At 39.3% G+C, this 960,000-nt stretch overlaps 49 protein-coding genes, 7 long non-coding RNA genes and 2 other non-coding genes across 145 annotated transcripts in view; 27 read left to right on the top strand and 31 right to left on the bottom strand.

Annotated features, from left to right (window-relative positions):
- Nucleotides 1-16,344, bottom strand: part of LOC105836494 — a 25,027-nt gene extending 8,683 nt beyond the window's left edge. Inside the window, exons 1-2 of one of the 2 annotated variants that reach the window (XM_012680554.3) lie at nt 14,132-16,344; nt 13,271-13,846 (exon numbers count right to left, since the gene is read on the bottom strand). The gene's annotated coding sequence lies outside the window, so the exon portion shown is untranslated. Of the gene's footprint in view, nt 1-12,980; nt 13,234-13,270; nt 13,847-14,131 lie in introns of those variants that run through there. The other variant, XM_036289362.1, reaches the window with a different exon arrangement.
- Nucleotides 16,345-16,444: 100 nt separating this feature from the next.
- Nucleotides 16,445-20,193, bottom strand: LOC105836488 (iron-sulfur cluster assembly 1 homolog, mitochondrial). Of its 2 annotated transcripts, XM_012680539.3 has the most exons (5): nt 20,055-20,193; nt 19,786-19,982; nt 17,574-19,672; nt 17,171-17,224; nt 16,445-17,026 (listed from the first exon to the last, which is right to left on the bottom strand). In XM_012680539.3, exons 3-5 carry the CDS (start codon nt 17,817-17,819, stop codon nt 16,772-16,774), a joined length of 555 nt encoding a protein of 184 aa, XP_012535993.2. In that variant the 5' UTR covers nt 17,820-19,672; nt 19,786-19,982; nt 20,055-20,193; the 3' UTR covers nt 16,445-16,771. The 2 variants fall into 2 exon arrangements, with proteins under 2 accessions (XP_012535993.2, XP_012536001.1); XM_012680547.3 differs by lacking the exons at nt 16,445-17,026; nt 17,171-17,224 and having other exon boundaries at nt 18,038-19,672; nt 20,055-20,190.
- A 130-nt stretch (nt 20,194-20,323) lies between these two features.
- Nucleotides 20,324-23,155, top strand: LOC105836485 (geranylgeranyl transferase type-2 subunit alpha). 2 transcript variants are annotated; one of them, XM_012680543.3, is made up of 7 exons: nt 20,324-20,521; nt 20,721-20,831; nt 20,919-21,037; nt 21,301-21,488; nt 21,594-21,791; nt 21,870-22,472; nt 22,585-23,155. In XM_012680543.3, the coding sequence occupies exons 1-7, from the start codon at nt 20,519-20,521 to the stop codon at nt 23,025-23,027; spliced, it is 1,665 nt and encodes a 554-aa protein (XP_012535997.1). In that variant the 5' UTR covers nt 20,324-20,518; the 3' UTR covers nt 23,028-23,155. The 2 variants fall into 2 exon arrangements, with proteins under 2 accessions (XP_012535997.1, XP_012535998.1); XM_012680544.2 differs by lacking the exons at nt 20,324-20,521; nt 20,721-20,831 and having other exon boundaries at nt 20,916-21,037; nt 21,254-21,488.
- Nucleotides 23,056-26,288, bottom strand: LOC105836484 (rab5 GDP/GTP exchange factor). Its single transcript, XM_012680542.3, has 9 exons — nt 25,855-26,288; nt 25,564-25,682; nt 25,220-25,477; nt 25,017-25,146; nt 24,840-24,937; nt 24,506-24,762; nt 24,263-24,394; nt 23,933-24,178; nt 23,056-23,864 (listed from the first exon to the last, which is right to left on the bottom strand). Exons 1-9 carry the CDS (start codon nt 26,031-26,033, stop codon nt 23,424-23,426), a joined length of 1,860 nt encoding a protein of 619 aa, XP_012535996.1. The 5' UTR covers nt 26,034-26,288; the 3' UTR covers nt 23,056-23,423.
- Nucleotides 26,289-26,403: 115 nt separating this feature from the next.
- Nucleotides 26,404-27,806, top strand: LOC105836490 (RNA-binding motif protein, X-linked 2). Its single transcript, XM_012680548.3, has 5 exons — nt 26,404-26,421; nt 26,541-26,602; nt 26,827-26,979; nt 27,052-27,181; nt 27,327-27,806. Exons 2-5 carry the CDS (start codon nt 26,589-26,591, stop codon nt 27,447-27,449), a joined length of 420 nt encoding a protein of 139 aa, XP_012536002.1. The 5' UTR covers nt 26,404-26,421; nt 26,541-26,588; the 3' UTR covers nt 27,450-27,806.
- LOC105836486 (katanin p60 ATPase-containing subunit A-like 1) lies at nt 27,473-30,815 on the bottom strand. The gene is made up of 10 exons (XM_012680545.3): nt 30,081-30,815; nt 29,696-29,831; nt 29,375-29,519; nt 29,194-29,281; nt 28,998-29,119; nt 28,746-28,925; nt 28,513-28,655; nt 28,336-28,448; nt 28,105-28,231; nt 27,473-28,038 (listed from the first exon to the last, which is right to left on the bottom strand). Exons 1-10 carry the CDS (start codon nt 30,343-30,345, stop codon nt 27,840-27,842), a joined length of 1,518 nt encoding a protein of 505 aa, XP_012535999.1. The 5' UTR covers nt 30,346-30,815; the 3' UTR covers nt 27,473-27,839.
- A 300-nt stretch (nt 30,816-31,115) lies between these two features.
- On the top strand, nt 31,116-34,715 carry LOC105836483 (protein starmaker). The gene is made up of 4 exons (XM_012680541.3): nt 31,116-31,249; nt 31,944-33,792; nt 33,875-34,233; nt 34,318-34,715. The coding sequence occupies exons 2-4, from the start codon at nt 31,953-31,955 to the stop codon at nt 34,495-34,497; spliced, it is 2,379 nt and encodes a 792-aa protein (XP_012535995.1). The 5' UTR covers nt 31,116-31,249; nt 31,944-31,952; the 3' UTR covers nt 34,498-34,715.
- On the bottom strand, nt 34,669-35,413 carry LOC105836491 (cysteine-rich DPF motif domain-containing protein 1). Its single transcript, XM_012680549.3, has one exon. The coding sequence runs from the start codon at nt 35,159-35,161 to the stop codon at nt 34,772-34,774; it is 390 nt and encodes a 129-aa protein (XP_012536003.1). The 5' UTR covers nt 35,162-35,413; the 3' UTR covers nt 34,669-34,771.
- A 176-nt stretch (nt 35,414-35,589) lies between these two features.
- On the bottom strand, nt 35,590-37,136 carry LOC105836487 (putative transferase CAF17 homolog, mitochondrial). Its single transcript, XM_012680546.3, has 2 exons — nt 36,979-37,136; nt 35,590-36,842 (listed from the first exon to the last, which is right to left on the bottom strand). The coding sequence occupies exon 2, from the start codon at nt 36,816-36,818 to the stop codon at nt 35,682-35,684; it is 1,137 nt and encodes a 378-aa protein (XP_012536000.1). The 5' UTR covers nt 36,819-36,842; nt 36,979-37,136; the 3' UTR covers nt 35,590-35,681.
- Nucleotides 37,137-37,303: 167 nt separating this feature from the next.
- Nucleotides 37,304-137,305, bottom strand: LOC105836482 (prolyl 4-hydroxylase subunit alpha-1). The gene is made up of 11 exons (XM_012680540.3): nt 136,860-137,305; nt 105,142-105,184; nt 64,317-64,515; nt 44,032-44,354; nt 42,819-42,986; nt 42,527-42,699; nt 41,607-41,873; nt 41,047-41,271; nt 40,889-40,954; nt 40,641-40,806; nt 37,304-40,512 (listed from the first exon to the last, which is right to left on the bottom strand). Exons 3-11 carry the CDS (start codon nt 64,499-64,501, stop codon nt 40,418-40,420), a joined length of 1,668 nt encoding a protein of 555 aa, XP_012535994.1. The 5' UTR covers nt 64,502-64,515; nt 105,142-105,184; nt 136,860-137,305; the 3' UTR covers nt 37,304-40,417.
- On the top strand, nt 50,550-57,701 carry LOC105837272 (probable helicase with zinc finger domain). Its single transcript, XM_012681887.3, has 6 exons — nt 50,550-51,082; nt 51,690-52,354; nt 53,161-53,853; nt 53,944-54,459; nt 54,827-55,104; nt 55,179-57,701. The coding sequence occupies exons 1-6, from the start codon at nt 50,848-50,850 to the stop codon at nt 55,531-55,533; spliced, it is 2,742 nt and encodes a 913-aa protein (XP_012537341.1). The 5' UTR covers nt 50,550-50,847; the 3' UTR covers nt 55,534-57,701.
- A 26,521-nt stretch (nt 137,306-163,826) lies between the features above and the next one.
- On the bottom strand, nt 163,827-210,890 carry LOC105837273 (von Hippel-Lindau tumor suppressor homolog). Its single transcript, XM_036289365.1, has 3 exons — nt 210,626-210,890; nt 165,907-166,230; nt 163,827-165,513 (listed from the first exon to the last, which is right to left on the bottom strand). The coding sequence occupies exons 2-3, from the start codon at nt 166,131-166,133 to the stop codon at nt 165,243-165,245; spliced, it is 498 nt and encodes a 165-aa protein (XP_036145258.1). The 5' UTR covers nt 166,134-166,230; nt 210,626-210,890; the 3' UTR covers nt 163,827-165,242.
- On the bottom strand, nt 209,717-209,806 carry Trnay-gua. Its single transcript is given in 2 exon segments — nt 209,717-209,752; nt 209,770-209,806. It is a non-coding gene; the product is annotated as a tRNA-Tyr (tRNA).
- Nucleotides 210,891-212,123: 1,233 nt separating the features above from the next.
- Nucleotides 212,124-215,239, top strand: LOC118646442. 3 transcript variants are annotated; one of them, XR_004964020.1, is made up of 5 exons: nt 212,566-212,711; nt 212,781-212,883; nt 213,033-213,258; nt 213,339-213,458; nt 214,620-215,239. It is a non-coding gene; the product is annotated as an uncharacterized LOC118646442 (long non-coding RNA). The 3 variants fall into 3 exon arrangements; XR_004964021.1 differs by lacking the exons at nt 212,566-212,711; nt 212,781-212,883 and adding an exon at nt 212,124-212,256; XR_004964019.1 differs by lacking the exon at nt 212,566-212,711 and having other exon boundaries at nt 212,725-212,883.
- Nucleotides 215,240-218,200: 2,961 nt separating this feature from the next.
- On the top strand, nt 218,201-220,720 carry LOC105832448. Its single transcript, XM_012673400.3, has 4 exons — nt 218,201-218,653; nt 218,735-218,857; nt 219,004-219,222; nt 219,757-220,720. Exons 1-4 carry the CDS (start codon nt 218,506-218,508, stop codon nt 220,446-220,448), a joined length of 1,182 nt encoding a protein of 393 aa, XP_012528854.1. The 5' UTR covers nt 218,201-218,505; the 3' UTR covers nt 220,449-220,720.
- LOC105832449 (pyrroline-5-carboxylate reductase 2) lies at nt 220,544-230,456 on the bottom strand. 5 transcript variants are annotated; one of them, XM_012673401.3, is made up of 9 exons: nt 230,111-230,243; nt 225,532-225,715; nt 224,390-224,527; nt 223,954-224,024; nt 222,676-222,852; nt 222,042-222,254; nt 221,701-221,866; nt 221,520-221,623; nt 220,544-221,444 (listed from the first exon to the last, which is right to left on the bottom strand). In XM_012673401.3, exons 2-9 carry the CDS (start codon nt 225,608-225,610, stop codon nt 221,430-221,432), a joined length of 963 nt encoding a protein of 320 aa, XP_012528855.1. In that variant the 5' UTR covers nt 225,611-225,715; nt 230,111-230,243; the 3' UTR covers nt 220,544-221,429. The 5 variants fall into 5 exon arrangements, with proteins under 5 accessions (XP_012528855.1, XP_036145383.1, XP_028044596.1 ...); XM_036289490.1 differs by lacking the exon at nt 230,111-230,243 and adding an exon at nt 230,322-230,456 and having other exon boundaries at nt 220,544-221,623; XM_028188795.2 differs by having other exon boundaries at nt 220,544-221,623.
- On the top strand, nt 222,694-235,809 carry LOC105832447 (transmembrane protein 135). 3 transcript variants are annotated; one of them, XM_012673399.3, is made up of 9 exons: nt 222,694-222,818; nt 233,140-233,270; nt 233,453-233,579; nt 233,641-233,795; nt 233,864-234,116; nt 234,213-234,380; nt 234,482-234,622; nt 234,702-234,868; nt 235,112-235,807. In XM_012673399.3, exons 2-9 carry the CDS (start codon nt 233,152-233,154, stop codon nt 235,224-235,226), a joined length of 1,245 nt encoding a protein of 414 aa, XP_012528853.2. In that variant the 5' UTR covers nt 222,694-222,818; nt 233,140-233,151; the 3' UTR covers nt 235,227-235,807. The 3 variants fall into 3 exon arrangements, with proteins under 3 accessions (XP_012528853.2, XP_012528852.2, XP_036145381.1); XM_012673398.3 differs by lacking the exon at nt 222,694-222,818 and adding an exon at nt 230,360-230,957; XM_036289488.1 differs by lacking the exon at nt 222,694-222,818 and adding an exon at nt 231,563-231,784 and having other exon boundaries at nt 235,112-235,809.
- On the bottom strand, nt 235,598-239,180 carry LOC105832452. Its single transcript, XM_012673405.3, has 6 exons — nt 239,039-239,180; nt 238,871-238,963; nt 238,268-238,601; nt 237,975-238,150; nt 236,866-237,857; nt 235,598-236,360 (listed from the first exon to the last, which is right to left on the bottom strand). Exons 1-6 carry the CDS (start codon nt 239,089-239,091, stop codon nt 236,080-236,082), a joined length of 1,929 nt encoding a protein of 642 aa, XP_012528859.2. The 5' UTR covers nt 239,092-239,180; the 3' UTR covers nt 235,598-236,079.
- LOC105832453 (haloacid dehalogenase-like hydrolase domain-containing protein 2) lies at nt 238,910-241,405 on the top strand. 2 transcript variants are annotated; one of them, XM_012673408.3, is made up of 4 exons: nt 238,910-239,137; nt 240,146-240,442; nt 240,510-240,720; nt 241,040-241,405. In XM_012673408.3, the coding sequence occupies exons 1-4, from the start codon at nt 239,049-239,051 to the stop codon at nt 241,205-241,207; spliced, it is 765 nt and encodes a 254-aa protein (XP_012528862.1). In that variant the 5' UTR covers nt 238,910-239,048; the 3' UTR covers nt 241,208-241,405. The 2 variants fall into 2 exon arrangements, with proteins under 2 accessions (XP_012528862.1, XP_012528860.1); XM_012673406.3 differs by lacking the exon at nt 238,910-239,137 and adding an exon at nt 239,509-239,647.
- LOC105832450 (WD repeat-containing protein 48) lies at nt 241,257-248,272 on the bottom strand. 2 transcript variants are annotated; one of them, XM_012673404.3, is made up of 12 exons: nt 247,654-248,272; nt 247,052-247,268; nt 246,640-246,852; nt 246,264-246,559; nt 245,986-246,171; nt 245,571-245,876; nt 245,399-245,501; nt 245,156-245,324; nt 244,894-245,085; nt 244,583-244,829; nt 244,392-244,511; nt 241,257-244,303 (listed from the first exon to the last, which is right to left on the bottom strand). In XM_012673404.3, exons 1-11 carry the CDS (start codon nt 247,699-247,701, stop codon nt 244,449-244,451), a joined length of 2,040 nt encoding a protein of 679 aa, XP_012528858.1. In that variant the 5' UTR covers nt 247,702-248,272; the 3' UTR covers nt 241,257-244,303; nt 244,392-244,448. The 2 variants fall into 2 exon arrangements, with proteins under 2 accessions (XP_012528858.1, XP_012528857.1); XM_012673403.3 differs by having other exon boundaries at nt 241,257-244,308; nt 247,654-248,271.
- A 229-nt stretch (nt 248,273-248,501) lies between these two features.
- LOC105832455 (splicing factor 1) lies at nt 248,502-256,926 on the top strand. Of its 2 annotated transcripts, none has more exons than XM_028195010.2 (9): nt 248,502-249,141; nt 250,075-250,242; nt 250,798-250,873; nt 252,941-253,093; nt 253,184-253,290; nt 253,391-253,557; nt 253,761-253,919; nt 253,992-254,272; nt 254,357-256,926. In XM_028195010.2, exons 1-9 carry the CDS (start codon nt 248,913-248,915, stop codon nt 254,910-254,912), a joined length of 1,896 nt encoding a protein of 631 aa, XP_028050811.1. In that variant the 5' UTR covers nt 248,502-248,912; the 3' UTR covers nt 254,913-256,926. The 2 variants fall into 2 exon arrangements, with proteins under 2 accessions (XP_028050811.1, XP_012528863.1); XM_012673409.3 differs by having other exon boundaries at nt 248,913-249,141; nt 250,087-250,242; nt 254,357-254,912.
- Nucleotides 256,921-258,383, bottom strand: LOC105832459 (NADH dehydrogenase [ubiquinone] 1 beta subcomplex subunit 9). The gene is made up of 2 exons (XM_012673415.3): nt 258,159-258,383; nt 256,921-257,378 (listed from the first exon to the last, which is right to left on the bottom strand). Exons 1-2 carry the CDS (start codon nt 258,266-258,268, stop codon nt 257,054-257,056), a joined length of 435 nt encoding a protein of 144 aa, XP_012528869.1. The 5' UTR covers nt 258,269-258,383; the 3' UTR covers nt 256,921-257,053.
- Nucleotides 258,384-258,841: 458 nt separating this feature from the next.
- LOC105832458 lies at nt 258,842-261,444 on the top strand. Of its 2 annotated transcripts, XM_012673414.3 has the most exons (4): nt 258,842-258,985; nt 259,274-259,462; nt 259,876-260,008; nt 260,291-261,444. In XM_012673414.3, the coding sequence occupies exons 2-4, from the start codon at nt 259,300-259,302 to the stop codon at nt 261,063-261,065; spliced, it is 1,071 nt and encodes a 356-aa protein (XP_012528868.1). In that variant the 5' UTR covers nt 258,842-258,985; nt 259,274-259,299; the 3' UTR covers nt 261,066-261,444. The 2 variants fall into 2 exon arrangements, with proteins under 2 accessions (XP_012528868.1, XP_012528867.1); XM_012673413.3 differs by lacking the exon at nt 258,842-258,985 and having other exon boundaries at nt 259,007-259,462.
- An 803-nt stretch (nt 261,445-262,247) lies between these two features.
- On the top strand, nt 262,248-266,778 carry LOC105832444 (FAD-dependent oxidoreductase domain-containing protein 1). 2 transcript variants are annotated; one of them, XM_012673394.3, is made up of 7 exons: nt 262,248-262,866; nt 264,063-264,365; nt 264,467-264,967; nt 265,084-265,229; nt 265,323-265,409; nt 265,679-265,832; nt 266,022-266,778. In XM_012673394.3, exons 1-7 carry the CDS (start codon nt 262,780-262,782, stop codon nt 266,277-266,279), a joined length of 1,536 nt encoding a protein of 511 aa, XP_012528848.2. In that variant the 5' UTR covers nt 262,248-262,779; the 3' UTR covers nt 266,280-266,778. The 2 variants fall into 2 exon arrangements, with proteins under 2 accessions (XP_012528848.2, XP_012528847.2); XM_012673393.3 differs by lacking the exon at nt 262,248-262,866 and adding an exon at nt 262,877-263,158.
- Nucleotides 266,353-273,428, bottom strand: LOC105832445 (nuclear factor NF-kappa-B p100 subunit). 4 transcript variants are annotated; one of them, XM_012673395.3, is made up of 19 exons: nt 272,688-273,426; nt 272,405-272,606; nt 271,188-271,331; nt 270,877-271,031; nt 270,587-270,750; nt 270,367-270,505; nt 270,101-270,242; nt 269,863-269,967; nt 269,669-269,780; nt 269,463-269,590; nt 269,110-269,319; nt 268,952-269,028; nt 268,598-268,843; nt 268,405-268,528; nt 267,918-268,162; nt 267,684-267,839; nt 267,505-267,615; nt 266,703-266,939; nt 266,353-266,590 (listed from the first exon to the last, which is right to left on the bottom strand). In XM_012673395.3, the coding sequence occupies exons 2-19, from the start codon at nt 272,490-272,492 to the stop codon at nt 266,474-266,476; spliced, it is 2,700 nt and encodes an 899-aa protein (XP_012528849.1). In that variant the 5' UTR covers nt 272,493-272,606; nt 272,688-273,426; the 3' UTR covers nt 266,353-266,473. The 4 variants fall into 4 exon arrangements, with proteins under 4 accessions (XP_012528849.1, XP_012528850.1, XP_028050830.1 ...); XM_012673396.3 differs by lacking the exon at nt 272,405-272,606 and having other exon boundaries at nt 272,688-273,428; XM_028195029.2 differs by lacking the exon at nt 272,688-273,426 and having other exon boundaries at nt 272,405-272,681.
- Nucleotides 273,429-273,567: 139 nt separating this feature from the next.
- On the top strand, nt 273,568-276,639 carry LOC105832446 (lambda-crystallin homolog). Its single transcript, XM_012673397.3, has 6 exons — nt 273,568-273,888; nt 274,959-275,146; nt 275,365-275,573; nt 275,816-275,973; nt 276,084-276,226; nt 276,320-276,639. Exons 1-6 carry the CDS (start codon nt 273,626-273,628, stop codon nt 276,535-276,537), a joined length of 1,179 nt encoding a protein of 392 aa, XP_012528851.2. The 5' UTR covers nt 273,568-273,625; the 3' UTR covers nt 276,538-276,639.
- A 136-nt stretch (nt 276,640-276,775) lies between these two features.
- On the bottom strand, nt 276,776-278,499 carry LOC105832461 (60S ribosomal protein L24). The gene is made up of 5 exons (XM_012673416.3): nt 278,394-278,499; nt 278,187-278,262; nt 277,548-277,633; nt 277,311-277,472; nt 276,776-276,949 (listed from the first exon to the last, which is right to left on the bottom strand). Exons 1-5 carry the CDS (start codon nt 278,396-278,398, stop codon nt 276,814-276,816), a joined length of 465 nt encoding a protein of 154 aa, XP_012528870.1. The 5' UTR covers nt 278,399-278,499; the 3' UTR covers nt 276,776-276,813.
- LOC114253801 lies at nt 277,017-277,147 on the bottom strand. Its single transcript, XR_003625277.1, has one exon. It is a non-coding gene; the product is annotated as a small nucleolar RNA SNORA79 (small nucleolar RNA).
- Nucleotides 278,500-278,634: 135 nt separating the features above from the next.
- Nucleotides 278,635-280,959, top strand: LOC105832456 (leucine-rich repeat protein 1). The gene is made up of 4 exons (XM_012673410.3): nt 278,635-279,024; nt 279,204-279,758; nt 280,058-280,371; nt 280,440-280,959. The coding sequence occupies exons 1-4, from the start codon at nt 278,863-278,865 to the stop codon at nt 280,666-280,668; spliced, it is 1,260 nt and encodes a 419-aa protein (XP_012528864.2). The 5' UTR covers nt 278,635-278,862; the 3' UTR covers nt 280,669-280,959.
- A 997-nt stretch (nt 280,960-281,956) lies between these two features.
- LOC105832457 lies at nt 281,957-285,487 on the bottom strand. 2 transcript variants are annotated; one of them, XM_012673411.3, is made up of 6 exons: nt 285,313-285,487; nt 284,897-285,023; nt 284,257-284,413; nt 284,060-284,170; nt 283,505-283,792; nt 281,957-283,382 (listed from the first exon to the last, which is right to left on the bottom strand). In XM_012673411.3, exons 3-6 carry the CDS (start codon nt 284,401-284,403, stop codon nt 283,122-283,124), a joined length of 807 nt encoding a protein of 268 aa, XP_012528865.1. In that variant the 5' UTR covers nt 284,404-284,413; nt 284,897-285,023; nt 285,313-285,487; the 3' UTR covers nt 281,957-283,121. The 2 variants fall into 2 exon arrangements, with proteins under 2 accessions (XP_012528865.1, XP_012528866.1); XM_012673412.3 differs by lacking the exons at nt 284,897-285,023; nt 285,313-285,487 and having other exon boundaries at nt 284,257-284,700.
- Nucleotides 285,488-285,625: 138 nt separating this feature from the next.
- Nucleotides 285,626-287,996, top strand: LOC105832439 (thioredoxin domain-containing protein 5 homolog). The gene is made up of 5 exons (XM_012673363.3): nt 285,626-286,179; nt 286,266-286,412; nt 286,703-286,808; nt 286,881-287,171; nt 287,268-287,996. The coding sequence occupies exons 1-5, from the start codon at nt 285,995-285,997 to the stop codon at nt 287,727-287,729; spliced, it is 1,191 nt and encodes a 396-aa protein (XP_012528817.1). The 5' UTR covers nt 285,626-285,994; the 3' UTR covers nt 287,730-287,996.
- Nucleotides 287,997-288,194: 198 nt separating this feature from the next.
- LOC105832438 (flavin-containing monooxygenase FMO GS-OX4) lies at nt 288,195-300,876 on the bottom strand. 4 transcript variants are annotated; one of them, XM_036289489.1, is made up of 7 exons: nt 300,748-300,764; nt 292,796-293,051; nt 290,635-290,776; nt 290,060-290,371; nt 289,418-289,568; nt 289,058-289,332; nt 288,195-288,873 (listed from the first exon to the last, which is right to left on the bottom strand). In XM_036289489.1, exons 2-7 carry the CDS (start codon nt 293,002-293,004, stop codon nt 288,661-288,663), a joined length of 1,302 nt encoding a protein of 433 aa, XP_036145382.1. In that variant the 5' UTR covers nt 293,005-293,051; nt 300,748-300,764; the 3' UTR covers nt 288,195-288,660. The 4 variants fall into 4 exon arrangements, with proteins under 4 accessions (XP_036145382.1, XP_012528814.1, XP_012528815.1 ...); XM_012673360.3 differs by lacking the exon at nt 300,748-300,764 and adding an exon at nt 293,391-293,763; XM_012673361.3 differs by lacking the exon at nt 300,748-300,764 and adding an exon at nt 293,391-293,763 and having other exon boundaries at nt 292,796-293,022.
- On the top strand, nt 290,760-298,637 carry LOC118646486. The gene is made up of 2 exons (XR_004964057.1): nt 290,760-291,703; nt 295,571-298,637. It is a non-coding gene; the product is annotated as an uncharacterized LOC118646486 (long non-coding RNA).
- Nucleotides 299,788-303,773, top strand: LOC105832437 (putative inorganic phosphate cotransporter). The gene is made up of 8 exons (XM_028195046.2): nt 299,788-300,246; nt 300,762-301,018; nt 301,173-301,403; nt 301,478-301,562; nt 301,662-301,767; nt 301,866-302,130; nt 302,228-302,602; nt 302,705-303,773. Exons 1-8 carry the CDS (start codon nt 300,228-300,230, stop codon nt 302,936-302,938), a joined length of 1,572 nt encoding a protein of 523 aa, XP_028050847.1. The 5' UTR covers nt 299,788-300,227; the 3' UTR covers nt 302,939-303,773.
- A 1,598-nt stretch (nt 303,774-305,371) lies between these two features.
- LOC105832440 lies at nt 305,372-313,410 on the bottom strand. Of its 4 annotated transcripts, XM_012673364.3 has the most exons (13): nt 312,968-313,410; nt 312,444-312,605; nt 312,137-312,334; nt 311,723-311,842; nt 311,265-311,321; nt 309,660-309,771; nt 309,456-309,579; nt 309,246-309,375; nt 308,751-308,807; nt 307,825-307,950; nt 307,480-307,733; nt 307,076-307,263; nt 305,372-307,003 (listed from the first exon to the last, which is right to left on the bottom strand). In XM_012673364.3, exons 1-13 carry the CDS (start codon nt 312,981-312,983, stop codon nt 306,703-306,705), a joined length of 1,845 nt encoding a protein of 614 aa, XP_012528818.2. In that variant the 5' UTR covers nt 312,984-313,410; the 3' UTR covers nt 305,372-306,702. The 4 variants fall into 4 exon arrangements, with proteins under 4 accessions (XP_012528818.2, XP_012528820.2, XP_012528819.2 ...); XM_012673366.3 differs by lacking the exon at nt 308,751-308,807; XM_012673365.3 differs by lacking the exon at nt 311,265-311,321.
- Nucleotides 313,411-313,550: 140 nt separating this feature from the next.
- LOC105832442 (cytoplasmic dynein 1 intermediate chain) lies at nt 313,551-324,778 on the bottom strand. Of its 33 annotated transcripts, none has more exons than XM_012673368.2 (14): nt 324,623-324,778; nt 324,074-324,197; nt 323,886-323,982; nt 323,670-323,775; nt 323,465-323,595; nt 321,757-321,894; nt 320,252-320,272; nt 317,880-317,927; nt 316,160-316,339; nt 315,919-316,075; nt 315,432-315,804; nt 315,078-315,309; nt 314,555-314,982; nt 313,551-314,439 (listed from the first exon to the last, which is right to left on the bottom strand). In XM_012673368.2, exons 2-14 carry the CDS (start codon nt 324,173-324,175, stop codon nt 314,278-314,280), a joined length of 2,175 nt encoding a protein of 724 aa, XP_012528822.1. In that variant the 5' UTR covers nt 324,176-324,197; nt 324,623-324,778; the 3' UTR covers nt 313,551-314,277. The 33 variants fall into 33 exon arrangements, with proteins under 33 accessions (XP_012528822.1, XP_028050833.1, XP_012528824.1 ...); XM_028195032.1 differs by having other exon boundaries at nt 316,160-316,315; XM_012673370.2 differs by having other exon boundaries at nt 321,781-321,894.
- An 18,955-nt stretch (nt 324,779-343,733) lies between these two features.
- LOC105836401 lies at nt 343,734-352,263 on the top strand. 3 transcript variants are annotated; one of them, XM_012680405.3, is made up of 3 exons: nt 343,734-344,721; nt 344,935-345,069; nt 352,184-352,263. In XM_012680405.3, the coding sequence occupies exons 1-3, from the start codon at nt 344,691-344,693 to the stop codon at nt 352,207-352,209; spliced, it is 192 nt and encodes a 63-aa protein (XP_012535859.2). In that variant the 5' UTR covers nt 343,734-344,690; the 3' UTR covers nt 352,210-352,263. The 3 variants fall into 3 exon arrangements, with proteins under 3 accessions (XP_012535859.2, XP_012535858.1, XP_012535857.1); XM_012680404.3 differs by lacking the exon at nt 352,184-352,263 and adding an exon at nt 345,400-346,171 and having other exon boundaries at nt 343,738-344,721; XM_012680403.3 differs by lacking the exon at nt 352,184-352,263 and adding an exon at nt 345,400-346,171 and having other exon boundaries at nt 343,741-344,721; nt 344,935-345,225.
- A 31-nt stretch (nt 352,264-352,294) lies between these two features.
- LOC105836400 (neurotrimin) lies at nt 352,295-500,241 on the top strand. 2 transcript variants are annotated; one of them, XM_012680402.3, is made up of 10 exons: nt 352,295-352,384; nt 450,074-450,168; nt 463,427-463,634; nt 483,959-484,117; nt 487,775-487,903; nt 488,199-488,336; nt 493,590-493,739; nt 494,579-494,617; nt 499,075-499,143; nt 499,337-500,241. In XM_012680402.3, the coding sequence occupies exons 3-10, from the start codon at nt 463,577-463,579 to the stop codon at nt 499,495-499,497; spliced, it is 903 nt and encodes a 300-aa protein (XP_012535856.1). In that variant the 5' UTR covers nt 352,295-352,384; nt 450,074-450,168; nt 463,427-463,576; the 3' UTR covers nt 499,498-500,241. The 2 variants fall into 2 exon arrangements, with proteins under 2 accessions (XP_012535856.1, XP_012535855.1); XM_012680401.3 differs by lacking the exon at nt 352,295-352,384 and adding an exon at nt 356,708-356,894.
- A 4,456-nt stretch (nt 500,242-504,697) lies between these two features.
- Nucleotides 504,698-642,549, bottom strand: LOC105836397 (neurotrimin). 2 transcript variants are annotated; one of them, XM_028188728.2, is made up of 11 exons: nt 642,321-642,491; nt 570,549-570,676; nt 555,186-555,283; nt 525,960-526,167; nt 525,267-525,425; nt 520,252-520,380; nt 520,032-520,166; nt 513,242-513,391; nt 510,674-510,742; nt 510,409-510,510; nt 508,391-508,608 (listed from the first exon to the last, which is right to left on the bottom strand). In XM_028188728.2, the coding sequence occupies exons 1-11, from the start codon at nt 642,344-642,346 to the stop codon at nt 508,391-508,393; spliced, it is 1,422 nt and encodes a 473-aa protein (XP_028044529.1). In that variant the 5' UTR covers nt 642,347-642,491. The 2 variants fall into 2 exon arrangements, with proteins under 2 accessions (XP_028044528.1, XP_028044529.1); XM_028188727.2 differs by lacking the exon at nt 570,549-570,676 and having other exon boundaries at nt 504,698-508,608; nt 642,321-642,549.
- Nucleotides 527,400-539,333, top strand: LOC118646491. The gene is made up of 2 exons (XR_004964059.1): nt 527,400-530,698; nt 530,984-539,333. It is a non-coding gene; the product is annotated as an uncharacterized LOC118646491 (long non-coding RNA).
- Nucleotides 642,550-659,016: 16,467 nt separating the features above from the next.
- LOC105830601 lies at nt 659,017-661,225 on the bottom strand. The gene is made up of 2 exons (XR_001138580.3): nt 661,059-661,225; nt 659,017-660,858 (listed from the first exon to the last, which is right to left on the bottom strand). It is a non-coding gene; the product is annotated as an uncharacterized LOC105830601 (long non-coding RNA).
- A 13,881-nt stretch (nt 661,226-675,106) lies between these two features.
- Nucleotides 675,107-680,722, bottom strand: LOC114255737. The gene is made up of 2 exons (XR_003626925.2): nt 677,244-680,722; nt 675,107-676,809 (listed from the first exon to the last, which is right to left on the bottom strand). It is a non-coding gene; the product is annotated as an uncharacterized LOC114255737 (long non-coding RNA).
- Nucleotides 680,723-722,808: 42,086 nt separating this feature from the next.
- Nucleotides 722,809-728,501, top strand: LOC118646490. The gene is made up of 2 exons (XR_004964058.1): nt 722,809-728,064; nt 728,205-728,501. It is a non-coding gene; the product is annotated as an uncharacterized LOC118646490 (long non-coding RNA).
- A 52,642-nt stretch (nt 728,502-781,143) lies between these two features.
- On the bottom strand, nt 781,144-784,516 carry LOC105838089 (zinc finger protein Noc). Its single transcript, XM_012683377.3, has 2 exons — nt 784,136-784,516; nt 781,144-783,776 (listed from the first exon to the last, which is right to left on the bottom strand). The coding sequence occupies exons 1-2, from the start codon at nt 784,220-784,222 to the stop codon at nt 782,343-782,345; spliced, it is 1,521 nt and encodes a 506-aa protein (XP_012538831.1). The 5' UTR covers nt 784,223-784,516; the 3' UTR covers nt 781,144-782,342.
- Nucleotides 784,517-798,164: 13,648 nt separating this feature from the next.
- On the bottom strand, nt 798,165-800,333 carry LOC114253787. Its single transcript, XM_028188771.2, has one exon. It carries the CDS (start codon nt 799,017-799,019, stop codon nt 798,360-798,362), a length of 660 nt encoding a protein of 219 aa, XP_028044572.1. The 5' UTR covers nt 799,020-800,333; the 3' UTR covers nt 798,165-798,359.
- A 64,570-nt stretch (nt 800,334-864,903) lies between these two features.
- LOC105828560 (zinc finger protein Elbow) lies at nt 864,904-870,181 on the top strand. The gene is made up of 2 exons (XM_012666938.3): nt 864,904-865,789; nt 868,550-870,181. The coding sequence occupies exons 1-2, from the start codon at nt 865,724-865,726 to the stop codon at nt 870,038-870,040; spliced, it is 1,557 nt and encodes a 518-aa protein (XP_012522392.2). The 5' UTR covers nt 864,904-865,723; the 3' UTR covers nt 870,041-870,181.
- Nucleotides 870,182-871,818: 1,637 nt separating this feature from the next.
- LOC105832506 lies at nt 871,819-880,485 on the bottom strand. The gene is made up of 4 exons (XM_012673523.3): nt 880,086-880,485; nt 879,525-879,619; nt 879,334-879,453; nt 871,819-878,347 (listed from the first exon to the last, which is right to left on the bottom strand). The coding sequence occupies exons 1-4, from the start codon at nt 880,164-880,166 to the stop codon at nt 878,326-878,328; spliced, it is 318 nt and encodes a 105-aa protein (XP_012528977.2). The 5' UTR covers nt 880,167-880,485; the 3' UTR covers nt 871,819-878,325.
- A 3,691-nt stretch (nt 880,486-884,176) lies between these two features.
- Nucleotides 884,177-921,026, bottom strand: LOC105832503 (syntaxin-binding protein 5). Of its 12 annotated transcripts, none has more exons than XM_028190313.1 (24): nt 920,166-920,285; nt 913,132-913,229; nt 912,112-912,294; nt 911,742-911,876; nt 909,911-909,974; nt 907,792-907,996; nt 907,636-907,711; nt 907,383-907,537; nt 906,906-907,197; nt 906,443-906,686; nt 905,987-906,240; nt 905,643-905,829; nt 903,687-903,716; nt 900,468-900,767; nt 899,553-900,066; nt 892,281-892,406; nt 891,871-891,990; nt 891,633-891,758; nt 891,271-891,477; nt 891,018-891,126; nt 888,831-888,914; nt 888,387-888,482; nt 888,136-888,260; nt 884,177-887,900 (listed from the first exon to the last, which is right to left on the bottom strand). In XM_028190313.1, the coding sequence occupies exons 1-24, from the start codon at nt 920,283-920,285 to the stop codon at nt 887,647-887,649; spliced, it is 4,104 nt and encodes a 1,367-aa protein (XP_028046114.1). In that variant the 3' UTR covers nt 884,177-887,646. The 12 variants fall into 12 exon arrangements, with proteins under 12 accessions (XP_028046114.1, XP_028046116.1, XP_028046115.1 ...); XM_028190314.2 differs by having other exon boundaries at nt 887,647-887,900; nt 892,281-892,397; nt 920,166-921,026; XM_028190315.2 differs by lacking the exon at nt 888,831-888,914 and having other exon boundaries at nt 920,166-921,026.
- A 346-nt stretch (nt 921,027-921,372) lies between these two features.
- On the top strand, nt 921,373-922,878 carry LOC105840929 (guanine nucleotide-binding protein subunit gamma-1). The gene is made up of 2 exons (XM_012688019.3): nt 921,373-921,542; nt 921,666-922,878. The coding sequence occupies exon 2, from the start codon at nt 921,671-921,673 to the stop codon at nt 921,881-921,883; it is 213 nt and encodes a 70-aa protein (XP_012543473.1). The 5' UTR covers nt 921,373-921,542; nt 921,666-921,670; the 3' UTR covers nt 921,884-922,878.
- Nucleotides 922,451-926,017, bottom strand: LOC105840927 (ATP-dependent DNA helicase 2 subunit 1). 3 transcript variants are annotated; one of them, XM_012688018.3, is made up of 10 exons: nt 925,871-926,017; nt 925,290-925,330; nt 924,737-924,897; nt 924,496-924,667; nt 923,982-924,414; nt 923,800-923,899; nt 923,471-923,708; nt 923,208-923,369; nt 922,905-923,129; nt 922,451-922,789 (listed from the first exon to the last, which is right to left on the bottom strand). In XM_012688018.3, exons 3-10 carry the CDS (start codon nt 924,893-924,895, stop codon nt 922,668-922,670), a joined length of 1,611 nt encoding a protein of 536 aa, XP_012543472.2. In that variant the 5' UTR covers nt 924,896-924,897; nt 925,290-925,330; nt 925,871-926,017; the 3' UTR covers nt 922,451-922,667. The 3 variants fall into 3 exon arrangements, with proteins under 3 accessions (XP_012543472.2, XP_028047036.2, XP_012543471.2); XM_028191235.2 differs by having other exon boundaries at nt 925,290-925,378; nt 925,871-926,002; XM_012688017.3 differs by lacking the exon at nt 925,871-926,017 and having other exon boundaries at nt 925,290-925,575.
- A 2,271-nt stretch (nt 926,018-928,288) lies between these two features.
- LOC105831553 (solute carrier family 17 member 9) lies at nt 928,289-931,054 on the bottom strand. Of its 2 annotated transcripts, none has more exons than XM_012671755.3 (8): nt 930,913-931,054; nt 930,220-930,597; nt 929,976-930,149; nt 929,702-929,831; nt 929,148-929,244; nt 928,767-928,932; nt 928,526-928,684; nt 928,289-928,466 (listed from the first exon to the last, which is right to left on the bottom strand). In XM_012671755.3, the coding sequence occupies exons 2-8, from the start codon at nt 930,557-930,559 to the stop codon at nt 928,327-928,329; spliced, it is 1,206 nt and encodes a 401-aa protein (XP_012527209.1). In that variant the 5' UTR covers nt 930,560-930,597; nt 930,913-931,054; the 3' UTR covers nt 928,289-928,326. The 2 variants fall into 2 exon arrangements, with proteins under 2 accessions (XP_012527209.1, XP_012527208.1); XM_012671754.3 differs by having other exon boundaries at nt 930,220-930,566.
- LOC114255691 lies at nt 929,147-929,925 on the top strand. The gene is made up of 2 exons (XR_003626886.2): nt 929,147-929,281; nt 929,656-929,925. It is a non-coding gene; the product is annotated as an uncharacterized LOC114255691 (long non-coding RNA).
- Nucleotides 931,055-931,742: 688 nt separating the features above from the next.
- LOC105831555 lies at nt 931,743-932,665 on the top strand. Its single transcript, XM_012671760.3, has 4 exons — nt 931,743-931,885; nt 932,022-932,061; nt 932,172-932,384; nt 932,455-932,665. The coding sequence occupies exons 1-4, from the start codon at nt 931,877-931,879 to the stop codon at nt 932,607-932,609; spliced, it is 417 nt and encodes a 138-aa protein (XP_012527214.1). The 5' UTR covers nt 931,743-931,876; the 3' UTR covers nt 932,610-932,665.
- A 141-nt stretch (nt 932,666-932,806) lies between these two features.
- On the bottom strand, nt 932,807-934,405 carry LOC105831554. 2 transcript variants are annotated; one of them, XM_036290329.1, is made up of 5 exons: nt 933,730-934,405; nt 933,493-933,614; nt 933,297-933,418; nt 933,149-933,225; nt 932,807-933,005 (listed from the first exon to the last, which is right to left on the bottom strand). In XM_036290329.1, the coding sequence occupies exons 1-5, from the start codon at nt 933,779-933,781 to the stop codon at nt 932,830-932,832; spliced, it is 549 nt and encodes a 182-aa protein (XP_036146222.1). In that variant the 5' UTR covers nt 933,782-934,405; the 3' UTR covers nt 932,807-932,829. The 2 variants fall into 2 exon arrangements, with proteins under 2 accessions (XP_036146222.1, XP_012527212.2); XM_012671758.3 differs by having other exon boundaries at nt 933,746-934,353.
- Nucleotides 934,406-934,562: 157 nt separating this feature from the next.
- On the top strand, nt 934,563-940,240 carry LOC105831552 (coronin-1C-A). Of its 2 annotated transcripts, XM_012671753.3 has the most exons (6): nt 934,563-934,720; nt 936,071-936,281; nt 936,597-937,078; nt 938,806-939,184; nt 939,275-939,517; nt 939,593-939,781. In XM_012671753.3, exons 2-6 carry the CDS (start codon nt 936,084-936,086, stop codon nt 939,779-939,781), a joined length of 1,491 nt encoding a protein of 496 aa, XP_012527207.1. In that variant the 5' UTR covers nt 934,563-934,720; nt 936,071-936,083. The 2 variants fall into 2 exon arrangements, with proteins under 2 accessions (XP_012527207.1, XP_028050736.1); XM_028194935.1 differs by lacking the exon at nt 934,563-934,720 and having other exon boundaries at nt 936,084-936,281; nt 939,593-940,240.
- Nucleotides 940,241-940,389: 149 nt separating this feature from the next.
- On the top strand, nt 940,390-946,739 carry LOC105831551 (glycerol-3-phosphate dehydrogenase, mitochondrial). 3 transcript variants are annotated; one of them, XM_012671750.3, is made up of 12 exons: nt 940,390-940,932; nt 942,223-942,339; nt 942,507-942,663; nt 942,737-942,959; nt 943,043-943,206; nt 943,325-943,437; nt 943,519-943,712; nt 943,795-944,183; nt 944,266-944,516; nt 944,595-944,942; nt 945,214-945,315; nt 945,768-946,739. In XM_012671750.3, the coding sequence occupies exons 2-12, from the start codon at nt 942,253-942,255 to the stop codon at nt 945,900-945,902; spliced, it is 2,163 nt and encodes a 720-aa protein (XP_012527204.1). In that variant the 5' UTR covers nt 940,390-940,932; nt 942,223-942,252; the 3' UTR covers nt 945,903-946,739. The 3 variants fall into 3 exon arrangements, with proteins under 3 accessions (XP_012527204.1, XP_012527206.1, XP_012527205.1); XM_012671752.3 differs by lacking the exon at nt 945,214-945,315 and adding an exon at nt 945,069-945,167; XM_012671751.3 differs by lacking the exon at nt 940,390-940,932 and adding an exon at nt 940,939-941,635.
- Nucleotides 946,740-946,880: 141 nt separating this feature from the next.
- LOC105831550 (transcription factor Sp4) lies at nt 946,881-953,020 on the top strand. The gene is made up of 11 exons (XM_012671749.3): nt 946,881-948,197; nt 948,988-949,180; nt 949,355-949,648; nt 949,790-950,216; nt 950,336-950,523; nt 950,647-950,736; nt 950,864-951,160; nt 951,246-951,480; nt 951,623-952,115; nt 952,220-952,514; nt 952,575-953,020. The coding sequence occupies exons 2-11, from the start codon at nt 949,145-949,147 to the stop codon at nt 952,737-952,739; spliced, it is 2,520 nt and encodes an 839-aa protein (XP_012527203.1). The 5' UTR covers nt 946,881-948,197; nt 948,988-949,144; the 3' UTR covers nt 952,740-953,020.
- An 862-nt stretch (nt 953,021-953,882) lies between these two features.
- LOC105831556 (E3 ubiquitin-protein ligase Iruka) lies at nt 953,883-959,731 on the bottom strand. 8 transcript variants are annotated; one of them, XM_012671761.3, is made up of 8 exons: nt 959,279-959,731; nt 958,282-958,410; nt 958,006-958,196; nt 957,609-957,734; nt 957,013-957,185; nt 956,695-956,810; nt 956,480-956,607; nt 953,883-956,238 (listed from the first exon to the last, which is right to left on the bottom strand). In XM_012671761.3, the coding sequence occupies exons 1-8, from the start codon at nt 959,360-959,362 to the stop codon at nt 956,154-956,156; spliced, it is 1,032 nt and encodes a 343-aa protein (XP_012527215.1). In that variant the 5' UTR covers nt 959,363-959,731; the 3' UTR covers nt 953,883-956,153. The 8 variants fall into 8 exon arrangements, with proteins under 8 accessions (XP_012527215.1, XP_028050739.1, XP_012527217.1 ...); XM_028194938.2 differs by having other exon boundaries at nt 958,006-958,181; nt 959,279-959,453; XM_012671763.3 differs by having other exon boundaries at nt 957,609-957,731; nt 958,006-958,181; nt 959,279-959,453.
- Nucleotides 959,732-960,000: the final 269 nt, after the last annotated feature.

Below are 960,000 nucleotides of genomic sequence, written 5' to 3'. Positions count from 1 at the left end.
GCGACACGTCGCTAAGATATAAATTTACGCGGGGACAGATGAAGCACCGTCTCGAAAATGCAATTCTCTTTCTTCTTTCCCTTTTCCTTTCTGCGCGGCAAAGAGCATTTAATGTTCGATACCGGCGAAAAGAAGATCCCTGGGTCTGGGATTCTTACGTGAGAAGTAAATTAAGTCATTTAAATGTCATGGCGCTTCCTGTCGGCTTAATATTTCAGGTTTTTAATGAGAGCTCCGTTGTGGAGCTCCACAATTGTAAGTTAATGACCGAGCCACGAAAATTGCGAGCCGCGAATTTTGCGACGTGTAAATCTACAACCTACATAATGTAATCTAAATGTGATCTAAATGTCGCCGATGGTATCTCAGTATCTCGCAATACGTACAGATCGCCACGGGCGGATATGTAATCGTATAATCGTGTATGCAAACGCGTCTGGATAATTATTCACAAGTGTGATATTTGATTCGCTGCAAAATCCGCAGTCGAGAGCAGCGAGATACAATTTTCGATACACCTTGTATGTTATTTCTAATATTGCGAAAATAAGCGCGTGGGACGGACAGATATCAATGGCGAGGCGTATGAATAGGAACACTTTCGTATTCGTATCGCCTGGTATTTTCTAACGGATGAAATAATCGCGTTCAAGGATCCACGTTCTTTTTGTTGTTCGCTTATTTATATGAAAATTATGCGTTATGACCCGAACCGTGCATGGAGTATCGATCCTTATTTACATGTCCATCGAGTGTAGGTGCTAACACATCCTCCTATCAATGATGTCATCTCGTTGGATTAGGTCAGGTCAGGGTCACAGCGAGCGACAAACGAAATGCTATTGATGAACAAGTCCAACGTAACAATCCATTTTCTACTTCAATTAAGTGTCAAAGAATCCTGCATTCTAATTGTATGGAAAATTATATGAATAATTTTTAGTGAAACAACATGATTTTCACATGACGTAGTTTGTGATCTGATAAACAAAAATGTCATAGACATCAGATTTAATAATTCTAGAACTATATGTCTATCAGAGATGTAAAGCTTTGTAATCTATAGCATACAACTGTCAAAGCTTTGATGTATTCTAATAATTCTAATACGTGTTTCATTAAATTGACACAGTTCGACATTACGATAATTTAACAATGTAACTCTGGTAAAAAATTTTCTCAGAATTTTTATGTAAATTCCAGAATTTTTCAGCATTTTTGTATAACTTTCAAAAATTTGTTCAGATTATTTTGTATAAATTGGAACACATTTCAAAAGTATTGAGAAAGTCTGCATCTTTTCTAAAGTTCTTCATGTGCAATCACGTCATGAATTCTAAAATTTAAGCTTTCTAAAATTTTTAAGATTTTATTATTTATGATAAAATCTTATAAAATTTAAAAAATTTAAAATATTTTTTAAAAGAAGTTATAAGAGAAAAATGAGAAATTTTAGAAATTCCAGAATATTTCAGAAAACTCTACATATAAAATATTACATAAAAAATGTTGATTTTCTCAATATTCTTAAGATGTTCAATATTCCTAATTTGTATAAAAATTCTGCGAAATTTTTCACGAGAGAAGATTCTCAATTTCTACGTTAATTTTGAAGTTTTTAAGAAAATCTAAAATTTGAAATTGAACTGAGTAACTTTAATAGAAGATAATTATTGCTACTGTGAAGAGTCATACGTCAAACAAAAGTGAAATATTTAGCATCGACAAAGATTAATTGATATGAAACCGACACGTGTTACCAGACTACGCAAATATATAATGTACATATCTATCTTGCCGTAGTCAAATTTTATGAGTCACTCTCATCGCGTGTATCTCGTTGCAAAAAAGCAACACTGGAATTCAGAATCCATGAGAACGAGAGAGGGAGAGACGACGCGATGAACTCATTACGGATTTCCCCCAGTCCCGTATACATTTCCGATGATCTAAGGATTTGCTTTGCAATTCAGTGCGCGAACGGATTGTGCGTGAGAGTGACTCGCGCGCTAAATTACACGCTGATCGCGCCTAACATTATACCGTAAAAAATTCAATGCGATACGCTCGTAAAATATATGTTAAGTTTATGCAATGACGCTTTGTGTGTATTTTTTTCCGGAGATAATCTCCGGAGCGTTATAATCGTAAGATATATGCTGTTTAGGAAACGGACTTTGGGGGAGAATCACATGAAATTATTAAACAATTGAAATTAAAACAATTATACTTTTATCAATAAAACTCAAAGATAATAAAAGATGAGGTAAGTAATATAAAAAACAATAAAATTAATATATTTTTGAATAATTAACATATTCTAAAAAAATTCTGCTGAAATTCTCTTTAACATACAAATCAAATTTCATAAAAGTCAAAGTTAACTCACGGTAGGAAACATCTTACAAAAATTTTATACGTCTTATTTATCTCATACTTATTACATTTTGTGTTGTTTACTTTAAAAACTGAATGATCCGCGCGGGGCGTTCATAATTCTTTTTTTTTTTTTCGGGGGCTCTCGTGACGTCTCTCAACGGGAAGTCCTTGCTTTTCACTTTCGACCTAAGGTACCGGCTTCCCGGTTGTTAAGGCGGCGGTAAAAATAATAACGTCGAACGTGAAGGATTAACGGCGCCTCGTCCTGCGGCCGGGAGAAAGTGCATGATACGTATAAACGAAACGCCGAAAATTCACGACGCGAATTCGATTTCCACGATAAGGGCCACCGCTCCGGCTGCACACGCCGTGGACACGCCGATGTGGCAGGAACGGGTCGCGTGATCCCCGACCGATCAAATATTATTTTGTAAATGTATCCTCGGGCACGCACTTTCACGTATACATTAGTGCTACTACTTTCTCTTTCATTGAATTACGCAGATTACCCGAGTATCGCACAAATCAGACTTGTTGTCGAATTTCGCGGCATAATCCGGCGGCGGTCCTAATGACTCGGGTACGGAGCCGAATTGAAATTAAGATCCGGGTACGAGCTCTCTCGTTTAGCACAGAAACCGTTTGAAAATTCTTCCCGATTCTCCTCTCCTTCCTGTCCCTCTCTCATTCTCTTTCACTCTCTCGCTCCCTTTTCCTTTCTTTCTCCCCCTCTGTGTCTGTCACTCCCTTTCTCTCTTTCTGTTGCGACACTGAAAGCGCATAAATAATCCGCTGATTTTGACGCATTTCATCGAGCATTTTTGTAATGTGGGTGTAATATACATACAGCGTAAATACTTAAATATTCACGTCCTCATTAATAATGCCAATCGCCGGCCGAATAGCTGCCAAGTAGAAACTTACTTTCGATTTGTCAATCAATAAGTACTTTCACCGATACCTAACATCTCGCTATACATAATTAATACGGCCACGTAATTAACGGTCGGATATTGATTCGGTTATCGAAGTGTATATATGTATTTTTTTTTCTTGCAAATACTTACGGCATTATTTCAGAAAAACTAAAGCTTTTCTTATATAATAAAAAATTTAACAAAAAGCATATATATTCAAATAATTATGAATATGTGTAATAAAAGAAAATTGAATTAACTTATTTTTTGTAATTACTCTGCATATAAATGCATGGTTCCTTCCATTTAATTTTACTTATAACATGTTAAAGTAACACGTACATTTTATTCATTACGTTTTAAATCATTGTTTTTATGTTACTTGTTCCAGTTTCCACTGCATAATCTTATTCTTTGTCACAATTAATGTTGCATAAAAACATTTATTAATCTCTATATTTTTCCAGTTTCTACTCTATGACATTTACATTTTTTAAAAGTATATATACATATATATATATATAATATATATATGTATACACACTTTAAAAATATATACATATTTATATTCGAGAAGAAGACTGGCATTTATCGTTTCACGTTACTATTCAAACCTCACAGGTAGAAGCCCTCTCGACGATAAGGTAACTTCGAAAATACGACGGTTAAGAGCTTTCTTGTGTTGAGCCTTTCGATCTATCGAAATGTCAGCGCGATGCGTCTGATACTTTGAACGTTTAGCACCTCATCAATCAAGTTCGAAAAAAGGGACGCCTCTCCTTTTCTCAACTAATAAATGGGCGTCTAATGAAGTCTATAGTCGTCGCCCCTTTGTTGCGTCAGAGCGAATATTTCGGATACGCCGGGAAGAAAATGGATCATCCGTCTCATACTCGTCTATAGTACGCGCTCGTCTTTGCGCCCTGGACACGCGATGTTTCCAAGTCGTCCAGGCCATACGCGTGCAGAAAAAAAAAAGAAGCGATCCCTCAGCGACACTCATCGATCTAACTTTCCAAAACGCTTGTCCGATAGCGCGATAGCCGTCCGGTAACGGTATTATCCTTCGTTCGATCTCGTATTACGGCCTCTCCCGCAGATGAAATCCGGCGACAGAGCCAACGGATGAAACGCGCGATTGAAAATTATGCGAAGCGCATAAAAAGAAGATAAAACACCGTATTCTTACTCTTCCTTCAGTTTTTTCTTCTTTCTTTTCTTGTGGGAGTATCTAAATGCTCGATATGCAGTTCTTTATGTTCCCATTCAGACGATCGTATTATACGCCAGCGACGCATCGTAATTCTCTTTGTTTAAGATATTATAAAATCGGCATTTTTATGTCGAGATCGGTAAAAAAACACAAGGTTGAAAATACAACCAAATTTAGTTTTTTATCTTGAATTAATTTATTTTGATCGAATGTAGATTTATAATTTTTATTTGTTTCCATTATTCTAATCATATTATGTAAAATTACACAATTCCATGATTATCCTTTCTATGCGATCGGCTTTAATGTTAAAAAAAATGTTTTCGGGATTATCATAATGCATTTCCAGCGTTGAATGACGTCAAAGTATATAATAAAAAAATTTGATGTTATGTTTAACGTAATACATTGCATGTCCCAAACGACATACTCAAAAATTTCTATGCTAATTTAACACAAAATAATTATGTTAGAAAACAACACAAGTATTATGTAAAAAATTAATACAAAAAACGTAACACAATTTGGAAACAAATTGTAGAAGGATATTTCTTCAATAAAATTAACATTTATACTGTGTTGACCCACACACGTACATTTCATCTTACTTATTTTTCAAAATTGCATTATTTTTACATTATTTCTTCATTTAGTCATAAATCGTATTATTTTAAATTTAATGATATGTTGAATAATATCAATTTAAAACAAAATATTCAAATAACGCAATCCTATCACGTTAAATTAATATTCTCGAGTATTCTAGAAATTCGACATAAAAATTTCAACAAAAACCAGTTTTAACATAAATATTCTTTTACTTTATGTGTGCCTCGTCGCGTAATCTGCGATTCCTCCACCCGTGAGATCGAACGCAGGGATAACGATCCCTTTCGCGCGACGAGAGGCTACCCGCGGGAGAGAAATTAAAAGTCGAGCGGTCGTCACTTCCCGGAAACTTCTCGGACATTCTCCTCTCTCTCACGCCGCCGGTGAATTTGACCTCCTATTACTCTCGCCCGGTATGCATTTTACTTTTGAGAAAGTTCCTGCCGCGCGCGACCGAGCAGCGCGTTCGTTCGTGGGAGCACGGCTGTTTCGGGGCTCGCTGGAAAGGAGCAAGGTCGCTAAATAATGAGGCGTCTCTCTGATGTCATCCGCGCGTGAATTATGAAATCCGTCTTTGCCTGCCGTGTCGGCGATTATCAGGACTGAGATATTGTTCCCGCACGTCCCGTTGCGGCCGACCGTATAAAAGATGCTCCTCCTCTCTTGGCCGTAAATGCTGAAGGGGGTGGAGGAGGAGCAGGAGGAACAAATAAGAGCTGGGTTTCAACATCGAGATCTTAACGTCTATAGCATTATTCACTGTCGAAAATCACAAAGTCCAACACTGTTAAATTCGTAATGCCGAATTGTACCTAATATTTAAGTTATTTCTTAATCATTCACCTATGTTAGCAATACTACTCCATCATTAATTAAATGTAATTTTTTTTTTACCGCATGTCTTGCGTTAAAGTAATAAAAATTTCAACACACATATAAGTTAAAAAAATATAATTGTATTTAACACAAGAAATTAGTTTAAACTTTGTCTTAATATTAACAGTAGAAGAAGACAAATACAAGAAGAAATTATGTACTATAAATGTATAAATGAATTTAATTTTAACTGATACACGCATTAAATTATGTTATTAAATAAAATCAAAAATTTACATAAGACTGCCATATGAAAGTATTATGCAATAATCCCCCGGCTTCTCGCGATGGTTGAAGACTTCATCGAGAGCAATGAAGATATTTCAATAGCCACGTATAAATTTATTGATAAAATTCCGTCCTAAATTCGGTAAATTATGGCCGGGTCTTTTGCTTCACAGATAAAGCTTTCGATTCCTATGTATATCTTCCATAAGGAGACACGTGTCAACCCGTGATTTGAAAAAAAAAAAAAACGAAGGCAAGAGGGTGGGCGTGCCTTAATCGAATCGTCGTCTCCTCTAGCTTTTCACTCGATAAACCGATCGACCTCATAATTAAGTTAACTTTCGCCAGTTATTTGCATTCCACGATCCGACGACGGGCCAATCTCCCGTCAGACCCGGTCCACCCGCGAAACGTAAAACGAGAAAGCAATCAAGGATGGCCGTCTCTTCCCGCACGTCCGCGTCCACACACACACACACACACACTCTTTCTCTCTGGGTCCGGCTCAATTATATCTTCGAGTGGCATCGGCGCGATCCCCAGGAATATACACCGGACTTACGAAATATCGAACGCATCCGCGACACTGTCCGATGATGTCTCGGCGCCGGGGCCCTGCCGGGATTACATAAACAAGAGTCGAGGAGTTCAAAGGTCCGGGATTCTTCGGCGGTGCGACATCGCGTTGCTTTCGCGCGTCTCTTTTCGGACACCCTACGAAAGCCCGCCTCATCGCTTAATTCCACTTAGGATTCTCGAGCGAGTCTTCTGACAGATGCAACCGAGGCTACCTCGATAATCGTGTGCCGCGATAATTATATTTGGCTTGCTGAAGATCGAGCTTGTCCCCTGATCAACTGTTGCAGTAACAACGGTTTGATGTACCAACAATGTGCATCCTTTATGTCCATTTCCGGCAATGCAGATTAACTTATTTTTTATTTTCTTCAGGTTTAAAAATTAGAAAAAGAATTCTGAAATTATTTAAAAAACAACACGAGTTATTTTTTATCGTGACATTTAAATAAAATTGTAGATCCGTTTTATCTAGTTCTGAGTCTCTTCACATCTCTCAGTTTAATAAGATAAAGAGTATATTAAATCAAAATTAAAGTCAATCGATAAAGATGAACATTAGAACTACAGAAAAATTAAAAGCGCGAGTCAAACCGCGATTAAAGTTTAATCTGCATTGATAAAAATGGACATCAGCTGGAACAAGCGTTACGTCTTCTTTTTAACTAACCGAGAGCAAGAGAGTGAAGTCAGATCCATGTGTGTGTGTGTGTGTGTGTGTAAAGTCCGCCGATTTTAAATGACCGCCGCTACCGCTTCGTAAACGAGTACAATAAACCGGCCAGTCAAAGAAACCGGCCAGTCTCATTTTTACCCGACACTTTCACGTGTTACCAATGTCTCCTCATATGCTGAGAATGATGTAACGCGATTCCCGCTCTAGATTGCGATAATAGATCAATTTAGCTATTCAATTTCTCCGCGACCCTCTTCAGGCTCCTTTCCCCTCTTCCTTTCCCCTCAGGTAGAATCGGTAGATAATCGACGTATTTCCAGATGCGGGTCCTTTCCTTACGGTCGAATTTGCTCGAAACTGTAACCGATCCTTAGGTTCGTCATATCTGCGATATTTGAATATGAATATCTCGCCGTCGATTTTCGTCATATACCAACGCAACATATTTCCACGCATTTAACCTTCTGCGTGACATGGAATCTATTCAAAATCCCGAGACGCGCGCGATTGCGCCATGGCGAGCGAGATGGAGGTCCAGCGGCCAAAGGTAATGCGTAGATTCGAGAGCAGGGAACGACCAGCGTGTCGTAAAATGTCCGCGCGAATATTATACGAGGATGTTTTCGACTTGCAAGAGAAATCGGTAATTATATTTACTAACGAAATCAAGTCGCCATTGACCCCTTTCGGACGCGACGGATGCTGCTTGGCACGCGCGAGGCCCTCGCGCATTTAATATTTCGTTAATGACGCTGTCGGTTAGGTCGCACTGTACTTCCTTATCACTGCTATAAAAATTTGTAAAAAGACTCTTGTAAGATGCAATTTAAATTTACTTCTCATAAAGTAAAAAGATAAGCTTCTCGAAAAACATGTATCTAACAGTTCAGTTCAGAAAATTATAGATTTATTGAATAACGCTCCTAATTAATGAAATAATTGAAATCCCTTCTTCCGCGTTTGATAAACTCACTGTTTTATTAATAGACATATAACGGTTCACATGGCATTGTATGAGTAAAAAATAAGGATACCCGAGACTGAATCCTCGCGGATAAATAAAATAAAATACATTAAAATTGTATTTTAAAAAATTAATTATACTTAATTGCGGCTATTAAATCTTTTCCGAATACCTAGGTTAATCGCTAATAAAAATATGCTTGCAAGAGCCGAAGGAAAAGATTACGGTGTAGCTGACGTAAGAATGGCGCCTTGAAATTGACTAATTGCAAGATGCGTAATAACTGATTAATTGCGCGCATCGCGCGGAAAGGAGAGAGCAAAACGTGGGGTCAAAACCAAGTGGTTTGTTTTTCGCGTCGGTTTCCTACGAGAGCGCCTAGCGTATCATTAATTATCCTCGGGGCAGCTCGGAGAGGAAATTACGCCGGCCTTGAGGAGCCGTTGCCACCGGTTGTACGCGACGGCAACGGTGTCGAGCAACGACACCGGGATATTAATTCGTGTGAAGAGAGACGGGTAAGGTCGAGCCCCATCTCCCAGGCGTCCTCCGACTCAGCCTCGACTTTTCGGTTTTTTGTCCCCCCCCCCTTCCCCTTGGTTTCCGGAACGCCCGCTCGGATTGCAAAATACAGACTGAAGTGACAGCCCAAACACACCGCGGCCTTTCCCCGTACGCGGAAGAAGAGCAAGGCGTGTTACCACACAGCAGCCGCTGCGACACGTCCGCGCTGAGGAATGCGAGAGGAGTTTCATGATACACAATATAATACGCAATCGATTACTTCGCGATTGCCATAACGGGGCGCCTACGCGCGTATCTTCGAATCCTCGGAGAGGTCCGAGACGCGAAGAAGCTGTACGGATTTTTGGTAAAAAGAGAATGCGGTCCCGCCGATGTACCAGACGAGACGACTCGATCATTATGTCATGTCATATATCTGTTATGCATTCCCGACAGGACGAATTTACGAGGACGAGGAATATCAAATTAAACAAGCGTGGCGCGTTGCGTCACGTTAGAATTATTATTAATTCTCAATCCGCGAATTGGTGATGGATAATTCCCGGTACATAAGAGCATCTCGCGTGAAATCGACGTTCATGCGAAACGCATTGCCGATCCCGATGCCAATTGCCGTGAGTCTCACGCGATGAAAAAGCCATGTCAACGATTAAATTTTCATGACGCGAAAAATTATGCGTATAATTGCGATTTAAATTAGCTGCATTTCTAATCGAGAGGCAGAGGAGTATTGTTTCGATATGCCTCTTGAATTATATATATAATTATTATATAATTAATTATTACATAATTATATATATTTTATCTTATCCATCTGTTTAATATGTAAATAAAGCATGAATAAAGACGACTTGTAGATGTATTCGACACGGAGCGGTGCATTTTTGCATGAGAATTAATGCTAATTATCCGAAAAAGAATCAGTGATAGAGCGCGATACGACGTAGAGAATTATCACTTTCCGTTCGATGCCGTAAGAATTGCGAATTAATGTTGCGAAATCCTCGGCGAAGGAAACGCAGAGCCTCTTCTCCGTTTGCAGTCTGCGTTCGTTCCTAAAAATAACTTCGGAACGATTTTAAATCGCGCAATTACGTTCGCGCGACGCCGCGCGCTCTCGCGGGGTATTTAATTAGGTTCAAATTATGATTGCAACACAATTTCACAAAGGTTACTTCCACACGCTGTTGTGGCTTAACTACCCACGCGAGGCCGCGCCGCGTGGCTCCTTTTACAATCTTATCCCGAGAGATTACCCGACAGATTACTGGTATTAATTTTTTTTTACGCGTGTTATCCCTTTTTTTTATCACGCAAAATTGACGCGCGCCGGAAGAGGGGGACTTGATGTAATTTCATGAATTATTATTGCGGCCGTTTAACCGGTCGAAAGTTGACGGCTATCGTGACGCGACGTCACGTTTCCATCATCCGTACAGGATGGAATGTTTGGCAAAACGATTTTACGTCCACGAAGACGCGTGTTCCCCCCTCGTGGAATTCGAGGGAGCCGAAATTTCCTCTGGGCGAAAGTCTCGAGGCAATTCAAAATTACAAATACGACATTGGAAAGGTTGCGGCCGATTTCCAAATCGATCTCCGGGCCAAACTTGATTTTCGGTTCACTCTATGCAAAATCTGCCTAATCTAGCTTGCAATTTATGTCATCCGTCCTCGTGATCGATGAATCCACGAAAAATAATCGTGCCCCGTTGAAAAAAATTGGTAACCATATTTTTCTTAAACTTGATTAAATTAAATTAAATCAAATATATAAGTGTACTTAAATTAAATTTAATCTTGTTGAAAAACTTAGTCAAGTTAACAACTCCTTTTCCCAGTATGAATTCCAATGAAGTCTTCTGGTCCTCTTTTCTCAGATCTACGCTCGATAAACCCGAACGAATTCGGGAACCAAAGTATGATGCCTGTTTCGGTTAGACTTTATGTTATGGAAACGTTATAGATGCGTTTTTACAAATTTCTAAGGAGAGAAGGCGAGACCGTACGTGAAGCCAGATAAGTAGCTCTTCCCCAAGTATAAGTGATCCTCACGAATATTTCAGGTGTTTCCGAGCGATTTTTCGTTGCTCATCGGGACGAGAGCAACGACGTGCGAATTCCGCGCGTACTCGCGCTCACGAGGAGAACACTTCGTAATCGGTCCCATCAAGCGGGATTACCTAATCCCACTTATGCCCGAACGACCCAACCTACGGACGCGCGGCGAGAAAAAAAATGGTCAATTACGGCGAAGATGATGGCACGGGGCAAAGAAAAAAAAAACCCGGAGCGGATGATTCAAGTCTCTGGGGCGAAGTCCCGGGCGGATTCAAGGCTCCGGAGAAGAATCTCGGCCGCTATCCCACGTTTATAATCGACAATCTGTATTCTTCCCGAAAAAATACCTTTCGTAAATTACGAAACGGACCTACGGTAGGCGCAGTGGTCATCCACGTTAGGTTTCACACATTGGGATTTTTACACATTTGAAATTAGCATTTTAAAACAGCTCTGGCGAACGGAAGTCGGCGCAGAAGCCAGACCCTTGAAATGGATCTCGTATATGCCGCACGTGCGAGAGAAAGAGAGAGAGAGAGAGAGAGAGAGACTTCTTATACGTTCTCTCCCATAAATCAGGCGAGCACTTTTTTTTGCGTCCACGTTAAGTTATTCGTGCCGCGAAAAAGAGACGGACAAAAGGCAAGTGGACAATCTCCTCCACCGTAAACGGCGACCGGTAGATGAATCGTGACGCGAGTTGAAAAATGCGAAAATTCTTCGTGACTCATTCAATCACGCCTGCCGGATCGTCTACGTGGAAGGAGAACGGCCGAAGTATTTAAAAATTTATCTAAATGCAGATCAGAAAGTAATTTTAGGACCATTAATATGATTATGTAGGATGCCCAAGCCAGTTGCTAGAATGTCGTAACTTTTTGCAGCACTGCTCGTCATGCTCAAACGTGTGTCTCTCCCCCCCCCCCCCATAATTATTTTTTGATGACCCAACAAAATTAATTTCACATTTGTAGCTAGTTAAATTCTTAGATACTTCAGCTACCGTTTCTTCCCGTGTAATCGTCCTCAAACGGCCTTTAAATGTCAATGAAAAACCTTCCGGCGGTTCTCGGACGCGTCCGAGTTGAAGATCGTAAAACGGTTTTTATTAGTCTAATTAAAATGGTCGAAAGGGAGCTCGCGGTTCTTCCTCCAATCCCCGAATGAAGTTTCGTGTGCACGCGGAAGAAACGAAACCCGTTTTTCTGGGATATTTTTAGGCAGGCCGTTCCCTCACGACGGCCATTAATTTTTATTGATGAAACGCATTAATCTCGGCGCACGTTCTTTTCTTTCCCGCTGCCGAGAAAGCATTTATTGCACATTGCGGTCGAGAAAATGTTATTGATTAATTGGAGAGTCGCCGGCGATGTGGGTCGTATTTAATTGTAATTTATTTTCGGAAAAAAAGGGACTCTCTCGTCTTCTTTCGAAAACGTCGCGCGGGCGATCGGAGAAAGGAAAAGCAACGGATACGTAACGTTAAATCTCTAACGCCCTACATTTCCGACATTAATTTTCGAGCAGGCCCGATACTTACGGCGAACGGACAAGTTTTCGCTATATACGTAAGTACTTGAACTTGAAGAAACTTAATCGAGTTGAAGTAAATTTTGTCAAGTTAACAACTTTTTTTTTATCGGTGTGATTAACTTGGCGAAGTAAGATTAAGATAAGAGTAAGATTTTTGCTACGCTAAACTTGACTTAGAACTAAGTGAGGATTTCGATTACCCATGAACGTTGTGTTTTACTTGTAAATTGTTTTAATTAAGTTTCGTTTGTCTTGACTAATATCGGAAACAACCAAGCGATCCCACATTATTCCTTTTACTCCTTATTGCTATTAACACGCTTGAAAGTGGAAACGTCTGTTTGCAAATCGAGTAAACAAACGCCGCTACAGAGCAAAAAGTTAAAGAATCCAGAGTACAATGTGAGTACAATCTCGACAAACCTCGCCGCGCCGCGTATTATCTCCGCTTCACAAGCGCGGACAATTGAAACGCGCGACGCAGGTGCGCTGCACTCCGGATGAGTGTTTTCTCGACGTCCGCAGCATCCCGGAGGTGTTGTCGAGCTTGCACTCGTCGTAACGTTTACCGGTATACTTCGGTATAGTCGGGTGCTCCTCTTCGAGTACCCTCTCGCGCGACAGCCGCCGCGACGACGGCGGCGCGATTTACTCGCACTCTACCCTCGCTCGCGCTCAAAAACCGAAAATAAGACCGAGTGCATGGTACTTACTTAACGTGTATCCTCCCGCGGAGAGTGTACGTGTGTAACGCGCGTGTCGCTTAAAAGAAAGTCAATATAACTGGCGCTGGTTTCGTATCCCTTCTTCTCTTATACCATCCTCCGGATCTCCGGCCCGTGTACCCCCCTACCATTTTGGTAAGGCGCGGTATCGCCGCTGTCCTTCGATATCCTATGCCGGGCAGCACATCGATCGTCGTATCGATTCCTCCATCCGAGATGTGCCTTGCCGACTTCATTGCCGTGGATAAGACGGGCGCACGCCGACGACGTGCACTTCGTTACGGCGACTTCTACGGGGGAGAGAGAGAATTTTCTCCTTCAGAATTCTTATCCTCGCATTTTTTTTTTTCTCACGCGACAGAGACGAGATGGACTTTGGAGAGTTTTGCTACAATTTCGAGTAAAATTTAACCAAGCAATTTTACATTATAGAATAGTTTGGTAAAAGTTTACTGAAAGTTTACAGTAAAACTCTTCGAAGTCTACGTTGCCTCGCGACTGTCATGATTTTGAAGGTAAGTTCTGTAAGAGAACATTCTTTCTGTGCGAACGGAACTTCTCGTCCTGAAAAAGAAGAGAGAAATAAAAATTATGTAACAGCTGTTATTAAACTATAATCAAACGCGACGCGGATCTTCTAAATGTTTCAAGCGCTGCCAAAAGTCAGAAATCGTAATGATAATAATGTGTGAGGATAATATAATAATAATTTAAATAAGTCTCACACCTATACTGACACCGATGTGCGGAACCTTATTAACTATGCAAATTCCTGGAGCGCACTTTATCAAAAAGCGCTTTCTTTTTTCATCAATCAACACGAAGATTATTTCTATATGTCGACATTACCATTAAGATTAGGGAAAAGTCCGTTCGGTGACGAATATCGCGCCAAACGGCACACGCCTGTCACGTCTGATTACACGATTACTGTTCTATTCGTATAGTCGCGCGCATCTCCTATTTCCGGAAAGCGTTGCGCATCTCGACTGAGATCTCATCTCGGTATCGACGCAACGCGCGCTATTTTGCATTCCGCGAGTGTGCCGGGTAGCGATCCCGATGTGTAATAATCCGGAATAACAATCCCGATAATAACGCGAGAGGAAAAAAGACAAAAATAATTACGACATCGATCGACGCTTATACCGCGTGAAACACGGTGATCGGGTCAACTGATTCATGTAACTTCATCTATGACGAGTCCAGAAGTGACGAGTCAGTTTTACCGATTGCTGCATGGGTTTTACGTCACGCAATTGATACTAGGAAAATACCCGGAATTATATGTAAATTGCACAGTCTCTCACGCGATAATAACATATATCTTGACTCTATATAATTTGTCATCAGATCTCAGAATAGAATTCTGTTCATAATTTTATTTATTGTGTCTTTACATATATAAATATAATTTATATACGTATGTATATATATTTCGGATTCTTCCAAATTTTTTAGCGTTAACATACAGCACATACAATTAAAAACGAAAAAATTTAGTCTAAAGATTACATAATCTCTACGTATATAAAAAAAATAAGAATGATTGAAAAATAATTAGTAAAATTACACTATCACATTATTTTTCTTTGTATAAAGTAAAATTGCGATCACATTATACAGTTTAGCTTTTTCTTTGTATTTTCTCAAAAACTATTTTTTATTTAAAAAAATAATCCCTTTCATTATTTTTCAATCATTATTTTTTATATATACAAAAATATACATATTATATGCCTTTTTATATAATAACATACATGTGGTTATATTTAATTATAGTAGACTTTCTTTTTAGCGGAGAGACTTAACTTTTCGTTCAACTTCGGAATATATAGACGCCCTAAGCTGTCGAAAGAATGTAAGTATATAAAAGAAAGTGCGGAGATGGCTATCTAATTAATTCCACGGTGTGTATAGGATTACTTATCTATGCGAGAGAGGTGTCAGATAAATTTCAATAAATCCATCGAGAGATTTTCGAATCAACGAGGGCCGCGGTGAGGTACATATGCCGATCGCGATAATAACATTATCATCGTGAAAATCACGATTTCGCAAGTTGTATCGTCGTAAATGCTACGCATTAGGGACTTGACAAAGACGAGAGGAGAAGGGGAAAGAAAAGGACAACTGATCTCACGGTCACGGCAAGATGATCCGAATGTTCCCACACCCGGAATGAGCTGGCGTCATAAAAAAAAAAAATGAAAAAAGAAATAAAACCGAATTTAAATGTGTACGCGTAGGCGGGCGTCGGATCCGCCTCGCGTCTGGCATCGCCAGAATTTCCTTGCATGGAATTTGGTTAACGCGTCAATTAACAATTGGCCACGCATCATGCTCTCTCCACCCTGGCACGTCTCTTACCGAGAAATAGCATATCGCGCTTTTTGTAAATGTTAAAAATTGCTCGTATCCTTATAAGACACGACTCGTCTGTATTTCCGAAGTGATGAATCTTTTGGATTGTTGCACGCACACGCACTAACCGAAACGTCCCGAGCAGGTGTGTGAACTAAGCAGTTTATGAGATCAAATCGAATCAAATTGAATCGAATTGAATCGAATCTCTTTGATTCAAATACTCAAAGAGTTAAGAAAAATGTAAACTACATTGGTGACGCATGATGTGGTTTGCGCAAAAATCGACGAATCATGCTGAAAGAAATCAAAAAGCGGTCAGACAAATTGAGCAACTTTTAATATTCCAAAAAATACCACGAAGCCTCTGACGTATTTGTAATAATTTTATAACGCAGTATCACTAAAAAAAAGTCTTTATTTCATATCTTTGTTTTATAAGTATTCTTAAGAATTGGCTATAATTTTTAATAATCTTAAGAGATCGTGAAAATATTTGTAAAAATAGGAGCAGAAAATATGCTTTTTATCCTCCTTTATTATGTCGAAATCTATATTCCTTTTTTGTGTTCAAACATAAATGAATTTTCATTACATGCATTTAGTTGATTATAAGAAAAATAATTAAAAATTTATACAAACGCTAAATTTCTTGAAACCATATTCTCTCTCCCTCCCTCCCTCCCTTCCTCTCTCTTACTTTCTGTATATATATATATATATTCTATGTATACATTAATTGTACTTTTAAAATTATATTAACATGCTTTCAATATTACTTAATAAAGAAAAAAAATACAGAGGTTAAATAAAACTTTAATTACCATATAGCAAACACTTAATAAACAAAGTCTATGTATGTAATAAGTAATGTATGTAATAAGACATACATGTAACAGTAGATGATAAGGTATGTATAAAGCTCGCAGAAAAATAAGTTAAATCATGACCATTGTTACATTTATCCATATAGTAAACTCAGTCCTTTGATTGATCAGAAAAGACAGAAGTACGCTGTCATATATCACAAGGCATTTTAAAGATTCTAAATTTATCTATCTAGAGATTACATGTAATCACATATCACACATATACTATGGTGTAATATGTCACGTTAAATTTTAGCTACACTGAAAAACTTTCTCCACATCCACATGTCCCTTTAATATTTGGATTATTAAATATAAATTCGGAGCTTAATTTGTTTTCAGTGTAATCCATCTCTGTTCCAAGCAGAGACAGCTGCGCCTTCCGATCAATAAATATGCGAACACCATCCTGAACCACCTCCTCGTCCAGCTTGGATTTCTCTTTTGCATAGTCCAGGGTATAACTCAAACCATTGCATCCACGTTGCCGTACTCCAACTTTAAGACCAATCTGTAAATCAAATATAAGAATATAAGTCCAATACTCTTGCTTAAAAACATAAATACTTGTGTGCCCTAATTATTAAAAATAAGTTTCTCAATTCCTGTTATATAATTCAGATTAATTATGCAAATCGATTATACATATACTCACATATTCGCTCTTATCTTTCAAAATATCCTTAATCTTCTTGACAGCGTTGGGTGTCTAAAATGTAAAACGTCACATCAGTATTTACATGACACATGAAAATGTATCCTTGAAAATGAGGTTAAAATTCAGTATGTCGCAATGTTGCGAAATAGTGGAGCACAAACAATTACGTAATAAACAATAACTAAAATGCGTTGCAAAATCCAATTTCAATTAAATGTAATAATGATTGCCGAGCGAATTCGTTAGTAGGCATTGATTATTTCTCTCCAAATTCATTCATCTCAGTTTCATACACGCGGACGCGTTGTAACGCGAGTGTTAGAGCGAAATCAAACGAGCGGTTACATTCGCAATGAAGAAAAAGACGCGATAATGCAAGGGTAATTCATAATATGCTAACCAGAGTGAGTGCAGCGCGAGTCGGAATAATTTTCCTTCCTTTCACAGCTCGGATCGTGGCAGACGCCACTCTGTTAGACGCCATCTTTAAATGATGAACAAAGATGCACCGATGCAGGCCTGTCAGCTGATCGATGTCACGTGCGTATCGAAGGTCGCATCTTTGTACCAAAAATCGCGCGATTTTTATCACCTTCTGCATTTGTGTTTTTCTCTTTCTATCCTTTTTTTCCCATAAAGAATACATTCAAAAATTTCGATAGATCAATCTAATCCATGAATTTTTTGTTACAAATAAATCAATGAACATAAGACCAAAGTAATAAAGGTAATGCTTTCTGCTTCATGCTAATTTTGAACAACTAGAGAATAAGATGGGTTCTACGAAGCGATTGTTTATAAATTTAAGAAAACAAAGATAGAAATATGTTGTGCCAGAGTATGAGAGAATAGAGAGACCTGAGATTTTTTAAATTTAGATATTTATTACTAACAATGCACAATATTAACAACTCAACATTTATTTCTTACTATTAATCTTAATAAATTTTTATTTCTAACGTCAGTTGAAACAAAAAATAATTGCGTTTTAGAAGAATATATAAATTGTATTAAAAAAAAATCCTTGAAATTAAAATAATAAGTAAAATTGACATATATTTCATATATTTCTAATTTAACATCTCTTTTTATAACATCTAAACTCTATTTCAATTCTTTATTTTGTACTTAAAGCTTGCATTTGTCGTAAATGCAGCTTCCTGATATAAATTTTTTCAGATAATATACATTATATGTAAAATATGTCCTAGAATAACTGTCTCAATTACACTTTAAGCACACAGTAATAGTTGATATGCTTATTTAATAGCTTTCTAAAATATATATTTAAATATATGTATTCACCATTATTCATTTAAGAACTTTCATATACACAAAATGAAACCACAAGCTCAAAAACTATTATTTAATAAATATAATAAAAGAAATAAAAATATAAAGTATGAACCTATTACTATCAGTCCCGCTGATCAATGTCCTAAATACTGCCATGTTAATTATTGCCACATATTAAATTTTGCTTCCCTTTTACTTACAATCACATACTTATGTTTATATAATAGTTTTAGTTCAACATTAAAACATTTTTAATACATAATGCTCTCATATTTCTCATTATTCAATTTATTTTACTATTCTATTATTTTATTATTCTAATACTATAATTGACAAGTGTAATTGGGACATTAGCAGTAATCAAAACAGTTACCTTACATATCTTTACATTAAAAAATTTTTACCAGGTTTCTTACAAAGAAAATAGCGCACATCTTATTTTTCTTTCTTTTTCTGATATTCCATTTTTCTTTTGTGAGCCAAATACTTACGTTTAGTAGCAAAATACAATTTATAAACTTTCTCTGTACTTTTTTTGACCTTATTGCACTCTTCTTCCATAATTTTATTTATCCTCTGTAGCTCAGCTATTTCTTTCTTTAATGCTGTAATAACTGCTACAGACTTATCACTAGGAAGAGAAACATTATTACATATATCAATGGTTGTCTGAGTGCTGACATCTTCTGTTAGTCTAGACGGTATCTCACTTTCTTCAACATTTAACATAGAAACATTAAAAGACGAAGAACTATTAACTGGATTTAATAATAGTAATCGAGTAGCTTCTGTTGACGTAGACACATTTACAGAGTTAGAATGACTAGAAGAAATTTTCTTAATCGATCTGGACTGTGAACCCAAATCTGAAAACTTTAATTTTTTAGTAACTTTCCTATCTACCACAGAATTTGTAATTGGAGACACTTGAGACTGTAACATTTGTGATGAAACAGATGTCGAGCAATACGAGTGATCACGTAAAACAAATGGCTTCTTTGCTTCTGAAAAGTTTTTTGCCTTTGATGAGGAAACTCTCTTTACCCTACTTTGAGCAGTTTTAAATCTTCTTGGTAATGACCTTGAATGTCCTGTATTTTCAATATTTTTTACAAACTTTTCTTGCAAACTGGGTATAGCTGTTCTTTTCAATATCTTGCTGCCATCCTCTCGTGTCTCGTAGCAATTTGCGGCAAAATGCAACTGAAAATGAATTTTTTTAAACGATAAAAATGATAGAAATATGTTCATTATTCAAAAAATAAAAACATCACAACAAAAACCACATGGTGATATTAAGATGATCAAATGATTACTTCGCATATACGACTGTTCGTTTTGGGTGTCCAGCCAGGTCGATTAATTTTGATCCAGGATAGCCAAATTAAACGTTGCTCTTGATTTTTAGGAAAACAAAATAATCGTAATCCTTGACCATCTCGAACAGTGCAACCGAAAACCTCGCACACACGTACCATAGCTGCTTTTGTTATTTACATTAATATTTAAACAACTGTAACCAAAGAGATAAGAGACAACATAAATCAAATTATATAGCTGTCTATTTACAACAACGATATTGTACCGAGAGAGAAAAGTCCGAGAACGCGTCCATGACCGCGATTCAGCTGGATTCGCTGCGACTTTACTTATTTTGGAGCGCTTCTGTTGTCAATAAAATAGGATACTGAACTACGTAGCTAATGAATTCTATGGGTAATGTCTACAATTTCGTGGTTCTCTTCCATGCTATTTAATTAGAGGAACACTTTTCTCTTTAACAATGTTGTCAGGTATTACAAATGTTTTTAATATAAATAAAATAGAAAATTAATGTAAAAATACTGTGGATCTCTACGTTTTTCATCTCTAAAAATTCTCCTGAACTTCTCTCTCTCGCATAACAAACTCCAATTTTTGAGGAATATATTCTTCAACCTGGCAGCACTGCAGTCAAGACACAATCGTCTGCAACGTCTGCAATGATGATACGTCATTCCGGCAAATTCGCCGAGTGACTCACCGGGTGATAAGAGAGATATTCTCGCGATGGTAAATTTTTTCAAATTATATTATTTTCTCTTATTAATAGAGAAATATTCAATATTATATATTACCATAACATTATTTATTGAGCGTTAAATGAATTTGAGCAAGTGCTGCTTTATAATGCAAATATGCAATTAAATATACAAATATGACTGACACCTCATCAGTTTGATACACGTTTGAAAGATAAAAATGTTTTTAGCACGGCCGTGTGAAGGTACGCACGACAGCGGAGCAGGAGGAGATAAGAAAGCGAGAAAGGGCTGTCAAGGTTGCACAGTACAGAGCTGACATCGCCGTGGTGTTCCAAAAGGTTTTACCTCGCTTTGTCATGTGGATTGCTATGTAGTACTTGTTACATTTTTGTACACGGCCTTTGTATTTCGCTTATTTATTTCAGAGAAAAGACAGGTTATGGGACGACGAGCTGTTGCAAATCACCAGGCGTTTGCTGCTGAGCAACTCTGATGTTTATACACTGTGGAACATCCGGCGTGAGGTTTTCGAGAATAACAAATGGTAATGCACTGATAATGTGACCAGACGTTCCATCTTTGTTTCATTACCTGCCCTGCTGTTCCATCAAATACATGTTAAATGTCCTGATTTTTGTAAAAAGAGTCCCACTAAAAATGCTTCAAAAATTTCATCAAATTTTGATTGTAAACCACATGATTAACAAAGTCTTTCTGTTTTGGATTAAAAAAATATCTGGTCACATGACATATTAACAAGACCCAATTAATGTGACAAATGATATTAACTTAATGATGGAAGTGCAGGAGTGAGGAAGATTATATCCAGTTGCTTGAGAATGAAATGAACCTGACCGAGCAGTGCCTCAGAGAGAATCCCAAGTCGTACAGTGTGTGGCATCAGAGATGTTGGGTAATGGAACGGATGCCTGAACCAGATTGGAAGAGAGAATTGACCCTATGTGCAAGATGTTTAAATATAGATGAGAGAAATTGTTAGTATGCCATGGTTATTATGTATACATGTAATATTTCAATGTAGCAATATCACACTTCCAACAAATTGGCTTATTTGAAGATACATTTCTTTTTACTTGTAGTTCACTGTTGGGATTACAGAGAGTTTGTGGTACAAAAAGCTGGGATCTCTAGCGAGGAGGAATTCGAATTTTCGACCACAAAAATATTGAGTAACTTTTCAAATTACTCGTCTTGGCATTACAGAAGTCGAATATTGACCAAAATGTTTGGAACTATGTCCGAAGAGATACCAATTGTAGACGATAAATACAGAGAAGGTAAGATCCTTATAATATATTTCATAATGCACTCACATATTTTATATTTTGTGAAATAATGAATTAAATATTTTTCAGAGCTTGATCTAGTCATGAATGCAACATTTACCGACCCCAATGACACCAGCGCGTGGTTCTATCAAAGATGGCTTTTAGACAAGTGTATGACAACCTGTAGATTGTGGCGTGCTCAAATTAAGAAAGACATGGCTGTCGTCGTTATCGACAATAATATATTGATTAAACCAATTTCACTTTCGTTACTTGTAAATGATAAAACTGTCGACGCACAATGGCAATTACATCCGGACGAAAAGTTTGCCAAGCTACGAATCGCAGAGTTTAGCAGTTCACTAGAAGATCTGGATCGTGCCAAAGAGGTTTCTGTGAAATTGCAAGAGACATTGTATCAACTTTCGTATTCGGAGTTAGAACGTGTATGGATTTACAAAGATAATTCGAGTTTGCACAAAAAGAATAGCAACGACGAACAATTAAATGAACAGTTGAAAAGCTACAACCAACTTTCCGAAATGGAACCAAACAACAAGTGGGCCTTATTAACTGGTGTATTACTGATGAAGAAAATCAATTTCAAAAAGTTTTATACCGACATATTAAATAATCTGTCGGCGTTGTCGAAAATCGACAGTCTTCGCAAAAATTATTACAAAGATTTGCGTAAGTAATATCTTTTACATTATAGGATAATTTGTCTTTTGATTTTAATGTCAAAATGTTTTATTTGCTTATTATACATATGCTTCTATTCATGTTATCTCTGTGATTTTAGGAAGTAAACTCTTAGTGGAGTATAAACTACTAGAAATATGGAAGGAAGAAAGCGATCTAGAAATACAGTCAAGGATCGACTTATCAGGATTGGACTTAACAAAACTGCACAATAATCACTATTTCAGCTTTTTCGAAGAAGTGAATCTCGGTGCGAACCAATTGGAAAATTCTCTGTATCAGCTTTCCACGTTACAACAATGCGTAAAATTGTCGCTGTCCAGCAATGGTTTAACATCATTGAAACGTTTTCCTATTCTATGTAATCTCGAAGTTCTCTCCTTGCGAAATAACAAGTTAACAAGCACGAAAGAGATAATCAGCTTAATAAAACAGCATAAGAATTTGAAAAGACTAGATTTACGAGATAATTCAGTATGCGAGGAAATCGATATAGCTGAAATTCAGAACGCAAATCCTTATGTGGACGTATGTTTAAAATAACACTTGGGGAAATATACTTAATAGGCAATATATTAAAACATATTTAATAATTGTAATTTTCTATGCAATCTATTATCTGCTGTTGCTACTATTTTTATCACAAGAATATTAAATCAAGTTCAAATATATTAAGTGAATGATTTTATCACAGCAACTTAATTGTAATGTCATCTCGCGGATTTCATCAATCTAGTCAATAGAAGCTCCCTAACATTACTAGGACATTTTTTTCCTATTGTTTTACATGTCTACAATAAACTCTAAAAATAGAAAAACAAATTAATAAAATTGCAATAGAAGACTATCATATTGAAAGTTTCTCTTAACTGAATCGCGATCGAAGTTTATTAAATGCTTTCCGCATAAATAATCCTTGGATCATATTTCACGTTAATACTACATATTCTGATAGTAACCAGAATAATTATCCGAATCTAAGTCGGCCGGAGTTATGGATGAATCGCCTGTACTGCATGGGATTGTTGGTATATTCGATCCTTGAATCGTGAAGCCGTGATAATCTTCCGAACTAATCGGTTTCAAAACGGGTGGTAGATTCGTCTCGGGCGTAGGACACTCGTCTAACAAGCTGTCCGTCATGTGTTTCTTAAAGAGCTGGGTATCACCGGATGCGAGATCGGACTGAGTATCTAAGCTGATAAGACTAGTCTCATCCTCGCATTTGCTAATTTCTAGACTGTCATCGCCGATGAAAGATGGAAAGTCGAATGTTGGCGACGGCGTTACAGAATCCTCCACCAATGACGTTCTCATCAAATCACTCGACAAATCCGTCATCACACCGCCGTTCATGTTATCGATTGAATGCGGATATACCTATGGAGAATTTAAAACGTTTCGTGAAATGCAATTGAAATATAAAAATTATATCTAATTATTCTCACCTGTGGGATGATCGGCGGCGGAAGCTGATAGCTCTCAATATCTTCACTGTCTAAATTCGTAGGCACTCTCTGACTGTGAGATATTAGCAGCGGCGTCCTCTCAATCACTTTACTCACATCCTCTCTAATCTTTTCTTTAAAATCCATCATTTTGTTCTTCAACTCTTCCGCTTGTTTTATAATGTCAGTATTTTTGGCTTGCAAGTCATCCAATAAAGTTATATCTTCACACATAAAGTGTAAACTCTGCGACAATTAAACATTGTAAATTATATAAATTATATCCATGAATAATCAATTCGCAATACAAAGATATGTCACAAATATTACTTCGCATATCATGAGAGCTGATTCCCACGTATTAGCTGGAACGCATTCTCCTGACATGTATGCATTAAAGTCCTTCTCGGCCATGTTTAGGGATTCCGCGGTCAAGTTTTCAATAAATGACACCGCGCAACACTACAATATTACAAATTTCTTATTAAAAGTAATAGTAGCAATCTCTTGCCTCTCTAGAAACAGCTCAAAAGAAATTTGCTAAACACCCAATATACATTCAGCAAGCTGTACCAGATTTGTGAAGTAATATCCTCCTTCTCCAGTCATTAATCTGCTAGCGTTGCAAAACCTCGTGATAAAATTTATATTGCTCTTGAGACGTGCGGGATTAGCCTTTAGGACGATAAATATGAGCGCCGGGAGAAACTCGTCGGCCGATGCTGGTCCGTCAACGGACTGTTGTAACAACAAGAATATATTTCTACAACAGTGAATAACACATGCCAATTTCTCTTGGGGTGCTTTAGCGGAATCCATATTTAAAAGATCTAAAAAGAAATTCATACATCGAAATAGCAAAATTGTTAATAAGTCATTATATAATTTCATTGGTAGTATAACGAACCTGTGATAGATGTATAAACAAGTTCTCTAACTTCCGAGCTTGTCTCGTGAATCCTACATTCCAAATTCTTACCACTAACCCAATTTAGTTGCCGTATCCTGAAGAAAAGAGAAATTATTACTAATAATTGTTATTAAATACAGACAGTTGAAGCCGTTTCAAAGTTACGATACAAACCTTTTTTGTATGGCCAAATCTTTCTCTTCATCTGTTGTGAATGGAGGACAGAAGAGGATTCTGTACAATAAAGTCATCGCATATCTTTCAACATAGTCTAACAACTTCTCCTTAATGTCTGGTGGTATATCTGTAATAGCGCAATGGGTAAAATCTAAATCTTCAATATAAATGAAAATGTGAATATGTATGTAGATCAAAACCTGCATATTTAGTACTGTTTTCCAGACGCTTTCCAAATACATGATAAAAATTTTGCGTTATCTCTGACAGTTCCTCTATCCTTTTAACATCCTTATTCTGAAGTATATCTACCACAAATGAATGTATGCACTTTCTCACATCCTTTTCCACTGGTGTCTTAGCTATGTATAACAGTAGATCTCGATTTTCTGCCTTAACCTTGTCAAGATCTGGATTATCTTTTAACAGTTCATGATACAATTCCTGATATCCTTGAACTTAAAGACACATAAACACATATATATATTGTATATCTCTTCAATAGACAACTATTTATATGGTTAAAAAAAATAACATAATTTACTTTTAGTAGCAGGTTTTCTGAATGAAATATTTAACAATTTGTACTTCTTCTCCTGCTGTACCTTCTTCTCCTCGTAGCTCTTGTGGCTTCCAGCACTCGTGGACCGATTGACACTGTCTCTGTATTAAACAAAAAAGACATTTCTTAAGAAATACAATTGATCATAATTAGTAGATTATAATTTTTCTTAGAATTCTTCGTATGTTTAGCTATCTCGAATTTCTGTAATGTTATAACTTTGTAGAAATTATGAGAATTTGTTTCATCAAGAATGGGACAAAGAAAACTTACGCGTCCGAGATCTGTGCATGGGATACACGTTCAGCCTGGGCCCGTCGTTTCTGCAAGTATTCCCGGTGACATTTGCTGCAGTAACCCTCCCACTCTGCATTGCCATAAAACCCGCAACCGTTCTTGCACTTGAGATCGGCCTCGTCAATCCGCAGAGTCGGTGTTTTCGTCGAGTACATGGTGACCGATAGGTGAGAATAGCTGACGTTCCTCGACGTTGACGGCGAAGAGCCGCGCCTAACCTAACTTAAACTGTCCTTGTCCATCCAGTGTCCCGTTGGAAACTGACCGCCTTTTAATCCCCATCGATACTGAATATCATTTTCCCCGCTCTCGCAATCATGAAGACCTTACGAATGTCGATTTAATATTATTCTTATCAAGCAGAGGAAAATACGTGAAAAAAGCCAGAAAAGCAGAGCAGAACAGTAAACATCGGCATGGATCGAGTAACTCGGATTAGATTGGAAATTGGAATTGCGATTTGAATTGAGAGATTCAGTCCAGGCATCGATAGCCAATCAGCATCTCCAACAGACTCGTCGAGAAATTGAGATTTGGCTTAAAGTCAGTGTTTAAAAAAAAAAATAAAAAAAAATCAAACACACAAGTGTGATCTGTCACGATCTTTTGCTTTTATCTTTTGAATTTGTAATATTTTTATGTATTTTACAATATTTTTCCAGGTTGACATCGTGTATTTATTATATATCTGGTAATATTTTTTGATTACAATGAATCCTCTAACGTACGTATCTTTTAATTACAATTTTTATATTGGTTAAGAAAAATGTGAAATAGAAAGTAAATAAAATATATATGATTAGTCAAATTAATAATTTGATTAGTAATCTTGGTTAATAATATGATTGGTCAAACATATTTTCTGCATTGTTATATCGCAATTGTGTAACTTAACATATCGTCTTTCTGTTTTGTAACGTAAGAAATATAGACGATCTGTACTTTCAGTAACGTGAAAAATATAAATAAGCTGAATGAGCAAGAATTACGAGGTAGAAATAAAACATCTTGGCACGACCAGTACAAAGACAGTTCTTGGATATTTATTGGTGGCCTGCCATATAATTTAACAGAAGGCGATATCATTGCAGTTTTTTCTCAGTAAGTTAAATCCAGAGATAAATTATAATTATAATTGTCAATTGAATTTCCATGCTAAATATATCATTACAGATATGGAGAAGTAGTTAATATAAACTTGATCAGAGACAAAGATACTGGAAAACAAAAAGGTTATGGTTTCTTATGTTACGAAGATCAGAGGAGCACCATATTAGCAGTTGACAATTTCAATGGCATAAAGGTATACTTTAGTAGGATAACAATATAATTATTTTTAGCAATATTATTTGCTTTATTTTTACATTTTATGATAAAATTATTTTGTATTTTTATTTTGATAAAATAGCTGCTTTTAAAGTATCTATATTATTATTCTATTTTTTTAGCTCCTAGGTAGAGTAATACGAGTGGACCACGTTGCTAATTACAAAGTACCAAAAGATTCAAAAAATATAGACGAAGAAACAAGAAATTTACGAAAGGAAGGTTGCGCTCCAAGGAAAAGTTGAAGATGTAATATTAATAACGATAATTTTTTAACCATTGTTTCAATAATTATATTATTATGAACAGATTTACATTTAAACTTAATGGAATATGTTACTAAGAATTATTTATATATATATATATACGACTGCTTTGTTAAGTCTTCAATGTACAGTTGAAATTAGAAACATTACTCAACTTTTATCTTGTATTAGTCCTATCATACAGTCTTATTTTCCAATTTGATTTTCCTGAAGTCTCAAGTACAGAGAACTAGTCATTTACGAGCTGTGAAAGATTAAGAAGCTCTCTGGTCTTTTTGTGAATATGTTAACAGAATAATATATTAATTATAAACAGAATAGACAAACGTGTGCTGATGAACTATGTTATTGTTTCTTGAGGGAATGGTATCAAGAAGAACCGAATTCACTCATCCATTTCTCATATTTTTCCAAATCCTCCTGGGAAACACTCTTATTACATCTTTCGACGGCTTCGTCGAAATCTGCGGCAGACACAGGCAAGTCCAATTCTTCCTTTGGCAATTGCCTGATTTGATCGGGCCTTAGACCCGCGATTTTCTTTCGCATTAGCATCATGGATGCGTCTCTATAACAAAAACCGAGTAAAACAGTAAATGTTAAATGTTAAATTGTTGTAATAGATTCTACTCACCGACAAACGTTCGTAATGTCCGCACCAGAGTAACCCTCCAGTTTTCTTGCAATGTCTGTCAGGTTTACAGACGAATCTACTTTAACTTCACGAAGATTTATCCTCAATAATGCCTCTCTGCCTTCATCTACACAATGAACAAAAAATATTGAATATACATTTACATAAAATTCTTACTTTAAAGTAAAAAATATACACAGTTGTAAAGAAACTAAAATTTAAGAGACTTACGATTCGGCAGTGGAATGTAGATACGTTTTTCTAAGCGTCTTCGTAGAGCCTCATCAATATCCCATGGGAAATTCGTTGCTGCTAATACCATTACCACTTTACTTGGGTCTTCGCTACATAAAACAAAGGTATTCTGTATTTATTCATGTTATAAAGCAAAAATATATACAAATTTACCTGTTGGAACTTATTCCATCCATTTGAACAAGAAGCTCAGACTTTACGCGACGTGAAGCTTCGTGCTCGGATTCAGATCCTCTTCTAGAGCACAAAGAATCAATTTCGTCGATGAAAATTGTACTAGGCGCATAAAATCTGGCCTAAGTTAAAATAATAAAATAATTAATCTTGTGAATAAATGTTACATTTTTTCGATTAATGGAGATTATTTTAGATATGATAATAAATACCATCTCAAATAACAACCGAACGAGTTTTTCTGATTCGCCTCTATATTTCGACGTCAATGTAGAAGACGAGACATTGAAGAACGTTGTGCCACACTCTGTCGCAACAGCCTTTGCGAGCATAGTCTTGCCTGTGCCTGGTGGTCCGACCATTAATACTCCTTTCCAAGGCCGCCTAATTCCCTAAAAAAATATATGTCTAAGTTAAAACAACGAAATTTTATTTTAACACGATTTAAAAAAATAGATTTATACTTTGAAGAAATCTGGCATCCACATTGGAAGTACAACTGCTTCCTCCAGTAATCGCTTTGCCTCGTGTAAATCGGCAATATCATCCCAATGAATATTTGGATTCTTTTGAACAATATCTCTTTCTACAAACATAAACATTTGCTTTTATATTTTTCAAAAGTTTACGGATGATGCCAATTAATAATAATGGCATTACCTAATATTTCTACTAGATCTCTATCAGTAGAAGACGGTTCAAATTTACGTTCTTCCAGTTCAACATCTTTTTCCGTTTCTGATTTATCCTTTAATAAATTATTATGTAATGTTATATGCAATCTGTATTAATGTTCTCAATATATCGCAAAGTTGAAAATATAATTAATAAACTAAGTAACCTTGCTTGCATCATCTTTCTTTGTGGGTTTCTTGTCATCTTTTTTACCAGAAATCTTACTGTCTGGTTTTTTAGCTGTTGTAACAGACTTTCTAACATTTGTTCGGTTCTGTTGTTTCTGCTGAATCTTTTGCTGTCTTGAATTTCTAAAAAAAAATATTACTGTTTTAGATATTTTCCTGTAATTAATATATAACAATAACATAATTAAAGTTATTTTCAGTAACATAGTATTGAAAACAAATCAATATTTTTAAGAAAAGATTGAATACCAAGTCATGTAGCAAATAAAATTTAAAATATTGTAAGTTTTTATCAATACTTTTGTTCTGCTGGAGTTAAAGGAGGCCACACATCGGGATCCCTGGCTGATGTCTGGTTCCATGAGGAATCTGAATTATTATAAGACCAGAAGGCAGGATCTCGTGTTGGTTCTTCAAATGATAGGCAAGATGTTCCTGAAATTCATAGACTCTTGTTAGATCTTGACTTCATCTCAGCCAATAGATTGAACACCTAAAATTAGGAGATATTTCTAAGGCCATTCTAAAAACTATGTAATATCTTTATTTCTATCCATTTAGATTAATTTTAACTGAGATCAAGATTAATTTACATTGGTGAAAATGGACGTTAGATATAATGTCTCGCTTTAAAACACAGCACTGTCTATTGAACAGAGTTTCACAGAATGTGCATCATGTTACCAAGCAGCCTCTCGCCATGCGTGTCCACTTTAAAGAGTTGCAGCGTGTTGGACGTGGCCTTAACCTTTTCAAACTCCTCAACGATCTGATGCTGCACCACTTGCCACTTTGCTTTGCGAGTCGCATCCGCTATGGTCGCGAGTAGCCTGTGTATCTGCTGCACGACACCTTGGTAATAAACACCTGACGTATCGTAGTTACCCATCAGTGCCATTTCACGCGCCAGCTTCGTGTTCTCACAGATTTCGTTTATTGACACAGCCATGATTTCGTCCTGCTCGGCGAGAAGTTAAAACGTTTTTTTTTTCACGCTCTTGACGAAGATGTCTAGGTGATAAGCGCAATGTCGCGCTTTCCCTTGGACTCTACCGAGTTTTTTGTAATGGCGAAAATTTGTTTGACACCTCAGTGTACATTTTTTTCCGCTGCAGTCGACGTGTCAAACTGCATTTGCATAATTGAAGATTAGCTCATCGGACGATTACGTTAGCTATAAATTAATGTCTCGATGGCTAATAAATCTCTTAATCTCAGTTGAATAATAAAATGATAGTTAATAATAACAATAAGTTAAATATTTGTTTCTACAGAATTTACAAACTTCTAATTTCAATTTTTCGTCACACTTGTTTAGCATTTTCGTTGTATCACAGGAGTATTTATAATATCACAAGAAATCACATGAAATCATACGAGAAACTGTCATAAACTGACAAAATCTGATGTAAATGTAACCTCGAGAGATTGCGATCTTTCTATTTCTTAAGCCCGCAACATACGGTGCGTATCTTGGTCCTTCAACTTATCAAAAGCTATTGGCTATGCTTAGGACAAGAAGCAGCTTTCCAACTGCTGCTAAGATTTTTCAATACAAATGGTTCTTGCCTTTAAGTCTCTGTAGGATCTAAATGTATAAACCAATAGTGTAAAAGAATTTTATAACCGTTGGAAAACTGCCTCTTGCCTTCTTCTGAAACGCAGCTGCCGAATGGGGCTTCTACGCAAGCGCAAGTGCACATCTGCCTGTTGGCTCGTCCAACGTTTAATCCTGTTCACTCCTGTTTCCGTTTCGTCGATGCCGCAGTGATTCGAGTTGACTGAGGTGTTTCTACGATTGAAAATCGAAGTATTCTAACTGATAATTGATGGTACATCGTTTCTAGCGATTAGTAAGTATATTTTACGGCATAATCTTTATACGTTTAAATAAATAAAACTCATTCGAGACGCTCGCAGCGTCTTTTCTTGCGTTACACGTGGGCAAGTATAACCGTCAGATATTCGTATTTGACTCATGTGTTTTTCGGTTATTTGTAGTTTTTTTCTTAATGTAAATAATAAAATCCTATTTGCGATTATCTATTCGATTCTTAACTGTATTTCAGTTTAGAAGAGCTCAATATTAAATTAGTAATCGCGAAACACTCGCTGTTTATTACCAGAAAAAGGTATTCTTTGTGTCAGAGGTTTTTGTGTCTCGGATTTTTTCAATATTTCATTAATTTTTTTTCGCGAAAATATTTGATCCTCCGTACACATGATTTGTACAATTTTGTCTTGTAAATTTTTTCTTTGAAAAACCAAAAAGCACTATAAGTAATTCTAACACTTATATTCTTGTTTTTAAACAAACAGTAATATAAATACTTCTTATAGAGAAGTTTAAAATTACTGAAGAATTTTTGTATACTTGTAAAAGCAAGCAACTTGCAAGTGTCGTGATGTGAGTAGAGAAGATTTTAGAAAATATTGTGTATACAGGGGGTTAAGATTTAACTTCTGTCCTTCTAGCTTTCACTTTTTCTGTGTTGTTGCAAGTATACAAGTTTCCTTGTAATTATCTTGTGTTTTGTGTTGTTATAGGCTGAGAAAATGGGTAAGGCAAAAAAAGCATTGAAGAATAATAAGAATCAGGAAATACCCAAACAACAATTGCATGGAACAAAAAATGGTTCAGTAAAGAAAAATAAGAAACCCAAATTTAAAGTCACACCCAAGGGCAAGGTAACTTTACTTAATAATTCCAAGGTGCAGAACAAGCACACATCGCCTCAGAAAATTCCTAAGAAAGATTCTGCAAATCCAAAAGTTCACAGTTTATCAGAGCAAGTGTCAAAGAGTAATGCAAATCAATTGAAGAAAGATTCTTTGAATGGAGATCAATCCAGTTCTACGGGTAAAGTACAAAACGAGCTTGCTAAAGTACTAAGACCAAACTTGAAAAACATCAAGCCTGAAGTACAAAGCAATGAAGTAAGCGATGATTCAAGCAATAGATCAACCCTCATAAGTATGACTGCCTCTGACATCAGTGATTCAGATTCAGACTGTTCAGAAAGTACCACGATACATTCAGAAGATGCTCTAACTGATTCCGATAGTAATATACCAGATATCTTAGGATCTACCTTAGGAAACGATTCAGATGAAGATGATAAAGATTTTGAAAATGAGGAGGAAGAAGGAGAGGAAAAACGAATTGAGTATAAAGGTGTGAAAATGTTTAAAGGTCTAGAAAAAGAGAGTGATGAAGACGAGGAGGATGAGGAAGATGATGACGAAGATGATAATGATAATGATGATGACAAGGATAACTGCTCCTCCAGCAACAGCGAGGAGGAAGAAACAAAGAATAAAGCTGTAAAAAAGTTTATAACTCTAAGATCTAAAGCCAAAAAGAATGATGACAAAGAAAGTTCAGTAGATGGTGAAGACAATGAAGATGAGACCGATGCAGATGAAGATAAAGATGAGAAAGAGAATGAACAAGTAGAGAAAAAGATAATGGAGTCTGATGCAAGTTTTGATGACGAGGATGAGGATAACAGTGACAATATGTCTCTATCGGCTCTTTTATCAAATAGCATTGCAGACGACAGCGATGACGAAGATTTTAATGCAAAAGATGAAGATGACGATGAGGATGACGATATTGAGGATGAGGATGAGGTTGAAGTTGAGGATGAGTATGAATATGAGAACGAGGACGAAGACGAGGACGAGGACGAAGACGAGGACGAGGACGAGGATGAAAAGTATGAGTACAAAGGTATGAGCATATCTAAAGATTTGAATATGAGGGAATATTTAGCAAGAGCATTCGCAAACGTGGATACCGATGATGATGACGATGACGATGACGATGACGACAGTAGTTCGGATGGAGATTTAAGTCTAGCAGAACTTTTAATGAAGAGCGTTACAGAGACCGACGACGACGATGATGAAGATTTCAATGTGGAAGATGAGGATGATGAAGACGATGATATTAGTAGTGAAGATGAAGATGATGAGGAGAATAATGCACAAGTAAAAAAAAAGAAAAATTTAAAAATTAATTTAGAGAAATTAAATGAAATATATGAAAAGGATCTGTCAAAAAGACTTGTTGTGATAAGTAATGTCCCAAATAATGCATCAAAACAATCAGTAAAGGAAATATTCGAATCATTTGGGCCCATTAAGAAGTTTGAACTAGCACCCATACCCATAGTAATGGGGGAATACACTAAAGTTCCAGCAGAGATTTCTGAAAAGCTAACACCACTGTTGGGACACGTTTTATACAAGACTAAAAAATCCGCGCGAAAGGCGGCAAAGATTACACATGGCAAGAAGTTCGGTCCTAACTATTTGAACGTACAAACCGTTTACCAATCTAAGCAACCTCTCGACGCTGCAAAAACTGTATTGATAACAAATCTGGCTTCGAGTAAGTAATAAATCGTCGATTGATTGTCGCGATTATATAGCACGTGTATTTTTTTAACTAATGTATTTTTTTTTAATTTCAGAAATAGATGAGAACACGCTTTGGTCATTCTTTTTAAGTTACGGACGTATAAACAACTTGCAGCTGATTCGTGATAATAAAACAGGACTGAGCAAAGAGTATGGTTATATCACTTTTGATACTGAAAAATCTGCACATATTGCTCTCAAGTTCAACGGTTTCGTACTCTCTGGCAAACCAATGAGAATAGAACTGTTTGTGGATGAAATGAATGTAGAAGAATTACCTTTGTTAAAGAACATTGATAAGAAAAATGAGAAACAGAGAAAAAAACGAGCTCTTTCAAATGAAATAAACCAGTACGATAATAAACCAGTAAAGAAATTTAAGAACAGTTCAGAGAAATCTGTAACACGTGACGTAAGTGTACTGCCCCCCCCTTTTTTTTTTAAATAAAGATAAAGTTGATGTTGAAATAAATATATTCGTATTTTCTTTTCGCAGGTTGAACATGAAATCAACATTAAGAAGCAAAAGAAACAACAGGGAATAAACAAGGAAAAGCAATCTACTGCATTTCAGGGTCAAAAGGTCCAGTTAAAAAACAAAAAGAAGAAGAGTAAACTTGATAAGAAAAAGAAGAAGATGGCAGAAAAACTTCTAGCTAAACCGTTAAAATCTTAATTTTAATTTTATATCACGATGTTTTATACTTTTTTAAAAACAGTTTTATGCAAGACTTTTGATACTCAAAAATATTTTCCGCGCATTTAAATAGCGAAAAGTAGAGATAAATATTGTTTTAAATGATGTTACAGTGTGTTCAGAATAGAAATAAGTTACAAACAAAAGTACTTTTAATATGTATGTATATAAATATATTTCTTCTCGTTATAATGCAACGCTGTGTTATTATCTTTTTAATAAATAATATTTGATAAGAAATTTACATTTATTCTTAAGAATCGGTCTGTTTCGTTAAATTTCTGATTTTACCGTGTAGCTGGGGTGGTAAATACTGCATATTACTGGACGCGCACTTCGGACAGAATCGTTTGGTGTAAAATATACTGCATCCCAGACATACAGCGTGTCCGCACATGCTGCAATCAGCACCCAAGACTAAGACCTCGCCTCTGTTTGGCAAGCTGAACGGATCTTTCATAATGTAACATTCCTCCAAGTAAACCAACTGCCGAGCGAACGGCGGTTTTGCACCTTTGTAATCGTAGTGTTCCTTTAAAGGGCAAAAGGAACATGTGAAAGTGCCGCCCACATTTGTCGTTGATGTCTGTTGACTCGTGGAGGTACCTTGTGTTCGCTCGATATTAGATTCGCCTGCTGGCATACTAGCGAAATCCTCTGTCCTATAAAGCAACAAGGAATAGAAACCCACTGAATGTATTTTTGTTGTTTCATACAACAAATTTTAAACAATTTTTTATATTTTACATTTATTAAGATTCCTGAGAAATATGTTATAAAGATCAGATCTTGCAAGTTTTCTTCAAATCTTATCGAATATCATATGTATACATATAAAGAATTTTAGAAAAAATGGACAAATTCACATCTTCGAAAAATATTTTAACTCTTACAAAAAGAAATCCTAAGAAATTTTTTAAAATCAAACTTATACAAAAATTATAGTTTTGTAATATTAGTTTCTAGTTTTATAGTATTAAAATAATTACATGGAGAATTCTAAGAAAAATTTTTGCCTAGGGTTACTCAGTAAAATCCCTAATTGTCTAATAATTAATTTGTGTTACCACATTTGTTAAACATTTGTTGTAGAAATTTATTTTATATGTGCGCATGTATTCTCTAACAGATCGTTACATTTGCTTGTAAGAACATTTCCGATGCTATTTTGTATCTTTGGCGAAAATCATTTCATTCTGTGACTCTTGAGGCCACCACGTAGGCTTTATCACCCTTACATTTATACCGGATACATTGAGTTGTCGAGCGCTAAGGGACTCGTTGATACGCATCAAGCCTAATCCGTATCTATCGACGTATCCTCGGAACTTTCCTACCGTATTGCCGGATTCGTTGAGAATTTTTTCGTCGTATGCAAGCGGCTTGTCTACGACATTGTCAAATAACAGGGGCATCAGGCGCTTCCTGACCACACCTGTGTGATACGTGCGTGCGGTCAATTCTTGACCGATGTAGCAACCCTTGTGAAAACTGACGCCGTGCAGGTAATCGCAATTGATCTCCAACGGTAATGCTTTCCCAGGCGGTAGGTCATGCGTGCCCTCTCCTACTCCCAGCTTATACCGAAAGGCCCTGTAATCTCCAAGACTCTCCGACGGCGACACATCTGTGACATCCAGATGCTTGATTATCTCCTGCTCGCTGATTCGCGACTCGGCAAGAATTCGGAAACCTAGATCGGGTAATCGAGGGTCCTCGTATATCATAATGTTGTCGACAAACTTGCTGGCTTTGCTGTTCAACATGCCGCACGGAAATATCATTCCCTCCAGGTTCTTCCCTCGCGTCTCGCTCGCTGCGACTTCATTGACCGAATGTTTGGTGAAACCGAACATCGACCAGACGTTGAGCCTGTCTCCCGCGTGTTCTATATCTATCTTTCGCCTCACGCGATACATTTTCAGATGCCTCTGCAGGGAATCGATGATCTGTGAATCGCACTCCACATAGTACACGTTGCTCTCCTCGCCCTTGTACACGATGGCGTCGCACATCACTCGGCCCCGGATGTTCAAGAACAGAGTATAGATGTTAGGCGCCCCATCGTCGAGGTGCTTCATGTCGTTCGTGATCAGTCCCTGGAAGAAGACGGAGACATCGCTGCCGCTCACGCGCAGCACGCTCCTGTCGCTCAGGCGTTCCAGGGTCTTGTTGCCGACCTGACTGGAGCTGATGTGTCTGATTGTGCACCGGTGGTGGCCGCAGATCCTCCTACCTCGTTCGTACGTTCGTAGCACAAGGCGGCTAACACGGTCGATCATCGTGGCGAATATGGTCATGTGAGTCTGAACGATTTTTTATTTCTACGAAAAATAACACGCAGGTGGACTAACCTGAAACCGGCACCGCTTGAACGGTCCCGCCTAACCTCCGAAAATATCTAATTACGTCTATATGCGGCATTCCGCAGTATTATATGCAAGACAGACTTAGTCTTACATTTCTCTGATGACTTGATCACATTTGCTCCGATCGATTCCAATTATGCGATCCGGCAACTTGAATGGAGCCCAGTCGTCCGCGTCTCGGAATCATATGATTCAAGATCTGTTCTTTTTATCCGCACTTGCTACACTTTGCTGCACGTAGAATAAAACGAAACTAAAAAGAGAAAAAGTACGAAATTCACAGAATTATCATTCAATTTTATTAAATATGAGATTGAACTATGCTATTTATAAATATTGCTTCTCGTGTTATTTTGATAGTTAACAAACCAAATTACTTTGTCAAATATTTGCAGGAAAAAGGGTTTTCTGTACCGTTTCTGTGATGCATTTCATTTTATTTACTTTCTTCGTTTTTTAACAAAACGATGGTGATCACAATTAGATAGATATCAGTCGCTCACGCTTAACAAGACGACTGGAATTGTTTCGCACTCCTCGTCATTAATCTTAATTCATCCTTCGTTCATTCTTTATAATCGTTCAGTGTTAAAAGACGTAGGTGATACAATATTCCAGGTGATATATACAAGATTATTAATAAAAAATGTATTTTGCAGATTTTTCCTAAAAATAGCAAATAACTGTAGTATAATGGTCAATAAAAAAATTTTGTTCCAATACTACTTTTAGGTTGAGACTTACTTCCTAACTGAAGTTAAAACTCTAACTTTAACTTATTCCTTGTTTAACGTACACGTTTCTGTCTGACTAACGTGTTGTCCTTAAAACTGAGTTTTTACAGTAATAATTCAAGTCTAAAACTTGATATAAAGGAATTCAATTTATAAAACATGTAAAAAAGGCATTATGATGTTCACAATATGTGCAAAGATTACAATGTAATCTCTGTACCGTTTATAAATAATTGTTAGAGATGTGCGAATTAATCGAATACGAATCAAATAGAATCGAATTAGGTAAAATTTAATTCGATTCTCTATTATTTGAATTATATACATATAATAATCTGAACTATTACAACATTTCAAATTTATAAAATTTGAGAACAAATCATTTATACTGATAAACTTATAAAACCATATTAAAAATTTTATATTATATAGCATCGATAAAAATCACGGTCAATATTTAAATCAGGCTAAAAATATCCTAATTAATCCTAAGTTGATCCCAGCTAAGAAAGTATATTATTTTTAACATAAATTATAAAGCGCCATATTCTAGAGTTGAGTACATGCGATCCTAATATGAGTTAATAGGGCTATCGTGGAATTTTCAAAGACCTAAATAATAGATTTCTCTATCAAGATACGGCATTATTTTAAAATAATATATGTATACGCGGTTGTGCTAATTGATCGAGATAGCCAGTCTTCGCGCACGTTCGTCATTGGAATCCCGATTCAGGCTAATATTTCATATCTAAATTGGTGCTGGCTGATGCTATTAACAATCAATTCGGAATATTCGGAATCATCCATGATTATTCGATAGAGCAGCGGTTCTCTAATTTTTAACATGTAAACTGATGTAACTGCCAGTAACGTAGCCAGTAACAAATATTAATCATAGGAAATAAGTAATCCATGCTGTATTATTAATTTTTTAATAAAAAAATTATATATATATTGTAATAATTTGTAATAAATTATATTTTTAATAATATACTTAATTGTTAATAAAATAATTTTATATTGAAAGCAGAAGAAAACTTGAATTTTTTTCTCAAGGATTATTTCTCAATTAGACTCGTTTTTCATTCTATATATGAAAAACATGCTTTTTTTATCACAATAATAATGCGAATACTTTTTTTATCATCATAAATAAAATTAACTGCAATTTTAACTCTGCTGCAATAGGTTGATTTTGAATTGAAGAGATCGTGCGAGATTTATCTTCGTATATGCTACGTATCATCGTTAATAAGCGCAGCGTCGTCGGACAGTGTTGTCCATTTTATACAAACAATTCGTATACAACCTAATCGGAAGGACCGGATGATACGGGGATCAACATGCTATTCGCTATTTACAGCCGATAAAAAACTGTCCTGTCGTGAACAGAATTTTGGTTTTAGCGCAAAAAAAAGGTATTGAATCAACAATTATTATTTCATGTATCAACAAGTTGCGTCTATTTAAGATTATCAAACTCTTTGAAAAAGATTTTCCTAATTATACTTGAGACAATAATTGTTGAGATGATACTCTTTTTTTTGTAGAAACATCGTCGGCCTCGTTAACGCACGACAACGCCGTGATCGAGATGCGACAATCTCGTGGGTTGCATTAACAACGATCGCGCTCGTATTATAATTAATCTACGGGCTAACGGTTATATCGCGCTTTTCACTGCACTATGTCGTGCTACATACTACGATAAGGGGAGACTGGCCAGAACGTGCGCAATTTATTATTGCTTTGACTATGATACGTAGTGTAATATCTTATTAATGTCGGTTATTTCTTTCGTAGAAACAATTAACGTTACGCGTTGACGAACGGTGAACGGAGCGAGTCTCGCTCTCGCTACCCGGAAAGCCCGTTTAAACGACGATAACTCCGCGTATAACAAACTGACGCAATTATGAGGATTCTTCTTTTTCTTCTTTTCCTCCTGCGTTCTTTGTTGTTTCATTTGTTTAAGCAAAAGAATTTCCGAAATGTTCTTTTATTTTTTTTTCTGCTTTACATATTCATTATCGGTTCATTTCACGGTTATATCACGCATTTAATTCGAAACGATTACTTTGCGGTATGTTCGCCGTAGATGTAAACTGCAAAATGACGAACTGCGCGCGGACAACGCTGGATCGGACTACAAACAAAACGCATGCGGATCAGTTCGTAGTATAAAGAGCAATTTTGTTACATAGTAAATTGCTGCGATTCGCGCGGCGGTAATCTCTCCGCACGCCCCACAGGATTTCCGCTTCAAAGGGAGAAGCGCGCGGAAGAAACAATGCAGCCGATTAATTTCGCTCGGATGAGCTGCTTCACGCTGCCTCTTTCTGCGCGATTTTCGCCTGCGGCGTCGAGAAGATTAAGGAAACGTTAATCGCCGTCGTAAATGCGAGGGATCGCGTTCCACGATGAACAAGAAAGATCATCGCGCGGTGGTCCGCGGCACGAATGTCAAGCTACACGATTTGTGTGCGCGCGCGCCGGAGTGACGGGTTCTTTCTCGGCGAACGGCGGCGAGAGCGGCATTCTCTCGCACGGCTCGCTTACCTACATCTAAATTGCACTGTCGCTTTTTGCGACACGTGAAACGTTCTCGCTCGTTCTTAAACGACCGCGTATTCGTATCGCGCGCACTTCTTCACGGAGTCACCGGGGTTCCCGAGAATAAAATGTCTCTTTATTCAGAGCAGAAATCTCGAGGTGTTTCTTGGTACTTCTTCTATCTTATTTATCGTGGCTTCTTTTCTATTACTTCTGTCTCGCAGTTGAGCGACGCTCTCCTCAGTGCCTGACGTCCACCTCGTCCGTTGCTTGATTCTCCAACGTACACGGTCTGTGAAATTCCTGACCTCTTTCGTGTAGCCATTTGTTTGCCACTAAAAAAAGATAAAACTAATATTAAAAAACTAAAAAGTATAAGTTTTTAATAAATTTAAAGTATGAAAAATTCTCAACAATCTTACAAGATATTTCTTACAGTGAATAAACTTTAAGTTTTACGTACCCCACTTCGATCCTGTAAGTACTGGGCAGGCCGCATGTCTGGTTTTAAAGTCCCCTTCGCCATTAGGTTTCAGATTATGCCAAAACGCCGCGCTACCCTTCCTCGGCCAAAGTGATATGTTAATGGCAGTGAACACGGTGCCGCCTCCCTGTTCGACATCGCTCATCTGTAGACAATGCGACAACGTCAAATTATCGTTCCGTGATATCAACGCGTAGCAAGTTAAACCGCACAGAATTGGAACTTACGTAATACAGAACTGTTGCAATTCTGTTGCCAGTCCCGAGGCTCTTGAACGCATTCGTCTCCTCTTTCTGTAAATGTGAAATGGCATTAATTAATGTTGCGGCAAAGAGCTGGCAAGTGCGGAAGGACGCTCCTTGATTGCTCCTTATAGCGAATTTACCCTTGCAAAGTCGAAATGTGGCTCATAGTGGCCGCCGATGCCGTAATTAACAACCTGAAGTTCCTCGGCCGTCTCCACGGACATACTCGTCATGTGCTCCACGCGTTTGCTTACTGCCGCCACGTGCTTGTGTTCGTGCTCCTGAAGCCAGGCGCTCTTGCTGATTCTGTAATTTGCTATTTCTAAGGCACCGGTCTTGTAATTCTGCACCGTGGCGCGCTTAAACTGTAACATGTAATTGTCATTATCTTCTGGAATTCTCTGCAATTTCGCGTCGTGCGCGCGAAAACAAACACAATATACACACGGCGCACAGTGGTCGAAATTTTAAGAAAGCTGAACAAAATTCTACAAAACAATATAATCGCTTAAAATTTTATATTTTCTAGGTTTTTAAATTTCAATTTGTTAAGTATTTCGTATTTTTATATTAAACAGGATAAATACTTAAATCTGTGTTAATAATTTTCTAGCAAGAATTCGACCACTATTCGGCGTTGAATCGTAGGAGGAATTTGTTTCGCAACGAGCAATAATCTCCGATTACGCGGACTATTTACCCTAGGCTGAGCCATCCGCTTGATCGTTTCGATTTCCTCATCGTAGATCACGTTGTGATACACGACTATTCTCGGATCCAGATATGCCTCCTCTTCCTTGAACGGCGCGATCTTCAGAAAGGGAATTCCACGGTCGACGTAACGGCACTTGAGATTCTTCTCCACCTCCGGCGGGATAGACACTTCACCGCGACAAAGCATCTCATACCTCTCTCTCTCCGTCATTTCCTCCCACGTTTTCACCCTTTCCTCCGCGACAGTGAAGTTCTGCAAGCGCGATAACGAACTTTAGGGACGCTCGCGGAAAACTGGAGATCGCTTCTCGGGATTTTGCGGAAATAACGGCCGACGAAAATAGTGGAAAGTTCTCCAGAGTTGTTAGCGGTATCTTTCGCGCTAATCGCGAGATAAACAGACAAATTAATTTTTTTTTACAGAGAATTCAATAATTGTTTAAAACGCGCACTCCTGTTACTTTTAATAAAATTGCGTTTCCAACGTCCCGTGGTTTCTGCTCTAAAACTTTGTAATTTGGAAATACTTTTTCAAAAATCTAATCGGCAATAGATGTAGAAAGGGAGACAAAAAAGTTGAAAATGAAAGTAAAAAATTGAAATTTTCATTAAACAATATCGTCAACCTTTTTGAATAGATATAAATATTATTCGGATAATCTATAATAATTATATATTTCATATCGATTTGTCAATGAAAGGCAAGTCATTTATCTCTACTTTCAATCTTTACATTTCTTTTCCCACCCTATCGCCGACTAGATTTTCGAGAAGAACGATTTATTTTATCCCTAAATAGCGGACTACTTTGATTCGGACATTCGAGTTATTTAAAACAAAAAAAAACGCTTAAGGAACATTGGAATTTAGTGAAATAGTTGTTTCCGATCGCGGGTGGTCCTTCACCTGTTCAGGTATCGCTGTATCATCCTTCCCGTCCTCGCCTCGCTTCTTTTTCGACTGACTCGCCTTGCTTTGGATCTCTTTTTGGTAATACGCGCGGTTTCCCAACGCTCTCTCGTGCGTCGGCACCAATTCGAGCAGCTCGTTCGTCATGCTCAAAGCACGGGCGACATTACCTGCCCGGCGATAAAAACGGAATAACATATTTGAAACGTTGCTGCCAGAGGAGAGCGCGGGCTTTTTCCTTAGAAATAGTCCCGTGCCCTCGTGCATAATATAATTTACTGTTCAAAACCTTGCATGTACGTCGAAAACGCCAAATACTCCAGGATATCGGGCTTGGAAGTGCTCGTGGTGTTCTGTTCCTCCTGCAAGCGGTCCATGGCCTCCTGCATCCACAGCACTGTGTGATAGTAGTCGCGATTGTGATAAGACTGTCGGCCCAGTTCGAAGCAATCGCTCGCTAAAATGTACAATTGTCATACGTGAAAAGTAAAACGTATAAAACACAGAAAAAATTAGTATCAAAGTAAAATGCAATCATTATTTCACAAGCAACAATACATAATTTTAACCTTTAGAACAAAATTGAGAATCTTTATTCCCATGTATTAAACTTTCATTAAATTTTTCCAATAACGTATTTAACAATGCAATTAAATCGATTTTAATCGTTTCTCTACGTGAAAAATGTTTTTATTTACATAGAGAAATTAGAAAGAATAGATTAAATATTCTTATTTTAATAATATGAAAATATTTCTCTTTGAAAACGCAACAGTATATTTATTTAATGCCGTGTAACTTCTAATCTCGATGTTTACGTATTATGAATAAAAATGTTTTCAAAATAGCAATGTTCTTTTTTCCCGTGAAGATATTTATAGATTCGAAAACGCGCACATTCAGTCGGCGTTCCATTGAACCGCCCTTTCTCGCGAGGCAATCTGGATTGCGTTCTATTGAATTTCTTTTTATTCGGCTCGCAGCGGAAAGCACGCGAGCGCGGCATACTGATAGCGGAAAAGTTAGTTCGTTAATTAATTTTCCTTCCGCAAAACTCCTACCCCCTCCTATCGCAAAGCGCGCTTTTCGTCTTTCTTTGCAGCAAGCGAAACCTCTCGGCTCTCCTGCCTATTGTACGGTTTTTTTTTCATACCGTCAAAACCGAGCGACCATTGTAAAATTTATTCTTACGCGAGTGACTCTTTGTGGCGCAACGAACCCGCTCTTCTCAGTCAGAATTTGACGTTACGTCAGGAAAAACACGGTTCTCCCGCAAAAGCGTAGTTTTGCGAAACGTTCGCGGAGAATTTTAATTAAATTTTCAAGCAAAAGGGGAACCAGAGGCAGCGCGCATCTGCGCTACATTAAATAATTTCTTCGATACGGGGACTGACATTTACTTCCGATTGAAAGGATCGTTTGACGCATAAGGATTCCGGGATACCCGTAACATAAATTGAGTCATACAGCTTACACGAGAGGAGGGATGCTAAAGTACGTACCGGTCAATCCGGTGCTGTATTGCACCCCATTCAGGACGCCCCTCGCAACTTGCGCGGTCTCGAGCTTGTACGTGTCCTGCAGCCTCATCAAAGCGACTGCGGCTCCATTCAGGTCCTCGTCGGTTGGGAATTTTAGGTCGCTTCTGGAATTCGTGATGTTCGCGACGAAGGACTTGCCGACGTCCTCGGTTATCAGTTCCTCGACCTTTTTCCAGTCGGTGGTCAGCCGTTTCACCAGCAGATAAGCGTTTATAGGATTCGACAGGTACTGCTGGATGTTCCTGGACGCCTCCTCGTGCTCTTTCGCGTAGCCTTCCACGTTCCTGAAAGGAAAACCTTTTCCGATTAGCTGAAAAAAGTTGCGAGGAAAAAGGAAAAATTAATCTTAGCCGCTCGCCTCGCTTGAATTCAATTTAGAAAACAGCTTCCAAACGGAAACGCAACGAAGCATGTAAAAGATCCACATGCGTTAAACTTCCCTTGGATGCGATCGGATTTGTAATATATGTCTAATTCATAACATAAAAAAAGTAATAAAAGATAATAATCTATATAAATAAAAATGTAAATGTTTGTTCGTCATCTAAGATCTCCGTAAGTTTTTCACCGATTGCTTTGAAATTTTGACACAACGTTGCATTCCATAACCGGGAGTGTTCTTATGGGGTCTGATTTTGGAAATACCGTGTGTTTAAAAAATGATGGCCATAATTTAAGTGTAAAAAATAGTTTTTCATTAATATTATTGAAATTTTGACACATTGAGACGGGGAGAGACGGGGAGAGACCGGGAGAGACGGGGAGAGACCGTGAGAGACAGCGAGAGACCGGGAGAGACGGGGAGAGACCGGGAGAAACGAGGAGAGACGAGGAGAGACGGGGAGAGACAAGGAGAGACCGGGAGAGACGGGGAGAGACCGGGAGAGACGGAGAGAAACGGGGAAAGACCGGGAGAGACGGGGAGAGACGGGTAGAGATGGGGAGAGACTGGGAGAGACGAGGAGAGACCGGGAGAGACGAGTAGAGACGGGGAGAGCCCAGGAGTGACGAGGAGAGACGGGGAGAGACCGGGAGAGACGGGGAGAGACCGGGAGAGACGGGGAGAGACCGGCAGAGACGGGGAGAGATCACGAGAGACGGGGAGAGACCAGAAGAGGCGAAGAATGTTTCATTGTGTTTAAATTAAGGTAATAAGAAAAATAAAGATGGCTGTTATTTTATTGAAAAAAAGGAACTTGTTTAAAACAGTCTTTTAAATGGATTTCTAAATCCATGGCAGCTTTTAGAAAAAAAGTTAGAAGTACGTGAATAAATGAATATTAAATTTATTAAAGATAGATAAATGCTTATTTAAAAATAAAATAAAAAGAGCAACAGTAAAGCAAGGCTCTTGAAAGTTAAACAACGAAAGCAAAGAAAATTTGAAAAAAACGTAGCATAAGAATAGAGAGCCACAGCAACGCGTGGCAGGGCATAGCTAGTATAATAATATATGAAACAAATAAATTATTCGTCATATAATAGATGATGTTTTAACGTAATATAATAATATATGAAACAAATAAATCATTCATTCATATAATGGACGATGTTTTAATATAATATTATATAATAATATATGAAACAAATAAATTATTCATTCATATAATACGACGATGTTTTAAAGTTGCTCACCATGTGCAAACTAGTACCAAATAAGAAATATAATATCTCTTAGTAGTATAATTTTAAATCGTATAATAATAAGATATAAATAAGTAAAAAATAAAACCACGTGTTAATTTAATTATTATTATAAGTGTTAAATTTACTCAAGAAATTTACTTATTCCGAATTATATTAAAGTGTTACATTTCTTGTATTAATTTTTTACATATTTGTGTTATTTTTCAACATATTTATTTTGCGTCAAATTAATACAAATTTGGGACACTTGTTACATTTCACACTAACTCTTTTACTAAATGGAATGAAACGATGAAATTGATTTATTTCGAAACAAAAGCACAGAATTTATTCCATCGCTGAATCAAATAAAAAAAGTTATCATTCTGCTTAGAAGAATTCCGTTCTCCAATTAATACAGCGTGGTATCCGTACAGTCATCAAGTAATTCGGGGTCATGCAAATGAGAGGAGAGAGAGAGAGAGAGAGAGAGAGAGAGAGAGAGAGAGAAGAGAAGAGAAGAGAAGAGAAAGAGGCAACGATAACTTTTCTTATCATCACGAAAAGGGAAGGAACATCCCGTTCCGTCTTCTTCAATTGCAATCGGGGTGTGATTCTATCGCGATATCAAACCCGCGGCGAATGACGGAGACGTTTCCGACACCTGGCGACACCATTGTCCTCGGCAACGTCGCTCGACAACGCGGCGGGACGTCCTCTCGAGAGGAGGAGGAAGAGGAGAAGTAGAAAGAGACGACTTATCTCGCGTCGCAAATCTCCGGAATAGACGTCCCTGTCGATTCGTTCTCGCGTTTAATGTATAACCGAGACGCGAAGGGGTGGAAAGGGAGAACTTTCTCGCGCTAAAAACCCAATGAGAATCTCCGTCTGACCGAGACAGCACCTCCGAGCATCTCGCGCCGAGGAAGAAGTCGTGACAGAAGTGCATCACCGCGGGAGAAGACATAAGTCAGTCCTCTCACGAACGAAAGTCGGGGGAAACTAATGATTTTCTTTTCCCTCGCAGAGATATATCGAATCGGGAAAGATACATTTACCGCATTCTTTGTAATAATTCATTCTGTGAGCGTAGCTGTAAAATTTTGCGAGTGAGAATAAATATATCAGATATAGGTATGGAAATGAGGTAAAAGGGAACCAGCATTGAGGAGGGAAAGAAGACGAAGGTGCAGAATATGTAAAGGAGCAGGGAAGAGTATATTTCTTGTTTATATATCTGCGGTCTGTATTGCAACTGACATTATTTTTAGAAAACACTGAACGAAGTATGTAACACGTGCAAATAATAGAAAGAAAAGAAATACAACGGTTCTCTTACTCTTAATAATTGCTGAAGAAGAGAAAACGCGTGGAAATTGTCACGTACAGACAAATCTTTATCTTTCAAAGGGGATAAACAGAGGCGTATGTTACATTAATAAAACATAAGTTAACTTTCATATTAATCATAGTTTTCTTCGATCGATAAAATCTCCAATATGCAATCTCAACGAGTGGTCCGGCCAATCGCGAAACGAGGAATCGTCACGTGAATCAACGTGGATGGTCCGCGACAGGTCGATCGTTGGCGGAGGTATATGAACGATAGGAGTCATATAAATTACGGGAATAAACGCGGCAGGTGCGCGTGACTCTTCACTCTTTGTCTCGTCTCTCCGACGTACACACGGCCGCCTGACTGACATTTGCAGCTGCCGCGAGTATTGCGAATTCCGCTTTGAGCATCAAAATCATTGCGGTCCGAATAAATCCGTCGATAACCGAATTGCGTCATCGCCGCGCTGATGGATCTTAATCCGCCACATCCCCCGAGGAAAGCGGGGCGGAGTGTGCGCGCGCGCGCATTATTTATGATCGCTTAAGTGCATCGGCGCGGTGAATCGGCGCCGCAAATATAATTAATGAGTATGTACGAGTACACGGGATGCGTCGCGCCGGCACACGTATCGCCGAAAGTGCTCTTGCGTTCGCTCCCGAGGAACCGCAATGATTTTTCATTAGGAAACCGGCTTCCACTCGAGCCGACGGTAATTGAAACGAAAGGGTTCTCCGCGACGTGTCCTACGCTTCGGCACCGAGGCACCGATCTTTCGATTTAATTATTTAATTGCAAAGGCCCTATGGTGTACAGAGCGGTCCTCGTGGGTACTCTAAAGGATTTTAAAGGATATTTCGTCACATTCATTCGTCAAGGCGAAAACTTCATGACTGTGTTGTTCGGCTTATCGTTATTTTCAAAGATGAAGCAGAGTGTCGAAGTGGAAGGGAAAGAACTACCCTTGTGTGTCGGAAAAAATAAAAAAAAATACGTATCTTTTTTTTTAATATATAACGTCGACGTTCGCTACGCGCGCGATAGGATTGGTTCCACCTCGTGTGGAATTGAACAGGTTATCCTGGCGATTTATCTCGTATCACAGGCGTACGTCGTACAATCCGCTCTCCCGTAACGTCACGATCCGGGAGAGATGCCCGTTACAGGGAGAACGCTCACGGCTAAATGACACGTCTCGATACGGCTTTATTAAAAACGGAGCATCGTGCGAAAGACAGATCCGGTCTCACGCTCTTCCTTTTTTTCCTCTTTCTCTTTCTCTCTCCCTTTCGCGCCCGTTCTCTTCCCTTCCCCGATAACGATACAGTTCTTTGTAGCGCAGCGTCGAGCCAATAACGAAAGCCGTCTCGTTAGCGCGATTTTTCACCCCGTTCCTCCCCGGGCTGTCGTGTCAGCAGCGTTCCCTCGCAGCTATACAGCGGCGGTCGCACGCGTCTCGCCGACGACAGATTTTAATTAACGATACGCGAGGCGGCGGCGGCATGCGGCTCGAAAAGGGGATGGATGATCGGTCTCGGTTTTGCGCCCGTGTCGTGGTTTTCGCTCTCGTCCCTCATCCACCCCTTTTCGACGCGGCTGACACCGCCGTCGTCGCGCCCGTCGCACCCCGACGGCGATTCGTCGCGCAAACCTTCTTCCGCTTCTTTGATCTCGACAGGAGAGAAAGACAAGATTGTATTTTAGCGGGGGAGAGTTGCGCGCGAGGCCGGCGGCTACCACCCCCCTGCGCGAGACGCTAATCTCCTCGAGTTCACGTGCGGATGCAAACGTCGGGAGGACGACTCCAAAGACAAAGGATGAGGGCTGCTAAGTAAGAGCGACCCCGAGTATTATAAGGGAAATAGAAAAAAGTTGCGCTCCGCTCCGGAATTTACTTCCGGAGTACGAGCTCTTTTCACGCGGAAGACAACGAGGTCGGAGTGCGTCCGTCACAAAAAAATTGTAGCGTAATTATTAAGGTACGAGTTTTCCCAGCTTAAATTCCAGCGGTAAAAGGACGTGCTCGTGTACTCCGGAGGATCTCTCTCTCTCTCTCTCTCTCTCTCTCTCTCTCTCTCTCTCTCTTTCTTTCTCTCCGTGCAGGTACTTTAATCTCCTCTCTCTCATTTATTTTTTTATGAACCGCGGGCGCGCTTTACGCCGTATTTGCCGCCGCCTGCGGTCAACCTCCGTGACAATCCCGGGGAGTGTTTTTCTCCATTCGCGTTTATCTGCGCAAATGCGAACACGCGGCGCGCAGAATGCGCGATGCGTGAGGCAGAAGCGGAGGATCTCACGCGGCATGGTATTTCGGAGAGCTCCTGTTTTGCACACGTTGCACAGCGAGTTAAAACGGAAACGGCTCGTAAAGAAACGTTACGATTTTGTTACAATATACACAAATATAAAGCAATAATACAAATTATTTTATGTATTTAGTCTTTGTTTTATTATACACTGCGCTCGCAATTATTAATCTAGTCTCGCCGTTTTCCACGTGTATACATCCCCCTACGTTCGTCCAAATCCCACGTCATAATTCCATTAAATCGCCTTGATAATTAAAGCGTCCGATGCGCTCTTCTTTATTCGTCTGTCGTCTGCTAAATCCATCGTTGGCCGCAAAGTGGCCGCGCCAGTCGGGGAGGCTTTCAAGCTTTAAAACTCCCCCATCCACCGACGACGGCCGCGACGGTGGGACCTGTCGCTCTTTCGTTTCTCCCTTACTATTCCAACCCCTTTTGGAAGGGAGGGGACTCCCGCGAGAGATAATGGCGATCGTCATTTAGTGACTCGGTCGGCGACGCCGGAGGATTTGCATGAAAATTTACCGTTTCGCGGGCCACCCCCGGCGGATGCAACTTTGTGCCGCAATAAAAAGAAAAAAAAAAAGGAAAGGAAAATTCCTTCAGCGTCGGTTGCAACGTCCCGGCGAATTATTCATAAACTTCAATTTTAACGTTCTCGCGCGGGACCAAGTCGCCACATGCCGATTATTTTTTCAGACACCCGAGAGCGACTCCGAAATTGTTTTTTAACGCGGGATGAGCGATCGCCCAGAACCACCGAGGAATTTCTAGCTTACATTTAATATTTAATGATATAAGATCAATATTATAACATTTATAATATAAAGTACACATGACAAAGGATTATAAGGGTATTTCTTTTTAAAAAAATAATTCTATATTACAAAAAAAGATATTACTCTATTATATATATTTCGGCGTTTTGAGTTATTCTCACCGTAATTGTATAACAAAAAAAAAAAAGAAGACTGACTCACTGGAAACTCGGTGAATCTTCCTCTGGAACATTTTCAATTTCTTTTATTCGGATTTCGATTGACGTACCGTGTTTGATAATTTCGTTCGCAAAAATAAAGAAACCTGTAGCACCGACCGCGTTCCGAGATAAGAAAAGTTCTCTTCGTTCCCCGTAGTCGGTAAGGACGGTACCAATCCGCGAGACACGCATGCGCGCGAGTCGACGCGGCTCGGCTCGACCCGCGGCGCGGCGCCGACGGCGCCGTCAGTCGGGAGCGCCTCGTTGAACGAGTGATTAACGGTGATCGTGTGATGACGGAGGTTGACGTCGAGGCGCCGGTCGTCGTCTGCGTAGGTGCGAAATTCGAGAGGCTGCCGCGCGCGCGCGCGCACAAGAGGGAAGAGAGCAAGTAGGCGCGAGAGAGAGAGAGAGAGAGAGAGAAACAAAAAGAAGAAAAGAGCTGCGCGATACTCGGCCTGACAATGACGGTCCTGTGACTCTCGAGTTTCTCGAGGCGTTGATCGCGCGAGGAGAGTGTGGCCAACATCATGGCGGCCACGAAGCAAGAGTCGCGCGCGGGCGACGAAAACTCGCCTTACTTTACAGACTTTCCCGCGCGGACGCGATACGGCTGGTTTAAATCCAACGATCCGGACACGATCGTCACGTGCGAGCCGCTGCCCGACGTGAACGTTTATTTGTACGGCGGTACTAACTGCAGAATCGTCGGCGGCGGCGGCACGAGAGGCAGCTACGAGTGGCGTTTCAGGATCTTTACAACAGGTAAGTGACACGCGGGCACCTCGTGCTCGTGTACTCGGCGTGTACTCAATATTTTGCGGGAAGGAGCACGTTAAATGTGTGCTCCGTTAAGTAAATCACGATTGTTGTCGGCGAACCTAACCTCTCGTGGCCGAGTGTTTTGCCGGCGACGTCAGATTTGCAAGCGCGAAAATACTTCAAGTTGGAGTACCTAAATTTTCTGATATAATAATCATCAAAGAATCTTTAGACAACCTTTCTTAAGCTGATGTCAATTTCTGACAATGTAGATTATTTAACTTTAATTTCGGTTCAACATTTTATTACAGCTTTATCTCTTTCCAATGTTTGTGTTTATTTTATCTGTTATTTTTGAAAAAAGATAAATTAAACCGACATTAAAGTTAATCTACATTAATCAAAATAAACAAATATAATTAATAAGTTTTTTCTTCTCGTTTTTCTGTTCGAATTTTTTATTGCTTTGACACGTGTGACAATCAAACAAATGCGTCACAGTAGAAAATTTGTACTTTTAATGCCTCAATAAACGACACGTATGATTACTTAAGCCATTACAATTCATATGTTTTGAACATCCTTCTCCTATCAATCCCCGATCCCGAAGGCGACCAAGAGTTACAGAATGTGGCCTTGATATCCGATGATCATCGAGCTAACTTCTTCCTGAAGTCGGTGCGAGACAAGGACGGCACGGAAATCGGCGTGACAAACGGCCAGGAGTGGCGGCAGAATCCCTGTCCAGGTAACCCTGGAGAGGGCAAGAGGCGATACCTGGTAACGGTCGGTTTCATTGCCAAGAAACACGGCACGTATCGGCAGGACCTGGTCTTTGGCTTCTCGAACTGGCCGGTATACCTCCAAAGGATCTGTGCGGACTACCTGCACATCGAGAACTACGAGAGAATACAGAGGGCGACGAATTATCAGCAGTCGCAGATTCCGTCGAGATGGGAGAGGCCGTACAAGTTCTACTCGCCCTTCATGCCGCACGCGAATCCGTGGGAGATCAAGCTGTCGCGAATCTACCCCTATCCGGACCGACAGAACTTCGTCCTCACGCAGAACACCCTACTGGACAGCCGGCTGACACCGGACAATTACCGGGGTCGCATGCACGAGATGATCGCCCTCGAGGAGATCGCCCGGCATGAGCAGCTCTCGAGATACAATCAGATCTCATGGTTACGTCTTATGGAGCATTACGTGCTGTTTAACAGCGACGGCTCTACTATGGTCAAATACACGCCGCCGGGTGAGCTCTTCGCTCAGGTGCGATTTTTTTCTGACTTCTAGAAGACTTTTCTCGTTCGCCGTGTTCGCGTGCGGATTGCCTAGGTTGTTTACAGTAGCGACAAAAAACATTGGAATTTTCATTATACTTCATTTTTAGGCACACAAAAAAATTCTTGTTTCGAGAATATATCCTTATTTTCGAGATGTGTAAATATTAAATTGAGATTATACCATTAAATAAAATATAAATTGCTTACATGAAAAAATTTCCTATAGTTTCACCAAAAATATATGTACATATTTCCATTATTAAATAATAAATTTCACAAATTAAGAGGAAAAAGTATTACATGGAAAATAATACAATATCTTCGAAGAATTATTTTTTATATTTTTTGTTGCATATGAAACAATGATTGTTTATTTAAATAGAATATATTAATTTTAATTTAATAATGGTTTTTCTGTGTAATAAAAATGTCAATTATATTTTTTATGTATTCAGAACATACAACTTATGCATATTAAGAAGATTTAGTTGAGAAACACATTATTGAATTATGTAAATATAATATTATAATGTATCATAAATATAACATCTAATATACTATTAAACAATGTGGCTAATAATTATATGAACACAAAAGTCGTGCATTTTTTTGCTCGCTACTGCATCCGTTTGTTGGATGATTTATCTTGCGAACATATACATTAATACATTTTTTCACGACTCTTACGTGAATTTTTTCCCTGCTCAATTACATTCACTTTTCGTTAAGATTGAATAACGACGCGTTTCTCGTCCGCTTACATCCAACGTGTGAAATTTGTTGCCATCGCAGATCCCACTCAGCCGGGACATCTTGGAGGACACACAGAGCGGCAGACTCCTGCAGCGCAGCTGTAATAGCGTTCTACTTAAGTTATGGAAGAATAAAACAAACAATGTCATTTTCGAAGCACACATCGAAGACAAGAGCTCGCACTCCATATACGTCAGACTGAGCAAAGAATGCGTGACTGTTTGGGATTTGGAGGCGCACAACGAGCTCGAGGTCGAAGTACAATTCACGTTGAGCCGTTTGAGCTTTTGCGAATGGCACTTGGCGGTGGATAGTCTCGAGAATTTGGACCTAGTGTTTCTAATGGACGAACCTTCTAAGACCAACAACGAGATTATTCGCGACTTTCTGCAGGTTGACGCTGACAATCTTAGTGTCCTCTCTAGTCTACTCCTGAACTCGCCGCTCAATCATGAACAGAAGCAAGTGGTCACCGCGATAACGTTGTCAATCAAGGCTTCCTCACCACCGGTCCTTTTGCTGGGCCCATTCGGCACGGGGAAGACATTCACCATAGCGCACATGCTACGTATGCTCGTACAGAATACGAACAATCGGATACTTCTGTGTACGCACAGCAACAGCGCCGCTGATCTTTACATCAAGGATTTTTTCCACGTCTGGTATAATAAGGATAAACGTTCTCGACTCAAACCTGTTAGGATATATTACAAATTGCGTGCATTGAACACGGTAGGTGAACAACGTTGCCTAGTTTCTAGAACATTGCAGAGAGAACTATGTACGTCTCTCAATGGCGGCTTGATTATTCTCGCGATTTAGGTGCATCCAACGGTCCAACAATACTCCCTAATGGACGAACATGGTCATTTCCGGGATCCGGTTGCGGCAGATCTACAAGATTGTGGCCTAATAGTGACTACACTGGCAACATCCAGTTGTCTGAAGAGTCTCAAATTGTCGCTGACTCACATAGTCATTGACGAGGCGGCCCAGGCCATGGAGTGCGAGGCGCTGATAGCTTTGACTCTAGCGAACCAAGAAACTCGCCTGCTCCTGGCGGGCGATCAGATGCAACTCGCGCCGGAAATCTACAGCGTGCTGGCGAACGAGCGAGGATTAGGCGTTAGCCTCCTTGAGAGAATGTACGCGTACTATCCGCCGGAACATCCATGTCGGATACATCTGTGTCAAAACTATCGTGCACACGCGGATATAATCAAGTACACGTCCGAAACGTTCTATGACGGACTGGTTAAACCCGCCAACTTGCAACTGCTCAAGCATCCCGTCATGAAACCGTTGATATTTTATGCTGTTAACGGTGTGGAAGAACAGGTACAGATTACTTTAAAAAAATGTCGAGTAAAAGCTTAGTGCAATTTGTCTATAAAAAAAAATAAAGACCCATGTATCCTTCAAATTTCAAATTATTTTGCTGTTTTATATATATTTTGTACATATTTACAGATTTTACACACGCGCGCACGCGCGCACACGCGCGCACACATGCACACACACACATACGCGCGCGCGAACTACGTAGGAACAAACTATTATATTATATTATTTTTAGTCCGCTTTTTTAAATCAGATGGACAAAATTCTGTAAAGTTTGACAATATGGAATACCGTTTTCTTGTATTAAACTCTTCAATTGGATTTTAGAATAAAGAGAACATCCAGATCGATTTCTGATTGTTAGGCTGCATGTTCAACGGGATATCACCATGCCACGGAGGCGGAAGAGCTAGCGAATCGTGTCCTGGAATTGAGGAGTGCATGGCCGACACAACAATGGGGCCCCTACAACGAAGGCTCTATTGGAGTCTTGTCGTACTATCCTGAACAAGTACAACGATTGCGAATCGAATTGCGCAAGCGTCTGCTTTTCGACGTGTCTGTCGAGAGGGTGTTAAACGTCCAAGGCAAGCAATTCACTGCAGTTTTTATCAGCACAGTTCGAACAAGGATATCTGACAGGTATTGACTTTTATACATACTAGAGTATTTTAGACAACGCTGACACGGCGTATCAATTATTTCGATTGTTACAGATCATCCGCCGAGGTAAAAATAAAGGATTATGGTTTTTTAACGGATCCACGTTTATTCAATACCGCGCTAACGAGAGCAAAGTGTTTCGTGGCGGTCGTAGGCGATCCGGTCGCTCTCCTAACTATAGGTCGCTGCAAAGATCTTTGGAGAAAATATCTCGAAGTGGCCGATCTGTATGGGATGGACCGAAACGAATTACAGACACACCTGAATCAGGTCTCCAAGCTTCAAATATCGCCTTTGAATCCGCACGCGAAGGAATTTTTTCCCAGGACGCAGCCTCTATGCTTCGTCCAGTATATTCAAGTGCCGATTTGGTATCCGGTAATCTATCCTCAGCAACAGCCAATGTGATAAAATCTAATATTTTTATCGATTATTTTGGGACGCGGCCATCCACTTCAAGAATCTCAAAACTATTTCGCTGTGACTATTTATCAGTACTTTCTTCGATCGTATCGATCGCCGAAAAATGAGAAACTGTATTAAACTTCTTATATGTGTGCATTGATTCTACAATTTTTTATTTGTGTGACGGTATGAGTGTCTGTAATGTATAAATGTGCATACAAGAGAATTTCATTAAAAGTATAAAACGTTTTAATTTTTTATGTGAAAATGAATTATCTATTAAGAAACTGTTAAAAAATATACATGAATTACCTCAAATGTATTTCACTTTAACAGTTTGTTGAGTTTCTTCGTTTTATCTAGATGTTTAAGCAACGTGGACATATTTTATATATACGTGTAACATGTGTAATGTATACAGACAGAGCGAGAAATCCATCATCAATATAATGTATTTAGATTTTCTTTAGATTCAACATAATTATAAGATAATGTATTTCTAAATAAAAAATATATGAGAGATATACATATTTTATGTAATTTTTTTTCTTATTTGGAAAGAATATAATTTTGTAGGAAGGTGTGAAATGTCATTCTCCGATTATTCTCGAGAGCCAACGTTTCATTCCTACGCGAAAGTATACGCGCTATTATGTTAACGAACGGCATCTAAAATATCGCGTGTTAATTTTCTCGTATTAATAACGCGATGTTACCCGGAGGGGAGATAGTATAGTATACCAGGACATATACAACGGCGACAGGTACATCACTGATACGCGACCCGGGTATTGTCTAACGCCTAGAGGCAGAGCACGTAGATCGCGCGTACACACGCAGGCACGTGTGCTACGTGCATCTTCGACACCACCGCATCCACCACGAATATTCGATACGTAATTCTATGCCTCGCGACTTGTCTCTTGCGCGATCCGATCTGTCGCTGTTAGTAGTACCGTCTCACAGAATATCCGTATGTTGACGCTAATTGAACGCGGGGTGCAAGGAGGTTTCCGTCCAAGGAATATTGCGAGGTACCAAGTTTCCTTCTTGACACAAAATGATACGCGTTGGCGTTGAGTGTAAGATACCCGATTACGTGAATAATTTCAGGGCAGGAAAGGGGCAAAAAGGTTATATGGTTAAATTGAAGACGAAATTGCAAATTTATTTCAGGAAAAGGTAGTTCTCCATTTATGTATTATTTTTTACTGTACTTAAGATGTAGAAACTTATTACAAATATAGGAGTTTTCTATTAAACAAATTCTATCTATCAACACGGTAAAAATAAAACCTCAAAATTTTCCTGACTCGTTTTTAGTAACGGAAAATATCCATAACTTTAATAAATTTTTTGTTTATATATAAATTAATTTTTTCCATCTCAAATATACTAATAAATAATATTTAATCTCAGACTGTCGTTTTATTCTTTTCTCTGAAACCAATTCATAAATTTTGCTTTTAATTTGACCATGCAAAAACCTTCTGTTCCTCCTTTAAATAATTTGATGCAAACAGAATGTGTGGTACATAAAAACATTCGATAAACTATACATAACTCGAAGAAAAATATATGATTATCTCACGCGCTTATGCAGTATTAATTGAGATTTAATGGTATTAGAATGCGATACATGCTAAAATGTCCGAGCTCTGCTGTTCGGATAATTCAATCGAGGTTTTATCGGACGAAACGGATGAAGTTTTATTGAAAAATCTTAAGCTTGTTGAATATTCAGCCTTATCGCGAAAAATATTACAGCAATCCCGGGAGGGCCGAACTTCACGCGGCGCATACCGCACGCGATCGATTTTTCGTGTGCAACGAAAAGGAGAAATATTACCGAAATTCCGCCGATAATTCCAATCGTGTTTCCCGTAATTAGTGAAAATTTAAATATGGTACATACGCGCTAATATGCAAGTTTACGTACAAATACATGTCGCTCTTTTCATCTTCTAATCAATCAGACCGAATATTTCCACAAAATGGTTTTGGTACAATTCGCACAAGTAATTTTCCAACAAATATCAGTTTTTGCCCATGTTTTACGAAGTAGACAGCTGCTGCTCGAAGCTCGAAGGAATCAAGGTGATAGATGTATCCGATTTTTAATTGCGCTGTCGCTTGGAAAATTCGTTAACGTGAAAAGAATGGAAAAAAAATTCTCATATTTTTAATTGATAAAGATTTGAAAAAAAAATACCCTTAAACTTTTTCAGATTTCATAAGAATCCTTCGAAAATTATAGAATCTTTTGTTAGAATAAAGAATTGTAGAAAAGATGTAGAGTTCTTTTCTCAACATTTCTGACACGTATTCCAATTTGTATTTAAAAAAACTTGAAGAATATTTTAAAAGGTTACAAAATTATATATATATACAGAAATTCTAAAAAATTCTGTAAAATTTATATAGAAATTCTAAGGAGAATTTTCTCCAGGGATGGAGAAAATAGCGGCGTATTTTAGTGTGAAGAATGGCCACGTACAAAAACCTATGTCTGTCTATTATATTTTATGTTCGCTCGCAAACGTCTACAGGTAGGATCCAGGGTCGGCCGTGCCTTTGGGACGATAAAAGAGAGACAGAGGGAAAAAGAGAGGAAAAAAAGAAATGATAGAGGAAAGGACGAAAAAGAAGCGTCGCGCGGTATCAATTGCGGCAATTAATAAAAGGTAACGAGAGTATCGGGTAAATGAGGATCCTCGAGAAAGAGACTCGTTTCCGTCCATCCACGCGAGCCTCTCGAATCGACGAGATAAAAACAAATCGATCGCCGGGTCGGAACGTTTAATTAGAAGCAAATAGTTGCAGGGCGCGGACGCGGCTTGTGATAGAACTTTGTTATCTTATCGGAGCCAATTACAACGACGCTCTCGGCCTCCCGAGGGAGCGCTCGAACGGCCACCGGTACCACCGTAATCGCGATTATTAATACCAGTAATGGCGTTTCCGGTGAAGCTGTGCGCGTCTCGACCCACAGCTCGTTTGTCCCACGAATCCCTAGCTTGAAAATTCAGCTCACCCACGTAACCGTCGAGGACATTTCCCTCCGTTAAACCGCCATTGCCGACCGCGTATGCGTTTGCCTTCTCCCTGGCTTACCTTTCTGACATGCAAATGAGTTATTGGCGCGCGGGATGGTGAAACGAATCTCGGTTTTATTCGCGACGAAGCACGTGGTATTCCACCCCGATTAATGTTCTCTATTTTCCAGAAAAATAAAAAATCGAGGGAAAAATCACGTTTTTTATCCCCCCCCCCCCAAAAAAAAACACGGGAAAACGACTGTAATAATGGGGTGCAACCGTTTTTAAGCGGTTTTATCGCAAAAATAAAATTCAGGAAAACATCAGTTTTGTTTCCGAAAAATTTAATGTTATAATGAGAACGGATTTTAATGGTGAATTACTGTTTATTATGCCTCTTAAAGTTATAAAAGAAACCTTAAAATTGATTACATTAATTACATTAATATTAGGAAAGGATAATCAAGATAACATAGTTTAAAAAATCTCGAAAAAAAAAAATTGTTTTTTTTCCAAATTTCTAGACTAAGAATACTACCCCTGGTCGACGAAACGAGCAAAATTCTCGATGTTTGTCGACCGGTGCACCAATTTGCGTGCGCATAATTGCGAGGTCGGATAAGCGCGTTTCCGAAAATGCTATCTCTGCTCGGAGCAGCGCCCGTTTCGTGAGCGAGATAAGACGCTTTTAATATCCACGAACGACTTACGGAACTCGAGCAATTATTTCGATAAACAGGACGCCGATAGACATTTCGCCACGACCGCGTGGGACGAATGAGCGAAATGCCTGTGCCAAACGACTTCGCCACGTATGTATGTACATACATATTTGCCTGCAATATGATTTTCCAACCAAAAAAAGGGCAAAGAATTACGAACGATCGATATTGGAACCGCATGTTAAACGATTGAAATCCGTTATCGAAACTCGTGCGGACGCACGAATAATTAACTTGCAATTGTCCTCTCGCGCCATCGGCGCCCGTTTCCATCGAGTTGCGTTAAATAAAACGATAAATCTTGCGTATCGCGCACACGCGACGCCTTTCCCTTCGGTAAAATTACATCCGCCGTTCATTCCACCCGGTACTTCTCGGGTTGCAGATAAAAATATTCGAACGCTTAATCCGGGATTAATCGCTTAGTTTTCCTTGCGGATAAACGATTACTTGAGTTTTTTACAACTCAATTGGAAATCAATATTAATTATATACTGTACATAATTGATCGTTTTATTTATCGTTTTATTCGTCACGATTTATTAGTTTTAAGATTATTGTATACAGAGATTTACTCGATATTTTCTAAAATAGTAAGAAGATAAAAATAGTAAGAAGAAGTAAAAACAGATAAAAGTATTCTTGTTCTCAGTAAAGAAATTTAATCAAGTTGAAAGATTTCGTCAAATTAACTATTTTCTTCTTAGTTTAATATTTATAATCCTCCGCATAAATCTCCAAAAATCCCTTCAAATAATGTAAATCAAATGGTACAATTAAATTCACCGATTAAACTCGACGGTATGCATCTCGGATTATCATATATGCGAAAATATATCTTGTGGATTCACAGATAAAATACGGGCAACACTTGTAGTCTTCGCGCGCACAAGTGCATAAACGGAAGCATAGAATCGTACGTTATCTCCATCAGTTCGTATCGCGTACGTGTGTCCATTATACGCTTGCTTTCGCGGATCGTGTGTACGTACATATGTCTGAGGGCCTTCGCATTCCGTTCGTATGAAATGGCTATCCCGTGACTAGATTGCAATCGCCGAACTTTGAACATCCATGCGAAACGTAAAAAGGTACGCGGAAGGGCAGCGACGGCGGCGGAGAGAAAAAGAGGAAGAACCAGATGCACCGCGTCGGGAAACCCGTCGTTTTCAAAACGGCGATATATTCTTCGCGAATGATTTTCCCCTGATCGCTACGTATCTGATAGCTCGACTATGACGGACGTCTACGATGGTTGATTTATCGCCGGCACGGGGAATCCCTCCGTAAATTGCAAACTCCACTCGCATGAATAATTATTCGACAGATAATGGTCTGATTTCCACGCCGAGACTCGAGACAGCAACTTATCGTGTCATCGAGGCGAACGAGCGAAGAGAAGTGCCCCTAATTCGCGATCTCGCTGCGTAAGAAAAATGTATTGATTTATACCAATTAGAATGCATTAAGTGAGACAAAACAGAACTTCGGTTGTTCCAATTGGACTCGATACTTTTAGAAGTTTGATAATTAAAAAAATATTCTTAATATATTATTTAAAATAATTGAAAAAAATTAAATTGAATAGTCGCTTTTCTTAGTAGTAGAACTGACATTTTCCTATACATAAATTTAGTCATTATTATCAGAGCAAGAAATTCTGATATAACAGAGAGGAATTAATTACGTTTCATCTGGTAATTTCGAGATCAATTTTGATACGTCTATCTTCCAACAGACATTAATCGAATCTACTAGACGTCCAATTTTTATTTTTTTTTTCCAGCAGATTGTTTTCCAACGAATAATCCTGGTAAATCGTCGGAATTCCTTGGCGTTTCGTGCACATTTCACAGCGTCGAAGACACGTTAATACCATCAGATTTATAAACGCGTTAAAAAAGGGGATCCCACGCGAGTTCCCGATCGATCAGGAATTAACGAAATTCGCGGCGACGGTCTGTACGCGCACGGATTTCGGTGCGTGACCGCGGCGCGATCCGATTGCGATCCTATGGCTTCGTTTTTGAATGACCATAGAAATTGGGAGCGCGGGGGATGAGCGTAATACTCACCCCCCCCCCACCCTTCCCGTTCGCGACACGGCGCACAGCCGGTGCTCCTCATCGCGTGTCGCGTGTCCGTGACAGGATTTTCTCGAGAGCGAATCTCGCGCGCGCGCACGCGGTCGTCGACGGTGTGTTAAATTCCGCGCGGGATCGTCCTACATAAATGTTGCTGAAAACTTTTCCATTGTCCCGCGCGTATTACTCGTTTCACCGCTCCCGTTGCGCCGGACAGAAATGCCTAGACTATCCTCCGGATTAATGGCACCGCGGTTTGCGGAACAAGCGCACCGTTCCGCAGCCGGGTGGCAGAGGAACATACGTCCGAAAAGTTACTTTTTCTAACGAAAAAAATATATACGTGAAAGATGAAGGACAAAATAAGAGGAATTAAATATGGATAATTCGACGAGCTAAAAAATTACATATAAGATAACGTAGAGATATTTGAAGATCATTTATTTCTCTTTGTTTAGAGAAAATATAAGTTTCTGCAAAACGATATTTAAATGCAATTTTTACCTTGAGAAAAATATTTTTCAATGTTTGATTAAACTTCAATTCAAGTATATTTGATTTAAATACATACACGGATCTAATTCCGAAAGTACAGAATTTGAAAGATGATTGAACACACAATGCCAGCGACATGTTGTCTTCTATTGTCATTAATTTTTTTTATAAAAATTCGCGAGTCACAAGACAATATACATGAATGAGCCATATTTATGACTAATCGATTTTACATTATTAAGAAAAAATGATTAAAAAAACAATTTTTTCAGGAAAAAAAGAGATAATTTAAATTTAAAAGTAAAATTTCCTTCAAATTTCTCTGAGTATCAATAAAATTCCATGAAAATCCAATGATTTTCCAAGATGAAAAATAAATCACCTGAAAATTCCAGGTCTTCCGATTTTCCCCGATAATTAAACACCCTGGTCGAACAATTTATTTAAATTAACAACTTTTTTCTCAGTGTAACTAAAACATAATTATCGCGTCGCGTCGTTATTTTTTTCAACGACTACAGACAAGTTTAACGTTATTTTTACCTTATTTTTTGCCGCGTAAGTTACGAAGCTTGTTTTCCTGATTGCAACCGGTGGTAAAGGGATAATTTCTGTCCTGTGCTTTCTCGCACTTCCGACACGGAGAAATTACATTCCGGAGGAAACGTAAATGGACTCGATCACTTTGGGATTCAATTTTATGATTATCTCTCTAGCACAAGTGTTACCGATTTTAAGTCGGGATTTGATCTTAATGTATTCACTCTTTTCTTATTTCTTCTCGCCCCATTTCCCTTCTTATCCGCGAAAGGTGGTCGAAGAAGGCATCGGTATCGAATCAGGCAGCATGCCAAATCGCACACCCGCGGGAAGATAAAGAAAAAGAAAAGAACAATCGACCGAAGGGCGGGGAAGCCATTCGCGAAAGAGTCTCCCCACGAAATAGCCCTCCTTCCTTAATCACCCTTCGTTTTAACGGCCTCTTTTGAAGGAAGTGGAACGAGGAAATCGTCGCGCCGACGGTAAGTGCCTCGGTGATCCACTTTTCATGTTCGACGTCTCGTCGCCGATACGATTTCGGTATCGCGCGCATTACTTTTTATTCGACCGGCGTTTAATTAACCCCGGTGTCGCGCCGATCGATAACAATTTTTGCATGATATGTCATAATACAATAAAGTCAAACGGTGTTCGGGGTAACTGAAAGAGTTACAAATTCGATTATTTGCCGTTATGCATCGGCGGAAAAAAAAAGAGAGAAGAATTTAACGGGGCTCGATAGCACGAGCGAAAATTATTTCTGCAGAATGATTCGTTACATGTGGCTGATCAAATATCGGCACGCCAAACGAATATACTCGCCTGGTGAAATGTTAAAAAGGGAGAATAAATAAAAAAAAAGTCCAACGGCGGCACATACACGCGACGGATGGTATCCGTGCCGATAGCAACGGCACAAAGGGCTGCAATCTCCCGTATCCGTGGGAAAAATGGGAAACGACTTCTGGCGTGGGTTACGCAAGACACGGAAATATATTGAAAATTCTCGGGGGTTCGAAAAATATGCGTTTTGTGGTGACGCAAAGGAAATCCCGAGATCGACAAAGCGTTTTTCTTTGTCGCAGCACCTTTTGGCGTGACGCGATATGCTATAAGTCTTAATTAATTACTCATCAGGGGTGACTTTTACATTCCAGCAACGAGAAAGTAAAGTTCAGCATCACTAACTTTATTTATTTAGCGAGATTTATTTAGTTTTCTCTTCACTTTTCCTCAAAAAATATTGAACTGAATTAAACAAAAAATATTAGACTATTAATTAGCTAATTAAGAGAAGCGACTCAATTTACTATTCTTCTTTTATAAGTAAACAATTATCTTTAACAAAAATATTTTCTTGATAATCTTAAAATTCACTCATCAGAAATTTTAAACATACTCATTTTCATATAGTCAAAAAACAACTTATATATACCTTCTATTTCAAGAATATTATAAAATTTTACTAAAAAAAAAAAATAATAAGCAAATCAAATTTATTTTAATTTAACAGACTTTTAATACTCTTAATTGAAGTATTAATCTTATTTTCAGAATGTAGGTACTTTGGATAAATTTAATGTGATAAACTTGAAATAGATTTTTTGCGGATATATAAAAGTGATATTTATTTAATTTAAATTTATCTTATAGTACGTATTTGTGTGTACGTTTGTGTGTTTACATACATATTCAAAAACAAAAAAATTCTAGAATAATTAATAATATACAGTATTAATGACAAAAGATGTAATTTTTGAAATGTAAAAATCACGTAAGCGTTTATATAAGGAGAAAATATGACTATTTCGAATTAATGGGATTTGAAAGAAACTACGGTCGTAAAAAGAATCTTTCGCTATCCAAGAGCAAGGATAATAAGTCTGTAACGTGTCGGTGCTGCTTACCTTCTCAGAGTCGCCAATCGCTGTTCTTGCGCCGTGATGTATCCGTTCAACGTGTCGATCAGCACGGCTTCCGTCTCGAGCAGCTCTTCCATATCCGCCAGGGCGGTGTAGAGTTCTGCCGCGGCATCGCGTGTCGTCGCCGAAAGCAATATCGTTAGGATGGCCAACAAAGTTGCCTTCTTCATCTTCGCGATCGATCCTGTAAATTGAAAACAAATTTATGAATATATATTGCTCATAAGTATATCCATATAAATAATGATGCTCCAACGATCCTGATATTTATCAATTTTGTTCATGATAATGATGTTATTTTTCAACAAATTCTGATGGTAAATATTAAATTAGTACAACTTCTGTGAAGTATTTTATTTCTCAAGTTTAAATTTAACTGATAAAATCTTAATCTCGTAAAAAATTCCCAATGTATCTCAAAAATAATTTTGGCGACGTCTATTTTATTTACGTGCAAGAATTCTTAAAATGTTATTCAAAACTATTTAGAAAAGATCAAGAAAGATTTTTGCCGACAAAATTTCTATTCGAGAAAAATTGCTAAAATTCTCTTCAAAAAGTCTTCAGAAACTGTAAATCTATCAGAACTATTTTAGAAAGAATATTGTGCAAGTTACATCGAAGTTCTGAAAACAAAATGCTAACTCCATGGAGATGTTTACTGTTTTGCTGCTAAAATTGGAGCTGAACACGATATGAGAAGAGATACAAACATATATGATTACACAGTTACGTGAGATCAAAAGAAAATAAGTTTACATTGACAAATTGAGCATGTTAAGAAAAACAAACTTGTTGTTATATGTATCATTCGACTCTATCCATTTTCTGCATCGTCGTTTTCATTTCCGCTTCATTAAAAATTACAAAGAGATAATCCGAGCTGTTCTTTATAAATCATGCAAATAATAATTTACGTTACTCGTCCCGCTGAAGTTTCACCTCAACTTCGCGCACCAAGGTTGAGCTGCGGTTCGCAAACATACATTGACTCGATTCCATCCCCGTGGCGTCCCATTGTCCCCCTGTAAAAGAGCGACGCGGGAGCCCGGAGCGGCGTGCTTTAGCGCGGGTGTTGAAATTTTCCCACGAAAAGCGAAAACTCTCGTAGCCCCGCCGCCGTCGAAAGCCGCGGACGGGGGGATGACTATGTGTTACACCCCTTCCGTATGTACGTGTTTGTGTTGCGAAAAGTTGCGGCTAGCGGAGTTTGCGCTGATCATACAACTTACACCTGTCGGATCGACGATTTATTCCGTCACACCGGCGATGGCACGTAAACTTCTCTCCTCTACCATCCTCTTTTCCACGTACCATCCCTCCGTCCGTCAGTCCTCTTAAGCCACCGCGGCTCGATCCCGTGTCACCCCCTTGCGCGTTTAGCTTTTCTGCCTATCTCTCGGTCCCACTTTGCGGCCGCGCTCGAGAGCCGTCCTCGTGGCGAGTGGATTGAGAGAGTGAGGAGTGTCAATACGCGAATAACTCGGCATTACGATATTCGATGCTCGTGCGAAGCGCGAGGAGATTACGCGTCTAAAGGATCGCGGCCACTTCGGGGGAGCATTCGCAAACACTTCGTTGGAGTTGGATTTGTGGCTGATAGCTCCTTCATATCAGAAGAGCGATAAGTGTTCTCAGGGCGAGTTAAGGATCTCAAAGCATCATCAGAAATATAAAAATTTTTACTAAAATATACACAACATAAATATAGCTAAAACATTTTTAATCATCTCGAGCCTTTTCCCGATAAAATGTACAATGCTATAAAGTCACATAAATAAATCATTCGTCGGACTAATAATTTTCGACGCTAAATTATTGTATGTAATCATTCAAGAGATTCGCAAAAAAAAAATATTAATAACCAATGTGATATTTATCAAGTACTGTAATTATTTATAAATAAATAATTTAATAAATTAGTAACATACACAATTAATAAATTAATAAATTTCATTTACCGACGGTCCTAATTAACTAATTACCGAATAAAGTTCCGTAAACATCGAGAGGTAACACCGTGTCGAGAAAATGTACAGCTTCCGCGGCGCGTAATAATTCTTTCTGCCAGCAGGATGAGAGGCACGCGGCGGCAAAATGACAGCGAAACCTCGCTATTTTTCCACCGACGGCTATTTTTTCGCTCATTCTTCTCATCCCCGCTGCAACGGCCTTAATTACGCGTACCGTAAATTGGCTGAGCCCCCTCTCGACCCCTCTTTCATCGCCGTATTCCCTTTCCCTCCCCTCCCTCCCTTCCTCTCGGTAATCGAGCCTGAAACCATCTCTGAGGCGAATTAAACCATGTGGACCACGCGATTACGCGTACACGCGACAAAAGGGCACACATTAGAGAAGAAGGTGGGGTATTATGGTTGTTGTAAGTATAATGACCACTTCATGTAATATCTCCGTTATTAGGAGGAAAATTCTAGTGGTTACATAAGTGGAATCATTTGTTTAGTTGCCGGTCATTAAGCAGTGGCGCTAACATGCCGATATGCAATAGCCGACATTTGTTGCAAGGCATTTTTTTTTTCGAGCATTTCGAAACTTTTTCGACATATATGCATTTTAGCATTTATTAATTACATATGCTTGCTCATTCTTTTTGAACTTGAGTGTATTATCGCACAAATATATGTAAAAATTTAGCGTTTTATGTCATTTAATTCAGCTGTACATATTTCGAGTTATGCAAAGTTAAACAATAACATGGGATTTTGTTAATACAGTTTATGCGGAAAGGCTACGTGTACATACATGTGTTCTGCAATATTTTCTCTTTATTTTGAATAAATATAATTTTATAACAAAACACATCGTATTTTTTCATAATTAAAAAAATTTTCAACCATTTTTAAATATGTTTTGTGATGGGATCTTTGTTTTTCTTCGCGCAATACTGTCCTGTTTATATAAATATCATCTTAAGTAACAAATATTTTTTTAAATCTAGAACTTGAAATATTGATTATTAATAAAGTTACTGTACAAAATGTTTAACGAGGACCGGTAATACCATCTTCTCCTCTACTCGATGACAAGAAGTCTCCGCCATCACGTGGACTAATCGCTCGCGCGGATTTTTATTGCAATCCTTTTTACGTCCTATTAGCGCTCACTTCGCCGTCTTCATTCCGTTTCGGTTTCACTTTTTGTCAGATTCTCTTGGGACAGCACTTTTTGTGGCGGTGGATTAAAGCATACTTAGTATATACGGGCTCCATCTCCGAGGGCGCTCCCCTATCTTTTTCGCTATTAAAAATGTAAGAATCAAGGGAGAAGGTCGCAGAATGTTAAGTGTCATTACTTTCAAAAGTGAAAGAAAGAGAGAAAGAGAGAGAGAGAGAGAGAGAGAGAGTGGAGAGATTAATAAAATAACATTAAGAAATGGAGTTCGCAGCATTTGCAGGTAACGCCGCGGTTGGCGGGAAGATTAATCGACCAGATAATGGGAGTCCTGATTATTGTAGATCGAATAAAGTACTTTCTTGGATATTGCAATCTTCGCTTATATCGCTTCGCGAAGCAAAGTTAACTGCCCCCCTCTCTCCCCCTCGCCACGCTAATCTAACTCCATTTTACGGCATGCCGCAGATAAACCGCACGAGACACACGCTAGATGTGTGTCTTTACCGTGCGGCAGAGAGTGCGGGCTCATACCTGTCATAAAAGATTACAGCACTCTGCAAATTGCCATCCAAGTTATCCGATCGGATCGAAGTTTTCCAACCGCTGGACGCAAGCGGGGAGAAACAAATTTATAGAATTATCGAAGGGTTTCTCGAAAATGTCCACGTGCGTTATTGCGCAAAACCGCCGTCCTTTTCCTCCTCTCCTCCCTCCCCTCAGCCCCCTTCCACGCACGAAAGAACAAGCACGACGATGTAACGCAGGCGATGTCGCGTTTCTTTTTCCCATCTTGTTTTTTTTTTCACCGTGACTCTCTTTAGAACTTTAAGCTAGCGGCCTCGCGGTAATTCGCTCGACGAGAAAGTTTTTTCTCTTTCGGGAAAGCGCTTAATTAATGCCGGTCCTTCGGCGAGATTACGCGCGGGGAACTCCGATCCCGAATTTCCACAGAGGCAGGACCAGCCGGGGAGAATTTGAACAAAAATTACTTTCACCACCACTCTGTTAGCCGGCATACCGGTCCGCGAGAATTTCGTGCTAATTAGCAATTAACCGGCCCGAAGTCCCCAGCGCGCGCAATAGAATTCACCGGCGCGCCGCGCAAACCCCTTTGTTCGATTCCGGATCGCGTGTTATTCATCGACGACGGCAATATGTCTCAATATTAATCAGCGAACGTCGACGAAACGCGAGAGATTCGCCGGTAATCGAAAACGGGTTGGCGACCGCGTCGCGTCGGGAGGATGCGACAGCCGATCCTCGGATGCGGTTTCAATGACGGATTCTGCGATCCATCTAACCCCCGGACCTCTAAGCTCACGTTATCGGGATATCGCACGCTCGATGTCCCGGCGATATCGCGCGGTCGTCTCCTGTTACTCGGCAGAGAGAGAGAGAGAGAGAGAGAGAGAGAGAGAGAGAGAGAGAGAGAGAGAGAGAGACGATCCGTGAATGCTATTAATAAGACCGCGTCGTGCGACATCAGATCACGAGCAAAAGGAGATCAGCCCCGCCGATGGAGGGGTGATGGTGGCGGTTGCGGTGGCTTTCAAAGCGCATTGCAGCTTCAAAATGGTAATTTCACGGCCTCGTGAGCATCTCGCTCGCGGCCAATTTAATTCCGGACGGATGATCGCGCCGTCTCGTTCGTTTCGTATACTGCCCCTTTATTTTTCTCCGTCTGCCTTTGTCTATTTGGTCCGCGCGCGCGACGCGACGCTACACGATCTCGGGCTCAAACTCGTTATACACCCCGAGTGCGACCTTGTGACTTGCACCCGCTCGCTTCTTTCTTTCTCTCTCTCTCTCTCTCTCTCTCTCTCTCTCTCTCTCTCTTTCTCTCACTTCGCTGCTTTGTTCCACTCTTGTTCGCGTGTTGACGCCTCCGCACGAAGGGTCGACTCTCTCGTTTTTTTTTTGTATTTTTTTCCCCTCTCGCACCCTCCATAGTCGACTATTTCTCTCCCCTTAAATTATTTCGATGGAGATTGCTTCTCGTTAGTATCGATCCGCGTTTCATGGTACGCGAAACTTTCCGATCGCCATTAACGGAGGCGATCAAGCATCGTCTTCAGTCAATATTCAACCTCTGGTGCTACAATCCTACAGATTATTAAATCCTCAGAATACAAGCCGTTAACACGGCAAACGGAGAACGGCTGCTTAAGAATATACCAACCGAAAAATATTTCAATATCGCGCGTTAAAGGAAAATTAAAGTAACAGACTCAATTACTTGTATAAAATTAAAGTGATTTTAATTAAAATTTTATGTAAATTTAATGATTAAATATTTTAAAAAGTCAGTGTGTTCGCAAGCAGTAAATATTATATAAATTTTATAATTATAACTGATTCTGACACTTTGCAACCTATAAAAAAAAGTAGTAAAAATTTCTTAATCTCGTAGGTATTTTCATCTAAAGTTAGTATTAATGCAAGAAAAATATACCAAAATTAACGTACATTTCCGATACATTGTAGATTAATGTACTAAATACAGTTTACTAAGTGTATTATAAATTCCATGAAATATGAAAGAGGTATTCAAAGAAGTTATTAAAGGTAACGTTCCGCTTTTGTTTTCTTTTAAATATTAATAAAATAATGATTGAGAAAATTACTTCATATTACAATTATAGAAAAATAAAGAACGCAGAAAAAACGTTCCATAATTTTAGATTTGTAAAACATTTAATTTCGTAAATTGGTCTCATAATTAGAACTTGACTCATAATTGGGATCGTCACCTTACTTAAGTGACGTACGAATATTACAGTGACGGAAACCTTACCGCGAGATAAATTGTTTACGAGCGACGCGTCTCTCGAACGAAGTTACGTCTATTTAAATTTCTTCCGTCGCCTATAGCCATCATTTTATCCCAACTCAAATTAATTTAATACCGAAGGGCTCTTATTATTCCGATCCCGTCAAGATTCTCACGGTTCGGAATTCCGACGAGAAATTCACGTCGACTAAGTTCATCGATTCTACACCTCATTGAATCTAGTCGCCACAGTCGGATTGGGCAAATGAGTAGAAAACGCCCTGCCGGATCGTCTCCTTACGCTATTTAGAAGGAATTAAGGAGCGAAGAAAATTTCATCAAGTATTATCGCTGATAATCTGCCTGCAATCTAAGGGGCCTTCTTTGATGTCAACAATAAACACCTACAGCCTCATTTTAAGCGTCGCTGAGATTTATTATATTAAACGTTAATTAAAAATGAAACAAAACGCTCCTTAGTCTATATAAATAGAATTCGGAGTTCGTTGCAGTCCTTTTCCAATCGTTTGTTTGCCGTGCTCTCGTGAATGTGTGCAAGCCGTCGTTAAAATTAAGGGTCAGACTTCCTCGTGAGCTTCACCGTGAGTTCTCCGAAAACCAGTCTAATGTACCCCGTGAAATTTCGAAACTCACCGATGCCATCGCGCCTCAATGCGTCGCGCGGTCACTTACAAGAACCCGCCCTCGGGAGACGAGAGGCGAACTTGGCGCGTATCCCCCCTGGTAATTAAACTTAAACTTCTCGGGAAGCGATATTGTGTGTATGTAGGCTACCGACGTAACCTGGAGTATTTCGTTAGTGAGTTCGAGCCGAGGGGAAGGGAAAGAGAGGCTGATTTTCCTGATAAGTAGGCAAGCGCGGCAGGTATCACAAGAACCGTCGAATGACTTCCCGAAGAACTTATCGAAAGTTGCGAGCGTGTCAAGTTACTTCGTCATTTTACAAAATGTAAAGCGTAGAATGCGTCACGGTGTCTTTTCAAAGTAAGATACTTGGGTTGAATAAGACTCACCTAATTTATTTTCTTTATTAAAAACTCAATTATAAATAGAATTAAAATTATATAGATTAAAGATTAAATAGATTTAAAAAAAAAATTAAACACATACGCGCAAATACCTGAACTGAATAAGACTCGCTTGATTTATTTTATTAAAAATTCTATTAATCCTTATGCAATTTTACGTTATGCAATATTACAATTGTTACGAGCAACAGAGATCTCGTTTGTTTCCTTTCTTTCATAATTCGTTCGTTTCATACTGGCGCTGACACTGCAAAGATATATTTGTGAAAATAGCATAGCACGATTGCACGAGTGCCTTTTCCGCATATAGCGCATACAGGCTGTCGTTCGAATGTAAGCTGCATGTTTACACGAGCTGCGAACTAGCGGACGATGAATTATTCGCCCGCCATCCTCGTTTTCCCATCACGACTGGCTCGAACCTGCTGCTAGAGATTTTCCGCGGGGAAATTTTTTCCACCCTCATCACCGACGGCACAAAGTTCGGTCGTTTAATATCGGGAAAAGATTTGCGAATCCCATTCAATCTAATGAAGGCAATCAAAATATGTCGGAATATGCCGATGTAAATTAATGGGAGTATCGCTTGGCGGGTAACGAAATAATCGAATTATATATACACTGTAAAAAGAAATTAAATGACGTAACGAATTAACCATAATTAACGGATTCAATTTGAAATTAGAATCGCAAATAAAGTATTACATAATATTATAAATAAAGTATAACGCAATACTATAAATTAAAATGTAAAACTGGGAATAAATAATTCATATCTTAATTTGTATATACGGTAAAGTGTCCAATTTATAATAACCGACTACAATTATCCGCGTTTTAATTTATATCAATTATTTATTTTAAATTATTGATTGTAATTATTCGTAATAATTTTGTATTATATACCGAGAGGATATTTAATGTGCGCTTAAATTTAACTCCACTCTTGGAGAACGAAATGGAAAACGGACGGGAGAAGCCGGCTTGGCGGACGGGTGAAGGAGCGAGACAGAACGTGTACGATGGACTGCGGTTTCTGTATCGTGTGTGTTCAACCTTCGTCTACTTCACGGCGGGCTTTCAACGTCCGCTCCTCCGAGAGAGTGGACGTGTGTGCACAGTCCGGGGTCGGGAAAACGTTCTAGATCAGTTTCCACCAAGCCCTGGTCCCTTTTTTTCCCGCCGCCCGATTCCCCATCGACATTCGCGCGAGCCCATTCGACCCGCGGCGAAATGCGGAACGTCCACCGGGATGGGCTTATCGAACACGTTGCTGCGTCTACCCGACCGTTCCCCATTTTATTTCGCAGCCGGGCTCTCGTTTCTCCGGATTTTTATCGTCCACCGTGCGGTACGCGTGTCGCTCCTCCCGCGCGTTCCGCATCCCTATGACGACGGGCGCGAGCCGTCCCCCCGGGCGTACATGTTTCTCCATGTTCTCCCTTTCTCTTCCGCTCCTTTAACCCCCCTCGCGTATCACGAACGACAGAAGGCGTCCGATAAAGAAACGGATACGTCGTTATCGGCGCGCGCGACCATATTTCGACTACTGGGAAAATAGTACCTCGAAGCAATACACGAATGTCTTTCTTTTTTACAGTTTAAGGGCGTATGTGTCATATCTCAGGGATATAAAATTTTCGTATTTTATTCTGTTACTACGTACGTTTAAATAGAATAAATATTACTGACTGACATAAATGCTGGAAATTCGGTTTTACATATTCTTCTTTTTATTAGAAGATTAAAAGATTTAAGATTTAATTTTTTTTTTAATATTATAAGTAGATTCATTAAGAATTCAAATAAAATTAAATACAATTATATAATTTATGATATTTATAATCAAAAACACCGAATTTCCAGTATTTGGAACACTCATCAATTTGTCTTATTTGTGTAGAATTAGAATAGGAAATATATTTTGTTGTATACAACTAATTTTATCAAAATGCACCGAATAAAAATTATTTAGTTAATATAAACAAATGTTTTTTATTTACACGTATTGCGCAGAAGAAATTTTCTGTTATGTACAAATATTTGGTTATTGTTAAAAAATACTTCAACTATACACAGCTTTTGCTGAAGGCACTACATTTTTTTATTGTGTTTATATATTTCTTTTGCAAAATAAATAAATAAAAATTTATATAAACTAAATAGTATTGTTCGATATTTTAATCAAATTATTTATTACGTAAAATATTTTCTTAGTATAAACATTAAGAAAAAAAAGAAGCCTATAGTTTTACAGCTTCAATCATTTTTAAATACAATTATATAACTAAAATTAAACGAATCTTAATCCTTAATAATTATTCGATAATTTCGTTTGCTCAATAAAAAAAGTGACGAGTCCCGCGGACACTTCGTGATTGTTTCTTCGAGCGAGACTTGTAATCGGACAGCCTTTCCGTAACGGCTGAGACGTGAACTGAAGTTATCCCTTCAGAGTGATACGAATCGCCGCAGCGCGCGACAGGCTCTAATTTCCATTCTATTTAATTTCTGCAACTTGTTCGCGAGGGTGACACGAAGTTCGTAACTCGCTCGACAAGCCGAGTTCGCGACTCGATTTACTCTCTCTCCCATTAAGAATCCGTCGTGTGACTTTCGACTTTTATAAGATCACGTAACAATCGGTGATCTCGTGAAGGGAACATTAATTATCTCGTTTACGTGATCACACGTAGCGTCCGAGGATTCGATTTCGGCAGGAACGGAGGTTTGTGGCGATGCGTGATTCCCGGAGAGAAAGCGTAGGTAATAATGGACTTGTCGTTGCTCCTGTGATTGAGCTTCTTTATGTCGCGCCGTTGATTCTTTCGTACTTGAAATTAAAGAGAACGCCGGGCGCGCGAGAGGCAGCGTAAAAGCATACTTCAACGTGCTTCCATAAAAGTAATTGATTTCATCTGTTTTTGCGATGTTTTGTTGCGCGCTTTTGTTCACTGCGACTCTGTTGCCGCTCTTATGTCTACCTGCACTCTTTAAATTAAAGGGGATGTGTGCGCTGAATGCGTGTCACCTTTCTTGTACCAAGACTTCCCTCTTCTTTTCCCTTTTCAATTAAATCACGTAGAAAGGTCGGTGTCGCGTAGTGATAAAAGATTTAGGAACAAATTATTTCTCGACGTCACCGATTATGCGGTGGTAAATAAAAAAAAAAAAAAAACAATATCATTACATATGATGGACGGACATTTGCTCACGGTGAGATAAAAACGTACCTTGTAAAAAGGAAAAAGAGACATTCTATCTTTATAGTTATGAAACTAATAGAATATTGGAATTTTATTTTATGCTACAAATTTATCAAATATTACAATTCTTTAGGGTTTTAGTTTCAAAACTCCACTAGAAATGGATAGATGTCAACGATGTATTTCACTTAAAAATATGTTTTGATTTACAGTATAAAATAAACTTGCAATATCTTGTTAGCAATTAATTTCATTACTGTACATGTTACATAATGTATGTAATGGTAAAAATAATATCCTAGAGAAGCCGGTAAAATCGCTTTATCGTAATTTACGAGATCTCGAACGCATTAGTTTCCCTTATAATGTATCCGTTAATTATACAAAATTAAAGTAAATATTGCAAGTGTTCATTACAGTAATATATTTTTTGCATAATTATATATACATACGCGTATATATATATATATATATATATATATATATATATTTATATAAAATAAAATAAATAATAATATGCAGTTGGTACAGCTGCGCCAGATTGTAAAAGCGCGCCGCCGCCGTAATCCACGAGATTTGAAGCATCGCGTAAATCCCGCAAGGCGAACGGTACCGGATGCACTCGCAGGAGCGAACGCGCACACGGACGCACGCGTAACGTAAGCGTAACGTTACGAATAGCCACCGAAATTTCACGGCGCGAGTAACAGACTTCCGCCCGGCGGAAATGCTCGATGCATCGGCTTCATTCTGGATTCATTCGGAAAATGAATTTTAGATTACGGCGCGAGAGCTGCATATCCGCGGTTGCACCTGTGCTCTCGCACTCGCCGAGGCTCGCGGACGGAACCGCGCGCGCGCTCGTAATTCGCGACACAGCGCTGCTGCTCATACACGCTTTAAATAAATAAGCAAATAAATGAACAAACAAAGCGCGCGAGAATTGCAAGTTCCACACTGATCTGGCGAATGAAGGAGGGAGAAAGAGAGAGGGAGGAGGAGGAGGCGAACACGGTTTATTAATGCATTTAGTCTACTAATGCATCGCGCTGCCCTCGGGCTGCGTCCCGAAATACAGCGAAATACCATACTTTGTCAATAATAGCGAACATTTGAGACGTTTTCCTTTTTTTCGTAGCGATCGCCTCGTTAATAACAAGTACTTTAATAATTTTACGAATAAAACGCGATAAATAAACCTTATACGAGACGCTTCGCCGTCCCGTTAAGAGATCGCCGAGACGGAACTCTCTATTAGCCGTTTCCAAGTGACTAAAGTAAACAGTCGCAAAGTCATCGAACGGCACGGATAAATAATTAACGGACGATCCCGCGAGTGAGTTTACCCGTTGCACCTACGATGCAATTTGTATACCTACCACCCTTCCCTCCTCACCCTCACCTTCCCCTACGTCTCTCGCCCGCGCACAGCGATGGTTTATTACGTCCTTCCTTTGTACCATTATGCTCCGCCGCCGCCCATTTGTCTCTGCGCTCTCGTATTATGCGTAAATGTAGTGCATCACGCGGATAGACCAAGCTGTCTCTATATTACACGTTTTATCACGGGAATAAACCCCGCGACGCAGCGTTGATTTAACGCGCAAAACTTTTAATATAAATGTGAAACCGAGGGAGAGAGAGGGGGGGGGGAAGACGGGAGGTTAAAGATGAGAGGGAACAAAGGGAAGGTGGGACGGGAGTTGCTGCATCGGCCACCGCGCTTCTTCATCCTTTTATTTCCGGGCATCCCTCTCGACGTTAATTAACATCCACTTTTCGACGCTTCTTGCATTTTTACGATTGGAACAAACGTACGCGCGCCCGAGGATATGTATGCATGTACCTATGCGTGTGTGCGCGCGTTATGTAAATTCAATTCGCGGACTGCTTATATTTTACGACCCGCGACTGCCGGGAATACGAATGACGCTAATAGTGACGGCATTATGCGTTGTTCCCCGAGACGTTTTATTACGGCCGTCCGTGCCGTGACGCTTCGTGAGGAATTTTTCCTTCCTGATACCGTTATTAAACGCGCATTATCATTTCGGAACGGACGGAATTTCATTAGGTACGTAAAGTCACTGCTCCCCTCCCCCCCTCCCCAATGAGGAAGCGTGTCGAGTACGTGTAAGCTCCCGCGATATCAGAACGCTATTATTTGCGGCTTATTTTTACATCGGAGCCTTTCGGTGGAAACATTTCGAACGAGCCGGGTCTAATGCAAGCTTTCTAATTAGCGGCGTACATGACCTATGTGAACTTGGCATCCGACTTTCATAAAAAATATTTTTTTTAAGTTTTCGCTGTACCCGCGGAAGAGCTTGGCGGTGCCGGCCGCCCCGATAAGTGGTCCCCTGCGGGAAACCTATGCACTTGCAGAAAAGAATGCTTAACTCAAATAAATATTCATTCGAATAGTACCAATAACATTTTATAGAAAATGAATAATATTTATTTCAAATAAGAAATATTTTCTAAATTATAGAAAGTATTACTTGTTTTATCTTCAAAAGTAGCGAAGATAGCACCAACCCCTATTTTAAAAATTCGGTCCAATCACCCCTTTAGGGGTACAAACGAAACCGGCAGTGGTACAAACAGGTACAAACGATACTTAATCGAATGGCACTTGGTAGATTACTGTATTTCAAAGTGGGGTGCTGACGATTTTTTAAATCCCTGTAACTTTTACTCCTTTGTGGTACAAACGGATACAAACCGGGTACAATCGAATGCGTATTAAAAAAATTTTTTGGTGAAAGTCGAGTGCCAAATTCACATAGGTGCGTACATGTCGTTTCTTTCTTCTTCTTTTTCCCTTCTTCCGCGTGTCATATCACTCTGACATTGGGCGAGTGGCTTTAGAGGCTGTTTCGTGACTGTGTGACTTGCAACCCCAAGGGACCGCCTCGGCGCACCAGGGGCCTTTTTGTTCTTCAGGTTTGTCGCTGCAGCGACAGCCTGGGAAGCAATAACCAGAGTGGTGTTTCCCTTTACCTTCTCTGGTAAATCTTATCAATAAAATCGAGGCATTCGTGAGATAAGGGTCGGAATCGAAGAGACTCGAGACCCGTTGACTACAAGTCGATCTCTTTTGCAATGCGTATTAATTGCCATAAATTTCATTATATATACATTGAATACATATTAGTAAATTGACATAATATAATATCACAATATTAATTATACGTATAATATTAGTAAATTAATAAATTTAAATACATAATATTAATTAGTAAATTTAACTTTTAGATCAAATACTTACTCTACGCAAATTGTGTAATACGAAAATTTTTTTCACGAAATGTATATGAATGCGATTCCACAAATATAAGAAGAGATATAGAAACTTTTGATCATCCATGAAATATTTGATTAAGAATAATTATAACTTTTCGACGCTTAATAATCAAGGTAATAAGAAAAAAACATAATAAATAAAAATATTATATATTTATATTTTAATAATTTAAACATCCTTGCAATTAAAAATGAAATAAGCATTATATCTTTTTAAATATACATTATTAATTAAAATATGTTTACTTTGTATTTATTTATATTACTAGCTATGCCCTGTAACGCGTTGCTGTGGCTCTCTATTCTTATGCTACGTTTTTTTCAAATTTTCTTTGCTTTCGTTGTTTAACTTTCAAGAGCTTTGCTTTACTGTTGCTCTTTTTATTTTATTTTTGAATAAGCATTTATCTATCTTTAATAAATCTAATATTCATTTATTCACGTACTTTTAACTTTTTTTCTAAAAGCTGCCATGAATTTAGAAATCCATTCAAAAGACTGTTTTAAATAAGTTCCTTTTTTTTCAATAAAATAACAGCCATTTTTATTTTTCTTATTATCTTAATTTAAACATTCTTCGCCTCTCCCGGTCTCTCCCGGTCTCTACCCGTGTCTCCTCGTCACTCCCGGTCTCTCCCCGTCTCTCCCGGTCTCTCCCCGTCTCTCCCGGTCTCTCCCCGTCTCTTCCCGTCTCTCCCGGTCTCTCCCCGTCTCTCCCTATCTCTACCCGTCTCTCCCGATCTCTCCTCGTCTCTCCCGGTCTCTCCCCGTCTCTCCTGGTCTCTCCCCGTCTCTTCCCGTCTCTACTCGTCTAAATTCAAATAAATATTTCTTTAAATAATGCTAATAACATATTTTATAGAAAATCAATAATATTTATTTCAAACAAGTAACATTTTCTAAATTATAGAACACTATTATTTGTTTTAAATAAATATAATTGATTTTCTATAAAATATGTTATTAGCACTATTCAAAGAAATATTTATTTGAATCTAGCTTTTTTTTCTCAGTGCATAAATGATACCAAAACCAGGTCAATATTTTTAAAATTTATTTTTCTTACTGAGAAGAAAAGAGCAAAACTTTTTGAAACATTTTTCTTAATAAAATTCTTTTATTCTAATACGACACAAAATCGTTCTCTAAACTCCCCTTTAAATTGACCGTGTGATGCCGAACTTATTCGATAGCGTCATAATGTAATAGAGAACGGGCCGACGCGGTGCACCGCGGCGCGCGCGTTTTCGGTCCCCGTGCTGAAGCTGCAAAGCCCATCATCGTCATCGTCAGCGGCGACGGGATTGCCGACCGGGGCGCGGAAATCGGAAGCAGCGGCCACTCCCTCCGGAGAGGAAACGCTAATTCCGCGATTTGTAACGCGGTGAAATCGCCGATGCGCGACACGCGCCGCAATTATCGTTTCTGCGAAATGTGCCGACGGCGGAATGCGCGCCGGAAGGTCCGCGCGGTTGTATGTCACCGGCCGCGCCGTTTTCCCCGGCCAAAAACAAGCCAGCGTCGCGCGCCAGCTGCATAATGCAGGGGATTCTTGTAATATTAACTGTCCCGATGCCAAACGGCGTCAAGCCAAGCGACCTCGAATAAACTCTGAAATATGCTTACGACCTTGCCGTCGCCGCGGCCCAAACTTCTAACACGATCTGTGCAACGTTTTATTAAGTCACGTTTCTCATTATCGTTTGCGAAATTATATGGTGAACGCTGAGAGAACGACAAATAATATCGGAAGAAAAAATAGAACGGTCGATATCTTGCTGGTTCAATTTTACACATATATTTAGTTTTAAACGATGTTCAGATTTAAAACACAAAACCGTTTAAAACTAAAACATTTTAAAGCATTTATAAGGAAATGAAAAAAAAAAAAAAAAACTACTTTTTAATATCTTAAAATTAAACACTTCTGTTTTGCGCGCATAATTGCTAATTATAATTGTTATAACTGCTTTTAATTTCTTTGCTGTATCATCAGAACTTGCAGCAAGTTTTGTTGCCTTTTTCTTTCCGTGCGCAAATATTCTCTCTATTCGCCGGATTGAGGTACTTCAAATAACAACCACCATAAATTTTTATCGAAATACACAAAGTAAATATAAACAGAGGAATACACACAAAATATCGTAATAGAAATCAACGATCTTAAAAATAAGTGCGCAATGAAAAAGGTTCGAAGGTTTATAAGAGGTTCGTATAGACCACGGCTATTGCAGTTGGAGGAAAGTCTCTCCTCACCCGACAGTTTACCACAAGCTGAGTCTACACGGGTGGAGGATTATTTTCGGACACTCTATCGTGAGCACCCGTGACTCCGGGTTAAGTAAGTAGCAGCGGAACGCCAGGCTCCGATATTGAAGTTACTCTTTTTCTTACGATGTTCCGCTCGCGGGGCATTAACCCGAAGGAATTCCGACACACTTTGGAATGCGCTCGAGACGAGCGGCTTATTAAATTTTCGAACTACTTTTATAGGCGCGCGCGTCTCGCCCCCGGCCCCTATCATTCGCCGCTTTACCGCGCTATTTTCCTCCCTTTTTTTTTTGCTCCGAGGAACTATAGTCCTTGAAGTGCTTCGTATGGAGGAGAAAACCGCCGAGACCGCGATTAATCCGAAAGAACGGCGTGAGAAGGGAGGTGCGTGAGAATAATTCGTGAGAAGTAGATTTTTAGTGCCCCATCTGCGAGAAAAAGAAGAAAAATGGATTACGCCACGTTTTTCCGCCAATTCCACGTCCCGCGAGAGAGACGTCCCCCCGGTGCACCAGATTGCATATTGCATATTGAAAATCCCGTTCGTCCGACGCTTACTCTCTCGCAAAGGAGGAGCGTCGCGCTGCGTTAATGTCAAACGGGAAAGTCAAATAAAAATCAACGAGAGGGAAACGACAGAAGAAATGAGACGAGCACAAACAGCCAGAAGTGAAGGGAAAATATTGGAACGAAATGAGGGAAAATATAAAGCCGTTGGCGAAAAGCTTTAAAAAGCGGGTACACGCCGCGTCGCGTGTCGTCGCGCGCCGTACGCGTAATCGTCTCCTCCGTGTGGAAGCGTTCGTTTCCGGTTTACGAGCCCTCTTCGCCTTTCCTCTTATTTCCTCCGAGTTTTTCGCGCCTTTACCTGTCGCCCGACCGACACGGCAGATACGGGGGATGATAAAAGCGTTCGGCGACGTGGAAATGCAACGGGAAAATTCGCCCGCGCGAAAAAGCGCGAGAATTATTGCTATTCGCGCACCTTAACACCCCTCAAAGCGGCTTAAACAAACGGAGTTATCCGCGTGCCGCATACAAACGCGGCGCGATAACGATCTGCTGTGACGATCGTCACGGAATGACGACTAATAGGAGGAGATGAAATTTTTAATCGGCTAGACGGCCAATAATGTTGTACAACGTTCTTCTAGACAATACAAACTGAATACAGAATGGAGATCAATAATTTAAATAACAAATAATATTACGCGCGTTATAATATTCACACTAGCGATCGTTCACATAAAATTTTTTTGTTAAATTACTTCCTGAAGATATAAAGAAATTTCTGAATAAAAAGCGCGAAACATTGATTGCAATTTCAATTACACACTTTACGATAAATATAATCTTTGTGCAGTGTACGAAGAGGTTTAAAAAAAGGAGGTTTTAAAAAGACAAATGGAAACGGAAATTACTTTTCTTTATGGTGGCTAAGTCAATTTAAAATGGTGGAAAAATCAAAAAAATTTCGCCAACTTATTAAAATTCCGTGATTTTGCTAAGGAAATCAAGTTTTCCGTAGAAAACTCGATGAAATGCACATCAAAGAGAACACTTTAAAGTTATAAAACGATTTCGCGTATTAATAAATAAAATTAATTTTAATATTAAATTCAGAAATATGTGTGTTGAACTTTGCACGCAGAACGGAAATATTTGCGTGTCTACATTGTATTACGGGAACGTGTTTGCACCGCCGTAGAAAATCGGTAATAAAATTACAAGAGATGTTAAACGCGAACCCAAACAACGTATTTTATTTGTTGTACAGATATCGCGTGCCTATAATATTCGATGTTTCTCGTGCGGATTTGTCGTTCGAATGAGGAAACATCGTCAAGTAGAATTCTATTTCTTTCCAAAAGTCTCCTGATTTTCACATTTCGCAATCGCGCCACAATTTAATGAATAAAAATGATATTCCTCCTTGACTTTCAGTTGCCTGAAACGTAAACCCCAGGAAGACACGACTCGGGAGATGATTTCGACGGAATACGAATGTATTATTTGTCGACGGACGGTATTTTCCTCCCGCATCGAATCTCGTCGAGACTCATAACGACTCCGAATACTCCGGTTTACTGTACCGCCGACGTCGTTTTCCCGACGTGGTCGTCGCGCGGATCTTTTATTCGTCGCCGCATCATTCCTCTTCCACTTAATTCGCGCGCCATTTAAAACCCGGCACGATTTCCGCCGGTCTTTAAAGCGACATTACCATCGCGGCGCGGCGCGGCGCGGCACGGCGGCGGAGGAAGGCGAGAATTTGGCATAATGTATCGCCCGGCCACCGGAGAAATGTATTATTCATCGCTATGACTGCTTATGTCCTTTCTGACTATCCGCACCGCCCGTCTCCCGGCATTCAAATGCGCCGCTAACTTCGACGTCCGCATTCTGCCACCTCATTCCTCTCTCACGCCCGTCTTACATCTCCCTCTTCGTGTGTCATTTTCGAATTTTCATGTAAAGTATATTTTTGATAATGTAAAAGCAAATCTCCCGCCCGCGCAAAATTTCACGTTTAATATAATATTTTCCGAGAGAGAAAGGAAAAAGCGCAGATTTATGTAAATATGTCGAGATTTTGCTCGGTTCGCCGAATATTCGTGGGTATTGTTAACCGCAGCGGTAAGAAATATTTTTCTGGCAAAAACGATCGCTTTTATCAGTAATTCATACACAGAGAAAAGCATTTGTCGATTTAAAAATAATTTATGTTATTTAAATTAAATTCTTGCTTACATATAATTTAATTTTCTTTAAAGAACTTTGTCTCCTTAAATTTCAGCAAAACATATTTTTATTTCGATATTGCAGTAATCTTCTAGAGAGAACACGAGATATACAATTATTTTAATAATAGTATTTAATTTAAAGTAGTCTAATTTTTGGTTTTAAGATATTGCTATTTTTTTACCCGATTTTTTCCCTTTCAACACATAATAATTAATACTGGATAATAAAAATTTATTCCCCTTTAAAAAACTACATCTTATCTCGAAAATAAGTACAAAAGACTTTTAAAAGGAGAATGTTCTTTTTTTCTGTGATAAAGGAACGCGAGATTAACGAACGTTTGAACAGATGCACGTTGAGAAAGGACGAAGCGAAAAATCTCGGACGATACGTTCTCTCATAGATTTTATCGAGCGTGCTTTATGGACTCCGCATTACGTAACGGCGGGCACAATTTAAGAATATTACGACCGGAGCTCTCCGTTCAACGTCACTCGACGTCGCGACGATGTCTGCTCGATGACAGACAGCCGGATGGTCGTCTCCGTCTTCGCACGTCTCCATTCTACCTTTCTACCCCTTACCTCTACCCCTTCTGTCCCTCGCCGACATTGACGTGCGGCGCAAATGCATCCACAAAAGGCCGTTCGTCGACGCGACGTGTGACGAATCCGCGAGAAAAATGCGTCTTTCGATCCGGGACGAGTGAAGGGGCTGTGAGGGACGGGGGATGGGGGAGAAGAAAGAAAGGTGAAAACGCGCGAAGAAGGAAAATATCGCGCGGCTCGGCATCCCGAGCCCATTTCGCGCTCGCGCGATGATTCCTGTGCGGATACGTGGCGGGAATTCGCGCCGATTTTCCGCGAGGCTTCTTGCTCGCTCGACTCAGCAGGCGTTTTCCACCACGACGATAATATTTCGCGGATACGCAACGGGGACGGCGGCGTTCTCTTTTTTCCGTCGACGCGAAGCAATATCGCGGACGACGCAATACCGCGTTACGTGGAAGACGGTTTTTTTTTTTTTCGCAACGGCGGAGCTCCGATTCACAGTCGCCGCTTGCTGCGAACATTTTATTAGAGTCGGATACACCGAGAAAAAAATATTTGTGAATGTAATCGAGCGTTTAAAATAATTATAGTCAAGAGCTCTGTCATTATTATTAATATTATAACACTTATAAATAAAAAATAAAGCCGGTAACTATAATTATTTTGGTCACAAATACCAAATATTTTTTCCCATCATTATCATCAATGTATCAAAAGCATTTAAAGAGAAGCTTCATATATAACTTATATACAGTTGTAAACAGTGTCGCATGTTTAAGACTCGTTATCGGACATTCCAGCTATTCGGATATTGACACCGTTTGAAATACGAGGGAAATAGTTTTTCGAACGGCAAAATTCTTCAGGAATATCTCGAGTCGAGCGCGACAGCGTCAGAAGCGAGAAAGTTCTCGCGACTTACGATCTATACTATAGTAAACAACTTTTATGTTAACGGTAGAGCATGGACTTACAAAATTCACCATGCGTCCTGTTATCAGAGAACGACATATTACATGGAAACCGTAATCTAAGTTTTCCGCCGGATTTTGAAGCGGTTGGACAATCGTCATGACGTTTCAATATTTCAGAGTTACCAAGCAAACAGCAAGTCGCGGATTGAGAGTTAGCTTCCGGAAACATTTTGACTATCTCTGATTTTGTACGTTTAATTTTATTGTAAATCTCTTTCAGTTTCAAGAATTAAAATTATTTAATTATTACTATCAAAACAATTATATTGCTGCTCTTTAGATAATTATCGTAGTAAATTAAAATAGAGTATTTTGCTGGAAGCTTCAAGATCATATCAAATTTTCAAATAAAACATTTTAACGTTAATGCGCGCGCGCGTGTATGTGTGTGTGTGTGTATCGTAATCAACCAGCATATCTTCTTAAGTTATTTTGCAAATAAACTAATCGTAAAGTTTCTCCGGAAAAAGTTTTCCAAAGATGCAGCTATATACAGAAGATTGTGCAATACGTCGAACCATCCAAACTACCTCGTTTTATTCTTTCTCCGTTCCTCTCCAACCCTCGGTTTCCATCTTCGCGCTGTAACTTCGGCACGCAAAGGGAGTAGCCGTGCATTTCTCTCTCTATCTCTCTTCTCACTCACTCGCTCCTTTCTCGTCGAGATAAAAAGTTTCGGACCAGTCATTGTCAGGAAATAAAATTAACCCGCCCATCCCTCGCGGTTCACTTTGTTTGTGGATTTTAATGTCCGTTAACGTGGATATATTGCAACGGCATGGAGCCCGCTGCAATAATTCAAAGACAGGCGGGGGGAGGAGAAGAAAGAGAAGCAGGTGAGGGGAAAAAAGGGGCAGGGAAAACGAGAGCTCCTACCAAGATAATGAAAAATATACAGTCCGCGCTTTTATCTAGCGCATAAATGCAAGGACGGCCGACTCGCGCGAATCGCCGACGCGCCGTTCGTGCTTTATCCGGGGAATACCCCCTTAGCCTCCGACATCCCGCGTATTTGCGCCATAATTCGTGCAGCTCGTTCGTGAGTTCTAATTTACGGTATTTCCCGCATGTCGAATAAACGGGTAAAATGGACTGGCTGGCGTATTATTATCAGTGTCCGCGAGGCCGTAGTATCAATTTGGAAAAAGTCTTTCGGAAGGTATGCAATTTTGTGCAATATCATTTTTTACGAGAACAACTCCGCGTGATGAAAGTAATTTTTTTCTCTTTCGTTTGCGCGAATGTGCTTGCTATGAAAATTCACGTGAGGAAAGAAGATTAAAAACTCACAAAACGTAACAATACATATATATATATATGCAACGTATACATATTATAGGTAACTCTCGACAAAGACGTGATCTCAAATAGCGTTTTGTAGTAAAAAGAAGAACAGAGCAGCTTTGTGTTAGTGCTGCAAAAAATATTCCCGGAAAATTAGACGAGATAAATAGAGATTTGTAGCCGGAAAATTAATAAAAAACCAATAAAATTTATATGTACACGAATCTCCTAGTTTTTTTTTCTAGACATAGACCTTCTCCATCCGTCTCTGCGCACGAAGTTGAAAGGGACGCCGAGCGCAGTTGTATAAACGAAAAAATTTATAGTTTCGTGACATCGTAGACCGAAAGTCTCGTATGTCGACATGCTGGAACTGACACAAAACCGATATATATGGTACGATCTGCCGGCCGGCACTCCGTGTCCATTGCGCGCGGCAGACCAGCTTACACCGGCTATGGCCGGCACACGCGAAAAGTTTTATTCACAATAATTATTGCTAATTGAAATATACATGCGCGCATTCCTCGCGAATGACTCTAAACATATATCATAGCGATCCGCTCGATTTCCTGACACGCATAAAGTTCCGCTGCAGGCGTAACTATGGGCGTTTAATATCGAAACATACGCGCGAAAAATTCAAAGTGTAATTATAAAGTAAAATAATGTTTAAGAAAATTACAATTTTTTTTTACTTTTATAATGAATAATATAACCTATAAGACTTTAAATAAAAAATAAAAAATTTTATTTTCCACTAATTATTTTTCAAAATAATAAAAATAAAACTGCTACATGAATAATTTTTTAATTTACTTACAATTATTCAAGAAACTATCGTTTATATATAAATATAAATAAATATTCAAGATCTCAAGTACGAACCGTGAATGATAATAAACGTGAATAGTACGATGCCGCAATTCGCAGGAGAAAATTATGAGGATTTAAATTCTCATCGTTACACGTACTAATTGGCACGGATGAGTATTGTAGTACTTATTCGTGTAAACATGAAGTTTTTACTAAATGTATTTAATGAGATGAAAATATACATTTTCAACTATGCAATGCTGGTAAGCTTGCATTGCTCTCCGCAATCATATTTCCGCATTAATATCTCTCTGAACTCTGACATATTATTAGACTATGTTTCACGTTAGAATGTGTGATTCTCCTAAGTACCGTGGCGTTTACCGTGCGACTGACATGGCACGGCGTGAAATTTGTACACGCAATCAAAATAATGTACAGCTACGGATTAGAGATGCTTTGTGTATTTGAAGAAAAAATGATGTAATAAATATGTACAGAAGAAAGAAAAGAGTCCACAAAGCATTATAATAATTCCGGCTTGTCAAGAAAGGCTTAAGGGTAGTTTAGGAAAATAATATTAATTTGAAAGGTGACACTACTTTGCCTCGTCCCTTTATGCAGATTAAAGCTTTTGTGAAAATGACAGCAAACAGCATCCTGAAAGAGGTAAAGAGGATACGCGAAAAAAATGCCTCTTGCTTTAAAAAATACGTGACATGCTTCCATGATATTCAAAACATGTCTAGCATGTAATAATGATTCACGTACATTTAATTTTAGTTTAAATGATGCGCCTCGTGTTGTAATTAATATTATACTCGATGTATTAATAATTAGGAAAATTGCTTGCGCAGTTGGATTATTCCGGTCTAAGTGATTATTAGTTTACATAATTTTCTTTGACGAGATAATTCCAGGATTATGGCGCACGTTCGCAATTAACGCTAAATTAATTGCAAATGGTTGATTACATAATGAATGCATAATACAGATCTGTTTGAATTTTCTGCGGTGAGGCTTAATCCGAAAATCATTTCGAGAGTATAAAAAAATATAGATCTGAATTTTATCATATTTCCTTCTGGAAATATTAAAATATCACGCGTTTTGGAACCGCCTGTGAAACAACCGATTGTACGCATTCCGATTATGACAAGGGAGTTGGAGTATCGCGTTAGGCTCGGTCGAAAGGAGATCGATACCGTCTTAACGAGCAGCCGGAAACTCGCAATTTGCCCCGGAAAGGCACGGCAATATTTTCACGTGGACAAATAAACGATTTGTTTCAGGCGGCGGCGGCGGCGTCGTGGAAGTATATTTCCGTTGTTCGCTCACGGCAGAAATCTTTTTGTCCGTCCTACCCCCTCCTATCATCCGTCGCAGCTACAGGCAAGATTAAAGGTTGCTCTGTGGAAAAAAGGGATAAAGTAAAAGTATGATAACGGTAAGGCAAAAGTATGAAGAAAGAAGCCAGGTACATTGGCGAGAGAATGAATATTAAGAAAGAAATTTCAAGTGATTCATCCCCCTTTTAAGCAAATAAAGTGTTACTTATATAAGTTTCTTTCTCGAACCGGTGATTGATATTGAGATTTCTTAACGTTATTGGCTTTACACGAGAGGCTTTATATTGCTCGAGCACCGGAGCGGAGAACAATTAACGTAAAACTTGCCGGCCAACAATTAATTAGACCGGAGCGCAAGATTAACCAATGTTAGACGTGGAAATATTACTTCAGCGGTTGGCCACACGCTTTATTAAGAATACGATTGTCGATACGATCGCTAGTCAGAGACTGATTGATTGAATTCGTGCTTCGGCTAACACATACATTCCGTAGGAATATTTTCGAATGGTGAATAGATTCCGAAAAAAATACGTGCAACAATTGATACAGAATCTCGTAAGAGGCGAGCAAAGAATACCGGTCAACCTTTTTGATCATATATAATTTATAATTAACAAAAATAAGGTTAAGGTAGAAGCACTAGAGGAATGTTAATATACCGAGAGAATTTCCTCTTAGAATTTAACTTTAAAATCATGGGATAATCGTGGGACAATGTGGATTCCGAAGAATTTTACTATAATTTTAATAGGTTATTAAATTAATAAAAAAAATTCTACTAAATAATATTAAATTTTTTAATTATAATAAAATTCTTCGAAGTCCATGACTACCATGATTTTGAGAGCAAGTTTTTAAAAGAAAATTCTCTCTGTGTAGATGTAACAAAAATCTAATTACGTTTAGGAGAATCGACTAAAGCGATAGTCTACAAATAAGTCTGCAACCATCGGTTACTGCCTTATTATTTTACACGCTCGACATACAAGAGAGATCTCTCGGTCTGTCGATGGGAAAAAAATTGGCCGCTTATTATCGGGAAATGAATCGTGTTTCCTTACATCCCTGTCCGTAAATTGGATTTGCGTAAACAGGAAAGGACAGAAATGCAGAAGCCGCGCTGGGATTAAACCTCTGATAAACACAGGAAAATTTCGTTTAGTCGCCACCAAAGGCCGTGATCCACTTAACTTGTTGTTCGTGACGCGATAAATTGCGCAAAATGTTCTCGTAACCGTCGCGGTGACAACTTGCTTGCACGGTCGTCATTTAAAGCGATCCTTATTGCACGATCGACAAAGACATAAAAAAAAAGACATTTTGACATAACAGCCTGTCCGTTTGTCCGCCATCTCGTCTATTATTTTCGGCAATTCTATCATTCTCCGCAGAGTTACGGTTCGGCGATCTTCCGTTAAGGTCTCTCCAGCAGTCAGCGCATATTTATATGTAAATTAAGTTGTATTTGCAGTCATGCATGCCCGGGCTTAATTCATCCAATCCGAGTTGTCACGAAACACAGGCACGTGGGGAACGGCACGCCGCGCCGCGCCGCGCCGCACCGCGCGCGATAATCAAGCGGGATCATTCGCCTTGCTTCATGCACGCGCATTCCTGACGCGGGGAGGGTGAAAAAGTTACACGAGCGCCGAGATTAGTATCTCCCACTTGCCCGTGTATCGACCCGCGAAATTGCAAGTACCTTCCCTCCACCCACTCGCGATGTACGTACGCTTCGTTTCCCCGTAACTTCCCGCTGCTATTCTTCTTATCCCCTTTCTTCCTTGTTTCCCTCCTTCGTAATTCTTTTTCCCCGCTGGCCGGCCGAAGGAGAATGCATTGGTTTTGCCGGAGCATAAAGGTTCAAGGGAGCGCGAAAATTCGAGCGTGCGGTTTATTAACGGCCGGGATTTGGCGGTGTTCAAAGCTTATCTTCAATGGGGCACTGGATTAAGTAAGATTACATAAGAATAGTGTAAGAACGGAAATAGCTCAATGACTGTTGAATAAAGGATGGAAACGCGCTGACAATTTGTACTTGTTGAGGAACACTAATAAAAGATCGTAAAATTTTCAAACCTTGACTATAAAAAGTGTCATTATTATAAATTGCTATTTCAGTATCATTTTAAAATATTTAACGGACAATTTTCCAATAGCCAATATTTGACAAATTTAATTTAATCTAACGAATTATTTTTTTCTCAATAGCCAAACATTTGACGCGTTTGATTTTTAATGTTATACCTTTCATTATAATTTTTCAAATAACACGGTAAGAAGAAAAAGTCGCAATATTTAACAGCAAACACTTGTAATGTTTTCTTTGACATTTATCTCTTATTATAAAAGATTTAATTGTAATAATAAAATGTCCCTATGAAATATAGTCTGATTTTTCTCCTTATTGATTGATTTATTTATTAAGAATAAAATTTGATTTTTCCGCATTTATATAAACATTTATTTCAGTAAAATAAAATTGTGTATCTCGCAAAACCAATTTTTAAATATCTCTTTTCTCAATGCAGCAGCGTAAAATAGAATTCGTATCGATTCTTATTTGCGTCGCTCTCTGCAAAACGTGTCACATCGACACTCGTTGCATCTGACGGTAAACAATAAACGCCATTGCATCAAGACACTGTCACTGTCGGTGACAGTCGTGAGGCGAATGTTTCGCACATGTTGCTACACCCTTAATCCCTTTCTCTCCTCCCTCGCTCTCTCTCTCTCTGCATTCTAGTTACGTTTCTTGCGTGAAGCCCACCCGTCAGTCAGTCAGTCAGTCAGTCAGTCAGTCAGTCAGTCAGTCAGTCAGTCCCCGGGATTCCAATCTTGCAGAAACCAAAGGTAAAGCCCTGCCAGGTCGGCAGGCAGGCAGGCGTCGCGACGTCACACGTCACAGACAGAAAACCGAGAGGACGGAGAAATTTCGGCGCAAACTTCCGGATTACGTGAGCTCTCGACTCGATCTCTTGCGGTTATGTTAATGGAATTAAGAGCGAAAGGGAGAGAAGAGGATGAAGAGAGAGAGAGAGAGCATGGAAGACAGCGAGACCGAAATCTACCTCCGATGAGAACTCTCATCCGATTTGCGGCCACGTCGTCTTCCTGGCGGCGCAACTTCCTAATTATTACCGTCTCGCGAAGAAACTTTTATATCGTCGTTACACTGACGTATATTAGGACTTGCTCTCATAACGTTAATCCGTCAAGACGCTAATTTGACGCGCTCGCGCGCAAGCGCGATTCACCAGCGCGGCGTCGTTCAGAGTAATTAGCGAGCATGGTACAACGAGGTAACCCGGAAGTTAATTCATTCAAAATATTCATCGAACATCGAATATACATTATACATATGCATCACTGAAAAAATCTGTTTTAAAGTATTTTTCATCTATAAGGATATTTTTATTCATTAGCGGATATAAAATTGGCGCACCTTTGGCTGCCTTAAAAAAAAAAGTGGAATGAAATCAAAGCGCAGCTTCCAAAGTCGCAACGAATATTTTGCAAAACATTCCCACGTGAATTTCATCCTCGCTATAAAAAGCTTCGATTATACTGATGAGATAAGAGTCCATTTCGCGGCTAATAATACGGTCTATTAAAACTAATTTGAAACACACCACACGCCAGCTCATTAACTTTCCTTACAAAGGGAGAAAAAAAGTCTCCGAGTTTTTAAACTAAAGTTGCGCAATTCGTGCCCCCCCTCTCTCTCTCTCTCTCTCCTTCCCCTCGCTCGAAATCAGATCTGGTGTCGCTTAGGCGTGATTTTACAAGCCGGCTCTCGGCCGGAACAAGCCGATTGCGTGATTCGCGCCGTCGCGGGTCACCAAACCCGCACCCATTATGCAATCTGGACGGAGATTCGCAAGCGATAAACGCTTCGCGAAAATAACTAATTTCGCGTATCGCCCCGCAAATTCAGATTTACCCTCACCTCGCTTAGCCCGACGACAGGCCCGAAGGTCGGACGTCCCCCTGGAGACGATTCCGAGGGTGTGATACGAGTGTGCTCCACGAGCGAACCCCGGGCAACCTTACGACCTTACCCTTCGAGACGGATATATACGCGTACATATATGTAACGGCGGAGGCAGAGGGAGAGTGCAACCACGAGCGTAAGGGCGGTTAATCGCGCTTAACCCCGCCGACGCGACCTTACCTAAAGCATACACGAGGCGTCCGTGGAAAAGGAGCTTAGAACCGTTATTTCCGGCTTTTCCGCGGGCTTCCTGAAAACGCGAGATAACATAATTCGCCGCGGGTTTACAGAGCGATATCATAGACGGCGCGTTTCGCGTAGTTAATATTACACACGGAGTACACGGACGCGCGTAATTAGAGGTATATTGCGTAACAATAGACACACAGACGACGCGCGCGCCACACGTACGCGTTTATAATTGCACATGATATATGTATGCATTATAATCGAAAAGCTTACTTTCAACCGCTTAAATTAATGATTCTCTTCTGTGTTTTAATTTTAAAAATAGGCAAAGGGTCAACTTAAATGTGGGGATCTATTAAACAAAATAAAATTAATGGGATATAAAATTATTTTCCACTAGGAATTTTAACGATACTTAAACCGACGTTATTTTAGAGCGGTGGAGTGAATATTCGACGGAAAATGATAGTTTGGCAAGTAACGGCGGCAGATGTTGCAGCTAATGTTTGCGCTACGATGGACCGTCTTTAACAAATTCCCCTCGAAGAGAGGAAAATCGGATTGGCGCGGTCTCTCGGTCCGAAAGCGCGCGGCGAGGAATCTTGTCAGGGTCAGAGGTTATCAGCGAAGGGCCGCGTGATGCAGTTTGTATGCGCTCCTCGGAACGGCACCCGAGGGATACGTGACCCTCTGAGCCCCGGCATCTCCGTGGGCTTTGTCGTCCAATGGAAATTCTCGATAGCCGGTCACGCGCAAGAGAGGAGGGAAATAAAATAAAAGGACGGGACGGGCGGGAAATAACATAAAAGCGATGCGCTTACGGATGTAACGTAACAACGTATTCGTGATATGTAAAGCTATTCTTCTACGGGAACGAGATGCACGTAGTCCGCATATATTGCAAAATAAAGTACATTACATGTATATATGTACGCAGGGTGTACATATCACACCCCATTTATACGCATCGCGCACCGCAGATTGTATAAAACGGCTAACAATAGCGGTCGCGCGTTTGCTCTTCAAGTAAACTACGGGGGCTATTCTGTAACTTTCCGCGTTACAATCGCGCTAAGGAAGTTGGCGTCGCGCCGTAATGCCCATTATGGACAACGTCACAAAGACAATACGTTGCCGGCCATGCGATTCTCATGCAGTCGGAGAAATTCTTTACAATCGGTTCAATATATCGGGCAAATGCGATTACTTGAAAAATGAGAGAAGGAGGAACAGGGAGGAAACTGTCACGCGCGCGTTACACACATTACACGTATATTTGCGTTTCTATTTTTCGACTATTCACATATTTACTTTTTACGATGCGGTTATATTCAATCTGAAATTGCATTATGTCGCGCCGATACCTCTCAAGGTGAAATTGCGATACCGTGTAAGTGAGCTGTGTACGATCGCTCGTACCCCACTGCAAATGTATGAAAGTTTTCCTTTAGCCCCCGCGGCGTCTCGTCAAATATTGAAGACTACTGATTCGGAAACCGAAAAAGCTGCAGGGATGAGAAAACATCAACAGAGGGAAAAGCAACGCGGTTCTGAAAACGTTCAGATGCAATAAATCTCGCACACGGCATCTTCTTTAAAACACGCGCAAACAAACGCATGTCTGAAAAGCCTTGCAAGTGTTACTGGCTCGCGAATTATGTTCGTTCTTGGTCCACATGTTCGCATTCTTGTTTCCACTTCACAAATTGTAATATGTATCAAAATTTATGTAATTTATAAAATTAAAAATAAAAATTTAACCAAACTCTACAATATTTTATATATTACAATATTAAATATAATTCTTATATTTAAAGAACGATAAAAGTTAGTTTATATAAAAAATCAGTTTTGTATTTAATGGTATTTTTACAACATATCGATTAACTAAATATAATATAGTTACCCTTTAGCTAACAATCCCTCCGAGTTAAATAATTACATTACCTTCTTCTAACTTCATTCTAACTTTTAACGTTCACAAACCTAAATCCAGTTTTAACACTAACTTTCAATGTTCACAAATACAGATAAACTATTGATTTAAAGTACGTATCGGATATCTACTTAAATTCATGCTTTTAGAAAAGTTAATTCAGATATTGATTAAATCTACGAGGAACAGATAGAACGCGCGCTAAAAAAAGTTCGGGAGTTAAATATTTGAATTTTTTTTTTTTTGTATGAGCAAGACTGGTCGTGGAAAAAATATCTCAGGCAGCTTCGCCGCCCACAGGTTTGTTGGAGAGAGAATGTTAGTTTCCCCGATTTTCCTCGCGGCACGGGGTTATCCGGATCTGCTTTCAGTTCTTGCCACTTATCGTGCCAAAAGCTATCCTCGAGCCATTTTTCCCTCTATCCCTCGATTTCCCTTTCTCCTCACGCCCCTCGAAGGCCGTACTTTTCTTCATCCATCTATGTCTCTCGCACTCACCTCGCAATCTCGATAAAAATGCACGAAAAATGCACGCGATCGCAAACGCGATTGTCAAACGTAAGCATCGCTTTACCCCCGGTCTAGCCAGAGAATTCGAGCGCAAACTGTAAAAACTTTATACGATACCTATCATGACAAACGAAAATTGTGAATTGCCGTCGCGGATTGCGAACGGATAACGGGGAAAGATCACGAACGTGATGAGAAGGTAAACGGAGGTTAAACCCGATTTCCTTGTTGACGAGGGACGATGGTCGCCGATGATCGTGCGATATTGCGAGGTCGGCTATTTTTCCAAGTCGACGAGACTGCACTCGTTTCGTTACGCTTCGGTAACAACGGAATTTCTTTTAAGCGATTCGCCGCAACGTCACGCAACGCAACAACAATTCGTTTTCTCATTTCCCTGACCTTCGTCTCCGACCAAGACAAATTCGAAAGAATTTAAATCGTTTACTACAGATGTGCGACATGTTTGAATTCGATTCGGATTTGAAGTTCATATCCAAACTACTTAAAAAAAGAGTCGAATATAAATCACACATACTGACAATCTTATAAAATTATATTTAAAACGTCTTTATATATTAAATATATAATATAAATCTTTTTTTTTTTTACATAAAAATCTTTTTTTTATCAATTGTATATTAAAATTCAGCTCAACGAGAATTGTGTTGTTAATCAAACGTTACGTTTCAACGATTCGATTCGATTCGATTTAATTCAACTCGACTTGGTGTAAAAAAAATCCCGATCCGCACATCTCTATTATTTATCGTCGCTGGCCCAACGAAATAAGCGACGATTAGCACCATCGTGACATTTATCGCCATTGCGCGGCAATGTTGCAGCGTGCAACGATGCGATGTGCAATTAATTTGCGGGCGTTTGTGAGAAATTTACGGACGGATAGAGATGCAAATGAAAATTTCGCTCCCACGGCAAATGAAGCTGCCGCAAAACGCGCGACGAGAAAGGCCAGGCCGTCAAAGTCGTTTTATTAAACGGATCAGAGATGCGGCGCCGAACGACGGAACAATCGATACTTGGCCGTGTGCTATCACTTTTTACTATTGTAAAACGGAATCTACCTGTTCCGAGGCAATCGTTATCCGGCAATAAGTCCACTCGTTATCGGATACGCCGTGTCGTCGTCGTCGTCGTCGTCGATGAGGGTATTACCATAAGGCAGCGCGCGCGATTCATTGTCCTGAGCGTTTTTCTGTCCTATTAAGCGATTCCGTATCCGGCCCGGAGACCGTTCGTCGTCATTCGGCGGCTTCTTCATCGCGTACAAGGGAATTCCATTAGTCGCCATCCACTGACGCGCGCCACTTACGATTATGTAGAAAATGAGTCCCTCCCCCCCCTGCTCACTTCACAATCCGGCGTTCCTCGCCATCCTTCATTTTTCCCCTTCGCCCTCCCGCGGAAGAGAGGGTGTGTATCAATAATGCACGGTAGCTTATATTCCCATTACCTGAGGAAAAAGGGTCAGTTCCGCATTGGTCGGGCCTGTCGATAAAATCATCGACGTAACACGCGATATTTTCAAAAGTTTACGTAACATTTTCGACAAAGATAATCTCTCTTCCCGATTAAAAAAAAAAAAAAAAAATAAATAAAACTACGACAAAAACTCAAATCACTACAGAATCGCCGGTGCCAGTTTCGCTCTGCTAATAATTTCATTTTTCTCAACTTTGTTTTCGTATTACACAATACAAAATAGTTTAAAAACGAGTATAAGTAATTTTATAACATCAATAATACAAAAAAATTAAAATTATTAGTAAAGCTTATTTTTTAAACGCTACTTTTTTTATAAATATAGATTTTTAAAACTGTCTGCATTTCGTTTGCTATTCATTACTTCAAACTCTTCTTTCCACAAAACTCAATGCTACTTTGAACAATTATTGAAGAAAAGAAACCTATGTAATAAAAAAATTAAAAATAATTTAAGAATATCTATATTAGTCACAAACTTATTTGCAAAATTTGATAAAGTTCTTATATGTGAAAAGACTGGAAAATCTCTCTCTCTCTCAAGTACAAAGACACAGATGATCTAATCAGGAGGTACACGACCTGGGTGAGGGTGCACGTTGCTTCCCTCGCGATTAATTACGCCGCGCACCGTCAATCAAGCGCCCTCGGAAACGTCCAAAGTTTCGATTTCAGTTAGACGAGTCATACGCCGGTCGTCCGTCTCTCGAGATAAATGATATCGGACAGTTTTACGAAACTCGACTCCTCGACTCCCATCTCGGCCGATTTCTTTGACCTAGGAGGGAGAGAGAGAGAGAGTGAATCTTCCCCGAGAGTAAGTTAAATTGCCCGGCCAGTGCCCGTCGAAACTATAAACAACTATAAATAACTATAAACGGGAGGTGCGCATACGTGCTCCTGGCGCGGGAGCGTTTTACGATCCGGCGTGGAAAATCTTTTACCAGTTAAGACCGGCCAGACGGACGAACCCGTACCCACCTACCCTCTTCCACACTCGTCGTTGCGCTCTATTGTCCGATATTTCAGGTGCGCGACGGAAAGGTACGGATTATGGATTGTAAATGCTACGCGGATTTATTTGTCGTTCCGCCGTGAGATTCGACGCCGTGAAACGGAGGGTGTATCGTGAACCGGGAGCAGCAAACCCCGGCAAAAGGAGGAAGTTCCGTGGTACATTTGTCTTCCAGCCACTCGGATTTATACGAGCACTCCGTACATAATATAACGAAAACAAATTTCCTGTCCTCGCGAATACTTTCCCTCGATCGTTCCTGTCCTTTCCCCCGGGCAATTCGCCGAATATATATGTCCCCCGTATTATTTCCCGAGGTAATTTCATTAATTGCAAAAGAGTTACACTTGCGCGGAGGACCACGTAGGTTTATATGCAAACGTGATAGCGGGAGATTAGAACTAACGAGTTCGAGACGTGGAACGTACCTAATCGCAATCTTCCAAGAGATCAGCTCCGCGAGCGTAAACGTGGCCGATAAGGGGGAAAGTCTCACGAACGCGGTTTTTAATTCACGGCGACGAAGCGACGCCGACGGCGGCCAATTGGGCGAAATCGTACCGGCAATTTCTGGTTATCTGGCCGCCGCAGACTGCAAACCTCTAACCGGGATCGTATAATGGGAGCCCATGTTTTCTTACGTTGTAACGTATAAAATGCTGAATCGCTACTGGCAGATTGCTTATCGCGCTGATGAGGCGAACAAGGACCTGAGCGCCGGTAAGGAACCAGGAGAATCTCCCGCGAGTGCCCGGATTGGCGCTCGAAATAAATTTCCGATCTATCGAATCGGATCTGGAGTAGCGAATGCGCCGGCAAGTGGCTTCGCTTGATCATCGAGGCAGCCAAATAAATATCGCTGTGGCGCGTCATGGGACGCCATACATAAAACATCGGAATAAATGTGTAAAATAAATTCTAGAAAAATGGCAAGTTTCTCCCATGTAAAATGTTCGGTTCACGTAACATTACCGCGCGCCCTACGGTACGTCTGTCGCTTTTTATCACGGGCGTAATGTCGAAAAATGGGGCTCGCAGATTCCCTTTGTGTGCGCGGTCTCACGCGCAACACCTCTGATCGTAACGCAAACAACAATCAAGCTACGTTGATCGATCACTTTGGGAAAAAAAAACAATTTTGCAAACATTTGCACGGCGAGGCGCGGCTACCCCTGTTCTTCGTTAACGAGACACACCTATAAGCGCGATACGAATTTGGTCGCCCACGCACGATTTTCAACCTCTCTCTCTCTCTCTCTCTCTCTCTCTCTCTCTCTCTCTCTCTCTCTCTCTCTCTCTCTCTCTCTCTCTCCCTCTTCTTCTCTTTCTCTCGCTCGTAATATTTGCACGATGCACGAAAAAAGGGGAAAACGCCGCAGGGGAGAGAAAAAGGGAAACGCACGAAGGGCTGTACGTTTCTGCAAACTCGACACAATGGGACACGCACAATACGACGTTGGGCGGGCTCGGAGGGGTATGTGAAGGGTGGGCGAAAAAACGGGGAAGAAGGGTGCGCACCCTCGCAATCCGCGGCGACGACGACGACGTTCCGCAATCCGTGAATGTATTTTCGACGAGGCTTGACCCGCGCAACGCGCCTCTCTTTCTCTCTCGCTGCGCCAATAAATAATAACGGTAGTTAAGGGAGGCACTCTTTCCGAGTGTGTTCCCACACCAACGAGATACGAAGGGATTAGCAAGGGACGAGTGGTAAAGAGAGAAAGAGAGAGAGAGAGGCATTTCGTGCGCTCAACAGCGAAGTCTCGAAATACCTTAAATCAATATCGTGCTGAAATTATCGAACAAACATCGCATTAATTGAAGAGCGGAGCTCGAACTATAACGGAGTGTCGGAAACGATGTTCCAGGATTGGCGGAAAAAAAGGCACTTCGATATTCAGATCTGTGGAAACGATTCTCTCCCTTATCTCAACATTACCGGTATACACGTTATTATTGAAAGTGATCAGAAATACTTCGGAAAGCTTTAATAATATTTGTATATTCTTAGCTGCCCTTTCACAGGTACAATCTGATCGTCGGGTTTCGTTAGAAGAGATTCAAGGCTGTCAATCAAATCTGTGATTTAAGTAAAAAATGATATTTTAATTAAATGTGTATGATAAAAAGTATCAACTAATTTGCAATTTTAAAGTCTCATTATTTCAATATTTTTCTCAGTCACTTACTGCTAATTGTTCACTAATGGGGTAACTCTATGTGAAAAGGGAACTTAAAATACGTTATACTTGCACGCGCGGATAACGTTAGGATTCAACTTCTACTTTAAGCCATCCAAATCCGGGTACATCGGCCGTTATCCGTCGCGTTATTATGACAGCGACCTGTGTCCCCTCCTCCCTCCGTCTCTTGCCGCGTGCTGATAACGAGGTCTTTCGTGGTCTTAACACGACGTCGTCGGATCGATAGTACCCAACCCCTATCGGCCATTCCGCGGGCCTGTCGGTGCATTCCACCGGAAATGACTGCTCCTCGTGCGTGTTCCGGCATTCAGGCGGCCGCGGGAAGATTTATCGCGTATTCTCGTGCCGCGATCTCGTTGCCGAACCGGTTAGGCCACGAATCTATGGAGCGGCCGCGTTCACAAGCCTCGGCCACGCCGTAAAGTGCAACGCTGCACCCTCCGGTCACGCTTCATCGAAGCCCCAACAATGGAGGATTATATTGTTAATTAAAGGGAATCCATTGCTGGGATCAAATGACAGCCGTTGTTCCTTTCGCGCGTGGCACGCTACCGGATTATGAAATCAAGAGAGAAAGAGAGAAAGAAAGAGAGAGAGAGAGAGAGAGAGAGAGAGAGAAATCATAAATTCTCCCTCCCCGCATGTTCTCCGAGATACGTTCTCTAATTAGTTTACCGAGCTGGGATTTCCTTAAAATAAACATTGCAGTTTCAAATAACTTGCACAACATGCGCTGCATTAACGCGACGCACTCGATATTAAAATTTTAATTTCGCAATGATTTTGCGACGAAGCGAAGAATGGAATTATCCGTGTGTTCTACGATTATGTAAATGAACAATAATTATAGTGTAAATTAATGCATGACCAGCATAAATGCCGGTAACGATTTCCGATAGATGGCAACTTCCGAGCGTGGAGCATTTTAATAAAGATTCGACAGACAAGAAAGTAAATTAGATAAGTAGAGAGGCTGCTGGGCGAGAGAATGAAACAATTCCGAGTGATATCTGTTCGGCGCGGCGTCTGTTCTTCCGCTACTCGTCTTAAATTCGGCGCAGGAGATGAGCTTCTTTCAAACTTCTAGTTCTTACAACTGATTAACAGACCTACTGAAGCTGAGTCTGCAGAAAGACGAAAGTCGATAAATCAAATTATTCCGCCGTCTAAGAAAAATTCTTTATTCTTGTTAGTGTTCAAATTATTGTTCTTGTAAATTATACCATATTTCCCATATATATTTAACATACGTAATATATAATGCTGCTTTTTGTACTCATTGTACAGTTTTTTAATGAAATGCAATCAGCTGAATATTATTTGCTCACTACAACAAATTTGCGATTTATAATTTAATATTAAATAAATATATTATTAGTATTCTCTGATATTATAATAAAAAGATCGTGCCTACATTTATATAAAAATTTGCACGAAAAGAATTTTCTTGAAATTTAGAAAATTATGATAATCATAAGACAAAATAGACTTAAAAAATTTCTCATAATTGTAATAAAATGTATTAAATTTTACTAAAATAAAATTTTTCGTAATCCATGTTGTTCCACAACTATCATAATTTTCAGATAAATTATAAGAAAATTGTCTTTGTGAAATTAATATTAAAATCGAATTTTTTTTCTATTTTCTTCACCAATGGTCTTTATGTACGGCACTAGCAACCAAATGGTGAAATAAGCATGATCGTTCTCGCACACTCTCTGTAATGGGAGTTCTATGGGTTTCCCTTTCATCCGTCGTTGGCAACCGAACATAAAATGCTGAATTGGCACCATTCGCGCGTCCAATTTATTATCCGCCACTATCCAACGAATCTCAACCACAGGCGGGCTCCTTTCTCTATCAATCGTCGGTCAGATTTTCAAGCTCAAATCCTCCCACCCTCGCCTAAGCCCGCGGATTCGAACGGCACCAAATTCCCTCCGTATTCCATGGCGATATCGGCGCTGGGAATAGGGTATCTGGGGATCGTTTGTCAATGCGCCAGCATTATGCGATCGCGCGAAATCTATGGCCGGGAAAAAAGTGTGCTGAATTTTAAGCGTGCGTGAATTTATCAACGACCGCGGCACGCACGGTGCCCACTCGTTTCAAATAGAACGTCCTGCGTGATTCATAATTTTAGTGATCCTTCGATGATCATCTTGAATAAAAATATCCTTAAGAAAAAAATCGATAACCATTTTAAAAAAGATTATTGGCACTTTTTCATCTCGATGACTAAAAAAACTTCTATAAATTTATAATAAAAAAGCATTTTTATCTCTCTAATATTTCCGCAAATATAAATTTTTCGCGAACGCAACAAGCGAGAGGGGTACTTTATACATAAAAATTTCAATATATAAAATATTTGAATTCCACTTCATTAGCATTCCATTTAAGTATTTATATACTTAAATACATAAATGTTCAAATTGTGTGTGTATAAAGAAATTTAATCAAGTTAAAAATTTAATCAATTTAACAACTGTTTTCCTCAGTGCATTGTATAAATTCGTGAATGTTATGCAGCTCTCCTGTTTCTCTAGTCGCACGAAAGGGAGGATCGTCCAAATGTGTGAAGAATCCCGTTGCAAAAGCCGCGCGAAAGCCGCGCAACTAGGCGTTAGCCGCGGCATTCCACGTAGTAAAAACGGCGAGTTAATATCCGAAAACTCGGGTTTTCTTCCCTAGCAAATCTCTCTCGTAATGCGAGCTCGTATCCCGCCCCGAGGGCGGGCGGGCTTTCGCAAAGCTCCCAGAAACACTAAAAGGAACTCCGTTATTTTCAAAGTTTTAATGCCCAGTCCAGATCCTTCGCCTACGCGCTAGCTCCTCTTCCTCCTTCATCCTGTGCTCCTCTGTTCCCTTCTGGACTTTCTGTCTCGTCGGAGAAACGTCGCGAGAGAGCGCGCAAGATAAATAAGAAAAGCGATGAGAGAAAGAGAGGGAGAGAGGAGCGGAGAGAAAGACACACAGAAGAGAGGCGAGAGGCACATCCTCAGCGATAATACGTCACGCGCTATCCGTATTTCTTTCGACTTTCCCTCCCGAATGCGAGTCTAGTGCGCAGTGTCACTTCCGGTAGCGCGGAAACTCATTTTCCGCATCGGCGATCCTCGAGATTGTCGCGATGCGTAGAGAGGAGAACGAGACGGACAGCTAACTACCTACCTCACCCCCTCCCCCTCCCCCGCTTCCCCTCCCACGCATTGTCGCAACGTGACGACTCCGGCCGTTTTGCGTTACCAGTCGGGGCTGGTCATAAAAATTCATGAAACGAGTTTTTATGCATCGGTCCGAGGTCCATCGCGGAATTTCGCCGAACGTTCGTGGTGAACAAAAGGAAAAATGGAAAAAAAAAAATTAGTCGCCCTTAGCCGTGGGATTGCGGCAATAAAGCTTCATTTTTTCCCTTCGTTTATTTATCTAATTGTCTCTTTTTTTTTTTTTGCCGGTGAACAAGTTCATAATGCTGTTTGTAATTTGAATGTTTTAGTCGCGAGTGCTCCATTATGCGCATTTAATATGAGAGATAGTGCAGTGCCACATATCGAAAAATATTACGAAAATGTTGCGAGATATGCATTTACATTAAAATGGAGGAAAACACATGCAATATAGATTTTCAATGTTTATAAATTATAATATAATGTGAGATGATTAACTTCAAAATATTCATGTAAATAACGTGTTTGACAATAGTAAGAATGTTTTTGCAAAACTGCAGCCCGTGGAGAATGAGTTAGCTCGTCTGTAAAACTTTCCGTAAATAAAAATTTCAGTTATCTACCGAATCATTTATCTGCTTCCTAAAAAAGTTCTCCAAATTAAAAAAAAATCATAAATAATTATGTATTAATCATAAGCTTATTTTCCAAAGTTCGAGTTCTGATATTATGTAAAAAGACTGCAGAGCCTCTTTAATTCCCAGCAAGATCCGATAAGGGAACGAGAGTGAGGACCGAGCGTCATAAATCGGGACGATAGTCCGTCCCCGTGTGAGAGCACGTTTATATATCACGCGTGTTCTGCAAATTCCGGTAATGCCGCCGAGGAACCGTTAGTCAAATCGAATCTGATCGTGTTACTTTCGCGACCGCACGACCTCAGGGCGTTGTTACTCTTGTCGTGGATCGCGTCTTATCGATATCTCCGACCCCGATAAATCGAGAGCAAGGATCCCCACAGCCTCCTTTTCCATTCTCTGAAACTCGTATGTGGCGTACAGGCGGTAAATCAACGCGGAGAGCTATTTAAAAAGAAAAGGAGAAATATCTGAAACTTCGAAAACTTGTCGCTGGCATATACGTGTCCTTCTATTCTCGATTTAATAACAGAAAAAAATATTTTTCCACGTCGCCAATATATATGCATATTTGATCACGTTTTCGCGTGATCAAAATCGGAAACTTACATTTCTTTTGTGAATTTCCAATTTTTTTTTTTTTTAAACCCACTATTTCAATCGAACAAACAAGGTACACATTTAGTAAGCATTAATAAAAAGTATATTAAGGTGTAGACAAACGCAAAATTATAACTTCCGAGTGAGCCACTTTTTTCATGCGCTGATTCCGCATAAAATTCACATCCATTGCGGCGTGCTTGTGACAAAAAATTAAAATTAATTTTAACTCTCTACGCTCATTCATTAGTTTCTCAAGTTTTTAATATTTTGTTTAATATTTGGTTCGAATGTAGCGAATATTTTTTTCCGCTTGTTCGATACTTTTAATGCATTCGTCGGACAAAACTTCATCAAAACGGGGAAAAAAATATAGACATCTATATTGCCGGACATAATTATTATTTTTCATATCCCGGGCTTCTCATTGAAACGCGCTTTTCCACTGGCCAACGCGTAACATCAAAAAACGAACATCAAATTGTAACGAATTTACAATAAATGAGATTCCCTCATTACGCACGAATCATTTTGTTACGTTCGAATTATTTTCATTTCGCGTATACGATTTCATAAAACAGGTCATATATTAACCGACAATAACAGTAAGATATAAATTCATCGTTTGTCGCCAAATATAAAATATGATAATAATTCTCAAATTACGCAATGGTATGTAACATAACATTCTCTTCATTGCGTATGCAATATAACAGTAGTAAAATTCACCTTGCTTTGGTAAGTTATATGTCAATTACTGTCCAGAGTAAAACGACAATTACATGGACGAAAGAACAACGAAGAAAACCTGTTCTTTTTCTTCTTGAATTGGATGCTTTCAGCGTGCCATTTTGTACCGCGGCGTAACAAAATTTCTTGTAGTAAAGTACCTGTACGTTAAGGTTGGGTGGGCCTGACTTTATAGGTAGCTATACACAGGGCACTTACCCGGGGCAACGAGGGGGAAAAAAGAGCATATCTGAAGAGACAATTAACGAGTTTTTTTAATATTTTAATCGCCGCGCGCATACGTTGACATAATCGATTTAGTCTGGAAAAGAACTCGCGTCATTATACTTAAAACAGCAACCGCGAAAATATCATTACCAATTTTTTCGATGCAGATTAAAAACAGTAATTGATAAAAATTATTATACATGTGTTAGTAATAATATCATATAATCTGTCATTTGCACATTAATTTGCACGAAATCGATATTAATTGCTGATTCTATTTTAATTTATCACTTAAACTTTTACCTTTTTCAAATATAAATTTTTGCACCAGCGTAAAAACTTTCCTTCTGTTCTCGAATTAATTCCGAGAAATATTTTATATAAAGAATTATCGATTCCGTTATTACGTTATAAGATTACGTTGCAATATGATTTCTATTATATTTAAAATTTTATCATTGTGTATATTTCAGAAGTTTTTTTTTATCAAGTCAAAAATAAATATAGATAAATAATTAACTCGTTAAATTAATTTTGCGCTATCAACTTGGCACATTAAAAAAAATATCATATGCATTTAATAAAAATATCTATGAAACTGTGGTAAATTAAAATAATAATTTATTACTTACAAATGAAGCGTAGCAACGGAGTTGTGACGTCAACTGGGTGGAACTGCAAAATGAAAGTACGTCCAAATTATTATATTAATAGCGAACAAAATAATATTTTAAAATTTGTAATTACTGCATGTATCAAATAAACGGTTGATTTTATTCAAACAATATAAGGTAATATATAATAAAATATTGATCCCGTGCTTCACCGTTATCCTCTCGCACCGTTATCCTCCTCCTCTCAGATTGTCGCATTGCATTCACACAACAATCACTCGCGAAAACGCAGTTAATTACGATCGCGTGGCACTTTACGCGACACTTATCGCACGCGACAAGCACTCCACTGCACAGCAACTGAATAATAACGTGAGTTGTCGCGGAAGTTAGTGAATCGCGTGTTATGATCATCGCTAATTCTTCTAATAACTATACGAGATAATTACGCTCGCAAGTCTTATACCTCGCAATTCCGAAAAGTAATATGAAGATATTAAGCGACTTACATCGCTACCTGTTTCGTTCGCGTGTCACTGACCGAATGATAATGCGTCAACTTTGAGCGAGAACCGCGCGAGTGTCGAAACGAGAACAAGTATCAAGGCCAAGACCGAGGACGCGTGTCTTGTCTCTGTTATCGCGTCGAAATAATTAAAATTTTATTATACACTGCAAAATCACATCGAATATCGCTCCTTGTGTTTTAAACCGATTACGAGAAATGGGCAGCTCATTATACGAAACATGATTACACGTTAGCTCATTATACGATACGCGATTATACGTTGCGTAATGAATCTAACTGAAAAATAAACTGCGCCTTTGTGTCCGCCAAAAATCGACATAACATATTAATGCAATAATATTGCATTACTACCGTGTTTAATAAAATTTATTAATAATAATCGAATTGTCAATATTATTTTGATATTATGACAGTTTTATATTTTCATCATTTGTTTTTATTACTTGTTATTATATTATTATTATAATTTTAACGTTTCGACAGAAGCAAAAATATATAATTGTAATAAATAAAAAATATGTTTTGATTTATTACTATTTGATTCGTTATTTCAGTGTATCAACAAAAATAACTAACATCTTCAATTCAAAATATATAATATGAGAAAAAATATATATATATTGGAAATATAAAATTTAAACTGAAACCGTGAAACAAGAATTAAAAATAATTAAATAAATATAATTAATTATTAACTTAATCTTAAAAAAATCTACCACTTATTATAAAAACATCTGTTATAAAAAATATCTATTAACTGTACTATCTGAGTTTGGGCTTGGCGTTACATTGTCAGAGAAAATGTGTAATGTTCTGCGGATTTCTATCTATAGGACTTTACGTAATATCGCTACGATATGGGAGGCAGGGGGAAATCGGGGCAGGACGGAGGCGGAATAGTGGGAAACGATGTGGAAGTCACGTAGGCCGCTTTGGTCCGACGATGATGACGGAGGCCGTTGCCGCTGTTGTAGCAGTCGTCGAGACATCGAATTATCGCGAAGTTTCCGACAGCGTCAGAATACGAATGAATATACTGAGAATCGCGTACATCGACGGCAAATGGACATCCAGGTGGAAAATAAGCTCGCGAATCTGCGAACGACGGCTCTCATCATTTTATTCTACCTCGTAGAACCTCATGTCGCTAATCGATCAACGAGACTCTCTCACGAATATTAACCTTCGACTGCTTCAGCGACGAGAGTCAAACACGTGCTACACAGCGCCGTCCTAGACGCTGCTCAATTTGCAATTTCCGATATTATTTTAATTTTAGAACATCATATGGGAGCCTTTAGAAAGCGCGGTAAAAGATTCGCCACGTTTCCTCGTGGAAAATCAAAAAGAGTCGTGAACTCAGAAAGTATCTAAATAATAATTTCGCTGTTCTAAAATTTTAACACACACAAGTTCTATTTATATATGATAAAACCTCTAAGTGAAGAGTTATTGGAAATAAATTTTCTCAGAGAATTAATTGCCAATCGTAATAATGATTTAATTTCTCAATTTATAATTCATAATTCTTCGTTTAAGTCGAAGAAATCGCAAGATTTCGCGACAGTGAGTATTTCTAACTCGAACACAGGTTTTTGAGAAATATTATCATACCGGATTTTTTCAGGCGAGGAGATTGAATGGCAAAGACGTCGCGTGATGCACGTAAGCGTAACATAACACGCCGGGCGACGTGGCAACGAGTGTATCGAGCTCAAAGAGCAGAGGAAGCCGCGCGTGGGTGCAACGATTGGATTAATTTATCGCTCGGCAGCGTTATACAGCCTCCCAAGATTCGAAAAGGGAACGACGCAACGTTTCTACAACACGGACTATGAATATACAAAACGAAGAGAATAAAGCTTCGAAAGATGATCGACTCTCTACTTGTAAAAATTCATTTTGTATAATAAAATTGTTTAAAGTATCACCTTCTCTTAATTTTACTATTTACTGTTAATTATTGTTATTTAGTTGCACCTTCTCTTAATATTACGAATAAATATAATCAGAGTTTCGCTCTAGATAATTTGGGACAATAAACTTGCATGATTTCTCTTCGCACGTGAATGGAGAACAAAATTCAATATTTCAACACAAATAGATACGTACGTTGAACAGAATTCTTTTTGAGCTTCGGTATTCTCGAGCTTCCTCGAGGCGCGATAACTGTTCAAGTATTTACGACTCCACTTCGAAGTAACTAATCCGTATGAGCGACGGAGAAACGTGAGTTTATTTCGCGGGCGCGGGAATCACTCGGGATTTCTAGCGCGCGCGATGCAAGTTTGCACTCGTCGACAACGCGCTTGCAAATTCAACGTCGCGCCTCCTCGGTCACCCGCGTTCCCCGGCGACACTTTTTCTCCGTCATTCTCTTTCTTTCACTCACGATTTCTGCACGCCGCGCGTCCGTGCGGTGCGTGCGTGCGCGCGAACGAAAAACACGCGTTATCGTACTCTGTTTGCCAGGCGTATCGTCCTGTCCGTCCCGTGCGCTGGCATAACACAATCTTCATCTCGTCTTTCCGGTCACGTCGAAGTCGCGAGAGAGAGAAAGACAAAAAGGAGAGAATCCGAAAACAGCAGACGCGCCTCCGTTCACACCGCGTTGATGTTACTTGATGCTCCCGAGATTGAAAATTCCGTTTCGCCGGTCGTCTTTTTTGCATCGCGTCTTTTTTGCATTCCGTCGATTTCAAACTCGAAAGAAACTACATGCAAGTTTCAGGATCATTACCTATTATATAAAATTCCGATAATTATATAACTCTCAATTATTATTATTATCGCTCAATCATATCAGAGTAGCGACGTGGTCCAAAAGTAAAAAGCATTTTACTTTTGGATATTTGAATAATGAAACAAATATTTGCAAGTTCTTTTCCGATCCCGTACGAATTTTTTATAGATTTTTAGATTTATTGCAGGTATATTAAACTATCTTCAGTGAAAATATAATAGACATGAATATCGGATTTCATGAAATTCTAAAATTTAATTTTTTTTCCTCTGTTAAATCTATTTCTGTGCAAAAAAATTAACTTCAATATTCTGTTATTTTTTACTTTCTCTTTTTTTAAATTCATACCTTCAATACACTATTCATAAAAAACTTTTTCGTACTTTCGTTTTATCTAGAGCCAAAATATTATGTCATGTTTTGTAATCCCTCGTTTAAATATATTTGAAATTAATAAATATAATTATATCCAATTTTTACTAAAGATAGTTTAATATATAGTTTTTTTTATTAAATTTTCAAAAGCTCTTTGAGAAACGATTATTCGTGCTCGATCATTGCAAAGATTTCCTTCCATTTGATTCTCTTCCGATTCTCCGAACTCGCGTGCCACTAATCGTAATTAATTACGTGAACAAATTGTCGAGTTAATTACAGATTATTATTTCGACAAATCGAACGTCTCGGGGAGCGGGAAGTTGCATCGGCATGGCTATGCACTTACACGAGTATCTATTTAATTGAAAGCCCAGCCGGGTGACTTTCAACCGTTATATCATTCGATTACGCATATTAAAGTGACGGATCGACGGCGGTAAACAACGCAACGACCGCGTGCGCGCGCGCGTGCACCAGTCGCGACGCTGCAAGCTGCAAGCTGCTGCCGCTGGCCGATATTACATTTGATCCGATATCGCATTTCATCCAATTACGGGTGCACTCTAATTTACACCTCTCTGTATGTCCACTCTCGCCGGCAAGCCAACAAAAACCAACCGGCCTTGCGGCCGCCGCGAAATGAACTATCGATTTTGCATTAGTTATATAACGCGAAGCTCGCGACGACAGTTTCGCGCTCTGACACGTGTGCGTTTCGGTAAACACAGCAAGATAGATCGGCATCGACCATTTCCGGCGACGCCGAGCGCAGAGCGGCACACCACAGCATCGATCGACCGTTATACCGGGGGCTAACGTTACGCATCGGTGGATTGCACTTAAATAAATTTCAGATATTCTCAGATACACATTATACCCGCGGAAGGCGATAACAATACCATCGTGATCTAGTGTCAGCTAATTCATACTGCCGGATACTCGCTCGCGCCCGTACACCCCCGAGGGAGGGGGAAGGCGATGCGGCTGTTATACTCCCCTTTTCCAATTCATTACACCTTCTCCTTTTTCTTTTTATTTCGCATTGGTCGGCGCCCTCCCACGAGATATCGCCCGACGACGCGACGCGACGCGGCGCGAGCGGGATTGGCGAGTTTCCTGCGCGAATTAAAGCGCGACCGACGCCGTGCCAAGTTTAACCGGATGTGCGTGAACAAACATAGATAACTATATCGATACTTGCCAAAACGCAGGACAGCAAAAGGATATAACAGCAAGGGGGAGAGAGAGATGAAGAGCCTGTCAGTGAGATAATATTTATTATCCCGCGGCGTCGTTGCCGTCGACGATTATACGCCAGTTAAAATCCGAAATTACGAGCCGCGGCCCTCGATGGAGGAAAACAGGAACTGTATGCTCCCGGTAATGGAATGCGCCAAGTTAAATTGGTGGTGCGAGAGCAACGTGAACGTTTTTCCACGCTGCGGGACGGACGGATGGATGGACCGCGCGGCGAGAATAAAACCACCTCGCGCCACTCGCATGCGGAGCTTTCGGCGAAACGGCGTGTTTACCAGCCCGATAAATCGATATGTTGATTGGTGCGTTGATTAATATGCGGTGCGCCAGAAATCCGCGGCTTCAACTTCAACGTCGGGTTTCCCTCCCGATGAGTTTCCGCGTCGACTTCTCGCCAGGCGCGCGCTCTGTTTTAGTGCACCCTTAGCATTCAGCATTTAGATAGATATATCACGATAATAATTTGAGTTCCGCCGGATTTATGTCGTCTCGACTATCGATTAAAAGTTTACTTCTGCTGAAAATAAAAAGTCTCTCGGGTCAAGTGACAATAAAAGCTTACGGTTTTTGCTTTATCGAAGAAGAAAAATTAGAAGATAGTGCCGAGATGAATATGGAGGGTCGCTTAATTAATTTTCAATTTTTAAATATTTCTATTTAATATATTATATCCTTTTAAAGTTATATTAAATAGAGTTTAAAAGTAAAATAGCTCCACTTAATAAACTTATAAAATTATTAGCTAGTCTTGCTTTTCTTCTGCCATGTTTTAATATAAACAATTGTGCAATTGAGAAAGTCTTCAATTACTTTTTCATTAGTTTCAACGGAGGTCAATGGAAAGTAAATTGTTCCATTACACACATTTCCAGAGTGTGTAATGGAACCTCCCGAGTTCTTCTCCTGCCATTTACCCTTCGAGAAAAACGTACGGTTCTAATTACTTTTTCTTTCTCCGTGGAACAACCCATCGTCCTATCGTCGCGTTTCGTTTCCTCCCCTGCCCACCCTCATTCCCAACGAAGGACGCGATTTGTACGGGTGTTAGAATTCTCGCGCGATAAGATTGCCCGCGTATTCATCGTTGGGGATTCGCGCGGAAAGATGCGTCGCGAAAAAGCGAGGGATACGCGTCCAGGGCGCCGTATACGCGTATCCGGACGTTGAGGGAGAGAAGGGAAAAGAGGATGAAAAAAGGGGGGACAGAAGTGTAGAAACTGGTGGGCGGAACATTTGTCAATGTTGCACCCCTTACCTCGGCCGAGACGAGAAAAAAAAGGGGTGAGAAAGGAAGAGGAAAAGAAACGTACGACGTTATATACACGCGAACGGTGTGTACGCGCGCACTCCACGTACGGTACAGGGCTTTTCAACGAGGTCCCTTGAAATATGGGATCCGCTGGACAAAGCGGACCCTCTCTCCCTCCCTCCCTCTTTCCTCTCCTCTCTCTCTCTCTCTCTCTCCTTTTCTCTTGATCCCACGGGACCTCCTGATAACCCTCGAAAGTGAATGTAGTCTGGCGTTCAGGCACCAGGCCTGAGGGAGAGAAAGAGAGAGAGAGAGAGAGAGAGAGAGAGAGAGAGAGAGAGAGAGAGAGAAAGAGAGCAAAACATCGCGTGTGCGGCGCAGTCTTTGGGGAACAGTCAGCAACGGCGTCGACCGGATGTGATATATACCGCGTGTCTGGTTCGCCGGCTATTTTTCCGCGGCAATCGGCTACCTCCCTGGGAAATTAACCGCCATTCCTCGTTTTTCTTTTCGAACCAAAGTCACCGTTGTCGCCACCGCCACCGCCACCGCCGTGCCGGTGCGCACGACCCGATGCGACCGGACTCTGTGGGCTTCACAATGGCCGCTTTTGTTTCCGGCCATTGTGTCGATACCTTCCGGTTAAGCTAGCAATCCAGCGGCCGTGCAAATCGGATCCAGGCCTGCGCCAACAATGAACGCTATTTGCGGTCGCTAATTTAGTATGCGGGCATCCCCTGTCGCCAACACTGTGGGGAATTGTGTCTAAGTTTCAAGCCGCCTCGGGACAACGTGCAATCGACGTCTTACCGCGATCGACGGCAAATGTTTATTCACCAACTTCGAGTCGTTAAAGTCAGACCAAAGAAATCGAGTTCGATTACGCGAGCAAACCCTCGCGTTCGATATATCGGCGAATTAACATCGACGAAGCGTGTGTCTTACGCATACAACGTGTAGAGAGGAAGCAACCGTCATCGCGAAAGAAAGAAAGCTCTTTCGTGCTGATATACAAAAACGATCTGCCGTAAACGATAACGTCGGAAAGACGCCTGTCACCCGGCGTTCGCACAGCCCTTTGGCGCCCCGAGAGATCGGCGATTAAATTTTACAACAAGCATAAAAATACGACGACGACGACGACGACGACGACGACGCGCGTCGTCAAGCGAGAACATCTCGCGAGCTTTCTTCTCTCCCTCCGTTCCTCCGCTTCCTTTTTCTCCCCTGCCATTTTTTTTTCTCTCCCTTTCGTTCGCCCCGGGCGAGAAAACGGCGAGAGCGTCGAGAGCAGAGGGGGCACGAAAAAGGAGGCAGTTTCTCGTTGCAAGATTTACGACGCATCCAAGTATCGGCGAGAGAGGGCGAACAAGCGCGGAGCCTCGAGGAGTTTCCCTCCCCAGTTCGAATCGCTAGAAAATCGACGGTGACGCCGAGCGACGAGTGTCCCTCGTATCTATTTTCCCATCCGTCCGTTCGTCCGTCCGTCCATCCGTGCATTCGTTCGTTCGTTCGTTTCTTCCTTCCTTCGGCAATGGCGAAGGCTGCTCACGAGCGCGCACGAGGTTAATTTTTAAGGTCCAGACGAAAGAAACGACCGGGGACTCACGTTTCGACGAGCTCGTACTCGATTTCAGGAGAAAGGGGGATTATTGATTGTTCGCAATCGCTCGCCGGATTCAGGCTCGAGAAACTGCAGAGAGATCCGGTTGAGTTAGCGATTTCGCATCAAATCAGAACGCCCGCATCAGTAAGATTTATAAATTATTTTACAACACACATTAGAATCAAAAATGCCTATTAACTGTCTAGGGATACTCTGCATATATATTTACAATGTTTTCATATTCCATATGGTCCAAGTGTAAGAATGTTATTCAGAAGTATTATAAAAAAAGAAAAAGTAGCATTAAATAGAATAGAAATACTACTGTTTACCATCAAAAAAAGGCTATGGATCGAAAATTATTTTTAAATAAAACATATTGATAAATTTTTTATTTACGAGACATTTTTTGTAAAAACATTTCTTAACGATAAGACAACGCCGACTTTAAAAGGTTAATAATCAATTATGGAAAACTCTCATTAATGAGAGATCGATTCCGAACTCGAGGAGTCTAGTCTTGAAACTGCAAATTTATCTGATACGATGCAAATTTCCCTCAGCTTTCCTAAGAATATTCAGTGTACATTAAAATGTATTAAATTGAAAAGAATTCTAGGCAGTTTTTCAATAAATTAAATAATAAACGTAATATTAAATTGGATAATAAATAAATTAAATAATATCAAATAATATTAATTTTTATATGTATAAAAACTCTATTAATACTCATTTTTTATGCCACGTTCTTATTAAAGTGATAAATCGTGAAAAGTAAAAAATGTTAATCTTTTCAAAATTTTGTATTTACAAATTTTGTATTTATATTAGCAAACTTTCAAATATCGGAATATTACAGCAAACTCCCGTTCACACACGTACAAGGGGAGGAATATCAACGTTTAGTATAAACATGCAGAATTCTCTTTTTGGGATCTTACGCGTATGAGAAGCCCGATATCGCCAGCCGCGGATCCGTGCTTCGCCTATTCATGCAGTTAGGAGAGAAAATCCACGCGGTGTATATGCCACTAGTCAGCTCACATTTCCGCTTTTCTTCCTCAACGGCTATAACCCCAGGTTAATTTTAAAAAGCCCGAGACGAATCGTTCGCCATCCCTCTCCCGTTCCCCAACCCCCCGTCCGTTTCCTGCTCTTTCCCCGAGGCTTGATTTCACGTTAGAATTATCGATTGTATGCGATCGAGTTTCATCGGCTCCGGCAACTCCGACTTACAGTCCCGCGAAAAGGCGAAGGAAGGTGATGGGAGAATGACGGAAATAAAGAGAGGAGAGAGTGAGAGAGAAAGTCCCGAGAATAGAACGATCGAGAATTCGACCAATGATTCGCGTTTTATATAAAACGCGACACAAATTTCATTTACGTTAAGCTTGGATTTTTAATCTTGCTCCAGCCTCTGGATCAAATATAAATATTCATTACTGCGACAAATGTATTACGATTACATGATAGCGTCTTCGAGCAAGAAAGGATCAATCCCTTTACGAAAACGACGTCAGCAGAGATGCAACGTCGACTCACCGTCACTTTTCAATTCCGGTGTCGTTACACAACAGCTCACGCACGGCGTGTAACGTGAAAGAAATGCCGTGCAATGAGATTTTTATCGTCCGGATCGGATGATTCTTCGAACGAAGGGGAGGGGGGAGGAAGAAAAAAGACGCGTGCTTCGGAAGGATAATGCCGAGGACTTCGCTATCAGGATCAAGCGCGACGATGGATTTACGGTGCTCGAGTGGTCCTTTACGGTCGAGCTAGCACGCTCTGTCTAGGATGCTGAGCCCTAGGGGCGAGGATTGTTCAGCTAGTGTCACGAGAAGCGATTTAAGCTCGATCCTAGCCGTGGATTACCGCAAGATCCTTCGACCCGGACCGAAGCGAGTTAGGATTACAGACCCTCGTTTGATGCTAAACTCGATCCGCACGCTCGACTCCTACTACCGTGCCGGACAATTCCGATTATCCTCGCGCCATTTTGTCGCGGTTCTTCTCGGATCGTTTAGTTATACAGCATTAACCACAAATTTATTAACCACTAATTTATTAAGGAAAACTTAAAATTTCAACAAGGACAATTAAATATTCACGAAAAAATTAGTATCGAATTAATCATCATTGTCAAAGATTTTATGTTCTTGATTATATATAAAGCAATAATGGTTAAATAAAATATAATAATTTTAATTAAATACTAATTTTTTGTTGATATATTTAAATAATATAAATAGATAAAATAGAAAAATGTGATGCACGTGTACATTTTTTCTCATTTAAAAATATTAACTTTGATTTATTTACTTGTTATTGAGTTTATGATCTTAATACTCGAGATGTGCGTCATACTATATTCTTTACGTTAGTTTTAACTATTTCAGATTAAAAATCATTTTTTCATACGTCTTACGTAAATTATTTTCACGTTCAAAGTTTTCTCAATTTTCTCTAAACCTGCTATACGTAAAAACGTTTCTAGAAAAAAAAAGATCGTTGTGAATCGAGCCACTTTATATATATAAATGGAATGTCTACCTTTTCTTTTCCCTTTCTTTACCTCTTCGTGAGAGTACGCAGTAATATTTTATCCATCCACTTTACCTTTTCGAAAGCATGTAATATCGTGCGTCAAAAATAAATCGCGGACGTTACGCTGCGTACCCGGAATAAGAAAACCGACGAGGAAATTCAGCAATCAAACCTGCAAATCTCCCGGGCAAATATTTTCATTTGTTCGCGAGTGGTGGCCGGAAATTGGGGGGGTGGTTGAATAATGACTGCGAGGATCAAGCAAACGCGAGGAAAAATAAATATCCGAGGAAGGATGAAAGAGAGAGAAAAAAAGAAAGAGAGAGAGAGAGAGGAAAGAAAGGGAGAGGAATCACGGAAAGATTCGAAGCGAGGCAAAAGAGCGCAAAAAAGTTAGACTTCCATTCGTACGTATAAATGAGGTAGACATATGGAATAAGAGGAACGAAAAAGGTAAACTCGCCCGACCATAAATCGCGCACATTATATGGCGAAATCACGGCCCGAAAAAAAAACAAAAAGAAAAGAAAATTACGCCTCCCTCCTCCAAATACTTCATGGATTTTAATACTGTGTAATTACCGTCGAAATTTCCCTTTATTCCCCCATCGCTCGCCCTCTATTTGTTTCCACGCGGGGAAAAAAAGGGTGATTTCCACCGTATGATCGTAAAACGATTTATTCTGCCGTCGTGGCAATTAATTAAGTTGCCGCGTCTCCCCAGACGTAGCTGGTGTAATTTAACCGGGAAGGTCCCCGGTGACTGGAAGCCAACTCGCGAGAGCTAGCAACGAAATTATTGTCGCTCGCACGACGAATTTCATCGGCCGCGTCTAATTGGGAAAACGATGCGACGACGGGCGACGAATACGAGGCGAACCCCTGTAAATTCTATCTCAATCGGTTTCCCATATGCATAAACTGCGGAATTAAACTAAAATTAACGCGCAAACGAATATCCAATATGGACCAAAACTTCCCCCCCCCCCCGAAATCTAATAACGTTAAACGAGTAGACTGAATTAATAATGCCGAACTAATGATATGACATATTGTTACACGTACGAGAGCGTAACCGACAAGCGTGGATTTTAAACGTGTGATTTCGATCAATCACAACTCGGGAACAGATTTCCGCTTAAAATGTATCTACGTATAGATATAATTCATCCAGTTCGAGCTATACGGATAAAGTTATCGAGTACGTAGCACAAAAGTCGATTGCACGATTCACGCGCTAAGAATTTTTAACGCGGGGAAACTTAATAAAGTATTTTTATTGTCGATTTCCTTCTCTCCCGGATCCAGAAGGACGGAAAGATTTTATCGCGCCCTGGCGCAAAAGAAGAGAGCGCGAGCAGATAATTTAAAGCGGTACGTAAGCGCGGGGGAGAGAGCAAACGACTTTATCGGGATGGAAGACCCTCCCTTCCCTTTCTCTCCCTCATTTGCATTAGAATCGGCCTCGCTATAAATATCCGTAATTCTCGAGATCGCAGAGGGTGGGTGATTAATTCGGTACACGCGCATCCGCGCAAAGTGCATACGATGCGCCCTGACGTAGGGGTAAATAAGTGCCCCGTCGCGCGCGAGACGTACGTCACGGAGCGGAGAGAAAGGGGAGGGGGCGCGCGCGATGGATCGTGAATTAATTAAAATACTTGGCTCACTCGCGCCGCGGTATCTTGCGAATAGACGCGGAAAAGGTTAAAGTGTACCGTGTATAACGTTAATTAAGAAAAGGATATCTCAAAGTAACAACAACGTGGCAACGTTAGCAGAGAGAGAAAGAGAGATAGAGAGAGAGAGAGAGAGGGGGGGAAGCGCGTGTCTATGTTCCGTGGAAAATAGAATCGTTCTTAAAATCGATTATTATATTCCGCGCGTATAAGAAGAGATAAGATAATGAAATGCATAATAATGGTAAAGCGCGAAACACGCAACGGTACTTTTTTAACCGCTCCCGTAATTATTATGCGGCAAGGTCGGAAGCTACGTGTTTCGTTCCACCTCGCGGCTTAATTATCGCGCGAGAGAGAAAAGGGAGGTTTTCCCGCAAATGTGCCCGATGAATCTGTCGAAAAGCGCGGCAACATTGCGGTCGCCACTTTGGCGAAAAGAAAGGCGAAACAAAACCACACGCGCAGGCAGCAACAGCGGTGCGTTATAGAGCACTGCACAGCAGTCTCTGGACCGCAGATGGAGGCGCCCGTCCGACCGCCCAACCCCCGGAGCCCGCAGTCGCATATTTCATCCCCACGGTAAGGTCCACGTGGACACCGTTCTTATTATCGTCGGAAAACCGACGAAATATTGGAAAACTTCTGGTAGAAACTTATTCCATTGTTCTCGCGTGTTCGCCACGAGAGGAACGGTTCATCAGCAGGGCGTGCGAAATCGGCAATATCGTACGTCATCCTAAAACGCTACAGCGGAGCTACTCGATCTCACGTTTCCAAAGTTACGCTTTAGGAAAAATGAGATCGAGGGAAAAAGGCTTCGCGTCTGAGCTAAAAAAAAAGGGCTGAGAAAAAGCTGATCTGAAATCAAAATATTCTATCTTGAGTCGAGTCCTCTTATCTTTAAGGCATCTTGAAACGTCATTCGATCTCGCAACTTTAAATAACAATGCTGGTGCGAAGTCTCTTAACAAGCGCAGCCGTGGCGCCTACGTCTATTATACATGTGTTTTGAACGATGTAAAGCGTAAGCAAAAGATTGATCCTTTACAAGCTGCACCAAAATCGTTTATTCGGATTGTGCAAGGAGGTTCGTTTGGCCATTCATCCCTGTCGCCCGCAAAAACACCGATGGCACAGTCGCTGGAATTCGGAGGAAAAAAGAGACGCGTTATTGCAGCCGAGCACAAAGCCACCAGCGGCTTTGACTGGAGGTAACTCTGGTCGTAAAACAAAAGGTGAATAGGGCGATAGTGTTTGGCGGTGAACAGGAGAGAACAGTGTCTGGTCGATGACAACAAAGTTAGAATCGTCAACCTTTCTGCTGTATGGATGGTAAACGGAATTTCGTAGACAGAAGTCAGCGTATGCAAAGAGCGCGCAAATCAAATTGACAATACACTGAAAAAAAAGGTAATTTCGTGCATGTTGTACGAATGTTGTAAAAATAGAAGTAGAGTAATCAAATAATAACAATAAAAGAGAGAGAAAGAGTTAAAAAAAATCGTAGTACATATACATACATATATATATATATATATATATATATATATATATATATATATATAACATTTATTCTTTCAAATTTCTCAAATGCTAAAAATTAAATTAATTGCGTTGCATACATTGTTTAATTAAACTAACTTATTAACAAAGGTTTAATAAAGATGTAGAAACATATATACAAATTCTTTTACATCCGCAATTTGCGACTTTGATCAAATTTTCCACATAACGTGATTGCGCTGTTTAGTTTAGCTATCCCAAAGTTTAGCAAAAATCTTTATCGGTCGCTGGCTCGAAAAATGTAGACATCCGGATGTTGGAATCGTTGAGAAAAATTGAATGCAAGTCAAGCAAAAAGTTCGTAGTGAAAAAGAACATCCGGTGGGTGGTTTTTTTCTAGGTAGCCTGCTATTGCAGCAAAACCGCGTATAAGATTCTAACGCCACAGAGACCAAATGATAAATATCGTTTCGCCCGGGGACTCGTGAGCTTCTGCCGCGCGCGAACGCGCATAAAAAGCGCTCATGGCATGAAATCGCGTAGCTGCGATATCGCGAGACAAAACGCGAAACTATCGCCGCTGACCTAGATAGGTGGTCGAAAGAACCGTCCAACGGCATTTCGATATTTCAAGCTCGCGTTGCGCCCCTTCTCCCTCGCGAAACGGAACACAGCGTTCCGCCGCACAGGAACAATACGACCATTTGCATTTTGCTGCGGAACTGGAGATGAAAGAGAGCCACGAGCGAATATTTTGCGCCACCCTTGGCCCGCCCTTGTGGCCCTCCCCCGTTCTCTCCTCACACTCATCATCCCCTCGCCAAGGGCTCTAGGCCAGAAACGAATTGCGAGAATTATGGAAATTTCTACCACTACCAATCCTCTCTTTCTCTTTCTCTCTCTTTTGCTCTCTCGTTTTCTGTTAGTTTTAACTTGCGATTATCGCGCTTAATTCACGAATGACCGACTGAACGCACGTACGGATCTCATCGATTTAAAAAAAAAAAAGAATCCGTCACTAACAGTGCAGTAATTGCATCGCTTTGCACGCTTGAACGTTTTCCATCGCTCGTAAAAAAAAAAGGCTCGTGTTATATAAATCGCTCTCAGGGAAAAGGAGGGTGATTTTAATCGAGGAATAAAAATAATGCTGCTGTTACTAAAGTATATTCAGCCATGCGAGTGCACACATATGTGTATCCTAGTCGATTTTTACTTTTTTAAAATATTAGTCACATTTTTGGAATCAATAAAAATAGAGTTGTTGCATTTTATTTAAAAAATGTGTAATAAATCAAGAAGAGCAGCGACTATACTCGAGCGCTGAAGATCAATGCCGGTAATACGCCGTTCGAACCAGTATTTTAATATCGCGGCGGAGAGTATTTTAATATCGCGTCTGAGGTATTCCGGTATTTCGGTAATCAGTGCTTTGCTATACTTTTTTGGATCCCATCCAAAGTAATCCACGCGAAAAGTTCAACTATACGTAACTCACACACACGCGCGCGCGCAGGTGGTAGATTCTAATCTGCCGTCTTGCAATTTCTCTCGCATTATTCCGTATGCATATACCTCTTTGTACTCTTTCTTTTCGCTTCCTTTCTAATAACTGCCTATGCTCTCCTTCTTTTTCTTCTTACACTATATTCTACCATTTCCTTGTCCTATTATTTAATCCCGATCTTCTCCGTGCTCTTATCCCGCGAACGCACTCGTCGCGGTTTACCTCTCCTTTAACCCTTTCCCACCGTAAGTCTTAATTCTATTTTTTCCACGTGCTCTGTCTCTCTCCTAACTTCTTATCTTTATTATAGCTTTCTTCCCTAATTCTCTCGTTTTCTCCATAACTTTCCTACCTATCTCTTTTCCGTTTTTCCTTTTATATGAAGCATAAATGTATATCAGATAGATACTACGGCGAAAATTTACTTCTCCACGAGAGTTTAGAAGGGAGAGCGAATATATGCATGTATTACACAAATCTTATGAATATGAGTCGTAAAAGAGTATTGCAAGAAATAAAAATGTATCATCAGTGTGATATAATAATTTTCAATATTAGTATTAGTATCCAATATTTATATATTAGAATCGATCATTTGAGAAACCCTATAAGTAAAAAAATTTTTTTTTAACGGAAAACACTTTCTCGTTTTCAATTGTAGTATTAAAGGATAATTAAAAATGTGTAAAAAAAATTATTCCATACATTAAGTGACTAAGATCATATCAGTTTTGTAATTTTATTATATATAATAAATTTTATATAAAATTTTATTATTTTATTATTAAAATTTATTATTGTAATTCATATAAAAAGACTCGTAATATTAAATTCTGATAAAGTGATTCATCATTGAGTGCATTCTTATAAAGTAAATAAAAAATATACAATTACTGATTTATGGTTTTCTTATATGAATGACAGTTTTTGCAGACTTGATATCTAAGGAAAAAATGCTTAATTAATGCAATTATTTAAAAAATCGTGTACATATCTCTCCTGGTTCTGAATGTTTTAATATCTCAATTTTGACAAAAATTAACTTATGAGATTTCTCAAATGACCAATTCATTAAAATCTTTCTCTTAGAATTCAATATTTATATATAAAATAATACACAAAATAATAATAATAAATAATTATAATTATAATAAATCTATGTAATGTCTGCAATTACTTTTATATTTTATTTACAGCATAAATGCATGCGCGCTGAACATGCATCGATACATTTATATTCCGTTCGAATTTTTATATCAAATTCACGAAGCTAGGCGTGGGAGACAAAATACCACGACGAAATCGCCATTCGCCGAGAGAGTTTCCACCGAAAAATCCACGTGGATTCCGGAATAGCTGCGAGCATAGAAAGTCCGTCAAAATTAACAGAATCGTTTTGCTAGATCAATTCTGTCGAAATACACACGAATAAAATTCAATTAAATAAAATTTTATCAAATCAAACTGTTTTATTGTTCCCACTATATGCTGCCACTGTATATGCATAAAAGTGGGATATGAAACTGTGTATCAAATTTTTTTAGTCTATAAAAACGAAATAACAAATTATTTCATCGCCTATATGAATTATTTTGATAACAGAAATTTCAAATTTTTCCCTTCGTCAACGTGAAAAAAGGACACCCTAATGAAATAACTGGACTCTTTGCGTTCTTCATTTTCATCGGTTCCTCTGTTTCTCGAAATGCAGATATGCCATGTATGAAATTTATTACTCGGCCGCTTTGTACGCCACTAAACACATAAACGATCGCGATTACGCGGAGCGGGGAAACTACGGAAGTTTTGCTCGCCACTCGTTGCGGATTACCGCTATCGCTGCGATCTTAATATAATATCGAGCCCGCCCGAATCACGCGAGAGAACGCGCCCGCCGGTATATTCGCGCGGGTGTATCGTATCCGGTAGCATAGTTCTCCGAGCACTCTGGCATTCTATCGCGAAATACGGTCGAAATCAATCGCGGTCGAACGCGCAAGTATCGGAGGGAACGCTCACGACGCGATCGCCGGGATACGGATCTCTGTTCAATGCGCGCGGTAGCCGGCGGAGGAGCAATAGGATCCGACTGTATCAGCTATCAGCTGGCGAACATACTCGCGCGATTCATCGGGCAACACGCCGCGCCGAGAATCGCCAGCAAGTTTCAGCAGCATCGCGCATCGACGACCACGAAACGGCGGGAGTCTATTCGATATAACCGAGGAGGATTACCAAGTGGCGAAGCCGCAGCTTACACCCTCCGTCGTTCCTCCCTCCGCCCCCGATCGGATGTAAGTCGACGGGGTAAACTGTCGATCACAATTTACACGCTGATCGCGTGATACCGGGATATTAATAATCTCCAGACGGTAATATACGCGGTAATATATGAGACTGGGCGGTAGGTAATACGAGGAGTTGTACGACGATGAAAACTTTTATCGCCCCGACCGATCCTTTTCGTACTTCCGAAATTATCTGCGACTTATTTTCTTCAATTATCGAGATTCGCCAGTTCGTTACGTTAAACTTTTATTTTGCTAAAAATTTGGCAAGTGTAAACACACTGAAGAAAGAATGTGAAAAATTCTCGCCCTAATTCCATGATGGACGTGTACAAAAAACTGCTTTGTGTATTGGAAAACGCCGACTAAATTTCTCTTGATTAAAATTTTTTTTAGTTTAAGTATTTACATGTTAAATATATAAATATTTGAACTGAAAAAAAGTCTGAAAAATTTAGTTAACAAATGTTTTCTAATAATATCAGCTGACAACTGAAAGGGTTGTTATATTCGCGCGATTTTACAGGAGAATTTTTTTCTCTTAAAATCAAACGATTTGAGTCAGGAAACATTACTTAAGCAAAAGAATTAGTACAAGGTTAATTAAGTAATACCCCGTTCAAGTAATACTGGTTAATACCTCTTAATACCTCGATCTTCTTCGTTAAAATCCCCCCCTCCGATTTATTGGAAAGGCGCGAAGGTGAATAAGGTAAAAGTTGCAGAGCGATGACTCAGCGGCTGAACTCGTTCAGTGTCGATGAATTATGTTCTTTATGGAAATTTCCGAGCACTTTGCATACGATCGCAAAAGCGTCGCGACGGCGGCGGCGGCATCCGACCACCGCGGCTGCCGACGACCGCCTTTGAAAATTTTCTTCCTCCGGGAGAAAAGAGATCTTTGACGAATTTGGTTTCCTTTCGATCGTCAATGTGAAATTTTCAAATAGCTAAAATTCTGCATTGAAATAAAATCCGGATTATTATTTTCCGCTGTTAAATCCCACGATGAATTCGCTATAAATGAGAGTTGCATGTTAGCCGTCGGACTCCGCGTGGGTAATACCACTTACACTTGCGGCGGGGCGCATGCATGCAACCGCTACGTGTAATAACGCTGTTGCGCGGTCGAAATTATTCTAAATCTGCACCACTCCTCTCTGCCCCCCTCTCTCTCTCTCTTTCTCTTTCCCTTCGTCCAGAGGTATTCCTACCCGCGTGTAGCAGACACGGAACCCTATTGTTAATTAACTCGAGATTTGTTGCCCGAGCGGAGCCGGATGACAGTCTTGAATTTACCGGATGCAGCAACATCCGTTAAACGCGAACAATTTACGGAAGGCGAAGAGTAAAGCGAACCGCAGCCGGCCGTCGGCGACGTTTTCTGAAAAGTACCAGGAGCAAACCAGGAGCGGGAGGGGGAGGAGAGACTTTTCTCTCCCTGAAAGTTTTGCCCCGACTTCTTCGCGAGAAACAAAAGAAAGAACAGGGATCAGTGAATAAAGGTTGGGTAGGAAGGGGCGGGGTAGCTGACCACCGGAGCGAACTACGTGGATGTTTTAATTCCGAAGTGCGAGCCGCGGCGAAAACAAAGGTAATGGTAGCAACGAGTCACAATTAGTGAAATAACGAGTGAGCTGCCTGCCTGCCTTCGGAGTTTCGCATTTTACCCTTTTTCCTCCCTTTCACGATAATCCGAGTCCGGAGAAAAAGCCGTCGTGAGTCGATCCCTTTCGCCCACGTGCATTCCGGAATTATGTACGTCCAGTATTCTGACGGTTTTACCTCCGTCTCTTTTCAACCGCAACAAAATATCGCACGGGACGCCTAAAAGCGGCCGTCTCTTCTCTCAATTTTCAATGTAATTAATACAACCGGAGGGAAAGAGAAACGAGACGTCCGATAAAGACACGAGTATTCGACAAAAGGTATACTACGCCAAAGATACTGCACAACGTGAAAGCTTTATTATTACCGCGATACATCCGCGAGGTGAAATACGAATATTAAGAAAAAGAAATCCGGATAATGAAAGGGGGTGATCTCAAAGTATTGTATTTCAAATCGATGCTAATGGCTAATGGCCTTTCATTTTCCCTATTAATTACATTAATACAGACTTTAAATGTAACATGTAAATTATTTTTTCTAAAATGAGAAAAAATAGAAAAAATCCTTTTACGGTTATCACATGAAAGTATCAAAGACGTTTCGCCGTTTCCTTTCAAGTTTCGGGATACAAACGCTATAATCTACAGAAATTACATCTTTATTTGGAAAGTCCGTCGGACCTTTCGAACCATTCCAAAGGAAGAAGGTGGACGGAGACAGCGCGTGTGAAAAGAGACGAAAAGCTGTGGCTAGAAGGAGAAAAAAAGGGAAAAAGCACGGAATTTCCGAGCACATTCTCATTGCATATTCAATGGGATAGCGCACGTACACGTGTGTATCTGACGCTGGCAAATGTAGAAAAAAGGATACCGCCAACTCTGATGTACGACCTGAAAAAAAGGGTGGATGGGGAGGGAGGGCGAGTTCGTCCCCGCGTGCGCGACATTGCGAATGCAAAAGCGAGATTAAACGAGGACGCATGTGACCCGATAATTTGTCCGAGAAAAAGCAGGCGATATCGCACGCACTTCCCAGCGACTTTATGCGTACGCCGAGCGTGTTTTATAGCTGCTCGGTCGTCGGACGCGTTGCCTTCTCACGAGGGACATAAATAATAATTGTGTTTCGTTACGTGACGTCGTTGGAAAAACTTGGTGTACTTACAGGCACTTCAAACTCCGAACGTGATAATATGAATAGGATTGAAACAATACACTAAAACAATACATTTGTGATAATGAATTTAAAGAGGACGAGTCGTTTCAAATAATCGTTCAAGATATTTTTTCTCCTGTTTTAATCTGAGCTTATCGCAAAAGCGGCTTAACTGTCAAAGCCGGTTTTCTATTATCTAAAGTGTTAATAATTTCATAAATTACGAAAAGCGTTAATAATAATGTAACTATAATGTTATAATCACGACATAAATATGAATATGAATATAATAATTAATAATTTAATCGTGAATATGATGATTAATAATCTGTGAAATCATTAACTCTAAAATAGAAAATTGAATTTTGGCAAATAGATTTTCGATAAGTGTCTTATTTGATCGCACATTTGGCAATTTCTGAAATGTCAGTATGAAAGATTCATAGACAAAATTTGAGAATTGGAAAATTGATAATTGGAAATACAATAAATAATAAAATTTGAAGTTAAACGAATTAGATTTCATGAGATTGGAGCAGATCGTATCACTAATTCCGCGACTCGGAAATAAGTACGAGGATTTCGCATCTGCTCCGTAAAACACTCACACTTGTCTCCGCTCTCTCTTTTCCCAGTCTCTTTCCCGCGTAATGACATCGGTTGTTCTCCTTAGGCGCGTAAATTTATTCTCCTGCACTGCGCTCCCATACATTCGCCATGCAGATTTTACATCGCGCCCTCAGAAACCTACGTCGGTGTACAATTTCGCAGTGGCTTAGTAATTTCGATTTAGGTCCGATAAAGGATAGAAGCACTGGAGGCCGGGGTGAAACTCCAATGCGCGGCTTTCGATTCAGACCCGTTCCAAAGCGGGTTCCGCCACGTCAGTTCCGAACTCTGATCGCTGTTACCGTTCGTTAACCTTTAAGCGACGGAGAATTCGGAAACTTGAAATACCATTACCAAGTACATTCATTTTACATTCAAAAAACCAAGGAAGATTTTTAAGTTTTATATTCGTTCTATTCACACATACGCGATATTTGAAAAATTTTTAGGCTCGCACTTTTGATAAGTAACATTTTTTATAGAATGTAATACACGACTATTCCATTTCAATTTTTTTCAACGTACGTTAATCAATAAACAGAAATGTATGTCACTTCATTAAAAGATTACCAGTTTCTCTCTACTTTTTCCATTTTTCTCTCAATGCATGTTAAATGGACTGCATACGTATACGTGTGTATATCTGACGTTTGCAAGTGCAGAAAAAAGTGCTCTCAAGTTTTAATAAAGTCACTTCATTAAATTTTATACTCAAAGGGGAAAAAAACATGCTGATAGCAAGCGTAATAAAAAAATGACAACAAATTTTATACGTGGAATTATTGTATACAATTGAATAAACTATTTTACAGCTATTGCATACAAATAAAGCTTTAGACAAGCAATAAATCAAAATTAGCTTGTTCAGTTATGTACGTTAATTCTGCGTATATAATTCGTGTAATTGCCACTTTTGTAGTCATAACTATTTGTCTCTCAAAATGTACATATCATTTTTTTAATTATAATTGGTATACGCTATGAGCGCGTTCCATTTAACGCTCGCAACGCTCACATAATTCGTCGTTGTTTAATTCCCAACAACAAGACATGTGAAATGGTTTCTACAGCATTGCGAGCGTTATAAGTTAGCTGGCTTCTTCTCACGATTCTCAGAATTCAGAGCTTTAAAGCGATCGCGCGATGATGATAGTTCGAGATTAACCGACGGGAATTTTCGATACTCTCGACCACGAAATTTCGCGTATCATCGTTGATGAAGCGACCGTGTGTACTCGCGCGGTATGATGAATTACCTGTCGGACTCGCAAAACCGCAACAGTAGCGGGACGGTAACAAGACGAGGCGGCGGAGTGGCGAGCTCGGGGCCGAAAGCGTTGCGCGAAACGCACGCAGCCGGCGATAAATATCCAGTCGATATCGATATTCTCGATTCGCTCGCAATCGAGGCTACCGTTTGGTATACTCCGCGCGATGCTAACGCGTACGATATACACGCGCGGCGCGAGGAGAGGCTCCGGGGGAAAACCGCGAGATATAGCGTCGATAATCCGCCGGCACAGACAGCCGCTATGAGCGCGCATTTCGGCGCTTTCTACCCCTTGAGCGGCGCAATTTCGAGCGAGACCATAAACGTGTACGCGCATTTCAGAAATCGTCGTGTTAAACGACCCTAATTTCGCCCGAGTGCGGCCCCGTAATAGCCGCCCTGCCGCGGCGCGCGATTGGAAAGGCGGATGAATAGTAGCCCGGGTTACCGGATAGAGAGCACTTAAGGGAACGCACAGTGATGAACGCCGAAATTCCCGAGAGGTCGCGCGCGCGCGCGCGATAGCGAGATACGACGAACGATAGCCGCGTCTTTTTCCGCGCGTTTCAAGAATATGAATAAAATAATGAAAGATTGATGGAAGAGAATCCTTCACGGGACGATTTTCTCGCGACAGGAATCGGTCATTCACGTTTCTCATCCTTGGTCTCTCTCTTCTTCCCGTGTTATCGCGCGATTAAAATTAACGTCGAGGGCTTATGCGTCCGACGCGCGACGACCCACGTCCGTCGACGAACGCCCGAAACTTCCTCCTTCCCTCAACGCATCGAAACATCCTGCGAACCGCGCAAAAGTGTCCCCTCGGTACACGCTGACGCTTAAATATTAAAACCAGAAGGATGCACGAAGGGCTTTCCTGAAGCGGGAAGGAACACGGCGTAGGGCGCGCGGGCGGAAAGATTAAAGTTCCGAGGGAGCTAAGAGAGCTTGGCGCACTCTCGGCGCGCGTCGTGCATGTGTCGCGATTGCAAACGTTCGCCGGGATCAAATTCCACGTCGAGTAGTAACTTGACTGGAAACATTCTGCTTCAGTCCGTCCGATACGCGCGCGTGCGAGTCCCTCTCTTTGGAGGGCTCTTCTGAACGAGTCGCGGAACATCGAGGATGCTGGGAATTCCATCGGAAGGCGCGGAAGGCGAGTGCCGCGTTTCAAACCACGTCCGACGAGCGAGTTCGCCGCACGTCTCTGAGTCTCATCTCGTCTCGTCCTGCCTCGTCTCATCTCCCTGTCCCTGCGCGCGTGCTCGCATACGGAAGGAGCGCACACGGGACCCGAAAGGGGACCACTTAAATTACCGAAAGTGCAACTATCGCGAAATTCGCAGTTGTCGATCGTACAAATAAAGAAGTACTGTCAAAGTATGATAATTTTATTCACAAATCCCTCGCATGGCTCCTTGCCCTACCAGAAAATAAAAGATTAAGAAGGCAAAATGAGTATATTTATTTATGCGTACAATATATTTTTAAATTGTTTCATAAAAATTTTGTTCACTATTATCAAATAAATGAAATAAAAATAACGAAAAAAATGGGGCACAATTATCCTAATTGTTTTACGATTGCACACATATTTGCGATTTTTAAATATCAAAAAAATATGTATTTCTAATATGAAAACAGTTTTTTTTTTTTAAGTTAATTTTCTCCGTGTGAAAACACGCGACTTTCGAAAAAGAATATGCCATCTGTAAGTTTGGTCCATCGCGAATCACGATGAAAATTTGGACGAAAAGCAGAAAATCCGCCGGTTTGTTCGATAAAGGTGTGGCTTGTTGTAAACGCCATTATATCGGAATTTCTAAATTTTTATTTAAACCGAGTGTGCGTTGATGCATCGCATTTACTTGCGTATAAATGTTGCAGATCGCGGGATGACGGGTGTATCGATTTTTCGCGCCGCATACATCAAAACTGTACCGCGCAGCGTGCTTCATACGTCGATACGTGAAATTTGCAGTCGCACGTCTCCCTCTGTAGGTGTAGGGAGGTTTGCCGAGTGCATACACGACGGTCGCGTATGCGGCTGACAGTAGCGAACCATTTCCGTGACGGTGCGTTATTGCTTTCGCGGTCCGAATTCCCAAAGTCTCAAGTCACGCTACACGATCTCTCTCCCTATGAACGTAATGTGTAACGCGCACACATCGAGCCCCGGCCCCGAGCGCAACGTGATGCACCTCGCTGCATACGACCGCCGACGGTCTGTCGGAAGCCTTTATCATCACCGACCCGCATATTCCTTGTAAAATTCACCCCGCAAATACGTAGAATATAATATGAACTGAGATGAAAATATAGACAAGATGAAGGAGAGCCGAACCGGAACGGCGAAGTTTCAAAGCGAAGGACATATGAAAAATTGACGACCAAATAAATAAATTCCATAAATATACGTCGGCTCGTCTTTCTAATTCATCTGCTTTCTCAAAAAGTTCATTTGAGGGTAAGACATGCGATATTCGCGTCCCCTCGACCGCTTTCTTACATTATTCATACGATTCCCCCGCACATGTTACTCTTCCCGCTTCGCCGAACGCAAGTTCGATTTACCCCGCAAACCGATTAATATTCCACGATGCGCTTCCGCATTTTCGCGAAGATTTTCGCATTTTCCCTAGACGGAGTTAAATTGTGTTTTGTGCAATTGGAGGGGGAAGAAAGGGGAAAGGAGCGGCGAAAGAGGAAAGAGAACGCGATATGAAAGTAAGGGAAAAAGACAAGAATGGAGAAACAAGCGGCACACGCTCGTCGGTGAGTACCGCTTAATTTCCGTTTTAAATGCGGGATAGAGAAGTTGCAAGTCAAACTGCTTGGGAAATGAAAAACTGAAATCGAAGCGTCGAAGTGACGCGGCGCAGTCTTGCTCCACGTTTCGTTTATGACGAACGAGATACAGTCGTGACGCTGGTTGGTCCTTCGCCCTACGTAAGATATACCTTCCTGTGCTACACGTGACATTCGACTAAAAATTCACAATTTTGATGTTTTAAATTGTCTTATTAAGGAAAAAGGCTGCTCTTAAAAGAACTCTACAGGCAAGATGCTTTTACTAAAATTAGCAACTCTTGTTCGAGCGCCAACAGGAGCACAGAACAATTAACGTAAAGCTGGCTGGCCAACAGCTAATTTGACTTGGAACTCGTGAGCTTGGTCTCTTAGTGTTAGACGTATGATAAATAGGAAATAATACTAGAATATTGTAAAGCTTTCCAATACGCTTTGTTAAGAAGATTCTCTAGTCTTTGTATATGATTATTAATATATAAGCGTTTCTATATTTTTAATTTTTTGTAATAAATAAAAAAGTATAAATTAAAAAACTATATTCATAATAGAACAGAGTTTCAATAATATCATAGAGTTAAAATGAAGTTTCTTCGTATAATTTTGGCGTGAAAATATGAAATGTTCATGAATTATACAATTCTCATTAAGAGACTGTAACGTTATGTTAGTAAAAATATATGCAACCACTTTCATAATTTCATTAAAATCACCATTACAAACAATTCGCTTTCAATTCTTTCCATATCAATATTTTTTAGTATTGTAAATAATACATTTAAATCAAGTACCCTTCTTGACAATGTAATGCTGAAGCAAATAAAGATTATTATTATACAGAATACATTTGTTAATAACAAATTGGCTTTTACTTGCATTTTGTTTATTATTTATTATTTCCTTACTTTAAAGGCAATGTATCAAATACTTTTGTGGTAACAATACAAGAATGAAAAGTCGCTTTTCTCTACTTTTTCAAGCTGACAAATCGCTTTAATGCTAATATTAGCTAATACGAACGCTGGGCAGTAGTGACCTACTCTCTAAATTCGTATCTCGGATAAGAACATATCTGGAGGAATATTCTCGAATCATGCGAAGATGTTTATGTCATTCTTATCTGCGTTACTCGATCAGACTTCAGTTGAAACAGAATGATTCTGCATACGCTGCGACCACAGCATGTAACGTTTATACGCGATACTTTAGAAAAAATATTACGTTAAACGTTCCAAAGGAAACAGCCACGTTACGGGGAAAAATAATCGGTCAAATAGTTTGTCCGCGTCAAATAACATTTTGCGTTGACGTGGCGGAAAGATGAAATTGTAGAGAAATTAACACATATTGCCACTCGGCGGGTTAGTGCAACGAGACAAAAAAAGGAATATAACGTTTTTTCAACTAATTTCGCGCCCCAGTTGCGATTTGTTCCCCCGACTGCGTCGATACAATCTCGCGGTGGTTCGATCGTGCTCTCTTTTTTTTTCTATCATTCCGTGATCGGAGCGCGACAGAATAAAACAGAAGTTTTTTTTTTTTTGTCAACGCAACTCGGACAAACGCACCCGGCCTAGATCGCGTCCCCGGATCCAATGGGAGTCGTTATTTACGAGCGAGCGGCGACATGACGATGGCGTGCTTAAAATTTCTCGTCGTAAAAGCCCGGGCTGTGCAGCCCGGTGCTTTAAAGCCGGGAGGAGCACACGTACCCGGGGAATGTTTATGAGAACGGGACGCTATGCGACCCTTAACGAAACAGATTTTGACGTCGGACATCCGTGCCTTACAGGCGCGTTGTACTTGTACGTTTAATTAACTCCCCTGCATTTACAGAATAAGAATTTATTATTTAGAAAAAAAAATAGAACTGGTATTTCATTCTTTCTTCATTAAAAAATATTTAAAAAATAATATAATTTGATAATCTCATTGAGTTTGAATGCTTCAAATTATTAAAAATTTTAGATTGTTATTTTCTTTAATGTAATTTTAATCTAATAATTTAGTTGTAGAAATAAAAGTATTATTAGTTAATATATTCAATTTTTATAAGAACTATTTTTTGTAAGCAACTAGAAAATGACAATTTTTTATTTTAAAATATGCCATTGTTGCAAAAAGTGCGTGATATATCTTGATTCCACCAGTATAAAAAATTCTCGCTAGAATGATTATTTTGAATATTAAAAGTCTGTATTCAGATAAAAAAAAGTATTTTGATTCCCGTCTGATCAAAAGCTTATTACAAAGTTTCGTAATAGTAATTACTAAGCTCCCCGTACGTGTCACGCATGCGATTCTGCTTTCGGAGGAAGTGCGTGCAGGTTGTTCGTCGTCACAAAGAAAACGATTTTATGGGGTTAAATTGGCTCGTAACAGGAAATTCTATCGTTTATGTTTCTGATCGATATTTGCATGAATTACGTGACGCAACAAAAATTCCCGGTAAAATACACATGATTTAATCCTCGTAAAAAAAATTTCAAAGAACTGTATTATTACAAAATCTTTAATAAAAACTTAATGCTTCAAATAAAATCAACAATCAATTAAATTTCATTTCTCTTAATTACTTCAATTTTGTCATAACGTTATTTACATCACAAATAAGTATTTAGATAAAAATTGTTATATTCCGCGATTCATGAAATGCAAGGAGGGAACGTGTCGCCGCGAAAATCGTACGACCGTTTGCGGGAGGCAACGTGCTAAAGCTGCAACGAGGCGAGATGCAAACTGAACGCCGTTATCCGTATCGCTCAGCGGGTTCCTTCTTTCCCGCTCTAACATTTCGTTCGAAGCTCACGAGCGCGTACTCGACGACATGTAACGAACGCGAGAGAGAATGGAGGCAACGAGGAGCGACACGTACTGGAAAACGCAGGTTTCCCGACTCCGGCACGGAAGAAAAGCGACACGGAGGAAAGGTAGGATGGGCGAACAGCATCGGGGGGAGGGAAGAGGAAAAGAAAGAAATAAAACGGCAAGCGGGTAAGCAAGGTCCCGGCGAGGAATACGAGGGCGTAAGCGCGTGGAGCGCGGAAACGCGGCGGTTCGTATCGTCGAGTTAAGCATAAAAGAGAACGACCCTAACTGCAACGAACGACTTTTCGCGCATTACGAAATTTTAGAAGCAATTCCTGCCGAATTACTCGCGTATCGTCGAGATAACGTCGACTTACAGACCGTGCGCGCCGCGAGCGCGGAATCGTCCTCTTATTCCTTTTTTTTTACGCGCGAGTTTATGCGCTCAAAATTTGAATGTGCAAACAAATATATCAGCCATATGTCTCGCATGCGAAGTGGCATGGAGGAGAATGGACAGGAACAAATGTGGAATATAAGAAACGGAGCGAAAAACGCGGACAAAATGCGCTCCGTTTCGCGCAAAATGCATCGTTATTCCTCGCAAAGTTTACTTTTGATGTTATTCGCAATAACTCCAACGTTACGTCGGCTCTATAAGCGACTCCGAAATGAAAATTACGCGTAACGCGACAACTCCCGAGTGGCTGTCGCCATTCGCGATTCGTTCAGAGAATTTCGGTGAGTAAAAGATGCAGCGCGGCGCGGCGCGATATCACACCCGCTATGTGTGTTTCACACGCAATTTTTGATGGAGGAGAATTGCGCGCGATGAAGCAAAGTTCTTTATTCCTCGCACATCCATCTCGAAACGATACAACGATCGATGACAGGGCAGTCTACACTACACGTCAAAACTGCTTCCTACAAATTGATTGTTTCAGTTATTTTTACAAGCGGGATGTTTTACGAGACGAGTGACATTTTCTCGTCGCGCCAAAAACGACAGTTATAAACGCCAAAAGTTCTGACACTTTTTTACATTGTTTTATCCGGCTGTAAACGTTTCCTCTTTTTTTTTTTTTTTGGTGGTCGCGCGAGGTTCGGGAAAAAAAAACGTTACGGAGTGTCGGACGGGGGAAAAAGCGGAAGTTGATCCGCGGATAACAAAATTCAAAAAGTTGCACCAACTTAAGGCGCATCCCGCTTTTTCATTAAGTATATATTGCTAAACTTCGCGTCCCGGTAGCGTCAATTTGATGGTACCGTAAGTAATTTAGACGCAAATGTGAACTAATTCCCGGAAGAAAAAAAGAGGTGAGCGGCGACTTTCAAACTTCTAAATAAGATGAAGAACCAAGAGTCAATGTCCTTTTTGCGAGCTAAATATGTTCCAGCATATTAGACGTCGCGCATGCTTGCAATGTGCACTGATGAAGTAAGAAGACCTCGAGAGTTGCACTCTCGTACTCTCGAATTAAAGCGGATGCTTTCGGAGAAATATGATTTCGCAGTTAAACCGAGAGAGCACTGCTCTTGTGCTTTTTTAACAAAATAAAATAATTTTCTCTCTCGACTTAATTACATAAAAGTAACTTCTCCTGAAACATCCTCATTTTATCTGGGCGCGTTGAATGTGACGAGTATTTGAATTTGTTAGAAATATTTATGCTCATTTGTAACAATTTAGTGTAAAAAGAAATCTAATAACAAGCCATTGCAAGAATAGATTTTTCCCACCATTGAAAGAAAAGTATTTAGCACTTGCAACTACACTGAGAAAAAAATATTGTTGACTTGACAAAATTTTCCAACTAAATTAAAGTTTCGTCAAGAATTAATGTATTTAATTTAAATGCACAAACTTCAATTCAAATATTTATACAGTTAATTGAAATATAAATACTTAAATAGACAAAATTTAATTTAGTTGGAAACTTTAGTCAAATTAATAACATTTTTTCTCAGTGTATCTAAATAAAAAATAATTCCACTTACGTAAAATTAATAACATATAATATGTTACTCTCTGACAAAAATGGTTTTATCGTAATTTAAATGTTGACACTGCGATTTTATAATTTATAATTATTTTAGTACCAGTTATATTTAAATTACAATAATTGTAATTATTTTTCGTCAGTGTAGCATTTCAGGTTATTATTACTCCTAATTATAATTAGTTTTTCATTCAATTGTAGCGAGTACCAAGTACATTTCACTCACAATCAGTGTGAAGTTTCCCTTTCGCGACACGAGCTACCGTATACACAGTATAATTACATTCTCATTGTGAGTTCGACGGCCGAGATGTGGCAAGGATGGTTTATTTGCAGGAACGCGTGACATAATCTGCAACCGCGGAGCGATTTTCATTCAAGGTTGATTATCTACAGTCAGCTGCAGGATCATCCCACGATTCGTATCGCACGCGACGCGGAGCGTGTTATTGCAACGTAATAAGCGGGAAGAGAGACCACGTGGCCGTCAATTATTACGGCATTACCAAAGCGACAAGTGCCCCGGCGAACGATCGTCGTAATCGCGAACGGCGGTACGTGAACGATCGTGGAAATTGTCTCCGTAAAACGAGAAGCGGATAGTAAAGCGCGTCGGTATCTCTCGACAGAGACATTTGTTTCTGCAACGCGGGAGATAAAATTTTCGTGAAAGATCGCGGAAGCAGGTCGCGATCCGCAGAAGGACGGCCGAGGGTATTATTATCGCGTTTGAACCGCGACAGTACTGACAGTAGTCGACCACATCGTCGCCATTTCTTCGAGAAAACGATCGAAACGTGTTGCCTCGGCGACGAGGGGCTCGTTGTCGGTCGTGTGCGTGGAGGCGCTGAAAGATAAACGGTGCCACACACGAGGGCAAAGGGGAGAGACCCCCGCGCTGCGCTACTATTCTCCGAGAAAAAGAGAGAGAGACGCGGTTTCGGGGTCATCGGCACGATGGCTTACGATGCGAACGCGTTGATACGCGGCATTACGTCATTTCGACGTTACGCCGACGACTGGCCGATTCGTCATTTCAGCTCGTTAGCCGGTCTCGCATCCTAGATCTCGTCCCGCCGATCGATCTTCCCCTCCCTCGACAATCACGCGGGAATGCATCGATTCTTTCTCTCGCGAGAGAGAGAGAGAGAGAGAGGGACAGAAAGAGTCGTCAGATGCAAGTTTTTACGTGAGTTTTTTTTTGAGCGATCTACTTCATCATTCTTAACGTTCGTTGATTGCCAATGAGATCGAGAATAAAAATTGTTCGAACGTAAGGCGAGAACGTCACACACGGAAAAATACGTATTCCATTTACATAAATATTATCTGCTTTAAGTATTATTTTTTACTTTATATGCCGCTACTCTATCATTAAGTTCCCCGAGGCAAAAAATCTAAATCTAAATTTCTGCAAAACGTATTCTGAATTCTAGTAAATTTGATACTTCGATCGAGAATGTTAAGTTAAAATATTGATTTATTATTCTCACATTTCTTCAACAAAGTGTTATAATATTTATAACATTTTAGTACAGCATATTATAAAGAGTTTTATAAATTTGTGAGTATATTTTACAGTAAAAAAAAAATTATTTTTTGCTGCGATTCTTCGTAAAAATTCTTCGTAAATCGACTCGCTTTTCTTAGCAGCGGAATGATAATTTTTCCATATGCACGTCCGGTCGTTTAGGGTTCGGAGTAACCGCGAGAGGAATGTCTCCGCGACGATATTGCCCGGCGTAACGACTAATTTGCATGTTTACATCACTCGGGGGTCGTACGTGATTACGTTGTTGGCGAAATTGCCGGCGTTTAATAACAGAATTTGCAATATTAATTGCGACACCAGCAATATACGCGAGTGTCATAGCTACGCGACTGTTTTACGTTACTCGTAATCGACACCGCGCATACGGGTCGGGCGCGGGATTACTAATTAACGGAGGATACTGTTAACGACATTAAACGCCGCAAACGGCCATTCATCTCACGAGAATGGGTGAGCCGTTCAAACTTCGGCATTCTCTCCTCGTCCGCGTGAGTGCCACACGAGGTCGTTTCGAGAGAGACGACGACGGGAGAAGTGGACACGCCGGCCGGCCGGCCGGCTGGTCCAGCGCGATATCGCTCGCTCACGCGTTACATTAGGAATGCGTGCGTACAGTCTGTAGAAAAAATCACCTTACCTTTTCGATGCCCTTTGTGGAGGACCGGCGATCACTCGACGGCAGGACAGGTGTCCTCGAGGAAATCCGCGAGCTCCGGGACGACGACGACGACGTTGGATGGTCGAGGGCTGGACGATCTTCTTCTCTCTCTCTCTTGCTCGCACAACTGTTCACAACAGAATGAAGCAACACGTCAAACAGCAGTCACGCGACACGCCGCCGGCCTACGGCCGACAAACTCTGACAATCGGAGTAAGTTGTTCTCGCTCGCGCAATCTCGGAAATGTCAAAAATACTAAAGTAATTCGGAGCGCTATCGCTGCTCCGGAATGTCCGTCGTGACTCGCTCGCTCGCTCGCTCGCTCGTCCGTTCGTCTGGCGACCCGACCTCTCGCCTACCCGTCCGCGAAACGCCAGCCAAACGCCTCGGAACGCGGCAACCGACTGAGTGACGCGGGACGGATGCTGCGGCCGGTGTGCGTAGCCTTGCCGCGCACGCGAGATTCCCCACTTCGGTTCCGATCTCCCACCACTCGCCACCCTCGCGCGTCCACTACCCCCTTCATTCGCCGCTGCGCCTCAAGCGCCGCTTCGTCCTCGCATTCGCGCGACTCACGTTGCAACGTGCACTTCTGTTTCCATCTCCGTTAAACATGCTGTGCCACAGGGTCTCTTTGTCCCTCCCTCTCTCTCTCTCTCTCTCTCTCCCTCCCCTTTCTCTCTTTCTCAATTACTTCCGGCAATCCCGTTCGCTCTCTCACACCTCTACATATTATATAGGGACGCGATCTGACTCGTTCGCTTTCATTAACTACACTTCGACACTGACAGAATGGATGCGCCGATAATTGAGAGGGTTGGAATGGAAAGTATGGAGAGTATATTAATTATACCTTTTTTTTCGTCTCCTGTTTTTCACTTTCCACCGTATTGCCTGTTCGCTTTCGCGCACCCATTTTTTTTGCCGGATTATTACCGCGTATATTACGCTTTTTAACTCAACGACGTAACGTACGATCAAGAATTTTTTCAATAAGGAATTATTAAAAAAAGAAAAAGACTTCCGCGATGTAAAGATTAGTGTACTTCCGTATAAAGAGTACTAATGCACCTTTATCGTACATCTTAATTATTTGTATCATTAAATTTATATTACATTCGTATTCACTTAAATCGATCTATTTTTCTGAATGCACAATCTTTCATCTAAAACAGATTAGAACGCAAGATTAAGCAGCCTCCATAATGCTATATAAAAGTGAATTCTTTTTCCTTTCGAATATTGAGAATTCAAATGTTTAGATTAAAAACAAAGAATAAACCTAAGAAACCTATTATTTTTTAATTTCAATAACTTTTAGCTGGCATTGTAGAACCAAAACACCCTTAAAACACTTTGATTATTAATTGTGAGTATTAATACATTGCATTAGCTATTTCTCACTCCAACATTTTCACACCTTCCCCCTTTCTTCCTCCGAGATCTGTCTGCTGCGTCTCAAATAAAAAAAGTGGAAGCTAAATGCAACGAAAATAAACGCACGGGCCTACCGCCTTATACGGCGGCCGAAAGTCAGAGGTAAGTGACCGGCAAGAGGCGGCCGGGAAGCTGTGCATCATCTTGTATGCTTCCATCGTGCATGCATCTACTTTCTTACACCCGACGCCGCGACTTTCCACTCTCCGGATTACTCTTTCGTCACGGCGAATCCGTGTCTGTCGTCCTCTTTCATCCCTTCCTCCTCCCTTTCCCTCCCCCTCGTTCTCTCGATGCCCTCGGCGCAGGGATGAGAGTGCGTACGTGGCCGCGGGCACGTTCCTACGCACCACTCTCCGCAGTTGGCGCGTACGTGATGCATTCGCACCGCATCGAGTGCCGAAGCGTCCGCATTCAGATGCACTCGCCGGCGGAATTTCAATTCGGCCACCGCACGCGCGTCGATCGAATCGACGAACTCGGCAGGCATAAGCGCGGGGAATTACCGATTCCGCAAGACACAAAACCATCCAACGAATCATCCAACGAATATCAAAGAATTTCGATCGCGGTTTATTTCTTCAAATTTTTTATTTTTTTCTGCTTTTAACGGTTTTCAAATTATAACATTCTCAAATTAATTGGTTTTAAATCAACATTGTGTGTTACAGTAATATTGTTAAAACAATATTTAGACAAAAATATATTTCGAAATGAAATCACGTATTAAAAAGACATCTATTTGAACATGCTAACCGTGTGCAGAAAATGGAGTGACATTTTTCCTTTATAAACACCGTAAAAAATCCGATATATTTGCAACATTTTGTATATTATACTTTTATATTTAAAATAAAGTAATTTACGGTCCTTCTACTCTATCAATTTTTTTCCACTCATATATATCCCCAAGTTTCTTGTAAAACCGCCGTTTCACTATTTTATTCATGTTATGAATCCCATGATGGAAGCTGAAATTCACATATTATGAATATTGTGGACAATTTTTGTTAATTGATAAAATATTATGATTGAAACGTGTAAAATTAAATTTTATACTTGTTCAAAATTTGATATTACTTATTCCTGTATTTGTAAGAATGTAAAATATCTGTTTATTAAGACAGTTTATTACGTGACCAAAAATCGATGTTTTTCGGTCGCCTCAAGGGAGCGCAGATTAAAATTATCAGATCGTACAATTCACTCCACGGATTATTCGATTAAACTCCGTTCTTGACTACCGTAAAGTTTTCTTCGCGAAACTATTTGCGTTTGCCGGTGTGGCCGCGAATGCGCTCGGGAAACGAACGTTTCGCACGCGGATTAATTTGGACGCCAGGAAACCGAAATGCATTCTTGGAGTCGGTCCTTCCGTTGTAAAATCCGCGCGCGCGGTCGCCCATATCGCACGATTTATTTCCCTTGGCGACTGCAATATTCCTACCGCCATCCGCGGCCGGTGGACTTTAAAGGAACAGTCAGACGAGGGAGAGAGCGCTATAGATCTCCGTACCTAGTTCCTTCGCGAAACTTTAATTTCTCACGACCTCGCGAAAGTCTCGACGGCGCCGTCTCTTCATGGAATGTGTGCGGTTGTAACCGAAAACTTTTTACAACGATAATAGTGCGTAGTGTAAACCGTCTGTGTCTACGAGGAACCGTATTAAACTCTTAGAAAAGAATATACCTTTCAAACTTGTATTTTCTTTGTCATCATTAAAAAAAAAGTAACCTGGATAGGTAGAACAAAAGATAAATGATTAATAAACACCGAAAAAATCCATGTGTTTAAAATTCACTGGTCGTACACAAATTTAAGCGGATTACTTATCTATGTTATTGTGATATCGATCAATTCATTCGTTCATCAGTTTAATATTTCACTGAAACGTTTCATATGTGCGTAATGGCGGGGGAAGTACGAAAACGTTTTTCGTACTGAATTTTTTATGACTGTCGGATAAAAACTATCCGAGCAGACGAATAATAAACTAGATATACAACGCGGGAGAAAACTAATGGATTTTAAAGCGAGCATTTAAATCAAATCATTCATTTATACTTTTATTCGCGTTTATTTATTAAATAATGGCAATTAAAAACTGTACGCATTTACCGTGGCAAAAAAAATGCAACGCGCGCGGTATATATTCGTCAAAAAGTACAATCAGCTTGAACCGCCGAAATGTGGAGTGACTTCATCCGGCGTTTGACCGGCGTCGAGATTTATTCATTCTTTCGTCCGCGTCAGCTCGTCGAATTGATTTCGTCTGTTCTGACGATTACCGTGTTCGATAGTTTACCGCCGCGGATCCACCGTTTTATTATTTGCCGTCACAAGAATAATGATTCGGCTAGACAGTACCAACTAAAAGTTATCGAAGTTTAAAAACTGCAAGCTTCTTGCGCTTAATTATTTTCTTTTTAGCTGGTTAGCTAAAAAATTTCGACAAAAAAACTTCGGTCGTGAATACCCGAATTTTTAGTCCCAGAACCACCAGCTGCAGAGAACGAAACAACGAATAATTTGGCTTATGCATAAATGCTCGTATTTTGCTGCAGTTTTTCAGGTAAATTACTTTTAAACGAGTAAGTGGATTTTTTTCAAATGAATTTTTGCACGAATATTTATTAAAGTTTTATAGCATACACGTGAAAATTTTGGTTAAATTCGTAATGCTACTTCCTCGTCTGCAAATAAATACTGCAGAACGTAATTTTACATAAGAATCAAAAGCAAACAAGAAATTAAATAACTGTTAACTCTGACGCGTATATATCCTTGAGTACATTGATTTCCATCTCGGTGCTACTCGAATGTTTGCTCGAATTAGCATTATTGTTTCCCGACGCTCCTTTTTTCTGTCCCCGCCGTTGACAATTACGGATTACAAGCGATAAATTAAAGTTCGGCTTAATTACAAGCTTGCGTGTCATACCGACTCTCGCGCAAACGTTGCACACGGCATGCGTTAGGGAAAGGGCGCGGACTGCACAAAGGGAAAATGAGAAAGAGAAGGAGGAGAAGGAGGTGGAAGAGGAGAGGGATAAAGCAACGGCTGCCTGCGTTAAAAAGCGCTGTTTGCACAATTTTTTTTTCCTCTCATCTAGCTGGATTAATGTGTAAACCGAGCACCTACCTCATGAAGAAACGGCGGGCCGCGCCGCGTGACAAATAGTCGTCGGACGCGAGTTGATTCGAGTACCGTTCTTTTTTTTTCTGTCCCCTCCTCCCTCTTTTCTCGCTCTCTCGTTTCGCATCGCAATCCTCGCCGCTACCGCACGTCGCAGCCGAATACGCGAGAGAGAAAAAGAGAGTATGAGAGAGATGAGATTTCGCAACGGGGAAACGGGCGCTTATTAGCAACGACAGCGACCAGCCCGGATGCTTATCCGGCTGAAAAATCGCGTCTCTCTTTCGCGCGCGGACCACCGAGCTTCCCTCGGTTCGCGGTCTCCTGTTTTTCATAATTTTTCCGCGTTGTCACCAATTAAATCTTGGCACTTGCAAAATTGGATCTGCGCCTTTTTATACCGCACCCGCGCGGTTCTTTACCGCTTTTGTGCGCTTTTTGAAGCGAGAGGTACAAGTTAGGGGCTGTGGAATAAAAGAGAAATAAAAGTGTAACTGTTTCGGGCGTTTCTCACGAAAGGGAAAAGGGTAGGGAAATGTGGGCACGTGAAAACGAGAGACGAGAAACACGGCGAGAGCTAATTTCTGTCGGTTTTCCACGAGATTCCGCGCGTATATATATTCGTAATGAGACGACCGCAAATAGCGGGCGGAACTTTGACATTTACCGGAATGGAAGATTGATATCGCGAACGAGCGCTGCGTACCAGCGATACGCGTACGTCTTCACGAAAATCAACGAGGCCGCGTGAATCTTTCAGCAGGGGAGTCACATATATTCTTCGCGAGAGAGAGAGAGAGAGAGAGAGAGAGAATGATTTCGCGGAGTATCGGAATACATCGCTAAATATCATTGGCGGTTAGCGGCATGGATGCGCGCGCGCGATAGTGACACACGCCGCGGAGAGTGCATCGACCTCGGAGGATAAATCGAGAACGGCGGGATGAGTGGCTGAATAATTTCTGACTGTCTCGGAGACACACTGTTGGCAGCATGCGCTCGTGAAAAATGCACGGCGACATCAGACAATTGTCAGATGTTCGTGCGGTAAAACCATATCGCTTGTAAAATAAACGCAAAAGCAGGGAGGGCGGCGGGTCCGTCAATTCCGCGATTGCTTTATTCGGAAAATGGGTTATTCGTGTTATCGACTCCGAGCATCTCGGTTTGTGAAACTTAGTTTCGTCGTATTCATTATGCAAGAGAGAGGTTTTGTTTCGCGTTTCGTTAATAACTTACTTCGAGAAGTTTGAATTGTAATTGAATCAATGTGACGGTCAAAGTAAAAATATACGCTCTCCTAACACGGATATACTTAGATTATTTAGAACGAAAATTGATATCAACGTAACAATCATTGTCTCGTGTATAAATAAGATACAAAATCTTTTTAGACAGAATTTAATAATTTCTAACAGACATGGAGTTTTGCTTACATGAAAAAAATTCAAGATGATCTTTTCATAAAGATTTTACATTCTTATTTATATATGACAATAATCTTTGATTTTTTATTCATTTTTTTCAGTGCATAAGAGAATATTAAAACACATAGAATTAAAAAAAAAACATGTTTTAAAAATAAATATTTTTAAGTAAAATTTAATTCCACTGGCTGCAATGTTTATTTGAAACATAATCACGTTTGCAAACCTTTCCCACTCTCCCGACCCAGGAACTAGAACAGTCATCCTTTTCATCCTCAAATGGATTGCTTACCGGAGCTAATTGAATGTTCGTTGCTGCATCTGATTATGCGCGCAGACCCGTCCCGAAGTTGCCATTTGCAGGCCACTACGTGTATATACATCACTCGGCGGACGTATATGTACGTCAGTCGTATCCTGCCTGCCCTGCGGCAGGATCCGTTTAGCGTTCATTGTCCTGCGACGCTCGCGGAAATGAACATTCCACGATCGACTGTTTACCACGTGTCTCTGTTACGACGGATGTCATGCTAACACGCGATTACGGTGGACAAGACCGACATTAATTGACTAATGATCTGCGTGTCTGCAAAAATCATTGGGCATGATGTGTCATAGATTAATCGATGTTACGACCGACCGATTCGCTACGTTAGATCGCTACGTTGAGAACGGAATGAGAGTTTCGTACATTTTCTCCGTACTATGAGCATTAATAAATGATGATATATTAACGTCTGCACATACAACGTATCCAACATACGAGATATAAAAATGTGCACGAATTTTTAATTTGCACATTTCGCTTTGCATTTAAAAAAATTCCCAAATTTTATCACAGTGAAATTATGATATTAATTTCTCATTAAGAGAAATGTAAAACATGCAATCAAAAAATTTTTAATTATTAATCAAATACGTATATTATTTAGCCGGAAATATTATCTAAAATTGATTCTGGATTTTTATTATGATAATTTTTCTACATTCACACGAGAATAAATGAATTCATTAGGCAGAGAAACTTTAATAGATTAAAAAGGTGTTATGACATAGAGTAAACAATTGTAAAAAATCATTTATATCATGCATGATAACATGATCTTGACAACAGCGACTCATTTTCAATGCATATTAAATTTTCTATGCGCGAAGACTGAAAAATATATATATAATCTAAAAAACTGTTAACTTGTTAAAATTCTCAGATACCATAATAGACAAACGATTTTCTTCTCAAAAAAATAAATAAAACAGGAAACTCTGTATTTAGTGGCTCGGAAGAAAAAACAGGAGGAAAATTAAACTGAAACAGTTGAATATAATAGGTACGCTCGCAAGTTTTTATTCAAAGGGCTTGGCGAATTAAATCGGACAGATCATAAACGCACACTATCAACGTCTGTAATTCGCCGTTTCGCTCGTGGCAGGTAATGTTACGGCTACTTTACAGATTGCATATGGATGAAGCGGAGTGGCATACGCGGTAGAAAGCACGCTTTCCATGTGGCGGATGGACAGATGTCCCGGACGGGCATGTACGCGCTTGTACACGAGGCGAAAACGAAACACAGAAGCGACGACGGAGATAATAAAACCATTAGGATCAAACGTTACGCGCCGTTTTCGTTCGTAATAAATGATACTCGGCGAAGGAAAATATGGGAACACGCCACGTAATATTTTACCGGCATAAAATCCGCACACCCCGCGCTATCAATCATACTTTCGAAGACTTCCCCGGTTGAAACGTCGCGCTCTTTATCTTTTTTAATAAAGAACATAAATAATAAGAAACAGGAAAAAATGGTGGCAAATGAGTAAAAAAGAAGTTGGGCTCGAGAACGTCACGAAATCTTCTCCATTTCTGCAGTTTCAGATACTTTGCCGGAACTTTTTCGAATAAGTCTGAACTGTTTCTCCCAGAAGCGATATTTCTCTCTTCCTTCTCTCTCTCTCTCTCTCTCGTTCGCGTCTTAAAAATAAATATTTCTCTGTCAACCAAACTTTTTGTTATAGAGGTAAAACATTTTCTTTTGTTAAGTTCCGAGGATACGGACGTGTAAAAAATGTTGAGATTAATTCTTGACATTAGATTTAAATTTTGAAAGAAGATATAGATCCGCGTGTTTTCATCTCTTAAAAATTTATGCTTTTTCTCCGATAAACAATTTGTCATTTTAATGGAAACCATATTCATTCCGTCCGCGCCGGGAAACGTGCCGGAGGCGAGAGTAATAATAGAGAATGCACTGATGCTGTAATCTGACGCGCGCTGTTCTCCGCGCGATGAGATAATCGCGTCGTTGTCGTCGTCGTCGTCATCGTCCTCGTAGTCGTAGTCGTAGTCATCGTCACAAACGAGTGTTCCGACTTTTGTATGTCGCGGTACTCGTCTCGTGGGACGCGTCTAATCGTGTATCCAGCGAGACGGGGAAAACTCGAGAATTATGCGAGCAAACTGCGCGGGCAGCTTTGCTTTCGATGTACCTTGGCACTTAGCAGTCGCGGATAAACCACGAGCAACGAGAAACGGCTCGCACAGCTGCTAAAGCGACAAACGTGAATAACGGCCGGGATGCATCTCTCCCCTGCGCTCAGGAGAAATGTAGCTGTTATGCAGTACGAACGAGTAAAGCAGCCGGTAAAAATAAGAATCTCTTCTTTTTTTTTAGAAGAAAAGAACGAGTTGTTAAAAACATTCAACACTAAAAAGAAATCTCTAATTAAAAGTTTAATATTTATTTCAATAATGACAAATTGTTCTTTCAGATATATTTTGGGAGAAAATAATTCCTTATATTTTCCTTGCTTTTTGAATAATTAATATTGTAAAGTCTGATCCAAATAAGATCTATCAGGATAATTAGAAATTAGATACAAAATTATATTAGAATAGATTAATAAAAGTCGATAAAAGACAATAATCAGCGAATAATACAATTGCATGTTGTTCGAGAGAACGAGGAGAGTGACAGATTGTAATATAAAATGAAGGCATTCAGTCACAAAAATTTTAAGAGTTAAATTTTAATAAATTTTTGTTTTGCTTCTTTCCAACTACCGACTTGTTTCTTCAGTACTAACTTTAAGAAATCTACATAATAGCATTTTACACATTTGTGCGATCAAATACGTTATAATAATTATTATTTTAGAGATATGTTCTAGAAATATACGGAAACGAACCAGCTGTCATTCTCTGCCATTTAATAACAGAAAATTAAAAGTAATCTCATTACCAAATTAAAACCATAAGAATATATTATAAATATATCCTTAAATATATCCTTATACGTGTAATATTTTATAGATTTATTGCTCTAAAATAAAACTGTCCTTCCTAATTAGATTAAAGATATTAAATATTTACGTATTCAATCCTGGAACATGTTGATTAATTAATTTATTTCGATCATAAATAACTTGTACAACATGTATACACGGGATAAATAATTTAGCTAAAATATTTTACAATTCTAACTTAACTAGATATAGATCAAGAAATAATTATGTTAAATTATATAATAATTATGTCTCAATATATGAAGAAAGCGAGAAAAATTATATCTCGTAAATAAAGCCAGCTGAATAAAAAGGTCAATGATAATAGAATACCTGGTTTTCGCATAAGAGAAATTGTATTTAAAATTTAATAAAGATATCATTGTGCTTTTTTGCAAAGCTTTTTCTACACAAAGCAGATTTTCAGAAAATCCGTTAACACAAATATATGATATAATAATTTCAGCATTAAATAGATATATTATAATTAATTAAATTTTATTTCTTAAACTACGAAAAAATAAAAAAAATTAAAATAAATAAAATAAAAATATAAAAATGTAACAAATAAGAGTTTAAAGCTTTGAAACATAAGGTTCTCAATTTAAATAAATATTTATAGTGTTCTCAACTGGCTGGAAGATTGGAGAAGACATTTATTATATATTGTATATTTAATTATATATTGTAAATATAACATATTGTAAATTTAAAATACAAATTAAAATATTTATAAAATACAGTAGAAATTAAATCCTTATTTCTGCTTTCTGTTATTTATAATAAAATTTAAAGTTTATATTCAACATCCTTCCAGAATTGAATATTCTATAAATTGACGAAATAATATTCAGAGATTTTATAAATATACATGTCACAAATATAAATACAACCACTTTTGTATCGTTATATTTCATCATTAGATATTTCATTATTCAAATTGATTTATTTAATAATGACACGCTTATATTATTTTTACACAACGCGCCAATTTTAATTTCCTAATTTATCACGGTTCCTATCCATATTTAACGATTTATATCACTTTACATCACCGGAAATAAAATGAGATATGAGGTAAATGAATATTTCTTCGCGGATCGGTAGAATCATTTACATAGATTATTTCAATATTAATCACAGTTATACATCACTTTTATTAAAATGTAAAATTAAATTTTTGATTGCCTCTCTTTCTCTCTCTCTAATTCGAAATCTATTATAATAATTAAAGAGATAAAAAGGAGATATAGAACACATTTATGTCATTTATCATATGATATTATTACTTTTTCAATTATGACATCTTTCATCTTAAATCACAGTTAGTAAAAATAATTCATAAATGCTATTTGCATCTGATAATTTTCTTGATGCTGCTATTTGCAATTCAAAAATGTAATAAAGATAGACAGCAGGCTAGAGTATATAAATTTTATATAAAGTTTTAAAAGTTCCGATTACATTACCGCTGTGCTTTCTACTACCCTTCGTCGTTCATGTCAGCCCTGCGGCGTACGGCCAACCAAGTTGTACTTACGAGCTTGCCGTTACTAGTTGTGGTTCTCGAGTTCTAACCCTTTCATTCTCCCGAAGTACGGTGAATACTGCAAAACTATCTGTCCATAGTTAATGCTCAAGATTGAATCAAATGCGTCTTTGCAAACAGCGATATTATCAGATACTGGTAGAGATCTTATTTAAATTTTGAAAACTTTTTTTAATCACGCATTCAAATCCATTCACAAAAATTGTTTACACTTTAGTTGGATATTTGTGCATAATGTAAAATATAACAGACATTTAAACGATTTCGCACAAAACTATGAATATATGTATTGTGTTTTTTTTTACCAATGTTTTAATTAATCTGCAATAAAGAAAAATTAGTATAAAATTACTATTTTGCAGAAATTAAAAATTATGAAACCCTTTAAAGAAGATTTTATAGTTTTACATGTGTAAAACAGTAATTATTGATTTTATACTAATATTTTTCTGTATAAATCTATCTATTCTTTCACACTTGGTAGTTTTGACTTAAGAGTCTTAATACGGAAAGATGCGTACTTCTTGCACACGAGAATCCGTGTCAATTCTATTTACGGCGTATTCATTTCCGTAAAAGGCACGTGTTGCTTTGCAGTAACGCGTTTGCACAATCGTGAAAAGATTGGTGTTGCAGGTGCATACGCAGACGAACGATTTAAACGTGTAATAAATTTAGAATTTTTTTCAAATTGTTTGCGTAATAATCAATAAATGCGTAAACCTCAGTTTGCGTAATAATCAAGACGAATTAAAAAAACATATCCTTGTTAAAACCCTGTACGTTTTTAAATTTGATTAGAAATTAGATAAGGAATATCGATTATTCTCAGCATTTTCCTCTTAAGGAAAATCCCTTGCAAATTCGTCAAAGGATCTACCATTAAACATTAAATTCTGGATATTACTCCCTTGTAAAGGGAACCCTTCATAAAGACGGATCGTTGCAAAGAGAACGTCCATTAACTCCGAAACGATACAATAGAAGTGGTATATTGTTCCAAATTCTATTTGATGTTTCTCGATTGCATCGTTAAATACGTCGTTTTTCTTTCATCTCACAAGTTTTACTAAACTTTGCGGTACTATTGCGGACATCGTCAAAAAATTAGAGAAATCATATGAGTATCAACTCCAGCGTTATGCCGTTAAGTCCACCGAAACGTTGTTTTTCCTAAATTGCATTGCGGATTACCGTAAGATCGACCGACCGACCGACCGGCAGACGCTGGGTAACGGAAGATAGCGCGAGTTCTCGCCGCAACACCGAGAAACCAACAATAAACCTTGAATGCCTGAAGGAGACGTCTGGGCGCGACTGCCGCTGGAATACCTATATTCCCGTGTATACGTTGCACGACGATGTACGGCATACAATTCGGACGTATAGCGAATGTCGTAGACGACGACGTGCAACCGGTGATGGTCGACTTAAGCTTATCTCCCATTCACGGATCCGCGCGCTGTGTACGGTCTAGTCTGCTCATTAGACGGTCTTGTCGTTTCCCCGAACATTCGCGGCTCAACGTCAGAGATGGAAAAGCGGGATGTGGATCTGTGACACCCCGGAGAATCCCCTCGCCGGGGATTCCCCTCGCGGAAACGTTAAAATCCCTAATCCCGAAAATGAGGTGCGCGCAAAGTCGTGGGATTGAATCCGGCGCGAATTAATTTTGATTCGCCATTAAAAAAATCTCCAGGTGTAATTTCCACGGCAAAATGAAACCTCAATTGGTTTTAATGCGCTCATTATTTTTTTTTTATTAATTATACGCTTGTGTCTAAATTCTCGCGTAATTTTGAAATTTTATTATTGGAACTGAAACTTTATACCCTTGCATTTTATTACGTAATTTTTAAATAAAAAATTTTCAACGCGTGGTTTTGGACAACTGAGCGTGGTTTTATGCGCTTTTACCGTTTCGTCTGAAATATTGAAAATCTGGAATGGAATTCGATATTAATAGCGATAAAGGGCACAGAGTTATATTCTTTTCTGCGGCACATCATTTATCGATGTTGAACTGAACGCGATCGATCGTTTCTAAATCAAAGTGGAACAAAGCTAACATTGCAGCGCCAGTGCGGTGCAGGTATGAATAATCACATGCGTTGAACTAAATGCCTCTCTATAATCATCTGATTATGACTTACTGACTCATCTCCATTTTGAATAACGTTTCGTTCATTAAATTTAAATTTGTTATCAAATTCCAAATTCGAGAGTTTTGATCAACCGAATTTTAATCATATCGCTCAGTTACAAAAATAAATTTTCAATTTTATCGACCTTATCCTACTTTGAATCCATGAGAATAGAATATTGATAAAGTGAAAAATAGATAGATACGTAAATTCAGCAATATAATTTAATAATACATTTAACAAATAACTAATGATATTTCAAATGTATCGAAAAAGTCGAGAAAAAACTGTCAACCTGACTAAATATTTTTAACTTGATTAAATTTCTTCGACTTAAATATATTTATATATTTAAGTCAAACATATAAATAACTGAATCAAAGAAATTTAAGTTTCAAGTTAACCTATAATTAAGTTAACAACTTTCTTTCTCAGTATATTATCAGATAATTTAATAAGCTAAGTTATTTTTATATTAAAAAATATTGCAAAAATGGAATATTCATCTCGTTATACATTTTTACGTATTAATACGAATTTCGTCACCGCACAAAATGAATGAATTGCACACCGAGAAAGCTGTAGCCTGCGCGGATTAATAAAGTGCGGGTCGCTCGGGCACACAGGCGAAATTAGCTGGTGTGATAAAATTTTCACAACGGTCATTATCTTGTAAAAGTGTAGCCGACGATATCGCGAGAGGGGAGAAGGAGGAGGAAGGGCCCTTGGCGCACACGGGGAAATAATTACCGCAAGCATGGCAATTAGTTTTGAATTATTATGCCACGGCGCAGCTGCAATTTCGCGGAAATCACTCCCTTAATCCGGCAAGAGTTCGCTTCGGTTGCGCCGTTTGTTCGTTCGCGGAATTTCGTCCTTTGTAGTCAGGAAGCGCGGGGGGGAAGGCAGAGACAAATAAATACGTTCCGCGTAATGGAATTTCCATTAAAATTAGGAATATCCGTACCCCTGTGCGCGAACTATTCGCCGGCTAATGCCGCGCGGATCCGCGTCCTCTCGTTACATACTCTCTTTCCTTCTGCGGCGGAAAATAAATTGCGATTATCTCGCGCATACATCTAAACGGGTCCGGTGCGCGGCACCCGCGGAGCTTTTTCTCAGAGCGTCTCCGAAATTGTTGTTTTCAGGAGAGAAACTTCTTCCCTCCTGAAAGGGGGAGCGCAGCTAATTCTCACTAACAAAGTTGCCTCGTTCCGTTCTCTCCCGGAGCGGGGAAGATAAACGGTCGCGTTTTCCCACTGGTTCCTCTCGATTTTGCGGACGCCGCAAGAATGCGCCACTCGACGTGGAATAACCTCTGCGGCTTTCGAGTGCGTGCGCTCCCGCCGCCGCGCCGTGCCGGACGCGGCGTAAGAAGCGGGCGAGATACGTATTTCGGTTTCCGGACACGTCTCGCGCTCGCGTTATGACTCACGTCAGAAATAATCCGTCGAGGTGCGAGGATCCCCGGCTCGGCGAGTGGTCCCGAGATCGCGCGGCGATCCTCGTCGAACGGCGACGGCGACGACGATCGCGCGGAGCAACCGCGTAGCGATAAGAGCATTAATCGCGCAACTTGCGCAGTTAACACGGATAAGAGGCGGGGATTGCACACGGGGGAAGTGCAGTTGCAAGTACGGGCGAATTGATTAATTCCAGTCGTGTTAGAACGACCGCCCGCGACGGGAGTCGCAATTTGCATTTTCGGGACAAAAAGCAACACCCCGTTAGTCGCCGGCGGAGTTTCTCCACCGAGAGAGGCACCCGCGCGCCGCGCCGGTGCGCGCATTCGTATATATTGCCTCATTGTTGCCGGCGCAACAATGGCGCGGGGGCGAACAATGTACGTTTGTCATCGGGAAGAACTCTCCCGGGCGGTGGTGTGTACCACCACCACCACCACGGGATACCCCCGGCTTCAGTCGACGCAACACGGACAATAATCCAGCGAGCTCCTTAGATGCCGCCGCCTGTGTGATTTATATTTACCGGCATGTCAAACGCGAGCGCGAATAATAGGGCGGACGCCGGACGATCAATGCACTCAGCGCGGCGCATCGATGCTATTTAAGTCTCTCCAGAGCACATTTATCCGACGTCGCGCACTAATGATCGCGCGAGCTCGCGATTTTATTTGGCGTCTGATTTTTAATGGCATTTTATTGCGAGAAACAGAGCACCTCGTGAACAAAAATTAAATAAACGCGCGAAGTAAAAAGAATGACGGAAAGTATTGCATTTCTATAATTCATTGGCGGCTATTTATCGATTTTACTGTCACCTTTAGTTAGCGGTTTTAAGTAGTGAACTAAGATTTATAATTTATTTAGCTGCGAAGTAAATTTAATTTTAATAAAAATGAGCTCATTTAATAAGGAAGTAAAATAATCTGAAAATTCCACTTAACGCATTAAAAACACATTGCATCAATTTTCGCACGTCATCTTGCTGATTCTCCGCGAGGAACGCGCATCGCTGACGAATGTCAACGACGCTGATATCACCCCGGTCTATCTCTCGGAACATGATACGTTACGGCCCTCCGTATGCAAATGATGTACTTTGCCGTGAATACCGCTGTACTTTGCGAGATGCACGTGGCGGGAACGTGGCGAGGAAGAGGAAGACGAGAAGGAGGTAAAAACGTCGACGCGAACTTACGGCCCTCATCAAACTGTGCCGCCACAATGAGGGTTAAAACGGCTGCACGCAGTCGAGTTCAAATATTCCGTGGGGATTACTTTACCGCGGTTAAAAGTAACAGTCGGCAATAAACGTCGGGAGCAGAGTCACGGGGGAGCGCGACGTTTCAGCTAATAAACGCTTCTACGGCGGTTTGAAACCGCGCCATTATTTTATTTTCGATTCGCAGCTCCGGCTGCGAAATTTTATTCCGCGTTTTCTCCCGGTCGGATCGCGCGAGCGACCAAAAAAAAAAAAAAACCCGATCGACGCGTCGCACGCGGCGCGGTTTTTCACCGTCGAAGTGGAATTTAAATTTCTGCATGGGGGATTAAAGTAGAGCGCGGGACACGTCGGCACGACAATAATGTTATCGAATCGTTAATTACAGCATTGTAATCGATAATTCCCGCGCGATTGGTGCCATCTTCATATTTCATTAATCCGACGAGCAATAAGGTGAGAGGCGCGAACAAATATCGGTAACACACTCTCCACCATAAATTGCGGCAAAAATTTTGTCCGAGAGTATACTGATACCTAATTGTACTCAACCAGACGCGGTAAACATCGGGATCCATTAAAAGCTCAATCGTTTTGTGTTTCATTATAGCTGCATAATTAATACGTTTATTCTTTGCGCTCTCGCGCAGCTACATTTGCTAAATCGTCATTTTCGCAAGTACATATTTAGCAAGGCTGAGCTGTTAATTTCCGGCTGTTTAATTTAAATAATCTCTAAGAGAACCCTTTGAGAGAGGAGAAAGAAATTGTTGCGATAAATGATTATTAAAGCTGATTGCAATTAACGTGTTCCTTTTACCGCAGGAAACTCATTTCTAGATAATTATAATATTTAAAGTGTAATAATAATTAAAAATGTAATTATCCCGTAAGAGTTTGGTTCTATTCAATTACAATATTTATTTAGTTTAATGTAATCTTATTCACGTTATAAAAAAGTAAGAAAATACGCGAGGCCGTAACATCTTTTTCATGTAAATTCTGGCTGCAACGAACGTACGACTCTTTCAATATTGCAGTATTCAGCAAAGCCGGACGCAATTAGCGCGTCTCCGTGTCGCCGAATATCCATTTATAAATTACTGTAATTATAATAAGAGTGTCATTAGTATAATTATCACGAAATAATTAAAATGCATTTAATTTTACTCAATCGCAACAAAACCAAAACGGACGGGGGCATAAATTGCATTGCATTTCAACGCAACGTTCTTGATACGCTCTGTCTCTCGTCTGGAAGTACACCATCCCGTTATTTCGTGGAGCAGCAATCGTTTCGCGAATCACTGAACCAGCATCACGTGCCCGGCTTAACCCTTTGCGTGTCAAGTCGCAGTCGCGCCGTGAGTAAATGTCGCGCGCGCGTTCGCTCGTTTCTAAATCCTTTTCTTCTACTGAGCGTCCCCGCTAAAGTTCATCCGCGCCGCGAGAGACAAAGAGAAGCGTCGCGGCGCAGTCGTGTCGCGAGAGAAAGTTTCTCCGTCGCGTCGTAGCGTCGAACGGATCGGACAGATGGGTTCGAACGAACGAACGAACGCGCCTGTTACAACAATCGGATTCTATTACACGCGCGCGCGCCGCTTTCTATCTTAATGCGACGCGCGGTGGCGGGATGCGCAGCAAATTAAAGGTCTCCAACGCGCGTAATTATGCCGCTGTTGCTGAGATAAATCATCGCGTATTATAAGAAAGCAGAGAGGAGGAAGAGAAGGAAAAAAAAAAGACAGCTGACGCAATGCCGCGCGATTATGCGCGCTCTTAGGAAAGAGTTCTCCTCCCGTTCTCGAGATGGGGAAAGGGGTGGACGACGAGGAAATAAGTTTAACGAGAGGATAATGGAACCCTTCGTCGCCGCTCGAAACTTTTATTCGCAGTTTAGAGCGCCGCCGCTCGTGGAGGCGAGGGAGCGTTACGTAAATCGCTTCTTCTCCACCACCTCTGGAATATCCTACGATTTTCTATCAGTTGTCATTTGTGACGTAAGCGGGAATTGCATCCTCCTGCCACGTGATCTCTCACCTGCGGCCTCGACCTGCGCCGGCAGAACGCGGAAGCCATTGGAGTCCCGATACTTTTATCGAGAGAAAATTAATTCTATAGTGAAATCTATACGATTTACTCCTTTTCACGATGGAATAAATTACGTGTAATTTACGCTCGGATTCACATGCATTGAAGAAAAAAAAATGTTAATCTGATTAAATTTTTCAACTTGATTAAATTTTTTCAGTTCAAATATTTCATTTAACTCAAAAATACTTAAAAAAATTTAGTCATGTTAACAATTTTTTCTCAGCATCAATTTTATTAGCACATTCCATGTCGCATGGGTTATCAATGAGCCATATTAAATTTGAGACTGTTTGACATTTTGGGCTATGAAAGAAACGTAATTATGAAATAATTTCTAATATTATTCGTGGATACATAATTATGACGTATAACACAATATTGGTATATTATGTCCTTCCTTAATAATAAAAAAATATTTTGTAAATTTGATGATTGAAAACTACTTATACATCAAATACATTTTACTTAACAGATATTATAATAAACATAAACCAACGGCGTGGTAGACAAGTCACTTAAAATTCACGCGGCACGGAACGTGTCAACATAAAATAATTTTGAACTATGAAATTAAAGCAACTTATAAATATTTATCTATTTTCGTTCCTTTTTTGTGACCTGCTTTGAAAGTCGTAATTTCACGATACCTGCGTGTGCAGAACTTGGGGTTCTACGCTTTCTCATGCGCGTTCTTATACAACAGGATGTAAAAGAATGGTGGAAAAAAAATTAATGGTGAAATGAAAAATGGAGTAGCGACTGAAACGCCGCTAACGTTTCTCGTTGTAAATCGGATGTAATGAACGAGCGCTTATGCTCGATTGCCCCAAATCGATACTGCAATCTCACGCGGCATCGGCTAATACATTCTGTCACGTAACGCGACTGGCGTAGTGCACCGCACAATGCACCATTGCGTTATATTCGCTACTGGCGGGGTATATGCAGTATGGTCACAAATATTTACAAGTCGTCAGCATCCACGGTCGGTTTCCGTCGTTACATGAGAGGACTGTTTACTGGAAGCCAGCTAGTTACCTACAGGTTGGCATAGCAGCAGCAGCAGCATCAACCACGGAAGCGGTCACCGTGCGACATCGTCTCCTCAGAGAATACGCGTGTGCCTCTTTTAAAAAAGTCTTCATATTATAAAAACTTGATAAATAAAATCTTAAAAATAAGCTAATAATTAAGACATAAGCATTCCTGAATTTTTTCAAATTTTTCGATCGTAGGTTTTTCTTTAAATAACTTTCTTAAATAGCATTGATTCTTAGGGAAAGAGAAATTTTAAGCTAATCGCAACAAAACGTAACAATTTTGAATGTAAACATTTTTTAAATTAAATAACGACGTTTTATTAATTCTTCCTTAATTTTTTTCTCACATCAATATTTGTTCAAATTAAAAACGAATAATAACCAATTTTATAGCTTAAATTCTATTCATTATTTACTATTTTGAACATAATGAAGCCAAAAATTCTGGTGTCAGAAGATTTACATGAATGAAAAGTCACAAGAATCCCGTCTATCTTCTTAAATCGGAGAACCTCCTCAAATACTAGGCGGATGAGGCAAAGAAAATAAGGGAGAAAAAAAAACGCGAAGAGAGCGTTAATTAATCGCGTGCTGGACCGGGCTGAGAGTTGGACAGGTGAGTGGACGAGATGTACTTTCTCTCTACATTACACGTACACGACGCACACAAAACACACGTACATACAAATTTGGCAAGAGGCTGAGAGAGGGACGAGAGAGCACACGTCGAAAGCGTGTATCAATATTGGTCGAACCCGCCTAAATGTTGGTCTATGCTATCAGCACCGACTGAATACATTATTCATGCGCGATAAAGTATTCTCTGAGCCGAAGTGCACGTACGCGCGCACACACGCCGGCTCACCTAATAGCACTTGCAGCCAGGAATATTTTAGGAAGTTTCTTGTTTCTCGGGGGTTGCATGCACGTATACACAAAATTTCTGCAGGGCTCTCTCGTCATGTCACCATGCGCACTTACTTTCCCGTACGCGTATGTCCTTCTTTTCGCGCGGAGCCGTGCAAAATTTCGGAAGGGTAGGTGATATTTCGCAGGAGCGTAACACGGCGTGATCTATAGTTGAATCGAAAAATATTTCCCTCGAGGAGATAGAAAGTAGATCCAAAGAAAGTCCCGTCGAAATTCCCGCTCGTCTTGTACGTGTTCAAACATGAATATATGTCTGCATAATATATAGCCATCGATTCATCAAGCACATAATCTATTATTGAGAACTACGAATCACAGATAATAGCGTTACCGCAGGGACAGCTATCAATCACAGGTTTATTTAAAATATATTACCGAGGGACATATTGAATATTCTATATTGAACAAAACGGATTCACATACAAGGAAAAAAAACTAATTGTATAAATTGGATATGCGATATATTCACTTAGGAAGAAACAAATCAGATTACGGTTAAATCCATCAAATATTTTAAAACTATAAAATATTCAGATATCAATAATTTCGCTAACTCGATATTAGAAATATAAAATAAACATATTTTCAATAGTACTTTCAAAGTACTTTTAGATTTGTAATAAAAGTGTTTTATACTTAAAAAAGATTAATAAAAAAATTTCAAATATTTTTGTTCAATATTAACGAATCAAATTATAGTCAAATAAAATCTGAATGCGGGTTTAAAACAAGGAGAAGAGAAAAAAGTGTCACGTAAAATTGCGATTTCAGGAAAGAAGAAAGAAACACGGGAATTCTCGATGCGTTCCGAAAATCTGCGGAATTTCGGCGCGGAATCCAGCAGACAGTGAAAAGGAATTTCTCTAGGCAAAGAGGCAAAGAGCAGATATTCCATTTTACGCTGAACTGTTACGGCGGCTCCGCCTCACCCTCCCGGTTCTCCGTTAACCGCATCGAGCTAACGAGGATCAATTCCTATGAACTTGAAAAGGGGTCGCTGCACGATTAATTAATTATCGGTTAAAAGTCAGGTGTAGATAAGTGTACCGGTAACGAAGGGAGTTCCTGATAGGAGCAAAAAGAATGTCGGGGGATGATCGAGAAGAAAGAACCGAGGGAAGTTTCAGTGTCGTTTGACGTGCGAATGGACGTCACTTTTTAATTAAGTTCGCTCATAATTAACAAGTATTATATTAACGTGTGAATATTGAACTCTGTTCGATGCTATTAGGGAATAATTGAGGGCGATGCGTAAAGCTGTTTATCACGTTTAATTGAAAGATTAAAATTTACGCTATAGAATTTATCTATCATATTATATTATAGAGCTATTACGTTATTTCATTAACAAGGAGCCATATATTATTCTCAAAATACCAGCACGATCATAATATCAGTTACTAATAATCGTAATGCGAGTCTTCTGAAATTCGTGAGTAATACGAAGCTTTTCACATACGCCATTTACATGTACAATTGTAATCGGAGCCATCATGGCATTGAATAGCTAAAATTACCTCGTGCACGAGGAGAACGTTAGATTATGCAAAATTTGAACGTGATCAATGGAGAATCAGTCTGAAATCTGTAATTTCAAACGTACTAGAAGAACGCCTCCTAATTTATGATTTTGCGTTGCGCCGTGTAACGTCGAGAGATTAACAAACAGATTGGAAAAAGCAAACTGCGACGATAAACAAAACGCGCCGCGATAATTTTACCAACGTAATTAATTGTACGAGGGGATTTAATTAAGAGAAGCGACTCGACAAACGTCACAGTCTCGACAAGTCACTCTTTCGTGTTCACAACTATGTATAATCGCGCGAATTGTTTTTTACATTCGATCGAGAATTTGTGACAGCTACTTATTGGAGTATTAATCGCATTTTCGCTGCGAAAGCAAGAAATTACCGCGGTCTTGAGCGTCGTCCGATCGCGACGTTTAAATCGGTACAAAAATCTTCGGCTCCCCGGTGTTTTCTACGAATACATCGTAATTACCAATTACAAGTAGCGACTAATTACGAATAATTATGAGAAAACGCCGCGCCCGTGGCGCGATTGGGATGAGTTGTTCTTCTAATTAGATATCGGCGCAGGCGTCGCGCGCGAAGCTGTTGTCGCATTCCTGGCAACGACGACGCCAGTCGATTCGCGCTCACCCCCGTGCGATCCACCGATTGCTAATTAATTGGCGTACTAATTACGGCGACGTGACTTCGACACTCGCTTCGCCGTTCGCCATGGAAATGCCACGGCCTCCTAACCGGCGCATTATGCGCGTCGACGCATTGCGGTGATGGTGTGCTCCACGGCGTCCCGCAAATTTTATTTAATTCTGATAATGGGTCACGTAGAGAGTATACTTAAAGCTTTTAAGTGGTTGTCCGTCGTCGTTTATGGTAACAGGAAATTCTGTAATCATGATTCTAAGTAACAATTTCGTTAAAAAGTTTAGTTTTTAATTTACTTTAATTTTTGAAGAAAGGTTCTCTAGCTTAAAAAAGTGAAGAAAAGCCACGTGACTTTAAATTGTCACATTTTCACAAATGTTTTCATATTTAAAAAGAATTCTATAATTCAAGAATATTTCCTACTTTTATACATAAAAGTGATATAGTAAAAATATTTCATTATTTATTTCTAAAATATTGTTAAAATTCAATTCTTTCTTATAAATATAGATTTTTCACATTCTTATATTATGTTAACAATTAAATTGCTAACTCTCTCTCCTTTTTCCACAATTTTCAATGCTATCTTTGAAAGTTATTTAAAGAAAACTATTCAATCGAAAAAATTGCAGAAATTCAGGAACACTTATATATTAATTATAAATTAATTTTCAAAGTTTGTTCAAGTTCTTATGTTATACAAAAAAATTAGATAACCTCCTTAATAACTTTTCATAAAAATTATATATATCTCTTTCAAAATACTGCATAATAAAGTGGAACGTCATTTCTCACATCAGATAAATATATTTAATGAAGATAATGAGCTTTACTCAATCAGGGAGGATCATAAATAATACTTCGAAATTTCCGACTGTAATGCGCCCCTAAGTGGACGTACACGAACTAATTGCTCCGAGGATATCCCATATATATGGTTTAATTGCTCTAACTGCAGTAGCAGCGGCAACGGAACCGTTCTCAGAACTTGCTATCAAGTGAGAACCCGCTTAAAGAAGTTACTTCTCTCTGCCGTTCGTATCTGTGAGGGATGCGACGATATAGCGCTCGTCTTAAGCGCCGACGGTGCGATTTAATAAAATGGAGTTTCATATTACGACGCCTTAATAACTATTAATTTCCATCTCTTTAACCCTCTAAATTTATGAATATTTCACGAGAATTTATGATTCCGTGTGATCCCGTCTATCAATAAGGCTTGGAAAGCTGGAAAAATCTAGTCTTAGAAAAAATAACGTTCTCGCAACATACATATGATTAGACGATCAATTTTCCTCTTTGTTGATTGAATTGGAAACTGTTTTGTTGATTTATCTTATTACAAAAATAAATTCTAAGATAATTACAATAAACAAGAAACAGGTAGTATGGTGTAAATATCCTACTTCAATAGACAACCTGTGACTGAATAATTTAAAAATATTACTCAGAGAGAAAAGCCAGACAAAAATACGAATGACGAGTACACGTTTGAAGATGGAACTGATGTTATTCTATTTATTCTATATATATTTTTTCTCTACGATAACGACACTAATCGATAATCTGGATTTTCTGTTAACAAAAGAGTTTGAAAGCCTCTCACGGATGTATGCAATTGTAAATATTTGATTTGTAACAGTGCAATGTTTGAACAGCGGACGCGAAAAAATAGGAAAACGCGGAACGTGATGCGGCAACGTGGCGCTAATAATTCCCTTTGCAATTTTTTTTTTTACAAAAGTCAATAAATTATCCTATACATGTGTGCAGGAAAACAGCTGGCTGACACAACATAGTTTACACGATCGTAGCAAATGTCGTTACTTTCGTTATAGACGGAAAGAATTTCTTAAGAAACTCCCTTATGATCGAAAGTGTCCATGGTAAAGTATTTGTATAATTATTTTATTTTACCCTTCAATATTTTCAAATAACTACAATTAATTTTATATATAATTTTGTATGTAGGCAATGTCGTTATCAGCACAACAATTATTTTATCAAAGTTAATTTTCAAGACAGAATCCAAATACTATCCATCAATTTGATACTCTCTTTGATATTTTTTCTATTACGCAATTTTCGTAGATGGCGTTAATGCGCTAACAAACGCAAATTACATAATCGCATCTGTGTTAATTAATCCATCTAAATCAGCTTTGTGCTTAGAGATTTTCAACTAATGAACAAGCTCTCGAATTTCATGGTGTCCATATGTAGCGATACTTCGCGTAGCATTCCACGAGATAAAAATATTCTGACGTTATTATTCAACACTTTATAACTTTACAATTTAAAATTGTACAAATTAAACAATTAATGTATTTTCCAAAATGGAAAAGAAAAGAAAAATCTACTAATAAAAAATTAAGAAATTAAGAAAAAAAAACTTAAAAAAGAAATAAAATAAAAATTAAGCATTAGAGATCATAGTAAAAAATAAAAAGAGATTAATTATGATTTTGTAGTTTTAGCAACTGTTAGTTGATTTTAATTTTCGAAATTTTTCTAGTTTAGCTTAATATTTAATTATAAGATTACATATTAATATATAATAAAAACGTAAATTGTAAACTTCGAAGCCTTTCTAAGCTGCGAGAAAGAAATTAAGAACAAATTTGAAAGATAATTATATATATCCCAAAATAATATTCTCCTTTCAATAATCTGATATTCTACATAATTCAACTTAAATAGATAAGTAGATTATCTCTACAAATTGTGAATCGGCAGGTCGTTAGGTAAGAAAAACATGTCAACATTTAAGAAAAATATATATTCCATTCAAAAAAATCTGTTTTACTCGCGTATCGCATGTTTCGAGTGAAAACTTTTCGCGATGCAAATTGACGTCGATTCGTAACGCATCGGACGGCCGATCCTCAAAAATTGAAAGCCCCACCCCGCGCGCATAACATAACTATTTGCATGTCGGCGTTGTAACAGCACGCGCTACATCGCTCTGCAATCGCCATGACGGTTTGTGCGTCGTTACGCGGTGCAGTTTCACGGTTGTAATCGAAATGGTTGCACCTCGGGGAATCGTGCGGTTTCCGCCGCGCACGCTGTTTGTACGATCTTCCGCGGGGGCGTATTATGCGTCCAGCCAAAAACCACAGACGACGAACTTCGCGGACCCCCGGTCATGATTAAACCAGTATTAAACCCGAGCCCCGGAACGTACGGCGACGACGTCGAAGCGCTCGCGCAACAACAAACTTCGACTATGAACTCCACAAATCTGCCAAGTGCATTTGCGATCGTTTTCCCGAAGTGGTTCCATCCGAATTGATGATCCCACTGAAGATCAGCAATCGCTAATTAATACTTGGAATCAACAGCACTGAAAATCGCGATACACTTTGAGGTCTCTCCTTTGTTCAAGAATAAATATGACGCTCGTCAATTAATTTAATTAATTAAATCAGTTAAAGCCACGAGATGCTGAGAGCGTGAATTATTAATAAAAATTAGAAGCGACCCCGAACCGAGTTGGGGAAAGAAGTATTCTTATCGCTGACATTTATCGAAATGTCAAAGTTCGCGCGTCAAGAGATTCACATCGCGCTCCAAATGCGGATATTGTTCATCGTCGAGAGAATTAACCATCGCTAAATTTATGACCGAGCCGATTTTCCATGGGAATAAGCGGGTAACTATTCCTATTTACCATTGAACTCGGTCCGTTCGCGATCGATCGCGATCAACTGACGAGTTAACCACGCTAAATCCCACGGGAATGGCCAACGTGCAGGTCAACCTGTAAATCCGTACGCAATGAAGACCATGAAATTTACGGGGCATACGTGTAAGCACGTCCCGGTATAAAATCGTCTCGCCGGGACTTGCGAAACGACCGATTCCCCGCAATCGCGTGGAAATATTTAAAGTATCGATCCCCGACACACTCGGAAAAATAAATAGCAGCCAGTAGCTGGAGTTTCAATTAAAACAAAAGAAGAAGTTTTCATACGCGTGAAAAAAATATATACTATAGCTATTTTAAAATGCGTGAATTTCGACGTTTTAAACTCATGCGCTCATTCATTAATGTTTCTTAGAAAATTGAATGTTGATGTAAATTGAATACCCCGTTGAACGGCGAGTGACTTGAGAAATATTAGCACGTTAATGATACACAGCTTCTATGTTGTTCATATTTAATTAGTCCTTTGTTCAAGATTTACAAGTATCTCGATCTGATTGTACATGTTATACAAGGTGACAGGAATTTTTAGCTGCTCCCACGGCCTGCCTTAATTTCGCAACTTTTCTTTAACTCTCTCTCTCTCTCTCTCTCTCTCTCTCTCTCTGCTTTCGTATTTGTGCGTGATTGCGTAGATCACAATATTCATTTTCCCCCTTGTTTTATGCTCTACTCTTTGTTGCCCGCAAAGATCGTGAGCAAACGCGAGGATGCAGTCTCGAAAAATTCACGCTGCACTCGAGAGAATTAGACGCACATCTAAAAATGCCACTCTTCATTCCCTTCAATCGGCAGATCTATTATCGACGATGAGATTTTAATTAGAAGTCAATTTCAGGTATTCACGATCAAAGCACGGAATTTACGTTGTGTTTGGAATATTAATCCGTAACAGGCAATAAGTCCGACCGCAGGCGAATCGCGCGATGACATTCCGCGAAGGTTTAAAACCCATTAGGGTCAGGATAGATTAAGAGGAAGTGACCAGAGTCCATTTAGCGCGTGTTTAATCGATTGCTGACTACTCGAATAACCGCGGGTGGAAATTGACTTACCGACAGCCCCCTCTTCGCGCCGCCACTCCACAGTCCTCTCTCTTTCGCCTTCCTTTATTACACATGAGCGTATATAATAAAAAAATATCTACACGAAAGACGCAGTAAAATTGCATGCTTCGTGCACTCACATTTCGTGGAACAGTCGTTGAATCAAATTTCATCGAAATTTCATTTCAACGACTACTCCGGATACGAGAGACAACTTTCCTCTCGCGTAACATATGCGGATTCCTTAAAATAAAAGGTTTCAATGTAAATCATTTAAAAGTCATATATTATTTAAAAATATATTTTTTTGTACAATTTTTGTAACGTAACACATGTATTTTGTATTTTATATAAAATCACTACACCAGTCAATAAACAAATAAGAAATTGAATCACTCAATAATGCACAAGTAAAAACTACTTAATTACATTTTCAAGAAAAAAAAAGATATTTTAATTAGATCTGTATGAAAAATAGATCTTTAAATAAAATATTAATCAATTTATTACTTTAATATTTTTCTTAAACAGTTATTTACACCAAAGTGATCTATTGTTCAGTGACTGATGCAGTGATCTAAACTGTAAATACATATACATATATATATATATATTTATTTATTTATTTATTACTATATATATATATTTTTACCTATTTGACAAAAAGTACATTTTGACAACAAATGCGTCACTATACATTTCACTTCTGAACATATTCGAATATTTGACTAACTGTTAATTAGTGAAAAAAAGTTTTTGGAATATCTATTGAGCTCACGTGGAAAACAAGGAGAAACGTGAAAGGAGCGAAAAGGACGAGGCGCGGAAGAGGAGTCGGTTAATACCTTCGGAACTCTGCTAACAAATTGCGGAAACGAGCCCGGATTACTATCGACGATTTTCCTGAAACTTCCTGAGTGGCGTATCTAATCGAAATCGTTATAGAGAGTTAGGCCATCAATGGGATTCATTAAACAACGGTACGTATCTTATCGTGTACAGCTCTCTCACACAAGTAATATGAATTTGTAAGTATAAAATATATTGTAAATATAAAATATTACATATTAATTATTCGTCTATTATCTAAATATGCATGGCAAAAATAGAAATAATTTTTCTCAGATCTCAATTCTTTGAAATGCTTTTCGAGTTGAAAGAGAAGCATGTGTTGATTTAAGTTGATCCTGATTATAAAATTTTAAATTAAAAACTTACTGGAATAATCAGACGTCCAATTTTAGCAAACATACCTCGTCTCTTTTCAAATATTCTTACATACAATAAACCGTGATTAAAAATTTGAGTACAGCACAATGCAATGAGACAATTAATCTTAAAGCTGTAAAAAGTTTGTTCGATTTTGGTGCGTTGCATAAAAAAATTTCTTTTACTTTATAAGTAAATTATATTAATTTACATTTTTTTAAATTGCACTTTGTACGTAATGGCATTAAATAATATATGATATATGACTGTACAAGTACTTGTTAAAAAAAAGGTGCGAAAAGATTCATTCAACTCTTCTCCCTATAAAAAGGAAATGAAAAAACTCGTGAAACATTTTCTTCATTTTTGCACAAGTTTCTTTTGTACAAATGTCCTAGTTTCTCTGTCGCTATTATCTTAATCGCGGTATTATTATTCTAATCGCGCCATTATCTTAATCGCGTGAAAATAATGGCGTTAGGAGAGAACATGTCACGAGGGTCCAGGTTTCCTCGGTAGCATTGTAGAGAGCTCTAACTGGAGGCTTCGCGGAATGTCGAGGAGGAAAGCCTGCGAATCGTACGTGAGACAATTTTTGATGACCCTCAGTGACAATTGCTGCAGAGTGAACATCGGTAATACAATGTACACGTTGGTCCTCTCGATTCTTTGTGGCAGATTATTGAGCTCCGCGCGACTAACCCCACGGTATGCGCGGAACCACGGCGCAGGGAAGAAAACATCGCACTGGTTCACCAAGTACCTGTTTCGTTTCACCCCAGGCATTATTAATCCATCCATTCAAAGTCGATATTTCAAAAAAAATACTTTACGATTTTATGAATAATAAGAATGCCAAACACAATTCTTTAATGATCTCTGTTAGAAATGCGGAAGAAGCGCACAAATGTTAACCAACATTAATTTTATTAATATAACAATTTGTATAATTAGATGTGAAATAATTTAGGTAATCTGGAAATATAAACGGGCAGTTTCAGAACCACTTTTTGGCATTTTAAAAATCAAACTGTGGCAATATATTGAACTTTGCCCTCAAGGACTACATATTTGCAAACGATTACCCACAATTTGTGAGAAACAGTTTATTGAACTAAATTTCTGCCAGGGAAACGATTGCTGTTATTACACATACCTGACACCCGTCTCTCTATTGACGAAAATCCACGGATGCGTTTGAAACGTGTTTATTTCTCTGAAGTCGCCAGGTGACAGATCGCCATAATTAATCGCCTGCCCCTGATAATCCATCCAGTACAAAGTAATGGTGTGAGGTGTAGTGTTAATAAATTTGACGAAGGATTCGTATTGACTGTTGAGCGACTTGAATATCCGAAGTTCCCGCTGTCGATCCTCATCCATTTTGCGATTTGTATCTGTCCCGCCGCTTCCTCTTCTTATTTTTCGTAATGGAATTTCAAGTCTTTACTAATCTCTCTTTCTTCCTTCGCCACGAGAACTGGAATTAAAGATTACGAGAGAAAGTTAATTAAATGGCGGCATTGTACATTCGAGCTCGATAAATGTAAAAACCGTTTTATCCAAAATCTCGCTGTAAAGTAGCAATTTATTTATTTATATCCTTCTTTTCTTCTTTTTTTAAATAAAATCATAATCAAATTTGTCAGAAAAAAAATAATTTCTTTATCTAAATCGAAAACTGCAATTTTAGTTTCACAAACCAAATTTTTTTTTTATTTTAATTGATGCTTCTCGGACAAAAAAGTAGTATATCGGTGACAAATAATCTCCTTAAAGCTTCGATTTGCCTTTGAACATTTTCGGTAAACCAAATTCCGGGGGAGGAGAGAGCTATACGGAAATCTAATTTGTCATGGCTAAATGAACTTATATATATACCATATACCTATAAAAATCAATCAAGCGCGACTACATCACTTGAATTTGGAAAACGAGAACGAAAGAGAAGAAAAATCGATTGCATCGCAAAAATTTACGCAAATCATGTTCGATTTAAATAAGATATTCTATGATAATTCGTATATAATAATAAAAGCAACTAGCAAATTATTTAGTTGCAAAAATAAGAATTTTTTAAATTAGGAAACCTCTTTTAAATTCATAAACAGAATATAATATAATAATATAATAATAATATAATAATAATATAATAATAATCTCATATGCACATGTGAAATAAATGGGATTAAAAAACACAGTTATTAAAATCTATCAATTATCAAAATATATACATATATATATATATATATATCAAAAATAAATTTTTTTTAATTGTCGAATACTTATAATTCTTCGTTAATATTTTGCTGGTCATCAAAAATTTAGATACATAAGAAATTCATAATAATAACATTAAAGATCCGCTTACAACGTACGCGACATTAAATCCGCTTAGAGAATGTGCAAGAACTAATTAGTTGCGCGAATGATTAGCTGCGACAACGAACGCGAGAAGGAGGAGAATCGAGTAAAGCATTTACGATTTCAACGGAGTTCCGAAGAGTCTCAAAGAGCTGTTAAAGACGATTAGATAGAGAGAGAGAGAGAGAGAGAGAGAGAGAGAGAGAGAGAGAGAGAGAATTTTCTGGAATTGTAAACAGACGGACGTAGACGTTCCTATCTACTGTAACTTGCATTTTCGCCCCTCGGCGTTCCGTAAAATCAAGCAATCCGTTAGAGACGATACGCGCTCTCGATACACAGCTTACAAAATAGCGAAACAATGCCGACAAACGTCGAAACTCCATTACGGCTTTTTGCAGAGGCAAGCGGGAGCGGATGAGAGAGAGGTGTACATACATTCGAGCCGAATTTCCCTGATATATATTATGTACGAACTTTTGTACGCTATTGTGCATTCTCGTCGTGTTTCGACTTTCGGAATTAAGCTCGGTTGAGGGAACCTTAAAAGCGCAAATCGATTTCATGGCGATTACTAGTTCTTTCATATCATAAAGAGATGTCTCGCGGATGACATAATCAAGTCGCCTGATCTTGTATCGATCCCCATCATTAGATCATCCGATTTAACAGAATGTTCCTTGCGCAATTTATCCGCGCGATTTATCGGCGACGCTGTCGATGGTAAAAGTGGTAAACGCCTCGATGATCAAAGTTCAACAAAAGCACCAATAGCGCGAGGAAAAGTTCTTCAAGTTCTGACGGTCTTCGGAAATTGGTTCGCGATTCGAGATGTGACGCGCCGTAGTCAGAATTAGCGACGACAGGGAGAGCGAGATTTACGCCCGCAGAGTTCCGGCAATAAGAAGTTATTCCGTATATCTTGCGAGATTTATCGTGACGACTCTTTCTCGCGGGATACGAAGTTTCGGCGAAAGTTTCGTCCGTACCTGAATTCGAAAATTATGTCTGTATATCATAAAGGTAATCATGCCTCACCTATCTCACTTTACCGGATCAATTTCATTTGTATATTTGCGCAAGCAAACAACGCCATAAATCACTATTATAATCAGCTTTACAATTAACAAATTATGGCTTAAAATAGATAATGGATAATGAATCTTTCCTTAACTAAAATGCCAAGCTTCTCTAACTGATTTTTGCGCTGACATAATTATTATAATATAACATGATTATTATTAAGATAATAGCTATTACTATTATCCTCTCATCCGAATTGAAGTTTGGATCTGATTTCAAGATCTAAATTTCAACATCTCGACTAGAATATTTTTACTAATAGTTTAAAGACAAGATTTAAATATTCACGGAAAGAAAAATGTTTTAAATATTCAAAAATTTAACTGAATACAAATCTGATAATAATTTTGTTGGACTATCAAAATAACTATACAAATAGCTATTATAATCTTAAGCACGAGTAATACTGCACAAAATGAATATTGATATTCTAGCAATTAGTTTGAGAGTATTCTATATCATTATTTGATAATCCAACAAAATATTTTCAGATTTGTATCTAGCTAAATTTTTCGATATTTCAGCAAAATAAATTTTTTCCGTATAGAAATCCAAAGCAGTAGCCACCGTTACGGAAGTATTAACTTAACATTGACAATTATAATGTAATGTCAATATGTCCTTTATTACCCATGTTAATTTAACATCACAACTACTCTTACAATTCGCGAATAATATTGAGATATCATTGAGGCACAGAAATAAAACGACTGGAATTCTTCACAGAGACACGTTTACCCAGTTGAATTTATATTTTATCGCCGGCACACGAATCTGCCGCAAAAATTCTGTAACAACTGAATTACTCCGCCGGGAGAAATATTTCTACGAGCCGGAACCCCTCCCTTCTCCCCCATCGTGCGCAGCGTTGTAAAATTTTCCGGAAACTCTCAAAAGCGAAAATAGCATTCATGCAGGAATCCGAACACTGCGACGCCAAACATACTGTAAAAGCGTAAAAAGGGGGAAAGGGGAAAAACGAACCAAGCGAGGCGTTACATTAATTCGCATTTTTGGTGACGCGCCCCGCGGTTTTGCTGGTTCCAAGTGACACACGTGCTCTCTATTTTTTTTTCCTCTCATTTTTTCTGTACCCTTTGAAAATATTTCGCTGAAAAAAAAATTGGACAGATTCGCCGCTTTGACAGACGCCGATTACCTTAAAAATATAATAAACGGCAAACGCTTTACGCCTACATGATGAATTGATCAACTTGCGGGTCCGGGCGAAAAATTGGTTGTGAAAAACAATTTTTCTAATGGGTCTCTCCCGCGTGATACGCGATCTACGTGATAACTGCAATGATATTTCAAGCTGGCAATTAACAATGCATTAAAGCGGTAAGAGATTTGAGCGGTAATCCATCTCCCTTTTTCATATCTCACGGTAAGAAAGCGAGTGCATTATCGTCGATCACCCTCCCTTCCTCCCGGGTTTTTTGCCGTTTGACTCTTTCCCCAGTCATACTGATGGATTAGAGCCTCTTAGAAAGCTGATAGGGATCGAACTCAGTGACGATTACGCCACTCGTGCGATCTAATTCACATTTGCGATCACTGTGATTCGCGCGATAATTTATACTCGCGCGGAAATCGAGATAAAAACATTGCATGAATACTTCATGTTAAACGCCGGTGCGCATCCACAAAGTTTCGGCACGAGTTTTATTCAATTGTTTTATTCAATGACAATTAAGCTAAAAGAACAATGTGGTCAATATTCTCATGAAACAAATATTTTACAAATAGTGATCAAATCGCGTATCGCAAATCCCGCAAATACATAAAATATATGTTTCAATTTATTTTGCAAACACATAACATTTTAATAAATACACTATCAACTTACGTTCAAATTAATGAATACAGAAGTCATAGATAAAATTAGTTCGATTTTCGAGATAAAAATCGAGAAGAAGACGACGCATTAATGCAGCGTTGATTTTTTCACCCGAATGCCGTACCATCGATCGCAGGGAACAATTAGAAAGTACGAAAGCGAGAAATCAGGCTGCCTATTTTGTCTGCTCGTGCCGTAACCAGAGATTGCCAGAGACAGGCGGAAACCGTTATTGTAATTCGCCTGGTAATTCGTAACTAATTCCGCAAAATCACCACGAGCACAAAGAGCTGCGGCAACGTTTCGACGAGAGTTCTCTCTTGCCTAACGAAACCTCGTTTACCGCGGCAGAGACGATCGCTGCGCTAAATAAACGCGTTGAACCTGTGTATTTCGAAGCGAGCCGATAATTAGACCACCCTCAGACAGACATGGCAATTATTTGCAATGTTTACGTTATGTTATGCTCGTTGCAGTTAGAGGTATTCGCGTTGCACGCAAATTTTCTCCAATTATCGTAATCAAAGTTGAAAATTCGAAATCCATAAGGGAATTACGGCAATGTTTTTCGTAAGGTTCAATAACCGTGCAATTAAAACAATTATTTTTATGTTTCATTGAACAAAAAGGGTCTAACAGTCCATATATAAACTTTTGAAAATATGGCAAAATTGGACATCGATTGAACTCACGAATCTTTCTCGATCAGACAAAGAATGAAAGAGAAAGAGAGAGAGAGAGAGAGAGAGAGAGAGAGAGAGAGAGAGAGAGAGAGAAAACTATTGATATATCTATTTGTGCCAAAGCAAACCTGATAGATTTAGCCTGCCAAACAGAAGCGATATATGTTTGATAAACTAACATGGAAGATGGAGCGATATCCAATAAGCTTCAAGATCGTTCGGTAATTCGGCCGTCGTGTGGAGAACGATAAAATATATCTCGTTTCCTTTGTAAAATAGTCATGTGAAGGCGATCGTGATAAAATATTGGTAAAATAAATCTCTCTGGATGCGAGTCATAAACCCTGAAAATTGTACGGTTCCGTTGTAAAAATGTGCAAATGAAAATTGCAAGTTTAGGCGGCGGCCAAAAGACCGAGGGGTATCTTATACGTTACGTGTGCTTTAGAATTAATAAAGTCGAGAGGTGATTTCTATCGCGAAGAATAAGAACGCGCTCGCACGATTCCGAGCACGATTCAGGGTCCAACATGGCATTCCGTAATTCGCTCGGCTCGCTCGACAGATGTATGCACAGTCGCCTGCAGCGAGAAGACGGCGCAATATTGAGGTTTGCAGCCTCGTCAAGTATTTACTTAGGCCGAGCTAGAAGACGCGCAATGAGAGAGCGAGAAACAGAAACCGCGAGACGCAAACCGAGAACGAATACTTTATTATACCGCCGCGTGCCGTCAGTCCTGAAATTACAAAGAGACCGCGCGCGCCGTCGAGGAGCTTGACACACAGCACGCCGAGTGCCATGCACCACGAAAATAATCTTGTGACTTTCATCTCGAGCTCCGTTTAAGAAGTTTACAAGTAAGAATATTTTTCTCTCACAAAACTTTTATACGATTTTCATGAACATGGATATTTTCTCTTTGAATAAAAATTTTTACTTTGTTATTAGGTAACTTACAGAGCAAAATTTCTTACATCTTTCATTTTTTTTCTTGATAATTCATCGATAACAATCTTTAAATTGATAATAATTCGTTAAGGTTGATGTTAATAATAGAAGAGTAATTTTAATAAAATATAAATAAACAAATAAAATTCGATTATCAATTACAATCACGCGCGAACTATCGCGACAATCACAATTTTTCCAAAAGAGATATCACAATAAAAAATGTACTGAATAAAAATGTAAAGAGTCTAATTAGCTTTAATCGTAACGATAAAAGCACAGCGACTGCTTAAAAAAAAAAAGAGATAAGAGATATACATTTTTCTAGCGACAATTTTCCTATCGCGGAAGTGGTGATAATGTTGATCAGACGGATTTACGTGGCTCGAGTGCCACTGCACTCTGTTAACATTCGTTTACTACCGGAGACGTACCAATGATCTATGCTGTCGATTACACTGGTAATTTCAAGCACGTAGTCGCGTCCCGCTTTGTGGGTGTCCACAAAGGTTGGCAAACAAACGAGAACGCCCATTGTATATCGATTGTGTCGGTATCGATCGCGAGGACAATGGGGGTAATTGAGCATGCACATTACGACCACTGGATATTCAAATTCAACCGAAGTCATTTCGGAGTAAAAATGAAAGCGGGGTCTCTTCTTTATTTTTTTTCTCTCAGACTGTAAAAGTTTTTTACGTGTCCATATTCCGCTATGCTCCAAATGAAGTAATTTTATTATACGTTCACGTTGATAATGAAAAATAAGAGAAAAACGAATTTCGCTCCAAGAGTATAAAGGGAACGAACGTATCAATAAACAAACTGGCTTTTCGATGGGGAAGCTAAAACATTTGGAAAATCAAATGATATTTTTATGGAGTCACGACGGGAATGCACTCTCGGCGTCGGTGTGGGGAAGAACGGGACGAAATCAAATTTTCGCAATGGAAAAGGCAGATGGCCGCTTCCATTAACGGAGATCGGATCTGCTCACGAGTTTTCTAATGAGAATCCCATGTGAGAACGAGTCATTGGTATTCGAGCAGAATGAGAATGAACGATGTGCCTTTTTCTGTGTCAGCGCAACTTGATCGGTTTTTTCTATTTAAAAAGCAGCTTTTCGTTTTTCTCCTTTATAACCAAAGCAACCCAGCCTTTTTAATAGCAATTCAATTACAAGTCTACCTATTAAACAGCTTTAACTTGTTGGAAACTTTTAACAACTACGTTAACGTTTAGCTATTAAAATATTTAAAAGTACTGTTAAAATTGCATATATTACAAATAAAACTATGTATCTCTTAATACATAGTTGAGAGTGGGAGCTTTGTAATAATATGACAATTACCATAAATACCGTTCGTTGATTTTCTTTAAATATAATAATCACAGACTAAAATTTTATCTGGAATTGAAAATTATTTAGTCATTTTCTTAGTTCAAGTTTTCCTATATTCATTAACTCTTTCTAATTCGATCCGTTATATTGAATTTTAAATTATAAATTTTTGAGATCAAAATTAAATTCGACGATTTAAAAAAGAGAAATAACAAATATAAGAAAAATTCAGCGACTAAATAATTTTCAATTGCAAATAGAATCTTAATATCAGTAATTATTACATTCAAAGAAAAGCAACAAATATTTACGATAAAATATACCATCATATTATATTATTCAAATATATACCATCACTGATATAATATGAACTTGGCGTGCACACGACGATGCGTCACCCACGTTTAATTATCATACGTATAACGTACTAATGCAGTTATTAGCTGATGCGAGGGCTTTGATCATTATCCAGAATTACCCGGAAACCCGACCCGTATTCGCACAATGAAATCGTTTCATTCGCGAGAATAAAAGAAAGAAATGGTCGGTTAATGGCGCGCATATTGCGTAACATCGGTGATCTATATGCGACAACAAATGGCTGTGCTGGACTGCCGCGAGGAAAGCATTCCATTAATAAAATTTCACTTGTCACGGAGAATGATACGGAAATGTCGCCGACTCCCTTTAACGTTCGGACAAATGTATACTAAAAAAGATACGTAATTTTCGAAACCTGATATTTCTCTGACAGAAAGCGGTAAAAAGCGCATGCACGCGTTTTTCGTAAAGAATGGAATTCCATTAGTGCCACTAATCCTCTAATATATTTCCAGATTTCCCCCGTTTTGCCGTTCCATTGGATCGCGGTACGATGCAGCTTCAGCGGGTCGATGTTCAGCCTGGCGTCGCGCGTTTACGTCGCGAATGCGTTTGCTTCACGAAGTCGGCAAACCGCGGAATTTACGGTGGCTTCAATTCACGGCAAACAGCGTGTAATCCTTGCACTGTTTGCGCTCGAAGCCCCGAGGGCAAATAAGGGAAGGCGGTGGGAGGATTACGAGCAGGTACGAAGGAGAAGTCGGAGGGAAACCGGAGAGGGGGGGGAGGCAGGGAGATAGCGTGATCCTCAGCTTTACGCATGCAACGTGAGAGATTCTCCTGCGACATCGTTGTCGTTGTTACCGTCATTGTCGTCATCTCGCTACACTTCCGTAATCGCACTCACCGTCTCGCGACACGTAAATTTTGCCCTTTTAATGCTGTTCGCAATTAGTCACGTACTTACGCATACTATTAATTCTTACGCGGTTATGCAAACGTGCGGCCGACTTGGGACGGGGCTTAATGAAATGCATTGTACAAAAAGTGACGTTACACCGCGAGAGCAGGCAGAGCACGATTAAAGAAGTTCAGCCATTTAAGAGTGCAAAAAAATATCTTTTTCTGAAATTATTAAATTTACAATTTCAAAGTCACACTTTGCAGGTAAAAACATTTACAAGTCCGATAAAACAGCTTTCACATAAAATATCATATATAAGTATACATAATTATATATATGTATATATGAACATAAAATATGAGCGATTTTGTATATTTATATTTTTATATAAAAAGTTTTTATCGAGAAGAATACATAGAAACATAATTAATCCAAAAAGTGTTTAAGCGTGTCATAAAAAATAATAAAACTCAAGTATTATATTGATTTGTTATTATTATTAAGTATAATGCTTCCGATCTCTCATAAAGAATCGCGTTTTAATTAAAATTTTAATTAAAGCACAGTATTTAATATTTAAATATTTAATTATGCATTATTACTTTTAATATTTTAATATTAATTAGCCTTCAATATTTATATTAATTATAAATACTATTTAAAGTTTAAAAAATGTTAATGAAAAATAAAATTTTTAATAAAAAATTAACGATAATGTAAATATAAAAATCAGAATATTTTTTATAATTTTACAATTAATATACCTAATATTTTAATTTTGACTAATCTTGATTTTTCTTACGTTTCTTTCAATTTTTATACAATTTTCAAATAATATATTAATTACGTTTTGCCCTATTTCCATTATGATAATAGTTTATAATAACAACCAACTCTAATTTTATACCAAAATATATCTGATTTCCAAAACGACAAAACATGATACTTCTCATCATTCACGTGTCATTTGCCTGCAACATTTTATCGTATTTTCATCGCGATGTCATTGGTTCATAGAATGAGGATCACGTAGTTTCGAAAGGAAGCGTGGAATAAAGCGAGAATACTATCGCGTTGAATGGAGAGCGTCTGCTCAACGCAGGCGAGCTTTGAAGATCGTTCTCGAGCGGATGATAGAAATAATGGTCGATTTGTCCAAATTCCCGGAAGTCCTGTTTCCTTCTTTGGGAAGGAGGAGACGATACCGAGGCGCGGAATAGGATCCCTTTTACGCGAGACGGAAAATAGAGATTGTGGCGAGAACGAACTTGTCGCAAATTGCATCTTTTCTTCGTATTCGTTACGCGAATTTTCTCTCGCCTATGTACAAACCGATTCGCCGTCCCGGACGAGCCGCTTCAATCGATTGATCGAGGGATTAACGACGACACGAGATAAATTCGTGGTTGGTTGGCTCTTTCGTTACGCGCGCGGCGTACCCACGTCATATGTTTTGCAGCAGGAAGGGGAATTAATTGCGCTAAGGATGTTCGCAGTTCGCGAAGCGCTGCGAGCGGTATTGCAAAACGGGGCGCCCGTCCCGTACAAAGCTCCCGCGCGCCAAGTTTAACTATTTTGGGATAACGAAAGGCTCATTATATATTACGAGACTTCCTTCGTCTTGTTGCGGAGAGTTTGATAAGCATTGACTTAAAGTTCCACGCGCGCGAAGCAGCCCGACAAGGGGGTCCCCTAACTCGGGCAATAAATTGGATTTCGCAGTTTCCATTGAATAATCATAAGTGTAATACTTTGCTCGCCGCGTAATCCAGCATCTCACACACCTGAATATGTATGAATCCATCTCGCGAGTCGCGCAAGCAGGCTGCGCTACTTAAAACAATTTTCGCGAAACACTTTGCGCGCAAGAACGCAAAGTTTCCATCGTCCTTCCTTTTCTGATCGTGCCTCCGAAGCGACCGTAGAGTTTCATCCTACGATGCAGTTACGCCCGTTAACTCCACGTTCTTTTTCAGATTTTCCCCGTTGTAAGAATTCATTTTTAATGATATAACACGATAAAGAACTAATTTTTGTACACGTGTAACGGAGAAATGATATGACGCAACAACTAACTCGAAATCATTAAACTCACGTGCAGCATCATATCGTGCAGCATATTTCAGGAGATCAAATCAAAATTCATCTCGTAGCCACTGTAAAGCAAGGAAGAAAATAAAAAAGGAAAGATGGTAGACGAGGCAGTTTCGACGTTTAGGGTAACTTCTGAAAACTTTCTCGGGTCTTCTTGATAGTTTTCTTTTCTTTTTCTTTGATATGAAAACATTTTTCATCATTTATATGAAAATGATATATATAATACATTCTAATTCATATATTTAAATATAATAATTCATCGTTAAAGATTTTAATTTATGTTGATTAACATTTCTTTAACCTTAATTAAAATCTACATACGTAATATAATCGGTTTAAAGGTGTTCCGTGGAGGAGTAAGTTACGAGTCTACGATAAACCCTCCTGTCATCCCTCCTCAGGCTTTCGTAACGGATTAATAAGATCGATGCAATCCCCACGGACATCGCGACACAGCTAATTACGAGCGAGGTTATTATTCGCGAATAAAGTACTGAATAAGGACCTGAATTACTTTCATGTCCTTCGTAATCCTAGCTGTAATGTCGATGAAAATAAGGAAAAAAAAGGAGAAAACTGAAAGACAGAAGATTCTGCCTCTCGCGAAAGAAACGCACCAATACGAGGGCACAATCATCATCCCTAGTAAACCCAATAATCTTTTTCACTACGTTGGACTCAAGATACCTTTTTACATATATATATATATATGTATGTATATACAGCAATGTAAGAGACACCAGACGCGCGCTTGAGCCCTTCGCGAAATTTCTGGAATAGACGCACTGCAAAGTACTTGACTCGATTATGAAAATGTACTTTCCCTCTGCTCTCTGCTGCACTTCCACGCCGACGCCGAAGCGTCGACGTCGACGTCGACGTCGACGGCGAGGACGGCGCCCTCCTTTTCCTGTTGTTTCAATGTCTCTTTGATCGCGATATAAATGCCGGGGAGTCCACAATGGGGAATTCTGAGAGAAAGGCGCATTTCCCAAATTGAATTACGCCGGTTTATCTTACATTCAGTCGATTGGCTGCTCATTATCCTGTCGCATCGCGCACTGTTTCGACAAGTACGTAAGACGACTCGCTGCACGAGACGTCAATGTCAGAAGCAGGTGGAAACTTCTGAATACGAAGGCGGAACACAATGTTTTCATCGTTTTAACGAGAATAACGGGGTCTAAAAATGTTTCCAAACGTCCCGTGCAAAACGGCCGACTATGTCCCAACTCTCACCCCTGTACTCATTTACATTTAATGGGCCCATCGAACGTCACCCGCTACAAATCACGTGCAATTACGTGTTACGTTTTGACGCGGGGTGCCAGCTCTGCATGTTTAATTACGTCGTGTTATACCGATAGTCGTTATTTCTAGTCAGTCGGAATTCGCGAAGAAAACATCACACAGTCCGCAGAACGCGTCATGAAAATGTACATGTAAATTAATAGATTAATACACCGTACACATACACATAAATTAATGAACATATTATGCTACAGGAAATTATGGAATTATGGAAATACGGAATTATAGTTGGTAATAATGGCTCCTCTTAATATCTCACTGCTATTAGGCAGCGAATTCTAGTAATGGTTTATGAAATTATTTGTTTAGTTAATATATGTATATGAATACGCAATAGACGACATTTGTTATAAGATATTTTTCCCTGCTCCCTTCATTTTTTAATAAATAACTAAGTAATAAAATATCAAAAGCATATATACAACACGTAACTTTGAATTTAGAATAAATGGAACAACACTTTGGCAATGTAATGTAATGTAATATAAATTAAAATGTTAATTTTACGAATATTAATTGTCAGAAGTGAACGAAGTTTAAATACAAAATGAGGAGAGATATAATGTCACATTCTCCCGTAATATATATAAATGCGGGCGGGGTAATACGAGAGAAAAGGAGATCTTGTTGTCTACCTTTTGCCATGTTCTCAAAATCATTATGGGATTCTACTGCGGATGTTTTCCAGCATGCGCTTACGACGCGTGCATTCTCCCTTTCACCTCTCTCGTGCCAAAATCCTTTGGCGCGTTTAGGAGAGCGTATCCTTGATTAAGTAAAGCGACGTAACGGGATAAGGATATTAAGTGGAACGAATTAACAATGCGGCAACCGTCGACTCGCGCGTACGCTACAAAGCCCGAAAACTTCGTGCATTTCAGGTTCACGCCGGAAAGTTCGCGCGCGGAAAGCTCGCGCCGACGTGCCGTATTACGACACGTTAAGTCGCCATTGCCGTTTTCATTTACATTCCCGCGCGTACCCCGTTTTTCCCTTTTTCGACCGCAGCTGACAGACGAGGGAAAACAGAGGGTGAATCGCTCGACGAACTCAGACTCCCGCTAGAGGAGGAACCCGAGGAAGTTGCCAAAAGTCCTCGAACGTCTGCGAGCAAGAATGAAATTCGTTCTTCTCGTTATTACCAAAAAAAGTAAAAAATAGGTAAAGATTTAGAGAAAGGTAAAAGCGTCAATGGAAATCGACAATAATGCGAGAAATTAATTCCACCGACATCGTTACAAGCCAAATTATTCGTTGTTTTGCTCTTTGCTTCAAGACTATAGTTAGGATCGTATATATCTGCGATTAAAATTCTTGATTAGCCTGCAGGTTTTTTAATTTCAGCAACTTTAGCTTGGTATTTTGGTATACAGCCAAAACATCCTTAAAACTCCCTACGATATACAGTTTGAAGCGAATCCACTAAGCGCCAATAAACGTTCCGTTCGCATTATGTGTATAGTTGCGACGTGCGAATTTACGAAACTTTTCAACAGCGAAAACTCTCGCACATTCGCGATTCGCGTACAATCCCGTAATTTCCACCGGCCTCCAGTTGTTTTCACGACGCGGTCCTCGTCGGTTCCACAATCCCGGCTGTCTTTTTAGATAATTGCCTTTCAGACGAGTCTCGTGGCGTTTGCGAAAGGAGTTTACCCCGCGGCGTAGAAAAGCAAAAAAATGCGCCGGAAAAAGAGCCCGCTCGCTTCCTCATCTTATTTAAATTAGGACTTTACGCCGGCCTGCTTTGTAACAATGGTCGCAGTCTTTCGAAATGCCGATGCACCGACGGGAATTGCTTTAGTTAGCTAACGTTTAACAACTTTAATTCTTAAAATAACATTCGCCGTTTTATATTTATAAAAATAACTCTTGCAAAATTTAATTTCTCTTTTAAGAATGCACGTGCGCGCATAATATTCCGTCAGAGACGCGTATTCAAAAGAAAAAAATTTATTTTCCCCAGAACTCTCCAGTTTTCATTCTTTCGCTTTTCTATAAACCTTTTGCCTTGCCTAAGAAATATTCCGAGATGTATTTCGTCGGGCTTTACCCGCGGAATAAAATTTGCGGTGTCGTTGATCGTCGTTTGCTAGTTTTACATAAGCAAAAATTCTACGGTTAGACAGAAATGGCGGCTCCGTCCCGAATATACGCGTCTCTCGTTTGAAACGGGTGTGTTTCCTAAATCGCGACGACGTCCCTGTTATGGACGGATCAGCCGCGTGACATATCATCGGATTCTTCCCTACGCGCGCGGATTTGCGGGAAGGGACCTCTTCGCTCCCCGTCGAGCTCGGTTTATCTCACGGGGCGATTTCTCGCGGTGAGCCCGCATCTGATCCGACCGCAGCGACGAAAGATATTCATACGCCGTTTAAAGAGGGTAGCGGGGTCGCTGGGCTCGGGAGTACGGCCATTTTTTAAAACGTCTCTCGAAAAATCGCTCCCGGAGAGCGCGATTCCGCCTCGCAGACCGGGGGTGAAATTCGACCGAGACAAATTCGCCAACTTATTGTTATTACGCGGAAAGCGACGCCTGGATATTACTTGCTCGCCCTCGGGCCAGAAAAATGGTGCATGAATCACAGAAATGATACGGCACAGTGTGTAAAGGACTGCGTAACATATTTTGCCGCTGCAGGTTACGATACGATGTGTTCGATCATATCTGATAAACATTATTCTCCGCGTAATATACATATTTTTCGGCGTGCTTCCGACAGCGAGACCGATGGACGCCGATCAATTTTCCACGTGAAATCGGGGTGCAAATGCACGGCTTTAATTGAATTTAATTGAATTGAACATCAGCCGTACGTATGGTTATGGTAATAACGCGCGAGCGCGTAATATTGTTAATATTACGTCAATTTTATAAAACGACGAAAAGTTCTGCGGAAGGGAAGAGAAAAGAGAAAGAAACCCGCCGCGCGGGGGAATATTACGAAAAAAGAACCGGTATTTAATATTCTCCTCGTACGCTATATACACATGTCGACCTCTGATCTCTCGGGCCTTCTTAGAATAAAACTTGCCGAAGAGATTTTCTGGTGCTTCATTCCACCTATTATCTTCATTTCCGCAGTTTCTTTTTTATCCGTACTTTCTTATATGCACTCGTCTGTAGAAAAAGAGAGAGAGAGAGAGAGAAAGAACTGTTCTCACAAGAATGGAACCTTCTTTACAAGTCGAATTATTTGAACAAAAATTTTCGACTGTAAAATCGCGCGTTTACATGTACAAAAGTCATCAAAATAATACGCTCGCGCTATATTACGCTCGTATCGTTATGAACAAATATCGACATTTTATTCGCACCGTTAAATTGTTCGAGGAAGGCAATTATTGATAAATTCAATTAATTGCGAGTATCCGCGCGAAAACGAGAATATTTTCATCGCGATATCTTCCAACGTTAAAACCATATCTCTTAAATTAAAAATAAATGAAACATTCATAAATCTGTTCTACATCAATTTTAAATTAAACGCCATTAGTTAACCATATCGTGATAAATTTCCATCGGGACTTGTTGCGAAGGAAATACGAGGAAAAATTGCGCGGAATATGGTCTCGCTCGCACTCGCTGGAGATTAATTAGAGTTAGGGGAGGATCACTGTTTCTTTGATGCACAAAGGGCAAGACTGCACAAAATGCGAAAGCAAGATCGAAACGCTCGCGCAAATATGCGCGGTAAAAAATGCCGGCATTCAGTTTTACCGGAGCGTGCGCGCGGCGGCTCTAGTATGTTTACGGCATTAAATGAGGTCGTTTGCGAAAGTGTCGCGATATTTCCATTCCCGGGGTATAGAAATAAATCAGCGCGGGAGATGCGTACGCGTGGCTCGTTGCATTGAATGGCGGTCGCCGACGCGTTATAACTCACACTTTCGTTTAATCCCGTGAATAAACAGGGCGAATAATAATGACAGGATAATTATAATTGGTGCAATTGTTGCCGTTAGTTTATCTATCGTGTGCATAATTAATTTCTTACATAATAAGCGCGTTATGAATTATCACAATTTCCAATAAACAGGAGGTTGGAGCGTGTATTTACGCGGGCGTACATGGTCCATAAAAATCCATTAATGACGAGCGATGTATCAGGGTATAATTCAATGGTCTGACAACGATACATTGTTAAAAATACAGCAGAGAGACCACATCGGGACACGATGGAATACAAGAGCGTAAAGTAAATATAAGTATTCAATAGTCGATAATCACGGCAGTCGATAGAATATGCGATAAAGAATAAAACGATGAAAAGCATAGCGCTGTATTTTTTTAAACTATGCATATTTATCAGCCGGCGACAATGATAATGATGTCAAATATTATTTGCGAGTGTATAAATCATTTTTAATTTGTTTTAACATTTTTTGATGTTTTACATCTAGCATTCTGGACTTGAGAATCTAAGAAAATAGGTCACCGAACAATTTTAAATAATTGTTCTACATGATATCACTTCTCATGTCTATTTTAGAATAAACTACAATTTTCATCACAAGAACGAGAACATGCAGCTACATTACTTATCTTAATTCTGTTCATTTGGCACAAGATTCCATTGATTTCTTTTGTTACTATTATATTTATCTTGGAATCTATAACTATGATATATTGAATACGTATGTGTTTAGCCATAATTGTAACTTTTTCATTTTATTCTCGGCTATTCACGTCGGCTTTAAGTTTTCATAGAAGTTTTAAGAAAACGTTTTTGAATTTCATATACTGTATTTAATTATTAATTAATTATTGGCTGAAGAAAACTCTGCGAGTCAAAATTGTATGTTTTCGTAATAAAGTTACATTTATCTTTAATTTACATCCTTTCTGTGTTTATCTCCTTTTTTTGTTTTATATTAATTTAATTTATATTTATTAGATATATTTAGAAGAGAGAGAGAGAGAGAAAGAGAGAGAAAGAGAGAAAAAGGCCAGTAAAAAATTCTAATTACAGTAAGAAGGTCGATCGATAAAGAGACATTTGAAATGTAAGTCTCACATTTTGACAGTATCAAATATCCAATTTTCCAAATCGGGGTAAATTCTTGGGATCTTTTTCTTTTCCAAGCGTATTCCTGACGTAATAGGATTCAATCTCGGTTCAGTTTTCTATTTCTCTTCGGGAGATCGTAGAGAGCTGGTTTCGAATTGCGGTTTCCTAGAAAGACAGTTCGAACGCGAGTCGCCTTGCCCATTATCACGGCGTAAGATAATCACCAAAGAGAGAATATATCATCCCGCCTCTCCCTCTCTCTCTATCTCTCTCTCTTTCTCTGCCGATCGATCCGCACATATACACAACGCACACAATCATCCTGCCCCGGCAACGCACGCTCGGATGTTACCAACGGATCAATCCGGATTAATTGAGTTACGGTTCGCGGTTTTGCGGCCGGCCAATGACCGCAGGGATATATCCGCGGCTTCCGGTGTGTTTGCTCGCTAGCATGGTCATGTAAGCGGAGGAGGAGAGCGAGAACGAGATGGTGAGGAGAAGAGCGGTGCGCTATGTGACCTCCCGTCAAGCTGTGACACCCCGTGCACCGTTGCAGCAGGACGGTACGGTTTGTTTTTTTCCGAAAATTGAAAGTACAACCTCGTTGTATGAACGAGAGACGGCCACGACGACGGATACGCTATCCCCCCGAGATTTTCCGCCGACACGAGTCCCTTTTCCACGGCAACAACGACAACGAGACGGCGGTGGCATCGGTGGTAACGCATCGACTTGGAAAACCAACGATGCGAGATGTCTTCGAGAACAAAACGGATTGGAAACCGGGCTGCGGAAAATCATGCCCTTCGGAGTTGCCGATACGATATATATTTCTAGTGGACTTACATAACGGTTACTTTGCTGCGAATCCTGCGAGATTGGTACGTGCGGAGTATAACGCGAGAAAGACAGATAACGAATTGGAGAGCTCTCAACTGTTTTTCAGATTTTTTTCACAAAATACGTTTGTGCGTTTATTATTAACGTTTTTCTAATGACGACTTACCACGGTATAGATACGATAATGCGCGTTTCACTAAAGTAAATAATTTTATTATTAATGAAGACGTTAATTTTGATCAACATTCGCACGACAGAAATGTTTAATCTTTGTTAACATTTTTACTGTCCATTTTAAGGAAAATTTATCGCAAAAAATAATAATTTACGCTAGGATATGTATAATAGAAATATATAATGCGCGTAACGCATCAGCTGAAAATACATTCCGCGAGACCGCTGTAATACCATCGAGTCGATGTATGCTCTCATATTTCTGTTGCATTTATTTATTATATTCGCACTCGTGTGCCGGGGTAAAACGTGATTTATTATTTGCCAAATTCTATTGCACGAATACCACTCGCAAAATATATTAATGCCTTTATTCACAGCGCGGTAAAATCTAGACTGTCAAATGTATTTTGTGTGCTAGAATTAATTCTATCGCAGTCGCGTATAACGCGACAGACGCGTCGTATAACCGAGAATAATGTGTGCGTATCGTCTATACGCGAGAATGCAACTTTGTTATACGGCCGCGTTACATAGTGGCAGGAAAAACGATCCATGTAAATAGAGAGTAAATTCCCGTACAAAGAGCAAATAGAAAGACTATATCGATTCTACTCAACTCTCTAAAATTATCCTTGGAAAATTGAAAATTGAAAAACTGAAGGAAATAAGGAAACTTAACCTAACGATAAAATTATTATATTTTATTATTGCAAGACTCTGCTTTTGTCTTTCAAAATTATATATTCAACAATTCAATCTTCTCGTGCAATTTCTTTTATTTATTTCTACTGTAATTTTCAAAATAAATTTTGAAATTTAATTCTCCTAATTAATTAGAAGAGATAATAATCGTACTAGATTAATTAATAGATAAATAAGTTACGTTAAAGAGAAATAAATAATAAATCACTTTTGAGAAACTAATATTATCTACAGTATAAAATTATGTCATCTTCGCGAGTAGAGAATAATCATGGAAAATATATAACAGATTAAAATTTATTGTAACGTTTTAAATATAAAAATTCTGTTTTGTCAAGTAAGACAGAACTTATTCGTAAATCAATACAATAGAAATCAGAAAAAAATAATGTAATTATAGATAAATTAGATAAATTTAAAAAAAATTGATTTAAATTATGTAAATCTTCATAATGAAAAAAGGATGACGGAGTTTAACATATTGTACATCTGTAACGACATCGTTTACCGCATCGTTTAACATTAATTTATGACGCCAGTTACACTTGCGGTCTATTGCCTTCGTTTATGGACGTGCCACAGCAGTGAGAAGTACTCGCACTTCTGACGTATAAACTCGTGCTTTCGTGCGCGATCGCGCGAATGTATACGATACGCGAACAATCTGTCACCGTAATGCCGGGCGTTTGATAAAGGCACTTAAGTCGTATCCGCCCTTCGATCTAGGGAACTGCTCGCGGAGGCTCGCGTGCCCCGGGCAATAAATTAAAGTTTTTGATCTCGACGAGGCGCGCACGTGAGCGCGCGGACGAGCGCCGCTTTTTATTCTCTCGCCCGGAATTCCGCACGCGCTGAGCTGCTACACATTCCATGCATACGACGTGAAACATTTTCTCTCCGGGAACGGCCGCGAGAGATTCGGGATACTGTTGATTGGGTTGGACCATCGCTCGGTTACGTTATTTTAACGGAGGCTCGTCGAGCGCGAACGCGGTACCCTCAAAGGACACCCGTGCACTGATGCCGTGTTTTTCGAATGCCTTTCGTTACGTCGTATATATGGAATATTGTGCACGGGCAAACGTTTGAACGGAGTGTTCTCTTTTACGATACAATTTTTCTGTAACATTATGCGCGACGGAGCGTCGATGAAATACGTATAAAGCTTTCGATAAACTGCAACACGAGCGCTCGCAATACGCCGTTACATTCTCGCATTCTTACGTAAATTATGTATTGTGCGAGAGTTCAGAAACGTCATTACGCGACGTTGAAACGGACGTCGTCCTTTTTTTCCGCTTCCGTTTGCGAAAATTTTTGCGCGGGCGTTCGTCGTCGCCGGTAACCCCGACCACGTTATGGTAATCTGTATGGTAATATAGTGCAAATTGTACCGGTGGATATGATTTATAGCCGCAGCACGGGCGGTACGAAATGAAATAGTGGATGCTACTTTCATCTGGTCCGGCGACGAATTATAATAATTCAGTCGGATGAGTTTGCATAGCGAAATTCAAAATAATATGAACAAACATAATTAGACATGCCTCGCATTAATTTTCCACGTGAAATGCCTCGCAGTAATTAACGCTCGTAAAAGTATCATCATAGGATGGACCGATAAATTTAACGCGTTTTAACGTATTTGGCTCCTGACTCCAACGTTTCGAATTAACGCTCGAATTATCGTGAAGATTAAGAGTGGCAAAATTTTTTTTTTTTTTGTTTTCTGCGTCGAGTCTTTCAAAGTGAGATTATTGTTCGAGCGTTCACCCCCCGCAGTGCCGGTTGAATACATACCGGGGTGGCACTAATCGTGCGAGTGTAACTCGCGGTGCTAATCAAGGACCAACCGGATCTTTGACGTAACAAAGGCAGGTTCGCCCGCACGACTTTCGAGGGACATCGGAAGTGGGCCGTTTGTGCGAGCTTAACAGAAATTCTCAAAGAGAACATCGGATGTCGTATCTATCCCCGAGGGATACGTCGCCCTAAAGTTAAGAGTTAATCCGACGACAAAGCCACGGAATGACCCGCGTTAAGGTCGCCTGCATGTCCCATATCCCGTGCATTTAACGCTCGTATGCACTCAGCGCATTCGCCGTACAGTTACGCGTTTTACCGTTATCTGAGACCGTAGCGGTCGAACTCTTACCGTGCGTGCGGTCCGGCACACAGAACGTTCCATTCAACAATAAGATTGTCATACACATTACCGAAATGTTAATCTCTCTTGTTATATGTGAAAAGTTATGCTTTAATGTTGTATTTTCTTTATATATTTTTACTCGGTCGAAATGTATATAAGAAAATTTGGAAAACTGTATTTATAAAAAAAGAATAGAACTTGGAGAACATGTTAGAATTAAAAAATGAACAAAAATAAGTGAAATTAGGATCGATGTAAATGTATAAGAGTACAAAATATATTAATACAATTTTCTTTTAAATGTGAGAACGCTTATTACATCATTTAAATTGTTATTATAAGCAATTCCTTTTTAATTTTTTCCAACACATCAATATTTATCAGTATCAAAAGAAATTTTTAGATAACAATTATTCATGTAATTCTTCCTCATTTTTAAGCTTTTTTAAGCACTTTTTAAAGAAGAATCTCCTTAATTACGAACATACTTTGTATGCACAATGTCTTAGAATTTCCGAGTCTCTTTGTAAAACCGAATTCTTCAGCGAAGTTGAATTTTCCGAGTTTCTAGACACGAATCGAGATTGTAGTAGGCAATTATATGAAGAAAGCCCTCTTCTCATTCATTTAAATCCAAATGGGCTTTATCTTTTCAGGATTTTAATTCCAGTTTTAATTACGAGACCGTTTAGTGTGTCGAATGTCGTAAAGTTGCTATTACTATTATTACCATTACAATAACTATGATAACGCCGTTCGCGACAATTGTCCCGTTAATTTTTTTTTTCTCCCAGCGCGCTACTTTGAAAGTGAAGCGCGGAATAATGTCGCGCGATTGTAATCAACGCGTTAACGTAAATACGAAGCGGTGCACTATGGAATCGCGGTGGAATTCCCGGGAACGCGTACACGCCTCGTAATTCGCTGCGGCAACTGCTTTGTGGTTGTTGCTCGACATATACCATCGACGGTATACCGTAGTCGTGTGTCGTACCACGAAAGGACATCAGAGCTCCGTAAACGTCCCCCGTGGCACGTGAATTTCGTACAACCTCGTGCTCACGTGAAACACACGGCGACGCCCTCGCGCGCTTATAGACCGTTAATTAATTTCCCCAATTACACTCCTACACGCGCGCGCTGTCCTACGAAACGCGCCTGGGGGCTGAGACCCGTCCTTCCGGGACACTTGACCCGGTCTGCAAGCAAAATATTATCCTAGGCGTCCTTCAATTAAAAAAGCTTAACGTCGTAATGTAAAATTAAGAGAAGCGGGGCGGATCGTTAAGAACGCACTGTTAGTGCGCTATCGCACAAGCTAACAGTTACTTAAGGAGTCTCCGGAAATACGAGTGTATATTTTTACTTTACATAGACGCGAGAGAGAGAGACCCTTCTAAAAGGTTTCATAAAATAACGAGAAAAATTGTGCATTCGTAAGAACTTTCAACGCTATCTTCGATTCTCGCGAAAAGACATGCGATGTGTCTTGTATGCCGCTCATCTATATTTTTGCCGCATGTGACAAACGAAGATTGTGAGTGAAACACGCGATTATTATTTCGGCACTTCGCACGCGAACGAGATTTTGGGAGTCCCGCAGTAAAAATATTTTATTCGAATATACCGATGACACGCGCGCGCGAAAAACTAATACAATCACACGATAACTATTGTTTCATCGCGGAGAGATTATGATTGTGGAAACGGAATATTTCGCGTCAAATCGAGTGCTTCGTTAAAACGTTATTAAATTTATGGCTTTTATTTTACATGAGATTTAATTCCTTTAACACGTGCGTATGTGCGCGTGTGCGTGCGCGTGTATTTTTCGACGTTACAAGCGATACGATAATTACATTTGACTCTCCGCTGTTGCATTATTATTATTATTATTATTATTGGGGCTATTATTACCGCCGTTAGTTGATTATTACCCGATGCGTAACGAAAGTAATTATCTTCGAAGATTAATTTACGTTATAATAATTATCGCAACACGCAAAGAGTATCCATTGTGCAAAGTTAAGATCCTAATTAAATTTCTTGACGCACCCGTGGCGGCGTACTCATTATTCGACAAGATCCGCCCCGACGTAATAATAACAACTTTGATCCCAATGATTTTAATATAAAGTGCATGCACAGCGCGCGCGCGCCCGGGTGGCGTAAATGCGATATTCGACGCGTTCCAATTCGCGAGCGTCAACGAAATTCCGGATTTGCTTACGTCGCTACACCACGCAAGATTAGATATGTAAAATCAATTAATCCACAGTAATTGAGTTAGAGTTCCAGCGATTTGGCCGCTACCGCGGAAATCCATGCCGGAATAACGTGTTTTCGTGCAATAATCGTACGTTCGAACCGACGCGAATAAAACGAATCTCTTAAATTGCGAAACGAAGATTCTTCAGTTTAAAAAGACAAGAATTATGTGATTTTTTATTCATATATATCTTTCAACATAGAAATGTTGCCATCTTATTGCAAAATAATATATAATCAAATTTAAACAATAAGAACAATAATTTATTATATAATATGTTTAAATAAATATGTAATGTGGAAAAAAAATTGAAAAAAATTGTTTATCTATATAATAAAGATTTAAATGTAGTAACAAGCGACGTTACCACAATTTTCTAGAGTGATGTTATATCTAAAAGAGATTGTATAAACATTTTACTCTCTTGCACAAGAATAATATGGTAAAACCTCACTTTTAATTCTAAAATGTTTTTAGATTTTTTTATGACTATAGTGTTTTATGATTTTTATACTTTATTTGCAAGTTAAATTACTTAAAACTCTCTTTCCCATAAAATTTTGTTCAATGCTATTTTAGAAAGTTGTTTTAAAAAATTGTCAAAAATTTTTTAGAAGAATTTCAGGAATCCCTATACATGAATCATAAACTGATTCTCGAAAAATAAACGAAATATATGATTCTCGAAATTTGATCAAGAGCTTTTGAATTACGCAAAAAGACTGGAGAACCGCTTTAATTACGAAAATATAACGCAGAAATAACGTCCCGGCGCGCGTTTCTCTATTCTTTTCCCGTATGATCATTCCGTCACATTTCAATTATAATTCAAATTTTCTTTTAATATTCAATCATTCTCTGTCCTGAGGCGCTTCTGACGCGCGCTTCGCCGAATAGATGTCTATCGTAGTCGCGCTTGAAAACATGCAAATTGGCACTGCAGAAACGGGCGAGTGAAAAAAGAACGGGGAAATTCAATTCCCTTTTGTCGCGCTCTAAATGTCAGAATAATAAATTTCCGTGTTTTCCAATCTCGGGGGAGAGAGAGAGTGAGAAAGAGAGAGAAAGAAAGGGAGCACGCGCAAGCACGGCGATTTCTTCTTTTTTTTTTATCGTTCCCGATACCCATAAAGAAAGCGCGAGCGTACACGCAAGGGCAGCTTAATATCGCGCGCCCGGCGCCGTGCTTTTCCGTGCAGAAAAATGCAACTCCGTGCTGCACCCGCGGCCGGGCTAATCGATATACCTCCTCCGGAGGCGGAAGAAAACTTCCGTCGCGATATACGCGATGTATCCCGATATAATTCCCGGGAGAAGCGGGGGATCGACGAGAGAGATTTGTGGCGCGCGCGTCGCGTCGCGTCGCGTGCAGACCGTTTTTACGCAGGCAAATACGAGACGCAAGTGTGTTATCTCTTATCGCGAGCCGCAATTTCGATGATGCATCGCCCCGAGCGTTTGCCCTTCTACCGCGATAAACGCGAAATTATTCACTCTCCTCTCTTTCTTTCTCTCTCTTGTTTTCCTCCTCTCTCTTTCTCTTTGTCCCTTTCTATCACGAATCGCTCTTGAAGCCCCATCCTGGATGTACTCTTTACGAGAGAAAATCGCTCTTTATTAAGCGCCCTTCGACGTGATACGAGCTCGTCGCTTTGCCGCCGTCGCCGCCGCCGTCGCTTTGAAGTGCCTCCTTCGAGTATCTTAATGTACCTTTCCTTCGAGAACGTCTTTCGCGCGTCGCTAACAAGAAAAATGACACTCCGAAAAGGAACCAATTTCGCCGTGCAGATTACTAGTTGCGACATCAAAGTACGTAAGATTAATATAAATTCACATAATACTAATTCGTCTCTTTATTACCCGCGCCTGTCCTTTTCCGCTTGCGCAAACACGATTTTTAGTAACGTAAACTTTACGTAAACTTGCAAATAATTATCTACGTTTGTGTTTTCTCAAGTTTTGAATGTTTCATAAAAAATGAATTGCTATCTCGCGAAATGTTTAATGGGACACACACACACTCTCTCTCTCTCTCTCTCTCTTTCGTTGTGACTCGTATAATCCACGTGTTAACTCAGGCGTCGCTTTCTCCCTCTTTCATTCGAGCGGCATCGAAAGGAAAAGCTTTATCCAAGAGCTCAGGTACGGTATACAAAGACTTATTTCGTTTCTGAGACGGATATTTCCTCTCTCCTCGGAGCACGGCAGAGAGCTCGACAAATATTTCCCGAGAATTTATTCCGACGGAGTGGATATACTCATGCTCTCGCGAACCGATACGATTGGTCGGAATCGTCGAACTCCAAGATCTCTTCACTTGACCCTGCTTGTTATGCGCGTAATACATTTCTTCCTTCTTGGCTGCATGTCCAGGCCGGGTGTCGTTGACCGAACGGCACCCGACTCGGTCATACTTCACGAACGAATTTCGATTCAGACAGTTGACCGGATTAAAATAATTTCGTTTATTCATTTAGATATGTTCGTGATATAGTCAATTCACGAATAAATGAATTATGCAATTTTTTAGCAAACTAACATGACTAGTCTCTAAAAAAAATGTTAAATAAATCAGTCCTCCTCGCATATATTCAATTCTCTATGGAGCTTCGATCGTGATACTACTAATAGTCGGTAATAAATAATAAATAATAATTACTTGTATGAAACTTTTATTATGATATATTCTTTTTCAGAAAAACCAGGAAGGAGAGAGAAATATATAAAATTTATAATTTCAACATATATGAATAAAGCACAGTTATCCCTTCAGTTTCAAACGGATTTATGGCGTATCAATAATCTCATATTGAAAACAATTAACACGAAAGGGTACCAGTCTTACGGACAAAAATTAATATTTCATCAATTGTATGATTAAAATCAATTTCATGTGATTATTATGTCGGTATCGCCGGTAACCAGTATCAATTTATCGCTCACTACTGGTTTCCCATTCCTCACGCTTAAATCCTGTAGATAATAAATGCTATAATATTAGCGGTTTGATTTGTCTAGCCATCGAGAATCGTGAATCGCGCCATTGCGCCCTGTCGGAACATAGATGTTCCGATATTACGCAGACTGCAATGTCCGGATTTAACCCCACCGCATATGTAACGCCGAATAATTTAGTACAATTCGATGCAGTTGCATAATGCACTTTGTTCCGATTCGCGCGTCGTCCTTATCACACGCGGATATGAATCGCGATAATAAATATATCATGGAGAAATTAATCGGTGTTGTACACACCGCTGAAAATTAATGACAATTGCATTATTTCGTCATCAATTTTCACAAGTCCTATTATCATAATAGACGTGTGTAAATGCAGATTGTATGTTACATTTCATGCACCTTCCCGTATAGAATAGCAGCTGTCGATGTGTGAAATTTTGTTAAAAAAAGAAAATAAAGCAAGAAGAGGAAGACTTGTGTTCTTAACCGGAAGAAATTTTAAGAAGAAACGATTTTCTCCGATTTTTTTCCTTGCCATATTTTTTTTCTTTTAAGGTAATATCTCCTTTATTGTTCTCTACATCAATGATTTTAAGACTTCTTTCATGCTTAAAAGCTTTAATAAGTATTTGATCAATAAAGTTCGCTGTCGTTATCACAATCATATTGTTTCCGTATTTTTCAGAAAAAAAAGAGACCTGACATTTTAAATTTCATTTTTCTGAAAAAATTAAGAATACTAAGAAAAAACAGACATCTCACTATGTCGATACGGTTAAGCATTGATTAATAGGGCGAATTAAAAGTGGGATTTTCACAGTAATCCAATAAGTATCATGAAGATCCGTACGTCGCGATTAGATTCACGCTGCGACGAAACTTGCGTTGCCTTTCAAAGGCGGCTTAGACAGCCTTAGAAGTTCAAATGCGATTACAGAGGCATCGACTCAGCGAACGTTGCTCGTTAGCTTTCTGATCTTACACGGTGTAATCTTTCACTGCGCCCGCTCGTCAGCCATCTTTCGTTCTCTTCGAGAGTCGTGTAGATAAACGATTTAAACTCGGGCGAAATCGGGGAGAAAAGTAGGATTAAATCGTCCGCGATTGCAATTTTATTTGAAAACTGCAAGTACTGAAAGAGTTGAAAGAGGATACCATTTATCCAATAAAATATTAATTCCTTCCTTTCATAAATACCACAATCTAATACTAAATTCTTGTTGAGATGAGACCAAACTTATCGTCTTATCTGTATTACACTTGTCATACGACAAATGTAATAGCATAAATGTAACATTATCTTTCTCCAATTTCCAATCATAGATCTATGATAACAAAAATTTTTTTTTGTCATTCCGTTCATTACATGCGTCAATTCAAGCACGTCTAGATATATCTCTATGCTTCTCTCTCTCTCTCATTATATATTCATACGCTTCGCGCAACTTTTTTTTCCGTTCATCAGTTTTAAATCGACACGATAGATCACGGAAACACGTCGGCGAAATTTTTTCCAATTACGACGAGTCGAAATGCGCGAACGACGAGAAGTCCTGGGAAAATGAGCGGACGATAACAAACCTGTTCGCTCGGCTTATACGACATATTTCTCATTTTTCTTTCCCGCTGCGAATCGAGTCGCTTTTGAAGCTCATCATTGTAACACACCGGTAACTCGATGGTAACGAGTTTGTAAAACAGGAAGGTGACCACCGCACCGAACGGACTTTGAAATTGGATAACATTTTGTACAGCGAGAAGCTAGGATTGAACCAACTTCGAAAAGCAAGTAAAAAAACGAGTCATCTAATATTTGCGATGCAAAATAATAAAAATAGTTTTGTCACAAAAATATTAAGTTATACATAAAATACATGCGTTAAAAAATTTCAATTCATACATTTTTCTTAATAAAAGTATACAAAACTTCTTCATGTAAGCAAATTTTGTCTGTTTATTAAACTCTTAAAAAATTGTATTTTCTTGTCTAGACATAAGACAAATATAATTATTGATTTGATTCTAATTTAGTTCTCCATACGCTCGAATCGTGATCCTAAATTTTAAATAACAAATGCTTAAACAACAACGTAAAGCGTATAACAATTACTAACACATGTCCGTCATATATATAAAAGCAATATTTTTTGTAGTATGTAGTTTAACCGACCATAAATCCACCGTTTCCCTCGGTCGTGCCCCGGAGTAGCCTAACCCCTTGAAGGAAAATCTCTTTATATCGTAACAAATTTCCACAGTCAAAAGTTTAGTTCGACGCCACCGGCAGTCCCTTTCTCATTCCTCTACCGTTTCCACCTCCACGGGTTACCGTGCACTTCCGTCGAGTTCCCGAAGAAAAATCCACGCGAAGCAAAACAACCCCCGCTGCTTTCATATCGCGACACTCTGTACATTTATCCAGGAACAGGCTGCGTGGATGTGGTACCAAGAGGAAACGTGTCTGGCATATCCTGTCCTGTAGTTGTCGGCAACTCTCCACCGCGTCGGCATTCTCTCTTTCTCTCCCTCTCTTTTTATCTTCTCTCTCTCTCTCTCTCTCTCTCTCTCCCTGCTCGTTGACTCGACAACTACAGCATCCCCGATGGTCCTTCCTGTTGGCCTACCCTGCCATTCCTCCCTTCCCCACCTCTCTCGCAACCCTATCGCCAAACTCCCACGAGTCTCTGTTTTTGTTTACTTGGCATCGATATCATACGCTCGCGGCGGGGGTTGAGCACCGACTGTACTGAAAATCAACTACCATGCTCGTCCCTTCGTAGTCAGACCGTCTCACCATTCTCTCGTCCCGCTGATTCTTCCCGGTGCGGTGCCTCCATTTTCGCTTTTCCCGCCTTTGTCTTCCCTATCGTCACGGAGGAACATCGGCATCCTCTTCGCGTCTCGATTATTTGCTCGCGGCGCATACGTGTTCGTACGAACAGGCTGATTTTCGTCGCTCTTTTGTCATTCGGAACAAAACAGCTACCTACTCTTGTCCGCATCGAGCACCGAGAGAGAAACTTATCGGAATATTATTACTCCGCGAGGCAGTACACTTGCGCCTGATTATTTATTATACACGACGACGGTTTTGACAGACGCGTCGAAAGTTTAAAAGTTGATTACTGCTTATCATGCGCTGAATATTCATAACAAATAAAGCAAAGTTGATATTAGAGCGGAGCATGCAGAGAGAGGCAAAGGGTATATAGGTTTTCCTTCCGCGTCCATGCAATTTAACGGATCGAGTCGCGAACGCGCGGAAAACGCGCGGACGGAACAGGGTGACATGCATCGCGGAAACAAGAGTGCATTTGATCCTGCTGCATATGCATACGACATATTTCGAATATGCAAATCCACAGACGGCGGCGCCGGCAATTTTCTTCTCCTGATCGGATGTTTCACAAAGCATATACCATACAAATGGCGTCTCATCATTCATCGCGCCGCATCGAACGGTTGATCCTTCATGCGTAGTTTCGAGTGTAAAAATCTACATGCAAAATGACAATGCGCGATGGTTGAAACGTTGAAAATAGCTGTTGATACCATCTCGCAGCTTACAGCACCGTTTCCCGGTTTAATTTCGGCCGTTATCTCTATGCATAGCTGATACATCTCTACAGAGAGAAGGACGCACGCCGTGTAATTTGGCCTGTGATATGTAAAAATATCGTCGAAACTATTTTCGCAGTAATGATATCCGATAAAACATTCATCGCACCAAAAAAGCGAAATAAATCCAAATCCCGCGGTTTATTTTTACGTGAAACTTGAAGCCAATTGAAACGTCGAACTCAGATTGATATTTTGACTGGAGAAACTGTTGTTCCTGCAGTCACTGAGAGAAAATTATTTGATATTTGTGACATTACAATTAAATGTTAAAATAATTACATTTGTGTATTATACATATATTTAAATTATAAATACGGCAACCTTTTTGTCAGTGTATAAATTTTGTTATTATTAACATATTGTAATAACTATAACTATAAAAACAGGAGCTCTCATATCATCCTATTTATTTTAGCATTCTAGTGTTCATATATTTAAATAAAACAATACCGTCAGAGAGCTTTTATGTAATAACAAAATATGCTCTGCATCAAAATATTGCAGCGGCACAATATGGATGCATCAAAGTACTTAATTGCGAATCGCTGATGAAATTCGGAAAAGAGAAGCGCGCGACCCGGCCGGAAATCTAACGTGGACGAAGTATTTATGCATGAATCACGAACACGTACTTTCGCGCTGTCCCTTTTACTTGCCGGTCGCGGTATCCCCATTCCGAGAGAGGATCCGGCAAAGCAAACGGGACTCGTCTCCATGCAAATGCGCCGCGGAGGAGGACGCTCAGGCGGGAAACAGAAACGATAATAACGAGACGCGAGATAGAAACAACTACGGCGCAACTCTTCCGGTTGTCGGGTGGGAAGAGAAACCGTCGCGCCCCGAAGATGTTGTACCTACGCCTGCAACGAACGGCGAATAAATCGAGACGACCCGAAACGAGCGAAAGGAAAACTTCATGGTAGGATCGCTTAAGAGCGTATTTCACGGATTAACGAGTTTACGAATTCGTGTAAATGAATCTGTCCTTTTATACTTTGCCGTTTCCACATTTTGTTGCACCCCGCTGCATAGTTTAAAGTAACGCTATGGCAATATGTAACAATATTTGATACAAACAATAAACTTTTGCATTAAATGCAAATCGCATCGAAACCGGGTATACATTCATCTTGTTTAACTTCAATTAACAATAATTATTTGTATTTTGATAATGTATTAGTACCTTTAGCATAATTTGCTGCATATTATCAGTAAATAACTGATTATTTGTAATTAATTACTTCAATTACTTTAAATTGATGGTAATCCACCAAATCACTTGTTTTGATCGATAATCAATAAATAAATAAAATGCACGATGAAATATAAAATGTATACATTAACATAAAAGATATGTGTAAACAAAGAATGTTATTTAGCAACTTAATGAATTTAAATACAGAGATATACTTGGAAAATCGGTAAATAGGCCGCGGTTTAATTTAACTCGAAAATTATTCGCCCGTGGAAGCGAAACTCATGCGGGCAACGAAATTTTCAAGCACGAAATATCGATACGTGCGATTTTATTAGATTAAATTAAACGTAGTATCGCCATTACTCCAATCAATGTCGCGCTTAAAATTGCCGGTGAATGACATCGAGCGATCGGATGGAAAAGTTATTCTTGCAAATGGCAGGCTTCATTCGATTGTAACATCCATTATTTTTATTCTCGACGCAGAGAAATCTATATATCGCGCGCGCGTACGCGGGCAATCCCCGTCTACTGTGTATATATCTGCATGTGCCACCGAGTCGAAACGGTGGAAGATGCGAATCCAAGCTACTTCCGGATCAATTTTGATTCAATAGAGCAACATCCAGCAAGCGGAGCGGCAACCGGAGGCGAAGGGACTTCCCGGTGAAGGAGCGGGCGAGATAGTCGACCCGCGGCTGCATAAAACTGCAATGAAATGCAAACGAGTCGTTGCAAAACGACACGCAAAAAAAAAACGCGGCTTCCCTTTGGTTTTACGATGCGGCACGTAGATACGCCACGACGAAAGATATCCTCCACCTCCTCTTGAGTTTTCCTCCTCCCTCCCCCTCCCCGTCCGTTGCATTAAATTCGCTGCCGTCTTCGAGATCCGGTTGAAATCGTTAAGGATCTCTCTCCCGCCCTGAGTTCCGCCGCGGTAACTTTCGAGGAAAACCCAACAAGACAAGAGAGAGCAGTGGAGTTTACTCCGTTACTTCGGGTTAAATCGCCTCCGGAGATCGACGTTAAACAGAGTTGCCGGACAAAGCTCTATAACAGTCGTCTACGAGGAAAGAATGTTAGCCAGAGGACTCAATAAAACAAGACGGTCTGACAAAGCAATTACCATCATTTTTCCCACGGTAAAATTAGTCTACTTATCAAGAATTTATAGTGCAACATGTATATTCGCGTTAGATCTATGTCAACTTGGACATTTCTGTAAAAATTTTATTAAAGTTAGAAAAAAACTGACAAATATTTCTCGAAAACAATTTTTATCTTAACAGTTTTGACAGTTAAAACGATAAAACGATAAAAACAAATAAAAAAGCTATTGCAATTTTTTTCCTGTAAAAATTTCCTGGATTTTAATCAAATGAAACTTTTTTTCACGCAATTCTGGTATTTTTTAACACTTCGGGTATTTCACTGAAAAGCAATAGAATCTATTCTGATTAAAATGAAAAAAAAATTGTATTATCGATTTTCGAATATGGAAAAACGTGAGTAAAGAGTGATATCTCACATTTTTTATATTTAAAATTACAATTCTTTTGACATCATATTGCATACTTTATAAGACTTTATAAAATCTTTGGGAAATGAGCCAGAACCCTATTAGTTATGTCGAAATTCAGAAAATGGGTTGCTAGGGAGCCTCACAGGTCATTTCACGTGTCGGGATCTAATACCAAGGCCACGTAATGGCCTGTACGTTTTGTGCGACATGTGACAGGTGTGAAAGAACGCGTTCTCGCCATTCGATGCGACATTTGGTAACTTCTTTCATCGGCGCGCGAACCGTACCCTCTATCAAAAACATTTCTCAAACCAGGAACAATTCCATTCCGGAGCGCGAATCCGAGCGTACGTCATAGTCAAACAAGAAGCATAAACCAGCGGGTGAGCGGAATAGAAAAAGAAAGAAAAACGACGAGAAAATGGAGAGAGGGAAGAGGGATGTGACGGAGAAATTGCCGCCAACGGAAGTGCGCGTCGACGCGGGACGAGATTTCGATCCCGAAATACCGAAGGTATTTCCCCGGATGGTACCCTGGCTGCAGTAGGAAAATGAAGTAGGCCAGCCAATTGTCCGAGGACGAGTTGGATCCGTAGAAAACTCCAAAGCCCCTGCTACATGGAAATTTCGCGATTCAATATAACATAGACTAATACCGGCTTTGAAAAATAAATCGAAGTAACCAGGCACTGAGTATTAAAAAATAAAATCAGTTTAATGCAACTAATTTAAGTATTAATAAAAATAATATCAATTGCACACTTTTATATCAAATACTTTCATTGGAACGCGTTCTCACGTAAAATTTTTAACATTACCATCTTTTTGGTATAAGTAATTTAGTATTTGACTAAAAAAATTCTCAAGTATATAAATCTAAGAAAGGAAATCACTATTTTCAGTTTGGAGAATTCGCTCCTTGAATATCTGATACGACAAATGTACATATAGATTTTCAATCAAGTTTAAAATAACAGAGTATCACACCTGAAAAAGGAACATTGATGTAATATCTAAAACAGACTCTTGGAGTGATGCAAAATCAGATATCTGGATGCAAGAAGTGCAACGCGAATATTCTGTAGAAGATAAGCTGATTTACTAGATCTTTCGATCGCTAACGTGCCCGCAAATGGAACAAGAGCAAGGATTTTGAAACTTCGCCACAATGTTTCTCCGAAAGCAAGCAAAACGCATCGTACCGTAATGCCGCGAGATTTACAATCGACCGGATTACATTGTCATAGCAAATATAATGAAAATAATAAATATTTCGCGTCTGCAAATAATTCGTACTTTCGTATTTCGTATATTTAAAATTGTTTTAAATTGTTTATTTTAAATAGAAATTAAAACATTTTATATATTGAATAAATAAATTAATTTTAAAAAATTAATAATTATTAGATTTTAATTATAATCATTATTGTGCATTTTATCAGAAATAAATTCGTAAATTTGGTTTTTTTTATTACGTAATTAATATGATATATTTACATGCCGATGGCCACTCGGTGATCGTTCGAGAAATATTGTACTTTTGATGATCGAACCGACAGACAATTTCCCAGCAAATTCAGAAAACCACGAATGCGACGAAATTTAAATGACGCTCCAATCATTTTCGGTTAATTAACCGGTCAAGGAACTCGGATACATGATGTAGAATGCAGTTATCGAGAAGTTCAATATTAGCTTCCGACAGCGGAGGTGAATATTCAATGGAGACGAATGTCGGCGCGAACGAAGCTGCCGGGGGAAACTTCTAAAGTCGGTTTCACCGCCGCGCCCGTACGGTACAATGTTCGTCTGATTGTCAATTTGTATTCGAGAACTGTCACGCCGTCATCCCGATACTCGTTATCAGCAACCGACGTTCTTGCGCAATATTCTTACGTAATATCTGTCGTCGCGTATATATTAAAACCATGAAATTTTCATCGCAAGAGCATCTCCCGTATTTTTCTTATTTTCCAACATGTCGCTGCATCTGCCAACATGCATTATTCGATATCGTTACAACCGACAGTTAAGGTAAAAATATGTATTAAGGTAAAAATATCAATTTGTTTCTTGGCAATGTCAGAGACCAATACTCTGCGGAATTAAATTCTGTTGTCTATTATCAGACGACCACATCGAGATAATAACGATAAGTTTATTAAAAGTATGTTAAAATTTTGATGAATACTGTCCGCTAGAATGTCAAAATTTTTAGCAATATTTCTCATGATATTTTAATGTTCAACAAAATTATCAGATTTGTAGCCAACTAAATTTTTAGATTTAACAGCAAAACCGTTTTTTTTTTTTATTTTTTATTGCAGCGCGAAATAATTCTTTCTCGTGGAAATTAATATCCATTTGGAGTTCAGAGTTTAATCAAAAAAGTTATTGAAATTTTATCAGACTTTCAAAAGTCTTCTTGTTCAAAATTTTATCAAATTGTACAATATTTGACAATATTGGGCGCCACGTCGAGGCGCTCGTCTCATTGCGGAACCCGTGCCATGTAACGTAAAATGATAACGAAAGCGAATACAAGAGACAGCGCGCGGAAACAGCGACGGTTACGACTATCAGGAGAACGCTTCGATATTGGCTGCTAGCCCATTCCGATCCGAATATCCACTGGAGACGAGTGTCCGCGTAAACGCGAGGTAGGGCGAACGAAAGGGGTGAATATTAGAATAGGAGAACGGAGAAGAGAGAAACCGAGAGATAGAGAGAGAGGAGGATAGAATTTATAGGGAACTGGTTTATTAACTATTAGGGAAGGACCACCTCACGGGATATTGTCTCTCTGTACGTAGCGTCGCATATCGGCACGAGTGCCGATTGCAGACGCAAGCTGCAACCTGCTGCAGCCTGTGTCCGAAAGGCGGAAAATTGAAATTGAGCCTCCATTGCACATCGCCCTACAACGCGGTCGAATATATTTGCAGCATCAGCAGACTGTTCTCTTATGCTCGAGGAAATGTTTTATTTTACATAATTTCACGCGACAAAGTAATTTAATTGTTCCCCTTACCGATAATATCACGTGCTTCAAGAAAGCGTTCTGTAGAAACTTTTTTTATATCTGTATGTACGTTTTATATTTATATCTATACGTGCGTTTTACAGTCGTCTTGAATAAATCATCGAGGGAAATAAGGGAAAAAGTGCAGCGTTTATTATCGGCATATTTCTAATAAAGATTTAACTCTCGTATTTTTATTTTCTTTCGTGAAATTTAAAAATCGTAAGCATGTACTTTAATAGCACTATACTCTTACATTTTTCCAGTCTGGAGACAATAAACGTAGAGGCTGAAGAGCTATACAAATCTCCGAGAATAGGGTATTCCCCCTTCTACAATTCCTTCGAGCAACTGAAACCGCACGAGCACGTAGATATCCGCAGACGTGGATTAAGCCTTTAAAGCATTTTATTACGCGGACATAAATTCCCTCTCGGAACAGGGCCATTGTTGTAGGAAATGTGTGACGAGGAAGGAACGCCGAAAGCAGAAAAGCAGGAACGACAGAATCAATATTGGTCGCTCCTGATATTTGTTTGGGATGCGACTGGGAACCGGATTGCGCGCGTCGGAATCCGGCAACAGAATGAAAAGGACACAATCTCAATCGATTCGGGGACAGGAATCCCTCCCGTCTAATCGAAAACGTCGCCGTTCCACCGCCGTGAGGTACCAATATTGAGAAAGTGAGTGGCGAACAACTGCACAACGGAAAAGAAATATCTCAATCGTATTGCACATTATATGTACATTTATATGATGAAGTACCCACGGGCCACCCGTAGGTAGGTACCCTTTTTCACGAGCGAGATACGCTCTGGAATGCCTACATTTGTATCTATAGCGGCGATCATAAATTCTGTACAAGCAAATTGCCATATGACCACGCATATACATATACATACACGCGCAATGAGAAATAGCGAGTTAGATAGGACCGTACGATGAGATCGTATATCAGAAAAGTAAAGCCAAATATAATTTGAGAGAAGGTAGAAAAGAAAGCTCGTGGGGAATATCTATATTTTAAACGTCCATTAAGCTGTCACGCCATTCACTTTGGCGCAATCAAGATGAAATATATACGATAGAAATTTACTGCTTCTGGTTACTAATGAGTTGTTCTGTTCTCTCGGTGCGAATATATGGCTGCGAAAGCATTTCGCTTCAAAAACAGTGCCAAATTGGAGCGGGATATTCGTGTTCCTACGTGCTGAAAATGAAGGAGCTTTTACGTCATCGGTAATACAGCTCGATGTCCTTGCCGGGAGATACACGCAATCCGTAACACAAAGAAACTGCCAAAGTGGGTTAGTGAAACGAGCGGGGAAACAAGGAGCCACCAGCCGCGCTGAGAATGGGCGGAATTGATAGCGATCTTAATTAAAATTAGGGGGTTACCGGGCCCGGCGTCGCGTAACGCTTTCGTGAATCACCTCGCTCGACCACCGACATTCGCGTCGTTCCCGATTTGCATAACAGTAAAGATCCCGGGGATCACACTTTATACACCGAGAGATGCGTTATGCGCGGCCGTTACTTAGACAATTTCATTAACGCGATGTCCACCGTTCCGCGAATCCGATCAACTTCCAGCGCAACTCATTCCGGGATTATGCATGCCGCCATTATCGCATAATCCTTCGGAAGTTTCACTTCCTTCATCCGGGGCATCATAAATATCTCAATACGCTCATTAAATGCACTTTTAAAGATATATTTTTTGAAAGATTTTACATCGTCTTTAATTATTATATATTGTGATTATTTATAGTGTAGAAAAATGGCAAGACGCACTGAATAACTGATTTAGTGGTAGTTGAAATATAACACGTTTCAAATATAATAAAATATAATTAGAATGTGTTGCACAGTAAGTTTTTCTAATATTATTTCTAATGTTTTTCTCATGTTTAATAAATTTGAAAAAGATAAATTTCAATTTTTATTCGCAAATCAAACAAGATATCTGTGTATTAATGTATTTTATAAAAGTATTAAAATATTTCAATTTAAAAAGTAATTATCAGAAAAACCTCTATAACGATTTATTCAATAATCGAAACATATTTTATTTTTGCCAATTTACACTGATTTATATAATAATCAAAGAATATACAGAGATTCATATAAATTATACAATTTGTAACATAATATATTGTCTATTTTTTTAATTGTCTATTTTTAAAAAAGTTATATATATATTAATATTCTACACCAGTTAATTTAAAAAATATGTATTTAATAAAAAAATAAATATTTAATTATTTGATGTATGACGTTAAAGAATCAACTACTCCATTTTTTATGGCTTTGCTAAAAGTTGTCTAATAATGGTTAATTTTTTGTTAATTCGCATAATAATCGTGTTATCGCAGGGTTTATTTCGCTATTACGCGTCTCGGTTCAGCACCTCGGGCGCATCTTCATAAAAGGAGTAATATCGAGGACAAGTTTAGCGTAAGACGTCTGCGGGATGAAGCTGTGCCATCGGCACCTCTCCAGCTGCTTTTGATTCACCGTAATTAGTAAAGTGCCACGGTGCATGCATCTCGGTGAATCCCGAGAAACACGTGGCTCAAGGAGGTTTCTAGACTAACATCTTTTCCGTCTCTAGATGGTAACATCGATATGCAGTAACTTTCTTTACGCTTTCTACGTAGTTTAGCATATTTGTCTATTCTTCGAGAAGAGAATAGAGCTTGCCCCAGAGCACATCAGAAATTCAAGAGTGATGCAATTTATTTACTTGACTTTCCGTAGCTTTTTCTGTGTGATTTATATGAATAATTTTATTTATATAATGTCACGGAAAAGGGGGACGAGACAAATTACATCAAACTTAAGATTGTCGAATCAAAAAACTTCATCTTACTTCATGAAAAAATTTATGCGACACTCGATTGCTAATATCGAACCTTTTCTCGTGAATTAATCATTACGTAAAATTCTGCCGCTAATCACTCTCGTTCTGACTTCCCTCCCCCTCCTCTCTCTCTCTCTCTCTCTCTCGCTCGCTCTTTTTCTTGCATTTTTCAACTTTTCAAACTCGCAACAATTCTGCCTATGAAAAAAATGTATTCGGAACACACGGCAACCCGTTTACGTCAGAGTTTCTCTCATATTTAGATGTAATCGTGACAATGATGCCTCCCACGCGCGATTACCAAACCGCCATTCGGGCATATCTAAAGCGTGAAACTATGTCTACAGATCCGGCACGGTCGTGTAAACTACTCTTGGCACGCGAACCCTGGATGAAACGGAGCGTGACCGAGAAGATGCCTTCGCACGTTCGCCAATGGAGCCGATATTCCTCGTTCTTTGTCTCTCTCTCTCTCTCTCTCGCATGATAAAGATGATAATACCGTCAAAGCTCCACCGTGTCCCAGCTCTAATCTACATGTTATTGGCTGGCTAAGTTGTCAGGCGATAGTGAGATGAGTTTAATAACATAGCTATACAAGATGAAAAAGCTATTCCCTCTCTGATCACGAGTGTATATTTTTTTTGTTCGTATTTTGTAGAAATTGATTGTAAAAATATCCGTATACTTTTACGTACCGCGTAAAAACGTTTTTGATAGAAAATAAAGTTAGCACGGCACATGTGTTCATTTGTTAATTCACTCGAAATACCAATTTTATTTCTCCTTTGTATTTTATATTTGTATTTCATTCTCTCTTTTACAATGAGATTATTAAATATATTTTTTTGTTACATTTTATATATAAGAATGTGCAAAATTTTTCAGTTATTCAATATAATAAATTTGTTGTCACATGAGAAATGCACGATGCTTCACTATCAATTAGCAACTATTAACCACGCTCTGCTTACGATGTATACGCCATAGTATCCAGCGTTTGCTGACATTACGTTGCGGTATTACATTAAATTAAATTATACATTATGCATCAACTCCAAAGACGAAATTGCGGGGAAACAGGCGCGTAGCCCACAGCAAACCCCTCAAGCACAACAATCATTGTTATTGCAGATCCGCCTTACCTAATGACATGAAAAGCCCTTTGAGACGAGAGATAATATGTTAATCCGGATAGTAGGTTGTAAGTCGACGTCCGCATCCATCCGCGTTATCCCCCTGTGGCACTCTCAAAGGTACCTACAGGGCGATTCAACTTTTACGAATGCAAATTATGCACGCGATAACATACTGTAAAATTAAAAAAAAAAACGTACCCCTTTGTCATGATATCGTGCGACTTACACATTTTACGACAATCAGTTCTGTCTCCTACACACTTATTTCCTTTTAAACAAAACCGTTATTTTATGCTAAATACTAAAAATGGCATCTGACTGGTCTGAATGAACAAATATGAATTGTTAAAGTTTCCATTTATTCTTATAATTATAAATGTATCAGGAGAGTCATAATATTTCTGCAATATTCCGCAACGGTTAATGAAGCGGCAATTTAGATGAAGCGTCCCGTGCCCGACGTAGAAAAATTTAATTACATCGCGGAAAGAAATGGATTTTACGTTCATCCGCAATTTTGTGTGCTAATTAGAAAAGCGAAGATGAGACTACTCTGTCGGGTTCTCAGCGTCTGTCGAAAATGATATCGCTCTGTATAGCGTGCGGGATAATCGGACGGACGCGATATGAGAGAGGGACCCATGCCTTTCAATGGCGGGAACTAATAACACAACTCGCAGAGTTTCGGGCGACATACGCGTCTCTTGCCGCCCCGTGGGAATTTCCCGCTGCAAGCCCTGTCGTTAATAATTCATGTAGCCGACCCGCGATGTAGCGCGTCTAAACCTCACGCGGTGGATCCTCGCCACGTCTAAATGATGATACCTTTCGGCGGCGATCACGTAGCCGCGCGATGAGACAAAATCTATATGTAGGGAAACCGGCACGGACGTGACGCAAGGACCATCGGTCCGCGATACTTTGAAATCCGGGGCGGGAGAGCTTGTGTTTCACTCGTGTTGCTCTCGTCAAAATACCTGTAGACGAGTATACTCATCCTGACAAAGTTAATTTTGCATTCGCAGCTCCCGTAGGTAACCTTAGATTTCATATACTTCCGAACAACGAAGGATTCCCCTCCCCTTCTGTGCCTTCCCGCGGGAATGCTCGATATTGAGCTACGTCGATATCCCCAGCCACTACGAATAATCGTAGCGATAATTACATTTCCGAAAGTAACAAACTGCTCGTTGCGCGTATATTGAGGAAGTTCTCCAGTCTTTTCATATAAGAACTTGACCAAGTTTTGAGAATAAATTTATGATTGATATATAAATATTCCTAAATTAAAAAAAAAAGTTTTTGACAGTATAATTCCTTCCAATAATTTGCAAAAATAGCATTGAGTCTTATAGAAAAAAGTTTTAAATAATTTTATATTGCGCAAACGCAATATAAGAATTTTGAAAAAATTACATTCATAAGAAAAAAAATGGAGTTTAGAAAAAAAATTTTTTTAATTACAGAAATAAAGTTTTACGTTTTCATGCAAAAGTATAATATATTCATGAATTAAATAAACATTATGATAAAAATATGGCAATGTAGCTCGTTACTACATTCAATTATAAATCATTATAAACTTTTTTTTTCAATTTTTCCGTACCTTATTGCAAATAAAATATTTTTAAATGACAAATTATATCTGGTGCTTAAATTTCATACATTATTTGGTATTTAAAAAATGGCATGGCCAAAATTTTCCATTAAAGAATATATCATATACATAAACAAAGTCATGTGGCTTTCTTTCACTTTTAAGCTGGAAAACTTCTTTAACAGTCGGAATTTGAAATATATACATCCGGCTGTTCCTCTGCGAATCCTACCGTTGGATGCGCACCGCGACCGTCAAACATGCCACTGCAGGGCCAGAATTTCGGTCGCGTCGAATGAATTATTTCAAGCGCAGCTTCTCGTCATTTGAATAACAATAAACGACGCATCGCGCGCGCGACGGTTACCTTTGTGGGAGCACGAAATTGGAAGAGAAGCGACAGGACGGGAGTATCAATGTCGCACGCGGTGACGCGCCGGAAGCCGAACGCGCTAATTGAATCGTTTTGTGTGTCGTTCATGCCGACACACCGGGCGAATTTAACGGCCGATTACGCGCTATGCCACTGAACAGGAACGTAATATCTCGCACGTGCACGACCACGCGGACCGGTCGAGGTTGCCGCGCACTCGTAAATTCGATCCCACGTCTCGGCCGCATCAAAGAACCGTCACGCGTTTGCGGATTTTATCGTCCGCACGAATAAATTTAATTTATAGCGTTTCTTTTCACCTACGCATCCTTCTAATTATTCGTCAAACGCGTCAATGTCCGAGCTTAATCGCGCGTTTGCTCTCTCGCGGAGAAAATTAATTTAAAACACGACCTGAAAACGAGCCACCTCTGACATGAGTTGAATTCTTTTTTTAAATAATTTTTACTGCGATAACTGTTATTCGTTTTTCATTATGGTGACGCGCTCGAAAAGCACCGGTACCGGTAGTATTTTTCGTTAAAATCATATTGATAATTTTCGTAATAATTTATTCGAAGCTATGTGATTTTCTATATGCGCATTGTTTCAGTTCGCGATGAAAAAATTATTCCGGGTCGTTAATTCATTCGCTTCGTGTGGGAAATAAAACCGTGATAAAAAATAAAATTCACGCGAGAGTCATTTTTCCAGCTCGTTACACGTCAATATTCTAAAATATGTAAAAATTGCATTATCAATTACCAGTCGTCAATCAATGTCCGCCGCTTTATCAATATTTAAAAACAGTAACTTTCTCGGCGTAAAATGATGTCGTATCGCGCGCCCTCGTATTACTATCAATGCGAAAATATAACCCGTGTAATAATACGCGTGATATATTATCAATAATCACAGAAATCAGTAATACAAACTAAATGGTCCCGCTGCACGCGCTTATGCACGCAAATTATGCGTGTGGGACTTTGATGGTACGCATGAATTCCGCATTATTGCACAAATGTTTAATTTACGACGGACTGTCGATAAAGGAATCATCGGATGGAAAATCAAGCGAGCGAACCGAATATATCGCTAAAATTTTAGTCTAATAGGCATTCGTAATTTCGATAGCAGTTCGTCAATGATATTAATCGCGAGTATGACGTATTCGATTCTTCGTCACTCAAAATTTCATACGATACACATAAAGAAGTTCCATGTAAGTTATACATTGTAAAAAGGGTGTGTAAAATTATGTAAATATGTGTTAAACTTACACAATTGATAATAATATATATATAATTTTTTTAATTTATCTTTAATTGCGCAAATACATTTAATATTAAACGAAAAATTATATTTGCACAATTAGAAATAAAATTACTAAAAAACTTTCTATATTTCCACTATAAATTATGCAATTTTCCAATATTATATTTATGTAATTTTCCATGATTTCTTTTCACGAATTGTTGACTTCGCGAGAATCGTTCGCACTTTTCTTCCGCACATTAATTCGCGAATAACGGTCCGTTGCACGTATATCCTAAACGTATACATATCGAAAATTGTACCGGGCGTAAAATACCCCGCGCTGCTTAAATAAATCGTTTCTCCTCTCCACCGCAATCTATCAGCGCGCGTCAGCCGTCGCACCTTCACGCGCCGGATAATTTATTGCCGTGCGTGCGTGTGTGTGTGTGTGTGTGTCGCGCACGGGCCGCCAACAATATAACCAATCTGACGGTCGGCAGAGAATGCAGTGGCCGAAGCGCCAATAAATATGGATGGAGTAGTAATAAATTATAGCGCTGGAAAAGACGATTAGAACGCGCGGCTATAAATTACCCTCCGCGGATATATTGTATATCGCGAGCGGGCCGCGCGACTGCGCCTTACGGCCCCGCCTCGTCCCATATGTCCCCGATAATATGGATATTTTCGGCCTTTAATCCGTTTAACCGCGAATATTCATAGCCCGCCGTCCGTTCGCGCCGTTTTTCGAGCTCGTCCATTTAGATTACGGTTATGCCCTACGTGCGATCACTGCGATATCGCTGCTCTATCGGCAGGCGGCAAACGTAGCCGCGATAACAACGTGATTTCTCATCTCGCCTAAACCCAGATTACACCGGCGCCGGCGGCGGCTTGCATTAACAAATTTCTTCTTTCTTTTTCTTTTTTACAAAATATAAGGGGAATCCCAAATTTCACGCGCTCTCCTTTCTGTTGTATTCACAGATTCATCATTGTTTCAGAAAGTGAGAAGAAATTTTACGAAATATACACTATTCGGTAATGTCAATTGTGTGTTATATACCGAAGCAATTCTTATGTTAATATCCCATTGTATTATTTCTATATGGAATAATAACCGATGACCATCAGTTTTTTTTCACGTTTGCCTCTACATAAAATATATAAAATATGTATAATATATGAAACATATATAATAAAAAAATTTTGAAAGCAATTTTTTATCGAAACATGTTCTCTAATAAAATATTCCTTTTTAATAAAAAAAAATTGTGAATATTAGTAACGTCGTATATATTTCCTATTTACGTGAGAGAAAATGAGGAAGAAATTCGCGGACAGGGAAGAAAAAAAATTCCTTCGAGCCGGATTTGAACCAGCGACCTATGGATGTCTCCAAGTAAACCAACTACAGTCCACCGCTCTACCAACTGAGCTATCGAAGGCTACGTAAGTGACTCGTGATTCAGCCTTCAGGAAGAATCGTTAAGACCTCGACATAACGAGACGAAAAATAAGAAATTAAACACGTTGGAAGAAATAAATTAGTTACAAGACACAGAGAGATCACGCTTCTAGAAAGGAATGAGAAATTGAACTTGATTGCCCGACTTCTCCTTATTCGGAAGCCAATTCCTTATTTCCAATTCCTAATTTAGTGAATTGTGTCAATCTGAAACCCTCGATCTTTCCTACAACTTGTATCGCGTATAAGGGAGTTTGCCGTTATATACGTACTATGATCTAATGCGATAATGACACCATCGAGCGGTATACGACACGCACACATTTGTACGCGATGTATCGAACACGCCGAGTTTTCTAACGGAGTGATCGCATCTCGCAACCTTAATGAAACGCGCGTTTATTCTCTCACAGACACGCCGGTCATGCGTGCGCTGACGTAAGCGTTCCGCTTGGCCGCGATGCAATTAATCAATTCAGCGTGCCGCAAAAAAAAAATGTCACCGCGAGCGGAGAGAATTTCCATCGATCTTTCAAACGGCAGATCGCCCCGACTTCGTCGAGAATTACACGGATACACACACATACACGGACGCGCTATACAGCTGACGGCGGCGAGCAGGTAAGGTTAGGTAACAAATACACGACCGGAGCCGCACGTTCGGAGCGAGTCGGCAGCGAGAACGCGCCGCGGACACGTGACAACTTCTCGGTGCGAGTCGCTCCGAGGAGAAGCTGTGCGGGAGCGAGAAGAGATCGGCGTCGCGGCGGACGAACGTAAACAAAAACGAGCGACTCACCGGAGATGATGTCCTCGGGTCTCCTGGCGTGCGATCGTCCTCCTTGGCCCGGGGCCGCTCGTCGTCGCCGCACGCGCGAGACACCTTCGGCGCCGAGTCGTCACGTTGCGTCAGCTCTTCCGTCGAACGCCCTCCGCGAGATCCTCGCTGCACCCACGCTGCTGCCACTCACGCATATCACGTCGTTAACATCACGCGGACGCGCGACACAAAGTCCCGCGACGACACACACGCACAAGATGGTGGTGGAGGCGTTCCGTTGGTCACGTAGACCCCGTAGCTTGCGCGAGCGCGGTGAAAACGGTACTCTCCGCGACATCTGTCAGCACCCGCGCGATTCACACCGGGTTCCTTGTAGAGAAGCGAATTGTCTCCACGTCGCGTTACCGAACTATATACGTCCTTTTATTTGTTCAAGCAGAATATTAAAATACATGAAACTGTAATTAAGATATACAATTTTTCTGTATTTATATTATTATTGTATAAAGAATATACGCGACACTTTAAATGACATCTTTAATTCAATCTTTACGGCAAAGGAGTCTTAGTGTGGCGCCATCTTACATCAGCTTTACAGATTTAAATCTGATGGTAATCAAAATATCAAGATTACCGACTTTGAATAACTTCGCGATTATCAACGTTGCAGGTCCCAAATATTCAAAGGTATAATTGAAAAGTATTGATATACGTAAACATACAAGTAAAACAGTACTCAAAGCAATCGACATTTTACAAGATAATAATTATTGCGCGCATTCAATTTTTTATTTATCCATTAAGCATCCTTAATATCTGCAGATATTTAATAATTAAATATTTACATTTAATTTATATTTACAGAAATCTTTTAGATATTATAAACGCTCATAAAATTTAATAAGTACCATAAAATCGGTTTTTTTAATCTTCTAAATAATCTAAATCATTAATAAAATATTTACCCATAGTTGTGCCGCTTGATGCCCCCCGGGCCTTCTGCTCTCGAATTTCGCCTTATTGTCCTTCGTGGCTCCTTCGCGCCAAATTTGTCGCACATTACTTGCACACGAATAACGGCGAGAGCACAAGGTCTGGCGATACTTCGTACAATACTCCCGATCACGACGATCACGTCGCGTTTCACAATAGAACGACGCGGGGAACGTGCGATTACGCGAAATTACAAACTTTGTCCTGCCTAATTAATAAAAACTCACTCCCATTTGAAAATTTTATATCCTACATACAGTTAAATTAACAGTTTTCTCGGTAACTAGTTGTGTTTCACTGGACACTCGATGTTTTATTGCGCAAATAAAATCCGCGGGAAAAATCTCGCGCGAGTACCCGTCTCGATGTGCCGCGACGAGGCAAGCAACGTCCCGTTTCGCAAGCAAGAGTTGTATTTCGTATATATCTCTTTGCGACTCGACCACTGCGTGTCTAGGACGATCGTCCGTCATTGTATTCGGAATCCTCGATATCGTGTTCGCGCACAATTCGAACCCGCGACACACAACACGGACGAGAAGCATTTGCCCAGTGGGGAGCAGAATCCAAAATGGCGTCGGCAGACTGGCGCGATGGCGCGTTAAGTAGCATCGTGACGTCACGCACGCAACGTACAACGCGGGACATTCAAATGGGTACGGAGACAGACAACACGCTCTCATTAGAGAATTTGTACATAAGAAAAGCTAACTAACATCGCAAGACAACGACAAAAGTAAACGCGTAAAATCTAATTAGTAAACATTCGTGAAATAATAATTATACTCAATTGAAAGAAAATTTATTATTAATCCTTTCTTTATTCCAGAAAGGAACCTGAGAGCAGTCATCGCGTCGTTTTAGGTGTTTTCATTCATCAGCACCTCTATGTGCATAAAATGTGCACATTGAACTATGTAGGCTGCGTTCCGATATTTACTGTCAGTACTGAAAATCTATATAGAAAAAACCTAAAAAGTTATGCACATTACCTACGGGATTCGTGAATAATTGACTACATAGTTCAATGTGCACTTTTTGTTGATGGATGGAAACATCTAGGGCCACCTAGGACCGGTTGTTTTAACTTCTTGGTAAACTTACCTACCAAGTAAGCACGTGTCTATCTTCATTTCTTTTCTTAAATATAAATAAAGACAAACATATATTTATCTGATAGGTAAGTTTACCAAGAAGTTGGAACAACCGACCCCTAAAACGACGGGATGACCACTCTCAGGTTCCTCTCTGGTATTTCACAAATTTATACGACGAAACTTGACGTATGTAATCGGTATATTATATAAATTAAAAAATGTATATACCTATGCTGTGTGCGTGTAATAGCACACACATGCGCACACGCAATACACACACACGATGCGCCACGTAACACAACTAAATTATATGTAAATTGATTCTTCGATTTCAGAATCGAAGAAGAGATCGAATCATTAAGCGATGATGTCCCGAATTTACAACCAATGTGTAATAAGGGTAATTTCAAGATGAATCCTGTGACTGAGATGGTTCAATTCTCGCAGTTATTGTAATACAAAACTGACCTCGATATAACTGAATGGTTGATGATGACAACTGAAAAGCAGAACGATACTCTGCAAGGACTCTGTTCTAAAATCGCGTTTGTTTTGCAAAAGGTAATTCTTCATCGTATTTTAATAATTACATACTCGGTTTTACACGCATAATATAATCAATATATACTGCCTTAAATTAGCATTATGCCTCTTGGACCTTGGCAATAGCTGCATCATTTTATTGACGCATGGTGGGCAATACTCGCAAAGCACTAGATTGTTGTGGCAGAGTTTAGATAACACTCTGAAGGATATGCAAGGTATACTTCTTGTAAACGTCTTTACTTGGTTCACAAAATTATTTTCACGACTCTCTTGAGATCGCTCAGATAGCACTCTCAATAGCACTCTCCAGACTTCATAATCAACCATTACATTGTCGCTAATATTTATGCTGCTTTGGTAAATTAAATATTACTTTATTAGATACAAGTTATTATATAGCTGTAATCAAAATATTAGACATCTTAAATTTTTTTTAATATTTTTAACTGCAAAGGTACAAGGTTTTAACTACAAGGACAACTTGAAGTACAAACACAGAAATTAAAATGTGAATTATTCTTTGTTTCAAGAACCCTTAAACTTATGTTGTAATGCTAGCAACCAATAAAAAATAATCAGGGTTGGAATGCAATACATTATTCGTTATCGTTACTTTTTTGTTGTTAATATGATAATATTGTTACATTTTTATAGTAACAAATTCAGCTGTTACTTTTATTGTTGTTTTAATTCTAGTTGGTAGTTTTTTAAATATTGAAAAATATTTGGTACTTTTTATTATAAACTGTATATTTTGATAGCCATTATTGTTTTTAATGAAAGTTTACTGTGTGTGTGTGTGTGTGTGTGTGTGTGTGTGTGTGTGTGTGTGTGTGTGTGTGTGTGTGTGTGTGTGTGTGTGTGTGTGTGTGTGTGTGTGTGTGTGTGTGTGTACACCGCGCACACACACACGCACGCACGCACGCACAGTAAACTTTCATCAAAAACAATGATGGCTATCAAAATATACAAGTATATAAAAAATAAAAATATTAATGTGAATTATAATAAAAATTAGAGAAGAATTATTAGATAAATTTAATATATATAAAAGAAAGCTTATATATATTATATAGTTTGGAGTTTTAAGTTTCAATATTAATTTTTAAATAATGTATTTTAAAATTAATATTTTACTTTAACATCACAAAAATATAAGATAAAGAATCATTACTTTCTAAATGATGGTATTAAATTATTTTTTACAAAAAATAACGATAATGTAATATAACGCATTATTTTTTTAAAGTAACATTCTAATTGAAAATAAAAGAATTCCAAATGAATAAAAAATATTTTTACGTAATACTTTTGGCCTTAACTGTATAATGAAACAGAGATTTAACTATTCGTATTAACTAGTATTTTTTTTACAGGGTGACTTCAAGACTGCTACAAGTTTCTATAGATCTTCGTTTAAGCTTGACTTAAATTTTGAGCCTGCTGTTACAAGGTTGCCAGTAATACTATGTTTTTTATTATTTGATGATAAAAAATTCGCAATGAATGAGATATTACGAAATATTTTATAATACGACTTTTTATAAACTGTTAATGCGAAATAATTCGATGAAAGTACCTTTTTATATTGTTAATACATAATATTAAAAAAATGTACGTAAGTATTAAAAACAAGGAAGAAGCAATTATGCAGCAATTACATGATACTACGTTATTATGTGTATTACAATAAATTTTAAATGAAGGGAAAAAATAGTAATGACAGATACTTAATTGTTAAATTATTACAAAATTTTATAGTCGGATAAGATACTTGTATTTTCACATCAAATTTTTAAGTTTAATATTTCAGAATACAGAACAGATAAAAAATGAGCACATTTTTAAATGTATTGTTTATCTGTTATTGTAAATATTGTTTATCTCATATGAATGTGATAACTTCTTGTTGTACTTGTGTACATGTGTTTACTCATGAAGCAATATATTATTAAAATGTAAAAAGTATTAAATAAAAAATAAATTTTGCAATGAATTTGACTTATATTAGTAAAATTACTGCAATAGTTGCTGATCATTAGTAACGACTGTTTAATAAAAATTTTAGAATAATAAGACTAAAATAATAAATTGCAAATTGATACTTTCTAGATTTAATTTTTATATAGATTTGATTAAAATATTTTTTACTTAAACTGTATTAAGTTTTGTAAGTACATATATCAATTTACTGACTAGTGTAAGTATCAGTTTGAATCTCACGAGGCAGCGAAATGAAGGTGCCATTATTGTATTCAAGTCGAATCCCAATACATATTTATTTGATGACAACAAGTTCAAAAAGTCTCTACTGTAGTTGTCCTACTGCTTAAAGTTGCTTGAGAGCAATATTTTATTTCGCATCACGTTTATCACATATTTTGTTCGACATAAACGTGATATAAATTCAAATAATTGATTTGATAAAAATGCACTCACCGATTGCTGTCGCTGCTCCTACTGCTGATGCTGCTGCTGCTACTGCTACATTCCTTTTCCCGTTTTGATTCTGAAAATGTGATAAATATTATTCCTAAACTCAAACAGTTTGAATCTCACGAGGCAGCGAAATGAAAGTGCCATTATTGTATTCAAGTCGAATCCCAATATGTATATTTATTTGATGACAAGTTCAAAAGTCTCTACTGTAGTTGTCCTACTGCTTAAAGTTGCTTGAGAGCAATATTTTATTTCGCATCACGTTTATCACATATTTTGTTCGACATAAACGTGATATAAATTCAAATAATTGATTTGATAAAAATTCACTCACCGATTGCTGTCGCTGCTCCTACTGCTGATGCTGCTGCTGCTACTGCTACATTCCTTTTCCCGTTTTGATTCTGAAAATGTGATAAATATTATTCCTAAACTCAAACACAAAAGCAGGTAAAGAAATGTATCACTTGAAAAAATAGTATATTTAATACCGAGTCGCTTGATTCATGGATGCCGCTTTCTGCTGACATCATCCTGCTTTTCTCGAACCGCACATTAATAACGATCGCCCGATACCTTATTCGGCACTCCCGATATTACGGTTAATATATCACACACGAGTAAAACGTAAACCTCGCGCGAGAATTTCACTTGGCGCGACCGTTACATTTGAAAAAGTGAAAAGGACGGCTCGTCTGATTGGCGGCGAAAATCAACCTGGCACGAAAGTGGCGTGACGTCACGTAACTTCATGGAAACGCAGGCCGAGGAAAACCGTTTAAATGAAAATTACGCGCCGAGATACGACAAACGGAGACAAATTCGTTTCGAGAATTCGTATGCTCGCACGACGACTAGTAGCACTTTAATTGGCACTCGCGATATTCTACCGAATATCCTTTTCACTCTTTAAGCCAAAGGCAGAGAACGAGACGTAGGTGTCGCAGTCGTAGTCGTAGGAAAAACGTAAGTCGTACATGTCGTAGTATACTATTCTGGACTCTAGAATAGTAGTATATTACGACTTACGTTTGTCTCTGCCTTACCCTACGACTACGACTACGAGACACGCACGGAGTCGACGGACCGTCCGACCGGCGCTGGAGTGGCGTACGTGACGACTGGAGCGCGGAGCAACGGAGCAACATGGCGGCAGTGGCGCAGGCGCGGCGAGTCAACAAGTCGGTCGCCTAGCAACGCCGAGTCGCGCCGACTAGCGCCGAGTACCGCCGAGTCTGCCTGCCAGCAGTCACGTACGCCACTCCAGCGCCGGTCGGACGCACTGTCGACTCCGTGCGTGTCTCGCGTATTCAGAATTCATTGTGCGCAGGTACGGTGTTATGTTGAGAGTGCCGTCGCGTTAGCAAACGATACGCGAGCTGTGAGATCGTACGTAAAAGAGATATTATTCATGTGTAAAGCGCGGCATCGTACGTTTGCCTTCGGTTTCGAGTGAAGTGTTCGCATTCGAGCGATGTAGAATATCGCGAGTGCCAATTAAGTGAAGTGCTACTAGTCGTTGTGCGATACGAAATTCTCGAAACGAATTTGTCTCCGTTCGTTGGCGTGTGATTTTCATTCAAACGATTTTCTCAGCCTGCGTTTCCACGAAGTTACGTGACGTCACGCCACTTTCGTGCCATGATTTTCGTTCCGGGCAAAGTTTTCGTGTGCACGTATTAGCTCGAGGAGTGTATTATACGTACGCAATCCGTTCGGTAGAATGTCGATCGTGCCAATAATGAAACTTTACTAGTCGTCGCGCAATCATACAGAGAAGCAAAACTCTGGGAGCGAATTGATTTACTTCTGTTCAGTGTGTCTTGACGTGCCGTACTTTTCACGTATTTTTCCAAATGTAACGGTCGCGCCAAGTAAAATTCTCGCGCGCAGTTTATGTTTTACTCGTGTGTGATATAATATCCGTAATATCGGGAGTGCCGAATAAAGTATCGGGCAATCGTTAATTATTATTGTGCGGTTCGAGAAAGCAGGATGATGTCAGCAGAAAGCGGCATCCATGGAGCGACTCAGTATTCCGGAAAAGGAATGTAGCATGGTAGCCAGCAGCAGCATCAGCAGCAGGAGCAGCGACAGCAATCGGTGAGTGAATTTTTATCAAATCAATTATTTGAATTTATGTCATGTATATGTGGTATTGCATATTTATAGAACACGATTATGCACATTAATTTGCATAAAACAGATTTAAAATATGAATGCATTGTAAAATTTATGAATATATTAGCATGAAACAACCAAATAAACGTGGACATAGCATAGAAGAGACCTAAAAAGTCATGTACATTACCTACGGGATTCATAGATATTTGATTACATAGTTCAATGTGCACATTGTGTGCACATAGAGGCGCTGATGAATGAAAACACCTAAAACGACGCGATGACCGCTGGTAACCGTAAGATTTCGACCAATCATATCGCATAAATAAACCGTAATCGACCGAATTGACCAATCGTATTATTCGTATCAATTTTTTACGGTAACGGTTACAGGAATATACGTGCAATGCAATCACGTGAAATGGCCTTTAGAAACAATATCCTCGGTATCCAAATCGAGTCAAATCTGTCCGACGTGGAGAGATCAAAGATATTTTTCCAATTACAAACATGCCGCAGGGAACAGATTTCTCAGCGCCGAAAATTGTCCTATGATAGAACGTGTCTTAGCTACTACCGGTTCAATCGTCTCTCGTCGTCGTTTTCGATCGCACGGTGACGTTTCGTGGAATTCGCCTTCGACGCGCGAGGCTCGAAACGTAAGTTTATCGAATCGGTGGAAAATGCGAGCCATGCAAAATGGAGCGGAATGTGGGAGAAACGAATCTAGCAGATCGTGGAGAACACATCAAGATAGAAGAATGGTTGCCAGAAAAGAGTGTGGACGATCAACAGGGGGAAACGCAGAATTCGGCTGTGTTTTACAAGCGTGTTATGAACACTACAGGTAAACTTGAATTTGTTTCTTCATACATTTAGGATGATCTCTGATTACATTAAATTATCACTTTTTCTCGCTTATCTTTAGTGTCAACGAGCGATTTCAACGAATTGTCAACAAACTCAATATGGTTGAGAGGCAGCGCTACCGGGGATGTAAATTTGATATCTGAATCTGAAACTAGACTAGCAGAAACTTACTTGCTAATAGGTATATCTTTTCACAGGTTTTATAGAGAAAAATAATCAATTTAAATTAATGCTTATATTTTGATGTAATTTTGATTGAAATAAGTGAATATAGATTCATATGTGAATAACAAATAAAACTGAGTCTTGTAATATAATTTCTTATAGGAGGTACAATTGAATTGCAGTCAACAGCTGTATCACAAGATTCACTGTCAATAAATAAAAATTCTATGGAAAATTCAATTGAGCTTAAACAGGAAAAAGGAACAAAGCTATCGAAAGAACAGAAAGATTCTATGAAACGTATAAAGCAGCCTGAAAACTGGAAAGTAAATGTAAAGAAAAATGCTAGATTAAAAGGGGAAGAATACATCGGAGTTGGAGGTAAATACAGAGACAATAAACCTTTAAAGAAATTCTCCAATATTTTTACATAATATAAGAATTTTATCAAATATTAAAAATAAGTTTATAATACAGATATTCCTAACTTATAAACAACTTTTTAAAATAGTATCATGGAAAGAGTCTTATAGAAAGGAGAGTTTTAAGTAATTTAATTGCAAGCGAAAGATCAGAATTTTGATAAACTATATTTATAAGAAATAATGGAGTTTAAAGAACATTTTGGAATTGGAAGAATAAAATTTGACTATCATTTCCATAAGATTATAAGATGTTAAGAAATTTACCTATAAAATATTTTACAAAAATATTGTTACAAAATTATTTTTATTGCTTAAATTTTGTTTATTATTTACTATTTTTAAGAAGGTAATACCACAAGCTTTTATATTAGCAAATACATGTAAATATAAAGTCATCTGTGAAACTTTACTTCTTCAAACTGAAAAACAATTTTGAGTTGACAGACAAAAATTAATAATTTGTGTCTGTCAACTTAAAATTGTTTTTCAGGCAAAATAGTGCCAGCTAAAAAGATGGGACCTCCCTGCATCTGTCGCATGCATTGCGCGGATAAGATAGATGAAAAGGAACGTGAAGAATTGCACAAGACCTTTTGGAATACCTGCACGTGGCAACAGCGAAAGCAATACATTGCATTGTCCGTTAAAGAATCTCCGAAACAACGTACTCGTATACGCAACAACGTTCAACGTTCTGAGCATTCTGCATCGAGATGTCGGCAGGTGACCTTCACTTACTCTCTCCTGCTAAAGGGCGAATTCATAACCGTGTGCAAGTCGATGTTTCTCAGTACATTTGCGGTGTCTGAGAAGTTTGTGCGACAAGTGATGGAGAAGAAACGGATATCGCCAGGCGGTATCATCGGACCGGATCAAAGGGGCAGGCACACGCCAAAAACTAAAAAGAGCGAGAATGTGAAGGAGCGAGTGCGTGAACACATTAAATCGTTCCCGACCGAGAAATCGACGGATCCCAAAGATTGCAGTGGTAAATGTTACTTGGACTCAAATTTAAACATAGCCGCGATGCATAAATCATACGTGTTAAAATGCAAGCAGGAGGGTGTACCTGAAAGTGATATAGTGAAAGAGAGTTATTATAGAGAGATGTTTAAGACAGAATTTAATCTTGGATTTAAGCGTGTGCAAGCTAAAGAAAAGAAACTGTTGTCAAACAGTTGAGATAAAAAAAGGACATGAAGAGAAATGGATTTATTAATTGCATCAAGGAATATTGATTTTTACAATATTGCTCGATAATTATAAAATAAGACAAGTTTTCAATATCGGAATTTACAAATTTATTAACAGTTATTTTTTGTTACACAATTTGTTACACTTGGTATTATTTGACATTAAAATTAAAAATGTTAAATAACAAGGTACATAAGTGTGTAATGTGCTGTATAGAAAAGTATGTTTTCTCTTATACAATAAATTTTATTTTCTAATTATTTATATCCAGAATTCCTACCATAGAAATTTTTTTTTAACTAAGCAGAATGTCAATTCAAATAATATACACTTGATAATAATATATTAATCAAAATCTATACAATTAAAAATTATTTGTAATAAATTAGAAACATTTATACAAATGTAAAAAGAATATATATAAAGCTTTTCAGTTTTTTTGATAATTTAAATATCAGTCTTATTTAGGCCAATTACTTAAGATAATTTCTTAATAATTATATAAACATCTAAATTTATAAAAGAATGATAACCTTTGCTTTATAAATACAATCCAAAATGTAATTATTTTGTAAAAACTACAAACTTCAATATGCGCGTTTGTTATTTAATACCAGATCTATATTTTCAATTTTCTGTTAAAGCTAAATTACTGCTAAAAGACAATCTGCTAACACTTAAAATAATTATTTATAAAATTTTTATATTGACGTTATAAACTTTTAGAGAGACAACAGCAGTATCTAAAACTACAAATGAAGTTTAATAATCTATAATCTTAGAATATATTAGACATTTCTTGGAATTTCAAATTATCACAAAGTTATTTCTTTGTTAATTATAATAGTTATCAAAGTAATGCATGTTGTTTGAACATTTAATAATCCTGATATACCTTTTTAATTAAATAGAGGTATCTTCATTACCATTTAAATCTAGTTAAGATTTGAGTCTCATAATCATCTCACTTCATTTGGTAGATATCTGTAACATTAACATCGTTCTCTTTAAAATGTTATTATAATAACAATATAATTGTCATCACTAGTTTTTCTTTGCCTGCGAAATTTCTCTACATCGAAGCGTCGCTGCCTCTATAGCGGTGATTAGTGCCGATCTTAAGCCATGCTTCTCTAATTGATGAGTACCAGTTATGGTGCAGCCTATGTAAAGAAAAGAAAGATTTATATTGACTGAAAGCGCATATTTTAATTATTATTTTATATATAAATTCTCTGACCTGCTGGTGAAGTCACATCGTCCTTGAGCTGCCCTGGATGAAGATTTGTCTCACGAACCATGGTACCGGCGCCTAAGACAGTTTGCGCAGCAAGCTTATATGCAATGGGTCTGGGTAGTCCCATTTTGACTCCACCATCGGCCATCGCTTCGATTACCATATATATCTAAAGAAATTCCCCATTTTCCATTAACAATACTAATCAGTTTTAATAAAAATACCACTTTTTGTTTTTCTGTTTTCCAAATTTAATTGTAATAATTATAGTTTTTATATAAAAACTTTATGTAAAAATTGCAGATTATTTGCAATGAACTAATAAAATTCAAACGTTTGCTCACATAGGCAGGACCAGAACTAGCCAAGGCGGTCACGGGATCGATGAAACTTTCCGGGACCTCTTCGCAGATGCCTACGGCAGAAAACAGTTTCTCCGTGACCTCAGCATCCTTATCGCTCGCATATTTTCCACGCGCAAATACTGTGGCGCCGCAACCAACTAATGCAGGTGTATTTGGCATTACTCTCATCACGGGAGTCTCTTTTGGCAGCGCCTGAAAATTTGTTTCTTCTAGTATGCATTGTTCTTTTTTATTTTATGAATAGCATCATAATACGTTAACGAAAATTTTTATTCGAGAAAAATATTTTAAACTTCAGATTTTGCATTTTTTCGGAAATCATGAAATATGAGAAATTTTACAATATTTTAAAATTGACATATGAAGAATTTTAGAAAAGATATTAATTTTTTTTAACATCTAAAAAGTATTCCAATTCGCGTAAATTCCGAGAAATTTTATAAAAAGTAAAATAATACAGAAAAAAATCTGAAAAATTATTTAAAGAATTCTAAGAAAAATTTTTGTCAGAGAGTTTACGTCGTTTTAGAATTCTTTACATAATATGTGAGAATTTTGAAATATTCCAAGATTTCTAAAATTTCTTATTTTCTAATTTTCGAAGTTATTCTACCTTTTCTAATGATTCCAGGGAGATGCCCATGGCGATGGAGATGAGTAACTTCTTATTGTCGTGTGTCCTGAACTCTGGCAAAACTTTCGGTACAACTTGCGGCTTCACCGACAGAATCAATACATCGCCGTAATCGATAACAGGTACGTTCGTAAAAACAGTATTTGATCCCATTTCCTACAAATGATTTAATTATTTTTGACACTTATACATTTCTGATACTTATACTTGATGTCATATTTGACAGCGCAATACTTATCATTGAAAAATTGCAATCTCGTTTATCAAAAATGTAATTAAACGTCATTTTTTCGTATAATTTCTTATCTATTATTTTTATCGTGATAAATATCTTAAGACATAAATGACGTTATCTACCGAAACACAAATCTTTATACTCTCTATATATTTATATTTTCTTTCGTGCATATCTGGTATATTTGACATTATCTATGTAAATACGAATAGAACTCTTAGATAATTCTAGAACTTATTGCGGTATTGAGGTAATATATTAAATTAAGTCATAAATAAGTTTCATTTTACTCAACAAAATTGAATTTTTATATGTAATATATAAATTAATTTCAATCTGTTATATATTTTTTATTATTATTTATTATTTTGCATACAAATAATTAAATAAAGTGAAATTATTAAATAATAAAATAAAATAAATAATTTGATGTCGTGAGTAATGGTAATTTCTTAAAGTATTAATTCTCTCTCAGTAATTTTATGATAATTGTCTAACGGAATTTATTTATGAATCAACATACAATAAATATGAGACATTTGAAAATAGTTACACAATCGATAAATGACTGCCGATAAATATGCAGATGTACAATCAGTGTTATAAAACTATATCTCGTCGCAAGATGAGTAAAGCAAATATCGAAAGAAATGATTCCATTAGAAACCTTGATCAGTTAAAAGCAACACAACTGTACATTATGTTTTTCTAAAACTTAAGATAACTCTCGACAACTTTTGATAAATTATTTTTCCTGATTTTGATCAAGTTAATCTGCCAGCTTCACAATCACTCAAAACATTGTGCGATATAAAGCAAACGAATAATTTTGTCTTTGTTAAATGTTTTTAATATGACAGACAATTTGTATTACCGATAATTATCATCGGTTCATCATGATGAGAAATCGCATCTTATCAGCATTCTTATCAAGCAACATATTATAAACAAAAACATAAAAAAAGAAGCGCTCTTTGGTTTAGATTTTCCTTTTTTATGTAAAAGTTTCGAAGTTTGATTACCTTAAAAGCCTCGATGCTTCCGGTGTCATTAGGAAGACAACTGGCCAGCATCATTTCACCTTTGCTTAAACCTATAAAATTAGAGAAACGTTCCAAGATATTTTTGGTGAACTTTTGTTAATCAAATCCAGAGGTTTGTTTTTTATTGCTGCACTAGAATTTTTCACCAAATTTTAAACATACTTATTTCACTTTTAAGTATAGAATATTCACTAGCCATAAAAAAATAGATCTAATATAAACAATCTTACATATCGTGAAAATTTTATAAATTTTTTGAAAATTTCTTAGATTTTTTTATACGAGAAACACTTTTGAGAAGCGCTGAGAAAGTAAAAAAATTCTCAATATCAATATTTTAAAGAATTTGTCATATTTTAAATTTATGATGATTTATCGTTGAAATACACGAATGTATAAGGAAAAAATAATTTACCTATCCGTATGAAACCCTTGGCGAGCGCTTGGGCCATTTTTCCACCTCCAAGGAAACCGATTTTCAGCATGTTGGTATCAATGTTCAACGGTATTCTCGATTTTTTCACCTCACCGTCCGCGAGAAGCTGATCACTCACTATGGAATATAGAAAAGGATTATCGGTCTTGTTCTACAATGCACATTTGATAATTAGGCGAAGAAACAACGGAGAAAGTTTCAATGTGGCTTAATGAATTATGAGGATTTTTATAACACGCAAAAATCGAATGTTCATTCCGATGTGCGAACGTACGAATTATCGCTCTGCTTCTCAGCAATGCAGCGATCTAGTTGTAACTATCGTATTTGTTGTTTGAGAAACGTTGATATGAACGCGATAAGACGGCAGCTAAAGTTTGTATTTTTTTTTTATGTCACCGAGGTCAGCCTCCCGTTCGAACACGATGATAGTTTCACATCTCGCGCTCTTGTATCTCTCTCTATTTCTAACGCAAATCATTCGCCTTTCACGACGCGAGAATGGTTCACACTTTTATGTAATCTCACGGGAGATAAGAGCAATCTCGTTCGTCTTTTGTACCTAATTTGAAAAACGCATTTGACCGCACCGTCGACCACCAATCTCGGTCGGATTGATTTGCGGTACAGGTCACATAAACGTGTAATTTCCGTCCGTTGTAGCATAATATTAAAGAGACGTTACGTTAACTTCTTTGTACCTCAATTTTTACGAGCCTTTTTATAGATGTTTACGAGCCTTTTAGAGGTGTTTTGACTAAACACATGTTATTGCTTGCGGTCTTTCATTCTTCTCACAATGATAATATAGTTAAAATAAGTCACAATGATTTTGAGATTACAATTTTGTAAGTTGATGAAGAAAAAGAACATTCTTATTTTGAGAATATCTTTATTTTTTAACTTGAATGAGTTTTATTAATATTGAAATGAGATTATGTACCAAGAATTATAATTTTTTACTTATTATCAAATCATATTGTGTGCTTTTATATGTATAAATAACTTAATTTTTAATTTCACGCATTAGCTAATGATGCAAAACAAAAATTAAAAATATTAAATCTAAAATGGCGATTTTATTGGAAATAAAATGACAACATTGCAGATGTTATACTCACCATATTTACGCATGTTTAAATTCTGCCGAATACGGCGATTAAATTTCATTAACTTCAGACCGACAGTCATATTTATCATTACTTCGCAATTAATATGAATAAATGGAGTTGCATATAATTAACAAAGAATTCCAAAATCCAATATTAGAATTTGATCGTTTTCTTTTTAAAGGTCGTGCAGGATCTGAAAAGAGAAATAAAGTAATTGAATATCATATTAATAATAAAATGGAAATTGTAATATAATTGTAATACAATCTCTTTTCTTCTTAGTCTCTACAGGTTTTGCTCGACTTCCTCGAGATCGTAATAGCGTCGCCTCAAGTTTAGCTTCTCTAATTTTGGTACCTCTCTACACGTACTTTCACAGATACCAATGTTGCATCCCTTCCATATTATAATAGGTAACTTGTTAGATAAAAGCGCGCATTTTAATTGTACTTAGTATCATAATAAACGTATGTACAAAATATATACAGTAAAATTAAATAAAAAGCTTCTTTGTTTAATAATGGTAAGAAATTATATTGTAAGAAACAATTTAGTAATAACAAACCGTTTTAACATTATTTTGAACATATAAGTTATATTTTTTATAATAATATTATACATTAGATATATTAAACATATACATATATGTGATTTGATGTGTATATATAGTATTCTATTGTACATAAATATTTTTGGAATAGAAGAAATTATGAAAATATAAATGAAAGAAGGCACAAAAGTTATACTGTACACACATACGTACAGAAAATAATTACAGGATTTTAAAAAAAACATGAAAATCTAGTAATTGTTGTAATTAACAAATTAGAAACAAGGAACAAGAATAAATAACAAAATAAAAACTTAAGAAAACCATATAGAAATTTTGAAAAGTTCTCAAATTGAAATAAAATTTTTAAAAAGTTATATGAAGAATTTTAAAAGAAATTTTCCGCGTAGTAATTAAGGTAATGCGTCATATAAACTAATTAATATGTTTACAAGATAACAGCATGTCGGTGATTGAACACTTACGAGTTTCTCTTATGTGTTCAGTATTGATAATAGCAAAATGATAGACCGATAGAGATTGGCTAACACAAATCAGATGTTACTCATCCGATTGTAATCTGCGTGCAGTGTATCACAACGTAGGCTCTGCTCTTTCATTACTACAGACGACCATTTTCGGCCGTCCTTATATATGTTTAAGGCGCATCTCCGGCCTATCTCTGTTACGGAAAACTACCTGTTATTCATGCACCCAATCGGATTCCAAATAAACTGACTGTATCGCTCGATATCGTGATCCTCTTTTTTAGGTGGATTAATATTAATCGATCTGTGATCAAGATTTCACAAGAAAAAAACTTAAGATCTCTAAATGAACATTTTTTTCACATTACGTATTAATACGAAATATCAAATATTATTCTATCATTACGATCGATGGAAAAAATTGACGTTAAAGAAAATTAATGTTTGTTCATTTTCACATAAAAAAAGAACACAAAAAGGTGCATTTGTTTGTGGAAATTTTACAATTTAAAAAAAATGTATTTTTTTATTAAATATTAATTTTTATTTCGATATAAAACTTGTTTGAATGCATAGTGCAACAAATATGGATTTTCTTATTATTTGAAGTTTTTACAATATTATGTATTATCGATGTTCTCAACGAACGTGTTTGCATACGAAATGTTCAGATGACGCCGTAAGTATCAATGAGATGTTCCAAGAAAAAGATACATAGCGCAACTTTTATCTTATCTAGATGCGGCTCGTCTGATGTGCGCATACTACAAATATTGATTGTACTTTTAGATCGTCTAAATAAAATAAAATTACAATTTATATAAACAGTCATCTTTTTGATAAGCCAATGTTTCAAGAAACTCCACATAATATACATTATTATATCAATCGTATCAGAGAGAAACCAAAGGGAGTTCTTATTCACGAAGTCTGATTGAATTCTGAATCGTCCTTTTATTCGGAGTGTTTTGCGATAAAGTCGTACAACTCTTGTCAGAGTTCAAGAATCGCGCGAGTAATCCACCGAATGCGTTTCACACACGCACCAGCACGCGAATGTCTTCCGTTAGATTCGACTCTCTTCCTCTAACTGTTTCTCAATCTAGATAACTGCGAGATGATCAGAATCTTGAGATCTTAGCAATCTCGAATCGTCGTCGGAAAATCACATCTCTGCTTAAAGCGAGTGGGAAAAATTACCGGAAATTGTAATTTAAAAACTCGATTGGACTTAGTTTGTGTTTTCCTTTTTTGCTAGTTTTCCCTTCGATAATTATCATTTATGTATCATTAACAATTACAAAGTATAACTGTATACATATAACGTTCCGCGAAACGAATGGAGCTCGCATAGAACGGCGAGAGTTGGTCTTCTCTCATAAGAAAAATTAATTGTGCTATCAGATCGTTCAGCTTTCTCATTCGTAGAATAATTTCTCGCAAGTTTAATGTGTGTAAATACAAATGTATGTAAAAATTAACATAAAAAATGTAATACCTTGAAAGCGAATTGTGGCATCATATTCCTTCAAAAAATTAATATTTTTTATAATATGTTAAATTAATACATATACGTTTTATTTATTTGTCTTTGAATTTATGTTTCAAAGATACATATTATATTATAAATGTATTATTTTAAATTGTATTATTTTTAACAAAAAAAAGATTATATTGATATATCAATCAATTTAATATAAAATATTCAAATAATACACTCATAAAGATTCAATTAAAAATTTTAACAAAGAAATCGATTTTAACATAAGTACAAAATATTTTTTGTTGTGTAATAAGAAATATAATAATGATAATAGCAGAAACTGATAACAAAGACAGCAAATCCGGTCAGAAATTGCTGGTAAATTGACATCAACTAGGTCCGTATTAAGGTCGCGTTTTGCCGAAGAATTCTGCTGGGATGACTTGACAATAGACTGATAGCAGAAACTAAATGGAGTTTATAAAATTACGCATCAGCGTTCCGTATAAGTCAGACCCTGTATTTAAATTTGTAACCTTTCTCTCGATACAGTTAACGTAGATATTTTGCAAGAACCCGTTCTCGACAGACTTTCTTCGTATATCTAATCACTACGATCACAGTACGACGCGATCCAGCATGCGACAATGCAACATGACGTAACGATGTTTTTGCAAGCATCTTAACCCAGACTCATTCCGATTCAAATTAATCCCACGATTATCAATGTATAAAAAACTGTACAGTGCAAAAATAAGTCATTGTCTTATGATTCCTATAGCTCTTGTTATTATCTAATCACTTCGGAATCTTCATTGAAAAACTTATTGTTTCGCGGGTACATTCAGGAGGTGATCGAGGGTCAACGTGCTGTTTATGTAATATATAACTCGTGCGAAAGTTTTACACATTGCAGATAACAGACAATCTGGCTTGCATCGGATACTTATGACTGCGATAATTTATCGGCATTAAAATTAAAATAAAATAAAAATTTCTAAACAAAATCTCACTTGCTTATCCGTAATATATTCTTTGTTATTAATTAAAATCTATTTTACACGACTTGGGCATATATTATGAAAAGTTTTAGTTTTTTCTTCAAAAATATAATAGAAATCAAAGAAATATTTGAATAATTCCGATAGGAATCTGTTCCGAAGAGTTTCATAACACGTGCCCTGTAATCTGTAATTCGTGTTGAAATGCAAGAGTTATATATGATTGTTTTAACGTGTTTTTTTCTTCGTGTAAAATTACGAAAGACACTTGAGAAATCATAATATATATATATAAACGTGACATATAAAATTGTAGGTAGAATTACACACAGGTAGAATTATACATTAAAATTTACTATGCATTATCAAAAGCAGGCTTAAACTAGTTTATTAAAAAAAAGAAAAAAGAAACGAGATAACTTTCTGCAATAATTGCTTGCAAATTTATTTCGCGTTGTTTATTCGATGTATTTTTTCGATATGTTTATACGTATAACAAACAGATAAATAAACGTGATCTCATAAGGCACCACTAAAAGATTTGAAAAAAGAAACATTTCAACCGTGCGAGATACGTATGTATGTATATTCAGTGCCGCATGATTATTCACAATTGTTTTCGCGATTAAAAAAGTCAAAACATAATCTCTTTACATTGATTAAAAACGATTAAAACAAAGAATGAAAAGCGACTTCTAAATGCAATGCAAATGGATAACAGAAAAATTCGTTCGTCATTGCAAGCCAATCTAAATAAAAAAAGGATATTCAAATATTCATGTAATTAATTAAAAACATTTACGTAACGCTTGCACGTTTCCGTGGCAAAAAAATATTACATCTGAAGAAATAGTATGATGTATATCTATATCTACATGTGTACTTTGTCCGAGAGAGAATTATCAAGCACGTTACGTTTACGTAACGTGATTTGTTTGATAACGTATTAAACGTATTTATATTAATAAATTAATAAACGGTAACTAAATTAAAATAAAATTTATCTATTATAACTTTTCGCATGTAGTCTATCAAATCTTTAAATTAAAAATTCTCGAAGACTTACAGCCGCGCGTTGCATCTTGCCAGGCCGTATTGCACTTTAGATATTTGGAGAGCTGGAGGATCGGAGGAGGGAAAGGAAAAGTGGTCGGAGCATTGAAAAGGAACAGAAAAGGAGAGTCGAGCAACGCGGAGCACAGCCTGCACAGCTGGGAGAAGGACGGCGGGTAGTTTCGTGCGTGTTCGTGCGGCTCGATTAACGCTCGCGCTATTACCGTCAGTTGCCGTCAGTCGTCGACAGTCGCTCGGCGAGTTAACACGGGAGTGAGGTGATTGCTCGCGATCGATCGATCTCGCGTGACCTCGTGGTGCGATTTCATTCACTATAACGCCGACCGACGACCGACGAGGGGCCTGGAATCGCGCGCTTGTGAAAGCGCTCTTTCTCTTTCTCTCCCTCTCTCTCTCTCTCTCCCTTTCCTCGCTTCCCTGTCAGTCGCGTCGACAGTAACCTTTGCTCCGGATTGAATCCGAACGGCGAGTTAAGATGCCGTTTTATTGACTCTCGTGCAATTTTCTCGAAACCGAGTCAGCGCGACGAACGCGGGGGCGAGAAAGAGGCCTCTTCTGTCTCTCTCGCTCGCTTTCTCAAATGCGTCGTATCTAAAGTCGCGGTGCCGCTATCGATAATCGTGACATCACGCGGCGTGTTACGTTAACGTCGTCGTCGCCCTCATCCGTAGCCGCTGTCAATCGTAGTAAAAATGCCCGCACAACTCAGCAAGTTTTCGTTTGAAGCGCCATGCATGGATTACGCTCACCCGTGGACCGACTCCTGCGTCAGCGCGACCGTTGGTCTCGGGCTGCACTCCTTGCAGGAATCCTTCAGGATATACACGACCGTATACATCGTACGTTTTCGTGACGCGATTACATCTCTCTCTTTCTCTCTCTCTCTCTCTCTCTCTCTCTCTCTCTCTTTCTTTTTCTTTATTTCTGTCGTTTGTTAGGATGTCCGGACTCGCCCAGGTCGTTCGAAACGAGGTTACGAACCGGGGGTTGCGTTTCCCACGTTCCGTCATCGGCACCCTTCCGAGGCAGGTGCATTGACGTTGTCGGTCAGTGCGCCCGCACTCAGTCGCGCGGCGTGACCCGCCAATTCGCGGGTTCGTTCGGTGCATCGCCCGGTGCGAGTGCACGGAAACATTCATCCCGATGCGCCTGTAGCTGGGTACGGGCGCACCGCATCGCCATGCCCTATGCACACCCATGGGTAGCATCGGTGCATCCGTCCCCGAAATCCTCGGAAACGCAAGAACGCGCGATAGGGCCCACGCAATCGACGTTGCGAGCGAGTTTAACATCCACAATCTGCTTTTTATCTCGTTTCCTATTTCGAAACTGTTGTAATTCTTTGCGTACTTTGACTTGACGCACCTGAGTGCTCAGGAAAGAAGTTTATTTTGGTCTGTTGGCGCATAATTTTAAGAATGTGTTACATCTCAAAGTGTCATCGAAAATTTTAAAATTTCATAGATCGTTCTATCACAGTGTGTCAGTATCTGTATAAAGTTTGATGATAATTCACTTATTGATTTGAAAAGTTATTAAATTTTTTACTTACATTTGATTCTTATGTATAAAATCACAATTTATAATGTACTTTTTATGTCGTTGTTGCAAATGCGATTGCGGAAACAGAGTCATTATTTCGTTTCTACATCGACGAGATACAAAGATAAGTACAAAAATAGTTTACGCGTCGAAGAGATTGCAAACCGAAGATTAAAGTTCGACCGATCGTATAAGTTTAAGTTTAATCCATTTTGTTTTAATCCACGTGAATTTTCGATTCGCGATCTTCAATCTCCAGCGCATCTGATACGAACTTAAAATATCGGGTTTGCTGTCCACTGTCCGAATTAGAAATCTCTTTTTTTCAACTTTTTACTTACGATTGAAATCAAGAATCTGATAAATGCCTTGAAAACATCATTACGTCATTTTCTAACTTTTTTTTAGTTTTATTAAATTTGTTACTCCTTATCATTTATTACGCTTTATAAAATAATTGAAAAAAACTTGAAAAATGTGTAACAATCTGACCTAGTTTAATTCATTATTTTATTATTGAGAACTTAATGCCTTTATTTCCGGTCTTCTTATCCGATCAAGTAAAATTTGCTGCTGCTTTTTTAGAAACAATATTTTTTTTAAACGAAACTTTTACGAAACTTAAGTTTCAACACTTGTAAAATGAGCGAAGAGATAAAAAGGCAATAAGCAAAAAGTAAAAACAAAAGTTCTGAAAACAGGAAACATTCTAGATTAGCATTTAGATTGCAAATAAAAAAATTATATTGGTGTAAAGAAAGATGTTGAAACTTTAGAATCGTATTATTTTTATTCTGCGCATTTTTTATATTTTGGTAAATTATAAATTTTGCATAAATCATGCACGAGCATAACACTTGATTAGTATAAAAAAAATGCGGAATATTTATGTGGACTTTATTCATCCTTGTTCACGTTATTAACCACAGGATACTTGCTTTATAATCGATTATTTAGATTTTTGTAGTCTATCTTGTAGTTAATGCTATACAATTCTCGTTCTCATTAAAGTTTATTAGCACATATAAATTGTGGTGCGAATAAATGAGCCATTATCACCATTGTGACATTTACTTGCGTACTGTTTCGTGAATTGATGTTTGTTAAAAGATAAGAGAGAAATGAGACAAAGAAATGAAATAAGAACGTATAAACTAGATTTATGAATATGATATCTGATACCATAAGAATTAACAATAAAAGTTAATTTTGAAATGATTCTTTACGGTTTTCTACTACGCGACATACGGTTTATAATATAATATAAATATAATTTTAATTTAATGTTTGTAACATTTCTCTCTCTCTCTCTCTCTCTCTCTCTCTCTCTCTCTCTCTCTCTCTCTCTCTCTATCTATCTATCTATCTATCTATCTATCTATCTATCTATCTATCTATCTATCTATCTATCTATCTCTAATATTCATAATAATAATTCATAAAGTATATATTGTCTCATGACTAATTTTCTTATTCCAGATTGCATTTTTAATGAGAAGAAAAATACCAACGAAAGAAAACATCAAGAAAACTATATTGGGTATCCTTCAATCTACAGCATTTCTTTCGTGGAGTGGTTTTTCGTACTCATTGTTTATTTGTTTATTAAGGTAAGTAATGATAAATATGATTAATGTAGTTAAAATTTCTGAGAAATTAAACAGATTTCAGGCATTTATTATTGGCTTGTTGTAAGAAATACATAGCGTATTTATCAACAAAAACATTAATACACTTAAATATACATCAGTACTGGAAGATACAACAAACAATTGTGATAATTCTGTTTCAGGCGAATTCTCGGACGTTTTTATATGCCGACTGTATCTTTTCTTCCGTCCTTTTTATCTAGCTTGTCTGCTATTGTAATAGAAAGAGCCTCTAGGCGTACGTTATTGTGTCTCTACGTGTCGAACATTGTAAGTAGATGTTGCAACAATCAAATTGCTAATATATATTATCGTTATCGTCTGCTTTTAGGCAACGGAAACGTTGTTCAGAATGGGTGTGTGGCGTGGGTACTTTTCACCGATTCCGAGAGGAGAGGTCTACATCTTTGCCGTAAGCGTAGCTGTGTTATTGTATTTCTATCGTTCAAAGACAAATAAGGAGGATCAAATATATAAAATATTGAGGTAAATCTGAATTTGCGTACCTAATTAATACGTAATTGTATACGTAATGTCTGAATTAAAAATAACAGGATGATTGTTGGGCGACATGAAGAAACTGAATATCGTATAGACAAAAACCCACATTCTGAAACATCTTCAAGAGACACCGCGACTAGTGATGCGAGAAGTGATAGAAATATACGTAGGAGCTCGCCGAGACATAAATTTAATATTCTATGGAAGTCTTTTGAAGCCTACAAATATATTATTAATAGCTTAAAGGCACAAAGTAAGGATGCTTCGTGTCCGCATCCTTACAGTTGCGCATATTACATTTTAGCGGTAAGGATAGCGACATACAAATATTCTAGAGAAACAACACACGTTTTATATATTATTCGATGTGTAATTAATTCTTTTTCTCTTTTTTATTTAAAGAATAGTGCAAAGATCTTCAGTTACGGTGTTTGCGGACAAATAGTCCTTAAAATAATCCTCCAATTTAAAAAATTGCTTCAGAAGCCGAAATTACTAAAATCCACTATCTTTCAAAAAGAAAATTTAAATTTGGCTGTGTTTCTTGGAGGATTTGCCGGTTTTTATAGGGTAAATTATCTTGTTCTACATATTTGAGACAAAACATAGCATTAATATTGAATATTAATATCTTTCACGAATAATTTTCACTTGTTTTTTTTTGTATATAGCTAGTATCGTGCATATTAAGAAGAATCTTTCACCAAGATTCGCACATTTACGCTATTCCTGCTGGACTTATCGCAAGCGTAACATTTATGGCATATCCCAATTCTACTATAGCTTTATATTTCATGTGGAAGACACTACAGGTACTATATATTTCTACAATATTAACCTGTGAATTATACGATGTAATAAATTGTGATGTAATTACTGGCTTTATTTTAGTTGTTGTGGAATAATTCAGTGGAAAATGAGCAAGTACCTGAAATAAAGTGGTTTGTGATCTTATTGTATTGCTTTAGCACAGCACTTCTCTTTCATACAGCTATATTGGAACCACAAAACTTGAGATCGTCCTATTGGAAATTCCTTTACAATATGTCTGGGGGAAGGTAAGCATCGCGTGTGAGGGACATAAAGATTATTTTACTTAATAAAACTAAATTTTTGTATTAAAAAAATGTTAGAATAAAAATTTTACTTATATTCTTCTTGCAATAGGTAAAATAATTAGATATTGCAGATAACTCCAAAAAATGATTCAGTAATTATAACAGAAACTTATGAATCAATCCAAACTTTTATTCTACATATATTTCAGTTCATTATTCTTACTTCATATGTATCAATTTCAGAATAGCAGTGATGTCTCGGATACCTTTGAATGTGTTCGGTTTAGAAACCAGCAAAAATTTGCAAGAGGTGCTCAGAAAGACAAAAACCACAGATCAGATTACTTTTTCTTTCTGAAGTGTCGATTATAATAACTTATGAAAAGTGACAATACGTACCTTGTCTGTTAGTCTTTTTTTATTTCCCTTGGAAATGTAATTTTCCAGAACCAAAGACAACGTGTACTATATACGTATTAGATAAAATTGTATAAACTGAATTCTATATGATACGATACCAAGTAAAGTAACAAAATGTATCTTATGGCCTGTTCTTTTTAGCTGCACTGATGCACTGGTGCAATAAGTTAAAGTGAGACAAATATATATTTTTTCTCATTCTAACTTGTTGCACCAGTACAGTAGTGCAGAGAAAAAGAACAGGTCATTAGTGTAGCGACCTGGACATCGAATTTTTTTGTTCTTCTATCATTTTGTTCTTCTATCGAATCTATCTAATTCGAGAAATAGCGATGCGCGATGGTGCTTGGATATGTTGTGATACTAAACGAACTTAATACTTTTATACACAGATATAACTTATGTAATTTAATATATTTGATTGTTATATGGTCTTCTGCTTCTTAGTTTATTGGCCTGGACCAATAACTGTTATGGTGTGATAATTATATACATCAAAAAAATAAATATTTAAATAAATATGGTTATTACTAGAGTTAATTTGCAAATACGTTCAAATACTTAACGACATACTTTCATACTTTACCCTCTGCAACATATCTAATATTTTTCTACATATTTTTTTCTTTACTTCAGATTATTTTTTTATTCTTTTGTCGCTGATGATAAAATATGTATCACAGACAGACAACTTCATATTGTAAACTTTTATAAATTATACATAACTTTATTTATTGAAATACAAGCAATGCAATAGGTAATAACATTCTCTTACATCCACAATATCTGAATTATGACTGGTTTGTGACAATGTCTAATGCTCTGTTCATTATAATATCTGCGACACTCTTATGTTTCGTCTTTACTCTCCTTTTCTTTCGCAATACATTGTCCCAATTAATACGACTTTGCATTTTTAACTTCTTATGATTTACAATACCGGCGACTATTTGAGAATCCAGAAGTGAAACGGAGTGTCTCGATGGATTCAATTTGAGAGGTTCCAAACTTTTTAATGAGTCAATTTGCCATGGCAGTAATCCAATGGGACATTCGATCCATTGATAATTACCTGGAAATCAGATTTAAAAAGATATTATTGATCATTCAAATTTCATATTATATATTTTAAAAGATTTGTGTCAAAGTTGAAGGAAAATTCTGATTTTTTCCAAAAACTTTGAAAACCACTCAGATTGATAACCTTGTGTATGGTTTTAAGAATGTAAAACTTTGTTTTTTTAAGCTATGCGTTATTTTATTATTTTTATTCAATCAAAATATGCAATAAGCGAACATTATTCTTAAAAAAAAAAGTAAACTCCACCTGATTTCTTCACATTAGACATTTTTTTTAATGATAAATAAATCAAGCCTCTATTATTTTTGATTATTTTGATTGAACAAGTTATTTTCAAGAAAAAAAATTTTCTTTTAACTTTAAAAACTTGTATCTTTAAAACAAAGCTATTTTAGATATCAAGATATAGTTTTGTCTAAAATTTAATACAAGGAATCATCCTTTAAAATTCTTAAAGACTATATACGTCTTCGAAAAAACGTTTATAAATGCATACCATGTGCTGGCTTCCAATGTGAATTACGGATTATTTGATCTGCTAATAAGTGAGCAGTTTTCTTTTGAAGTTTTATTTTATGTATCTGCACTTTGTTTACTGTTGGACTTGGATCGAAATCTTCGATACTAAATATTTTATCACTATCAATGTTGTTATCTTCACTATTGTCCTTTTGGAATGTGTAAATTTCAAGCAAATTTAACAAATGTCTTTTTGTTTGCACATCTATTCTTGGTGTAAACAACTTTAAAATTGGTTCTACCAATCTTGCAGAGAATTCGTTCACATTTAATAGAAGTCTTGATAAAAAATTAATATCAAGAAGAAAGTCCGGTATAGTACTTGATATGTCCAGCCACAGGATGTTTTTCAAGTATGGATGTTTAGAGTGTATGCGTTCTTTGAGAAGGTTACTTAAAGTCTTCGTGTCTAGTTTTATATTATCCTTTTGCAATTCATACTCCATGGTATGAGAAGTACTTTGAACAATATCCAGTTGAACAAAACTATAGAAGATAGAACTTATCCATAAGGCAGCAAGATTTCTTTTTTCCTTATCTTCACGTTCTTGGTCCACAATACTGAGCAACTTAAACAACAATGTTTCTAGCATCTCTCTTTCATGTAATAAAAAAATGATGTCTTTCCAGAATCGAAGCATTTTGAAAGGTAAAATCTTCCTTTTCAAATTAATACTCCTCTTCTCATTTTGTCGAAAAACTCTCATGATGTCTAAATTTGGTAGAAAAACTTTATTGCTAAATAACGCGTTACATATTGCGTCGCTCTTCTCATATACTGTACTCAAAGATTCATTCATATCCAGAGATATCTTGGATAAAAGTAAAGCTTGTGCAGTTTGCAAATTATATTCTTTATCAATCTTTATAGTTTTTTTGTAAACGGATATATATTCATTCTCATCATTGTCTGAGATTTTACTTTTACACTGCATCAGCATGTGCGTGCGTAATTCTTGCAATATTTCCCTACAAGAAGTAACGACAAATTAATTTAATTATATCTTGAAATTTCATATTAAGAATTTGTTAACCAGAAAAAATGTTAAAACAAAACAATTTATTTGATTTGCAATAAAAATATACCGTAATTGTATCTCTGGTAAATCTGACACTAAATTATAACCAGCGTCAACATATAAACTAACAGCTGACCAAAGTTCGATTACATCAGTGAAGTTTTGCACTTCAGATTCTTCTTCTTCAGCTTCTTTCATGTAACATTTTTCCATTGCATGTGCCTCAGGTGCCCAATATTCATCCTGTAAAAGATTAAACAATTATTATTTTTATTATTATTATAATTAATAATAATGTTTTAATATAAATTATAACAATGTTTAATATATATTATATAATTATAGCAGAAATAGACATACATGCAACCAATGAAGCAATATATTAATTGCTATTCTTAGTACTCCAATGGATGGCAATTCGTGTCCATGGGCAGTCTTATGTCTCAACTCAACTATCCATTCTGGGATTTTCAGTTGGTTGGCTATCTTAAACATAGATGTCTGCTTTGTATGCCCTATGTTGCAGAAGTGATTTAAGAATCTCATTATTGTAGTTGAATACATCAGGCTCAAATCGTTCTCGCAGTACATAGGCAATTCACCACTGTCGATTTTGGATGTCCATTCGCGATCACGGAGACACACTTGCAAAATTGACAAAGTGCAATCTACACCAACTGGGAGTTTTGGCATCCTAAAAATAACAATATAAAAAATTTGTCTCGATATATTCAATTGAGCATGTATGACAAATTTTACAACAAAATAATAATTTTTCTTACAGTTCTTTTATATAATTTTTCAAAATGTTTATGTAATTAGTAGGAAACTTTTCAGATTTTTTTACACAAATTGAATCGCAGAAATATTAAGAAAGTCTACATCTTTTTCTAGAATTCTTTATATAATCTGAAATATTATAAGCCTCCAAGAATTATTTTATAATTATTAAATGATTATCACCTAGCTTTCCACGCTAAAAGTGTCTCATAGGCCTTCACCTGTTCATCTGGGTCGTTGGAATAAATCTGTCTGTACACATTATGCCATTCCACCCTTGGGATCAACAAAATGATTACTCGTCGTCATTCACTCTTTCTGTCGAAATATCACTTGTCAACCGATACTTACGGAGATAACCATGGCACCTGCTTTACACCGTCCTGTCTTTTGGACAGCGACATGCTTCACGTTTCACACCACGTGCTTCTTTTACACCACGTGCACCAGGTCAGGTTATCCAAGCATTACAAGTTGTAATTTACAACCGTTCTAGGCTCGAGTTTCCAACAAACCCAGCAAAAACCAATAGAAAACTAAATGCCCGTCGAAGCGGTCAAAGTGTTTCCATCCACCAACGCCTGGCCTCCACCAGCCTCCACTTACATGAATTGAAACATGCACTTCGAACTTCGAACTATACAAAAATGTTAGCGCGTTCTGAGTTCTGAATACGGACCAGTGTACAATTGTCTATAGATTTTTTTCTGTGCTATGTTTATGATTATTTGGTTCTGTTCCATGCTATATCCATAAAATATAAATACTAGCTTTTAATGCATACTTGTAAAACATGATTAATATGCGAGATCGAAGCTAAATTGCTACTGTATTTCATTAAATTATAATAAAATAAGAAGATAAAATGGCAAGACAAATCACAACAGTATTGATAGACCTTAGTGGAACGTTACATATTGATAACACAATTATTCCGGGTGCTGTAGAAGCGTTGAACAGGTTATATTAGTTTAAGTTTTGTTTTCCTTTTTCAAGTATTTAATTAATATATTTTATGCTAAGTGCTTTACATATACAAACTGCATAATTTCTTTAAAAATAGTACGCTTTAACTTTAAATTTTTTAATCTGAACGTTTATTTCAATTTTGCTTGTTTTGTATAAAAAAGTTCAAAACTTTGATTTAACAGTATGTACAAGACTTCTTATTCTATTTCACTATTCTACTTATAAAACTGCATCTTTCAGTTTTTTTCCATATATTCCTATATTTTTTAAAATATTATTTTTAAGGTTTTCTTCAAAATAAAAAAGTCGAAAATTAATGAATTAATGAAAAATTTATTGCTTGTTTAATGACGATTTCTTGTAACTAATTGTAATATGTATTTTTATATAACAAATATCTTGAAGACACTGAACTAATATTGAATATAAAGATGAATTTTTGTCATTTAATTAATTACTGAAATTTTAAATTTATATTTTACATTGCAGACTACGAAATGCAAACTTGTCGATTAAATTCGTCACCAATACCACCAAAGAGTCAAGTAACTACTTATACGAACGTCTGATAAAACTTGGGTTTGATTTACAAAAGGAGGAGATTTTCAGTTCTTTGGCAGCTGCAAGAAAATTGATTGTCTCTCGGCGATTGAAGCCAATGCTATTAATCGATCCAGCGGCGATGGAGGATTTCCAAGATTTGGTCACAGATGATACACCTGATGCAGTAGTGATTGGTTTAGCACCGAGCAAATTTAACTACGACGAACTGAACAAGGCATTCAGGTAGTCCTATGTCCTATTCCTTTTCATGTCTATCATATTTAAACAACATATATGTATGGTATTTTAGATTGCTTTTGAATGGTGCTTCCCTTATAGCCATTCATGAAGGACGGTATTACAAACGCCCCGATGGTCTAGCTCTGGGTCCTGGAGCATTTATTAAAGGCCTGGAATACTCTAGCAGTGTAAAAGCGGAGGTTGTTGGTAAACCGACAATAGGATTTTTCAAAGCGGCTTTAGAGGAAATAGATCCGGCGCAGGCTGTGATGATTGGAGATGTAATATGGCTTAAATAACATTGTCCTTTGTTCATTGTAATCTTTATACACGCTTATATATAGAGAGAATTTTTTCTTTGAATTTATCCTCAAGTTCATGGTGATCGTGGGATATAGTATTTTGCCAAATTTTATTATGTCAAATTGTGTCAAATTTAACCGAACTTTTGTTTTATTATGATAAATATTCAGTGATAAATTATATAATAAATTATAAATCAGAATTATAAAATTTTGGAAATATGCTGTCCCACACCGCAATTTTCAAGGTAAATTCTAAAAAACTTCTCTCTGAGTAAACAAATCTTTTTGTGATTAGGACGTAAGAGATGATGTAGCTGGTGCGCAAGCAGCTGGGATCAAAGGTATCCTGGTACAAACTGGTAAATATAGAACAGGAGATGAAAACTCGATTACTCCAGGACCAGCAAAGGTGTGTGCTTCTTTCGCGGAAGCTGTCGAGAGTATTCTCAGTGAGATCATTTAAATATTTGCGATTCGGCGAAATCATGAAACATGTAAGTGGCAATAGAATTCTTTATTCAAATAATTGCTGCACGATGCAATCTCTTTTCTACATTAAATTATATTCTATATAAATACTGATTATTTTATATAATGTACATAGTCTGGAATGATGCCATATTGTTGTAAAATAGATACAATAAATACAAATAGACATTAATGTCAATCCTTTTCTGATATAGATTTTTTGAATGTCGTTTTGTTTATCATTATACGTTTCGGTAGAGATAATATCAATATGTAGCAATGTATTACAAAGTTAATCAGGTAAATTATGAAAGTATTCGAGGACAGTTGGAAATTCAGAATGCATGAATATTCAGCATTCCAGCCATTTTTGCTTTATCATGTTTACTGTTTTAGTATTCGAGGATAGAAATATCGTCTCGTTATACATATTTCGTAGAAAATTGTAGAAAATTTGACTTTTTCAAGTTCGACATTGCAAAATTGAATAATTTACACTCAGGGCCGTAAAAATTGTATCTTACAAAGCAATCATCTGACACAAGCATTGGATTTTTTGTAGAGACGATATTAGTCTATGATCTCATTCTAAAAATTACAAATTTAATCTTTCGCCTTACGTCGTATAAGTAGTATCACTGTAGAATTTGCACCTGATAATGAAACAATGATACAGAAGGGAAATGTGCTGTCTATCGAAAATTTACAAGTATCATGTTTTCTGTATAAAATTTGGCACCCAAGTTTGCTTTTTTTTTTAAATTTTGTTCTTTTTTTATATGAATTGAAAAAATGATGAAATAGATTTTGATTTTTACACTATTAATGTTCTCTTATTAATAATTCGTGTTTTTCTGTGCAAAAATATCACATCTCGAATAAAACGAATTAAATTTACTATCTTTAACAACATAAAATTACATGCTGCTTGCTGTAAAATATATAGTGAAGAATATATGCAATAAAAATTTATATGATGCTGCAATAACTTTTGTGATTCATCATTGATGTTTTAAAAGAGAAATTATTTATTGTTATGTGTATATTTAAAATAATTATGGGTTATTTTAAATATTGATATAAACCGTGATTAAAATACCCTGCATAATTTATGCTCAAGCACATTTTGATTACAGCAACAAATATGTCTAAAGTGCATGTTTAAAAAAATAAAGAATAAAAATTAATCACGATTTATATGAAAAATCTGTATAGAGAACACTAATATGTACATCTTCAAAGAACTATGCAATGAACTGAACAATTAAAGTTGATTATAGATATTCATTGTGCAAATAAAACCCTATTGTCATTGTAATAAAGAATTGAAATAATTCCAAATTTGAAAGCAATTTACAATTTGCATTTCTTGTGATATAAATCTTATCAAGATGTTTAAAAGATAACTGTATTTTCGTATATTGTGATCTAATTTACATTGGTATTTGGGAAATTATTCTAATATTTAATAACCATTTTAAAAAATATAAGTCCACTGCACAATTTCTTTTGCAACAACTCGTGTAAAGATAACGAATAAAGCTTTCTTAATCAGGATGATAGAATTTTTGTCCATCACGCATTCATATATCTTCACTCAGTCAAGAAACACGTTTCTTTCTTTCTCTTTTTCTCTCATAGTATTTTAACAATATATATTTCGATAGATACATGAAAACAAGTGACGGAAAATAATTCTTAACATATGTAAAGCATTACCAAATCAAGGTAAACCAAAACTTGATAATAGATAAAATTATAACATACAATTATCTAGTTAAAATGACAAAATATTTACATTTATAAAAAAAATTATTTTCATATGTACATTTTAATAACGCAAACAATATTGTGTCTCATAAACCATATTAAAAACTAGTATAATTTTTTTCTAATAATTTAACTCTGCAGTAATAGTAAATATTATTGGCTGAGTTGTTTGCACAATAAGATCTATTAAATTTTTATTTATACGGCGTACTATATTATTAATGGACATTACATTCACAGTCGTGTTCGTATATGTACAGTTTATAATCTATCAAATGTTAAATTAGAAACTACAATTTTTTATATTTTTTATTATACATTTTTTCAAAGATCAAATTCTGTTGAATACTGCTTTGCATATCTTTTGACAATTATATTATCAATGATTTTTTTATGTAGAACCTTACAAAATTTAATTTTTGATGTTAAATATCTCCTACACTTATATATTTTACATATATATCTTATATTTATTTTTTATTAGTTTTCATGAGGACAGAATTTGATCTTATTACATTGCAGACAAATACATTCTCTTATTTCCTATATGAATCATAGGAAATATTGAACTTCTAATTTGGCTATTCAAATATAATTTGATTAATAGTGAATTGACATATTTCTTTTTTCATATATATATTTTTTTATATATCAGTTTTTTGCTCTCTAATATAACGAGGCAAGTGTGAAATATACATTTTGCATGTACGCATAACGAAACATATTGTATAATTTTTTATACCCCCAATAAATATTCAATGTTTTTATTACAATACTAAAAGAAGACGATCCTATGTATTGATTACGAAATATGTAACTAAAACAGAATTAAGAAAGGAAATTTGAGAAGCATTTGTGAGAACCACCTGGATCCATTAGACCTAACGAAACCACCAATTTTCTCGGCCATGCGGTCTATTCTTTCTTGTTTCTTTTTTGTGCCATACGTTCTTATTGATACTTTTGGAATGGGAAGACGATATATGGCTGACAATAAACACTTTAAAATCTATATCCCATCTATATCCCAGGTACAAAAAGCATGATATTCTCAAGTGGATTAATCAAAAGTAATGCTCTGTCTGTGAATTTGGCCATAGGATGTAAGTGTATAAAAGTGAGCAAAATTTACATTAATACTTCCACGCATTATTGCCTTAGAACTTTGCGTTATGTTAATCTCTAATACTCCAAATACGCCTCGCTTTCTTTCGCTTCCGCCTCAACGTCGCACGAAACGTTCGTTAAATCCAGGTGATCATTTCTCAAGAAGAAGGTGGCACAAGGTACCATATTCTGCAAGTAGCCCATGTATTTTCTACTATTCTGAAACGAATCAATCTTAAATTTTTTTTACCGAAATCAATAGAATAATCGGATAAAATCGGAGTACGTGCAGCATACTTTACCATGGTATAAAACCAGACACACTGTAATGGTTCATGATGTAATGTAGTTAATTCCAACTATTTAACAGGGCGATAATGAAGTGTTAAATCCGCCGAACTTTTCCAGATGAAATGTCTGACCTGAAAAAAATAGAATACATGTAAAACATACTCTCTACGATTAGAAAAGGTTTACTCAGCTTGATACATACTGTCCTCAGATCCATTGAAGGATCCAAGACCTGATCATTACATAAGAGTTCAACTTTTTCCTCAGCCAACGAAGAATTATCAGCATTGGAATCTGTATTCGTCCTATCGCCTGCCGGAGACCCGCTGGAAACTGTATTTCCACCACCAGTCACCGAACCCGAGTCGCTTCCCGCACCGAGCACTTTATCGTAAACATGCTCAGCCACTTTACGGACTTGTATAAAATCATTTGCTATCAAACGATCCCTTAAAAATAACACGTAATTACTCGTCAGCCATTGTACAATTGAATTGAAGGCACAGTGCATACTTTTTCAAACTTTTTACACCTGAAGAAGCGTGAGGAAGAAGATAGAAGGGTATTTTAATGAATTGTGGAAGATTTTTGTCCACGACAATGTTCACTACCCATGGAGGTACGGTCTCGTTTAACAGGACGCTCTCAGTTTCTCCTGCGGCATCCCGAGCCAATAGTCGATAGACAGTTCTACCTCCCACTTCACTGAAAAGCAAGATAATGATTTATTGATCTAATCAACGAAACGTTCCTGCAAAATACACTTTTCGCGTACCTGAAGGTAATAGGTGTGTGACTAGGAACTGAGAAATACGGATTTCCTCCTCTTATATGCTGCAAAGGAGGATTTCCATCATTGCCATTACCCTCATTCTCGTCATCAGCATGTAATGGTCTCCACCAGTGTTCAAGTAATGCTTGCAGTAAAAGATTCCCATAATTTACTAAAAATAGGAATATTAAATTTCCGAATTAATGTTACGAATATTACTAATAAAATACGAATATTATTAATCACCTTTTTGATCTACAGCATCATTCTCGGCCAAACCGGTCTCTTTAGCGGAAACCCATGCAGAGAAACAATCATTTTCATCTTGCCCTAAATGTATAGTTAGCATCTGCAATGATAAGAAATATTTAGAATTGGTTTAAGCAGCTATCGGTTCGTCAAAGAAACGAACGCATACCCCCGTTTTGAGATCGACGTTAAACCAATTTGGAACATACACCATTTTATTTCTCTTTTTACACTCCTGCTCGAAATCGACTTTGCCTAAATCTTCTACTTTACATGCTTTTAATACATCATATAACGCAACATTCTCTTCTGTATCCTTTGTTAAAACGTGTCTTTTGTCATTCAATATGTGGTAATGTCTTATGGCAGGAGCACCCAGTATTTTCTGTGTAGGTTCGGTGTTTCTTAAAATATTACTTGCAGAATCGCAATAATCTCCGATTCCTAATTCTTGCCAATCCTTTTGGCTTATTGACTGAAATAATGGAAAATGTTCTTTATAATATATATATAATTTTTTTATGGAAACGTAAATCAGTAAAACAGATTTTAAAATTTCTTTAACATTATAAGACTTTATTTACCCAATTATTAATAGTCGATTCACTGGTGGCAACCCAAATACTAGATTGATCTGGCGTCATAGCCATTTTGAGTATTGGTGCCTTTTCTTCACAAATAACTGTGTATCTCTCTGCATAGCTTAATTCCGTTATTACTACCCTTTTATCCCTGCCTCCAGATATTACATGACTAAAATTATCTGTTGCCTAAGACATGTAAGAATTTAATTTGCAATAATATTTTATAACAATGATTAAAGTATTGAAAAACTTATATACGTAATTGTACATATAATTACCAATAATGCCCACACTCCTTCTTTGTGAACTCTATATGTTTGTACACATCTCTGTTGGCCAAGCGACCACAATTTAATAGTGCCATCAGAACTCGCTGATAAGCATTGTGTTCCATCTCTGTTCAAGACTAATGCTTTAATATTATCTGTATGACCACGAAGTTTCATAAGTTTGGTACAAAATCGTGGATCCCATACTCGAAGGATCTTTTCTGTGCTACCACTTACGACAATTGTACCAATCTGATTCATGGCAAGACTGTATATAGAGTCTCTGTTTCCGCTAAGGGACGATGCTGCAACGAGAGAAAAATGTTGAGCACATTAATTGTATATAAAAGGTATGCACGACAGCCAAGATATGTGAATTACGTACTTGTGACTGTATTATTACTCGCGGTAAGAGCAGTCAATGTATTAACATCCCAGAGAAATATTGACTTGTCCAGACCCGCACTAGCAACTTGCTCTCTATCTTTGGCATATGCTAATGCTTTGACATAGTCCTTGTGTGTACGCAGGGTAGACATACAGAAGCCTTTATGTGCATTCCATACCTTGACAGTGGTGTCGGAACTTGCAGATATAACTGCAGATTTGTTTGATGATTAGCATATCAAGGTTGATAACAAAAATTGGAAACCAAACAATATTGTGTTGCATTTGATATAGGCAATATATCACTTAGTAGAATATACTTTAATATATAAATTTATATGTACTATATATATAAAATTTTAAATTACAAAAATTTGCTAAAAGGATATTTTGTATAAGTGAGCACTTACGATTTTTGCCATTACAACATAGCACTATATCATTAACCCAATCCGTATGATGTTCCATGGATTGGATATAAGGCTCCTTCATGCTTCTACAATTCCATATCCTTATAATGCTGTCTCTGCCAGCGGAATATAGCCTGTGCAAAGCTGGGTCATACTGCAAGGAATTAACACCAGCCCTGTGCTGCTTCTCTACCTCATCTCTAATGACTAAAGACACCTTTAAAAAAATAATTCACAATGAATTGACATAGCTTCTCTTGTTACATTGGCAACTTGTAAGAGGTCAACAAAAGTTATTCTTATCAATGTTCAATATTAAACATAACAAATGTATACCATAATTTTTGTATATTTAGCTCAAATTTAGCTCAAGAGAGAATTGGTACATTCAAATATTATAAATTAGTAACAAAGAATAAATTCTCTTATTATTTAGTATTTATTAATACAATTCTTTAACACAAGAAACAAATAATTATTTCATTACGCAATGCGTTGTCATAACGTATAAAGTTATAAAATACTGTACAAAACTCTTTTGAAGCATCGGTCGAGGGGCTCGGCAAGTTCTTCGCGGATTCGTCAGAGTGATAGGATTATACCTGTACTTTCTTACGGGCGCTCGGCCCGACTGTTTTGTGAGCTGCCATTGCGCCCGGGATCACTGCCTCGTCCGGCGTCTCAACGGCGAAGTCCTTGTAGCGTGGAGGAGCGGAGGAAAACGCAGAAAAATCCGTCCGGACGTAAAAGCGGCGCGCACGGTGTACGTCGTTCAGGCGGTACCACGTTGCGCACGATCGTCGTCCCGCACTCGCGGCATCATCGGCATCGTCGAAACCGCCGTCGCCGTTGTCGTTGTTGTTATTGTTGCTGCTGTCGTTCACGTAGCCGAGCTCAGTGTCGGCGAATGTCGCGTGGCATCATCGTCATCGTACTTGGCATATCACACTACCATCGATGGTAGAGCGCGCGAGACTGGCCGCGGTAACGGTGCATCACCGAGAAAGAGAGGAAATGGTCTCAAACACTCCACGACCGCGAGGCTCCGTTCATGACGTGCACGCACCACGTTCGTAGTGATCGCCGTCGCTGATACTCCTGTCCCGTCACCCGTGCTCCACCGGCGTCGATGTCGATATCATATGCCACAGCGTGTATTGTACGCACGTAGCGTTACATCACGTCGTGATTTAACGAGCGTCCAATGAGCGGCTACCACCATCGTTGTCCCTTTCGTGCCACGCTCGTGAATTCGGACAAGCGAGCGATCGAGCCAATCCTGCTTGACACTAAAGGCTAGTTTTTCAATCGGTGAAATTGCTCAAAGCAAAACTATTAACCCTTTTTTTCTTGGTACTTATTCTATAGTTTTATATCAGGCTGGAATCCTATGTGGAGTAATACATTAAGTAATACAAATTAATCGCTTTTATAAGAATTTATTTTTTATTTTATAATTTTTTTAAATTGCCGCGATACAAATTTTCCCTGTGATGTGCGCCAGAGATCTTTCATCGGTTGCGCGATTGGTCTGTTCAGTCGCGTCATCTACTCGCACACGGTGTCGCGATTGGCTCGGTCAATCGGCGCGCTCGTTGCTGATACGTCCAGAGGACGATGTACACGATATCCAGCTGCGATACGTCTGAATGGACGTGTGGTAACGGTACCCTCGTATTAGGTTGGCGGGGGCATTCTCGCGATTCTCGCCATTTTCTGTTCGGTGCCCAAGATTCATCGTCGTTACGCCCGTCGTTCATCGTCGTTGGGGCGTCGACTCGCAGTCGAGGGTTCGTCGTTTATTGTTGGTTAACGCGAGCGCGACGTCTTCCACGGCGTCACACCACTCCACCAAACAGCGATGAATCAATCGCGAAATTTCACGTCACTGCTGAACCCAAGCTACCTGCAGAACGCCCAGCAACAGCAGCAACAAAATGCCGCAAGCGTGAACTCGGCATCTGCATCTGCAGCGGCGGCAGCCGCGGCGGCCGCCGCCGCGGTAAGTGCGGCAATCGCGAACGGAACTCAGTTGAACGCGAATGCTGTAAACGCCGTCGTATCACCGGGCCGAAAGCGGGAAGCGGATGGTAAGCGCGTCTCCGTGTTTTCTTTCACTTTTCCTTCTGTTTGGAAGATCATGTCCCTTGCATCTTTGCGGGACAAGTTCTCCATGACCGTGTCATGTTATATTCTCTTTCTATGCTTAAACTGACTTTAGTATATATTTAGAAAAGAAAGAGACAAATAAGTGGCACAAAATGTTTAGCAAAGATGAAGAAAAAGGAGACGAATTATAAAAACAAAGTATTGTAACAAAACGATTACATAAACGTTGCAAAGAATATCAAGATATGCTTTTTTGTGATTTTTCCTTGATGTGTGTATAATTATTTTATTATAATCTGTTTTTTATTATTGAACTTTTTATACCATTTGTACTCTAACTATATACTTATTTTAAATATAAAAGATATAACTTGTAGCTACAAAGAATTTAAGTTTTAGAAATGTATGAGAAACATTTTCTGTTTTGATGTTAGTAAGAGCGAGAAGACTTGAAAGTTCTACAACAGTATTAAAGAAGGTTCTCTAATCTTTTAATGCAACATTAGATTTTATACTTGAGAGATTCAAAGAATAAGTTATAATTCATCAATATCTAAACTTTTCAACTTTTTTTTAATTTTTTTACTATAATATTCTTTAAATAACTTTAAAATAGCATCTTATGAAGAGTAGTTTTAACTAATTTAATCACAAATAAAATATAAGATTTTTGAAAACCTATCTATGAAAAAGAATAAAATTTATAAAGAACATTTTGGAATTATTAAATGAAGTTTTTATTAAATAAAATAATATTATTTTCATATAAGAATATAAAATATTTATAAACTATACAATTTGCTTTAACGATATTTTATGATTGAAAATATGGCAGTATCACTTGTCATTATATTTAAAAAATTATTTCTGCTTCTTTAATGACACAACTGTGACTTTATGTGATTTAATGATAGGATTCCTTGCAGGCGATGGTAAACAGGAGAAAGATTCGAAAGAGGGAGAACGTAGGAAGAGGAAAAAGACTAGATGGGGTGGTAGTGAACATGACAAAACATTTATACCAGGGATGCCAACTGTACTACCAACAAATCTGACTCCTGAACAGGAGAAGGCTTATCTCTGTAAGTTTCTCTCGTACAATGATTACAATGTATCTCTTTTGGTATGCTAGTACATACAGCTAGGGAATCATTTCAAATATTTTTGTTTCTGTACATAAGTTTCTAAAACCTAATTTATAAGAGTAGATGGCTATGAATGATGTAAGTATGATGATGTTTATATCAATAAAAATTCAAAATTCTTAGAGGTAAGCATTAGGACTTAATAAAAACTGTGTAAAATCATCAAATTTGGCAGGGATTGCCAATTTTGCTGAATAACTATAATCTGACCATTAATGCATTTTCAATACCATGAAATTCTATTAATTGATATTAAACTGTATTTAGATAACTAATAATTTAGCAGAAGTATATTTTAGTTTTATAATTAAGTATTGAATAAGTCACATAAAGCGTTGCAAGCTTTTGACTTTGGAAGTAATCAAGGTTTCAAAATAAACGTGCACACAATTATTACTTTTCTGAGACATGCTTATTTTATAGAATGTATACGGCAAATTGGCAATATCTAACTGTTGGGGTTTCCGCCCCCTCTAACCCGTTGGTTTACAGTTCAGCTGCAGATTGAGGAAATCAGCAGGAAGCTACGCACTGGAGACCTTGGAATTCCGCTTAATCCCGAGGAAAGGTTTGAAAGAAACTTACATACCAAAAATGAACATTACATATCTACAAATACCTATCTACTGAACATACAGCAGCCCATAATAGGAGCCCCAAAAGATATCTCTGTGGCTCAGGTTCAGTTAGTGTGGGAATACCGAATATCCATTTGAAAAACGGGCTTGATTAAAGTCCCCATGCAACACAGAAGATGAATTTTGATAGTATTGGTTTGCCCTAATCAATCTTTTCTAATATTTTATTTTTTATTAAACACTGCTACAACACTGTTAACTCTGAGTAGATAAAAATAGAGTTTAATATGACGTAAGATTTATACTAAGATTTTATTTTATTTTTGTGTTTGTTTAATAATGTTTCTAAAGTTGCTAAATACGAATTTTATGTTAACATAATAAACTTTAAAATGATGGAAGTATGAACAAGTTTGATAAAATTTTTAATAAATCAATGTAACATTACACTTTTCGTGTTTCACATATAGTTTTAATATAATTTATTTTTATTAAATTTTTCTTCAATTTTTTAAAACAAATTTAGGAATTTTTATTTTAAACCTACATACTTTTCTTTTAGAGTTATTAAAAAAAAAACGATTTTTATGACTTCTATAGACATTATTCATATTGAGAACTTTTAGTCTACGATGTCTATAAACATCATTCACATTCAATGTGTTAAATTAGAATTAAATTTTTTCAAAATTGAAAATTGATATGTGAGACAATAGATCCTATAGATTTGATATGAACTACATTCAATAGCAGTGTTTAAAGTGAACAGTGGATATTCTAGTATATATTTCTTGTATAGATACATTTTTGCACACATAGAATAACTCTGAGGTGACCTATCATAATTTATTTTTAATAATCAATTAAAATTTATGGAATAATAGTAACCAGATATTTTATATTATGCGATATTTCACTAAGAATCTACTTTATGCATGGGTCATCTTGTGAGATTCTGCCCCTTTATTCAGGCTGCCGTGATTTGCACGGCATGTGTTAAAATTGTTATAATATAATAATCTTGATTGCCAATAGGAAGCTCGTTAATTGACTTGCCAATATCTGTTGCTAATTACAATCTTAATGAGCAGATTTCAGGAAAATATCGGTTTATCTCTCATTCTGAAATTTTTATTCATACCGTAATATTGTAACAAAAAATTTAACGTTACTTTCAGGTACAGGTCTTAAATAATAAATATATTTTTTCTAATAAATTAATTTATTCCAATAGGTTTAACTTTCCGATTTTAGCTGGAACCATTATTTTTATGTCATTGTGTTTCCGTTAATACATAGTAAGACGTTACGCCAATTGCATTTATAACTAATCCAAAAGATTATTTCTTAATAATCACAGGATCTGTCTTAGCAGCTGACATCATACCGATATCTGCCGTGCACAAACGCGCAGTCTTCCAGTGGTTGCCTACTATAGAATACTAAATATATAGCTATGCTATATTCGGCAGCGACAATTTTTCTATTCTTTATTTCGATACCTTGGCAGTTAGGAAATTCTATGACACATAGTTCCTTCGTAGTTCCTGAAAGTAAACGACTCATTACATAAGCAAACTGATACAATCATAGAATGAATTCTTTAGTACATCTGCAGTTGGATATGTCTTGATATTATCGACCATGTACTGCTATTATTAAAACAAAATTATTAAATGTTATTTTATAATTTTTTTTATATTTAAGTATATAATTTTCTTAATATTGTAGATGAAATTGTAAATGCAAAATAATATTTTTAATAGATAAACTTATAGCTTTTATATCTTAAGAAAAAATTAAATTTGTCAGATGGTATTATGCTTACAGAAAAATTAAATAAAATTGCAGCGCCAAAAGAGAAAAATTGCATAACAATTTATTTATCAGAATTTTTTATAATAAGATTTATATAATGCAGTCTCTGCTCTAAATCGACGGTTTTTCCCCACTTATATTCATACAATCATAGTAGGGTCAGGTCAGGTTGCTTGTACGCTAGTACCATCTTGATGAAAATTTATATCTTGATATGGTATTATTTTTTTATTTTTCAGATCCCCATCTCCAGAGCCCATTTATAGTAGCGATGGTAAACGGTTGAACACAAGAGAATATCGTACAAGACGTAAATTAGAGGAAGAACGTCACAATCTGATACAGAAGATCCTTAAAATCAATCCAGAGTTTAAGCCACCACCAGATTACAAGTGAGTCCTACAGATACTTAATACTTTTGATAAATAGAACATTTTTAAACAATAAATTTGTTTCTTAATACTTAAATTTATTTTTTTTAGACCACCAATAATACGAGTTCATGATAAGGTAATGATCCCTCAGGAAGAGCATCCTGATATAAATTTTGTTGGTTTACTTATTGGACCACGTGGAAATACTCTAAAATGTAAGCACAAAATTTTTTGCAAGAGAAATCATCGATAAACTTACATGATGCATAGAATTAGAAATTAACTATTTTAATGTACTGTTTTAAAATTGTTTAGCTATGGAAAAGGAAACTGGCGCAAAGATTATAATTCGTGGAAAGGGATCCGTGAAGGAGGGAAAAGTTGGGAGGAAAGATGGACAGCCTTTACCAGGCGAGGATGAACCTTTGCATGCATATATTACTGCAAATAATCTAGATGCTGTGAAGAAAGCTGTGGAACGAGTATGTATTATATATAATTATTTTTTTTTGCATTTTGTTTCTGATATAATTAGAAACCATGGTTTCTAATTATGGTAAGAAGAGAGCCTTATTGAATATTGACAATTTTAATATTTAATATCATTCATTTCAATTTAAAATATATAATAATGAAGTTATTTATGATAAACACATAACCCATGCAACTGGATTTATGTGTATAGATTCATGAAATTATTCGGCAAGGAGTGGAAGTGCCAGAAGGTCAAAATGATTTGCGACGTAATCAATTACGTGAGCTGGCTTTATTAAACGGAACATTACGCGAGAATGATGGACCTCGTTGTACTAATTGCGGTGCCTCGGATCATAAATCTTGGCTGGTTTGTGAAAATCACTAATATTTTATTTAAAAAATCTCTATAGCTAATGTGTAATTATTGTGGGAATTTCAGTGTCCCGATAAACCAAACGTGACAAACAATATAGTGTGTTCAAGTTGTGGTGGTGCAGGACATATTGCTCGAGATTGTAGGTCAAAAAGACCTGGTCAGGGAGGTCCAGCGGCCGCTGGAATGGGAGGAATGGGTCAAGCCGGAGATAAAGCCAAAATAGATGAGGAATACATGTCACTCATGGCGGAATTGGGAGAGGGTCCACCGCCGGACAGGTCAAAAACTGGACAAAATAGACCAAATCCTAATCCAAATCCTAATTATCCCGGACTTTTTGACAGGTACAATTGTTTTCCTTTCATAATCTTTCTTCTAATTATTACTTTTTTTTTAAATATGATACAATAATTGTTTATTTTTTCTAGACAACAGCCACCTCGCGCATTGATGGCTGCTCCGGCACATCCGCCGCCGCAAATGATGCAGGGCGGCCCGATGATGCCGCCGCCGAACATGGCTCCACCACCATGGAGTCAGGGAAATGAAGGGATGAACAACATGAACATGCAATGGCAGCCCCCGGTGAGCATGCCGCCACCGCCAGGTGTAATGCAACCACCGCCACCGCCACCTGGTTCCACAACACAGCCCAACATTCCGCCATTAATGCCATGGATGGCCGGTAACAATCAACCACCACCACCAGGTCAAATGCCACCTACGCAGATTCCACCACCCGGAATGGGCATACCACCATGGCAACAGAGCCAGCAAGGACCGATGCGACCGCCACCTCCCGGCACAGCACCACCCCCAGGATTCCCTGGTGGTTGGCAGCCTCAACAGATGGGCGGCTGGCCACCGGCTGCCCCAGTCCCACCTCCTCCTCAACAACAGACTCCCGCACCACCTGGGATTGATCTGAACACGCTGCCAACGTTACTGGCACAACCGCCACCACCACCTCCTCCCACCAGTTAGTGTAACGTAGTTTAATCTTGTAGATTGACTTCCGATCTATATAATAACAAGACGATGTCATTGAGATAGAGAAGAAATTGATGAAGACGAAAAAATGGAAGAGTAAAAGTTGAAAAAGGCATTATATCTTAATAGGAAGTCATAAAAAGAGATGGAGATAGATGAGAAACTAGGAATAATGTAATTATGTCGTAACATTAATTTGAGCGATCTGTTTATACTTCGTTTTTTTTCACGTGTAATCTTGCTTTATTATAAAGATACTTTGATGTGATCATTAAAAAAATTTTGCGAGCTACACATATAGAATATGTAGCTAAGAAAAATTCAAAAATCGTATTCATTAATGGAACGTAAATTTATCTAGTTATCAACTTTATTGCAAATAAACTAAAATTTCATACAAGGTATCATGTGAATAGCATAATGTTGCAAACTTATGACTTGTGACGCACGAATCCTCCCGTAAGACATAAGTGATTCTAAATATGTTTTTTTCTTGTTTTACTTCTGATGTTTCATTTCCGAACGTCGCTTCCGAAATCGAATCTATCAATGTTGGAAAATTGTAACATAGGTAAAAACACTTGTTCATATATTTTATTTATATATATAATACTCTAAAAATACTATACATATTACAATTCATAACTTTTAGCACATAAGTATATCAATAATATTGTTTTTGATTAAGATGAAATTGCAGAAATGATCATTTCTGCGGCATTCATATTTCAGGATGTATGCCAACTTATTTGTAAATTAGACATAAAAACTTACAGTCTGAATTTTTCGAGCACTGAAAGGTTTCTGATATTTTAATGTTCGTAAGAAAAGAAAAAGTTCGGAATATTGTACAAGAACGTCAATTGCGAATTAGAATCGCGCGTTAGACGAATGTCTACAAGCGACGCAGGACAATACAAACCCATTGGCGACTTTAGATTTAGTCCACTGAATCATATGTATCAAAGTATGTATAATCTTTGATCATAAATATTCAGATTGTACATATATAGAGTGATCCTTAAAATCCAGAAAATTTTAGGAGTGATTTCTTACATTAATTTAAGATGAAAACCGTATGTTCGAAATAACTTAGTTTCGAAGGTATAGAGGGATCAAAAATACAAAGAATCAAAATTAAAGAAAATATTTGATTTTTTAACAAATACTCAGATTATTTTCATAAAACTTTGTGTATACTTCAAGGACGTGAAACCTCGCTGTCAAATTTTTTTTCTTCAATCGAAAATGAACTTAAAAATGAATATCTTTTACATAGATATGTCACTAATTTTTTCAAGTTGAGAATATTTTATGATGAATGAAATAAATCAGCACAAAAATGATCGTTTTATTATTTTCCATAGACTCATTTTTAAGAAAAAATTTTGCTTTTTACATTTTTACAGGTATTTGTCTTAAAGATTAATTATTAGTTAATGGATCAAAACATGAAAACAACTCGTAAATCTCAACATTAAAAAAAATTTTCAACTTCGATACTTTGGATCCTTAAAACTAAAACATTTCGCACAGAAATCACTCTTTAAAATAATTAAAATACTTAAGGATCATTCCGTATATTTTTAATTATAATTGTCTTATGACACGAGCGAATTCGTGTATTTTAGTACCAAAAAGAGCTTTGCTAAAGTAATGTAATTCAATTTAACAAACAAAGCATCACGAATCCTTGATTTCGTAAGCGGCATTTTATTTCTTTCAAAGACGAATAAAAGAATCATATACTGTTCATTCGTCAGTGTCACGATGGAGACATTTGAAATTACAAACGTCCAAGCGCAATAATTTCTTACTACAAATGTTAATCACGTGTTAAAAGAGATTTTAGACAAGGTGATTTGCGAAGGTTCGAACCGCGTATATTACTTTGTGCTACATTAGTATTACATGTGTTGAATGTATAATGAATTAAATTATGGTTAGAAATATGCTATAGGTTGCTTACTATGTATTCTAATTACATAATAAACACATATGAAACGGTGCACGTTTGTTGATATATTTATGGATTATGAAATAGATACAGCATATACAGCTTTCATAATAATATACATTCTATATTACAATATTATCTACAAGTAATGCATCGATACAACACGTTCGCAGACTACTTAGTGATCGCCAAGCTTTTTTTTCTCTTCTGGATAAGTCTCGAAGTACCATTTTTCATATTCATCCTTCATTTGTTCGCGACGCGCGAAGTACTTAGGATACATAGCCTTCTCCATGGGATGCCAATAATCCAAGACCCAGTCCGAGACTGGGGCCTCTCGGCCGTACGCTCCTCCCGTGGCTGAATTGGCGAATCTTATCGGTTGAAAATGTTGATTGGAAAAGAGCTCTTTCTCTCCTTCTTGTAATAGATGCTTGGCATAACTTAAATCTTTTATATCTTTATTCTTGTCGAAACGCTCCCGCAACAATGCAGCTCGGAATCTATCAAAGAATTATAATTGAAATTTCATTATGTTATAAAATGTCATCAACTTCATATTTCTTACAGGTGGATTTAAACTATGAAAATTATACAAGTTACAATCATCCTTTGCAAATAGATCAAGTCTTTTTATTTTAGTCAAGCTTTAAACTGCATCTGTTTCTTCATATTTTGGTCAAACTCTGATTTAGTTAGCTTAACTCAATGCTGTTCAAATTTGTAATTTTGAGTACTAATTTAAACTGTCAATGGTCATGTTTATTGCCTTCTTCGTTCTATTTCCATTAAGAAAAGACTAAGAAGATAAAATTGATAAATATCGAGCCAAAATCACAAATCTTGAAGTGTTGATTCAACTATCAAATAGTACTTGGAGTATTTTGTTAACACAAAATTAATAGTAACTTTTAGTTTAATTCATGTAACAAAGAAGATTAAGATCCAGTTTCTTAACAACTTAGGTTAATTAATACCATTAAATTAATACCACAGTTTAACTAACCAATAGATAAAATTGTTTTATAAATTAAATTAAGTTGTAGAACTGAATCTAAAAGAAATATAAATCGTATACTTGGAAAGTTAGTAATTTAATGATTAAATTGATCAATGATTAATTTATTAAGCAACATGTATACTATTGTTAACATGAATTAGGAAAGAAATCTGATCAAGATCAACGAGTTGTATAGTCGACAATTTTGTTTTGTGCAATTTTGCTTTTTGAATTGTTGATTGAATTAATTAGGATTCAGTGAACATCATCCGGGGTGATGTACCTGCGATCATGCACATTGTGATACCAATCCTCTATACAACGTGCGGCACGTTTGTACAGCCTACACACTTTCTGTTGATGAGATATGAGCTCCGAAGGAATATGCGCCATCGCTTATGTTAAAAAAATCGTAACTCTCTCGTCGAAAAATTCTAACCCTTTAAAAACAATTACATCCGCACGTAATAGAACCGTGAAGGCGTGAACTAATCAAGATGAGAGTGGATGAGAGATAATAAAAAAGGTCTTTGAAAGCATTCGTTATAGAACAGTCGCCATCTCACGACGACGAAGTCAACTCGACATCAATTCAATAATCATTTCTCACTGTAGGGTATTTTACGTTAAAATATAAAATTTTATAATACAAATTAATTATTAAAGACACTATCTTTAGCGAACAAGTTCTTAATTGACAATCACAGTTGTGTCATATTACATATTTTTTACTATATTTAAGGTAATCGGGCTAAAGTAAATATTTACTACTAATAATAATAATAATAAATAATAATCTACATAAATCTACAATTTATCAAATGGTATAATTAAATCAATATGTGACATTGGACATCTTTACATTTTAAACAGTCTCGGATTACCGCGCATTTCCAACTTTTTAGACAACTTCAAGTTATTTTACTAGAAAATCTAGGGAGAAAAACAGAGCTGCCGGAAATGCGTGGGCGCCACAGGCGACGGAAGTGCTCCCTCCCGGCGTCGCTCTGTAACCGAAATCTCGTTAGCGACTGGCGTGCGTTGGCGTCGTTGGCGATCGTTCGCTGGTGGATGCTCCTTATTGCCGAGCGATTTTCGCTGATTTGCGAGGTATCACTATTCGCGACAGCTCTCTGTCGCGTCGCGTGATTTTCACGTCTTGTCTACATCGAGCGTTATGACCGCGTGCGCGATCCGGATTTATAATGACGCATGCACATCGAAGTACAACGCGGCGAAATGTTTCGAATGAATTTTCACTCATGATATCGTTGTCGCCGTCGTCATCGTCATCGTTCCGTCATCATCGCCGGGTGGCGAGTTCGAGATCGGGCGAGAATAAAAAACCAATAGCGAGATAAGGATTAGAGTATAATAAGATATTCCTTTTTTTTGCAGGTAAGACATTTGGATTTGACTGCGAGATGACAGTGCCACCCGATTCTTATCAGATCTCGTTGAGCATCATAGAGGTGATCAAGCAGCACCCGGTGCTCTACTGCACCGAGGTAAAGGGGATGCCGGTAAAGCTGCAAGAGTTCAAGCAAAAAGTTTGGAAACGTATCTCAAACGAGCTTGGACTTGACCGTGAGTTTCTGTCATTTCTGTGAGATATGAGGCCTGGTCTACAATAGCTGGAGTAAGTATGGAGTAAGAAGTAAGACTAGGCGTAAAAGGGTTAATTCATTGTAAGAAAGCTGGTGTAAGGGTGTAAGCAAAATAAATTATTTTCATTTCGTCTTATTCCTACTTCTGCTTTTCTTAATGCTTGGTCAATCACAGTGCAGATGGAAATTACCTTACTCTTCTTACTACATGCTTATATAGACTCCAGCTATTGTAGACCAGGCCTAAGTTTATGTCATTTCCTAAATTGGATTGTGAAACATCCAAGAGCATATTAAAGATGATTTTTAAAGAAAGAGTTTAATATATCTTATGACTTAATTTTGAATTTTATTTGTTTTGGTATATTAGTTGTTTGATGCTGTCTGTTATAGCTACATGGGTCAGAGTGAAATGGAAGAATCTTAGAGACACCTATTGTCGTGTTTTGAAATGCAAAAACAAGTCAGAGGAAGGAAGAAGGAAAAAGTGGATCTTCGAGGACTATTTAAATTTTATAAAATTCCCGTAAGAAATACTTATATCTACCTGACAATAGAGATTTTATGATTGGAATCTAGCTGTAAGAGTGTGAAGTCTAGATTTTGTAAAAATTCTATAAGAAAGAACGATATATGGTCATGCCAATGAAGATAGTAGAGAACTTTTTTATTCACTTTTAATCTCTTTCACAAATTACTAAAACTTGATGTATCACTCAAAAGCAGATTTTAATTGTATTTCTACTTGGAGATTTTAGCGTTTTATTTTCTTTAAACTTGATTTTCTCAGCTGAAATTACTTTGACAGGTTTGAGGCAGACTATCAACCACTGTGCATAGAATTGACTGAGGAATATATGCAAGAGATAAACTCGAGCGAAGTAAGTTCTGAAGGTCTCCTAGAACAGTTGGAGGACCGGAATAATGAGGATTATAGCGAATATATGGAGGTCCTCGAGGAGACATCAGCCGACCCAGTTCAGGAGGTATCTGAGACTGTAGAAACATTGGACAATAACGATGACTTGCAGATAGTCACTCATGAAGTGAGTGAACGAAATTGCACACAACAGGATCTCGACAATTATGTTCAGCAAGTACAGTCGAAGTATCGAAAAATACGTCCGAAACGAATAAAGACTAAACATTCATCCGTCTTGAAAACATCTAGTTCCAATAACACAAAGAAGTCCCTCAAAGTCAGCAATACAAGCATAGATGATACTGGCACAATAGACGATCCTAGTCTCGTAAGTCCACCGAGCACGTCAATCTTGCCTGTGAAAGGATCGAGCGGCGCGAAGAACAACGACACTGCTTTTGATTCAGTTTATTTGGCACCTGAAAACAAGAGTATAGAATTATTTTTCGACAGTATGGCACAGACAGTAAAGAAACTGCCGCCTAAGGCGCAGGCGGATATTAAAATGCATATCTGCAAGCTTGTATCAGAGGCGGAGGTAAAGTACTGTGGCCAGAACATGCCACAGAGTATGCAACAATTTATAGCGCCGCCTGGCATGATACCTAAGCTAGTATTAATACCTTGCAATATGATAGATAATCAAGAGGCTAAGGATTGATTTGTTGTGTTAAATAATGATTTATATAAAATGTACAAAACAATTATATTCCAAATTTTATGTCACGCCATAGCTTCTAGAAATTACTTATTGCAGTATTTTGTTAATTATAAAAACAAGTGCTTGCTATACAAAGGTTTGTCACTGACAATAAAACATTTTAAATTATTTAAAATTATTCATTAGATTATTGATTTTCCTTGAGAATTATGAAAAGTGTGAATAATTTTTACATGAAAAACTTGCAACGAAATTATATAAAACGGTACATTAGATGTTGTAAAATACGTGATGATTTGTATTTCTGAATAATATTGAAATTGTTTTATATATAGCTTATGTAGCTTATACATTTTTATAATAAAACAAATATTTTATGTCATATTTTTAATTATTAGAGGAAATTCGATTTGAATTAACCAAATCTAACTTAAAGCGCATAGTTTATCATTAATTATTTTTAGAATAACGTGAAAAAAACATAGAAAAGTAATAAAACTAAAAAACTAAGTACACTCGTGTTTGATAAGAACACTCGTTAATTATTTTTTCAGGATTTTTTTACTTGTTCCTCTATCTCCTAAAAAAATGTTCAATTTCTTTAAATTTCTAACGGTTATAAGGGAGGTTATGAGAGAATGGTTAAAGTTCCATTATAAAAATGCATTATCTAGAAAGATAACGCTGATTGTTGAATAATTACTATTGTACAAAGCTTGTCAATGTATCTTTGATAAAAGCTATATTGTGTTGAGTAACGCGAGAGGTATTAGATAATTACGAAAAAATATATTTGATATTTATATACCACTATAAATTAAAAATTACAGACGCGTGATTTACAACAAGCATGACTTAACATGTATGAAACGTATTACAATTCATATATTTTTTAATTTTAAATATCCTTGAAAAGAATATCGTTTTGCTTTACGTTCACAATATCATTGTAAAATTTGATAAAATTCTAAAAATAGTTTATTAACGATGATTGCAAAACCAATGTATGGTTATTTGCATATGTAAACAATCATATTTTTCATAACAGCAAAGAGGGAAGAAGAAAAACGAGAAGATGAGAAAAAAACCATTTCAATTTTAACTTTTTGTATTTAATTTGATTTAACTTTATATCTAGTTTAAATATAAAAATAAAATTTTATTAAATATTAGGTTTTTTCCACCAAGAGATGCAATAAAAAAATGTTTATAAAAGTCACTCTGGAAGTGCATGATTTCTGACATGGCATAATTTCTTGATAGGCTGTGTTTGGAAACGTCCCCGAGTACTCTTGGGTATCATTCTATCCTTATCTCATATTCAACGAACAACAATGATAGAATGATACCCGAGAGCACAAGACTCAGCTGATGTTTCGACGTAGCCATAAGTAGAGAAAAAAAGCTCATTCTTTTATCTTTTATCAACCAAGAACACGTGCCTATATGCGCATGCGCACGTGAGTATCGCGCGTGACTTTTAATCTATAAAAACCGGAGCAATTTCTTTTTTGTCATTTGCAATTTATAGTTTCGGCAGAGGAAATATCCGACGATTGATCGTGATTCTGTCCGATAATTGATAAACAGCTGATAACTCTATCTTCGTCAATGCTGATAAATAGGTGCAAATGTTTTCTCGGAAGAAATACAAACTGAGGAGCTGAAGAGTCTCTTTGCTCGTCTTCATCAGATCAGTTGAAATTCGAACGAGATGCTGCGACACTTTACGCTCACGCAGCGACGCGCGGACCTATTGCAGTGCTCGGCGATTAGGTTCGCGAATTCCTCCAGGAGGAAGGTGAGTGATGCGCGTCGTTCCAAGATGTTTAGAGGTTAGAATGGACACTTCGAGATCTGTTGAATTTATCAAATGATAAGATGATTCTCAATTCCGTCGAATCTTGGCTTACTCTTGATGCGATGCAAAGTTTGTCGTCGCGATACTAATTGAAGTTGACGCATTATAACGGCATGTTTGTCTTTGGATGGATAATAATTGAATGTTTAGGTTGTTACATATTTTCGACAAAGAAAACGTTCAGTTCGAGAGGCAGAAAGCCAGGATGATGAAAATCGTCGTTCGATTTACCGTGAGCGGAGCGTTAAGTACGAGAAGTTTTTAAGGTTAAGAAATCTGCATTGTCGACGAAGCGCAAACGATGGCACGTGATAGAATGGCGCGCGAAATTTCAATTTTAACGTCATTGTAAGAATAATTGTAGTTGAAGTGATCATTTGAGAAACAGCATAAATATAAAAATCTCACTTTTGGAAAATTGAAAAAACCGTTTAGTTTTTACAAAAGACAAGGCACCATATATTTTTAATTACTTTCAGTACTGCAGTTGTAAAAATTATACTAGGTTTTTAATTCTCCAAAAGTAAATTTCTTTTTACTTATGGTTTTTAAATCGATACAGTTGTATTTTAATACAGTGAAGTAATTAAATAGTTGTATTTTATGAATTAAAGTATCGAATCTCTGGATGAAAACAGGAAGTGAAAATTGTATTAAATTTAATTTCTGAATGAATATAAATACACGCATAAAATATGCTAGTCTTAACAAGATAGATAGAGAATTTATTAAATAAAAGTTTTAAATTATATTTTTACTTGTTGAATTTGTAAAAAGGAGAATTTTTGACAAAAGCTATCCTGGTGAAAATTTTGTTTAAAATTCTTCATATATAATTTTATTTTTTCAGCATTTTTATATAAAATTCAAGCTTTTTAAAATTTCTATACAATATTTTACAATTTTTTATAACTTTTACTATTTTAAAAACTTTTTTAAATTTTAAGAGAATGTTGCTAAATTTTTTCAACATTGTTGTATCATTGCCCAAATATTTCATGCTATTTAGATTTATAAAAACAAGCGATTTAAGATATTTTATTAAAAATCTTTTTAAAATAAGAATTCTTTAAAATCTGACAATATTTTTCACTAAGTGAGCAAATTGCATGTTCAATTAATTATTGAATTTCCAGAGTTCAGAAATAAAAAACGATGACGACAGAAAGAAATATCAAGAATTTGTTGATACTATTTCCCCAAAGGAAAAAATGCTGAAGAGTTTCAAACGAGATTGGAAGATGCTGAAACGCGTATTCTCACCCAACAGAGAATTCTCCGATTTTCAAGCATTGTTGAGGGGACCCAACGTAATTCCTACTCAATGTGATGTGCTTATTATTGGCGGTGGTGCGATTGGTAGCTCGATAGCATATTGGCTGAAGCAGAAGGTCTATAATAAAGAATTTAACGTTGTTGTAATTGAAAAAGATCCTACGGTGAGATATTGATTTGCATATGTATTATCTAATTTAAAAAATTTTTTAAATTAATTTCTGCATTTGATAATTAATTTAACATATAAATTAAATCATTTTAGTATACCAAGGCATCCACAACTCTTTCAGTGGGTGGCCTTCGTCAACAGTTTTCTCTTGAGGAAAACATTCAAATGTCATTGTACGGCGCAGAATTTTTGCGAAATATCAACGATCATCTAAGTATCCCTGGGGAGCCGCCCATCGACGTGAATTTTCATCCCTATGGTTACTTAATATTAGCAACCGAGGCAGGTGCCGAGACATTAATACAGAGTTCTAAGCTTCAAAATTCTCTTGGAGCAAAAAATGTCATTCTCACTACGGAGAAACTAAAAACTACGTTTCCTTGGTTAAATACCGACGGGATCGCAGCAGGTTGTCTCGGGCTGGAAAAGGAAGGATGGTTTGATCCATGGTCCCTCTTGTGTGCCTTAAAGAGAAAAGCAAGTTATTTAGGTGCTCAATACATTAATGCCGAAGTCAAGGCTTTTCAGTATAGGATTCTTTCAGGAGCTTACGACCAAGACTTGAATCCTGCTAAAAAATTAGATAAAGTAGTTGTAAGTATAGATACCACTCTTTGGAGTATTCTATTAATTTTTTGTAAAATCTACAATGATTCTTATACAAATATAATTATTTTAATGAAAATATTAATTTTTTTACTTTGTATCAGATAAAAACGGACGATGGTGAAATTAGAACAATACAGTTTTCCCGAGCTGTTATTGCTGCAGGTGCGTTCAGTGGTGACGTAGCCGAATTGGCTGATATTGGAACAGGCGAAGGATTATTATCTATACCTTTACCAGTTGTACCTAGGTAACTTCATTAATAGTGAAAGAAACCACTCAAATTTTGCTCAAATTATTTTGTTTTTTATCTTTATTATTAATAAATAATTCTTTTTTACAGGAAGAGATATGTATATTGTTTTCATTGTCCTGATGGACCTGGTTTAAATACACCTTTAATGATTGATCCTAGCGGCACATATTTCAGGTACAAGTTTTATATATATATATATATATATATATATATATATATATATATATATATATATAGGCTGCGTTCCGATATTTACTGAAAATCTACAGTATATGTGATATAAACTTGTAAACTATAGATTTTCAGTACTTGCAGTGAATATCGGAACGGAGCCATAATGCGGTATATAATATTTTTGTATTATAAATAAAACAAATATAATAAAAGTAAACAATTATGATTAAATTGTTATAAAATGTGAATATTAATGAAGTGACTTTTAGACGAGATGGTCTGGGAGGAAGTTATATCTGTGGAAAATCACCAGAACCGGATGAAGAACCGTCAGTTGAGAATTTAGATGTTGATCATGAATTTTTCGATAATAAAGTGTGGCCTTTGCTCGCTCATAGAGTACCAGGATTTGAGAATTTAAAGGTATGTGTATATTTTTTCAGCGACATCCATGAATAATGAGAAAAATAATTCATATAATGAGAAATAAAATGTATACAACGATTATATTAAATATAAAATATTCTGTAGTGAACAGAAAATATTAAATACACTAATGTATTGAAATTATAGTTTTCTCCGGATGATGGTACTTTTTTAATTTTTATATAGGTGAAATCTTCGTGGGCTGGATACTACGAATACAATACTTTCGATGAAAACGGTATTATCGGCCAGCATCCTTACCATAATCATATATACATAGCAACTGGTTTTAGCGGACATGGTATTCAGAAGGCGCCAGCGGTGGGACGGGCGATCTCAGAGTTGCTTTTTTATGGAAATCGTTATATAACTATAGATTTATCTAAATTAGGTTTTGACAGATTCTTAAAGTCAGAACCCATGAGAGAAGCTAACGTCTTTTAGGCAATAAAAATCTCATATTTAATTGTATCATGTATCATATAAATTTGTAAATTATAAAAAATTTAAAAACATCTTTTTAATGATAAAAATATCTAAGTTTTATTAAAACACATTACAATTTTTATAATAGTAATCTTACAATTTAATTTACAATGATAACATAAACTGTACATACAAAATTCAATATGTTTAACTTAAAAGTGTGCTTCATCCTTCACAGATAAAATTTGATTCATGTATGTTGCAGCCTCATCTTCGCCAATATCTTGTAGTATATTTCGCAATTCACTAAGAGATGTATCGGTTTGTATCTGCAGAGAAATAAAAGGCACGAAGTTTAATAATTTATTTCGAGAAGAATGTAAATTCAAAAGAACGTAAATTAACATGCAAAATACTTAGATGAGAAAATTAAAAGCTTACAGCAATGTAATTCAAAAGTAACAATGTCGAACTGGAGCTCTGTTCGAAGATCTCGAATAGATATTTGAAGTTGAAATGTTGTGCCAATTTTTTCCATCCTTTTGTCTCATCCAGAATGCTTGCTAATTGTTTTTCCTGATCCGCATCCATCCAAACTTTCTGCGTATCATCTATATTTTCCTCTTTAATCGCATTGTCTATTAACATACTACTTTGACCAGATACGAGTTGTAAAATCTGCAACAACGCAATTTTCCTTATTCACAAATAAATAAATAAATAAATAAATATATATATATATATATAATATAGTTTATAATAATAAAGTAAGATTAACCAGATTCTGGTGACAGGTCTGTTTTACGACTAAACGCGATATTTTTCAGATAAAATAATCATTTTGTTGATTATATAGAATTGTAAACTTTTTCCCACAATTAGATAATAATGCAGATTGGAGTTAATAATTTCATCAATAAAAAACGAAAAAAAAAGGAAATTACAGTTCTGTTATTGACTTGCATGACAACATTTGCTGTATAAAAATTCTACAATTTTGTATGTATAAAACATACTCCTCCATCTGAATTACAAAAAAGAACAATACACTTTAAAAAATTATTTTTTTTAAGAAGTTTTAGTATAAACGAAAATTTTCTGAAGATTTGTGCATATGTATGCGTGCGTTATCGATGTAGTACTAGTAGAAATATGATGTTTACTATTACATCGCATGTAAGACAGTTTCGCTGATAAAGCTGTCGCCAGAATCTGTTTAAGAAGAATGAAATATTTTTCGTACATCTGGCTTGTTCGATGCCAAATCGAAAGATGATTGCCCAGTACATTCTTCCGGATTTTCATCATCTGAATGCCCTTCAGTTTTTATGCCCTCCATCTGTTCTCCCTCATTCTATAATGAAAACCATCAAACTTAAAATCGAAAAACATAGGATACTGACAATAAGTAATTGTACATACGGCAGATGACTCGCGATTATAATTCCTTATGTATGGATCAGCACCATATTTCAATAGAAGGGCACATATTTCTTTGGCCTTTATTCCTGGTATAACTATCGCAGTGTGCAGTGCCGTATTTCCGCTAAAGTTCCTTTTATTTACATCTATTTTGGTCTGCTTAGAGAATTAAGAATATTATACTAACATTTTTTTATATAAAAAATTTCATGTTCAAGAAATATAAAATCATACGTTTTTTAACAGAAATTCAACAATATCTTTGTGACCGCCTTCGACTGCTATATGCAAGGCAGTTCTTCCATAGGTCATGTCGGTACTATTAACGTCTGCGCCAGCTTTAACGAGAGCGCGCACTGCATAATACGAACCCGCTTTGGCAGCTAATTGCAAAGATGTCCACCCTAAATCCGTATTTGCTTCAATATTAATTTCTTTTTCAGCTAATAACACATCAATGTTCCCTTCTGCTTCTGGAACTAAAATTATATCTTCACGTGAATTCACAAACAAGTTAAAATAATTATATATTACTTATTATGTTATACAAGAGAAAAGTGTTACTCTTTACTATTAAATATTTCATTCAAATAAGTATAAATTTAATACTTTTTTAAATATTTAATTATGGAGTATAAAGCATGCATGTGCGTGCATTGAATAGAAGTCATCAGCTTTAGTTATGAAGATTTGAAAAAGCCTTCTTTAAATTAATACATACATTTTACGGCTCTATGCAATGGCGTTTGTCCATAATGGTCTGCTATATTTGGATCTGCACCAAGCGTGAGCAAACCTTTTGTAATTTCCGGTTGATCTTGAGAAACAGCATAATGCAACGGAGTCTGCAATATAATGTGATACAATGAAACTCTTCTAATTAAATACAATATATCAGTATAGAAAAACCTCACCTTTCCAGAACTGTTTTGAATGTTTACTAATTCTTCAGCATCTGTATTTAAAGCGCTTATAAGCATTAAAATATGCTTTACATTGTCTTTTTGTCCGTATCGAAGCGCACAATGTAATGGTGAATCTCCATAAGTTGTCCTGTCTTTGAAAGATTTTTTAATAATATCTTTCGCTTTATGTTGTCTTGTACCTTTGATATTCTTTATCGTCTTAATAATAATATTTTTCGCGAATAACTTGTCATCCTGTAGAGACATAAAATTTAGATTTAATATACAATATTGAGATGCAACAATAGATATTGCAATAGTATATTTGTTTTGTAAGACACAAATATTGAAATTAATACTTGCTTTCTTATTCGATGCACTATCATAAGTTAACTTATCTTCATTGCTTTGATTCAACGTCTTCTCATACATCATAAGATCTAATTCGGATAAAATAAGTTTATCATTTATTTTAAATTTCATAATTTTCGTAATTTTTATTTGCATAAAAGAATACTTACCATCAAACTCTATGTTTTTAAAAAACTCACGAAACTCACTAGAAGAACATCTATCATTCAACAACTTTTCTAATTCTTTAGACATTTCGGTACTATCGTTACTTAAAGGCGTATTTATTATTGATGTATTTATTAAAGTTGTGTCATTGTTAAATGCCATTTGTGTCAATTCCGCACTGTTTGAATGAGAGACTCGTGTTCTCTTCCGACCTACAATTGCAAAATTGTGAAAAGTTCTATTGAAGAAAATATAGAAAACAAAGATAAGAAAAAATTACAAAATCATAATAAATTATAATTAAGAATAACAAAGTAAACAAAAAACAGAATATGTAACTTTATTGTCAACTTGCCTATCACACGATCGCTTGGTTTATATGTGAATTTTATTGGTTCAGAACAATCCGAATCAGAAGGACGTTCTAATTGTATGAAAACTTCTTTTGGAGAAGTAATATTTCGATCCTTATATGGTGGAGTTCTAGAAATACAGAGCAAGCATTATGCATCGTATGTATTATGAAAGAAAAAAATTGATTAAACTACAATTAGTACATACCGAAATACCATGGCATATTGATGATGAACATCCAATTCCGAGAAACGACCGTAATCGACCCAGACTTCAGTATCGTCATCGTCAAGTTCAAAGAATTTTATCTTTATGTTTTCTATAATATTGGACATTTCTATTATATAAAAAAAATGCTATTTGTATACAATGTATAGTTGCAATGCTAAGACATCACTTACTTTTTGAGACTTTCTCAACAAGTATGAATACTTCTTCATTACCTTCACAGCTGCTAGTATATTTGTCTATTCTGCATATTTTGAGTTCTCCAGTTAAAGCGCTTTCTGTTAAAATATTAACATTAAGATTTCTCGAGTTTTTCATCGATGTGTGCGCGTATGATATAAACCAGTTAAAAATTTTAATTCACATCATTTTGAAAAAACTTCACATATATTGCAATAAGTTTAAACTTACTTAAATTATTGACCGGGTTGCTATAAACCGGCGCTGTAATCGGTCTCATAATATTGTATTCATCTTTAATAAATCCTTGAAAACAAAGAGCAACACTATTTAAGTTTATAGTTTTTTGATATTGCTCCGCATCAGCTTTAATCTGTAATCATTATAAAATACTTCTTAACAAACGTATTCAATTGCTACTTGCTTTCTTTAAGATAAAAATATATAACCAATTGTACGACATAAGTTTCAGAACAGTAAACAGTATTAAGATCTACCTGTGCGTCATCACGAAAACTGAGAGTAGCATTTATATTCGAACGTTTGAGTTCTTCTATTTTTTTTTCACGCAATTTTTGTACTATTTCATCTTTGACATTTTTTTTCGCTGTGTGTATTATACCCATGCCACTGAATCTAAAATAGCGTGTATAATAAAAAATAAAACAAAATATGATTAAAATTATACTGTGCTAAAAAGTATTTAAAAGTACGTACTCGGCCGTAAAATCATTATGAGACGAAACGTCAACGTAATGTGGATCTCCCACGTCGGCACTATCCATTCGCCTGACTAATCTATGAGCATGCGGTATCCTAAGATCTTCATCAGTTGTGACCAATGTGCAACGAATTATCGCTTTATCCACAAAATTGTTTAACTAAGAATATAATAATAACATACTTATTATATATAAAGAGATAGGGAATTTAGGCAATTCTACATCATTTTTTAATAATTCTGTTATGTAATTTTATATTTTATATTTATATTTTAACACACTTACTTTGACAGTAGGTACATTATTTTTATTTCGTTTACGTCCATTAAATACACAGCCGGATAGACTCCCATGTGTTCCTACCATTTCAGATTGGTATCGGAATCTAAATTTCTCCACTGGCTGCACTAAAATGCTGATGTATGCTTCGCCAAGTATTGCTAAGAGAAAAAGATATATATTTTCTGTATAGAACAATTGTCAATAATAACATTAAAATAGATATTTAATATCAAATATTATATTCATAATTCAGATATATATGGTGTAAAGATAGATCAATACATCAAACTTTTTAAAATTAAAAATGCACAAACCTGGATTTGTTAAATTAATATAATCATCCATGACATGCATAGGCGATGAGGTTGTTGACATGGGTGATGTAACACTCATGTTTCCTTGAGATCTAGAGCTACTGAATGGGCTTAGAATACCTGTACTACCCATTGACGTTAACTCTAAAAAATTCAAGATACATATATGCATAAAATTGTAAAAATTAACTCACACTCATATGTATACATTACTAGTCAAAGCATTACTCAATAACAATTCACCTCTGATTTGTTTTAATAATTATGTATAATACACAAATGTGAGATACATTTTCTCAAAAGTATCCTATGAACATTAAAGATCACAATTAAAATCTTTTTTGTTAATTTTTATGAAATCTATGTATCTACTTTTCATAATTGAATGAAAAATTGAGACATTTAAGACAATTTTAACATGAAATTTTATAAGTATTTTAAATCTCTAAAGTGGTTTCTATTGTTCTTATCAACACTACTTTGGATAATTCATTCATAAGACTATAAATTCTTTTATACTTTTAAGAATCTTTTTACCCTTCTTTTTTTATAGTTACAACATATATTAGAATAACTAATGTTATTTTAACAAAATAGAATTTATTATTTCAACTTACAAAAACAAGAAGGAAAATTTGAATGTAAACAAAATCTTATTAAATGTTAAGTTATCAAATTTTTAATGCAAAATTAGATTGAATTAGAGCTCGAGTGAATATTTAGACATAGTAGTACTCCAGGATTAAAATATAAAATAATAATATCGATATGACAAAGAAACATATTTTAGTTAAAATTCTCAGATATTCAAGAACACACAACAGACTTATAACAGCTTCAATATCTGTCATAAATGAGAGGCATAATCTGTTTTTTAGATTTAAAGTTTTTTTTATATTAAGGTTCCTCCTTGTCACGTCTAAACGATTGAGTTTCGGGATCTGTGCAAGGAAGCATCACCGAAATATCACGCTATCAAGACAAGCGACCGACAAAGCGATTAACTGACGTATTACAACGCAATTGCTGGTCGCGTTAACGCACTTCGGAGTAGCGGTCATGTAACTTACTCTGCTTTTTCTCGGGAGAAAATTTGAAAAGTAAAAGCATATCTCCAATAATTTCAATAAAAAAAAGCACTTCACATTTCTGTTACAGGAAGAAAGTTACGTGACCGCTATACCCTGACTGTAGAACGAGACGCAGGCCCGCATTACCGGTGAAGTGGAAGAACGGGTCCTCGATATCCGCGATAACGCCGATGCTTCGCATCGCCATTTCAATGTTCTCGTACGCGTCTGGCATCTTTCCGGCGCAATTTTCTCCTTACTCGGTCCGAGATCCGAGCAGATCCGAGATGCACGTCGTTGAAACCGTCACGATATCTGTCACGCGCGAATACCGCTGAGTACCGAGATCCTGTAGATCGACTCGATTAAACCAAATTTCCGATCTCGACAACGCCGCGGTGTGTGTAGCGTCGTGAGCCTCGTTACTCACCAGCCGCACATAATCGACTGCCTTTAATTCCTGAGTGCATCAACGAGTGCATAACCTTGACGAGCGTCTTCGGTTCTTCCCCTGAGAATGCGTCACGGGGAACGCCCCGGACGCTACGCTGGCCAATCGTGCATCAATATCGCATGTGCACGTGCACGGAATCCCCTCAATTAAGGAACGTGCTTGCGACGCGCGATGCCCCTGGCTCAGGAATATCCTCACGATGTCGTTTTCGCTCTTTCTCTACGGATCCCAAAAACAGCTCGACTTTTGCTCGATACGTAACTTTTTTAATGTTTGGGCTGTCAGATTCGAATCTTATTGTTAGATCTGAAATCTCGCAAAAAAAGCACGAACGTTGGTGAGCTCTAAAGAGCTTATATAGAAATAAAAAGTTAATCCTTTATTATTTATCTCATTTTATCTGTAAGATTGATCGATAGCGATTCCGGCAGCGCCATGGAGGCGAACGCCGCCATAACCGATGTTACGCAATTTCCGGTTTCAAAAATTTCTCATTCTGTATTTCCGAAGAAATTAATAAGTTTATAAAGTTTGAAAAGATTTAAATAGTATCGGTTTATATATTGCTCTCTTATCTTAACCTATAAACATTAAGACACATATACTCCAGTAAATTCTACTCCCCAGATAATCCTTGGTCATTATCAAAATGTCTAAAAATAATCAAAATAATTAAATTGAATGTAATTAAAAACTTACTAATTATATAATTGTTGAATAATTAATTATGTTCAATGTGGGTCATAAATAATTAATTATCCAAGTTTAGCCCTTAAAATGCAATAATTATTTTTAAGAACTAAATAAACTTGAATGTTTTTTTTATTCTAAGGAGCAGTTATCCAGAATGAATTTAGATGAAGTAGACGCGACTGCGGATCAATATTACTTCACTCTTGGTTGTCGGTTAACATATGTTCTATGAGATAGCGATATGTACGATAGCGCCTTCAGTACAGTCCGTTAATATTTTGCAAGAGACTCAGCATATATATGGTGGGGAGACTGATAGTACGAATATATATATTCCTCTTTGTAAACACCTTCGAGCTGAGTCTGAAAGTGTTAAGTTCCACTCATTACGCGGTTCGCAGAACGTTCTGTTCGCTGACATTCGATCGACAGTACGCAATAACAATATGTCAACTAAAAATGAAAAGATCGGGATCATTGGAAGGTAAAGTAATCAACTGTAATTTAAATAGCAATTTAGATTATTCGCGTCGAATTATAATAATAATTTTGTAACGTGCTTGTCGCTTAATGCGAAAGATTTTCATAAATAATTAGATTACTTATTACAAATTTTGTATAAATTATTTTTCCAAATTTTATAATAAATTATCATGATAATTGATCGTGAGTCTATTTTTTAGCAGAGTATATCATTATTAATAAGTTTAAAAGTGCTTCTCATTTGAATTGATTATAATACACGAGAAAATCAGTTTTTTCAGATGTTAGATTTTATAAATTATTTAAAAATTGTATTAAAAATTCTTTCTATCATTTTAAAAAGCTGCTTGCAACAGCTAAAATTGCACAAATCACTATTTAAAAAAACTTTATTTATAGAATATTTAATGAGAGGAAAGTGATGTTTTAATTGTCATAAAATTGACCTTCAGTTGATCCACAGAGACCGTTAGTTTAGAAAGGAAAATTATAACACTTTTTATTAATCGCGGTGTATAGCAAATCACAGTATCAAATAAGAAAAACGCTTAATAGTATATTAAACAGATATTGTTAACTTAAAGAGCAAACGTAAATGGGCGAATTAAATTTTATCTAATTACTTTCGGTTTTAATTATTTAATTATTATTTAGCACACTGTGAATAAAACTAATGCATTTTCATTTCGTATCCGAGCATTAATATCACATACACAATTATTTTATCAATTGATTCAATCGCATTGTATTATCGGTATATTTCCATCAAATCACGATCTTCTTCGAGAAGGGCGATAACAAAATTTTTAAGTAATAATTTTTTTGAAATCATGTTATGCTCACTAAAGATAAGATAATGTACAGAGTAGCGGTAAACAACGTTTCTCACATAGTTATATTTAACGTTAAGAATGACTTGCGATCATGTAATGAATTTTATATTTGATCTATTTCACAAATGAAACAAACATCACGCGCCTGAATGCAAATTTAAATTTGAATATTATGAAAATCTTGTACTTCATTTCATCGAGACTGTTATTTTTATCTTTATCTTAATATCTTCTTCAGCGGCTTAATCGGACGCAGCTGGGCAATGCTCTTTGCCAGCGTAGGATACCAGGTGATTATTTACGATATTGTCCAGGAGCAAATTAAGAACGCATTGGAGGACATCCGTCAGCAATTAAAGCGTCTAGAAACTGGTGGTCTTCTACGTGGTACACTGTCAGCAGATCAGCAATTCAATTTGATAAAGGGTTCGCTTGCGCATCTCCTATTTTAATCTATCTACACAGTAGATTTTGTCACTTAATGCAAAATCCAAATTTCGTACAAAATGTAATGATTGCAATTATTACGTGATAGGAGAGATCCAAAATAACGATTTCTCATTCTCGTTGAGATAGCATATTCAAGATGGTTTGTTTAGGGAAATTCTATTCTTTACGGAATTTAATGAAAGATTTGATTGTAGGATCATCCGATTTGGCGGAGACTGTGAAGGGAGCGAAACTGGTCCAGGAATGTGTGCCAGAAAATCTACCGTTGAAGATGAAAATCTATAGCGATCTCGATAAGATCGTTGATGACAGAGTGATTCTATCGTCTTCGACATCCACATTTCGCCCGTCTCTTTTCAGCGAAAAGTTAAAACACCGTGAACAGATTATCGTTTCCCATCCTGTATGTATTCTCAGACTACCTACAACAAATAATAAATCTTTTCCGCTAGATCTTCCTGCTACAAAAGCAATTAGCAGATTAATATAGAATAATTGATATTTTTTAGATCTAATTTTCATATTCAACTAAAACATTTTTTACTTGAAAATTTAATTATATTAAGCCGTTTATTTGTTCCATGACTAGTTTAATTTCTTGTTTATTTCTCGACTAGTACAATAACTATGTAGTTGTAAATGTAGGTAAATCCTCCTTACTACGTGCCTCTCGTGGAAATAGTGCCGGCTCCATGGACACGTCCCGATATTCCTGAGAAGACAAAGGCTATCATGATCGAGATCGGCCAGAAACCCGTTGTCTTCAGTAAGGAGATTGACGGTTTTGCGCTCAATAGAATACAGTACGTAATCAAACATTTGGCTTGCACAAAACCATCTTTGAATGTTATCGTTATTGTGCGACTGTCTCTTAACACTTGATATGTAAAGGAGTCAATATCGACATCCACAGATACGCAATCTTAAATGAAGCCTGGAGATTAGTAGCTGACGGAGTGTTAAGTGCAAAGGACGTTGATGTGGTAATGAGTGAAGGTCTCGGGATGCGTTACGCTTTCCTTGGTGCTTTCGAAGCCGCACATTTGAATGCCGAAGGTAAGTCAATTATTCAGAATGTGAAGAGTCGTTAAGTCGCCTCAAATAAGCTTTTCCATGAGAAAACGTAATTCACTCTCTATTGCCTTATAGGAATGAAAAAATATTGTGAAACATATAACAAATCAATCTACGATACGAGCATGACTTTCGGACCAGTGCCCAAATTTGTAGGAGAGATGGCAGAGAAGATCAGCAATGAATTGAACGAGATGTGCCCACTCGACAAATTGCAGGAGCGACGCGCGTGGCGAGATACCGCTTTAACGAAGTTGTCTGTACTTAAGAAAGAATTGGAACAGATAAAATAATATAAAAAATTATGTATTGTATACACAAATGTGCCAATACTTGTTTGTAAAACAGACCTACGTATAATATAGTAAATTTTATCAATAAAATTCTAAAAAATATATTCTTTTTACTATAAAAGTGAAGTGCGAATTGTATATATTAATACAAAAATTAAGGTATATAAAGTTTAGCTATCGATTTAAAAATTATTCCTATGATATAATTGTATAGATAACAAAAAATATAATCAAAAAATTGAATTATATTTTACTTTATTTATATAGCTACAGACTTTAACGTTTTCCTCCAACGCGAGGTGCCGCCTTTTGCGTCACCTTGGCAACTTTCTGTTTTGGTGCTTGTTTCGTTTTCGGAGGAGCAACAGCTTTCTTCGTTGCCTTTGCAGCTCTCTTTTGTTCCTTCGCAGCCCTGAAAAACAAAAGTAAAAATCAATTAAACATTATTATAAAATAATATTAGATAATATTGTTGCACTCGTTGTATGAACCCGCAAAAACTGGACAATGTAATTGAAAATACAGTTCCAGGTGAAATAATTCAGTTTTATTCTAAGACATTCTGAAATCTGACAAAACATGAAAGGTTTTGCCAGAGGAACAGATGTCTCACGGTATGTGACTCATCTTTAAACAGAAAATATATTTGCTATTTGATATTTTACTTTGAAATTATTTATATATACAAAAGGCATGTGACTCCACCTTCATTTCTTAAAATCAGAGAATCTTCTTAGTAAAAAGTGAATAAAAGTAATAGAAGAAATACATACTTGATCGCTTGTTCCCTCTGGGCCTTACGAATCTCTGGTTTCATGTTACGTTTAGCCATGATATCTGTGAGGGAAGCACCTACAATGGCACGTTGGAACTTCTGTGCACGTCTCGTCCTCTTTTTGGTTTGTTCCTCTTCCTGACCTTTTTTATGTTTACGTCTATAAAACAAATTGCATCTCTGTTAGTTTCAGTCAAAGCACAAGAAATCTACATATTCTCTATCATATTCTCACCTGTATAAAACAGTCCATGTCACTTTCCTAGGGTTTCGCCTCATTAAGTGTGCAGACTCGCACTTCGAGTTGAGGAAAGTAAAGGTCTGCAAAAACAAGACACTGGTTAAGTTATATGCAATGACAGATGATGAAAATGTAAGACACATTACAATAATTCAAAACAATAACAGGCAAACATCTGCTTAAACAGTTCCGACAATATTTGAATATTGCATATTATTGATTGTTTGAAGGCTGTTTTAAATTATCTAATAATTATAAATGAACTAGCTCAACAATATTCTACAATATTCCTTTAGATATTGTAAAATAAACTAAATTTTTCATAGATACTGTGAGAATCTATTTAAAAATCCATATAATTATTTGACTTTGAATTATTCCAGAGATAATAAACAGAAAAACTTTCTTCACTAAAAATTTGTCAACAGTGAGAACTTATTGATAAAAAAATGCCGTATTTAATCAGTTACATTATGTGCGGCAAGTAAAAATCGAAGGAATTTTTTAATTCATTTGGAAGATCAACAGGTTTCAAATGTGATCAATAATATTGTGTAATATTTAAATGTATAATATAGAGTGTCTAATTGTATAATATTACTGACATTTTATTGCCGTCCTGGTAATACTCACCTTACCGTCAACTTTGACCATGGTCTTGCCATGGCCCGGATAAATCTTGTATCCGCTGTACGCGCACAAACCGATCCTGAAAATATCATTCGTAGATTAATTACGAACATTGTACTGATATAACGTGCCGCGCTCCCACCACAGATATGACAGGATCGCGTCAAGAGCATCGGATGTACATCTTTCACGAGGAAAACGACAACTTACTTCATCTTGACACGATGAGAAAGGACGCGTTCAACAAAAATGGCCGATGCCTCGTGTTTCGTGTCCCCTGCTTATGGCGTGTTCGTAAAGTTTTCTTTCGGAACGACAGATGCGCTCTTAGTTTAATTCTCATAAACATAAAGTCCCTAGAAGAAATGTTCCAACTTGGTTACACGACATTAGTAAAACTAGATGGGGAAAATGTTGGTACCAACAAAATTCTCTAAACATTTCATGGATCTCTGGCGCTAGTGCGGTTTTCGCGGTTTTCTATTAAGGCTGTTTTGTTAACATAATTTTTGAATAATAAGTGAATTAAAATTGACGACACTTAAGTGAAATTGAAAAGCGTTTCCATAGTCGATAACAAGCTAATTTATTATTCAGAGCGTGATCGTTCTATTTGATGTTGCCGGCGTTGTTTCAGATTGTGATCAGCTGATTTATTGACGCACGAGAGTCAACAATCATGAAGTTCCATTGCAACGTTGAGATTCATGACAGAATATTATCTGTCTGCTCGCAGAGGAGATCGCAGTCGATCTTGGCATTCGCTAAGAAATCGGTCAACGATGACGACGTGTGTCTGTATCTGCAGACACGACAGAACAAGCGGGGTACTAAGTACCAGGTTAGTCGACAATAGCTTTCGTGTGCCTAATCGCTGATATGTAGTCTGCTTCTCTTAACTTTACATATAAAGTAGATTAGTTTTATTATTATTTTAACAATTTCATGGTTTTAGTGGAATTTGGACTACACAGTGTGGTCTTATTTTCAAGAAATTTACATATTTTTCTTTATTTCTAGATTGTCAACAACATAGAACAAGTATTTACAAAATTTGTCACCGATGGCAAAGTTACAGTGAGATTGATAAAACCCTGTCATGATTTAATCATTCAGAGTGATATAATCCAATTGAAGAGCTTCCTCCGTCTATTGAATCTTGTAATAAAAGGGCATTCTCAACACGACAATCTTGTGAAGCAGTGTACTCTAGTGTCTGAAGTGTCTTTCAACTCCAGTGAATTTTCCTTAGGAAAAGTCAAAGTTGTAGTAAAGAAAAAATCAGAATATCCGACTCTACAAGGTTTTCCAAGAACAACACAGGAGCTAATTTTAAATGGACTAAATAGAAGATCATTTGATCGACAAATTTTGCGTTTACAAAGTCTAAGAATTTTAGACTTATCAAACAACGATATCTGCTACTTGCCAAAAGAGCTAGGCATGTTACCTCACCTTCAGCAACTTCTTTTGTCAAGGAATAATCTCGGAAAATCGCCTATATCTAAATGGACGTGGTTAGAGCAAGCTGCTGTTAAACGAAATTTACATTTCTTGGATATAAGTAATAATTCAGTAAGTTATATTATCCAGTTTGTACATATGAAAGAGATTGTTAACACTCTGTAAATGTATTATTTTTGGCATCTTTATTTAAATAAGTCATATATATATATATATATATATATATATATATATGTATGTATGTATAGATATATAGAGTTAATTATAATGCTTTTAGTTTTTTAAAGAAAAATTTATAAAACAAAATTGTTAAACCAGAGTATTAAATGTACAATGTTAATTTATAAAGTACATTTTGTTTATGAGAAAATTCATCACCATTATTAGTAATAATTTGTCATCATTTATAGCTGACTAAATTGCCATCACAAATTAAAAACCTCAATGCCTTAGTACATCTGAAGATCAGCGAAAACGCGTTGACGTATTTACCACATAATATCGGAGCTTTGCGAAATTTAAGGATTTTAGATGTATCAAAAAATGATTTGTCATATTTACCAGTGACGATAAAGTTTTTGCGACTACATCTTTTAAATATAATGCAGAATTCATTTATCTGTTTAACAAATTTTCTTAATGTGATTGTTCCCGACAATGGCACTGTAATGAAAAATGTAAGGAGTCTTGTTGAATGGTCAGCTAAAAGTGTCTTGAAGTCCAGGTTCCTACTCTTATTATCCCATGTTGTATTTAACGCTTGACAAGATAATAATGTTTATATCTTTGTAGGATAAGGTACGACGCAAATATTATTCCATACACGTTAGTGGAATATTTGGATGAAGCAAAATACTGTCATCAATGCAGAACTGCCTGCTTTGATTGTTATATAAAAAGATTCATAGATCTACCTGATATATTTTTATCGTGTAACGAAGTAAGAATATCAGCGCTTCAACCACCTTTAAAATTTGAAACTTATTTTTGTTCATTAGTCTGTGTTAATAATTATGTTTAAAAAAATACTTGTTAGATTGAATTCTTGTCTTTATTTTCTTTATTGAATTTTTTCCCTTGATTAGTAATACATAATAGTATAATAATTTTTATTCCTCTGTATAAAGTACACTCATTCAGATTTATATTTATTACACTTATTATTGATAAGTTTTGACCAATAACATCAACGATTGTTACTCAAATATAAATCAAATATAATTGTATCTGTAATTTTTATACACTTTTTACACATTGTTGGTTGTCATAATTGATAATACATTATATAATAAAAATTTTATATTTATATCAATATGACAATTTATTTATAAATCTCGAGCAATAACCAGAAACTAGATTGCAATGCTGTTTTCCCCACTCCCAACTCCAAAAAGAAATCTGCTCAAAAGATGCTTAGGTGGACACGTTCAAATTCCAAATAAAAGTTTTAACGCTACTAGTGGCAATTAGCTCTAAAGTATCTTCATACTGGTATAAAAAATGGTTAAAATTGCTACATATTTACCTAGCTGTTAGCATGTTCAACGAAGAATATCATGCCATATGAAGTTATAAACGCGTTTGAGATGAAAGATGAAAGTTGGTCGACACTAAACTTTACGTCGGTTCGTGTGCACAATTTTGTATAATTATAATGCATAATTTAACTAGGTAGAAGCGTCACGGATTGAGTAGTACAGAAAAGACTCATACAGCTCGCACAGACTGGAACAAATCGAATAAAATATAATTGTATCTGTAATTTTTATACACTTTTTACACATTGTTGGTTGTCATAATTGATAATACATTATATAATAAAAATTTTATATTTATATCAATATGACAATTTATTTATAAATCTCGAGCAATAACCAGAAACTAGATTGCAATGCTGTTTTCCCCACTCCCAGCTCCCAGAAATTTTACAAAGAAATAAAATGTTAATCATCCAGGTATAGGATTCCAGATTATGATAAAAAGGTAGCAATTTCCAGAATTATTTTCTCAATCAACTTTTCTACACCAAAAATTTTAAACACTTTTCTTAAAATAATTTTTTTGAATTTAGCATGTAGCATAATTTAAAAAAAATTTCATCAATTATGTTGTCTCAATGTATACATATACAAAATTAAATTCCCCACTGGACAACTTGATTAATGAATTAATTATTTTAATATTTTTTAATAAAAACTACGCAAAAATTAATACTTTTTGTTCAAAGCTTTGTATTGTCATTAATTTTACACTTTTCTTTTATAGTGGATTTAGGTTATTCTAATTTATAATTTTATTCAAAACACATATATTTGATTTTTTATTTCGGGATAAAATCATAAAACTCTAGACTACACGTCAATCAGCAACGTCAGTGTCGAGGCTGTGAAGGCAGACTTTTACAACTCTGCCAAAGATTAACATAAAATTTTTTTACATTTAGTAATGTATGTACACGAAAAAATACTAAAAATTTTTTAAAGAATTAATCAAACTTTTCTAAAAAAATTAAAATTATCTTATTTTTACTTGAGTCTCCAATCTTCTAAAAATCTAAAATATTGATATTGAATACACCACACTTCTATTTTACACCATACGTCTATTTTATAGCTTTACAAGGAATTTACAGCGACAACGAACGATTTCATACTATTATTTACTTTCTTTATCCATTTTTTGTATATTGAAAAAAGGTAAAAAATAATCAAAACACAGCGTATAAAATCAAATTTAAAATATAAAAAATTTATCATTAGAGAATTAGTTATTTATATCTGCAGACAACCAAACTTTAAGATTTAAAATCTTTGTTGCAACAATTATCAACATTTTATCGAAACTTCTACAAGATATTACACATTTAATTTTTAATTTTACATTATAAAAAATCCATTTGAGATCAGTGATATTATAAATTTTATTATTTAATATTTATTTTATTATTTTTAATATAGTTTCATATTTATTTTTAATCTTTTAGCTTCAAAAAACAGTAACACAACATTATTAGCATGTTACATCGTTACTATATGTTGCACAGTTACATTGTAGATTATATACGTAATATGTGTAACAAAATATTCTGCTACTTCACATATAACAATGTTTTAACACAGCACTTACAAACACTTAAATACCATATTTAAAGATATTTTTAAAATTTTGTTTCTCGCATATTCTCAACAGTATTGTATCCACTTGTTTGTTTTATTTTTATCTATTATTTACTAGCAAATATATTCCATTAGTAACCTATCAGCAGTATTGCATTATAGCATTTATTATTTATAATTATTTTCGGCATAATCTCACACATAATTTCACATACGTACAATTTTGAGTTTTTACAAATGTAAGCAATTAGATAATCATTTAATTTATTACAATATTATCATTATCTTTTGTATATCTAATTGTACCTGCATTGTTTCTTAGTATACATAAAAACATTATCTATGATATCTACATCTATTATGTTGTACTATTTTTTTTCTTTACAAATTCAAAGTGAGAATCGTCATTTGCTTCAAGAAAGTGACCTGCCGGTGTCACTTTTTTCTTCTTGGCAATACTTGGTATACTAAAATCGATATCTTTAAATTGTTTTTTATTTATTCCTATTTGTAAAGGGTGAACAAAGATTTCAGGATCTTCACGAAGAGGAATTGATTCCACTTTGTATTCACTATTATCTGGTATACATTCATTGGATACACCCATTGCGATTTCATGCTGTGAGAAATTTTTTTTTACATTTAGATGTTATTTTATTGTCATTGAATATATTGCAAACTTATCAAAATGTAAAATATAATGTTATACACAACATAATATTGTACATTACTTACACTTACCAAAGGTTTCAATTCGTTTTTCTCCTTTGCTGAGTTATTATTATAAAAAATATTTATATCTTGTAATGAAATTATTTTGGTATTTACAAGACCCATAATTGCAGCATTTTTTAACAATTTGTTCTCCTTAACACATTTATTGTTTAAATCCTCAGATTGATTTGTTTCCACATTATCATTTTTAGAAAGAGTTTGAGATTTTTTTTTTTCAGACTTTGCCTCATCTTGAAGTTGTTTCCAAAAATTCTCTTCAAAATGTTTATTTGAAAGATCACGACCACCATTTACCTAGTAAATTTATTTAGTAATAAACAATCATTTAGTTTATTTAGTTGTTTTTGCATAAAAGATGTTCGAATGGTGCAAAATTATTAATTTTTATTAATATTATTTTTTCATATATTGTTTGGCAAAAGTTAGCAAAAGCAAAAGTTAATTTCATCTTAAATTCCAACTCCTTTTATTTCCATTTAAATAATAAAAGTTTTGTTTATTAGTGATCTAATTATCTTATTAAGAAAAAAAAAATATATATATAGATAAGAATCTGCCTACCTCTCTAATGGCAGCAGAGACTTCATGTTTATCAAAGGGAGGTTTCACTTTATTATTTATAGTTTCCATGCAATCATCACTATCTTCATCCATAGAGGAGTCATCTATTAACTAAAATTAAGCAAATAATATTACGTATAAATATAAATATGAACCAAATATTACTTCCACACACACACATTAACATATATACTCACCTCTATGTTTCGTGGTTTCTTCAATATCCTTTCATTCATTTTTTTATCCTTTGCAGCCTGGCTTAATCCATGTAGCCGATAGAATTTTGCATTATGGTCAACGGAAGTAAGCGATGTTACTTTCTTAATATCATTACGTAAATCCATTTCTAAGAATCTGAAGAGTATACTTTAAATCAAGAATCACTAAATGACAGACAACAAGCTGTATGACTGCAGACAGATTATTTATTGACCTTGATGAAATAAGTGATAAATAGAAGAAATAATGCTACTTTCGTGGATGGATGGTAAACATATGAAGTCAGATTTAATCATCTGGTATTTCTCACATTTAACATAAACATAGAAATATATCTGAAGATTTTTTTTTTAATTAAGCTTATAAATGTATAGAACTTGACAAAAAGTAAATTACAATTATATGTTTTATATATAATTATATATATATATATGTACAATTTTATACATTATTATAAATAATTGGATACAATTTTTTCATTTTTTATTTTATATTAAAATAAAAGTAAAAAATATTCTTGTAACTTCTTTTATATAAAAAAAAATATAAAAATATTATCTATATAATTATATGTATCTCCACTTGATTAAACGTTAACTTTTTTATCCATTCATTTACCTGAGACTAAGACCTTCAATCAATTAAAGTTGAATTCCAACTGGTCAGCACAAAAAGCTGATAACTCAGCCACATCAGCATAGTTGCCGACACAGCAGCAATTAAAAAAAAAAAGCCAGCTACAATTCTGCAAGAAAGAACCCATATGCTGTAAGATATTAATTTGTTTAATCACTGTCTAAATTAATATTGCTAAAATTAATACATGTCATACAAATATCAATATATTGCAATATTGGTTCAAGACTTATTTTTAAGATCACTTATTTTTAATTATTATTTAAAGAAAAAAAAAGCTGCCTTTAATTGAATTTTATCCTTGCTTTTGACTACAGAGGAAGAGAGAGAGAGAGAGAGATCGAATTGTAGTCTCTTTTCACGCCGATTAATCAAAATAATACTTTTATGTATCGTACCTTGATTCTACGTCTTCGGTATTGCCTTCGCAAACTGATGAAATTCGAACTTTGTGTCCCCAAATATTTTCAATAAATACGTAAAATCTGATAAAATCAACATAACATTTTCGGAGACGCAATCGACGCGGTCGACGCGTTGTTTAGTAAACTAAACTAGTAAATTTATAGGATTTCCTTCTAGATGAAAATAAAAAAAGAACTAACCGCACTCGACGCTTGCGCTTTCTCTCTCTCCGCGGGTGTCGCGGTTGTGACATGATAATCTAGAGTTGTTTCAGTCGACGTAGTTGTCATCCCTGATTCTCGTATCGCGCTGATCGCGCATAATCGCGCGCACGGAGGGCGGAATCTGCTCCGCAATTCGATCCGTTCGCGCGAGTGTCACGGAGCGTCGGCTCCCGCGGGAAATCCTCCGGTCTTCCGGGATATATGTGACAGTGTGTGACGGCGAAGTAGCGTCGATCTTCAGCAGAATATTATGCGGCGCGGGCGTCTTTCTAGCGTCACGTTCGGTACGACGCGATCGACGAGTCTTTAAATCCCCGGGCACCGAGAGGTCGCGGACGCGCCGTCGAGAAACCTCGAAAATCCGTCAACATCGTCAACGTACTCGCCCGCTGCTCCCAACGGGATACCGTCCAAGAAGGCACGAGCGTTTCCCCGCGTCTATCTCACGTCTATGATGTTACCGCTCGCGATGGCGAGTTTCTGCGTGTCCGGGCGCCGGGTTCTCTTTCTCCTTTTGTTCGTGCTGAGTCAGATGAGTTACGGCCACGAGGATGAGCACACTGTCCAGTACACCAGCGACAATTTTTCTACGGAGGTTGGCAAGAAAAATCACTTCATCATGTTCTATGCGCCATGGTAAACAAATCTGTATTTTTATTATTAGTTTTTTTTTATTTGCCAATTGAACAGTTGATTCTAAGTGAAAATATGTTCTACCTAAGGTGTGGCCACTGCCAAAGACTCAGCCCTACATGGGAGCAGCTGGCAGAGATCTCAAACGAGGAGGACAGCAACATAAGGATTGCTAAGGTGGATTGCACAATGGAGAGCGCTCTGTGCAGCGAGCAGGATGTCACTGGCTATCCCACGTAATGTCTCTGCTATTTAACTTTTATTTAAAAAACATTCTTTTAAAATTTACTTTTTAATTTTATGTGTGATAGAATTATAGATGAGTTTTTTAAGTCATTGATTAAACAATTACATCAGATGCAACTTTGTTCTATAAAAGTTACATTTTTAAACATTTTAAAACCTTATATTCAGTAATACTTCATGTATTTTATGTTTATTTCATGTACAAATGTTTATAAATTATTCTGAAATTCTAATTGCATTATTAGCAATTATATAATATCTTTTGAACTTGTGAATGCAGGCTAAAGTTTTACAAGGCTGGAGAAACCAAAGGTGTTAAATTCCGAGGCACTCGAGATTTACCTTCATTAACTTCTTTTATTAATGATCAGCTAGGTAGTTCTTTGGTGCGTATGATTTATATTGAATTTTGTGCCGTTTTACATTGAATTATTAGTGTTACAGTTAATGCATTTCAGGCTGAAGACGTCGCTCCGTCTCCTCCAGAAGCTGTGAATGGATTATTGGAATTAACGGAAGACACGTTCGAGAAACACGTATCTTCTGGACATCATTTTGTCAAGTTTTACGCGCCCTGGTGTGGACACTGCCAGAAATTAGCTCCAACGTGGGATGAATTAGCTAATAGTCTTCGCAACGACGATGTAGTCAGTATTTCTAAGATAGATTGCACGCAGCATCGTAGCATCTGTGGCCAGTTTGATATTAAAGGATATCCTACATTGCTGTGGATTGAAGATGGAAAAAAGGTATTGATTAAGTTACCATCTTCCTTTTCTTACACAGAGAAAGCTAATTATTTTACATAAAAGAGCTTCGCTCAAATAAAAAATATAAATTTTCAGGTGGATAAATACACCGGCCAACGTTCTCACGAAGATTTGAAGGCTTATGTGTCAATGATGCTGGGTAAGAGCGCCGACGAGTCGAACCAGAAGAGCGAAAGCAGCGATGGAGTCCCACACGCTATATTGAGCCTGACAGCCGATAGTTTCAAGCAAGGTATCGAGAAGGGACTTTCGTTTGTCAAGTTTTTCGCACCTTGGTGCGGACACTGCAAACGTTTGGCCCCCACGTGGGAGGAGTTGGGCAAAAAGTTCTTCGGTAACGATAACGTGAATATCGTCAAGGTAGACTGTACGCTTGATGTGAGTAAACAATTGTGCAATGAACAGGAAGTGGATGGTTTCCCCACGTTATATTTATATCGTAACGGACGCAAGGTCTCCGAGTACAATGGCTCGCGCAATCTCGATGACCTATACGATTTCGTGATGAATCATTTGAAGACACATGACGAATTGTAATTTATATTTATCGTTAAAGCACCGAGTGGATAGGTCTCATAATATATTCCCGCTAGCATATTTGAATAATTAAATTAATTCAATTAAGACGTATTTCGACCGTTTCATCAAGTCAAGTGGAAGCAGAAGCAAGTTTTTTCATTTTTATACCTTATACATCGAGAAAAAAAAACGATATATTATATATAGAATGTAATGTAATATACTAGAATATAATCCCGAGTCAAAGAAAGATGTACTTCCAAAATATATCTATTTATTGTCTTATATCATTTTTTGTGCATTTGTGCATATTTAACTGTTCTCTCTTCTTTGCTCTGGTATACTTTTAAAGTTACATATAGTAGGTCTGTCAAATTATTAAAGTCTAGATAAAATAGAAAATTGACCTCGTTTTGCATAAATTACAATGCAAATGTTGATTAATTTCTTTAGAAAAATGAATAAAATTAATCCTCAATTTCATTGTACTTTCTTACACACTGCTTGTATTTGTATGCTCATGAGTAATGTTCTTTTATTATAAATATCTAGAAAGTTCTGACGATTAATTACTAAATTAATGACATATATAATATAACATGCTGTATTATGGCGAATGTAGGCAATGCTGATAACTTGATTTTTTTGTATGCGTGTTTTAATTATCTTTTTTAGCACACATTTTTATTGCTATAACAAGATATTATTATGAATTGGCTTCGCGAAAAAGTGAAGCCATTATGATCAATGGCAAACATTTTTATTAAATGGTGCTCATTGTTATAAAATCTGCCATTGATCGAAAAAATAAGTTTCGTATCGAATAACGGTGTACAAACGAAATTATGCTGATATTGCGAATGGGTTTGTCATCAGCCATCCGCGCGACACTGTTTTTGCAATAATTATGCAAAAGTTATGCTCATTTTCCGCTCTTCCTGCGTAGACCCTAACAAGGTTTACAATAGGACACGCTGAAGTTCTCGCTGTCGATGATGCGGTATTGATAATTTTTGTAGGTGGTGAAGTCCACGTCGCGCATCTCGAAGACGTGATCCATGATTTTCCTGATTACAGGCAGGAAACCCGGCACATTCGCGGCAGTCGCGAGTTCATCATAGTAAGCCCACTGCCTATTCTTGAGCTTATTGATATGCCTTAGCTAATGAAAGAGAAAGAAAAGAGTTAGCTCGATCGACGTGATTTTTCGCGATGGACGTTATTGTATCGTGCATACTATTTATCTTTCTCCCGAGAGAATAATCATTTCGCTATTGTCGCTTCTCAAATTGCAATCTCTCTTCTACTACGAATTCGAGAAATTAAAAATTTCGTGAGTGGTATACCGGAATGCCTTGATCCAGCAGAGACTTCTTCTCAATTTCGTATTCTTCGCGCATCTCTTGCGACGACGGTAGTTTGACGCGGTCCTCGAGGATTGCAAGGATGTACTGCGCCTGAACGTGGCACAACGGAAATGGTATCACGAGTGCGGGCAACCCCATGAAGAACAAGTTCGTGTAGTCCATATGTACCAGGTGCTTGTAGATGGGCTCCACATGGTCGTCATTCGTACGTATCTCGACTTTAGACGACATAAAGGGATACGTAAAGTTATAGCCTGAAAAAAAATTTATTCATGAAATTGCCACAAGCAGTGAAAATCAGGTTTCACTAGGACATTCCGATATTTCTGAATTTATTACCGGTACAAAATATGAAATCGTCCACTTCCGCCGTGGAGCCGTCGAGGAAGGTGAAGATGTTTTCCTGGACAGACTCGACGCCGGGTCTCTGCTCGACGTTGTTCGACATCTTCGAGTCAAACTGTTCCGGTAGATTATGACTCAGATATACCTGGAATCGTCGCGAACGGGAAGAAAAAAGGATTAATAACAAAAAGAACGTGTCGAATCGCTGACGTTACGATCTCTGTTACATCTACGTGACGATTCTTTTAGAATTCTTTTCACGCGACTGCGACGCGTGATCTATGCGGACGCGGAAACATCACGGAAATCCGGAAATTTGATGCTGATTGCCAGGACATTGTCAAGAAGGTGCACGAAAAGAATAATTATTGATGTATCTAAAAATTTAGCTGGATATAAATTTGAAAATAATTTTATCGGATTATTAAAATAATTATAGAGAATGTTCAAGCAAAAATGTTAACATCCAGCTTGAGCGTCCTACATAATTATTTCGATTTAACAAAAATTATCTTCAGATATTCAGTCAAATTTTTATAGATACTTCAGCGAAAGAAAGAGCCGTTCTTCCCCTGAAAGCGCGATTTTATATTTTTCGAAGATAATAATCGGACAGGGATTTGTGCGCTAGCGTACTTTATTGGCGTATTGCGAGACTTCCATGGCGATATCGATGCCGGACCAGGACGCGCCGAGTATGCAAACCCTCTTGCCGGCGTAGACCTCCGGCACCCTGTACTGGTGGCTGTGAATGCGTCTACCGCGAAAGCTTTCGATACCTGGAATATGCGGAATACGACCGACAGTGTAATGACCGTTGCACAACACCACGGCGTCGAAGGTCTTCGTGGTCTCCTCCTTGGTCTCCAGTGACTCGTACGTGATCGTCCACAACGTCCGGCCGTTCCTCGTAGTTTCTGGCTCTATGCGCTTCACCAGAGTGTTCAACTGAAAACGAAAAACCCGAAATAACAATATATGTGATCAAAAGAAAAAATAGTGAAAGTTATAAAAAAACAATGACTGTTAAATAGAATATTAGTTTTAATTTGATGATCATGTTTACTGCTGTTCTCTTGTAGCGAAGAAATGTAGAGAAAATAAAACTTTCTTTTAAATATTTGTCCTGTTTTCATTTAATATACACAAAAATGGGAATATGTATTTAATTTTAATTTTCATTCCATAGAATGATATTTAAAAAGACTCACTTTAACATAGGGATGAAGATTAAAGTGTTTCGCGTAGGCCATAAGGTATTCTCTTATCACGCTGTGATGAGTGAAAGACGGACCATCCGGATCTTCAAAGGGAAAGTCAGGTATCGCCATTATTTCCTTCGGTATGTTTGTTCTGTATAAAAATAATAAGAACAACACTCATTCTCGCAGATAATTTCCATATTATAGCAATCATGCATGTATTTTATTAATTTCTATGTGTCGTGCAGAATTCAAAAGATGCGACGATCTATGTAATCTGAATAGCGATAAATAAAATTGTTAGTCGTTAGCAGTTTAGTCCAAAATAAGTTTTAATCTATTTTAGACTTTACTCGAAGAGAAATAAACACACTATTGGAAAAATATTTTCTTTATCTCATTATTAAGTGTATTCTATTTATAAATCTATCACTCTATATTTAAAAAATATTTTAATTTTATTCTCTAAATAGTTTAATATTATTCTCGATATTGTTATCTTCCTGTTTTCGTTATCCGAAAATAGGAAAACACGTTTTGTGTTATCCGACGAACTATTTTTTAAACTAAAATTAAATTTGCTGCCAAAAGCTCAAAGTTGATTTGGCAGAGCAATGTTGCTCCAAAATTTATAACCCTCATTAATAAAAAAAGAAGTGGAACGGAAAATAACATTATCTGAAAAATAGGAAATCAAATCAAGTGTTTATACGTTTGTAATTGTTTATTCTGATCGATATCGCAAAAAAGTCTTTCTAAGAGTCCTTGAGTTTTCTGTATTGTCACCCCGTCGTCCACATTGCAGATCGTTTACTCAGATTTATCAAGTTATCGTCAGCGTATTTGTCTCCTTTCCGGAAATAGTCGTTCAAGAAAACGATCGTCTCGTTAATGTGTCGTAAAGTGTATCGCGTGTCAAGCAAAGTTTATCGCGTTAATGCATTTGATCGGTGTTTCCTATATACATGTGTGCATGGTGGATTTTACTGCTCGCGATCAGCTGGACAAAGAGGTCTTACTGCCCTTTAGTTGGGTACTGAAGAAAAGAGTCTGATGAACTTTGTTGTCACCTAATGATGTAATATTATCCACCATAATATATATCGGCTAAAATACGTGAAATTTAAGATATGAATATGTGTCACTGAAACTCCGGATGGAAAACACGAATTCAATCCCTTTTAATTATCTTTGTCATATTTTGGAAATTTGACTATATTATATATTATGTCTATACACAAAATATTTCATTTTTTAGCAAATAAAATTTAAATATATATATAATTAAAATTGAAAAAAAAAGAAATAAGGATTGATATAAATATGGATTTTTATCTTCTTCAAGATATAATTTATAACTACAAATAAACAAAACAATAAAGACCAAAATAAATTAAATTAAATTAAACAAACTGAAACTAAAGAAAATCAAACAAAAAATAAAGCGACAAGCAAGAGCTCATATTTATATAAACATTTTTCTTATTACTTTCAAGAGAGAGGACTTATGTATAAAGTTAATAGTTATAAAACAATCTGCATATATTATAGTCGTATTACATCATATTTGTATTACAATTAATTTATAAATTAAGAATTATAAATAATTAACAAAAATTATGCAATGTAATATATAAATCAATTGATAAAGAATATAAGACAAGAGATTACAAAGTTGTAAAGCAATATCCCTTGGGCACGCGTCACTTACATAATTTTGCTAACTTCTCCATAATAATCATGTGAATGATACCCTCTTTAATTATCTATACATATCTTTTTTATACTCTTTGTGCTCTCTATGATTAAGTCGCTCATTAAACAAGTCCAAAGATTCGTTAGTTTTTTTATCTTTTTTTATAAATGCGACATGGTGAACTCATTTGCATATATATATGTATATATATACATATAAAACTCATAATTTATTTCATATATATATAACTATTACATGTATATATATGTTATATTTAAGATATCCAAATTTATGCTAAAGTAAAACGTGCAAGATTATAAAAATTACTAATTTATTGAAATTATTTTATTTAATATAAATTATATTCTCTTAACGTTAATTTACATTTCGTATGAAAAATATTGCATTTCTCTTTTTATTATTATTAGAAATATTATTTGCAATGCTGTTTACTCAGCTAATCATCAACCTCACCTGAGATTCTTGTACATGCTGCTGTGTATCAAAAGTCCGTGTTTGTCGAGATTTGTTTCATCGGTATACACCCATGTACCACCGATATGATCGGTTTGCTCAAATACGATAAGACTATAAGTATCTAATTTTGCTGCCACATGGCGGGCTACTACCAAACCAGCCACTCCAGCACCCACAACAGCGATTCTCGTTTTACTACTTGGCATGATTTCTTAATGAAAAGCCTGAGAAATTTATATATTAATAAAAGTTGCTAAAAAAAAAAAAAAAGAGAGAGAATTACCAAGAGAACAGATAACGAGATAAAATAACCTTATATTAATGTTTATATAAATACAAAAGAAAAGTTTATTCAGGTAAAAATTTTTTCAGAATTTTTCAGAATTAGAATACTTTTCAGAATTATTGAAAAAAAAACTACATTTTTTTCTCAGATTGTTTATTTAAATCTTGGAATATTTTATAATTCATATATAACAATTTTTTAGAAAATATGTAGATTTTTCAGTATTTCTGAAGTATTTTAATTCATATAAGAATTCTGAGAAAAATTTTCATCAATATTTTAAGAATAAAAACTAATATTACGTACGTGTTTTCTTTCCACTAAAATTGAGTGATACGATAAAATATATCTCAACTAACAACCAACAAGTTTAATTTGATAATATTATTAAATTAATATTGTTAAACAATATTTATTAATTTCTCCGATACTATCACGTTGTAATTTTTTCGTTCAACTGTAAAAACGTAACGTAATGTAAAGATGATGTTTCGTCAACAGAATCGTTTGAAATATTGAGCGAAACTATTGAAGTGTACAAAAACAAAGACAACACTTTGCATGAATTCCCGATTCTCGATATGGTTCGATCAAAGGCTGAATTAAGACTGACCAACGAAAGCCAGTCTACGTATTGCACTTCCCTCGTTAGCCGGTTTCTTTACGCTACTAACACATGGAAAATATTTTCTCTACTCGGGTTTATGGCCCCTTCTTCTGATGAAATCGCTGTGGACTTATAGTCAGCACCAGGATGCCCCGCGGGGCATTCGTAAGAGAGAGTAAAAAAAAGTGAAAAAGAGAGAGAGAGAGAGCCTGCGATTAATTCTCATTAACAAAAGCATAATTTTGAGCGAGAAATTTTAGGGTCATCGTGGTTCACGGATTAAGCAAGTAGAAGTTGTAAACACATTTATAAACATAAAATATTTCGGAGCTCACGAGGCAAATCAGAATTCGAAAGACGTAAATTAAAAAAAAATCTGATTCGTCGTTATGTAAAAAAAAGGTACCAACGTAGCATTATTAAATGCTGAAAAATTATATCATAAGGTATACATAAATACTGTCCAAAAAAATGATATGTACATTCATAAAATATAGATCTTGCAGTGATTGCAATTTAAAAAAATATGAAAAAAATTCTTTCTTGAATCTTACTGAATATTTAATTTAAAAGTCTACGAAACATGTAAATTGTAATTTCACAAATGCCTTCACATTCTATGCTGATGATTTCACGCCTGATTAGTTTTACTCTACTAACAATGTTAATAAGCAGAGAAGAAATTTGTTATGTAAAATATGCGATTTTTGAAAAAAGTCTTCTAGTTAAGTTAATACTGTAATAAGGTGAATAATTGATGTATTTATTCAAGAAAACATCGTTAACATCGTTAACGGAGAAAGCGGATAGCAAACGTGCCAAAAATCGATGATATTTTCTGAAAACGGAACGCGACGATCGCTCAACGATTTTCATGATCTTATCTCATATTCCGCATTCGATCGTATGATCTCATAAAGAAATTTAAAAAAACGCGGAAAAAAGCAACATATTAAGACTGGCGTTTCAAATGCAACGGCAAGAAATTACGTGTTACATTTCGTCATGCCGGTCGCGACGGGGAAAATTTGCACGACGAAACAGATCGTTTTTCCCCCGATTGTACGTAAGATTACCGTAATTATTTCCTGCTTTGGAAATCGTCAATTGATCCTGGCATAGAGGACTGGACGAGGAATGCGACTGGATTAATGCCCGTTCGCGATTTCGCTTAAAGCGAACTCTAATTAAATTGACATTATTCGTGCAAATAATCATTTGGTCCGTTTCTTTTACGATTTCTTTTAATTCATTTTTTTTCTGATCCCTCGCGCTTTTTCAAGTAGTAGAGAAAGTGAAACGTAGTGTTGCGTCATGCAAACGATTGTCGTGAATGTATTTGTACATATACATTTTACATGTATATAATATATATATGTATATATCATATAAATTGTGTATATACATATATATATTTGTTTCTATATGCATACATCATAACTTATTGTGTATATATCTATGTACATGTACAAATTTATAAAATGATGTTAAATATATAAACATCTCGAAAAATATTTACAATAACTTAAATTTCAAAGCGTTACGTTCAAAATGAAAGATAGGTGTCTGATTCTAAGATTTATTCGCGTGATAATATAATTTCGCATTGATAATACGATAAAATCGTAGCGAGATAAGAGCGCATTCAATATCAATGCACAAGCACATTTGTTTGTCCCCTCGAGTTTTAATCTTGATATCACATTCGTTTTAATGTCACTATTTCTGAGAAAACTGTTTCCCTTTGAAATGCATACTTGGCAAATCTGGGGGATTGCCGGTACACGCAATATTTCGTTCCGTTGCGATCGGAACAAGCGAAAGTATCAGAAATAAATGGATACAACGACGATAAACGATGGTGTTTTTCTGGTTTCAGGGTCGTGGTCAGTCAGTGTAACGAAATGTATTTAAAAATCGAAGATACACAGATGCAAAATATGATGATCGCAAAGTTTGCGCAATGATCGGAAATACACGACTTCAAATTTAATATGAGCCTACACTGGGAAAAAGATACTTAAAATTTGTGACGTATTAATTTATAGTTCATTGAAATAAATCTGTAACTTAATACGGCAAAAAAGTATTTGTTATTCTTAACAAATCAATTAAGAAATAAATTAAGAAGAAAAATGAGTTACATTTTAACTAAAGTAAGATAGATTTTACAGAAATATATATTTTGTATGTATATTATCAGGTACAAATTCTTTAGATTCAAGGAAAACAAGTAACATTTTGTTTACTAATATCTGAACTTTCTTTCTCACTTTGTCAGTGTAATGTGACGTCACTCCTCTTTATAACAAATTTATCGCGCGGGACACAAAACACGACACGATTTCTACGTCACAATTCTTACGAAGGTCATGTTATTTCGATACATCATAATTTCCGCAGCATTATCATGAGATATAATATTAAATAATCTCACGCGATGTGCGTGCCAAGGGAAACGCATTTCAATTTTATCATCTCTTGTTTATCAATCAATGCATTTTTTAAAAAAAGACCCGACAAATGTATATCTGTCGTATAATGCGTTTGAAAATCTCAAGGTCCCACGAAAACGATAATGATATGCATTTCACTGCACATATCGTTTTTGTGGGATCTTGAAATTTTTTAATGTATTATATGCCAGATATACATTCGTCGATTCTTTTTTAAAAAAATTGCAAATTGATTACAATAAGAAAATGCAAATAAATCTCCAGATATCCCTTATTGCACATAATTCGATAAGACAAATGCACTTGAAATGCGTAAACAATTTCGTTACAATTTTTTCTCGTTCTTTATTCCTAAAATAAAGCGTAGTACTTATGCGTGCATTTTCTGTGCGTCTGCAAATTTTATTTTTTCCCTCGACAAGGTGTGACTTAAAATATTTCGACTGTTTTATAAGTCAAACATCATGTGATAACAAATTAATAAGAGGACGCGCAAACAGCTTATATTTTAATACAAATTGTTTAATACAACTTTGAAAATACAATTGTTCAAGTTTGATGTTTAAATATATGCTTTTATCCGAATAAGTGTATCAGTTTTTTAGAGTCTAAATATAGTAATTCAATGAGTAATGTGAGATTTTTGATTAATTGCAGAGATAAGCTGTGTGTATCAACTTTAATTTATCTTTGGGATACATTTTGAGGATAGATTATTGAAGCATTACGATGTAATCAATATGATAAACTTTTTATTTCTCGAATATTAATCTCATTTTTATGTGTTCCGAATGCACGATTGGTACTTCGCGGAAAGAAGAATCTAAGCAGATTAAATATTGAAAGGGAGATAGTGTATTATTTATCATGCCCTTAGGCTGTGAATACGATTTAGTAGAAATACGATTTCTATATACGCAGAGGAATCTTCCGCTATGAACAAGATAATTTTCGGCTGTTACGCTAACGTCTTATCTATTTGTTATCCATTCGTCACAACGTCTTGCACAAAGTTTGCGAAATTTATGACGTTTCAATCTTGTCTCGTTATATCAATTCTAAACAAACAACTAAACAACAATAATCCTTTTGCAATTAGTCAAAGATAAATACAGTTTATCGTTTATAAAAAAATACATGTCATATTTAATTAGATAAAAAATTTATAAACAAGATTAATTAATGTCTTGATTAATTATTCGATAAAAATTCGCTATGCCAAGTTTTCAATTAAGAAAATTCGATTTCAAATTGGTTGCAATAAGAAAAGGCAAACATATTTAAGTTAAATAGAATTGGTACACTGTAGACATCACTATCGTAAAGGGTGAATAACATCTTCACCTTATTATCTGTGTGATTTGTTTCCGACGGTGTCTTAACGTGATGAAATCCGTGGAAGATCAGAATAAGTTGAAAATGATTCGTCTAAGCAATTATCTCAGACGCAAAAATGATTATGTTGCATTTCACTGCATATCGTTACTGTTTTTGTAAAATAATTAGAGAAAACGATTATACGCAACAGTAGTGATTGGAATTCTAGTTAAAACAGGAAACAAACATGAGGAAATAATATAGACTTTATTTATTGATAAAATTGAATAAATGATTAATTTTTCACGGTTCGATTATCATATTTTTTATAAGAAAATAGATGTAGCTTCTTCCCTACTATTATTTCAATGAGATTTAATATTATTAATATTAATATGCTGGTTATATATGAATTGCTTAGGGCTGGTTGTTGGCTTAGGCCAACTTCTTGATAAACTTACCTATCAAGTAACCATGTATTTGTCCTCATTTTTTAAAATAAAATAAAGGCAGACATTTACCTGATAGGTAAGTTTACCAAGAAATTAAAACAACCGACCCTTAATGTTAGAGAGAAGGAGATATCGTTTTCGAAGATTCATTCTTTTTTTCTGCTAAAAAATTGATCTATGATGACCCTAAAACTTATTAGGTAAAACTGAATAAAAATATTAAAAATATTTGTATACTCTTCTATAACATCGTAAAAAAAGTCCGTAATTTTTTAACGAAAATTATGTTTATCTCAAACTTTAGCGTAATTTTTATCTATTATCTATCGTGCGCCTTTAATAACCATGTTAAGCAATTTATATAATCTTGTTATGTGATTGTGATAAATAGTTAAATATTAATGGAAAAATAAAAATAGTATTAGTAAATCGATACACACAAAACAGTTATATAAACGCAATAAATATTGCAGTGTATGAATAATATCTATTATACAAAATTGATGCTCATTTTACAATTACCATTCATCATTTGACAGTTTATAAAATTGTCTCAAGGAGGAATCATACTCTAACTTGTTGGAGTGCGTTTTATCGACTATATTATAAATGTAATGAATTGTAGTCAGAAATATAATATTATTCTGGTGATTAATTATGTATCAGTCATCGGCATCTCATTTACACTCTTAAGATGCAATTGAATACATCTAAAATCAAACAAATAAAGAAATGTACGTACACAAATTTGCACGTACATCTATTCGAATTATGTAAATTATTTATAATTTAGATACTAAAAAACAAAAAAAGAAAAAATGAGTGACTCTTTATTTCCATGAAAAGTAACATTTACAGTATTGTCAATTAACATTACTAATTAAAGCATCTCAAAAACCTAAAATAGAAATTTAAATAAGATGAGATTTATGATTCTCTGTCGCAGGTCGCGTACTGGCAATGAAAATAAATTTAATAATCGGCAATTCAGTGCGCAACAAATTAACTCAAGCCGACAATTAAAAGAAATCGTGTACTCGAACACGCGTTGCATTAATGATCAACTTCTAAGTAAATATTAGTTGTAGTACCATAAATTATCAGCAATCACGCGATCTGGTTACATCTAATGCCACTGAAAACATCGTTGCGCGATTCGTGACATAAGTAGATATTTTATTTATACTTGCAATGTAACACCTATAAGCGCATGGTGATAACGCTTTTTGAGGAAAATGCAAAAAAATCTCGCGCCAAATACATATTACTTAAAACTGTGTGTACATCCAATAAGATAAAAATAAATATTACATACATATTTATAACCATTTTAAATTAATATTGATATAATTGATAAAAAGTTATAATAATTTACATTATAAGTATAATATAGTTACAATAACAACGCTTCGAAATAATAAAATTAAACTTCAGATTTGTTTTGTAAAACTAAATGCTTTTCACATTGTTAACTAGCTTTATTTTTGCCTTCAATTCAATATTAGAGATATGTACTATATCTTCTATTATTAATTTAGGTTAATAACTTAACTTTTAATAAATAAGACAAACAAAAATACGTAATTCATAATAATAAAAAATTTAAAATATTTAAAGAATTATTTCAGCTCAAAAGCGTTACAACAGGCGTTTTGTGATACATGTGTGCGATATAATAAGAAACATTTCGTACTATATCAGTGACTTTCGTCAATATTTTAAGAAACGTCAATTATGAATGTCAATACTAACAAGTGAATGCTACTTCGTTATCTTTTTATTACTCGATTTTTGCATTATCGCGAATATTAATAGATAAAACGGATTAAATAAATTGTATAATCGTGAATGATGTTTTTCGATTGTTTAAGATATCGGTGCAAATATATCGTTAACATAACAACATTGTCATTGCACCGTCAATCGCGGGAACACAATGAAGGGCGCTTGAAGGCTTTTATGAAACAGAGGTCTGTCACTGATTGTGACTTCTACGAGAGGAGAGGATCGTACATAGATTCATACGGTCCATATAATTCTGCTCGAGGAACAGTCATGCAGTGTTTGACGCGACACTAACTGAATAACGTACACTCGGATGGACAAAATGTATCGAGATATATCATAAAATCAATGGGAAAATTCGTTATAAAATGAGTTCGTATTATTGAAATAAAAGTTCACTCAAACATTCACGATCGCAATTAGTCCAATACAAGAAGTGGATTAGGACATTGTTGTGTAAAAATATATTAAAAGTGATGCACACATTACAGTGATTAGTTCCTAAACGTCAAAGATTAATTAAGAAATGACAAAAATGGGTAAAAGTAAGTAGAGAAAGATTTTAATTCTACATATATAAGCATCATTGGACTTTTCAACTATTTTATTATCAAAAGAAAAAACTAGTAGGTTTGTTTTTAATTTTATCCGCTCATCGCACAATTTGTTCCATGTATAATATTAATTCTCCAAAAACTGTGTAATACACGTAATCTACGTTATACATTATACATGTCTTCTAATTCACATCATTAGAATTACGAATAATGATGTGAACGATGTTACTCGTGAGATTTATTTAAAAAAAAAATTAATGTGTATTATCGAGTTTCTTAGACCGACAGTAGAGTTAAATTTACACGTATATCGTGGATTATACATATATGTATTCAATTGAAAAGACAACAATTTACAATAAAATATCAAAGCCTATTTTATTATAGTATTTCCTAAATAAAAATGCTAATTTACCAAAGAAAAAGAATTATTTGTTTTTAATCAATCGTCCTTAAGGATTAATGAAAAACAAAGAAGATATATCATACCTTATGTTTTTCAGAAAAAGAGTTGATTACATGCCGAGATGTCTTATGGCTCTTAGTCCTTTGCGGCTTCGCTATTAATTACATGCTGCGGTTAAACCTGAATCTGACCATTGTTGCGATGGTGATACCATATCCGAAGCCCGCAGCAGTCGCACAGTGTAATTTGGAGAACAGTACGTCAACTGTTGATGTTTGGATCAATGAAACATCACAAGATGACAACGCTTCTTTTTCTTTTCCGATTACGACGTCGTCCTTTACAAATGTCACGGTATCCTGAAGATAATCGCTTTAAAAGATACTCTCTTCTGCGAGTAAAATATTTACGAGATGTGCCTTCCGCGTGCAATATTAATTTTAATTTTTGTTCGTGAAAGAACAGCGTTTTTCTATTCGACATTTTCTTACTTCGCAATTTTATTTAGTACAAAGATCGATTCGCTTGGAACGAATACGAGCAGGGAATGACATTGGGTGCCTACTACTGGTTGCACTGGATATCGCAGTTGCCTGGTGGACTCCTGGCCAGGCGATACGGCACGAAACGGATATTCGGTCTAGCAAATCTCTTAACGGCTCTCTTAGGATTTCTCATACCCTACGTGACGCATCTATACGCATTAATAATTCTTCGTGTGCTGCAAGGACTGATTGCGGTAAACTTTTCGTAAGACATCCTTACAAAAATTAGGCACTTAGGTTATTATCTTATTTTTCATCTCTGCTTCAGGGTGTTATATGGCCTTCGATGCATGACATGACGGCAAAGTGGATTCCGCAGAATGAGAGGAGCAGATTCGTCAGCGCCTATCTCGGTAAGGCGCGTATAAGACCGAAATAGAATGGGAATCAAATAAATTCAAAACCTTTGATCTCCATCAAGGTCACTAAATTTCATGCAATGTCATTTTCAGGTAGTTCCTTAGGAGCTGCAGTCACTTATCCCCTGTGTGCAGCCATTAGTAATTCCTTTGGTTGGGGTGCATCTTTTCAAGTGACGTCTTTACTGGGCGTAATTTGGTGAGTAATTTGGTTTTCTCGGAGAAATCATAATACAATTTGAGTATTTTGCGTACTGTCCAATTCCTTGAAAATTGCTTTATTGTGAATTATCGTAGGTTCTGCTTCTGGCACTTTCTCGTGTATGATTCGCCGCAACAGCATCCGCGGATCTCCAATGACGAGAAAAATTACATTCTTGATAATATCACTGGATCCGTCGAGGATGAGGAAAACGCTCAGATACCCTGGCGATCAATAATTCTGTCGGGGCCGGTATGGGTCACCATCATCGCACATTGGGGCACAACTTGGGGTTTGTTCACTCTCATGACGCAAGCGCCGACTTATTTCAACTTTATTCACGGTTGGAATATTAATACCGTAAGTTCGTACCGTAAGATTTTGTCTCGTACAAGTAGTAAATGTTTTATTTCATTCCGTACTGTTCATAATTTAAATCTGGAAATTACCCTTCCAGACCGGGATACTGGCAGGAATACCGCACTTGCTCAGAATGATCTTCTCGTATTTCTTCTCGATGCTGAGCGACTGGCTACTCCGTACGAGACGAATGAGCTTGACAAACGTTAGAAAATTGGCTACCTTCGTTTGTACCGGCGTACAAGGGATCATCATCGTTGCTCTTGGATTCAGCGGATGTCATCCGTTACTTGCGATCATCTTTATGATGACCGGTACTGCGGTCAACGGCGCCGTTTCCGCCTCCACTTTGGCGAACTTCGTCGATCTGAGTCCCAATTACGCCAGTGTCCTTCTTGGATTCGCTGGCATGATTATCATATGGGCTGGATTTATCTCGCCGGCTATTGTTGGCGCATTGACAAATAATAATGTGAGACCAATCTTCGATTTACATACAGTTGCATACTAAGAGTATTTTATGTCATGAATCAGAATCTTTTTTTCACGGTAATATTAATTAAATTTTTTACAGCAAACCGTGGGACAATGGCGCTGGGTCTTCCTCATCGCTGCCGCTAATTCGATAGCAAGCTGCATTATATACATGATATTTGGCTCTTCAAAAGAGCAACCGTGGAATCAGTATGCCAAATTAAATACGAAGGAACGAGAGATGCAGGATCTGACTCCAATGGCCGCGAAACGTGACAATGACGCCGGAAATGCAGATGACACTGAAAAATCGAACTTTATTAAAGAAAGATAACAAAGCAATTTTTAACTCTTTGGTAACTAAACTTGATTCAATTTTATAAGTTTGAACTGTATCAGTTCAACTAAACCAAAAAAAAGAACTTCAAAGAAAAGCTATAATTTCGTGCAAATATTGCACGAGCTCATGATTACTTAGGAAATTCCTTCAAAGGACATTATTTAATAAAGAAAATGTTAACGATTGATCGTATATTTAATAATACACTCGCATAACTTATTCTTGGAACATTTTATCATGAGGAAACAGAAGAATGAAGGGGTGAAATTACAATGTAAATAAATGTTAAACTATTTGCACTACGCTAAGATGTATCATGACTTAGATGCATTTTCGATTGCTACACGCTCGATAAATCAAATTTACATATATCTAATTCCTTATAATAATAACGGATTATACACTTCCGCCTTCGCATGTGCGCAATATGTAAATTGCGGTGTATAAGTTCCAGTAACAGAATTGACGGGCGGCGAATCGAATTATTCTCTATCATATGACCATCACGTCCGTTCTTACATGAAAGAATTATCGGAATTATCACAGGTCTTTTTCTGCTGTGGAGCAGATTAAATACCGCGCCTTATCCTACTTCCTGGACACGCATCATGTAGCTACCATATCTATCACTCACGGACCTTCGAATCATCGCTATCGCCCGTAAATGAAAGTGCACAGCGGTTTGAATCATCGAAACATGTACATTTTCAAATAACTGTAGAAACAAAGAAGATACAATGTAGATACCTTGTACGTTAAACAGCAATATTGTTTATGCGTATTGAGATTTTTTGCATCTTACAATTATAATAAATCTTGCGAATTTTAAGTATCGATTTTCCCTCTTTGTAATGGATACTTTTCAAGTATCTATTATTATTAATATCTAAGTTTGAATCAAAATTTTTAGACTTTGATAATAAATCTTCACGTTTATCGGAAGACTGATTTACACACGGACAGAGACAAACCACATATTTTCTTCCAAAAGCCACAGTAATGCGACATTCTAATATTTGTTTTTTATATTTTTAATGATAAATAATATAATAATTTAATTTAATACATACTTAAGTATAGCAAAGTAAAATGCATATTTTGTTAAATAAATTCTACAAAATATTAAATTAACAAAATGTAGATCACATTAGGCCAGAATAAACGAGCAAGAAGAATGTTAAGAATAATAAAAACAGCATTCGTATACAAATTAAAGAAGTCTTCTTTAATTTATATAAATATACAGTTATTACTTTTAATATCCTTTTCGCTAATTTATTCTAATCTAAGTCAATATGAAAATATTTTGTGAATATCTATAAGAATCGTTACAATATTTTTTCATATTTTTCAATATAAAAATATATATAAATAATTCTAAATTAATAAAACATTAATTTTTTCTCGAAAAAAGTCAAGATATTAACGATTCAATATATCATGCCATATTTTAAATATTTCCAGTAAACTCTATATTATATTTTGGAAGTTTCTAGACACTTAAAAGATACAAAGATTTAAGCTCAAAAATTTTAATTAATAATATAAATAATTCATATAAATATTCATATAAATAATTCATATAAATAATCTAAAGGATCATGAAATAATTTATGCTAATCATCAAATAGATATATAAATGTGATTTCCCTCTATGAAATACGAACTAGTCGCGTAAAATAACTCATACACTATATATTAGCTATCTGTAATATATCATAATCTAATAAGTAGCAAATGTAAATACAGGTAGAAAACACAGTTATGCGACTAGTATCAAAAGCGCGTAATAATAACGCAAATACAAATATGCAGTTGGAAGCTCGAAGCTCCTAAGTTTCGACTGAGATATGAGAAAGGAATTTTATAATATACTAATATTAGGCCTAAAATAGGAATATGTTGTCACAAATGAATCAATCTAAAGTTTCATTATGTGATTCGCACGCGCATCCCGATTTAAATATATGTTATCTTATTATATTATTCATTGTAATATATTATTTCATAGTGTATATATATATATATATATATATATATATATATATATAAATTTTATATATATTTATGTTTCTGTATGTGTGTACATATAATCATTCTCTATTTCTATGTTGATAGAACTTCAAATGTGTGCTTCTAGTGACAACAAGTGACTTTTGTCGTTTGTGTTGATTTTAGGTTTCCCTACTATTAAATGTTGATTTTAATATTTTTGCTTATACATATAATAAAATAAAATAATTTTTCAAAATAAATTTTATACATGTATCGATAATGTTTTTAAATTTGCATACATGGTTATACTTGAAATATTAAATTATTTACGCTAACAAAAATAAACTCAGATTCTGCAAAAATGTAAAATAAATAAATATAAATAAGTTTTCTTATGTACGTTTCAAATTTATAGCTAGAATATTTTTGTAATTTTTATTTTTGACTTTTGCTAAAATTTCACGATTTCTTTCATCATTAACATGTATATAATTAGTTATATATGTTATATATCTTCTTCTATCTTTTTAGGTCCATATTCAAGTTTAATATTTGGATATTATATTTTTGCACTACCCTGTAAGTATAGAATGCTTTAATTATCGAAAGAATTGGTATACCAATAAATTTCATATAGAGATACAAAAAAACTCGTCTCAAAAAATTTTCATAAGGATAATATCCAGATTTTAAAAGGGCAGTGAATTTAAGAAATATGAACACGTTGGCACATTGTAATAGAAACCTTTGTTGCGCATTTTACCGCATGTAATCTAGGACTTCAGAAAAATGCATTTTGTTCATTGATTTTTTGTAGATGTGTATTATGTGAATATAGAATGCATATCTGTTGAAAACGTCAATATATACTCTGGCAAACATTTAATAATTACTCCAGCAATATACTGTAACGACAATTTCACTTCGATACTGTTAAATGTACTTTCAGTTTCGGTTGCGTCTACTTATCACTAGAACAGTTTATAACTTGTCTAATTGGTATCTCGTTTGGACCTGGTGCAATGTCTAATCATTTCTAATCATAGCAAGTACGATGCAACAGTAGCGCTATTAGATTAAGTTAGATAGAGTCACTATTAATTCATTACCTATCTAGAGAATGATCTGTTAAAGCGTCATTAGTCTTTGTTACCTCTGATTGTTTGGTGTTCAAAGTCGAACATATACATATATGTGTCGTAACACATACTATTCCTAACATATGTCCAACATATTGTACATAAGTTTGTTTTCAAATAAAAATATCTCACTGGAAAAATTGCATGTTATGCGACAATAATAAATAATAATGGCACTACTTTTTCGTCAACGTAAAATTTTTAAGTAATTTTTAAGTAAAAAATAATCAATGACAATCAAATATATTTTCGATACTATCGAAAGTACTTGACCGTCATCTTAATTTCAACATTAATAATGTAATATTGAATTAAAAAATACCATTTAGAAAAATATTGTTAAAGTGCTTGTAAAAATGGCACTGAATAAAGTTGTAAGATTAGAGCGCAACACGTTGATGCTGTAAGATAAAATATTTCGTGACCCTTTGCACTTATCTTTAAATAAATAATTTAATAAGGAACCTGTTGAAATTAATCAGTTATCTGATCAATTTTGTGCATTTTGTGCACTATATATATATTTATCCGCTGCTTTGATTCTAAATCTCATTTGTTCTACGAAAAATTATGCGCGTTGCGTTTACGTAAAATAAAATCCGAAAAATTAGATGAGAAACTATATTAATCATTAGTAGGCGGATCCATAGCACATATTATAGCTTTCATTACGCTGGCTGCCGCCAATGACGCATAAGGCTGCCATTCTTTGATTCGAGTACCGTCTTTATAATCGGCAATGCCTCGGATTACAACAAAATTTTCGCGGCAATTACCCAAGATGCTCTCTACGACAGCATCCATTTCCGCGTCAAATGCAAGCGCGCCGAATCGACTCGCAAACTTTTGTCTAAGTTGATCGTCTCGCGCGACTTGTCGACCAGACGCTACTGGCGCTAGATGAATTCGCGAGGCTACATCAGTTCTATAATAATAAAATATTAATATATATTTATATATCAAAACGCGTGCAATTTTCATGATTTCTATCAATTACCTTTTATTTATAGAATCTTGAGGTGCAGTTGGATGAGATACTTCAATAACGTCCCTCTCTCCAATCGCCATGTACAATTTATCAGATTCTGGTGGTGGTGCGTTAAAATCGTGTTCTGATTGATTGACCAGATTTTGTAGACCTTCTTTCATATACGTTTGCCACGGTGGAAACTCTTCGTTTTCAGCCTACAGAAAAAAAGATAAGTATATGAGCTGAGATTATTAAATTAATATATTTTTAAACAATTATAATCAGCACCAAGATCTAGCTGCAACCGTTTAGGCTTTCTTAACTTTATCGATATGTTTGAACATTTATACGGTCTAAGAATTTATTGTAGATAAGTATATATTTTAAACAAACATATAACAAATATTATATGCAAATATTGATGAAATTACCTGTTTTTTGAGAGACGCCGCAATTTCTTGAAGACCGAGATTCGGCGGGCAATATTCCTTGGTCTCAAACTGATAGCTCCCGTTTTCGTTCATCTTGGCACTTTCGCAATAAACGTAAGTATACTTCTTATTGAGCGGCGTTGGATGCGATATTACTATGTCACCTAGTCGCACGTGTTTATTGTAATCTGTATAATGAGGAACACCGCCACCAACTCCAACGAGAAAGACGAAATCCACCTTTTGGAATGTACCTGCAAATATGATAACAATACGTAATAAAAAAAAAATATATATATACGTATAATGTAAAAAAAGATTCCAAAGAAGATATTAAATGTATACCTAACAATCTAGTAGTGGTATTGCCAGCTGCGGTCATTGCTTCCCTGGTGTGTCCCACAGTTGGCAATTTAGTGCACACAATCCTATGTGCACCGATATTGCCCAAGGTATATACATTTGATTCTCCTATAACAAACAATATCTATTCATTATTTGTATCTTTATGTATTTTCCAATTTACGTCTTCTTCTTGATTTGCATATGATACATGTGCATTGTGCGGCTATCAACAAAGTAGGAACCTTTATGTGTGACAATAAAATGGGTAACAATCCATTCTATGTAGATACATCTCCCGAGTCTAGCGATAATACTAGACATAATAGAGAAAGGCCAATAATATCTAAAGTTTGTCTTTAAAAATCTGTATCTGGTACCGCCAAAAAGTTATAGATTCAATACATCTGAATGGATTCAGTTATTAAAAATTAAAATATTTAATTAAAATTTTCGAAAACAAAAAGTAAAGAGTGTTGTCATATTGATAAGAAGAGAAAAAAATAATAAAATATTTTATGTCAGGAATATAAAAATTAAATTGTTAAAATATTATTTTTATCGTATTAGATAAAATAAAAATTAATAAAATAATGTAACGTATAAAAATTAGATAAAGTATAAATACAAAACATACAAATAATAAAACATAAAACATAAATATGAATGTACAAAACATAAATAAGCTTAACAAAAACGTTACACATAACAAAAACAAAGGCGTACAAAACGTTTACAACACAAAACAACTTATAATAAGAATTTTACTAACATACATAATATACAAAATTATTTATAACATAAAAAAGGCAGTGTGTTTCAGAATGTATGTTTGCAGCACCATTTTGCCCTGCATTGTTCTTCGGTCACAAGCAATTGGCAAGCTATGAAATGACATTAAAATAATAGTTATATTACAACTACTTTACCAAAGCGGCATATCACTCGCGGAATCCCATCAATCGTATCTGGTGAGCTTGCGGTACCTAAAGTTTCATGCATGATGAAATACATCCTCATTATCGTTTAAATATTTTTCGCCAATTAGCAAGCAATAAATCAACAGTTATATTTGCGCGAAACCGGAAAAAGAAGGATATGATTACATAATCGAAATGCTAATAGAAATTTATTCGGTATAATTTGAACAAAATACTTTAAAAAATGATAATTTGTAATAACTTGTTTCTATAAAAAAAACCTATAGTTTAAAATAAAAGTAAGAGAATCAATAGAACTATCCTTCTAATGTTGTAAAAGAATTTAGTTATAATTATTTATCTAATAAAAGAATAGAATAAAGAAATTAGTTCACTTTTTAAAGCATTATTCTAGTATATCGCAAGTGTTACAGTTTTAGAAGTATCAGTGTTGATACAAGATAAAATGTATCTTAAACAGTAATAAATAAGAAAAGATCTTACCAACTGTAGTGTAGCGGACAAAAGTTTCCTTGTTCTCAATTAATGAATCCACAGCAAGTTTTTCACAGTATTGAGCTGTAATGATAGCTATGGTGGGTTGTTTCGCTACCGTTGGCATCTGCTTCACCACCTATAAACATTTTAAAACATTACAATATAAAAAAGTTAATAAAAATAAATTTGAAAATTTTTATGTAAGTAATAAATTACTTGAATTTGAGTATCTTCATGGACAACACGAGTGAAAGCTCCATGATCCATCGCTTTAACAAGCCCTTTTTCTTGAAGCTCTTTTAATTTAGCCTCCACAGCTAATGGCTCCCATCCATGTTCCCTAAAAATAAAATAAAATTAAAATGTAATTTCTTTAACGTGTTATTTTCTTAATTTAAATTCTTTAATACAGTTACTTGCCTTGCTATATCAACTATGGTAACTGGATTTGGATAGGCAGACTCAATAAGTTCCAGAACTTTTTCTACTGTTAGTTCAATCACTTGACCCAAGACGGTTTCGTCTGTGGATACTTTCAATTAAAAAAAAAAAAAAAGAAATTCTTATTAAATCGTGCAATTAAGTCATAGGCATTGTGGTAAGTTTGTCAGATTTAAAGCCGCACATATGTTTATTGTAATTAAAAAATGACAGTTAATAGCATTGAAACAAGAATGTAACACTCCATAACATATGCAAGTTAAATTTCTGTTATGTGGATGAGTCTAAATTTGTATATTAGATAGCTTTTAATCTGTTTAAAGTAGAGAAATGTGTGAAAGTTTCGGAAGTAATATAACTAAAATAAGTGTGCAATTTAACTAGTGTCTGTTTCTATAGCTAGAGTCGAGCTAGAACCGTTAGTGAAAGATACAGCTAATATGTATGTAGGAGAGTGAAACTTGAACACATATGGCGGCTACTGACCATGAGTAGAAGGTTCGTGCTCTACATGGATGCATTTCCTTAAAGAATGAAGACTAAAATGGCAATGTCATTGTACTATGTAGTACAGCAATAAATAATCAATTAGAAACATAGTTAGAATTTAAGATGGACAAATAAATCTGATTTTTATGACATGTATATGATATGCAGCTAACATGTGCATACGTTTTTGATGCTATGAATTTCCATGTTTAAAATTAATGCAGATAAAATAGCATTGTCGAAATTAAATTTTAAATAAATAAATCCATATTCCAAATAATAATCTGTTGTGTAATCTGTATTAAAGTATATTGGACCATAAAATGTGTTTTGTGTTGTATAATAATTTTTATCTATAATCATGCTGTGAGGGTAGACATGTAGATATATATTGTACATCATGTATAGGAAATGTATATCAAATCCAGGTCAAGTGGTTAAAGAGGCTGTTTTTCACACTCTAGTTAATGTATCCTCTAGTAATCATTCTGTTAAATAGATCGGAAAATTCTTTCTTACATAATCAAAGTGCATAATAATTTTCATAAACTTGTAACATGTTTCGTCAATTAAAAATATAAAAATATATCTTCTAAAAAATAAAAAATAAAAAATACATTCTTTAAATCTACTGAATAGAACGGCATAATAATTTTCATAAATTTGTAACATGTTTCGTCAGTTAAAAATATAAAAATATATCTTCTAAAAAAAAAAAAAAAAAAAAAAAAAAGAGTAATAATAATAAATACATTTTTTAAATCTGCTGAATAAAATGGCTATTATATAAAACAATGCAATGCAGATCATAATATTAGAAAACTATGTTAAGTCAATGTTGTTATGGTTACCAGATTATTGTGCCAAGTGCGACAGAATGTATATATATCTATTAGGCAAGTAGAGAGAAAAACTCCTTATTTTATCTAAAAAAATACATGGAAAAAATGTATGTCTCGTACAATAATTATTGTTATTATGTTAGGAAAATATTATGTGTGTCAGTTTTGCTTTAAACTATTAGCGTGTATTTGAAAAAAAAGGAGAATAAACATCAATGAAAGGTGATAAAAATGATGTTTTTCATTCTCGAACCTGAGCTCCACATAACTTTCTCAGAGGGAGGAAGTGTGAATAGTAAGTGACCAGTAGCTGTGAATAATAGAGATTAAGTATGAAATAGATGTTCACGCTCAATATAATGTAAATGCGAAAGTACAGAATGTACATGGGAAAACCTTGACTTAAATTACATAATGGATATGAGCCACCAAGAGTTTTAGTCAAGTGTGCATTTCCTTTTGTGTTCAATTACTGTGTACTTGAGACATGTCCAATATCTTTCAATCAAGAACCATTAAGCTCAATCAGCTTAATCAAATAATCATTAACCCCCTCCCCTTTCCCATATAGATTTTTCTTATTAAGTCAAAGTAGATTATATTTGAGAATGAGAATGTATGTATGAAATATACAGACTGAATCCGATACTCCTTATGTGCAACTATCTCTGTAATAACACATTAACAAAGAAGAAATAACTATTTACTTACATGGCCTGCTCGGAAGGGTAATTGGCTCTTCCAGTTGTCTTAATTCTACTTCCAGCTTTTTAATGCTGGGATATTTGTGCTGCATCAATTTCATTATCTTTTTAATAAATCCCACATAATCTGCAAAGAAAATAACTAACATTATTAAAAGTATTACACAGAAAGATAACTCATATTAATCATGGAAATTTACATATAAAAGATTAATCAATTTCATATACAAATGCTTTCTTAAATATCTTATAGAATTTCACGTTTGCCTCCTATTGCCAGTAGTTTAAAATTAGACCTTAGTGTTTATAGGAACAAAGAAACGTTTAGAGCTTTTACATCAGACACGTTTGATCTCAAGAATATACTTCTAAGAATACCACTCTGGTTAACAATCAATCAGTGTATCGCGTTACGATTCACCTCTAGGAAACTCCTGCGGTGTGACGAGTTCTCTGAAAAATTCTTGCGCGACGCTCGGCTGTTCCGTCTCAGCGAGTGCGCCGACAAACCAGAACTGAAGGGTCCTCTGTTCCTGCGTGTGCTTCCCGGTTTGCGCGCTCACCAGGAACACTCTGAATTGCAGGCACAGTTGGGCAGGCTGCACCTCGCCGTTTGTCACTGCGACAATTAGATAACAGATAATATGCCATCTGTCCAGCTGGATTTAATTAAATATTAATTAAATAAAACATAGTACTGCCGACTGATTAAAGCAAGAGCATCGCACCGGTCACAGCCTGTTTGTTGATGACGATCCCCTTGTGGTCGCCGCCGGCGACGTGGACGTTGTTCTCATTTCCGTTCACCGTCGGGGGCTCCAGGGCTTGCCTCTCGATTATCAGCGTCGTGGAGTTCGCTGTCTTGCACTTTGGCGTCATGACGATGTGCTCTGTCCCGGGGAAAGAAGAAAACGTGTGTCCACAGAAAATTTCCTTATCATCTTTATTGCGCGAGATAATCGGGGGAATAAAATCGGGAAATCACATCGTAATTTCGCTCAAATTTGTCCGTCCTTGCATTTTCGCATTCTTTTTTTTTCTTCGGTGCAATAATTTAGTTCAAGACGTTTGATGGGACGGCGAACAAACAGCAGCTGTTTGCGAAAAAAAAAAAAACGCGATAATCTGATCAGTCTCGAAATAAGAATCATTCCCCGCCCTGATATTCTTTCTTTTTCTCTCGCTTTCTCTCCCTTCCTCCTCCTTTCGTGTATTTTTCTATCTTGTATGCGCAACGAAAAAGTTCGCTTACCAGTCATTTCGTTCATCTTCGCGACGTTATTCCGTACTGTTTGCTGTGACACACTGCCTGTTGTTCCCTCACAAAAGTGACAGGAAGGCTCGCACCGAAGCAGAACACTCTGTAACGCAACGCAGGTGCGACGCTAACCTCCGCTCCGATCGACGAGCGGCCGCTTACTGTTACACCAGTGGCGTCACAAGCAACTGTTCCTTTTTCTCTCGTCTCTCCTCGCTTACTCTCCACCTCTACCGTGAACATCGGCGCTGGCGCCTGTGATGTCAGTCGCCGATGCATCATCCCTTCTCATCCCCTACCCTCCTTGCCCCTTCGTTTTGCTAAAACAACCCCTTGCACCCAATCCTGTCGATTACTCCAATTTTCATTACAGCATGTTAGACGGGAGAAATTCACTGATTCGGAAAAAACGGTCGGAAGAGACTTTAAACAATGAGCTGACACAAAGGTCGCCGTTCGATTATTCATCGATGCGTCACTGATTGCATAGAATGACGTCACCATTATTTATATAACGAATGATAACGTTTCTTTGTGTATAAGGAGTGGACGCAAATCCGCACATTAAATCGGAACATACGTTTAAAAAGATTTTATTTCACAATAAATCACATGTATTTGCATTAACTTAAACAAGATGTTACAAAAACACCTAATAAATATGTTCCTTAAAAGATAGCGATGACTATTAGGAAAAATGAACGAATAAGACGAATTACATGAGCAAATTATTTGAACAGGTATTTATATACATACATCACGTAACTTAATGAGTATGTGTTTTGTGTTCTTTTACATTACAATTCAATGAATATTTATCTTCGTAAATTTCTACTAGCAATGTTTCTAAATTTAGCATTACGTAATATTATTATATCGATAAACAGTATTGCGAAACGTATACATTTGAGTTTTATCTCAACGAATTATTTAAAATAACTTTAAAATATGATCAAAGTATTATTTACAATTCCAATAATACAGATTTATTCAACTAATATCTCTTATTTTAATTAAACGTATATATTTGTATTAGAGCAATTATTAATATTTAACACGTTAATATGTATCTATATTTTTAAAGCATAATAGTTTTAATATTGCTAACTTCTATTAATGGTAAAGAATAAAAAATTGATGACTAATCTTTTAATATTACATTCAGTAAAATTGGAGTCGACATTTCCTCTAGATTCTTATTTTTGATGTTTTTTATTGATTGAAAGTGTAATTCATTTCAGGAGGAAATTATTAGGGCAATTAAATTAGGATAATCAAATCTAGAGCAAATTATATTTTAATTTTTATCTAAGAGGCACCGACGAAATAGATGTCATCGATGTTAAGGAAGATGGCCCGGAACTAAGATTAAGTTTATCTAGTTCTTCATCTGCTTTGTTGTTCTTTAGGTCCTGTTGCGTGTACAAAAACTTGTTCCATTCGTCAATTCTTGGATGAGCTAGATGCTATATGGAAAAAAAATTAAGTACAAGGTATTTCTGTATTAAGCTTCTATATAAAATATCTTCAGTCAGTATTTATTACAGTCAAGAAAGTCCACAAAATGATTATCGTACATACCTCGGCGACATCATAAACCCATATTTTACCGGTATCGTCACCGACAGTGACATGCAATCCGCTTGGTGTCCATGATACTCTATTCAGAGCAGGGCATCCGTCGACGACGACGCTGGCGGTAGGCACCTCTGTATCTTGATTTAGATTCCACAGATCCAACCTACCGGAATCATCAACGGCGGCGAACAGTGCTGGATGCGTCGGAGACCAAGCGACATCGTAGACATAGTCGCCGTTGTGCTCGAAAGAGTAGAGTGGCTTGTTTTCTTTCAAACTCCAGAGTTTGATGGTCCAGTCGAGCGAGGACGTTAGAAATAGATGAGAGAAGTCTATTCCACCTTGCACCGCGTGCGCGCTAATGCCAGTCACCGGTCCCTGGTGACCCTCGTACGTTTCCGTCAACCCGGCGCGGCTGCCGTGTCGGCAGGCTGTTCGACAAAGTGTTAAAAAGTGTTAATAAATTCTTAAACAGTTTACTCTTCGTACTCATTCTCACGTTACGTATGCAGGCACCCGCATTTACCTGAATAAACAGTCCCGTCTTCACTTCCCATGACGAAATTGTTAACATCACCATGCGGAAAAGCTAGGCATGTGGCAGCAATCGCTTTCGATTGTTTCGTATGCAATTCCAGTGCCTCTTGCGGCTGTGACAGCATGTCTAGACTCCACGAGCATAGTTTGCCATCTGTCGAAATGCTGATCAGATTATGTGCGTTTTGTGTTCCAACGACGCTCAAACAGTACACCGGATGCTACAGAATAATTAACGACTCAATCGCACTCGCATTCTAAATTTAGAAGTTTAAAGCTTAACTAGCTAATTGATGTATAATTGTATACCACAAGGTCTACCTATGTTATCTGTAATACTTACGGTATGCGCAGTAGCGGACAAAGGAGTGCGTTGTATGGGAGTCCTCTTTTGCACTCGATTGTCCCAGAGCACGATTTGACCAGAATAGGTGCCTCCCAGGATTAAGTTCGGATGAAATCTAGCAAACGTGGTTGACATAACGGGCGACTGACAATGAAAGATAAATTCTGGGGTTGTTTTCTTAAATTTCGTGTTCCAGATTAGACATACTCCATCAGGATCATTCGGAGTATCATCGTTGTTGTTGTACGAAGCCGCTAAAAGCTCAGGAAATTGTGGCGACCAGTCCATGGAAGTCACACAACGATTGCGAGACCATCGTTCGCAGATGAATGAGCGATTTAACCACAATCGTTGATGACTCTTCTCGTCCCTGAAAATTGAGAATAATCATTCACATCAAGCAGAACGTACTTATTATCTCAAATAGTTATACCGCTTTAGAAACAAAAGAGGATAAAAAATCTATCAATTATTTTCTAATTACATTCCGTCTTCACCATCCATAGTGCCGGCATAATCAGTGTAGATATCGACCGATTCGCCCAACGCTCTCTCTACGATTCTGCTGGTACGATCAAGAAATCGTTGGAAGTCTTCCGATAGAATAATCATTTGCTTCTCTTCTTCGCTAAGTTCTCGTACTACAGGATTAATAATAAAATCAAATTTTTTAAATCAATGAATAAACTATGCAAATATTATGGCACAGGATTAATGGTACATACCTTCTTTCTTGGGCTTCTCTTTTTGTTTCTCTTGCTCTACCTGTGTAACGGCAGGCTGGACTTCTTTGACTTGCGGTAACCCATGAGGTAGGATTCCTGGTGGGAGCTTACTTTGGAAACCGTCCATGTGCGGCAAGCTATTTTCTTCGTCTTCGGCTTGGCCATCATCAAATGTCAAAACTGTGGTGAATAAGCTGGTTCCGCCACAAGTACCCTAACTTGGATATGTAACAACCTAACTACTGACCTACCTATTTATTCAGAATTTGACTAATATTCTAACAAAATTCTAATGAAATATCTTTCAAGTTTTATATATAAAAAAAAATTTTACTACAAAGATGAAGGACTTTGAAAAATACTTATAACTGCAGTAATCTATTATCTTAACATCTTTATGTAAAAAAATTTTTTTTAATACATTCTCCTAAAATCCTAATATTCGCTTCTGCAACTTTTTTGTATTTATTTTTACTTGTAATTACCTCAAGTGCCGAAAAAAGGTTACATGCCAGCGTGTTATTTAAAAAAAGAAAAAACAAATTACTGTTTCCTAGAGCGATCTCTAATATGAACTGCACAGTTACTGACTCGTAAATATTTAACAAAATTTTATTTCGAAGTAACAACATCTAGAAACATTGATAAATGCCATATCGAATAATTTACCATGCTAGAAAAATGTAAAGTTTCACGTAAACAAAATTATGAGTGTGAGCCTAGATGACATGCAAAATTAGCCACATGTATTGAAAGGTGGACTGCTTGTTGGACTGTCAATAAATAACATTGATTTCACAATTTTTAATTTTATCTTTTTCAAAAGTGTCTCTCCACCCTTTGTTGGCATGCAGTATCGATGAAGTAAAACGATGCGTAAGAGATGTAAAGAATTATCAATGTGAACGTTACAAGTAATAAAAGACTATTAATTTTCCCTTTACCAATGCAATTACTATTATATTTGATTATGTAATTATCATCGGAAATCACACATATACGTGACAACTGTGAGGTCTCACCATTTCTTTCTTATAACATTGTTATTGTATAATGATTAATGATAAGTAAATGAAGATCAATAAGCAATGAAATCAAACAAGAGTGGGTTTATAGCTGCGATCGTGAAATTAATTTTTCTTTAAATAATAAAATAATAAATAAATACACATCGAGTGAAGACGATTTAACGCAACTTTCCAGATCTCATGCAGTACCGATTAAAAAATTACAACTACAACTGCGATAAACAAAATAAAAATAATAAAAGCAGGTACAATTCTGTTTACAATTCTTTATTTTACTTCTCAAAAATAATAAAGAATTTGTAACTAAATTTTAAAAAATGCTAAATATACCTTCAATTATTCTTAATTCTGAATCTCTTCAATTATTGGATAATATAGTTCACAATGTATATCGCTTTAAAATATAACAATACAAAGCTTATTTGTGCATGCGCGATACATAAAGCGGTCTTAGATTACATAAAGAGAAATAAATTTAAAAAAATATAAAATAAAGCAAATTGTCAAAAGCAAATTATAAATTCCAGCGGCAATTCCCTCCTTTTAGTGCATATATAAGACAGAGACGACATATTGCAAGAAAGTAACATGAAGATATTATACTTTTAGGCTTTGTGAGAGTGTGAAGTAGAATGGATATGTCTGTGAAATAATTAAGTAAAGTAAATCGTCTCTAGAGAGGAATTACCTACCTGTAAATTCGTCCTCCCATTCTAAACCAGGATTTAGATTGTACTCGTCTTGAAGGAGGGAAAAGAAAATGTCAATCAATTTGATATCTTATTTGCCAGAATTGTAGCATTTTTTATATAAAAATATATCTTTTTAAATGCATTATTGATGCATAATAATACATGTACAAAAGCTAAAAGTTATTTGAGTCTTTCATTTCGCTCTGTACAAACTAGTAAAATTTCGCTATTACATTAGTCTCATAATAACGTGTTGCAATATAAGATTCAACTAACTTTTCTTATTTTGTCATGCAAAATACATCAACAATTGCTTAAAAAAACTTGGAAGTAGTAATTGAAATTGAGAAATCATAGTATCTATTTATATGCGTACAATATTCCCATTAGCAACGGCTCTGTATATTTCAGAGTATGTCTCAAAATATTCATTCACTTACATAAGAATTTAATAAATCTTTTACTTTTAAAATATTTAAAAGTTTTTTAGTATCTACGCTTATTGTTATATATCAAATAAAATATTATAGGAATCAGATAAATTATTATAGAAATCTTAACTTTCATCTTCAATTTATATAATTTAAAGATATTTTTCTTTCGCGTATTGATACAGAATATGACGAGGTAGGATATTTCTCGGAAAATAAATCTGGCGCAAAAAACTTATTATTAGTAAACTTCAGAAAAAATTTTTTTATAATAACCAAAATGAAGACAAGTAAGGGATCATGAAATAGAAATAATGATTTAATACAACATACTGACATCTCCGACTGTTAAATAAAAACTACATGTTCTTTTCAATTCTTTCGATTAATGAAACTCAAGATAATTATAGTAATTGCTTTTTAAAAAAGTTGACTACCAGTGAAAATAAACCTATTAATATTCATACGATAAGAAAAACAAAAGTGCACGATGTACTTATTTTGAGAATGCTGTACGACTATGTTGCGACATATTTTCACGGACATATATCATGTCTATCATTTTAAGTCTGTTAATTTCTCGACTTCGTTGCTACGCCACCCTCGTGCTGTTAAGAAGCAATATTTTGCGACTGAAGAATATTTTATTAAAAAAAAAGATTCCTGAATCACTAAAAGCTCAAGCGTCATATTTTTATAGTAAATATTAAAACGTTATATATCAGAGACAAATAATTCATTAAAAACCGAGTCAGAGTGAACCGGGAGTAACGTGTGTAATGTTATTTTCAACTTGAGCTTAGTTAATATCCCACAACACCTTAGCTCTATAAAAATTACTTCCATGTTAGTAAGCATTGACAATGCGTTAGCATTCCCAATTGAAAATTCGGGTAATAACCGTGAACATGGCGTCGAGAACTCTGGAAGGTGCGTTAAGTTGTGACAAGATTTGCCAATGGATATTTCTCTCAAAAGACTCTGATATCCTTAACATGCCATGATAAGATGGCATCATAAGTACCATTAATAGTTGTCAGAGCTTTATAACTGTTTTTGAGAAAAACAGTAATTTATCTTTCTTCTTTTTGTACCCTCACATTTCTTTCATAGTATTAATAAACAGAATACTTTTTCTTGGTAGCATACCCACTATGTGAAATTAGTAATACATATTGTAAGAGACAGTTTGAAAATATTGCAAAAATTGTGTATATAAAGAACCAGGATTGTCGAAACAATCATTTTCAAAATGCATGCTTTTTGAGAATCAGATATATGCGAATAGACTTGTATAGTGTGCCTGATAAGATTTTCTTTGCTGTATAGAGTCGGGATGTCAGATAAATATTTGGAAAATAATAGAGATATGATAAATAAGAATAAATGCACCCAAAAATAGGCAAACTTAACGAAAAAGAGAGTTGGAAGAGGTATAAAAGCATATCCATAAGATAGTAAAGACCGATTAGGTTCCGGGTGGAGAGTTGTTGTTTTACATTCCTTACTAACATTTCCCAGGGAAAATGTTAAATTCTGGAGACGATACTCTTCATCCGTTTTCTAGTTTCGGTTGTATTTATCCCGAAGGCAAATAATAAACTATTTAATATGTTGCAAATGTCAATTAATTTTATATAATAAAAAGTACACTAATAAGCTACGAACAATGTACGCTATATTTTTGACCAATAAATTATAAATTCAGTTCTATGTTAATGAATAATTTCTCTTATCTTGACACGTTCGTTTTGTCGTGAATAACTTAGAATAACGTGTAAAATTTAATCTAAATACGAGAGAATATTCTATTGTCAAAAATCGTGGTCCTCAATTCTCTTTAGAGATTCTCGTTGCTTCAAGTAATATAAACTGAATACAAGCTAAACCTAACTCTGAACCTAAAAATCGTTTTCAGAACCAAGAGAAATCATAACTTACCGTAATAGTCGAATGCATGAGCTGAGAAGGGGAGGGAAAAAAATTGCACTTAGTTACGATATCATAAGAATGCACTACGTTAATAACACCTCTCTACACTCAGACTCGTTAGTTTCAAATATTAAAAAAAATCGACGATAAAATTCAAAACTATACAAAAGTGTAATAAAATAATTTTGTAACTGTAATATGTCTGGAGGTTCAATAAATATTTAACTATCCTACAGGGACAACATATAAATTTTTAAGTGCTGTATAATTTGTTTGTGAAAATTTTCAAAAAAGCGGGTAACGGACAAATAAAGTCATTAGCATTTCATAAATATTACGCTGAATGTAGTTAGGTGAATATAATTTTGTAAATTCTTATATTGTGCGGTACTTCGGTTCCTATGTTTAAGAGGAAACGTACATATTCAGAATGTTTATCATTATAGGGTGATTAATGTTTACCTTCCATGTTCAACACTTTCGTTCATTAGCGATTGTAGCGTTCATTAAGTTATACTAATCCAATGCCGTGACAAAAAACGTTTAGCTTCTTTTATAATTATCCCTAATAATAAGTGCTCTTTAATGAATGAGCTGCAATATCTCACTTACATCCCTTGTCACACTTATGCCCACCCCCTAAGTTTCTCTTGAAATTTGTAGCTATTATTGTTTTTGCTATATGGAAACAATAAAGCAAAATGATTTTAAAAGCGACGTGGACATTTTTATATCAATGTTAGAGTATATACACATATCTTAGTAATTAACATCAAGAATTTTACAAAATATTACGAAAGAAACTACTTTTATATCTTACATATATCTTATTATTAGAAAACATTATGTCTTTTTTATGTCTATGTAAAAATATACTTTTGAGAAATATGTGAGCACAAATACTAATTCTCTATCAGCACGTATGAGTTATGGCATAACAATCTTGTAAAAGTTTGAGTTTGTAATCGTAATTCATGTTTTCCCAACAAACAGGACGCCTAGAGTTAATGTGCTGTGTAATCTTAACTTTCAGTTAGTCATTTATCTTGTTAAACTATTGAAGCGTGAGTAAGCTTTTTTTTATGCAAGCAGACGGTCACACCTGTGTATGTGGAAGTAAAAAACTAAAAAAAAAAAGTCTTCAGGAGGTAATCAACATTTAGATAATATAAAAATTTCTTAATCTAACATAATATCTACAATAAATATAAATTTCCACATACAAAACTCTTGCAGCATAATTCAGATGTAAAGTCGGTTATCATAGCAATTTGTGTGTAATCTTCATGACTCCTCGTTGCCTTCACATAACTTCAAATATATGAAGAAGAACGAAAAATCAAAGATCTGCGGAGCAATGTTTAAAAAGCGCAAAGCACCCCAAAGATTAGACTCTACATTCCTTTCGCTTGATATCGCGACGTATCTCTACCTTCCGATGTGTATCTCTACCTCTATAACGTAACGTTGTACGACAATTATGGAAGGGTAGTAAAAAAGTAGACAGAACATACATAGGTAGTTTGGTGCAGACCCACCTTTCCTGGGACGCCACCAGTCAGTCTCAAAGTAGCCTGCGGAGCAAGAGTGAGTTGGTGTTGTTGTTGAACAGGAGGAGTAGATGGTGTATGCGGAAGACGATGTGGACAGTCCTTGTGTCCAACACCGGATGAATCGATTGTATCGCAAGACAAGGGAACACGCGTATTGTTTAATTAACACCGCAAGATCAGTTAGGTAACAAATATATAAAAAATTTATCATGTATATATATATATAATAATTTGTTCATGTCCATTTCAAAATAACAAGTTGGACAATGAATCAAATATATAATGGGAAGTTTTTTTTCCATCAAAATTCATTTTTGTCAGAATTAACATTGCACTATCTTTCATCACAGTAAAGTAGGTGGTATTAGAACAAAATATATCAAAATTTGTTAATCACTAACATAAACTGTGATCATGGTCGTATTGTTAGCAGATTATAAGATCGAGATTAATCGTCAGCAAAACATATAATGTAAGTGTTTAAGAACTAACTGAATTTGCGGTTGTGTGTCATGAAAATGAAAATGTTGTATATGAGAATGCGCGTTGCCACCACCAAGAAAACTTAACTTAAACCAAACCCAGATTAATTGTTAGATGCTTATTACCTGTTATATACTGACTAATATATTTGTTACACACATAATCTAAGGCTCACAATAAAAACTGTTATTTATTTTTTATAATAAGAATAATAATAATTATAACATAATATATTAATTTACCTTTTTTTAGATTATTTTAGTGTTATTGGTGTATATGTTTTTAAATATGTGCTGATTAATAATATTTGTATCGCTACATAAAGACAATATGTTATTCTTTTAATGCCGTGTATTGTTTGAGTAACAAAATATAAAAAAATCATGTAAAAGTGTTGAAAATTATTTTTCCTTCACAAATAATATGAAGGAAAAGTACTAAATGATAACTGCGACATAATGAATCATTAAATTCATGTTTAAGAATATGTAAGTTTCCTCACCACTTGAAATTAATTACAAAAAATAATTTAAAATGTTAACTCAATCTTAATGTTATCCATGTCCAAAGTTAAAAAAAATTGCACTTGTGTGATTAATGACATCATAATTTACTTCATTCGCAGTTAATACACGAAATAAGAAAAAATACTGTTAAGATTTTGTATGTGGTTACAGACACACATTGTAACACAATGTTGTAATATAAAAAAAAATGAAAATGTACGTCTTTTTTATAAACCACCCACTTTACCATAGTCAATCGTAAAAATTTGTCGATGCAAAAACTATGGGATATGTGTAGCTTGATACGATATTTCAGTGATCTTAAAACGCATAGTGTAAACGCGCTATAAACTTGTGAACTTATGTTAAAGTAAATATTAATAATTAATGGAATTATTTGATATAAAATAGTAAGAAATAATTAACGAATCATACTCATGTAAGGTATAACGATATTTAACACGCATCTTGTAACCAAATAATCAGATTTTTCAAGAATTTTTGAAAAGTATATTTTTCAATTCCATCAATATTTATGTCCGTAAAAACGTTTGTGACCTGAATATCACGTGTTTTTCTAATATCTAAACGTTTCTTTGCGAAATCAGGAGTGAGATGTAACACATATGTGCAATATAAATAAATGAATAGATAAACATATAAGAGAAATATTGACTCACCGTCGTGGGATGTATGCGTAGTCTGGATGGTTTGTGTTTGCTTGCTGTAGACGACTGGCTCTTTCGGTGGAATGTTTGTGTGTGCCACAGAGACAATTGTGAGTTCTCGATTCTTCCTTCGTCCTGCGCTGCTTTGTACCAAAATGGACCAAATTATAAACTGAAATTATAAACTTGAAAGAGGAAGAACATAAGATGTAAATACCTGTGAGCAGAATTTATACTAGATGGCTGTAGACTGGCGTCTGGTGTAGCATTAGCACTTTGCTCAGGCGTCAACGAACTCATACTGGACAAACTAGAGAGTACATCTGCAAGTGGACAGAAAGAGTTAGAATGTTGCACAGAAAAAATATAATATGTAAAATGTAAACTCATAAAGGAAAAAAATACTTGTAATCAAGCGATCGTGATTATATACCTGACACTGGTGCTACACCCAAAGAAGACAGCATCGCATCTATCTCCTTACGCTGATCCTTCTCCGTGCCAGCGGCACGAACGGTAGCTTCCTCTACCTTTAATTCACAAGCAAATTCTCCCATTATTCTCACATTTTTACATATACATGCAAACTAAGCATTTTACTTATAAACACTTAATCCTTACATCTTTCTGTTCTTTTTCTCTCCTGCGTCTCTCTTTTTCTTCCCTAATGGCTTGTAGTTTCGCCTTCTTCCTCTCTAGCTCAGCTTTTCGATCGGACATCATCTTGTCGACTAGTAATGTATATCTGAAAAAATGATATATAACAAACGAATGAAAAGTTTAAACCAGGTACTTGTGATGCTCGTGTATGTAGGTACGTTTCAAAGGAACATCGGCATGTCGGAAAAAGCTATCGCGAGACGCGAATAAGTCCAAATGCACTTATTGATTTCTCAACGATGACGTCAACTCGGGACCAAATCGTCGGTGGTGTTAATGTACCGTTCGATCAATTGCGAGCGAAACGGCCGCGTCTTCCTGCCGCCCGGTCGTGATCGCTCGAGCTCTTCGAAGGGACGTAACGGTTCAGGCAAAATTGATTGGCATCATGCGGCGGCGAGACTAAACAATACACGGACTCGCGCTCGAGCGAATTGGGGCGATGTCGACGTAACGGTGCGCCAATTGATCGCCAACGCGAATTAAATGCGATAGAAACGGCGGACTCACCTGTGCTACGAGCGACGAGCGAAATGAGAAATAGCCAAATGTAATCTGATGCACAAAACTCTAGTTTATTTTACATCATTTCGAGAAGTGACAAGTAAATCCATGTTCCTCCGCGGACCGCGAGCACCATGTAACTGTACAACTACACTACCGTCACTATCCTCTACGTCGCTAGTTGTCAGAAAGTTCAAGAGATGTCGCTGGATATTTTTTATTCGGCCCGGAGAAAACTCCGACGAGAGCGCAGCCACGATCACGGATTTATGCCCGATTTCTTCACTTCCCAATAAAGTTATCCGGAGGATAAATCTCAAGTTTAACCAATCACGTTCATGAATCTGGTAGTTTGTCTCCTGGATAATTTTCACTGTAAGATAACTAGACGTGAAGAAATCGGGCATTAGCCAGAACATACCGAACGTATTTCCTTCGAACAAACACTTTGCTCGAATGCGCACGCGAACACTACTCGAAACTAAAGGCAAACGTACGATGCCGCGCTTTACACATGAATAATATCTCTTTTACATACGATCTCACAGGCTCGCGTATCGTTTGCTAACGCGACGGCACTCTCAACATAACACCGTACCTGCGCACAATGAATTCTGAATACGCGAGACACGCACGGAGTCGACAGTGCGTCCGACCGGCGCTGGAGTGGCGTACGTGACTGCTGGCAGGCAGACTCGGCGGTACTCGGCGCTAGTCGGCGCGACTCGGCGTTGCTAGGCGACCGACTTGTTGACTCGCCGCGCCTGCGCCACTGCCGCCATGTTGCTCCGTTGCTCCGCGCTCCAGTCGTCACGTACGCCACTCCAGCGCCGGTCGGACGGTCCGTCGACTCCGTGCGTGTCTCGTAGTCGTAGTCGTAAGGTAAGGCAGAGACAAACGTAAGTCGTAATATACTACTATTCTAGAGTCCAGAATAGTATACTACGACATGTACGACTTATGCCCAGTCTACAATGAGTCGTTGGTCGTTGGTCGTAAGAAATTTAACCAATTATGTTCGGTTATTCTTCTCTAAGATCAACTGTGATTGGTTAAATTTCTTACGACCAACGACCAACGACTCATTGTAGACTGGGCATTACGTTTTTCCTACGACTACGACTGCGACACCTACGTCTCGTTCTCTGCCTTTGGCTTAAAGTGTGAAAAGGATATTCGGTAGAATATCGCGAGTGCCAATTAAAGTGCCACTAGTCGTCAAGCGAGCATACGAATTCTCGAAACGAATTTGTCTCCGTTTGTCGTATCTCGGCGCGTAATTTTCATTCAAACGGTTTTCCTCGGCCTGCGTTTCCATGAAGTTACGTGACGTCACGCCACTTTCGTGCCAAGTTGATTTTCGCCGCCAATCAGACGAGCCGTCCTTTTCACTTTTTCAAATGTAACGGTCGCGCCAAGTGAAATTCTCGCGCGTAGTTTACGTTTTACTCGTGTGTGATATATTAACCGTAATATCGGGAGTGCCGAATAAAGTATCGGGCGATCGTTATTAATGTGCGGTTCGAGAAAAGCAGGATGATGTCAGCAGAAAGCGGCATCCATGAATCAAGCGACTCGGTATTAAATATACTATTTTTTCAAGTGATACATTTCTTTACCTGCTTTTGTGTTTGAGTTTAGGAATAATATTTATCACATTTTCAGAATCAAAACGGGAAAAGGAATGTAGCAGTAGCAGCAGCAGCATCAGCAGTAGGAGCAGCGACAGCAATCGGTGAGTGAATTTTTATCAAATCAATTATTTGAATTTATATCACGTTTATGTCGAACAAAATATGTGATAAACGTGATGCGAAATAAAATATTGCTCTCAAGCAACTTTAAGCAGTAGGACAACTACAGTAGAGACTTTTGAACTTGTCATCAAAAAAATATACATATTGGGATTCGACTTGAATACAATAATGGCACTTTCATTTCGCTGCCTCGTGAGATTCAAACTGTTTGAGTTTAGGAATAATATTTATCACATTTTCAGAATCAAAACGGGAAAAGGAATGTAGCAGTAGCAGCAGCAGCATCAGCAGTAGGAGCAGCGACAGCAATTGGTGAGTGCATTTTTATCAAATCAATTATTTGAATTTATATCACGTTTATGTCGAACAAAATATGTGATAAACGTGATGCGAAATAAAATATTGCTCTCAAGCAACTTTAAGCAGTAGGACAACAACAGTAGAGACTTTTTGAACTTGTTGTCATCAAATAAATATGTATTGGGATTCGACTTGAATACAATAATGGCACCTTCATTTCGCTGCCTCGTGAGATTCAAACTGATACTTACACTAGTCAGTAAATTGATATATGTACTTACAAAACTTAATACAGTTTAAGTAAAAAATATTTTAATCAAATCTATATAAAAATTAAATCTAGAAAGTATCAATTTGCAATTTATTATTTTAGTTTTATTATTCTAAAATTTTTATTAAACAGTCGTTACTAATGATCAGCAACTATTGCAGTAATTTTACTAATATAAGTCAAATTCATTGCAAAATTTAGTTTTTATTTAATACTTTTTACATTTTAATAATATATTGCTTCATGAGTAAACACATGTACACAAGTACAACAAGAAGTTACCACATTCATATGAGACAAACAATATTTACAATAACAGATAAACAATACATTTAAAAATGTGCTCATTTTTTATCTGTTCTGTATTCTGAAATGTTAAACTTAAAAATTTGATGTGAAAATATAAGTATCTTATCCGACTATAAAATTTTGTAATAATTTAACAATTAAGTATCTGTCATTACTATTTTTTCCCTTCATTTAAAATTTATTGTAATACACATAATAACGTAGTATCATGTAATTGCTGCATAATTGTTTCTTCCTTGTTTTTAATACTTACGTACATTTTTTTAATATTATGTATTAACAATATAAAAAGGTACTTTCATCGAATTATTTTGCATTAACAGTTTATAAAAAGTCGTATTATAAAATATTTCGTAATATCTCACTCATTGCGAATTTTTTATCATCAAATAATAAAAAACATAATATTACTGGCAACCTTGTAACAGCAGGCTCAAAATTTAAGTCAAGCTTAAACGAAGATCTATAGAAACTTGTAGCAGTCTTGAAGTCACCCTGTAAAAAAAAATACTAGTTAATACGAATAGTTAAATCTCTGTTTCATTATACAGTTAAGGCCAAAAGTATTACGTAAAAATATTTTTTTTTCATCTGGAATTCTTTTATTTTCAATTAGAATGTTACTTTAAAAAATAATGCGTTATATTACATTATCGTTATTTTTTGTAAAAAATAATTTAATACCATCATTTAGAAAGTAATGATTCTTTATCTTATATTTTTGTGATGTTAAAGTAAAATATTAATTTTAAAATACATTATTTAAAAATTAATATTGAAACTTAAAACTCCAAACTATATAATATATATAAGCTTTCTTTTATATATATTAAATTTATCTAATAATTCTTCTCTAATTTTTATTATAATTCACATTAATATTTTTATTTTTTATATACTTGTATATTTTGATAGCCATCATTGTTTTTGATGAAAGTTTACTGTGCGTGCGTGCGTGTGTGTGTGTGTGTGTGCGCGGTGTGTGTGTACACACACACACACACACACACACACACAGTAAACTTTCATTAAAAACAATAATGGCTATTAAAATATACAGTTTATAATAAAAAGTACCAAATATTTTTCAATATTTAAAAAACTACCAACTAGAATTAAAACAACAATAAAAGTAACAGCTGAATTTGTTACTATAAAAATGTAACAATATTATCATATTATCAACAAAAAAGTAACAATAACGAATAATGTATTGCATTCCAACCCTGATTATTTTTTATTGGTTACTAGCATTACAACATAAGTTTAAGGGTTCTTGAAACAAAGAATAATTCACATTTTAATTTCTGTATTTGTACTTCAACCTTGTAGTTAAAACCTTGTACCTTTGCAGTTAAAAATATTTAAAAAAATTTAAGATGTCTAATATTTTGATCACAGCTATATAATAACTTGTATCTAATAAAGTAATATTTAATTTACCAAAGCAGCATAAAGATTAGCGACAATGTAATGGTTGATCATGAAGTCTGGAGAGTGCTATTGAGAGTGCTATCTGAGCGATCTCAAGAGCGTCGTGGAAATAATTTTGTGAACTAAGTAAAGACGTTTACGAGAAGTATACCTTGCATATCCTTCAGAGTGTTATCTAAACTCTGCCACAACAATCTAGTGCTTTGCGAGTATTGCCCACCACGCGTCACTAAAATGATGCTGCTATTGCCAAGGTCCAAGAGGCATAATGCTAATTTAAGGCAGTATATATTGATTATATTATGCGTGTAAAACCGAGTATGTAATTATTAAAATACGATGAAGAATTACCTTTTGCAAAACAAACGCGATCTTAGAACAGAGTCCTTGCAGAGTATCGTTCTGCTTTCCAGTTGTCATCATCAACCATTCAGTTATATCGAGGTCAGTTTTGTATTACAATAACTGCGAGAATTGAACCATCTCAGTCACAGGATTCATCTTGAAATTACCCTTATTACACATTGGTTGTAAATTCGGGACATCATCGCTTAATGATTCGATCTCATCTTCGATTCTGAAATCGAAGAATCAATTTACATATAATTTAGTTGTGTTACGTGGCGCATCGTGTGTGTGTGTGTATTGCGTGTGCGTATGTGTGTGCTATTACACGCCACAGCATAGGTATATACATTTTTTAATTTATATAATATACCGATTACATACGTCAAGTTTCGTCGTATAAATTTGTGAAATACCAGAGAGGAACCTGAGAGTGGTCATCCCGTCGTTTTAGGGGTCGGTTGTTCCAACTTCTTGGTAAACTTACCTATCAGATAAATATATGTTTGTCTTTATTTATATTTAAGAAAAGAAATGAAGATAGACACGTGCTTACTTAGTAGGTAAGTTTACCAAGAAGTTAAAACAACCGGTCCTAGGTGGCCCTAGATGTTTCCATCCATCAACAAAAAGTGCACATTGAACTATGTCAATTATTCACGAATCCCGTAGGTTTTTTCTATATAGATTTTCAGTACTGACAGTAAATATCGGAACGCAGCCTACATAGTTCAATGTGCACATTTTATGCACATAGAGGTGCTGATGAATGAAAACACCTAAAACGACGCGATGACTGCTCTCAGGTTCCTCTCTGGAATAAAGAAAGGATTAATAATAAATTTTCTTTCAATTGAGTATAATTATTATTTCACGAATGTTTACTAATTAGATTTTACGCGTTTACTTTTGTCGTTGTCTTGCGATGTTAGTTAGCTTTTCTTATGTACAAATTCTCTAATGAGAGCGTGTTGTCTGTCTCCGTACCCATTTGAATGTCCCGCGTTGTACGTTGCGTGCGTGACGTCACGATGCTACTTAACGCGCCATCGCGCCAGTCTGCCGACGCCATTTTGGATTCTGCTCCCCACTGGGCAAACGCTTCTCGTCCGTGTTGTGTGTCGCGGGTTCGAATTGTGCGCGAACACGATATCGAGGATTCCGAATACAATGACGGACGATCGTCCTGGACACGCAGTGGTCGAGTCGCAAAGAGATATATACGAAATACAACTCTTGCTTGCGAAACGGGACGTTGCTTGCCTCGTCGCGGCACATCGAGACGGGTACTCGCGCGAGATTTTTCCCGCGGATTTTATTTGCGCAATAAAACATCGAGTGTCGAGTGAAACACAACTAGTTACCGAGAAAACTGTTAATTTAACTGTATGTAGGATATAAAATTTTCAAATGGGAGTGAGTTTTTATTAATTAGGCAGGACAAAGTTTGTAATTTCGCGTAATCGCACGTTCCCCGCGTCGTTCTATTGTGAAACGCGACGTGATCGTCGTGATCGGGAGTATTGTACGAAGTATCGCCAGACCTTGTGCTCTCGCCGTTATTCGTGTGCAAGTAATGTGCGACAAATTTGGCGCGAAGGAGCCACGAAGGACAATAAGGCGAAATTCGAGAGCAGAAGGCCCGGGGGGCATCAAGCGGCACAACTATGGGTAAATATTTTATTAATGATTTAGATTATTTAGAAGATTAAAAAAAAACGATTTTATGGTACTTATTAAATTTTATGAGCGTTTATATCTAAAAGATTTCTGTAAATATAAATTAAATGTAAATATTTAATTAAATATCTGCAGATATTAAGGATGCTTAATGGATAAATAAAAAATTGAATGCGCGCAATAATTATTATGTTGTAAAATGTCGATTGCTTTGGGCACTGTTTTACTTGTATGTTTACTTATATCAATACTTTTCAATTATACCTTTGAATATTTGGGACTTGCAACGTTGATAATCGCAAAGTTATTCAAAGTCGGTAATCTTGATATTTTGATTATCATCAGATTTAGACACATGCTTACTTGGTAGGTAAGTTTACCAAGAAGTACCAAGAAGTTGGAACAATCGGTCCTAGGTGGCTCTAGATGTTTCCATCCATCAGCGCTTCTATGTGCACAAAAAGTGTACATTGAACTATGTAATCAAATATTCACGAATCCCGTAGGTAATGTGCCTGACTTTTTGGGTTTCTTCCATACGTCATAGATTTTCAGTACTGACAGTAAATATCGGAACGCAGCCTACATAGTTCAATGTGCACATTTTGTGAACATAGAGGGGCTAATGGATGAAAACACCTTAAAACGACGCGATGACCGTTCTCATGTTCCTCTCTGTTTTAGCTAATGTTGCAGTTGTATCTTTAAAGAATTCTGCATTATCGATACATCGGCTTGCATGTTTTTTATTTTATCAACTTCATTCATTATCATTGCAGATAATCAAATTCGAATAATTAAATTTGTGCTAACAATAAAATAATAATTTTAAATAAAAGTTGAATATTGTTTTCAGTTTTTGCTCTAATTCGACTGAAAAGTTGTAATTTAGGTAATTATAAAGTCAATTTTTTAAAATATATCTTTTAATTTAATTTTTTAATTTTTTATTTGATTCTGTTACTGTATATCTAAACGGTGTCTCCAAAACATTTTTTAGACATGCGTGCTGTCTGAATTGCTGAGAATTTAATACCCTTATTATTTTTTTATCTACGATTTTTATTACTTTACATTATTCGAAAATGTTAAGTAGGCTTCAGAGAAAGCAAACAAGCGCAACAAACAAATGAATAACTTGTTTCGATGAGTGCAAATAGCGCTCGTCATCACATCAGGAATACTCGTTCCATTCACGTTTGTTTGTACTTGTTCGCCCGGTTTGATTCCGATTTTAATGTTTGAATAAATTTGAGGAATAATTTATGAATGTTGAACTGTTAAACACTATCCGAGGAGGCGCAAAGAGCGTCTACATATGTTCAAGCAATTTGCTCTCGAATATTTTACGACAACGTGACATTGTTACAGAAACAGTAACGCCATGAAAGTCGATATTTTTTGTGTGTTGGATATGTAATAGTATGCATACGTCTGCAATATCGCGTGTATTTTTGGTTTTTTCACACGGCGCGGTTTGTTCTTTCGGCGTTATGAAAAAAAAAAAAAAAAAGAGAGAGATGCTCGACGCGACGGTCATTTTTTCGCTTCTCGAACCTTATAGGCCCCAGTTCGATCGCGTTTCAGGCTCTTAAAAGGGTCGTCAAAATGCTAATTCCAAGCGACGCGGAAACCTAGTTTAACACATGCCCAGCAGCGTTTAAAAGTTACGTAGTTCGGCGCTGTTGCAGGGTCGGTTCTTCAGTAGTTACGGCTTCGGAGAATGAGACCGGTCTCATTCTTGTTTAAAGCTTTAGTTTTGCACAGGTCACCCCGACAGTATTTCAGAGATTTATTGAATGTAAGAATAATTAAATTGCAATCATTATACAGAACAGAATGTGTTTAGAGGAAACAAGAATCTTTGTATGCACCAAATTGGCATATTGGTAAATAGATGAAATGCAATTGAATTAATATTCTAGTCCGTAGTAACACAATTCATTGGCGCAATATTGATCCAATATATTCCGAATACATGCCAATGTTGAACAAATGTCTCGCTAATAAATTGTGCTACTAGGGATATTACTTGATTGAGAATGACACGATAATAATGTAATTATTAATGTGATAATTATTTGATTGACTCAAAGACAAGTTATATTAGAATATATGTGTATCCAGTTAAACAAAATGACTTGTTTGCCAATATGTAATTCACTGACGAGACTCGATATTCTTTTTTTTTTTTTTAAAGTTCACCAACGTCGCTTTGTTTTTAATGAAATTTTATCGCATCACGGAATGAAATCAATTTGTAAATGTAAATTTTGATCGCAAAACCGGGAGCTCCGATCGACGCGGATTATTCATTCGTAAGCGCTTAATACGTGTACAATATGGTGGATCTCGCGCGCGAATCCCGCGTGCGCGAACGCGTGTATTCTCGTCGATTATTTCGCGGTGGCGAAAGGGGAAGAGGGAAGGAGAATACGCGCGTGCAGGGGCACGTAATAGGGACCGGCGCAACAAACGAATAACATACTTTGCCGTTCCCACTCGCTGAACGCTCGTAAATCCCGCATTTGTGCGAATCCCGTTCATAACAAAGGGTTCGCGATCGGCCTGTCTAAATTGGCACGAGCGCTATAACGCTCGCTGATCGCATGCTTCCTGTCTTTCCTCCCTTCACCCCAACCCCGACTGGGCAGACGTGCAGAAATGAGAGAAAACGAGAGGGAGAGAAAACAAGCGCGAAAAAATTGCTTCGTAACTTTCGTAATGCGGCACATAATATCGGAGCAATTGCTTTTCCGTGAAAACGCATGGGCGCGGCGCGGCGCGCCGGCGAATGTCGGGGGTTGAAGGGGGCAATAGAATGGGGAGGGTGGTAGCATCGAAAGGAAACGCACGGGGATCAAAGGAAACTTGTAAATTCAGTCGCGAAATTAGCCTGACACTAATTCCACAGCGACGGTAGGGGGGTAATTTGGGCAAGGCTAAGAAGCCAGCCGAAAAAGAATTGGTCTAAGGGGGCGGAGAAGGTCCGCAGGGGGAGGATAAGACGACCTCGCGTGATACCTCATACCGACTTCGCGTGTCGAAGTCTGATTTGCTTTGTTGAATCAAGTGTACACGAAGAGGGGTGAGGAGAAGTGAGGAGGAGAGGGGAGGTAGGGGTACGGCTCGTATGAAAGGCGAGGAGAACGAGATAGTGTGCACAGTCCCTCCTCCCTTCCATCATTTTCGTCGGCAATTAGACCGCCGATGGAACTCGTCCATCCGACTTGTCAGTCTCTCTCTCTCTCTCTGTCTGTCTTCCTCTCTAACGTTGTTCCGCAGGAGGTATTTTAAACTGACGTTATCGCCGGCCGACGTATCAGCTGCATCTTTATTTAACTCACTCGTCAAGCTGAATCTGCCCTCTCTCTCTCTCTCTCTCTTCTTCTCTCTCCCTCTCTCTTTCTCTCTTTTGATCGAACGGATTGCCGATGTCATTAATTACCTACGTTGGAACGAGATCCGAAAGCAAACTCGGAGTCCGACGCGTCAGGATAAGAATTTCACGCAGAAATTCCAGGAACGTTGGGATTATATCAATTGTTCAGACATTTCCAATATTAACGCAGGCTCTGCGCACGGGAGGGAGGGAGGGTGATTTTAGATAGCGGCTAACTCGATTTCTCGGTTTTGATGACTCGCTCATTTAACAGCACAAATTACGTAGCGAGAAAGATATTACGTTTTCGTTCGACAGGCAGGTTTAAACTTAATGACTAATATACTCGAAGGTACAATTTCGCTGGACGAGTTTTGCGGTCGATAAATAAAGATTTATTGAGCAATCGCGACCGCGGAGAGACCGAGCAGAGACGATAGATTCGGAAATTATCTCGCTTAGTGGCTCGTTCAATGGTGCCTGAATGGAAATAATGGTGCAGGAAATGTAAATTACATTTATTTTTGGATTCTAATCTCATGTGGAGACGATTTATAGCGTTGCGACTTTCTTTTTTTTATCTTCACGCGAATAACAGATAAATTGAGATTTCTCTCAATCTTACTTTATCTACGTGTAGCAAGATCGCAACAGCATTGTCGCGTATTAATGACGAGATTTTTAGTCGAGATTATATCTGTTGCTTGCCACAAGGAAGATAGACATCACTCTCGCATAAATCAACCCGCGTAGCGCCGAGTCCACGTGGCAATTAATTATAGAAGTGCCATGCAACCGTCATATCTAGGTTGTCGGTTCAGGGTTGCCAGTTCGGCCTCACGGACGTGCGGTTTTGATATCTCTCAAACATTTCGTCAGACAGCGAATGTGTGTTTTGTGTGTATGTGCGTGCACACGACATGTATGAGTCTCTCTCTCTCTCTCTCTCTCTCTCTCTCTCTCTCTCTCTCTCTCTTTCTCTGTGTGTGTGTGCTTGTACCGTAGCAAGTGGCATCTACATGGATTCCCTTTCGCATTACGCCTGGCATTTCTGCTCATCGTACCGGAAACAGTATAGCCTGGCTGCCTCTATCTCGCGGATTCTGCATCTTTTCTCTCTCTTTCTCTCTCTCTCTCTCTCTCTCGCCCTCTCTTATTTTCCTCTCTCGCTCTTCTGGCAGATAAGTGGAAAGCCGGCACGACGTAGGTCGAAGTTTCGGGGGATTTACGGAATCTCAAATTCGTACCGGCGTAAGCGGATCTGGCCTCTCTCTGGTCAAACGGGTAAAGGTCGACCTTGTCGCGGGCAGGTAGTCAGCTTTTGCGGCACGAGACGGAGACGCTGATGGTCCTCTTCTACCGCACAAGAGGGGAAAATACAAACGATGGGACGAAGAGGATGGTAGTGGACCCAGCATTCGCCACAGACTACGGCTGATGAACCACCTGGATGCGCGCGCGCGCCGCTTCGAAGAGCCAGAAAGCAAAGTTCTACCAACATACATCCTCGTATCCATTCGCCTGGTCTCTCTCCGTCTCTGTCGTCCTCTCTCCTCTGTCAACCTTCTTCTACCTACGCTTTCTCATAGGTCGTCTTCGTCGTACGTTTCATCCCTTAATGCTTTTAACGTTGGTCCTCGGCGCAGTTAGCATGTAACGATCCAAATAATGGACCGTGCACAGGGATTTGTCAGTGTCCGAGCGGCTTCGAGGCACGTCGTGACGCGTTTGCACCTTCATGCGTTTTTCGTGGGATTGCCTAGTGCAAAGTTTGACCCATTAAGTGGAAACAAAATTGTTCGATGCTCGGCAATTGCTCGACAATTGCGAACGACCTTTGTATTTTATTTGCAACTCTAACAATTAAATGTGGTTTATGTTTTCCTTGTTTTATAAATATATTGCAAATTTCTCACAGAACGTAAAATTTTGGAAGAAAAAAGAGATGCTAAAAGTTATATGAGTTTCACACAGTTAATAATAAATAATTAAATAAACTTGGGAATTATTGTTATTGCAGTATTATAAATAATAAATAAATATAAATAAATTTTTTATATATTTGATATTATAATAGATCTGTTTAATAAAAAATACTCAATAAAAAGTTACTTTTTTACTGACCCATTAATGCAGAACAACGGAAATATCTATATTAATATAGATTACAATAAAATAACCTGCAAATATAATACTCAATAACGCACTAAATAATCAATGTTTCAAAAACTAATTATTACGAGCGTTGAATTTTTATTTATTCTTGCTACACAATATTTATCAAAATAATTATAGAGAACAAAATTTTTATATTTGTTTAAAGATAAACTTTATAAACATTTATGAAATTTTAGAAATGTATTTCTTTAAATTAAGTATGTAATTTTTCTAAAAATTACATACATAAAACAATCCTAGTAAAGGGGAAGAAATAATAAATCTTGCACAAAAAGATAATATTTGTCGCAATTTCAAAAAGAAACGCAAAGGTATTTTAATACGTGACTTGCCTAAAACAAAATCAGGTACCAAAGTCGCGTATCAAAGTCTCGTTATCATAAAATATTTAATAATAAGTGTTATGAAAAAAATAATGCTAAATAATCTATTTGTTACATTGTTAATATTCTTCATTGAGTTATTATCACACGTTCTCCACTTTGCTTCGTAGACCCGTTGCGACTCACCTATATTTTATTGTTAGATATAATTATTACAATAAGCGATTATTAATTTGCTCAATTAAAAATTCATGAGCATAATTCTATAAGCGCAACAGTAACTCGCCGAAGCAGATATTTCGTATGATTTATTCTTTTATAATCAATAACATAGAACGAGTATTTCATCTGATGCACTTCTGAGATGAGATTCGAGTATTGATTATGAATATAAGCCTGAGTATCACGAGTAATTTTAATATCGTAATGCGATATTAAAACTACTTCGCGCTGATCACAGAACGGTAACAACGTGAAGAAAAATTGAAAACTCCACGTAACGGGCGTTAAAAAACGTAACACGATTATAAATCTCTCCGATATCGCGCCTCTTTGGAATATCGTCGCTAATCTCAATTAACCGCGGCAAAAAATAAGGACAAACACAGTTTCCCGAACACGTAAGCGGCATAACGAAACAGCGGTCGATTAATCATAGATTCGGCACGGCTCTCGTCTCCTTTCTCCATTAATCTTTGATACCATGGACAAAAAATGGGACGCACACGACCGCCACCGTATATACCCGCAAATAACACCGCGCGAAAACAAGCGTTTCGTTTTATCCGCGGGCAAACGCGGCATACAGAATTAGTATTCAAAGCCCCGATAATATCGAGCTTAACGAGACTTCTATATCAGGAAACCCGCGGGGGTATTGATTTTACAAAGTCGCCGGGGCAAACCAAGCCGGCGGCACACGAGACTCACCCGTTCATCGGCGAATTAGCGTCGATGAACTTTTCTGAATCCCGGAGTTGAGTCCAGACTCATCGAATTTCTGTCTCTCTCTCTCTCTATCTTTTCCCATACCCCTACCTTGGATATACACGATCGCTTAAGTAGATGGAACGAATTGCAAATAACCGTCGGCACGATGACCGACATTTCGTTCGAACGGCGTAATTACGGCTTTGCGTTCCGCATAGAGATCTACCGCGGTAATCGTGGATTTTTGCGCGACGCATAAAAGAGATTTGAGAACTCGTTCGGACGGCAGGCGCCCGTAGAGAGAAAAGGTTCGATTGCAGGAGGAAAAACTTCGAGGGTAGTTTCGCGCGCGAGTTTTACGTAAATGCGATGGGCGGGCGAGTGTGTGTTGCGGCAACTTCGGGGAAACACTGGAGTCCGCTTTGTTGCTCTTTGAAGAGTTCAAATCGTTACGATCTAAGACCGGGGGAGTTAAGGGGCGCTTCGGTGCATCGTAAATGCAAATTTTCCTCAAGAACTATAACGGGCAATCGATTGTACGTACTTGCGGGATATTGGTCACCGTGATAGTTTTCTCGAATGATTACGTCGTCTGCTTAAAAATTGCCGCGCGCGAATACACGCGATATTGTACGTAATGCGACGGAGAAATGGTATCTCGCTCCTTCGTTCGAGATGAGAATTTATATACATAAAAAGAAAAAAAAACAGACGCAGACTCTGGGATGGTTTCCTACGTAGCATTACGTTCCTTACGTGGTATAGAATACGCGTCCCAGCAGACGGCTTCGTATCCCTCATAATCAGTCCCGCGCGCCAAAGTTATGGCAGCTCCGTGTGCCGCACGCACATAATTTATTCGAGTACGCTCTCGTTTTAGGCGCACTCTATAAACACCGTTTAACGTCATCGCCATTTTTCCCCGTCCGCCGTCTCTCGCCGTGTAATAAGTTAACAAGAGTGAAGATAGACCGCGACGAGGTGCGAGCGCACTCCCGATAGCATTTCAGATCGATCTGCCGCAAATAATCGCCGGAAATGAAGATCGCGGCTGAAGTATAAAAATTTAGCTAGATTCATACCTGACGATAATTTTATCCTCGAAATAATCATGTAGGTCAGACTAATTGCTGGATATCAAATTTTTTTGTGCAGCATCGCTTGACGCTTGAGTGTCCATAATAATTATTTTGATGGTCTAACAAAATTACTGTTATATCTATATTTATAGCTAAATTTTTTGACACTCCAGCAAAAAAAACTTTCTTGTTTTCGTGTACATTCCCGGAATAAATTTTCTGGCAAAAATTTCCAACCGCGTGACTATCTAATTAAACAGCAATTACAGAGAGTGACGCTCGGAGTTTTAATTCTCTTCCTTTATAAATATATTGCTGTGTATCAGGCACCTTTGAAAAATTCATAATCGCGCGTCAGGAATACTCTCAACGTTAGTAAGGATATTGCGTTACTCTCCAATTCGTGTATTCTATAAAAATCTGTACAGGGATAAAATATCTTGCGAGAGCGGGGAGAGCTTATGTAAGAATAAGTTAGTATCCATAAATTTAGCCTTATTCGCCGGATTAACTCGTTACCCCGAATGTGATAGACGTTACCTTATTTACGGAAATGATCTTACATATCCGGCAGAGAAACGTCGAGTTCGCAAGATTCACCGGTCGTGAATAAACGCCGGCGCGGGCGGTGCGCGCAGGATTCTACTTATCAATCTAGGATTAGTCTGCACCCTTGCACACAGGTTATCCCGAGGTAATGCTCTCGTAATGAACGTTACTCATCAGCATGCAGCGGTATTATCCTGGTAGGAATATCGCGGGCCATTAATATCTGCTTCCCGATACGCGCGGATTATACGAGTTAACTATTAAAACGTGTTTGCATAACGGCGGCGGAGCGCGGTGTAAACGCGAAACGCGCGCTAAGCGCGGTACGCTTTTTTTCTTTTCCTCTTTTTTTTTTCACACAAATAAAAAATGCACGGAGGTTTAGGAAAGCCTCATTAATTTTTTATCGGATTACACGATGCCGCCACGCGCCGAGTGTCGAATCGAGGGCGGGACCGACCGAGGTTGCAGCTGTTGCTTCGCGCGTTTCCCTTTTCTATGATTCCCATTTTGTTCGACGACCTGGCGTCGGGTCAGCCCTTGATCTCTGACGTCCTTCCCACGCGTCACTTATAAATACCGACCCCTGTTGCTAGTGCGCGAGGGCGGTTCGTGAATGAAATGTTATAACAGGGATGATTCCGCGTAGCGCGTACGTCGAATTATCTCGTGTCAATTTTTTTCATCGTGGACGTAATCAGACGAATCCGCGTCGCACAGGCGTGGGACTTGCGATCAGCCCAGCGAGAGCAGATGCTATTATTGCCACGGAGGCGACCCACAAAGCTAAATTCTTCGATGAATGGCGACCTTTGTGCTATTATTACTTTTTATTCTCTCTTTTTATTCTCTCTTGGGGCTCTCACCAGAGAATACTCCATTTAGCTTTTGCTTAATTTAACTCCGGAGATCCAGGGGGGAGGGGAGCAGACTCTACCTCTCGTTATGATTGCCTGACAACCCGAAGATTCAATTGAGCCTGAATTTTCAATAGTACTACTGACAGAGTTTTGAGCGCGGAAACGTGTGTCTACAATCGGTTGATTAATCAATTCGCAGCCGTGGACGAAAAATTGGGCGCGAGATTTAATAACGGGACCATGTGGATTTTATTTTATCGCGTCTATGTATACAGGTAGTATATTTATACAAGAGCTTTTATCATAATTAAATGAATTAATTTAACAAAATTCTATAGCGACTGTATCGCATCTGCATTCAATCTGTTAACCGACTTTTCCCTTCGAGCACGCATTTCACGTTCATAAATCTAGGGGTACATATCGCATCCATCGGTGTGAATGGAGGGGACGCTCACACGTGCACACATACACACACATGCACGCGCGATCGACTTTCATTCACGTATCTATCTACCCTGCACAAAGTCTTACTCTAGCATAATTGCAAATGTGCCTAGACGTCGCACGCATGTGTGTGTGTGTATGTGTGTGTATGTGTGTGTGTGTGTGTGTATAGAAGCGCGTTCGATAGCCGACTGTATCCATGTGCGACTATTATCGAGTGGCTGGCTATTATTAGTATTAGTATTACAGCTCGCTATAGGAGGACAGAATACGAGACCGCAGACAGTTCCAGTTTAAGTGGGATGCGCGTTTCCGTGCACCCCCATCCTCTACCCCGGTTACACGGGGGTGCATCCAACCGATCGCAACACGATCTCACATGCGTTCTCCGCTCGCAACTCGCTCTTCAAAGCCGCGATTAATAATAACTCCTCCTCTCCCCGTGACGACGACGCGTTAAACCGTCCGATCATGCGCTTTTTTTTTCCCTTTCGGCGCGACGCACAACACTCGCGCTCCTCGCCAGAAATAAAATTTATCGCGATCGATTTCTACTAATCTCTCCAATTCAGCGGAAACTCGCTCGGTCGCGCGCACTTCGGTGTGTAACGCCGCGAAAAGTTATGGCTCTTATCTCTTATCGAAGTATGATGTATGGCTGGCCGTATGTTGGGCGCGTTTATAATGTAGTTTAATATAATATCATCGCGAACGCACCTTGCCAACGCATCAAAGCCGGAGGAAAACTCACGCGAAACTAATACTACATCGCCGCCGCTTAATCTTTTAAACACCATTCTCTCATTTCTTGTTGTTTAATATATTTATTTAATTGCGCATAATGCCCGACAGATATTCGCGCGTTAATTTATATGTTTGCAGGCAGGAGAGATTCAAATTTCAAGTTACAGGAGGAAGTTTGCCGGTGGTGGAGAATACGAATAAAAATTTTGCGTGCGAGAAATATCCCGCATACGAATATCGGCCCCTCGAAATGACACCGTTTTGCATGGGAAATTTCAAATACTTCATGCGCGTTTAAACGCGTACAAACGCGCACCTTTCGCGGGAAATCGCGGTGTGTATTCGCATGAGAGCGCGACATATTGGTTCTGATTGAACTCACGACTCGGTTCAACTGCTTTGCGTCGCGCTGGACAAGCACGGGACAGATGAAAACGTGAATACAACAAAATGAAGGGAGAATCTACCTGGCGCGGTGCGGATTGGATGACAAAAATAACAGCTAGGGCTTTCACTTTTGGCGAGTGTAGTGGTAAATACACGCTTGTCGGGGACGAACGTACACGCGTAAATCCACGCGTGCGATACCGTCTCACAATGGGAACGCAATTTCATTTGACGCTCAATTTAATAAGCCGCACCGATTGAAAAACGACAGTAACATGTCGACAAGGAAGAAGAGGACGGTCATTATTGATTTTGTAGTTTTCAAAAATCGACGCCCTCGAAAAACAGAGGTAGCCTCGCAGAGGAAGATTTTATTCGACGTTCTCGACGTACTTTTTTTTATGCGAATATCGTCGTATATATGGAATCATCGTCCGCCCCCCCCCCCTCCATCAGTTACGGGACGTCATGTAGATTGAATTTGAAATATCCTGAATTTGCTTTGCGCATCGTATTTTTTTTCTGCGATAGGAGATGGTACACGATAACGCAATTAAAGGAACAGCGCGCGCGGATAAAATAATAAAGGTATCGCCGTATGGTGCGCACAGAGGGACAAAACGGCGAACAATATTTTACAACTGATACTCGCCGGATACAACCGGTATTCGCGACTATGACATAAAAAATCGGCCGGGCGATTTTGAGGTTCGGAACCGGACTATAAGCGCGATTGCGGAGCTGTAATCAAGTCCGGATGGCTTGCACTGATTGACAATTTTCCATCGTCTCCCCCTCCCCTCCTCCTACTCCTGATCAACCTCTACGTTACTCATCACTTTTGCTCTACGAATTCGCGAATATCGTTTCTAAATCAGCATCCAAGCTGATAATTCCCATTTTTCGTTTTCCAAGGGACAATTCGTACAAACGTATATGTCTAACAAGAAGAATAAAAATATCTTAAATTAAGTTATAGCATTGAAATTGGACGAATAAATTGTTTCTTCACCGAAGAAGAGACGAATGATAGCCGTTAATTGATGAGTTGGTTTTGATATAAAGTGTTGGTATCGCATTCGTATGCTGGATTAAAAAGTTGAGGTATCGGTGTGAATGATTACCAATTAGCGAGCGGATTGATCGTTCGCACCGATAGCCGGGCTGGCAAATGGATCTGGTCTGGACGCGTCTTTAATAGAGTCAAGATCCGATTGATGGAGAGAGAGAGAGAGAGAGAGAGAAAAAAGGGTCGCAAGAAAAAGATGAAATATGCCATTCGTAAATTGGAATATTTTCTAGTGTTTGTCGAGCGAGCAATGACTTTTTGCTTTCCATTCATTTGGTCTTTTGAATTCTGTACGTTTTGAATTCTGTGAGTTTGAATTCAAGTACGATCAGAGTGAATACGTTGATTGTTCTTCTAATATATATACAAAAAGAAAAAGAGATATATACAAGAGATGATCTGTACTTTAACTCACCGCCACTTTAACACCAATTAATTTGTAAACTATTTACAATTAATCTTTGAGTGGACAGTTATATATCGCGTGCTTGTAACATCAATCTCGTTTTCTTGCGTTCATTGTTTTACAAATTGATGACGACCTCGTTTTAACCTCTCGAACTTTGCCATCTTAAGCAGACGACGTGCGCATTCCGCCGACAATGGCGAGCAACAATGGGCGGTCGGATTAAAATGCAAATTAGTCCATAAGTCAGGACATTATATAATTGTTAGCTGTGCCGGGTGGCGGTTATTGTCATGGCAATAAACTTTCAAGATTTAAGGTGTCAGCGAGAGACATCAGAGTGGTATATGCGCTTGTACTTAAAAGATTACGTACACACATACAGATCCTCAGTATTGTAAGCGTCCGTCGTCGGTCGCCTCTTTCGCGTCGCTTCTCTCAATCTCAGTTGAGTTACATTTATTTCAATTCGCAAAGAGTAGTTTTGATCAATCAAAAATATCTATATCGTTACCGAGCTATGCAGAAATTATAAAATAAATATTCGGTATCTATGTATGTTAGCTTTATGCTTATTTTTGTTTTCAGATAAGTATGCACTTTATTTAAGGTCTGTTGATTAATTCTGCAGAGCGGATGTTCTGCAGCTAAATAATGCAGAAACAATTTAAATGTTATCTCGCTGAAATACGCAATGGAAAACTTTAATATTCTTTTTTTTCGGAATGGAGAAAAAAGCTTAGGGTCACCTGTCTTATTCGATTCGCGTGGGTCCATTACCTTACGTATTGCCATCCGCGAGTAATTAACATAAAAGCGATAAATTAAGAACCCCGTGGAACACGACGACAGTCGGCACTTTTGTATGAGAAAAAACACTTTATGTTAGAAAAAAAACCGCAAACGCGTTTGTAAAAAATTTTAACTAATAAAAAAGTCAAACGTTTAATTTTTGGTACAAACTAAGTTTGAATTTGACATTTCTCGATATGAAAGTAACGTATCAACTTCTTAATGTAACTTTTTTAATTGGCCAGAAGCTTTTATCGCAACAAAGTTATATGATGTTACAGAGAAAATGTATATGCAATTAACGTAATGTTACACGTAATTTCTTAATCAATTATGTATCAAATACGTTACTACAGCACGCAGAAATAATTGATAATAACCGTTTTCATGTCGGTGTAGAGATGCTGATATTTGTGTACTCATAAATTATTTTCTGAGGAGATCAGAGGTCAGTGTGCTGATGTTCCCGATATATCGACAGTTATATATCGTGCTCATCACTTACGGTTCCCGAGTTAATCGTTAAGACTATAAGCACTCAATTCAATATGCTATTAATTATGCACCAACGTAGTTCGCTACATAATAGCACCTTGAAAATTTTCAAGGAAAAAGAAATATACTTCTTTGTTAAAATGTACAATACATTTTGTGCACGCTTGGTAATAGTATTCTGTGATTTCGCATAGAACAAGCTTTTCCACTACAGCACTGTAATGATAAACAAACGTTATCGTATAGTGCTTAACGAACTTCAGTTTCGATTACACTTTGCAACTCGACAGACATCCCATACCGCGCGTTATCTTATTTCTCGACTTAGATATCGGACATGCGACCATTGTACATCGTAATTACATTGCGTACGTATACAGAAGTTTACTTTTGAATAAACGAAATACTTTTTATTAATTTCTCTTGTACACACACACGCAAATAAATGTATATTTAAATAATAAACTCTCAGGTATAATTATTGCGTGCACGTAAGAAAAGAATAAATAATACAATAACGCAATTTTATAACAGCTTTATAAGAGGTAATTCATGGTGGTATAATAATTACATGTGCGCAGTGCCCATTTTCGTAATGGGAGTCGAGGATGTAACCGCGTGCAATTGCGAGCACTGTGACGAGGAAAAAGTGATCGGGTTGGGAGAGAAGGAGACTACTACTCAGGCCATGTATGCGGAGGACAGTGATAATGATGGTAATCGGACAATTTGCGCCAGAAATCGTGATTTTAACGATCGCACATTTCCAAGCGTCTGTTACATGCTGTGTTACAATCGTTGCACTAGATACCGAATGACGGTAGTTGAAAAGAATGACGTGAAGAAGTACGTTGTAATTGCATACAGAGAGAGTAAGTATTTGGAAAGTTATAAATCACAATTGCAGCGTAGTTTTCACGTGTTTCGAGTATTTTATAATATCAACGTTGTAACATACATATTTCTCACAATCCAATTATCAACCCATTAAAAACTGTTGAGAAATTATGCTGTTATTAATAGCAAATTGTATAATTTTTACGCAGATTATTATAAATTGCGAGATGGACCGTGCTGAAAGAGAAGATTATTATGTGCTTCAACAGAATCGTAATCGAAAAGGTCGATGTGTTCAATTATTAAATAAGTTTATAAGCAGCAGTTTCGCGAAATATTGAAGTTTTTATATTAATATACGAAGAAAATGTATATTTTAGTTTTATCATCCTTAATGGTTTTTTTCCAATGTACTCTCTTTAAATATAGACGTAACTCAAGACGGTTAAATACATTTTTTAAGTATCTATTGCAGTATAGAGCGAGTGTTGTGTGTAATCAGGATTCCACACGACGGCTTGAAATACGGTAAGAACGCGAGGAAAAGTACATCGAGAGCATAGCGTAGGCAGAGCTTACCGTGATCAAGGAAGCCGTACTTTCAAAGTGAGAGTCTTTCTATTGCACTACGTGCCGAATTTCGCAATATTCTTAATGTGAATACCTTAGATGTATGTAGCAAGCTTTTGGTAACCGAAACTGCGTTTCAAATGTATTTACAAAAATATTACTTCGCTATTTGTGGTACAGCTTTACTTTCTAAGTCGTAATGGTATTTTTATCGTACACTCTGATGTATGTGTGTAAATATCTGATAACGTAGATGATTTTAAATGTGTTTTGCTGCATTAGATTGCACGTGAAATTATAGAAGTGATTCCATCCTAGGTTTTATTCTGCATTCATGTTAACGGTTTTGAAATATAATTAAATTACAAAAAGAGAACGCGTTACTTGTGAGTTTCACAGGTTTCAGAATAACACGTTGTATTATTTAATAGCCAGCCTTCAGATGAGCGGTGAACAAGGATTTGTCAATAAGTAATCGCGCGAACGGTGTACCATTATTACTGGCAACTGCGCAGTAAGAATTTAATTACAGTTCGACGAAGTATCGATTCGATAGTTGTAAATTTACTACGGTTTCATTATTTCCACTGCGGTTTTTGCTATTTTCTTGGTCTCGCCGCCGCCGTGCCAGCCGCGAATTATGTTAAGCGACGAACGCGATCCGAATTTGCGACCTCCATTTGCACCTCCGATCTTCTTTTTGTCACGTCTGGCGGTCGGCGGATCTGACAATCGGGAGGTTACCATGCGTAAAAGATCAGGCGTAACAGAGCGCAAATAATACTCTCCAATTAAAGGGAAGCCATGTGCGAGGAGAGAAATAGAGAGAGGTGCGCCGGACGTTTCCGTATGTCGGACGCTCGCGAAATGTGCAGGAAGTTAACAGTCCAGCTTCGGGGTGGATTCGGTGTTGGCGAAGAGGAGGAGCTGGAGAAGGAGGGGTGGCGGAAGAGGGACGCGAGGTGGCCCGCGGGACGAAGGAAAGGAATTAACCAGACGCGGAGTCCTCTCGCAAATTGAGTTGCACGAAGCCGGAATTTAAACATTCAAATTAACCTATTTAGCAAGTCAAAGAGGCTAATGTGTGCGCACCAGTCCCGCATGCCCCGCAGATCCTAATATTCAATCGATATTGCCTTGTATCTTGCCCATCGACCGCAGGCTGGCAGCGGTTTTTTTCTCACCCTCTTTTATACCGATAGCTGTTCGATTCGCGGCCAGAAACGCGCCCCACATCCTCCTCTCTTACCGCGGAGCCTATTACATCGGAGAGATATGGAGCTTTTTAATTCCTTTTTTCTCTTTTTTTTTTTTTTATTAAATTGAACCAATATTCGTGAGGGTGAATAAGAAGCGGAGGAGAGTGTAATATTTATTGCTCGGCTGCACGAGCTGCTATACTTTGTAACACTGGCTTGTCGCGGTGATGTTTTCAAACATTCCAATTAATTCTTCCCTCGGAGCGACATTGTTTTACGCGAAATAAACGCGAAAGATCATCCGAATCCGCGACAATCCGGTACGCGATACGTGGATGCAAACCGCGCGCGTAAACAAAGGGTGTCGTGCACAATGTTACGATGCACTGGCACGTTGCTGGCATGACGTGCATAAAAAAAATGTCGTTCGAAAATCGATCTATCAGCGGAGGTCCTCTGAGAACTTTTCTGTGTCAGAATTCTCGGCTCTACTCTCTCTCTCGGTTACGGTAACATAGGGTGAACTGCGACTTTGAATACAATTGCAAATAAATTCTCAAACGAAGGATGACGGTGCGCTTGTTAACAGTTATCCTCTCAAAGAAGATTATAGGGATATCTCATATCACAGTTCCCCTTTTCTCAGATAATCAGTTTCTGAACACTCCGATAAAGTTCAGTAGCGTTGCATTTCGCTATATATTATTGAAAAGCCAGCTTACGGCTTAGTAGTTTCGTTTGCCATTAACGTGATCGATTGAACGCGCGGTGGACGCTTCCGATTTTCGAAAAGAATTTGGCCAGCCAGCGTGAAATTAGCCATTAGAATACCGCATGTACAGATCGTATGCTGCGAAATCGCTAGATAGCGCATTATAATAGATTAATTAGAAGTTAAAATTAATTGATGACCTGAATAAATAATTAACATGTCAGTTTCTTGTATCATGCACAGGATTTTAATTTTAAATTATTATAAAAGTATAATTAGTTTCATTCAACCTATTAATGCGATGTAATAATTATTTACGACTTTACTATAAAATATATTTCATTCGTGCGCGACATATCTCGTTCCTAGACAGAGTTTTTTAAATTTATATTTTCCATAGAACTTTAGACACATCATATGTTTTATATAAGAGGTTCCCAGTCAGCTCGAGAGAGGTATCAAAGTTCCTTTTTGCCGTCGCCGAATTAAACAGTCCAGTAAACCGGACCGTTTCAGCGTTCAGGATCGACAGGAGAGAAGTCAGATATGTCAGTCCTCGATATATATTTATATGCCCGCGTCTCATAGGTACATACATTTGTGCGCGACTGTGTATACGTTGGGCTCTCAAAGCGGGCCAACGGTGATCGTTTCATAGAGAGCCAATAAAAGGCAGGTAGCGGACGGAATCCAATAAAATCCTTACTCCCAAATCACACGGATGCCTGCTTCACCTGATTTCGAGTAGCAGCTACAAATTTTCCATAGGACGACGTTCGTCGTCTTTGACAAATATAAAGAGAAACGCGGAGTTCACCTCCGGAAGAGAGCGGGAGGGAGAGGGAGAGAGAGAGAGAGAGAGAGAGAGAGAGAGAAAGAGAGAGAGAGAGAGAGAGAGAGAGAGAGAGAGAGAGAGAGAGACAAAGAGAGAGAGAGAGGACCCTGTCGGGGGAGGGAAGAACATCATATACATCGCATACAGATGCAAAGTGGAAATATTCAAAGCTTCACTCGCCCTCAAGCTATATTCACCTTCATTTGTAACGCTCAAAAATTATTCTTGCGTTCCGTGTCGCGCGATTCCGACGGCAATATCCAACGTCGTGTCCCGTCCTTTGTCCCGACTTGCAACTTCGCGTCATTTACGCGTGTCTGCTAAAAAATGACAGCCGCTTAGGGGGAGAGAACGCCAGACCTCGACCTGCCGCGCTGTAACGCATTCGTGCATCAGTTATAGAACAGTAGCGGTAGTAGAAGCGAATTTTACATACGTAAAACGAAACTGTCGTACCTCGTCGTCGTATTGTTCGGAAGGATTTGAGGGAACGCGGCCACTGGCTCGAGCTTGGTTGGCTTCACTTATTCTTACTTACGGTACCTCGCACGTCGCATTTCCACGTCGTCCCTCCCCCACCCTTTAAAGGGGTGACTGAACATTTGTCTGGCTTGCACCGCGACTAACTACGAGCCGCCGCCGCCGCTACGAGCTGAAATCTGCCGCGGCGAAATCGTTTCTGACTGATGCCGAATGATCACTCAACCACCCTTCCTCTTCACCCGCCCCATTGTTCCGCTATCGTCGCGTTGATACCGATAGTTCGCTCCTAAGACTTCAGTCCGATCCCATTTCTCGGTTCCAGAGCACGGACTGCGCTTAAGCCCGATGGTCGAAGAAAACGAGTAGAGTTTTTTCCCTTCCTTTTGCAAATCTTTCCTCCAATTGCGAAAGAATACCATTTCAACGAACAAATATTCAAAGATTTGTATTCAACATTGACTGCGTTAATTAAATGTACCTGCCAATTCGTGTCTTTCTGAATGCTCTTTTTACGCTCTGTTATATGTATATTACGTTTTTTGTAATATGTATTATTCTCGTAAAAAATTTCAAGAAAAACAGCGAGGAGCGCGCGCCGATATTTGCATAGAAAGCAAATCAATTTTCCAGCTGAAATGTATCGTGTGCTGTCGAGAAATATCCGGGAGTTGCATAAGTATTATGCCATATTACAGGGTAGGCCGAATACCACGTGCATCGACGATCGATCGATGGTGGCCGCGACATGTCGTAAAGTTAAAAAAAAAAAGGAACTTTTGTGCCACCTTTATTACGTCGTTATGCAATCAGAAGCAATAAAGACGCGCACCGATTTGTAGGCAGAAAATCGTCAGATTGCCAATCGCCCCCGGTCGCGAGCAGACTCGCGGGGAACACGACGCTAATGTTTCTTTTCCATGAACCGGGTAACCCGCGCTCGTAAGGGCGACTGATTGACGTGGCGGCTCGCAGGCACGAGAATTGCTCGTCCCGGCGACCTCGTACAAGCCACCCCCCTCCCTCGTAGAAGTATCGTAATGGAAACTTTGGGATCGCGTGCGTCAAAACGGCTTTGTGCTACGACGGCGTTCGTTGTCGACGACATGGTCACTGGCGTCTGCTCGCACGTTCTCGGAGACATTACCGTGAAATATTCCGTGCGAAACTCAATTTGTAGATTTCGATGAACGTCATCATTCAACCGGGGCGAGCAGAATTGCGGGGGTGGGGGGAGGGGGACGGAACTTTCGATTAAATTGGTTCCACCTGGAAAAAAAGGTTATTTTGCGTTTGCACCAAGCGAGGGGAGGAACGAGGAAATAAAAGAGTAAAAGCGAAAAGTATTCTGTAATGTTGATTTACATGACGTTCAATTACTTATGTCTGACACGTGCCATGAAAACTTTCTAATATCCCACGGATCGCAGAGTACTTGTCCCGACATTTATTATGTGTACAGTTTTACAGCATAGTTTGTAATGCAAAACCTTTTTAGCTCTTATAAATTTACGCTATCGAACTACCGAAGCTATATCGAAGCTCGGCAAGGCCCTAAAAGTTTAATAGCTCATAAGAATAAGTCAGCTGACTCGAGAATGTCCGATGAGCGACGCAAAGAAACGCGAGGCTGAGTCGCGATAATTTTATCGATAATTCTTAATTGCCAGCAATAAAAACTGAATCGGTTTAATGTGGGTTTAATGTGTGCTTTACTTTGTCATTACTTTCAATTCACGAGTTATTTGAAAGGCGAACGCGTATTTTAAATTCCATTTTAAATTCTCTTATTTTTACTCTCATTTTTTATTTATTATTTTATCTTCAAATATTAATTGAATAATACAAGGAAGTGCCATTTCTCTGCTGAGGTAATTCTCGATGCCAATTTATAATAATTTTTGTATAGATTTTTACAATCTGCAATTCACATGTAATACTGCACGCCGTGTACTCGTCTCTTTTAGTCTTGAAACACAATCTTTACATAATTGGAAAAAATTAATTTATAAATGAAATTGACGAGCAATTTAATAGGTACATATTTCTATCGTGCACTTAATAATTTAATGTGAATTTAATGAAATTATACAATAGAATGCTATTGTCTTATTACTTTATGCATTTATATTTTTCGGGTCGCAGGAAAAATTATCTCATTACGTTAAACAATATTGATTCTTCTATCGATGCCTTAAGAAATTTCTTTATAAATGCACAAAATCTTCACGTCATCTAATTTTGAAAACGTCGATCAATTTATATAACATGTCGCTGACGTAGCCGTAATTACTTTTGTATTTTCGCATCTCCTTCTTTGGGTCAAATCAGTTTCGGTCAACAATAATCGGGCCATCACAAATTATGCTTCTTTTGGCTTTATTAACGTTTGTAAAGGGATTTTTTCAAATATACGAGTGTTTCATAATTTCCGCAAATAAATTAAATGTAAGCGATCCATCCTCTCGTGATAGTCCGATAATTAGTTTCACGATATTGACACTTGTGTAATGTCTCAACGTGATTTTAAAGTGCCGCGCGTTCAAATACTCCCGCGCGTAGCCACAACGCCCCGCGGGGCAGCTGGGTCACGTGACCGGCTACGCTGCACTTGCACTTCTCATGAGTCATGCGTCGGTTGCTGCGTGTGTGTACACAGTCGCGAGCATGCGACCGTTTCCCGCGTCTTCGCGCCTTTCTATCCCGCCGTGGGTGAATTTCGCGTACGAACGAGTGTTCGGGAGTGCCGAGCGTGACAACGCCGATCGATTTCGCCTGTGATCGCGTAATATAGTCGTAATTGAGACATTTGTCGGTGGTGTCGCGAGCGGAGGGGGGGTCGGTGGGAGCAGCGCTCGTGCTTCCTTAATCTCCGGCGTCAGGACGCCGAGGAGTTTTCGAGGTCAGTTTCAGTTTCGCGAGTTTCCCCGAGTCGAAAGCGAACGTCGAGCGACTGAAACGTGCGCGTGATCGATCCTTTCACGGTAGTTCGATCGTTTCGACGATATCAGTTCTCAACGTATCTGACGTCACGAGGCAGAGCGCAGGATGTGTACCGCGCGAAGTGTGCCGGTTGAGTCACGTGGTCGAGTCACCTGTCGCGCACTTCGCGTCGCTTCCGCGTCTCTCTTTGCCCGGTCCCGGTGAATTTCGGGGGTGTCGGGAGTGTCGAATTCAGCAACGTTATCTCTTTCTAGGGCGGTTATCTCTCGAGACGTATTAATCGACTCACACGATCGAGATCCGGCTTCGACTCGCCATCGCATTCGATCGACGAGCTTTTCGTGCAGTGTCGTCCAGCATTCGGAGCATCGTCGGAGGGACGCGAGGGGCCGGCTCAAACAATGAGGAACGTCGAGGGACATTGGCGGCAAAGGAGATTGAAGTTCGTTCGACTGGTGAGTGGTTACACGCATTATTTTGTCGAATTTTTTTTTCTCGTCACTCCAATTTTTCCGCACGATACGAACTTGTCGGTGGAAAACAGCGAACATTTTCCCTCTATTTTTCTTTTATTTCGGATCTTTGTGAAAGTAATAAGATTTCTTTAGATTCGTGAAAACTGTCGGGGGGGACGAAAATACTTCTTCCTATCGTTTTTGATGTCGAATTTTTCCGAGAGTGATAAGATGTCTCCGAATCGTCTGAAAATGCATAATTTAGCGACAGAGGCAGCATTCTTTCAGACGCATTCAATTTTCATTCTCGTCTTTAGAATTTACGTACATTAAAAGTATCATCGTTATGCATGTTCGACACGAGACACGTGCTCGATACGGTGTAATATTAAATCATCGAAACGGGTCGATAGCGCGCGGGGGTTAGAAATTAAAAGTTTGGCGGAATATCGTAATCGACGGTGGTCGCTTGCAGTTTTTCGTGAGTCCTTCAGTTCTACCGGTGGGAGGGAGAGGGGTAAGGGCGCAGAACGGCACGCAATAATCGGGGCCGGGCTCTATCGCGTGGCTCGATCGTTTCGGGAGGGCGCTTGCTATCTGGAATCTCGATCGCTTCTGATCGAGCAATTATTCCGTGGCACTTCAATTTTCCACGATAAATTTTTACCGCGCAGCGATCACCGCGTGTGTGCCGGAGGACACGGCACCAGAGCGACACAAAAGAGGGAGAGAGAGAGAGAGAGAGAGAGAGAGGGTAGCGCGCGGGCGGGAAAAATTTGTCGGAAAAACGGATAGCCATTGTCTTCGGGCTGACGGAAGGTAGAGACGAAATTGAGCCATCGATTATCGTCCGCCGGTTTGCATAGAAATTGCGGAGAATGTGAAAAACGATTTTGCAATATTTCGCGACGAGAGAGAGAGAGAGAGAGAGACAGAGAAGCGTTGATTCATTTGGGTGAAATTAATGCTCCTTTCGAGGTCTCTTTCTTCGCGGTGCGGCGGGCGTGCAACCTTATTCAGAGAGTTGCGTTACAGTCGTCTCTCTCTCTCTCTCTCTCTCGCAATTACGGTAAAGTCTGGTGGCGCGTAGTGCGCCCGAAATGTCTCGATAATCGGCGGCGGTGGTGTTAGGTTGACGGTGGTTTCTGCCGAACGAAAGTCTCGAAACCGCCGGGCTCTGTCGTGCGGCGCAAATGCCGGATTAAATTAATGCAAATACCACCGCGACTATGGATCGCCATGTACGTACGTACTTAAGGTATACATAGGTATAATGTAAGCGCCCCTTCCGGCCTCGCCTGTTCTCGGACATTGTACACGTGAGAATATACACATTTCGCAACTTCGTCCTCCGCGGGGGCCGGGAATTTACATAACGGCGTATTTCACACGCGCCAGATATCATGCGTGGAGTAGTCAGACGTCGGTATCGCTCGGCCGTGGCGCTGGCACGCTGTTGTATCGCAGACGCGCGCCGTACAGCACACCGGGCAACTTGAGGAGCCTCAGGAGCGGATCGACGATGTGTGTAATCGAGCGACATTGGTTGTGTAGCAGTCAGGAGGGCTGAGGAGGATCGGGAAGGAAGGGAGGGTCGGAGGGAGAGAAGCGTTGTGTGCTTGTCGGGGGGGGCGGGAGTTGAGTCGACGAGGCTCCTGCGTTGAAGGGGATATATCATCGGGTCCGTGATACAGTGTCCCTCGTGCACGTTTCGTGGGATCGTACATCACCCGGATGCCGCTGGCACACGCAGCGCGGTGTTCCGACAGAATTACGGTAATACGGCGTCTTTGGCTTAAAGCGCCGCGCCGCTCGAGTGCGCGCCTCCCGTGTCGAAACAAAGTTTCGCGATAGTCTACTTTTGATTGCGATCGCAACCGCCTTCGAGAGGACCGGTCCCTTTATCCTGCCTCTCCTTCCCCCGATCAGCCCTCCCTCCAATCAGTGCATGGGAATCGATAGTCTAAAGTTTTGCGCCTGCCGGTTTTTCCAATTACTCGTTCAGGTTCCTTTATCGGGGGTTGCGCCTGGAATAGTTTTCCGTAGTTGTACGATGGTTTTCACGTCGGGCAATTTAAGTAAAATATACAAGCCTCTGATGTAAAGAAAACTAACTTCCGATTTCATACGATCCTTCCCTCCCCCATCCTCTCCTTCGTAGCATCATTCGGCTGATCGAGAGATAGGCGCAATTCTGCCGCGAGTAATCGGAACAGTTGTCGAACGCATATCGCATTTCAGCTTGAGATAATCCTCAAGCGAATCTATGGTTCAACTAGGATTCCTGTGACGTGGCTTGATTGACAAGATTCGCTTTAGTGCAATGTCAAGATGACAATCCGATTAGATGGTGTGTACACGTCTTTGACGACGAGAATTTTTATATTTGCCGTACGGTTAATGTATATTAAGTAAAATGTACATTCGTTTTTCCTAAAAATATTACATACTCTAAGAGTATCACTTTTTCTTGCTTTTTTAAATTATTGTTTTTCGAAAAATCTAATAAAGACTTTAATAACTGAGAATGTAATATTATTTTATCGATGAAATAAGATATTAATTAATCGAGGTCGTAATTCGAGTTAAATATAGATGTATTTTCGAATAGTCAAAAATATGACACGTGTTATTAAAATAACATGTAGGTAATTAAAATTGACGTTCTCATTTTTGATGACTCGCAATGAGTTAAATGTATAATTACATTTATTAATATTCTACATTAATTGAAATTTTCAAACATTTTTATTTTTATTTTTACTTATTTTATTCTATTAATTGACATTTTATCGTGTCGGAAATGACATTTTAATTTTTATTTCCTGACTATTGACGTTACGATTGAGTAAATATAATACAACTTCAAAGGATAAACTCCTCGTTGCTGGATAGTCCACTTATGTGCTCCATTCTTCGAGGGGAATCTCTTTGTTTGTGTTCGTATCAGTCGTCGCCGTCGTCGTAGAGGGAACTCTTCTTTTAGATGTGAATGTTTTATCATGTAGAGAGTGGCATCGATTCTCCCTCTTCTTATGCGAAGACTATCAAGAGAAGAGAGAGAGGGGGGGGGAGAGAGAGAGAGAGAAAGAGATGTATATAGTGTAGAGTGCAGAATTTAAATCATTTCGCGCTGCATCGCGCTACGCAAATATTCCACACTTGTGTCTTTACACGGAGAGAGGCCGCGCTTCAGCAAAGTAAATATAATTTAACTCGAATTATAAACATCACGCGCTGCCCGCCCGCGAGAGGATATCTTTGAACACTTCGGATGCTGTAAATCAGATTAATAAGGCATTTTCGATGGCATTCAGACGCTCTATTCGTGACATCTTTCTAATCTTCCTGTTCAAAACTTTATTACATCAGACTTAACTTTTCCTTGGCATATCGGCGTTTTTGATTGATCGTCTCATGGAATTATTATCTTATCCGTTCCTACTTTTCTCGGATGCCATCCTTATCTTCCTTTCTCTAATTATTTTACCATATATTAATAATAGTATTCTATTTTATATTAAAATTAAAATATATTCTATCTTGTATTTTTCTTCACGCTTCAGAGGAGATGCGAATTCGATTTTAATATCAGTTTTGAGAATTAATAACGGTTAATGATCTTATCGAAGAACATTAACGAGATAAATGTAAAATTCGCTGTTACATTGATATTACAATACTAAATAAATTCTCGCTGACGTTGACTAAGGGCCGAGGTGCTGTTTCATTCGTCGTTTCATATCTTACTTTTCCGTCTTCTTGCTTCCCGACCTTACCAGGTCGCATCGAGAAGGAAGCGGCGCGCTCACCTGTAGCGACGCGTGAAATAAGTCCGACTGCGAAAGGAGGCTTAACACCAGGCGTCCCGGTCCCGCCGTAATCACCGGGCTCTAAGTAAATCCAGGTGTGTCAGCGTAACTCAAAGCAAAGCTCGCCACGCGCACTCAGCAAGCCAGCAAGCTAGCCAGCCAACCAGCCAGCCAGCCAGTCAGCCAGCTAGCCGACCGGCCGGCTAAGGGAGCGTCGGCGCGAGTGGCGAGTGGTGCCCCGTGACGAGGGGGGTCTCTCATCCCCCTCGCGGCCGCGTCACGGCACGTCGAAGAGGGACGAACGGTGTGTGGGCCGTTGCGTGGTAGGGATGAACGGCGCGCTGGTTCGGAGCAACCCCTCCGGTTCGGTCTTGCCCGCGCGCGCTACGGGGTGCGATACGATAGCAAGAGGTGGGGGGGAGGAACGAGAGAGCAGGAGGAGGATGAAACGAGGGGGAGGGGGGTACGAAGGGGGTGATTCGCCTCGTGCGCGTCGGATGTACGTAGCCTCGCGGCAGGTCGGGAGTTCAGTCTCGACGCGGCAGCGGTTACCCTCGTGTCGCGCCACACGCGTGCGGCCAACACACGTGCGACGATGATCATGGGTGAGAAACGTGCCGTGCTGTGCCCGCGCAGACGACAGGTGCCCCTTCTGGTAGTGACCACTCTCCTGGTGGGCGTGCGTACGGAGCTTGTCGGTGAGTAAGCGATGCGTGCGTGGATGCGTGCTCTGCTGCATTCCGTATCGTTCGTTCGTTTGTTCGTTTGTTCATCGTCGAGCCGCGAGATCTCTCTCGCGTGTGCCAGGGGGGGTCACGTAGGTGACACCTGTAGTGTGCCGGAGATCGTTAATTACGTCGCTCGTTAAGCGTCGATCTATCGTCACCTGTCGTGGGGGCTTCGTGGAAATTACGCCGGTACTTGCGCGATACGTTGGCGAAATCTGTATGAGGAAGTAGTACATCTTCTCCGCTTCGTGTGTACGCGAGTACGAGATTGCATCTGTTTTACGTTGACAATTGGGTGAGATCACAGACCATTCGAGGCTGTGATTCCGAGCAAGTCGGTTAAGTAAACTGATTTTCTCTGAATCTTTTTTTCTCCTCTGTCCATATAAATTCGACTTCTTCTTCTTCTTGGCTGAAACTAATTAAGAAGTCTAGTCACCTTTATATTTGAGATTAATATATTATCGAATTTAATTAATATTATCGAATGTAATGAAAATTAATGATGATAAGAATTCTCGAATGATTCTCGATCGTTCTACATCGAGTTTTAATTAAAAACCGATATAATCTTTTAGTTAGAGGTTCTAAATTATTCAAGAGTTTTAAAGGAAGAAGAATTATGTCACTGGGACAAGTTTGTACGTGATGTAGACAAGGATATATATCTCAGGCTTTTATCCTTTTATGCAAGATATTGATAACACTCTTCCTATAATGCGATAAAGACGATCCTCATCATATATTTAAGATGATACTCTATTACTATAGTATTTTAAGAGGAAAGTATATTCTTTTCGCCAATGAATTAGTGAAATCAGGAGTTAACGTGGAGGTCGATCGGTTTTTTAGATCAGTTAATTGGCCGATCTAATTGAGAAGGCTGGCGTGACAGAAATTTCGATGCTCGGTTTGCGTTTATGATTTTAACGCGTTCCGATTTGTTCGCGGGTAGCCGTGCGACGAATAATTCATTTCATTGCCCTCGTCGCGTTTATTTTTGCTACTCTTCAGTTGTTCATGACGTTTACGAGAGAGCGCGCGGAGAGATACGCGGTATGATTCGGTGTTTATTTTTACTTTATTTTCGAATTATGAACGGAACTGCTATCTGCGGTTACATATGTCATCGTGTTATACTAGACAGTACGTGACAACTTCCCTTCTCTTGCACAGGATATCTACGTATATCGTAATTAAACAGACGTATAATGATACAAGCATGCGAGATTATTATTAGGTTTGAAATAAAAATATTACGCTAATGCAACAGAACTACCATAATTAGAAATTTTGAAAAAAGACAAATTATATAATAATAGTAGTTAGAAAATAGTAATTTTCTTGAGTTGTATAAGAAAATTAGTTTTGTATTAAGTGCAATAATGACGGTAACTCTCTCTCTTTCTCTCTCTCTTATGGTGTAAAATATTGGACGATTTAATTTATGTAAAAAAGAATGCGTTGATGCTAAAAGTTTTTTTTTCTTGCTATATTGATGAAATTGTCCTGTGTCGATGCGTCACCGTACAGAGGTCTAGACTTGCCTCGCAACGAGAATATTTTTCGTAGAAGAGACGCGCTTATCGCCCGATTCCGTTTTATGCTGCACTTGACAGTTCCAAGGAAAACTTCCGAGATCGAAATTGTTTCATATTCGCGAAAATTACGTAGACGAGGCAGGTCGTTTCAAAACAAAAAGTGGGATACGCGGGGATTCATTTCTTAACGATCTTAACGACCAGTAGTTGTGTCATTAACTTTATTGCTGTTTCTCTAACTTCATTTACATTCTAATTTTGCAAGAGAATATCTACGTTCCGGTAATTATGTCGCTAGATATCAGCAAAATAATAAAGCTCTACTTTCGTAAAGTAATTGTACGCAATTTTTTTTAAGTATATTCGAGCGGAGTAAAACTGTTTGCCATTCATTTAGCCAATTAGCGTTTCTTTTCAAATCTGGCGTTATTCATTGGGCATTGTTTCTGAATGTGCACATTAATTAAATTGCACTTTGAGAAAAATTACGCTGTTTATCACGAGTGTATTCTGGCGGAAGAAGAGTTGTACGAGAAAAGAATGTTTATGAATGGAAAGCTTGAAGTTTGGTCGTAACATTATCGCGCTAATAAAGCACGCAAAATGTTTAATAGGTGTGTAAATTGAGTTGCGTCTTTATGAAATTATAAAAAAGTTGGCACGTGTAACAGGTGGTTTAGTGGCGATTGTTTTGTTCGATATTCGTAAGACTGATTGAAGTTACTCCCACATGTAAAACTCTCGGATTCGTTAACGTCAATAAATGGAGATTTTATTAATTAAAGTATAATAAATAAAATAATTTGATAAAGATAGGCGATTATATACGGCCATTACGCTAGACAATCTTCAATATTCTTTATTAATCTTGCTGATAACTTATTCGTGACGCAGCTTGATTGTCGTGGTTTATAAAGATTTAAATGCCGTCTGTGAATAACGCTTCCTTATTACTCATGATGAATTATAAGACGAATTCAACGTTGCGCGAAGATTGTTATATCGAAGAATAGAAGGTTCACCTTTAAGGATAGACGATCCTTCTGTGTTAAATCCCCTCGCATTATTACATCAACCGAAACGCTTTAAAAATGTCTCGAGCGTCAGTCCGCAAGATGTAAGACCCCGAGCAATCGTGTATTTCAACAACACTCGAGCAGCTCTGCATTAATAACGTGAGATAGAGTAAGGGGCATTCGGACGGTTAATATTGTAAAGCGTAATTTATCGCGTGCGCGACACGCTTTTCAAACATGAGATACGACGCATCGTTTTCTGACCGTTTTTCAAGGAGTTATTTATGCTCGGGGTCTCTCTCAGAATACGTCGATGTGCACCAACACTTTTGCTGGACATTTTTGCCACGCTGGTATGTAAATCACTTGTCGTACAGTGTGTGTCGCGAGCACATTATCGATCCGCCAACAGGAATTCAGCGATTCATGTTCCACTAATTATTGCTATCTTCGATCCGGCTCTCTCTCTAGTGTGCCGACCACGCGCACGAGAGCGGAAATAGAAGGAACGCTGTAAAACCGTATCATTACGCAGTGGTTTACAAACGAATGCCAGCTTTGTGCGTGCGTTTTGTAAATGCATCCGTGCAACGCGGAGCGCTTTGTTATCACACTTTGGTTCGTTACTTTCCCGGACAACCCGCTAAACCGTAATTTTCCAGTTTCTCAGTGGGGAAAACGTCTGGCAGTCTGTCGTCAAAATGTAACTGTTTGTACAAGCGTTCAACGTTTTGCAAAGGGAGAAAGCTGAAAAAGCGTAGACTTAAATTTAGCATTTATTTACTTACGTACAAACTATCATTACGGAGACTTATGAAAGGTACTGTAACAAGTTAATGTGCTTTTGAAAATAATTTATAGCTTTTAGAATTCGAAGACAGAAATGGTTATTACATTTTTTTAATTGTGTCGCATAAAGGTTTTTTATCGTTTAACCCGAGTTCCTTCTGTCAATCTCTCTTGCAATTGATTTCCATAGATCTTCCATAGATTTGTTAGAGTACTTTGTGTTATAGATAAATTTAGGTTTGAGCAGATACTGTGCTGTTTTGTACTATATTTATAGACAAATTTAATTTAATTTTTGGGATTATTGAAATTTGTATGGCCGACTTGTAAAATAATTTTATAATTCTCAGAAAATGTCTGGCAATACTTCTTTTGTTAAATTTATTATTGTAATATTTTTCTCATTATTTGATTGAGATTTATTTTAGTTGAAAAAGTATTTAATTGCAATATTTGAAATTTAATGAAAATTAAATAATAAATCCTTACACCAAAATAATTTTTGATTTATAAATGATCAAAATATGATTTATATACAAATTTGTTGTCAATTTTTATGCTTTAATGATTAATTTTTATTGCACACATAATCTTTTTATTTCTTAAATACTATGACAATCAACACATATCGGTAAATTAAGAATTATTAATAACAAATTTAAACTGTTATAAATATTTTAAACTCTTACGCAGATAATTCAAATTCTTTTAAAATTAAAACATATTTAAATAAAATGTATTTAAATAATTAAAACTGAAGTTTAAATAATTAAAATTAAAACTAAATGTATTTAAATAATTGACTAACTACATCAATATAAAATAAATTATATTAAATTTAATATTATATATAAATTAATATTTAATAACAGAATAAAATTTATCTTTATTTATGTAATGGGGAAAAATAGAAATTAATTATTATATCACTCTTCCTCAAATGTTTTTCCTATCCTGAGATTCATAAAATTGCGTTTTTAATAAATGAATGGAAATGAGCTGTCATATTTTTTGCGAATTTTATTTTTCTTGGTTTATTAAAATCACAAAAGAATTTTTGTTTAATTAAAACCATTCAAAATTTCTTTCTCCTTTCGAGATGTAAGAATATGACGTAATGATCAATAAATTTATGTAAATATTTTTTCGATTAAAATAATAAAGAAATTTTATTCTTGAAACAAATACGAGGAGAGAATTATTGTGTTTATTCGTCAAAATTAATTTCAAATGCAATAAACAGAATATTCAGTATTTATTTTACTTACAGTACGTTAAATATTTTGTAGAAACTACGAATTGGCTGGTATGTGTACGATAGCGCTCGACGTTCATTTGTTTATACTTTGTGGCGTACAGTGCGCTGCATTTGTATACGTGTTGCTCCACGCATCGTCACATTATCTCTCGTACCGCGATTGCGACAAGTGCTAGGAATTGCTAAACGCGATTCGCTACAAACAGTTAACGATCACCGTGGGAAATTGCGTGATTTGATTAACTCCTGTTATTAAGGACGCGTAAAATATCGAAACACGGTTAATTACGAATACGTATCTAATTATCACGATGCGACGATCGCGCCTTTCATTAACGAAATCATGTTTGGGTTCTATTTCATTTTACTCATTGCTAGCAACAATCGAAGTGACAGGGAACGAGAACTCTATCACTTATTGCTCTTAACTCTTATTACTTTGTTCCGATATACTCATAGACGTTAATCATTTTTCTAACGACGCTGGTCTCGCGTACAGCTCAAAAGTTTACACTTATCATCGATATAATTTATCTATCTATTTCCGCATATTGATAATTCAGAGTGTTCAAATTAACAGATATGGCAGTTCGAATATGGTAGCTACAATGATCGATCGATTATTAATATTTAATTTGAAACTTAAAGTAATGAAATTTTTGGCATATAATATAAAGTGTCAAATATTTTGTGTCAAGTTAGATTGTTTAGCGCGCAGTACTTGAATTGTTTTTGCGTTTGTTTTATTCACGTTGTAAGATTTATATAGGCAGGTAGTAGAACGAGTCGCTCGGTGTGTCGTCCTATCATTATCTCTCCAGGCGCGGTCGTGACAAGTGCTATAGGAAAGACGATCCTTTACCTTTAAATGACATTAAACGAATATCGGAGAGTGCAATTAATCAACTCTCACGTTTATTGCTCCGTAAATGTATTGACTTGCCAAGGTGGTTTATACATGCGAAGTAAAAAATGATAGTTTATTAAAATAATAAATTGTTTGTCACGATATGTAACTGTTTCCCTAACATAGCTAGAATCAAATGTATTTTAAAGTTTTCCATCAATTAAATTGTAAAGTGTCTGCCAATTATTTTTTAATTGAAAACATGGGATGACGCGTTAACCATTGGATCGCAAATGCTTTGAATAACAAAAGTATCGCGTGATTTTATCTTAATAATTATATATATGATGATAATTAATCGCTGGGTAAATAAATTTATTAATTTCTTTATTTACTTGCTATATTAAAATTATTTTTAATTATTTTATGCACGTAACAATTATATTTTGTATTGTTTTATACATTACTATGATTTAGATGCATCTGTATTTTACAGAGCGACATTGTTTACAACTTTGCCGTTACTATTGCAATACACATATGAATAATGCATTACGTATTTTTTTAATTCTTCCATTAAATAAAAACACATGTTATATTTTTTAAAAATATTTAAATAATAATGATGTTTGAATAATTTTAATATTAAATTTTTTAAAACTTATTAAATTACTTAATTTATTGTTTAAATAAATAATAAATGAAGATAGAAAGTAAAAAATAAATTAAGAGACTATAAAAACAAAATACTGACCTTCTTTAATATGAAATTGTTATTTAATGTTCTTTGTCGTGTTTTTTTTTTATGTTTTATTAGTGATGGAGAAGAGATAATAGAAAAAAAGTTAGAGCACGGTAGAGGAAAATTATGAAAATATTTCAAGTATACTTTTTTCTTTTCTCAAATATTTTTTTGAAGGGGAAATAAAGGAGATATTTTTTGATTTGGTTTCTTTGTGTTTAAGGAGTTAAACTATTTCTTTTAAGTTTTTGGGAATCTTTATCGCTCTTTTATTTCTCCTTATTGTTACTCTTTTATGGTAAAAAGTTGTTACCTTTTTATGACACTCATTCGCGACGACACGGTTAATTACGCACTTATCTCTGTGTTGAGATTTTCAATTTTGAATTCCGTAATTGCTCATTAAACTATCATGGTATATTCTGTATAGAATTAGATCTTCAAGAATAACAAATGCATCGTAACATTGTTAACGTTGGTTTGAGAAGACACGACATAATTTTGATGAGAACCAAAATAGACAGATGCTAGGTTCGCAAGTATCATCCAAATCCTTTGCCCATAAAATTGATCAAATTCTGAGATACGCCGCACCGGCAAACGCTTTGGATCCAATAAAGAGGATTAAGTGTACTGAGCTGTAAACACGGTGTGATTGAATTCTGGGGGCGCCGAGGAAATTCCTTCCTCATGCTCTCTTTCTCTCCCTTACTCTTGTCTCTCCCCTTCTCTCTCTCTCTCTCTCTTTCTCACTCTCCGTTTGCTTTCTGTTTCTTCTTAGCTGTTTCATGCGTTTTTCGAGTATTATAGTTCTCTCTTTTGTTTATGCGTTCTTACATAGCCATGTAAGAAAACAAAACGGTTGTACCAAGCTTCTTCCACTTTCATTACCGTGGAAAATGTCGTGATATTTGTCTTCACGTAAATTGGATACCCTCATAGCGTGTCCAAGATGGTACGCTGAGTTTTATGCGAATTTTCGTCTAATGGAGTGTGTGATTGCTCCTACAGTCTGATATAAATGATCAGTTGTAAAGGATGATTCATTTGCGTGATGATCCTTTGAATTTTAGGGAAGATTTTCTATTAGTATACGTTAAAAAATTTTACGAGTCACTACTGCTATTTTATATTATACGTATTTTCGTTTTAATGTTATCAGATATAAAACATTGTGAATTATAACAGCTTAACGTTATTTCGCGCATTTTCTGGCTGTTACTAAACGTTGCATGATTCATTTATTGATGTTGTCGCAATCCCTTTTTAATACCAACAGATTAATGGTCGAATGTGTTTTTGCCAATATTATGCAGAAATATTATTTAGGTAATATTTTGTTTCTCGATTTTGCCACCAGATAATTTATATGCATTAATTTATGATTGTCGAAAATATCTGAAGAAAAACAATTATTATAAAGTTTTGTATATTTGCAACAGGATACATCAAATTTATCACATTAGTTTATTCAGTAATTTCTAATGATTACACAAATATTTTATATTTATTTATTATTTGATGATTCTCGTTTAATCAGTAATTTTCAAGTGTCAATCTCGCACGATAAAATCCAACGAAATGATATATATATATATATATATATATATATATATATATGCAACACAAAATGTAATTAATAAACGCGCATGTTTAAAGAATGCATATGCAGACTTAGCAATTAACGCAGTAATTGAATTAATGAAATATTTTATGTTCATAATGTCAGAAATTCTAAAAATACATTACGCATGTTGACTTTAATCTGAATTTGTAACATCATTTAATAATACCGTATTAAATCATCATTTAACAATGTGCATGTAATTAACTTCGAGGTTTGTGATGCGGTACGCAATCGCGGAAAATCTGCAGCAATGCATTTTTTGCATAGGCACACACGCGAGATACAAGATATTCGTTCAAATTTTATCGTAATTAACAGAAATATGATATTATCGATAAAAATCTGTCACTGATTTCTCAATTAAATAAATGTATGAATTTTCTAATACTATTAACAAAATACAATTATGCCTATTAATGGCTCCACGAATGTAGTCTTGTCACTGTTTCAATTTCACATTCAACTATAATAATCATTTTGAGCGATCGCATTTACGAGGGAGATTTATCGGACGAAGTTGTAATCGTAGACCGATACGTCACGTGCTCCTTCTTCATAAACTTCGACATTCTTTGCACGATTTCGTGAGTTGAATCGGCGAATGCGCTAGCAATAGTTTCCAGCACAGAAACGATGTCCTTAACCCACCCACTCACCCTTTCCGTCTCTCATACTCGCCCCGTCATCGGCTATTACAAGGATTCTGTTAGCGGCGAAGTTTCGAAGTGGCAATTCCCGAGGGTACAATTATTTGCGGTTCCCGTTGACGTCCCCGCTTGCGACGGCTTGTTCCGAAGAATTGAAATTTTATTGAAACAGATTGTGTCTCGCATTATCCGTACCTATCGGGAAAGTCGATGCGGTAGACAGTTTTTTCATTTTTGAATCTCGCATAAGCCCGCGAACCTTGCTTTTTCGTCACAATATCTAAAAATGTATGAGCTCCATTTTCCCATTTACCGAAATTAATTTTGGCCGGAATCGCTGTATCTCAATTGTTTCGCCAGTTCGTCTTTTTAACTTTTTTTTCTATTTTCATTTATTGTGCGCGCGTATCACTCGATGACGTAGCGAGTTGAACGCATCAACAAACAGATTCGAGATTCGTAATACAAGTTTAATGAAATCGTTGGATATTCAACGGGAATAAATGGACAGGAATGACTCCACGTTTGACAGCGCGTAGCGCGTCACGGAATTCGATCGCGTGCCACGTGCGGTCCCTTCACCCGCGATCGATATCACCGCTGGCTACCGCGAATATTCAAATCTTGCAGACCCATACCTCCGTATCATACTCGCGAAAACATAATCAAGCGCCGGCCGGCGGACGAAGCGTATATTTCACACTCGCGCGGACGGCGACATTTCTGGATGTCACAGATCCGTCGTTGCGACAATAAATTTCCATTCTTTTCGAAGGATCTCGTACGCAATTTATTTTGGATCTTTCGACGAGGAACGAGGGGAGGAGAGGGAAATAAAAATGAAAAATTATTCGTAATTTGCTTCATTGCAGGCGAGCGGTAATGGAAAAATAGTGTGTCAGACTAATGGACGTCGTTGCGTCTACTTTCCTTCGACTTTAATGACGTCAGAGTTTATTTTCGGCGAAGGTAGATGAAATATAATAATTGTACTTACGTACAAATACGGTAGGACATTTTATTCGGAGGCAACGAGAGAGGCGCCTCTCTCGGCATTAGTTTCAATTGGGGCAGAATATTTTCAAGCGAACGCTTTTCGTGTTCGCTGAAAATTGCGGGCGAAGGTCTTTCTGTATACCAAAAATGCGAACCAGCAAGCACGATGTGATTATTTCTTCTCTCTTTTCCGCCCGCGACAGCAGGCGGAACGATGATGAGAAACTATCATGACGGTATTTCACTTAGCGTAAACTATATCGAGATGAAATTTCAGTCGCGCTGGGGATGATGGGTAGGCACATCTGCGCTCCATACGATGAGCGACGTGTGTATTATATAACATGAATTAACGCGAACCGTCTGTCAATTTCGGAATAATTATTTCAATGGATAAATAACGACGCGCGTTATTGATGAGCACTTTTGTTTAATATATTATTACATTTTGTAGTGTTCATCTGAGAAACATTTTTCAATCTCTTGGTGTGATCTTTTCTTTTAAGAATTTTTTATTCCTTCTTAAATTTAAATTCCTTGCGCGTTATCTTTGTATACCAAAAATTCCGCGACATTTACGTAACTTGAAGAGTTTCTTCATGAAATTTTTTGACAATTACTAGACAAGGCGCATTAATTAAGCTCAATTTTCACAACGTTTTTAAACCCAATTAAATCATGCAAAATATTTATCGCGTTGATCGCAAAAATGGCGAATTATTGATGGATGATTGTACGTTATAGCTAATTATCAGGCGTGATTGCCCAATGTGATAATATAATCCGCACGGAAAATGAAAATAATTGCCTTTATCGACATTACGCACGCGTCCCTATTTGCCGCGTGCAATCTAATTTGGCCAGATGCGCGAATTCGGTCTATTGTCGCAGATCGCAAACAAATTGCTTGCATTCACCTTCGATAATCTGATAAACGGTTTTTGCTTTTTTTTTTACGAGTCTCATATATTGTACAACTAATACTGATATTATTATATCTTTTTGGGAGCTCTTTTGTGCGTTTCTGCGTGTTAAAAAGTAGTGCACTCGTTTGTTACACTGGACGAAAGAAAAAGGAAAAGTCAAAGAATCGTAATAACTGTAAGTCAGTAAAACTTTTAACAAATGATTTTTTATGGCGCGGGGTCAATTGATACGCGATAGCAATATCAGGCAAAATTCAATCAGATCAATTGTAAACTATTACGTAATTATTACACATAATTAAACATGCTATTAATACAATAATGTAACTACATTCATGCAATCGATTGTACAAATCATGCATAAATCCGTAAATTCGCGTTTGCATTGTCAAAATTTCTGTGAGTTTGTATCTATTCCAGAGTAAAAATTTTAGCAATAATAAATTATTTAGAATTATATGTCGAGATCTTACACGCGCAAACTTCTTGTTCGATCGGAATAAAAAATACTATTAAATTCGTAATATCGAATTATATCCAACTTAAGTTATTTTTAATCATTTCTAGTTATTACTATTGTTCCTGCTCAATACGTTGTTAATCTAACTAAAACAATGGAGTTAAACAATTTAACTCAATTTAACAGGAAATTGGTTTAAATTTCATCTCTCTAATATTTAACAGTGCAGTTTGCGAGAGTCTTCAGGAACATTTATTGAAATTGTAACATATTTAAAAACATGGAGATGGATGTTATTATTTAAGGGTGATGAGCGACGTGACTCATTGAACATGGCCGAAGTACAAGTTCTGAAAGTTAACAAAGTGCAGCAATGTAATTCGTTCTTCGCACCGGTGTAGCCGGGTTGAGTGATTTCGGCGCGCGCTCCGAGCGGGCGGCGAGAATAATTCATACGTAAAGCGCACCGCGCTAGGGAACGTGTGTTTGACTATAAAATATGCCCTCCTGATATTGATGCCTCAGCATCAAGCGCGAAGGTTTTATGCGGTCCGCGGGGTATATATACATACATATAACGCCAACCCATACACACGCGGGGGAGGGCGGGTCTGATCAGGCCGAAATATAAAGCGGAAGAGCGGTATAAAATTTTACCCAGCATATCGCAGGCGCAGATAAACCCGTCTATAAGACTGGCGCGCGCGTGGTGTCTGATTTGCGACTGCCTGGTTTTCACTAAGCTGTGATATAACGGAGATATCGATTTACTGGATCGATCCCGGACAATACGCGATGTCGGCGTTTCAATCGAGAGTTCGCGGCAAATGCGAATCTGTCATCGCGTTTTCACGCTTTTACGATTTTAAGTAAACGAGAGAGAAAAACCGAGTGCTTGTATTGAATATTAAAAAGCTGAACCGACTGAGATATTGGGCGGAATAACCCATGATAACGTGCCGACGATTAACCGACGAAATTTATAATGCAGGATTTATCTTTAATAATTACATTTAAGCTACAAAGATATGTCGAATAGAGGGTAGCGAACTGGATGATCTTACGTATTGATTTAATAAAAGGACACAGGTCGCTTATCGTAAATTCTCAAATTTGCATACCTTTTTTGTGGCGTTTCTTATGAAAATTGAATTATAGTCTCATAAAACCTTGAACGGGGCGTAGTGAGTGTAAACAAGTTTGTGGGTCTGAGAAAAGTACGTGTCAAGAGGAGATGGTAGTATCGTAAAAGTTTAGGTTATATCACGTAATATGCAATAAAAATCGAATTGTCTACTATCTGCCGCGAGTAATCTTGATACGAAAAATTATAGGCGAAAAGGCAGGATTTTATGGGATGTTCGGTAAAATTTCGACGGGCAAATCGGACCGGAAATTGAGATAGGCGAGGAGCTGTGACTTCATTCCTATCTCTTATTAGGAAAGTAAAGAGATTTGACTAAATATTGCAATAAATATTTTATTTAATGCCTATTTTAATTTATACCTATTTATCAATATTTTAACGCTAATTACAGTATACTTAGGGTACGCTACTTCGTGAATGTCCAAATAAAGTGTCACGAGGGGCAACTGTAAAGCGACGATGCCTCAAGAAATTAATATTTAACTATCGGAACGTGATCGATGTCGTAAAGTTGTATAAAGTTCTCGAGCCTGGATCGCACCTTGGGTAATTTAATTTTATCACCGGTCTACAATTTTATCTTCCTGTTCGTGTCGCGCGTTCGTGTCGATTTAAACGTATTAGTAAATTAACCGCCGAACTTCCTTTACGATTCCTTTCCCCGCTATTAACGAGAGTGTTATCACGTTCGATCAGCGTGTCGTTTTCGCGGGACTTAAAAATTTTTGCGATCGAGACGGTTCCCCGTTCCGTTTCGATTTGCGATACATGCGTGTTTATTGTGTAATTGCGATTTGAATTTATCACGGGAAACAGTGAAATATTGAGCGTGCGGAAACGTCTAGGAGATAAGGAGATAACGAATGTTTGCGGTGTAAACCACCGTGTCCGATTTGTCAAGGCGCTTTTAACAGTAGCGCTCAAAAATTTAACGCCAACGGCGAAACAAAGTTTGCAGTTCGATCACGCGCCTCTCGACTTCCATTAATGGACTTTTGTACTCCGAAACAGTTCTGATAGCAGTCAGAGCGGGCAGGAGGGGAAGGAGGTAATCGTGCCAAACCGCATCTGCTAATACAGCCCGTGCATCGGGCTAAAGCAATTCCGCTAATCTAGACTGTCCGCTCCGATAACGCGCGGGAAGTGAAGCAATCGCGTGGATACCCGGCGTCCCGTTTCTCATTTTCCTTTCGCCGATAATCTGCAGAAAATCGTTGAATTATCGAGGTGAGTTTCTTGACGGCTATCTCTCTCGCCTTCGCGGTCCTCGATTATTTCCCGACCGATACCGTGTTTCGTTGAACTTATTAACAATCTATCGACACATTTGATCTCAACAGGAACAGGAAATCGATATTGAGCCTCGGCGAGTTTGACGAATGATACACGTGGGGTGAGAAGACGCAAGTTCGTCGCGAGGCAAGACACGTAGCGATGGTTAATGAAAAACTCATTTACGAAACTGGCGTGGTAATGCCGTATGTCGGTATACGGAAGCATAAATACTTAAGTCGCAGCTGGTAGAAATGGATGTTTCTTATATATACTATATACGCGTAAGATGCGCAGCAGGATAGAGACTGAGAGGATGAAGACCTCATCTCGTGTATACTTCATATCTCGCGGTAAATAACGCCTTGTATCATTTATTGTCGCCAGGCAAAGATGGAATGGAAGTAGCTTGATTATGTTTGCCTTGGTATCAAAATGAAGTGCACTCCGTCAAGGTGAAGGGGGAGGAGGGGGAATAGAGAAAGAGAACGAATTTCGCGACTTCTGTTTTATTGCTCAGAATTGAAATGTCAGCTCGTATATTCGTAAACTTTGACGCTTTTTCACTTTCGAATCAAGAATTTTGACAAGAGATTTTATGTTGTTTCATTAAAATTAGCCTTTCATTTGAATTATACGTTTAATACTTTAATTAACGAGAAAACGTCTCTCCGCTTTTTATTTACTGCGGACGCTACGCTACATTTATTTATATAGTAACCGTTTGTAGCAAACTAATCAACGTTTTTTATTATCTCGATTGACTTGGCGCTCGATTAGCTTAATTATAGTGACATCAAAACGAAGGCCAACTTGCCATAAATTTACAGTTCTAAAGCAGCCAAATGATGGCTTCTGTTTACAATTTTGGGCGTCAATACGAAGGTAAAAGATTTTAATTTAAAAATACGACGCGAGTGAAAAACTCCGTGCTAGCACAACGTTTTCTGTGAGACGAATTAAATTTTTTTTTTTTTTTTTTTTTTCGTAAAAATAGTTGACGTGAAAAAATTTTAAAGTACATTTGCTAAAACTACACAGATTGCGCTGATGGATACCTTTCTCGATCTTCGACAATTTTGCAAAATCCCATTTGCTACATTTCCACCTGATCTTTTTGCGTGGCTGAAGATCGGTGATCGTTATCGTTATCGATATTCGCTTTAGTTCGTGTCAGGATGCGTTACTGCCGGATGCAAAATATCTGCGCTCCACTTCTTCAAAACATGAAGAACTAGATTCTGCGATTACACTTATCGCGATGGAGATATGTAGCGCGTATAGATGTCTATAATCTCTTTCGCGGTTCAGATGACGATTTCAGATAGCCTTTCCTGTGATGGGAACCAGGTATTGATCCGCCGACTAAAATTTACTTTTAAACTAACGTTGAACAAATCGAGACATTGTTATATAATCAAGATTTTTGTACATGTGATAAAACCGATTTTATTTGTGCAGTTATGCAACATTATACTATCGGGTTATCAATTAAAATTTGATTTGCATTTGTTCTCAGATTATCATTGAGATCCTGAGAAAAGAAGTAATATTTGTTCGCAAAAAGCAAGGATAAAAAGTATCGGTGAATTTATGTTTTAAAAGTCGTGCATTTGTTGTAAATCTTTTTTTATTTATCGTAAATATATACATACATATTGCGTTTAGACTCGGCGGTTAGAATTGCATCTCAATTGTATAAAGAAGAATATGATTTGCATAGTTACCTGGCGGAAACGTTTTTCTAATTGCGCTTGCAAAGCAAATCAGGGAAATTAAGCTAGCTCCGGCATGTATTTTGTAGAGGTTAATGAAATATTTATTACTAGTATGAAATTTACTGCGATAGGAAATGGATATCGATCTATCAATCGGAGTTTACTTCGGCTTTACCTCCGCGAAACTCTGAAAGGCGGATATTAAAGTTTCCAGCGTGACGAAGGTGGTTGGAAAAATTTTTATATGATATTAAAAAGTATGACTTTTGCAGAAATGTAGGAATCTGTAATTACATTTAAATCTATCTACAGCGGTACTTTTTAAGAAGTCGTCCTCAAATGTATTTTGGCATAAACTTTAATTTTTAAAAAAACATCTATTGGTTTATATTTTTTTTATAAAGTACAAAAACTTTGTCAGGGTTTGTTCTGAAAATGGTAAAACGGTTGGAAGCGAGATATTGTTAAATTAATACGAGTATAATAAAACACAAATAAAATTTTTACAGATGTAAAGTTTGCAATAGTTTCCAAATGAAAGAAAAATAGATATGTTGTCTGACCCGTGACGTAACAAATTCAAAATTTACATTTAACAATTCAGCCGCGGCTAACAATATCCTCACAAAAATTACATTTTTATTCACCGTTGTAACAATGTGTTCGGCTGAAAACATTGCTCGGCCGGGATACTAAATTTAATAAAAAGAAACAAACGGTTTCCTGAGCCGGCCCCTTACGAGCGTTAAATGTCACACAGGAGTCCACTAGAAACGATTCAGAGGTGGCACGGTAAATTTGCATACGGGCAGCGGGTTATCTCCTTTTGCCTTCCTTTGGAAGACTGTGCAATACAGGCTGTCTTAAAAGATGTTTGAAATTCGATTTAAATTTTTTTAAAAATTAAATTTGACTCATTGTCAGACATTATTCGGCTATTAGATTTATAAAAAGAAAAAATCGAAGCAAGAAGAGATGCAAATGTATTATTATAGAAGAAATAGTTTTATTTTACGAGAAGTAATATCAATTATTTTAAAATAAAAGCTAATTTGTTACTTGTTTAATTATCATGTGTAAATACTAAATAACGTTTTTTTCGAGATACTTCTTAATGGCGAGTTGACATTTCCTAAGACACTTTTGAAATGAACATGTAGGAGAATCTGTTTGCAATTTTCCATTGCTTTATTTTATTTCTATTAAGAATTCAATCTCTCCAGATTTCAAACTTGGAGTGGACAGTTTTTGATACGGACTCTATATAAAAGCTCGATCTAGAAGAAGGTCCGGGGGATCGGTTGACCGGCTATTCGCAGCCAGTTCAACCCCGGTACTTCCCGTCCGTGCGACCGAGGAGACGATGATTGGATCAGTTTTACGAACCCCTCGCGGGATAAACAAGACGTCGTCGTTCTCGCTCTGTGCTACCGTGTGCGCCGCTATCACTTACACACACTCCCTCTCGCAAGTGCTCGTATATATGCATTTTGGTTTCCTCCCCTGCTCTGTGATATTGGCGGCGCGAACGATGGGACAATATTTATTCGTAGTTTTGCCCGACCCGGATCCTCTTTTGATCCTCACCCTTTTCGGTTTACTTGTTGGCGGTGAGTGATGATTCCGCAGGGTATTTTACATCGCTCTCGATTTGTTTTACTCGCCTGAGACCGAGCGGCCCGATTCAATTCCGTCCGAACCGCAGACATCGCCGGACGACTTTTATTTTCTGCCCCTTCGTATGCCATGATGGGAGAGATTGAAATTATTTGGATTTCTTTGTCTATGAACTGAACCTTTCTCGCGGAGGAGAATCTTTTGCCCTCTCGCTCGTGGATGTACTGCCTTTATCAACATTAATAACTCCTATGGACTTTACGCAATTACAGAACGTTAAAGCTCTAGTTCCATTTTTCTGATTAACCTGATTACGCGACGTTCATCTTTCAACTCTTTTCCTTGTGTCTGTTCACTAACGATTCTGTGATATATTTTGTATTTAAAATTGCCAGGAAAAGGAGGAGGGGTGGGGGGGTGCTGCCTGATCCAATTTTCTTTGCTTATTTCATCCGAATAGTCTCCGGCCAGATCCGATTCCATCAGCAATATTATTTCATCTGCCCTCGTTTCGAGCTTTATTCCTCGGTTTCATCCTGTACAATACGTCGCGCGCGCGGTACGATTTAGGTATTATATCATGAAACTACACCGTACTAACATCACTCGAGAATATTGAATTCTGATTTACCGCAGACTGACTCGCCGGCCCGAAAGTCCGTTGTCGATTTACAATATTGCGTGATGAAACATGCGAATTGTACTGAACAATAATAATAATAACGCGTGGCATTGCAATCACACACAATTTATATTAAATGCAATATTCCTAAAAGTAAGCGAGGCACTTTTTAATAAAATGGATTGTAAGCTTTCGTTCCATGTTCACGTGGTAAACACTTTTTGAAAAGAATCGCTGCCAACAAAACAGCCTTTCAAAGCAAAAATCTAATTTCCATGAGGGCCTGTACAACGTTTTGCATTTTTTATTGCAGACCGTGTAATTTGTGAAATGTTTGCGTGCGCGAGCCGACGCGGAATATTCGCGAAAGGGCAACGCGATATACACACACCAAAAAAAATGTGCAATGCAAAATACAAAAACTTTTGACTGGATGCTCGCGCATTTTCCATCGCGCGGACGATCGGAGCGGGTTGCGCGATATTATTCAGCGAACTGGCGTGGTGAGTTACGCATGTTATACTCGCTATGATTCGTCTCTCATATCGTACATTTGGCAATGCTTTCATATAGCTATATGGAAATGCATTTTGGGATCAATAGGAATAGTTGAATTTTTATAACAAATAGAAATGGATGCCATTATATACTTGATATTCATATAGTGTAATAGCAGCAATAAGTATTGGCTCTTTCACTTTGTTACATTAATGATTCTTCAAAAAAGAAAGAATAAATTCGAAAGTGATGACATACTTAATATATACTAATGAAACTGTTAACTTTTGCCATTTATGTCTATTCTTATTGCATTAATCATCAACGTTTCATTTTCAATCTCGTGTTATTATTATTATTAATGTCACATTTGTATTATACAAATTGTGTAGTATTATAGGGACAGTTATCTAGGATAGCTAAATTTTCTGATATTCAGAATTTGCATTGAGCGTTTGATAATTTGCAGAAATTTATAAAATATGTTATTAATCGCGTACCGAGATAGATGTCATCATTTAACATTTGTGTGACAACGTACCACGTTCAATTTATCGGTATTTTGTTAACAAAAGCAATTGTATTTTGTCTGAATAATTGCAATGCCACTTTCCCTTCTGATGTATTACCGAGAATATGTATTAAAATTTTCGTAATTTTAAATATTGCGTTATGAGAAATAATTGTAATATAAAGTAACGTTAAAAATTCTATGAAAAATTCAAGAATTGAAGAGCGTTAAAAGGCATACTTTAAATAATACGCGTGACACGAAATTCTATTAAAATTTGCATTTCGATGTCATAATTTAGTCTCACACTTGGTTAGATATTAATATGTATGTAAATTATACCGTGGTGTTTGCAAAAGTTATTCAACCAAATTATTAATTTCTTAACTTTTCTTGAGCGCGAAGTAACTGAAGTTTTGTACAGGCCGCACCTGTCATGAGTTCGAAACTCTCAAGAAAAATGCGATATTATTAGAAAAAACGAAGCTGCGATTTTCAGTGACGTTCAACTGAAAAACATTTATTTACAATTCGAAGAAAGGTCTGATATTTATAAACTATTGCTGTTTAACGAAATTCAAGTACAGCAAAAATTTCTACGAAAACTTTATCAATCCTCTTCTCTTAGGGGATTCAATTAGCAAATTAATGCGTAAAATTGGAGAACTCGTTAAACAGCAAATTCGCTTTTAATTACCTCTGCGAATATTAATGGAGAGTAACACTGAGCGCTGTTATATTGCATGCAATTAAAATGTCACGGATACTTTGTGCGTTAAAGTATCGTCATATGATAATGCATTAATAAACTTTAATTAATTATCGTTATTAACATTACGATGATGGAAAGCATTTATTGAGCTAATTAATGAATTAATTTAGTATCCTTTAGAAGTATTACTAGGGCTACTTGTTAGCTGTTTTTTTTATTATAATATTTAATATTGTTATACATTTTACGCTTGTGCGTAATTAAAAACTACAACATTTTAAATATTTTTGTCATTTTTTATCTTTGAATTTTTTATATACAGTATGTCTACAATACGTACCTTTCATTTTGCACTTTATCTTTATGCACTGTTCTAACAGAAGAAAATGTATTTTTTGCGCAGGAAAACTGTGTTGCAATTGCTATGAATAATGAAAGTAATGTTTACGCAGATGAAACTGCATCGAAAACTTACCCATGTACTTGCGCATAGTTTGCCACCGACGAGATACGAAAGTTGGAAGACACAATGAAGTTTAACGAAGTTTAACCAGCACTGTGCATCTTTGTCGATATTTGCATAAATTATAATACCGGATCAAAGCAACGCGATCTGCTACGTGATATTGCTTATCGTCGATGTTATCAATTTACGTTATACTCTTGTATCTCGCAACAGATTTAATTTACTCAAAAATTATCGCAAAATTGAATGCAAATCACGAACCGTTAGCGTAATTAATGGATCTTCAATGTCGCAAGAAAAATAAGTTGACAATGCCAAATGTAGATTGCCGATGTGATACGAATTAAATCTGTATTACATTGTTTTTTATCTAACAAGATAAATCCGCGCGTATTAATATCAGTACAGTGTTTGCATGGATTAAATTTAATTTCGTATTGTGCACGCGTAATATTAAAATATCGAACAAACGTCGGAAATGTGAGAATGCCAGACTATTTTCATCCGGATCGTATAATAATTTAATCGCACCTCGCAACTGATGGCCGGGCTGTCAATTGTTGAATCGTTTCCATGCGATGCATGAAATACAACGTGTGTCCAGTTCATTAGTTCTTTGTAGAAATACTGAAAGATTTTACAACGCGATATAGACAAGTGTGAATTCGGTCGTCGAGTTCGTTTGACGACAGAATGAAATTGCTTTTGACGTTTACGAATATGTAGCTATTGTTTCTCCACGCGCGAATGACGTTGGAAATTTCATTTCTTTAGAGTAAAAATTTGAAAATTCTTGTCCGCTCAATTTGTAGATGAGGTTCTGCCGTTTCGCCTAATTTGCTGCTAATGAACTAATTTTGCACATTTATGCAGTTTTATTTCATTTGATCGTTAGAGTATCTTACGGTATATTTAGAAATAGCTAAGAATTTTCTATTTTGATTTTTGCGTACCTCGAAAAGACTCAATTTCTCTAAAATAGACAATTAGTCTGCCAATTTAGATGCTAGATTTCAATTCCATTTGAAAATAATACATATATATCTAAACTTCAAGTCGGATTCGGACTAAATGAAGATCGCGAACAAACACAAATGAACGAACTTACTTCAATAGCGCTGCGAGTACGATCGAGTTCAAATTTACATCGACCCCTCGGGGATGACTGATTTGCAGAGTCATTTGAATTTAAGGAATCGCGTACTCGAGAGCTCTGTAGATACACACGTATTTACATTGATAATTGCATGCTTTTGTGATTAATAGTTTGATGAGCATTTACGAAGATGATTACGAAGACGAGTAGAAACAAGACACAACAGAATGGAGCAGAATAGCGATAATGTATTTTTTATTTACGTCCCTCAGAAAATTTTCTTTGGCATTACAGGAAAAAGCTACATTCGTCCGTGTTCATCTGTGAATTTGTTCGTGATCGTTTGTTTTCGAACTAGTTCGGTCTGGATCCATCTTTATCATGCAACGAGCACGAATCGCGCACACATAACTTTCTATCCATGGCGCGTCGTTCACGAGGGACAATCAGGTCGATTTCTCTTCCTCGCTTACCTCCCTCCCTCCCTCCCACCCTGTCTGTCTCGCTCCCCGCCACTTACCTTTGGCAGAAAACGCGATATCCGAAACGCCGGGTACTAATTTTCAGCAGATTGCCCCGGCTCGATTTAGCAGGCGATTCAACACCCGCGAGTACCGTGTCTACATTCCCGAATTCTCGCGTGGTAGGAGGCCGTAATGTCAGCATCGGTAAAGGTAACGTGCGCCCTCGTGTATACCGGCACCCTGTGCATACACAGGCCGCATTCTCGCGTCCCACTTCTTGTCGGTTTCCTCCTTTCCGGAACGAGAGCCTCGCACAGCTTCGCAAACGTACACCCACTCTCGTTTCTCTTCTCCGTGTGTTTGACGCGGGCGCGTGTGTATTCCAACGCCAGGAAACGCTCCAAGACCGAACAGCTATCTCTGATGTGCGTTTGCGAAGTATTAATTAACTAATTTGCTCGTTTGCGCATTATGCGTTCTGGGACCTTAATGGATTTATCCCTTTCAACGTTCGGCGTACCGAGAGTTTTGCGCTTGTGCTGGCTGGGCGAAGAGACGGCCTGAGAAAGCCATGAGTATCGGCATTCGACGAGTACCGCATAGAATCGTCCTGAAGAGTGTACACAGAAAATAATTATATGACCGACGAAGTGGAATGTGGATAATTAGCCAGGAAACATAACTATAACGTTAAGATATCTTATCGTAAAACGTTAGACACTTTTGAAAGAGGAATTTACATTGAAAAGTTTAAGTACATTTTATCGATTCCATGTTCTATCTACTCTTTATATAATGCAACGGTACTTATATAATGAATGCATTCAGAAAAAGTTTATGAACGAGCGACGTTTATTGCTTGCAATATTAACTAAAGCATTCTCATTATTCGCGAAAATAATATTTCGAAAAATTATTTCTATAGATGTACGTTCAGGTTTCGGTTTCGTTTGGGCAACATTCGTTTATGACGAGCCCGTGGCCCATTATGAACAGACCCCCGTTCACTTTGTGGGATCTCGGACTGCGTGCACACGTGCGTGTTGCAATTAGCGCGGGATGCATTCGCCACGTGATACGCGACTCGGGGCGCACGCGCGTACGTGAAACTTAATTCTTTATTAAGTAGACACATATACACACCCCTACTTCCCGATCGAGAGATAGCGACCTGACGGGCCGTGAAATTCGCCAGAACTGGCACCCGTCGGAGCATGAAATTTGTCCTCCAGCCTTTCGTACGTTTACGTTGATACACTTCGCCGTGCCTATTATGCGAACTTAACAAAGCGCAGTCGACGATAATTGCGCCTAAAACTTTCAAGTAATTCTTCGTATTCTTTCTCCTATCCTCTCCTTTGCAGTTGAGAAGTTTCACTGGGAGCTTGAGGTTAATTGTGAGAAAGAACGAATTTTAATACTCGCGCAATTGTAATACAAATTATAATAAATTGCGCTTCTGGTTTCTCTCTTTCTCTTTCTCTCTCTCTCTCATATACATGTGACATAAAGGAGAGCAGAGTTAGTTTTTTTATATAAGAACGTAAAACACATTTTTTTGTACAAAATATAAAAGTTCGAGTAATACGAGATTGCGAGTATATCACGGCGAGTATTCAAGACAGAAATTTTTTACTGAAATTTTTGTTATTTGTTTCAATACGCGGGAGAGGCCGTTCTATTTGCAAGATAAAAGTTCTAATATTTCTCTGTGAAAGACGACACTGGAATCTTCACGAGCTTTTTCCTGTATTTTCTTTTAAGTAGCGGTACGTGCGGGCCCGCGACGTAATTGTCGCGAGTTCTTGTTACGGGGAACGCGGAAAAAGTGTGCGATGCCTTTCGCGCCGGCATTGCATGAGGACGATTACGAATAAAGAAGGAAAGGTGCGACGTAAATATTCGCCAACGATTATAATGCCGGGTACACGACCCTTGTGTCTCGCGTGCACGGAATTATCTTATAATTAAAAGATGTTCCTCGAAGTTAATTAAACGCTGGAACTCTGCGCTAGTTGTCTCTTCGTCGAGCCAAGTTGGCAGAAAAGGACAGGACACTTGAATGGGATGACTCGGCATGTAGATGAAATAAAGAATTTTTTCCCCGAGTTAATTATGCGTGTTACACGTGGTTCCTCTTTCCAGACGAGCACTTCCGTTTGTTGCCAACCTTCGAAGCTTATATTACTCTTTTATACGTTACACGCGAAAATTTGGATGAGAAAATAATTTAACATTGTATTACAACAATAATAGCTGTTAATTATTTTACGGCAAATAATACACAGCTTTAGTGGCATAATTCGAGATGCAATTTAACGATAAGTACTTTATTTGATCAAATTCGTAATTATCGTTATAATTTACCGAACGTACCAATTTGCTGAGGGAAGCAATTGTAAAATATCTCCCATTTCTCTTCAATGGCAATTCATCGAATCCCAGAGGCTTGTAAATCGCTGGCTTTCATTAAAATAAATTTATTCGACCGCGAGAGGTGGGTACCGCGTTTTAAGATCTACCTTCGCGGTAGAACGAAAATTGCGAACGGGAAGTTAAAAAGCAAGCCGCGTGGTGCCTGGAATGGGAAGAATATCCCGACACGATCGTCGAGAGATCCATTCCGAAGACCCGCGAGATTAATCTGCCGATGAGTTACGTTTGTAAACGTTGGCCGTTCCAGTTACTTGACTGTCACGGCAGTTTGCCGAGCGTGGAGAGCCTCCGGAGACCCTTGAATTACCACAATGCCTGCGCCCTGGCGTGATTCTAAGCTGCTTATTATGCTTACTGAAGCTGCGCGTAATGTCTTGTCAAGTATAGATTTTTAAACTAAAGCACAATCTTGGTATCTCTACACATTTACGTTGAGTATTTTTTTCATAAAACCATGCAGAGCAGTATAAAAATATAATAAGAAAAAGAATATAAAAACATGTATAAATTACAAATTATTTTAATTATGAGAGTTATTTTAGAGCGATAAAGTGACTTATTGGGAAAATTTTTTAAAGAAAACCGCTGTACCTTATTTATGTTAATATATGTTGCTTTTTTATATTAATATATCCTTTCACACATTTAGTAAATGTATACAAATTTTTGTTAAAGATTTCATTTAGAAACACATTTTGCAAATTAGCTGACAAGATTTCTCAGGAACGACTGAAGCTATTGATTTTAACTTTTATATGTAAAATAGTTTGTCACTGAAAGCTAAATGAAAAATATTGCAAATTATTAAAATGATACAGTTTTAAAAAAACAAGTACATATTATTTTTTACAAAATCAATTACATATATTTATTTTAATTAACATGTATGAAAAAGAATAATTAATTTATAGTAAAATAATAATTCTAGCTCAGGCGATACACAATCGTCAAGATATCTGTAATATTTATTAAAATTTTTTTTCAAAATAGCTAAACTTTTTTTTTATTGCAGACTCTAGAATGTCTTCTTGAATATTATTCTCATATATTTCGTCAACTGCATTTAGAAATCGTGCACGATCTAAAAACGCGAGATATCGGAAATCAGGTAATTTTAGCCTAGGCTGAAATGTACGAGAAATGTACGGCGTTATTTCCCAACAGCTCGGCGAAGCTTCGCAGTCATGATCGCTCTGAAACGTAAAATCGCCAGATGTAACCTGGAACACGCGGAAGCGCAAGATCGTGGAATATTGCATCGCGTCGACATATTGTATGCCGTCTTGCGGCCCGGTTGGTTTGAAAGCCTCACATGGACGAACGCACTTCGATACACCTGCGGCAGCGGCAGGCTCTATCCGTCGGATGTAGTTTTCGCTGAAATCGCTTTAGCATACTACTGCACATCGCGCAACCGACTCCGTTATGGCAGCCGTGCGTTCGAATGACACGCGTAAATTGTACCGACAATTATCTCATAACGTCGGATTAACGCCGTCGGATCGCGCGCTCGGCGAACAGGTATAATTAGAGATTAGGAAATCGCCCCGTTGTTGTCAAAGGGATGACTCCTTGATAGCTGTCGCTTAATTAGCCGTTAGTTGAAACGCATAGTTCCATCGGTATTCGTATTTACACGAAGAGCGGGTGAATTGGATGTGCTAGCCAGAACGGTCCAGTTTGCTCGTTGATTTACGATGTAAATATTGGTCAGCGTAATATCGGAGACAGCTTCCAATAGCTTTTGTGATGTAATCATTAATATAGGTTGCCACGCGCGTAAGTACGGGATAGTTGCACAATTTGCCAGGTAAATTACTCCCGGCAGATTGCTTGCCACTAATTAAAATGGAATAAATGTAAAGAGTCCTCTCCTTCACTAGGAATTTAAAAGACGGGAAATATGCCTCGGCGTCGCGGCCGTCGTCGTTCTTCTAGTAATCCTGATTAAAGCATCATGCAAATACTCATTCAAATTAGACAGCGAAATTATTCGCGCGCAGATGTAAATGTCACCGTGTGCGACGTGACTCTTTCGGTATTTTATAAATATTTATTTTCGTAAAATTACATTTTTGCCCGCTACGTCCACACGGCACGCGGCCGGCGGTAGTAAAAATTTCCCGGTGGTAGTAGAGATTGCGTTCCGATCGAAATGGCCGCGGGTACACATCCGAATTGTCTACGTACGAGTCGTACGGACGCGTTCTTTCTCACTCGCGTTGCTCGAATAACGATTCTCACACGTATCCGTCCGGGATCATTAAAGAACTCGTGGGTGCAGTATGCGCGGAACCGCGGGACGTCGCTGTAACGTGACTGCTCGAGGCGTCTCACGAAGGTAGTTCCGCAAGGACGACCGCAAGTTAAACGGCTCTTCCAATTCCGTTCCTTCGGGCTCGTTCTCTCGCTATCCTTCGGCCAATCGGCCGGTCAAAGGCGCGTCGCGCGAGAGTGGAATACCGAAGTAGCGTCTGGTTGGCGCGGAGATTCAGCAGCATCGGCCTTTAGCGTCCCTTTACGCGCGCGGGTTACGAACGCACCATCGTAATTAGCGGCGCAGTCAGGTCTATGCGGCCTAATTGAGTATTCCGATATTAGTTCTCCCTCTCTCCCTCCCGTTGAACGCGCGCAAGACAGCTTGACCCGCCATTCGCTGCGTTTTTATTCCCTCGTTTTAATTCCAAAAGCGGTTTCATCTCAACGTGACCGTTGGATAGGTGTCCGAGAGGGCCGTGCTGGACTATTGCCGAGGTAAGCATTTTCCGTCCCGCGACCACCATCCCTTTCTCATCCTCCCATTCGACGAAACTCAAAATCTCAACCGCCGTTCAGGTTGCAGTCGGTGGTTTAGATAACGTTACTTTATTGCAGTGGCCTTTAACCGGGGGGGGGCAGATGGTCGGGGGAGCAAAGATTCGGCGAATGACCGAATTTTGCTGCCGGCACGTTGTACGAGAGTGGCTTCCGGTTTCGATGCTGTAATTCATCGTTGTGACTCGTTGCGCGATAAGATCGCGCGAGTATCATTTTAAATTGACGATTCGCGATTATATCGCGAATATCATTGCGTATTATTTAATTCATCCAACATATTAATCGCGACATAAATTTTTGTAATTATACACAGAATGAAAATTGATGTGATATGCGCATGTAATTGAGGAATGATTAATAATTTTAAACTGTAGATTTCTCTCTCTCTCTCTCTCTCTCTCTCTCTCTCTCTCTCTCTCATGTCACTCAGTTTGTATTTGCATTTGTACACGTTTAATATTCAATAATAACGATTTATATCACTAATTGTTGCCATCGCGCGATATAAGCAGGGAATTCCGGTAGCAGTCAATCAATTTATTAGCATCTCGATAACTCAATTTTATCTGCAGCAATTTTGTCCCTGCGCTGTGTCACTCCACGCTGTTCCGATCTCATGTTAATATTGTAACACGTGCTGTGAGATTTCTTGGTAACCTGTAACAGAACCTATTAGCTAAATCGCGTTCTGGATTCACTTCTAGGAATTAGAGTACAATAGAGACATTATGTACCTCGATTAAAATGATATAAATAGATACCGGCTACAACAGAATATACTATTTGTATTTCTCGTTATGGTGTCTCACCATTTAAATAAATACAGTGCTTGCGATTAATAGCATTTGAAAACAGTTTAATATCGTGCACGTTGCGAGAAACGTGTGAAATAGTGGACAACTATTGGCCAAATCGGACTCCATTTGACCATTATTTCGCTTACGTACACGCGTGTTGAGATTTGATTGATTGCTTTACATTCTTATCGCGTATCCGATACCGATGGCAAGCTCGACTGATGGCAGTTCAATCGAGAACACTCCATTTGACAGAAATTTTCCAATAGCGATAGGTTGATGTTCTGTCAACCGATGAAAACGAATCATATGAATCTCCCTTCGATTTCCGACAAGTAATTACCGAAGTTGTTTTACGTGCATACTCATTGCACTTTGTCACGTTCTCACGAACTCTCGAAAAAAAAGCACATCAGTGAAATTTTAATTGTGCGCGATAAATTGACAAGTTGGATTAATAGAGAAACTGCTATCTGCATTGAAATCATTTGTAATTGTCATTGATTGGCATCAAATAAATGCTTTTTTTGTTTGTCAAATTTATTAAGCGAGGTCCGTGAAATGTTTAAATCATTCAACTGCTCTGTTTCATATCTACGAAAATTCTTTCTCGTTATTTATTTGTTTTAGAATACATACAATTTCATAAGCGACTTATTTTTAATCTGAGCTTGTCCACTCTGATAGTAATTTTTTTTTTTTCATTTTATCCATTTTAGTTCAAATTGTCTGTTTCTCTTTTAGAAATATTTGAAATTTACGGATTCACAGTATACAAGAGTATTAAAATTGGTTTATTCTTTATGCACGGATATACCACGGCGTGACGGTAGTATTATTTGTTCTTTTTCTTGTTTTAAAACGAGTTCCATGTGGATGCTATGATAAAAAGTTGTTGCAGTTAACGTAACCTTGTATTCGATTTATGAAATTTTTGGAAAATATTTATCAACGTTGACGCGATCAAACGCGAGAAGTTATTTTGCATTCTTTTTCTCGCCACGTATCATCAAACAAATCAAGAGATGACATGGACGGTATCAACGAACAAATTTGAGTTGGGCACGTATATATTTCCCTATCTACCTTCGTCGTTGGGAATGTGCCGTAATATATTACGCGACGAGAACGTCCCACGATATACACGGCACTTTCGTACGGTGCACGATGGAGCAACATTGTCATTTATCGATAACGTCTCTTTATAACGCTCATAAGATAAATGTTTCCAAAATAGAGCATATGCGTGACACGGATAGCGCGACTATATATATGTATCTAGAGATTATTATATATTATAAATATTTTTAAACGCCGGCTTTCACTACGGTTGTTCCTCCGTGAATTAATTTTCCATTTAGAGTATCAGCCAGGCTGATCGAGGTGTAACGCAAATCCCATTGCGATGAAGAAAGCGATAATTCGGCCCTAAGTGGCGTTAATTGCGCGATAAGAGCTAGCAAGTTAGGGCAACAGTCAGTTTGCGGTTAACCGTCTTTGGGGATAACTTAACGCGCGCAACGATATAATAGCGGGAGTTATTACCGCGGCGATACGATGAGCCCGAGCGCGCTGTTACGTCCGATTCGAGAATAATTCGCGAGCCATACGCGAACGAATCCGACGATGGTATTCAGCTAGTAATGCATTCCGCTTCCGCAATTCCCGATCGAGCGAAATAGCGTGCGGTCTGAGGTGGTGCCTATAAACAAGCGCCGTAGCGGGCCTCCGGTACCACCGAGGCGTTTGCGTTATAATGTATTACGAGTCGCTGACACCACGTAAGGAAGGGTTAGGCACGGATACCGAGAGGCACCTTCGTCGGCCAAAAGGGGTTGGCAGCTTGTGCCACACGCCGTTAGAGATAACATCTCATTGTCACAGTACGGCGCGCGAATAAATCAGGGGGGACGTAAGGGTCTGCAGTGTGTCCTCGTAGGAGACACTGCAGCGAGTGCACCGTTGGCCACGACGAGGGTAGTAAACGAGGATATAACAATCGTCGGTATGACCAAGCCTAGGGATGACGTAAGAGATGTCGCGAGGCATGTGGAGTAAAAGACACGAAAAATGGAGGGAAAGAAAATTGAGCGTTAAACATCGATTTTTCTATTTGAATCGCATAACAGGTCACGAAAGGATATATGAGGACCAATTTTTAAATAACATAGTATGTGCGCATATTTTTATGTCTGTATTAATATGTATGAATGTATGAATGTTAGATTTTATGGATTAGTATATTAAATATTTTATTGGTGTCTAAATTTGAAATTCTCTATTCTGCGTATGACATCTCATCACGTTTGTAAAGATAGTCTTTTAGTTGCTAAATTCAGAGAATTAATTATGAATTATTATATCAATTCTGTCTCTTGTGTTTATGACATTTTATTTGATACATTTAATTCATTTTGTTTTTATTATAAAAACATTTTATGTTATCAATTTGACTACTATATGAACGACTTGAAAATAGTTGCAAATGATTGCAAACATTTAATACATTGTATATATATATGAAATTGAGAGAGAGAGAGAGAGAGAGAGAGAATAATATATTTAACATGTAAAGCAGTGAAATTTTAATGATTCAAAGGATTAAATAATTCATTGTGATAGAATTATTCCAAATTATAGATGAGTCTGAGAGGTTCATCATTATAAAATTATTAAAGATTCTATTCGTATAGTAATCCTTTAAATATACACAAATCGAGTGTAATATTTTTTCCACTTTTTCGCAAAAAAAATGTCTTAAATTTTTATAATATTTGAATGAACAAGTTTAACAGTGACGTCCTTTTTATATTTACGTTATCAGTTTATTGTATTAAATCAACGATAGGACAAGGATTTGAACGTAACACGATCTCGCGAGTCCAACCTACCGAGAGAACAAGTAGCAAAGTTAACGAAACCCGTGACCCGCATGCAAAGGTGAGATCGTGAAATTCTGGCGCAACGTTATCTCGACGATCCGTACTCGTCAGAGAGTACCTAAATTAAAATCACTGCGGCCGACGACTCACGTAACGCTGTAGGTATGTATATACGTGTCACACAACCGCGTGCAATACGAAACTACCCGCCGGGTACCCTCTCTCTCCTCGCATTGTCGACGGTGTTGCGGAAGGGTAGATGTTGTTCAGACTGCAATTTTCCACCGAAGAAAGAGCTACCGTTGCAAAGAAGCCAGTGGTTATACAGATAACATCGTGTTGTCACACGACACAAATAGCTCGACTAAATAACTGGACGACGTTCGCGTCCAACCAGCACTTGCCAGATACTGAGCGTATACCGTGTAACGTGTAGCGATCACCGCGATGAACCGTGTATCGTCGGCTGCCTTGTAAATGAGGGAATAATAATCACGAGTGGGCGTGATTGTGAGAGGAGGGAGGGAAAGGACGAGAGGGGGGCAGCTAATAGGGGAATTCCCTCCAATTACGGTATTCTGCGCAACGTGTATCAATTCCATATCAGTTCCTCCAGTATAATAATGCATCCGCCGTTTCTAGAGGTCGGTGTGCCTCTTGTCGATCCCTCCGCCCTTATTTTCGCGCCGAAACAACCGTCGTTCCGCGAACCCTCCCTCAAAGCAGAAGCACTCCTGGGAGACGCAATTTTCGATATCGAAACGCGTTGCGATTACCAGGAGTATCGAAGATATGCAGCTCGCGCTCGCTCACGATCAAAGTCTCTTAGTCGTAGGCGATCATTTTCAATTACGGCGTGGCGTAATTACAAAGGAGCGCGTAATTGCAGCCCGGGGGCACACCGTTCACCGCGGAAATCGTGAAACGCACCGCGCCGCTCGCGCGACGTGCACCCCCTTCGTAAAATATCGTCCCGGCAAATGGATCCTTAAGCCGTACATGTAGCGGTAACTTTATCTGCATCGATTTGCGCTTATACCGCGTTGCAGCAATACGCGGATCGAACTCGCCCGCCCGCCCGCCCGCCGCCGCGCGCCGTTCGAAGAGCGTTACGTCCGCAGTACGAGGTGGTATTTGCGGCAATAGAGTCACACGTGTATAATTGCAAACTCTGCTAACGTTACTATCTATTAATATTATGTAGTTTAATTTAGTGATTACAACGAATAATCGTTCAATAATATGTGACCGGATACTATTAAATGCGTACAACGCGCTTAATCAGGCCTCATTTGCTCAACTTTTGTTATTACGCGCGATAATGTAAATTGTTTCGAAGCTGTATGTACGCAGGCATAATCCATTAGAAATAACTTCCGCGGGCGATGCAAGGAGAAAGAAATATTCATTATACGCGCATGCAACGTATTCGTTAGCGAATGGAGAACAGCCGTTAAATTAAGAAACATTGCGGGACGGCAAATAACCCTATAATTGGGCGGAAAAAGTTTCCGAGTTGCACGTTGCAGCCTTGGAAAATGCGGCGCGGCGCATCGCGGTTACCCGCGGAAAAACTACGGCAAAATGAATGACACTCGCCACGCCATGAAATAATTCTAAGTCTAAGAACAGTTTGTACTCACAAAGTGAATATCAAACTTTTCGCGGCAGTAAAACTTGGAACTTTGCGTCTCTCTCTCTCTCTCTCTCTCTCTCTATCTCTCGACGAGTAAATGTTCGTTCATATTTTTAAACGAGCGATCCCAATTAATTTTTACTGGAGCGATTAAAACAAATGTGTCTAATGAAAGAAAAATGAGTTTGTTCTTTTGCAGATTTAATGTCGCGCTCCTATTACTTTTTCTTAATTTTAGCTTATTTTTAATCTTGATATAATTTAAGAAACTGTTTTCAATTTTTTAAATCTTTTCTTCTTATAATTTTTTTGCACGTTTTAAGTGGCGCGAAGAAAATCGAATTAACGATATCTCCTTGCTTTCTACGACGCGATGAAGGAAACGACACGTCTAAAGTCTAAACGCGCGCGCGCGCGTTCACATACACACGTAAAGAGCGACGTGTCACACCTTGGCAACATTCAGCACTCACTCTTTCACATGTGTTACGCGCGAGCAGACAGTCGCGTCGGAACACGCGAGACACATTAATGACGAGCACAATGCCGCGTCGTCGGCATAATTATATTTCCCTGCTGGGTATTCCGTGCAGGATAAATTGTATCGTAAGTGCCTGTCCATTATGCGACTCCCGTGTATATCCGTGGCGCCGTCCGTGGCACTTGGTGACGTCGCCATTCGTAGCGCAACCCCTCCGGGCCGCCGCGCCGGGTTGCCGGGGGGTCCCCTCAACCCTTTTGGCTCTCCGCCGATGCTCCCGCGCGCGTCCCCCACGTTTTACGTTCCGCCCTTGTCCACGACGTCTCTCATTTTGTCTCCGTCCCTGTGGAGCTTTAATTATCAACAAAGCATTTTCGGCCACGTGCTGCAATCGTCCGGAGTGCAGCTGGCGGAAGAGTTTCGCGAGGCCTTTTCAACGGTTATGGTTAATTGTGATTTATGTGCGCGGCGGACTACTCCGCGCCGGTCAGGAGATCCCGAAATTAACATCGTTTGATGTATCCTTGTCTCCCTTGTTATTTACTTACCGGTTGGCGGAGGGGAATCCCGCCGTATGTTTAAATTGTTTGTAAAGGGACCGCCATCAAGTTTCGGCGAGAGATTAGATCGGGCTTTACTTAGGGGTCGCAGTATAGATTACCTTGAAATTATAGTAGAATCATGATGTGGAAGTGTGCACGCGGTGCAACTTTAAGCTGGTAGTTTTGTAACGGAATCAACTTAAATTCAGCAAATTCCGGATTGCGGTATTATTCTGCAAGGCGCTTCGTAGGTTTATTTGACACTTCAACGATTATATGTACTCTGGCCGTTGAATACAAAGCATGAAACGCTTCAGTTTCGTGTTCCGCTACTTCTCCAGCATTTTCCATCTGAATTTAACATGTTCTACCAGCTGCTGTGATTACCTCTTATATATTTCCTTCGTATATTACGTAAACGAAATTCCCAGCGCTGAAAGTTACGCAAGTTTACCGCTATCGAGGCACTCTCAATATGCTTCTAACGCCCGACTTCACATCTAACAGAGATTTAATTAAGTTTGGAAAACGATCTCGCTAACGTAATACACGCTGCTCGAAATGCGAGATTTATGCGCTCGTAGAACGTATTGTAATTTTTTTACGACGGATTTGCCGACGGTGATCGCGGACGTCCGATACCACCATCCTGGGAGGCGAACGTGCCGGTGGAAGGAGGAACAAATTCGATAACAATAAGACCAAAAATAATAGCGTTCAAATTGTGGTTCAAAAACCCGTAATATCCTGCGCAACGATTTCCGGAGGTGCATACGTCGCCGCGACGTAATAATGAAATATATGTCGCGTTTCCAACCGTCCGGCCGTGGAAACTTCTCTGTAAACGTTAATTTCGTCTACGAGCGTGCGAATCTGATAATAGCGCATGACTGTGGTAATTGTTCGGAATTTATTGTACTCGATAAACTCTCGCGGTATATTTATATTTCTCCGACGTGGCGAGGGCTGTTTTATCAAATCGATGCTGTTTAAATTTGTTTTTCGATATTAATGATCCCGGCCGAGGTATTGAATTTGATCGACTAAAAAATATTATTGAATCGCTCGACTAGAGAGAAATTATTGAATTGACGATCACTCGCGCGACGGTATTTCCCTTTGAATCTCGCTGGAAAACTCAAACTTATTTCCTCTACATTCAGAGAGAGCCTTGATAATACTACGTACCACCGCCAACCGCGACCCGCGTAACGCGTTCTAAGCCGCTATATTTGCAAGCGCCACGACCGCTATTCGCCGACATGAATTTTGGTTTCTGGCGCGGGAGCGCACAGGAAACGTACGGCGCGGCCGTAATGCTCTTTTAAATCGCGGTCCCTTCTAACCAGATTCAACGTGATATACCGTTTTAATTTTCATACGCTGATGGTAACCGCGAGGAGAAACGTCTATTGCCGCAAGATTGATTTACGACGGTGCAGCCGGGGGTTGGTGCTGCACGCTGCGTGTGTGCATAGGGTGCGTAGTTACAACGCGGCGCGCGAGATTGCGGCGCCCGCGATCGTAACTTCGGCTCCGCGAAACGAGCGAACATTTTCTTCGCGGAAATATTTCTGCAATTGTGTTACAGTTTTCACATCTCGTGTTGAACTTTTTTAGTTTCGCAGTGTTACCGTAATAACATTGCACGCGATGGTTATTCTAAATTAGCCCGGACACTCTCGGCACTTTTTTTAAATTATATTAATTAGTGCAGCTTCATTTCATACTTTTGCAAATGTTTTATTGTATTCCCCTTTATCCTGAGAGAGATTTTAAAGGCCGCGCCACGGTAACATCACGACGCGCTCTCAAAGCTTGTTTGAACTTATCGTTTGTGTAGATTATATCACTCTTGAAATATGCTGTTATTAATGACCAGTTATTCAACGAGATTCCTTTTTTAGAAAATAAGAGAAACTTCGCTGTTACATAAACTCAAAGTTTTTCCATTAAACAAGGTTTAGGTGACAAAAATTTGATCTCGCGATACGTACTTCCCCCTTCTCCTCCTTCTTTTTTCCATACTGTGGAAAGCGATCTTATAAGAAGGAACCGGTTGACCGCGTAAAGGATCATGGGACCCTCGAGAAGAAGTAGTGTCAGCGAATCGTGTACCTTCCAGCTGGCTCGATGTTTCACAAGGCAATCGGATCTCGACCGAAACGCATTTCTCGTAACACAAAAGAGCCATGTGGAAACATTATTCTTAGCGATATTTGACGAGCGACATAAGTAGGATTGCAGTTGAAATTATATTTTCTTGGACTGTATATTTTTGTACGAATATTGATCTATAATAATTTACATTATACGATCTAAAAATAAAATATTTAAACATCGACGATATTTGTGCTGTGCACACAATAATGTGTCATTTATATAAAACGTTGATTTAATTTACGCTTTAGCGTATGCATGGATTATGTTGCCGTAAGATATTAAATTGGTTAGTTTTAATAATAAATGAAGTTTCTTGATTCAACTACTCAGACAATACTGAATTAATACGCAATGTGCTTTGAGATATGATTGATCTAATACAATTAGAACGAAAATTTATTAAGTTATATATTCGATATTCTTGAAATGTCATGTTATAGGAATACGTTTATTTCGAATAGTTTTCGAGCTTAGTAGGAGTAGACAGATGAGAGAAAATGTTCACGCGGACAAAATGCTAGAAAGGATGATGCGAAATGAATGAGGAGATCCTAAACGGTTTATCGCCCAGAATAACGAGGGTTTGGAAAGCGAGATTTAATGAAGGGTCTGTTACCAGGGTATAAAAGGGTATCTATCCGAGGAAGTTGAAAGGATATACGATATTAAATCGTCATGAAGTTCCAAGACGACAGGCCGGCTGCACAGATCCACTCTCTCATTCCATCAATTACCGTTTCGTATCGAAGTACCGCAAAAATTAATGTAACGAAAAATATTTAATCGCGATGTCCGTCGCGTGAAATACCGTATCTGATCATATTGAATTACGTATTGCTCTGCAGGTGATTATGCGGCAATGTTATTCGGCGCCAGAATAACGGACCGAACTTTCCGTTATTTCAGGAAATAATGGCACATATTCGAGAAGGATAAAATATTTTTGTACAAAATGCGATGGTAGCACAGTTTTTCTCAAAGTATGCCGCCCTAGGCCATTGCCGGTCCAGTTTTACGTTTGATGAGTTATCGATAGCTATACATCTATGAAGATAGATTCATTATTTTATGCAACGTGCCACATACAGACGCACACCACGTTTCTACTCATATTCATTCTATAGATTTCGAAAGTGAAAAAAAACTAAGAAATCTTTTTTACAAAATTTTGCAAACTTCTCTATATATGCTGCAGCATATTTTCTATTATAACACAATAATATTATCCTGTTTAACAATGCGGGTTATAATATACTATTATTAATAAAATTTATCTCTTTGATTAATCACGCGAACATATTGCTTGTTTAAAACGGATTAAAAAAAAACATTTGAACGAAACTTGACGCGATTAAATCGCTACTCTCTTATACAAATAATTTTTTCACAGATTGCAATTCTTTTCACATTACTCCATATAGTTTTTTACTATCACATTATGAAATCATTTCCAATCCTCGATTTCCATTATCGGGCCGAGTCTCTGAAATCAATCGCGTGAAAAGGTGCGAAGGAAGACCAAATCGAAAGCGGGCAAACAGCCGGTCGTCGGGACGACGCCGATTCAATCGAAGATCGGTAACCACAGAATAAAAGTTATCTGTGTCGAGGGGGTTGGAAAGGTTGGTGTGTGAATAACAGGTTTGGCACGACCGACGCAACACGCAACCACCGTCGGGACGACCTCGCTCTTGGTGGTACAAATAATCGCTGTTCTTGATTTCTTTAATCTACTCTTTACGATCGTGTCCTCAATTTTACAACATTCATATCCGCGATAGATAGATTGCGTTATAATAACCCTCAAAGTATCCTCGTGACCAACGCGGTTCCGCCCTCAGTCTTGGAACTTTCGGTAATCGAATTGTATAATTCGCTTAAAAATATTACAAGAAATTTCCTATCAGTGCCTTGTCTTCGTATATCGTGTCTCCGCGACACGATAATTGATAATCTTTATTGGCTATCTGATAGAATAAAGACAAATTTTCAACTCTGTGCTTTCTAGTGAAAAATCGTCACGAGATTGAATTCCGATGATGTGATTAAATTGGATTATCTCCGGGGAGCGCTTCCTCCAAATCATATTGATGATACGATCGCTGAATTGATATCTTAAAGAGAATCTTTGCGATAAGCGCCTAACCGTTCCTCCTTTAACAAATTCATTAATTTAAAGATATTCTCTTACTTGCATATTACAAAAAATACAGATGATTGCCGAGAGTATCGATTACCAGATACTCTTGAATGAGACTCCCCGAGCCACTCTCGTAGTTTTATCCTCTCATCAACTCGCTCTCTCCCCTCATCGGTAACCACGCCGAACACTGACAATCTCCCACGATCGTAATTCGATATTATCCGACGTAAATCAGTGCCATAATACAAGCGAGCACACGCTTTCTTTGGATTGTAACACGCGCACGGCTATTCCGTCGAAGCCGATCGATAGCACATTGAAATTTATGGGCCTGTGAAACGTCGCGAGCCGAGGCTGCTGTTGGATCCTCTCGACCGCCGGTCAATCTCGTGAATCATAGCGGATTTAGTCAGAGGACTGCACGGAGGACTTAGCCATGCGCGGGCGCGCAAGGACACTCAAACACGTCGAATTTTATCAACGAGCTCTCGCGTGATAAATAATTTAATGATTGATGATTTGAGAGGAAGGGGGGAGGGATGTAGCTTTAAGAGCTACCGTCGATTTATATCCATTCTTGTTAAGACTCATTGAATAATTAATTTTCATTTTCCTTTACGTCCGGTGAGAGCTGTTATCACTCGAAAATAAAATTATGTATCAGCAGCGCTGTTAGTTAATTTTGAAGGGTGCTAGATTAATGATACTTGTTGCTTCGGAACCTTTTCGCGTCGCCTGATCAATCTTGCGCCTGCTAACAGGCAACTGCAGGCACGCATCGTTCCTTTGTAGTAAGAAGTACGCGACACTAGATGTGTTGAAGCGATGGAAGAAAAATGGCGCAACTGAATTTTCAGTCGGCATTTTCCACCATGATCCGAGTAAATAAACTGTTATCCGCGCGTTTGTTTCATTTATTCAACGCAACATGAAGTCGATATAATTCATCGCGCGAGTGTGTCGCCAACTGAACCGTCGGATTTCCTCTAACCGCTGCAGGTTAATCTCGTGAATCATAGCGGGCTTGCCCGCAAAGATTGATCGCACGAAATAAATTCTAACCACGACATTATATCTGAATGCCATTTTCGTAGGATGAGGCGCGAGAATATTGATAACCCGTTGATTTATCATCGATGCCACGAACGAAATATCGAAAATCTTTTCGAGCATGGTTTGCGCACGGTAAGACAACGAAGCTATTTGTCAGAAAGAAAATATCTACGTTAATAGAGATTTATTAGTTGGGGTTTATTTCTCTATGCGTGAAATTTATTACAAACCCTCTCATACTCGTTTACAATTAAAATCGTTTTCCAATATCAATGACGTAAAATTAGCGTCGGATTTTCAACTCAAGCATATAATGAATCAATTAGACAGACGCACGGCTCTGATAATAATTACTGCAACGTGTTTAATTAAATTATGCTGTTCCGTAGATATTTAATTAATAGCAATTTAATTTTTTTGACACCTCTATTCAATTCGAAATTGGTGTTAGAATGCCTGAAATTATCTTAATTGGTATGTTATTCAGTAGATTTATATTCTTATTAAAGAATTATTTTATTTGAGTAAATTACGTTTGAACGTAAATGATTACGCAACTATCGATGATTCCACAATAATAAAATAAGTTTTTTTAAGTTATCTATACACTATTGGTATAGTTGGGAAAGAAGATACATTAATTATAGAAGCGCAAAGGGCAACGATTCCTCAATTAAAAACTTGGGAGACTAGGATCTTACTATTCGACCATGGAGCGCCAGCGCGAGTTTTAATGAAAGTGAAGAACCGAAGTTAAGTCATCTCACCAAAGTAAGAAACGTAATGAAGTCTTCTTAAATGCGGCCGTCTCGATTAAAAGGCTTCCTTTCCTTGTTCGCTTCTTTTCCGCGGCTGTCGCATCATATCGCCTATATGCAGACAAGTAATTCTCGGGAACAAAGGGAACACGACTCGAGATTAAACTTAACTGTGATTCACTTCCTCGGTTTCGCCCATCGTAGATCTGTCGTTATCACGGCGCATTGGGGAAATTTCCTTAATCGGTTACTTAATTAGAAAACGGTAAGTGGTTATTAACCAGAAAAAGAAAACGCGCAAGATTATCTCTTATACGATGTAATTTAAATAAGACGACGTGGCGTGCGCGTCCAGAGAGTTTGTTAAACTTCAAAATTGGACGAAGCACGTTCCACTCGATCCCGCCAGCAAATAGCTCCAAAGCAGCCTGCAGCACGAACGATCGATCATGGGGCTGAAGTTCATCCGCAACTTACTACCGTAATTATTGCAAGTGATGCCGACAGCACGAGATTAAAAGTTCTTATAAACACGAGTTAGTACAAGTTACGTAATCAATCTAAATCATATAATTTGCTTATTAGCGTGTTTCTAATATTTTAAGAGAATATTTTAATAAACAGGGGTAACGTACGCGCGGACGGAACGATACGAAATTAATTGAATTAATTAATAGAATGGAGGGAGGGGGTAGACACTCGAAAACGAAACCCTTAGCGGTACACTTTGCACACGTAATTCGCAGTATCTGGAATCGCGTATAGGCGCTTCCTATAGGTACAGCCAAGGTTAAGGGTCGCATTATGCAAAACGCGGATAAACCGTACTTACGTAACACGCCCAAGTTTCGCGACTCGATATAGACGTAGCAGCGAGGTACCGCAAATTGCGCCCTGCGGGATGATGGAGCGAACTATCGGTTTCCTCACACGCGGTATAGACTATCTCAAGTGAATTACTGTTCCATTATCTACAGATTCTTTGATCGATTTAAGAGGCTCCGTTTTCCTTAAAGATATCGGAGGATATGTCAATTGGCTTCCGATTCGGAAATCGCGCGCGGATGAGACCCCCGGGACCTACGATTTGCGATCACTAAATATCGGCTCGAGTTCGGGACGATTTACAGCCCAGATGCCGATTGTTGGTCGTGCTACCTTTTCGCGCGTTTCGAAATAATCCCTTGGGATGATAATGTTTCGGCGACACTCGAAAGGCAACTACGGCGTGACGCACAGCGCTCAATAGCATTATGCCATATGCTCTCGCGCGTGTTCGGTGCGTGTACGCAACGTGACTGCGTTCGCTCGTAAACCGTGCTCTCTCCGTGCTACCGGAGTCTCATTAAACGGAATGCATATTTATGGAGACACTGGCAGGAATACGCGTTTGCAGCTTCGGGGACGACGGGTTGTGAGCAGAGGGAGAGGGAGAAAGAGAGGACGACAGAGCGAAAGAGAAAGAAGCCAGGTTGAAAAGAGATAGAGGTGAAGGCTTGCTTACACACATACACACCCTCGCTGTGCTTTTGGCCGCGCTGTCAGGCATCACAAATTTCAATGGCGCAATCCGTACCCGATTACCGGGGCGGGCGCCTTTTGATTTTCATTCCCTAACGATCTAACGACTAGCGAGTTTTTAGCGTCGGGACGGGGAGGGCGCGCCACTGAGAGGGGTGAAGAATGCACGGTCTGATTACGATCGTATTTCCCTAAGAAAAGTTTTCGTAGCCGAACCCACCTCCCACGAGGCCGAGCCGCGCCGCTTGAAGTCTCGGACTCAGTTCGAGACCGATTTCCTCCCGAATGGTGGAGGGACGCGGTCCTTTGTGGTCCCAACGATTTGATCTTTAGCTACCGTACTTTTATTTGAGACTCAGTTAGAGAGGTGTACTGCATGAGATTTATGCTTTCTACGCGGTGCAACTTCGATGCGGTTTAATTTCAGTGCCAAGAATTCTCTATGGGAGAAGTTTAAAATTATATCCCGATAAAATCCACGATAAAAGTATTTTTCGTGTGGAATGATGCATCTGTGTGTGCGTGGAAATATTATCTCGAATAATCTTTACCTAATAGAATTGTATATGCATATAATTTTCTCCAATAAAATTATATATGCATATGTGTGCACACACATGCACGTGCGCAATGCATGTATCCTTTAAAACTTATTTAGATGGACATTGGTAGTAGAGCGAGGATAATAAAATACCAGAATAGTAAAAAGTTGTACTACTAATTTATTTACAATAGGTGCACATAACTTATTACATAGCTTATTATTTACATGGTTATAAAATACTTCAGGCTGGTTACACTTGCTTGTATAAATTGTCGTTTTAACGAATGATACAATCGTACGGCATACATGATAACGATAGCCAGTTTATATCCTTGGAAATCGTATACAATGCGCTGTAATATACGCTTATCTGCGTGCAGCTAGCAGCGATCAGATAAAGCAGTAGTGTGAGTAAAAACACTATGTGAGCTCCTACCGCACAAAATTGCCGTTAGGTCGATACCCCGTTACAATCTATGTTAAACCTTGTTTTACGTTTTATACCGCATATTACATTTCTTTCCTAGGATATATTAACTTGTCATGAAACATGCGTTTTTTCTTAACAAACACACATTCGTATAGTTAAAATGATATAGAAAGATAGAGTAAGATACAATAAGTTTTCTTCGTAAAACTATGCTTGGAAAATATATTTTTGCATTAATTTGTATACGTGTATATAAGGAAAATGGAACGAATAAATAACTTAATAAATGTAGAATAAATATAATCAAATCAAAGTTTAATGTACATAAAGGTATACCATCGAACTCAACTACTCTATTTGAAATGAACGCAGATTTGCCGGAATATTTAATAATCTTGTTTTCGGTATGTTTGCATGCGATGTGCTTGTTGAACTTTGTCATTACACGACTTTGTTCGCGAACTTTGTTCTAAATGCACTACGATGAGCTTGAAACTCAGGTACGAATGCACTAGGTTAAGTTCCGGGAAGATGATGTAGGTCGCTGTGGCTATAGCCGACTCGTTTTCTGTACTTCTTACCAGGAAATCACGGAATACGGCTCGAAGAATATGCTAGTTCTGTAATTCAGTGTAAGAGATCACTAATATTATCAAAGTACGATCAATACTGGCAAGAAAGTAATTAAATATTTAAAGGCAAATTAGTTCTCGCTAAAATGGAGTTATTAATAGAAATCTGCCTTTTTTACTCGTGTACAATTTATCGTAACAATGGCATTCATTTTTATAGAAATGTATAGTATTATATCATTTGTAAGATACCTTTAGCATGCAATCCTCTTCGTTTTTATCAAGGATACCAATCTCGTTAAGCGATTAATCCGTCAAGTGACCCTTTAATATATGACGTTTAATTCAGGTTACTTCGCCGAAGTACTTTCCGCGATTCGTACATCTGCTGTTGCTCAACCGTCGCGAAGTAAGCTGGCTCGCAGTTAAACTGATAACTCTCGCAAAATTAATCTCGGTAATAATTGCGCTCGTACTAGCGCGCAGTCCGCAGTCGCGCGCCCATTTAGCTAATCGCATTTACTAATTGTAACCGCGACCGCGCCGCAAGATTTCTACTCTGACTCGATCAGGCAGTTGTTAAACGCGGAACCGGATTACAACGTAATACGCACCGTTCGCTTGTTGCGCGGATTTACCGAAGATCGGCTTACAGTTGGGATAAAATATTTAAGATGGATTCATGAAACCAACGTTCATCCTTCATCGTTCATACTAATCTCTCGACTCACCCTTTCGCGGATAATACAACGGCCGTGCGAACGTACTTGAAATATGCAAGATTTATTAAAACAACGAGAAGCGCGATTTACAATGCGCGAATGCTTCGCGCATCCGCGAAATAAATAAAATACAAATCCTATCTATATCCCGCGTACGTCGCATTTGACACGTCGAAATCCACGGCGCGGGATAGATTATGACAGATTATCACGACGGATTATGAGTATCATTTTAAAAAATTTCAGTAAAATGTATAATGCGAGATACGCGCTGCGTCATTAAAACAGTTCTTTTTACTTGTGTAGTTTTTTGTGTCAAAGATCACGCGAGAAATTGTATAATGCGGCAACAACGCTACTTTTTTTTCCCCCTTCATGATGTGTACCAATTGTGAATGCGCGGGCACAGGACGCTATAATTTTCCTATGCCCCCTCGGAGCCATAGCTCGAGCCGACCTCGTTTGGTGTCGTCTTTCGCAATTAATTCGGACGGGCGTTTTCAGGAGGGGAACGAATTCACGGATTAACGGCGCAAGTTTTCCCCGGTCCGAAATACGTTTTCGAGGCAATTACCCTCCGCGCGCGCGCGCGACGCAATGTCGCTAATTGTACCCCGCGACCGCAACGACGTTTTTCCTTTTCTCTTGCATGGCGCTCCAATGCGAGTTATTAAATGTGGAATCTGCCTGCTCGTTCTGCCTGCCTCCCCGACTCTCTGCCAAGATTGCAAAAACTTGTTATCACCCGCCGTCGCGGGTTACTTTCTCTCTTTCTTTTTTTTTTCGTGTTCCTAGAATTCGCTAGCGTACGCGCACATACACCGATGTAAATGGCTTGGGCTCTGCACACGAGTCTGCCGTTAATTCGCTTACGTCCTATTCGAGCTCCAAAGCAAAAAGGTAATTATTTTCATTCGGGGCGGAAAGTGCCTAACGAAGCGAGTCACGTGTTACTGTTCCGATGGCTCGCGTTCCGATTGCTGCTTTGTGTCGCTAACTAGGAACGTTTGTCGAGTCTCTGGCTCTCGGTTTTCGGACCGTCCCGCGGCGTTGTGTAATCATAAGCGATTGTTTAATGCAACGCGGCAAACACGAGGAGCATTAAAACACACCGCGGAATTATTTCTGCGATGAAAATCACACACGCGCGCGCCGTTTATTTCGCGTAAATTGTCGTTCGATATTTTTATCGGTGAATCGCTTACCGTGAAACGGTTTCGCATTTAACGAAGTCGCAACGACGTATAACGGAATTAGCATGTTATTTACTATCGCGCATCTCTTTAAGTATTTCTGCATGTAATTCTGCAATTTATTATCTCGATATTATGTGCAACGCGAAAAGAAACTTAAGACGAGAATTAGTTATTTTGGGCACCGATTGCCAACTCGTGTATCCTTAAATCAATTATGTAATATTATATTTACGTTACTAACAAATAGCAAATTGTTGCCAGACTAGTTTCTACTGTTTCGACAAATATGTTACATTTTTCATCGCTGTTCGGCGCGACTAGCCACGGTAGGTCAAAACTATCGTCTCTTGCTGTCGAGATTGCACATAAATAACGAAGCGGGACCTGGAGCTCCAATTATAGGACGCTAAATCAGATATGTCGAACTTACAGTCGCATTATTCGCGAGACACATCGCGACATAGCCGGTACGATTGCAATTTCTGATAAGCCTTTAGCTCCACCGACCGCACCACCCTTACACTACAACAGTCGCCCCGACTGCAATGTCGCTTTGAGGACTGTCGGACTATTATTTCTGAACGAATTAGCCAGGGGGACGAAAGGGGGGTGGGTGGGATAGAGTAGTGCTTGACGCGGGACGGACGAGACGCTCGTTATTTTCTCTTTCAAAGTCCGGTTAAGCCTGCGGGGAATTGGACGGTTGGGATGAGGGTTGGGCCGAGGGTAGAGGTGGAGGAGGAGAAGACAGATTGGAACTTCTCTAGGACGCGATAGATAGTAAACTGCATTGGTGGTGGACCTCGGATAACTTTAGACAGACTGCAGCCAACGCGTTGCGAAACTATCATTCTCAAAATTAGACGTGTGGGCGTGTGTATGTGCGCCCTGGCCCGATTTTGCCCGATACGATATGACCGAGTCCGCTATATTGACCACATTTTCCCGTATCTTTTATATTGACCGTTGGCTTTTTACGTTATTTTTGTGCAGCGAACAATGTACTAATTTAATTTATCAAATTATAAAGTAAACGGGTAAATTTATTTGATCCGATTCGCGCAAATATCAAATTAAACATTTAAACGAGGGGGATCTTATCGTTTCTGTCTCTCGTGGTGCTTATCACATGTCGCTCTTTTAGCGCTTGCATAAAAACCTATTTGTCACGCCGTGAAAATTCAGATAAATTCCCCAAGCGATGAGATAGCGCGCGCCTCGGTAAAATTGCGCTTCAAACGAGAGTAGGATTTCAAAGCTGCATTATTGGTCAGCTAGGTCGCCCTCTGTTATTTCCACCATTTATAATTTAAAGGACAAAAATTTATGATAAAAAGTATTTGTGCCTGTCCGCTGTTTGTGACTGGTAACTTTTACTGGCGCCGTGCGCTTCTATTTTTCAGTTTTCAGAAGATCGTTTTATCGTATATAAATATATTAAGGTTTTATTTGCTCCTTTTTTTTTTGTCGACTGGCTGTTGATCTTCCATCGGCAATTATGGTGGAAGTATTTCCGAAACGGGCCGATCGTGAAATCTCAGAAACGGACGATTATGCGAACGGATTGAACTCGTCGAGCCGAAACGAGGACGGCGGACCCGCGATCGGACCTTGTAATGATCACCGGCATTCGTATGCATGTCCACGCGTATTCCATGCCTCCCCCCCCCCTACCCGTTCGGCGTTAATGCGAAGTTTTACGTGCTGGAAATTACGACGAAAGTTTTAATCACGTACCGCCATTAGTCATGCACTCCATTCGACGCGCGCGCCCGCACATGCGACTCCGCCGCCGCCGGATTTTGCGGCGCCTGGAGACGGCACGGGGCACGTGTAACGTGTAAGCTATTCTCGAGGGTCCGAAACTACGCCCGCAAAATCGCCAGAAATTTCGGGATATCGTCGCGGTAGGGAGTCTCGGGGTGTCGATATACCCCCGGAAACCCGCGAATCGGATCGAGCTATCGGACTGGATTGCGAAACGTCGCGGAGAAAAATTCTCGTGATATCAGAATCTCAACTCGGGATTTCATTTCGCGAAAGTCAGAAACGCATCGCGGCACATGTGCCAGACGTTTTACATTTTGAGAGCGATAGACGTCGCGTTCTCGAGCGATGCTTCGGATAAATAAAATATGGAAGGAAATTAATAACTTTATCTCTCTCTCTCTCACTCTCCATCCTTCTCTTTCTCTCGAGAAACCGCGAGCGTCGGCTGAAACGTTTCGGAGAGATGTTAATTTTCGACGAGCAAGTTCGAGGGAGATAAGAGAGAAATCACAAAGTGTTCACCCTCGAAGCAGTTTCAGACGGCGCAATGCAGAATAATAAAGCGATTTGGAGGGGGGAGGGGGAGAAATGTTACTTAATGTTTATCTCGCGGCATTCGGAGAAAATTAAAACGCGATTTACGGCGGGCCGAGGTAAATCTTGCTTGCGCGAAAAAATTTGCAGTTTCGGAGAAAGCCGCTAAGCCCCTAAGCTTCTTAACATGTCGCTGACATGACTCATTTTAATGATAGCCTCGCTCGTTCACGCGTTACATATTTTCCCGCCCGACGGCGTTTGCCACCGCAATAATTTCACGTAATAGGATAGCCGCGCGATAACATCGCCGTCCGCGCCGTGCGAAAGATTGCGATAATAAGATCCCGGCGGAGTGTATTGGTCTTTCTCGGTGCGGTCTGGCAAATCTAAATGTATTACAAATTGCGTCTGCGATCTAACTAGAAATGCGCCTGGCGAAAATATTCCTCTGAAATTCCACGATCAGCCTGGACTGAATATCCCTCGCTATCGCCCGCCATCGTCGCGGGAAGGGGGGGGGGGAGGGAGGAGGGCGACGGATCTTATCGGGGCATCGTGTGTATGACGACCGCCTCATTAAAGCCCACCACCCCGTCTCCCTTTGTCCCCCTTCGCAATCCGGCGTCTCTCGACCCCGTCGTTTACCCCGAAAATGGCGGCGCAGTTCCTAGAAGCGGTCAGGAATCGCCGAGTTAATATCGGCAGAAGCATTAGTGTGTTTGGCAGGGGTGGAAAGAGACGGTGGCATGCCGCGGGTAATACAGGCGTCATGCAACGGCACACGCAACCACAAAAATCTCGTGCAACACACCCTCGCGCTTTACGCCCACTTCGGCACATGCCCCCCCTTTTCTTCCTCGCCCGTCGCCGCTCTCCGACAACCATGACTGTGTCGGTGCATTCGCACGCGCGAGCCCCGCGCGCGCCCGCTCGTGTAACTCGCGTTACAAGCTCGCAGAACAGTTACCACACGATGCCGCATAACGGTTCACGTGAATAAGCGTCGCACGGACAAGAAAGCGACGGCCGCGACACCGTGGGTATTAGGGGTGGTCCGGTACGGGGGCGGGGGTTGTTTCGTCGTCGCAAATCATAGGTGCCGCGCGACGGCCGTGCGCACGATCTGACCAACGATTTCTTTGTAAACCGCCGTTGTCGCCACGAAGACTCATTATATCCCTAACCCCTCCTGACCCCGGAATATAGTCGGCGCGGACCTTATTTTTAGAAAGCACGGCTCGATGAACCGAGCGCACACATTACGCTCGTAAGAGGAGTCGTTAAAATACCCGGAGGTGTATCCCCGCCAGTTCGGGGGGTCGAGGGGGAGGCGCCGCACCTCCGTTTTAGGTTTTCTCGAACACTCGGGTGTGCTCGTTGTTTTTTTTTTTCTTCCTTTCTTAGACGAAGAAAGGGTGAGCCTGTGTTTTGCGGCGTATCGCTCAGCGCCGATCCCCCTGGATAAACATTCGCATCGCGACACCTTTGCCTACCTGAGCGAGCAAAGTGCGAGATTAATTTCCGCATTATCGCGTCTGATACATGCCATCGCCTGTAATTATCATCCCTCTTATATTGTTTACACGATATACACTGTATCGTTGAAACTCGGAATCAGACCATCACGTTTAATATTGACGCTGCACTGGGAATCTGTGTGTGGTTTTGTAGACCAATAACAATTTTTTTAATTACCGCAGGATAGGTTTTTGATGTAAAAGGAAGTTGAGAAACGGATTTACTCTGTGTTATTAAATTTAATCAAATTATATGTAAATATTACACGTAAAAAACGTTACAATGTATAAAGATTAAAAAAATATATTATATTATTAGATGTAACGTACGAAATGAAAAAAGTATGATGTGGAAATACATCTTTAATGAATATTCTGTGGTCACATAAAATATATATGACACGTGATGCAGAACATATATAGATATCTAGTCAAGCTGATTTAATCTATTATTACAGTTAATTGATATTTAATTCTTCTGCTAATCTTTCCGATATCCAAAAGAAAATGTTGTAATTATGAATTGATGCGAGAACACGTCTATATTTATTGTTTGCTAATTTTACTAAGTGAGAGAGAAAGAGAAAGATATATTATAGCATACATTTAAAGTTCGCTTTTAATAAGTAAATGTACGATGTAACACAGCGGCGATTTAGGAATTTCTCGTATTCTCGTAAAGCTAGGCGGATCGCGGATTCCTGGGAATCCAGGGTGAACCTCTAGAGATTAATCAATAATTTGGGATATGAGAATGGGTCCCTACAAGGGTCCCTCTTTATGCATATATTCGACTCGCGAGCGTAGCTATACTTTATAATATTTCCACGTATAATACATGTCAATAATTGTATTCGTGGAAAGATGTATTATCATCTATTAAAAAATATTTTCTGTTGCAAAATGAGGAACGTATATACGATATTAACAACATCGTTTATCTGATACCTTCTGGTATTATGTTACGCTCGTTACAAGATGTTTTTTATTTTATACGCTCTCTCATACGGATTCCAAATTTTTTCAATTTGTGCTTTAATGATTCGAATCTTGCCATTATAAGTAATGCCATTAAATCTTATAAACGCAAATCAGCAGAGAAAAATAAATTGTTAATTTGACTAAATTTTTCAACTTAATTAAATTTGTTTAATTTAACTATTTATGTATTTCAGTCAAATACATAAAAATTTGATTTAAAATCTTAATATTTTATGTATTTAAGTAAAATAAATAAATACTTGAACTAAAGAAATTTAATCGAGTTGAAAAATTTAATCAAATTTAACAACATTTTTTTCTCACTGAGAAAGTGGACTGTTGTAAAGAAAAAAAAAACGAAGCGGGATTTTATTGTCATCTATCAATTGCGTTTAAATTTGCATCTTCTTTTTCGCATTTCTATGGAATATTGGTTTGGAACGGTAATTTGGTTAACCGCCTTTTGCAACTACAGCAAACCGCTGGTATCGTTTGCTGCGACCTCAAAACAATATTCAGATAAATGTACTTTTCGCATAGAATCAAGTGTGGCGTATTATACGGCCATATATATTTGCACATGCATATTTATCGATACACTCTCCGATTATTTGTCCAACGCTGCTGTTTTCCACGCGCAAACTTCTGAACTGCCTGACGTATCCATATTATCGACCACGTTGTACATGTTTTTTTTTCGTGATGGTCAATACATAATTATACAGTTATTGCATTTTAATTAATTAAATTTAGTGGCCACTTTCTAATTGATGCTCCAATACCTCGTAAATTTATTTAATTAAAAAGATTTAATAATACGCTTATTATTTTCTGAACTCGTCGTTGAACAGAACTTTATGTTACACACGCTCGGAAAGTTTTATCGTGTTAAATTACAGCAATTATATGATCATGATGTAAATTTTGCGCTTGGCGGTAACAATTAACGCGTATTATTTTTATACGAATTGTAACAATTTACGTTAGAATCAATGAAAACAAGGTACGTTAACAATAAACAATTAGGAGAGAAATATCAGTATGATAACGTTCGAATATTTTATTTTCATCCGTTGAAACTGCACCGTGGCGGACGAAAGCGGTCGGATCGTTCGTAGCTACGAGCCACGTGATCCGTTCCCATGGATGTGAACTTTCTTCACGGGACATCCATTCACGTCTTAAGGCATATCAGAGCGCCGCCGCGAAAAATAGTCGTGGAAATTCCGGTTTACGCCAGGGAGAGTAAGATTGGTATCGCGCGAACCGAATCGAACGGCGGAGAGATCTGGCCGAGAGTGCACTCGGCGTGTGCAGTCACCCGTTTTGTACACGTATCGTCTATCGATCGTCCATAAATCGGATCGAGGGAACACGATCTTCTCCCGAGCCGGCTCTTGATCCGGTTCTTGTCCGCGCGATAATTGGCGAAACGAACGACGGTTCCTATAATGGCTCGGTGCGACGTCAAAGGTCTCACGCGCACAGAATACCGCGTGCACACGCACGTGTGTACGCGAAGTTGATTAAATCATCGAGATTTCGGACGGGAGAGCGCGCGCGATAATTATCGCTCGTTAGCTTGTTATGTTATCTGAATTTGTAATCAATACCCAAGAGGAAGTCGGGAGCATTGGTCTCCGTGGTACGGAGGACCGCGCTCCGACGACAGCTGTTAATTAAATACAAATTAATCGTTAATTTATCTCGCAATGCTATTCCCGTCTATTGGATGGTTTCAATTGATTCTATCGATTTCTTTTATATATAGCGAGCGGTAAATGATTTAGAAAATTGCCTCGAAGTATCAACGTTGTTTCAATGATTACGGTATCGGATTATTAGACGATGTAAAATACGTGCCACTGAATGAAGTATGCGTTTTAAAATAAAATTTTGCTGAATACATTTGAACTTCTTGATTTATTAGTAATTTACCAGTCTACCACGCGACTAAACATCGAAAATAGATTATATGTGAATTAGTGAGGTGAGCCAAAATAGAATCGTGTACGAAAAATTACAGAAATAAAAAGATTAATTAAATGTTAGGAATGAAATTAAAAAATGTGCCGCACCTATATTTTTTAGTCACTCATGAAAAAAGATGTAGGGAATTCTGAAAATCTTGCTATGAGAGAGAAACTCGTAAAGCATGAAATTGCGGTATCGTAAAAATGACTTCAAAGAGAAAATTGTTGGTTGACGTATATTATTCTAAGTGGAGCACACCAACGGCGCCGTTTAATTAAACGCAAATTAAACTGCTAATTTATCTATCTGACTCGGTCGACCGGGAACGATGAGCAATAGCTGTAGAGCTCGATGATCACGGAATCTGCCGCAGCTGCGAGAAAGAACTTTCAAAGTGCGCGACGACTTGGCAACTCTTGGAAACTCGAGCACGGAGATTATGATACCAGGGGTGAATTTGAGAAATCAAGGGGAAACAAGTGGGACAGTGCCGTGTTCAATTGCCGAATAAAGAATGGAGAGAGAGAGAGAGAGAGAGAGACTTGCGAGCGTCCTTTTAGGGAGGGTTTAATTATATTCCGTAATCGCTGTAATTAGCGCCGTGATTAGTTCCATTTGTTAGAAATACCGTACGGCGATACTGCTTCGTTCCATTATGCGCGCGTGCAAAAGCAATTTAGAACATCTCTACATAAATGCACGCCTTTTCACTCAATTTATAATTTACGAGAATTCGTGCGTTTCTCGTAAATTCAGTGACTAAAGTGGCAATGAAATATGAACGACTTCTACGGTGAGATCTGGAAAATGTCTCGCGAGCGGGTTGCATTGAAATTTCTCAAATGTATGTATATGGATGCTGAAAAATTATGCGTTTCCGTCGAATATGTATCTGAAATTGCCAGCATTCAGCGTTTCCTTTGTAAATACCGAACGTATTCTCGACGTCAATGGCATTATGTGCTGTATGAAAAATTAATAAACATTCGTTTATCGATGTTTACGTATTTTTGCGGTTATATATCGTGCTTTCAAAATTCACTTGATTCCCGATTTATCAATTCGCACTAACGATGGAATCAATTTCACAGCCAGTTTTAATAGTAAAAAGAGGAGATTTGGTAACGTGCTCAAAATAATTGTCATTTCAAAGAAATACAATAAAAAAGATTTATATATAATGATGCCAGCCAACTGTAACGAGTTTTCGAATATTTATGTTCTCGGAACACGAGATCTTTTTCATTATTGATGACACTTGTATTTTTAAAAATTATTATTAAAACGTTATAATTACAAATTAACGACCGTGTTAACCAACGAATAAATTTTGATGAAATTGAATTGCGAACATTTTCAAGAAAGGGATAATTAGACAGCTTGAAAAACGCGCCGCTTCGCACTTTGGGAGCACGAACTTCGCTGTGCTGATCATGCGTAATGACAACTCCGTGTAAACGTTAAAGAATGCTCGAGCAGTGTTGATACGAAAATTGTTTTCCTCATAAAAAAGTGAGAGACATTTTCATAAAATTTTCTACGCGTGAAATTTCAGTAATAAACTATAACTCACAACTTCCACAACATTATTTTGATTCAAGGAATACAAAATTACGAAAAAAAAGAGACAAACGGTTAACTCATATGCGGTTATCAAAACAATTGTGGACATGTTACGAATGTTTTATAACGGTACATGTAGAGTGATTTATTAGACGCATTTATGGATGCGGAGCAACAATATTGGCTCTTCAGGTGTTTTCGCTAGTAAAACAGGTCAGAGGGCAACGTCAACGCTACGCAAAGCACGCTTTGAAACGTTATTCGAAAATATGTTGCAATAGTGCACTCCATTTAACAAATAGAGTTGCCTGAAAGGCATGAATTAAAATCTTGCCATTTAATTGCATTAAAAGAGCTCATTAAACATTTGTATAATTTTCTCATCATTAACGTGTTATCGCAATTTCGTCTTATTTAGTAGAAGAATTTCATTTTACTTGAATTTCTTATTTTCGTTTTGTTTGTATGCAGACGCGTTGTTATGCAAAATAAAAATGAAACAATCACGTTTCCAAGCTAAATGTGAGACTAGAACGAGCGCGCGTACATCTTCAACGTATTCTGCATATTCTAACGTCTTGGCGCTCCTGAGGAAAAATGAGAGAGTACGATGAAAACCTTTTCTCTGAAGTAACCCCGCGAAAATCTTGTTCAAAGACGTAAAACGCATGCACACACTTAGCTTGTTGCGAAAGCTACACGAAATATAGCGTATGTAGTGTAGACCATTCGGAAAGATCTACTTGACGCGACGTGTGCAGCCTGGCGCGGTGTTTATTTTAAACGATAAAGGTTTCCGCGCGAAAGGAATGCGGAGTTCGCGCGTTTCAAAATTCTCCCTTTTTCTTTCAAACGGGCTTTAATTTGAGCCGAGAACTGTCATAAATTCGACACACGTCGCGTTTTTCGTCGGATTTGACATTTCCCTCCGTGGAATTCCGGCGACCAGCGCCAGCGGATTCAGGTGTCGATGGCTTTCCTGGGACACCCGATCGGAGATTTTCGCTTAAATCTGTCTGTCTGATAACGATCGCGCACTGACGGGGAGGTGCGCCGATGGTTGGCACGTCGACGCCGCGCGTCGAGACGAGGGCGGCGGTGGCGGTGGCGGCGGTAGCGGTTGGGCGGTGGGTTTAAAGCAGATTGGCTTGCATGGCAGAAACTCCCGAAGTCGGAAGCTCGTTATGTGCAGCACGCAAACACACGACTCGAAATTATCTTCGTAATTAACTGCACTTCTTAACATAACGCATGGCGTGCCAGGCCGGCCAGACGGCGGGAATACGTATTTGGCGGAATCTACAAAGACGATACGTAATCCGAAACTGGCACCAGCTGTTAGGCGTCTTCCAGGCGTGTTCCGCTGAGTTACGGCGAATTTGCTCGGCGATCATTCCGCGCGGTTCAACATCCGCTTATCCGCATTCACAGAGTAATCAAAACACGGAGTGGTTTAATGCACGATAAGCGATATTTTAGTGTTTTTATTCTGATCCGCTCATTAATTACGGAGTTACTAATCTTCAACTCTCTATTCGGAACTCAATTACAATTCAGTAAATATATGCGAGTTTGAATTCTGCTATCATTTGCGTGACGAAATCAGAATCGAATGCTTACATATGTTTCACTTTTGATAGTCGACCGATCATTACTTAGATGAAAGAAGAAGAACAAAAAGAACTTTCTCCTTTAAACAGAATGATTACGTTTGCAGAAATATTTTTATCGTTCCCCCAGTTCGAACGATCCCTCTTTGATCTTTTAAGATATCCTTCACCCTTTTGTACTTTTTTACCTTCTTGTATTCGTTAGTTGCTCTCTGCACGTCTCGCTGGCCATTTTCACTTGCTACTTGGCCTAATTTACTTTGAGCACAGCGGATTGGTACTCATTACATGTTCGAGACACTAGCTCGAAGTAGAAAGAGCCCAGTGACCGTAAGACTTGTTTACTCTCTCCGTGTAGAGTGTGCTCGCCAAACGTGGACCAAACTCCTTCGATTATTTCTGTTTTCCGACCGGATCTTTCGCGGTGAGAACGTGTGTACCGCAAATGTACGAAACGTGCTGTGAGAGCAAATCGAGCAATCAATTAAAATATTGAATACCTGAATTTATAATCTTAACGCGGCCGACTCGGTGTATAATGGCTTCATTATCGTGGATCACTTACATACACGTCGGCCGAGCATTTTATCGCGGCTTCAGCGGCGAAAGGTAAATTGTAAACCTCGCTTGTTGCGCGCTACGTTATCGGGACGGTTTATCATATCGAATCCCGTTTCTCGGAGCAATCGATTTCTGACCCTTCACCTTACAACGCGCCCGGGAAAAAGAATGCAGAACACGAAGGGGCGCGGTAGACATTTCGCGACACGCTGTTTTAAAAATCTCCTGCTCTAGGTAGAGTTTCCGAGATCGTGGCACGGTCTCGTTTCCGTGAACTCTCCCCGGCTAATTTTAGGATACCCTTTTATAGAATGGAACGAAACGTGACTTCGCTAAGCTTTTTGTATAAGCACGGAATTTACGGAAGCGAGATTAGTATTCAGTTTATTATTTGTACGTCTCGGAAAGAGGTTCAACGCTATTTTAAACACATCTCGACATTTTTTTTTTAGTGCAACCGTGAATTCATCCTGCTCCTGCTGCTTCTGCTAAGTTTGCTTTTTTTTACGCATTATGCAGCAAACATTAACAATGCCCGCGGAGAGTGCATCATAAAGCTTCCGAATCATTCCTCCGCGAAATATTTCGATGCATTTTCGCCGACGGGAGATTTTCTGACGGTATATCGCGCATTTCCCCGGCAATTTTGTTATACGATTCGCGATAACCGCGGAATGTCGGAATAGTTCAAATAGTGCGAAGTGCATTCCGTTAGCTTTGTGGGGAGGATAAAAGAAGACGACCCTATAAATTACGCCGTTGTAAATCCAACGCGTTTCTGGGACGTGCAGACGGAAATGGATTAAGCTCCTCGGGAAAGTTGTATCAAGATGAGAGGAAGTTCTTGATCTTGCCGGTAACTTTTCAACCGGCCTTTTCGCTAACGCATCTGTGTTGTTCTCACGTAGCGTGTCAAATGTCTGATTTTCTTTTTTTTTTTATTTCTATTTCATTTCTATCTCTTTGATCAACCTTTTTTTTTTATCGCGTGCTAAACTCGCGGTAATCTGAAAGAAATCTCGAAGACTTGATACGAAGTTTCCCTTTAGCTAATACTATATCACTGAGAATATTTGAATTGTGAAATTAGATAATTACAAGCGTAGGGTTTTTCAGTAAATCGCTCTTTGTTCTTTCGACAATCGCAAATCAGACGGGTCTAAGGATTACGATATCGTTCTTATTTTCACGCGAGATCCGTACCGGCGCTTGTTCGGCGAACGAGCCGAAGTTGCGATATAAGCGTCGAGCGAGGCATCACGCCTCCTTGCGAACGAAATTTACGGAATTTAATATCACGCGATAACTGTAGCGTAATAACGTAACGTCTTAACTGTAACGTCTTAACTGCAGCGCGCGCGCGCGCGCGCGCGGGGTAGAAATTCATCTGGTGTTTCTCGCTCGCGGGAGGAAACAAAAGGTTTTTGGCACGCCTGTGCCGAAGGGCGTCAGCTTTTCTGCCTCCTTGGCTCCAAGTGCGCGCGAATGCATTCTATATATATTAACACGCGACGATACGTAGGTAGGTACGCGACAGCGACAGCTGGCTGCACACACCGCCTTGCCTTTGCTCGCGCCTGATTTCTGACGAGGAGTTAAGCGCACGCATCGAACTTGAACAATATCGCGCGCAATCACGGCGAAGATTCGGGGAATGCTCGCGAACACGAAATACCTTCCCGCGCCACGCTTCCTTACGGGTTTATTGTCAATCCGGAATCGCGTCGCGCGGCTTATCGGCATTGTCGAAAAGTACTCGTGTCAATTAGTCGCGCAATTACGCACCGCCACGCACAAGGGAGGCGAGAGGCCCCGCCGTAATTGACTCGCGACGACGGCGGGAGGGTGCGAGGACGATTTCGCGGAAGCCAGTGAGGGTAAGTCGGTTGATGTGGAACAGGGGCGACGGGACGCGAGGTGGGATGTTGCAAGGGATAAGGTATATATTGCGGATTTACAGACAGGGCGGCAGACTGCCGGGCGGCCGAGGGTACTAAATTATTTACCGTCTTGTCTATCCGTACGTTAGATACTTACCGACACGTGTTGCATGTCTATAGATGTTTGTCTTTGCGATTCCCTTGTATCGGAAGCACCTACGGCACGGTCACGTACCACCGCAACCGAAGTTTATCATTACGAGGCTACGACAAATAAATAACGAGGCGTCGTCGTCGTCGTCGTCGACGTCGTCGTCGACGTGGGGGCCGAACCCGGCTTTCTCGGAAGAAACTCGGTATCGATGGTGGCACATATACATATATATGTATATATATGGTACGTGGTGCCGCCGCGAATAATAAGAGGCAACGATAGTCTATAATAGATACGCGGCTCTTTCCTTCAAGGAGAACCGAATGTCTGAATTTAAGTCTCTACCCAAAAGAAAAAGAATACGTTAGCACGGAGCGTCGCCTTAAAGAAAATATAAACTTTTCGTAGTAATAATAATTTCAACATTTTAACGTAATAACAACAATTTTTATGGGAACATAAAAACTCTAACGCAATTCGCACGATATAATTATCTTTATTTTTTTAATGTAATTTTAGCGCGTTGATGTAATAAGATTTTCTCTAACCAAAAACCTACCATGTGATTACAGAATCATTTTTAATATAAAAATTGTTACATGCCATTGTGGCAGATAAACCAGAGCAACGTATAATAAAGATATATCGAACAGCTTTTACTTGTTAAAATATGTGTAACAAAATTATGGGAACGTCGGGATATTTGGTAAATAGTCGTATATTTTGCATGCAAACATTACTATGCAATGTACATGTAACATTTACAGTCCCTCTTCTATTTACAGATGTAAATATTTACATACCTTTGAGTACACCAGGCAGAATAAAAGTACAATATTTCCCATCTAACAAACAAGTACAAAAGTCTACTACGCAAATACGCTTTAATATCGCATTTAGTACTGTATAAGAGCCATACGAGGACAATTACATAATGTTAATGTAATCTGCTTAATCGGTGTGTGTATCCCTGTTATAACTTCAAACGCGTTTTCCCTCTATTATCTAGAGCGAGTGTAACTCCATTAATTTTCGAATTGAATTTTATGCCGCCCGCGTTTTGTCGGTCCTCGTGTACAGCCGTATGCAAAATACACGGGCAACATACTAATTGATCGCTCTGTAGAATTAATTATAACCGGGGCCGCTCACACATCGTCGTATCGTTTAGTAGAGAATTTTTGTATGAATGTATGATGGCTTCCGCTTTAATCCTTCGGTTCGACTTCCAACCCCCAATGGGTTGACTCATTCTTAGGGCATCATTATCGAGTGTTAGGCTCGCCTCCTTATCGATGAAATCTCGTCTTGCGTCCCGATCAATCCTATTATTGTTCGCCCCGTCATTTGTCGACCATTTCTCTGCGACGTCGTCAATCGTTTGAGTTTTTTGCTTGTCTGTTACCTAACTCAACATTTACGTCAATACTTCCGTTGCATTCGATGAAATTATCTAACTTTGTCTCGATCGACATGTTATGAAAAGCTTTAAAGAGATGGAAACTCATGTATCTTGAAATTATAATAATTATTTCTTACTTACTCCAGCTTTTGATAATTACTGTTGTACGTGTAATGAGTATAAATATTATGAATTAATAATTATTACGGATTTATCGAATTTTGCAAGAGACTAAATATAATTTTAGAAATTACTTATCATACACCGCATAAACAAGAGAGGTGATTATTGAAAAGTTCTAATTTCCTGCTTCATTTTGTGTCGTTCAATCGATAGAATTAATCCGATGCCCCGTGTTTCATTCAAAGCTTATTCATGTTCTCCATAATATGCCCACATCGAACGTTGTTTCAAAATTCATGGATTATAATTTCGCCAGCTTTAAGAACTGCATTTAATTCCGTTAAATATTTACGCGTGCTTGCCGAACGCGATTTTGAAGCTTTGGCATTATCAAATACGAACGTTTGACCATCAGTATTGAAGATCAAAAAATATATCAAAGGTTGTGCAATGTTTCCGCATACTTCACGATTTTATTATATATTGCTGATTTATCATTTTATTTTTATTAATATATAAAAATATTATGTTTGTACGACATTGTATTCTACGTACACAAAAATTCTTTTTTAAGTTTTATTCAGCAAATTTCATTTTATAACATAAATTTTTCAAAAGAATTTAATGAATGAAATACATTTATCTTGATTACATTACGGAGAAAAATAATCACGTCACCAGTATTTTATTATTAAACGTGGCTTTCATGTATATATAAAAAATTATTAGATTAAGCTTGAATAAATTTATATAATGTATATTGCTTTTGTTCCATAAATGAAATTAATCGTATTAAAATTCGCGAAAACGTATTAGTTTTAAGAATCTTCTTTTATTTTATCACACTATTTCTTATGATCTTTGTTATTATAGTATTTTACTAATGTGTAATTTTTTTTTGTTTTTAGGTGAGTAGACGAGATTATGAGTAGCAGAGCTGATGTTATACGGAAATTCGTAAGTCGTAAATAATAATAGATTGCAATTTGGAATATGGAAATGTTGTTAAAATGAATGAGAAATAATAAGCCGTAATAGGAAAGTAGCGGTTCTAATAAGGTTAATGCTTTCTCTTAAGTGATGGAGGTTGACTCGTCTCCATTGCCGAGAGGAGATGCTGTATTGTAAAGTTAATACTTTCATACTTTAGCAATTTACATTTTCTATCACAGACAATTATGTTGTATTTGTTTTATAATAAAATTAGAAATTGTATGCACTTTTGTTGCATTGCTCATATATGATATTTGTTTTTAATAATCTATAGTATTGGATTCTTTTGTCCAATATTATATATAGTAATAATAACGTTAAAACAAGTAACAAAAATTAATAATAATTTAAAAAATAATTAAAAGAGACGGAAGCTTTGTCACGCTTGAACGCAATTATTTTTCGTTAAAGTGTAAGGCCTTAAAGTTTGGCGCGGAAGGATCGTATATATTGAAAATGAACGAACGCTGACCCACATAAATTTTCGGTTACTACGACATGTCCTCTGAAAAAATGCGCTGACTTTGCGTCTCGCCATTCTACCCTTCGAGGAGCCAAAACAAATGCATAGACTACGGAAAGTTCCGGCACCGAATGGAAATCACCGGAAGTGGCTATGCAATATTAATGACTTGAATATCTACCTATTTGAATATTCCTGTATAATTTGCTTATTTCGCACTCATTTAATTACAATTGATATAGGTATTTATATATGTATGTATACATAAGAACATAATTACGTGACTAAAATTTTTTGCAACATTTATTTTCGTCAATCAATCATATTAATTTGTTATCGAATTAAAATTGATTGTGAATGAGGAGTTTTATCGGTTCATATTTGCTATCGAGAGAACATTTCTGCCAATAATTTATAAGAAAAATTCTCGAAAAGACTTTTTCTCCTCTTTTCACAATGTAACGTTGCGATTTGTCGTTGACGGATTTTGCGAGAAATTTTAATACCGTAGGTCTTGGCACACAATGTAATCTGAAACTCTTAACGAGTCGTAGAGGTAAAGCCGAAACGGGCGAAGACTGCACGTGCATTTGCAAAATAAGCCATTAAGTTGCCGCAAAAGTTTCTTAAGTTGTATTATAATTTGATCCCCCAATGAATCTAGGTAATTAGATAGATACTCGAGAATTACGTATATAAGTAATGCCATTGATCGATGAAATTCAGGGGATTGCTCGTGTGACGGTGATTAAATTTTTACTTTCCCGGCTTTTAAACTACGTAACAATCACTCGAAGGAGTAACGGAATGTGCAGTTAATTGAGGAATGCGGTACACTTTAACTACAAAGAAAGAAGGAAAAAAGATTTTTCAAGTTACCCTCTCAGCTTGCGTTTAAAAGCATTAGCGGTGGTCCGCCAACTTCCAAATTTCATAATGCAGGTAATCCGTCCCACGTTATAATACTACGGCTCACCCTCGTCGCTTCCTCTAATTAGTGGTTCGTTTCCGGTGCACAGCATTGTTTGCGCTAACTACGTTCGAGGCGCGCGAGATTATGGTCGGTCAGAGGACGGGAGTTAAGCGGAAACAATGGAGGGACTCAAGAAGCAGATAAATAATAAACCCCCGTGCACCACTCCTCTCTTTTTAGATTCGGTCGTCTTCCGTTACAGGAAACAATAACGTCCAAGAGAGAAGTCGACGCGACTCGAGAGAGATTTGAAATGGTTATTTAAGCGCCAGGAGATAAGCATGTCCTATTAATTGCGCCGAAAGGAATCTCGATTAAAGAACTCATTCATTCCCCCGTACTGTTTTATATCCGTTAACGCGACGTACCTACACGTGCGACCGTGAGCTCGGGCATTCCTTGCTTCTTTTGCTTGAGGAGTCGTGGCTGCTCCTCGGAGAGACAAGGCAATCATTGGCGGAATTCCCGGAGAAGCGTTGCAAGCGGAAAATTTATTGTAAAAATTTTTTGTAATTTTTTAGCGAGGTCGTAAACATACCTAAACCGGACGGTCTTTTATGAGGCAGAGGATGGAAAAAAAAAACCGTATCAGCAATGTGTGTGCACGCACACAATCTCGAATTTATTCGAGAAAAATGAAGAATGTTTAATTCAATATTTCGTCATTCCATAAATTCTGTAAAAGTTCTGTCGACAAACAACGGGAAAAATTGTTAGTGCAGCGTTACTCCGGGGATGCCTTCAATCGCGTACAGCGCTGCGGTACAATCATGACGCGAAAAGCCTCCCAGCAACAGTTCATCACAGTATTGGAAAAAGAGTAACTGGAATACACGATGTCAGTATATCACGAATGCTTCAACGCGAAATTACACGTGTGGTACTAATAAACGTTGTAGAAAACGGCCGTTTTTGACGCTGCGCGGGCGACTTTTGGAAATTTTTCGCAAGTAAATTGTTTTCATTAGCACGTTTTGACTAATTTGCAGAGATAATTATTTGTTTAGCGCGGTTAAGCGGCGTGACGCGCGCCTCTGTGGGCTGGACGCATTTTTTTTATCCCTTTAAACGCTGTGCAGGCTTCCGCGGTAATAAATACATTCAAAACCAGCGATAACGGGGTATATCGGCGTACAAATTGACACTTTCGGGTAACGACCGCGTGTTCGTTGCATCGTCGCGTCGCGGCCGATTTTCCGTGGGTTTTTCATAACGACTATTAAATTGCATTACCGGGCAAAATATCATTTCTCCGCGGCCAGAAATTTCGAGATTAAAGCAGAGCGTTCCGCGGCCAGAAATTAGATTCTCTCACGGCGATTGTTTCCCGCAGGCCGTTACGTTACAGCCGAGATATTATCTCCCCTAAACTCCCCGTTCGCATGGTGACTCTCTCTCCTCTCTTTCTCTCTTCCTCTCTTTTTCTCTTGAGTACCGCAATAATATACTTCTCATTCCGCGCATTCTAAAATTGCCGTCCGCAATGATCCGCACGGAAGAATGACTTTTTAACATTGTTTTACGACGCGTTTCATTAACGCGTGACGTAAGACGCGCGTTCCTCACGACGCTGGCGCGGAAACTAACTGCACGAGGAACGCCCGGCGCGAATTGCGGTGGTCCCATAACGTATCTTCGTAACAACGTTACCGCGGGGATAACAAAATAGTTTCTCTCCCGAAGATACAGTCCGTTCCCTTTACGACTCCTAATAAATCTCCACTCTATCACCGCGCGAGCGAACCTTCAAAAAAAAAAAGAAAGAAGAGAATGCCGCATTACTACAGACACGAGGCAGTTTCGTCCATTTTCATCATCCGTATATATGCCTCTACACGTGTCGTTACACCGTGTAATAATAACCGTATAAAAATAATACTGATCTCCCGAGAGAGAGTCCGCCGCGCGCGGCAATAAAACATCGCTGCATTAGGGTTTGCTAGCGAGGTGTAAACTCCTCGTTCGAGCGGCCCGCGCGTGGAAAATGGCCTGTAGGACCTCGTCGAGGGATTTCAAGGGGGCGGCGGAGAATCGGCGAAGGGGTGGAGGGGTCGAGGGGAGGGAAATGTCGGCAACGGCGGATTCGAGCGGACGTTGAAGAAGGGGGCGCGGAGGTTAATGGGCGTACATAACGAGGGCCTACATTATGCAAATAGCCGTGGATGGCCACCAGCCGTCGACTTATATCTTATCACTTTGACTGCCCGGTCATTCATATGAATATCGCACCCCCGAGAGAGAGAGAGAGAGAGTGAGCGAGAGAAAGAGAGTTGTTTCACGTGCGTGTGCAGACTCGGCGAGGAAAATTGTACTTTGGTCTATGTCGACGAGAAGACGGTCTTTACATAAAAATTTTAGGCGCGTCCTACAGTGAGAAGGCGTATGAAACTTTAGATAAAAGTAATTTAAAAAAAAAAGGAGAATTAAAAATGCGATAATTGTTCGATCATTGTGAACTTTAGATTCGGTCAGCAACCTCTGCTCTATCGCGAGTGCCTCGCGGATAGTTGCAGAACGTTCATGTTTAGTCAATATTCGGCGACGCTTTGCTTTGGACAAAGCAAACCGCGCGGTAAGTTACTGCACAAACGTGACGAAATTCGAGTTTGCGTGTGATTTCGTGAGGGCAAACTAGGGTCCGGGCTATCTTGCATACTTTGATGCGGGGTGGTAATGGTAAGCACAGATTGTTTGGCCGAGGACCGATATTTCTGCATGCAACATTCGATGGTATATCGCATCGACACAGCGATATTCACCAGCGTTAAATTATACGTGTACACGCGACAAAGAACATAGTCCGAACGATGTTGGATTGCTCCAACTTTCTCCAGTCCGCTCGAAGATTATAGATCTACCGCCGGTCGCGGTTTGCACGCATCAGAATATTGCGATCAACCTTTTCAGCAGACTTATTTCGCGTATTTTTTCCGATACAACTGTGTATACGCCTCGATATTATTATTTAACTTTAAATAATCAGATTATGCTTTTTAACAATACGCGAACTGGGGCGCACATGTGCACGCGGTGTGTGCAAATAATTGCTCCTTCATGTGAGCTTGGCATACGGGTGAAAGGGTTTAAGTATGGTTATTAATGAAAAAAGGAAGGGATAAGAGAGTTGCACACGCGTTGCGTGCCTCCGTTTCTGCTTCTGAGGCGAGCCGCGCGAAGACGTGACGACATATTCAAAGTGGAAACAGAGACGTTAACAATTTCTTCTTATCTTCAGAAAGCGCCGAGCTCACGATTAGTTCTCGTGGTACTTCCGATACTCCTATCCAATACCGATCGACGGAAGTCCCTGCATGCCATTGAATTTCCACCTCTTATCCCGCGTTTAATTCCCTCACGAGCCAACAGGGGTTAACACCTCATTTATATCAACCGGATTCGCGCGATACCACGCAGATCTCGCACACCTCACACGCGGATCGCGCTTTGTCACGGCACGCAAGCGACGCGCGAGCCCGTCGTTCTTATCGAACCAGCTCTCTGGTTCGCGATGCCGCGCGAACGATAGCCGCCGGCTCCTACGAATTGCCGTCGAAACGCCGACATTAAGTCTCGTAAAACTCGCGGCCGTTTCGAGGAAAGGTGCCCAAGTCCACACGTACCTTTTCATCGTCGCACGCACGAATCGTTGTTTTGGATCTATTACGGTTTTTAACGAACGAAAGCGGAACGCGCGCACACCGAATGCATATGAAGTTATTTATTTTCTTATATTTTACGATAAAAGTTGATTGATTCTCAACATGAATGAATATAGTGTAGAAAATTAATTTATATTCTTGTGCACGTTATCTAAGATAGGTCACATTACTTCTCGTAATTTTAACGCAACAAAAAAATTTACTTAGGCATGAAATAACGAGTAAAGTAAAAAAAAGGAAGACATTTACGTATGTCGAAATTTTTTGCAGGCAAAGTAAATGCGGATAAAACAATGTAACGGTAACGACGACAATGACTCGTGGTCTAAGTTGTAAAGTAAATTCTGCGACATGAAACGTTACGTAACAAGCGCCGCGCGATACGTTTTGCTAATTTTATAGAACCAAGTATATCGCGGGGGAAAATTCTGATACGCGAGTACGCTCGTTATTATTCATCTTAATTGAAACACGAATTAAATTCAACATCTTCACGCGCGGATCCGTTTTCATCATAAATTTAAAGTGAAGTTTAGTAGGTAATATCCTCCTCTTTCTCTCTTTCTCTCTCTCTCTCTCTCTCTCTCTTTCACTCTTGGTTGACCTGGACGGAAGTTTGACGAGTCCGAAGTGTGCGTGAGGAGCGAGCGTATCTACCTTTAGTCCAGATTATTCTGGATACAGCAAACTGAATTTTCAAGGGAGGAAACCACCTGTTAAAACTCGTTACCTCGCACGAGGTCGGAAGAGGAGGTACCCTATCTGGTTTCAAACTGCAAAAAGGAAGTGCAGTCGGATTTCCTCGCGAAATCCCGCCCTCACAGGAATACTCAGCGTCTCTTGATAAATTCAATCGCAATGTCCCTTTGACTTACACCGGAATATCTGTCAAGGAGTTAAGATATTATCTCTTTGACCGCATTTTCCTGACGATATATAGAAAAGTCGATCCCGACGGAAGGTTAGTACCGGTTGAACGGCCCCGTGGCCGACGTGGGCACCTACGATTATAATGTATTGCAATATGATATTATGCAGCACTCATGAGTATGACAGGGTATTATCCTCACGCAGCGCAAGATTTCCATATTGCGGGTAACGTGGTATTACGCGAAATCGGCCGCATAATTGCGAATTTACCATTAAACATCGTTGACCACCGTGCTGTGAATATAAATACGCCGTTGCGTCTCAATACCAAGACTTTTCTCAATCAAGCGGGATTAATTTTAAATCTGTCGCTTTATATTAGATTTATTGCATGATAGTATGCACGACACGATTAACTAATACAATGATATATTTTCAGATATAAAATATGCATTGTTACTTGTGTCGATTCTGCTTGTATCGATTCTGATTAATCGCATTGAAACTTTAACGGCAGAAATGTTGCCGCTGTTTCCAACCAATAAATTTACATAGTATTTTTAGTGCGTCGCATAATGCTGTTCCGTTTATATTAATAATAATTATTCGCATAACGTTATTAATTATTTAATGCTTTAATCAGATATTAACAATGTGGATTAGGATTAGTATAATGTATATAATGTAACTTTTAGCTAATTCAAAATTTATATCTTTAATTTTACTCGTATTTACTTTGATTTTCATTTCCGTTCAAATCCACGGTATACTTAGTTACCTTGTTCTAAATACGACGTTATCTGAAATAGGAAAGTTAAGAATTCTGTTACGTAAAACGCTCTTAACAAGCTTAAAATATTAAATTTGAAACGAAATCTTATTCGTAATTCCGCGTCCGTTACAAATGTCCTAATTAGACGATGTAATTATTTATATGTATAATTACACTTTATTTTATGAGATTGATATGTTTTCTCGGAAATAACGCTGTTGGAGTTGGCGATAAAATAAAACGTTATATTGAGATACGGCAAAGTTACTTTGTTAAACTGTAAGAACGCCACAGAGTGCTTTCCAAATCTCGCTTATCCGCGGCACAATCTCTTTCGCGGATTATAACGCGGTTGGCGAGTTAAGAATAAGCGCGCGGGCCGCACGGACGGGCCGACGCGGAAAATAAGTTTCTGCATTTTAGAACGTTCATTCCCGATGTCTTTATTGTCCACCGTTCTCAAGTTATATTGCGACCGGGCCGTAAGTTTGTCGTTTAACAATAAAGCTAAACCTCAGGCGGCAAAGTCACTGGGTGATTTATCGAACTCCTTCCGTCACCGGGTCGTTAATCTTCCTACGCCCTTTGTAGTCATCAGCGTGCATGAAGATGTGTATTTCGGACTCGGTACGCTGCACCCAGTACAAACCGATTTAACGACTTGGTCGGACAAAATGGGAATGAACGAAAAAGAATTTAATCCCCGTCGCTCGAGGTAGCTCGCGCTATCGAGAATTATTTCAGCCGCGATGCCGTTCTCTCATTGACGTCGCGACCCTCGATCGATATGTTTGCGCTTTATTTTAGCGAAGTTTACCGATTATTTATCGGGCTTCCGGGGTGCCTATTCTGGGGTTTCGCGGTTTGTCGAGGAATAATTTATTTCAACCAATGTACGTGTAATTACAAATGGCCTGTATAACATTTCGAATTCGTTAGTGCAATAATTATTACAATGTGAATGATATAATATTTGATGAAAAATGTATAGGCCATAACGCAAATGGTATAATTTAGTCAAGAGAGTTTAAGCAAAATCGATGAAACAATACAACGACATGGCGATCGGTCTAATCAAAAAGTTATCATGTTGATATCCAAATTGCAATCATAATGTGCGAATAGGAAAAGTCGACACTCGACCGTACATTATGGACGCTCGATACACGCAATTGTTGCCCGCTGATTTTTCTTTTTTGATTCTTATACTTCTGTGTAAATATGTAGGAATCAAGAAAAATCGCAATTTTTACGCTTATATCGTATACAATTGTCTGGTTGGAATTTACAGGATAAATTAAAATTTTAATAACTTTCGAATTAATCGCGAGTCGCTGTTGAAGTCGTTCATCCTACTACGCGTGCATCTAAATCCGCGCGGAGTGAGCTCTATGAAAGTTTTAAAAGCGACGCAGCGAATTATTAATTTCTTACCCGCACTATGAATATTGTAATGAAAAGCAAATGTGAATTAAAGCCGACCTGGTGTATGTATGCGCGACCGGTCGAACTGCTCTATCTCGCGATGCCTTTAGTTCCTGGATTTTATGTGAATGTATAATTTGTATTTTTTATTGTAATTCCTCGCATATATCCCGTAATCCTGAATACGCATATAGATTCCGGAAATATACATTTAATCCTCCTACTTTTTTACAACCGCATAATATCGGTTTTATTAATAATGAATCTAATTATCCAAATATCGTCTAATTATTTATCGTACATTGTTCCTATCGATGTTTACCGAGTTATTATATATTATATGCTTTTACGGAAATAAATGTGTATATATATATATATATATATACACACGCCAAAGAAAATCGATAATAGTTGTGTCTCTCTTAGACGGATCTCTAGACTCTACCTTCCTAATTGGATCTTTGACAAGGATTATGGATCACTAATTAATTCAAAGCAAGAAGATGTCTCACTTCATTGAGTTAAAGACGGCACTATATGTCTACTTCGAGAATTAATATAATTACATCTTAATAATTAAATGATGTTGGTAAGAGCTGATGCGACAAACCATCTTTAATTATATAATGTCATAGATAAGGAGCACGATATCTATTATTACATCGTGCTTTATTACACTTATTAGCTGATATTTTTTTCTCACAATTTACGATGCATGCACGAACGCGCGATGGGATTTTCTCAAGTGATTTATAGAATTACCGCGACGACAACGTCGTAGAGGCGAATAAACTGCTCGGTCGCGCGTTTCTTTTTGCATGTTGGACATAATGGCGGGCCTTAATAATTGCGTAAACCTGGTATAATTGGCAACACGATACCTTTACGCGGCAGGAAAGTTTGCACTTTATATAAAACACACAAACACAGATGGTAATTATATTCTAGACTTATTGCCAACCGCCAAGTTTCTTGTGGCCAAGTTTCAGTCGCTCTCGCGGAATTTATTTATAAAAGCAGAACGCGATAATCAACATTTTTGATAAGTAAGAGTAAACTTTAGCTATTATTATGTGCGCTTTTATTTGATTTTAGTAAGTCGTATAGCACCGTGATGCAGTTAGAAAAGTAAATTAATGTGAAAATTGAAACTTCAGAAAGTATACTTTTACAATATTAACTTTTATACGCGATAATGCAGAAGCATTGTGTATGTTATTTATATTTTATTATTTTATCGGTATTGAGATTATTCAGCAATAGATAAATAATAAATCAAAAATGCGATGCAGTACAATGCATTTTTTATATTACGTGCAAAATTCTGTGGAAAAAAAACGGATTTAATAATAAAATATCTAAAAATTTAATTGAATACAGATCTGAAAATAGTTTTGTTAGACTATCACAGTTATTACGAATGACGTTCAAGCATGGTGAGCAATGCTAAAAAAGTTTTAACATTTTAGCAATCAGTGTCTCTTTTATTTAAATTATTTAAAAACACTTGAACAAAACCATTCTTTTTGTGTAACAACATGCAATTTCAGATATCTGTTTGTCAAGTGTAGATTCCGATATTCTTTTTGCCAATCTCAAGTGGACGAAAACTCGTATAGCTCACCCTTATCCCTCATACGATAGTGCAGAATTAGTAGCGCTTGTTTAATTAATTAGATTAGCGAATGGCCGTGGTTATTGAAGGATAATGATAGATTTTCCCTCGGTAAAAGGCCGCCAACTGGGTTATTCGTGTGTCGTATTTGCTAAACCCCGGAGTAGCGGACCACTCCATCACTTAGAGTATTCTCCCCGTGGAATTCCGCGGACTCCTGAGATCTTGTTTCATGCAAAAAGTAAACTTCCCACTGGTCAACGCTGGAAATACGCTCCGAATACTCGGCACCGTACAGGTGTGTACATGCAATCTAGGTTTTATCGATCTTTTCGTATACGGAAAAAATTTTCTCTTCCGTTTTGTTTTCTTCTCTCACGAATCTCGGATTGCATGTTTGCACCTTGGGTTTGCGAACTGTAACATTTTTAGTTTTAATAGTAACACGCGGCGCTGGATTCTTTTCTCCATAGAGCGGGGGTGTTTAGCTATATAGAGGCGGTGGTGAATTTATTAGGCGAATACTGAGCAAGTGATGAGTGGTGTCGTAGATCAGGATGCTTCACGTCGCTATTAATACAAAGCCGTTCGCCGTTCCTTACGGGATAAGTTATTGTCATCGAGATAACTCTCGTTACGTTGATTCATTACCGCTTTTCCGTTTAACGCTCGGAATCTCGGGGAATTATTTAACGGCAACGCAGGAACGCGCGGCGAATATAAATTTGGCTCTTTCGAGGATGCGTCGAAAGAATTATCGGAACAACAGTCTAATTAGAATACATGATATTTTCATGGTGGCGCGTGATAACGTTTAGAAACGATATCAATCTTCTTCGCCGATGTTTAGTTTTTACCGTTGGACGAATTGAATATTTGATGTAGCGTTAGTTTCAACTTTGGAAAGGTTGCGTGTATCCTTGATGCTCAGCAGGGCATCAGGTCAGTAACTGTGAATCAATCCTAAGGTGGCTGGCAGCCATTAACTAGCATCGTTCCGCGCTCGTATCTCCTAAAGCAATCTTGCATCGTTTTACAGCGAACTAGCCATATAAGCGAGGTAGTTGGAATTTGTTACTACCCCCGTGCATTACCTTCCAATAAAATGCAACATCATGCTAAAATTTACTGCCGCTGAGATAGCCAACATTGTCAGCAAGAAGATATCTATCGTGCTGCGCGCGGTTCACTTGATTAATTTCAGAAAGTGCACGAAAGAAGGGAGAAAAAAAACCCCGACCGTTAACATCTGAATATTCAGTTAGATAAATGCCAACTGTCAAACTATCTTGTCAAAAATAATTAGCGTTATTTCCGTTGATCGCTTCGCGTGAGCTCGCCCGGACGTGACGCGTGGTACTGAGTCGTCGGGGGAGAAAAAAAAAACATTTTTCAGCGAGAGACCCGCACGTGCATAGCAGAAACGTGCCGAAAACGCTTACCGGCGCGGACCTAAGCGCGCCGACAAAAAAAAGCCGAGTCGGGGTAGCGAAGTCTGGAAGGGCCCCAGAACCCCCGGGGAAGAGGGTTAGCGCCGATAACAAATCGGGCAGCCCGTGGTCGTCCGGTTTTTGCTGAACATTAAATATTTTTCCTCCGATAATGGTATGCATCGGAATCAACACGGATGCAGTCGCGTGCAATGCACAGTCGTGCGCGGAAGACCGAAGAGGGGGAAACGGGGGAGGAGGAGGAGGAGGAGGGCGGTGCACGTCGCGTAACGCGTTTTGAATGCATATGAAGCACGGCGCAACGGTCGAATGGAGAGATTTAAATCAACGGGGCGCGAGTAGCCTTCTCCCTCTTTCTCTCTCTCTCTCTCTCGCTCTCTCGCTCTCTCGCTCTCTCGCTGGTCATATAGATAATGTCGGGACGAGTGGCCGCGCTCCATAAATCCCGCAAAGAAATTTAACTGCGAGCACGGAAAAAGAGCGTTCGGCCGAGACTATCCCCCGCATGCGATCTTGTCTGACGAGGAAAGAAGTGTCAGTTAAGTTCCTGGCGCGCGTGCGAATGGGGGCTGCGCGGTCTTTCTGCTCGCTGTTTGGGATGGGGCAACGGAATTTAATGCGGGTAATTAACCACACGGCGGCGGCGAATTATGCACAATTCATAAAACTGTAAAATTACCGCTACATCTATTCCGCGCGACTTAACCGCGCCGTCGAAACGGGATATCTCTAATTATATAGGCAATTATTCGCAGACAGATTAATTTCAACGTTATCGCATTGTGATACGAGCGACAAATGAGATTGTGTAATAAAAAAAAAGTGTATTTCGCGTTTTTTACAACGACTGTTTCAATTTCTATTTGGATCCAAATAAGGTTACATTTTGTCAGTCATGTTCTCTCGTACTTGCTTTGTCTCTCCCTCTTTTTCTCTCTTTTGCATGCAATATTTCTCCGTTTTCCGCTTCTGCAAATTGCGTCAACAAATAGTTTGCAGTGTCCCGCTATGGTAGATTTTAATGAACATCACGCGAAGCCCCTGTGTGCGCGCCTATGTGCATCCCATCGGCGAAAGTACGCGCGTGGCACGCGTTACGCAACGTCAGCCCACGCATCAGCAACGTTTCGTGACGTGCAATTATTACGAACTAAAGGCTGTTTTGCACGCCGGCTAATAAATTACGATGTGCCGTCGTACGGCCGGCCAACATCGACCTGACTCCACGTGCATTGCCATTTCGCGCAGGTATATATGTGCGTCACGTAAAAAAAAATACATTTAAAATTGCACACAGCAACATTATCCGAGGTAAAACGAATAAAACGATAATTAAAGCAAGCGTTAACAAAAGGAAATTATAGGATACGTTTGGACATGTGTTTTCTGGTTCGCAGGTTTGTCGCAACAGTTAACAATTTTGCAAACAATTTTATTGATCCGATTCCCAATTAGTATTAATTATATATTACGTGTACATTGTTGCGCACATGTATATATTGTAGATAGAACTGTTGACAATAACTTTTACATTACGAGAGAAAGTTGGTCGATCGAATCGATCACGTTTTAAATCTTCTTGACACGTGACTAGTAGTATGAACAGAGATATCTCAGCCATAGGATGCTTATTTCAAGGATTTGTACGCAGCTTGCAATGAGATAGAAATTGAGGAGAATACAGAACTTGAATCATATTAAATAGTGAAAGATTTGCCTTTTTACCACTTTTCTTGTCTACTTGATAAAAAAATTTTATTCCAAATAATTATTTTTTTACGCTATCTTTACATTATTTTAACGATACAGCTGGAAGAATGCTTCTTATTTCTTAGTGATTATTTCGATAACGAGAAAACTTTCCTTGCTCTCTGACGAAGAAGTCTTTACAAGACGAATGTTTCCGTTATCCCTTTTCAATAATTTAGCTCCTTTATCTCTATCAAGTAGCTTTCTTTAAAATTTGTGCAATTTGTTGAGGCTTGCTAAGCAATCAGCCGTGACAGCGGGATCAAATATCAGAAATGCAATTTAATTTAATATTGACAATTATTATTTAACGTAATTGCTAGGGTTTTAATTATAATACCGCAGCGCTGTAATCCATCGTCGATAATTAGGGGTGCGTGCAATACGCGTAGATGTAAATTAAATAGGGATGCATTATTGCATTCAGAGATTGCGTTCAGAATGCGTATGTGATTACACGCGTCTCTCGAGTTGCACGGTCCGTTTCTTTTTACGATTCCCATTGCGCCGCTATCTTTCGTCCTACGTTTTGTTTCGATTGCACTTGTGATGTCAATTGTTGCTTTTGTATTCGTCCGGCGTGCATTTCTGCGAATCGCGCTCGCGCGAAATTTAGGCCACGCTAAAAAGCTGCACGGCACATCCAGTATTAGCGCGCTGCATCGTCAATGTGGAGTTGCATCGGACGGTTGCATGCCGTAATCAGAAACGCAAGTTTATTAACCCAGGACGAGTAAACCGCGGCCTATTCTACAGTTAAATTATTTTCTCACGAAAATTTACGTTTAAAAACGTGATTCTACTATTTCGTTTTTGCTATGTTATGTGGTGCAATTTTGATTGGATAATTTTCCGCGAATATTACATCATAATTTGATAAATGTGCGCGTACACTCTCGTCTTCGTGGCATTATTACGTCACATACGACTCTCCGCATGATATCTCTCTCGTGACGTCAAACCTATTTCATATTTGTTCATCGTCTATTTCCGTGGTGCGCTGTTTCGCCAATTTAGAGTGACCTAGATAAGTATCAGAATATCGTAATGAAATGAAATATGTGCCACTGCACAGCAAATTCTTAAGACAGATCGATATACATGATGTAACATTCCGATCCGTGATTCTAAGATTCCAAAATTGAGATCAAGCACAAAAATAATCGCACTCTTTTTGCATATTGTGACACTTGAGAATTATCGAACGCTCGGAATCGCCTCGCCGTCCAAAATGGAAATCATACGTCACGCGTCCGGGGTGCAAAAGCCATCAGCGGGAACGCACGTTTTATGCCGCACCGTTCGCAATTTTCATACCCTATAATCCATGTCCAACGGGCACGACGGACGACCGCCGTGGCGACTACCAATTCATTTTTGCACTCGTTTCCATGCTTGTAAATCGTACTTGCTATAATTCAGAGTGGAAATCCGAGGATAATTTCGCGTGTAGGATAGATCTCGAGCCGTTCGAGGTCGCGTGGTCTAGCGTATGTTCCGCGCACATAAGGACAAGTTCCATTATCCTGATTACCTGCGAGCGCGAACTTCTTTATTTGCATGCAGAAATGTTTGACGAACGTCCAGCTGAATAGTTAATCTGATTTTACTCGCGTAGGTACGCGTAGGTATTACCTTTCGTTCTTCTGAAACGTTTTGCGCGAAATATCTTTGCGTATCTTACCAAACGCGATATTTACTCTTAATCGAACTGTTCGACAGAGGGGGGGGGGGGAATCGATAGAGAGCCGAAAATCCATTTCAAATTAAAACTCGGTAAACCCACGCGGAACCTACGTAACTTTGGTGCGATTTTCATACACGTTCCGCACGGTCGCGTATTTTGCGTACGTCGATTGTCAGTCACGAGCTTCCGACTCATTCGGCCGGAACGGACCGCCGCGATCGGCCAATAAGCCGCGCGTTAATCACACTGGCGAAACGACACTCTGTAGAATGTCGAGAATAGTGTAACGTGGTGTATAGCGCCCGGGACTAGTGTGTCGCGAGCGAGCTATTAGGCCAGGAAATCGAAAGGGCGGATTTGTAGCCAGTTATTGCGTTACATCCGACGTTCGCGCGGCTGACACCGCGACCTGTTTGTCCGCGTCCCGGGATTGTCCCTTTTGTTTTCCAGTCCCGACGGCGGCAATTCGTCCATCACAACCGAGCGGTGTCGCGCGCGTCCGTTCAATTATGCCGATGAATTCGATCATCGGAACGTCGCGCGTTGATCGAATGATACGACTAACGACAGATAATCATAGGCATTGAACGTTGTAGCGGCGGGGAGCGGCGGGATTAGCCGGACGTTTGTTTGTCATCGTGGGGTCCAACGAGGCGGCGCGACCGATTATAATCTTATCATTCGGATCGAATGATCGTTTGCTCGTATCACTTTAGCGGACAAACGACGCGACGGCATGCATGCTTTATTCGAAATCAATATCTCTACGTTTATTATCGGCAGTTTTGTTCTTGGCGATTATTTTCCCGCACGATGAATGGCAGCTAAATGGTGTGCGGGTTTTCGGCAAATTATTTATCGAGTTGCTTAATTTGCTGTGTAATCAGGAGCGTAAACAATGGACGGGAACAATGTCGTGTCGATGTATAGCGGTGACTCGTCGCGGAAAAAAAAATATATCTATACACGCCGATGTCAGAATCATATGTATGGTCAACCGACCGACATCGCGATAAAGTCCCGTCGCGATTGCAAATTGCCGCCGTTGGTTGTACAATCAAACAGGTCCGCTTCCGCAAACGTACGCGTTGCACAACGATGGACACGCGTTGTTAACACATAACTGTTTACGATCAGCTGAAACGAATGCGCGTAATTCCGCTTGATTCGAGATGGGGTCCTCCATCCCGACCTCGGTGGCACGGTACACTTGACGGGGATCGCTGGAAAAAGGAGATAAACGAATTACCCCGCTCGTCAAACAAAACCTCCATTATTTGTGTCGGCGTGGCTCAGTTCGTTACGCAAGACTTTGTCCGGCTGATTTGAACGGCTCGACCTAGCTCGGCTTGACGCGACAAACACAATACGCATGCATCAATGTACTGCGCGCGGCAGACAAAATGCAGCGGCCAGATCGAGATATCGTATCATCCGCGTACGATGAGAATTCGCGGGGAAAATTCGTGAGAGAATCACGGAATATTCCAATTGATCGAGTATGTGTCGCTGGACTATTGATACGTGCTCTCTTGAAAAAGGCTATTGGAAAACTCGTCTTATTTTAACTTATAATAATACATTTCTGTACACAAGATTCTCGTCGATTCGGTTTGTGCTAAGAAGTGCGCTTCTTCCTCAGTTGTTCCTCACGAGACAGCCGTGTATAATTTGACGACAAGCCAGACACTAATTAGCTCCGATCTTTTTTTCTTAGCGTTTGTTACTTTCTCACGGTAAGATCGTCCGCCTTTGAGAGGCGCTTGAAATTGGTTTTAATTAAAGTTTAACAATACGCCCTTTCTTGTCGCGCTTCGCGGATCGAGCTGCTCGTCGATATTGTCTCCTTCGAACGCATTTACAACTTGCTCCAACGAAGCCGAAATTTAGCGGCGGGAGACATTTTAATTGCGAACAATGTTCTCCATCTGTAAACATGAAATGCGGTACGGTTAAGTTCTCCGTCGGCCATGCCTAGAAACGTCTTGTATTTAGCGTTATTGTCGTTGACGATACCACGACTTGCCTTTGAAATAATTGTGACGCGGGTACAACTGTTATATTTGGTTGTCGGTTAGAGCTTGCCGTTGTTATTATTTGCATAAATTGTTTTTGCGACCTACGCTCTCTTGCAAACAGTGCCAATAAAATTTTGGTCATACGCGTCGTGCGTAGTTTGTAAATATTTGCAACAGTCAGATATAAACAAAACTGTGGATAGTTGACATGCGGTGGAATCGAACTTAATTTTCGCAGGAGTGCAAGAAGAGGATGACGCAAAACATCTATTTATAAAATAAATTTTAAAAAATGTCCATTTATCTCATTTAATTATTATGACTCATATGTATTGAATTTTTATTTCTCAACGTGTAATTTAGTTACATTTATCTAAATTCATATTGTCGAGTAATCTTATTTTAATTACTTATTCATTGTATAATCCCAGAAGTGTCGATCGGGTATATTCCGAGAATAATTTCGTTCATAGCGAGATGAAATTTTGGACACCAGGAGCCACACGATTGGAATGTATTACATGATCGGTTCTGCAGCCATCCTCTATTCACGTTTCATCCGCCACTTTGTATACGCTCGGTGCATCTTCAATGCGTCCCATTGACTCTAGATCTCACGATTGCGCCATTGGTTTGCTTCATTTTCACATCGCTTTCCTCTACACGTTTTCCGTCTTCCGAGATAATTAGCATTGCAATGGTTGAAATATTATCGTATTGAAAGAGAGTGATAATAATTTTTTAAATTTTAATTTTCTTAAGTATTTTTCCTGAAACGAGAGACTCTTTTGTTATCTACCTTCTCCTCTCACATAAATTTTGATGAGATTCTGGAAAAAAATGGATCTTTTAAGGTTGAAAGAATGCATCGCGCATACTATTTTTTGGCGCTATATCGTTTTATTTTATTAATAATATTTACCTATTATATTCTGATGACGACAAAATGTTCGGAATGTTTTACTTTTTCTTGAATTTAATATAAATTAAGGAATGAAAAAGGATGATTTGTCTCCGTCCAGTTTTGCTCGGAGTTTCGGAATTCGACGTAACAATCTTTAATTAAATGTAACTTGGCAATTTGCAAACTACTCGACTCGAACCCGGAATGGGAATAATGCAAGGTATGAATGGAGATTGGACGGAGGAAAGGAAATATTCCGTCTCTACAGATTGTTAGATTATAAATTAAAACATTTGGTTGGAATCAAAGAGATTATCGTGACCAGGAATACATTTCGTATAATAGCGTCACGGGGTCCGATTAAAAAAAATAGCCAATGCGCGAGAATCTATTTGATTTTTATTCGCGGCAAGGCGAGAATTTACTCGCGCGATTTATTCAGGCTGTTTTGAATATATCTGTTAGAATATTATTCCTCAACACGTACTCTACATTGTAATAATTCAGGATCGCGTGTTGCTAACATGTACCGCGGTGAGTCATTCGCATCTTTCGCCGGTAACCTACAACAATTGACACATTTTTACCATTGATTACGTGCTACGAGATCGGTAGATTATCCTCGCGAGACTCGACAATCTTCCGACCGAATAATTTCACGAGGGTGCATTGTGAGCTGGTTATCGACGAAATTGACGGTGGAGGGTGATGACACGAAGAAGACGACGACGCGGGGAGTTGTCGAGTCATGGGCGAAGTCATGGCGTACCGAATCTCCGGCGGGGGTGGCTGTCGTACGGCTGAAACATACAGGGGAGGAGTTGACTAGGGTAGGTATAGGTAGAATTGTTATCACGGTTCTACGGTAAGTGAGAACCCTCGGTCTGTATACCGCTAACACCGTGGAGTGGCGGCGTACAACTTCGTAATAATCAAGCCCTTCGAAATCCTCCCCTTTTCGGTCTCTCATGTATTTCTCGAGACTTACCGGCGGTGCATGTATTTTTTCTGACCGCATCGTGGTATACGAGAAACTGCTCGAATTGAATTGTTCGATCGATTTACATTATCGTTTGCACCATGAAATATTGTCAACTAATTGTAATCGATAACTAATTTTTTTAATGCAGGTTATTTGCTTTCTGATAAATTCATCCCATCAGTATTTTTTACACTGTTATATAAAATTTGCATAACACTGCGCTTCTTTATCTGTCGTGCAATTAAAGTTTCAAAATTACAAAGTACTTTTATCTGTAGGTGCATTAAAATTCATCACGTCAAAAAATGACGAGAACGACTTTAATCATCACTTCACTTTTCGGTTTCTATTAATATCGATAGGCAGGTTCTTGAAAGGGAAGAAGGAGGGGGGCTACATTCGTCATCGAGGTTGACCTAATTCTTCAATTTGCCCGATCGCTTCATTTGATTCCGCCATTCGCGTATATTCGCGTTCTGCGAGAAATCTTACGGTGCGGTATAATGCCGATAATTCCGAATCGATAATTGCGAAGTACGGAAGTAATGGGTGTCTCGTTTAAAAATGTTTAAAATATATTTCGAAATAGACAAGAATTGAGAGACCGCATACATCGTCGCGCGACAAGGCGAATAACAGCTATACTCGAAGAACAATGTTCAAACGCTCTTATTCGTTAATGTTTCGCGCACAGTGCTGTGTCTGGCGCGAGAATAAATCCGCAGCCAGTGAAGAAGTTAAGAGGGTCGGCTACGCGGATAAAAAACGAGCGAGGTAAGGGTGGAAGGATAACGAGGAGGCGAAAAGACGGACCGACGGCTAGGAAGACGAGGAGAACGAGTGCCGAACAAAAATACTCGTTGAACGTGAAAGAAGTGCGTTTAATTAAACCAACGGACAAGTGCAGGCACGGCATTAACGTCCGTCGCTCTTCTGCGTTTTCCGCACCCGCAGCCGCTTTGTGTTTGCAGATCCGCATTGGTCGGGAATGCGGGATCGATCGCTCCCGGCGGAATTTGAATTTTCATCTGATTATCGAAACACTGGGATGATACTACGCAACGTTTGCACTCTGTATGTAGTGCACTTTTAACCGTCAATTGCAGTATTTTGAGAGCCATAACTGATGCAACCGTAAATCGCAATTTATTTAATATTGCGATTGTGAAATTTATGAATTTATGAATTTATATCTCTATTTATATTTGTCTATATATTTATTTATATACATATAGATAATACGAATAAAATACATGGATAATATTAGATTTGATAATAATATTTTAATTGTCTTCTTTACATTATAAATAACAATTGATATTTAACGGTTTGGCTATGTGATCTCTGGTAACAGCTTCGCCCTCTATTACAATCAAGCGTTCAGTTTGGCATGTACAACTCAAATAATCGATAAACATTACGTAGAACGCGATACGTCGCGGTCGGAAGGAAGCCAAAGTAATAACAACCGCAAAATAATCTTCGTTTCTGACCCTTTCGTCAGAGTTATTCGTAACAACTTGGCGGTGACTGACCACATTGACGTCATAACGGCCCGCTAATGTACGGTGTTTAATTAACAATTTATTAACAGTAATCATAGAATACATAGAGTACATCCAGGAATAGTTTCAAGAAATAAATTGTGTACACGCAAAAACAATTTATATTTAATATTATATATATTTTTAATTACATACATATATAATAGTTATAATTATAAGAATTACATATATTATACATACAATTTTATTTAATAATATTTTATACAACTATAAATATTGTAATTTTTTCATAAATATACCATTTTTTCTCGCATTTAATTCATCAAGTCTAAAGATCTCGCGTCAACCTCATGTCTCTGTCGTAGCCCGCTGGAATGAAAGTCACATTATAAAACGAAAAGTTGGGAAACGCGCTATATATATTAACGCAGACGTATTGTATTTCCGTTCCATTAATTTTACGTTCGTTGAAACGTTCGTACAAACCTACGCGCGGTATTATGTTACCTATTATACATTTTCCTTGCAGCCGATTAATCGATATCGAGTGCGAAATTAAAACACACGTCAGCCGCAGCTGAACGCGAACTAAGATCGGCAGCGTAATTATTGTATCTGTCACGCTTTTCCCGCCGTTCTCTCATATAAATAATATTTCATGGTAGCGCTGAAAGGTATGTCTGACGTATCGTATGGATTCCGAAGTGAGTCGCCTCTCTCCATTTCGAGCTTATATGGTTTACTCGTGCACGTTATTTTCCTTCGGCGTTACGGTTTCAACTTTCCTCGGGTATCCTCCCCTAATATGCTTATCTTTGTTATACTTATAGTATATGTCTGCGCTACCCTTTAAGGGCTATTGCATTACGTAGGTAACAAGGTTTGGATAGGATCGATCGTTGTGAGCCACTCGAGCCATTTGGGCTGATTGAGGCATTCCGCTTTCTCATATTATTAGCCTCTGTTTTGCAATTTCTATTAACTCTTACACCTCCTGATTTTAAAGTAAAAACCTCAACAATATCAATGCGTAATATTAATTAACAGTAACGGCGGTAATACATATAATATAATACAAATATATTCCGATGGCATAATATATCGGTATTTTACATAAATGCAATATCTAAACGTTAATGCATAGTAATATATGATATTTGCAATATTGTCAATTTATTAACATGTAGATGGGATTTATCCTGTAATAACCCACGAATTAGCGCTAACTCCCTGCAGTAATTCAATAAACATTTGCGACCAAAGTTACAACGGCCAATGGTTGGCCACGGATGCGGCCGGATATCACATGATTGGTTACTACCGCCTAGCATCGTGCAGCCGACCCATACACAATCTATACGAATACGACTTTTGCGTTATGCATCTTCGTGGCTCGTAAACCGACGGGTTCGGGCACGCGGCATGTGTACATCGCGTGCCGCGACCATTACATCTTTACGATTATCCAACGAACAATAAAGCTAACGCACAACCGTCAACTTAATGGATAAGCTCGACGATACCGAAGACCAATAAATGCTGCACAGCCGCAATACGGTTGTCCGTGCTCTACGCTTTTAAACCAGCGTATGACGATGTTGTTTCACGGTTCACTGCGAATTTGGAGATACGACGGGATATGTCTTACCGATATTATGTGCACGGGTATGCGCATCGTCAACTCACTTTACCTCCGTCGAGGGGGAAGCAAAATGTTCCCCTCGAGCTTTGATTACGCTTCTTGGTTGGACGCAAGTGCGCTTTTGAGGGCACTTTTAATAAATCCCTCTTAGATACGACGCTCCCGCGATTCATACGTGAAATGCACGATGGTAGCGACGACGCTGCTGTTCGCCAAGAGATTTTCCACCGGCATTTCATCGTGCACTGCTTAATCTTCCTAGGTTCATTACGCTTAACTGGCTGTGCAATTATTATTGGAGTCTTTCGCGATCTAATGTCATTTAAATTAAGGAATGTGAAATATCGTTAAGCTATGCGCTTGTTCGTTAACTGCTGTTATTAAATTTTACTTAAGTACATCTTATTACGCGGACTTTCCGTCAATGAATTCGTTCAGATGCAATATCGCATGCGATAATTAAATATTGCCTGTGGAATTTTATGTTTTTAACAGCATTGCATTTTCTCGATACAATCCTACTCGAAGAAACGTACACAAGAAGGTTTTGCGGATTCATTTTTATCGTTTATTGTTCGACCGTGCGACTCAGTCCGTTCAAACGGCGTTTTCCCTGTTTGCCGTAGATTCGTATAAAAGGGGTACTTTATGTGGGGAACGAAACGAATCCCCGAGTTTTTCAAAGGGGCATCCCTTCAGCCCAAACGTAGCGTTTGTCTAAACTGCGGCGTTCACTGTAGGTTCCATTTACCGCAGCCTTTTAAAAGCACCGAGAGCTGAACAATTTCACTGTAACGGTTTTCTATGTAGGACGCTAGTGGAAAAACATCCGATTCTTAGAGTAAATTTTTCACGACTATGCTTGTCTCACCTGACATTTCCTGTTGATTCTCGTGCGCGATAAACAAGAACATCAATAATTAAACCATAATGAAGTATTTGGGACGATACTGCTGTGATGGAAAGCATTTATTATTATTAAATTGTTATGGATTGATGTTTAATGTTTTTAAAATGTTTAATATTTTAATACACACTGTAACGTGTTTTTTATGCTGTTTGAGATCTTTTGTGTCATAGTTATAAGTAAGAATTATTCTGTTGCCTTAATGACGTTGACATTACAGGAATTTTATAAAGAAAACTAATTTTTATCTCTCTTGTGTGTGTGTGTGTGCGTGCTTGCAAAATAGTTGCATAATTAAAGTACTTTGTTCATTATAGCTGAGATGAAGAGATTAAATATTGAACTAAACTTAAATTTATTATCTATTATAAAATTTACATTAGTTGGCATATTTTTCTTCATTACATTTGCTTGTTCAAAATACAACAATTTTAAGTCGTAAGATATTTCGGTATCTCTTAATTATTTATTAAGATTCAAATCATAAAAATATCTTATTTTTATAATGATTGTATTTACGGGAAACAAGACATCCTATTTCGATCCCGCCAACATACCCTGGTGCCTTAACTCTTGCGTGTGCAGTCACAAAAATAACGGTGAGATAAAACTCTGGTATAATCCCCTAATAACCCTCTTCCATCGGCAGTAACTTAGTCTGTTCTTCGAAGGGAGTTACTTCAACTTTGCTCCAATTCCTTCGTTCGTCAGCCTCTTCGCTTGTTCCTCTCCTCTTTTCCGTCCTCCATGCTGTCGACTCTTCTTCCGTCAACTCCTCTCCACTACGATTCCGCGAAGTGGCCAAGACCACTCGTCACGAAGACCAACACAGCGGCGCACCATCAACAGCACTAACACCAACGGTATCAAACGTTAACGGTACAAACAGCAGCGTCTGGAAAGCCCGCGATGCGCATCGACGGCCACAATGGCGTTTAGATAAGAGAGTGCCATTTGTTTATAGAAATTGCGCATTGTCTGAACGTATAATTGTTCGTGCTCAAAGACGCGGAAGGCCGCCAGGACTTTACCTTTCGACGAGCAATTGAGATCGCGGGAACTAATCGGGAGGTCTGCCTCGTAATTCCTCACATATACGCACACAAAGATAAAAATTATTTTTCTTTATAAAATTTCTGTCACGTCTTTGAGGCAAAAAAAAAATCACAAGGCGATGAGTGTTCAAATGAGCAATATCGAAAATAGCAGCTCCGCTCACATTCGTTACTACGCAAGGTGTTCGTTATCCATTGGACGGCGCATACGACGCGGTCGCTCCCCTTTTCCTCCGGGCTCAAGCGAGTTACGAGAGATCGGAACAAAGGGAGAACAAATGCCCCGCTCGTAATGGGCATGGACGTTAACAAAGTCGCGAGCATGTCGCCTACCCCTCGGGCGCGACGCCCGTAATCTTTCCTCGCCGCGGTTAAATCTTACAGCCGGCCATTGTACCTCGGGCTTAATGACGCCGACGGAACGGACACCGTCCGCCGACTCCACGCCATCGACTGGCCGCTCGAATGGAGAACGGTAAGAGACGGTAGGGGGGAAGCCCCTAGAAGGAGAAGCTTTGCGGGCCTGGCAAGGGTGCCGCGTGTTTTATTACTTCACGTGCCGCGAGCTTGTACTCGGCCATTGGCGATTGCGATTTATATTACATTTTTTCCTCACGTGCCGCGTTTATGGATCCTGTTTCTCGCGATGCCCCGTTACCCTATGGCCTTCCGAGAGGCCGTTAGCGACATATCCGCGAGCGTTAATTACAAACAATTAGTCGCGCCATGCATTAAACTGTGTCTATTATGCCGCGCGTTGCGTGCGTATAGAGGTGCTCGTTACGCACGTACATTGCGAAATCTTTTTGATAAGAAAGTAACACCAGATAAGTATTTCGCATAGATCAATTCTACGTCCGTGCTAAAGTAGCAACACCACGCCGGCTGTACGGCAATAAGTATTACAGCTGTAATTGCGACTCCGTGCCGTCGTGTTTCGTCCGTTGTTTTCTCTTTCTCCGGAGAGGGAGAGAGATAGAGAGATCAACGTTCTGCACAAGGCAGGAGATTATCACACGGACTTTAGGCAGAGAATTCCACCGGCAGACTGTACGCGCAGATGTATTTGCCGCGTAAACAATAATTATCGTATGCAATTAAGTGCAGCTTTATTCTTGGCGGGAATCTCGAATGAAACTCGAAGTTGGCAGGAGACACCGAGCATACGACACATGTATATCACGAGATAATTGCGTTCTCCGAATATTATCTTCTTAGCGCAATTATACGATTTTCAGTTCCATTTGAACAGTTGCAATCACGGTGCAAATTCAATTTTTTTTCCCCCTAAAAGGTAATGCCACTGTATCAAACAGTCGATTTTTTTATCCCGTGAAAGAGAATGTAGATAAAACTAGACAAGTAGAAATGTATCTCTTTTCTACACTTTGCATCGTCTTATCATTTGTACATACATCTTCACACTGTGTCATGTAGTTATATTAATTTCAGAATCAGCTTGACGTTTACAGTGCGTTATGATAAACTTCGCAAGCGTAATTTCAGAGACGACTCAGCTGTGCGCGTCAACGTATTTAGCGCGCAAACAATAATTACCGTATGCAATTAAGAGGAATCCTGTCGGTGAGAACGACTGTGTGACGAAGGGGGAGGAGGGAGGTGGATGTCAGAGAGGGCCGAAACTTCTGGTTCTACGTACAGTGGCGAGGCATCGAAACGGAACGTTTGCCAACGCGTGTCGACACAGCGGATGAAGAGGGCCACTAATTCGATCTTGTTACTCGGATCAAAGAGCGGCATGCATCTGTTGAGAAATTTCAATTGATCTTGCCGTGTAATACAGCCGTGTGAGCGGTTCTAGTAGAATTTCCAACGATTTCACCGATAACGAATGTGATACCGCCATTAGTATACAACAGAGACTGAATTTTATTTGCAAAATATTTTTGATCGTTTCACACCGAAAAGCTCTTTAATGTGGCTTTGATTTAGAGAGTTTATGGAATTATGTAAAATTAAAATAATATGCGAATTCTCAATATTCGGTACCCAAATCCGCTACGCTTTGGTTTTATCTCGAATTGATACGATGCGATACGGGACGGTATCGTAATTTGCAATCTGCGTACTGGTTTTCAAGTAATATGATATGCATTATTTTAATTAATATTTAAATTACACGTTATTAAATAACAAAATTCTGTAATGAAATCCGAAATATTTATTCGAGATGCGATCGGAGAAGCATGCCGCAGAAATATACAATCATTCACCCGGATTAATCATTCACCTGTAGGTATCGCGAGGTTCATTAAAAGTTCCAAGATATTTCGAGTTTTAATTAATGTCTGCTTCTCCCACTTCTGTTATTTATGTAGGAATGTTGATTGACATCCAAAATTTGATGCAAATCGTTCTATTGATCCGCTTTTAATTCAAAAAGTAATCTCTATGCAAAATAATTTCTCAGGGAAAATTTTATTACACATAACAGTAGTGCAAGAGGATACATTCAATAATCTCAAAAAGGTAGCGGCACATCTCTTCCAAACGTATATAAGCGATATATAATTATCTTTTTTTTTTACATTGACTCAAATATTGTCATGTCATAAAGCGCTCCATTCCATTTTGTCTCGGGAGATTACCGTGAAATAAGGTGAAAAGGCGAACGTTTCGCTCGTTGAGAATTAACTGTAAGGAAATATCTGCGGGCCGCAAAACCGCGGAGTGGCACATTCTCTCTTTTATATCTCGCATTATACATTTATTGTACCGTGTAAGCCAGGTGGGCAAGGGTCATTATGAACTTATAATTTCCCCGGAAAGCGAACTACGGAAAAGAATCCACGAGGAAGCTCGATTTCCCTCGATATGGAAATTGCTCGTGCGAAATACATGCGCGCTGAATAAACCTGAGAGGGCGAGAGGGAGGGCGGAGGGGACAGGGGTAGCGGGAAAAACGCCGGAGAATAGAAAGTATAATGTATTGTACAAATGTTCGCTGGGTGGGTAACTTATAGCACGTAGTATCTTGAATGCTTCGCATAAGCGTACTTGTGTACACGTCGCGAACGCGTGCGATGTGCACATTTCCACAAGATTTCACGAACAACAGGAGGAGAATGAGAGAGAGAGAGAGAGAGAGAGAGAGAGAGAAGGAAAAGATGCGTCAGAAATCGCGGGCTTCCCTTCTTTAGTTACGATATTCCCCGACGAGTACAATCGGGTAGACGGAATGTAAATCACCTTAGGCTGGGAATTGCGAGAGGGGTCGCTTAGAAATGCGAATCGTCGACAGTGGAATACCGTCTCGCCGAAGCCGGGGCATAGATCTCGATGCGGTATTTTTATTGTCGTGGGTAATCTTTTTTTCGGCGGCGTGCTCCCCCGCCGGCTTTTGAACCCGAGTAATTGAATCGTACGAGCGAACTAAGATTCCTCATCTCTCATGGCAGCGAAGAGGGAGAGACAAAGAAAAAAAATTTAATCTGCCTCTCTTCCTTCCAAAGTAACGAAACCTGATTTCCTTTAATCTATTTATCCGATAGTGTTTCTTTTTAAGGTACGTGTCTTTCAATAATAGTACACATATTATGTGTGTATATATGGATCCATTAGAGAATAATTGCATACATGTTTTATATGACGTGAGATTCTGTAACAATATGAATAAGAAAATATTGACGTCTAAAACTTGCTTAAATTGTATAATCCGAAGATTGAACTATTTTTAAGATAAACAAGAGAAAAGAGAAGCTAGCCGAGTCTATATTTTGCGATTGATTTTATCAAAGACAAATTGGTTAGATATTGAAATGTTTAAACTTTTATATCTATAGCTTACATATTATTTTAAATCGAATCAACGAACTTTTAATTTGAATTCATTCGTTGAGTCAATTTAGCACTCAAAAAAATGATCTCATAATTTCAACAAAATTTATATATGTGTAAAATCTAGCTAAGATAGATAAATAATTAGCAAATGCTGTGATATGTATGCACCTAATCAATCTAGCTGATAGAAGCAGAATTTTTTAATTCTATACGTGACAGTCAAAATTCTAATTGATACAAAAATTATTGATACATTTTGATTGTGATATCAAGAAATCTGTTTATATCAGCAAAAAATTTTTTTGGGTGAGTAAAAACTTTTATTACATTTCCGCGTGTCTTTGAGAAAGAAGGTATCGAGAAAGGATCTATTTATTCTATAAGGGTTACGTGAATCGGTGACTTTTTTGCGATGCCATCATTATTTATTAAATGCGAAATACATAAAATATTTTTGTGCTTTGGCTAATAAAGTATTTATAAATGCTAGATAATATCACTAATAAAATTAAACGTTGTGTGATGAAATTATTAGCATCAACATTTACTAAATGTCTTAATTTAATATGTATTTTCTATTAATATCTTTGACATAATATTACGCAAAATTGTATTCTTAATGCACGTTAAAAAATTATAAATATGCGGTGGTAATTCTGCTAGCAAATTCAACGTGTTCCGGAACAGTTATGATGTATAAATCGCACGAATGTAAAACCAGACGATTTCACGATGAAAGAGGGGTTGAACAGCGTTTTAAATAATATAAAAATATTCCCAGCAGCATTGTGTGTGCATATTTAAAGAATACTTTCCATGTGTGCTGCCGTCGCAGACAACCTTACATATATCAGCTGACATTATCCAACAATAGTTTGCAGGCCGGATTGCTGAACTTGAAAAGAGCCTGCTGTCACGAACACGTCGACAGCACCTTGAAAACCCAAGTGGCCAAAATAAATAGACCGACACGAGGTAGGAAACGTGAGGTCGTTCCTGGTGCATGAAAGTGTAAACCTAGATAACAAAGTGTGTCCCGACACGAAATGCAATCTGTTACAAGTATCACATGCTGCTTCTTTGCCAACACATCCCCGTGGCAATAAACCTGAAACGCGGCGACACAAGTGATATCGCGCACAAACGTACTGCCTCGTTGTACGACACGACACTAGAATAATTAATTGTTCCGTCGGTGACCTCTTTCTTCAAATGAAACGATTTCCTGTGGTCACCGTCCGTTCGTTGTTCCGCGCTGTAAGAATTAAATGCTTTTCTATTTATTCTCACGTCAAACCTGAATACATATAAATTGATACTGCGGAGCTCTCCTGTAAGTGTTACGATAAAGGTGCTGCATCGACGATCCTTGTGGCTCAACATTTAACATTAACGGTAAAACTAAAACTCGAAAGCTCTTTTGTCGCGAGGCATCGTTTATCTCTGGCGGACCACGGTACATCAATTCGTGGTTGGCGTCGCGGTCTATTATTACAACAAATTGGACACGGATCCTATTCTCGTGTTTCCCGTAGATTCCCACGAACTATTTCTCGCAAGGAATGAGTTTCGAATGAGTTACCGTTGCAGGCATTAAGCCGTTTGCAACGAGAGAGAGAGAGAGAGAGAGAGAGAGAGCCGTGCGCGGAAGGGAAGTTACTGCTAGCCTGCGCGAAGTGATTTCAGAGGAGCGAGATATTTCAGACTCCAGAAATGGTGAAATAAAGCGGCCGACGCGTTGCGCTGTTCATGGCTCGTTATTATGCTATACGCCTTGTACCACGTGGGTTCACGAGGAGCCGCGAAATACGGGAGCGAGAGAGGGATGAAAATGAACGGGAGCAGGAACGAGAGGCGCTGAGTCTTGAGGAAATGAGAAGGGGACGGGAAACGATGAGAGACGTACCGTGGTGCGAAAAGGAAGGTCGACGGATAAAAACGAAGTCCAAGTGCTGAATTAGACGATGCATAAAAGGAAGAGAATGTTTTACCTGAGAATAAAGAGAGAGAGAGAGAGAGAGAGAGAGAGAGAGAGAGAGAGAGAGAGAGAGAATGAAAAAAATGAGAGCTTGCCGTTGCGATGAAGAAAGGAAGCGAATAAATTTCCTATTAGGTTCCAGTCGATATTATTCTCAACCAAGGCGTTTGATTATAATATCTACACGAAGAGAGTTTTCTCTTAAAATTTACCCTCAAAATCTGATAATTGTGACATAATATGTGACTTTGAGGAATTTTACTATATTTTTTAATAAAATTTACTAACAGTATAGTGAAATTTACTATCTTTTTAGTACAATTTACTGAAAGTATAGTAAATTTTATTAAAAAGTATAGTAAAATTGCTCGAAATCACACATTATCCCACAATTATCAGATTTTAAGGGTAAATTTTAAGAGAAAATTCTCTCCGTGTAAGAATTACTTATTTCATGTAATATTTATATTCGCGCAACAATATTCAAGTATAATCGTTAGATTATAAAGATTAGTTATTAATATCCGGGTAAGAGTTATAGGAAAATGTACGTATTGTCTTGCAAATGATCGAAACTAGAGTTGAAAGATGAAAGCTAGCAATTCTCAGCGCCAACGGTATTTCTGAATAACGGGCAGCGAACCAGAATCAAACGGCATGCACGGGATGCAGAAAGTGGCAGGATAGCACGAATCAACTCAAATAAGTCACGACGGGTCGGATAATGAGAGGTCGACCAGAGTGAGAAGATCGGGTTGAGAGAAGGGGGGAGGGTTACGCGAGCAAGATGCAAAAGAGGCGAGCTTTCGAGAATCCGGAGATACGACAAACAGGTGAAAAAGGGGGCGCGCGTACATAAAGCATCTCGCGCTTTGGGGATTTCGCGACGCGTATTTGCCAGCGGCTGCTATAAATGCCAGAGAAGAAAACCATAAATAGGAGCGCGAGCGCGTTGTCGGTCCGAACGGGCGGAATTCTCGTTATTCCGCCCGTGTTATAACCGCGCGACGAGTGGAAGCTATGCGATTTTTCCCTCCCGATGATCCGCGTACACGAGGGTAATCTCACGACATCATGCGAGGAGTCCGGGACTTCCGGCTGTCCCGAATTCTTTTTCGCCGGAGGAGAATCACGATCCTTCGTTTCTCTCTTCGCGTATTCTTCCGTTTGACCTCGCTCCGAGCGCGCTTTCACTCGAAAGTCGGAGCGACGAAAATCGAGGGAGCATGGTGAGAAATGCCACGTTGCGGAGGTGTTTAAACACGGTTCACTGCTCCTCAGCTATGCGGGCTTTTCATGAGCGATAGCGATAGACAAGGTTTATTTACGGAGGCAGAGTATTATTAATATAATATAAAAATATCGCTTAAGGTGCCCATTACGAGGACATTAATACTCACTCTTTGTTCGTAACGAAGCCTAACCTTTACCTTCTATATTTGTCTCTGCTCTTTAATTATACGCCGTTGTTGTGTTGTATCGTATATCATTTTCTGTACCACTCGTGTATCGAAAACATATTTCTCTCACGATGATATACGCGTTTATACTATTTTCGCGAATTGTGTGCCACAGCGCGGTCGTACAGATAAATGAGATCATAAATGAAAACTTATTTCGAATCATAAATGTCGCGAGATGACCGGAATTTTTTTTAAAAAATGCAGTCGGGTTCTCGTGCTCTAAATCCGGGCGTTGATATTTTGACGTTCGTCCCATAAAGTGCATTAGTGACGATGTGCATCGGCGAACGCTCGTGATATTTTTTATCGCCCTCCATCCTCGTGCCCTAACTCTCGCGTGTTCGCCGTTCTTTACTCGCTTTTTTCGAAATGGTCGACTATTGGATTACTTACATACGCTTCGTCGACTATAACTTAAAATGCCATGCCAGGCGACAATATGCGGGAAGCAGCGGGTAAGGGTCGTGAAAAATGCACGTTACTCTTCCGAATTGTCGATGTCGGAAACACAGTTTTGTCTTTAGTTCCAAGTAGTTAATTGGAAAATATTGGACCTAATGCTTTTGATAAAATTTACAATGGCGTTTACCGCACGATTGTACGGTTATCGTTGAGATTTGCGATGCAAATGTGATGAAAGTTGTAAATGGTGTACGCAATGTGTACTTTTATGCAACGGAATTCCGAGAATCGACAAGTTAAATATGAGAAAGTACAAATCGTAAGCTTTTCATATTTCAATACTCCAATAAAGAACTAAATATCTGAAACTAATATCGCGTCACTGTCGTTGTCTCCAATTCGATCGATTACAATCTTTATTCATCGGCAATTAATTACTTTGATTTTTGCCAAGAGTTTCTTGATTAAATGGCGAGTTGTTAACGGAGTATAAGAATGCAATGGTATTCCACCTATGTTTCGAAGATAATCCGTCATACTTGGTCTGCATACTCATTCTGTCGTAGTCTCCTCTTCTTCGATCCGGGCAATTTCATCCAATTGATCATGCAGATCAAGAGGAAAGCTCAATGCGGATGAAAGTCGAACTCGCCGATACGCACTCTTCTCTCTCGCGAATAAAGGGTACGTGACGGTAAGAGAGTCATATGTCATTCAGAAGTCGTTCCGTCGCGCCGCGCTTCTTGTTCACGAGAAAGAGAAAAAAAAAAGGATTTGTTTGCCCTCTTCTCGCAGTTCTCGCCGGAACACTACTCGGACTCTAGACGGCCATTCTACGGGTAAGTCCGATCCATCAATGCCCGCTGAAGCGAAGGCCCTGGTACCGGCCGAATTTCCCGCGAGGGCCACACCACGACTCGTGGGCCGCCGACGGACGGCCGAAACTTTCCACCGGAATTATGGTTCCCTTATGCTCCCATTACGGAGCCATCTACGATTATGTTCGCGCCGGTTTTGGTCTCGCTCGCGCCCGCCTCTGTCCGCTTCACGGCCCTCGCAAACAATCTCCGTAGGGCATTTTTGGCCCTTGATGGATGTTGACCTTTTAATAGGTCGCTCGCTTGGAGAGAGGCCACGTTTGCCGTTCGTTGGACATGTTGTGTGTGTGTGTGTGTGTGTGTGTGTGTGTGTGTGTGTGTGTGTGTGTGTGTGTGTGTGTGTGTGTGTGTGTGTGTGTGTGTGTGTGTGTGTGTGTGTGTGTGTGTGTGTGTGTGTGTGTGTGTGTGTTCGTTCGTTCGTTCTCTATATGTTCGTTGACTCTGGCGAGATTTGATGGACAATATCGTAATGCAGTCGCCGGAATAATTTCGTATTGGCGATACTAGTGACCGAGGATATCCTTGACCGGTGATCGATGCTGACGTTTACATTATTGTCAATGGAGGGACGGATGACGCTTTTGTGATAGCACGAGGGGGGCTTGTATTTTATTTACAATTCTGTTACCGGAAGAGCGATTATATCAGTGTATACACACACGTACCGGGATACGTACGCTTTGCCGGATTCATTTTAATCGAATACATTTGCGCTGATCGCTCTTTTTGCGCCGTGTACCTTTTTCGTAACGTGTATTTCACATTTTGTAAAGACTACACTAACATGGAGAAATTTAATTTAATTTTTTTCCACGATTACACGTGTACACATTCAAGTTAACCAATTTATTTCGCTTCAATAACGATGATATAATAAAACTTATCGATCCGAATAAAAATCAATTTGTACTTTACACAATTTGCTATCGAAATCAAATTCAATTTCGTATGTTATCGCGCTGCAAAAATTCTTATTGATATAACGTGGTCCGGTTCGCAAGAATCGTAATTGAAATTTGTGTAGGTCATTGTCATAAACTGTACGTACAGATTGCATTCTAGATATGTGCGTTCTATATGCTTACATTTGACATTACCAATGGTCAATAGGAGTTGGTCAATGTTCATGCGTACGTTTGATGGAAGGCCGGAAACTAACGTCCAATGTTACCAAATTGCGTATGACTAGGTTGCATTTCGTGCTGCGCCCTATGGTTGAACATCCCGTTTCCGCAAATATGATATCGGTTCTCCTTATTCCGTGTTCATGCGCAACACTCATATTATGATTCGCAACTGTAACTACTTCTTATTGGTACGGCAGATAGGACCAGGACGCACAGACTGATCGTATTGGGTGCCACATCGAGTGCATCCAATAATATCGCATTAAATTGCTGGGGGGATAAATCTGCAACGGGCAATCCAAACGTGCATTTATCTTTCACGCTGTGCTGGTAGCTATTTTTCTTCTCGGCGCCCTTTGCCGCCCTATATCATATTTTATATCACTGGATATAATTTCTCCGTGCGCCTCTCATATGATATTAACGTCTTCACGTTTGGTATTTGAAGATACAACATTCTGTTGAAATTGTATATGCATTTATCATGTCGTTCATAATAATAATAGTAATTGAAAAATGTTAAAGTAAAATAAAGCTAAATGTAACAAATGGCACTTAAGGTTTACAGTCTTTAATTGAATTGTTTCCTAAATATAAAAGAGATTTAAAAAAGTTTAGAATTTTAATCAAGATAGATAATTAAATTCACTTTTTAGCAACATTTATTTAATAAAACGTAATAATGATATTATTTAATTTGGATTTTAGCTTTAACAAAGAATAGATTTAATTATAAATTGTACTCGTTCTAAATAGAAAATCTAAGTAAACTTAAATAGTCATTCATATAATTTAGAATAAATTAACATTACTAAAATAAAAATTTTATTATTATTAAATACATTTATTTTAAATTGGAATTAATTAAACTGAAACAAAATTGATTTTATTATATATATATTAAAAATAGACGATGCACGTACAATATTTAGAAACAATGGAGATTTGTATTTTATGAAAATTGATGAATTGATGTTTAAAGAATCTTCAAATATTTATATTACTTCATTATTTTAAGAAAACGAATTCTTTTAATACGATATGTCGATTATACGCTTTTCTCTAAAACGATGCAATTTTATCTTCCCTTTAGATCCTAAATTCAAGGAACCAATAGCCAATGTAACCGCGCCAGTCGGAAGGGAAGCTATTCTCTCCTGTGTAGTTCAAGATCTTGCCGGATACAAGGTAATTCGAATTTTTATGGATACGTATAAGTGTTCTATCAACTCTTTTATTGGCACATCGTTAATGTTCTAATTGCCTGTTGTAAATACCTGTTAGTTTTGTATTGGACAAAATCTTTCAAAAATTGTTTCTTTTTTTTTCATGTTTAATTAATGCGAATGTTAAAGCTTAATTAATGCTGATAGTTAAAGCTTATTTATGATTGTCATGAAAACTCGATACATTTAATTTCAGAAATCAGTAAACTACTAAAAATATTGATTATTAAAAAGTAATAATATATTTTTTTATTGTAGTGTTATTGTTTAATCTTTTAAACTGTTGATTAAACATAATCTGTTTACCAGGCAATGCATTTTTACTTTAAGTTTTGCTTTGAGGGATCATAAAATGTGTTTTTATAGCGTACTTATGAGAATAATTCATGAATAAGTAGTTACGAACTGGCTGCGAAATTTTGCTCGGCCATTTCACAGCACCGCGAATGCCCACCCCATGATAAGAAGTATCTAAATGGCGCTAAGTCACTTTAAGTGACGCGACAGTTTCGCAATATTAATGTGAAAATAGCACCGATACATATTAAAGAGTAGAAATCTAAAAAAAATCTCAAGATAATTCGAATACCGATAAACAATCACAAATGTTGTTAAATAATTTATATGTCTTTAATATTTTCATTATTTTTACGTATTGTCAAAAATATTTCTGTCGTTCTAGGTCAAATTGTTTAGAATAAAATAAAAACTAAATTTTTTTACATAAAATTGTATGTCTAGATTTAAAATACTTTAATATTCTTAGTAGTTATAATTAATTTTATACTTATTATTTTTACGTGCCATTAGTACTAGTAAATTTTACATTACTATGAAAGATGTGATATATTACGAATTAAAATTACTCTTACAGAAATATTCTGGAATAAAAGAGAATCCCGCACGTTATACAATAGGTTGAGTTGTTTAACCCATTGACCTCGTTAGCAAACCACGAAAAAAATTAAATGAATTTCTATCTTTCTTTGACGCTCTTTACACACGGCTGCATTTCAGACAGCCTGAAGAATCCTCTCGTACAGCCGAAGCAATTAGTTAATTAATTAGTAAAATTACGCAGAGTATATAAAAATGAATACTCATCAGGTACAAGCTAGAATGATCTTATTCAGTCTTTATTCGCAATTTCGATTCAAATGTCGTCAGCTAAAGTGGGTTTAGTGACAGTGTTATGTAGGTAATGGCTTTCGCGAAGTACTAATTAGGGAATGAAAACCACGTGAAGTAAGAACAGCGTCTCGAAGAGAAATTTGATGAAGTTTCTATTTCGAGGATCGGTTGCCCATCAGTCTTTCTCTTTCTTTGTTCTTATTAATACATATAATGGAAATGTAAATATTTTTATAATATATAATATTATTCAAATAAATTATAAAATCCAAAATTTCTGTATTAAAATGTTTATTTTTCTTCTATAAACCATAAGTGGAATTTGCATCGGTATAAATTTTGTCGAAATAATTACACAGATAATATTCTCAACACATGTGCGTAGCATGAGCTTTTCACGAATTTGCTGTAACTGTCATGCAAAAGTTTGCGCATAGACTTTCATTAGAATAAAAAGTTACATTTTTATCCGTTTTCTAGTTGGTACGCAAAGTTAGGTTATAAATAAGTTTTGTACGAGAAATTTTCCAAGCATATATTTGTTTGGCATTCGAAACAGTAGAAAAGCGCGACCAATAGGACAATCGTAAAGAAAAAAAGAAAGTGCCATTGCAATATAAACGAAAAGGTGTCTTAAGCAATAAGGCATTAGTTTTGTGAACTGTAATGAAAGTGCTTGCTACTTTATTCACATTAAATGCTACTTGTATTACGGGCTGCGCAATGAATTATAATTGCTGAAAAATGTTGACGCAGGAATGCTTTTGACGAAATCCTGTAAAAAGCTCTCGGTATATTAGGTTACTCTTTATTATAACATTTTACTATATTGTAGTCATGAAAAATTCTTGTATATAAATATATATAAAAAAATATAGAAAATATATATAGTATACATTTTGTATACATTACACAATTTAATTACACAATTTATAGAAAAATGATGGTCGTATATGACAATAACAAACATGATATCTGGAGTATAAGCTCGCTATACGTATAATTTTATACTAAATAGTTATTACGTATTGTACTTCATGTAACGACATTCATGGTTTTATTATGATTATTTTGTGATATTGCTCTTTTAGTGCAGTTATTAATATCTCCTTTTTTTTATATTAAAGGGATAATAATTATCATGTAGAGAAAAATATTGAATTAATTTTTTTAATATTTGACACTTAACACTGCATCTCAATCCAATTTTAGATTAGTATTACATATACGAAATTCTGTTGTGACATGCACATAAAACATTTTTGTTGAATAACATAATTTTACATAATATTTTTTTACAAATATTTATTACAAATATTCTATCTTTTTGCTCAATTAAAAGCAATATCAAAATAATTGTTTCATGCATGAGGTTGCTTGAATTGCAATTGAATATCTCTATCTGTCGTTCGCACTGTGGCTTCCGCAACATTTGAATTACATTCCATCAATCGTGAATTAATTGAGGATTCCTTAATTAAGGAACGATAGAGGTTATTTGGTTTCTAATTGTTGATTATACCATAAAAGCTCGGCATAATAATCATTATTCTTAGTTAACTTAGCCAAGTTGTAGCATGTAGAAAGGAGCTTCCTTCAATGATCAATTGTTTTACATTAAATATACATTTTTGAATATGTTCTGTATAAGTGTGCACACTTCGCACAGTAATCGCGGAACACACAGTTACTACGAAATTTGAAGAATAGCAGCATCTGCGAGAGCGAGGGAAGATTTATACGCGATGAACGGCGTACTGGAATCGCGAAGGATCGACAAGAGGAAAGGTATTGAAAACTATTCATCCTGCGCCGGTTCGCCCGACATGAAATTCAAATCGATGCATTTATAGAGACCACGCGGACCCGTCCACGGCCGACATTGCTTACGTGGGGACGACGTGGTGTTGGTCATAGGGAGATAGGGGTCCGATGGGTGGGATAGGGCGGAATAATCGCGCCGTTTATAAGCCGGCGGTGCGTCGGTCGGTGTTCCGGCTATGCATTAAGATGACGGATAACAGCTGCAGCTATGCCGGAAGGCTTGAATCGTCACGATGCGAAGATAACGACGCCTCTCTAGGCTCGTCGCTCCCGGTTTACATGTGCTACGCGTCGCGAACATTAACCCTTTTGCTTCAGGCGTCGCGATATCCGCAGGCGCGCCAAGCGTTTCGTCAGGCATACCGGATTTCAAATGTTCCCCGCCGTTGCAGGTATATAGATATCTTATACTGCATTCTTTACAGCTATTTATGTACGATGATGACATTAACGTGTGCCAGTGCATGTAATTATATACAGCCGGATATTACGATCAGATGTAATAAAGAAATTAACTCCGTTTTCAACTGAAGAACTAGATATCTATTCTTACCTATTCGATCTAAACCTACTTTGCTAAACGTTTCAACATTTAATTAATAAAAACCTGCATACTATTATTGTCATGCTTTTGAAACAATTATATCTTTTCGGTCAACCGTGCATTCGACAGGTTGCGCGACAGAACTGGGGCATTCAGTACAGCAACACCGTAATAGATGTTCATGAAAGCAGGACTAAGTTATGGCCTCAGGATAATAATAATGGGTTGACCGGGTGATTGAGCATAGTCTTCTCAGGATTATAGTTTCGACCGAGAGCTATCAGCTCCACTTGGATTTTAATTGCGAAGTTTTAGACCGCGCATTTGGCTTCCCGACTCGAATAACCGTGACTCGTTAATTAACGCTTGACTGGACTTAGAGTCGCATAGCCGATTACTGTTCGATTCCTACCATCACTCCTCTCAATCGTCGTCTGTGATTTAACTATGTAATTATCAGCTGAAACACGTACAAACTGTTCGAAAACACGACTGGTAGCTTTACATCGCAGGTTAATTTCATTAAAATAACTAGATAATAACTAATTTCGCCGTCTCTGGTATAGCTAATGTAAGTGTGACAATATAACTTGGTTCATTAATAATAACGGTACGTTAATTATCGGCGAATTTAACGACGGGCAGTATCTTACATATATACGAACTGAAACTTGGAATAATACGAAGGATCAAAAGGTGCCTAATGCATCTATATAATGTACTCATCATCGTTGCTCATTTATCGTTTTACCCTTTAACGACAGATGAGGATTCTTCATTATGATAATGTTTGGCAATTGATATGCAGCGATCGATGACGCCGATGGTGATCCGAACTTCCTCCAATAAATCGACGATCTAATTGGCACTTAGGATCATTATATTTCTTCACCGTATTTTCCGCCGACTTATTTCATCGGCGATTTATATTCTGACGACAGGGAAGCGAATTTACACGTCGTCGAGAGGAGTTGCATCTGGCAGTCGCGGATCAATCTGAATTCGCAAACACCGCCGTCTCCGCGTTTCACTTCGTCTGCCTGCAGGCCGCCCCGACTCATCGGCTTTCGGGCCATAGGGCTGGATTAATCATGGTCCTCTGTAAGCACTGATGCATCCGCTAATCCGGGACTCTCTCACTCGATTCAACCATTTCTCCGGAACGATCTACCGTGCCATTATATAATGGTGACTGGATTCGCCGGATTAAATCCACAAACTATTAACTCTGTAACTGCCTGAATGTACCGGTGTACTTGGCTGAGCCCCGATTCTATTTGTTTCAGCTGTTCCAATCGCAATCGGGAATCGGCGAAAAACAGCGGTAAATGAAGGCACATATCCCTGCCTATTTTTGCTGTGAAAATATGATTAATACTGATGATTAACACACGAAAAACTGTGTATACATTTTGTTGACATTTATTTTTGAATTGTTTTTTGTAACTGATAATATATAAATTGTAAAGGTAAAGAAAACCTAACGTTTGATGCACGAAAGAAAAATTGTATTAATTTGTAAAATGTACTAACTACGTTGCTTAAATGGATAGCTGATGAAGTTAAAAAGTTTTACGAGACGAACCCCTTCGGACCCTCGGTTGTTCTCAACCGTGACAGGGCACAAGCCCGTAACTCTTGGCAACCTTGTAAACGTATAATCGATCTCGCTAATTAGAAAGCAAACACGATTAATGGGGGGAACATACAATTTTTTACTCTGTCTCGTAATAATGTTATCACAACGCCGTAGTCTAATGAATTTCACAGTGTTATTGGACAAATTTTATTAAATAATGAGAACATAAAAGAAAGAGACTTTGATCTTATTTTATCGGATAATTAAGTAAGTATTAAAATAAATGTACAAGTGCATGAATTTGAATTATCCGTTACAAAAGTTCAATACGTACGATCGAAGGGCAGCATACATACATACTATTTATGGCCATTTCGTTCACGAAGTCGAGAGATTCTCTGACTGCCGCTTGCAGTCGATATTAGACCGATATTCATGAAGTAAATATGCATTTAGATAGAGAATTAACGTGGCAGTTAGCCTTGCCTTTGGTCTCTGGCATGTTTTATAATGAGTGTAAAAGAGCACAAAGGAATGATGTCGCTGGAATTTTGAACATCCGTTGAAAATTTACAAGATTCGCGCTCGCGAAGTATTTCGCGACGGTAAATTTTATGACAATGATACGAGAAAGGGACATTTCCCGGATTATTTCGCCATTTGACAGAGCCGGATTTGTAATGTAATTTAACCAGGGGAGGAGACGGTGGGGGCGAAGGGAACGAGCAAAGAAAATATAAATTTTCTATCGCGGTGTTCGTGAGATCGATATGCATTTGGAACGCAGATTACTGGAACGATCAAACTTCCAATGGCCATTCTTTTGCGATGCATAACCGCGACATAAAGCTAGATAATTCGCTAATTGAAGAATCGTGTCCGTAATCTCCGGAGATCACGGACGCGATATAAATAGTCGATATGTCAACGTCACGGAGTTAAAGAACCGTCGAGTCGTGGATCGCGTTCAGCTACTTATAATCTCGTTTGGTCTTTCGATCCTTCGCGTTTGTTTCACGTCAGAAATGAATATCGGAGTCGAGTGCAGTCACCCGTAATATACGCGATATACGCATTACGTTTGTACTGAATTCAGTCAGTCAGTAGAATTAACTAAATTTGAATATCATCGGATGAATATGGTTTAATGCAAATTACAGGATACTCAAAATTGTGGCAACGTTTAATATCGCGCGTATCGGCAAGTAGGCGTGTTGCGTGTACGCGTCTAATCATCATCCACGCACATTTTTGCCGAATGTATTTTTCGCGTGAAATGCCTCCTCCTTTTGCTTATATTTCAATTAATCGAGCTGTTTCAGCAAAAACGCAAACGTGTCTAATCTCTGGCTAATGGTACGTTGCTACAGGCGGCACAATTTGCTGCATAATTACTACAGAGATTTGGAACACAGGGAATCCAATGTTGTTTGCCGTTCCCGCGTTGTTGCGGTCTTCTTTCGGATACCCGCGGGACAAATATCCATTTAGATCGTGCATTAGCAGAACGATTAGGTTTAATCCTCTTGACCTTTTGCGTATTAACTGGAAGCCAAAGGTTACCCAAAAGTCGATTCAACACGGTATTTTATCTTTAGCAGAAAATATTAATTCACAGTATCGTTCTTTCATTTAAATAATCACGAATAATAATTACGTCCGTGACATTTACATTCATTAAATTGCACCGTCAAGTTAAAATTGCACTCCAAGAGAAAAATGCAAAAGTTTATCGTAAAGGCAATATTAATTAAAGTTCGCAAAGGTATCTTTTTTTTACTTGCCGAGAGAAAAAGAGAAGAAGAGAGCTTCTGACCTAAGTTAAAAATATGCCACAAGGGCGAGAGAAAAGGGAGTCTCGCTGTTCCGCGTCACGCGTGCATTTAGATCGCGCATTAGCGGCGCAATTAAGTTTGAACTTTATCCCTTTGCGGCGACGCATTTTGACGGCGGGGACTAAATATCGAATCGCACATATAACGATATATAAACGAACAATTTGCCGGGATCGCGCACGTATGACATTTCGTATTGACATTTCGAGGAGAGCGAAGGAACGTACCTAATGTTGCAACACCCGTCGACTACTTTGGAGACCTTAATTACCTTAATATCCCTATCATTATTCCAGGCTACTGTATCTCGCGTGTTAACCTCTTGCGCCAATTGCGCCAACCAGACACGTTCCGTCGGCCGTTGGCTCGTACTTCCGACTGCTTGGAATACCAATTTCCACGTGTATTATTGTTATTATCATTCTGTTTTCTTCTCCCACGTTCTCATACGAGACTTGAATGCATTTTTTTTTTTAAGTAACAATGTCAATTTTGAGAATTTGGCTGGACTTTTGATGCGGCGCGGAAACGGAACCGTGCGCAAAAATAACGAGCACGTAACGTTAATGCGATTAAACGTGCCGCGTACGTTTCACGAATCGAACATATTTATGAATTATATACCAACCAATTTGGTACGCTCCTAATGATCCTAACGAAGTCACCGTCGAGATCGAAATAACTTTGTATCAGTCGTACAGAAGAGCCGCATCTGGTAGAGACTTACTTTACTTAGGGTAAAAGTGAGCCAGAGGGGAAGAACTTCGGCGTCCGGAAGGAGGGAGGAAGAGGCATCTCGGTGGTTCGACGGTGGTTAGCGTTTCGCTAACTTTATTTCAATGCGGCCCCGGGAACGAAGCGGAACGTCTGCTAACGGTGATGAAATCCCGATCCCCCCCCCCCCCCCCCAAGTGCATCGTCGTAGAATGCATTTTCGTCGTTCGAGCCGATTATCCGCGCTCGCGGTAAGACCCGGTGAAAAAAACAAGAAGGGGAAAAAAGGAAAACGTCGTCCTTATAACGGCGGACGGGGAAGTGGCGTATTGGAATTCAATTCCGCGCGAAATTATATCGGGCCTCGGATCGTCGCGGCGGCGGCTGTTTGCACGCGGGCTTAGTTAATATTCCGCTGGAGCAAGAAGCCCGAATTTCGGAATTGCTGCGGCTTCATTTCGTTTGAACTTTGCATTCGTGCGGATTCGCGCGCGTACGTATGCATGTACACTGTAATCTCGCGACGTTTGTGTGGAGATACAAATTTACGAAGGATCGTTGCCGGAAGATTATCGTAGCTTGCAAGCCCTTTGTCCCGTGCGATCTGAAAATTTCTATTAAACGCGCTTTTTTATCGCGCCTTTGCGAGATGAAAAAATTTCTGAAACTTATTTCATTAATACCTGCTTCGCATTAAAATATAACACTGCGCGTGCGAGTGTCCAGGAAATTTTAAAGTTTTTATCGTCGCGTCGCTAGCGCAAAGAAACTAATTTAATTGAAAAAAAATGTGCGGAAAAGAGTTGCAGTGCTCCGTGAGCAAAGTCAATGGTAAAGTTTACGAGTAATTGAAGTAATTTCTGAGAGTATTTATCGAATATTCTTGCGACGATTTTCTTGCTTTTTTCGCACACAACCCTCTGACTATGGCGCAGAAAACCATAGATGCAACAACGAGGAGAAATTCCCGTTATTTGTGTCTTGTCCGAAGGTCCGTAAAATTATGCGGCAACGACTAATTAAAAATGATGGCTGCCACTGATTTAAGGCGCGCGAGTCGCAAGATTTCCTTTCACGAGTGTAGAGATATATGATCCAAGATGGACTTCTCGTGTAAAGTCGTAAAACTCGTATACGCGCCTTTCCGAACTGTCGGGGCCGTCGTCGTCACCGCCGCGTGTTTGCCGGGGCACACGTATACCTCCCTGAAAATTAATCTCACGAATCTAGTCTAATCTTGGTTCTCTCGCGAGACGAGTGCAATCCGCAGAGGACTGTCGATGACCAAAAGATTGCGATCACGCTCGTACCGAGTTCTCGTCGAAATCTCTGCTTACGTTTGAGCGGACCTGTCAAAAACTTCGGAATCCGCCGTACGAGAAACGGCGAGCAAACGGGCTGCGATTCGGAGGAAGCCGGAAATGGAGAAGTAGAAACTGAGCCGAATGTTTCCTGGGATACGTCGCGGACGCTAGGAAAGTCGGGAAAGCCGTCGCGCGAAACAAGTTTATACCGGATGCACCGATGTGTACGGCCTGTATACGAATGTCTAGACTTCTAGAGGGTTTCTTCGGGTAGTAGTTGTGCTCAAAGTCGTAATGACGTTATTAGCGCTATTAGAGACGGGACGGACGGTAGATCCCACGCGCGTTGAGAGAAAATGTCATTTGTAAAAATCACTTCATAAAAAAAAAGACGTCAGAGGGCTTAATTGCAGGATTGCCTGATGTTGGAAGTGGAAAATTGTACCGAGCTATTAATCGTTAAAAAATTTTCGAGGGATTTTAACAAAGGGTGAAAACTTGAATGAGCCTGGTAGAGAGAGGGTGCCCCATCGTTTCGTCGCTCTGCACCGTTTCATGCACGAAAAGTCGTGAAACTCGCGCGAGGAGTGTGACACATAGTCGCCGACGCGGGCCGGGTTCTCGGAGTCTCCGTAAATTACAGAAGCTCGCGCGATGGTCGCGGCCGTAAATACTTGGTTATCATAGTCGGCGGAAGCACGACGGGGGCATTATACCTGCATTCACGTTCATCGTGGTCAGAGATGGCGGCACCACGCTGGACAGGGCGCTCAACGTTTCCATTCATCGGTGTGGATATCAAATGCAATAGTTCATAGCGGTGCTTCCGACTAGGTGGTCGACCAGTCCTCGACCTCTACCTCCTCTCCTAATCCAACCATCCAGCGTTTCACACCGGTCCCTGGCAGATTTACAGGCGCCTGGCTTGATATCTGCATCCGAGAGTCGCCCGTACTAGACGCACGTGTTCCGAATCTTCTCCCCCCCCCCTCCCTCTCTCTATCTATATATCTCTCTCCTATGTACTTTCCGTCACACTGGTGACTTTGAAGCAGCGTCATCTGAGATAATTAACCGAGTAATCGACGCGGTCGAATGTGGGATTAAGGGTCGACGGACAGCTGAGAGACGGTTCGCTAATGAGACTCCAGTCATTTCGTTCTCGAGTTATCTTTGAGATTAACAAGATATGTATCAGACAGTATCATTCTTTCATCTCTTTCCATTTTTATGAATACATTTTATTCTTCATTTATTTTGATGTAGTTGATTTTTTTTCTAGATAAGAAAAACTGATACAATAATGTGAAAAAATTTTGAAGATGGAATTAAATTATTAAAGTCGTAATTTATTAAGTAGAGGAACTCTCGGTTTTCTCGTCTGCAATCTTTTCTTAATAAAAAATTTAGAAAACTATGATGCATGAATTTAATGGATATGCAATTGTCCAATGATCTATACTTCACTGTGATTTTTGGGGGGTTTTTTTCTGTCTCGCTTACAAGGGAACCTCGCGAACTCAAATATTCTGATTTTAATGAAACTTGGCATAAATGTAGAGGGGGGTAAATACATGAATTTAGAAATTTTTAGTTGGTGCCCAAAAACGGTTTGAAGGGGTAAAATCATCCTTCAAAAATTGTCTCAATTTTGAAGGGTGGTTTTACCCCTTCAAATCGTTTTTGGGCACCAACTAAAAATTTCTAAATTCATGTATTCACTCCCTCTACATTTATGCCAAGTTTCAGTAAAATCTGAATTTTCGAATTTGCGAGGTTTCCTTGTTAGTGAAGGTAGAAAAAAGCGTTTTATTCACGAGTAAATTTTTAACGCTTTTTCAAAAACTTTTACATTAAAGGAATATTCAGCATATAATTTTTATCACAGATGAAAGCTATTTTTCCCCTTCTTTTTACACTTTCCAAGTGATAAAGTATCTTCTAGATGACATCCTAACATCGGCCATGTATCACCGTAGAATGATAAATAAAATATCATACTCTAGTGCCCTATAAAAGGTTGATATCTGAGCGCTGCTATGGCAGCGCGAAGCATCTTTGGCGCGACATTTATTCATGGAGCAGAGAAAGGGCAGTTAAAACTACGATCGCAGTCCACGAGCAAGTCCATCAGTGAGCAGATTCGCGAGTGAGCCATTCGGCCAGCCAATCATCCGAATTTCATCACGCGCATCATGGCAAATCGGACTGTTAAGAAAAATCTGATTCTACGCTTGAAAAGCCCGAGCGAAAGCTATTCATGCAACATGACAGGGAGGAGATGGTTGCATTTTGCGCGCTTGTGTAACTTTGCGCGCCTTTTACGAACGCTATGCATGTTACATTCACGGCCGGACAACCGTATTCTCATGGTGTTAGTAACATTCGCATCTCCCCCTTCTCCAAGTACCCCATTGGATTCTGTATCTTCAAAGGCGCGGGGATAATGGAATTGCTATTTCAATGCGCAAACATTTATTTCCACGAATACCGTTCGCGTTATAATTTCTGAGCCGACATGCATGTGATGTTTGGTACCCCGAGGCCGGACTCGCGCACTTTTGCCGACTGCGGGAGATGATTACTTTAAAGAATGCCAGAAGCAACCCTATCCCATTTTTCCTCCTTCCTCCCTGGCTCGCGAGCTCGTCCCACAAAGAAAGCGCGCTAATCGCGCGTAATCGAATGTTACGCTTGGGAAGAGCGTGAAGCGCGAACTCAAACGACAGAAAAATGTTAAGGATGCTTCGTCGGTTTATTTAGTGTCAATAACGTCCGCCTTCGCGCGGACATGACGACGTAATATAAAGGTCGCATGGCGACGCGACAGCGTTACAAGCTTTTCTTAATTAATTCGCCGTTTGTCGCGCGACACGTTGTAGAACACGATGTAGCAACGATACTCGGATATTACGTAGCAAAAGCTACAACAAAGGGAGTGTTTAATCGGTGATTACACACCATCTGTATCTAACCTGCACGCAGATTCATTACCGAACGAACCTGTCGTTGCGAATCTTTCGAAAGTCTAGGTTGCTATAATTTGCCGTAACTTCGTGACTTATATATAATTTCCATAAGGCCATAATTCATTGCGGTTTATTTTGTACCATATACCGCGATTCGATACGCACGCTCGCCTCGCTAAATTACTATAAATTACTTGATCGACTACCCGGGCGCGAACAGTATGCAACCAAACCAGGAGGCAATTATCTGCGAAACTTCGTTATACGGGACATGGCGCGAATAACTCGCGAATAAAAGAGCATTAAACTGTTGAAATAATATAATAACGGAATGGCCGCTCGGATGATTCCGCGGCGTTTTATTTCTCTAGCGGAACGGCCGTGCGGTGAAAAATTATAATTGATATGGACGGACCGGAAACCGAGGGGGAATAATCCGAAGGCGAATGCTGGTGGAAAGGTAGACGGCGGGAAAAGAATCGCCGGTCCGTTGAACTGGAATACAAAAGTCGGCTGGAGACTTATGAATTAAAGGATGTCGGGCTCGACCGCGCCGCGGAACGTTTCGCGAGGAAAAAAAGGGGACAGCTCTTTTTCTTAACGAGAATGCACATCTCGAATATTTATTGTTAACTTGTGATTAATAACTGCGTCCGTACTATTATGTTAAAATGCGTACTCTAATTTAATTGCTTTGTTTTATACAAATTTTAATTTATTACATTACTGGATTATTAAAATTGATTTTTAGGCTGTAGCTAGAATTGAAAATCAAAGAACAAAAAAGTAGACACGCTCTAGGAAGAAATGGAATTGGCCTTTTTGGATGAATTAATTGAAATGAATAGATAATAAATGATAAAAATTAATCTGGACACAGCAGCAACAAGATAATTTAATAATAGATGTAACAAATGGATATAATTTAATAATTATCTATCAATCTATATAGTCATGTAATCGGTCAGTCACTATAAACTTACTATTGTTTAATGATTCGGATATTAATGCAGGTTTTAATATTGATTAGTCCATCTACATATTGCTATTAATACATGACATATTCTCTAAATTGATATCAATGTATTATTCACTGAAAAACAGTGAATAGTTTGATTTTATTTATAAATACATTAATCAATAATTTATGGATTGTTTTTCTGTGATATTGATTATTTCCCTCTTAATTGAAATCACAAAAGTAAATATAGTAAATAGTCACCGATGATCGTAGTTACAATTATAGCACTGCAATCAGTAAGAATTTTATTGATTTCGATTTGGTGTATAACAATGACATTTATTTTGTTTGTTTTTTAGGTGGCATGGCTGCGTGTGGATACGCAAACTATTCTGACGATAGCGAGCCATGTGATCACGAAGAATCACAGGATCGCGGTCTCCCACAGTGACCACCGTACGTGGTTTCTTCACATACGAGAAGTGCGGGAGTCCGATCGAGGCTGGTATATGTGTCAGATAAACACGGATCCCATGAAAAGCCAGATCGGTTATCTCGAAGTGGTCGGTGAGTAAAGAAATTACGTGTCTTTTTTTCTCCGTTAATAAACTGCTTGTAATCATTCTGATTATTTCTATTATTTTCATCTCGTTGAAAGATCTTTATTTTCTATCAGACCAAGCGGAAATCGATTTTAGGTCATCTCTTCCTTTGATATTATTGTACATTTTTATCTATAATATTTATTATATCGTCGTCTAACTGTATTAATGAAAATTCAAACGAGCATAAATTATTGAATTAATACCGGGCTTGAAGTAAAGTCGCTTTCATTTCCTCTCGATAACAATTCTCATTCCCTGCTTGTTATCGCGTCCCGCTTACACTCGACCGCTAGATATTCAATTAGCGCCACAAGGAGCCGATATCACGGAACGAACGCGACGCGCCGTTGAATCGCAGCGCGATATTATTACATGCGGAATGCATACAGGAATAACGCGTGCGTTTGTTGAAAAGGTAGCACACCGTAGTCAGAAATCCGCCAAACCAATGGAGAGAACTTCTGGCCGATGCAAGTTAGTCTGCGGGCCCCTTGGCTGGTACAACTTACAAAGTGGCTCTTGCCGCAGTTCGAAGACTGCCGCGAGTACTCCCGAACTGCAAAGCTTTAGTCGTACGTCGCTGCTCGAATGCACTCGCAAGTAGATTATACAGAATGCTAATAGGCGACCGCTTTCATCGGTTCCGTCGTTAAGACTTCGTTTCGGGGGCCGGGCGACTCACTCACCCTTCGTCTCCTCCCTCGTTCGTGCTACGGTATCATAATCTTCTCTCGCTCCCTCATTTGCGATCTAACCGATGTCGCGTGTCATTCACTTTTCCCTTTCCCGTTCCCAATTTAAAGAAGTTTACCTAAGCCTGCACGGTTTCGCTTACTCGCGCCCTCCGCCTTCTCCTGCATTAATGATGAAATCTGCCAGAACAACCGTTCACTGTTTAAGGTTTGAATACGGGCTTAATCCTTGCGCACATCGTGCGCGGCTAAGTGGCAATTTCCATAGATAATGTTACTCGTAATTGTACGGAAATAGGATGATGCGTCGGAGATATGCGATTGCACGATCATGCAGGATGTATCCGAGTTGGAATTCGAATATGCACATTAAATAGCGTGGCTGGTATATAATATTGAATGTGATATAGTAACGTATACTTCTTGGACCTGAAATAAACTGACAAGTTGATTGAGGCACGATTCGTCGTGAACTGTCGCGACTGTTTTCGATTTACCTGAATAAAATTCAACGTTTCGTCTTTATTATCTTTACGACAAGTGAACCTTACTTTGTTCAGATACGTATGCAATTAAAGTAAAATAAACAACGACACAAAGCAGCTTGATTCAGTTAATAGATACATATTATTTAGTTTATTATTATATATAAAGGAGAGGAGGAGAGTTTTGTTTCTGTGCGTTCGTAACGTATTGCGGCAAAGCGCAAAATTCTATCTTTTTTATTTAATAATAGAAAGAAGAAAACTCATATTACATCATACAATATTATAGTAAAGCACATCGTAGTTATTGAAGTGAAATATAAGAAGTATCCGTGCTCTTTTCTCGAGATTCTCTTATCGGCGATGCGGGCGATTCAAAACTCGTTATTTCTCGAATCTTTTTCGCATGCCTCAAAGTCGGCTAAAAGAAAGATTCTCTCTCTCTCTCTCTCTCTCTCTCTCTCTCTCTCTCTTTCTCTCTTTCCCCAAGAATATCCCCACGAGTTATACTTTCTATAATGGCTTCTCGGTATTCATCTACGAAGTCTATCTACGCATATCTGTGCTTGTCGATACGATAATTAAATAAGCTGACGGAATAACGAAGCAGTTGAGTCAACTGAAGCGGTAACAATTCACCGAGATCTCAGAGATCGTTGTTTAAATATTATGCGTATTATAACAGGATGTCGTGTGTTTGCATACCGAAACAAATGGATACGTAATACAAACGAAGGAACGTTTTCGCATTCCTTCTTGGAGGAATAGGAACTCAGAAGAGACCGGGCCGGCTCTCCCGGTCGCAATGTAGGGTTCGTTGCGCCCGTAGCGTTTGTTGTATACTTTACGGTCTTCCGGCACGGTCTTCCGCCGTTTCGTACTGAAATCAAATTGGCATTCTCGAGATACGGCCAGACTCTCGCATCCCATCTGTAGCAATCTAATCCCGCGCTCCGGGGCCGCTGCTCCAACGGAGCTTGAACGGAGGCGGCGGCGGCGGCGGCGGCGGTGGCGGCGACGGCGCACCACTTCTCGCGCTCGCCGACCTGACCTGACCCCCTTTCCTAGGTTCAAACCGACGGTCGGGGCGCGTACAGCCGGCCGGCTACTTACCGGAAACTTGGTCTCCCTCGTGAGATCATTCTGCATTGCCTCACCCTCTCGGCTCGTCCGGCCGAAGAGTGAGGGAGTCCCCGGCAAATGTACCGCCGCCGCGCGCTTTCTATTTTAACGGCACCGGCGCGGCGGCGGCGGCGCGGCGCCCGCGCGCAACTCGCGGGAGTGCTACGTCGTCGCGGTCTCTCGTCGCTTAAGAAATCTCTCCCGCGAATATAAGTAGGCCGCCGGAGGCGCAGTTGGCGAGAATTGCATCGGGGTCTGAGCCGATCTTCCTTCAGGAATTCGCTCTTACGTGAAGCGTAAACCTTCGGTTATACGTATGTACATATATGTCTAGTAAATAGCGCCGTGTTCAACGGGACGCGGAACAAATGGTGCCTAGAGAATGTACCCAATTCGTTTGTTGCTTTCTCTTGTCGTAATTTCTTCAATTTGGGAATAATCGTAATATGTTACCATTTCTCTTAATAATGTTCTTCGAGACTTTTAATGGTTTTGTCAGCTGAGTTGCTCCGCTGTCTCACAATTCAATCCAATTAAAAATATACAGGGTAGTCACTACTGGATGATCTCACTCATGTTTCATATGTATCTCGCTAATTGTTAGTGTAATTCTGATGTTAGAATTTATACGGCTCTATATTCATTAATTGCATTTAGGTCAGCTTTAAGAGGAAACCTCAAATACACTTGAGAAATCTTCTAGCGTGTAGGAAAGAGAGTGGCAGTATATCATGAGTACACAGGAGGAAACTGATTTTCGGCGGCAGAGATTCCCCGTGTATAATTAGAAACTTTAATTTAGATAAATACTAGAAAGCTTATTTTTTATTTTAAAAGCGTGTTTTATTTATTTATTTATGTTATTTTATAGTTAATAGTTAATTATAATTTACTCAGAAATTTGTTAAAGTATTTTTATTGCGGATACGAATTTTAAAAACAATGAATTTACAAGTGATGTCCGCAATTGTGTAATTTGCTGTATTTTGTATGTAGATTATATCATGGTTTGCGCATTAACACATTTTAAGCAAAATGTGATATCGTCAAACAGTCTTTCCATCTTGTAATGTGTATTCTCCGTCGATGGTGTAATAGCTTTACAATGCTACAACCGGGAAGCGTAAAATCACATTACTCGGTAATTGATCTGCTAAATATGCTTTGATTAACTGTTGAACGGTCTTATTGTGTATAATTGAACTCTCGGCTTTCATATACGTTCATAATGAGACTCATCAGAGAATGTTTTCGGGTCTCAATTATCGGGAATCCCGACAGCGTTTCCCGTCGATGCACACGTATGTATGTGTATAGTGCACGCAGACGTACGCAGGCGTACAGTGACGGTATTGTGCACGTGGATTCCTAGAGAAACTCGCGAGTTAATCTAATCTCTCTATTTGTAGTATCGTAGTTTTTTTTATATTGAATTTACGTCATGTCTTCTTCCATGCGACTGTCATCAATACCCATGAAATAATATCCGTAAAAACATCTCTACGAATAAATTGTCGTTTTAAACAATACAAACACTTATTGTCGTAAGTGATCAATATTTAAGGAATTGCGAAAATGATACGTTTAAAGAGCGTACATTCCTGCAAAATCTATTCATGTGCACCAATAATGTGCATAAATAATTTGGCGAACAATAAAAGCACCTTGTAGCCAAATCGATGGCTACGAATTAAGCAATTTTTGCTATCCGCTGGTTAAAAAATTGCTCTTAACGTGCAATAGCGGTGAGCAGAACTCGGAAAGAGGAGAAGCGTGTTGAGTGGCAGGAGAGAGGAGGAAGGGAGGAAGGAGGAGCACGAGTTCATGAGGAAGGAGAAAAAATGAGGAACGAGTGTCGTGCGCCCGCGTCTGGGGGTAGAAGGAGGAGGGAAGGGGAGGGGGCACACGACTTTTCATTTCCGAGAAGGGCTGTAAAGATTGCTCGCGTGCAACTACCCTCTCTCGCCCCATACGTTGTTCCCGGCAAACTCTCGCGGCCGTATTACCGCCATAATAATAAGGTTAATGCCTTGCAAATTAAGCGGACGCGAAAGACCTTTCGCGTGGTTTTATGCCTATTTTAGTGCCGATGGCTGATCTTTGTCGTCGAGACGCAATTATCACGATAACGGTGACCGATCTCGGTTCAATGAGATTTGTTAGGATTCTTCCTGCATCCTGGATTACATGAGCAACGAGTCCTTGATGCATGGATAAAGAAATATTAGTTACACAATGAGAAACTCTTACGTACTCTTTTCAGGTGTTATTTTAGATATCGAATAAAAAGGGTGCGTGTTAGTAATGATTGCGTTAACGTTACGTATCAACGACTACTTTGTGGAACGCTTATATAAACTTACCTTTTTAAAACATAGTTGTATTTTTATCCTGTTGTGAATTCTTTGTGAGTTCCGTAGTTAATTATGGGATCTAAGAGAAAATGCTAATTAGACAGAGGGAGGAGAAGGGTATCGGTAGATCGCGAATTAAAGGAAGAAAATAGATCGAGAGATTCTTATTCGCTAGGAGTGCACTTTGATCTCCGTTAATGTCATCCTATTATAAGATCCGATAAGAGACGATGCACTCTCTTGTTTTAATGAAATTTCGCATTGCCGTGTAATTCGCGAAATAACGTAGAGACGGCTTTGCCTCCTCTTCCACATTAATGCAGTTTCCAAGTTCAGATAATTAGCCTCTCGATATAAGTCGTTCATTTATCAGAGGTATCGCCGCCGAGGTAGGATGAAAAATATAACGAAATGTTTATAACAAGTTACGTATTACTGTCACTCGCGCTCGAGTTTTCTCTTCCAGATGGAGCCGTAAGTAATCTGCTCGAGTATTGTCGAGACCTGATACACGAATCGATCGCTTTGTTCGGACGTACTCGCGTCACGAGCATCTGACGACAGTGCTCGTAAATCACGAACGCGTTTCGTCTCGTTGGGGCCCCGGCGGAAATCTCGTTTGTACTGTACATAAGTAAGGGGACGTGTTTCTTTTATACGCCAACCGATTCTCTATTCTGAAATTGTCCAATTAAGCCAGCGAGAGAGATCGCTTGCTCATACCCCGGAATAAGCTTCATTCGTCCCTCCGAGCGGAAGGATGGGAAGGATGTCACGTGGCTATCGGCCGGCATCCGGTGCAGGTCATTGTCAGGACGTCCATGTCACGTTGACGTGGCCCGCCGATATATGGACATAATGCATGATATCCTCAGGGATCTTGACAGACCGTGGGAAACTACGGTTAACTCTGCGCCAGTTTTGATTTAATTGAGGCGGCTAACTGTCTCCTGTAATTCAAGTCTGTCGCATAAACTAATGAAACGTAAAGCGCTAACTCTTATCGCGTTTTATCTCTCTGATCATGTTTTGCATTTTATGGAAATACAGTAAGAACAACTATTTCGCTTTTCAAATTATTCTTTAATAGTTCACGTTACATCGTGAATAATTTTGTTCCAGCGAGAATCAAACAAAAAAAGAAAATATAACTTTTTCAAGCACCAAACAAATCAAATTTTTTGTTTTTTATTTTAAATGGATCCTTAAAATTTTAATCAAAACCTACAATTTTGTCCTTATATTTATTATATGTCTAGAAAAAATTATTATATTACAATAAACGGGTTTGATAAGAATTCTTTTATTTTCGAAAAACTTGGTTTTTTTTGTAAGAAACGACTGTTCAATTTTAAAATATATAATTATCTATTGACTTTTTACCGTACATTTAGAAATTAATATAATACGTCATTTCATTTTTCTTATACATTTATGAATATATTAGTCGATCAATGTGCGATGTATCGAATTACTTCTCGAGCATTCCGTGGCACATAGAAAGATCATACATCTGCGAAGGGAGAAAAGTTAAACTTACTCTACATATATATATCTTGCAAGAAATTCGACCGTATGTGGTACGTACGTAGTTTACCGTGCACGGGCGATATACACGATGCTAGTTTTTCGACTGGCCGGATACGGATCGCAATTTTCGAAGCACTCGTGCGTGCTTTTTTAAGTCTTTCACGTCGTGCAAAATGTGAACGGATACACTTCTAAATTCGGCTACAGCGCCAGTAGCCGGTAGCCTATTTTACCGCAGAAGTTTGCAACTTTTCGCAGCACGCTTTGCAAGTCCATTTCCGTTTCCCCCAATGCCTTTATCCGGTATCTTTATCCGCGCGGGTACAAAGTACAAAGCGGAACGGCGCGGCGCGCCGGCGGTAGCGATGACGGCGGCGAGCTGATTTCTCGTGCATATACTCCGCTTTCTTGTAAATATCAGCGCTTGGTATACACATACACACAATGCATGTGTGGCATGCAACATTTAATATTACAAATACGCAATCGACATCGCGTTCCCGCTGGTGGTGATCGAAGCATCGCAGCGCCTCGCGTTCAACGTCAAATTTTCATTAATTACATCGATATCTCGCCGTACGGTGAAACGACGTAATGAATTTTCATCTCGCACACACGACGGAACCAATTTCAACTTCATCGATATTGGGGTATAGCTGCGCATCGAAACGTATGATTTCGTCGTTCCTCATAAATGATTTATTCCGTGAATAAAGGAATATTCGAGGAACATTATGAAAAAGATTAGCATTGTACGATCACTTGTCTACGTATGCGTGGGGATAAAGAGCGACGCGAGGGGGAGTGAGGGAGAAAATAGAATGGAAAGACAGGTTTAGTCAAATTAGAGAGAACAAGAACCTAAATAAATGGGAAGAAGGGTAGTTACCCTTCTCTCTCCGAGGCCACTTCTCGAAAGACAAACACCTGCTCTTCACTTCGCGAAGAAATTTCGAGTACCGCAGTCTCGACGGATTTATAACGCGATATTCCGCGCTTATTAAAACACGCAGAAATATTTACCCAGAGGATGTCGAAGAATATGATGAAGAAGTAGGAAGACAATTAATACTCGCTATCAAGTAGAAATAATGGATGCTTCCCAAGCAAATTTTTATGCGTTTTTCTTACTTTTCCATCAATTTTTTTCTTTTTAATAGATAAATAGATTCTTTTTTACTTTTGTTACCCTAAGAAATATGCTAAAACGTTGGAAGTCGAGTCAAATAAATAATCGCAAAAGCCATTATGACAATCAGGTTGAAAGATGACTGTTGGTGTCCGCGGGGATTTGCCCCAATTGTGATTTATGTCGCGGGAAATTCAATAGAAGTTCGAGGCATAGAAACGTTTCGCGATAGACTTTATCCGTACGGGAAATAAACGAAGAATAAGATCGTTACTTTGCGGTGAACTCATCGCAGCAGTAACTCTCTCTCTCTCTCTCTCCCTCTCTCTCTCTCTTTCTCTCATTGCGCGAAGAGGCTTCAAGTATAGAGTTTATGGCGAATTTACGACGCGATAGAGTGCGATATTTGCACCTTTAAAACGACCAGTCCGTAGTTCCGTAGCTGTCGAGATGCCGCAGATCGGATAGAGGTTCTCCCACGCGAGTCGGGCAGCGCTGCCCTAGATTGAGTGCATTTCGCGATACTAAAAGCATGAGGTAATAGCAGTTCTCCTAACGGCCACAATGACAGCGTCACGGCGGGTGTTTTCTACGGATTATACTCGAATACCGTCGAAACGAAGTTACAGCGTTAAGCAAACGGCGCAAAACGCAACACTGCCCGTTCGCGTTCTGTATTCCGCTCGCCAAAGTTAACAAAATAGCGTTTGTCCGATCGGTTTATACTTTTCGATGGCAAAAAGAGATTCGCGTTTTTGCGCTTCTGTACTTTCACGCAGGTTTCCATTTACAGGCAGAAATTATTTCTGCAAATTCTCCTGAGAAATGTGCAAATGGTTTTAACTGCGTACCGGCGTCGTTAAAATTTCTCTGAGGCGGTAAATCGCAGATGCAATCGTAACAGATCGATCGAACAGGGTTAACAAAACGAATCAGAACTAGTTAAGTATTACTTTCAACGTGATAGTTTCGTAAGCTATGCAAAGTGATATTTTGGATTCAGTACGCTGATGTCTTCTCTCTCCTCTGACACGTTTTCCATTAGCATCCTGAGTGCACAAACCACATAGACGAATTAGATTACCTTTTCTTTCTCTGAATGAAGAAAAAGAATAATTTCTCTTACATAAAGTGAAGTTTAGTAAATACGAATGTATTTCAGAAAATTTATTACAAGACATTTTATTATGATAAAGATATAAATATACATTTTTTATTATAATGGAAATGTGATTTGTATTAACGACAAAATCATAATTTTGGTATTTACACACTTATGTAATACGTGTATGAAATTATACTAGTTTCGCGTTTTCTCTGTTTTATGTGACATTACCTTTGAGAAATCGATTCTTTGAAGCGTGAGAGTTTCTCAAAAATTTGACATTTTGCAACTCACTATGAATCTTTACGCTTTCGAAGTTCTTGCAAGATACGATGCGTGACAGGTCAATGTCTCAAAGAGTTTCAACGACAATGGCATTTCAAGCACGGCAGCGTGTATGTTTTTATTGTACATACACTATGCAAGCTGCGCTGGGCTTTCGCATCCGCGGGATAATGTGACCGCAAAATTGCGAAAATGAATACCAGCACACCCCGAGATGTGTGCATTAAGAAGTGCATTCTGATACAATGAAATGCGAATGAGTACAAAAGTCACGTCGAATTTAACACTCCGCTTAAGTATCAATTTAAACTATATTCCACTTGTATATATTTACAGAGAGAGGCGCGTATACATAATTCAGTGCACCTTTGCAGAAATAGTTGCATGCGAATGTAACGTCTGTATTAACTAGCGGAGGAGTTCCGCACTTCTGCATCTGCTTGACCGGCACGATGAGCTTGCTTTGAGTAGGTAAAAGTTAAAAAAAGAAACGGGTAAAGAGAGGGATAAAAAGCAGATTTTCATTTTCCTCGCGTATACCGCGTTGAAAAAGCTACTGAAGATCGCGTACATCTCTGCCCCGGAAATATATCCCGTAAATAATTTAAAATAAGAATAGAATTTCAATCTCGTACTTTATATCTCGAATGTATATCGCGCGTATACGTACTACGAACATATGTTTTTAGAGCTACCCAGTATGTGGAGACCCAGAGATGACTAACAACTTGAGTTTCTGCACTTTTTATTTGCTATACAAACTTGTCGTAATGTTTTACATAATTTCATCATTTTTTTAATTAAAAATTAATAAAACCGATAGCGATCTGAAAATTTCAAAAAGCGTTTGAATCCTAATGAACTTTCGCAAACAAGGTCGCATGAGTTTAAGTGAAGTAAGGGAAGAAGATGTGAGCGACGGGTTGTCGAATATTCCTTTTTGATGGCCGCCAGCAATTTGATACGACGATACCTGCCGGCGCCATTTGAGCCGCTTTATGTACCAAGTAAATAAATCCTCGTCACACAAACACACACACACACGCATAGACACACGTACATAGATACGGTGCTTCTAGCTCGCCCGTCCGTCGCGGCCGCCAGGAACCGACTGATTTCGATTAGGGACCTGGATTGTCCTGCGGATCGTGTGTCCCAGCAAAGTGATCTATTGTTCCAGCGAAGCTACGCGCGCCTCGGCCGAACTTTCCGGCGTTTCCGTCCGCCGTGCAACCCCCGGCCCGCCGCGATACCAGGGACACTTTTATCTTCATTCTTTATCCGCCGCGCCTCCCTGTCTCTACCCACCCGCCGCTCGCCCGTTACCTTTTTTCGCGTGGCCTCTGGCAGATAACAAGATGGCAACGGACCGTGACGACGAGTATCTCTCCCGCCGAGTAAAATTGTCCGGATCTCGTCACGGTACAGGGCGGATAGATAGGCAACGGGAGAGATGGGGAGGAAAGAGATGCGCGGCCCTCGTTATCTTGCAACGCCGCCGAGAAGTGCTAGCAACAAATACATAATGGAACATTTTCGCTTGCCTCTCCGCTGTTCCGGTGTTCGTGGTTTTTGCTCTGACCAGTAGCGCGACAACATGTCGACATGTTTCTCGAATGTTGCGTATAATGTTTCTACCTGGCGAACGATATTACCCGAGCGCTTTTCTTTTTTTCCCTTTTTCAATCAATAAATTCTCTTATAATTTAATTTTCTCAGAGTTCGCGGTCTATCCGCGTTTAAGTTAAAAGTTTCACGACACAATAAATCCTTCGATTCTGCAAAAAATAACTCTGTTACTCGTTTACTATATACAGGACGATAAATAATTTCTGGTATTTCTCGAGGTTTCATCAGATAAAAATAATTGTTGTTGATACGATTAAATTAATTTGAAGTACATAAATTATAACTTTGATTCAACTCTATTCAACAGCACGATACAGCAAAATATACTGAATATTTCAATTTAATATGTGACAATTTGCATAAAATCTACGGAAAATAAAAATGTATACTCATGATTCACTTGTGAGTTACTTTTAAGTAAGATACCTATATCGTGATTTACATGATAGATTTGATTACATCACATCGCATCGGTTGACATACCAAAGAACAATTCGCAGGCCGAAATGTGTAACACGGCGCACTACGTTATTTCCATTTGAAAGAATTTCCGCGCTTGCATCAACGCCAGAAAATTATCCGTGCAAATTTCTTTACCTCAATAAATCTCGCGAAAAGCGTTGAAAACTATAAATGTCAGGGTTATGAAGAATTGATACATCTATTTTTATTTCCCGTCTGGATACGTGTGAATGCCTGGCGCGAACGATATCCGACCAAAGATATCGTATAAACTGATAACCTTTGTTTCAGAGTATGTATTTCTTGGTACTTTCGTGTGTTTGGAGTTAATACTAGACTTGACTTTATTTTGTCGTCGTTATTTTTATCATGCTTTATACATTACGCTTATGCATTGTTTATTACAATTTTTGCATAACTCATTCATTAAAAGATTGAGAACGATATGGATATTTTTCGAATATTTACGGTATGGATATATTTAATTGCGTAATTGAGAGATATCTGCAATTTGAACCAAAGCTTCAATACCTTGGAGAGTATTTCCATAAGAAGGTGATAAGAGATTTGATGTGTGAACTTTCATTTAAATTAATATATTCTCTCTACGTGAGCCTTATCAATTATTGCAGGCCCAAATCAGATTCGCAATAATACCATGAACAATTTAATAATTTAACTACTTATAATCACACATTTATGATTACTGAAATACTCTCATGAGAGAGAGCGAGAGAGATGCGTGTTATCGGGAGCAGTTGTGTACTTTCATAATCACAAAGCGCTGACGCAGCTAATATTATTGATTTGATAACGTACCTAATCCTGTCGAAGCGCTAATAAGTATAGACTCATTAGTGCCCATATTTATCGATGCTATAATCGTACGTACGCATAAATTAATACAATCGCAGTTTAAGCTTTAAACATTTGTCAATCTTGTGCAAACTAGTGCACCACATTTTTTGTAGGTGTCCCACTTTAGATATTTCACATTTAATTTTGCTTATAATTTTTTGGTAGGAAAAACATACACGCATGTATATTTGTGTGATCGTTTAAGATTAACTCAGTGCTCTACAAATGAAACGCAACGTGCTATGAATTATTCAGGAAACCGCGGCAAGCTTGCACGTGCTAATTAACTGACAACCTGTCGTCGCGTGAGGTTACTCTTTGAAATGTTGGTGCACGTTTGTTTTGTGCAAACGTGTCAATAAAAGTCGTAAAATGCTGTAGTAGCATACAGAACTCTTTTCAAAGTGATTTTTCAATTTTTCAATTTTACGGACCGTGTCCCACATTGCTGTGTTATATAAAAACATTGTTTTTGTTAACTGGCCTTTTTATTAAGAAGATAGCTTTTCGCTCTTATTCAAATAACAGCGTTATATCGATTTCACATTACAAAGGGTTCTTCGTGGTTTATACTCTGTCCCGCAGGATTGTTAGGATCCCGATTAAATTCTTGCCCCCGGAGTTGGTTTCTTTAATTAAATTCCCCCGTTACACGTAATTTTTCTTATTTCCATTCGACCCAATTGTTCCCCGACGTCGTACGCGAACGAAAGCTGTAACGCGCTACACGAGGAACGGAGCGCCGATCGCGCTGGTTTCCACTTTCAGTAGAAAAGCCGCGATACGGCTCAGACTGCGAGGCGCCCGACCAGCACGCGAATAAGCGTTGCGTGTCCATACGTGCTAACGAGTGGGAATAGCTACGCATTAACTCGCGATCAGCTGATGGTGGTCTGTGTCAGTCCGTGTTGCAGATAGCGTTCATATTGGAAAAATGTGAGTGGAGAAACAAGCTCAATCGTTGGCCGGCTAGTGATAATACAATATTTTGCGGCCGCTTTTCGTTTCTCCCTTTCTCTCTCTCTCTCTCTCTCTCTCTCTCTCTCTCTCTCTCTCTCTCTCTCTCTCTCTCTCTCTTTACAAAACTCTTTGAATATCGATCATGCATTTTTCGCAATATTTATAGGGTGCGTAAAACGCCGCTATAAAATAGACACGTTGACTGGGTGCAAAGAGTAGCTGCACTTTCATTATATGCTGAAATGTATTTTCATGAAAACGAAATCCCCAGTTTCCCTCAAGTATTATATGCAATTTGTATCCACGAATTATTTATTAAAATACTGCACTGTTAGTGATATCGACGATTATATGGCTTCGTACAAAAGATAAACTGCGGAATATATGGAATTTATGTTTGCAGCATTTTTTTGACAGCTATAACATATTACACAACAATCAATATGCTTTTAACGAGGACATACAATATAATTTTAATCGGATATACAATATAATTTTAATGCTAACCTGTTTTAATATATTTTTAAATATATTTTACAAAAGTGTTTACTGCTAGCTAGCAGCCATATCTTTTTTCAGGATTATTTTTATAATCGTAGTATACATATCACGAAACTTTTATAATTTTTAATATAATTTTTTAATATTATTGCTTTTTGAGTTTTCAAATAGATAATTCAGTATCATGTTTACGTGAAATGAATAATTAAATAAGATATAAGTAATATGTCCTACATTTGGATAAAAAAAGTATTACAGTTAATTAAATATTTATACAGAAACGGTTTAAATATTATATATCGCTCTAAATAATTTTCGCTAGCAGTAGGATATATATATATATATATATATTATTTTTATTGACGACTCATCAATATCACTTTAGTTGTCTCTCTGCGCATAACGAATAAACTTTTCTATGGGATCAACGCGGTGATCCGGTAATCAAAAAATTTCGTGACTCAATCATTCGTACAATATCCTACCCGAGAGTTGTCAGTTATTCTCCACGCGTCGCTGGTTGGCGAAATTGCAGTCGAAGCTACGTCAACCATAACACTCTTTGTTGGTGTATCACGAATGTGCGATTTAACTGAGCGATACGCGCGTACTTAGCTGCATGAGCGCACAATGAGTGCCCGATTATCGCGGCAGATTTGTATTGACGTCGTCTGTGCTTTATTGCGACCAAGAACGGTAGTTATTCTAACGATTACTGTACGAGAAGCAGACGTAGACTGATATCGACGTCAGATTTAAATCACGAGCTTATCAGAACGAAAAACTAACACAAAGTGCAACGAAGTCAAAGCGTTGCCTTCGTATCCGCATTCAACTCGATTATAATATATCATCCTCTTTCCTATGTAGGATGATGGAATAGAGCTTGCTGCTGGAAGCTTTTTGAAATCCGCAAGCGGAGAGAAAGTGCAAATTTTGCCGTTTATTTATGTCACTTGGAAATTAGGGGCCAAGTTCGCCATCATCCGTTATCGTATAATTGTTAAGGTAGAGTGAGGCACAGTATTTTGTACAATTATGTAATCGCCTGCGGATAAATTTATATCAATTATATACCTAATCCATATAAGTTTGTCGCTGTGATATGTTTTTAGTTGTGAATAATTTTCGCACAAAGAAGCGTGACTGTTTTGCCACGCTATAGATGTACATACACGAACAAGCCGATCGGAATTCTGTTTAATTAACAAATAACAATTACAATCGCGACGTGATTAATGTACCCAGGTACTTATTTGCAACTCCCTCTATTGCCCTATATAATAAAGCCGCCGTTAATACTCGTCACAATGAAGCGTGTGCGTGTCTTCTCATGGCATTTCGTACAATGCCCGCGTTATTTTGATCGCGCGTCCACCAAGTCCGCCCGCTCGCCCTCCCGCGCGCGGATATCTTCGGGCCATGCAAAACCGGCGGGTGAAATCCCCGGATCCAGTAAAACCCTCTTTGTTCCTATAGCACGCTCGGCCCCGCGCGATACGTGTTAATCGCGCCGCGCGCGTCGACACGAGGGCGGGCGTCATGCGCTTCTCGGCGCGCCGCGTGCTAGGTCGCGATTGATGCATGAACGCGCGTTCGTCCAAGCTGCGGTAGTTACATTTATTTTAGAACACTACCTTCTCTCGCGCACAGCGAAAGCAAATTTAGGTGGTTTAGTTATAAATTCAATTAGCTTCCCTCGATACTCGAGAAACGTCTGTTATTCTTTTCCGTCTCTCTCTCTCTCTCTCTCTCTCTCTCTCTCTCTCTCTCTCTCTCTCTCTCTCTCTCTCTCTCTCTCTCTCTCTCTCTCTCTTTCTCGCTCGCTCGCATTGTGCGAGCGTGTAGTTTCAATATTTTCGAACGCGGATAGTGGTTTGTAGTACATCCTGATTGGGCAGCCCTCGAATACGCGTGTGCTTTATAAAATATACCGGGCGTTCATTGAACGGCATAACGTTTAACGCGTTTGCGCAAAACCGCCAGGGGACACGGCGTAAATTTATATTCTTCGTATAAAGAGCTGTGATTTGTAAATAATTCGCAAAAAGTTGGCAATTTCGCATATAATTAATTGTCTCTTTGAACAAATTAAATTAAAATTGTTCGCTTACTTGTGTGCGTACGCAAAGTACAAAGGATGTTCTTGCGATTCTCTTTGCGCCTTTCCAGCTTTCGAAAGTTTCAAGGTGACAAAAGTATCATCAAAGATCATCCCGCAATCGATAACCCGCCAGATGACATTGTTTAAATACGTTATTCGAATTCAGCAGCAAACTAACTGTTTGCCGAGGCCCAATATTGAGTTACCGTTAGCGAATTCTGCGAACCAATCTCTTCTGGCAATCGCGCTACATATCTCCCTGTGGGCGCTTCGATTCGTTGGTGGCAGCAAAGTTGTAAGCTGCATATTTTATCTGTGATAAAGTGCACCGCCGATACTCCCGCTTGGCTCGCGCGCAGCTTAGTTCCGTTAAGAACTTGCTACTTCCTTTCGCTGAATCTATGCGCATCCTGCAGAACCGGCGATCCGATAAAAATGTACAACCCCCGTCTCTTTTGTGCGTTACTAATGTATCACGTTTTACAAGAAAAGTGCGAGAAATGTAAGAATTAAGTCCGGGATCGCTGATAAAAAGAAGACGTAAAAGAAAAAGGAGATATAAGGAGAAACGAGAAGAATTGTGTATGTAGGGAAATTATCAAAAAGGTGAATTTGATTTATTTTTTAACGATTAAATTTGTCGTGTATGACGAGACATCTGTAGAGCCTATATAGATTGTTCGCGTACTTTTCGGGGCTTAGCTGGAGATTCGCAGATAAATCCGCCAAACTTTTCTCCCCGTTGGTCTATTCCCCAGCTGATTTACTAAGACCCGCCCCGATAGCCCTGCAGGCGGCACTCGTTACAACGTCGTTTCCGAACCGGGAACGAATTCCCAACTTCGCTACGTGGCATGTCGTGTTTCGACGTGAGGCAAACGTTCCCTCATTCCCCGCTGCCCATTCCCATTCCTTTCTCCTCTCTCCCTCGTGCTGGCCGTTCGATTTACGCATCGAAATTAAGCCACGCTCGGCTTGCGGCGCTCGTCCGATGCACTGCACTTTTTTAAACTCGACCCCACGCTACTCAACGTCAGTTGCATTGGTAGAAACGACGTTCCGCGAAACGAGAGCGCCATTGGTCAGGGCCGAGCCCAAGAGAATCTGGTGTGGTGGAGGTTGTTACGGGGTGGGGTGGACAGAGATAGAACTGGATTGATACCTGATACAAGTCTACCTCACTTGAGGATTTTTGCACCAGCGCCAGCCCGAAGAAGGGAAGGATTTCCACCGCAAAAAGCACGAAATACGACGGAACGTCTGATTGCTGTCATTTAGCGAGAAATTCACGAGTATCCTCTTTTATAGCGTCAGGTAAACGAATATCGATCGGACGATAAAATGTGGAGCGGACACGGGGAAAAATATCTCGATAGAGAAATCCGAAATACGCGCGACGTGCACGTTACCAAATTTTTTCCCTTCTGAAACGTGAAAAATAATTTGACAGAATGTCAAAGTCGACGGTCTATACTTGGAAATGTTAAAGGGAATTTGAAGAGAGCGCCTTCGTTACCTAATATCGGACCGAGGTCATCCCGCTCGTTTTGGTAATACTTCAGCGTTGCAGAAACAACGTTAGATCGAACGAAGTGCACAGTCACGTTGAGGAGTGGCGAGTTTCTAGGACTTCGAAGTAACGGAGGTTGTTACCGGTAAACGGGATGGCCGAGGCGGATTGAGGTTGATACGCGATACCGAGGGTTTTGCTTTAATATATAGAATTCTCCGCGATCCACGTGCGGCCGGGCATCATAACCAGACACAGCATGCAGAACAATGTGAATAAACTGTGTGGCGGCAGAAGTGTATCGCCGGACGCGTAATTCCGAGCGGTGTGTTTAAAACTACTATAACGACCAAGGCTCATTTACATATGGTTATTGCTACACATATAAGACACCGCTATATGCACGGAATCGCAGATGTCAGCGGCGCACTTCACATTTCTTTCGTCAACCTGTGATAGTGATCGTGCGAATAAGAATCGAGGGGGGTGTGTCACGCGTGAATCCACGTCGAATGTCCGTGCGAAAACGGAAGTTTATGCGTTAATTTTGCATTAAAATTGTTTCGTCATCCCGATATAATCCGCGATGTCACAACGATGGGGGCACTAAGTCCGGATTGATGCGAGGATGATGGATGCTGGGATGCGACGGGACGGCTTACCGTAATATGTGCGACGCGTAATGCACGCGAGATGGAAACCGTAAAACGAACGTGCGGAATAACAGAAACTCCGGGCCGGCCATTACTATATTAAACGATCGGCAATCTAATCTCGATCGAACATACATATTTCCATTTTTCGTTAAAATATCACTCCAATTGCGTACGTTATTGCTACGTGTAACTCTAACGAAAATCCTTTTCCGCAACGTTATCAGTAAAGCTTTCTAAAATTCATTAACCATTTGTATACACGATCCTCCGATTCAAAAAGCTGCTACAAATCTGAAGAGAAGGATGAATTCGGCTAGAGATAGCAGTATTGAAATGATACTTTATGTACAGTCGAGAGTAAGACAAGTTAAGATTCAGGTCTAGATTGATGTGGTAGTAAACAGTAACAGCCGCATGAGTGATTGCGCCGAGTTTTGTTTCGCAGTTTGGCGTCTGCGAGGTTACAAAACACGTGGAATAGTAGATGTGGAATAGAGGAGTAAAAGCGGATTGCAACCGCGGTAATGCCCAATTTGTTGTGAAGTTTTCACTGAATACATTGGCTTGAGCAATCGGTTGAGAAATCGGCCATAAATCACTGAATTGCAATTTGGTTTAGATAAGTTTGAATTAATTAATTGTATCGGAAATCTAAATGCTTTTTCGTGATGACTTTCATATTTTTTAATGGTAATATAAATATTATTAAATATGTACATATATATATATATGAAATATTTTTCATATTCTATTTTTATGTAAAGCTTTTTTCTGCGAGATAATTGTATTGCTATCATTAACAAACTCACAAACTAATAGACAATCAGAAAGTTTCTTATTACCTTCTTATGTATTGTCATATTTATATATCATTTCAGTGTATATTGGTATATGACACGTATACTCTATGTTTTGTCGCTGATAAAGTAGCGCCATAAGTTGCATTGGTGCCATAATCCGCGTGGTCTCCGAATAGATGCATACGATCGAACGAACGAGCGAACGAACAAATGTTCGAAATTCGATTGTGCGGAGGATAGAATCTAGAGGAGAAGGAGGGGAAAGGAGGAGAGGGGTCGCTTGGTGGCCGGCGGAGATTCTAGGTAGCTTTGACCCGCCAATTCAGCATCACCCATACGGGCACTCAACCGCAAATCGAGTTCCGGCCGTAGGGCGGAATAAAATCGACCCCGTCAACCTCAACCTGCTCCTCCCTTCGGCAACCGATGCAACCTTCGAGCCCCGATTCGCATGTAGGCGAACCTAGTAAGACATTACTCGCGAGGGACGCGTTTATCCTGAGAGAAGGTGAGAAAGAGAAAGAGCGCGAAAGAGGGAGCGAGAGAGGCGGAGAAAGGGAAGATAAAGGAAGAGAGCTCGGGTAGACTTTAATGGGTGTAGCAAAATGGAAAAGCCTGGCTACGGGATAACCAGGCCACGCTCGGGATTATGATTTCCGCAAAGAGCGCGCGTGTCGCGCGTTGATATTCTTTCCGGATCGCGATCGTAAAGTCCGCCGTTTTATGCGGGAGCCGGGGCGAAAGTAGTGCGGTCGGTAAGCTTCAACGATCTGCATTTGTATACACGGGATTTTAATGCGCTTGCGTTCTCGGAAAAATTGGATCCCGTAAAGTCTCCCGCGAGGTGAGGATTTCGTATTTCCGCTCGCGAAAAATGTATGTATAGATGGACTCGAGAATTTTTGATGACGGATGTGACGAGCAAGGCAATACGATAGTATACGTAAGGGTGCGTGCGCGCGTTGTGTATAGCTCAGGCCATATTCCACGGACTATCCTAAACTCCACGAAACTCCCTCGGCTTCCAGGTATGTGTGTGTGTATGTGTGTATGTGTATGTGTGTGTGAAACCCGAAACCTCGTCTTCTTCGGTTCTCGCTCTCTTTACTGGCCGAGTATACGAAAGGTCCGACATTCGGACGGTAGGTAGTGTAGAGCGGATCATCGTTCGTAGGGGTGCCTCGCTTCCGCCGGAGATGACGCGGATGCGTTCGTTCTCGCTGTTATCGTTGTCTACTTTATTACGTGCAGCCTGCATGCGTCGTGTACGCGCACGTGTCGTCCCGTCGTACGTTGTACGTGAACGGCGCAGAGTAGCTTTGCTCGCTAGCTTCCACCCTTCGCGTATGCAAAGAGCTAATCCCCGCCGGTTGATTTATGGACTAACAGATATACTTGTCGACCTCCCCTTTACTGCCATTGCGAGATGCAACTTACAGGCGTTATTGTTGCACTAAGTGTTACGAAAGCTTGTGCTCTCTCTCTCTCTCTCTCTCTCTCTCTCTCTCTCTCTCTCTCTCTCTCTCTCTCTCTCTCTCTCTCTTTTGCTTTCATACCGCATCGGTAACGTCAGTAAAGATCAGATTTACTACTCCGTGCTCGCTTCGCTGAGGATATCTCCTAATTTCTGGTAACAAGATACCCGAATGTAAGCTCTTTTATTAGATATCGTATGATTGTAGGTTCACGTCCATTAGGAGGATTAAAGACAAATATAGAACGATCCAATCCCGCGGCTTTCCTTGATTTAATATACTTTTCTATCTAATGTGATTCTGTTGAATTTTTGATATTTTCAAAAGATTATTATTATTATTATTAAAATAAATTGCTTTTTGTGGAAAACAAATCATAAGCATAATTGAAATCATGGTTTTCGCTAAAATAATTTTATGTGACTGCGTAAATGATCGAGATAATTGAGGGATGGGGGGTGAGATATACACCAGTATACAGGCATGATTCTCTCTTCTCTGATATCTCTGATTGTGCAAAGCCTGTTTTTTTCCCCCAAAGAAATCTTTTTTTATAATGCACGTACGGTTTGCGTTACCCAGCCGATTTATTATACGATATTTTCACGTTCGCGCTTTTCTGCCGACAGTGCCGCCCGATATTCTGGACTACGACACCAGCACGGACATGGTGGTGATGGAGGGACGAAACGTGACTCTGCGTTGCGCCGCGACCGGCTCCCCGGCACCTAACATCACCTGGCGGCGCGAGGACGGTCAGCAAATTCAGCTCGGGAACGGGGAGGAAGGTGAGTTTTAACGAGCTGCCCGCGAACGAGCGTAATTCGCAGTCAGGCCGGTGATAAAGCCGGGAAAATTTCGCAGAATTAAGGTGACTCGCTTTCTCTGTCGCCGTCACCCCCTGTTCACTTCCCCGGTTCACTTCGGACGCCCGTTTCGCCCCTTTCGTCGCGACGAACGCTTCGTTACAGCGAGAGCTAATCGAATACGACGAGCGAAAGACGCGGCATTTGATACCCGGCGGAGTGCACTCGCCGATCGTTCGCGATAGGGTCCTTTTCGGGATTACGCTTTTAATCTTTCTTCTCCTCCTCCTCCCTTCTCTTTAAACGCTCGCCTCAGAATGCACCAAGTATTTTATGTGTCATTAGCTCCGCGTCGGACGATCGCAAAATTTCCGCGTTCCACATTCGCCTCGGAAGGCCACGGTTTAGCTTCCCTCCGTGGCCTTTATAAACTTTTTTGCATTATATTCCTTCCACTGTGTGCCGGATTTTACTGATATTTCCGTTATGAAAACGTTGATTTCGCCTTTCTCCCTTTCTCTTAATTTTTTTCTTTTACTCACGTGCTGAGCCGTGAACTCGCGTACCATGTAAGCGCACGATGGTAGAACTTCGCTTATGAAGTTTGTAACTTTCATAGCCGACTTGCCAAAAGCGATGTATACGACTCTTTTCAAAATAGTATAATTCAATTTGTCTAGTAGACGCTTGAAAAGGCGCGGACGGGTTTAAAATATTTACGAATTTAACGTTGCAGAGAGATTATTTTTCGTCGCTGAGAGATAAATGAGCGCGCCCGGCGACGCTTCCGGGGGAGATATCATTGGGTGGACGCCTCGCGCAAACCCGAGTAACTCGGATCGAGTAAATAACGCTTTAACGTCCCTAAACGCGGCGGCAACGCGCCAAAAGCTCGCCCCGTTACGCGCGCGGTGCGCCGTAAAGGCACCGCCTGAAAAAAAGATTTACGCTCGGCGGCGGAGATACATTCGGGCTAAACTGCGCGCGAGGTGCATTCGAGCCGTATCAAGCCCGGGCCACCGGCGTGGTGGCGGTCCTCGCTGGCGGGGGCGCAAACACACCGCGTGGCGAGGCCAATAGGTTAGAGCGAGGTGATACGTTTGCCGAGACCGAGAGGAAGATCTTCTATATTTGCATTGAAATTGGCAAACACACGATACGGCGACTCCGTGCTTCGGCGCGGCGTGCTTGCGCAGCTTTCGAGTATGTATGGTATATCCCGGCACGAGGGAGGCGATAAACAACCGGACCGATCTTAAACCGCGATTACGCTTTCCATAGTTTCGCTATTACGCCATTAATCCGATAAAGTATAGTGGCGCGGAGAGGGGAAGAGTGACAGCACGAGTCGCCTCGTGTGTGACGGGGTAGCCGGCTTATTCGTTCCGAACGGACACGAGAAGCTGACCGCTTCTTGAAAGAATGTGTTCTCGCGTAATAGGTTTCTTTTTCCCCCAAGGCGTTTTGTGTCGCTGCCGACACTTTTGCGACAGATGCTTGGCGGTATAAGGAAGGAAAAAATCTCGGCGTCCTATAGTGATCTTGTTCGTCTTAATGGCATTATGATCAAGACATTGTTACTATGAAGCATTATTGAATTATTTGGAACTTCGGTGTAACACGTCGTAATCTTGTCTCGGCGGGTCCCGAACTTGAGAAAGTTAGCGTCATTAGCGTCTGATGTCGCGTGTCGTATGGAAATGTCGCAATACTCCCGGATCACATTTCGCGCAATTCTTTTTCATTCGTGCATGATTTATTGTTTTTAACCTTCGCGATGTAGGTAGTTGGCTTTTTCTTATAAGACATTTAATTTGCCATTGATGCGAGAGCGCAGATGTACCGTCCAATTTAATTGTGATCAAGTGCTAGGACATAGTCAGCTTTCAACTTTCGGATAAGTAAACTAAATTTGGGTCCCCCGTAATGTAGATAGTCTCCGAACTGTTTGTTGCCAGAGTTGACGGGCTCTCTGTAAATTGCTATTTGAATTTCGAACACGTGCGGATTGGAAAGATACGAACCAGTTTCACCCTTCCGTTTTTTTTTAATTTTTATTTTTGAATGAAATTAATTGAATATATACAATTAAATAATCAAGAAGTTTTATAATATATTTGTTCCCTTTTTCCATTACTAGCACTACAGCATTATTGAATGCATTTTATGAATAACGGGAATTTATGAGATACTTTGTTCAACAATTTCAGAAAATTTTACAGTAGTCGGCAGTGTGTTTTATTTATTATCGTGTGCATTGTCCGTGTACTAGTATAATTTAAAATGCTTTATAGGAAGGAGTTGCACACATGCTCGGAGCAGCTCACAATCGAGTCCCGCAGCTGCTGCATTATGCGGTCGTTCGTCAAAACAGTTTGCACATTTTCCCGGTGCATTTTAGCGCGCGAAAGTGGTCCTTCTTCGCGGGCGATAATGGTTACATTGATAAAATGGTAAAAGTTTGCATACAGTTTTTGCCACTGTGCGCGCGATGCGAATCAGTGCCGGAGGGATGTTTTTCTCGCGTGCGGTATTTTTCAAGCGCAATAATTGTAATAATTTGCATCCGAGAATTGGCTTATACGTACAAAACCTCTTAAGCTCGCGCTCAATCCGTTTTCAAATTGAAACGTATATAAGTGATGGAACTTCGGCAACCAATTTCCGTCGCGTCGCGTGTGGCAGTACTGACATCAAAAAAGTTGCACGAATGTGCCTCGTGAACTTTACTGAGGTGGACGAACACGTTTAAAAATATGACTCGGTAAAATTTCTAATGCAAAGTGTGGAAAAACGTTATCTCGATTCGTGCCATTGATCGAATTAAATAGAATTGTATCGGAATATTTAATTTAGCTGTTGCCATCGTTTGCTCCTCTTTTTTAATTTTATTTGGACAAATATTTTAATTCCTTTTTATTTCTATATTTCTATGACATCGCATTGAAAATAAAAAACCGACCTATAAAATAATATGTTTCAGAGGCGAAACGATATATTTTAATGGAACATAATCCTGAAGATTTTCAGAAATTTCTGCAGTTTCGAACTGGCAATTCTGCCAGTGCTAATAAAAATATCGACGTCAAAGCGGTCCGTCGATCGGGCGTCACGCACTTTTCCCATGCGCCAAACTGTCTATAGCTATAACTTTATCGAAATTCCCGGAAACCGTAACATCCCCGAGAATAAAAAACAAAAATTTGGCGAATTCCACTGAGGTCCGACGTTCCATGTTTCATGGAAAAATCGATTGACACCAAAAGCATTCGATGTCACAGCGTAAAAGTTACATCTACCTCGATTTATCATCGATAACATCGATCATATTTCGCACAGAAATTCTCGTTGCAAACTTATTGATACCTTTCTAGCCTGCAGTTGTAATCCCTTTTCATTCGATGAAATCTCCAACCCATTTTGTTATTTATCGACAAATGAATTTTTTTCTGACAGTAAATCTATAATGTACAGCTTTTTATTTGGACTATTTCGGAATATTACAAGATAACATTATCCTGATCTCTCTACTTTTCTATTTTATGTGATTAAACTTCTATATTTTATACGCACGTATGTTTCTTGCTTCTCTGTCCATTACACGATCTTTTATTATTATAATTAATTTTCTAATTCCAGTTGTGAGCGTGGACGGCCCCAGCTTTAATATCACAAAAGTGAACCGACTACATATGGGTTCCTATTTATGCATCGCGTCCAATGGCGTGCCACCCTCTGTCAGCAAAAGAATAATGCTCACCGTGCATTGTACGTATCTTCATATCTCGTGAATTTTATTTTATATTAAATTCGATTCTCTATTGCCATTCGAAATGAATCAATAAGATATCAATAATCAGTTGCCGCGTGAGATATAATATGAAAAAAGAGGGAATATGGAATGGCATTTTGTGTTCATGAAGCTGTAATAAGGGGTAATTATTAAAAAGAGTTATGGAAATGTAATCAAGCGTGAAAGAAGAAAATATATATATTCGATATACGTATAATTTGAAATTTAAAAGTTCTGTGTACACGCCACCGTCAACGTTGACTGTTTCAGTTCCACCGATGATCTGGGTTCAGAATCAGTTGGTCGGTGCCCATGAGGGTCAGAAATTGACTCTGGAATGCCACTCCGAAGCATTCCCAAAGTCAATTAATTATTGGACCAGAGATCAGGACAAGATTGTGCCGCAAGGTGAGCCCTTTAATAGCTCGCCTTAGGTAAAGCGAAAACTAGACGCGACACTTGTCGGCGGTAAAATCGTAACGAGCATTTACCACGTGATATTTTATTAGACGATGTTACAATTGAGCATACTGGAAGTTCATGGCGGTCGTTCATAACGAAAGAGACTCTTTCATCTCATGAAAGAGTCATGACCCGATGGAAAGTAGGATGACTTTACAATTTTGTAATATGCACCGTTCACGACACGCACCTATAGCATTTTTTGATGATTCATGTAACTCCGCGAGAGAGAGAGAGAGAGAGAGAGATAATTACACCCCCGACGCGTATTCCTTCGCGTAGTGTGCATTCGCGAGGAAGGAAAATAACTGGTTGTAACGAACCCTCTGAATAATGAAAGCTTCATACCGAACGCATAAACACGCACACCGGCGAAGCGCGAGTATAAGCGTTTTCGCTCTGCTTTATGCGCCGTCTGTAAAAGGAGGCTTTACTACTTTGCATCGATCCCTTTCGGATCCGTATTTTTTTCGCTTATCGCAATGAGTAATCACACTCACACACATACACGCGCGCGCGCGCGCATCTCCCGTCGGATGCATTCAATTGGTGGAGGAAGCTGCGCGGTTACGCCGTGCTTTTACGGCGAAGAACTAACCGTGTTATGAAATACGCGCATAGTAGCCGCGCGTTCATTACACGTTCAACAGTCGAGAGGCGCGACGCGCAACGATGCATTAACTATTATGACTCTTACATTCTTTGTATGCCTTTGTAACTTTATTCCCCTGTTGCTGTACGTTCGATATACGCGGGAGAAATCGCGTGTTATACACTCCGCGGGTAACATAATTATCTCTCCGTTGTTGTAGGTTATACGAAACACGCTTACGGCCTTCCACAGTTTCCATTTAAACAGTTGACAGAAATCTTCGGACGCGGGATTACGTGTTAACACGATCGCGGGGCGGCAGAGGGGGGGTCAAAACTCACATTGTGCGCAACATTATTGCGTTCGATACAGATGCAAATGCTAACCACGGCGGCGATGTAATAACGGCCGGCGCAGAAAAGGACGATCCTCGTCGTGTTTGGCGCTCATATACATACTCGTCGCGTCCTTAGCCTTCCTCATAAATGCCAGATAAAATCGTGTTATACCTTTAACGTGCTACCGGGATTCGCATGCATTATTCAGAGGCTAATTCCGGTCGAATAAACGACCCGAAAGAAGAGCCGCGCGAGATGTTCGCGCGCGTACGCGGCTGATACTGCTTAAATAAATAAATCTAACGGTATTAAAAACTAGATTGCCTCTTGTAATCGCCATATTGCCCTCCCCCTCCCCCCCCCCTCCTGCATTTATTTCGAAGATATACGCGGGCCGAACCGCGTGTAAATTAAAAGCAGCACCGTGTTTCTCCGGTGGAAACTCATTTAAGGAATTAACTTCTAGATTAGATTCATGGATAAAATGGCATTAAAGGATTTCATTCATAGGAGAGAATTTAAAGATATCTTTCTTTATGCAATACCGAGCGCGCGCTGATCAATAGTAATGGGATTAATAGCAGTAAAGCGAAACGGGAGGGATAAAAGTTTTGATCACGTAAACACACCCGTTGCGTATAAAATTCACTCGGCCATCCGATAAATTACGCGATACGGAAAGTGGAAGATTTTTTTCGAGTAAATAGTATGAAGTTTTAATCAACGAACGCCACTAAAATTTAGAAACCTACTTTGATCCACCGTCACGATAACGGCAATGGAAAATGCTGAGCGAAACTTTAGGATACGCGATCAAATCATCCAGGAAGATCGCAGTCGATACATTTTGGAGAGAGCCAAACCGTACGGGGTTGCTTTATTTGTCCCCCTTTTTTTATGGTTACATATTCGTTACAGCGCAGTGCACTTCGGCACGAACGGCCGGGGCTAGCCTCGGGGCGACGAAAACGTTTCATACGAATTGCACGCCCGTGCATCCTGTGTTTTCTTTCATTTCTCAGCCAATTTCCATTTGCGTCTAATTGAAAGCATTCAAATAAACAGAACCGGCGGACTGGTTCTGTGTGATTGTGAAAATTTCATCCCGCTCGCTTTTGACCGCCTCATGTCAGAATCCGCGAGATTGCTCGTCCCGCATCTCTCCTTTTTTTGCACACGGCTATTGGTCGCAAACATGATCAAAGCTAATACGGGCTGACGTTTGTTTCTGTCGTCGGACCGTTAAGTTATTTTCTACGAGATTATATCGATGGGAGACGCGACAGACAACGGCGGTAATACATTCGTCCTGGGCGATTATCCTCCGGAGGGGGTGAGAAATATCGCAAGAGGAGGAGGAGGAGGAGGGCAGCACACGCGGAATGCACGAATGGCGTGACTGGAAAAATGATTGGAGGCGATTTCACGCGTTTTAACAAGACGTACCGTGATCGATGCCACGGCAGATAGCGTCGAACTCGCCGTTTAGATCGGAAATAGTTCTTGGTGGCGACGTCAAACCTAGAAATACCGGTGGCGTTCCGAAGGGAAAACGATTGGTCAATCTAATAAGAAAGCGAATCATTCGGCTTTATATATCTCTCTTACAATCAAATTGCGACCTACATGCGTACATAAGAGATCGCTTTGCGCAAATTGGCATGTGATATATAAAGTAGAATGGATAATGACGAACATAATTTCGAATCTTGGCTTGCGTGATATTTTTGTTAACGGTACGTTAAAAATGGAACGAATAGTACGAAAAGAACTTCTTTATAAAAATCTATAAATGAAACTATTTTTATTATGTAAATCAGTATTCATAGTGTTATTTATGTCAAGGCGGTTTCAATAACCTACATTTTCCAGCGACTCATTCTGTATAATTCAAGTTTTGCCCTATACAAACGCGCTGAATCGTTTCTAAATCGCCTGTGGTGATAACAAGCACAATAGAAATAGAATTTTTCCTTCGGAAACAAACGAACCCGAACTGACATCCAAATTCTAACATCGAGCGAGCAATTTTTACAAAAGCATTTGTGTCATCTCAATAATTTTCTCTTACTTACGAAACGCGGCGCGAAAGAAAGTTTCGTGCCTTTTCTTTTTTTTTTAAGGTACTCGTACAGGAGGACTTTGCAGCAATTTGCTAGAGTTCTTAAAGAGTAGAAAAGTCGGCTCGAGTAGTATTAAAGAACGTTATTTCGCTTTGCTCGTTATATTCGCCAAATGTTAAACATTAACTTGCAGGACGATAAAATTGCAGTTCAGGCAGTTTGCATAAATCCTCGGTATAAGAGTTTGCTGGCATAATCCAGAAATTCTTTCTACGTTTTATCGAGCAGCCAGGGATGATTCGATATTGTGATCGAATATGTGTGAGTCAATCCTGCTTTTCCAGATTTGATATCCTCGCGATAGATATTTTCGTAGCTCTCCTTATAGTTTTCGCTTTTCAATACTTGGAACGAGTTCCGTACACGTATATTCTCCATTCAAGACGCCGGAAATCACCTTTGAATCCGAAGCTACAATTTGAAGTCACCGTCATCGAGGGTCAGGCGATTTCTATGCCCGTGTGACGTAGCTCGCATAATCAATCCAAACATCTGAGATCCCGCGTTTTATCAAAACGGCCGGCAAATCGCTTCTGCCGATCAGCGCCGTAATAAATGGCGTTCGATTTCGGGTCGGAAACGGCCGTTCAGATCGACAGTCGTCTACGAATTCCCGCGTGGCTCTGCCGAAGGTAACGTCACAATAGTTCAATCAGGTCGGGAGATGGTAGCGCCGTATATGTCGCGACTATTTCGGTATTCGACGCGCGTGGCGGTCTTAAGTTAACGTGATTTCGGTTTCGAGCGGCGCCATTCAACGGTGCTTCCGGTTCTCGGTCCAGAAGAAGATTCCAAACGGCGTCCCCGGGTGGTGTCGGGCGCGAAAAGCATCGGCTCAGAATGCAAAATGGAACAATAAAAGGGATACAATCATGGACTGAACGTCGTACTTTGGATTCGTTCAGAATAGACTCGGAGCGGATAATGCGCTTCCCGCGCGATCGTTGATATTCACCATTTCACGCTATTACGAACCCTTACAGGATTCGATAGGAGCCGTAAATCGACAAATTATATATATAGCGCTAAGAAAAAAACAGATATTTGCAAAATTATCAGATGATTGCCATGCGGGATGTTATTTCGGTGAAAAAACATGTAAAAAACATCGGTAATTCTATCTATTATGCCCGTGGATTTCATATGTCGACACAAAAGCAATTTAAAATTTACAATAATATAGTAAGTTAATTTACAGTCACGTTTGTTGACGCATGAGTGACAGGTAAGCAATAGCTATGTAGAAACTTGAACTTCCGTTTGAGTTTCGGGATCGTACGTCAGTCTTTTACAGCGATAAAAAAATTTAATTATGTGCAACGGAAAACGTATCTGTTTCGTTACATCGTTGCTTAAACTTTCACGACAGTCTTCCGGTGAGTTGAAAAAGCCACGTCTGCAAAATCAATCACGAGACGTGAGAGAAAAAGTTTCCACGAGACACGAGTGACGTCCAAATAAATAAATCGCATCCGCCACTTATCAAATCGCTCGATCGATTTCTTCAGCAGGAAATAATTAGGCAGCGGACCTCTTTGTTAAATTCCGGTTTCCTCATCCAACCGTGCCTGCTATTGTCCAGAAGGCGCACTGCGAGTGAGTCGTTTCTATGAGATTTTTCGTATTGTCGTCGCGCCGGTTGACCCACATACCGTGGATGCGCGAAGGACAGACGGTTATTTAAAAGCCCTCGATTACCGCCGCATATTCCGATAAAAATACCCACGATCCGGTCGTACTTCTATTTTCAAGCTCCACCCGAAAGAGTAAATCACGTCAGGGGAATGACAGGTAACCCCTGGGCAAACGTGACTGACAGCACATGACGGAAAAGCGAATGTTTTTTTGTTTTGCTTTTTTATTTATTTTTTTTATTTCAGTATGCGTGCTTGCGTCTGGTTGATTTAAGCGTGATTTTTTTTTCTGGAATTGGGACAAAGAGCACCGATATAATGTTCACGTATACATATTAATCTCCCCCCTTTTTTGAAGGGGACAGATATATCGCTCTAATTCGGTCGCCGTAATCCGGCGCGGTTACAAAATTTATCATTTATTCTAACAATAATGGAAAAAAAAAACGGTTAATAGAGTAGACTGCGCACACCGCGCGCATTACCACTGACGGGATTGCCATTTGTTGCAGGAGGAAAATACGATCCGGTGCTGAAAGATAACGCGTACAAAATACACATGAAGCTGACGATAAACTCCGTTAGTCCAACGGATTACGGCTCGTATAAATGTGTGTCCAGAAACTCGCTGGGCGACACTGACGGCAGCATTAAAGTCTATCGTAAGTATAATTATGGCATCTCGGCTCTAAAATTTTTTCCCTCCGCTGCAACGTGTAGTAATGATCGTCGTAAACTGCAGACCGTTGTCTAGCGGGGAGATTTCGCAAAATAAATTAAAGTAAAATTGCATTGTTTACACGAGATAGTTCTCTCGAGGAGGGTACGAGGGATTCGGCAAAGTAGCGCCTCGGCTCCGTCGCGTAGCGCGTGCGTTGGCTGTAGCTTATTAAGCAGCAGCTGTGTTAAAATAGTTGGAATTTTTACCGAGATAGCGAGACTGAAATCCGACACGAGGCAGGCCCAGACCTTATATTCTTAAAAACGCGCTCGTGCTTATGAATAAAACAATATTTCGCAAAAATATTCCGGCGGTTGCACGGCGACGTCTACGATTCGGAATCACGGTCCGGGGAGGAAGTTCTTGAGGGGCGCACTCAACTATCGCGCTATACTTACAGTTGCGAATAATATCCGTCAGTGTGTGTGCGTGTGCGAATCGCCCGCCCTGAAAACGGACGGAGCGCGAGGCGTAGCACCGCGTGAGTCTTGCTGAAATTGTTTGCACCCGTAAAGTGAAAGATAACAAGGAGTTAGAACCTCTGCGAGTTAGAGCAATGCATAAACAAAGTCGCGAGTTAGAGAGTGTGACTTGAAAAGACTATCCGCGTTATTGCGCGCCTCGTTATTTCTTAGCTGCAGCCCTTTTCGAACCATCCTTCCAAAGATCTTCCCGGCTCGAGAGATTCTTCAGTTCGCATTTTAGATATTTGACGTCACTTTGAAGTACAGCGATGTTGCATCGTTTGAATAATACTGAATGCTGTTATTTACTTTTCAGCAATATCGAACTCCAATTCCAACAGCACCAAATACAAAGGTAAGTAGTATTTTCTACTTAAGTAATTGGTCGGAAGCATAACCTTTTTTTTGCGCGAAGTAACTCTAATGAAATTTACGTATAGGACTTCGTAATATATTATAATTATACGTTATAATTTAGTGAACTCATTTTTAAGAAATTTCTACGTCAACAAGACTAAATAGTTTGCACTAATGAAGGGAAACCCTTACGAATATAAAAAGATAAAGAGACTCGCGACTTAATTTTAAAATTGCTTTATGAATTTCAATGGAATCATGAATGAAATCGCTTCGTAGAGATACTAAGCCAGTAATTAATTAACCGCTTCATTTCAATTTTGTTGCACGAAATATAAATCGATCGTTCGCCCTTATTACTCGCTTTGTATTGAGAGGTACTTTTTGAATGATGAAGCGTAGTGTACTTGTGGCGGACGAACGGGTCGCTGATTAATTAGATCGAGTAGCCAGTTTGTGCGATCCGCGCATCGTACGCTCTGTTTCAGCGAACCCGAAGGAACAAATGTGCTTTTTCGACATTGTGCAACTGTATCGAACTCGCAGTCGTACAGTCTGTTACGAGGGACACCATCCAAGTGTCCGACATTGATTTATTTTTTTTTTCTTGAGATATAAAAATCCAAGGAATACGTATTCTTGTACGAGATCCTAAGTTTGAAAGAAATATTTTTTGATGTAAGAGAAGACATATATTACAAAAAAAGATAGTCATAAAATTTTCAAGAGGTGTTTTATTTCTTAAACATGAGATTGAACACAAAAAAAATATATATATATATACAGTTTACACATTTATATTTGGTAACATATCTCAAAGAGAGCCAAGCAATGACGTCATTTTGCATCTTTCTTGTCCTCTCCATATATTCTTTTGTAAAATCTCATTTTTTCAATTAAATGAGATTTTTTATTAATTGTTAAAACATTGCGCTTTACAGATTATATTTTTCTGCACGGATAATTATCAGAAAAACAAAAATAATTTTTGAGAATATAGCATATTAACAGTGGATGCGGCAGTGTAAACGCTTGTTATTTTCCGGTACGCTCTCAAACGTCGCTGCGATTTCCCGGATTGTAATTTCTATTAACAATATCGTAATGCGGGAAGCGTATACGACTCACCGCGGGGTACGTAACAAAAGCGCGCACGTTTGTGCGAATCTGTGTCGCATGCGCTTGTTAAGGCATTTCAAGTTTTCCATCCGACCAACTTCGAGCTTCTCCATCGTCAAGCGGAGTGGAGGCTTTAAGAGAGGGTCGGCACTATTTTAGCGTGAAATCGCGGATGAATAGGAGTCGTCGTCGTGTCGGGTTTCGCGAACCCGACCGACCGACCGACCGACCGTCTCGTTTGCACGACAGGCCGCCGTCGCGAGAGGAACGCGTACAAAAGTCGGCGGCTGGGCTTCGCATGCAAGCTCGTGCAGAATGCACCGAGGTCCGCGCGCGCATCTGCGATAGCGGAGATAGACGTACAGAGAGAAACGACTTTTTAAAGAGACCCGGATGAATAACGTTTTGGCTCTTGCACCTATCGCGCCAACCTGCTTTTCATCGCGATGGGAAAAGGGCAAAGCCGAAGTTACCCGCAAAGGGACCCTTCCTTCGGCTTTTCTCTTGCGTTAACGTCTTATGGCTGTGCGGGTAACATACTTTTCCCTTAAGTAGCCTCACTTTCGAACGTGTCAGCAATAAACCGCATATATCTACAAATTAATGATAAAATTTTTATTTCATCGCTTAAATTTTTACATAATATTTTATTTATTTAGTTATTTTTCTACGTTCTTAATAATAATAGTATTACCGAATTTATTTTTAATTATGCAAACGAGTATCGAAGGCGACAAAATGGCGGGCAGAGACGTTTAGAGTACCAATTCGCGAAAGACTCTTCTCTCTCGACGCGGTATTTCGAGTACGCTGATGTATTCAAAGAGATAATAATACGGGAAGAGCTTTGTGGAACAATACATCGGCCCCTCAAAGGAGATGGTAAATTACATGTCAGTGCGCCGTGCCATACCGCGTTTCGCTGTATTTTGTTGTGCTCTGCCCGAGTATTAACTAAGCGCACGTAAAGTATTTTGTTATCTACGTTGAGCTTTTTCTCTTTCTGACGCGAAATTTATTCATCGTTGAAACATCGCACAAAGGAACAATACATGCATGGTTATATTTTTGTAAACTTCCAATCCGATTTTTAATACTCTCGAGAAAATTGAACGTAGCTCGCAAATCGTAATCTACCGATTGCGCGTTATCAGTTTTCGCAATTCTTGGCCGGAAAATGAAATACATAAAAATGTTTACCGAGACACACTCGCTATCGCTCGTCTTCCTGACCATACACCTGTTGTAATGTAATATAACTACCGTGTATGCGTACTATATCAGGATGAAAAACGCCGATATAAAACCCAGCCTTTGAAGCACGTGCTTTAAGGCACTCTCGTCGGTCGCGGTATAGCTCCAAGGCGCTTGAGAGTCTTCCCTCGCTGCTTTAATGGTTCATTTCGCAACGGGAAAACTTTAAACATCTCGCCTCGTCTTCGTTTTATGGCTAATCGATGTTTTTACGGCCACGCGGACTCCACTCGGCCGCGAATACGATTTCATCACGAGTCTCTTTATGCATGCAGACGCCGCGACATGTAGGGATATAGCGGGATATAAACGCAATATAAGCATGAATTAATTTGAGTTAGTGCATAGCGGCTTAACGTCTCTTCGTAAATCAGTTCGTCGCAACGTTATCTTTGTACGACGCACCAGACGTATTTTAGCCCATTCGTGTTGAAGCGATATTTTTGGACCAATGTACGATTATGTAACCGTGCGCAAGAAATCATAATTAGTAGTGCGAAGGCCGCGCGCGTTGCTAGCAGCAATAAATAATCGGTACACGAAAGTGATGTCAGCGCGAGCTGCTCGTAAAAGCAACTCGCTTTCATATTTCATCGAGTATCTTCCGCGCCATCATAATGAAAAATCCGGGATTTATTATTGACCCGTCTTCGGCGCGACTTCCCGTTCGCCCGGCGACCGGAAATCGATATATGTAAAATATTTTGATGCCAACAGATTGGGAGACGACGTTACGTTGCATGATGGAAGATTTATAGAGACCGGTTTCAATGTCCTCGGTCAATTTTATTGAACTCTTTCCACCTCGCCACATGCGCTTAAATATACACATACACCAACGATACGGATATATCGCAGTTAAACGTGCAAAACATTGTAATATGTATGATTCTCCTCCGTGATAATGGAAAATTGAAACGGCATTATTGATGTCTCTGCTAAGGGCAGAGCGGATTTGGACGTCCGGTTATTAACTTTTAATGGAATTTATCACCACACGTTGGTTAGTTGACGATACGTTTCCGTGGAGAAAATATTAGAGATACGCAGATAGAGCCATGGATCAGTTCTTTGACATAGACGAAAATAGCGTTTCCGAAACGTCCGCGCACAGGAACTTAACAACGTGGAGACAAACATGCCGTTGGTCATACCGTAAGCCCTTCCACAATCTGCGTCAGGGTTGCTCTATCGAGTGTCAACGGCCCCGTTCTCTTTCGTTCTTCCCATTACTTGAGAAAACACACGGTCCAAGCCGCATTTTTCACAGAGACAAACGAACTAGCGCTCTCACCGCAGGTAAAACGCTAGATCGCTTTTCCAATAGCGACAGAGCGCTCACTTTACCTCGTTTTTGTATCGTTGTTTAAGGTTAAACTTGTCTCAGTTCTGCGAAAGGAACGAAAATTTGGCTTCTTTTTTTATCAGCACAATATAAACTCTCTCGGGGATATTTTTTATTTATTTTAAAGGACGAGATTGAGTCACTGTCCGATATATGTAAAAGAGCACCATTTTTATTTATTTAAATTGGATGTATTTATTCCGTCACATAAACCCGCCTTATAAATCATTTTCTGTCTTCGTGCTTACTGTCATTGTTACTTTTCCGGCAATTGATTTAACAACCGTTGTCATTAGTAGTCTCGTGATGTACCGGACACCGTTCGGCACCGGAACATCACATCGAAACAAATTACTTTAAAGACATTCAGCGGGCATCAATTAATCAAAGAGGACGGAATGGGAAAATAACTGAGATATAATCAATTGAATAATCTCGCATCCATAAATTTATGTTACGGAAGGTCAGCACTGAATTTCTCACGTTTACATAACAAGAGTAAATTTATTAAATAAATACTACTAATTGAGATCTGAATTTACTTAACAATTGTCAATTAATAAGTTTAACATTAATGGAAAATTATTCGTATTGGCTAAAGGTGAATATAAACGGAATATCCATAATTAGGTACAGCTTATGAATAGAAGTATTGGTAAATATTAATTTAGACAATATTGACAAAATATCAACTTCGCCTCGAGGAACGATATCGTTTAATTTTGCTTTGTTTGCAGGTAAAGCAAGGCATAATTCAGGGAACAATAACATCCTGGAGGGTAATCAGGATATGCTAAAAGAAAGAGGTACACATTAAGTATCAGAATTCAATTCCAACAAAGATGATTGCTCTTCAGCGTTTTTCTTTGGTCTTTCCGATATCGCGGGATATAAAATATTTTAGTTCATCACAGAAAATAAAACGTTTCTATCTTTAAACGCAAACTTCTAGTTTCCTGATAGTTCTAATTGTACGTCTCGAAATCTCTGCCCTCGTAGATTTGGAACTACGAGGTCGTAAGCAGAACGGCGGCGACGTAGCGGACTACGATGAATCGAGCGCTACCAGTAACGGTAGTTCGTTGCTGCTGGTGATCCTCGTCGCGTTGTGCCTGTGCCTCCATCATCATCCGCAGATACGGACGTTGCATCCAGCCTGAGATTTACCTACGACAGTCCTGCACGCCATCGCACGCGTAATTCGATCATCGAACCATCATCATGACTTTGTACATCCACTTGTAAATCCATCGCTCAGGGACTTCCGTCGAGGATGAATATCGTCGAGGACTGCGTTGACCACTTTAAACTTAAAACAATAGGATAATAATAATAATAATAACAATAATATAAATAGCGTTAGTGGCGGCCCTGGCTAGTCGTTCACTGGCGGAGTTCGCGAAGGGAGGATTACGACTTAAGGGACAGTCATTACGGACAATTTCGGAACCAGAGTTTGGCGTGCAAACCTACCCCAAATCTACCCCATGCGGCCGAAAACGCGTTACAATGTTGGGGGAACATGCATCTGATTTATTTTACGGTTGCATTAGCGACATTACAGAGCTAACTGAAATAATCATAAATTTCAAACATCATCAAGATTTTTTTCCAACGGAAAAAATGCATATTTAGTTACTTTTGCTCTTAATTTTTATCCTCTATCTAGCTTAACTCTAAATTGAAAAGAAAACTTGTATCTATCCATTATCAGTGATTTTATTTCTACGTACTATAGGTAGGTGATATTCTATGTAACAAAGATAACGCATTGCATATAGCTAATAAATTCTTTATGAAATGATAAATGTGTAAGCAGTATCTTTTATCGATCGACAGTACGCATTTTTCAACCTACAAAGCTCGATCGATCGATTCTGACAACGAGAAATAAATAAAAAAAAGTGTCTATTGAGATGAAATGGACGTTGGCGGAGAAGCGGGGCAATGAACGATGGACAGTTTGTACTGTTTCGTCGCGTCATTTTTAATTGGCTATCCGAACAACGGTGTGTCCCAATGTCGGGTGACTATTACGAAGCGACAACCAAACGATGCAGCGACACGACGATGCGGCTACGCCAATTGCTGGGAAAGGCACTTACTGTCTAGACGCTTATTAGAGGAACTCTATGCTAGAACGGAACTGTCCAATTCAAGTAAAGGATGAACTGCTCGGGCAGCTTTAAGCTTCACACACTCGCAAATTTATCAGATATATTTTAAAGAATTTATACGTGTAAGAACAAAATACAAAGGTTTGTATGTAACTTTTTATTTATTTATTATAATTTAATTGAATTTTTTTCTTATATATCTTATATATCTTTAATACACACACACACACACACACACACACACACACACACAATTCTGCAAGAATATTATTAAGAATACTTATTAGTTCCTAATTTTATTTCTTTGATACTTTTCAATACTATAAAGATAATAGTTTTTTTTCTTACATATAATGTTGCTTTATTATAATATTACTTTAAGAAGTGTTTGTTTCCATTTAAAACGACACAATTTTTTTACTTAAATATTTATTACTGAATTATAGCAACGCGACTCATTAAGTAGACAGCTCCTCAAATAAATTACTAATTATTTTTTAAAGCTGTCTCGACGCAGTGACATTGATTGGCGTCGTTGTACATACTTTCTATAACTCTTGATTCGTGACTTAAGACGATTGCTGTGTGCATAAGAATAACTAGCATTAATCTCATAGAAAATCTGAGGCGCGTTATATTAATAGTCATCGCTTGAATATTTGCACCCAAAATTTCGGTAAACATTCTGAATTGTCCATCAAAATTTTTATCAAGACGGACATTTGCGTTAACAGAAACCTATTCTATAATAACTCTGTATAGTATTATGTATAATATATGGATATACCATGTATAGAATATTAGTATATAATTACTAACATATATATAGATCATATACAATATATATATAGATCGTATACAGACAGTATATATGTATACATATTCGACGATGTCATATTGGGATTCTTTTAACTTTCTCCCGGTAGAACATTAAGTTATTAATTTATTCTATTTTCGCATAAAAACATTCTAAGTAACTTATAAGTAAAAATTATTATTTATCTACAGATTTTTTTTCCAAGGAAATCTAAAACAGATGTAAATTCTATTTTGCAAATTAAAGAATATAAAAAGAATGAATACTTTAGTAATTGTTTTTAAAATAAGAAATGCATCAGAGAGTATATATCATAATCTGTACATAATATGCGTAAAAGTACAAGACTGAGAAGGCTTGTGGCGTCCTTAAATAAATTCTGAATAATCGATGTATTGCGTATGAATAGATCTCACTTTATTATGTTCTATACCTACTGTATGTACATACCAAAATAGGATGATAATTCATATTACCACTGCCATATCGGTATGCAAGGACTGGCGAAAGAAATATCATTTTTTCGCAAAACAAAATAGATACAATTTCTCGACAATATTTAACAAAAACTTACGTACAACAGTTTATTTAATGCGTTTGGCACAGAGTGTGAATTATTTATCAAGACACATCTGTCACTTACTAAGACTGTATCAATATATTCTATGAATATACAACCGATAGTTATAACTGCAATTTCCGTATCATTAATTATTAATGCTGCGCAACGTATCAATATTTGCGTCGTAATCGATGCAAATATTCACAGGGCTTCACTTAAGCTGTCAGAGCTTTGGATAACACATTCTATAAACTGGGACACCCTGTACGGTCTGAATCATAGTACAATATCACGATGCGGAGCTTGCACATGGCGCTTTGTGTTTTCGTTCACTGATGTATGTATACGTATGCAAATAGAGAGCTTATTATTGAATATCGGCCATGAAAGAGAGTTTTGAAATAGGTTAAACAGATTACAATACAGAAAAATAATAGAAGAATAAAGAAAAAAAAGTATTCTTATTGCGTTGAAAGAGGGTATTTGAACATTCAGAAACCAAAAGAAACAATATGAAAAATGGTAAATGAGTTACACAAGCATATCATGAGAATAGCTTGTCACAGAAATAAAGGGATTGATTAATTTTTTTTCCACATAAAAATAATTAAATTAGCCCTTATTTGATGAGTCTTTGATATAAGTATTTAACTACTTCCCACATAAAGTAATTTTCTTATCAATAGATTAACATTTTTTTGCAAACAGCTCGACTGCTTGTAATTAATTTTGTAAATAGGATGGCTTTTTACAAGCTTAAATACTCTAAGCTATATACGTCAGTAATAGTGTGGGGATCGATAATATCCTACGTTGTTTAAATATACTCTGAAATGATTATGACAAATGCAGTTTGGAAAGATAATACTGCAGAATATTGTACATATCTGCGAAATATTGTATATAAGAATACATATCACAACAGTATCTGCATTTCTTCGATATGAAGATAAATAAAACATTTTAACAAGAGATTATTTAAAAACAAAATAATAAAGTATTGATTTTGCAAGAACTATCGTTTAAAAAGTTTTAAGTCCAGACATGTCTATTTTTAAATTATGATGCTCGAAAATATGGGCAAAAATAATACATTGGTTTTTAATTTATAACATTAAAGTTGATTTACCTATTATTGACATATATGTCTATTTTGTAATTCAAAATGATTTTCAACGTCTCAGTTATCATATATTGCATATCGAGTAGCATTCATCAACTGGAATTTCACGACTGTGCAAAGCTTAGGTGTTCACGGATTATTTACAAGTAATTTAGCGACTGCGACAATTAAACAATATATTATAACAAAGATATTGAGAGCAACTACTTTTATATCATCGACATTGTAGATAACACATTAAATGCATCAAGATATGCTATAATGCGTAAGGAATCAATGGAGAGTAAGTGCGAGATTTGTAATAAAGAACAATTACGAAATGTAGCTGAATAAGACGTCAGTAGCGATTAAGTACGTGGTGAGTACCATATGATTATGTATAAGGAATAAGTATATTAAAATGTCATAGTGTGTACAGGTAGAATGCATTATCTGTGCTAATAGGTGGCGTAACAGTATATGTCTCTGCGTATGTATAATAAAAACGCGGGAGTTTTTGTCTCTCTCTCTCTTTCTCTCTCTCTCTCTCTCTCCCTTCGTATGTCATTGCAGTTTATAAAATTTTGCTACAAAGATAAGTTCCAATCGCAACAAAACTGTAACAAATTGTACTTACTGATGATAAGGGACACACTTTTAGTTCTCATCTCTAACAAAATAAAATTCAAACACGACTTTACAATACGTCATGAATGTTTCCGCGATATAGCTCAGTGTGTAACTAGTTAATTAAGTTAGTCAATGAATAAACAAATGTAGATTAACGATGATGTTCAATTGCGTAGCTGTATGGCAATTATGCTGCGACACTGGATCCGATCTGGTTGCGCCACTGCCCGTGCTTCTCGCACACGATCTAGTCCTGTAAGCACTAATGGCATCAGGAAAAAATGTCCGTGTATACATAAAATACAGATTTATTACTTACTTTTTATTGTATGTATCTCAATTCCCGAAAAGCTTGAGTGACGTTTTCAATTCATTTATACCTTTTATAATTAAATTGTTATTGATAAAAGCGCTTGTAAACGAATCTATTTTGCAAACAAATTAAAAATTATTGACAATAATACTTTTAGTCTTCAAACTGTAGGTTATTTTGTTTTATAGGTTCTTTGTAATTCATACAAAATTATTTTTTATTTTTTAAAAAACCCTACAAATGCAATATCGAAAATGAAACGATTTAAGTGCTAATGTGCATAAATACGTTTTAAGATAAGAGCATTAGGAGATGCTATATTAAATACATTTTAATTAACTCTTTTATATTATATCAATCTACCAATTAAAATTTTAAATTCCAACAATTTTAAAATTTACAAGTTTATGGACTATGAGAAAATAAATTCCAAAAATCACTAGTTGTGAGAAGTTATAAAATTAATTTATATGAAAGCAGTTTGAGAGGAATCAAATTTTAAAAGTTACTGAACGTTCCTAAATTTGCAACGTTCCTAAATTGTTTAAATAAAAATGTTTAATTTAAAAATCATATAATATGTAGTAAAAAATGCTACAAATAAAAATTGCATTGCGTTATAAAAAATTTGTAACTTTATTATATCTTTCTTTAGTCTAGAGTATGGACAAAATTATAATCTAAAACAGAATAAGTTAATTGCTACTACAATTCGAATTTCTTTTTCACCATCGATCTATACAATTAATAATTGCAACAAGCAATACATAAATTATGCATAAATTGTGTACTTAAAAGAAATAATAAAAGCAAAGAAGATAAATTTATCTATTTTATATTATTATCTTAAATAGTACATAATAATTTTATGTGCTACAAATTATTTAATTAATTTTATTATACAAAGGACTATCGAAGAACACAAACTCATAAATTAATTAAACGTGAGATAGGATTTATATAAAGTAAATTGAACAACCGATATTTATTCATTCCATTTGCACTCTCGTTCATTCAATTACAACATTATTCATCTCTACTATTATAACAATAGAAACAAACATAATTCTTTTTACAATACATTTTGCGTTTTTTTTTGTTTAATTTTTTTCAAAGTTTTATTTAAAGTAATTCTGTGAATATCAATGTCTATAAAGCGGCAATAAGCTCACTGAAATTGATCCTTCTCTCGTCGACAAGTGTTAGGGCTAACAAAAATTTAATTTTAAGTGATACACGATATTTAATTATTAATAATTTCTTTTATTGATCACTAGTTAACAAGTTAACAATACGCTTATAAAATGATACATATAACTTTAGACCTATACATCAATTAAATGTTCTTAGTCGCAAACTTCAAATTTTAAAATATTGCTTATAACTAAAACATTCAATGTATAAAAAACGAAAAGAAATAAAGAAAACTGATAATAATTTGAAATTCTCAATTAATTAATATTATTTTTATTGAAACACATGCACGCGTTAAGTTATGTTTTGTGTGAACAAGAAACTATGTTTTTATACTAGATCGTGTACCACTTTATAACAACATACAAAGCTGATTGTAATTATTTACAACAATTCCATTCATTTTACAGTACGTAATGGTACTTTTGTTGTTTTGTACTTAATATTTACATTTGGATTCCAAGAGCTCCTGAGAGTCGTGACATATATCATTTATATCGAGGAGTTCGAGTGTACTTAAATTAATTCCCAAAATTCGATTGTATTATTGAGCGGACGTTGAATTATTTCACGTCAATGTAAACACATAAGTACCTAATCACTTGACGTTTCAAATAATGCTCTATTTTTCCCGATGCTGGTAAAACTTACCATGCACGACGTGAAGACGCACTACAGAGGCTCCATTCTTCTAAACCGCGAGTTTCAAATTGTTATCGAATCGCTGTATTCATTAACAGTACGATAAAAAATACAAGTAAAATTGTCAGATATTTTCAACAAGAAAATACAAATTATTAATTTCGATTTAATCAATATAAATCTTTTTTTATTCGAAAATTATTTCATGAAAGTAACTTAATGATCGCATTTTACTGCGTGTAACTACATGCGTTACGTTTCCAGCTAAAACTCAAAACTATATTTACTGCGATTTCATTCTAATTACTATAACGCAAACGAACAATATCTTTTCTTTCAGATATTTCTTCTATCTGAAATTTCGTCTTTATACGCGCGTCGGGGATACAATAACTTCATCTGCAGAAACATCCACATATATAAAAACGTCGACAACTACTCACACTCTTATTTCTTACGCACTCGAGGAGACTTAATATATACAAAACTTTATCAGTACAATTAGTACAGCGATAATATCATGGAAATATATCCATACCATCGCAACATTATTTACAAATATATGCAAATGATTAATCCTTGTAAATTTACAAGTCCCAGTTATTTCGTTGCATTTGATGCATCGTTTTCGAGTCACTCTTCGAGTTTCACACACATCACACTAATTGCTATGCTTACACATTATTTTATACATTTATTTAACCTAATAGATTGATTAACCCTCTGCATTGACAATTATATTTGAATAGAAAATAAAACAGATGGCGCATACAATAAAAATAATCTGGAGATTTTATAATTTTACAGTTACCATTGCATACACACACATTGTGATGTTAACATATCGATTACTGTGTCAGTCACAAATAACTGACTGAAAATATTTGGAGCTTCATCAACTATGTATGATCTGTCTAGCTAATAGTCGATTTGTGCTTTAATATTTTATTTGTTGTCACGAGCGTTTTAATACAATAGCTTCATGATTAAAAGTGAGCTGAATTTCCCTTGTCAGTTAATGTGTTACTACAGTTATTAAAGGCAGTATAGGAATGTGCAAATGGTTAACTATTTTCTCTATGAATTAATGAAGCTCCATCAGCTATATGAAAATAATTCTCAATGAATGATTTCAATATATGTTCGTGAGCATTAACATTCTATGCAAACTCAATAAATATACGGAAATATTGATAAATAATCGTACGACAAATATTGTAAATTATTATTGAATTTCATTAGTAACATTTTAGTATAAATCTCTACGCGCATTTACATCACTGGGGATTGTTATTTATTTATCAATCAAGTAGGCCGAATTTTTGCTAAAATCTAAAAACGGATAAATGATAAAAAAACGTGATTCAATACATATTTTACAAGAGAAATTTCCATCTTCGTTTCAATTCTGATGTAATATCTTCTTTCTAACAGTCACACATTACAAAGATTATGGGGACAAAAAATAAATGTGATACGTATACATCTTTAGATTTTTTAGAAAATATTATTATCCATCTTCTTATATAATAGTCGAATGCGAACCAAACCTCTTTTCGATAAGCTACACGCACACAAAAAGAAAAATCAACCTTTTGGGGGAAATTGGGAGATCTCGTTTCGCTAACGATGCTCACGATTTGAAAGCCTCTGCCGATAGAAGAAAGATTGGAAAGAAGGATTTGGTGGAATCAGATAAGGAAAGTGGTTGTCACGCTGTCGTCATTTCCAGGATACGTCCGATAGCGATGACTTCGAAAATCCGCTGACACGTCGAAGAGATTTGGAATGGTTATCGATCTTTTACGAAAGACGGGAAGAACTTTGATAGAAATTAAAAGTAAACAAATGATTCGCGTTTAACTTGAATTGAACGAATAAAACATCGACATTAATACGATGCAGATATTAACAACTGCCACTGTACAATTAGGTAATTTTGTACCGCATGTCATTTTTTTTATATCAACACGTGATTTTGATATGCTCGATTACTTTTTTGTCAAAATCTCACAATCGAATTTTTATTTTCCTCTCAAAAACATTAAATTGAAATAGTTGATGTTCATCTACAGATTGTCAACTACGAATTAATTCTTACTTGGCAGTGTGTTAAGTACATTATCGCTCGAATTCTATTAATTACCTCTCGTCAGTAATGCAATTAGTTACAGTTGAACATTGTAAACGTAACATTAGCCCTATCAATCAAAATAACTCTGGTTTATAATTTTGTATCAAATCTATAATGCAATATTTGTTACATTTGTTACATTTGTTACATATGTAAATGATAAAATTCATTAATTTATTTTTCTTTTTCCTCCCTTTCTTCATATCTGTGATATTTTTTGTAGATCTTACTTTTGTCATTCTAAATCCCATGCTTGTATAATAATATGAAAAAATTAAACGACGGAGAGAAAAAGGATAGCGCGAGGGTTTATAACGAGTAATGTGTCGCCCATCTAACGAAGACAAGATAAATTCACAGTCCCACTGTGTGATAATCGGCTTTCCCGTTTCGGTCGTTAATAGCTGCAGATCCTTCAATGAGTCTACGCTATTTGCCCTTAATTCGTCGTTCAATTGATCCCTTGCGCGGTTGAGGAAAGATTGCAGGATTTATGCTGCAGTTGGAAGGACATCGACTCAATCATCCTCGCTGCGCGATGACTACGACAGGGCGGAGAGCACGATTATGCAAATCGCTGCGCTGGATCGCGCGACGCGATGCCACGTGCTGCTTTTAGACGACATCGATTGCGCCGTATTGTCGTATTGTCTCCGCTGCCCGACATCGCTGTCGGCGCTTTTGTGGCTGTCAGTGTCGATGTCGTTCTCCGCATCCTCGTGGCTCTCCTCGTGACTCGATCCGCCATGGAGTCGCGTTTCTGAAAATAATCGACAATATATATTATCACAGGCTCAGTAATATGTCAAGCGACGTTTTACAGCGTTATCAACCGATGTAACGCCTGTTCACACCGCGATACGAATATTCAAAGAAGCGAAAGCTGAGGACGAGAACCCGGATAAAAATTTATAGTTGCTTCTACTTGAAGTAAGAGAGACTTTCCAATATTCATGTTGTATACTATGTATTCTTTCTAAGAACATTGTTTATAGACGTTGACGTTAATACACTTCCACATTTTTTTTTGCTTTAGGTACGAGTCCATTCGCCGTGGCGGAGATCGTACAATCAGATCGTCATCCAACTCGCTGCTCTCTGAATTGCCGCGGCTTCGCTCATACCCGCCAGTTTACATGATAATCGAAACAAGTTCGGATACCGGCGCGCTGGCGTCCCGGGTGCAGATTACTTGCCATAGTTGGGGCCGAGCGCGGTAGTTCATAAACCGCATGGGATTTCATCAAAATCCCGTCGAGAGTTCCGCGTTTGTCGTGGCGGAGGATGGCAGAACGCGGAGGCTTTAGGTATGAGAAGGAAAGAGAGAGAGAGAGAGAGAGAAGAAAGGGGAAGGACTCCGAGGCGGCGTGGCACGTTGTTGGAAGTTTTGCGGAATAAACTTCGCGCCTTCCGCGAAACTTTCCGTAGGAAAGTTCCGCCACTGCCCGGCGGCGTGTAAGTTCTCGCATTACGTCGTGGGCGATGATTTAAGACGACGTATCCCAGCGAATTTCGGGTCGCGGCAACGTATTTGCGGAAGGTGACGTGTTTTCAAGCGCATTCCTCCTCGCTGATCGCATAGATCAACATTTTATTGCTTGAATTACGAATGTCTGGCCACACGTATCGTGAGAGCGCGCGACACATAAATCCGAATACGCATAAATTTTATCTCGCTGGCGAGAAAAGAAATTCAAATTTTGTAAACACAGACGCGGAGCAGTCTACCGTGATAAAATGCAGAACACTTTCCCTGTAACTTGAGACCTAATCGCTTAATTCGCGCGTGTGAATTCGTAATCATATCGAAATAAAAGAACCGGAGGTTATTAACGCAATGTTAACTACAGTTAGTGAATAATGGGGATTTGCAATCACTAGGAAGTACAATGCTCTCGAGGCACCCCTTCGAGTTTCCGTTGAATTCCCAGCGCAGTTGTCAAATCTCACCTTCGTCGTGCAGTCGGCTAATCTGATTTTTGTTTCCTCTAAAAGTTCCGCGAGGTTTGCACAGTCGCAGCTTTGAATATTCAAACTTGTTTCGACAACACCGCAACTGTCGTCGGCGCGCGTAATTGTAACGACTGCGACGCAGAGTCGACATTGCAACTTATAATGTTCGTCGTATTAAAATGACGAAAGGGCAAACAAACTTTCATTCGCCATAACACGAATGCAACAAAACGAACGTAATAAAATTTTCAAATTTCACTTTTAACGACACGTATTTTTCACGTCGAAGCTCTCAATTATTTTATGTAGAGACGTTCAAGTTAACTACATGTAGTCTGAATATTAAGTACAATTGTAATCAACAGAGCATCCTTAATATTTTACGGCGTAGCAACTTTAATTTCACATTAAAGTGACACGGCCGATGTGTCTCTTTTATTTGGAAAGCGCAAGGCAATTAAAAATAGAATTAGACGACTTTGTATCAGTATAATGCGTTTCTATTTAGAGTATCTTATATTTTCTCGAGACTTCGACCTCGTTTAATGCGGAAACCTGCGCCGGTAAAAGAAGGAAAGCTTAAGAGAATAATGGAAAGCGAGCGTACCTTCGCTTCTCACGGCGGTCGACAGAGATGCGTCGGTTATTTCATTAGAGCTCGGTTCTAGACTGGGCACGGGCTTTTGTCGCGACCACTGGATATTCTCCACTAAAAACAATATTTTTCTTGTTAGTTATCTATATAACCGTATACGCCTAATAAAGAAGAGTACGACTGAAACGATTATCTTAATATCTATTAATGTTTAAAACACGACGCGCATTAGGAATGAAATTGCTTAACCGTTAATACTGAGTTACTCAACATTTACCTGGATCCACGGTAGTGGGAACGGGCACCGTGCTCGTCGTCGTCGGTTCCGTGGTAGGTGTTGGTATGTCTGTCAAAAACATGAACGATGAATTAATATCCCTTTCAATTCGATTTAGATCTACTTTAAATAAAACCTGCACTAACGGGGGCGTTCGCGTCGCGTTCATAAATTTTCTACGGATAAAAATTCGATGTCGCAGACGCGGCGATGACGGGAAATGTATCGATGTGAAAAAATGTTTAAGGTTACGTGCAGTTTCTCTACGCGATTTACCGTTAAATAAAATAGGATAGAATCGCGTAGGACAATATCTCGCCGTTTTACTTTATTGCATTTCTGCAATGTAAATACTTGATTGAGTTGCTATTTGTATATATTTGATTAATTTTAACCTGCTGTTTCAATATCGTAAAATGCGAAATAATCAACGTTAATGGATAACGGAAGCCTTAAATAATTACGATGTAAAGGGCATTTTGTGCTCTGCAGTTTTAAAATATCTTATTTAAAAGCGAACAACAATCACGCGAAAAAACGTTCCTCTCTCGTCTGGCTAAAGTTAAGCAATTAAAAGTAATAGCATTCGCGAATGCTTGGTGGCCAATTGTAGTAACTTTCGACTATGGATTGAAAGGCCAGTTTAAAATGCTAATGCGCATTAAATCGTCGACACAATCGAACGCTTATTTAAGCGGCTTAGCAGTAATCCGTCGATTCGGCGGTCGCAGTAAAGCACAAAGCTGGGAAGTTCAATCTGCGGGCGCGCCAAGACGAAAACCTACAATTACTGATCGATAGATAGACGGGGCTTCTTTTTACGCCGTCATAAGGGAGGAACGAGAGAGGCCCAAAGGGTTGGGGGAACGCGGATCGGCGCTCGCGGTTATCGGTGATTCACCGGCTCTCGCTTTCCCGGAAATGCGGATTTGCGGGGGAGACAGACACGACTGACTTTCACGGCGCTCCTTATCGCGCGGGCGGATGAGCTCGCCTTTGATACGCGAATCAATGAAAAGTTTGAGGGAAACGTCGGCGAAACTGTCTACGCCCGCGGACGATGATTGATACGAGATTCCTTCGTCGGCGAACGCGCGGCTGGCGGCGCTCCTCGGTCGACGCCTCGTTACGCGATCAAATCGCGTTCGATGGCACGAATAAAATTCTTCTCGAGTTTCCTCCGACTTTACGGCGAGTGCCGACGTTACCGGATCTCTCTCCGCGGACGCTGTCGCACACGTGCGTTGACGATAAAACACCCGGGCTCTGATGTTTCCCTCGCGGCTCTTTCATCCTCCGTATGCATCCAGTCGGATCCATGCGTTTTTCCTCGCTCCGAGAGACCGGGAGAGACGGGGAGAGACCGGGAAAAACTGGGTGAGACAGGGAGAGACGGGGAGAGACGGGAAGAGACCGGGAGAGACGGGGAGAGACCGGGAGAGACCGGGAGAGACGGGGACAGACGGGGAGAGACCGGAAAAGACCGGGAGAGACGGGAGAGACCGGGAGAGACGGGGAGAGACAGGGAGAGACAGGGAGAGACCGGGACAGACGGGAGAGACCGGGAGAGACGGGGAGAGACCGGGAGAGACGGGGAGAGACGGATAGTTCAAGATCGTTTCGAGAAAGAGAGAGAGAGAGAGAGAGAGAGAAAGAGAGAGATTCCGGTTATCGGCGAGTCGCGATTGGCACTGCCGTCACTTTTCAAATCTCCCCGGCTTACTCCAGCCCGCTCGTTGTCTTCGCACGAAAGAAACCGCTTTATCGCGCCGTCTGATTCATCTCCCTCCCCCTCCCCGTCGGATGCTTAATTTCTCATCCGCTGAATACGTTCTTCATCGCGCGACTAACGATTTCTGATAACGCGCGGAGAGGGTTCTCCGGAGGGGTCGCGGAGAAACGAAAGAAAGTGCGACGACCGCGCGGCCGATAACGGACCGCTTGACAAATGTTCGAAAACCGGCGTGAATCGATATTGGCTCTCCGCGGTCGAGATATACGCCCACGATAAATCATATATCACGTTAATATAATATTACCGTCGTAACTTCGTTGAATCACTTTCTGATCGCCCTCGCGCAAATTGTGCGATCAATTTGATAGCATAATGCGATCGCGCGTGGATTGACGTGGTCAAATCTTTCGCGGGATAAAAGGCAATCCCGATCAGCAAGCTGAAATCTCGAAAAGAGTACGAACTCGAGATTAAAAATAAGTAGAATAACAAAAAAATTAGTCCACGTGTAAAAAATAGAGGTAACGAGGTAACCTACACGATTAAAATTGTACAGTTTGTAAAAATATTTGACGGGACGAAGAACAAACATTATCGATCGTCAATTCGTAATCGTTAAAATACGTAGGAGAATTTGATAATTTATACGTTGGACGTATTGAGAGAGACGAGTTTTAATTTGGATTAAAACAAACAGCATCTCTCGTTAATTTGCAAATCTATGCAAATTACAAAATTGTAATGCGAATAAAGATATGAATGCATTTTCCGGCTTGCAACGCCCGTCGACTGCATAAAAGTATTTTAAACGGCCGGGGAAATGTCATACTCACGATAGAGCTTGATACTGCCGTCCGTTTCGCCGAGGGAATTCTTAGATATGCATTTGTAGTTGCCGTAATCGGACATCGCGATAGAGCGTATCATGAGCTTCATGTGCACTTTGTATACATTGTCCGAGAAGGATGGCTCGTACTTCTCACCTGCAATTTGACGAAACACCGTTACACCTTCTTTCCCACCTTGTAAAATTAATGGACGGTATATTTTTTTTCCCTCGCGAGGAGAAGAGCGTTAAAACGGACGGAGATGTTGCACGCACGTGGAGTCTCAGATTTGCAAACTTGACTGCGGAAGCTTAATAAATATCAAGCGAGATAAAAGATGCTTCGCGCCTTCTTTGTTCTCGTTAGAATTATGGAATTAGTTTTAATCTACGGCGAAAGCTGGTTCCGTTGAAACCAGAACGTTTTACACGGGGGAACCTGGAGCTGATGCGACGTGGATATATCGCTCATGCATACACACGTACCCGAGCCCGTTAGCCGAGCATCAGTTCTACAACCAACGCCGGCGGTACCTACATCGCCGCAAGACATTGCTTCATTAAAATATGACTCGTCATTTTAGGCGAGCTCATTTAAAGCTTAATTACATTACCATGCGCTTCCATCGCAGTTATGTATTGCCGTCCGTGCCATCGACGTGGATTAATTTTTAAAACGTGCCGATCGTTACAGGAAGCCGTGTACACGATTACGGTTCGATACCGCTACGTCACGCGCGTCCACATTATCCATCGTTTCGCATCGTTATTATATCGATGACGCGTGTTATCGTAGAAAATTGAAAGTAGCGAACTCGCGCATGTTTTCGATCCGTCGTTCAGCCGGACGGAATATAATATAACGATATTCCAAAATGTATTTGCCAATATCCCGGCGCGCTTCCGGTACGCCTTCACGGTCCACCGTGCTGCGTGCTCTGTCAACCAGAAAAACTAGCATTAGGGTTTCTCGCGTGGATGCACGCTGCCCTCCGCACAATATTCGCGCGCCGGTCCGACCGGCATACGTTGCGTCCATTTAAATTGTTCCGAACGCTTTGTTTCTCACCTCGTTATTTGCCTTCTCGCAAATCGACGCATTTTTTTTTTGTGAATTTGAAGTAACGAAACGTACACAATCAAAAGTTATACGCTTCGTGTCTCACATTAAAATGACTTATCGAATAACACACCTCATCTTACAACATAATTTCTCACTAATTAGTAATCAACTGTTAAATAACTTACTTATTAAATTTATGAAATATTCTTATCTACACGAATCATACAATTACGTTTTCCATTTCTAAAGATGAAATTGCATTTTCTCGAAAAGGGCACGCTGAGAAAGGCCCTGGTCCGCCCAAAACCGAAATGGCAACCGAACACGCCAACCTCTCATTACTCGTGAACGGAAAGGTAAAGTGAAACCGGAGAATTATGCGTGATCACGTGACTATTCAAAGATACAATGCTTATAATTGTAAAGAAACCTTCTACCAAGAAAGTAAAACTTTCCCCATTCCTTTAAATATCTCTCGATATTCGCGTCTCGATTGTTCGCACGTTTCTAAGAGTGTATCCATGTAAAAAAATTTTTTTCTAAGAACCAGACAGGGATACAGAACAATCTAAAGACCGTAAAAAAAAAAAAAAATCAACCAATGGTATGTGGCAAATCGTAGAACGACATTAACGCTTCGATTCTTCTCGATAACGTCTCGGGAGATGAAAAGTGGTGCGGCGAGGGCCGAGGCGGATCTCGGGGCGGGGCGCGCGAGCGTGGAAAGAAGTTTTGATTAACAATTCGAGGTGGCGGCGCATTCGGAAGAGAGCGAAATCTATAGGTGTAATGACCCGCGGCAAGGCGGAGGCGAAGTATTTTCCCAGCCGGTAGGAAAACTTACGTCTCTCCGAGATAGAGAAAGAGAAATGTGTGGAGAAAAGGGCGAGGAGGAGGAGAAAGAAGAGAAGGAAGAGAACGGTGCCGGCAGGCCAGCAGGTGGAATAAGAGCGGCGGAAGGGTAAAATGCATTTATGTAGTGGCACCATTCGAGCCCCACAAGCGGAAGAAAAACTTTCGGCCGGCTTTGAGTTTGAAAAGCAGATGAAAAAGTTTAACGACGTTGAACTACGGTGCCGAGCATTACCCGCGGGTTCGGCGGGGAGGGGCAGGGGTCCGCGCGAATGGATTTTGCCGGGGATAAAACTGCTTTTAAACCCAAAAGTCGACGGTGGGACCGATATTTTGTGTTACTCGTATCTCCGCACATCGTCGGCGCTCCAGGTCCGCCGACATATGTGGACATGAATCACGCTGACTTGGAAACTCAAACTGCCGACGTAATTTCCATCTGCGGCGATCGCTCACGCTTAATTTCGCCTAGCGCCGTCGCTTCCGCGATCACGTGCCCGTGTCATCGATCACGCGACACTTCGGGACTTTTTACCAACGCAATCTCTTTTACGTGCAGGCATGCGTTTGATGTACGCGAAACTGTGAAAAAAAAGAGGCAGTTTCATAGTAATAAAATAAATATTTAGCCGATAAAATTAATGTTGCAAAAAAAATTGATTTAACAATTTATTAAACAACTCTATGAAGAACAAAATTGATTATTGTTTCAGGCGCAAACTAACGCGAGAATAAAAGCATGCGCGCTTTAGTTGCTACAAAAATAAATTGGCAAAAAATTGCTTACGGCAACCTGAAAATTAAAATCTGAAACTTTGCACATAGAAATAAAGTGTAAAAACTTTATCTAACCAATCATGTAAACAATTAATAAAAACTTGATACTTGCACACAGAATAATTTTCGACTATAATAAGCGATTTATAGGATGAAAATATCCCTTCAGAGAAAATCTCACTTTCATTTTTGCATATTTTATTTCTGAAAAGTTTTAGATTTCTAGAAATTTTCAGATTGCAAAACCTTTGAAAGATCAAGCAGATCTGATGGCAACACGACTGATACAGTAATGTTGCGCGTTTACTTCTCCAACACAAGATTTATTCACGGGAGTACGCTGCAAATCTCCTATTAAAAGTTTCCTATTAAAATTCCACAGCGTGAAAGGGATATTCTTTTGTCAAGGTTTTTAATTTTAATTCATTAACTGTCCGAAATGTAATTAACGCTGAAAATGAAATCTCTCTCTCGGGGAGAGAAATTATATACGGAACTGTCGCACGGGGAGTACAAGTCGTGGGAATGCGTTCCTTTAAAAGCAAACCGAGCGCGCGCAGTTCGGCCGCAAACATAAAAAAAAATGCAAAGCCCTGTAATGAGTTTAACGCCAACGGATCTAATTTGATGCACACAAAACCCGGCGTCGGCGAGCGAGAAACGTTAAATATCGCGTAATTGCCAACCGTCGGGAACTCTATGCTGAAAATAAATCGGTATGCCGGCATGCGCGTAACGCGTGTTTGCCTACTGACAGATTATGTTTTCCAAAGGCACTGATTTACGATGTAATCCCATTGTCAACACTACCGGCGCGATCCCGAATTCACCATCAGCCTTTAAATATCCTTCAAACAGCTCTAAATTTATAATTTTGCAACCACATTCTGCATTAAAGCATGTCGAATTGGCAACATTATCTTCGATAATTATCTAGTATCTTTTTTAAATTATTTTGACTTATATAAGGAGCTTTTCAAGGCAATAAATTTATTGGAAAAATGTTTAATGCAGCTTAGAAATCAATAAAAAAAGAAAGAAAAAGATTTGTTAATTATTCATATAATATATAGGAAAAAGAAATATATATTTTATATATACTATATATATATATATATGGAGATTTCTCTCGTGTATTTTCTACATCTACTGCATTGCCATGCTGCGAACAATATTACGAAATGGCTATTTCCCATCATGCGATTCCGGCCCTATAGCGGCATAATAGAATTGTACTTTCTGCCGCTTTACGACCCAAATTGCCTTCTCGCGAGAACGGACGGCGTGATGTCTATACGTAAGCGTTTCCGTCGATTGAACTGCGTGACTGGAAATACTCGGCGAAACTTGAAAGTCCCGGATATATATATATATATATATATATAGAGAAAAAATTCATGATTTTCGCGTCGGATATTCCCGTAAAACTTTATAAGGCATGCGACGTTGCGCTGGTAGAGAAAATTTTTTTTTCAATGACGTTGGGTAAAACTTGCGCTCCGCCGGAAATTTGAATGTTTTGGTCGAACTCGCGCGTGGCACGGGGTAATCCCTGAATCGCGATTTTCCCATAATCGCGACACAACCCTCCCATTCCCCATCGACGTTGTCCCACCGCGTGACGCGAATCGCGTTTTACGGTTGAGCACAAACTGGAGGTCAGTTTGTTTCGAATTGCATTAAAACCGCATATGTTTTTCATGCCCCTCCCTCTCTCAAACACAGATATATATCGTTATCGCATCGTTTAAAAGAGATGCCTTCGAAACGTGCAACGGCCCTATCGCCAAATTTTTTCGCGAAAAAAATGGAAAATTGCGAGCCGAATAACAATCTCCGCCGAGCGAATATTCGAATCGATTTGGGAATCGGGAATCCAGTTTCGGTCGTGCTATTCACCACGTGTCGCGTTACCGATGAATGGGCCGATTCGATGCGAAAATCGGTGCACGCAGATGACGGCCGTCGACGAGGTAACCGCGTCGTTGCGCGCCCGATATATCTGATCGTGCGTGAGTCACGCGCGCGCGGTGAATTCGCATTAGCGAATCGTAGCGCGGACATCGTCCGCGGAAACGTTAAATCGTAAAGCATATCGTAACTGTTACACTGCGAAACACCCGGAGGACATGTGCGGTTGACGCGGGGAACATAATGCGAGATAACTTGGCAGTTAACCCATTCGTAATTCCTGTGCTTTCCATCCGCGGGCTGGGATCGCCAGATAAGCCGCGAAACGATCGCCTTCGGTTTTACGGGATTTTCATTTCGCTCCTATTGAAAGTCAATGTCGAGCCGCGCGGAAAACGCCAATTCGCTTCGAGTGCATTTTTAAGTCTCCGGGAACTTTTCCGCGACGCTAAGTTGCAGCTAATTTGATAATAATTGGTATAACGATAAATCACATAATGAAATAATTATTGAAACGTGAGTTGCGTTCGATCACAAATGCAACGTTGAAGCTAAACGCGTTCTTCCGGAACGCGGAAGGAACATGGGGCGGCAAAGTTTGCGCACATTGTCGCGTTTAACGTTCAGTAGCGTTTATCGTGCATTGTCACTCGACGGTAAAAAGTGACATTCCCATAAGTCACCCGCGATCGTTGTTAACGTGGTTTATTCAGGGCCAGATTCCGTCGCAGATAAGCGGAATCCATTCAGCCGCAACGGGAAGAGAAAGAGCGAACGAGCGTGCCATTTCACCCCCGAAAAAGCTAGCCTGTGAAATAAAAATCTCGGAACCCGGCAAACAAAGATTAATCTCCGCCGGCGTTGCGAATGGAAATCGTACCGGTTTCCGGGCCATCGATCACCGGTAGCAAAACGCCGTCGCTCGCTCGTTCGCTCGCACGGTGTCGCGCCGCAGGTGCACCGGCAGAAGCGATCCGAAATTAACCTAATTAGCTGCGCGATTAGCAGCTGCAGACGCGGGCGACGGCGACGGCGACGTTGCTCGTTCTTACCCTCCCGCCCCCGCGCGCCCGCACATCCGCGTTGCGGAACCCCGGCAGCAGCGGCGGAACCGGTCGGGCCGCGCGCATTAATGGATCCGAAGGGGGTGCATTTACTCCGTATACGCCCGCTACACCCCCGGCGCGGCGTCGTGTCTAATTATCCGAAATAATTATGCGCACATGTGCGGGTTGCGCCGCTTTTCGGTAACGCGCTGAACCCCGACGCGTCGCGTGCACCGTCAAGTCCGATTTGCCGCATCTCGCGCCTAGTAGGTGGTTTGTGTATTTGCGGCCGCCGCAAATATCACTTCCTGCTCTAGACAAGATCGTTGATTGTACCACGCGATATCTCCGTACAAATTAATTGTCGCGTCGAGGGAATGCGTGTTAATCGCAGTCGAAATTATCCCGCGACTCTCCCGTGTAACATCGAGAATCGGGAAGTGTAGGCACTGTTCACCGTCACAAAATTGATCGTACGATCCAGAAGTAACGTACACTGTTTTTATACATTTCGAGTTTCGATAAGTGCTTTGGGAAACAAAATCCAGTTTGCCGCTGGCAAATATAGGTTTGTCGAAACGCGATCCGTCCGTAGCGGCCTTTAATTTCTGGCGTACCGACATAAATGGATTCGATGAGCAAACCAGACCTGCGACCATGCGTTGTCGGCTGGTAAAGCATGGTTAAGTATGTCGGCGAAGCGGAGTTCGATTACCATTCATTAAATTATGGCAGGCACGCGCATGCGGTGCGCTGCGGAAGTGGCGATCCATAGACCCGTTGCTATTGTTGTCGCCGTTGCAATTATTGTTGATGTTGAAGAATTAGCGCTGTCATTCGACAAATTAATGTCGCCATTGCTCGGCGGACGCTCTCTAATTATCGCTATCATTGTGATGATTCCGACGAGCGATTTTCACTCTCTTTCCCATATTTCGAATAGATGCGTGCCCAAATTTTTCCAGGTTTTAACGTATTCCGCTTGTTCACACTTTTATTCGCAATTTCGCAATATTCTCTTTTTGAGAACCAGGTAAATTTAATTTATGCAAATTTTTTCACACATGTATACGTCAATAAAATAAACTGGTCTGAGCTAAAGAAAAACCGATGTTTCTTGAAGCTAAACTTATATTAACAAAACGTACCGTTTGTTATGATGACGTTGTCTCGTGTCCAATAATTGATGGACTTGGGAAACGCCTCGGAATTACATTCCAACGTTATTTGCTGGTCTTCTTGAGCGCCCACTAATTGGTTTGGAATCCAAATCATTGGGGTAACTGTCAGTATCGAGACAAACATAAAAAAGAATGATATACACGTTTATTTTAATTAAACAGTACAGGTTTTGAAATAGTTACTTACAATGTACAACGAGCATAATTCTCTTGCTGACCGTTGGCGGTACGCCATTGGATGCGATGCAAAGGTACGCTCCCATCTGCAACCTGTTCACTTTCGTAATATTGAAGACCGGTCCATCAATGCTGGCCACTACGACAAATGGTTTTAAGCCGTTCAAATCATGAAATGAACGCAGCCATTACTATTAACGTCAATTTTAATCGTTAGATTGACGTTGAAATAATGGGCGCAACCATTATTTTAATGTCAATTAGTATATGCGGGTAAAATTAGATGTCACATTCTATCGACAACTATTGTGTAAAATATCAAGGATAATATTACGGTTACAGTATACTTTCTTCTAAATATCTTTTATACCTGTACGTTTTATTTGTTCGATAAATAGTATTCGGAGCCTAAGTCGAGTCGGACGACGTGGGGAGCAAATTCAACGCATCGACAAGAAGTTTTCATCAGTCCCGAGCAAAAAATTCCGCAATCGGGATTCGAATTAATACACGTCGAGTACGTTGCTCCGTAGTACTGCGTAACCGATACTAATCACCACGCCGTCGTTTTTGCCGCGTGGTCTAATCTCCGTTAACATTACACGCTTCGTACACGCCATTCGCAAAACCCACTTTGCACCCTACAGAAACACTTGTCGAGGGAGTTTCTTGCCGACGTACATCTTACTCGGATTTCTCAGTCGCGAATATTATGAATGTGTGCTCGATGGTGCCAAGTAACTCTCGACTCGACATTGCTCTCTTCAGTGATTTGCAGTATATGCATAATTAAACATATGTAATCTTCAAAGTACGATCGGCTTTTATCCGCTTTGTAGTAATCCGTTACTGAATTTAACAATGCTGCTATGCAATTTTTAAATAAATTTAATTTAATGCAAAATCCTTTTTTTTACCAAAATTCGCGCGAATACTGCATACCAATGAATTTATCGTTCTTTTTGGGGGGGACAGAGAGAGGGAAGGGAAGACCGTTCGAGAACGCGCAGCTGCGCTTTGTTAATTAAACATACCGTACTTTTTATTCACGCTAGTCAGAATGTTCCTGTTTTCAGTGAAAAACTGTGACATTCTGGAAACCAGAAGGATTCGCAAGCCGCGAAGTTAACGGATGTAGATTAGAGCGGCGCGCAGGGAACAAAACATAAAATTTAGAACTTAAGGAATCTCGCTCTGCCGGGAGACGTCGCGCCTTTGCCGCGGCTCGTCTACTTGCATTTCTTAAGTTTTAAGAAGTAAGCCGAATGAATACGGCTCCTCCGGTTACAGCCGCTGTAACGGCACTGAACACATCCGTGGCTTAGAACTCGCTTGTTACGTTTAACTTTCATGTTCCTACGTATTCGTATCTGGCTCGCAAAATACACCCAGATAAACTATGTCGCATTAAATTTGCAAAAAGTTGCATATCTATTCCAAACGATCGTCCCATGTGCACACACGGGGTTTTCACGATGCGCGATACCTGCGATATCTGCAGTACCGAGAATATACAGAAATTATTTCAAAGACGAAGTTATATACGATAGATTGAAAGGCTCTTAAAAAGATATTTTTAGAGGAGATGAATTTTCTAGTAGTTGAGAAACGACTTTGTCGGCATCACCGTTTAATCTCTGTGGAAAGCGATTTATGTTATTGAAACGCCTGCTGACTCGGCCTGAAATCACCTGCATACGAGATAAGCTGTAAAGCAGCGGTCTCGGGCCGCCGTGCGAGCTCTTTAGTTAATTAGTTGCGAGCGCCGATTTATATGCCGTCGTCGCGACAAAAAAAGTACAGGGAGAAAAAAGCCGATAATGCCATTTACGTTTAATAGATTTTACATTCCCTCTCCTCCTCTCCGTGTACCAGATTTTGGAATTAAGCTAACGCGGCTTTTTCGACTAATGAAGTAATTAAATCGGCCGCGGTTTGTTGAATGTTTCGCGATCTCCTGCAGTACCTGCGTTGCTTCAGTTCCGGAATTACACCGGAAGACATAAATTGTCACCTTCGGTAACACGAAATCGATTATATAGTCATTACGTATGAATGAATCGTATCTAGATAATTAATATTAATTCAAGAGAATAGACTATTTATGAACTCGCTATAATGAATGCATATGCGGATTAAATTTGTAATAATTTACGACGTAATGACTGACCTATCCTGACGCAATTTCTGGATAGCCGTATTTCATTGCGCGACCATTTCCGCTTCTCAAACCACCAATAAATATTTATCGGTGTATAAATTGCAAAAATACGCGCGTGGTGCGATGCGTCGAGATACTTGAAAGCAGCTTTGGCCAAGTTTGTAGGAGAAGCTGGCAAAGTGCAGACTGAAAAGTATCCTACAGCGATCGACGGTACAAAGGTCGCCGAAACTTCGCACTAGCCCGCAACCAGCGAAACTTTATTTTCCCCGCTAGTATTTGCGGACAGTTTCCGGCAAATAGGTTTGCCGGTTTATCTGGGATTTTGTTCACGCATACACGAGCGAGAACAGAATGTCCGTGATGGAGAGCAAGTGCGTGAGGGAGACGACACGGAAGGAGTGTGGGCGTTTACTCATGAGCGAAAAAGGTCACCGAAAGCAGACCGAAGAGCTCGTGTGTTAAAAAAGAATGGCAGAATACGTGAAGTTGGGACGCGTCGAGAGAAGGGTGGATTGTGTCGTGACTGTTCGCGATTGCCTGAGAAAAAGACTAGGATAAGAGGAGGGACTTTCGAGGGTAAAAAAAAGGTGGAAATCGCGTGGTAATCGCGAGGTAGAGACTGCCGGATGGGAAAGTACACGAGTGCTGGAAAGAAAGAGAAAAGGAAGAATTCGTTAATTAAAGTATGGAGCGCCAGAAACAGTACCTGAACGTTTAAAAAGTCGAGCGGAAGAACGGAAGGATGGAGGAAAGGCTAAGGGTAGAAGAGAGAAAATAGAAATAAAAAAGGCCGAACGAGAACAAGGAGTCATATTTGTGAATTAAAGAGGAGCAAGTCCGCGTTAAAGAAACCTTTGAAAAATCGAGAGAGAGAATATCGACTCTTCTTTAAGAAATAAAAATGAGAAGAAGTAGAAGCATTCAAGCATAGAGTAAAGATTGAAATGGAAATAAACCGAGCACGATGGAGAAGTTCAAGAGGGAGTTTTCATGGTCGCAGAAGAAGCTGAACATGTTCGTAAGTTAAACAAAAAGACGGAAGAAACTTGCGAAAAAGAAACTTACTACTTATTGACTAAAAAATCGAGAAAGTTAAAGAGGAGAAAAATCGCATGCAAATGAAATGTTTATCACGATACCAATGAGTCTGAAAGACGTAAATATGAATATACTGGATGAATATATCGATCGAATATGCGTAAAGACAAGGGAGAAGATTGTCGAAGTATTAAGTAATATTATAAACTCTCTGTTAATAAATATGTCATAATGGAAATAATACGGGATAAATATAATCGAAGGCATAATAAATTTCTACAGTAGGACATTTGAAACGGTTGGCAGATGATATTAAATGAAGCGCACGAATAAACTGCATGGCGTGGCGGAATAAATGTTTTCGTTGTCAGCAAAACGGCATTATGCAAAACGACGGTTCAATAAATTTTGGGAAACAATAGGAATGATAAATAGATATTGTATCCACGTCAAGCGAATCATTATGAGAAGCGGTATATTTAAACGTGCATTAACACGAATCGAAAACAGAATGAAAAATTAAGAGACGATCATGCAAATCGCTTAACCATAAGAGCAACGCGAATAATAAATAACTGTTATTAACGATGATATGATCCGATGATTAAATAATGAGATTAATTTTACTTTTAAAACCATAACGATTATGATAAAAATCATTTTATTTTGTATAGGTCCCTCCAGCGTCAGAATAGTAAGTGGGAATACTCGTTTTAATCAAAAATTAAAATAAAAGATTATTATAAAATAATATCAATTTCATTGTTATATTACTCAATTGCCTTCATTATAAATTCAATTTCTCATATTATATTTAAAGCAAACAGAAATTAATATTAGTACGAAAGTTCTCTCTCCATGAGAACTGAATGCCAGTTTAAAAAATAAATAATGTTGTTATAAAATGGACAAATATATTCATATCTGTGAAGAACAAGGTCAAACTGTAAAAAAGTGCCGATAAGGCAAAAGAATTTCGTCGTCGACCGTCCTTCTAAATTATTGCGAGCGCGCCGTGTGAGGACAGGTGCATAAAATGCGCACAAAGAAGAGCAAATATTTAACGGAACTGCATGGAGAGGTGAAACGGCTCAATAAGTTTAAAAGACAAAAGGGTGATAAATTGTTATTGTACCCGTAGAATAAAGTCACCGTTGTACGAACAGGTGCGAACGAGGACGGTCGATTTTCCTTGGCGTTATTGTGCGAGACGCATAAGAGCTGAAACGCATATTTCACTTTGACGTCACCGACACGGTCGCATCGGCAGCTTCGAATGCAATTGCATCACGCAACGTAGTCGGTTGAATAAAGTCCGAGAGGCGGAATGATAAATCGTCGTCCCCGCGTTGAGTGAATCCGGTGTTTCAGCTGTGCGCGCGCGAACGCGGGCGCTTTTCCTACGGCGATTTTCAAGATGAGCGATGCGAATAAAATAAGTACGTCGATGTCGGAATGGTCGAGAATTTTCGCGCCACCTGACGCCGTTTTACGCGCGCGAATTATGGAAAATAGTCGCGTGAGAGCAATTCGACGAATATTACAAGCAATTGGACAGTTAGCTAGTTATTGCTGCAAAAAATTGTTTTAATATAAAAAAGAGCTGTGATTCTCTTTAAACAAATATAATTATATGAAACACAGAATTTTGTGTATGTGTATGTGTGTGTGTGTGTGTGTGTGTGTGTGTGTAAAAATATTATATTATAAATACGTTGATATATGAAATTAATTAAAGAACTTTAAAGAACGCTATTAAGTTACTTTAACAAACTATTACGCTTTCTTTGTAAATGTAAAACAATCAGTAATGTGTCTTTTACCTTCCTGATTTTTTCCGAGATTAATTAACTCGCCGTCTTCCCTCCTCCAGGTGATGTTTGGCATTGGTGACCCTGTTGCTTCGCAACGCAATGAAACATTGCTGCCCTCTCTTACTACCATATCCGTACTCGTGGGATAATCCAAAATATCCGGTGGAACTGTCAGATGAAAATTGTAATCAGAGCATCTTACATGTACTCGATCGATTCCACGTATTGCGCTGTTTTATAAAAATAGTACAAAAATAGAAACACCTCAAAATTATAAAAAAAAATGAACAATCCACAAGGGCACAATGTTTAAGAGAGAAAAAGAAAGACAGAAGGAGAGAGAGAGAGAGAGAGAGATGACGAGAAACTTGGGACACCAATTTCCATTTCGTGAAATACCGCGAAGCAATTTTCGATATGCTATCGTTTGGCGGTTTAAAGGCACTACAATGTATATGTATAAAGCGTGTACAGCCTCAAAAGCGATGCCACGGGCCGAGCCCAAAAGCGAACTTGATTTCGCCAGTCATCCGTGTCCTGCAACAGTCGAATTCAACCTTCGAAACAAACGCGTATTTTGCAAAAACAAAGATTTTTCTCTTTTTTTCTCTCTCCCTCTCTCTCTTTTTTTTTATTGATACGGCACAGCCTCCGGATTTCTACCACGATATTAATTCAACATGTGAGGCACAATGGACGAACCTACAACCTCCAAATAACCAATCTGACTCTTCATCGGGTCAGTGTTTATCTGGCACATGTAGTTCCCTCGGTCGCTCTCGCGGACATCACGTATATGTAGCAGCCACGTTTTGTGCTCGCTGTGCGTGACGCCGATTCTGTGATTCTTCGTTATCACGTGATTGGCTATCGTCAGGATGGTTTGCGTGTCCACCCGCAGCCATGCCACCTGAAACAGAAAGCCGGTACGCCGCTTCAATCGTCTGGAACCCATCCATCACTCCGGCCTTTTGTTTTCCTGGCCGGTGACCGGTGTCATGTGACACCGCGAAAACGCGTGTAATCCGTTACGCTGCAGGGGCAATTAGAACTTTTTGACGCTGAAAATCTTTCGTATTGAGAAAATTGATCCACGCTTTTTTTAATCGCGCAAATTTGTCCTCCCTCTGTGAGGGGCGGAGCGCCTCGACCTGGAAGACGTAATTAAAAAATTAAACATTAGCTTTACTAGTACTGGGACTTTAATACAGCATAATTTTCTTACACTGCAATGTAAACTAATCATGTATAAATTAATCATGCAAATCAAAAGCAAACTGGAGAAAAGTGCTTCGTTGGAGAAGATACGATAAAAATAAAAATAAAATAAAATCGTGAAAATTTGATTAGTCTGAGACGCTATGGAAGAGTCAATCAAAATATATATTTTGACTCAATAAAGCAACTCTAGGGTCAAGTAATGCGGTAACGTGGAAATCGACTACTCTATCCGCAAACCGTAGTCGAACATTGTTACCATTCAAACGTTTCTGCATAGCCGGTTATTGTGAGGCATACTACAATCAGTAAATGCGGCTTTGTTGGCATTGAATTGCGGACCTAGCAGGCTTAGAAGCTATCTATTGATGGATGACGTAATGACTTTAATGACAAAGCGTCATTGGATCCTCAAATCCGATGAGTTTCCATCGGATGAGTCCTACCATCGAGCACTTTGTCGATCTACAATTGCACGTGCATTTTGCATTAAGCTAGAATTGTCATGTATACAAAGACGATTCAGTGCGTTGCCTATTCATTTATCTAGATGACAATGTCTGATTCTATTTCAAAGACGGCATCTTGTGCCCAGAGAAACGTTTTCATGTTTTGCAATCGTCTCTCTGAGACGCTAAAATTTCGAAGAGGGTCTTCTTATTGAAATTATTGAAGACAACTGCATGTACGATGGTGATCATATAAATCTCTTATTGTAAAAGACAGTCTTTCAAGCTACCATTAAAATTTCTTTCTTCTAAACTCAATTTTGTTCCTTATTCGTTAACAATATGAGAAATTCTTTTTTAATTAGCATCTAATGTCATACTAATGATAAAATTTCTACGAAAATTGAATTTTGTTTTATGCAATATAATTTGTTTCGTCTTTTGTCAATATTTTATACTTTTCAACGTTTTAAATTAAAATTGTTTAAATTAGACGTTTTATTTTTTAATTTTCATTTGAATTTATTTCAAAATTAAATCAAGGGGTTGTTTCAATAAGTTTAATCAGTTTTAAACAGTTTCTAGCATCAAAAAATTATACAATATTTCATTTTGATATATGCAAGAAATTTCGGAAACATAGGCACATGCTTTAAAATTTTCAATTTTTGTACATTTTTTAAAAGAACATATAATAGTCATTGTTACAGTCAATTAAATGCATTAATGACGCTGTCAAATCCGTATTGACGATCTGCGATCGGCGTATTCGCATAATTTCCGGCTCTTTAGTTTCGAAAGCTTGCCCGCTTGCAAAATTTTTAGGTTAAGATATCGAGTATTTTTATACCGTACTTTGCCTGAAACATTCTTCACGGAAGCCGCATTGAGATGGCAGATTGTTTTTCATTTTCGATGAATCTTTCCATGATGGATTTATTACATTAAGGCGTGAACAGTACTCGAAGACGTAAAATATAAAATATTGGCTTTTAATTCAGAGCTTCGTGTACATCGTGCGTTAACAAAGTCATTAACAAAGACGCTGTTTTTACCGCAGCCCACGCTTGCCAATCCCCGGCACGCGTATATCGCAACGCCGGCGGAAACATCCAATGAGCGGCGACAATACCGCCGTGTACGCATCTTAACCAATAAGGATCTATCTTACACGTTCCGCATACCGTTTCATGTCGAGTGTTTGTTGACGTTTTTTCCGTCGCCGGCACGCGCCGGCACGCGCTGGCACGCGCCGAGGCGCCAGGACGTCTCCTTTTCCCCGAAATGCCGATTCTCAAGTGGCCAATCAGCTACTCGCTTCTCCCATAATTTTGCCCTTTCCTATCATCCAACCGCTTCCCTAAGCAGCTCAGGGTATCGATTATGTAATTTTTCCCTTAGGGCAAAAACGTGAAAAGTGAAAATTTTCAAGTTACTGTCTCTTTCTATTCAACATTAATAGAAGGAGATAGTTACATAAAACTTTTCACTTTTCACGTTTCCGCCCTAAGGAAAAAGTTAAGGTTTGTTTTTTATTCCTGCACTGCTGCACTAGTGCAATAAGTTAGAATAAGAAAAAATATATTTGTCTTATGCCCGATTTCTTCACTTCCCGATAAAGTTATTCGGAGGATAAATATCAAGTTTAACCAATCACGTGCATGGATCTGATAGTTTATCTCCTGGATAATTTTAACCGCAAGATAACTGAACGTGAAGAAATCGGGCATTATTCTAACTTATTGCACCAGTGCAGCAGTGCAGAAATAAAAAAGACCTTTACATGATTGCTGCCCAGTTCCGTCGCGAGGACATGGGTGTATGGTTGCATCGATTACGCTTTGCGAACGCATGATTTTTCCGTTCATCGATCATTCTCGTTTATTACTCCATGCCATGTTCTGAGACTACGGAAACATCGTACGCGTGGAATTCGCGCAATCTAAGGCCGAATATTGAATTCCGTGTCGTTCGCTCCCGTTTCTCTGTATTTTCGAACGAATCGTTGAAACGTCGCATCAATCATTGTCGACATCCGCTCCTCGGTTTCCGTGCACTTGTCGCATGTAAAAGTCTGCGGTCTGATTACGGCTAAACGCTCGCGTTTGAAAGGAAGGTATGCATTTAATTGAGAATAATTCGTAGAAACGCGTGCTTGACGAGTCTGTAACGTAAGCTCGTACATAGAGATCAAGGGGGATCGACAATCCTCATTTCGATTCGGCATTCTAACCTCAGCCTGACTCGCGTCGTATGGCGCGCAGGAAATATGGCGGGAAATCGCTGGAAAGTTACCGACGTGAAGTTGCCGCCGTCGAAACTTCGCGCCAAAGGAACGCCATCGTCACTTCGCGGAGAGACGCAACGGATCGTGCGGGGCCGTGGAGGTCTCGAATCGCGGACTTATTTAATCGGGAAATACGTGCAATCAGTATTCGTGTATTCCTTGCATTTCAGTAATTAGCTCTCGCGTGTAAGTGCGCGTGCATGTGTGTGTGTGTGTGAGGTTACGACGAAGCAGCGAAGGATTCCGAGAGGAGAAACCGTTCCGTGTGCCTGGGAGACGTCGGGTGATGGCGGGGCGAGCGCGGAGGAGGGTGAGTAACCTCTCATTTACTTGTTATTTACTCGCACGATACTATTAATCGCTCGTGACACACGTCGCGTGTGTCGTCGATTGTTTTACAATCTCGCTGCAGCGTTTTACGTCGAAGGATGAATAAATCTTCCCGTTTCTGTCTATCTTTCTTCTGTGCGAATATTATTCCGCAGTAGCTTTGAAGCTCAAGGTTTGTTAGTTTCTGTAAACGATGTAAGATCATGGTAAATGTGAAGTTTCATTCGTAAGTTTCTGTCTCTTATACATAAATATCGTTAGCTGGGATGCCGGTATCGACGATCACGTTGTAGGGAGGAGGCGAGGGCGGGATGGGAAAGTATTATCGACGATGAAAGTTAGATGTGTCGCGCTTGTTTCGTGGGAAAGAAGGTGTTCGCATGAGCGCCATTTTGGAGCTACGAAGTAATGTGTGTGTGTGTGTGTGTGTGTTGTACGAGAGAATGAGTGAGAGTAGTAAAAGTGGAAGGTGGAATTGATATATCGTATTGGCTCCGGAATGTTAGGGCCAAATATGTAAATATGAATGCGAAGACCTTCTTTTCCCTCTCGTCATTCATCTACCTTGTCTCGAACGAGTCGCGTTTTATTTAGCATTCGTGGCTTGCCTGAAAGAATTTCGTGTTTTTCATGAAATTGATTAAGATGTTAAAAGTAAGTGCTCGAGTCTCGCTTGCCTCTAATGCACTCTCTTCGACATGGTCCTTACCATCAAAGTCGTTTCCCTTTCCCGTTATTTCCGAATTTTCGGAAAAAGTATAAACTATAGAAAGTATCAATTTATTGAAAGCAAAAAAAATGTCCTTTTATTGTCGCTTTTAATAAAATTGACAGGTGCTTCTGTATTAAGTAATTGAAAGTTTCAAAATATTTGCAATTGAACAATTTAAATTCTACGTTGACTTAAATTATATTATAAAGTTGTATTATAAAGTCACTATTTCATATTTTCAGATTATATGATTGGCAGACCATGAATCGGGAAGATGTTCAAGGTAAAAAATCAAGAATCTAATACTCAGCGAGAATTTGAAAGACGATTGAAGGATATTATTGTGCAATTTGCAGAGCAAGGTCTGAATGCTGCAAATATATTATGAGAATCCAGATCCTAGGGAATATGTGCATCATTAATTCCTATACCAGTGCTATAACAGGTAAAACAATATATAAATTTGTATATTTGAAGATAGGACATAACATTTGAGAATCTAAATTCTTTTTAAAAGAATATAATAAAATAAATCTCAATATTAAAGATACATGTTAAAATTAAAATTGACAAGTGACAAAGTACTACTTTGTGAAAAATTGTTCGCATATAAAATATTGAAACAAAATTATTTTGAAATGTTCTGATTGAACCATTATTGGCGAAAATGTTCTTAATTTCATACTCTTAGGTGAATTCTTTTTTACATTTTATTGCATTACATTTACAGGGCGAAGCTATGGGCAACCTCCTGCTGGCATTAATAGTTGATGTCTGCCAAGGTCCTGTCTCTAAAAGATTAATGTATAGCAAAGAGCTTCAGGCCACTGTACTGGAAATCAAAGCATTGCCTGCACTTGATAGACAGTATTCTAAAAATTGCTGTTAAAGATCTAGAAAAGGCCATTGCTGGTACGTAATCTATTTTTATTAATAAGATTAATTCTTTTATTTTGTAATATATAAAATATATATTACAAAATATATAAAATACATGTACTTTTTACAAACATTTTTAAAAATAACACAATATTGTGATATTTGTATACAGGTTTAAATCTGCAAGTTGCGCAGAAACCAGATGAAGTAGATGTTATGAAAGAAGAAATAGCAAAGGAATTATCTAGTGTTCTAGGAAATGTACGATTAACTGAAAGAAAGGTTTACGTCTAAGCGTCATTCTTGGGGATCCTTAAAGCGTTCGATTTTCATAAAAAGCAGTAAGATACCGGTAAGTACCTATTTACAGATTGTAAAGTTCCGATCGAACGAGTTATCCTCGGCCACGAGTATCTAACATAAAATTTAAAGGGTTTTTCAGAAGTTGATTTATAATTTTTGTTAAATTATGCTGTTTATGTTTTCTTGCTGAAAACTATATTTCTGCTATATAACTATATTTTTGCGCTTAGATCTTATAGACTTTTCTTGTCCTTATTTCACTCCCACGCGCAATGTAACAAGTAACTCACTCACCGGAGACGATTGAACGAGTCTGTCTTTTTCGTGTGCGATCACCAAGCCGACTCTCGAGCCGCTCAGGCTCCATACTGTTGTCTCATTTGTTATCTCCTCCAGAGACCGGATCTTTCGAGAATTTTCTATAACCGCCACGGTTTATTACATATAATATATTATTCGGTCGATCATTGGAAATTTTCTATTTCCTATGCATTCCGACACGCTCGGTGCATTCGTGCAGTTCTCTATCGTCGTATGGATTTTATGGGGATTTTATTGATTTAATTTTTAATTCAAATAATTTAATATAGTTTTATTATATACAATTACATTTATTTTGCAATTTTTATATATTATTTAATTTAATTTCTATTTCATAATTTTTCTATTCTTTAAAATTGTTTTATTCATTTCAAATGTGTGCTTTGGAACTTAGATTAAATTAGATTAAATTATAATAAATTATTTCTAATATCATAAATTTAGATTAAATTGAAAAGTAAAATTTTATAAACTAAACAATGGAAGTTTACCTTTTTAATAATATCTTTTATTGTTTGAATTTACTTGTTCAACGATGCATGTAAAATGATAATGCTCTGTGTGAAAATTACATTTTATAACTTGTACAATGTTATTAATGAGATGCATTTTGCTTTTATATATGGCATTTCGCTTTTATAGATAGAGCATTTGATAAAACAAAGATGAGTCGAATTAAATTTCGCAATTTAATATTGTGGCTGATCAATATTTATTATAAATATTAATTTTTAATGTATAAACATGATAGTTTTATGAAAATATTATTCGTGTTTATTATTTTTTAATTACAAATAATATTGTAACTAAGTTTACGGTTATCTAGCAGTTTACAATTTCTCAACTAGCCACTGTGTGTCAGAGTATATTCCATTGAATAGCTCTGTTATTTCACGTATAGCTCTGTTTTATCACGCATTTTTCTTGTTTGGTTGATCGATAATCATAATATGTTAGTGTGTTAGGTCTGAGAGCCTCTCTGATGCCCGTTGGCATTCCATGTTGCTATTCTAAAATTGTGTGTTATTTTCTTTTTCTCTTACCGTTTTTATCTTTGATATTTTCCAGTTTATTCTCTAATAACTTTTTTAGACTGTCAAATATCAATTTATTTGTTTCGGATTGCTCATTTTACAGAGGACAAGTATAAGTAATTCTGTATTCACAGCATTCACCCTATCACTGCTTCTGTTGTCTGTTGTTACCACTTGGGCGTTGGTTTTGTTTGTCCTCGAAGTCTTCTGGGTCCTTTTTGTTCCTCAATTTATTTTTTAGTTGTCGGTTAGATTGTAGATTCGTAAGCAGGTTGCGTCTTTTTTGAGGTTCTTTTGCTACCTCGCAACTTCTATAATTTGGGGGGTATGATCCTTTGATTTGTCTTTATGGCCAGATTTAATTGTTGCAGATCAAATTATCAACATAGTAGCCCGTCAATAATCTAAGTTAATTACGTTGCGATATCGAAATAATATATTGACAGTAAAATAACGTTCTGAGCAAAAAAGGATCGTGACAAATTGAAAATAAATCGAGAACGAAGGAACCGTGTAAGCAACGGAGAGGTCTTCAATTCGGAGCAAAGCGCACAGAGACCGATGCAAAGAAGCGTCGCTCACGGGGTTATGGTGGGGTTCAAACGAATGTCTTTTAATTAGAGCAGAGCGAGACTTTACAAAACGTGACATAGCACTCCCGCCGCGCCTGGCGGTGCCTCAACTCTCAAATGTGTAACGCGACACGCCCGTTGCACTTTTTTTTTCGCTCGCGTTTGCGCCAATTTGCAGCGCGACTGTCGTCGGGTATATGCACACGAGCACAAAAAGGAAAAAAAAAACAGGGCGCGGCGGCCATTCTCTTTAATATGTCTCTACGATACTTGCGGATGATGCCTGCATTTCTACGTAGCCGTCACAACTGACGTAAGGTACAGGCGCGCCATAATAAAAGCCAGCCCGAACGATCCCCTTCGAGCCACTCCGCGCTGAAGTAGACGTAGTAATCTAGTTTAAAAGTACGGCAGGAGAAAGATAGCGTAGTCTATTTCACCCGCGAGGCCATCAACGTGACGGTGACGTTCACGCGTTTGTTGAGAAAAAAAGAATACATATATTGTATCTCGCACGTGACGGATACATTCTTGTAGCGCGCTGATTCGCCAACGTTATTTCTGCTCTATTTCCGAAAAAAGCGAAACACCCCTTACCTCGATGACATGTAAATAGCGTCGCGCGCCGTACCGGATGAAATTAATCGCACGAATGCATCAATGCCTCGAGGCGAGAGAGGCAATCAATCGATTAGTAGTAGTAGTAGTAGTAGTACCCGGTCGCCTGGACGATGGACGCGGACAAATTTGCATTCTGTCGCCATCGACACGATTGCACGGAAACGGGAGCCGAAAGAATGGCTAAGTGTAGAGAGGAAGAGGTGAAAAAAGAAACGCGCTGAAATATTTAAGTCGCAGTCACCTTGTTAGCGTCTCTCGGCGCGCACGAGATAGAAAGAGAGAGGATGCGATTCGAGGGTGAGTGATTGACAGCGCTTGCAGTTTGCGTGTCAGAGGAACGGGGGTGGTGAAAGTGGTGGCGGGACGGAACGGCGGAAGCGGAAGATAATGGAACGCTGTTCGCTTTACGGTGATGTCATAAATCGGGACGTAGCGGGCGCGTTCGTCCCATGTAAATCACGTTTTATACGCTAAACCAGAATTATATACATAGCCGTGACATACATGCACTTACGCGCTCGTTAGCATGCATGTGTACGTCTCGAGCGCAAAATCCTTTTTCATTAAATGTTCACCCTCCTCCCTCCTTGCCGTACGTGCGAAGATTTGTTTTTACATTCGGCTCGATGCTCCGTTTCATAGAGATATCTGTAATAAATCTGTCGGGACAGATCAGCCGAAAATCATACAAAACATTTTTCCACGTGAAAGAAGATAAATATATCGATCGAAAAACACAGAAGCTCTTCCATGTTATTGAATAATCCATACGATTGTAAAATATGACTCTTCTCTACGTAGAATATACGCTTAAGGAATCGCGAGGGGTAAGGGGGAGGCAAACGCGGGGCCCGTCGACGCGCCCGTCAAACCCGACGAAGGGGAAAGATACGTATTTGGCACGTGGTTTCCATTTTGCGCGGTCCCGTGATCGTATATGGTATATAGAGAGCCCGCACGGACGCTAAACCGCCATGGCCACGCCGTGGACAATGAATTTCAGACGCTCCGTTGACGCACTCTGCACGAGTATTTCATGGCTGACTATCCCCCGGACGTGAGACATATTGCCGTTCTCGACCGGTGGATTTCAATGCAGATTTTATGTTCGCGCCCGGCGAACACGCATCAGCGATTTTCGAAAAGCGCGTCAGATATCGGTCAGCCGAGCTCGGCAAACGAGTTTTCTGTCGCAGAGATATAGACAAAGAGAGAAAGAGAGGGAAATAGACGGACAATAAAATATACTCGAAATTCACAGAATCGAAAATTTTAAATGTCGAAAAATGTCGACAATTTATAATATAAACGATATAAAAATGTTGATACGCCATTCTTTCACCATCTGTTGTCTCCCATTTGGCTACTTCTGTAATTTTAGTGTTTATTGAGGAAATTATAATCGTGTGCAGACAGACCAGAGGCTATCAACTGCCCGAGGACAGCGACGAGAGAAATATCCGCGAAAATGGTGCTCCTTTGTTAGGCGCGCGGTAACGCGCGTTAATCGTTCATGTGACGATTGCGAGACGGTCTGTTAACGCAAAGCGAGCGCGAGAACAACTGGGCACAGTTGTTTGATTAAATACGGCGAACGTGCCATACTATTGTTCCTGCGCGGTCGCAAATGCTGCTCTTAACGTCTCGCAGTTCGTTACCGAAAAGCGACGCGTATACAAACGTCAACCCGATTCGACGTATGCGAGGAGAGATGCGCGAACAGTTACGGTCTCGATGTTTAACGTTAATGATTTTCCGATTCGCTTCCCCTTTTCCTCCCCCAAGAAACATTAGCAAATTGATAGTCCTCATTAATCTCCTTCTTATAAATTTGGTTAGGGCATAGTCGCCGACGCGATTGCTTTCTCCGCGACAAGAAGTGAAACTTTCGAGGACACGATTCAGTCATTAGCGCGTGAAGCTACTGTTCGTTCTTGGCAACCGGTAACTTGTTGTTAACCTCGGTATTTTCGTCTAGCGCTAGTTACTTCTGATTTCGATAATACAAGCTTTTCAGCGTGGAATATCAAAGCGCCGAAGTTTGCGCCGCGTGTAAAACAAACTCCGGGCATTGCATTCTGCAGAAATAATTGTTCAGCTTCCGCATTAATTCTTCTCTCAAGATCTTAGAAAATGGAAAGTGGGACTTGGTTTTGCATATTTTTCATAACACCCTTTAAAACTACAAAATTACGTGTATTTTGTATTACGGTTTATGAAATGTACCAAGAGGATTACAGAAACAAGAATTAAGTTATGGATCAGACCGCGGAATAATTCCTCCCCGAAGAGAGAGAGAGAGAGAGAGAGAGTGAGAGTGAGAGAGAGAGAGAGAGAGAGAGAGAGAGAGAGAGAGAGAGAGAGAGAGAGAGAGAGAGAGAGAATTAGGAAAAACTAAACTATGCCGAGGGAATCGGGTAAAGTTGCGATAATCCAATTGGCGGCGGACAAAAGGAGGAAAGCGTTGTAATGGCGAAATAGAAAAATATCGCGCAGCGGTGGAACAAAGTGAGAGAAGGTTTCGAAGGAAGATTAAAGAGGGGATTTTGTAAGTAGACGCGAGAATTTGCTCCTGGTCTGTTGGAGATGGCGGTGGATCTTCTCGGAGGGGGGAGACGGGCGGCTTTGTCGGGCGAATTCTTGTGGTTTCGGTGCAATTACCTTGACTGAACGTTAACGACGGTTCGTAAATCAGGATAGAATAGGAACAGCAAATATTCTATCGGCGGCGAAAACGTCGATTGGAAACGCCATCGTTCTATGAGGCTTGGGACTGGTATAGCAGAGTTCAAATACATAACGGCATTTATTTAGAATAAATTACACGTATGTATACATAAGGTTGTGCTTTTCTTATTTAATTTCGACGAGAGGGAGCTATTATTCTTTCACGATTGCCCCAGCGGTTTCTTTTGCGTTCTTATGTAGGAAATTTATTGCTCTTCTATCAAACATTCTATCGAACGTTGTTTTGTTCCTCTCTATACCCTTCTCGAGCAGCTGACATAAATTTTGATCAGTGGCAAGATGCCAAAAGTAAGTTCAAAGATTGTACGATATACTTATACAATACTTGGGCATTTTATCTCAATCTCATTGTTATGGCAACTAAGTTATACGATTTCTCCAACTTTGTAATAATTTTAATAAATTTATCGTTTTACAATATCAAATGCAATGTTCGTTTATTACATGGTGGTTAGACCAGAGTCCATTTAGTTCATTTAGATGCAACATAATTTAGAATAATGTTTACTGTTAACATTATTTAATACATAATTACATTTTATTTAATTAAAACAATGCATTTTAATCTTGCCTGTTTATTGTCCTTTGCTTAATTATTTTAATATTTTTATGCTCTACGATATAACTTTATGTAACGTTCTCGTACGCTTGATAGGAGGCCATATTGCTCGATCGCTATGCTTAATCTGTCTTAAATATTCATTTTCGTCCCTTTAGAGAAAATCCCTTTAGAGAAAACTGTCGCTATTCATTTGATCTCAAAGTACGTTGCCTATATCTTCTTCCATAATTTCTTGTACCGGGAGACAAGGACACGATGATGCTAATGAGATTTATTCTCTTACGTTGAGCCGCTTATTCTTCCACGTATCTTCAATCTTAGGTTACATCCCTTTATTGCGCGTCATACGTCGCGCTATATAATTAGCGTTTCAGTATTGTATTTCTGACACATTTCGCACATACCGTCCACTCTCGGAAAAATAACACGTCAGCCCGGCGACACTCGATTTTTCATTTTCGAGTTACTTTTTTGCGGAAATGATACTTGCCTGTAGCACACGAGAGACGCTCAGTCTCGCTCGGTCGCGTTAGTGGAAGTAAGGATGAATTGCCGCGACGTAAAAGCGCATCGCTGTACGGTGGCGGCTGATGGAGCGGGGAAAAAAATTGTAGCGAGAGATGAAAGCCGAAGAACCCTCGCGTGAAGGGGGGAAAAAGTATTGACGCGGAAAAAAGAATTCCGCACTCCGTCGTATTAACGATTAATAGAGGCGGGCGGGCATTTCTTTCGTCGCCTGAAAATCTTTTCGCATTCACCTCTTTTTCTCTCCCTCCCTCCTTCCCCCCCCTCTTTCACTCTCTGCTTGGCGATGCGAAGTAACTCGGGTATTGTAACTTCGCACGTAACTGGATTCTCGAAACTCGAAGAGCATTAAAATGGAAGAAGTGAAGTGCGAGGAAACGAATTAAGTGCCGACTCTTGAAGGGGGTGGCATGGACAATATTCTTCAGCGACTCGATACTTAACAAACAGCTATATTTCATTTACAGCGATCGCGGCTCAAAGATTTAACTCCGGTGTGCCTCCGGTACGGCGACGCAACATAGACCAATTCAGATATGACGCTGCACCCCGATAACTTTGCCCTCCATCATGCCCGTCCGACATCTGGTGCTTTGTATATGTCGCCGCTTCAGTAAATTTTTATTTTCGATATACAATAAGTGATCCTGAGCTACGGCATAAAACTTACGCCGCGAGGAGGAGATCACTTCCATAAAATAAATTGCGAGGGTTTGAGGGGTAGAGGTACGATCGTAAAATTTGATTGCTTTCTAAAACGCGCTCCGCGCTAAGCTTTACAGGCCAGACAATTAAAGCGCGCCTCATATACCTTCGACGCGCGTATTAAATAGATATTGAAACTATAAACGTGGTGGAGGAGATAGTGCGCGCGCGTTCGCCAATTTAATTGCTGTTGCCGATTGCATATACATTCTCGTTGTAGCTGCGAGGACATTTCGCTGTAATCCGACGTGTAAAAGCGAAATTTCTATCAGATATGAATCGAATATCGTACGTTTTTTTACGTGACGTTAAATTAATTTTGTTAACATACACGCGCGCTGTGTGTTGATATCCGAGAGGTAATAGCATTGACAACAAAAGAAGATTAAACGAAAACGCGCTTAACGCGACCAACGCGGTTGATCCGGAAATAAAATTTCTGCGGGGATGAATTTTTATTATTGCCACACGGAATTCCACATTTGGCTGGCGCGCCACCAGGAAAATAATAACGTAACATTTCACCACGAGCCGATAGACATCTTGATGCCTGCGTAGTCGTTCGAGGAGATATTACGGTCGATATTTTGGTACGGAATCAAGGCATTAAAGATTGTTCATGATACCTTTAAGAGCCAGATAAACGGAATAAGGAAATTTAATATATTTAATATATCGAATAAGAAACATTATATGAACTATTTCTTATTCTCGTTCTTTGTTACTCTGTTTATTTGTTGGCTGGCCCTTTAAGCCATGAGCCATCACATCCAAATTGTAAGAGAACTAGTTATAGTATTTATTAAAAAAGAAAAAGAAACAAAAGATATCACATATTATCATTTGCATACCTTCGTTATGTGTCTAACGAACTTAATTGACAGTTCAACTCTAATTTATTCGACGTTATGCCAATTTTTAATGAACACATGAAAAACTTTGCAGGCAATAAAAAATAAAAGTATATAGTATTCACAATATTTTTATTTCGAATAATATACGCACATAAGTACAGTAAGTTATCTTTGAAAATAATTACAAGAACATTATTTAGCAATTATTAGAGAAATAATAGCCATTGGCTATCTTCTCCGTATAGATATTATACCCTAATTTACCCTAAGCAAAAACGAAAGTATACGAATGTACATTTTCAATTAAAATTTTCATATCGATTATATCGAAGGAAAAGCAAAACGCCAGATATGGAATGGTTAATCCGAAAGAGTATGTAGATTTTGTGGAGCGTATTCCGATAATAATTTATGGTAAGTAATTCCCGCAGTCTTGGAATCGGGTTCGCTCGGATTCATTTTGATCCGGGGAAAAACGAAAACGTTTTCCGTATTACTTTTTTTTTTACTTCCTTTTGCTCTTTCGACGCGAAATGGTTCGCTAAATGCAATTTACGGCGGCTCTCGCAGTTCGCTTGTCGCGTTTCGTTAACTTAAGAGCGGAAATTGTTCGACGATAAACGCATAAAGTAGATGGAAGGTGCGAGAGAATTGATCAACTATAACGCCATAAAGCCTAATAATTCCGACTAGAGCATAAATAGACGATAGGTAATCGACGGGATAACGGGACCCAAGAAAATCCAATCTTGGGACGAGAGGTTGGTGAAGTTCAATTTATTGCGGTTGACTGCACTCGCTCGATGCATTTATGTAAATGCTGTGTCGATTATGCGTCACTAGATACGATAATAGAAGAGGAAGTTTCAAAATGTACTTAGGCTCAAAATCTTCCAGTCGCGATGTATACATCTTAGAGTTTCTTGAACTGCTTAATTTATTCCATCCTCGATATCACAGTTGTTTACTTCCAAGACTGCGCCAAGATAAATCTTCTTTAGAGCTCCTCCAATTCTCGTTCAGAAGCTTATACAAATTGATTTATATTCTCTAAGTTATAAGTGAAAGAGCAAAAGGAAGAGCACAGTTGATTGTCTTATGAAACACTAGCCTAGAATAATTAATTTTGTCTATTTATTCTTAACATTTGTTCAGTAAAATTTTATTATTCTGTACAAACGTTGTATTTTCTGTATTTTTTCAACACAGATTGAGTCACGACAGTTTTAAGTTAATTTTCATTTCTTTTACAACCTCTATAAAATTAGCTCTGTTTAAGAAATACCCATATCTACTTAGTGTTCGTACGCAGGTGTCTTCTAAAAAATGAAACATTTCCAAAATGTTTTCGCGTTATCTTAAGGCAACAAAATAGCAACAAATTCTGATGTATTCATTTTTTTAACTTGAGCACTCTGAATATATTTTTTAAGTACAGGGGGAGGGGCAGCTTGACAAAGGTGCTGTCCCCAACACACAAACGAAAACCAAATGTAGAATGTCACAATTAAAATATTATTTATGCTAGAATTTGTTGCTCTTTTGTTACTACAAAATAGTATTAACAAATTTCGAAAAAACAAAAATGTTTAAATAATACCATTTTGATTGCCATTCGTCCTCTTTTCCGGACACTGTCCTCTTTTTTAAGGCATACTAAATATAATTTGGCAAATTAATTTATCAATATTTTATTAAAAATATCTCAATAATTAATCATTATCTAAATCAATGAATTTAAATATACCTTCAGATGTACTCGTATTAGGCACATTTTTATTATTGTCTGTTATAGTTGCACCGAACCTCCTCAACATAAACTTCAGCTTTTTCACTTTATCAGTTAATTTTACTCTTATATTTTTTTTTATTTGGACCATTTACAAATGGCTCGTATGTAGTCTATGAAATATTTTTCAAAATAAATATTATTTTATTACTTGTATTAATTTTAATTATTAAATTTTAAAACTAAATAAAGAAATTTTATCTCAATCTCAGTTGAAAATAATTCGTAGTAATTCATATTTTCTTAGATATGATGTGAAACTCTTTAAAAGCAGGGCTACAAAAATGATATAAAGATAAAGATAAGATTGTCTATCCGGTCTGCAACAAATGTTACTGTTGCATAATATTTTTTTAGTGAATTTAATATTTCCAGCTCACTATGAAATACGCGCCACATTTTTTTAGTCTTAAAATACAGTTACTAGCTAAATATTGATACTCCGAAGCATCTATAAGATTTTTTTCTTTTCCTAAATTATTGGAAATAATTATTGCGAAAACTAACATCTTCTTAATCATGATTGGCCCATCCTAATTGAGATATTATTTTTCGCAAAACCTATATGTAAACTATTGCGAAAATAATACATACCTTAGCCAGGACTGACCACCCTGGCTAAGATATTATTTTTCGCAAAAGCTATATATAAATTATTGGAAAAATAATACATATCTTAGCCAGGATTGACCACCCTGGCTGGGATATTAATTTTCGTAAAAACTATATATAAATTCTTGGAAAAATAATACATACCTTAACCAGGACTGACCACCCTGGCTGAGGAATTATTTCTCGCAATATATTATTTGCAGTAATTCGGGAAGGGGAAAGGGGAGATCTTACAGATGCGTTACAGCATCGAGTTAGTTCAGTGGATCATAGTATCTAGCTAGTAACTGTTTCAAAACTGAGAAATGTGTCGGCGCGGTCTACAATACGTTACAAATATAAAATTGACAAAAAAATTATTATTTAGCATCAAGTTCTCTTGCCGTAGACCAAATAATATAATAATGTAATTTTAAAAAATGCCGCTATTATATACAAGATTATGTTGTTCACGGTGTTTAGTTTAACGATTGTGTGTTATAATATTTTTACTTTTTCTAGTTTAAGTATCTTCTTTATAATTGATTGATTTTTTTATAACTATGGCTCTCCCTCTCCCTATGTGTGTGTCATTTCTGTCGTTTCTTATTATATTATAATTTTCGAAAGTTATTACGTGTTTATTATTAAGTTTTGTTTACTGTCATAAATATTCTATGGGCAATGTTCTTTCAAGATTTGCAACGGTTAATTTTGTCGCTTGCCTCTAAGTGGGGGTGAATAAACAATTTGTCTACGCAGACCGCCGGGAAACACGAATTGTTTATATGACACGCACTTAGAGTTGAGCGACAAAATTGACCGTTGCAAATCTTGAAAGGATCTTGTCCATAGAAAATTTTATGATTGTGATCATTCGAGTAACAAAATCTTTTTTTTTTATTTTTTATTTAATAAATCGTACCGTAACTATTCATGTCACGTATCTAATGTTTGTCAAAGCGATATTATTTAAACAATTTTGTTTTTTCGAAATTTGTTAATACTATTTTGTAGTAACAAAAGAGCAACAAATTCTAGCGTAAACGATTTTTTAATTGTGACACGCTACATTGGTTTTCTTTTGTGACGTGAGACCAGAATCTTTGTCAAGCTGGCCCCCAGTACTTAAAAAAAATATATTCAGAGTGCTCAAATTAAAGAAATAAATACATCAAAATTTGTTGCTATTTTGTTGCTCTAAGATAGCGCGCAAACATTTTGGAAATGCAACATTTTTTAGGAGACACCTGTATACCCAACAATATGGGTATATTTTAAACAATGTTATAATTATAAAATGTTTTGCGCTATTTTAGCAAGCTGGTTAAACTTTTAAACATTTTTTGTCAAACGGCTTAAACGACAAAATTTGCTCATAAAATATTAATATTTTTGCGGAATAAATTATATAGCGACAAAAAAGCACTCAATTTTTATGTAGGTGCGGATTTTTTTGGCTTTATAGGGGTTTTTTTTATAAGTATTAAAAAATTTTGCAACCATTCATATTCTTTATCTGTAATAGGTATTTGCACAATTGTTTATTAAAAAAATAGATTGTACATGTAAATGTTATACATAATTACAATGTTCTTGGTTTTTCAAAGAAATAAAATTTGTAAAACAATTATCGAATTGTGCGTACAAAGTATTGAGTCTTGTAAGATGAAAATCTTTAATAAAAGATAAGTTCAGATGGAGAAATGTTACACCGACGGAATGGCATGAAAATACGGATGGCGTATTTAAGTGGACGTTACGCCATCTATTAAATGCCGACCGTGTATATTTAAAAAACACGATTAAAAGTGTAATAGGCAATCCGAGAGCAATATTCGCGATTACGGCGTATCATGTTTTACCTTGCAGTCACGCTGTTTAATTGGAACGTAACGCTGTTAAATAATGCTATCTCCAAAAAAACTTGTTCGCTTAATGTACCAACAATGGCGCACTAGTGAAATTGTTTAACAGCGTTGATTAACAGCGTAAACGTGCCAGCTGTGTTGGTTCACATTCGTGGCGTTTCGACGAAATTGGCACGAATTGTGCTTACAATCTTTTTTTTTTTATTTCATTTTATTTTAAACTGGATTTCTTACAAACGAAACATGCATCCGCAATCGAGATATCGCGGTAATTCTGATATTTCACAATGCTGCAGTTTTATGATCGGCCATTTCCCAACGATTAATGCTGGTTCCTCGTTTTGTCGACACATCGTACTTTATACATTCAACGCGTTGTGAACTGCATTCCGTCGGTCGGCAATATGCGTACTCCAACGTAATATAAAAACATCGAGGATATGGGAATTTGCAATTTCTCAAATGGATATAAATCCCCTTTTTTGTATCTATTTATATTTGGACAGTGTCAATATAGAAACAGCATTGACTGCTCTACCAATCCTGTTTTAGCAAAACGCGATTCTGCCTTCTCTGCAAAAAAATAAAAATAAAAGAAAAAAAAATGGAAACAGTTGTGTACTAGATGTAGCTTCAAATATTGGCAATTTCTTTCACCGTACACAATATCGCCGTTTCGTTAAACAAAACTGAAAAAAAGAGATTCCGGAGAAACGAGTGACGCGAGTCGGTTCGTGTATGCAGTAGTAGTGGCTTCTCCAAAATTCTGTTATTTGCCAAGGTAATCGCATGCTATGGCGCATCTAACGTTTCGATAAATATCCTCGTCGTTGTTCGCGACGACTGGCAGGACAAAATCCTCTTTCACTGATAAATTCTAATCACACGCGTGACAAGGTACGTACCGGGAGACTTCAGCTGGTGAGCACTTTAAGCTCGTTGCTCGATATTTAGTACGGACGCACGACATACTCACACGGAGGCACGGGTGGCAACGCGTGTAATAGGTAGAGCACGAGCACTGACCCTTCCTCAGTTTGAATCTGTTCCGCGAGCTCGGCTCTCGGGCTCGGTGCCAACATCCTAATTATTCCTGCCCCGTTAAACCCATTTAGTATATCGATTTGGTAATCCCCGCCGCTCCTCTGGCTCCTGTACGTATTGATACGTGAGTGGTGCTCACGGATTCCATATGGTTCCGTGCTGGTACTGAACCGCGTCTCCCCCCGCACTTCCACCCGTAAATTTTGAAAGATGCCTATTTCAAAATGGCAGAGGATTAGTACATATCGAGCTCTCTACCTGGACAAGTTTAACTCGAGCATAATGTTCGTCATGGTAATCTGCGCGTGAAACGCGCGTACCACAGCGTTGCGCATCAAGTACCTTTATTCTCGCGTTCGCCGTGTCGCAAATACCATTATTACAGCACGTGCAACTGGGAATTTATACATCCGGCACCGTTTCGCTAATCGGAAGACACGCGAGCTGCAGGCAGACGGATACATCAACTGCCGACAATATATGTATAGCGCTGTTGCTGGATCATTAACTGTTTATTCGCATATGAAGCCATAAATGAATTCAATTGGGCGCGTCAGTAACAGCAAACGGCCGCTACGATTAGCACTGTGCTATTAACAATAATGAAACTTAATCGTTTGACTTGCCGTTACACTTGCATTAGATATGCATTTGAGAAATGATCTCGGTTTCCGTGTAGATTAAATGGAAATCCGATGTTGAACTAGCGATGCGCTTCAAGATGATAGTCCGATTTAACCTGGGAATAAAATGCAAAGCGCGATCCCGCCGTAATTATTTACTCCTTGAGACCGTTGTCATCGGACTAAATGCCTGTAAGACGGCACTTTACATTCTCGCCTCCGACATTTAGAGTGGTGGAAATTAGTCTTGTTGCCGTGCAATTTATTCAATAAAGACTGAATTAAATCAAAGACAATTCTTATTTTACTCCGTGACGCCTTTCTGTACAATTGTTCTACGGAAATTATAGAATTTTTTCTTTTTTTTAAATCTCTTCAACGAGAACATTCTGATCGCTGTATTTTAAATGACTTGATCAATTTCGGCAGAAAGAGAGAGAGAGATTTAGAAAAGGCGAATTAAACTTACCAATGAAAAATAGGCCAACCGAAATATTACTCTCAATCTATCATCTTTCTCGTAATGTGCGTGCACGCCTGATACACGACTGTGCTCTCGCATGCATGAATCAATAGTCATTCGTCTTCATTCTTTTCACTATGCGTAAGTATCAAAGCTTGTTCAATTTTATATACGCATACGTACGTAAGTGCTAAAATTACTAAGATGTATTAAATGTACATAATACTTGGTTAAAAAATTTAGACAAGAATCGTATACGATATACTTGTTATTATACAAAGCTTTATACATATATTATATCGTATTTGAATGTTGTAATAAAAAATATTTTATTGTACGCGCTAAAAAAATTCATTTTATATATAAAAATATAAATCGAACCAAAATAAATGTTTTACCACATTGGAATTTTTTTTTCCGTTCACCAGGATGTAATTAGTCGAATTGACGTGCAGCCAGAAAAATAAAATACTGCTTCACACATATGATCGTTATTTCAATAGTATCGTTTCGGTTCAGCCGTTATTGTTGCGTTCGTTATACACAGCGAGTTGATAAAATAATCACTGAAAATCCGCACTTATAACGACACACTTGATTGTCGGCGATTCAATTGTTTTTTCGCTCCACGGGGGGTGAGATTATAAAAATAATCCAGCAGAAGCATGCCTGATGCTCGCACACACGCATGTACGTGATAATTTAACGTAACCCTTCATTATCACGTAATGAATTTATGTGAAAATTTTTCCGTGCGGAAACACGAGACAAAATACATTAAAATAAAATGCACGTTATCAGTCGTGTTTTTATTCTTTTGTAATTAAATTCCACGTGCATGTTGTGAAAAGGATTTCTCTATAGATACGAATTTGGGTAAGGACTAGGAGAAAGTAACAAAACGATTGACCTGGAGCGTTAATGTGACGACTCTTTCCTCTTTGCTCTGACCTTAATCGTTAAGGTTAATTGTTTTTGGCACGAGATCGAAGATAAAAATCGAGCGACCTTTATGTAACTTCGGCCAACTTCTGCTCTATTGTTATCGTCTTGATCTGTTCGACGGATGTTGGCAGAGTCGGCCAACATCGCCGCTTGAATTTCAGCGCGCCAAGATCATACAATGAGAATCCACTATTCTATGAAAAAATTCCACCTAAGTATATTGCTGATATTTTCAAATTGCATATATCACTTGAATTTTAAGGCTCGCAAATCCTATAATTAGAGCGTCTTGCGCGAGGGGTGATTTACTGGCGATCGATTTTATCTTGATTAGCGACTTGCGAGACAGAAGATATACGATCAGTACGGAGCGCTATGCAAATAATTATAGCCAATATACGGACGATCAACTGTGTCCAATATTTGCGATAGATTTAACTGACTGGCTACTGGCTAAACATTGGACGCCAGAAACGATTGTCGATTGCTCTCACGTCACGGATATTTGTCTGAATAATTAATGGGGGTTCCTTTCGAATTGTGACGCGTGCACGGATTTAGATATTTCAAGTTAATATGACTTGACAAATTTACTTTGTGCTTTATTTGTCCGATTCTTCTTCCCTTTCATTAGAGCATTTAAGCACGTCTGTTAATTCCTTTTTCAGGTCGATAAATCAATTTCGACATTTTGGAAATGCAAGAAGAAAACGTCACAATTTTTATGGTAGATTTAAGTTTCTTGCATATATTTAAATATTTCTAAAACTTACCCTGGTTCTTCTCTAAATTCGTATTTTTTCATTGGCGTAGAATAAAGAATGTTTTATCTCCTCGCCGTTAGTTTAAAGCCAGAGTAACTGTCTGACAGCGTGCTATACGTAGTTATCTCAAGATAAATGTTAAAGCGCGTTGCTTAAGGGCGGGAATTTCTAACACTTTCCGTGATACTCAAGAAGATGTTACACGCGTACGCGAAGTACTTCGACCGTTTTGGCCATTTTGCTAGTTTCCCTTCATGGTTGCCTCGAATTAAACGGAAAGCACGGAGCTTCAGTGTGATGCTTACGAGTGGTCAAAGTGCAATTTAAGCTCGAAGAAACTTGAGCTTTAAGGAATGGGCAACGCAAACTGGTAAGAGTCTTATGCTCTTCGCGAGCTCTAAGCATGCAGTAAAGAAAGACAGATCCGCTTATAGTAGCTGCTACGGGCATTAAGAACTGATCCGGTGCATGCTAATAATACGAGTGCGTTGAAATTTAAATCACGCAAATGCGAAGAGTGAAACAAGCGCGACACGAGCACCGTACGTTTTCTACGATAATGCATTAATCATAAAATGATTGTTCGAGAAATAACAATTTATATTAATGACGATTTCTTCCGCACTGAAAATAATGCTTGGTTAATTTTACAAGTTTACATATTTCTGGCAAAATTATAATCGCGACGTAATTACGCGTAATTGGTTTCAATTCCAGCCTATCTGTTCATTCCGCATAATGAAGTCGCTCGTGATGAAAATCGTTTCCTTCCTATGGGAGCATTTAAGCGCCCACGAAGGGGGAAATGTCGCTATATATTAAGAAGGAAATGAAAGGAGACCTAGATTGAATCATCCGTTCCTTAGACCGATCGGATGCCGCGATGCAAGATGAATTATGGCAGGAGATATCGCTTAAATGGTTATTAAAGCGTATAAGATAAACCATACCGGATTTACATACAGAATTTGCATTTATAATTTGCAATTAGCAAAAACGGCCGTTTCATTATCAAAATAAGAGGAACGTGAAAATGGAGGGAAGATCGATGCGGGGAAATTATCATAGCAAAATACTAGCTTTACAGGTGAATGGACGACCGAGGTCCCGGAGGACCTTTAGGCCCTTTCGCGGTAACTCGTTGAATCCATTATCACGCTGGTAGACACGAACGATACTGCGCCACGGTGTGCATATACATTTTCTTATATTACGCGGTATATTTCTCTGCGGTGGTACACGCGCAATATTTGCTACGGGCGATAGCATAGCCGGTTATATTATTTAACAGGCTGGCGCAATGTATCGCGCATTTTGACACCCTGCCGGCCCGTTTTTGTGAAATACGGCTGTAAGATCCGTGTGGCGCCGTTTTTCGTGTTACCATGTGTTTTTCTTTTTTTTTTTTTTTCCGTAGGCCTTCGACAATATTCGGCGCTGCCTCATGGATTATAATGCTGAGAGTTCGCTCGGTAATATTTATCGCGTTATGTTATAAGATACGTCGATAACGTGCACTCGACGTGCGTCACACGTCGAAGCCGGAAAAGCCGACATGCTGCGAGAGACAAGTCGCATTGGTTCGCATTAGCATTTTTAATAATTAAACTATTCTTAAAAATGATTACCGCTCTAAATTTCTTCTTACTTGAGATACCCGCGAAATATTCGGAGCACCTCGTCGGGGCGGGAGAATTTAATTATCTGATAGTCAACCGATCTATCTCTCTGTCCCTCGAGGAAATATATGTGCCCCTACAGCAGCCTCGGTGCGGCTGAATTCGGACCGGAAGCACTGCCACCGTACTCCTACGTGGAAATAGGAAAATTTTTTTATTTCACGTTTTCGCTTCACGGGTAGATTATCTGTATGTAATTGACTGTCGAGAAATATTGCATTATCGAGCGTGTTACGTACAGATACCAATATGCAACGTGTGATATTATTAATATACATAAATTAAACGGAGCGAGCAGTTATGTATTTAACATCTGTTTGATAACATAAAGATTTACGAATGCACATATATTCGAAGGGTTTTAACGCGCTTTTGAAAAAATAATCATATTTTTTATACAAAATATGATTGCGCACAGATAGCTAAAGGGAATTCTTATTTATTGGCCGACAATCGGCTGGCTGTATCGACCTTTTGATGCGAAAATATTGGCCGTTTCCATTTTAGTTTTTATAAAGAAATTCGTTTGGTAACTGATCACTCCTCTAAAAATATTGCATCCTGATCAACGGGGTCAGATAGCCCGATGTGACTCGTATAGATCGCCTATCCCGTATGCTGGAAATGGAAAAAGAATTGCTGAAGTAATACCATCAGTTTGGTGGAAATATATTGCGAAATTTTTAAATTATGATTATTGTACGCTTATTCAAGTACAATTGTAAAAGCATATAATAGATTGATTTTTGGACAGTGTTAGATTTATTAAGCGTTGGGAATTTTATTGCTCTCTATTTTACATTAAAGCTGCACATCTTTCGCCTTTTCTGAGAAAACACGCGAGACAATTAGGAACGGATCCATTAAACGCAAGCGCCCGCAGCGGAACATATGATTGTATCTCACGTACGCTGACCCTATCATCTATTAGAGCCAATGAATTACGCGCAGTTCGTTAGACAGAGATTTGTGATAGGCAAAAAAAAAAAATCCCCGAAGAGCGGAGTAACAGCTCCGTTAATTTTACTCGTAATAAAGTTCGGGCACGCGAATCGGCCAAGAAGAGTCAATATTTCACACAAGCGCGCACACGTCCACCCAGATTTACACGTGCGCCCTTCCACATACACGTCCTCCAGCAAGTGGTTGAATTACCGGTGCCCTTCTATTACGCGTGATGAATACTTCAGCGCACTTGTTTCTCGGACGTAATTTTCTCGGACGGCGGTCTCCGCTCCCAAGATTCCGGCACGGTACGAACGATGTGCTCCGCACATAACTCGCCTAATCCGATGCGACGGGGCGGCAAGTAACCCGCCCGAGTAAGCTCGTCCGGTTTTAAGAGAGCCATGAAAACGTTCACATGCTATCAAAAGGAGCACCTTGCCGCATCTTTTGGCACGATCGCCATGTCGTGTCCTTCGCAAAACGAACGAGATACGGGATGTAATCTGCAGGCAAGTGGCCACGTGGGATCGTGCTCGGCGCATTCGATCAAACCGTGAAAATGTTTCGTCTCTACAATTTCCCGAAAACGAACTCCGAAAACACGAAGTTAAGTTCCGTTTATCTGGATGCGACAATATCGTTTTCTCTTTTCAAGTGCCGAGAAGAAACGCGATTTCCGCCCCAAACAAGATTATAAAGATTTCGTTTGTTTGGGGTGGTTAGTATCTCTCGAATCGTTCGCAATAGTAACAGACAGACAGAAAGGAGTATCGATCGGTTAAGGAAATCCGTTAATGTGAAATAATTTACATTTCCGAGCCGGGGAGGGAATCTACGTCCGTTGCAACGCGAGACGCGCTGAAAGCTCCATAAGTTATGTCACGCGACATACTGCCAGACGTCAGATACAGTACTTTAAAGTCTCTCAGCCGACTGTAAGGGTTGAACTGCGCCGTAGTGATTGTGAGGACGCGGACATATGCCCGAGACTGGTAAGCGAGCTTAAGCGAATGAGACCGGGAGCGTGACAATACGCAGACAATGGTAATAACGTTGGGCAGCCGTGACTATCTATTGTGTCTTGGTAGCTAGAATCTCTCTCTCTCTCTCTCCCTCTTTGACGATGAATGCGCGGCCATCTTTCCGGCGATTACCGAGATCTCCGATAAAATTTACGACGGCAATTTACGTACGAATTCCACGATCGAAAAACTTGGTTTCGCTAATTACGGACGTAAACCGAAACCCGTATATATCCCATCTGAGTAAATACTATACTAGCTGCTGGATCAATTTCGCAACACATTAGCGATGCGGCAGTGCATAGATGACATACAAACACACAATGGTGCCTGATGGCTGAGGCAAATGGTATCAGGTGGCAGTAGATATTATCCCTAGTTTCCGGTCATAAGCCACGTAGCATAATCATTATATCGACCAGCAGCACGATTGCGCCTCTTTTTCCATTGCGCACTTTCCATACCATTCGAACGAAATTAGTCGTGGCCGGCGATAGTATAGCAAGAGCGGCGAATAATAGTCGGCAAGTATCGATCGCACAAAATGTGATTAACCGCTTGATGGCTACCATTATGGGTCTCCGAATTTGCATGAAACTCCAATCAATAATTCACAAGTTCGATTAAAGCGTAATCAGAAGACAATTTTTCATCGCGATGACATCGCGTTTTAGCTGACGTGCAAGTGCCATCGTCGACACGCTTAACACGTATAAGGCGATAATAATCATAGCACGTTTTACGCGAGACCGCGGCTATATAATTATTATCTCCGCTGGCGTTCGCGCAAAACAACCGAGATAACTTACGCTACCCCTGTCCCCTCCTCCCTCCCCACGCCCCGCGTACAATCGAGTCGCGCAAAATGATGAGATATATCGCGCGCCCACCCCAGTTACGTAATACCGGGGCCAACATTGTCGAATCCTCATTGTTGGTGCGGCGGAGTGTAAATGCGGCAATAATCCCAACGTGATATATAATTATGTCTTACGTGTGGCACGTTATTACAGATAGGCTGTGTGTGACTCTTGCAGGCCCACACACCAACGTATCCGTTCACCTCCTGAACTCCTCAACCTCCCCTCCCGCCCTCCTCTCTCTCTCTCTCTCTCTCTCTCTCTCTCTCTCTCTCTCTCTCGTTCTCTCGCTCTCTCGTTCGTTCGCTCGCTCGCGCTCTCTCCGTTTCTCCATTCTCTCTAGAGGCCGTTATCTTCTCCTCCCGGTGCATCTGCCCGACTACCAGGTAATACGAGCCTCATATGTAAATCCCATTCTGATTAACATTCACGTGTACCAACACGCAGAGAGCCCTACATCACACACCAGGGTCGACCTCCGTGCTCGCCCCCTTCTGCTCGCCACTTACTCATAACTGCCTCGTGATGCGGACAAGCCTCCTGCGCGCAAGCGAACTTGTTTGCGACGAAATTTAGCTGGCCAACATAATACGTGACGCAAAATTACATTAGGGTATTACGTGACGTGGCGCTGTCTTGACATATTAGAATAAATTATTCTTACGTCACGGCTGTCGTCGGTGAGCGGCCAAGTAGATGGCACCTTTGACTTTCCAACAATACATCACTGATGAACACTAAGACTGTAGCAGCAGCGTCGCTCTGCAAGGTGAAACCAAATCTCAATTTATCAATCTTATTTTACAACTGTTATCACCAGGGTTTCAACCACAAAAATTGTTTTTCACGCCGATCCATTTCACCGAGTTTGTGCGGGGAGAAGAAAGCTATCGGTGATTTCATTTGGTCGAGGATGTACCGTGTACATACATTTTTCTAAATAAATTTTACTTTCGTGTCTCTCATTCCGAACGCTTGGAGAAAGAGAGAGAATAACGGCCGATTCTATTTTATTCTCGACGACGCATGATGGAACAAGAAGGCGGAGCTCGCTGCCGTGCAGTAAACTTTCGCCGCTTAGTGTCGTTTAAGGCGCCGCAAATCTTCACCGGGCTACCCATTTAAGACTCCGCTGTGTTGTCGAATTATAGCGCAAGAATAGAGTTACTCGGTAACGTAAGTTACCGAGCGAGCTTGCGAGAATTTGACGATTAAACTCGGAACGCGCCGTCTGTAACGCGGGAGCGTTTTAATTGTGCCGCTCTGGCGCGACAGTTACTTCGGCTTTAAATGTGCAACGAAGATTCCCGTGTGTGTTCTGTTGATATTTTCCGTATATTTAAAAACAACTGGCGAAGAGATGGACGACGTGGCTGCGTAGTATTTAAAACAGGCATATTCATCGTACATTAATGTTTTATTTATCAATAACGTTATGCATGTGCGAAACATTCCTTGTCGTATATCCTCGTGTAGAATATTCTGCTTTACACCGGTTTAATTTTTCCTTTGAATGTTATAAGCGGTAAAATAATATTGCCGCTTCCGCTAATTGCAGCACAATCAGGCATAATTACGGCGAATTTCCTTCCGACTATCTTGAAGCTCTCCTTACCGCATAGTGGCGGTTCGCCTCGTCGAGCCCCTTTAATTTCCGAATAATATATTTTGAGATTAAAACGCTATTCCGGGCGTTATGGTGTTAGGTAAGCTACGAAGGAAGCGCGTGAGCACGATATGAGCGCTTTTCCCCTTCTGCGACCGTAATTGCGCAATATCCTTGCTTAAGCTAAGTCTGTTCTCTAAGTCTGTCAAATCGTTCTCAAAATATTTTTGTCTTAAGTGAATATTTAAAGACTTTCAATTTTTTGCTTCCTCTCTCTTCTTCCTTCTATTTTTCTCATATCGTACAAAGGATATAAAATTAACTTCGATTTGTTTTGCGAACATATATTCAAGAATAATCGTGCAATTTACGAACGAGTCACGCGAATTGAGCACGCTACCGTGCGAAATCAACATTTGACCGAATACTTATACAATATAGTACATACATATATAGCATGTATTTTGCGTTTAATATCATGCTCGCATCACCTTGCAAAACGCAATACTCTCGTCGTGCCGGAAGCAGAGGTTTTCCAAAACTGCGCCGCTGGATCGCGAAATATGTGCTCTACCGCCGGGAATTTGTAGCGCCTTGAGAATGTGAACATCGCAGGAATCTGGTGAATGTTTTTCACGTAATGGTGAAACTCGCATTATTTGACGTTCCCCAAAAGTTCGAAGTAAGAATGGAATTCTGGCAATATACTTTCAAAGAGGACGAAACTAAACCGAAAGCGGCACGCGAAAAATATAAACAAAACACCCCAACGATATCCAACAAAAATCCCCGCAGGGATTTTTTTATTTGATACTGTTATTTACCCAAACATTCGTACGTTTTATAATGATACTTTCTAATAGTAATAGGATTGGAAATAGGGGTGGGATAGAGGAAAGGAGTTCAGTATATTAATAAGTAAATACATGTATAATTGTTTAGAAAAAAAATTTTATTATATAAATTTATACATCGATCAATCAGTTTTGCAATGTTCACTTTTCTCTATTTACAAAGTTGCAACAAAGTTGTGTACAATATAACGAAAGATACATAGCGGTGTGTGACGCGGATAAATTTTTCCCACGTGATGAATGAACTTTAATTCATCAGGTTTTGCGGACTTGCAGTGAACGAATGTTTGTCACACCGTGGAATCCATTCGTGCACGTCCACGTTTCTGCAGCGTGCCGAGGAATACATTCGCGGCAATGAAGTCTGCGGGCTATGCCCGTTGTAACTGGCAGCTAAATTAAACTTTGTTTATCAGACTATAACGATTTTCCATTTTTTATCTCGACGAATTCCGCAGGGCTCCACATTGCATTAGAAACTGTCCGTTTTCATTTCACTCCTATCGCAAATTGTTCTACAGTTTTGATTTATCAAAGTTCTCTCTTTTTTTTTTAAATTTGTTATGCAGATTGCATACAACTGCATTCAAGTTATCATGTAAATATTTCGTGTCGAAATCATTTGCAAGACGTTTTCTGGAGTAAGAGGTATTTTCGGCGTCGTTTGCACGGACTTCTCGGGTTTGGGTAAAGCGTAGCGGAATCGACACGGCGCAAGATTAAAAGGTGTCGTGTGCTTGGCAGCTTACCTTGTACGTAGAAAGGTTCGCCACGACGCAGGAGAGGGTAGCTTCTCTTCCCACTGGGACCGTCACGTTTGTTATTGGTGCGCTGAAGCTCGGTCCCTCTGAAACAGGACGACGTTAAATGCTAAGTGACCCATTAACAACATTTCGTTATACCGTCTGACCACGCTCGAACCCTATTAAAGCGTATCGGAAGGATAGCGCAAGATCATTGTGTTCAGTAAAACGCTAAAATTTACCGTTAACGCGACTGTTACATCAGACTGGCGCGACAGTCGGAAATAAATTTCGACAGTAATAAATTTCGTATGATTAAAAGCTTAAATTAACACTTGATTAAATTAATTGCCAAACGGAATGGAATACGCTTGCTTCCGGTAGGTAGAAACGCGACATCGGAGTTCTGTGTAGCTCGTCTGGAAAGGATCAACGATACTAAATTTTCTATTTTACCTAATGCGATTAATTATGATATCAAGGAGAATAATGAATTCAGCTTAAATATGATCAAAGAGCGTATGATTAAATTTAAATTAGTAATTAAATTATTCGCCAAACGAAACGACGGTGTATCCATAGCTCCGACACGGAATATATGTAATGTCGAGTCCTGTGCAGGTGAAGACTCGACAATACTCGAGGAACATCGAATTTCCCAACGTATCGAAAAGATATCTCTCGGAATTTGGCCGGATGACGCATGACGCCGCACGTGGTGTCTAAGTAACTTATTCCCGGCGTTTCACTGTGTATCGGCCATGCTGCCGAGAATTTACTGACGCGAAACAGTTTGGTTTCACACGACACATCGCGCGGGCGGGTGGGCGAGCGAACGGGCAACGTTGGCACGTGTGCGCTGAAATATGTCTCCGTATCCATCCCGAAATGTTCCTCGACAGCGCGCCGCGTCTCGCTGGAAGTTCTGAATATCATTACGCCGGCGCTCGTCGTTGCCGGGAACACCGCCCGTCCTGCCCGTAACGTGCCGCATCTCTCTCGTTACCGGTGGTCCCATCCTTTTCGCGGCGACAGGGATTATTTAAACAAAGCTATTTACGTCACGTATCACGGGCAAGACAACTCGTGCACAATGCGCAATACGTCCGCACACGGGGTATTGCACCGTCGCTCTCCAACGCGGGAGTGACGTATGTTTCGCGTGTAAAAAAAAAAAAAAAAAAAAACGAGGAAGAGAAATGAACTCCAGTGTCCCGGTTTTTGGATTACGCGCTAAACGATGGAAATCAATCACAGCAGATCATAACGAATCGGTCTGCGATGATTTAATCCTCGGAGCAAATATTGCCACGGTACACACAGTACTGCGTGAAGAAGGTGGGTATCGGAAGAAGGTAAGGGGAGAGGGGGTAGGCGAGGAAATCGAGGCTGGAACACGGTGTGCGCCAACAGATAAGCACTGATCCCAATTACACGTCGGAATAGAGCTGTTCCCAAGTTGAGCGGATCATGGATTATTGACTCCATCGCGATTACTCCGCGGTCGTCGACACAATTGGGAGATCGATACGCCTTCGATCGTCTACGTTTAGCTCAGGACCGAGGCGGAACCGACAGAAAATTAATTCTTTCTACGTGCATGATAATGCATTACTCTTCTAGAATAACGGCATCAGTGATTCGATTGACTGTCGTTTATATTCTAGTAGCTTTTATCGAGATGCCATTTGAGCATATAAATTTGATTTGACTTCATTCATTTAATTAACGTTCACCTTCGGTCCGACTGGCGCAGTTTGCTCTTACTCTAAAAGTTTTCGCGCAATGCACTCCGACCCTTTTCCTATAATTTGAAAATTCTGACATCTCTCCTTCAAGCGGTTCATTAGTAGTAAGTTGACCTATGAAGAAACACTTTTCCGCGCTTGCATTAGAGATTATTTTTAAAGCAGACTCATCTGTTTTAAACTTCCATGTGGTACGTGCCAGAACAGGCTTCCTGCTCGGAGGTCAGGAGTTAATGGGATAAGTGTCTCTCAAAGCGTCGCATAAAAGCACGCTATTGAGAATTAAATGTAGCTCATCAATATAAAATTAAGCTAGGATCTTAAAAACGATTTAATATGATTGACATGTTCGAACGAGTCTCATAAAATGACATTTTAGTTTTATCAAAAAACATATAAGATTTAAACTAAAAAATTTGACACATATTTTCATTGCGTGCATTATTTTAGAAATTATTTTTTATTGTACTCTCTAAATCTCTGAATCAGTGAAATTTTACTGATCTTTTATACTTATAACTGTGAGCATCAATAACTATTTACTATTTTTTAGTAAATACATTGATTCCTCGATTCAAAAAATACATTAATTATATATAATACATTTTGATGATCATAATATAGTAATTGCTCTCTCTCTCTCTTTGTGAATTTTATTACTCTTGTTCTTGTATCTCTTCATCTTACAATTTCTATATCCATAACAAAAAGCGCGACTTTATTAGGAAATATGTTAAGTACTTGCCGTAAAAGTCCTTTAAATAATTGCCCGGCTGAATTTTATGGTACTCTTAAAAGTAGAGATCAGATACAAAGCACGCGCGATGGGATGATATTTTTATGAAATGTAAGCTGGGTACACGCCGGCCTCATATTTTACATCAGTTTTGTGCCAGAGAGCGCAGAGTACAAAGGGCCCTCTACGCAGTATTTTTATACGGCATCCAAGACAAATTAATTAAAACCAACTTTTTTGTACGCAACAGTTTCGGAGTTGGCGCGTTGTGCTTTTATTATAACTATAATACTTATTGAAACACACTAGCGAGTTGACATAATTAAAAGCGCTTAAAAGTTAAAGACAAAAGCGTGACGCTTTTGCATCAAAGGATAAAATGCAATTAATGCTATCTTCCACGCGTTTGATATTCCACTCAGAAGTGTGTAACTGCCGCAAAATTAGTGCGAATAATTATGTCATCATAGTTTCAAGTTGCATGCCATTTGTATCCGTAAATTACCGTCAGTTCGTATGCTTGGTTAATATAATATATCCCAGTGTGTACATTTCATTACTCCCAGGGTTACGCCTGCTGTCTGTTTCTTGATCTGAGTCCTTTATTAGGATAATTAATATAGACTCTCGAAATGAATGTCTTGATTAGAAACGTCACATACAATCAAAGTTATCATCGCATAACAGGTCCTTAATCAAATTTAATTACTACAACATATTGCATCATTGTGTTATTATTATTATCATTATTATTATTATTATATGTTATTGATATTTTATAATAACTTTTATCACCATCTTCCTCTTCTAAGAGAATTAAGTCGAACGGTATTAAGGAAATTGGTATTATTACGTTTTATAAATTATATTCGCCGAGATGGCGAATTATATTATGTAAAGCAATTAATGCAGATTAAAAGTAAGAAGGGTGAGTGCGAGACAGAATCGATTTATTAATATATTTATAAGTATCACACAAATCGTGTGAATGGATATTACATACGCACGTGATACTCAGTGATTACGCGCTGGAACTGTTCATGATATGATAATGTATACATGAGGTATACTGATGCACGGATACATTTTTTATAAAAACAAATGGTTTTATTTAAATGAGTAATTGTTTTTTTTTCCAAATTACTTATTAAGAAGTTTATCCCGTGCGTAAAAAATACGTTGTCTCTCTCATGAAATTATTATTATATCATTACACACAATCCATTAAAATTTTATTAAAATTCGTTTATACGCTCGGGCATTTATAAGGGATGATGTATTGCTTATCACATTTGTTTTCATAATTTCCCTTTGTGTCTATAACGCCATAAGTGTTTGGAGTGATTCTCGGGTCAATGACGTTTATCTTGCTTCTGTTTGCTTGTGCCATTAAACCATAAAATTATTCTTCCAGCGAATTATTATCCAGCATTCATAGATAAGAGAATAGGGATTTCCATCAATTTAAGAATTTTATAGTAACACTTGTAATTTTAATGCTCGATATTTATCGATTAAAGTGCTGACAATGCTTTTATATCTGACTCTCTCAATATTATTACGATCGTGCGCCTAATTATCAAGCGACGTACGGCTAATTTATTGCAAATTGCATATTCAATAAAACATGGTAATCAGAACGGTGGTGTATATATTTCAGCAATTTATTCGCCGCAAAAATTGATTCGCGCTACACTCACGTTTGTCGTGCGGAATTGCGAGGGTTCGCATACTTAACAACGTGTGCAAGTAAACTGTGAGATATTTAGAAAAATGTTTTTGTGTCGCTTCTCTCGTTGTGCGTTCTATGTTTCGGTTTACATTGCAATTTAAGCACTTTCTCGCGTTTCGAAATGTTGTTTCAATTAATTAAATTCAACAGCTGAAAGTAATACGTGAATGGGCAGAGAAACCGAATATAGTAGTGGAACTGGCGGTAACTTCATCGGCCTATTCGCGTTTTCTGTATCTTTTTCATTTTTTTTCTACTCACAAATAAAAATATCGTTCCACGTCTGTGCGTCGGGTGACATTGCTGACCATTCTAAAAGGAAATATTTTCCAAGCCGGCTATTTCAACAGTTTGTAACGATTCTACGAAAACTCCGACGAATATGGATGCGTCAAATTCATATTCGCTTTATCTCGCAAGCCACGTGCGTGGCTTTATCGCCACGAAACGACATTCGCTTCGCTCGAAAAATATATTTTTCGAACGCTTCCTCGAAAAAAATGTCTAAACGCCGCTCTCTTTAACTAAAATCTCGTATATTAAATCACTTATTCTCCTGACATTTATACGACATGATTCTTTTTCAGCCCTGCACCAACACCGAATCCCGCGTGAGCACGCGCGTCGCGGTCGAATCGATTAAAAGTGACATTGATCGAAAACATTGCGAACACGATTCCATGAACGGACGTTCCACGTCACAGGCACGAAATGAAGTTCGGACGGTGCGAAAACTCATTAATTCCGCTTCTTTCTACATTGTGATTATTTTGCGTCGCCGGCTCTCCTTGTTTAACGCGGGGGAGGGGAGTTAACGTAATAACTCCTGCGAGTAACATAGAAAAAGTAATTAAGTGAAAAGCAGCGGTGATGGGATTAAAGCTTTTTGAACGAATCACGTACCGAACGGACCGCGGAATAATGCGGGCGGAAGTAGTTCGGGACAAGAGAGTCTGCTTGTCTCTTTTCCTCTTTCTCTCTGCTTCTCTCTCTCTCTCTCTCTCTCTCTATCTTTCGCTATCTCTCTTTTGCGTCACGATTCAGCAAATTGGTGCCTCGTTTCGGCCCGTACCTACGAGAAAAGCGTTTATCTCTCGGTAGCGACGGGAGTTGCAGGATCGAGCAGACTACGCCACGGTCAGGTCCGCCCGTTCGTTCGGAAATAAAACAATGCACGGCGAACGAGTGTCAAAGTGACGGCCAGACTGCCGGCAACAAGAGGCTAGCGCTGTGATTGTGCGTGTGTCATTTATTGTTGTCGCGGCACAATAATTCTATTCCGCCGGAGCGCTCCGATTAATCATTGGGGTGGGCTGCGCGATCACTCAGCGCTGTTTCGAATCTATTTCCGCCATTCAGAGTTCTCTAGAAGTGACAGAGCGACGATCTCTCGTGCTCGACACGCGCCGTTTCGCGCTGAATAGAATCGGATCAAGGCGTTTGATTAATTTTGTGTATTGTATGCTGCGGGCTCTACGCGCGGGTGTTGCTTTCGACAAACACGAATCTCTTATGGACGATAAATTGAGACTGTGCACGATGACAGATCCGGGCAAAATATTCCGCTTGCGTCGCGTGACAAGCCAGCGATTTTTAAAGAGTACATCCAAAGACTGACAGCTCATCAAAGCGGAGGTCGAAGGTATCATCGATATGTGCGCGCGTTCCGACGATTAGTACGTTCTCGACTGTTATTAACAGGATATTTACCGATCTGTAATTACCATTCCGAGCGATTCAAGGGATGATATGGCTCGCAATTTCATTCTCACTGGTTCGCTCCTGATGGTATTACATGTGTCTGCGAGTACCTGACCGACCCGGGCTAGCTTTCCTGGTCGAATTCAATTTCTCCGAGTCCACAGCGGCGGATCGCAGGTGCGTCGAGTTGCTTCGATCGGCAGAGATTGCATGTTAGCGGACTAAAAGAAGGTTACCGTAGTTTCTGCCTCTTGATCGAGATTACCGTATCGCAAGTATCGCAGGCTTGCGTTTCTGAATTTTCGATCAATATTTAAAAACGCACTTTTCTTTTAAGGAAACGTTCGATAAGTTGCGCTTATAAGTCGCAAAATACTGTGTGGAGAAATGCAGAGAGTAGTTGACTCGATATATATAACTTGAACGGTTAGTAAATTTATTTTAGCAGTATCGGTGTCTTTACAAAGTTCGATATTCTTAATCGAAAAGGGTTTTTGGAGCTTTCTGATGGATGGAAGAGCTTTCGGAATGATAAATCTGTCGCGGTATTGTGAAGACGAATTAAAATTGTAATATCATGGACGGAGGAAGAAAAATGATTGTGTTAACATAAATCAGTAGGAATTAACGCTCTTATTTTAATTTTTGCCGAAGTCCGCGTAATTAAACATTAAAAGGGGCGCGATTAATTTTATGTAATGTTATAAAATTGTTCATATTGTTAAACTCGAAACGTTGATTGAACGTCATCGAAACTGCGTTCGTATGTACCTCATTGATTAGCTTCAGCCACGTGAATATAATCTGACTACAAAGGAGTCAAATTTCGCAACGCTTCGCGTTAGTTACATGCATATCAGACACGTTACGCTCTGCATATCTTGATTTGACGGGTATCCGAATTAATCGACACCTAGGTAGGCGATGTCCACGGTTATCCGACAAACTATCAATCCACGAAGTACACGTATGCCATACTGCCGAGTATCCGTAAACTGCACCGTTACATAGTGGCGTCTAACGATACCAGAGTTTAATGTTCTCATGAGAGAGATATACAAGTATTCCTTAATATTATTAATTCCAAAATATATCAAATGTCTTTTACGAATCCCTGTTTGAAAAAATAGAAAGTTGTAAGAACAGATTAAAATTTTAGATTGAAGTTTTATTTAACTTTATTATGATACAATAAAATTATCGTTTTAGTTGGACTCAGATTCAAGCTAATAGAGCAGTTGTCTATATTTCTATTGTTTTCTAACAATATCTCAAACAATTAATTAAACGCTAATCTGAACGTGTATGTTTTTCAATATAACTTGTCCAATTAGCTAATCAAACATTACGATTGGCTATACGTATGATGATATATGAAATGAATAAATATCGATAGCAAGTACATGCATACGAAAGATCAAATTAAGTACGAGAATATCGCTCAAATACAACGCATTTAGCGAGCAGCGTGCGCTATTATGGTTAATATAGAGGCAGTTTATAATATAAGGCTGATTATAACTCTAATATTCCGTTATTCTCGTTTGCCTCAGAAATACGTGCGTCACGTGATTTCCTAAACTCCATACGTCGCTCGTAATATTCGACTGTGCCATTTCAGAACTTGCCGAATGTGGGATACGTGCCGGCTAATGATACTCCCTCGTGTGCCAGTGTCGAAGTGGGTTATCCGAAGTGGCTCGTTAAACCGTATTCTATTCCGCTTTAAGTAGAGACACGACCCTTTGACTGTCACTGGTAAATACCGCGTAAACCATTTCTGCTAATATGTTTTGTGGCGAAACGTGTTGGGAGCCATTCGCTTACCCAGCATACTCGCTTAATTAATTAGCTTTTACGCTCCATTGTGTGTATCATGTTATGCGGAATCTCTGTTAGCTCCGTACTATCATAGGGGAGAGACATATTTGCCTTAGATAATATTTTCCGTTACTTCTGAACCACAAATTATGATTGTAGAAAGGATTAAATTTAGGTAATTGTCTAACGTGCGCACACGAGGTTAACCAGCTGCCGTTGCAGCATTTATTATATTAATGATTCCGCATTGAACGTATGCAAAATTTAACGTTAAATTGTTACAATAATTTACTCTTTATTTAGATATCGCGTTGTTAATAAATTCGCGGTGTATTGATTTTACAACATGCTAATGAACGGTCTGTGTGTACGTGTGTGTGTATGTGTATGATCGGATTTAAATGAAGTATTCTACGGTGCACCATCGATTGAAATGGATACTCTCTCGGAACAAATGATCAGTCCAATTTTAACCAGAGGTACTTCCTTTTCTTCACGAGTCGTAATTAAATACCGTGATCGGTATCCGCATTAATGCTATTTCAGTAGTTGGCGGAAACTCGACTATTTAATGAAAAATTCCGTTACGTCGCAATCATGCGATCTTCCAATGAGGGGCATGTTTCGCGTATTCGAAGACGCCCCTTTAAGACATCGAACGGGCCTTAATGACGTTAAACGCCCGTAAGAATTCCGAGGAGAAAAATTCGTTTGACTATCTAATGCAATCCTATTGCAATCCCGCTGCTGATCCTATTGAAGATTTGAATACGCACTGACGGCTTCTATAATACATCGCGTATGTCGTAGATGATCACAAAAGAGAAACTGTGTAGTTTTTTTCACTTTAAGAAATAAAAATATTTGAGATAAATTAACCAAAAAAACAATTTAAAGCTCTTTGAACATTTTTTGAAACTTTAATGTATTCTATTGTATAATGCCAAATAAGAAATATTTTAATTTTTTTTAATCATTTAATATAAATATATGCTTTCCGAAAGAAAATTTTTGTTCTCATCAAACTGTTAAATTTTAAAACAAACAATATGATTAGTTTGTATTAAAAAATTTAATTTTAGAAAATATAGTTAGATACATGTGATAAATGTAAAAACATATTACGAATATTATTTATTCTCCTTAAAACACATTTAGGAAAATACTTTATGACTAATATTAGATGTTTAACAATTTATTTAATCACAAATTTTAAATATTAATTTATGAATAAGAGTAGCATGTCGTATTAATAGCTATCGCTATAATCATCTAATTTGATAATTGATTTATCATGCATTATTCGTGACATAAAACTAACAGAATTGTGAATTAGTGACGTTAATTAAAGCAAACACAGACACAGGGCTTTTACGGTTTGTTCGAATATTTGCTGTTGGCGCTAATCAAATTCTCTTCAATTAAATTCTTCGCAATCACGTAAACCTGGATCAAATATAAAAAAAAGATCATTCAGTAATAATACAATTTCTAAAACTATTTGAAAATTAGATAAATTGTAGAGATATTTTGAGACACACAGTGTAGCAAAGCATTTTCAATATTCTTGTACTCTTATGAGTTGACAATGCTTGTACTTGCTATGTGAATTAATAAATCTGTATAAAATATAGATTGTAAAATTCTTTGGTGCCGCAGTGTTAATATCAATAAATCCAGATGACTGAAATCTCTGTTTCGCAATTTCTGAACTTTGCGACAGATTTACGATCATATTGATTCACATCACAGATTTATGTTACACATAGCGATAAATTATGGATTTGAAAATGTAGTAAAAATAAAATTATACAATTTTCACAAATTGAAAAACGAGAATGTTTTACTAATGGGAGAAAAAAAATTTGTTTGCATTCTACATCTAGAAGTATTTATCTGAGAAGTAAAAATTCATCAAATTAGGTATAACATGACACTAAAACAAAGTTTTAGTTGGTGTGCTCGATCATTACTTTCGGAATCTTTTAAGAAAATTTACAATTCGCACGGGAAACGAACGAACGAACGAACTTTGTCTTAATAGAAGTCCGTCCTCGGACTTATCGGCTCCGTGTAGAATTATGGCAGGAATAACAATCACAATAGTTCATTTACATATCAAGCCGAGTTGGAAATTTTGTTCGGCCGTGCTCAAATTTAGTTTCCGAGGAAAACGACCCTTTCGTACAATAGCAAAGTTAATCCACACTTACCGCGATATTTATCGAAGCAAATTTTGTGGAACCGGATTTTGATTACTTCAAATTATTATTATAAATCGATGGAGAAAGTAAAATTGAAACTATCAGATAATACAATGCCATTTTTATACACAACTTACTTTCAAATTTAATAAATATTCACGATTTTAAAAAATACAAATAAGTAGATGTTTTCCGAAGAATTTCTATTATTCAATTTTCTGTTTATTGAAATGCAAGAGAAACATTTTTTATAATTAATAATATCAAATAGAAATTAATTAACGAAGATATTTTTGTTTTTCATATTAAACAATTTTGTGATAATTATTTTATGATGATATTTTCTCTCAAATCTATGTAATTTTATAAAAACACTTGAATATAATGCATTCAATATAATGCCGATATTATACGATATTATACAATTATTTATGTATTAAATTAATGGCATACTTTCATTTGCTACTTTTAACAGTGTTCGAAAATGAAATGTTTAGACGCTAATACACACAAAAATGTCAAATTTATTTGCCGAATAAAATTGTTGCTGACAAAGCTTCGCAATTGCTGCCATTCTTCAGCACGAACAAATAAGAGGAGCGCATTACGCGAGACCATGTTCGTCCATCTGCTGCGTCTTTCAATCATGACGAAATCTATCAAATGAACTTTGAATAAAATTCACTATTAATTCAATTTTATATTACTTTAAGAGAGCTAAAGTCGCAAATTATTACAAGTTTTTTTGCAAAATATTCTTTTTGATATCATATTATTGATTTTTTTACTTTTTGAAGATTGTATGTAGGCGTCAATTTATTTTTTCTTTTTCTTTTCTTTTTTGCGATTTCAATAAAAATATCTTAGAAAATAACTATTTTAAGGGACGAACGAGTTTTAGAGCAAAATTTATTTCATTTTTGTAGTCAATTGGCAATGTCTCACAAATAATTTGATCGAGATAAAAAATCTCGATTAACCATACAAAAGCATCTGCGACCTTTCTGAATAGGAAAGCATGCCTCATGCATATTTATGGCGTGTTCAGTTGTCAAATGAGCGCGATATCTATTTCACATAATTGCCCAAATAAAAATGTTAATCTTATTTTGGAGTATCGGTATGTCACGTTACGCTTGTAACTCTACCATATTTTGACGATATGTATGTACACGATTGTGCTCTACCCCCACGGCGATTTCGGACTATCGGTTTTGGTCAGCTTATCTCTTGTTAGTATATAATGTGTACAACACGTGTGTAATGTAATGATATTCAGTGGGGCATACCATACGTGGAAATGTTTGTAAATGACACTAGTCAGATAATTTTGCTGTCCCGCTTTCAATGTAAATATGGAATGCAATCTGTTCTCGCCCTACAACGAATCGGATGGATAATCCATTCATCCGATACGTGAACCTGTACACAGGATGGCACAGCGCGTGATGGATTTACGCGATCCTACAACAAACGTGCTAATCCGACTAATCGATGATCCGCCGTTTTCCGCTTTTGGAATAACAGACATTTTCCGCGCACGCGAATAAATCCGCATTCGGTCGTAAGCAAGTAATGTGACCGCGTAATATTAAAAATTACATGAAATATTTGATATTAAAGCTACGAGAGGTGGCATTAATCGTGAATTATTTCGTAAATCCAGACACAAATGTAATTAGGCGTGTTATTTTCCGCTCTCACCGGCGTCAACCGGTTCCGTATTTTAATTATTTCTCGAGTGGCACTATGTGCTTTACCAAACTCGTAATATAACATTACAAATTTTCCGTACAGTAACATATGCTTTTCAAATGCGCAATAGTTCAAGTAATGCAAATTTATATGGTTAATACGATGTTCTCACTGCACTATATTTAAAATCACATTTTCAATTTTAAAAATACAAAACATTCATCAAAGTTAAATCTATGTATTTTACACATTTAATTAATTCAGTATTTTAAATACTTGATAATACTTCTTTCAGTATCGTCATTAAAGTTGATATTACTTTGAATAAGTTTATTATATAGGTCGATTATTGCATTTAATGACGTAAAATAGACAATTTATTTACTTCTCTTTCTTTCCTATCGAAATATTAATACTATAGTTTAAATTATACAATGTGTGAAACTGAAACGCCTTGGTACTACATTGCATGCTCTATTAATCTTTGGAAAGGCGTTGATTAAAGGACCAGAAATGTAACTGCAAGAGTCAAAGTCTGAGCTAAATGCACATCAAAGGTACCAATACACGCACAGAAAATCTCTTTTGGCGTTTACCAGACGACAAGTAAATAGTGAGATAAAATTAATAAAGTAAATCCACCATATAAAGCTGAATATTGCGCGATATTCCCACGCGGATTTCATTTAAATTTCCTTCTTTAAATGACGTGCATGTTTTAAGATATTAAGGTAAATATGTCCTCATTATTATTATTTATAAAATAATAAAAATCACATTTAAGTATATTGAAGAACGTTTTTTAAATAGATAAAACTATTGTTATTTAACATTAGCAATTTTATCGTAAACGCGAGAGAATGCATTTATCTATCAATAGATTACTTCGCAGTAACAAGATTGAGAATTTCTTTATCAAAGGAATGCAATTTTTCCGTCCTTACGTCTCACTGAATTCACTTTCTAACCGAGTAAAAGAATCTTGATGTCCAATCAAGCGAACTTCCAGCCAGAGCGCGGCTTTAAATGCTCTGCATTATATTTTTATTTAAATCGCTTTTGCCATCGATAAAAAAGAAATACAGCGAAATCGATACAGCAAATATGAATTACGATTTGCAGAAATTAGTAACGTTAACGCCTTTCTCGCGTGAAAACTTTTACTTCCAAGTTGTAAATAAAAGAATATAAGTTCAGTCTTTAATAAAATATCGCTGCTCATTAATCGATATGTTCACTGTTGTACCGCGCGGAAAACATATGTAGAGAAATATCGTTTACACGAAATAGTCGCAAAATGGTCGACATCGCTCCAAATTCAACGAACAATTCGTCGAGAAGCCTGGAAGTTAAGTCGACATTCTCGCAGACGTAGTTTTTCTTTCCATTTGAGTAAGAAAGCGGTATTCATTGAGTGTATGCCACGCTCGAGTGACGTCGCGTCTTTCAGCGACCACTTTTCTTTTCGGGCAGAGTTGAGAGATGGAAAGTACACACACACAGGCAGACACACACACACACACACACACACACACACACACACACACACACACACACACACACACACACACACACACACACATATGCATACACACAAACACAGAGTTTGCAGATCGACGAACCGGCTTCGGGCGCGAGATGATCCATCTTCCCCGCGGCACTAAATTGCATCTGCGTAGTTTCATACGGACGTGAGTATTTACTAGAGATTCGAATTCTTCAAGGTACGATTTCTTTTTGCACTTATGCAACCGGAAACGAAAGTATACGCCTGGAAGATTCAAGCCCTGTAACTTTTCTATTGGATTCGTTTGATCCAATGCGCTGAATTTACAAATAGACGTTTTTTCTCGGTCTCTACCTTCCCCCCCTCTTCCCACATTAAGTTAACATCGGTCTTGAGGAACTCACGCGTTGCTATCGCGATCCCATCGAGCAAATTTAATATTCAAGTTTTTTGTCTGTACCGAGTAACCTGACGCGCGGTGTTATTTCGATCCTATCATACCTCACAGATGAGCAGATAAACTAGGAGATAGTCGAAATCGTCATGAAAGTAAACCGTCTGAATTCGTAGACCGGACCTGACCGCGGAAATCAACATGCTTCCCACCAACGGCCATTCCCGTATCCCAGCTGATCTCGCTTCAGATCGCGTTCTATATCCTCGAGATCGTCCTAGGAATGTTATTACCGGTCGTAATCCACAACGCGTGGAATATCAGACCCGGGCCAACAGCCCACTAAAGCCTCCTTTAACCATCGTCCTCAGGGGACCGCTGTTACTTTTCCTTCTCTCTTCGTTTCTCTACCCGATGCAGTAAGCTAGCCACCGTCGCACTCACGTTGCAATTATATACGGTATTCTCTTATTCCCGCTAAAAGCTGGAATAAGAGAATTTCCGCTCCGTTAATGACATTTTATAACGTGAGAATTTCTGCTGGATTTATGGAAAGCCACCGTGTGATTTTCGCTAATTCAAAAACGCCTTCATAAATACGACCGTCTTATCAAGTCAGTTTATGTTGCTCTATTTCTGCCCTTTCCGAATGCTTTCGCTTGTTTAGCGATTCCAAATATTTGAATCGCGCACCGATTGAATATTCACGGACGCAAAGACGGATATGCAAGGCGGAAGGAACGACATGGATTGTGAAGCGGCGCGATGTAGGTACGGCCCCCACGAGTGCCTTTACACTGGCGAGCAATAAATCTGCCTTTAGATTCCTGTCGAAACGCCAGACAATTTGTCGTGTGTCACTGCCTTACAGTAGCAAGCCACTTTTCCTTGCGTAACGCCCCTCTATTCTTGATGCTTCCCCCTGTAAATCTTGCGCCAAGCAGACCGGGAGAAGCTCGGTTTTATACCCGATAATGGCAGCTACGAGAAATCATACGATTTTCAAAGGCACTCTCCCGGCCTACCCCCTTGACAAGGATTAACTAGGAATTACACGGTCAATAAAAACATAATCGTTTTGCAAAAACAAAATATTCCAATATTTTATTAAGCTCAAATCAGCTTTTAATTATTCTTGTTAATATATAACGCAGACTATGTTAACATTAGCAATTTTTTCTCGACTACAAACATTTCGACGAAGCTACAGTTTTAGAGCAAAAACTTGTTTGGTTATTATACCTTCTCGCAACATTTTAATTATTGAAATGTGCCATCTCCTAGAAAGCTCTTTTATAAATCAAACTTATAATATTATCTATTGTTTCTTAAAGATTTCTAAGATTTTCTGTACAGATAATAATAATTAATTGTTATCAAATTACTAACTTTAGTCTCCACGGCGCGTATCGTAAAGTAAATAACATTTCGATTTCGTAGAAAATTATTTTACGATATGTTTAAAAATATGATTTTTTTCATAAGTAGTAGTATGTAGACGTATTCATTTTCGCCGGAAGTGATACCATGTTTTGGACACCGGGCTGAATATTAACGAAGGGAACAGTGAGTTAGGTCAGGTGACGTTTAAAATCACACCACCTGCTGAGCAACGGCGCCGAGCCATTAATTTTAATGTTGGTCTTGCAGAAGATCACGTTATACTCAGATATACAAAGCACCCACCGCGTTTGCCGCGTGGGGGTTTCCGTAAACAGAGTTTCTCGCGTTGGACTTACGGGGAAAAATTCGGAGTTTTTATTTAGTGAGAAAGTTTCACCCTGACGCTTGCTTTTCGACTCAATGTGGGAAGAAATATTCGTTTACTTACGCCATGAGACAGTGCGCAATGCATAAAGCCCTCCCATCGGAGCGATCACCATGTTAACTTTTTTTTCCCATTTCCTTTGATCGAGCTGGTAGCTCCAAGCGGGAAATTCAAGCTTTCCTTTGAGTTTACTAAAAATTAAAATACATTTGCAATTGAAAACTTTTTATACATGAATTAATTCCATGTACTTAAAATTCTCATTTCAACTTCCATTTGATGGTGAAGCACTCGTTCGCGTGCGAGTCTTAATTACATCAGTTTTTGACGTATTAAAATATCAACATAATTTAAATGAAAAACATGCAGCAATGCGGATATGCATTATATGTTATTATAGCATATATTTATAATTTTATATATGTAGCAAAATTGTTGCATATATATGCGTTTCAGCTGTTAGAAATTTAAGCTGATCTTATAAAGCAGACAACAAAAAGTCAAACTGCTAAAGGAGATTCTTCGCATCAACAGCGTACGTGCTAGCATGAGGGTGCACGTAGACGGCATACGGCACCCTTTCGCGCGCATTTTTCATTCTCAATTTAAATTCACAGCCTGCACTATAACCGCGTGATTCGTGATAAGCTAACGCAACCGAGATACTGTCAACCAACTAGTAAAACACGCATTCCCACGTTTATTGCTATGACTTTATTCGTAAAAATATTGACACGATAGACTTGCGTCGTCTCGATTGAGAAATTTCGAAACTAATTTAATTAATGCTATTTTTTTTTTTATTAGCTACAATGTTTAACAGATTCAGATATTCTGCGTTTATCATAAAGTGGAACGTAATCATATTTTTGATAATGAGAAGACGAGGTGGTACATGATTGTATGGTGTGTGCGATTTTAGTTACTGTCGCGAACGGAGAATCAAAAGTCGGACGGTAGAGGGAAAAGGTGGAGTTATTTTATTTGATAAATGCATGGGAGTATCTGACAGCTGCTGCAAGAAAGCTGGCTCTCCTCACTGCACTGTCGTCTCTCTCTCTCTCCCTTTACGAGTCGCGTCTCTCGATTCTATTTTCCAACTTGAGTAGGATGAGCGAGGGGTAAAAGCGGGTGTCGAGGACTGGCTGGGTCGAACTCGCCACTTTGCTTCGGCTTAAAAGGACACCCAAGTTGGCGCAGCCGAAGCTTCTTTAGGATGTTCGGAACTTGCTAGTCGTCAACGGGCATGGGAAGGTTGTCGCTGATACTAATGTCTTTTCTTAACGAAGGAAGAATTAGTGCTTTCGACGAGAGAGTTGTTGAAGGAGTGAAATTAGAGCACAGATTCTTATTTAATGGCGAAATAATAAAGCTTCTATCTCTCTTTCTCTCACGGATGCGCACTGGAGATTTATGCACGTTATTTAATATTTCTCGTAATTTACTTTTCTTTATACCGCAACTGATTTTGTCAATATCAAATTTATATAAACAGTAAGTTTACTCGCGCATCCTGGCTTGAGTTTGAAGTGTAACTTTACTCGACGAAAGTCTTGTGGGATAGGTAGCCATGCTCAAGTACAATTGCGCTCCATGCTGCAATTTCTAATCGTTATATTGCTCTGTCAGGTGCAGCGGGATTAATTTGCATTTACAACTCATATACAATTGTTGCATTAACTGTTATTATAATTTTATAGAAATATAATCGTACGTCTAAAATCACAGAATAATCTACTTGTATCGATAATATAATTTACGAAGCTTTATTGAATTAACTCGATAGTTGTATATATGAAAAAAATAAATAAAAAAGGGATTTCAAAAGATCCGCTCTTAAAGGTTGAAAAAACGTAAACAAATTATGAATTATTGAGTTCTATGTAACATTGTCGTATGTAGCAATTACTTGGATTTATCAAGAGTATTACCAAAAATTTTTATACGACTATTTTGCAGTTTGTTTGATTTGAAAATAAAAAGAAAATGATACTTATTCTTCAAATATCGAAAGTGTGCGAATGACCACTCATAAAATTCTTATAAAATAAACAACATTTCAGTATTCTCATAAAATATTTTCCCAACAAAAAAAAAATAAATAAAATATATCCTATCTCCACCTAGGTTGACGAAGTTGTCCAATTGAATCCGTTTCGTTGAATCCTCCGGCAAGACACACCGAGCGCCTTATTTCCCACGTCCGATCCCCCAACGACGACCGTCGCGATCCCCTACTGAAAGCCAGGTAACCCTGTTTTCTCGACCGTGAGGTCATGCAGCGTACCAGAGGAGTACTTCGGCAACGAACCAGCAATTGCCGGGATCGATATTTTGCGGTTCGGTTATATATCGAGTTAAAGACGGTCCCCCGCGGAGGAAGGCGATGGCGACGGTGGAAGGCGCCGACATTGGTGGCGAGAGGGGGTTGGGAGCCGCTGAAATTGAGATGCCTTATCTCGAGGATGAGAAAGGAGCTTCCGGATGGAGTGCAGTCGAAGTGAGGTCTCGCAAAAATCTCCCGGGGAATAAAAGGGGATACTGCTTGCGGGAACACCAAGCAGTTCGAACCATTCCTGTCGTTCGTACTCGCGTACCCGAGATTCCACATTTCCAACTAGAATTCCTTCACGTGGAAGTTGAGAGTGAGTTAAGCGGACGTGCACAATATATATATTTTATATATATATACATATATATATATATATGTAAAGTTACTGACTGGTCGGTCACCCCTTGGATGACATTGTTACTGTTTTTGGATAATGCAATTTAGTCTTGTTGCAATGCTCCCGTTTTCTGCGTGTCTGAGAATAACTTTAAACGAAACATATGCCGATAGTACTTTCTTTGTCTTATAACAAGAGATCGATCTCTTATTCGTAAACTGATATTGGTATATATTATATATATTAATTATCTTTTACTTGGCGATCTATATTTAAAATTTATGTGTTTTAAAGCTTCTATTATTTACGGATAATTATAAGTTATCGATAAATCCGTGACTCTTCACACTTTTAATAACTTCTTTATAAATTATAATCTTTAATTAATTTAACTTTAATTAATTGAATCTACGACTTCTATATAATATATAATATTCTCACTTAAATTTATTGGATACTAAAATTGATAGAGGTAATTTTAGTTAATAAAGCGATAAAAGACGCGGTTATATTGTACCAAAGTTTTTTTATAGGAATTTATAGAAAATTAATTCAACTTTTTTTATTGAAACTTTATAAAGTAGTTTCAATAAAGAAAGCTAGATTCACGACTTTTACTTTCCAGCTGTTTAGCGTTCATGTTTACCGCGCATCGTATAGCCTCGACTTTATTTTTGAGCGTAAAGTCGAAATCTTGAAACGTATCCGTTGAATGTGTATCGTTCTTGTACCCGATTTTTGACACCTGTGGTTGCTGTTATGTAAACTTTTAGGATAAAATCCATATTCTATGGAACTATTCGAATAGTGCGGAAAGTCGCTTTACTCTCTCAGATGTCGTAGAATCGTTACCGTTGTGATATTCCATTTCACACGTAAATGACAATTTTGAAACGGCGAGCGCTTACCATGCGGATAAAGCAATTGTGCTAGAAAAATTGACTCGTTGGAGGAGGCGCTCTATAAAATTATCTGGTACAATCTTCCCTTAGAAGTCTTCGCGTTCGGCAATCATGCTCGTTAGACGCCCCGCACGGGACTGACCTCTACCTCTTGGCGAAAGATCCAGCCCCTATCTGGCGCCAGTGGGAATTTCAGCATCTTCGCATAGATACCCTGAGGTAATGCCCCAAGTGGCGTACCTCCGCCCCACGATTCCCTATAAAAACAAATTGCCCCAAGCCGGCGTATTTCTCCGTTTTCGGGAAGATTTACGAAGGTCGGAGCTGGGAGCGGTTTGTAGGAGAGGGGGGTGGTTGGTAAGACGCGGTACTGGCGTTACCCGGCATCTCCTGCTGGTCACTTTTATGTGCCGAATCGTTATTTTTACACGGCCAAGCGCTCTCGCCTCTTTGTTCAATCATTTACTGCTGCCGGAACCGATTCCGGTTCTCGAGATGATGTAGCGGGACGCGCGACGGAGCGAAGTGATGAAAACGAAGGGCTTACAAATCCCGAGGGCCTCGTTCTTCGATCGCATATAACGGCCTTCCGTCAGGTTGTGTCGTCCTGGCCGATCTTATGTTCATCCGATCGATTCGGTGTCGGCAGCCGCTTTTGTCACCTTGACGTGATAAAGTATAAGCCGTGAACGCAAAAATTTAAATGCAATTCTTGGAAAAGGGGCGTAATAATTTTTTTAGAATATAAAAATTGTATTGTTATAAAAATACTTATAAATAATATCGAAGAAATAACGATTTTTTAAATTGCTGGAATTATTGTACGATTTTACATTAAACATTGGATATTTTGATAAGAGAACGACAGTGTAAGCGTATTGTTTAATGTTTACTTTGCGTTTTCAGACGTATTCGTCCATGCGGAATTGGTTTTTCTATCTATTTCTCGTTTAGGATACTACCACTGCTGTATGCGTATCTTGTATATTCAGTTGTTCGATTAAAAAAAAGAAATGTATTTTTTTTTTATTTAAAACAGTAGAGACGTCTCTCCCGCATAGCGATATTGCAGTCGCGAACTATTTCGTCCTTCGCAAGATAAAAAATGTAAAATATCAAGAAGGTAAAGAAGGTCTGCAAAATCTAATTAGCACCTCAACTTTTCTTGCCAGATTAATAAGTTTACTTTGGCTGATTACTTATTATAAAGCTCTCTCGGGAAGTTCTTAAGAAGTTCTTGATCCTCCCGTGATAAATCAAAAAAGCATGAATAGATAATACTGCATAATCTAGTGAAATGTGTGTGAGTGTATTATATCTGTAGAAAATATACGTGTACGATCGAAAAAGTGTATCGAAAAATACGCGATAAAACGAAAAACTGCTTCGCCGATCTTCGCCCGGGACATCCGGAAAAATTAATTTTTATGATCGTCTACACGGCAAAAATCGCCAACGTGCAATTTCCACTGGACGGCGGAATTTGCGGGCTGACCGGTGGAATCTCTCGCTCGCTATCAGTACACTTTACGACTTACTAAATGCGCGGTCGGCTTTTACGCGGATACGGTCGAGAGGCTACATAATATGTAACGGTCCATATATTCGCCGAAGCAGATTGGTGTTTTCCTCGTTAAAACTTGGGGCGCGAGAGCCACTCCCACGGTACTACGATAACCCGAACAGAGAAATGGGCGCTGAGGTAAGGTATAGACGTGGGGCACGGGGGCGGGAGAGATCGAGAAGAGCTATGTCCCGGCGTGACCCCCGGTTTGGCCGGAAATGATTCATACCCGCGGGACCCACTGCTGAACCGGCTCTTTCAGCGGATTTCGCGAGGTTCCCCCCGAACGTTCGTACATTCGTTTCCTTTAATAAGACATCTGGGAAGGAACGCGCGCTCGCGTTTTGTTACTAATATCTCACGCTGGCGGTGAAACGTTGCGGTTAACGAGAACGGACGGAAGGAAGCTCCTTTTATGACTTTCGAGTTATGATTGCTATCGCGCCGTCTAAGCGCTCGTAATTTCTGCCGTACGATTTGTTGACGGAGGTATTCCGCGAGTCGAGGGATTCAGAGCGAGAAAAGTAGCTGACGTTATATTTGTTAATGTGCACGGTTCGGCATCTTAAAAAAAAGATGCGATAAATCAATATCTTCTTTTGAAATGTCAAATATAAATATTGAATATGATTTTTCACTTTTACCACGAAAAAAAGGACAATCCTAAAATAATCAACAACTTTAGCAGAGAGAGAGGGAGAGAGAGTATTGGCTTCACGAAACTTTGTACGAAGAATCCCAAGGAAGAGCCTCAATTTTAATATCGTCACAACCGCAGACGCAGCCGCGACAAGTGCAGGGAGAAATTTAAATAATGGCGCGTAGCATCGAATATTTGTTGAATGAACTTTGCGAGAAGAAGATCCCCGACTCAAGTCAATATTTCGCAGCTTTCGCGAATCCTTCCGGCAAATAACGACGGATTGGTTCTGGTCGATGGCAGCCCGACCAAAGCTCGGATACTTACGCGTACGTCTCATTCCTTCCGGTTTGGAGAGTTCGCGCTCTTGGCTCGTAGCTCGAACCTACGGGTGTAATATTGAAGGCGCAGGTACATACGACGTCGCCTGATCCGTCTCTCCGAGCGCCGAACTATTCGGGCATGGAGACAGACCTAGCAGCGAGCTTCGCTGACTCTAAAGACGAGGGGGTGGGACGCGTTCAACCGTATATAATGTCGAGAGCATTTCCGTAATAGTATCGACGAGCCGTGTCGGAGCTGCGATTCGTGACCAGGAATTGCAGTTCGAAGATTCCTCTCTGGTTTTCGCGGGGTGCGACGATGCGGCAGCCTGGCTTATCACTGGTACATCAATTCCTCACAAAAGCGCAATGTGCGATATTCTTGCTTCCAAAACGTAAATAATTCTCCCTTCCGTTCGATTTTCTGTTTACCGCAAATTTGGATATATCGCCGATCTTGTCTCACGAGACTACACGCGAAGGGAGGCGGCGTTGAAAATTTGAGTGAAACGTCATCGAGGTAGATCTCAGAATTGCTCACGAAATTTCCCCGCCAGAGTGTTCAAACTTTGGTATCAACCGGACTGGCTGCCGCTCCTCTTACATATACATTTCCTCGTAAGTGTGTAACTTGCGAGATATACGTGTCTGAGACGACTTTCCGCGTGTTCATCGCGCACCTGGCTACACTATGAGATCCTGACGAGTAGCGCGCGCGAGACGTGGCTGCACCGATCGGCGCTTCCCTAATTTCGCGGATGTAATATCACCCGTAATATCGGGCTTAATGTTAGTTTCAGACTTCGAGAGTTCGAAGATTACCGGCGAATCATTTCGGTAGAATTTCTCAGACCCCCTCGTGTTCCCTGCCTTTGACGCCGTTCGCTGTCGCGCGGCTCTTCATGCACTTTGTGCATCGGTGCGACTTCGATGCGCCCTGTACTGCATCTGTACGGCGAATCGCCCGGGCGAGGGACTTTGCAAAGTAATTGGCTGACGGTTAACTCGTGCGGCTGGTACTCGTTCGATCAGTCTTTTGAATCATGTACCGGCAGTACTTCGTTAACAAATTCCATCAGCAAAGGGATATCAATAAAGTCCACAGTGTAGTTTATTGCTAACGTACGTTACGAGTAATTTCGTTTCCTTTGGAGTTCCATTTTTATCGTCCGTACGATCGTCTGTACAACCCTCACGGTTCGCCAGTAATCTGTTAACAATTATTATTCAGTACTCCTACCTAGACTCACAGTGAATCGTCTTCACAATTCACGATACCAAATATAGAAATTTAATTAAAAGATTTTAATTTTTATTCGCGATTGCCATTACAATGAAGTCTTTTATTGGACTTTGTGCATTCAGCCACGAGACATTTAGCTGTGGTTTTTGTATTTGACAGACGAGCGTTACAATATAATTGAACTTGGATTAATTAATTTTCCCGCTTAAACTGAATAGTTTAGTTATCAGGATTCGGATGACAGAATATTCTAATTTTTAAAAATTACTTTTTATTCCTTAATTGCACGCTAATTAAATTTTAATTTATACTAGGAATATGATTATAATAAAATAATTTCAATGTTTGTTTCTCTGTTTAAACGTATTTGTAATAGTTTGTAGACGTTTTAATTTAATTATCGAGAAAAGTATTTTAAAGTACTTGTAATAGATAATTAAAAATAAGTTTGTAATTATAATTTATCGAAAGATGTAATGAATACGAGCATATTATTCATAGACTGTATTCATACGTACGTATTTCACAGATCGATCTATGCTAGATACCATCGCTCTTTCAGCCGTAATGCAAGGGAATCCGGCATGTAATCGAACAAAGGTTAATTGATGTGGCCTTTTAGTCGTTTGATGAATGTTACGGCTATTATCAATGGCATTTGATCCATTTCACCGATTACATCCTTAACTAGAGCGAATTTCTCTATGTCCCATAAAGAGGGAGATAACATTATCAGCCATTATGCTTCCCGTCCGCGGCGCAAGCAAAATAATATTTAGCTTTGTATCTGGGCGGTAATATTCTGCATATTGCGTGCAGAATATTGCAGATTTAATTTTATAAGTGCGATACGTTATAAATCACTCTTTCTCATTTCATGCGTATCATAAAGTTGTCAAGCCCCGTAATCTTTTTCAAGCAATATCCACGCTAAGCTATTTTTGATAAAAAGTTACGAATTATTATATTTTATTTCTCGGACTTTTATAATATTCATTCATAAAAAGTTGGGTACCGTCACTTTTATTTAAACCGTTTATTGAGACGTATTTCAATTTCAAATTAGCCAAAAGCTATTTTTCATTAAATGAATCTTTAAGGCGAGGATAAAACGAGGTTGCGAAGATTGAAAATAGCTAACTATCGGGAGACGATAAATTAAACTGGCTCGAAGTCTCTGCCTTACTTGGCTACGCCAGCGGGCGGAGCCGCGAGATAAGGAATTTCTATCGTGATTTGCATTTTACAGCGGTACAGATCGGCTGGATAAGAGCTCGAACTTGCGTAGTATCGGGCGCCAGATGTCTGACTACGCGAGACACGTTATCGGGTACAAAAAGAATCTTTATCAAAATCTTATTCAATTTACATTACAATTATATTACTCCATATTGATTCTGTCATCATTTGTCAGTAATAATTACACAGACGTGTGTAACGCATTCTGTATCTATATAATACTATACGAATTTCCCTTATAGAAATTTAATTATTGTTTATAAAAAATAATCTTTAGCCGAGGATGAAGGCGTCCATCTGTCCGAAACTTTCGCTGCAGCGTCTGCTCGCGTATTTCCGTGGAGAAGCGCTAATATTTTTAAACATCGTTTCGCGAAGTGAACGGTCGCGCAGAAATGGAATTTTTATCAAGTCGATATCGATACGCCGTAGATCAGAGTACCGGTGCGATTTCTGCCTTGCGTCGGAACTGATCAGTCGGATAAGATCTCCGACTGCAATATCGCCGGCGGGAATGTCGTATTGGCGACTTTACACAGGCTAGGAACCGGCGAGGACCTGGTGCGCGCAAAGATCAGGCCGCGCTGAGAAACGTAAGGCCATGTCACGTCTCAGCTTTGACCCGGGCCACCTTCTCTAGTCCGAACACACGTCCTCGCTTTATGACACCTGTTTGCTGGCGTTGCTTCTCGCGTTCGACCGCCCTTTTTCCTGGGACCCCTGCCCTCTTGCCGCCCGTATCCGCTGTGTCGACACTGCTACTCGACGTCGCACGTTGTAATATGCTCGTCAAATCGATACGTTGCTTTCGACACGTTAGGATGGTACGGGAAAATATTAGAGCGCGAACAGGTTCCCCCGTTTCTCTCTTCTTTCAAATTGTTGGATATAGTAGCGTGTTCTCTTATGAAGTTCGATATTATTTAGAAGGAAGAAGAGCTCTTGGTCGTGATACTCTGATCAATTTCGCGGAAAAAAAATGCAGTTACTATATCGAAACGACTAACCTGTCCATTTATTGGTTACTTTTATTTGCTTTGAAACGTTTACGTGATCGATATTCATCGAAATGCCGATTTTATCTATTGGTACATCGCCTTATCTATTTCGATACTCAAAGGTTTCGGTCGCGGACTCTGATATTTTGCAGCGATGCATTTTTGTTGATTTTTACTTTCTACGCTCGTAGACTTTGATGTTTCAAGTGAATGGATTTTTACTTGAATTTTTTCTTCCATGAACATCGTCATCGCATGAAGTATCGGCTTCTTATCTATTTTGAATATTTTTTTACTTGAAATTAACATTATTCATATTTATTTAAAAATTTTTAGTGTATGTTAAATATGGTCAGACATTCAGTTATAAAGCGAATAATTCATAAATTACAAAACACCGAGACACAAAATAATTTTAATATTTCTGATTTACATATACACGTCATTAATTTTTTTGTATAAAATATCTTTAATAATAAATTTTTATATTTCGCCAAATGTAATTATTCCTTAAAAATAATATTCTTTTACAAATATGTACAATCAGATATTTCTATCAATTTTCTTTTGCTTTAAAGACGAGCATCCTATTTTCAACACACACGTACGAACACGTTTTTATTATATCTCACAGAGTACTTAGAAAAAGCTCGCTCTGTTTCTGTTGCGAGCCTTCAGATACGAGATATAGATTTTTCCTTAGTCGTTTGAGCCTTCTTCTGTTCTATCTCTTTGGTTGTACCAGGAGGGTAAACCGGATCGAGCTGCTGCACTTCCGCAGATTGAAAAGTGCATCAAGTAATTTGTCGGTCTCGATGTCTAGTACTGTGTTCTATTCTTAGGAAAATAATTGTATATGTTTTTATTGTACTTGTTAGAATTAATTAACTCATAAAAATTATTTTAAAATGTTGTATTATTAATTATTATCAATTTGATAAATTGAAATTATCTGAATATTTGCAATTGACAGGTGAAATTAAATAGTTCTGCAAGCAGCAAAAAACCGATGAGCACTGGATTCTCATAATCCGGAATTTGTCTTTCCACTCGGTTATCGCGTTTCAATGTTCACATGTTTTATCGTTTTCTGAAATTATTTTTTATATTCCCGGTATTTTAACTTGGATATTTTAACTGCACGTAACTCCAATTCTGAAAGAGGAATATCCTATTATTCTTGCGATTTTTAGATATAGCCCGGAGGAACTGACTGCAGCAAACGACTGCCATTTACTTTGCATACGCCATCGCGAACGTATGTATAAGATTTGCGACGGTCCGCCCGATATCGTTTCGTTTTGAATGCCGATCTGTTCGATACTCGCAATTTACATCGGCCACGAATTCTAAGAGTGAGACGTATTACCTTATGCTTTCTTAATATACCGACTTACGTTTTAAGAATATTGATCGAAAAATCAAAATGCTATAATCTGAAAATTATATAGAACATTATTTAACAGCGAAACTAATACCTGTATTAAAATATCAAACCGATTGATCATGTGATTTCTAAGAAAAGTTTAAGTTAAAGTTTTATACATTGGTATTTATTTCGGTATTCATTACATTGGTATTATATTATTTTACGACAGATATATCAAATGACTGATAGATCACGTTACGTTATCTTTTAAAATACTTCGATATTCATAAAAATTACATATATAGTTAGAGCAAAGCTTTTTCTATATCCTCGCAAAAATTCAATTCCATTATATAGTTTTTTGTGTGTGCAAGGGAAAAGCTGATAAAAGCACGAACTAAAAAACATAGAACTTAACTATGATTTTTGATAAAGAAATATAATAAAAATTGACGCATTGCTGTTGCGTTATTTTATAACGCAAAGATATCATCTGAATCTAGAACTACAAAGATATTACAAAAATATTAATTAAAAATTGAGCTGTTATAAGGTTTCAGGAGCAGATTAGCTCTAATTGTACAATTATGACGTATTTAAGAAACTAAGAATATAAGTAAACAGTACGTGAAATATTACTAATGGTCATCAAAAATATTTTATTAATTTTATTTAACGCAGTTAAAACCAATAGTAATCTCATGGCATTCGAATACACGCTAATCTCAATAACAAATGTCAATATTATAAGACGTCATAAGTCTTTTTGCCGCAGATTGTATCGATAACATTACCCAAGACCTTGCGCCTCGTAAAAAAAGGAAACAAATTTCCCGCCTGTGCCGCGGGGTCACGTGTCCACATTTCGGAATCGCGGCTCAGTTCGCGTCGCATGATCACACAGTGTCACAGTGCGTAATCGAGTCTTCGCCGCGCCGTCCTCGCGTCTTCACATGTCCGTCAAATTTGCGCGTACAAACGAGCATCGAGCATCGGGAGTGCCGAATTCGACGACGGGCGATCTCGACGCGTGTCGATACTACGACATTAATCACGTAGCGCCCTTCTCGCGATCGTATCCCGCGTACATTCGTTGATCGCGTCCGTCGAACGAACGCCACTCGTCGAAGCGATTCGTGCATCTCGTGACTCACTCGAAGAGCCACGTCGAATAAACAGAAAACGTAAACGTGCGCCGGTTTATTGTCGCACGGCGTAACAAATAATTGCGTCATGAATATTAAAGCGTTCTCTCGTTAGGGCATGTCGCGCCGCGAAGGACTTTTCTCGAGTCGCGTGAAATCGGCCGCGAGCCACCCGACATGTATCGGCCGCTCAGTTCACAGCGTTGGGGCCATCGGCACTTGACCGTCTCTCCGTAGCTTCGCCGTCGACCGGCTTCGGTTTCCGCTTTCTCGTCCTGTCCGAGATTTCCAAGGTCGGATCAACATTGGGAGCGCGCGTCTAGCGTCCAGTTTGATGTCGGGGGAATGTGTTTGACGACACATAATCGTAACCGTTCGCCGCGATTGACGCGTCTCGCGTAACCTAACCTAACCTAACCTAATTTCGCGTAGCGTCGCGTCGCGTCCGAAGGATTCTGTTTGTGCTTCTGTTTCCGTTTCGCGAAGCTATATCGAGGGGAAGCGTGTACGGAGACGAGTGTTTTCACTCGCCTGTGGATATCGCATTTGTGCGACGACTCGTTTCGCCGATGCCGCGTAATCCGGCGGGATTTACATGGAAAAAACGGATCGCAACACGAGTGCCGAACGGATCGAAGGGACGCGTCGATTAATCCATCCGATCGAAATCGCGATGCGTTTTTCCGCGATATTTTGCCCGCGCTCTCGCCAATTCTCGATTCCCCGGTCAGAACGACGCGCGTTGACACGCGCGTGTCGCATTATCGCTCGAGTTTCGCACATATTCGCGCGGGTGATCAAGTGTCGCGGAGTGCCGGAGTGCCGGAGTACCGGAGTGCCGGAGTGCGTCGATGAACATCGCACGAGAGATCGCCATGACGTAACGGATTAATCGGAGAGGGAGATAACTGCCGCACGCACGTACGAGATCTCCTCGGCAACGGTGAGTACTCATATGCTTGAGTGATACACAGAGCGTTCTGTTTATGAGATGATACCAGGCGAAACAGAAAGCGGCGGATTTGGCGTAACATAATTGGCGTTGTTGAAGAGGGAAAACGAGAGGGCGGAAGGTCGGGTGTGCAGATGCTGGAAGTATCCTCCGTGGCCGCTGTGCTCGGAAAGGCAGCCGCTTCGCTGTTTATACATGTGCGGTTGCGAGGCATAACAGTCGTTAGGTTAGTTTGCCTCCATTGTGCCCCTGTGCACGCCGCGTTTGTGCACGTTAGTCTACGGATTACGCTCTTCTGCGCCCGGGCTACCGCATTGCGAGGTGGTGCAATTTTCGTGTGCAAGCCAAAGGCAACGACGACGAGTGACGCGAACGAATCGGTAGGAGCTCGGCGCGAGAGATGCCACGGCGCTGTGGTTTTAGACGTATCGATCTAAGCGGGAATAGTTTGGTCCCCGGGTCAACGGAATACGAGGACGAGAAGCCGCGCGTTTCTTGCAAAGCCTCGCCGGAAACCTTGCGCGCGGAGGGCTGTTCGTGTGCACGCGAGAAAATGTGCACGCGAGTTTCTTTTTCGCGGAGGAAAAGTACAGCGTAATTCAAGAACGTTATTCTGTTCACGTAAAACGCAACGCCGCTGCTTCCGTACGCCATGCATACAAATTCCGTAATGTACGACTATTATAGAATATAGGGATGCATTCTCCGGTGCGGGAGCGATAATATCGTAATGCATTGCCCACGCGTATATAAGTCCGCGTTATCTGACGCGTTGGGAAATAATGTGTGCTGTTGCGCATTAGCCCTTGGAGGATAAACACAAGGTATCAGTTGGCATCCGCGATTTAACGCTGCGGATAAAAGTTAATTAGACTTATTCGATCATGCGTGTTTGAGATAACGGCTTCAAAAAAACTCAAATCACTTGAAAGGAAAAAAAAAAAACTGCAGAGATACGCGCGTAATAATTCACGTGATGTATCATGTTACGGTACTTACTGTATTAAATAAAATCTCGAAAAAGAGTCGCCGTAAAGTATAGGCGGTCCGAGTCTTTCTTTGTTCTCATTTAATTTACTTGTTCGATATTCGCTTTTAATGCCATATCGAAAACGCGAAGCGTACTCCACCCTCAACGCCCCCCTCCTCAACATTTCTGCAATGTAATAATATACAACTCCTGCACAGACACTTCTTCTCGCGACATAATTCTCATTTCACGGGAGCTTTCAAGCCGAAACTTTTTTTCACCCGCTTATTATTCCGTTCCCTCCCGAACGTTCCATTTAGTGGCTCAAATGCGCGAACAGCTACCGTGTCGCATAAATTGCGAATTTTTCGCGGACCGGCACATTTGTGTCATGTTTCCTGTTTATGTAAATATGAGCAATAAATCGTATCCACTCATGAATTCGTTTCTTCCGCTCGGCTGGTTTCCCGGCGGGATCGAAGGAACTGAATTTTGTGACCAAAAGCCAAGCATACGTCAATGGAACTGCTATCGGGGAGGGAAAAAGGGAAATTCTGCGCACGTCTTTGAAAGCTGACATACTAAAGTCCTAATATGCGTTAATTAAATATACGAAGAAAAAGAGAGAGAAAACAGAAGGTAGAGATCATTAATTGCAATTAAATATACGAAGATCCAACGACCATCATTTTTGTTTAAATTTTGATTATGAAGGAAGAAAGGAAGATCGAAGGAAAGCGCGAGAGGAGGAAATAAAACACGTTCGAAAAATATGCGTAAACTCACTCGATTTACTTCTTACAAAAAAGCGATAAGCGTTCGTACATGGAAACTTCGTTCGTCTAATGGACTCAAATAAATCGCATTTATTCGTATGAATGTTACCCGTGCGACGGATTGTACCATAGACGTCGGAAGTAGATGGAAAAGCATATTTGTATCGAAAAGGAGCAACCAATGCTCTCCAATTTTCTCGATGCGCCGGCATGACACGCATATTGGCATTGAATTTTGTGGTGCGCGTTTGCCTCGCCGAGCCGCGCGCGCTCATCGTAAGAATAGTAAATCCGGGCGAACACTTTGGCGGTATCAGTACTTCCTGAACCTCGAATTTATTCAAACAACGTAGAGAGCCCCGGAGCTTTCAAATTTCCATAATCCTCCGCGTATGTTGTCGAGGAGAAGTTACTCCGCAGGTGGCACTTTATCGTTACAGAGAAATGATGTATGCGACACACCGTCGATCGTTGGAAATTACTTTCGTTCCGGAAACCACTTGTCGCGGCCACGCGATTTAAATCGCAAATTGACGTAGTAAAATATCTCGTTCATTAATGAATTACGGCAAGCTTGCATTAATCTATCTGCCTTTAGGTAGATTTGCTACAAATTACCTTCCCGGTAGAACAAACGCATTCGGAGCGGCGAAGATGTGTTGGATCAGCGCAAAAATCTCAGCTGTTTCAGCATTATTCGTATTACAGTGTGTATGCAACACAGTGGCAGATATTACGGAAAATTATACATTGAAAAGATGACGTTTAAGATTCTAAGAATTGTCTAATCGGAGGATTTCTGAAAGTAGGTCGCGAAAAATTTTTCAGCTATGGTAGAGAGTCAAAATTAAAATTAAAAAAATAAATTATAGTTAAATTTTCTGTACATGAAAATAATTTGCTTCAATGCGACGTAAAAAATAATAAAAAAAATCCAAACGGCAGGCAAGTGAATTCGGACAATTCGTTGTTGAATCTGAACTCAGATACTTTCTCGATTCTTCCGGGATGGAAATTATGTAGTATGCATCTCGTAGATCCATTGTTGCCATGTAGAAATTCTGTTGCATTAAATCGCGAGCAGTCCTTATATCTTCTAAGTGCAGGTCTACACTAACTCGCCTTTTTAGAAAGATTTATTATAAATTATCCAACGCATTGTTTACAGGACGAACACCTGCAGCTGCGAGGAAATCTCGTCTTTCTACTCGTATTCTTTGTTTAAACAAATAGCGACGGAAATCGCGACTTTCATTTGCGACTTCCCCTCCGACGATTTGTCCACAAAAATTTTATTTCATGATAAATAGGGTAGTCACGACGAGCAAAGAGGGAAGAAAATTTGTCGAGATGACGGTGTATATAAAATCTGTGACGAATAAGCTCTAAGGCAATTCAACACTAGGAACAGTATGATGGCCAATTATGAAGCACGCGCGAATGCGCAATGTGCTTCGTACGTATAATTGGGTGACGTTGTTACAGCTCGCGATGCAATTCCTTGCGAATTCCATCTTCGGTTTCATCTGATAATTGCGGTTAAACACTACACAGATAACTGATTATTTATAAACGCTCACCTATCCTGTGAGAACTCGAATAATCTGCATTGCAATGCGTAACGTGCACACGCTTGTTTAGAAAATGTTTTTCACAAAGTCAGTGTAAAAATATAAAAATAAAAGCATGAAATGTATCTGTAACGTTGCAAACTAAACGATAAAATTAATTTGAACGATTTATTCGGATGATTTGCGTAAAAAATTCTCGGTTAAAAGAACTTCCCGTTTTGCTGTTCGCGCGCATGTTTACCGCATGTACATAGGTGGAAATTTTGCGTCCGCAAACGCATTTATGAATTTACGCAGTTGACTGTGTGAAATAAAACAGCGTGTACCATTGTGCGACGTTGCTGCAAGTTAACCGTAAAATTTCTGTACGTACATTAGACCCCCGAGTATAATACTGATGCATTTATTTACTTTACTTGACTGGCGGGAGAGAAATACGACGCCACGGGGAAAGAACCGCGGTGATTATTTGAATTTTCCCAAAAATTTATACACCCCATTACGTGCGTAATGATATCCCTTTAAGGGGCGAAGATCGAGAAGTTAACAGGCTATTTTCCGTGGCTGTTTTTTAGCGGAGAGCGCCGCGCGCTTTCACGACATCGATCGATGTCGTGTCTGCATTACTGATATTGGAAAACTGCCCGATGATTTTATCGGTGCACCAATACCTATACCATATAACCTTCGAACAGGCAATCGGTTCACGGCGGTCCTTTATATCGGACGGAGATCCAGGGCGCGATTGCCCGTATAACCCTGCCGCTGTCGCGGCCTGGGCGGATCTGGCCGCGTGACTACGCATGGCGAACTATGCGCGAGCGCGTGTGTTTACACATATCACGCTCTTTCCGTTCGGACAGGCCGCTCTATACAGTAAAACCGCGATCCCGCAATAGGACCAGTCCCGACCCGACCAAAGCGATATAATGGGAATACTTCTCCCGGGTGCATTCTGCCTTTTGTACATTAAACAAGTGCGCGCAGGCCCGCGCGCTCGTGTTTGCTGAGGGGGAGGCGAGGGATATGGAGGGACATCGAGGTGAACCTGGTGAACGCAGGCAGAGTGCTCTGCACGGGGCGAGCACCGTGTTCGGGGTTTGATTTACACACGGCGCGGACCGTGTCGCTTTTACGCGGCTCCGAGGTCGTTCCGGCAAAGCTGCGCTTACCGATCCGGCGAGTTGGACCGTATGCGCGTAAACTTGGTTGACACTGTATGAGATGAAGAGAGTGAAAAATTTCGCTCGCAGTATTATAATCCGCGTCTCCAACTTTTATTTTTGCTCAATAACGACCGCTGCGTTACGCTTCGTTTGTTTTCAGTATTATGGTAATTGTAAGAAAATGTCTAGTCACGAAAGATTGCGTGATTTGCGGGTTTGTCTGATATCTGACATTAAATTACTCATTGTCGAAATGTAATCTTCAATATAGATTTTAAATTTATTTATATATAGATTACTCTACATTCTCTCTTTCCGATTTATTTTTCCGAATTGGTTTTACGGTACATTGGATATATTGGAAACATCTTTCTTCGCGAAACTATTGAAAGATGGTCTACATGTTATCCTGAAGAAAATATATCGCGGGATGAAGTCTTATATCACAGTATTGTCTGAAAATGAATCAATTGGCCATACAGAACGTTTGTATATTTTATATAAAATTTATAATGGCTTTACACATGCATGTAAAAGAGACATGTTGAACAAGATATATTTATCTTTGCTTCAGTGCACATTATGAATTATAGAAAAATTAATAAATTCTAATTAATTAAAAATATCAAATCTGTTCTTTTTTTTGTAAGAGGAAAACGTTATTTCTTTTGCTCTGCGGTATATATTTTTTCAGGACAAGAGCATACGTTACCATGCCTCTGCTCAAGCATTGTGTAAAGAATATGATTTATACAATGCACCCGTGTCGCTTTTACATGGCTCTGAGGGTCGACAATGCTGTCCTTTCTGATTCGGAATCCAGGACATACACAAGTTACCCAAATAACCTAACATGAATAGTATACAAAAGTAAAAGAATAAGTACATATTTTATTAGATATGATGTACATATTTTATTAGATGTGATTTGATTAGATATGTGTTTAAACAATTAATTTTATATACGTAATATATAATTAAAAATCTATTAAATTTCATCAATATCTATTTGCAATTTTTTCTATTTGCAATATTTAATAATTTTAGTTTTTTAAGATCTACCTTTTTTAAAATATGAAGTGCTGCATAGAGAGAATGTGTAAACAGTGTTATTTGCTTATGTTTATAAATTTATACATTCGTTTCTGTGGTCGATTTCATCATCATTTATATTACACCTATGGGTGCTGTAAAATCTTATTATGTCAGGCATAAATAATTATTAGAATGAGAGTGCCTGGTAGCATAGAATTACTAACACTCAATATATATAATGAATCATGCACAAAATTGATCACGTTAGACATATCTATTTCAGTATGAATTATCATTGTTTGATCCATATTGTTTGATTCATCTGTGGGATTTCATACACCCTCTCTCTCTTTCTCTTCATCACTCAATTGTAATACTGATCCAATTCTAATTCAGATAATTATACCAGAGCATGCATGAAAACTTAATAATGTCTAGGTATCATGATTCGCATTGAATTATACATATGGCTGATTAATTACTAATTAATTAACGAGTAAAATTAACGATCTAGCTTAGCGCTATTACGAAATTAACATATCTAGTAAAACCATTCACTTATTTATAGCAATTGATTTTATATTAATGGAGATAAATATCCGTGATGTTATTAGTTACGTCGGTTGCCTCGTGAACAGTACTATGAAATGCATGAGCCTCAAGAGAGAGATAAAGACACACTTCAGCATACACGAGCTCAATCCCAACTCTCCACGCTAATTAAATCCATTGACGGATAGCAAAGTGTCAAATGGTTGAGTGAAGATAGGGAGCGCGATATAAAGATCGGCCCTCGTCGTGTTCAAAGGTATAATAGCAAAAGCCGTCATCATTAGATACGCTAGACTGCGGGAAGCTTCGTATGAAGGAGGGCTATCCAATATTTGTAATCAGTCACCTAGGTTGTTAGACACACGGTTACGTATGGTTACGGTTGGAGCAACCATAAAAGTATCCTTTTCAGCAGGTCCATGACCTGTCTTTTGAGACAGGTATGAATAACCAAAGCAAATAGCGTCTTTAATGAACTCCTACAGGGTTATATAGCGTTATCGCGCTACATAAGAGAGAATAGATTTGCATTCTATGTTGCTGTGTATTTCTAAGTTGCCTGCGAAGATAATTTATTAAATGAAATAAATTCTCTTTCAAACATCGAACTGATTTATATTCAAAGAAATTAAAAGAAATTGTTACATATTTTAATTAAATATCTTTAAGAGAGGAATCATACATAAGAACAGTCATTTGAACAATTTTAATCCTTTTCAGTCATTTCGCACTCTTTCAAAGAATATTTAATTAAGAATTATAACATTTCCTCTCATAATTCCCAAACAATTTCCTTTCCTAATTTCTTAGAGTGTAAGTCGAGATATTATATATATATATATATATATATATATATATATATAAAATATGCGCGCGCGTACACACACACACACACACACACACATATACATATATAATATACACTCACGTTTAAAGTTAAATGAAATTCTTTTAATAGCTCTTTCCTCGTCTAGATAGTAGTAACTTGCGAAGATGAGATAGCGGCCGGGATAAGAGGCGCGTACAGGAAAAGCGGAATTAATCAGCCGAGGAAAGTTTTCCTCACGGAATGTTAAGAAACTACAAATTAAATGACTGCGCCTTTTTAAGCAGCGTTAAGTGGCTCGCGAGAGATAGCAGTCGATTTCTTTCCTCCGTCACTGTTTTTGCAAGCTCTATAGCGCTATTTAAAGAACGGCGCAATGTCTATGTTGTTGTGAGTCCATCACGGGGTCTTTCCGCCGTCGTGAAAATGCATCAATTAACCCATCGTCCTCCGCCATTTAGCCTGCATTAAGCGACACTGAATTTTTACTTACACTCCTTTGCATCAAACTTTCTATTTATACATATATACATAATATTAATTTAGATTTTATTAATTGGAAAAATATTGGAGTTTTACCTAACTCTATAATATAATACAAAGTAATAATATATAATTTTAAAACATTAAATAATTATATTTATTGTTCTACAATTCGCAATTCTTTCTATTATAGTTGGGGGATTGAGTTGAAACTTAAGAATAATGAATACATTTTGCCGTCCTCGTCGTAATGCATTAACTCCATGCTTTAATTACTACAATTTGCAAAGGCCGTTATGAGTCTATTAACTACACCGTTGTACTGTACTACGTTGGCAACTAGAGTGGCACTCGCTCGGAGGGTAACGCAAGCCCGTTTTATCGTGTTTCCATCTCTTAAACCGACTTAACACTTACTTAGCTTACTAATTGCTTCGATAAAATTTAATTTGCGGGTGTGGCGCTCTGATTACGTGACCGTTATTTAGAGAAATTGTCGGTGGTATCGGGCACAATGTATATCGTTTATGTGCTCTCCAAATAAAAAGAAAATACTATTAGAATTTTCTCACTTAGTAAAAAAATATTAAACTGCAATTGCTAAATGTGGTTAATCTCCAAGTCTAATAATTATGTTATTGTTATTACGACTTATATCGACATATTTTCAAGAAATGTCGTATTACCTGTGTCTGAGACAGCAGCCAATCGGCTGATATCCCATCAGTCGACGACACATGGATTACGCATCTCTAATATTTCATCGGCGGAATACCATATCTGAGATCAAACGCGCGAGTTTTCTAGGTGTCCGGAAATTACATGTCATTGCCAGAGCAGAAGGAACGTAAGGAAAGGTAGTCTATATCTCACACACGCAAATCGTGTTGTTCGAACTGCAAATCTGGCGTGAAATTAATTCTTGATCTTCCATAAGAGGGCACGCTGCGGCATGCAAGCGTTTAAGAGAGATTTAAACTAAACGTTACGTTAGATTAGGTTACATTGTATTACGTTGTGTTATTAGTGTAACTTAATTTTCACAGTTAGTTGGCAACCATCGCGGTGGCTTATTACATACATGCATCTGTTACGAGGTAAAATTACGCGCATTTCATGTGAACAGGTAAATGCAATTTTCTTTACGCATAGATAACATATCGCGAAGTAAAACGTGATTCAGCTGTAAAAGACACACGCGGCCGGATTTTATTCCCAGCTGAGATGGAGAGAAGGTTGCAATATGTCGCGATCGACGCTTTATTACAACCTTCAACCCGGCGATAAATGACGCGTTCAGAAAGGAACAATTTTACTGTGATAAAAATCTAAAAATTTTACAGATCAGAAAATAATTTTATATTGAATATCCAAATAATTATGTAGTACACTCGAGCATGATAATATTGCTGCAAAAGTTTTGACATTCTAGCAACCAGCTTAGACGTTCAATATAACTTTTCTATTATAAATGGTTCAACATGGTTATTTTCAGATCTGTACTGCGGCAAAATCGTTCCTTTCATGTAGGAGAGAAAACGTGTGCATAGACGGCCACAAGAAGTCCCTCAATTTCGCGTTCAATAAATTGTCCGTAAAAAAAGAGAAACTAGAAATGCACGATGAAGCAAGGTACGTTCCCCGCGTGCAGGTTGATGAATTTCAATATTTTTTTTATGGATCTTCTTTCCAGACACATCCACGATAGAGTCCCCCACGGGGACTCGCCGACGACCGTCGTCTCCTTCGAATCAAAATTGAAAAGCACATTTCACCGCCTTGGCTTTCACCGAGCGCGAGAATCTGCCGTGGAAATAAACGTGTACCGGTGTTCGTGAAACGCGTACGCGCGCTAGTATAACGTTTGCATCGTTTGCGAGTACATTGGAAACGCTTTCGAAAACATCACTCGAAATGTCCCTAAGAGAGCTCTCGATGCGCTTGCAAATTTTTCATGTAGAAATTTTCAACACGTACTCACAGTAATTTTGCCTCTCGCAGTAGCTTAAGCAGCACGTCGTGCAATTTTCATGTACGACACACATTTACCATTTGCTATATCAGTTTGTTTTTATTATATCAATTGTAACCTAATAGGTGCATACACAGAAGAAACAGTATGAAATATTAATAAGAAATATAATAAGGAATTCTTATAAAAGTGATAATTTTGTTTATACATATATAATTTAACTTTCCTTAAAGAATTTGATTTAGTCTTAAATTTCAATAACATAATAGTCAATTTTATTATATATAAGATTATATATAATTGTTTGCATAATAATAATATCCCCAAAAAATTTTATCCTCTGCCTTAAAAAAAATTTTTATTTTTTGTTCGGCATTTTCTTTCGAAAATTACTATTAAAAATAATGAGAATATATTTTTCTTGATAAAATTACATAAAATTTCTTTATGCAATCAAGTTATATCTGCTTGATCTCAATATTTGAAATTCTCAATCTTAATTTAAAGTCTCGAAAATAAAGATATGTTCTCAAAACATTCTTTTTTACCGTCTGTAACTTACCCCATATGATCATATCAATATGAGATTTCTCGTCCGTTGTTTCTATGTTACTTTTGCTTATGTTATGTTGTAGCATGAAAAAAGGCCTGACAGCTGAAATTTTTGTACGGGATGAAAATGAAGTCTCGCGAGATAAATTTTCCATCTAGCCATACAAATATCCGGTCGAACGTAATGTCCAGTGAAAGGGGCTAATTCACTATCGGAATAAAATGTGCACGCGTCAGTTAGTATTTCTATTATTCCCCGCAGTCTTACGTATCGGAAAAATATTAATTAGTCTCTTTTGCTGGATGCACGCGGATGAACGCGGATTCCCACAAAGAGTTACAATAACGCGGTTACAATGAAAGTCGGCGCCGCTCGTTTCGTTACCTACTGTAATAACCGCCGCCTTTGATCACGGATTGTTCAATCGATGATAAGTAAGTAAGCCGTGCTACTGCGCGCTTCCGCGATCCGATCGTGCGGTAATAGCTAATCTCCCTTGCGAAAATGGTCGATATGGCTGTTAGAAATGATAATAACTGCGCACTTGGGAAGTTCTACCTTACCTTGGATTATGCAATTGGCTTGGTTCTATCTGAGCGGCTTAACCGCCGCCTGCGCAAATATATAGGTCTGCAGATACGAACGGATATGAATATAAATAGAATATGCCTAGTAGTAGTCGCGCGCGTCTACTACTAGAAAGCTATTTACTCTGAGAACTTCGAAACGTTATTCGACTCGCCGTTAACACTTGTCGCCCCATATCATAACTTGTGCTCTCACAGTACGGGGGACGATATGAATTTAAAATGCGACCGCATTCCCGAGCCGCCTCGGCACGCGACGATACGTCATTACTCTTCGTCACGATCTACTCCCAAGTAATGTAGCTATAACTTAATTACAGGAAAATTTTCGAAGCAATTTACGAACGAAAATTAATCATCCTTGCAACGTGATCGTTTTCAACACGCAACGTGTATCGAAAGCGTCAAATAGATCTATTTCGGTCATGTCCCTTCAATCATCGTGTCGAAGCTATACGGGTTTTGATGCTGCCTATCTATATATAATTCAACTATTTAGACAATCTACCTAAATTGATTTTACGTTACGAATAATATTTATAAAGTATTATTCACATTATCTATGTATTGTAGTCTCCGATTTGGAGTTTAAAATTTAGACTTTATTCGTAAAAACTCGTGAATATATACATATCATTATCTTTTATTTCGGATAAAACAGTACAAATTTATTCAAATCCGCGGTTAAAGTCGCCTCATCATTTTCTCCCGCGTTCGCTTTGTTGAGCTGGTAATTACTTGCAGGTAATTTTTATTAATTAATCTGACTATATGATGAATTAATGACCCATCTGGGCTGAATGAACTATTCCCGTCCTAGAACGTTACCATTTTCCGTATATCCATCTTCATTTTAGTTTCACATCATAATCGTCCATCCAGAATTTCACCCCGTTATTATTTAGTAATTTAAGCTTTACCATTTCAATGTAATACATCATGCTGATGCAATTATATATTTTTATGTTTTTCATAAATTTAGTAATTTATAAGAAAATTGTATTATTTTTTTATTTACATATAGTCTTAAAAATATACGAGCAGTCACGTTCGAATATTTCACATTTCACTTTATCGTCTATTAACGTGTGTCATTTATTAACCATAATTAATATTGACAGAAATACGTGAAGTGGTTAATTTAACGAACGCTTCATTAAATGCACATTTACTGTCAGTGATATCAGATTGATGTGGCATTTAATCTATGTTAGATTTACAATTCACATTTTGCAGTTATCGACATTATTGTCTAATGATATATCACTTGATATTTTTGGCCTTTAAATCTTTTCGAATGTCACGATTTATCATTGAACATTGTTTAACTTAGCTTACGTATTTTAAACAAATATCATTATATTAAAAATTAAATGCTGCTGCGTAATCAGTGGTACTAGATTATCGAGCAGAGCATTTGCTGACTACAATAATAAACTACTTGCGAGAAAGTTTGAACTTTATTTTACTAAACGGCGAGTAAATATACTTAAACGGGAAGCTATGAAGGATAATCTGGTCGCTCTTTCGCTCGATTGAGTCCTCGCCGAAAGAGCCACAAACGATAGCATCGGTGAGATGTAAATTTTGCGTGAGCTCCTTTGCTTGGGGGACAGCAAGTGGGAAAACAATGCTGTGCGAAGAACATAAGCTCTGGCTTAAGCCAACAAAACATGAAAGCATGAAAGAAGGGAGCGATTAAGAGGTTTAACGCAACAGTCGATAGCTTCATGAAAGTGGAAGTACACATATCCGCAATGAAAGAGCGTAGCGAAGGGAGCGTTGTCAATTCGTGGCAATGTTTCTTTCCTTTTTCTATGCGATTGGGTAGTCTTGAACATAATTCACTAGGGTAGGAAATCGTTTATCGCGAAACACCTTGTTCCTCTTTTTCGCGAGAATACAAATAAAAAATATTAGATTTAAGACAGCCCGTTACAAGCGATAAGCGGCAGGCAATCCTTCTTCATAGCTCCCCTCATCGCTCTTCTTTATACTTCTTTTCAAAGAACCAACGATCTGACATCGGCAATGAACCGACACGCGTCTACGTGTATCATGTTCTCGAAGCTTGTTTTATTTTTCCATTTGTTTGATCACGCAGATATCACCTGTACAGGATGATTCATTTATCGCTTTGGAATTTTCTCGTATTGGTTTATTTTGTTAATGATAAAAGATGATCCAAACGTATTTCTCAAAATTATAAATTATTTTTCGTGAGTCCGAATAAGTGTGTTACATTAAACCGAATGATAAATATTTGCTGATAATTTACGAACTATCATGTACATTTTATTACGGGAATTTATGTTTGATTTACTTACTGAAAGAATATATTATTATTATTATTTTTGAAAATTCCAGCAAATTTATTTTGACAGTTTGAATAACGCAAAGTGCCATATTTGCGTTGATTCAGGAAGTGTTAACGATTCAATTAATTAATTAATCGTATTTATTGGATTAATATTTGTAAAGTAAAATGATTTCTACGCTCGAGCCGCGTGGATTGTAGTTGATAAGCCGGGCATCGTACATCGTGTACCGATACAAATCAATACACATACTTTAACAGGCGCATTCGAAATACATTAATTTGCTGATACTTTTATCAGTAGTAAGTAGCACAACACCCGTCCATATTTTTGGTAAATCCGAGCACATTAAACGGATGCTCGCGAATCGTAGGAAATTATTGATAACAGACTTTTATCATCGACGGAAAAGCTCATCGCGCGATTATTAATCAATTTTACTGCCATTCAACGTGCAGCACAGCCAGCGATCGAGTTAATGAATACTGCTAAATACACGATTATAAAGAGAGTTTGCGAAGCTGTGTTTTATCAATAACTGTTTGCTATTTGAATTATGCAAAATAAATTCCCGCGGGCAAAGAAGATAAAATATTGTTTTGAACGAAATTTTGCTTGTTTTTTTCCCCTTTCATCGCCAATCTACCTTTATGTAATCGACGGACATTGCCCTTTTGAATATTTTTGGCATTTAGCGCTTCATTTACTACCGGTAATGGCCGATCGCTGCGTTTTCATTCAATTTTGCCATGGTTGATTACGCAACAGCGCAGGCAGCGCGTAACCGGTTTTAATACATTTAATTACATTCGTCGCTTTGATAAACACCTCGGCAAGGTATACAAACGGATTATGTAATGGACTGCTGATAGCTACGATCCGCCGAATTGGTCCGGGGATAGCCGAATTTTAACACGATGGCTAATTTATGCTAACAACGGCGGAATAAAGTAACCGGCTTAATCGCGTGATTCATTTTCCGCACTCACGGCTTATCTCGTTTGCACGTTTCAAGTCTCAGATTTATCATCACGATATCTAATAAAAGTTTGGAATCAACTGAATAATTTATATTCAGGAAGTTGGGATTTGTAGTAAATAGCTAATATTAATAGAAGCAGCTCTCTCGTAACTCGAAACGCCTTATTTCCAAACCGCGGGACGTATAACGTAATACAACGAGCAGATATTTCAGAAAAGTGGCCGCCATAAAGTCACAATGTACCTACCCCGCCGGCAAGACGTTACGTATTTCATATTCACTTACCGACGCACTCAATTAAGAGCGGAATCGTCTCTACCTCCGCCATAGTCGACGAACTTGCCGCTGGATATTATCAAAGTTTCGCCGCCCGTTTTCCGTCGGGGCCCGAATCTCTCTCTTCCGCGGAACAATAAAAACGCGACTGCGGAATAAATGCGTTTTCCTCCCATTGTGAGAACGGGCCGGGGATGGCCTCCGTCGTGTTTCCTCCCAACCAACGCCGCGCCGTTCCATCGTGACCTCCATCCTGCTCGCGCCGTTTCATCCGCTCCCTCTTCCCTTTCGTATCATCGCGTTGTTGTTTGCGATCTACGCCAACCCCCGGCTACGCCAGCGCGCGGGGGGAGTTGGAATAAACGTGCTGATGCGATAAAGTCCTCGCGAGCGAGACCGGCTCGGGGCTCGACGCGACGCGCGAGCACCCGACGCTGTACGCGAAGTTATAAATTAATACAGATTACGACGCGGCATTATCTACCCGCGATCTGAAACCGCACGTGAAACCGTAGGACGCGGCAGGATCGTGCGTTTTGTTTCTTGCGCGGTGGCACAGATTAAAGCTTTATGCGTTGCGTGAGTTGCGCGTACTTCTCGCGCACCCCCTCTCGCTCCTTTGATTATTTCGCATTTCCCCCGTGGAAATGCGATTGTTTGTCAAACTCGATAAATCCCTCGTTGTGCAACGATCTGCATTTTGATGATATGACGGTATAATGTGCAATTGTTTAATCATTATTTCTTGCGGTTTTTTCTGATCGACAAATTTTAGACTGGCGACATATATAGAGAATTCGCCATAACATTAAAAATAAATCGAAAGACTCTCAAGAATGAAACAATATAATAATTTATAACTTTTGATTAACTTTTTCGTAAAATCGCGGTAGAGAATTTTAAAATAATACATTTGCTTAATTATTTTTATATATTAAAGTATGTTTTTTCTTTTAAATACAATAATCTGTATAAGATGGATGACTTACATAGCGCACAGGCGACTTTAATACTTGAGCTCAAATATGATTTACAAGGAACGCGCAGATTTTTTGCATTCCATAAATACGTAGCGTGATTCTCGCTTTATTTAGACTAATGCAATTGCTGTACGCTTGTAAGCTATGCACATTATAGTGCAGCCATTCCTTGCCAGTTTAATAATAAGTTTCCATCGTAATAATTTCGCAATTTATATTTAGCAGCGTAAGCGAAACGGATACTAAAGTTATATCGGCTCGGAAAATTTAACGAAAGTCAGCAGAGAAAAAAATGGTGTTAATTTTGCGACAACTCCGGTGTATTTTTTAAGTACATAATTGTTGCTCTCAACATGATATTACCCTTCGCGTTTCGAGAAATAAATAATATCTCCATTAATCATCGCATTATACAACACACGACGTTCGTGACTACCGGATGTTGCAAAAGTAATTAGTTGCAGACGCTACTGCAATATTCTAATAAGAAAGCGGAGACAGAGGATTAATGGGTATAACGTAATTGCCAATTTTCAGAAAATTGCTCGAAGATTTATATCCTCGAATCCCTTGTATTCTCGCTTAGGGGGAGGGATCGAAATTCACGTATTAATCATCTACGATCTACAATGCGAATAATGAGTCAGCTTCACTATCCGCGATAAAGGATTTAATATCAACCTTTTCCCTATATATAGTTCGCTTGATCATTAGGTAATATTTGCGTGATACAATTTTCTTTATCTAACGTATATATGTATAAAGTATTAATTGCTCTAAATGTGTGTGGCCGACATTACGTGTAGACCGTTGATTTCCCGTTCGTGCGCAAAGTGAAATCTAGAATCTAGAGCAACGAATGCCACCCGCGAATGCACTTCGATATGCCCTTTCCACATGGTAAGGAGTTAAACGGGGCGCATTAGCTTAAAGCGCAGTGCGAATAACCCCTTTATCCGAGTAGCACTCAACGCCCGCCTCCGTCGCACGTAACCCTATCTTTGAGAAGCGAACGAACGAGCCTTTCAAATCACCCGAGCCTCTGGTCGCCTTATCTGGTGAATTATGTAATAACGGGTATGGCGTCTCGCGAACCATTTTTCCCGGAACGAAACGGCTTGCCGTCGAAACAATGCGGGGCTTGATACCTCAGCCTTACCCCTAATGCGAGGTCCTCGCAGCGCTGACAACGGCGACGGGAATGAATTCTGCGGCATTTATAATGGAGATCCGGACGCGTGCGACGCCGCGCGCCGCCGTGCTTTCCTCCGTTTTCCGTGGGAAAAGACTGTAGCTTGTGAGGCTGCGACGTAATAATCGTAAGCCCCGGCTTGACATCCGCGACGCTATGTCAGTAGTAAAAAGAGTGTTTTACCGAGCGTAACGGTTACCTCGGAGGCAACCGACGTCGTGAATACGTCAGGGCCGCCTCCAGATTACGCCTTCAAGGCGTTGAGTGGATCTTTCGTTGTTATTCCTTCTCGATGCTGCCAGTGGTGAATGTCCGAGTTAAATCGTGTCAGAAACGGAACGAAGTAACTCGAAGAGACGATAGCTCCGTCACGTAAAAAGCTTTACGGGCGACCACGGGCTTACGTAAAAGATTGATGATCAACAACGAATGGTAGACGAGAGAGACGGTAAACGTGACATGGCATCTTATCAATACTTTAAAGTTATCTTTCCAAATTTGTATTATTAATGTCGCTTGAAGTTTCTCGAGTTGACATTTATTCAAAGATATATGTTATACACTTGAAAAAGCTCGATTACAGATAAAACAATTAAATGCAAATAGATCGAGTACCACGTAGTTTAAGAATTTTATGAAGTAATAAAAGCGTCATCCTTTCTGCGCGCGTGTTTTCTTCGAACAAGATGGCCGGTAATAAAATACTTTATAGAAGGTGGTAGTTGCTTTAAGAAGTAAGTAATGTTGCCACCCAACGTGCGAAGGCTCTGCGACTTCAGTTTTAAGACGGTGTAGAGTTCCCGCGTTATTTTGTTTTACGATGGCATTGACGATAAAGATAACATAAAAGTATATATCGATACGAAATTACTGCAGATAGTAAAACATAATTTTATGAATAAAAATATTGCGTGAAAAAACAGAATGGAAATAACAACATTTGCCGTTGCATTGAATTACTTTGACTATAGAACCTACATAAATTAGTATGAGAAAAAAGGAGAAAATTAATGGAATTAGAACACGGCTTTCTTTAATTCTATATTTAATTACATTTAATATCAACTTACACACATTTGATAATTAAGGAGAACGTAAATATTATTTCTCAGTTTTTAAAATTAAAGATAAATAATTGTTAATTTTTTGTACGAGGATCTAAATTATAAACAAAATAACAGATTAAGAATTCTTGTGCAACGATGTTTCATTTTACGAGCACATCAGAAATTGAAAAGAAAAAAAGATTAAAAACTCAACGTCTCAACGAAGTAAAATTTATGCATTCAGAGTTGTGTGCATCTCTGTGGTTAAACGATTTCGCGATAAAACGCGATACTCGACGAGAAAATTTTGAATGGATAGTACTCTTCCGTAATCCTACCACTGAGCAACCACTATCGTCGTCGTCATTGTTGTTGTTATTGTTGTTGTTGTATTTCCCAAACACATACGCAGACACAACACTGCCTAGTTTGTTGGTTCTTCGAGATCGTTAAGCAGCGTATCCCCTAGAGGTTTACTCGATTATTATACGACAAACCTGTATATGTGTAACATTCAAGTAACTCGATATAACTCAATGTAAGTTATTATAACATACGCGTTTGGTACCGTGAACTAGTAACCGGTAATTCTACGCTCGCTTTTAGTTGGATAAATAGACAGCCGCAGTTAGATTGCATTTATTTTTTAGAAATTTCCCTCCGTTTTATTCGTCAAATATATAAGTTGCGCTCTCAGAATTTTATTTCAAACGCAATATCAATCAATTTTTGAATGTTTCACATCGCGTATTAGTTTAATATCTTTTGGATATCTAAAATTTAGGTTTTGAGAAACTGTATCGCAAATAGAAAAGATATATCAATGTTGCTTACGCGCGTGCATACGGGCACGTAAAATATTGTTGGTTCTGTTAGAATTCATTTACCAACGTATTTTCCCAGGCTGTCTGGTGTCTAATCGTGGTATATTCTGCAAGCTCATACGCATAACCTTCTCGTCTTGCGAATACAAACTAAAATTCCCGTTATTTCGAAATCCCGTCGTTAGATTTCAAGCTACACAGTTTTGGCGAAAGTACCGTCGGACAACCAAACGGGAGGGCTCTGTAAATAGCGGCTTAATTATACGGACGCCTGTATTCTGCAAAGCAAATCAGGGATACGAAGACAGGTAACTCTCCCTGTGAGCCTCAACAATCTCACGGTATTTGTGTAGCGTGAGTTTTACGCGTGTTATGTATGTGTTCGTCGAGTCTTCGTATTTACAGTGATACATAAGAATATAGATTGCGTCTACATCGTAATTACCGTGACGACGGTTATTTTTGTTTTAATTCGTAAATGACATAGGTTTTTTTACATTATATGGGCGTTGTGAAATGTTCGTCGTTGAACATTTCACACAATTTTTTCTATTATTAAATTTTAGAAATAAAAAAAAGTATGACAAAGTCATTAACTTTTAGAATCTCTCTAAATCCGCTAAAGATCCGCTAAAGATTATCCTTAAATTGTTACAACAAAAATATCCAATATGTTTCCGTCAAATCGTATCTATTCATGCATGACTTGTTCAAAATTTTACTTAAGTAATTATTCACGAAATCACAAAGACCACACGAAATGGATCACCCTGTACACGTACAGGCGGATGTGAAATCAATAGTGGTGTGTGCGTTCGTGTGCACGTACGTGTATTGTCAAGCGTTTCCCAGGGATTACCAGAGTTTCACTTCCAGCCCAAGATGCTCCCCGAGCTCGGCAGCCAACTATTAACTGCATCTAATTACAAGGGTTGATGCAACATAGATGCCTAATTAATGGCTGCGAGATTTACGCGCAGATGCACGTGAGAGTTTAGGCCGTTTTGCATAAGACGTCCTGATGATGAATGCTTTTCATATCGTTTCTGTATGCCGATGCATTTGTCTGACAGTTTATTTCCGCGGATGCGTTACGACGCGTCGTGCACCGCCGAAAGATATTTTAATAATTACGCGTAGAAATAATGATGACACGCGGGGGCAATATATTCCGTCGAAATGGACATCTTCACGGCACGGGGTTGCGGAGAACGTGTCTGCCCAGTCGGTCGCGACCGAACGATTAGGGTCGCGATCCTGAGAGGCGCTTCTCGAGATAGCGTCGTTACGAGTAAGCACCTCGTTACGGAACACCGAACGGGGGGACGTAAAAGTCAAAGAACATAAAAACTATCTAGATAGCTTGACGTTCTCGCGTGAAATTCAAAAACGAAGTCGCGTCAGGGGAGATCAAGAGGTTGTATCATTAAAACTCGATCTCTCCCGGCGCGTCACCGGGACGGTCGCGCATCTCGCAACACGTCACGAAGAGTTAACAAAACGAGAAAGCCGCTACCGGGGATAAAAGTTTCCGCGCTCAATTTATCGCCTAAGTAGCGTCGTTTACGAAACTTGGATCGCGTTGGAATCCGCGCTTTCTTCATCCGCCCACGTCCCTTTCTCCCCGTCGCCAATCCGCTCTGTCTTGCCTTGCTACGCCATTCGTTTTATTTGCATTCTGTACAACCCTTCCAGATTTCTGCTGAAACTGGTTCAAACTACCAAGCGATATACGAAACGAACGGGCGGAGGGTGGAGGGAAGGGGGAAGAATTCGAGACTGCATGGTCGGGAGGGATGTATTGCAGTGAAATTCATATAACACGGATCACTTCTTTCCCGAGAGAACTTCGTGTAAACGTCGTACCTCCGGAACGTTCAATCCTACTCACGTTGCGTTCTTTCACGAAACTCTTAGCGTTAGTAGTAATCACATTTAGTATTAGTAGGCAGAGAACACACGACGAAGCGATTCCAACATTCTAATGAAGATTTTCGAAGGTTTCCTAGGACGACGTACGAAAATTGGGTCAATTTCTATTACGGTATATTAGGGTATTATATTAAACCTAGTGTGTGTGTGTGTGTGTGATTATTGTAAGATTTCCGGAAAGAGCGGGACCTCATAAAGAAAATTGATTCTCTTAATTTCGAGGATTTTTATTTTTGGAACGCAATTGCAGATTACTGTTAAGTTAAATTTTTGTGAAATATCTACTTACGCAACACGAAAATGTAAAATCTTACGTTAAAAAGAATACGGTTTTTTATTATAATTGAATAACTGCTTGTTTGTTTAGTAAATAAATATTAAATTTTTATCCGAATGCAACGTGATGGATCTTGCTGAATTACAATTTCTCAAGATAAGTATAGCTCTCGAGTGATTGAAGACTTTTGTTGAAAAACTAAGAACGGGCAGCGCAAAAACATACGTATATTTTTTTAGTCGTAATGACGCATCATCCGACATTACTTACACGACATCGCTCACATTTCACGGTGCGCGAAATTGCCAATAACGAAGGATAAGCTGGCATATTTGCATTATCGATAATCAATCGTGAATTTATTGAACTACCTGTCGGGGCAATCAAGCAGTATTGCTCAATCAACTGTAAAACAGGTTTTGTAAAGAACGTATAATGTTGATGTCTTCTTTTATTCTACCGAACAGTTCAATATAACGATGTGGAATTATCCTTTTAGTACTTAACATAATCGTATTATATTATCGCATCAGTTTTACACACCAATCTAATTATTATTTCATTATTATTATATTATCTAATAATAACATTAGTTTTTAATTAGATAAGCAGACTACATCGTGAATATCTTCGTAATTTTGATGTTGATGAAGTAATAAATATCAATTATAAACGCACACAGAGGAACACACGCACGTACTTGTATTAAGATCTTGTGTTGCATTATGTATTAAGGTTGTAAGCAATTTAAGTCTCGTTGCCGCTCGAAATCAATGAGATCAAATCGAGTTTCTAAATTACTTCGCATCGGAATAAGAGAAAAGAGATCCTCTAGTACTATTTCGTATAAATATATACACACACATACACACACACTCCGTATTTCTCAGCGGTAGAAAAGTTTTACCCTCATAAGCCGCGGTTTTGTTCGCGAGCGTGTATTAGTCCATAAAATCGACGTAGAAGAGGCGAAGAAGGATATCTATCGCCACGACTCGACCATTCTACGGCGACCCTCCGAATTTACCTTTAGGAGTTCACCAACTAGTTTCCAAAGTCAATGAATTAAGCCGGCCGCGATGCCGCTCGCGATTTAATTCATCGATCAACGCCTTCCGTGCTCCTCTCTCGAGACTCCTAATTGAATCCTTACGGCGTAACGAGCGACCACGCAATGCTTAGTTTATATCGTGTTCCTCTTAATGAAATACAAAGTGTCTGGAAACTTTACGCAGATCACGACGCCGCGATAAAAGCTACTTTATCCTACACCTTCGTCGAGCATGATATAATGATCCATAAAATTTTACGTAATATAAGATAAAAAGAAATTTTCACGATGCGTATAAAACTTTTTTTTCAACTTCGCTGCTTGCGGCTTTACAGTTCATTTGTACTGAGCGCATAGAAAAAACATTATTAGACACGGGAATAATCCGTGCTTACTGATGCCTCTCAATTTACATTTCAACTTTCCTGATTACTTTCGGATTACACTTTTTTAGCTTCTGAGATTATCGGGTTTTCGCAAGCTGAAAAATACTACCGGTGTATTTCAATGCGTCTGATGTATCGCATGTAAAATATTGGCTAAATCCTGCTGGCGTATCTGCAGCCACGTACATACAGCATACTTCGTCAACGTCGCTCGACTTTTAAAGGAAACGGGATACTCGCCACTCGAGCCGCGGTGATATACCGTGCAGGGAGTGTGTCAAAGTACATCAAAGCGCTTGCTTTCAAAGCGGACAGCATCGGCCGCATTCACCGTGAAACGATCTCGATCGCCAAAGACATTAACTGTTTATACCTTTTACCAAATATCCTCCTCTTTGCGCGTGGTCGTCCGTCAAAATGTCGATATCAGTATGCCCACCGCGTTGCTACCGAGCACTCTGATATATATATCAACATATGATACTCGAGAGAGAAAATGCAAAATAAGATGTGCATTGAATGGAAAGAGAACGTATTTAGATAGAGTAACAAAAAGTATTTTTAAATTAAATTGAGAATTGTTGATAAATTTCTCGTATACTGAAATAACTGCTAAGCGTCATAAAATTATTTATGTATTTTTTTACAACTTGGTTATTTAATAAAACATTTGTTATGAATATTTTATCTTGCATTTCCATCTAGACGTTATTATCATAAAATTATTAATTACATATTAATTGTTTATTCGGTTACTGATTGCACCGACAATCGTAATTCGGTGGTAAATAAATCTCAGTGAGCAATTATATTGATTATTACAATATACATTATACTAGGAAAATTACTTCGCTTAATTAATCCATGGTCCTTTCTCTTTCTCTCATACACACACATGCGCGTACGTGCGCGCTCACGCACACACATGCACACGTGCGTGCGCATAATCAATTGTCGCACCTATGGTGATAAAGGGTGATTAATATGTATAACAATGCATAGATAAAATATTAGTTAGAACTTTTGCGTGATAACATGATCTTGAAAACTTCTTTTTTTAAAACTAATAGATTTATATAAATATTTATATATCTATTTTATCATCTATTTTATCTATTTATATATCTATTTTATCATTTACTGTTTATATATTATTAATTATTTAATTGCAATGGGCAAATAATAAGGAAATAACATTGATGTTTGAAACGCACAAATTAAAATTGTCAAGTTTAATAATGCAATATATTATATGCTAGAGTTGCAAAATATTATAAAATTTGATTTTTGCTCATGATATAATAAAATCTTATTTTACAAAAATATACTATCATTACATTCTTATAATAAATTCTCGGTTTTGTTTTATAAAATAGGAACATGGGAAGAAAAATAATATTTCAACATATACAGTGTGGGATAATACGTTGTATATACGTGTGGATAATACATTTCTTCTCATTTATCTCTTTCTTCTTTTAGGGAAGCATAGAAATCATCGATATCTAATAAAAAACAATTTTTAATATACAATGCTTCAATACATGTTTACAAGTTTTTATGCTATGGTCTCTGCATGTTTCATTAAAAAATTTTAATATAACTTAAGAGATACGCACCCGATTCAAAAACAACAGTGAACTTCAGTCGTTAAAATCAGGGCGGTATTTTTCCATTTAAACAGTTTTCTGCACGTAGCAACTTCCTATGAAACCGCGCAGTAGCGTTGGTGAGATGGGCTATGGGAAACGGTAAAACAACGCCGTGTGAAAATGGCTCGTAAACGCGGGACACAATTTGAATCGGTAATGCCAGTGCTATTGAAAGGCTGCTATAAAACTGAAGTCCACAATACCATAAAGCTTCGAAAATGGTGAGACTCAACGTTATTCCCTACGAGTCTTTTCAAGTTAAACAATATAAATGTAATAAAAAGTATGTCATGGTATTCATAATGAAGATATATATATATATACACACTTTAAATGAGAGTGTTGGAAAAATCACGACTAGTAAAATAAAAATTAATTATGCAGTTGTATGTATTTAATTTTGGTTCTTCTAATATTTTCTAAATTTATCAATAGATTTAATTCTACTTAACCAAAATTGTTCTTATTCTACGTTAAGGTAGAAGTATATGTTCTGTGCGAAGAGATTTTCGAATAAATCCTTGAAACCAATATGTAAGTATATATTTTACAGAAGCGGAATGCACAATATTTGAAGCGTCACTTGGCAAGATACGTGATGTAGTTTCCAAACGGAGATCAAGTCCACCGCGTTTCCAAAAATTACGAACGCGCTGCTGCTTGGCGAGAGTTCTTATTAGAACTCGCGCGACTCGTACGTGACATCGATGTTCAAGGATTTATGGCGGTCTCGGGTATATACACGAATTCTCGACAAAATGACTGCAGCGACTGATTAAACCGAAACACCGACACTCTCGCGGCGCTTCCCAATGTAGTACACGCGTCGGTACCATTGGTTTTACTCTAATGAATTAGAGTAAATTACACGCGCGACCCCCTAGCATGCGGTTTATTCGGCGCGTTGAAATATTTAATCGGCACGGAATGAAAATCGCGATAAATCGATTTTACTCATTTCGGCGACGGTATAATATCGTTTCAGTGCAATGTCGCGCGGTATGGTCGCCGTACAAAATTAATAAAAGCGATCGTAATCTCGATTACTGATAGCAGTTAGTAATTATATTAACGTAATTAAATTATGCAAATGCTTTGATCAATCAGTTAAAGCGAATGAATACTTAATTATTTACTCACGTATAATACGTCCGTGTGATTTATACATATGCACGTATACTCTAATGCTCGTTTATTTGGACTCACATATGCTTTTAGAAAATGTATCATGAATTTTCGAGGATATGACGCGTGCTTGTTAATATTTTGGTTTAATCACTGAACGAACTTACTTAAAATATCTAAACTGCATTAAATAGATATAAACACACGGGAATTATTCATGCTATTATTTTTGATAGATTTATCGGTTTCCATAATATTATATAGCACTCGTAAATTAATGCGTATACAGTGTGCGTTTAAATTTATATATTCCTCTCAAAATATAATACGCATACTTCCTTACAATTTTTTATTCTATAATCCATATACAATCGAATTCCTATAGTTGAAAATTCGTAGCAGTCGACCGCTACGATTCAATATGCTGTGTGTAGGCGTAATACAATAAATCAAGCAATCACTATAAATGGCGAGCGGGAAAGGGTCGTGAAGGGGATGAGGGAATGGGGGAAACACATACACGTACGATCACAAAGAGGCCGCGCTCCGAGCAGGGATGGACTGGGAATTGGGGGAGCATACATCAGATTGTGCTCCATATATCCCTTGGTAAAAGATAACATTTTCATTCTTGTACCGACGACAATTTTGCGCACCAGGTCGACGGTAGAGCGTACGATGCGTTATTTATTTTCTCCCTTAGAACGTGCGACAAACGTCAATCAACATTTCCAGTCGCGAACTCAAATATGCCCTTTGAAAAAATAATGTGGCAAAAATATTGGTACTCGCTCTTCGTTGCAGGGAAGCGTCAATATTTTTGCGTATTACTTTGCAAACCACAAGCTCGCATTCACATGCGCAATGTGTATTTACGACGATTGGACGAATAAGCGAATCAACATATTCAACGGATATTTTCCAATAGCTATACTGCAACTGCAGTCTTCCTCCTGTTTTCCTCGAAATTTAGCTTGGCTAATTAAAATAGAGGTTCTTTGTACGTTCACACATACATATACCCCATATTTCCGTCGTATTAAATTACACTATTACGAATTCAATATTGCGCGATATTATCTTAAGTTCGATCAACGCGATAAAAATGGAATAAAATGTAGACTTTAATAGCTGTGTAACACGCAAGCTATCCAAGCCTTTTTGACATAAATGTTATTATACAGCATCTCATGATTGTGCGCGATAATTTATTCGAGGTAGTTTCTATCTTTGAGCAAAAGTCTTGACACGACATCTCGCAATTTTGACATATTTTAAATTTGTTTTTGCCGTTCCATTTCAAATTTCAGTTGGGAATTTTCTTTTGCTTGCTTCAGAGGAATTGTAATTACTGCTCGACATGAACAATATGATTCTATCTAACGTATCTACCACGTAATATTTATGGTATCCAATATCCATCCGCTGGTATACAGAAGATATGAAATTTTTAGGAATACGTGCACAGACTCGCGACAGTATTTAATACATGCGCTTCCTTTTTTTCCTTTTGCGGTGTTTCTATTCGCGGGGGATCTTGTTAAATCTCATTCATCGTCGAAAAACCCGGCACGAGTTTATGTGGTTTTTCAACGTGCTTGTAACCTGTACTACATTGCGCGTAATTGCAACTAGCTAGCCGGCAAACTCATGACTGAAGGGACATTCGCATCTGTCGACGTTGAGCACGTTTTGTTACGTTTATTGAGAGACGATACGGCATCGTGAGGAGAATGCAGACGCAAAGTATCGCGCAGAATGGAAATTGAAATTCTTATATATCGCTATATTGAATGCACACATCTTGTCTGTGTATTATTTTCGGTAGAAATAATTCTCGTATGTACATATCTAAAATATCTCTAAAGTCATCCACTTTAGGATTACTCACGATTTCACCTCATTCCAAGGTATTATATACTTGACAATGGCAATCCATAGATGATAGTGACTTGATAATATTTATAATTAATTCAATTAAAATATATTAAAATTTTAATATCTTATTATGCTTGATCAAACAATATTTTGTATATGTAACGTAAACCGTTAGATATAATTCATTCCAGTACACAATACGAAGAAAAACAGATTGTTTATTAATTTAAATTTTGTGATTTGTTTTAAAAAGGTGTTCTTTCGTCCGAAAACGACGTCTGTTTAAAGCTTGGTCATGCCATGACATATTAAATTAAATGTATAACTCGTTATCATAAACCACGTAATTTTCATTTACCATAAATTCCAGGAAATATCTCTGATGTGATAGTGAAATTTATTATGCTTTATTTAACGTAAACGCAAAGCTTTAAAAGGAATTTTACGGAGAGAGTTGTAGCGTTAAGTCAATTTAATATGCGGCAGGTATGCAGTAAATCGAAGAAAAAACCTTATTCGGGTTACGAACCATTGACAGGACAATTAATCGAGTAATCGAGTAAAATTTTTGAGGGACTAGTCCGACGACGATAGACCGAGCCATTATAATCCACGCTGGATTAAAGGATAAATTTATGCGAGCGACGGAGGTACGATTTTAAGGGATAATTACCTGTAATTAACCGAGTTAATCGCCTGTAAAGTACATGGGAAAGTAGACGGGACGGCGCTGAAATCAATTCAATACGAGCTGAATATATATAAATCTGGCAACCGTCTGAATTACATGAATTACGTGCCATGTTAAATTCAAAAGAAATAAAAAAGGTCACTTTTTTATCTTTACATCGATCTTTCTCTTTACGAATTCTTACTTGATATTGTGTAAAATAATTTATATCTTTCTTGAAGCGTCTCTCGCGATTTGTTCAGTTGTTAAGTATCGAAGCGATAGAAAGTAAAAGTTATAGATTATTATTTTATCACGCGATACTCCCGGGCGCAAATCGTTTCGATGTTTGGATTTCATTGTATTCCCCGTGTTTTAAAATTTTCACGCGACGCGAACGTAAACCACTCTCTTGTTTTTGCGAGTTAAGAGGGCGCGGGGTGATTCGGCACAAATCGCCAGATCTGCTATCACTGGGAAAAAATAGAAAGCTGCCGACTGTTTTTATTGATACTCAATTAAAAATCTAAGAACATGAAAATATTCGTCGTAAATTTATCTTAGCATGTGATGTACCGTAGCATAGATATACCGTTGTGTTTAGACAGACGCTCTGTTTATGTCGCGAGACTCAAGCCGGCAGGCAGCGATACGAACCGCTCCTTGTACTATTATTCTTTGAGACACTGGCGAGGCAAGTGCTACAGAGGCGCCGAATGCAATCGTTTTCCACACATTAACGCTCACGATAAACAACTCATTAGATCTATCGTGGAAATGGCTTTTCTCAAGTATATTTTAGCAGGAAATAGGAATCGAAGCAAATAGACATAAATATAGATAAACGCAAATATAAATATGCTAAATTATTTTTTCCCCAACAGTATCTATGATGATAATAATTTATTTAATTTTTAAAAATTTATTTGTATTATTTTTTCAAAATTTTCACCGATGCAAATCTAATTTCTACGTATTATGCTCGAATTAAAAACGTGCAATAATACGCAAACTGTCCGATCGAATGATTCAAGAACGGGAAGCCGTGATATATTGACTGTTTATTAATAATGCATGTATTTCACGAGATTTATGCATTTAAAATGCATTACGTTTAAACAGTATTGAATTCCCGTTGTGTATTCTCGAACGATACATGTTTTAATTACCCTTTGGCTCGAGTTTATTCGCATTCTATAACATGGTGTTGGGAAATGGACGACGCCACTTGCACTTTTTTGCTTGTTTACAAGAACACCGTGAGCAGAGGACGATTTAGTTCTTAATACGGCATTGTAATGCCGTATTAATTTCGTACGTGCAGTTGTGCCAATTTACGAGATATTGCGAGTAGTAGCTTCGTTCAATCGCTTTTTTTTTCTTTTTCGCTCTTTTGTCGCGACATAATGAAGTACGTATCGTGTGCGGTTAATTTCGGGAGTGTAATGTATAAAGTACTGCGCGATTGGAATTAATCGTATTTCGCGAGTGTGTTGTGCAAACACAATGAAGGAATCTGAGAGGAAGCAGAGATCTGGGAGACATCAGGTGAATACCCACACTGAGAAAAAAAGTTGCTAATTTGACTAAATTTTTCAACTTGATTAAATTAAATTTCTTTAATTCAACTATTCATGTATTTTAGTCAAATATATAAATAGTTAAATTGAAGTTCAAGTGTTTTATGTATTTAAATTAAATGCATAAATACTTGAACTAAAGAAATTTAATCAAGTTGAACAATTTAGTCAAATTAACATTTTTTTCTCAGTGCATTGAGTAATTCGTTATTTATTTATTTTTATATTTGTAATTTATACATATTTGTGCGAAAGCAATAATTTATTCTTGCGAGAGTTATCATCATTTTTTCACCACTTTTTGCATTATGATACAATATTTATTAATTTTTTAATATAATTTTTATCAGTATTTGATTGAAAGACATTTTAAATACTAATAGATTCATTTTAATATCATAAGATTTATATTTATATAAAAAACAGATTTAACTATATTTTTTGTGAACATTTATATTTGAAAAATAAGATTTTGTAAATAATTTTTGCATTCAAATATTTGTTAAAATCTTAATTATTTTGTGCATTAAATATTGTATTGATTTAAATATTTTATATTTTACGGATCAACATAGTTCGACAGAAAAAAAACAAGTTATTCGCAATAGTTGAAAAGTTTTTTGACACATTCATCAATATCGTGAAACAATGCCACCATCTAGAAATAATTTGGTAACAATACCGTGAAATTAAACAAAACTGGAGATGCACTACACATGTTATAGTGTCCGCGAATTACATTGGACAAATTACATTGGTCCTCTTCGACCCTTCCGCTCTTTGTTTCTTCCTGTCACGATGACGTCTGAACAAAAACACATTTAACGAAAAGTTCCTCTCCCTTTCGTTCATCACGTGCTACGTTGAAAATTCCCGAAAACAAGAACGGGCGAACGTTACGATCGACGGTCATTGTAATGGAAGAATTAGAGTGTCGACTCTTCGTTATTTCGAAACTTTTTATCTGACCGGCCGAAATACGTTTGATTTAATTTTTTTTTTCCTTCCTCTTTTCCACCCATCGTGTTGTCGCTGTTGGGGAGACGAGCTGCCGAGAAAACGGGGGACTTGTTGTGCGGTGCAGAGACACATAGGATGCGGACGAGAGCGAGAGAATATTTCGATACCAGCCCGACCGTAAAAATAGAAATAAAACCGAGGGGAATTGCGTGCGCGTGTCCACGAGTAGAGACAGGTGGTATTGGCCGAAATTCGACGATATGCGAAGCAGGCCCCGGTGATCATGCAGCTGGTAATTAAATCAAACGTACAATGCGCCGTACGTTCGAGCTATAATCCGTTACGATATACGGCATCGATTTATTGGTCATTCTGCATATTACAGACGCGTCGATCGATTGAGAGTGTCGTTAAAAAAATATCAACGAGAACCGTAATCTGAGCCGACAAAGTGACGTCGCACTTGTTGGTTAGCAATTAACACATTTCTGTCTTGTTTTATTATAGATGCATCAATTTTTATAATAAATAAAATTTATAATTACGTTTTAATAATTGTATATATAGGAATCATAGTTGAGTTTAAAAAAAAAAGAAAAAAAATGTTGAACATACGCTTGCTTTTTTATCTCATTTGTATCCTGTTTGTATTTTTCACTTGAATAGAAATTTCGAGTATATGTAATGTCTTCTCTTTCCATTAGTTGCTAGTAAATAGGGGCAATTAAAACTTTTTGCGAATTTGGAAAATAACTATGGAACAAATTTCGTCCGTCGCATATATTTTGCATTTAATTGAGAGACAAAGTTCAGTAGACTTACAGATAATAGGCAAATTTCGATGCATACGTTACCTAGCAGCTGTTACATCGTGATCCTAAAGCAATTAGTTCAATAACATGGTACACCATGACTATCCTCGCCACTGGCAAATCGAATTTCTCGACAACCTAACGCTGTCGATAACGTTATATTGTACCACGTGTATTCTAACTGTATAAAGTAACAAAGGTAGTAGCAGTAACTTGTATAATTTGTCATTTATTTATCATTAACATCTCAATTGCAAATTGATCTAATTAAATTAAGCATTAGTCGTACGTTATTTTTTAAATAGTAAATATATAAAAAAAATAGACAACACTTATAACAAATATTATAAAATAAATTACATCTTCTATCTAGCTCTAAAAGTTGTGATAAATTTTTTCTTTACAAACTTCATACAGAGGGTAAATTCTATTACTCTCATACAGAGAGTAAAAAATCATTGCTGAATAATGTTTGAATTATTTTTATTTTTGCCTTCTATTATGAGAGATAATACAAGGTATTGTAACAAATGATCTTAATTTGTTTGCGAGTAAGTAACTCGGTCAGCTATTAGCCAGCTATATTACGTGGATCATACGTGACGGATCTACGATATTGTAGTATTCTATCTGCAACCTACTTTTTAACCATATCATGGCAAATTTGCCCATCCAACGGCGAATTTGTGACACGCTTCATCGCGCACTTGGCAACCCCCTTGGTATTTTATTTTCTCTCGCCCTTGTGCTCCTTGTTTCGTGGCCATATCATATGATACTGACCTCTTTCAGATACGGCATTGTTATTTCAATTTTACGTGTAGGATCCGAGCAGGCAGATGACGTGAGCAATCTGTTTTCTCTATTATTTATAGACGTACTTTTCGCGGAGCTTGCATCAGAGATCAGAAGTATTAATCACTTAGAGATCATCCACAACACGAAGAAAATAATTATAGAACTTTGCGAGACTCCGAGAATGTTATTTCGTTGACCCGTGTCTTGCGTGGGTTTAGGTCGGACATCGTACCTCGTTGATCTTCCATCGTGTGAAAAGAACAGACGTAATTTTGGAAATGCGTCGGAGAGAAGTGAACGGTAGGAGATAGCAGGAAGATTAATTGCATGCGAAACTTTACGATAGAATATCCTTGTATCACTCTCTAAATATTTTATTCACGACGCTAAATATCAGTAGTTATTATTTTAATGTTAAAATATGAATTAAAATTTGGCTTGAACAGAAATTCGCTTAGCATCAAGTAAAATGAATAATGCTTTACTACAATTTTTTCAAATAAAGCACAAACATCTTTTCAGCAATATTAAAAATACGCATAAATACTTGAAATTTTTGATTGAAATTCTTTTTTTTTTTAAATAAAAACATATATTTCCCTTCGATCGATAGTACATGTCGAGAGAAAATTTTGAACTTCACGAAATACAACGGCACGTTTGGGCAGCAATGCGCATACAAGTGGATTGCCTGGAGGCTAAAATCGGCGCGTTTCATACGCGATCAAGTTCTCCAGTGGGAATGCTCTTTTTCCATCAATTTCTTCCATATTGAATCGCTATACTCCGTGAATCCATATATTGTGAATTGTTAACAAGAAGAGCTCACAGATTTTTCTTTAAAAAATATATCAATTGAAACTCTTTATTTCGTGATTCGAATTTTATCAAATTTTTTATAGAAACTCTTCTGTATTCTGTATAAAGATTTAAATTAAAAAATATTAAACCTCACGATTTTACTTACTATCGCATATTTTTGAAAGTAAAAGAAATATTGCGAGTGAAGTAGATTAAATTCCAGATTACATTATTATTAAAATATCATGAAAATAATTTGAATAAAAATATTTCTACTAAAGAATACTGTTTCAAAATTAATACCATGACGACAGTACCATTTAGCATTAATATTCTCTAATAACTGTAACATTAATATTCTCCATTAATGCATTAGTGTGTTTGAATAATCAATTTGTTGTTATCATCGATGCATCACACATAGATATAAGTTTGCAATCAATACAAATAATTAATTAGAGAAGATACAAACAACAACATCGTACTATAGTGAATTGATTTAGTTTATCTGTACGGTACGAACAAGCAACCAAGACTTTGTAGGTGGTGCAATATTCCCTGATAGATCGGTGAAACTGAAACAGACGTTTCGAAAACGTCGTGGTGTTTATAGCCTGTCTAACTATAACTATTGCAAATTTTCCGCGCCCCGTAGTGGATCAGCATTGTCAGTAAACTACTACACATTTTCTAACAAGCCCTAAGGGTAATAGCATGTAACTGTTACACATTTCTGTCCTACACTCTAACGTGTTTGGTGCAAGTGAGATCTCGTAACAGTTATTCGAATCAAAGGTTTCGTCGACGTACTGTGTAAATCCTACTTTGTATCCCAACTGATAACGTTCTCATTAAACTGCAGCAGAGCTCGATTAGTTTCATCAGAGAAAAATACTTAAAACGCAAATATGGTAACGTGGTAAATAGTTTACAAACAATTTTTTAAGCTCTGCTTTAATAGCTGTAACACGTTTGGTAGCATACAGAAAGATATACGTTTCTGAAAGTAATTGCCAATCTATAGAATGCAACCTGCGTCCATTTCCATTCATATGCCAGGTCTGTAACGGATGTACATTTCGTACAGTCCGATGTATAAACAACGTTATTGGTCTTCGTTGTGTACGCAAATGGCAAACTCAAACACGACCTTTACATCTCATACATAACCGTTCTTCGTTTGAAACTCGAAGTAGCCCTTGCCACTCAATGAAGTCCGTGGAGATTGGTCCGTGTTTATGTTAATTAGCGATGTCGCGCTATAGGCAATACTCATTCTCTAAAGCCATACTGTTAATATTGAAAAGCTAATTACACGAAGCAACTGTGCGCTCAATAAGGATATTCTGCCATTATCTGTGTATACGCAAAATTGTGAAATTTTCATTAAATTATCTTCATAACTTTCGATATATTAATAAATCATGTACTTATACATATATTTCAATCTGCATTTTGAATAACAAATTTTTAATTAAATAGAAATCATAATAAGCATTTATTAAATTAAATGTTTCTAATTACGTTAAAATTTGACAATGGTAAGCACTAAATATTTGAACGCGTTCTGTTCTCCAATAAAAAATAAAACTGATAATAAATATCTTATGAGAGAGAGAGAGAGAGAGAAACTTACATAAGTAATATAATATAACTAAATCACGAAGAAATCGAGATAACGTTCTAATGTTTGAACTATAGAAACAGAAAGAGAGAGAACTTAAAAACTTTTCGCAACAAACAGTAGTAATATGTCGATGTAGAACTAAACTATATCCATGATGTGTGAACATTATAAACCTCGTTACATTGGGCAACGCCACAATTGAAACATTTTCGCAATAATCCTCTTAGTCCGACCTGGATTAAGCTTGAACCGACCTCGTGGCGGCTCTTCAGCGCGCTGTCAAATGCAAATACCGCGTGTTTCAACGTCGGCGCGGAATTGCCACGGCATACAAGGAATCGGGTCAGCACACAAATACCCATATGCACATTTAATTTTGAAAGTCGAGATTTTTGGTGTTATTGCAGTGTAACGGACTAACTTTCCTGTGGCGAAATTTGCAATTCTTATTAAAAGAAAAAAAAAAATTATTTATTAATTCAGTACTTTGATGCAAGAGTTATGCGACATATTTTTGTACTTTTGTACTTTCTGCAACTTTATTCAGTTTTTTCTTTTCTAAAGAAGATTCCATTATTAGTAACGTCGATACATTGTCAAATACGTCAGATTAGATATTAGTGTTTTTTTTATCAGTTTTCCCAGGACACAATAATGACAGTGATATAAATCCATTGAGTAATCCGATTATCCGGATATTCTTGAAATCCCGTTTATATTACTGCTGCTATTTTTAATTTATATTTCTGGTCTCGCTGCGCTAAGAGCAATATTTCTTTTCACGGCTTACGGGACGCCAGAGCGTTATCCCGATATCCTCGCGATTTGGTTTATATTTTATTATTTATAGGTTTTATTCGTCAGAGAAGAGACTGATGCGTTTAAACGTGCAGCGTGTTCGATATTGTCACATTTCGCCTCGACAAGAAGTAATATTCAATACTTTACCAAATCGATCATCGAGCACGATATCGGAAACGTTTTGTCAGACAAATCAGCGACAAATCATATCGTGCTTTTCATATGTTGCACAAAATATATTGCTCTTAGAAGGGTATTTTAAATTTTTTACACATATGTGCTATGCACGCCTAATTGTTTTAAAGAAGTTGTTAACTTAACTGTTTCAAATCAAGATACTCGATATAAGTATGTATTCTTTTGATTATTTCTGCACGCTAATCTTAGTGAATACGAATATGCAAACGCAATGAACTGCACACCAAAACAGAGAAAATTGTTTCTCAGGTATACCGGGCAGGAGAAATGAGGCGCAACATTATATCGCAATAGCAAACCTCCGGGTAAAAACAGGGGAAAAAATGCAAGGATACGCGGCACATTCACCTGCAGCAAGCGAGCAAGGATAACAACGTGGACGTGCAGAGAGAAGGAACGAGCGATGTCGAGCGTGCTTAATAACGCTAATTGCTCGTCTCTTCTTTCTCAGCTAGCGTTGACTTTTATAATGCACTGCTCCGTTCAACATGTGGTCCGCTACGTGTGTAACATGCGAGTTTACGTGTATGCTAACGACCATGTATATTTATATAATTGTACGCGAAAGTTGGACACGCATTTATACATTGAGCTGCTACAGGAATTGTTTACTGCTTGTTAAAGACAACCAAATAAATTGTTAGGTTGCGCGTAAATTTATTAAATTCAATTTGTTAGGTTGCGCGTAAATTTAATTCTCCACTGCAGAAGGATGTACGCAGCCTGTTTTTAATCTTGTCGTTAAATTTTATTTTTAACAGCTTGAAGTACTTGAAATTGTATTAATGGCATCGAATATACCAAATTTACTAAAATTTAATAAAATTTCTGTTAAATTTAACGTTTAATTCTGTTAAAAGTTTATATAACAGAATTTAAATTAAAGTACATTTTATGTAGAAAGTATAATAAAAATAATATGTATACATTCTTGTCATATTATTAAAAATTGGAAGACTGTTTTGAAACTAGTTTTAATCTGTACGGAGTTTTAATATTAATTTTTTAATTTTTATCAATTATTTTAACCATTTATAAATAAATATAAATTTTATTAAGAACGGTTTTCGAAATTATATCTTTTATTAATTTTTAAAATTATATCGTAAATTAATTAAAATATATATTAATTTAAACTGACCAAATTCATGCTTTTGATGTATTATTAAAAAATTTATAATTCGTGACCTGCAGTCAGGAAAATGCAATATGAGAATAAAATTCTATTCACAATTTTATATATCATGCATTCACATTTTGAGATATTACATACTGATTCTTTAAATATAACATTTGTATACAGCAGCACATAAAATTATAAATGGAATTATGTTTTGAATTCAGAAAAAAATTATAGTAAAAAGCCAACGAATCAATGATTAAATTCGACAAATATGACATTTTTATTCAAGTTAATTTGATAGTAGAAAATATCTAATCTTATGGTCGTTAGTGATAATAAACGGTAAAAAATTCAAATTTTTTTAATAGTTGAAGAAACTGACATAGATTTATTTTCTAGATTAATTACAAAAATATAAAAAGTTATAGTGTCTAAAGTAAGTTTTGAAGACACTGTTAGCTATTTTAATTGTCAGATACAAAATTTGTTTTTTAATTTTTATAAAGCTGTAATAAGCTAAAGTAATTAAAATGTATTCTCTTTTCTTCTTTTTTTCTACTTGTTACAAAACCTACCACCTTTACAATTTCATGATTCAGTTATCACCAAAGTAATGCAAACACGGCTACTAAACAAAGACGGGTAATTAATCGGATCGTTGCGAGTATAATTAAGTTTTTAGCGTTGTTGTGTGTTACAATTATCTCATTCCATCTTTACAGGAATGCCTAACTGACGCGACTAGTGTGGAGCAATATCAATTTCAAAATAGAAATAGTATTAATGAACAAAGTCTATTACATTTATCGTTAAAACAATCAAAATGAATAACACATCTGTTTTCATAGTTTTTAATTTTGCATATAAGCAGCTTGTTATATTGTGCACAGCAAGTTTTAATTACTATTTTTAAGCTTTCCTTAAACACACACACTTTTCATGTAATATACTTACATACAAATTATTCATCCTTAATGCTCGCAAATATGGGATATACGTAAAGGTAAAATATATACAAAGTGGTACAAATTAAACTTTTAAGGGTAAATGATATTTCGTATCGTTGACGTAATATATATACTTCATCCAATTAAATCAAATTAAAATACATTTAAAACAAGAATTTCAAATAAACTGCTACAATGTAATTAAATTACTTATTGTGCTTTATCAGAAATTACTTTTGCAGAAATATAATTAGTGATTGAAATTAAATTTGCCATCTCGTAGTATGTAATAACGGAACAATAAATTTATTAATAAATAATTATTTTATTTCACATGGGCTTCCTATTAGTTATAACCCACAGGAAATATCTGATACACTTTATAGAATTATATTAACTAATTTTTTAGTTAGGTTGTATTAAAATATACAATGCATCAGTTTCTTAACAAGCGCGTTTCAGCGATATCTGGTTATTTTGCAGTTTCAAAGTACACAGCGAAACCCGTCTTTCCGGAAGGTATAATCTTTGGTACTACAGTGATAGTAGCGCGTATTTAATGAATTATTGTGCTCCCAATTGATGGTAACTTTTGTAATTGAATTGCGCCAATCGACCGACGTTGCACGCGCGTCGGTGCTCCAAGGAACAGACCGTCGGAGTTATCTTGTAGCTGCGAGTTATCGCACGACTCATCGGGCCGTAGACAGCCTAATTAGATTTTAACCTCCTCCTGCTTCCCCCCTTCTCTCTCTCTCTCTCTCTTTCTCTCGCTCTCAACGACAACTAGATATTGCATGCATTGCCTTGCAACAGGACACATCAACGTTGCGCCTGGGTTTAAGGATTAGTTCACAGATTTCTCTAGGATCTGGACAATTTACATTTAGCGAGTTATATTGAACTTATAACAAGTATGTCCGACGCTCAGTCGCATGTAACTGAATTACTATAAGCGAATCGGGATAGTTTACTGTTCGCTGTAACGAATTTGGCTATCACTATTGAGCAATACGGTCACTTTGAAGGGCTATTGGAATTCTGTGAGCCAAGTGTTTCACTAACAGCGGAATTATTCCTGGGGGGGATACTTGTGATAAATAAATGCCTATTCGTCTTTATAATATCTGAACGAACAAGAAAGCACAGCAAATAGATACAAAACGACGTGGAGAGAGGGAAAGACATTTCTCTTACAATGTTATCTCTGGGGGGCACGAACGTTTATTAAATTAGGTCCATTATTCGGCGTGAAGTTTCGTGTTCTGCCTCGCGTGCGTGTTCGTTACACTCCAACGCCGTAGAGGCGTAGAGCGTTGTGGAAATCTGAAGTTGTTAAATATAAAAATAAACTGAATATTCTGAATGCGTACGGCAAACAAATTGCAGGTATTCCGAACAATTTTTTTTCCTTGATTACATATTCCGTTTCTCTCACGCGTTCTATCGCAATTCTCTCGCCACTGATGTGGATATTACGAGTGCTTTTAATAGCGTTTTCCGCGCTGTAACGCTCAACAATTAAGCCTTCCTTTCGTTCGATTCGCGCAAAGGCTATGTCATTTGATTAGTATTAGCTCGCAACAGGTATAATGTGTCGTCCTGTCGACGGGTCCGCGTCGTGTGACGGGCCAGCTTTGTTGCGCCAGCGATTACCGTGAGTGGAATTGCGAAATGTACTACACCGTCTACGCGCGCTGTTCATTAGTAATGAATCTGGTTTGCCCTGTAAAACTGATTTAATTAGCGGGTTATGGTCGAATCAGTGGTTTCCCCTGTCGCGGTACGTTACGCTCCGCGAGTGGAATTTCCGTGGATGTAAACGAGCAACGAACAATTTTGTAATGCACTTCAACGTTTCGCGTTCATGTCACGCAAATCTAACGATTTGTAAGTGAAACGCAACATATTTCAACGATAAGTCAACGTATAACGAAACGCGATTTGCTGGTATTTTTTTGAATACGGAAAATTGATATGGACTTTGATAAATCTGTGTCTTTTTGAACAAAAATCCGTCTTATTATAAAGTACGTAAGCCTTGCACGTTGCTCAATTTCTTAGTGAAGATCGTATATGCTGCGACCTGTTGCATTATAGTCACAACTTTTTTTTTTATACATGTTTACAAAACACACAAGTAGTGCACTGAATTTTCCTAAAATCGTTTTCTTCCACATTTATATTAAAAACACTAAATTGTTAAAAATCCAAAAAGGCTATTATATTTTTGATATTTATTATTAATTTAATAACATAAATGTTTAAATGATGTCTTGCATTAAGTTTATTAATATTAAGATAATTTCCTCATGCAAGGCTCGTTACATTACGTTACAGTGCATCTTCAAATGAAACGCACTTCAAATGCACGCGATTTGTGTGTGATGCACTGCGGTCGAGTGCATTGCGAGAACCGCAAACTTTCCGCAAACATGGCGGCTACACTGCCATACATTTCCAAGCAGAAGAGGGCAAAACTAATTTCGAATAATTATTCATTATTTTAATTCAAGCCGCCGACTGATTTTAATTATGGGGCTGACAAGAAACTGACGAACTTCTAATTACTTCGAAAGCGAGTAATCCGATCTGCGGGGTGCGAGAAATATAAGAGAGAACAGAGTGGTCGCTGTCATGACCGACTCGGAAAAGATATTTCTTGGGCAGTGTGAAAAAAAGGAAAACAAACCGCGGAACGGATGCAGTTGCATGTGACGTTTCAACCTCCCGAGGCAAAATTATGCGGTATAGGCGGCGCAAAGGTCAAAGAATTAAACTTGGCAGAATTCCATTTCTTCCTTGCTGAACTTCGCTGAGAGTTGTACGATTGTATCTCTTAATATCCTACGTTAAAACTTTTAACCTATCACATCTTTATTGCTTTTGTCACGTTAAAGATTCCACGATATACTTCTTCGACAATATTTCTAACTTTTGATGAAACTTTAATAATTTGCATGCATCGGATTACCATTACCGCGTATTGCTAAACAAATTTGATAAAATTTGTATTATTTTAACGTGCAATCTTGTCGCGCTTCGCGTTTCCTTCCCGGTGACTGACATAGATTTACAGTATTGTTTCAGTTGTTCCCTTTTTTTTTGTTCCTAAAGTTCTTTTCCCGGTTGGACAGCTAGGTTAATCCTCTGATGGATCGCATTCTATTGCCGAAAAAATAGAACTAGACTGATACTGCTATATTAACAATTGAAATCTTTATCTTACAATCGCTTTTAACGCGATATGTTACAGTTACGAAATATAAAGTTAAAAAACTAATATAAAAATCAATTTATCAAATCAGTTTCTTGTAAACAGAACAATATTATTTCTCGTTAGCTTAATTTTTTGGACTGTCTAAAATAATTTATTGGGGTCCCTATTCGAATTCCCGATAATCGTGCTCGATCTCTTCGAACTCCCAACAGCTCTAGACATTATACGAACTTTCCTGTTTCAATCATTCTTCCTTGCTCTTTGCGCATCTCCATTTCGTACGAACGATTAAAGCCGGATGTCGACAGTTCTCCTCCAGAGGAAAATATGTTTGGAGGAAACGTAGCGGCATTCTCCGATCGACAGTGCCGCGTCCTGCCGACAAATAGAACGAGAAAATGTAGTCGTTACCGGTCTCCTTCGTTTTTTTTATCACGGCGCCTGGTGAACGTGTATAGCGATGTTTATCCAGGCGTATGGTTCTAAATCTTAAACTGACGCGCAGAAGTCCGCTATTGTTGCAACGACTAGACATGTATTGCTTTATCGATCCGCGAAGGTACCATCTGGAATTCGCCCGTAATAACACTTTTGAGAATGTCTACGCTGTGTGGCGATTTGCCGACACAAAATAAATTCAACGTAAATCTATCTCTAAGATAAATCATGAAAAACAAATTAGTTGGTTCCTCGTGTTAACTTACATATAAATTTACACTCACTGATGCACCAGACGGACACGTCAACTGCATCTGTGGAATTAATAATAAAATTCTTGCGATTGAAATTTGAAATTTATCTTTGTATAATCTCACGTGCGAAAGCATATCTTCTAAAATATATACGAAAGGAAGAGTGTTTCAACGTTTGTTCTGCGAAATTCTCGTAAGAGGATAAATAGAATGTGTGAAGGATCCTCGGAAGTCCTTTCCGTTTGGCAAGTCAATAGATGTATGCCGAGAGCTTTTAAGGGTCCTATAAACGTTGTATACCTAAGACTATTTATAAATGTCGAGAGTAACGCATCGATCTCATGGTTAGACACTTAATTTTTCGCCTTTCGCCTTTGCTTTACGTGAATTTGATTGATTGTTTCACGATATTTATAAGAACATAGTAGCTTCGTTTATTTTTTACACGCATTGTTTATAGTATTCCGCTTCTGTTCTATTTAATAATTTTACGTAAAATTTAGAAAAAGTCTAATTACAGATTATTTTAAATTTCAAAAACAGCTCTGATTAAAAATTGAGCAGATTAATATTGCACAAATAAAAAAGATTAATTAATCTTTTGTTTAAGAACTTTGAAGATAGATTAGTAATTAGTTGACTGTTCATAAATATTATATTTTAAGTCATAATTCCGGTAATTTTGTAAATTTGCTATCATAATACATAAACACGGCCGCTACTTGAGCATTGATTTCTTGTTGCGCGCGCGTTGTATTGTGTGCTCATCGTCGGATGTTTTGTACGCAACGAACCGCGAATGTTTCCCCAAACGTCTTCGTTTAGGAAGGTATATGTCGGCGATAAATCGACAAGCGTCCGGTTTTTCTAGTAAGAAGGAAGAAGGAGCACATCAGGGAATTTCAACGGATACGCTCCAACGAGCGGAGACCGCGTTCGCCCGATATACAGTCTTGAGAAGAATGTGAGATGGTTTGTTCGTTGTATCCTTTCCAGAAAGCTCCTTGTATTCACCAAATACGATGGTATACGATTTCTCATCAATGTCTTCGTAAAATCCGCTTTCCACATAGAAATATTTTTAGTAATCGCTTTCTCATTATTGCGTTACTAATTTCGGATAATATAGTACTGCATTGTGTGTTATATATCTATGTATCGCAGTCACATAATTAATTCAAACTAAATTTTACAAATTATTTAAAACTAATTGAAAAAAATTGTCCGACAATTATATATTACTTTTACAAGAACAAGCATTAGATGAACCATCTTGCGAGATATCGACCCTTATACCAAAGTCTATCGGGAGTCTATATTAGATCTAAACCGAGTTAGAAATTGAATTTGAATTAGACTGGAGTTATATATAAGTTAGGTAAGTTATATATTTAAGCTTGTTGCTTTAAACTGTAATCCCTTGGTTTCATTTAATTTGGATTTGATATAAAACATGAAGAAAGACTAATATTATTAAGAGTATTTATAAAAAATATTTATTTATTTTTTAATTATACATAAGACTTATGGATAAATTTCGTTTTAATTTATCGCGATGAAAATTATTTTCCCGAGCCGTGAAAGGCGAAAAGTTAAATTCTTTGATTCGGTTAAATAATTTCGTGGAATGCGGAAGAAGTTGGAAACACGCTTTCCGCGGGTGTTATACTCGAATAGACGCATCACGAGAATTTCATAATCGACTGCATAACTTCAAAGTTGCGTTGGCTCGTTTCATAGTAAAAGTTGAGATCTTGCAATTCCTGCAACGCACAGATCGACTTTGTGAGATGGCTCGTGTAAAACTCTCGCTTTTTGCCTTACACCACTTTGTCTACTACCTCTGCATTTCATATCGTTTAATGTCCCGAGTAATTTGTTCCCGAGTAAACGTCACACTTTTATGAAATTGCTTAAATAATATAGAGAAAAAAATTTTTTAATACAAACGTTCCATGTACCATTGAGTTTTTAAACTACACAATGTTTCAAATATTTTTATAACATTTTTTATGAGGACGGGACATTTTTAGTTCAATATCACGCACCTTATAAAAGAAAAAAGATTTAGTGGCACGCAAATAACGTCATGACTCGTCATACTTTTGCGACTTTTTCATTCGTGCGCAGCGTGTTTCTTCGTATCGATTCGCAGCCCGTTATTCGACGTCGAGTGCTTAGCAAGTTGTTTGAAAAGCAGTGCAGGCACTGCAATCCTGAGGTCGTTATAAATACTTCAGCCTGTTGTTTCCAACGATTGTTGCGAGTTTCGAGAGGCAGTCATATGCAGTGTCCGTATTAGCGCTCGTTTTTGTTTTAATACCAGATAAGTTAGCCTCACGTGTTACGTGCAAACGATTATTGCCGAACAACAACAATTACATGAGAAACATGAAAGTGAATCGTTCACAGGATTATCGTAATTCCTCAATCTTTGGAGTTGGCAAGTTTCAATGGTTTCAAGTTCAGTGTTGGTTATACCTTTATATATACAATACATGCAAAAGTGCGAACAGTTTTGATATTAAATGTATCAGATATTAAACCTTATCTTCTTTTTATGGAAAATTCTGGTATACTACTTTGTAAGTCAATCACGCTGAAACTAATTATCTAATATTTTTATATCACGCGTCTACAGATATTCACGTAGATACGTAGGTGCAAAAACTGTAAACGTCATAATGTATCATCGTAACTCGAGTAGAATCGACATTTCGGAGCCCTCCCGACTATTATTGGTGCTTGTCCATGCTATTTTTCTGTTTCACTTTTCTCCGTTGATCTTTTTACTCGATTTCTATCAGAGTTTCTCTCGCGCGCGTTTTCGCCTACTTCTATTAGAACGTCCCGCGAACCATCGATGCGATCCTTTCAAGTTTTCCTCTTTGAAACTTCTTTATACGTTTTCTTGCTTGAAAGTTCTTGACTCTCCACCGATCTCAGCCGCTTCCTCAGATACCTCCGTTCGCAATGTTACGATGTTTCTACATCGTTCTTACCTTAGATGCTGTTATTTCGAGATTCTAACTATGGACTGAGAGCCTACCCGCGCTCGATATCCGATGAACTCGTTCAAATCGAATCGTTCAACGCGTAATTCACAACTAACAAGTTTCCTTAATTCGTTTTCCTCTAAATAACCTTACGCCGCCCATTTTCTTGGGGGGGGAAAAAAAAACATGATGAAAACTTGTAAACATTATGTTACAAATCTGCAAAAAAATTTTTAGTTACTGACAGACATTCCATCTACTGTGCCTTTCTCTCTTGGGTATGCAACCTTAAAGATTAAGAATTATTATGCACTTCTGCTGGCTGCATAAATCCGGGAGACTCCCGGCGGTTTAAAAGGGATACCACGTGCAGGTAGCGCGCGGTGGTAAAAGAGTATCACACGTGAAAAACACATCGTGACGCATATTTCTAAATAGAATCAGGCCGATTTCAGGTAGCAGTGCGAGACGACAAGCTCCCGCGGGTATTAAGGCTGCCTTTCCGAAGCGAGCACTCGCGTTGTTGCAGCCGTATATATATCTGTACAGCCGCTTTTCCAGGTGGATTACTAAAGTCTTATGCTCTTATCTCGACGAACGTAGAGCGCAGGAGACGAGAAAGAGATTTCTACGCTGATCGAAAGTACAAGCGACTTCCATCCCGAGTCGCCCTTGTTACTTCTCTGCTCCTAGAATGCCTCGCGCAAGATGGCCAGCCAATAGTCACGGTAATCTGGAGGCAGATAAGTAGTAGTGGACAAAACGGGGTGGACAGGCGAGGGCGAGGGTAAGGGCGAGTTCGGCTCGAAATTTAACGGTTGCGAGAAACGGTTATCTGGCGAGACAATATTTGAGTTCGAATATCCTATGAATACTTTAAGATATTCTACTTTCTTTGGCGTAGCTCGTTGATAAAACATAAGATAGAAGATTAATGAGCAACTCAACTCCGAAACAATTCGCAAGAAAATTTACAGACATAGTTCGATTCAACTATATTTTGTTTTATTACTTCAATTTTTGATCAATAACATTTATCAAGTACATTATAAAATATATTGTTAATGTCTGTTTATTCAATAGCTAAGTCAAATCAATGATATTATTAATATACAATTAAAAATATTATTAATTCATGTACTGCAATGAGAAAAAAGTTTCAATACTCGATACAAGAAAATATTTATAAAGTATAATTTTACTATATATAAATACAGATCTGCAAATAATTTTGTTATATTATTAAAATAATTTTCAGATTTGTACCTAGCTAAACGTTCAGATCTTTTAGCAAAATCATTCTTTTCGTGTATCTTACAGAAGACTCGAAAATCTTCCGATTATTCTGGCTTCATACATATTGTATATATGCGAAATACAAATAAAATTTCAGCAGAACGTACGTTGCACACACACACACACACACACACACACACACACACACACACATACATGCGCGCGCGCGACATTAAAAAAAAGGTTAAAAACTTAAGGCATATTAATTTAATCAAAGTGTACATTTTTTTAAAATAAATATACGGCAAAATGTATATACCAAATATGTATATGAATTCGCGGGAGGAGTTCAGTCCTGCATTAATCTGCACGTTGATTCAAAACGACAATATCATCGGGTTGCGCGGTATCAAAGTTTGTGCCCGTGCAAAGTTGAACACCAACGTGCGCGGTTGGATTCTGAATCGTGACGTGGTATCTACGGGCCATTCTGAAGGCGTATTTAGGAGATAAAACAAGCCAATTTCGGGGTAATGATACGGAAGACCATGGTCGTTGGATAATTTGTATTGTTCTTCGGGACAGCTCGTTTATTATAGACGACTACAGCGGACATTGCACTTGCTTCTACCCAGCCACGATCTAGCGTAAACACTGGTACAATGTGTGTCGGAAATTTTATGGCAGCGTGCTTCAGCAACATCACGGTCTTTAACAATCTAATGATAATTGGAAAAAGAAAAACACGAATGACTCTATCTTTTTTATAGTTTATTCGACTAACGATAATTTCGACATAGCAGCGATAAAACAAATGCAACAATCGTGAAACTTAATTTCTTTGAAGATTTTAGAATATCCTGCGTTAACAAATTTAATTCTTATTAGTTAGAATATGTAAAGATAATTTAATAATTTATATTTTTAAACTATTAAATAAAGAACTTCTTGAAATAAAGAATTTCTTTAAACTTTCTGGATGTTTTTCTATCAGTGAAGTATTTATGAGTTGCATGACACTTATAAATACAGAGATACATGCGAATCAAAGCGAGAAAGTACTTTGATAATAAATTTTTATAGTTTTGAACATCATTCATGATCGCATACGTAAATCTTTTGTATTAAAAATTTTTTGCTCGTTTACTATCGGATATTCCAAAAAAAAATCTTACGCCGAACTCTTTTTCTGTAGAAATATAATGCCACAGGCCAAGCTGCAAGTTGCACCGTCGACTTTATTCCGAGCGACCGTCGACGTTCAAAGAAAGCCTCGAAAAAGAATTTCCGTATACATAGATGTGTTTTGCTTTTTTCATTCGATGCGCATTTTTATATCCATATTTTGCATGCGGGACTCCGTATCTTCAGAAAATGGCGCAGTCTGCTTTTTCTCTTTTTCTTTTTTATAAAATGCACTTTCTTAAATAAATTCACTTTAACATCGCAGATGCAATTTAAGATTTTTGTCGTAATTGTAACATATATACTGCCTCCGTATTGTTTTAAATTAAATTATTTCCGCAATTATAGCAACGTTTAACATCTTGTTTATCGGCTTCGGATCGCTCTGGTTTTTTTTTCTTATTGTCCGTTTTGGTATACTTCGATTTAGCTTTCATTGTTTCGTATATCTCTAACTTGCGTTTCAATTCAGAAATACTTTTCGCGCCATATAAACTAACCTTATTTATCTCATCGTCGTTAATGCCGTCTATTACATGAATTGATGGTACTGAATTACTACCATGACCTCGATTTTTGTCCCGGGAGCGATCTCCATCCTGTAGCAGTATTCCTGATATGTCTCGTCGGCCTTCTTTCTTCGTAGCTGAGAGTGCACGTTGTGGCTGTCAATCTTCTGGGCGAATTCGTGTCTCTCCATGTCTTCCCTCTCGCCTCGTACTTCACGAATAATTTCGCTGACCCTCGAAGGAGTTTCTTCGTGTAGATCGTCTTCTGTACATCGTTCCATTGACACAGAGTTGCTATCTCGTCGAAGTCTTTAATCCGTTGTTTTACTTGCCGTTAAACGTGCCTAGAGAATTCAACGTCTTTAAAGGTTAGTAGGCATCTTTTCTGTCGGCGTGGTATCGACAGAATGGGATGGTCGTCGTTGTTCGTCATCTTACGATTCATCGTTGGACTCAGATTCGCTGTCATCTTTGTGATTCGTGCTCATCATCGTCGTCAACGTCTTCGTCTTCGTTTCTTTGGTCTTCGAGAAACATCGCTGCCGTTCAACAAGATCCGCCTTGTTTTCTGTCTTCAACTTACATCGTTTTAGTTCGTCTTTCAACTGGGCTATTGTCATTGATTCTGTCGTATTAAGTGCCTCCTGTTATCGTTTCTCTGCGCTTGGCCGTTGTTTTCTGCCATTTTCCAACTTCATCTTTCTTTTCTCATTGATACTCTCGTAATTCCAGCTGCGAACTCCCAAAATTGTGTGGAAAAATAGGATGGTATCATATTACCACTTATTTCGTAATGACAGTTTTAATTTTCAAAATGATTTTGATGTTACAAAATGGTTACAATATTACGAAGAGTACAAAGAGAAACCTCGAGGCATCCCTCGACCACGTGTCCAACGCGCGTCTTATTTCTTCGACCGAGTGACTAAAATTGACCGACGCTTTTCGAGGGTTCGGTTAGGCGTCCGAAGCCCTTTCCCCTTCTCAGCACGGATGTTGCTACCTAATTATACGGCTAATATATTATATGCTAGATTGCATTAAAATATTGTACAATGATTATAAGAAATACCGCGTATACAAAAATATTTTAAATTATTGGAAAGTTAACACTTTAAATTATTTTATTAAAATCAAAGATTAATTCCTCCTAATTTTTTATCTTTTTTTTTCTTTGACGCAACTTGTTTGCCGAAATTACATTCTTTGCAGGGTGATCAAGCCTTATGACATATTCAAGGTAAAAAATAAAAAAATTAGTGAATTTTACATAGATAAAATAATCGGCTGATTAAAAAGATCGAGAAAACTCAGATATATCCGTTAATGTTTTATAATTATCAAAGTTACTAAACTGTCTGGCATGAGATCTTATTGTTGGTGCCATAAGTGAGCTTTTGTTCTCTCGGTTCTTAGATTTAGGTTTAGGAACACACGCTCCATTGTTCCGCCAAATACTGAGAGAAACGACGCGTCACTTGTACTACTAACTGCACATTCCGACATAAGCGAATATGCGTTATGGGTAAATTCATTAAATTCTAAACGTAATTGTGGTTTTACGTATGAAACTCACCACACATTTACGATGCGCATGAATATTATAGATATCTGTTTACAAATTCCAATTTTATACATGTATATGAAACAGATGCCGTGCACGATCATATATTAGTTTTAACTTTTAAATTTATGTGATAAACATTAGCCAAATTATACGCTTTTTAATTCCCTCTTATTAAATATTATCTGTTTATGTATACGTAATTTTTTTTATAGAAATGTGTCTTATGTGTTCTACATTAAAAACTTTTAATCTTTGTTAAATTATAATCAAAAATTTTAAGACTAATAAGGGCCAAGAAAAAATATATAGAGCTTCACACTTACGGTGCAATTAAATCGTTACACACGTTGAAATCGAAGATAAACGATGCTTGAACGCACTTACTTTATTTGAGAAGATAGCACTAGACAATTGCCATCGATTTCTCGTTAATCCCTCTCAAGTCTGTTGAAAGTGGTGATCTTTCTTGTCAGCCATTATCTTCGTATCACTTTCGATCAATATCGGGTACTCGCTATACGGTTAAATCCTCACTCATAAAACCTATGAACACGTAATTGATACCTATCTTGAAGCCTGCGAGGGTTCTCTCAATATTCCACGTGGCGTATACCGTTATGTGTCATATGAATATCTAATAACTCGATATTGGCCTTAAGTTGTGGATCGTCGTGGATGAAGGGTTGATCGTATCTAGTAATAACGAGACGATAAACCGCAGCGTGATGGTCGGATTTCTGCGCGGAAACGTAATAATGTTTACCCGGATAGATGGCTAACGTTGGATTCTCGCGAGCTCACGCGTTGTCGTTCAACTTCGACTTATTTTACAAGAATCGATATAAACGTGGGGATCGATTCGTGCTACGGGAACTCACGGATCCAAAATAAATTGATATTGACGTTACAAGATAGGGTTAGGTCGATCTCCCGATATAAGAGCATCGTACTTCATGTTTTCTTTCACCAGAACGGTCAGCGGAAAAAAGAAAGAGAAAAAGAGAGAGAAAGAGAGCAGCTTTCACGGCTAACAAACAAACAACGAACTTCGAAGCCGCCTTTGACACAAAGAATTTTATCCCGAGACTCTCTATCATTGAATCTATGTATGAGAAGCTTAACTTTTATCCTTCCTCCCTGCTTCTTCATATACACGACATTGTTTTTTGCAGAAACTATATATATATATAATTCACAAGTTAATAATTGCTTGTTAAAATCAATTACCGAAGCAAAAATAATTTATAAATAATAAACAAGTTTTTTTTTGCTTATTTGTTTATTCTCATTTATTTTATAATAACATGTACATTTAACATTGTGATTTTTATGATAAAAATATTATTAATTTTAATATATAAATATGTATTGCCTGTGGGCCGTGGGCTCTTACATTGAATTAATAATTAGTTGAAAAAACAAAACTAAAAAACTTGCGATTAAGACAAGGAATAATGCTAAGCAGTTGATAATGTTTCTATAATTGATAAATAGATGTTCGGTAAATATTCCGTGTTATTTTGTTTATTGAGGCTCTTTGTTTTTTTATATGAAGCATTTCTGATGTTAATCTTTTTTTGTAGTAAGATTCTTTATCCAAAATTTCGACTTTTTTCTAATTAAATTCATATTGTGAATCTATTCTGTGTAGGGAAATAAAGGATTTACATGTCTTATTAATCTCCGTTCTATGTTCATTCACTCTGGTGATTGATTTTCTTTTTGTTTGGCTTATGTACGATGCCTCACAGTCATGATAGTAAATTTTGTGCACTACGTCGCATTGTTCTATTGAATCTAATATATCTTTCTCTGTTTTTATAAATTTATTTAATTTGTTATTAAGCAAATAAAACAGTTCACATTTTTCTATCGTTTTTAAAGAGATGAATTTTTCAGAAATATTTTGGACATAAGGAATTGTGAAAAACTTTCTTGTTTTTTCTTAACATATCTGTTTTTTCCTTATGCCTCTGGAACTTTATTCTATTATTAATGTTCTTAAAAATAAAATCCGAAGGGTAACCCATCATTTAATAATAAGTCTATTGTGTTTTTTTAGATTCTTTTTTTGAAATTTAGGGTGAGATTATGTTAATATTCTGTCAGTTAGTCCGAGTACTACTCCTTTTTTGTGTATTATTGGGTGATGGGAATGAAAATTCAAATACCTTCCTAAGAAAGTCGGCTTTTGGAACATGTCAAATAAGATGTGGTCTTCCTCTACCATTGCAATGACATTTAAAAAGTTAATTCGATTGTTTACTCCAATTTCTAGTGTGAATTGTAATCATGTTTATTAAAAATCTTTAGAATTTCTTTAAGCGTTTTAGTAAAAGCTGCAATTAGAATGTTATCGACGTATCTAAAGTAGAAGTGTAAATGGAAAGATAATGACTTGATAATCTCATTTTCAAAATTCTGCATAATTATATCTGTAACAATGGGTGTGATAAAGGGGATCAAAAAATTTGGGATGCCAAAGATCTGGTTGTAGATCATATCATTAAAATGGAAATAAGTGGAATTTAAAATTAGGTTGATAGCTATTAAAACTTCTTCGAGTGGGATTGAGATATTTTTTAAAATCTGGTTCCATCTGTTTTTAATACTATTATTGTTTCTTTCGATGGGAATGTTCGTAAATAAAGAAATTATATTTAGGGACGCTAGTGTGTAATTCGGTTGTAATTGAGAGCCCTTTAATTTTTCAACTAGTTTGAAGCTGTTTTTATGTAGCTCATCGGAACTTCTATGCTTTTTTTTTACATTTTGTGTAAGAATGTTGCTAAGTTGTATAGGGGACTGTTTATGGAGGACACTATGACTCTATCTAGATGATCAGGTTTGTGGATTTTTAGGAACCCGTAGGCTCTAGGGAGAACGCCATCCGTGGTTATTAACGATCTGTAAGTGCAATAGTCAATGTACTTTTTGTTCTTCTACCTAATCAAAATTGTGCGTAAATCGTTGGTGATTTTTGGGGGATTTTTTTTAAATGTACATTGTAAGTGTTTTTTCTTGTATTTTTTTTATATATTCCGATTTATTCGAAGTAACGGTGGTGTTTTTCTTGTCAGCTTTCGTAAATAGAATGTCAGGATGTTCTTTGGTAAATTCTTTAGTATGTCTGTGACATTTTATCAATAAATGGTCTTTACTGTTGCAACTGTACTGTTTGCAGGTAGTGATATTTTTTTGATGATGAAAACAATGTCATTTCTAACATTGTCTTGAAACTCTTCGCTACATTTATCAATATTACGTTCTGTTTTTTATGAATTCAAATGTGACGGTTCTTTTATTGGTGAGTTGAACTTGTCGCCTAATTGCAACATAAATTGCACCTCATCTGGAATCGGCGTATTGGAAAGATTAATGAACCATTTATTATGAATTTCATTTAGCTCTGATTGTGTTTTGAAATTGTCCGCTGTGATATGAATTTTGTTTTTTTTGTGCTTGTTATATTTGTGAGCTATTAAATGTATGAAATATTACTTTTCTAAAGCTGCATATGGATGTTAGTTACACCGTGATAAATATTAATTTTTAATTATTTTAATCCGGTATAATGCAGCAAAAATATTACCAAGAAAATTTTAAGTAAATTGTTTTATGAAGTAAGTAGACTTTGTAAGAAACAATGAAACAATCAATTTCGTTTATCGCATAATCGTGAACTTGTTGCTAGAAGAAATACGTTCGGAAAGAACTTGTAAGATAGTATCGGCAAAGGGACAAGTCTAAAATCAGTTCCTTTGAGTATGTCGATGAGAAGCTACGTGTATTGAAAGGCGATAAAACTTTCTAACACGTGTACTACTGCACGAGTAGAAAATCGAAAGCTTCAAAGTCGTTGGGAAAATATATCGTAAATGCATAGAAATGCCCGTACGTCACGCATTGACAGGTCGCAAAAGAAATAGTAATTCCCTGGAGAAGTTTGTTTTCCTATAATTAATAACTGTAATAATTTAATTAATTATGGAATTTATTAAAGTATAAGTAATATTTTAAAATGTTACAAGAGATATTAATGTTAAAGTTTTTCATAAGCTGCGTAATTAAAAATTGATAAAGAAAGAAAAGTTGAGGAAAGATTTTCTCATTTTTAATTTTTCTTTCTCGTGATGTAACAGTTTATTATCAGTTCAATGTATTTTTGACATTCTTACTTTAGAAAGTATGTCACAAGAAAAGTTGAAATTTGTTACGCGAATGAAGCTACATTGCTGTCGTAATGTGGTTAAATTTTGTACAAGAATTTATCCGGAGTAATCCTTGTGGCCATACAAATTACTGTGCCGGATTAACTAACCAGATATCGTAACTGTATGCATGCGACTTATTAAAACCTATAATGAAATTATTCTGTCGTTGTATTAAATTAATTGGCAAATGTAATAAATTATTCGTGACGGTGTGCGGATTATCGGTATATAAAAACGTTACACTGAGTTGTCGCGTCATTTGCAACATAAAGTTAAACTTTAATATTTCAAATAAAACATTTGCGCGCGGTACTTTGTAACCACTGCACGAGGTACAATAATATTAAACTGATGACAACGGAATTATTTAGCTGGCAGTTACTCTTCACGTGGCGCAAACCCATTTGCTGCATAACGGCACACAATACCAAAAGTATGCATACATAGAATGGGTCGGCGCATCAATTTGGTTCAACTGCCAACAATTTCGTAAGTTTTATTAAGTCGTGTCATGTTGCCAATCGCAGTCTCTCTCTCCCTCTCTTTCTTTCATTAATTTGTTATACTCTTTTAACCTCTCAGATAAAACGATACTCGCAGATTTATAAATTTGTCAAATGTGAAACTCTAAAATTTACTTAAAAACGTTGCATGCGGTAGATGAAAGTGCGGGATATGAATAAATATAAGATAAATAGTGAATTAACGTAGTGCACGATTGGCGGATATCGAAATTTGCAAAGATTAGAATAGAGAAGATAATAGAGAAGATCTCTTCAAAGATAAATCGATTTTAGCAATGAACGTAATAAGCCTCTCTCCTCTCTTATTAATACTTATGTAACTAATCTTGATTTTATCCTCAATTAAGAATTTTATCCGAAAAGAGATAGGTAAAGTTGTTGTTTCGGCGGTTGCAATTTCAGAAGTATGTTGTGCAACTTTCACGGTTGAACGATCCTTCTTGCAGAAAAGTCCGGTATACCGTAGGGATCCATAAATACATTATCCCTCTATAAAAGTTAAATAAGTAAAAGTTAAATTAACTCTAAATCCACCACGTTCCGTACAGACCTGACTCAAGTCTCGTGCCTTAGTAGGTGAGCTTTGCCACCTGCAAAGACCGTAAATAATGTAATATATACTTGACATAATTATTCAAATATTTCTATGTGGCTCGATATGCAATATTTGCGCTTTAAGTATTCTATTCTCTTTTTTAGCGCCTTATTTTTAAATGTCAATATATATGTATATTAAAAATTGAAAAAAAATTAGATTAACGTAGAGAATTTCAAATTTTCTTTATTTTATTTTATACCAAATGACAAATATAGTACGTTAATGTCTTTATTGCAAAACAAATTAATGACAGCAATAATCTAGATAATCATAACAGTTTTATTATCACATATCAGTAATTAATTTTATGATTGCAAAGCCGTTGCAGCACCATCTTGCAATCGAGACGTCTTGTTCACGAAATTCAGATCAGATCAAAATATCTTGCGCATCGATCGGACGGCAAATCAATTTCACGAAGCTTCCACTTCAGCAGTCTGATATTTGCGCAAATAAGCATGACCTGGGGCGCTACGTAAATAAGTTCGATTTATTTGAATCGAACGAAGCTGACAGCCCGGTAGAGAATTACGTCACACTGTGGCTTTAAGAAATTTAGTGGATGTTTCGCGTTGAGTGCATACCCTCGTTACCCGACTGCCCCCCGTTTCTACGCCACTGACGCAAGTTATATACAGTCCGTGCATACATCACACGCATGCTTTTGTTGCACGTGGCCAAAGAAAATGCCAGCTGATTTACAGCCGGCATTTACTTTGAGAGCATTCCCTTCTTACTGAAGATAAATCGACAGGAGCCGCGCATTTACTTCTCCTGTCTTTTCTTCCATACCCTAAGATTTACACTTGAAGATACTTAAATCTACTACTTAAATCTACGCGCGAAGCTATCCCCGGGTCGGAGATTTCTACATCTGCTATTTTACTGCAGAGAATGCGCCGGGATTTACTTTCTTATATATTCTCTGAATGAATTTATCTATTCAATCTTTGCAACTTCTTTTTCCGCTTTCCCTTTCTTGTGAAGTAGAATGTCTAAATTTATTTTTCGATTGGTAAATAAGGTATCATCGATCATATTGAAATTGAAATTTAACTTTGGCCGACAACGGTAGTTCATGACTGCTCTCTCTTGTATCACGAATGAAATACACAGAAAACGCGCGTCGTTCGATGTACGGAAATACGATACAAATAAATAAATCATACTTCCCGGAGACAAGATATTACAAGCGTAAGTCCTGTCTTGAGAATCTGCTACCCGGTTAGATTATCGTTTCACCACAAGATTCAGTGCCTTCCTTCGAGCTTATTTCCATTTACCATTCTCCGCTCGCGAGACCTTTCTTTTACGACTGGCCGAGTACCGTCATAACTGGTGCTGCTTCAAACATCCTTTTACTTGGATATCCCACGCAGAAAATTTTTTATTACATTCACGAGAAGGCAGTAAAACAGCGAGCTCGCTGTATGGTCACATACGCCTTAATATTTTGATATAAGATGGCTGAATCGACTTTAATAAAGACATGGTAGTCAAAAATTTGCATTACAAAGTGCACTTTAAACATCGTACGAGTATACATTAAAAAATAATACTTTTAAATTTTTGCATATAAATGAAAGTTTATCCGTATAATTAGTAACTTTGTTACATCGAATCACTGTACGCCATAAGACAGCCACAATGACATTTAATCAGCGAAAATCTTTTCAAAGCTGATAAATACAGCGCAGCACTTAATTACGGAAAGCTTTTATGTGGATATTTGATTGAAGATACAGTCATACTTGCATTGTCAGTTTGTGTGAGGACACCTTTGAGAAAATGAGTAAAGCGCGAAGTTGATTTTAACCCAGTTTGTAAATCCTATTAAAAAGTGTAGCTGCGTCTCTCTGTAAAATTGAAACTTCTTAAATGTCCCGACGAGGCTGATGGTATTCAGCGATCAAATTTAGTGACCCATTTTCATAATATGAACGGACAGTTTCAATATTTTTTAGGACACATAAAAGAAAGAAACGTTCTGACCGTTTTAATATTATTTTGATCAAATTAAACTTTATGTTACTGAATTTCGCGCGCGCGCGCGCGCGCGTGTATGTGTGTGTAACGCTGTACGTATAGTTAATTAACCAGAGTCATTATGAAACAGCTTTGTGCAACATCGAGACCTCAAATGACATTTTTAGTTCTGCATACACACACGTATATAGATAGACATTACTGGGACATTATGATAGCATACAGTGCACACGTTAATGCTTTCAATTAAACTACGTGCATCCAGATCTATTAATTATATAAATCAACAGCTTGGCTTAATTATAAAATGAAATTAATTCCGATTAACGCGCACAAGGCGATAAATGTTACACACTGAAATTTTATATTACATACAAAAAAGCACTCAACATTTTATACAGTGGTGATTTAGCAAACGTTATACTTCACGCCAGACAACAGTAATTTGATCTGACCATATGAAACGTTACTATGGAGTCCATTGTTAGCACGAAACAAGAGAACTTGCCATAAATCAACAATAGTTATAACTTGCTAATTTTTTTTACTTTTGCTGTGCATTGTATCCATGAATTTCGAGAAGTTGTTTAACCACTTTCGAGAAAATATTGATGCCTGCAATCTGACTAGTTATCAAAGTATAAATCAAATTTAATCAATTTTTTTTAATTAAAATAAAGCAACTTTTAAGTTTTTTTATGTAAAGCGCAAGGTAATATGGCAATATGTGTGTATTTAGTACGACATTACGATGATGCACAGAATGTATGAGAGAAATTAGTCAGATGAGGTAGTGCTACCTCAGGAATTTCATATTCATCCCACATCTGCGAAACCAAATTATATCGCGGTGTCCCGCGTAATCGCCCAAAATCGTTGGTACTCAAATCACATTTGGCAGTTACAAGTGTATAACCAATTTTCCGAACGCAAAATACACATTTATTTTACATCGAGAATTGTAGCATATAGACATCGGCGCGAGTGATGAAAAAGTGAAAAGATTACGCTGCGATAAATACGAGTGATTACGACGAACGCGTAAAACGTCTAAGAAAATATATTCATTGCGTAAAATCGTTCATGTGCTATAATCACGTACATAATTATAAGAATTGCAAAAATATTGGCACGGTGAAATTCTAAACGACGGCAAATATTTATACGAGCGCATGAAAAGTATGCATGAAAAAATGTGTTTTTATTCGTTCAAATAAAAACGTAAATTAAACAGAGACGATGGAAGTTTTTAAATTTTCCACGTTTCTGTGAAAATTTATTAAACTCGCTGTTAATAAAACGTTATTTTATAAGCACTAAATTGGTTCATAATCTTGTATCAATATAGTGAATAGTAATCTGTTGAAGAGCTTCATATGTTCCTCTACATGCAAGATACAACCTAATTATGACAAACATATCGCGTAATTTCGTCGAAATCATTAAAGCGTGAATGATGCAACTGGAAACGTGAAATCCTAATTTCATTTGATGTTGTATTATCACAGTATAACTAATTGCTTGTTGCTTACAAAAGCAAACAAACTTGGTCAGTTAAAAGCAGAGTAACAAATAAAACAGTATCTCGTTGAGTAATTACATAACAATTTTACTGATAAAAAATACTAATATAAAATTTATGTAATATATTTTTTTAAAGAATAAGAAAATGTTAATATATATATTTTTTAAATTGAAATCTAGCGAGTAATTAAATTATTTTGTCTGCTTAAATGAGATTTAATATTCGTAATTATTGATCTTTATATTATATTATATTATATTATATTATATTATATTATATTATATTATATTATATTATATTTGCAAGTAACACAACGTAAATTCATCATTATAATATTTCCGTATTTTATGCGATGAGAGAATAAAAGACATTTCCTTGTGACTATGGCAACGACATCTTGCAGTAACAGCGCACCATCAGCACACAAAAAGATTAATTATAATTATAAAGTTCTTAACTTTTTCTTAGTTTACTATCATGTTTCATACTGTAATTTATTATAAAGTAAATCTTATCTAAGGCCACCATGTCACTCGAAGTCTTTTTGTTATATCGCAAAACAACGCCTGCGAGAATTTGGTCGAAGCTCGTTATCTCGTTATGCATTTGTTTCGCACAATCACGTATTCTTGGCAGAATTTCTCGGTTGATAAACACTGAAAAAAATATTCTTCATAGTATCAATATATGATTGACTAAAATTTATTGATACAATAAACTTTTTGTTAATAGTATAAATATTACATTGAACCTTTTCATTAACCATAAATAAATTTATTAATATAACGAATTATTCTTTGTTGCAATATAAATAAAACATGATAATAAAATAATTTATTGGACCAATTTTAATAAATTTTCCATTAGTAGAATGAATATTTTATTGGAATTTATGTACAGTGATTTGGTTTAATGAAGAAAAGAATTGAAGGAAAAGTTATATATTTATCTTCCACTATCAACAAAGAAATCACAAAAATGTGTGTACTAGTGCAGTGCAAATGTGCATAAAGATATCATATTGATTTTTTAAATTGAATATTTATATTTGATGTTTAAAATCGATTTGCATAGTTACCGATATTTAAAGGGACGTCGCTTTGGCGAACGAAGTTCAAATGTATTTGCGTCGAAGTAAATACGAAGATATTGTTGAAGACATTCGAAATAATGAGCAAGGAGAACAAACTATTATATGTCTCTTATACTTCCTAGTTATCCCCGACAACTTCATTTCGCGCGGAGCTTCAGAAGCTATTGCATAGACATCTCAAATTACTCCCCACGCGAGCCGACCAACTCTCGCGCATGAGAGAGCCACATTCGCAGAGTAAGAGGCACGCACCACAAATCCGCGCTACGTGGAATACTGGCACTAGCCTAGCCGCGTTACTCTACAGCATGGAAACGAGAGAGAGAGAGAGAGAGAGAGAGAGAGAGAGAGAGAGAGAGAGAGAGAGAACAATCCTCCGCGTCCGACCGTCGCGGTGACGGTGACGGCGGCGACGACGGCACCGAAACTCGTTAAACTTCCCGCACACGCGAAACCAGGAGCGCTTGCGGGTAACAAAATTCCTACTGCTCGGAGGGTGGCCGCAGTTCGTACGGGGGATTCAATTAGCACCGCGGTGGCGGCGGCGGCAGCGGTGAATTTAGCACTCGCGGACGCAAGAGAAACGGAACTCGGTGTTGCGCGGAGAACTCCGGATGTACTTTGGCCGGTTAATCGACACGCTTTCCGCGTCAAATCGTCAGGATCAAACGCGAGATGTTTATCGAGATGGTCATCTGATCTCTATTCTTCCCACTCACCGGATGTGACGGGGTTGTCGGTCCATGCACTTCCCGCGATCATGGACAGCAGCACGGCGCCAGTCAACAGCCGGAGTCGGCCTCGCGCGGTTCTCGGGACACGTTGGACACGTTGCTCACTGATCATCGCGGTACAGGATGGACGAGAGGGTGCGCGACCGGCATCCCGACTGAGGGTTGTACCGAGAGCGTGTTTCTCTACCTCCTGCATCATCCCCTCTTAGTTTCCCGCCACGCGCAGACGCCTCCGCTACTCTCGGGCTTCCGCCGACTCTTGAACCACCCTCTTTTCCTTCCTCCCTTTCTCCCTCTCTCTCTTTCTCCCCTCTCCCCCGAGCTTCATCTTAATCCCACTCACTTATCTCTTATCAATAGGTGACGATTAATTATCCTTCTACCGTACGCGTCGCAGCCTCTGCGCTTTCGAGGTCGCTCACAACCTGTGGCACGCTCATCTCGGGTACTTGGGGTATGTCTTTTGGCATGAGCCCTGAGGACGGAAGATATGAACGCAAGAATAATATCACTTCGTCGACGCCGAGAGTCGGCCTGTGCTCGATTTATGGTCAGTCGCGATCGTAATATGTGTTCGGAAGATTCGGGAGGTTCGAAAACCGGCGATAAATAAAGTCTCTCCCGCGCGACTTAAAAAAGAATTTATTAAAACTGTAACGTGTGTGTATGTGCTGCATGGTGCATACGCGCGCTAAATTTGGAAATGAACGCAAGTATACGTATAACTATACGTGGTATAATTTCGCGCGGAAAGAGAATGAAAAACATAAATTGAGTTTAGTAGATGAGTCCAGGTTGTTGGAAATTGAGTTAAAATTACATGAGTAATTATCTCTCTATCTACAGCACTGTCGCGCCGTGTAACGTTATTTAACAAAATGAAGAGTAATTAACACATTTCTAAAAATCTTACATTATTTCAGAAAAATTCGATATTTCTTCTTAATTTGTTTAGTGAAGAGATTAGTTCTCTTGAGAATTAACACGATACAAGTTAACATAAGTTTCAAGCTTAAACGACCAGATATAACGGCGATCTGGGGAGAAGGATTACTTTAGTCTAAGTAAAATTAATTTCCGTTTTAAGAAAAACATACTAAAAACTGAAGGCTACAATTTGCTTTCAATTAGGATTGACTTTTCATCTTATTCCACAAACTTAAAACTCTAAGATAAAAAAATTGTTAGGACCTTTCTATGGCGTTTGTTAAGGATGCGATCACTTTTTAAATTAACATTTCTCTTATATAATTAGATGTAACAGTTGTGCAACATCTAATTTTTTTAAATAAGACTGACATTATTATAGACTGTAAAATTATAAGTAATATCTAAAAGAAATATATATATATATATATATATATATGAAATGTTTAACATATATACATATAGTAAATTTTTAATAATACTTAAAATGTCAATAAATGATGAAAGTGGATAGAAAGAAAGCATAATAAACGTTTATTTGTTGTAAATGATAATTTATTGTGTATATTTTCTATAATATATTTACATGGATACATTAAAGACATTATGTGAAATACATGATACGTGTAACTTTCATCTATTGACTATAGATATTAGTTTGGCTGTTACGTAAGCGCAATTTGGAAGTTCATACATATTCAGTCAATCCATTCGCCTTTACGTGGAATAAACGATAAAGATAATTGATCACGTGAAATATCGATTAGGTATATCGGGAATAGTTTAATGGATTTTGCTAGAAAGCGTGATTAATAAAGCTGCAAAGGAAAATATGATTTTCATTGACACATATGATGGACGGAAGATATTTTCAGGTCGGTCCTTAATTACTTATTCCATAAAACATAATCGCGATATAATGAATTGCGCTCCGAGTTTGATTGATGTTCACACAATAACGGATATATAAGTTGCGCAAACATTTGGGAGGAAATATCCGCGTTTGATTTTTCTTTTTAATCTTTTACGTTATCTCTATCGACATTGACATTATTTCGATTCTAATAGCTTTCGGCCATTCACGCATTACGCAATGTACAATGTACGTTGATAAAGTTTAATTTGCAATGTACAGCGCGATAAAACAGGTTTTATTTTCATTTTGACATCTGAATGAAGTCATTGCACATTAAACCCCTTCTCATAATTTATACATTGAAGTTGCAATATATATCACATATAACCATTAAAATCAAGGTTCACGCTTATGATTATTGATTCACGATCGAATAAACGTTCGCAAATATATCAATATAATACGTAGGTGGCAAAATACATATTATATTTTAATGATACAATGATTGCAATATCATCGAACATTGAAAATTTGATCTATTTCATATTCTATTGAATAACGTGTATATGTGTGTGTTTTATTCTTTTTTATACGATATGAATTCTTTTTTTATACGATGAATGTGTCAATCATAGATTATTTTGTGACGTTCTGGTGTTTGATGCGCAGCAGTTGGGCAAGATAAACAGACGTAAACGGTCTCGTAATCGTTGTTTCCGCGTTCCGTCGACCGGGTGAAGGAAATCTCACGCGAAGTGAATAACGTTCCTACGGAGGTGCGGATTGCAATATCGCAGCGTATAGAAGAACGTCGTGCACCAGATACGCGAGTTCTTGCAGCAGTCGTGCTGGAAGGCGTGTCAGGAGACTCCAGGGCGCCAGAAGACGCACTGCCATTGTAGCTCCCAACTTCTATGTGACGGTGGTCCTTTTCACCATCTCTCTCTCTCTCTCTCTCTCTCTCCCCACTCCCCCTTCTCTTTCTCTGTCTCTCTCTGGCTGCTTACCTCCCGCTGCAGCCACGCTGAACGCTTTCCACGTTCCTGTCTCACGTCTGTCCTCACGTACGCGCAAACCCCTGCCGGCCGAATATTGTCTGCCAGCGGTATTTCAGCCAGCTCGTGTGTGCGGTCCGAGGAGTCCACTCCGTTTTCGGACGTGCATCCGAGTGCAGTGTACCGCGATATGCTATATCTGCGCGATTCGTCGCTCAGCAAGGCGTGTGAGGCGAGATCTAAACACAATTCTAACTTATAATTTTCGAAATGAAACTCTCTGCGAAACTTTTGAAACGCACGTGGCAGTTAATAATTGTCTCGGAATATACCTCGGATTAAGGGAGGCACGCGTAAATCATGCGCAAGCCGACCGGACTTAGCCTATAAAGACGTAAAATCTCTATCGAGGTAGTTAGTGGCATGCCGCCAGAAGGGTTATTGCCAAGTAACGAGCAAAGAAGGAAACGTGAAACTTTCATATTGATAATAACTGTATCTTAATTTTCAGCTTATTCGTTTGAGAGGAAAACTCGATTATTTGAAACTATTCTAGCCACAACATTAAACCGAGAACAAGTAGTTTTCAAAAACAGGATATATATATATAAATTATTAATGATACGTATTATTATTTTAACAAAAGTTTTATATGTTTAACATTTCTCTAACTTTTTTCGTGTATCTTTTTAACATTGAATTTATTGAAACAGTCGAAATTACGATTGATATTACAGTGGTATCACACTCACAGTTGTTACATTTTCCTCTCTTTCTCTCTCTCTTCTCTTCTTTCTCGCTCTCTGCAGTCTGCATTTAATATTGCGCTATGTTACCGACATAATTATTTCCGAAAGTTACATAATCAAGCCAGCGTAAGGATGCGGTTTTGGTATCGAGACAAAGGGTCATAACATCGTTCCCGTTTTCCCTCCGAAACACTTTGTCGGCACGCAGTCTCGTATTGGTGGTGAACTACGCGGGCTACGCGGTGACGGGGAACGGAAGACGACCACTCCGGAAGTAACAGCACGGTTCGTCGATGTGTTCGGGCACATCAGTGACTTTGCGAGAGAGGCGCTCACTTCTCTCTGTCTGCCTATCCCATAAAGTTACATCTCGCAAATTGCGTTTGTCAACAACGGCTAATTGCCGCCGAGAATGTTACTCGACTATGAAGTGGCTCATAATTATGCTGATGCATCCTCTATAGAATCGAATTATTTTACCAAGCGCCACAAGCAGCAAAAAGGAGGAGCTTTACACCTTTCCGCTTTCAAGGGACGGGGGAGGGGGCGAACGGCGCCGCGCGTCTCACGAAAAACGGTTGTATTTTTACGAGTCGTACTTCCGGGCGGTTCTGCGGAGAACGCAAACGGCATCGTGATTCACCTTCGCCGTCGGCCGCGGCGAATATGCGAGCGAACCAGCACGCTAAACTCATCTCGCCACGGTCCGGGGTTCCAAGATTATTATGAATAAATTTATACTTTCGGGTTCGAGCGTCGTCTAAATTTTTGAAATTTGCGATTTTCCACAAATAATATGTTAATAAGAATTTGAAATTCGCGTCATGTTCAGAAGGCATAATTTACTAGGTAACTTTAGCCTTTAATACGTATGCTTTCTAGACTCTCGTTCGTAGTATTGTGGAGATAATTCACTTTTCAAAGTTCTCCATTACGACAAGGATTGCCGCATAGTAGACATTATAGGGAGTATTTGTTTAACTTTTACGGTTGCGATTTAATGAAAAATACTTGCATAGGTAAGACTGGCGATTAGACATTGATCGGTAACTGTGCTGAACAGTCTTAGCTCATTTGTGCCACCAGATGCGTTCAGATTCGCGAGGTTCTTAAGAACGAGATAAAGGCATGCGCATACATTAACACCGAAATGGCAACAGTTCCAGGAAGTAACGTCTCTCCCTCTCTCTCTCTCTCTCTCCCCTCCCTCTCTCTCCCCGTCAGTATATGCGATCTAGTGGTTAAGTTAAGTGGCTGACGTAACAAGGTTACCAAGGAATGCGAGGACGGAGCTTTCAACGGAGCAACGCCGCCTGTGTACGGCGAGACTATCGCCATCTCCTGTGCTCCCTTCTCGGCCTCGCGCTTCGACGTTTCCAAGCGAAACGTCGGTCGTCCCGTTTCAGCCCTGGCAACCTCCCCCGCATACGTGCCTTTGTGGTACCGTGACCCGACCTACGACACACCACCCGCCCTCGCCGCACACTCTCGAATAGAGCTATCCCATTCAGCCGTACGTGCGTGTGATATGCGCGACTACGACATGGTTTCGCGCACGTACGGCTGATTCGTCTTGACATGCGTGCACTATCCCTCTACCGCGCGAGATTGCCGAGGCAACGTTGAATTACGCGCGATGCTGTGTATGCCCGATGCGGTGCACACCTTTCCTTCCGCCATGGTGTACAGAAATAATGCATGGACGGACGGGAACATGACGACACTGTACGTCTTCACACATTATCCTTTCCTCCTGTTTGTTATTATTTTTTACGAGAAGTTTTTTCAAACTTCTGGTTTGATTACTGCAGATTTAAAATATGGTATTTTAATTTTTTAAAACCATTTAATTAGAAAATAATTATACGCAATAGATATAGTAACGCAATGAATGATAGATACTATAATCATGCTTTATTTTTGTCCAAGATCCATTCATTTATATGATCTCTCTGTCAAAAGTTTTCTCTTGTTAAATTCCTATGTCTAGGAGATGTCATTCCGAAGAATAACAATCGATACAATTCTTCAGAATGCCTCTTGATCGATTGTCTTCCCGTTCAAGCACTTAAATAACATGGCATAATAATATATATAAATATGATTTTATAACATAAATCGGACTTTATCCGTCGACGTTCCACAATCAATTGTTCACGCTGGAATAAATAACAATCGTAATTGAAACCCACGATGCAAAGTTTCTCGTCAACATTCCGGTGAATTTACTGATCGTAAAGAAGAAAATTTTTTGTATGCACGCCTACGCTGATCCACACTTTTTCCTCGGTAATTTAAAGTGTATAACATATACTACACCCGGCGACGGGTAGAAACGGGTTAATTCCGCCAAATAAGCGTCTGAGCGCACTCGAGACTCCATTCCGCTGAAATGGGACGAAAGCGCAACTGAATTTCGCGCAGCGCGGGTGTGACGTGTGTTTTAAAACAGATCGCCGGGACTATACGCACGTAGGAAATTCGTTTTAGAAATATGGTTGAATGGCTGTCAGTGGTGTTTCGCAAACGAGAAGTCATTTAAGCGCTTATGAGCACTTGACGCTGATAGGGAAGTCAAATGCACTGTGCCCCCACTTCCAGCTTACCCGCCACCCGCTGTCCTGTCCTTTGCTATTTCACCCCTTTGTAGGCGTGAAATACTCGAGCAAATCACCGGTAATGCCGCCAGCAATGTCAAACTTCTTTCGCTTTTTATTCCGCGAGCGCGTTCTACTTTCGCAGCGGCACTTCAGAAAGACGACTACTGTCCCGGTTTTTACTACGTCCGATAATAATTGGAGTACACACACGTACGTACGCATACATACACACAGAGGGATGTTTATCACTCTTTGCGTCTGCCAATCGATACTTAACTCATCCGACGGAAAGTAAGAAAGAAATGAGGAGGATGGTCCAACGCGCTCTCCAGAGAGTTAAATGATCGTGTGCAATTTCGCTTTCACGACAATCACCCCCTCGTAATTGGCTAATGTGAGATATACGGGCGCTTGCGAATCCTGAAAATATTTACGCGAATTGCCGTTCGCAAACACATAAAATTACATGACACATTCGAGTATACCGCAAACGTTGCGCTTCGGCGTCGGTGGCGGCGGCGGCGCGGCCCCAAGCCGCAGTTTTGTTTATTTCATTTTGTTTGCCGCGAATCCAGCAGCGCCAGCTTCCAAATCTGATATCATTGTTAATATTGATCTGCACCACCGAGCAAAACGGAATATCGCGATATCGAGCGAATGTCGGTACAATTATACGTGGATTTCTCGTGTGCATACGTCAACGCGCTCACCCCGTACTTGCGTATGTGCGTATACTCGACAAACGGACATTAATCTCGATAAGTAAATCTGTGAATGACGCATGGCAGTCCGAGAAATAGAACTATTATCAGCTGCAGAAGGTAGGGACGATGGGGAGACGCGTATTAAGATTTATTCGGCCGAATTACAATCTGCGTGCAGTACGAGAATGGCAGTTAATAATGGCGGTGGGGACGCGTTGTAATTTATCTACAGATAAATGTAAAAGATAAAATGTCGCACGTAGGGAAATATGAGTAGTGTAAAATTGAATGCACGGAGGGGCGCGGAGTCGCGAGCGATTTATGGCCTTGAATATTTTGGTTACTGCGTGCGAAATATCAGGGATAGGGCAGCGTTCTAATTATGTTATTTTCATCTGGTACATGATACATGCCTGAAAACCGGCGAATACAGTACAGTACAGTACAGTACACCTATGTATAATTCTCGTGTTAAACCACCAGTATGGCCAATTGGCGCAAGTCCATGCTAATTCTGCTCCATAATATAATTTCGCAAGATTTATTAATAATATCTGCAGAAACCGTCGAAATTTCCGTCCTGCGATTGCCTTCTTCGTTCGATAATTTAATTGTGTCTAATAATCAACGTACGTGATTTTCCTTTTCGAAATTTCTAATCCATTATAGTTTCAAATACGCCGCATCGCATCGCTTTGCACCGAACGCTCTCGTCCGCGTTCTTTCCCGCGGTTAAAATATCGAGTGGCTTCGTTTTACGATTTACTCTACGTATGAATCATCAGTGCGGTACCGGCCGTAACGATCTTTGCATGCACAGCATCGACCAGCGGCTCCATACTGCCGATTGGATGGGAGAACTCGTCACTCGGACGAGCAGAAAGAGGCCTCTCTCGATCGATACATTTGGGAGTACGGAAAGAAATAGAAATTCACGGATAATGGTTGAACGACAGAGATGGTAGTCGACATACACTCGGATGTAGGACGGGGAGCGATCGATCTTTCCAAATTTAAACTGCCATTCGATGAATGATAAACAAAAGGGTGATCAAAGACTGAAAATCCGGTGAAAGAATTTCATTTGCGGCTTAACGGCCGCCGGCCATCGTTCGTTATAGGCTTACTCGTTCTTTCTTTCTCGTCTCGTTTTTTCTGTCTCTGTCTCTTCTTTCATGTTGAAAAATATCGCATGAATATAACGCGCGCTAGTACGCAAGCTGGAGTTTCATTGTTCGGCAAAGAGTGAAAAGGGGGTGGGTTTAATCGTTTTCTTTGTACTCCGATTGATTGTTTACCTGCCGAAAATAAAAATCTCGGAAGCGTTTAATTACTGCGTTATCAGTACGTTAACAGGCACAGTCATACGATAGATACATTTTTATTTGACGAAGAAAAGTCACCCTTTAACCCTTTTTGTTTAATCAATTTTTATTTAATCAAACGTACGGCGAAAATTATATTACTCCACCAATAATGTCATAATTTGTATTGTATGTAGTATTAAAATACTTTCATACAATATATTCCGCATTCAGAAAGTGGGAATCATTTTTAATTCTTCGTGGCCATCAAGAATCGCAGATTTATAATGCGATTTGCTTTTCCTTGTCTTTCTCCATTCCTTTATCCACTCTTCTAATCCTAGCCACGCTGAATCCCTTTCCGAGAACTTATTAAAGTTATGTGAACAAAAAAAGTACGTTCATTAGTCTTTAATAAAAACGTAATCCATGTCGGTGGAACATCATATGGAGGATTAAAATGTTGTCGAGGCGCTTGAAGGGAAGTGTTTGCGAATCGTCTGGCAGTTAATATTATAATCCCACTGTCGACATGAGAGTTCATAAGGTAATACTACGAAATAAATACTTGCGCAAAATTGTGCCGTATAATTAGATTGAAACTAGACTATATCCAAACTGATTATCATTCCCGCGAACACATGCCGACGTGATCGCCGGAATGCGATAACAAAGAAGAGTTATTAAAACAAACTGCGGAAAGAGAAAGAGGTCCAGAATTGGAGAGAGAGGAAGAGAGGTGGTCGGAATGAAGTAACTCTAACTGAACTTCCCCGAGTGCATTAGGAAGCATAAGCTTTCCGATTTAAGGCCGGACGGATGTATTTTTAGTCGCACGTCGAAGCTCGTTCGAGTTGATAACGGATCGTTATCAGCGAGTTAACGGGATTTCGCACTGTGAATTCCGTATTTCTCCGTGCACTCCGCCCGCGGAATAACCGGCAAAACTGGGCACGTCATAATAGGAATTCAGGAAATTGGGTTGTAATACCGACGCACAGTAGATATGCGAACATATTCCAACGATTGTAGAGATCGGTGCGTTGGTTTAGTTCATACAACGAGGCTCATTTATTCCACGAGAAACCGAGTCACGTACACCTCGCGTTCGCTTTACTATCCGTCATTCAATCCGCACTGTCCGTTGCAGTTTGCACATTATGGACGATATTAGATATCCTCGTCGACCGATAATTAATATCCACTCGAAATCAGGTGTGCGCAACTTACTTTTGTTCAATTAATGCGTGATACATTCATTAAAATCCAGCTCGAGAGCGGTAATACGCGCGCGGTATTTTTTTAAAATTGAATTAAATTATACGAGTCTTGAAAGTGCGTTTTCTATTTTACGATAATACGATAGTAGAGAAGTAATGTGTAATTATGATTTGCATGGTTTTCTCGAAAATTATTGTTCGCGGTGCAACGTACTTAAAACGATTTCACGATCGGAAACGTAAAAAAAGCGTTTTAATGATGAGACTCGCACGATTACACTTTATAGAGAAAACTTTACATTGAATAATGGCTAATTTTTTTGGTGAAGTTAATATTTCATTCTGGGCAAGTTTCACGCGCAGCATTTTACTGTGTCTCATTTTACAAAAACTGGGTGAAATCGGGCATTTCGTATTTTTCCAGGCATGAATGATTACCTTGATGGATATTTTTTTATGATATTTCACTGAAATTCATTTTTCACTTATTTTTAGTGAGTTTTATTCCCGTCTTCGTCGAATATTTTGCGTTATATAAACTCAATTGTTCTTCAAACAATTCGATTTAATTCTACCGTTGGTATTCATTAGCGGACGCCATTACGGTGGCCAATAACGAAGCTCATATTCGTGAATGAGGGATCTGAATCAAAAGAACGAACTGTCGCTCACTGTTAGTCACGGATGCACGTTATCGAGTAAACCGATGCGCATGACGGATGCAGTATTAATGCGCTGGACTATGATAACCATCAGAAAGCAAAAGAATTTACTCCGAAACTGCTGCACGTACAAGTAGGCCGGCATGAATAATGCAAAGCGATACAGGAAGACAAGTCCTCTGTGTAGAAAATTGGAAAAACACGGTGCAACGATAGGGAAAAGTCAAGCCCACCTTTCTTACGTTACCCTTCTCGAGCGAGACCTCTAATTGCATCTCGTGGATTCAAGGGAGCAAAAACAGTATAACGATACTCGAGAATGCTCCTCATTTCGAGTACACCGGACTAGGCGCCGCCCTCCCTCTTGGCATGCAGCTCTTAGTGACTAGCGATACCCGGGGGTTTCGCGGAGATTTTCCATCTAGGGACATTAGCAATCGATAGATTTCTATTTTATTCTAAATGTAGTAAAACATTACCACTTTATTTCCTTTTGGAGAAATCATGTATGCAATGTAATATGTTTCCAATTTTGCTAGAGGATACAAAAAGTCTTTTTGCAGTTTGTGAAGATTGGATTCAAGAGAGCAAAATGGTATAATATAACGACGACAGTTATCATTGCTACCAAGAACATCTCCGCGCCAACATCATGTCGAAATTCAAAGTATTTCGCTAATTGCCCTACTTATCCTTATTCCCATTTGAAGTATCCTAATTACTCTCCCAGAATATTTGAGCCATCGCGAATCAAACTTGAATATATTGCATCCTAAAAATTTCACTGACTTTGCAAAGTTTTTAATGTAATTTTAAAAATTATGTAAAAAGTTTTTTGAGTTATAATCATATTTTCACTTAATTTAAATGTTATTTTATCACTCGCATCTCGATATCTTTTGGTTTATATGTCTATTAAATTTCTTTCTTTTTAAGATAATTTAATAGGAAATTTTTAATTAGAAATTATCATTAGTGGATGGAAAAATGAAACAGAAAAACAACTATAAACAATAAGAATTTTGAATTGATATTTTGATTAAATTTAATTTATTCGTGCAACATTAATCGCGTCTAAAGTTTTTATTAACTCATTATTATTATTATTATTATTATTATTATTATTGCAAGTTATCATATATCTAAGAATAATTATTATTCTTAATAAATATAATTTGCTAGATAAATGAGATCCTATTCTGAGTCTATTCGGCTCGTCTATTCCATTACGTGATTATAAATTATTATTCTAATTCTTGTCTCATTAGAACTTAGTGCGTTCAGTAGATAAACGCTTTGTCGGATCAAAATGGGCGTGGAATAAAGCTGACTGGTGTGCCGCGATTGTTCCGCTTTAAGTATCGCTTCGCATTAGCTACGACGAAGAAGCGAGCAATTTAAGTTATGGCCTGGCTCGACTGAGACTGCTCTCTTATCGCATTAACGTAGGAACTCGGTAAAATGCAGAAGAGCGAAGAGAGAAAGAGAGGAGAGAGGGAGAGAGTAGTCGGCTATACAACCGCGTCTAACGTCACTGTGTTCATTACAAGGAAGGATCTTACCAAACTCACCATTTACATTATGCTGTCGCATGCAACACTTGCCACAGATGGCTGGATACTTCTTCGGGGTTGTTCCCTCTTGGACTGGTCTAGCTCGGTTTACTCTTTAAAATTAAATATCTATTATAAAATCTATTACAAACTATGAGACACTCAAGTATAGGATATATTTAAATAAACTTTAATTGTTTAATTTAGAAGTTAATAGAATATGGAAATAAATAATCAAATTGCGCATTATGTTATTAGTACGCGGAATAAAATGTATTTCAAATATCATGGAAAGCACGTATCGAACTCGCTGCAGCCCACAAACACTTTTCCTCTATTGGATTGAAGCTTAAAAGCAATATTTCTTTTGTGGCATTCTATACCAGTACAAATAACTTGATAATAAGAAAAATTATTTTCCATTAACATGATTTATGCACCCAGAATGCAGACTGCCATGCTACCATTTGATTAGAGATTTAATTGAAATCGCTTTTCACGGCAGAAAATGTTTTCCAGATTGAGTTTGCTCCGAGGGGGTATCTTTGCCTCTGATTGTTTTACGTGATCGCTTACGCGAGGAAAACCAACAGTATTATAAGAATAAAAAAAATCACTGCAAGTCTACCATGTAGTTGAGGGAAAAAGTGAATAAATTAAATAAGTTAAAATATATAATAAATGTTTTATTTAAAATGTACAAATACATATACATATATATACATATACATATACATATACATATACATACATACATACATACATACATACATACATACACAAATATATGTATACAAATTTAATTACAAGTAAATGTTTCTGGATAAGTAAACTAAAATAAGCTAATAAAGGATAATAAAAAATATGTTCTTTCTTTTTGAAGAGAAATAATCATAAAATGATAAAATTTGCAACTTTATTACGAATGGAAAATCTAATAATTGCGTATCTGGAAATGATGTAGATATTGACTAGTACACTTACATTTGGCAACGGTACTGGCCAAGGTTGTTGAGGTTGAGGATTAAATGGGACATAGCTAGGGCTGCTTGGTAAGCGAGGTCTGTGTTTAGGGAGTGCATGAGTATCGACAAACAGAGCGCAGATTGCAACTAACGGTATCAAGATAGACGTTGCAAACTTCATGTTAAATATATTGTTCTGATAAAGAAACAAAAGTTTATTACAAGAAAAGAATATTGCATATAATTTTATTAATTTTTCAATAACACACTTGAGAAAAACAAAAATATCCCACTTATTATTTTATGTAATTATTTTTTGTCAGTGATCTAAACTAAATTAAACATATAAACAAAATTATATGAAATTATTATAAAATAAATCAAAGTTATTAAATTAGATTTGGTTATTAAATTGCGAGTCTAAAGATTATTTTATTTAAGTCTCTAGCGGAACTCGAATTGTGCTGTGTACGTTATACATCTTTTATATATCATTATCATTCCTTATGTAAAATATAAAAAACAGCGCAAAATCTAAGCTGCAGGAAAGTCTCTCGGGCTTTGCATTATCACGACCGTCATTACAACCAGTAACATGCGGTGAGTCGCACTCTATGTTGACGATTTGACACGATTTTATCCGTCACGTCTCGGTCGAGATAAGTGCTTTTTATATATTTAGGGACTTCCCGTAGAAATCTATAAATTGAATTTATATTTTTTTTAACATCTGACACATACTTATTATCATAAATCCAATATTTTTATGTAAGCGATTTTTTGTATACGAACATTAATACGTCAGTGTCACATAATATTGATACAACTGTTCTGATTTTTTTATTCCCTATATTTCGTAGTTATTAATGTTGTATACATTATATAAAATCACATGAATGATAAACGAGATAAATATAGCAGAATTGCATGACAACTAGAACACATTTTTTTATGAACTTTGTATAAAACCAACTAAATACCTAGCAATTTTTTAAGGGAGAAAAAATTCCTTTATTTATATGTCAAAAGTGGCAGTGTGCGTTTCACAAGCTGTAGTAGGAAGAAAATGATATTACAAAGAGAATTATAATTAGCCAGCAGCATAAAAATAAAAATTATTATGCTGTTGAAGCAAAGAATAGTTTATGCGATAAAAAAATATCTTGTTTTGCAAGATATACGAGAGAAAATTATACGAAAGCACAGCGTATGTGTGAAAAGAAGCGTATGTGTGTGAAATTTTTATAAATAAATATTTCAACAATATCTGAATATGCAAATCTAAGAGAAAGAGACGTATTGATTAATATTTAAGCGCCGTATTTTCTATCATATTGCCTATCAGTAGAATTGATACACTTTACATGAACTCATATTCATCGACAGACAGGAAATTAAGCATACGACTCTCGTTCATGAACCATAGATAAATACTTATCGCCAGACGTGGCGTGATATGAAAATAACTTTGAACTGCGGGAAGATTACTTATTTTCAGAAGCACGTAGAACTCGCGTAAAATTATGGGAATATCTATCTTGTAAGAATACATTTTTCAGTGGCGAAGGGGGCTCCACCGCGACCGAGGATATCGACGTGGCTGGTACAGAACAGGAACTTTTACTTGGGCATGAAATATAAGGGCGGCTAGAGTTTGAGATCGTTTACTCGTTGATACGAGAAAGCTGGATAGTATCTCTTGCGAGGAAACCGAGATATCTTCTAAAGCTTAGCCCCCGGTCTAAAATCCGACACGTTTCTACTGTGTCTCGCTCCCCTAAGCGTGCGCTGACAGGGAGAGAATAAATATATTAGGATTGACTATAAACGAGCAACTTTATTGGCTGTGATAGCGATGCATAACTATAAAGACACCATATGATAGTTTACATGCGTATTACGGTTATGACTAACGAAATGCTCGATGAAAAACAGGAAATTGAAAATTATTTCAATCTACGGTATTATTTTGTTTCCGCTAATTTCAATATATTCAATTACGCGCACGTTACTAATTATGTCCAAAATAATTGATTATTTATTCAATAGGTGTAGTGTGATGGAGCAATATTGGCAAAATGCATAAAATAATTTATCTTTTCGTTTTACTGATTCGGTAATATTCTCTTTATAGCTTCACGATCGTTGCAAACAGATTTATGATATATTACCAACTCAATTATCGCATTGCGGAGATACGTTGCAAATATCATTCACATCTCGTTTGTTACAAAAGCACTCTTAACAGATTGCTCGATCAATAATAAAAGCATATTACGTCAAGTTGTTGTTACGCGTAAAGATCATTCTGTATTTCGCCATGATCGTATTATGGGATCATAACGATAACGTAATCAGCTGGCATAACGGCCAATAATTATCTTTCACCAAGTTAGTGTCCATAAGGAGCGACGTTTTATAGAGTTCCGGATTGGGATATTACCTATACCGAACAACTATCCTGGGGAAATATTTTATAGAGCAGTTCAGTGGTAATGAAGGTGTTTACATGCGGGCAAGAAGGCGTCTCGCCGGGCGGTAGGTAATTAGGACACCCTCGTCTACCTACGCGATAGGCATTGCCAGAGGTAAATGCAACCGAGTGCACATGGAGCTTGGCGGCGCACTCGTTATTTCGGGTCTTCCTCTCGTATAATGTATTAGCGTAATTAGCGTTATCAGATCCACGGACAACGAGGAGTCACTCGTTTATAGGATTGCAAAAACCGATGCGCAACCGATTCGAATACCGGGGAAAAATCGAACGTAGGGTAATTACGTTGGGATATTCATTGTGATAGGAGCAAAGAGGACTTTAAAGTATCTTGCACAATTACATTTCTCGTTTAGAAGAAAAATCAAAGTAACAATCGCATTTACGTGCATTCTTATAACGCACATTGAAACGTTACAAGATCGGTTAATTTTTTGTTCCGCATTAATCCGAGACTTTCGATCGCTATGGTTATAACAGAAAACAAAATGCAAAGTGACAACAAATGTTTAAATAATACTTAGAATTTTATTCATATCTTTTTATTACAAAAATATTGTTAAACACTCGTTACATAGTCATCTTACGAAAGCTAATATTATTAGGCGCATCATTTTTAGTTCAAATAGATTAGTAGAAGTCTTTGTTTAATTGTGCATTATCTCCTTTCTAATGAGGAAATTTAATCTTCGGGTTATAAGATCCTTGACCAGGAAAAGTCGGGAAGGGTTTCCATCCACCTGGTGGTGGTTTCCTGATCGGAGGTTGGTACGCAAGAACCGCCATCGCTGCCAAGAGCAGAACGAAGATGAATAAATGAAATTTCATACTGCGTTCTACGTTTCTGAAAAGCAATAACCAAATATATACATAGGTAAATTCAAATATCGAGTTAAGTAGAAAATTAACACGAAAGCGTTAATGGCATAATATATTTGAAATTGCTTTCAAGCTTTCAATTTATAGTAAAACATATTGAAAGCACGAGAATATGGAATTTTACAATGTTAACTCGAAATTATTATTTTATGACCCGCAAAAGAAAATATGCCATAAAAAGGGAGAGGAAATTACATATTATATATTATAATTATACAAAATTGTTGTAATTTTCTCTCTTTATAAGATTTTTCTAACATAAAGTAAAAAAGTGTAAAAATACCTTGTTTAACTTCGAGTTTTCTTGCGGATATATCGCAAATAATAATGATCAGCTGATGTCTTGTCTCACGCTTGTAAATTAGAGAAGTGTGTGATAGCGTCTTTTCCAAATGTCATTATATACATTCACTAGTATTGTATATATATGTATATGTCTTCTTATTATGCGCGCGCTTTATTTCACTGTGGGAAGAACCGAATCTTATCTCACTTGTAACTACAGACAGTGACGTTCTTTTCATGCTTATCAAACAAGAACGTATACATGTTTCTCTCTGTATTTCACGCTTTTTCGATGTATGAGAGAATGTCTCATGGAGATAAAAATTCAAAGAAACTGGGATTACCGAAATCTGCGCGTGTAAGGGGATGCGGGAATCCCCGTTAAAATTTTTAATTTTCTATTGGTTCTCCCGTTGGTTCTCTCATTGTGTATTTCTGCGAAAAACAAATAATGTCAGGAGAGGAGCAATAAGCAAATATACGATACATTTTTTTCTCACAAATTTCCGCATGTAATACAATTTATTATCAATTTTATATTACCATGGTATTTTATTTATTACATAATTTAGATCTATCGCAAATTTTTATCACTTCGCTATGAGTACACAGAATTTTATAAAAATCTCGATAAAACGGAGGATTAAAAAATAAATTCTTGCTGCGCAAAAAAATTACATACGCTGCGTTCATGTACGAGTGTATACATGATATCAGCACGAAATTTCACAAGGAAACCTCGTCCCGTATTTGATTCTTTTAGCGATCGGCAGATCGAACCGTCTTTCCGAGAATCTGCAGCGCCTTACCGCTACTTCCATAACCACCCACGTTCCTGCAACCCCCCTCCCCCTTTCCACCTGCACGATTGAACGTGAGCCCAACATCAGAATAAAACTACGACGAATTCTACCTCCATCACGTTAACGTTCCTCCTCCGTCTTCTATCGTAGAGACCATTTATTTCGATCGTAACCAATGTCGTTTCGCAGTTCACTTCAAAGTGGAACGGGCTACCTCTATCGTCATGGTAAAACGCAACGTCATTGATGTTACAAGATGATTCATACTAAACCAGTGGCCTATTTCTTTACTTGAGGAATATTTACTATTAAAGTAGATTTGTGACATTTTTACACTAGATCAGAACAGTATTAAGCTAATCTGAGCTCATTTGCATCATCAATATTCGAAATATTAATCGGGCAATTTTAAACTTTATTAATATTTGAGAAAACATTTTTTTTCGTTTTCAATGTATGATGTATGATTAATTTAGTTTTTGTTTTTAATGTATGATAGAGAAATGAGAATGTTTTATTTATAATGGTACCGGTACGTTTGAGTAACTAATAAAATAAAGTGCAAAATCAAAGCAAGCACAGAAATAGGCCACGAGAATTTGTACGAGATACGCGACGGTTTTGAAAGGCACCGAGAAAAGCATTGAGAACTCGCTAGTCCTTCAGAGCTTACAAAAATCACCTCCGGTAGTAAATATTCATGTCGCACAAGGCGTTGCTTTGACTCCGTATGACGAGGCATTTACCTAGTTTCGAAAGTGAGTCGCTTTATCTTCGAACGTATTTTTATGACAGATTCTAAACGTGTGGATTTACGAGCAGATATAGAACTTACTGCTAGACATCTCTCTGACTTCACAAACGTTGAGAAAATATTCATAAATCATGGTATCTTTTTTTTTTTGTTAAAAGAAAATCTATAGGTTGCTTTAGCACTCATTGATTAATGTTTCGTGATAACATATTCGATTATCCGCGCTTAAATACGCATGTACATATATTTTAAATTTATTATCTATATACCGTCGAAAGAAATACGCTACTCGATATAACACGATTATTTAGCAAAGCATCCACCGGATATCATTTCGACATTTTTATTGCGATATTACCTCATTGTATGTTGCAACTGTTATATAACGTGCACGTATATAATCAATAATACTTAATATAGTAGAATAAAAATTACTGAGATTACTTTAAATGAATAAAAACTTATTTGGTTATCATAAAATATTACAGTTACGTTATATATAATAATATTACTACATAATACGCATAATCTAAGGATTTTTGTTAACGTTACGTGTTAAAATATTCATGTCACCAAGCGAGAAAGATTATGCTTGCAAGTCGGAAAAAAGAGCCGGCCGATCCGTCCGGATCGATCTTGGTTTGCGCATTATGTGCGCATTGAGTCTTTTCTTTTGCCGTAGCACGCTTACCGGCACTCTAAACGCCGCCACCACCATCAGCAATAGTAATAGACTGATAATATGTAAGCCGAATCTCATGCTGGATGAAATTCTGAAAAAAAAAACTTTTCATGAAGCAACATATTGAATATACTTATTTGCAAAGATGAAAATATTAATTCTCGCTTGTCTGACTGTGTGCTTGCGTGCTTACGAAATATTGCTTAATAATTCATCTATACTATTTCCAGAAAAAATTGCGATAAATATATTTTTGATACATATACACTTAGAGTGATATCATTGACTTACAGATTTCAACGTATAATTAAATAATGCTGTGTCGCTGTCACCCGGCAAATCTTACGGATCGTCCAGTTTAATCACTGAACTTTGAGATAATGTTATTTCAGGACGAGAGGATTGATGTTTCACGGGTGGTCAAAGCTTGACTGGACCAACACTTGACATCTTCCCAAGCTTATACCATTCAATCTTGCGATTGTTCCCCGCCCTATTATTTCGCATAAATGTCCCCTCTTCTCAATCAGATATTTTATTCCGTAACAAGAGAGCATGCCCAATAATCAATTCACTTCCCGCGTATATTCTCACGCAATAAGAATTGATTGTGTCAATGCAAGTTATATCTGGTGATTTATTAATAAAAAAAAAATGCGATTATTCAAGCACGTAAATCGAACACGTGCATATTATATATTATTACGCATGCGCTGCATTCTAATATATATTTAATAATATCTAATACCATTTATTTTTTCGCGACAATCAAATCGATAACATTGCACGAATTTCTAATCACGATGGAAATCATGAACGACCGTAATATTATCTGTCAATATTGGCGGCGTAGTGTTGAATAGTTGCGGTAGATTGATACAACAGTCGAATTGTGACGGTATAACGCGCTCATCCATATCGTTCTACGGATTTGTTATCGCGGATCGAACAAATACGAGTGCAGTTTGGACGCGACAGTGTCATATCGCGCTTCTACATACACACATACGCACAAATATATATATATATATATATTGTGTGTGTAGGGGGGTGTATATATGTATGTATGTTTACGACATATCTCAATCGATACAAATCTTATCACGAAATAAATAATAAAGGCGCGCACAGTGTTCAGCCAATAAAATCGTGGAACGATGATATTGGTAGAAACTTTTCCATAGGTGCCCGCGATCCTGAGTTTTCTCGACGGGCGCGCGTTCGTACCTATCCACGGAAAAACGTGACGAGTATCATCGACTTTGGAAAACACTTTCGTCCAGGCGCACTGCAGTTTCCCAACGACAGCTTTTGCGAGAGCGGTAGCGACCCTACGTTACGTCAAGAACGCGCATTCGGCGCGGAAACGTCTACCCCGGCCGATAGGAATCGACGGGCGGGAGAGAGAGTATGAGAGAAGGAAAGAAAAAGAGATAGAAATAGGGGAGAATGAGAGAGGAAAAGCGGAAATGCAGAAGGGGGATCGAATACAGCCGTGAGAAAGACAGGGAGGTGAAACGACGACGTTCGCTATACGTGGCCTGAAACTGGCAGGCGAAGGGAGTGAGCGGTGAGCTCCCTCGGGAGCTTGCTCGGCTCCCGCGCGTTACAGCGCACCGTCTCCACGGCGCGATCTATCGCCCCATTGACCGCCACTCCATTATCAGGATAGTAATGCCGTAACCCCGTATCCGTAACCCTGCCCTACTCGTGTCGCTCTACGCCTCTACCTTACCCGGGAATCCACCACTATAGCCTGCCCTTTTGTTGGTTTATCGGAACAACCCTTCGTTACAACTGTCCGGGAGAGAGAGAGATCGCGAGAATAATCGGAGCCGATAATTTTCAACGCGATATCTATAGGATACGTTCCCTGCGTTAGAAACGAAGTCCTCTTAAACTTATCTTGTATCTTGTATCTTGAATTAAATTCAGTTTTCTTATGGAAGTCTCTACTTGAGCCTCTTCTTGAATCAGAAACGCTAAATAGGTTCAGTTTCCACGTTCGAATTGTAAAGGCAAATATATACCATGCCGCACTTCATGAATTTTTATGACAGTCAAACTAGCCGCACGTCAATCAGCCGCATTCAGGAGCGAATAGCCTCTGCGGGGCCCGGGCCCGAAAAATTTAGAATTCTGAATTTAAATTAATAAAAGCTCTACAAATCAGTTATAGAAAGAATAAACATTATAACAAAATTTATTTTTAGTACATCTGAGCACGCTGAGTAAAGAAATTTGCGATTTTTCTAGCATTTTTCATAAACCGTCTAACGATTCGTGACATATATTCGAAGTATTAATTTTCTGTGGTTCTGTGCCACTTCCATCGGTTGGAGATTGTTGTATGGACAATAAACAATACTAAAAAATTTATTTCACGTGCGTCTGAGCATGCAGAGTAAAGACTTCTGTGATTTTTCTAGTATTTTTCGTAAACGCGTCCTAGCGATCCAATATCCGTATGATACTTTTCGCGTTATTATAAACTTGGCGCGAGGCACTATACCGTGCCTCTTGATCATTCTTTGCAACGAAGACCAAACGGTTGCAGCCGCAAATGAAAGGCGGAAAAAAACCAATATCGTGCCGTTGGCAACAAATTTGCTAAATATTTATCGTGACTGTGCACGATGCGCGCATGACTACGCACAGATTTTGATTAAAAATTCATGTGCCACTTTCAAAATCGCAGAAGTCTTTACTCTGCATGCTCAGACACACTTAAAATAAATTTTTTCCTATTGTTTATTGTCCATACAATAATCTCTAACCAATATGGAAGTGGCACAGAACTATAGAAAATTAATACTTCGAATATATGTCACGAATTGCTAGACGGTTTATGAAAAATGCTTAAAAAATCGCAAATTTCTTTACTCAGCGTGTTCAGATGTACTAAAAATTTTGTCGTAATGTTTGTTCTTTCTATAACTGATTTGTAGAGCTTTTATTAATTTAAATTCAGAATTCTAAATTTTTTAGGCTCGGGCCCCGGAGAGGCTATTCGCTCCTGAATGCGGTTGGTTGCCGTGCGGTTAGTTTGACTGTCATGAATTTTTAATCGAAATATGTGCGTAGTCATACGCGCATCGTGCGCAGTCACGATAAATATTTAGCAAATTTGTTGCCAACGGCACGATATTGGTTTTTTTCCGTCTTTTATTTGCAGCTGCAACCGTTTGGTCTTCGTTGCAAAGAATGATTATAATAACGCGAAAAGTATCATACAGATATTGGAATGATGAAAATAGATAAGATAAAATTTCGCACCTGTTGTACAGAAATAAATTTTAGTCCAGTTTCTATATCAACGAAATATCGTTAAAATTTATTTTAATTTCATCGAAATTGGAATATTATATTTTAATATAGTTTATTACATATTAACTTTAAATGCCCTATTTAAATTTCCGCGAAGACTAATTTATATTACTGGATATTGTAGAGAACGCAAAAACAAATAATGTGTAATATCCATATCGTAAAGAAAAGAATGTAATACTCTTGCAAGCTCATGAAAACAAGTAGTAGCAAGTCGCAAGTTGCGCACACAAGCGCGCCTTGAAGCTTTTGGTTGCGAGGATGCCCGAATTAATTACAGGCCACTTCTGACCTAACGGCAAACTAGAATCCGTTGCAGCTATAATTAAATTATATACAACTACTTCAACAGTTGCAAAGTTAAGAGAAATGCTTTCTACAAACTAGGAAGGGAATTTAAAAAGAAAATTACGCTACACTGTACAAAAAAATCATTTTTATTTAAATCTAAAAGGAAATGTTCGCAAAATTATACATAATATAATTTTGAATAGGTATATTTGCTTTATAGATTCTCAAGTAAAAACTGTGTCGCAAGAAAATACAGTTTTATATACTTTATATTATTTTACAGTTTAAATTTAATTTACAGTCTAGCAGATTTCTTAATAATAAAAAAACAATTACAGACAAATGTGTTAGTATAATTTGATGTTGCACAAAACTTCTACATATTGTCTTCCTTTTTCTGCACTTTTATGACAAAACGTGTGGTCCATGCATTTTCGTCCTACACGATTACGACAATTCTTCCTGATTTGCCAAAAAGTGCTGTCTTTCTTCTGAAAATAACACCGTTTTCCACGAATGGCGTAAAGGGAATCACTTCGATCGGTCGTACCAGTATCCAAACGATCTTCTCGCCCCATACAATTTTGCGAGACGCCCGTCCCAGATCGCAAGGGCGCGCGCGAACTCGCGCGTCAGAATACGTCTTGGCGTTTCTCACGAACAGTCCCATCCACATCCCGATCACGTAGCTCAGGAAATCTCAACAGATAGACGCAAGCCGGAGCATGGACTCGTCCCAAGCAGCTCGAATGGGAATACACCTTCGTTCTCAGCGCTAGAAGACGCCCGACAGCTCGGCTCTATCGCGAATGAGGAACCGCGTCAGCGACTTTCGGGACAAGGTGCACGCTCCGTTCGATTTCCGCGTTTAAGTAATATCGCGAGTGTAACAGCTCACCTTACGACAGACTATTTTCTCATATATACATTCGCTCTCCTAAGTTGTACGTGTCTAAAACGGTTTTAATTGCCACTAAGCCACTAATCCGACAAGCGACAGAACCAGAGAGAAAATGTCTTCCAAATCACTTTGACATTATAGTAGTGTGAAAGTGCTATGCGTTGTGCCAGCAAGGTAGCGGTTTGAATTATTTATTCGAAACTCAGAGATTTAGTGATTATTATCTTTTATAATCTATTTTTAACAGCGAGATATTTTTTATCGACATTTGATTTGATTATTAAAATTCAAAATTATTTAATAACACGCTCTTGTACTCACGGGAGAAAATTATTAATATTAATATTATCGCACTAAAAGTATGATTGTCTAATATATACTCATCTAGTGAACATATTGAATGCACTGTTCATCTTGGGCGAATTCCGATTAAACTGTACAAAGGGGGAGGAGGACGAAAAATGCCTCTCCGCAATTGCAAAATTGCTTTTGTACATGCGACTTTTATTAGATACATCATGAAAGCTTTTTAACGAATCGTGCAGAACGTCTACTTGCATGTCCAGGTTTATGATTCACAATTGATTCCTGCTCCGTTTTCTACCCCTCTCTTACGACCGGAATACGCCGGTACGACATTACTCAAAGCAAAACGTGAGCGAGATATAGCTGCGGCAACCGTCGGCGATTTATAGCGAGACAAATACAGATGGGGAACTCTTCGAGGCGTCGTAAGACGTCGGGAAAATGCTTTCGGCTTTCGACAGGCTCTCTTTATCGGTTCGTCTTACCTCGCGTCCGTCGCGTATGTAAAGTAATAATGGGAAATCGAGCGAGAATACGTTCGTTCAATTTCTCACGCAACCGCTGATACTGTCGTACCGCGGATCAGAACAAGCTGGCATAAAAATGCCACGACGAGAGAGACATATGCTTGCTCGAACGCGACTTCAATGTAACGCCCGTGTGTGACGTTTTAAAGCAGGCAATCTAGAAAGAAACAAAAAGCAATTAATTCCGTAATTAGGAATTATCTCGGATGTATTTTGGTGCCAGATGAGGATAGATATGGGCGATCTACCCGGCCAAAATGAGCTTATGTGCGAGAAATTTGCGAAGTCGAGATAAAAGGTCAGAATAAAAGCAGGTAGCTAATAATATCACAAAAGTTATAATTGGATATATGTACTTTTTAAAACAGAATATTCTTGGTAGAAAGATAATACGAGTGAAAAGGACAAAATATACCATTTTACGGAATATTTCACGTAACAACGTATAAAATAATCATTAAGAGCATTAGAGTATTAAAGTATATAATGACTTTTTATGCTGAAAATTCTGTTATACAACTGAAAAAATGGAACTAACTGAATATTTTCGTAAAAATGCTTTAATAAGATAAAAGAATTTATTTAACCTAATTATTTCTCTAACATAATCATTGTATATATAATTCAGTTTTATCATTAATTCTTAATTACAGAAATCCCTGAAAACATTTTTGCTACATTTTATCGTATCGCATCGGTCTCACAATAGTGCGGTATATTATAGATCATAGAGGCTACTTGTGTCGAGTTTACAGTGAGTGACACGGAAAATTGTCTCTACATCCTGATATTTCTGATTTGTTACTTCGTAGCTCCTGGCTGTTTGAGCCATTGAGAACATTTGACAGTGTTTTTAGTCGAACAGAAGAAAATGCAGCACCACAGTTTCCGAGAAGATGTCTGCCACCAAATATTTCTCTGAAAATAACCTGCGAAAATCTCTAGTCTATTACAATTGCCATTTTCCCTTATTTACTGGTTTCAGCCAGTAATCATGTAGAAAATAACTATAACATAGTTGTGATATATTTGTCAGGAAAAAACACGCTCAAATACACAATGTATTCAAGCAGTTTTATTAATGTATAATTCGTTTCGATTCAAAGCAAATGCACCGCGATTGTTTTTATCACAGACAATTTTAATTATCAACCTTAATCAAAGCTTAATCGATTGGAATTATTTTGAAATAGCAACGCATAAAACATTCAATGCTTTTTCAATGATGTTTAATCAAGCACGAGATTCCTGAGTCGAATGCACATTGGAAAGGTATACATGTCATTAACATTTAGGTTTTAATTAAGAATAATTATCTCGTTGCCTGTTGCAATTTCATCCCGTCGATATGATGATTCTATGATTTGAGCTTTATTTGAAAACAATTTCTCATTTTATTATATTGCGCGATCTATTGTAACAAGGCGTGATCAAACTCACGTGTAATTCGATATTCATCTCGATGTATGCGAAGGATCTTCTTTTCTGTGGAGCTCGACCTGTCGAAATTCGATAAAGTGTAATCTGTGTAGCATTAACAGCCGCGGACACGCGATTAAATCTTACACGACTGTAATCTCGCTCGTGAAACAGGAGCGGAGTTGTCCTATCCATCCCTCTCTAGAAAATTGTGCGACAAATTGAAATGCGCACTGTATGCCCATCCCTCGCCCGCACCTGTCCGATCTCCTTTTTTCACCCTTACATAATGGTGTATCCGTAGTAATTACTGGAGTGGACCGTAACTCTCTAACGGGCGGGTGAAATAAATGAAATGGCCACGTTTATTCGACAATCCGGTGAGAAGGTTCTTCTATACTTTGTCACGGAAATGCAATTGATAATAATTGAGAATGGCGCGCGGTTTCATCCGCGCTGATCGTTAACGATAACTCTTTCGCACTTTTAATTTTTCTTGTTGATGAGAAATAACGATTGCGCTATTTCAGTAACGCGTGGCTTTATATCATCCATCGATCGATTAAAACTATTCCCAAAATCTCTGCTGTATTTCTATTCGGAAATCACGCTCTCTTGTAAATCACGTTTTTAAATATGTATTGGAATATCTGCAAACAGATCGATACACTAACGATAATTTGTAAGTTATGTTTTTTATCAGGCGTTATTTTCGCATAATTAACGAAATAGGTTGTTTTTCTATTTATTATGAATAAATAATCTTACTTTATGATATTCTAAAAAATATTATTTAAAAAATGTGTAATATTTTGTTTATTTATTTATCGTATTTTGAAATTTTACTCTCTCGAAAAAATGTTTCCAATTTTACAGAAATGGGATTGCATGCCTACTACATTCATGCCTCTTTGGTGGCAATGAAGCCACTTTGAGGCAATTTACCGAGGGTATAGTGCAATAAAATACTCATAATATTTTGCCGATAGCATATAATATTTCGCTTGGAAATATCTTCACGTAACAAACTAATACACATCATCTATGAAAAAATGCTGATTTATTTGTAACGCCATTTAGAGGGCCATGATATCACTTGCTTTCGAAAATCTAATTGCAATTTTTTTAGTTTCTTTTGACTTTTTAAATATAATATACAGAGTGTCTTATTTAATATTATTATTCCTGTAGAGTAAAAACACAAAAGTTAAATGCTTCTGATCACATAACTTTGAATATATTTGTAATTCGATTTTATCTTGCAAAGGTAAAATGGATAGTCACGTTAGGTAGGTTATCTTGTATACAGCATTATTTCTATTTTTCATAAAAAGCCATATATATTATAAAGCATTGAATAAAATTTGATCAATAAATTTCATATAGTAATTAGTGATTTTTAGTTTCAATTGTTGCATATTGCAACAACATGAAATACAATTTTTTATTTGTGCAGTTTAACAATTTAATTTTAATAAATACAAATAAATGTAAATAAATAATTTATTATGTTCTACAGAATTGTATTAAAGATTTATGTAATATTATTTTGTATTACATAAAAAGTTTACTATCGAACCTATTGATAGCTGATTATTCATTTAAAATCTTACTTTTGCAAAGTTAAACTGTTCCTATATCTACTGCTGATACAGTACCGTATGATATTGAGTACACGCATAGAAAGCTCAAGCGGTAAAACACGAATGCATAGTCTCCTTAATGTAATATTTAATGTATTTGGTATAATGAATAGTGTTATACCAAACAAATTATATGCTTTAAGGTAGAATTGTTAATGATTTTAAAATGTACTTTTTACATATCTTTATGTTTATGTAAAAATATTCTCGATTGATTAACAGATATTTACTTGAGTATTCTATTGTGACAGCAGACGGTATATTTTACTAAATGTTTATTTGTAATCTATTTGAGGTAAACGTTTATCAACATATGGAAACAACATATCAAAGATAATAAAGATAAACGTCAAAAAGTTGTGTATATGTATATATATATAAAATTATGTGATAAATTTATTTTATTTATGTAATATTTTTATACAAGAATATAATTTAATAATATAAAAAAATAAAGTTTTAATGATTAATCTCCAATATACATATACATATATTTATTGAATATTAATTATCACATAATTATATAGAGCATTCGATAATAATATTAATATTATTGAATTAAACGTAATATCTCATAGAATTTGCATAACGACATATTCGTCAGTTTAATTTTACTAGTATAGTTTTAATACTTGAATACGTAATCTAATTATAATATATTCGTGCATACGTAATATTACCAAGATTTTAGTATGTCGCCATAACGAATAAAGCGATAAATTATCGTTCAGAAGACATTCGACGTCGTTTAATATACTTATTAACATAACGTTAATATTAATGCCACCAGCTTCCTGGGTCCTTACATATTTATAAGGCACCAATTATCTCGCACATGAGGTTAATTTATGATATTACTGGCTATCAATAAAAATAATTGCTTTATTAACATGACTAATGATGAGTTTACATTCATAATATATTCATTGCTGACGCGATGGTTGCCTTCATCGCTGCAGGGTTCCCCCATTTTAATGGGCCTGATATGTTGCGAACCGTAGATAATACACCCTCGTCATCCCTCAGAAATTATCTGGGGAAAAATCTTATGAAGAATATTCTCAGCTAACGAATGTCTTTAAGCCCCTTATAAAATTATAGTCGTTTCATCCATGTTTTATTCTGATTTGTAGAAGCATCAATTGTCTGAGTAACCACATTAATTATTGATAATGATATCCAACACGGACGGAGAATATTAAATCGTGTAATAGATCTATCTAACCTACGGCGGTATAAAATAGCGTATCATTATCGCGGAGCAAACTGTGCTTTTTAAGTACACTCGTATTATCTTTCAACACAGAACACTGACTCTTTATTCGCAATCTTCATTGACTTCTTAATCTTAAATCACGTTCCGACGAAAATTAAGTTGGCATCAATGAAAAAATTAACATTCATTATTTATCTGCAAGCGCTTTAAAAGTTCGAGAACCTCTTGACTTTTGATTGTGCCTGTGATCTATAATCATAGTTTGTCTATAATCGGAGAAGCGATGATTATACTCTGCTGGGCATCCAGTGTACACGTTCATGCAGCCAGGCAGGCAGGTAGAGATACGCAACTCGTGTGCTCGCATTGAATTTAATGATGGTGCGTCGAGGTGAGCGCTCGCTTGTTCTCTCCGCCGGTCGCACTTACGCGCCGTGCATCACATAAATTACGGAGGACATCCGTGCCATTTACAAAGCCGAGCCTTGATGAGTCAAATCGCCTGATTACCATATGTTTACCGTGCGCGGAGTTTCATAGCCCCGCGTATGTGCGATCGGCGCGCTGTATAATGTGGGATAAATTATACGCTCGTAAATCATGCCGGTCGAGCGCGCGAAGGGAAAGAAAATCGCTAGCGAGTTTTTAAGTCGCGGAATCGTTTTGCCTGTAACGCGCGTACGCTCGGTCTGCGAAATCGCTGGCGTCGCAATAATCGGCGCGGCCGATCAGCGCGAGGCGCGATACGCCTTTTTACGCGGAACGTCGATGCCGATCGGAACCGACACTGTTTACAACCGCCTCCTTTTATCGCCGCTTTCTTCGCAAAGAACTTTGTTTATTGCGGGTCGCGTGTCCCCCCGACTTATCGTGCAAATTCCCATTATCATACCAACACGATGCAAATTAATAATGCCGTAGGGCGTAGGGATGCGGAAGGCCACCGTGCAGAAACTTTTCGCCAATCTCCTTGTAAATTTTTTCCCATACCGGAGCGCGGCTAATTAAGGCGGAACACTCATAATAATAATGGTGGCAGCGACAGCTACTACCTAACAAATTAAATTTTTTACGCGTCACGTTGTCTTGACCAGTTAGTCAGCTTGAATAATATATGGCAGTCATTAAGAATGCCTATCAGTGTGCAGTTGCATAAATAAATATGTGTCAAGGAAAAAAAAGACTTATAAAGGCCATATCTATTTCGTTGAAATTTTATTATTTCCGGCTAAACAAAATAATCAAATAATACTGCGCCGAAGCACACGTAAAAAAAAAACGAACGAAAACATTTATTAAATTTCCGCGTATAAAAGAAAGCGCTAATCGTTATTATTATATGAAAAAACATTCCTAATGAAGGAATTACAATCCCACAACGTGAAATATATCGACTGCCTGGCAGAGCCAGGTTTAATTAATACCAGGCATTAATAACAATAACGTTCGCCACAACGGGAACTATTGGGTAAAATTTAATTTTTTACGCCGAGCCCACCTGGGCAATTTATAAAATCCGCGCGCGGGGGACCCCCGGCTCCTTTTCGTTGAGTTGAAACGGCGCCGCCTCGAGCCCCCCCGAGGGCTTCGGGCTTTATAATTAGGCAACGAAACGAATTGCGCCTGACGTCCATATCGACTACCTAACTCAAACCTGACTAACGAGCTTTCCACTCGTTTCTATACACACACGCGCGCGCGCACGCACACCCGTCGGCCGCTAATAAATCTTCTCACCATATCTTCGTCATTATCGGCAAACGCTTTACGTGAATGGAACCACGTGATCCCTCCTAGCGCGCGTTCGTTAGCGTCAGTCCTGTGATTTATTTCACAGCGGCTCGCTGAAATCATACGAAACGAAACGATAATACGCACCGGCGCACATTGCCGCATCGGAATTATTGAAACGTTTCTGTCGGTACCTAATTAAAATAATAATTTACGTGCCACATTATTCGAATAGTCTTGCGAAATGAGCCGATCAGTCTGTCGCATCTTATCGCCGCTGTTAATTTTATAAGGATGTTTGATGCGTTTATTTCCTTCGCGAGGTATCCTCAAGGAACGACCGCGCGCAACGCGATGGCCCCTCTCCGAAAATGAATGGTCGCCGCAACTTCTCCGGTAGTAAACCGGCAACTTACCGGACACTTAGTATCCGAGACATAATCGTTAAACCGGCACACCCGTAATCCGCGCGACTCGCCAAGAGCCGACGGCGGTCGCGGCAAACGGTGAAAATAAATTCTCGATATAACGTTTCATCGATAAATTAATTGACCAGGCCTCCAACGGTGGCTGGTCTCTAGCGAACCGTGCAAGAGTTGGCACGGGGGACCGGGGGGAAAAGAGAGAGAGAGAGAGAGGATAAGAGGGGGCACGGAAAGGAGCAGGGGGCAAACTGCAGAATTATTATTTGCGAAAGGCGCCCGCTGTACCGCCGGCAAAACGCTGCAAAGCGGGGAGAGTTGTTACTGACAGCAAACATGGCCGCCAACCTCGTGGGCCCTCGGGCCAGCTTAATAACTTCTCTCTTACCGAGGCAATGCAGCACCTTTTTGCGATTCGCCGGAGCATTATTAATCGCTTGATGTGGATTTCAAACTTATTACCGCGGCTGACGTGATGGACGTGGCCTGGGGGGCAACGTCTCCCCATCGAAAGCAACGGGTCCACCTTCTCTTCTCTCGCTCCGCGCCGTCGTATTCATTTGATGTTGGAGCCAGGTGCTCCCCGTCTCTCCGGCTGGTTGACTTGCTTGCGGTTAATTTCGCTCACCGGCTCCGAAATGCGCAGTCAATTGACAAAGATCGTGTTATTACACCGTGTACACCCGGTCGAAAGCACGGGCAATTAATACCGGCTTATCATTCGCTTGTTCTCTTTTTTTTTGCCAAGCTATTGCTTTGCAAATGAATTATCAAAGTAATCACGGACGCGTTGTTATCGGTAACATACTTTTACCAAACTTTCTTTACAGTTATGTGTGCATTATGCAGTTTGAAACGAATATATTTAATATAAATAACATACAATAATGGATAATTACAAAATGACATCAACGACAAAGAACATTAAAATTTTAATTAAATAAAGAGTATTAATTAAAATGTGTTTATTAAAAATTTTTTTAATTATACACATGATATAATAGAAACTAATGTTTATTATTAATATCTTTCTTTTTCTTTTTAAAGATAAATTATTAATATCTTTGTGAGATGAAAAATGAAATTACAATTTTTTATATCTAAAATTTCGTTTATCGGCAACCAAGCAGAAGTTTCTCGCACAATAGTACAGATGGCAGTAGACTTACACTTGAAGAAACTTTGATCCAGCATCCCACAAGAACTGATTCGTACAATTGGTTGGATTTATTATTAACGAATGAATCGAAATTTAATATAATGCAAACGTTTACATAAATACAATTCAAAGTTGAAAGTTTTACAAACTTTTTAAGAAAAGTAAAAGCGAGAAGCAATCTAATTTAAGAAAAATAATTACAGTAACAAGAAGATATTATTCATGTTGCATTATATAAGAAAAGAAAGGAACTTTAATAAAAAATATTAGTATCCAATTTTATTAAGACTAATTCTAATACTCTAGTTAGTTTAATTCGTTTATTCCTTTCTTGCAATAGAGAAAAAAACCAGAAAAAAGTAAAATCAAATCGAACAGTTCTAGAGAGAATTTAGTTTATATTAATCGATATGCTACAAAATTCCTTCAATCAGATCATTGACAAAAATTGCTGGAGTCTTTCTCTTTTCTCCTTTGTCTCCCGAGAACACAAGCGATAACGCTTATCAAACTGAAGAGCAGATGCAGGATTAATAATGCGAAACCGAGCGTCTTCCCGTTCCTTCGGGCGAGTCGAAAAGACGAATCAGTAGGCTAAATAGAGCTGCCAGGATAAGGCAGGAGTCAGACAGCTAAACCCCGGGATGCCGGAAAGGGGGATGGCGCGGGGGCAAGAAGGACCGTAGTCAGGAGGCAAGTGGGGAATCGGACGGGGGGGATGGGCGGCTCCCAAGAGACGCGTTCGTAGCAAACGCCCACGAACGGTGACAGTCGGCGAAGATTTACGACGCTATAAAATATCATTTGTATTTGATGTCAGAGCGAGGGCTTGATTAATGCACTGCCGGGCGCACAATGAATAACTGACGTGTTGTTATAGTAACATCAATCTGAAAGAAGCACGGGGTGAGAGCCCTGGTACCCCGTTGATAAATTGTGTAGATTGGAGTCGCCGTTGCTGAGATACGATCAGCGAGCCTTCTACGATTCAATCATTAATGCCGTTTCTCTCCCCCTCCGTGCGGCCGGAATCATCCATAACTCCTCCCGGCGTGTTTGCCATTCGTGAACTATCGAGACATCGATAATTTTTCGTTTTTGTTGAAAGCGAACTAAAGTGAACGAATAATTTGATTTATTGACCGACATACGTTTCAAACAGCTGTAATGACGTGATGTAAATTTGGAGACTGGATTTTTGCACACGGTCATTTTCACGTCCGACGACGCGCACACAATTCTCCAAATTTCGAAAACTCTACTCGTCAAAAAGTTCCATAAATATCTCTATGACGTACTTTTTTAGAAAAGCAAAAGTAACTCGGGCAAAGATAGATTTTTAATGATTTTTTTAATATCGAAAGAGAGTGAGAAAGGGAGAGAAAGAGAGACACAGGGAGAGATAAATTATACTTTTTTTTCGAGAGTAACAAATGTGCGAGGATATAAAACAATATATTCGTAAGCAAGAGTTTTAATTATCAAAAAATTGTCTTGCGCATCGATCTTTGGAAATTTTATTCACGTTGCTCGTATTCGGGTCAACGTTTTCGAAGCAGAGACAAATGCAGCCCCCGTCTTCGGAAATGTTGTCGGTCACGTGAACAGCGCGAAAGTGTCGCGAAGTTTATGGCGAGGAACTGCGCTCGGTCGGTCTCTTATAACGCAGTCATTAATCACTTACCAACAATGATTTTATTCTCGGCGAGCGGTCCGAGCGTAACGTACCGTGACGCACCTCGAACAGCGGGGACGATACATCACCGCGATGCGTAATATCGTCCTCGGCTCTGCGAGGGGGAACGGAACAGAAGAGCGCGCCGTCTCGTTCAGTTTCGACGTCGTCGCGCTATTTTTGAGCTGTCAAAATATCGCCGGGGCACAGTCGAAGACGCGAAGCGGGCACGTCGTGGAAATGATTGATTTCGTTTTCCCTGACTCCCTAAGACGCGTTAACGAAACAAATTCTCTTACGTTTGCGAACTTCAAAAGAGCGAGAGAGAGAGAAAGAGAAAGAATTCTACGCGATTGTCCCGTTTCGGGGAATTTAGTTGCGAAAGGGGCAGTAATGTCTTATATGGGAAACGTAGATTGGTATCGGTGAAAGATTTGCGGAATGACGTGCGCCAATCGATTTATCCGTAGAGCCCACATCCGAAGATGATATCACGCTTACGATATAGACGAAGCAGACTTATGTGGCGTCGTACGGGGCGAGATAACCCTCCCCGAAGAGGGTAGGAGGTTACTTTATTGTATATGGGCTGATTATGCTCGTAAATATTTCACCGGGGGATGATTCGAGCAGCGGGACGAGAACGACTCACGGTTGAGGGACGAGCAGGCGTCGCAGACATAGGGACAGCAATGGAAAATGGTGACGTGAGGAGGCAGGAAGAGGGGGACCCAGGGGGGACAGGGATTTACGCGTGCGAACCTGAACGCCCTTTATACGTCGTCGACGCTATAATATATGACACCTATAGATCACAATTACGTGTAATGGCGCTCACTCTTGTATTCATGGCGATATTATTTCTGGTTGCCTTCCATGGCTCGTCCCCTCTTTCTCTCTTTCTCTCTCTCTCTCTCTCTCTCTCTCTCTCTCTCTCTCTCTCTCTCTCTCTCTCTCTCTCTCTCTCTCTTTCTCTTTCTCTCTTCTTCCAGCCCTCATCGCTGCTTGTTCCTGGGAGACTTTGGTCCGTATGCTAAGCAGGCGGTAATTCTAGTTTGATTTACTTCGCCGGCCAACCCTCCCTCCTCGAAACTCCGCGGCGTACGCGATTTCCAACCCTGCCGGGAAAGTGATTACGCTCGGATCGGGCGATAAGTCCTTTATGGTTTTTGGTCGTGGCGTGTCGCACATTGGCGTAGCACAGGTTTCTTTAGCATATCGCAATATGCACATCTTGTAGTTTCTCTTTTAGTTCTTCGAGAGAAATGTCTTGGAAAAATTCTGTTTAGTAGCTATTTTATGAAAGATCAAGCGCTCAAACTTTTATTATTTATTTGACTTGATTCCTTTCCAGAGTCTTTTATTTAAAAAAAAAAAGATTAACATTTCAGAAATGATTGAAAGTTGCTCTCAGCTATCCGCCACCTGTAAAAAAAGGAAAACATTATTAAGTAGTTGCAAATTATCTTAAACTTGTTGTAAGGAGGTGACATAAATTGAACATTTCGAACATATAACGTGGTCAACGTGAAATTATACATTGATTAGGTATCGTGACTTATAATGAGGTGCATTAATATGACCAGATGTGTATTTCTGTCTCAGCGGAGAGAAAGAGAAGAGAGAGAGAGAGAGCGAATGTCGATATTCTGCTCGAAGACTTCGAGAACTCTGCGCGACGTGACGCTTTAAATTAAGGAAACGAGAACCGTCAGGATTTATACGACTGTCATCTTGCAGCGGCTGTTCCTAGATATATCTTGTACATCAAGCGGGCTCGTTAAGTAATTAGTTCGAGCAGTGTCAGCGGAATCATGGGATATAATCAAAAGTTAGAAACGCGAGCGATTAATTATTACCTTACGCCGGCTCTCGAGTCGGAAATGTCAGTTCCTGGCCGCCTCTGGCAGATTCGCCAGAGGCATCTACCTACACCCAACCACGAGCGCGTTGTCATAACGAGGCGTCATTACTGACTATCCATTACGCGCGACGGATGTTCACTGAGCGTTATGACACTCAATGAATATTCACGCCCCGTTATATAGCCATTTTATAAACGGCCGCGCTGCGGCGCGACGGGCGACCGTGTTTAAACGATGGTTTGCGCTTCACGTCGCAGAAATGGGTCCGATTCGATCCATAAGTCCGAAGGTATATCGATGTTTCAACGTGTTATGATAGCTTGTCCTCCCCCTCGTCGCTTACAATGCGTCAAACGCGTCACGTATTTCGGAGTTTGTGCGTACGACACTTGTTACGATACAATTCGCATTTTTTTTTGCTCCTAACGCTGCCACGTTTTTATCTAGTGATTACTATTAGGGCAATTTGTTAAATAAGGCTATGGATTGTCTAGACTGACTGATTACAGACTGTCTAGATCATCCAACTGTTTTCGATACTTCGACCAGAGGGAAATATAGACTTTCTCTCTCTCTCTCTCTCTCTCTCTCTCTGTTTGTATAATGAAATGATCCGGTCTCGTAGCTCGCTACCGGCATCGTTGTTGAGTCTCTCGACACACGTGCACGCGCGAATAATAACGCTCACACTTGCGCAGTGCGGAGAGTTAACTATTGTCCCGAACCCGAGGAGAGTAATGTCCCATTGTGAAACGGTTACAATGACGTATCGCCTGTCATCAGTGAAACGACGGCAATTTTATTCCATCCAAGTCGTGTTTAATGACCGTGTCGAAAGAAGCGAGAGGGATAAGAGGAGGAGGAGAAGAGAGGTAAAAATATTAACGTTTCGAGCTGATGCATTTATTTACGAGACACTGTCACGATATTGCGACATAAGCGACCTCGCTCGCACTATGAAATTAACTCGTTCTACTTAAGTCATCGGACCAGTCGACCAGTCGACGAGATGGACGCGACGATGTCAATTGCGACAAACAGGTATTCGTCGCAATTTTCTTTAATTGTCGCGGCGCATAACACCCGCGTTTCGCCTCGGTGCAACAAACACGCCGGCTAACGCGGCGCGTCCACGTTATTATACGCGTACCTCGGTGTTTTATACGTCCCTAGCCTGGCTGGTACGTGCGGGCGCACTACCAGCGAATCACTCACGTTTCCTGTAAATTGCGGATTCATGGTTTATCGGCGTATACGGCCGAAACGTTTTACTGCCCGGCGATGCGCGATAACGCCGCGCTGACAGCGGAATGTCCCCGGCCAAAATGAATCCAACGAGCACAACGCGAGACGCATATGCGGGAAACGTATTCTCTCTCGTGTTTTGTTTTTCGCGGGCGTGACTGGAATATCGGATTTGTCCAGTGACGTAGACGACGGGTAGCACGGGGCGAGAGGCACTGCGTGTAAAAATCTTTAACAAAATCTTTTCAAAATCACGTGAGACGAGATTTTACAATTTTATATATATGTAAAATCTGCAGTATTTTAACAGGGATATAAATCGCACGTGTTTTTTTTTTTTTACGTCTAAATAATATTAGCACGAGGCACAACTCGCAATTTTAAGATCAATTTTGCATTTAATAAATAGCTTTCTTAAATCACTTAATATGTGGTAATAGATAATGGCACGAGAAATATTATTTATCCACCTTGCGCAAATCGCACGAAGTTATATTCAAGTTGAAAGATGACAACTCTGATATATCGTAATCCGCGTCGGCACTGAACAGGACATATATTATGATTTCGCTTTTAAGCGAATTTACTTCATTCCGTTTGATTCGCGCGTAATGCTCGTTAATTTAATTTCCAATTAAGCGTATGCTGGTTTCATTAAGGGCGTAACGTGACTCATTAAATGTGATTGCGTGGCATTTATCCGCACAGTATTGACAAATATGTGTTGTATCTGCAAAGTATTCCGTAAAATTGATACACGATTTGAAAATGTACACGTTTTGATGAAAGAAATTAAATTTATCCCGCATATAAAATTCTGCCTTCGTAAAATTGAGGTTTTTTACCCCCCCCCCCCCTTAAATTAGGGACAGACGGAAACGTTCGTTCAGTATATCATTTTGTAGTCCGCCGAGAGAATGTTTGCAGAGATAAACCGAAGATTGACAGGACAAATCATCAGCAAGCGTTTACTATTCAAAAAGAATACTTCGTACCGGAAAACCCATCAAGAATCCGTTGCGCGAGTATATATATATACGTATATCTAAGTGCGCGAATCCTCGTTGGAAGATAAATGAGCCAATCTGTTAAACCCGGTCTCGAGATACGCACACTCTCGCGTGGCAATTATATACGTTTCCTGAGGTCCAAATTTATTATGTACTAAAACGCCGTTATTGTTGCAAGAAGGCGGCCGTTGAGTAGAAAAAGCTGCCGTTATTAATTCGCATTAGTTTAATAGGTACCGGGTGGCGGCCGCGGGACCGGAGGTGCGGGAAGGTGCGCGGCGCGCGGAAGAGGAAGGAAGGGGGGAATAAGGTCACGCCAGAAAGTGAGTAATGAAGGCGGTTTATCTCCGAGGAGTAACTAGCGGTGTTCGTGTAATGGGGGCATTCATCAACGCGATCTCACATCGCCTTTCCGTTCGCGTTTCAGAGTCTCATGACGATTTGCGCGCTACGTACGGACGGTGAGAAACGGAGCTGAAACGATTTCTTTCTGCACGCGCCCCTGGAAAACCCTCGTTGCCACTTTGCCGCGCAAGATTAATGCCGGCGAAGTGGTGTTTTCGGCGCCATTAATTTTTCTCTCCCCATTTATCAGTTTTAATTCCGGCCGGCCTGGTGGACCTCCCCCTTTCCTCCCCACGTATGACGAATAGGATTAGCGCAATTGAAATTATACCGTATCCCCCGTATTCGCGTAATTTGTCCCATCGGCGACGGCGCCCGTCATTTTATCTCAATATTGTTGTACGTGGATAATGATAAATGTCTGTTTCGAAAATACGTTTTATGTAATAGTCTTTATACGTTTATTATACTTGTTGCGAGTTCCGGCAATAATTTGCAATAATTAGAGCCTCCGGTCGCGTTACGAGAGCACTAATCGCCAATCGAGAAAGCCAATGGTCACACATTTATTCCAATATGTTGCGACAAGTTTTCAAGACTGCCGTCAAGTATATCTTTGTACAAGATTGATTGACATATCGTCCCGCCTCGGGCAATCCGCCGCCTCGCATTACGGTATTTCGCCTCGGCACGCTCATTACTTTCTTAACGAGAAAACCGATCGCGTACCCACAAAAATGCACTGCCCGACGTTCCGCGCTCCCGTCGATTGACATTGGCGGCCGCGTTTCTGCGGCGCATCAACGCCGTCGCACGACAACGAGCGACAGGAACAACAACCAGCACGATATATATCCGCGGAGCACGCAACGAGCGCAGCGGGCAGCCATATTATTACCGTCTTTTCGCAGTCCGCGCCTCTGTAATTATGATTTTATTTTTATGGACATAAATTATACGGGCCGCCTAGCTGTGTCATTATATGGCATTTTAATTCAAGGCTGTAGACATAATGGTAACCCGCGCCACACGGACTCCACTGCTCACCTGCCCGTAGGTGAGGGAGACGGGATCGGGAGAGAAGGGTACACCGAGGGGCACTGACGGGGAAGGCCGATGCGCCGATAGTGGGGTACACGGACTTTGCTTCTCGTGGTTAGGCCGTAGCTCCGACTTTGCGCGTTTTCCTTTTCCGTTTTCTTTTTCTTTCCTTCTTTTTTTTCTCCCTCGCGACTCTGACCGACTCTGCCCGCGCGCGTCTGATATTGTTTAATTTTCCGTCGAGTCGTCGTGCATTGCAAAATAATCCCACGTACGTTGCGTACGCGGTCGACCGGCTAATAACTCCGAGATTAGTTCGGAAGAGTCGTCGGTGAAGGCGATTCCGCTCGGCCGCCTTTCGCGGCCTGACGCTCGGTTTCCCTCGCGATGGTTAAGAAAGCACATGGTTTCCCTCGCTTCTTTCGTTCGGGGAGTGTACTCACCGTGTACTCTGCAATTACGTAAGAGTACTCGCTACGATTTCACGAAACGATTACGAAACCCCCGTGTAAAATAAGACGCACGATTTTAATCTATATTCCCATTAATTCAGTTGCCTCTTTTTCGTTTATGTAATAACGCAGAAGCAAAGTGGCGTTAAGGGAGAGCCGGCCGGCGTTTTACGTTTCCGGCAATTTTATTTCGCTTCGTCTTCGTTTCGTTTGCGGTGCCGCTCGCCGCCGTCCGGCGGTTTCTCGATACGTGTGAATTCGAAGATAAGTCCCGAAGGTTGATAAGCTAATTGGCTATATTTTCTCATTATAGAGTTACATGCGATAAATGAGATATAATCGCGCTGCGCGATATACTATTTGCGAGAAAACAAAGCTGCGCTCCGTCACGCGAAGCGCACGAGAGCTGAGTTTTACGGTGAACCTCCCGTGTTTTTCCCCCTTTTTTTTTTTAACCATAGACTCGTTAAAAACACACATTTGTGCGCGGCGTGCGAGCGTGTATCACGCTCGACGGCAGCGCGCGTCTCTCTGCCTCTCTTTCTTTATTACGATATTACAATGTATCATTTTGCAATATAATTTTGGTTACATGCACCATGTATTCCCTGTTCTTAAACGACAGGCACCGCCGGCTACGCCCCGAGTCGTCTCTTTCTCTCGTCGATAAGTCGTGGCCTGTACACAGACCCGCAGTGTATTTAGCACCGTGCACGTGAATGATATTCGTCAAAAGGCGTACAGCTATAATTTAACCGCAATTTCACAAACGCGGTGTACGCCGCGTTGCGCCGGGGACCCAACGATTGCGCCGAATAATTATGTAGCGAGCTGTTGTTACGTCGTTACGACCGTCGGAATTACACTTAATTTGTAGTCATAAGCATACCCCGGCCGCGCGTTTGCTTTTGACAATAATTCACATTTTCTCGGAACGGTCGCTACTATCCGTAACAAAGACGGCGGCGATGAAAATACGGTAATTCCCAGGGAGATCGTGACTCGACTGCTCGTCAAAATATTTTCTGGTTCGCTTACCGCTGACGCGTAAATACCCACCTATTATCGCCCGGCATGTGCCGCTCAAGCTTATCTAGCCCAACGCATACTCGCTCCCGGCGAACCTCTCCACGGTTATAAATTCACGGACGCGCGTTAACGAGTCCCGATGCCTCTCCCCCACCGTCACGAAAGGTAGAGAAACTTCGGTCCGGCTGACAGGTTATTCTTTTAATTGGAACAGAACGTAATGGCCATCGCGTTGAAAATGACATCGCGCGGAACCCGTCAAACGACAGCGTGACAAAAGACAGGGCAAAATCGGAAGCTCGCCGGCTTTTTGCCGATGAATGGTATGAGGATCAACACGCACGGTAGCCGGTAATACTTGATGTTACGAACGCACGGCAGAGTGGCAAGCTGTCAGCCCGCCGCCGCGCTGTCAGTCTCCTGTCTGGTTGCTGTCTGTCTGTCATTCACTCACTCAACCCACTCATTCGCCTGTCCCATCTCTCCCCGACTTTTTCGGCTCTTCGTCTCTCCGCTTCGCCCTTTATTTCTCTCTCTCTCTCTCTCTCTTTCCCTCCCCCCCCTCTCTCTCTCTCTCTCTCTCTTTTTCAATCTCTTTTTTTTTCGTGACTGGCGTTCAAACTCGTTGGCCCCGTTACAGCGACGGACGTGCGCGCATCTGCCTGCGAAAATATTTTTTCGGTCTGGAGTGCGCACAGGCGATACCCACCGCGATGCTCGACGAAATTCATGCCAGATGTATCTCCTCCGTGTGACGTTTGCACGAAGGAAATCTTTATTAAGTGGACGATACCGATATATAGTTTCAGAAGCGTCGAGATAAACGAGAGAGTGAAAACGCATCTGTGGAGCAGACCTTACAATTTATTTGAACCGAACGGACGGGGCTCACGTTTCAAGACGATTTTAAAATCGAGTTTGCTCGCGTAAAACTCGCTTCATTAAAAAATGATGCGAATATACTCCCTGTCGGAGTAGGAGAGAGTCGCTAAATGCGTACCAGTCTCTTAAATCGTATCTCAATATTTTTGCTTTTTTTTTTAAGTACAAGTAATATCTGTTAACAAAAATATATGAAACAGCTGATAATTGAATGATTAAAAATAAATTTAGTCAGTCTTATATCTTGTCCTTTTCTTTCTATTATTATTTATTAATTTTTAAATGTTTGATTCTTGTTTTAATAAATTAGTAATAAAATATTAGTTAATAAATTTCTTTTTTATTCCTATTTTTTATTATTTTAATTTATAAACTTAATACTGTCAGAGATGATGTATAATTCAGGAGATCCACAAGTATTTAGACCGGTTGCCTAAACCGTACTTTTTGCAGCATGCTACTAAAGAACTTGTAATTAATTTGTTGCCATTGAAAGTTTGAACATTGTAATAACTTAAAATATTAAATCGTAATTTCCAACATTCATTACAGTAAGCATACAAATCAGTATCCAATGAAAAATATAATAAAATAAGTGGTAAGCATTTGGCAACTCTCCCTCGTATTCGAAAGTGTCAAAAGTTTCTCGATCGAAGTCGTTCCTAAAACAGGATATCCCGAAATTCATATCTTGCAGCGAGAAACGACGTGGCAGGTCCATTAACATATTCAGCATAATGTCGGTCATAAACTGAAGAAAGCGCGAAACGCAGTTCGCCGGGGACAATGAACGAGCTTATCCGCGTTGTTATAAAATATTCTCTGTATGCCGCGTGTTCACGCGGCCATAAAACGCGAGCATCCGTTTAATGATAAATTAGGGACGACGCGACGCGTCGGGGACCGACGCGAATATGTCCGGCCGCGTGTATACACCGCTCTCTTTTCCTTCTCTCTCTCTCTCTCTCTCTCTCTCTCTCTTTTTTTATCGCGACAGTACCGAACGATTTAACTCGCAGTTGTTTGCATATCCGGTTTATGTTTCAATCTAGTTCCATCAATATGAATAAACACCGGTACGCGGAGGTAGCATGGCGCGGGCATTAATATGTATTGGCAATAAATCGATATCGATAATTAAAATCTGTGCCCCGGCCGACTAGAGGGGTCCTTGGGAGCGCGAGCGCGTTTATATAAAAGTTCAATTTGTTATATGTAACTGCACGAGATGACTATAAATATTGCGTTACCCTTTTTAACCGGGATCGTAAATCCGCGTGATTTATGCACCAGCCGTCTGAGAGCCAAAGGGGTCGGAGATGGCATGTCGGTGACTGCGCGCCGCAGCAGGATTTCTAGTTCTTTTGCGCGTAACTAAATTCTGGCGCCCCACTTTATCATTGTTTCGATCGTTTCGGATCCGTGGACGACTTTAATCTTATTAAAATGAACATAGAGAGAAAAATTCTTCGCTGCCACTTGTACTCCTTATATATATATATACATATATTGACAATAGAATGATTCTCGATTGGAAGGAACAGGTTTTGTAAAATAAATACTCCAATTGTTGTGTTGTTTTATTATGCTGTATATTTATTAATAAATACAATTTTGCTAGGACTGAATATTACGCATAACAAACATATTCACGATACATGTATAAACAATTGATCAATAAGTAATCACGTCACCGGATACAGAGGAATCGAATCACCGAAACGTTCTTGGTGCAAATTTTTACTTTTTGAAAAAAAAAAACAAGTAAAAATTAAATCGCGAAAATCCTACGATTTTCCAAGCCAAAAGTCCCGCTAACGAAATCGGTATCAAACGGAACACAGCTGTCCGAGGAGAGACAGAATGTGAAATATTGGAGAAAGCGTGCGCGGGGTAAATTGCTCATACGAGCGTGCCAAGCGTGGAATTCGCGCGACTTGCTGGCGTAACCAAGATATACGAGCACTTTTCCCCGAAAAAGTGTTAAGGAATTATGCTTCGTAGAGTAAATGAGATGTGTCTGCGCTGGGACATAGATCACCGGAACGCCATCCATTCTCACCACCGTGGAAATAAATACGATCTTCTCTGCGAAAGAGGCTGCGGAGGATCGTGGAGCCGCCACCGCTGCCGCCGTTGCTGCTGCCGTCGCCGAAGAGTGGAAAGAAGGAGGACCAGCTTGGTAGTCGGAGAGGGCGAGAACGACGGCGAGGACGGTAAGCCGGAGGGGGATAGCGAAATCGTCTCCTGGCGGCCCGCATCCCGCAGCACATCTTTCTACTCGACACCCGGGGGGATCCAACGTAGCCATTTCTCTGCCCTGTTATACGCCGCCTATATACGTATCTACTACCCCCGGTAGGTACCTACAGCCAGCAAATAAATTGATCCATTACTCAACCGAGCAGTCATCTTCCCTCCTTTGCCTCGGTTCGTTCACTCCTCGGCTCGCGCCGTCCTTCCGCCGCGCGAGCCTTTTTCCTCGGGACTTTTCCGGGAATTCTGCCAGAGATTCGGTAAAGCCCCTTTCACGCCCTGTTGCGGAGACGATGATACGTCGCGATTTACTCGCTCGCGGCTATCGTCGGAAGTGCGGCCTCCAGACACGTTTGAGACAAAGAAATCGATAGGCCTCTCTACGGAATCGCTCCCGGTTCCGATCATTTGTTACCCCGTGACGCGGTAAAACTCGTCTATTTTATTACCGTATTCACTTTCTTAAATGAAGAGACTCCTGGATAAATCATCGATATAAATGTTCTTTCATATATATGCGCTGCAGCTTGCGTTATTCATGCGGCCACGTTGTCAAATGTCTGTTGCTTCCAGCATCCCCGCTCAACTCGAATTCTTTTTCATTTCTCTCGATTCCTCTTGCCCTGCTTCTTTCTTGCGAAAAGCAAATAATTCCTTTATCCGCTTGGGGGCAAAGGATAGCATAGTCGTGGAATATTAAAATGTATGAGCAGTTTTCTGCGCGCACTTTCTGCCTTTTCCTTTTAACTTGTCAAGTATGTTGTCTTACAGTACCTTCGAGCGCGTTATCTAATATCAGATTTCTTTCCGTATATCCTTCTCTTCACCTTTATTCCATTATATATATAAAGAGAGAGAGAGAGAGAGAGAGTATTAGAAGTTGTACGTACATTTTCTGCGTTGTATATTGAATTTAGGGCCTCTCAGTTGGAAATTTCTCGTTTCTGTTTTTATCGTCCTTTATTTTTATCCCTTTAGTTTCATCGCTAAAAAATGTTAACACAAGAGCGTCAAAAAGTATTTATATTCTTTAATCAATTTACTATTATTTTATTTCTTTTCTAAGATCTGTCAAATATAAAATAATTTTTTTTCAATAAAATTTTCATAAAACTTGATAGATCTTACCCAATTGTATCGTAAATGATTATCGTTAAAAACATCTTGCTCATCTCCGTTTTCGATACTAGGGACATTAAGTATATTTTACTTCTAATTCGAGGCGATGGTTTCATCCTGTGAAAGTTCTCAATGATAAATAGGTGGCAAATGTTCCAAGCAGGAAAGAGAGGGGGGAGGGTCACAAGTCATCAACCAAAGTAATAATAACGCTCTGGAACCTGGCGGGCCATTAGCTTCTCGTCCCTTGGGAATCCTCTTGGATTCCATGTCCGATACGGTCGTTTGATATCGGTTGTCTTCTCGTGTACGTACTCGGACACGCTCGCAACACGGTCACGCACAATGGACGTGGACGAAACGTACGAGATAGTGGAAGGAGGGAGGGGGCAGAAGGAGGAAAGGGGATGTCTCTCAAGGTGGACACTTTTAACGCGTGAATACGCGTCAAGGGTTCAGAAAAGGGAAGGATGGCTGATGCTTTGTAACGTCACACGAGGTATAAAAGGAAATGGATGGCGTCATTAGTCGGCACGAGTTTCTGTTCCTCCTTTCTTTGCGGCATTTGTCAACAGTTATCACAACGTCTTTCTCAACGCAATTTCTCACGCGCGCGCCTTTCAGGCAAAACTCACCTTCGCGTATGGACCATGTATATCTTGGGGTTTTGACGATTTTTCTTAATTTCATGCGTTGTACCATATATCAAACGTAATACAGTTTAAATTTTTATCACGCGTGTTACATTTAGGTATTGATATTTACTATAATTGTATCGTATCATGGAGAGTAAAATAATTAAACTTTGCTGTATTCAATTTCGATTTTATATGCTTTAAGATCCGTTACCTCAGGGGTGACTCGCGAAACGAATAATCCGTGACGGACCGACGATTGGATATCGAATTAGGAGGTTGTGGATTGGTCGCCGCCGCAGGTGGCTATTTATGTAGCATCCGAAGTACCTGTATCACGATCATTAATAAATAACGGCATTATGCAAATGGGCAATTTGTCTCCGGGCACCGCGGAGGCGCACGAGCGCGCTTCGCCGTGTGGTCATTTTAAATATCAAATGAAAGTACAGACGCGCGGGATGCACGGCAATTTATTTTCGTGCACACTGTCAGACCGCGGCAAAGCAGCGGCTCGCATTTATAATGAGAAGATTAATGATGCGTCACGGCGTGTCCATATGAGGGTGCACGCTTGTATGAGTACGCAATGATGGCCGGCCATTAATTTATTGCGCGTCGCAACACGACGGGGCTAGGGCGCGCGTCGACGAGTTTTTCATGTTGATATCATTCTTGCTTTATCTACACGCGCTGTACGGGGCTTTGTCAGCGGTGTAAATAGAGATGTAAAATCATTCAACAAGCGCGGATTACACCCGATGACTTCGTAGATCAACAGGATACAGCGGCGCTTCCGATATTCCCATGTGGGTTATCCTTCGCTTAATTACGAACTCCAACCCTGATTCTGTCTCTATGGGTATCAACGAATAATGTATCATAAAGTAACAGCAGAAATCATTCGAATGAAATAGACATGTTTTATTGATCAAATCAAAACGGACTCGAAAATTAAAAATTAATGTAAAATATTACTGTATAAATAAGTATTTTTTTTATTAATTTTGCTATACAGGATGTTTCTTAAGTATTATCCAATATTTTAGAAGTTTAAAATTAAAAAATATTACTTTGTCTCATATTACAAAATAATTAAGCACACAATAATCAATCGTTTAAAAGGTTGTTAATAAAAGGAAAAAATAAATACGATAAATTCGAATAACTAAGAAAAGAAAAATTTTTTTCAAATGGATGCAAGTGGCGAATTTTGATAACAAACAATAAATATTTTTTGATACATATCGATGTCAATTGCTCGTATACTTGATCAATCAGAAACAGATTTTTGTGGGATTAACGAAGGACCAATTAATTTGTCAATTTCGATAAACACATTTCCGCACGAACAAACAAATATTTACCAAACGCGCGGCGAACACGATGTTATTTATGACAGCGCGTGACACGATAAAAATAGGGTCTGCACGAGGTTTTTCGATAGACAATATACGTTTTGTAAACTCTCTCTCTCTTCCTCTCTCCCCCTCTCTCTCTGTTATAGACAGAAATAAAAATATATATATAAATTTTTCCTGTTACAGTGTCTACCTGTTACATTCAGTGGCTTTTTGATATGATAATATCAAAGATTTTAGGACGTGAATTTTCATGTAATACGTTCGGGCTTTTTCACATAATGTAAGAGGAGATATCCAATATCTTAAGTAAAGAAATCTATCTTTTTAATCTCGCATATTCTCATCATGTCAAGTTATATAAAATACTTATGTGTATATAAAGAAAGAGTGAGAAAATATACCTGTTTCTCGTTCGCGTCATAAAATTAAAAGCACTGTTAAAATAATACGTGAAGGTATTTTATGATTCACAAGTGTGAATAAAAAATTTTTTCTTTTATAGAAAATACTTGAAAGTTATTTCCATTTGATTGATGAAATAATATACCACACGCAACAAAATTTAATTAAAATTATAATACGTGTCGCACGCGCGCGATTGAAAGTACTCAGCTCTTGTTAACTGGAATTCAAGCCCCAATCGAAGTACCTTTAACATTATAGTAAAATCAAAGTTTTAAATATTGAAACAGTAAAAAGTAAATAAAGCGTAAGATAAAACCTTGATACAAAAATATTATGAAAAAATAGTATCATCAAGTCGACTGTACAAACGTTTATGTTTGGCTTAATTAATCTCTGCAAAGAAATAACAGATCTTTTATAATTCCTTCTAGTTATGAAAAACAATTAAGAAAGCAAGATAGCCCGATAGTATCGGTATATGTTGCTGCGTATTTTTTTCCCCAACGAAAAGATTATTCTAAGAAATTCATGCGCACGCAAAATAAATATTTTATGCCGGAAAGCTAATTTAATTCACCTGCGATGGCTTCCGTGTGTTTAACAGCTGCCTTAGTTGATTTAATAATATACCTAATTACTGTCTTACGCTTCTGTGCGCTCAGTAACGATATTGCGAGTATCGCAGATCTGTACACGCAGGAACGGACGTAAATTATGATTATTTTGATAGAACGAATATCGCCGTTAATTACCTGGACCGTAATCATTACAATGTTGTGACTTTGATATATTGCATCGTCCTTTTGCTTCGGCAATGAAATTATGTGAAATCATCATCATTCTGTTATTTTGCAAATGGAATTAAATTTCTCTCGACCAGAAAGTTGTACAGCACGTAATAATTTAATTCATATTCTTTAAATCTTTTTTTTACATGACTCTAACGTATTAAATGATTTCTTTTTAAGAAAAAAAAAACGCACCGAAAAATCTCTCTACGTAATTAAATATACTACATCTTTAATATAAGAAGAATGGCCTGCTTAAAATATTTGTGAAGTCTCGAACAGTAGAATCAGCATTAAATTACCGTCGGATATAAATCAAGAATCACATCGTATTTTATGCTATGTTCACATGTACGCAATTCATACTTTGTCACATAAAATGATTACTTATCGAATTCTACGATAAAGATTAATTGGGGAGGCATATAGAATGCAGCCATAAAGTATCGTCGGAAATGAGCAATTAAGCGCACGGAGATTGTCGTAGGTGATGCAAATAAGCCGCTACCCGGCGTCGGGGTGTTTGTCCCGCGTCGTGCGTAGTAATTAATAGCCCCAATCGAAGTGCATTAAGAAACCGCGCTATCGGTGCGCTCATTAGGTATGCGCCGGCCGACGTTCCCTTGCAAGGAAACGCAAGACCCTCATACGGTAACGGTTGTCAGGCGCGCGGAACACCGCCGGGTTGCTTGCGCACGGAAAGGTTACCTGCAATAAAATACCCGACATCCGGCGGCTATTAATGCCGCGGCGCAATGCCAAACGTCATTTACATCGGCACTTTATTTCTATTCGCGTATCCGCGTCAGTGCGCCGAGTTAAAGAGAGAAAGAAGTAGAAAGAAAACCTCGGAGCTCCTCTCCTCCGTTTCGCCGCCTTAGGGTTGATCGCACCGGTGTCAGAGATCATTTTTTCATCGCGTGAGCACTTGGAACGTTCGAGCATGTCAGACCGCGGTATCTAGAATCTCTCTCGTAACTTCACAGATTTACGAAAATATATGGCACTTCAAAGGCAAATTTTCTAGCTTCCCAAATGGGGAGCTCTGTAAAATTGATATTAAAACCTGACGTTTTTAGATCTACATTAGTTTTTGTCGGCTATTTTAGTCGTAGCTCAACTCGGTTATTACATTCAAAAGAGCAAACAAAATAGTTCTGCTACTGTAATGCTATAACTCTGAGATGCAAGTTTTATACTTCTTTTTCTTTGAATAGCAACAGATATAATACGTTAAGAAATGTATAAATATATTTCCGGAAACCGCGAAAGAAAGAGTTCCAACGCCACGATAAAAAAAAATTTAATAACGCACAGGAATTTATTTAGATACACGAGACGTTAATATCTGGGGATCCTCGGTCTCGCCGTCATAGGGCCGTGCCAGGGATTCATAAATCCAGGTGGCGGACTTGTTCGCGGCAGGAAAAACAATTTCCGGCAAAACGCCGAATTAAGTACTTATCTTTACGAGCCGTCGTGCAATTTTCTGAAAGGAGATACGCCGCTGGGCGCGCGGTACCGCGGGAAAAATTTATCGCAGTTCGGATACTATATTTTCGAGCGCATAATGCCGCACGCCGTTTGTTAGCGAAAGTTACACCCGCGTGTAGGATGCGACCGATAAGAGCGATGAAGGAAGGTTATCATCGTCGGAAAGGCGCCGACATCACTCAAACGCGTTTATTCATTCGGACGTTCGATCTCTCGATACTCTAGGCACAATTTCGCGGAAACGTATTTCTGGATACACATTTCGACAATTATTATCTTCCCTCTTATTATTACCTTCCGTTTACTTCGCGCGTCCGACAGCTGTATTAATTACAAAGTGCGCGACGAAAATCTCAAAGCGCTTAGAGATGACGGCCGGAATGCATTCGTGGTTGCATTCTGGGCTCGGAGTACGTGCCGGAATAAACGTACTGACCGTAGTTGGACCGACGCCAGTGCAGCTATCCGCGTTAGCATTCGTCTTTTCATCGCAACACTCCCTGCCTGTGGCGGATAGATTGATGCGCGACTTAAAAGACGTAGGCGAGTGATCTGAATTATTTGCGTGCTCCTGATGTGCCGCGAGATTGAAATTTTCAGTACTCGGAGCACTGCCAGTTATGTACTTGACAAACGCTCCTCTCTATCTTTTTTGCATCGTGTCTTCACCGAGTGCGAGTCTTCGAGTGTAAAAATATCACGTCCGCGACGACGGTCGTTGATAATTAAATAGGAGGAAACGTGTCGATGTCACGGATGTCGTCTCACAAGCGTTTTACCTCGAAATAATAATTGATTATTCAACCAGATTATTTTGTGTTCTTTGAACGTGGAAAATCGAAATTAATTATATCCTGCGATAGTGTTGATTGTATTAGAAAAAAAAAGAATGTTATCGCTAAAAAGCTACATTTTTACAGAGGCGGGAAATGTAGGTTAAGAGTAAACGCATTCCACGTGCTAACGTGGCGGTAAACGTCGGAATGCCTACGGACACCCTATAAATTCTAATTTAAAATCAGTGTCGCAACGAAAGGTCCTCCAAGAGGCGAGCCATTTCTCAGCGTGTTGCTCGCATAGCTCATTCGTTTTATCGTCCTGAGCGGCGCGGCCCGTCAGTCCGGCGTCGTGATAAACAGCCGCCACTGTCGTAAGTCAAGCCAATGTAAAATCTCGTGCGTTACTCCTTTATAACGTTTACTTAGAATGACTCGACACACGGCGAGTATACAGTCACCGTTTAATCATCAAACGTATCGCGCGTTTCGCCGTCGTTTGTCATTCCTCCTCCGGAGCGAGCCGAGAAGATCAAACAAGCTTGTCAAGTAGCGAACTCGTGCCTTTCTTTAACCGTACGAACGACGAGGAAAAGTTGTTCTTATTATTCGACAGCGCCGCGAGTCCTGTCGTGTCGTCGTAGCCCGACTACTAATTGCAGGTATAACATCCTGGAAAAGCCTCCTCCTGTTAATCGACATCGACAACGTAATTGGATCGTGCATCTCCATGATTACGATCGGCAGCGCGGTACGAACGCAAAGCCACCTCGGCTATCGGCGTATCGTTTACGGCACTTTAAACTTCATCTTGCGTTGCAAGTATACCAATCGAATGCACGTCGCTCGTCCGTGAAAACGTATCGAGCATTCCAACGATAAAGCGTCGTAAAGATCCTTGAAGAACGCGTAACTTCAATGGAAAATTGTGAGCCCGAGTGCGTAACCCTCACCGGTCCTAAGGTTAATCTGGCAGGCGAGCGTCGCGACGCCCGGGCTAATGGCACGTACGACGTCGCGCTGCGTGCCAGCATTCTCAGCCTCGGTCGTCGTCGTCGTCGTCGTCATGTGAACACGACGAAGGGGGAGCCCCGTCGCGATGCCGCGGGCTGAGTGATGAAGTGAGTGCGGAGTGAGGTCTATTTTTGCCGCTCACCGACAAACAGCCTCGTAGATCTCGCGACACGTCGTTAGAAACGCCACGAAAATACCCTCCGCGCCTCCCGGAGCTCTCGCGGAGCGTTTATTCCGAGAAGCTACTAAACGCCACGCGTCTTGTAACGACGCGTCGTTCAATCGCGCGACAAATACCGCTACCGCGCCGAGTGCACGATTATCGCCGGCGCGGAATATCAACCGCCCCGTGATGAGGGGATTATATGTACGAAACTTCCGTAAAACGCCGGAGATCTTAAGTGGCATTCTAGTGACATCTTAAGCCGCGCGCGCGTCAGTGCGCGTTAGACGAGTGCTTATCCGACGAGTCACTTCTTCGAGTCACTTCGGCGAGGAGGTTTATCGAACGGTAGCTGCGCTATCGTACCGCGCGATACTCCGATAATAACGAAATAAAGCGGCTGAACGCACTGAGAGTGCTGACATATAGGTAGGGGATAAAATAAAACATTACGAAATCCGTAGGAATCGGTTGGATATGATACATACCCGAAGGATTTTCCTAGAAAATAGCCCGGGGGACGCCGATGATAAATGATTAGTGGGGTAAAGGAAACTGAGAATTGTAACGGAACCGAGATTGCGGGCTCAAAATATCCCATAATCGCGTCCATTTGTATGCATCCCGATAGTTTACATACTTCTGTGAATCGAATTGTCGCGGAGAGACAGAGATGACTAGAAATGCCGGAATTGTAAGTTACTTAAAGCTTAACAATAATATTCGGATTTGGATTGCGATGAATCCCGAGTTACGCAGCCGAGCTTCCAACACCGATAAACATAATTCTGTTCGTCCTTCCTCGTGTGGTCGCAAAAAAAAGTTCGTCATCGCGAGGAAAAATAAATATCTAATAATGGAAAATTAAGTCACTTTAGCAATTAACTTGTTTCCACGTCCACAATTACAGGCAATTGATAATTGTAAAAAATCGATCGCTAATATCGTAATTTTAAATGCATGACTAGTAATGACACAATGACACCAATTATTCTCCTCGATCAATTATGACGTAAGATATGATTTACGCGACTAATAATGTATTATATGGATATTTCAACGTCTATTTAACAGTAAATTCTACCTAAACATCACCTAGTCACGCATCGTTACGTACAACAAGGAAAATTAAACTAACGACGCACTTCGTCATAAATTCTTTGGGTTATTAACTTTGATTGCTCGTAGATTATACCACGGAATTTATTTAGTACCGTTAATATGCTCAAGTCTCGGTGAAGGCACAGGTAAAAGAGGGTAAATGAAGATTATACACACTATTCATGAACGGAATGATCTTGCTACTTCAGATAAGATAAGATACTCCGTGAAATGTAACGTATTCATATGTATCAGATCATCATAAGAGAACTTGTAGAAAATAAAAAGGAAACCACACACCACGGATAACTAATTAAGTTTACGACGTCATTATTAACGTCCTTCTGTTTTCTCATTTAACGGGACCAAATCTTTTATCGTCAGTCATAATGATGAATTTATGTGATTCAACTTTCGAGAGGCCTCGCAATCGGAATATTTCCCATACTAATAATTTTTCACATTCTAAATATCAAAACTCGAACGAATATAACAACATGCGCGCAACAACTTTTCGCGATAATAAAAATTTATCGCGGCAGAAAATTCGGTAGATGCTTCCAGGAAGCGCGTAATAAAATTCTCGGGGGCTAAACGTAATCGGCGGCCGTTTATGCCGCTGTTTGTAAGAACGAGAGATTTTCAGAACAAATCCAAGCAGGCGTACACCCTATATCAGGCTTTCCGTCGGCTCCCCTTCTGACAGTTATTGCAACGTTTGAAGATACTTATTCGAGGAAGTTACGGCCAACAGCTGTGTGCTTTTTTCGATCGTTTGGTCTTCACCGTGGAAATTATTATGTACCGCACTGAGTTTATACATGCGATGTAGGCATAACCTTCCGGCGTAGGAAGTCTTATATATTTTCCAGAGCTAAGCGGCGGGAAACTAATGATAAACACGGCTCTTCGTGGCTATAAGGGGAAATTAATGTTCCGAACGTAACGGTAAATGGAGTGGAAAGAAGACAAGAAACTGTGAGATAAATGACGTCGGGTTTGCCGAAGAAGAGCATCTTTCGCGGAAAACCGCAGAAACGTGTAGTGAAAAATCTGAAGTTTTATTCGAGGATCATTCTGGAAATGTCAGATAATGAGAAAGGTGATGGAACATATAAGAGGATAATGCCAACATTTAGCTAACACCATATACACCTATTTCTCGTTGCGCGATAAATAAATACTTTAGAATTATTACGTTACGTATCTTCTAATTATCGTAACTTTTCGCGAGCAATCGATCATCCCGTGCTACGAGATTATCTGGACATATCTAAAAAGGTGACCTAAAAATCAACTGTTGGCGCGATTAATAAATATGATTGATTGACTATTCCACATAGAATTAATGGAGTGTGTCAGCGAACGTGTCCGTTATGCGGATTATCTATCGTTGCGGGAAGAATATTTAGAGACTTTGTTGGAAATGTCAGACGCGGTAATCCTCCGGGGGATCTATTTTACGATAATCATTGTACCGGTTTATTACACTATAATTCCATCTCTGTCATTCACGATGACGCGATCCCTGACGTGAACTTTCGAGCGGTCTTTTATCCGAAGACGAGACTTATGTAACGTATGTCAACGCTGCAAATAAGATAAATCTCTTTCATGTGTTTTCAGGTGAAAATATATAACCCCTCCGTAGATATAAATACATATAATCCGTGAGTTAAATCAGATTAAATCGCCGCGCGTTAAAATCCAAAGAGATGTATTATTAAGATATAATTTATTACTGACGCCGGTTAACTGCGCGCGGCACCTCGGCGAGGATTCTCAAATTTCATAAATCAAGGAAGTAAATTGAAGTGAGAGAGAACCATCGTCGATTCATTGCAATGAAAATTAACGTCACCCTTTACGGAAACGTTGAATGAGATTCTGCCGTGCCGGGGGCGCATTAATCGTTTCGTCATTAAGAAGATCCCGGATACGAAATCCAGTGATAATGAGTGGCTTCATTAACGCCACGACCGTTGTTTTCCATCGGTGAAAATCTTCATGCTCGCTGGATTAGCAATTTTTAATTTTTGTTTTATTTCGCACAATTAACGAGGCACGGCTTTGTGTCTAATTGTTCGTGTCAACAGCGCAAATTGACAATCGTCGATTGGTTCATTAAGTGCTAATTAAATACATAATTCGCCGTGCTAATCGCTATATCGATACCACTAAAGCTAGATAAAACAATCACGGGTGTATTAGATGTCTCAGTCATTATGTCTACCTATAATAATGGACACGTATGAGAAACTTAATTATTTCATGTGCAGATTGCACAACAACTGTAGATTCTAATATCAGGTTGTGCCATATAAAAAGTCCGATATAAGAAGTCGTAATTACATTTTATTCTTACGTGATTATTACAATAGATTGACAGAGATCACGAACCTCCAGTTCTTCTCGTTTATTTCCAACTAGCTATAGCAACTCGCCGTCTAAAGAGAGAGAGAGAGAGAGAGAGAGAGAGAGAGAGAGAGAGAGAGAGAGAGATCCAGTTTTTATGTGTAAATACGTGAACGCGTGGACGTGGACTGCGGAACAAAATTTGAATTGATCCGTGCTGCTCGCCGAGAGTGAATGCGCAAGGAAGTGATTGCGGATGATGGACGATCGATGCCGGGGGATGATAAAGTGGTAGCGTGTGGCGGAGAAATATCGACGGGACGCGCCCCCATCTATCAGGTCCTCCCCCTGCCGTCTTTCCCTTCTCCGTCCGCCTCGCCGATAATCACCGGCTGCCAACCAAAGTCAGGGATACAAGTAAGATCTTGTAGGAAGATTTGACTTGCTCTCGATCAAGGTAGAAATTCAGTAACGCGGTATCTGCCATGTTCCGAGGTTACAGAGCTGAAAAGATGTGAAATAAAAGTCGGAGATATTATTGCGGAGAGTTTCACGAAATATTTTATACGCTTCTACTTAGGCAACACAAAAAAAAAATATCGAATTGTCCGAGTCCGTTACTCTAATTATTTTTTGTCTGATATGTTTCAAATGTGTTATTTCATTCTTTAATAATGTAACGAAGAACGTTAATAAATAAATATAAATGTACATATACATATATATATATATAATTGAAATACCAATTTCCCAAGTTACGAGATACTTTCTTCGAGGTATCGTACCATGTTCTATGTTCTCTCGCACATTGCCTCCGTGCCGCTAAAAAAAAATTAAGAGCGTCAGTTCTATTCCACGGACGTATTAATACGTCATACGGCTGGCGCGGCACGCAACGTGCTGTCATCCATCACACTCGGAAGGTGCACGCCGCCGTCGTTCCGGCCTGCACTCGCGCCACACGATCCCGCACATATGCGGGAGCACACGGAGGATGAAGGGGGAGGGAGAGGGTGCGCATCCAGTTAAAGTATGTGAAATCCAAGTGCTTTCAACTCTCCGCGGCAACTCGCAGCCATAACTCAGTCGCGCGTCGGCGCGAGGGGGTAAGAGTCGGAAAAATTTCACGGCTGGCGTCACCGCGCGCAGCGTCGAGCTTCACGTTCGGCGAGGGGAGCCAGAGGGTGGCGAGAGGCAGAAGGGCATCTCCGCGCGCATTTTCACCCGACGACACGTGCGGCCGACACTACCGCGTCGTACTTTTCCGACGACGAGGACGCGCGTTCGCCGCTGTCCCGCGGAAGTGGCGTCCGGATCTCCCTCGAAACCGAAATCTCCTCGGTCTGGTTCGCTCCGTCATGCTCTTCCGCCAGCGGAGACTGGTTGGAGACCACTTGCGAAATGTGCCGGTTGCAACGGCGGCGATGGCGGAGAATTTTGTATAAATCTTGGTCACGCATCGCGTGTAATAAATTCATCGAACAACATACATACACATAGTATCGTTATAAATTGCACAAGCGCATACGTAGGAAGGATTGATAAAAGTAGCTAAATTCTCCACAGTTCTCCGCCGCCTTGGTTACGCACGTACGCACGCGTATGCGATAGTCGGAACGGAGATCAGCATACGTCGCGTATTATTTACAATTGGTGGCGATTTATGTCTCTGGGCCGGATGGAGGTAGGCAGGCATGGCAGGCATGGAACGCGTAGAGGGAAGGAGAAAGAGGTCTGCGAGAGAAGAGAGGTAGAGGAGGAGAGCCGAAGGGGTGTGCAGGAGGAGAGCGAAAGAGAACGCGGCCGCCTTGCCAGCCAATTCCCGGCGGCCCGCTATATTTACGAGGCCCATAAAGTAGCGAGCACGACCGCGTATATTGCCACGTAAATATCAGCTTATGGAAATATAGAGCTCAATATCTGCCTGCCTGCCTGCCTACCTGCCTACCTACCCAACGCGCTCGGCAGCTTTTCTTCCCTTTCCATTCGAGGGGGCATCCCGGATCCGGGGTAGTTCTCGCTTAGCCCGCTCGTAATCGCGCAGCGTTTCCGGGGGGGGGGGAGGAGAAGAAAAATCAGTTCGGTCGCGGCGTCGTTTCAGCGGCGGATTTATCGCCCGGCTTCGGACGAAAAGCCATTCGGCAATGGCAATTAGCGGCGTGTGGCGAAGAAACGTCGAGTCTTAATTACAAAGAGAACTTCGAGGAACAGGTTTCTCTTTATACGCTCTCGGGAACTTAATAACGCTTTGGTAAAAGTGTTCAGCGTTAGGGTATACACGCCTACTTGATATAAGAAATTTGTATTTGTCGTCTTTATACTGTCACAGCCGCGTCATAATTCATCCCGCTAATAACACGCCTCTTGATTGTCACGTCGTCGCGCATGATATTTTTTTTACGTCGGCGATCGCGCTGTTGTTAATGGAGGAGGGCTATCGGGGACCATATGCGGACTGGATACTCGCATTCACGAAGGAGCCGGTCAGAAGTCTAGAACGCGACGGAGGCGAACGCGACGAGGACGGCTGTCGCTGGCTGACACCATTAGCGCGGCCATCAGTCACCATTAACACAGATGTCCGTGTGTTTCCGCGAACATCGCATTAATCACACCTATCCACATAAATTTCCGCCGGTCCGAGCGGAGCAACGAAACCGGAGCGCGTCCTGACACCTTAATGGATGATAAATCAGGAATTCATTAAGGGAGAAGGGGGATTAGGACAGATGCGACGTATTTATTAAATAGAATACGATGCGCGAGAGCAAATGGCAGTATTTTAATCTATCCGTTGTCAAGCCGATGCCGCCGTTGCAAATCGAGTTGACAATTTCGGGCACGTATCGCCGGTGATTAATGTGTAATTAACGAAAAACACATCGACGAGGCGGCACGCTAAACCGAGTTCTGTTATTGCACCTTTTTTCCTGTCATTTTAATTATAATATGGCGAAATTAATAACGCACGTTTATTATCAACCTTGAGAGAGAAAGTTTTTTTTTTTTTTACCTCTCGCTACTTGCTACAATTAATTTTCGATGGTATCTTACAGACAGTTTGTCACTCGCGCGAGGAACATTACGGAATATCGTGTAGTGCGGAAATGTAGGCTCGCAACCGGTTTCTACGTATTAATTTCTAGATAATTGGAACTGCGACGGGATTGACGTGGTTATAGTGACACTACAATTAGCATCTAAAGTAGCCGGCTATAAAAAGGTCTCGTCGGAAATTTAAATTGATGTTAAAATATATATATAGAGCTTATTAAACACGCCGTGTCGTTCTCGAATGTCCCTCTGGACGAGATTGAGCGCGTTGATAATTCCATAACACCACCTATACATTTTCTCTGATCGCGATAGGATACATTAAGCTGACGACGTTAAAATGTAAATGGCACATATACTCGAAATGGCACGTACAATGTGGCATTTCAGCGGCGAAACAAATTTATTTTTACATGAACGCCCATCGTCCGGCATAACATCCTTTACGAACACCGCCGTACGGGCATTAAAAGTTAAAAGACGGGGAGTCAGCGTTTTTGATCCTCGCTGACGTGTTTATGAGAACCGTCTGGCAATTAATCGGAATTTATGGCATACTTCTGTAACGCTACTTCAGATGAATCCATCTTAAATACCAACGCCGAGGGGGACGAGTTTAGGGCCGGTTTAGTTTAGGGACTGGGTGGCGACGCCGGCAATTCCACGCGCTTTTTATCGGGGACAGCTGCTAAGCGCTCTCTGCTATCCTGTCTTCAGGCCCGTTGATCCCGTGCGAGAAAAAAAAATTGCGGGAGTTAGACGACCTGACGACCGCATCTTTTTACGTCGCCATCGAAAATCTTATGTTCCGCCGGATTTCTCTTCTACGAGATTCGACATAATAAATTTTGCGTTCTCGCGTTGCTATCGAACAGTCGTCGGTTTAACGATCAAAACACGCGCGACAAGAAGTATTGTAATAATTATTACATTTCAAAAGAGATTAAATGTAAAGTCTTGAAAATAAAACTCTCAGAGCCAGTCGATTCTCGGAAAGTTTTCGCGAAACGATATCGCTTAAAGCTCGAAAGACTTTGCGTAACTAAGCGTGTACTTTGCAGACGCTAAGTTGATGCTCTCGATCTGATTACGAATACAAAGCAACGGGAATCAGGAAATCCTTAGGATTGCTGTTCTGATTGAAACTCCTGCAGATATTTCCCTAGCGTGTTGTCGCGCATACCCGCTTTGGCCACCGGTTTGTAGCAGGTGTAACGAGCAACCTCCCGCTGCGGCTATTAAGCTTTAGCCAAAATTAAACCTCACGGAACTTGAAACCCCAGAAGTTATTATCATGCTATTGCTCTTGCGGACTCCGGCCGAACCTTTCTCTATCGGTGTTTGCCCCTGCGCCTCGTGTAATACCAACCATCAACGTGATTCTCATGCCACGTACAGATTGTTGTGCAGAATAAGATAAAGCCGTGAAAAATTGTGAGATACCACCGAAAGTTTTTAATATAGTTACTCGATCAGATACTTCATCGTGCTAATTACTGTACGGTATCATATCCCACGACGAGCGATATCTTTTTAGTAGCTTTATTTCTTTACGAACAACGAAATTAGCTTTGTGTGCATTGTTTAGAAATGAAAAAAAAAAAAAAAATGTATTCTGAGTTGTAAGTGTAATTTCATAGCGGCGGAGACTAAAAGAGCGACAAATTTTCCACTCAATAGCTTTCGGGGAAACTCGAAAAGGCTACACGCTAACGATGTTCACGCCCCCTCTTGAAAATGTTGGGCCTGCCTCTTTTCTTTCTCGAGAGTGCGGCTGTTTCTCCAAAGGTCGCCAATTGCGTCGACACTCCGCCCGATAATTACGGTAGTTCCTTAATGAATCACCCTTCCGAAATCGACGACCTCGATTGGAAAACAGCCGTTAAAAGTCACGTCGTTAATTCCGCTGGAAAGTAACGGTGTCGCGTTTACACAGATAATTTCGCGTTTCGTTATTATGACGTTGTGCTGTGGTACATGGAAATTTTACAGGTGGCCGGCAACTTTCTACAAAAATAATTCAATCGCCACCTGGGCGGCTTATATCCTCGCCGCTCTACAAAAGGATACACTGCCAATTACCTTTCGTATCGCGCCAACGTTCGCGTACATCATCCCGTGGACACAAATGAATATATAACTTGCATACACATAAATACGTTTGTGGCGCGTAGGTGCCGACTGATTATAAAGGTTTAATATCGCTCCTTGGGCATTTGCGGTGAGGTAATGTAAGCCGGCGGGCCGAGACGTACGAGCGGCCAGCGGTGGCGAGAACGAGAAAAGGAAAAGGGAAGAAGAGAAACAGCGGCGAGAGACGGAAGCTGAGAGAGAGCGCAACGAGTAGAACGAGGAGAGAGTGCCACGACCAGGTGAGGCGGACAACCGGTGGTAATGGAGCCGAGAGCCGACTGTAAATAATGCGGCTTATTGTTAAATCGCCGCGGTCCCAGCATCATTAACTCTATCGCAGATCTCGCTGGCGCAGCGGGTGTCGCGGTAACTCTTACCTCGAGTGGGTATGCGTGTTGCGAGCACAATGCCGGCTAATGATCCCTCGAAGGCGGCATGTGGAGCGAGCGAGCGAGCGAGCGTTCGTCGGAAAACGGTTGGATGTTGCGTGTACGAAAAAGAGACGGAGGTAGAGAGGCGAAAGACAGAGTGGACGGTCGTACGAGAACATGAAGATCATGTGGTGAAAGTAAAACGACAAGCTGAATGCAAACGCGATGGAATCGAGACGAACACTCGAAAGTTTTTCAGCGAGTAAATTCGAAGCGACGTGAGAAACGAGATGGAGATTAGTAGACACTCATCGATACAAGCTACTGATCCCTATCTCTCCTCTAACATTTGTATTAGCCGTGTTGTATATCGCGATTAGAGATTTCCCATTCACGCGGCTTTAATTAGAATTTTATAGTGCATTTCAAAGCATTACAGCTGAAAAATCTTTTTTCTCTCTATTTAATTTTTCATTTACGATTAAACTCTTTTTGGTTCCACGAGCGTCAAAAACATGTCGTTCGTACATGTCATCTCTTTGATCGAAAGCAATCAGGTCTATTTGCGTGAGATGCTGAACGTGATCGGAACTTTGATCGCAAATACAAATAAACGCGCGGGATAGGAGCGCAAGAAACGAATATATAAAGACAAACGGATAAAAATATTGAACGCGCTTTGCCGATTTTACGAGGCATACCAGAATATCGAAAGAGGTAGGGGACATCACATGTGGCCGCGGCAGTGGTATGTGCATCATCCACTGCTGTGCCACACGTCACGGGTGCGCTGCAAAGGCCGCCGCAGGGGACGACCCTTCATCACCCATCAATGGTGGTCTCCCATCCCCCTTTTACTCCTCGTGACCACACGTAACACCACCGTGCGTCTAGCGACTCACGCTGCGATCGTACCCCACCGCTAATGAACGTCTCAATATTCACGCTGAGCGCTTCCATCTCTCGACGCTCTCGTACCATCGATCCGGTTTACTGCTACGTAACATGCGGTTGATCCTCTTTTTTTTTTTCTTCGTGCCTCGCCGACGTGGATCTGCCGTTGCTTTTTTTGGCAGTATGCAAATGGCAACCATTTCAACTCGAACGACAAAGTAGTTATTCTTAAATGTTATTCTTAAATATAGTGAATGAGAAAGTTAGTTTCGAGGGGAGTATCTAAAAGAGTTCTTCTCCTCTTCTTTTCTTTTCGATCTTTCTTCGATCTCGGAGAGAAGAAATACAAATCTAATACTCTTTAAATTCGTAATATACGCGGTAAATGTTAGTTTTAAAATTTTTTGTAATTTCGATGAGAGTAATATTTAAAAACGTACGATAATCGCGAAACTATCGTCACAGTCTATGTATCCTCAAGGGTACAATTATATTGTCACACGATATCTTGCGACGTATATACAGCGCTTATTGATCGAGTTTCTAACGATAGCTCCTTCGAGGATTGAAAGTTTTTCGATTTCGTTCGCGTACGATCATGAACGATATTGCTTTCTGCTCTAGTCCTTTAAATCGTAGAACGAAATATATATTTGGCAATTTTCGAGGATAGGCTAACTGTGTGGGGGATTTGAAAGGTAGAAGTTGGAGAGCTAGGGGCGACGATTGTAAAATTTACTGTTGCAAGTTTATGAGATTTCGAAAAGTTTCTCACCCCAGTATTGCATTTTTAGCCGTACAGTCAGTCGGATAATATTGTTACGAGTCACTAACAATAAATTTTAAATTTGAGAAAGTATTGTTACGATTATCTATAATTTATAATTTAGCGACCATAATTTGACGTAGATTTTTTATTTTCCCTAAAAGCGACGAAATACCTTAATGACTAATTTTTTTTCAAGTTGCAACGCGACGTTTTATGTATGTATATATATCAAAACCATAATTGTTTTTAAGTGAGAAATCTGCAATTTATCTGAAAAATGCGTATACCCCAGCAATGCAAGCTGAAGTTGGAGTCGGCGCGCGGTGCGGTTATAAATAGCTGGGTTCGACGATGTTTCGTGCAACGACGGCGGGACGAGTAATTAATTTTAGTTAGACAGCTCATGGCACAGAGTGAAAGGCGATAGATATTGACTGCGTCTCCCACAAAGACGGTGGCACGCCGGAATTTACGGTGACGCGGCGGGTGGTGCAGATGAATTCGTATTGTACAATCATGACGATGCCGCGCACACCGCACTATCTGACATTTGTGTGAGGCGGCATAGAATCTCCCTATTGGCTCAAAATAATGCCGTTTTTCTTCCTCTTCGCCTTTTGCTTCCTCTGTTCCTGGCGAGCAGCCCCGTTTTTCTTCTTGGTTGCTATTCGAATTGCCGGCCGTCGCGGGCGTTTATCGCCTTCGAAGGTAAATTCGACGATTGAAGTTTATATCCTATTTTGAGCAAATCTTACTTTCTTGGCTCTGCTCAACAAGTATAGTCTCAGCTATATTTCGTAGCTTGTTCGTTTCTTGCCTGAGAAAATCTCAGAGTCAACTCTGTCCGTAAAAACGTAGACATACGTACGTAAAATCGGTTCTCTTCTCTCGCGTTCACGTCCAAAAGGACACTTGGCGTTACTCGTGCGAAAGAATCGCGCTCTTTACCGTACGATTGTTGTCTCCTTTTTCCCATCACCGTGCTCGCGTGGCTCCCCTCATGCATTCGTTTTACACGAGTGGTAACTCGCAGCTACATCTTAAACGCATTCTGGAAATTGGCCGCGATATCGACGTCAATTTATCGTCGTGGAACGCGGAACGCCTGGCGGGAGTTACGCGGCTGACTTGGCGAGCGGATCGCCTGCGAACCGCTTGTCGTCGCTACAGTAATGCTCGGTACTAGCGGGGCGCGAACATTTGAATAATTCGGCCGTTTACAAGCGGACTTACAGCGATGCCCGCGCGCATACACCAAGATTATGGCCGCTACTTACTGCGTCGTGGCGATCTTCGGGAAACCCGGGAAGATAGAGAGAGGAAGAAGAAAAAGAAGATGAAGACGAAAGAAAAAGAGAGAAGGAGATCTCTCTCTCTCTCTCTCTCGTGTCCGTTTTCGTGTACCATGAAAGTGGACGTGCTTTTTTCGACGCGCCGAGTCTCGCGGGGTTGCTTTATGGCGATCGTTTGCGCGCGGCAAATGGCACAGAAACGAGATCGAATGCTACCGCTTGGTGAACCGTCAGGATTGAAATATGATCGAGGGAGAGACGGGGTGCAGCAGCGAATGGTGTTATAGGTCCATTTTATATAAGTGATACGTAAGCGTAATTTTATTCGGGAGATTGGAGAGGGATCGATCACTCGGGAGTTTATTATTTCGCGCTGATGTTTCCGCGCCGAAACACTTGATACTCGCGGAACTCCGGGCGCGATGTCGTTTGACAAAGCGAAGCGGCATTAACGTCGAACGTGCCGTGCGAGATCATTACATCTTTTCTAGCTAACGATATGCATGTCGGGTGTACCGTGTGCCGACCGTTGTATGTTTGTGCAATATGTAAAATTATGAAAATTTATATCCTCTTGTTTCGCAAAGGAAACAAGAAGTTATGAATCGAAGCGCATAAGAAGATCCGCGGTAGGAATAAAATTAGGCCGCGGGCAACCGGGATGGATGGTATGCTCGCTCCGTAGGTATTTATCTTATGCAAATCGCGCATTGGCGTAGCACGCGAATCGCCCGCGCTCGGACGGGAATTCCGCCGCGCGGGGGTTTTTGCCGCCGACTGTATCTGACACAGTTTTGTCACGATGAATTTACATTCAGATGGTGCTATCTAATCCGCAGTAAGTTAAAAAATTTACGGCTTTCGGTAAATCACTGCGGCGCGGCCCCTGCTTACTCCCGCGGGCGGTACAGTCCTGTGCGCCTGAATTGTTTATGGTCCTGCCATAAAACAATGATATGAGAGATTATAACTCAGCGAACGGTGAAGTTCCTTGTGCATGAGACATACTCTCGCATTTTCATCCACGTGCGGAGTTATGGCACGTCCATTTGTCAGAGATGGTTAGCGCCTACGCGTCTCGCGGAGCAAAACACGTTAATCCGGCAAAACAATCAATTTTTAATAAATATCAATAATTTCGATCTGTCTCTTACAATCCTACATCTACGATACTATACAGAAGTCTTTTTTTTTGACAGTTTAGTTTATTATTTAATATTTTATTTTGCACATCTCTCTTATCGTTTGTTGAAAATTTAAGGGATTCCTGAATATAAAGTACTGACTGTATTGCTATCACGTGCCATTTTTTTTTTTTAGTGTCGCCGCATCAATTTTATGAAAACATCGCGTACTCTTTATTATAAACATGTTAGGAAAAAAAGTAGGGATGCACGCGCGACAAGTAAAAAATATTAAAAATACATATAAACATCAATCATTTTGCAGGTATCAATGTAAGGTTCATACATCCATAAATGATAGGTGTCCGCATGAAGGATATTCAATTTCCTGTGTCGTATGCAACGTTATATCGATCAACTATACATTCAACAAAGCCCTCGAAACGTATTCCTATATTTCGTGAACTTCGACATATTTTTTATGTGAAATGTTCCACAACAGCATGTTTTGCACAACGTGAAAACGTTTGACGAACTCGTCGCAATAACGAATTTATATTTTTTTTCAAATATACGAACGTTCAATGTCACTATAGTTTTGCAAATGCCGATGGTGCTAAATAATTAGAATTCTTCGGCAAATACATACGGCTTTCGCTATATTGTCCGCTATTTTTTCCCCGCGATATTCTTTACGCCGGCATTGTTACGCCACTGAGTCGTAATTTACCCGGAGCGTTTATGGCATTGTTGTGAAGCAGTGCCTGGCGTCGTCTTATAAAACCAATTTCGCGGGTATTATGCAAGCTGTCAGTCCTGTAGGTGAGTTATGGCAAACGTAGCCTGCAGCACAAACATGTATTATCGTCTACCAGCGATCCTTATATTTACATCAACAACATTCGCGTTGTAATTTGAAATTACTGCTCCTTGTCTCCGGCATAACATATGTTATCAATCCGTTTTCCACGCGCACATATTGCCACAAGGATCCCGATTTATTGCGAGTATACTTACTTAGTTTTCTAATATAAAATCGTAACCCTCTGTTGATTAACATCTTGATTGAAAGAATATTAATGAAACTTTGCATTTAAATTATGGAACTTTGATTCGCTAATGACTGTTGTTACTCAAAGATCGCTTACGGCGATATAGATTTAAACTGAATATAATTTTTACGATAGAAATTCTTTTATCCGCAAGAGTTTTAAGTTTGTTATCTTATCCCTCTTCATGGATGGATTCATAAGCGCGTATAAGAGGATATAGATAGGTGGTGGTTACCCCCGACCGTTTTCTCAGATCGATTGGTCAATAAACCAGCGTTGCACACTATTCACAACGGCGGCCGGACGACTAGTATCTGAACGTGTTTAACTCCATTGGAATATACGACGCTATATCCGGAATTTCGTTCCAGACCGTTAAGACACTAGATTCCACTTTATCGGCACTGTAATGGTTATATAGCCGTTAAAGTTGCCCCTCATACAACTTTTCCAATCTTATCTTCACGTATGGGTTCTCCACCTCTCGCCCCCGACGTCACCCCGGTTTCCCCCGCTTCTCCTTCCTCCCTCCGCTTGGCCCTCACCATCCGCGAAGAAAAGCGAAAAGGATTTAGTTAAATTGGACTGCATGCGAGGAGTCGTCGGTAAAATTTGTACGAACATCAGAGAGCGCTGACCGTTGTAAAAGTGTTCCTCCAGGATCGTGGGCATAGGTAGAGAGAAAGGGGGGGAGGGAATCGAACGTCGTAGGAGGGAAGAGGAAACGTCTTTCACCTTTCTTTCTATTTGGGGTTGCCATTGAGCTCGCCGGTGACCAGGTTGTCAATACGTGCTCCGCAACCAAGTATGAGTTCTCCTACCCATCTACCTTCAACGGCAGAACTCGAGATTGTATGGTATTTCTTGTTGGATTGTTGGAATCTGCCTAAGTCGATTCGTTCCCCGGGCAACTCCTTTCAAACTGGTAACCTCGGCTCTTACCGTTTATCGATATTCGCACGTTTATTGATATCCGAGACTAAATCGATTGCGGAATAATGCGGCTGTATAATAGTTAAAGTGACATTTTTAATTCTCCCGATATTTTTATTTTAATATTATAAATAATAAAGTCATCTGAAGAGCACAATATGATTATTGTGATAATAATAGTATTGAAATAGTATAATTCTTGATACGGAAGTATTTTCTATATTTTCTCATATTTTTTGAATTTTTTAAATTCTTATAAAAATTATTATTAAGAATTTTTTCGTGACGAAAATATACAAAATTTGTCAAAACAAGTTACGTTTGTTCAGTGCTATATAATTTTGTTATTTTACTCAATTATTTAACAATTCGAAAATTAAGATATTCTTAAAACAAGAATGTTCTTTTTTCTATGTATAATAATAAGATTGTTGCTTGATCGATAAAAATTGTGCCTCACTCTCTTTTTAATTCATTCACTTAGCTCTTATATTTTAGTCGTACGTAAGCAATTACATCGTAAAATTGCAATTCACGTTCTACAGTGGTTATTATTTATATTTTGCGTGTTGCACGCGAGCCACGCGGTCTCTCTCTCCGAGGCGTAAACCGAAAGGAATCAACCGACCGTAAATTAGAATCCTCACATCGATCCAGTTCAAACACGCGTTATCGGATACAGACGCAAACGCGTGGTGATGTGATTCAATTCAAATAACACACTTTTAATCGTAGCAACATCTGTTCATATGTTTTTTATTATACACTATCCGCGTGTGAAAGCGAAATTCTATTTTAAATATTGCATGTACGCGCGTACAGTAAATTTAACAATTCCTGAACGTTATTACTATCCTGTGCCAAGATAAAGCTAATTCCATGCAGTTAATACAATAATTAATTTCTTAATCACACACTAGTGTTCGTTAAATAGTCGTTATTGGATCACGAAGCCGTAACAAAAATCAATTGCCTTAGCAATTCGGATAGAGATAAAAAATGCTTGCGTATAATGCTAATACATCGTTAATTTGATCGATAAGACCAAATCATCTATCTTGCGACTAATGACTTGTTTATGAAAGCTTCTTACGCTGTGAATCAATCTTATCCTTCATGGACACCACCAAACTAGGTTGATAAGAGGATGGCGGAATGTGCGAAGGCAACCGCATCAGCTCCGTCCGGCGAGCCGGGGCAACGTGTCGCGACTAATGGGGTGAAAATCACTTAACCCCTCGTCAGTGCGCCCCGAACAGCGCGTTATTCAATTCGCGCTTAAGCCAACGATAATAACATCAGCCGCTAGCAGGCGGCGCGCGAAGTCGAGGGCTGACGTAGCGTTGAAGATTTACGGGCACCGGCCGGGGCATGCATCCTGTATGAATGGCGGGGCAGCTTGTAATAATTCAACTCCGCGGCCACACCTCGGCCACTTCCCGTCTGCAGTCTGGCAGGGCACGACCACCGAGCGGACTGCTGTGCTCCGCTGCGGAGGGATTTCCGGTAGCTGCGCGGTCGACATCTCTCCTCCTCCACCACGTTCTCCCTCTTCTCCCCTCGTAGCCTCCCCGTCATTTTCCGTCTTTCTCGCCCTCGCTGCGAAACGACACGCGCGCATACGTGCACACATGCACACGTTTCTCTCTCTCTCTCTCTCTCTCTCTCTCTCTCTCTCTCTCTCTCTCTCTCTCTCTCACCCCGTTTCTCTACCACCCTCCCCTTTCGCCTCTCCTTCTCTTCGCTACATCCACGCCCTCCCCCTCCCTCGATAGCCACCCTTAGTCGAGAGAGAGCCCGAGCGGAGAGAGCGAAGAGCTCTGATATATCGGCCGCACACATTGCACTGGATGGAACGCAATATGTCCGCCGAGAAAGGCAATAACCATTAGGTCCCGAGAAAACTGCCCCATTTCAAACGACACGAACGGTCGAATATCAGGAAATTTATATCTGGTAGCCTCTCCCGCCCTCCCTTTCCTCTTTCCCGTCCGCCCACCTTCGTTCCCTTCGGCGAACCCAGAGTGCGAGTCGTAGAGATCAGGCTGGCGTTGGAGACTTCTAGACATACCGCGTGCAGAGTGGAAGAGTGGTTATAAACGTGCGGCAACTCGCCGCGGAAGGTCGGGCAAAGTTTGGCGAGGATGCCGAGGGTGGTGGTACGAGAATCGCTCGCTCGCGCTACGCCGTGCTTTATACGATCGGATATGAAGTGGCGGTCACGTGCTCGTGGCCAGCCGACGACGTTACCCACTCGGTTACACGAGCCTCGATCGACTATATCGGGGGTTCCCCAGACATTGGTCGGTCCATTTCACCGTCGGAGTATTTTGGGACCGAGAGATTATGGCGACGAGAGTTAGGGGACGTTCCTTCTTCAACACGGTACAACGTGCTTGAACAAGATTGAAATTCCCTTAAGCTTCCGAGGATTAAATTTATTTAATTCGCGTTGACTTACGTAAACGAAATCGTGAAATTTTATTTAACGCCGAGGCGAAGTAAGAAGCAAAAATATTGCTCACGAGTGGTTTAATATTTGCCATCTCGACGTTATCGCGAAGAGCTTTACGCACGCGGATTCGTAACGTCTTAAGTTACAACTCTCAACTAAGGAGAGAGGCGGAGAGAGAGAGAGAGAGAGAGAGAGAGAGAGAGAAAGAGAGAGAGAGAAATTCTATTACTTCTATACAGCGATACCGTGATGCAATCTGCGTTTCCGAGAGGTCCGAATATTTATGTTGTCGATAAAAGATAAACACATTATCCGCACGTTATAAACGACGGATTTACGGGCCGGGCTGAAGCGTAGGCGTCGCGCCGTCGACCGCTGGAGAAATATTACACATTGCTCTTTCCGCGCGTCGACGGCCGAGAGCTGTCGCGTAACAAATGTCTGCGCCCGACACTCATAAACTAGACTCATACTAAAAGCCTTCGTCGTCCTTGCCCGCTCCATGTATTTTCGTTGCGCGTAAAGGGGATGTTAGATCCACTTTAGGTCTGGACTTTGGCCCTATGCATTCCGGCACGAGTATATCTCTTCTGAAATTTTATAAATATCATTCAACGGTATTATTGGTAAACGTGTTATTTTTACAAACGCTCTCTCTCGAAATTCTGTATTATATATCGCTGCTGATTCACCAGTGCGTAAGTAGTTCCGAAGTATTTTCATATTCGCGTAAGAGAGCATACCTGGTCATATGTACTCCGAACCGTAATGCGGTAGCAACCAAATAATACATGCTGAACAAATGGCATTATCCATGTAACATATTTAGAGCGCAACGAAGGTCGGAATAATCGAACGTGAATATCTCGAAGGTGATACTTAGGCACTCGCGTTAAGAGGCGAGAATCGACGTGTCTCGCGGTATGTCGTAACCGTCGCACAGCACGAAGAGAACCAGGGGGAGAGGGAGGCGAGGAGCCTGGCGCAGCGGAGCTGGTCTGCGGACAGAAATTGCTTTTCCCCTATAAGGCGCCATTATCACGCACCATCTTGCTCGAATGGCTCCGTAAAATGCCAAACCGGGGAACTCTCGGTATTGCTGTGTCCAGCGCTGCGGTCAGCTCTGACCGTGGCAAAAACTCCACCGCCACCCTTGGTCTTGACCGCTTCCGTCCCGCCGCCCTCGTCGCCGCAGCGGTGCGATTGTGCGGCGAAATTGTGGTTGCTCTTTCTCCTCCGTGTCCGTGTTCTCTTTACATCGCCATCGTCTTTAGGTGAGCGGGGCGCGAGAGCACTTTTCTTCGAGGGTGTCAGAGTATATGGCGAATGTCCGGAGAAAGGAGAGCGTCAGTTGGTGGAGAAAAAAGACAAGAACCGAGAAAAAGAAAGGAGAAGAGGAAGAGAGAGATAGAAAAAGGAAAAGAGCAGATCAGTGTAATATCAGTGGACAATGCTGTATGCCGCGTCCAAACATAACGATACTACTTTTGCCAAATGATGCCGTTCGTTTAGCTTCCCCGAGACTTAACAGACCATTTTTCGACCCAAATGGTAATAATGTCCTCTTTCGTTTGTAGTACAAAGGAATCTCTAGCAGTTATGCGAAATCATTGCCGGAGAATAGATATTATCTTTATGATTTATTATATATTAACCGAAATCTATAGAAATCGCATTGACCGTTTGCGGTATGTCATTAGGGAACAAGTCCGTTCGCTTTTCTTCGGTTATGCTAGAAAGACGACTAATGAAAAGTGGACAGAAACGAAAAGGGTAGTTGAGTGGTGCGGAGCGGAAGGCTAGCGGTGATTTACTGCGGCACGTCGTGCGCCAGATTACCCCCGGCAACCCTTACAACGCGAGCCACCTAACTCCCCGACGGAAAGTTGACGTAGAAACCAGCACCCGCGGCCACCCACGTCGCAATAAACGAGCCAATTAATATTGCTTCCCTCCTGCACTCCGGCTACTGCCCTTGACGGTTCGCCGGATCATCCCCGTGCGTGGGTGAATAATTGCGCGAACGTCGCCTAGACTAAGGATCGTGGTTACCCGCCATTACCGAGCACGAAAATTCTGCGGCGGGGCTACGTAAATTAGTGGGATAGGAACGGTCACGCTTAGTCTTCATCGCCTGGGTATACACCGTCAGTATATCTGGGAACTTTATTGTTGCCTGTGGTAAGATCGAGTAGCATTGGAGAAAGGATTTCCCGAAATTGCGATACCAAAATTGACTGCGATAAAGCGGCGACAGGCCCGAAAATGTAGAGAAAGCGTCCTTACGTCAATATTTCTCGAGAGATTATATCGTCATCACATTGTCGGGGATCGCGGCAAGTTCGTTAACGTTTTTGATACGCGCCCATAAAAGCTTTCGGGCATGTTTTACATGCAAGAGGTCTTTGTTCGGCGTATCTTCGTAAGTCTCGCCCTGAAACATAAAGGAAATGATTAACGAGCGAGCCCACCCTCCTTCATTTTCACGCCGTTTGTTCGCTCCCTCGATATTTACGAACTCTTGCCATAATATATGGCTGTACGCCATATACGTGCGTAGACTTATAGCCAGTCGTGTAACTCCATATGGAAGTTTTAATACAAAGGTAAATGATAATGTCGAAGATTCTAAAAGTAGAATGCAAATAATGCAATTTTGATAATTAAAAGAAGCTGTATTGCCTAACAAGAAATTCTTGTCTTGACATATGTATTAATACATTATAATATAATGATAAATACATTATAAAACGATGCAGTTGAAGCTAGCAGCCAAACGCCAAGCGGCCAGAGCCGAATGTCATATAGGCGTTTCTAGGGGGCATTATTCAATCAAACGTTAAAAATTCCATGGTTATGAGATTGTTAACGAACATTGAAAAATTTGCATAGGGTTTAGTCATTATAATACATAATACATAATCATTTGCGACAAACTTGTAATTTACCAATTCTTATAAATTTTATAAACTAATTTTTATCGTTTTCCGCGCCTCACGCCTAAACGCAAAGTACGATTTTCTCCAAATTTGGCTGGAAATATCTTTTCCTAACGTACAATCGACTGATCGATCATTCGCGAGAGGACGTGCATTTGCCTAATTGTTATAAATAATTAAAAAATTTATTTTCATAGTTTTTTGCTTCTCACGCCTAAACGCAATGTACGATTTCCTCCAAATTTGGCTGGAAATATCTTTTCCTAACGTACAATCGACTGATCGATCATTCGCGAGAGGACGTGCATTTGCTTAATTGTTATAAATAATTAAAAAATTTATTTTCATTGTTCTGTGCTTCTCACGCCTAAACGCAATGTACGATTTCCTCCAAATTTGGCTGGAAATATCTTTCCGTAACGTACAATCGACTGATCGATCATTCGCGAGAGGACGTGCATTTGCCTAATTGTTATAAATAATTAAAAAATTTATTTTCATAGTTTTTTGCTTCTCACGCCTAAACGCAATGTACGATTTCCTCCAAATTTGGCTGGAAATATCTTTTCCTAACGTACAATCGACTGATCGATCATTTGCGAGAGGATGTGCATTTGCATAATTGTTATAAATAATTAAAAAATTTATTTTCATCGTTTTTTGCTTCTCACGCCTAAACGCAATGTACGATTTCCTCCAAATTTGGCTGGAAATATCTTTTCCTAACGTACAATCGACTGATCGATCATTCGCGAAAGGACGTGCATTTGCCTAATCGTTATAAATAATTAAAAAATTTATTTTCATTGTTCTTTGCTTCTCACGCCTAAACGCAATGTACGATTTCCTCCAAATTTGGCTGGAAATATCTTTCCGTAACGTACAATCGACTGATCGATCATTCGCGAGAGGACGTGCATTTGCCTAATTGTTATAAATAATTAAAAAATTTATTTTCATAGTTTTTTGCTTCTCACGCCTAAACGCAATGTACGATTTCCTCCAAATTTGGCTGGAAATATCTTTTCCTAACGTACAATCGACTGATCGATCATTCGCGAAAGGACGTGCATTTGCCTAATTGTTATAAATAATTAAAAAATTTATTTTCATTGTTCTTTGCTTCTCACGCCTAAACGCAATGTACGATTTCCTCCAAATTTGGCTGGAAATATCTTTCCGTAACGTACAATCGACTGATCGATCATTCGCGAGAGGACGTGCATTTGCCTAATTGTTATAAATAATTAAAAAATTTATTTTCATTGTTCTGTGCTTCTCACGCCTAAACGCAATGTACGATTTCCTCCAAATTTGGCTGGAAATATGTTTCCGTAACGTACAATCGACTGATCGATCATTCGCGAGAGGACGTGCATTTGCCTAATTGTTATAAATAATTAAAAAATTTATTTTCATAGTTTTTTGCTTCTCACGCCTAAACGCAATGTACGATTTCTTCCAAATTTGGCTGGAAATATCTTTCCGTAACGTACAATCGACTGATCGATCATTCGCGAAATGACGTGCATTTGCCTAATTGTTATAAATAATTAAAAAATTTATTTTCATCATTTTTTGCTTCTCACGCCTAAACGCAATGTACGATTTCCTCCAAATTTGGCTGGAAATATCTTTCCGTAACGTACAATCGACTGATCGATCATTCGCGAGAGGACGTGCATTTGCATAATTGTTATAAATAATTAAAAAATTTATTTTCATCGTTTTTTGCTTCTCACGCCTAAACGCAATGTACGATTTCCTCCAAATTTGGCTGGAAATATCTTTTCCTAACGTACAATCGACTGATCGATCATTCGCGAAAGGACGTGCATTTGCCTAATTGTTATAAATAATTAAAAAATTTATTTTCATTGTTCTTTGCTTCTCACGCCTAAACGCAATGTACGATTTCCTCCAAATTTGGCTGGAAATATCTTTCCGTAACGTACAATCGACTGATCGATCATTCGCGAGAGGACGTGCATTTGCCTAATTGTTATAAATAATTAAAAAATTTATTTTCATAGTTTTTTGCTTCTCACGCCTAAACGCAATGTACGATTTCCTCCAAATTTGGCTGGAAATATCTTTCCGTAACGTACAATCGACTGATCGATCATTCGCGAAATGACGTGCATTTGCCTAATTGTTATAAATAATTAAAAAATTTATTTTCATCGTTTTTTGCTTCTCACGCCTAAACGCAATGTACGATTTCCTCCAAATTTGGCTGGAAATATCTTTCCGTAACGTACAATCGACTGATCGATCATTCGCGAAATGACGTGCATTTGCATAATTGTTATAAATAATTAAAAAATTTATTTTCATCGTTTTTTGCTTCTCACGCCTAAACGCAATGTACGATTTCCTCCAAATTTGGCTGGAAATATCTTTCCGTAACGTACAATCGACTGATCGATCATTCGCGAGAGGACGTGCATTTGCCTAATTGTTATAAATAATTAAAAAATTTATTTTCATTGTTCTGTGCTTCTCACGCCTAAACGCAATGTACGATTTCCTCCAAATTTGGCTGGAAATATCTTTCCGTAACGTACAATCGACTGATCGATCATTCGCGAGAGGACGTGCATTTGCCTAATTGTTATAAATAATTAAAAAATTTATTTTTATAGTTTTTTGCTTCTCACGCCTAAACGCAATGTACGATTTCTTCCAAATTTGGCTGGAAATATCTTTCCGTAACGTACAATCGACTGATCGATCATTCGCGAAATGACGTGCATTTGCCTAATTGTTATAAATAATTAAAAAATTTATTTTCATCATTTTTTGCTTCTCACGCCTAAACGCAATGTACGATTTCCTCCAAATTTGGCTGGAAATATCTTTCCGTAACGTACAATCGACTGATCGATCATTCGCGAGAGGACGTGCATTTGCATAATTGTTATAAATAATTAAAAAATTTATTTTCATCGTTTTTTGCTTCTCACGCCTAAACGCAATGTACGATTTCCTCCAAATTTGGCTGGAAATATCTTTTCCTAACGTACAATCGACTGATCGATCATTCGCGAAAGGACGTGCATTTGCCTAATTGTTATAAATAATTAAAAAATTTATTTTCATTGTTCTTTGCTTCTCACGCCTAAACGCAATGTACGATTTCCTCCAAATTTGGCTGGAAATATCTTTCCGTAACGTACAATCGACTGATCGATCATTCGCGAGAGGACGTGCATTTGCCTAATTGTTATAAATAATTAAAAAATTTATTTTCATAGTTTTTTGCTTCTCACGCCTAAACGCAATGTACGATTTCCTCCAAATTTGGCTGGAAATATCTTTCCGTAACGTACAATCGACTGATCGATCATTCGCGAAATGACGTGCATTTGCCTAATTGTTATAAATAATTAAAAAATTTATTTTCATCGTTTTTTGCTTCTCACGCCTAAACGCAATGTACGATTTCCTCCAAATTTGGCTGGAAATATCTTTCCGTAACGTACAATCGACTGATCGATCATTCGCGAAATGACGTGCATTTGCATAATTGTTATAAATAATTAAAAAATTTATTTTCATCGTTTTTTGCTTCTCACGCCTAAACGCAATGTACGATTTCCTCCAAATTTGGCTGGAAATATCTTTTCTTAACGTACAATCGACTGATCGATCATTCGCGAGAGGACGTGCATTTGCCTAATTGTTATAAATAATTAAAAAATTTATTTTCATCGTTTTTTGCTTCTCACGCCTAAACGCAATGTACGATTTCCTCCAAATTTGGCTGGAAATATCTTTCCGTAACGTACAATCGACTGATCGATCATTCGCGAGAGGACGTGCATTTGCATAATTGTTATAAATAATTAAAAAATTTATTTTTATCGTTTTTTGCTTCTCACGCCTAAACGCAATGTACGATTTCCTCCAAATTTGGCTGGAAATATCTTTTCGTAACGTACAATCGACTGATCGACTTTGCGTTTAGGCCTGAGGCGCGGAAAACGATAAAAATTAGTTTTAAAAATATATAACAATTGATAAATTACAAGTCTTATCGCGATGTTAATCAATGGCAATAGATATAGAGCGTCAGGTTTTTATGTCTATGAAATGTCCGTCTGTCGGGAAGAAAGAGAAGAAAAAAGAAACGTCCAACTTCATTTGCCTCTACGCTCGAATATCATAACGATATACCGACATTTGTCGAGAAGCACGTTACGTGCCGACGAAACTGACAGCCGCGACGGTGTTAGCAACCGCCATCAGTCGCGCGGCGTTGTTTTAATGCCCGCGTGATTCTGCGCCGGGCTGCGTGATGAGGCCTCCTAATAACCAGTCGCTCACACGTCTGGCTGCCACCCTTACCGCCCGCTCCCGACGGCACCGACATCACCCCAACGGCCCCCCTCGACTAACACCGACCAGCGCGCTGACTTCGACCCCCTTCACGGCGAGCTGCGAAACTGTGGCATGTCGGCTTCGCATCAATCTTGTTAAATTACCCGCCCGGCCAGGAGTCGTTCTCGCGCGCTCCTGGATTGATAAATTGCCCGGTCCCGTCTTCCGCAGACACGTAACGCGCTCGACGTCGCGACCTCGAGGTAGGGAACGTGGCGAGGGACGCGCCCGTTACCAAAATGCGTCGAGGAAAATCAAATTAACGTGTGCGCGGCGCTTCGCTTTCTGACAACGCGAATCCACTCGACGCGCCGCGCTCCTGCCGAACTGTCCTTCAACATTTCGGACGCTGCGGTAAGTGCGAATAGGAATGGTGAACCGTGGCATGGAGCGCAGTGACAGGTTTGCGGCTTTCAAGGTGACTTTTTGCTGTCGATCACTCCACGCGAATCGAATTTTCCCTCGGCGCGTTTTCCAGCCGTGTCTATCATTCGCGCGCGAACGAAACTCTATTCATAATCATGGCTAATTTAACCGTGCGCTTCAAAACCAACAATCTGCGATTTTAATAATAAATCGAAGATAATCTCCATTTGTATATGAAAAGAAACGATGAATTTTGAATAACGCTCTAATTCGCACAACTCTAAAACATTACTTCGCCTACAATTGACATCTAATTGTAAATCTCTTAAAGCGGCAAGAAATTAAATTGTAACTCGAGTTTTTACCCACGTTACGTTATTGTGAATCGTAGGAAGAGTGATCGTAATGAACACCGCCGAGCGCGCAGCGTCCAACATCAGCCGTAAACCTCTTGCCAAGTACCGTCTTTACCTTGGCAGGTACTATTCCTTCTACCTATTGCCAGTATTCCACCTACCTATTCGGAGTCGTTCGTGCTATCGCCTTCAGCTCCGCGATGAAGATAACTATCGGCTCGTTACACCTACCGAGCATCGTGGCGAACGTGTTGTAACCAGGACCAAGTACCACCTAGTCGGATCACGGGATGAGATAGAAAGAAGGCCAACTAAGCCATCGCTGATAGCGTCTCTAAGCTTGCGAACCTGGCTACCCCAGAGCAAACGCCAGTGGCTAATGGTAGGTCCGCGGCTTTACCGCGACAACGCGACCATGTTGAGTCGGACCAACGTAATCCTTACATATGGCCGAGAGATTCCACGGGATTAGGAAGGCGCGAACCCATTGTGCTTGTTTCCTCCCGCCACGTTGAGTGTCCTCCTAATATCTGCCGCGGTGTTCGACTGGTCGGTCTACCAACGCCGCATTGCCCGCGAAACAATTCCGCGAATATTCACTTTTCAGACCGGGGATGAAGGCTCGAAACGCTCAAATACTCCGCTAATGCCTCGCTTAATGGAGCCTCTCCGCTTTATCGGCGATCTCAAAGCGTTATATTCACACTTTACGCGAGATTTCTAATCGGATATTTCTGACATATGAACGTTGGTCATATATTTTATAGACGTGGTGATTGTTGTTTTCTTATGTTCAGCGAAGAAATAGTCGTAAAGATCAAGATAGATCGGATGGTGAGATAATGTTAATCCGGTCTCTTGTTTTGCGAAGATTCGTGAGAATCGCGACGCGATGTGAGGTAACTCAAGTCTTACAATATTGATGTGTTGTTGAACGAACAAAACAGGATGACTCATCTTATATCCGCATTTTTCGAAACAATCTATACGAGATATCGAGTATACTTACGTTAATATATTTTTTGCTTTGATATTAATTCTATGCATTGTTATCTCTTCAAATCTCATAAGTAATGTAACAACAATTTTATTTCACGAGTGGCAAAGGTAGACGGGCAAAAGTACAGGGCCGATCGGAGTGCGAAAAACGCAACTCTGTATGTAAAACCGATTGCAAAACGCATTTCGCGAAATGCGCCTTGAGCCCGCAGCGAGAAGACGTTTCGAGCGTTCGAGGAAAGGAATACTATGGGGGACATAAATTTCGCATGCGGGGGAATCAAGTGGTAGGTACAATGTATCGCGGCAGGACTATACTCCGCCGGGTTCTGAATGATAAATGGCCTTCAGTGGACTGGCTAATGAGTCGGCTAGACTGACTTATACGACTCCGCGTTGGATTTTCCAACGAAGGACTCCGGGACTCCGGTGCCGCTACCGGGGAGAGGTGACGCTCGCGGGAGTAGCCGTCGTATCATCGTTACGGGCGCTCATTATTCAAACTTACCGCGTTCCATCTATCTCAGTTTTACATCGCGGGAGGATGTGAGCTGCGTGACGATGTCGGCGGCTTGGAATCCCCCCGGCATGCATTATTCACAGTTTCATATTGAAATTGCACGAGGGGCACACACCGTTGCCTCGCGCGCGCGCGCGAGGAAATGGAAACGCATTTTATCTCTCGCCTCGGCGACAGCCCGTCAAAGCCGCGCCACGTGACAGACGGCCTTGTTTCCACCTACAAATCTACCTGACGTTTCTCGCCGGTCGCTACCGAAAAAGCCTCGCCGAGAGAGAACGAATGCGGAATTTGGCTCGTGTATAGCGGAGGTGTTTTGCGGGAGGATATAAATCATCGTAATAAATAGAATACGATAGATGTATATCGTGATGTATTTATTTCATCATTCTTACACATCTTGCGCCGGGAACACGCGGCAAATAGAAGCCGGAAGTCAATAACGCAATTTCATGAAACGCGACGTTGCAATGAACGTCAATTACGTCTTTTATTTTAGTGAAACAATGGAAAACAATAGAAAACAATTTAAAGGAGTCCGATAAATTGCCCCAACGATATTCGTTCGTCGCGGTTCGATAATAATAGGTATACATAAAAATCATCGCGATAAATGGACTCGGCAGTTTCACATGCGATTGCGCAACACCCATCGGTCATTCCTTAGCCCCACGGTGACGTACATCCATTAACTCTAGTGTCCCCCTAGACGTGACGTAACGCCAAGGTGCGTCCCCATACCTGTTTCGAATAATGCACGCTGCGAACAATGACGTGTGGTGATGTATGTGGGTTACGGGTCGAGCAGCTGTTGCTCTCGACAACTGGTTCCTCACACTCCCGTGGGCGCTCACAATGTCACAATGACGTGTGAGCACTTGTGACAGCATCGTGTGGGTACTACATACTACATTGGAGTTTGTATTACAAGCGCTTGGCTGCACGCAAGGGTGGCGCGACTCTTGACGCTCGCTGCACAACACACGTCGTGCGCGCATTTCCAAAATACGATCCCCGAGGCCGACGAGCGTGTGATTAGCTACTTTTAATCCGGCCGTTGTGTACACGCTTCTTTGACGCGGAAATTTAAAAGATATCACAAGATACTACAACTGTATATTACCTGATATACCAACTGATATTGTTATGATAGCCAATTATTTATAATATATTTGCTATTTTATGAATTTTTATAAATCTTAGATTAAAATCTATAGAGAACAATAGAAAACGCATAGGGGAAGAGAGGAGAGTCACCGTTAATATCGTGAAGTCAGTATCATCGATGACACGTCGTCGTTCGAGGCTCCCCTGCCTCTTGCCAACCCCATCGAAACGTATATTAATCTTACCACCATGTATAACGCGATACCGGGCGATAAGTAGTCCAATTTGGCAAGATACGTCACGTGAACCCATCCATGTCGAACTTGGCGCACTACGCTTTGTAAAGCCTCAGCGGCTTCGCCCTTCTCGACACCCGTGCGCGCACACAGGGCTGTGTGTGCAGCCAGGCTCGTATTCGCCTGGCTATCGAGTCTGGATCACGTCACGTCGCGTCGGATCGCGTTACGCTCTCGACACTGATCGGAGATTAGCGCCGCCAAACCCCTGCCACGTTGATTCTCTCTCTCTCTCTCTCTCCCTTCAATCCGCACTTCGTCCCTACACTCCCGCGACGCTGCCTGCCTGCCTACCTACCGTACCCTATCCACCATCCCTCGGATTGCATTCAAATCACGCACAAAGAGCTCAACTTGAGAGCTCTTCTCGTAACCGCACTAGTGCCGCGCCTATCTGACAGCCGCATCTAACGGATTTTTAACGACCTTTTGTTGGCCGAAAAAAGAATGCATATAAGCTTCCGATAGTCCTGGCCGGGTACCGCGTCCCCGCTCCCTGTAGAATGAGACAACGCACGGAAACGATGATCAGATAGCATTGGGCATTAGGCACCTTTTGGCGTGTCCTCGGTAAATCCATGCCACGGTTGCGCAGAGAGGGCAGAGGGGGGAGAGGAAAGAAATATTTTACAGATTATCCTCACCAGTGCTAATTTAAATTACGGTTACCGTGAAATTGAAATCATGATTTATCGGTAGACAAGAGACCATTTATCTTTTCTTCTGTCCTCTTCTTTTTGTCATTGCATTCCGTCAAAATATCCTTGACAACTAGTGAGACAACGTTATGCGTCATTCGCATACCTGACACGCTGAAACTAATCGACACCGAAGTCTTTACGCTTTATGCCGGTCTCTTCGAGATTGCATTATCCTTTTATTTTTTTATTTTTTTCAGCTGACGAGTTACGTCAACAGAGCAGTTTTCGAGAACGCCAGCCAAGCGCAATCGTAAACCGTAATAGAGGAGGAACGCTTTTGTTTACATGGCTCCTGGAGATCGAGGAATCCCGAAATTCAATTGTTGTCGACAGGTACGTACCTTTAAGCACGGCCAGTGATAAATGACTTCTACCGCGTGCCTCGTCGTTACCGCCTCGTTTCGAACTTCCTCGCTCTGGCATAGTTCGTTTAACGTCACGTCGGATCTTCAAGATGGCGCTGAGCACAGGAGGGAACGATTTTGCGAGAGTCGTTAGCACGGCACCGAGCCACGCCTCCTTCTGCGAGAGCGTTGCCTCCTTTTCCCGTACCCGAGAACGCGTCGCGCTCTACAAAGAACGGCTGAGGAGGCACTCGAAGCGAGACCGGGGAATCGCTGGAAAGACTCGTGAAACAAGAAATAATCACCCTATTATCAAGAGTTTAACGAGGCTTCGCCTGTTATTGAACATCGCCCTATCTCCCGACGGCTCACCCCGCACCCTCCTCCGCGGGGGCGACGCAACGCGCGTCGGGGCTTCTATCCGGCCGGGGAAATATGAATTTCGCTTCCTACATCTCGCTGACACCACGCTTACGACGTTACGACGCGTTAGCTCGCGGCTTATGAAAATATATACGCGCAAAGTGTGTACGCGCACGACATGACGCGCGCCCGCGCGAAAAGTAACGAGACGTTGTTAATTGAACGTCTCTCTCATTTATCTCCTTCCCCTCTTTCTTCTCCTCCTTCTCCTCGGGTGTTTCATTAAGGAGGAGTGCCAGAGACCGTGCGTAACCGTGTGAGGAGTCGGAGAGTCACGAGAGAGATGTACGAAACAACGTACCTTTCCAGGGGATAAATTGACGATCGCGTGTTTTTAGGAGCACCGTTTACTCAGTGGCAATCTCGTAGCGATCGCTTCTACCATCCACGAGAGCGAACCCCTACCAATAAAAGCCATCCGTTCGCGTGAGAAGCGAAAAACGATTTCCGACTCGCCGTTGTCATACATCATGTCGCTTAATATACCACTTTGTTAATTTCTGCACTTCAAGCTTATAATTAATGCGCGCTGAAATGTAAGACTTGCGTGAATGGTAATCGTTTTTCTGCTATAAAAACCCGCGGTTTCCGTTCCACCTTTCTGTTACCTTCCATAAAAACGTAAGTTCCGCAATCATAAATCACTTTTAATCAACTTCCGTTTTGATACAAGAGCTCGTTAAGCGAGTGCCACGAATGCGCTAGAATTAATAATGCGATAACACCCGGTTACGTATCGGATCGGTCAGGTCGAAAGCGAGCGAGAGAAAGAAATGTTTCGCCATATCGCATCGTCGTATACATATAAATGGGATACGGAACGGCACATCTGTTATTCATAATTTAGGACAATCTTGATAGCGGGAATAACATCGGGATACAGATAAAGACAGACGCGTATCATTGCAAAATCAATAAGCCGGCGGAGCCTCGTGAAGAAATCGTACACAATTCGTACCATTCGTTACCGTGAGTAATGAAAAATGGCTCCGAGCTTAGATGGAAGCAGGTCGCGTCGGAAGAGATATAGATAGGTGGGTAGAGGTAGGTAGGCAACTACGGGAGGATGATAGAGTGGGCCTATGCATTCGTCCAGTAAATAGCGTGATTGATCGATATTATATTCATAACAGGCAACGACTTGTCATCAATCATATCCCGTCGCGCATAACTGCGGGTCTCTGTAATATACCTGCCCGGCCGGTATAATACATTACGCCTCCAAGTCCGTATTCAGTACACCGGGTGATCTAGAAACATTCTCCTTACGCCTGCTGCGGAAAAGCGAGCACGCTAGAAAATTAATGGCCTTAACAATGTATTGTAAAATAGCGCTACACGTGTCGCTTTTTAAACGAAGCCTCGGGGTCACGGATAGCCTCGTCGCGCTATCAGTAAGCGAGGTAGCGGCAGCGTAGGAACGGAAAATTACATCGCGAAACAATGCTTTTAATAAAGAGCCGGTAATCCTCTTTCTCGCGCGCTTTTATTTATAAATGACATTTTCTTTTTATTTATTTGTTTATTTATGCGAACCCGCGCGCAACTATATACGTCCGCCCCGCGTCACGCGCCTGCGTTTTGCGATGCGATGGGTTGATGCGTCCGTGACAATGGGTCCGGTGCTGACACGGTAGCCTTCCCCCCGCTGCCACTCAAAGCCTCTCAGGTAACGCGATCCCGGCAGCCTAAATAAACAAGATAGAATAAATAAAAGCTATTCTAAATGTCAGTCCAATGTTTGCCTAGCTGTCACGGAAGTGGAGGGCACTCTCAGTCTCAAATGGATATCGAATCGGCCGTTTACAGCCCTCTTCTTTTGGCGTGCGATGGGCTACCGTTCTACCGATGGCGTATATGAGCGATATTTTTATCATCGCCCATGTCGCGCTCCCTGAATTGGCAATGTCGGATTAAGACTCGAAGGAGAAAATAATTCGAGGCGTACTGTATCTGCTTAGAAAATGCAATAGCCTGACTGGGAATATTAAATCCTATTTTTTTTGCTTCGATTAATATTTATCACATTAGCATACTGATGGATGTAAAATATGCTAATGATTACGGAAGAAAAAAAAAAAGAGAGATAATGAACATATCGCGATGTCGTTTTTGACGATTACAAAGTTGAGTGAATCGCAATAAAATTTTCTAATTAATGCGCGCTTCATAAATAAGCAGGAAGCGTCGATTCCACGGTTCTTCGGCGATCGGGAGCAGATCGCGAAAGACGTCCGAGATAAGCAGACAGGCGGCTCGGTTGGAAGAAGCAAATGAAATTGACAGTCGACGTTTGTCTGCGCGCTCCTCTCGCTCGTAGTCTCTCTGTAGTCTGTCTGTCAGCATGACACCGAGCGACGCCTTCTTTATTATACATTCAATTATTAGGCGCTGCGCATGACAAGCGCTATTGCATATTTATATCTGCCAGCCGAGGCGAGCTCAGCCGGATAAGGGGGTTCCTGACAGCCCGTCACGAGCATACGTTAACATTCTTAATAACGTACCCGGGTTTGTGTATACGCCCGACGTGCGTCCGTGTGCGTGCGCGCGCGTATATATACGTATAATACGCACACGCGCGTGTACCGCGCGTACGTACACGGGGGGAATGCATGAAATGCACGCGCACGCACACTCGCTCACGCGCCGGCTGAACACACACGACGTGTAAAAGCCGCGCGCGGCAGTGGTGTAATTTCAATACACGAGGAAGCTATCAACCTTTATAACCTGTTTATTACGATAATACCGTAAATTTGCATCGCGTGTTCCACCGTAATCGCTTGCCGCGGCGGATGTCATATTACGTTAACTACAGTAGTTAAATAGGCATCCGGGGAATAGGCCGAAACCGGCATACCCTGAAATTTGCGCCACTCCTGGCGTACATGGATATTGGTTTCAGGACGGTTTAATGAATTCCGCTTCGAATTTTATATGGCAGCTTGTTTAACACCTGACCGACGAAACATCTAACCGATAAATCAGTAATGATTTTATATACATGTACGTGATGAATGTTAAACTATATACTCCCCTGAAATTCAATCTAGGAATTAAGTAGGAATGCATGCAGATCATGTTTTGCGTTACGTACAAGCGTATATAATAGCGTTTGAAAACTGAAATAGGAATGTGGATTCATGTATACGCTCGATTAAATCTAACGCTCACCTGCCGCATGTTATTACAATCGTTCGGACATGCTTGAGGTGTTGCGAATTTCGTAATGGATGCGACGCGAATTCCCTTAAGGTTCATAAAAAGAAATAAGGCTCCATCTTTCCGGTATATACGTACACCGCGTTAAAAATATTATCAAAGACGTCGCGTCCGCGAGATAAAATACACGCCGATACAGTAGCTTTTTCGTCAACAAAATGCTGAACAACGATCGTATATCAGACACCGCCCACGGCGACCGTGGGCTCCATAAAGAGAACAAAAACTTTCTTATTTTCTCCGTCCATGGCCGCCTGCTTTGATATACGATACGTTTGTACCGTGTCGGCCAGAGCCTTCGAAAGCCGACCATCTACCGTAACAGCATTTTTATGCTAAACTGGTCGATGCAACTGACAAGAATTGACAGAATTCGGAAAACAGCTGACAGCCCGCCATGCAGCCACTCCTCTGTTCCGCCGGTGGTAAATTTCAAACCGCCTCTCCCTCCTTTTTCTACCGCCGCAAAACGAATGCTGGTCCATTTCTACCGCGTTCGCGGTCCCGCCCAGATAGCCTCAAAAATTATGATTAAACGGGAGAGGAAAATGAAGAAGGGGGAGGGGGAGGAAAAGATCGCGAGATACGATGTCAAAATCCCGAGAGTGATTTCGCGTAAAATGTAAACTGCATAGTGCGTGCAACGAAATAGAAATATTAATATTACATGTGGTTAACAATTGAAGGAAGTCATTAGTAAATCTTTAAACTCAACGTAAATGTACATTTGCGCATTTTGTCTTTACGTTTACCATAAACGATATTCGATCTTTTATTTATTTGTCACACGTGCAGATACACGTGCATATGACACGTGCAGATTTTTCAATGATTTATCGTCGAGTCATAATAGTTTGGTTGTTCAATCGATTCGTAAATAATGCTTGTCGATCGAAAAGAAAAAAATTCAATTCGACTTAATCGCGCTATTACATGTCAGCGCATAATTTGCCACACCTAAAAGTATGTAAGAAGCGAGACAGATGTAAATACGTCACCGACTCTAACACTCCGCGTTCTCCAGCAGCTAAATAACATTTACGTCTTGCTTTAAGAAGTTTTACATTGTAAGATTTATACTGGTTAGTTGCATAACGCCGCCTCGTCTGTAATTTGCATAGATTACAAGCGATAGGGAAAAATAACGATGTAACGTAACTTGATCGTCGTAACATTGCTACCGATAAAATGTGCGCGCGTAAAGTAAAATCTACGAATTGTTCGATATTAACCATTCGGTATGTAATATATACGTATTAATCGAGCGTTTAATTGAGGAAGCTGCATGACCTATATGTATATACGCGCCTGTTAACGCTTGTTCGCCGTCCGTCGTAGAGACGTCTCCACCTCTGTTATATGGACGGGCCATTAAAGCTCGTACAATCTGCGCCTCGCGATATAGGGTATCGTTAGACAAAAGAATACATTAGGAAAGGAACGCCTTATGACGGATACGCGTCTGTATCGGGTTATCAGCGGCGTCTCAGCATCAGACTGGTGGCATCGTTATGGGCACGACGTTGACGGACGGCTCTCTTACGCACGGTTGACGGGAAACACAAATTGTGGGCGCAGCTGCGCCGATAGTAATCAAGAAACACGGTAGGTAGTGGAGTAGAGTAGCCAGCTAATAATTCTCTACCTTCCTCCCTCTACCTTTCGTCCCTCTCGTCAGCCTCTCCTTCTCTCGCTCTCTCTTTCTCCTGTCGTGCAAGCTTACACGCACACGCCCTGGGTTATAGACTATGTAGAGATGCGCGAGTGAACGAGACAGAAACGTAGAAGAAGAGGGACAGCATAGAGCTGGTGGCACTTCACAGGAAAATGATGTTGATCCAGGTCGATACCTGTCATCCGCTGGTTGATCCACTGCCGAGATTGCTCCTAGCCCCGGATTCGCCTCGCTTTACATTGATATTCGTGTGTCCCCTACCTGCCTTGTATATCCGCGCCACAATGAAGGCAAACTGCGTGACTTTACTATAGCCATAGCGATGTAATAGTGCGTTCAAATGCAATGTTATTAACTATACAGCCTATCAAAAATGATGGAAATAAAGGAAGAAAACGCCGTAAGAATTCATAAAACAAAATGATTACCATAAATCACATTTATTTGGCTATAAATAAATAATCGTACATGTAAAAAATATACATATATACTGTAGCACGATGTGCTTTTAGCAAATAATTTTGATAGAAACACATTTGTAATATTATACACATTTTTTCGCAATTCACCAATTACGAAAAGTAGGTTCCGAGATATATACGTGGAGGCGAGTTGAATTTATCACTTTTGAATGACGCGAGTAACTTTAGCGAGATAATTACCAAGATTATATGATACGGGATGACGGCTGGCGCGAACATTTCGCAAACGCTGCCACCGTCAATCCACTTCTGCTTACTCTAAATTGTTATCCTCTAACGGCGCGTCGAGCCAAACGGTTAATCCGCCGAACCGTGTCTAATTCCATCTGACACGGTCTTTCGTTTGATAGTCCGTTCTCTCTCTTCTTTCGCACGATGCCTTGTCAACGTGCAGACATTCTTGCGAAAGAGCTGCATTACCGGGTTCCACAAGCGTCATGCACACATAAATTTTCAGCATACATTTACATTTCTTGGCAATCGTTCGAGTAGCCAGTCCCTCATTCCAAATCTCGTACGCTTTATCATTTAAATTATATCCTCCATACAGTCTGTCGTATATTCAGTTGAGATAATATCAGTTTATGTAAATATCCCGAAAATCATTCCTCGGACGCGTCATTATTGAAAAATATTCGAGATGCATATGCTTGTCCGGAATGAAAATGCCATTGGTGAATACGACAGGGAGAGAGAGACTCGAAGATAGGGCGGAAATAGTGTACGGATTAGAATGTAAATTAGCTTCGAGTGCCGTCACAATGCCGACCTAATCTCGTTATGTTTAGGAAATATGATGCTGACGGAGTGCTTGTCAGTCACTTTCGGTGATAGGGAGGCGTTGCTTATTGGTTGGGGAGCGACGGTTGAATACGGACCGGGGGAGATATCATTATGCTGCAAGTGTCCTCGGAACTCTTCTTTGAGCGAACACAAAAGACAAATTATATGAATTATAGGTCATCCTAAGACAGAATATTAATGAAACATGCTCGTAAAAATTCAATCATAATGAAATCGACAACTTTTATATATTCATTATCGATAAATTCACAAATTTGACGAAATACTCGCTAAAGAGAAAATACAATTTTTTTTTTGTTTAATAATAAATTATTAATTACTATTTTAAAACGGTGATTAGTGAAAAATGGCGAGAAGAGGGGGGTACTCGGATATTAAACATTTCGCAACCACTGACGCTTGAATCGTTTCGCTTGAAATCGTTTGCTTTGGTCGCGATGGAAAAATCCAATTTGCCCAGGTCACGGCGGGCGTATACGGTATAAAACATGCCTGTCAGTGGCGCGGAAAGCGGCTTCCACAAGAATCGGTAATGCACGTGTCACGTGAGTGGCATAAAAGACAGGAGTGATGGAAGGCTAAATAGCAACAGCGTCGTGACATGCAACAGTGACCGAGCAGCCCGACTGTCCCTGTCCGCGTGCGGAGTCACTGCGGCGCGACAAGTTGACATGTTTGCACGGAGGCCGCACGCTGATCGCGCACGGGCATTAACAAATACTCTGTTACCCGCAGCAGGGCAACAGGATACATTCTACACGTGTACAGGATGCGCCGAAGGGAAGTTCATCGGGGACAGGTGGCCGGGAATCGCGGTGACACGCCGACGGGCGACTCGGCTTCCGCCACGTTTGTCGCCGCGTTGTCGATTAGAATGGAACGGAATAAAAAGAGCATAAGTCACGACGAGAAACCGGAAATCTTCGATTTATACCTAGCACTTTATCAAGAGCGCGTACATATGCGTATAAACTTTACTATCGTACTTTACTATGCCTTACGATCTTATTTCCGTGAAAACGCTTGGCTAGCGCGGTAACACAGAGATTAAGGCGCGACGAAACAATTTGAGGGGAAAAAGTGGCGAGAAAGGCGTTCGCGTATAAACGTTGTCCTCGACGTTATACCGGGGGCGCTCCACGTTCCCTCTTTATGAGCCCCCTGTAGCAGCTAGCCGCCACGTATTTTCCTCTTCCGTAATGTCTCCGCGCGGGTCCTTTGTTCCCCCCCCCCCCTCGATGCGGCAGTTTCGCCGTAACATATAAAGTTTGTGTTTTCTTGCGCAGCGTATAGTTGGCTGTTCTCGCTGGCATAAAGCCGGAGAGGTCGCCAGAGGAGCTAGAGGCCGCTTTAGGACGATGTACGGTTAGCTCTCCCGTCCTCCTGAAACCGCTTCGAGCGAGACGCGAATCAGATATCTGGGTCGAGATATGACCGCGGTTACAAATAGTTATCGATGTGCGATGTCCGCGTATCACCTGGAAGTACTAATGTAGATGTATTCTCGATGACGAAGTTTATGTCGTATTTCGTTGTCGCGTTTAAAAGCGTTATTATATTCAACAACTCCGCCTTTTCTCTCTGTAAGAGAGACGTGTATCATACAGAGTTAACCGGCACTCTCTCAAAATGTGATACTCAAATATAATTCGTGCTCAATTCCAAGTATGTATTGTCTTCATACGAGCGAGGTAATTGCTATTTCATGACCATAACGAATGACTTACGATTATGCTTTCCCCGATTTCTCCAGGTCCTTCGGAAATGAGGGGCGGAGGAGAGGGGAATAGAATGAGCCGGCACACAGGGCAAAATAGCGCAATCTGCGAGACCGCCACTTTGCTGTAATAGATACGCCAGGAAATAAATGTCGGTATAAAGGAGTTGGCAAGTTCGCCGGATGATATCAAGATGCCGCCGGCTAATACCGCTCGCCAGTTTAGTCCAAGGGTGAGACGGCATTTCACCGAGGAAATGTACCCCTTTTGTCCCGCGCCTACCTCCCGCGACCCCGATATCAAAAGAATTTTGGCTTTATTTCTCCGCCTTTATCCACCCCGGGAACGACACGCTGTATCTGTAATAAAGAGAAATTATGTTCCCCGCCGGTCGGACTTCTGCCCGAAATAGCCCGACAGTGTCGTCTTTCATCGGCGGTACTCGAAGCTCGTGCCATACTTGCGGTAACAATGCGATCTCGAGTTTCGCCCGCTTTGTAAGTAACGGTCAAACGACGATCGTAAGACTGCTAAGTGCCTAAGTGCTTCGCGTGTATCCTTGGAGCATCCGTAAAGTTTCAATTTAAATAGCGATTATGTGCGCGACGCTGAACGGAAGAGAGGTAGTGGAACGCGACCAAGTTTTCAATATTCATTAAATTCGCCGGCGTGATTCCGTCCTATGATCCAACCGCGATTAATCCAGAGTTCGGCAGAATTCATTTGACACCGGGCGCAAGAAGGAAACACATAAATTACCGAGCAAGACAGGCGAACACTGCGCCGGGATATCACGCCGTCAACTGGTTAAAGCGCTCATTTCGGAAGCGGACGAGACAACGAGAGTTGTCGCGTGGCAGATGCTCTTGGGCCGGTTGTGCGTCTTGTTCCATTCCTGCCGAGAGGCAGAAATGTGTCAACGTGTCCGGCATGAAAGACGAATGTCCCGCGGTGGTTCTCATTAGGAGACCGCACCGGGGGTGTCCTAGCATCCCTCCGCGCTTTTCCGCTCTCTCCGCTTCTCTCGTTTCCACCGTAATTCCATCAGCGGTAGATTCTCCAGGTGCTCGTGAACGTCGAGGGACGATCCTCAGCTGCCCGCCCACGCTAAACGTCCACTAGTTAATCTTCTCATTCATTCGCACAAAGGTCATGACTAATGACCGCGATATACAAGAGCACAATGAGATTTACTTCCTCGTCCCGTTTTCCCGAGTCCCTCCTGCACCGATAGCCGTTGCTAATTTCTTGGAGAGCTTTTGTTGCCGGACGAAAAACGAATGAATTGAGAATAAAAGTCGGCAAAGTTTGCTGGGATCTCTGAGAATTTCACAGGCAACCAATAACCTAAATTATTGTTACACTGCCATGATATATATTTTACGTGTAATCTCCAGAAAAGAGGAGCAAAAAAATATGTCGTTCACAATTTGAGATATATGTTTTATTCTATTTTGTATATAAAAGATTTAGGATATGTAGCGAATTGTTTGTTACACCGTACCTTTATTTACAATCATAGCTTAACAACCGTAGCTATTCTCTACGTATATTTTGCCTCGTAATCGTCGATAATATTTTGCGGGCGAAAAGAGACAAGTTTGAAATTGATTACACGCATATCTAGGATATATACTTTGCGTTACCCTGCGTTATACAGAATGTTATACTGTAACGCATTTTATATTACTCCGTATTTTTTGTAAAGATTGAGATATAGCCACTCCGATTTATAGCGCGAGAAACTGAAACGACTTTTGCACAAGTAACTCGACATATCTCGCGACGCGATCGATATGTCGGGTCGTGTAAGAGGCGAATGAAATATGCAGTGCAGTAGAACATATGTAGTGCCGTTTTATATCATTCATCGCACTCGCCCTTTGTGACAACGTAACGGCATGTGGACGGACGTGGAGTAACGAAGCAATAATGTATTACGCGATCGTATCGTAAACGGCAAAGACATTGATCGTTTGTTTTTCTTTTTTACTTATCCGAGCTGGTAAAAAAATTTTTTGACACTTTTCTGTCGCGTGATTCGCTGTTATAAACGCACTCGGTCGAAATTTCGACCGAGAGAAGCAACCGGGAGAAATATATCGCAGTTCTCGCAGACAGGTGCATCCATGGCGAGGAAACGAACGGGAAAAGCTCTCGAGACGCTCCATTACGCGTTATTTTGCTCCCTGGATGTAGACTGCCATAATGATGCGAGTCTATGTGTACAAAACCGAAGACTGCCTTCTTGACAGATGAAATGGCAGGCGTCTCGCGCAACAGCAGGATGCACACAGAGAGCGAAAATGATCGCCCGAACTCATCTTAGGGAGAGATATGTTTGCGCGCTAGCTCTCGCTCGCCTAGGGTGCTCGATGGGAAACACGGTCGTAAAGTGCGCCTGCCACACACGTCTTATCCCTTTCACCACCACGTTCCGAGATCGCCGGTCGTATATTCTCGCTCATGATGGCCCCCGGAAAAAATTTAGAAAACTGCAATTTCACGACGATTGATCGTGACACGTATTTCACCTTCCAAGTCGACCCTAACTCGAGGCTGACGTATGGTTATCGCCGCCTAACTATAGCGAGCGCGCTGCCACATCGTGTAGATGTGCCTACCGGTTACGGTAGGCAGACTCGATAACACATTTCACGTTGCAGAAGAAAAAAAAACACGCAACTTCCTGCATCGTAAATATCGTGGCGAATTTTAAGAGACACGCTTGCGTTATTATTTCAATAAAAAAATCAACAATCGTCGGAGAACAGCCTTCCGCGGGCAGAAAGCTTTTTGACAGGTAAAACTTTGTAGCAACTAGCGCGGAAAGCATAGAAAGAGAGAGAACGGAGACGAGCGATTCGCGCGTGATCGCACATCCCTCCGTAATCGGCGATGCTCGGCGCGACGGTGCGGCCACGGAACGGCAGAATAGATCGCGGTCCGTTTCTCCGGTCGTCGGCGATCGATCAGACTGACGTGTAGCGGCCTTAATCGGCAACGCGTACACGGATCGGTACACGCGTCAGGACGCGACGACGTAGTTAACGGCTTCCAGGAATGGTCTCCTCACTCTCCCGTCGCCCCGCCACGCTGGCACTCTCGCTGGCCATATCGAGGCTCCATCTGCGGCTACCGTGCCACGCCGACAGACGTTTCGCCGATCGGCAATCTCTGCCGGATTATTATGCCTGTCCACCGGCTATGATCGCCGCGGACACGCCGGTATGCCGGCCTCATTAGCTGTTCGGTGCCCGGCTTAAGCCAATGAATAATGGGCGGCTGCACAGTGCTGCTCATATCTTCCCCGACAGATTTACCGTCCCCCTTTATTCGGTACGCTCCAGACACCACCGGGATCTTTAAAATCGCACGGGAGATTGACGAGTTATGCACTTTACAAACCCGCAATTCCGCGTGCGCAATTTGCCCTCTCGCTGACAATCTATCTATTCGAGCTTTACCATTCCACTTGGTCCAATAGAAAGGTTACGTAAAATCGCTGCCCTAATAAAGCAGACTGTTCTACTAATGTTTTTTGTTTAATTATAAAGTTCAATTCTAAACTTGTGTTGTGTTTCAACCCTCCATTTGCAATCTGAAACATTTTTTGACACAAGTAAAATTTCACGCCCAAGTTTCAATTTTTTAAATTAAAAAATAATCTGATACTATTTTGTAATAGAGAAAAGTAACTCAATTTTTCCAGAATTTTATTAAAAGCCTAGAACAGTAAAAAAAACTTAGACAAAAAACTTGGACGTTAAATCGACTAATAAAGTACATCTCTAATTAAGAAGTTTTGTGCACTTTTTTCTTAGCAAAGCTTTATATAATCTACGTATGCAACATGAGCATTAATAATATCTATTAGTTACAAATATTAATTATCTTCGTGTAATCATGATATATTCGGGTGATTGTCGAGAAGGATATAGCTGGGCATGACTGTCAGCGGTATGCCGAACTCATTAGCTGTTCGAAGCTGAATTTAAACCAATGAATAATGGTGTTCCTTCCCATTGCTGCCGCCGCGGTTGCTCGTATTTTTCCACGCCGACTTATGGCGCCGGCCGTACAAGCAGCGCGATTATTTATAATGCCGGCTCAAGACCGGCTTCTTCTGTCAACGGAATCGGGGCGGGTAAAGATCGCGCGCGTTAAGATTCCTTTCATTACAGAATACCGCGACGAATAATGCATCGGACGGCAAACGGTTGCGACAGAATTCTGTCGATGTGACTGTTTATCATTGCGCCGGTATCGCCAAATTGCGACTCGACTGTCCGGCAGTTGCAATTTACGGGAAAAATACCCGGGTCGATTACTGAAAATTATTCCAGTAAAACGTTTCACTGCGTGTGGAATAGTACCTTGGCGCGTTTTAAATATCCATGTATTCGTTTATTTGTCCTTCCGGAATAGTATCGTGCGAAATGGTTATACCATTTTTATTCCAGCACGAATGGTGGGATAATCCCTAAGGATGAATATACATGCATGATATAGCAGGACCCGATGGAAACTGCTCACTGCGTACGTGCAAAGTGTCTCTGCCTGCCTTTACCATTATAGAGCAACTTGCATTTCTTTCGGAGTGCCGCGCGACGTTTCGCTGAAGACTTGTCAACTTTCAGTTGCAAAATCTGACCAGAGAGACATTGTAACTAGAAAAGTAACTTGCGATCGTCTTAAGTATATGTTTACATCAATTATATATCGCAACGAATTGACGAAACGTCTGTACATTGATAAATAGTAGAACAGAGAAAATTCGGTAATTTCAATATGACTATTCATTTTACGAGCTCTTAGACCGCGAATAACACGTAAGAAATGTCTCATCGCTGAAGCGATGAAGGGAACCAATAGTCCCGTGGAATTACTTCTTTCACATTTCATTTCGTGTTCGTTTCTCTGAGTGATGGCCGAGATACCGCCCACGCTTGCGTCTATAAGAGCCGACTGATATATCGCCTCGTTAATGTTTCGCTTCATCAGATGTTATGACTGAACATCCTTTACCCTGCCACTGGGTGGTCATTTCTGGCTGCTCTTGTTGCGGGGCCCCGGCGTTATAAATTATAGCGGACGTCGCCACGCGCTCGTAAGTCGCACGTTTCGTCTTTCAGGATTATATCCAGTAAGCCCACTCCATCTCCGTTGTACCGCGATCGAATATTAATCTGCAGTATCATGACAACGTTATATCGACGTACATTCCTCGCGTCATCCGATATAAACGAGACACGTGGACATCTAGTTCGTGGACACCTAAAACTAAAGAGTTGGAGTGAATTATGCATCGAGGAAAAAAAAAGTGACAGCGAAACGGTGTCTGTGACTTCGTGAACATGCACATAGACTGCTTAATGTTTCAAACTTTTTCGTACGACTTTGACATAGAAAGAGAGTTTAATCACGGTTTATAAATAATCTCGCACAGAGCTCCATCGTTACGTAAAAAATCCGCGCTCACAAAGGCACGCCAGGTAATAAATTTCCTGCGGTACTTGTCATAGCGAAATTAATGATAGACTTAAACTAACCATGCCACTGAAACAACAAATCTTCGTACGTGAATCCTTACAGCCATTAAAATCGGTTGATGTATGAGGACTAAGAAATACGACGCCTTAATACATGCGATATGATTAATGTTTTCCACTGTCAATCCAATTTTCATAGTCTACGCAACGCGCTGTACTTAAATATCTAAATCTTTTATCCTTCTCTCTTGACTTTTGTTTAGGAAATATACAAGATTACAGAGCTAAATGTATCTATCGCTCGTGACGAAGATAAACGTTAGACTAAACAAGAGCGCGAAGAATTCTAAAACACTTCGCTACTCGAACGCTTTGCTACAATTCTAGCGAGACGGTGCAATCGACATGAATATTCCTTTCTAACGAGCAGAGAACTCGACGCGAAAATATGGAAACATTACGCGATAAAGATTATCTCTCCTGTCGAGCTATCATTCTTTCCATCCAATTTCCTATTCATTCCCTGGACTTGACAGTCAATCTATGCGTATTACGAAGGGATCGTCGTAGACGACGTATTCGAGGGTGAATGCCTTTCCGCGCCGCACACATGCGCACGCACTCGCTCATGTGTGCACGTACGCACGCATCTACTCGCACACTCTCACGCACACGTACGCGGTCAAAGAATAGCGTGGGCCACGATCTCTGTAAAGGCGTCGCCGTTTAGATAATAACGCGCATTTTATCTCCCTCATAAAACCTAATTTATAGCCACATCCAAGTCCATAGGCGTGTACGTACGACCGTCGTGAATAGGAAGGACCCCGACAACGGCAGTGCCGTAATTTCGGGGAAAGTGCCCGTTTGGGATCCAAGTTGTTTCATAAATTTCTTTCCGAAATGATAAAGCGCGTATCGCCTTTCGAGATTATGTTGTACAATGCTGCATAAAAGTTCGGTCATTACCAGACGCGTTATCACATTCGTTATGATACTCAGGTTACACAGTCTAGGAACGAATTATATTTTATTATATTACTTAAACACCACCAATAACTTACGCAAAATTAATTAGATTATAAAGAAATATGTCAAGCTACAAGATTTTATTTCTAATAATTTTTATTCTGAAAATTCTTATAAAAAGAATTTTGTTCTTAAGAAGACATTTTCCTTTGTTGAGGCTAATGATAAGTCTAGTTAATGACAAGATGCAACTTACGTCGAAATGTTTATTGATTTTTGTTTGTGATTATGATTGTATTTTTTATCATCCACTTAACAGTATGCGATAATAAGAAGTATCATCATAATCTATACAAAAATCAATAAATATTTTTGCAAAAGTTACATTTCAAAAACATTTTTTAAAATATACCTTTTCTCGGATTCAACAACAAAGAATATTCCTAAAATTTTATTTAAGAACTCTAAAACTTAGATGAACTTTAAAGGACATCACGAATTCAGCATCGAATTTATTCGCGCGGAAACGACAAATATTTTCGCAAATATTCACGTGTTAAACTCGCTTGTGAAATAACCGGCTGCGATGACTACGCCATTGGACAAGCGGCACATACGCGGACAGAGAGAGAGAGAGAGAGAGAAAGAGAGAGATAGAGAAAGAGAGAGGACAGGTCTGCATCAAGAAAGGTCGCCGAGAGTGAATAGGACAGTAATATTATATCGGTGTTGAAACTTCTCCCTTCGGCATTTAGGTGACGAAAAATATGGGCCGTCATGTGCGCGCTCGCGCACTCGCGCTCGTTCACGATGGCATGGCACAGTTACCGACGATAAACCGCGTACGTGTTTACCGTATAATCTCCGACGGGCAGCGATAAATCCGTGATTTACTCTCATTACCGTGCCTCTGAGTGTTACGACTCGTGCTTATACGATATACAGCCCGACGGGATAGTTTAATTTATTCATATTGGCGTGCCGTTTTCTGCGCGTCCGGTGTCCCACTTATCGCCGATATCGAGACAAGAATCGCGCAGCAACGCGCGCGACAATAATGAGCCCCGTCGTTATCCGGCTGGAAATAATATTCCCTAATTGAATGCATACGCTCGTACGTGTATTCTCTTTCACGCGCTAGCGCGCCATCCCTCCGACAACGCGTCTTCCGACCTCGACGCGTCGCGGGGAAGTTGAAAAAGCCTGCGCGGTCTCTACGCTTTCTCCTCGGCGCCAACGCGCCGCGAAACGATCATTTCTGGAATCCGCGATGTGACACCGATGATGTCACAATATTTATCAAGTGGTATCGAACCGATACCGAAAAAACGAACGCGGGAAAAATTTTAATCTCGCCGTCTCTCTCGATTCTCCGAGCCGTCGCGGGTGTTTCCGCGTTTTCGTTGAACGGCGACGAAAAATTCACGCCAACCCCGACAACGGGGCGGACAGAAGGGTTGGGGGGACGCTTTGTCAGCAGCGAGGTGCAACGAATTTCGCGCCGGCACGTATTGAAAGTAACGAGAGAGGCGAGTACGAACATGTTTTGCGCGAGAGAGTGTGGACGGAATCGGACGAAACGGCTGAGGGATGAGGCGAAGGGGATGATGGCACCGCGAAGGGGTTGGAGAGGGCGCAAGGTAACATACATCACGTTTCCAGTTTATGGTCCGATACGCTCCTAGGAATTGGCACCCGTACCGAGCTTTCCCGCAAATGCGAGGAACGCCGGAGGAGACGATGGGGGCAGGGAAGATACGAGGCGTTATGGCTCTTCCTGGCTCGTAACCTCTGGTCATAAAGCTACTGCTGGCTAAAATATTGTCGGCCGCCGCGCCGCGCGTCTCCACGCCTACGCGCCTGGCCGTCGATCTATCTTAATGCTATTACCGTAATTTATTAGCGTCGTTCTCCAGCCGATAAATCGATCCTCCGTGTCTGCCCGAAAACGGCTTTCGGCTCCGGTATAAAGGTCGCGTGTGATATACTATTACGAATTATAATACGTAAGAATCAACAAAAGCGCGAATGAAACGTTTACGGAACAGATGCGAAACATAGGGAAGAGGAGAAATGATGCTGGGAATTTGAACGATAGATGCTCTATATTGAATAACTAACAATAAGTGACATTTTACACCGTAAATTTTAAACTGGAATACAATTTATTCCTTCCATCCTACTTGAATAATCGCGATCGAGTTCTCTCTGATCTTCTGCGCGACAGCGAAACGTGATGCGGTCCGCGCGAGTCAATATTTAACGTTTAACGCCATCAGCGAGTCAGTGAGTGTCAACCGAATCCGAGGTAGTACAAGTTCTGAGGATCACATCAATGGCATTTGCTTCGCTAACAGACACGGAGCGGAACCATCTATACTCCGCGGAGACGAATAATTCATCGGCGGCAGTGCGTTTCCATTTCAGGATCGCGTAAATTTTCACGCTCTCCAGCTTCCACAACCGAAAATATCTCTCTCTATCTCTCTTTCTTTCTCCTGCTGACGGCGAGAGGAGATGGCGCGGCAGGTTCTCGGCGGAAGCGCGGCTACCGATGACAGAACATTTCGCGGTCGCGGACAAAGTGTTTCCCGAATGTCGTAAAAAACAAGGCCGGGACAGTTACGACGTTCGAGCCGAGCCCGCGAAAAAATATAATCGCGGTAACGAGCTCCCTCGCACAATGCCCGCGCGCGCGGGCATTAAGGCGCGACTATATTTAACGACATGACTGCGTGCGCTCGCGCGATGCTTGAGGAGCCCACCTCGCGTGCACACACACACACACACACACACACACACACACACACACACACACACACACACACACACACACACACACACACAGCCTCACGCTCGCGCGCGCAATATTATTATCTCGTGATTCATAGCGCGCATTCATAAATGTTCCCGGGCCGTATAACGGAGCGGCGCACGGCGGCGTGTATCGATTAACGTCGCTTCCCGACGGGATTTACAGCCGGCGACTAAATTATTTAAAGTCTTCATTTGTAGCGCGACGGATGGACGGACACGAGCTGGCGACCACGTAGCCGGTTCTTCTTCGGCCGACGGTGTAAGCTCCCTCGGTACAATCGTCGGCAAAAGTTACATTCCGTCCTCGGCGGTAAGGCCTCGTTCACATCCGTCCCTGAATGATCAAGTTCTAGGGTTGAAAACGGCGAGTGAGTTTTCTTGATAAATTTATCAAGTCCAAGAATTATATTTCTACACTTTGTCAAGTGTCAATAAATTCATGTCAAGAGCGAGAACTTTGAAGTCACAATTAATAAAGCCGATGTATTTATTATCCAGTACATCTTATTTCTCGTCAAATGGAAATTGAAAGAGGATTGACGTTGGCCCAAGAAAGATTAAAAGATCGAATGATTTGCAAAACATCCTGTTGCACCTTTGCTGCGCTTGTGGCCAGGTGTAACTTTTACATGCGAGTATACGCGACAGAGATCCACGGATTGTGTTGGCGTGCCGCGGCTGCCACCGTCCACGCCACGAACCGTCCAACAAACGCTCCAGCGCAAAAGCGTGCGCGAAAAAGAGAGGAAGAAGGAGAAAGAGAGACAAAAGGAAAGAGTAAGAGAGAGACTACGTATATGCATGCACAACAAGAAGGGAAAAACGTGACAGGAGAAAGACGGAAAGCGAGATGAGACCGAAAGAGAGAGAGAGAGAGAGAGAAAGGAGCAAGTGTGTCCGCGAGTTCGTGGTCTCTCGGCGGGCTCGTGTGTGTTCCATGTTCCGAACGCACGGAACAAGCGCTGCTTGTCCGCGGCCACCTGAGTTATGATCGCTCTGTGCCCACCCTGCCTGCTTGCCTGCCTGCCTGCCTGCCTCCTGCCTACCTGCCTACCTTGCCTTGCTTTGCTTTGCTTTGCCTGCTTTACCTCCTAGCTCGACTGACTGCCCTCTTCTTCTTCACCCTTCTACTTTCACAGCGGCCATCTTGCCTCTGGCTGAACCGGTTGGCTTCTCAAGCTTTAAGGTAGATACACACTTACCCACTCGACTCGCGGGCCGAGTCATCCATCCGCGGGGCGATGTTTGCCGACACAACGCTGAATATGAATGAAACGATTTTTCCATTTGTCTTGGCACGCGGCGCGTCGCGCAAACAAACGGAGGTAGCGTCAGGTACCGATTACGGACAGGAGCCGTGAATACCCACGTGTCTGTAATTGTGTGCGTTAGAGCTGTGCACCTTGCAGAAGCGAGCGTTCGCTTTTCACGGAAAATTGCAGTGTTCGATTTCCTCGGATGAAAGGGACAGACGGCAAAAGGAAACGGGTCGTCGTACAGCCGCTAGGAAGAACATCCCCTGTTAAAAAAAAAGAAACACAAACATAATAAACCTCTCTCCTAGCGAAACGTTCGCGCTTCGCGCTACAACAAACCTCCCGTTATCTAATGACTTGACTACCCCGAGGAGAAACTACCGCGCGGATAAAAACCGCAGGCGAGACGCAAAAAGCGCGCTGAACATTGTCCCGCGCGAGATGTACACGAGAGATATATCGCGCGGTAATGTACGGCCTCTTTGCGCGTGTCTCGGCGGCCGCGGCGCAAGATTTATCTTTCATTAGTACGTCGTTTGCATTGAATAGACACGTTACGGGTTAACGGCGGCCGGCTCGTTAATTGTTTGTTCCCGTTCCCCGTCCACACGCCGCCGTGCGGCGTGACGCCTTGACGAGGTACAACCCGCCGGCGGAGAGGAGGCCGCGCGTTGTACCGCGCGCGTACTATCAGGGCCTCGCCGCGGTATGCGAAAGGGTGTAAGAGAACCACGGCCCCGCGGCGGCGAGGCGTGGTCGCCGCAATTACCACGATAGAGTTACAAGACCCTCGTTTTATGCCCTCGCACCAATTTATTAGTCCCATTCGCGTCAGTTTAATTACGAGCACGGCCTCGCCGCGAGTACGTATGTGCGCTGTGCCCGTCCGTAGGCGCGGGAGGCGCGGACCGGTCCTCCTTTTCTTTTCCGGCGAAAGTAAAGCTACCGGAATCAGCTCGATTCACCTCCACCGCCGGGACGAACGGGAACGATTCCGCGCGGGAATGGAGGAGGAGCGTATCTACGCGCGGAGCGCCACGGTATCAATCACGCCGAGCGTATCCTTGAAACTCAAGCGGTAATTAGTTCTACCACTAAACGCTTAACGGAATCCGAAAGGCTGCTAACTGCTTTGCGCCTACGCGGCTCGTACGTCCCCTTTCCTCTTTCTACCTCTTTCCCGTACCTTTCCCCGCTTCTCTTTTCTGTGTGCTCCTCTTGAAACGTCCGTTCCTCTCTGCTTCACGCCGCCTTACTCCCGCCCCCCCCCCTCTCTCTTCGCTCTGCGGCCAGGACCCGCCGTTTTCCAGCTAATTGTGAGCAATTAAGCGAGGCAGAGTCAAGGAATATTACGAAATTAATTACATCGCGAGATTGAAGCCGAAGACCGGCGTGCAAGGTGTAGATAAGTATTTAAATTAACGTGTTTTTGTTACGCTCTGCACGAGCGCGCGCTGCGCCCGTATTACACCTTGATTTTCATTATGCGAGCTCATTATTGATTTTGACTTAAGTGCGAACGTCGTTTTCCTTTAATTAATTTTAATGTCCGCATTTACGAAAAGACCGCAGCTTTCACATCGGTCACCATCATCTTATCTTATGGAATATTCACGATGCGGTAAAAAGAATCTTCCGCCGTTGGAATATGCACGCAGCTTGCTCCTCCGTGGATATCTTCTGAGGGACTCATCGGCAGATTGTGTACCCGCAAATAAAACGGAATGAAATAGTATGCGATTCATCTCATATCATTGAAATGTTTTCTCGAAAAATATACCTTTGCCATAACACGCGCTTATCTTGAGAAAATATTCCTTTAAACTTGCGGAAGACTTGATACTCGGCGTCTTACAAAATTTTATACATATCGATCGCTTTTTTATAATTAACGATAATGCGAAAATGTAAAATGGAATAAAAGAATAATCGGTAAGAAATGTACGTCTCCCTCATGCTTCGTTCTTATAATCGCGGCAACATTAGGTGCCAAAAGGGCGGAGAGCAACAGCCGTGAACGTTTGCGAGCGTGACGCTCGACATCGAACCCGCGAAGCCCCTCTCCGCAAACCTGGAAGACAAATCGGCCCCGGTGGGTGCAAACGTCGTAATTATCGGAGGCGGTAATCTCTCGACACGGGAGAAAAGGAGGAGGCGGTAGAGGAAGCAGAGAAGAGACGCTCAGTGAAAACTGCGTGACAGAGTGGCTCGGCCTGTTCACCCTTGGCGTCCTCTGGGCTGGTTTGCCTCCCTCCTCCCCCTTTTGCTCGGAATGTCGGCCATACATTACCGCCGTTAGAACCCGCCAGCACTATATTATTCCCTGGCGCGGCGCGGCGCGGCGTGGAGCGGAGCAGAGCGGCGAAAACGAGACGGCAGAGTACCCGAAGAGAGAAGAGAAACGAAGAGGTCGTCGAGGAGTAGGAGAAGTGAAAGGGGCGTCAAACGGCGCGAGGGAGAGAACGAGAGAGAGAGAGAGAGAGAAAGAGAGATGACGACGAAGAGGTGAAGAAGGAGCGAGGAAACGGCGAGAGTCGAGTGGATGAAAGAAGGAGAGAAACGCGGAGCTCGCCGCCGCGCTCGGCTGCTGATAAACTACCCTCCGCGCTCACTCCGCAGGTATAATAAAATGATATCTGGCCGGCTATATCGCGATTCTGGCTGCGAGCGGCCGGGTCGGCACAAAGTTGCCGCCTCGCGCGCCCGCGGCGGTCGTGATAAATAATACCGCGCGCCACGAGACTAGAGAAGCGGCGGGCGTGTTGTAAGCACCATCACTACTACGAGCCAGCCATCACCGACGAGCACGGCCGTCGTCGTCGTCGTCGTCATCGTCGTCGTTCGGACATCACGGCTCTCGCAGACGGGGCTCGTGCTCTTGATACCTCCGTACACGGGATTGCAACACCTCTCTCGCGACGGCTGTTCACTCGTCCGGTCGTTCGTTTCGTGCCCGCTTCAGTAAAATGGATGGTCCCGGAGACAGACGCGCCGGCGGCGCGTGTGTGCATTTCTGTGTGCGCTTCGTTCGTACCCGCTCGTAAATTGTGGTGCTTAGAGGGACCCCGCGCGCGCCCGCCGCAGGGTTGAAATACTTATGCCGATATGTCGTGTGAGCGCGGGCCGACGAGCTGGAAAACGACGTCCCGGCAATATCACGCCGCGGCGAGCGCTCGTTCCAGTTTGCACGAAACGTCCTGCACGGGGACGTGAATACGACGTTGCGTGACAGCCGACTCGTACGCTTTGCTCCGTCGACTTTATCGGACGTAATATCGGCCCTGGAGAGAGCGCACCACCGCCGTGATGGTATCATCTCGCCGCTATGCTTAAAACCGTCAGGTTAACTCAGGATCCTCACGCGCTTTTACGTGGCGATCTTCTTAAGTTTTATTGATGATTAAAAGCTGCCTCAATCACGGTCTCCTTGAAGGAACTTTGCCAAGTCGAATGGCTTATTAGCAAGTCCAACGTCAGCATTTGTCAAGACGTAAAATAAATCCAAAATATATTTTTGATGAAAAGAAAGAAAAAAGATTATGTAAAATATAAAATTTACTATACACACTTTATAATTTATTTTTTTATTTTCTTTGCGCTACAACTTTTGTTTCGTACAGTAAAAAAAGCTTATACAATTAGATGAGATTTTTCGATACATGAGTGCATGTATACTTTTTTTCAAAATATGTACTTTTTATTATATATTGATATATTACAAACGTATATTGTAATAAGTGAAAGACGCGAAAGTCTGACAACTCACCATTTGTACGAATAAATTTTTCAATGTAAAATCTCGAGAGACACGTATATTCAATTCAATTCGTTCGTTTATACATACATTGTCCTTTTTGTATTATATAAAGATGCAACATCATTTCGGCTAATCGAAAAGTGTCAACGGAATCAGTTAAGTCGTCAAAGGACCTGTCGGCCGATAGCGAGCGAGGTTGAAAAGTTTCAAGGAATCGGCTGTCTATCAGACGAAGGAGGATCGTTGAAGATCCATTACCGAACAATGTCCGGTGATTAGCAAATGCTAGCGATGCTAACGACAAGCAAACAAATCATGGCTTATCCCGGATTACGTCTCCCCAAGGGATACTTAGTTGCTACGACCGGGGTCTATACCCCGGAGCCTAGTTCCGAATATTATACACCGCCTGTCACTTCCCTCTGCTATGGCTTATGCCACACGAACTCCTCCTTTAACCTGTCAGGTGAGAGACGCCGTACCAGTTATCCGATGGAGAGAAGCCTTGACGAACGCCATCCGCAAGACTGGCTCTTGTTCGATCACCACAAAAGAGAACGCTTGCCTCTGTATCCGTTGACGTACCTTTACGAGGAACAGAGTTTGGCAAAAGGATAATCGACGGTGTAAGCTGATGGTTTACACCGAAAGGTGTTGTATGCCATTATGGGCCCAGAAATTGATGTACACAAGCTTTGTGTGCTCGTAACTAATATCGCGAACGATAGCTTTTATAAATTTTTATAAACGTTTTTATGCATTTTTTTCCGGCTCGGAAATTTTCCTTGGGAGATTATTTTAGCCAAAGAGGTACTAACACAAATACATTATTTCACATATGTATTTTATGTGTCAAAATTTAAATTATTATTATTGAGTTATTGTTGAATTTTAATGTGTTGAAACGTAACTTAATCTTAGGCTCAGCTCAATGTCAGGATCTGCTAATTCTGGTCATTCTATTCCCTCAAAATTATGCAGAGATAGTCTAGTCCGAATATCTCATGTTAAGTCGCGCGAGTTTGACAAGCAAGTTTCTCACGCTTATAATTTACCCCCAAAAAACCAGCCATTTTGATAAATATTTTTATTTAATTATTCCAAGTGGGTATTACAAACGCATTGTTGTATGATCATCGCTGCCGATACCTTTTGGAAAACATCTTGAAATCGATAACGTTGTATAAATGCTTAGTCACGTGTCATTGTCGGCGTAATTTTAATAACAATAAGGTGAACTGTGCGTCTCTCCGCGTAAGATTAACACAGTCGTCTCAAAGGCTCCTCTGTCAAATACGCCAAGGTAAAGTGGCAAGCTAAACGAGAACCGTGAATGCAATATGTATTATGCGTATGGAGATAATATAGAGCCCCGGGGAGAGGTAGTGGCTGACTGAGTTTATTTCGAAAGACAACAATAGAATGCATCGGTAGAATGTATTGTATGCAGGAGGGCGCGGTATGGCTCACAATGCCTGCTGCATTATGTATCGCATGCTGGTGGTTATCTCTGTGTGTTGTAATCCTAAACAACCGTCCATACACGCACTTCGTGCGGTGTCCGTGGTGCCAATGGCGTAGCTACGTCTGCGTCATAACATTATAGTGTCCGAGTGAAGTGAACTTATTATGCAACGCATGTCCCCCCCCTCCGGATTGTTAGGTTCCATTAATAAATCTTATCAAAAGAGAGATAGAGAGAGACAGAGAGAAGGGGGTGAGAGATCAGCCGGGTGCGTACGAGGCGACGAAAAGAACTGATTAGTTCCCGTTGTCGCTCGCTCATACGTACACGAAATAGCGTGTACGACGACGCGGGTTTAGGTAGCGTGGAAGCGACGGGGGGAGCCGCGGGCGCGGGGAAGAGCGGGGGTAGGGGGAGAGACGTGGAGGATAGGTGGAAGTTCGATTCGGGGCGAAAGGGAAGGATTAATGGCGCAGGCGGGACACACCGCGGCCATAAATCGCCGGCACGGCCAGGAATTACCGGCTCGCAACTTGCGAAATATGACGGTCTCATAAATCCGAGTCCGCTGGCCCGCGCGCCTCCATCGACTACGTCGACTAGTCCCGCTCCCAGCACCTCGCTCCGTCCTCCTCCCGCTCGCGGCGTTAACGCGCCGCGGCGCGAGACGGAGGATACGAGGTGCGCTCTCCCGGCGTATATACGTTTCAGCTCGGCGTGCAACGGCCATTTATAACTTGCGCGCCTGGAAAAGCGAGGTCCATAACCTAATACGTTCGTTCCGCTCGGCGTGAGGAGGTGAGAAAGGAGTTAAACAAAGAACAAGATACGGCGCGGCGTTGCGTGGAACGGGCTTGACGTCGCGTCGGCGGGGGATGCTGCTGGCGCAGTACCGTGTCGCGACAACGCGGCACCCGCCCGACTCGAACCTCGTTCACCTCGTCCTTTCCTCCTCCGAAGAGTAATCTTCTCGAGTGGTCGCCATTGCACGTCTCGGTTGCGCGGGCTGCGTTATTTAATTGGGGAAAAAAAAAAAAAGAAAATCAAGACGTTCGTCTTTCCTTTATCGACGTGACTTGACGGTATCCTACAGGCGAGCCTCGGGAGATTCGTTCACTTACTTTCAATACCCCCGTCGTGTCGTTCTGAAATAATGCGGGCGGTATCTTCTTCTTCCACCGCGGTGGAAGCTGCTTTAAACTCGCCGTCGTATTTAGTCTACCCTTATAACAGCGGTATTCCTAACGCGGGTGGTTCCATAATCTCACTAAATCTTAATAACTCTACAAATCATGTTCCGGGACAATTTCGTGAAAATTACGGAATAACTCAGCTGAAAGCATTATCACGGCTGGAAAGTGCCTCAACTATTGTACTCCGCTTAAGCTGCTCTTTCATATGCATAGCGTGTTTCATGTAGGTGTATATCATATAATCAGGAAATTAATTCCTACATGAGGTAAAATAGTGCGCGAAAGTGTTCGCGTTGCGGATCAAGCATTTTCCAGACGTTGTGTTTTTCCGCGCGTACGCTTTATTAAATAAATTCGAAAACACGAGCGTATTTAAATATCACCTATAATTTCGCGAATATGGGATATTATCTCGTAAGTGTCATTTACAAATATTAAAAAAACAATTTGGCGAATAACGCTGGCGAAAAATATTTGCGTTTATAATCATTTTGCATTTAAATATTGTCAATATTTACTGCTTTATGAATTTTTCATTAATATTACAATCCGCTGCGTGAAACAGGAATTTTGATCCTGACACGTTGGATTGAAAATATATTTGACGTATCGATCTGAATTCGAATCTCTCTTTATTCAAGAAGTTTACATAACCATATATGCAAACGTCATATAATGAAAATACACACGCACGCACACATTCACATACGTGTATGTGTGTATGGGCATATGACTAGAGAAATAAATACACATAAATTCCCACAATATAGCTCGACGTTTATTATCATACACGTGTAGCCATTAAAACAGTCACTTAAGCCATCGGTAATTACGATAATTTGCCTATAATTGAGCGACCAATATCTAGCTACGATATCCAGTATGGCGATATGAAATGGTCTCTTGCATTACAGGCCGGGTCGCGTTTCCACGCGAGAGAGACCGCCTTACGTTTATAAATTATGTGTGTTACATGTATATTTATATATTTATAAATTTAATTTACAAGTCCAGCAGCTGTGAGACTTATTAAGTTAATAATAATAATGATTTGCATCAGCGAACCCCTTCGTCTATTGATTCCAAGCACTTCGTCATTCGAACTGGAAGAGTGGCTATTTCGAGCGGCTGTTTATCGGTTTACATACGGTACACGTGTGTGCAAACACATACGGGGTGTCTCGAAACTATCGCTCTACATTTTAATCTAAAATAATAATTACGTTGCGTAAAGGAAATAATATGTCGAGTCAACGACGTCCTCAACGAACACGTCCACATTTATAATCGTTTTCATGGCCAATTATTTATACCTGCAAGTTTCGATAGCATTCTCAGATTGCGATGCGAGTCCTCGAGATGAGATATCAGACTTATATCATATTTTTTTATTTGCGGCATTTTATAGAGTCGTCACGCGATACGCGAGACTTTGCATGCATGAACGAGGGACATTTTTACGCGTTAACACATATTTCACGAGGAGAATCGCGCACCCGTATATACCCGATAGACACGGGCGGTTGGACAAATTTATTACGGCGCAATATTGGCTTCATTAGTTTCCGTTCGATTAAAGCGAGACGAGGGCGCGAAGTGATATACACGTGTATACGGTGGAAGGCGGGCCGAGCTCGTTACCATTCATAACGTTATCTCCAATCATAAAGTATCTCGCATTTCATATCTTCGGCTCCTTCCCGTATCGCATTAACGGCCGGCCGACAGGCCTAATCGGCCGTTAATCGAACCGGCAACGGGCAAGTAGCCTACCTAGCACGAACGAAACGTACGACTTGACAGGTGTACTTTATGCGCCGCGTATTATAAAATACTCTTGAAACGTTCGGCGGGCATCAATGCGTGGCGTTTCTGCATCTATCCGAGAGATAATCTCGCGCCGCTGATAGCCTCGGATTACGCGTGCTGGCTTTTATGAAGTATATACGCTATTCCTAGATTCCTATGCAGCGGGCGGCACGGTAGAGTATTTCGGGATGCGGTGCACGCGCGCGCCATGTCAAATACCCTTTTGACACGGGTGTATTTCCACCGAGGGGGAATGCCTGCCAGGTATTTCCGCGCCTCGCGTCTAACGACGACTCTCTTTCGCATAACTCTCCAACGATCCGCCTGACAGGTCTAATCGATAATTGATCGGGCGTGCAACAGGTAAATAGCCCTTGTGGAAACGGGACTCGCAACTTAATAGGCGCACGTACGCATCTTGCATCTAATATCAGCCGTGCGTTTGCGTGAGGCTCTGCAAAGCGTGCATTATTTACGGGATGTTCAAGATCGATGCAATTCTACCGCGTCAAGTTATCACAAATCGAATGGAGTACGCGAAAAGGAGTGAGGATGTTACGCGATATTCTTCGGAAAGGAGAAAATTTCTCCTTTCTTCGACAGGATGGACTAACGTCGTAATAACGGTGATATCTAGACATTCAGCTGGATACAGATCTGAAAATAACTTTGTGAAACTATCAAAATAATCATGTAGGACGCTCAAGATGCTGCTATCAAAATTTTTTGCAGCTCCATAATTATTTTGACGGTCTAACAAAACAGCTGAGATTTTAGATACTTAGTAAAATGATTCTTTCCGCGTGAGAAACGCGCTACATCAAGTATTCACCGAAGCCATAAATATTTATAATAGTACGCGATATCTTTATGAGAGCGGAATATTCGATATTATACAGCCCACGTGCTGTTTCTAGGAGGTCCTCCGCGCAAAGTGTCTCGTATTTCATATCTTCGGCTCCTCCCTGTATCTCGATAATGGCCGCCCAACAGGCAAAATTAACCGTTAATCGAGCGGGGCGATAGACGACTGCGGAGCTTAACAGAAACGAGACTTACCGTTTGAAAGGTATATGCCTCGTAATTCTTGGCGATAATAGTGAAAAGCCGGAATACCCGACCCGGCGCGAGCCTTAAGGGCAGCCGACACGATGGCACTAATTGACAGGTTGCCAGTTACAGTCCGAGATGTGAAAGTCACCGACGGAACCGATGTCGCCTTCGGGAACGTACTTTTGGTCTTTCACCTCGACACCATAATTAATCTGCGGCTTGTTACCGAACGCGGAGTGACGCGCGCGGGCGCGCGCGTCTTCCGACGATTTTACGTCCAATAATAATGGCCAGATAATAAACGTCCGCTTAAATTGTACTACACGACAGAGTGGTACAGCTGAAAATAGCCAGCTCACGAAAATTGACTTTTGAAAAGGTTTTAACTTCTCGTTGATTTTTACTTCCTTCGGGACGTCGACAATCTGCCCTTTCCATTCAACGCTCCTCTTCTCGAATAATCCTCCAATGAAGTAGAGCTCCGTCGAAATAGAGTGCGGACGATTCGCTCGACGGTCCTCATAAAAGTTCCGTTGCTGGAATAAATAAGACCGCTATTTGAAGCACGATTGTTGGTATTTCAGCGTGCCCGACACCCATAATGCGCATGCCGCCGCGTGTGGAGAACGTTCATTACGAGCATCTAGACGCTCGTTAGTTTCATTACGCATTCGCCGGACGTCACGCGTAATACGGACGTTACTCTCCGTCCTGAATGTAAATCTCTCTGCAGTTTCCGCGCGCGAGTCACGAGAATTCGGTGCGCGCGCGATGCGGCTAACGCGCGCGCGGTAGGCTCGCAGATTGCGCGGGCACGCGATGTTTTCTGCATACCGGTCGCTATTTTCGTACGTCGACCGGGGGGCAGGAGGGGGAGACCGGATGGTCGACGACTCGCTTTGAACGAGATATCGCGATGCTGGCCGCATAAATCGACGGTAGATACGGCCGTTGGCATACGCGCTCACGCGTGTTCAGCCGCCGCGGCCGGGTTGTCGGGTTCGTCGGGCGTCGCTCGTCCCGGCGCGTCCCGTCTCGCTCTGTCCCGCATCGGCACCGTATACATATATTGAAAGTAATCTACTGTCGGATTACTTTGACGGCGCAGCCCAGCCCTAAGCGGATCAAAGAGACTTCGCATCCTCTCTCTTTCTCTCTCTCTCTTTTGCCTGCGCGGCAAGGTGCCAGGGGAGGAGAGCGGCAGCAGCAGCAGCAACAGAAGAAGAAGAAGAAGAAGTCTGCGCCGCTACGCGCGGACTCGCGTCTAATGCGGCATTCGCATTAAAGCCCGACGATCATCCCGGTCGTGTTCTGGCCTGCCTTTCATCTCACGCTGATTTAACCGTGCTGTAAAAAGAATTTACTGGATCGTATATACCGCGCGCGTCGTTGGTGGGACTACGACCGGAGTTGAAAAGCTCCGGCGGTGGCGGCGGCGGAGTAAGAGGAGAAATAAGAGGACTGTGTGCGAGTCACACATTGACTCGGAGCGAACAAAAATAAACGCTGAAAGGTTTGTCGCGGCACAGCGCACGATTTCGCCCTCTCTCGTTCTCTCCTTCTCCCCTTTTCCGCTTTTACGCCGTTTTACACTCTTCTCCTTTGGCGGTCTCGCGAGCAACCGCGATTTGTCCCCGATGACGATGACGGCAACGATGCTGTTAGCTGCGTATATACGAGGACGACACATCGATGGCTTGTCGAGTGAGTCATCACGTGTCTCCGACGACGACGACGACGACGACGACGACGACGACGAATTCGTTTACAGCCTCCTTTTCCGCTCGCTCGTTTTCGGCCGGTTGGTTTCTCGTACGTTACTCGTCGTCGTGTCTTCTAGTGTGATGTAACCAGTTTGTAACAGGCAGAACGATATGTTACTCAGTATGGTATGTATGTTTCGGAGCAAACTTAAATCAGCGATTGGTGATACGTGATGGATCAATCAGGAAGACATCTATGTGAATGATGTGCCGTATTTTAATGATAGACAGACAGTCAAAGTGGAAAAGATACTTGGCCCGGTGTCGACGCGTCCATATTTCACAATAAATCTCAATTAACAATGTGTGTAAAGGTGATGATGGTTCAAATCGAAGGTGTATTCTACGTGGCCAATACTGCACGCGGCAAAAGCTATTATGTTGCCAAGTTAACAAGTGGCGACGTTGGAAAAGTAATTATATATTAATTATACTCGGTACGCGCATATACATTCGTCTGCATCAGATCATCAGGCTGATAAATCAACGTTCGCTTAAGGCGTAAATTCTCAGAAGCATTTAATGTGAGTCAAGGACTTTAAACAATTAGTGACATTGTGTGTGCGGCAAATGAGAAAAAAAAATTCCCGTGGAATTTATATGCGCGATTATATGCGGAAAGTGATGTATTTGCAATTATAATTCTACATTCGTGCTAATCTTGATGATGAAGAGACAAGGAGATCGTGCTTACGACTAATATAATTATTGCGTTGTGCAACGGTCTCATCAGTTTTGATACGTCGGAACATTTCGCATAATTATTTCCGCACGCTATACACGATCGTTATCTCATTAGTTAAACAGTAGACGTTAAAAATTAATTCGACCTTCCACAGTAGTATTATTGTTCTCATTGTGCCACACTCAATCTTCACGTCGAAGATATCGCATACTTGCATAAATATCGCATTAGTTTTTTTACACTAAAGCTCGTATTCCTGATTACTCGGTACATTCCTGACGCCAATCGCTATAATACACGCAAACCAATTACTATAAATCCATTATAACATGATTTATTGAATAAATTTTCTCACCGATCAATATAGTTTTTATAAGCATATTATTTTACACTATTCCAAGATATAATCGTCTCCACGCATAGTAAATAAGAGGAAAAAACTGACGTTATAATACACATTATGACAATAAAACTTGCAACGTGTAATGAACAACTTTCTAAAAAAGGTATTAGATCTGATTAACAGATAAATCATTATACGTCCTCTCTAGCTGCGTAGCTTGTCGACACCTCTAACTGCCGTTTACTATGTATTTAGCGGGCGGCAAAGCTGGCGACTCTAAGATAAGGTAACCAGTAACATAGAGGAGAAAGGGGAGAGAACAGAACGCAATCGCGAAGGTTAAAATCTCTCCCTTTCTCTCTTTCTTTCTTTCTTGGTGTGTAGCATAATTGCGCTCGTGCTATGAAGCGCAGTTCGAGGGTGAGATGCAACATATTGCCCGTAGCCGACTCTTATCGACTGGGGGCAGACAGGCGGGCTGGTAGGAAGGTCGGCTGGCTCTGGCTGGATGGTGGGCAGATTTACGAGGACCGCTCGGATAGCGAATGATAAACGCAAGTCGAGATAGCTTTATTTATTCGCTCTCTGTGCCTACCTCTGCCAGTCTCTCCTCTACCCCTGTTGTCCCCGTGTCCGCCGCCCCTTTCGCCGCTTCTATATGCCAGTCGTCAGTACTGCAACGGGAGCGTAACCCGCGACGACTCTTTGACGTAATGACTGTGCCTTGCGAAAGCACGTCACGAATAGAAGGGATCGTTCTTCTATGCAAAATGTCGCTTGCTTATCTATAAATTTGATTAAGCACGCACGTACACACATACGCATATACATACGCACTTTGCATTTCTCATGTCACTTTTTAAAATAGATTGTATATCAGGCTAAGATGAACGGGTGATACTGCAGTAAATTTCTTTCTTTTTTTTTTTTTTTAATAAGGAAACTGGGTGTACTGCTTATGAGATGCCTGCTGAACTGAGATATGAATGCAATCTGCTGTAAATATCTCTTTTGAGTTTTTAGTAGACACGCGTAATCGTTGATTTCATAGCGGAAAACTAGTTTCATTAGCGCCACGCATATAAATTTGCAATCGTTGGCTATAAATAACGGGTTATCGTAATTAATATGTTTAACAACTTTTCAATATCTGCTCACCACGCCGGCTACAAGCAAGTAATTTTATCGGTTCGCGTGAAATTAACTTTCCGACAATCACCGTGAGAGTATAAATTCTTATCAAAGTCGGGGATATATGACAGCCGCAAACGGAATGTCCAGGACGATGGTAATTAGTCACGATCGCGAAATATTTATTTCTTAGGAGCGAGAACGAGATTGCGCGGGACCGTATTTTACAAATCTAATCTTCGTATTTTTAAGAAAAGCGCTTTGACTTGTGACTCGATTAGCTCGCGATCACGCCGGTCGACAATATCCAAAGGCTGACGACGACAGCGACCGTTTGGCGATGCCAGCAACGACGTCGTTGCCGTCATCGGCAGCACCCTTGTGCGACTATAATTGGACGTGGTGGCGCGAAGTGGCGTGAGTAGCCGGTGCCCGGAGACAATCAAGATTATTATTGCGGCCGTACGCAACACATGCGTTCCGGTGTCCGTGAGTAATAGCGCGGGTAATGATAATGGTAAGTGGTAATGATAATAAAAGCGAGGGGATATTTTTTTTCGCGGAACGCGCCGGCGATTCGCCGGTTACGCCACGGCGACTGTTGTAACTAATTAACATCAAGATTAATTCTCCGCCTCCGTAGCTCTCGCGCGGCCCAACGTATCGCACGCCCGCGTATCGCGATAATCGATTGGCTACAATTCGCCGCCGTGATTGTTCGTCGATCGTTCGCAGACTGGTTTGATCGACGTGGGAATGATCGATTGCCCGCGCAGTTAATCGGGCATCAAATTTCCCATCGTCGTTCCAGCCCTTGTTTTTCGATGTAAAAGAGGATACATGCGGTCTGCGGTTGACATTAACTGATTTTTCTCCCCCAACTACTTAAAATTGCATACTCTCCTGAATGACATATTGAATTGATGCTACAAAAACTGTATAATCATGCATGCCTATTGTATTATCTTACTACTAGTTATTTTGCAAACGTACATCTGTTGTGCAATTGCACTTTTTAAATAAGTGAAAATAAACAATAAGGATATATGCGATGCACGATGTCAGCTGTCAGTCGTAGGCTAATCCCTTTTTTCCTTCGTTACTTTCTCCGGAGAGTTTGCCGTCCTAAATAAATATTTCGAATAGCTTTTCGCATACCATATCTTATCCTGTCAACGGCGAATTTCGACAAGTATCACCATCGATTCTAAAAAGCTATTAATTTTGCTGCATATATATCATACGTACGTTTTTCTCGTAAATGATGCTATTATTAGCATTCTTTTAATCATTGAAATTCATGTAATGTTCCTACTGGACTTTAATAAGCAGTTTTCACCAAACTTAGCACTGAATAAAAGATTTCCTTCGTGCTATCTTTTCGTCATTCATGACCTCCTCCTTTCCTTGCTTCTCCTCTGTCCGCCAGACGTAAATGTAATGGATACGAAATGACGGTAAAATGATAGGAAATGACATAAGAGTGATACGAATTAGCATGCCAGTGACGCGAAGTGACGTGGCGGTGATACGAAACAACCTAACGTGTAACGCGAAATGAGATGACACGGACTGACGCATATAGGAGCAATATGAAATGATATGGAGCAAAATGATATGCGAATTATTCATTCGAGTTAGCTGTCATGCAATATTACTTAATCCTTTGATGCTCCTTTGATGTTCCTCTCATACCGCAATTCTCTGTCCGCTATATGAAAGATTAATTCAAATTGTTTCTCTAAAACATTTTGCAGCTTTTCTTAATTAAATACAAATAATCTATTTAAAAACGGATGATTACATTTTGTATATATTTTATCAAACGTATTTTGGACGATCTAAGCTTAAAATGTGCAGTAAAGCAATATTATTTATTCATATGAATTGTAATAGAAGTTTTTTTTATATAAAACAAAATATTTAATTGTTAACAAATCTTTAATTAAATAGCTCATGCTGGAGACATAAATTTTTTCTTAGTGAATTGTGTTAAAAACTATGCAGAAAATCTTTCAAATATTCTTAAACTTTCTCAAATCCTAATACGTAACACGTATTTTATAATTGTAAAACAAATATGGAATTGATAACTATATACGAATTACTTAAAAAAATATATGTGCTTTCATAACGAAGTTGTTGTAAAGCCACTAGTGTGACGCATAGACGACTGCTTACGTTCCGTAGAAAGTTTCAGGAAGACATGCACGAAGCGTAATTGTTCGCAGCTAGTAATAATTAATGGTACCCAAGTCGATTAGATAAAATTGTAATGAATATCATAAATATACCCAGCTATTTTAGTACCGCTTGCACGATTTGCCTTATCGAGCTTTCTACTCGTAACTCAGACAGACAGACCGAATAAATTTCCGCTGACAATCAACAATGTAACATTTCGAGTCGCAACATTCGCATTTAAATTCTGTGCTACTTAAAATAGTTAATTTTCTTTCGAAAACTACATAATTATACTTTGAATTATGCTACAACGACTGATTCAATATTATAAGATATTATACATTTTAATTTAAATAATATCTAGAATAATGTGCGTTTTTTTTAATGTAGAGAATTTTTGAGAAGAGAATAAATCATAAAATATTTGATTACAAGGAATCCGAAGAATTCTGTAAAGAAATTTTTATTGGATGAGGAGATAATATTACAGAACTTGTGGAGCCGTATTACAGATAGTTATCAACATTGGATTACGTTATAATGCGTTTTCTTTCTTATTGAGAGTGTAACTGATTGTAGAACCTTTTCTAATCTCCACTGTTAACTTTACGAAAGAAAAGATATTCTCTTTTTGAGAAAAAAAAATCTTTAAGATAACACGTTCTTTTTTTAGAGGAAATAAAAAAAATGAAAGAAAAATTTTCTCTTTTTCTTTCAAAATGTAGATAAGAACATTATATGAAATGCTAAGGATTTTAAGTTTTACATTCACTTTAGTTACGTAATGCATGAGTTGAGAAATATTTCTTGCAAGATGTCAGTTATATTCGCGAAGAGGTTATTTCAAGTCGTGTTAAATTACCCATTTATATTCAGTAATATTAAACATGAGTCATTTGCTGATGTAAAAGCTTTGACGTTATCGTATCAGTTATATGCCAGAGACAGAATCAGGACAAAAATCAATTATCATTTATTGTATTGCATATGTCACGGTTCTAAATCTCGACGTTTAAAAGGGAACAGTAATGAGAAAGAGAGAAAGAGAGGATGACGCAAGTGCAAATCGCAGGCCAAATGATACATAGATAGCTGCTATTCCATAGGGCCCCTTTGAAACGATCCCCGTAAGCTCGGCATAAAATAACTCCATTTTCGCGCTGTTCAACACCTGGAGCGGAAGTCACGACGTAAACGTCGTCGTAAGTAGAAAAATGCGGAGACGACGTTCCGTTTATGGAAATGCGTCTGGCTTATCTCATATCCGCTAGACAAACTAAAAGTGCAGCGGTATTCTGCCCATCATCCGACAAAACGGCGTATAATAATGTATAAACTTTATAAACAACTACGTTTACATCGTCGTTTTACTATCGTCAATTGTGGTTGTTAAAAAAATTATTAGAGGCTACTTAAAAAGAGACCAACCTTAAAACTTGCCACGTACAAAAAAAAGAAGAAACTTTGAATTCTCTTGCAGCGGGCCGTCGTCTCTGAGAATACCGAAATGAATATCAAGTAAAGGTCGCCATTCACCAGGGTTTAGTTTTCGGCCCACGTGCCCGAACGGTACATCGACTTCGCGATGCTCGGAGCAGCCGGAAGTGTTAACAAATCGAGCACGGTGGTCGACAAAAGTCCTCACGTAATCAAAAAGCCCCGTCGAACAATGGGAAAGCCATTGACCTTTTGCAGATTCCATCGCAGCGCCCGAATGAAAAGTTAAGGAAGCCACGTACCTGATTTATAGTGGCATAACGATTAGCGGCGAATCCAACATACGCGAGAGCGGAGCAGAAGACAGAGGATTTCATGAAAAAGACATCGGGAGATAGAATCTTGATTTAAACGAAGTCACATCGAGAAACAACACGCTATTAGAGTACAAAAAGCCGGGGTAACGGATAGAAAAAGTGAAGAGCACGGTGATATACGGAAAAAGGAGTCCAAACAGATTGCGACAGCAAAAGGCGAAAGCGAGGTAAACACTTGTCGAAGAAGAGAGCGAGGCGCAGCGCGTAACAGGAGCCGCGGCCGGGGATGGAGGACCAAGTTTAATGCAGTTAAAACAGAAGGCAAAAAAATAAGAAAAAGAGAAAATGAGAATTCAGTATCTCAAGAAATCTCTAAGTGAGTGAGCGGAAAAGAAGACGGAGGATCACGGAGAGACGAGAAGTACAAGCGGGATGACAAAAGGACGGAAACGCGCGGCTTAACCGAGTTAGAACGACGGGGAGAAAGGAAAGAGGACAGACTCAGCTGGCAGCTGACGGAGAGCAAGAAGCGCAAGTGGGAAAGAAGCAAAGCCTGCGCAGATAGAAGGAGAGAGAGAGAGAGAGAGAGAGAGGGAAAGAAAGGAGATAGATTTGCCTGTTCCGCCGCCTGTCCCGCCTGTCCGTGCGCTGTCGGCGGCATGCTTCATGTCGAGTTGACAGCTCGTATCTACATTCTGCTCGCGAGAATCTTTATAAGCGTTCGTGGGCGACTGACGAGCTCGATGACTGGCGGGCGTGACGCCTGGTGCCTGGCCTGACTCTGCTTGACTGCCTTCCTTCGTACCTCGTTACGACGTGCCACGGCGCGCGGCGATGCGAAGGCGAAGGGAACGAGTCGACTTACTACGATGCTTAGCCATCGCAGCGGGCACGGGCGCTTCGATCCGACGCGACGTCATGAATTTCCTTCGGTGTCCCCAGCGTTCTTCTCCTCTCGTCCCTGTCGAGTCAGCAATGGATCTGCTCCGCGATCGTTACCACATTTTCGCGTTATCGCACGATCGAAACGCTGAAAATTCCGTCCGCTTTTGCGGTTTTGGCCAATTACTAAGAACGGTCGTACGACGTTGCGAATTGACAATATAGTGGGTATAAAATGTGTTTTCAAAGTAATTAAAGTTAGCAAATTGCCAGTGCAAAGTACACTTATCTCATTCCTGTTATTCGTTACTTTGTCTGTTCCGTACTTAACATACCATTTTTCGTAATAAAAACTGATTGCACTTTCGATATTTGAGCCTGGATCAGGTAAAAGCGACAATTTCGAAAATTTTTTATATACATACATTTTTTATTTCGCTGAACGGATATGCGGGCGAACTTTATCGTATAACGATTCCCGTTTAATGCCGTTGGCACGCATATAAAACTTGAAAATGAATGATGCAATTGTATCCGCATGCAGTGTTTTTCATCGGCCGCCTATCGAACGAGCCTGTATTCCTGTTGAGCTGTTAAACGAACCGTAAATTTGATGCTGTCTCGTGACACCGTGGTATTGTGATTTTTAGGTGAATAGAGGGAGAGAGGGTTTCGGCGCACAGCTGAAACTTATTTATGAACCATTGTGACGTTAGAGAGCGTGACACCACTTCCGTTCGTTGCTACGAACTTGTGTGAAGTTTCTGTAGCAGACATGCATTATGTTAATGGACCGCGTTTTGTTGGCGTATTCTCAGTGCACGGTTTATATTTCAAACCCCCGTGCATCCCGATGACTCGCGCTTCGCGCCCCGGAATCTTGCTTGTAATAGTATGTCATCAGGCAGATTAATTGTCCGTTACGGCTTGGCAGGCGCTCGATAATTTATCTTCAATTATCTCGCGAATATTCGCAAATAAAAGTGGCTGTCGGATATTTTTGAACTTATGTTAGGTTGCGAAACGGCTTTATTGCGCGCGAATGTGCACAACAATTACGCCGCTCTAACTATGCCGGGATTCTTTACGGCTTCGAGCCGTATCAATCATGTGGCTGGACTCCTGCGAAACGTGGGATTCGAAACCCGTTTCGTCCCCGAGACTCCTAAGACTCCGATACATTTATATTCCGCGCAACGTCTCTTTGAACTATTAAGAGACGCCAAAAACCAGTCGCAGACCTAGATGCATTATTCCGTTAAGTGGTTGTCACAAATTCGACCTTAATTGTAGGAATGATAAATGGCGCGCCTGCGTCCGGCGTGTTTTGTGTCTCCTCGGACGTCAGCGACATTGCACAGCGACGTTCCACGTAGCTGCCAGCAGACATTCCATATTTAAGGACTGAGAAAGAGAGTTAATTAGGGGGACGCGAGAGAGTGTCGGCATTGCGCGCCTTTGATTTTGTAACGTATCCATTAGCAAAGTCATTTGTCTCGTAATGCTCGTCGCGACAACGATCGCAGGATGTATCGTTATGCATTTTGTTATTTATATGTGCGCTTGAAAGTGCAACACTGTGAGATACAAAGTAGTAAACAGGTGTTACTCTTAAAAATACTTTTGGCAGAGAGACATCGGTGTCTCAGCCTTGACATTTGTAACGACTACAGTACTATATTTATGTCGCTCTCAACCTATTTCTGCGAGAATATATCAATTGAGGATATCTGTTTAAATGTATTATTCAGTAAGGAACTCATAAAATGTTGCCATTGTATATGTTGAGTATCAGTTAAAAGTATTCTTATTTTAATATGCGCATTATTAATGTGCATAATAACTTATACTGAATATTTTAATGAGAAAAGAGTCATGTAATATAAGTAAATGTCACTTCTGACGTTTGCTTCGATATTTATTGGTTGTAAAAAATTTTAATTGTGCTAACGAAATATATTTCTGTGAAATATATCTCATTTTTCTTATTAATTGGTTTATTTGTTTGGAATAAAATTTTATCTCGCCTTTATTTAAATAAAGATTTACTTTTCAGTGAAATGAATTTATGTCCTACAAATAAATTTTTGACTATAATATATAATTTTCCTTTTTTCAATGCCGAATGAAAATAAGAGAATTAAAGAAAAACAGAAAGGGTTCTCTTATGTTTACAGATATTTCCGGTACTGCGAAATCAGTTAAATCAACACGATCCATTGGCTTAGACATTTTTGCGCGGCGGAAGCAAACTACAAGCCACTAGAGTGTGCTTCGTGCGGGTCGAAATTAAGTTGAGAAAACGCGCTTAAGTGCACGATAGACATGCAGGAGAGATCAAAGAGACCGCATGAGTGACGGAAACCAGCTGGCGGACGATGTTCCCCGAGCATCAAGATTTATCCATCCGTTTTCTTTCATTTTGATGCTGCTCAAAATATTGTTCTTTTGCTCCCCTTCCTGTTACTCGCTTTCTCGCTTACTTCCTTTTTCCACTTGTCAATGTTGATGACATCTTCTCAGTTTTGATTTCTTCTGTCTCATGAAATTCAGTAACATATCATTATTATTCAGAGAACGACGTATTACAATATTTTAAACTTAATATTTTGCAATGGATTAGGTTTAAAATGTAAATGTAAATGTATCTTATGATGTTGCCGAAACTTTTCAAGTTCAGTGAAAAACGATTATCGCAGCAAAATTGCTTTTATGTGCGGTAATATACGCATTTGTTCACAGCTTCAGTTAGTACTTTGTCAAAAATCGAATATAGAAAAGTCGAAGATAGACTCCCAACAGAGATACAAATTGTACGAAATCTATTGAATAGGAAGAGACCATAGTCGTAAGGATAACCGTCAGAAAAGATGGTGGGAAGCAATAGCATTGATTGGATCGTTTCTACACTTTCAGAAGAGGATTTGCCGAGATCAAAATTGTTGGTCCCTTGTGACCCATCTTCCGGTGACATTGTCCGATCGCACGTGCGGGATTGGTGCGTCTTTAAATATATCCAAGAGGGAGGAAGAGAGAGAGAGAATTGCTTGAAAATAAGCAAAAAAAATCTTTAAAAAAGTCAATTCATTCACGTTTGGCCGGAACAGAATAATCGTTACTTTCGACTTTAGTTATTTTTGGATGCAAATACAAAGGTTACTTTCTCTTTGTTCATTGTGGGACATCAACTATCTTATTTTACAATAGTATGACATCAAAGCGTTTAGGTATTCTTTACAATTTATCTTTTAACGCCTATTCTATTTTAAAATGATATATGATGTATTCAATATGATATATGATGAAGAGAAAAACATGCATGTGTCATTTAGTTATCATTAAGTTCCCGAAATTTTTACGAACATTATACTTCTTTATTTTATGCCTATAAAAACATACAAAAATATTAACAAATATGTATTTTTGTATTTCCTGTAAAAATATTTAATTATTATATTATATTGTTAATTACTAATTTCATATACAAAAATTATTCATCAAGTTATAAATTGTATAATGACTTATAAATATATATAATTATGTAATTTTATGAATTTAATTATGTGATATAATTAAATTTATAATACAAATTGTAATATAGTTAAATTTATTCCTTTTGTTTTCGTCAAAATGATATTCTCCCCGATTTCTTTCTTTCTTCCTCTTTCCAATTTTCCCCTTTATCTCTCGTCGGACGATGGAGAATTAACGGCTCTGATCGAATGACTTGTGATTTTAGTGGAATCGGACGAAATAATAGGAGCGATGCTGTTTTCGTTCTTTTCGCTTCGCCCGACTCTTTTTACCGGGATTACGCGTAATCCGAAAGTTTTATTTCACGCGATCGCTAATTTTCATTTCGAAGCATCGTGAATAAAAGAGAAAGAGAGAAAGAGAGAGAGAGAGAGACGAAGTCACACACGTTCGAGACGACTTGATCCCACGTTTTACACTCGTCTTTTTAACAGCCGAGAAGTATATGTATATATAAGCGGATAGCGGAGGAAATCCAGCGGTTGGGATTATCAAAGGCTTCTATCATCACGCGGATCATTAAGGTAACGTACCGCCGTGGGCGATTTTCAACGAGCGCGATGGAGATTATAGGCTTGCGCGAGCCACTAAAAACGTCCCTCGCCAAGACGTGCGAGATCGCGGAACACTTCGTGACGTGTTAATTACGCGTTATACCTCCGCGTCGTGCCCCTATCGCCGGCTGCGCTTCACGTGTACCGTCTTAAGTTTACCTCTCCTCATCGCGTATTCATTGTCGCGCCGTAATCGATGCAGAAATTGATCCACCTCGCTGCTGGCAGGTTCATTAACGTGGAATAAAATTGACGGGGAAGGGAACTTTATCTGCTGTAATTAACGGCTGGCGCTTCTCGTTCGACGACTGATAAGATACGGAGGCGGATAAGGCGACAACGTATACGTTTCCGTGATCCTATGTGCGCACTCTCGCCAGAATACCACGATTACTGGTTATTTAAGCAGATGAATATCAATTAGATCGACGATACATATTCGATTAGCTATTTCGATCTTGTCTCATTCCGGTTATCGTTATTATAAATTAACACGGGTTTATGCGTGCAATTAAAAACTCTAGATTTAACCACGCGGAAAATAATTCTCCACTCGCCGATCGTATTGCTGATATATTTTTTTTTAAGCCTTTCATCGTTGGTATAAGCTGTCATGTCCGTTTTACTTCATTGCTTAATTGCTCGTAGACGCTAATGTTGTAGTCGTGGTATAGTTTATCGGTATACGTTTCACAATTTATGCTTGTAAAAGTCTCATAATTAATTACAGGACTGTCAGATCGATTCATTAGTTGTGCAACTGCGATCAATTCAATCGCGCCGCTGCGAAACGAATCAGGAGGTTTCATCATCTTCTTAAACGCTCATTTCTTATGCATAACGATCTTCTCTCATAAATATATCATCCGAATAAATTAACGACAAAGTTTCTAACAAGAGTTTGATGCCTACATTGCGGGTACTCCTTCAAACGCAATCCGAGATACAGATACACATCTTCCGGTGAGGCCTGTTAATAAACTGAAAAGGGAAATTTCAAGTAAATATCATCTCGACCGTGTAATTAGCGAGACGCGGTTACGCCGTGATTACGATCGTATCGGCGCGACTCTGCGGCCAAGAGGGAGAAAGAGAGAGAGTCTGTCGACCAACGAAATAATTAATCTCGATCGAGAGTTGTCGGCGCCCCTCGCAGAAACGAAGAGACCAAAGAGGAGCCGGTTGCACGTCAAGTATGCGCGGAATGAAAACTGTCAGTGGCCTGACACGACGGTCTGGTTGGGGGCGACAGCTCGCTAAATGCACAACCACCCCGCCTGACTCTATCCAACGTCTGCATACCATCCCGCAGCCACCACCGCCGCCGCTACCGTCGTCGTCGCTGCTGCTTCTACCACCGTTGCTGGAAAGCGCGCGGTGATATTGTAGTCCGCGCGTCAGAATGCTCCCGCGTACGAGAAAGGACAGAAAAGGACGCGGAATAAATAAATAAATAAATAAAAAGAGTGATTCTCTCTCGTGCGAATGCGTGGTATTGACATCCCGCGACCAGCAGTCCATTAACCCCTCCTCTACCCCTTCCCTTCCTCTCTCCTTTCCACGTTTGCTCGCTCCGCGATACCGGAAGGGCACAACGAACCGCCGGAAAACCGCTTCGACTGCTTAACGCTGGACCGCAAACGCGACTCTCGGGTTCTCATTGATTTCGATTCGCCATCTCATTTTTATAAAATGCAGTTCTTTGGAACTTTTGAAAAAATCCTAGAATCAGATTAGTGCAACCCTCTTACCGATTATATTCCTCTGATACTTTGTCACTTTCCGAAATTCTTGACTTTCGCGATACAGACTTCGAAACTGGAAATTCAGTAGCGTATATTCTCGCTAATTATTTAATGTTCTAAATTGAGTAAATTTTCCTTAAATCTGGATGGTCAGGATCTAGTACATCGCGATAATTTATTTATATCGACATCTGCTAGTTTTCACTTAACCTTGCGTATGATGGTGACGTGGTAGATATTAGTACAACGTCAAACTTATAATTGGCGTGTCCCGATCGATATTTTAATTTATCTAAGGGGAGTGCTTCAGTGATGCTGTCAGTGCACTTAACGAGTAAAGACAGCCTGCCTAACAGGCGAGCAGAAAATTGAAAACGTGACGCCAGCCATTCAGACGTCATGTACCCACGTCGTAAGGGCTGTCAGGAAGTAATAAGTAAAAAATAGGTCTTTCCTTTCAATCCATCGATTACTTTTACAATTATCTACACATCATCCTGAAAATTACTAGATCTGCAATTTCACTGAAATTTCAGTCAAATGTTGGATTGCGAAAAATTTATATAAGAGACCGTAACACCAATCAGGCTAATATGCATATACAGATTTACATAAATACTTTCTAATCGTGTTTAAAAGATCAACACATTCGCATAATATATCAAGTTTATTTATACTTGCTAAAATTAAAATTTTTAACACACTTGGGTAACATAGCGATGTAACATATACTAAAATTAAGATTGTAAATTAAGCAATTTAAAGTATTTACAGCAATTCTTCCGCCGTTTTTTTTTCTGCAAGCTGAGCGCATCTTTGTCTAAAAGAATACTGTCGGAAACGTTTGATATAAGCCGCATACACTGTTGTGATTAAAAGAACGCGGAGGAAGCAGAGTAGCCGTTCTGAGAACGGGATATAAATGTCGGCCCAGCTTCAGAAAAAAGGAAAGGGGACGGTTGATGCAGAGCCGACAAGACACGATCGAGTCATGCTGGCCCATTGTTCCGCGGTAGATTGGCTGATTTCGTCGGGACGTTTGACGAAGCCGCACCGATGCTACGTTCGAGATTGATTGGCAGTGATAGGGACGATCGACGAGTAGGACCGAAACCGGCACGGAAGTTCAATAAAGGTAATTAATGGACCAGTCAGTCCGTAGATGTTCCGAGAGAGAAGAAGAAAAGATGCAACAAGAAAAAGAGAAAAGGAGAGAGAGAGAGAGAGAGACGCAGAAAGGGAGAGTAGTGCCTGTTATGTCGTATTTAACTCGACGAATTCTTACAAAATACCGCTTGTTCGTTTATGTTGTCCTCGTGCACCTTGTACCTTGAATACACGAAATATTAATTGATTCGTTCTATCTCTTCAATGAGAATCTCTTATAATTTCTATTTTAATAAATCATCAGAGGTGGCTTGCGAGAAGTTGAGACTCGCGACGGATTGAAAAGGTTCTCGCGAGGTATCGCGAGACTGCTTCTCAAAGCCAATTGAAAGAATCAGTTTTCCAAGACGTTTCATTACTAGGTTAAAAACGCGAGGCTCTGCTACAACGGAGATTGCATGCGCAAAGTAATAAACACCATGTACGTATGAAGACACAGCGGTTACGTTCGCCTCGTTACTCTCGAGACGGCGTCGCTTACAGGCTTTTCAATCAATGTCTCTGTCTGCCACCTTCGTTTATAGTCGGACTTTTCTTCTATTCGCGGCTCCCCGATGTTGTAGCGCCTCATGCATAGTCAGCATGCTAATCATCAGACTGCCTGGAGCGATGCTGGGTTGCACACTTGTCGGTGAAAGGTGAAATAAAGCAACGAAGAAGTTGCACACCACTCTCGTGAATCCGGTTTACGTCCAAAACGCAACGTGGTCTGTCATCCGTTATCTTTCTTTTTTTTTACCTCTCTGTGGCTGTTTGATTCGAAGCTACGATTTACGTATATAGAAAAATAATTTTTTTTTTCATAATTATCAACTTACAACATGTTACAAATAATTATATAATAATTATAATAATAATAATAAATAATTGAAATCCAACGATAAATATAATGGCCTGTGTATTATGTAATAAAGCAAAATATCACATTGCAAATTACAATTATGTAATTTTATAATAATAAAATCGCAAAATATAGTTTGAATAAAACGTCAAAACCAAGATAAACTATTCAATTGGGAGATACGTCAGATGTCCAACTTTCATTCATTGTTAATATCTAACACCGATTGTGTCCGTGTCTCTTTTGATTTGAGCGGCTCCGCATTATTTCATGACATTTCCATCGGCATCGTTAGACGGGGTATAATAAATCAAATCGGGCAATTGAATCTGCTTGATCAAAGATTTAAAAGTCGAAAGCGTGTGTGGGATCCGGTTATGATTCATGTATTCGGCCGAAGATCGGAGATACCGCGGTTCCCGTCGCCCGTCGTCAGAAAGCGCAGCGCGACGGGACAATACAGGTTCGCGTCTACATGACGTCCTACAGAATTCCTGGGGGTTCGCTCGCGCATCTCTAACGTAGACGTAACCCAGTTACAGGTAATCTAATGGTGCTGCTGCCTGCTGCTGGTGGTGGTGGTGCTGCTGCTGCTGCGTTCTCTACCGCGAGAGAGTCAATGACATTTACGACCCAACAAGTAGCGTTAATTTGCGCGTGCATTGTTCGGCGAGTTGAACGACGTGCGAACCATTGTGATGTCGCGGTGACGGCACGGGGACACCCACGCGTGTAAGAGTGTGTAACGACTTGCGAGGGGTCTAGCGTCACATCGAGATTTCTAAAAACTCCTCTGCGCGCTACACATATAGTATATCATCGCGGCGAGACGCCTCCGGTGGAGACGGGAAACGTATGGCGCGTTCTGCCGTGTCATCAAAGTCGCGCGCGAGGACGGGTGTGTTGCGTGAGAAGGGACGTATCGCCGCGTTCCCTGTCACATTTCTCCTTCTCCCTTGTAATCCCTCCTTTTAACCGGGCGTGGAGTCCAGTTTCGCCGGTCGGCCGGCGTGCCATTTGTTTCAATCTATGGACAGAACTAATTACGGACACCATCGAGTAACGACGCTCCCCGAGTCTTGTCCGTGTCGGACGATGCGCGCAACGCGCAGCGCGCACGGCGAGCGAGCGAGCGAGCCGGGGTTCGCGCTGACGTTACTTCGGCCAGGACAGTTCCTGTCAGGCTACATGGAGACAAACGAGCGACCGGCAATCAACCGCTGTTAGCCCCGTCCGACCTCTCGCCAACCGCTATCTGACCGTTCCTTTTTGCCCCCGGTGCCGCTTCATCATAATTTATTGTGATACCGTCACGTTAATAACTCAATTTATTTCACTGGAGACCCTATTATTTTTACGGTTAGCCTCGGCCTGTCGTCGCGGAGAGGAGAGGCGAGGCGAGGCGACCGACGCTGCGAGTGCCGCGAACCGCAGGCCGCAGCCGGTCACGCGCTCCATCCGGTCTCGCGTGACTCTTCCGACGCCAGTTACTTACGTAGAACGAAAATTTACGCACACACGAATGCATGTACGACGGGTAAGCGTAGAGGTGCGACGCGAGGTGGAGGCAAATCAACGAATATATTTATAATCCTTCGCGGTTGAGCCTCACGTTTCCTGGGGATCGTGGAATGAGAATTAAAATGGTGTAACTCACATTAATTTACGTTTACGGCGAGAGAATAATTGTCCGATAGTCATCAGGCGCCCATATTATCATAATGAAACGAAAAGAAACATGTCATAACTCACGAACTGCTTGCAACATCAAGCTATTCGGAAATATCTTCGATTGCGTCACTCTAAACTGCTTATTTATGAGGACATAAAAGCATCGAGACTAATCAGCATGTTTGCTTCAACGTGCATATCGACACTGACCGGTTGTTTATGTAACTTAAAAACCACAAATCCGTCGAAACGTGCGTCATGCGTTCAAATGAATCGTCAGGTGACGAATATAAAACATATATGGTCCAAAATATTTATCGATATTTTTCGACTTTCTCTTTCGGCTTATCAGTCAACTGTATCGCGAGAAACATCGTAATGTGTATGACGAGGATTCGATAATGTCACCATTTTATCAACGGTATCCCGCGATTACCATAGCCAAATTGAATTAAGTATATCAAATATCTAGTTCTTGATGACGCAACTTATGAATCATTCATGCTTGTCAGCAGGTCGTTACATTGTCTTCTAGTGGTCACACTTGAAAACGAATAGCGAAAATAACGGGAATAGATTAGCGGGAACGAGTCGCGTCGTAATTCGTTTTGCTGATTAAAACATCGCCAATTAAAAAAAAAAAGAAGAGGAAGAAAAGAGAAAGAGAGGGGAAGAAACACGAGCAGGCAAAAAAAAAGAATCTTTTACAATCACTCGCGAACGTTGATTTGAAATTCAACGAGCGAATCCCTGACGAGCCTACGTCGCTCGCGTGTCCATGTGCCATAGTGAGAGAAAGTCGGCGAATTGCTGCCATAATTCATGGAGAATAATGAGAGCTTAATTAGCCACGTGATGTAATGCAGACGCGGTGGAAACGAACCGAAAGACACATCGTTGCTGCGCGCCGGTCATAAACTAGCAATTCTTACGGATTAATACGAACAACATTGTATCTGTGTGTTGTATCTGGCGTGCCGTATTTATGAAGTGATTAGCCCGCAGAAACGAAGAGCCGCCTATTAAAGTGCAAAATTAACGAGTATGCTTTTTTTTTTTAATGTTCGAAAGTTAGTATCCGGGCGCTCGCCGCGGCGTGCCGGCTCGTCCGTGCCTCGTAGGAGCGATTGATCAATAGCAACGGGAGAATTTTCATTAACTGCTTGGGATTTATCAGCGGATCTCGCTGCGTGAAGAATAGGAAGGCTTCGCACGTCGCTCGATAAAAGTTCTACGGGCGCAACATATATCGGAGATATCCGTCCGCATATTTATTGAATAACGAATCGAAACGAGCAGAGTATCCTCGGAACGCGTATATAAACTTCCTGCAGACGGAATAGAATCGTCGAAACGCAAGCGGAGAATCCGTGATTGCCGCTTTAGAAAGATCCGAAGCGGATTGTATAGCTCGAATGTATACTCTCTGGGTGTACTTTTTTTCACGCCGGCCTATCGCAAAACAGCGCGCCCTCGCAGGCAATATCATTTTCGTACTTGTAAACGTCGGTTTCCTACCAGGAATTCGTTTGTGCGACAATTGAATCGCCGTACTCGGAATCACTTAAACCACACACACACACACACACACACACATCGCTCCGCATTTAATGGCACTGCCGCCTCGCTACGACTTGTATAATTCTACTTGACGCTAATGAAATAAGTGTCACCGGCACTCAGTGGTGATACGAGCTCGATTATGAGGACGGAGACGACAGGACGAGATGGCGGGATCGGGAGCTTGATTAAAATGCAACGGCTGACTCCTGTCTGATACAAATGAACGCTTTGCTTTCAATTTATTTTGGAGGTATACATATTACGGCGCTGAGAGCAACGTAACCGCTCGACATTATGGAGGGGAAAAAAACGAATTACGATCAATCACGGCTTTTTGCGGTTCCAAAGATATTAATGATGTAGTTTTTTTTTTATCGAAGTTATCGATAAATATTTAAATGTAATATAAATTTGCTCTACTATTAAACTTTTAACTCACTCTAACATCTACTCTTAAATAATTCAAATAAAATTGAGTTACAAGCGAAGCTCTATACTTCGTGTTAAATTTAAGAAGGCACGAAAGAAAAGTCTAAAGTTTCATCGAAAGATAGAAAATATTCAATACGGCGATATTCGATTATGGTTTCCTTGTTGTTGTTGCTCCAAGTAAAAGTAGTAGGGACTACATCGCAGTTCATTTTCGGCACTGCTGCTGCGGCTGATCCTTCCTGATTCCTTGCGTTTAGATTGTAAAACGGTGCGATAAGGAGCGTAGAGCCGCCTCTCTGCCCAAAGGTATATCTACCCTCGACTGCACCGGATATATACGGGCTAGCAGGATAACGCGAGGCAAGAGATAGCTCGGGTTTAACCCCTCGGCAAGCACCGCTATACCTCCTCTTACTTAGGAACTCCTTCGCTCCTTATCACCAACCTGGGCTATAACCAACCGAAGTTTCCTCATCAATGTCCCATCCAACGTGGCGTCTGCGACTTCCTGCCTCCTCTCGAGTGCCTCGTTATACGGCTTTTGTCGCTAGCATTTTACTTGGAAATTACGGTCATCCATAGCTTATATGAAACAAAGATGCGACAGGGACGACGGGTCGACAGGGCAGACAGATCGCGGATACATAAATTTATTAAATGTCGTAATAATACGATATTATGATAATAAGCGTTATAATATGCGCGATTTTATGGCATTATCCCGTATACGTTCAACGCTATGTAGTTATGTATGTTACACACGTAAAGTTATAATCTTTATTATCCTTAAATGCTGCAATCAAGTAATATGCTAATTATAGACTTGTAATATCGACAAAGTGTGTATACGATTTTTTTGTTATTAATTTAGGGCTACAACGTCTCACGTATACTATATTATTCTGGATTATATTAATTTAGCGGCGACGATACATCGTGTGACGTACAACGTCAGTAAGCGTACACGTCATCAGAATACTTCCGTCGATTGACATTTACGGAATTCTGATGCCTTTACGGGCGACGTTAAGTTACGGAACCAGTTTCACTAACATAGATCAAAACATGTTTACCGCAAAAAAAAATAACGTGCGACAAATTGATCTCAACTTTTATCTCCGGAGTGTGTTCCACCACTATGTTGCAAAATATATTGTGAACCGGTTGCTACCACGCCCGTATTTACGCATCATTAATCACTTTGACCGATTTGAGACCGGTGCGGGACTTCAAAATTAAGATTAAAAAGTCGACGATTAATTAAAGTCGTTAATAGCCGCTTAAAAACCACCGTCGTAATCGCGGTAAAAAAGACCGCGAACACGTTTACATGTGCACACGAGGAGTTAGTGAAATTTCCCACTCGCACGTACTCCGTCAGCTTCTTTGTCGCTGCAATCTGTATCATATGCATATAGATTAAGAGAGAACCCTTTGTACCCAATCCAATAATTTAACGCAATTATTAACACGAGACACGGAAGATGGATTAAGTCCGAGCAATACTTGAATTACCAGACGCGCGTTTCTTCATTGGTTTGGAATGGAAAATAGCTCCATGTAGAATTTATGTTACGCACGGGCGGTTTATATACATGAAATATGGGACGGCGAGAGGAAGTTCATACCTTTTGACCCCACAGTATTCAACACATCCCGCGATCGTCAGAACCGTAAAACTGACGTGCCGATTGGAAAGGCGCATTAATGTAATAACGTATTATTAGGCACAATTATTCGTCAAGCTAATCGTAGAAAACAGTCACGTGAAAGTCGAGTCTGCATGATCGTGAGCAAAAGAGGAAAAAAAAAGGTTAATGCTCGACCATTAAAGAAGGCCACGATATACGACCTGTACAACATTATCAGCCATTCCCGCGCATCGCCTGGACCCCGTCGCGAATGGCGGCCAACACAGCTCAGCTGATCGCTACGCCGTTGTCGTATTATGTAAATTCCTGACATCGGCTGACCTCACAATTAGTTATCCTCCGTATGCACGTACTCGCAGACTCCCGCGTCTTCCTTATGGAATTCCCGGCGATCGCATATCGACGGGCTACCAAAGGCAGGAGCGGTTCCGCGACGCAGGAACGGGAATCTTAATGTTGGCCGATAGCCAGGACGGCGATTCCAAGTCGAAATAACGTAAAGTTTACAACGAGGAATGCTGTTACAGTAACACGGCAACGCGAAGTCACCGTTTTAACTGCAACCAACAGGCCTAATCGCGGAACTAGTGTACCGCGTACCGTAATTTATTTTCGCGTGATCTCGAATTTGAAAACTCAAGTGACTTTTCTTTCTTTTCTCTTTCCTATTAATAAATTCTCTGCAAAAAGCAGACGAGAAATCGCGAATGTATGCGGCGTGTCTCGCGTTAACTGTAGCTAACGCGGAAATACATATCGATAAGCCATAATATATGTCGCGATGTAAAACGCCAGACGCTATACAGTATACCGCTATATCGTAGGAAGTTATGCCGCATTGCACCGTATCGTTCAATACGAAGAAACGTATCGCTCAACCTCGCGCTATAAACACATACGCGATCGATCCTTTCGACCATTTTCGTCAGGTCGACTGACATTTCGGAAGATGGACGTACGTGGCTGATACGAAGTCAACGTCCAGGAATGCGTGGACGCGCATTGCTCGCGGGAAGAAGCGAGACGGGAAGACCAATGGCAGGAGAGCGAGAGCAAAAGAGTGAGAGAGAGAGAGAGAGAAAGAGAGAGAGGGTGAGGAAGAGAGAAGGGGAGAGAGAGGTGAGGTCGAATAACAGGGTGCGCTCCGATCAACATTAATCACTATCCGAAGCGAGTAGATAGCCGTCGAATGCTCGCTTTCTAAAGCAAGGTGAAGGGGTGGCTGATAGATGGAGGTGATGAATGGCTCCGTGACGCGAAGCGATCCATCATCTCGGGGCCGACATCACGGGAGCTGCCTACCGCGAGAGCTAGCGGAGAGATTTCGCGCGAGAGGTCATCTCGGCTAATTCATCATCCGGTCTGCCGCGCTTGGCTCTCTCTCTCTCTCTCTCTCTCTCTCTCTCTTTTTCTCTGCCTCTCTCCTCTTCGCGTCTCTTGCTCCCGTGAACTCTTTCTCCGCCATCTTTTACCTCGTTCTCTCCATCCACAGATTCGCTAGCTTCTCCGACTATTTTCCGCGTTTCAGTCATAGGCCGCCGCCGCCGCCGCCATCGTGACTGTTTACCCCGTGACAGTCGCAGCAAGAAAAGGGAGACTCTCTATCAGGCATTTTGAAGAGATGTCCAAGAGGCCGTCGGTGACGACGTTGTCGCCTTGACACCGCATGATCGATGGAAATAATGCGGTAGACGTCTAAAGTTTCTTTCGAGGATGGTGGCTCGGCAAACGAGCCGCCGAGTGACAGCCGTTCATAGAGGCAAAAGAGGGGAAATCTTTCGATGAATCCGTTTATGTCACAACAGTCGTGGTACAAACAAACCCCCAAGAAGGATGATCAGTCTTTTCATCCAGCTATGAGCTGTGCTTCCGGAAACTGGTTCCTGTCCCGTATCTTCGCGATGTCGTTATTTTTCTAAGAGCAATTTTGAATCCTTCAGCTAAACTACTTTCAATCTCTATGCTTATTAGCGGACAAGTCTCTATCATTTTCTTTTAGTCACATTTATTAAATAAAAAAGAGAACTCTAATGCAATCTGGATAAAACAACGGAAAATTTGATTTATAAAAACTTACGCAGTCCTAGTAAATAGCCCTATTTTGGGTAAATAATTTTTAAACGAGTAGATCTCCAAATTAATTTTTGCACGAATATTTATTATAGATTTTATTAGTATATGTGAAAATTTTGATTTCATTCGTGATACTATTTTTTCATCAATCTTATAAATAAGTATTAGAAAACACAATACATAAGTATCAAGAGCAAATAAAAAATTAAATAACTTCAACGAATTGAAAAGTAATATTAGAATTTTATAAAGATACTTTAATGTAATAATAGAATGTATAAAATATTAATATAATATTTTTGTTAATACTTTGACATATAGCACGTACATCCTTAATTATCTTATACTGAACTTCTCTCTTAATAATAATAATCTCCATGCGATTAAATCATTTGCTTGTGCTTATTAAATTACGAAGATTTATAAAATTTATTAACACGCGATATTGCACAAAAATTGTGATGATAATAAGCACCTTTCAACACATATAAAAACTACTCTTGGTACGTGTTAACAAAAGAGAGAAATATTTTCGCGGTGGGTTTGCGCCGATACTTCTTCGTCACGAGACATCGTCTACTCGGCTCGACGTGATCGATGGAAATAACGTAGTAGCTGTCTAACGTTTCCTCCGAAATGGGTAACCCTAAGAAAAATGGCCGGGTAGATGTCTGAGAGCTTCACGCCGCGATAATATCTATCCTGAGTACACAGACGTACGAAAAAGAAAAGAAAAAAAAAGGAGCATTTCAGCGATATGTTATTCGAATCGTTTGGAGCACAATTCCTTGCTCTTGTACGCGTATCGAAATATGTCCTCGCTATCCGAGCTCAAGCGTTTACTGCATGATCGATTCCCTATACTTGATCCCTCCGTATACGTTACGCATCCGTTCGATTTTCCGCATCGGCGGGACAATTTATCGAAACGAGAGAAAAACAGGCGCACGTTTTAGCGAGTGTCCGGAATGGATTCGTTACGCGACGGCGCGGCGCGGCGCGACTTTCTGAAAAGGCATCGCATCGGGCATGATCGCGCCGCCGAAATTAAAGACTTTCATATATAGCAAAAGAAAAGGGATGCGATAAATCCGACGAGTAGCGGCATTAGAAATAAAAATGATGACAAACGAGATAATAATGATAAAACATTTGAGGATAAAGTTTTCCGCAAAAAATATATCCTGAAGGATTTTCCAAATCTTTTTATCAGAACACCTATGGTCTAGCAATAAGCTAATTTTGCCCGCGAAATGCGATTAGCGGAAACTGAATTTTACGCGTATGACGTAAACGCCGTCAGCAACGTTTGACCTATCGATTTCATCTTCCACCATATTTCTGCCGGGAGGGATCGGCTGTAGCTTATAGATGAATTATAGTTGCTCTTTGCTGTCGCGCATTCAACAGTGATGTATGACTCGGCGGGAGACGGTAGGTAGAAAACATCCACGATGTACGGCCTGTTAATAACAGCAAGAATGAACGAACGACTGCGCGCAGAGCGCGGTACACAGATGCCGCTGGCGGCTAGACCCCCTTTGTGTTTTATTACAAACGATACGTCAACCACGATGTATGGGCTGCTTTTATCTGCGGCCTGTTATTGATGTGCTAAATTGTCCGCGCTGACTCGTAAGACTGGCCAGAACACGCCTGATAGACGTCGCTCAGGGACGCACTAATCGCGCTAGCTGGGTTTCCTCGCTGACAAAGAAACCTCTCGCAGGTAGCAACCGTCGACCCGTCCAACCAACACGCCGTTTGCCAAGATTGCCGGGACTTTAGCGAGGCTGCAAATAAATATCATATCGTGGTAAACCTTACTTACAGAGCCCGATGATGTAAATGGAAAAGAATATCCCGACCCCGAAAATAAACGACGTGCATGCGCGTACGAGATCTCCGGAAATAATCAGATGCGCCGTTGTATTTGCTGAAATGTCTATTCGTCGGGCAGCAGGTGTACGTCGGCGCGTGATATAAAACGTATTACAGTTAGTTTTATATACACTATCAGATTGCGATAATAAAGAAAGGTGGGCTTTGCTTTTCGCCTAATAGACGTGAGCGTTTTCAATGAAAGCAAGAGATGCAGCTTAATTGGGAGTTCCGACATTCCAGTGATGAAAAAAGAAAAACGTAGAACTACGGAAATCGTAAATAATACATGGCGTGTCGTCTGCTACTTTTATTTACGGTGTGCTATCGACAATATGACATTTACCGCACAATGTTGTAACGAATGGCTGAAATATTTCGACGTGGAACACTATCAACAAGCTTGACACTTATAACTGATCAAAAAATCCGTTAAGCAAGCTGTACAAAATTCAGTATCCGATTTATAAAAAGATACTTTTAAAAGTCAACTTTTCCTGTTGATTCTTATTTCATTACTGTCACTTTTTATCATTGCCGTCTCTAATAAAAATATCTCCGTATACGTTTTTATTCTACAAACTGTTAATAAATGCAGAATACACAAAAATCTGACACATATGTAAACATATATATTCATACACTTCATGACCAAATGTAAGAAAAAATAGCGACGACAACCAGCATTTTTATTTCGTCGTAATAAAAGCGGATATCGTGATTTACGATACGACAATACGTATGGTCGCTAACCAAGAAAAATAAATGTAAGAACTTCAAAAATAGTTCGATCGTCGTTTGATCGTCTACCCGTCGTGTCTATTCATCAGTCCAATATTTCTTCTATTTGTACTTGTTTTATTTCCATTAGCGAAAAAGATTAAATAAAATGTTGGAGACTTGTTGCAAAAAAAGAACAGTGATGTTATTATGTGCATATGTATTTTTTCAGAGGCTTAATAAAAGAACTCGAAAACATTTATGAAAGTATATAATTGGCGCGACAGAAGCAGACGTGCGTGTCCATCGAGATCGGACTCTATTAACATCGGCTAATATGCGCTTTGAATGTCCTAATTTTCCTCCTTGACTCGATAGGGCTCTTCTAAGAAGACAGCTAAGACGCACCATACGGAACCGTAACTCCAAACGTTCTGATCGTGACACATGTCCGTCGCAGAAAAGACGCGCCGAGCGCGCTGCCAAACGCGCCAGCCGTTGATTTTCCACAAAATGTCTGAGCGACTGATTGACATGTTTATTCGTAATGTAATCTCGCGGGTTCGCGTTAAATCACGTTAACGTCAACGCGGCGCATTTGGCTTTGAAGGTTTTAATTAATATGAGGCGAAATGCATGACCCGCGCTCATAGTTAATCCAAACGTAAAATATAATCCTTTTCTTTTTTTCCTCCGTTCCTGCGACTTAGGCGTTAACGGCGATATATTTAGGAGACGCGTTTTTTGAATAAGAAGAAACGGTGCTCAAGTGGCGATGTAAAAACAACGCGGTTGTAAAAACAGGGAAATAAAATAACGCAAAGAATAATGTTAGAATTAAAATGAAATGTGTAGCGATTAATATGAAATATGTAGACGCCTGGAAAGTTTTATTCGAGCTGTACGACGTTATTTCCTCTAATTGCGTCAGCAGAAATCTTGGAACTGATATACTCTGCTGGTTTATAGACGTAATGAATTATGAGACACGACATAAACATTAAAGGTTCACTAATTGCAAGCGATACGTCATTCGTTGTCTTTCTTCACGCTTGTTATTTTAACTTTCACAACGGCAAAACATTTTGCATGTAACATATGATATTTTTACTTGGTAAGATAACTCGTTGGACGTACTTGTTAGTAACCGGAAAGTAAGATAGACTTTAGATGCCTTTGCAAAAAAATTTTAAAATAGATTTATTAATTCCAGCTTACAAAATTTGAATATTTTTGAAAGCGACTCTCTGAATCTATAATAAAACAAAAAAGATCACATATTATGATTATTATTATTGCATAAGTATTATTGTCCTATTTTTTAGTTAATTTTCTGTACGATAACATTTCAAATGCCTTGCATAATTATTTTGTATCTGTAAATTATTAAAAATAAAAAACTTTATTCCAAATAAAATTGAATAAATATACAAACTAGTACTATATTTTTGAATATAATTTTGTAAATTCACAGATCATTTATCATATAACTGTGTTTCACGTGAGCTTTAAAGTATGCACGAAGTATGACATTATCATTGCAATGATAAAACAAAAATGTTAAGTAGCATGTACCGTTAATAGTTAAAAGATAATCCAAGCATTCTAAGGTAATTTATCGAAAGTACTCATTTAGACTTGGACCTGTTGTTACTAATACGGAAGGAAGAATGGATAATCATTTGCATATCGATAAAGATGTCCTTGGCACTATTGGCACTATCTATTCATTATCCGGCACCCTAATCTTTAAAGACGAGCACCGTACATGCGCGCATAAAGATTTTCGGCTACGTCTCCGACAAGTTACTAATTGAGATTCAGCGACACGCATAATCGCCCCGAAATAACACGGATTCCAATCGGTGGAGAGCGCCGTGAAAGGCGAAATACGGGCGGGACCATTCATCCCGACGGTTAAAATCACCGAATATTTCACTTTGCTGAGCCAGCTGAGCCTGCCACCGCCTGTCGCGCACCCCGACGATGGAAACGATGGAGGGATGAAGCGGACCTTCTCTCTACGACTCGTTCCCATACCCCTACGACAGAGAACAAGCGAGCAAGAGAACGAGTGAGAGAGAAAGAGAGAGAGAGAGAGCTGGCTCTAGAAACCTACGGTTTGCCACCCACATCCCTCTCGCTCTGTCTCTTCCCTCCCGCTCGCCCTCTTCCCTACGCTAGGCTGCAGATTTATGCGCCCCGCCTTGCAGCGCTGATATCCGAGAGCTCACGACCCGCTCCGTCCGTAATGAAAGAAATAAATTTACTCTTCTGGGGGTGCCCCGGGGACTCAACGTGCGCACACGGACGCGGCTCTCCGCATTCTGACAGTGTTAGCGGGAGTAGGATCACCAATTTAAGGTTTTTATCACTAGATCTGGTGCCTTTGAATCACCAGAGTTTGAATCACCAGAGTAACTCAAAGTCGTACATCTTACTTCGCCACGTAACCGTAATGATAAATAAAAAATATAACAAACGAGAGGGTGAGTGAGTCTACAGCCGAAACAAAGAAAAGAAAAGAATTTCGAACAAAGAAAAAGGGGCTGGCGATTATCCCGAAAAGGGACTATGGTTTATCGTAAGCATGGAATTTTTCATTCGTCTCTTTTTCTTATTCTGTTATATAGATTAGCCAAGTCAAATTATGACCGCGGTAGATTAATTTTGCTATTTACTTCAAGGCAAACTTAATAATTGAGCTATCCATTATTTCGGAGTATTATTATACAAAGGAAGGAAATGAAAGTACATGTATGTGAGTCTGTGTATGAATAGTATTAACTTCCTAAGATGCATAGTTAAGATACACAATGATAAGTAGATTACTCATAATCAGTATGACTATTGACAATGATTAACAACATGATAGAATGATTGATAATGGTACCATTACGTGTCTGAGTAAAATGCTACAAAGTTGTTTAGTTTGTGATAAGAAAGCGGTGAGTAATAAATGAAAGAGTGTAATCAGAATTTTGTAAAGATTATCTGTAAGGAGCAAAGCAAATCTCTTCGAGATGGATGACTTGAAACATAGTCAATTCATCGAAAATAATTATCTTAATTGTTTATATAATAGAACTGCGCCATGATGTACGATAAAGTAGGTAAACGATATCTTAAATTTCTCTATGAGGCTTCAACGTGGACGAATAATGACTTTGGACATGTAAGAAACTACGCCTCGTTGCCAGTGAATGACAGATTGTGAAGTGCGTTTGATAAATTATCTGTCAAGCATGACTGACGAGCGGAGATCGTAACAGGTCAGCGAAATCAGGCAGACTGATTTTTATATCTCATAATGGCAAAAGAAAAAAAAAGTATGCGATAATGGCACGGGAATCAAACTAAATGTCATAATAATTAATATTTTTGCAGTTAACGTATATTTAGTACGTATATTTTGAGAGCAAACAAGTGAGAGCTAAAATTGAAATATCCAAGAAACTACGCATTTTGCTAATGCATCGTGAATCGGTTCGATGAAAAGTTACGCGACAAAATTTACATAAGAGGAAACGGTAATTGCAAAACGCCAAGCGGAAGAGAGGAAGGATTCGGATTAAACGAAAGCACAATGGTAAAAATGTTTACAATAGAAAGAATTAAATAATTCTACAAACATTGTTTTTTATTAAAGCGGTATGGAAACTCAACGATATTTACAAGAGATATTTACAATGCGGATAAGACGTATCGCACACCATATGTTGCTCTTCTTTTATTAGAATATTCGATTCGACAACGTGAGACGACGTGATGTCAGACGATACGATCCGATACGCTCCCGGATATACCCTGATCAAAAATCATCCCAGCACGAATTACTGAATTTTGAAAAAAAAAAAAAAAAAAAAACAAATAGAATAAAACAGATTCTCTTCGTTAATATTATTTTCGTTTTTCCTTTTGCAACGGCATTCGGCATCTTCCTTACATATCTAACGATAATAAATTACAACGTGTTTGTGTTTTCTCTCGGAGATATATCATAGACACGTTCGTTAATAATAATAATCCCTTTCTCGTTTTCCTTGAAGAGAGTAGCGTAATATCACAGTTATATCATGGACATAGAATTATCGCGCGACCGTCCGTCTGTGGTGCCGCGCGCTATCGAACGCATTTAGTACGAAAGACTCGCGTTTGCGGAGCGTCGGGAAACATACAGTAGTACGCACAGTGTTATCTTCGCCGAATAACGAATCGCCTGTACGAATAAAACGCAAGGACGACATGTAACGAAGAACTGAAAACGGCACGCGATTCGGACGTATAGTCAGGAGTAGTCGCCCGTAGCTCTTGAATCCCGCGTAGGCGCGAGGCTTTCGTCCGTGTGACCGACAGTTGCGACAATGTTAAACTTACAGCTGGCATGTAATCCTTCCCCCTACATGGTAACCGGATTTTAATAGAGATGCGTATTACTGGTATCATAGAAGTTCCGCGAGAGAATGGTCTCGCGATGCAACGTTAACACTGTCAAGTTGTTTCATAAACTTTAATCATAATCTTCAATGTACACATATATTTATATTTATATATACATATATAGAATTCTTTTAAATAAATCTGTATTATACACAGTGGCTATTTACACAACAGTCTCGGATAGCAGATACTTGTTCCGCGTATCATAATTTTTGCACATTCTCCGATTGTACATACACTGAGAGAAAATGAAAGAGACAAAGGAGAAAGAGAGAGGGAGGGAGGACGAGAGGAGGGCTCGTCCGAAAGATCCTTACGTATCATCCCCCCTGTCTCTCACCCTCCCTGCCCTGCCCTTCCCGCGATAATAAATCCATCTTAGGGATGCACGGCAGCGCCGATTCGCTGGCCGTAAACCGCGTACGGCGAGTAATAAGGTCCTAAGGCGTTGAAAGCGCTGTACGGCGAGGCGGCGAGCGAGGCTGGTAGAGGACCCGTCGGCGGCTTGCCATACGGATGATATCGAGCGCCGAGCGGGCTCAACGACGGCGCCGGGTAAGAGCCGCCGCTGGCGGCGCGGTGAAGGCTCGTCGAGGGCGACAGCAGCGGATGCGGATGCGGATTGCCGAGAAGCGCGGCCGCGGAGGCCGCCGCTGCCGCCGCCGCCGCGGGATCGCCTCCGGTCATGCTCGTGTGGCTGCGTAGATGCTGGAGCAGCTCGTCCGACGTGGCGAATCGCTTGCCGCAGTATGACTCGCCGACGATCCAGTTGCAGACGAAGGGTATCCGGCCGCTGGCGGCCAGCGTGGACGGATAGGAAAGCGACGGTGGCGGCATCGGGCCCAGGGACGACAACGCCATCGCCAGCCCGTACTTCTGATGGTCGCACTGCGTGCAGCCGCTCGGACAGCTGCCCGCGCCCATCATGATCTGGGCGTTGTGCATACTGTACTGGCAGCCAGTGCAGAAGGGATCCTTGCAGACCGGCACCAGGGCCTCACCGCCAGCGGGAGTCTTGACGCGAGCGTAACTCAAGTAGGGGTTGCCGCTGGTTGGGCCCGCCGACGGATAGCCGACGGACAGCAGCGCCGCCGCGTGATGCGAGAAGGGCGACGCGCCCGCGAACGGCGGCCTGAACGCCGGATTCTCGGCGAGACCCGGTGGACAGCACAGCGGATTGCCAGCGAATCCTGGAAGACCCGTTTTGTATGCCAGATTCGCGTCCTTTGTGTGCGCCCCCGACAGAATCTCCATTCCCGATCTGATGATTGGACTGGCGCCATTGTTATTGTTGTTGTTACTGCTGCTGCTGCTGCTGCTGCTGTTGCCGCTCCGTGGTGAACTGTCGGTCTTCTCGCGGTCCGCCGGAGTCTTCCGATCGACCGACGGCGTGCCGCTGCTGGTCGTCGTTGCCGTCGCTTGGCTGCTCGGCGACGCGGACTTTCGACTCACCGGCGTACGATTACCGGCGGACGATTTTTTGTCGAGATGCGTGCAATCACTGACACTGACACTATCCTGACCACTGGCACTATGTACACTGGCTTTAGAGGTCGGTCTACCCTCGTCCGAGGTCTTCTTCGTCACGACGTTAGTCTCGTACGGCTTGAATGCCAGCGACTTGCCGTCCGTCGGACTGCCGCGGGTGTTGCGCTCCAATTTCGCGGCCGGCGGCGATTTCGCGTTCGTCGCGAGACTCATTCCCTTTGAGCTCTTCTCCAGAGGCGAGATCAGCGGTTTCGTGGGTGAATCCGCCCCGATCTGGCTGCATGTTTGCGCTAATAACGCCAGCGGACTTTTTTTCGCGTCCAACTACACAATCCAAACAAAAAAACGGAATTAAAGACAAAATCTCGAAAAACCTACATCCACGGCTCTTATGTGAAAGCAAAAAATAAAGCGTACATCGATAAAAACTAATATGCGACAATTGCTAAACTAATACCCTCTGGTTCTCGTTGCGTCGGATCATGAAAAGGTGTAAGTGAGATTCTATTAGAAAATCATGGAAAATAATGAAAAAAAGTCTCGCGACTTTAGATTCTTAATTGTTTTCACGTTTATCTTTACTTTCAACATAGCTTTTACTGTACTTTTCTTTCCAAACCGGTAAAATAGAAAAAAATATCAAAATTTAGGGTAAAATATATAATACAAAACACTGTACTAACCGGAGCTGAAAGCGGCGAAAGGTAATCCGGTTGTAAATACTGATTGTGTCCAGTAGTCAGCATACTGCCTTCTTCGAGCACAACCATTTGGTTTTCCACTAATTAATCGCACTGCACTTTTATAAACCAACAATGAATATTTGTACACAGACACTGTGCGTGTATATGCGTGTGCGGAACTGGATCGCGTCGGGCCCGACCGACGAGGAGGACCAAAACGAGTGATTCACGGGCACGGCGGGTCAGACTGCGCCTCCGTCGGGAATCGATCACCTCGCGCGGCCACGTATCCTCGCGCAATGGGCGACGCGTACACTACGAAATCCAGGAAAATAATGACTGCTCACACGAGCAGTTCACTCCGTCCTGCGAGCCGAGTGCTATCTTCGCGCCGTCTGGTGGCACAACGAGAATCTCTGCCTCCGTACCGCTCGCCTCTACACCCCTCGGCTACCCTAGTCTTGACGACCCGGGGTGTATAACCTGTCCTCTCCTGTCATCCCTACCACCTTGCTCGGACGCACGATGGAGGGAGGAGATGGCATTATGGTGGGAGAATTGCGGTGCTGCGTGGGGTGTGGGAAGGCATTCTAATTCAACACGCCACCCATGATGTTGGCCCGACGATGACAGCTCCCATCCCGGCTTTGATATTTCACCGCTTTTACAGCCGTCCATTCCCCTCCCTGCACGTCCGACCGACGGAGGGTCCCCCCTTTCCTCTCCTTCCCCACTAGCCCCTTCTCCGTCACTCTGTCCCTCTTTCTCTCTCGCACTCTCTCTCTCTCTCTCTCTCTCTCTCTCTCTCTCTCTCTCTCTCTCCATGCCATGGTCGTTTCCCCTGCTACCCTTCCGCACCGGAGCTACCATAGCTGCCACGACACGGAACCGTCGTTCCTGCCACCACAGCAACCCGATATTTTATACCGTGAAACCTGTCTGTCTCTCCAGCCGGCCCCGCTTAATAAGCAGCTTTCAAAATAGAAATGTAATGGGCCGCCGGGGGTAGGGGAGCGGGTCGGGTGATTGATTGCTCGCTCAGCGACTTACCGACTTGCCGCGGCCCCACGGGGTAACGAATGACAGCCACTTAAGCGCTGTTTGCCTACAGTTTTGTAAAAGCGTTTTAATTATCGCTCCGGTCCCGACCGCGCGGTGCGCACTGAGTCATCCGGTACTTAACGCCTCGTGGCTACCGATCTCTTGGCATGCCGTTCTTTATGGCGCGTCGCGGATTGCCGTATCTCTGCATCGATGTACCGAATAATCCAATGTTGCCAACGTTTCCCGATTTTCCGACAGAGAGGTCGACGTAAATGCATTTTTACGCGAGAATTATACTTGTGAGAGGCAAACATTTTTTTCATAAAAAAATCTTAAATTGCCGAATAATATAAACAGCGTTTCTGTATCTGTTTTTAATACGTATCTGTATCTGTATATATATATATATTCGTTACATAATTTGAAGCGACCATCACGATAGCTGTATTTATCGATACGAACGATCCTTTTTGATACTCGTTTCAACGAGCTCTGTCGCGACATTGTCGCGACATCCGGGTATATTCGCACAGAATGAAACGCGCAAAATACGTATTCGGTGAAATCCAACGGCGCGCTCACGCGTGTAACGCATTTACGCGCTCGCCAGGCACGCATCATACACGTCCGGCTGACGAGCGATACGACCATTAAAGAGCTTGACTATCAGACCTCGTTGGAACTCAAACGCTCCGCGGTTAGGCGATTATGGCCATTCCGCTAAGTACGGCTTAAGCAAGATAAAGCGATCGATGAAGTAACTATGTTACAAGGTAATTACGACGAATTATGACGATATCCACACGCCCGCTACCTAGACCGCATACCCGCGGTAAACAATAATTACCCGGGGGAGCACTTCGCCCAGGAATGCAACCGAACAGTATCTGAGAAATGCATATAGGTATGTCGGCCGTAATTTAACACTAGAAGTCATTATAACATTCTCAATATCATTAACTATTATAGTATAACCTATGAACAGAAATCCATGATCCGCTCGTCGTGTCGTTACTTTCGAGTAATAATTTTCACTTTAATTGTGCTATTATCAACTTTTACTTTTTGTTTGACGATAAAAATAAAACTCTTGTCCCGCTTGGAATAACGTCTTTCTTTTCTTTATCGCGCTGCAAAATTCAATGGATAATGTCATATCATGACGGATTGTTTGAAATTGTGCACCGATAACAGTGAGTTTTTTAAATAAATATCTAAAAATTTGCATAACATAATTATATGTATGAAATTATATGTAATTTTTACTCTACTATACATTTCGAATAAAATATTATAATTACTTAACGATTCTCTGGGAAATTGTATCCACTTTCTGTGCATTTTTTGTTTTTTTAATATATTTTTATTTAATTAATCTACTACTAGAGGATTTCCGTTTCATTCAACGTCGATAACGTATCTTATTGCCTTATTTAATTTTCTAAAAGAAGAAAAAATATCAAGACAGTTGGCAGCATAGCTTCTGCGTGAGCTGTCTGCTGTTACGGCGCCGCTAATATCCCAAAGACGACTCTTTGACGTTTTGACACTGACGGATGAGTTTACGGCTAATATAGTTCTCTTTCATCTTCGCGACCGAGTCCCCTCGAGCCCCACTATGAAGATTTAAAGTCTCGACGGCCGTCTTTCTCGATAACGGATTCGGTCTGATCAATGGCGTGTGCTCCTGTTATAAACAATGTTTGCTGAGCAAACCCCGACGTTAAGTACATCCGTAATGATTTCGCGGTCGCACTGAATATACGTAGCGCTGCGTTTCAGTGCCACAGTAAATTACGATGACAGGATCTCTTTTCGCGATCGAATCGTTGTTATATGGCTACGGTTTATCAGTAACGGCAATATATCACAGTTACTACTGCTTAAAGCAAGGTTAATTGGCCTTACGCAAACGCAGATATTTTTCTCTTCACGATATTTGGTACACACAGCGCTCAATGATTATGCAACGATAGATGTTATTCGCAATATCTGAAGTGGATGTATCATTCGAATTTCTGATAGCTAAGTCTTTGCTGCTTTATTTCTTTAATACGATATGTGTACATATGTATGCGTTTATTGTAAGTACACGTGATTTAAAAATTAAACGTTTATTTTTTGACGCAGTTGCAAATTATTACGCTTAATTATATTCGTGTTTTATCTCTGATACTTGAAAGACTGTATTGGATTTATTTCAGATCTGGTTTAATTTTCTTTACAAAACATGGCTTTTGAGACTACAAAGCTCCTTTCTCAATAAGAATATTTCTTTGAAGAGAAAATATTTATTATTTTCACACACAGAGACAAAATGCGATTCTATATCTGCATCTAGGTCATATACTTTTCATTTTTGTGTCTGTTTTAGATCTGTTTGTAGAACTTAGGATGAGCTCATTTTTATCTTTACGAATTTCTCTTGTTGACAAGGTAAATGAATGTGGCATTGTCAACTGAAGTGTTTTCATTGTCGTCTTTGAAACAACATAAGTATTTGCTAAAAAGGTGAAAGACGTAATGCTATACTACTTAAAAGAAAAAGGTGACACGAAAGAATAGTAGACTAAAAAACCTTTAGATATATTGCTCATAAATTGCTTGTAAAGTGTAATCTAACGGCAATAAATAAAATTGTTTTATTGAAATTGTGTATTTGACAAATACTATTATTAGTCTTGTCGAAGAAAAGACAGAAAGAGAGAGAGAGAGAGAGAGAGAGAGAGAGAGAGAGAGAGAGAGAGAGAGAGAGAGAGAGAGAGATCAAGTACAGATTTATTTATGAAGAGTTTTCTTTCTATTAGTCTTGTCAACGAATGAATCTCAATAAAGATAGAATGAGTTTATTTACGAGGCCTTGCTTGAACTTTCCAATGTAATTGAGACATAATTTTTAGTATACTTTTCTATGAGATATTTGTTAGGCTTTTTCTATATCCGTTTGTATGTGTGCGTCTATATTCTTTTTTCTTCTTTTCTCTAATACATCAAACTTGAACCTTGAACGACTTTAGAATTTATATAAGAGTGACTTTCGAGAGCCCGGGATATACGGCCATTTATAAAACGTCAAGACAAAGCTCAAGTGCCATGACACAAATAATTTTCTGTATCATTTTGCAGAAAATACATTACGCGCGCAGATACATGGAATATATTATTCATTCCCATCGTTCTCGCAAGTCACAAAGCGATTCGCTTTTCTTCTGAAGATATCAACGGCTACCTGAGAACAAATACGAATCTCGTTATTCGCCGATCCATTTCCGGTTGATTCGGCACATTGATTCGCGACCATTCTAAATCGCGGTACACCGTCAAATGACTACAGAACCGATGACACCGCGACAATGATCCGCGCGCTCAAGTCCTTCAAGACCGTATTGTGATCCGTACGAATCCGCCGCGGGAACAATAGACATCGGGAGAGCTTCGGATAAAAGTGTAAAAATGCTGACAAGCGGATAATAAAGGAGGCAGTCAGTCACTTTGAGAGATGGCGCGGAACAAAGAGGGCGAGCGCGAAGGGAGAGACGAGGATCCGACAAGGGGCAGGCAGGAGCGCGGAGGGGGAGGCGGGGTTGCTCGGTGAGCCGTGAAAGGGAAAAAGATGGATGAACGCGAGCGCAGTTGGCGTGCACAGAGGAGAAACAGAATTTGCGGGGGATAATAAATCATAGCGGTCTTTCTTCCGTCGTCCTTCTCTTACTCCCTCTTCGCCCTCCTTAACTTCTTATACATCCAGCTCGGCGCGCCCGGAATGACAGGGGTGCGCGCCACACGGGGTTATACGTATACGTGTATTGTCGAGGACGGATACAACCTATTTTGTATCAGGTTTCGCGTGCGAAAAGTGCGGCGCACGCGTTCTGTTCCGAGCTTTATATCCGAATCCGCGTGGTTTTCTCGATGAAGATTTATCGCGCCGGGCTCACGCGTCACACGTTTCAGTCATTATTACGTCGCGCTGTTATGTCGCGTGTCAAATATTAATCCGTCGAAACGTAATTATAGCTCGTTTATTTTTCGATCGTGCGGCAAACAAACGCGCGCGAGCGCGCGCTCACGCGTTTGATTTTGCGAAATTAAAACGTCTCTCTCTCGCGCGCCGAGCGTGTTAAATCCGAAACATCACCTCTCGCGCGAGACTCGAAATTGACTGCGATCCAACGACGTCGAAAGAGCCGCGCGCGTGTCACGCATCTACGACGGTACGGGCTCATAATTATTTCTGACAACCCGTTTCACTACGCCGATGATCAAAGAGGTCACGTTACCCCGGCTTCCGACATGGCATGCCGGTCGATGGATCGAACGGGAAAAGGGAAGTGGCGGATAAAAAAAGAAACGCGGGGAGGGAAAAGGGGGGAAAAAAAAGTGGAGAAAGAGAGAAGTGCACGCTCGGCAATAATAATAACAGGGGACGGTGAGACACACGGGCAGAAATACGGAGCTGACGGCGCGGCACACCGGGGCAACTCGGCAAGGGCCTCGTTGCCTCATGTTTAAATCAGCGATAACGAGAAGCTTCGGTGACATATGTCACTGTCGCTGTCAGCCGGCTACACAATCAATATAGTTACCCGCCCGTCCGTCCGTCCATCCGTCCGTCCGTCCGTCCGCCCGCTCTTCCCTTCGCCGTCCCTCTCTCTCTCCTAGCCGTCGCCGACTCGAGCTGCGCCTGCTTTTCAGCCTTCGCATGCATAGACCGTACCATACCGGTCCGATAATGTATTCGGTACGTGACTTCGTATTCGACAAATACAAGAGCGCGCCCAGCGTGGTCCAGCTCGCCGCGCTGTCGAACGCCTTTCGCGAAACTCTCGAAAGGCGTCTGGCAGCGTCACGCGTGCGTTATCGTTGACGAGACGACGACACACGGCGTACGAATCGTTCTAACGTCCCTCAATTTCATCCAATTTCACGCTGTTATTTAGACGCTGGGATTCTACATGAAAAAACTCCTTTACCCCCAATTCTTATCTGTTTTCAAGTCAACCCGTTTACTTCTGTAATTGCTACATGTTCGCACTATTACGCGCGCGATTGAAGCGAATCGCGATAGGAAATTGTACGAGATAACGAGCGAAAAATCGGTATGCATTCGGTATGCAAATTCTCACGATAAGTTGACGTGCGACGTGTAAAGATGGTGCCGTCTAAATCGGTGAATCGATTTGAATCCGGCTCGATATTCGCCTTTTGCCACGGCTGGAAACCGCGTGTACGATCGAACGGAGCGGCAGAACGGCAGCTGAAATTAACGCGGACATGTGTAAACAGCTTTGGATAATAAATATGATGCGTTCGACTGACTCGGATTACCACTTAATTTAGACGATGGACGAGGCGACAGTTTGTCAATCGTCTGCGAATCCCGGTTTGTCGTGCATACACACGGGCCCAAATGGCTTTATCGTGCTGTCAATCAATAATAACGGCTTACTGATTAAACGACTTGCTTAATATTCACGCAACACAGACGGACTGGTAATCCCGAGCAAAAACCGAACGTCGAGCTAAATGTCAATGTCTATCACGGGGAGCACTTTTCGCCGACACGCATAGCGAGAGAAAGAGAGAGAGAGAAAGAGAGAGAGAGAGAGGGACATATAGACAGACAGACAGAGAAATAATCTACACGAAAAGGCCGACAATCGTAAAATCACGTCTCAGAGGACGTGAAAATTATGAAGCGGAATTGAAAGAAATTGTGAATTACACGACTATAACGTTTGCAAAGTAATTCGTGTACTTCGTTGTGAATCCAAGTTCTTTAGTCGCAACAATTTTCAAAAGTACAAAAGTGAGATTTATCTACGTAAACTTGCACGCTCGTTTCTCGCTCTGTGAAATTTGCAAAACTGTACTTTGAATTGTTTTACGTACAAATATCAATTTGTTTATTATGTACGAGTATTCAGCGTCGCTGCTCGATATTTGAATCTTAGGATATATTTTATTTTCTTATCGCATTCGCGCTCAAATAAGATCGCAATTGATGAAAAATGTCGTTAATAAATTTCACGTTTTCTATCTACTGATAAATCATCTCCCCGAACATCAGTTCTGACAAAAATAATTATCTTTTTACAAATAACAATTGTTATCTTTGTCTGATGATATATGATAGACCATCGAGCATCGGGCATAAAGTTTTATGCACGCTAAATTATTCTATCGTCAAAATAAATTACTTTCACGATTAGTTTTATGATCCCGGTGTGTAAATACAACATGTAGAAGTAATTGTTCGAATTGAAAAAGAGCATAAATAATGTCTCAATGACAAAGCTGACATAAATCGTAGTATATCTAGATAAGAGTGGACAATAAATATCGAAAATTACTCATTAGCCATATGTTAAATTTTTTTTCAATCTCAGAATCGATAAATCAAGCCTCGCTGCGTCACGCACGTTTGACGAAAACAGCGTTGACCCGAGGTGGTAGCCCCAGGTATTCACTAAAATTTACCGTAGGTAGTAGACGTTCCCCCGTATCGTTTCTCCCTCCTCCCTCTCGGCGTATCCCGCCCCCGACCCGTCGGCCGTACTCGAGAGATCATATTTTACGTTTTAATCTCTCCATTGTTCCACGTATAACGGAGTTTAGAAGGAAAAATAATGCCTACTGCGGAACACACAAAGCTGTCGCCCATAAAACACCGATGTCGAGCCGAATGAACAGCGGCGCGCAAGCGCGCACGACCTGCATTTTTATGCCCGCGACCGGATCCGCGCACAGATTTTTTTTTCTCCAGTCCAGAGAGAGAGACAGAGAGAGAGAGAGAGAGAGAGAGAGAGAGAGAGAGAGAGATTCCGGACATCGCGCGGTTTCCAACAGCCCAGTAATCGGCAATATCGCGACAGCTCAAACCACCCTGAAATCGTTTTTCGAAATCCCTTGTGCAAACCGCGGTCCTATACCTTTGTACAAATTCGCTGACATTTGTTTATGAACGCTACGGCGATGCTGATTTATTCCAACTGCAACGTGTCATGATCGTATCGCTCCATCATATGGCGATGATAAGTGTTCGGCCGTTCACCGAGTGGACATTGCGGTAGATAATCCATCAATTGACAAACATGAGTCTCATCGAGAAAGCCGCCAGAACTTGAAATGTGCTTCAAGAAGTAACGAGTTTACATCGAGATGTTAAAATAAGAGACACTCGGTATGACGTTGTGAAAGAAATTTCCGGACCGCCTTTCAGGACTCGTGTTTCTGGACTCCGCCTGAGTTCATGAAACGTCAGTCCACACATCTTCATGAGAACCTAGTGGACTCCTCCCGCTTAATAAAGCGTCATCGCGGCTGCCGCGCGTAATACCACGGCCATTAACATAACTTCGAGATCGTAAACTCGGGGCGAAACATGCACCGTCTCGCGTTTACGTCGAGCCGCGCCGAGCCGAGTCGGGGAGAAGACGAGCGAACGTTCCCCCGAAGCGTTATCCTCCGGGGATCCGATTTATGGAACACCCGTCCATAATCGGACATATCTCAAGTCCTCCCGAACGACGGTCATTCCGGATACGGTAATGGCACTGCCTTTGATAAATCAGCCCGCGTTAGGTGGCATTAAGGACCCTGGACGGGGACGACACGGCACCGCACAGCCGCAATCTCCTGATTTTATTTCCCGTAGGCCGGTGCTGGGTGCCCTCTACTTATCTGGCGCCTCGGCTCGTTACCCGGGGTTAGCATGAGAAGCGCTTTCCGTCGGGGTCGTCTCTCTATGCCTAATTCCCCTTCGTCTTGCGCGCCATAGGTCCTCGCGCCGGCATCCACCGCACGTCCCCGCGCGCGCACGAAATTATCGAGGACGGCACCCTGCCATTACCGTTATGCCCCGACCCTATACGTGCTGAGACAACTACCGGGACCGCCAATTATTTCGGACGAAATGACCCCCCCGAACGGACGCGTAATGACAACGTCGAGGGAGGCGGGCCCCCTCTAAAATCGTATTATTAAAATAGGACGGCTGATGATACGTTTCGGATTGGAGTCCGCCTGCTTGGCAATGCCATCAGCCTCGACATCAGCTCGCGCTTATGTCAGCGACGTATCGAAACTTTTGCGAACGGGCCACGCACTATCATTTCGCCATTCAAATTAACGAATTCTATTTACAAATTTGATTTTACGTCGACGTGACACGCGGTCCTGAATATCGCCGCGCGTTCATATGCCGTAAATCCTGCGATGAACACGCGGATGGCAAATTTTTGTTAAATTATGAGTCGTTGGTGAGACTTTAACGTAGTCGCGCAATCGCGGCCAATTTAGGACAGCTCGGCGTGACTGGTTTCCATTCGGAAAGCGACGCGAAACAGTTAGGATCGACTGTCACCATTGGTTTTCATGTTCGGATGATTTCGCGGGTGCGGAGGGTCGACATATTGGCCGGGAGTGCGGAAGACGACGTCTGGCGTCGCATGAGAGACGGGCGTCGTGTTGAAAGCAGACGGCCGAGTGACGAGACGCCAGAACGACTTCTCTCGGTACCGGAGACGGGACGTCGTCTCCGATTACAACAGAGTCCTCCGAAATTCCGGGAGAGAAATCACGTCGCGGAAAGTACGTCGCACCAACGTCGTTTCCTGGTGCATAATGGCATTAGTATCGCGCGACAAGGATATTTTCAATAGAGAATTATACCCGCATCCATCTCAATCGATCCTAAATAGATAAAAGGGATTAATTTAATTTAAAAAAAATTCCATTATGAAAATACCATTGTAACATTACAATCAGATGGGTGATTTGAAACAAAATATGTTCAATATATTATCTGATACAAATGAAGCGGATAAAACACAGAATAAAAAAAAACTTATCGCGTGTAATATTCATTTTTCAATCCTTTGAAGGGAAATTTCATACAATTTTGCGAAGGGCAAGTCTGCGTCGGAACAGCGAAATTTACTTGGGGAGCAATAAGCGGGACACCATTTTTATTATTTCACGTGGAGCAACATTGAATCACGAAAAAAAAAAAAAAAACTCATGACGTTCGTGTTTTCGCATTCCCTGCGACACATGTGCACGTATACATCATGCTTCCACCATTTCGCCGCGCGATCTCGCATCGCGCGTCGCGACTAACGAAATATTCTCGGCGAAAAGACATTAACAGCTGTTTTTTTTTTTTGGAGGGGGCGCGCGAGGGAGGAGCCGGTGGCGGTTGGAGGTTTTTTTACAGGACGCGGGCCTTTAAAGTCGGTGCGGCGCAATGCTGAAATTACCGCCGACGCGGCCGCAGGGGCCGAAGGGGGACCGACGGGCCGAGTGAGGCGGTAGGTTTTTGAAATATGACAAACGCACGTGCGTTGTCCATGGGCAAATTTTGTTTATACGGTGAGTTGTGCGCGAATATTCCCGGCGCGTCGACACAACGTCGGCCTTTGATGAGGAGAGACGAGCCGTACAAGAGAGACGTCCGCCGCCGCGTCGTCGTAATATACGCGTATACGCGCTGCAAGACGTAATTGTCCGCGGAACGTATAGAACACACGTATCCTAATCGCGACACGTGCACGCGACCGTACGTAACGTACGGTCAGCCTGACAATAATGGCGCGGTGTCATCGAGAGCCTGTGAGACTTTAATGAGAATTTGGCACTAACGAACTCGAGGCTTCTCTCAATACCCACACGTCAGCTCGCGCAACGCGTGTTTTTCACGCGACCGTTACAATTTTTTTTCTCCTGCGGTATTTTGAATTTAATTTATATATACACTATATCAGACAGCGGCGAAAGAATTTAAGCGTGACATTGCACAAATATGCGTAGCATAGATAACCCACGGTGGCGTAAATCAGGCGCGCGCGTATCAAAGATAAAAAAATAGTTACACACGCGTGTACACGCGACAGTATGTGACGAGAGGGGCGATATATGTAGCGTATTCCAGTGCGGAAATAATACATACGCGTTACACAGTCGTGCGTGGCATACGTTTGAGGGAGCCGGAGAGAGTTCCACCCCATTGCAAATCCCGAGAATTAAGCCCGCCGAAGCGTAAAACGCGGCGGGTACTCCGTGAGACCCCGCGTAATTTGCTCGCCCGGGACGCGTGTAAAAGCGGATTCCGCGCGGTGACATCGCCGTTCCGCGGCGACGCGGAACGCGTTCTCGCGTCCTCTAATGTACGGCACCTGGCGTATGACAGCAGTGATTCATCAGCTACCGAAAATCCAACGAATCTCTGTGCCGCCGACTCGACTGACGTCTGGACACTATTCGTGTTGCTTGTCGTCTTTTTTGAAAAGTAAAAAAAGTATGTTTCTTAATTATTTCTTTGCTATTCAGATCAATTGCGGATACATGAGAGCATGCAATGGATCATAATTCGATTCTGTCTAGTAAAAAATGTAGTTTAAAATTATTTTAATAAAAATTATGTGACTTGACAAAGAATATGTGTGTGTGTGTGTGTGTGTATGTGTAGAGATTCCTACAAAAATCAAACAAGTTTAAAAAGTCAAATTTGCATGAAACAAAAAACTATTCAAATTGTTTATTGTATAAATGTGAAAATTCTTCTCCAGATATAACAGATATGTGAATAAAAATTTAGGATTAGTATTGCGAATCCATTTATAAAAATAAAAGCTCTCTGGACTTGCTTGATTTTTGCCGGGACAAGAGACTTGTTCAGATTTTTTATTAAAAATGTTTAATTTTTGTAAGAAACTCTTCATATTATTAAAAAATTAAAAAACATCTTCAAGAATAATTCGCGTCGCATGAAATCCAAATATGTGATGGTTAAGTAAACCAATTCGTCTCTTCCTGTATTAGCCTAACGATTAGATAAGGGCGCGAACGTCTACCTCTGTGTGTTCGTGTATCTGTGTGTGCTTGTATCAGAACAATCTCTGGCTTACTATAATTTGTAAGCCTTCAGCCATCGCGGATAAGAAAGATACATCTCTCCTCTGCCTTGTAATTACAGGTTTCCATTTAAACGGCCGCGCCACGGGTTAGAACGCCCATTTGTCTTTAACTGGCGTCTAACAGACCACGTGTACAAGTATATCGGAGAGGTTTCCACACGCGGCCAGGATAAATTCCCCGCGCAACTTTCTACATCGCGCGTACGGTAAACACACCTACGAAGCAGCATGCAGCTGCGATGCATTGCCCGTCGATAAAAAGATTTCGTCGCGCTTTTTGTGGTAATCGTAAATTTACGTACGATGATAAATCGCCAGGCGCAGGGAGACGTAACGTAAATCACGATCAACAGTCTTATACGAGTTTATTTTATCGCGTCGCCGTCGTCTAGCGACAATTTTCCCTCTCTTTCTCTATTTCTGTTTTTTTTTTAACACCATCTTCTTTAAAAGGCAGTACCTTTTATTTTCATAGTCGCGGGCAATGAAAGGACTATCGTTTAACACGGGGAAAAGAACCACGCTCGACCGAGATGGTATAACAGCGGAAGCGCGTCCGTCATAATAACTAGCAATCATCATCATTCACTTCACAAACGGGAAAGTCAAGGAACCAGACTTCCTCCCGTTTGTCTGTTGCGGGAGAGAGCCTGAAAGTAACGCGTGTTTATCACGACACCTACACCTCACCCGACACGCCACCTACTACGTCGGCAACGAATGTTGCTTGCCGGGTGATTCTTATCTCGAGTTCTCTTTCTCTCTCGCTCTCTTTCGTCGCCTCTCCACCTTGTCCTATCTTTCATCGCGAGGGGACAGTAACTCGCGCCAACGCTTTTCACTTTTTAGTTCACGATCAACGTTACTGCCATCCACAATTATTTACTCACGCTTACGGCCTGATTAATACGATGCATTAGTCTTCTAACATCCCAGTTGGATGCCTCACTTTGTTTTTCTTCGTAGACGCGGTCCTTGTCTCGCTCTCGCGAGGCAGCGCGGAATTCAAACCTGGCATTTGGCATAAATTCGCAAAGACGTGACAAATTTAACGCATAGCCGCATCAACAGGCTCGTAAAATACGACCTTTAAATGAGCAAGAAACGCGACAGATATAAAGGGAGAGAGAACAGAGAAAAGGAGGAAACGAGGAAGAAAACGAGTAAATGAGAGAGAAAGAGAAAGAGAGAACAAGGAGAGTGACAGGCGAACGTAGTGAGAATGACACACTCGTTTCCATTTGAGCAATTTCAGTGCGACACAAGGCTGAGACGACGCGAGACGAGACGAGACGAGACGAGACGAGACGAACCGAGCCACGCCGAGCCGCACCACGGTTGTCTTGCCGTCATGGGGAAGAAAGCCGACGAAACGCCAGGAACAAAAGAGATGAGACAGGGCCTGTGGGGTGCGCGAGCTGTCACCTGCATTGTATGTCGCCGGCATGTCTCTCTTCCCTCCTCGTTCCACGTGCGTCATCCGCACCGCCGCCGCCACCGCCACCGCCACTACTACCACCATCGCCGCCGCAGCTTCTCGGCTATCCTCGTCTCCTTTTCGCCGCCCGCTTCCGCCAGGACGACCGTCCTCCTTCAACGTCTCGTCCTTGCTCGGAGATTCGATGCTCTCTCCACGGGAACTGAGGGGAGGAGGCAGAGAAGAACGGACAAGGGAGAAGGGGGTACAATAGCCGTCGGCGTCGTCGGTGTGCACCGCGCCACGTCGCAGCACGCCTAATCACCCTCGGGCGGGCGTCTGCTATTGAGATGTTTAATTAACTCCATTGTGATCTCCTCTTTCGGGCTGCGACACACCGCAACGGCCCGATTATCGTCAAACCGAGGACAAGGGTTCACCGGCTGAATCCGGGAAATTTTTGCGGCGCGTTGTTCGGTTAAATCCAACGGGCTGCGCAGCCGGTTATCGACAACAGCGGGCACTCTTGCTGAGCGCTACGTCGAGATACGTCGTCGCCCGCGAAAAATATGATACATAATCGGGAGAGAATTGTAAAAAATGGACAACAGCTGGAGGATGCGTTGGGAACGAAATAACGCTGCGTATTAAATGACATTTCACGTCACACGATTTGGTTTTGTGATGTTATTTATTCACTCTCTTTCTCTCTCTGCGAATATTGCTGACTCATGACAAATTTGATCTCGCTACGTATAACGTCATGGCGTCATATGACAATAACGCTAACTTGAAAAATATTAAACGGAAAAATGTTAAACATATTCCGGAAAGATTGAGTAGACGGCTAATTGTGCGGTACTACGTGCACGTTGTCGTGAACAAACGCATGATCGGGATTGTATTGATCATTCCACGAGTGGCTCAGTACCTCTTGCTGCGGCTGCGAATGGAGTGGTAGATTCTTCGGAACGTAGTCCTGTAACAGCAGCTGTTCCTGGTGATGCACGACTGGTTGAACCGGCTGATGGACTTTAAGTTGGTGAACGTTGGCTACGACCGGAGATACTTTGTGAACAATTGGCACTGGTGCAGCCTGTTGCTTGTAAACGTTCTGCACGACGGGTTCACTCTTGTAAATATTTGATGCCACCGGGTGCGCCTTGAAGACTGTCGGTATTATCGGATGCTGCTTGTGAACGTTCTGCCCGACATCCTCCTTTCTGTACACAGTTGGGACGACAGGGTTGTAGATATCCGGCGTCATGGACAGTTCCTTGTAAACCGCTACGACTGGCTCTGGCTCTCCTCTAGTTATTGGCGAAACCAGCTCCTTTTTGTAAACGGTTGGTACAACATGGTCAACATTAGAGCGGGCCAATACGTCGCCGCGAACGACGTTAGTACCGAACTCCCACTTGACGCCGCTCTGGTAAGAAGACGGCAATCGAACTACTTGCCCAGCGGTAAGCGCGAAAAGAATGAGCGGAGTAACAAGATGCTTCATTTTGCTTCAGAAGCTTCGACTGGCTGGCTGACTGGCGTAGAATACTGAGAAACGGTATGAACACGACAGTTGCCGAGTATTCTGTCGATCTGCGGATCGGCGTAGCGCTTAAATAGTGCCCAAAGGAATGCGGCTTTGTCACTGTTTGCTACGGGATGGACCACCTTCGTCCCTCCAGATCATTCGATAACAAAAAAAGATGACCGGAGCTATTTCTATTCGTCGTTTCTTTTTGTATTTTACAAAATGCATATTAATTCTACAAAAATGCAGACGATCGATAGAAAAAGAGAACGATGTGTTTGCAGTGGAGTAGAATTACAATTTTCTCGCAATCAGAGAAAATGTATTTCTGGCGACGGTTCCTCTCGTAATATCATCTTCAGACCTAAAATTATGAAATATCGAAGAGATCGTCTCTCGGTTACTTGTCGCACAGTGACATGATCACGATAAAAGTTCGATATGATGGGCGTTCTTTCATTTTGCAAGCTAACGACGTTACGAAAATGTCGCTCGTTAATGAATGTCACGTCCGCGAGCGACAAGAACGTCGATGGATCGTGCAGTCAAATCACCGCGAAATATTCCGTCTGTATTTCTCGTAACAGCGCCATTGGACGCGAGCGGTGTAGCGATGTTGTAAATTTTGCGCAGACGGTCTTGTCGCGCTAACCCATTCGGCCGCGATCCAACAACGACCGGCGGGCTGCCGGTCCGGTATATTTTAAGAGCCACGATGTTTGGTAGACGTATTATTTCGTGCATTTCGAATGCACGACCGCGCTCCGTGCGGGCGCATCGAAAATCGGATACTGGTTTCCATAGGACGCGGGCAGGTCGTTTAGATACGAGCGATCATTTTGTATTCGGGGCCCGGAATGCACTTTCGGTTCTCGGCCATATTTACTTTCGTATCCGCTTTATCTTTATTCGCGTGTTTAGGTGCGCCGAACGGTCGCCGATCCATCCTTCATTCCGCACCGCAAACCGCAAGAGACCTGAATATGACACTTATATTTTCAATCGTGTCTCTTAAGAGAAGTAAGCTAAAAGTCTAAAGAAAGCTTATCTGACCCGAAGAACGTCGATACCAGACAATAAGAGATATACGTAATTTATTATGAAATTGAATTGAATTTTCTCATCGCTAGTAAAGTTTTTATATTTATTAGTTTCATGACAAATATCATAAAGATACTTGTAGGGAAATTTATTTACGATGCGAAATTGTATTGAATAAACCATTGAACGAATAGTTAAGTAGTAAAAAAGTAGCGCACGCTTTTCCACAATTATCGGTTAAATGCGCTTTGCGATTGGTCGATCTTTGCGAAGCAGCTTGCAGGAGATAATTCTATTCTAAAAAAAAAAAAAGATATTTGTTTAACACGTAACTAAAACGCCACTTTTATCGCAATCTTGAGTGCCGTTGATGTAGTTTCGAGCAGCGTGACGATCGTCTATTTGTAATCATTTATACGACAACGTTTGAATCAGAAAAACCTCTTAACTTAAGCATACTGCCACATGTCTGAATACGTAATTACGACGTGACAGAATTATTAATTGCACCGAGGTGAACAGAAGGAAAAGAGGGAGAGAAGGAGAGACGGATTCAGAATCAAAGATAATCGCTCGTGTTTTTTTTCTCAATTTATCTGCGATGCTTATCAGTGATAAATTTGATAAATGTCAATGCGCGCGGATAAAATATAGATGTGAGCAACCTTGCGAGCGTACAGTGTTTTGCTTCGAGTTACGAAAGCCTATTTGCATTTAGTCGAGAACACGTAAGGAACTAGAAATATTTCTTTTTTTTTTTTAATAGTATTCGATTTACAGAAATAATGGAAGACAGACAAGTATGAAATGTATTCAGTTACAAATATTAAAAATATGTTATAGAGACAACGCGATGTGCTTTCCTTTTCCTTTCTCTTTATTGTTGCGACATTCATACATGATACGCGCACACGCATTTGATAAATGTTTTTTCGCCGATATAAAATGTAAACGTAAGTAGTGCCATTAATAAGAGTGGTGTCTTGTGCTTGAAATTGTGCAATAACATCGTTTGAAAACTTCATAATATGATTTCATGTTAAATCTTGCATTTATTTATGAGCTTCCGATCCTATTATCCATCTCTCTCATATTAAATCCTTGAAAAATTTAATAATCGTATTTTTGAAATGTCGAATTTCTCTAGTTGAAAAATTAATTCGGAAACAAGATATTGTAAACTTCAATTTATATTCTATAAATTTATTTTATCAGGACCTTTCACAGTCTAAAAAAAAAAACAAACGATTTCTATTAAAATGGTAATTATTTTATAATTTTAATAATTTTATGTGAAAAAAATTTATTGATATTTGCAACGAAAATAATATTATATCCAAAGCAGTAAAAAAAAATATTATTTATATACTGGTATAATATATTGGCGAAATGATAATAGAGAAAGAGAGTGTGTGTATAAGTGTGTAAAAAAACGCGTGTAACATAAAAGTTATATAGGCAATAATATTAATATTGCAGATAAGCATAAGATCCGAGATATTAATCATTATTATTTACTAGCTACTCGTCACTTATATTCAATTTTCAAACGATACGCCATTACTCGCGGCGTCTGGCCTTCATCTACGCGTCCTCTCTCTTTCCTCCAGCAATATTGTTCCCAGTAATGTTCGCATATTGCGATACGTAGCGAGCGTAACTGTCGGTATTTTGCGATCGTTAAGCGAGTAAATGTATACGTTACGTATATGGGCCCCCTCCCTACATATATACGAAGCATCCAGCTGCCTCGTAAAAAGTCAAACGTATTACGCGTCCGCGCCGCGGCTCCGGCCACGTTGACATTTTGTGTATAAGCACGCAATATAATTAGCGGCCATAACCATAAATAAGATAATTTGCATGTATTTTGTATAATAAAGCTATTTTACGCCGAGGCACGAATCTCGTGCTTTATGGTCGCCAGTGTTACTACTAAGCGCCTGTGTGCGCGCGTATGCGTGCACGTACGTGTGTATGTGTGAAGAAAAAAATATCCTCTCTCTTAGCAGATATACCGCGCACCGGCTGCGGCTTTGGCCGCGACGAGATGGAATCGAGAACGCCGCTCGGCGTTTTCGGTTCGCCACCGACTACACTCCGCGTGCGCCCTCGAGATTTATAAACTGCGATTAGCTGGAAACAATTTCTTACACTTTCAAGAATCGATTTCTTTCTTACCCGCGCGAGGAACGCCCGCTGACTGTAATGTAATGTTTATTCGAGGCGATTGGTTATAGACAATTTCTATAAAATGTATCTTCTCAATTGCTCCACGTACGCCGGAGAAGATGCGCTCTGCAATCTATAACAGATCTATCCACCGCGTTACTTAGAGAACTGAAACCCCGCGCGTAAATCAATGACAAATCCCAATAGTCGTTTTCTCTGCCATGTTTTCGAAACGACGCTATGGGAAAGAGTTGAAGCCCATAATAGCCGGAAGGCACAGATCCGAATTAATCGCCTTCGTGACGCGTCAACACAACGCGATGATAGAACAAATAGATCGTTATACAACTGAGATGTAACTCGGATATAACATTAGCATAACGAATCTTCGCCGAGGGGAAAAAAAAGGAGAAACTTAAGACATCACTCGGCACAAACGGCTCCATTTGAACGTCTTAGCGGGTATCCGATCTTGTCGCTGCAGCGGTTGCAGTAGACGACCGGCTACGTGAGAATAACTGTAATGCATCGTACAGTCGAGGAAACATAAATTTTCGTTGCATGGCAAAGCTAGTACGTAGCTACGCCACTGCGGGACAAGAGAGCCAACCATTCGAGCAGTCAGACTGGCTTCGGTGTGCGGCCAGGAACAGTTCCTCGCCTAGCATACAAATGAAGAGTATAAACATGTCGTCATTATCTGCCGGATTTATAACATGGATACACCCAAGCTTGACGCACAGGTGGCTCGACAGTGGTTGCCATTTCGAATACCAACGGCCGTTTCTTCGCGCGTCGACGCTACTGCCGCGAAGGGTTTAATAAGAATAAATTAATAATAATCTGATAATATATAGCATTTTAATATCATCTTTTAGAAGGATGTTACTTTCCTGTCAAACGTGTGCCATAAACGAAATCGCGTAAAAACTTGTCCGATTTAATTTTGTTTCCAAGATATTATTAGTGCTGCGTGTATTCGTATATAAGAGGATAAATATTTTATATCGTTATACACGTAACGGAGATATCAGTGATTTAATATCCTTAATTTGTACCGGTAGCAATTTGTTAGTAATAGGTCTTAGCAATAGTAAATTTAGTGCGAAATAAATTCTCCGTCGAGAAAGTATACGCCATAAAATCTTAGACCCGATAAATTTTGTGAAATAAAAGGGGAATGTGCAAACGCGCGCGAGCAGAACGGTATAATACTGCCATATTGATCGCACGGTGAAATGTCTGAAAAGTGAAATACATCTACGCTCAAGAGGGATATTGCGTAATTTGCAGTGCGGGCTCGCGGTGATAAAAAAAGTGGCACTTGATATTTGCAATTGAAATCGACAACATCGACAAAATGGAAGCCGCGGTAACTATTTGCCGGGGCTGTTGAAACGGAGAGCCGGCGGGCGTGCAAAATTTTTAATGTAATTTACTTTCGCGCCATGACGTAAGCATCCTACTGGTATCGACATTTCCACGAGTGGGCGAAAGAGAAATTTGTGTGAGTGTCGAATGCAGTATTATATGGCCGTGGCAATTTACTGCGCGCCGTTACATACTATTTACCGCACAATTTACTACGCGCGTTACAGCGCAACGTTACAAGAAAGGCAACATATGTACGTCGTTATATTTTCTCGGCTAATAATTTACGCGCATCCGCGGAAACTCGATTTAAACACTTATTTCGGCGCACACACACACACACACACACACACACACACACACACGTTACATTTCGCGTGTCTCGCGTTTACGCGACTCTACCCCGAGATAATTTATAGAAGCATTAATGAGCCGTAGCCTCGCGTGAGAAAGGATTTCGAATTTGCGCTTTAAGTTACGTTAAAATCTTTATCTCCCCTCGGCATCTCCCAATTACGGGCGTGCATCTTCCTGCCTTTAGTCCGTTTGTAATAAATAAGCGCGTGGCCTTAAAATCATTCGTCCCTCGATCTTGCGATACCCAGGTTGCGTTAGGGTTGCCAGGCGTAACCGTAACTCGAAATGCCAGGACACAACAACTGGCTGCTGCGCCTGACGCACCAAGGTAAAGCGGCAATTAGCCGAACGACGTCTCCATCGGCACTCGGCCCGATACGTGTCGCTTCATTAGGAGATAATGAAGCGCCCGAATTAATAATTTCCTGTAAAGATCCATAATTATCGGCGCGATGGAGTAGGTGAAACGCGGGAGGTGGCGAGGTAACGATCCGGATGTTAATTGAGGCCGTAATAAATAAGCGCTTTTCGCCGCTATCATATTCCCCTCGTATTGTCTTTAACATATCGCGAGAGAGATTGCATCAAAATTGGCACGGGCGACGATCGCGTGAATTATTAATAAAACGCATCAAACTCTATACTGATAAACAGTTTAATCGTTTTCGTTTGCCTCCCGATAAAAGTTATTACATTAATGAGACCGCAATTGAAATTCCGAACACGCTACGTGAGCGTTAACGGCGAGATTTTCTTGAATGTAAAAACAGATTAAAGAATCTTGCGCACTGAGATGATGAACGTTAAACACACACATCAAGATCTCATAACCATTAACGTTAACGCGAGGGAGAGCCGTAGCCACTTTTATCGGTCTTGCCGTAAACGAAAATTCGAAACAGCACGGATCTACCCGGCGCGGCGGCGGCGTGACCGTTCGTCGCGCGTGTTTGCCATGGCATTATGGAAAAAAGGGGGAAAGAAAAGGGATAGCGAAAAAAAATAGGGGAGGAAAAATAAGAGTCAACCCGCGCAGAAGCCTTCCTCCGCAGATTTTTCGTGACAAGATAAGCCACGTCCTGTTTACTCTGGACTGCCGTGGCGTACGAAGATGCTCGTTAAGCCTTTTAGTGCCGGCGTATCGCGCGAGCGCCCACAAAGTCGTATATCACCCGGGGGTACCTCGGTTTGCACCGGTACCTTAACTCGCTGCACGGAAACACTCGCGTACAGGAGACAACGAGTCTGCGCCGAGCACACTGATAGATCTCTCACAACCCTCATTCTTCATCGGGTGCATTTAAAATATATCGCTCCTCGCATATGGACGTTGAAAGAGAAATCTCGCTAAACGTTTCTGAATTATATTATGCATTCAGCAACTACGAATAGGCCAGTATAATATCGACCGCAATTGTAATTATGTACATCAATAATTATAATTTATATAATTATGTCTTTTACAGAAAAAATGATATTTTATTAACAATCTAATTGAAAATAATCATACCGGATTAGTAATTTAATAACACAATTTTAATTAACCCGGGATTAATTAGTTTTGCTTCAAACATTATGATGTATAAATACACATAATTCTTTTATTTTATGAAAAATATTTAATGCTTGACTTAACATCAAGTAGTTTGAAAATATCATAGAACAGATTTTAGTGAGAAAAAGAAGCCGGAGAAAATGATTGAAACTCTTATCAAAATTGTTTTTATTATGAAAATTATATATATATATATATATATATATATATATATATAAGTTGCAAGTCCGCGTAAAAATGTACATAAATACATATGATACAACAAAATGAGTCCGTCGATGAGTTCCATTATGGATGAAGATTTCGTAATAAACGCTACGTGAACGAATTATCGTTAATACGAGGGAAGAGAGCGTACAGAGTAGAGGCGTACGAGGCTGTACTCCTCGAACCGCAAGATCCTGGATCCGATATATCCAGTCGAGGTGAGGTACGAAGCAATAACTGGTCATGTCGCCCAGTAATTCAGTAGCCAATTAGTTAGACGGCGGCGGGAGAGTTGGCGAAGATGTCTATCTGGTCTGGTACGAGGCGGGTGCGCCATCGTGCTGTTGCAGCTTCCTGTATTTCACCTACACCAGCGCGCACCCGCCACTCGATCTACTCGTACAGGCGCATACCGCGTGTAGAAACGCAAGCCGAGTGCAGGGAATAGGGAACCGCGGTATCCTGGCGAGAGACCCTCACGAAAGGCACGCGTGTACCTGTTGGAGACAAGAGAGGCGATCCAACAGCGATCGCCACTCTTCTCTAACCGATCTATCGGTCATGCCCGAACGCAAATCTGTCGTGTCTCTGAATAAGATCGAGCTGATACGTTCCCGCGCGGCGCTCGTTAAGTTCATCGATTTACGATGACAGGGTATTCTACAGCTCTCGGGAGAAGGTTTGGCTTATTAAAAATTTTCAATAACGAACTCTATACTAGACTTGAAGAGCCCCCGTGTTTTTCCGTGTGTAGAGAGCGCTTTACAGCGAATTGAAATTGATTTTCTATCACACGTCGGCTTTGAACTTTCCCGCTACCGGACGGTGTCGTCTCGCGCGAGGCGAGTAATAAGTTACTCGCCGGTACGGACCGACGCGACGGTTTTTCCGAATTTAAGAACGTGGATTTCAATTAGCCGGGCGACTCTCGAGGCGGCCGGCACCCGATAAAATAACGAGGAGCCAAGCCCTCACACGAGCAGGTCCGAGAGAAGTAAACCCACACTTTCTTGGCTCCGGGTGAATTATGCTCTCCCTGGACCATAACTTACCCACACGGAGTTAATGCGTGCTTGTGCAATCCCGCCTGCCACGGTCCAGCCTACCTGGGCTAATGAGTAGGTGTTTGTTGGACATTCTGACACGTTTTACGACTCACCAGATTACTTCTCTCCCCCTGCATCGATAGATAGAGCCGACGGCTGCGGGCAGGCGGCAGCCGTTAGCTGTTGCCAGCACCGCGAACAAAGATTGGAATAGGACAGTTGATTTACTACGGACAGCCGGCGCGATTTCATTCGAGGGATACGCCTGGTATCGCCTCGTTCGTTACTCTCGCAGCCTCGTCGATCTTCCGAGCGATTTAACTCTGGCCAAGTCGCCCAACGAACCGATGAAAAAATATTCGCCCGTAGGAGAAAACCAACAATCGTTTTTCAATCGAACTACTTACGTAAAAAGAAAGATGTAATCTGTGCGTTTAACTGTACTATTAAAAAGTCTATATATTTCAAAGAGGCGATTTACAAAATCGATCCTATTGCTAGCTATAAAATTGATACAAACGTAAATAATGTATGCGTATATAAATGCATATATTAAAATCAAGATAAGATAAAATAGCATGTTTGACGAGAAACAAGGTTCTGTGAAGCGAAGAAAATTGATCTTGCTTTAATCGAACGAATTTTTACGTGGCCCGATAATCAGGGTAAGTGCCTCAGACAGGCAGAGTAGCCGCCGACCGTTATCGTCGCTGTCAACAGAGATTAGAATAACATAGTTGATTTACTGCGGACGGGCACAGCGCGCTTTCATACTGGAGGATACCGTCTCTCGTTACTCTTTGGGCCTTGTCGAATGGAATCGGCTCGTCGATCTGCCGAAGGATTAAAAATTACGATTGATGCTGATTTACTGCCGCGTTACCTCGTACCTCGCGACTCGCGATTCGCGAAAATCCCTCGTATATATCCCCGGCCCGACAATGCCGTCGCATTGATCTTCCTTTATGCGTACTCCAATGCAACGGCTCGCAGAGCGATGCATCTTATTTATCCGCGACGTATTTCGTCAGGTCACGAAATGTGCGGCTTCTACTAACTTTTCTGGCAACATTACATGGAAATACTCTCAGGATTGAATCAATTAGAAGGAAAGCATCACATCTTATCTTGAAAAAAATTTAACGATTATATAAAACGCAACACTCTTACAGAATGATCTCATTTATATCAATTTTATACACACATACATATATCTTTTAGTTTTGTAGTAGCACTTGGAAGAGATCTTTATTACGAAATTTCGTATCCCTCTTTTTTTCCCCGAAGTAACATTTTATTCCGAAAGGCAACCATAGAAAACAGATAGCCACCGCGGATAGTACAATAAATTCTGTGCGACATCAATTTCAGCAAAATTGTAAACATGTCCAGTCTGGACTAAAAGGTCGCAATCACCTTTACGATGCGCTATCTGATTTTCGGAACTCATCTAAATAATTCTAAATAGACCCCTCGCAACGTTTCTTTTTAGTGTTTTCTTCTTATCGAGATGCTTGCGGCAGTTCGCCGAAGCAAGGTAGACGCGTTAACGTTGGATGCGCTATTTCGGTTCGCGCCGTATCCGCTCGTAAAAGTCGCCCAAGGCGTGGGCATCCATCCTAATTAACAACCATGGAACCAGGTACGGGACCATCTGATACCACGGCGGGAGTATAATCCGCTCGTTACCAACACGAAGCCCACACGGACAAACACTCTTTACCACCGTAAAGCGTCTCTTCGGCTCCTCTTCCAGTTTCGACGCGATAGCCATGGCGCCTTTGAACGATAACGGAGGAGAAAGGCCAAAAACACATTGATTCAACTCTCTTTTCCTCCGACTGTACGCACGGGATATTATAAACGTATTTCTTTATAAATATATACAATAAAAATGAGTCTTATATCTGGTGCTGCACAGAGAGATATATAAAGTATACAAGTTTTTCCACAGATTTACTATTAAAATATTCGGAATACATAATACGACATAAAAATACTCGATGTATATATAAAATGTAAAACACATTTAACAACGATCTCGACAAACGCATTGGATAATTGATGTTGAATGTAGTTTTTATACCTTTACAGCGCGACGTCTCAGTTATTTTATAATGCGATGCGCATTCTCACACGTTCTCACACGTAACGCGTGAGGACGCGTAGGAAACACTGACATTATCGTGAATGAATAGCGGTATAAGTTTCAAGTAATTATGCAGCGCTTTTCTCACGTTTCGATGTTATCGCGTTCGTTACTGCCACAGATTGCAGAACGGATGACTTTTAATACGTTAGTGAATAGGCAATTCTACAAAGCGTCACGTGTAAATCACTGACGAACGAACACACACGTGTGTACGTTCTCTCACACTTGCGCAGAGGCGGGCGAACGAGAAGGTATCAACCGATGGCAACCTACGCAGCCAGGCTAACCACATTGTAATAAATGTAATAAAAATTCCATCGGCATGTATTCTGCAGTCTTGAGCTACTCGAGCGATTCGATGGAAGTGACGTGGAGGCACAGTGTTGCCAAGATCGCTTTTCTCGACTCGATTTACCGCTCGTCACGACACGCATACCACGCGCAGATTAACGCGAGCAACGTCGTAACTTCTCTTTCATCACGATCAACGATATCTATAATAAATGACAACTCGACAGTTGTCACAGCAATAGAGTGGAAAGAATAAATTGTGTGTCGATGCCACGACTAACGATCCTTTAAAGATATATTCTGCTCGTAATATGTAGATTCCACGTTGGCACTAAGTCAACGTATCTACCACGCCACACCACGCTTGCACTTGGTCCAAATTGATGTAGAAATGTGGATTAACGTAGAGACGCGGCGCAAGCATCCAATTGAAAGGCAAATCGCGTTCGCGACTCGGGCTTAAATGATTGAGAACAAGGTGGAAACGACGCGTCACGTCGGTGCCGCGATCTACTCTCGTCCCTTAATAAATTGCGTCGGCGCGGCGTCCCGACGATCTCGGCTCACTTGATCGAGCGTACCGAAATAAAGTGAAACACGGGCGCGCGGCTAAGGCGGTTATAAACAAAGATACAAACTACCGTGGCTCGCGGGACCGCGGCTCCACGCATGGCTGCCGGCGATAGAAGCAGCCAGTTCCGCTTTATGATCCCATAAATATCTCAATAGGATCTTAAATTACCCCACCACCCGAAGAGTCTGTGACTCCCTCAACCGCTGGCTGCTGTTCCGCCGCTGCCGTTGGCTGCTGCTGGCTCTGGATATACATTTACCCGGCCGAGTTTTCGGTGGAGACGTTACTGTTATTTATGGGCTCGTTTATCAAGGTGGCACCCCTTTCCCCTATCGTTGCTTCGATGCAGACTATCCGCCACTGCGAAGCCAATCCCGAGATATATCGCTTCGATACCAATCCGGGTTCTCCCTCTCTCTCTCTCTCTCTCTCGCTCTTCCTCTTCATCTTTTCCTCTATCTCCCTCGCGATGCCGCTCTCGAAAAAGAGAAAGAGAGAGAGAGAAAGAGAGAGAGAGAGAGACGACGAGGTCCCGAGAAGGCAGCGAGCTTCGTCTTCCAGATCCCTTCTTTCAACTTTTCGCCCGGAGGCACACCCCAAAACTTCCTTCGGTGATAAATGCTCGTGAAGAATCGCACCCGCGCGATAGCGGCAATTAGTGGTGCCTCGTTTGTCTCCTTGTCTGCCCTCGAGGTTGATGAGCCTGTGGTTCCGGCTTGACGCTTCAGGTCCATTGCGAAACAATGAAACTGTCGAAATTAGGTCTACGCGTCGTGAAACAACGCTCGCCGGAGATAACGATATAAACAATTGCAAATTGTTAAATTCCTTGCGTTCAGACGCAAATGGTCGTATGTATTAATGCTGCAATTCTATTTCGATACGTTTATTATTAATCAGCGATTCTAATGTTGCAAATTTTAACACAAGCATCGATGGCAGTCGAAATTAATCGGATGTAATGACAGTAACTGCTCGTGACATAAAGTACGCGATCGGGTTTCCGGAAAAGCATATACAAATTGGTCGACGTCGTCTTGGAAATATCTCGAGAGTGAACATTCGGTTCTACGGGGGTGCTATAGTATGCCCGATCGTGTGCCATATCCGCATTAACCTTTCATAGTGTTCATGTACGAAAAAGGATCGTAGTTTTAGGTTTCCTTGTCGGAAGACAAATAGCAGCAGTCGACAGGGAGCGCAGCCCACTTTGTCCCCGACAGCGTGGCGAATAAACGCCCGATCACTTTACGAGGTAGACGGGGTAAGAGTCGAGCGGATAGCGCGAAAGAGAAGGAGACGAGACGAGGGAGCAGGAAGGAGAAACCCGCCCCTTCTCAATTCGTACGTAGCCACCTACACCCCCGAGGCCAACAATCCATTCTAACCCCGCCAACACGATTCAACCCCCGATCCAAAGTGCGGGAGAGAGAGAGAGGACGACAGTAGTAGGAGGATTTCCGGGGAGGAGGAGAGGGAATCTCTCTCGGTCCTCTCTCGACCGGGCAAAACCGCGGCGTTGATGTGAAAGCTGATAACACCAGGTCTCACCACTTCACCTGATTAATTTCCGTTTCTTCCGCGACGCGATTTATGGTTATTAGCGTTTCGCTAGTTTCGCGCTACTGTACTTTGTTATCTGCAAGATAATCATTACGAGCGAGCGTGTGAAATCCAACGGAGAAATTTTCGTAAACAATCAAAATCTGAATATAGGGACAAGCTGAAGCGATCTCTCTCTCTCTCTCTCTCTCTCTCTCTCTCTCTCTCTCTCTCTCTCTCTCTCTCTCTTTTCATAGAGTAACAAGCTTCCGTAAATAACTCTCAAAAACTCTATCTCTTTTTCGTTAACGTCGTAATATTTGGCGTTCGTTCAAAGCGGCTACGCTTAGCTACGATATACAAGATTTTACGATACACGACGGTTGTTTGCACGTGGGAATTTAGAAGAGCCGCATGCGTACGTATGCGATACGCGCGGGAAGAGCCGAGGTAGTGTATCCTCGGATAGACGGAACGACGATGACGAGTCAGAAACTGCGACCTCAAAGCGCAGGTCCGTCTCGGACGCTAACATAAACTGTCCTACAGAGGAATAATGGAACAGCCGGAGAAAAGAGCCGGCGAGAGGCGAGCGTTGCCGGCGGCTGGCAGACAAAGATAAATAAACGAAGGAAACGGTGTTCGCGCACAAAGGGAAGCAATATCCCTGTCTTTAACCCGTTGCTCGGGACTCGCTCTCGCCGGCTCTCGTAGAGCTGGACGGAGAGCTAATAGCGGCCGTGGTAAACAAGCCGCTTCTACCGCGGAAACATTGCGGCCTCCGCAGACTTTCCTCTTAATCCACGCCGACCCCTCGCTCTCTTTCTTCTTCTCTCTCTCTCTCTCTCTTCTCTCTTCTACCCCTTCACGATGTTTCCGCCATCGTACTCCATCTTCCGCTTACTTCCATTCAAGTCCTTCTACTCACCCCCGTGTTCACCGCAACCCAGTCATCCCCTTACTTCTGCCACGGCCATTTCCGTTTTCCTCGCTCGCCTTCTCGCGTCTCCATCCGTTCTTTCTCACTCACGGAGGATGTCTAGTTTACTTCTCGGGCTTCTTCTGCCTCCGCGACGAAACCACGCGATTCGCCCGGATGGTTTATTGCTCGCCACGTTCGCTCCGCCGGAAAGTTATTTCGACCCGTCGGAGTTTCGAGTGCGCGCGTTCTTTTTCAAACGAACAAATCTACACTGCTCCACATCTGTCGCGTACATTATCGCATTTATATATATTATCGCTCGTTATCCATTGCTTCCTCCCGTCCGTTGCCGTCGGTGACGTTAATAAAACGATAAACGAAGTGTCGCACACGGCACTCGTGCACAAGCATTCCGTCATCAATAACGAAGCGTTCGGAAAACCTTAATGTTTTATAATTTTACACGCCTAGTTAAGTATGTATAGACGCAAGCTGCCCGAGAGGCGCACCATGAGAGACATCGCAAGATGATCTAAAGGCACAAGTAAAACATGTCTTTGTAAAATTATGCACACTCATTAGCACGTAATAAATATGCTAACGCGTTTTATACTATCTGACGCTAGTCATTTTTCTTCGTTCAACGCTTAATGTATGCAGACTCATTATCGATGGCTGCTGCCTTGCAGCATGCGGTAAAATAGTCATCGTTTTGAGAACGCTGCGGAGAATCGTAAGACTGTACAACAATAAAACAAATACTTTTAAGCGGTAATTCTCGAGTCAATAAATAACGCTTGCAAATGTGTTGATACATTCAAACGTTTGTATCGCGTGTACACAAATATAAGCAAAGAGATAAAATCGTCAAAAATGTGTTTTGCAATTTTTTATTTGCAATTCTGTAATTTTTATGGTAAGACATTTACTTTTTCGCGGGTGAATAAATTGCTCTTATTGGTTCTGATGTTCCTTATCGGAACTCGAAAAAACTCTCGTATTTTAAGGAGTATCGAACTCTTATCCCTCACGTAATCAAACGTGAGCGCGAAGACGGAGGAAAGCAATCTCTCAAGAAAGTCTGAAAGTCTACGCCGTGTCCGAGTATTCAGACATTATCGTGATTGAGCGTGCCAACGGTAGGGTTCGCCGGGTTGGAGGGCGAGAACTGAGTGATTTAGTGGGGTGGCTACTCGACGACTGACCGAGATAACCTGCCTGTCCACGGAACAACCCCATTTGTCCAATGTCTTCCGCTACAAAACTGCTCCGATGCCCTCCGGGCTCGCGTCCTTTTGAATAATGACGGTGCTTTGTCAACTAACAGCCTGCCGATAGTACCGAGTACGTTAGACACGTACGAAAGAGAGTATGTCGGGTAAAATTTTCATGTCCGCGCGAAACGTCGTCGCGTTTTATCAGTAGGGTGAAACGGAGCAAGAGTTATTCGCAAATCGTAAATTTTAAAATCGTCTCGTGATTACGTCGAACGGTGCCGTCTCTCAAGACGCACTATGCGATCCTTTTAATATTCCGCGTATACTGAAACGTTGCACGATATTAAAGTAAACTACATCGTCGCGTTACCCCAGTCCGCAGCAACACTCTGCCGCGTGCAAATGGAATTCTGAACAGAATCCACTTACGTTGATCGACTTGATGCCACTGCGTCTTTATTCTATTCTTTACGCTACCTGCCGCGGTATCAATGACACCGGCTCTTCCATAAGATTCCGGTTACATAGCTCGCCTTGTTGATCCTTCACACGTCTAGAGGAGAAGCGAAGTCTGTCCTTTTTTTTTCCCTCTGTTTTCGCCTCAATAGATTTATTGCTATTGACTCATATCTTTTCAGCAACCTACTTTGTCTTACCCAAATAGACATGTATACCGTCGACGTGTATACATAAAGATATGAAAGAATACGAGCTTATACGAAGGGGGAATGGCGATAAAACACAACTCGCCGCTCCTTACTGGTTGCCTTCTTAAGCATACGTTCTTTTATATTAATTTATATTAATGTTATTACCCATCTCATCTTAGTTTTAACGTTCAGTTTATGATTGTAACGAGCCACGCTTCGACATGCGACATAAAAGAAATATAAAACACATTACTTTCTCTTTCTCCACGACATAAATATTAAAGTTTATTGGATTCGAAATGCGTCTCGTGAGGAGAAATGCGGATTACGTACGGTGTGTTCAGTCAAAGCCGAGGAACGAAAGCCAGGACCGGATGAGAGAGAGGAGATTCTCTCGGCCGCGCGAGAAGAAGCAAAATGGATCGAAAGAAAGAGATTGTAGAAGAGGCAGAGCATAGAGGCAAGAGAACGAGAAGAGGATTCTCCCGCGGATGGAAGGAGACGGAGAGCGAAAACCGAGCGGGCGAGCGAGGTGGGCCGTGAATTTATATCCCCGGTCAGCCACTTGGAGCCATCAGCGGCTCGTTTGAAGTTCCACCTTGGCCGGGCAGACGTTATAAAGACAAACTATGCCTACGGCACCGTCATGCCCTACCACTTTATACCATAATTCTTCAAGCCGATCCACGAAACAGCCACTCGATCTCCGACCGTCGAGAGGAGAGACGTACCGGCGGCGGCGGCTCTCTCTCTCTCTCTTTCTCCCCTACCGTACTCTCTCTTTCTTCTTCGCCGCGCGGCTCGTCTACCCGTCCACGCTGATCGGGCCTCTCACTCGCTCCCCTACCGGACGGTCTTCGGCTCGCTTCCTTTACGGTTAGTGCCCGAGGGTAATAAAGATGGTTCTGCTTATGTACAACCGGCAACCGGAGGCGGAGCCAGGCTGCCCTCTGTGGGCAGGACTAACGCAAATGACTCTTCCATGCAAGATGGCGTAGGCATACAAACCGCGGTGGTGTGGTGCCCGCGAGGTGCTTTTATATTTAGCATGCGACGTGTGCAGAGAGATCGAGCGAACGAGCGCCGTTCGAATGCACCGCGCGCGCAAGCAGTCGACCGTCTGGCGTCAGCGCCGATCGCCTGGCCACGCTTGACCATGTCTCCGCGATCTGACGGCCGCCGGCCCGAAACGTGTCGTCCCTCTTCCGCTTACCGGCCACAAATTTCGACGAGTGACAGCTTGTGAAACGCTCGGTTTACGGTGCACGTGCGGCCCCCTTTTTCAGAAGAGAGGGATCGCGTCTTTACGCGGGGGAGAAAAAGAGTAGGATGACGGGGTAGTGCCGCGAACACACAAGTATCCCTCCACATTGTACTCGCTACACAATAGGCACAGTGAAGTAACGTCGTGTTATCAACATATTTTCTGGTTTCGGTGATACACCACTCCTCTCTCTCTCTCTCTCTCTCTCTCTTTCTCCCTCCGCACAGGGGGTATTTACAGAATTTATCCTCCGTTTCCCCCAGTCGGAAATCTACACGCTACCGGGCGTCGCGCGACTCTGATGGTCTGATCGAATTAGCACGACCCAACGTTACAACGTAATGTTACGTCTCTGGCAATGATACGATAATGAAGGCCCCGCGGATATAATTATACCGGTTGTGTGCCGGTCATAAATGACGCTACGCGTCGGAGACCACGTATGCAAAGTGCTTGGCATACATAAATGGCTCGCGTTTCATTATCCCCGCGTCACTTTTCGGAGGGAGAAACTGAAGATAAATATCGAAATTATGGGATACGGCCGATTTTAGCGACTTAGCGGTAATATGCAGTTCGTATGAGTTATGGATAACAGCTGTAGACTCTCTTCCCGCGTTTCCTTCGTCGCGCCTCCCCCCCTCTTCCTCTCCACCCCCGTAGAATAGGCCAAGTTACGAGCCAAGTGTTCTCCGAAAGATGTAAATCGTCCAAAAATTTGGTTTCGACGAATTTATGAGATTCATCTGCATGATTCTCCGATAAACAAATGCAGATGGAGCGTAAGATTTGTGCGAGAGTCTCGTTATGCGTTCTGCCAAATAACGCAATTTCCTTGGAATTTATAACGAGAACGGTAGTTGTTTCCCATTCGCGGACACACGAATCGCCTTGACGCGGGAAAATATTTTTCAGCCTAATAAATATTTTTAATCAATTTATTCGCGTTACTTCACGTCGTCGCTCGTTGACATTTGCGAAAACGAACACGCACGAAGAAACGTAACGGGCAGAAGGGATCTCCGCGTCGGCGGCATCGGCGACGTAGACTATTTCTGTTTTACGGCACATCGTTGAATCTTAATTAATTAATAACTGAATTAAATTACCGACTTCCTCTTAAATCAATGATGCTCAGCTGGATCTCGTCTGTCAGCTGACAAGCTGGACGGGTTAGACGCACCGGCGGAAAGATTTATGAGACGTTCGACCGCGGAGATGAGAGTCTCTTAACGTCATTAGCGGTTAGAGGCTTTTTCCGACGCCACTCTTTCTCAACTCACGAGCGCTTTGATCGACACGGCGTTCTTTCCGCCGATGAGGAATCGCGACGAGTGATTCGAGACACGCTTGTCTCGCACGCGGAATGCGGGTTCCCGGGCTCGTTCGACTATCGGACAGTAGTCAGAAAAACGCTACAGCCGGCTCCTCAGTGGCGTGGAACGCGTCTTTCAGGGACGCGATTGCAGCGTCAGTGCGCGCGTACGCGCACACACACACACACACAGACACATAATACATATATTTGCCATTCTTTCGCGGGCGTGCTATTGGCTCTTTACAATCGTTGCCAGGCATTATCTTATGGTTGCACACAATGTTTCGCCCAGCGAAAATACCTGTATTTTCGCGTAGACCGACAATGTCTAGACTGATAATGTAATCTACAAAAGTTAATTGAAATTAATATGAGAATGAATTATTATTACCAAGCTCCCAAACAGGTTCCCCACGGTTACGTCTCGACCGCAAAAGTCAGATGTTCCGATAGATAAAAGGATCTGGAATCGAATCGGATGGTGAACGGGAACAATCGTTCGATTGCTGGTCGTCGACGTCGGCGGGGGAAGAAAAAAAAACAGAGATTTCGAGATATTCCATAAATGTAAGATGTTCGAGTAACTCCGATCGGCTCTGGTGGCGCGGGGACCGAAGGAGAGAAGTAGATACGTCGGGCACGTAGCACGGGGGCCATCAATCCTGCCGAGACGTAGACGAACAGCCGTGGGCCACGGCAAAGCGAACCGACATCAGTCCTCCTCCTCTTCGTCGTCGTCGTAGTTGTCTGCAATGCGAAACGACGAAGCGCGCTCGTCGGAAGCCGAGGAAGCGTAGACGCGCCGGTAGAAGCCGCTACTTAGCAAGCAGGCATGGTGTCTTAAACCGTGCCCGGTCTCCCTCGGGGCATTCCCGCCGGGCCCTTCGATGCCCCACGAACTCTCCGCGAGGGCATCAAAGGACCGCGTCTCCTTTGGAATTCTCTAGTTGTTAACATTTAACAGTGATGCCTCCCATGCAATTTTTGTCGCGCATGCTTGTCGAGTTTTCTCCGTCGCGACGGACCCCCCCCCCGGTCCCCCTCTCACTCCCTCTCTTCTCGCGATTCCTAATGAAACGATTTAAATCAAGGAGGGGAAGCGCAGAGACGGCACGCTGAGTTCTTTTATAGAGAGGCCTTTTAACGAGGGGTAGACGGCTGTATGTCTCGCGAGACATAAATCTGAATGGAGATTTGTAAATTTTAATCAGTCGGACGTCAATGAATTCCATCGTTTAACTGAAAATACTTTGGCTTCTTGAATAAATCATGTTTCATGATTCAACATACTAATATCTCGTATATCGAATAAATTATTTTTTATAATCAATCATAAAATTCTAGCTAATAATTTTAAGGCAAAAGTGAAAGTTAACTACTTGAGCGATAATTTATCTCTCGAAATACCCGAGCATTAACGTCACGCGAATATTTCCTTATCCTTTGTATTGCGGCTAGCTACGAGCGTCTTTCGCTGTTCTATCGCGCGTTTCTCGACGGCTACCTAGCTATTCTTAGTTTCCGTCGAGCGCATTGTATCAACGCCGGAGCCCGCGAGGCAAGAGGCGAGAGACGGGTGACGGGGGGGAGGCGCGGTATGGGAAGACCGGGACAGTTTTATAGAGACGAATTCTCGTCGTAAAGACGTCAGGGCCACCTCCGCAACTCCCGCCTGTCTTCGCGAAAACGTTACGAGTACCGGAGGATTCACAAGTTACCCCGTTACCTTTCCTCCTCACCCTCGTCTCGCCATCGGAGACACACGGGTCTCCTGGTCCTTGCAGTCACCTCCTCCCCCTCCTCCGTCCTCCTTCGAAACGACGTTGGGACTTAAAAATACTCGTAATTTCGACTACGTTAAATCCTCGCGATCGACGACCGGCCGATTCTCGTTTATTCGCGAGCTTACCCCCTTGTTTTACACACGAACGAGGAATTATTGCATTATTGTTTTCCGTTCCTCTTTTCCTCGAGAGGGAGGTCAGACGATTTCGCACCGTTCGTTTATCGGCACATCTCGCGTGCGCGAAAAATGTCCGTAAATCCTGCCGCACACACATTTCCGCCCTTTCTGACGTAGCTCCACCTACTCCTGCCATGCTACGTAATAGAGAGCGCGGGGAGAACTCCCGATGTTGTTGCGTCTGACAAGCTTTTTCTGGTACAATAAAAGTCAGAAAGGGGCAATCTATTACCTTCTCCCTACGGCCTATTCTGGAGGCGGGGAAGTCTGACTGCACCGTCGTTTCGAGCTGGTCGGCGCCTTTTGATCCACTCCTGCCTGCAAGTCCTGCTACTGGAATTTCCTATCTGCTACCAAGACCGCTACTTATTGCCGCTTCTCGTCTCGTTAATTTATATACGTGCGTACGCACAACAGTGAACTCTTCATCCTCTATCCATCCGGGCGTTCTTTCTTTTTTTTCCCCCCGCCGCGAGTGCAAGCAACGTGTGTCCGTACGCGGTACGTCGGACTTTTGTTGCTGTCGCAGAAGGGAAACGAGGGGGCCTACGTGTCTACGTGACGTAGTCGCCTAATGGTTTCATTATGCCCTATTGCCCAGATATACATCGAGATTTCTTTAAATCGACAGTCTGTGGAATATCCTTTCGTTTTAAAAGGGTACGACCATATAAAGATTAAATGCGTAAATCTCTTTTTTAACTTTCACTCTTTATCTATTTGTGTATTTGTAGCATATCAAAATTTTCATTTATTTATGTTAAACTATAATAATTCTTTTACACTTACACGAGTTTCCAAAATCTGCACGCGATATAAACGACTAAGATTGATTATCTATGCGAACAAATATAGATAGTCATTGCATATGCAGACATTACAAATGATTAACGAATGAAGTGTCTCTACAACGATAAATCAATTTAAATAAACGCTACATAATTAATATCTAATATAGATGTATGTTTCATAATCAGTATGGGATATCGTGTTGTGACCCGACGATGCACAACTGCTGATATAGCATCGGAATGAAAACTTGACGCTGAACAGGCGTCGATCAAATTCAGATATCAATGTCCGTCTAACATTTTAACGCACACATACTTTCCATTTTCCAACATTATGTTCCAACTATGTCCCGCGGTGCAACAGAAAGGGAGTCTCACCATCGCCAAACCCTAAAAGAATCCAAGACGCGCTTGGTAAAACGAGGCCGTAGATCTCGCGGCGCCGTTAGATGTGACACGACTGCTGGTTTCCCTCTCCCCTCCCGTTAACCCTTTCTTTTCTCCTCGACTTGGCCGCTGCCGACTTGGCGGCTTCGATACCCGTCCGTCACGAGCCGTCATTAAGCTCCGGCAAGATTCCTATCTGAACGGACAGCTGAGCCTCGATCTGGACGGCGGAAAGAGCATCGGCTTCTGCGAGCCGCTAGCATTAAAGCCGCCGACGGCAAGACCAGGGTCAAGGCTTCGACAACCCCTCAACTGTCCGTCAACTACCTATCGATCAACATCGCTTGGCCGTTCGGACTATCCAAGCGATTTACCATTTAAACGTTTTCCACTTAAACGCAACACAAATCCAAGACTGGACATTAAAATATTTTCTCTAATTAAAATACTTTCTTACAGTTATTCTCTTTAACCTCACGTGATATTAATTATTGAGTAGCATATACTTTTACAATAATCAATCATTGGAAATTGAATATGTCCAAGTTTAAATTGATTTACTCAATCTTTAATTATTGGAATATTAAATATATATAAAATTTGATCTGATCACCTAGATTAATTATTGCTTTTATTGTTTAATATATTTTATGTTTATGACATGCTGAATATGTTAATAATTGTTGAAAAATTATTAGAAAAATAATCTATATAAAAGTATATGTATTTTTTTAAGTAAGCAACAATGTAATATGTAATAAAAATGGCTTGTTTAATTGAGTTGCGAAAGTTTTATCGTGCATCTAATTGTAAGATATATCTCTCCGCTTTCCTAAAGGAGTGATTGAAAGAGTAATCATCGAAGATAAGAATATTCGTGGTGTTTCGAGGAAATGCTCATTGTGCAATTCCGCTAGTTCGGTTGAGAAGATAAACGTGAGTCCATTTTGACGTGTCAGCTAATCTCGCCGTGACATATCACGGTGGCTCGATCGATCACCAGGCTATTACATTGTCTGATTCGCCGCCGCCGCCGCCGCCGCGATAAATTATTACTACCGATAAATCGGTAAAGAGAGAGTAACGCCACTGGCGGATAGTAACAGGTCCAGACGCGAGTGACTCGAGCAGATAACTCGCAACACGTTGCCCTCTCGACAAGGTGTCAGAGCTAATGCCAGTTTCCTTTACTGATTTAGCAGTCGGTTCGCCACGCTAATTTGCGCTCTACCCTCATGGGATCTTCTCATTCTGGGAATTTAGCTATTGACGCTCGATACAATGCCGTGTAATTACAAGCGAAGATTAAAACGTTAAGGTGGAAAATAGCGCTTTCTACACTGCATTTAAATAATCTGCGAGAGATATATCGATAAAATAATCTGTAATGTGCGATAATTTTATTTTTTATCGTTATTTATATTTTATTTATGTTTAACGGTTTTTATTTAAGCCTTTACGTACTTTAAGCTCCGCTAATTCTGTTCGTGCGTCGTTTCTCAAGACGATTGAATTATCCTAAAACAAACCTAAACACAACATGTCGAGTGAGAACTGAAATGGAGTTTTTGAAGCCAGTCACTAGTCTGAAATGGCCTGCTAATGACAAGGCGTTAATTTAGGGAGTAGGAAATCTCTGCCGTACAGCTATAGCCGTCTCGTCGGCCGTTGTCGAGCATTATGAAGGCCTATGCATCAGGGTGATGAACGATGTTCCCGCGGCTGCGGTGCGGATGAGCCACGAGTAAATGAAAAGAGGCTGGGAAGAGTACAGAGATCTGGTAGCGACTGGCGCCTACACGCGGGTTTCGGACTGAATCTTTAACAGCAGTGAACTAAAAAACATTTATTTTCAGACAATACCTGCGTGTCAAACACTCAAAACAGATGTCATAAATATGAAATAATATCAATTCTAGAGAATACTAATATTTTCGTTGAGAGAGAGAAAAAGAGAGAGATCGCAATCGAAATATAAATTCATTTATTATACTGTTACGATATGAGTACGAGGTGGTACGCTTTCATCTTATCAACGATAAATGTGTAATATTCTTTGTGTGATTTATATATATATATATATATATATATATATATATATATATATAACTGTCAGTTTTGTAATTAATCATCGGTTATCTTATCTTTAGAACAGCAATTAAAGTTTGTATTATTCTACAATAATATAATGATATCGTTATCCATTAATCTTTTTTTGCTAATAAGTAACAATAATCTGCCGATCTCTCCATATACAAGACATTAGAAAAATTAAACGTCAAATATATATTTAATATCTTATCAAATATGATTAATACGAAAATAGAAACTATAAAACAAATAAAGCTGGCATTCATGTTTAACATTTGATTAAATCGATAATCGATAAGATATTTACTAAGATATAAAATTATATCATCGATTATCTAAAATAAAACGTTCTTCTGCACTAAAATAACATGTTCCAATAAAGAGAACTGTTATCTATCGAGATGCATATCTTCAATGCTTCTTCGATTATATATATTTTTTAAATTTATTTGATTGTATGTAATATTTATGCTTGTTTAGAAATCAAATCAGCTTATAATTGTCAAGTAGCGTCTGCTATACATTACGCGATAGTATTGTCGAAATATTATTTAATAAACAATAATGCGGAATAAATTTGTTGCATCGGCGAGCTGTTTCAAACATCTCGCATTAAATCAGATCAGGGAGCGTCTTCCACAGAATTCTCCACAAGTGCGTTGACGTCACTGCAATCCCATTTATTATTCTTTTCATAAGGAATTAAAAGAGAGATCCGGCGATAATGGCAGCGAAACTTATGCGTACGCGGAATTGCAAAATGGCGAACGTGCAGGCAGTAAATCAAGATACGAAGCTCATCGGGTAGCCGTATATTGCGACAGTTATACGAGCCATCCATCATCATTTAGAGGCGGCATCTATCAGCGTCACCACTCGCGAGAGCGATAATGACGATTCAACGGCTTAGCGGCTCGCTTTGACCCACGGCAGCCTCTACAATCGTTAATTTACAGGCCTTTCCTCCGCCTCGACGGTGTATCTCGCGTGTACTCTTCCGATAAAGTCGACGGCTGTCGTGGTAATCGCCTCTGTCAGTGGTTCTTTCCATAGAAACCTCTCAAAAGCGAGCCTCTCGATAATGACTTCGTACCTCGAGCGACCATCATCGCGCACGCAACGGCGTGTTACATGCTCGCGTTGGATCTTCTCACGTGTCTTGGCCATCCATCGTGTCAGATGTATCACATCTCGGATCCGATAATTCCAGGTCACCGGGCAGAAGGGCGCAGGGTACAAAAAGAGCAATTACGTCGGAGGTGCTGCGCCCGGGGGGTATCAGTCATATTTTTCTTCCCCGGGATTTTTCGCCGGGAGAAGTCTAGAGGTGCGTTAGAGGCTTGTTCCGTCGAGCATTCGGCGGCAGCGTCGAGGAGAGGAGAGAGAGTAAAGAATGGGGCGGACCGCGGGCTGAAGCATTGTACGGCTGATAGATGTGTCAAATCCGGGTCGTATTGTGCGCGCGGAGATAAATGGGGCCCGGGTGAAGAAGCAAAACACGTGCCTTTGTTGTCGATCTGCTCATCGAAGGTAATTTGGAGCGCTTCTCCTCGATGATATCCGTAACGGTGCGGTAGTCGCGGCGTACACATTTCGCCTTGATTTAACCACGATCGCCGGTAACGACCAATCCATCATTACGGAAAGCACTTTGCATATTGAATTGGCTATCGATACATATTCTCTCTTCTAGCTATGCCAATGTATCTTTGCGAATGTATAATTTAATACATAGTTGCATTTCATTACGGTGCAAACTTGATAACGCGAGCTCCTACGTTATAACGCTGGAATAAGTTAAAGAAACATCTTTGCGATTTATCTACGATTGAATGTAAAAAAGAAAAGTTTGTACTACACATGTTGGAGGGTAAAATACATCAATAGCTGTCTCATCGAAAATACACTCAGTGTCAGATTTTTCCGGGTAGAACTTGAATGGTACATCGTAACTTGATTTCGTGGGTTCTCTCCTAACAAATTGCGGGCGAGGTGCCTATCCCGGGTCCGCATGTCGTTCATTCGAAGCGCACATAACTCAGTCCGCTCTCTCGTGGTCGCTCTATGATTAGCCCGCCCTCCCGTCGAAACGTTCGGCAAAGGACCGGGGAAAAGGAAAAAAAAAAAAGGTCCGGGGAAAAGAACGATGGCCGGTAGTTGCACGTCATCCGAGAAAGACGCATCGCGATCCTCGCGCCGATGTTAAAAAGGGGACAGAGACAGAAGGAAAGAGGGAGAGAACGAAGGCAACGGCACACTCCGCCACCCCGACGACACGGCTGGGTGCGGAGCTGAAAGCGAGAATTCTCCCGCGGCGCGGAGCCGCGGCACCCGCTCCGCATAAATCATCCCGCTTCTGCTTGGAACAGGGAGAGGCGAAAATAGATGGAGCTCTCCCTCTTTCTCGGTCCGTCTCCCTCGGTTTTATAGGCGAAGAGTGCACCCTGCGCACCCCCTCGAGGATATCCCGTCGGTACACACGAGAGGTCTTGCTTCTTCTTGCCTCTTCTGCGCGCTAGTCCTCCCGTTCTTCCATTTGATGGCGAATAAAGACCTCCCACACACCCTCGTGTCCCAGGTATCAAAGCTGAACAACAGGAGATTCCGCTGAAGGTCGCGAGAACCCACAGACCAAGTGCGAGTTTCTATGAAAAAGTCCGTTGGCAACGGAAGTATCGCATTCTGATTGATAAATTACGGGCCAAGTATAATTTCTCGCCTGCACAGTTGGTCCTCGGTTTCTTTTAAGAATAATATTTTAAACAAGGACGAATATAAAAGCAAAGGACGAAAGACGCAGCATTCAAACTTCCTCATGACTGTTATATACGTGATTCTTAGAATGAATACTGCATTATAGACTTGAGCTCAAAGAAATGAAGAAAAAATAATGAATCTTTCTCGTACGCTATTTCCGAAGGGCTGGAGCAACCTTCCGCGTTTGATAGATGTGTCGAATAGTGATCAGCAAAAATCAATTTCTACCTGTTGGGCGTCATTTTAGATGCAGGATCGACACTGCATATGTTCGTTTTGCAGCATTAACCGCCGCCAATGCTTCAAAGTCCCCGGACTTGACGTTCCCATTATATCCAGTCTAGTTCACGGTATGGATACCCAGCAACATGCTGAGCATAGTGCGTTATAAATCTTCCCTGTTTTTATGTGTTTGACCCCCGAGCGACTGAATCATTATTAGACACAGCTTTAGCCTTAACCCACTAAGAATTTCACGAAACCGCATCGGGGTCCCTTTTCTCCGTTTTCTGACATTTATTGACCGACCGCCGCTCGACTCGGCTTGCTCCCTCGGTCCGAAAGTGCATTGAATTTATCGCCACGTGTCAACGGCTCTCACGTTTGCCACCAGCTACCGTTTTACCCTATCTGATTTCACGCTTGTTTCTCAAATTATAAGAGAGTGTTGACAAGGAAATCAACATGTAAATGTTTAACATCGGCGTGATTTAATACCTTAAATATATCAGTCAAGTGCCAGGTAGGGCACGGGAATAGAAAAATTCTCCTACGTAGAAATGACAACTGATGTTACCGCGAAGATACCGAGAACATGCGCCCGTTCCTTTTTCTATTCGCCCTCTTTCGTAACAACTTGTTCATCCGTCAGTGCCCGGGTGTAAAACCGACAAATCATGGCCGCGCTCGACCGGCCGGCCCGGTCAGAGGGCGAGCGACATGAAAAATTGCCGACGCTTCTATGGAAAACTAATAACGGCCCCGCCACATCAAACGCAATTCCGGGAAATTATTACGCGGGCCACAACCGCCGCGGCTTATGCGACGCGCAACGTTTAAGGTCGAGGTGATGTGGTCCCTACTCACGTCCTGGCCCGGTCGTGAGTAACGTCCCGAGTAATATTACGATGACAGTAATTGCCGCTTTGATCAATGCGGGCCCGACCGCGAGTAGGCGGCCCGTCACGCCACCGGGATTCAACGCGATCCTTTCCGGCGTCGCCGACCGTTTCTCGCTCCCTCAGATGAGAGTGTTGCATGTATTCGCTTATTGCGAGGGGATGATACAAGCATTATCGATTCCCGCGGCATTCGCTTTGTGCTCGACGAGAGCAGAGATCGGAAATGTCGAGGACCGCCTCGACACTTCGTCTCGATACATTTGTATTATATTTCCCCATTTGTTGAGGTTGAAATGACGCAAATGCTTAATAACAAAGCACGTGTTTTTCGTCCTATCGAATACTCGTATTTATTTTAGCGCGATTTAAAAAAAAAACGGCGAAAAAATAAATCGGAAACCTCGAGAGATTTCCTAGGATAAATTTACGATCAGCGCGAGCATTTTAACGCGTACTTTGCCGGACGAGCCAACACTCACGTCCGAGTCAAAAGGTGTAAATATCGAGAGATCGTGAAGCCGAGATATCGAGGCGAGCCGGTGCCGATTAAAAATTACGATCCTCGAAAATCACCGGCGCTATTAGGAGTCGGAGAATGACGACACCGGCACGGCACGGCGCGACGCGACGCAACGCAACGCAACGCAACGCAACGCTGCGGCGAAGAAAAAGAAGAGGCACCAAGAGAAAAAGAGAGAGGCAAGCGGCCGCTCTCTCTCCCGGGGGTTTTATTTGCGGCGGAATAAATAAAAATTTACGAGCAATTTACAGAGGGTCCTCAGCCGCCAGGTCAGGGGGATCCATCAATTTACTCCGAAGTGCTCGTTTGGCGCGCGGGCTACAAAATCGTCGACGAAGTTCTCTTTATGAAGCTGGAATAGATTAATGCTCTCGTTTGTTCGGTAATGGCCCCGATAAATTATCTTAATAGCTCGAGGCGGCTATAAATATATTCTCCGATTCCCGCGCTCTTACGCTTGTTTTCCAACTATATCGCGGATCTCTCGGCGCGGCTGTCGAACTACCATGTTTTCCGTGTCACTAATTCGAGGAGAAAATGCGTATTGCAAGTATCTGGGACGGGAGGATTTACCGCCGTCATCGCGCGGCGGCGCGAATTATCGGAGATCTGTAGAAAACATTTCCGCCTTGACTTAAAGGCCACCGTTCGTTATTTTCCTCGAGTGCATATAAAATCTTTTATAGAACCGAGGCTTCGGGGAAGTGATATTATGGCTCGCCGAAGAGATATAATTCTCTTAGATGGGGCCGCGAGTTATTGAAAAATTAAACCAAGCAAAATCGATATACAAATGAGCTATTTTCGTTGCGCAACGGCGGTTAACATAACGCGCTTTTAATGGCCCGTATAAACGAAATATATGCAGAAGTCGAGACGTCGCTGTCGTGGAAAAGGTGGGAGAAAAGAAAGGGTCCGAGGGAGGAGGAACACGACGAAATGCATCCCTAACGCGTAGCCCGACCGAAAATAATCGGTCGCCATTAGCCGTGCGCTACACTCCACCGGAAGATCAAACGGATCCTCCATCCGTCAACGGCGCGCTAATGCACACGTTCCACTGCGCCGTCTGCGCGTCGGTATTTGGCAGAAATTAGGTTGGTAATGCGTCAGCAGCCGGTGCCGGGCGAGCACTTAACGCCGTAAAGTTGTTTGATGGCACCGCTATCACCCCTAACAGTTCCTAACAGTCCGACGCCCACCTCGCGCCGTCGTCCCCCTCCCCTCCCCCCCCCCCGAGTCTGACACTGCAACCGTGAGTTATTCACTTAATGCGGCCATTACGCGCTCCTCGATGGCGCTTCATCCTGATTTACTCGACAAGCATTTATTGCTTCTATCTCGGCGGGCGATATTAAACCCTCCGCTCGCATTTCCTACGTGCGTACGTTATACCTACGCGATTCGGTCGGCGACGTTGAAATTGATTTGAGGACGCGAAAGCAGCTCGTTGGCATAAACAATCGCCAGGAAATTGGGACGGTCGCCGCGAGCCGGCTCCTTAATGAAGACTAATCACGACGCTTCAAATAAGATCTAATAAACTCATCCGACAGCCTGATTATACGTTCGTTTCTTATGGGAGACGCATTTTATGCGTCTCTAAATCTTTAAGATGATTTATATCCTTCGTCATTTCTTATTTGCATCGTCGACGATAAACTGAAGGTATAACTGCTGACACGTGGATTTTGATAGAAGCAATGATAGAAGTGTATATTGAAGCTATTCTTGAAACAGTGCCCAACAGATATCGTAAACGGATGATTCGGATTGTTTATTATTGTGCTCGTGATGTTGTCAAACTTTGCACGGGGGATGAATCCTAAAGCGAAACGGTGTCTAAAATTAACGGAATAATTATCGGGGATTCGCGATTCTTGAAAATAGAGAGACTAGCGTCGATTTCCGTCGGTAGTGGCTGGCGGTTCGGCGGGGTTGGCATCCTTTGCGGTGCGCAACCCCCTCCCCCCCCCCCTCTCTCTCTCTATTTCTCTCTTTCTCTTCCTCTCTGCCTCCGTCGTCGTAGCGCCTCGCTCGAAACCTCGTAAACCCGGGAACGACCAATTAAACGAAACGAGCAGCGCACTGATGCACTCTCCTCTCTGGCTGGTTGCCTGCCTGCTGGCATTACCTACAGGTTATACGACTCGCGGAATTACCCTCAAATTACACAGTTGTGTACCGATGTGTGCACTTCCCCCCCTCTATGGTGCGCGGTTCTGTATACTTACAGCCGGATAACAACCGGCTGTGCTAGCGACGCCACCATTCGCTACGACCGAGAGAGCTACGTTCTCGCGCAGCCCTCTCGTCCGCTTCCTATCAAAGCCGAACGAGGTAGCGCGGGCAAGGGGACCCGTGTACCTGACCAGAGGTATATACTTGGCGAAGATCAGTAGACTCGCTGATGATCGACCGGCAACCGAAGAAAGTGACGGTTATGAGGGGCGTTCACACGCGCCTTCGATTTGACTTAACCCGCTCTCTCGGAACAGCGTTCCGGGAACCTATAAACTCGGTAGTTGGCCCATCCGCTCGTGTTTCATCCCTTCCTCTCTCCCCGCACGTTTCTGCGAGAGTTGTGCACCTTCAAGAAAACATCCAAGAACGCGGCGCTGCTCTCTGCCAATACGACGCTCCGATTCGAAGAAATGATTCGGAACGCTGAATTAAGTTACTTAGAATATATAGAAATACATACGAAAGAAACGGGACAGAAATATATGAACGTTATGTCATTTTATATATCGTCATTTATCGCGCCTAATCAATGATTTATTCTCCGGAAATGTTCCAAGCTAAAAATGATGCCCGATAATTCTCACTCTCGTATCGCAATAGAGTCGTTAGATTACATCACAATTCCCTTTGGACAGAGTTATTAAGGGGCCATGCTCCCTGTCAAATTATCTGGATACTCTCCTCCTACTGTACGTCGTGTCGACGCCTATCACCCTAACACGCTCGGAGGGACCAGGTGCGAGCAAATAAAATGCTTGACAACATAATTAAGAATTGTATAATCCACGCTACGCCTACCGAACGAGATTTCATTTTTTACAAAACTCAAGGCTTCGAAGAAATAAAACGCAATTTTAAAAATTCACCGACATCAATTTGTGATAAATCATTTCAGCTAGTTTGTTAACATTTAACATTGACGTAGGTAAAAAAAAACAGCCTATCGTCACACATTTCTTTACTTCCTCAATTCGATCACTAACGAGCGAGCCGACGAAAGGAGAAAGCGAGGAGGAGGATTTGCGAGGAGGCGGTTGCGACGGTTTCGATCCTCGTTGCGTAACAAGACGGGTAGCCGACATCGCCATGGTATTTTTTTTTTGCCGATATGAATTTCCGATTCCGCGAAGCGCCTCGCCGCGCCGAAAACCGATCCGCACGGTCGCCGCCGTCGAATACATTAGTGATTCCTAGCGGGCGACGCGCCGTAATGAATGTTTCCGGTGACAGCCGACAGCGGGGAATGCCTCCCGCGACAAACAATGCGGCTCTGTTCATCGGAGCCGCTTCCAACCCCGTGTCTCTGTGTGCGCATCGGTAACATTTCGCCGCTGCTGCGAGCGAGAAAGGGAGACCGAGGAAGGGAGCGAAAGGGAGAAGCCGTCACCATCCCGCTTGCCCGAAATTCATTCCTGCCATGCCCGATCCGGCCGATCGCTTTCTTCGTTCTTCGAGGAATGCCGCTCGTTCGATTGGATGCGCGAGTCTGGCGGATTATACCTCGTCAGATTCTAGTCCGATCGTTTTGCGCTGTGAGACTTTCGGAAACTGGGTACTACGTTCCTCGCGTAACACCCGAACAATTTGCAGATATTGGCAGTTACGGTTACACGTTCGACTCGGGGACTCTGACGAGAAACTGTTGCATTCAATTGACATCCATATTTCAGCTTTATGCGGAATATCGCGAGGTATACGGAGTCCATATCTACCTACACAAGGAAAATGGTATCGATCCTTGATGATTTGCTAATTTTGAGAACAGAAAAATTGTATCAAGTATTGCAATTATGATATCAGAGCGTTTATTCAGAATTAGTTAGCGATAATTAGAAATGACATATTTCGAAAGGAGAAAATTTAATTTTTGTAAAAAACGAGAAGAATGTTTTTACTGTTTTTAATCGGCTAATTTCAATTATCGGTCCAAATTATCGAATTGCAGATGACATAACATGTCGCCGCTACAGGAAATTGCTACTTATCGCGCTTGATAACGAGGGGTGAAAAAAAAAATAATTTTCAAGAAACGTAGCGCGAGACGAAGGACTCTGGAGTATCGTGTGCCGTAGATACGGAGCGGAACCAAAGTGGCCGCTACATTGTGGGAGGTCTTAACATATCCAAGTCGAAAATTGGCCGATCTGTTAGCGATGCGGTATGCATGCGTCCGGGAGATCGGGGGCGCGAAACTACACTCGTGGTCTTCGTTCCGCGTTGCATGTGTGCTCACATTTCGAGCTCCGAGCCCGGCGGATTCGATGTTGGAATGCAGGGCCACTTGTAGGGGCCACCCAATGCCCGCGGAGTCCATTTCCATTGTTGGCGGCTGTATCGGTAGCCGGTGCCGCGAGAATTCCAAAGCTTCGTGCGGAGATACGATTCGTTCGTGTCCCGCAACGGCAACCGCCGTGCCGCTCGCATCGCTCGCATTATTTATACAGTAATCCATAATAACGGTGGCGAAGGTATCCTAGAATGGGATTATATACACGAATCGGCGAAACCCTCTTTGTGTATCCGATGCCCCAAATGTGGTCAAACGATAAATTCTAGCCCATCGGCTACGAACAATGATATCTCACTGACACTTCAGTTTAGACTTGCATTCGAAAAGTTGCAATCTCTACAATTTATTAATTAACATTATTATGATAAAAGCAGAAGCGTATATTTCACAAAGAAAAAACACTGCTTTTACTTTTTTCGGTGGAAAAAAATTCATTTAACTCGTGACATTTTTTATTGTAGAGCGAAGTTATATGTTTGTAACTTGTATTATATTGTAATATAATACATACAATTTCTCTCTGATCATCTCAAATCTGAATTATCCAAATTCTCGTGTAAGAAGCGTTGTTACGTTCGATTTGTGCTTTATGAATTATTTAAATTGAAAAGTGTAGCTCAATGCGGCGCATGTGTACGAGGCTGAACCGAGAAGTTGATTTCCATTGTCGGTGGCTGAACAGCCCTCAAGAATTCCGAATCCGTGTACGGAGATTGAATTTGCGCCACACAGCGTTCCGCGTGATTCCTACCGTTTGCATTGCCCGCATTATTTGTACAGCGGACGGTAACCACCGCCGTTGCAGTAAAGACATCCTGTATCGTTCATTGGATCTTCGAGCGTTTGCGTTTTAGACCACACAATGCGGGCTCGCGTTCTTGCTTCTGGGGCTTAAGTGATATACCATGTGCGAAATAGTCGTTGCGTCGAAAAGGAGTTTGTAAAATATTAAATCTCATGATACCACGAGAGTTCGTTAATTGTATATAATCAACTTTTAAAGCTTTGAAACTTAATCAAACGTATGTTATAGCGAGAAACGCTTATTTTTAGACCTGATAAAAAGTCATTTAAAAAAGGATATTCCTGGCAGAGATTTCACAGCGGAGAAATACACGAGTGCAGTTTTCTCGGAAGTATCGTAAATTTTCTTTACACAAGCGGAACGATAAACGTCGAACAATTCGTATTTGCGATCATAAATGCAGCGTTGTTAAATCTCCTCTATACCCGTACTGCAGTACGATGTTACGCGTTACAGCAAGAGAAAACATTCATCGCGGGGAACGACGTGTAACATCCGATTCCGATCGCCATTGTACATCCGATCCACGCCACGGAGAAACGATTGCGAAAATCGCACAATCCGTAATTTCGTATCTCGCGCTGCACACGTTCCGTGTTGTATTACGTTACGCCACATCGCGTAATCTTAGCGCGAGCAAACGCGTTAACAGGCGCATACACACGAGTTCGACGACATAAACTCCGCGTCCGTCCAGTTTCATCGCTCGGTAAGCATCATTTAATTCATGTATATTCTCAGCATCGCGTTTGTTATACGATCAACGCCGCGTCGGGCGCAGCGTTGCCAGGGGCGGATCCAGAAACGATCCGGTTCGAACACCAATCAACTTGTCGTTCCACGCCACACAAAAATCCATTGAAATCAAATATAACGTGTCGTTTCTCGCTTCGCAGAATGTAAAATAGCTCGAACTCGAATACAAATTATCGGTAAATTTTCCAGAAATCGCGGTGTTCTTCGATACCGTATATATCGTCAAATCTTTTACCAGCAACTCTCAGGACTTGTAAAGACGCTTCATTATTATTTTACATATACTTTTCACAGATATAAGTTAGAAAAATTATTACATGGCTAGTGTATTTGAGATGTTTGAAAGAAGAGATACGCTTTTTACTCGAGGAAAGGGTGTTTCGAACAACATCTTGTAACCCGTGTATGCGCTCGCGCATGCAAGTTCAGCGACGTGGTTCGATGTCACGCCGCCATGAATGGCCCGAGATTCATGCCGATCCCGTGCTCGGATCATGTAACGTTGGAGCCTTTAGAGAGTAGCGGATGGTCGTTGATCAGAGGCGAGGTTATCTCTTGTCTCTGCAAGAGAGGCGGCCGAATGAAAGGCACCGACAACGTCCAGCAGCGGGCCATACATCAACTCGCGGCCTGAGTAAATAAGCGGTACCCTGCACGACCCCGCGGCCCCTTGCTCGCCCGTTCGCTCGCTTCTCGGCATAAGTCTCATACACTCAAAAAAATGATCTTGCAACTTGAACCCAAATTATATATGTCTAAAAATGAGCTGAGATAGATAAATAATTAGCAAATACTATGATTCGTATATGTATTGCACTTAATCAATCTAGCTGATAAAAGCAGAATTTTCAAATTTTATACGTGACAGCCAAAATTCTAGCAGATACAAAAATTAGCGATACATTTGGATCGTGATATCAAGAAATCTATCTATATCAGCAAAACATTTTTTGGGGATGTACACGAAGCTGCCATAATAAGTGTCCCACGAAAAAGTCGATCGCTTATTTTTTTTTATCGTTTTACCAACATCTCACAAACGGTTCTGGCGCGCGCTTGACGTTGAGTGAATTATTAATTTTATATTTATTAATTTTATATATTAAATAAATAAAATATAATTTATACGGCAATATTGTTATAATTTTACACACATGTATGTACGTATAATTGGGCATGCGATACAGAATCACGCACGCTGAGTACTTTATTTACATCTCTTAATTGATGCTCGATTCAACGTATTCGCACGCTACCCTATAATCACCCAACACCTGCCGCAATAGTAAATTATCGTCGTGAAAGGTTTATTTGTGTATTATATCGACGATGGGGAAATAAAAGTTTGCGGCTGTATATGCGTGTATACGTGAGAAATTAAAAAGGAAATCCATTCATTAAAATATCACGCATGCGATAAATTGTTATTCCTTGTAATCAGTGAGTCTTACGTTTCTTTCCTCCATTAGTCGCGTCATTTCAATTACATTCGTAATCGCTCTCCTTGTCATTCTGATTATTATCGCCGTACTCGGAAATCACGATTCTCATCTTGATATCCTACATTAGTGATCGATACATTACGTACGAGGATAAATTCTTGCAACTTAATGAAAGATTAAAAATAACGTTATGTATGCTATGCAAATAACTCACGATGAGATAATCGATTCAAAATATTTGTCGTGTTTTTTTGAAATTATAGACTTGATTGAAGACAGAGATTGATATGCGACATGCAATGTCAATTCTCGTTTTACGCACGTCGCATTTTTAACAATCAAATTTTAATATCAATTTACATAAATAACAGATTACTTCTTCATCAAGCTATGAAACATTTATTACATTAACACTAACAGCCGAATTCTTATGAATTTTTATTATTGTATTTTAATATATCGCAGATATTTATAAAATTGATTATACTACATTATTATTTATTACATATTATTTATGGTAAATATGACGGGTCACGAATTTTTATGCCGATATTATGTTAAATATAACAAAGTAATTTTAGTTTTCGATATACATTATATTTTGACACATATACGTTCTTTGTCCTATCAACTCATTTCCATTCGCCAAAAGCCATTGATCCTAGGCTCACGAGTGACTTTGAAGCGAGATGATGGATATTGAATTGCTTAGTTTATTCAATTTTATGGGTATATCGTAAAGTAAGCGCCTCCCTTGAGAATATACTTTTTTCCGTATACTTCTAAAGAAACTAATAACAGCGTCAAAGTCATGGCTTTTGAATCGTGTCATCTGAGATTACAATCCATTTCTATAAATCTAATAAAAAAAGATCTTATATAGCATTTGCCTGATTTTCTTTTATTTGAAAACACTGTGCTTTGTGAACGAATGAGTTAAATAAACTAAGTTAAACAAATCAATTATTAGTCGTTTATTATTTATCATTTAATAGTTATATCTTTGTGTATGTGTGTGTGTTCTCATAAATTTCCTTATAACGAATTAATTTATTATCACATATTGTTCTAATATATGTATAAAGCAGAGTAAAGGATATTCTAAAAAATCATTTTGTGAACTTTTATGAACAAAGTAGCAAAATGTTGTTTTTGCAAACGCTTATATTCTTCGAAGAAATATTTATATACGTGAAAATTGTGCAATTTTTACAACATTTGCGAAAATTATCGCACATTATTAGACGTTAGTTTCTAAGGCGACTTACATCGCTGTTCTGTTATAATACCCGCATTTTAAACACACACATATCGTTCGCACACCGGCGCGCAATGAACATCCCTAAAATAAAATAGCTATCCAGCTGGCAGTTAAACCGGTAATATGTTTCAGGAGTAAATGGCCGGATTCTGATAAACACAAGTTATGCGCTTACGCGCAATGTCTTTTCGACCGTCCAATAAATTAAAGCCTCCCCTTACCCCTATGCGCCTGAGCATCCGCCATTCGGTACGGGAACGTTAGTATGATTATAATTTATTCTTGATTAGCATTAATCCTCACGTTCGCTCGGTCGCTCCCTCCTTCTTTCTCTTTCTCCCTCTAACTTTTATCCCTATTCAGTTCTACCCCGCCGCCCTTCCCTCTTTACCTCTCTTTCAGCATTAGCTTCACCGTAGCTTTTATTGGGCCATTGGTCCGGTCATAACTTACACTTATGATTATTAATGCCGACAGATTTATCGGGGATTGGCACGAAAATCTGAAACGCGAAATAAAATGGTACATAAATTCAATTAAGGCCGGGTGTCGCGCGTGAAAGTATCATAGCCGGACCTATCGCGCGACGTGGCCGCGCTTTCCTGAGCGAATCGTGCAGCGTTGGAAATCGGTATCGATAACTCGAGTGTTTAATTCGATTGCAAGTTGAAAGTGATACAATGTTCTCCGCGATATCGTTGAACGCGAGTAAAAGCCCGTAGTACAACGTATGGCAGAGAAAACCAACGAAAATTGCTAGGTATCGAGTATCAATTACGTCATAATTCACTTTAAGCACTAAAATATATCAAATAGACTCACTCTAAACTATTCCAAGATTATTACGATTGCCAGATTTAATTATAGCAGTTATGTTTTGCATACCATGTGCGTGACAAATAAACTGGTTACTATGCTGTTGCAATACTGTTTACAAAAAGGCGTAAGATTTATGCCACATGCAGTATGTCACTCGAGAGGTAATTAAGGTCAAGGAAGAAAACGGATAAACTCTCTAATATGCTAATTATAAAAAAGCTTGAACGTCATTATAACTCGTTAATCACTCTCGGTCTTTTAAATGCCTCGCGACCTCACTCAATTAGCTGTTAACTCAGCGATTGCTTCTTCTCCTCGCTTTCTTATACACGAGAATATTTTTCTCGAGATTCAGTAATGCATCGAGTAATTATAAATATCGGGACGGTCGATCAATATCGGCGCATCGCGTTAGTCCGAGTGACGTTATCAATTCAAAACCGGTATTAACTACGGTAAGAAAAAGCATCAATAACCGAACGCGTCAAGATGTCACCATACTTGATTAATGGAGTGACTGTTGGGTGGATAATGATGGATGAGGAGCATGTCGTTTCTGGGTATGGATGACTAATCAGTCCACATTCGCGCTCCATTGAAAATTTTACTATTAAATTTACGTAAGCGTCACCCGACAGTAATATTTGTAACAATATTGACTCGTAATGTCTATGAATGCATATTGCATGGAACTGGAAGCCTGCGTTATCTCTGATAGACGTTTCCGATAATGCGGGGAAAATACGGTTTCGGAGCGTCAAGTATGAAAATGAGCCCGACGCGGACGGCTGTTCAAAGATATGCAAAGATATACCTATATTGTAATAAACACGAAATATTTTAGATACAGTTTGTCCGATGCTTTTTAAGTAGGTTTGTAAATTTTCGACATGTTAATGCGGGATGCGCGCAAGGTATTATACGTCAGATAAAGCGCGCTATCACGAGAGGCGCGTTATTTATCGACATACCCGGAAATAGCGCGATATCCCTGCTGTATCGCGACGAAATGTAATATTTCACGTGTACGCGCAATCTACAATTCTTAATCCGCGTTTGTGTGTTCTCGCCACCAACAGTCCCCCGGGACTCGAGAGCGACATTAGCCACTCTTATCCATTCAAACAAAATGTCAAAGTGCCAGATGATAATGCGCGGAAGATAAATCAAGCATGCTGAAAAGATGACGGTGATAAATGTAAACACGTCTGCCAGGCGGCCCCGGAGATAGTTACCGAGATACACGACGGGTCGTGACTGATGGCGATGTCGTGAGATGTGGTATCATAATAATTCATAAAGGCCGAGGCCAGAGGCTTAATCGCTGATTAATGAAAGAACAGACTTGTCTCGATCTCCGCTCCTTCTTTTTCTCATTACGTCTCTCTCCTCTAGCCGATTCTCTCGCACTTCCCGCTTCTTCCTCTCCTCCTTCTCTTCTCCTTCTTTTCTTCCTCTTTTCTTCCTTTTTTCTTCTTCTTCTTCTTCTCCTCCTACTTCTGTTCTCTTGGCACGATGGTGCTGCTGCTGCTGCTGCCTGACGTATGTATATGTACCGGCAGAGTGGGACGAGTAATCCGACATGTGTTCGTTTGGGCGATAGACCCAATTAATGTTGCGGCGGCCACGCTGCCCTGTCGAGTCCATAATTCACTGGGGATGACTCCCTCCACGAGATTCTTCGAGGCAGGGACGGAGAGATGCAACAAATGTGCATCTTTCAGTTTCCCTCGTACTAATGTCGGTTAGCGCTATTCTCGTTCCGCTTAAACTTGTCTACCTCTGCTTCAATATAAACGATATTTTATTACATCATGACGGACATAATTAAGCATGTGGAGAACCGAGGGTAATTTAAAAAAAAAAGTTATTTTTCTGAAATCGCTCTTATTTATTATTTCAATTATAGCAACGAGACAAAATTGGAGTAGCGACTTCTCACAATTAAATAACTCGTGCCATTCGATAAACAACGCGATTTATAAGAAAAAAAGAATTCTCGACAAGCATTTCTCTCTCTTTCTTATCCTTGACATCTTTAAAATCAATATATCTGAATATATATCTCGGGGACAACTTTGTGTTAAAACTTTCAATCATTAGTCGTTCCCTTCATTTTTTTTTCTGCAAGTTTCGTTACGTAAAAACAACTTGACATTGGACTTTCTCTCTCAGGCTCGTACAGCGTTTGCAGAATTTCACGCATAATAGTAACTTTATTACGGAGATTTAATAGATAGTCGTGTGCAACGAGATAACAGAAGATAATGTTCTTATCGACAGTATACCCGATCATGTATCTGCCGCCATCTAAAGTTATCTTCTATCAACTTGCAATCGGAGTTTCAAGTTGCTTTAATTTTAAATGCATCGCAAAAGGGACGTTTATCATTCCGCTCTATCGAGTGGGTGTTAAACTAATGGCCGATTTACATGATACGTTCTATTTTAAATATAACGATGTCGCGCGGCGCTGCAAGGTTCGAGATCAATTATAACGCGCGTTGAATATTTATGCCTGGGAAATGAATATTTATAGCGGAAGATGTATAACGTCTCGCCTAAGATACCCTACGCATTTCAACTGTCAGCCAATAATTATAAACATAAACCGGTGGTGCGATACTTTGTAAAAATAATCCGATATTTCATTCTTTATTAATACATCATTTCGCAATTCGAGAATCGTTTCCAGCTAGCAAACAAAATACAATGAGAAATATGTGTTGCTTACAATGCCCATTAACTAGAGTGTTAACGAGAATCTACTGCATTCTCATAAGTTGTAATAAGTTTAGACGTTACGCACCAAAGTCACGATTTTCGAAGAAAAAAAATCTTTCTTTATCGTCGTATAATGTAAAACAGCTATAATCAATAAGCAATAACAGTCTCAGTGTAACTTTATAAAGCAAATATATTTCTCAATTAAATGAAAACCACACGCTGCAACTGATCGAGTTATGTGAGCCGACGTAACGGTACGGAATTCCCATTTTGAAGAAACCGTCCGCTGCGCAAGTAATTACGCGCCCAATGTGTACGCGCGAATACTTTCTTATGCTTGCCACTTAAGCAGTTGTGTAAAATTCCCGGGAGTGTTATTCGAGAAGTTAAGTTACTCGCCGAGAGCGAGGCAGCAACGCGGACTTACTTAATTATTGCCTCGTTTTCGCTTATTGGAGCACGCGTTTTATTGCCGTATTATAATTGCACCATCTTTATAAAACAGTCCCTGTTTGCGATAACGCGAGATAATTGAAACTGCCTGCTATAAAACATTGCGACCAAACACGACCACCTCTCTGGTCGTTAAACGTTAGAAATTTATCGGAATGTAAACCACGGGATTCGCTAACAGAGAACTCCCCGAAAGCCGCCAAATTGACGTATAAAGCCCACGGTATCGTTTTCCCATGCCGAAAAAAGAAAAAAATCCCCGGTCGTCTCCACAACAGATTACGTAATCGCGTTATACGCGAAGGCCCTCTTCGCTGTCCTGCACGTCGGTTCGTTGGTATTCCGAATCATCCTCGATTCCCCGCGCCCGGATACGTTCGCCGCGGACGCGTGTTGAGAATGATACATTATTTCCCATGCGAATGTTTCTTTGCCGCGTAATGGCCGATAAATAACACAAATTAATGCCTTATTCCAGACATGTCGGTTATTTATGCTCCGGAATAACTTTATCCTGGCGCGTGATTACCGGCAGGCACGCAGCCCCGCGCGTTTCTACTACTCGCTCGCTTCCACTACGTTCTCGCTCCTCGCACGTACACACGCACGCACACGGAAACACGGCGTCGTACCGGAGTTGTCTTATCACGAATTATTCGCCCGGAATGTAGGTGAACCCGTCTTGATGTATCTACACGCCCGTAAGAAACTGCGCGCACGCGGATTCGAAATCCGACGGATACCGCGTTACCGATCCGACAAACTGCCACTTTCGCGCCGTCACGGCCAGGAATATATACGTTTACGTTATGTCGCGCCCGTAAGCCCGTCAGCTTTGTAGCTTAAAGATACCATTCGAGCCGCGGCCATAATATAACTTGCTCTATCTTTGCTCTCGCCAGCATTCTCGTTCCCGCGCGCGCAGAAGCTTTAACGCGCCCCGGTCGTTAAACAAATCACGTCTTTCCAGATAAAACGTTTTTCCACTTGAGAGGGAGCATAAACTTCTCTGAAAATTGATCATGATTCCGTGTTCTACCGGCTGTTGAGAGATTTTTAACAATAAAAAAAAAAATTCGATAACTTAATGCGCTCCACACATACATACATACACACGCGCACAAAGAAAGATATCGATTATTTCAGCATATCGAGTCTTAAACATTATGGATTCCGATTCGAGAACAACAGCTGATTTACGAGTTATTAAGAAAATGAGAGCATGAAATTAAAATTCGTTCGATATTGCTGCGCAAGTATTTTTGTTATTTATGTAGGCATTTGCCTACAATTCGCGTGATAGGGATAATATATGTCTTGTAAAGCATAAACATGTCGCAAGGTAATGCACGTGCACATTATCAAAGAGTGATAACATTTATGGATCCTGTCATTTAAGAACTCAATAAGTTTTATTGAGTATATATATCTAAGCAACGCACACACGCACGCACACAATAAATAAATTTAAGTCTTAACTAGAATACAAGTGTTGAAAAGAGGGCTCGTCGTTAATCTCACATATATAATATCGGATTTTAAAAGCGGCGCTTTTTGTGTGCCGGTTTACAGCTAGCAGCATTTTTTCATTCGATAAAATATTTTCCTTTCGAATTCTTTCCTTAATTTTTTGCCGCGCCAAACATCTTTACCCATTTTTTTTGCTGTCAAATATCTCGTCCGTGAATTTCTTGTAAATTTTACAACATGTCACTATAAAATCGTTAACGGCATGAGACTTTCCCTTACGTTAAGTAGTAAAATGTTAAATTTATATAAGCAAATTACATTTAACATGTATGTATAATGTAACGGTCATAGCCATCAACATATCTTCGAATGCATCGTTTCTCGATAATGTGCACTCCACAACATATTTTATATTCTATAAGACATGATATATAATGACTGTTACAGACCTACGTAAATAACCAAAGCAATTTTTTTTTTCATGGAATTATTACGTTCCGATGGAATTTTAATTTCTTGCAATTTTCTCAATATTGCGTGAAGCAACTGTGTTGTCTTTAAATCAGCCATTAAGAATAATCAGATTAGTTTTACGTCATAAAGTTTATTTTATGTTACGATTTCGTGCCACGCACGTATAAGAAATGAAAGCGAAAATCTTGATACAACATTCATCCAGTTATACTGTTAGTCATATTATTTATCTGTCGGACAGTTTGCGATTATTTAAAGAGCTTCGATTTCACCGGCCGTGTAAGTGCTAAGACGAATGTGTGCTGCGTTAATTTAGCTGCGAGTTCGATATCAAGAAACGAAATCAAGGACTCGCGCGTGAGCAAAACGATTCTTTATGCACGCGACGCGTGTGTCCCACATCGATGATACGAGTGTGTCAATACATGCGAGACTGCAACTTAACGAACCTTGCGTTGAATTGGCCTCCTGAGAATTTCGCCGATTTCGAGTCAACGTTACGTTTTTTTATATAACACATCGACGCAATGTAATTATTATTAATATACACAATTATTATCTTGTTCAGAATTGTACATTCGGAGCATCCCGGATAATCTCCGACATATTTCAACGACTTGCATCTCATTTCGACGAGGACTATCTTCATAAGCTTATTTTATTTTTAATATCCTGATCCATCTCTAACGTAATACGTCATGACGCATGAAATGCGCTTACGGAAGAGATAGCGATCGCGAGTTCTTGACGTTTCTCGGTCGTATAAACTACATCAACTCGTTCAATCTTTCCCGCTCGGAGCTAATGCTGAAGTATATCTTTGTAATTATTCACGCGTCTTCAAAGTTTCCAATCACGTACGCGATAAGACAGATATGTCGCTTATTTCGTGGATTCGAGTCAAAAGAAAACCGAACCGAGACCGAGAGTAATGCGATTCTTTAAACAGCTGACGCGCGACTCCAATCATTGGCAGTTGTGTCGAACTCGTCTCGCCTAAGAATAAAGATAGTTGTAAATCGATTCGGTATCAAGTCTTACACGACACACTCAACCGACTCAAGGCGTGTATTCCTATCTTGGGCAAAAATAAATAACCAACATTTTCGAAGTATAACGATATCTTGCCAATCTCAGATTATCTCAGATTTCTCCGAACGTACGATCTACAAAATTGTGAATCGAGCAACAAACAAAATAATGAAGCGTAACTTTTCCGTAAACATCATTGCGAGTGTATCAGGCGATCGTCAGACGATTAAACTTTCTCGAGAATGTGATGGCGACCACAATCAGACTCGCTGATTGGTTTCGACGCAGCAGGAACGCGCTATTCGCACGTTAAAATACAAGACTGCTTTTTCGTTGCGTTTTTCGAGCTCTTCGCAGCACTCATCCGGTGCTCTCTCTCTCTCTCTCTCTCTGTCTTTCTCACGAGCAGAGACCGATGTTGTCGCGCTAATTGCACGTCCAGAGCACAATTTACAGGCGCGAACCGCCAGCCGCCGTCGGCAGACGGCCGCGTAAGAAGAACAAGGAGACTAAGCGAGGAAGGGAGAGAGAGAGGAAGGAAGGAGGATATTTCATGTTCCTGGGTGACAGTATCCTCAAAACATTAATAACATGTATCGAGCTCGACATTGTGTGCGCGTCCGCGACGAATTGTAATTTTATCGATCATAAATCAGACGCGTGATTTATAATGCCGATTAATATCTCTCGTTAATTTGTGTTCTTAATTACATCGGTGAGTTGCAGCGCGCGAATCAGGCGATCAATTACGGAATGTGCGCGCGTCCACGCTCGTGCGAGCGCAAACACGAACACGCGGACTCGTTAAGAATCACCCGGTCGCGTCAAATTAAATAAAAATGCGATTACACGCTGACGGATTCCCAATGACTCCGGAACGATTAAAGAGACTGACGTGCCGTGATCGAAAGAAGGCACGTATGTGTGTTTTGTGTTGTACGCCGGGGACGCAGAAAAGTTTAAGGCCTGCTAACCCCGTGGGGACCGTCCCTCTTCTTCTTCTCTCCCTCCTCGAGACCGTACATCGATTCGTTTGTCAAGTAACTTTCGAATCCGGGGGTGAGCCAATATTTCAGGAACAACGGAGCCAAGATTGAGGCTAGGAAGCGATGGGGAGGCTGCTGACCGCAGAGAAGATAAATTTGTTCCGCAATTGAGACAGGCGTACCGCAGTAAATCTTGTCTATTAGGTATCTGTTCTTCTTCCTCGCCGCAGGTATAAAACTATAAATCGAGAGACGAGACACCGCCGTATTGAGCTTGACCGCGAGGAATCACGCGGACAAAAGAAAAATTTACACCTGGCATGGGGCTCACTTGAGCCTCAACCCCAAAGCCTTATTATCTCAGACGACTTGTTATGACAGACGAACTTCAAAAGTAAACGTGAAACACGGCTTTTGTACATCTTGTTTATTTAAGATACAACATTATCAATTTAATATAATATTAATATAAAACTGAAAATGAAATTTACAAATGTATAAACTGATTTCCAATCCTGTTTGTTATTACGATCTTGTTTTTCGTTTCGTATTTGATTTTAAATTAGTTTGAAAGAATTTTCGCTCTCTCCAAGCAAAATATATTTTCTCGCAGCAATATATTATCTCGCAAGCGTCTTGTCGATCCAGAAAAAATGAAGAACAATCATTTTGGAATATTACAGAGACCTTCGATATTTTTGTAGCACAAGATCACTGTGTAGAAATCGATGTATAGAAATAAAAGGAATTTTAAAACAAGAAACAAAAAGACAATAAATCTTTCGAACCTTTAGAACTCTCGAGCGTTAAGATGAGGGTATCCCATTGTCGCGACTCATTTTATGACATGGTTTTAATCTTAATATACGTAAAGTAGAACGCCTGAATCTTTCTACAAAGATCGAAAGAAGAATAACAAGGGAGATAACCTGGTGTTTTATAATAGTAAAAGAAAAACTATTGAATACTGTTTAGACACCGTCAGGCGCCATCAATATAAAAATAGAAAGTCAGTAATATAACTGAAAATGTCACTTTTTTCAAGATCCACGTGAAACATATGGTAGGATTTAATTGTATTAGATTTAAGAAACAAAATTTTCTTTTTCTTTGAAAGTTTCGTTTCTGTAACCGTGGCCACGTCGCTCAATTCTGGTATCAATTTATGACGATATTATACCAATGTCCGTTCGTGTACACCAATCGCCGTTTGGCTGACTGTAAGAACCGCAGCGGCCGATGACAAACCGGCGCGATCTTCCGCGCGCGTGATAAATCGACTACGAAGCGCGGCGATTTAGCTCTAGCCGGCTATCCGGAATCTTTGGTCGAGTAAGCACGTACCTAATGGAGTCGTAGTTCGGTCGACGGGCATCCAGAAACACGTCGGTGTTGCACGCGTAACCCACCCGTTAATACGTCCGATACCTTGACCGCGTAATCTTTCGCGGGGGCAGGAGGTAATTAGCAGTAACGGACGGTTACGTCCGATATACGAACAATGGAACATCGGCGATGCGATGGGAATAGGAAGAGGGCGATGGCTGAGCGAGTATGATAAATGAACGGCGCCTGACAAGCGGCCATCGTTGCCCGATGATGGATGGCCGGCGGTCCCGCTCCCTAATTATTTCATACTTTGCAATCAGAACGATAATCCATCCGCGGTACCTGCAGCCTGTCACGGATAAATCATCGGTTATCATTCCTGAGTCACAACACGTGTGCATTGCGCTCGCGCGAGCGCAAAGGGCCTGGGCGGGGGGAGGGGGAGAGGAGGAGGAAAAGAGGAAAACTGTGTTGCAGCGCGTCCTCTGTCAGTTTTCCACCCGTGAACATTTTATCGCCTCGCTGACAGAATCCGCTTTTACAAGCAATTTATAAATTTCCTACATAGACTAATTCGAGCGAGCTAAAATTTCTTTAACCTCTTTCTAAGTTTTTTCTAAATTGCAAAGAAAAAAATTGAAAGTTTCCTTGTGATGTAACTAGCGCGTGTAGAATTAATATTAAATAGTTTATTAGTCAAAATTGCAAGGGAAAGGAGATGCAATGTCTTCCTTTTGTAAATTATGCGGAAATACTTTAATCAAACTCGGATTATTTTAAATCGGGAACAAATCTTGATATTTTTCATATAAAAATAAAAATATCTATAAATTTAGTGTCCATTACCTCTGGTCTGATTGTCGTGTGCTGTTGATTGCACTTTGCGATATTATGTGAACGTTATCGTTGTACATTGATCGCACAGGATATTGCAAACTCTTTATCACTCATAACATAGAGAATTATAGTTTTTGAAGACTTTGAACTCGCGCAACGTAACAGAAATGACCCCGACCAGATGGCATCGGTGCCAAGCTCTGTGCCGCTCCATTTTAGAGACAGACATTATCCAGCAAAATGCTTTCACCATCCTTCACGACCCAGTCGTTAAACTCTAGACATGTTAGCGCATAATGATCGTTAAATTTGGTAAGTATCAAAAGTATTTTCAGCCCCACACATTATTGCGTACAAGCAAAAGATCTATACAGCGTTATTAACCCTCAGGTATATCTTGATAAAATTTTAAAAAGGTTGAAAATATACGTATACGGGTTATTGATTGAAAAACAAGACGATTCACTCCGCGCGTTCAAAAGAGGTGAATTATATCGACTTATAGTCGTTCTGCAATATGAACGCATTGTTTCCCTTAGGAATACTGAATTTTTTATGCGGCACGCATCGTACAAACCACATGGTCGCAATGATAAATTCGCCTTTGCGACGCCTCCTCTATAATATGCAGACATCATAATGACAAAAAACCTACGGTATCGCGATTGAAATCAACGATTAGTGGACTGTCGAAGCCGACGTTTAAGCGATATTAATAATTCAACGTTTCGATCGAAACGTTCGTAAGACGTTTATTATCCCCCCCAGCTACAAACAAAAGGAAATACATCGTGCGATTGTCTTGCCACGATAATACAGCGAGGCATGTCATTTTGGCAACGCTCATATTACCGATCTTACATGTCATTCGGGTAATGTAATTTACCTTAAATACTTGCAATTTTCTGTATGTACAATTACCCCAAGTTAAAATAATTTACAATAGTTAAATCTCTACGTTTAAAACGGCGAGTTAATAGACGACGGTTTTGTAGAATCATTATTCATTCAATGTCTTCTCGTTCTTTGTAGTTGATTATAGATTTCGATCCTTCGCTCGAATAGTGACGACGGCGAGCAGCCGCGCGACGCGTAGTTTACATTAGTTTCGTAAAGGTCCTCCTCTTCTCATTTTGTAATGGCGATGCCGGAGGCGATCTGTCGGGCCAATAATTTGAAGAATACTCCAGCAAAGCGCCGCCATGCAAACAATTGGGCTCGGCGTGTCTAATTGCCGCGGATGATTTTCAAACCGCCCGTCATCCCGCGCCTAATAAATGGATACAGCGGATCCCTTAAGTAGTATAAGACCCGGCCATTATTTTCAACGAACGCCAAAGGTTACAAAGGGCTGTCTAATTTACCTTCTGGCGGCGCCAGCGCACCATGTCGGCCGCCACTCTCGTCACGTTCGCCCGATGACCTGCGTGATCCTGATAATCAACCGCCAACAAATTTTCGACGTCGGTAGCCTCGTAACATACAAACGAGGGAACCACATCGTAATATCGATCAAAAGTTTCGTGTAAACGACAAGATTAAGCATAATAAACGTACCTCTTTACACGTCTGTTACTTTTCGCTCCTATTAATTGTTCATTAAAATATATCCATAACAATCATGAATGATATGATTGTGCTGTGACAAGTATCTTTGAATAAAATATGTTCGTTAAATTTTTGGACACAGTGAAAGTACCATAGATCGCGGAGATCCCATGAGCGTGAGGAACGCGTTACGCGCTCCAGAGGGACGCGCAGACAAGTAGTAGGGAGGGACGGGTGCGGTGGAATCGAGACAGGAAACGCCGTTACCCAGGCGGCTCTTTGATGTCGGATGTTTACTTTATGGCCGCTGTATGATTGTGACAGCGTCGGGCTGTACCGAAGGGCCCGTGACGTCATAAATGAGGTGGTCCCTCCTCTCTCGGAGACCCTAGCCAAACTTGACCCCCTACCCCTTGTCTCTTTCCACTTCATCACATAACCCACAAACGCCTGCAATCCCTCGACCATGCAACCCCTCGCGGACAGCCCGTGTCGTGTTATAAACGCTTGGTACCTCATATGTACATCGGACACGGTTCTATTTGTAATACGTTACGTGTTTTTTTAAGTACACACACTCTCCGTTGCACGACAAAGGCGGTGCGCGATACATGGATTTATACAATACGAATTCTGAATATGAATAATTATCGTTGCGATATCATATGGCGGTGAATATATTGCTTACAATAGAGTGCGAAAGAAAATTAAAGTACCATTGTGTGCCTTAATAAGTTTTCAACATTTATGCAATATCGTAAGATGCCGTACGATATTCCAGGGAAGAGTTATTTCTTTTAATAAGTATTTCCAAACTTTACATGCTTCGCGCGCGAAAAACTTGATACAAGACTACGTTCGAAATAATAATGAACGATATTAAAACGTAGAAAATTAAGAGTATATACACGCGCATGCACTTATCGAAAGAAATAATATTTATATAAAAAGCTACGGCTTTAGAGAATGACGGCAAAGTATCCTGATCGCTAACGCGGTGCTTCAACGAAGGGGCGAGCTAGCCGAGGTTTACGAGCCAGGAGAGCCTTCTGACGAGGGCCACGGCTTTACGTCGTCGTGTGTCACGCATCGTTACTGCCGCAACGCCGTTATGAGACGTTTACGATAAGATATGTCGCACCTTTCGCCCCTGACAGCCCACAGATTTACCGTTGGTGGCGAGAATATAGCTTAAGAAGGATGGGAGGAGGCAAGGGGAAAGAGGAGGGCGTTTGAGAGGGGTGCCGCGTCGCGCTGGCCGTAATGGCGGTGTCTGAAAGGCATCTTTTGCCTGGCTGTCGGAGGAACAATATTATATACGCTTAATAACTCTGACCGTTTCGCGAGGCTACGTCTCGCCGCAGGATTAGCCGAATGACCGAGTTGCGCAATGAATGCAAACCAATAATGTTCGCTACTAAATTTAGACGCGACGCATGTTAAGACTCGCCAAATTAATCTTTGTCCGAGTAATTGAATGTTTGTGATACAGCCAACGTTTTAATTTTGTATTGTAATGCTCGGCTAATATGACAGATTTATAGATATGAGCATTACCATCGATGACGGTAACAACGACAGTAATTTTAGATTCGATTATCAATACGTGACAAGCCATTAGAGAAGTCTGAAATTATATATGCAAAAATTGGCTTGTTGCATCACGGTAATCTTTTTATTTATTTAGAAAACGATACATGTGCTAGACAACCGGTCTGCTCAAGTCATTCTCGATCATGTCATCACGGTACATCGAAACAAAACGTGCGGAGTGTAATTACCAGGCTGAATGGGCAATTTATGCCTGCATACATTGTAGATAAGTATCGCTTCATGCAGATAATTGCATAGAGGTCTACAAATTATATGTATAATCGTATGTCGAGGACAATCTTCTCCGGTTACATTATAGTCACGAAGTTTCATCTTCAAAGAATCCTTGAATGTATGACATAGATTATCCGAGCGAGAATCTCGAGGATTGACGCGCGGCAATACGTGCAGATGTATGTGCAGTTTATAACGATTCTATATATCACTTCTCTATCTCTTTCTCTTTTTCTTTTTCCTACATCACTTTTTATTGTTTTCACGATATTAACTTTGATATTAAGAGTAAAAATCATTAGTCTACATTTTCTAATGAACTGCGAAGAACGAAGGTACTCGATGGCTAATGGCGGTTTCGACAGAGGTTAAGAGTAGACCGAATAAACTGCTTGTTTAGGACCAGGGACCGTGTATTAACTCCAACTTGCATGGCATACTCGGCCGGCCATCGGCCGGTTGGACCCCTACTCCTACCGAAAACGCTAATGGGGAACGCATACAGATTGGGAGGGCACTTAGCGGACTTAGCGCCCGCGGCTACTTTATTTACGCCAACCGACGCACACGTTGTCCACGACGGCAACGACAAGCCTATGCATACAGTAGCACTCGATGCTAACCGACTGTGCAAACACCGTTCGCACAGCTCGTGTTTGTGAACGGTCCCGCTGCTCTTCGCGATTGCGGTTGGTCCCCGCTAAACTGACGTCATGATGCTTATGTCAGTCGGAACGTCGGTGCTACTGTACGGTCTGTTTGCAGAAACAACTTTAACCGTTTGACACTTTCGGAAAGATCCCCCGATTGGTTGGCACGTACGCTAGGCAAATATTCTTTTAGTGTAGTAACGACGCTCAATTTGATCGTTTCGGGATTTTAGGAATTTCTGCCCGCCACCCTGCGCAGGAACGTAAAATAAAACTCAACGAAAACTGCTAGTTTGTTAGGATCCATTCGACATATGTCATAAATATTAAAAGATATTCAGAAATTTTTTCTCGGCGATCGAGTTAGAGATTCAAAAGGATTAACATTGCAATTAATTTGCAACGAGTTCTGGAAACTCGTTTGTGCGATATTTTATCGCAAATCACATATTTTAGTGGCATTTCCATCGATCAAGATTATCGAAATTTATACGTAGGCCGCCGAGTCGAGATACCTAGCCACTTTGTCACACTTCGTCCGTCAAAACTCCCTTGAACGTCAGTCGAGACATTGTCGGGACATTTGAACGATTGCGAAACCGCTCCAATAAATCCAGGAAGGGGAATACAAAGCCCCCCTTTGTATAAACGGCAAGTACAAAGATACTTTCGCAGCAGCCCTCCCCCTCCGAACAGAGTCACGCCTATTCGCCCTATTCGCCACTCAAATATTTCATGTTGACACTTTCGACATTAACTTTATTCGTCAGGGACTTGTGCCTATCCACCGGTAGCGCCGCATTTATCCGCGCGACAACGTCAGTGCACGCTCCTCGGTCTTTTCTCTACCTTACGCCGTGACGGGCAGCTGTTCGCGCCCCGTGTGTCCCACGTCCCCGAGTCATTATGTATACGAACTGCGCGCGTCTCGCTGCCTTTGTAGCCGGGAACATTCTGTTTGGACAGGCCTCGTTTCCGGATGTCCAACGCGAATTTCCCGCCACGGCGACGACGTTTCGTCGGCGCGCAGGTGCATCTCCCTGCCCGATCATTTCGTCACAGGTTGAGGCACAACACGCTACTTACGCGCGTCCATTGTTTTTTTTTTCCTTTTGGATATATATTGTGCCAGAATATTTATTTCCCGATGAAAAAATGTGCCCTAGAAAAATGCCGGTATGGAGCGCAATAACGCGAAAAATATATCTTAAAAATATGTATAGACACGGATACTTGACGGTCAGCGAAAATTTTTGTGATAGAGGCAGTAACGTTATTACATCCTCATAGAAACCCCCGTACAGGTTGGAAACAATTTCGTGCCGCGTTTGATTATAATTTATCTCGCGGTATGCAATTAATAATAAACATTTTACAACATGCCGTATACGTTTATGCTTCGTACCTGAAACATCTTTCATACTTTCAAACATTTTATTCCCTTTTACGATTAATTCAATGCACTTAATATCGGTTGTCTTAACAATTAAGCGCACGCGAAATATTGCAACGAAATACTAAGTTCTCCTCTGTCAAATAAGGCCTCTCCATGTATCCCTATCGAAGCTATTGAGACGACGTCGGGATCACGAGATATTATTCTTTGGAGGATAGCAGGAGGCACGAGACGCGCGAGACGTTCGAATAGCGAGCCCTCGCGACCGCAAATCATTCGGGTCCCCGCCTCACACCGGAACCGGCTAACAGTTTTGTAAAAAGCTTTTGTGAGTTCACCGCGCTCGTAACTTCAACTTTGTCGCCGGCGGTGTTTCCATCGTGGGACAGGAGACGACCAGACCAGACCTGTACGCCGGTGCTAGTGCGGCAGAGGGATTACAGCGAAGCGCACAAAGGGGTCGACGACGGCGGATCTGCGGCGGGGAAAGGGTAGAGGAGGAAGAGATAAAGCGAGAGAGGGTGAAAGAGACGCTTCTCTTTCTCTCACTCGTTCTCGTTCTCTCTCTCTCTCTCTCTCTCTCTCTCTCTCTCTCTCTCTCTCTCTCTCTCTCTCTGAAATTACAGCCTCGTAACTCCCGGTAAGCGGGAAAGAGCGTATGTGACAGCGGGCGGACAGGCGCGCATGGTTTTCCGGAAGTTTTATAGCCATCAGGGGGGGTGTTCCAGGGGTGTTTCGGGCCGAGCTACCCGGCCGTTGCCTTACGCGGTCTGCGCCGTTACACGGTTCCCGCATTCTCGTAAACAACCGGCCAGACGTGCTTATCGTGTTCTCGCGACGCGCACCGACTCGTTGCCTCGTTTTGATGCACATCAAATCGCGTAACGTTCCGAAGATACGGCAATAATGCGCTCGGCGATAAAGGTATCCTTTAAAAGACTAACTGTCGCTCTTTTATATTGTTAAAGGGAACTTTTAAGCTTACTCACGTTTACTGCGTCTCGAAATCTGCTTACCAAGTATCTGAAAAAAGAAAAAAAATTTCTTTCAATTGTTTTTCATATAATTTTTATCGGTACTAGAACACAACAATGCGCGCGCTTCGCGCGCGCTACTTAACTTTTTTATATTGAACATTGCACTTTTTTTTCTTCTGTAATATTACTCTCACACACTTTATCATATTTAATGACCTTCTCTATCTCACGCTCCTTCTCCCCCTCTCTAAATTACTAATTATATTATTAATGATATTAATTATATTGTTCAATATTACTCTTACATTTTACTTTCTTATTTAATCCTCGTCTTTATCTCTCACGCTCTCCCACTCTCCACCCTCCGCCCCTCTCTCTCTCTCTAAACACAAATTAGTAATTATATTATATTTTCATGTTTCTTAATATCACTCTTACATACTTTCACTCCATACTTAATCCCCTTTAAATAAATTAAAAATTATAATATATTATATGTAATGTTACCTGTTAATTTTCAATCAATTTTCAAAACTTTCACTTTCTGGCGAACTCTTTAGAAAATTATTGTACGCGTCCGGAACTATATGAAAACTGCGTTAAAATAAATAAATCTGTCGATATTCAATAAGCACTTCACGTCCAGCTTTCAAAATTCAAGTTTATCGGGTAAAATAATTGTTTAAAAAATGTTTTAATTAATTATATTACCGGGACATCTTAGAAACTTATTGTACGCGTCCGAAACTATATGAGAATTGCATTGAAATAAATAGAACTGTCGATATTTAAACAACATCTCACCTTTAGCCCCCAAAATTCAAGTTTATCAGGCAAAAAAATATTTTAAAAAATGTTTTAATTAATTATATCACCGTAACTCTTTAGAAAATTACTGTTCGCGTCCAGAACTATATGAAAACTGCGTTAAAATAAACAAATCTGTCGATATTTGATTAACACTTCACGTCTAGCCTTCAAAATTCAAGTTTTCCGGGCAAAATAATTGTTTAAAAAATGTTTAAATTAATTATAACACCGTAACTCTTTAAAAAACCATTGCACGCGTCCAGAACTATATGAAACCTGCGTTGAAATAGATAGAATTGTCGATATTCGATTTGCATTTCACGTCTAGCCCAAAAATTCAAGTTTTTCGGGCAAAATAATTGTTTAAAAAATGTTTTAATTAATTATATCACATGAACTTTATAGAAACATATTGTACGCGTCCCGAACTATATGAGAATTACGTTAAAATAAATAGATCTGTCGATATTCGATTAGCACTTGACGTGTAGCCTTAGAAATTCAAGTTTTTCGGGCAAAATAATTGTTTAAAAAATGTTTTAATTAATTATAACACCTGAACTCTATAGAAACATATTGTACGCATCCCAAACTATATGAGAATTACGTTAAAATAAATAGATCTGTCGATATTCGATTAGCACTTGACGTGTAGCCTTAGAAATTCAAGTTTTTTGGGCAAAATAATTGTTTAAAAAATGTTTTAATTAATTATAACACCTGAACTCTATAGAAACATATTGTACGCGTCCCAAACTATATGAGAATTACGTTAAAATAAATAGATCTGTCGATATTCGATTAGCACTTGACGTGTAGCCTTAGAAATTCAAGTTTTTTGGGCAAAATAATTGTTTAAAAAATGTTTTAATTAATTATATCACCTGAACTCTATAGAAACATATTGTACGCGTCCCGAACTACATGAGAATTACGTTAAATATAAAAGATCTGTCGATATTCGATTAGCACTTGACGTGTAGTCTTAGAAATTCAAGTTTTTCGGGCAAAATAATTGTTTAAAAAATGTTCTAATTAATTATATCACCTGAACTTTATAGAAACATATTGTACGCGTCCCGAACTATATGAAAATTACGTTAAAATAAATAGATCTGTCGATATTCGATTAGCACTTGACGTGTAGCCTTAGAAATTCAAGTTTTTCGGGCAAAATAATTGTTTAAAAAATGTTTTAATTAATTATATCACCTGAACTTTATAGAAACATATTGTACGCGTCCCGAACTATATGAAAATTACGTTAAAATAAATAGATCTGTCGATATTCGATTAGCACTTGACGTGTAGCCTTAGAAATTCAAGTTTTTCGGGCAAAATAATTGTTTAAAAAATGTTCTAATTGATTATATCACCTGAACTTTATAGAAACATATTGTACGCGTCCCGAACTATATGAAAATTGCGTTAAAATAAATAGATCTGTCGATATTCGATTAGCACTTGACGTGTAGCCTTAGAAATTCAAGTTTTTTGGGCAAAATAATTGTTTAAAAAATGTTTTAATTAATTATATCACATGAACTTTATAGAAACATATTGTACGCGTCCCGAACTATATGAAAATTACGTTAAAATAAATAGATCTGTCGATATTCGATTAGCACTTGACGTGTAGCCTTAGAAATTCAAGTTTTTCGGGCAAAATAATTGTTTAAAAAATGTTCTAATTGATTATATCACCTGAACTTTATAGAAACATATTGTACGCGTCCCGAACTATATGAAAATTGCGTTAAAATAAATAGATCTGTCGATATTCGATTAGCACTTGACGTGTAGCCTTAGAAATTCAAGTTTTTCGGGCAAAATAATTGTTTAAAAAATTTTTTAATTAATTATATCACCTGAACTCTATAGAAACATATTGTACGCGTCCCGAACTACATGAGAATTACGTTAAATATAAAAGATCTGTCGATATTCGATTAGCACTTGACGTGTAGCCTTAGAAATTCAAGTTTTTCGGGCAAAATAATTGTTTAAAAAATGTTCTAATTAATTATATCACCTGAACTTTATAGAAACATATTGTACGCGTCCCGAACTATATGAAAATTGCGTTAAAATAAATAGATCTGTCGATATTCGATTAGCACTTGACGTGTAGCCTTAGAAATTCAAGTTTTTTGGGCAAAATAATTGTTTAAAAAATGTTTTAATTAATTATAACACCTGAACTCTATAGAAACATATTGTACGCGTCCCAAACTATATGAGAATTACGTTAAAATAAATAGATCTGTCGATATTCGATTAGCACTTGACGTGTAGCCTTAGAAATTCAAGTTTTTCGGGCAAAATAATTGTTTAAAAAATGTTCTAATTGATTATATCACCTGAACTTTATAGAAACATATTGTACGCGTCCCGAACTATATGAAAATTGCGTTAAAATAAATAGATCTGTCGATATTCGATTAGCACTTGACGTGTAGCCTTAGAAATTCAAGTTTTTTGGACAAAATAATTGTTTAAAAAATGTTTTAATTAATTATAACACCTGAACTCTATAGAAACATATTGTACGCGTCCCAAACTATATGAGAATTACGTTAAAATAAATAGATCTGTCGATATTCGATTAGCACTTGACGTGTAGCCTTAGAAATTCAAGTTTTTCGGGCAAAATAATTGTTTAAAAAATTTTTTAATTAATTATATCACCTGAACTCTATAGAAACATATTGTACGCGTCCCGAACTACATGAGAATTACGTTAAATATAAAAGATCTGTCGATATTCGATTAGCACTTGACGTGTAGCCTTAGAAATTCAAGTTTTTCGGGCAAAATAATTGTTTAAAAAATGTTCTAATTAATTATATCACCTGAACTTTATAGAAACATATTGTACGCGTCCCGAACTATATGAAAATTGCGTTAAAATAAATAGATCTGTCGATATTCGATTAGCACTTGACGTGTAGCCTTAGAAATTCAAGTTTTTTGGACAAAATAATTGTTTAAAAAATGTTTTAATTAATTATAACACCCTAACTTTTTAAAAAACTATTGTACGCGTCCAGAACTATATGAGAATTACGTTAAAATAAATAGATCTGTCGATATTCGATTAGCACTTGACGTGTAGCCTTAGAAATTCAAGTTTTTCGGGCAAAATAATTGTTTAAAAAATGTTTTAATTAATTATAACACCTGAACTCTATAGAAACATATTGTACGCGTCCCGAACTATATGAGAATTACGTTAAAATAAATAGATCTGTCGATATTCGATTAGCACTTAACGTGTAGCCTTAGAAATTCAAGTTTTTCGGGCAAAATAATTGTTTAAAAAATGTTCTAATTAATTATATCACCTGAACTTTATAGAAACATATTGTACGCGTCCCGAACTATATGAGAATTACGTTAAAATAAATAGATCTGTCGATATTCTATTAGCACTTCACGTTTAGTCTTCAAAATTCAAGTTTCCGGGCATAATAATTGTTTAAAAAATGTTTTAATTAATTATATTACCGGAACTCTTTAGAAACTTATTTTACGCGTCCGGAACGATATATGAATTGCGTTAAAATAAATAGAACTGTCGATATTTGAACAGCATCTCACCTTTAGCCCTCAAAAGTCATGTTTTTCGGCAAAATAATTGTTTAAAAAAATGTTTTAATTAATTATATCACTGGAACTCTTTAGAAAATTATTGGACGCGTCCGGAACTATATGAAAACTGCGTTAAAATAAATAAATCTGTTGATATTCAATTAGCTCTTCACGTCCAGCCTTCAAAATTCAAGTTTTCCGGGCAAAATAATTTTTAAAAAAATGTTTTTATTAATTATAACACCATAACTTTTTTAAAAACTATTGTACGCGTCCGTATCTATATGGGAACTGCGTTAAAAAAAAACAGAACTATCAATATTCAATCAGTATCTCATGTCTAGACCTATAAATATAAGTTTCCCATCTAGATAGTTGTTGAAAAATACTTTTAAAATTTTTTAATTAATTAATTTTGTCTATCTGAGATGCCAGTTACACCAAATCCACGTGCGCAGACGTACACGCATATATACGTATGTTTTGTAACAAAAAATTATTTTTTCATTAATTTAATCATCAGAACTATTGATAGAACGTCTCTAAATGATAGGACTCTATAGATTTAGTTTTCTCTGTGGTCGTATATTCGAAATACGGTGAGATGCTATTATGTGATTTTGGAAGTTAGCATCTCATTTATAAAATTTTAATTAAAATAGATAATTCAACGGAACTATTGTTGATACCTATCAAGAACTGTAGAACTATGCTGGATGCAAGTAATTCTGCAGTATTTTTATGAGATGCTAAACTTTGAGATGCTAACTTCACACACGTTTAATCGGCATCGCGGAAAAGCGACAACAATACTTCGAGAGATGCGAGTATCGATGCCATGCCCTTTTTTAGAAACGATTCTTACTTCTCCCCCCCCCTTCTCTCTCTCTCTCTCTCTCTCTCTCTCTCTCTCTCTCTCTCTCTCTCTCTCTCTCTCTCTCTCTCTCTCTCTCTCTCTCTCTCTCTCTCTCTCTTCCTCTCGTATATTTTTTATTTGGCTCTTTTTTCTTTTTCCCTGATTTTTTGTAATTATTTCAATCAACTATCAAAAGTGACAGTTTGACAGCTGAAAATGACACGAAGTAGTTTGACAGCTGGAAATGACACGAAGTGAAGAAAGTCACAACGCACTTAACAACGAGATAGCGAGACAGCCAATCAGCATCTCGGAAAAGCGGCAACAATAAATTCGATTTGATTTAACATCTCCTTTTTTAGATAGGATGACTATGATTATTTTTACTGACGGCTAAGTTTGAACGCATCGAGCGTCTGTTTCACGAATATATTGATTACAAGGATAAAGTTTTATTTATTCAAAGTCTGTCGTTCGAAAAGTTACGGTAACCTTGTAAAACTGGTAACTTGCGAGCTAAATGGGCAAAATGTTTTAACTATAGAATGGTTGCGTGACGCAAGTTATATATATGTATTGGTCGCGTGCACTGGGATTATAGTTCATTTAATTGCACTATAAATCTTACAATCGCGATGCACAAATTATTTCAGTGCACGTTTACAGCTCTGCGAATTAATACAGCGCCGTACAGAGTCTTTGTGATGGATATACATCCAACTATCATTAGAATTATTAACTTAATTTTATTAATTATTTCTGAAAATAACATTTTGCATATTTAAAGGATTTGAGATTTTAAGATTCATGGAATTGATTAAAAATTAAGATTCAGAAAATTCATGATTTAAGATATTTTTAAAATTATATTTGTGCATTTAAAATCAAAATCGTTTTTTTTTTAATCGAATCTTGTTTTTAGATTTTACAATTTAAAAATGAATAAAGCAACCGCCAATGCTTCAAAAATCACCGTCATGGCACGTGAAGTGATAATGCAATATAATACTCGGAGCACGCTCGAGAATTTATTAGCAATCAGTAGACGTCAATATTATCGATCGACATGTATTTTCGAAGTATTTCAAGAAGAGTTGCAGCATCGTCTTACAAGTCATCGCTTAATGGCTTCCGCGTTGTCGTAAACTGTCAAGCCGATGTATTTATAGAGTTGCTGTGATACACAACTGCGTATCCTTTCAGTATCAAGAACTCAAGCATAAATATGATAACGCTACGATAACAGCCACAATTAGCGTGAAAGGGCTACAAATATTAACATAACTGTTTGTTCGTCTTTCTCTTTTCGTGTTTTCTTTCTCAAAAGCTATCTCGTCAGCAAAAATTCTTTTTATCTTAAAAAAAAAAAAGCGCAACGTGACTTATAACACCAAATATCATTCGATTAACGAAAAAGTGCTATTTACTTTATGAGAGCGACCGGTTTGAAAGTGAAGTTTGTTCAACGAAATGGTGACTCCTTCGAAAGCGAACAAGTGAAAAAAATGTGCTTCGGAAATGGAGAGCGGGGACGAATCTAGGCGGTGAAACGCCGCACCGCGTTTACCGCATCGTCGACATCGATCAATCAATATACCCGGTAGTAGTGGCTGCCCACGTGATACGGTAAGGGGGATCGGGATGGATATTGGATTGCAAGATGAAAGCTGCTCGTTAAATTAGTTTCTAATCTGTCTGATCTCTGAAAGCGCCGAGTCCCGGGCTTCATTCTCGTGCGTCTAATCATTAATCTCTGCCAGCAGATGTGCCGCCGTCATTGATTTAAATCACCGGCGCGTTGGTTAACCCTTCCTAATCTAGTCTGCCCGTCTGGACCGACCTGATGCCCGATCGGATTGCCGGAACGAGATAACGTGTACTTGCGTATACACAGAAGTGGAAGCAACGTGTTCCGCGTTCCGAACGGCCTCGGAAAGGAAGTCGGAAAAGAAAATCCGAGTCTCGTTTCGATCGACGCCATCAATTTCCTTTTTTGCCCGGGGAAACTTGACTCTGATTGTGAGTCGTCGACACGAAGACTTGTTCGAAGGAACGAATCTGCACGTGTAAAACTATGCGGATGGCAGTCGTGAATGACAAATATGTATTGCATTGTATTTGTAATGAGAAATAATAAATTCTTGTGACTATTCTTTCGCTCTTTCTTTTTCTACGTGGTTTACATACAGGATTAGAAATATAAGTTTTTTTTTATCAAGAATTATTAATTAGTATTATATTTTTTATAGTAATTTAAAAAATGTTTAACTAAATGAAGTATAACTTTATTGCATAGATTAACGATTTATTCCATCCGTCTCTAGCTTATTCCTTAACGTGAATAAAAGTGTTACTTGACCATCATGTGAGTGCTCGAGGTAAAAGATAAGAAAAACAGCATCTGAAAATAAAAAGACCCGCGTGCCTCTTCGGTCGCTACCCTTCACGGGATCGTAAGTGGTGACACAAGCGCGGGAAAGCGAAGGCGGGTTGTCTCTTGGCGAAAATTTCGGTACACGCTCTTTGCGGGGCCGTCCGCGAGTCGTGAGCGCAGCCGGAGACGGTAAATCAAGCCGCGAGAGTGAACTCTCGGCGGTGGCAAACAATGCACCGCGTGACGAAGGCATTGTCGAGTTTACGCCCCGCGGGGTGCACTCTCCGGCTAACATCCAGAGCCCAGTTCACTCACCATTATGGAACGAGAACGGGAACGGGCGCGGGACGGGGGTAGGGGAGCCCCATCAATTACATGGGAAATTGCGCTCGCATTATTTATGTGCGTATACACCGACACGAGCCGCGCACTAGGCCACGCCGCGCCGCGCCGCGCCACACACACACACACACACACACACACGTTATACCGCTATGCTACTCCACGCCACGCCGCATCGTGTGCCGTGCCGCAGTTCTCCGCAGCGGTTATCGATAGCCCGACAAAGAGGACATAAATAACGCCTTTTGCGCTAGTACACGTTCTGTATGCTCATATCGGTACGGACGTGTATACGCTTCCCCCTTCTTCCACCCCTCCCGTTATTCGCACATCGGACGGATGATTCTTAGTAAAGCGGCGATCCATTATCGGCGCTGGCGCGCACCCGCCCTCTTAACGTAGGTCTCTCGCCATTAAATCGAGGAAGCGGAGAGACGCAGTGTTATTGGCTCGCGACGCAAATTATCGTGATAATTATCGCTGTTTATAACTTCATTTCAGATAGGCCTTGAAGAGCGGAGGTTACGATTGCGTCAGAAATATTTTGAACCGTTATAATATCTTATTTATCTCACGACACACCTCACGGAAGTTCGCGGTCAATGAGTCATAGTCGTTGAGACTTGAATTTTTACGATTGAGAAACAATCGTTAGATACGCACGCACACACACACACACGCGCGCGCACGCATGCGTGTGCCAAGATTTTTGCGAATTTCACCGTATTTGCACATTGCCGAATTTCACCCTCTTGTCAGTCGATACCAGGAGCAACGGCACTTAAGCGCTTTTATCAAAAATCATGTCGCACGGAAATATCGTGCGACTAACGCGACGCTTTATACGTCCGCCGGTACATAATGTATGGATACGTACGTACGTGAATAGGATGACAAACTTAACCTCCGGGCAAAGGAGTAGGATATACGGCAGAAGCTGCCACATCGGTGGAAAAGTCCGAGAGGGTGGTGGAAGGGTGGTAAGGGGAGTAAGGGGAGATGGATATACGGAGCTGCCGAACGAGGCGACAGCTGTCGATTTCGTGCAGCCCTTGTGCAGAATGCGCCAGTGGAGTTGCAACCGACTACCCATAAATAACGCGCTCGTTTCTGGAGCGCGCGCGACGAGGAAGGAGGAGAAGGAGTAGTAGTAGTAGTAGTAGTAATAGTAGTAGTAGTAGTAGTAGTAGTAAAAAAAGGAAGAAGAAGAGCCGAAGCGAGAAGTGGAAGGATGGAGGATGGCGGCGGCAACGACGAAGAGAAAGAGGGTGAAACGTCAGCGACGTTACGCGAACGTCGTCGATCGGGCGTCGCGCCGCGCGGCGTTCGTGCTCGTCGACGACGTGGCGGGATTAGTTCATTACCCGTGCGTTATACTAATCGTGTTTACGCTTCGCCTGATCGATGCGCGGTGAACGGAGGGTGATTATCCGTCCCGGAGTAGCTTTGCTACGGCGAGACGCGATGACGCGTGAGGAATCACAGGCTAGGCCAAGTCAGCCCGGAGCGTAGCGTGGACAGGATACTATTTTAACGTTGAATTTGGGTCGCTCGAAAGACGACCTCTTCGCGAGAGCAAGATGAGAAGAAATATTATCTAATGGAAAAATCGACTGGTGTCAGGAGGGCAATTTAACGCAATTATTCGCGATTTTCAAATGACGCGATAAATATTGCTCCTAGACATAATTAGTATGATTCATTGCGAGATGATGGAAAATAATGGAAACTTCCCGACGGAATAACTTCAGAAGCCTAGCACACTCATTAAGAAGTCAAAGGAAGTAGGACTGCGTGACGAAAACCTATAAATCGTTCACGTAATTGCGCGCAACGCGCTGCACGGTCTGTTATTACCGGAGACCGATAACGATAATGTTCGCACAAACCATGCGCCGTATGCCTTAACTATAGCTTTTGAGCACAAAGCCATGTAAATTTTGTTTTTGCGTTACACTTCGCGTACGGAAAACGAAATGTGCGACATAATGCTCGAGTATCATACTGAATCGAGCGTAAAATGTTTTGAATATCAGGTATATTTATAGTCGCGAGAGCGGATCAGGTCGAGCCATATACGTGGTATTTAACGCGTTCTATGTAGTTGACATACAACTAACTAAACGATTTCAATGAAAAAAATATTTTACATCAAGCAACAGATAAAAAAAAAATCTTCTCTAAATCAGTCTGTAAATATTTATTCTTTTACAACCTACATTTGCAATAAAATAAATGTCAAAGTGCATTACGCGATGTATGTAAAAACATTTTCAAATATTACGAAAAAGTTTTTGAACATTTGGTAAATATCGCGAAAACATTTTTAACAAAAAAAAAATAATAGGTCAATTACAAAAAATATTGAAGGCTGCCAATAGTGATATGAAAAAAAAAAACGTATGTATGTGTATGCGTGTATTGCGCAATCAGATAGACATTTTGTAAGAAACAGTTTCATTACGTTACGCTATTTAATTTGAAACGATGTTGTAAAAAGTTAATAGGTTAATAGTTCTAATAGGAACATATTGCACAATTCTCGGCCAATGTTTTCTCACCCGAAAGAAACCCAGACAATATCCCGGCGCTATTTCTATCTTATCTTCCTGTCGGGCGACGTTCCGGGCGGTTGTTAGATACGAACAGTTTCCACGGAAGAGCATTAGCGGCGTTATTAGCGCTAGTTAGAGGATACGCTTTGGTGAGAGATGAGAGCGGTGTATAATTATCCGGGCCTCTTCTCCCCTCGGCTGAACAGACGAGGACGACGTGTTTATGTGGCGCCGACTGAAGGAGCCTGGCAGAGTGTCTTGTATTATCTGCGACATCAGACCAGCCGACGACGACGAGGCGTTGAAGGAGGATAGCAAGTCGAAATGAGTAACAAGTAATCTAGAATTTCTTGTGCGCAGCAGCTGCACCCAAGAAATTACGAACTTGGCGATATTTTACGCGCTGCAACCAGAATTTATTATGATTTAACGGCATCACGTGATTGCGTGTACAAATGCATGCCACACCGTCGAAAGACGGACGTAAATTTGCGTTAAAAGGAAAAATAAATACGTACGTTTACCCATGAATTGCTGCAAACGAGATGCAGATTTATGTTTTTATTTAAAAAAAAATTGTGCTGCGAAATTGTTGTAAATTGCGCGCTTGATTCGCATGTGCGTTATTTCGGCCCGTAGATTCAATCAGATTCAATTAGAGCTTTCAGTTGATATCAAATCATCGTTATCAATTCTCGGGTACGTGATTAATTTTGAAAATTCACGAGTCTCAGTCAAAATTTTTTTAACTGTTTTTTTTTTTAATTTGTAACGTAAATTGCCGCGGTCATTTCATCTGCACCGTGGTCTCCGCACCCGTTAAATATATCCTTTCGAAAACCCAATGTTAACATTACGAGCAGTCTTCTCTTAGAGTGTTTAATTAAAGTGCCGAACTAAATCAGGTTACACAATAATGTACAATTCAATAATCAATACGAATTACGTAAATCACCTTTCCTGCATGGCACATGCAACACAATCACGGTACACGCTACACAATCCTATAATTTTGCGTATAGTAATGAGAGGAATTGACACTCGAATTTCCATGAAACAATTGATATGCGTTTCGATGCATCGCTAGCGCGCATCCGTATCCGCCAACATACACCACTGCCATTACCACTTCAATCCATTTTAGTTGAATTCATTAATTGTTACAATATGCATTAGACCTCGCGCAACGTGCAAGCGTTTTAAACGTTTTCGCATTAAATTTATTTCCGTATTAAATTTCCACCCACGCGTCGCGCATATAAAAAAGCAATTTCAATGCGTTTGCTAAAAGTGGAGCTAAAAGTAGTTTACAGTAGTTACTGAAAGACTGAACGTACGATAAGTTTGCGAGCACTATTCTTACGAATATACATATTTGTGAAAAATCATTTAATGGACACGAAGAAAATTTATTTACTTTCGTTTATAAGTGACTGGCTAGAATGAATTTCCATCACTTGGATAAGTGACAAGATTGAAAAATAGTTTCGTTTAAGTTCAAAGTAAAATATTTATCTTTCGTCTCTCATTTTCCTTTTTAAAACGGTATTTTAAAGCGTTGTACTTGCGGTAATGAATTTCTGCAGCATAGAATTGTAAATCTCGCATTTGCGAAGGAAAAAGCTTACTTGTGCGACCATTGTGCTTCGCATCTTTAAAGATTTTTCACTACGGTCAATTGCAAATCTCTATTCTCACCATTTAATGCCCGTCAGGCGTGTTTACGGATACGCTTAGGAAATAATGGGGAGACCTTTTACAATCTACACCCTTTCGGGCATCTTTTTATTACGGATAGAGCTTTATAACGCGCCTCGATGACGTTAGCGTACATTGGATCTCAAGCGTGAGTGCATCGTCGTAAACGCACGAACAAAGGCTGCGTTAAGTGCATAAGGCGATGGTTATACTGCTTCACGCTCTACTTGCTCGTATATTATATTGTTCGATACTTTATTGCTCTACGCACTAGGATGCGATGATGAAATAAAACGTCCGCCTTGCGCGCGAGAAATAGCCTCCCATTTTTTTTTCTTTCTGCCTGAATTAGCTCTAACACGTACTGAATAAATAAAGGAAACCTAAAAAAACAAAACTGAACGTGTCCTTTAGTGTTCTTCGTCAAAGAAACGCTTGTATATCCATCGAAAAATTTTAATTGCGTACTATACGCGAAAGAAAATTTTGCAGTTTAGGAGTAGACGATAAAAAAAACAAGGAGAACATAACAGTCCTTCGACGTACGAGTAAGTGCGAATCGAGAGTTTAATCTGACCGTTAGGAAACGACCGCCGCGGGCACCTTTCTCGCGTGTCGGCACCTTATTTTCCGCGTCAATAGAAATAAAAGTAGCCGAGCGTGCAATTTTCCTCGGAACCACGATCGGTTCGTCAAGCGAACGATTTGAACGATTACTGTGAATTCAACGAGGATTCTCGCAGGTAGCAGTAGTAGTAGTAGGCCTTTATCTCGGCGCGCGCCCGCGCGCCGCGTGGGATCGTGCAGGTGCCGGGCGTTACACGGTGGCATCCATATCTCTCTTTAACAACGTCACGATGCCAGCAGCAGCAGCAGCGAGACATCAGAGGTGTAACAGTATCAGAGTACGGACCGGGTACACGAAAGGAACTCCCCGAGCACGGTGCAGCCGCCGCTCGTGGTGGGAGTTGGAGTTGCGAGAGGGCACCCCGTACCAGTTGACACGTCGTTGGCCGGGTCGCTCGCACCCGGCAAAAGTGTCGGCGTAGCGCGAACCGACAACGACCACCGTGTCGCTACGGCCGCCGCCGTCACCTTTGCGTTTGCCTCTCTCGCCCGCATTGGTTAGTCGCCGCCGCTCGTGGTGTTTCGTGTCGTAGCCGTAGTCGCGATACACCGAGTCCGCCGCGCCGAGGAGGGGGGGACAGACCCTACGACGATGTTGTCGCGGGAGTCGCAAAGAAGGGGGGATGCTCCCCGGGGGAGCACGAATCTGCGGTGTACGAGGTAGGGGAAGTCAGCTGAACGCGGTGGTGGAACGGTGAGGGTCGAGCGACGAGAAGGGCAACCGCGCTTCCACGTCGACCGCTCTGAGCGGTTTAGTCGCGAGTCGAGTCTCACCGCGTCAACGTGGCGGCGATATATCGCAGAGTAGCCAGCCAGCGCTGGTGACGCGAGTCGTCTCTCGTCTCTTTCCTTTCGTTTCTTGCTTTCCCCCTCCCCCCTCCCCCTCATCCGACGAGCGATTTCCCCGTTTTTGCCCCCGTATGGTTTGGTGCTTGTGAAAAAAAAAGGGTGCGCATTGCGCGCACGGATATATAAAAGTGTTCGTCACGCTGAAGAAGTGCCAGCCTCAGGTGCATGGCTCCGCGTCCGAGTGTGATACCGTTGTTTCACTGCTGCGACGGATGTAGGAGGGAAAAAGTGCGACGAATCACGCAGCTGGATCGTCGATGAGCCCATGAGTCGAGGAAAGTGATAGAAAAGTGGTGCTTTCGTCGATTGTACGACCGACGGCGCGAGCGAGGATCGACCGCGAAAGATGCTGACGTCCAGCGCGAATCAGTATCTCCGTCCTGATCATTACCTCACGCCGCTACCTACTACGGTTAGTCTCTCTCGCTCTTTCTCTCTCTCTCTCTCTGCGCTCTCTATTCGCTTTTCTCTTCTCTTTTCCTTTGCGTCGCTATTTACGGAGTCCATTATTCATACCCTCCGTTCCTGTTTGTACGCCGCGAGTTAACGATTTGTCGAGATACGCATCTCTCAGCGTTTAAAGTCTTCGCGTTTAACGAGCGATATTTCTCCTCCTTGTCATTTGCATACCAACCCGCGTATGTACGTCTGAAAAAACGTTGCTCTTTCATGTCCGCCTATGTGCGTTTTTTCCAGAGAAAAAAAAGATATGCGTGAATTTATTCGTACGCTAAAGCGAGAAAATCAATACGTTGTAAATAAACGCTCGCATTTACAAATTATAACACATAATAAATAAATTGCGCGGGAGGTGGTAGTCCGCAATGAGCGTTCTACGAGTATCGACGATTTCGAAAATTGGAGTAACGACGATTGAACGAAATTAATTTTATTCGGATACACACAATCGTCATCTCGCGAATGCAACATTATATATTATTAACGCAAAGCGCAAATAGCCCAAATGCTCGAAATGCGTATGCATGAGTGTCCGCTTGAAAATATCTTTTCTAGCGGCTCATTAACGTCGCCTGTCGTCGTTTCGTTAATCCCGACGGAAACACGCGCGCCGCGTTTTACGCTCCGAAACTCCTGTAAACTATTTTGGGGACAGCGAGTGTGTATGTGTGCGCTGGCAAAGTCACGGCGTGCGTCGCGCTGATTTACGCGCGTCATAAATCAAAGCGCGATTCGGTAATACAATGCTGATTGTTGCACGCGGGGGGATGAAACGGAATGGAAAAGCGAGTGGAATAGAGCATTCGATCGGCTTTTCGGCACAGACGATACGCATCGACAGTCCTCTTACGTTTCTTGAAGATTCTCGAAAAATGTCTCTGGCATATTTAAGAGGCGTAAACATTTTCGTGCGTAATAATTTGTAATCGCCGCTCGGCAAGAAATGCAGAGCCAGCCGTTCGGTAGAAATAATTTAGCATAAATCGTCCAGCAACAGCTGGACCATTAGTCAAGTTCAAAATAGAGGTAAAGCATCGTCTATTGTTCCTAATCTCTCGCAGGAAAAATACCTGTGTCCCCACGACGTTTTTCGAAAACTTTGAGAAAGTGATCGCCCAGATCCGACAACAAAAAGGAAGTAAGAAGAAAGAGAGAAAGAAAATATATTCAAAGAATTTCAAAAGTCACGTGAGATACGGACGGAGGGGAAGTTTCTCGTCTCGGGAGGCATAAATTAGCCTCGACAATCAAAAGCCGGCGGGCGGCATTAGCGGATTAAAATATTACGTTCGAACGTTCCCGTTAACTTTCACGAGCGCAATTAATATATAGCCTCGCGTTGCCGTAATGGCCTGTTGCAATTCACGGCATTAATATCTGTCGGCGTCGCGCCATTAGTACAGACCGACCGTGAGCGCGGCGGGTTAGTGTTGCATGATCGTTGCATTTTAATTACGGCGGAACATCTGTTCGGTGGACGTATCAGTCGACGAGAAATATCGCTTCTCTATACGTTAATTATACCGAGTGCATCATCGTGACCACTTCGGAGCCGGGAGATGCGCCAAGGCGCCGATATTAAATTCCCGCACTTACGCGCTAATGACGTCTGTATCGGGCAATAGCATATTGATTATATCTCCCCGGTACGTCTCGCTCTTAACAAAAAGAAAAGAAAAGAGAAAGAGAGAGAGAGAGAGAGAGAGAGATCCCACGCGGATTATATATATATATATATATATATGCTCCGCATCATTGACGTATCATATACATTCCAGATATTCGTAGAAAATTATAAGCTCGCGCGCGCGCGAAAACCTCTTTCCACTGTCCACGATCCGTCCGTTTATCCGCAAATGCGAAGATTGTTACTCGCAATTTCACAGACATAAAAGTTTAGAATTAATATCTACGAATTTATCATTGTTAGTGGAAGTAATTCAATTTCAACGTTGACAGGTCGTTAGGAAAAAATCTGGGGACACGTCACTCACGTGAAAAAAATTTCTCGATAAATCAAAAGGGCGGGCGTTCCGTGGGATAAGTTTGTCCGACGCACCCTTTATCCACGTCACTTCTGGCTCGGCGAAAGAGTGACGCGGCGCTACAGATTGCGGTTTGCGCGTCATTAATTGGACTTGCCTCCATCCAGACGCGTCACGCGCCAAAAGTTTCGAGGGTTGTCAGATCGCGCAATGCAGCGTAGTCGATCGAAAATCACTGACGTTGTGTATTCGAAAAGAGGTCGAGCTCGTCAAATTATCAGATTTGCAACACCGACAAGTATTAATTATTACAGAGTCAATTAATGCTAACGATTGCATCATCGCGTTTATAAATATAAGAAAGTTTCGCACATCAATCAATGCTAACACAATCTTGATTGAGTTTCGAAATGCAGGAAATTATGTTGAAAAATGTAAATAGGTTTTAAAAAAATCTTTAGTTCAAATCTAAAAGACGATAAAAAGATTATAGCATCGATATGCAAATCACGTTGTTTTGGGCACAAATTGCGAATTAAAGCAAGTATATCTTGGAGAAATGGAAAGATAATTTTTGTTTTTTCGTCGATGCAACGCTCGTATATAAATATTTGAACCTCGATATGTAATTTCTCGACACATAAGTTGCACAACTCACAATTGTGTACACACAAACGCAAAACAAAGTTTTATTTGCTAAATAAACATCTTCCGTATTTTGATTTCAGCTGGATGCGAAGAAGAGTCCACTCGCTTTGCTGGCACAGACCTGCAGTCAGATAGGAGCGGATCCACCGTCCAACAAATCGTTACTAAGTTCCTTGGACAAGACATCGAGTAACCGATCATCCAAGACTGCGGAGCAGTCATCTCGTGACAAGTCATCGCCGGCGGTAACGACGTCGGCCACGGTGCCAACGTCGGCGAGCGAATCGACAAAGACGAGCTTCAAGCCGTACGAATCCTGCCTGGGGCGCGAGAAAACCTGCACCCCGACGGACGAGTCGCGATCGACGTCGAGCCACTCGACGTCCGGGCGATCGAGAACTCCTGGAAATAGCAGCAGCAGCAAACGATGCCCGAGCAATCAGAGTGCCGCGTCAACGCGCGCGGTCACGCCGCAAGGTAGAAAGACGGCGACGCCGAACGGCGAGGTCGCGCGGGACTCGCCGGTTTCGAGAAGCTCGGCGCCCTCGAGTACGGTGGACGTACTATCGACGAGTCAACCAACCGTGAGCAGTCCCTCGTTACAAGTCAAGCCCGCCTACAGCCCGGTCAGCGTGCTCGCGATGGCCGATCCGTCTATCAAGGATCTCCCATTGGGCACGTTCAAGCCCGGCCAAGTCAGTCTACCGGCGTCCACCGCCGCCTACTTGGGCTACAGCCCCAGTCAACTACCGATCGACGTGATGGCCAATTCGCTCATGTCCCATCACGCCGCCCTCAAGAACGGTATCAACCCCTATCTTTACGCCCGATTGAAAAGCACCGGCGGACCAACCGCGGCGGACGGACTGATGCCGATATGCCGCGATCCCTTCTGCACCGGCTGCCAGCTCAACTCGCACCTACTGTCGAGCCCTGCGACGGCCGCGGCGGCGGCGGCGGCGGCGGCGGTGGCCAACATCGCCAATGGCAAATTGCCGTCGGGCGCGAGCGGCGCGACGCCGGGTTCCTGTCCGGCCGGTTGCGCTCAGTGTGATCACAAGCCCGGTAGCGTTTCGCCCTATGGGTCGCTCGGCGCGGTTTACGCGCACGCGCAGCTCGCCGCGTTGGCCGCGGGCACGCAGCTACCCTACGTGTGCAACTGGATCGCCGGCGACACCGCGTACTGCGGCAAGAGATTCACCACGTCCGAGGAGCTGTTGCAGCATCTGAGAAGTCACACGAACGTGTCGGCGAGCGGTGCGACCGCCGCGACGGATCCCACCGCGCTCTCCCTGCTGCCCGGGCCACCCCCGGGCCTGCACCCCGCGACTCATCCACTGTTCGCGAGGTCTTACCCTACGCCACCTTTGAGCCCGCTCGCCACCGCGCGCTACCATCCCTACGGAAAACCCTCGCCGCTCCTGACGCCATCCCTGTCGACGCTCGGTCTGCCGCTTCCGCCGCCGCCGCCGCCACCGCCGCATCCGCACGCGACCGCCGGGCTGGCGTATTTCTCCCCGTACTCTATCTACGGCTCTCGTCTCGGTGCCACCTCTGGGATGCATCAATGACTTCTCGGCAGCGAGCATTCTCACGACAGCCAAACGTAGAGCCTCCGACCGGCGCGGCGCGGCGCGGCGCGGCGAACTGTGATTCCGCTACTACGGATTCGAGTACGTCGAACGAAGAGCACAGCGGTTCTACTGTCTACGCTTTTACTGTCGCGAATCTCCTAAGGGAACCTCTGGAGCTCCACACATCGAAGCGGTAGGAAGCGTTTTTCTCGATTACAGTGCGATGGTATACTCGGTGCGTCTTCCGCGAGCTAAGCTTTTTCTTATCTCTACCAAATAATTGGAAATCTAATATACAATCCAAAAGTAATATGCACATGAAACATCCTCTAGTTATCCTTAAGTGTTGCGAATCATTACTGTTTCGATATTGCCGTAGACAGATCTGGTATATTTTATAGATATTAAAATAATGTTTCGATATACCACACATCACTAAATTTTTTATACGTCTGACGATATTCAAGCGTTCTACTACTCTGTGAATGCTATTTTTCGATAAAAAATAATGTACTGTCTGTACTTTTGATTTTTTATTCTCAAAAGAAATAAAATACCGCCGTTATCGCGTATGCCTACCTCAGCTTTGCAAGAGTAATGATTCAATCTTGTCGTTGCATTTGAGAAATACTTTCAAGACGATTAACCCTCGTTCAGCAGTATTGAGTAATAATGCAAACAACAAGAAATTGTGTAAAACCGTCGTTTTCAGAATAATTGTAAAAAAATATGTAATATCGATTGTTTCTAATTATCTAAAAAAATGTTTATCTTACTCTTATCACTTTTTCTATTCGATAATTACATATTTGTATTTTAATAATTATTATTATAGCAAAATAGTTTAATATAGGATAAAATCAAAGTATAATAAAGGTTTTTAAAATGGTCAGGTTGCATTGTGCTATATAATATGATTAAACGGAAGAACTCAGGTATCACATTTCATGCGGCTGTAAACATTCCGCTGTCCGAGGGTTAAACACCTAATGCAAACGTCGCCAAGTTGACTGCTTTCGTCTGCTATTCGGCACTACCTTTCAAATTTGTAATTTTCATGCTTCTTTATCATTATGAGAGCATCGAGAATAAAACGTCGCACGTGTCAGCTTAGAACAGAAGCGACGAATTTATGACGAAAGCCCACATTTTAAATGTAGTTCGCGCCGGAAAAGTGCGTAACTTTGGATGTGTGCAATTTAATAATGTTATTAAATTAATAAACTCTTTTTAGAGAGCCGACAAGATTTTAATTTGCGATTAAAAGTTGCGTGACGCGCAAGAGTAAATTTTTCGATATTTTATTCGTTCTCTGTCCATCTGCTCTGTCGGACGTACCTCTCAGTATCGGATGACGAGTGCCACACCAAACGTCGAAAAACCAATGTTTAACTGTGATTTTCGAGTGAGAAAGTTGAGAGAGAAAGAGAGGGAGAGAATGCGATGCGATGCAATGAGCTTCCGCGAAAGAGATTATATGTGTGCAAATATGTGTGTGACTAGAATTTGTTAATAAACGCGCAATTACGGGGATTTTATTTCGAACGAAAATAATCGTCGCAATCAAATAGACGACATTTTGTCAAGCATTTTATTTCAATCGCTCGGCAAAATGGAGAATTTGCTTTGTGCTCTATGCAAACCACTGCGATAATTTAATCCAGAATGAACTTTGTGACAACGGTCTTTCCTTGTGTTTTTGTTAAAAAGATGAATGTATGAAAATACATTCCATATTTCGACGCGAAATTAATTTATTGTTTTCACATCATTTATTTTCGATTTATATTGTTATTAGTATTATTATTACAAGTAGTCAACTTTCAAATGAGATTTAGATTACTAAATATTTAATACTATCTTTTTAAAATATTTATATATTTTATAGCATATATATATATATATATGCTATATATATATATATAATTTTTTTAACGAGTAAATGTGTATAATTAATATTTCATAATCTGCTTTTTTCTTTGTGCAAAAATAATATACAATTAATTGTTTTAAACATATATTGCGTAATATTTTTTGTTATTGTACCGTGTACTCTTTTGTTTGGCATTTATAAAATGCACAAATATATGAATGCCAAACAAATAGAGAATCAATAAGTACACACAATATTTTTGAACATTTTATTCATTTGAAATTGATCAATGTTGCAGTGGAATAAATTTAGTTTTCATCACTTTCGACTGAAATATTCTCCGTTCTTGCGATTATGGGAAATAAATAATTGATATAATGTAATCACTATATATATATGTACTATTTATAAATTACATCAATGTCCTACTTCCTTGTAATTATTGTACATTTGTTTATAGGTATGTAAACTCTAACAAATCCCTAATGAAGAGGTAAAGTTCAGATATACATATATACATAAGTGTGCGTATATATATATGTACACACGTATGAATATATGTATAAATATATAAATATATCTGCGTCTATTTTTGCGTAACCAAAGTTTTAGTAACTATCGATATTGTCGATATTACGTAGCGTATTGAACTTTACGTATGTACATGACATTATATTGAAGAGCGACGTGAATGACGATTGCGATAAAATATTGTAATTTGTAAATAGCTTTATTAAAATGCAACGTTGGTAGTTACGATCGAAAGACATTGTGAATGTCGAGGAATTTGCTCACAATTCTGATTCTTACGTTAACTATATGTATTTCTGATTTTTATATGTGGTTAAAAAGCTTTGTATTTACTTGGCACGCGTCAGTGTCGTTATCTACATCAACTCGTCGTTATTCTATCATTGTTTTGTTCTATGTTACTCGAGAGTTTGATTCTTTTCAAAACCGAAATACAGCAAATCATTTCTTACAAAAATATAAAATTTACGTATTTATTAATACCTGCCAAAACATCCCAAAACTCGGAATCGTTTTTAGAACATGAAAAACTTGTCTTTTTTTAGTATTTCTTTTAGTGTTACATTTTTACGTAATATATTCAATGTACGCGCGATATTTTTTTATTTAAAACGATTTATTTGAAACGATTCTACATGCAAATAATATTTATGATGTTTATTATATCGAATACGGGTATGAGCATCATATAAAGTTTTATACCGAATAATTGGAGATATAAAATTGTTATTTTATTAATTCATAAAATGGTAATTAAAAATATACTATGCAATGAATACTCGATGACAAAAGATTATAGTTTATTATTCATATATAAATTAATGTCTGTTTACAATTATTCTCATTAAAATTTAAACTAATATCTTATAATCAAAAATAAATTAATCTTCGTGATTTTCTTCGAAATTCAAGACTCAAGACATATTTATTCTAACAGACATTTGCATGAAATTTATATTATAAACTCTCTTTATGACAGTGGTTTATCACGTGCGAAATGACTACATGCAGATACGTAATGAACAATTATACGTAAATTCGCCTAACGTTGAACTGACTACGTAAATTAATAATGTTCAGTCAAATGCTCCGGTGAGAATTATAAATTATGGTCGTCATCACTTCTGTCGTGTTACGGCGAAATCAATATTAGCGCACTCGCGTTTCCAGTGTAAGCACAGCCTTAATCACCGCTGCTACATTGAAATAAATCATTTGCAAAATAACAAACGATCGCGTGATAAAAGCATCGATTTCCTGATGACAACCGATGACAATTTACCGTCCCCTGGGAACTTAAATTATTTAAATTACGTCACAAAATTGATTTCTGACTGGATAGCATTTATATGCCAACTTTACGGATGGTGAAGCGCGTAACTGTTATTATATCAGATGGATCTAAATTTCCATCATCTATGGAAATACCGCGTAAACTGCAAAATACATCAATGATATCTCCTATTCGCTGCATGTCGCAAGTTATCATCGCTTTTCCATCGCACGAATGGGCCATCGATAGTATGTGACACGCGAGGCATCGCACGCGCGATAGTGAGAACGATAAAAAAAAATACAGAAGGGATGATAATTTTGCGATAAGTTAAAGAATGAAAGAATAAGAGGCGTGTTCCTTCCGCGAAGGGGGGCGTCGGTACCACGTCACGAAACAAAAAGCGGAAGCAGATGCACGAGAAGTCAAACCGGCTTGCACGTGGGGTGATTTCGCTTGCCCTTTAAGTGATTTATGGACAGACGCTGCGACTCCATCTACTTGACCTATTCACCTCGTTAGAAAGGATAATGTATTCATGAGTGGCCAACCTTAGCCGCGTTAGCTTCTATCGAATCGCAAACTACTACGAAAGCAGAAAAATAACTCTCTGACACAAAGATTCCAGTTTGAATCGCAATTGTGCTTGGACATATGGGAGCTGTCTATATTTCTTTCTAAAAGGCAGTCCTTTCTTCTCCTTTACATTGTGTAGAGAAAGTAAAAGTTGTAAAGTAAAAAAAAAACATTTTTTCTTCGCTCAAAATTGTTCTCCGCAAAGTCTGGTTAGTGTCCGTTTCCACGTGTTAATTTTTAAATATGCGCGGATAATGTTTATCATTTCCCGTCGAACGCTATAGTGTGTAACGTCTGTTCTTAGCCGTGACAAGAAAGTTACGCATCAAGTGCTTAGTCAAGAGTGCTCTTCCGGCAATGTTTTGCATCAGGGAAGGCATCGACGGCGGCAAAAGAAAGCAGCGGCACTTGCTGAAGAGTACTTCAAACGGATTAGTTGGCGCCAGTGAGAATTCAATGGTTTCCATTCGTTGGTCAGCAAACCGGTTTTATCATGTCTTTACTAACTCTTCTATTCCGCTTTTGTTTATATATATGTATATTTTTTGTTTCAATTATTACACATCTTTCTTAATCAAATATCGATTTTATTTCCTGCTCCGTCTTTGAAATTTAAAATATTATGTATAACACACGCAAAGGCATGTAAAATGTACAAAATATAAGAACAATAATATTAAGTTCACAAATAAATTTATGCCTATTTTCGATTTAAAAAGTCCTTTGAGAATTTTACCAATTCATATCTCCACATAAAACGAAACTTTAAACGAGTGCATGTGTAAATGTAATAATTCACGTTTGACCATGTTTTTTTCTCTTCAAAGATTAAGATTCAGAATTGTGATCACATCAATCTGAACGGAACAATCAATAGGAACAAATAGAATGTGATTAACTGACCATATATATATATAAATACATATATACACGTCGACGTCAAAGCGATTACCACCCTATAGATCGACAGCACCCTATAGTTCTCGCAATTGGAGTTGAGGCGAAACGTAGAAAGGGATTTACGTGGAAAAGGACCGGAGTAATCCAATGCTTCGATAAGGACCGAGAGGGGTTAGGCCGATACAACATTGCCGCATAAACGAATTAGACAGCGTAACACAGTTAGGCTGATTGGTCGCGCGCGATTAGGAAGCAATTACCTCCGGTAAACGAGATTATGTGGCCGCAGGCTTCGCCATTTCGCATCACTCTCTCATTTCGGGCTCCTTCGAAAACTACCCTGCAAATTAATCCGGTTTCACCAACAAAATTATTTGGCGAAATCTCCGAGAGAGATATATTGTCATTTAGGAAATACGGTGCGTTAGCGGAACAGCGTCGACACGTGGTACATATGTAATTAATAATCGGCTATATATCAAAGATTTTAAATATAATTATCATGCACGAAGATAACGTTTATGAAACAATACAATAAAAATGCTTGTAAAAATTTTTATTAGTGCAATAAATAAAGAATATTGACGAAAGATGGCACTGCTACGTCGCACATGCATCTTTCTGGCACATTGCTGAATGCGACGGGAGTTCAGAATAAAAAGTAAGGCGATCTATAGTTTCTCCCGTAAGCAATTTGATACGAACTGACAAGCCTCCGAGCCACCCCGACCGAGGCTATAAGGCTCTGCCTACTCTGCGTTAAGGGCAAGACAAACGATGCGTCAACGTAGCCCAAGTAGAAGAGATTAGTCTCAGAATGATGAACGGCGTCGAAAAAGTACGGCGCGCGCTCCAACTGTATATTACAAGGCCGTAAAAGGCGGGATAGCCACACGAGAGGAGGATATAGCTTGACGAGAAGAAACGAGCAACGACGACGTTCGCAGCGTGGTTACTCGCAATTAGTCAACTTTTCCCGTACCGCGCGCGACCGTGTCCGGTGACCACGCTTATTTATAGCCCTCGGGATACACGTGTGAACACGAAAGTGGACGCGGACAGGAACCGTGACACGGACGCTGGGACCGCGCGCGTCAGGTTCTCGGTATTGGGGCAACTAAATCTTCAATTTCGCGAACAAAGAAATCGTCGAGGCGCGAAGAGTCGTCGCGCAAAGCACGGAATTACGACACGCTTCGGAGATCGCTAAATTCATAATTCCACATCGCGAACGTTTTACTTATGAGCGAGCACACGCCGCTCGATGTTGCCGCGTCAATTGCCTTCGCAACGCGGCGTCACGCTCTCCGATGTGTACCTCCAAATCTGTGTGTATTGAATTTCCGAAATAGTGCCGAGTAATTGTCTACCTAATCTCTCGATGACGCGGAGTGCGGCCGCCCCGCGTCAGTGACACACGTGCGTGCGTGTGTGCACCGTTGTGCGTGCCGAATCTCTGGATGATTTCTTCTCCTTTCATTCGCCGGTAATCGATTATTATACGGCGGACATTTCCTTCGAGTTCGAATGGACGTAGCCGTCGCGTAACCGCCATTGTAGTCCGTGGCCCCGGGGCGAGATAAATTGTGTTGTACAAATACCCCATAACGACCGCGAAAAGCTTCGGAACTCGACTAGGGTGAGAATTGGCCCCGTTGCAATGGCGAGCAACGAAGAGTAAAACCGATAGCATACAGAATCGCTCCGGGAAGCTAACTGTCCTTTGATTTCTTTGTTCGCCGCTATTTCTATTCAATTCCCGATCGTCACACCGCGATACCCCGCCAATTTTTTTTAATGGGTACGCTTCATATAACAACTCCCTTCGGTTCAGTCGCGCGGAATTTTTATCGCTTAATAACGTTGAAATATTGCCAATTAAACTTAACACGATTGTACGTGTAACAGAATGCAATTAATGTAATATTGCATAGGATTTTCCGTGCAGTTGATGTAAATCTCGCTCGCGATCACTTATTAAACGTGTTTTGATACAAAGTACGTATGCTACGTGCTGAATTTGTTACAATTTAATTTCTACCTTTACTTTCTTATCAAAAACTCGATAGCAATATTTATACACAAGTTTTATAAAATTTAACGTGTAATCTGCGCACATATGATATCTTCCGAGAAGACGCAGAACATATATATACGTGACTTTAATATAAAATGGTGCTGCATTATCATCCTTCCCTGACTCAGCATTTTGCTCCGCTCGACCCTTCACGTATATGCCTTCTCATTAATCTTTCTCACAATTAATACTGAATGATTTGTCTATCCGATAACCGCCGTATTTACCGAAAACCATAAAAGCAAGAATGAGAAATTAAATTTCTCAATTTTTGTGTTTTTCTGTTAATAAATTAAGATGGTATTCAAAAATTAGATTTCCAAAAGTCAGAACAATTACAAAAATTGTAATAATAATATAGAACTATTAGAATTGTCATTTGTAAAATAATTTAATCCAATCATATAAATATTTTTAAGTCAAAGTAATTAGATCAGAGCTTGATATACATTTTTTATCTGGTTTATTAAATACGTGTGGGAGTAGACAAGCCGCGACATCTAGATATTAGAACGAAAAATGTAAGCTCTCAATCAGTCGATCATTTCATCGCATTTAATTTTCTCCTTAAATATGATTTTTATATAAAATTTGATAAGTAAAAATTAAATTCTCACGTCGATAGTTTACAGAATTTTTCGTCAATTGTCTTAAATGTTGAAAATTTTTATATACAAGCTTCTCCTATCGTGAGACTAAACGATCACTTCCGCCAATAGCAAATGATAAGTAAATTATAAGCTACTCACCCTATGGCCGCTCCGTCGTCGCTCGATGCCTCCCAGGCCTCCTCCTTCTCCTCCTCTCGGTTTCTTTGTTGCAGTCACGTCATACTCACTCGCGAAAACGCGGTTAATTACGATCACGCGACACTCTCGACGTTAATTGTTCGCGACGCGCATTTCATTATATCACGACGAAAGCATAAGACGGGAAAGATACGATCGCGCACAAAATTACAATGTCCGCTCGACGTCTCGAACGGCAAAAAGAAAACTCCAAAAACGTACAGATTTCAGGCGAAACCACGTCCACCGGCAAAGCTGCGTCCGTTACTCCGTATTGCTTTCCGTTCTGAAAAAAAAGAAAAACAAATGACACATGTATACGCTCGCATTTTAAAAGGATCGCTATTTCACGTTATGAAGTAAACGAACAAATATTGTTTTTTTTTTGCTGTCAGTTTATCGACACCGCAAAGACCCGCGTCCGTAAGATTTTTATGCCAAGTCGACCGAGTAAATCAAGCGCGATCGTTGGATGTAGTATAATGGAAAAAAAAAAAAAAACCCTGGAAAGAGGAATGATTTATCATAACAGGCTTATAATTCTATAATCTACAATCTGATCGCGTAATGAGGATCATTATCATAATGCTTGTCTTCGAGCCGGGCCTGATCACCCTGCCCTGAAATCTGTGATCATTTCCGACAACCCTCCCAGAGCGCTCCGACGCTGCATGATTGCACGTTTATATGATTCCTGTTATTTTCAATCATTACTCTTTCGCCGGTTTCCTTGCGCGCCCCTCCCTCCCTCGCCGTAGCCCCGCCATCAACAGGTAATTGTTATAATGAACAGCGAAATAATAGGCTTAATCCTTGTGTTGGTTTCGTGCTTTGTTTCGAGAGGCGCAGCCCGTACAATAGAATGATTCGGTAAATCTATTCGACTGAAAAACATTCTCGTTCTGTTACGCATTCGTGCGCTCGTTATCTGTACAGATTACTCTCTGCTCCCTTTCTTTTTATTTATTTATTTTAATGCGCACTGACAGCAACGCTGTCAGAATTAACAACATATTTTCTTGGTTACGTAAAAATAAAAGGACTCTTTCGCGAGCAGATACTTAATCTGTGCTGCGATATCGAACGACTAATCAACCAATCAAAATTAACGCGATTGAAGCTTTTAATTTCGCGGCCGTCAAAATTTGTCGCCCATTGCACCCGTACATAAAACTGAAAGATCGGGACAATAAATCCCCAGAATATAATATCGGAGTACCGGCAACGACCCGCAAGTGGGGGCGTTGCGCGTCGAGTTAGGCGCTAGCGTACCGGATATCCGCCGAAAGATCATGCGACGGGGCCTGCGAGCTCCGGGAAAGCGCGCCGTGCCCGCACTCTCCTTCAGGGAACACGTCAAGTCGGAGGCGGTTCTTGGGAGTCACTTGATCTCTGTAAAATTGAGTAGTTGTATTAAATCAGTGTTAGTCAAGATAGTGTAATTTATTTGAAAGAGTACTTACCTGTATCCTAGTATCCTATGCCACGGTCTCTGTGTGCGCACCCCAAGTCCGAAGAACCTTCCCGGTCTACCTTCGCAGTCACGTGATACGACATCCTGAAAAGAACGAATGCCGCGTGATAGCGGCTTCCAATTAGAGAACAGGAGTTTCGAGAGTCATTAATGCAGCCATACGAGACATTCGGTCTCTTGATCTCCCCGTAAAGTAACTTTGCATTTAGAGGATCTTTCAAAACATAGTCCGCGCACAGTATCATTATTACAGACCGTTTATTGAAACCGAGTGGACGCATTGTTAAAAAGGGAATTTGATCAAAATAACATATCGCAGCAGCCAATAACGTTTCGCTTTTGTACACGGCGTTTTATTTTCTGATGCGGATATTTTCTGTTACAATGCAGGCACGTCGAGTGCTGCTTGCTGAATGAAAGAGAGAGAGAGAGAGAGAGAGAGAGAGAGAGAGAGACGCGATCGTACAGAAATACGATTACGCAGTATTTTCATAGGCAGCATTTGATTCGTTACGATTATTGAAGATGAATAAAACCATTAGTCACTCACCACTGTCGCTTTCCCTCGGCTCCATCGTTGTTTCATCGGCAGAAGTCGAATTAAAATGATAATCATCCGTCGTTCCAGCATCACTCCCTGCGATTCACTTCGCCGCGCACAAATAAACAAACGCGCGCGCGATCGCTTGTTGCTTCACGCACACGGCCGATTACAATCTCGCGAGTCGCCCGCTTTTTCTTTCTCTCGACACTTCGCGACCTTCGTCTCCCCTTTCATGGTACTCCCGAAGTCCCGAAACGTTTACTGCACACAGGCCGACGGATAAATTAACTCGGGACGCGCGCTTTCGTCACCTCGTCGATCCGGATACGTTCCGAATGTTCCGATGCTGCTTAATAAAGGTGCCTTTTCACGCTGACGCTCGACGCTCATTTTCAGCGTCAAAAGACATCACGTGACTAAAGATGACGAATGGGTATCTTTATTTTTAGTCACGTGTGGTCTTTTGACGCTGAAAATGAGCGTCGAGCGCAGAGTGAAAAGGCACCTTAAAATGACGTCACGCATAACGAGCGATATTTATTCTCGATATTCCGAATTTATTTTCGCAATCAATCCGCACTATATCTAAACTCAACGGTCGCGCGGAGGTTAATTTGCGGCTCTGTCGTGCGTTCGTTGTCGTTATCGATTAACAACCGTGTCGAAATACGCTAAAATATGACGGAATTCCGTCACTGATCGTATGGCGACGGTCATGGCTATGTCTCCCCCCCCCTCCCCCTAATACGGCGTCGCGTCCCAATACATGCTGCCACTGCCGAAAATTCAGTCGACGTTACCTGGACCAGATCTACATTGGCGAATTTCGGAACACGGCCCGCTCGACATTCGTCCTACTCCGTCGATTCGTCTCCGTGTCCGGCGTTACGGCGTCATTAGCGCCCCCGCGTTGTTCCCGCGCTCGTCAACGAGAGAACGCAGCCGATCGCGGTAGTCGTCGCCCGGGCCGATGGCTCCGACGCTCGCCGGCACCTCGCGCGACGCTCCCGGACGCCCGGATGCCGTTGGTGAGCCCCGCGCGGTTCACCCGGGACGCATAACGCGCGAAAACGCGAGGAAAGTCCGCCGTCGCCGCACCCGCCACTCGCGCCGTTAGACGTCTCGACGAAAATTGGACGAGTACAGGACCGTTGTGCCGATTTTCAAGAAGGGGGGCACGCGATTGGTGCTCCTCGCGTCGCGAGAGCAGGACCGCCAATCGGAGCGGGGGACCGTCGCCGCGTCATCGCTCATCGGCGCGAAGTTGCCGCGAATTGTCCTTACTCTTTTCCTGTCGCTAACGTCGCGTTCGTAGTGACGAGCGCCGAGTTTTTCTCCCGCGCGATTTACCCGTTTCGGAGTCGTCGTGTCCCCGATCGCGCTCTACATCATCGTACCTTCCGGAGCAGACGAGGACGCGAACGGACGCGAGTGAGTGCGCTCCGTTGGAAGCGAGGGCACGAGCGGATGGCGAGGACGAGATGCGAAATCATGCGACATCGGCCGGTGTCGGTGAGTACGTGTTTTCAGTTACATTTGCGGTTCGACCGCTCGCTCGGATGCAATCTCGCGCGGATCAAATGGCTCAACTGTCGTAGCGACGAGGTGAACGCGCATTATTATCTTTCCTCCAGGTAAATTGCGGTCGCGAGATGGCTTGCGACGGACGCGGTGAGGGGTGGGAGGGGGAAGGCCCAAGTTAACCTCGCGCGATAAAAGCCGCTCTAAATAAAGCGGCGGCGGTGCACGACGATCGCATGTTTACGGCCGACGTGTAGAATTCGGGAGGTGGAGTCGTAGCGCGCGTCGCGACAACGACGACGACGACGCCGACGACGACGTCGAACATATTCTATCAGTCTGATAGCTCTCGGCGGGATACTCGGAGTGGCGGGAGGGGCGGTTTGATATCTAATATCGGCTGCGCGCGCCTTTATGTCCTCGGTATCGTTTTATGTTGTCGCCCGGGTAATCTTCGCCTCCCTCGCGGCTAAACTTTCCGCCCGATGGATAAAGGGAAGGAGGAGAGAGAGAGAGAGATTGAGAGGGGTGGAGAGACGCGCGGGACGACGTTGTCCCTCTACAAATATTTAAAGGAATTAATTAATTAATTACTGATACGAACAAACCGGAGCGACTCCGAGCGACGTAGCCCAACGTAGCCTCGAGGGAAAGAAGGAGAGCTTTTCGGGATTTTCTAAATCAGAGAGTCGTGAAGGATTACCGCGTCTCGTCTCGCGGGTGATTCCCTTCGTGCAGTTTTAGGACTACCTGAAAGACGACGGGCTATTTAACATTCCGCCTCATTTCCCACCGTTTCTCGCCTCCCGTCGTCGTCGTCGCCGTCGCCGCCGCCGTCGTCGTTTCGAGGAAACGTTCGCGCCCGATGCGAAAATTGCCTCGGCAAGAATTATTGACTATAAATTACTCGTCTCGCTACCCCTTAGCCTCACCGTTCCGGGCGCTCGCCCCCTCTCCCTCTCCCTCTCTCCTCCGCCGTTACTCATGCAAATGACGGCGGAGCCCGCGGGCTCTGAACGCCCCGCGCTCTCTCGCCGGCACTCGCCACTTACTCACCGTTACACCGGGGGGATCCCCGGGAACGAGAACGGCGAGAGAGAAGGCATCGTCTCTCCGGGTATCTGCCGATACCGGCGAGGCGAGGGCGAGGCGCGAATTGCCGCGAATTTACATTTTATTGCGCGCGTCTGAGACAGACTGCCGGGTTTCTTCGCGCGCTCGGATCTTTATTCGTTTCCTATTTACTGGCGTCGGTCCCGACGACGACGACGACGTTGCTCGTCCGACACGCGTTTCGCTCCGCTCCGCCGTCTCGGGTCGGATATTGTCATTCGAACCGGCGAGAGAGTGGCCCTCGATCTTCCGGACGTCGATCGCCCGTAAAGATCTGGAACGCTCGCCGATATATTCCCGGGATCCATAAATAATATCCTCCTTGCATTTTCGTGGGTATCGAAAATGATATTTTCTTCGCGGTAGAAGTGTAAGATGATAACACCATCGCGCGCTCGCCGCTAGATCTCGTAGATGCCGCGTTTCGAGAGACGCGGCGTGGATGTACAGCACGGGGAACAAATAAAACAAATTTCGATCCATTGTTCCCTTTATGGCGAGAAAAGTCGCGTCGCGTCGCGTCACGGGTCGGCGGCGGCTATGCGGTGTACCCGAGGCTAAATTGAATTTTTTTTCAATTCATTCCACTTGGCGCGCGCGGCCCGAGACGCCCGGGTGGTGTAGTCAATGGGGTATCTGGGCGCGACAGCCTCACCTATTCGCCGTGGATTCTCATTATTTTTAAATTGGAAATGAGAAGTGTGCGCGCGCGAGAGTGTGCGGCGGCGGCGGCGGCGGCGGCGGCGGCGGCGGCGTCGAGAGCACCTTTCTCGCCGACGACGCCGGATCGCGTCGCGTCCCAGCGCGTCGCGCCGGTGCATTATTCCACGCCGATGCCTATAACCGGCGAAGGTGGAGGCGCAGAAATTAATTTAATTACGGGCCGGGTGTCGATAGCAGTCACCGTTCCTTCCGGTTAAACAGCAGGGCAAAAAGGACGGGGTTCTCGAAGAGCTTTGACCTACGCTTTAACTTTTCCTTAAAATTCATTTAAAGGGAAAGATTCATCGCGCCGGTTTTCAATCTTTTCATTTGCTACGATAACCCAGAGGTGACGTTTCTTTAACAGACAAGAAAATTAATCGGAATGTTGTAACATTAGAACTAAGACGATTAACTTCCAACATCCGTGTATGTTATGTATATATTTTTGAAAAAGGAGTGGAGTAAAATCAATTGATCGGACTAGTCATACTCATTAACATATTGTAAACAAAAGTCACCGGAAATTCGAGAGTACACTGTTATAAATTTAAGGAAAAAAATTACAAGCCCGGCATTTTGACTGCTTTGACAGTTAGATACTTGTTGTAACAAAAACATTATGTACCGAATGGCACACAAACATCAAGTGCAGATAGAATTCTTATTTCAAAATTTAAAATAAAAAGTAATCGTTTGCAAAAGTAATTATCTATAAAACAGTGGCATTACGATATAGAAAAGATACGTCGTTCTTGAACTTCGAGTAAAACTCATTTATTAAATTGGAGCCAAGATACAGTCTGTAGCCGAGGCAGTACTCTTACAATTATAAGATGATTCCTATACCGCCTATCTGTTGAAAAATAAAAATTCTACTAGATCGTTAATAGTTAATAGTATAAATTGAGAGCATTAGGTGTTTCGTCGCTTAAAGATAGACTTCTTTCGTTCATATTAATAAATTTAATAGCACGCTACTTGCACGAATCAAAAAATTATATGCAATTATATCAAAGCCTTTTTAAAGAAGACAAGATATAATTCTAAAAGAGAAAAACAGAGAGAGAGAGAGAGAGAGAGAGAGAGAGAGAGGAACATCTATTGGCAAAATTGACCTCGAAACAGCTATATGAAATAAATCTCTTTCTTTTTCATTCTCATCTAATTAATGATTTTTAAAAATGATACGTCAGTATACAAAAATCGATTAAATATATAGTAAAAGGTTTCTGTTATATCTCTATTTGCAGATATCTAAAAGGACTTTAAAATGTATACACTTTGTTTATCTCTATCCAGCCCAACAATAATCTATCTAGCATTGTAAAGTGTATTTGAAATTAATTAATATCGTATGTGTAGATGTGAGCTATATATTTATCTATAATTTAGACATATCTGTACATTCTACGATTCTATAATTGTTGTACGCTATCACTTATACAATATATTGTTAATCATAATAATGGAAACAATATGGGAAACAGAAGTTTTTTTATCCTCTATTTCAGTAAGAAATTTGATTTAATTAGAATAAATATGGGCTAGAAAGAGAGAGTTAAAAATTTGCTTTATAAATAGTGTTTGCTGGGTTTCAGAAGACTATAGTACATAAAAAAATTAATGCGATACAACTAAAGTCACAAGTCCAATCGATTAATTACAGTCGGACGTTCCCGACCTCGTCCTATTCTCGTGAGACTTTTTTTTATGTACTATGGCCTGTAAAGTAGTAGATTAATATTATCAGAAATTTATTTAAGATATGATTAATTTCTTTGATAAATAATGAGAAATCGACGAATATATAATCTTTGTGCAACGAATGTTAGAATATATCACTGCAACATTTAAATAATAATATAATATGTCTGTTTTCTCTGTAACTAGCTCACATTAAATCTATCTATTCTAATTGTTACAACGGTAAACGATCCCTCACTGAAAGAACACCTCTCTCCTCTAATTTGTATACCGGCATTCTCGTAATTCGGGCATTAACAAATCTCTCCGCTGCTTAGGATACTTTATATTTTATTTTGAATGTATCTTATCTACCATTGAACTGCTTACATACTGAGTGTCTGGTATTCGAGGAATAATAATTCTAGATAGTAAGATAGTGGAACGTTTGTCAGAGTTAGCAGTTTAGGTGAGACGAGATCGGTATTCAGAGTCAACGCTAAATCTGCGCACTCTCACGAACGTATTACAAATTCAGCATCAATACGGATTTCAAACTACAGTTCGCACACTACAATTCACGCTCGACGAACGAGCCCGCGCGCTCTTTTTTTTTTTGTACTAGTATTCGATAGTGAAGACATCCCGTGATAAGAGTGTGTAATGGGACAACGGATCTCTATACGTGTATATTGTCCAAGGGAAATTATATTATGAGCTCGAATCAATTCGAAAAATGCATTCTAAGTAATCTTCTGCGGGCACATTATTAAGTATACGAGTGATTAGTACCATAAACATCAACTATACAGTTATTGCTATGGAAGCAGTACGACGATTCAGAGCCCCGATAAATTCAAACGAACTTATCGCATACATATATATGTATATATAAACATAACATACACATATGACCAAATATATATGTGTATATGTATATACATTTTTGTGTACATATACGCATATACATGGTTATTTGTATATGTATACTTTATATATCTTATATATTGTCTTTAATTAATCTAAACTAGGTGTTGTGTTAAAATTACAATAGTTACTTTATGTCACGTCGGTTAGATGTGTGTCATAAATCCAGTTGAACTTATCGTCGGCATCGAAATAGCGTAACTCATAATACATTGTTATATAAACAGCTTTATAACGCGAAATCTCTGTTCTACTTGTATTCATCTCTTTATATATACATAGCACGTCTAGCGCGATAACTACAATCGATAACAACTAATACATTCTTATCAGCGTGGCGAGTATAGCAGCTTTCTGCGGCCTGCGCAACACCCGCCATTCTGGATAAAATATATTTCATTCCATTCAACTTTTATCCAATACTCTTTCTCTCACCGAGTAATTAACTACATTGTTTATTGTCAATACATTCGGAAATAGTGTCACTGTGCCGTCTTGCCTGCGTTCATAACTTTCATAAAATGTCACAAAAATCATCTCTCTGTCAAGCCTAACAAATTTCTCATTTGCACCTGTGTAATCTTCGATAGACTTAGAAATCTTAAGAATCGCATTTGTCATTCGTTCTATCCCTTAACGCATATTTACGAAAGTGTCTACGAGATCGTGTATAACGATAAATACAAGTCAGTTTACAATGTACAATTATAAAATTTACATCACGGAATAAGAATCATTAGTCGACAATGACTCTTCTCTAAAATGTGTTTTACAAATACTACTGCAAATTTCAATGACATTTAATTATATGTGAGTAGCCACGTGTATTTCGTTCCAATTCCAATAATATATATTCTCTCTCTTATATAACACATATGTAATATTAATCTAATATAGAGGAGAACTCATGTAATATGTTTAAGTACTACTTTTAGTCGATTTGTATAACTAATGCGATTCTTAATGTTTCACTCAAATCCACCTATTCAAAAGTGCTTAAACTCTGCAACAATGTGATATACGTTCGCAAATACTTATTGGCAATTCTTTGCTGAGAAGCAAACAAGGCAAGGCGCCATTAAACACGTTCACAGGACGTCCGAATGAATTAACGAGTGCCACCGGTTAAAAGGCGAATTATTACATAATTGCTTATATTGACTCGCGTATATTTCTCACATCTTTGCGTATATAAGTACTTTATATTTTAAATAATTACACGTACATGTCACATCCGCGCAAATACATCACGGCGTAGCCGCGGCCTCTACCTCGCTTCTACATTCCTCTTTTATTCATCCATACGCAAAGATTTATACATTTGAGAGATCATCGCTATACTTATCCACTTTGAAATATGTTTTTTGTTTCGCGTTTATCGCGTTTATCGCGTTTACAGCATGTGCGTGTGTACCGTGTGCGTCGCACAGGTGATCGCATATACATATATCCGCATTACTCTCTCCCCTCGTGTAGATGTTTCCCATGTGTGCGTGTGTGAGGATCGTATAGCTTAACTTTTAGTTTCTCAATACGACAAAACTCATAGACGAAACACAAACGCTAAATAACCAAAGAAAAGTGCGTCGTCCCATCGGACTCGGGCCGAGTGGCGTCCTCATAGCTGGTACCATTTCTTGTCTTTGTACTTGAGCATCAGTCCGTGAGCGCTTTGTGAAAAGGTCTCGGCCTCCGACATCATGCGCGCGGTCCGGTCTTCGAGCTGTGACAGCTTCTCGCCGCGCTCCACAACCATTTGATGTGCCATATTTACCTCACCCGTCGCGCTAGCAACTCGCTCTCGTAGAGCCTCGTTTGGTCCTGGAATATGTTTCGCCACTGTGCGCGACGCACGGCCGCTAGATTCGCCGACTGCAATTAGCATCGATATGTAAGTGTCAGTTTGCTTACTCATTTTTCTTCATTTTAAATTTTCAGTACACAACTAATTTATTATTAATTATATATATATATATATAGAAAAATAGTATTCTCGTGCTAAGTGCAGCCGATTATTCAATTTTAGTTTTCTTATTATAAAAAAAGGTAAATTGAATAATCGCTTTTCTCAACAGTAGAATATTTTTCTGTAAAGAAGGCTACTTACACAACTCTTCTCGATCGAGACTTCTCGAACCACCACCGAATAAACCTTTGAAGAAACTCTCTTTAGGCGGTTCTGGCATATCGTGGCCAATAAACAGATCACCCATCATCTCCGTCAATTCACCGCTAATCAAACCAAAATATATCATAGTCAAATTTAGATAGAATACATCGATGTAAATGTAAAATATAAAAGATTAGTTATTTTATTGAAATAAAAGTGTGTAAAAACTGATCCACGTGAAACAATACCAGAATTCACTCGAAACCGAGAACTTCTGTATTTCCATCGGTGACGAGAGATATAAGCCATGACCTCGATTGCTGAAGCAAAGCGTCTTTGCGATCCTGCAAAAAATATGCACAAGATGGCTTTACTGCGATGCATTGTTTCATAGATAATAGATTGCATATAAAATGACAATATCAGGGTACAACTGTAAAAGAGTGTCGAGTGTGCGTTTTTATATACATAGCATAAAGCTCTGGAACGTGGTAAAAGGGTTGATATATAGTTATAGGTTTGTAAGTGACGCGGGAAACACACTTTCCTATATGAAACATTATGAAGCTGGAAACAAAAAAAAAATTGTGAAATTGAAAGGAGATAGTACAGTATATTGCACGCAAGGCACTTGTGTTGTGTTGTGTCAAGGTTTTACGTGTGGTTTTATCTGTACTTCATAGATGACTTACTGATCGGTATCGCCATTAACAAAGAGTTGATGACCCCATATGCTCAACATGGGGTCTACAATGCCGTGTTTTGTGGTCTGAAAACTGTTAGAGATTATAGAGACAGGAGGAAGGTGAGCGCACGACCTTACACGGGTCAATATAAGATTTACTTTATCATTAATTAGCATTAACCCTTAAAACAGCCAGCCCAGTTATTTATCTCAAAGAGACTGTCTACCTGGTTCGCGCGATATATCTTATTTTCTGTATATGTATAAAAAATTTGTAAGTGAAATAGACAGTAATGGTAAATGTTGCCTGAACGTTCGTAGTGTAGTGCCAGATTTTGTTAAGTAGAAAAATCGCAGATATGATACATATAATGAGATAGAAAAATTTCAAAATAAAACAGTTAGAATTTGAAGATTAGAATTTGCAGATGAAAATTGCCATAAACAATTTTTTTATCGCGTGATTGTGAAACGTTATGCAAAAGAATGCAATCAAAAACCGAATGGACTGAAAATATTTTCAATTTTAATTTTAAAAAGCAAATTCGCATTTTCATTCGTTTCACAATGCATTCTCTGAAAAATATAGCATATATGCTCCGAGACAAAGAGTGCAATAGAAGTGCTCGTAAAAATGCTACGAATGACGCATGCTCTAATTGTGTTAAGGGTTAACGAGTGCACTTATTGCAGAGAAAAGTCGCATGCCATCGTCACTGTTAGTGATCATTAATTCACTTCTTAATAAATAATCGCAAGTATAAAACAATATTAATATAGATATAACAGTTATCGTCAACTCTTCATACATTTTTTGGCGATATTTTATCAATAGCAAGTTATTGATATCGACAAAAAGATAAGCTACTACTGATTTAAGTAGCTTTTAACATTCGCGCAATCCCTATATATATATAAAGTAATGTAGAAAGAAATTTCTAGAAGTGTGTCATGTTATTCATTTTTAAATATAAATCATTCTGTTTTATATAATTTATGTTCTTAAAATTTATATAATTACACATAAATGGATCTTTAGATGTTGCAAAATGTTTGATAATTACACACTTCTAGAGAATATTATACATATATATAAAAATATAATTGGATAAAATATTAAATTGATAAATCGAAATACTCTCTAGAATAAGTACCTGATAGTCAATTACAATATCGTTTACGTGTCAGTAGTGCATATATTTCTAGCTTTGGCACCTTATCTAGATCTATTTGATGATATTAGTCCAGGAATTTTAAATTTTTGTTTTTTATTCTACTGCGAATAAATATAAAGTTTAAACGATAATGAGAATAAGCAAAATTTTAATAAGATTAACCAATTTCATGCGTCGTAATAATGAATGAAATGTTGAAAGTTAATATAATCGTATAATAATTAGCTATATAAAAATATACAAAGAATGTAAAAGATAAATTTTGCTACAAAAGCTTTAAAAATTTAAACCGACCGATTTAAGATCGATTTAAAAATATATCTTAATGCAGCGCATAAGCCTTCACTTGTAAAGGATAGATAATTCGCCGTCATTATTTAATTTAAAAAAGAATTTCTAGACCTTCTTTTACCTTATAAAAGCTAGCTCCTATTTTCTGTTTTCTAATAAGAAGCAATAATTATATATAAAATACCATGTATTAAAAAATTGTGATTTAATATGATATCAGCCATCTTCCAACCTATCAATAATTTCTCTGTAAGCATTAGAATTGTAAATAGCTTTAATGGCAACGACACACAAACAAATTAATCAATTTTTTTTTTTTTTTTGATATTTTTAATCGCAACATTAATGGTAAAAACTTCTAACGTAATAAAAATTTATCTTAATATCCCTTGAAAGACTAACTTTACTTATTTCAAATTTGAGGAAATATATCCAGTTATTAATGTTACTAGCATAGCATCGCTAATTTATAACTGCATCATAAATAGATGGTTGCAGTAAATATTTCTTAAATGTATATGTAACGTATATAATTCTGAACTGTATGTTGTATGTGATTTTCAACATTTTAAAATATGTATATTATATTAAGAATGAAAAATATAGAAATTTTTGCGATATTACAATAGCGTATAGTGCAAACGCGTCATGTGCAAATATTGCCACTATCATATTGCTTTGATAGCTAAAATGAAAGAGTTAGAAAGAATCAGAGTTATTATTCTTACCTCAAATCTACAAGAGGTACAAAATCGACGTCTATCAGCGGCCTCAAGCTGGGCAGACTGTACGTTGTGATGTGACCATTCGAAACGTAACATACCAGACAGACATTATCTAGACAGAAATATTTCATGAAGATGAACTATCTCAAAAGGATTACACATTTCCAGAATACAATCAGATACAAATGTAGTAATGAGTCGGCATGACAGCTACATCTCCATTACACATGTAAAGAGAAATAAACGTGAACTATACCTTTGAGTGTTGTAACTTCTGCTTTAATTACGATATGAGTCTCCGCCAGCTGTTGCCTATATACACAGTTTTGGGAGGGTAACGCCACAACTCTTGCTTGCTTCTCTGACGCAAGCACGACAAATTGTCTGTCCTCGAAGTTGTCCCCGCCGACTTGCGTGTTCGTCGACGGTGACATTCTGCTATTTGTACATTTTCCTTGACTCTCTTTAACAAAAATTTACGTCGATTAATGCGATACGCTATACAAAGAAAGGACCTTTAAAAACGAAATGCAAAAATTACAAATATATATGGAAACTACATTGATTACTATTCTCGTGCTGATATACATGATTAATAGTACAGAAAATAAAGCCTACTGTTTCGCTCTTTGCCATCCGTACTCTCGTCTTTCCAGGACTCGTATGAATACGGGATCAAAGCGCCGTTGCAATCTAAGAACGACATCGATTGAATACAACCCTTGAGTTTGAAAGTAGATCCATCTGCACACACGAAAATAAACGTTACGTGCTATGAACGACTTAAAACGAGAAGAAATTGTATCATAAAAGTAATATTTAAAATTTATTAAGTACTAAACATAAAAAAACTTACTACAGGTAGACACAACCACTGGGTGAGCATGACGTTCGCTGTGGGCAGGCGTATTGAATACAACAGTCTGTACAGATCCCAGAGACGTGCCAATCCATAACGTCGGCATGCCAATTGTATCTTAAAGAAATTGAAAGAAATAATTGAATTAATGAATAATCCATAGCGTAGCGCGTTATTCAAAAACTTTTAATATAATTAATTGTTCCGTATTCGTACAATTTTGACTTTTAAAATGCGTAAATCATTTTTTTTTTTTTATTGATCAGTGTTTTAAATGCAATATCCCGTCCACGAGAAAAAAAATCAGTAATAATCGGGCTAGCAGTATTAATAAGGAGAATGTGATATGCGCGAGACAACAACGATCTACAACTGTTAAAAGTCAAAGTTTATGCTGGTCTACGTACCATTTTTTTTCGTATAAGAATCCGCAAATGTAAGGCAGCTTATGGTTTCTGTAGTGATGTTTTCGAGGGACGACATACTCGAGCTTCTTGATCGTTGGAAGGAGCCGTCGAATTTATCTATTCGACCAGCAATCCCAAAAGAAAATTATCGATTATTTATAGAATAAGGTGCGCCACTTCTTTCCGGGCTACTAAGAAGCATGCACAATAACTATTGAAATTATTTTTTTCGACACGTTTACATCGTCTTTAAGTACTGTATATCGTAAAGTGTAACTAGCGTATATAGTCGAAACACTTATCAGAGACAGCGCAGCTTCAAGAGGACAGTAATAATAATGATCGTGAGAGAATGAGAATGCTGATTATGGTAAAGATGATGACGATGACAATAATAATAATAACAGCGACAGCAACAACAACAACTATTACGATCAAGATCTCTTGACTGCAGTATTAATTATCCTTCATACACTTTAGACTCATTAGGATTTACGAATACCAAGTCAGTCATAAATTTACACAGACACAAAGACAGTACGTACAAAGACGCACGGACATTCACCCGTACGTACACACGCACGTATAGTATCAGTTAGCGCAGAGATAGAGAATATCGTTCACAGACTAAGTCAATCTTGAATAAGTAAGCTAAGTAGACGAGTGACACGAAGAAGAATCACTCTTGCATGCACGCGTAAAATATTCGGGCGATCACTGGATTGTGTAGTGACGAAAAAGTGTCGACGTCTCGATCAAGTTTCTCCGTAATATAAATATAAACTGGACTACAAATCAATTGGTATATGTTGTAGCCTGGTGCGAAGATGAGATTCGTGTAAAATACTATAGATTACCTCATGAAAACAATTTTGCAAAGCAATCAAACGTATATTAAACATAACATTTGTTCGAATAGCTTAATTCAATACGTTATCTAATATAACGTGGTGCACATACGCGTTAGTTCTTGAATTTAATATGCATGCAATTATCTGAAATAATAAAGTATTGTCTGAAATAATCATTATCTCTACGTGTATCTCTCACAAATTTAAGTCAAATGTATTTAAAATAAAATAAAATAAAACGTTTGGAATATCGCGAAAAAAGAATAAGGTGATTATTTTTCTAACAAAAAGAATTGAGATTTGGAATTGAAATTTGGAAAATATAACTGTTAGAAAATCATAAACAAATTAACACGTAGCGCGATATCAGAGTCGGTTTTAGAGGAGTTGCATGAGAATCGTCCCAGTTTTCGTGTAATAACACGACAGAAGATAACATTAATGTGCGAAAGGATCGTTTTACAAACAGACGGACATAACGGTAAGCTTTATGATAAGGGCGTGTGTTGTTCAGGACGAGAAGATGTTAACCGGTGATATTCGTTCCCTCCGATATGTTTGCACATTCACCGTACACGGTCCATCCTATGTTGTCAGTATATTCACATAAGGTGCAGCTTAGATTGTGCATCGAGTTGAGAGAAGTAGTTATCTGAGAAATGCAACGTTATAGATCACATCTATAAAAGAAGCAAAAATCAAAAGTTTGCCACATAGGCGAAAACGAAAAGAGCAAGAAAGAGTATCTCCTTTCGAAGGTGCAGTGTGACAACTAGAAATCACGCAGTCTAGACGGTGTGCCATTTCGTGTTTATTTAGAAAAGATCCACTAAAGAGCATGTACAAGTCAGAAAGAAAGAGATGCATCGTAGTGAGAACTACCGAAGTCACTTTCACACTCAGATTAGGTAAAGACCAGACAGTATCTATTGAGTCTAGACAATAGAAAAATATATGCCGTGCTGAAAAGGATCTCGGGGACAACGTTGCTTACGGTAACGTACAACAAATCAAACAGATTGTAAAGAAAAGAAACAAAAATTATTTTTAAAATACTAAAATCAATTTCAAAATCGATCCGGAGCTTATCTTACAACGAGTGAGAGGAATAAAAGTATCGTAGAAATAGGTGCATGACACAATGTCCAAAGGATTAATTAATATCGTATAAGAATAAATATCCACATGAATTACACACGAAAAATGACGACGTTAAATTATTTAATTAAATGTGGCAAAGTCAAATTATTTAATTTTTCAAATTATGCAATCTAATGTGATAAGTAATTAAATTTGTAATTTACTTTGAGCAACATTGCGCAGAGATCCGCACTCTTTCCCGAGCTTGAAAAAAATTCGATCCGAGAAATCGCTCTATAGTCGCAATGAAATCAAACTTAAAGGTCAAGCGATCAGAGAGAAGTAGCTTTCCCATTATGTGTCACAGAAAGAACAATATATCGGTGGTCTACGTAGTCCATACATAAATAAAATTACAGTGGGCTGTATCGGTAATACTACCAAAGCTGCTATACTGTCTGGTGTTGGTGAGAATATTCTGGTAGTTCAAAGACGCTTGAGGGACGGCTGAGGGGTAGCTTCTCATCTCCGTGCTACGCTGAGCGTAGAATTGCGAGACTGTCGGAAAAGCGGCGGCAGCGCCCGTGGCGGAGTCCACTTCGAAGTGGCTGGTAGTGGTGCTCAGACACTTCTGGAGCTTCCGTATGCCTTGGGTGCGCGGGTGACGTTGATCTAACGTGACACCCTTGCGAGGCATCGTATTAATTTCCTCGTCGGTACCGCTAATCGCACCGGCGGCGGCACCACGAATACCCAAGCGAGTTACGTTAACACCGGCACTAGAGCCTCCACCACCGTCACTATTGTTGGCGCCATTGCTGCCGCTGCCACCGGTGCTACAACCATCACTATTATCACCATTGTCACCTCTCTCACCACCAACACCCACTGTATTTCTTCCTGTCACCGGCAATACGCACATCCCGTTCATCTACAAATCAGGCGACAAGCGTCAAACGTGAAGGAAACATGACGACTCGGTCATTGCTTTCGTTTATAAAAAAAATATTTGTGTATGGACTGGACTCTATATAGAAATGTTATAAGCTCGAAATTTCTATCAAGCTTCCAACTAAACGAAATAACAAAAGCGCATGGAAAATTAATTTCCATATTTCTTTTAATTTTTCGCTTGCCAGAATCATATGGGAAACTGTTATATATTTGTACATTATTTTATCACTTATATTCATTTATATTCGTTATAAAATATATACATTAAACTATTATACCTTGTTTCGAATGCAATATATAGTGAAAAATGTTTTATTATAATATATTAATTAAAAAATAAATAAAATAGAGAAATAGAATCACATAAACTTAATAGAACTATTGAAAATTCATTACCAAATAATATCAAACGAAATAGCGCTGGAATTTATTATCATCTGTAATAGTATCGTGTTTAAGAATATTTAATATAAATGTCACAATTAATATCAGTGTGGAATAACGTAAAACGTGCCAAGACGTGAATGTCGCAATGTTTCATAAATTCTCTCTTTATATATTATGTATACAGATTTGAATTCCCACCCTAAAATCGAAGAAACTGTCAAGCTTTAAATAAATAATGAATAATGTAACGACGAAACTGAATCGATAAACTGGGAATTGTTGGCGGGAAAATGTTGATCGACAATACGATTATTTCCTCCCTTGTTTACCTCGAGTATTAAATAATGTATGTATGCATGTATGCGAAAACATTTTAAAGAAATTTTATTTGCCTTTTCGTTAAAAAGTTCTCGTACATCATTCGTGATAGCACATCGAAAACGCTCTTTCTCACATTATAGCAATGACACGAAACAAGACTTAATTCCGAGCAGATGTTGAGTGGCACTATTCGGAAACCGATAACTCATCAGAACCAATCGTCAGATCGGAATAGCGTGACGAAAGTTTACGTAGACATTTGCGTGTGACACAATCACAGCATATCGGAAGTTTCATTAAACAGGAAAATCAAGAGATCGAGACCTTTCTCTCTTTCTCTCTCTTCCACCTCGCGCAATTCTGCGTTCCATCATGCGGAAACGACTGACAGAGATCCCTCGATAAGGACGGACCTAAAACATTTCCGTTCAGTTCGATTGGACTTTGTCTCGACTATTCGAGACTTGTGGAACAAGTTCGATATAATAGTTCATTGTTGCTGTCTGCACTGGGGCTGACGTTACAGAAGATCTCGTAAGAGGAAAATGTAACGATAAACGCCTGCTCATATTGCACACACCTCGTGGTTGGTTGCTCGCTATGTGGAATATCAGCATATTTATGCAGAGTCCTCTATAGCAGTCAGTCAATGTCGAGATAAAAATTTGAAATAAAATTTGAAGTAATACATTTTCACAAAGCGTCCTGTCCGGAGCGTAATACGCGTTAATATTTCGCGCTTTAATTCAATAAAAAAGAATTCAATAGAAATAGCTTCTTGTCTCTCGTTGTCTCGTTGATGATGCCACGACCATCAGTGTTATTATTATTATTACTATTGCTATTTGCGTGCAAACCATCGAAAAAATTTCCAAAAGCTTTGAAAGCAATGTTGTACCGAGAGAAAGGTGTCTGGATAATATAAGAGTTGGAAAATAAGAAGAGAGAAATCAAAAAATAGTAATTCTACATGTAGATTTGAAGGCAAGCGGATGTATGCTCGATGTTAACAGATCCACGTGAATAGAATCCGATCTCTGGATTACTCAGTGACCGAGCTATAGGACGACAAGAACTCTGCCTATTAATTTGTAACGTGTAATCATACTTCTTGACTGAGATTTCGGTGTCAAGGAGTGTACTTTTCTCTCGGTGATAAGAACAACTGTCAAAATATGAAAAACCTTGTTTTTACCTGAATCGACCTTGCTGTCGGGGAAGACCGCAAAATTGATTTGAACCTGAAAAAGTGTTAAAGTAGAATCTCTTCAAATTCGTATTGCAGTGTAAAATTGTGAATAGAGGGCTTGGCGCCGGTTGTAACGAACAGGCTTGCGTTATCTGCTGTTGATATTCCCGCGGGGGTAAGGGGGAAGGAAAGGGTCTTTCCCACATTTTGCGAGCATGAGAACAATGTTTACAAGTAGCCATAAAACTTGGAATGGAATTGACACAAATGGATACCAAGACCAAACGGGAGGCGATGCACTTTCAACATATCTACTATGCATTCCAGGTACTGGTATAACCTAGGGGTGGGAATACTAGAAGTCTTAAGTATACGGCTTTTTTCCCGACCTATTGACCTATCGACCATCCACAGCGGATAAGTTGCAAACTAAGAGTGACTCGGCAAGATAATAGCTTTAAGAAAAGGCAAATCGATGCAGTTTAATGAAGCGGTGACATCCTTTAAAATGTATTCTTCTGAAAAGTAGTACATTAGAAACCACATTTTTTATGGATATAAATTTAATATATAATAACGTAGACATATATTTACGTCCGAAGAACTTTTGCCCGCATTTTAGACGTCATTTTTATCGTAGCTTGTCCCAATAAACTTATAGTTCTGTCTTCACAGCTAGAATAACGGAACTTGCAATATTACACTAAATTTAACACTGACACTTTTATTTAAATCATAGACTGTGAAATCTTTTTGCAATATCGAATATAATAGGCACCCTCTGATCCAAATCAGGAATGCATTTTAAAGAATTATCATTTTCAACATAAATCGCGTGTATTATATTGTCCTCTAGCAGGGAAATGTCTGCACTCTTCTATTAATTATAAGGCCTTTTCTTCATAATCGAAGAAACGTCGACACACTTCGAATGTGCCTAATCGTAATGTATCGATGAACTTATTGACTGACCATTATATTAGACTCTACATTTTGCGTGATCAGATTTCACAGCAGTCTCTATTATTCCACATAACTATAAAATATTTGCATTGCAAAAAATATCTTAATATTAATCAATTTTATTTTATGATTTAAACTCACGATCAATGATATCTACGATGCTTTTGCTGTCATGTTCTTGCAAAAAACCTTTTAAAAAACTATCGTGAAGTGTTATCCTTCTTTTCTAATGAGATCTAATACATTGAAAATGAATTCTCACGAAAAATAAATTTAAATAAATAAATAAATGTGCATATATAATAATTTTGTATAAGTTATCATTTTCATACTGCATATATTAAAATATACGCATCACATGCTATTTTAAATATACACGGTAAACATAAAATAAATTACTACCGCCAATCAGTTTCTTTCGTTTAAATATATAAAGGAAATGTGTCATCAATCAACAGTATTTCAATTACAATATAATTGCGTTGCTATTTCATCAATATGCACTGTATTGAACATGCAATAAGTAAAGAATACTAATAACGAATAACTAGGAAATTTGCGAACTATTTTACTCGATTTTATGTATATGCATATTATTAGATTTATGTGATCTGTGATAATAGAGTTCAAAAAGTTCCGAAAACTATTAATATTTAATTTTTATTTGTTCAACTAAAAGTGTAATTCATTCTTTATAATTTATAACTGTAAGAGTTATTGTAAGGATTTTCTTGCAAGAGTATGTACATATGTTAGAAGCTCGTTATTGTCAGCTGCATATTAATTGATTGACCTAAATATTAGCTGTTTCACATAAACCTTTGATAATGACATGTTATAATGAAAACCAATATTGGGTAACAAAATAAAAATCTTCATATTTTTCACGAAAAATTATATAAATAAATGTAAAATTTACTTATTATTTCCGCAATTAAAGATTAAATTGGAAAACTCGATTATTTAATATTTTAACAATATACAAATATACAATTCAATAATAATAACGAATTCTCAATTTTAATTTTGTGTGTGAAAAAAAGACAAAATTTGTTCTGCTCTGATTAAATTTACAAAGGTCAAAGATATTTAATGAGAAATTACATTATCGACGTTTGAATGATTTATTTTGTATTCATTGGTTTATTATGATAAAATTTACCCAATCTTGGCAATGACATAATTAATATGAATTGTGTTAACGTTTCCTCTGAAAATAATTTTGAACGCATCTAAGAGCATCCTAGGCTTTGTGTTAAAAAAAAAAAGAGGCAGAAGCACGTCCAGGACCAGCCGAGCTCTTTCTATGGTTAGTCTACACCCACCACATGTTCTCAGTCACAGATACAAATGCAATTTCATTGTTAATCGCACACGCTTCCCGATCGAGGAAGATTTCGATCGTTAGTAAAAATTAATTACACGCACACATTCACATTTAACGTGAAAATCTAACGAAGTAATATATCTCTAAGGACACACGGACGACACACAACGCTCTTCTACGTTAAATGTATAAACACTTACTGAATCTTCTTATAAGATTGCCGGTGAATGATTCGGAGGTAGCGCTCTCATCACATCTTAGGTCACAAACGGTCGGCTCGTTCTTGGAAAATTTTAGATTCGGCACCGAGAGCAAACGGCCCTCTCTCTTTGCTTGTTTAATCTTGGCGATATACCTCAGTCTCGGCGGTTTTAGCTCGTGTTCGGGCAAAGACAGATTCATCGGTCTTATTGCCTCGGTTTTCCCGTCGATATTGTCATTGCTCATTATCGTTTTCTCGTTTTCGATCTCCGTTGGGCTTCTAGCCTCTTGGATCTCTCGCTTCTTGTCATCGGTCAGAGGACTCTCGTGTCCCGAAGACTGGTTCTCCGGTGACAACGAGGACTCAGAATCAACACTTTCGACCGGCGACAGTGAACGACTCGTGCTGGCCGCTTCGTTGACATTACAGTAAAATGTGGAAGACTTTTGACTGCCAGTATCGCTGCCTATCTGCTGGCATTGGGGTACTTGCATGAGCCCCGATGACGAGCTCTTTCGGAAACATAAATATGTACATTGTAAAACGATATTAAATTAAAACATAAAACACAGCAGGAATGTACTTTTACGAAAAGCAATTTCCAACATAAGCTCAAGATTAATTTCTTCATACAATTTTTTTCATAATTAAGTATGATTTCATAGAAAATAAAACTAAATTTTTTTCTTATAAATCAAAAAAAAATTATCTTTACGACATATTATATTTATAAGAGTATACACTATTATAAACGATAGAAGAATGCAACAGTTGCATCGTAAACTAATGCTAAAATGTTTTGAGATATTTCGCGTCTAGTATAAGTCACAGTAACAATAAAATGGGAAAAACTTAAAATTAATAATGACATAAAGAACGGTAAGTAAAACATTAAAAAAAAACATACAAGTACCCCATTCTGAGAAGACACCGAGGACGGTGTAAAAGTATTTTTGATCTTCAAATCAACCTTGCTTAGTTGTCTCTTGAGACTAAATCCCTTCCAACCTTGGCTTTTCTGACACTCGTCGTCGTTAGGAATGTTACCCGCTTTATTGGATTCGTTCGTAGTTTCCTCCGTGGTCAATTTATCACTACTGTTTCCAGTCTGACTCTCATTGCGAGGACACTGTTGTTGTTGCTGTGCTTGTTGGATCGAATCCGCTATCCTTGTAACTACTGGCTCTGATTCCATCGTAGCTTCTCGCTGGCTCTGATGGATTTAAGATGTTGGTCTTTGCACAATCAATCAGTTCGTGGGCAAAAGATAATGATATATACATTGGACCTAATTCTATAAAAACGGATACATTTAAAAAATTTATCTTTATGCAATTTTTGCGTTCGTGTTCCGTAAGTGTCCACTAACAGTGGTGTAGACTAATCCCTTATTGTCGTGCTATCGTACGATCTGCCGTGTCTATAAAAACGCGTGAGATGTAGAAACATGCCTTTTCTCTAAAAAGAAGCATAATATTGAATTCAAACTGAAAACTATCGCAAACGTATAATCACTTGTCACTTCCCAGGCTCGTGAAAAACTTGAAACGAAGAGTGCAGACAGGATAGTGATTATTAAATTGGGGATTTCCTTCTTTTTTTTAAAAATAACTCTGTCTGCCTACAAAATAGATGCCTAAGATGCTCGTAGAGACGTAGGCCTTCGATATCACTAATCAATGAAATATTCATCGGAATATTATTATATAAATGAAAAGATTATACCAAATTTTTATATCTCGGTTTCTGAAAAATTATTTATAATGTTGAAGAAACTTTCAAGGTATATACAGAGTATCTAGGAATTATCGGTATTTCTTCCCGCTATTAAATCGTTATTATCGAGAATTGAATTCCTAAATTCTGGATAATGAATAATTAGAACCAACTGATTAAAGTATTGTGAATGCATATGTATATACGAGTATTCAAAAATATCGCACTTTATGATACCTAATATGATTCAAAAACTAAAAAAATTCGACTAGTTGTGCTGGCATCTTTATATATGAGTTATTAATAATCTTTGCTGAAAGTATCTACAATTTCTCTCGATAAGAGAATAATGTGAAATAACAAAGATCTCCGTAACATTACAAATCCCTGGAAAGAAAAATCTCTAATTTGTGTAAAAAAATCAGCTTGTACGTAGCCGAATTAGCATGTACAATTTTATATCTGTGCAATGGTCAAGTTACATATCTTATCTACATGTTCACATAAAATAAACAAAAAGAAAATCAACAAAATTACATTTATATGTACTAAGCATGCGAATACATGTAAATATTGCTGGAAGTTAACTGGATACTGGCTCCGTAAAATAACTCTGCGAACAGTTGTACCATTTGTCCGATAATAATTGTCGCTTAATTTGATTTAAGCGTACATGAAAAATTAGAGATGATCTTAAACAATGTGATATTTAATGTGTGCATTACATCAGTAAGATGACAGTACTAGGCGTTGATGAAGGTAGAACAAGCATGTACAAAAATGTTACATGTCTATTTAATTGTTTATACGGATAGAGTTAGATACTGCAAATTTGTACGGTTCGACAAATTTATTTTCACAATCAAGGCGGGAATTACAGTATAATTTTTAGCAATGTTCACAAAATTTTAAACTATAAAATAAAACATAATAATTTAATTTTTATTCAGTATCAAAATATGAATAATTTGATAAAATTGTATTGTTTATTTTTAGCAATTTAATTTTCTTAAAATTAATTACAACATATTAAATGGCAAGGTTTCTAAGATACTTTTAATATTCAAAAAAATTCCCAATTAAAATATTATTATTTAATTATATAAAAAAAAACATTATAAAATATTTTGTCTTACTTGTAACATTTGACATATCTTTAATCACCTGTTAGATATTTCATCAATAATTGTGCAATGCTGACATTTACTGATGTGATGTACATACGTAGCTGAAACATGTTATAATTATTATTACATAAACATATTTTGTTTGTACGAACAAAAAATTATTATTATACATAGACTAATTTCTTTATAAGAATTCTTGTTTCATATATTATCTACAATGACAAATTTCTGATTTCTACCACCGTACTACACCAATAGTAAATATAACACAAATACAGTTTCTTTAAGAATTCCGTTACTAAGTTTACATAATAATTAACATAAAAAACAGCATAAAAAACATTAATTAGTTTCAACAACTACAAATCAAATTACGTATATAGAAAAGACACCTATTTAAAAACATCATTTAATAGTGAGATTTCATTTTTAAGCTCTTCTTAATAACATTTTAATTTCTCAAACATACTTAAAAACTTGATATACAATGCTTTGTCATCTTAATGACACTTCAAATTTAATATACTTGACGTAATTTTCTGTCCTATAACACATCATACATAGATGCATAAATTACTTGAGCACGACAAAATGTCTCACAAGATTTATGCTACACATATTTCTCATGCATTGTGTATACCAATAATGTTTAATATTAATGTATTGTTAATTATTAATTTTTAATATATATTATTTTGTTACGATAAAAAGTATGTCGATAATGTTATTATAAATCTTTTATATATTATAAATATTATAATATACATCTACATATATTACATTTATTTTAATAAAATAATTTAATTTTGGAAGCAGATTAATTAATTAATAATTTCAAAATTATTAATTACATCTATATTATTTTTATAATCATAGTTATTTATAAATAAATGTATTTATAAACGTATTTTGCATTTATTTTTATATATTTTTTGAATCAAGTATCTATTCACATGCACAGATCTCATCAAAATGTTTATGTAAGAACTGTTGCTATTTTTATCATGTACTAAGTAACTAACGTTAAATAACTAACATTTCTAATATTTTTCTATATTGTTTCTCTACCTTTTTATTTGTCCATCTGTATTTAGTTACTACATTTAACATTTTATTATCTAATTACAGATCAAATAATAAAATCGGACATTGTATTATATGAATTGCTATCTACTCAAATAATACAATAATATAAATAAAACCAATATTCTATATTGGTTAACAGAGCAACATTGTACAACAAAAAAAAAACATAACAATTTCTTCAACAGAAATATATTTGATCTTACTTGCTTCAATGGTAGACACATAGTAGTTAGCTAAACATTAAATACAAAATAGATGTATGAGTACAATGGAAAAAATGATATTTTCATATTTAAAAAAAATAAGTAATAAACATTTACTATCTATATCTCTATCAAAGTCAATTTTTAAATAAAACACTAACAACAAAATTTTTTATAATACAATATATATAATATAACATACTCTTTTATTAACTTAATATCTAATATCTTAGATGTGTGTAAGATAGCGAAAATACATTATCTTAAATATTTTTTATATTTTGCCATAAAAATGTGTAAAAATTTGAGAAAAGTCATTATTATAATTTCTTTATTCTTCATTGTTATAATATCTTTATAATTTATAAAGAAAATCTTCGCCACATGGAAAATAACAAATTTGACCAGTAGTCGTCGATAAAAAAAAATCATTCTTTGTAATAGAACATTTCTTGTAATGATTTCTCTTAAACATTTTCATTAAACTTAATAAAGATTACGTTGTTTAAGTCATCTGTTAAAGTAACCTTCATATTTTCAAAAAAATTTATTTCATTATTCTTTCTGAGGTACAACTGCTCGAATATTATCATATCAGACATATTAAAAATGTCACGATTACCTTATTTTTCTGTATTCATGTTTAATATTAAATAAAATAATAAATTAATAAGCACGAGAGTCAAGAACTTTTGAATGTTTTTACCATTAATAAATTTATTCTTGAACTCACATATCAAAATATCAGATAATAAATAAGTTAAGCAAAAAGCCTTACGTGTAATTTGTTTGACATGTAGAGAAAATAATATTACATCTAAAAAAATTTATATGAATATATAACATAATAAGTATTTGATATTTAATATTCCATTCATATAATTGTAATTTAAGTGAAGTTTAAAATGTATTGCAAGTAATATCTTCTCATTTTCTATTTAAATTTAAATGATTTATATTTAATATACATCTCTAAATTATTTAGAAAAAAATTAATTGTGCTTAGCCATAAAAAATTAAAAAATAAAATATAAGCTGAAATTAATTTGTACATATTAAAGATTGTATTATCCGATAACTGTACAAAATCATATTTGTAAAAACGATTATAAATAGCAATTTAAGATTATTAAAATTTACTAGAACGTGTTTGTTATTATATTTTCTAACATTTTAATAATTCAAAAATAAGTTTTAATTACTTATTAAAAAGTAGCTTTGTAATTGTTATTACAAGTTGTTATAATATCATATATTTTTAATTTTAATTCAAATATTTTTATTATAATTATCACTTTTGTTTAAGAAAATATTCACGCGTTCTTTAGAATGAGAATGGATATACTTTACCTTTTTATTGCCAACAATTATTTTGCTTTATAATGTATCTAAGACTGATTTTTAAAAATGATGAGATTATATACTTTTTAGCGAATAATAGTGCAATGCATAAAATTTCAGAAAGAATTTTAGAGTCAAATTAGAGAATTAAGAGTCAACCTCAAAAAAAGAGAAAGATTCCTCAAGTAAAATTAAATTAATAAATTACATAAAAAACTTTAGGTCATTACTTTTTTAAGAAAAATGTTGCACTGTGCAAATTAATACGATTTAAATATCTAATTTTTATATATATACACATACATGTGATAATTTATTCTTTTTAACAGAATTTTGAAATGATAATTTATATGTACACAATTGAAAGCAAAATGTTTTATTCAATCATGAAAACCGCAATATTTTTTCTAAATTCTTTCATATAATTGTAGCAATTAACTTATATAAACATTTTATAATCATGCAATAAAAAATAATGTTGGCATTTAAAAAAGCGGAATGCAAGAGTGAAATGAAAAAAAAACTCTAAATTCCTCTAGATAAAATCAAGGGCAGGACTTATGGGGAAATTCAACATGTACATAGTTCTAGTCGAAAAAAAAAAAAACATTTTACCTGATCTGTACTTGGACTCCTTGCCTTGTCTTCATTTTCCCGTTTTAATTCGTCCTGTCGTTTCGGACTTCGTAAGACGCGTTGATAAGGATCGCCACTTCCAAGATCACTAGTGTTCAATACAATTAAGGAGATTTTCTGCACGATGTCCACTATCACTAACCCCGATTCATTTCCGTAGGCCAATCTAAACAATAAAATATTTTTCCTTGTATTATTTCTGCCTATGATATAGAATATTTTTAAAATTTATAAAATTTATGCATAACTATGTAGAGTAATGTCAATTATAAAATTTTCTTGTACGTTACAATAGCTGATACAATTCTGTGAATTATACTCACAGGCCGTAAGAGGAATTTAAACTGAGGGACGTTATATTTTCAGGTTGTTCTCCAGGAGGTGCCGTTGTCAAACAAATCAATGTCGCTTGAAAACCGGCTGGCCTTTTCTGCAAACCCGTCTTGACTTTGAGCGGATGATTGAATTCTATGGTCTTCGGTTCCACGTTTCCGATGTTTCCCGTTGCTGGGGATTCACGATCAGGTGAATTGTCCGCCTCTCTTACTGAATCCACCGATAAGCATATTTCTAAAGTCTATAATATCAGAAAAAAATGTTTTACAAGAAAGAGAAGATTAGATACAGCATGAAAAAGATACTGTTATTATATGTAAATAGAATTTAACGAAGTAACCCAATATTTAAGAAAAAAATATCGCGTTTTATTCTTTTCATCTTACATTTAATGTTAGTAGTAGAAAGAAGTAGTGCATTAATAAACAAGTATGATAACTTACCACTACTTCAGACATACTTTCAACCTTCTTAAATTTAAACAACACGACATGCTTGCCACTTCCTGCAATAGCTAATTTCCGACTTTCAGGACAAAGGAAGATAAGTTGAATCGCTAACGGATCTTCCTCAACATCTATACTACGCGTTCTAGTTTTTTCGAAAAGTTTTGCCGTTTTTAGTTTGTAAAGAACTTGTAATGTTCCCGCTGAAGCATCCCAAAACTTTATACTTCCATCGGCATGCCTGCGAACAACGTATATATGTAGATAGAGAAATTTAAGCAACTTGATTATTGATTATTGCCTAACTTATGACAAAGTGTAACGCGGGTACGTGCATAATAACATGACTGTGCATAGTAACTTATGATATTATGATCGTGTATTTTAATACTATGAATGTCATCGCGTGATTAAAGAGACAAATTCCTTGTTTATTAATACAAAGTTGCGTCTATATTACCCGGTAAGAATAATCTCGTTATAACTGCTAGAACTGGAACTCCATTCGCCACCAGAAATAGGCCATTCTTTCTCACTAAAACCGGTCTTCTTCTGCGACTTAGATCCAACGGAATAAAATGCGGGTACTAGATCCGAAGGGCAATCCGCGAAATATGCACAACATGTCACAGGAGACTCATGAATATCCATAGGGTATGGATTCTCGAAACAAGGGAATCCAGTAGTTAACAAATCTATCACAACCAGGTCATTTTGTAGTAAAACAACAACAGCATAAGGATCTTGAAAATCTAAAAAGTGTAAAATAATAGCAGTGAGATTACCGATACTAAATAATTATAACATACTGAAGGCATATATATATCGATAAATTTTTCATTTCGTTTATATTGCACTCGACAGAGATTACGACTTGTAGTTACAAAAAAGGGTAATATTTTATTTTAAAAAATACTAAAAGCATGTTCTACCGTACCACTAGCCCATGGACTATCACACAGCGTTATAAAGTCTACAACATTATGTTCCATTTCGAGCACCGTAGTAGTTTTTCCATGTATCACCGTAATGCTGGGTGTTCTCCCAGTGGTGTCCTGTGCTAATCCACCAGAGAATATCACATATGCTTCTCTGAAAGTATATGTTTAGAATATATATTAAGATTAACGGAGGATCGTGAATTAAAAGTATATTCTTTCATCGTCAAAAAATAAGATATATTATTTTACCCCGATCTCGATAATTTCCATTCTACTTTCTGAATAGCTTTGCAACGTTCAGGTTCTCCGTCTTTAGTGAATTTTGCTGTAAAAGAAATATTAAATTAAAAATTGTTTTACATTTTGAGTTGAGTAAATTATCGAATTATCAATCGAGATTCTTACCATGTGGAAATGTTACACTACTTGGTTTTAATTGCCGAACAGTCCAAGTCGAAAGGGAGCCGTCCGAATGACTGCACATAAATTGTTTACCTTCATGGTGCCATGTTATCGATGTTAATACATCATCTGTTTGACATCTATAGTCAGCAATCTTGGTCTTTAAATCCCACAGAACAATTTGCCCTGACGAAAATCCTATGAGCATCTGAAAACAAAGCATCCGCACGTATAAGAAAAATGCACTTATTATTCAGATGTATTTCCTTGAAACAAGACACGTGGATATAGATAGATATATGTATATATAGGTGACAAAATGTATTCTCTTACAATATGTTTCGATTCTGTTGTCACGAAAATACATTTAGCATATACATAGAGATATCAGGTATAAAAATGTAGTGAACAATGGTTTCTACAAGTTTTGTGCAAAGGGCACAGATAAAATTTGGAAATACGATGATTGCGCATGATGTTAATTATCGATTGCCGAAGAAAGACGAATGAGATGCACGAGGATTTTTGTAATCGAAGTTAATTAAACAGGCAGACCGTGTTATACACGTTACGTGATCGAAAAAATTTTATGATACGCACAACGTAACAATTTAATTATGCAATATTTTAATTTTGACATTAAATATGACTAATAGACTTTTTACTCAAAAAGCTTAAATTTCTCAAATAAAACATCGCAGATTTATAATTAATCCTTAATGATAATTGATAATTTTATTTATAGTTTAGTATAATTACTGTTTTAAAGAGATGTTTTTCTGTAACACTTTTAGAAACAAGAATATAGATACAACTAACGGATATCGATTGAAATCGAGATACATTCTCAGTAATTATTTTATCTGTACGATTTTTAAATGCACTTTTCTATAACAAATAACGTGTTCGACGTAAATAATATAATACACGTTTTCTTACACAATTATAATCAAGAAAAATCAAATAGCACATTATATTTATACGGTATTACATATATATAATATCAAATTTAACCCTTCGTTGTCACGTAGGGTCCAGTGGACCCTGCACTTTACTTTGATGATGCATATCTTTCGTGGAAGATAGAAAATGATACTTATGAAGCCATCTCTTAAGAGATTAAAGTATCTTCTTGACATTAAAACTATTTCGTAGGCAGGAAGAGCGTCAGTTTGCTTTGAGCAACTGTAGAAAGTTATCGAAAAGAGCTACATACCCGAGTATCAAATATCTTTTTTGGAATAACGATTCAAGGACTTTTTTTGAAATACAAAATTTCATAAGTAATCTGTTAAATTTTTAGCTTAAAATATTAAAAATTAAAAGTTATTAATTTTTTACTTTTAGCATTTTTTTACTATTTTAATAATCAAATTTTACTATGTAAATAATTGGAATACATTCTCTTAAAGTATATGTTAATTTTTTTGCATTAATATCTCTGATACTTTTTGAACTACAAACGAATTTTATACAGGGTCTGTTGGACTCAGTGTGACAATCGTGTTACTTGACGGAAGTATGACAACGAAGGGTTAAACTATCAATATCAACGACACAAAAAGTTGCAAACGCAACCGGAACACACAAACACTCATCACACACTCATGACTGCACAATTAGTAGGTAAATAGAAGATATATTTGCATATATATATATAAGATCCGTAATAGAAGTTGAACTTCGTTGTCAGAAGTTGAACTCTAACAATGAACTCGTATAAAATATGTAAAAAGATGAGTGATTATGATCGCGGTATGACTTTCATCGATTTATAAGACCGATTGATTCATTAGAATCAATCAATATGGACTTTCTTCTTTTTTTGTCTCTCTTTAATGAGATAGGCGTTTTTGATTCTCCTCCGTTTGTATACACAACAGTGACAGCATGCACGCATGCACACATACAACATGCAAGCACACACTTGCACTTATCGGCTTGGATCTAGACAGATAATCCAAGTCTGTAAGAAAGAATACTGAATAAACGCCAATCACGCGCAAATGTTCCTTTTTCTTCTTTACACGCGTCACGATAAAATTGAATAATGTCAATTATGAAATTATGATAAGGATGGAATAATAATGCAAAAAAAAACGTACTCAAAAAACGCGCGTACCTTGCTCAAATCTAAAGGATTATCACTCAAGTGTACTACAGCACCAGGGTGAGTCTTTCTAGATCTGAAAAATATATATATGTATATACAGACACATGTATAAGAGAACCATTATTTTTGTGTTATTGTGAAACATATATAAAACTTGTGTGCGGCCTTTAACCGATGTGTTTCATTGTAGTTTTATCATTATTGTGCTTCAGCTTAGTTGTTACGTTATTTAATTAATGTGCCGATAATATCTTTATATATTAATTGGCACTGTATTATGTATTTTCACGAAATACGATAAGGAAATCGTGGTTGATTAGTATACAAAGAATAAATAATAAAGCATACCTAAATAGTTATAATAAATAGTGAAAGATTTTGTAGCGCGTAATACCGATAAATCAAATATAGAGGTATTAATAGGCTTCGTCAATAGCAATAAATTTTCGAAAAGTAGAAGGAAGATCACGGGATTCGTTTACATAAGTTATTTTAAGTGTCTCGCTATTGGGAGTTATTCGTAGCTAATTATACACTAATGTCTGAGGTACAGCCACGTTGTCTGTAATTTATTTACTAATCAAATTGATATTCTGTGACGCAAGTCCTATCGGGAAAGACATCCATGTTGAAAATAAGAATAAGTCTACTTTGACTGTCAGACAATTTTGAACTGGGCCAATTTCTACGATTAATAATTTTTAATAATCTTTAGTTTATAACGTGGATAATATGGTTTAAGTCCCAATGGTGGTACACTTATAATGAGCACCCTTATACCATCACTGCCACATTCACATCTATATGTCTACAGTCAGGCACAATAAAGAACTACAGGTCTTTGACGTCTGTTCCTTCCAGTGTTAATAAAGTATAGGTATATAGTATACTAATAGAGTTTTTATTGGAGACAATCTCCACGCGAATGTTATCCGTCCATCGAAATTTAATTGACCCATACATTCACACATTTAGGACACAATCCTGAACGACACATCCGTTATAAGGAATTAGTTATAAGGAAACGGGATCTGAAAATACATATACTTTTCACTCATCTTTTTGAAAAAATATTTAAGAGATACTCTTTCTTTCGAGACACAGCAAGTGCTAATCTGTTATGTAAATGTCTAGTAAAAATGACACAAATAGCTAATATATAATATACTCCCTTCAATTTGAAACATTTTCTCTAAGCCACTATAACTCCTTACTTAATGTCATAATACAGATTTATAAGGTAATAAATTTAAGAGTGCACACGTGAAGCACATATTTTATGTCAATTAATCTGTAATAAATCGATGGGCAAGGAATTATACTAGCTTGAAAAATGTTTTTCAAATTAAAAGAAATATCCGCAAATACAACCATTATATTTTCCGTAATACAAACTTAAAGTGCCAATATCTTAAAATTTTTATATAAATCTTTTATCTGACACGCTATTTTTTGCAGAAAATCTTTCCGCTTATAAAATTCATTGAAACAATGCTTAATTAATCAAGCGCTAAAAATTCAGGGGGGATTCACATCGTACTATTGCCCTTTGTACTGCAGATCCTATCGCTGAAATCAATCATGTTAAGTGGCAGCTCACTTCGAATTACTTACCTTAATGCAACGAAAATGTTAAACGTGTTTGTACGCTCGCAATTAGTGGAATTAGAAATTATGAAGACTGACATTAGAATTTATTATGCTTTGCATGCGTTTATCGTATACGACGTATGTGATTTGTTTTAGACATATCGGTGTTCAAATGCATCGGTATATACGCACCGTTTCACTTATTAAAATTACTAAATATCTTAGTAGCAAAAATATACAATATACTTACACTTCGATAGCCTTGTTCCAATTAATTACATATCCGGATAGAACGAACGTTTCAATGTGCAGTATGTGAATGTTTCCTCGATCGGTTCCGATGTACAACCATTTACTTTGTAGCGGCAAATGAATGCAAGTGATTCTGTCGAAAACGAATATTACACGTTCCAATTAACACTCGTTGCCGAAAAGTTCAAGTAGTTTAGCGCTTGCGAAATGTGAAATCTCTCAAGTGTATCACATTTCATTCGTGCAACGTTTGATTAAAAGCGTAGAGCCATTAGATATACGATGCACAAATCGTGTATATAAAAGGCGAAGCTCAAAGCTTAAAATTAGGCAAAGTAACATTAGCCCGTCGCGCGCTAATGACTGACCTGTCTCTCTGAAACTTGAGGCTATGTACCACCTGCGGTATCTTCTGACGGAAGTTCCATAAATGCAAGGTGTCGTCCTCCGTAGCGGACACCAACGCTCCTTCGTTGATCAGGAACTGCAATCGCAGCACGGCCACACATTCTTCGTGTTTAACATGTACATCCACGCCCGGTCTACCCAAACTGTTTTTGTTTTCGTGGCATCAAATTAATTAAGGAAAATACTCACATATATACAACCGCAATCGTGAAACGTCATCGCGTATTAATAATCATAATTCCGCATATTTATGCGTCTTTTATTTTTCTCTCACACATCGCGCGATAATTTATTAAAAGTATGCATAAAAAGTTGAGCAAGATTAAAAAATTCTCATCGATACTGATTCATTTCCGCATTTCATATCCAAAAGAAAGATAAAGTTTCTTAAATATGCAAGAATGCAAAAATTTTAATATTACATCGAAATTGACAGCGAGATTGAAACTCTTCCGTTTATAGTTCATCGCGATAGTTAGTAATGCCCACCGAACTGCGATGAACATCTATTACTACACTTTGGCCACGATAGATCAATGAAATCACTGACGTGTAAAAACACACGGTCGAAGAGCCACGGACCGACAGGACCGTGTAATTAATCCGCTAAAATTGTACAAACCCGTTGATACCCGAAATTTTTTATAGCGGTTACAAAAACGGGCGACGAGTACATGTTTTTTTACTTCCGCCAGTATTCTCGACAAGTATTGTTTTGCAATGAGAACAGAATTAGGCGAGTACATTTACTGACGATACGTGACCAAAAAAAAAGTTAGAGTTACTCGACGCCGCACAATAATACATATCACGCAAAAAGAAAATTAGAAGAGAGAGAGAGAGAGAGAGAAAGAGAGAATAAAAATTGTATCACTTAAGTGCAGTCATGATTAAACCGCACATCTTTCTCCCTCTGCTCGGAAAGAAAGGGTCGCTTAATTGCGGGATGCCACCGTATTAACGATAATGTCGAAGGATACATCCTGAGAGATCCTGATTTAGTGCCAATAGCTAGGAGCCTTTGAACTGGGTCGAATGCCAACGCTGTCGGCTGATGCGGGAAGCCATGTCTGAATGTCTGTAACATAAAAGGCGTCCGTTTCATGCCATCTTTCCTGCTTTAGCCGCATGGAAGAGACTATTCATCACAGCAAGGGGTTGCGGAGATATATCAGACGAACGGGGAGGGGAAGGGACGAGTATTGTTTCATCGGCTCCTATTGTATACTTCGTGGACAACCTGGCTACTGTTAATTCTATACCTTTGTTGCCCGTAAATGTTAGCGATACGTATTGTTCGTTGTGGGTATTTAAAGTCGACTTCATCGGACATTATCCTCGATTTTCCATAGAGTTGCTTTCCCGTGGTCATCGGGACAAGCCGACACCGAAGGTGGCAACAAAAGACATTTCCTCCATTTCTCCGAACTTTTAAACAAGAACTTTTCCCTCGCGTTCAAAAAGTAGGCATTTTTATGGGCAAAACTTACGTCACGTAAAGTAACGCGACACGCGACACTACGGGCCGTATATGCCGGTATATAGAACATCATGGCTTACACCGTTCTCCGCTCAAGAAACTTGGCTTAGAACTTCAGTTCGCTCCGCTTTACCGTGCAAAACGAGGGATGAGGTAATCTTATGAAATGGAAGATGTGCGCCTTACCGCGCGCTTTTCGCGGAGCTTGCTCTCGCGACTATCTTCGTTGCGGCTCAAAATCAAAATCGATTTAAAGGGAGAGGAAGAGAGAGAGAAAGAGATAAAGGAAAAATTCGCAAGTTCTACGTTACACTTGATGAATCGGCGTGATCGGCGTGATCACGTGAACCGGCCGGGAAAACCTTGTTTAGGACTAACCGCGAGCGCGGCCGGTCGAGAAGAAGGAGGTGGTGGTAGTGGTGGAGAGCACACATAGACGAGGTGTGCACGCTTTCGAGGTCGATTTTGGTGCAGCGGGACTCGAATCCGCCAACCGCTTTTCGCTGCCGGTGAAAACTGCCCTCGTTCCATTTCACCGGCCACCACTGCCGCCGGCGGTAAGGGAAGTGGGTTAAAATACGGCGATACGAAAGTTACGGTTGCCCACAGGAGGAACCATCTACCCCCCGCTCTTCCTCCCGCTCCTCCCTGATTTCGCTGATGTCCCCGAGGGAGGCTCGCCCACGCGCAATTTCCGCCGGGCCGGCTCGTCGGATCGCTGATAGACCTGTCGTCAGCACCGTCGTGAGGTACTTTGCACGAAAAATTACTTGCGCGAAATAAGAGGATTGCGGAGGACTTTCGAAACTACACCGGCGCCCGATCGAATAATCACAGCTCAGGTATAATTAATCGTGTAATTTCATTAACAATGCGTTATTATGCGCAGTATTGTATTCGCGATGTTTACTCGCGATATTCCACTCGATATACTTGCAATATCAAGGTTGATTGACGTTTCGAAAGAGCATGTCCGGGACTTTTTCACCCTTCGCTTATACCTTCATCGCTTCATTGCGTGCGAATAAAATCAGGTCAGAAATCGTATCGGTCAAACGGATGCAGTAATCCTCACCCTTATCACAGTGCAGCATCGATGGACTTTGAAATTATTAAATTTCTAATTTGCGAACAAACGCTCTGAAAGTTGACCGCTCTCTCGTGTGCGCGAGGAAAGTGTTGGCTCTGTACGACGAGAGAACACCGACGCGAAACTATTGACCTAATTCCGAAAAGATACGTTTGCGTTTAACAAAACCATCGAGCGTCAATCTATCTGTTTGTAAATCCACATTTCTGTATTCTGGGAACAAATTTAAATTAAGCATGCAAAAAGAGAAAGAGAGGAAAATAGAGGTTTTTCCCGTCGCGGGGATGTAAGTTCGCGGCCGCACAGAAATTAATCCGCTCACGCAGCGGCGGCGGGCACGGATTATCGTCGGGTAGAAAGCGTTTCACTCGATCGTGTTATAGCGTGACGATTGTATTGTAATTTGCGGCGACAGGACGGCTGCTCATAGTACCCAATTGCCCCCGCAGGTGCGACAATCCGAGCGAGCACACATGCACGCGCGGTCCGACCGCGTATTCTCTGCGGCGCGGTGCGAATAAAAATTTCCCGAGCCACACGCTAGCCGCAGTATAATGGCAATACACGTTCGAACACTTCTGAGAATATGCAAATTCGCCGCCGTGTCGCTTTATCTGTTTGAGCGGACACGAAATGCACGTGCAATCGAAGGAAAGTACAAATTTACGTAAATATATGTGCCATCGCTTATAGACCATCATTAGACGCTCATTTGGCATCAGCCTACTTTCAGAAAATCAAGCCGCGTGTAGCGGAAGATTTTCATTGACTTAGATATTAGATTAACGGAAAATGAATCTCGCTTTCCTCCCGGCATTCTTTGATTTTTCGCTCGAAACGATGACATTATAGCGCAAATTAAATTGCGGCAGGAACTGTGTAATTTTATTGTAAATCAAAACGCGAGCGGCATATATATAAAGTTGTGAGCGAAAACACATTTATCTTTACACAAGTCTGCAATTAATAAATAATTAATTATATCTCCCAACTATATATGTGCTATCGGTACAGTTTCCCAGTGTTCGCTCGCGATATTATACAAGGGCATATACGTTTATATCGTTACCGAGATAATATTTAATTAATTGTTCCGTATTTGATACAAACGTGAAAAGCAAGCCCGAAGAGAGCTGCTCTGATTTTGTTAAACGTCCACGAAAGAGCAATAAAAACGGACGGATCTCAGAGATTCCGAGAGCAAATTCTCTCGGATATATAAATTTCGTATTGGCACGTGACAGTTTTTTTTAAATATCGACACTACGTCGTCTCTTGAAATTCGGATCGTCGCTGTTCGCTCGAACGGCAATTTGTATGGCCTTGAATGCATCCTCGATTATTCTCGTTGTCTTCGAGGTGATACGCTGCTCGGGCAAAATTGATGCCTGATCTTGAGGTTCAGGAGTTACGACAATGCGCATACGGGACATAGGTGATATAGCGAAATATGATAGATACGGTGAAATGTACACGAGTGGCCCATAGCTCCGTCGGCTCAATATCAAGGTTGCTATCAATTTTTCGCCAGTGAAAACTTTGACGCGCGTGCGTCGGCTTCGCTTCGCTTTTTCCGCTCTTTTTTTTTTCTCTTCTTCCACGGCATGCAAAACAGCGCGGAGATAAAAGGTGTGCCGTTACTCCGAAACTGCAACGGTACAGTCCTACCGGAAGAACGCGTAGAGATAAATTGTCCTCCGAGCGGAATTATTTACATAAAGGAAGCAATTATTCATTCTATATCCATGAACGATTCTACATCCATTGTGAAGGAGATAATGAAAAATATGCGGCGGGGGAAAATCGGCGGAAATTCGCTCTCTTCAAGATTGGATCTCGCCCGATTTTTCGGCCGCCCGATATGAAACCTTTTCGGGGTAGAGCCGAACAAAGGGAATACCGTCGATCATAATGGATCCTCCATGGCAGGAGTAATATCTGCGCCCGCCGTTCAATCCGACGACAGAAAAATTTAAAAATAACGGCCACGTACCTCTGACGTGGTATTCGTATCGCCGCTCTCTCTTTTGCATCGCGAGCTCGAATTTATTCATTTCTGCGTTTTCTATTATACGACCGCCAGCGCAGCTGCAGCGCCTGGGGCCATTATTTCCGCCTTGCTGACAGATTCAGATACGCGCGTGCTCAAATGAATGTATTATATGTCGCGACGTAATTTCTAATTTCTCGCAAGGTAGCACCCGCGCCTCTCTCTTTTTCCGTGTGTGCCGTCGTTGATTTTTTTTTTCCTTTTACCGCCGTCACGGCCGAGCTGCGTGCGCGAAAAATGATCCGCTGTCTTCCACGTTCGCGTTCGCGAACGAAAGATTACGCACGGGAGTCGACGCCGGAGAGTTATCTCTCGAACGGGATAGGAAAAACGCGCGCGTTTCCCCGCAGATTTATACGCGTCCTCGCACCTTTTTATCGCGCCGGCGAATTTCTGCGTGAAGAATCGTCGCAAATAAAAAAAAAATTAACGACGGGACGAGCCCTCTTTCAGGCTGCCGTGAAAGAGACGTGAAAGAGAAGAGAAGTCGTAGTAATGTAATTAATTAAGATCAGAGTCCTGTGTGTCTACGCGAGGTCACCGTTTATCAATGCGCTCGAGCGTCGGCAGGTAGTTCTCTGGATGCATTGCACAATGAGATTCCTTATTGGCGATGTACTGCCTACAGTTACAGAGAGAGAGAGAGGGGGAGGAGGGGCGAGTCATCATAACTCGCGGCATATTGACAGATCTGTCACATGCGTCTCCTATAAATTGCTTTTATTGGAAGTACAAATGATACACTTCCCCGCATTTTATCACCCGCCGCATGGAATTTACGGACGAAAAATTAAAGCGATGAATTGAAATGATAACAGGCCTCGTCAAAAGTTTCGATCGCGTCACCATTAATCTCGCGCTTCAATCTCCGTAATGTATCGAAAATGAGATACAACGAGCAGGAAGACGATAAGATAAAAAGCGCCAAACACGCACGGATGATTTTCGAACTTCCACTTTGCGTCTTACATCACTCTTCCGATGTCTCACGAGCGCTGAGTGTAGCAGAAAATTATGTATGAACGCAGACAGGGATAGTCTACTCTTCGGAGCGAGAGAGAGACACAGACACGCTCTCCTGAACTTTATAATCTATTAGGTTGACCGAAGTAAAATTCCGCGGCGTCAAGTGATACCTTCTCTTAAGAGCCGCGATCGATATTCATTAGGATGCGCTCTCTCTCTCTCTCTCTCTCTCTCTCTCTCTCTCTCTCTCTCTCTCTCTCTCTCTCTCTCAAATGTGCATTAGCCCGAAATTTCCGTGGTATATTCGCGGGATGTATGCAAATGGTCAGGTAGGACGATAAACCGTGTTCGCTCCGGATAAACCGTCAGCAATAGCAATTATGCAGCGCATGCAGCGTATCATCGTTTTCGCAAAAGAGCTACCGTGGAGTTTTGTCCGCGCGCAACACAAACGCATGCCACGGCGATTGCGTTATCGCGTCGATGATGCACAAACGAGGAAGCGAACGCGTGCGAGATAAGCTTCGTCGATTTGCAGGCCGCGTGTTTTATCGTCCGGCAAGGAAAGAAAAAAAAAACACTCCGGCCGCGTCTAATTCGCGTGTCCCCTCGCTCGTCGTCGGCTCCTACATTCGCCGTATCGAACACGTCGAATGGAAATTGCATGTCGAATCGGCGCGGCGGCGCGCGGCGTGGCGCGCGCGAGCGAATGTCATCATCCTCGCCTCGCGCGACGGAACGAGAGAATTAAAATAAATAGCGGTGACTACGCGCGCATACTCGCCTACGCGCATCGAGCGATGATTTCAGCGGGGACAAACGTGCAATGCCGTTCGCCAATGAAAATCGCAATCGTGACCCGATTTAATCGGCGCGACTCGATGACTTTTTGACGAGTCGAGTCGGGACGACGACGACGACGAATGGTAAAAGGTGTGCCGCGCCTGAATTGATCATCGCCGCGGACGGGGGGGAGGGGGGAGGAGAGGAAGGAAAACGATCCCCCCGCGAGAAAGACGAATTAAAATTGCAACGCGCCTGACGGTGAGAGATCGCGAAGGCCGGGAAAATGTGTATCGGGGGAAGATCGATCGGCAGCGTGGCGGCCGCGGGAGGCGCGCAACAAAAATACGCGGCCGTATTTCAAACGTTTAGGAAACGAGTCTCTTCTATACCTATTCCCTCCCCTAATCGTCCGCGCGGTTTCGCGTGCTCGTTCTCTCGTATATCTGCACCTCGTATCGTATCGCTATCTGTTTCTCCGTAACCGTGTAACGGATATTCCCGCGCACGAACCGTACATGTACTACGCGAGGCGCGCGATAGTCGATATCAACTTCGCCGACAGTTAAGAACGACTCGTGCTCAAGAATAAAAAAGGAAAATAGACGCGAGCCGTGGTTTTTGGTGGGTGTGCACGAAAGCCGGGGAGTATCGGCACAGCCACCGAGACGCTGTTTACGCTCTTCTTCGGGCTTACGTAGCCCGCGAGCCGTGAACAATCTCGAGGGGAGGTTCTCGAGCACACGAGCCGCCTAGAATTCGCGTGTCTCGCCAAGTGGTGAATCAGTCTCGAGAGGCGTGATTTCGCGAATTATTTAACATGTAAACTCGACTCCCGCTTAGGGAAGGCTTCCCCAATCTCGAATCAAGGGGAGATGGGAAATAATAAAATTAAGAGCGAACAACGTTTTCTCAGTCTTTACTCGTTCCACTGGCGAAAAGTACGGAGTGCTCGATATACCGTTAGATACGCGAGATGCAATTGATATGAATTTATTCAGCGATATAAATCGAAAGAGAGTTAGGATTACGTAAGCCCTCGCTATTGACACACGGCGCGTTTACAGACACTGGCTTGTTTACATAAACCAAAGAGCAGAAAGCTCAAACCGGAGAACACAAAGTGATCTCGAGGAGGAAGCTTTTACAGCGTACGATCGTTCGCACTTAGGATTAATGACGAGTAAAACGCGAATGACTTGAGTCTCCCTAATCGCTGAATTCAATTTGGATCTAGGTATCGGCCCCCTTCTTCCCCCTTCTTCTCTTCCGCGACCATTACATAATGTAAAAGGACGACAAAAGGGGGGATTCTGCACGCGCGTGAGTCTGATTAAAGCCAATGCTCATCCACTCGCCCGCCAGTGGCGTACTTTCTCTCTTACGACTGACTCCATAAAATTTCTAATTGCGCGACTTGCGTCGTTCGGTCAATCGTTAAGCGACGCACGGGGGAGGAAACTACCCCACGGTAGATCTCATTTCGAACTTGACGGTGGTCCGCGCGGACCTCTTGGGGGATTCGGCGAAAAATACGCCGAGGACGGCGTGTCATCGACAGGTCCACTTTAATTGGGAGCGACGGGGGGGGAGGGGACGGGGAGGGAGGGCGAACACTCGTACGCGCCATGCTCTCGGTACTGACCTTCTTAACTTGAAAGTGCTCCGGCCTGAGATTTTCGACGATCTCCTGGTCGGGCTTGGCGGGCTGCGGGACCGACGAGCGGAACCCGTCGAGTACACCCTTGATCGTGAACTTCTTCATCGCGTCGTCTGCCAAATGGGGTCGGCCACTCGGGAGGAGGGATCACACGTGCAGAGCCGCCGTTCGTCGTCCCCCGTCGTCGGGGGATTTCTACGAAATCACGGGGCCGGGGATTCCAAGATCGCGCTCCTCTCTCTCGGCTTGAGCTCATTCGCGGAAATCCAATGACATGGTTCGCTCTACTCCGCGCGCGATCGATTCTCGACGTTGAAATACCCTACTGCTGTTGCTGCTGTTGCTGCTGCTGCCGCCGCCGTTGGTGCTCGCTGTCGCCGTCGTCGATCCTCTCTACATTTTGACAGTACGTGTCAGCGGACGTGTCGGTGAAGTCGCGCCGCGTCGCGTCGCGCCGCACCGCACCGCGCCGCGCCGTGCCGCGCCGTGCCGTGCCGTGCCGTGCCGTGCCGCGGACGGGACCCGCGGGCGGCCGTCTGTGCCCTCCGCTCGAGAGAGAAGCGTCCGCGCACCACCACCAGCTGCAGTCCGCTGCTTCGGATCGTGGAATCGTCGACCACGGGGAGGTTCCGGTCGTCCCTGGCGCCGCCGCCGATCCTCACGGAGCGCCCCGACGCTTTTTTTACGCCGTACGCGGAACGCCGAGCGAGCGCGGCCGAGACGTGGCGAGGCTTGTTTTCGTAGTTGACGGCAATGCGGTGTTGTTTAATCGCGCCAGGATCAATAACTGTGGCAACAGGCTCATGTGGAGTTTCGCACGGCCGCGAGCGCCGTGCTCTGCGCGGGCGCGGTGCGCGCCGCGGCTGGCCGCGCAATCGCGAGCGGGTCGCGTCCGCGATTGGCCGGATTGGCGCGATGTGACGTGCGACCGTCGCGCGCCACGGCAATCGAAAGGAATCGCTGAACGGAGCGCGCTCTACCGGTCTGGACGGCAGGCGATTGAAGCTCTGACCGGCGAGTCGGTAAACGAGATGAGTGATTTTGCCTTCAAGTCGGAATCACTCGGATACGTAGTCGTAGCCATAGGGAATTCGCTCGCGCGTAACTACACGGAGAGATGCTTTTGCCGGCCAATCAACGGACCGCATGCGAGCACGCCCTGAGGGATCGGCACACAGCACACAGGAAGGATAAAATAAATTGTGACAATCGAGAAAACCGAGGAACGAGTCGCGAGAGTTTTTTGGATTGAGAGTCAACGGATTCTCGCGACGTAGATAAATCGGATCGTAGTTGTCGAGAGAAATAGAGTCCTTCGCGATCCATAAGAGCGAGGTTCGAGTGTCGCACGTCCAGGTCCAGGTTAGCCCTTTAATTTGTGGTGCATCTCCTTCACGCGTCGTTCGTTTCCCCATCTTCCTTCCTTCCTTTGTAAAAGTCTGGTTTTTTGACACTTTCTTTGACACTTGTCTCTCACGTGTACAGCTGTTATGGACATGGTGATCTCGAATTTACAACAGCAACGTCAAGTGACGGAGCAGCTGCGCCGCGAAGCCGCCCTGAAACGAATCACGGTGAGCAAGGCAGTTGAGGACATCATGAAGTACATTACCGAGCACGAGCAGGAGGACTGCCTCCTGGTGGGCTTCTCGTCACAAAAGTCCAATCCCTTTCGTGAGAAAAGCACATGTGTCGTTCTTTAAGCCGGCGTGCTTGAAATGAGGATGAATGGCAAAGGAGAGGCGAATGACAATATCACTTTTACATCTTTGTAACGGCGCGTTGGTTCGTTGCAGCACCGAGTATATTCGCGATCGTAGAATCTAAGTAATTTCCAATTTAAATTATTTTCTGATACATGTATTTATATAAGGTCGTTAAAGTGCAAAAAAATCAAATTTTTTACTTTAATATTTCCTGTTAAATACATATTTTGCATAAAGTTTATAAAGTTCTCCAGAGTTATACAATCCTATGCGACTTTGGTAAAAACTTGCACGTGCCTTATTTTTTATAGTCTAACCAAAATTACTGCAATTGTAAAAGATATATTCACAATAGTACAATGTATTTTTATATATACATATAAAAAATACTGTTATATATTCATATGCATTTAAATCATTGGAATAATAGCATTTTAATAACAAAAATAAGTTTATCTTTCTATATATCTACAGTATTATCCTAATAAAACATGAAAAATAAGAATAACATTTTATTTTAAAGAGCAAGATTTATACATATAATATTCCATAGAATATTATGTGTAAGAATAAGTGCATTTTTATTGTGAACAAAATGTAGTGTTTTAAAAACCAATATTTATCTTTTACATGCTTTGCAAAAGCAAACATTTTGTTTCTTACAAGTTTCTCTTTATCACATGACATCACTTAAAAAAAATGATTTCTATATTTTATTAAAAATATTCATCCTATACAACATTATACTCTGTATGTATAATTGCACATGATTATTTAGCAATTATGTTTCCTTGTTCTTTCTAGCCCTTTTTACTCTTGTTGGCCCATCGGAGTTACTTATATCAGGATACATGCTCTTAAATTCAGGCACTAAATCAACTGTTTTTTTATAGGTCTTCAAAACTGAAAAAATTGCTTTAATTATAAATCAATATGCATTTATATTTATTTTTATTTTGTATCTAAGTAAATAAACTTTGTATCTCTCGATATATTACTGTAATTTAATATTACTTACATGATTGCTCGATAGAATCAATTGGCGGAGGCCCAGGTTTCTTGTCCAAAGCCAACTTCTCTACTATTTGTATCTGACACTCCAATTTATAAGATCTGAACATAGATGGATGATAGTTCATGTCGAGTTGATCAATCGTTTTTTTCCACAGCGCAACTTGCTTGTTGGTTACATGATTTTGTGTGTCATAATGTATCAATGCTTCGCTCTTGTCTCCTATGTTTCCTATATAAAATTAAATTCATTGAATAAGAAACAATTTTTTTTGATAGCGTTATTATGTGAAATATAATTAGGCTATACCCTGGTATGCAATTTTCGATAAATAAAAACCACCCAGTTCAGTATTTGGAATCATGTAGCAGAGAGTAGTTTGAGTGTTCATCCGCATTGTGAACGCGCACACTATCATTCTTCCTTTAGCAGCACATTTATTTAATAAAGCGCTGAAGAACAATAGATTGTCTGCAAGAAAGATTGTGTAATTTTACATTATTTTTTTAATAATTAAATTGCAAATTGATTGTTATTTCGTGCATTAAATTTACGTATCTATGTGTTATTACCTTTACGAGTGCTACCAAAATCCGCTCTGATAAAATACTTCCGTTTAACATGGTATCTGAAAAGATCTTCGGGTATGGGTTTCACACCAATTATCTTGATAGCTGGTGGATGTATATGCTTTAACCGGAAGAGCTCTTTTTGCATGAAACGTAACTTTTTACCACCAATCAATTCCTTAGTTTCCAAGTTAACTTCCTCTGGTATCATAAGATCAAGTTCCTCACTGTCACTGTTGTCCTACAATAAATTAAGTGAATAAGAAATCAAAGTTATTTTATACCTGATTTAAGTAAAATTTTCCATTGTGTTATACAAGAAACATGCACACCTCATCATTGTAAAAGTCTGTGCTCTTGAAATATGTTGATCTTGACAAAACCTGATTAGTCGCTTTGCTTAGCTGTTTCATTTGCAAACATCTACGCTTTCTGTAGAGTCACACTTGTGTTTTTACTTGTTCAAATATTTAAAGACAATATTACCAAAAATATTCTTAACATAGAGATCTACCTGCCCAGAGTACGCACGACCAAATCAATCTCCAGACCATCATGTATCTGAAAGACTAAGCGTGCGATATTTTTGGACGGCGCTTTAATTTGTTGCACTAGATCTACCAGTGATGTTGGCCTGTAACCGTCTATGTCTGTTTTTCTTGATAGCATCTCTAAATCTTGGTAGAATTGATTGGGCATCCAATTCTTTGCCAAACCAATCACGTATAGTTTAATGTCCAAGTCCTTAAAGTGCGCAGCCTTTGATCTGATGCGATGTTTTTCTTCGTCCGAGAGCTTAGGGATATGACAAGTGATCAGAACTATCCTGCGTTTGGTGAGAACTGTTTTTATCTTCAAAAAGATGTCCATGGAGTATGTCAACGCATCGTACAGTGGATAAGTATCTATGGATTTCATGCTCTGGTAACCCTTCATGCCACTTTTAGCTGTAAAAATTATAAAAATCTGTCAGAAAGCTATATGGTCTATATCGTGTTCTTATTGCCATTGACTATAATTGTGCTTACTTAGTTTTCTAATTTGTTGTAAATCATCCAAGGTAACAACTCTGAGTTCATGCAAAGTCTGAATGTTCTGCCATGCTGAGTTAGGGTCACTTCCTTCTGTACCAAATAATACCACACCCATCCAATCTTGCATATTCCATGCCAACTTTTGTCGAAGAATTTGTTTATACAACTATAAGCATAATTAGTGACAATTATTTATATGTAATTCATAAAATAACCATGCAGTGTTACAACAAACCTTAAAAAATTTTTGAATATGACTGAGTTTGCTTTCTGGTTCTATTTCAAACATTTTTTGTGTAGCATCAACGAGAAACAATGTCGCTTCTCTAACTCCGTACCACTGATTCGCTTGTGAATCTTCCTCCCCATCCATATTTTGTATGTTGAATGCCATTTCTTTCATTACCAAGTTATTATTAATTATTTTGCAATTGTCATATAAATAATATCTCAAAGAACATTGTGAACATTTTAAATTTGTTGAATTGCCTTAAAGACATCTTAATTAAAATTTTGAAGATGGTTTATGATATAAAATCGCAAATTTAAATATTAAGTAAAATTTTGCTATAAATTTGTATAGTTAACAAATAATAAACACATTTATAACAAATGTTGATCATATATAATTATAATTACAAAATAACATCACAATATACAAAAAAATACATTATATGCAACATTATTCGTATGAATAACAATTATAGATTGTTATTAATATTAATAATATTTGAATACACTACTGGAATTTTAGATTTGCGAATTAATTAGAAAAGATAGTTACTCACCTTTAAAGAAATTAAACGTCACAAAGACTAGAACCACTGATCTGAATATAGGGATGAATCTTTAGTAGATTTTTACTATGTTGTAGACACTTAAAAAGTTTATCTGATTCTTTATTAATCACTGACAATGCGTATATTTAGAATCTCGAAAAAATGACAACTGATGACTAATGGAATTAATCACATATCACAGGGTCGGTTGTTTCAACTTCTTGGTAAACTTACTTATTAGATAAATATATGTTCGTCTTTATTTATTTAAGAAAAGAAATAAAGATAGACACATGCTTACCTGAAGTTTTTTTTTATTCCTGCACTTCTGCACTAGTGCAATAAGAATGAGAAAAAATATATTTGTCTTATTCTAACTTATTGCACCAGTGTAGCAGTACAGGAATAAAAAACAAACCTCTGGCAGATAAATTTACCAAAAAGTTGGAACAACCGGCCCACAGCAGAAAGTAACCTAAGAAAGCGATCATCGATCGCGTCGTTTTAAGGCCAAAGACAGAGAACGAGACATAGGTGTCGTACAATTGAATGGTTTGCAAGTTATTATTTTGGGATTAATTTACAAGTACCTTGTATTTTTGTATCTTAATAATGACAAAAATTCGAAAATTCTTCCAACTTAAATATTCCTTTCGAATCAGAGAGGAACCTGATATAGCGGTCACGCGTCGTTTTAAGGTGTTTGCATCCATCAGCGCCTCTATGTGCACATTAAACTATGTAGTCAAATATCTATGAATTCCGTAGGTAATGTGTATGACCTTTTGGGTCTCTTCTATGCTATGTCTACGTTTTATTTGATTCTGTTTCATGCTATACCCGTGAATTTTACAATTATATGCATTCATATTTTAAATGTTTTATGCAAATGTGCATAATCGTGTTCTATAAATGTGCAATACCACATATACATGATACAAATTCAATTAATTGATTTAATAAAAATTCACTCACCGATTGCTGTCGCTCTCCTGCTGCTGATGCTGTTGCTGCTACTGCTACATTCCTTTTCCGGAATATCGAGTCGCTCCATGGATGCCGCTTTGTGCTGACATCATATATCCTGCTATTCTCGAACCGCACATTAATAACGATCGTCCGATACTTTATTCGGCACTTCCGATATTATGGATAATATATCACACACGAGTAAAACGTAAACCGCGTGCGAGAATTTCACTTGGCGCGATCGTTACACTTGAAAAAAATCAACATGGCACGAAAGTGGGGTAAAGTCACGTAACTTCGCGAAAACGCAGGCTGAGGAAAACCGTTTGAATGAAAATTACGCGCCGAAATACAACAAACGGAGACAAATTCGTTTCGAGAATTTTGTATGCTCGCACAACGACTAGTAGCACTTCACTTAATTGGCACTCGCGATATTCTACCGAACGTATCCTGAATCTTCACACTTTGCTCGAATGCGCAGGCGAACACTTCACTCGAAACCGAAGGCAAACGCACGATGCCGTGCTTTACACATGAACACGACCTCTGTTACGATCTCACATATGCCTCGCGGGTCGTCTGTTAGCGCGACGGCATTCTCAAAACAACACCGTACCTGCGCACAATGAATTCTAAACACGCGAGACACGCACGGAGTCGACAGTGCGTCCGACCGGCGCTGGAGCGTGAGGGAACATGGCGGCAGCGGCGGACGTGACCGTTGGTACGTACACTCGGCGGTACTCGGCGCTAGTCGGCGCGACTCGGCGTTGCTAGGCGACCGACTTGTTGACTCGCCGCGCTTGCGCCGCTGCCGCCATGTTGCTCCGTTGCTCCGCGCTCCAGTCGTCACGTACGCCACTTCAGCGCCGATCGGACGCTCCGTCGACTCCGTGCGTGTCTCGTAGTCGTAGTCGTAGGGTAAGGCAGAGAAAAACGTAAGTCGTAATATACTACTATTCTAGAGTCTAGAATAGTATACTACGACATGTACGATTTACGTTTTTCCTACGACTGCGACACCTACGTCTCGTTCTCTGCCTTCGGCCTAAAGTGTGAAAAGGATATTCGGTAGAATATCGCGAGTGCCAATTAAAGTGCTACTAGTCGTCGGGCGAGCATACGAAATTGTCGAAACGAATTTGTCTCCGTTTGTTGTATCTCGGATACAACGTAATTTTCATTCAAACGGTTTTCCTCGGCCTGCGTTTCCATGAAGTTACGTGATGTCACGCCACTTTCGTGCCAGGTTGATTTTCACCACCAATCAGACGAGCCGTCCTTTTCACTTTTTCAAATGTAACGATCGCGCCAAGTGAAATTCTCGCGCGTAGTTTATGTTTTACTAGTGTGTGATATATTATCCGTAATATCGGGAGTGCCGAATAAGGTATCGGGCGATCGTTATTAATGTGCGGTTCGAGAAAAGCAGGATGATGTCAGCAGAAAGCGGCATCCATGGATCGAGCGACTCGGTATTCCTGAAAAAGAATGTAGCAGCAGCATCAGCAGCAGGAGCAGCGACAGCAATCGGTGAGTGAATTTTTATTAAATCAATTAATTAAATTTATATCATATTTATATTGTGTATGTGGTATTGCACATTTATAGAACACTATTATGCACATTTGCATAAATCAGATTTAAAATATGAATACATATAATTGTAAAATAGACATAGCATAGAAGAGACTCAAAAAGTCATGCGCATTACCTACGGGATTCATAAATATTTGACTACATAGTTCAATGTGCACATTTTGTGCACATAGAGGCGTTGATAGATAAAAACACCTTAAAACGACGCGATGACCGCTCAATTCTGTACTGCCTATCGACAAGTATCGGTGTCGTTGCGTAGATATTTTATATGGCAAAAAACCTGCGACACCGATACTTGTCGGTAGGCAGTACAGAAAGTAGTGCAAAATTAATATTCCCTATCGTTTGACACGTGTTCGTATTCGCGGGCAAGAAACTAACTGACATGCTCATTTTTAATTAACAATTTTCAAAACGAGATATAAAAAAAATGATTTAATATTTATACCCATTTATTTTTATTTTACAACATTTATATAATCGCTTGGCCTGAACCAAATAATAAATACATTATACATCCTAATGCATCAATGACAGCTATGAACAAAAAGACAGCGGACCAACTGTGTGTAATGTGTAGAATATGTCCGGAAAAATATACACCTAGAAAACCTGAAAAGAAAGACAAAATACAATAACTGTTCGTGCAAATGTTTACAGCAATTACATACCAGGTATTGCGCCAACAGTGTTCATTAAGCCAAATACACTGCCAGAATGATTTGGTGCAAGATCCGAGGGATTTACAGCGATAGCGTTATTATGGAATCCTGAGCCACCGATAATCAGTGCAAGACAAAGTATTGCATTTTGAAAACTATCTATGTTTGCTACAAAAAAACATGCACGATATAAATTATCATAGAAACATTACACAACTTATGAACCTCAATTGTCAAACATTAAACTTACTCAAGAATAATAGACTTCCAATTTCAATGACAAAACAAATTGTCTGAATTATTTTACGTGTCACAGTCACGGAATAGCCAGCGTTAATAATCTCTTCTGACAGAGATTGACCCAAGAATGTACAAGGTACCATTGACAGCCAAGGCACCATATTTACAATCCAACCCTATTAAAATTATTCAACATGATATAATAAAAAAATACTATGTTATTTCATTACTAAAACTATTTATAAACTATATTTATAAATTATTTATTTAGTTATTATTTAATTTTTTCTTAACTATGAAATATTTGAAATATTTTTCATGTTTGTTATAAAAGTTTTTACAGCTTTTTCTTTCTAGGCAATAATGTTGAATAAAAATTATATAAGATTACCCTAACTTCAGGAAATGTATCGTGGAAATATGTAGGCATCCATGAAAGTAATACGAAGAAACAGTTATTTTGGCAAGCATGTCCGATGACACAAGACCTGAAAATTATAGTGAAACAATCACAAAGACTGACAGGTTAATTGATAAAGCATATATTTATAAAATCTCATCATCATATAATCTTGTATAATTTTCATAGTTAATTCAGAACTAGAGCATTTGTGCAAGCTAAAGTATATATACATAATTTAAACTTTTATTACTTTTGAGCACAATTATAAATCTTAAAAATCAATAAAAGATCAGAAAAATATAATTGATAAGAAGGTCGCACTAAAGTTTCAATTTTCCATATTTCCGCAATTATAAAAATTATCGCAAATTTGGAATTTTTAATTGCAAAAATTCCAAAACCCAATAATTGATTTAAAAGATCAATAAGTATGAAAAGAATTTAATATAAAATACTTATAAATAATTAATTACAAACAATTCTCTTTGTACTTCAGGCCTATATAAATGTAAAGTATTGTATTTCATATGCATCATACTTACCAGAAAGCAGGTTGGGACAATAGTTTGGACCAAGGTAAAGTGTAATTAGTATTTGACTTAGTAGAAGCTTTTGCCTTAAAAGGCAGAATGTAGTAGCTTAATAAAGCTGTCCAAGCCAAACTCATGCCCCCTAAATATGTGAATTAATAAGCATCATGAAAGTATCTAATCTGCTTGAAAACAAAGTTAATAAAGAAATGCATTCAACTATGTTGTTCTTATATGGCGGATTTTTATCTATGAATTCGATTAATTTACATAAACTATATAATACCTAACACTCGAAAAACAGTTAGCCAGTTATAATAGTCCAGAAGGTATGAGCCTAGAGACCCAGTGAGTAGAGTGCCCATAGCAGATCCTGTTGTTATTAAGCTAAAGAAGGAGGCTCTATCCTTCTCAGGCAAGCATTGACTGATCAAGCTAATCATGCTAGGAAAATGCATTCCTGCAAGTGACACAAATGTCTTATTATCTTCCATTACCTTCAGTACAGCTGCGTGACATTCGAAAGTTACCTTGGAATGCTCCATTTATCATTCTTACTACTGCAACGAGTAAGACTGAGGTCCCATCTTCAGAGAAGAATTCTATGATTTCTGGCATGAAGAAGGTCGTCGCCGACCAACCGAGGGCAGATATCCATAGTACTCTCTGCCCACCGATCTTGTCGCTGATATAGCCACTGGCTACTTGCGTCAGTGTATATCCCCAGAAAAAGCTTGATAATATTATGCCTGAATCAGATTTCGACCAGTTCCTTTCCTGACTGACGATAGGTATCAATAAGGGGACAGATGTACGCGTGGCATATAGCAGGCATGTTCCACACAACAATGACGCGAGCCATTTTTGCATCTCCCTCCTGAATGAAAGACTCTTCTTATGTTCTGATCCTAACAATGCCAGTTGTGATAACAATTATAAGAGCAACTTTGACCAAACTTCGATTAATTTAACTAACAAAATTGCTTAGAGCAAATGTTTAACCATATAATTTGTTGTTCCTAATCTAATCTGTTCATATATTAAAATAAATAACAAAGTACAAAATAAAATACAGACATTGCTTGATAAGTTAATCACTTTTTAAGTTAATTGGAGTTTGGTTGAAGTCATCATAAATAGTGAACGGATCATCAATTTCATTCGAAAAATCATTGATTGTTTTAAAAAAAACTGGCGTGTATTTTCAATTATTATATAGGTACCTCGACCAGGACAAAGTGGTTCTGTCAAGCGGGATACCCAGCTCTATCTCTAACTGCATTTTTTGCGGATTTGCTTAGCTCGTCGACCTCAATTTCTGCATTATTATTAGATCATCGGCTCTCGTTCTGCCAGAGCACGCCGTGATTTTCACGTGCATATTTAGCTTTGTTGACAGCTGTGAGCTGTCAAAATTCGTACACGTTACACTAACCTCCACGCGTCTTCAGTTTCATTCGAGAGCTTTTTTAATGCGACCTACGAGAGGTGCTGCCGCAACAATTTACGTTCGGTCTATGGACATGAGAGTGCGAGATAGATGTATGTACTACGTTTGTGATTAGAAAAAAAGCTTTGTTTTAGGATGATTTTTGGTGCAAGCAATTTTGCTCCTATTTGAAGTCATCCCTAACGAGGATTTTCAAGGGTCATTTGGACTTAGTTTTATTTTATCACAGCTACGTAAAATATAAATGAATGAATATAAATGTAAATATATAAATATGGGATATAAATAAATATATGAGTACATCCTAAGAGATATCTAATCGCGCGCGATGAACTTCGCGTTAGACATCGAGACTGATAATTGTAAACACGTGCGCCGATCTTCTGCGTATTGCTTTATGCAAATCCGTCTGGCTAGCGCTAGACCTTTGACATTTACGTCGATAAGCAAAGAGGCAGGAGGAAGGGGATTGTAGACGAAAGAGGAAAACACTGACACATATGTGTATATGATGCAGTAAAATGTGATTGAATAGCGAAACGTCGCTCGGATAAACATCTCTTTCTAGACTTAGAGATAAACATCTACTAGAAAGCATTATGTGCGCACAAGAGCTAAACGCATTCATTTATTCCTTTAATCGTCGGTTCTGAATTGCGTCGTGCAAGTCATGATATGCGTGAGATGTACAGCGGCATTTAACAATTGCTTCAGAAAACTTTAAAGACTCGACAGAAATGGCAGAGGTAAATTAGATACAGTTAACAAATATTGCTTTTTATTTTTCGGGAGTAACTAACGTTCGCCTCGTGTTAAAACGTTTCATTCAGTCTCTACGTTCTGCCAGTTTAAAATAAATGACCACAGATTATTTTATTTCAGACACAGAGCGACTGCATATACAATTCAATAATCATGTATTGTAAGTATATTCGCGTCGTACAGCACTTTGCTAGTGTTTTTCTTTGTCGCATTACCTACTTTATTATTTATTATTCTGAAAGAAAAACTAAAGACAAATAAATTTTCCAGACGAAGAACGGGCAAAAAAATGCCAGACATTTCTACATCATCCCACTGTTCGTACGTGTATCCACAAATTTAGGGAGCAACTCGCTCAAAATCCATTTCTCCAAATGGCCGTTTTTATCGCTATAATGTCGCTATTGACACCCATCCTCTTATTCATTATGTTTGCTATTGCCAGCACTGTATTTATATTTATTGGCTTTATGATGGTTCAAGGTAGGTAGATTTCTTTTTTCAGTCGCAGAGCTGCCGCTGCTGGGATTCTAAACGAACACATTATTTTCAGTGACAGTATTGGCTATTGGCGCGAGTATTTTAAGCTGCGTACTTTTCTGCATCGCAAGTACTATTACAATGATAGGATTATTTATCATTTTTGTCTATTACACATTATATTATACAAACCACACGTTCAATCTTTTAATATCTAGTACAACTTGATAGTTATGTATCAAGACTGTTACACTTAATAAAAATTAATTTAAAAAAATAAAAAAGGGAAATTTTAAAAATGTGCATTGTGAAGTATAGATTTAGTACGAATGTGCAAAACTATGACTAAATATTTATAAATTGATATCAATATATGTATTATCTATTTTAAAAGTAACTGAATATAAAAATTACACACACACATATATAATTTTACATTTACATAATTTTATTTAGGCATAATATTCACATTAGTTGGTATATTCGATTGAAGATTCTCGTCTCCCATTTCAGCCGTGGTTGCGGATAAATATATTTCGTGCCACAGTGAGTCGATTAACTTGTTATTAATCTCTTGATTTTCATAACAAAAGTGATGAATGTAGTCACGTTTGTTTGAGACATCTGTGTCAGAAGTTAAGGATCATGAATGTATTTATCTGTTACTGAGAGAGGTAAAAAAGTGGCTGAGTGAAATGTGAACACACTCAACATATTTCATCATCTACATCTAAAGTTACATGTATGAATATAAAAAAAAAGGATACAGCCTTTAATGCTGTGCCTTGTAGCCTGGTAATCCCACTGTATCCTCATTAAATCCTTGTACAATTTCAACTTTTTCCTACAAAAAAAAATGACAACTTTAGCAAAAAAAAAAAAAATAAAAATACATTAATGTGCAATAATACATACTTTCCTTGCTCCAGCAATTGCTGATCTCGCAAATTTGGCCTAGAGGACTTCAAGTTGTTACATTCTGTTTCTAACTGTTCGATCTCTTGCGAAAGATTCTTTTTCTCTACTTCCAGCTCTTCCTGTCAAAGAATACTTTACAATAATGGAATATCCAGAATGTATAGGAAAAATAAAGGCCTATTTATATACTCACTAGACAACTCTTCTCTTTCGATAACTCGGCATTGTTGTACTCCAAAGTTTGAGTTTCTGCATGCAGTGTCTCTTTCTTAGTAACCAATTTTGATGTTAATTCCTTAATTTTAATTTCCTCCTCTGAAAATATATATTATTTTATAATCTCATGAGGATTTAAAGCAATTAACACTGTAGTTTCCATGGGTTCCAGCTACATTTATTTCTCACCAAATAAATCATTCCACATACTCACGAATAACAAGATTTACCAATAAATTGTTGATTTTGATTTCTTTTGATTTCATTCATAATCTCCGCTTTGGACAGCAACCATTGTTTGAGTGTCGGCATATCCTTGCTCACGAGAGCCGTCTTCAACGAGTCTATGTCCTCCATAATTTATATAATCTAACATTAAAACATTACTTCGTCAAACTCGAAATTTCCGTGACATTCACCACGTTTACGTTATAAATTCGAATCTGCAGCAGGGTCGACAATCTCTCAGTATACAAGTTTGTCTCTGCAGCTGATCTTTTTACACCATTCACTTAATCGCTTTTCCTCTCTCTCCTCCACTAATCTCCAAATTGTATTCCTATTTCACTTTTAGTGCAAAAAGTACAATGTAGTACAATTACAGAGAACAGATTCTATATACCATCGCGTCTGAAGTTGGACACTATCAAGCACGTTCTAGATGCTTGTGTTTCATGTTTAATTGAAAAGTTGAAAACTGTACTCTTTTGATAGCTGATTTAATATAACTCATCTGTTAATTTCATTAGCAAATGTATAGAGGAAAGTTGGAGTGGCGAATTCCAATTCACAAAGGAGACAGCTGGAAGGATTTAAAAAGGGGGAATAGGATTCAGAAATTCTCGTTAAGAGTCTATTCACAATACAAGTTTGCGAAAGCAATCGTCTGGAGTTATTCACAGGGAAATCCGACCAATCGTTCGTCTAATGTGAAGTCTGCCGCGTCCATCGATCGATTTCTCTCGCGCTCGTGTAAACGGGCCCTACATTCTCAGTTCGGAAAGGCGCTTTCATTTGCGAATGTGAGTTGTGCACGCCCTGTCGTCGCTCGTCGGCACTTGGTGGAGGTTAGTGGCGGGGAGAAGGGTTCACTTCCAAAAGCGTGCATCTTCTGTCACAGCGGGAGGGAGCGAGAATCAGTCCACAAGTTCGCTTGTACGCGCGTGTAACACGGTGAAGTGTGCGGCGTGAAGGATTCGCCAGAGGTAATCTACCCTACCGTCGTGACGTATCAATAATTGGCGTGATCGACAAGAAAGCCACTGTTTTTTTTTTTTTTACGAAAGCCACTGAGAACTGCGAACGAGATGGACGAGTCTATGTGTGGAAGAGAGGGAAAAAGAGGAAAAAAGGATAACAAAAGAAAGACCGGTGCGATGTGCCACGCGGAGGGTGGCTATTCGAATCGGCGGGGTGCGCGTTTCCAAATAAGGTGTTCGTTCCCGAACGGAGGGAAACTCTCGCGCGTTTCTGCGTGCTCATCGTACACGTCGTTTCTCCGTTTCACGTGTACTCCCGCAATCGTTTTTGGCGCGGGAATACGAATCTTGCAACCCTTCGCGTTCTTTGTTCTTTCTCTCGATCTTGTTTTTCAACGCGGTGATTAATCACACCTTGGAAATGCATGCCACGTTCCGACGTGAGATAGCGCGCCGCGACAACGCGGTCGGATAACGATAACCGCAGGCCTTATCGCAAACCGAGTTCCGTTGGACGTTCCCTGTTCGGGCGAAAGTGTCGAAGGGGGGGAAAAACAAAAGAATGAATGCAACCGGCAATCCCAGAATTGCAAAACTGGAAAACATCCCGTGTCTCGCTTTTCAAATTTGTTGCTCCGTCTCTCCGATCTCTTGGGGAGGTACGGGTGTCACGAGTAGGTCAAGACGAGAGTGACACATATGTGGAGTGTGTATTATTTCGAATCATTCGTGAATCACGATTCCCCGCGCGCACGCTCTCTCTCTCTCTCTCTCTCTCTCTCTCTCTCTCTCTCTCTCGTTCGGGCGCGGCCGCGCTCGCGCGACCCCGTCTATTTCGGTGAATCGAAATCATTTTTCGATGCACCATGTAAGGAGCGCGGGAAGCGCTCTCTCTCTTTCTCTCTCTCTCTCTCTCTCTCTCTTTCTCTTTCTTTCCTTGTCCGCACGCCACGATAATCGGCAAAAGTTGTTCATTACACATGCTGCGGCTGTCGCGCGGAACACGTAGATGCACACGACGGAAGGCAACCGAGCATTCGAAATACATTCTTATTGCAGTCGTGTCCGTTAATGTACGAGGGGGCAGAGAGAAAGATAGATGGAGAGAGAGAAAGAGAGAGAGAGAGAGAGAGAGAGAGAGAGAGTGGGGAGTCTATTTATAAAGAGCGGGGGATGTTCCACGCGACGCCCACGCCCGTGTCGCGAACGCGTGTGTACGACGATAATTTATTAAAATAATCGCGAACACACAAGAAGAACCGGCGCACGTCGGAGGCTGCTCCACTTCGCGCGCGCGCGTTTCTCCCTTTCTCTCCTTCTTTCTCTTTCACATCGCGTCCGCCTCACTGATTACAGAGCAGGTGCAGACATGTCTTTCCGCGTGGTGCGCACCAGCAAGTTCCGCCACGTGTACGGAACTCCACTGAAGCGTGAGCAATGCTATGACAATATCAGGGTGTCCAAGTCGTCATGGGACTCGACGTTCTGCGCCGTGAATCCCAAGTTCCTTGCCATTATTGTGGAGTCGGCGGGCGGCGGTGCCTTCATCGTCCTGCCGCACAATAAGGTGAGTTCTTCTCTCTCCCCCCCCTCTCTCTCTCTCTCTCTCTTTCTCTCTCTCTCTCTCCCCCCCTTCCTCTCTTTCTCGCTCTTCCCTTCCTCTTCTCTTCTTTGCATTTCTACCTGCCCCAATTTCGTCGTCGAGTTTCTCTCTGCGTTTCATTGGCCACGCAATCGGCATTGATCTGTATGTCATGCATGCATTATATATCATTACAGTGATACAGTAGTAATGGCACAACTTTCAGCAAATGACAGTTTGCCATGTCCATGTCGAGTTCCTTGCCCTCGTTCGTAATTGATGGCTGATCTCCGTTTGTAGGTAGGAAGAATACCGGCAGACTATCCTTTAGTAGGAGGGCACAAGGGACCTGTATTAGACATTGCGTGGTGTCCCCATAATGATAATGTCATAGCTTCTGGTTCTGAGGACTGTGTTGTCAAAGTATGGCAAATACCTGACGGGGGTATTTCCAGGACGTTGACCGAGTCGATAGTGGACCTGCAGCTGCACCAGCGCAGAGTTGGTCTAGTGTTATGGCATCCCTCCGCATTAAATGTGCTTCTCACAGCCGGCTCAGACAATCTCGTTATCATTTGGAACGTCGGCACGGGAGAAGCCCTGGTACGCATTGACTGTCATCCAGATGTGGTCTACTCCGCATGCTGGAACTGGGACGGATCTCGATTAGTCACTACATGCAAAGATAAAAAAATTCGAATTCTAGACCCGAGATCGGGTGAGATATTGGAGGAGGCTATAGCGCATGAGGGTAGCAAGGCGACTCGTGCCATTTTTCTTAGGTACGTACTCTCCACATGTAACATTTTGTTTCTCAGCATTTTATCGCTTCTTTTTATTGCTGTTATATTATTTACATATATTTGTATTTATATATAAAAGATAATCAAATTGATGCAACAAGGAAGAAGAAAATGGATACTTTGAAAGTAAAAATAGCTTAAACTTTCGAAAATAATTCGTTTGAATAAAAATGGTGAATACTTAGTTTTGCCGAAAATAATGTATTTCTAGTTGCATCAGTCTCATTTTACAAATACAACGTATCATCCGCGCGAACAGATATTGTCACATTATCTTTTTTTTTAAATATATAGATACTTTTAATTCTTTCCACTTTTTGAGATGTTGAAATGTGTATTATTAACATGAAAATGACAACATTCTTTTCACGATCTCTCTAACGTATTTACATATACATGATATAATTCAGAATGCTGTATTGCCGATACTTAAATATCGAAATAACCAATTTTTATGGCTATAATTTTATATGAGGAAAAGTGAATTAATCTAACGAGTGAATTTGCATGAGAGAGTGTGGATGTAGATAAATACCAAATAAAAAGGAATGTGTGAATATTGTATAAAATTGCAACTTACTCTTTTTATATAGGTATTTATAAAATTTAATTAAAGATTCTTTATAAGAAAACAAATGTAAAAAAAATGTGTCATAATCTTAAACATAATCATCAAATGGTATACATCCACCTTTTTACACAAATCTAAGTAAAATATACATAATTTATGTGTTGGTAGAATTTGTTTAGAGATGTTTTTTAGATATAGCTACAATATTGGAACTCTTCCTTTCCACATGTTATTGTTCCCTTCCTACCTTTTTTTAAATATCATTTTTGACTAATAACTTGACGTGACTATATGTATATTCGTGTCAACATACACATGATACTTTTCGTGCTTCTTTTGCGCGAGTGTTTTATAAAACAAACATATTATGGATACGTAAGAATACACTTGTTTTTATCACCTTGTATTTCCGGTTTGTGTAGTGCAAGATTCTGTAATTTTTAATGGAAAGATCGCAAGACTGAATTTTCGACATGACGAAGATGCCAACTTAATATATACGAATGTCAAGATGTGTGTGCTCTGTAATTCTCCATTGCAGTAAGTATTGTGCACCAAGTTATTAATTCAAACTGTAAATGTTAGAATGCTTAAACAATTGTATACAAGTACTCATTGTTATAACAATGAATATTTTAATTTTGTTAGAGATATCTTTGTAAAACTATTATGATAATTGTTCACGTTTATGAAAACAAGATTCAACAAAATTTATACTTGCATTTAAATTTATGCAAGCAAGTGTTGTACAATTTGTGTACAGTAATTGTGATTTTCTATACAATAGTATGTGTCTTGTTTATGATAAGACAATATTTGTGAGTGTTGTAAAAAATATAACTGTAATGAGGTGGTAACAAGGTGGATGTAATAAAAGAGTTTTGATGATTAATTTCTGTATGTAAATATATGATACTTGTCACAATGTACATTTTTATTGCAATATGTGTATGTACATATATATATATATATATATATATATATATATATATATATATATATATGTATGTATGTGTGTGTGTATAAAAAAAGATTAACATACTAGATAACAAAAGGCTACCTTATTGTAGATATTGGTGAAATTTTTACATTATATTGTGCGATACATTGATAAAGTTATTTGTGTTATTTTCAGGGGTGGCTTGATCTTTACAACGGGTTTTAGTAAGATGTCGGAAAGACAGTATTCATTACGAGCTCCCGATATGTTGGGCGAGCCCATAGTTATGGTAGAATTAGATACGAGCAATGGAGTTATGTTTCCCCTGTATGATCCCGATACAAATTTAGTATACTTATGTGGCAAGGGCGATTCTGTGATCCGATATTTTGAAATTACGCCCGAGCCGCCGTTCGTTCATTACATTAATACTTTTCAAACTCCCGATCCTCAGCGGGGTATAGGAATGATGCCAAAACGGGGCTGTGATGTCAATAGCTGTGAAATAACCAGATTCTATCGATTAAATAATTCAGGCTTTTGTCAAGTAGTATCTATGACGGTGCCAAGAAAGGTAAAGAAGCGTTACTTTACTTTGAAATTGTAAAAATTGAAAAATAAGAATCGATTCGAGGAGTGAAGATTGTTCCATTGATTGTTTCAGTCTGAACTTTTCCAAGAAGATTTGTATCCTGATACTCCCGGTGACACTGCCGCGATCTCGGCGGAGGAATGGGAAGCCGGTACTGACGCGGAACCTGTGTTAATATCCCTCAGGGATGGCTATCAACCGACCGCCTCTAAGAACGAGCTTAAAGTACAAAAGAAGTCTAATATATTGAGCAAAGGCGCCAAGGTTGCATCTAACGCCGGTCAAAACGCCACGGAGATTTCGTCGGGAGTTTGTGTATGTATCGAGAAATATTCGTTCTTTTCGTTCTTTTCGACCGCGAATGAAAAATTAAACTCTTTACGATTATAGGAAGAATTATTGAAGGAGTGCAGGGAAGAAATAAGAAAATTAAAGGCAGTGATCGTGAAACACGAAGGCAGGATACGAGTATTGGAATCTGCGGTCGCTCTTCAAATGAAGGAAGAAGAGAGGAAAGAGAGGAAGGAAAAGTCAGCTTCTCCCGATGGCAAGGAAAGGCTTGCTTCCGACGAAGTCTAGAAACTTCGGATTTTTATCCCACGACCGAGATTTTCGGCGTGATGTTGTATTTCTAATGAGAATATTTTTCACTAGAATCACTAATATGTCTTCTAATAAGAATGATCGTATATTTTGATATAACAACTTGTGTAAATAGTAGGTTTTAGCGACGCCATGTGCCCTTGACTCTCTGCAATCTTTGCTATTTATTGTACATCCATTCATCGTACATTCTCTGCATTTGTATTATGTTTACATGTTTTACTATTCTATATATGTATATTATATATTTTACAGGCGTTACAGCCATGACAATGTATGTCCCTAGAGTTAAGTTTTCGATCGATATAACTCTTCTAGCGTACGAAACTTATGTATATGAACCTTTGTACGAATGTTGATTCGTGACATACGCGAGTGCCTAACTTGTACAGATATTTGCTGTTGAATAACAAAGAGTATATTATTTTGTTTCAACGTGATTTATATTTTTGCGACATAATGGGCTTCAGGCCGATTCTAGTTAATTTGATCGGCGATTAATTTTAACAAACAGAATTTCTTCAAGCAAAATTCCGATAACTATAATTTGTTATCTCTAACTTTTTCTATATATTAAATTTTATCTACATTATAAGTATTACAATTGAGAATTAATCATTGATTAAGAATTAATTAAGAAGCTAGTTGAAGTCATCTTTATCCAATTTGTATCAATATAGGTTAATGTCAACCTAAATTTTTTCTTAGAATTAAAAAAAAGTTAATTTTCAGCTAATCTAACAAGTTATAAATTTTAGGTTTTACATTGTTCCAATTGATCGACGCGACCTGAATTAACATTATATTAAATCGCTAACAAAAATCTGCGGTCGATACAACAGTTCACTAATTGACACTCTCTACCGGTCAGAATCGGAAGTATGTCGAACTTTTTATTTTGATGATTGTCGTCGAGTTGCCTCTCGAATCTCAGCTGTGGTGATTCTCGACGGTCTCGTCAGTGACTCGTCTAAGACAGTCATGCTCAGTCAACATCGGCTATCGGTTGTGTGTTTGTTACCGGTACGAGTACCTGGCGGTCACTGAAAGATAATGCGCCACGCGAGATCTTAGTGTCAAACTACTTGTCCGGTGTGAGCAGGAGTGTGTCGCGTCCCTTTAACTCAGTGAGTATGTCGGTCTAGGGAACCTGCTTCTGATTTAAGCTCCGGTCAGCTTCGGTACCCCAAGAGTCTCGTGATCTCGACGTCGGCTGATGATCACTCGTCGCCGACGTGATACGCGACTATTCGTCCTCGAACGTTTTGACTCTCCTCTCAAGAAAGTTGATTTACATTGATTCGATTGAGATCCGACGTTGACTCCGCGAAGAGTCTCAGGACGAGAGATTGAGTAATGCGTATGATAAATAATGCGTTATACACATAATAATGCGAGACATTTCGATGCACTTGGCACGGACGCGCGTCCGCCCAGCCTCGCGACTTGCTATTTTAGCCGTAACCTTGCGACACCGCATTGTGTTCTCTCGCGTTATGTATCGCGCATTTCAAGGCGGTTGTCTCTCACGCCGAGATCTCCCTCCCTGAGTTTGATGCCGGCGAGTCCGACCGCGCCATCGATTTTGCACGGGTCTTCATGGAAAAAGTCTTACAAGAACTAACGTATCTAACGTGACGTGAATCATACTAAGTTTCTTTCTTTCTTTTTTCTTAAGTCGTATGATTCACGATAGAGATTTAAAAATCAAGATATCCGGATTCTTTGTTGCACGACTACACGATTAACCGCTCCGTTTATCAGTCATGTTCGCGTGGGTGTAGCGCCGAATGTCACTTGCGTAATCCCACGTGTTCGGTGGTTATCAAGGTCAAGCAGATCACTGCTCGCCTGTAATAATTATAATAACGAGCCTCAGCCTTGTGTCGCGAGCGCATTTCACGACACGATGCACACTCTTTAAATTATTTATAGACCGCGCATATTGTGAATGCGCTACGCGCAAAGTGTCCTAGTTCTTGTTTTCAATATTTATAGTTTTATTGTTAAAAAAAAAAAAATATTAATTAATTATTTTTCTTGACAATTTTACTTAAATATTGCTCCATTGTTGTCGTTGCTTTCTCAAGAGTTGTTCTGATTACACAAAAGCCAGAAGATTTAAATATTAAGATTTTTTAATATTTGACAAGCTCAAGATATTTATTTCAGAGAAAAATACTTGTTCTAACAAGTATTTAACATAACACAAAACCTAAGCATTTAACAGCATTTAATTTATCTAAAAAATTGTAAATTTATGCAAATTTTTAATTCCTAAATCTCTGTGTTAATTTTTTCATTATATAAATTATATACATTACATAATATAATACACAGGTTCTATTATTTAGATTCTAGTGATTTATATATTTTATAATTTAAATTGTATTACCATACTCTTTTCTTGATTTCAGATTTTCTCAAGAAAATCGAGAAGCTAGATAATGGCATCGCTCAGATGGTTTGTAGCTGGAGCAAGTGCCGTGGGTGCTGGTACTCTTACTTCATACTTTCTATTGTCAGACACCACGGTCAGTAGCAAGAGCGAAATGCGATCAACGAAGCCAAGATCATTCAAAAATTCCATATGCACGTTCACTCACTATCATGTGTTACATAATGTCATGTGTCTCATTTAGATTACATCTGTTGATTTGATGTGATTAATCACATACACATACTTGTATTTCGATTGTAGGTACACGCCGAGGTCAAGGGAAAACCAAGGCCACCTCGAAGAACTTTGCCGACACGAGAAGATCAAGTGAAGACTCTGAAATCGCAGGATTATGACGTATTAATAATCGGAGGTGGTGCGACAGGAGCAGGATGCGCTCTAGATGCTTGCACACGAGGTACCGCTATTACTACAAATTGCCTCTTTTTTGTTTGTTTAAGCAAAACATTTCCCATTTCTTTTTCTCAAAGGTCTGAAAACCGCATTGGTGGAAGCTGACGACTTCGCATCCGGCACTTCGTCCCGGAGCACGAAGTTAATTCACGGTGGCGTACGATACCTGCAGAAAGCGATCATGCAGCTGGACATTGAGCAATACAGAATGGTAAAAGAGGCGCTTCACGAGCGCGCGTCGATGCTGGAAAGCGCACCGCATCTGGCGCATCCCTTGCCCATTATGCTACCGGTTTACACGTACGTTTATGCGAATAACGAAGCACAATTTTCTGTTGTTGTGCATTTTTTTTTAATATAACAAATTTTGCCTTTTTTTTTAGATGGTGGCAAATCCCATATTACTGGTTTGGCATTAAAATGTACGATCTAGTGGCAGGTAGTAAAACGGTCAAATCGTCGTATTATTTGAGTAAATCGAACGCTTTAGAACTTTTTCCGATGCTGAAAGGCGACAAATTGACGGGAGCTATTGTATATTATGACGGTAGTTATTTTACTATTTTTTTCTCTTCCAATTTTTACAGAGCAAAGCGGTCTCTCTCTCTCTCTCTCTCTCTCTCTCTAATAAATGTGTATAATACAGGCTATTTTGCATAATACAGGCCAGCAAGATGATGCTAGAATGAATCTGGCAGTTGCTCTAACAGCATCGAGACATGGGGCGACAGTTGTAAATCATGTTAAAGTAGTTAATCTATTGAAAGGTCTTGACAGGGTATGTGCTAGGTGTTCAAATATTCATGAAACTATAAAATGAGAATATATTATAAAAATATATGTCTTCCTGACCAAAAAGGATGGCAAGCGAGTCCTTGTGGGAGCTCACCTTAGAGATGAACTTACGGGAGAGGAATGGGACGTGAAGGCCAAGGCTATAATTAATGCGACCGGTCCCTTCACCGATCATATTAGGAAGATGGATGATCAAAATGTCCAATCTATCTGCTGCCCATCTTCTGGCGTTCACATAGTGTTGCCAGGATATTACAGGTAAAAACAATATTATATCGCTAAATATATTGCTTAATATATTATAATCGGTATACCGTTGCTTATCTCGTAACATTTTCAGTCCCGACCAAATGGGTCTACTTGATCCAGCAACGAGTGACGGCCGGGTGATATTCTTTTTACCGTGGCAAAAACAAACAATTGCAGGAACGACCGATCTGCCTTGTGAAGTAACGCACAATCCACGACCTACGGAGGACGAAATCATGTTTATTCTGCAGGAAGTAAAGAATTATCTGAATCCAGATGTCGAGGTGCGCCGCGGTGATGTTCTCTCTGCCTGGAGCGGTATTAGGCCGCTTGTTTCCGATCCGAATAAACCGAACACGCAGTCGCTCGCTAGAAATCATATTGTACATGTCAGTCCTACGAATCTCATCACGATAGCAGGTGGCAAATGGACGACTTACCGAGCGATGGCTCAAGAAACTATTGATGCGGCCATAAAAGGTATATTAGAAGGGTTAATTAAATCGTTAAAAATTCGTGTTTGTCGTTATACGATATAAAACACATTGATGTTTGTTTAAAGCTTGTAACTTAGAACCAGAAAGATCCTGTCAGACTGACGGATTTCTTCTGGAAGGAGCTCACAATTGGACCCCTACGATGTACATTAGATTGGTGCAAGATTTTGGTTTGGAATGCGAGGTCGCACAACATTTGTCTAAGAGCTATGGAAATCGTGCATTTGCCGTAGCTAAAATGGCCTCGCTTACTGGAAAACGATGGCCTATTATCGGAAAGAAGATTCACCCGGAATTTCCATACATTGATGCTGAAGTAATTGTCTCTGAATTATTTAAAATTTCGATCGAACGATTGAATCTTCACGTAAAATATCCTAAATACATATTTCAGATACGTTACGGTGTGCGGGAGTACGCTAGAACCGCAATTGACATGATTGCGCGTCGATTGCGACTCGCTTTCCTCAATGTCCAAGCGGCTCAGGAGGCATTGCCAGTCATCATAGATATTATGGCTGAAGAGTTGCACTGGTCAGCGGAGGAGAAAAAGAAGCAGCACCGCGAGGCAAGCGAGTTTCTCGCTCATGAAATGGGTCAGATGGTGAATCGTGCTTCCCGCGACAAGATTCCCATCAATCTCACCAAGGATGAGGTGCAACTCTACATCAAACGTTTCCGCATTATAGACAAGGATAAAAAGGGATATGTGTCTATCAATGACATTAGACGAGGACTGAAGGTTTGTATGTGTGCATACACAGATATATATGTTTGTATACGAATATATCGATATCTTTCCAATATATCTGATGTCTTTTATTGCTTCCGCTCTTTTTATCGATATCTATTAATCGCCGATACACAGGTATTAGGTATAAAAATGAACCAAGACGAGATGCACAGCTTGTTGAATGAAATTGATGTTGCTTACAATGGCCAAATGGAATTACCAGATTACTTGCAGGTAAATCATCAAACATATACTTAATGTATATTCTTTCTCTTCGCAGCTCTTTGGGGATAAAGAAGTACCGGGCGAAGAACTTCACGAAATTCTGCGTGAAATCGACACCAATATGAACGGTCAAGTTGAATTGGATGAATATCTTCAGGTCTGTGACATTGCGCATTGTGCACACAGTCACAGTGGATTTTTTCTCGGATTTTTGTTATTACTCTTCTATTACTATTCTTATTACACTTTTCTGCCTTTTGTTATACATTTTGTTGTAGTGAAATAGTTTATTAGAATAATATTCTAGTTCTGTTTCTTTTATTACATGATTACAATTGCGATACTAATTCCAACAATATCTTTTAAGCCGAAAAATTAGCAATTAAAGAATTTAATAATTTATAATTATTTATATTAGAGAAATTAACGATTTTTTATTACATATGTCTTGTGTTTGTTCTTTTCTTATGTTTGTATGTTGCATGCGTTGTGATATTATCACTCACAGTTATATCATTTTTTCTAATATCTTTTTAACATATTAGTTATATAATTATTCTCTGTTTCTTGCTACATATACATATATAAATGTATCATTTTTATATACAGATGATGTCAGCTATAAAATCTGGTCACGTGGCATATTCACGTTTCGCGCGGATGGCTGAAATGGAGGAAGCGCAGCATGAACAGGATATGCTCAAGAAACAAATAAGCGTCGAGAGATCAGGTGGAGGACTATAAGAAAATTTATCCCTCCGCGTTGCGGAATTCTTGAATATTTATCTTACATTTAATTAAACAAGTTTTATTTTCGCATTATTAAGAAATATCGATTTATTCGAATGTATCGTCAAAACAAAAGCATAAATAATGTCTTGCGAAGTAAACTCTATTTCACAAACAATTTGAAAATATATTAGTCTACAAATGTTTCATATCGAGTTTGTAATACCAAGTACGCACGTCCATCGTGGAGATTTTCATCGATTAATGACTGAAATTAATTAAGATTAATGTTAATTTTCTTCTAAAAACTCTTCACGATTTGACGTGCACTGTATGTAACACTTATATTACATACAAAAGTTAGAAAAATTTAGAAAAAACGTATCCACGTTCTTTCTATTTGTAAATACTGATGCATCGCTGCTATAATTCTACTGTTGTATTTTCATAAGAGTGTACTTTATGTAATATCGGAATTTTACCATCTTAAGTTACTTCGATATTCATAGTATTTGTAGTATTACAATTGTACATTACAAATTGTATTATTTAACTTTCAAAAGAGTAAATTGCTCTTTCTCGTCAATACTAAAACTTGTGAAAATAGCGCTGCTATAAAATGCGCTTTATAACTATATCATTTAAAGAAATTTTGTCATTGATTTTTAAAACTAAGTCAATGGTAAGGCGAACTATGCATTACCTATCTTTGTATCATTACTAATGTACAAACTATAGATCTATCATAAGGACATCTGACTTATTATCACTATAACGTAACAGTTACAAGTACATTGCCTTGTAATTTATTTCATCATTATCATATTAATAAAACTGATGGTATATGAGTAATTTGTAGTACTGTTTTTCCAATCTTTCTGTTAAATATTGGTGACGTGCTACAAATTATATCGCAAACTCACATTCATCGTGTCTAAAATAACGTATCGATATAAATTTCTAGAAGTTTTCTGCCAATTTTGTCCCGGTTATCGAGGGTGGCAATTTCATAAGGAAAATTTAATGTGAGTTTGGGAATTTATTCAAAGATTGAAACTTTTGTGAAATAAGGCGAAAAGAGCTAGACAAAAAATAACGTTCTCTTTTTATTTCTCGTAATGTTATGAAAGAATCGCGACACATGGCACGCGGTTGTCGGCCGGTGCATACGCTAGGTGAAAGGTGGGAGGAGGAGGACGCGGACGGCTAGAGAAAGTAGGAGGGTACGCGTGGTTTAAGCCCCCTTTAATAGGGTGGGCGTCCGCCGAAGCGTTCGCACGTACGCCCCTGTCGTACGACGCCCCGGCCAGCTGCCGGGAAATTGGACTGGCCGGCAATGACGGCCGAGCAGTCGCGCGTACCGACGTCGACCAATCGCCGAGCCCGTGCCATCGTGGCGACGGAAACGGCGACGTTGCCGTCTCCTGCACCGCCCATTCGCCGCGCACCGCGCTCCGCGTCCGTGAAGCGTGAATGCGTGCGCTTACTCTGCGCTCTTCATTCTCTGATGGATATTCGTTGGTGTTCGTTCCATTTCCACGATAGACGATTAAACGGAACGTGCGCGTGGTAGGCGTATATCAGGCGTGTGCACGTGCCAGTGTATCCATTTAACGGACCGCGTGAGACTTCTCTCTCTCCGCCCGCTTCGTTTCGCCCCTCGGTACAGCGTGGTACAGCGTGTCATCTTCCGCGCGTCTCGTGGTTGGAGGACGCAAATTTTCTTTCGAGACAACAAACTGTACTCGTTAGAGCTCGCTGATCGTGCGACTCCTACGCAAGCCACCCAACGCGATACATGATTATACGAATTCGCAATCGCAGATCGAACGACGTGAAGTGAGCTATCGGTAGCGTCGCTCGACGGCTAGCGACGCGCGTCGCGTGGCACGTGCGGATGTGTGCGTGCGCGCGCGCGGCTCACAGGAGTTACGCGGTATGCAGGAGCAAGGACGAGGAGAAACGAGATAGCCGCGTCGGTGGTGTGCTCCCGTGAACAATGCCGTTGCGATTGCTCGTGCTGTTCCTGCAAACGAAGAACGAAGAACGCGGGTGGACCGAGACGGAAACTCGCGTCTGTTTGCTTCGAGTCAGCCCTTTGTAAGTGAACGGCGTCGCGTCCCGAGGCCGAGAAGGCGACGCATGTTTTCGCATATTGGTGTGATCAACGGAACGTATCGGGCTAGCGACACGGACGTAACTGACGCCGCGTCAGTGGTGCATAATAGGGGTGATGTCTGTGTGACCGCTGCTGGGCACCTGTCCTCGATCTGGCGTTTTCGCGCGTTGGCGGTACACGGTGTGCCCAGTGTGAGTATCCTCCGCGAGGACAACACGTGTTTGTTTCCATGTTAGGTGGAGTCCCGTGTCCGAGGTGGGTGGAGGCTGGCGTCGCGAGTCTGCCTTCCCTGTTATCGTGGTGCGCGACCGACGGTGGGCGGTGTGACGATACGAGGCTCACCTTGCCGTCATGTCGGGCCTCGTGCGCGTGCCTCGATATAAATCGGGTGGGGCGGTGAAGAGACAGGGGCGTAAGGAGGCGGTCCTCGATCGGGTTTCTCCAGGAGGATGCCCGTCGCTGGCGACGGCCTTCTTTGTTGCCTCATTGGGGAAAGAGAGAAAGAGAGAGAGAGAGAGAGAGAGGGGGGGGGAGACAGATAGGAGAGTTTGGCGTCTTTACATGCTCGCAGCTCGACGTCAACAATGCATTGGCAAATTGCTTTTTTTTTTCTTTTAATTTTTCCATTTAAATTCTTGCCTTAAAGTCCAGTACTCTGACTGAATTATTTGGAGATTTTACTATTTTTAATATAATTTTTAGTTTATTTGATTTAGATTAATAAAAAGTGGTATCACACACATACACTCTCTTGCTTTTCTCTCTTTCTGCTTTTCTTTTTTAAAGATTTGTAGAAATCCTCTTTTAAATAATTTGCAGTAATATTTGCATGAGCAGTGATTCCCTGACTTTTTTAAAGTTAATGTACTCTTTTATACATTTCTTTTATCCAATGTCTTAATTAAAATTGCTATAATTTCCTAAGTTACTTTATAAACTTTATTCAATAGACAGTCTTCTAAAAATAACATCTGTTTATAGGAACGCCTGGGACAATTTGTGTCTTCAAGAAGCAGCTTCAAGAAGATTATCAATGTTGTTATACTTGTTACATTATGGATTCCTAGCACACATGGTATAAAATAACATTAGAGGTATTGTTATAAATTGTGTTTAGTGCAAAACAGAATCATTCATCATGAAACGAAGTATAGATGGAAGGAATCTTTCACAAGTAAGATGCTTATTATATTACGCTTTATGTATTTTGCTTTTAGTTTCTGAAATATACAAGAATATTTTTTATAAGTTTTTAATATATTTTTATACAGATAATTAGTTTATTTAAATTTTACTATATGATGTGAAAATATGTATATGACAAGAAAAACGAAATAATTATTTGTAGGAGGAAATTGAAGAGCACGATCCTTTGCAATCTCAGCAGCAGCAGCAGGATGAGGCGGATCAGCAACAATTAGAGCAACAGCAGCAAACTGCCCAGCCACAGATTCGTTTTTTAAGCGCCAATGTGTTGCAGCAGTTGCAGCAGCAGCAAGATGTTCAGCAAGCTCAGCAGCAGCAACAGCCACAAGTTATTACCCTTCAAAACTTTGTGCCTTTACAAGCTCAACAGCCGCAACATGATCAACAGAGAGCGCAAACAATTTCTGTCCAATCGCTACCTCATCAATTCTTGCAAGTATGAAAAAACAAAGATAATACCATTATAATTATTATATATTAGGAAAAAACTTATGTATTACAAATTGTTATTCTTTCATTTTATTTTATTTTATCTTGTAAACGGTTTTAATTTTTAAATGCATCATTAATCTTGCAGGGTGCTCAGATTATCAGCAGTGCTCAAGCACAGGCTCTTCAACAACAACAGCAACAGCAGCAACAGAGCCAGCAGCAATCGCAGCAGCAGCAGCAAGTCCAACAGCAACAAACACAGCAACAGCAGCAGCAACAACTCAGTTACAGTGTAATTCCACAAATGCAGACTGTTAATATAGACGGTCAGGAAGCTTTATTCATTCCATCCTCCGCAATGTCAGCTGCGGGCGGTCATCATCAAGCACAGCCAACAATGCAATTTGCTACTGCAAATGGTCAACAAATGCAACTTGCCGGACAGCAGGTTCAATTAGCAAATGGCCAAACCATTATTACACCACAACCAGTTAGTCTCATAAGAGCACCGAATGTCTTTCCCACTTCAATTATACAAAATATTACGGGACAAACGGTTCAATTGCCAACAGGTATGTCCTTTATTGCAAAATATTTTGTAATAATGTGCACTTTTCTGTAACACTTTTGTGATAAAAATTACTTGTTAAATCCATATGGATTTTAAGCGAGAATAATATGTATGTTACAGGTCAAAGTGTACAAGTAAGACCACTGCAATTTCCTATGCAGCATGTTCAACAAGCGATGCCTGTACAAGTACCAGTCACTGTCAATAATGGACAAACCGTTTATCAGACTATACATGTTCCTGTACAATCCTTGCCCGCCAGTGTTTTCAATATGTCTACGACGCAAATGATACCCCAAATTATGCAAGTAAGTTTTAATATAATAGACACGAGAGAAAGATAGAGCAATCGTTGTAATTAATTTCTGTAAACAAATCTTGTAATTCACATGTGCCGATACGTAAACGTATATTGATTGTTTTAATTCTAGCAATTACCTCCGGTGGCACAGATAATCACGCCGAGCGGTCAGATCCAGCAGGTGCAAATTGCTAGTTTACCACAGTTACAAAATCTTCAGGTAAATATAAATCAAGTTTAATAATAGATTAAAAGGAAAATAAATAATGATGGAAAGAATAATATAGATATGAAATAAATTATTCATTTTTCACTCAGTTTTTAATAGTTTCATTATTTCATTACAGAGTCAACAAGTTACACAAGTTGCACATCAACAGGCACAACAACAAGTCGTCCAACAACAAACTCAACAACAAGTGGTACAGTCGGTGCAACAGCAACAACAAGTTGCCCAAGCTCAAGTACAACAACAGCAACAAGTGCAACAGGTGGTACAACAAGTGATACAACAGCAACCACCATCATCTCAACAACAGCAGCAGCAGTCGCAACAGCAACAACAACAAATGCAACAATCCTCCACTCCATCATCGACAGTAGCGACTTGGAGCACAACAGTTGCATCTCCCAGCAATGTTCAAGTAATATATATTTGAAACTTTATTCAAATATTTAGCGTATTAAAATACTAATATTATTTTAAAATTATGTTACATATTTCTGAAGGTGCTGGGTATAGGAACATTAGGAAGAAACATAACGGGAAATAATGTTATTACCACAAAAGATGGCCAAAAAATCGATGTGCAAACGTTATCTACCTTGACAAGGCCGCCTGAAACAGTAGAAGGCGACATTAAAGTAACTAATATTGACGCCAGTCAATTAACTAGTGGACAAGTAATACATATTCCTGCTACACAATCGACCCAACCTACAGTGCAACCTATTACGATTACAGGTAAGAGATTTATTATGTGTGCACATATTGTTAGAGTACTGATAAATGTATCAAAGGATTATTAAATTTTTAATTTATACAGTTCCTCTTTATATTATAGTTTATAAATTTTGCAACCAATGATTTATCTTTACTTATACAGGAGCACAAGGGCAACAGTTAACACTTATACCTGCGTCTGCATTAGCTAATTTAACCGCGCAACAAGGTAACATGATGAGAAATGTGAGCAATGGAAGTATAATGCAAATTCAGCCAGCCACCGGGATGAACACGGCCAATGGTTTCTTACAATCGATACCCGTGCAAAATATCCCAGGCTTAGGAAATGTGCAAGTAATACCGGCAAGCGCATTGCAACCAGCTACGGTTCAAACGTTACCTGCTGCCGCGGCCGCACCTATCGTCGCAACTACGCCAACTGTGCAACTCGACTCGACTGATCCTACTAAATGGCAGATTGTCCAAACCCTTCAATCGCACGGGACTTTGACAACGTCCGCTGCACCCGTCTCTCATCAACAGCAAATAACAAACACGACCAACACCGTCTCCAATAATGACACTAACGATCCTGCTAAGCAACATCGTAGAAGAGTCGCGTGTACATGTCCCAACTGCGGTGACGGAGACAGGTAAATAATAATATTCAATTGTATATTAACCGAATACTTATTCATAACACTAATGAAACATAGTTGCACGTGTGTGATTGATATATTTCCATATTTCTCTATAGAAATAGAGATATAACCAGGAAGCGACAACACGTATGCCATATTGCTGGATGTAACAAAGTATATGGGAAAACAAGCCATTTACGCGCACATTTACGCTGGCATACCGGTGAGCGACCTTTCATCTGTACTTGGATATTCTGCGGTAAAAAGTTTACTAGATCCGACGAACTTCAAAGGCATCGTAGAACTCATACCGGAGAAAAGCGTTTCCAATGTCCAGAGTGTACAAAAAAATTCATGCGATCGGATCATCTAACGAAACACATCAAAACACATACGAAAATACGAAGCACGGTAAGTTTTGCTCGTTCGAAACGCATCGCACGCGATGCACTATTACATGTTAAATTTCAGGAAGCAGCCACCTCGACGCAGGAAGGTTCCTCTGACAGTCAATCTTCCACTGAACAAAAGATCATTATAGCTTTGCACAAGGATACGGAGCAGTCTGAAATTGTCATATCAGAGCCGATCGACTCCATGAAAAGTGACTCGTCGAATCATATAGCAAATGAATAAAAGTTCTATGAAGTAAAATCGGATAGCAATCACCCAATCAATATCAATATTACAATAGAAGTTTTATGATGCGTCATTATTCAGTATTGAATAATTTTTGAAAAAGAACAAAAAATCACTTGATGAGACGAAATTTAAATTATAAGCGATATTCTAGAATGTAAAAATTAGAAAAAAGTTAATATCGTTGTGTGTATAATATAGCATATAAGTGCATTACATAATATGTATGTATGTATGTATGGTGTGTGTTTTATATAAATAATTGAAATTATACTGGATCGGGCGAATCATTGATCTATTTGTTCTATATAAAAATGGTAGTAAGTTTACAGATTTAGCCAGAGTTCATAACATACAATCTATTTTTTTATTGCAGTTATGTGTGTGTGTGTGTGTGTTATATATATATATATATATATATATATATATATATATATATAATATGTATGTATATAATGTTGTAAATCAATGTATACAATTTTGCACAAAAAAGTTTTACACTTGTAAACATCTTTTGATATTATATAAGGAGTCAAGAGATATTTTAGCTTTTCTTTTAATTTATCCAGTTATTTTAAACCAGACAGTTTCGTGATATATCGCATGCGAAGCTGTATATAAGATTTATGTTAGATTTTTGCCTCGACAATTTTGAATTGACAATTCGTGTACATAGATCTCAAATAATATGATCACTTAATAAAGCTGTCTATTTTGCAATAAATATAATGCAGGCATAAAAAAAATAGAATGTAAAAGTAAAAAACCTAAACAAAGTACATGGTATCTAATTAGTGATGAAATGTACGAAATTTATAAAGATACGTGAGAATATCGTCACAATCATGAAAAAATAAAAATTCATTTAAATTTTTTAAAATGAATTTTATGAATTTTTCCATTCTCTCAAATTTCATACATTTCCTCATTTAAATAGATGCTTTATACTTCGTACTATTGTGTTATATATTTCTATTCATTTTTATTGGATCTTTACCAGCACAAAAAAAACTAAGATGTTATGGATATCGAAGTTTAAAGAAAGAGAAAAACGAGGAGAAATATATAATTTTTTTCGCATATAACTGCATTTTTCGATATGAGAAATGCTAATAAGTGTTGAAGAAAAACACGTCTGTATCTTATATTATATTAGATCTCTGTTTTTATTGACGAATAAATATATCCCATAATATTCTACTAATAAATTTACAGACTATTTGCTGGAAAGCATGTATAAACATCGTTAAATTCTGTTTTTTTTTATATTATACATACATAACAAACGAAAAATATTCATTTACTTTATATAATAAACACAAATATCGTTGCTTTATTATTGACACATCAAAAAGGAACGTAAAGAATGTAGTGTTTAAACATGTTTCTCCTTAAAGTTTATGGTATCATATCAACGCTATTTTAAACGTCGCTATTGTTAGGTCAATAATATTCATCTTTTCATTAATTATATTCGTATATTTATCTTGTAATTAAATTAACTGTTAATCTTAAACAAAATGTAATATTGTGATAGATATTCCATTGCTATTTTTAATTATGTAGAAATGAAATAATTATAAGGATTTAACCAACCAAAAATTTTCAGACATATCCGATAGCAAAATTTAAAATATTGCAAAATTTGTATGTCTTATTTATCAGATTTTACAAGAAAAATTTTTTTATTTGAAATATAAATTCAAAGTTCGAGCTACGATCTATTATAGATAAACTGTAACCACTTTTCTATACACATATTGGTATTTTTAAATTTTATTCAAGAAATTTAGTAATAATCTTGTATATGCAGACTTCAACTTTCTTTTTTATTTTAATATTTAATCTTCTTAAAACAAAACAATATTCTATCATCGAGACAAATAGACAACAAAATGATGTATAAAGCATACAATTTAAATAGACGTTTAGTAGCATAGCGCGATATTTTTTTTTGTAACGTATACTAACTGAATGCTTGTTCATCGCATATGTACAAAGATAGCGCGAAAATAACTTTAACTGTGTATGCAGTAACATCGGCTGGAAAAATTTAAATACAATTTCTAATTATATTCTTTACGCTACATTCTATTTTATGTTTATACAATGTATGCAATTTTGTCAATTGCTGCAAACTACACAAATGCGAATGCAAGAGTTTAGCTCCAGAGTACTTTTTCTCTGAAGTACCTTTATTATATAGTAGTTTCTGCCGCAAATGCAGATTATTCACATGCATTTGCGTTGTAAAAATCAATGATTATAATCATTAATGTATGTCAGAAACATTTTTATGCGTTAAGATAACTGAAGAAAGCAATTTTTTACACACTCATGCGTCTTTATTCGTCGAGACTCAGATAGCCATTATCAAGGTATAGAATAATAGATACATGTGATAACAATCAGATGATTAAACTTAAAAATAAAAAGAATAATCACGTGATTGTCATGACATTATTCTTTTTTCCATTTTTTACAAAAAGGCGAAAAAAAGAATTGAACTTTAAGATATACAGATGCTTGTTTTGTATTCTATTTTAATTCTTTTTATTAAATTTATTTACGATATGTTTTAATTGGAAATACATATATTTTTCTGTAAAAAGTATCATCTTCAATCTTTTCATTATCTATATTGCATCATACTTGTCTGAATTAATTAGTTTGTCTTCAATTTGCAATTTTTATGCGTGAACTTACACATATCAATTTTACTGAGCCTCGGCGACAAGTAAAAATCCCACTTTAACATACAAGAAAAAATTTCATCTGTTCTGAATTTGTTTGAATTAATGCTAAAATAAAACTGCCCACATAAATAATGTTTATAAAGATTACATAGGTTGCTTCTACAGAATAATTTTCTTTTTCTTATATTTTTATTGGAATTATAAATTAAGCCTTTTCTGCTCCGAAATATGACAGAGCATATGATTCGTCAATGCCTGGCACGTTTCAATCAAATGTTTATAAATATTCAATCAAATGGCATTAGTAAAGATGGTAAGACATAGCTTAATGTATGTAATGTCCTGATATTGAATGTTAAAATAGCACAACAGGCAGAGATAAATGTAACAATTTGATCTATGATTTTGTTATTTTGGCCGATATTAACAATTGGTTTAACATATCAGTTTACAATTTGCTGAATGTAGAACGAAACGATTCATTCAACTCAGCACTTTACATTGAGACAATATCAATTGATTAAGCGATGCTTAAGTTTAAATTTTGTAGTTGACACATTTTATCTGTAGAGATATATTGCCTTATTAAAGGCAAGAAAGAGTGCCAAAAGTGATATCAATGTGTTAAAAATAGATATACATTCGACTAAATTATGAAACTGGATAGTTGAAAGAAAAATATCACTCTCAAATCTCACTTGAACAAGTACTGAAGCTACTGAAGCTCTGATGAAGTAGATGACGAAGTGGACGATGTCCGGCTAATTGGCTGTCCTGTTCTATTTGCTTCATTTGCTGCCCTATATTACACATTGTAATGATGCATTCAAAATATTTATGAATGTATCTTTATAAATAGAAAAGAAAGGAAAAAATAAGAATCGCAAATAAAACGATATATAAACTTAATGGACTTTCTTTTACAATAACCATTGTCTATTTTATTATGTAAAAAATTAAACATGTGAAAATTAAATCAAACGTTACCAATGTTTTGAAGATAGAAATATCATACGATAAAAACTTTGTCATAGGACTTACCTGAATAAAGCAGCAAAACTAGATCCAGCAGCAAAAGCAGATCCGGCTATGTTAGCCGCAGTATCTTGGTTCGCTTCACCCTGATTTTGATCTCCCAAGTTCTGTCTACAAATGGGACAGGTTCTGTGCTAAAAAAAATTATAAGGAGAATTAAAAAAATATATTTCTGATATATACGTTAGACGTTGATAAAACTTGAAAAATTTTCAGCTTACTAATTCCAACCAAGGTACAATGCACGGTGCGTGATAGACATGTTGGCATGGTAGTTGCCTAACAGGTTCGGATAGTTTGAAGTCTTCCCAGCAAACAGAGCATTGTAGTTTACAATCTGCGTAAAAAGAGAAAAAATTGTATTCAGCAATATGAAAAAATGATTACGATAATATAAATTAAATGCACAGAGTGGGAACTAAAGATATATTTATGTTTCAAAGTGACTTAATATAATATTCAGAAAAAAAGGCTTCAAAAGATGATAGATGTACATTGCAAACTACATGTTATTACATATATTATTGGATAATACTAACCAACTTGATTTTGCGTTATAGTAGTAGTAGGAATCTCATCGATTTGGTTGCGTGATAAAGGTGGTGGTCCAGTACCATCCATTTGATTCAATAATTGAGTAACAATAGCATCTAATCCATCGCGACCCCAAACATAATCTCCAGGATTTCCCAAGAACAGTCTAATATTGAATCTACATTATTTTGTTTTATTTTAGTAATACTAAAGATTAAATTAAAATTATTAATGACTTTGTACCCCATGAGTAAACTTTAAATATTTACTGTTGCCATCACTGTTGAGAAAACATGTTGACAATTGATGACAATTTCTAGTTTTATAAAAAAAAAAGCGCACGCACGCGCGCGCACACACACACACACACACGCACACAAATAAAATCAAAATATAAAACTTATAGAAAAAAATACAGAGAAAGTTAAATATTTTATCAATGAAAATGAAGTATAACCTGTATTCATATCTCAAAAATATATAAATTAAAATATACTGACTCATTTATTACAATGTACTTATAATAAAGAGATACGTTTTATAATTATACAGTTTAATATTATAAGTAGTATTTAATATAAAAATTTATAAAACAACTTACACAGATGGCTGCGCATCTTGTCCCACAGAGTTGCTTAAACTTGCTGCACCCGAGAGATTGAAGAGAAAATCTTGTATGAAATTCTCTATAGGCATCTGTAGAGTCTCTTGCCTTCTACGATTGCTACTTTGAGAAAAATTGAATTTTTATTATCTTATCAATTTCCCACATCAATTATTACCATGTGTAAAAGGTATATTGTTTATTAAAACGAACACGATTAGTTTAATAATTTGCATTTTTACCAAGATAAAAGAAAGGATCAGATATGCCATTTGAATTATAAAATGCAAAAATATTCAAACAAATACATCCATCAATTATCTAGCAGAATTGCATCACTGTATGCAACATTAAAATAATATGCGATAGTTTAAAAAACATTTAAAAAAGGTACCTGCTGGTGCGACGTCCATCTTGAGGGATGCGAGACCAGTTAGACCTTCTTCTGCCCCCAAGCATATAGTTCCTGCTGCCTCCACCCGGTTGTTGGTTGGTATTCAACTGTTGATTGGTATAGGTATTTGAGAAACCCATTAACATCTCTGTTATTTCGCGGTCAAGGTCGACGTGCTGTGATGAGAGCATCTGCCGCATTGAGTATACACAGTGCTTACGTGCATCTTTCTAATGCACGATTGTCAAGAATTTTCGGCTTATAAAATTTACTTACGTTATAAATATCGATATCTCTATCGCTTAGGTCTTCGGTGTTTGCGTCCACGCCTGAACTGCCCTCGTTGCTGCTGCTGCTTTCCAGCTCTTCGATGAAACCAGACGCACATCGTGGACATGTATAATTCTAATTGGAAACAAAATACAATCTTAAATAAGAAAGGTCGGGTTATATAACTTTAACTTATAAAGTTTTCAACTCATCACTACAAATAATATCCAAATATATATATGCTTATTATAAGCTAATATTAATATTAATAATAATTAAACTATATTAATAATAATTAAACATTGCAAAAGAAACATTTATTGCAATACTTTATCAATTGCAACAGAATGAATATATTTCTTATATCAATATCTGTATAAATTGTAATATCAATTAAAGTAAATTGAGATAGCAATATTGTTAAAACACAGTTCAGAAATGTTCTAAAAAGAATCAGCGGAAGAAACAAAATTTGTATATCTTTCCTTTTTTAAAACGCAAAGATATAACTGTCCTATTCTAAGCGAAACAAAGTGCAATATGATGCAAGAAAAAAGCAAGTTCGTGTATTATATATAATATTTAAGCTTGATAACTTCGCGCACAAAGAGCAAGTCAAATTGCGCGTTTGTCTGACGTGGCTCGATCGAAAATTCCGACGAACGGCGGGGTTCGGATCGGGGACAACGTTCGTGGGAACGTGCGTAACATGTTCTCCAGGGGGAAAGATTATTCCAAAGACGTAAACGTCACGAGTGCGATTCGCGACCCGTATCCACCATCGTTGAGACTTCAGGCAAATAAGCGGAGGATAAACGTTGCCGTACAACGCGAAAGATCGTGACCAACATCGTGGGGCGGGGAAGAGCGATGGAATTTCCGCACATAATAATCTCAGGATGACAGTCACCCCGCGGGGGACGGGCGTTCCGCCGCGGTGATTCCGCGTTGTTCGGTGCGAACGAGCGATTGAAGGGCACGCGGAACGTCGCGGCGTACTTACCGGCAACAGACGTTCGATTTCGACGCTGCACTTGTGGCAAAAAAACCGAGACATCGGACTCCCATCCACAACGGCCTCCGCCATGTTTGACGTGTTTTTCAGCAATTTCAGCTTTCAGTTCTCCATCTCTTGCCGCAAACGGTTGACTCGTACTCGGCTATGCTCAGCTCGGCTCAGTTCGGCTAGTCTCGGCTTTGAGACACGAAACTGATAAAATGATTAGACTAGAGGCTCTCTCTGTTAAGGACGAACTCGATCAATCCCGTCTGATCCCGTCGTATTGTAGGTAACAAATTTGTCTCACACAATTTGGCGAAAATTTTACAAAAGTGAGGAAATTTACTTGAATATTTATAATTTCATTAATTAACAACTGATCAAATTATTGTATGACATAGAAATGGCTTCGTTCAACAGAGAACGTAGCGTTGGAACTGTTGTAAAATTCTTTTATATGATTGGTTTATATATTTAGATCCAACAGAAACTAAGGGCAAAAACCAATCGTGTTGGAGAATTTTACACAGTTCCAAACGCTACATTCTCTGCTAAACGTAACCAATCTCTTTATCCATCTCGTTTGTATCTTCTGAAACATATTCTATGCACAGTACCACCACTGCCACCAAGTGCCACAGTGCACGCAACGCAAGTGAACGCAAGTGCCTACTTGCCTAGTGCACGTGCGAATTTGATTGGTGTTGTCATTAGTATTGGATGGT

The sequence above is a fragment of the Monomorium pharaonis genome, chromosome 7 (assembly GCF_013373865.1).
Source record: "Monomorium pharaonis isolate MP-MQ-018 chromosome 7, ASM1337386v2, whole genome shotgun sequence".
Classification (NCBI taxonomy): Eukaryota; Metazoa; Arthropoda; class Insecta; order Hymenoptera; family Formicidae; genus Monomorium; species Monomorium pharaonis.
Note: the sequence above shows the minus strand (reverse complement) of the source record. Positions and strands in the feature narration are given on the sequence as shown.

Coding starts and splice junctions, on each gene's coding strand:
- LOC105832437 (XM_028195046.2), top strand. Junction 301,404..301,477: donor TGCTGCAAGGACTGATTGCG/GTAAACTTTTCG, acceptor TCTCTGCTTCAG/GGTGTTATATGGCCTTCGAT. Junction 301,768..301,865: donor TCTTTACTGGGCGTAATTTG/GTGAGTAATTTG, acceptor GAATTATCGTAG/GTTCTGCTTCTGGCACTTTC.
- LOC105832453 (XM_012673406.3), top strand. CDS start 239,553: ATGGCAAGACAAATCACAACAGTATTGATAGACCTTAGTGGAACGTTA. Junction 239,648..240,145: donor GCTGTAGAAGCGTTGAACAG/GTTATATTAGTT, acceptor TTTACATTGCAG/ACTACGAAATGCAAACTTGT. Junction 240,443..240,509: donor GAACTGAACAAGGCATTCAG/GTAGTCCTATGT, acceptor ATGGTATTTTAG/ATTGCTTTTGAATGGTGCTT.
- LOC105832457 (XM_012673411.3), bottom strand. CDS start 284,403: ATGGATTTACGTAATGATATTAAGAAAGTAACATCGCTTACTTCCGTT. Junction 284,171..284,256: donor AGAAACCACGAAACATAGAG/GTGAGTATATAT, acceptor GCTTAATTTTAG/TTAATAGATGACTCCTCTAT. Junction 283,383..283,504: donor AAAACGAATTGAAACCTTTG/GTAAGTGTAAGT, acceptor AATTTCTCACAG/CATGAAATCGCAATGGGTGT.
- LOC105836491 (XM_012680549.3), bottom strand. CDS start 35,161: ATGCCAGCAGGCGAATCTAATATCGAGCGAACACAAGGTACCTCCACG.
- LOC105832444 (XM_012673393.3), top strand. CDS start 263,069: ATGTTTAGGTTGTTACATATTTTCGACAAAGAAAACGTTCAGTTCGAG. Junction 264,968..265,083: donor AAAAATTAGATAAAGTAGTT/GTAAGTATAGAT, acceptor ACTTTGTATCAG/ATAAAAACGGACGATGGTGA. Junction 265,410..265,678: donor CCTAGCGGCACATATTTCAG/GTACAAGTTTTA, acceptor AGTGACTTTTAG/ACGAGATGGTCTGGGAGGAA.
- LOC105836482 (XM_012680540.3), bottom strand. CDS start 64,501: ATGAAGAAGGCAACTTTGTTGGCCATCCTAACGATATTGCTTTCGGCG. Junction 42,700..42,818: donor GTTTTCGACGTACATGCAAG/GTTTTGAACAGT, acceptor ATCGCCGGGCAG/GTAATGTCGCCCGTGCTTTG. Junction 41,874..42,526: donor ATACAGCGATACCTGAACAG/GTGAAGGACCAC, acceptor TCGCGCTTGCAG/AACTTCACTGTCGCGGAGGA.
- LOC105831555 (XM_012671760.3), top strand. Junction 932,062..932,171: donor CAATTCAATAATCATGTATT/GTAAGTATATTC, acceptor TAAATTTTCCAG/ACGAAGAACGGGCAAAAAAA. Junction 932,385..932,454: donor TGGCTTTATGATGGTTCAAG/GTAGGTAGATTT, acceptor CATTATTTTCAG/TGACAGTATTGGCTATTGGC.
- LOC105832448 (XM_012673400.3), top strand. CDS start 218,506: ATGGAGCGGAATGTGGGAGAAACGAATCTAGCAGATCGTGGAGAACAC. Junction 218,654..218,734: donor GCGTGTTATGAACACTACAG/GTAAACTTGAAT, acceptor GCTTATCTTTAG/TGTCAACGAGCGATTTCAAC. Junction 218,858..219,003: donor AGAAACTTACTTGCTAATAG/GTATATCTTTTC, acceptor AATTTCTTATAG/GAGGTACAATTGAATTGCAG.
- LOC105832503 (XM_028190313.1), bottom strand. CDS start 920,285: ATGAAGAAGTTCACGATCAAGGGTGTACTCGACGGGTTCCGCTCGTCG. Junction 891,478..891,632: donor GGATGGCAAAGAGCGAAACA/GTAGGCTTTATT, acceptor TTTTTGTTAAAG/AGAGTCAAGGAAAATGTACA. Junction 888,915..891,017: donor GTACCTCTTGTAGATTTGAG/GTAAGAATAATA, acceptor AATCTCTAACAG/TTTTCAGACCACAAAACACG.
- LOC105832447 (XM_012673398.3), top strand. CDS start 230,811: ATGCCCGCACAACTCAGCAAGTTTTCGTTTGAAGCGCCATGCATGGAT. Junction 233,796..233,863: donor CAAATATATAAAATATTGAG/GTAAATCTGAAT, acceptor TAAAAATAACAG/GATGATTGTTGGGCGACATG. Junction 234,381..234,481: donor GATTTGCCGGTTTTTATAGG/GTAAATTATCTT, acceptor TTTTGTATATAG/CTAGTATCGTGCATATTAAG.
- LOC105832446 (XM_012673397.3), top strand. CDS start 273,626: ATGTTCTATGAGATAGCGATATGTACGATAGCGCCTTCAGTACAGTCC. Junction 275,574..275,815: donor AGATTATCGTTTCCCATCCT/GTATGTATTCTC, acceptor TTGTAAATGTAG/GTAAATCCTCCTTACTACGT. Junction 276,227..276,319: donor CGCACATTTGAATGCCGAAG/GTAAGTCAATTA, acceptor ATTGCCTTATAG/GAATGAAAAAATATTGTGAA.
- LOC105832450 (XM_012673404.3), bottom strand. CDS start 247,701: ATGGCAGCTCACAAAACAGTCGGGCCGAGCGCCCGTAAGAAAGTACAG. Junction 246,560..246,639: donor GAGTAATAATACAGTCACAA/GTACGTAATTCA, acceptor CTCTCGTTGCAG/CATCGTCCCTTAGCGGAAAC. Junction 244,512..244,582: donor CTTCAATGGATCTGAGGACA/GTATGTATCAAG, acceptor TATTTTTTTCAG/GTCAGACATTTCATCTGGAA.
- LOC105836485 (XM_012680543.3), top strand. Junction 20,832..20,918: donor TCGCCGTGGTGTTCCAAAAG/GTTTTACCTCGC, acceptor TATTTATTTCAG/AGAAAAGACAGGTTATGGGA. Junction 21,038..21,300: donor GTTTTCGAGAATAACAAATG/GTAATGCACTGA, acceptor ATGGAAGTGCAG/GAGTGAGGAAGATTATATCC.
- LOC105831553 (XM_012671754.3), bottom strand. CDS start 930,971: ATGCAGTTAGAGATAGAGCTGGGTATCCCGCTTGACAGAACCACTTTG. Junction 928,933..929,147: donor ATACATTTCCTGAAGTTAGG/GTAATCTTATAT, acceptor TAATTTTAATAG/GGTTGGATTGTAAATATGGT. Junction 928,685..928,766: donor TGGAAGTCTATTATTCTTGA/GTAAGTTTAATG, acceptor GTTTTTTTGTAG/CAAACATAGATAGTTTTCAA.
- LOC105831551 (XM_012671750.3), top strand. CDS start 942,253: ATGGCATCGCTCAGATGGTTTGTAGCTGGAGCAAGTGCCGTGGGTGCT. Junction 942,340..942,506: donor TTCTATTGTCAGACACCACG/GTCAGTAGCAAG, acceptor TTTCGATTGTAG/GTACACGCCGAGGTCAAGGG. Junction 944,184..944,265: donor TATTGATGCGGCCATAAAAG/GTATATTAGAAG, acceptor GTTTGTTTAAAG/CTTGTAACTTAGAACCAGAA.
- LOC105832461 (XM_012673416.3), bottom strand. Junction 277,634..278,186: donor TGGTCAAAGTTGACGGTAAG/GTGAGTATTACC, acceptor TTGTTTTTGCAG/ACCTTTACTTTCCTCAACTC. Junction 276,950..277,310: donor CAGAGGGAACAAGCGATCAA/GTATGTATTTCT, acceptor TTTGTTTTTCAG/GGCTGCGAAGGAACAAAAGA.
- LOC105832456 (XM_012673410.3), top strand. CDS start 278,863: ATGAAGTTCCATTGCAACGTTGAGATTCATGACAGAATATTATCTGTC. Junction 279,025..279,203: donor AGCGGGGTACTAAGTACCAG/GTTAGTCGACAA, acceptor CTTTATTTCTAG/ATTGTCAACAACATAGAACA. Junction 280,372..280,439: donor AAAAGTGTCTTGAAGTCCAG/GTTCCTACTCTT, acceptor ATATCTTTGTAG/GATAAGGTACGACGCAAATA.
- LOC105840929 (XM_012688019.3), top strand. CDS start 921,671: ATGGACATGGTGATCTCGAATTTACAACAGCAACGTCAAGTGACGGAG.
- LOC105831552 (XM_028194935.1), top strand. CDS start 936,084: ATGTCTTTCCGCGTGGTGCGCACCAGCAAGTTCCGCCACGTGTACGGA. Junction 936,282..936,596: donor TCGTCCTGCCGCACAATAAG/GTGAGTTCTTCT, acceptor CTCCGTTTGTAG/GTAGGAAGAATACCGGCAGA. Junction 937,079..938,805: donor ACTCGTGCCATTTTTCTTAG/GTACGTACTCTC, acceptor TGTTATTTTCAG/GGGTGGCTTGATCTTTACAA.
- LOC105832449 (XM_036289490.1), bottom strand. CDS start 225,610: ATGATAAATATGACTGTCGGTCTGAAGTTAATGAAATTTAATCGCCGT. Junction 222,853..223,953: donor GAAGCATCGAGGCTTTTAAG/GTAATCAAACTT, acceptor AATCATTTGTAG/GAAATGGGATCAAATACTGT. Junction 222,255..222,675: donor CCCTGGAATCATTAGAAAAG/GTAGAATAACTT, acceptor ACAAATTTTCAG/GCGCTGCCAAAAGAGACTCC.
- LOC105832459 (XM_012673415.3), bottom strand. CDS start 258,268: ATGGCGCATATTCCTTCGGAGCTCATATCTCATCAACAGAAAGTGTGT. Junction 257,379..258,158: donor CACAATGTGCATGATCGCAG/GTACATCACCCC, acceptor ATTCTTTGATAG/ATTCCGAGCTGCATTGTTGC.
- LOC105836488 (XM_012680547.3), bottom strand. CDS start 19,947: ATGGTACGTGTGTGCGAGGTTTTCGGTTGCACTGTTCGAGATGGTCAA. Junction 19,673..19,785: donor CGAACAGTCGTATATGCGAA/GTAATCATTTGA, acceptor ATTCATTTTCAG/TTGCATTTTGCCGCAAATTG.
- LOC105838089 (XM_012683377.3), bottom strand. CDS start 784,222: ATGGTTGTGCTCGAAGAAGGCAGTATGCTGACTACTGGACACAATCAG. Junction 783,777..784,135: donor TTTCGCCGCTTTCAGCTCCG/GTTAGTACAGTG, acceptor TGGATTGTGTAG/TTGGACGCGAAAAAAAGTCC.
- LOC105831550 (XM_012671749.3), top strand. CDS start 949,145: ATGAAACGAAGTATAGATGGAAGGAATCTTTCACAA. Junction 949,181..949,354: donor ATGGAAGGAATCTTTCACAA/GTAAGATGCTTA, acceptor AATTATTTGTAG/GAGGAAATTGAAGAGCACGA. Junction 950,737..950,863: donor CACAGTTACAAAATCTTCAG/GTAAATATAAAT, acceptor ATTTCATTACAG/AGTCAACAAGTTACACAAGT.
- LOC105836486 (XM_012680545.3), bottom strand. CDS start 30,345: ATGGCTGTGTCAATAAACGAAATCTGTGAGAACACGAAGCTGGCGCGT. Junction 29,832..30,080: donor GCATGGCGAGAGGCTGCTTG/GTAACATGATGC, acceptor TATGAATTTCAG/GAACATCTTGCCTATCATTT. Junction 29,520..29,695: donor TTAACTCCAGCAGAACAAAA/GTATTGATAAAA, acceptor ATTTTTTTTTAG/AAATTCAAGACAGCAAAAGA.
- LOC105832439 (XM_012673363.3), top strand. CDS start 285,995: ATGATGTTACCGCTCGCGATGGCGAGTTTCTGCGTGTCCGGGCGCCGG. Junction 286,413..286,702: donor GATGTCACTGGCTATCCCAC/GTAATGTCTCTG, acceptor TTGTGAATGCAG/GCTAAAGTTTTACAAGGCTG. Junction 286,809..286,880: donor ATCAGCTAGGTAGTTCTTTG/GTGCGTATGATT, acceptor AATGCATTTCAG/GCTGAAGACGTCGCTCCGTC.
- LOC105836400 (XM_012680401.3), top strand. CDS start 356,792: ATGATCATGGGTGAGAAACGTGCCGTGCTGTGCCCGCGCAGACGACAG. Junction 494,618..499,074: donor CAACAGCACCAAATACAAAG/GTAAGTAGTATT, acceptor CTTTGTTTGCAG/GTAAAGCAAGGCATAATTCA. Junction 499,144..499,336: donor GGATATGCTAAAAGAAAGAG/GTACACATTAAG, acceptor CTGCCCTCGTAG/ATTTGGAACTACGAGGTCGT.
- LOC105836401 (XM_012680403.3), top strand. CDS start 344,691: ATGCGACCATTGTACATCGTAATTACATTGC. Junction 344,722..344,934: donor GTACATCGTAATTACATTGC/GTACGTATACAG, acceptor ACATGTGCGCAG/TGCCCATTTTCGTAATGGGA. Junction 345,226..345,399: donor TGTAATTGCATACAGAGAGA/GTAAGTATTTGG, acceptor ATTTTTACGCAG/ATTATTATAAATTGCGAGAT.
- LOC105836490 (XM_012680548.3), top strand. Junction 26,980..27,051: donor ATCATTGCAGTTTTTTCTCA/GTAAGTTAAATC, acceptor ATATCATTACAG/ATATGGAGAAGTAGTTAATA. Junction 27,182..27,326: donor ACAATTTCAATGGCATAAAG/GTATACTTTAGT, acceptor CTATTTTTTTAG/CTCCTAGGTAGAGTAATACG.
- LOC105832440 (XM_012673364.3), bottom strand. Junction 312,335..312,443: donor CAACAAACAGGCTGTGACCG/GTGCGATGCTCT, acceptor TAATTGTCGCAG/TGACAAACGGCGAGGTGCAG. Junction 309,580..309,659: donor ACCATAGTTGATATAGCAAG/GCAAGTAACTGT, acceptor TTTTATTTTTAG/GGAACATGGATGGGAGCCAT.
- LOC114253787 (XM_028188771.2), bottom strand. CDS start 799,019: ATGAAGCATCTTGTTACTCCGCTCATTCTTTTCGCGCTTACCGCTGGG.
- LOC105831554 (XM_012671758.3), bottom strand. CDS start 933,872: ATGGAGGACATAGACTCGTTGAAGACGGCTCTCGTGAGCAAGGATATG. Junction 933,226..933,296: donor CAATTGCTGGAGCAAGGAAA/GTATGTATTATT, acceptor TTTTTTTTGTAG/GAAAAAGTTGAAATTGTACA. Junction 933,006..933,148: donor AAGGCACAGCATTAAAGGCT/GTATCCTTTTTT, acceptor CTTCTGACACAG/ATGTCTCAAACAAACGTGAC.
- LOC105832438 (XM_036289489.1), bottom strand. CDS start 293,004: ATGCCAAGTAGTAAAACGAGAATCGCTGTTGTGGGTGCTGGAGTGGCT. Junction 290,777..292,795: donor AGCATGTACAAGAATCTCAG/GTGAGGTTGATG, acceptor ATTTTTATACAG/AACAAACATACCGAAGGAAA. Junction 288,874..289,057: donor TGCTGGATCAAGGCATTCCG/GTATACCACTCA, acceptor CTCTTTCATTAG/CTAAGGCATATCAATAAGCT.
- LOC105832452 (XM_012673405.3), bottom strand. CDS start 239,091: ATGTCGCTGTCCAAAAGACAGGACGGTGTAAAGCAGGTGCCATGGTTA. Junction 237,858..237,974: donor TTACCAGAGATACAATTACG/GTATATTTTTAT, acceptor TACTTCTTGTAG/GGAAATATTGCAAGAATTAC. Junction 236,361..236,865: donor ACATTGGAAGCCAGCACATG/GTATGCATTTAT, acceptor TCTGATTTCCAG/GTAATTATCAATGGATCGAA.
- LOC105840927 (XM_012688018.3), bottom strand. CDS start 924,895: ATGGCATTCAACATACAAAATATGGATGGGGAGGAAGATTCACAAGCG. Junction 924,415..924,495: donor ACAACAAATTAGAAAACTAA/GTAAGCACAATT, acceptor TAATTTTTACAG/CTAAAAGTGGCATGAAGGGT. Junction 922,790..922,904: donor TGATTCTATCGAGCAATCAT/GTAAGTAATATT, acceptor CAATTTTTTCAG/TTTTGAAGACCTATAAAAAA.
- LOC105837272 (XM_012681887.3), top strand. CDS start 50,848: ATGGCGGCCACGAAGCAAGAGTCGCGCGCGGGCGACGAAAACTCGCCT. Junction 52,355..53,160: donor CGGGTGAGCTCTTCGCTCAG/GTGCGATTTTTT, acceptor TTGCCATCGCAG/ATCCCACTCAGCCGGGACAT. Junction 55,105..55,178: donor CGAACAAGGATATCTGACAG/GTATTGACTTTT, acceptor CGATTGTTACAG/ATCATCCGCCGAGGTAAAAA.
- LOC105836397 (XM_028188727.2), bottom strand. CDS start 642,534: ATGATGCAGGAGGTAGAGAAACACGCTCTCGGTACAACCCTCAGTCGG. Junction 555,284..642,320: donor CGACAACCCCGTCACATCCG/GTGAGTGGGAAG, acceptor GTCCTGTTTCAG/AGGGACCGAGCTTCAGCGCA. Junction 508,609..510,408: donor GACCGCCGTGAGAAGCGAAG/GTACGCTCGCTT, acceptor GATTATTTTCAG/AAACGCGACTCCATGGCGGA.
- LOC105831556 (XM_012671761.3), bottom strand. CDS start 959,362: ATGGCGGAGGCCGTTGTGGATGGGAGTCCGATGTCTCGGTTTTTTTGC. Junction 958,411..959,278: donor AAATCGAACGTCTGTTGCCG/GTAAGTACGCCG, acceptor GTTTCCAATTAG/AATTATACATGTCCACGATG. Junction 956,608..956,694: donor TTGTACCTTGGTTGGAATTA/GTAAGCTGAAAA, acceptor AATTTTTTTTAG/CACAGAACCTGTCCCATTTG.
- LOC105832442 (XM_012673368.2), bottom strand. CDS start 324,175: ATGATGTCCGATCGAAAAGCTGAGCTAGAGAGGAAGAAGGCGAAACTA. Junction 323,596..323,669: donor AGTATAAATTCTGCTCACAG/GTATTTACATCT, acceptor TTTGGTACAAAG/CAGCGCAGGACGAAGGAAGA. Junction 315,805..315,918: donor ATGGATGGTGAAGACGGAAT/GTAATTAGAAAA, acceptor CTCAATTTTCAG/GGACGAGAAGAGTCATCAAC.
- LOC105837273 (XM_036289365.1), bottom strand. CDS start 166,133: ATGGATGAGGATCGACAGCGGGAACTTCGGATATTCAAGTCGCTCAAC. Junction 165,514..165,906: donor AATAGAGAGACGGGTGTCAG/GTATGTGTAATA, acceptor GAAACGAAACAG/GTACTTGGTGAACCAGTGCG.
- LOC105836484 (XM_012680542.3), bottom strand. CDS start 26,033: ATGTACTCGACGAAAACACCGACTCTGCGGATTGACGAGGCCGATCTC. Junction 25,147..25,219: donor AAACAGTACTAAATATGCAG/GTTTTGATCTAC, acceptor GCGCTATTACAG/ATATACCACCAGACATTAAG. Junction 24,938..25,016: donor GATTTGGCCATACAAAAAAG/GTTTGTATCGTA, acceptor TCTTTTCTTCAG/GATACGGCAACTAAATTGGG.
- LOC105832506 (XM_012673523.3), bottom strand. CDS start 880,166: ATGCTGGAACGACGGATGATTATCATTTTAATTCGACTTCTGCCGATG. Junction 879,620..880,085: donor GCCGAGGGAAAGCGACAGTG/GTGAGTGACTAA, acceptor CGTTCTTTTCAG/GATGTCGTATCACGTGACTG. Junction 879,454..879,524: donor CATAGGATACTAGGATACAG/GTAAGTACTCTT, acceptor TCAATTTTACAG/AGATCAAGTGACTCCCAAGA.
- LOC105836487 (XM_012680546.3), bottom strand. CDS start 36,818: ATGACCATATTCGCCACGATGATCGACCGTGTTAGCCGCCTTGTGCTA.
- LOC105832458 (XM_012673414.3), top strand. CDS start 259,300: ATGACAGTGCCACCCGATTCTTATCAGATCTCGTTGAGCATCATAGAG. Junction 259,463..259,875: donor AAACGAGCTTGGACTTGACC/GTGAGTTTCTGT, acceptor TGTCTGTTATAG/CTACATGGGTCAGAGTGAAA. Junction 260,009..260,290: donor TTAAATTTTATAAAATTCCC/GTAAGAAATACT, acceptor TTACTTTGACAG/GTTTGAGGCAGACTATCAAC.
- LOC105832445 (XM_012673395.3), bottom strand. CDS start 272,492: ATGCCAGACGCGTACGAGAACATTGAAATGGCGATGCGAAGCATCGGC. Junction 269,968..270,100: donor CAACCCGGTCAATAATTTAA/GTAAGTTTAAAC, acceptor ATATTTTAACAG/AAAGCGCTTTAACTGGAGAA. Junction 269,320..269,462: donor ACCAAGCGATCGTGTGATAG/GCAAGTTGACAA, acceptor TTGCAATTGTAG/GTCGGAAGAGAACACGAGTC.
- LOC105828560 (XM_012666938.3), top strand. CDS start 865,724: ATGCTGACGTCCAGCGCGAATCAGTATCTCCGTCCTGATCATTACCTC. Junction 865,790..868,549: donor TCACGCCGCTACCTACTACG/GTTAGTCTCTCT, acceptor TTTTGATTTCAG/CTGGATGCGAAGAAGAGTCC.
- LOC105836483 (XM_012680541.3), top strand. CDS start 31,953: ATGGGTAAGGCAAAAAAAGCATTGAAGAATAATAAGAATCAGGAAATA. Junction 33,793..33,874: donor GATAACAAATCTGGCTTCGA/GTAAGTAATAAA, acceptor TTTTAATTTCAG/AAATAGATGAGAACACGCTT. Junction 34,234..34,317: donor AGAAATCTGTAACACGTGAC/GTAAGTGTACTG, acceptor TTCTTTTCGCAG/GTTGAACATGAAATCAACAT.
- LOC105832455 (XM_028195010.2), top strand. CDS start 248,913: ATGAATCAATCGCGAAATTTCACGTCACTGCTGAACCCAAGCTACCTG. Junction 250,243..250,797: donor ACAGGAGAAGGCTTATCTCT/GTAAGTTTCTCT, acceptor GTTGGTTTACAG/TTCAGCTGCAGATTGAGGAA. Junction 254,273..254,356: donor TATCCCGGACTTTTTGACAG/GTACAATTGTTT, acceptor TATTTTTTCTAG/ACAACAGCCACCTCGCGCAT.